Source organism: Lethenteron reissneri, chromosome 39 (genome assembly GCF_015708825.2).
Source record: "Lethenteron reissneri isolate LAM-NWPU_2019-01 chromosome 39, ASM1570882v1, whole genome shotgun sequence".
NCBI lineage: Eukaryota > Metazoa > Chordata > Hyperoartia > Petromyzontiformes > Petromyzontidae > Lethenteron > Lethenteron reissneri.
Window position 1 is genome coordinate 3573669 of NC_083817.1, and position 1153433 is coordinate 4727101.

General features: G+C 47.5%; 16 protein-coding genes and 1 pseudogene across 27 annotated transcripts; 8 read left to right on the forward strand and 9 right to left on the reverse strand.

The window, feature by feature from the left end:
• Nucleotides 1-41879: 41879 nt before the first annotated feature.
• On the forward strand, nt 41880-59944 carry LOC133352051 (KN motif and ankyrin repeat domain-containing protein 1-like). The gene is made up of 12 exons (XM_061567772.1): nt 41880-41944; nt 43064-45442; nt 46257-46550; nt 47568-47759; nt 48709-48838; nt 50012-50272; nt 51132-51219; nt 52287-52506; nt 54687-54829; nt 55581-55781; nt 56038-56136; nt 56958-59944. Exons 1-12 carry the CDS (start codon nt 41908-41910, stop codon nt 57018-57020), a joined length of 4107 nt encoding a protein of 1368 aa, XP_061423756.1. The 5' UTR covers nt 41880-41907; the 3' UTR covers nt 57021-59944.
• NDUFA7 (NADH:ubiquinone oxidoreductase subunit A7) lies at nt 59272-63498 on the reverse strand. The gene is made up of 4 exons (XM_061567774.1): nt 63390-63498; nt 61979-62028; nt 61115-61264; nt 59272-59543 (listed from the first exon to the last, which is right to left on the reverse strand). The coding sequence occupies exons 1-4, from the start codon at nt 63438-63440 to the stop codon at nt 59450-59452; spliced, it is 345 nt and encodes a 114-aa protein (XP_061423758.1). The 5' UTR covers nt 63441-63498; the 3' UTR covers nt 59272-59449.
• Nucleotides 63499-65719: 2221 nt separating this feature from the next.
• LOC133352052 (disabled homolog 1-like) lies at nt 65720-78022 on the forward strand. The gene is given in 10 exon segments (XM_061567773.1): nt 65720-66073; nt 66686-66825; nt 67913-68011; nt 69275-69406; nt 70430-70540; nt 72913-72978; nt 73312-73533; nt 74672-75397; nt 75399-75740; nt 76943-78022. Coding segments are annotated over 10 exon segments (1896 nt in total). The 5' UTR covers nt 65720-66018; the 3' UTR covers nt 76946-78022.
• Nucleotides 78023-80920: 2898 nt separating this feature from the next.
• On the forward strand, nt 80921-99164 carry LOC133351909 (uncharacterized). 4 transcript variants are annotated; one of them, XM_061567503.1, is made up of 16 exons: nt 80921-81142; nt 83905-84532; nt 85078-85165; nt 89341-89416; nt 90899-90972; nt 92533-92570; nt 93176-93236; nt 94030-94067; nt 95039-95096; nt 95786-95832; nt 96683-96725; nt 97174-97279; nt 97383-97545; nt 98044-98095; nt 98307-98341; nt 98568-99163. In XM_061567503.1, exons 1-16 carry the CDS (start codon nt 81137-81139, stop codon nt 98579-98581), a joined length of 1527 nt encoding a protein of 508 aa, XP_061423487.1. In that variant the 5' UTR covers nt 80921-81136; the 3' UTR covers nt 98582-99163. The 4 variants fall into 4 exon arrangements, with proteins under 4 accessions (XP_061423487.1, XP_061423483.1, XP_061423486.1 ...); XM_061567499.1 differs by having other exon boundaries at nt 98307-99164; XM_061567502.1 differs by having other exon boundaries at nt 85078-85150; nt 98307-99164.
• Nucleotides 99165-99215: 51 nt separating this feature from the next.
• RPL37 (ribosomal protein L37) lies at nt 99216-425883 on the reverse strand. 2 transcript variants are annotated; one of them, XM_061567508.1, is made up of 4 exons: nt 425877-425883; nt 101316-101451; nt 100059-100143; nt 99216-99353 (listed from the first exon to the last, which is right to left on the reverse strand). In XM_061567508.1, exons 1-4 carry the CDS (start codon nt 425877-425879, stop codon nt 99284-99286), a joined length of 294 nt encoding a protein of 97 aa, XP_061423492.1. In that variant the 5' UTR covers nt 425880-425883; the 3' UTR covers nt 99216-99283. The 2 variants fall into 2 exon arrangements, with proteins under 2 accessions (XP_061423492.1, XP_061423491.1); XM_061567507.1 differs by lacking the exon at nt 425877-425883 and adding an exon at nt 102845-102949.
• Nucleotides 104687-114992, reverse strand: HYI (hydroxypyruvate isomerase (putative)). 3 transcript variants are annotated; one of them, XM_061567506.1, is made up of 8 exons: nt 114728-114992; nt 113080-113182; nt 112484-112598; nt 111689-111767; nt 110950-110999; nt 109454-109523; nt 107807-107941; nt 104687-107310 (listed from the first exon to the last, which is right to left on the reverse strand). In XM_061567506.1, the coding sequence occupies exons 1-8, from the start codon at nt 114945-114947 to the stop codon at nt 107258-107260; spliced, it is 825 nt and encodes a 274-aa protein (XP_061423490.1). In that variant the 5' UTR covers nt 114948-114992; the 3' UTR covers nt 104687-107257. The 3 variants fall into 3 exon arrangements, with proteins under 3 accessions (XP_061423490.1, XP_061423489.1, XP_061423488.1); XM_061567505.1 differs by having other exon boundaries at nt 111695-111767; nt 113071-113182; XM_061567504.1 differs by having other exon boundaries at nt 113071-113182; nt 114728-114991.
• LOC133351908 (receptor-type tyrosine-protein phosphatase delta-like) lies at nt 290090-730622 on the forward strand. Of its 2 annotated transcripts, XM_061567497.1 has the most exons (38): nt 290090-290172; nt 290477-290584; nt 307000-307111; nt 486175-486364; nt 536804-536949; nt 541704-541857; nt 593725-593913; nt 603850-603867; nt 612190-612300; nt 635187-635456; nt 637745-637854; nt 638529-639003; nt 642215-642345; nt 644382-644526; nt 646422-646856; nt 652094-652287; nt 653573-653599; nt 664386-664503; nt 666172-666750; nt 669065-669159; nt 671629-671885; nt 673770-673860; nt 675170-675535; nt 676574-676734; nt 680910-681031; nt 691824-691921; nt 692672-692795; nt 694446-694621; nt 702628-702747; nt 703730-703884; nt 712268-712358; nt 714001-714195; nt 717702-717880; nt 721108-721234; nt 722929-723054; nt 724030-724184; nt 725597-725732; nt 728260-730622. In XM_061567497.1, the coding sequence occupies exons 1-38, from the start codon at nt 290105-290107 to the stop codon at nt 728326-728328; spliced, it is 6423 nt and encodes a 2140-aa protein (XP_061423481.1). In that variant the 5' UTR covers nt 290090-290104; the 3' UTR covers nt 728329-730622. The 2 variants fall into 2 exon arrangements, with proteins under 2 accessions (XP_061423481.1, XP_061423482.1); XM_061567498.1 differs by lacking the exons at nt 290090-290172; nt 290477-290584; nt 307000-307111 and adding an exon at nt 388752-389474 and having other exon boundaries at nt 536801-536958.
• An 8795-nt stretch (nt 730623-739417) lies between these two features.
• Nucleotides 739418-774670, reverse strand: LOC133352068 (lysine-specific demethylase 4C-like). 3 transcript variants are annotated; one of them, XM_061567806.1, is made up of 23 exons: nt 774437-774670; nt 771286-771465; nt 768940-769115; nt 768286-768400; nt 766902-767095; nt 766203-766252; nt 764772-764875; nt 763866-764003; nt 758770-758990; nt 757038-757171; nt 755604-755884; nt 755004-755159; nt 754289-754397; nt 752716-752891; nt 751414-751627; nt 751047-751123; nt 750388-750443; nt 749621-749729; nt 746711-746899; nt 745884-746054; nt 743997-744116; nt 741750-741842; nt 739418-741227 (listed from the first exon to the last, which is right to left on the reverse strand). In XM_061567806.1, exons 2-23 carry the CDS (start codon nt 771454-771456, stop codon nt 741054-741056), a joined length of 3228 nt encoding a protein of 1075 aa, XP_061423790.1. In that variant the 5' UTR covers nt 771457-771465; nt 774437-774670; the 3' UTR covers nt 739418-741053. The 3 variants fall into 3 exon arrangements, with proteins under 3 accessions (XP_061423790.1, XP_061423791.1, XP_061423788.1); XM_061567807.1 differs by lacking the exon at nt 774437-774670 and adding an exon at nt 774294-774430 and having other exon boundaries at nt 754289-754394; XM_061567804.1 differs by lacking the exon at nt 774437-774670 and adding an exon at nt 774294-774430.
• A 1472-nt stretch (nt 774671-776142) lies between these two features.
• On the reverse strand, nt 776143-785403 carry MTG1 (mitochondrial ribosome associated GTPase 1). The gene is made up of 11 exons (XM_061567446.1): nt 785269-785403; nt 784237-784303; nt 783177-783279; nt 782680-782766; nt 782061-782117; nt 781409-781499; nt 781196-781257; nt 780567-780663; nt 779926-780007; nt 777608-777720; nt 776143-776775 (listed from the first exon to the last, which is right to left on the reverse strand). The coding sequence occupies exons 1-11, from the start codon at nt 785360-785362 to the stop codon at nt 776678-776680; spliced, it is 951 nt and encodes a 316-aa protein (XP_061423430.1). The 5' UTR covers nt 785363-785403; the 3' UTR covers nt 776143-776677.
• Nucleotides 785404-878459: 93056 nt separating this feature from the next.
• On the forward strand, nt 878460-906053 carry LOC133351882 (doublesex- and mab-3-related transcription factor A2-like; annotated as a pseudogene).
• Nucleotides 906054-934925: 28872 nt separating this feature from the next.
• Nucleotides 934926-954561, forward strand: LOC133351948 (uncharacterized). Its single transcript, XM_061567570.1, has 4 exons — nt 934926-935059; nt 941682-943408; nt 950526-950628; nt 952041-954561. The coding sequence occupies exons 2-4, from the start codon at nt 943049-943051 to the stop codon at nt 953183-953185; spliced, it is 1608 nt and encodes a 535-aa protein (XP_061423554.1). The 5' UTR covers nt 934926-935059; nt 941682-943048; the 3' UTR covers nt 953186-954561.
• A 93361-nt stretch (nt 954562-1047922) lies between these two features.
• On the forward strand, nt 1047923-1059531 carry LOC133351839 (alpha-amylase-like). Its single transcript, XM_061567396.1, has 11 exons — nt 1047923-1048030; nt 1049367-1049541; nt 1051139-1051285; nt 1052272-1052469; nt 1054830-1055060; nt 1055651-1055784; nt 1056436-1056558; nt 1057124-1057223; nt 1057353-1057474; nt 1058193-1058318; nt 1059042-1059531. The coding sequence occupies exons 2-11, from the start codon at nt 1049374-1049376 to the stop codon at nt 1059229-1059231; spliced, it is 1539 nt and encodes a 512-aa protein (XP_061423380.1). The 5' UTR covers nt 1047923-1048030; nt 1049367-1049373; the 3' UTR covers nt 1059232-1059531.
• A 3375-nt stretch (nt 1059532-1062906) lies between these two features.
• LOC133351840 (retinol dehydrogenase 7-like) lies at nt 1062907-1071276 on the reverse strand. Its single transcript, XM_061567397.1, is given in 6 exon segments — nt 1062907-1064271; nt 1065705-1065868; nt 1066534-1066792; nt 1067767-1067902; nt 1067904-1068152; nt 1069425-1071276. Coding segments are annotated over 5 exon segments (1017 nt in total). The 5' UTR covers nt 1068132-1068152; nt 1069425-1071276; the 3' UTR covers nt 1062907-1064041.
• Nucleotides 1071277-1072056: 780 nt separating this feature from the next.
• On the reverse strand, nt 1072057-1080046 carry LOC133352011 (retinol dehydrogenase 7-like). Of its 2 annotated transcripts, none has more exons than XM_061567708.1 (5): nt 1079709-1080046; nt 1077861-1078242; nt 1076010-1076268; nt 1075393-1075556; nt 1072057-1072791 (listed from the first exon to the last, which is right to left on the reverse strand). In XM_061567708.1, exons 2-5 carry the CDS (start codon nt 1078219-1078221, stop codon nt 1072559-1072561), a joined length of 1017 nt encoding a protein of 338 aa, XP_061423692.1. In that variant the 5' UTR covers nt 1078222-1078242; nt 1079709-1080046; the 3' UTR covers nt 1072057-1072558. The 2 variants fall into 2 exon arrangements, with proteins under 2 accessions (XP_061423692.1, XP_061423691.1); XM_061567707.1 differs by having other exon boundaries at nt 1077861-1078253.
• Nucleotides 1080047-1082351: 2305 nt separating this feature from the next.
• On the forward strand, nt 1082352-1090024 carry LRRC41 (leucine rich repeat containing 41). 2 transcript variants are annotated; one of them, XM_061567689.1, is made up of 7 exons: nt 1082352-1082379; nt 1082980-1083083; nt 1083703-1083790; nt 1085334-1085420; nt 1086281-1086384; nt 1087140-1088094; nt 1088619-1090024. In XM_061567689.1, exons 3-7 carry the CDS (start codon nt 1083703-1083705, stop codon nt 1089551-1089553), a joined length of 2169 nt encoding a protein of 722 aa, XP_061423673.1. In that variant the 5' UTR covers nt 1082352-1082379; nt 1082980-1083083; the 3' UTR covers nt 1089554-1090024. The 2 variants fall into 2 exon arrangements, with proteins under 2 accessions (XP_061423673.1, XP_061423672.1); XM_061567688.1 differs by lacking the exon at nt 1082352-1082379 and having other exon boundaries at nt 1082435-1083086.
• A 758-nt stretch (nt 1090025-1090782) lies between these two features.
• Nucleotides 1090783-1097499, reverse strand: LOC133352024 (thioredoxin domain-containing protein 12-like). The gene is made up of 7 exons (XM_061567733.1): nt 1097225-1097499; nt 1096206-1096269; nt 1095661-1095713; nt 1094438-1094511; nt 1093525-1093588; nt 1091842-1091928; nt 1090783-1091554 (listed from the first exon to the last, which is right to left on the reverse strand). The coding sequence occupies exons 1-7, from the start codon at nt 1097364-1097366 to the stop codon at nt 1091493-1091495; spliced, it is 546 nt and encodes a 181-aa protein (XP_061423717.1). The 5' UTR covers nt 1097367-1097499; the 3' UTR covers nt 1090783-1091492.
• Nucleotides 1097500-1102561: 5062 nt separating this feature from the next.
• On the reverse strand, nt 1102562-1117099 carry LOC133351954 (Kruppel-like factor 2). The gene is made up of 3 exons (XM_061567577.1): nt 1116595-1117099; nt 1112755-1113829; nt 1102562-1107715 (listed from the first exon to the last, which is right to left on the reverse strand). Exons 1-3 carry the CDS (start codon nt 1116679-1116681, stop codon nt 1107618-1107620), a joined length of 1260 nt encoding a protein of 419 aa, XP_061423561.1. The 5' UTR covers nt 1116682-1117099; the 3' UTR covers nt 1102562-1107617.
• Between the last annotated feature and the right edge of the window lie 36334 nt (nt 1117100-1153433).

Consider the following 1153433-nt stretch of genomic DNA (forward strand, 5'->3'; position numbering starts at 1 on the left):
GCCGCTTTTCACAAATCTCCACCGATGCCAACGAACCTTTGCCTTGAGCAGCAGACCTTGGAGAATTCCGTCCAGACACTTGTTTTTTTTTGTATGTTTTATTTTCATCTGGCCAATAACCTCTCTCTTGCCGCACTGCGTGCATCGCCACAGCGTGAGGCCCCCCACCCCCCGGATTCATGGCAGCCGGGCCCCCCCCCCCCCCGTGTCGTCTTGTGCGGGCCACGGCGGCGGACGGGCGGCACACGTTTTAAAAGGAGGAAGGACGGCTTTATTTATACAGGTGTGAAAGGAACTGACCTTTGGAGCCCAATGGATAATAAACGTGGAATGTGGTGGGTTAAGAGCGGCAAAGTGTGAATTCGCGCAGGTGTTTGCTGCGAGCGAGTTTGCCGGCCTCTTTAACGCGTTGCGCAAACGCGGGTGACTTGCCGCTCGGCCCGTGGACTCGTTGAGTCGCGTTTTAACGGCGTGCCGTATATCGATGAGTCCGCAACGGCGATGGCCTTGTAAATGTTGCACGGTTGCCCAGGTGAAACCAAAGCGAGTGAGGCAGGAAGTGAAAACAACCAGGCGCTCGGGTGTCTTGGTTATAGCCAGTCGTCGTCGTCATCATCATCATCAGTCATTGTTCACCCGCTAGCTGGTTGAAGACCGTCCCACGCAGTTGCCATCATTCGTAGCCCAGTGCTGCTACCATCCATCTCGCTCCCTGCACCTGGACTTATTCTCACTGCTCCACATCTGGATTGGCCGTCCTCTTGGAGACACTCCGCCCTTTCGACTGCCACTCCGTCGCCAGTCTCGTTCCATTGGCTACCATGCGATGTGTCTCCGCCGAAGCCGTTCACTTGACTCGGCTGTCGACACGATGCCTCTCTCTGCGTGTGGTTCCCTTTTTCGCCGTCTCTCTCGGTGCCACCTCTCCACGCGTCTCTGTGCAACTTTCACATCATGTGTTCCATCATCTTGTTCAATGTCATGGGGGGGGGGGGGGTAACGTAATAATAATTCACTCTATTTACCCAGGTAAGCCTCGATGAGTCTGAACTATTTTTTTGTTTCAGTAGAGTCCTGCAGCATTGAGATGTTTGACCAATGTCCACGCGCGAGTGTTTGGCTTGTGGGAGGAAGCAGGGGGTTGGTTCCTTCCTCGTCGATAACGACCAAAGTTCCGCACAGCTAGATTCAAGAATCCATTGCTGCAATGCCGCCATTTCGGACACCTCACAGACGAAGCTTACACATACCTGGAACTCCCAGGCAGTGTCCCATGCGAGTACGAACCAAACCCGTCCCTTCCGAGCTTCGGGTATCCGACGAACTCGGGCACATTCAGGCCGACGCTGTCCTAGAATCTCTGTCGCTGTGCTTGCGGAGATTGCTGTGTGTGTGTGAGATAGACAGACGGGGAGTAGAATCTAAAAAGCCTTGCTGTCCTGGTAATTGCCTGTTGTTTTATAAGAGGCTGTTGTTGTCGCTTGCCGATATAAAGCTGTCAAAGTGGGGGCGGGGGGGGGGCGAACGGCGTACGTGTGTCACTAAAACTCAAAACGGGTCCAAAATCCACCCTCAATGCCGATGCTTATCTTTGTGCATACCGGGCTGCCAGGGCACTCGACACAAACACAACAAAAGCCACATTCAGGGCCAATTATCGAAGTCCCCGGCGACGCAAACAGCCTTCTCGTCCGAGGGCACCTTCACCGCGGGGTCACGAACCACGGGAACTCATCATCACCATCACGGCGATCGCGACGGGAATTCAAACGCGCGTTGCCTCGAGGCGTTGCTGCCGCCGCAGTTGTACAGATGGCGGGCGTGGGGGGGGGGGGCAGGTGAGGTTTTGAGGGGGGGAGTGCGGGAAGAATGAACGAATCGCGAGGGTCACGCCGGAGCACGTTGGCGGGATCGCTCTTGCAGCTCCACCTGTATCAGTGGCGCGAGCCGCCGCCTCCTCCTCCTCCTCCCACCGCCGCCGCCACCGCCGGAGGGCACCGCTGGTGCTGCTCCATTGGGGCTGCCCCGCATTCCCCTCCCCCCCCCGTTCATTAATCACCCACGGGGTAGGAGCAGCAGCAGCAGCAGCGGTGGGGGTGGCGGCAGCGCCCCCGTACCTCTGCCTCCCCCCCCCCCGCTCGACGCCATGGTCGCTCTCAGCCGCTCTAGCCGGGACCCCCCCACCACCAGCGCTGCGTTCATTTATATCGGTAAACACTTTTTTTTTAATTCCTGGCCGAGGAGTATCCCCTTGCCCGGGCAAGTTTCGGGGGCTACTTTTTTTTCTTTAAAACGGCGAAAAGCGAGAGCCGCCAGGGAAGAGAAAACGAGAGCAAAACACAAGAGGCAAAGCTTCGATTGAAAGTTTTCGTGACTGCAGGGATTCATCTTCTTGGTTCTTTCGGTAAAGTCACGTAGAAGGGAAATAATAAAATAATAAAAATACAAATTATAATATAATAAAATATTATTTTATTATGTTTTATTTTTATTATTAAATAATACAATAATAAAAATAACACATCATAATATAATAAAATTTTATTTTATAATGTTTTATTTTTATTATTTTATTATTTCCCTTCTACGTGACTTTACCGAAAGAACCAAGAAAAAGAGGCAAAGCGGTGAAATTCCAGAGCCCCCCCCCCCCACCACTCGCGTGTGACTGCTGGTCTCGCGTGAAGCGATCCTCGTTGTTTATCGTGCGGTCGACGCAGCGATGCCCCCCCCCCTACCTCCCCCCCTACCTCCCCCCCACACCTTTGCCTGCGCCCCGGGACAGCGTGCGTGGCTTCACCGGGAGGGGGGGGGGGGCGCACGAGGTGAGCTCCAGTCCGGCGAGCGTGGCGCTCGGTCGGCAGGCGCTGTGGCCGCCACGGGGATGATGAATTGCCGTGAGCGACGCTGCGTGAGTTTCGTTGAACGAGTCGTGGGATTTTTTTTGATGTCGTCGTTGTTGTTTTTCTGTTCCACTTCCTTCTAGACTCGCGTATTGACCTTCTAGACTCGCGTAACACCGGCAGCATTTGTTTGACTCTGCGCGGGAAAAATAAATTCTGGTCCAGTTTTGAAGAACCTTTTGTGTTTGTGGTTGCTGCAGTGAGGAGGAGCCCCCCCCCCCCCTTACCATGGACAAACAAGGGAGGGCCCTTGATTTTGAGTGGCCAATCGGTTCAAATTTAATAGGGCCGGGTGAGAGTCGTGTATTGTGGCAGGCAGCTGGGTTACGTGGCTTCAACAAGCATCATGGGCTTTACTCGTGAAGGGCTCAGGGTAAGCACTTGTAGAGAGCAAGGGAGGGAAAAATAAGTCAGACCCAGGTGTAGATGAGTCTTTACCCCCCTCCCCTTCCTTCCTCACCCACCTCTGTCGCATGCCATGGATTGTTCATCAGATCCTATTCGCGAGTTTGAGAGAAACTCGACGTTGCTTCCGCCAACGGAGATTCCTCTACGAGCTGCATCGCAAAGGGCGGTCTGGCGTTTTGTCTGTCAAATACATTCTAGATTTGAAGCTTTCGTGACTGCAATGATTCATATTCTTAGGTTTTTTTTCGGTAAAGTCACGTAGGTAAAAAAATTAAATTAAAATCATTAAGTAAGATACAGCTATCGTGCTGTGACGGTTCCACCTGAAGACGGAAGCTTGTGTTGCCTCCGAAACGTCGTGATTTTTATTTTATTTTATTAATTTTAATTTACATTTTTTACCTACGTGACTTTACCGAAAAAACCCTAAGAATATGTCCAATACATTGCCACGATTTTCAAACGTCTTACGTCTCAGCTGGCTTTTGGAGGTTGGGGAGGTGCGGGCGAAATCCGCCACGACAAAATCTTCCTGTTGATCTCCCACAACGCATCGAGGAGCAGGAGGAGGGAGGGGAGGAGCAGGAGGAAGGAGGGGAGGAGAAGGAGGACGGAGGGGAGGAGGAGGAGGGAGGGGAGGAGGAGGAGGGAGGGAGGGGAGGAGGAGGAGGGAGGGGAGGAGGAGGAGGTGGAGGGAGGGGAGGAGGAGGAGGGAGGGGAGGAGGAGGAGGGAGGGGAGGAGGAGGAGGGAGGGGAGGAGGAGGAGGGAGGGGAGGAGGAGGAGGGAGGGGAGGAGGAGGAGGAGGGAGGGGAGGAGGAGGGAGGGGAGGAGGAGGAGGAGGGAGGGGAGGAGGAGGAGGAGGGAGGAGGGGAGGAGGAGGAGGAGGGAGGGGAGGAGGAGGAGGAGGGAGGGGAGGAGGAGGAGGAGGGAGGGGAGGAGGAGGAGGAGGGAGGGGAGGAGGAGGAGGAGGGAGGGGAGGAGGAGGAGGAGGGAGGGGAGGAGGAGGAGGAGGGAGGGGAGGAGGAGGAGGGAGGGGAGGAGGAGGAGGGAGGGGAGGAGGAGGAGGGAGGGGAGGAGGAGGAGGGAGGGGAGGAGGAGGAGGGAGGGGAGGAGGAGGAGGGAGGGGAGGAGGAGGAGGGAGGGGAGGAGGAGGAGGGAGGGGAGGAGGAGGAGGGAGGGGAGGAGGAGGAGGGAGGGGAGGAGGAGGAGGGAGAGAGAGCACGCACGCGCGTAGCCCCCCTCCAAAAAAACATTCCTGATCATTGGATGAAAGACACAGACGAGAGGAATGCAGGCAAACGAGTCCGGAAGGAAGGCCCGTGGCACTTAAACACACGGGAGCAAAAAAAAAAGCGATCAACTCAGAATAGACAAACTCGCTATTGTTTTTAGTCGCATGGGTTTTTTTTGGTGGGCTTTAGTTGGCTTTGTACGAATGTTTCCCCTCACCCCCACCTCCCCCCCGCTGTTAAGAAGTTTATAAAAAAAAACTCGGAAGATGTCTTCTCCGGAGAACATAAAAATGTCATCCGTTTTGTTCAGCGGTTGCTCCTGATGCGTTGAAGCCGTAATTTGTCAGCGGTAATTGAATTAAATGTTTCGAGGGGAACCGCTTTGAATCCATTTGCACCTTTTTTTTCAATGTGTTCGCCCTCTCATACCTCCTACGTGAGAGTTTGGAGCTTAGTACTTCAACGGGAGATATACTCTCTGCAAGCCGGCACTGTGTGCGTGCAAGTGATGTAAAACCCAGGCGTCTTGACATGAGCCTATTAACAGATGGTTACTCTGCATTTGTCAACGTTAACCGCCAGATGGTTTTTGCACGTTGTAGAATTAGCTTTCCGCTGACGCCAGCGGTTTCACTTGTAACGCCGCGTGCTAAAAATGTCCTAAAAAACGGATTCGCTTGCAAGGTAATAACGCTAAACCTTTCGCTTGGCGCCGTCATATTGAATTGATGGCGCCGTAAGGGGTAAGGGTGTTCGTCTGCGTTTGGTTTTTTCACGAACTGAATTCCCCTTTCCCGAAGAAGAAGAAGATCCCCCCAAACAAACAACACGCGCTCCAACACCGAGAGCACATCGGAGATCTGTACAGGGCACAACCGCGATGATGCTTAAAAATAGACGTGCTGGTGTGTGTGCGTGTGCGCTCGTGGAAGCGTTATCTGCAAGCATAACATGTGCAGCCACAATTGTTGACATTGTGTGGGTCTTTGGCAGCTGAAGACAAAAGGTTGGATTGGCAGTAAATATTCTACCTGTGGCCGCACTTGGTCGTAAATAAATCTTGACTGCTCTTGGGGGAGATGAGATTCAATTTGTTTGAGCCGTGAGCAATCCTTAATCAGACGGAGGGGGTGGGGGGGGAGTTGACGGTTTTATTTATCGCAGTGCTTGACTTCTCCCGTTTATAAATCTGCGTTCACCCTGGCCACTTCCAAATTGCTGACCTTGTTTCAGCGCGAGGACTGGAAGCCACTCGAGTCGGCTTGCAGCCTATATTTTGACCTCGCCGTACATTTTGACCTCTCCGTACATGCGGCCGAGACAAATCATATTCTGTTGCTCAGCTCAGATGTTCGAGTTTATTGCTTCACGTGTGTGTTCTGTCCATCAAATCCGTTGCTGTTCCATCGCAACCGTTGTCCATCGGTATGTCACCGTCTACCAGCGACATGTCCCTGCCCAAATTATTATTTAAGAAAAAAAAAACTGTTCATGCTTAGTTTGGCATTCAGACGGCTTGCTTAGTCTTCGTTACATGCGCTCATTTTCACGCCTCTCTGAATGATGCACACTCGCAACTACGCGGACCTAGATGAGCTGCCCCCTTGTTCGTCGTTGTTGTTGTTGTTTCTGTCTGTCAGCTTCTGTGACTATTTCATTGCCAACGATGGCCGCCGCCAGGTGCTCATACTCTCATCCGGACCGTTTTGTTGATTTGTTTTTGGCCGAAAAGATGTAACTCTAAATTATTTACAACTCGTAAATAGAACTCCTTAGCTTGCCGCCAGAATCCCTCATTTGGGGCACTGTGTATGCTGCCGGGGGCACTGCATCAACGTTCACTGGCGAGGCTGGATAATAAAAGTGGGTCAGAAATGTAGCCAAGTGAAGGGGGGAGCCCGTTGGCAGATGCGCGTGGCCCCACTCAGATAGGAACCCATGGGGGAGACTCTCACAACACTGTGATGGAAATGTTGTAGTACAGCTAAATAGGTCGGCGCCAAGATCCACTACTACTGCTCTAGAAACAGAAACTTTTTTTTCTTTGAAAGAAAAATGAAAGCCTGGCAATTTTTTCTTTTTAAACTGATGTGTTCTGCATGTGGGTGACCGTTTGCACTGGATTTATGCACACGTTTGTGTTTTTTTTATTCACCATGGGAAAGGATCATGTCAGTAGGCATTACATTTCACCAAAATGGAAATGTAGGTTTCAAATGGTCAATTGAACAGGGGATGGGAATGATCCTTTTAGTCGTAAATATTCATACGCATTAAAAATGTACGGATATGAAAATGCTCTGGTACTTATAGTTGATCTAGCCAGGTCAGTCGATGAACTAACTGGCCGGAGGGTGGGAGGCAGGGTCCGTGTACCCAGCACGCCCGTCCGTGCCGTGCCCACCACCAGCTAAAAAGTATTCTCTCACTCGCAACCGGACAAGGGGAGGCGCTAGCAAAATGTGTTCGTCCGGAATTTATTCCGGAGTGGCAAGAAAACAGTCAGGTGCATGCGGAATAAGCCAGCACCTTTGAAACGCCAAACTCCGAGAGAGAGTTGACTGCCACTCGCACTTGGTGGAGAAGCCAATGGTTGTCCTGGGGAAAAACCTGCTGCCATAGAAATGTGGAGTTTACGCAACCGGCTTCGGGCTGTAAGCTGGAGATGAGCACCCCCCTCCCATGCTCAATAGAGTGGGAAACCACTTTTGAATCGAATTGCCTGCTGCCGATTGCCACATTGGCAGTCCTCCATTTGTTTGAAGCCACATACGAAATGTATTCACGCAGATGCGTAAAGCCAGTATAGTGAACCAGTGCACACCCTTCGGCCGCGTCTCGTACTCTTGTCATTTGCCACTACACAAAGCACCACTGCCAGCTCACCTCTTGCAAGCTTGAATGCGTCCTAGCATTTGTTTGCAGCTCTAAACAAAATAAGCACACGCAGGCTCGAGAAAACAGATCGCCATTGGCGGTGGCGGTGTCTCTGTGTGTGTGCATTGCGGGGACAGAGGTATTCGTTTATGTTGCGAGGCTCGGATTCACAACAGCACCACCGGGCGAGCGTGGTAGCAGCTGAGTGACTTTCATCTTCTCCCATCCAGCCTCTTCATGAAGACACCCCGGGATTCATGAAAGTCCTCCTTTCTCCACTGCTGGCGATCGCCATCATCATCATCATATCTCATCATCTTTCGCTGTTGTTTTCAAGTCTATTGCTCTTCACTCTAGTGGCTCCTCCTCCACGCCGTCGGTCCATCTTGTTCACGCTCGTCGTCTGCCTCCGTCACCTTCCACGAACCGTCGCGTTTGCTTGGTGGTGTTCTTCCGACGTCACCAAATCATAGCGGGCCTGCGTCGCTGCTGTTGTTCGTGACACTCTTCAAAATCTTTCTAACGTCTCCGTTAGACGGAGCGCGCGCTGCACAGGTCGTCGTCTTTTTTTTGGAGGAGGCCGTTGCAGGCGACACTCTTGACCTGCTGGCCCCTGTCTGTTTGAAGTCCCCCCCCAACCGCCCTGTTTGTGCTGTGGCCGTGGCTGTTTGTGTTCTATCGCAGCAGCAGCAGCAGCAGCGGCAGATAAACCTGGATCCAGGGAAACTGTCCGTTGAGAGAGCGAGAGAGAGCAAAGGTTGTGTTGCGGCAGGCAGATGAGGGCTCGCTAACACGGCTAGAATTCGGATCTGTTTCCCCCGTTGAAATGTGTATTTAAAATGTCTGGTAAAGTCCAGGCTTATGATGGGTTGCTGTTAAGAAATACGCACAGGGGAACTCTGATCGTTTACATGGAGATTTTGTTTGAAAAAGATTAACTTACCGGTTTCTGAAACTATTTGGTTTCTCCCCCGGCGGCCACAACCGATGCCGTGCACTTTGGCGAATGCGTTGCAGTAGCGTCCGAATCTTCGATGGAATTTGGCACGTTTAGCTGATTTTAACGTAAAACCCATTTACTACTGCTGGTCCTAAATGCATGAATGTGACAAATTAAGGGATTTATACATCATTTAGGAGGATGTGTGTTTTTGGAAGTGCGTATACATTTTGGTCTCTACCACTGATTTGTCCAACATTTTTTCTAATTCAATAAACTTCTGCAATACAAAAGAAAAGTGAATGAATTACGGGAACGAGTGTTTGGCTTCACGTGGGAGGAAACCAGAGAAAACCTGTGAATGTGGGGATGGGTGTGGTGTTTGTTGGGACTTGTTGTTGTTGTTGTTGTTTTGCTGCCTTGCCCGAGCTTGCGTTTAGTATTGAAAAATCGGCAGGAATGTTTGTGCTTATGCAGTTTGTACTTATACACTTTGTTTATGTATAGTTATTTTTCGATTTGAAGCTTTCGTGACTGCAGGGATTCATCTTCTTGGTTCTTTCGGTAAAGTCACGTAGAAGGGAAAAAATAAAAAAAATAAAAATAAAACATAATACAATTTTATTATGTTTTATTTTTATTATTTTATAGTTATTTTCTTTTGTGACTTGCTTACCTTATCTATATTTTAAACTCCTATCGTTGTTTTTTTTCCGGATTGTTTGTTGTTGTGACTTGCTGACCTGCCCCGACTGGACAAATTCATTCTTCTTTGCCTTGTCTAAAAGTATGAGTTGCTGTGGCAGGCTGAACCAGTGAATCTCCAAGTGTCCGATCAGTGTCCTCATCGGCTTTCATGTGCATCAGCCACACACTCGGGTCGCGATGCTCGCGGCTCGTCAATGGTGATCACAGCCATTCTCAGTCCACTGCTGGCTGCAAAGTGCCCCCTGATTTCGCGGTTCCACCTCCTGCTTGGTCGTCCCATCGTGGGTGTATTCCCCCTTTTTCCCATCACTCCATGCCTAGCAACGTGGAACGGCGAGCGACGTTTAAACACAACGTGTGCACTTGGCCACAGCAAATTCCCTATTTGCATAATTGACTGTGCAGGGATATGGTGGGAATGATTAATTAACATAATTGGCTTCATTATAATGGAATATAACGTCCATAATAAACTCGGTAATCCATTCTCTGGGCTCATTTATTGCGCAGTGCATTTCACTGTGGTAATGTGAATACATTACAAATGGCCCAGACGAGAAATTCTAAACGTTATAAAACTCCTCCACCGTGTGGACGCAGTGAATTGGGAAAGATGGCATTAACGACGGGGTTTGTTTTCGCCGTCGTGCGGTCTGGCTCGGTGATGCGCTTGCAGTTTGTGCCGCGCGTCACATCGGCACGACGTCCGACACTTCGCCGTGGGAGCGAAACGTCTCGAGTCCGTGCCCAAGCAACTCGCGGTGCCTCCGATTTGGCGTTGGTTGGCTCCGTGCGTTGCGAACCAAGTTCAACGTACGTACGGTACAAACCCCAAAAAAGTGCGAGAGAGAAAGATGGAATTTGTCGAGCATGTGGCCCACCGGTGACGGGGAATCGGTGGTGGTGGGGGGGGTTTCACGGTAAATAATTGACGAACCGCTCAAACGTGCACAGATTGTTCCCAATCGTTGCGCCAGCACTGTGGTAGGGCGGTGAACCCAAGTGCCTCCAGACGGGGCCCCCCATTTGAGGGCGATATTGTTGCGGGTTCGACCACATGCTTGTAATTTGTATCTCCCTCTGTGATGTCCGTGCACTGGGTTTCTTGAATAATAATAATAATACGACGGGTACAGATTGCGACCGGATACATTTCCCTCTTCTGGGAATTATAGAGTAATAGTAAAAATAAATAATAATGTTTGTTTGCGCGAGGGGTGGGTGCGGGGAGGGGATAAAATCAGACTTGCATTCCTGAAACGTGGCGATAGGGTGCATACTTTTGCGCCACGGTTTTGTTCAAATGAGGTTTTCTATTTCACACAAAAAAAAACTACGAGAAATGAGTCCGCCTGTTTTTGTCGAGAATAATGTGAGAAGAAGCTTGTTTAAAAAATACAAATTCTCTCCCCTTCCACTACAACGAGGCGTCGCTGAGTGAAGCGCGGCCTCGCGGCGTGCCCTGGGCCCCCCCCTGCTGTGAAGAGGCGCGCGGTGAGCGTGGCCATGAGGGGAGGCCACCACATTATCATTCGCAGAGTCCTTGAGTCTGTCTTCCCATCCACCCCCCCACCCCCGATGCCTTGCATCTCCGTCCAAATAGCAAACTCCCACTCTCTCAAGGTCACCGTTTTCTCATGCGCAATCTTGTGAATGTGTGTCGCGTCTTTTAGACGAGCGTGCGCGCGCCTCACCCCCAACGGACTGTGTGGCTGTGTGGCTCTCTTTTTTCGTTACGTGTGATTGTGTGCATGTGTATGATTGTGTATGTGTGTGTGTGATTGTGTCCGTGTGGGTAACGGAAACGGTAGCGCAGTGGTTCGCACGCTGCGTGACAAACCCGGTGAGCTGAGTTCGATTCCTGACCCATGGCCAAACAGCAGTCAGCTGGGCCTGGGCCTCCTCTAGGTCGACTCGGCTTCAAATAAGTGCCTGATATGGTGCATAAACATGAGCACGAGGGACAAGGGTAGCAGGGCTTGGGGCAGACCACGCCACGTGGGTCACGTGACTCATGCCGGCCTGAATAAGTATAGGTTAACAGTTCGCGTTCCAATAGCCGTGATTTTTGTAATTTGGTCTGCGTGCGTGATTGTCTTTGTTTGTGCATGGTTCTCTGCCGATGGAACTTGCTAACACCACTTTCCCCTGCCGTCTGTTTAGGCCGGGAAAGGTCGATGTTTGTGTGGTTGTTACTTAAACAATTTCGATCACGTTTTTATTTCCACTCGTATCTCGGGAGTGTGTTTGGTTACTAAAGTGTCCACGAGTAACTCTGTACTCGGTATACAATTGCACATTCATAATGTCGCTGAAATGAGATTGGATTGATGGCCTCGGGAGGCAATAAATGGCATCGTCCTTGATAATTGTTTTTTTACCCTTTTATCTGCCAACAAAACTGACACCTTTTGTTACAAAGAGTCATGTTTGCATAGACCACAATACCTGCAGTCGTAATGCAAACAAAAAACATAACTCTGATAATGTATGCACTGTCCTTGAAGTTGATTAGTCCACACCCGAGACAGCTTTCCTTAGAGCCTAGTCTCACATGGTGTTGGGACCAGATGACGCCAAAAGGCACATACATTATCAGAGTTATGTTTTTTGTTTGCATTACGACTGCAGGTATTGTGGTCTATGCAAACATGACTCCTTGTAAAAAAATGTGTCAGTTTTGTTGCCAGATAAAAGGGTAAAAAAAACAATTATCATATTTTTCTACTGGTAAATGAGGTTCCAATGGTGCATCGTTCTTGTTGATGACAGCCACCTTCATCACGGCCAGTGATGCAACTCACGAAGAGAACCCTCTGGGTGGTGTCCCCTCTGCACTGGCACCGAGATAAGTGCAATACCCTTATCCCAGTGCCAGGGCTGGCATAGGGTTTCAAACCCAAAGAGCCGTGGTGCACGTGTGTGTTCCCATAGAAACCCACCGCTGGTTTTCAAACTGCCGAGTTTCTTTGGTATCTCGAGAAACGTTGAGAGAGAGAGAGATATGTAAACCCAAGGAAATGCCGCTTGAACATAACGTCGCAAAGATTATTTTCGTTGTGAACTCACTGCAATAACACGGTGAAGAATTAGGCCAAAATAAAGAATGATCCAAGCCACGCTGATAACGCTGGGGCCTTTGTTTTGAAGAGAAGATTATGAGATAATACGTGGCAGGACACATTTTTGGGATTCCAGGCTCTGAGTTTACTTTGTGCAGCTTTTGCTTTACTTTAAACATTGTAAATTGTGACACAAACAGATTATAGCCACGTGAGATCGGTATCTTAGTTCGGAGAAAACATATTTGTGATATTCCTACCCCCGCCCCCCCCATCTTCTCTTTTGGATGAAAATTTTATATTCAGACTTTTTTTTTACACACTCCCTGTCAAAAGAGATAAAGCAGCGACGTTATCAGTCCTGGCCCTGTTTAGGTCCAGGTGTTTTCGGCAGCCATGCTTGTTTGGTTTGCTCGACTTTGCAAGCAAGCCCAGCCGACGACATTGCGCCAGCAAAGTAATGTTTGCGGAAATGTTATTTAAACAACGCGCGATTTTGTTCCGCGAGGCATGCAGTTATGCACGTCCACAGTGATTTTTGGTCCTATTTTTTCTTATTCATGACTCGTGAGAGATGCGTTATCTCCGGCGTACGCAGGACAGACCTGTGAAGCCATGCAGGGAAAGAGACCGTTATATATATATTTTTTTTATTTAGGTATGGTGTCGGTGCTTTGAGCCTTGGGCTGTGGTGATGACATGCATGCTGTTTATTGTGCGCTTTGCAGAAAATGGTGCATTGTGGGTAGCTAATGCTTCACTCGCCTTCGCCCAGTATTCTGATGAATCGTCACAATTTATGGTCGCAACTTGATACGATAATTTATTGTTTTTTCTTGTTTTTAGCACAGAATTTGGAAATGTTGCTTGTTTTTCCCCAACTAGTTTACGTATTTTTTTTTACCCTTATCACCAAAATATAACTTCTGTTGTCTAACATACATATAGTTTGTATTTTTATTGAAATAATATTTCTCCACATGCACAAGATTCGATGCATGTATTGTGAGCAGAAGTATAGATCTTTATCACCGAATTGATGCATTCTTACCCCCTTAACTGTGAACAGTGTGGCAGAGCTATCGATTATGCAGGCAGTGTAATTGCACCAAGGCCCCATGGTGCCTGATGTGCCCATGGGGCATCGGGCTATGAAGAGGACAGGAATTGGACAGGGGCAGCCTGTTTCATTCAGTGCACCAAGGGGGCCCATGCCAAATACGCGATGCCACCGGTTGTGATTGTAACTGCGGGCAAGCCAAAACATTTGATCCATTCAACACCGAATGAAACCACTGACACCCACTGTAGTCTGGTACAGATGAACGGTGATTCATTTACTGGTCGTACATTTACAAGCTTAAACAGATTTTGGTAACGTGATAATTCAATGACTCGTAGAAAATCTGACTCTCAGCGCCCGTTCATTCGGATGTTTGGCCAAATTCCATTAATAACCATTTGGCTTCATGTTGAGGACAGCGGAGAACTCGCAGACGACCCATCATGCATTGGGGGGGGGAGGGGAGGGGTGACACTTCACCGACCTCGCTGCACCACGTCTACAACACCTGGGGGGAGACCTGGTGGTCACACATCCAAGTGCTAACCAGGTGCAAACCCCTCTTAGCTTCTGTGAGATTTGGCGTGTTCAGGGTTGCTTGATCAAGATTTCTCCTGTTGCTCGTCAGGTTTTAGGTGACTTGGGTAAATAACTTTCGGTTTTTTGACAACTTGGTGCAATTGTCTTTGCTTGGACGGTTCCCTTTTGCAGCGTTGAATTCGTGCTCAGAGCCGCGAGCCGCAGAACTTGCAGCTTCTCGTGCACTTCCTGCCGAGCAGCGGTGGGGGGGGAGGGGAAGAAGCAAAGTTGGGAGGGAAACATAAAAAAATATCGACGTCAAAAGTTTGCGAGCGGTCAACATTTGCGAGCGAGCACGGTAACCGGAGGTGGTGTGATGCGTCGGCTGTCAAACGGCGACTTAGATTTCACAAAACGTTCGGCCATTGCGCTTAATGAGGCATTTGGAGGCAGTGACTCGCGCATAAACCTGGGCTTAGTCCAACTTTTTTGGCCACGTTGCACGCGCAGCATATTTGACCCCTTTCTACATATCGCTCCACTTGCCCTGTGTTTTTGCCGATGAACCAACGGGGCGAGTTTTTTTTGATAATTCTGCCTGGGCGGGAGTTGCGGTTACTTTTCAGTTCCAGATGCGTACTCGGTTTTTTTTAGGTGAAGGTGTTAATAAATAATGAACGGCCCCTTGGTGTCAATCAACTACTGGATGAAGGTCTTCCCCATGCCCTGTCGGTCACGGGGATTGTTTAACCATACTTCACCACGCTGGTCAGTTGCAGATTGGTGGAGCACCGGGAACCAGATGTTACTCGCTCATCACCGGTGTTATCCGTGGCTGAGCATCGAACTCGGTTCATGTGGTTCAGAGTGCAGTGCGCTAACCGCTGCACCACCGCTCCGACCCCCAGAGGTGGATATGGAAGACTTTCTCGGGAATTGATTTGAAGCTTTCGTGACTGCAGGAATCCATACTCGTTGGTTCTTTCGGTAAAGTCACGTAGTTAGAAATCAAATAAATCATACGTTTCGATCGCAACACAAACGGTCGTCATCAGGCACGACCACTTGTGCTGCGGTCGAAACGTCGTGATTTGATTTATTTTATTTATAACCAACGAGTATACTTTCTCGGTACATTTGCCATTCAGAATTTTTCCATCCCGGTTTCTCTCCCCATCGTACCTGTTTTCCCCACATCTGACCACTGCCTCGTGAGGTGGAGTTCATGATGTTAGGATGGAAAACACTAGATGGCACCATGAACTGGCTACCTTGTAATTAATAATAATAGAAATACATTTTTTAAAATAAAAACAAGCGTATGGTGTGTTTCGGGTTTCGACGCGTGTTGTTTAGCACGGTGTCCGACGTTTCGCTCCATGTGCCGGGAGCTTCTTTCGTAACGTCTGCTGGGAAAATAACGTCGGGCATCGTGCCGGGCGACACAAAAAACATCGGAAAGGCGTACCGCACAGTCGCGAAAACCTACGCAGTGGTGAAAAATATATCTGCAGTCATCCTTGCGCGTACGTCCCTTACGTGTATTGTAATCATAAATTATAAGTTAGGTTGACGACCGCCGAAATATTTGAGTCTAAATCTTTTGACGTGTCTAAACAGCGTGTTTAAAAAGAACAACTACGGCACAAAACATGGGTACTTAGCTCGAGCCTTGAGGTTTTTTTGTTGTTTGCGCGCAGCCTAAACACCGGGCGCGCTGTCCAACACCAACATTCTTTCAAATGCCATAATCCGCTCAAAAACCACACGGGAGGCTTCATTTGGCCTTTCAGAGGTGTCTGCCGCTCATCCCGGCAAAGCCCAAGAAGACCGGGGCTGCATTCCGCTCATTCTCCGTGCGGACGCCCTCCCACGGACCAATCCACGCGCGCGGTCGAGACTCAGTGGGACTCGGTGGAGCCTTAGTGAGGCTGCTCGGTGAGGTTCAGCGAGTCTCTTTGTGGCTCGGGGGAGAATCACCGAAGCTCCGTGAGTCTCATACGACTCTTCCGAGACTTCGGTAAGTCTTGGCGAGCGTTAGGGAGTCTTAGTCGGTCTTATTGAGGCTCCGGTGATGCTCAGTGAGGAGATGAGATAAGTACCCGTGGTTGAGCTATTTTTTCAAATTGTTGTAATTATTCCGTAGAGTCAAGGGTATTTGTTAACCTGCCTGCCCTCTCTTCATGCTCAGAGCAAACATTAGATATTTTTACATATTCTTAGGTTTTTTCGATAAAGTCACGTAGGTAAAAATTTTAAATTTAAATTAATAAAAGTAAAATAAAAATAAAATAAAAATCACGACGTTTCGGAGGCAACACAAGCTTCCGTCTTCAGGTGGAACCGTCACAGCACGATAGCTGTATCAAGTAAGAGAAATTCCAAGAAAACAGTCCTTGTATATATACCCACCCTCAAACAGTATATATACAAGGACTGTTTTCTTGGAATTTTTCTTACTTGATACAGCAATCGTGCTGTGACGGTTCCACCTGAAGACGAAAGCTTGTGTCACCTCCGAAACGTCGTGATTTTTATTTTATTTTAATTTTACTTTTATTAATTTTTATTATTATTATTTTACCTACGTGACTTTACCGAAAAAACCTAAGAATATGATTCCTTGCAGTCACGAAAGCTTCAAATCTAGAATTAAGTCTTAGCTCTCTCTCTCTCTCTGCTCTGCTCTGAAGAAGGGACATGTTTAATTAGTCCTCCAGCTCCGAGAGTGTGTACGAACATATATAACTTAACAAGCTGCCTCGGGGTATTCGTTAGCACACTGGACTTGCAATTCAGAGATCGCCGGATCGATTCTATATCCCGTATGGCAGTTGAAACAATTTAGCAAGTTTCTTAAATACCCCCCCCCCACCCACCTCTTTTCTCCTTCCCAGTGGTGTAAATGGACACACCAAAGTTAGTCGATCGGCAAGTCGCATACGATGGTGTAAAGTGTGGAGTACTCTTACATCTTCCAAAACGTCTGGCCAGTGTGGAGGAGTAGGCCAAATGCCCTCTAGAGTGGCTCTCTAGAGCATCTTCTAGTGGAGACACCCTTCTTCCAGCAGTGACGAACGCGTTAACAAAGTACTTGACATGACATGCCGTCATGTGATGCAGTTACAACGCTTTCATATTGCGCACTTATTGCTTTTGTAATAAACACCGTTATCCGCTGGCGAATGTGAACGCGTAGATCTATTTTTTTGGCAGAGCGTTTATCGTCTCGGCACCACGGCGCCTCCTTTTCAATTTAGAAATGACGTCACTGCAATGCATCGGCCCGTTGCCAATATCCGACCTCACGATGAACTCCGGCGGCAAAGCCCTCGACAAATCACGTTTACGTAATGCTCGCGGTGCCACCGTGACCACAAATCCCGGGGCCGTCGGCTGCCAAAATTCTCCGGCTGCAAATCCGCCGCGCTGACAGGATTGCAGGCCCCAGGGCGTCACCTTCGTGGCCTGCCGGCACCACCAAGGGGACCTGACCCAAAGGAATCAATTTTAATCTAACCTCCTCCTGACCTCCCGCAGATTGGATCAAAAAATGTTGCACTATAGGTGGGCCATAACGATGGGGGGGTTTAGTTGAACCCTGTCACCATGGGGATCATTATTAGCCAAGGCTTAATTTCACCTGGGTTCGGTGATCCCACAAATATTTTTCCCATCCAGCACACCACCTCCGGCACACCACGTGCAGTGCACGTCCTGCTACGGTTGTGGCTGGAAGCGACCTGGAAAATAACGCGAGATGGCTTCAAAAGATTCTGCCGAAGCCACTGATCAATGTTTTCAATCAAACTCTTTTCGTGTCTCCATACTTACCATTTGTGGTGTGTGACGTTGGCAGCTGGTAGTCCTGAGCCAATGGGGGGGAATTCCACATTTCTCTGCCGTCCAAGCCACTACCCCGGCGGAAATTCAAACAAATACAATGGCAGGACCTGGTCTCTGACAATCATTGTTGACACTCACCAGGTGGTGTTCATTTTACGGACTCCCGTTAAACAGCAATGATTGGCTGTTGTGACCCTCTGTCGACCCCAATCACCATCACCAAACTCTTTGCTCTCCCAACTGAGCCGTGAGCTGTCTCTTGTGTTTAGCACTAGGTCTTGTTGCCGCGAACAATTTTACCTTTTTCCAGGTAGAGTCTCAAATCAAGACAGACGTGGGTTTTTTTTTTTTGCAGAAGTAACGCATCCAACAATTCGGTAATCCCTGGTAAATTGAGGCACTTGCACAAGCAGTGCTGCAGGAAGACCACGAGGAAATATAAACTGACTTGGAGGTGGCCAGGTGGTGCAGAGGTCAGAGAGCTGAGATGGTAACTGCCTGAAATCCCGGGTTCGAAATTTGGGTTTTCACCGTCTCCTCGTTACGAGTTCTCCAGAGTAGCGTGTCGACGGCCTACTCAGCCCAGTGACAAATGACCGTGCAAGAATACCATTCCGTAAAATTTAGTTTCCCCCCCCCCCCCACTTGATTTTGGCTAAATTCTAGCTCTTGAGAGCTAACAAAAATATTTGAACAACCTATTTGAACACCCTTAGAAAATAGAATCCGATTTGAAGGGGATCGTGGGGAGCGCTGTTGGGCTGTATAGCTCTTTTTCAAAAGTGACCTGGCCACAAATGATAGCTCAACGAAGCGGCTTTTATCATGTGGGAATTTATAGCAGCCAAATACTAGAAAAGCATGTTTCCAAATGTGAAGGGGAAAGCCGGAGGACCCGAAGAAAAATCGACGCGACTACAGAGAGAACATGCAAACTACAATCATACAGCAGGCATCAGGGTCTGGATCGAAACCACGACCTTCTGTATGCCAGACGAGGTAGTTAACATCTTGCCACCGCGGGGCCATGGAACATCTACTTTGCAAATGTGTTTAAGGTTATTCCAGGCTAAAACGCACATGTTAACAGAACTCAGTTGTGTGTCTCCAGTAAAAACTCTGGACCGGTTTAGACCTTCACGGTAAGCAGAGTCAGACTTGTTAAACAAATGCACTCTGGGTAAAAAAGATCCGTAAAAAGTAGAAACCATTGTCTTGCCAATAACATCTGCTAATCTAGCAGCATATGTTTAACAATCCTGACTCTACTGATGAGACCCAACAAGTTGGACACTGGTTTAGAGTTTTCCTTCTCACACAAGTCCTGCTTGACAATAATATTTGTCTGGAAAGCCAAATAGGCTCACGGACTACAATATGCGTAGAATGTGTAACGTATACGTGGAGACTCGCAACTGAACTGCGTGTCTCCCACATATTGCAGAGTGGAGGTGAGGGGGCGGCTGGGGTGGCGTGGTGGGGGTGAACGGTTGGGATGATGGAGGGGTTGAGAAGGTGGAGGGTTGAGATGGTGGAGGGTTTGAGACGGTGGAGAAGTCAGAGCGAGCGGTAGCGTGGGGGGGCAGGGGAGGGGCCACCTGCCCAGACTTGCACTGTACAAGTTCACCTGTCGTCGTCACGTGCGCGCAGGAATGCGCCGACACATTTCGCTCAGGTGCCGTGTTCTCTCGCCCTGCCGCTCCGCACGCAACCTCCCCTCCACGCGAGGAGGGTGGGGGGCTCGGAGCTGGTAGTGTAAATTGTCGGTCCACTCCTGAGATGCAACCAACACAACCCAGCACCTCCCACCCTATTGCCACCACCGTCCAGGAAAGCATCACGCACTTTTCTTTACCTCCCTTTATTTTGAATACCGCTGAGCAGAGGCCCAAAGGCCCCCCCCTACCCCAGCAAGATAAACAATGCCAAGAGAGTTATCGTGCCCCCACCCCGCTTACGGATGGACAGAGCCGACGCACTAATGCTTTCAACGTGAGCTGGAAAGCGTTGTGAAATGTGCAGGAGGGCGATGCGGGTGAGCTGAGCGTAAAAGCCAAACGATGTTTGATGCGGCGATCGTAGGCTTTTCATCGTAGAGCCAGGCCAAGGCCGACTCGTGCTGGAATAAATATTTAATCGAGTGATTTCACAAAGCAATTTAATGGTGGTAATTTTTGCCGACTGAAAAAGCGTCCGATGAATTGTCAGCTTTAATGAAATGCTTTTATTTTATTTTACTAACTGCCAGCGTCTTCTGATGCATGAGCGATGAATGCGCAATAAGTGAACCCACGAAGAATGAAATGCAAGCTTGTTGCAAAGCTGCTGACAATTTCTGCTTCTATTTTACTCCTTTTTTATTTTACCAGGTAAGGCCCCACTGAGCTACGTAGCTCTTTTTTAGAAGTGACCTGGCCACAAATGATAGCTCAACAAAGTGGCTTATCACGTGGGCATTTATGGCAGCCAAAAACTCTTGAACGCATGTTTCTAAATGTGGAGGGAGAATAATCCACTCGACCACGGGGAGAACATGCAAACTTCAAATATACAGCAGGTGTCCAGGGGGGCGATTCGAACCCACGACTTCGAACCCACGACTTCCTGCATACCAGGCGAGGGAGTTAACATCTCGCCACCACAGCATCGACGGCGGGGCTGTCGACTTTGCTTGTTTGCGTTGGCTCCGCATTATTTGTGCGTTGAAACGTTCTGAGTTGCACTTCTGTTTGCACTGCGGTCTTGGCACAGGGGCATGCGTGTGGTCACACCATTCACATGCCACTGCGGCGAGGGGAATAGGCAGTACATTAAGATGACACTTGGACTAAATTACAGGTTCTTGTTCCAAGCAGACGCCGTACATACAAACAACCCTTTCTGAAAGGGCATTGGCGGGTCTGGCAGTGGCGCGTTGTGTTTTTGCGGTTTGCTCGGGCCGTGCCGATCTTCGGCGCAGCGACGTCGTCCCGGTGTTGTTGCACGAGCCACGGTTTCACCGGCAGATGAATGAGTTTCTGTTTTCCATCGTGAAGGTTTTTGTTGGGTTAGATCGCGTAAATATGAATTTCGTGAATTCCGCCACCAGCCGACGTGTAAACAACACGTGCCAATTAGTGACACGTTCAGCACACGGGGGTGTTGGAGAGTAAACCCACAACATTTACAATTCGCGTGCGATCTTGTCACCGGAATTTACAACCGGCCTCATCGGACGACAACAGTTTCTGTTTTAATGCTGGAGGGGGGGGGGGGGGCGTAGAGGTAAGGAGTTTACAGCGGGGATTTAATTGCTCTGCAAACTTCTTTACCCCCCCCCCCCCCCCCATTCAAACGAAAACTGATTGTAGAAACGGGTCACTTTTAACGTTGCCATGTCGGCTGGAATGATAATTCATCCGATACAATTTATTTTAAGTCTGTTTTGAAAATCTGGAATGCGTTAGTTGTTTTTTTTGTCTACTGTCCTCGAAGTTGTTTTTCTCTCTCGCCCCCCCCACCCCCCACCCCCGATCTGGCAATGCTGCTGATCAGTCACCGAGCATCTAACAAAGGCTGTCTGGGCGACGGGGTTCGCTCCCATGCTCGCCCGTTCGTCCGCATGTTTAATTAGCAGCTGCTTTTCTCACGAACGTGCCCCGGAGACGCCGTGACAGCTCTCTCTCTCTCTCCCTCCCGTCTCTTTACCCCCTTTGCCGCATCCTCGAAGACCATTGATGGCGCTGCGACATTCCGCTGGCGCTAAACGCTTCGGATTTAATAATCTCCGGCAGATGCCGCCAGGATGCACTCGTCCGGGGAATGGCTGAGAGAGGCTCGGGTCGAGGTTGGAGGTGGTGGGGGTGTGGAATTGGTGGGATGTTGAAGACAATGCCTGATTCTTCCCAATGTTTGTGTTGCGCTAAATCAATCGCCTTCCAGTTAATGGTAAGTTTGTCCTCGCTGACAAAAAAAGTCAAACCCACCATTGTTTCCTGCTGTGGCCTAAAATCTCTCCCTTCTTTCTCCAAACAATGACTTTCCCCATGGCTCTTTTTTTTCAATGGGGGGGGGGGGGGGGGAATCTGCACTTTTGAAATTTAGAATAACTGAATTACGGTCAGTCGCCACTGAATAAAAGTACTTTTTTGGGAATGTTGTGCAAAAGAAACCCGTACGGGGGAGTGAGTGAACACGACACCCGAGCCAAAAGAGAGACGTTACATCTGAGATTGTCTTCGTCAATGGCTATCATTCCCTCCCCGCTCATTGGGTCGTCCGCTCGCGTGGTGCAGAAGGGAACGGCGGTGGTGGTGGTGGCTGTTTCATGCCCGGCGCACGGTCGTGTTAAACGCGGCGCTGTTTGCCGAGCTGCTCCTCGCGCTCGGCTGGCTGCAATCATAGCGAGGTGCCAACAAACTCCACGTCAGATCTGTCTCCGGGGGAGGAGTTGGGTTGGGGGGGTGGGGCGAGGCACCATTAACTTAATGAACTCAAGGTGATGACACCTGATGATGATGATGGTCAACTTTGACACATTCAGCGCGAGCCATCCGTGCCGGAATGTGAGTTTTGGGGCGGTGTGTGAAAAGCAAACGGCAGTTACGGAGTGAGCGAGATTTGATGATTCAACACGTGCAAACGTCCATTGTATTACTGACGGTAATCATTATAGCGGGATCGACTTCATGTCGCCTGCTTACGAGGAGCACATCAAGACGCTGTTCACGGGGGACAAGCATATTAACATTAACGGTACATTCGGACAAGTGATTTAATAAAATCAACGACGAATCGTAACATTTGCTGCGAAAGACAAAATAGCCCAAAACGTCTCTAGTTTATGCAACCAGGGTAAGAGCCGAAGAGGTGAGGCTATATGAGTAGAGGCAGAGGGACGATTGGATAGAAAACATTGTTGAGATAATTTCTCCAAAGTAACTCACGAATGGCAGAGAGAATGAAAATGGTTCGTCTTGACTTTTAACGGGGGGGGGGGGGGGGGGGGGGGAGGAAAATCGGCCACTAGATCACTCCGAGGACGCACTTTTTATATTCATGCAATCGTCAGAGGGCAGCGCAGTAAAATCCTTCATTGTAATGTATCTGTACATTTCCGTTGCTTTGCTCCCCGCCTTTACCAAACTTGCACCGACCGGTATGGTGAAGTATGGTCATTTTTGCCACTCACGACCTGCATGGGGGGTGGGGGGGGGGGCCCCCCCTCCTCCAGCAGTCGATGTTAGACCACTGTCGGTAGTGGAGTGATGAGCGCGCCGCGCTACGAACCCGGCCACCTGAGTTCGATTCCCGTTCACGGCCAACACCAGTGGCGATTATCTGAACTTGTCATGGGCCTCCCCAAGATAAACATCGCCACTAGGGGAGATAAAGGCGGCCGGGCGTGGTGCTGGTCACCCACACCCCCTCCTGTGCCATGCTGGCTTTCATAGGTGCTACTCGCTAACAGCACTTGCCCCAAACAGTCTGTTAAGGCTATACGGGGGGGGGGGTATCTTTGTCTTTGTGTGCCTGGTACGTGGCGTGGTGCATTTTGCATAATTTGTATTCACCAGCATTGTTTCACCACTTTCAAATGTAAAACGTGCGTGGTTTTTTTGGTGTGTGTTGCCCCAACCCCCCCCCACCCCACTGTAAGTAACACGCGTCAGTGCTGATGGAGGGTTACACACGAAGGTGATGTAATGCTTTATGTAATTAGCGATGTTCGGCTCGGCACCTCCCCCCCCACAAAGAAAATCCTTCGCAAATGTACCAATGGGTCGGTGTGTCTCTCTCTGTCTGTGTCTGTGGGGGGGGGGGGGGTGAAACATCTCCCGAGCGAGCCTCAGTGTCGGCAGAGTGGTGCCGTCCTGACGGGGATGACGCGCAGAATTGGGCGCGGCAGACTCACGGAAACAGCACCGTGAATGCGTCGCTCGCTCATCTCGCTCGACTTTCTCGCTCGTCCCGTCTCTCTTGCTCCCTCACCTCTCTCGCTCGTCTCCCTCTCGCTGCGGCTGCTGGCCTGGGTGCTGCCTTCATTAAGTGCGGGGTTTTTTGTTGTTATTGAGGGCGTCCTTGTGCGCAGTTTTGCCTTCTTTTGTGTACAAAACAGTGGGATATCCCAAGGATTATTGGGTAGGATGGGCACGAAAGAAGGACCCCCACTCACACCAACCGTCCCCTCACTGCGCTTATGTGTGGCAGTGCTGGTCCACTGTTGGGGCCTGAAGCTAAATTATTCTGGGAGCTCCCCCACCACCACCGCCACCACCACGACCCCCTTTTCGATGTATAAGCCCCGAGAGTGATTTGACATGAGCGATAAGCGAAAAGAGAGATGCAGGCTGTGGACAGGGATGTGAGTGAAATGAGAGGGATGTTTGCACAAGAGACAGAGCTGTGGTCAAACGAGAGTTAGGGAGCTGCAGACAAGTTAGGGACGAGAGAGATTAGTGAGAGTTTTGACGTTATTTGGTGACATTTGCTTCACGCATATTTTGCTCATGTATTCGGTGCCTCTTAAGCCACTTGGGGGCCCTAAGCTTTTACTTAGTTTGATTAGGTTTCGCAGTCACCATTACTCATCCTCAGCCATCCTCCTTCAAAGCGCCACTGCCAAGATACGCGTATGACAGGGCCTCTTTTTAATATGAACACGTATGTTTGTTTTTTTTGCATGGTATGAGTTCATGTTTTGGTAAAAAATTTGACTCGCAGGAAGTTTACGCGGTCAAACCGAGCTCGCACAAAAAGAGGCGTAAAACAAACTATAAACATTCATAAGTTATGTAAAAAAAACTACTTCCCAAAGCGGAACGGAGAAAATTGAGATCGCGTAACGAAAGTAAGAAAAAAATACGTGTTAGGAGGCAACACGCATTTGCGAACATTGGTATGTTTTCCAAATTTTCCATTGATATACAATTGCAGAAAATAACTGATTACACAAGAAATATTCTTAAATAAATATTATTACATATTCTTGTCTTATAAATGTTCTTATATTTATTGTGCATGATGGGCTGAATCGATCGTGGATCGGAATATGCCCTCGATATTTACTTCAGCAGGCGAGAGAGAAACCTCTTTTTGAGACCGCGGGCCTCATTTGCGTGGGTGACCTGGGCCAAAAAAGTGACGACGCAAACCGCGGACATGACATTGTTCGTGCGAACGGCCGCACGTACCGGAGCCGAAAACAAAAAGTAACATAATAAAGAGAGGGGGGGGGGAGAGTAGAGAGACGAGGGTGGAAGATTCCAGCTGAATATGAGCCGTGTGCTAAAACTTTACGGTCACATCTTCATCATCACCATGCTCTGTTCACTGCTTTGATGAAACCCCGTCTCTTTAAAGCGGCCTTCCCTCTTTAGTTTGGTCGGTTGCCCCTGGTTCTGTTTTTGTTTCGCACTTTTCATGCGTTGCGAATTGGGATCCGAGCATGGAATGCGCATTGTACATTTGAATTATTATTATTATTGCTGCTGGATGCATGAAACCTCCGCAGTGGCTCGAACCGTCTCGCTCTTGCACCCGAGTGGATCTAGTCTCGCGGCGCCGATGAGATAAACGCGGTGGACCTGGCGGCTCTGTACACGTCCCCGTAACGTTGCCTCTCGGTTCACCCACTGCGGGCGATATTAATTGACCCGTGGAGACGAGCAAGTCCGCTGCGATGAGAGAAGACTGCACAGATGGGTACTTGTCCACCCCCCCCCCTCGTGGCCCCCCATGCGTCCCCAGCGAGAGGGTGATCGGATTAGGTTTCAGCGCAGGTCTTTCTAGGAAATAGGCTAACGGGTCGCAATATTTTGAAATCGTTTCGCTGCAAGACGCGCACTTTGGCGTGGCTTTTGATGACAGGAGGAATGAGGGTCCGCTTCGCTCGTCAAGCTGCATTCTTTGACGTTTGACCTAACCCCATCACTCGGGATGCTTTCGTAATCGACGGTCATTTTTCTCAGTCGAGGCAAGAGGTGGCTTGGAAAACTCACTTTTTTGGAGATCGTCCTTTGAGTTTGCAGGGCCCCGGGTGATTGCGTGTATTCTATTGCTATCAGAGAAAAAATAAATTTCGTGACCAGGCCTCGGCATCCGTTTAATGCCTGTAGGTCCCTGAAGCACTTGAGATCATTGTGAGATGCTGAGTGGATCGTCTGTTTCTGTTATCTTTGTTTAAATGTGAGTGGTGGTATTTAAACTCACTCGGGTTTTCCCTACAGTCAATACAGTGGGAGCCGTCGCTGTAGCGGCAGCAGCCACTGGTGTCATCAGGCACGTGTGTGATGCCTGAAACCAAGTACAGCTCAGTGACTCGATTGGCTCTGGGTGATTGTAACGCGTGAAATGTTTCCCGAGCGAAATAAAGATTCTGGATTTTAAATTGTCTGCTCTCGTGGGCACAGTCACATGTCAGTGACGGTCGCTCGGGTCTGGCCGGCGTGGAAGAGTAGGCCAAAAAGCCTTCTCGTTGGAAGGCTCTCGTGGAACTGCTGGTGGATAGAGAGACCTATCTGCCGACAGTGGCACGAGAATGAAATTTCAGGGCTGCACCTTTATTCTTTTATTTGTTCTTGTGAGTTGCAATGAAACGCTTCCCATGCAGAAGCGCCCTCTCACACAAACGTGACCAAACACATTTTAACGACCACCACACAAATCTACCGGACATTTGTGAAATAAAGAGCTTCATATCTCATCGGATTCCCCCATATTTACAAATATTCGGATTCTGAACGATCTGCTAATTTCTGCATATGTCGCCGCGGGTCTCGTTGACGAGGGAGAGAGAGAGAGACTCCCCGTCTCGCCGCACACTCGCCTGCTTTTATAAAGGGCTCATTCATTCCGTGGCTTCAGCACACGTCGTGGGCATTTTGCCACCGACTGACAGATTGATTGGCCACACCTGGGGGCTATAAAAGTCTGTATCTGTTGAGCATCCGCCGCGGTGCGCGCGCGGCCTGCGTGCATCTCGTGCCATCTCGGCCCGTTCCTCGCGTCGTTTGCCTCCGTCGTGTGCCCCCCCCATCGAACGCATCCCTCCCGTGGGGTCGCTGACCCCTCCTCCTGAAACCAAGCACGCAGAGTAAACTTACCCCCAATCGCAGGAAGTCATGTACTTAGTTGGTATTTTTTTTTTTAAACACCGGAGCTGTGTGTGCGGGGGGGGGGGGGATTTGTTTTTGGTGGAAGTTCTTCAAACACAGGGTGTAATTAAAAAATACTTTAGGAGGAGACTAAACGGAGAGACTTGGTTTTTTTTTGTGCCCATCACAGAGATGAGCGTGTGTGCGTGCGTGTGTGCGTGTGCATGTGTGCGTGAGACGTTCGCGAGCGGAGAGGATTAAAAGTTTAAAAAACCCAATTCCCAGAAAGAATGGCCGCACGCACCGTTTTCACCATCGTCTTGAGGACCCATTGTCCCAGGCTCGGGTGGACCCGTGGAGGAGACTCGTCCAAACGTCCCCAAGCTCCCCCCCCACCGCACCCCCACCAACCCTTATCACCCACCTTGCTCCCTTGTGGAGGGGGGGGGGCACTGAGCCACCCTCAACCTCCCTCTCCTCTTCCCCACGCGCGCGCGCCTCGCGTCTTGCGCGTCTCACGCGTGCCATTCACCCTCCGCGCTGGCGATCCTGCCCCGGGGACCGCCTACGCTCACAGACGGTCCCTCGATGATGCCTCGCCCGCGCCCCCCTCGAGGCGCGCGTCCTCCTTCTTTGCCGCGCAGGCAGGCGGGCAAGTGGGCAGGCAGGCGGGCAGGTGGGCAGGCAGGCAGGTGGGCAGGCGGGTGGGCAGGCAGGTGGGCAGGCGGGCAGGCAGACAGGCGGGCGGGCAGGCGGGCAGGCAGGCGGGCGGGCAGGCTGGCGGGCGGGCAGGTGGGTGGGCAGGCGGTCGCTCCGTCGCCCTCGCTCTGCAACGCGACGGGGAAGCTCTCCCAGGTTGCGTGCCGGCGAGAATAGAATCCTCGCCACAAGCGATGGACAGGTGAGGAAGCGTTACATTTAGTTGGCGCTTTTTCATTTAATTTTAACGGCTGAATGAAATCTGGCAGAAGTTTAACTTGGACTCACGATTCCGCAGGTTTGATGTCGATCAGGCGAATGCTGAAAGGCTGACACGGATTGCCACTGGTCAGCGGCAATGACGAAAAAAAACAAGCGTAGGAAGAGTGACTGAGAGTTTCGTTTGTTTGTGCCGATGGAATGGATTGAGGCGGTCTTCGCCGTAGGCTATGATAACCCCCCGGCGGCGGTGTCACGTCTTGCTAGTGCTGATTACTCACCGGCGTGGTGCCAGAACTTAATTGTTGAGAGGCTACCGGTCGCCAAAGTTGCGCACTAAAAATATACGAAGAGCGCGGGCGGGCCTGTGCGAGCGCTCTTCTTTAGTGTGGTTCATTTCCAGCGTTGCGGTATTTTGTGAACGCCTCGCAGTTCATTGCTCACGGTGGATGGACACGCAGCACTTGGCTGTGTTCCTTCTCAAGACCCTCTGTGTGTTGGGGCACGCAGATGACGATGATGATTACTCAAGATAATATCTTAAGTCATTCGAACCGCGTGCCCCTTCGTCTGCCTCTAGTGCTAGCTTTTATAATGTTGACTTATTATCATATATTCCTGTAACTCTTAAACAGTTCATAGATCAAACAAACAATCTTGAATAACTCTTGCGTGTTTGCGCGCCAAGGTACATTTGCACTTCTTGGGACCAACAAACACAGTCCCGCCTATAAACCCCTGCGTATCCGTTTTCTGTGCCTCTACGCTGTGCAATAGTGGACTTACCCCGCTTCACAGCATGTAAGTATCTCCAAAGAAGACTTTGGCGACAAACCGGATGCTTTGCTTGCCAAGTTTGAGGGCAGTTTCCTCCGAACGATGTTTCTCCCTCATTGGAAAATGTGACTTGCATATTCTCTTTTTACGAAAGCGTTGTTGTGAGTAATGACATTCGTTGTCTTGATGTGCTTCAACTTGTATGGTTAGCGTTGTTCGTGTAACGGCCCGTGCAGTGTGTAGGCACAGCCCTTATCTATCCACTGCTGGATTGAGGCCTCCCTCCGCGCCGCCGAGGATCGTGGGTTGCTCTTTGACCATACTTCACCGCGCTGGTTAGCGCGGCTTTGGCGGGGAGCATAGACGTGGGAGCGTATATGTACAGCACAACAATGGGTTTTACTACAATGCCCTCTGCTGCCCACAACACATCACAACTCCGCAGCTATAACAGCTGCTTTGCACGGTGGTTGCCCATCCAAGTATTATTCAGCCTCAAGCCTGATTCGCTTCTGAGATGTGGTGATATTGGGCACATTCCATGGGTAATTTAAGTCATCGGCTTTTAGGCCCTGTATACATGCCTCTATATTGGGCGCTACGGTGGCGAGATGTTCACTACCTCGCCTGGTATACAAGAGGTCGTGGGTTCAATCCTGACCCTGATTAATGTATATTTGGAGTTTGGATGTTCTCCCCGCAGTCGTGTGGATTTTTCTCCAGGTCCTCCGGTTTTTCCCTCCACATTTTAGAAACACGCGTTTCAGAGTATTTGGCTGCTATACATTTCCACGTGATAAGCCACTTCATTGAGCTATCATTTGTGGCCAGGTCGCTTCTGAAAAAGAGCTATATAGCATAGTGGGCCTCACCTGGTAAAAGAAAAATAGTTCAGTATAGTGTGCCTATGTGTGTGTCTCTCTCTCTGTGTTATCTCTCTCTATTTATGCGTCTGTCTATGTGTCTCCGTGTCTGTGTTTTGTCTCTCTCTCCAATTTAGCAATCTTTGGAAGAACGTAATCAACCAGGTAGGGTGTTGACTGTAATGTTAGCCGACTCTCTGTGTTGTATTGCATTATATTTCTAAGTTTACGAGGTTTGTTTTCTCTTTCATTTGTACCTGACGATGATTGCTTGTGTTGCAATCGAAACGTCGTATGCTATTATTTAATTTATTTTTCTTTCTACGTGACTTTACCGAAAGAACCAAAGAGTGGTTCAGTATAATTTTAGTATTAGCTGTCACTTGTTGACCCAGGACATTGAACAAGAGAGAGGTGAATTCTCAATGGATCCTCACCTCGTTTAAACAAAGCCCCTCGACCCAGTCACTCACTACGCAGTGTACACATAGTTGTGCTCGTGCCCAGCATGGATATAACTGGAGCATGCTCTTAGGTTTTTTCGGTAAAGTCACGTAGGTAAAAAATTTAAATTAACAAAAGTAAAATAAAACAAATTAAAAAATTCACGACGTTTCGGAAGCAACACAAGCCTCCGTATCAAGTACAGCTGTCATGGCTGTGACGGTTCCACCTGAAGACGGAGGCTTGTGTTGCTTCTGAAACGTCGTGAATTTTTTAATTTGTTTTATTTCACTTTTGTTAATTTAAATTTTTTACCTACGTGACTTTACCGAAAAACCCTAAGAGTATGAATCCTTGCAGTCACGAAAGCTTCAAATCTAGAAATAACTGGAGCAGTGCGTGATTAACAGCATTGGCACACGCGCACACACGCGTGGAAATGTATTTCTGGTCATCGCGCTCACTGCATCGTCCACAAAGGCCTCCCTCGCACCTCCGCGTCTTAAAAAGGCGTGCGGAGGGAACGGCGCCCGGTAATCGAGCATCTTCCGAGCGTTCTCGGGTGTCGCCGGGGCCGACCGACCGCCTACGCGATGGCGCCGTAAACAAGTCTATGTTGGGACCGCTCTCTGCCATCAGTCGAGATGAAATATCTTATCGGGCAAAGCGGCTAAAATAACTTCCAGCCTTGGGGCAACGGCCAGAGCCAAATTTTTTTTTGTTATCCGGCAAGTAGGATCACATCTCTTGCTTATGACAACAACAAAACTTCGCATGTTCGTCATTAACGACCACCCTGAAAGGAAAACATCAAATATTTGATAATTCTGGCAATTGCCATTCTTCACAGCAAAGGAGTCGTATCCGTGCAAGGAGAATGTGCCGTTGCAAACTGATACAAATAAGGCCCATTCCACAATAAAGTCACCCACAATACAACCATTTTTTATTTTTAGGGGGCAGCGTTATTGACCGATGTGTTCCGTTTTCGTCCGCGCTTCTGCACCACCGCCAATGTACGATCACCTTTTTATTTTAGTCTTCATCTTCTAAGTGGACACCCCCACTGCCTTGTGATGCCCCTCCTCCCACTGTCTTCTCAAGAGGCGATTGAACTCTGTGAAAGCGATAGCTCCACGTCGTACAGGGCAGAGTGCTGAACGATTGACGTCGTGTTTGCTGTACAATTTCCGTACATTACATTAGTGGTTGTCTATAAATGGATCATCCTATATATACATAGAGGGGCTGTTTAGGAATGTTTTATTTCCAAGCGTGGTAACTGTACTTAATCTTTCTTATCGCCTATTATTAGATTTCTTGGAGGCCTTTTGGTCGGAATGAAAGAGCGGTGTTTGTCGCCAAGTAAGACCTGCGCGTTTAATAGACCTTGCTGAATCAGCGTTTGACGTCATTTTCTGTTTGCTGATTAAGTTCAAATGCGGCTCCGGTGATTCGGCAGCAGGGTTCCTGGCTCGCAGCCGGGGTCAGTGAAGATGAGTACCACTTCGTGGGAAGGTGTTGTCCTATGGAAGGAGACCCACCCCTGCCATAGGAATGTCGAATTTCCACCACTGGCTTAGTGGCCGTAAGCAGGAGATGGGCACAGCACTGCATTCACTTGAGCAGGAATGCACTTGTGATAAGTGAAAAGTATTTTGGCTGTCGCCTGATGAATCTCGCTGTCGCCTGATGAAGCTGTAATTACTGGCGAAACATCATACTCGGATTATAAATGTTGTGGCTTTGCCCTCCTACACACCGGTGTGCTGTACTGGTAAAGAATTGGCATGTTTTGTTTACGTGGCAAACCTTACCTAGTTGGCTGTGTCAGGTGGTGTCAGGTCTCACGACACATGCGATCTAACCCAAGAAAACCTGTATTATGGAAAAGTATATTTCGATTTAAAGCTTTCGTGACTGCAGGGATTCATTTTCTTGGTTCTTTCGGTAAAGTCACGTAGAAGGGAAGTAATAAAATAATAAAAATAAAACATAATAAAATAATTCTCACGACGTTTCGGCCACAACGCAAGCAGCCGAAACGTCGTGAGAATTATTTTATTATGTTTTATTTTTATTATTTTATTACTTCCCTTCTATGGAAAAGTATTGTGTTTCTGTCTGCACTGTCAATCGCTTGGTGTTGATGTGAAGGCGTTCTCACAAGCAGGGTGACGGTATGCATGAACAACGCTTTGTCAGTCCACGTCAGGATGGAGGCCTTCCTCACGCTGTGCACATCCCGTGGGGTATTTGACCATACTTCACCATGCTGCTACGTAGGTGTCTTCCAGTTGCGCTCAATAGCTCTCCGCTCTCCGCCGTGAGTGTGCGGGTTGTACAACTCAAACGCATCGCCACACTGGTCAGGCGCCGGTTGGTCAAGGTGGGCAGTGTGCGAAATGGTAAACGTTTGTTTTTTGAAAAAAAATTTTGGTACGGTCAATTTTCTGCATCGCGTATCACTGCAAGTCATCATCATCGTCGTCAGATGACTTTTCCGGGCAATTATTGTGTCATAGCCTGCTGCTGATTAGTCCAACTTAAAAAAAAAGGTATCAAGTGGCATTTGAGTGGTTATGGATAAATCATGTTTGGAAAACCCCCCTCCTGCCCCCTCCGCACGGCGCAGCAGTTCTGGTATGTGAGGAATTTAATTAGCTGCCAGCTTTAATTGAAGATTTTCTGGCCGGGCAGGCACAGAGGGCCCTCTGGCCTGGCTTTCTCGGTGACCTCTCAATGCCCCCTGATCCCCCCCCCCCCTCTCTCTCTTCTCCCCACCGGGTCACTTCTCTCCTTGTCCTCTCATTCCCTCCATAGGCCTCCCACCCAGATAAAAAAACACGTAAAATAACAACATGATCATTGCTTTCTTCCAAAATAACAACCATCACTGTGGCTTGCCATCAACATTTCCCATTCTGCAACCTCCACCCCTACAACACCCCAAATATGCCCCCCCCCAACTCCCCCCCCCCCCCCACCTGCTGATTGGCAGGCAGGCCTGATTGACAGGCACCGCCTTATTAGCGTGTTAAGTATGCACGGGGTCGCGACCTGACCTTGTGATTTACCCAGGGGTCGATTCTTCCCGTTCCACGTTGCCGCAGCCTCATTGTTGAGCAGAGCGATCGCTCGAGACGCACGGGGTCACGAACCCGGCCCCCATCGCCTGTAGGGCCACATCGGCACGCCAACAACACACGGCAACCTCCATTACTTACAAATGAATCAACAGAGGCCGCTTCATCGTCAAAACATCATCTAAAATAAATAAAACTCAGGCCCATAGACCCTGCCCGTCGGCATTCTGGACTTGAAAACATTCAACGGGCGACACGATGTTGTCTTCTCCGTACGCGTCCACTGTACGTTGTTTATTACCCACATTCCAGTCTTGGATACGTCATCGTTAATTACGAAATGGAACAAAAACAACTGAGAACGTCGCAGAGACTCGCGTGCGTGGTAAGAGGGTTCGCGTTTGGAAGAATTGTGACCGAGGGACCGAAAGGGGAGCGCTTGGGTTGGAGAACAAAACGTCAGCGAGCAGGCACGAGCCGCGAGAAGGGATGGTGGCGATGGCTGAGTCTACGGATGGAGTTTGCAAGTTTGTGTGTGGGGTTTATTTTTTGTTGTTGCGAGGGTGTGGACTGACCCCCGGAGAGTTGAAATATAAACTTTTATAGGCGACGACCGCGGTGACCACCGCCTACTTGACCACCTGTGAGTCACAAAGCAATTGACTTTTGAGCAAACGCCAGAAAGAAGTGAGCAACGGTGCGTGTTTGAAACAAGGCGAAGATAGCGGGGATTTTAATGCCATTCATCATCATCATCATTGTCGTCATTCCTTTCGGTGAACCGGACAAGAGTCGTGGTAGCAAGACCGTGCTGCCAAGGCTGTAATAGCCAGGGCCCCTCCGGTGTGTGTGTTTTCAGGTTGTTTGGCACGATGTCTCCAATATTTGACTCTGCGCACTTGGGAACAAAATCACGGGACGTCATCCTGAACAGCGTGCGGTACGACCGCCCGCAAACACGTCGATGAGCCGTAGAGCGCAGCGTTAAAAAAATCACCGTGGCGTCAAAAACACAACTGTCGATTAACTGAAGCCGTTATATCTTTAGGACCTTTTTGCCAGTATACAAAATGATGTCTGTTTGCATGTTTTTCCACAAGTAGGTGTGGTTAATTCAGACTTTTGATGCCTTGCAAAAGGTCTCTCTTTGGTGTTTGAACATCTTAACACCTCGTGATTTATTGACAGAAAGGGTAAAACCTGTTATTATTATTTTGTTCATCATGACCGAAGCAGTTGACTCCTCGTGTTCAAACCTTGCATTAGGCTGCACCTGACCCCCTATATTCGATTTAAACTATTAAACAGTTTTTATTTTATTTTACCAGGTAAGGCCCACTGAGCTCTGTAGCTCTTTTTCAGAAATGACCTGGCCACAAATGATAGCCCAACGAAGTGGCTTTTCATCATCACGTGGAAATTCATAGCAGGGGCCAAATATTCTAAATGCACGTTGATTTTAAATGCGGAGGGAAAAAATCGGAGAGCCCGGAGAAAAAAGCCACGCGACCACGGGGAGAGAGAGAGAAACACCCAAACTCCAAATATACAACAGCAGGCGTCACAGTAGTGTGGGGGGGGGCTTGGCATTACCCCCCCCCCCCACGGCAGGTGGGGCTGCACAAGAGCCGGGGTCAAGAGGTCACCCCCCCTTGGGGAGCTGGGGCGATCGGCCTTTGAAGCTCGGCCCTCCCCCGAGGAGTGCATCGTCGTCGTCTTCATCGTCGTCGGTTCTCCCGGCAAAAAGGCTGTGCCGGGGAGAAAAGAAACCCTCTCCCCAGCACCGAATGGGGCACTAACAGTGGCGGATTGGAGTGGGGGTACGATGGGGGTACGATGGGGGTGATCGCATACCACTTGAGACCCCCAAATATTCTAGATTTGAAGTTTTCGTGACTGCAGGGATTTTATACCTACGTGACTTTACCGAAAGAACCAAAGAGTATGGACCCCCAAATATTGGTTTTTTATCGATTTTTTTTTCACCAGCGGAAATACATTGAATGTTTTTGTTTGTTGGTTGAACGTAGGGCCCTGTTTAAAAAAAGTTTGAACGTTCAGAACTGCTGCTCATCCCCAACCCCCGCCACCCTCCCTTCTGGGAAGTTTCTCGATCTGCCTCCGAGCAACTATTTAGCTGGGCAAAGGTGCTGCCACCCCCTGTACCCTGCCGACTGCTCGTTTGTGAACCCCGCAAATACGACCTGGCGCGACGTTTAATTTCGCGACGAGGGCGAGGTTCTGAACGACGGATGAACGTTCGCACGTACGTTCGTTGAGCTTCTTTCACACCGTACGTAGCCAGCGATGCGACAGAGGCGTGGGGGTGGGGGGGAGAGTGACGGGAGCCTGTGGAGAGAGAGGGCAGTGGGGTGCATCTCCGTGGAGTCGTGGTTTTATAATCCAATCAAGCGTGAAGTGGCAATGAACTCTCCTTTTGAGGTTTTATTTTCTCTAGTGCAGAGGGCCTCGGTGGCTTTGGACAAAACCACGCGGCGCTGACGATCGCCCGTGCGCCCACAGCGCGTTTGCTTATACAGTTGCGCAATAAATGCAACGAACGGCTCTCTCCCGCGTGTGTCCGGGTTGCGCCGCGTGTTGTTCGGCACGGTGTCCGACGTTTCGCACGACGGGCCGTGCCGCAATCCGCAAACGCACATCGGAGAAGCCTGCCGCGGCACAACCGCGACGACCTCGGCGGCGATTGTATCTAACGGCGGTCGGCTGGGGCACTTTCCAGTTGAGTGAGTCCTGCGGCGGACCTCCCCTCGTACTTCACGCAACTTGGATTGTCGGCCAGCTGATAGAAGTTGTGGTCTTTTTCACGCACAGCAGCGTCAGATAGATAATAATTTTAATTTAAAAGCATAATATAGAAAAAAAATGTTTTATCTCCATCATGAGTTACGGTTTAATCTTTCTCCCTAAGGTCTACCATCATCATCAACCACCTATTTGCTGCTTTCTTGCTCCAGCATTTTCATTTGTGTTTTTTAAATATAATTTTCATTTCTTTTACAGAGTTTTTCGATCCGTAGTTCAGCGTCTCTTGTTGTACCTCTCTTCCTCCTCAGAATGTCGCATACAATCCGAGGTGTTGCACCACACAACCATATCAACATCATCAGTGCATGGTGAATATAAAAGCTAAATAAAAAAACTGAAAGTCGCGGAAGGCAGATTGAGCAGTGGAGCAGCATCTCAAACCAAGCAAATGCTGAATATTCTGTCGTGCTCAAATTTATATTTGTGTTAACCAAGTGAGCATATGCTCTTTGGTTCTTTCGGTAAAGTCACGGTGACTTTACCGAAAGAACCAAAGAGTATGGATCCCTGCAGTCACGAAAATTTAAAATCTAGATTCAGGTGAGGATACAAGGGACCAGGATCGTGCTCATTTGCAAGAGTGACCGGGGGCATGAGGCTGCCAGTAGCGGCCAATGATTGCCGCTTTGTATAATCCTCGCTGAGTAATGTTGAGTGTGTGTTAAGATATTGAAGCAGCAAGCAGCAGGCAGGGGAGGAGAGGGAAGGGCCTGGTGATTATTTGGATGGAGGTGGAAGGGTGGAGCGGTAGAATAACTGGGGAGAGAGTTCATAGGTCGATCTCACAGAGAATGAGCCCCGGGTGCCCGGCAGGGCAGCCTCAACCAGATTTTGACCCAGTGATGTGGCCTGGCCCCTGTGCCCAGGGTTGAAACGAAGTCACCAGGCAACTGCCCATTTCTCCCCCACCCAGGGTTGCGATTTCCGCATGGAAAATGCGGAAGGAGGGTTCAAATTTTTCCGCATTTTTGCTAAAGTCAACCGCAAACGGTGGAAAGACTACTCCTATGACCGCGCGCTTTTAACAACACGTTAATGCGTTCTATTGGAAAGGATACATGCAAGGCCCAGCATCACGTAGGGCTTTGAGTTACTGATTGGAATGAATATATGATTTCCGCATTTCCGCACAAGAACCACATACTTTATTGAAATGCGGAGCCGTGATTACGAGCACATGTACATGATGTATCATTTCCAATAGAACGCATTAACGTGTTGTTAAAAGCGCGCGGTCATAGGAGTTGTCTTTCCACCGTTTGCGGTTGACTTTAGCAAAAATGCGGGAAAATTTGAACCCTCCTTCCGCATTTTCCATGCGGAAATCGCAACCCTGCCCCCACCCCCTTGCCCCCCTGCGTTGAGCCATTTCACTCGGCTCGGCTTAAATATAAACTCCAATGGGCCAGCAGGTTTTGTATAAACACAGTTCTCTATTTAATCAGAGGTTCCAGGTCTCAATTGGCTCATATTGGACAAAAATAAAGGTCATATATATATATCTCTCGTTGGGTCTCTATACAAGTATATGAGTCTGTAAATCTATTTAAGTCTCTGGGTCTCTATGTAATCCTAAGGGTATCTTTGTTAAGGCAGTGACTGTCTATGCAAATGTCCATAATTGCATCGGTCTCTGTTAGTCTATGGGTCTTTTATGTCTATTTAATGTCAGCCTATGTAAGCCATTTCTGGACTCTTATTGCAATAAGGGGGCAATGCTACTATGTATAATCCCAGTTGAGTTCCTTGCAATTGATTTATCAGCGTTTGGGATGTTTTGGCCAATGGCAGTTACATCTTCTTACGTTTTGCTTCATAGCTGTGGGAGGAAACCGAAGAACCCAGAGGAAATCCGTGCGGAATGGGGGGACGAACATACAAGCTTCACACAGAAAGGTGGCCCGAGTCGGGAATCGAACCCAGGCCTTCTTGCTGTGAAGTGCGAGTGACACCGCCGCGTCCCGCCCCAATTAAGCTCTGGTTCCAGAACGCGTGCGCACGCGGCGGCTTGGAGGCTCGTTAATCACGTTCCACCCCAAGGCAGCGGCGAGGTTTGCGCGCGCGGCTGTGGTGTGTGCACTCCACCGCCATCCGCGTGTAATTACGCACCGCTAATCGCCGTTCGGATGAGAATCTTCGTGGTGGAATGGAGCCATAACCCCGTAAATTTTTATTTAGTCTTCCGGCTGGTGGGGGGTGCGGGGAAATATTCTGTGGGGGAATTTTATTTTTTTGCATGACTACTCCGATTGAGTCCGTACTACACAATCTTTTCTATTATAAAAGCACGGCGTTCAGTTTTTTTCCGTTTGTCCGGCAACTAAATTAAGGCATGAGTGAAAAAGTTGTGGGGGTAAAAAGTTGATCCAACAGGTTTTTAAAAATTGTCAAACCCCTCCCCTCCTCCACAAAAAAAGATGCATTTTGTAGGCATATAAACCTACACGCCCTACATACAATTGAGTCGGTAGTATCTGCACACATTGGGGGGAGGGGGGGGGGCAACGGCCGAAATTCTAGTAGGGACAAAACTGCCACCTTTCTTTCTCTTGTATTGTTTTAGTGGACGGGGTGTATTGATGCATACATGCATTGTCTAACATCAATTGTCGTGCTCGCCATACACGGATCTAATTATGCACGTAATAAGCAATGTTTATTGATTTTAATATTTCGTGTGTAATGGGGTGAGGTAACCCCTCCGGCTACCACAGGCTAATAAAATCACCGCAAATAATGTTTTTTCATTTTAAATTGTGACCAGGAATTGTGATGTCTGCTGTGTAGACATACTTTACTTCTAATTGGGCAAGTGCCCTTGTGATTTAAAAGTCTTCCTCGTGTCAATGTGGATCAGGGGTACTGATCTCTGCTGCCGTACGACGTGGCTTTCACGACGCACGACCCTTAATGTAGCAAACCGAGCTCCGTTTAATTTTGCCTACGGACAGGAAAACCCCCGAGATTGTGCCCAGTCTCAACATATCTTGAAAGCTGAGCGGGGTTGAGCCTGGATAGAGATTGGATGGGTGACCACGACGATGACGTGCCGGCTGTTGCGAGCGTGGGGTTGCGTTGTGGCCAGCGTATGGCACTATCGAGCGTCACCCCCTCCTGCGAGTGGCCTGTTGCCTGCCTTCTCCGGGTTCCTGCCATTTGCCAAAAACCCACGAGTGGAATTGGCCAGACATCTCAATGCCCCCCCCCCCCCCCTCGTGCCCTTCTGAGAAAGTTGCGAGAGTCCACGGTGCTTTAACGGTGAAACGAAATGGCACGATCGTTCTAATTAGTGGAACATAAAATGAAATCTGAAGAGTAACGTGATGCATCGAACACAGATCCCGATTTGAATGCGGCGAGGGAGCCAAAATGTCAGGTTCAATTGAGCCCGCTCGAATGCCGCTTTGGCCTGCCTTGTAGGCTGGGGCCAGGTGGAGCTGAGACCCATTTGTACCACGTTATTGTGGTCTGGCATGCAGCAAATTGGTTTGCTGTCGTGCGTTAAGCTCCCCTGCACAAACCTCCTCTCTCTCTCTCTTTGTGCTCTGAAGCAACTCTTTCTTCTTTCTCCCATTGCTCAGATGTACTGTAACTCGACACATTTGTCAATAACACTGCCCCTAAGACTAGGATCATGAATATAATAACACTGCCCCTAAGACTAGGATCATGAATATATAGTTCGGTGACATTTCGGGCAACAGCCCTTCTGCATAGCAGGGCCGATGAGGAATCGTCCCCTCTTCTTTTCCCAATTTTACTAAAAAAAATCGAGTTTAAGCGGATCTTTTTGACTTTTTAACAATTTGTCTGTTGCTGCTGTCTACGAATGGGTGACTATCCACATATATGTATCTATTCATTTAGAAATGTACAAAAAAAAATTATCAGGGCCCCATGGTGTGCATATTGCAGTCTATTATAATTCACTCAAAGTTCTGGTGGGTCCATCTCCGTGGAATTAAGAAGGGCTTCGGCCCATAACGTGCGACAATGTATGTTCGTATCGTACGTAGCCAACCGTGCTAATCGGAGGTGCTGGGGGAAGGACAACAAACTAAACATGAAAAGCAGTTGTCAAGAAATTAGTTTGTCAATCGGAAGGAAGAGTGATCCAGACGGCCGCCGGAGCGCATCTGCAAGCGTGCTGCGATGCAGTGACCACATTCGTTGTTCGATGGTCAGCCAAAAGCCTCTGCTGCAAGCGTGGACCGTCTTATCGGCGAACGCGTTGCGCTTTGGTGACTTCGGTGCCCTGTTGCTTGCGCTTTGGCGGCTCGACACCCGCGAGCCCCCCCCCCGCCCCCACCCCCAAATTTGCGTGCTGCCCTCGCCAGCGCCGCTGTTTGTGGGCCGGCCTCCCGCTGGCACGGGGGGGGGGGAGCATTCCTGCCGACTTGTCGCTGCACGCCGTCGGCATTTGTGGGCTTGACACAGTTCAGGGTTTGTCTCGGCACTGACAGCGGCGGCGAGAATTTATGATTCGTAAAAATGCAAACAAAATATGAACGCCCGATTGTTTGGCAGTAATGATGGCAATTATTTTCGTGGGAAAGCCTCGCCGAGTCTTAAGACGCTGGGGGGTGGGGTGAGGTTACCTGGAGGGTACCCGGAGGATACCCACTATGCACGTGAGGAGGTGAGATCTCCTGGGTACATCATAGCCCTTTAGCTCCGTCGCCCTATTGGCGTCAAGCTGTGAGATCAAGTGCCCGTCGGAAAACGCTCTCGAAGCGGCGCATCTTCCCGTCCTGTAAGATGAGCTGCGGACGCAGATGTCGCGCAACTGCTTTGGGGCGGCAGGCAGGGTGGTGGCGCAGTGGTTGTGCTCGTGCCTCGCAGCAAGAAGCGTGGAGCGTGTATGTACTCCCCCTGTTTTATGCGTTGGTTATTGGACTCCCTCCCATAGCATACAATGTTGGCCAGACTTCCCAAAGTCTAAAATCTCCACGGCCCATTGCCTCAATTGGGATTACGCGCAGCAATATCGCTCCCCTACTGCCGAAACTTGGGGGGGGATCTTCTTGAAAAAGTCTAGAGTGAGGCTCTCTTGGGTTGTAAAAAAAAAAAAAAGCTACGTAATAATATAAGATTGCTTTAAGTGACCTTTTACAATCCGTACACCAATTGGAGCCGACGCACTTTCGCACGCGCCCTGCTGCGTAGTAATGTCCGCCGCGTTATGCCGCCCTCGCGTTTTCGAGTTCGTCCGCGCGGTGTTTGGCCGTGCGCCGGTGACGACGCGTGGACAACGGAGAAAGTGAAGGGCGTCGTGTCGGGCTGCTCAACGGAGCGTCGCTGTTTGTTACCTGCGCTACAGTTGCGTTTACTCTGAAGCTTCACCACAAAAGGGAAGTGTGTTGTGTTAGGGCTGCGTGCAGGGCTTGCGCCTACCCTCCCCCCCCCCTCTCTCGCTCGCGGATGCGAATAATAATAATCCCTGCCAATCTGTACGGGGCGCGTGATGCATGCCACGCTGGGGGGTCGTGTCGCTCAACCCCCAGGGGCAGTTTTAGTTCGCCGGCCGTCCCGTGGCACCTGCGTGTTTTCCAGGTGTGTCTCCACCACAGGTAAACGCGTGCGTTGCGGGGCGGCGCACCTCGGCAAAATTTGTATTTTTCTTTTTTACTTGCATATGATGCCGACGATGTTTTCAACGAAGGTGGACAGTGGCCCTCGTGTTGTCTACGGCTGCGATCGAAGCTGACTGCCGCTCGTGACATCTCCACGATATTATTCACACGAACGTAACTGAACAAACGTCTGCTGATCTGTTAACGAATGTGGCAAACATTTCCGCTGTTGGTGTGCGTGTGTATGTAGTAGTGTGTATATGTGTGTGTGTGCGCACGAGGCGTATAACCACCCATAGAAGTGGCAGTTGTCTTCTTGGACACCTGTGACTGCCATTCCATCTACAGACTCGTCCGTCGGGCATTATCCGTCCTCGTGATGTGTTGTGTCCCCATGCTCCCCCATGCGCAATATATTGGTCGCGAAAGCCTACGTGTCAAACATATTTAATGCTGTATATATTTTAAGTAGAGGGTGGACAACGTTCCGCTCTGGCTATATGTCTATGTTGAACTTCTTTCGCACCATACGTAGCCAACCGTGCTAATTGGAGCTGTGCGGGGGAAGGACAACAAACTTAAGACCGGCTTCGCATAATTCACCGTGTCTCACGTCCCCACCCCCAGGTCTCCCGTTTGGCTGTGAGCGAGCGACGAGGTGACTGACGCTCCTCCGCCGTGGACGAACGCGAGGCTCCGGCCCAGGGCGACCGCGACTCCCCCTCACCCCCCCATCCCCCCCCTACCCCCCCCTATCCCCCCACCCCCCGTCCCTGCGCCGCCCGCGATGGCTCAGGCGCCGCCGATGAACCACGACCTCCCGGGTGAGCACAGGAGCGGCGTTGCCGCGCGACACAACGCAAGAGGGGGCCCTACCTGGCATTGGGCAGGGAGGTGTGAAACTGCGGGGCTGCACAGCACGTCGCCGCCGTTGCGACGACGGTCAGGATGTTTGTTGATGTCGTATGGAGGAACGGCCACGTTTTACAGTCCGATGTTAAGTCCTGATATTCGTTCGAGAGCTTCGGGGAGATTTTTTTTCTGGGGAAACGAATAAACGTGGATGCTTGCTCAGTAGTTGCTCCGTTGATCGTATTATGAGTAAAAGTACACGTTGTATGTGTGTGTGTATGAGTAAAGGTGTAAAAGCCGCACGATGGTGGGGTTGGAGAAAGCGTACAGCCCTTTCATTAATCCACTGCTGCTGGAATGGTGGGACTCATGCAGTGCTAGGTGGTGGGGATTGTTTGACCTTACTTCACTACTACGCTGGTCCGTGTGGGTTCGTAAAGACGTGGGAGCAAGAGTGCATTACGGCAGATGTCGCTCCAGGCCTTGCTGAGGCTCCGAGATCCGATGAACTTTGGGCGCATTCCGTGCGATTTGGTCACAGGTGATGATAATAATGATCATTATACCGGTCGTGATGCCGGCTGTTATATTCGGACCCTGATTCAAGAGGGTCCTCCACCGTGTGTTGAGAGTTCAATGTTCATGTGCCATTCTATTGAGGGACTGCTCCTGTGTGGTGTTGTCGTGGTGTGGTCTGGGACTGTTGTTGTTGTTGTTGCTGCTGCCTCGCCCAAACTTGATAAATCAGTCTTGTACAATGAGGGCATGCATTAATTATTCATGTTTAGTGACTTTACAACCATTTTCTCTGCTTTTTTGTATTGTTTGCTGCTGTAACTCGCCGGCCCGCTCCTACTTGGACGTCAGTGAAAACAAGAGCTTCGTAGATCATCAGATTCCTCCTCTGGTCGAAACAAAGATTCCGATTCTGATCTGTTATTATGGCAACGATGATGACGACGACGATGAAAGTGATTGAGATGGCAAAGATGATCACGGTTGTGATGATGATGATGACAGTGACGATGTTGACGACGACGACGATGATAATGATGTTGATGATGTTGTTGTTGGTGGTGGTGATGTTTTAGAGGGCGGGGCGACCCTTCCCACCAACGAGAACGAGGAGGAGGAGGCGGAGGAGCAGAGCGGCGGTTACTTCGTGGAGACCCCCTACGGGTTCCAGCTGGACCTCGACTTCCTCAAGTACGTCGACGACATCGAGAAGGGCAACACCATCAGGAAGATCTCCATCCAGAAAAAGGGCGCCAAGGTGCTGAGGAACGCCAGCAGCGCGTCGCTCCGGAGCTGGGGCACGCCGGGCGAGGCGTGGACCTCCTCCGAGTCTCTCTCCTCGTCGACGAGCGAGGAGAGCCGCCTGTCGCTGCGAGCGGGGAGCTTGCCCAAACGGGGCACCGCGGACGCCGAGGTGGGCGACTGCGCTCCCGAGAGCTCCCCGGGATGCCCGCGGCTCGCCTCTCCCGTTCCGGCTCGGGCCGCCGAGACGATGGTGACGACGATGGCGACGACAATGGCGACGACGATGGCGACGACGATGGTGACGACGATGACGACGACGATGGCGACGACCGGGCTGCCGGACCCACCCGCGCTGTCCCCGCGGTCGCTGTCCGGGCGGGACCTGCGCGTGGAGAAGACGCTCATAGAGACGAAGCTGAGGCTGGAGCGCGAACAGAGGATCATTCGCAGCCAGGAGGAGCAGACGGTCACGTTTTGCAGCCACATGATGACGACCGTTGCTCCGCCTGCTCAGCAGCGGCAGGATGAGGACCATCGACAAGCCTCGAAGGTTTCGGGAGAATCGGACTCTCGGCCTGAGCCCTCTGACTTCACCAAACACGAGCAGGAGGAGCCTCAGCCGGAGCAGCTGTACATGGACCGCTCCACGGGCTCGGTGAGCTCCGAGTCGTCGGCGACCGAGGTGAGGTCGCGGAGCCAGGCGTCCTCGCTGGCGAACGGCCTCTCGGCTCACGGCGACGGCAGCGCGTCGCTCAGCCCCTCTGGCACGTCCACGCCATCGCTGAGCGGCCTCAACCAGGCGCACCTGCAGACGATCCGCGAGCAGATGGTGCTGGCGCTGCGCAGGATGCGGGTGCTCGAGGACCAGGTGAAGGTCATCCCGAGCCTGCGCGACGAGATCGAGCGGCTCCGCGCGGAGAGGGGGCTGCTGATCCGCGGAGCCGGCGAGCGGGCGGGCGACCGCGGGGAGCCCGGCGGGGCGTCGCGCGGCCGCTACGAGACGCTCGAGAATCTGGCGGAGAGGAGACAAGATTGCACCGTGAACTTCGTGACCTCGACGCAGTACGACGCGACGCAGTTCGCCGCGGACGCTCAGGGAGTGGCGGAGCCGACGCGGGAACTGCAGGCGGATTTTCCGAGCGAGGGCGAATTCCCCGATCCTCGCTGCGACGGCGGCGAGGTGTGCGGCGAGGCGTCCGCCAGGTCGTCGCGAGTCAACGGGAGTCCGCAGCTGACGTCGCCGCATTCTCCGTGGAGCGCTCGCTCGAAGGTCTTGGTGCGAAGCGTAGGGGTCGGGGTCACCGAGGGGCAGCTGCCCGGAGGGGCCTCCCCGTCCGCTTGGGAGCTCGAGTCCCAACAGGAGGCGGTCCGCGGGCTTCGGGAGAAGGTCCTCGTTCTGGAGAAGCAGCTGCGGGAGACGACGCACGAGCTGGACATGACGCGCATCAAGCTCGAGCTGTCGGGCGGTCCCGGGAAGAGCGCGGCTGAGCGAAACGTCCGAGTCCTCGCGGCCCAGACCGCGGGCACGGCCGCCGGACCGCGGACAGAGCCGGTGAGGGCGGAGGCTGCTGCGTCGCGCCAATCTGTGTCGTGCCAAACGGAAGACATTGAAGGTGGCGGCGATGGAGCCGAGTCCAGCGCGGCAGCAGCAGCGGCTGCAGCGGCGGCTGCAGCGGCGGCGGCAGAGGCCGCGGCGGAGAGCGAGCGAGCGTTGAGGGTGGAGCTGAGGAGCGTTGCCTGCGGGGAGTGCTCAGTGGACGTGCTTGTTGTGCCGCTGGGGGAGCACGCGTCGCGCGGGACGATGACGGACGCCGTCGGCAAGACGGACGCCGTGACGATGGCCTCCCCGAGCACGGAGAGCCGGGGAGCGGGCAACGAGCACCCGGAGAGGAGCGACCGATGCGTGGGCACCACCGCGCCGTGCCTGGCGGAGGCGTCCACCTCCACCGCCGTCTCCTGCCGCGATGCCCAGAGTGGCACGGTGGCCGTGGAGGTCAGGACGGTGTCTGTGGGGAATTGCGAGCGCTACGAGGACACCCGCCGCTCGGTGGGCGTGAACACGACCGGCGTCGGTGCCGCGATCCGGCTGAGCCGCAGGGAGGCCGCCGTCGGCTCCGTCGATTTCTCCGAGAACTTTTTGGTCGGCGCGGAGGTGAGGAGCGTTTCCTGCGACACGGAGGAGCTGGAGAACGAGGCGGAGGGAAACGAAGGTAGGTTCACGCAGACTGCGACTCAAAATGAGATTCGGCGCTCCCGAGAGCTTTCCTTTTTTAAAATCCTTTATATTAAGTTAACGTGCTTGCTTGCTTGCTTAGGACCGTGCAAATCTTTTGGTCGTTTTTTAACCCACTTCCCGTGATCCAATCGAGCTGACATTTTCCACACAGACTCGTTGTGTGTGACAATTAATTTTCGTGAAATTTTTTTTCCAAAATTTTACACTGTTTAGGGAAAACAAATTAAATATTTAATTACCAATTGCTTAATGGTGCAATGCAATCATCTGACCCATAGATTGCAGCCATCTCAAGCCAGAGGACGAGAGAACTCTAGCCGCCACGCACATAAAGGATTTAGAGTGAAAAACTTTGTTTTTACGGGTTTACTTGTTAAATCCTTTATATTAAGTTCGCTTGCTTGCTTAGGACCGTGCAAATCTTTCGGTCGTTTTTTAACTCACTTCCCGTGATCCAATCGAGCTGACATTTTCCACACAGACTCGTTGTGCGTGACAATTAATGTTCGTGAAATTTTTTTTCCAAAATTGTACACTTTTTAGGACAAAAATATTATATTTAATTACCAATTGCTTAATGCTGCCATGCAATCATCTGACCCATAGGTGGCAGTCATCTCAAGCCAGAGGACGAGAGGACTCTAGCCGCCACGCATATAAAGGATTTATAGTGAAAAACTTTGTTTTTACGGGTTATACTTGTCTCAAGCTGGGTCTCGAATCAGGGACGGAGACGATTTCTGTCGCGGCTGAAGGCGCGGCATGTGATTCCGCGGGGGCGCGCGCAGGGTCGGAGGTCGCGAGGGGCGCGGAGCTATCGCGCTACATCGAGCGCGTGCAGCGTCTCCTGCACGAGCAGCAGGCGCTGCTCACCGACAACTACGCCGAGCTGGCGGACGCCTTCGCCGAGCCGGCCACGGAGCTGGGCTCGCTGAGCTCGCGCCTGCTCACGACCGTCACCGCACTCTCCTCGCTGCAGCGGCCCGCCCCGACGCCGCCCGCAACGCAGGCCGCAACGCAGGCCGCAACACCGTCCGCAATGCAGGCCGCAACGCAGGCCGCAATGCGGCCCGTCGCCCCGGGTATGGGCCGCCCACTCGCATCCCCCGCTGACCTCTGCATAGCCCATGTGGGCCCTCTGTGCCCCCTGTGCCCATGTGTGGTTACTTTCTTGGGTTGTCTCTACTACTACTAATGTTGCCACATCACTCTTGTGTATCGTGAACTGCCGTGGAGCAGTGGTGCATTGGTTGGTGGACTAACCTCCCTCTCTGAGCTTGATTCCTTGTGATGGCTAACATCATTGCCGAGTAAACTAAAACTATAAACTATGAACCTTAAAATATTTTTTTATTTTACCACTGAGCTGCATAGCTCTGTTTCAGAAGCGACCTGGCCACAATTGATGGCTCAACGTAGTGGCCTATCGTGTGGAAATGTACAGCAGCCAAATGCTCTAAACCCGTGTTAATTCTAAATGTCAAGGGAAAAACCGGTGGACCCAGAGAAACATCCAACGTGACCACTGGGAGAACATACACACTCCAAATATACAGACATCGTCAGGGTCAGGATCGAACCCACGACCTGTGTACAAGGTGAGTTAGTTTACATCTCGCCACCGTGGCTAGATGATCATCCAGATCTTCCCTGAAGGTGGCACGGTCAGCCTCGATGAGCTCCCTCCTACCGCCTGGTGTATGAATGGAAAAAAAGTAACCGTTAAATGAATTACTATATTTCGATTTAAAGCTTTCGTGACTGTAGGGATTCGTCTTCTTGGTTCTTTCGGTAAAGTCACGTAGAAGGGAAATAATAAAATAATAAAAATGAAACATAATAAAATAATTCTCACGAGGTTTCGGCCACAACGCAAGCAGCCGTCCTCAGACGCTGTCTCCCCGACAGACCTGGTCTTCACCAGAGGACGGCTGCTTGCATTGTGGCCGAAACGTCGTGAGAATTATTTTATTATGTTTTATTTTTATTATTTTATTATTTCCATTCTACGTGACTTTACCGAAAGAACCAAGAAGATGAATTACTATATTTTAAATGTGTGACCCCGCGCGTCCGTCTCATTGTGCACCCGCTTATAGACGCAGCTGAGGGTGAGATAGCGGACCCCACCGACACGATCCGCCGGGGGCCCTCCGAGTCGGCCAGCGATGACGTGTTCGAGACGGAAGGGCAGGCGGCCCCACCGGTAGCGGAGGCGGAAGCGGAGCAGCGGGGCACGGGTCACGTCAACGCACACTTTCTGTCGCCGGTGCAGGTTGCTTCCGTGTCGGGTACGTCACAATGCTCCACCGTTCACACACCCACCCATCGTGTGCCGTGCTGCCCTTAACCGTTTCCCGTTCCAAATGACGTACGTGGACGTCATCAGTTTCTCTTCCGATGATGTATGTGTACGACATCAGAAGGACGTCTGGCACAGTTTTTGGCGCCAGCTGCCGTAGAGTTTGGTCGTGTCGCTACAGTTCTCTGCGGTGATTACAATGTCTTTAAAAACAAAGGCGCTATGGCTCTCTTTATAAAATTAACGCTAATCGCTTGCGCGTTCCGAGATTGAGCGGTGAACGGGACACCCACCCTGCAACTTGCAGACGTCTTGGAACGGGAAAGGGTTAATACGGGCTCGCTTGCTGCACTATGTGTCCCTCCCTCCAGCCATCCATATGCTTTTGACTGCCCGGGCCAATTCCGTTGTAGACTTCTGCCAATGACCGACCCCTTGAATATAAAAATGGGTTCATCTCCATGTTTTATTAGCGGTTTCCTGCAACACCGCATGCCCTACTCTTAGTGCAGCATCTTGAGATGCTCGTGATCATTAATCTTCATCAGCCATGATCTATCCACTGCTGGACGAAGGCCTCCCCAAGCCGACGCCACCTCTCATGGTCCTGCCATGCAACAATCCGTGTCGCTCCTGCACACGAGCTCATCTCGTCGCTCCATCTCCACGGTGGACGTACTTCCCTCCTCTGGCTTCCGCTCCGCCGTTAGCCTCGACTAACGGCCACCCGTCCCTCCTGGCCACGTGCCCTGCGATGGTTTTTCTAACTTGCTGAATAAAATGTCGATATCGATACAAATATTGCAGCACGCCAAAGGGGGTAGGGAGAAGTGCGCCAGAATGCGCTGTGAGCGATCGTGCTTGCGTGCGTGCGTGCGTGCGTTCGTGCGAGTGGTGCCGCGTGCCGTGCGCTCACCATGCGCTCGCGTCCCCTGCAGACGCGGGATCTTCGTCCGTGTCACCCACGCTCAAGTCCATCATGAAGAAGAAGGACGGCGCCGGCTCCGCTGGCGGCGATCCCAGCAGTGGCACCAAGAAGAGCCTCCAGTTCGTGGGTGTCAACGGCGGGTGAGGGGACACTGCCCAGCGTCGTTACTAACGTCTCTCCGTCATTGTCATCTCTCCGTCATTATCATCTCTCCGTCATTGTCATCTCTCCGTCTTCATTATTATCATCAACTTCAGCCATGGATCTATCTATCCATGGCTGAAGGCCTTTCAAAGCCGTCCCCATCTTCTCATGGTCTCGCAAAGAACCATCTAGCGCCCGGCACGCGAGCTGATGTCATACCGGTCAACTCATACGGTATTCTTGTACAGGGAAATTGAGTTTTCAGGTCCATACGGCGCACGGCCGTTACAGAACGGGCTTTGTAGGATGAACGTTGAGATTTATAAGGGCACGGGGTGAACAATAAGGTCTGAATTTGTCTGTAACAAGGTAGGCACTGATAAGGAGTTGACAGGTATGTGATGTCAGCCGCTCCTCGTCTGCGGTGGATTTCTCCGCGGGCGTCTCTGCTCCTTTGGCTGCCACTCCGTCGTCAGCCTCTACCACTGCACATGCCCGGCAGCGACGTGATCCACGTGTTCCTCTTCCCCTCCACGCTCGGTGTAATTCCAAGCGGTGCACCTCTTCAGGGTTGTTTAAAAAAGTTGAGTACAACTTGAAGTGGGCCGGGTGGCGCAGGGGTCAGCGATGACCTCCCGCGTGGAGTTCGGATCTGGGATTCAGCCGCTTGTGGTGAAACTGGAGTTCCAATTGTAGCAAGTTGATGGGAGATATTTTTTGTTGTACGGCAAGCGGCACCACTCGCACGCACGATCGCTCACAGCGCATTCGGACGCACTTCTCCCCACCCCCTTTGGCGTGCGGCATGATTTGTATTGAAATCGACATTTTATTCAGAAAGTTAGAAAAATCATCGCAGGAGGGGGTATTAATAAGCGGGCTCCCCTAGCACGCGGGACGAGGTCTACCGAAGTGGCCTCGGAAATTGGTTCCAGGACGTGATCCTTTGGGACCGTTCTTTGGCACGGGGGGGGGGGGGGGGGGTGATGTGCACTGCGTGCCGCAGAGCGTTCAATGTCGCGTCTTTCATCTCACGGGACGATGTCGGTCGCTCAACCCGAATATATTTGGTAAAAAAAAAAACGATTTGGTAAAACAAAAATGGGCGAACCGCTTTGTCCGCGCTGACACCAAGCGGCTGCCGCCGATGTGACCGCTCGTCGGCTCAGGTACGAGACGACGTCGAGCGAAGAGTCGAGCTCCGAGAGCTCATCCTCTGGATCGGAGGACGAGGACGATGACGATGACGAGGAGGAGGAAGAAGAGGAGGAGGACGACGAGGGGCTCGGGGAAGTCATCCACATGCAGCCCAATGGCGGAGCGGCGGGGAGGAGCGAGGCGGAGCGGCAAGACGGAGACGCGCAGGAGGTCGGAAGGGAAGAGCCGGTGGCTGAAGCCAAGCAGGAGGAGCAAGAGGCTCCGACGGAGAGGTGAGTCGAAAAGTCGGCCAAGCCCTGCGCTGCGCTAGTGACAGAGCCAATGACGAGAGAGAGGGACGGTTCCTGTGGGCTGTCGGGGATTTATTACTGGGACAATAAAAATGTACCTCACTTTAGATTGCCACGGTAGAAACCTGACTATCCTGAACTATTTTTATTTTACCAAGTAAGACTCATTGAGCTATATATCGCAAATGACGGCTCAACCACGTGGCTTGTCGCGTGGGAATTCATAGCAGCCAAGTAGTTATTTCTGAGCAGCACGTAATTGCGACCGCCACTCGAGTTCACATTGCACCCCCTGGTGGCCAGGCTAGGAAAGGCACTGAGAGCGTGGGTCCTGAACCTTGCAGATTTCTGACTTTTTATTTTTGATGCTCCGATGTCCTTTTTCTTTCATTGTAATTCTTTCTAAGAACCAAAGGGGGGTGCAGGCTGCAGTAAAGGTGAACCACTTGAAAGTCTGTTTGGGAATTCTGTCATTTTCCACGCAGAGCAGATGGCCCACGTAGGTCCATCTTGGCTTTTGTGCTCGAGCAACAGCTGGTATCTCCACTGCTCTTTGATAATATCCCTTCTGTTGGTACGGAATTGACTTTCACCTGGTTTTTAATCATCCTATCTCTATCTATATCCACATATCCCGCTCCATGCCTGCAGTAGATTACTGCATGGCAGGACAAACGAGTGATGGCGACGACTTGGGAGGAGGGAGGCTTTCATCCAGCAGTGGATTGATGACGATGTCCGTAGTGTGTCGGAGAGAAGCTTGTGTCTTCCCAGTAAGCCTCGTAGTAGTCGGGGTGGCCCAGCCCCAGGGCTCACCACGAACTCACCTGTGTCATTGCAGGTACGAGATGAGCGAGAGCATGCACACGGCCTGCTCCACGCTCAAGGCTCACCTGGAGGATCACAAGTCCCTCAACACCAAGGAAGTGGTGGGTAGAAGTTTGCCTTCTTTCGTGAAAGTGCAATGTGTGTGATGTTGTATAACGACGTAGTGAGGTTTGCCACGTGAACAAAACATGTTAATTATTTTGAACAAAACATGGTAATTATTTTTGCCATGTTTTGTATACGTGACAAACCTTTTACTAATTGTCTGTGTCGGGTGGTGGCGGTATTTATATTTACGTGATCTAACCCAAAAGCCTCCATTATGATGTGATGTTGTTATTAACCCTTTCCCCTACCCAGACGACTGGAAGTTGCAGGGTGGGTGTCCCGTTCGCCGCTGAATCTCGGAACGCGCGCGAATGGTTCAGCGTTCAATTTATTTGGGAAGGCGTAGGAGCCACCGTTGTTTCTAAAGACATCGTACTCACCGCAGAGAACCGCAGCAACACGAACGCACTCCACGATAGCTTAAGCCAAAATATTTTATTTCACTTTTTCTTCTGGTTCCGTTCCGAACAGAATCTGAACGGGAAAGGGTTCATTTAAGATAATGATTTCTGTTCGTGCATTACTTGGTTTATGTTCACATTGACACTGATGTGTCGGTTTTCACGTGCGCGACGCAGTGCGTGTACCCTGTGCCCTCATAAGTTGGTCATCTGCTCAAGCGATGCTCGCATCAATTTTGACACCGCGACGCTTGCTGTATAGCCGCTATATGCGTAACGGCGAGCTTATGCACCCCGCATTGAACGTGCGCGCGTGTCTGTGCGAGAGGGGAGCGGTCATGTCGTGGTCAGTGCATCGAACCCGAGTTCGATTCCCGCTCACGGCCAACACCGGTGACGATCATCTGAACCGGTTCTGGGCGTCCCCTAGGTCGACTCAGCCTTAAATGAGTACCTGGTGCGCTTTATTAAAAATCGCAACTGGGGGGGGGGGGATAGCTGGTGCCGGCCGGCCTTCGTCGGTGCTACTTCCTAACAACCACTCGTGCTGCAGCTCCAACAAGCCAAAAACCTTTATTATGAATAACAGCACTTGCCACAAAAATGTCCCTCGAGGCTATACGGGGGATCTTTGTCTCCGCGTGCGTGCGTGCGTGCAGCGCGCCAGCATGTCGGAGCTGCAGCACGAGTGGTTCCGCGTGTCGAGCCAGAAGGTGAGCGCGGCGACGCTCGTCGGCGGCCTCCTCGCCGAGCTGCGCCGCCTCTCCCCGCCCGTGCTGCGCCTCGTCGCCAACATGGCCGACGGCAACGGCAACACGGCGCTGCACTACAGCGTGTCGCACTCCAACTTCGCCATCGTGCAGATGCTGCTAGACACAGGTGGGCGGGGGGGGGGGGCGACGGGGTGGCTTGTGGGAGTGGCTGCCAACTGTTGGCCCGGTTGCCGTTATCTTCTGCTTATTTCGAGGCGACCCCTATTTTCCAACGCGAATTGGCTGAAGAGTGGTTGGAGAATTCACGGCGGTGACTCGCTGTAGGTTGCAGGGTCTCGCTTCAGTTGGTTCTTGTTTCAATGCCGATGCAATGAGCCCACCGTTGCTCGCCACCACAATCGCGCGGCGTTTCAAAAGGAATTCGTTTAACGTTTAATAGCAGTCAGCTGTGGTTTTTACATCGGTCCTATTTAATTTGAATGTTAACGTTAAACACGGTTTGCAAAGCCTGAAACGTTCGGGAAACATTGTCCACAGAGTAGGTCACATGACTTACTTGAGTGTGTTTTGTCGTACGCAGTAGAGCCACGGCTCATTCCGACTGGAAGGAACCCGAGAGACCGATGGTATTAGACGATGAGCCAACCTTAACCTGTGACCTTCGAGTTGGGTCAAAACACGTGGCATCAAAATGTTTGCAAGTGCTCATCGCGACGAGCAGTGGCGCCACCTGGCAGACAGAGTGTGCTATTGCACTTCATCTAAACTGTGAATGGGTGGTGGACGTGTGTATGTTGAACTTCTTTCGCGCACCGTACGTAATCAACCGTGCTAATTGGAGGTGCAAGGAAGAAGCCTATCGAGGCTTCAGGTCAAGTCGCAGAGCTGTCAACCCCCTATCAGTGCCCTACCTTATTACAGACAAATTCAAACCTTATCAGTCACCCCGTGCCCTTATAAATCTCAACGTTCAACTATAAAGTACCATCACAAGGAAGAAACACAAATCGACGAAAAAAATGTTGCCCGCATTGAAACGGCTGTACACTGTATGGACCTGAAAACGAAATTTTCCTGGACAAGAATACGGGTAAACCGTGTGGGGTTGACAGCTTTGCAATCGCACGAATGCAGCGTGCTTAAGAAGTTAGCTGTGGCCGGGATTCATCCTCAGCTGTCCGGGTTCGTAGGGCAGTGTGCTAACCACTGCCCCACCGCTCCATGAACGTAGCTACACTGTGGAAATGGAGCCGGCGTGTCATACGGCTCGCCCCTCTCGGTTTGCAGTGTCGGCGAGTTTTATTTCTCTTTCTCACTGTTGCTGGGTACAGGCCCAGTCGGTCACAAAAGCCAATCGGGCCGCCACCAAACGGCACTAGCGAGGGCATAACCGACGAGAGGGCATAACGCTACTTGTACGTATGTCGAATTTCTTTCGCACACAGCAAGGATGACGAACTGAACACAAAAAAGCAGCTCGAAAGGAACGAGTTCTCAATCCAGGTTTAATAACTAAAATTAACCCGTAAAAACTAAGTTTTTCACTATAAATCCTTTATATGCGTGGCGGCTAGAGTCCTCTCGTCCTCTGGCTTGAGATGGCTGCCACCTATGGGTCAGATGATTGCCTGCCACCTTTAAGCAATTGGTAATTAATTAAATATAAAAAAAATCCTAAAAAGTGTAAAGTTATGGAAAAAAATTTTCACGAAAATAAATTGTCACGCACAACGAGTCTGTGTGCAAAATGTCAGCTCGATTGGATCACGGGAAGTGGGTTAAAAAACGACCGAAGGATTTGCACGGTCGTAAGCGCGCAAGCAAGCAAGTGAACTTAATATAAAGGATTTAATAAGTATAACCCGTAAAAACAAAGTTTTTCACTATAAATCCTTTATATGCGTGGCAGCGAACTTAATATAAAGGATGTAAAAATATATTCGCCTGTGGAGGACGCGGGGATCGATCCCGCGACCTTTGGCATGGGAAGCGAGGGCGCTACCAACTGCGCTACTCCGCCACGGCCTGTGGAGGGGTTACGCTTTGGGCTCCTATACTGTGACGTTCAGCCAAAGACATGAATGAGTTCTATTTGAATAAATGTAAAATAATTTTGTTTTGCCTGAAAGTGTAAAATTTTGGGAATTTTTTTTTTTCTGGCACAACGAGTCTGTGTGGAAAATGTCAGCTCGATTGGATCAAGGGAAGTGGGTTAAAAAACGACCGAAAGATTTGCACGGTCGTAAGCAAGCAAGCAAGCACGCAAGCAAGCAAGCGAACTTAATATAAAGGATTTAAAAAGAGCACAGCTTCCTAATACTTTGACTGGCGCCTCCCCTTGCCCAGGCGAGTGCAACGTGGACGCGCAGAACAAGGCCGGCTACACGGCCATCATGCTGGCGTCGCTCGCCGCCATCAACTCGGAGCGCGACATGGCCGTCGTGCAGAAGCTGCTGAGCCTGGGCGATGTCAATGCTCGCGCCAGCCAGGTGAGAGTGCATGCGCCCCCCCCCCCCCCGATCCCGCCAGCGTGTTCGTTCACAGGCCGCGTGGCCGCGTTGTCGTTCGGCAGGTACGTTCGCAACCACGTCGCTCCTTGTGCCCTGGGAGCTAGTTTGCGGGGGTGCCGTGGTGGCGATATGTTAACTACCTCGCCCTGGTATGCAGGAGTACTTGGATTTGAGCCCGACCCAGATGCCTGCTGTATATATGGAGTGTGCGTGTTCTCTCCCCGTGGTCACGTGCATTTTTTTCTGGGTCCTCTGGCTTTTCCCTCCACAGTTAGAAACATGCGTTTAGACCAGGGGTCGGCAACCTACGGCTCCGGAGCCGCATGCGGCTCTTTACGGGCTGCTTCTTGACGATATGTACGTATGTACATAGATGCATTGCGGCTCTTGAAATACTGAATTTTGTACCGAATTGGAAAGAAATGGCTCTTCTTGTTATTTTGGTTGCCGACCCCTGGTTTAGACTATTTGGCTGCTATACATTTCCGCATAAGCCACTTTGTTGAGCTATCATTTGTGGCCAGGTCGCTTCTGAAAAAAATTAGCTATATTGCTCAGTGGGCCTTACCTGGTAAAATAAAGAGTAGCAATCGTAAATAGTAAAATGTGAAGCGTGAAATTGGCTCGTGCGTAAGAACTGCATAGATCGTTGCGTTGTAGGCTCCGCAATTGCATTGATCATGGCTGTTTGATGATGATGACGTTCGTCGTGACGGTGATTGTGCCGCAGGCGGGCCAGACGGCGCTGATGCTGGCCGTGAGTCATGGCCGCAAGGACATGGTGCGCGCTCTGCTCGCGTGCGGTGCCGACGTCAACGTCCAGGACGACGACGGCTCGACGGCGCTCATGTGCGCCAGCGAGCACGGCCATGTGGACATCGTCCGCCTGCTGCTCGGCCAGGCGGGCTGCAACGCGGCCATCGCCGACAATGTGAGGCTCTCGCGAGGCCGCAGCCGTTTGGGGGGCTCTCTCTCTCTCTCCTCCTCCGCTCACTTGGGGGCGAACGTTAACTCATCGTGAAATACGTGTCGTCTGCTTCACAGTGGATGTCAAAGATCCTATGGCATGTTGTTACGAAGAGTGGTGCCGGCGTTACATCCTCATTGTACGGTGTGTTTATGAAGCATGTTTATTACTCAAATTCTTCCCCTGTCTCTGGACTCACCTGGGATGCGTTTGTGCTCAGGATGGAAGCACAGCGCTGTCGATAGCGCTCGAGGCTGGACACAACGACATAGCCGTGCTGCTCTACGCACATGTGAACTACGCGAAGCCACCCTCGCCCGTGAGTACAAGCGGCTGACGCGCCGGTGCCCTCACGGGGCACGCGGGTCGATTCGTAGCTTTTGTGCAGGCTGTCAAGTGTGCAGGCGGTGCCACTGCACTGACCGATCACAGGCTAGGCAGGCGGGGCCAAATTGGACTAGGGGGTTAAATTTCATTACTTGCAACCGGGCCCAGTGCCAATTACGCAATGCCACTGGTAGTGAGAGTGAGATGCTCTCTGACTAAATCATCGTGTTAAACTGGTAGGAACCACCTGGTTCCACCAGCCCACAGGGGATTATTTTGTTCGTCCGTCGTGCATCCAAAAATGGGGGGGGGGGGGGTGGGGCTGGGTGGGGAGGGTGGGGAGGGGCTGGGTGAGGAGGGTGGGGAGGGGCTGGGTGGGGAGGGGCTGGTCACCCCGTGGTGCCCTTATACAACTCAACGTTTAACCTACTCACGCCGGCTTGTGCCCGCCCTCACAGTCGGCCATATTTGCGGAATACACCACGCCGCCGTTGACCCTGGCCATTGACCGAGCAACCCAACGTTCCTAACAGCTCCCTCTGCAGGAATGTGTTACCTAAACAGGTGCACTAATTTTCAGAGGGCGGGGGGGGGAAACTTTCGTTTATAAGACATCAGTGTGAGGGTCACCAGAGGATTGAAACCGGTGGGAGTTTGACAGCATGATGGGGGTGTTATCACTTTTTGTGTATTGTCGCGGGCCACACGTCAGGAGCCGCACGAAAGGCCACCAGGTGTCGCCAGCGGCCCGCGGACCTTGCAATGAAGAACACTGCCCCAAGCTGATGTCAGAATTGTTTTTTTGTTTTACAGGGAACTCCTGTGCTGGGTCGTAAGATGCCCCAAAGCCCGACTCACAGGATAAAAGCGGAGTAGGCCTCTCCCGAGACGTGCCCTTAAGTTTCCTCCATAACAATAGGCAGGGAGGCGTCGAGACCAAGATTACGCAAGTCCGCCTTCTCACGCGTCCACTCGTTCAGCAGTGTCCTCACGGCGACAAAACTTTTTGTAAAAGCTTCACGTGCCGGGAAAATCAAGAGGTGTCTCAAATGTGTATTTGAGGGAAGAGTGCCGATGTCTTTAAGCTATTACCCACCTTTTGCCGAGTAACAGGGCAACTAAATCAACAATCAGGTAGTGTTCACATGGATTTCAAGCGAAATGTTTTAAAAGTGCCTCTTCCCAATTTACTTTTCTTTTTATAGCCTCACTTGGCGAATAATTGAACGACACTGCAGTGCCTTACTCGGCTGCAATGTAAGTAGGTATGAACTTCTTTCGCACCGTACGTAGCCAACCGTGCGAATCAGAGGTGTGGGGCATAGTATTCCATAAAGGATTCAAGTTTCCAAGTACGAATTGAATTCCTCTTGATTAGTTTTAAAAAAATCAATCACCGTAGGTTGGTCAAGGTATGGCCGAAAACAGATAAGTTATATATTTTTGCAAATCTTAGCAGGGCTCGGTGTCTTACATTAAATGAGGCATTCTTCCTGACTCAATGCATTAGCATCACGCAAAGCCACACTGTACAAATGAATGAGCTGTGATTCTTTTTTGGGCTCAGGGATTCACGATTAACGTTTAGGAAAACTGCCAGTCGGGCACTGTACACTTACTAACATTCTATACGCTTTTATTCACAACACTAAAAGTATAAGACATTTTGAAGGCTGGGTAAATAAACGGAGTCTGTCCAATGCCTCTAAATCCCTTAGTTGTCATTTGTTGTTTTGGTAAATGTTCAGGCTTGAAATTGGTAACTGCTAAAGCTGGATATTTCATGCACATCTGGTACTCAACGCATATGTCAAACACGCAAGCAACGCTTCTCCACAAATTACATTTCCATTACGTTATTGAACCAAAATGTAATTTTTTATTTTAGTGTATATTCACGGTAACGGTTATAAATCTTTGTTGTACAGTTAAAAGTGTGGAAGGTCGGCGCATAAAAGCAATGTTGGTACCGTCTTTGAAAATGTATTTCAAGCATTTGAACATGTACAGAAACTTACCCAAGCATGTTTTTTTCAATGTTAATGGGTTATTTTTACTGGCCCTTGACCATGGTTACTTGTATTTTAAACCTTGAAGCAACCTTCTATATATGGTATGTAATCATTTATTTACGAGCATGCGATTGTACTGTCCTGCCAGCTTTTAGTGACCTAATATTTAACAAACCTTCAGCAACATTTCCACATTCGAGATGGTAATTACTAGGTATGATCATTAAACTACGGCTAACGGCCTTGTCTTGAAGTTGTAGATATGCCACTGTGAGGTGTTGCCATGTTAATAACTAAAGTGCCTTAGGCTACCAATTAATCCCGTAGCCATTCCTGTACATAAACGTTATTGCCATGGATAGTGGCGACTGTTTTCTGGAAGTGGCCCTCTGTGTAATTGTTCCCTTTTGAGAAGTATTTTATATACAAGTGTTTAAAATGTGTATGCAGATTAGGTGTTTAAATGCTACACTTGGCCATTATTGCCACCATACGAAAAAACCCCACTGTTGATGTGAAACCCAGCGTCAGTTGAAAACCTCATTCTTGCCAGTTGTATTCAAATAAAGAAATTTTAACTTGTATATTGCCAGTTTTAGTAATGACTGTTACGAGTGAAATATCTAATCCATTGTTTTTCATGTACATTTAACTCTCGATTATCCGTGGGTGGATTATCCGGGTCGTGGATTAACCGGGTCGAGGATTAACCGTGCTTTCAGACAAAATATATATTTTTACGTGCGCGCTGATTATCTACTCCTCACACGTGACTCTGTGCTCAAGTGACTGCAAACAGATTACTTTAACAAACAATAAAAACATATGACAAATTCTATGTCTTCACACCCCCCCCCCCCCTATTCTGTGGGTAAGTAAACAAAAAATGCAATTATCCTAACTTATGTGTTTTATATTATCTGTGTGAAAGTTGACGATTAGTTTCAGAAAAACATGTTTGACTGTTTGAAATATCTTGCCATCCGAGGATATTGCAAATTGGTAAACAGCAACTTTAAGTGTGCCGGAGAATTTATTATTATGAAAAAAAATGAAATTGTTCACACCCACACAATGAAGCCTACAAATAACTATAAATGTATTACAAAGACGAATATGTTCAGGATAGATTTATTACATGTGCATGTTATACAGCAAGCACGTTTTATAACACATTGTCCAATGTAGGCACCAGAAACTTTTACTGCATTCTAGTACGATACTTGGACACTTTTTAAAACGAAAACATTGAAACGAATGATTCTGGGTGGCATTGTACGTCACGTGCATTGTCTACAAGTATGGCTGGTCAGTTGATATTTTCCACACCGGTAGCTCTCCAGGTCTCACGGGTTTCTTCTCGACTTTTTCCACTGCCGACTCACCGCTGTAAACAGAGGACAACTCTGATATATAACACGTATGCAAGAGTTAGACTTCCGTGCACAAATGAAGAGCAGCAGGTGGGTATGGACACACTGCACATTTGAGTGCCTCATTAACAGAATAACACAGTCCAAATCAGCAGTGGTTTTCTACTCAATTGACTAAGGGGATATGCTCACCTCGTTTTCACAGCTCTGAGAGTGGTGGTGGAACTTCAACACTTCTATTTTCCATAAGACAGCAAATGTCGACTTCCTAATGTTTTCATGGCTGCACATAATAGCACGTTGAGCACTGACGGTACCTTTTAATAATCTGCCCTATTTAGGTATTCTGCAAATCTGAATTTGAAGCCGAATAATAATGTTTATATGTATCTTTTAATAAACTAGCAAATATGTCGCCTGCTGTCGTTGTTTTCCTCCATCTTTTGTCAATCTCCCAGTCTCTTAGGCAATGTGTTTCTGTCTCCCTTTGTCTGACTGTCAAGTCTAACTGGTTTGTCTCCCTCTATATTGTCTCTCCCTGGCCATGTGCTTATGAGGGTGGCTGTTGCCATTGCAGTGGGGGGAGCGGTAGTGTAGCGGTTAGCGCGCTGCCCTACGAAACCGGCGACCTGAGTTCGATGCCTGCTCACGGACAACACCAGTGACAATTATCTGGTGGGGTGTGGAGACAAAGGCAGTCGGGTGTGGTGATGGCCACCCACCCCCTTGAGTACCGTTCCGGCCTTCATAGGCCGGAACAGTACACAACCTAACAGCACTTGCCCCGACAGTCTTTTCAAGGCGAAAGAGGATATTTGTATTTGTCTTGGTATTGCAGCTCTTATCTCTTGGGCTCCCTCTCTTTTTGTCACACCCCAACCACACATTGTGCTGATCATGTGACTACGCTGGCCTGCAGAGCTCAAAGATAATATCCAACTTGATTGTTGTTGCTCTATTGATGATGTGTAGGTCAAAGATAAAACGTTCCTGGCTACTTTCAACCTTTATCAATATTGCCACCTTGTGGATAACTCAGCAAAAGTGTGATTCGTCACGGACTATCACAAGCTGCTACCGATCTATACACCAAAAATGAAGTGACGAAGGAGTTACAAGCTGGAAATTCGTAGCTACTCTGAAACCCGTAATGTAGGCATGTATGAATTCAACGCTCCAGCAATGTGAATGATCACAGTTTTACATCCTAATTCAATCCGGCAATAGTTTATTTTTTAATCTTGTTTCTTCCATTTCATGTGTATTCTCAACTGGCCGTCTGTTCACTCCATTTGCCTACATATAGAATGTCCAAATAATTTTCATAAAAAATAAATAATCACTTACTGCACAATTGTGCATATATGTAGCGAGTAAGCAAATATTTAAATGCGTAAATGCATGCATCGTGACATTCGTAAGTCATTCAACTGAAAATTATGCCTACCCTTTTTTCATCCAGTTCCTTCTTGCCTAAGGAATATCAGATCTCAGCGAGTGCTCATCTGAATTATCAATAAGCCAATTGGATATGCCTGATTTGGCAGCCCTATCCTGTCATAGGTCTTCCCAAAGGCTGCTTTACCTCTGTAGAGCGGTGCCAGCTTGCAGGGCTTTCTGCGATGACATGAGGACCGTTGGAGGGACGGTCAGTCTCCGGCCATCCCTAAGGCAGTAACTATTGTTGGCGAATTTGTGGCTGGGCCCCACTGGAAGTTTCGGGGGTGGCTGCGTCCTGAAACACAGAAACTTTTTGTAAAATAAACACAGTACCAGGATTCCGTGTAAAAAAAATTTTCCAGCAAAGTACAACATTGTAATGGGCCACTTCAAGGAAAGTTATGTAAAAGGTGCACAGATGAGATGATTTGTAAATTTGGTACAAGAGTAAAGAATGAGAGAGAACATCTACTTGAGTTTGCAATCAGCAAGGACATGAAGATAATGAAAATATTTTCAAAAAAGGGTCTTGAAAATGGACATGAGTCCAAAAACAAATAAGACATGTCATTCACTTAAATCGTTAAAAAAGCCCTGATTCACACATTTCTGTCTATAGAAAATTAAACATTGCCAAAGGGAGAACAAAGCAAATTAAGACAGTTAACAGAAGCAACAAATAGATAACTAAGATTGTAATAATGCACTGAAAGTGGGGGGCAAAACTAAATTTAAACAATGTTGAATACTGTGCTAGACGGCAATCACTTTGGACCAGTTAACTGATGCTCTGTTGAAATTAACAATCAAACTAAAGGTCTGGATTTTGCACAATTCTGAAAAAAAGACTTTAGCTAGTATGTCCTTGTTGGGATTAAATACGGAATTCACTGACCCATTAATATTTCGACCAAACAGGCAAAATGGTGATGTGCCAACTTGTTGGTTACGACACATTTACATAAACAAATTCAGACAAAAGCATTCGCCAAAACAAGACAAGTCTCACCTTTTGGCTATTTCTGTATAACGCAGTTGTAACTTGCTTTGAAGGTCTTGCTGCAATGACACGAGCATAAAAACTCAGTTATGCATCTACCTGCATCGCCAAACAAGCCAACCGCGATGTGCATTTTGTGTTGCTAAATGCAATTAAAACGTTAACATGCCTACAACAACCAGGACAGTTATATTTAGAAATGTACCAATTTTCAATGAGGAAACGTGTGCATTTGTGTCTTTCGTTCACATAAAGTCCTGGTCACAAAAGAAAAGTTTGTGGGGAAGTCATTTTCTATACTTTTTAGGCATAAGCAATGGAAAAATAACACTTGGTACCCAGGAACAAAAATTATGTTGCATCGTGTATAATTAAATGCACGAGTTCATTTGGCATTTACGACATCCCTGCACAAAGATATAAAAGGTAAGGTTCACAGTATGGGGAAATGTTGCTATGTGTAACCTATAACGAGTACATTATTTGCCAAGGTAAAATAACAAATTTGGAACACGACCCCAAATGTCTACCTTTTGAAAATGACGTCACTGGATCTTTAATATCTCCAGTAAAGCAGATGTGTATTTTGCTGTTAAATAGACAGCATTAACCAGGCGGCGTGCCATATTCGAATCCTTAAGAGGGGAACCACGCTACTCCTGGGCCATGTCATCACTGTGAACATCAAACACCGACCACCTTCCAAAAACGTAAAGATCGCAGGTTTCAAAGAAGGGGAAAAGTTCGGGGATTGAGCACACTCGCAAAGAGAATGGAGCCTTACCCTGACATTGAGCCATACCGTTTTCATATAGTAAACAAATGTTAAACACTAAAAATAAACATGCACAACACCTTAAAATAATGTTGTGCAAGACGTGCCAAAATAAGCTATTTAAAAAAAAAATTCCGGCGTTTTTGAAAGTCCAGTGGCCCCTTCCCCCGAAGCTGCCGAATAATCGACTATCTACTGATGATCGTTTAAGTTTCCAAGCGGTATTAACCGCGGTATAGTGACACAGTGATGATAAACATGATGCGATAATCAGACGTGGCATTGACAAATCCAATAACGCCAATGTTATAGAACTACCTTGTTCTACCCGCTACCGTTATTACCTGCCATGTAAATTGCCCACGCCACGTTCAAACACGCGACAGCAAACGTTAACCAACGCAGCTTTAAACAACAACAAAAAACCTTAAACAGTAAACAAATAAACAGCGCCTACTCGTAGCAACTAGGTTACGCAGGCTTCGGCCTGGCGTCACCTTGACACCGCGATGGGGCATTGCGAGTTTAGAGCGCTGCGACAGCCCCGCACCTGCGACGTTTTATTGCTGATTTCCCCGTGCTGTGTGCCTGGGTGTCTCGGCGAGGGATTGATTAATTGTCGCTAATTGCTTAAATTGTAAATACCCCGCTTAAGAAGTTCCTCAGTCGCTGGATGATTCTGCTGGCGGTCGCCATGACGGTTGTGCGCGTCACGGGAGCGCGTGACGTCACGAGACACTACGATATATCGCGGTGACGTCAGGCGATATCACGATATATCGCGGTGACGTCAGGCGATATCACGATATATCGCGGTGACGTCAGGCGATATCACGATATATCGCGGTGACGTCAGGCGATATCACGATATATCGCGGTGACGTCAGGCGATATCACGATATATCGCGGTGACGTCAGGCGATATCACGATATATCGCGGTGACGTCAGGCGATATCACGATATATCGCGGTGACGTCAGACGATATCACGATATATCGCAGTGACGTCAGACAATATCACGATATATCGCAGTGACGTCAGGCGATATCACGATATATCGCGGTGACGTCAGGCGATATCACGATATATCGCGGTGACGTCAGGCGATATCACGATATATCGCGGTGACGTCAGGCGATATCACGATATATCGTAGAATATGAGATTCACGATAATCGTATCGTCCGTTTTGCACAACGCTGTATTATATAGCGAATGCTGTTTTTCGTTCATACCATTCCTCGCCAAATGTTTATGGGCAACAAACGACGTTACTGTATATACTAATCAGAGTTCACAATGCCACTTGGGGCGGTGGTGGCCCATACGCACGTATGCGCTGTGAGTGTTCGTATTGTTGTTGGAAAGTTCTGACCAGGCACCTCCTGACTGGACGCCTGTGAAAAAAAAGAGAGATTTCATAGCTCGTCGGATTCCTCTCAGTGTGAATACACATTCTGTATAATCCAGCACTGCTCATGTGAAGGCAGCGAGAGATTTGGTGGATCACGGAAATGTTGTGGACATCCCTTCCCCCCTGTTCCCTCGCCCTGGCTTGCCGGCAGAATGCAGCAGAGTTCATGCGGACTCCATCTGTTCCTTCTCTCGTGAATAGAGCAGTTGTAACGTCACTCAGGGGAGTGGGGGGGGGCACTTTCGCCGATAAGTCATCATCAGTGTGAGGTCCGCCACACATTTGAAATCATTGTTAGGTTTGACAGCAGCAGCAGCATGATGATGATGAGGGTTGTTGTCACGTGTTGCCTATTGTCGGGGGGCCGCACGTCACGGGCCGCACTAAAGGCCACCAGGGGGCCTACAGTGGCCCGCGGGCCTTGCAATAAAGAACACTGGGATCGAGTGTTGCCCCCTCGCACACGCGGGAGTTTCTCTGGGATGCTCCGGTTTGACTACTCCCACACGTAAAACAAAAAAACCCCGCTTATTTAAATGTCAGAACTAATGGTCTGGTTTATCTATTTCGTTCCTACATTAATCGGTACGGTACTAGGCTGTTCCGGGGCTGACAGCGCACGCTGCCAAGTGGTCGTGGAAACGAGGTAGCGAATCGTTAACACGGGGACGCGGTGGGGGGGGGGGAGGACGCGGTCCAGGTACGCGCTCACGTGAGGCCAGACTCACGTGCTGAGAGGCGAAGTTCGCTCGCGGCCGCGATAAATCTGTGCGGGGACTCAGGACGTCTGCTCCTCTGTCTCGTGATGCCGGGGTGCGATTTGGGGGTCAAGAGGAAGAAAGGGAGGAGTGAGAGACGGGTTTGATAGGGCGGATAAACCAGGTATGGGGGGCACGCATGTGCTCCAGTGCTTTGGAGGCAAGGATTGGTGGATCACGTAGGAATTTATGACAACTCCCGAAACCGCCAGGCTGTGAGGTGGTGGCAAGGGCATGAGCATCGATATTGATCGATGTAATCGTTACATACGATTGAGCGGTGGCGTATTGGTGATCACACCGGGTTGTAAAAACGTGGTCACCTTGGTTCTATTCCTAGCCATGACTTAACATGAGTGGCGAGTAGAATCTCAACGCGACTTGGCTCTCACGCCCTTCAACAACTCTCACCGACCAGCGTCGCAACAATCTATGGTCAAACAAACCGCCGTGACCTACACGGCGTTGGGGGGGGGGAGTCCGTCATCCAGCAGTGAATTTCCATAGGTCTGTGATTACTACATAGTCGTTACGTGCCTACCACCCGGTCCTCTTGGACCAGATTCACGCCTTGACCAAGGCAGGTGAAACGCATCGCCTTGTTTTTTTTTTATTGAGGACAAAAAAATCAAAGGGTTCGTTAACAAAACACGCATTCGAAATTTCCATCCTTTGACCGAGTGAGGCTTTCTTTGGTAAATAATTACCATCGTAATATATTTTCGCACACACACGCGCATACGTGCCAGTCAGTGTGCCTGTGCGTTTATTGGGCGTCATTCCCCTCCGGTCGCGTGGCATACGTACGCCGGCGAGACATCAAAGTCTCGTTTCCTCCCTCGTTCCGTCTCATTCTTCCCCATCCTTCTTCCAACCCCTCCTCTTCAATCTCCTCCTCCTCCAGCTGCTGCTCCCTCCGTATTTTTTTTTGTTGAGACCCTGTCTCTCGCGCCAGCAAGGAGCGGCTCTCGCTTCGCTCTGCTTCTTCCGTTGAATCTTCCTCGGTTTCGTGGGTCGCCGCAGGAGGTGCTGCTGCTGCCGCTGTTGTTGTTGTTGTTGGAGGCCAGTGACGGGAGAACGGAGGAGGAGGAGGTCACAGCCATGGCCGAGGAGACGCCCGAGATCAAGGACTCCTCTCGAAAGTCTAAAAAGAGAGGTGAAGGTGGGGGGGGGGGGCATCTTGGGGACGCTTGGAGCGCGCAGGACACTGGGATGATTAAATTAGTCGTGGGTTCGATCCCGACCTTGACGCCTGTATTTTTGGAGTTTGCGTGTCTCTCTCTCCCTGTGGTCGAGTGGGATTTTCTCCGGGTCCTCTGTTTTTTCCCCCTCCCCATTTAGAAACAACGTGCGTTTAGGGTATTTGGCTGCTATATATTTCCACATGATAAGCCACTTCGTCGAGCCATCCATTGTGGCCAGGTTGTTTCTGAAAAAGAGCTATACAGCTCAGTGGGCCTTACTTGGCAAAATAAAAACAAGAGTTTAGTTTTTAGTTTATGTTTGCTATGTATCTGAATTTTGCGTGTGTCTGTGTCGATGAACAATCATAATTGCCCTCATTGTAAAGTCTCAGATTCTTGAGCAGACTCATCGTGTGCATGTGCATTCGTGTACACGCGTTTGTTGTATTTCTGTCTTTGCAATGTGCGTGGGTGGGAGCGGTGGCGTCTGCGATTCGCGTTACGAATTTGACCAGTGCAGTTCGATGCCCGGCCGCGGGCAACATCAGTGGCCGATGCCTGAACCGGGTCGTGTCTCTCCGCAGGTAAAGACCGCAGCGAAGATGAGCTCACGCGTCTCTTCTCTGGAGACGGCGTGAGCTACCGAGCCAAGATCATCGGCTCTGACCCAGTGCCTGGTCCCTCCGGACACAAGATCTGCCAGGATGCCATGATGAAGCTCAAGGTACACGACCTCACCTCCCACACGAGCCGGCCAGCTCTCTCTCTCTCCCTCCTCCCTCTGCCCTGTCGACTCTGCCCTCGACCACCATCCATCTCCCCCGTGCATCCCCCACTCCCCCTTGAGTGAGGACCCAGTGCGTGTGCAGTCAACGGCAGTACTGCCGTAACGTGGTTGTTGCCTACCCTACCCGTGGTTGTGGCCTGCACTGCCTTAATAGGTGTTCGCTAACTCGCCTCTACTGTCTATGAGAAAAGGCAGAATGATGAGAACAACGATGATATAAAAGCTGTTGGTACTAACCCGATCATGAAATGTTGAAGATGATGAGAATGATTCGAATGCCTGTAATGTTAACGAGTGACACTACTTCCGTGACTGAGAACATGTATATGTAAGCTGATGATACATCTTAAGATAACGATGGTAATGATTATGATGGTGTAAGCAATAATAATATTATTGAACTTCCCACTGATGCTGACGATGATGTACATTCCGATTCTGATATTTATACATATAATGCATATAACGATAATGATTATGTTACTGATGATTCTGATACGTCTTCGATTTGTCATAAATCTGATAATGGAAATGATGACATTATCAGATTCATGACTTCACAGTACAAAATCATCACGAACGCCGTTGTGGAAAAATAAAAGTAAAACACTCAATAGGCAGACAATAGGCCTCCTGGTAGCGATATCGAACAGTGAGGGGTCCTTGCCTGTACCGTATATATCTGCCAGGTCACCACCACTGGTTCGAGTAAGCCTGACTGCTGATGAGACACTGCATGCAGAAACCTGTCCAGTGTTGTCGTGTATTGAAAACCAATGCCTCTGAAATTATTACTATTATTACTATTACTATGATGCGCTCCAAGGAGTCTGTGCGGCCGATGGGAGGCGGATGGATAGGTATGGGAAGGGGGCTCATTGCCGGCTGATTTACTCTTGGCGGTGGTGATGATTATGATGGCGATACGGCGGTGGTGATGATGATGATGGCGATACGGCGGTGGTGATGATGATGATGGCGACGGTGATGATGATGATGGCGATGCCGACGACGCCCGTTGCAGGCAGTGGCGTCGGCCTCGCGTTCCCGGGGCCAGCACAAGCAGCGCGTGCTTCTCAGCGTCTCCTTCAAGGGCATCCGCATCTCTGATGAGAAGAGTGGAGTGCGTGTCTCACCCCCCCCCCCCCCACACACACACCACACAATTCGCCTGCTGCCTGATGCCCTATCCTGTATTCGTAATGCGTCCTGCACGGTATCCATGCCGCATCCTCAACGACCCACGAGGGCAGCTGACAACCGGCAGTTTAGGGAATGATTAATTTTAAATGTTGTGATGAATGTAGTGGCTTGTATTATCAGCAGGGGTTACATGAACTCATTACATACAGGGTACACATATACATTCCACCGTGCTCTCCTCGCCCCCCCCCAATAGCCGTCACGGCTAACATCAGTGGCGAGTTGTAGCATAACTCTTGTTCTGGAACTCCCCCGAGATCGACTCAGCTTTAACATTGAACACGGACACCAGACAGAGATGGAGATCGCGTGTGTGTGTGTACATGCGTGTCGCATGTAACGTACAGGGACGGTGCAGCGAGTGTTGGGGCACCGTGCTCCACGCTCGGCCGTCGGAGTTTGATTCTTGGTCACAGCTAACATTAGTGGGCATCTCTGAAAGAGAGCTTTATGGCTCATCGGATTTCTCCAGTATACATAAATATTCCGATTCTGATGGTGGCGAGTAATAGCTGAACCGTTTCGGAGCCCCCTCCCCCTCGATCGATTCAGCCTTAAAATATCGCCTGATGGGCGGTGTGTTAAACATCAGCACTGGGGAGACAAAGGCGGACGGTATCGGTGCTGGTCACGCCACATCACCTTGTGGGCTGCGCCGGCTTCAGTGGGCGCTCACCAACAGCGCTCACAACCAGGGCCGGATTCAGCTTGTGCGGGGCCTGTAGCGTATGTTATAAAGGGGCCCTAAATAAATAAAAAACACGTGAATATTAAAACACGTAAATTTTTAACTTACATCGTCAAGTTAATGTATGTTTTCATTTGCTATACAGCCAGATAATACGACAAATCGCTAACCTTCGTTTATAAAAGTTGAAGGCAATATAGAACTATAGTAATAGAGCAAGTGCAGAATCACTGAACTAGAATTGATAGCTTGAAAGCATTTAGCGCGGGGCCCTTGAAAATGCGGGGCCCACAGCATATGTAGCTACTTTAGCTACTCGGATAATCCGGCACCGCTCATAACAAACAAATAGTATGTATGGCTCAACAGGGGACAAATGTCTCCGTGTGCTTGGGTGACCGCCGGCCCCTGGGCTCAGCAAGGAGCTCTCCGTTCCCGACTCCTGGTGGCGGGGTGGGGGGGGGGTGACCACAAATGACTCCTTGACCCCCACAGACCACCGAGTACGAGCACCCAATTGGCTTCATCTCTTACATCGCCCGCGACGTCTCGGATCCGCGCGCCTTCGGCTACGTGTGCGGAGCGTCCGGAGCCCACTGTTTCTACGCCGTCAAAACTGTGCAGCAGGTGAGTGCTGGGGTGTGTGGGGGGGGGGCCTACACCCCCACCCCTAACCCCTACAACGTTTCCATCAGCTAATTAATGTAATGAATCTATCGTCTTGGTGTCTCGATCAATGTTCATTGATCCTCTGCCGTTCACAAGTCAAGGGTCATATATACTCACCCAGTAGCATATCTTGAAAACTAGAGCCACACAACAATTATAAGCAGAATTTTCATTCTCAGTGACCCAGAATTAGTCAAGTTTGGACTACATTTATTTCGGAAGCGTTTTGGCTGTAGACCGGTGTTATCGAGAGAGAGAGATTGTCATTGTTGTGAAATTGAAAATCCCATACGGGCTCGTAGCACAAAAGAGTGTGTGGACCACGTGTCATTATTGTAATTGTTATCGCCGATAATCGCTAAGCATCACCGTCGTCATCATCCATTGTGTACCTTCATCAATCGGTGTAATGGACGATCAGAAGCGATCCTTAATTATCAACATGTTAATTAATAGTTACATATTTTATTTATACATCAACATGGTACAATAGTGACTCATCATCGCTATGACCATCATCATATTCAATCGATATCATAATCAGTCATCAATCGTTAATGATTACCATCATCAATTGTTATTCATTACCATCATAAACCTTATCATTGTTTCTAGATTTGAAGCTTTCGTGACTGCAAGGATTCATACTCTTAGGTTTTTTCGGTAAAGTCACTTAGGTAAAAAATAAAATTAAAAGTGAAATAAAAGTAATAATGGAGATTTATTATTTTCTTATATTATTTGATTTTATTTCCACTATTACTTTTATTAACTTTTAATTTTATTTTTTACCTACGTGACTTTACCGAAAAAAGTTATCATTGTTGATCACTTTAATAAATAGTGATATATTATCATCATCAGCATCAGCCCCTTCGCTTGCAGTATCACATCCCACGCCATTGTTGACTCTTGATGGACGGGGCTGACTTGTTCCTTCCCCCTCGCTGCCCTTTGGCTGCCCCCCCCCTCCCCATGCAGGCCGAGCCCCTGATCATGGACATTCACGACGTCTTCCAGCTGCTGGGCAGCAGGAAAGGGCAGCAGCCCCAGGTAGCTGGGGGAGACGCGACCTCGCAACTCGACGAACAGGTGAAGGCCCGGGGACATTCTGGGGATGGTGATGCCTCGGTGGGTTTGGGGCAGGGGGTCCCAGTCAAGGTGATCCTTGAACCCCACAATTACCCTCTTAACCCCCCCCCCCCCATCTACCCACAACTCGCAATATCCTTCAATGCCACCGCTGTAGGCGTATCCGGGTTTACATTTGTAGGGCGCGTACATGCCTCACTGATTCAAAGCGCCGTTAATATCACGTCACAACTCGGCCAATCTAACCAAGTGGTTAGCTGTCCCTGTGTGGCACAAGATGGTATACGCAGCACTCGCCTACAAATGGGCATAATTATATCTGCCAGTTGGGAGGGAAGGGGGGGGGTATTCCAAGGAGGCGCTGTGATCGGAAGGGTTGCTCTCAATATTCATTGTACGAGTCATAATTCTCATCGGGAGTCAACTTAGCCAGATAAAGTGGTCGCGCCACGGATAGACTCGATCCCGGCTCTAGTAATATGGAATTGTTACGACTGACTCACGGCTTGTATTGACTCTTGATGTAATATCCTCACAGCACAGAGTTGCCTGAAAACATCATACACGTGAAAAGTACGTGTTTATAAATTAGCTTAAGCTTACAGATAACCCCAACCAGCTCCCTTCCCTGCTCATTTGCCACCGCCAAAACAGGAGGAAAACTTAGAACGAACCGCAATCACAATGCAAGAGACCGCGCACCTGTTCTGCGCATCAAAGTCCGGGGCGATGATCAAACGCGGCCGCGCGAGCACGTGGCCTCGGCGTTAATCACTGACGCGTTCACGTGGGACGAGCACTCATATACGGGGGGGAGGGGGGCACACCAACAACGGTGAGCAAAGAAATGAATGTGTTTCTTGCGTTGTGGATACGCACTTCAGCAGTGTTCTTCACGAATTTTCAGAGGATGGGGATGGCACTTTCGCCGATAAGACATCATCAGTGTGAGTGCCGGCACACATTTTAAACCATTGTTGGGTTTGACAGCAGCGCGATGATGATGGGGGGGGGGGGGGGGTGTTGTCACGTGTTGTTTATTGTCGGGGGCCACACGTCACGGGCCGCACTAAAGGCCACCAGGGGCCGCCAGGGGCCCACGGGCCTTGCAATGAAGAACACTCCACTCCAGTAGAGATATGTACAGGCGTGAACTTCTCACTGAGTATTTGGTGCGTGACCAGTACCCACAACCGTAGCAAGAGGCATGCTGCTGGATGTGCTGAGCCGGGCTCGCAAATGCGTTGCGGGTTGCTGACCGGGTACCTACTCAGCTAAGATTAAGCCCTGAGTGCATCTCTCTCTACCTCGTGGCCAATTCACTGGAAACGCGCACGATTTCGTCACGATGCAGAAGCGTAGCAGAGGTGAGCTTGGTTCGTGCTTGGTTGGATGAACAACCACCATGAGAGCTCGTGGGCAACCCATGTGCTATACCACCATCTACAGACATAGCTGGCAGGTGGGGTTATCCATCTCTGCATGATTAACCATGCAAAAAATATTTAACTACACTTATTTGCCAATCTTATTTGACAGACAACCATTACTGTTTTACCATGTTTAGTGGTGGTCTCCGTGTTACAGGTTGAGTCACAAACCGCACCTCTCCATAAGGCTCAGCCTTTGTTATGCAGTCTATGCTTAGTCTCAAGCCTCACCTTACCATATTAATAATAAAGATGCGGCCCATGCCCCACCACCTTCTCCAACCATTATATAAACGCAGTGGTAACTCCTGAAATCTTCTTGGTTCTTTCGGTAAAGTCACGTAGAAGAATTGTTTTATTATGTTTTATTTTTTATTATTTTATTACTTCCCTTCTACGTGACTTCACCGAAAGAACCAAGAAGATGAATCCCTGCAGTCACGAAATCTTTAAATCGAAACTCCTGAAATCTCTCATTCACTTGATACAGCTGTCGTGGCTGTGACGGTACCACCTGAAGACGGAAGCTTGTGTTGCCTCCGAAACGTCGTGATTTTTATTTTATTTTACTTTTTAATGTTTTTTACCTACGTGACTTTACCGAAAAAACCTAAGGATACCACATCGTGTTGTTCGATCACCGGCCACCACTTGAGCTTCTTTTGCACCGTGCGTAGCCAACTGTGCTAATCGGAGGTGCGGGTACGGACAACGAAAAATTACGAGAGGCATTGACATCGGGGCGTCTGGAGAAACCGCCTAGCGTGCAGGGGCAGCCAATTCAAACACAGCTGTACAGATGTGATAGCCATCAGACCCCATGGGCTGGCGTGTTGAGGCTGCGCTGTGTAATCGCCGTGGCATCTACAGCTGGATCAAAGTTTCAGTGCCATGCCTCGCTGGGCGCCTGTGTCAAAGTGCGTGCGTTGTGTTTTCTTGCAGAATAACTTTGAGCAAGTGGCTTTGTTTGGGGAGATCAGCACCTCCGTTGAGCCCCACTCTCCCATGGTACCACATCACCCCCCCTCCCCCCTCCCAGCCACTGGTTACACCAATTACATCGACAGGAGCCAACACCAGGACCAGGCACAACGGTGTAACGATGCATTGATTCGACAATATCGATTGTTAAGGTCACGGTACAGTCATCACATTGTGTGTAAGAACTGACGCTCTTCAATTTGTACATTTTACTTGTAATGGATTCGTATAACAGTAAAAAAAAAACGGGGACCGTAATTGAATAACCGTGGGAATCAATTTAACATTACCTACTTTAATAGACGCTCACTAAGGACGATCTCGATATGTCGTTGTGCGCGCGCCTATGTCGGCACTCAGACCCCCGCTGAAGAAGGGTGGTCGAACCCCACCTGGGGGTCGCCGTGCAACATCCCAGTGCTCATCGGGGACCCCGCGAGACTCCGGAGTGAGTGCCCCCCCGGGGGCCCTGGCTCAGTGGCTCACGCGGGAGGCAGCACGGCCGGGAATGTCACAATGTTTCTGGACGGGACGTGCGGAGGCGAGACCGACACAGACGACCCCGATCCTGCGTCTGTCCAGGTACAGGATCTCCTGGTCCCATGCGCCTTGAGGGTTCCAAGCAGTGGTAAGCCCGCCGTGGCTTGAGGTCGAGGAGTGTGTTTTCCAGCCTCGGCTGTTGCGTGCAGAGAAATTAGTTGGGACAGCTGAAAATGTGATGGCAGTGGCTATTTCATCAATGCATTCTCCACCAAGATGCAGCTCACGTGGCTTCCCAGGAGAACTGGTCTGGTGGGAACCCAACACTGCTGAGCTATCATCGTCATCATTATTATGATTATCGATTGTAATAGAACATCATCAACATCACCACCAACACTATTGCATGCAGTTTCACATTCAATGTCACTTCTGGCTCCCAGAAGAATGGATCTGGTAGGAGGCCAGCACTGGTGTAGCATCATCATCGCAGGCTGCCTCATTCTTCCAATCAATTAATCCATCTGAACAAGTGACTTGAGACTGATGCAACCAGAGGCAGAGTTTGTTGTTTTTTCAAACTTAAACGAGGAGTGAACAATGGGTTCGCGTGAGGGTTCCTATGGTCCCCAGCACCTTGGCCAGATGTCAGGCTTAAATGTGCACATCATGTTTTTTTGCATGCGGTTTCGGGATATAATTATTCTGAATCGTCCACTTGATATTTAATCTCCATGTAAATATATGCTCTGAGAAACATGCCTCTGTTGTGCGTCGTTGATCCGGATTAAATGTGTGCATGGTCAGTGGGCCAGATACACGCCGTGACTAAATGGCCAAAACGCATCACCTTGCACATTTGTAATTGTCGGTGATGTACGGATTGGCGTGTTTTTCTCAAACGAATCGGACATAAAGAACATCAACCATCACCGAATTATTTTAAAATGCTGCACCATGACAATTTGTTGGATCAATTGGTCTTCTTATGCACGCACCACCTCTGCTTTACAAGGCTGAAGATGACAAGGTAGCAGCTGTCTACAGCATGCCACCTTCCTCTTACGTTCTTCTCAAGCAAATCCTTTACATCACCTTCTGCTGGATCTGATCATCAGATGCGTTCAGCTAAGGCGTATTGCACGTGTACTCGCATGTCCGGATGTTGAACTTCTTTCGCACCGTACACAGCTAATCGTGCTAATCGCAGGTAATGTACTGTATGCATGCGTGCTAGCAGGCCCTGGACAACATGGATATATACGCAACCGTCTCCAAGCCCTCCCAACCACAGGTGCAGCAGGGTGGCGATCCCTTCACTCTTCCGCCGCTCTCCTTCGACGATGATTTCGCAGCCTCCGTGGGGCATGCATTGCCGGCGGCTTCGGCGGGGCCACCCGGCGGTCCCGAGTCGGGCAGGGCCCCACTGAGCATCACGATTCCCGCACCTCGGGGAGCCGGGCTTCCTGTGTCGGCCACGGTGAACAGCCCAACTTCTCTGGCTGGAACTCCTCAAGCTGTGCCACCTTCAGGTGTACTAGGATTGCAGCAGCAGCAGCAGCAGCGACAACAGCAGCGGCAGCAGAAGCAGCATACAGCGCCCTGGATGCCGCAGATGACCCAAGCAGCTGCTGTTCTGGCGAGCATGGCCAGTCAAGCGACCGCGCAGCAACACTCGGCGTCGTCGCAGGCCGCACGAGCCGACGTCTACAGGGAGGCGTTTGCAGGCCTCGAGCAGCCGGCGGCGCCTGTCTCTCAAGCGGCGTGGCCGTCGCCAGGTCAAACTGGCCAGCAAGCGTGGCCATCGCCGGGTCAGGCTCCCCAGCCAGCGTGGCCCTCACCGGGTCAAACTGGCCAGCAAGCGTGGCCCTCTCCACACCAAGCATTTCAGCCAGAGTGGCCCTCACCGGGTCAAACTGGCCAGCAAGCGTGGCCGTCGCCGGCTCAGGCTGCCCAGCAAGCGTGGCCCTTCTCCACACCAAGCATTTCAGCCAGAGTGGCCTCAAGACCAAGCCTTTCGGCCCGTGTGGCCATCCCAAGAGCAGGCCTTTCAGCAGCCCAGCTGGCCGGCCCACCACGTGGGGCCCGGCAGTGGCGGCGGCGGCGGCGGCACCCAGCCATTCGGCGTGGGCGCGACGCCAGAGCTGGAGTTGGAGCTGGCCCTGGGCGGGGATCCCGTGGTGAGCGTCTTCCCGGTGGCCGCCCCCCGACCGCAAGCCGCCCCCCAAGCCGGGCCCGCGCGGCCCCCCGCAAGTGCGGGGCCGGACCCGTTCAGCGGCCTCATGGGAGGTGTGCAGGCCACCGCCAAGGTGCTCATCTTGTGAGGCTGTTCTCGTCTGCACGCTGTGACTCGACTGCCTCTTACTCTTAGTTCTTTCGGTAAAGTCACGTAGGTAAAAAATGAAATTAAAATTAATACAAATAATTTCATTTTTTTACCTACGTGACTTTACCGAAAGAACTAAGAGTACGAATCCTAGCAGTCACGAAAGCTTCAAATCTAGAATCGACTGCCTCTCCCTGTCAAGTGTCTATTGCGTCTTGGCTTCGTCTTTCGGCCTCGACACGCTACGTCCTCTAGCTCTGTTTTAAAACCGAATAATTGTTTATATCAGAAACCTCGCCGCTTCATGCTCTGTGGATATGCACGTTGACTTGAATTCGGACAGCACCGTGAGATGTGGTGGCGCGACATGGTGGGCAGTAGAGGATGGTACTAAATCCATTATTGTACTGTACTTCTATGCTCCCACATGTATGCTCCTTGTCTTCATTAACCCACAGTGAGCAGCCCGATGAAGTATGGCCAATTAACCCCCCTCCCACTCCACTCACAACCGCCACGACGTGGGAAGGGCCATCATCCAATCGTCGATTGACAAACGGTGCAATGGGGGTCGCGTGGCACCTCCAGCCACTAGAGGTCGCTACGTTAATCACAATTGTAAAAATACAAATTCGAATCGGATCACAACTGTGAATGGTGACAATTCACTCGCTGGGGGTGTGGGGGGGTGAATTGTCACAGCCATACGTATTGGACGGGGTGGTAATAACATCTCTGTTTATTAGTTGTGTGTCTATATATGCGAATGCAAATGCGGTAGTGTAGCGGTTAGCGCACTGCGCTACAAACCCGGCCACCCGGGTTCGATTCCCGCTCACGGTCAATACCAATGACGATTATCTGAACGGGTCTTGGGCTTACTCCCCTAGGTCGACTCAGCCTCAAACGAGTACCTGCTGCGGTCAGCATCGCCACTAGGGAGACAAAGGCGGCCGGGCGTGGTGCTGGTCACCCTTCCCTTCGTGTGCTGTGCCGGCCTTGATAGGGGCTCGTTATCAGCACTTGCCCCAACAGTCTGATCGAGGCTCTTCAGAGGGATCTTTGGTTTTGTCTTTTGCGTATGCCGTGCCCGCCTGAGTGAGGGTGCTCACGAACGCCACTTGCCCTGCAGTCTCCAAGCCTAACCGGGGGATCTTTGTCTTTGTGCGTGTGTGTGTGTTGCAGTGAGTGGCCACCCTTTGGATATGGAGTGAACAGAGCATCGCGGCGTGACCACGCGCATACAACTTCTCTCCGTTTTCGCGAACACCTTCCCACACACCTGTACTGCTCGGCCCTGGATTGAGACCATCCATCGCTCCCTCGGCGTTTCCAACATGATGTGTTCATCTTCGCCGGCCAAATACACAAACATGCTTGACGATTGCTGAACACGGCACGTGGACTCTCTTAATGTCCACCGGTGCCCTCTCCAAGTCGCGCGGTACAAGATCTTTGGTAGTTGGAATCAGGCTCTGCAGACAAAGCCCCTTCCATACAATATAGCCGCCACAAACTTTCGAGGCAAGTGCTGTTCACACGGGGGGCGGGATGCCAGCAACCGCTCCCGGCCGCCTTTGTCTCCCCCGTGGAAAACCACGACCGCCACCGTCACCAGCAGCATCACTCTCACGTAGCTATGGAAACACACGTTCACACCTACACACACGCAAACCAACATCTCCCCGTTTCAATCAGCTCTCTGTTTCACGTGGGAAGTGTTTGTTTAGCATCTGACGCGCGAAGCGTGGAAAGACTTCCGTTTATGTTTGGATGGAAAATATTGGTCAATGTTGAGAAGGTGGGCCGTTGTGAGCGGCGACTGCTGGAGTCAGAACATCCTGCTTTCGATTTCCACAGATGTTCAGACCCTTGACTTTGTACGCTATGTTACCTGTACCAGTGATACAGTGCCAATCCACGATTACAAATGCACTTACAAAAATCCAGAATTGCACGTGAAAATTGTACTTAGATTAGTCAATAGATTGAAAACTCATTTCTTTCGAACTGCTTTTTGTGTTTAGTTTGTTGTCCTTCCCCCCGCACCTCCGATTCAGCACGGTTGGCTACGTACGGTGCGAAAGAAGTTCAACAACACGCATTCGACACATGCAGCGTACATCAACTTTGTCTCGTTTTGCGCAACTGTCAGTACATTTCAACACGTGTGGGTTCAGAATAAACTTCTTGGTAAATGCTAAGTTTCTGTATTTTACGTAAAAAAAACTTACAACAATAATAAAATACTTTAATAATATGAAATCATCATAGCGTTCGACTGTTGCCATGTCACTGACGTCTATCACCTGCATTGTAAACTTCCGTGGAGCGGTGGTGCATTGGTTGGTGCACTAACCACTGAACCAGCCTTTCTGAGTGCGATTTCTGGCGACGGCCAACGTCACTTGCCGAGATGTGAACCGTGGAACCGCGGATCTGCTGTTCCACTCTTTCCTTGTTGCGGTTTGCGCTTTGTACCGGGCACGTGTTCAATGGAAGGGTGGAAAACGATATGTTTAAAAACAACCGATATGTATTGTAGTGTCAGCGATTCGGAGACGTTTCCAGGAGGCACCTTCTTCTTTATGAACACCACCACACTTCACAGGATCGCCCTCGCACTCTCTCGAGTCGTCTAGCCTCGCCTAAACACAACCCTGACCGTGTAACACCGACGGGGCTGACCGAGACAGCCAACAACTATCCAGCCTGCCAACATCTCGCGAAGACGGCAGCGACGAAGGCGACGACAGCGACGATGAGACGAGTCCACTCCCAAATCCGGCAGCCCCGAGCTCCCGCTCTCAGCTGCTTTTATGCCACCCAGCGCGGCCTGGCTCCGCCCTGGCCACGCCTCCCTTCTCGAACCCACTAGCGGGTTCCAGGGGCTTCCAGACGGGGTCTTCCACGACCCTTGCTCCCGTTCCTCCGCCCTGCTGACACACAGCCGTGTATGTTCGAGATGTGAAGCTTTCGTGACTGCAAGGATTCATACTCGTAGGGTTTTTCGGTAAAGTCACGGAGGTAAAAAATAAAATTAATAAAAGTAAAAAAAAATCACGTCGTTTCGGAGGCAACACAAGCTTCCGTCTTCAGGTGGAACCGTCACAGCACGATTGCTGTATCAATCGTGCTGTGACGGTTGCTGTATCAATCTTGCTGTGACGGTTCCACCTGAAGACGTGACTTTACCGAAAAAACCTAAGAGTATGAAGCCGTGTATGTGCTCAACGGCGTGTGTACGATTTGTCCACCGCAGTTGCCGCTGCTGTACAGCAGCCGGCGCGATTACACTACAATATAAAAAAACGACATGCATTAAAAAAACGATACGTTTCAAAAACGATGTATATAAAAATACACATCATTGGCGAGTAATATCTGAACTGGTCCTGCCCCAGATCCTCTCACCAATTCACACTGACCAATTCGCACTGACCAGAGTAGTGAAGTATGGTCGAACAGCCGTGATGGACTGACAGTGCGTGTGGGGAGGAGATCTGCATCCAGTGGTGTATTGGACAAACGGCTGTCATTAAATGTCGTTGTTGGACTTGTTTCCCGCTGCTCTGTTATGTCAGACTGTGTATTATACTCGTATATTATCGTAATACCATCATTATCATCTCTTTTCATATCTGTGATCAACGGTATACATTGTTGAAACATCGTCAGCTGCAACAGCGTCTGCAACCTCAACCAGCGCTCTGTTTACGCGTGGGAGATTCTTCTTTGCAACGTGTCCCTGTTGCGACGCCAAATGCGCACAGGACGGGTCTGCAAGGGTCGGTGGATCACGTAAAGATCTGTGAAATTCCCGTGGCAGTACAGCAACTGGGTTTGTGAATCGGTCTTGCGTGATATCCCGTCGTATGCGTGGTGGGTTTTCTCGAGGGAATCCCGTTTCCCGGCACATGCAATGCACCCCTTATTACAAGAGTAATTGGCCAAACATTCCCAGGATTTTTCCGACAAGGTATTTGGGGGTCAATGAGATTTTCCTGTTTTAACGACAACAACAACAAACAACACAGCAACAGAACAACAGCAGCAGCAGCAGGCTTAGGAGTCTTGTTGGCAATAGTCGGATCAGCAATAGTCGCATCAGCAATAGTCGCATCAGCAATAGTCGCATCAGCAATTGCAGCATCGACAACAGCGCCATCATCAGCAGCCGCAACCAACGTAGCATCGGTATTGCTTAGGGGTCGTCAATCCGCGGCTCTTTAAGCACGACTTCGTGACGTTATGTACGAAGGACCACCACCGCCTCGTATTCACCAGCACGGTCCATTGTGGCTCTTGGAACGTTGAGAGGTTTTCTTTTTTATATATACCGAATTCGAAAAAATGCACTTTTCTTATTTTGATTGCCGACCCCTGGGCTAGGCAACAGCAGAAGCGAATACTGAAACAGCAGCAACGCTGTAGCCGTAAAAGTATTATAATCATTCAACCTGACCAGTCATCATCAGCATCAGCAGCAATAGCATAGGCCACAGCAGCATCAGCAGCAATAGCATAAGCTACATCAGCAGCAGCAACAGCATAAGCTACATCATCAGCAGCAATAGCATAAGCTACAGCAGCATCAGCAGCAGTAATAGCATAGGCCACAGCAGCAATAGCATAAGCTACAGCAGCATCAGCAGCAGCAGCAATAGCAGAGGCCACAGCATCAGCAGCAGCAATAGCATAAGCTACATCAGCAATAGCATAAGCTACATCAGCAATAGCATAAGCTACATCCACAGCAGCAATAGCATAAGCTACAGCAGCATCAGCAATAGCAGAGGCCACAGCATCAGCAATAGCAAAAGCTACATCAGCAGCAGCAATAGCATAGGCCACAGGAGCAGCAATAGCATAAGCTACATCAGCAGCAGCAATAGCATAAGCTACATCAGCAATAGCATAAGCTACATCAGCAATAGCATAAGCTACATCCACAGCAGCAATAGCATAAGCTACATCAGCATCAGCAATAGCAGAGGCCACAGCATCATCATCAGCAATAGCATAAGCTACATCAGCAGCAGCAGCAATAGCAGAGGCCACAGCATCAGCAGCATCATCATCAGCAGCACAAGGAAGAGACGCTTTGCTGCGCTGGCGTGGGCGGCGCTACGCACCCCCCAATCTCCTGGCCCAGTCCCTTCACATCCTCCACTCGGGCTGTAAGCGACTCGGTGAGAGAGCGAGAGAGAGAGAGCGAGAGAGAGAGATCGCCTACATTTTTGGTTGGACGAGGGAGCGCGCAAGCTCTAAGAGCTACAACTTCAACAGAGAGAGGAGACGAGGGAGCGAGAGAGAACGAGAAGAGAAAGCCTTTGAGCGCTTCGGAAGTGAAGACTCAAGGACACCCCGGGATCGGCCATGGCGGTAAGTAAGGAACGAAGGATGGCGATGTTTGGAGCAGTGGTTCTTCCTTAAACTTTACTGTAGCCCTGCACCCCTTTGGTTCTTGATGAAACAGAGTAGTTGTGCGTACGGGCCCGTGCTTAACTTGTCTTTTCGATTATTTACCTTCTATTAAAAAAAAATCAGGCCATGTCTCGCCCACCGCCTAGAAAGAGCATCTCGCACCCCCAGGTTCAGAAGGACCGCTGGTCTCGAGCCAAAGAGATGTTGCGGAAGTTGATTCAGCGCGTGCGTGTTTTTTTTGATCGGATCTTACGAGTTACATCAGCGGTGGGCGATTTGTAACTCAGATGCCCTCCGAGATTCCGTTAATAATGATACACGAAAGCCTTACCGAGTCTCAATACCCCTTTGAAGGAGGGTCGTGGTACATTGGAATGTTTGGACAAATTTTGTTTTGCCGAACGAGAGTTTTGGAGGAAATCGGAAGACGCGGAAAACAATAAAGTAATAAAAAGTAAAAAATATGTAGCAGACATAAAAGGCCACAGGTTAATTTAAGAATCAATCGCTGGAACTGCTGCTACCTTTTAGCCCAAACCTCTAACGCAGTAGTCGGGAACCTTTTTGACTGGGAGAGCCATAAAAGCCAAATATTTCTAAATATATTTCATTGAGAGCCTTATAGTATTTTTAACGTATAATAAATTTAAAATGTCTTACTTTTAATGCGACTTCTGGTGCTGCGTGGTTTTGCTGATGGCCTTGTAGTCTGGTTCATACGTGGTGAGGTTGAGCTTCATGCAGGCGTGACCCGTGAAATTTATCTTCAAAACTAATTTCTGTTTACTTTAAAATGACACAGTATTATTAAGCAATATCACAAGTATTTTAAAATCAGTTCCAAACTGATTTTTTCATTTTATTTTTTTCAACTGGAAATTGTCTGGGAGCCATATGCCGTCACCGGAAGAGCCATATATGGCTCGCGAGCCATAGGTTCCCGACCGCTGCTCTAACGCCACCTGGTACTACAGCACTCCCAGTCCCGCTCCTGTGGAGGTGCGAGGCAGACTCGTGGCTTGTTGGGCTTCCGAGATCCAACGAGACGAGGCCATTCCGGGCGAACCGGCGTGAGCCGTGCGCGACAAAAGGTTGGGAAACAAGACGGTCGGCGCTTAATTATAAATGGATCAATAAATACGTAAAAATAGTTTTTATGTAATTTTTAGTGGCAGAGTCCGTATTACTATGTTCGTGATGAAATCCGAATTGTTGCTTACAGACGCAGTGGGATTTTAGTTCTCTATTTTTTATAATATTAATTCACATTTTCTGGTTCGGGCGCGTCCATATTTACAGAGGTCGTTCGGAATGTTTGTTTCAACTTTTTTTAAAATCCAAAATAAACACGCGAGGGATGGGGGGGAAAAGATGAGGGGTGAGGGTTGGTAATCCCTAATGAATGAACTTCAAATGTTGTGCCATGGCCCAGATATTAATATACAATACCATACCTCGCAACGTAGAAGCACAGGACAGCACACCAAGCAATGTTGCTATCCTCGGCTGGCCGGCAACCGTAGCCTCCCCCCGCACATATTGGATTGAATCATTGCTGCTTATCAAATAATGATGAATTATTTTTGCTCACAGACAAAGATCCCCATTTAGCCTTAACAGACTGTTGGGGTAAGTGCTGTTAGCGCGCACCTATGAAGGTCCGGCATTGGGGAACACGATGGGGTACGTGGCCAACACCACGCCTTTGTTTACACATCACACCAGGTACTCATTTGACTTACGAGGGACAAACGGTAGTAATAGAGAGATGCATCTGGCACGCATGACACGAGCCACGACACATTGCTAAGACTGTATGCGATTTTACTTCCAACTACAAATTTTAAACACGGTAAATGCCACACCTCTACTCGCAGCTGCCGGGGTATATGGACACAACGAATCATTGACTCTCACACGCACAATGTGACGGATGCCTCTTCAGTGTCACAATCGATCTACGGTGGCGAGATGTTGGGCGCCACGGTGGCGAGATGTTAACTACCTCGCCTGGTATACAGGAGGTCGTGGGCTTGATCCCGACCCAGACGCCTGCTGTATATTTGGATTCTTAGGTTTTTTCGGTAAAGTCACGTAGGTAAAAATTTGTAATTAAAATTAACTAAAGTAAAATAAAAATTAAATAAAAATATATATATACGGAGTGGTATCTCTTGTAATCTCTCATTTACTTGATACAGCTATCGTGCTGTGACGGTTCCACCTGAATACGGAAGCTTGTGTTGCCTCCGAAACGTCGTGATTTTTATTTTTATTTTACTTTTATTAATTTAATTTTTTACCTACGTGTCTTTACCGAAAAAACCTAAGAATATGAATCCTTGGAGTCACGAAAGCTTCAAATCTAGAATGTATATTTGGAGTTTGTGTGTCTCTCTCCGCGTGGTCACGTGGATTTTTTTCCAGGTCCTCCGGTTTTTCCCTCCACATTTGTTAACGTGTTTAGAGTATTTTGCCGCTATAAATGTCCACGTGATGAGCCGCTCAGTTGAGCTATCATTTGTGGCCAGGTCGCTTCTGAAAAACAGCTACACAACTCAGTGGGCCTTGCCTGCCGAAATAAAACTAGTTGGCTAGATAGTTCGTTAGTTCGATCCTCATCACTTGGTTGCTGTAGCACCGAATTCCGACTAATGACGTCCACGGTGTCTGTTGTTTGTGCTTATTTTTGGTGGGCACGCGCGGAACCCGAATTCAAGGACTTCCGCAACATTCGCAACATCTTCAACGCCCCGCCTTCCGTGCCCCCCAAAGCCTCCCCCAAGGTAAACCCAGGCCCGGGGGGGGGCAACTCTGCCGCCCTCCGGAGCCCGCGCCCCGCGAACCACTCCATCCCCTCCCAGGCGAAGGGACTCGGTGAGAACGGCGGCTGCTCCAAGGCGTTGGACCGGACCAAGAAGCCGGAGGAGCTCATCAGCACCTATGACCACGGCGTGATGCACCACGATGTCGGCGCGGGCAAGGTGAGGAAGAACACCTACGTTTTTCAAGGCGCTGTCGCCGACGCCGCATCTCCCAGCTCGGCAATACCCAAGCCCCCTCAGCTGCCAAAACGCCCGTCGGTGCGCCACCACTCCCCGTGCCCGCTTCCGCCGGAGCCGACCTCGCAGCGCGCCTGGCGACCCGGTGCGGGACAGGCGCCGCTCGTCAATCGTCCCTCCCTCAGCTCCCCGTGTCCTCCCGAGGTCGCCAGAACATCGAGCGAGTCTCCGAACCCCGGGAGCAGAGGGGAAGGGACGCCCCAGAGGAGGAAGCTGCCCTCGAAGGCCCAGCTGGGACCGCCGCCCGCCAAGCCCCCGCGACCGCCCGGCGGACTCAACTATACAGGTTCGAGTCCAGCGGATGTTGGTGCGCACGGTATTCGCGACGTTCTTATAGCGCGGGGATACCGTGGAGGTGATGTTGCACCCGTGGGTTTTTTCCCCAATGAGGTTATTTTCAAGTGAGTTTCAAGCACGGCGAATTTGGACCATGATGCCGGCACGCACGGCTTACTCTCTTTCGATTAACTCGCGGGATCTCTCGCGTCCTCTGTGAAGCAGACGGCTTTTATATATTTGCTCAATACAGCGGCAGCAATCGCAATCAGGGTGGTAGCTGGCTCAAACCGTGCACCCCCGCTGCAAGCATCTTACAATCTTCATAATCTGTTAAAAGGCAACCCAACGTCTCACTCTGTGCTTGAATAAGTCTTCGGCAGTTGTTGCGATTCTGTCAAGTGGGCTCCATCTCTATGTGCGTGGCGCTGGCGACCCACCCCCTCGTACGCCATCCTGGCCTTCATAGTTGCTGCTCGCTAACAGCACTTGCCCCAACAGTTTGTTAAGGCTATACGGGGGGGGGGGGGTCTTTGTCTTTGTGTGACCATGCAGTGTCCCCGGTGGTACATGTCCCCGTGTCGGCGCGGCCACCACGTCAGGATGCCGCGGTGGAGCATCCGGAGCTGTACGTAGATGTGGTGTGAGTATGCGTGCAGCCATCAAAGAAGATCCCCCGTGTAGCCTTAACAGACTGTAGGGGCAAGTGCTGTTAGCGAGCACCTATGAAGGCCGGCACGGCACACGAGGGGGTGGGTGGACAACACCACGCCCGGCCGCCTTTGTCTCCCCAGCGGCGATGTTTACACACCGCACCAGGTACACATTTGAGGCCGAGTCGACCTAGGGGATGCCCAGGACCGGTTCAGATAATCGTCACTGGTGTTGGCCGTGAGCGTGAATCGAACTCGTGTCGGCAGATTCGTAGCGCAGCGCGCTAACCGCTACACCACGGCTCCCCACTACCAGCCATTAATGAACACATACACAGACGCAATGTTTATTTGCTATCAAAAGTGAGAAACCCCATGGGCATTTTACCAAATCAACTTTAATGCGCCCGATTCCGTGAGCGCTGAGAAGCTAATGGTGCATTGTGGCAAATAAATGTGCCTGCGATTCTTTCTTTTTAACTCGAGAGCTAAGAGGAGCAGTACAGGAATGATCACCCGTACTAACGATCACCTTTTATAGTTCACGGCCATGATGGCGAAACGACACCAAAGGTGCCCCTCAAAGCTGGTATTGTACTTGGAGTGATCGTCGTGCGTGTACTGTTGTATGTTTTTGAATTCCGAACGGTGCAGTGCGGTGGAGTGGCCTTTTACTGAAGTGACCCTCAATGATGTTGGCGATTAAAGTTGTGAAACCTGTGGCTGCATGGAGGGGTTTTTTTTTTCTCACGGAAATTGGGGAAAAAACTAATGTTGCTTCCTTGTTTTTATTGAAGCACCCCGGACTTTCCGCATTCTTATTTCAAGACACCGCCAAACTCGTTTTATAATCTATATAATCTGTAACACGTAGGCTTTTGCGACCAATATCATCCATTATACAAGTTTTCTTTTTGCGTTAGATCGCGTAAATATGATTACTGGAGAAACGTCGTACTCGGATTGTAAATATTGTGAATTTGCTCTCCAACACACCGGTGTGCTGTACTAGTAACGAATTGCCATGTTCAGTTTATGTGACAAACCTTACCAATTGGCTGTGTCGGGTGGTGGCGGGTTTAACGACACATTTATATTGGCTTATGTGTGATTGAATCGTTCACGCCATCTGCCCGAGTTTCATATTCTCACGTGTACATGAACAAACGTGCCGCGGTTAGACAGATGGAACAGAAGACGGTATTTATATTTATTAAGCGAGAGCTTAAATGCGACAGACCAATGCAGGTGAGTGGAAATCATTATTTGTTTTTAAAAGTCTCTAATTGTCTTCCGATTGTACGCTCGTTGCTATGTAATGATACAAGGAGACAGTGTTATTCTGTAAACCGTGAAACGAAATTGAAGTTAGTAGGGGAGTTTGAGTGGCACGTACGGTGTGAAATAAGTTATACTTGCATACATGGGGTGCGTGGGTGGGGGAGGATTTTCGAGATGAGTTGAGTGGGACCAGCGTATGAGCTGACTCTCTTGAGAGCAACAGTTGCCCCCCACCTGCCAACCCCTATGATAATAAGGAATAATAGTCATACTCGTAATAAATCTTGACTTAAAGCTTTCGTGACTGCAGGAATTCATATTATATTGTATTTTGGTAAAGTCACAGGAGTTAGGTTCTAAAACAAATACAAAAAACTACGACCTTTCGATCGCAACACAAGCGGTCGTCACCTGATGACAATCGATTGTATTTTTTTGAACCTATCTACGTGACTTTACCGAAAGACCCAAGAATACTTATTCCTAATGTCAATTATTCACCAAGGAGTGCCTTCCCTCAAACATCTCAAGACTCGGTTGCTCAGTAGGCTCCTGCATTCAAATGTGGCGACGAGACCAGTTCGGCTCATGAGAGTTTGGCATGGGAGATTTAAACAAGTATAACCCGTAAAAACAAAGTTTTTCACTATAAATCCTTTATATGCGTGGCGGCTAGAGTCCTCTCGTCCTCTGGCTTGAGATGGCTGCCACCTATGGGTCAGATGATTGCATGGCAGCATTAAGCAATTGGTAATTAAATATAATATTTTTGTCCTAAAAAGTGTAAAATTTTGGAACAAAAAATTTCACGAACATTAATTGTCACGCACAACGAGTCTGTGTGGAAAATGTCAGCTCGATTGGATCACGGGAAGTGGGTTAAAAAACGACCGAAATATTTGCACGGTCCTAAGCAAGCAAGCAAGTGAACTTAATATAAAGGATTTAAAAACAACTGCAGCGTCCCGAGAAAACCCACGGGAGCAAACGAGGACAGGAGGCGATGCGCGGAACTGAAATCTCCTGGTCACATTTTGCAGCCTCGGCACCTGGGAAATCTATTGTGGTCGCCCGTTCGAGTATGAACCAGGCTTCACAATTCCCCCCACCCCCCGAAATCTTGACGAGATCGGGCCTGCATTTTGAGCGATTCCGTAAAAAACGTTCTTGAAATCCACGCTCGCAGGCGTGTACATTACAGTATGCGCCAATTGCACTGGAAAAATCCCGCAGCATAAACACCACCCCCGTTGAGGTGTTCTGCGATGTAATACTGGCCATTCCGCGCGTTAAATTATTTCTGTGCGGTCAAGCGGTTCGACTACAGCCTTGCCGCGTTGAAGAGAAGCCGCCGGTGGCATTGGCCAGCCTTCGCAAGGTTGAGCGGAGTTTTTTTTTCTGCTGCAGAATTAACGCTGCGGCTTTTAACACCCCAAAAGGGTGTCGAGTCAATGAGCGTTAAGGTGATTTTCCGCTCAAATGAGCATTGAGGCAGTGCTCATGTCCTTCTTTACAGCCGAGGTGGGTTGGTAGAAACTCCACATTCAAACTGTTGACTTCCCCACAAAATCATACTCGTTTTATTGACCCCTCCGAGGGGCTGAGTCAAAGCACCCCCCTCCACCCCACCAGGATTTGAACTCGCAACTTTCTCATTTGCGAGCGGCTCTGCTCCGCCGCTGAGCCAGTGTCACCATGATTTCTATCGGTTGCTGTTCTATTACTCGACTCATCGGGGTAACATGAAAAGAGTTTGAGAAGGGAAAAAAAGTAGACTCAACTCCGTTTCCCCCGTGCGCCGCTGGACTGGAGGTGATGGGTGGGGGAGGGGCTTGGTGACATCGACATCGCCAGCTACGTCACTATGGGCGTGGCTTGTCGAGGGGTTTCCTGCCTTCAGGAGGCAGGGTGTGGTGGGGGGCAGCTTCCTTTTTTTTTCTAAACGCCCTGACTAATCGTCCACGACTCCACCGTCTGTGTGCTATGACGAAGGGCCATTGCCCGAAACGTTGCCTATTGCGTACTTGTTATTTTTAAGGCAGCGCTAATGACAAATTCGTTGAGGTTTTTCACGAAAGAAATTCGTTAAGAGTTTTTTGTCAATCGGCTTAATGGAGTAATCGTCCCAGCTATCGTTGTGAGTGCCTCGCCCCCCTCCCCCCCAAGCTAAGTGTGTCACTGAAGTCGTGACCGCTGTTTGAGCTGCAGATTTTAATCATTCACAGCCTGGATATTACAATAACAGGGCATAACCGTAACATTTTTTTGGATGAGCGTAGGCGTGTGCAGGTGTGTGGGTAGTGGTAGAGCGATGGTTAGCGCACTGTGCTTGGTATATAACAACCTTGGTTTGATTTCCTGCTCAAGATAACATCGGGGGTGAGTAATACATGAAAACTCTGGATCTCTCCCCAAGGTCGATGACCTTGTGTGGTGTGTAAATATGAGCACTGGAGAGACAAAGGCAGTCGCGCATGGGTGCTGGCCACCACCACTGCCTTGTGAGCTGTGCCAGTCTTAATAGGTGCTCGCTAACAGCACTAGCTCTGACAGTCCATTAAAGACAGCGTGGGGGATCTTGATCTTGTAGATGTGCATGTAATTCGTCAGTTTGTGTATGGAGGTGAGTTTATATTATATGGGTTGAATTTCTCACTCTGGTGGGCTGGTCAATTGGAGTAGGGACGTAACTCGTAGTCACAGCCATAGAGAAATGTATTTCTGGACGTGGCACCTGGCGAGGAAATCTTTTCCGAGTCATAGGACCGGATAGATCTGGCTGAAATTAGCCCCCTGGGTGTAAATGTAGGTGCGCGTCTGTGTATATTCGCATGCACGCACACAAACGTGTCAACATTGATGTCTGCGCCAATTTCCTCCGTAGGCCGCCGAATGACGAGGAGATCTACGACGACGTGGCACCGACAGGGCATGAAGAGGAAAAGGAGGACAACGAGGTGGTGAGCATCTGCACGTTATCATCATCAGCTACGATCAATTCACTGCTGGATGAACGCCTCCCCAAGTCCGTGCTGCCTCCAACAGTTTCGGGAAATGACGTTCCACCCAGCACCCGCGCGCGGGCTGATTTTGATCTCTCCGTCTTCGCTGTTGATGTCCTCTTGGGCACTTTCCCTCCCTTTGGTTTGCCATTCTGTTGTCAGTCTTGTCCACGAGCCATCATAGATTCTCACGACTTGTACTGTCCCAAGTCCACTTGACTGTTGTTGTGGTCGAGACTGACGATCGGCAGTTGCAGGACACTTTGGTGAAGTTTAGTAAAAAAATAAAACGTGAATCACCCGGCATGAGATGGCATCCATCCATCAGTGGGTAACAGAGAGGCCTGTACGGTTTTTTTTTAGTTTATAATTTAGAGACCATTTTCGGGGGACACCTGGGTTTAAATTAAAATGAAACGATAAACCCTGAAACTGTGTGTAATGAAGCATAAGTCTTGTGTGGGCGGAAAGAATGTGGCCGGACTGGAATACCGATATGAAATTGTCGTACACCGTTTTGCATATCGTGTGCTCGTGCGTGGAGATTAGAAGAAAAGTGCAGAATACTGCACAGCTTTTTTCATGGATCTCCACGTGTACATGAAATGCGTTTAAAAGTGTGAGTGCCTCGCTATAGCTCGCGTGAGGGGGTTTTTAAACACAGCTGCCGCTTTGCTCTCTGAAAGAGAAAGAATCGTCTGACTTTCAGTCGAGAACCTGTAAAAAAGAAAAATCAATGTTTTCCACGTGCAAATCAGTAACGCGGTTGGACGGGTTTATCTCTTGGTGGCCTCTCCAGTGCGTCAATGTGAAACGTCTAACCTGAGTTGCACGCAGAATTTGTGGATATATCGGTCGTGTTTCACCGTCGTCACGATCCTATGAATTGCCATGATTAAAGAATAGTTTCGATTTAAAGCTTTCGTGACTGCAGGGATTCATCTTCTTGGTTCTTTCGGTAAAGTCGCCTCGACAGACCTGGTTTTCACCTGAGGACGGCTACTTGCGTTGTGGCCGAAACGTCGTGAGAATAATTTTATTATGTTTTATTTTTATTATTTATAACTTCCCTTCTACGTGACTTTACCGAAAGAACCAAGAAGATAAAGAATAGTTGTTTTTAATGGTGAATGTAATGCCTCTGGTGGCTGCAGATTTCACTTGAACTACTAATGACAATTGGAAGTAACGTGCAGTATTATCACATGCACAGTTAAAAGGCGTGTATCGGGATGAATATCTACATGAGTGTGCGTGCGTGATGTGAGCTGATGCGGTGTGTAAACATCAGCACCATGAGAGACAAAGGCGGCTGGAGGTAGTGTTAGCCACCCCATCCCCGAGTGCACTTATTCCAGCCTTAATAGATGCTCGCGTCCCGCACTTGCACCCGCAGTCGATGTCGGCTACATGGAGGATTCTTGTATTTGCTTGTCGCAGGTGCCAAGTGATAAATATTTCCGGAGGCGTGAGGGGAGCGGGGATTACGATGACATCGTGAGTCCTAGCAGAGGGTAAGGGCAAGGCATGGGGTCCGGACCCCTGTGCATATAATACACGTATGCACTCACCCAATTGACAGCTGTGAAGTGACATAAAATGACATTGAATAACTAGCGGTTACTATTGTTGTGATTATTTTGGGGAAGGCACGACCGTACACACCGTTAAGAGTTAGGAGACCTCTCGACTCGAAACACAGTTGGAAAATTATGGTGGGTCGCTGCACACGTGCGTTTATCGGTAAAACACTAAAACATTACCCTTTGGTTTTTTTGGTAAAGTCACGTAGGTAGGAAAATAATAGATCACGACGTTTCGATCGCAACACAAGCAATCGTCATCAGGTGGGACAACCACAGCAAGAAAAAACTGCTGCCTAATTCAGCAGTTTTTTCTGAGAAAAAAAAAACTGCTGCATAATTCAGCAGTTTTTTCTGCTACTTCAGCAGATTTGTCTTGCTGTGGTTGTCCCACCTGATGACGATTGCTTGTGTTGCGATCGAAACGTCGTGATCCATTATTGTTTTACCCACGTGACTTTACCGAAAGAACCAAGGAGTATGGATTCCTGCAGTCACGAAAGCTTAAAATCAAGAACGAAAACAGTTTTGCGGTGGCAATTCTTGGACCATTAGCAGGTGGCATCAAGGGGGATATCACTTAGATTACTATTAAGACTAAACTATGTTCTATTTTACCAGGTAAGGCCCACTGAGCTATATAGCTCTTTTTTTACAAGCGACCTGGTCATAAATGACCGCTGAACGAAGTGGCTTATCACGTGGACATGTATAGCAATAGCCAAGTACTCTAAACGCGTGATGTTGATTCTAAATATGGAGGGAAAAAACCAGAGGACCTGGAGAAAAATACACGCGACCACGTGGAGAACATGCAAACTCCAGATATACAGCAGCAGGCGTCAGGATCAGGATCAAGCCAACGACCTCCTGTATACCAGGCGAGGTAGTTAACATCTCGCCACCGCGGCGACCAACATCTCTCCACCGTGGATCGATTGTGACACTGAAGGGGCATCCGTCACATTGTGCGTGTGGGAGTCAATTATTCGTTTTTACTCATACCCTTTGAAAATCTGTCTCTGATTGGGGGGGGGGGGGGCACTGATGTTCATTATGGGGGCACTGTCACCCGTAGATTTTCCTATAGAATCCCTAACGGTGTGTAGTTAGGATAGTTAGAAGAACCTCCAATGTGCAAATGAGCAACTTGGCACCTGGGTGTTTAAATAATAATGTCTTTTATTGACCCAGTAAAGCCCAGACTCTTATTTAGGACTGCCGTGTTACATCGGGATGTTTGGGCAATTCCACTTAGGAGTGTTTGGCACGAGGGAAGAAACCAGGGAATGTGGAGACAAACATGAACACACCGGAGGGGAACCACTCGAATGGATTCACGATACCATCACTGCACTGCCATCTCCTGGCCAACTCGCAGCCCACACCTACATTCCAGTGCAGCCTCTCATCCCAATAGTTACTAGGCCCAAACCTCCGGCTTAGCTTTCGATTGCCAAACCGATCAATGATCGTTGTCTCTGCCCACAGGCCTGCAATGTGCGGTGACAGCAAGGACTCTGCGCGAGGTGGGTGATACCAATCGTCTGCTTACAGCACCATCTTTGTCAGATAGCAGCAAATGTGTAATAATGATGATGATGATTATACGTGGTGATCAGTGTTACAAATTAAACAACAACATATTCAAAGCTGGTAATCAAATACAATTTATGCTGAGGTTTGTTTTTTCTCTCCACACACATGATTGTTTACAGTGGTAATTATATAGATGTATTGAAGACCTTATCCAGTTAAATTTACTGGTTTGTGTTTTGTTTATTGTTATTAGTCATCAATGGCAAAGAGTTCCCGTCACTGTTCCAATGAGGTGACCCTGTATCAGTGGTAGAAATTCCGCGTTACTCTGGCGGGAGCTAGGCAATCGGATATTAAAACGACCCAGGTAACTAAATATGGTAGGGACCACCTAAATGGATATCACACCAAGAATATGGAAGCGGGAATTTCACCCATTAAATTCTTGATCTTTGATGAGTCGCTTACAGCGAGTTTAGCATAATTGGGCTTTAGGACAGAGCTGTTGGGATGCACCGATTTTTTTTTTAAAACCGCTTTCTTGCTCTGCTGGTGACCTTAAATATGCACTTGTTTTTCCTAACGAAAATAAAAGGCCACCCTGCTCACCGGGAGAGTGGGGAATACGATGATGTTATGCTGCCGGAAAGCACTGGGTATGATGAATCATCAACATCACTCGCATCCTGTGTGTGCAAACGACTTACTATCGGTTATTTATAAGATTCGAGGGTTGCCGAGGAATCGCAATACGACAACATATCGTACGATATAGGGTCCACAATAACGCTATGAACTGTTTTTGCTAAATATTGTTACGGAGTTTCTCTCTTTTAATCGTCTTATTTTTATAGGTAATTATTTGGGAAATAATCACAATTCAAAAGAAATATGTTATATACACTTACACCTGATGATGATTGCTTGTGCTGCAGTCGAAAAGTCGTGAGAATTTTATTGTTTTATATTTTTATTATTTTATTGTTTCCCTTCTACGTGACTTTACCGAAAGAACCAAGAATATGAATCCATGCAGTCACGAAAGCTTTAAACCGTGGTATCTACTTAAGGACCCGATTCAGGAAGCGCTTCACTCGAGATCTAAGCTTCTGTAAACGACCTGGTGATGCTGAATGCAATTGCCAGCAAAACGTTGTAAGATCACTCTCCAACAACAACAACACCGGCGGTGGTGCTGCTGCTGTTGAAGCAGTAATACATCACGCTCGTTCAATCCACGTGACACTTTTATTAATTGGCTGTGTCCTGTGGAGGAGGGTTTTACAACACATTTTTACTCATTGGTTTTTTCGGAAAAGTCACGTATGTAGAAATAAAATAAAATAAATAAAATTAAAATATAATTTCTGCAGTCACGAAAGCTTCAATCCTAGATAATAACATACAGTATTTTTATTTACGCGACCTAACCCCCCCCCCCCCCCACAGCTCCATGGATAACAATGACGGTTACTTCACCGTGGGAGGTGGGTGGGTATCTTAACATCTCACTCACCTGAACCTATTCTCGTTCTGAGACGTCTGCAAGTTGCAGGTTGGGTGCCGTTCACCACTGAACCTCAGAATGCACAAGCAGTTAGCATTAATACTCTTTGGTTTTTTCGGTAAAGTCACGTAGGTAAAAATTGTAAATAAATTAAATCACGACGTTTCGGGCACAACACAAGCGTCCTTCAGGTGTCCACAACTTAGCGAAAGCACACCGCTTAAGTGTGGACACAATTTAGCGAAAGCACACCGCTTAAGTGTGGACACAATTTAGCGAAAGCACACCGCTTAAGTGTGGACACATACGCTAAGTTGTGGACACACTTAAGCGATTGTGCTTTCGCTAAGTTGTCCCCACCTGAAGATGGACGCTTGTGTTGTGCCCGAAACGTCGTGATTTAATTTATTTTAATTTTTCACCTACGTGACTTTACAGAAAAAAAGCAAAGAGTATGAATCCTTGCAGTCACGAAAACTTCAAATCTAGAATTAGTTAGCATTTACTTTATTCAGAGGCATAGCGCCGCTGTTTTTAAAAGTGATTTTGCTCACCACAGAGAACCGGAGCGGAACACGACCGCACTCTATGATAGCTGGTGCCAAACTGTGCCGCACAGCCTCCCCCATTGCCTTGTGAGTGCTTCGGTACCGATCAAGTTATTTGATTTTAGTTTTCCTTCCGATTCCGTTCCAATCGGAAGAAAAACTCATGACGTATGTGATCGTACACGTATGTCATCGGAATGGGAAAGGGTTAAAACGACATGCAGGGTCCATCAGATATCAGTGAGCCAGTAAGGTTTGTCACGTAAACAAAACGTGGCAATTAGTTACCAAATGCACAATTGCAAAAATAAAGATATGAAAGTACTTTTATATTGTGCACAGTATGCGACACATGCAGACGTGAGCTCGCTTCTTTTCTGTGCACGGTCCTTCCTTGTGTTAGCAGAGTGCAATGAGGAAATCTACGATGACATTGACAACTACTGTTCCACGGAAGAGAGGTGAGGGCCACGCATCGCAAGTTCGCGCACGTACGATTTGTCTGCGTAGGTCTCGATGCCCTGTCGGTGGCAACCAAGTTATGAAAGGTTAGCTCCATGTTTTTCTTCGAGCCGATGTCGCATTCCTCGTTAGGTGGCAGGACTTTGCAGTGAAAAACACTGAACAGGCATCGCGATTGGCATTCCAGTCACTCCATAGAATGTGTGCATGCCATTTTGCCAATCCATTGCCGGATGAGGGCCCTCCCAATGCCATGTGGGTCGTGGAGATGATTTTACGATATTCCACCATGATGCCCAGCGTGGGTTGGTAAAGGTGGGGAGCATAGACAGTACAGTACAATTGATTTGCTGTACTGCCTTGTTGGTGCCCTGCAGTAACCTACGTGTACCGTAATGCAGGTAGGAACAACAGGTTCCAGACTGCACACCAGGGATTATTTGTCTGTCTGTCGTGAATATTTGCCTGTCGTGCACGAATGCGCTGTCCAACCAAGTTCTTACCTGCCGACTCCGAAGGAACGTGTTCGCCCGTCCAAGTCTGAAACCTGCTTAGCTCGATGTTATCGGGCACATTAGGTAACTTGGTCATAGGCCAACACCGATTACTTATTAATATCGCTTTGAATGACTGTTTATTTTGTGTTGTTTCTTCCTCGTGTCTTTTCACTCCACGATTCCCCCAACAGTGACTCTCATCCAGACTGTGGTATGATGTACTGGCCTGATGGAGCAGGTAATCAAATACATTTTAATATTTGAATGCCTCACAAGAGTTCCAATACTATTTTCTTAACGAGTGTAATGTATCAGGATATCCGGCCCAATTAATTTCCAAGGTGTGTGTAGAAGGAAAAAGAGAGAAACCTGTGGACAGCCTGTATACACAGTGGTGAGATGTTCTCACCTGGGATACAGGTCGTGGGTTCGATCCCGACTGTATATTTGGAGTTTGCGTGTTCTCCCTGTGGTCGCGTGGACCTTTTCTCCGGTGTCCTCCGGTATATCCCCGCCACATTTAGTATCGACACGCGGTTGAGAGTATTTGGCTGCTATACATTTCCACGCGATAAGCCACTTCGTAGAGGCATCATTTGTGGCCAGGTCGCTGCTGAAAAAGAAAACTATATAGCTCGGTGGGCCTTAACCGGGTAAAAAAAATAAGTTAAGTTCGTAGTTTTTAGTTCGACCATGAGGGGACAACACTCAAAAATCGGTTCATGGACCCGCTTGCTTTAACAATCATTGTCTAACTCGAGCACGCAGTTGGTTGGGGGGAGGCCTTTACGAAATTGGTATCTTTACGGTTAAGCGCTGGATATGACAGGGTTACTGGCTCCAATCCATCGGGCATGGAGGGAAATGAGAATATTTCTATCGAGAGCACTCCTGCAGCAGTGCGACCGTGCCTATATCAACCAATACACGATTGCACACTGGGTCTTTTCGTTTATTTCCATGCTGTAATTTGAGGTTTCCCTTATACTTTGTTTACACATTTGCGTTTTTTTTTGCTTAACTTGTTCAAACGCTGGTCTACAACCCCAGCACTTTTCAAAAGGTTCACCACTTGTTTGTCTCGACAGGCGCCGATGCTCATGCGCCAACGAACTCGGCTCACTCCCAGGGGTACGTACGTACCCACACTAGAATCACCTGTGTAACGCAGCAAGCACCGAGGCATAAACAATTAATCCCGTGGACATACTGCTTGTTGTAGGCGTTTCAGGTTGTGCTGTATATCTGGTTTTGGGACGTTACCGTCTTTTGGTTTGGCATGATGTCCAACGTCCCACACCACGTGCCAAGAGCTTCTCAAGGAACATGGAGTGAAACGTCAGATATCCTGAATCAGAATCGGTGTCTTTTAGACTGGAGGAATCCGATGAGCTATGCAGCTTTTTGACAGATGTCCAGTACATCACTGGTACAAACTGAAAATACAGCATAGTTGTACAATGCATTTGTACAGCCTTTGGTCAATCCACTGCTTCATTGACGAGGGTCTTCTCCCGCCCTGTGGGACGGACACGTTTTAAATAGCCATTCTGGAACATGGGTGGACGTGACTGCACAGGGCACGTGACAAACCCATGGCTGACTGGAGGAAGGCCAAGGAACGACAACCGGATAAGAGCAAGACTAGGAACAAGGAGTTGCTGCAGCTACAGAAAAAGTTCAACGTAAGCTCACCCATGCTATCAGTGCTTGAATTATTTTTATTCTGGTTCCGTTCCCATGACGTAGGAAAAACTAATGATGTACGCTTTAATTTCTCACGGACAGGTGCATCTGAGCGAGGACAGTCCCGTGATGTGTTGCGCCGAGGTGATCCAGCCCAAGTCACGCGCCCTCAAGAAACTCGAGCTCGCCGTAGCCATAACAGACGCAATAGAGATCCTGCACGTGACAGACGAGTACGCGATCTGCCGGAACCAGCACGGAAAGTGTACGTGTATGCGCTTTCATGGCCAGTGACAATTAGGTACCATCTCGGTGCATTGTTCACCCACCCCTTAATAGGCATTATTGGTTTAGTATGCTTGGTAATATTGCTTATTCTTACACAGGACTCAACATCTCAAAACTAAGGGCATGTGAATATTGATCTATGGAAGCAGCGAGCCAACAGCAGCATGAGATACTGCTGTGGAAATGGCTTCTCCTACAATTAATGCTGCAAACTCCTTGCCAGCATTTTACATTTTTTTCATCCTTTTCCAGTGCCTCTCATATACAAGTTTCTGTAGAGTATTGTGATGCAGCTGCAGGTTAAGATGCCATATAATTCCAAATTGCTTGTTCATTTATCCTTGCCCAACTTGAAAATGGTCACTGTACAATCACAAATGTGGTAAATTAAAATCTTTACTCACCCCGGAATATTTTTTTTGCATTCTGACCACCAGCATTATGGAGAAGCGTTAATGATACCTTTCCTTTTCAGATGGCTATGTGCGCACTTGTCAACTGCACACGAGCAACGTGCAAGAATTTCAGTAAGTATCCTGTACTCGTGACGAATTGGCACGTTCTGTTTACGTGACAACCCTTACTAGTTGGCTGTCAGGTAGTACCGGGTTTTAACGACAATTACACGATCCAACCCAAAAAAATCTCTATGGAGTATCATTGGACAGTATATTCATTGGATAGCAAGTCGTCAATGGGTGTAGCCTAGCAGTGCTTTTAACATACTTTGTTTTACAGGTCCAGTGAATTGTATGCGGATGTTGGCACATCACGTACGTACTATTCCCTTAACATTAAAAACCAATTAGACATGCAGAGCATATACTGGGAGATGTTCACCACAATCAGCGTTTCAAGTAAACATGGCACGATGTAACCGAGTAAAATACACCTTGTGATAAAGAAATATGGGAGACATTTAATTCTCCAGTGATCAAATAGTATGTCATCTTTATCATACACGTCATTCATTCCGATGTCTATGCTATTTGATTTCAGTGTATGATGTATGAACTTGGACTGAAGAACCAACTGGATGGATGAGCACTTTGTTACAATGCCGCTTGCCTCTAAAACGTATTTTCACAGCTTTAAACAGTTTTAATAAGTGTATACGTTTTAAAACACCATCCGAATATTTTTAGATTAAAGTTTTGCAAGTGTTATATTTATGCAATTTATTTTAACTTGCCCCTTAGAACTTAAATGAGGAATGTTTTTAAATAGAATTTCCCAACTCATTAAATTCACTATAAACTGCAATTTGGAACCATGTTCTTGTACTGTGGGGTGTAATAGAAAATTCCGCGCATGTTAAACTTTAAATATGCTTTATGTTCCCAGGAACATTCACAACTCCCACTTGGAATATTGGATTTACTCCAACACTTGTTAAGACTTAAGGTTGTGGTGAGAATTTTTGGGAGAGTTTTGCTACCATCACACATTATGCTTGAAATTGAATGTTTTTGGTGATGGCAAGTTATTTGTAATTATATATTATACCAACTTGGGTAACAATTATTTAAGTATTGTAAACATATGTATATGCATTTACAGATATGAAAATGTAAACCACAGTAATGTAAAATAAAAAAATACAACACAACTTGCAGTTGTATGCAAAGGATCAGACGTGAGTCAGGATTGTTTGTGTACATCACAATGCTTTATTTCCCACTATCACAGCAGCAGGCGTTACCAACAGGCCACGTTTACGAAGATGTGGTCTGAGCAGCAACGGACCTGCGCGGCTTCGGGGTGGTGCCCTCGCGGAATCCATTCCTGAAACAGACAACATTAAGTTAGAAACTGGGCGTGTAATGATGCATCAATTGGCTAAAAGCGATTATTCAGTGGTTCTCAGAACGTATGATTATTTGCGTACCATGTACGCAAATAATATAAATTACATGTATTGCATTCAATCTAATGAGAATGAAAACTTCTAAGCAAATAAGCAGTACAAATTAGAATGCAAAAGAAAAAAAAATCCATGATTTCATCACGACCCCAAATTGTAGATATTTCCGATTCTAAAATATTGCTCAAATTAACGGATTTTTAAACTAACCAGGCAAATTGTTATACTTTTGTACCAAGGATCCTAAAGATGAAACTCCCAAAAGAATCCTCTTTGAATATAAATCCCTATGTATATTAAAAAACAGATACAAATGACAAAAGGAAAAAATTGCCACATCTCCAATTAGTCACTTAAAGTTCAACAAAGATACTAGGTTGTGTTGACAGGATGAGTGTCAATGATTAAGCGCACCGTTGCTACCACATTAGTGAAATCACAGATATTTAGATACCTCACTTCTGTAACACAAGTACAGCACCCCTAACATTCAATACAAATGGTTTTCTTAATTACAAGGTGTCAGGTTCAGGTGAGACAACGCAAGACACGGGCTAGGTACATGTGTACAAGGATTGAGTTTGCTTTGTTTTAAAGTGGTGCATGATATATACTGCGAGCTGTACCTGAACCTGCGGAAGACCACCTTCAGGTGCCTCATGCGGCCAGTTCCAGTGGTGTTACGCCTCTTGGCCTTCACACTCCAGTTGTCTGTGAATTCACACACAGGTCAACCAATGCTGCAAACGGAATAAAAGAACTACACTTGTGAAAGCATGGGTACAGGAAATCGTGGTATTTTAATCAAGCTGCTAAATTACACGCATATGAACATGTCTTTGATCCTCGCATCAATAAGGTCAGTCTCCAGCATATCTCAATCAATTCCTTGACCTACCACAGTACATTTGAGCTTACAATTGATCTGCCACCAAGCACACAAATGAGAGTATGAGTACACACATGAAAGCTTTAACACGTATGCACCTACAAGACATGGCCTGCATGATATATGCATCAGATAATGAATTATAACTACGATCTAATACATCAAAATTTTACCACTCGAGACACGAAATCTCAATATCTCTACCAAGTCACATAAGATGTGTAAACACTTAGGCTCTCGTGACTTATATCCACAATGATGCTAATCACCAGCAAAAAATCGTACTCAATTTGCAAATGTAATTTTACTCTCCAACACACTTGTGTGCGTTAATTTGCAGTGTTTTACGTGACAAACCTGACTAATTGGCTGTGTCGGGTGGTGGCGGGTTAAGGACATTTATATTTATGTATGCATTTAACCCAAATAAACTTTTATGAATCACATGATTGGCTATTAAGAGGCACAGCATTTAATGACTCAATTTGTATTTGAAAATTATAAACTCAAAGTATTGTTCGTACAGCATAATTAAACAGCACAATGGTCAAATTCAGAAAAATAGCATTAAATAACAATATGTTTGAGGGCCTCGATCTCCCTAAGCCTTTTCAAGCACGCCTTGATACAAAAAACTCCAATGATAAACACTTTTATAACGGCCGAATTATTCGCATGCGTTCATAGGGAATGCATTTGAGAAGACAAACAACACTTTAAATTTTACCAGCTATGTAACTCTTTCAGAAGCGACCTGGCCACAAATGATAGCTCAACAAAGTGGCTTGTGTGGAAATGTATAGCAGCCAAACACTCTTAAGAGACTCGTGTTTCTAAATGTGGAGATGAAAAAAAACCGATAGGGTTCGGAGAAAAATCTCACGCGACCACGGTGAGAGGACACGTGCAAACTCGACATATATAGGCGTCCAGGGTCGTGATGCTGCCGATGTTGGGGGCAAACGTGTGGAATGGGGGGGGCCCGTGAACTCACAGCTTCTCTTCCTCTTGTACGGGTATCCGCACTTGGCGCAGAGCGACTTCTGGATGTGGTAGGCCTTGGCACCGCAGCGGCGACACAGCGTGTGTGTCTTGTTGCGGCGCTTGCCGAACGAGGACGTCCCCTTGGTCTACACAGAAAAAGATCGCCACACATGCAAACGCGGTGCACTTAACGTACAGTACACAAAGCAGGGCAGAGGCATCAATCGCAAACGCACGGAACACGCACCGACTGATTGGGGGCACGGTTCAGCATGGACTGAGCGTACACCTTAGGGTGAGAAAATGTAACCAGCCAATGTAACCAATCATTATCAGAGTGGTTTATTTTTGTTCGCATTTTGACTGCTTGTGTTGTGGTTATTGCAAACATGACCCCTTGTATAAAGGTGTCAGTTGTTGTACCAGTTGAAAGGGTAAAAACCTATTACTATATTTTGCCACTGGTAAAGGAGGTCTCATAATGTAACCAGCCCTTTCCTCGATTCACTTGCCCAAGGATTTACCCGTGTCGATTGTTGAACGTTGACTGTACTACTTTCAGCGTTGGGGTGGTCAAATCGGGTTGGCCAGGCCCGGTGTAAATATCACTCGCCACCCATGCTGTGGCTGGGAAGTTTCACCCCCGTCAATGACGAGGGCCGAAACACACACACACACAAGCACGTGGCCATTCACACGCAATCCATGTGCTGCTGCGAGGCTCTACATAAACATCTTAAGACTAGTGGGACAAGGCCGCAACATCAATAACCCATACAGTATCGAGGGCGAGCGTCCTCGTGTTTTATCAGCCCACGCTCCAGAGGTTACGGCTCAAGTCTTCATAACCCATGCTCCCCAAGCCTTTCAACCCCGAGAACCAAACGCGATCATCCCAAACCCGAAGTTACGACTTACCCACCACACGCCTGTCCCATCAGCAGCAATATCGCTTGAGGTGCCAATAAGCCATTGGCGAAGCAAGCACGCCCCGGTGTACACGACAATTATCAAACACCGATCAAGCTACGTTGCCCCGGAGGGACCGACTCGATCGCCAGCGATGACCCGAGGTGCATGGCTCAAGCCGAGACGCAATTCCTCGCTTTCCTCATCCGCCTCGCTTAACACGGAGGGCCCACCCGCGACCATACATCCCAAATGGCGGCCTCATTCAATGGCTTCGCTAATCGTGGTGCACCCAAAACTGATTACCGTCAACGCAATACGGCGTTGACAAAATCGGCGATAAAATTCGCAAACGCGGACGCAAAGTCGGTTAAAATGTTGCTGTTACAGCGAAGTACAGGAGCTATATAATCGCGGCGAACGGGGCCGCCATCGCCTAAAAAGTTGACTTAAGCAGTCGCACAAACATCGGACTTATGCCGCACGTTCCCAAATTCACAGACGCCCGAAATCCTCGGCGGATGAAAGCGACGTCGCTTGGGCACAGTCCTGTAACGGATGCGTTTAGCGGAGGCGAAGATCCGAGGCGGATGACGAGGGATGGTGGCAGGGTGCGGAGGCCACACTTACCATGTTGCCTGGGATCCCGAGCGGAAAAGACGGAGCGCTCGACCTTCGACCCGGAAGAGCTTCCCCCTCCCCCTGTACCGCCTCTGCGCATGCGTGCTACGGAATCTGATACCCCCTCCCCCACACCCGTGACGTCAGGGGCAATACGCTTATGTGAGCTGCGAATTATAGTCTCTACCTTTTAATAAACCAATTATTTTAAAACGTGTAGACTGGAGGTATCCGTTGAGCTATAAAGCTCTTTTTCACAGATGTCCAGTTGGGCAGGTCAGAACGTTACAACAACAAACAATACAAAAGTTTAGGAAAGGTAAACAATTCACTTAAAAATATACACAAATAAAACAACTACAGGGAACTTTAAAAAACATGTTAACACTTTTTGAGACTATCGTTTTTAATGGAAAAAAGAACGGCCAAATACACTGCAACATGATAACAAATGTGATGTTAATAGCTTCAAAGAGTCCCCACTTGTTCGCCATCATTGTCAACGCGTGCCTGGAATCTTCTCCAGGTGGTCTCCAGAGCTCGGAGGCTGCACATTTCTCGTGTTGTTGAAAATTATCAGGAGTGTTCACATTTTTTTGAAGCACCCTGCATTTCTATCTTCCCAGGTAAAACCCACTGAGCAATTGGCTTCATTTCCAGAAGCGACCTGGCCACAAATAATAGCAAAACAAAGTGGATGATTAACTTTATAATTGGTCGTGTCTTATTTTGAACACGGATGGTATGAAGTGCTTGTGGAGCAACCACACGCAACAAAATATACGAATACAATTGGTTAAATAATAACAGAATATTTCTATTGTACTTTTGAGTGACTTTTTTGGTAAATCCACTGGCGTATGAGGCCATTACCACGCCATAAAGGGTCGTGGGGATTATTTGACCATACTTCACCACGCTGGTCAATGCGGGTTATGAGGGAGCATTGAGGTTAGTAGCCTGGCAAAGAGCCTATAACACCTGTTTTGCATGCTGGTCGCCCATCCAAGAACTATCCACACCCAATTAATCTTCTTGGGCTTCAGAGATCCAAAATTGTCAACCCCTTATCAGTGCCCTCTCTTATTACAGACCAATTCACACCTCATTGGTCACCCCGTGCCCTTACAAATATCAACGTTCATCACAAGGGAGAAACACAAATAGACAAAAAAACATGTTGCCCGTATTGAAACGCCTTTTGAACCTGAAACTCAATTTCCCTGTACAAGAATATGGGTATACCGTATGGGTTGACAGATATGGAGATCCGTTGCATGCCGGATGATTTGCTCACGCGATAATTTGTATGCTTTGTATTGTAACCGTCAAGGAATGTGAACGATTTACAAATGCAGGTGCATGCGCAAAAACATAACACTGCAGATAAACTTATCCCACTTTTACGCGTTGGTGTCTGGAGCGCTATTGTGCATGTGTAATGTGAGGATATATCCGGCTCAATGACGTCTCACAACTCGTTATGATGATTGGCTTTGCCAGTCCTGGTTTATAGCCAATGGGGGGAAACCTAGGGGCGTGGCCCTGACGTAATGGAAAGGTGACAGCTGTAAGTAGGGGATTTGTTCTGCTGGCTTTGGCCACAGCCAATGGGGAGATGAGTCAGGGGCGTGGTCCCGGCAGCTTACGAGGGAGCCTGGAATATTCCATGGAGGCTAACCAGGATTGGTGGAAACGTACCACGTGACCCGGGTATTAAATAGGGGTGGAGACGAACGACACGGGGTCAGAACAGGAACGAACAGAGGAAGGGGGCTACGCTGCCTGCCAGCAGTGTGAAGGAAAGCTGTAATACAGGTTGAATAAAAGACGGATTCCAGAAGTCGCCTCAACGACCTTTATTACACATGTATCACACCAGTGTATGCGTAACAACACAAATTCGATTTCAGTCAAAGTAAAGCTGGAGTACAAAAAAAAGTACTGTGGATGAATCACATTAAAGTATTACAGACACTGGAGATGTATTTTAGATGATTATGGTATTCGGGGTCAAACAATTAACCTCCCTCAAGATTCAATGAATTTTGCTTCAGGGTGGTATAATTACGTTCAAGAATATAGGGACTCCTCTACTTACGAACATCTGATTGACGAACTTTCAGATATACGAAAAAACCTGTCCGTATGTTCAGTTGCCTGTTCCGACTGAGAGTCGTAAGTTCAACTGCCGCGCAATAGATGGTGGTGGTTGTTCGGTGTCATTATCCAGCATTTCTGCCTGGGCCGCCGCCATTGTCTGTTGTTGTTTTGTCGCTGTACGGTTCACTACCACGTTCTCGGTGCCTTTCACGAACATTGTCAACCCCCATCAGAACATTATCAACCCATATCTGCAGAACATGAAGAACCAGTGGCATCTTCATCTACAAGGAGATTATACAACTTTTAAAGCCATTCCCAGTGTTTAGTGTACATGCCGTACAACATGTTTGGAATTGACAGGAGTAAAGTTGGACTTATGAATAGATCGTCATACGAACAGACCTCTGCAACCTAACTCGTTCGTAAGTAGAGAAGTCCCAGTATTTGTTTATCTCTCTCAACATTGTGGCGAATGTTATAACGGCCTTTAGGGGATGGAACGATCACATTAACCAATACCTGTACAGACATCCCTCACACAACGTTCCACTTGCGTTCCTGAAAAACTGCACATAAAACGAATCGCACTGTATGAAGCCTATTTTCCCATAGACATGCATGTTATAAGGGGGGGTTGCATCACCGAAGAAAAATAAAGTAGCATTTCATTATTTCAGCCCTGGATCTGAGATGGCTAAGTCCAGCACGTGGCACTGGGAATTGCCAATGATGCCATCAGAAATATATATTTTGTTATTAGAATTTTTACCATTGAAAATCATGTTTTATCTAGAAATGTTTTTCTTGAGCGTGTAACTGTGGAAAACATAGCGTAGGTGTGAAGTATGAAGTATGTCCCGAAAATATGACTACACAATCCGCAAAGCCATCATCCCAACCGTGAGGAAGGAGCCATCTGAAGATCCAATCAAAACCATCACCTTACCTAACATAGCAGGGATAACCAAAAAGATTTACAAAATCTTGAATAATACAAGATCCAGGTTCGATTTAACACAATGCACAAAATTCGTGACCTGATCCCATCTGTACATGTAATATGCCGGCAGCTACAAACTAAGCTGTATCTGTGGCAGCAGTTACATTGGGGAAACCAAACGACATGTCTCGGACCGTGTTCGTGAACATAAGGTAGAACTGAAACACGGCAGGACCAATACTTCTGCCGTGGCTGATCATTACTTTAATGCGGCTGGCTCACATGAAATGTATTTCTCTAAGACGATGGTACTTTGCAAGCCGACTGGCTATCAACAAAGATTCGTTCACGAAGCCATCCATCTATGCAGACACAGACACAATTTCAACCGAGACGACGGTTTTAAACTCAGCAATCATTGGAAAAATGTCATCAACCACTTTGGGTCATGACTTGATTTGTGTTTTCTTGTCAACCTCTACCGTCAGCAGTGTGGATGGGTGTAGCGAGGTGCAATGCCCCCCCCCCCATCTCTGCCCCACCCCCTCTCTCTGCCCCCTCCCCATTGTCTGCTCCTACATTTACGCTGGCTGACTGGCTGCCCCACCCATGCTGTTTGCGCTGCACAAGCTCACCTCTGCCCAACTCCCCCTTTGTTTTGCTCCTGCATTCGCGTGCTTCTTGCACAGCTCTTTCCCCTGCCCACTCACTTTGGAACCCTTAGCAGCAGCTACATTTGGAGGCTTGCCCCCTCTTTTCTCTGTCCCTGATGAAGACCGCTTGTGTTGCGATCGAAAACGTCGTGGATTTTTTTGCTTTTATATTATTTTCAATTTATTTGTATTTTTAACTTGTAATTTTAATTTTATTTTACTAGTTGCATTTTTTATTGTGGGTTTTTTGCTTTTATTATTTTAAATTTATAATTTTATTTTTGTTATTAAATTGTTTAAATTGCATTTTATTTTACGTTTTGTCTTTTAATTAAGTGACTTTATCGAAAGAACCAAGAATATTAATTGAGTAACTACAAATTCACACGATGGTGGGGCGGGGAGGCCAAATAAAAAAAAAAAACATGACATATTATACAAGCAATGAATTGCGTGTATTGTTTAGCTTGGGAAAAGTAATCGATGAATTGATGCATTGTTACCCTCTTAGCAATTATGCAATGCATGAAAATAACATTAGTCAGGTCTATACAGGACAGCGACACGGGATGGCTCTGGCTGCTAATCACAAGCCGAGTCTACCAGTGACCCAGCAAATGTTCAGTGTGAAATTAGGGCCTGTGCAGATTCGAGCACAGGTGGTACAGAAGTTTTGGATTTTCACGTGGTCTTGGATGCCACCCATTGTGAATGGATGACACCTCAGTGGCTTGCTCGCACTTCTTTAAGCCATCCCAGTCCAGACACCGTGCTCTCTGCACAAGTGAGAATTCACAAAGTCAGATATACAATACGACAACATCTGAATAAGGGACGCTGCCATGGTGTCTCCTCAACATTTGATCATTTAAAGTTGGGCAGGGTACTAATAGGGGTTTTCCCCTTTTTTCTGGCAACAAAACTGACACCTTTTGCAAGGAATCATGCTTACATTAACCAGAATACTTGCAGTCAAATGCAAACAAAAAACAATACTCTGATAATTTATGCAGTCTTTGAAACTGATTGGTTCACACCAGAGACAGCTTTCTTTGGAGCCTAGTCTCATATGGTGTTCGACCAGATGGGCAGGGTAATTAAAGTAGCCATCATAGATGGCTATTGTGGAGGGAGGGAACTCTTTATGGCCTGATTCCCCATCAGTAAGTCGGTCGGATCTTTCCTCCTCTGTTTTGTAGTCACGCCGTGTTTATAGCAGTATTATTTTGAAATGCCCTAAGCACGCACAAAGTCTGGGCAGCGAGTACTCACCTCGTGGCGTGTACTCGCAGCCCACGTATCCCTGGTAGCCGAGTCCCTGGAGGAGGTTGAAGATGTAGGAGTAGTTGATCTCCCCTTGGCTGCTTGGCTCATGTCGGTTAGGAACCTGAGCCACCTGAATATGACCTGGATGATGAATGAATGAATGGGGAACTTAAAACACATATTCATGCCTGTAAAGCTCAAGGAGAGACAGCGTGGCAAGCCTCTATCTAGCAGTCGATAGACAATGGCTAATTGCAATGACATTCAAAGTCAAGGACACAAATCCAGAGGGAAAAAAATGTTTGAAAGCAAAATGTTCTTAGAAAATAAGTGGAGTAAAACGGGTGATATATCAGGCAAATGCCGAAAAGCAAGTCACCCGTAACGCACCAAATCTCATCAGATCTCGGAATCAAAGCAGAGTTGAGCCTGGATTGTGCTTGGGTGGGTGACCAACATGCATTCAACAGGTGCTGTAGGCTGCTGTGGCGACTCTTTGTCAACAAAAGGCAGTGCAAAAAAATTCGTAGTTTTTCGGCATTTTCCACGCTGACACATATATGCTTCCTCCCTCCACCAACCTGCACAGTTCAGCATGGTCAAGTATGGTCGACCAGCACATGCATTTGAGACCCTCCTCATCCAGCAGTGGATTGTGCATGTATATCATGCAACTACATTCGTGCTTTCATTAGTCTACAAACCGATGTGCAGAGATTCATCGAACTTCATTGCCTATACAGACATTCCCTGTGCACGTGCACATTCACGGAATACATAGGAGCTAAGTTATATTAAATGTAGCCGTGTCTGAACAAATCAACGAGGATTTGAAAAGTGCAAGGCGTGCGAAAGAGCATGACCTATTGTATAATGTTGCTAGTTAGGTGCCGGGGTCAAAATATGAAAAGCTGATGTCTTCAACCCGAGTGCCATAATGCATTCACATCGCCATTGCGAATAATTCGGGCACACAAGACATGTATAATGAAAAGGTGAGTTAGGATGTCACGAACGTTCCATTTTTGCACACCTTAGATGTACAGGATACTGTTTTTTTTAGTTCGCAGACATTTTCATGGGCGCGCGCATGTCTAATGATTAATCAACATGAAGGAGACCAACGGTTATTGGAATATCTCTTACACAGTTGTAGGAGCAAGTGATAATTGCTTGTGTGCACAGTCACACATTTGAGTATGACTCAAATGAGCTCAGTTACATCTTGGCAATTTTATATTCCTCCCACTAATTACTGCAATTCATACCGATCGTTTTGCACTCATGTTTCATCTAAAAATAGCAGAGGACGTATTTTTTTTTGTTAGGGGTTGAATGTAAGGTCTTTCTTCAAAAGAGGCGGCGTGTTTTTTTTTAATGCAAAGCAGCCAATCTGCACGGGCAAACATTTGACACCATAATAATAGCGAAAGTATAGGCCAATATATACATTAACATAGTGCGCACTCAGGTCAGCCAATTAACACAACGCGCAGTGGGGAAGCGCGCATCATTACCTCATGTGGAATAGGTTACATATTGAAATTATGGCTTTCATTTTCGTATAAACCGCATGCCCACACAGGCCGCGTGATTGCAGCACCGCATTATGAATGTAGGAGTGCAGGGGAGCGGAGAGCAGCTGATTTATACCGATGAGCGGGAAGAGTGCACGGATGTTGCCCGTGAGATTTCCGTCCATGACTTGGCAGTGGAAGATGTCCTGCAGAGAAAGAGGCCAACGGCTCAGACAAGTTAAGCCTTCATGTCTGTCACTGTGGTTGAAAGATGCGCTAGTTACCAGCTTGTGCATTTTGTACAATGTTGCCGGCAGCGACACCTCAACAATGCCCGCCCCCAAGGTCCGTATTATCCAGGGCTTACGAAAAAAAATTATTCTGAGCCTGTTTTTTGTTTGGATGATAAAAAATGTAAGCAAGATATCTTCTGGAATAAACATATTTATATGGCAAGAATAGGCACGGTGTATTTACAATGAGAAAGAGTCATGTCAATGCCAATAGTTTTTTTTTCTCATAAGGTGAGAGAAATTAACACCGGAGATGAAATTTTAGAGATTTTTTTTCATTGCAAAATTAGCAAATAACATCCTCAAATGGTGGCTTTCGTACAATATCATTCACAACACAGAGTATTAGCGCAAGGGGAGACAAGGCAGCGTTCTTGTCCTACGCGTGAAACAAGCAAAGTGACAGCAGCGATAGTAACATGGGCCAGCATCAGTACCCATTGTAGAAAATGATCACTGAAGGCCTATGAAACAGAAGTGCCTAGGGCCTACAAGAACCTTAATCCGGCCCTACCAATCGTAGAAAGTACCAACAAAAGTAGGCATGCACCGAGCGAAGTGACAGCGGTGGTAGTAGTAGTAAGATGAGCAGCAGTACCATCCTGTAGGAAGTTATTATTTTTATTTTTTTTTATTATAATTTTTTTATTTTACTTTTATTAATTTTAATGTTTTACCTACGTGACTTTACCGAAAACACCTAAGAATATGAATCCTTGCAGTCACGAAAGCTTCAAATCTTGAATTATCACTGAAGGCCTACGAAATAGAAGTGCTGAAGGCCTACAAGAATGTTAATCCGGCCCTGCCCGCCCCATCATGTTTTAAGGCATTACAAGTTTCTTTCGGCAGTGAACACATAAGAGGCACAGAAGTATAATGTTATGAAATGTTTCATATGTTTTCTTTTTAGAAAAATCAATGCAAACAGATTCCCAACAAACAAGGGCTTATACCACACACTGAATACAAGAACAGTATTATGTGTATGAGATGGACATGATTATTATGGCTGTGACGATGCATCAATTCATATTTAATATTAATGTTAAAATATTAAGTTATCAAGACATTCGTTAAATTGCATGTGGAGGAATCGATTATTTTGGTTTCATATAGAATACCTCGTAATAGGTTCACATCACCCTTGCTGCTACTCGTGGCCACGACATTCATTCTATCAATAAAAATAATACATTCTTTGTACTCTGTGAATCATGACAATCCATTGCATTGAGAGAGGCATGAATCGTCACAGCCCTATAATGAGGGTATTTTGTTGGCAATGGTGTGCATATGCGGTGTGTCGTAAAGCCACACACACAAACCGTACACGCACCAGCTGAAGCTTGATGTTGGGTTTATCGACTTTTTCCAGGATGCGCGCGGCTAGGAAAATACCACAATGTGGAGAAAGATTTAGAGTGTATGAGCCCCCCGGCCACATGATTTGTATTTGACACTTGAAATGAATACCACCCTATCTTATTATTGTAGTATTGATGATTTAGCGTCGGGTATTGGATACCATATCCCCCACACTTCCCTTTCTTTCATCTCCTCCTTCATCCCCCCCACTTTGGCTCTGCAGACCGAATTGAGGAACAACATTTATTTGATCATGCATTAAGCAACTGTATACCGTATAATATAGCTTCACAGTGTCTTACGATTGCGTTATTTTTGTGTACTACACATTCAATATCTGTGACCAAATTGCAGAGAATTTGTCGGATCTCAGCAAATCTTGGATGCTTAACAGGCTTGAGCCTGGATTGTACTTTGATGCGGGCCCACCATGCATAAGTCAGGTGTTATAGGCTGCTCATAGGCTATGTGCAGTAGAGAGCAGTGTCAGTTCACAAAAACCCATTTTGCTGCTGAACTACGCTCCCCGCATTCACCACTCGCATGGATCAATATGGTCAAATAACCCCCACGACCCACAAGGCCCTCATCCAGCAGTGGATTGATAAAATGGGCTGTTCCACGTACGGCTAAATATGTAATCTCCATACAAGGCATGCATGCCCACTCTACAACACAGCCACTCTGCTGTGAGCACAGTCGGCCCTCACCCTGACCAGGCGTGTCCAGGAAGTAGCGAGGGTCGGTGAGCCTGCTGTTGATTGGCTCAATGAGTCCAGTCATTCCTTCCTGGCCATTCAGTACAGGCGGGAACAACGCACACCAAAACACACACACACACACACCAACCAATGTATCGGGAGAAAAACGTGCAGTAACGTTATTGTGATGGAGATTTATGCAATGCCATGCAAAAAACACATGCAAGATACGAGTGTCGCAAGACGAGCAGCTACAACATTACTGAAAGGTATACAAAGAGCCTCTGACAACATCAGAGGGAATGTGCCCATCAGATATTTCACACATTCAAAAGTCGAATTCCTGAGTAAAGCCTATTGAGCGATATAACTATTTTCCAACTGCGGCTAGGCATATAGTAAGTGAGCCTGGATAGTGCTTGTATGGTTGACCGCCATGCACAAACAGGTTGTCATAGGGCTGCGGGGTCAAGGTGGGGACGGAAGAGGACAGTGCTGCAAAATCTATTGTTGTACTTCATATTCTCCCACATCTATGCTCCCTGCCTTTACAAACCCTCACCGAGCATCTGGGTGAAGGGTAGTCAAAATGCCCCACTACTCGCACGGTATGTGAAGACCCTCATCTAGTAGTGGACTGACAAAACGGCTGTCACAATTGTGCAGACGCACTGCTTCAAATGTGTAGCCCGAGAGGGAATATACACGGGGATGGAGCTGCGAATGGTCGCGCGGATTGCCCACAGTCGCGCAGCGCTTTCGTAAACGTGGTGTGTAAATGATCGTTCGGGAAGGGGCACACACCACTGCGAGCAGGTCAGAGGCTGTGAGAAGGTTGCGCACGAGCGTCGCCTCCATGGCAGGGCCCTGGGCCTCGCGAGTCACTCCGGGCGGCAGACGGCCCGACAACAGGTGGACCCTGCGGAGGATGCACGCCGCACGCAAGGCGCGTGTCGTGTGGGGTTAAAGGCATCGGACGTTTAGTTTCCGCGTGCCGGGAGAGCGCCTTCGCGATCGTCCGTTCCGTGTTCTCGAAGAGGCTCCCGGGCAAAGCAGAGGAACTCGGGTCACCGTGTTCACAGTTTGAGAACCACATACACGCACACGAAAATTGGGCTCATTGATTTGCGTGCAACCCATTGGGATGCTTGTGTCAACTCAAGTGTGCGAATTGTTGCCAGGCTTGACAGGCGGAAACCAATCTACACGGGGCTCAGAACACTTGCAGAACCTGTGACTAGTGAAAGGGCTCCTGGGTGTTTCCTAGCGACGGATACTAAGAAATAATCATTTATTGGGCAGTGACGACGCACAGCATTGTGGCTCTAAGGCTTTGCGGAGTGAATGGAGCGACTATGCGGCAGAGCTTTCGGGGTCATTGGGCCCAGCACCTGTCGCACTTCAGAGCTTTGGCGTGAGCGATCGCGGTCTGGAGGGAGTCCAAGAAGTCTGCCTCACGGCCCGGGAGGGCTCCCAGACCCATCTCGCCCGCCGCCACGTCCCCTGCACACACCCAGGGTGTTAAGTTCAGGTGTCAGAGGTAAGAGTGGCGTTCCACCTGTCGAGGCGTCAAACACCATTCACCTTCTCCAAAATGTTCAATTTAGACCTGGGATTATGAACGAGTGAATCGAGTCAATTAATCGACCGTCAGAGTAGACTTCGTTTTTTTTCTGGCCGTTTTCTCTGGCCCCTTCAAAAATGGCGGCATCCTATCTCCTGAAGGCGGGAAACCCCCTACAAGCCACGCCCAGCATGGCATGCCTGATGATGCCGATGACATTACCGTCACTTTCCATCGAATAGCACACACGTAGGTGGAGACGTGTTCCCCCTAATTTATTACATTCGTGTTATCTGATTCATCAAGTAATCGAACTGATAATCAGCACTGTAATTACTTAACAAATCAGACATCCCTGCAATAGAGTATTGTAATTCACTTTGTATGCCCCCCACCCCCACGAATTGGCCAATCTTAACTCTCAACCCCCAGCAGGGGGCGATGCGTCCAAGCAACTTGGTAACTCCCGTGCTCACCTCTGCGCGTCAAAGCGCCCTGGGGGCATTACCATTAAACACCACGCCTCCTCTAAAAGCGCCCTGGGAGCATTCACCATCACCTACCACGCCTCCTCTAAAAGCGCCCTCGAGGCATTAACCATCACCCACCACGCCTCCTCTAAAAGCGCCCTCGAGGCATTAACCATCACCCACCACGCCTCCTCTAAAAGCGCCCTGGGGGCATTAACCATCACCCACCAAGCCTCCTCTAAAAGCGCCCTGGGGGCATTAACTATCACCAACCACGCCTCCTCTAAAAACGCCCTGGGGGCATTAACCATCACCCACCACGACTTCTCTAAAAGCGCCCTGGGGGCATTAACCATCACCCACCACGACTTCTCTAAAAACGCCCTGGGGGCATTAACCATCACCCACCACGACTTCTCTAAAAACGCCCTGGGGGCATTAACCATCACCCACCACGCCTCCTCTAAAAGCGCCCTGGGGGCATTAACCATCACCCACCACGACTTCTCTAAAAGCGCCCTCGAGGCATTAACCATCACCCACCACGCCTCCTCTAAAAGCGCCCTCGAGGCATTAACCATCACCCACCACGCCTCCTCTAAAAGCGCCCTGGGGGCATTAACCATCACCCACCACGCCTCATCTAAAAGCGCCCTGAGGGCATCAACCATCACTCACCACGCCAACTCTAAAAGCGCCCTGGGGGCATTAACCATCACCCACCATGCCTCCTCTAAAAGCGCCCTGGGGGCATTAACCATCATCCACCACGCCTCCTCTATAAGCGCCCTGGGGTCATTAACCATCACCCACAACGCTTCCTCAAAAAGCTTTACGCAATGTGGCAAACCGTGGCTTGAAACAACAGCCTCGACATCAACTTTCCAACCTTCCACCACCATCCGAACCACGGCTCAGATAAAAAAAAACCACAGGCGCGTGGATGCGGGATTTCGTATTTGCATCGGTCGACCATCATCAACTTCCCGTCGTCCCGAGCCACAAATTCCGCACCTCGCGGGCTGTTGATGAGCGCTACGGGCAGGGCAGGCAGCGGCGGTCGGGGTGTCTCCTCTGGGCCGCCTGCTCGCCCCCAGTAGCCGTAAGGGTCGGGAATCTCCACGGCATCGAAGCCAGCCGCCTTGGCCGCCTCGCACCGAGCCCAGATGTCGGCCTCCCCCTCCGTGAAGAGCCAGCCCACGTTGGCGGCGAAGCGCAGAGGTGGTGGAGGCATGACGGACGGGCGGGCGGGAGAAGGATGGATCGGAGTGGCCGTTAGGGGGCGCAGGGTCGAGTGTGGTGTTTCTGTTGGGAGGAGCAAGATAGAGTGACAGCTGGCAAGCGAGTCGAGAAAGTGAGCCACAAACAATGACGGATTAAGCTAGTTCAGGGCCTGTAGCATCTGTTATAGAGTCCCTAAATATATAAAATATTAAAACACAAATGTTTTACTCGCATAGTAAAGTAATTGTATTTTTCATTTGCTATACAGCCATATAATAAGACAAATCGCTAACCTTAAACACCCAGTCATTCATAAAAGTTGAAGGCAGTATAGTACTATAGTAAAAGAGCAAGTGCAGAATCACCGAACGGGAATTGATAGCTTGAAAGCATTTAGCGGGGGGCATTTGAAAGTGTGGGGCCCGTTGCAAATGTAGCTAATGTACTTTTGCTGCTACTCGGATAATCCGACACTGGCCACAAGCGAAAATAATTAAACGGCGGGCCGGTATACTGGAGTTCATAGTTCATGGCCTCGCATGGGCCATTAACGAATATATTTCACCGTGCCGCACTGGCCACATTGAATCGCACGGGATGCGTTCGATCTCGTGAGATGTTGGAAGCTAAAGCAGGCTTGAGCCTGGATAGTGCTTAGATGAGTCGACCACCATGCATGTTGCGAGGCTACATTGCGAGCAGCAGAGGGCAGTGCGAAAAATAAGGTGTACTCTTCTTCTGTGCTTCTTCCAACGTCTATGTTCCCTTCACAGCCCGCAGTGAGTGATGCGGTGAGGTATGGTCAAAGTAAAATCAGAATCACTGGGTAAATGAAATTAATATTATTGACAGTAACCATTTCACAATAATTCACAGTCATTTGTCCAATCACTGCTGAATGAAGAACTTCCCACGCCATGTCGGCTATGTTGCGTAGCGGTCAACACCAGTGATGAGCTCTAAAGCTCTCTTTCACAGATGTCCAGGAGGGGCGATTAAGAACATTACAACCACAAACAATACAATAATATGATAGTAGTGCCAAGTACAAGAAATGTAAACAAATCACCCAAACGCATCCAAATAAAACTAAACCATCCCCATACTACCAGGTATTAACTTATTTTTCAACTTATTTTTCAGAAGCAACCTGGCCACGCATGATAGCTCAACAAAGTGGCCCATCATTTGGACATTTAGAGCAGCAGCATTATCATCATTTTCAACAAACGTTTCACGAGACGTTTATCCTCTCTGCAGGAATTGTATTTTTTTAAATTGTACATTCTCCTACGCGATTAAACATGTGCCTGAGCAGTGGTATGGCTATCAATTGTGTAAGGCGATGCAATTGTACTTAGGCCCTTACGATCAGAGGGGTTCAGATGCTGGGGGGAGATTGGACCCATGTCATGCACGCTACACTGCTGTCTGTGAGGCAGTGTTTGTTAATAACACAATATATCATGTATATTTATAGCCTGATTTTAAGCTGCATTCCCCAGAATCTTACGTAAAGTGTGGCCCTGGTTTTATGTTGCGTCGCTGAATGAATCGCATCTGAATCGCATCACATTGTGCTCAGGGTCGACTCAAGGTACCCTTGAAACCACAGTTACCGAAGGGGTTCTTGTGAGCAAATGCGTCATCCTTTCCCCTCCCAAAGCCACCCTCCCTCCGCTCCTACAAGCTCCACTCATCATAAACCCTGGGGCCCATTAGGGCCCTCTTTTTTCTTTCACCCCCGGCGGGTGGTGGGGGGAGGGCTGAAATTGCTTCTGCTTACCCTACGTGGGGGTCTTCCAGACAATTTTTGAGAGAAGGAATGGGTTAATAGTGGAATACAAAAAGAACAGAGGTCACTTCGTCGTGGAATCGATTCGATTTCCTTTATTTAACTAAGAGAGGGGGGGGGGGAATTGAAATTCATTTCCCCATTTTTAAAGGGAGACCTCTTCACACGCATCCTTTTGTGTGCTCATTTAATAACGTAAGAATGATTTGTACAAAAAAAAGTTTTTTTGTAAGGACCTACTCACATGCATTGCTCACGATCCTATTTGAAAGAAAATTGAACGAGACCTTATAAGTATAACAAATGACGCATTCTGGAGGAGCGCCTGCGACACTGGTGACAGTTGCCTACACCAAAGGCGACCTCGCATGAGACCAGCTGGCCTAGAAATCTGTGCAACCAGACATTCATCCTACCCAAATTATAGTAATTTGCACCCAAAACTGAATTAATATGCTTTTTAAAATCTGGCATTAAAAGGGTTTTTTTTATTTTCGTATCGTTCACAGTTAATTAGAAAAAAATTATTCACAGTATGTTTATGTGCTTTAACATAAATTCACTCGAAGCTGCGTATATTTCTGATGTTTTCCTTTCCAGGATGAATCATCATTTGCCACCACGACATGTATGATTTGCCACAAACCCAAAGCACATTCTCGAGAGCGTTCTGTAAGACCTGATTTCATACAAATTTCCTTGGTTCAATTAGCCCATTCGGCTACTGACCTCCCATGCATGCGGGAGTGAGTTGAAATGTTAGCTTTTACTCGTGGCTTATTTCCAGCCCGAGGTGTCGGGGGCTCAGTCCCGAATATATATTTCCCTCCCTACCCACCCCGAACACCGGGTAAGCATCGGGTGAGATTCTATTTTCATGGAGAACTGCCTGCAAATTCAAGCAGTAGATCTGATGTTATTGTGTTTTCAGCACGCGTGAGTTAATTGAAGGCAGAGCTAACACCTACAGGCAGGTGCGTGCCAGATAACTCATAGGATGTCCTACAGGGGTTTTGCAATGCGCGCCAAGTGTGAATTTCCAACTCAAAGGAGTGAAACCGGATTGCTGTATTTTACAGATTATAACATGCTCTGGAAAATAAGACGCAAACCTAAAACATTTGCATGGTGTCGCACAAACACACACCTATCAGATTACAAGTCACTCACAACTACGTCTTAGAATACATGAACAAATGGGTGTTTTAATCAGGAGAATACGGTAATACCTGTGAGAATAAATATGTATGTTCAGTGCAGCGTGGGTCACGTATGCGACGCCTTATGAAATCTATTTGCGCGCATATAAAAATCTACGACTGTGTATTTGCGGTTGCATATGCCTTCCTCGCCTGGTCTGCTTTTACGTGTTTACAGGATATAAATGGGAATTGTCTTATTTAGATGTTGGGTTAAAAGCGAGATCTGCATACGCAATGGTAGTTCGTGCATAGAGACAAGATTTGTAAAAAAAAAAAGCAGTAATATAATTTTAACATCATACTTTTTTAGATTATCAAATTAATTCACACGTATTTGCCATATAGACTAATAGGGTGATATGGAGGTTGTGCATAATCTTCATCATTCATTGTCTATCCACTGCTAAATGAAGTCATCATTATTATCAATTGTCTATCCACTCCCGGATAAAGCCCCCCCCCCCCCCACGCGCCATCACCATCCATGCTGAACGCCGCAATCCACCTCGCCCCCGCACAGGAGCTGGTGTCGTGGTTCCATCTCTCTGCTGGTGTTCGTCCATTTCGGCCGCGTTCTTCTCCCCTCGCTGCCACTGCCGTCGCCAGCCTCACCCAGCGCCGGCCACCATCCCCTCTCCCCCTCCTCCCCTTCTCCCCTTCTTAGCAACGAATGCATTCCTGGCCCGGGCGCCCCATTGCTACTTTGGACGGGGCAAGCGACGGCGCAGCCGAGCGTAACTCGGTGGCGAGTCAAAGCAAAGTACAGCTCGCTCGCTCGTTCGCTCGTGGGCCTCCGAACCGCCGGCATCTTGCACGCAGAGAGCCCCAAGCGAGCGGCACGTCCCGCATCGCGATGCGACGCGGGGACATGGAGGCTCTGCGAGCCACGCGACCACTTTCCAGGACGGTAGTGCAGCCCCATGCAGGGCCAAGCGGGTTGGGTCGGTATGTTGTAGTACAGAGTTAGACTGATGGCCTTAATCTAAGTTGTCTTGTGGTTGTTGTTGGTTAGTTGACTTGCATCCCACTGGGATTTTTGCACACAGCGTTGGTGTACGGTGGTTTTTTTCTGCAATATTTTGCTGTCTTTTCTTGGATTTTCTGTTTGCACTCAGTCACATATTTACTTTAAGATGTTTTTTTGTTCATGTTTTTGTTTTTTGTTTGTTGCGGTTTCACCCGATTCAAGAGCCGAATGGCTCACAGGGCTATACCTAATAAATGAACTTGAAACTTGAAACCAACGAGGGTGGCAAATGAAACTCGTATCCAAAGGGGGCGTCCATAAATGACGTCACGCGATTTTGGATGATTTTTGACCCCCCCTCCCCATCGACACACGGCGTCACAAAAAGTCAGACCCCCCCCCTCAAATATGACGTCACAAAGCTGTGCCCCCCCCCCCAAATAAAACATGCTTCAAATCGCTTTAAACTATTGTCATTGTAGTGCGTAATTAATGTACCGCTGCACTCTGATGTTGTAGGCGAAAACATGTATTAAAAAGTCTAGTTCATTAAGTAGAACGTGTTGTCTATATTTATTTAAAGTTGCGCATTTTGATGTGACGTCACATTTCTCAACCCCCCCACCCTCGTCACATATCGTCACAAATGTCTAACCCCCCCCCCCTATGTGCGTGACGTCATTTATGGACGGCCCCAAAGTGTCTACCATGGGCAGGAAGCATAGCGTTTTATAGCCACAATTGCCATCTATGTTCATATGACGTACATGTTTCATATGACATTCGTTTTTTCTTCATCTTCCGAGACCGATGTTTTATATCCAATATATCCACCGTGCCCTCCCATAACGTTATTTTCTTCACGGAAAGCTGCCACTACGGCCTTGCAATGATACATAGTCGAGGTGCAGATGATAACACTCGTCCTGAGATGTATTTGTAGCATTTGCTACAATGGGGTGTACCAATCGGCCCAACGCTTCATATCTTTGGCCGATGGGAGCGAGAGGAGGCACCGTGAATACAAACAAACGAAATCCGACTAATGCATCTCGAGACACGTTCAACCTACGCCAGTCTGCCAGCGACCCGGACGTCTCCAGTGAGAAATTAAGCCCCGAGTGTAATGAGGCATTGATTCATTAAGTCGCATCGATTCTTAGGGGACGTCCATAAATGACGTCACGCGATTTTGGACGATTTTTGACCCCACCCCCTCCTCGTCACACGGCGTCACAAAAAGTCAGACCCCCCCCCTAAAATATGACGTCACAAAGCTCTGCACCCCCCCCCCCCAAATAAAACATGCTTCAAATCGCTAAACTATTGTCATTGTAGTGCGTATTTAATGTGGCGCTGGATTCTGATGTTGTAGGAGAAAGCATTTATTAAAAAGTCTATTTAATTAAGTAGAACGTCTTCTTGGTTCTTTCGGTAAAGTCACGTAGAAGGGAAATAATAAAAAAATTAAACATAATAAAATACAATTCTTACGACGTTTCAGGCCACAACGCAAGCAGCCGTCCTCAGGTGAAGAACAGGTCTGTCAGAAAGACAGCGTCCGACAGACCTGGAAAGACAATGATTGAGTGTTTATAAGTGGTGGGAGGGAGGGGGGAACAGGAGCACCCATTAAAAAAAACCTTGCGCTCAACGGAGCTAACACGAAATCTCCATACGGATGGAAACAGACAGCGATTAGTCCACTTGCTGTATTTCGATCTCCTGGCGAGCCAGGATCGTGGCATCTCGACGCCCACGGGAACGGAGTTTCGCAACATTTGTTCGATCCATCAACGCTCGCCTCCGCACCTCCGATTATCACGGTTGGCTATGAAAGAAGTTAGCTGGGCGGGGCTTGTGATTGAGTGGGCGTGGTGACATTAAAGGAGGCGGGGTTTGTGTAGAGAGGGCCTTGCCATTTCAGCACGTGTCCCAGTTGAGCCTGCCAAAAGAGTGGACTATGAGCCCTAATTTCCGATTTACATTCCAACTGGCCACGAGTACTAACTCTACCCCTATAGCAGGGTAGAGTAGCTCTAGGCCTATCAACATTCAAACAAGCCACTCATGCTAACGCTCTCATCAGGATCCAAGTCCACGCGTCGTCAGGTGCTGTTCGTTGTGTGTGTATAATGTAATTGCAATTAATCACGCGAGTTTGTGGATGAATACATAAATAAGCAAACTATTATTATTAATCAGAGTTCGCCGAAAAGTGAAATTCATCAACCGCAGGCTGACTTTGGAGCCGCACCTGGGGCTCGGAAAGATACAAATTAAAGCGGAACATTACGGATCATAATTACACGAATGAATTCGAATGCTATGAATATGAATGCGTGAATGATAATTACATAACGCCATAGCAACACTTTGGTATTTCATTACTTTGATGAGTTTCAGCCGGAGCAATCGACGCCGCGCGTGCGATAATATAATAGAGGGCACGGTTATTCCATCGCCGTCATTTGTTGCTGCACGACCCACTTCTGGACGAAGGCTGCCCCAGGCCACCCGCCATCTCTCGAGATCTGACGGTGTAATTAATCCGCACATCATCGTTTCTCCGAAACGTTCTAACTACAAATGTGTTCGCGAGATGTTGCGAAAGAAACTTGAATTGGGATGGGTCACGATCCCCCCCTCCCGCACAATCTCGCGATTCACCGAGTTATCCGCGATGCAGTCAGGGTCATGATTAGATCCCAATTATTGATTTATAACACATTATTTGGTGATGCTGCGTTGGCAGCCTTGGACAGATAACACATTTGTTAATATAACACTGCCACACATAAAAAAAATGGCACAATAAGTGACGTTTTGGGAAATAACCCTTTCTCATAGCACACGACAGCATGGTGATGGGGTATTACCCGAAACGTCGCCTATTGTTTTTTTCTCTTTTTGGGTTAGTGTTATTGACGAATTTATTGAGTTTTCCAAAATAAATTATATTTTGTTTGCCATTGTGGTTGAATGTAGCGGCCTCTAGTGGCTGGGGTTGTCACGTGAACCAAAAAGATTGATTCTTACACACGATAATGGTCCCTTCTATGGATTTATCTGTGACGAATCGATATCAGTAGCAGAATTGAATCGAGTATCTTACTGGGTTTGGGCTCTATAACCTTGAAGCAATGAAATCAACCGGCGCGTCCGTAGGCAGTAGATAATAGACGGATTATTGCATCGCATGGTCGTGTGAGATGTCTGCGGATTCGGGAGGCCTTCATCCAGCCGTGGATTGACCATGGCTGATGATGTCGATGCTTGCATCGTGTATTGTATATTGTGTGTTGTTCCGGTCCGATAGGCCAAACTGCTCGTTGTTCCGTGTCCACCCAAGATGAGATTCCCGGGCGCAGCGCTAATGTTGGAAATTCATCTCGCTTTTTGTGCGACTGCTCGCCTCTCCCCGCCACTAACATTCCCCATTACCGCCTCTGCATCACCATCATTGCTATTGTTGTCGTCACACGTGTTCCTATTATCATCATCATCATCACTACTACAGTAAGATTACACTGGTCAACACACTTTTTCTGGCATAAGGTATTCCAACGGTTTTAAGGTAATTTTGGGGTGCTGATTCCAAATCTGGCATCACATCAGGTTTTTGAGATATCAAATATTGCATTTTCAATAAAAACTGCAGAAGAAAAATATTAAATAAATGTGGATATCTACATAAAATGATATTATAAACACACTATCCTAAAAATACAGCACCATATTTTAACACTAAAGCAGTCACTGACTCGCAACAACTTGCAATCACAAGTAACAGAGTTAATTTCAGGTAAAATCAATGAAAATGGGGTATGCCGATAGCATAAAAATGAGATGTGATAGAGCAAATTTGAGATCAGATTTGGAATCAACACCCTGAAATCAGTCTAAAACAGCTGCAAAAGTCCAGGCCAGAAATTTTTTTTTTTGTTGACCAGTGTTATTGGAAAGGGGGGGGGGGGGGAGAGCGGTGGTGCAGTGGCGAGCGCACTGCGCTCCGAATCCGCCCACCCGAGTTCCATTACGGGCCACGAATAACATCAGTGGCAAGTGTTATCAGAACCGGCCCTACCTATCCCCCTTCACCAACTCGCTTAGATCAGCGTGAAGTATAGTAAAAAAAACAACAACCCATGACCGACACGTGCAGAGAAAAGCTTTCATTCATTCATTCGCGTGCTGAGGATGGCTGGAATTAAATTTGTATTGCACTGCTACCCGCCTTCCCGGCAGCAGTGGCATCAGCAAGCAATCGCAAGGCTGCGATTTTAGATGAAATAAAATACGCCTATGGCTACATTCTCACGAGCGCTCGTGGCGCCACGCTCACCTCGTCCTCCTCCTCGCCATTCAAACAACATCGACGCCGGCTCGGTTCATCTGGGTCTGTAGAGGTCGTGCGAGAAGCGCGGGACGAGAAGGGGAGGAGACGTGTGGGACGTCGGAGAAGGGATGGAGAGAGGAGGGGGGGAGGAGGAGGAGTGGTGATGAATATAAGTGTGCGATAAATAGGCCGGGGAGCGAGAGCGGGGGAGAGAGAAAGGGGAGAAGGGAGAGAGAGGGGAGAGAGAGGGGAGGGGCAGGGGGGAGCGCCATGTGTGCACGCTTCAAACACCTCGGGAGAGACAACGCGCGACGCGTCTCCTCCGCTGCACCGATATCGACGGCGTCTCGTCGGGTTCCCTCTCCGCACCTCATCAGACGAGCGCTTCACTCCTTCCTTATAGAGGGTCTCCGGACCACGACCTCAAACTCTCCAAGCCGACTTCTCTGAATTCCTTGTGGAACTTCTGGAGAGGGCGCGGTGGGGCCTCTTCCGAATTTCAAGGTTCTCCTGACCCCCCCCCCAACCAAATCCGCACCCCACCCCAAACCCGGCCCACCATCAAAGTCTCACTGGGACCTCCCCGCCGGGATTCAACTCTTTAGAGCGACGTTCCTGGTTAGGTGTTCTCTGGAGGAGGACGGAGGAGAGAGAGAGAGGGGGGGGGGGGGAGAGCGCTGTTCGTGAGGATCACGCCAAAAGCCTTCTGGGGGACCCCGTTCAGCACCTGCATACATTCTCCAGGTGAGCTGTAGGTGAATGCAAGGGCGGCAGAGGAGGAAGGTGGTTAACACGCAGCCGTTTGATTAATTATTCGCCTATGCAGCTGTATAGCATTTTTTTGAAGTGTGGGGGTGAGGTGGGGAACCACGACACAGACAACGTTGACCAATATTGGGGAGCGGTGGTGCAGCGGTTAGCGCGCTGCACTACCGTCCCGGCGACCCGGGATCGATTCCCGCTCACAGCCAACACTCATTGACGATCATCTCAACCGACCCTGGGCCTCCCCTAGGTCGACTCGGCCTCAGGTAAGTACTAAGTGCGGTGTGTAAATATCGCCACTCGGGAGACAAAGGCGGCCGGGCGAGGTGCTGGCCACCCACCCCCTCGTGTGCCGTACAGGCCTTCAGATTACCGTACTTTGCTCACAGCACTTGCCCCAACAGTTTGGTCAGGCTATATGGGGGATCTTTGTCATTTTTTTGGGGGGGGGGGGGATCACGGCACCGACGATATTGAAGACACTTTAAATGAATGTCAAACGATAAACAGAATGAGCAGTCGTGTGATCGGATTTTGTCTAGCGAGCATTCTGCGCTGGGTCTCAAAGCGCTCCCCATGTGAGCCAACGCCGCTACGGCCGTTGATTGCATTTTGCCCAGACACCCTTCAACAACTGCGGGCAGTTTGTGTGTGTGTGTATATAATCACACGAAGCTTGCAATTTATTAAAAGGATACCACCACAGCAGGACCAGTCTGCGCATGTGTGAGAGCAGGCATCGTTACCACGTGCGGAGTCATCACCCCCTCCACGCCCGTCACGGGAAATGCCACCCCCCCCCCGTGATACGCACAGCACCCACTGTTGCTCTCTTATCCAAGGGCGAGTAATCAATATATTACATTAAAATTAATAAAACGAATTAGCAGCTTCGTGGTGAAGGCACGGGGGGGAGGGAGGGAAACTCACCACGTCCGTTCGTCAACGCGGCGTTGCGTAATCTTCATGTTTTATTCATGACAGGTGAGAAAGAGAGAGAAATAGCCTTTGCAGCGACACAAGAACGTACCATTGGCCAGCGTTTCGGGAAATGATTGATGCTCGTGATATCGTACCACGTATACATACATATATAAGGCGTCTCCAGACTCCACATGTTTGTTCTGGAGGGTGTTGCCACATTGGGATGTTTGGTCAGATCAATCGCCCTGCCAGTCGCCAGAAACGTTGACTCATATCCATCATGAGCCATGATCCATCCACTGCTGGGTCATGAACTCTTCCCCAAATCGTCACCATCTCTTACTGTTGTGAGATATCACAGTCCATCGAGAGCATCTGCACACGAGTTCGCTCCATCTCCCTCGGTGTGCAATACAGTACGTACTTTCTGTACTCGCAGTATATGACTTTTTGTATAGAACGTTTTTAAAAATAAAGCTAATATTTCTAATTTGACGTTACTTTTTTTTAAAGGTAGCATTAACGGCCTATTCGGCTGCATGCTAATTCATGAATGAACACTCCCGGTTGAGGCTGCGGTTGCCATCAGTAGCTTTGAGCGAGGGCCCGGCTATGCTTATACCATGGATCCCTAATTGATGACTGCTTAATTTACCGAAACGTGAAACCTGGCGAGAATCAATTAATTGTACCCCTCCCCCCACCACCCCCCCCTCTAAAGCTTCGCGTGCATGGTAACATGGTAACGATATTTCGCTCCCTCGGCCTGCGACAGCTGTGGTGAAGGCATGGCTGTGTTAATGGATATGAACGCACGTGGCCAGAGTGAATTCTATGAACTCCCACGTTGGATCTGTGATGCAAGGTGGGTGGAGGGCAGGTGGCGAGTGCCTATTATGCACTGCCCCTGGTTCAGTTCAGCCGGAGCTGTCCAGGGTTCAGCTACGGAACATGTTTTTTCACGCACCCCACCCAGCTCCCTGCCACTAGAGGCGCATCCATTAATCGCAATAATGAACGAATGGTAACAAAAGAATAAATACTCCATGAAATAAGTTTATGGGTGAGATGGCATTAATATAAACGTGTCGTAAACACCTCCATCACCCTATTATGGATAACATTGTTGGCGAAAGTCTACGTGTTAAAGTAAATAAATACTCAACATATTTGTCAAAAACACAACAAGCATATAACAGGTGACGTTTCGCAAAATGTATAGTGCCCCCACAGCACATAAGAGAGGTTAAGAATCGATGTTTTCGTATCTACCTATTGGGACAATGGCACCAAGAACGATGCGAATATTTGCACTATTAGTAGGGACTATATGTTATGGATTCGTTATGTAAATCATTGCAATGTAGTGCATAGACTTATCGTATGTGCACGTGGTGATTTCTAGGGCACCGTAAGACAGAGCACCGCGCCGCAGAATTGTGATTTAAACGGTGAGCGGTTCTAGTCGATTGTCTCAGCCTGGTCACAAATGACCGCACCACCACCACCACAACATCATAACATTGGATTTAACATCTCCAGCGCCGAGAATTTAGTCACATTTTAGTTTTGACTGCCGTCAAAAATAGCGCTTTGTAATAGGGCAAGTGGGAAACTGCAGCGTATCTCATCAGCAGCTCTGCGTTATCTCCTTACTGTTCTCTCCAATGTCGGGGTGACGCACAGCTCAGGGAAGAGTTCTGAATGAACATTCCAGCTCGTGACATGACCCGGATAACGCAAATTGGAATAAAAGCGGGGGGGGGGGGGGACAGACTACACGTAGATGAAAGCCCTTAAGCGAGGCAGGGAAGAGTCGGGTGTCGGGGATACCCATATCCGCAGCCTTCGTGTGATGATACTTCACACGTGCATGGGGATACGACTCTCTAAGAGCAAAACCTTGGAGTTCAGGTTGTGTAACTGCTGTGGGATCTGGCTGAATGAAGCGATGGCGAGGTGCGGTCGAATCACTGGCCACGGTGACTTTGGTGACCCCTTGAACTTGAGCATGACCCGGATAATGATACACCGGTTATCGTGAATTCCTGTATCGTGCAAGTGTGTAGAGAGGTTAGCGAGGTGCACTACGAACCCGGCGACCCGAGTTCAATTCCCGCTCGCGGCCAACACCAGTGACGATTATCTGAACCGGTCTTGGGCCTCCTCTAGGTCGACTCAGCCTCAAATGAGTATCTGGTGCGGTGTGTAAATATCACCGCTCGGGAGACAAAGGAGGCTGGGCGTGGTGCAGTCTATACGGCTTTGTCTTTGTGAGATGAGATGTGAAGTTCTCCGAGACGCCCTGGCATATTTCGCGCAGTATCAAACAACAAATGGTTGCAATGATAATCGCGAGCATGTATTCCAGCTACGACGTCACGCCCAATGGCAGGAAAATTACTCGGTTTCAGTGACGATGTGGATTCGTCTATTTTAAGTATTTTAACATGAGACCTGAAACAATGTGGAGCTGTGTGCTGATCCTGTCCTGTGAAGGCAAAACAATAATCCGTCTGGCCAAAAATGCGGGTTTCTTCTGGGGATGTATTCTTTTTGCTAGACGTTGACTCGACCACGTGACGCATCCGAGCTGTCTCGTCCTTCGAAGAATACGAGATTAGAATTGTCATCGGTCGCTCGAGTCGACATTGTCCTTGCGGATTACACTTGCATTATTATCCGTGAGAGCGTGTTGCATTGTGTGCTGCGTTATTGCCCTCGTGGAACTTTTACACAAAAGCACCAAAGATTTGCCTGTCTCGGCGTATAACGCTCTCGAGCTCGGTACTTTGAATACAGAGCAGCCCAGGGGCATGTCCCAGTGTTGACTCGCTAACTTGTATACACATCACGACCTTACTTACCAGCTTTCGCCTAATGTTGTTGCCTGCCGGGAGGCATTAACCTTTAGCTCCGCTGTGATGGAAAAACAACAATAATATGTTTTGCAGTCATTATAAATCAGATATTTGCTTTTCTTACTTGCAGGCACGGGCCCTTTAAAGTTTTAACTCGCTCAGCTGTAAAGTTTTGTCGGTCCTTAAAAGTGTGCTGCAGAAACGCGAAGTGGATAAGGGACCTGCATGTTTTATTCGCACAGCGGCTTGACATTAATTCGTCATCCTTTTTACGAGTGTGAATAAATGGTAAAGGTGCAGCCCTGAAATTTCTCGCTCACCACCTGCTGCTGGAAGAGCCTCCTCGAGACGGTACTTGGCCTCCTCTTCCATGTTGGCCAGACATCCCGGAAAGAGGCAAGAACACCCACATTTTCTGTCTCACAGAATTCCACCGACTGATCGACTGACCGTTGTGCACCCATTTATATATCGCCGGGTGGTAGATCGAGGAGGGGATATTTGAGGCATTTTATAAACCTACCCCTATAGTTGATATTGCCACGCCGAGAGATAAGACCAGCAACAACATCTGGGTTGCAGTAGAGGGGGGGGGGGGAGTCAAAACGGTAAATACTTTTCTTTCCACGAAGCGGTTATATAACAGCATTCAATATATGTTTTTCTCCATTGAAAACCTTAATCGAAGTTGAGAGAAAAGCCCACTTTTAAAACTTGAATTGCTTGAAAATTGACTGAGCGTTTTTTTATCAACCTAACTTCTAAAAGGGTTTAATTGCATAACCCAGATACAACATTAACCATCAAGGTAATATGATGACGGTGGTGATAATCAAGCCTGGCAGACATTGCAGTTTTGAATGCGGTCCATGACTAAGTGAAATAATTACTTTGCTTTAACTGTGAAAAGCTGTTGGCTTTAGTCTTAGTCTCATTCATTTTTAGAGTGTGGGGGGTCAACCCCCCTCCTTTTTTAAACTGCTTTTCGTATAGAAAAAAACCCTTATCTTTTCCGCTGTACGTTTTTTTCTGTTTCTCTCAAAACGTTCGCATTAACCGCAACGAAGATGTAGCGTGTGTGTGTGCTCTGCGAGCTCATTTAGCAACGAGCAGGCATTTTAATTTGGTGTGCCTGGCAGGTATCCAGCGAGAGATAAACTCACAAGGCTGGGCTCATTGCTGGAGAAGGCGGCGTATCTTTGGGCCCTTTCGAAACATTGCCACTTTGACTGGACAGCATTCATGTGTGTTCTATACTCGAGCAGTAAATTAAATGTTTTTAATGTGTGGTGGGGAACCCAGACATTCTTCAGCCGCCTTGGGGGGTCCAGTAAAATGACAGTCAATTTAAGAACGTAGGCTTTCGCGACCAATGTTTTTCACGATGAGTTTTTTTTTTATGTTTGCCAGCGCTGAGTCTCTACATAGATAATTTATTTGAAGGATTTAATTGACCGCGCGGTGAAATTTCACGGTAATTGGACAACATTTTACCGTTTTTGCAGAGCTGATGAGAATTACGCTTCGCCAAAACAGGCGAAGTTTCATCGAATGCAAAACTGTTACCCAATGATTACACCTAAAATGAGTTACCTGCCGATCTTGTCCACAACAATGGTATAACGCTAAATTTTAATTTAAAGCTGTTGTGACTGCAGGGATTTATATTCTTGGTTCTTTCGGAAAAGCCACGTCGAAGGGAAATAATAAAATAATAAAATATAAAACATACAATTCTCACGACGTTTCGACTGCAACACAAGCAATCATCATCAGGTGGTCATCAGGTGATGATGATTGCTTGTGTTGCAGTCGAAACGTCGTGAGAATTTTATTGTTTTATATTTTTATTATTTTATTATTTCCCTTCTACGTGACTTTACCGAAAGAACCAAGGGTATAACGCTAGTTATATTATATATATAAAAATCCACACTTGACATGAACACATTAATGGGTTGAAATCAAATACACTGCAACTGCATTACACGTTCACGGTGTATATATATATATTAAAACAATACAAATTGATGGTTCACTCCGCGTTGCATGGGGAACAGCATTTTGCCACCGTCTATTGATTGGGCGGCGCGTGTTCTGGGCTGTGTCCTGCGGTCGGCTGCAAGGGTCAACGGGAAGCCCCATACGACTTGGTCGCAGAGCCCACAACAAGACACAATTCGCAGGTCTGCGCACTACGTCATTTGTTTCCTTTGCGAACGATCTAACGTGAGTAATGGTCTGCCTAAGTTAAGGGGAGAGTGGGTGGGGGTGTCTAATTTGTATTTCATTGTGCAAGTGTTTTGTACAGCTGATATGCGTGGGTATGAGCGGACCGTGAGCTCATCTCCGCTATCCCTCGCCAGCAAAATAATTTCTTTTTAAATTACCCCCTTCTGACGTCATCCGTGTTTACGTCCCCGTGTGCCATGGGCATATTTCATTTTGCATTGCCTGTGGACGAACAAAAGGCGGACATGAATGCACGTGTTAATTGATGCGTGGACTTGGCAAATGGCTTGGTTGCAACAGTAATAATTACATATTATAGAATGGTCATTTACAGCATCTCGCCAGTCCACTGCTGGATAAAGGTTTACTCTTCGCCACTATACCGAAGAGTAAACCCCACGAATGGTAGCCGTGGCCGGGTATAACGCGCAGATCGTTGGGTTCACACTGCGCCACTGTTCTCCCCCCAAATAATAATAATTATCGGAGCAATACCAATACTCGCAAGAGTTTTAACCTCCACATGACCAACACGATTTAGTGTGGCAATTCAGGCATGCCCAAACAAGTAGCAACTCTTGCTTATCTCCGTACTTCGTACAAAGCACGTTAGGGCTTGCTGTCAGCTGGCCATTGTGTCGTTCATGCCAGGGGAAGGAGGCACATTATAACCGGGCTGCAAACTCAAAATGAGGCTCTTCCATTAAGCTGACCAGAAGTCAATACGTGGTGATGCTGCCCCAGAAACAATCTACGGAAAAATGGTATGGGAAAACTCCGTTCCAATACCAGTCGGGGCCCAACGCTCATGAATTCAGTGCGCCCAGATGCAGGAGCGTGCTTCTATTCAGAAGAGAAATTCACCCCAGGCAAATGAAAAATAAATAAAGGAAATCCATTTGCTGGTTCTCCGCACGTAGAACGTTTTCACAGTGTAAAATAGTGCGTGTAGATGTTTACTGCACGAAAATAAATAAAGAAGAAAAATCCGCCGGTGGCTTTTGATGGATGATTTAATTAACACTTTGTGTATGTTTATTTGTATCATTAATTCAGCCGGGGAGAACGTACGCTCTTCATATGGGACGGCTTTTTTAACACAACAGTCGTATCCGGTCTCTTAAGTCACGAAATACAATGAATTTGACTTCTGTGTCCATTTTTACGTCGCAATCTGCAGTTATGTTAGTTCTACAAATTCCGCAAATGCGTGGCCTGTTGTAAGATGTGTAGCGCATGCCAGGAACGTATGCAAAGTCCTGCATTTAACGCAAACGCCACCATGGTTCTAATCATATTGAATGGTACATTCCATTCCATGACCCTGTTTGTTTTGAATGTGGCCAATATGTCTAATGCCAAATGTTGATTCCAAATTCAGGCCTTTACAATGACATCTGAAACTTTCTATGCCACTCGGTAGGAACCCCCCCCCCTTCTGAAACGTGTAAAAATAATAGCACCGAGCCCTCTGTTAATCCAGTACGGGATGAAGTATTTTTCCGACAGACCTGTTCTTCACCTGATGACGGCTGCTTGCGTTGTGGCCGAAACGTCGTGATAATTATTTTATTATGTTTTATTTTTATTATTTTATTATTTCCCTTCTATGGTGACCTTACCGAAAGAACCAAGAAGAAGTATTATATATATGCATTGTGTTGGTCGTGGATGGTTGCGTGGTCAGCATGGGTTGGTGAAAGGTTTCTGAGTCACAAATTCTTCAAAAGTCAAACAGAATTTGTTTTAGACTTCAGCTTTTTCCACCCCGCTCGGAGGACATGGATGAAATGACGTTACATCTCATATTAGCTATACATTGGGCATTTTCTTCATTTGTAATAGGGGTGTAATGACATATCGATTCATCTGATAATGTTGTTTGTCCAAAGCAAATCATACATACATCGAATTGCATTTTTGTTTTCAATCTACGCAAATTATATGCTCAAGTGGTGCAGTGATGCAGTGATTCGTTCATTGTGCTATTAATCTGCTCACTCGAGTTTAATTCCTGGTCATGGCTAGAGTCAGTGACGAGTGATATCTGAAGTCCTGGGCTCCCCTGCACCAACCTGCTCTGACCAGGGTGGTGAAGTATGGTCTAACGTCCCCCATGACAGACACGCTTTGGGGAGGCATTCATCCAGCAGTGGACTTACACGAGCTGTACAAAACACAAGCTAACATATTTAAGATGCATGGAGCGAACAAAACTGCACAATTGAGACGGGAGTAAGAATTTTTAAAATCCATTCTCGAATCAAACCTGGCCAAGAATCGAGACGATGAATCAAATTGGTGATGGGGAGTGCATCCTTACATCCATAATAATATCACAGTGGCATTGTGTGCATTGAAGGGAAGTGTAAACATTTAAGTAGGCAGATTGTTTGTGGCGGGTATTTACGCATGAATAGCTTGGATCGACAGGTAAATGGGTGGGTATTTTTTTGGGAAGGAACACACACATTTGCATTTGCCACGGTCCATTTAGAGTCCCAGTGAGCGTTAACTCTCTCAGAATTGTTTTGGCTGAGTTCAAATGTTAATTGTGTGTAGGCGGGTGAGACCCTAATTTCACGGAACCTAGCTTCCAACTACGCTGGCACTGCAGCAGATAAGTCCCTTAGAGCAAAGGAGTAGGATCTTTAAATATAGCGTCTGCAAATTATCTTACAAGCTAAACAAGGATTTTTTTTCTGACTGTGCAAATGTTCCAAGACTACTGTGTACACACGAGTGCCACGCCACTTCCGGTTCTTATGCTGAGATTGTCGCGGATTTCCATTTGCCGATTTTAAAATAAATGTTATTTAATTAGGGGTCTAACTCACCTCCCCACCGATTCCCCATTCCAGCGTATTGATGAATAGTCACAGTTGGGGTTTGCGATTCCATTGAAGGATTAACAATGCGGTGAAAGTAGTGACCTCTAGTGGTTGCAAGGGTCACGTTGGCCCCACTCTGTACAAAGCATGCACGCATAGGAAAAAAAACACACGTGGAATGTTACCACTCACATTTCGATTAAGTTAAATGATCAATATTAATTGATGAATCAATTAATCGTTAAACCCTCGTCGAGAACGTGGAAACGCCACCATAGGCAATTACACACGGGGGGGAAGTTTTTGGTAGCCAGTGCAAGCAGTGCACAGAAGTGTAATTGAACTCGCTCGCTGGAACATTGGTCAAATAATCATCCGAGGCAGGGATGTGGAAACAATTTTGAAGTTTGAGGGTGGGGGCGAGAAGGAAGGAAGGGGGGGTATAGACCCATACGGGGTGCATACCGAGTGGCTCAAGGAGGCCCCTGTGAAGGCTGTTGATGGGGGGTGGGCCTCACAGGATTGAACTTGGCACCCAGTGTCTTGGTGGTGGCGCTTATGCGTTAGTGGGGAGCGGTGGTGCAATGGTTCACACGCTGCGCAGCGAACGCGGCGGTCCGAGTTCGAGTACTGTTCACGGTCAGCGACAGCGATGATGATCTGAATCGGTCCTGGGCCTCCCCTAGGTCGACTCGGCCTCAAATGCGTACCTGGTGGCGGTGTGTTAAACATCGCAAAGGCAGCCGGGCGTGGTGCTGGCCACCCACCCCCCTCGTGTGCTGTGCCGGCCTTCGTTGGGTGTTACTCGTTACCGGCACTTGCCTCAACAGTCTATTAAGGCTATGTGGGGGAACTTTGTCTTTGTTTAGGTTGTTGTGTTTAGTTTGTTATCCTTCCTCCGATACCACGGTTGGTTACGTACGGTGCGAAAGAAGTTCAACATACAGTGTTTGTGTTTGTGCTATTGGTGGTGTTTGTGGTGCTGTTGGTCATGCTGTTAAGTGTTAAGGATATTTGTGGTGATGGTGGTGGTGGTAGTTGTGACGATACACTCCTGGCGCGCTCGTCTGGGCTTGAGCACCGAAATGTAAAATTGTAGTTGTTGCTCGTGCATCTGCATAAATCCAGCGACACGAAATGATGAAGATTGCTTTGATTTGTCCTTTGTGTAACCGGCATTCCGCCAATAGGTGGCGCTAGTAGTTTGATGGGTGGAGGAGGGTGTGGCCCCGTTGGCGATGCTACATTTGAATATTCATTGCGTCTTTGGAAAGAACGCTGTGTGATGATGGGGCGCGTAAGATGGAAAAGTAAACAGGAAAACATTTGTGAACATGAAACTTAAGACCAACTCACTAAACTTGCCAACCAAATATCTCGCTCGCTTTATCATTCCACGCATAATCGAACTAGTACGATTTACATTAGATGGGGGGTGGGGGGGTTTAGTTAAACGAAATTCTGCAAAACTACATAACCCTGTCTTTGGCATGTATTATGAACATCCAGGGCTTTCAAATGTTTCTAATCGAGATGTAGGCCGGGTTAATCCCCCCCCCCCCCCTCTACGTCACTTCTCTTCATTCTTATTCCTTTTGATGTGTACGTGTCTACGCCATTCCCTCCGAGGCGGATTAGCGAGGCTCAGGCTCCTGCGGTACCACGTGCTCACGTGCTCGCGTGCACACTCCACACTGGAAACGATTTTGCAAAAATAAAAATGTCACGAGGCCCTGTTGTGTGCTCCGCGCAGTGCCTTTTATTTCGGCGCAATGCTAATAAGGAAGGGGGGGGGGGCAGAGGTGGGACAAAGTCATTGTTATGCAAGTCCAAGTCGAGTCTGAAGTCATCAAATTCATGACTCGAGTCTGACTCGAGTCCAAGTCACATGACTCGAGTCCACACCTCTGGGGGGGGGGGGGGGGGGGTAATGTCAATTCCTGCCAATGCGTGTGTGGTTGCATTTTGTTGGTTGTTGTTGTTGTATCACATCCCGTGATGCATTAATAAACAGCTTTTGTCACCTTCGCTTTGTGTCGCCATATTTTTGCTCGTGTTCTGGCGTACAGTCTACGCGATTGTCATGATTATACTCGCTCTAATTTTTACGAATGAAACATTTTTTTTGGTTAAACGATACAAATGTTACGCAAATTTAATTTAAATGCTCGAGTATTCTCTTCATTATGAATTCAGCCCTCTGGTTAAGATCAACGCCTCCTTTCGCTGGTGAAAGCAAACTCGTGTGACATCGTAAGAGACGAGCTCAAGCACACAGACAAAGCTCCCCCGCACAGCCTCAACAGACTGTTGTGGCAAGTGCTGTTAGCGAGCACCTATGAAGGCCGCACGGCACACGAAGTTGGTGGGTAGCCAGCACCACGCCCGTCCGCCTTTGTCGTTCGAAGTGGCGATGCCAACACACCGGGTTTTCATTCAAGGCCGAGTCGACCGAGGGGAGGACCCAGAACCGGTCGCTGGTGTTGTCCGTGAGCGGGAATCGAACCCGGTCGGCTCGCATCCACGCACACCCAAACAACCGCAGATAAAAGCCTCTGCGTGTAAGTACGCCGTTGAGCCCACAGGTGAAAACGTCTTGATCTGAACGCGCGCGCACCCCGCAATGACACTCGCGGGCTGGGGTTAATGGTAGCTAATGCACCTTGGGGTTCTCCCTTCGACGCATTTGTGAACATATGGGTGGAGGCCTCCTAAAGTGTGCCGTCTCATTCAGGACCATGTTGGTTCCCCCACACACCCCCCCCCCCCCGCCTTTTCAAGTATACGATTTGTCAAAGCTAATTTGTTTAGGGTCACTGAGCACGGTTCGCCCCATGGGGCGCATTTCAGCCCCACCACCCCCCCCCCCCCCATGGTGCTCTTTGTAATAACCCCCAGCAGTAGAAATGCTCAGAAAACCCCGTTTCTTCGATGTGTGTTTTCTTTTCTTCACACTGTTACGTTTCGGCTCTAAGAGGGGGCCCCGCGTTTTGGCGAAAACGAAAAAAATTGGGGCCCGGGTATTCGCGCTCTCTCTCCCATTCTCTCTCCTTTCTTTGCGCGAAACCTGAGCGAAATGCGTCATTTGTCGGAGGCAGAGCGGGTGCCGTGAATTTCCAAAGCGGCTGGTAATAGCCCACACTTAGCCGTACACCCCTGCATTAACATAACGAGAACATCCACAGGCTTGCAGAGGAACCGAGGATTAATTGCTTAAATGGGAAAAATGTACAACTGCAATTACGAGCATTAACCTCTGTGTCCGCCAACGAGTGTTATTACGTGGAGGGATTTAATATTATGGCACAGTTTATTTGCGCCCAAATTGTAAACTCCAAAAAAAAACCCGCCGCGCTCCTTGGTAAGCGAATAAATGTGAAAAGTGCCAGAGCCCCTCTGCTCCTTGGTATGATGCAGTGATTCAGTCCGCACTGATTCTATAGAGCGAGGGGGTGGGGGGGGGTGAAAATACTTTTAACAAATGGCTCAATGAACCTTTGATCCCTGTAATGTGAATTATGATTTATAGTTCAAAGTTGTATCCAGTCTGAGGCCGACAGCCAGCGCTGGTGTTTGTAGCCAAGCTGGGAGTAGGATTAATGTCGTGTGGACCCAAGCCAGTCCATAACGTATAGCTCTATCGAGGTGGGAATGGTGTTATGGCTGCACTACCCTGATAAAGCTCTGTGTCCCTCGCCAGCGCTCGCGATGTGACGAGAGGATTAGGTGCAGATCTCGTGACGTCACGCGGCTGGCCTTGGCGTCTTGGATGTGAGGTCTGGATTTGTTATCAATCCGCTGGCCGCGACATCTCATCGTTGCACGCCTCACTCCTCTCGGGCCTCTGCCATCCCTCAACTCCATTTTTTAAAACTCCTCGGTACCTATCCACGGGGGGGGGGGGGGGGGGATCTCATTTTCCAAACTCCTCAAGAAAATAGAAGTTTGAAAACGTGTGCGTGTTGTGTTTTTCTTTTTTAAAGGGTGAGTGTGAAAACTTCTGTTTGGAGAGATCTCGATAAAATACGGTGTTATAAATGTGTTTCCAAGACATTCTACTTGTGGGGACGTGAAATATGGTGTCTGGTCAAATTCATCATCATCATCAGCAGCAGCAGCAATGATATATGCACCGCAAGATAAAGGACTGTCCAAGCTGTTACCATATTTCATGTTCTCACGATGCAAATATTTGTCGAGCTGTTGCACACCGACTGACATTTCACTGCTTCCGTCTCCACGGCATCTCGTCCTTGGGCTCGTCCCCTTTCTTTGGCGCAAAGCGGGCTGTACAAAACAAATATCAAGGCGTCAGGAGATATCTAATGGGGGTAACATTGATGCCGAAATAAGATTCAAAGCCGAGCCTCAGTCTACATGATTCGTCAACCCTTTTTGGGGTTGAAAGACCGCCACCGCTTCATGATGGGGGGTCAACAGTTGTTCTCGAGGGAGACCGGGCCCTGCCCTTAATTCTAGATTTGAAGCTTTCGTGACTGCAATGATTCATATTCTTAGGTTTTTGATATAGCTACCGTGCTGTGACGGTTCCACCTGAAGACGGAAGCTTGTGTTGCCTCCGAAACGTCGTGATTTTTATATATTTTACTTTTATTAATTAATTTTTTTACCAACGTGACTTTACCGAAACAACCTAAGAACCTGCCCTTAATAACAGGTAAAGTTGAGTGCGCACGGGCATGGGGGTGTGTTGCTCATACCCTGTGTGCACAGCCACCGATTGGAAACTCCACATTCCTATGGTGCTTGTCGTGCAGCATTTCCCTGCACGACCACCGGTGGCCAATGGTGGGCCGAATTGACCTCACTCCGGGCATTTGAAATCGCAAATCTTTCGCTGCTGTTCTGTTTTAATCACAATTGGTGGGTACACCCCCCCCCCCATCTTCCCCGCCAAAAAAATATGCCGGGTGTCCGGCAACGAACAGCACAATTGATGGTATTATTAGACGAGAGTTTAACACCGGTTTGAATTGATAAAATAAACGTGGCAAAAGAGACTCTTTGCAAGAATTCCACAGCTGAGCAGTGCCATTTGAAGAAGCAAAACAAGAGAGAGAGAGATGCTGTTTTCCTTGCAGTGTCGTGTCAGGAGACAGCGTGGATAGAGACGAAACGGTCCATGTCTAGTAGACCCCGAGTCATCCACAAAGGTGGAGGAATGAATGAATGAGTGATCGTAAAACATGCCTCGTCTGGTTTGGCCTTGCAGTAGGAATGGGAAATTTCATCTTCTTTAGTTCTAGGTTGCCAATACAGACCCTTTCCCAAGATATGATATATGCAAAGGACACCGACCTTTGCATATGTGTTCTATACAGTGCAGAATGTTAGCATATTTATAATGCATGCATGTGTGCATCGTGCACGTTTAAGCGCACGCGCCGTTGAGGAGTTGAGTCACATAAGTTCACCGCACGGGTTCGTACGTGCTGTTACAGCGACCTTTGGAGGGTGTACAGATGCCAATGGGGGACAGCTGCTCACTTTGGCTCAACTCTGGCAAGCTGGGGAGGCTAAAGCACTGGGGAGTGAAAGGGCCGCACGGATGAGCACGTTTGGGGTTGTGGCAAGGGGCGTGCAGTGTGGCTGCAAAGCATGTATAACGATCAACGCTGTGTGGCTGCAAAGCATGTATAACGGCTCAGTCCTTTGTTATGTAGACTAGCCGTAGTCTCAAGCCGCACCTTACCATAATAATAAAAAGGGGGCCTGCCCTGGCCCATCCCCCCCCCCTCAACCAGTATATATACGGGGTAGTAGCTCTTGGAATCTCTCATTTACTTGATACAGTAAGCGTGCTGTGACGGTTCCACCTGAAGACGGAAGCTTGTGTTGCCTCCGAAACGTCGTGATTTTTATTTTATTTTTATTTTACTTTTATTAATTTTAAATTTTTACCTACGTGACTTTACCGAAAAAACCTAAGAATATGCATGTATGACGATCAACGCTCTGTGGCCGCTAGGCATGTATAAAGGTTAACCCAGTGTGGCCGATAGGCATGTGTAACGATGAACTCTCCCGACGATTTAACGATTGATCATGATTCGGGGTCATGATGTGTAATGGTTAGCACACATGGATTTGCAATTGTAAAGTTCACCAAATCTATCTCCTGGTGCGGAAGTTCAAAGAATGAGCAAGTTCTCGAGATAACCGAGTCTGCGTCCACCCAGCAAAATGAGTGGGTACACCACAATCAGTTGACCGGCTTTTTGCGTGTGGTGGAGGTCAAGTTTGGGTACTAACCACGTCAGCTGAGAAGAGCCAAACACCCTCGATATGGGCTCCGTAGAGCTCCCTCTAGTGGAGTCAATTCTGCCAGCAGTAGTCATAAGCAGGTAACGACAGGGTGGCACATTTTCCTTTGCCATGATTCGGGGTCATGATTCCATTCAAGAATGTATAACTTTTTTTCCTCTATTTTTTCTTGACATTGTCTGTCTCAATAATACAGTTTGTCTTCCCACATTTAGCCTAATTGTAATATTGGAATATCATTCGCGTGTAAATATCACACATCGTCTATTCTTGCACAAAATTCGATGCATGTATTGTGAGCTTAAAAATGGATGTTAATTCATGGATTGGAGCACCGTTACATGCGGAGTGGCTACGACAACCATGTAGCGCTAACTCATCAAGATTTTAACTTTTAATACTCCTTGCTCTGTGCATGCTGACTGTTGCGTTTATACCGATAGTGAAATTAACGGCTCAAATTTTGAATTTGATTTTGAATATTCATTTAAATATGGAATCCGTTGCAAAGGTGTAATTTTTAAATACCTTCTTTGGATTCGCCTAATTTGGGAAACACGTAAATCAATTAAAGGAATTCTTGATGAGACCCCTGCTGTTTTTTTCAATGACAATCAGAAATTAGACCCATGGCGTGCTGGGCCCTTCCTGGAGCAGCCCAGTCAGGATCGTTTCTTGCACCAATGCTCAGCTCTTTGGATTGGCCCCTTAACCCTTTCCCATTCCTTTTGTGTAGGTCATCAGTTTATCTTCCGATTCTGTACCGATGACGTACATGTGCGTACGTCATCGGTACGTTATAATCAGGAGAAAAACTTAAATAAAATAATATTGATTTGAAGCGTTCGTGACTGCAGGAATCCATACTCTTTGGTTCTTTCGGTAAAGTCACGTAGGTATAACGTGACTTCACACGTAGGGTACCTACGTGACTTTACCGAAATAACCAAAGAGTATAAAATAAAATAACCTAATCGGTACGTCTACAGGTCGAAAGACATACCGAGGCTGCCACAAGGCCATCCGGGAGGGCGTGTGTCACAATTTGGCACTAGCTATCATACAGTGCGGTCGTGTCGCTGCAGTTCTATGCGTTGAGTACAATACAGTGTCTTTAAAAATAACGGTGCCATGCCTCTAAATAAAATTAACGCTAACCGTTTGCACGTTCTGTGCTTCAGCAGTAAACGGGACCCACACTGCAACTTGCAGACATCTCGGACCGGGAAAGGGTTAATCTCTGGGCCCCCTACTCTTTCCCTTCTACTGCCAGAGGGAAGTGATTGCAATAACATAACACATTAAGGTGTTTAAATCATAAATACTGCCCCTGAAGGTGCTATGCGGCACTTTTCCACATCCGGCCTGTGAAGTCGTGAAGGTCGTGAGGGTATTTGTACACTTGGGCTGAAAGGAAGTGAAGAACAGGCCGTGCATCTGTGTGGGCCCGCCCTGTAAGGAAACTGTGGAAACAATACGGGCCAATCCAACTTGCTATGCATACCGGCCAGCTCGCTTTCCTGTGTTTCTGGGAACGTGGGCCATATTTTGACATTCATCAATGTTCGCTGGAAGAAGGGTGTAGATTGCCTTTGTTGGTAAGACTTTAGAACTGCCCATGACTATCTATTTCTATCATCGAGGAAATATAGAGAAGAAGAAGAAGAGAGTTCTTGAAATTTTAGTTATTTATTTATGTGTAATGAGTGACTTCCAAAACACGTTGTGTAGAGGGCTTCTTATTTATTCTCACACTGGTCACAACACAGGCCGATACATATCTACACATCTCCTCTCACTGGGCACAACACTGGGTAATATATATACACGCGTCGACTTTAGCTACGTACAGCCGACCTCTCTAAATAGTCTCATCGCCTACATCCAACCACACCGCTGACTGACTGGTGTGACGATGACGGCGATGGGAGCCGTGCGGAGGATCTTCCACGTGGCCAGACGCGGAGAGAGATGACAGCGAGCGGCGACGCAGCCAGGACCCGGGACCCTGCAACAACCCTGAACCTGCGGTTCCATCCCCCTTATATACCTCTCGGCATGGGCAGGCCCCGTCTCTGGCCACGCCCCTTCTAGAACCTTCGAGCAGGTTCCCAGAGCTTCCCGACTAACCCCACCTTTGACCTTTAACTCAGATACGCCCCCTTCTGATTAGTTGTTACATAACCTTGCCCATACCCGTGATTACCCTTCCAGGCCGATAGGTGGCACCCTGTCATTACATTCTGTATATACAATTCATTAAATTTTTTTAAAGTGGCACTTTTGAAGGCTTTTGGAAGGTGCGTTTTGACATTTACCATTCATCAGAAGCTCGACTCAATTTATTTCCAATGATTTTGTTACGTTAGATAAGTGTTGCGCGTTAAAATTACCGTTTTGGGAATTGTATCAAATTCATTCTCTAAAATGACAGGTCCCACACAATAAAATGGACAGTGCTTGTAAAATAATGTCTCGTATCACGTGCACAGTCCTAACATGTCTGCAAATTAATTATACATTGCCTAAAAATTATTTCGATGAAATTGTCTTTGTACTTCACCTGAGGACGGCTGCTTGCGTTGTGGCCGAAACGTCGTGAGAATTGTTTTATTATGTTTTATTTTTATTATTTTATTACTTCCCTTCTACGTGACTTTACCGAAAGAACCAAGAAGATGTCTTTGTACTATTGAGGGTATAGTTAGTACATTTCAGTATTTTAATTAGAGAGACTACGTTAAGCAAGCCCCTTTTACTTCTGTCTGTACCAGTGTTCGGCAATTTGTATGGTAATGTTACATGCAGTTGGCAAATTGTTTTGGATAATAATAATCTGTGTTCGAGGCTGTTTTCCAGTAATGTGCAATGTTTGGAAAGGAGGAATGTGGATTGAATTACGCAAACGGCACTAAAAAAGTTCAGTTAATATTAAAAATCCTGCAACAATGCGGTGATGAAGATGGTTTTTATTTGTGTGACTGTTTCTATCAAATGCTACAACCAATATTATTGTGACTAATTAAAGCAATTATCCATAACATTGAAACAACTTTGTCATAATTTGAAATTGTAATTTCTGGCGATGAACTTTTACTGAACGTGTGAATGCTGTATTAGATTAACACATGCGCTACTGGCGATGGATCAGCACTGTTCACAAAACTACGGAACGCTTTTGTCCAGATGTCGTGCATCTCAGCCGAACTGGGATATTTTGCATCTCAACAAAATGTGTATTGGGTCAAGGAGAAAGGATCACTTTTGGCAGTTTTCAATTTTGCACAAAGAACATTTCTGATACCACAGTATAATCCAGGCACAGACAATTTTTACTTTATCTGTGACTGCTGTTTTGTGAATAAAAGCAGTAGATTGCTAATGTTTCAACTGTATGTGTGTTTCTGTTTGGTATATATATAAAATGAAATGTATAAAAAGTTGTCTAATATTGCAAACAGTGGCTCATAAAAAAACTACTTTTTCTTCAGCAAGTGCACTATCCTGTTATTTTCCATTTGCCAGTCATGGCCACATTGCAAGCATCAGTATTGCCTACCATGGTCAATCCACTGCTGGATGAAGGTTTCCCTAATCCACCACCACCTCTCATGTTCCCGTGATGCAGCAATGTAGCACCTGTACTCCATGATACAAGTTTTTTTGGGTTAACCTATATTATGGGTAATGGTCACGAAAGCCTACGTGTGCATTTTCCGTGCTCCATCTTTGTAATGGAGACCCTCTTGGGAATGTTGGCTTCTTTGGTTGCCGCTTGGTGGCGAGATGTTAACTACCTAGCCCCGTATACAGGAGGTCGTGGGTTATATCCCGACCCTGACGCCAGAATATTTGGAGTTTGTGTGTTCTCCCCGTGGGCACTTGGGTTTGTATCCAGGTCCTCCGAATTTTCCCTCCACATTTAGAAATATTCATTTCGAGTATATCGCTGCTATCAATTTCTACACAATAAGCCACTTCAGGCAGATATTGTTTGTGGCCAGGTCGCTTCTGAAAAAGAGCTATATAGCTCAATATAAAAAAAAGTTTATAGTTTCGTTTTTATAGTTTATAGTTAGTTTTCAACATCAGCCATGATCCCACCATGACTTGTCTTGCCCAAGACCGCTTGATTTTCTTCACAGTGGAAATAAATCCACGTTGATCCAAAATTAGTCAGTAGAATTAAAGTGCAATCCCTGTAATAACCTGATAAGAGCTTTAAAACAAGTGATGAATTTAGAATCCCTATTTCAATAACTTCAGTGATGACATCGCATGCTATGAAAATAAATCCCAAAGCGTAGTCCAAAATTTTACACCTTGCTTTGTGATATGTTTGTTTTGTTATGAGGGGCGGCCAATGTTAGCTGTATGCTCATGTTATATTAAACTAGACAATAGAAAGAATACTCTTTGGTTCTTTCGGTAAAGTCACGTAGGTATAAAATAAAATGAATCACATTTTGCAAACAGTGGCTCATGAAAACCTACTTTTTCTTCAGCAAGTGCACTATCCTCTTATTTTCCATTTGCCAGTCATGGCCACATTGCATTTATGTGTGATTTATTAGAGTATGGATTCCTGCAGTCACGAAAGCTTCAAATCAAAATACAAAGAATTAAAGTGCTCCGCAGAATGCTCGCCACTGGTTGTGGTAGTGTTATATAATAATTTGGTCACTGCCAAAAAAACAATCAGTCGTTTCCCTTTCACTTGAGCAGAACGTGGGGGCTCATCTTCTGATTACAGCCCTGAAAAAGTGGTAGAAATTCCACATTCCTATGGCAGGGGTAAGTCTATCCAGAGGACAATCATTCTTGACTTTCCCCATAAAGCGGCACTTGACTTTTACCCCCCTTGAGATATGAAGGGCGGCGATGTCAACACCAGACCTGAAATTTAACTCATGCCCTTCAAGTTGCAAGCCTCGTGCCATCCAGATGGATATACTAATCCAGTAACGTCACTTAAATATCCAGTGGGACCCCAAGGCATTTACCTACTTTTATAATGTTCTCATGAAAAGTGATATATAAATAATTTATATACTGTATATAAATGATGAAGCATTTCACAAAGCTCTTTGCCCTGTGGTCTCAGAATGTGAACCTGGCCCGCGTTTGGGGTGCGAGGGCTCAAACCTACGATCTGCCGAGATTACCAAGTATGGGTCATCAGATCATTATGTTTAACCTACTCAGCTTCGGGGTATACAATAGGTGGCTGTATCCTGCCATACCACACTGGACATGCAATCCAGAAGTGGGCAGGTCGATCTCCCAGCGGAAGCCATTTTTCTTAAATCTCCCACACGCCTCTGGCCCCTCCCAGCAAAATCAATAGGCACACGGCAGCCAGTCGAATGGAAAATTACGCGTGGTGGGGTTAAGTGTGGGTGCTCTCACCTCGAGCCAGCATGGAAGAGTGGTGCAGAATACCAGCATATGTAGTACTAATCACATTCCTGCATTTCCCATAAATATGCTAAATTCCTCTTGATATGTAAATTATTTTGTCGAAGCGCCCTTTCCCCCCTTCCAACCCAGCTTATATATATGCTCCAAGCTCGTGTGCTGTCTCCCCGACAGACCTGGTTTTCACCTGAGGACGGCTGCTTGCGTTGTGGCCGAAACGTCGTGAGAATTATTTTATTATGTTTTATTTTTATTATTTTATTACTTCCCTTCTACGTGACTTTACCGAAAGAACCAAGAAGATGAATACCAGCAGTGGCATGAGCAAGAAAATCCAGGGTTGTCCCATTGCCCTCTTTAGTTTTTACTACTGCACATATTTTTAAATCCTTTATATTAAGTTCGCGTGCTTGCGTGCTTGCTTGCTTGCTTGCTTACGACCGTGCAAATCTTTCGGTCGTTTTTTAACCCACTTCCCGTGATCCAATCGAGCTGACATTTTGCACACAGACTCGTTGTGCGTGACAATTAATTTTCGTGAAAAAAATTTCCAACATTTTACACTTTTTAGGAAATAATAAATTATTATTAATTACCAATTGCTTAATGGTGCCAGGCAATCATCTGACCCATAGGTGGCAGCCATCTCAAGCCAGAGGACGAGAGGACTCTAGCCGCCACGCATGTAAAGGATTTATAGTAAAAAACTTAGTTTTTACGGGTTATACTTGCTATTACTACGCAAGCCTTTTCACCAATATGAGCGCGGCACTTAAACACACAAGACTCAATAGCTGGCAATTTAGAAAGAGACATTTTTTTTACGTGCAATAAATCAACACTGATATTTTATTTTACCAGACAAGGCCCATGCGAAATATGCATATCTTTTTCAGGAGCGATCTGGCCACAAATGTTAGCCCAATGAAGTGGCTTGTCATGTGGCAATTTATAGCAGCCAAATACTCGAAGCATATGTTTCTAAATGTGGACCGGGAGACAAATCCACGCGACCACGGGGAGAACAGGCACACTCCAAATATACAGGCGTGAGGGTCGGCATCGAACCCACCTCCTTTATAGCAGGCGAGGTAGTTAACATCTCGGCACCGCGAGATGTTTACCGTTAAGAACAGCATCACTATAACCCCACAACGCCTATGAAGAAATCGCCTAGACTTGGAATGCACACGATGTGGTGGGAAGTCAAAAGCCAAGCAGATCTGAGCTTGGACAGTGCCTGGATGGGTACACACCATGCACGAACAGGTTGTCACATTGTGTTTATATCCACTTGTACTGTACGTCTATGCTTCCCGCCTTTACCAATCCGCACTGACCAGACGGGGTGAAGTATGGTCAAACGGCCTCCACAACCAGCACGGCGTGGGGAAGCTCTCATCCAACAGTGGATTGACAAAATGTCTCTATGCTCCGAAGGACATTTTGCGGCACTCATCTCAAACAGTGGAAATTCCACATTCCCGTGGCAGGGACCATGTTTAACAACCACTGACGACTTCGCACAAAGTGGTACCTATTTTATGACCCTGTAGAGATGACAATGATGGCTTGCCAATGTCAACCCCTGACCCGACAATAAATGAAAAGCATGCGCATTGCTGTACAACAGTCTACGTAATGAAAGGTTGATAGCACTCAGCACGGCTATTACAATTAGAATAACAATCACCCTGATTGCAACATAGTGAAATGACATTTAAAACCACACGATACATTTAACGCGTTTCATTGTATTTGTGAGTATTAAGTACTGTACTGTATGAAAGACGTTAAGACACATAGAGACTGCAATGTTATAACAATGCGCGCATATGCACAAGAGTGCATATTGCAAGATCATATTCAACGTGCACAGATTTAGCACTTTCATTAAGAGCATTTATACCAACAATCAACATTCGAACATTTTGCCAATCAAACTAGGGATAAGATTCCGGAATTTAATTTTAAAACGTGATTGTTCTCGCCTGCTCGCTCAACTGGAGCATAAACGTGTTGCGCTCAGCGCATCGGAGCGTGCGTGACAAGGCAAGCGATAAGACAATTTTTTGACGATTCTAACTATGTAATTATTGCTACTATAATGAGCCAAGAACGTCTGTGTGTAACGCGCGTGACGTCACTTCACATGCCGCACCCACAAGTCATGAATATTCATGAGTGGGTGGATTTTTACACTCACGCAGAAGGTCGAGCGGAAATAATGTTTTTCGCAAATGCGCTTTAAGTTTGAAGTTTATTGAAAGTGAATCTAAGAAATAATTCTAAGCAGCAACGAAGTGGATTTGGTGTCTTTATTTCTTCAGCATTTCTACATTATGGTAAAATAGACATTTCTCGGTGATTTTCCAAATATTGTATCGAATTCCCATTTATTTCAACCCCAGTGGCCGTAAGCAGAAGAGAATAAAGCATCAGAGCGGTGAATTTGAACAAATGGAAGGTCAGTTATATACAGTGCTACAGTGACATGGAGGTGTTTTATGACGTAGTTTTGTACAATAACCACTGCCATTAAATTGACACAAGATACAATTATACTCGGCTCAATTTTTTCGTAAATATTACAACTTCTGTTCAAGGACGGGCAAAGAAGCTAGTTTTAACAATAGTGGCAATAACAATTATTGTTTAACACAATAATGAAGAATGATTGTAATTGTTGGTCTCACGCTAAGGAAGTAGGGGACCACAGCGGGCAGCTCCGGCGCCATAAACGCGGCATCTCATTGGTCAGAGTCTCCACGAGGCAGCCGCTGTGATTGGACGAGACGTTTCCCCGCCCCCCCCACCCCCGCGTACCTGGGCGCGACCATTCTAGATTTGAAATGTGGAGGGAGGGGGAGGCAGATTGTGAGTGTTTAATTATGATTATTATGATTAAGATTTATTAAAATTAAGTCATAAACACGAATAGGGTCAGGATAGGCGGGACCTGGACCGGTTATTTTAAAAAAATTAAATCTTGAATTGTAGAAAATTTCAGCTCGGTTGGCTTCGTAGATCCGAATATGTTAAGCGTTAAATATTTGAAAGGATATAAACAGACACAAAAATGTTCAATAAAAGTGTGTAATATTAATTAAAAAAACGGTGTCACCAAAGTTTAAAATGTTTAATTTTCTCCTAAGCCCCTTTTTAAACAATACCTATTCATCATCGTCATTTATTTGGTTGATTTCTATTACAAAAAATACAATGTTTACAATCCCCAATCAGTGGCTCATGAAAATGTTCTTTGGCTACCATGAACGCTATTGTAAGTGTGACAAGAACATCATCATCATCAGCCGCGGCGAATCCACTGCTAGACGAGGCCTCCCCAAGCGGCCGCGATCTCTTGACCATCCTGGGATGTTAATAATCCATCCAAGCGCAGCGAACGCACGTTTTATAAAACTACGTCACGTGTTCCAATATGTTCTGGGTTGTTGGTAACCGATATCTTGTGTTTGAAGTCCACGTGGACTTGCACCCGTGGCACCCGCTGAAGCCAAATACGTGAGCGGCGCGATTAACCCCAGTCAGGATTGATGATGAGTCGTGTGAAAGCAAGAACGGGTGTGCAGAATTAACGGCGATAAATGCACATCAGTGGCCTGAGCGATAATTCCGCGGCATCACGCAATGTTTTAATCAAACATTTACCAAGTCGTGATTTGATCTTGCACTGGACTCCAAGGAAATTAATATAGCGTATCTTGCAATGCATATACTCGGCCCACATATATGAGGTGATGTGGGACAGTGGTTATCGCAATGCACGATGAGTTTAATATTTGGACGTTCTAATACGCCCCCCCCTGGCACGCACCGACGAGCGTGGTGAAGTATGGTCAAACAACCACGACCACCGACACGGCGAAACCGGCAAAGGGCTGTTCATTAATAATATTCAATTACACTGGTCAACAAAAAAAAACATTTTTTTTCTGGCATAGACTTTTGCAGCTGTTTTAGACTATTTTCAGGGTGCTGATTCTCAGATTTGCTCTATGACATCTCATTTTAATGCTATCGGCATACCCCATTTTCATTCATTTTACCCGAAATTAACTCTGTCACTTATGATTGCAAGTTGTTGCGAGTCAGTGACTGCTTTAGTGTTAAAATATGGTGCTGTATTTTTAGGATAGTGTATTTATAATATCATTTTATGTAGCTATCCACATTTATTTAATATTTTCCTTCTGCAGTTTTTATTGAAAATGCAATATTTGATATCTCAAAAACCTGATGTGATAGACAAAAACCCCAAAATTACCTTACAACCGTTGGAATGAATACCTTATGCCAGAAAAAGTGTGTTGACCAGTGTTATTATCTTTAAAAGGAATTGGTTGTGTTCGATATCTGCAACTGAGCGTCAAACCACACTTTTCTAGCCTACGTCACCTAATGCCGAAATGGGGGGGGGGGGGGTGGGGCTACTTGGACATCTGTGAAAAAGAGTTTCATAGCTAATTTGTATTTTTCCAGGAGTAATAAAGATTCTGATTCTGAGTGAGCACAGAGCCAAACGCATCGGCCGCGTGTGTTTTCTTCTCGTTTCCACCCCTCTCCCCACGTTTTAAATAAAATAGCAGCAGCGCCTTTGACGTGCACACTCGCCCTGTAAGAGGACGGAATGAATCCGCGACAGAATGAATTATACATTATGTTAAATTCACATTCCCATATATGGAGTAATTTGGCGTAGCTTTATCGACAATTTCAGCGGTCATCCCTCCACATTGACGGGCCATTGACTGCCCTGAACATTACGAAACAAAAAACTACAACAATAACTATTGTTTGATTTTACCAGGTAAGACCACGCTGAGTCAAATAGCTCTTTTTTTCAGATGCGACCTGGCCACAAAAATAATGGTCCAACGACAAGTGGCTTATCGTCAAATGGAAATGTTCAGCGGCCAAATACTCTGGACATTCATTGCGTTACATTCCGACCACAATTTTCCGTCGCTTACGTGGCGGATGCATTTCTGCCCCGCTACAGCGCCACACCGCAGCAGCGTGCAGCCCAAGCTGGGCCCTCTGCGACGTTCCAAAACCTGCCGATGTTCCTGGAGCGCAGCCTCGCTGACAACCACTTTAGGCAGATCAAACGCACGCCCGCACATTAGCCGCTTGCAACGAGGCTCCTTTCATCTTGACGCACGCGACTGCGATGTAATTGTCGTGTAAGGTCACGGTGTAAGGTCATTGCGATTTATCCCATGATGATATGTTTGTTTTGCGGCCATCCCCCCCCGCCCACTCTCCCCAGGTATCCAGTAATTATGTTTAAATGTTGAGTGTTTATGATAGCTTTGTTGTAGTGGCCAATAGAATGGTCTTGATCGTGAAAGGTGCTCTATATCTGTAATGTTTTTGCATCATCATACGTTTTCTACCAATCGCTGGGCGAAGGTCATTCTACCCCTTCCAGCGCCGTCCATTACCGTCCATCAATGTCCTGCGATGCCACAACCCATCTCGCTCCTGGCACACGAACCGATATCATTGTTCCATCCACGCGGTCTGCGTGTTCCATCTATATTGAGCATGATCTCTCCACCCCCTTTTGGTTTCCGTTCCATTACCAGTCTCCTTCATCGGCCATAACGAACACATCATTCGGTCGCACACATTACAGGTAAAGTGCTTGCCGCAAATGAACCACGATACCTTTGGTGATCTCGTCAAGGAGCATGAACTATCACGTCAACTCCGGTCATACTCGCGGCGGCTTTTGACTGGCCATCGAACAAAGACGGTCACCGCATCGCGCGCTTTTAGATGCGCTTCTGCGGCCGTCTGGAATGCTCTTCCTTCCGATATTAGGAAGTCGCAGGAGCTATACACTTTTAATTAATCAATATTGACAAACTCGTTTGTTTAGAACAGCTTTTTGTGTTTAGTTGTCCTTCCCCCGCACCTCAGATTCACACAGTTGGCTACTTACGGTGCGAAAGAAGTGCAACATACGGCACATACGTCTGCTTTATATTCGTTCCCTGATCCACGGGTTCCTCTTTGTGTGTGTCTCAGTGTAATTCCAAGCGTGCATCTCTTAATGCTTCTCTGTGAACTTTTCAACCTTCGTTTAAGTTTCTTTACCGGATGGATGTCCGTATTGCTGATCCATATACTGTCGCGGTAATGCGCACCGTTTGAAAAACATTGTAAAGAGCCCAAATGTCCACATACTAGTGGAATGAATTAAAAGTAATTAACACCCACCGCGAATGGTAAGCATCTGGAGTTTATGGTCGTTATGTTTCATTAATTGATTAAAACGTTTCAAATGGATGCACCCCGTTGAGGTGGAACATCCCATTTGCGAGGGGGGTGTCCATGATGTCAATCGACTCGTAAGTAAAGTATATATACAGGGACTCATCTACTTACGAACGAGGTAGAATCGGGCAAATCGATGTGTATAAGCCGGTTGCTCCGCTGCGGTGCGCAGTAACGATAGGACGGCGTCAATGAATCGATGAATGTTCATTCTGAAGCTCGCGAGGCATTCACTTAACTGCATTTCAAAGAAGGAATCGATGTTTTTTGCAATTTACTGTACGGTATTGTAATAGATTCACGTGACCCCTTCAGCCACTGTATTGTCAAAATAATATTTATAATTGATTCTTGTAACACAGTTCTTTTGAAACGTCGGGGAAGTTGAATCATCCGAGATGTGATGCGCGCACGTGTTTCAGTATCTCAGTCACTGTGTGGCAGTGGCGAGGAGGTGACGACGCCACTCCGATGTGAAAGCCCAGTTGTCGCATCTCATCACACGACGTGCTCATATCATTTATAAAATTGCAGGTGAATATGTAATCGAGGCCCCGCCACTCCTCAACCCACAGCGCGCGCTCTCTCGTTCTCTCCGTGCCTATAAATGGATTGCTGCTCTCTGCACGCGAGGCTTTAAACTCGCATGGGGATGACAAATTGGAGCTTGGAGCTCTGAGACGTCGCGGTTGACCACTCCCCTGCTCCCTTGTTACATAAATCAGCAACTTTACGGCGTCTTGAGATGCGTTCACCTTTGGACGCGATTTAAATCCTATCGTGAGCCGTCCACCCCATGCATTAGCAACGTGTGCAAATGCATGGTGGGTTGGGGGCTTGGAATTCTTATCGGTCCCATCCATTGAGTTTCCAGAGAGTTGTAGATCCCAATAAAATATTTGGATGGACTCCTAAAGCCACAGCTGCTAACCCACCCCCTCCGTATGATCACTGTGTTCCTATGATCACTGTTTCATTGCTTTAATGGCTTTATTTTGGTGATTTTTGAAAAGTTTTTCGGTTTGGCCATGTTTGTTGTAGTACAGTTAGACTGATGGCCTTAATCTAAGTTGTCTTGTGGTTGTTGTTGTTTGACTTGCATCCCACTGGGATTTTTGCACACAGCGTTGGTGTACGGTGCTTTTTCTGCAATATTTTGCTGTCTTTTCTTGGATTTTCTGTTTGCACATAGTCACCTTAAGATATTTTCTTGTTCATGTTTTTGTTTTTTTGTTTGTTTGTTGCGGTTGCACCCGATTCAAGAGCCGAATGGCTCACAGGGCCATAGCTAAAAAATAAAACTTGAAAAAAACTTGAAACCTCCGATTGATACGTGCACAACTTGGCCGCCTGTTAGAGACAATGTGCCGCTGTCCACATACAGGTGTGCGCCAGGAAACTTCACCTGGAAAGTGTGTCCATGCCTATGCACCGGGCATATATGCAGCGACGCGTGCGGTTTACCCGCCCGTGATGGCAACGCTTACTGCATTTCGTCTGCACGATGCATCTCCTGCGATGGCTAAAATGAAAAGATGCCGTTGGCAGCAAGTTTTGCAAGCCGAGGAGAGAGAGAGAGAGACGTTTGTCCCCAGTAAATTGTATGTATGTACACGTATGTTGAACTTCTTTCGCACCGTACATAGTCAACCGTGCTCATTGGAGGTGCGGGCGAAGGGCGACAAACGTTGAACACGGGAAGCGCTTAGAAGGTTTGTGCGATGGAAGTCAAATCTTTAAATATTGGCAAAGAGAGAGCAAAAATAATTACCGGCAAAACCAAGGATGTTGACATGAAATAGCTACTTGAGGAGGTGGGCTGCTTGCGAGCAGCAGATTCTAATCCCTTTCGAAGCAAAATGATGAAATGGACGTCAGCACTATATATAATGAAATAACTGGCATTGTAATGGATAGCATTGTAATGGGGAAATCGCTAAATATATTTATTTAACCAGACGCACGAAGCAGGTGTGAAAACATGATTTATACGACATTACAAGCTGCATTTGTGAACTCCATAGCAAGAGAAATAATGATCTCGATAATAATACAGTAATAATGACAAGTCTATAATCCCCTCTATTTGATAACGTAGTGTATACGTAATGTTTTATGAAAACCCTAGTGTATAAAACAAGGACTGTGTCAGGTCACTTAAGGACAAGTGTGACATACGATGCACCGTAAGCTAGCATTAGTCTCAATCATAACCCACAAAGCACCCATTCGTTGACGAGGCATAACGACTGCAAAATGTATTGCTGCTGTGTGCGAGGGGGCTTTCTAGACGTGACTATGGGACGCTAAATGCGAGTGGGCAGACCAAGATTTATTTTCTCACCGCAAAGGAGAGAGCTTCACTTGCACTAGATTACGCTTAGGTATGCTCGATCCTGGGGTTAACTAAATCTCCTGCGCATGAATAACAACAATGATAATGATGCCATTTATTTATCCAGAAAAGCCTCGCTGAGTTTCAGGATCCTTTTTTTCTGGAGGGTTCTGAATTGGGATTTTTGGCCGATGCCACGATATGTGGCTTCATGTGAGAGGAAGTCAGGGGTTCATGCCTTGCGAAGGGATGACACTGAAAGTTCAGCTTGAATAGATTTCAGAATATTTTTCTGTTCTGCAATTTCCTGGTTATGTCACAGCCGAAGCGGGTTAGACCCCGACCCTGACGCCGATATATTTGGAGTTTGCACGTTCTCTCTGTGGTCGCGTGCATTTTTTCTCTGATTGCTCTGGTTTTTTTCCTCCACAATTAGAATCAACGTGCTTTTCGAAGTATTTGGCTGCTCTACATTTCCACGTGATAAGCCACCTGGTTGAACAATTATTTGTGGCCAGGTCACTTCTGAAAGAATAGCAATGTAGCTTCGTGGGTCTTACCTGGTAAAATAAAAATTAATTTTATATTTTATAGTTCTCCCAAGAGGTCTCCCATCGAAACACTAATTAGGCTCAACTCTGCTTTGCTTCTGAGGCGCGACAATAAATAATGCATTCATGGCAATTTGGCCGTAAATCTAGTAAAACTTAACTTTTAGGAACAACCCTCTGCCTTCTTACATTTATTGTTGGTCTACTTCGAGTTGCGTTTTAACGCACGCGGCGCGAGGGGGTCACATCTATTCCCGTTCGTTTGGTGAGACTTGAAGCGTAATGGGGGGGCCCGTAAGAGGGTCCGTTCTGATTGTGGACGGTTGAGAAAGTCGTGTATTGAAAGGTTAATTGCAGAGTCGTCCGCTCCGCGAGCGAGGTGAGACATCGTGGAGGAAACGGTGTCAGAGCGAGACGAAGTCAAAGAAGCTGGTTTAGCACGTGTCCCAGATTTGTCGCGCTAATCCCTGACAGGTTACATCCAGGAATTCATCTTTGGCCGGGTTTGTCTGGGTCGCCAACCCCGTCAAATATTTCTGCAACCCGGCACACGACATCCACTATACTTCTCTCGCTGTGGCTGTTGGTTACGGGTCGCGTTCCCCCTACCCTAGTCGTGAGAAGTGAAGCCTTGGTGAGGAGGTCCGGCCATGGCTCAAGGTCAAAGCGATCAGAGTGCTGAGGCTGGCACCGCTAAGATCCTGGGTTAGAATCCAAGCAGCGAACAGTGGTTAAACCAGGATCTCAAGTGCCTTAAGTTGCTGGTGCCTACGGCACGACAAAATTAAAATCATGTAGAATTTAATCTTAATTTTAGAACTTTCGTGACTGCAGTAAATGATTATTTTGTTCTTTCGGTTAAGTCACGTCTAAAGATAAAATAATAAATTAAATTAAATAATAGCAAGATTAAATAATACCAAGATACATTGGTGATATCTGTCTGCTAATATGTCTGTCTATAGTTTTCTGGTTAGATTTTATGTCGCTATTTCATTATACCTGATGATGATTGCTTGTGTTGCAATCGAAACGTCGTATGCTATTATTTAATTTAATTTATTATTTTATCTTTAGACGTGACTTAACCGAAAGAACCAAATAATCATGTAGAATTTAGTTTTGTACTTAATTTGACCAAATGCCAGCACTGAGAATAAAAAATATCAGTCTGACTGTCATGCGACTAATAATTACTCACATACGCAGAGAACGGTGGGAAAGTGCCGTCCTCTTTTTTACGTGGACCAGAGGTCACTTGAAGAGCTCTCAAGGGGTAGCTCTGTCATATCAATTTCGGTGGGGACGTTCCCCAAATACGATGGGGAAAAAAGAATAAGCCCTGGTTGTCTTTTTGTTGTTGTTGTTGTTGTTGTCTTAAATTAGGCTGGCGCTGATGGGTTGCCCCCCCCCACGACCACCAGCCTGATGGGGCGGGCCCCCCTCTCGCCTTTGGGAAAAGCGGTGCTGCAATCGGGGAGATTGATGGAGCCCCCCACCCCCCCCAGTGGTGATTCGCACAGAATTTCCATTTGTCAGTTTAGCACCATTTCCCAATGGCGCTTAATCACTTTACTTTTCATTATGATCATTAAGCGTCTGAATTGTGTGGAGTCGTGAATCTCTCATGCTCGGAAAAGAATTGTCAGACCCTGTGTGGTTTGTAATGATCACATTTTTTTTTTAAATGGTGGGCTGATTTTCTAGAAAAAATAACCTCTACAGACGCAAATGTACACTATTTTAGGATTTAACAGAGAGCTATGAAATACAACCGCAAAACACATCCGCAGTTATTTTAGGATATCACGTACGTTATTTTTTACTTTCGAGTAAAAAGTCGCATTTTTATTAAAAATGTTGACGGCAAATCTAAGCAAAATTACAGATGCCAGGCATTGGTGCGGTTTAACATCTATTCTCGTGCATGAACTACATGTCATGATGCATTTTGGCCGAGGACGCACATTTTAAAGGGAGTTTGATTAAATACATTCAATGCCATCTGTCACTGCCTGGGCAACAGAATGCTGTGCCAATTTGTATGTCCATAGGCGCGCAGCCACACACACACATTGCGCGGTGGATCTCGGTGGCACTGCAAACCCCTCTAAGCCCACTTTGGGAAATGCCTTCCCGCCAGGATTACGACCTGGAGTGAAACACGAGGGTGCCTTTTTTCCTGCCACGTTCTCCGAAAAGCCAATATATCTGTATAAATATGTTCAGCCGTCCGCTTGCCTGCATGCCCGAGATCGCTGCCAGCCACTCCGTTTGAAACATTACGCGACGCCGTGCCTTCCGACTCGACGAAGTTTAAAACTAAAAGTTATTTCACGTGCCACGACTCGGCTGCGCGACGCCGCGTGCGGTCGGATCGACGCTGCTTCCTTCTGGACCGGTGACATCGCCATCGCGGTGATCGCCCGCATCACGAGAGCAGCGGGTTCCAGGTGCAGATGATGAAGAGATGGTGCATGTCGAAGCCCTATTACATCAGCCCGTGCTGCACCGATGGTGCTGATGAAGGGGCCCGGATTCGGGTGGACTCCAATCAGCGGCTCTGCTGCCCTGAGCAGCAAGTCGAGGTGGCGTTGTCCAAGCTCCGCGCTGTCAGCAAGCACTTCCCCGTACGTAGCGGATGCAAACACTCGTTGAGCGCGTACACGGGCGTACAGAACCTCGCAGGTGGGGCGTACAATGGAGCAGCCAGAAGAACACGAGGTCCAGTGGATTAGTTGACCACGCGCTGTGCTCCAGCTCGCAGGTGGGGGGAAGACACGTGACCGTTTTCAGCGATTGATCACTCCTCGAAAGGCAGCGAGGCGCAGCTCCTGCAATCGCTTTGCTCGCACCGCTGCCGGCAGGAGAGTCTCCACTCGAGGGAGCTCCTAGAAAAGCTCCTCCAGAGAGTCTAGTTGACATACTCCTCCACGCTGGTCAGGCATCTTGGTAGACGTGTGAGTACCCACATTTTATCCTACCACCGCTTGACGTGCTGATTGACTGCGGCGTTCCCATCGATACCGTTGAGGGGTGGATATTTAAGATGCTCCATTCAGACGCTGTCTCCCCGACAGACCTGGTCTTCACCTGAGGACGGCTGCTTGCGTTGTGGCCGAAACGTCGTGAGAATTATTTTATTATGTTTTATTTTTATTCTTTTATTACTTCCCTTCTACGTGACTTTACCGAAAGAACCAAGAAGATGAATCCCTGCAGTCACGAAAGCTTTAAATCGAAATTTATGCTCCAGCGCCTCTCGGATGGGGAGGGGGCACTACAGCTGATGAGTGGGGGGGTGATATGTCACGAGTGATGAGTGAACTTGTGTGGGCCAAAGTTGAACACCCCAGCCCCAGCCCCCTGCTGACGCTGGTTGCGAGCCGTTACACCGCGGTAGCAACTTCCCCGAGCTCTGCTCGCGAGGGGTTAAATTATCCGGAGCCAGTAGGGAGTGCGCTTGACATACATAGCCACGGGGCATAGTCACCGAGGCGGCTGTCATGCACGCACACACAGGCAGACAGGCCGGCTGACTCACCAGGGGGGATTTAAGTCGGTGGCTACATAACATTGCCAAGCAACTGTGTCTCCTTCTTAGCCTGCAGCGCACATGTGCTCTCTCTCTCTCTCTCTGAGTCGCTGTGCACTCCGTCACAAACGATCACGCCTTGCTGTGCTGCTATGGAGAACGTGGCTCAGCTGTGCGAGCAGTGATTTCCCCCCCCCCCGTGTGGCATTGGTGCGCGGTTCGAGCCTGGAGGCCGCCGTGATTAATACTGGCGGGAGTGTTGAACAAAGGCACGCGCCGGCTGCCTTGACGGGAGATGTTAAAGGGCGCCGTGATGGTCGTCCAGAAATCGTCGGCGTCATGGTTCAAATTTGTCACCATTTAAATCACTCGCAAAAGTGATGACGTGCGTTTCTGAGAATCATCGTATTATCGTATTGTGATTATTCAGCTGGTTTACTCAGGAAAGGGCTTGCTGAGTCTCAGGAATGTCGCGTTTTTACAGTCGGCGACAATGATTGCTATATTTATTCCAAGTGAGTCATTTGGTGGAATTTTTTTTAAAGTTGGCAAACTTGGCTCATGATGCCAACACGCAATGGACTAAACTTGTGAATGATGTCACGGGACATTTGAACGTTTAGCGTTGCATTTTATGGTTAATACGCCCGCAGTATTAACCAGGGCGGACACTCGAATCGAACCGTGATACCGTGTCACAAGCGGTGAACGAGCTTCTGCAATGCCTTGATACCACACGAATATCCTTTGATAGCCTTTTGTGCTATAAGAATTGCATGAATACTAAATGTATCAAATGTGTTTATCTATGCAATCTGTATTTTGCCTGGTGGTGGTTGAAAAGTTTAGGTGGTTTTTCTTCTTACGATGGGATTTTTATTGAATTAGGCAGTTGAAAACTGCAATACTTGAAAAGAAAATTGCGAGCGTGGCATCTAGAAGTATTTTTTTTCAATAATAAAAATAATGTAAACAAAAAACTGCTGAACCATGGTTTTGGTCATTGAATTATTATTTTACTTATTTTAAAAGCATATTTATGTCTGGTGTTTCATATTGATTTGCTAGGCTGATCTACACTGGCTGCCGTTCAGATTCTCAATCTCGCTACATTTATCTCCCGCGTGAATGGGTGGCAGATAAGAGTTTCTTTAAAGCACTTACACGGGGCCTGAAAAAAGACAAAAGTGTGTTTGGTACATTTACAGTTCCAGTATTAAAGCAAATACACTTTGTATTCCCTACGGCCCTGAGCAGCAATCGATTCATGAATTACTGTAATATTAGACAATTACCCGCAAATCACAGTACTTGTGTATATAGCGATCACCGTCTCCTACCTGGCAGACGAATGCCTGTTTGCAGGTTAGGCGCTGAGTCACGTTGCGCCCACAGAGATAGCTGCCACTGGGGGTGCCCTTTCAAATGTGTTGAGATCTGAGTTTGATTGAAAAGCAGCGTGAATCACCCCGACGTATAAGGGCACAATATATATTAAAAAAAAATCAGTGATATCATGAGACCTCCCTTGCCAGTGGAGTGAGCGACTTCTGAGACGTGACTTGCAGAGGGCTTCATCTTCTTGGTTCTTTCGGTAAAATCGCGTGACTTTACCGAAAGAACCAAGAAGATGAATCCCTGCAGTCACGAAAGCTTTAAATCGAAATTGTAGAGGACTCCTTGTTTATTTCATCACACTTTACAGGCAGAGTCACAGAGCTACATCTACACTGGGCTACGTATAGCTGATCCACTCATACAGCCACATCGCCGGCGTCTAACTCTATCGCTGGCTGGCTAATACAGCGACGACGACGACGATGGGGACCGTACAGCGGATCGGCCATACGGCCGGACGAAGGATGAAGAGATGACGGGAAAGACAGCGTCGGCAGCCAGGACCTGAACCCCCACGACAGCCCCGAACCTCCGGCTACCTCTCCTCTTTTATCCTCCTCAGCGTGGCCAAGCCCCGCCTCTGGCCATGCCCCCCTTCCAGAACTCTCGTGCAGGTTCCAGAAGCTTCCCGACTGATCCCCGCCTCTGACCCTTGGCCCAGTTATGCCCCCCTTGTGGTTGGCTGTTATATAGCACACCCATACCCATAGTTACTCCATCATTGTCAACAGATGGCACCCTGTCAATACACCAGTATATCAACATATGATAATAGGGTTTACCCTTTCTGGCAACAAAACAGGTGTTAATATGTTAAAGAACCAAACAGAAACCTTTTGCAAGGAATCATGTCTGCAGTAACCACATGTACTTGTGGTGAACATGCAAAGAAAAACATGCTTGTTAATGTCGGTCATTACACGTGTGATGGTTACACGTGTGATGGTTACACGTGTGATGGTTACACGTGTAATGGTTACACGTGTAATGGTTACACGTGTAATGGTTACACGTGTAATGGTTACACGTGTAATGGTTACACGTGGTCCCTTGAGCCAACTAAACTTCTACATTCACCACCAAGGGGGCACCGCAATGGCGAGATGTTAACTACCTCTCCTGGTATACGGGAGGTCGTGGGTTCGATCCCCTGACGCCTGTGTATTTGGAGTTTGCGTGTCTCTCTTCCCCCAGTGGTCGCGTGGAGGCCTCAACGCGCACATAGCTTGGCACAAGCGCCATGGTAACGTCACTCGCCACTTAGTGGCGAATTGCGGTTGTCGTTGTTGGTCGCGTGGATTTCCCTCCGGGTCCTCTGAAATTTCCTTTCCAACTTATAAACACAAAGTATTTGGCTGCTATAAGTTTCCATGTGATAACCCGTTTCTTTGCGCTATCATGTGTGGCCAGGTCGCTTCTGAAAACTAAACAAATGCTATATGGCTCGGTGGGGCTTATCTGGTGGAAATAAAACATAGCTGAGTCATTTCGTAGTCTAGTTTAAAATGCGTATTCTTCAATGGAATCGTGAGGCTAAATTGTGACATATTCTTAGGTTTTTTCGGTAAAGTCACGTAGGCAATTTTTTTTTATATAAAAGTAAAATAATAAAAAACCTAAGAATATGAATCCTTGCAGTCACGAAAGCTTCAAATCTAGAATAAATTGTGACAGTTTCATTGACTCGTGAGAGGGGGAGAATCGTTGCACCCCCGACATCTGGGCTGCGCGTGGTCGCGTGGATTTTTTTTAGAATAAGTTGAGCTGGGCGAGTCGAGTCGAGTACAGGCGTTCAACTTTTTGCCGAATCAGCGGGGGGTGAAGGAGGAAAGTGTTGTGGGCTCTCATCTCGCCAGAGACTGTGCCAACTCACTTGAAGGCATCTCCTCCGTCCTGGGATTTCGTGTTCTTCCACGGGGGGTGATGTGCTCTTCTCGCTGCGGGAGTTCGGGATGAACGTGTCCACATCTCGGTACAAATGGTATCGATGGCACACCGGCAAAGACAATTATGGATAAATGACAACGACAACACAGAAGATCGCGCACCACCTGTCGCAGTTGAAGGTTACTCAATTTACCCTCCGCTTTGAACTGTTTACAATAGCTTAATTAGCATGCGAGCTTTTTTTTCTTTTCCCATCGCACGCACAGCTGTGAATAGCAGCATCGTCGCGAAACCGACAAGAGGCGCCAGTCCCCGAGACCAGCGCAGCCGCGTGGCTCTGCAATTCAGCATCAAGCCGCACTTTACCTTGGCTGACATTAATTAGACGCGGGCATGCAGATTGAAGGTGGCTGTTGGGCGTCACGCCCCTGCATTGGTTGCAAGATTAAACTAATGCTTCCGCGGTGAAAATTTTGGTTTGTCTCCATGGGAACAGGAGGCCTGCGTATCCTCCCGTGTGTGTGTGTCAGCATGAAAGGCGGTGTAATAATAGCCGTGCACGTTTTTTTTTAAAGGTCGCGCGGGGTGCCATTTCCCTACCCCGAACATTGCGTCGTCGATATATTGACTTGATTAAAGACTCCATCTGTGCCTGTCAAATTTCATCGCCGCTGCAAGTTTTTTTTTTTAAACTTGCCTGCTTCTCCGAAAATATATCCTGTCGACAATTGTGTGTGTGTATGTGTGTTTATTTTTTCAAATATATTTTACGCTCGCAAAGCGTTTGGCAATACGAAGAGACAGAGAGAGAGAGAGAGGTTTATCATGACTGAAAAAGTGAAGCAGAATTATATGCAGAACGGCACACGCGTGCCTAACCACGTTTCACTCAATCTTGCATTCTGCTCCCTATGATATCTGAAAGTTACAATGTCTTCATCGGTAACCCGCCGAAGTGGGAGGCGTCTTCTTCCTCCTCCTCTTATGCATCGTCTCTTCTCGTTGTTGTCTCGACAAGCAAATGACGTTTCCGAGATGCTGGAGAAGCCACGCGAAAGCCCCCCCTTTTCCCCCTCCTCCCGGTGTGAACTATCGTTGGCACGATAGCGCTCCGCTGGGAAGTGGCCGCATTCATTGTCGTTGATTTACCAACGAAATAACCGTCCCGTGCCACCATTGTCTCCCTGCATGGGGTGAGTCGGTGCTGACGTCTCTCGGCGGATGAGCACGATTTATCTCAAAGAGCTTCCCCACCAAAACCCAACCCCTCCCTCCCTCCTGGAATGCATGGAAGAGCCGATAACAAAAAAAAATGGGATAAAACTCTCATCGCATTGAAATTGTGTAAGAATATTATTTATTAAGGCAAAACAATGCATTGGGGGGAGAGGGGGCCAGGAAAAAAAAATCTCATTCTGTCATCGGAAATTGAATCGAATGCAAGTGGCGTAGAAAAAGGAAGCACAACCATCCGTCCAGGGTGGCCAGGACGTCCTGTCCACGCCGAGGATCCACTCCGTGACAGATTGCCTGTTTATTATGCAGGTCCGCGTGCGACTGCATTATTCAAAAGCCACTGGGCTTCATTCCTATTAAGGCTGATTCTGTTTTCTATTATTAATCAGCCCCCGTGCATTCCAAAAATGCCACGAAAGGGCAATTTTTTGTCCCCATGTTTAGCGTTGCCCCGTTGACTGATCTGCGCTGCCACTTGAAAGTGACCCTCAAATTTCGATTTAAAGCTTTCGTGACTGCAGGGAAGACAGAATCTGGGTCTGTCGAGAAGACAGACACACTCTGTCTTCTCGACATACCTGTTCTTCACCTGAGGACGGCTGCTTGCGTTGTGGCCGAAACGTCGTGAGAATTATTTGATTATGTTTTATTTTTATTATTTTATTATTTCCATTCTACGTGACTTTACCGAAAGAACCAAGAAGATGACCCTCAAATTGTTTTTTTTCCCCATCGCAGCGATCTGTCCAGCTCGATGCCTTACAACTTGCCCAGGTACGAAAGCACGCAGATGCTGAGAGTGAAGCTCATCTTATGGCCCTGGGTGTTGTCCTTGTTCGCGGGGGGGGGGGGGGGGGGCAACAGGTTTTTAAATCCTTTATATTAAGTTCACTTGCTTGCTTGCTTGCGCGCTTACGACCGTGCAAATCTTTCGGTCGTTTTTTAACCCACTTCCCGTGATCCAATCGAGCTGACATTTTGCACACAGACTCGTCCACTTTTTAGGGAATTTTTTCTTCATATTTAATTTAAAATACCAATGTGATAAAAATGAAACTCTTACTCAGGAAAAAACAGAAATGAATAATAAAATAAAACCGATGCCACGCATATAAAGGATTTATAGTGAAAAACGTTGTTTTTACGGCTTAATTCTTTTTTGAAGTCCAGGACCCCACTGGAAATCCTTTTTTTCAGTTGCGTCTGCGGAAGAGTGTAGGTGTGCTGCGTTCGTTGTCGAATGTGTCACCCTCCCGTGTTGGATTCTAAGAACAATTTTTGGCTACCTGGGCAATTATGGGGCTCCTTTTACATCAATTATTCTTTCATTCTAAGGGATTCTGATTCGGGAAATCAAATGGCGGGTTTAAAATAAAAATACATCCGCTGTGCATACAAAACAACAATGAAACCATTTGTGTTTATTGTATACAGCAACCGCAGTCACACGAAGTGGTACGCTGTGGGATGCGCATAATGGGGATAAAATGAGGTAGATATGCATATACATTTGTGTAAATTATTTTGAGAAGACAGTCATGGGCAGATATGAAGAGACATTTCTTGAGGTTAGACTTTTCATTTTGCAAGACACAATAAGAGCAATTACAGATTCACGTGTAAGTGATTTAGCCAACTGATCGCTGTCAGGGAGCTCGTGAATTGCAAATACACAGCCTTCAAATGTATATCTGGGACAATGAAAAATTGTTGTCCACCGTTTGGAGTTCGTAGCCACAGTGACACAGGAGGGGGCCTTTGATTTCCACTTCCGTGGTTTGTGTGCATCCAGTCTTTCGGAATTGCTGCTCTGTTTCTGAAGTCCCCTTACCCACTCATCGACAGCTTCGTTCCCTCCCGTCGCTCACTCTCTTTATGACCACATTTAACCAAAACACAGCTTCCTCGCACCTGCACACAACTTGTTCAAGCGCCTGTTGCACTCGAATTATGCTACGCTGTTCTTTTCCCGACTTGCGTGTATTGATGTCCCTATTAGACTCGAGTATAGAGCTTGTTTGCAATCTGGACCTCACCTTTTATCCCGGCTCCTCTTTCTATCACGCTATGCTTGCATTCATTTGAGTCGCGTGTGTTTTTGGTCATGACCATTAAATCCCTCGTCAGATGTGCGGTGTTGCTGAAGGACCCCTGCTCCACTCGCTCGCTCTCTGCGATGTCGATGTTTTTTTTAAATCCTTTATATTAAGTTCGCTTGCTTGCTTGCTTACGACCGTGCAAATCTTTCGGTCGTTTTTTAACCCACTTCCCGTGATCCAATCGAGCTGACATTTTGCACACAGACTCGTTGTGCGTGACAATTTATTTTCGTGAATTTTTTTTTCCAAAATTTTCCACTTTTTAGGGGAAAAAAATTTCACTAACACAATCATACATTTTTCCTAAACACAGAAAATTATTCAAGAAAACAACAAAAATGTACAATATAAACAATCATACAAAAACCGAAAACCTTATCATCCTTATATACGACTTTCCTTATATTTAATTTAAAATACCAATGTGATAAAAATGAAACTCTTACTCAAGAAAAACAGAAATGAATAATAAAATAAAACCGATGCCACGCATATAAAGGATTTATAGTGAAAAACTTTGTTTTTACGGGTACATTTTTTGTGTTTTTTTTGTTACTGCTGCTGTGCTCACGTGCAACGGCTCTCCCTCGGAAAGTGGCTGAACGGGATCATTCGTGCTGGAAGCCGGGCGATGTGATTGGGTAGGGTTGCTGATGAGGCGTCTATTCGGAAAATTGCTTGAAGCCCCACCAGTTTCACGTGTAGAGAGGCAACGAATTGCCTGTGTGTGCGTACGTATGTTGAACTCATTTCGCGCGGCGCTAATCGGACGTGGCTGATGACTGGTTGCAATCTCTTGCCATGGGTGGCAGCGAAGTTGGCTTCGTACGGTGCGAAAGAAGTTCAAGGCTCAACGCAGTTCAAGGAAGAGAAGCGAGCTCCCAATGGAACCAAAAAGTTCCACTGGGGAGAAGGAGGGGGGGGGGGGGCTTTAACGGCGGGCCTTGATATCTGGAGAGCAGAGAGCACATGAAGGGCAGTAGAGCGAGACATGCGTGGGGAGAAGACTGGGCAAGGGCGAGTCGATAAAGGATCTTGAAGATGGCGAGAGATGCGGCGGTTGATCTGGGTGTGGATTGGGAGCCAGTGGAGGCATTGTAGCTATCACAAGGATAATGAGGTGGTGATTAACAGTGTCTGTAAATCTCATTTGATGCAGGGATTGACCTCACTTTTACAAAACTTTGCTGGAGTCACATTGCTAATTGAGATAAAGTTACGTTTGTAACGCAATGATCACGGTTGGTCTCTCGATGTTCTCGCTCTTAATCAAGGGTAGTAGAGTTCTGTGGTAACACCGAATTTATACAATCTACAAAGTAGCAGATGGTAAATTCCACAGTAGTGTTGTTGATTATAACTTGAACATTATTTTTGGCTTTCGTACCCATGTATGTTGATGTTCTCACAGTAAGTTGCTGTGCTACGAAGCACATGCCTGCATTTTTGCTGCAATAATTTCATAGCCATGGAATCACCCATGCACATAGCATAAGTAGGAACATTTGTTTCTGCGCACTCCTATGAGTCCAGCCCATCACGAATGCGCATCGATCACACATTGAAGTGGGCTCTCTGAAACAACAACAACAACAAAACACCGTTCTGAGTCTGCTACAGAACTGGCACAAACTCAAGGATGGATGCGGAACGTGAGCTGATAGCGTGTTCCAGGTCTTTGTGCCGGAGACCTCGAAACTGTGCCGGCCGTATTGCACGAAGCATGGCGTCGAGCAGTGGTGCAGTGGTTAGCTCACTGGTGCCATGAAGCCGGTGACGTGAATGATTCTAGATTTGAAGCTTTCGTGACTGCAAGGATTCATATTTTTAGGTTTTTTCGGTAAAGTCACGTAGATAAAAAAATTTAATTAATAAAAGTAAAAATAAATTCACGACGTTTCGGAGGCAACACAAGCTTCCGTCTTCAGGTGGAACCGTCACAGCACGATAGCTGTATCAAGTAAGTGATACAGCTTATTTGATACAGCTATCGTGGAACCGTCACAGCACGATAGCTGTATCAAGTAAGTGATACAGCTTACTTGATACAGCTATCGTGCTGTCACGGTTCCACCTGAAGACGGAAGCTTGTGTTGCCTCCGAAACGTCGTGATTTTTATTTTACTTTTATTAATTTAATGTTTTTATCTACGTGACTTTACCGAAAAAACCTAAGGACGTGAATGATGTTCATCGCCGTGGTTACCGTCGGCGGTGAGTGACACCTCAAGCGCCCTCTCCCTCCCTCGTCAACGTTCTGCACCGAGCCAGCGATGGTGGCGTGCCGATGTGGGAGTAAAACATGTCGGAGCAATCGTGCGAACGGAATGGATTGACGTCCGACGTGCACATGGCCCCTCGCAAGTATTTAACGAGCGGCACGGAAGCCAACGAAACAGAATCAGAACATCTTCTTGGTTATTTCGGTAAAGTCACGTAGAAGGGAAATAATAAAATAATACAAATAAAACATTATAAAATAATTCTCACGACGTTTCGGCCACAACGCAAGCAGCCGTCCTCAGGTGAAAAATGAAACACCACCAAGCTTGGAGCGTATATTTAAGCTGGGTTGGAGGGGGAAAAATATACGCTCCAAGCTTGGTGGTGTTTCATTCTTCACCTGACGACGGCTGCTTGCGTTGTGGCCGAAACGTCGTGAGAATTATTTTATAATGTTTTATTTTTATTATTTTATTATTTCCCTTCTACGTGACTTTACCGAAAGAACCAAGAAGATGAATCCCTGCAGTCACGAAAGCTTTAAATCGAAATAGAATCAGAACATTTATTCACACTGGAGGAATCCGATGAGCTATTAAGCTCTTTTGATTTGGAGTTTTCGTGACTGCAGAAATCCATAATCTTTGGTTCTTTCGGTAAAGTCACGTAGTTAGAAATAGCAATCATCATCAGGCTGATGACGACCGCTTGTGTTGCGATCGAAACGTCGTGATTTGTTTAATTTTATTTCTAACTACGTGACTTTACCGAAAGAACCAAAGAGTATTAAGCGCTTTTTCACAGATCTCCAGTAGGGGCGGGTCAGAGAGGGGTAGCGGTTGAGTACAAACGCGTTTGCATATTTGCAAATGTTCCCTTTTGGCAACGCTTCAATTAATTTGCCCGGCTTTCTCCAGGGCGGTTCCTTGTTGGCAACGCAACTTGATATCGGCATTATATCCACATTCCAATGATCTTCACGAGAGTTATCACGAAGCCCACCTCACAGACAGACATACAGACAGACGGACGGACAGACAGAGCTAAGACGTGAACCTTAGTTGGGAAGCATTACAAAATATTTTTTTGGGGGGTGGGGGGGGGGTGGGAGACAATTTGTATGCGTAAATATGTGATGTATCAGCCAAGACACGACTGTGGCAGGCCAGCCCATCCCAGCATTTGTCATGCCGCCACGGGGCTTCCACACCACCGCATTTGCCTGCAGTTCTTGCAGCGGCGCGGTCACACTTTGTTAACTCGTGTCATTTTGTTCTCATTCCCACTAATTCCCCCCTCTCATTTTTCTCCGTTTGCCAGGTCGTTGACGCTCGCGTGCGACGGCGCACCCTTCGTCACCCTCCATTTGAAATATTTTCCACATTTGTGCGAGCACATTAGCCGGTAAGATGCATCAAAGTCAATCTCTCCCCCACCCCCCAACCCGCCCAGTTATTTTCAATCGCACGGAAATGATTTTGTCCCCTTCCCCGTATATTAATCCTGGCAGATATTAGCTATTTAGATAGCCTATCTGTGAATTGTCCCGATTAGGGTAATACACCAACCATTCATTCTGCCAAGCCGAGATATGCTAGAGGTCATACGAGAAGTATTCCCTGATGCAAAGGGGCACACTGTATTAGAACTGATAACAGATGTATCGCATTGGTGAATTGCTGAAGCGTACAGCATCGCTGCTCGGAAATTCACATAGCTGGCAAAAGCTACTGAAACTAAGAGATTTCAAATCAGTGGAACGCTTTCCAGTGTTTACACAATTTCTATAAACTATTAGCACTTCACAGCATTTAGTAGTGCTGAAAATACAGGCTGATTTTATGCCGTGCGGAGCGGCGGTACAGTGGTTAGCGCACTGCGCTATTAAACCTGGAAAGCTGAGTTCGATTCCTGGCTCACGTCGGTTTTGCGAGTGACAGAACCAGGCGGGCACCGGCACTGCTTGGGGAGGTCTTCAGAAGTGGCTTTACAAATGCCTGTACATTTAAAAAAAAGTGTTTTTTCAATCATTTCTGTGCTAAAGTTCAAATGCTGTATTCTTACAAAAGCCTTAACGCACAACAAATAAAACAAATCAGTGTAATTTTCCAGTGTGTGCAATTTTCATAAGCTATTAACACTTGACAATGTTTAATAGCACATTTAAATACAGACTGATACCGTGCAGTGCGTGCAATAGGGGTATAAAATAGCCAATCTCTTGGTCTCATTTCAGATACAACTCGCTGTGTGCGCGCGCATGCGCGCGCGCGCGCGGGAGAGAGAGAGAGAAAAATAAAATGGAACAAGTAGCGGCACTTACTTGGTGTGACACAAAGCCATTTGGGTTTGCATTTAAACATTACCATCATAATGGCTTGCGTGCCACATTTTCACAAATCTTTACCGGGAACCAGGCACCTCGCTCGGAGCTTGTGTTTTTTTTTCGTTGCACGCATTACCACAAATATAACAGCAGTAAATAGTTGTGTGTAAGTAAAACAGCCATGAAAATCTCCCTTTCCATCATTCGCTGCGTTAAACATCTTTCCCCCCCCACCCACCACCACACACAAGCCTCCCTGCACCGCCGGGTGTTTAAGACGTATCGAATCAGCCCTTAACTCAAGGGGCGTTTGTGTGCCATAGACGCACGCGTTGTTATTTACGTACGGCACTTGATTCCTGTTTATTTACATTTGCCACAAGCGAGCGCCGGGCACGAGTGTAAACTTCACGTCGACGCCGCCGCAATTTGCAGACGCACACGCAGACACATCATCCGCTTCTCAATTTTCTCGCACGAAATCACTTTTTGGGCAAAAAAAAAGACGTCACGGCAAGCGATGGTTTAATTGGCCGCAATCCGTCGGCGCAAAAGCGTGCGCTTTATTTACTATTATTATTAGGTTTTTTCGGTGAAGTCACGGAGGTAAAACATTAAAAAAGTAAAATAAAATAAAAATAAAAAATCACGACGTTTCGGAGGCAACACAAGCTTCCGTCTTCAGGTGGAACCGTCACTGAGTAATTATTGGAAAGATGTGATTAGTCATTGGAAAGATGTGATTAACCATGCAAAAAAGATTTAACTACACTTATTTGCCAATCTTATTTGACAGACAAGCATTACTGTTTTACCATGTTTAGTGGTTGTCTCCCTGTCACAGGTTGATTCACAAACCGTACCTCTCCATAACAAAGGCTCACCCTCTTAATAAAAAGTATGCGGCCCTTGCCTCACCACCTTCTCCAACCATTATATAAACGGAGTGGTAGCTCCTGCAATCTCTCATTTACTTGATGGAGCTGTCGTGGCTGTGACGGTTCCACCTGAAGACGGAAGCTTGTGTTGCCTCCGAAACGTCGTGATTTTTATTTTATTTTACTTTTTTAATGTTTTATCTACGTGACTTTACCTAAAAAACCCAAGAATATGAATCCTTGCAGTCACGAAAGCTTCAAATCTAGAATTGTATTTACTACTTAAGGTCGCAGATTTGACCTCGGGCTGCGGCAGTCTGAACGACGACGTTCAAAGTTATTCAATAGCCACAGTTAGTCGATCGGTCGGGTAACACGTGGTGGCTTAAAGCGTGCCTGCTGTCATCCCTGTTCCAAAACGTCTTGCTTGCGTGGGATATTCGGCCAAACATCGACTGAAGAGCTCCCTCTAGCGGAGGCCCTTCTGCCAACAGCGCCTGGAGCAAAGTAGTTGCAGGGCTGCGCCTCTGTATCTTATTATTTTTTAAATCCTTTATATTAAGTTCACTTGCTTGCTTAGGACCGTGCAAATCTTTCGGTCGTTTTTTAACCCACTTCCCGTGATCCAATCGAGCTGACATTTTCCACACAGACTCGTTGTGCGTGACAATTAATGTTCGTGAATTTTTTTTCCAAAATTTTACACTTTTTAGGACAAAAATATTATATTTAAATACCAATTGCTTAATGCTGCCATGCAATCATCTGACCCATAGGTGGCAGCCATCTCAAGCCAGAGGACGAGAGGACTCTAGCCGCCACGCATATAAAGGTTTTATAGTGAAAAACTTTGTTTTTACGGGTTATACTTGTTTACCATTCGCTTCAAGGTCCAACACTCCTCGAGCCTGGCCTGTTTTACTTTGCGTACGTCTAATTATCAGGGGACCAAGATAGCGGGCCTGAACCGACAGGTAAGCCATAGAGCAGCCTTGATCGGGCGGTCACAGATGACAGGCAAGGAACCCTCTTTTTTGCCTACTGGCATTTTCCACAACCGAACAATAAATGACATTTCGTGATTTTGGTGCTTGACTTGAAAGGGGGGAAAAATCCCACCTACAAATGGTACTGTTGAGAGAATAGCGAGGGATCGGAACGATGCATGTTTTGCATGTACCATATGTTGAACTTTTTTTGCACCGTACGCAGTCAACTTCGCTAATCGGAGGTGCTAATATTTAGACGCCAAGTCGTTTAATCGCCGGGTGGATCCGCACTTTTGTCTGCTGGGTGGCACGCTTTGCCCTATGGCTATTCTTGCCTGAGATGGTGGCACGGGGGGGGGGGGGGTGGCATTTCGGGTGTGTGGCGAGTCTCTCTTGGGACACGCAGTGAAAGGAAAAATACGGGGGAGTGTTCAGAAAGCTGCCTTTTCTCTTTTGCATCGAGTAACTGTATCCCCAGAGTTGGTTTTCCGTGGATTCATCGGTTGGATAATTTGCGAGTAAATGCTTTTGAACATTGTTTTCGATCGCATCTACTCAATATATTGTCTTTGAGCATTTTCCTAGTTTTTGTTGTATAACTGTTAATTGTTTAAATTGATCTCGCGTATAACCAGCTCGTGTTCAAATCGGCTCACGTGCAGATTTTGGGTGGTTCATTACATCGCAAGGATCATGAGAGATGGTGATGGCTTGGGGAAGCCTTCATCCAGCAGTGGATTGATCGTGGATGATGATGATTAGGATATAAGTTAAGAATTTTTTTTTTTTATAAAAGTAAAATAAAAAATCTAAACGTTCGGAGACAACACAAGCTTCCGTCTTCAGGTGTAACCGTCACAGCACGATTGCTGTATCAAGTAACGAAACGTCGTGATTTTTTTTATTTAACTTTAATTAATTTAAATTTATTTTTTTACCTAAGTGACTTTACCGAAAAAACCTAAGAGTATGAATCCGTGCAGTCACGAAAGCTTCAAATCTAGAATATAAGTTAAGGTTTGGTTTATGGCATTTAACATTCTTAATTTGTACTGTTGTTGATTCATGTGCCTGTGAGTCTGCCACTGCGAGCCGATTAGTCACAGCCATCATCAACCCTTTCTCATTCCGATGACACGCGTGTACGTCATCAGTAACTTTATCAGTACGTCTTCAGGTCAGAAGACGTACCGAGGCTCCCACAAGGCCATGTTGGAGGGCGTGTGGTACAGTTTGGCGCCAGCTTAAATAGGGTGCGGTCGTGTCGCTACAGTTGTCTGCGGTGAGTACAGTGTCTTTAAAATCAAGAGCGCAATGCCTCTCTAAATAAACTTAACGGCAACTGTTTGCGCGTTCCGAGATTCATCTGTGAACGAGACCCACCTGCAACTTGCAGATTCTCGAAAGGGTTTAGAACTCGTGCACGACTTCTCACCCTGTCGAGATCTCGTTCTCATTGCAGTGTGCGGACAACTTGGGTTGAAAGTTTGTGTCGCCTGTTCAATGCCTTTCGTGTAACGGCTTTGCCATGTTACTGTGCGATGTAAATTGTCGTTGCCATTGTTATTTGCAAGTCTTGTATTTGTTAACTCGGGTGTTGAAAACAATACAAATGTCTAGTTTCAATGGAATTGTTGTTGTCGCCCTGTAACTTTCCACTGTTGGGCATGGGCTTCCTCAGTTATATTCCATTCCTTCATTTCCTTCGATATTCTTGTCCAGCAGCGGCCTCCAGATGATTACATTCCGTCTCGCTGCCACCGTCTGGCTCCGTTATTTTGCTCTGCCTTTTTTGTCGCTCATCCTTCATCAGTTGTTCTCTGGACGTGGCATGCCTCATCACATGTAAAGGTAGCGATTCGCATTTTGATAGCTTTGCATATTAATAGGGGTTTTCCCCTTTTTTCTGGCAACACAACTGACACCTTTTGCAAGGAATCATGCTTACATTAACCACAATACCTGCAGTCAAATGCAAACAAAAAACAATACTCTCATAATGTATGCATTGTCTTTGAAACTGATTGGTCCACACCAGAGACAGCTTTCTTTGGAGCCTAGTCTCATATGGTGTTCGACCAGATGACGCCAAAAGGCAATGCATAAATTATCAGAGTATTGTTTTTTGTTTGCACTTGACTGCAGGTATTGTGGTTAATGTTAGCATGATTCCTTGCAAAAGGTGTCAGTTTTGTTGCCAGAAAAAAGGGGAAAAACCCTATTAGTATATTTTGGTACTGGCAAAGGAGATCCCATGATGTAGCTTTGCATATTTACAAACATCTGCGGAAAGTAAGAGGTGATGCAGCTCTTAAACGTAACCCGCAGTAACGGTGTAATTTGTAAACATATTTGTGTTCCTCATGAATCCCTCCTGAATTAAATGCCTTGTAATTGTCAAAGTGCAGGCATTCCACCATTGCCAGTTAAATCTTAATAATTAAAGGAAAGAAAATGAAATCGGTGTGGGTGGAATCATTAGCAATGCCACGGAGTTGGATTTGGCGCACACGAACAATAAAGCCATGCGAGAGCACGTATGTGTTTGGAAAATTAATGTGATTGCGGTGTTCCTTTTTGTTTTGCAAGCGAGCGGATTACGAACACATGCAGAGGTCTGGTGAATTTCACGAGCTTTCGGGGATCGGCGAACTCCCTGACCCTGTCGAAAGTAACGCGCAATTAACATAATCTCTTGGCCACGGGGGTGCTGCTGTATGTTTTGCGCGGGGGGTAAGAAAAGGGTACTCACCCACAGCTGCGTCGTTTTAATTATCTGACAACATCCGTATAAGGGGAATTTACTGGGAGTCAAGCCTTTGTTGGATGGGATGTAACGCCACCCACCCCCCCCCCTGTTGTGTTGGTCACGTGGGCTGTTTGCATATGTAGAGAAGTTCCGACGGACGCACTCGGAGACGGAGGTAAGTTAATGGCTTCCGCCAGGGTTTATTAAAGCTGTTACAATAACACACAGCAGGGTACACAACTCCCAGGGGCTAGGGGGGGTCCTACTCTGAGTCCGGGTCCCTGCCGGCTAGCTCCGGTCTCTCTCTCTCGTGTCGGATCGTGGACTCTGCCGACTCCACCGAGCGGAGAGAGAAGCACCTCTACGGCTACCACCGGCTTCTCCCCAGGCTCACCATTCGATCCCTCTCTCTACCCCTGGTTCCCTCTTCACCCTGCTTACTCTACCCGTTCCCACAGTGACCCCGCTTACGTCACGGGGTACCCCTTAAGTACCCTACGAGACGTGACGTCATCGCACTGAACGGCACACCTGACGTCACGTCCCCATTTTACTCCTCTACACATATATGTGGCCACGCCGGTGAGTGCACGTTGGTGAAGGGTGGGGTGGCCAGAACCCCTTCGGAAATATTCAAACGCCACCTGATGTTAGCCTGGGATGTGAATCGAACTCTGTTATCGCCGAGTTTTGCTCGAACCATTGCACCAACGGCTTTGTGGAACAACAACAAAAAATATTTCAAGTCGAAGCAGACCTCGCCCCGGACGCAGTGGGGGGGGGGGGGGGGGGTTACGTTCCTGGGAAATGCCGCGTTGAGCAAAACCGCGTTCGACAAATAATAGACCTCGTGGTAAAAAAAAAAAACTGGTTTGCGTTCCTGGGTCCGAAATGATCACCCCCTTCCCTAATTTGTTGAACTAATTCTTACAACGATTCCCACCCTTGTTATTGTACTGACGGATTTCGAGTCGCTCTCGATCTCTCCTGTGTGTGTGTGCGCGTGTACACTTTAAATTTTTAAATTTTACCTCGCACACAAACGCCCCCACCTCCGTTCCTCCCCACGGCACTCGCTCTCAGTGCTCGCCCCAAACATCGAATTCCCAGCCTGACGCTCGTTCCAAACAACCGTTGCAAGGAACGTGAACGGTTCGACATCTAGGCGTCCGTACGACTTGCGTCCTTGAAGATGTACGCGGCAATTTGTGAAAGTTTGCGTTGTGCCGCTGTCTGCGAGCGTGTTGACGATTCAGTAGGGGGGTGGGGGGCACAGCTGATGCATCTGCCAGTCATCTCGGTCGGTCAACCCCAGCAGCACCTGGGTCTGTCCCGTAACCTCCTCCTGTCAGTGAGCCTTCGACACTTCACGTGGACTCAATGTGCACCTGGCCTGGCACAGGCGCCGTGGTGACATCGCCGTCACTTAGTGGCGAATGTCGGGACTTGGTTGATGATTCGTCACCGAGGCATCTGTCTGACTGACGACCTCAATGAGTGGACGTCTCGATGCATGCAAGCAATGTGTGAACATTTGCATTGCGCGTGTTGACTGAGTGTGTTACATTATCATGTGAAACAAAAAAAAATCATGCACATAAAAATAGCATACACGGTCAATAAATCCTTCTTATAGTCGATTCATTCACACTTTCCAATGATTGCAGCACACTCACGGCGTTACTTGTCGACGCAGAGATGAGAATCGTAGCAACATGAATCTGCGTCGTGGCCGCAACATCACACCCCGTGCTCCCGGAAAACTGGCCTCCTTCGGTACAACCATGCAGGGCTAAAACATCGTTCAAGAAAGCCGCGTTGGGCAAGGGTTTTCCTGTGTTTGTTATCTGTTGCACGTTCGTGTGTAAAAAGTTACATTATTGAAATGTAATGAATGGACTTGCGATCCTAAATTGTGAGAAATAAAATAAAATGGAGTTACAGTGCCCTGCAAGTCAGGACAAGGAATAATACCGCTTGCAATTCTCTATTGTCTATGGAGCTATATAGTTTTTAATTATTTACAATTTGATTAAAATGTTAATACTTTTATATTTCAAACAATTTACCGTTTGATGCCCAATGCATTTCATAAGGCTTTATCTGTCTCGGAGCACGTTACAATCGATTAATGCAATTTTTTTGGTTTTAAAGATCGTACACAATCCATTGCAATGATTTTTGACGATACGATTTTCATTGGAGTCGATTCCAATTGTCGGGATGTTAACTCATTCAACTCGGCCAGCTCGGCTCATGCAGTTTTTGTTCATGGCCCAATCTGATGGTATACCACCCCCTGTCGTTTACGTCCGATTGTTAACGTGTTTAGGGAGGTGTTTTTTTTTCTCATGAAAATTTCTTTCTTTCTTTTGGAGACGTTGTCTAATGTGCCCGACAGCATCGCCAGCAACGCACCCGATCTTGTTGGTTCTCAGTAGGTAAGCAGAGCCAAGCATCTTCTTGGTTCTTTCGGTAAAGTCACGTAGAAGGGAAGTAATAAAATAATAAAAATAAAACATAATAAAATAATTCTCACGACGCTTCGGCCACAACGCAAGCAGCCGTCCTCAGGTGAAGAACATGTCTGTCGATAAGACAGAGTCTGAATGACACGTCCTAGGCTTGGAGCGTCTATTTAAGCTGGGAGGGAGGAGGAAGAGCGCCTTAACAAAATAATCTGCATATGAAGAGGAATTTAGCATATGTATGGGAAATGCAGGAAAGCTAAGCATGTCTAAGCCTGGTTCGTGCCTCGGTGGGGAGTGGCTGGGGGTGACGACCAGGTCATGTAGGCGTGAGGCTTGTGGGTTGCCAAGGTAGCCTGGAGACGCCAGTACATCAATAGATATGGAAGTACAGAATTGGGCTCGGTCCGACTCGAAGATTGCCTTTATTGGTTCTGTCTGTGGATTGAATCGATCCGTGTGAATATTTGAGTGTTACACTGCTCGTCTCGTGTGGCCTTCCTCCAGCTCCTCCGCTTTCCCTACCAAATGTTAAACACACCAATGCAATTGGTCAAATGTCCCATTGCAGGCAGGGCCCTACCGAACAAGGGATTTTCTAGGCGAAGCAATTGCCATTAGTATCATTGGCAATTACAACGGTGACTTTACCAAACGAATAATACAACATTTGTTTGGTAAAGCCACTGCCAAACAGTGCTCTGTTTAAAAAAAAGCAATTGATCGTGAGAATAGTAGACGAGTCAACATTATGATGGACACTTTCTGTGATTGTCTTTATAAGAGTGGCTTGCTTGGCTTCTCCTGTAACAAATATAACCACAGTCATCTGACAGAAGAATGACTGTGATGGAAAAACCGTGCCTGCCTTTTGTGAACACGGCTCCACAGCCATTCAAAGCATACAAATCGTCATGAATTGGCCTCGCTATGTGCGCAGGTGCTATATTTTGAATTGTGGTGGAAGGCCATTTCCACGTAGTTTCATTACTCATGGACACACTGTTCCCCATTTACAATCAGCTCTGTGATGGTAATACAAAAACAACATTTGGGGAAGAAAAGTGGACGATATCACCATCATCAGCTCATGATCTACCCACTGCTGGATGACGCCCTCAAAAAGCCATTCACGATCCTGCGATGTAATAATCCACCCAGCACGAGCTGATTCCATTGCTCCATCTCTTCGGTAGAATTCCTTGGCTTCCGTTCCTTCACTCTTGACCATCGGCCATCATCATCCTTTTTGGCCACGACGTCTCCTGCCCAAGCCCGCTCGCTTTTCGTAACAATTTGAACGATATTCTTGGTTCTTTCGGTAAAGTCACGTAGAAGGGAAACAATTACATAATACAAATATAAAACAATACAATTCTCACGACTTTTCGACTGCAACACAAGCAATCATCATCAGGTGTGAAATCCACAGCAAGAATTTTTTCTTTTTTTTGCTGCGGATTATTGCTGTGGATCTTGCTGTGGATTTCACACCTGATGATGATTGCTCGTGTTGCAGTCGAAACGTCGTGAGAATTGTATTGTTTTATATTTTTATTATTTTATTGTTTCCCTTCTACGTGACTTTACCGAAAGAGCCAAGAATATGAATCCCTGCAGTCACGAAAGCTTTAAATCCAAATTTGAACGATGTGATTAACTTGCGTATGTTCACCAATCTGTGTGTTCTTATTTTTGTCGATCGGTCTCGACCAAGGCACACAACACCTATGTGCGTTTTTTTGCACACTTTGAAGCTTTCGTTTGATTTTTCCTTGTCGTTTTCATGACCGTGTTCCTGAATCATGCCACAGCAGGTCGTACACAACTGATAAATAACGGGTTTCTTTAAGGCACGTTGGTATGGCAATGATGCGAAAAAAATGATGGAGTTTCATATGAGCATACGACATTCCATTCGTGCTGCCATTTTGCACGCGAACACCGGCCACGTTGTCTGAGTCATGTTTACCTCGCTGTCTGTTGTGCATTAACAGATCAGAAAGATGAAAAGAGGCAAAAAAAAGCCACAGCAGGGGTAGGTAGCAGACAAACATTGGCCTCCCTCCCACCAGCTATTGAGCTCTCCCCTAATAGGTGCTTGCACCCACATCGGAAAATGTTTTTTGGAAACGCGTACACAATCTTGTTTGACCCTTACTGTGCACGGAATGGCTTTGCAAGTGAGTGGCCCCGGGATGAGCGCATGCATTTTGTGTTGCCCGTCATTTTTTTCGTGGTCTTACTCCAGGAGCCAGTCGTCAAAGAGAATTATTATTTAAATGAACATAAAAATAGCAAAACATTGCGGGAACAGATGCATGCAACACTCTTCCCCTTCGTGCAACATTTTCCCAAGGAGCCGCATTGGCGTAATGGTCGGCACACTTGAACAGCACTTGCAATCGAGAGGTTACCGGTTAGATTCCTTCCTTCCTCCGGTGCGGCAATTGAACCTCATGGCGGGACCCCGGGGTCCCATAAGCCCCCGGCTCTCGCATAAACATTACATTATAATACTCTTTGGTTCTTTCGGTAAAGTCACGTAGGTAGAAAAATAATAGACCACGACGTTTCGATCGCAACACAAGCAATCGTCATCAGGTGGGACAACCACAGCAAGAAAAAACTGCTGCCTACTTCAGCAGTTTTTTTAGTCACGAAAGCTTCAACATAAACATTATATATTATAATGTAAACAAAAACTTTGCTCTTTTTCACCAATGGGTTTGAAGGATGGTGGCAAGTGTTGTCTTGTTAAACTATGCCTTTAAAACTGAAAACTACTTACCTGCAGTACCTATATTTAAATACACTATCGAAAAAATAATTTACACCCCTCTGTCAATCTTCGTGTTTCTCAGTGTGGATTTGTGAACACACTTTGTAAACAGTACATAAAATAGTACGCGTTTTCAATGCGCTGATCATATTGTAACAAGCGTTTTTACCAATGTTACTCTATACAAAGTAGTATGTGGGGACTATGGCTTAACCGCAAAGCAAAAACTATCTGCACAGATTCATACAGACAAGAGAAGTATTAGCAAATAGGAGGAATTAACGGTGCAATGCATCTCATCTGTTAAATATCTGCAGGTAATAGACATTGGTAGGTCACAAATAATAATGTATATAAGAGAGCAGTTTCACTGTATTATGCATACGGTTATGAAAAATAAAGGACTTAAGTCATGTAGGCAGTTTGAGCAGCTTTGTATAAGACAGGGGTCGGCAACCTACGGCTCCGGAGCCGCATGCGGCTCTTTACGGGCTGCTTCTTGACAATGAGTACGTATGTACTCAGATGCATTGCGGCTCTTGAAATACTGAATTTTGTACCGAATTGGAAAGAAATGGCTCTTTTTGTTATTTTGGTTGCCGACCCCTGGTATAAGACGTATGATCCTGCCCATACCCGAGCATGGAGTGAGCATGGAGTGCAGCATTCGCTTGTTCAGCTCTTCTGCGCATTCGTCCTCGCTGCTGCGCTTGGACACGACACGACACAACAGAATGATCTGCGCCAGGCGGGTCGCGGCGTTTATGTTGCGCGGTGGGACGGAATCGCCATAAAATAATTAATTAAATTACATAATTACGATTTTGACTTCCGTTTATTCGAGACCCCGGGGTCCCGCCTTAAGGTTCAATTGTAACGGCGGCGTAAAAATGGGTGCACCACAGTCAGTTGATCGGCACGTCACGTGTGGAGGGGTAATGTTTGGGGGGTTATCCCACCTCTTCCAAGACGTGAAAGAGTTTGCCAACATCCCTCGAGAGCGGCGTTCTTCATTGCAAGGCCCGTGGGGCCCTGGCGACCCCCGGTGACCTTTAGTGCAGCCTGTGACGTGCGGCCCCCGACAATAGACGACAACACGTGACAACAACCCCATCATCATCATCGCGCCGCTGTCAAACCCAACAACGGTTTCAAATGTGTGCCGGCACTCACACTGATGATGTCTTATCGGCGAAAGTGCCACTCCCTCCCCCCCTTCTGAAAATGAGTGACGAACACTGCTCTAGAGGGACTCGTTCGAGCTCCCTCGAGTGGGAGAGGCCCTCCAGCCAGTGGTGGTGTGAGCAGGAGATTGCAGTGATGCGCCTTTACAATTAGCGTTGCGGTTACGGTTAGGTCTGTAGCCTTTGTATGTAGGGCTTCTAGAAACATCGAAGCTGCGTGTGCAGCATTTTGAGATAAGAGTTGAGGCTGGCCTTATCATTATAGCCAGGGATCGGATGACTCAACTAGAAATGAGAACCTTGTGTTACCTTGTCAGCAGCGAGAATAAGACTTGCAACGGTGGCTGACACTTGAAGAAGCAAGTGGCAGCTGTCACCTGTGTGAACTGCGAACCCGCGACCCCTTTTGTCGCTTGAGATTTCGCGATGTGTAATTGCAATCGTTTGCACGAATGCCAAAAAAACACTGACACCCCCCCCACCCCCCTAATGCATTCCGAGCGCGGTTTTCCGTGTTCAGCTGCGTCCTGAGCGGTTGCTCTCGCGAGCTTCCCACCATGCGCGACTTGAAGGTGTCTTCTACTCCCATGTGCAGGGCTGCAAACCGCGGGTCAACTCTCGAAGGCGCCCGCGGCAGTGCGTCGAGGAAGTTTGAGAAGTCAACACGGAAAAGCCGCGCTCGGGCAAACGGAGCGTCTGCGAGGACCTTGGCGCCGCTTGGAATAGCCAAATGCATTTCTCCCCACCTCTCACCGGTACGTCGGCCGCGTTTCGCAAAGTTTTCAACGCACGTTCGCGCCGTTGAGTCGGTGCTGCTCGAAGGTAATCACGCACAACATAATTGAATATCACCTTCCCTGTTGAAGGGGATTGTCAATTAAAGGGTTAATGCAGGTAATTAGCTGTGGCAAATGCAAAGCATTGCCGCTGTCCACGAGAGGGTACAACACTGATTGCGGTGCACACTTAGCCGTTGACTGACTCTGGATGCAAATTGGCAGATTTGTATTCCGCGCAGAGAGAGAGAGAGGGCTCACCGTTAAATATTTCCTGTCCGACTCGAGAGAATCCGGCGCATGTAATTGATCCACACAAAGCGTCTCAAAAAAAAAAAACGGCAGGTGTGCTGAAAGTGTAGAAGTCTTTTGAATGAAAATCGTGCCCTTCATTTCACACTTGACATCGGCTTCAGAGGAATCTGATAGGCTGCCAGTCACCATTTACAGTGTCTCATTAACCTATTTTGTTATCTTGCTCAAATTTGCATGACGCTGCGTTAAAAGCGGCTTCCGGTGGCAAAAAAAAAGACGTGGGGACCCCATTCCTTAAATTGTCGAGCGGTTGTTTGAGCAAAAAAAAAAAAATCTGTCGTGCAAAAGGTCAGGGTTAAAAGAAAAAATTATCTGCAGATATTTCAGTGGAATTCAAGATCAAGGCAGCCCAGGAGTGTGTGCTCCTTGTGGGTCTCTTGAGGTGTCGTTTGTGTGGCGGGCTATGAGTGCACCATCCAAAGACAGGCATCTGCCTAGAGCTGAACTCATAATTAGCACAAAATCAATTAAGAGGGCTATTATGTGAACCTCTGGCAAGGACCTCGCTGCTTCCCAGAACAGTACACGCTGTCGCGTACCAAGAAGTATATTGCCCATTCAGTGAAGATTGCCCTTAACTGTTTAACCTTCGGAACAGTTTTGTTGAAATGTGGGGTGGAATTTTGTACGAATGAGCTTTTGTGAAGGTCGTCTCACCGTGTTTGGGTTTCTTTTAATGTTCTGGTCGGTGGCTCCTTTAATGTAATTCCTTTTTTGAGTCATGCGGAACCAGAATGTCTCTTTATTAACTCGGAAATCGTTGCGGTTGAAGGTGAACAGCGATGCGGTCGCGTCAACTTCATTTCTTGTTGTTCGCTGCGTACGGGTGACAACGGCATGCAAATAACTCTTTGACCCCCAGCGGAAGAGAAAAAAAAACCGGTGATTCTTGCAAACATTTTTTTTTCTCCTTCCAATTGCTTTTGCTAAATTCGCCCAAAAATATGACGGGTACAGATGGCACAGGTGGTGGATAGGAAAGTAATGACATCGGTAATGCAGAGAAACGTATTGCCACTGTGATATCGCCCCGCCATTTGTATGCTACATGCGTACGTGCCGGGCCACGTTGCAATTATCCGCGTGCAATGGGAACAACAAAAAAGATCATCGTCAAACCCACCGCGCTTGGATGAAGGTTGATTAGAGAGTGCGCCACTCCACGTGGACATTGCTTCAGCAAGCTTTTCGATGCAACCCCCCCCCCCCCAATCCTCTAACATCTGCAACATCTGCAACCGGCAAAGCCCGCACCACCAAGTCACCACCCCCCCTACAACCCTCTACCTTCATTGCCCCCATGAGTTTTGTGCATCGTCTGATGGGTAACATTGCCATGACCTCAGAACAGGAGGATATTCGGAGGCTATTCATTTAACTTCCGAAAAATGGTCTGAATCTACCCCAAACCCGAAGCTCAAATAAGCCAGTATAGCCAATGCTAGGGAGGCAGGGAAGTATTTTATTTTTGTGTTATGATTTCTGCATTTCCATTACCTTTTCTATTCCCTCTGCCCGACTGGTGTCAATCTTTAAAAGTGTGCGCGTGCCTCACTTGGCAATTCATCGCGGCTGTATGAATGCACGATCTAATATGATCCGTGCTGGAAACTTGAGCAATTGATTCCAAAGCTATCTATATTTCTTGCATGTAAATTTATTTTGAGCCGAAGCTGGAATTGGGATTTCAATTGGATTCGTGTTGAAGAGGCTCGAAAGCATCGATTGCAGAGCCCCAATTGTGGGGCCCCCATGTCTTCATCGGAGCAGAGTTTCTGTCGGAGTTCAGAGTCACTAGCATACACATGAACAGACTCATGAACAAAACACATATATACAAAGATCCCCCGTATAGCCTTAACAGACTGTCGAGGCAAGTGCTGTTAGCGAGGGATTGGGCGGCAAGCACCACGCCCTGCTAACAAGTCGACCTAGGGGCAGGCCCAGGAGCGGTTCAGATAATCGTCACCGGTGTTGGCCGTGAGCGGGAATGGAACCCGGGTCAGCGGGTTCACAGCGCGGCGCGCTAACCGCTGCGCTACCGCTCCCCACACACAAACAGCGACACACCGCACGCGCAGAGGGGCGGCCGTGGCAAGTTGCCATGCCCTTTGCCTGTCTCTAAGCTCGTGGCCGCGTAGGCGCCGGACGTACATAATGATCAGGTTCAAAAAGCCGATTCTCCACACGAGTCACGGTAACCTGGCCACCGCCGTTTAGCTCGATAATCTGATGCACGTGACCAACCGCCGCCACGTGGCTTTCGTTCTCTTGCAGCTGCATCGGCTTCAAAGGAATCGATGTCTGGTCTATGTAAAGATAGCGCAATGGTTATTCGTTGTGCGGTATTTACTGGCGATTCCATCAACTGCGATGAACCCATTCACACTGCCGGCTGATACGGAACCGGGGGGGGGGGGGGTGGATTTAAGAAACTCGCTCCATTGTTTCAACTGCCGTGCCAGGAGATCGAATGGAAGCGGCGACCTCTGAATTGCGATTTCAGTGTGCTGACCATTTCAACACAGTGGCAGCATCCCCTGATATAACTATTATTTATATTTGTTATATTTGTTATATTTCCTGCTTTCATTTATAATATTACGATTTCTCAGATGAGTGTCCCGCTTTGTGCTCTGCTGACCATATTTTATTTGGGCGTTTCTGCCTTGCAGCAAATCACGGGTGGGCAAAAAAAAAACGAAATTGATTGGAATTTTCCACGGCGGAGCGGCACGTTCCGTGTGAAAATGCGACTAATTTACGTCGCGCGCGCCGTGGATTTTAAATATTTTACGACCTTGCAAATAGAACGCTCCATCAATGGCAACTCGGGGTTCACTTGTGGGTATCGTCGAGTTGGTTAAAACGCGGGGCTCGCCGTAAATATTGCGCCGGGGCCTCAACCACGGCCTGAAAAATTACCCATGACCCAAGGTGGTGACATCCGTGAGCTTGGGATTATGGCTTCGGGTGACGGTCAGGATTATGGATGGCTTCGGTGACTTACGTGGCCGCGATCGCTTTTCCATTTTTGTTCCTCGTGGAATAATTTGAAATGCTGTTGCTGCGGGAGCCCAAGTTAGGAGAATTCTGGTGTGCTCTATGTAAAGTGGTAATCATGACCTTTACAGCAATTCAGAGTTGAAAAGGAAGCTAATTGTGTGTAATCAGATTTCCACGGAGGGGAATGGCTCTTTCGCTCTGTGATTGCAGATAACGGCGAGTGAGGATAAAAGGTTCTGCTGCGCTGATATGGCCAATCTAAGGGGTATTATGCAGCGGCAGGGGTTGACTCTGCTTAAATTGACAACTCAGCCCAACCCCACCATCACCCTCGCACCACGTGCCCCCTTAATTGTGTCCATGCATGTATAATAGATAAGGGAGTGCTTATCAGTGGAGGCAAGTCGACTTTTAGCATTTACGAAGCTTATGTAATTATTAAAATAAAATGAAACCTTGCTTATCGGTATACCAACCAGCTTCTCTTTTGTGCGTAAGGGATTTGTTCTGTATCTTTTTTTCTTTGATGCTAAATTCTAAATATAGAAGAAGAAAAAAACAGCAATGATATTTTCCATTTCACATGGGCAGTTTGCATTGGAAATCAATGAAGTCCCGTATTGAACTAAAATAACGTATTTTTCGTTAAGTGGAAAAAATTTTGGGGGACTCTGGAGTTGTTCCCGTGCGTTATGCTGACACATGAGGACATCGTGCGAAGTGTCTCACCCAAAGGTTCTCTCTTGTTATTCGAAGCTTGTTAGTTTACACCCGTTAACACGAGCGTGAATTCTTCCTATTACGCCCGTTGTCCATCGACTTCCTAAAGATACCTTGGAGAGCTTTGGAAATCACAATAACCTGCTCCCTCTCTCTCTTCCTCCGTGCCGTTCAGCGCGCCGCTCGGCGCTCTCGATATGCGCTCAGTTCCGGGTGCAGCGAAGAAGCGAAGTCGGGGGTACATTTATGTTTAGTTCCTCCCTCCAGGGAGACACTGTCATAGTTCTTCAAATAGATAAACAAAAATTTTCCAGTAGTAGGTTTTTACCCTTTAAACTGGTACAAAACTGACACCGTTATACAAGGCATCATGTTTGCAATAACCGCAACACAAGCAGTCAAAATGCAAACAAAAAGAAACAACTCTGATAATGGTAATGATATGCACTGTCCTTGAAGTTGATTGGTCCACACCCGAGACAGCTTTCCTTAGAGCCTAGTCTCCATTGGTGTTGGACCAGATGACGCCAAAAGGCGTACAACTCAAAAACAGTGCACTATCAGAGTATTGAGAGCTCGGGGTAAGCATTTACACTATGAGACCTCCTTTACCAGTGGCAAAATATAATAGTAGGTTTTTACCCTTTAAACTGGTACAAAACTGACTGTCTACTTGACAGACCTGTTCTCCACCTGAGGACGGCTGCTTGCGTTGTGGCCGAAACGTCGTGAGAATTATTTGATTATGTTTTATTTTATATTATTTTATTATTTTCCTTCTACGTGACTTTACCGAAAGAACCAAGAAGACAAGGCATCACGTTTGCAATAACCGCAAAAATTGTCCAACTCGCTATGCGGATCCGGAGTGAGCGCTCGCGTTTTGGTGAGCGACAGTGTCCTCCCACATCCTCGGAGCTCGTCTGTACGAAATATAAATTTTTGACACGAGGTCAGCTTTGTCCGGGATGACTGAGACTACTTCCGCCTACCTGGAGATGAACTTAAGAGCGGGTTTAAATCATTAATAAGTAAACAATCGTCGTGTTTTTTTTTCCCAATTTCATTCCGATTGTACGTCGTGAGCCGTAGACTCGACTCGGATCTCTCGCACAGCATTGCGACCCCTTTGTGCTAGAGAACCGGCCCACGGAAGTGGATGTCACAGAGCTACACCTGAGATCCCTTCAAGTAACCTCTGTCCACGCAGAACCTCTCCACTCACTCTGCGTATCATCTACCGTACTATATTACACAATTTTCATTTTCTTTGCTGCAATTTAGCCAAAGCAAGTTCAAATTTGAATGTGGTGATTTCCTCGTGCTGTCATTGGTGACTAGGCTGAGACGATCAACTAATTACGCTGAAGAAGCCAGATTTTAATCACAGGCTGGGCTGGATTGCAACCCAGGAATCCAGCGATGCCAGGCTCGCTGCTCTGACCCCGGAATAACCCGGCCTCCTTAAACGTTTTTTTTCTTTTCCCACGACGATCTCAGAGGCAAACGCTTCACGAAAAGAGACACCACACGGCGATGGCGTGAGCGATAGCGAAAGGAATTGCGGTTTGCATCCAAGGAAAATAGAGCTAACCGCGCATGGACATGGCAATCAGCAGTGGACGAGAGCGACGAATCTGCTGAGCGTTACTCCCAGCCAAGTATTAGCGGTTTCCCTTTTGGCAGTGTTCTCTTTTTAGTGTTTTTACCAACGGCATAAGTGCACGCTTTGGAAGAGCAAATGTCTCATTGGGGGGAATGTTGCAAAGTGACGTGCGTTATTTATCCCCCCCTCCCACCCGCTCACCACACCTGGCCTCACTACTCTCGCCCTGCACTGAATGCCCATGGTATAGAGCCCTAGAGGCGAAGCGTCACTCAAAATCTGCTTCGGACACCGAAGAGCTCGAACTGGTTCTCTGCTGTCGCCTCCCATCGGTGTGGAACTCTTTCCCGTTGCACATCCGCGACATCAAGTGCACTTTGACTTTCAAGAAGCATCCAAAGGCCTCCTCTCTCTTTGGTCAGGCTTTCGAGCAGCGCTGAGCTTGGCTTCGCAACCTCCGAGTTGTTGACTTGTCTGCAAAGTCTGGCACGTCATCAATGTTATTATTGTAATACATTCAGAGTCGATTTTTTTTGGTGAGGTCATGATCCGGCCGACACAGCCAAACAAATAAAATTGTCGCACGTGGAGCAACAAGCGATTCACGCGACAACGATCGCCGTTTCAGCATTTCAACGGAAAAGTGCAAGGGGCACATTTCTCACGGCCAATTTCAACGATCGGAGACTTCGTCAAGCATCGTCGGGCCAAGATCGAAGCGGTGTCAGAATAAAAATCCGACGTTTTGAGTTAACAACGATACAAATGTTTACCGAGATGTACTTTCGCACAAGCAAAGGGCGCTCTCCCGAGTCGCGAGTGAATATCCTTCTCACGAGCTCAAGCTCCGCCTCGGCCGCGTACGCACAGCAATGCAGGTTAGCAACCCTTTAGTGACAGATCACCTTGAGGGAGACCCGCAGCTTATTTATGTATGAGCGGAGAGCTCCACTGTCAAAAGATAAGCACATCCCTGGGGCTGTCGCCTAACTTTGTAAGCGTCCGTGATGAAGTCGGTTTGTGCGGTTATGTTTCTCTCAGCGTGGCTGGACGCCAGGCAACTTGGATAGCGCGACCCGTGTGCATTGTGCCGTGTGCGCTTCATACTCACCGAGGGGTTTGAAACAAAATATCGTGGTTTCATGCGAAACCTTAAAAAGTGCTTCCCGTGGACATCAGCGCAAAGTCCTTTTCGCAAGCGCATTCATGTTATTATTGTGATTATTTGGCTGTAATTTTGTCACGATTGCCGAATCGGTTAATTTTTCTTGTTGAACTGCAGTCACTTTTTTTAGTTCGATTTTTTTATTTATCGGAAAGTGTGGATTTTCACGGGTGAGCACCTGCATTAAGCAGGTGATGCAGCAAACATGGGACAGTTTTATATTTTTTACACTTGAAAACAAGGGCTCGTAAAAGCAAAAAAACTCAACGAATTGTTAACCAGCATCATCTCGTGTGACTGTGGGTAGACGGTGACATTGCAGCAGCGTGAGAGATGGCGTGTGACCTGGGGGTGCCCTTCATCTAGCAGTGGATTGACCACGGCTGATGATAGCCAGATTTTGTGAAGGCTAAAATAGCTTTCTCTTGTTGTGCTGGGATTGATGTTAAACTAGTCGCATTTACTAATAGGGGTTTTCCCCTTTTTTCTGGCAACAAAACTGACACCTTTTGCAAGGAATCATGTTAACATTAACCACAATACTTGCAGTGAAATGTAAACAAAAAACAATACTGTGATAATTGATGCATTGTCCTTGAAACTGATTGGTCCACACCAGAGACAGCTTTTCTTAGAGCCTAGTCTCACATGGTGTTCGACCAGATGACGGCAAAAGGCGCACAGTTCAAACACTGTTAACATGATTCCTTGCAAAAGGTGTCAGATTTGTTGCCAGAAAAAAGGGAAAAACCCCTGTTAGTATATTTTGGTACTGGCAAAGGAGGCCTCATGATGTAGTCGCATTTAATAAATACTTTACAATGAGCCACGAGGGGTGATGGTATATTTAGTCTGATCTGCCCAGTGAACGTGCTTTGTACGTTGTCGAAGCCTGTTTTTGCCTTTAATTGGGAGATATCAATTTGTGGAGTGGATATAACGAACAGGGATGGGGAACCTTTTTCATGCCAAGGCCCATTTGCATATTTATAACATAATTCGCGGGCCATACAAAATTATCAACTAAAAAAATTAGCCTGGTATATTTGGTCAAACATTTAATTAACTCACCCCTAATGTTGCTATTCGCAACTGCTTTTCCAGGTTTGCTCCTAGATTTATTGAATTTCGAGTTCTGCCTGCGTTTGCCTTGGCAGGGCCAGACCAAATGATTTCGCGGGCCTTATATGGCCCGCGGGCCGGACGTTCCCCGCCCCTGCTTTAGAGGGTTCAAGTTCATTTATTAGGCATAGCCCTGTGAGCCATTCGGCTCTTGAATCGGGTGCAACCGCAACAAACAAAAAACAAAAACACGAACAAAAACCATCTTAAAGTGAATATGTGACTAAGTGCAAACAAAAAATCCAAGAAAAGACAGCAAAATATTGCAGAAAAAAAACACCGTACACCAACGCTGTGTGCAAAAATCCCAGTGAGATGCAAGTCAAACAACAACAACCACAAGACAACTTAGATTAAGGCCATCAGTCTAACTCTGTAATACAATAAACAAACATGGCTAAACCAATACACTTTTCGAAATCACCAAAATAAAGCCATGAAAGCAATGAAAAAGCAATCATTGGAACTGTGACGGAATTTTCACAATAAATGGCATAAACAACATGTACTACCAAAACCCTGCAGCCATAGCTGGCTGCATGAGTCACTCCACAACAGCAGGAGCATCAATCGGAGTATTATAATTTTTCAATGCACCTTTAATAGGGACAGCATTGTTGAAAGCGAGCAATTGCAGCCCTACCCCTTCACCTTTTTTGCAGTCGCAATGTATAAAGTTGTTTACCGCAAGACACGTAGCATGATGTATATTTTGTACTATCTGCCACGTGCATTAGGGGAGCTTTCAAAACCTTTCACTTTAATGAGAGATTTCATTTTGCTGGAGTGAACATAACAACTATGTTTGCATCGTTCATAACAGGATATTGAGAATGCATAATATTGATTGTGCGGTTCTAAATCCCCCACCACCACCACAGAAATATATACAGATGTCTACAGCCTCAACATAATTGCAATGCACATTTTGGTCAAAGAACGTTATTTTTTTGGGAGAATATATTGGTCCAAATTAATCGAGTTAAACCATTTGAAACCTGTGTCTGGGTAAATAAGAGCCTTTATATTGTGCTTGATGGAATAAATGATTCTGAAATGCGTAGCGAGTCATAGTCACATGAGTGGTTCACAAAAGCAGCATATATCGGCGGCGTTCTTGGTGTGTAATTAAACCAAAGTTGAAGTCAAATATTTGTATAAATCGGAACCCAAGGCTTTCAATCTACATCCACTTTCAATTAACTTTCGTTTCAACGTTGCATTTTGTCAGCAGATACTCCACAAAGCCACCTGAAATGTCAGCTTCTGTTCCTGTTCATAAACAAGAAACTGAGCACGTGAGGCGAAAGGTCAGACATTGTGCCAAACAACACGTTGTACAACTCAAAAACATGTCGGAGAGCTGTAAAGCTCAACTTCAAAAAACTACAAAGTAGTAAAACGTGTTCCCAGTTGCTTTTGTGTGGCCTAAGGGTCCGGAAGAATTTTGGTGAGAACACACACACTCACTCAGCTTCCTTAGCGAGATTACCACTCAAAAGTTTTTAAAAAGTAATTGCACTTGTGCACAGGAAGCTTAGACCATCACCCAGGAGATAAATTGATTAAGATTTCTTATTCTACTCCCAATTCTTTTATCCGTGGGCTCAAGTCATGGCAGAGAGAATTATGACATTTCACGAGAAATTAAATCAAAGTAAGGCAGCCCAGGGGCAATTTGGGATAATTCATAACCTATTCCCAATAATATCAACCATGCCATCATTTAGTCCAACATACTATATTTCAAGTTAAAAAAATGCAGAAAGTTTTATAATTGGCTTTATGTGGTGTGTAGAAGACGTCTTTTGTACAAAAGGAAGTTCATACAGTTTTTAATGAGAAACCAGTATATAAGTGTCGACAGATCACGTTGCATTAATTTTTAAGCTTCATCTTCTTGTTTTAACGATATCACGTAGAATGTTCATATGTGAGCAATATTTCTATGTCGTTTTTACTTTCCCATTGTTTCAGCTTATCAAGGCAGGAGATGGGATTGAACCGACAACCTCTGGATGTGGAGCTCCCCCTCCACGTATCTGTGTTTTTATTTCATCACTTTGAGTAAATATAAAAAGACACACACACCTTCTTGGTTCTTTCGGTAAAGTCACGTAGAAAGGAAATATTATTTTATTATTTTCATTCTACGTGACTTTACCGAAAGAACCAAGAAGATGAATCCCTGCAGTCACGAAAGCTTTAAATCGAAAACACACACACACATTCACACACTGTAATATAGATTGTGTAAAGTGCATACACCGTGTTGATTTTTGCTGAATGTCGGTTTGCAATGGAGTGATAAGAAAAATCAACAATTCATAATAATTACTCGAGTAATAATGTTACTTAAGGCGTTATTTTTCAAACTGGATTTGATACCTCGCCACCGCTAACAGCAGACGTGACTTATAACTGACCTAGTACTGGACACATCCTTCATCAGCCAGCGTGGTGAAGTATGGTCAAACAACTCCTGTTGCCCACACAGCGTTGAGAAGGGCTTCATTCAGCCGTGGGATGACAATGGGCTATACATTTCTAATATTTCAAGCAACTTCATAATGTGCTCCAACTCGATACTGGACCATATGTATTTAATATTATGAGTGCATATCGGAGATTTATGTTTGATAAAAAAAAAATTCAGTCCTGATCCTTTACCAGTCCCTCCAGAAAAACGCGATTATGCGATCGCAAGATTCCATGCAAAATCAGCCAAAGTCCGCATATTTATGCGGGGGGCGCGTTTTTTCAAATACGCCGCACTTTCGCCGCATAAATTGCAGATTTCCGCGCGCAAAATATGCGGGCTTGCATGATTTCATAATCCCCGCATTTTCGTTGCAAAAAGTCACATATATCTTAGCAGAAAGTTGAAAAATGTTGCGTTTACTTCACACAAGCGCAGCCATTTCCCCTGTTGCCATGGGAACGTTATGAAGTGTTAGAGGCTACGTAGTTAGTTTATTCAGGAGTTTATGCAACTTACAGTTGTAAGATTGCACTTTTTTGTTAGTAGTATGTAAATTTACATTACTGTAAGACTGTACTGTTACTGTATTGCTTACGTTACTGTGCACTGAAAACACTTATTTTAACAGAAGATGTCTGTTTTGTATAGCTACCTCTGTAAAACAGGAAGCACACATTTTATTTTTTAATATTTTATTTATTCATTTTTACAGAAGTTGTAGCATATTCATTTTGTAAAGCTACAGAACTTGTTCGACTCAATGTTTTGTAAGTTTGAGCCATCTGTTTGTTAAGGTCTGAAATAAAACAAGATGAGAACTTAAATATTCCCAGCACTTTCTGTGATGTAGTATGCTTGCTTATCATAGGAAGTAATAAGAAATTACTCTTTACATTAAAGTAGTAGCCTAGTGAATAGGGTGTTGGGGGAATCACTTTTTTTTCTCTTTTTCATCAAACCGCAGTTTTTGCAAGTTTTCGCAATTTAATCGCATAAAATTGCATAAATATCCCGCATATTCCATCGCATTTTTTAAGAAAACGTGCCGCATAATCAACGATTTTTGCCCGCAACAATCACCAAAAAACTCCGCGTTTTTCTGGAGGGACTGCTTTACCGTTCAACCATGTCATAACCCATTTAGACTCGGGGTAATTTTTGTTTTAATTGCAACTGGGTTTCCAAAGGAAATTTCTTGCACTTTATGTCCTCACAAAGAGAAGAGTATCGGAGAAATAGTTGACAAGGCTGTGTTGATGTCCTGCTTGATGGCCTGAATTATAGTCGATGAGTATTGCATTTGAGGGGTTTGCGTAAATCTCATTTACCAATCCACTAATGAATGAAGGCCTCCGCTGAAAAGAACACTGGTCAACACACTTTTTCTGGCATAAGGTATTCCAACGGGTTTAAGGTCATTTTGGGGTGCTGATTACAAATCTGGCATCAGTTTTTTGTCTATCACATCAGGTTTTTGAGATATCAAATATTGCATTTTCAATAAAAACTGCAGAAGAAAAATATTAAATAAATGTGGATATCTACATAAAATGATATTATAAACACACTATCCTAAAAATACAGCACCATATTTTAACACTAAAGCAGTCACTGACTCGCAACAACTTGCAATCATAAGTGACAGAGTTAATTTCGGGTAAAATCAATGAAAATGGGGAATGCCGATAGCATAAAAATGAGATATGATAGAGCAAATCTGAGATCAGATGTGGAATCAGCACCCTGAAATTAGTCTAAAACAGCTGCAAAAGTCCAGGCCGGAAATAAATGTTTTTTGTTTGTTGACCAGTGGAATGTTTCTCCATGCCGAGCGGGAAGTGAGGGTAATTTCTCCCATAGTTCGCCACACTGGTCAGTGCTGGTTGGTGAAGGTGGTGGTGGTGGGGGAGAAGTACAGAGCAAGAATGGATTTAACGGCACTGCCCTCTACTGCCCACAATGCCTACTGCACCTGTTGTTCGAGAGGGTGGGTCACCCACCCAAGCGCTCCCAGGGTCTGATGGGATTGGGCGCATCCTGGTTGACTTAGTCACAAGGGGAATGACGACAAAGGGGATGGCCATCACAGGCTTCCCACGTGGTGGGCTAACCACGTGTTAAACCCCCCTGCGTGAATAATGATTTACACATCATTAGTTTTTTTCCCCTGACTCTTGCAGTACAGATTTATGAGGCAGAGGTTACTTTTGCACCTGGTCTTCATGACAAATAGACCCAACTGTAAATGAACGCACAGCTTTGTTTTGGCACTGCCAATGAAATGTTTGAGTTATGCTTCTTTCTTATCACTGGGGTGTTTATATTGCTTTTTTCCCTTTGTAGAGTATTTACAGTGGTTCTTGGATCTACCAAATTTAAAACTTTGTTTGTATTGAACCGTTATAAGGGGGGTAAGCCATAATTGCTCCAGATTTCATTTTTTTTATATGCGGGCTGTATAGTTTTTCTTGCGTGAAGGACACCGCTTGCTGTGGTTATGCACGTCTACCATAAACAGCAACGATAATTATGGTAAATAACAAAATGGCAAATCATTCACAAAGGTCACATTGTCGACAGGTTAACCACTGGCAAATTTACAAGCAGCTTTGCTTTTTTGCAACAGGGTCAGCGCCGTTCTGAGCGATGACAATGTTGCGGATAATGGAAACGGGGAGTGGATCTGATCATAAAAAATAACTGTGCCTGCTTGTGCGGATGGACGGCACTTTAAGGGGTTGTGCTAATTAATTTAACATTCATTCTCAGCTGTGCCAGAATTATTCAATTTTTCTTTAGCTCCCTGAAACATAAAAAAAAACGCTTACAGTCTTTTGGAATGATGCAAACATATGTCATAATTAAATGTAATCCCTGTAATTCGGGGAACTGCAGGTGAGAAGGTTAATAGGAGTGTGCGGCTTTGGGGCTAATTTTTGCCAGAACGTCATTTCAAAGGTAGCCCATTGGCTGCAGGGCTCGGGGTGTGTAATGAGCACAGGGCCCAGACATTAAATAGCAAGTGACAAGGACGATGCTGGGTGTTTTTGCATTCATTTACATATGGTGGGAGAGATTCTTACATTGCGTGTATTTTAGATATATCTCACATGTATGCATTTTCATTAAGTAACCATCTGTGTGTGTGAGAGGGTTTGTGCGTGTTGCACCGTCGATTGTTGGTATGATAGCGGCTGTGCTATTTATTTTCTTAACCCAACGCAATGCAGTGTGGCCCTGAATTTTCTCTGAAACCCTCCTTCAGCCTTGTGTGGTCTTCAAAATCCTTTTCACTGCAGGACAACGGCAATGACATTGCATTTACACAGATTTTTACGGGAATAAATAAAAAAATCCGCCTTGGGTTGAATGCTACAATAACTTTTGTTCGGCAGGTTTTTTTTTCCTTTCCTTTCCCTTCCATAAACTCCCACGGCGATGGGAGAGTCGCGACGTCCGTCCACTCGTGGCTCTTCCGTGCACACCCTGGGAAAAGTAGATTATATATTTTTGGAACATTGGACCGATTCGATAGAAACGAGTCATCACTTTTTGGCACTCCACTACTACCCACCCACCTACCCACTGCCCCTCCTGCGAAGGGTTCCTTCCTGACTTGGTTGGCAAGTTTTGGAGTGTGGTCTGGGATGTTGTGGTAGACCTCGTGGACTCAATTCGTTGTTGCGATTATGTTTTTGTGCTTTTGGTTTTGGTGCCATTTCTGATTTTGTTTATTCATCTTTTATTTTATTGCTTGGTGTGTACGCGCGTGTGTGTTGGGATATACGCCAATATATTTATGGGATTTGGTCCATATATAATGTACAGCGTTACGGGATGCAATATTAAATGAAAGTATATGTTGCTTCAAAAAAATGTTAACACTTCGGAGAATTTGCAACAACACAGGCTTTCACGACCAATATCATCCATAATAGACGTTTTTTGAGTTAGATCGCGTAAATATATAAATGTGTCGTTAAAACCCACCACCACCCGACACAGCCAACTAGTCAGGGTTGTTTCACGTAAACAGAACGTGGCCAATTCGTTATTAATACAGCACTAGTGTATAGTGTAGTGTATAGTGTAGTGTATAGTGTAGTGTATATTAGTGTAGTGTATAGTGTAGTGTATAGTGTAGTGTATAGTGTAGTGTATAGTAGTGTAGGGGTATAGTAGTATATAGTGTAGTGTATAGTAGTGTAGGGGTATAGTAGTGTATAGTGTAGTGTATAGTAGTGTAGGGGTATAGTAGTGTATAGTGTAGTGTATAGTAGTGTAGGGGTATAGTAGTGTATAGTGTAGTGTATAGTAGTGTAGGGGTATAGTAGTGTATAGTGTAGTGTATAGTAGTGTAGGGGTATAGTAGTGTATAGTGTAGGGGTATAGTAGTGTATAGTGTAGTGTACTAGTACAGCACACCGGTGTGCTGGAGAGCCAAGCCACAACATTTACAATCTGAGTACTCACATTGTAAATGTTGTGGCTCACGTGCTTAATTCATATTAATAATACAAACACAATTTATTTACCATGGGAAGCTTCGCTGGGTGTTACGACTCTTTTTCAGAAGGTGTCTTCTGCATTGTGACGTTTATTCTAGATTTGAAGCTTTCGTGACTGCAAGGATTCATATTCTTAGGTTTTTTCGGTAAAGTCACGTAGGTAAAACATTTAAATTAGTTTTTACTTGGTTTCTTTTTTCAAACTTTTGTTATGTATGCTAGGTGTTAGTTACAAACCGAACCTCTCCATAACAAAGGCTCAGTCCTTTGTTATGCAGTCTATTCTTAGTCTTAAGCCTCACCTTACCATATTAAATAAAAAGTGTGCCGTTCCTGGCCCTTCCCCCCTCAACCATTATATATACGGGGTGGTATTTCTTGTGATCTCTCATTTACTTGATACAGCTGTCGGGCTGTGACGGTTTCACCTGAAGACGGAGGCTTGTGTTGCTTCCGAAACGTCGTGATTTTTTATTTTTTATTTTTTATTTTGTTTTATTTTACTTTTATTAATTACATTTTTTTTACATATGTGACTTTACCAAAAAACCTAAGAATATTGTGACGTTTGGTCCATTTTCAGTATTGCTTGTGGACGGGAACCGGAGCGTCTCGAAAAAGCAACAAAAAAAACAGACACGCAAACTAAAGCAAAACAATAATGGTTCGCACAGAGTGAACCGATTGGTGGCGTGCTACTTCATGTCTACCTTGCGTCGAGGCCACGAGATTTGTGCAAATTTTTTTCCATACAAAATTTGTTATTAGATGTTTTCTGTACACAAGAACAAACGCACACTGCAGAACGTTGGGCTACAAAAAAAACACACACACACACAACCGTGCGCCAATATCCACTAGGCCCATGCATCCTGGTTGATGGGGAGGGCTCGGATAGACATCCCAGGGGAGTGAGTAAGGGGAGGTAAAAAGCTGTTGTCCCATTCTCTTTGGTTCTTTCGGTAAAGTCACGTAGATGAAAAAAATGAAAATAACTAAATTAAATCACGACGTTTCGGGCGCAACACAAGCGTCCGTCATCATGTTGTCCCATTTACGTGGGAGAGTCGCGCCGGTAGAAGATTCATACATTTTCCCGATTATTTTTGCTGCCTTCCCATCCAGGTATTTTCCAGGCTCAACGCCTCCCTCACTTTGCTTGCAATATCGAATTTGAATGGGCTGCTGTGTCAGGGCGATTTTGGTCATGAACGCGCAAGAGTGCAGAAGCGTTGTCACCCCATCTACGCCTCTAGATAAGGAACGAAACGGTTAGACACAAATCTGGCTGTCGCCTAATGAAGCCAGTTGTAATTACTGGCGAAACGTCGTACTCAGATTGTAAATGTTGTGGCTTGGCTCTCCAACACACCGGTGTGCTGTATTGGTGGCGAATTGTCCACGTTCTTTTTACGTGACAACTCTTACTAGTTGGCTGTGTCGGGTGGTGGCGGGTTTAACGACATATTTATATATTTACGCAATCTAACCCCAAAAAAAACCTCTTATGGAGCAAAATTATAATTAAACGAAAATTGCTTTTGAAGACGGAGGCTTATGCCAGTGGACTATTTGGTCTGGCTTTCCAATGAATGCATTTCTTTTAAGTGTTAATTGCAAATACAAGGTTCAGGCTGCATTCATTTTAGTTCCTTGGTTGTATTTGAAACCTTGAAATTAAACAATTTACACAACAGAGGAGGTTAATTTAAGCCACTTAGTCAACCATAAAGAGTGATCCCTTTGTAATAAGAAAACACAACGGCAATTCACGTACTAATATAGCTTCTAGAAACATTCCACATTAGTATTGTTGTTGCTTTTGTTTAGCAAACGTCAGTTTCGCCAAATGGCTGTTGGCTTTGTAATGCGAAAAGCGCTGCAATAATTTTATATTACCTCTGTTTTTTTTAATAACACATCTCCTTTGCGCTGACGTTACGCGGCACAGTTACGTGTTAATTAGCTTAGCGGTGTTTAAGTGGTTTCTGCAAAAAAAATAAATGCAGGTGAATGTGTTTGCATGTCGCAGGGACATTAATTAGCCTTTTTGCAAAGCTCCTGGAATACACGAGCAACATGGCCACGTGTGTTCTTGCCAATATAACCAGAAACCAGAGCCTTATTTCAGCCGTGTCTGCCACCTTCGCCGGGGAAAAAAAAATTACCGCACTCGGCACACCACGTCGGGCATACCTCTCACCATGGCTTTGGCGACAGGCGAACTACCACCTACTCAAGCACTGCATAATCGATCGGAGACCTCCGAATGTTTTTTTTTAACGCTCATTATAATATTACTCTTGGTAACCCGTTGGCGTGTTGTTGGGTGACGCATCAATGTTTGTTTGGCACGTTAGCGCCTCATGCATCTGCGGGCACGCGGTGCGAATGGTGAAAATCCGCGCAGCCGTCCTAGTGTTTGTTGCTCTCGGTAGGCAATGTGGCCCTATTGCAAATGTTTTGCTGATTGAAAAATGTGCCCCCAACTAAGCGTTCAACCTTTGAAAAGAGAAGGCAAACGCATCAACACACAAACACATAATTTATTTGTATTATGCCTCCCGCGTCGCCGGTGGCATCCGAAGATGACAAAAATGTATTTCATTTCGCTCGTCCACCGGCTATTTAATTCCCGCAAAAAGTGTGACACTGTGGTTAATGTGGTGTGTTTGTGCAGAGATTAGAGTGGACTGCGTCTGGGCCTCTGGTGAATGTTGATGGATCGGTTGAGGTGTGGCAACGCTGACCTCCTATACGGATGCTCCCTGCACTTGGCACCGTAATTCCATCTCCGATTTATCAGCTAGACCATTGGCCCATCCCATAATGGCTTTATTTGGACTTCGACGATAATGTCGTCCGTATCGATTCACAATGGATGAGACAAATAAGCGCAAGAACGCAGATAAAGAATAACGCAAACGGAAAGAAAACATGCACAGTCATATGGCTGTTCATGCTGCCACGAGGCGCGACCATGTGCTAATGGACCTAATGGACTTTAAAATATTGAGTGATGTCAGCGAGCAGTGCGTCTCCTTCGCGAGGCGTGTGCATTGAGGAAACCTCGTCCCGACAAGCAACGCAGGGTCCCACACACCACTCGCCGTGCAGACACATCGCTCTGCCTCGATAGAGTCCGACCTGAACGCGTTTGGGGGAGACCAAGCTGTCAGTATTTGCACCATAAACTGTGCAGCGGTTGAGGCGGCGAGCCGGAGGATTGTCCGTCCGAGGTTTGTTGGGCAAATGGATTCCAATTATTCGCTCGTGCTGTGGTATTTTATTGGATAACCTCGACTCGTTCTTGTTCACGCACAAGCGCTTGCTGAGGATTTATTCCGAGCGTGTCTCGCTGCCACGGCTAACGTCAGTGGTCAGTGCTAGCCGAACCGGTCACCGGGGGCCCTTCCCCAACCCCACAAACTCGCAACACTGTAACCAACAGTGTGGTGGTGAAGTTGGGGAAGGCGACAGTCAACTGCGTGGGAAGGACTCCATCCAATCGTGGATTTGAACCGAGACTGAACGCACCTTTCATCACCGACGACTATCAGCATGGCGAAGCACGGTCAAACAGCCCACGTGACGACACCGCATGGATAGGTCTTCATCCAGCCGCAGTGGATTGGCAAAGAGTTGCAATTTATGATTATTACCAATGATAATTATATGGGTGTACCGGGCATCAGGTGGAACAATACTGATGATCTGCCACCATGTACGTGTGTGTATGTAGAACTTATTTCGCACCGTGCTGATTGGCCCTGCGACTCTGCTGTGGCCTAGTTGCAAGGACAATAACCTGTGACCAACTCCCCCTCTTTTTTATGTTCTTTGTTGCCAGAAGTACGAGGGCCCATTTTCATTCCGCTAACCCAACCCGTGCTGCCTGGCTGCCTGTATCACGCGTGCGCGCCGGCTGGCGAGAAAACGGAGGCGGTGTGGGGGGCCCACACGTGTACACAATTGCGCATTTCGCGTGAGACACCCGTGTGACATTTAGAGCGATTTTTAATGTGCGTCACTGTTAGGACAACTGATCAAGGCGCGGTTTTAATCAAAATCCCATTAGTGCGTAATTTTTGCCGATCCACTTGCGGCTCCTTGATTGGCCCCAGCGCCTGCGACGTTTTGCGTGCGCGTCTCGGCCAAGTTGCGCACTGAACCCCCCATCTGCTCGTTAACCGTTTGCCGACAATGTCTACCAATAATTTAGATTTGTAACGGATGAGCTCTGATCTGAAATTTTAGTCGGGTGGGGAGGGGGGGGGGGGAGCTGAGAGCAGTAATAAAGCATCGCCTAGGTAGGGGAGAATGGGTGACTTTAATGTGTCAAAAGGCAGGGGACCGAATGAATTCTACAGCTTGCGCTGTATATTGTATAACCTTCAAGGCTGATTATCCCAGCATCATATTGTTTGCTGAGAGCCGTCAGTAGCCTCCACCAGATGAGATTCTAAATATTATCCACGCAGCCTCCACGGTAATGCCTGTCAAATTATCGCTGACATTTCCTGGTTTGTCGATCCATTTCCTCTCTCTCTCTCTCTCGCATTTGCCAAATAAGTGGAAGAAGAGAAGAGCGGTAAAAAAGAAACGGAGAGAAAAAAACGGCGTGGATCTCCCCCCCCCCCCCCCCCCAAAAAAAAAAGAATAAGTGGGAGTCATGCTCGCAGCACGTAATAGAATTAAACATTCGTAACGATTTATTCGTAATAATGTGGCAGCAGTTCGCTAAGTCTGTGAAAAAATCGTCGTGAAGCAGAGCAGGCTGCTTCGACAATCTGGTGGTGTGCTCAAATTGTCTGCTTCTGTGCGTGACGGATTTTAGCGCATTGGTGGGGGGGGGGGGGGGTGTGTTACTATGTGAATGCCAGCTCGTATTAGTGCGATAAAAAAACGCGGCGTTATTAATCACTAGCCCCCAACTACACAACAGTCATTGTTTGCAGCCACTCATTGACCTTAGCAGCATTGTCCTCTTAAAGGTGTCCCCGAATGATATTTTGAATGCATCCTTCATCGTTTGGCCTGTGGCCTCACGAGCCACCGAGCGCGAGCACAATGTTCTTGTTCATGACGACCTTTGTGTCAATGTTCTTTCTGTTTCTTAGCTGCCTATTTGTTTCGGTTGTATTAAAAAAAACTTCAATAAACTCGCACGTATTAAAATTAAAGAAGAGAACAAAAACGTAGATACGGAGTGTGTACGCTTTCTGCTCCGGACAGGCGGACCGCAGAGATAACGTTGATGGCGTCTGTTCGTCTGAACGATGTGAGCAACTACTCTTCGGGTCTTTCGATAAAGTCACGTAGATAGAAAAATGAGAAAAAATAAAAAAAATCACGACGTTTCGATCGCCACACAAGCAATCGTCGAACTGCTGCGGCAGTTCTTCTGCTGTATTTTTAAATCCTTTATATTAAGTTCGCTTTCTTGCTTACGACCGTGCAAATCTTTCAGTCGTTCTTTAACCCACTTCCCGTGATCCATTCGAGCTGACATTTTCCACACAGACTCGTTGTGCGTGACAATTAATGTTCGTGAAAATTTTTTTCAAAAATTTTACACTTTTTAGGACAAAAATATTATATTTAATTACCAATTGCTTAATGGTGCAATGCAATCATCTGACCCATAGGTGGCAGCCTACTCAAGCCAGAGGACGAGAGGACTCGAGCCGCCACGCATATAAAGGATTTATAGTGAAAAACTTTGTTTTTACGGGTTATACTTGTTTCACCTGAAGACGATGGCTTGGGTTGCGATCACAACGTCGTGATTTTTTTTTTTCTTCGATCTACGTGACTATACCGAAGAGTATGAATTCCTGCAGTCACGACAGCTTTAAGTCAAGATTTGATGTTGAGCAACTTCCAAACCCCTGACGCGGCCCACACTCGGGCTGCGTCTGGGTCTCCTTTCCATTATTTCCGTGTCCCGTTCTGGAAATCGCTTCCCATGAGGCGCTCGCACAGATGGAGCTTCACATTCAATTCTTCCTCCTCTTGTTTTCATTGGTGGGGAGAGTGGGGTGGGGGGGGAGAAGCCAAATGACGCGCAAAGCCAAACGATTGCATTTGCATGCGTTTCTGCGCACGCACGCTCGTGTATCAGGGCGCACATTTGCAAACACGTACATGCTCTACCTCCCTCTTCTCAATCGGTAATTTATGCGTTTACATATGTACAATATTCCTCTCTGTATATAAATCGAGTTATTTATAGTGCATGATTAATGTCTTCATTACATGCCTTATGCACTTAGCCATCTGTATATCTCATCAACAACCGAGTCTGAGACAAATGTACAGTTTCCATAATCTTTGTATGTTTTAATTGCAATGCATCTAATTGGTTACTTACTCCTATCTGTCCCAAAGTTTGCTCAATTATGTATCTCCCGCATTCCGCCTGACCTTCCTCTGCACTCGAGATCAAATCAATTTAATTTTTGTTAGCGGCAGTTGCATATCTCCCGACATTGTAGCGACGAGCAGTCTACGAATTCTCACGAGCAAATAAACGGCGCTTTCATTCATCCTGTGCCACTTATGCAGTGTCGCCGCATCGCCGCCGTCGCGTGCGGCTAACCTGCCATGGCAACAGATATTTGATGCACCGCGTCTCTTGGGGGCGCACACTAAAGGACCGAGGGATCAGAACGACAAAGCCTCAAGAGTTGCAGCCGGTTCTGTATGCCGCGCAAGCTGCCACGTTTGCATACAGAATCGCCAATTAGCCCGCGTTCGCCGCTGTTGTGCCAATGCCGGCGCGCGTCGCAACGCCTTGGATTCACAAATTAAATTCTGATGGGCCAACAAAATATATTTATTGGCGCCGTCCTCATGATGGTTCCCCCGCACCCTCCCCCCCCCCCCCCACCAGAATTGTATTGTAGTTTATTCTGGCTGGCTTGTTTCGTTTTGTCCACGAAGCTGGTGGTGAGAGACATTAAAAAGGAAAGGGGAAATTTCCTGCTCGTGCCACTGCTGGCGAAAGGGCCTCCACTAGTGGGAGCTGCAGACAGCCCCCTCCAGAGGGCAATTGGCCTACACTACCCACACTTTACCCCACCACACGCGGTTTTGTCGATTGCCGAACTGTTACGCATTTGTGTATACTCTTGAGTGGACAGAGGTCATACTCGAAGATGAAATTGAAGCGGAAACCTTTGGATTATAAGTCCGGTGTGCTATCCATTCCACGATGGCAGTATCCCACTGTGAAGGCTGTTAGGCGAGGCCTTACGTTTTGATGGCAGGCCAGAAGCATCGAGCTGAACCATTTCCCTGCTGTGCGCCTATTGTGATGTGAAGCGAAACACTCTGCCAGCAGATTTCTATCCCAGCGATCGGAATGTATCTATCTTGCGTATGAAACAATTGGTAAAAAAAAATGATGAAATCACACAGCGTGGAGGAAGGGAGGTAATGCGTAATGCTCGGGATTGATTCTGATTTTTCAGACGAACCCAGGTGTAGCTTCTGCATGTAGCAGTAACTCGCCGATTCCATTCGAGGTTTGGGCTGAAGAGTGGCAATTTGACGCTGATGGTTTGAATCTAGTTTGGCATTCAGGCTCATTTGTTCTGCGTTAATGAAACCAAATGTGAAAAATGATACGGAGCCAACGGTTAAGCATTCTGTATTTTATTATCTCACGCAAGGACGCCCCCGCGGTTGCTGAAGGCGCACGTTCACTCCTCCTCAACACATTCATCAATAACACCGCCCTCAAGAGGAAAACTTATATAATAGGCAACATTTGCAGCGATTGCCTTTCTTCATACCTGAGAGAACAAGAGCCATTGCCTACAACGCAGGGAGAATTTTCTCGCCACAAAGAAGAAGGACCATTGCCGAAATGCCTCCAATGATGTCCCCCTCTTCAGGGCAGCGTTATTGACAATTGCATTGAGCTGTTTGTTATTTGTGCTCGTGCACCACTGCCAAACGCATTCCCTGGCTTATTTGCTACTCAACATTTCCGTGCGTGCACGCGCGTGCGAGCTCCCACGCGCACCGACGCGCCCTCACCCAACGTGCGCGCAGGCGCCACGCGCGCCACCTCGCACGCGTGCCCGTGCGCGCGCCCGTGCGCGCGTGCCCGCCCGTGCGCGCGTGCCCGTGCGCGTGCCCGTGCGCGCGTGCGTTCGCGACGCGCTTGCTGCGTTTTTGCGCTCGCGGGCCACCAAGCGCGTTGGGCGAGAATGGCGGTAATCTGTGGTTAAGCCCGCGGCGCGATGATGGATGGCTCCCTCTCCTTTCGTGGCGGATAATAAAACCCGTCGTTACCGCAGAGTCTCAGGAACTGCTGCCTGATAGAGATGGATAGGGGGGGGAGGAGGAGGCGAACATCCCTTCGTTTCCACGGTTACCGGCGCGCCGCGGCTTGCCGTGAGCGCCGCAGCAGTGATCGGGCGCTTCGCCGATAATTTTTTTTTTCAAGCGTCTTTCCTGCGAATGTTCTTATTTTTACGCCCCCCTTCCTGGAAAATGACTCTCTGCTCCTCGCCATGCATGCCATTAGAAAAAGAAAGGTTCTCATGCGGAGCCTAGGGACGAGTATTGCTTTTTTATGGGGGGGGGGGGGGGGACATGCAATGCAATTCTATCATTTTCAGCTGTCAATGCATTGTTTTATCCAGTAAATAAATACATACAAAGAGTTGGATAGGTTTTTGTTTGTATGCCCGGCTAATGGAAATGATCGAACTCGAAGAGGCGCTCTTGGCATGTTTACTACAAGTATACAATTCTTCACTAAAACTCTGCCCTCCAGTGTGACTTAAACTCTCTTTAGAGTGGAAAGTTTGTTCGCCACACACTTTTTTTCTGTTGCGGGAACCCCAACGCCATCGGCGTTCAGAATCTGACCCCATGTCCACTTTTATCCTGGCCTCACAGCATGCCCCGCTGTGCTGATGCCACCTCCCCATGAACACTTAGAACTGGGACCCGCCCGGTTTTTTAGGAACCGTCTGGTTTGCGACGATCCACAAAGGCATGGGTCTGGTTTGCAACGATCCCGCACGGCCCGGGTCTGGTTCGCAATGACCATGGAAACACAGCAGCAGCAGCAGGAGACCACAAAGGAGGGGGTGGTTGGGCATGCGGCCACATTGTAGTGACGGTGCACATATCCTCGACACTGCGATCAGCGCCATGAACGTTGCATTAAAGAACTGGCGATACAGATAGTGTTTTAAAAATTCTCCGAGTGTATGTTGCCATTACTGAAACACTCGCTTACGCATCGCTCCACGCGCGCCGACCCCCCCCCCCCCACTGTGGAGAAAGGCTTCGGTTATAACAGGACTCGTCACTTAAAGCATAAAGTCTGGGTGTGATTGAATGGGGGAGGATATCGCCACCTTTTTTTGTGCGCGAAGATGAACGTGGAGGCGGCGGCGGTGGTGGGCAGAGTGGAGTCTGCTGTGTTTGCGCCCCAGATTTGTTCGTGGATCATTGTTCGCACGTGCAAGCCCCGAGGAAGCAGAAGTGCCGGATAATCCTCGTTGCAAAAGTGTAGTAGCTACATATGTAGTAGCTACTACAAATGTAGCTACTACATATTTACTAGCTACATATGTAGTAGCTACATATGTAGTAGCTACGGGCCCCGCACTTTCAAGAGACCCGCGCTAAATGCTTTCAAGTTATCAATTCCGGTTCAGTGATTCTGCACTTGCTCTATTACTATAGTACTATACTGCCTTCAACTTTTATGAACGACTGGGTGTTTAAGGTTAGCGATTTGTCGTATGATCTGTCTGTATAACATATTAAAAAATACAATTACTTTACTATGCAAGTTAAAAATGTGTGTTTTAATATTTATGTTTTTATTAATTTAAGGCCCCTTGATAACATATGCTACAGGCCGGCACTGCGCCGAACCAGTATTGCCAGTTTCACGAGATTCTGGGAAAACGTTTCCCTGAAAGAGTGTGGACCTGCACCGAGGCTTGAAGTTGCTCCCTAGCAGCGGTGCCAAGATTCCGCAGCACATGCATCTGCATGCTTCCTCTTCTTTTAAGACCCTGCAAAAGTTCTAGATTCGAAGCTTTCGTGACTGCAAGGATTCATACTTTTAGGTTTTTTCGGTAAAGTCACTTAGGTAAAAAATAAAATAAAAATAAAATAAATTTCGATTTAAAGCTTTCGTGACTGCAGGAATTCATCTTCTTGGTTCTTTCGGTAAAGTCACGTAGAAGGGAAGTAATAAAATAATAAAAATAAAACATAATAAAATAATTCTCACGACGTTTCGGCCACAACGCTGCTTGCGTTATTATTTTTATTATTTTGTTACTTCCCTTCTACGTGACTTTACCGAAAGAACCAAGAAGAAAAATAAAATAATAATACATGAAAATAAATCAATTAAATCACGACGTTTCGGAGGCAACACAAGCTTCCGTCATCAGGTGTAAAAAGGCACATCAAAATAACTGTCGTGAGAGTTATTTGTGATGGGACATTATTATATAGGGTAAGAGGAGGGGGCTCCTCCCCCCTCCTCTTACCCTATGCTAAAGTGTCCGGCCTTAATTCTAGATTTGAAGCTTTCGTGACTGCAAGGATTCATATTCTTAGGTTTTTTCGGTAAAGTCACGTAGGTAAAACATTAAAATTAATAAAAGTAAAATAAAATAAAAATCACGACGTTTCGGAGGCAACACAAGTCTCCGTCAACAGGTGGGACCGTCACAGCCAGATTTGCTGCAGCAAATCTGATGGTCCCACCTGTTGACGGAGACTTGTGTTGCCTCCGAAACGTCGTGATTTTTATTTTATTTTACTTTTATTAATTTTAATGTTTTACCTACGTGACTTTACCGAAAAAACCTAAGAATAGTGTCTGGCCTGCTTGTCCTGCTACTGGCACCTGCACTAGCTTGTCGGCAAGCGTGGGCTCTGCTTATTGTGTGTAGCGCCCGTTCTGTCACCACCCCCCGACCAGTGAGACAAGCAGCCTGTATGTTGGCGCACGAGCGACAGAAATGTATATAACGTTTTATTGGGGCCTTTAAAAGAGATTTTTACAGTCCCGCAACACTTGATTTCATCAGTCACCCACGTTGTAACATTACCGGTGTAACCATTGCCGCTGCTTTATGGGCGCGAGCGGAATATTTACTGTCACTGAATTAGTTCCAGGGGATTTAGTAAATGGTGTGAATCATGGGCACACTCCTGCTTAATGTTGTCGGAACAAACATTCCTTATCGGAACTTCTCTCGAGTGGGCCCCGTCGTACGATTTCACAAATCTCCCCCATCGCTGGTGCCTGCAATGCACGCCTCAATTTGCTTGTGACTCATTTAATTCAGGCAGTTTTGGTCTGGTCGACAATAACCTGGGGAAACGTCGTCACGGCTTGCACGCGTGTTAAACACACACACACACCTGCAGGGCTGTGAGAAAGCCAATTTGATGGCAGTATAGTAAATAGGTTGCGTTCTACCTGCTTGTACAGTTTGGTGGGTGATATTGCCTTGCATGTGTTTTATTTCCTCCCTAATAGATGCATGCGCATTGAACAATTGGTGCCATTAGACGAAACATCGACGCAGGATCTCTTGCATGAGCAGTGCCAACACTTTTGCGTCAGAGAACAGCCCACTGAAGTAGACAAAACAGATCCACCTTTGAGATCCCTTATAGTGACTTCCGGTACCACAAACTAGGGGGCGGTACTATCCCACCTTCTTTTCCCAGAGAGGGCTTTTGTTTGTTATCATCACACGATAGTCAAAAATATTTATGTTTTTATCCTTAAAGCTTTAAGTTATCCAAATGAAGTGCAGAAGAAATGTGATGCAATGTTTTTTTGTGTGCGTGCGGTCATTGTTAACTGTACTTAGACCTCTTCTTGGTTTTTTCGGTAAAGTCACGTCGAAGGGAAATAATAAAATAATAAAAATAAAACATAATAAAATAATTCTCACGACGTTTCGGCCACAACGCAAGCAGCTGTCCTCAGGTGAAGAACAGGTCTGTCGAAAAGACAGCGTCTTAGACCATCAACGCCATATACTTGAGAACCTGTTATTTTTTTAAATTACAGGCAGGTGTCTGGACTCTGACCCAGAATGTTCGTGGTGCAGGCTCAGCACTCTGACCTCTTTGCCACCATGGGCACCTTTAGTCCCACTTCGGATTGGGCTTAATCTGTGTTCCTGTGGATTTAGTGTGGTTTGCTTCTGTTTGTAAAAAAAATATAATACTCATTAGGCATTCTAGATTTGAAGCTGTCGTGACTGCAAGGATTCGTATTCTTAGGTTGTTTCGGTAAAGTCACGTAGGTAAAAAATTAAAACTAAAATTAATAAAAGTAAAATAAAAATAAAATAAAAATCACGACGTTTCGAAGACGGAAGCGTGTGTTGCCTCCGAAACGTCGTGATTTTTATTTTACTTTTATTAATTTTAGTTAAAAAATTTTAACTACGTGACTTTACCGAAAAAACCTAAGAATATAAATACTCATTAGGCAATTGCTCAAACGTGCAAAGGGCAGTGTGTCGATGCTATGGTGAGGGTTTCCCGAGTAAGCAAGGAATTAAATTACCAGACTGGGTTTATAACACTTCCAAAAAAATCAATGAATGTAAAATTGTATTTATACGCTTGATATGTCAGAATATTATTATAATTTTAAATTGTAAGTAGGGCCTCGGGGTGGCATGCAAGCACCCGTCAGCGTGTGAATTATGCGTATTTTGGAAACGAGGAGAGAAAATCAATTCTACTTTCGTGAATTAACTCAAAATGGAAAATGATGTAATGCCACTTAAATACCTGTAGACTGGGGGGAGGGGTAGGGGGACTGTATGCCGTGTGTGTTCAATACATTTTAATCTATTGATTGGCATGCTTTTCTACCAGGGCACAGGACACAGTTGGACAGCTAGAGGTTCGGTCCCAGAATACAGATGCGCGCATGAGACATGGGATGCTTCGTCATGGGTTTTCCTCACGATGGTTTTCTTGGATTTGAGGTCAAAGTAGCAGTTGCTCGTCTAAATTCACTGCAATGATCCTAGAACGAACTTGCACTGAAGAATGCGCGTGGTCTCTTCAGATCTTGAAAGAAAAGTGGAGTTGAGTTTGCTGAACACTTGGATGGGGGAATTCCAGGTAATACCAGACATTGCTTACTTGGGCTGCCGATGCCTAGAAGATGGACGTGTTAGAGTACTGCATTCTTGAATATATATGTGCAGAGCTTTAAAGTGTTACACATTGAATAAAAAAAACCCTATCAAATTGGCCAAACATCCCAACGAAAGACTTATTTTAAAGGGTTTTCGGACTTTCTCTTGGCTAATAATGAGTTTGTTTATTCAATACGTGACGATGGGGAAATGTTTCAGTTTGCAATGCCATTTGTGTTCGCAATCAAATGTTTCCATGGCTACTGATGTCAGACGCTGCCGTGGTGTGTAATGGCCAGAGCATACCGGACTTGCATTCCAGAGGTAGCCGGATTCGATCTCCCGCCTCTGTCCACCAAGCAGGTATAAATGGGCACACCACATTGTCTCTTGGCATGTGGCATGTGGTGGGGTGAAGTGGGTGTACACCCACGTCTTCCAAAGGCATCCGGCCTGCGTGGATAAGTATAGCGGAAGCCTTTCCGCTAGCAGTGGGTTGAGCAAAATAATTGCAGGGCTGCGCCCTTGACTTCACCACTTACTGATGCCAGAATGCCGAAGTACGAACGTGAAGTTGTGCAATTGTCTCGGCAATTTTATTCTGAAAATCACCCCGTTGTTTATTAGCAGTCACACGGTTTACAATCGCAGTAATTGGCTGTCTGTCACGTGCTGCTGTTGCTGCTGTGGCTACAGTGTCAAGAAATCCCTGAGTTCCATTTGACCTTCAGGTGGGCAAGTCAATTCAAGACAATGCTGCAGGTGAAAAGGCCATTGTATATTTCTGAATAACTGAAGCGACACTGGCCGCTGCGTCCAGCGTGACGGAAGAGGCACAGCCAGAGATTATTCAACATAAGGGCACGTTCTGCTATTCCACATCATTATGTAAACACCAGTGGTGCACCCATGGTTTATTAAACATGGACAAGCAACAGTTCCTTTTTGTGGTTTTGCAGTGACACATAATGGCATTATTTTGAATGTGATGTTAATATTTGCACACTTCTCTCTCGTGAAACAGATATGTATATTTATTATTTCCCCAGGGAGGCCTGCCTACGTATAATCAAGGATATCAGCCAATCACATCGGTAGGAAGGTCTTTCTCTGAAATTCTAATCATTTTTAAAAATGACTTGGCATTGTATATTTTAGTCTCAGTTTTGGCACAATGGGTTATTAAAAAAAAAGTAACCGCAAAGAGACTGACTCTTCTTCATACTTCGTTCAAGAATAAAGTGAGCCTCGAGAATATAGTTTAATTAATGCGCAGTTAAATTGCTCGGCCACCAAAACTCTCTTGAGACGGGGCTGTCGCTGTGCTTTTGAGCCACGGGCTTACAAAGAAAGTGGGGTTGATTTCCCAGCTAAAACATGATGTGTTTAGCACAGCTTGCCGTTAAGCGACCATAAACGTGCCCCAGTGAGTTCAACGGTTCCTTAATTGGCCTGCTTGCTGCGTGATAATTATCAACGCCGAAAATCCAATACTCTCGGTTATTGAGCGTACAACAGGAGGCATGCCGCTTGTAAACCGTAGAAGGTGTGGCTCGCTGCATGGATGTTGAACGAGCCTGTTCCTAAGTGGCGTGTATTGAATACGCGGTTTGCTTGTTTGAGGCCCCCTTGTTTGTGAGTCTGCGCACGGACCGAGATGGCACGACTTGGCCCGGACTCAGATGGCACGGCCTTGGCGCTCGTGCCAGTCTCTCTGCATTGGCCTCCGTAAACTTTGCGCGAGCACCAAAAGGGGGCGAAGGCAATTTAATGTCTGCCCGCTGTGGTTGGGCAACTCGTTTGGCTGTATTTTGTGTTTAATACGCCTTGGCACCTCTAAAAGTGCAGCAAATTCTTGTTTGAATGGGATTTTCCACCTCCCACTCACCCACCCACCCATATTTTTTTTATCTTTTTAAGTAATGAAAGCAAGTCTCGAGAATGTAGTTTTACTGATATACTGTTCAATTGCATGGATACTAAACCCTCTTGAGATGGGTTTTTGAGATACAAGGCACTTACACAATCCACGTGGCACATACAAAAGCGTTTAGCTGACGCAGGGCCTAGCTGTTGCGTTTTTTACATGTGCCATCAGCCGTCTTGCTCTTTTATCGCTTCATTCTCCCAGCGCAAGAATTGAGATATTTTTGCCGTGTTAATTTGTCCAATGCCGTGTTAATGAAGGCGTAACGTGGACGTTGGATGGCTCGATTCGTGAAAGCGGACGGGATGCACCCGACCTCAATTCCCGCAACGAGTTCGTGTCGGCTGGCAACATCGTGGTTCGTGTAGCTCCACTCTCACACTGGGAGCTGCCCAATTTTAGTTTTGCCGTGACACCCTTGGAAAGGGTCATCATGTAACAGGCTCAACATGCTACAGGCGAGTGGTCAATGGACGGCTTCTTATAAGCTTATACATTGAACAATGAAGAAAAAAGGAATATTTTACCAGGTAATTGCCCACTGAGCTATATAGCGCTTTTAAAAAATAAAAAGGTCGACTCACTTAGGTCAACTTCAGGACTTGGTTATTAATTCTTTGTTCTTTCGGTAAAACTATGAATGCCTGCAGTCACGAAAGCTTTAAATCAAGACTTGGTTATTGTTTAAAAAGCAATGTCGCAACATTGCCTACGTAATATATTTTGCCTTGGGATTACGTAACCTCGTTGAAAATGTAAATTTGTGTTTGATTACTTCCCTCTGGCTGCAAAGGTAAGCGATGGGGAAGGGTGTGTGGGTGGGTCACGGGGCCAGGAGCTGAGTCTACAGAGCCGCATGGCTTCTAGGAGTGCTGGGGAAATTAATTGAGCCGTTTCGTGGCGAACCAAGAACGGCACAACACAGCTTGATCCCGATTTTTAATGACCGTGGAAAGGTAGCATTGGGTGGTCGCATCACGAGATATTATATACTATAGCACTACAGTCTTTTCAAATCTTTTATTAGACTGTTACCTATCCGGCCAGGCTCATACAAACTATGGGGCGAGGAAGGCGCTTCGCAAATATTTAGGTGGCAGGCTTCAGGATCATTTTGAGCGATGTTATCCAGCGCCATCAGCATTGCTGGAGGGAGCTGAGCGGCATGTTCAGGTGACCTGCTTGACCCAGCCAGACAGTAATGTAAACTGTGGATGTGATGATCTAACAAATGTGCTCTGTGGCTCTGCGGCATAGTTCAAAAGGTGGCAGGTTTTGAAGTAAAAAAAAACCACACACTCACTCACTACCTCCACAAAGATGAAATTGGCAATACGGTATTTGTATTTGTTGCGGATTCCTAGCCTTAAGTGTCAGAAACAAGTTTAGAAAGAAAACTGTGAAGGTTTATCTGACTTCAGTAGTGAGGCCCGGGTGGTTTCCGATTCTCCCATTGATCCACTGAATTATTCATTTTCCGTTAACTGGCAGCTCTAGAATTTTTGTTATTGTTATAATTTATCAACACGCATTGATTGCCGTTGGCGTACATAGTTTTTGGTCATAAGGCAGACCAAAACATTGTGCTTGTAAAACTAATTAATATTTTTTTAAACACGCTTGTCATTTTATTTTGTGGCCACCTTTTATTCATCTGCACATATTTTAGGATGGAATAATGCTAGCTGAGAGCACGACACACACGCACACGTACATACGTAGTTACGTACACATATTCTGACATATGCATTGTGAAACACGGAGATCATATTTCAAGATCTCGGTAACATGGCCCATGGGTAGCGCATGTTGTATGTTCTTGAACTTCTTTTGCACCGCACGCAGCCAACCGTGCTAATTCGGAGACATTTGTCACCTATTGCAGGGGCTTGCGGTTTTAATGGAGTGGCCACCCTGGTTAACTCTGCGGGCGCATTAACCGTGCGTACGTGCCATCTGCTTCACAGTGTGACATTAAGAGATCCCATGATGTATATAAATATATATGAGAGAAAAAAAAAAATGCAAAGCAGGATGTGTGTGCTGGGTGGGATCGTGGTCCAAATTTGATGAGTCACTTACACGACGAATTAATAAATTGGAAAAATCCACAAACTAACGCCCGCTGGCAGGTTACTGTTGCATTCATCTTGTGCCGCACAGGGACAGCTGCCACCAGTGGGGGGGCGGGGGGAGGGGGGCTTGGGACGGGAGGGAGGGGGGGAGATCCCCATTGGATAGACTGCCGGAGGGCGTCTCGACAATTACTGCATGAGAGGCGCGATGTGAATGTTAAGTGATGGCGACGATGACAACCTCGGGCCCGGGTTTAGAAAGCGCCTTCGTTCAACTCGGGTTGTTTCACGACCGCGCAAGCGCTCGGGCGTTTCCCATTCGGCAAAGTGATTTGTCAGTGCTCAAGTGGCACGGCGATCACTAACTCCTGTTGGGACCGCGCTCTGCTGCTTTGTGGTGATAAATTCCGAGGCCCGGATGCGATCGATAAGTATTGCTGAATTATTCGTTGCATGCGTAGTGCGCACGACCGGTCGGAGTGTTTTAGACATGTTCTCCATCAGTTTCAGGGCTCGGTTATGTTTTTGCCTCGGATCAATGTTGGGGTGGACCCACGATAAAAAAATCACGCGGAGCTTGTTGGTGTACTTGTGCTCTTGTAGCCGAAGCAACAACAGTTGAATCACCATCATCACAATCAACACAATTGTCGAAAATAATCCCAATTATCTTCATCCGCTTAATTTGTCAACCTAATCATCAATCGCTGTCGTCTTGTCTGCGTGTGTGAGAGCCTCTATTCTAACGCTCCGTTGCACAGGCACGGGGAAAGAGGGCATGTCGCGGACCGGGACGCCAAACGTGCACTTGAGTCTGTGTGGAATGGTCCACCGTTGACCCTCTCAGTGCTCCCTGCACATGCCACCCCTTCGTAGCACGGTTGCACGATTGGCTCCTCACCACCCTCACCCCCTTGGACACTTTTGGGCCATGCCACAAATTGTGGTCTGAGGTTTGTGGTGCAATGGGTGCATATTTTGCAAGGAATCGGCCGCACATTTAAATTCCCAAATTGTGCAATTTGGGCCTTCACTTTACAACCACGGCTGTCATTCAACCAAACGGTCGGCCAAAAAAACATCCTCAAGAATTGGGCGGAGTGGGTGGAGGGGGGGGCATCCCGTGTCTAGCAATTAAGGGAGAGAGCATGGTGCCTGGGAAGATGATATCACGGGAGGCGTGTGTAGTATTCCAAGAGAAAGAAGAGGAGAAAGATGAGGTGGATGCACGGCAGTCCGGTTGGCCACGTGATCATTCCAGTGCCGTCCCCCGGGGCGGCCTAGTTTCCGAAATGGTCGAAAATCTCCGCGCATGTTTGTGAGAAACACGACACGGGGTGGCAACGGTGCGGGTCTTGGCAGTTGACCCAAATGTCTATGTCCCCATCATGTCTCCTCGGATCAAGGCAGCACACGAAGGGAGGGAGGGATGGAGGGAGGGAGCTGCATCGGTGCTGGTCAGTCGAGATGCGTGTGCGTGCGCGAGCGGCTCCGAGGAAACACTCATTATCAAAAGCCGGGTCCATGAAAGTCACAAAACATCAACGTTGGCGAGAACATTAATCGAGCAAAAGGCGCGACAGGGTTAAACGAAACCCAGAGGCTAATTACATCGCCAGGAGCGACGCTGGGACGTGCGTGGGAATTGCCGCCTGCCGGTACACGTGTAAACAGGGGGCCCTTCCGATGATTATGTCGGGGCCGAGTTTGGTCTAAAGGTTTTTTTTAGAGGCATTCGGGGAGAAATTGTGGTAGGTGGGAGGTGGGGGCTGAGTATTTTTTCGAGCATGATCTGGATTGTTCTCCTGTGCAATACGGGGAAGGGCGGCACCGAGGCTGAGGGTAAACATGGAGGAGCTTCGTTGTTTCCGTGTCCAATGCGGCGGCACACTCTCTGTGTGCGAGTCTTGGCGGCAGATAACGGGGGGTGATTCATGCTTCGCATCGTTCACTGAAGGCGAAGAGAATGAGCAATGTTAGTACAATTACTCGCGCTGCACTGCCTGGTCTTGACTTTTCAGCACGCGGACGCATGCCGCGAATCGCGTGTGCGTGAATCGGTGTGTATGTGACATTTTTACATCGCCCTCGCAACCACTAGAGGTGCTGCAATGCACCGCAATGTATAATAAATAAATATTAATAATGCATTAAAAAAATTAAATACAACCTGAATCGTGACAATTCATAAAATAATAATTCTACCCTTAAAAGAAGTGACAACTACAAGTACGCTTAATGATGGCCAGAAGCAAATGTTCCAAATAGTTATTCACTTGAATTGGTTTGTGACGAGGAAAAGCAAAGTGGTAAAGCCAAGCATGGGATTTTTAGTTTATTTAAACATTTTTAACCCTGGAAAGAGCTCATTGAGCTAAAAAACTCAGGGGACCATAGTTTTTGGGACCTTCTAGGGCTTCACGGTGGTGAGATGTTAAATACCTCACCAGGTATACAGGAGGTCGTGGGTTCGATCCCGACTTTGATGCCTGCTGTATATTTGGAGTTGAGATGTTCTGCCCGTAGACATGTGGAGTTTTTTTCTGCGTTCTCCGGGTTTTCCCTCCACATTTAGAAACATGCGACACATTTCCACATGATAAGCCACTTGGTTGAGCTATCATTTGTGGTCAGGTCGCTTCTGAAAAAGAGCTACATAGCTCAGTGGGCCCTGCCTGGTAAAATAAAAATTGTTTAATTATGAATCGTTTTTAGGTGAGCGGAATCCATTAGAAAAACGGTGGAATGTGTCAAAGAGAACATTCAACGCCTCGAGAAAGCAACGGAATCAGCTGATGTGAAGGAACTCTATGGATTGTTGCATCGCAAGCCTGTGAGGGATGGTGACGACTTTGGGAGGCCTTCGTCCAGCCGTGGAGAGATCATGGCCGATGATGATCGTGGTGATCGTGATGATGGGTAAAATTCACGACTGGAACACGATGAAGTTATCGCAACTCCGGAATGCATCGCTTTAACAAATATTCTGTTTAATAGTTAAACATGGCTTGTTTCATTTTTGTTGTCCGTTAAGACCAGTACAGACAAAAAAATATATTGTTGTACTGTACTATGCTCCAACATATACACTCCCCAACGTTCAACCCCACACTTAGCAGTTTGGTGAAGTATGGTTAAATATCGATTTAAAGCTTTCGTGACTGCAGGGATTCATCTTCTTGGTTCTTTCGGTAAAGTCACTTAGAAGGGAAGTAATAAAATAATAAAAATAAAACATAATAAAATAATTCTCACGACGTTTCGGCCACAACGCAAGCAGCCGTCCTCAGGTGAAGACCAGGTCTGTCGGGGAGACAGCGTCTGAATGAAACACCACCATGCTTGGAGCGTATATTTAAGCTGCGCTCCAAGCATGGTGGTGTTTCATTCAGACGCTGTCTTCCCGACAGACCTGGTCTGTCTACCCGACAGACCTGGTCTTCACCTGAGGACGACTGCTTGCGTTGTGGCCGAAACGTCGTGAGAATTATTTTAATATGTTTTATTTTTATTATTTTATTACTTCCCTTCTAAATGGTTAAATAATCCTCATGACCTGTACAGCATGGAGAAGCCCTCATCTGGCAGGAGACTGAAAGAAACCCTATAAATTATTCTATTTCTAGCAACTTCGTGACGCTGTTCCTAGAATACAGAGCATTATAAATATTTATATTTACTAGTGAACATCACACATTAATGTATGATTCAATCAAATTATTCCATCGGATCTTTCACTATTCAACCAGGTGAAAACTCCATTGAGACGCCGAAGTCTGTTTTTCAAAGTGGACCTGGCTTGCAAGCCAATTTATTGCAATTTATTTCACATTGTTGCTGAACATTGCTTACACTTAAATTGCCTTTCTGTTTCTCGCCTCCATTCTCTTGCATTCCCAACCGGGCTGGGCACATGGGGCCTCCCCATGGCACGAGTTGAGCCAGTAGGTCAGGTTGCCCTCGTCACCATGGTTAATGTGCACTGGAAGATATCAGCTAATGTGTCCTGGGATTCTAGATTTGAAGCTTTCGTGACTGCAAGGATTCATACTCTTAGGTTTTTTTTTCCGGTAAAGTCACGTAGGAAAAAAATAAATAATAAAAATAATAGAAGAAATAATAGAAATAAAGTAATAAAAAAATATTAGAATGATTTTATTTCTATTATTTCTTCTATTATCATTTATTAGTTATTTTTTACCTACGTGACTTTACCGAAAAAAAACCAAACCTAAGAGTATGTGTCCTGGGATCACAAAATGCAGCAACAGTGACTTTAGTGCTTAGACTAAATTAACAATTGCATTTCATCAGTGAGGCTGGCGAGGCATGTTATGGCATTAAAATGAAGAGACAAAAATACGTGAATGAAAATACGAACAAAAAACATCCCCCTGTACGTATAGCCATTAACAGACTGCGCTGTTAGCGAGGTACCTATGAAGATCGGCACGGCGCATGAGCGAGAGACGTGGCCCGGACCACGCCCGACTATATTTGTCTAACCCAGTGCTGATGTTCCACCGCTACTCTGGCCAGCTAATGGGGATGCTCAGGACTGGTTCAAATATTTGTTACTGATGTTGGCTGAGCAGTAATTTGATTCTGGTTTGCCAGGTTTGCAGTGCAGTGCGTTGACCCATACGCTACCGCTCCCCGTGTAAAAAAAAAGAAAACGATGCGGTGCGTGCAAAATGTTCTTAGGTCTTGCATTCTTGCATTGCCTCATTGCTTGGGCTATTTAACGCACACGGCGCGTCAATTACGGGGATGCGAATGTCGATGCGAGCATTTTGCACGAGACTTAAGTTCACTCGCGTGATCATCACACTGCCCATCCACTCCGGATGCCAAGTAGCCATGCTGCCGGTGAGTGGGGTGGGGCCACGGACATCTGATCTTGCGGTCATCTCTAGGGCGAAATGTTAACTCCCTCGCCTGCTATGCAGGAGGGCGTGGGTTCGACCCCGACCCCGACGCCTGCTGCTGTATATTTGGAGTTTGCATGTTCTCCCCGTGGTCGCGTGGATTTTTCTTCAGGTCTTCCGGTTTTTCCCCTCCGCATTTAGAAACATGCGATTAGAGTATTTGACTGCTATACATTTCTACATGATGAGCCACTTCGTTCAGATACCATTTGTGGGCAGTCGCTTCTTAAAAAAGAGCTAAACAGCCCTGTGGGCCTAACCTGGTAAAATAAAAAATAGTTATAAAATTATTTTCTTGGGTTTTTTCGGTAAAGTCACGTAGGTAAAAAATTAAAATTAATAAAAGTAAAATAAAAATAAAATAAAAATCACGACGTTTCGGATGCAACACAAGCTTCCATCTTCAGGTGGAACCGTCACAGCACGCTTGCTGTATCAAGTAAATGAGTGATTTTTATTTTATTTTTAATTTACTTTTATTAATTTAAAATTTTTTACCCTACGTGACTTTACCGAAAAAACCCAAGAATATGAATCCTTGCAGTCACGAAAGCTTCAAATGTAGAAGTTTTAAAATTAGTTTGTATCTTATCAAACTGGGCCCCAATGAAGGCAAACAATCTTACATAACCAGTGTTCTGCATTCACACTTGAGCTTCTCCCTTTATTTTGTGTGTTCTGGCTAAAATGCAATTAATGCGTATTGTCAAAAAGATACATTTACACAATGAGAGGTGTCGCTGGTTGATTTGAAAGTGTTTATTTGAATCGTCCTCAATTTGTGACAATGCCACCGAGGAAATCTCAGCAACCCGAAACGTGGTTAATTTTAAATTCCCACTTTATAAATGATCCGAATGGCTGCGTATAATAACACGTGATTCATTGCTGTCACATCATTGCCTCAGAGTAATCGGGTTTGCATCTACCACACACCACATCTATCGTGAGTAATCATCTCGCCATTGAGCCTGGGAGATCATGGTAATCCTTTGCCTCAATGACATGTTTCCCTAACATCTTTTTAATGGTTAATATTTTATGTCCTGTCAGTTTGGCCTTTCTCCTGCATGCATTTTTTATATATATAAAGAAACAAAAATCTTTATTTGACGTCTATAACCTAGTTCTGACGACTAATTCGCCAGGAATGTGCCTGATCTTATCAGTTCGCAGAACCTAAGCAGTTTTGAGCCTGGATAACCTATGAATGGGAGACGTGCCGTGCATACAACAGGTGTTATAGGCTCTCCGTGGGGATTCCCGGAAAGCAGAGGGCAGTGCAGCGTAATACATTGTTGTACTGTACTTCATCAAACTGCACTGACCTTTTGTCTATCTACTGTTGGACAGGGGCCCTCCCAACACTGTGTAGGGCGTGGTGGTGGTGTGGGGGGGGGGGTTATTTGATCATACTTCACCACGCTGGTGAGTGCGGAGAAACAACTCAATGTTGACGTGTACCCAATGTCTCGCCAGTCAGGGCACGCGGTGACAAGGTTGTATTTCACCAGTCGTCCCGGAAATGTCGTTTTAGCGGACAGCCGACGGGATGAATGTGTAGGCACTGCTACAGACGAATGGCTGGGTTGGGCTTCACGAATGGATGGATTGGCAGAGGCGTAGCTGGTCGAATGAAACGTGTGGACAGATGGGTGGATGGGTGGATGTGGACGAGTGTGGATTACGGATAAATGTACGGCAAGACGGATTGTACAACACGTAGGACAGATGCGCGGACGAGTGACTCGGCAGGTTTTGGTGGATGGACAAATGGGTAAATGAATGGATTGGGGTCTTCGGGGGGAAAAAAAATTGAGAGGCGCTGCATTCAGTACCGAGGCTATGCTCAACAAAAATAATATCTCTCTCTCTCTCCACACACACAGCTGTGCTGATTGACGAATAGAGCAATAAACAGTTGGTCGTAGATGGCTAATGCCACGTTAATAAACTGATATTGAGCAGTTGGATATGAGAAACACGCGTTTAGATAATTTTGCCGCTTATAAATGTCCACGTGATAAGCCACTACTTCGTTGAGCCATCATTTGTGGAAGCTAATAGCTCAGTGGGCTTTACCTGTTGTGTTTGTGTATATATATATTTTAAAGTGATGTGTTTATCTTCTTGGTTCTTTCGGTAAAGTCACGTAGAAGGGAAGTAATAAAATAATAAAAATAAAACTAAAACATAATAAAATAATTCTCACGACGATTTTATTATGTTTTAGTTTAAATTTTATTATTTTATTACTTCCCGTCTACGTGACTTTACCGAAAGAACCAAGAAGATGAATCCGTGCAGTCACGAAAGCTTTAAATCGAAATTTGATGTGTTTATCTTTCCTATATTCGGACCGCCTATCTTGTTTTTTTACTGTTTGTTGTTGTAACGTTCTGACCCGCCCCTATTGGACATCCCAGACAAAGAGCTTTCCAGCTCATCGGATTTCTCCATGTGCAGCCCTGCAATTGCTTGCCCACGTCACCGTAGGCGACATGGTAGAACGAGAGAGGCCCTCAAGACAATACTTTGGCCTACTCTTTTCTCACCGGCTACAGGCGTCTTGGAACAGCTGCCCACACTTTGCCACTCTATGACACGTGCGACTTCTGTTTTATTTCTGTACAGGAATCTATTAAGAGGAGGCAGCATCATTATTTGTTTCACTCAGGAATGAAACACGTGTCGTGGTATATGCGGTACGTCAAAAGGTGCCTTCAGGAACAAAAGACATCAGGAATTGCAGCATGCTTTGCACGTTCAGATGACGTCACCACTGTTTTGCGTACTCCGCACAGAGACTTGTGATGGGCACCAGCTGACGTGGTCAGCAGCAGAACGCGTGTTTAAATTGCATCTTTGGCGAGAGAAAGTGCGTTATTTGCTCATTTATTTGAAAGCGCTGTTTATTGTCTCTTACGTTTTTTTCTGTCTTTAACCAAAATTACGGATTTCGTTCGTGATAGTCCTCTTTGAAAATGCGTTCACAGTCAACATCTGAACAAACCGACATTTTTCGGGCATGTTTTTTTTCTTCCACAATTGATTTTGACATTGCACATTGACATTGTAATTAAAAACGTCCAACGTTTGTTCATATTACCGGCACAGTCTGGCTACGCAAGGATTACATTTTATAACCATTGCGATAGATTGGTAAATCAAGGCAACTGATTGTTTAATTCTAGGATCTAATTTTATATTGATCAAATGTCTTTATGAGAGACCATTAAAACAACGGAAATTTTAATGAAAATATGCAGAGAATAAATTAATCAACTGGTGAATATGTAATGTGTTGACTTTAATTTATTGCCATCGAAACATAATTATTAGCCTAAGTTGTCGCTGTATCTCCACGGTCTTATGAAACAACAATCCATCTGGCTCCTGTGCATCCCGCTGTTCTCATTACTCCATCTCGACGATGGTCCCACCCTCTTAGGCACCACTTCCTTTTGCTACCACTTGGCCTTTTCTCCAGCATGCTTCTTTCTAGACCTTTTTTCATCCGCACTCGCAATATCATTATAATCATTTACATTTTTGAGGTGCATTTCATCCCTAGAACCCAATGGGCCAATTTGCCCACTCCAGATGTGTTTCTCTCTTTAAATTGTTCCAATCCAGACATATTTTCCTCTCAACCAACTATAGCACTTTATCGTTATGCTTTCTTTCCATCCAGCTGATGTTGCCCATTTTGACGCCGTACCCTAACGTGAACCCTCACTGGTCTCCCGTCATCTTCCCTTTCTCAAACACACGATGCTATCAATGCATGACTCTAAATTTCACATTCGTTTTGTTGAGTATATGCATCTCCGGTCTCAAACCACACGTCAAAATTCTAGATTTGAAGCTTTCGTGACTGCAAGGATTCATATTCTTAGGTTTTTTCGGTAAAGTCACGTAGGCAAAAAATTTAAATTAATAAAAGTCAAATAAAAATAAAATTAAAATCACGACGTTTCGGAGACAACACAAGCTTCCGTCTTCAGGTGGAACCGTCACAGCACGATAGCTGTATCAAGTGATACAGCTATCGTATCTGTATCAAGTGACACAGCTATCGTGCTGTGACGGTTCCACCTGAAGACGGAAGCTTGTGTTGCCTCCGAAACGTCGTGATCTTTATTTAATTTTTATTTTACTTTTATTAATTTTAATTTTTTTACACACGTCAATACTTGAGTTGCATTTTCCTTGACTCTGCTGGTGACCCGCACATAGGCAGTTGTTCTGTCTTTCTCAAGGCCGGGCCTTGGAATTACATGCCTCACTGGACCATCAGCTCCTGAGCGATGCCAGCGAGCTGGCATAAATGGCACAATCTCATTCCACACCCACCCATCAAGCTCAACGTCATCCAACAAAAATACCACATCATGGAAGGGTTAGACCCGGTCCACTGGGTCTCCAGGCACTTTCCCTATTGGTTAGTCTCGAAGTTGGGTCACTGCAAACTAATTCTTAATCATCGTTATTATGTTTTTTATCAGCCACAATCAATCCACTGCTGGATGAAGGCCTCCGAGCATCATCACCTATCCCTCACAGCCGTGTGATGCGGCATTCCATTCAGCAGCACCGACACACGAGCTGATTTCATCACTCCATCGCTGTGGGAATAGACTCAACTGAAGTCATTTTCTGGGATTGAAGTTGGGCTGGGTGTGTCATGGCTCAATTTTGAAGACTTTTCCAGATAAAAACCTGCTTGTCCAGTGGTCCACCGCAACCCTGTATTGTAGATAGCAGGCAATGCCATTGGCTGACATACGCATTGCCCATCGACTTGTTTTTATCTTCCTGATTTGGCTTTCACGGTCAAGCTGTGCTTGCTTTCAGGTGAGTAAATGACGCTCCATGAAATCACGAATTAAAATTCATTCTTACCGTCAAGATAAATACATGCATGCATTGAATTGTGTACAAACGGCACGGTCACAGTTGAAGCTGGATATGAGCACATTTATTGGCAGCAAGGGTTGCTGGACTTATATCCAAAGTAGTGTGCTTGTATCAGACCTTGCCCTTTACCCGTCCGCCACCAGTGTAATGCAAGAGTCTGTTGCTTATATCAGAATTTTGCGTAACATCAATTATTTGGTGATAGTGCGTTGAGATTGATGCAAAGGCACGAATAACAAAACATAGCACGTTGTTTATGTGGGATCAAGAAGGGCTATTGCCTGGAATGTCACCTACGATATACGTTTCGTTGAGGCCACAGTATTATTGGCAAACGTGTTTCATTTTTTGTTCTTAGATAAGGTGTGCCTATATGCAGCTCCTGCTGTAATGATGGTTGTTGTGCACGTAACACGTAATACGCGAATGACACATTTAGGCACATGGGGCGAACACAATCGTACATTAACACATTTCTGCGGAGGGAGCTGGTAGGAACGTTGGGTTGCTCGGTCAATGGCCAGGGTCAACGGCGGCGTGGTGTATTCCGCAAATATGCCCGACTGTGAGGGTGGGCACAAGCCGGCGGGAGTAGGTTAAACGTTGAGTTTTATAAGGGCACCACGGGGTGACAAGCCCCTCCCCACCCAGCCCCACCCCTCCCACCCCCCACCCAGCCCCACCCTCCCCACCCAGCCCCACCCTCCCCACCCAGCCCCTCCCCACCTTCCTCACCCAGACCCTCTCCACCCTCCCCTCCCCACCCAGCCCCTCCCTCCCCACCCAGCCCCTCCCTGTACGACGGACACAATAATCCCCTGTCGGCTGGTGTAACCAGGAGGTTCCTACCAGTAAAAGGCAGAATACATGAGACAATACAAAGAAGAGCAAAAACGAGGCAAAAAAATATATAATTATGGAATCAATTTCTGGGAGACGGGCGGTGGTGTTGGTGGTGGTGGTGTGAATTGCTTTATGCCTCCTAATTTAGACAGAAGATAAAGAGTAGATGAAACAGAATCCATTATTGAACCTTTGACCTCTTGGTGGGTGTTGGGTGGGTTTTGTCTCCAAGTCTGATTTTCCTGCGGTTTGATTTGCCCCCGAAGTCAGATTTATACCACTGAGAGCAGACACACTTTGATGTGACAACCGCTCAATGATGAATTTAAAGTGACTTGAAAGGAAACACTTTGCCCTATATATTCAGATTTTACAATATGTTGGAAATCCATTTTACGATAACACAAATGTTACTTGTATGTTTCGCTAAGCTTCAAAATAAATGGCTCGCAGATAAAAGTAGGTGACCGGTAAGCACCGTAACATGTTATCTTCCACCACCAGCAGTTCATCGAATCGTCGTCACGATTCAATGGAATCAAAGGCAGCTTTTTTGTCTCGTTTCTACGAGCTCGTTTGCATTGTTTCAAATTTTTTGTTCCGTTTTCACCGTTTCGTTCACACCATTCATCTAAAAGTACAATGAGCAAATAATTGTAGATATCATCCGCTTAATTCGTGACGATGTAAAAATTCGAGAGCACGAACCGAATTTGAATCTTAGATTTGAAGCTTTCGTGACTGCAAGGATTCATACTCTTAGTTCTTTCGGTAAAGTCACGTAGGTAAAAAATGAAATAAAAATTAATGAAAATAAAATATTTTTGTTAATTTTTAATAAAAATATATTTTTTTGTTTTTAATAAAATATTTTTATTAATTTTTATTTCACTTTTTACCTACGTGACTTTACCGAAATAACTAAGAGTACGAATTTGAATCGCTAAACGTCTCATCACCGTTGCATTGCCAAGCAGTCAGCGACTCTGACGAGGGCAATGATTATTGCATCAAGAGATCAATGTGCCGTTCGTTTGGGAGATTACTCACACCCGCTCCACTGCACGGCGTTTGGCGGTGCACACGCACGCCACACACATTGTTGGCCCGTCACAGTAACGAGAGGGGACACCATTTCGCCTGCTGTCCCGATAACCGAAAATACGTTCCATAAATGGAGGAATTTTTTTTCGTTGGGTTCGATCACGTAGATTGGTAAGGTTAGTCACGTAAACGAAAAGTGCTTATTAAATTTCGATTTAAAGCTTTCGTGACTGCAGGGATTCATCTTCTTGGTTCTTTCGGTAAAGTCACGTAGAAGTAATAAAATAATAAAAAATAAAACATAATAAAATAATTCTCACGACGTTTCGGCCACAACGCAAGCAGCCGTCCTCAGGTGAAGAAACGGACGGCTGCTTGCGTTGAGGCCGAAACGTCGTGAGAATTTTTTATCATGTTTTATTTTTATTATTTTATTACTTCTACGTTACTTTACCGAAAGAACCAAGAAGATGAAGTGCGTATTAGTTACGAGTTCAGCACACCGGTGTGTTGGAGAGTAAACCCACAATATTTAACGACGCATTTATATTTACGCGATCTAACCCAACAAAAAAACCTCTGTTATGGGTTATATAGCTTGCAAAAGCCTCCGCGTTAAACTGAAAATACCGTTCATTTTCACACCATCAAAAGCTTCGTATTTTATTTCCTCTCCGGGAAAGCAGATTGGAATATAAATCTGAACGTAACAATTTTTTTTTTTACCGTGGATGATTATTGAGTGTGAGTGGTGTTCGGTGTTTTTTTGGGGAAAGAGCAATTTGTCCACTGCAATTTTTTTTAAATATCACGTATGAATATATTTTTTGTGTATATATATATAAAATAATCTCTCGCCTGCGGTTGCCTTCTGCAGACAAAACACAAGACCGATCGCTCCGATGCTTTGTTATTATTCCTTTCATTTTGGCGCTGCAAAGAGGTTCACCATATAATGTTTTGATCATGACAACGCTGGCACTCGTACGTCAAAAGAAACACAACAATAACACATGTCTCGTAATCAAATTTGAAGATTGCATTAACCGATGTGGAATGATTGAGTGGGGCTAGGAATGTGGTGGTGGTGGGGGGAGGGGTATTTCCCCCATTTCCTTAATGGGAGATTGCAAGCGACTAAGTGAACCTAACCACCCTAGTTTCAAATCTCGCGCAGGGTCAACATCGACCACGAATATCTGAACCGATCCCAGAGCCGACTCATCCTGAAATGAGTACCTTGCGTGGTGTGTGAGCATCATCACTGGGGAGACAAAGGCGGCCGGGGGTGGTGCTGGCCACAGCACCACATCGTGTGCCGTACCGGCTTTAATTTGTGCTCGCGAACAAAATTTGCCCCAACAGTCTGAAAAATATATATATGGTGGTGGGGGGGGGGTGCCTTCATCCTGAGTGTGCTGGCTGAACTGCTGCTGCTGCCGCCATTTCCATTTCCGTGGGATCCACGTGTCCTTGTGAATGCTCACCCGCTTCTATCAGCACTGGTGAGATTCCCAAAGTGTTTTCTATTTGAGAACGATCCTCCTGCCCTTGACGGAGCCTCTCCCCCCCCCCCCGGCTGCCCTAATCCAGCAGCGGCGTTATGAGGATGATGTGGCAGTGGCGCATCTTGCAAGCTTAGCTCAGATAATCGATGCAACTTTTTGCAAACTTTAAGAAGTTACGGCTGGGAAAACTTCGTGCTTTAATGTCGGCAGTAAAAATGACAAATGTGACACTTTGCATCGAGACAGTGAAATATGCTCGTAATTGCAAACAGCAAATCACACGCTTTTTGTTTTGGCTAGAGCATCCACGTTTGCCGTCACTCCTGCTAATGTGCTTCATATATATTTTTGGAGGGATGTGTGGTGGGAGGATGGGGAGGTGGAGAAGTAAGGGGGGGGGGGCTTGTTGTTGCTTGGCGTAGCTGTGGCAGGAGTTATGGGTTGGGTGCGATGCAGACGCTCGGCGTTACTGCACTGGAGGAGAACGTGAGAAGCCTTTGTCACCTAAACACGGCACATCTCTCCGAGATAACCTGCTCCAGTACGGCGTCATCACGCCGGCGTCGCTCGTCAAGTGAATGAGCCCCTCGGCGTGACACCGCTGTGCTGATTGCGCGAACCTGGCACCCACTCCCGAATACATTGATAAGATGACACGGGGGGTGGGGGACGGGGAGTGACAGGTACGGTCCGATTTGCCGATGGCGCGACGTTCAAACGTTCAAACGCCTCGCCGCGTTCAGCTCTTCGCGCCGTGGCCGGCAGAAGGAGAATGCGGCTATCGGTGTTCTCCATGCACGGCGTGACCCCGTGAGTTCATCCTGCAGATGAGGAGCTGGCGGAGAGCTCAGCTAAACGAAACTATATTTATTTATCTTCTTGGTTCTTTCGGTAAAGTCACGTAGAATGGAAATAATAAAATAATAAAAATAAAACATAATAAAATAATTCTCACGACGTTTCGGCCACAACGCAAGCAGCAGTCCTCAGGTGGAGAACAGGTCTGTCGAGAAGACAGTCTTATTTTATTATGTTTAATTTTTCTTATTTTATTATTTCCATTCTACGTGACTTTACCGAAAGAACCAAGAAGATGAATCCCTGCAGTCACGAAAGCTTTAAATCGAAATATATTTATTTATATGCATTCATGAATTCCCCCACCCCTCCACTTCGCGCAAGAAGAGCGCACGAGCATTGTCACCACATCTACGCCTCTATTTAAGGAACGAAACGGGAGGACTTCACGAATCTGGCTGTCGCCTGATGAAGCTGGTTGTAATTACTGGCAAAACGTCGTACTCGGATTGTAAATGTTGAGGCTTGGCTCTCCAACACACCGTTGTGCTGTACTAGTGACGAATTGGCACGTTCTGTTTACGTGACAAACCTTAATCATTGGCTTTGTCGGGTGGTAGCGGGTTTAACGACACATTTAAATAACTACGCAATCTAGCCTCCCAAAAACACCTGTATTATGGATGATATTGGTCGCGAAAGCCTACGTGTTAAAATAAACAATTATTTTTTGTACTGGGTAATGCCCACTGAGCTGTATAGCTCGTTTTCAGAAGGAACCTGGCCACAATTGATAGCTCAATTAAGTGGCTTATCGCGTGGAAATGAACAGTAAAGAAAATACTCTAAACGTACATTTCTAAATGTGGAGGGGACAAACCTGGAGGACCCGGAGAAAAATCCACGCGACCACGGGGAGAACATGCAAACTCCAAATTTCCACAGGCGTTAGGATCGGGATCCAACCCACGACCTCTTGTATACCAGGCGAGGTAGTTAACATCTCGCCACCTTGGCGGGGAATTGGCTGCTGTGACGTTGAATCAAGCACCTTGGACAAGACAAGCAGGCCAGACACTTTTGCAACTTAAAGCCTCGGAGCAGGTCCACACTCTTTCAAGGAAACGTTTTCCCTGAATCTCGTGAAACTGGCAATACTGGTTCGGCGCAGTGCCGGATTAAGCTAGTGCGGGGCCTGTAGCATATGTTATAAAGGGGTCCTAAAGAAATAAATATATTAAAACACACATTATTTTGCATAGTAAAGTAATAGTATTTTTTCATTTGTTATACAACCAGATAATACGACAAACGCTAACCTTAAACACCTAGTCGTTCGTAAAAGTTCAAGGCAGTATAGTACTATAGTAATAGAGCAAGTGCAGAATCACTGAACTCGAATTGATAGCGTCAAACCATTTAGCGCGGGGCCCTTGAAAGTGCGGATCCCGTAGCTACTACACATGTAGTAGCTACATATGTAGCTATTATGTAGTAGCTACTTGTGATACGAGGATAAACCGGCACGCTCTGGTTCGGCGGGGTCGTCCAATGCTCATCGCCGCTGCTGTCACGCGACTCGACGGCTTGTTCCTTCCAACCATAACAACAGCGCCGCGTCACTCGTGCATACTTTGCACGTGGCCTCCCTGGCAGATGTCACGCTCTTGTGTGAGCCGCGTGAGAGGGAGCGAGAGAGGGGCGCTGTGGTGATGGCTCACTCTGCCCAATTCCTGCTGCACCACAATCGTTGTCGCTCAATTGCTTTCTTTTTGTGTCTCTCGCTGACGGAGCCGCCGACGATGTTGTGAACGAATGTTTGCTCTCTTGTTTTATTCCGACTGCTCTGGCCACCGTTGTCTCGCGAGTTCAAATAAAATGTCCAATCGGAACTCTCGCAGATGCATGTAAATGACCCCCCCCCCACTCCCCGCTCCCATGTTCGACAATAATCTGCCAAAGGAGATTTCACAGAACTGCTTCTGAGATCACTTCAAATGACTTATTTTAATCCACTAAACATCGGAGTTGCTCTCTCCCACATGCTCTGCTGCAGAGCGATGTCCATTGCATGGCTTTTGAACCGATATATTATTTCAATCCTTTGGGCTGAGATTTTTGCCAAACGAAGTGCAGAACCAAATGTAATGCGACTGTTTTTGTGCGCAGTCACTGGTGAACAGCCAAACCATCAACTCACCACACACACGAGAACCCAGTTTAATCACGCGTTGATTTGAATCCAATAATGTCAGCCGTGCTAACTCATTGACCCCATTGTAGTTTTGCAGCCTGCTCATATTTGATTTTGATAAAATCATCCTTCAACAGTGTTTTACAGATCTAAAAAAAAATAATATAAGCTATCAAAACGACTCACTGAATATCGCCGCGTTAACATTTCCGACAGCTTGTTCACACGTGAAGCGTGTTATAATTACACATTTTTTCGCTAATGACAAGTGAATATGTAATATGCTAGTCTTTTGTCATCATGGCATTGCACTTTTGCTGACTTGTACTAAGTTAATGCTGAGTTCTTGCAGTTTGCAGCTCGGGTATGCTGCGCTTCTTGGAAACCGGTCGGCATGAATGAAATATGATTCAGCCTCTGCTGCCCACCACCAGCGCCTGATGACACTTATCCTTTTTGCTGGCGCTTCCAGATGCACTTCTGTGGCCGTCTGGAACGCTCTTTCTTCCGATATTAGGAAGCCACTGGAGCTATGCACTTAAAAATCTACATTGACAAACTCATTTCTTTAGAACTGCTTTTCGTGTTTAGATCGTTGTCCTTCCGCCCGCACCTCCGATTATCGCGGTTGGCTATGTACGGTGCGAGAGAAGTTCAACATACATACACCTACCCAAGCACCACCCCAAGACACACAAGGGGAAGGCCTGGGTGCCAAGTTCATATTCTCAGGGGTTAAATTGTAAAGGAAAACGCCGTTACTGTTAAATTCCCTCGTGTTCTCTCCCTCCCCTCCTGCCACCCCGGAATATCTCAGCATTAATGCAGGACACTAGGTTTAGCTATCATGCAAAGGGGCCAGGTGAAAAAAGAATCCAATTGCATATACGTTTCAAATTATTCTTGATGTATGGGAAATCAAGTTACAGCGCTGCAATTGCCTTGATTACTCCACTGCTGGCTAAAGGGCTCTCCAGGTTTTCTCTGCCACGCTGTTCAGGTGGTAGTACCCACACTTTACCCTCAACACACCTGTGACCTGCCGGTCAGGTAATTGTGGTGTTGCCAATTTACGCTGCAGGTTGTACAGAGGCAGGCTCGGGGGGAAGGGGGGGACGGGTGGGGATTTAATAAATATGCCCCATTGGTTCCACTGTTGTACCGGGAGATTGAACCGGTGACCTCTGGATCGCAAGTCCAGTGTGCTGACCATTACTCCATGGCAGCGTCCCTGCCGGGGTCAGGTGTGCATCTAACCCCGGTGACCTTGAACGTGACAAGGTTATATGCATGTACTTCCAATGCACCCTGTTCATCGATTAAAGTTGATTGTTACTTTCGCAAGAACATGTGTCAAATTGTGTCCGTGTGCGCGTGTGTGCACGCGAGAACTGAATCGTTTAGGATCTGTGCAAATTATATACTGTAGAAGCGAAATGCTAATGTTACATAGAGGCTAATGACGCGAATAAAACTGTCTAAAATGAGACAAAAAACAAGAGAAACCATACAAATAGAATGCGAAAAAATGGTCGTAAATTAATTAGATATTGAATCAAATCGTGGCCCTGAATCATTATAAATGAAGATAATTGGGGTGGAGGTGTGTTTGGATTTATAGAGTAAATTGAACACATACCATCAGCCACCGGGCCTTCTGGGAGTGCATCATTTCAGCAATACGAGCAATCCTTTGGCCTGGTTTCCCCTGAAAACCCCCCCACATTTAAGTGCTTGTAAATGTTGACAAGTCTGTTAACTATTTATCCAACTTCATTAGCCTATTTGTTAATTTGCATATATATGTAGGTAGCAGAGGCCTTGCCAGGTGTTCAGTCGCACCCCCCACCACCATGTGACTGTGATGAAAATGACTATTGATCATGGAGACGGGAAGATTATCAAAGAGATAATGTACAGTTGTCTCATGACACAATTGCCTGCGACTGCTCATCTCTCCGCATGGGCAAAACAAATTAGCAGGGTAGGAAGAGAGGTGGGGGGAGGAGGAGGAGGGGTAGGGGACATTGACTGCGACTGGAGCTCTCTAATCCGGCCTCACAGTTAAGTGATCACAGCAAGCACTGTGGAAATCTAAGTCCTGTTAAGAGGCTAAATGCCCGACTTGAAGTAGGCTACTTTGTTGTGAATTTCAGGACAACATTGCATTCCTGCGAAAGGAATCTTGTGCACGCAGAATAAAGTGGGTTTTCCGTGGTGGCTGTATATTTGATTTTTGCACGTTCTATCTTCCCGTGGTCTTGTGGATTTTTAAATCCTTTATATTAAGTTCGCTTGCTTGCTTAGGACCGTGCAAATCTTTCGGTCGTTTTTTAACCCACTTCCCGTGATCCAATCGAGCTGACATTTTCCACACAGACTCGTTGTGCGTGACAATTAATGCTCGTGAATTTTTTTTTTAAATCCTTTATATTAAGTTCGCTTGCTTGCTTAGGACCGTGCAAATCTTTCGGTCGTTTTTTTAACCCACTTCCCGTGATCCAATAGAGCTGACATTTTCCACACAGACTCGTTGTGCGTGACAATTAATGTTCGTGAACATTTTTTTCCAAAATTTTACACTTTTTAGGACAAAAATATTATATTTAATTACCAATTGCTTAATGGTGCAATGCAATCATCTGACTCATAGGTGGCAGCCATCTCAAGCCAGAGAACGAGAGGACTCTAGCCGCCACGCATATAAAGGATTTATAGTGAAAAACTTTGTTTTTACGGGTTATACTTATTATCTGGGTCCTCTGGTGTTTCCGTCCACTTTTAAAAACGCGTGTTTAGAGTATTTGGCTGATAAGCCACTTCGTTGAGCTATCATTTGTGGCCAGGTCGCTTCTGAGCAGCAGCGACTGCATATAGCTCCGTGGGCCTTACCTGGTGAAATAAAAATAGTTTAGTCGTTTAGCTTAAAGTGAACAAGTCCCCATATCTAATTTGAGCTCAAGCCACCTCTGAATTGACCCATAGCTAATCAAAGGCGCAGCCCTGAAATTGCTCGCTCGCACCACTGCCGGCAGAAGCACCTCCACAATAAAGAGTTCTAGAGAATCCCCCCCGAAGAGAGAGTGTATTTGGCCTATTCTTCCACGCTGTTCAGGCGTCTCGGAAGAGGTGGGAGTCGCCGCGCTTCAACCCACCACACGCAAACCTGCCGATCGACTAACCGTGGCACACACGTTTATGCTGCTCGGGAGGTGGTACCACCGACGTCGAACGTGCTAACCAGTGTACCCTTTAAAAGTCGGTCGCAATGAAATGTTTCACGAGAGCAATATGTTCAGATCACGAAAAACACATCAACCTAGGGTTTTACACGTAGCTGCATTGCAGCGTAATGTAAATTTAGAAGAAGAAAAAAAAATGCGATTGTTGACACTAATTGCACACTCTCTTCGACTGTAACACGAGGCGAAATCAAATTTCTTGTTATCGCATGACCTTAAAGGAGATCCTGCGCAGAGAAACACACACGGAGGCTGATTACAGCCATTCTCTTGAGTCTCAGGTGGTTGATGGAGTTCAGGAGCCCGACGATACGGCTGCTGAAAAGACCTGCCCCGAGTATGTAGTGGTCGGCGCCTGATTTGCTTTCACATAGATTCTGAACGTGCAGATAAGCGGGTGTCAGGTGAGAATGGTACAGAAAAAAAGAAAAGATCCAGCGAGCATTGAGGCTGAGCTCACCTGAATCATAATGGAGTTAGATTGACGGGCCAATTGTTAGTGCCGAACATCTGGATGAATATCTATACCACGTGGATAAGAAAGGAATGGGGTGTTCGGGAAAAAGGCATCCTTGGGAAAAAAATGTTTGCGCTGGTAAGAGAAGAAATATGAAATTGCTCGCAAAAATAGCCTCGGTTTTGCTAAGCGAAGGGCGGTTCTGGGGTGGATTTTAAATGGTCGCTATTTAGGGCACATCAGCGGGTTTATTTGTCTGGTGGAAATGCCCATAACAACCCAGGTAATGATGTTGTTTCGTTGTTAAATTGCACTCATTTTGGGGAACATTTCACAGAACGTAATGGGGCAGCAAAATTGGACTATGGGGAGAGCAGTACAGGACATGGTGTGACCTTCGCTGGGTCCTTATTACACAACTCGGTTTGAAATGCAATGCAAGTTGTGTTTTGTTGCCAAAAAACTTCACGATGGCTAAGGTCAAACACTAAAACTAACTAGAAATGTGGTTCATTTACGCGTGGGAAGTTTCACTGATTTCCAAAACTTTTTTTTTCAATAGCGCCCTGTATCGCGGATGTTTTCGCAGTTGCTTCTTTTTTCAAACGAATGTTTGGAAATATTGGACCAAAGACGAGTGTAAGGAGGAAACCTTATGGCCTCAATAAGCTCTCACCGCGTTTAATATTTAAATATTTTGCACTGATTAACATCGCGCCGCCACGCCAGGCCTGGTGTCTCCTCTTCTCTCCCACTGCCGCGTGACCTCCAGGGTTCAATCAAATTGCCAGCGACGGCACAATTCGTGATATCTGCAACTCCGATATCAGGGTCGGGGGGGGGGGTCATCGCAATCGAGGGATTGGTCATCTGTGTGTTGTCCGTGCAGGGAACGGAGTTTACAAATTGCCCATGGCATTTGAACATGGTGATTTGGAATCTATTAAAAGTACTGGGCTCCGTGTCGAAATGCTCCTGGGCCTTAAGACAGAGACCAGAAATTACTGGGTTGTGTATTTCGTGTAATGAGAAGCGGTAGTTTCAGTGGTTTGCACACTGTTATGAGCAAACCCAGTGGGCCGGAGTTCGACTCCCTGCCGTGGCTAACATCAGAGCCAGGGAAATCGTTCTTACCACACCACCCCGTCACGCGCTATGCCGGCCACTGGGGTGCCACAGTGGCTAGGAGATGTTAACTACCTCGCCTGGTATACAGGAGGTCATGTGTTCGATCCCGACCCTGACGACGCCTGTTGTATATTTGCAATTTGCGTGTTCTCCCCGTCGTCGGTGTGTGGAGTTTTCTCCGGGTCCTCCGGTTTTTCACCCTCCACATTTAGAAACATACGTTTAGAGTATTTGGCTGCTGTACATTCCCACATGATGAGCCACTTCGTTAAGCTATCATCTGTGATAACCAGGTCCTTCTGAAAGAGAGCTACATAGCTCAGTGGGCCTTACCTGATTAAAATAAAATACGTTTTAGTTTTCAGTTTTAGTTCGCTGATAGCACTTGCCCCAAAAGTCTATGTAGGTCTCTTTGTTTTTGACTTTTTCTGGTATGTAATGTATGTATGAACATAACCATAGAATGAATGATGTGCTTTTTCCCAACAAAATGAGAATTATATTTGAATTGCAATTAAATTGTATTTAACTGCTCTTTTTTTTCATTAAAGACAGGCGATTGGTTTCTTGGTGGAAACATTACTCACGGTGCCATACATTTCGCAGGCTGGTTACTGAACAGCTTATTAGGGGCTCGAGAAGAAGCAATTAAATTTGAATTAAACAAAAGGCACGGGCGACATTATTTATGAGCAGATGTTATTGTTAAAAATGCACCGTGCTTGATACCGATGTCACATCTCCTGACGAATGCACCAGTTATGCTTGTGAGTCACGAGCAGAATGGAATTAGTTGTACGATTAGCACGTGTTTACACACTGTGCTTTGTTAATCCCCTTTAAATGGGTCATCTCGATACAGGGAGTATTGTCGATCCACAGACACACTCCAGAAAAAATATTGCGAACAATATTCCTTGGATACATCGCACTTATTGCACAGACCGCTATGAGAAGATTTACACATCCACATATAATCACACACACAGCACTGTATTAGCTAAAGGTGCAGCCCTGCAATTACTTTTTTACGCCACTGCTGGCGGGATGGCCTCCACTCAAGGGAGCTCTAGAACTCCCACCATCGAGTGTACTTGGCCTACTCTTCCATGCTGACCAGACGCCTTGGAAGAGCTGAAAGTATCCCACCCGTCTTTGCCCCTCTACACGCCACCTGCCAACACAACTCATTGTGCCATTGGGTGTGGGTAGCGGCAGAGAGGGCATTTTAGAAATCTGGCCATTGTTTAAACTGCCGCGCCGAGAAGTCGAACCGCGCCCTCGGGATTGCAAGTCCTTTTTGCTTCGCATTATTACCAAAGGAGCACAATGTTCAGTATTGTACTTTTTTGTTAAATGGTGTAACCAAAGAAAACTGATCAATAAATAGTCACAGTACAAGAATGGACCACATCTGTTGCGTTGTGCAATTTATGAAAGAAAATATATTGACCATGACAACCTGTTGACTACAAGGTTGAGTTTTTTTTTTTTACAATTCTCACACATAACGCCGAATATTTATTTTATTTTGCTCCTATCCCTTACGCATGGGGCAAATCCACGCCAACAGAATTACGAGAGCAACACGGGCATATTTCGACGGGGCGATGAAACGGGCCATTTCGTTATCTCACCAGCGCGGGAACATTTGGAAACTACAAAAGCCTGAAATGATGCCCGTGTTACATTTTGTGATTACCGCATTCTACGTCCCACTTTGTAATTTCCTAAAAATAGAATTAGTCACAGAGTGTCTCCCAATGAGTCACCCCCCCCACCCCACCGGTGATTCAATTAATATTCGCGATGCACAGATCGATTCGACAATCTATATACTGTATATTTATTTTGTACAAACTCAATAAATTCGACAATAACACTGTGGCCTTAAAAATAAAAGTATACAATAGATTACGTTTTGGGCATGGATCTACACGTACAAAAAGAAGGCCCCTTGCCTAAACGTTGCCTATTATATATTTTTTAAGGCCACAGCGGAATTGATGAATGTGTGGAGTTTGTTGTAATTTTGTGCACCTCTGCCAATGCAGTATCACCAAATATATGTACGTTTTGTATGTCTGTTTAAAATTCCAGTGAACGGCATCGCCTCCCTTCTCGACTGTTTTGTTGAGTCCTACGATGGTTGTCCAAAGTTTGTGGTTGATGAGATCGTAGCGCCTCGAGTGGCTGCAGGAATAATGTAAAACCATTAACATCTACGGATGGAAAAAAACTTTTCACACTGGCGATGCAACGCAGGCCGAGGTGCGTCTTGGAAGGGCTGTTTTATTTGCCGGAACGTGCAGAGGCAGGAGCACACACAGAATCTTCCAGGGAAACTATTCCAATCAAGGCACTGCGATCTCTTCTCTGGAGACCCTTCATCCTTATTCCCTCGACCTTTTGACTTTTCGACCTTTCGACCTTTCGCCTCACCTCGCTCGTCCAACGTTAATCGCCTTTAACAATAAAACATTTTTTGGGGGTTAGATCGCGTAAATATGAATGCGTCACCATTGGTACCTCATTTGCCAGTAAAAAATATGATAATTGTTTCTTTACACTTTTATCTGGCAACAAAACTGACACCTGTTTTACGAGGAGTCATGTTTGCATAGACCACAATACCTGCAGTCATAATGCAAACAAAAAACATAACTTTGATAATGTATGCACTGTCCTTGAAGTTGATTGGTCCACACCCGAGACAGCTTTCCTTAGAGCCTAGTCTCACATGCATTGTCTTTGAGTTTTACGCCTTTTGGCGTCATCTGGTCCAACACGTGTGAGAGTAGACTTTAAGGAAAGCTGTCTCGGGTGTGGACCAATCAACTTCAAGGACAGTGCATACATTTTTTAGAGTTATGTTTTTTGTTTGCATTATGACTGCAGGTATTGTAGTCTATGCAAACATGACTCCTCGTAAAAAAGGTGTCAGTTTTGTTGCCAGATAAAAGGGTAAAAAAACAATTATCATATGAATGCTTCGTTAAACCCACCACCACCCGACACAGCCAATTAGTAAGGTTTGTCACGTAAAACAAAACGTGCCAATTAGCTGCTGCTTGAGCACACCGGTTGTGTGTTGGAGAGTAAAACCCCTCAACGTTGCTCGGTCCTTGCAGAATTCTGCGGTGCGTCGTGAAAAATCGCAAATAACACAACCGCTGCGATGCAAGGAACGTACGGTATTTGTACTCCGTGGTGCTATTGATCAAGCACGGGTTTTGTTGTTGTTGTTGTTGTTGTTTGTTGTCGTTTTCCCTGCCCGGCTCGCGCTCACGATGCAAGTGCGGCGTCCTCGCTTCTTTACTCCGTCTAACGAAGGCGGATTAATTAAGACGCTTCAAATCGCCTGCCCGAGGTCAAGGGTGGTGGTGTGGGAGGTCTGATGGAGGGGCGCGCGCAAAGTAATTTGTACACGATTGCATATACACGTTAACGGCGCAACAAGGCAGCTTGCAGACACGCTACATTTGGCTCTTAATGGATTTGACATTTATAAAGATGTTCGATAGAGCAAATGGGACGAAATTTCGAGTAAACTATTCGAAAGGTAAAGAGCAAAAAAGCATAGCGAATTTACAATTCCGCTTAATTAATTGAGTACACGTAAAGGACACGACAGTGGGAAATTGGAAATCGCAAAAACGTGGAAATTACAATCGTTATAAAAAAACATTTTCGGCACAATAATTGCAGTTTAAATATATCTCGCACTCCGTTAATTAACGAGGAAGGAGTATTTACTTAAAGACGAGGTGAAACGTCATTTTTGTCACAGGTTCTCGCTTTCGGGGGAAATTTGGATAGGAAAAGCAGACGCAGCGAAAGCCTTACAATAATAACATAAATGCATGACCAAATTACCAAAATAAACGCTTAAACTTTAGCAAGAGAACACTTAGATAACCAGGTCATGCTTCATACACAGACTTTGGAGTTCCAATGTATTCTCACCAGCTAAAATAAATTCAAACAATGCATTTTACAACGACAACGTTTGACACACATCTACAATCAAAGCAAACATCTGCATTCAGATTGTCAAAGAGATGAATTCAGTTGATCGGTGAAAACCGACTGAGAATAATAAACTAAATAAACCACATTCTTATATTTCGATTTAAAGCTTTCGTGACTGCAGGGATTCATCTTCTTGGTTCTTTCGGTAAAGTCACGTAGAAGGGAAGTAATAAAACAATAAAAATAAAACATAATAAAATAATTCTCACGACGTTTCGGCTGCTTGCGTTGTGGCCGAAACGTCGTGAGAATTATTTTATCATGTTTTATTTTTATTATTGTATTACTTCCTTTCTACGTGACTTTACCGAAAGAACCAAGAAGACACATTCTTATACTTATGAGAGGTGGGGGGGGGGAAGACCCCACGAACATTATCCTCAAGGACGTGTGGCCGCTTGCATGCTGCGTCCCTTGTTGAATCTTTCCCCGTCAGATGCTTTCACTGTAAATGACAAACCAAGTGGAGAAATTCCACTCGAGCCATTTCATTCAAAGCAGCCACAGCGAGGAGCACGAAGAAGCGGTAAACTTTTATTTCACCCGGAGATGGAACGCAACTGGTTACGACCACGTGACACATGGCCCTATTTGCCAGGGTGGTCCTGGGTTAAATCACAAGCCTGATTGTCCATATATCGTACGGGGAAAACAAATAAACAATGACACTAGTCTGAAACGACGGCAGCTATACGTAAACTAAGGTGGAATTGCACGTTAATTTCACAATAAATTATTAAAAGTATAACGCGTCGTTGGAGGCTTTGGCGACCAATATTATCTATCCGAGGTTTTGTTTGGGTTAGATCGTGTAAATATTAATGTGTCGTTAAACCCGCCACCACCCAACACAACCAGTTGGGTAAGGGGTTGTCACGTAAACAAAGCATGCCAATTAGTTACTCATCTTCTTGGTTCTTTCGGTAAAGTCACGTAGAAGGGAAGTAATAAAATAATAAAAATAAACATAATAAAATAATTCTCACGACAGGTCTGTCAGGGAGAGAGCGCTGTCTCCCCGACAGACCTGGTCTTCACCTGAGGACGGCTGCTTGCGTTGTGGCCGAAACGTCGTGAGAATTATTTTATTATGTTTCATTTTTATTATCTTATTACTTCCCTTCTACGTGACTTTACCGAAAGAACCAAGAAGATGAATCCCTGCAGTCACGAAAGCTTTAAATCGAAAATTAGTTTCTCGTTCAGCACACCGGTGATGTTGGCTGCGTCGGGTGGTGGCGGGTTTAACGACACACACATTTAAGTGATTTATCCCAAACAAAAAAAAAACTCTCATGGAAAATTATAATAAGAATGATTTATCAGACCAAGTGTTGAATTAGTTGGGGGTGCCGCCCAGGGGGTTAATGGTAATCGCACTGGCGATCCAATCCAACGGTCGTCCGTTCGACCTCTCAGGCTTGGGCAAGTAGAAACGATGGGCGGCTTTCTAACGTCCGTCCAGCGATCGGTATAAGTGGGTGCCCCGCTGTTTGCCCTGCGGTCGTGGCTGCGTGTGGTGGGGTAAAGTGCGGGAACTCTCAACTACTCCAAGACGTGTGGAGGTTGATTGTAAAATAACCTCTGGGGGGCGGGGGGGGGGGTGTCTCGAGTGATCCCTCGAGTCGATGCCCTTCCCGACCAGCAGTGGAACGAGAATGGTAATTTTGAGGCAGCCCCCCGTCGCTTCTTGTCGAAATTACCCATACATACAACCGGTGTACGTGTAAATAACACTGGTCAACACACTTTTTCTGGAATAAGGTATTCCAACGGTTATACGGTAATTTTGGGGTGCTGATTCCAAATCTGGCATCAGTTTATATCTCATCAGGTTTTTGAGATATCAAATATTGCATTTTCAATAAAAACTGCAGAAGAAAAATATTAAGTAAATGTGGATATCTACATAAAATGATATTATAACACACACTATCCTAAAAATACAGCACCATATTTTAACACTAAAGCAGTCACTGACTCGCAACAACTTGCAATCATAAGTGACAGAGTTAATTTCGGGTAAAATCAATGAAAATGGGGTATGCCGATAGCATAAAATGAGATGTGATAGAGCAAGTCTGAGATCAGATTTGGAATCAGCACCCTGAAATTAGTCTAAAACAGCTGCAAAAGTCCAGGCCAGAAATAAATGGTTTTTTTTTGTTGACCAGTGTAATACAACAATAAATCTATGTTTCTGGAAAGCATGGGCCATCGGACACGTGGCAAGGACCAGCGTTGAGCTCGTTCGTCAGACAACAATGCAACACTCAAAGAATGCAGTTCAATTATTATTTGGTTCTTTCGGTTAAGTCACGTCTAAAGATAAAATAATAAATTAAATAATTGCATATTACGACGTTTCGATTGCAACACAAGCAATCATCATCAGGTATAATGAAATAGCGACATAAAATCTAACCAGAAAACTATAGACAGACATATTAGTAGACAGATATCACCAAGATACATAGAGAGAGCAACACAGGTAACAGAGAGGGGTGATCGTCTCTGTGGGGTGGCCTTAAATAGACAGAGGGGGGCGGAGGCAGTTCAAGTCCAGTTGTGACGTTGACAATGCCCTCGATGGCAAAACGAGACCTGTCTCCCTGACTTTGGACGTGCCGACTGCGATGACTGCCATTGGCCGAATCACTTCAAATGATCGTGCGATATGATGTGCGGGTGTTCCCTTCGATCGTGACGCCAGAGGAAGGACGTCGGCTCTATTTCGATTTAAAGCTTTCGTGACTGCAGGGATTCATTTTCTTGGTTCTTTCGGTAAAGTCACGTAGAAGGGAAATAATACAATAATAAAAATAAAACATTATAAAATACAATTCTCACGACGTTTCGGCCACAACGCAAGCAGCCGTCCTCAGGTGAAGAACAGGTCTGTCGGAAAGACAGCGTCTGAATGAACACCACCAAGCTTGGCAGCGTATATTTTATATATATCAATAAACACCACCAAGCTTGGCTGCGTATATATAAAATATATGCTGCCAAGCTTGGTGGTGTTCATTCAGACGCTGTCTTTCCGACAGACCTGTTCTTCACCTGAGGACGGCTGCTTGCGTTGTGGCCGAAACGTCGTGAGAATTGTATTTTATTATGTTTAATTTTTATTATTTTAGTATTTCCCTTCTACGTGCCTTTACCGGAAAGAACCAAGAAGACGTCTGTTCGAGACAGGGTTGGACAATGAGCTTGGCCTCGATTGGCCAAACCCGTTGAACGAAACACAGAGAAGACAGCCGAGTCGTCGCAAATAGTTCCTTCAGTTTGCATCGCGATCGCAAAACTCAACGGAAATGCACGAGTTGCGTTCTGTGACGTATCCGTCGTAATCGTCGTCATCTTCATCAACCGTGACCTCACGGCCACACGCCGCTCCAAATCTGTCTGGCTCCTCTGCGCGGACCCACCCAAATTGCTACGTCTCCTCCCTCGGTGGCCGATATCTTGAGAGATGTAATCTTCATGCTCGCGGTGGAATTTTAACAGATCTCTTTGTAGATAAAAAAAAACAACCTAAAATCGTAAATGCCAGCAATGAAACCGTTTTTCAGATAAAGAGTAGTTGTCTGTAAGGTCTAGATTTGAAGCTTTCGTGACTGCAGGAATCCATACTTTTTTGTTCTTTCGGTAAAGTCACGTAGGCATGAAATAAAATAAATCACGACGTTTCGGGCGCAACACAAGCGTCCGTCATCAGGTGGGTCAGGTGGATGACGGACGCTTGTGTTGCGCCCGAAACGTCGTGATTTATTTTATTTTATACCCACGTGACTTTACCGAAAAAACCAAAGAGTATGTCTGTATGGTGTTTGTATTTTAGTTGCAGCAGTTTTTATTTTATACTCTTTGGTTCTTTCGGTAAAGTCACGTAGATGAAAATAAAATAATAATAAAATAATTATAAAATGAAAATAACTAAATTAAATCACGACGTTTCGGAGGCAACACAAGCTTCCGTCCATCAGGTGGAACAGCCACAGCAAAATTACTGTAGTGAATAGTGAATAATTTTGCTGTGGCTGTTCGACCTGATGACGGAAGCTTGTGTTGCCTCCGAAACGTCGTGATTTAATTTAGTTATTTTCATTTTTTTATTTTTTATTTTCTACCTACGTGACTTTACCGAAAAAACCAAAGTGTATGGATCCTTGCAGTCACGAAAACTTCAAATCTAGTTTTTATTCTATTCATTTTGACACAGACACACACCCGGCGGGTGAGAGAAGCCAACTTGGCAGCACGTCGAACTTGGCGCGGCCACCTTCAAATTCCGCGATCGAACCTCCGTGTGCTCATATCGAAGAGTTTTGAAGTGTGTGTGTGGGCTTCTGAAATTCTAATCATCAGATTAATGTGACCGTCGCTCCACGTTGCGTTGGCGGTAAGCAGCGAAGACACACACACACACAACACACACCACACTTAGACCTGGATGCATTTAAAAGCCACATCTGGGATGGTTGCCCATGCGTCAGGATTTGGCAGGCGTTCATTAAACACTAAACCACGCGAGTCCACCGCTAGAGGTGTTGACTCCTCGGAAAAAAAGAGCAACGATTCTCTGTCAAGGAGGGAGTCTTGCGTTTGATTATAAGTGCGGTGGGATAAGGTGAAATGCACTTACAGACGTGTTAATGGTGCTTTTTGTGCCGATCTCCCATTATGATCTTTTATTATTTGTTCGCTCTTGCCGTGGCAGCGATGGGGAATCTCAGTTCACCGAGTTGCAATGCGGCCTGAGAAGAGAAGCCGACCATCATCACATTGTGCTTTATTTATGAATGCCACACACGAGCGTTATTAAATCACAAACACACGATGTGCATTTTTTAAAAGCTTTAGTTATGCTGCGAAATGAGACATCAAATTGATTGAAAAGCTTTTGGAGATCGCAGGCGTTCATACACAAAAGGAACGCATCGATACGTTGATGGTTGTGGCCGTGATACACTGGACATGTTTTTCTCTCGAGCATCTGAGTGCGAAACTTGTGGGCAGGGAGGAAGCTTTACCACCCAACGTGGTAACCCCTTCACGCTCTCTCCTCCAGTTGGCGTTGAGTGCTAAGAGCATTCACGAGGGTATTTAGGATCTCTCCCCCAGCCCCCCTTCCCCCCCCCCTCCGTTTTCCCCTTCTCCTACCGGGGTATTAGAGCTTACGAAGACACCCACGGGGTTGTCTAGTTTATTGAAACTGTTTGTTGAAACGTGCGGTTTAGAGAAGGTTTCCACTGCACGGCAATCCGTAATGTGTGGTTATAGTGCTGGTGTCAACCCCGTTTAACATCTCACGTGTTGTGTCGCTGAATCATTTTGTTAATACTAATCATGATGAAATCGTTTTTGGAGAAAAAATAAATACAAGTTGAACTCGTCAGAATGTGTCAACTTCTCAAACCGTTCTGCTTAAGAGCCAACAGACACCTGCAATAGGTGACCAGGTGGACATGAATACGGTACTTATAACTGTATTGTTTCGCGAGCTGAACATGAAAACATTGGAACTTTACTATCTTTTGGGCCTCATTGCTCAAATAATTTCGGTAGTAATGTCAACTTTTAACCTGCCGCGGCAACACAGTATTCGCTGCTCACTCTCGAAGAGAGAGAGAGAGAGAACGATTCGGCAGGCATGCAGAATCACAGACACGCGGGAAAGTCAACCAGGTTGGAGAGCTGGCACCAAATTCCCTTGCCAAGCTCTGCGATCCTCTATATACAGGGTGTTTCAAAAAGATAGACCCGATTTGAAATCGCTATATCTCTGCAACCACGAACCGCCCATGAATAAAACTCTTACCACTTGAAAGGGGGAGGGGGGGGGGCATATAGTTTCAAATGATTACACGTAGATGCTCTCCTAAGCTGGATTACCTCAAAAACTGCATCACGGCAACGGTGACTTCAGTGGAAGAAGACACTTTGAAAGGCGTTTGGGACGAATTCAACTATCGTCTCGATGTTGTCCGTACAGCAGGTGGAGGGCACATAGAGCATTCGTAAAACGGTTATTAAAACTTGATAACTCATTAAACCGTTTGTATCTTTTTGTGTAATTGTAACATATTGCCATCGTGAAATATACTGCTTTGAAATTGGGTCCATCTTTTTCAAACACCCATATATATAAGGTGTTATCGGCTAAGTAATGAGTGTTTACACGCCGGAGGAAAACCGGAGTGCCCGGAGAAAACCCACGGGTGCGGGGGGGGGGGGGGCACTCGATCACCGCACAGACGGAACAGGCAGCGTCCACATTCTTAGGTTTTTTCGGTAAAGTCACGTCGGTAAAAAACTGAAATTTAATAAAAGTAAAATAAAAATAAAATAAAAATCACGACGTTTTGGAGGCAACACAAGTTTCCGTCTTGTGTTGCCTCCGAAACGTCGTGATTTTTATTTTATTTTTATTTTACTTTTATTAATTTTAATTTTTTACCTACGTGACTTTATCGAAAAAAACCTAACAATATGAATCCTTGCAGTCACGAAAGCTTCAAATCTAGCGTCCACATTTGCTGTGCCGGCTTCACCTGGACGCCCTTGGGAAGTGAGTTTCAAAGCATTTGTGCGGTCCACCAACCCTCGTCTCCACATTGCTGGATTGCAGGCGTGCATGGCCACCACCGCCCGCCTTTCCCCCCCCCCCCCGTCACCATAAGGTACACTGCGATGGCATCTTCTTGGTTCTTTCGGTAAAGTCACGTGACTTTACCGAAAGAACCAAGAAGATGAATCCCTGCAGTCACGAAAGCTTTAAATGCGATGGCATCGTCTATCAGAACTCTACGAATGGGCCAAACGATCGCCGCGTTCTATACCCGAAAGAAAAAAAGGGAGACTATAAAGACACGCTTGCCTGTGGAACGGTGGTTTGCATGTCTGAAATCACACGCTCAACTGTTGCAATTTTTTTGTTGCGGAGATAAAAGTAGCGGTGATTTCAGATGTCCGAGGTCTGACGAGACTCATGTGGAAGCGACGCACGGCACTGCATCAGCTGCAGTTGGGGAAATCAAGCAGGTTCAAATTTAATGTGAGCTTTTATGGTATTACACTTGCAAAGCCATATGGCTATATGGATGTGCGGTCTGACACCTTTAACTTAGCACATTTTCTCGAGAGAGCAAAAACCTAAATGAGCATGGGGAAATGTGGATTCCATGCCTCTACCCCAGTTTTACATAATTTTTCAATATTTATTTTCACATACTTCTCAGTATACACTCGTAGTTTCGCACAAACATACGATGACTAACCCTGCTTGTTTACCCAGGAAAGCCTCATCGAGTCTCGTGACTTCTTTTCAGGAGGGTCCTGCCAACTTTTCACCGTAGGATCGCGACGATTGCTACATAGATTATAAATGAGTTTTTTTTGTAACGTGAGGGTAATAACATCCATAGATATGCCCAAATCACCCTGAATGTGTCCAGTGCCATCAGATTCGCGGACGCTATGGAGGAGATTGTGACTGGTTAGTTGGTGGATTCATTCTAGATTTGAAGTTTTCGTCACGTAGGTGAAAATAAAAAATAAAATAAAAATAATAAAAAATAAAAACAAAATAAAAATAACTAAATTAAATCACGACGTTTCGGAAGCAACACAAGCCTCCGTCATCAGGTAGGACAGCCACAGCAAGAAAAAAAAAGTTGGTGGATGCGTTGAGCTGTGTCGTGCGTATCATCTCGTATGCGAGGGTTTATCTCCACGCGCTCCGATCTCCTCCCACATGTAAAACACTTCCACGTGGAATTGTATTGAACACGCTTTCTCATGCGTAAATTACCAGTGGCATTAATCGCAGAATTAATGGGACTTTGAAATAAGCAAGACACTTTGTCGTGCCAACATTTTCCCACAACGCCATAAACCTGACACACGCATCCGAAAATGATCATTGCTGTATTTGTACAATGAATCTGTGTTTTTTTTTCTTTCCGTGGGTGGTTTCAGTTTCGCTTTGTAGTTGCATTGCGGGACATGGAAATTGCTCCAAAATTGATCATCAGTTTGCCTCTCCCCCACTGTTGCCTGTGAGTCACGTGGCCTGGGTGAGCTGTTAGCGTGCTGCGCTACGAACCCGGCGACCCCAGTTCAATTCCCATTCACGGCCAACGCCAGTGACGACTATCTGAGCTCGTCCTGAGCCCCCGCTATGTCGACTAAGCCTAAAATGAGTACCTGTTGTGATGCAACGCTTTTAAGGGTTTCATTTTTGCTTTTTACATTTTTTTTCTTTTTAATCACATCACCGCTTGCATTTTATGATTTTAAGCAATGTTGTTTTTAATTTGGTTGTATGTTTCGCCTCCGTGCGTAGTCAACCATGCTAATCGGGAGGTGCAGCAACTGCTCAACGTTCTCAGCCGGGTAGAAGGAAGAGCGCGCACGATTGCCCACGATAGGACTTCTGCTTCGGAGGCGGTGGTCAGATTGCATTTACATTTCGTCCCAAAAAACAAGCGGCAGATGCCGAGTCTTCTTCTCTGCCTCGGCAATGAGAGGGTCTGTTCGATTTCGATTTAAAGCTTTCGTGACTGCAGGGATTAATCTTCTTGGTTCTTTCGGTAAAGTCATGTAGAATGAAAATAATTAAATAATAAAAAATAAAACATAATAAAATAATTCTCACGACGTTTACGGCTGCTTGCGTTGTGGCCGAAACGTCGTGAAAATTATTTTATTATGTTTTATTTTCATTATTTTATTATTTCCATTCTACGTGACTTTACCGAAAGATACTCTTAGTTCTTATTATTTTAATTACATTTTTTACCTACGTGACTTTACCGAAAGAACTAAGAGTATGAATCCTTGCAGTCACGAAAGCTTCAAATCTAGAATTTACCGAAAGAACCAAGAATATGTAAGGAGTGTTTACACGTCCGAGGAAAACCGGAGTGCCCGGAGAAAATCCACGGGTGCGAGGGGGCAACACTCGATCACCGCACAGACGGAACAGGCAGCGTCCACAATGCTGTGCCGGCTTCTCCCTTAGACGCCCTTGGGAAGTGAGTTTTTTTAAGCATTTGTGCGGTCCACCAACCCTCCATTCTACGTGACTTTACCGAAAGAACCAAGAAGAAGGGTCTGTTCGGCCAAGTTCAGCCAGCGGTGGATAAAAACAAAATTGGGGGGGCTGGGGGCGGTGTGGCGAGGCGAGTGCGCGTGGTGGGCAGGAGGGGGCGCTGCGCGGCACGCGAACAAAGCCAGCGGGATGAGGGCCCCAGCCTCATGCTGATCCCGAGGGGGTGGGGGGGAGCCCTTGTTGGTGAATAATGCATCATCTTGGGCGAACGCTCTTCACAATGGGCTCTTTGGACGCTTTAATGTTTCATAAATCAGCTCGGGGCATCCAGGCCAGTGCTTAAAATAGGCATATCGGGCGCCCAAGGTCATATGCATATAACGAAGAGGTGGGGGGTGGGGGAGGGAAAGTTAACAAAGTACGTGAGAAAGAATGTCTGGCACGTGGGTTGCTCGCGACAACGAGCGCTGTGCATGGGTCACACAGCGAAGACTCCCCCAAGCAGTTGCCGCTTGGGGGAGGACTTCATCCAGCAGTGGATTGATATGGGGTATTGCTTGTGGTGATGCTTAATTTGACAAGTTGTGAGTTCAAACGTTTACATCTTTCAGGGCATTACAGTACTCTTTTGTTTAATTGACTCGATTGCAACGTTCACTGATACGTAAATTGAATGTGGCATGTTCATGGAGTCATCCGCAATTCGTGCACATGCAAGCGTCGATGTTGGGTACAAATATGCGAGAACAACACACGAAGAGCTGTTAGTCTAACTCGGGGCTAAATTATAAGCATCATCTTTCTACAGTAAATCTAGCTGTGACGGTCCCACCTGATGACGGAGACTTGTGTTGTCTCCGAAACGTCGTGATTTTTTATTTTATTTCTATTATAATTTCTATTTATTTCTATTTATTTATTTATATTTTTACCTACGTGACTTTACCGAAAAACCCGAAGAGTATCATCTTTCTACATTAAAATTCTAGGTTATCTGATCGGCTGTTGATAAACTGATTCATTTGTATGCTCACATTTCGATTGTCTTCTTTGGAACTTCCTGTATCATCTATCAAGGCCAAACAAAACCACACCATACAACAAGACCGAGTAGGTCTTGCACCGGATAGGGCACTGACAGATAACATAACTCGCAATAAGATACATTTTGACTTAAAACTTTCGTGACTGCAGGAATTCATATTCTTGGTTCTTTCGGTAAAGTCACGTAAATATAAAACAAAAAATAAACAAAAATTTCAATAGGATAGTCACGAATTGTAATTGCAAGGGCCCATTTCTACCATCATCTTTTAGTGGCAGATACAATTATTCACCACATCCAAGTTCGGTCGTCCAGGTTGGGCTGCATGTTGAGCATTTATTCACTCAAACTTTTCACTTCGCACGACTGCGGGCATCTTCACGATCGTGGGGGGGGGGTGGGGGGGAGATCTTCAGTCACCCATTCAACTCCGGACCACACCCGCAGTAGTGCGTGGCCAAAGCCTCAACAGAGAAGGAAAAATCCTCAACACACGGCTCAATCCGGCAACTCGACGCTTGCATTATTCAGGCCCGCCGCGAAAAACTGATCGCGCTCCAATCTTTACCACGTTTAAGGTAACCAAACAGCGCCGGGGTGTGGAGGAGGATGGACCGAGTGGCTGATTTGAGGCAGGCATTTGAATACTCTCCACGAGCGCAGCGGACCAAGAAGGAGGCCTCCCTCCCCGCACCACTCCCGACTCCTGATGGTGGGAAACTGTCATGTGCAGATCGTGGAGGTCGCGTGCCCGCTGTGCAGCAGCAGCAGCGGCGGGATCTGGCGGAGGGTGAAAACGCGTTGGCATCCAACGCCTTTCGGCCGCGGCCATCCTGTCTGGACAATCCTCGGCGGGGCGTTCCGCTGCGGGAAAATGCGGAACTGTTCAGCGTCGACTCAGAAAAGCGCTGACTTGGGTGGTTGCGACTCGACGTGTTCCGCTGAAGACGCGTTGTTTGTTTTGTCCACTGAGCAAGCAGCCACGCGGGGCGCACTGGGTGGGATTAGCAGGGGGGTCCTGCGCTGGAGACGCCTGGCTGCCCACCTGAGTGGCAGGGGACCCTCGTGTGTCTGAACGCTCGTCCACACGAGAGGGGAGAGAGTGCCTGCTGCTCTCTATTTGTTTGTTACAACTTAACTTAGTCCCAGCCGGTCTTTGTACTCTGCAGTAGATCATAAGTGGCATTTTTTACGCTGCATTCCGTTTATGTACATATACCGATTGTGTTTTTTTTTTAATGTTATTTTACCATTGACATTTTATAAAAGTAGTTTCATTTTTAAATGTATTCTAATTGTTCACATTTTACACCTGAATGCCCGCAAGCCGACGTGGCGAATTTGACGTGTCCAAATGATAAATCCGAAATATAATTGGGAAATGCTGAGCAAGTCCGCACAGCAGGTCGGGTTGCCACCTGTCCTGGTTTTCACAAGATAGTCTCCTTTTTTAGGTAGTTCTCATGGGAAATCTGTACGTCTTTAATGAACATAAATAGTCCTTTTTTGTCAGTTGCCTGATAAGGCACACTGCTTAAGACAATGCATTTACATGCCATTCTCTCCTCTTTTGGTATTGTGGGATATCCTTACTGACATCCATCCCAGTTCTTGTATCTCAGAGGTGGCAACCCAAGGGTGGCATGTTGAAGGCCGATTCCTCGGCTCGAGTTTTTAAATCCTTTATATTAAGTTTACTTGCTTGCTTGCGCGCTTACGACCGTGCAAATCTTTCGGTCGTTTTTTAACCCACTTCCCGTGATCCAATCGAGCTGACATTTTGCACACAGACTCGTTGTGCGTGACAATTTATTTTCGTGTACATTTTTTTCCAAAATTTTCCACTTTTTAGGATTTTTTTTTTCATTTTTAATTTAAAATACCAATGTGATAAAAATGAAACTCTTACTCAAGAAAAACAGAAATGAATAATAAAATAAAACCGATGCCACGCATATAAAGGATTTATAGTGAAAAACTTTGTTTTTACGGGTTAATTTTTACCATTCGACTCCCTCCCGTACCCACGATGCCCCCAATACCAAGCAGCATCCTGCTGCTGTTGCCTCCGCCCATACCGAGTTCCACGCCGAGTTTGAGACGGAGAGATACATGCGCATCAATAGCACAACGTGGGTGTGTTGCGTGTTTATCCAATCACTCGAAACACTCCCGAGACGGAGTGCTCGGCGGAGTGGTCAAGTCCTCGTTCAGCACGGCCGAGCGGTCAACTGGTGCAGCGAGATTAAAAGAAAAAAGCTATTTTTGGAAAATAATATCGCCATGACGTAAGAACACAATGGCCTCCGCTTGCAAAAGTACGTGGAGGAATTTGTGGATATTATATAGTGGCGCGCTTTTGTGTTGGCGCCAGGGTGCTGGGATTATGACTTAAAGTCCAACAATGTTTGTACCTTCAGCTCGAATGCGCTCGCCGTTGGACCTGGCTTTGCTACGCACTCATTTGACCCCACGCCTTCAAAGGCTCTTTGGCTCGGCGCACTCACTTTCATGCAAAACACACATCGCCTTGCCCGTGTATGTGCTCAAAACTAAAATAAAAATGTTAACTCTAGGCAAGCGGCTAAAGTAATACCTCTCACACTGCACTTTAAATCTTTGGGTTCTGACAAAATACTGTTTTGGTACCCACACACGATTGCTTTGATGTGTGTAATGGGAGCTGTGGTGCATCGGTTAGCGCCCCGTGCTACACAACCAGCGTCCCTGCGTTCGATCCACAGCCACAACTAACATCAACGGCGCGTGGTTTCAGAATCAGTTCTGGGCCTCCCTCGGTCGATTCGGCCCTACATTTGTATCCGGCGCGTGGCGTGTAAACATCAGCACTTGGGAGACAAAAGTAGCTGGGTTGTGCAGCTCGCCACTCCACCCTCTTATGCGGAGCATGCCTGCCATAATAGGTGTTCACTCACGGCACTTGCCCTCTACATAGGCTGTGTGTTTGTGTGCTATTATTGCGTGCGAGTGTGTGCCACTGCAGCCACGCATTGACGTTTTCATGGGAGGGGAAAGCTACATTTTAGTTTTTTTTTTCCAATGGGCGCTGTAAGCTTTGGGCCCTGGTCCACTTTGTTATCTGGATTTGACGCTCCGGCCCGCTTTACAATACAGAAACTAGACGGGCCCCTTCCTAAACACGTCCCGCCCTGGCGGCATTACCCCCCTCACTGCATGGGGGCTTTCTAATTGCTGACAGTAAAACAAATTAACCTCAACGCCTTCGCGACGACGATGCCCTCTCTTCACCATGACGGGGGTTGCATTACGCTTATCCGGCGTGAATAAACGGCATCGCTTTCAGGAACGCCGCTCGACGCGACAGCAAAAGTCCGAGACACCCCCCGGCAGCTGTGCGACTGTTGCTGCTGCTAGTGACAAAAAAAATCAGGTGCAATCTGTCAATGTCATAATTAAGTTTTATTTGTGTGTTCAGGAAGCCAAATGGCGAGAGGGTTAAGTGCCTCCTACTGCGGCTCTATAGTGGGCTGCATAATTGCGCAATGTTTCACCCTTCGGTGAGCATGTGCCGTAGCCACGCTGGATGCAATCACTTGACCGCATGCAGTCGCAACCCGCGCGTGCGCTTACACAGTGAACCCCCGGCCATGATAAGCGACTTAATATCGTTTCCAATAACGCCACGCATCAAGAGGGCGATTGGCATGGCTTCGTTTTTGTTGTTTTGTGTTATCCGGGGTCTGTCGGTGTCCGTGATGTGGAAGATGATGACGGTATTGCACCCGGAGCACCACATCAAGTCGAGCTCTCTCGCGAGGGGCTTGTGGCTGTTCGTGGCACGCCACTTAGTCCAGTCTCTACGAGCCTTCCGAAAAAAAAGATTCATATTCTTTGGGTCTTTCGGTAAAGTCACGTGGTAGTTTTTATTGTTATTTTCTTTGAACCTATCTACGTGACTTTACCGAAAGACCCGAAGAATATGAATTTCTTGCAGTCACGAAAGCTTTAAGTCAAAACATATTCGGTGAGAAATTAAACTCCGGCTATCGTGAAATATGTAATATCATTACCCCAAAAAAAGCCACCTACGATTAGCACCGTTGACTCCATATGGTGGGAAAGAATATCAACAGACATACCTACCAATAAAACACCAGCAATATTAAAAGTAAAACAAGGAATCTGCAAGCTATATATTGTGTCAAAGTACTCAACACGAGCCGTGTTCTCAAATGAAGGGCCGTTTGCAGCACATGGAGATTCCATGGAAAAAAAAGTTACATTGAGAACGTGAAATTTGTACGGTGCATAAAAAACAAGGTAAGAAAGTGAAATCAAAACATGCGTGCCAGCACGAGGGCAAGCCTCGACACGAAAAGCGTTGGTTCATGGCGCACTTGTGCGTGGTGAACAGCACGACGGAGTGAGGGGGGCATGAGTGAGCAGCATCACAGGGGGCATCTTGGCATCGCTTTGAGAGCGGTTTCCGCGCACTGCACGTGTAAGTAACGGAGAAGCTCTTCCCTATAATGCGCTCGGGCTATGCAATATCATTAAAGCTCTAGCCCACTCGAGGCCCCGGGCACAGGAGAAATGCATTTGCCAGGGCCTCGCTCCTCCTGTTGCAAGTACAAACTCGCGACGCAGCCGGGAGCCGATAGTTCTTGGCTTGTAATTAATGGTGCTTTTCCAGTACTCCCCGAAGACAACAAAAAAGGTTCCCATTTGCGTACTCCGTTTTAATGCCTGCGTATGTTGCCGTGCCACACGGAGAACGGTGGGGGGGTGGGGGGGGATGCCCTCCTGTTCTTGTTCACTGGCAGCCACGCAATAGTGATTGGGCACGCAACTGCTGATGCATCTGCTCGTGATTCCGTGACCCTAACTCAACCGCCGTCATTAAGAGGACCCTTTGGTAGCCCCAATGAGAGCAATTACATCACATTCTGGACCCCCCCCCTCCACATCTCTCAACCTATTTTAATTATCTCCAAAGATTCAAGACCAGCATGGCTGTACACTACTTCTATAGCAGCCGTCCATGTACACGAAACAAAGATGAGGATAACCCTTCCCCCCCTCAAATGCCGTATCGACTTCCAGACTCATCTTCTTGGTTCTTTCGGTAAAGTCACGTAGAAGGAAAATAATAAAATAATAAAAATAAAACATAATAAAATAATTCTCACGACTTTTTGGCCACAACGCAAGCAGCCGTATTCAGGTGAAGAACAGGTCTGTCATTCAGACTCTGCCTTCTCCACATGAAGACGGCTGCTTGCATTGTGGCCGAAACGTCGTGAGAATTATTTTATTATGTTTTATTTTTATAATTTTATAATTTTCCTTCTACGTGACTTTACTGAAAGAACCAAGAAGATGAATCCCTGCAGTCACGAAAGCTTTAAATCGCAATTTAGACTTCCAGAATGTTAAGGCAGATACTGTTCGTAAGAAGATATTGAGGTGAACAAAGATCGCAAGATGATTGTGTGGCCAGCTCCACGGCTGGCTGAATTTTTGCCTCCCCCAGAGCTGATGTTTTCAGGTCAAGTTGACCAAGGGTAACTCCAGGGCCGGGACAGACACACATATGCACGCACAACTCGCATATATAACACTGGTCAACAAGAAACAATTTTTTTTCTGGCCTGGACTTTTGCAGCTGTTCTAGACTAATTTCAGGGTGCTGATTCCAAATTTGATCTCAGATTTGCTCTATCGCATCTCATTTTTATGCTATCGGCATACCCCATTTTCATTGATTTTACCCGAAATTAACTCTGTCACTTATGATTGCAAGTTGTTGCGAGTCAGTGACTGCTTTAGTGTTAAAATATGGTGCTGTAGTTTTAGGATAGTGTGTTTATAATATTATTTTATATAGATATCCACATTTATTTACTATTTTTATTCTGCAGTTTTTATTAAAAATGCAATATTTGATATCTGATGTGATAGACAAAAACTGATGCCAGATTTGGAATCAGCACCCCAAAATTACATTAACAGCCGTTGGAATACCTTATGCCAGAAAAAAATGTGTTGACCAGTGTAATAGATGCTGCCCCGCTTAAGCCTTTTAGACTTGGCACTTGGCCTCGGACAGGTATGAAACCCAGGTCTCAGGAATAGTCGCTCAATGTGAGACCCACTACACCATTGCAGTATCGACGGACTGTGAGAGCGGCACACAAGACGGTGGTGCAATGTCAACTTTTTATTTATTATTATTTTTGTTTTACCAGGTAAGGCCCACTTGAGCCACGTAGCTCTTTTTCAGCCACAAATGATAGTCCAACGAAGTGGCTCATCACGTGGAAATGTAAACGCGCGTTTCGAAGTCCACATGACCACGAGGAGAACATGCAAACTCCAAATACACAGGCGTCAGGGTCGGGATTCTACCCACGACCTCCTGCATACCAGGTGAGGGAGATAACATCTCGCCACCATAGCCCCCGATTACATGTGTAGTCTCCCCAGTAATGATGGTTACAAACTGCGCCAGGGACTCGTGGAGCAACGAAGTTGACCTAGGGAAGGCCCACGGTCAGTTTAGATATTCGCTCATGATGTTGGCCGTGGCCGAGAATTGAACTCAGGTCGCTGGGTTCGTAGCAGAGTACGAACCACTAAGCTGTTGCGCAAGAACATTCAAAAGAAGAGATAAAGATCCCCTCTATAGCCTTAACAGACTTTTTTTTGCAAGTGCTGCAAGCTAGCACCTTCGCGAACATTCACACACGCGCGCACACACAACACGTAGGCACAGGAGCAACTCTTTTACTTTCACGGACACACAAACCCTTGTGCTTGTGTACGTGTCTATGCACATGGCTGGATTATGGAAACCGCTGGGCTCTGGCTGGCAGATTACAGCCAATCCAATTACTGGGAGCACAATCCCCCAAGCCGCTCGCCACTCTGTCAAATCCTATTTTAACTCTCAGTTTGTAAATAAGGCCGCTGGGAAGAAGCCACCTCGACGTGGTTGATGCTCACTCGAACACACACACACACACTCGTGTTGTCAGACACCCCCACGTGCTCAACCACCATCATCGGCCATGGTAAATCCACCGCTGGATGAAGGCTGCCTCCCGAGGCATCGCCATCTCTCACAGTCCTGCGATGTGGCAATCGACCAAGTTCCTGCATAACGAGTTGGTTCCTATTCATATTCTTGGTTCCTGTTTAACGCGTAGGCTTTCGCGGAACAATATCATCCATGATACAGGTTTTCTGGGTTAGATCGCGTAAATATATGAATGTGTCGTTAAACCACACATTTATATGTGTCGGGTGGTGGCAGGTTTAACGACACATTTATATATTTAAGCGATCTAACCCAAAAAGCTCCATTATAGAGATGGTTCCTGGGAGGATTCACGTCCTCTCAGACGCGTTCCATTCCTTGGCGATGTGGCCTGCCTAACACCACGTACTCCTTGAATCAGTGTGCATGTTGTCTAACCCACGTCTTCCTCTCTTTGTCTCTCAGTGGGAATTCCCAGCGTGTATCTGTCCATGCTTTCTTGTGCACTTTTCAGTTTTTAATGCCAGATTCTTTTTGTCAACGAGCTCGTCTCTGCACCACTTGTCATAGTAGGTAATATGCACTGATGATTGTAATGCATTTAGTTATTACAAGTCAGCCTTATTGATTGATATATTTGCCACAGATCCACACACGTTCTCTCCTGGCTGCTCGGAGCCTATTGGGATTCTCAAAGTGTAGCAGTTGGCAGGCTCGAAATGCCAAACATCATGAAAATTGCCGAGGAAAGAAAAACGAGAGAGATAATATGCCAAATTATGAGAACACCTCGACAAAACAATGCTGACAGGAATAACCGAGGCGGGTTTGTTTTTGGGCACATCAATGAATGGTGAAGTTGACACCGGGGCAGGAATGGTTCTGAAAGTATCTTAAATTCTTAAAATATCTCACTATCACATTCAAAGGGTTTGCCCAGAAACTAAAAAAAAACCGCACACATTTGTTTGAAATACTGGCACTGTGCCTACATGAATATTTCTTCTTTCGGGGGTGGGGGGGGGGGAGGGGGGGGGGGAAATTATGTGGGAACAAAACCCACGGGTCCTTGATGTTGCCTGGAGGCTGGGAATCGGAGCGATTTCTCTTTATGAGAATTCCCCCGGAGCATAGTAGGGGAAGGAAGGAGGACGAGGGAGAGAAGGGTGGGGTGGGGGTTGTCGGGGATGAAGAGGAGGAAGGGGTGGAGGGAGGGGGAGCAGAGGCTGTACACAGCAGCTGTGGGTGGCACCCGCTACTACCCTCCCCGTTCGTTGTTGAGCAGCCCGGCGGAATGCACGCGCGCAGCCACACACACTCACGCGCTCACGCACTCGTGCACACTCAGAAAGCAATAATGTGTGAAGAGTGCATCATTATTATGCGCAGGGAAAACGAGAGAGCGCTCTGTCCGGATGACCGCTGCTCCGGCAGATTGCTGCTGGCTTTGCTTTTAAACACGGACGCCCAGAGATGGAATTGGTTGTTTTTTTTTAGAACAGACGCCAGTGGTTACTAGTGCACATTCACGTGAGTTTAATAGCGCGACCATGTCTTCGACTAATTTTCGCCAATTAAGTGGCATTATGTCCCTTTGAGATATGGAACTGTGGGGGAAAGAGCAGTGGTGAAGTGGTCACGTGAGCTCGATTTCTATGCCATGGCTACCGCGAATGGCTAGCGGTATCTGAACATGTGAACCGGTCCTGAGCATCCCACTTCACCAAACCCACAACGATGAGTGTGGATAATTAGGATCAGAACCCCCTTGACCAAGCACAGCATGGGGAGACCTTTGGTCGAGCAACGGATCGACAAAGGGCTGTACATTTATTTACGAAGTGATTTTTTTTTGGGGGGTTCTGCAAGCTGCAATTGTTATTTGGTCATTGTACGATATTTCTTCCGACTTAAGATTGTGCTTTTGTGACAGTGCCCGTTGTAGAATGTACTCTAATCTCCGCTCTTTTATGTACCGCTCTTAAAATACACGATTCCCTGCTCATGGCTTTATTCTGCCTCGAATAATATCTGCACAGGACTAGTGATTATAAGGAATGATTTATAAATTAACATATAACCACGCTAAATGAATACAAATGTTCATTTATTTAGTCTACTTAGGAAACAATGTAATTGGTACGGAGGCCATTATATATTCACAATGATTTCAAAGAATATTGCGAGCAAATAATGTTGAACAAACAGACATCGTGTTAAAGCGGCAATTTGGTGAGCTCACATTATGATGGCATTTTCTCGCAAACAGTTGAAATGTTAACTTCTGCATCTTTTCTGAAGTCACGGACTGAAAGCGATATCCGCTGTAGGCACCAAACAATGCGTCATGAATTAAAAATCTATTCTCAGGCGCATGGTACACGCATCAAATCACGTGAGTGTGTATTCATGGCTTGTCGTTTGTGCAAATGATACCATAATGCTACATTTAGGCTCACGGAGCAAACAGCACTATAGAGAGGGGACTGAAAAATATCAATCAGATAGTACAAGGTAAGATAAAGATAACATAATCCATTGCCAGTGTCCAAGGTCAAGGGGTCATTGTAGCCAATGCCATTGATACTCCCTCACCAAACCATCCCTTCTTTCTGCTAACAGCTGCCAAAGTCAACACATGACCTCAAAAGGTCTGATTTGTCTTATCTCACCATCTGGCTGTTTGTGTTTCCCTGCGTCACCAACCCATGGGTACCACCTGCAATGTCTCTCTTGGTCACCTGCATATGTGCCCAATACCTCCTTTTGCTTGCTGTGTCTCTTTGGCCTCGCTCTATTCTGAACAGGCAAGATGCTTACCCGATCGATCCTGCCCTGCCCTGGGCACATGGCCCAAAGATATACAAGCTCATCTTCCTGCTTGCACCTACGATGCTATCCTGTCAAGTTCAATTCCAAGCCTTGAAGTTGCTTACCCTATAACCTGCTTTAAAATTTCTTTGCACCCTCCCCACGGACCTTGTACTCGAAGGCCAGAAACCTCACTAATGGTTACTGTTTGTAAAGTCAATATGGAGTGAAGTTAAGGCACTTATAATTGCAAACCCGAAAGCTGCGTGGTATTGAATCGCACGCAATTCGGCAGCTCGGCTGTGCGAGTGAGTGAAGCTGTGGCCGGTAGACTCTGGTGATTTGAGTATTGATAGCTTGCTTGTTATGGCACAGTGCACACTCAGGCAAGGTAATGAAATAGTAATAACTGCTCCCTGGACACAATGTGCTTCTTAATTGTATATATATAAAGACGGGCTTTCTAGCATCGATCCCTGAGACGGCATCTAGATAGGGACTTTTAATTGTGTAAGCGGTGCCTTAATGCCAAGCTTACCATGTCATCATCATCATCAGCAGCAGCCTTGATCCATCTACTACTGGATGTGGGCCATGCCAAGATGTAAACCATCTGCCGTGGTCTCCCGATGTAACGCCCTGGTCCAGCTCGGGCACACAAGCTGATGTCATGTCAATGTTTTTTGTATGTCGAGTTTTATTTTTATGATTAAGTTCAGTTTTCCAAAAGCTGTCCGCCTTCCCCTTGTTCACCTCTTTACTGCGATGATGTTGAGCCCCGTGGTAATAATTTAAATGGCATTTTTATATTTAGTTATTTCCAACCCTCTTTCTCATTTCTTCTATTTTCCGCCTTTCCATGCATAGCGTCCGGAGAACGATTGTTTCAGGGCGCTTTATACGTTAAAATTATTATTAATAATGTCCCAATGTGCACGTACTTCGACGCGATTGTGATGCCAAGTTGTGTCCCTCCATTTGTCGAGCAAACAACGTTTCACGTGACTTTTATTTTGCTCGTATTTGTTTGGATCCCAACTTTGCAGCCTTCTTTATTAAGTTATTTCATAACTTCCTGGAGTTGATTTCCATTGGCTCTTGTAATGATTGTTATTAGTACACCCGATGCAATTTAATATTTTGTCCATTTATGTGCACGTTTATTATTCCTCCAATTCTTGGAAAACAAAACCAATTTTTTTGCGGTGGATAGTTTTTTACGAAAGCGCGTCTCCTTGTCAGACTCCACTTCAAATATGTATTCGGTTACCATCTTCATGCACTCCCAGGAAGGGATGACAGGCCGGTGTGCTGTGATGAAAGATTGCACGAAGTCATACGCTGACATCTCGCGCGACTTAATTTTTATTTTACTTGGGTCCCATGCCCGACTTATAATCTCTACTAGAGTCGCCACCTCTGAGGTTCAAAACATGTAAACATATCGTGGGAGGAAAACAATATCTCACAATACCAGAAGAAGGGAGAGCTGCATGTAAATAAAATATCTTTAGTGATGGACTATTACAAAACTGACAAAAAAAAACTTGATAAAAAGAAATGTGTCTTAAATAATTATAGATTACCCAGCACAGCTGCCTCAACAAGACAATGATCCTGGTGACACCTGGACAAGTGGAAAGCCCAACATGCACAGCGACGCAAAGCGAGTCAAATGGGTGACATCATACATCTGATTAGATGCTAACAAGGTTATCCCTTCGCCTAACCCATAACGGGCTTAACCCTCACAGCCCACAACGCTCGCAGCGATGTGCACCGCGAGGTGCCGGGCGAGGTCGTAGCTTGTTAAAAGTGCGATTGGATTCTTCACAACTCGGCCCGGTGACACGCAGTGCAATCGGATTGTGCACGTGCAATCGTACCTCTGCTGGGCAGGTCTTGTTAAAATGTCGAAGTATTCGGCGCGGTTATCTTTTGGCCGCGGTGTCATTTCCACCCCCCCACCCTCCCCCCAACCACTCTTCCCCTTATGTGCGGTGTGTGTGTGTGTTCTTCTGCATAGCCGCTGCAGCAATGGCTAAATCCCGGAGATGTCTGTTTGCCTGGCGTGATACGATTCTGGGGCGCGCGTGATAAACGCATTGGTTTCGCGAGGCGATCTCTCTCTCTGGCTCGCAGCCTTATCGGATATGGATCTGACTGCGCACACGGCGTCGCACAGTTTCCGCGTGGGCTTTTTGAACGGAGGGGGCGATCTTCTGAAAGGAAATATGGCTCTAGCAAATACACAAAAGCGAGGACACCAGTGTGGGTGACGGTGGATTACGGGTGAGCTGTGGAGTGGGCTGTTTGCGTTGTCTTGCCTTTGCAGGTCTTTGCTTAGCATAATGATCCTGAACGGGCTGGTCCTCTCTTGTCACGTCTTGGGGGGGGGGGGGGGGGGAGCAAGACAAATACAATATTGAGCTGTGTAAATATACAGTCGATGTGAACGTGGAATGTGCATTCATTTCGTGTAGTGGAAGGCACTTTCAAGCAAGGTTTATGTGTGCAAGAATATATATTTCAATCACAGGTGCTGCCCCTAAGAGCTCAGACGCCAAACAGTCGGCAATAAACAGCGCCACTAAAGGTTTAATAAGTGTAATGGAACGAGGTCACGATATGATTCCAAAATATGCCGTCTTCCTTACGTTTAGATTGATCGACTCGAACTTAAAAATGCAGTGTGCCTCTCGTATTAAAACTTAAAATAGTACTACAATGTTCCCGCGTGGAACGCGACGGTCCACTGAAACTGGTTTGCAGCGATGTCTTTATGTGCTCTACTTAGTAAATAAAAAGAGCGCAGCTGTGTCTCCCAAACGTTGCAGAAACAGGATTACAAATTATATAGGACATTTGTAGCCTGGATGGATTTCCCGTCGCTTGGGAGCCGAGAAAGCTAAATTAAAAATAACCAACATCAGACTAACTTCTCCTGTGCATTTTTAATTCCCACTAGTCTCGTCTCTGTTTACAATCAATTGGCACTCGGGCTCATACCCAGTTTGCAATTAGGTAATCATTTTTTTTCAAGGCTGGAATCAATAACTTTCCATTAATCACGTATGGCTTTCGCCGATGGATATTGTTGCAGTGTTAAAGATTCATTGTTATAATTAACTTTCAACCTCTGAACGGTTCAGTTTCCTGTAATTTGGATAAATTTAGAAGCCAACTCTGGAAGGGCACTCAGAGGCGCGTGCGGTTGTGCAGTTACTTTGGATCATAAACGAAAAATGATTCTAAGCAGGGGACACGGGCACGGAGCCGGCATTGATTACCGCTAATTATATTAAGGAGAAGCTGAATTATACTGTCTGGTCTGTTTGATAAAGAAATGTAAGGCACGTGTGGAACGCTGTACAAATGTGCCCTTTTCCGATGCAACACTCGACCCCCAAATGGAAATAATTAATCTCCCCAGGCACAAGGCTAGAATGAGCAAAAGCGAATGTAGCATTTGTTCGGTGCCTTGCCCCCCCAGTGCGGTGTGTACACAGCCCATCTCGCTCCGGGAGAACGGCTGGCAGCCCCCATGCTGTTCATTCACGGCCGCATTATGAGTGAAGGATCTGGACCTTATACAAACAAGCTCATCTCAGGAAAAACCTGAGGCCAGAAACCGCAGCATCGCCTGCTTCAGTCACGTCCTACCAATGGGGCAAATTGAATTTGTAATTTGTTACTGTTTAGCCATTACACTGGACCGTGTAACCCCCAGAGTAGAGCAAAGCAGAAGGCAGCAGTTACTTGTATAACTACAAAACCCGCATCAGCCAAACACAGATAATTGGTTGAGCTGTGGCCATTTGGTAATACGAAATCACTTTTAATCCTTTGGCTCATGCTGTGATTTCACAATCTCAACCGCCATCTGGGCTAAAACAATTCTTGGACAATTCTTAGCACACAAAACCCCTCCAAGAAATAATAACAGGCCAGTGTTTACTTGAGCTGTCAAATAGAGAGGTCAGCCCATTGTGTAATAATATCAGCAGCAGCATACAGGAGCGTCAAATGTAATGAAAACAAGTCAAAAGTTTTCCCCATCAGTCCTTCACAACATTTTGATTTCAGGAGAGTACAGAAATTAGTGTTTATATTTGTTTCAAAAATGACCCTGCTATGAAGGATAGCCTAACACATTTTTCCTTCGTTTTTTTTTTCTGCTCAATGTACCTCCGTTTATACTTTTCTAATCTACAGTACATCTTGCTATGCGTGGCAAACGGCCCGGAAACATTGTACAATGAGCGGTGGACTTCAGTGGAGTTTGAAATTGTAAACTGCACTTCACTGAGCCCGCAGCCTGAAAGTCGCTTGACCAGTGGCTGCCCTTTAACGCAAATGTAAACATGCTTGGAATTAAATAAGAGCTTCCAAATGATTTGCCTCCTGTTAAAGCCCAAGATAAACAAACTGTTCTGACTGTTTTAAATTCAAGCCCTTTAGCAAATCCGTAAATTGCTGCCCTTGAGTAAATTGAAATAGCAATGATAAATGTAACTGTCCTGGATATCTTTTTTGTTTAACAGTGGCATCATGGTTAATCCGCGGTGTATTAAATATGGATACATGAGCCAAATGGACATTTCATTAACATACTACAGGTGTAAGGAAAAATGATATCAGAAAGTGTTCATCGCAGCGGATGTTATCTCGAGAATTACACAAGTAAATATAATTTGCTCCACAATCTGCACGACAAATATTGTTTCGGTAAATATGGCTAATGTTGTAGCGCTGTGTCTGGTGTACTTTTATTGATGAGTTTCATTACACCGAGTCTATTGGAAGGTGGGAAAAAAAATTGAGCGAGTGCGTGTGGAAAGGCAGCCTCGTTATCAATATTGAACAATAAATGGTGGTTTGCTTAGGGGTGACCTCGAAAGGACACTTTTATTGATGACTGATATATCTATTCTGGTAGAGGAGACTATTTGAGCTGCTGAATATTCATTTTAAATCGCCACCTCTGCCTTAGTGGCTCTCTGTGGTTTAGTTAACCACGCGATGGGTAATAGTAGCCCTCTCTTGAAAAGAATCGCTGTCACCATTAGCCTTGCGGAAAAGACTCGATGTTTTACTTCATGCACACGCATCTACACACGCACAAAGACGCATCTTGTTCAGCCATACACGTTGTGGAGGCAAATGCTGTGAGCAACCATTAAGACTGACACAGTACACGAGCCAGTGGTTGCCCAAAGACAAATATCCCCCGTAAAGCCTTACCAGACTTTGGGGCAAGTGCTGGAAGCCAGTACCTATGAAGGTTTGCATGGCACACGAGGGGTAGGTGGCTTGCACTACAGCCAGCCGCTCTTATCTCCCTCAGGTGAGGCTGAGTCGACTTAGGGGAGGCGTAGAACCGGTTCAGATGATTGTCACTGGTTATGGCCATGAATGTGAATTCAACTCGGGTCGACGTAGTGCAGTGCGCTAACCACTGTGCCACTGCTCCCCGCACACACACACACACAAAGGTCCCTGTATAGCCATACCAAGTGTTGGAGTTGTGAGCGCCTATAAAGGCTGGCAAAGCACGTACATTGGTGGGTGGTCCATCCAGCAACATCTCCCTGCTACCTTTGTCTTTCCGGTGTTGATTTTTACACATCACACCAGGTTCTCATTTAAGGCTCAGTCAACCTGAAGCAATACCATGTCTGGTTCAGATAGCACTCTCCGCTGGCGTTATCTAGCTCCGCTGATGTGTTTTCAGATTGTACCGCGTGCCATTCAGAGCGATGTCCAACATTTTGCGCCACGCTCTGGGTGCTGCTTCGGGAAACTGAATGGAGTAGTTCACGTTTCGATTTAAAGCTTCTTTCGTGACTGCAGGGATTCATCTTATTGGTTCTTTCGGTAAAGTCACGTAGAAGGGAAATAATAAAGTAATAAAAATAAAACATAATAAAATAATTCTCACGACGTTTCGGCCACAACGCAAGCAGCCGTCCTCAGGTGAAGAACAAGTCTGTCGGAAAGACACTGTCTTTCGTCGTGAGAATGATTTTATGATGTTTTATTTTTATTATTTTATTATTTCCCTTCTACGTGACTTTACTGAAAGAACCAAGAAGAAGAGTAGTTCACGTTCTACGTCTTGGAATTAAACCCGGTTCTTACTGGGTTCCTGTCACATTGCACTAGATAAGCCCAGTTATCCATATGCATTCACGTACACACACACACAGTACAATGCAGTACCCTCACGTTCTGAACAGGAGTTCTCAGAAAGGAGCTCAGTTAGGCAATCCTAGGATTTGGACGGATGTTCCTTCACGAGACGCGTGCGGAATGTGCTCTACAACTCTCTCTCTCTCGACAACACCGCCCGCCTGCCAAGCCCTTGGATCGGAGATGGCCAAGCAGGTGGTGCGCAAATTGCCAGCATCAGAGAATTCATACGCGAGTGGTATTAATCTCAGTTTGTGGCGTACCACAACATGAGCCTGCCAGCACAATAAAATCTTCTTCCGAAATCAAATTAAATCCGTCTTTTCGAGGCATTAAAATCTAACAATTGATGGCTTAGAATATTATCTTGCTCAACTTGACTGGTTTTGTTTTGCTCCATCAGCTGTGTCCGTATGCATTGAACGTTTGTTGAAATTCACGGTCCGCTATGGCGAGATGCTGTTTGAAAAGAGGAGCTTTACTTTGCTGGACAATGTGATGCGAGGGAGTTTTCATCAAATCCTTGCTCTAGAGGCAATGGTGCTGTCACTTCAATGGTGGCCCACAAGCAGACATTTTTTCGCGTGTGCTACGTAATTATGAGTTTGTTTTCCTCCGATTAGCACGGTTGGCTACGTACGGTGCGAAAGAAGTTCAACAAACATAATGATCCCGAGTGCACAGGTTTGTCCAGGAAAGCCTCAAGTTTTTTTCTTTTCAGGAGGGTCCTAACATGATTTTGCAGTAGGGGGCGATGCTGCTCTGTGGAATCCCAAGTGAGTTGAGAAATGTTCAGTTCATCTTCTGCCAGCCGAGTCGCCTTTGAAAGAGAGCTGTATAGCTCGATGGGCTTTTCTCGGTATATAAACTTCTGAAGTGAACTTCTGAAGTTTTGGGATGTCTGGCCTATACCCATTACAATGCTTTTTTTACATGATGGCAAACACTACATGCAGGACATGCTATTTTACTTAATTACATGTCAGCTATGTGAACTAATTAAGTTTAGAGACTAATTAAATTTAGCATAATTTAAGATACTGTAACGTTATTAGAAGGATGCGATTTTTTCTATTCGGATCTGAGTTTGAGCTGATACAGAATTCGATTCACCCCAATTTTTTGTCATGAATCTTGGGCCCTTTGAGTTTGCCTTTGCCAAGTGCCACCAGGGCCTAGGAGTAAAATAAATAGGCGTTATTCTGCCATTATTTTACAAACAAAAATATCCAAACCATACATAAGATTTGCTGTAGAGTGTTCGGTTTGTCTGCAGGGAGGGGAGTTGTCGTCACGGCGATTAAGTAATCTTATTTGAGGATACATTTTAAACCAAGCAAATTCCTACTCAACAAAGAAAAATCCCTCGTTGGGCACAAGATAAATATGAGAGAGGGGAGGGGGGAAACAAGTAATGTACAACAATGTCGCTAAACAAACGGATATAAATGTTTCTAGATTTGAAGTCTTCATGACTGCAAGAATCCATAATCTTTGGTTTTATTCGGTAAAGTCACGTAGGTAAAAAAAATGAAAAAACAACTAAATTAAATTAATTTTGTTGTTTTTTCATTTTTATTTTATTTTTCTTACCTACGGATATAAATTTTGGAGGGACACAATTGGAAAACGGCCGAATAGGTGGACCTCAGGCACATTGCTGAAGCGAGAAGATGCCGGGTCACTGTGTGGCCCTCAGCCCCTAAGCCCTGCGCAGGCCTTAGGGGCCTCCTGGTTTCAACTAGGTTAGAATGAGAAAAAAATCTAAGCTAATAAATTAATGGACAATAATACATTCGTTGTATATAGCGTCATTCATGCGAGCAGCATCTCACAAGGCTGTACATTAATTGCATATATGATTACCAAATCCCAATCCCATATACGCGGTTGGCTACGTACGGCGCGAAAGAAGCCCAACACGCGCAGACGTGCACACCAAGAAAACAAAAACCCTACTATAAAAAAAATGAATAACCAATTTAATAAATGGCACCAAAAAAAAGCACGGACAAAAACCTATACCACAACAAAGAAATTAGTCATTCAAGAATATTTGTATTACTGAACAAAAAACGTATTAACCATTATTAACGCTATAACATGTTAGAAAACAGCCCCCTAGTGCTATAGATCGATAGGCCAAGAATGCTAAGTGTACAGTGCAGTAGCTGTACATGAAATCTTTAAGGAAATTTACACAAAGCTATTTTTTTAAATAAATATTTACCATTATGTTTTCTGATCTTGTCCTTCCTTCATCTGCTTAAGCGACGTGACCTTTACGACGACAACAACAAAAAACACCTCCACTTTCTACTAGGTTGTACCGGTCACAAAAAACACACATCGCTGTTAAAATGTGTCCAGACCCGTGTTGAAAGATGGGTCATAAATGAAGTTTCTGTACCGTAAATGTGTTAAATATTGGCATTATATAGACGGTCGTAAGCGTGCTTCGCAAATCTTACCGTCGTAAACCAGATGCGATGTTTCCCCACACTTTAAAATCAACATTTTTTGCTGACATTTAAAAACATGTAAAATATATTATCTATTTGAACGTTGATGTTTTACAAATGTTACGCGCAAAAAGGGGCTTTTAAAAAAAGAAAAGGGTAGCAGACAAACTCGCACGAACTCAATTATCGTCCAGAGGATGGATGGATTGTGACGATTGGGATCAAATGGTGACGTGATGATGTGAACGAGAGCGGAAAGCTCAGCTCTGAGAAAACTGAATTTAAAAAGTGGTTGTAATCGTTGCTCGTAGTCGTGAGTTGCATTCTTGCTGCGGGCAACTGTAATAGCAGATTTGCTGCGGAGTTTTGGTTGTAGTGGCAATTGATATTGCCGTCGTTGTAAGACTAATAATTGTGCCTCGTCTCGATTGACACAATCTCCGACGTTTTTCTCCCAAAATAAGGGCCATCTTCAGGAGCTGAATAACTCAATAACCGAGCAACTCAGTTGCAGTTTCTGCAGAAACTCCCAGCATGCACGTGGAACAAAACGTGAGATCATAATGCCAAACAACACACATTGTACAGCCAATTACAGCGTTGCTGTGCTTGTCAATCGACAGTAATTATTATTCCAGCGAGAAAGGAAATATATTGGCAGAACATTGTACAGATCTCTTGTTCTTGACAAAGCCACGCTGATCCCCAGCACTCGTGAGAGTCGTGATGGGTTTGTGAGTGGCGGGAGATACGGAGGGAGAGTGCAACTCTTCCAGGTGAAGATCCGTAAGTGATGCCTATTGATTAGGTGGCATATAGCCTGCAGAGTCGGTAATGGATGGGGGGCAGTGGGGGGGGGGGGGGGTGCCGGAATAACAACAGGTAGGTTCTTGTGTGTTGTGATGCACACGTGGGTCAGTGCACGCCAGTGTATGAATGTGTGTGTACGCGCGTTTGAAGGTTAGTGCAGCGGTTAGCGCGCTGCACTCCGAACCCGGCTGCGACCTGAGTTCGATTCCCGCTCACGGCCAACACCAGTGACGATTTTCTGAACCGATCCTGGGCCTCCACTAGGTCGAATCGGCATCACACGAGTACCTGGTGCGTTGTGTAAACATTGTCGCTCGGGAGACAAAGGCGGTCGGGCGTGGTGCTGGCCACCCCACCTCGTCGTGTGCCATGCCGACCTCCATAGATGCTCGCTAACAGCACTTGTCCCAAGAGTCTGATACAGTTTACACGCGGGAACTTTGTCTTTTTTTCAAACCGACAGACAAAACCATTATTTTCGACTTGCTGAGAATCTCTTGATGCTGACAGTGTCTCATTTCCAAATACTTATAACCCGTAAAAACAAAGTTTTTCACTATAAATCCTTTATATGCATGGCGGCTAGAGTCCTCTCGTCCTCTGGCTTGAGATGGCTGCCACCTATGGGTCAGATGATTGTCTGCCAGTATTAAGCAATTGGTAATTAAATATTTAATTTGTTTTCCATAAACAGTGTAAATTTTTTTTTAAAAAATTCACGAACATTAATTGTCTCGCAGAACGAGTCTGTGTGCAAAATGTCAGCTAGATTGGATCACGGGAAGTGGGTTAAAAAACGACCGAAAGATTTGCACGGTCGTAAGCAAGCAAGCAAGCACGCAAGCACGCAAGCAAGCGAACTTAATATAAAGGATTTTAAAAGACCCTGCGTTATAGAGCAAAGCAAGCATACACGCAGTTTCCCAACAAGGTTATTATCCGAATGTATAACTGAAAGTTAATACAAGACAACATAGCAAAATGTTACCATGAAAAATTCAATACAACATTTGGTATTAAGTGAGGTAGAAACGCCCACCAGAAGCAATTCTGCTAAAAAAATGGCAAGCAATGCATCCAGTTTATCATGGAAGACCACATTTAAAGGAAGCAGACATTAATTGTTAGAGGCGCGTCATGTTTCATGCTGGTACGTGAATTGTCAAAGCCTGAATGAAGATTTTCAGAATCCTTCCATTAACTCGTGAATGTTATGGCTCGTCATGAGTTGTGAACAAGTCAAATCTGCGAAAAGCCGACCAAAGCTTAAATGCAGAGCTCGAGCAATTGCTTTGGAAACAATCTCCGACGAGTGTTGGTCTCTTTGACAGGATAGGGGAAGGTAATTAGATTTAGTGGAGAGGTCACAATGATAAACAGAGCTGACCCTCGTTTATAATAAAGTACAAGGCCGAATATGAAAACGGGGTCAAAGACGTTTGCTATCCCAGCAGTCTGAATTTGGTTCTCGTTTATGAATAACACCGGAGGCAGAATGAAATCTGAAAATAGTTTTGGACCTCCCCTGGGTGAACTCGAGCTTAAATGAGGACCTGGTGCCCTGTTTGAATGTCACGTCTGAATAGATAGAGGCGGCCTGATGGAATGCCAGTACCCAATTGTGTGTGTTTGCCAAATAGAAATATCTTAACTCTACTTAAAACAAAACACACGCTCTTTCTTATAAGGAGACAAATTCTTTAAATGGCTGAGTATTTATTGGCTGTCAGTGTGTGTTCGTGGTCATGGGCAATTACAAATGAAGTGGCCACCGTTGCTCAATGGCACAGGTCAATAATGCGGTTGCGATGTCGACGTTTAACAAGAAATCAGAAGGCAATGCCTTTATGCTCGCAGCGTTCTCGGCCGTGTTACATGGGGTTGCCACCTCTGACGTACAAGTAAACAAGGGCATTCTTGGGAAATAGAATATCTCGCAGTGCCGGAAGAGGAGAGAGCTTCACGTAAATGCATCGTCTTGCGTGGTGCGTCATTGCGTCGCTGACAAAATCGATGATTTTTTAATGTGTTTGGAGGGCTTTCAGAATTTCCAGGACAACCACCTCATCAAAAGGACATCCGGGGGAAACAGGACAGCTGGCAACCCCCCCGTGTGATACGTTCTTGATGTAAGATTTTATTTTAACTCTGTCTCTTTTTCGAGGCCTTAAACCACGGGTTTGCCACAGAAATAAGGCTATGGTGCTCCGCACGGGTTGCCACCTTGTCCCAGTTTTACCAGGAACGTTTTGATTTCGAAGTAGCTGTACAGGGAATAAAAACCCATAATCTGTAAGTCTTTCAAGGAAAGTAAAAGTCAGAGTTTTTGTTGTTGCGTGTGTCAGTTACGGCAGCAAATACACCTCGTACTGCGATACATCTACAGTGAGTCCCCCTCCTGCCTCTCCCTCTTCTGATATCGTTAGATATTCTTCTTCCCATGAGACCACCACATTTGTTTGCACCTGAGAGGTGGCAACTCTCTGCTGGGCGCTCCTAAGAGGTGCCCGAGGACCGCCCGCTCGGGTTGAGAAACGGGCGAGCGAGCATGTGTGCCAGGCAACACGGCTGTGGGTGGCGGAGGAGATTGACTTATCTTGGCTCGGCTGTCCGTCTTCCCACACCCAGGTGTTGTGTGTAATGGCACAGCAAGGCGCATGCTGTGGACGTGGGCGTTATCTACACTCCCCGCTCATTCCTTTGCTGTCAATCTAAAAAATAAAACCAGGGAGGGCAGCTCTAACAAGGTGTTTTGCTGTTCAGTTTCTTCTTCGTACGCGTGCGGTGGGTTTGCACGTGGGAGCGAGCGCACGCGCGCGCGTGTGTGTGTGGTGGACCGGGTGCGAGGATTGGGGTGGCACTCTCGTGTTCGTGCACTACCGTTGTGCTGAGAACCCAACGGCCTCGGGTTTGATTGCTGGCGACGGGCGACGTCATCGTAAAAAGGCTTCCCCTAGGTCGACACGGCCTTAAATCAATGCCTGGTGCAGTGTGTTCGTACACGCATTGGGGATACATCGGTGGCCGGGCACGGTGCGAATTAAACCACCTCCTCATGCACCATGACAGTCTTTATTAGGCGCTCGCTAACAGCTCTTGCCCCAGCAGTCTGTTTAAATGCGGTGGGGGTTGTGTGGGTTTAGGGGGATATTTGTCTTCGCGAGGCGTGAAGGCGCAGTGGTTATCACATTGTGCTGTAATCCCACTGACCTGGCTTTGATTCGTCGCCATGCACACCGGTGCCAAATGGTATCGAAGCTTGTCCTGGGTTAACCCAAGGTCAAATCGAGGAACCGATGTGGTGTATGAATATCAATACCGGGAAGACAAAGGTGGCCTGGCATGTGTTCTAAAGTGCTCGCTAAGACCGCTTGCACATTCGGTGTTGTCAGGCTAATTGTGGGCTCCGTGAGCGTGTATGGTGGTGAGCACAGTTTCGATGACACAGATTAGCTCACTACAGCCCCTGAAGGCATAGAGATTAAATTCCTGGTATTGCACACAGTAGCACGGCTGGGGCGATTAGTCGCACGCTGAATTAATGAAGCAATCGGTAGCAGAACCTATCCTGGACCTCACCTGGGTAATGCAAGTTAACAGCTGCAGCCCTGCAATAGTTTTCCCTCCGTGACCATGAATTGACACTTGTATTGAGCATGCACAGCTCCAAGCATGCACACTTCTACGTTCTCCCACCCCCCCCCCCCTCTGCACATTGCTGTTGCTTTTACTTACATTTATTTTTTGGGGGTCAAAATCCGCGTTCCTATTGTCGTTGAGTAAGCTAAGTTGACTTGGGGAAGGACACGTCATGAGAAGGGACGAGGAGGCTGCAGCGCGAGACTAACGACGGAGTGGCAGCCCAAAGGAGACATCTTGCGTGAGAGCACCACCGCCGACACGGAGATGGAATGGTGATGCCAGCATGGGTGCAGTGGCTGGATAGATAGTCGCATCACAACGGCCACGAGAGATGAGAGATGAGCGATTCGGGGGAATCGTTCATCCGGCAGCGGATAGACCGTTGCCGGATGACGATTTGTGAATATTGCGATAATGATGCACGGCAGCACGGGCCCGCGAATCCGGGATTTAATTCCGATTTATTTGAACACTTTCAGCATTTGTGCCGCATCAAGGAGGTAGATAACCGCCGCTCGTGTGCGAAGGAGGGACGTTTGCAGACTCGCTGCCAAAAAATACAATAAATGGGCTGGGATTTCACTTGAAGATAGAAGTTGCAGCCTGTTATCTATGTCAGCAACCCTGCCACGCGGTGTGCTGTGAATGAGCGGGTCTCAGTGTGGTGGGTATGGCTGCAGACCAATGGTTTCTGGGTCCATGAAGATTTGGAGAAAGGCCGAGAGAGCAATGGGCAGGTTTAGGGAGTGGAAGAGGAGGCTCGGGGGTTGGGGTTAGGGGGGGAGAGATTTACCGTCGCGTTCTTCCATTGAAACGAAGTGAGCTTGAATTGAATTTTGTTGCTTCCCCACTTTGGCAGCGGAAATGCAAAGTTAATTTGCTGTGCTGGCTTCAGCATTCTTGAAACAAACGCATTAAATGTGTTCTTTATGAACGGATAATTTCAATTCCGTTCTTTTTACCCCTCGATGTTGGTTTATAATAGTCATTAATTTAGGTTATTTTATGTCAAGCAGAGAATAACACACTTCAGTTAAAGCACTGATGCAGTCTACTTGACAATCGAGCCTACATTCTCTCTGATGGAAGAAATCCATACCTCTCGTAATGACTTGTAATTTTCATTTGTTTGCGTTAAAATGATTGCTGTTTTGAACCCACGGGTCAAACTTAAACAACGGTTCCGAGTTTTGGGATTCGCGTGCTTATTTTCCTTGTAAATTAAATGCAGATCAATCAGAATACCGTCCTCCCTTTGCTCGGCGCTCTGCCCCGTCGTAATAAGTCTCACCTTTGCAATCACTATCATCAGTCGATGGTGCGTCACCAGAAATTCACGCATTCCCAGTGGCGTTGGGAAGCACCCACAATGCACAGCGGCTCAGGCGTTGGAACGCCCAACTGGAGCTGTGTTGCCCTGTAGCGTGACCGTCTTTAAATGGGGGGGGGGGGCATACAATAACTAGAGTTGGGGAACGACGGGGGGCAGTGGGGGGGGGGGGGTGGGGGCGGTGGGGGGGCGAGGGCTATGACACGATGTTAATCAAACTCTAAAACAAATGTTTCAAACTCTAAAGTTTAGAGTTTGAAACATTCGTTTAGAGCCTAAACGAATGTTAAGTGCTGAATAGAATGAGTAACGATGCAGTTTGCTTTTGTCCATCATGTAATTCTGCACTGGCTCTTTCACCTCCTGTGATCATGAGCAAAGGCTGCGATGTACGTGTGTTGAACTTCTTTCGCACCGTACGTAACCAACCGTGCTAATCGGAGGTGCGGGGGGGGGGACGACAACAAACTAGACACTTAATGATGCCCATCTCTTAATTGTACTTATTTATTGCATTCCGTCCAGCCCCTTACAACTTTTGCAGTCAGTTTGTATATTGCAGATGGTTTTTATTGCAAATAACTTAGCAGAGAGGGGGCTTAGTCCCCCCTCCCCTCAAGTCCCCCCACCAACTCCCCCCCCCTCCTTCCCAACATTACGAGGACGCCTCCTCCCTGATATTCACGGCTGGCGTTTCTTGTGAAGCCGTGGCCGGCCGTTCGTGGCGCAGGAGTTGGGCACACAGAGGACCTCAACGCGGATGGCTTCGTGACGGCAATGGAGGCAGAGTGGTGGGGTTGACCTCTGGTGTGAGCGGATGGGGTCAAAGCATCCGCGTCGATTCCCACGTTGAATTCAATTCGGATCCACGGCTTTTCCTTTTGCCCACAGCTCATGTTGTTGTTGTTGTTGGTTGTTGTCACTCGCCGTTGTTGTGCCACGTAGCTCGCTTGATGTAGAGCACATGGACCGTATGAAGAAACTTCTTCTTAGAGAAGCCCCCCGCCCCCCCCCACCCACTCAGCACGTGTCGAATTTCACGCGGTGCGACCAGAACGCACATCTTCTTGGTTCTTTCGGTAAAGTTACGTAGAATGGAAATAATAAATAATAAATAAACATAATAAATAATTCTCACGACGTTTCGGCCACAACGCAAGCAGCCTGTCCTCAGGTGAAGACCACAACACGAGTAGCCGTCCTCAGGTGAAAACCTGGTCTTCACCTGAGGACGGCTGCTTGCGTTGTGGCCGAAACGTCGTGAGAATTATTTTATTATGTTTTATTTTATTATTTGATTATTTCATTCTACGTGACTTTACCGAAAGAACCAAGAAGATGAATCCCTGCAGTCACGAAAGCTTTACATCGAAACAGAACGCACAGTGTCCTCCACACAATTGGAGGATGCAGACCCACGGCACAATCTGCTTCAGTCCCATTTGACACACGCTTCACTTGCCTCATTGCACAACGCGGGCGTACGTGCTTACCACACGGACACTTTAGCTTTCCACGTTTCCCATAGATTTATTCCAGCTGCTATCAAACCATTTCATATATTGACTAACAAAGCGGCGAGCATCTTCGATATAAAGCCCGTCTTCTTTTCAGTTTCTGGACACAGAGGGGGGCCTGCTACAGACCTTCTGTCATTTTGTGTTTCCACTGCTGTAGCGGAGAAGGTTTTAATCCCAGAGCTCTGCGCGGCGCGCAAGAGAGAGAGAGATACCCGCCTCCGGCACACACACACACACACATGGCAACACTCGTGCTGATTGCGAGTCTCTGGCCAGCTTGAATACAAAAGAGCCAATCTATTACGAACAGAAAGGCGACCCCTCCGTTAAACTGCATTGGCTCATAATGCCACGATTCACATGCAAGGCACATTTTCTATTCATGTAAGATTAGCAAACATCACTTGATGCGATATAGGCTGAGAGCTCTCTACCGCGGTTTGATGCGGTCACATTTTTTGTGTGTCCTATGCGCTTACCTTTTGTGTCAGCCGCCGCTACCACAGCCATCGTGCGAAGTGATTGCGCACGATGATGCGGAGCTGGTTGGCAGGTTCGATTCCAGCCGCTGTCCAATAAATTGGACTTGGAAGAACCCCCCGAGGGAGATTGCTGCCACTGTGTGATTCGGGACCTGACGGTTCAAGTTGCAAATGTGAAAATAATTATCCGCAAACATTGTTTCAAATCGGAGCTGTCAATGTGTAACCACGATTGGGGTAGGTCTTTCATGCAATAGAGGGACGCAGAGCGGAAATCTCGGATGGTTAAATAAATGGCTCTGCATTGACCGACATAACCTGCACTTCGCTACGATGCCATGAAACGGTCATGTGAGATGAGACTATATTAAACTGGCATGCCCCGCTGAACCTCAAGGATACTAATAACAGCCATGGGGCTGTGTGCGCGCTTGCGTCATTGCACAACATGTCAGATATTCAAGGCATTGCAATTTATACGGGAACGGCAGGAGTATTTGAATACCACCTGGTGACTGTGGCTGTAATAATGGTTTCACTGATGTACTATGCTGCTGAGCTGTGTTCGCAAAGGAAAAAAAAAAGACAGCTCTGTCCACCGCACGCACCCGCAATCTGGGTTATTTTATCGGAGCAAAAAAAAAAATGCAATTTAGCGCAGACAGCATTAACGCTTTCATCCGCGGACCTCCGGCCAAGTATTCCCCTGATGAAATGTTGCGGTGGCAAGTAGAGCTTGTGCCAAAAGATAAATACCGTAGTCAAATATTCCATTGATTCCTGAAACAATGATTTAAATATTTCGATCGATCCCGCAATCGAAGTGCTGACCTGCACAAGGGTGCTAATGCGGCTTTATGGATCGAGCCAATGGACGTTTCTGGGGCCCAATGCATTTATAGAATGAACGCTGTCCAGCGTGGCTCCTTGTAGTTGGTGTGAGAGCTTCTGTAAGGCCGCAATGTGGCGTATCGTATATAGATTATCTGTCCACTTTGAAGAAGAGCCATTGCCTAAAACGTCACTTATTTTGAGGCGGCGCTTATTGCCAAATATGTAGCGTGTCATTTGTGATTATGCACAATTGCCAATGTAGTTTGGCAAAAAAAAAGTTTTAATTGTAAACAAATATATATTGGTCAGTGGGATGGGTTTAAAAAAAAACACTTGCGCATTGCACTTGTGCTGGTTTTTTTTACTTTCGCTCCGGACATTCCAAAAATAATTATATAGCGCTCGGCAGTTCGCATTTTTATCCCAGTTGACTGGGGACCAATATAACATTATGATATTTTCCGTTTTACGTAGTGCTGTCATTGATTTCTCTGATGTATGTGCGTGTAAAAAATATATATACACACCCAGTGAGAATTATTACATGATCAAATCAAACCAAGAAGTGTGTTTGCTTGAAACTACTTGTGATTGGCTTCTGAATGTAACGATCTTTTTGGGCCCTGTTTGTCTTTTGCATTTGGTGTGCATTGTCACACACATGAACGTGTACAAAGTCAGACGTCCCCACGTCGCCCTGTAGACTATTGGGGTAATGGCTGTTCGCGAGTACCTGTTAAGGCACACGAGATGTTTGTGTTTTTACAACCGTGCCCAGCTCTATTTCTCTTCCCAGTGATAATTTGAACACACCACATCACGTGTTTATTTAAGCCCAACTCAGCCTAGGGCATGTTCTGATATCACTTGTTACTCATGTAAGCCACGACCGGAAATCTGTCTTGGGTCGTCGGGTTTAAGTGCAGTGCAGCCACCACCACTTTGCACCAAGACAAATATCCCCAATGTAGTCGTTCATACGCTGTTGGGGAAAGTGTGTAAACGTTGTCACTGTTGGCTTGTTAGCACACACCTATGAAGGTTAATCTAGTACATACGGGGTTGGTGTGGCCAGAACCAGGTCCGGCAGCCTTTGTCTCTCCAGTGGCTATGTTTACACACTACACAAGGTACACTTTTGAGGCTGAGTCGACCTAGAGGGAGGTCCAAGACTGGTTCAAATATTCGCCACTGTTATTGGTCGTGAGCGAGAATTGAACTCGGGATGTTTGGTTCGTAGTGCAGCGTGCTAACCTCTACACTGCTGCGGCCACTTCTAATATACACAAATACACAATGCACATGCATGCCCACACACACACAGTGTGTTCTCTTAGCAGTTGGAGGGAGCTCAATCCCTTGTTTGTCTGTTCACGTCAGTCCTTGAAAATGGCCTGTAACCTGTGTGAAATGGTTTCTGAGATGCAGCGGCACAAATGTTACCACTTTCCTCTGCATACTAAGTGTGAAAGTTCATGTCCAGCCTCGCACAAGCTCCCGTGCAGCTGAACACTACAAATGTTCCTTTGTTGGGACTTGGAATCTTTCCACACGTGAAGCTGTGCATTATAGAGATTTGGAATTTTTATCCCAAAAGTGCTGTTTTTTCACTAGAGATGTGTAAAGTTCACACAAATGATTTCGATGCTACTTGTTTGCTAAATGGTCCCTTTAGTGTGATTAATTTAATTCATACAAATAGATAGCTTATTTAAAGTGGCGTCTGATGTTTCATACGGCGCGCGTTGTAAACGTGACGGATGCGTTGTGTGAGTGGTGATTCCATATTTACATCTCCTCCAGAGTTGTCCCGTTTTTTGGATAATGTTGTACCATGTGGCATTTAGTGTTCGCGCACGGCTATGTTACTGGCACAACAAAAAAAAACTAGTGCAATAACGCGTCCAATTTCACAGTTCAAAGGTGCAGTGTTTCTAGTCGCCTTAAAATGTTGTGAGTTGGTACAACTAAAACTATTTGAAGATACTGTGAGACGCAGAGGCAGGAAAAAAACAACCCCATAACCATCAGCAGTGGCACGAAATGGCGGTGTGGTGAGATGGTGCGGATTCCTTCTCCACAGGCTTGCAGGAAAGCCTTGGGGACTCGACCCGCTCAGTGAATTCATCTTCGTTTGCCACATATACTGGCAGGTGTCTGTGTTTGGGCACTGCTAATTGAATGGGCGTGCAGAGGTGTTGAGGATCGGGGGTGGGTGGGCGAGATACATGCCTGCAGCGAGACAAAACAGACCGAGAAATGTACGAGAAAATGGGACCTGTATATATACATATATATACTAAAAGCCCCACCGATACCATCTGGATCCATTCAATGCTCTTGCAGGCTCCCACAAGACAGTCTTTCGGGCCCCCAAAACATCATAAATCCCAGGACACCTGTAAAAAAAATTGTCCTGACCCCTATCCCAGCAGCTCTGGTTAGGGGAGATGAGGGATACGGGAAGTGTTAGTTTGGCAGCAGGGGAAGCGACTGGGGAGCGAAAGGTGTGTGGAAGGTTTGGGGTGAGTGTGGAGAGAGAGTAAAATAACACCTCCGATGCTGTGGGAATCGCGAGGAATCGATAACCTTTCAAGCCACTCGCCTTATCGAGGCTGACACGCTCCACCCTCTAATTGTGTGCATGTAATTACAGAGAGCATATGGCAGCCTTCATAATCAAATTTGCGGCGCTACAATAATTCACTTTATTAAAAGGCTGCCTTTCCAATTCCCCACTCTTCCACTAAAGAATTGTTTAATTGACTTTTTTGCTTTCGAATCGCCCTACACCCCTCCCCTACTCTGAACAATGGCCGATTCTTGAAGTAGTCGTTTTTACCCCCACCCCCATCTCCTCCCTCTGTCTTGTACATAAAAGCTCCAATCTCACAACTATAATGGAATAAAATGATCATAGCAAGTTTGTGGAATGGCTGCCGCTGCTGTGATGATTTCACTGACGTTTAAGGAAGAAAAAAATCAATTATGTGTAACAAATCACGTGCTTTGCTAGGAAGGCACAGGTAATGCGTAGACTGTTTGAAGTGTTTTCTTCCAAGATAACGCAGCACACCTGTAATGCAGGTCACCCACCTCTGAGCCACAGAAAACCTGAGATATATCTTGAGCAGGTGGATTACTGGATCCAAAAAAAGAATCCTGGGACTTATAAAGTTAATTAAATACTCACGCATTTCCCAAGAGAGCTACCTCAAAGAAAGGGTGGCCCAAAAGGAAACATCTAAACAGTTGGCAATGCTAGCCGCATGACTGGCCACCAACTGTCACCTCTCTTCCCCACTCCCCAATTTAGTTGATGTTATGTGTCCACGAACTATGAGAAAACAGAGCCGGGTCATGCCGGGCCTTTACAGGAACGACCTGTAAACAGCTCCTTTCTTGTCTCAGCACATCAGGATCCACACAGCTCTACAGCCAGGGGGGAAGCGATTGTAATTTCTATACAAGGTTGACTTCACACTCGTAGGTGCCACTGTCACGCGTTATATGTTTTTTTCTTCTTGGTTCTTTCGGTAAAGTCACGTAGAAGGGAAGTAATAAAATAATAAAAATAAAACATAATAAAACAATTCTCACGACGTTTCGGCCACAACGCAAGCAGCCGTCCTCAGGTGAAAACCAGGTCCGTCGAGGCGACAGAGTCTGAATGCCAAGCTTGGTGGTGTTCATCACGACGCTGTCTTCTCGACAGACCTGTTCTTCACCTGAGGACGGCTGCTTGCGTTGTGGCCGAAACGTCGTGAGAATTGTTTTATTATGTTTTATTTTTATTATTTTATTACTTCCCTTCTACGTGACTTTACCGAAAGAACCAAGAAGATGAATCCCTGCAGTCACGAAAGATTTACATCGAAATTTAACGTTATATGTTTACGCGTGTTTGGTGTGTTATTACCCAGTGGACAAAAAAACCGAGGCTTGTAACATCCCGGGAAGATTTGTGGATTACCCAGCACCTAGCTACTTCCGAATGAGGACGATCCTGGGGAAAAAGCCAGGACGGTTGGGGGCCATCTGACAACTGAAGAATTTGAAGTTTCACTACTTTATAGAGCTCGAATTAATTGATTATTTTAAGAGTTTACGTACGATGTCAAAAGGGACGCTTGCTTGGCTCTCGTTTGCAAAGGCGCATAACTTTCTTCATGGCGGAGTTGTTTTCAAGGTGGATTTTCTCAGTGCCACGAATGCTTCACTACTCCAGTTTGCTTTGTTAGGAGCAACGAAAAGCTATCTGATGGACGTGGCCCGGGTGGCTGAGAACTCAGTTGATCGTGTCAGCCTGGGCACCAATGACCGAATGATATAAACACAGGTTATATTCGGTTTTTCAATAAACCCTTTACCCTTTCCGATGACGTACGTGTCCTTTATCAGCTTTCCTTCCGATTCCGTTCCGATGACTTTACTGGTACCATGGCTGCTGCAAGGCCATACAGGAGGGCGTGTGGCACAGTTTGGCGGCAGCTATCATAGAGCGCGGTCGTGTCACTAAAGTTGTCTGCTGTGGGTACAATTGTATTTTAAAAACGACGGCGCTATGCCTCTGTAATTTTTTTTACGCTGAACCGCTGGCGTGTTCCGAGGTTCAGCAGTGAATGGGGCACCCACCCTGCAACTTGCAGACGTCTCGGAACGGGAAAGGGTTAAGTTGGTTTCGTTGCAGCTCTGAGACTAAACAGTTTAGTTTGATTAGTATGTGATAATAAATAGTTGTGTGCAGGGCTGTGCTCTAACACAATGGGGCTGCACTGCCACTGCGAGGGTTTCAATGATTTTTTTCCCATCTCATCGCTGTGCCGATGGCACAATGGGATTAGAATTGAGGAAGATAGAAAATTCACACCAATGTTGGAAAACCAAAAATAAAGCCCACTAATGAGTGGTGGTCACAGTAATGTCCGAGTGTCGTTTGCGCGAAGATTGGATGTGGCATCACCCACCTTGTTATTGGTTTATATTGAGTAAAATTACAAATTAATCAATATCAATTTACAACTCGAGAAATTATGAAAGGGGCAATGTTCCGTATTGAAACGAATGCAATAAAGTACTTTAACATGGCTTTCCAGAAACGTCATTAGACAGCTTGAGAAAATATAATGCATGTTGTCGACCTAATGCGTATAACTTAATAAATAAGCCTCCAATTTTGCAGCACTAGCTAATTATAACAAAAACCCGTGATCAATATTCATCGCAAAATCAGTGTCTCTGAAATGTGGCATTTCATTTAACCGTTGTCATTAATTTAATCACTGGGAGAGCACCTGTCTGATCAGAGACGCACACTCACTTGGGTGTAGGTGCATCTCGTGCAAGTTACACTGAGGAGGGACATCTCGTGCCGTCCATGTAACCCCTATGGTCAATCGGATAATTCATTCTCCCTGCAGCATTAGTTTTTTTTATTGGCAGGGGGAATCATTGTTATTTTTGTCGCTAAAATTGTTATAATGGATGGATTTGGATGGGCCCACATGGTGAATTTAGGAATGAGGTTGACCTGATTCTAATGGACAAACTCTCCATTGTCAGAAGCATCTCTGTCCTGGACAAATTCAACATAGGAAGTGATCACCGGCTGCTGCGATGCAAGATGCAGTGCAAAAAAGGTAACACTAATTTAGATAAAACCCAGATTATTATTCTTTGTGTCTTTGGGTAAACTCACGTAGTCAGGTTCAAAGAAAATTACAAAAAAACTACGACGTTTCGATCGCAACACAAGCGGTCGTCATCTGGCAAAGGAGTTAGCCTCTGAAGGCAAAATGTTTATAAAGGTTTGGGGATGCGCGTGGCCCAAGTGTATCGGTGGCAACCAGAGTCATGGGCAGTGCACCACTGCCAATGCAGCAACAATGACAATGTAAGATCGCAGAGACCCTGCCACATCAGCGCACGAGGTGGCTGTGTTAGTGTGATAAATTGTTTAACCTGTTGATGTAAAATCATGGAGCCGAAAATAACAACTAACATCGGAAGGTAGGATGGAAACATCACAGCCAGGTATTACTTAAACTGGTTAATAACGTCCTTCCAATGATTGCTCAGCTTGTACCCATCTTCTCGGTTGAAATTGTGTCTGTGTCTATATATATGGATGGCGTCATGAAAATGTTTTTGTTGATAGCCAGTGGGTTTGCAAAGTACCTTCGTCTTGGAGAAATACATTTCGTGTGTGCCCACCGCATTAAAACAAGGATCAGCCACGGCTGAAGTATTGGTCCTCCCGTGTTTCAGATCTGGCTTATGTTCACGAACACGGTCCGAGACATGTCGCTTAGTTTCCCCAATGTAACTACTGCCGCAGACACAGCTTAGTTTGTAGGCGCCGGGGTATTGCATGTCAGGGATCACATCCTTCACAGATGGGATCAGATCACGAATTTTACATGCTGTGTTAAATCGAACCTGGATCTTGTGTTTGATCGTGATTTTGGAAATATTTTTGGTGGCTCCTGCTATGTATGGCAAGGTGATGGTTTTGATTGGGTCCTCAGATGGTTCTTTTCCAACCGTTGGGGTGATAGCTTTCTTGATTATGTAGTCTAAATATCCATTCATCTTGGGAGCTTGGTGTACGTGTTCCAGTTCACTGGCTAGGTGATGATGGTCGGAGATACATCGAGCTCTATGGTGTAGAGTTTTGATGAGGGAATTCTCCTGGGATGGATGGTTGTGGGAGTCAGGTTTTAGTTAGGCATCCGTGTGGGTGGCTTTCCTGTATATACCGGCGTCATGGTCGGCATCCAACCCACCACCCACCTGTACACCAGGCAAGGTAGTTAACATCTCTCCACCGAGTGGCATAATCACAGTTGGGTGTTTTGAGTTGAAGCCTTGGTATGGGGGTGCTAACTGAACAGTCGAACTCTATGAGATCGGTAAAAGGAACTAACACACCGTGGGAATTAACACGTGTGCTATAAATAAACATTAAAAAGTAAACATTAGTGTACATTGAGAAGGTCATGAAAACAAACTTAAACATCGTCAAATGCGAAGGTTATATGCATGGTGGACGATGCAGCGAAATCCAACATTCTATTGTACTTCTATAGCCCCACATTTACGCTCCCGACTTTCACCGTCCCGTATTGACCAGCGTGTTGAAGTTACATCAAACAACTCAACACGATGAGAATAGGGTTTCCCCTTTTTTCTGGCAACAAAACAGGCGTTAAGATGTTCAAACACCAAACTGAAACCTTTTACAAGGAATCATGTCTGCATTAACCACAATACTTATGGTCAGAATGCAAACAAAAAACGTACTCCGATAATATATGCATTGTCTTTGAAACTGATTGGTCCACACCAGAGACATCTTTCTTTCGAGCCTAGTCTCAAACGGTGATGTGGACAACTCAACACGACCCGCACCCAACAGTAGATTGGCACAAGGGTCTGTGCATGATACGTGAATGCAAAAAATTGAGTCACGGGGGAAAATGTTTTTAAATCCTTTATATTAAGTTCACTTGCTTGCTTGCGTGCTTATGACCGTGCAAATCTTTCGGTCGTTTTTTAACCCACTTCCCTGTGATCCAATGGAGCTGACATTTTGCACACAGACTCGTTGTGCGTGACAATTTATTTTCGTGAAATTGTTTTCTTCAAAATTGTACACTTTTTAGGATTTTTTTTAATATTTAATTACCAATTGCTTACTGGTGGCAGGCAATCATCTGGCCCATAGGTGGCAGCCATCTCAAGCCAGAGGACGAGAGGACTCTAGCCGCCACGCATATAAAGGATTTATAGTGAAAAACTTAGTTTTTACGGGTTAATTTATTTGTTTAAGTTCACCGAAAGCTGCCTTCAAATCAGTGTGCGGTGGTATTTTGTTGTTGTTGTTGCTAGCAGCGCCGTGCCACGAGAAACCGCCATCCGCACCCAGGACGAGCACAGCCTGCTTGATGGGTCACCTGGGGACGTTAGGCGTTTCGCGGGAATAGCCGCGCGCACGAGTGAACCTGACCCCGGCCCTCTCGTCCATCGCCGGTGGTTGTGGTGGAGGGACGGCGCAAATGACGTCAGACCGACATCTGCTGGCTCAGCGTGCGATCCGCGGATGCCAAATAGGGCTTGTTACTCTACCTGGTTTCTTTAATCCACCAACACCATCCCCCCCCCTCCCGTCGCCTTTGTCCACCCACCAGTGTAATTGGGCATGCCACAGCTAACACCGGGCCAGGTGGCTCAGTGTGTGGTTTGAACAGCTCGCAATCAGGTTGGGTTGCAAATTCAAATCGTGGTTGGGAGGGGGGTTGCGTTGATTCAGCCCATCGTTCTTCCGTGGTAAATACAAAGAGTAACACTTTGCGGGGAAAATCAACAGCGGTTGTCCAATGGATAGACTCACCGCCTGCCATTAGAATGTGGAATTTCCGCCAGTGGCTCGGGACTATGAAAAGGAGATGGGCACCAACTTCATTGCTCATTTGAGCAGAGAGATTACTTCGTGATGTGGGCACTCCAACATCTTCTAAGATGTCTGGCGAGTGTGGATGAATAGACAGAAATACCCTCCAGAGGTTGCTCTCGATAGAGCTTTCTGTATTTGAGGTCCTTCCATCCAGCAGTGGCGTGAACAAAAGCAAATGCAGGGCTGCACCTTTGCCTTTTTCACATTTCGCCGTAGGGGGTGGGATTGGTGGGGATGCGCTGAGTTGACACTTGAACGACAGCTTGCCTTGGTGCGTAGGTTTTTTTTTTGTTAAGGAGTGAGTGGTTGCTTTAATCTCAGACATTCGCTCTGAGGCACCACGACTGAGCGAAATTAACACAATCTTGATTTGAAGCTTTCGTGACTGCAGGAATCCATACCCTTTGGTTCTTTCGGTAAAATCACGTGGGTAAAAAAATAAATAAAAAATAAAAATAAATAAATAAAATATCACGACGTTTCGATCGCAGCACAAGCGGTCACCCTCAACAGTTCCACTGCTAGATGATTTTTTTCCGCCTGAGGACGACTGCCTATGTTGCGATCGAAACGTCATGATATATTTTCATTTTTATATATGTGTTTTCTAACCACGTGACTTTACCGAAATGAACACAGCAGTGGTACAAATCAAGCGACCCCTCTCGACACGTCTGCGCGGGAATTTGAAATGACGAGCACAATGCTGCGTGTGTGTGTGTGTGTTATTGACAGCTTGAGACGAGTACTGCACGCTGCTGACATCAATAATGCAGAACGGCAATAGTACCGGCGATGCTGTGGTCGCGCAGTGGTTAGCGCTGCACACCGGGGCGGCGTGAGATCCATTCCCGCCTCAGTGGTGAGCAATATCTGAGCCGTTCCTGGGCTCTGTGACTTCGCCACCCCAGATTGACCAGTGTGGTGACGTATGGTGAAACAACGACAACATTGGGAGGCCATCATCCGGTGGTGGATTTGACAAAGGGATGTATGTTATTTTTGATCGCAACAATAGCACTCGGCTATTTAAGTTATATTTCGATTTAAAGCTTTCGTGACTGCAGGGATTCATCTTCTTGGTTCTTTCGGTAAAGTCACGTAGAAGGGAAATAATAAAATCATTAAAAAAACATAAAATAATTCTCACAGTGAGAATTATTTTTATGAATGACAACAAGCTAAACACAAAAACTGTTCTAAAGAATTGAGTTGTCAATCTATGTACTAGCATGGGTTCAAGCAAGCTTGACTTTCTGATGAAGCACTGAATGTCGAAACCTGGTCCACAGTTTGCTTGTATTCAACCAATGCTACTGAAATTGTGTACCAGAAGGCCGCGGGGCTGATAGAATGTGTAATAAATACTGATTTTATTTTTGTATACGGAGGGACAGATATGTGAAGGGGGCATATTGATTGGTTGCTTATTTATTTTGTTATATTATGCAGTGGACAGGTTTGCTCCGGGCACAACATACAGCCACCTTGGAAGTCGTGGAGGGGTGAGGATTCACATCCTTCGGTAATTGAAAGAATTGTCATGATTCACGGTTGCCATTTGATTTCATTTTTATGAACATTACGGTGAATGCAATAGCCACTCGGAGCCTAGTGGCGGCAGGGGTGATATGACCCCATTAAGTACATCATACACAAATTGAAAAACATTGATTCTTGCACACACTATTTAATGCACGTATTACGAGCATAAGAATGAATATTAATCAATGAATCACAGCATCGTCATTCTTCTAGTAGACACAGTTTAGTGAAAAAACAATGTTTTACGGTGGTGTATATATCACTGCCACCGCTACTGCTCCAATGGATTGTGACACTTACAGGAAGAGCCTGCGAAAGATGCGGTGACATTTCAAACAGGCACACAAGCACTACTTGTTGTGTCCTAATGTGATGACCTCTTACAATTTTAATAGTGTCTCGTAAATAACGGACGATGCTTAAACGAAGGGACCCTTTGTCTCGAATCGCAGGCGCCGGCGAAGGGCCAATCATCGGCCTGCGTGGCTGTGCGTCACCCTGCGTTTTTGCCGAACCGCGCCTTGTCTTGCGCGTAATGAGCATCGCCTTATCCGACGCGCTCGCTCCGCGCCAGATGGATCGAACGCGTCCGCTCGCGCGCGTGCACGCGCGTGCACGGGCGCGCATCTGCGCATCTGCGCACGCGTCTGTGTCCACGCCTGCTCGCTTGACTTGTACCGGCAGCGAGCATTGCCACGTGTCTTGGTTTTTTTTTTTTTTGGCACAGGATCGTCTTCCTTTTAGAGCGCTCCGTCCAGGGAAATCTGAAAATCTGTCCTGAGCATTAAACATTTTAAAAGTTACGTAATTTTTTGTGTCAATTTCGCGCGCGGTTGTCTGCTTTTTCTCCAGAATCGTGAGAAATTCTTTTTGCAATTCACATCCATTGTGTCTCGGTTATTTGTATTTCAAAGGTGGCAGCCCTACCAGCAGCGTCACAAGGTTTGGGGGGGGGACAAAAATGGAATCGGTTTTAACGACGCGCAGCAAACACCCAGCGCACTTCCTGGTGGGGTCGGTCCCACCAGGCTGTGGGTGCCCCCCTAACATGCCCAGCCCGCTCCCCCACCCCCGCCTCACCCCCTTCTCCACGGCTCAGCATGCTGGCTCTGCATCCTCCTCTCTTCCATCCCCTTCCGTGCAGCATGTTTTTGTCACTGCAGTGGGGGGGCGTGAGGGGCACTGTGTGTGACCCCAATCTCACAGTGTCGCTCTGTTTGGCACGTTCCCTTGCTTTCGTGTCTCCGCCTGTCAGCCCATATGCCACCCTCTCGCCTCAAGTCCGCTGGGGTGACCCCAGTAGCCTCAAAACAGTGCGCGCGCACGCGGGCATTAAAGGAGAGCCCACGGCTGTGTGTTTTTTGCGACGGACGTCCCGAGAACTACGGTTAGGATCAATGAATTGACGTGAATATTTTAAGGTTGCTTGTTTGAAAGGTCTTAAGCAGTTTGCACTGTTTGTTGCTATTGGTGTATGAGCAATAAAAAAAACAGCAACAGGTCCGGAATGTTTTTTCAATCTATTCGAACAAGATTGATGCCTTACTTTTTAAATCGAATTGGTACTTTGCTGCTTGTTGGGGCTTGATATATATCTGCGCTGAAACAAGTCACCATCTTGTCTCTTAAAAAAAAACTCCGCAAGTATTGTACACATCGAGGTCACTCGTGCAAATGCAGCTATGCTGGTGTGTCTTGAGTTTCTTCTCTGGTTGAACACAACAACTGCTGTCCCCACGTGGTCCCCCAATGTGTTTTTGTGTGTGTGTGCGCGCGCGGTCGTCTCGAGGCGAAGTTGCATTTGCACAACGCTTTGTGAATTCAACATATAGATATATTGTTCGTAGTGTGACAGTTTTTTTTGTCTCCGGGTGGGAGGGAGAGGAACACTTTTTGGAAGAAGAAAAAAAACACTATTGGCAAAGGCAACATCGGTCACATTGGCGGCAGTCATAACGGCGCCGGTCACGTGACGCCCGTACGCCTTTTTTTCAACGTCCATTGTGGTCTTATACATTAAAGGAACGTGTTATTTAATTATTTTACGTTCGCCATACCCCGTTTTTTTATTTTTAGACGGCACGACTCCCATTAACGTGAATGAGTTTTGCCAGTAAGTGGGTAGGTGGCACTCAAATGCATAATGCGTTGCATAGATTACCAAGCGTTGTGCAATTGTCCCATGGGCTCTGGTGTATAACTCTGGCCTCAAAACCCCGAGTGATTACGGCTACATAAATGAGCTGTTTCAGTCCTTTTTCTACACCCCACCCTTCCCCACACCTCGCTGAATGAATGACAGGCACACTCAGGAAATTACTATCATCAGCAGCCATCTGTGTGTTCCTATGATCATGCGTGTGATTGGGTTGGGGAGGGGGGGTGATACCGACCAGTAAACGCACCCCCTTCTCCGATGCTGACATCATCCCTACCCACCTATGTCACAAACACCGGACTGTCGAGGTGGAAAATAGGCTGCCCTCAACAAGGGGAGCTTAGGGCGGCGCGTGTTACGCCAAGACATGTAGGTCTTCACCCGTGTAAAAAATGCACTACGTCTCGTATAAATAATGTACTCGTGTGTCCTACCGGCAGACTGCTAATTTGAATTTCGCTGATTTTAACCAATGTATGAGTCTGCGTGCCGACGAAAACGACGGCTCGACTGGCAGGGTGTGACACCTGCTGAAGTCTACCGCGTGCATGTTTCATGTACCCCGTTCAAATATTGATGTATTGAATTCGCGGCTGTCCAAATTGTAAAGCCGGCATAAGCGACCGCTACAAATTTGTTTTGAGCGCGCGGGCGCGTCGCCGCTAATGCGCCCGCACGCGCGCGCGCGCACACAACACGCGCGCGCGCACAACACGCGCGCGCGCACAACACGCGCGCGCGCACAACACGCGCGCGCACACAACATGCGCGCACACAACACGCGCGCACACAACACGCGCGCGCACACAACACGCGCGCACACAACACGCGCGCGCACACAACACGCGCGCACACAACACGCGCGTGCGTTGTGCTCGCGCGCGCGCGCAACCATTTGAAGATTTACGCGTTCCCGCACTTGTAGTGGGGAAGAGTGCGAGGGGGGGTAGAGTGAGAGAAAATGGAAGGCTCGGCAAACTGCGGAATTAAATTTGTGGCCGGTAAGTGCCGTTTGTCACTGTTGGTGCTCTGAGCGCGCGCGATTTGTTGGAAACATTTCCGGCAAAAGGACGAGTTGTCCGGGTGGTATTTAATCTACTCGCCGTCCTCGCCGCTCACTGCTAGTTTATGCCGCACAAGCGCCGGCAAACCGAAAACTCATATTAAACTCCATCATTCTTTGTCGCGATCCTAGCGAAATTGTACGACGGGCGCTCACTTGCACGGGACTGACAATACGAAAAGAAAACAATCGCATGTCGGACAAAGGAGAGTTGGTCCAGCATTCGCGAGAGAGGTCACGTGGAAGGCACTCTGCGAGGGGTATATCTTCCCCTACGACTCTGTTGCCCCTTTTGGGCTGTCGGAGCCATGACCGTTTCCTTCACCGATAGCTGCCTCGTGGTGGTCTCCCCGCAGTCGGTTCCCTCCGCTTCTCGTCTGTCCATCGCCGCGTCTCTCAGCTGAGATAGCTTCCCTCCAGTCCGATTGTTTGACGTCCGGTTAAATTGTGCTATTCCTCTTTATCTTGTCACCTTCGAAAGAAGAACCATTTCCTCCCCCCCCCCCCCCCCCCCCCAGCTACCGGAACATGTTCCCTGTACAGAAAGCTCCCTTCACTCTGCTGTCCGGATATGGAACTTGCTTCCCTGAATACTGTCAGCGAAAGCACAGACTCTGGTCTTCAGGCTTTCAAATGCCGAGCTCGCACATGGGCATCTCCTAACTTCACCACGCGCCTCGTAGGACTGAGTCTTCGAGCTGCAGTGAAGCAATGGTTATGCCTATTAGATGTACCAACGTCTGATATGGCTGTTCTCAATTGCACCTAATAATCGTAATAAAACGTGTTCCCTGCATCGCCGTCCCTTGCCATCTGTCACCATTTCAGCTGGTCACATGTTTGAACAACTGCACATCATTGAGATGTGCAGTTTGAACGAATTCAGTGCCGCGTGCGACAGCTGATCGACGTCTGTTGAGATGTGGCCCAACCAAGTGATGGAGGAATTTGCCGTGCTCCCATGTTACGAGGAATAGAATGAAGTGTTCCACTCAAGTCAACGATGAGAGTTTTCACGCGCCCGTGGCATGGTGGAGGGTGCTAGAGAGAGCTGAAAGTAGAGTGGAGTGGTCCGCGGAGTACAAACGATGCTGGTGATTGCCAGGTGTCCCTTAAGACTTCCACGGGCAAAATCTATAGAGTGAATCGTGACCTGGGCACTCTGCTTCATCTGGGCGCGGTTGCCTTCAGAGTGCATATTTTAAAACTGATGGCTTGGTCCGTAAAATATATTATTAATATCGTTATTATTTAGTCACGAAGGCTTCATTAAATCTTTACACTCATTTCTGCCTGCAAGCAATTGCAGTTCTCTGCTGGGAACTGCAAAGTGACAACATCCTACCCAACGTGTGATAGCCTCATTCTGAACAATACAAGCTGCTGACTGTGCAAAAAAAAAATCATGTTTAATTAAATTTTCCTCCTACACTTGGCTAAATGCCAGCACAGATACTTTTACCTAAATTACGTCGGGTTAACCCTCCATGTGTCAGTATCATATCAGAGTATGCGGAAGTGAGCGCCCCCTATCATGACACGGGTAGATATACATTTTGAAGGAATTGTCTGGATAAGTCCTGTAAAACATCACTTCAGGTCACCCCGACAGAGGCAACGTTTCACGTGTCTTAATGGATGTATCGCATAGCTCCCAGTTAAATAAAGAACACTGACTGACTGCACCATGACGTTTAGGCTGATCGCCTAATCGTAATAAACCGTGGACATTTTTTTTGGCAACAAAACAAACAAAAAACAAAAGTGTCGCTTTGACTTCGCCGACTTGCATCGAGTGGCACAGAGAAGTGTCGCGGCAGTGAGACGCCGGCTTTGTGTCTCCGTGTGCTCGTTCAACTGCAGCCACCTCCGAGGCATTAATTTTCGCAGCAATTTATTTCCAAATGGCAACGGCCGCTTCACCTCTCGTTGATGTAGTCCGCGGTGAGTATTTGGTGGTACATTTTCAATACGCTGCAAATAATTCCAAAGCCTTGACCTTGTGCCATATTATTTCAGCCATTTACCTGTACAGTGCGTGATGAAACATTTGCTCACAATTTACAACCCCGTAGTCATTACTGACGCGGCTTATATTGGCTTTGCCTCAGATTTAAATTCACTTAATGTCAGCGGGATGTAGTGGAGATGCTTCATTTTTTCTCTCCCTCCCACCAGGTAAAACCCACAGAAATTACGCGCGTCCATGAAGATTTCAGTGCGAGTGGCATTTCTGGAAATAAAATGCCGCAGCAAGTTTCGGGGCAGCGTGAGGTGACACCCATTGTAGCTCAAACAGCAAATCGAGCTCGGCGAATGATGTAGTCTCGCCCGGGCGCTTATTGACAACCCTTAAGTGTCTACCGATGTGCAGAATTGTAAGTTTTGGAAAACTTGGGGAGTCTTGCAAACCGGCGCACGTTAGCTGCTTCACGTTGGCAGATTTATATATCGGGGCGAGCTGAATGATTGCTCGAGCATTAGTCGTCTGTCGCGCATGCAGAGCATTTAGCAGTGCCGTGACGTGCCCTGCCCTTGCTCCCGACATCATCTCATCCGTCTGCCCTCCCGCCTGCAGTTCCCAGAGGGCCCCCGGCATTCGACGCCCACACCACCCAGCCGCCCTTGGTGCGTCTGACAAAAGCATCAATCACTTCGCCGGAGATAGGGGGCGATGCAGAACGCTGTGCGTAAGCTTCCGCGAATGCGCTCGGTCGTAGCGGCACATGTAAACCACGTGGCGGCCGCAAATTGTGTCCTCGTGTACGGCAGCGTTGAAACGTCGGACTTGGCAGTCGAACAAGACGTGGTGCGACCTGAACAACGCATCGGAGAGCTGTGCAGAGTCCATTCTCTTCAGTCGAGGGTGGTTTCGCAGCTTGCTGACATTTTTGCACTGAGGACTTGGCTGACCTGTGGCTGTCTGATGGCTTGTGATGATGTTCATTGATGTCAAGTTTATTCATCCTTGTTTGAGCCTCCCTCAACCCCATTCATTGTCTGAAATCCAAGCGCTGGATTTCCCGTACAAGAGAAGTATCAATCATACCGGACGTATGAATCATAAATAAATATAAATAAATGCATGCTACGTGACTCGCGATGCACGGAATCGAGCATCCAGCTCAGGTGACCGTGCTGACGTGTTCTTTTTGGCCGTGCACACACACGGCGCGCCAGTCACGTGTGCTGGCTGGTTACGTTTTAATCACCGATGGGATGGCCTGGTTCTTGCACTGGGCAATTTGGCTTGACTCGGATTTTCACGAGCAGGTTGTAACCAGGCCGACGTCGTCCTAGCTATAGAGTATGTGGCTGCTGTAAATGTCCACGTGATAGACCACTTTGTTTGGTTATCATTTATGGCCAGGTCGCTTCTGAGCTCTCGCTCAGTGGGCCTGGTAAAATAACAAAATATCTAGTTTATAGCTTCATATTTTAACTGGACCCTGTGGCTTCCTTTCGTAAGAGATCATCTGTGTACTTTCGCTGACATCTGCCCCTCGACCTGTGACAACACCAAAGTTGAGATATTCGACTCATCACAGCTTGCACTTAGGAACAACTTCACGCCCATGTAACTTTTCGGAATAAAAAAAAAACCCACACTTAGATTACGACAGTAGAAGCTAAAAAAAAGTGTAAGATAAACCTTGCATGAAAATAACAAAAGGGGGGAGCTGCTGAGCCGACAGAGTCACGTGGACGCTGAGGTGTTGGTACTGGAATCGAGCTCTGTACGGGCCCTTCCCGCAACAGCCCGGCACGGCCCAGATCTGCTTTCTAATAGTCGTGGAAAAGTGACATCAGGAAAAAAAAACCTGGGCGGGGTGGGGGGGGCGTGAGACAGGTGGCTGCTTGAGGCCTGCCGTGCAGCTGCGTGTAGCTTTGCCAACTGTCAAGGTTTTCCCTCTGGGCCCTTGAGGTACCTCTCCTGGGAAATCTGGAAAATCACCCATTAACATTAAAAGTCCCAGTTTTTTTTGCCAGTTGGTGTAATCATACACCACCCAAGACAATCTGTTTAAATGTAGCTCTCCCCCCTCTTTTCTGGCACCGTGAGATATTGTTCCTTCCATGATTTAACAAAACATTTTTTTTTGTAGACTCAGAGGTGGTAGCCCTCCGTGCGCCGTCGATGCCCACAAGGCACGAGTTGCCAGCAACAAGGCACGAGTTGCCAGCAACACAACTCGCTCCGTGGGGGCGGGGGGCGGCGTTGCCTTCTCGGGGCTTCCCTGCCCCCCCCCGGTAGCGATGGTCGGTGCACGACCGGCGAATTTCGCAAACGGATTTAAACAACAACACCAACAACAAAAACATCTAAAAGTCTCTACGCATTGCGTGAAGTTGCGATGGCTTTAGTCAGCGCCTGTCATTTAGTTGGGAGACTGTTTGTACCCGTAGAAAGTTAGGGGAGTGTGAGCTTGTGTCGGTGTTTCGTTGGTTGTGCTGCATTGAATCCTCCGCGATGGGGTCGTTTTGGGGTCGTACCGCCGGTGTCGCTCGGCCCCGATGTCCGGACCTTTCTGCCCCGTGTCCTTGGAGCCTCTTCAGAGAGCAACGCGAAGCAACCTGAACAAACAAACAAGACAGCAGAGGGTTAAAATAAGAAGGGCGTTATCTCGTGGCAGTGTTAACCACAATGGATGTGTATGCCACGCAGGTGACTCTTTGTCCTTATCAGCCTCAGGCAAACCACTGCTGGATGTAGGCATACACAAAAATAACCCACTGCCAAACTTCACGATTGCGTTGCTATAATCCACCTCACTCCTCCTCGTGAGCTGCTTCAATTGCTCCATCTCTCCCCGATGGACGATTTTCTGGGACACGTTCCATCAACCGCATTGAAATGAGGCGTTGCATTTTATTTTCGCAATTAGAGGGGGGCTAACCAGGACCGACGAATCAGACTTGCATAGAAGCTGATTGCCTAGAAATGACACGGCTAATTTCCAGGAACCTTCTGTCTGAGACCTTCACGTCGTTTAATTTCTTAATTTATAAACAACAAAAATGTTGTGTCTGTGTCCATAGCAACGGATGAAAGATGGACGTGTACTGCGATTACGTTTCCACTTGGGTGGAAACGCTGGTCTCTCGTCGGCAACCGGCGATGATTTATTTATCACGAGTGAGGAGCTTGCTTATCGGGAATGGTTTTCACGTCTTGTTTCACAAAAAACGCACTTCTGTACCATCTTACAGCTCTCTGGGCCAATCAGAAAAGGTGTCTTGCCGAGGGAAGGGATGGCAGTACTCGGGCTAGCTTGCGTCTCGTTCCAGTTAAAATGCTTGTTTTTTTTTAGTACACTCTATAATTGGTTTTGTATGGGATAAACCTCCATCTATGTTGTACGTGCGCGTGTTTGGGGTGGATGCACAGCGATTAGCACTGCACCGCGCTGCAAATCCGCCGAATTTGAATTCGACTCCTGGCCGCAGCCAATGTCAGAGGCGAGTGATATCAGATCGGGTGCTTGAGTCTCGTTGAGGTTGACTCATCCTTAAACGAATACCTGATGCGATGTGTAAACATCAGAGACTAGGGAGACAAAGGCAGCAGCGGCAGGTTCTGGCCACACCACCCACTCGTGCGCTGTGCCTGCCTTAATAGGTGCCCAATAGCAGCACGTGCCCCCGACGGTCTGTATGTGTATATATTTATCTTTGTTTATGTGTGTATAGCATATGGATGTGTTTAACCGACGTATGTGCCTTCTATGAACTGTAGGGTTATGAATATGGCTTTACAACAGCGTAGGCAGAGGGTGGGGGGGAGAAAGCGGTGGTGAGCCACACTGCACTGCAAACTCGGTTACCTGAGATTGAGTCCCCTGTGAATGGTGACATCAGTGGTGAGTGTGGTTCTGGGCGTCACTGTTGAACACATACACACTGACGAGTGTGGGTGTATCAAAGCTAACCTCGCGCGGTTAATGTTCTTATTCATTAAAAACAATGTTTTGCTTTCACTTGAACAATATTATTCTCCTCTAGTGAGCTATATGAACGAGCTGTGTTTAGCCGATTTTGTGAATTTTGCTTGGAAAGAAAGTGTGTCTGTCACCTTGCCAGGGACACCCATTGCAAATGAGATGTGAATCTGTTGGGGTTTTTCCTTGTTAAATAAAGCATTACTATTTTTATTCATGACCTTACTCTGAGACAAAAGCCACAACGTTTTTCAGGCGTAGCTGTAGCTTTGTAACGTCAGCGACATTAAGCTTTGTATTTCAGTCCAATGCATGACACATCCTCTTCTTTTTTTTCATTTATTTCATCGTTATTCATGTATTCATCTTTCAGTTTTTGATTTGCTAACTAGTGGGGCTCTGTTTTTGCATCATATGTGTAAGGGGCTAATTGATGTTGTGCGATGCAATTGCAGGAACGATGCGATATAAAATGAAATTCTTGTTCTTATTATTGATATGAACCGAAGGATGCCGCGTTTGTCTCCCGGTCAAAATGAGAGTGGCGCATTGCACCACCACGCACATTACGGGAAAAGTTGAGCAACAGAAATGAAAGCGATCTCCTGGATGGGGGACGGGGGGGACGGACTTCAACAATGAACGTTTAGAAAAAAGAAACAATATCGAGACATATTCGAGACAATACATGTGAGAGTGAATACAGGCCGTACGCCCAAACGGTTGCATTCATCGCACGCTTCATGTAACACCAGAAGTGTGGGGGGGGGGGGGGGGGTGAAAGAGAAGAGAAATGCCGGAGACGAACAGCTTTGAAACAAAAATAAAACGAACAGTGCGCGTGTTCTTTGCGATCCCGCCTTAATATTTGAGAAGAAACAAACAACGTTATTCGTATATTAATTCCGGCACGGTTCGCCCTGGTAGTTGAATTGCACGTGCCAAAATCATTGCCCGCGGCCACTTGGAAAATTAAATAAGCATATTCATGTCAGAGCATTTGGTTTGTTATGTTAATGATGCACCAGCTGTGGACCGTGTTTTTTTTTTTCATGTGTCTATAATGGATAGTTGTTGCCCTCATTCATTTGATGAAAGTGTGACTTTGTACTTATAAACTGTATCGAATCCCATTGCATATAACGAGGGCTTACAGGTGAAGCAGCCACGTGACCCCGTTCACAAAGCGAGTGCCACCATAGAATATCACGGTTTACCTGCGACCAGTTGTTAACAAGGTGAAACCTGCAAAAGCTAAAGGTGCAAAACTGCAATAAGTAGCTTGAGTGACTGATCACAGAAGGACCTCCGATTAGCGCGGTTGGCGATGAACGGTGCGAAATAAGTCCAACATACATACAAGAGGATATTAGGCCTACTCATCCACACTGGCGAGACATCTCGGAAGAGTTGGATATGCCCATACTTTACTCCACTACACAGCATCCTGAAGATCGACTGCAACGCTCCCTGTTATGCTACTGGGGAGACGAGAGGCAGGGTGAAGGGGTTAAGAAACCGGCCCATTATTCAGCCACCACACCAGGAGATTGAATCAAAATGGGTAACCTCCGGATTTCCAGTGCAGCGTGCTAACCATTGTACCACGGCAGCATCCCCGAATAATCTTCAGTGCAAGCGCAATCTTCAAACGCATATTGGGAAGCATTTACGCATTTGGCAAACAGCAGTGTTAATGCAGTCCACGTCGTAAAAAAAAACACAAAGTAAATCACAGCATTGCATTTTTAATGCACGCGATGGTTTTATTTGTCTCGGCGTATACGAATGGAAATGATCGCGTATTCTCCGTGAATGCAGCTTCCCCGGTTTAAATTCGCAAGAATGCAAAGGCGGTTGCTGGCGACTCTCCGAGTTGCCGAGTGGCAGATGTGGCAGCAGCAGCAGCCTCCTTCTTTGTGCACTCTCTCGTGCATTGAACGTCCACTCGCCTACTGGCACGCTCGCGGTTGCCACCTCCTCGTATTTGGCGACGTGGAAGTCCAGCCAGTGTGCCCTCCTTCCCATTCTTTGTTTTCTCCACATCCCTGCCAGAATTATAATCTTGTCCCCGAGGAGCGCGCCCCTCGCGCGTGCGCGACGAACAACTGGCCCCGGCCCCATCACTATAATGGCAACACGCTACGATCCCCCGTGCACCTTTGCAAGTGACGCAAGGTGAGACTGCCAAGCCCTCCTTTGTGCCGTATGGCAAAGGTGTAATTAATGCGCGAAGAATGGTGCCTGTGTGATCCTTAAGATATGTTGAAAGGACCTGTAATTATGCTTAGCGGTACGCATTGAGAACAATGATGCCTTTGTTTGTGCAATAGAAAGAAGTGCAATTAAAGAGACCCATTATGTAGTATGCGTAGAGTAGTGGCAGACCTACAGGGAGAGGCTCAGTGTGGGGGATGCTAGTGGCCGAGACAGGGCGGGGGGGGGGGGGAGTAATGTTGAGATGATAGAGATACAGGGCATCATGTGGGAAAGGGAACAAGATGCCAGGATCGTGAGCCGGAGCAAATGCTGCCACCGCATCGCGCGCTTTCACGCGCGCTGCTGCGGCCGTCTGGAACGCTCTTCGTTCCGATATTAGGCAGTCGCTGGAGCTATGCACTTTTAAAATGTAAGATTGAAAACTAATTTCTTTAGAACTGCTTTTTTGTGTGTGTTTAGTCTGTTGTCCTTTCCCCGCGAGGTGCGAAATAAGTTCCACGTACATACATGCTGCCAGAATTTGCGGGGCTCACTCACATGTCCATGCCACATACCTGTGCTCGAGAGAGACATTTTCACTTGAAGGACATTAGGCATTCCGGCAAGCATTAAAGACCGCCATTATATTTTTTATACGTAATGAAAATTGATGGTTCCATTTGCAACGCGGACTGCGGCGAGTGCATTCATGCCGGAGTGAGCGCATTTGCCCAAAAAAGACGAACCCGTTTATTCACACCATGCCACGTCTTCCTGTTTCCAATTTACACCCTGCATGTGTGAACTTACGAATGTTGTAAACAATAATATTTTGTTCTCAATCATCACCTTCTTTATACAGATTTCATTTAAAAATAAGGGTAATGACCACGGTTTCGCCCCTTGTCAGTTCACTTGCAGGAAGAAGGCCTCCCCATGTCTCTTGGGAAAAGGGGGTTTGTTGACCACACTGTCATCACGCTGCTCAGTGCAGGTTGATGAAGGGATGCCAGGGCATGGGTCCAAGCGGCTCAGAGCCGGTTCGGATATCCCTCGCTGCCGCACGGTGCACTTGTTGGGTGTGTAATGCCAAGGTTCACTTTTTTATCAGCTCGGTGTGATCCACTTTGCCAGATTAGCGACGTTGTACCATCGCAGCCGAGTCGACGGAGCCAGTTTGATTTCGTCGCGACGCCGTCCGGGTTACTTTGGGGGACACGACCGACGCACGTGGTCGCGCGTGCCGCGAAAGCCCCACGGTGGGGAACGTACCGGCTGCATGGGAGGTAAACATGAAGTGGGTCAGTTCTGCCAGAGACCATTTCTGCGCAGAACAATCATGCCCGTACCTTCTCATTCTATGATCGGTATATATGTTTTACCGGCGAGAGAGAGAGAGATGGCCTTTAATAAAAAAAAAATACGTTTCCCAGAAGAAATTATCTCAATTATAATCATGAGAATAAACAACTAAATTGTTACATGCACAGATGCCACGGAATGGACTGTCGAAAAAACGTGCTCAAACGCGACTGTGCAGCACAAACCGAAAGACGCCAGTGGAATCCGTTGCGCGTGCGAATCTTCAGCAATGGGGTGCTGACAGCGTGGGGTGGACCTTTTTGATTGGATTTCAGGGGCCATTGTTTCATTAAGCGTCCCTGCGAGGAATTTAGCAAAAAAAAAAACGCTTGATATTTTAATCACAAAAAATAATAATTTTCTAATGCGGCTGTCAGATTTGTTTTTTTTTTAAAGCTGCGGATGGACAAAGAGCTTTTTTGGATTTCGTTCGAATCTGCACCGTGCCCGGCATGTACCCTCGTGACACAAATTCGTAAGCTTTATTGAGACTGCAGGAGGAATCCGATGAGCTTTCCAGTATGGGCATGTCAGCAAGTTACAGCAACAAACAATAAAACAAAAACACGATAGGAGTGCAAAATGGAGAGAAAAACAAGTATAACCCGTAAAAACAAAGTTTTTCACTCTAAATCCTTTATATGTGTGGCGGCTAGAGTCCTCTCGTCCTCTGGCTTGAGATAGCTGCCACCTATGGGTCAGATGGTTGTCTGCCAGTATTAAGCAATTGGTAATTAAATATTAAATTTGTTTTCTCTAAACAGTGTAAAATTAAAAAAAAAAAATTCACGAACATAAATTGTCTCGCACAACGAGTCTGTGTGCAAAAGGTCAGCTCGATTGGATCACGGAAAGTGGGTTAAAAAACGACCGAAAGATTTGCACGGTCGCAAGCAAGCAAGCAAGCACTCAAGCACGCAAGCAAGCAAGCAAGCGAACTTAATATAAAGGATTTAAAAACAAACCAACCAAGATTTCGAGACACAATCCAGAAATCGTGGGTGTTAACCCCCCGAAACTCATCTACAGTTGCTTCACAATAACAAAAACAAATAGTCTCGGCTAAATAGCAAACCGTGCCGGACATTACACGTATTTTGTCAAGCGTGTGTTGAGGTTTTCACCTTGAATATATTGTTTTAATCTCATCCTAGGCCCTAATGCATTGCATTTGTTTTATGGCTCGAAAATGAGAACCCTTTATCTCTTCGGGCAGTGCCAGTCGTGCTTTCACGACGTTTTTTTTCCTAAACAAAAACAAACAGTGGATTGTTTTGCTAATTCTTTTAAATGGGGGTCTAAAGCGCCACCCAATGCTGACCTATTGCTGGAAGTGATGGAGCAGCTGTTGGTAGAAAATGAAATCCACCCAAAGCCAAGTCTAAATTTGAATATCAGCCATTCGCTGGAGGAATTGCCTGCGTGAGGGTTAAGAGTGCACCGCATACTGCACAGGTAAAACATTCAGAAGAGGTCGGCATGAGTGCGGTAGTGTTGTGTCTGCCTGTAGAGCGAGGTAGGATGGGTGCCCTGTGATTGTGCCCATCTCGAAGTCATTTCCACTATGAGCATCTGCGGAGGCCCGCTGCCTTGACACATCTCCGTGTGGTCAAGCGACCCACGTGGTTCAGTGTAACAAATGACACTCGCTCGCGCGTGGTCGAACTCAAGGGTCGCCTTCGCAGCGGTTCTTCTGTCGCCGCTGTGATATGGAACTTTTTCTTATTAACATTTTTTTTTCTCAACTCAGAGATTAACACGAAGTAGGGGGGTGTGCGGGGTCGGTGGTGGGGGTAACTCTAGAGAGTGGAGCTGGTGTTAAAAGAATACAAATACTGGAATGGAATTTCTTTGGCGATGATAGGTTGTGTAAATATATGCGAAATGTGCTATCTAAAGTCTGCAGATTTTCAAGGGGATTACTAACAGGTGGCAGCCGCTCTTTGATGTCCCTTCTCAAGCTTTATTCATAACATATATATAATATTGAGCTGTTTGTATATTGAAAACATATATTTTATTTAATTCATCAAGATTGTTGTCTGAAATAAACGCACTCATGGCATTTTGGTAGCAACGGGCCTAAATAGGAAAGTTTTTAATCATGTGTACAGCCTGCTATGACAGATGTTTCAGAGACATGGTCGATGACAATTAATGAAGCAAAAGCTTTAACATTTCACGAAACATTAAAAGTGCACAGACAAGCACGGAGCGATGCATGCTTGAAATTAAATCTAGAGACAGAAATAGGAACACAAATTAAAGAGTTCACAACAGGTTAAGACGTAATTGAATCCGATAAGACGTGCAATTGGGCTTTTTTGGGACATGTTGCTTGAACAAATGACATCCGATCGCGAAGAATACTAACGGAGTGGCAGCGAAGGAACATAATTGCATTCAACAGCCCGTCCTCCGAGGAGATGGAACGATAAAATCAACTTGTGTGCAGGTGCAAAGTGAATGACCATGCACGAACGTTGGAGAGATGGTGTAAACTTAGGGGAGGCTTTCATCCAGCGGTGGACTGACCATGGCTGACGATGATTGTGATAATCGTTGGCTGTTATGGCTGTAAGGCCCCGTTAAATATCAGTAATTTTTCTCAAAATAAATCGGCAAATTTAACCATCTCTTAAATCTTGATTTAAAGCTTTCGTGACTGCAGGCATTCATACCATTTGGGTCTTTCGGTAAAGTCACGAAAGACCCAAAGAGTATGAACCATCTCTTGTTTAAAACATTTATTATTCTGCATTAATTCGGCCCTGGACACAGTAGCACAGGACTCATCAGTAGCTTAGCATCGCTCATTGGAAAGTGCAACATTTTCATGACGGATAGAGAAACCAGATTATTACATTTTAGTGATTGATTAACTTTGGCGGAATTTTGTCAAGTGTGAAAAATGCCAATGGGAGACCGTGCGGTTTGGACAGAGAATGCTCCGTGTGCGTTCTCGTGAAAGGGTTAAGGTCGCTCTCTGACGACGAGACATCAAACCAACCTCAGCCTGTCTCGGTTTCACGGAGCCGTTACACGGATCACAGTCGTCGGCACATTAGGCCATACAAATTGAGGTGTTGTCATTTTAATTTCTTTTAGTTATGACCAAAAAAAATCAACAAAGGCAGACGAAGCAATGATTAAATAACAAAAGTGTACAAAGCCGAAGGATATAATAATCATCGCATAAAAGACCGCAGCCTCATCTAACGCCCTTTACAAATGAGTAGCGCCGCTAAACATGACTAATGAATATAAAATGGGGCATTTGCTTTCTTTACATGGATATATTGTGTTTACGGGCGTAATTATAGGATAAATAGTATTGCCACACCTAAGGTTAAAAACACAGCAGCTCCTTACGCTTGTATTTTATGCGGCGGTAGACATGTTAATCATTTTTCTGATTACGCTGCTGCTAATTTAAACCATCAGCCTTCAACGCAGCGACACTGCATATCCAATAACTCGATTCAAACGGGCAGAGCCGAACACAATTACTCCGTTCATTGTGCAGTTAAGCACCTGGTTAGGCATGCATAGGTGCCTCTCAATTTGCCCGCGATTGTTCAACGCTGTCGGTTTAGCATTAGCCGAACCATTTACCGATAACGAGCAAGAAGCAGGAAGAAACCCCCCTTTTGATTCTTGTTTTGTTTTCCCCTAAACGTCGTCTGGCGATGTGGAACTCTCACAGAGAGGGAGGATTTAAACAAGAGATGGTGCACAGAGCACAAAGTAAAATAGCAAGCAAGCGCATACTATTGACTAATCAATTCCATTTACATGAATGAATAGCGCTTGCTATTAATTTGCATAGAATACTCCGCACCTATGTTCAGTGTGAGGTGAACATTTTGTAAAAAAAAATCAATACACTCATCGCAACTTAAAAGTCACAGTTGTCAAGGTAAAATATGTTTTTAAAATCTTCGCGCTGTGACGCTTTGCACACGAAATAAAAATGGCCCCTCAATTTTGCACGTGGCAAAAATTGAAGTAGTTGCGTCATTCTCTGATGGAAGAAAGAGAACTGGCAACACTTGAGCCCACGCATAAATCACCTGACGTAAAATAAAAATCGCGTGCTCTGCATGGCAAGAGCATTTGTTGGATACTGGAGCCATGTGCACCTGTGCATGCAAAGCATCGACTGGAAAGCCTCCCTCTAGCCATCTTACAAAGGCCCGTATCACCCTTGATGAGCTTCCATTAACGAAAACATAAAAGCATTGCTTGTTGACCTCCTTTGCCCTCTGACTTTAGAAAAAAAAAACATCCTGGTTTTCACCACATCCTTTAGTCCGTAAGCCCATTTACCTACTTCTGAAAACACAGCTGAAAAAATAGAAGAGGTAAAAAAAAGAGGTAAAAAAACAACCAACCCCCCATCACGATTGCCAAAAAAAGAGAGTTAAATTCAGCAACTGAAGGTGCTAAGCAGACAGCTGATTAGAAGCCCAGCACCGCAGTGTCACATCTCTTCACGGCACTGGCAAGTCACGCGGCGAACTGCACGACGCTCATTTTGCTTTTGTTTCCGAAATGAAATTGGTTTAAAAAAAAATTCCGTAGGTCAACATTTGCATTTTGTTGTGGAACCAACAAAAGGGAGGAGACCGCGAGCGGGCTTAGGTCCGGCCGCAGACGATTGCCAACAACAACAACAAAAGGGCCTAACGAGGGGGCCTATGAGAAGCAGCGCCGTCCTCCTGCACGCACGGCACTCGCATCATTGTTTCCGCGGGGCTGGCGGTGGTGGTGGTGGCGGTGGTGGGGGGAAACTCAGGCAGCACGCACCGGCTGGATTGATTTGCAGAGCCCTTTCTCAGTACATGGTCGATTCTAATGAAAGCCAATTTCCACACCCCCCCCCCCATCCTTGTATTACAGAGAATGGCACCTTCCAGAGATTCAATCATGTTAGCGGGTCGCTCCCGTGACTGAATGGGGTAATGCAAGGCTCTCTCTCTCTCTCTCTCGAGGGGAAGGGTGCATGGATACGACAAAAGGCGGGACCCCCAAGGGGAAACCTTATTCCGGTTTAATATGCACGGCGCAGGCGGTAAGTTAATGCATTACGAATGTTTCCCCCCGATGCACTTAGCTCTGTCCGCGGTAAATCTCGCGTTGGCAAAGGGTTGTGGGGGAGGGAGGCGTAGCTCGATCCGAAACCCCGTTGCAGTAAGTTCTGTAATTTACAATAATTTTGCTTGCTCATACTCTGGGCTGAGCCTCTTACCCCACCACCACCACCATCAGCCACCACCCCCACCCCTTCCCACCCGATCCACACAACACTGGAAGATTTATGTATTGTGCTGCTCAGGCACCCTGTGCAGGATTATTGGCTTGCTCTAGTAAATAACACCTCTGCTGCAGTGATAACTTTCCAAGGTTAGAAATCTAACCGTGGATATTTTTCTCGTTGAAGCAAGGTGCAGCAAGAACTGGGATATATATATATATATATCACATAGTGCCATGCAACCTCACATTTTAGTGGCCATTATTGCTGTTTTGTGCAATGCAGTGAGGTTTTTTTTTCTTGTTGTCACATTCGTCATTATAAGTATGTCCCTCCTGGTCCACCTCGTTTGTACACGTTAAACTATATCTTCCCGGTCGTTTGCACTACGACGAGGCCAGCTAATGAGCACAGAGCTGCCAATGACAGCCATGATTAGTGGAAGTGAATGTCTGACGCTCTGTGGCAATCGGATCGGCTGCAAGAAGTCAACCGCCGCCGGCCACAGCCGCTGGAACTCGGCAGCGAGCGGGGAACAGGGCGACCCACGCTGCCGTTGACACGCGCCCTGCACCCGAGCTCACTCGAGGCTTTGACGGTGGTTTACGATGGAACTCGAGGCTTGTACAGGGCCCGAGTTTGCGACGATGAGTGTTTGCGATGCATCAAAGGGCACCACGAAGAATTGTCCATGGGTGCAAGAGCCTCGTCTTTTCACCCGGCAGGATAAATGAGTGCAGCAGTGTAGATGGTTTGGTACGCCGACGTCTGCCAAGATGTCTGGATGAATAGGCCAAACACCCTCTCGAAACCCTCTCTCTTGAGTTCCGTGTAGTGAAGACCTTAAGGCCAGCAGCTGTGTGACCAAGCAGTTGGAGGGCTGTACCTTCATCTTTAACACATTATTTCCATTAGTTTTTCTGAGGTGAGTTTAGGATTGTTTGTATATCTTGAAATTCGATTGAAAGGTAGTCCAAGCTGAACGAATAGCTTTGTGGGATTCTACAGTGCCACAGTCAGCCTGATGAACAACATTCCTCCACGTGTGAGAAAACCTAGTACAACAATAGTGTACGATTTTTCACTTAAACACACGTTTAAAGAACAATGTATTATGACGATGAGTGCATATTTTTTTGAATTGTGTCTTTCGGTAAAGGGTACTTATGATTTGTGTTTATTTAGTACACCTGCCATGGTGCAGTAGTTTTAAAAAAACATGTTCTTGAAGAGAAAAAAAAACCAGATGAAATACATTTTAATAAGAGGGTGTCAAATATATTCATCTCGCACAATGTGCGTGCCGCGGTGCGGTGGCTCGCACGAGAACCAAGACAGAAGACGCAGCATTGGAGGATGCAGCAACCCTACAACAAAAAATTGGCGAACGTTAGAGAGATTAATACAAGATTGGAGCGTTCAAGACTTGTCTTATTACTGGTGGAGGATGCCGAGAGGTGATATTGAAACAGGACTGAATCAAGATCCTCTGCAGGGGACCCACAACTGAAAGGAACCCTCAGGGATGCCACAGGTGAGGGATGACCAATAGGAAAACCACATTTATTATTTATTACCATGGGCCTGTATTTTATGAATTTAAACTAGCAGGCGAGGTGACAACGCACTGATTAATCGATCAATATTGATTCTCTAGCTCACGATTCATGCATCGAATCACGTGCGTAGGAATCGATGCACTTCAATTCATATACTGTATGTTGTAAGTAATAGGTTCACGTGACCCCTTCATGCCACTGGAAGCCACTACATTTATCACAATACTAAAAAGAGAATGGATTCTTAGAGAGTTCCAGTTGGCTCAGAGGTCAGAGCATAGAGCTGCCACGACTGATATCCTGGGTTTGACTACAAGCAGCCACCTGTGACTGAAATAGGTTGTCAAGTCTAGCGATTTCACGGCCTCAGTCATCATCACTGAAACCGTAAAATTATATTTTCCCTGAATTTGGCCAAATTCTAGATGAAAGATTGAACGTTATCAGTTGGAATGCCGTGTGATGAACGTTTTTATCTGGAGCAGGGCAGGTGGGAAAGTCCTCGCATTGGCGTGGACAAGTCACTTAACTAGATATTCATAAGTAGTTCTATGACATTTACTTCTGCGGGCCGTTCCATAGCACTGCCCAGTGAAATTTCGGAATGGATTTCATCTCATTCCATCACATGATGTGGATAGAACAATCTGCGACAAACTGGGTGAAAGACGAACCAATAATTGATCCTTGATTCATGACCCTGAATCGCGATCAACCATTGCATCGCAAGGGCAGATAATTGAGTCGGCCCCTGATGAATCGACGTATCCACGATATTATATTGGCACGACGTACATCCCCCCCCCCTTCCCCCCCATGTTTGATTGACAATTGACTACACACAGATATGAACACATCAATGAGCCCTAACACACATTGTTCTCGTTAGGCACTAACCCTGTAGTATTAGTGTGTGTGTGGGGGGGATACTCAAGGTTCAGCCCCCCTTCTAAACATTTTTAGTGAGTCAATGACTATGTTCAATACAGTGACTGATCTGCTGCGGTCTCCCTATTTCAACATGTTCCAGCTTCGTGTGATGATGTATAAACGGCCGGCAGAAGTTGGAGGAGTCCGTGACAAAATGTATAGCGTACATGAATACAAGAATAAAGTGATCGGCATTCACAGCCTTTACTCATATAAAAAAAAAACACACGCGAGGTGAGAGTCAGAGCAGAATTCACGTTTAGAGAAAAGCAGATCGCATCGCGACTCGTTCTGTTCAGCGTTTAACATTTGTCAAATTTCGTTTCACACTGAGTTTTTATATATCGCTCCCCACCGCACTCGGACCAAGGTCACGCTTACAGGGTCACGGTAGACATCAACATTTCTAAAGCTGGCTCGACGCATACGTTCACACCACCTCGAGGTCGTCACCGTGGCAGGTGACAAACCGTTTGCAATTGTGCTACGTCGCATACGGAATAGTCAGATCCAGAGGGGACGCAAACGGTGCTCGTTTTCGAGGGAGGGAGGGAGAGAGAGAGAAACAACGTTTCAGGGCGGCTGGAAGGGCAAGATGTGCCGCCGTGGTAGAGAGGTTCTTCCGTTGGCTCGTTTCAACAACGACGATGGGACACGTTCTGGAACAGTCGGGCGTTTGCGGAATTCCACTCAGGCGGTCGTGGTGGGGAATAGCGCAAAGTTTGCATCTCGTGAATTTTTAAGAGAATCGAGGAGAGGGGGGGGCATTGGGTTCGTTGGTGAGAGTAAAACGCTTGAAATTATAAGGCAGCGGGAGGGAAGGGGGGCAGGCTGAGCCTTTGGGTCTAACTGGCCTTTCTCTTAAAAAAAAAAAACTGGTTACGCTTTTAAATGTCACACACCTGTACGGTCGCCCAGAGGAGGCCGTGGGTTATTTCGAACGTTCGCAATTGCCGTGGAAGTCTCTTGAAACGAGAGATTGCCAGAGAGACTGCTCCTTACGCACGGCACCGACTCTCGCAGGCTCAACGCAAGAGCAGGGCTTGAACTCTTTCTGACAACATTGGTGCTAACAGCGCGGCAAGGCCCACTGACAGCTGCCGCCATTCCACGACAATTAGAAACATAACCTGAGCCGTGCCGAGCTGTTCCTGGCATGGCCCACACCACAGCTTGGGTCCTGTGCCCTATTGTACGGCTCCACGGGCATGGACCTCCCTCCCCTCCCTCCCCTCCCTCCCCTCCTCTCCCTCCCTGGAGGGGAGGTGATTGTGAATTTTAAGATAAAGAAATGTAATATTACGTGTTGCTTTGGATTTACACTATCCAAAGTTCTAATATATTTTTTAGTCTCTTCTTCTTCTAATTCATAAAAAACAGATTTTTGATCGAAGCAATAGACGCCAGCAATGGCTCCCCTCTCTTCTGCGTTGATCCCGTGATATCAAAACCCCTCTCTTCTGCGTTGATCCTGTGATATCAAAACTGTTTGAGGGCAGCCCGACTGGCTGGGGGCAGGGAGCCCCCACTAATTAAAACGAGCTTCATAATTGGGCTGCATAGTTCCCTACCCCCAGCCAGTTGGGCTGCCCTCAAACAGTTTTGATATCACGGGATCAACGCAGAAGAGAGGGGTTTTGATATCACGGGATCAACGAAGAAGAGAGGGGAGCCATTCCCCTCTCTTCTGTGAAACGAGCTTCATAATTGGGCTGAATAGTTCCGTTACAGCTTGCTTGGCCGTCCAGGGAATCTGTATTCATTTTTTAAACGACCTTTATTTATAAGCAGGTTCATGATTGTCCGTACATTTCTGGTGCAAAAACCAACTGGATTCTTGTTTTCTTACACCAAGGCTGGCTGACGCGAGCTGCACGGATGAAAACAACAAGACAACTGGGACTCTAGTGGGTTCATACAGATCGCTACCATCCTCGTGCGAGCCGCCAACCCCTTCTTATGAGCAAGTGAGTGCCATCAACTCGGATTAGAATGAGATAAACGGGTGGTGTAGGCGCAGGCCTGCAATTGCTTGCTCACAGCACTGCTGTTGGATGAGCCTCCGCTCGAGTGAGTTTTTGAGAGCCCCTCTAGAGCAATGGTTCTTAAATTGTACTGCAGCCTTGCATCCCACTGGTTCTCAGGAAGGGCATCTCACACCCACATGGGGTGCGTGCGCCCCAGGTTAAGAAGAACCACTGCTCTAGAGGGTATGAATGTGCCCACTCTTGGTCTCAGTGCCCAAGAAAGCTGCCCATCGATTTGACTGCCGTGCTCGGAGATCGAAGCGTCATTTTTCTGATCAAATCATTAAACCGCGGCACATGTTGGATAATTATTAACGTTCTTAAATAGATAAAAAAAATTGTTTGCATTACGATCGAGGGGAAAAGTTGCCCGACAAATAGCATCGGATGAGACGTATTTTGTTGGATGCAATGTTACGTATGTTTGATTATTGTCAAATACAGGGAAATGCGATCAATTTTGCGGAGGTCTGGAAATGTTACCGTGCCTTCTTGAGCTGAACGGATTACTCCGCGAGAAAAACTGTCCCTACTACATACCACATAATACCTACCACGTAATACCTACTACGTAATACCTACCACGTAATACCTACCACGTAATATCTACTACGTAATAAATATCACGTGATACCTACTACGTAATACCTACCACGTAATATCTACTACGTAATAAATATCACGTGATACCTATCACGTGATATCTACTACGTGATACGTACCACGTCCGTGTTTGAAATCAGCGTACCCCCAGACCTCTTCCCTCTTTAACTTGGAGAGAAAACGCAAGAGGCATCCTCTCGAGAGAAACGGCGTCTGTAAACAAACAACACTCACCTTTATTGTGCCTCCGCGGATTTATAAGTAATAAGACACAGTCAGGAGAGAAAAAAAACACATCTACGAACCAATAATGTCATTAGAATACACAACAAACCGAAAGAAAGCCCGAACAAGTTTTATGGCATTATTTTTTTTTGATGTGCTTCTGCCAACATCAACAAAACTTGAAGCTTGAAAAGGAGGTGGTGATGGGTCGGTGAGAGATGGGCGGAGCAGTGAGCAGAGAAGCATCCTCTGCTTTGCCCTTTGTGTGACTCCTCTCACATACAAACACAAAGATCCCCCGTGTAGCCTTAACAGACTGTTGGGGCAAGTGCTGTTAATAAAGGCAGGCGCGGTATACGAAGGGGGTGAGTGGCCAGCACCACGCCCGAGCGCCTTTGTCTTCCCAGTGGCGATGTTAACACACCGCAGCAGGTACTTATTAAAGGCTGAGTGGACCTACACACACACGATGCTATTTGTAAACGTATGGGTGACTATATCTCCGGCTTCTCTATGTACTGTAGAGAAGGGTCACTGCCTAAAACGTCACATATAAACTAATTTTTAGTAAGGCCATTAACAGTGTAAATGACCAATGTGTTGAGTGTTTTGTTTTCAGTTGTTACGATTATAAATTGAAAGGCACAACGCGGTGACGGCCGGCTTTGCTGCGAATTGTGAATTTATGATAAAGGGGGATGCTACGGCGGGAGGCAGTTAGTGGTGTGGCTTTGAGGGCCCATAATCGTCGGCAATTACGAGTGCGGTCCGCCACTTTAGTGCCTCGCCGTGCCTCTCCGCGCCCCTTTGCCGCAGGTCGAAGTGGTCTGCCCTTTTGATGCCCCCTCACGGGGCACCGAACGATCGCCGTGAGCAAAAAACATTGGCTCCTTTGGGCATCCATCGTGATGTTGTGCCAATGAAACGATTCCCTGAAAGGAATACGCCATTGTGTGTATATATATCTACAGCGAAACAGGTGGACTTCTCCACACATCTGGCTGTCGTCTGATGAAGCTAGTTGTAATTACTGGCAAAAACCTCGTGCTCAGATCGTAAATGTTGCGGCTTGGCTCTCCAACACGCGGGTGTGCTGTACTAGTATACTACACTATACACTAAACTACTATACACAATACAACCACACTACTATACACTACACTACACACTAGTGTTCTTAGGTTTTTTCGGTAAAGTCACGTAGGTAAAAAAAATAATAAAAGTAAAATAAAAAAATAAAAAAATCACGACGTTTCGGAGGCAACACAAGCTTCCGTCTTCAGGTGGAACCGTCACAGCCACGACAGCTGTATCAAGTAAATGAGAGATTACAAGAGCTACCACTCCGTATGCTGTACTAGTGACGAATTGGCCACGTTCTGTTGACGTGACAACCCTTACTAGTTGGCTGTGTCGGGTGGTGGCTGGTTTTGCGACACATTTATATATTTACGCGATCTCACCCGAAACGTCGTGATTTTTATTTTATTTTTTATTTTACTTTTATTAATTTTACTTTTTTACTTACGTGACTTTACCGAAGAATATACTCACCCAACCCCCCCCCCCCCCGTATTATGGATATATAAATATCGTCTGCGCAGTTGCTCTCCAGGGATGCTGCGTGTGAGCAATGGTTGGCATGCTACACTTGAGTTCTAGAGGTTGCCTCTTCCATTTCATCCCAACCTGGTTCGATCTGGTTCGATCCCGACCCTGACGTCTGGTGTATATCTGGAGTTTGCGTGACCTCTCCCTCTCCTCGTGGTCACGTGGACTTTCCTCGGTCTTTTCCCTCCACACTTAGAAAGGTGCCTTCGGAGTATTTGGCTGCGATAGATTTTCACGTCTTCTTGGTTCTTTCGGTAAAGTCACGTAGAAGGGAAGTAATAAAATAATAATAATAAAACATAATAAAATAATTCTCACGACGTTTCGGCCACAACGCAAGCAGCCGTCCTCAGGTGAAGACCAGGTCTGTCGGGGAGACAGCGTCTGAATGAAACACCACCACGCTTGGAGCGTATATTTAAGCTGGGTTGGAAGGGGGGAAGGGCGCCTTGACAAAATAATTTGCATATCAAGAGGAATTTAGTATATTTATGGGAAATGCAGGTATGTGATTAGTACTACTTGTGAAATGCGTAGGAGGTGGGGGGGGGGTTTATTATGTTTTATTTTTATTATTTTATTACTTCTCTTCTACGTGACTTTACCGAAAGAACCAAGAAGATGAATCCCTGCAGTCACGAAAGCTTTAAATCGAGATTTTCACATGATAAGCCTCTTCGCTGGGCGATCATTTGTGGCCAGGTCGCTTCTGAAAAAAGAGTTATATAGATCAGCGTGGCCTTACCTGGTAAAATAAAAATAGTTTCAAGTTTGTGTTTAGCAGTTGAAACAATTGGCGACATTTTTTAAATCCCCGCTCCTCTGTCCACCCAGCTGCAGTATAAATGGGCACACCACACTTAGTGGATCGGCAGGTCGCCTGTGGTGCAATCACGCGTGGCTTCTCCCACCTCTTCCACGATATCTGGCCAGCAATGGAAGAGTAGGCCAAAAGCACTCTTTAGCGTTGCTCTCTCTCGAGCTCCTTTTAGCAAGATGCCCTTCCGCCAGCGGTGACCTGTGCAAGTAATTGCCGGTTGTGCACCCTTTACCGTTTGACCGCATTTACAATTTACTCTCAACACTGCCGTGACGATGACGACCTGGTGGTGATGAGTAAGCGTTTGCCCCCCCCCCCCCTCCCTCCGCTTGTCAGCCGCTCCACACCTTCGCAAGACTCCACGACGTCCGTTTCGCGTCGGGGAGTTGCGGCGCGCGTTACCTCCAGCGCCGTGCTTGTGCGCGCGCGCGTGCGAGCGGCTTGCCACGTGCGAGCGGCTTGCCACGTGCGAGCGGCTTGCCACGTGCGAGCGGCTTGCCACGTGCGAGCGGCTTGCCACGTGCGAGCGGCTTGCCACGTGCGAGCGGCTTGCCACGTGCGAGCGGCTTGCCACGTGCGTGACGACGGAGGTGCGCGTCCCCTGCTCGAGCGCGCCGGAAACGTGCTCACCTCTTCTCAAAATGTGCATCTTTTTAGACAAATGAGCTTTTTTTCTTTTCTTTCGAGAAGTCAATCCCCCACCACGTGTTTGCACGGCCCGACGCGCGCCTCTGGTCAAGCGTTATGCGAGGATCGTGTGCCGGATGGGTGGGAAAAAACCCCACTGTGAAGGTTTTTCTCGGAGAGCGCATCAAGTATTAATGAGGTTTAACCGTCGTTTTGGTGCTGCAGACACCATCGAGCTGAGGGAACCATACAAAGGAAAATGCTTTCAGCAGCAGTCACGATCAAGATCAGTAATAACAATCTCAAGGGTATCTACAAGCATGGCTTGTTATTAAACTATTAGCCAGTGCCTATCAACCCCTGTTTGTTATTTTGGAGACAATAATAGCCTGCCTGATAGACTGCAGGCATTTCGCAGCCTCGGCGGCATTTTGCATGTTAATATGGAAGGGCTTATTTATTTATTTCGAGCAATGTCAAGGAGAATTCCAGCATTTGCATCCGCCGAGGTGATTGGTGATAATTGTGCGCTCAACCGACTGTGGGGGAGCTTAATTGGAGTAGATGAAGAGTCATGGACTGCAGTGTTGATGACCCCAGGGGTAATACACACTGCCCTCCCCACCAGTTGATTCTGAAATGTCAGAGCCAATAACCGCGGCTTAAAGGACGCCGAGGCTCTGTTCGGAGCTGTGGTGCTTCATCAGCGCTGGAAGCAAGCGGCTTCTGGTTTCATCTTCTTGGTTCTTTCGGTAAAGTCACGTAGAAGGGAAATAATTAAAATAAAACATAATAAAATAATAAAATATAATAAAATAATATGCAGTCACGAAAGCTTTAAATCGAAATTTAGGCTTCTGGTTTGTTCAAGTTCAGGCAGAAAAATGTTTCCTCCTCCTCTCTCCTGCACCTTCAATTTTTCTCCCACGTGATGCCGTCCCCCGCACTCTATTCTTTCATATCCTGCTCAAACACGATTTAGAAATGCGTTTGAAACAAATGAACTTGTTTCAGTGATACAGGTTTTCACCCCATTTATTTGTACAGCATATTGAAAGCCATTGGTATTTTCACGTTCCATTAATTCAAATTGTATTGTAAATACGTACCCATTTACTTTAATCAATAGTCATTGCCTTTTTAAATATTAAGTAATAATATGCAGCCCTGGTGGACTAAGGCCTTCCCCATGTTGTGCAAGGCCATGGGAGTTGTTTTTGACCATGCTTCACTCTGGTCAGTAAAACTTGATGAAGGCAGTGACCCAGAACTGGGTCAAATATCAGTCCACTGTCAGCCACTGCCATAAATATAACTCGGGTCACTCGATTGATAGTGCAGTGTGCTAATAAATGCCCAACACTCCTGTTAAGCATTAATATTAATATATATATGTGTGTGTATACGTGCTATTTTTTGGGGTGAAGCGATTGTATAGCGGTTCGCGTGCTACGTTACGAGCCCGCCACCCCGGGTTCGATTTCCGCTCACGGCGAACACCAACGACGATGATCTAAACCGGTCCTGGGCCTCCCCTAGCTCGACTCAGCCTCAAATGAGTAGTTAGTGTGTAAACATCGCCACTGGGGAGACAAAGGCGGCCGAGCGTGGTGCTGGCCGCCTACCCCCTTGTGTGCGTGCTGGCCTTCATAAGTGCTCGCTAACAGCACTTGCCCAAACAGTATGTTACAGGCTATACGGGGGATCTTTGTCTTAGTTATTTATTTACCTGGGAAAGCGACGCAGAGTTCGAAGATTCGATATCAGGAGGGTCCTCCACCCGGGATGTTGAGGATCTTTAACGCCAGTGAGGTTCTGTGTTACGTTATTAGCTCTGGGAGGAAAGCAGATAATCAGGAGGAAACCCATGCAGAGCAGGGGGAGAGAACGTAGAAACAGCACACAGAAAGGAACCTCAGTCGAGAAGCGAACCTAATTTCTTGTTGCTGTGAGGCACGCTGATTACGACTCTGCCTGCCCACGTTTTATTCTTGTTTTTTTACCCAAAAAAGTTTCACTAAAATCTCAAGACTTTTTTCAGGAGAGTCTTGCGGTTGTGATGTTTTCGGCCCAACGCGTTGATGGGCAATTTGTAATTTTACTAAAGTAAGAAAGGATGCTGTGCATGTTTCACTGAGCCACACGCTGCACTGGAGCGAGTGTTGCTGGGGCTTGCTTGATAAGTGTGCGCACATGGCTGACAGGAGCTTCCATCATTTTGACGAATTGCAGAGTGCACGATTTGAGAGAGCGCACATTTTTAAATGCCATTGCAATTGACAATTTTCACGTACAATTTAATAATCAATTTGTTTAAGTGTTAAATGCAATTCGCCGTGCGTACATGTCAGGCCGTGTGTCCTTCGTGCACCGTAGACACGTTGTTTTATGCGTAATTAATTTCATTGTAACGACGTAAAGTAATGCTTACAAATGACCAGGGTGACCAGTGGTGAAGTGGTTAGCACACTGCACTGTTATCCTGCCTGGCCACCTTAGTTTGATTCCAGACCATGGCTAACATCAATGACGAGTGGTATCTAAACCCGTCCAGGCCCCACCCTGCACCAACCTGCACTGACCAGCATTGCGAAGTATGGTTCAACTCATCAGCTATGACATGTCCACTGCTGGATGAAGGCTTTCCACGGCGTTGGGATCCCGCACATTTCGACAATGGCATCAAAATGGCTCGCTACCACGTGTCCGCTGGCCTCCACTCTGATCTTCCTCTCATGAATGTTTTCCCCCCATCGACTGCCTTTCCATGACCAGTCTCGTCCATCAGTCCCCATCCCTTCTAGCACACGATGTGTCCTTTCCAAGCTCACTCAGTTCTCCGAACAGTCAATATCATGTCTCTCATTAGTACTTTTTTACGTGAGTCAAGTGTAGCTCCTTCAGTCGCTCAGCATCATACAAAACGTGCACTTATGCTTTTTGCGAGCTTTTATAATTAGTCTTACATTTTCGTTGTGAGTGTCCCTGTTTTCGGTCCGCATGTTATAGCAAGTGCAATGCACTGCGTTGAAAATGTCCTCTTAGGCAACGTTGGTATTTTTATTTTCACTCTCAAGTTCATATTTCCAAAGACACTCGATCTCGATCTCGATCTTGTTCAACTCTTTTTTCCCCTTTAATTTTGATGACGGATTCACCTCCAATGATGATTGGCCGAGGTACTCACACGCACATGTGCGTTACGGCTGTGCCCTTCCAACGAATATATACGTGGCTTTCATGGCTTATACGATCAAATTATTAACACTCGTCTCCATTCATCCACAATCTCATTGCGGCGCTGAATACCGGGACATGCCCGTTTCAACCAAAACGATTACAAAAATCCAAGGCAAAAACTGTACGTTTTCCCCTAAATAAGCTGTTGGCGATTTATTTTGCTGTGAAGTTTCTCGGGCGACCCTGGTGACCACCGGGGATGAGGATAAAAGCTTCGCCCGAGCCGGATGTTCGGCGTTCAGTTTGGAGAACGCTCAAAAACGACGGAGCTCTGACAATAATAGGGAGACCGTCCCTGTGAGCCGAGCCATTGGCACGAGGGCCCTGAACAGGCGACGGAACCACGTGGTTTCATGGGTTCCCATGACAATTTTTGCGAAATTGTTCATGAATGGAAAATTGACCAATTAACCATTACAGCAATTGAGGAGAGCGTGTGGGGGGGGGGGGGGGTGGAGGGGGGTGCATGCTGGTGGGAAGACTTTATGAGGAGCATCAACCCACAAATCGGGCTGCTTGGATAAGGAAACTCGAGAGAGTGTGCCTGCTGCCTCTGGCAGATTGTGGCTTGCCTTCCCATTTTATCGAGATTGTACGAGATACAAAAAATTGACTTACAAGCTGTAATCTGACGGAGAAAAAAAATAAAAAAATAAAACCATTTTCTTTTCAGTCGGTTGGGCCATTCTGCATGCATGGGCTTACAGCTCAGAGGAATATTTAGTGTGAAATTGCAGTTTTCAAGCTCCGAATAAATGGCCGCTGTGCTCACAAACTGCTCTAGATCGTATTCTTAGGTTTTTTCGGTAAAGTCACGTAGGTAAAAAATTAAAATTAATAAAAGTAAAATAAAAAATAAAATAAAAATCACGTCGTTTCGGAGGCAACACAAGCTGCCGTCTTCCACCTGAAGACGGAAGCTTGTGTTGCCTCCGAAACGTCTTCCACCTGAAGACGAAAGCTTGTGTTGCCTCCGAAGCGTCGTGATTTTTATTTTATTTTATATTTTACTTTTATTAATTTATTTATTTTACCTACGTGACTTTACCGAAAAAACCTAAAAATATGAATCCTTGCAGTCACGAAAGCTTCAAATCTAGAATGCTCTAGATCGGCCGGCACCTTGGCCACGTGGCATGCGCTGGCGTGCGGGCATGAAGGCGCACAATAGGCGCGAGGATCAACACGTAAACAACCGCCGCCGGGCACGGATGCATGGGGAGCACGCGGGCAGGTGCTGCGACGAGTAATTAAACTCACTGCCAGCTCTCTTCCTCCGACATTGCGCGAGCGATTGTTCACAGGTGTTCACACTGACATGAACGATCTCAAACGTGGATGTTGGTTGTGGGCGAGGGCACACGCACAGGTGGGCCCCGCACCTGTAGACGATCAAAGATACTGAAAATGTGAGGACGAGCGAGAGAGCATCGTGGTTTCTTTATTATATTTTGTGCAGTGTTGCGCTCAAGCGCGCACACACACACACACACGCGCGCGCCACTGAATGTGAAGCGAGGGATTGGTGACAGCCCAATGGGGCTTGTGTTCAGGCCTTTGTATTGTATATTAATTGAAGATACGTTTTAATGAGAATATTTGTCATCAGGTCACCGTTGACTGGACACACAACAAATATGATTACATTGAGATTGTCACTTTATTTTCACTTAATTTGGCCAATGCCGTCACTGAAAACTAAAAATATTAATTTGTCGACAATGAGATAATCACATCACGAGAAGATGTTGTGTGGGAAGCTGCAGCCCCTAGTGTGTGGTTTAAAAAGGTGACTGAAGGGATGATCAGAAGTAGTTCTGTGATATCTTCTTCTGGGGGCTGTTTTCTGACGTACAGATTCATGCACTGCTCTGGAAGAGTCCTGAAAGAAAACTTAGTCTCATGACATGACGCCAGATTCATAATTGGACTAATATTGATTGGATAACGGACACAAATCAATACAGTATTTTAGCAGTTAACGTAATTCGAGACAGACAGAGGGATGAGTATTTTTTTTTTTGCTGAGCAACCAATCATTTGCATGTGTATGGTTTACCGCTTACACGTGCAAACTAATCGGTGTTCGAAGCGATGGAAGAACATAGCGGTTGTTATACATTTATTGATGAATTTAGTGCTTTAATTATGCTGCATTATATATATACATTTGGGAGACAATTTCATCAATTTGTGCCTTTGAGCGTCCAAACCCTGGGTCGCAAATCGCCGTCTCAGGTCCTCTGCGCTCGTGCGCTCGGCTCTTTCCAAGGACTGAAGAGCCCGAGTTGCTATGACAACTGACAGAATCTAGTTGAAAACTCGGTTGCCGTGGCAGCGAGCTGATTGAACAAAAGGCTGGCACGGGGCATTAACCCCAGCGCAACGAAAAATGGGGGGGGGGGGGGGGGGGAGAAGGTGCATTCCCTTTGTGATGCCGAGTGCGATTGGCGCCCGTGCTCTTGGTAATTACGGCAAATGGTCTCTCTTCTGCGACGAAGGGCCACTTCCTGAAACGTCAGCCCACATTGGGGAGCGCTGTCGCACGCAAAATATTGCCATTGACAATCGTCCCGAGGTGCTTTCTAAGCGCCGCAAATTTACTGCTTAGATTAAATATTGAATTGTTTTTTTCTTTGCTGAGAACGGTAATTGCATGATTTCAAAATGCATGGGTTTTCATAGTTGATATGCGTCACATTGTGAAACAATACCGGGACTAAATTGCATTCCAACGAATTCGCTGTGGTGCATTGTGGTTAAAAAAGCATACATGAGCAAAACTCGCTTTTGTGTCTCCTCGTATAAATTAAATTATGTTTTAGTCCATCGACCCATTGGCTTGCCAGACCAACATGATTCGGTAGCTTCGACTCTCTCATCAGCAGTCCAGCCTGCTAAACAAATGCTGCAGAGTTACCAGATGTTGTTGGCAAGATGCCGATGCAAGGGAATTTAATCGTTTGTTTACTTAGCAGTCAGATAATTTCCCTGCACCGGCTCTCGCTGGCAAAAAAAATCAATCACAAACTACGAATAAACATTATTCAAATGTGCATGATTAAAATTTCAACACTGTTCAAGGGGATCATGTTAATTCAACTGTGAAAAAGAACTCCATAGCTCATCGGATTCCTCCAGTTCAAATAAATATTATGATTCTGAAGAATGGTTTTGAATGTGGGAGGCAAGTGAAGTGGAGCAGAGTGCCCAGAGACAACCTGGGAATATTTGGGAATTCGCTTCACAGATATTGATTGTCCTGCCATCTCCTGGCCACCTCGTGGCGACCTCGCAGCTAAGTGGGGTTTCACAGTTTCGCGCAGATCTCTCTGTGATTCACCAACTCTTGCCTCCACTGTGCTTTATTCCAGGTAAGAGTCACCACATATGGCAAATAAGACGGTCAATGAAGTAATGGCAGCTGTTCAACATATGCTAAAGCTGTGTGTCAGCGTCTTTCCGATTTTGGATATCGGTAGGGGAGCGGCAGTGCAGCAGTGAGCGCGCTACTGGGCTACAAAACTAAGTTTGATTCCCGCTCAAGGCCAACACCAGTAACGATCATCTTGAACCGATCCTGGGCCTCTCCTAGGTCGACTCAGTCTCAAATGAGTACTCGGTGCGGTGTGTAAACATTGCCGCGAGTGAGACAAAGGCGGTCGGGCGTGGTGCTGGCTACCTACCCCCTCGTGTGCCGCGTCGACCTTCATAGGTGCTCGCTAACAGCACTTGCCCCAACAGTCTGATGCAGCTAATCTGGCTGTGACGGTCCCACCTGATGACGGAGACTTGTGTTGCCTCCGAAACGTCGTGATCTTTATTTTATTTTTTATTAATTTTGATGTTTTACCTACGTGACTTTACCGAAAAAACCTAAGAATATGAATCATTGCAGTCACGAAAGCTTCAAATCTAGAATAGTCTGTTACAGCTTTTTGGTTCTTTCGGTAAAGTCACGTAGAAGGGAAATAATGAAGTAATAAAAATGAAACATAATAAAATACAATTCTCACGACGTTTCAGCCACAACGCCGAAAAATACAATTCGTGAAAATTGTATTTTATTATGTTTTATTTTTATTATTTTATTATTTTTCTTCTACGTGACTTTACCAGAAAGAACCAAGAAGATGAATCCCTGCAGTCACGAAAGCTTTAAATCGAAATTTAAGTCTGTTACAGGCTGCACGGGGGATATTTGTCTTCTCGGCGGGCTAAGTCCCCCCCCCCCCCTCTTTGCTAAAGGCTCAGCTTCACTGATAGATTTCCGTAGCCGCATCAACACACGTTGGCACAATACTCTCGTGATGGGTTGTTTTTATTTCGTCGATGCTCTCTACGTTGTCGCGCGCACCTTTATTAAATAATAAAACACGCGACGAGCTTGTCGCCCGTGCTTCAGGAATCTTAAAACCCGGTTGACGCTCGACGCTGCACAACCAGAGCTATTCTAGATTTGAAGCTTTCGTGACTGCAAGGATTCATATTCTTAGGTTTTTTCGGTAAAGTCACGTAGGTGAAAAAAATAAAATGAATATGAATTTCTAGATTTGAAGCTGTCGTGACTGCAATGATTCATATTCTTAGGTTTTTTCGGTAAAGTCACGTAGGTAAAAAAAAAAAATGAATATTAATTTCTAGATTTGAAGCTTTCGTGACTGCAATGATTCATATTCTTAGGTTTTTTCGGTAAAGTCACGTAGGTAAAAAAAATAAAATGAATATTAATTTCTAGATTTGAAGCTTTCGTGACTGCAATGATTCATATTCTTAGGTTTTTTCGGTAAAGTCACGTAGGTAAAACATTTAAATTAATATTCATTTCTAGATTTGAAGCTTTCGTGACTGCAAGGATTCATATTCTTAGGTTTTTTTCGGTAAAGTCACGTAGGTAAAATAAATAAATTAATATTAATGTCTAGATTTGAAGCTTTCGTGACTGCAAGGATTCATATTCGTAGGTTTTTTCGGTAAAGTCACGTAGGTAAAACATTTAAATTAATATTCATTTCTAGATTTGAAGCTTTCGTGACTGCAAGGATTCATATTCTTAGGTTTTTTTCGGTAAAGTCACGTAGGTAAAACATTTAAATTAATATTCATTTCTAGATTTGAAGCTTTCGTGACTGCAAGGATTCATATTCTTAGGTTTTTTTCGGTAAAGTCACGTAGGTAAAATAAATAAATTAATATTAATGTCTAGATTTGAAGCTTTCGTGACTGCAAGGATTCATATTCGTAGGTTTTTTCGGTAAAGTCACGTAGGTAAAAAATTTAAATTAATATGAATATTAAATTCTAGATTTGAAGCTTTCGTGACTGCAAGGATTCATATTCGTAGGTTTTTTCGGTAAAGTCACGTAGGTAAAACATTTAAATTAATATTCATTTCTAGATTCGAAGCTTTCGTGACTGCAATGATTCATATTCTTAGGTTTTTTTTCGGTAAAGTCACGTAGGTAAAAAATTTAAATTAATATTCATTTCTAGATTTGAAACTTTCGTGACTGCAAGGATTCATATTCTTAGGTTTTTTTCGGTAAAGTCACGTAGGTATAACATTTAAATACATTTTCATTTCTAGATTTGAAGCTTTCGTGACTGCAAGGATTCATATTCTTAGGTTTTTTCGGTAAAGTCACGTAGGTAAAATATTTTAATTAAAATGAATATTAATTTCTAGATTTGAAGCTTTCGTGACTGCAAGGATTCATATTCTTAGGTTTTTTCGGTAAAGTCACGTAGGTAAAAAATTTAAATTAATATTAATTTCGAGATTTGAAGCTTTCGTGACTGCAAGGATTCATATTCTTAGGTTTTTTCGGTAAAGTCACGTAGGTAAAAAATTAAAATTAATATTAATGTCTAGATTTGAAGCTTTTGTGGCTGCAATGATTCATATTCTTAGGTTTTTTCGGTAAAGTCACGTAGGAAAAAAAAAAAATTGAAATCAATATTAATTATTAATTTTAATTTAGGGAATTTTGTAAAAATCTATATTAATTATTAATTTTAATTTTTACCTACGTGACTTTACCGAAAAAACCTACGAAAACCAGAGCAATGGCAGCTTGGTGCCGTTGGCATGCCAGAGTGGCGTTATCAACAACGTGCATCCTGCTAACGTTCACAAGGGGCTTTAATGGCCGAAAGCAGCGAAGGCTTGCCTCTTTTCTTTTGCACCTGCGTGATAATTATTTGTTACGACAAAATTGCAACGACCGCTCGCTCACTCGCACGCGCGCACACACACATGCACGCACGGACGGACGCACGCACGCTTGCGCACTCACCTATCTACTGCGGTGTTCTTTAAATTTGTGATGATATACGAACAAGTGTGCAGTCGTTGTAGGGGGAGGGGGGGGGCGCGCGGGGCCCAGACAAAATGTGCAAGTGATTAATAATGAAGCGATGGCCGTTGCGGCCTTCGCTCACATACACAGACACGACCTTCATTTGACTTCGTTTATAGCCGGGGTAAGAGTCACATTCACACGGATCCAAGGCTGTGTCATCATGTCTGGACATTTAAAAGCATTCGTACAAACACAATAGTTATATTAAAATGTAGTTAATTTGTGAAATTAATACACCAATTATGTGCAGTCAATTCATGTAACCATTTGTTAAATAGTAAAATAATGAGTACATTAATTCGTAAATTTGCCCGTTTCATTGTGCAATTTATTCATCAATGCTATGGTTTCGCCCTCAGAATCCTAATCTTTAGGGGTGATGTCAAATTTGCAATTGTTGAGTTCACACGGGAAAATGAAGTCTTGACACAGCGATGTTAAGCGATCCCGATTGTGCCGTGCCTCTGGATCTCAAAATATTCAGAACAATAAGCTGGCATCAAACAGGAGCTAAACTATACGGGTTCCATTTCCAATACCAATGTTTTGTTCTCTCTCTCTCTACATACATCTCTTCCTTGGCTGTGCATCCCTTTGATTGCATTATGCTTTTGTGTGTGTGTGTGTGCGCGCGCGCGCGCAAAACTGTTCAAAAGCGCCAGCCGACTTCGCCTCCGAAAATGCTGCCCGTGTAATGAGAAATCCCACCATGACCACACAGTGGGCATGAAGCAATGAATGTAAAAGCAAATAAATAAATAACGGTGTAATGGACATTGAGATTGTTGGCTTGGGGGGGGGGGATGGGGGCGGATCTGGTTTAAATAATTCATACGGTTCTGTTTGAGCCCGCAGCATCTGACGAGCTGTCATACGCACAAGTGACCCACCGGCCAAGAGAAAACACAACGGGCCGGGCAGCCGATGTGCTGTTTGGCTTCACCGTCATTTGACCTAAACACCGATGTTGGGCTTCTGTTCGGGGGGGGGGGGGGGGGGGGGACATGCGTTGACTAACAAGCCGCAGCAAATTACAGGTGCTTCCACTCGTGTCTCTGTTATTTCGCTGCCTCACACAGCTGGGTCCTGTGCGAAATGAGCAGATTTTCGCATCGGGTCACTCGAAGAAAGTGACTTTTCACGGTTAATTTCACCCGTGAAACTATTGGGGGGCGGGGGATGTGGAAGGGAGGCGGAGATGAGGAGTGGGGGGGGGGCGCCTAGAAATAAATATGGAGCAAAAACCAGTTTGTGTTGACCAGCCACAGCACTGATTGCACGAATGCATTTACCTCGGACATTGCTGCCGTCGTCATTGTGGCTGTTGTTTATCTTACTGCCACCGTTGGCCAGATGCATTTTGTAGCTCAGGCGTGCGTCGCCGCAAGGCTCCTCTCGTTTGACGAGCGGCGCAAGATCCAAACAGACGGAGGGGAGCCACGTGGCCCTGCAAGACAGACGCGTCGCAGAATGACCTCCCGCGAATCCACTGCCGATGGCAGCGCAGGCTCCTGCGCCATTGCCCGCTTGGCCTCCCGTAGAAGGCAATGCCAGATCAGGTGTCGGCGACGCAAATTCGCAATGATTTTGTGCCGCCGGTCAATGACATTGGGGAACTGCGCACTCGATGTGGAATGGTGAGCCTTCAGTGTCTGCCAAGGAGAGAGAATGCTTTCTCAGCCCGATGAGAGTGGTGTTCGTGTTGTTTTGAATTCGTGGGCCGAGTGAAGTCCCAGTGGTTCAATGCTTTTAAGGCTATTTAGGAAACTAAGAGGCTAATAATAATGATGGTGAATTACTCTTAGCAGAAATTATAAAATAAAATACTGCAGTGTAGACATCAAAGCTGTGACTATTCACTTTGATGTGGGATGGGATGGGCTTGGATGTGATGCCATTTGTCATATGGATTTTTACAATTGTGACTAAGAATCTTTCACAAATGGGCAATGCGTTTCACTTTTGCGATATAAATAAATGCACGTGCACATTTCGATTTAAAGCTTTCGTGACTGCAGGGATTCATCTTCTTGGTTCTTTCGGTAAAGTCACGTAGAAGGGAAATAATAAAATAATAAAAATAAAACATAATAAAATAATTCTCACGACGTTTCGGAGGCAACACAAGCTTCCGTCTTCAGGTGGAACCGTCACAGCACGATAGCTGTATCAAGCACAGCACGATATCTGTATCAAGTACAGCTATCGTGCTGTGACGGTTCCACCTGAAGACGGATGCTTGTGTTGCCTCCGAAACGTCGTGATAATTATTTTATTATGTTTTATTTTTTTTTATTATTTCCCTTCTACGTGACTTTACCGAAAGAACCAAGAAGCATGTGTACGTGGTGTGCCCTGCAGTTGAATACGGTCGTAATCATGACTCCAAAACACCCGCGACTGTGGAAACACTGCACAGCGCTTTTTTTTTTTGGCGTGCGCCTTTTTCCGACGCCTGGCTCAAGAGCTCTGTTATCACAATAACGCCGCGAATCAAATCGGGACACAAATCTCAGCCATCGCAGCAGCTCATTGTAAGGACAGTAAGAGGCGAACCAAACAAATGGCCACTTTTCACGCGTACCGCAAACGTGACTCACTGCGTGCTTTTCCTCCAACTCATCGCTCAGCCCTTATGGTTATTTCAACATGTGACCATTCCTTAAGCTGACTTTTACGATGTATCACTTGGATCAAACAAAATACCACGCATCAACCTCCGGGTCATAACACATGCAATGCGGTCTGAACCAGACAATCATTAGGAGCTTTCACATAGCCAGTAGCACGAGAGGTTATTGGAAGCATGTTTGCACGTAATAGGTTGTCCAAGAAAAAGGCAAAAATACAATCTTCGTTTCAAAGTATAAAAGTGCGAATTTTATTTTTTGTCCAAAATTAGTCTGCTTCAGTATGTGCAGTATGCAACCCGCTAGCCATGCCCACAGGCACAAGGAGTGAAACAAATTAACTCTTGCACCCGCGGCATTAAAAACAAAATGTTTTTAATCCGACGGCTTGTGCTCAGAGAAATTTTGACAACTGCAGGGGAATTTATTTAAGAATCGGCGTTTGCATGATTATTTTCGCACGGGTCCAAAGCATGGAAATCCATCACTCTGCGGTGTGGCTGTAAAATCACCGCGGGATAAGTTACTGGGAGAATAATTGTGCCGTTGCTTTTCATCTTGTGCGCTTTGGCAGCTGCCGGTGAAATGGTTAAGATACGGGAGTGTTTAGAGAACACAAGCTGTTGTTTTGCCGTCGGCTAAGAGGAGCTGGAATACACATTTAATTAGGGCTGTGAAGGCCCCAAGTCATGGTGGCACGAATGCTTTCATGGACAAAAACAAAACGAGAGATAAACTTTGCCACCGTCATCGTTAACAAACACGAACGTGTACATTTTAATACCGTATACATATATTCGCGTATAAAATTTAAGCTAATGTGTCAAGCAGTCACCCTTCGAACTGCAATGTTTGGGCAATACCGTGAATTAGCGTTTGGCTTTGCGTGTGGAAGGAAATCAGATAACTTGGAGAGAAAAGCAAAGTTGCAACAGACGGGGTGACACTCAGCACTGCCATCTCCTGGCCACCTCACAATCCCACGCCTGGCACATTCTGGTGGTCGCCCACCAAAGTACTAACCAAGCCCAAACTCCCAAAGCCTGCTTGTGAGAGTTGATGAGATACCACTCTCCGGGTAGAGTGGTAGCAGTGGCGAGTGACATATGACCTGGTCCCAACCCCCCAGGACGGGTTGGTGGAGTCACTCACCAATTTTCACTGACCAGTGTGATGAGGTATGGCCAAACAATTCCTAAAACTGTGCTGCCGTGGCGGCGAGATGTTAACTACCTCGCCTGGTATACATGAGGCCGTAGGTTCGATACCGATCAAGACGCCTGTATATTTAGAGTTTGCATGCCTCTCTCTCTCTCTCCGTGGTCGCGTGAATTTTTCTCCGGGTCCTCCAGTTTTTCCTTCCACATTTAGAAAAAAAAAACACAATTTAGAGTTTTGAGTATTTGGCTGCTATAGATTTCCACGCGACAAGCCGCTTCATCGGGCTATCATTTGTAGCGAAGTCGCTTCTGAAAAAGAGTTATATAGCTCAGTGGCCCTGACCTGGTAAAGTAAAAATAGTAGTAATAGCAACTGAAACGTGGAGTAGCTTTCATCCAACAGTGGATTGACAAAGGGCTGCCAATTCATGCCCAGCATGTGCTATTGCACCACTGACACCGCGATCTATTAAATGTTATTTAAAATAAAAAATGCAATGCATCCTCATTAATCGGTGCGTCTGTTTGCCCTGCCCCCTTATATTCCTTGAATTTTGGCACGTTTTAATTCTTCTGCACACCGCCAACAACAAGGTGACACAACAAGCATGGAAAGCACTTATTCTTTTTAAAGGATTAGCGCGCACGGAGAGAGGGCCTTTGAATAGATTGTTTTTAAAGGGAATGGTGCAAATTTTGACAAAAATCCCCACGTTCAAATCTTCTGAGTGCTGCCCTTTGGTGGCAGCCACCGGTCTAGATTGTTGTTTGTCACGGTTCATAGAGCACGAGCGACGTTTTCCACGTGTTGGGATGCGCTATCCGGCTATCGATTCTCTCCAGTTTTATGAACACTGCAGTCTATTTTTTGTATACGTCCAACCCACGTCCATTAACTAACCTCAATTACTAAACCCGTAGCTTGTGTATTCTTTTTTTAAACAAAAAAAGAGCATCCTCTGTTTGAAGCGTTGCCGTAAAAAAAAAGCACCTGCTAAAAATAGAGGTGTGTGTGTGTGTGTGTTTTTTTTTCCCGAGGAAAATGGGGATGCCTTCCAGTTTAAAGATGGCAAATGACCTGTGCATTAATACGAGATCTCTCCAGGCTGTGTGCGAAGGAACTTGATTTTGGGAGGTAGCCAGGGCTGGAGAAGTAATTTGGTTGGGCCAGAAGTTTTATTCCGTCCCCCGAAGGGGGATTTCAGCCTCTGTGCGCTGGAAATAGAACTCGTATTTATACACACGCGGAGGTAAAGGTCAACTCTTCGCGCGGTGCTTACCACAATGTGTGTACGTGTTTGTTTACCCTGTGTATAAATAACTTCACACACAATATAAATGCGTGGCATACGTTGTATGAGAGAAATGCTCTCGATGGCATTTGGCCTACTCTTTCGCACATTGGGCCCGGGCGTTTTTGAAGGGCGCAAAGACTCCGCGATGGCTCAAAATCCATGGAGAATATTCACGATTCGGCTATAATCGGTTCTTTCGCATTGTGGTGCGCAAGTACGGCGTGGTTCTGGTGGCTCCGTGGAGCAATGTGAATCAGCTGTGCAATGTTAACGTCAAAAAATAAATCGAAAATCATACATTTTTCGTGCAAATAATTCGACGCTTGTGCATCGTAAGAATATAGTGCAGGAATTGATCAAACATATTCTTAGGTTTTTTCGGCAAAGTCACGTAGGTAAAAAATTAAAATTAATAAAAGTAAAATAAAAAAAATAAAAAAAATAACGACGTTTCGGAGGCAACACAAGCTTCCGTCTTCAGGTGGAACCGTCACAGCCCGACAGCTGTATCAAGTAAATGAGAGATTACAAGAGATACCACTCCGTATATATAATGGTTGAGGGGGGAAGGGCCAGGAACGGCACACTTTTTATTTATTAATATGAATCCTTGCAGTCACGAAAGCTTCAAATCTAGAATTAATTGATAAAACAGTTGTTTGTGATTCGACAAATAATACCCCCGAATATAACGTCTGTTTAAACGAGTTGAATAATTGAACTGCTATATTAGCCGGGTAGTTTGGTCGTATAGAGATTGTATTGGTACGAGTATTATCCCCGTCTGAACTTCGCAGGGTCCGACTCGGTGTTCGCTACTCACATCGTAGCGAGATTTTAGAGTCCTGGAAGGTCGCCAACATGTCGGCTCTGATTGTTTCGGATGCTTCTGTTATTTGCTGTTGAAGATGACTCGAGCTTTTTGAAGAATAAAAAAAACCTGTACTTACATAGATATCAGAACTACACTGCAAACAATTTCAACCACACAGTTCAAACTCCCCGTCTAATCATAATTCTCTGATAATACAATGGATGATACCGTAATGGATATCCTGTGTGTACGTAAGATAGAACACATTTTAACATGCAAGGTTATAATTACCACTAACTTTCCACCACCAACGATTGACGTCTTCAATCGTAGCTGCTTGTTGCTGTTGTTGTATTTTTTCAAGCAACACATGTGCAGGCCTTTTGCCGTTCCACTGCTGGATGAATGCCTTATCCAACGCGCGGGGGTTTATAGGCCCCTAGATCACCACGCTGGTCAGGATGAGTCAGGACGGGGGCGAGGGGTGAAGTGGAATCGTAACGGCTCACATTTTACCTGCCACTGCCACCTCTTCACGGGGTTATGGCGGGGAGGATAGATGTACGGTATAACAATCAATGTATGGGTGGGGGGGTCAGTACCAAAGTACGTAAACACTAAAGCGAGTGCGCAAGCAGAGCGCGATGCTGCTCCGCTTGACATTGGCTGCGTCAGCCCGGTCCCTATCTCGGAGATGAATCGGAATTCATTTCTGTGACTTGGCAATGTCAGCACCCAGAGATGTTATTGTGAAATAGTGTTTCCTGTGCTAATCTCCCCTGCGCCTCTGGGGCTGGCTTTATCTGTTTGCAAATGCTACGTTTGGGGCACGGACAAGGGCAGTGACTGGGCTTTACACTGCTGCACCACCGGATTCATAGGCGCAAGCTGGTTTCGGTAAATACAAGATTAATAACGCCAATTATGATTACCCGTGAAATCCTCACCGAGGCTCAAGACCGCTCTGTTTCTGCCGACTTGGGATGATTTCGCCATTGTCGATTAACGCGAGCTCGCCTTCACGCAGGACGACGCCGAAGCAACCCGAGGCAACCCACACACGTGCCCAGGGAACGGCGCTCCGCACTGGCATATACCCGGACTGTCGACAGCAGTCTGACGCCCGCTGGATCCTGATGGTCATCCATGCTGAGAAGCAACGAGGTCTCGCGTCTGCTGAGCTCTGAGATTGAACGAGGTTGGGCACATCTTCTTGGTTTTTTCGGTAAAGTCACGTAGAAGGGAAATAATAAAACAAAATAAAATTTAACATAATAAATAATTCTCACGACGTTTCGGCCACAACGCAAGCAGCCGTCCTCAGGTGAAGAACAGGTCTGTCGGAAAGACAGCGTCTGAATTTCAGAGAATTATTTTATTATGTTTTATTATGTTTTATTTTTATTATTTTATTATTTCCCTTCTACGTGACTTTACCGAAAGAACCAAGAAGATGAATCCCTGGAGTCACGAAAGCTTTAAATCGAGCTTGGGCATGTTTGGGGTGAATTGGTGACGGGCAAAACAGCACGCTTACAATTAAAAAAAAAGACTGCTGGAATAGTTCGAAAGCTCAATTGCGAACTGAGCCAACTCAGTTATACTCCTGGCCACAGCCAACAGTAGCGTCGAGTGATACCCGAATGAATCCTGGGGGAGGCGGGGGGCGGAGAGGGGGGGGGGGATGCACACTTCACCAAGATCGCAGCACTACACTGGAAGTGATGACCGCCGTCGAGGAAACGGAACGAGCGCCATTGCACCCACGTGCATTGCGACGTACGCCGCAGTGGGCGACCCGCGTCTATGGATCTGAGTGCACGAACACACGCACAACGTTTTGCATGCACACGCACGACGATGAACTTCATCTGTTTAGTCTTATGTCCTGTTGAGGCAAGCGTACACGTACACACACAGACACTCATGCGTGCATCAAGCTGTTGATTGACACTGGCCGATATACGGCGCATTCACACAGTTTGCTTTAGCAACCTTACCGTGCCACGGTAACGCAGAGTTCAAGCCTTCGCGCCTTCCAATGAGCGGCTCTGGGTCCCATGAGCATGTTCTGCTCGATTGTGTGTGTGTGTAAGCGTGTTAGTGGGGAGCGGTAGTGTAGCGGTTAGCGCTGCTCTACGAACCCGGCGACCCGGGCAACACCCCGTGACGATTAACTGAACCAGTCCTGGGCCTCCCCTAGGTCCACTCAGCCTCAAAATAAGTACCTGGTGCAGTGTGGAAGCGTTGCCACTGGGGAGAGAAAGGCAACCGGGCGTGGTGCTGGCCACTCACCCCTCGTGCGCCGTGCCGACCTTCATAGGTGCTAGCTAACAGCACTTGCCCCAACAGTCTGCTAAAGGCTATACGGGGGGTCTTTGTTTGCAAGCGTGTTACAGGGACGGAACAGCGTGCAAAACTAGGATTCCCAACCAAAGTAATGATTGTGCAGATTCTGGGGAAATTGCTAATAAACAGGTGAGATGGAAGCTCCGTTGGTGTGGAAGTGTATTCGCTGGTAATCCAGACGGGTCGTTGCGCCGCACACAGTGACACGCAGGCCACCAATCTATCTCTCTAATCGAGATTAATGTCGTGTTTTGCCCCCCCCCCCCACCCCCTAATGCGGTATTGTGTTTCAAATTAATGCCGTGGCTCAGTCTAATTCGGTACAGGATTGAGTTGAAAATGTGCGGCTACAATTTGGCCTCTTAATTTTGTGTCGGCTGCAATCGGCTGAGTTGATTTATTCATGTAAAAATCAAAGCTCAGCAGTAAAGATCTCGAAAATCAATGTTTTTTCTTGCTGTCCCGTTTGAGCAATAAGTTAGAGGCCATCGCATGCACAGAATGTGCGTTGCTTCCATGAACCAAATTGTCTCAGGATTCTGTGCCAGTCACGATGACGAAAATTAATCCGCAAAGCGCGGTGTATCTGTAACAACCTGGAACAAGACGAACATCTTGCAACATCGTTCTTTCTCTACTCTTTGGTTTTTTCGCTAAAGTCACTTAGGTGAAAACAAAAAAAACATCGTTCTTGTACATGAAGATTCAGCTTTGTTTTTTGTGTACGTCGTGTTTCCAGTGCACAACGTGGAGGGAAGTCCCTGTTCATCACCGCATTTCAAAAGTATAAATTTCAGTTGAACACGTAGGTTTTCGCCTGATGCTGCTCGTTGTAATGACTTGCGAAACGTCAGACTCTAAAGGTAAATGTTGGAGGTTTTAGATTTGAAGCTTTCGTGACTACAAGGATTCATATTCTTAGGGTTTTTTTCGGTAAAGAATATGTTGGAGGTTTACTCTCCAACACACCGGTGAGCTGAACAAGCAACGAATTGGCACGTTTTGTTCACGTGACAAAGCATACCAATTGCCTGTATAGGGTGGTGGAGGGTTTAACGACATTTATATTTACGTGGTCTAACCCCCCAAAAAAAATCTCTATTAAAAAAATTATACATTCCTATATGGTGGAGGTCAGTCTTTTTGTAGGGTAACCACTGTTGACTTCCTACAAAGTGGGGCTTGTTTCTTCTTTGACTATCTGGCTACTGGGCCAGATAAAGATGGAAATGATGAATGGACGACTTCTGTGGATAAACAATGAATACAATTCCATATGTACGGTAAATAAAAGTATATAGGAAGACAGCGATACCTCGTTTTATTCCTTTCAGAGGCATATGTCCACGATGTTATCTCTGGAGTCATCGTCTCTACTTTCGGGAGAAAGCGTTGAAAGCCTGCACCAATATTCGGGCCCAGCCTGGGTAATAATTTTCATGTATTTTTCGATTTATTTTATTATGTTTTATTTTTATTATTTCATTACTTCCCTTCTACGTGACTTTACCGAAAGAACCAAGAAGATGAATTTTCATGTATTTACACAGTGCACGAGACAGGGACTTTTTCGAAATATTTCTGAGAAGTCAAGGGCATAGCCAGAGCTGAGAAATGTGTTTGCTAATGAGGATGGAGGTTGGTGTGTCGACGCAGGCCGCCTCGAAGGAGGAGGATCACGAACCCAAATGTACGACACAACACTCGGAGGAAAGTGCAAAGACACTTGCTTGCTTGCTTAGGACCGTGCAAATCTTTCGGTCGTTTTTTAACCCACTTCCCGTGACATTTTGCACACAGACTCGTTGTGTGAGACAATTAATTTTCGTGAAATTTTACCCCCAAAATTTTACACTTTTTAGGAATTTTTTTTTCATATTTAATTTAAAATACCCATGTGATAAAAATGAAACTCTTACTCAAGAAAAACCAGAAATGAATAATAAAATAAAACCGATGCCACGCATATAAAGGATTTATAGTGAAAAACTTTGTTTTTTACGGGTTAATTTTTTCTTTTCTAAATGGTCCAAGCCATAACTTAGTCAAACGAGAGGTGGCTTATCACGTGGTGTGCTTGTGGAAATGTGTAGTAAAATATAAACAAATGAAATGAATACGAGCAAAAATGTTTTAATCTTCGAATCTATTACCGCGTCCTTGAGTTTGCTTGACTATGGTCATAAACAATACGGCGTGTGAATTGAAAAAATGGTCGTGTTAAATATTGGTGGTGCTGATTTTCTAAGTTTGAATTGCGTGCCTTAAGTATTTTGATTTACCAAGTTGCAGTGCAATTTGCTTATAAATTAAAGCCTTATTGAAGCCTTTTCCGACTCGTATATTAACGTAAATGCTTGCAAACATACACAGAAAATACTTGTTGTGTGTAAATAAATGAATACTTAAAACAGGATAACAGGCTTTGCTAAGAATTTATTGACTTAAGCAGTGATTTTTTCATTTCTTTCATGTTAAGTTTAATCCAAGTGTTGTGTTATATTTATAAGCTCGTTTTTTTTTTTTACAAACTACGGAACCCACAGTATGCTTAACTGCTTAAGCAGTAGCTATTTATTTTTCGTTCCATTCAGCTAGCGCGTACACAACCTCACATAACTGTGCCCTGCATTGCAATGCATCCATAAAACAAATTTGTGTTGTGTTTTTTTTGGGGCGGCGGCGAGGAGGAGGAGAAGGGGGGAGGGGGGAGAGATTAGAAAGGCCACGTGCAACATTCCGGTGGTTGTGTGCGCTCAAAAAAATTGCGGGGTACTGTTACGGCTGTAATTTTCAGTGACCTGCATCCGCGTGCGTTTTCTCGGAAAGCCACGGGCTTGATGAATCGACGCCTCGGTCCGCGGAATTCCATCCATTTCTTTGCGTGTGCACAGAAGGCCACCGCTGACGTGCCGCGTGATTGCCCAGCACCTCGTGCGTATCATTCAAATGCCATCAAACGGAGGGAGATTGAATCCCGCGGTTTAGTGGGATAAATGGGTTTGTTGGTGGTTATGGGGCGATATTATTTGCTAATACAGATGTTCGTGATTGAGTGGCAGGCTCGTTGCCTCGCGAGCTTTGTCGGGTGATCAATAACGTTGCTAATTGTGAACATTGGTTCCCTGACTGCACAGAATGGAGCTGTACTTGTTATTATTTTTTTTTGGGGGGGGGGGGGCATGTAATGTTCTGTTTTGCATTGAATTGCCCGGTGGTATCTCTGGCTGGTTCCAGTAAATGTGTCTTAAAAGTTTGTTTTTATGCGGCAGTGTTGTCTTTACACGAAGAAATATACCATATCAGCACACCCCCCCCCCCCCCCGAAACCAGAGGTTGCAAGTAAATTTATTGTCCACACTTTTGAAACAATGTCTGACATAAGACTTCTGCTGCAAAGGGCTTTGTGGCAGCGCACAAGAAAAGTAGGAATGCTACTTTTTTTTAGCATGCTTTCGATCTAACAAAATATAGCACAAAGGCGAGGTATGTGCCGAGAAAGTATTATATATTATCATTTTTGCTTACAGTCGAATATGTAAATACCTGTTCATCAAATATGGAACTTGGTACCAACATACTCGGGATTATTGTAGTATGGGCCACGTTGGTACGTGCCAGCACGTTTTTGAGACAAGGGTTGGTTGGAGCACATAGATTTGTGAGACTCGCAAAACTCTGAAAAGGCCAGGATATGGCAGTACAGCAAGTAGGTCCTGACCCATCTCTGGGGCCTTTGAGTGCTATTCCCTCGTATGCTTGGGGTTTCTCTGGTGACTTCAGTTTTTTCCTACATGGAAAACATGCCTACTGACCCAAAGTCCCATTACATGGCACTCCTGGATAGGTTGTAAGATACAGCGAGACTTTTCGTTTAAAATCACGTGACACATATGAAATATAAATATACATATAATTATATATATAGGACAAATGTTGGCTAAATTTCTAGATTTGAAGCTTTCGTGACTGCAAGGATTCATATTCTTAGGTTTTTTTTTTCGGTAAAGTCACGTAGGTAAAAAAAATAAAATTAATAAAAGTAAAATAACTTGATACAGCTATCGTGCTGTGACTGTTCCACCTGAAGACGGAAGCTTGTGTTGCCTCCAAAACGTCGTGATTTTTATTTTATTTTTATTTTACTTTTATTAATTAAATTTTTTACCTACGTGACTTTACCGAAAAAAAAACCTAAGAATATGTTGGCTAAATTTGTTTGTGACCAGCTTGACAAAGAGGAGGCGAAACCCGTTTAGTGCTCCCTCTATTTGAGACCTTTCCACTGGCAGTGGTGTGAGCAAGACATTTCAGGGCTGCACCTTTACCATTACCTAATTATGTAGTTAATTGTCCCGTTCTTTTGGTCCACTTCTTTTTTTGAATGAGGAATTGATCACCGCCCTGAGCTGTAGGTGTCTCACAGGCTCGCAAGCGGTCCTTGTAATACAGCTCCACTTCGGGGAATTCAAGTGAAACCGAGAGACTTTCGAAGAGACACACGCGCGCACACGCGCGCGTCTGGACAGTTGCCACAGGCAACACAATCTCAATCATGGCAATCAAACCGTGAAAGCACGCCTCTCCGCCGTGCGCCGTTATCCCCATCCACATCCAAAACCACCCCCCCCCCCCTCTCTCCCAGATGTGGCAAGCGTAACCATGATTTTGGATGCGATTGCACTCGTGCAGGTGAGAAATGATGATGGGTCTCGAGGTACCCCCCTGGGTATGAAGGCCCTCTTTTTTTTTGTGGTGGTGGTGGAAGCACCAAGCCGCTTCCCGTTTACTAAGCGAGCGCGCTGGTGTGGCACGGTTGAGGGGTCAGCAGCCGTTCGTCTCGGTCTGCGCGGCAGGCTGCTCTCCCTCGCTCACCCGGCTGGCCTGCCCTCTGCCCAGCGGCCACAACAAACAGCTCATTACTCTCCGTCAACACCAGAGTCACGCGACACACAAAGGCGGATTAATGCTCCGCCTTGCAGCACAGCACGTGTGTCGCGGTGATGTTAAGACTTCAAAAGGGGCCTCGCACGGTGTGCGCACCGACGTTGTCGCGTTGCGCGATTCGCTTTGTGCTCGTGGGTTTGTTGTTGTTGTTGATGTTGTTGTCAAAGTTTCAATTTCATTGACATGTTTGACAGTGGGAATTGGCTGTCAAAATATAATGTGATCTTTTTTTTTTAAACCGCTATTCGGCTCATTAGGTAATGGATGTGTGTAATCTTGCATAAATAGGAAAATTATAATTGCATAAACGAATAACTGACTGGATAATTACGTCATTAGCATCGACCTCTTGGGTGCCAGGGTGGCGCAGTGGTACCAATCGGGCCTCTCAGTAAGATGAGGTTGGGTTCGATTCCCGACTTGCGTGCCTTTCTGTGTGGAGTTTGTATGTTCCCTACCTGTTCTGCATGGGTTTGCTCCGGGTTCTCCGGTGTCCTCCCATAGCACACATTACAAAATACAATATAACTGGCATCGGCCAAATGACTGACATCACATCCATATTACTTAGAATATGTGTTTATACTCGATGAATCCGATGAGCTATGAAGCTCTTTTCACAAATGTCCTAGTAATTGGGCAAGCCAGAACGTTACAACAAACAAAACAAAAACACGATAGGAGTACAAAGGATATGAAGGGTAAACAAATAATCTAACAAAAAAAAATCTACGAATAAAATTAATAAAAAAATATTTTCAGATAAAGCCCACTGAGCTATTAGCGTATTTTTCAGGAGCGACCCGGCCACAAATGATAGCTCAACAAAGTGGCTTATCATGTCGAAATGTATAGCAGCAAAACTATCTAGATAATCTAAGGGCATGTTTCAATTGTGATTACACAAAGCAACATCGTCCTTGGCCAGGACCCTCTTGAAGAAGAAATGTGAGACTCGGTGAGTCTCGTTCTCGGGAAGACAACCGTTCTAATAAGAATATGGTGATAACAACAATAATACTAAACACATTCCTGCGGAGGGAGCCGGTAGGAACGTTGGGTTGCTCGGTCAATGACCAGGGTCAACGGCGGCGTGGTGTATTCCGCAAATATGGCCGACTGTGAGGGCGGGCACAAGCCGGCGTGAGTAGGTTAAACGTTGAGTTTTATAAGGGCAACACGGGGTGACCAGCCCCTCCCCACCCAGCCCCACCCCTCCCACCCCTCACCCAGCCCCTCCCCACCCTCCCCACCCAGCCCCCCCCCACCCTCCTCACCCAGCATCCCCCACCCTTCCCTCCCCACCCAGCCCCCCCCCACCCTCCTCACCCAGCCCCTCCCCACCCTCCCCTCTCCACCCAGCCCCACCCCTCCCATTTTTGGATGCACGATGGACGGACGGACACAATAATCCCCTGTGGGCTGGTGGAACCAGGTGGTTCCTACCAGTATAACCAACATATTACCGTTTATTTTTCTTCACGCAGGCACACACTGGCAAAAACAACCATCGCGCCTAACCGCTTTGCGCCGTGACGTGCGTTTGTGCACACGAGAGGTGACAAGGCTGCCATTATTGGTCACAAAGCGTGGCAGCGCTCACACGGCTCCGCTCCCCTTTTACTTGAGCGTCACACGCGCTCGCCAGGCAGCTGTTACATTAAAGATGGGCCAATTATTGTTGACAATGATTCGGGCACGTGGAAATTTACAGAACAGAACCGTTTCAGTCTCTAATTTAATAACGTCGCAATTAGAACGCTTGCTCACAGTGATTTTCGTGATTTGTGTTTTTGTGAGCAATTTGTCACCACAAAATGCTGTCGTGAGCGAGGAGGCGTGCGGCGGGGTGGTTGGCTTTGTACTCTGATGCGAATGTGCAACGATTTCGGCTGTCGCTACGGCAGTCACGGCCCTCCTGTGACGCACGCGCAACGCACGTCACGTGGTCTGGCGTTTTTCATGGACCAGGCAAAGTGGAAACAGGTCAGAGGTGAAAGGGGCAGAGAGAGAGAGAGAAAGAGGGGCAGTGGATGGGGTGGAACTGAAGAGTCAACAATGAAACCCGAGGTAATCAAAATGTGGAATTTCCATGAATGGTCCAGTGCTGCCCAAATTTCAATGTATGGAGGCCTCCTCGTGAATGTGCACTCTCTCGTATTATCTTGAAAGTTAAAGGAGGTTCAATGTTATCGGCGCTTTGTTGGGAGACTGGCTGAGGCTCTCGTTTGTGTTGGCCAGGTCGCTTCTGAAAAGAGAGCTATATAGCTCAGTGGGCCTTACCTGGTAAAATAAAAGTTAAAGAGTTAAGTAGAAATATCAGCTGTTGTAGGCTTGGGTTGTAAGGCGGCCAGGAGATGGCAGTGCAGTAATGAATGCTTGACTCTATGCGAGGGTAGCTTGTGTTTGTTATTTGCACGCTATCATTTTGTGGTGGGGGGTGGGGCCCTCCGGGTACTCTGGTTTCCTCCCTCGAGTCAAACACTCCTACATCCAAACGCAAGGCCCTCTTGAGAACAATCACGACGCTCAGTGTGGCTTGCCAGGGTAAAAGGGGGGATCGTTTTGAGATGAATTCTGATCTGGACTTTGCACAGGTTGCCCAAGATGATTGCTGATTGTTTGTATTTGGCACTTACAACAATACACCACGGCACTTCAGAGAATGGGTATGAAACCAATGACCTAAAAAGTACGCATGATCACAATGGGATTTTCAGCTAATAAAATGCAATCTAATAGAAAGCATGTTTCATGACAAAAGTTAATCACCACTGCACATACGGCACTAACCTTTTGCATCAAAATGGAATGGCTTTATGTGCGGATGCACTATATGTGTTTATTATTATTCTGGGAGAGCATTAGTTACGTGTAGATTTGACATTGATATGGAAACAATTTCCAAAAATTATAAATCATTGATTTATATACGTTTGGTAACCGATGGACGGCTCAATGCTTAGTATTGCTGTGTCGTTCATAGAGATTGTTTGACCATACTTGACCACGCTGATGAATGAGGATTGGTGAAGAAGGTAGGGCCCAGGACGGATTCAGGTATCTCTCACCACTGATATTCCCCATGGCCAGGAATCAAGCTCGGGATGCTGGGTTCATCGTGCAAAACACAAACAACCGCAGTGCCACCACTCCCCCCCCCAAAACCTATGTAAATGGAGGTCATTTGTTTTATTTTCATCAAAAATATCAATACAATTATTTGATCAATGTGCGTACGTAAAATAGGGCTTATGTGGAGGCAAATATCTATTGTTATTTTGATTTTTTTTAACAAACAAAGATCCCCCGAATAACCGTTTGAGGCTGTGGGGGCAAGTGCTGTTGGTGAGCGCCTAATATCGAACAGACCCACACACACCCAGACAGGTCCAACCAAGTACTGCTCACAAAGCAATGTATGCCAAGGCGCGTTTAGACAATGGGCCAGTCAATGTTGTCAGGTTGCACACGTGTGTGTACACGTTTTCGCACGCACGTACGCACGCACACTCACACTCGTATAACAAAAACTGATAGCAACGCTGCCGCTGTGTAATTGCTCACACTCTAGGGTACAACGCGGTTGCAAGCAACGCAACGTCTGGGACACGCTGTTGTTGTGTTTTATCACCAGGACCGTTCTCTGTCCGCGCTGCGTTTCATTGCATCGTTGCGAGTCACCGCGCCGTCATTAAAAGAGTAGCACGCGCTCACCCTGGGCATGATGTTGATTTGCTGCTGTTCACTGAAAGTCCCCGCGTGTGTGATGCCAGGGAGACGGAGGGCATCGTCGTCGTTACACTCGGTGGCATCGTCGTTACACTTGGTGGCATCATCGTTACACTCGGTGGCATCATCGTTACACTTGGTGGCATCATCATTACACTTGGTGGCATCGTCGCCCCCATTCCTTTACGCACACGCAAAGCGATGCCATCTTCACTGCTGTACTTTGGCGGAGCGTTTTTTGTTTGTTTGTTATCGGTCGCAGTGCCACAGGTGCTTGTATTTGCCCATTGCTGTTTCATGAACACTAAATTCTTCCTAAGGGGTACATAAAAAAATATTACACAAAATGATTGTGGTGCTGGGGGAAGATCACATAGTCAATAATTTTAACGGCTGGATTTTTTTTTTGGTGGTCGTAGCACTAAAAAACATTTGGATTAATTCTACTTCCACGTGCTTGCCCTAAACACGACTTATCGTGTTCACAATTTCCCGTGGGGCCTTCTTTACGCATTAATAGCAATTGAATTGAAAACAAAAACAAGTTAAAAGTCGTCTCAAAGTTGAGGATTATAATATTATCGTCTCGGAATAAAATTTCTTGGCATCATTTGAAATCTCTCGGGTTATTTTATGTTTTATTCCTATAGCAGCAGCGTAGAGATTAATTAAACTCAGACATTTTTTTCCAGTAAGCTAAAGTTCCATGACAGATTTTAATACTCGTGAGATTGTTTTCTTCTCCAATTAGTCAAACCAAATGACGTGTTTCATTTTGTCGAGGAGATCTTCCTGCGATGTAGCCTCTATTTGCTTGTCCAGTAAAAATTACGATTCTTAACAAACCTGGACTATGACAAATCACCCAGAATGCACCCTATCATCCCAGATCTATAAAGTCTAAGCAGGGCTTAACATTTCCAGTGCTTAGATGGGTGAACAACAGGGCGGTGCTGCAAAGTGCTTCATTGTTCTGTACCCCCCCCCCCCACCTTCACCCACACTGGCCAGCGTGGTGAAGTATGGTCAAAAAATGCTCAGGGCCTATATGACTGGGAAACCCATCATCGAGCAGTGAATTGATGAACGGGCTGTATGTGAATATTTACAACAAACCGGATGCCTTTCGAGAGCGTTGCCAGCAACAACTTTTGCCTTGGCTCTGTGACCGAGGAGGAGACGAATATATTGCCTGCCGTGCTCCCGAGGAAGGCAACACTGGGTGCTCATTTCAAACCGAGTTGACCCAAGGGAGGTCATCATCAAGTGCAGAAGCGGATTTTTAAATTGTTGCAATATCAACATCAGAGGCTGGAATCGAACCCGGGTCATTGGGGTGGGAGCACGTGCATTGAGTGTGCTCCGGGTCAACCTGCTCGGCTGGCCTCGTGTGGGTTTCCAATTTCATCCAAAGAGGTATGACCAGTGCAGGCAATTGAGAAAGCCACAACGCTTTCTTACCTATGAACAGAAACAGAAAGCATGCGATGCCATTCTTTGGCTGGGGGTAATGCCAACACTTCAGCCTCCATCACAAAGAATATATGTTTATCTTTGCATATAATTGCAATGCTTTTTCCTTCGTCTGAGCATATATATTAGAGGCCTTTTTCAATCCACTTCTGATTCTAAGGCCTCCCCTCTCCATGTCAGTCATTGGTGGTTGATTGAGCATACTTCACCATGCTGGTCAGTGCACGTTCCTGATCAATTGGGGGGGGGGGGGGGTTGGAGGGCTCGTGACCGGTTCAGATGTCATTTGCCACTAATGTTTAACAGGACATGGCGATTCATAGCACAGCCTGAATGATTCTTGGATGTCGACCACCATGTGGATCGTGACAGGTGCAAAGAGGCATTGTGGATTGTAGAGGACAGTGGGGAAAAGAAAATTACTGTTCTATACATCCGCTTTCACCAAGCCGCATTGACCAGCATGGTGAAGTATGATCAATGCATCCCTCACTCACAGCCTGCAACGTGCAGAGTGAGGCGCTCACACAGCTTTCAATTTATCAACAAACAAAAAAAAACGAGCCGTGCATGCAAGAATTTGTTTTGCTGGCTTGTTTATTTAAAATCGCAATGTTTGATATTATTACTGTCTTCCTAAAGCACGTGGTCTTGTAAAAGCCCCTTTAGTGTTCTCCTTTTCATTGAGTGGGAACAATGGGGATTGTTACGCAGACACGGGGATAAGGGAGCAGTGCTTTTGAATCCATCTCTGCAGCTACTCAGGAAGGCCACTAAACAGAACATAAAATAGCTAATCCTGCATTGTATCTCTAATTGTGTTTCTGTAAACAACCCGTGGCCTGAAGATAGCTCTGTTGATAAGCACCTATAAAGCCGAGACAGAGGAAGTGGGTGATTTACCCAAGCCTGCCTGACTCCTGCGTACCGTGGAGAGAAATGCAGAGACTTTGCTTTTTATCTCGATTGAAAACTAATTTCTATATAATTGCTTCTTGTGTTTAGGTTGTTGTCCTTACCCCCACACCTCCGATTAGCGTGGTTGGCTACGTACGGTGCGATAGAAGTTCAACGTACATTAACACAATGTGCGCATTTTGAGGGATGGTGAAATAGAGTACTTTGGCTCATGGGGATACTGATCCTACCATCGGCTTGTGAAATTTCCACCGCTGGCTCAGGGCTGCTAAGAGGAGATGGGTGGCACATAACCCGATCAATTAAGCGGAAAGCCACTTCTGATTTTATTTGAACCTCAAGTGCTGTTGATGAAGTGGCTGTTAGTGAGCACCTATTAACTAAATTAATACAAACCACACGCACAAGACCCCGAGATATTATTGTTTTTTGTTTGTATTGAATGTCGGAAATTGCAGTGTCATCTTTTATTACAGAGAATGTACAAGGCACCTCCAGCCATTCGCGAGGGGGCATTATTAATTAACAGCGGAAGTGTGAGCTGATAAGCATGCAAAAATGCGTCATCACAGACTACTCGAATGGCGATTTCTTTCATATGAAATAAAATAAACACGCACGATATTTTGTACGGCATTGAAATGTGGGTTTTGCTGTCGTTATATTTGTGGAGCAGTGTTATAACACGGTTGGCATGTGACCTTTTGGAAGTAATGAAACGGGGCTCCCTGTCCAATTTCCCTTCGCCTCTTCGTAGGCCCGGCGTGCCGGCACCCATGCGCCCCGGCTCCTCCGGCCTGTCGGCATTCGGTGCAGTAGCACCGCCTGCACACTCGATAGCTACACCGCTGCTGTGAGTTCAGCTCAACTGGAGTCTGCCTCTCTCACAAGGGGCTGTAAACACAACAGCAGTCGGCTATAATGTTTAACAAATACAACTTTTTAATTAAAAGGGAGCTTTCAGCAATTATCTGTTCTTCCACATCGAAGTGTTTATCTTGCTGGTGTTTTCTTTCAAACTTTTTTGTACGCAGGGACAAGCAATGTTCCGGGCAATATTCGTAAATGATTGGCTCCATGACTTCAACTCCGCAGTAAAAGGGGTCGAAATTCACGCTGTGTAACCTATTCTCACGAGATGCTGATTCGAGCGCTGGCCCACACACGCGTTTCCGCGACCAGTCACAGACACGGAATTTGCAAACTGTGGCATCGTATATAACGTCCTAAAATGATGTAGATCCGTTAAGCACAAACACATCTCTTCTTTGTTTATTACCTTGCGATGTCTCTCCATGTTCTCTGTGCGAGGTCAGGGATCAACCCAATGCAAACTCGCTCGCAAGAACAAGATGTCTTGTCCGACATGCAGTTATTTGTTTCTTGCGGCACTCTTTTACAGCGGCTGACCAACTGTTCGTATTTTTCAAACGGTTTTTCAAAGTTGCACGACTCGGCACATTTCGCAAAAAGTTACGACCCTTGCGCTTCCCGAGCGTGGAGAGCAGGGTCGAGAAATAACATGGACCACTTTGAGAACCCTCGTCTCCCTGCCGGATCTCTCGTGCATCTTTTCTACACCCCATTGGGAACCGGACTGTTGGCCCAGGAATTGCCCAGTTCTGGCCCAGGAATGACCCAGTTCTGGCCCAGGAATTGTCCAGTTTTGGCCCAGGATTGACCCAGTTCTGGCCCAGGAATTTCCCAGTTCTGGCCCAGGAATGGCCCAGTTCTGGCCCAGGAATGGCCCAGTTCTGGCCCAGGAATGGCCAAGTTCTGGCCCAGGAATTTCCCAGTTCTGGCCCAGGAATGGCCCAGTTCTGGTCCAGGAATGACCCAGTTCTGGCCCAAGAATGACCCAGTTCTGCCCAGGAATTGCCCAGTTCTGGCCCAGGAATGACCCAGTTCTGGCCCAGGAATTGTCCAGTTTTGGCCTAGGAATGACCCAGTTCTGGCCCAGGAATGACCCAGTTCTGCCCAGGAATTGCCCAGTTCTGGCCCAGGAATGGCCCAGTTCTGGCCCAGGAATGACCCAGTTCTGGCCCAATAATGACCCAGTTCTGCCCAGGAATTGCCCAGTTCTGCCCAGGAATTGCCCAGTTCTGCCCAGGAATTGCCCAGTTCTGGCCCAGGATTGACCCAGTTCTGGCCCAGGAATTGCCCAGTTTTGGCCCAGGATTGACCCAGTTCTGGCCCAGGAATGACCCAGTTCTGGCCCAATAATGACCCAGTTCTGCCCAGGATTGACCCAGTTCTGGCCCAGGAATTTCCCAGTTCTGGCCCAGGAATGGCCCAGTTCCGGCCCAATAATAGAACTGTGTACCCCTCGAACATATGTTGAACTTCTTTCGCGCCGTACGTAGCCAACCGTGCTAAACGGAAGTGCGGGGGAAGGACAACAAACTCCGCACAAAAAGCAGTTTTAAAGAGATTAGTTCTCAATCTATGTCTGAAGAAATTAGTTTTCAATCTACGTGTGTGTCCCCACGCATCATGGTGAGCCATTAGGACTCCATGGACTTGAGCTCTCTGCCCCATCCCCATCATCCACGGTCAGTCAAGACCCTCTGTGGCTGGAGGTCTGGACAGGAAGGTCTCTTGAATCAAGTTTCGTAACAGCGTTTAAAATTAAGTTTGATTAACTTTGGGTAGGACTCTTGGCGCCGGAGTCGATTAGCTGATCGCATGGGGTGGGGTAAAGTGTGGGGAAACTCCCACCTCTTCCAAATTCCCTCGACAGGAAGCGCTCTCGTGCACCCCCTAGTGGAGGCTCTTCCACCAGCAGTGGCGTGGCGAGCAATTTCAGGGTTGCACCTTTAGCTTCACTTAACTTTAGCGTAGAATGAGTACGAATACGATCTACCAGAAACTTCTCTCACATGCCCGTTGCGCTCCCTAACCCTGCCCGCGAGCCCACGTCCTCGATGTCCACTCTCCCCTTGCTCCCGAAATACACGGAGGGGGCAAAGGGAGGCAGCGCCTGCTGCTGTGTGCTCCCCCGATTTTGTACGTAAAATTCCAAGTGAAAATTATTTTTTTAAAGTGGAGCAAGTCGTCTTTCGCGTGGCCCATGCAGATGCAGAGCAGTAACGATGACTGTCACGTTCCGGTGGTGGAGCCAGATAAACGCGTCAGGTGCAGCGGGAGTGTATCGCTGTGACATTTCCTTCGTATGTGTGGGTGGGGAATTGAGTCGTTATATGTTGTACGGTCTGTTCTGGGTGACCACAGTCACACACTGTACAGTTTTCCATTTGTGCATCCGGTATCCGCATCTGCCATGGTTTGTGCAGATGAGATTAAAGGTGGACCCTAAGTGGAGCAAGTGCTCGTGGTATACAGGATATTCATCTCTGTGAAGTTTGGAATGCAGTGTCCCAACGAATATAGATCAGGGCGGAGCAGTTACTTTGTGAAAAACAGGACTTTGCCGAGTGCAACATCGGCCCTTGCTGAGTGCAACATCAGGCCACCAAGTGCTTTGAGGCATCCATGGTCATTTGTTGGCCTAAGTTCGTGAGAATGCAGTGGCATGGCAGGGGCGACAGTATGAAGAGAGACTGCGAGGCACAGGGAGATGGTGAGGGACACGGACACGGGAAGAGATACTGGGAGAGACAGGGAGATGGGAAGGCACTTGAGAGACAGGGAGATACTTGGGGACACGTCAGGGGTTGTGCCGGGCGGACTGGTTGCTCTGCACGTGCTGGAGGAAGAGGCGAACAAAGTAGCTCTGTGGCTATGTAGGCTAACGTCCACGCAAAAATATATATTGTAAATGTATCTGGTGTTTTGACTGTGGGAAGTCGCGCGAGATAACATTCACTAAATCAATAAACAGGGGGACACTGAGAGACACAGGAAGAGGGAGACACATCTTATCCATTTGTTGTTCCTTGAGAGGCCAGGACAGGTTTAGGGTGAGACTGGAACAGGGTCAGCGCCGGGACAGGGTGTGATCTGATCTGGAAAGGTAGTCGAAGGTAGACGAAGGAGGAACACATTTCACTGGCTCCTTGTTTGTCATTTCAATGTCGCCTTTGCTGGGTTTTTTTGTCCCCTACTCGATATTAACACCTGCACCAGGAAATGTTATTTTCATTTTTACCACTGGACTGTGAAAGTGCTAAGCTTGCCTGGACGTGGTGCATGTTAAACCCTACACTTTGAGTGTTTTCGTTAGAATGCGATGTTTGATTGTGGTTGGTCGTCTCGCGTGGGAGTCTGGCTGTCTGGAGGGCATCCTCCCGCGTTGCTGGTGGGTTGCCGGTTCTGGTTCACGGTATCTATGGGGTGGGAATGACCTAGCCACACAATACTCTTCGTTTCCATCATCCATTGGGACAAGCAGATACATGTTGAAGGATTAGGATTTCGTGCCAATTCTCATTGGGAATTGGGAAAGAAAAATCATGTCTAAAAGCCTGGAGGGTTAGAGGGCAAAGGGCAGCATGAAATTACACAGAGAGCACTTGATTCATTAGCCGGTGATGAATGTTCTGAAAAACTGTGTTCCATGCCAATACTAATTCTTGTAAAGTGACGCTAATGGCCAAATGTAATGCAATCAGCGAAAACAAACACACAATTAGAATGTACAGTTTTCATACTTTTGCTCCACGACTGGCAATTTTCTTACAAATAGCGGTGTGGAAAGTGGAGTCTGCACAAATTCTCCTGACAGTGATTTGGACGTCTCATTCACACCGCGAGAATCTTGGCAGGCATAAGGCGAGCAATACGACCCAGACATCACGAGCCCATACACGCATATCCTTTATTTATGCCATGTTAAAGACAATTCAGATTGTGAAGAAAAGTAAGTGGCCTTTGGCAGGACTTGCCGCTAGGAATTGATGTTTGTGATTCTAGTCGATCGGCAAAATGTGTGTGGTGAGCTGTGCTGTGAACCCGGCGTTCCGAGTTTATATTTAGGCGATCTAACTCCAACAAAAAACCTCTTGTGGATAATACTGGTCGTGGAAAGCCTACGTGTTAAACCATCCCTAGTTAGATTCCTGATCATGGCTAACACCATTGTCCGAACCGTTCCTAGGCTTCCCCTAGGTCGACTCAGCCTCAAATCAATACCTCGTGCGATATGTAACTATCGCCACTTGAAAGACAAACGTGGCTGGGCATGGTGCTGGCCACCCTTGTGTGCCGTGTCGGCTTTCATGGGTGGTCACTAACAACACTTGCCCCAACAGTCTGTTCAGGCAATAAGGGGGATCTTTGTCATTATACTCCCACCTCTACCAAATAACATCTACAGGGGCTCTATAGAGCTGCCTCGAGTGGGGGCCACTCCGCCCGCAGTGGCATGATAAAGAAATTGCACGGATGCACCTCTACCGTTTTACTATATTAACCGAAAAAGGACAAACTAAGTCCTTAAAATAATATAGAGAACGTGAACATAATTCGTTTTATCTGCAAAGAAAAGTCCTGTGTGTTCACCACAGAAGACCTTGATGCATGCAATTCATTGTAAAAAAAATAATTAAATTAAATCTACTTAACAATCTCAAAGTAATGGTGGTGTTGCTGTTTGGAAAAAAAAGTGGACAACCAATGGTCTGGCTGTTTAGTCTGGAACCATAAACCTCCCACTAAAAGGTTTCTTTATTTCACCCATGATGACCCATTATCCCAAATCAAATTGATTTTGAATTTCCATGAACAAAGCTATCAGGGAAATGGAAAGTATTTTGACTAAATGCATTCGAAATACCGAAACCTCCATTACCTGATTCGCGTCCATTTATTTTCTAACCAAAATAATCTTGACAACACATTAAGGGATGGCACGAACAATTATGGAATTTCCGCACGTGACAATGGAACTAACTAAACCTTGTCGTGAACACTAATGCAGTAAAATAATGCCGAAACAGAGAGCTCCACGTAAATAAATGCCGAGTTCCCTCGGTGTTGGCTTTGAAAATGCACACATTAAAATCACATTCCGTTCAGGATGCAGATGTGTGAGCCAATTTGGCTTTATTGAATTTGTGTTTTCAAAAGCAGGGAAATATTTCCGTATAGCATCTGACGTATTTTATCTATTTAATTAACAAACATAGATTAGGCTGGGACAATAGTTGTACAAATCCCAGAAGTCCTGCAGATGAATTCAACTTTTTGTTTCATAACAGACTTTGATTTTGTTTTAATTACTCTTCATTAAACATATACACGAACTATTAATTTCAGACGCTCCTGTTCTAAATGTTTCGCCAGACGTGCACTGGTTAGAGTATTTTTTTTATTGATCGAACTTTCTATTCATACATCTAAGTGAACGCGTTTTGTTTGTATTTGCCCTGGGGAGATGTGTCATTATTGGGCTGCATCTATGCCACTTTCAGAACCCACACACAATGAGAGTGGCTGCATAGCCAAAGGGAAACATGTGACCGAGGAATATTTATAAAATCGTGCCGTGAGAAATATCCAGAGCAACATTAACATACCCAGTATCCCAGCGCTATTAATTTCAAACAAATAGCAATAAGACGAGCAATACAGCGCAATTACAAAGGAATAAAACAAACACAAATATATTCAGTCGACAACATTAATTATGCACAAAGCTCTGTGAAATCACACTTGGCTATTCCGCACGCTACAGCTATTGTCTCGTAATTTCCAGATAACTGTAGCCCGTGTATTAGCACAACTCCTGCACAATTATATATTTATATATATTTTCAAATCGAATTCTTCCCTGGGGTGATTCTTCTTCCCTTCCTTCCACCACCCCAACATGAGACCACTGCGGTCGTTGGGAGCCCCCGCATTGTGTTGGGGTGGGAGGTGTGGCAGATTAAAAAAAAACTTTGTGTGCCGATCTTACTGGCGTAAGAGCGCCGGGTCTTTTTGTTGTTGTTACGTCTGTCAACTCACCGATGGCTTGGCAGGGGAACGGCATGGGTGGTGGTGGTGGTGGTGAGCGACAGATTGGGAGGAGGAGCGAGACTGACCAAGCTCTCGACATGACCGGAATACTAACGCTTCCTCGCCAAAAACAAGAGGCTCTGCCACGGGGGAAAAAAGCCAGTCGGCTTGTCCGCTGGAGCGGCACGCTGTTGCCGCTGCTGTTGTTGTTGTCGTCGTCGTTTATGGCGTTGTGGACTTACTTTTTTGGACAAATCGGCTCTTGACGTTTAGGCGCGCGTGTTGAGCGGGTAAAAAAAAAACACGCGCGATTGTAAAAAAAAAAACATTCGTTAACGGCTGGTTTGGTACGCCCGTCGTACAAAGGGATTTTTGTACATCATCAGCGAGGGCTCAAAACATCTTCCGTTTCAATCAGGAGCCTCGGCGATGCCCGCAGTAGACTGGTGAAGTGTGCAGCTTCATGTCATCTCATGCTCATTTACACGCGTAAAGCAACGTTGTTTAGTAACGACTCATGTACGAAGCCAAGGTGCTTTCGCTCCCTCCGAGCAGAAAAATAGCTTCTTATTTTTTTGTTCTGCCCGACTTCTAACATGGGCAGCGGTAGTTAAGAAGGGGTTAACGTCCCAATTCTCCCGCTCCAAAACTGTGGCCACCCCACCGATTGGCGACCGCCTTCCCGATCACGTGGCCCGACTCATTTGTGCAGTGAACTCAATTAAATGTACCCAGGCACACTCTCTGCAAATGGATTTTTGTATAATAACTTTCGACACAGTACAAAGCTGAGGATATATTAGAACAGCAGTCTGGGTTAAATCACACCGTGGCGTTAGCGCTGCTAAAATATTAAATGCCAAATGTGTCTTTCTCTTTTCTTTAGCCAGCAGCCCATCATATGTGACTGAGCTACAAAAGGCACGCTTTGGACAGGAGAGTGATTTTTTTGTTTTAAACCGACACCGCGGAAAAACACGAAAATTGGATTACGGAGCCACGTAACCAGAAAGGACACACAGCAGGGCCTCTTTAAAGGGCCCAGATAGCTGCCTGATAGCATTTGATGTTTCCATGGCAATCTAATTTGCGGCCGGTAGAAACTCGCGTGGCTTCCGCTGATGAAAATAGCCAATAAATAGAGAATATTTCAAATGAAATGTTTTGGGTCGTACATTTTTCATGGGTGCATTTATCCTGAAAAATGCCCATGACAATCGGGGTGTTAATGTGACACAGGTTATTCATTTGTTCAGTCGTTGTAAGCGCGATGCGTGCCGCCAAGGCCAAGGGGCCAGGTTGGATGTAAGAAACCTGCGCCGCTGTTTCAACGGCCGTCCCGCCGGGAGAACGAACGGAACCCATCGACCTCTGAATTGCAAGTCCCTTTGTGCGAACCAATAACGTCGCCACGGTAGCACCGTAAGTGCGGGCGAATACGTAAATTAATCTCAAATAGATGATTGAGTTTGCTCTCTTAACGTCACCGTTTACGTGTGGAGGATGTTTTATTCCGTGCCGTGTGGAGTACCCCGCGCGACAAGTTTCAAATCGTGAAACCGTTTTGCATGTGGAATGCTTCCTCCACTCATGTGAAAAGGTCAAAGGGAATAATTTTCCCTGCACGTGGAAGAAAAAAAAGAAATTAGGAATAAATTCCGATGAAAACACACATCCCGATAAGTTAGCCCTGCATTGTAATGTGACACTGCTACTTCCACAGCCATGAGCATTAGTGAACACGAACACAGACAAATACGCGCTGACACTTCCACCCCATGCAGCGCGATGTGTCCATGCTTAATAAACGAAACAAGACATTTCTGATCTTGTGGATCGTTCCAGTGTAGTTCTGCAATTAGTGGAATTCTTACATGCTAATTGAAGCCTATTGAATTCCAACATGAACAAAGCAACTCAGAGTTGCTCCATTCAACACCGATGCCTATCACTGCAGCCCAACTGTGCTCTCAAGTGAAGGAATGAGCTCATCATCAAACAGAATGCCTACTAACCCGCTAACCTCTACCAGAGGACACCGCTGAATATAACCCTCAACAATCATACCATATAAACAATATTGCTGCATGTATCGACATAATATCCACGAGGCATGTAACCATGCATCTATTCAAGGGTGGCTAAAACCCAGATTCAAGCTCATTGCTTCGACTCCTGGCATCACCCATCCACCTCAAACACGTAGACACTCTCTTTAAAAAAAAAAATGTCCAAGGCCTCTTCAAAACGTATCTACATCGATGAGCAAATAACCCTAACTCTGGCTTCTGTACACGTAACTCTTTGTGTTTGTATGCACGTTGAACTTCTTTCGCGCCGTACGTAGCCAACCATTCTAATCGGAGGTGCGGGGAAGGACAACGAACTAAACACGAAAAGCAGTTCCAAATAAATGAGTTTGTCAATCTAAATGATGATTTAAAAGCGTATAGCTCCAGTGGATTTCTAATATTGGAAGGAAGAGCGTTCCAGACGGCCGCAGAAGCGCACGTGAACGCGCAGCGCGATGCAGCAGTCTTTGTTCGATGGTTAGCCAGAGTTGTGGACACGTGATTTCTCTGTGTGTTGTGTGGACAGGGCGGAGGCAGAGTGGGGGGGTTCTTGAGGACCAGTGGTCTGCATTGCGAGGATACAGCACCGAAATTGTTGAGAAGCACTAATTTAGAATAACGTAGCATATACGTGTTTAAATGTGAAATGAAAAACTGTGCAATTGTGAAAATGCTAATGAGACGGTAACACTTTAGCTGGTCTGCCAACAAGTCTTTTTTTTTACTCCCGAGTAACTAATCTCAAACATCCCTTTTGCTCTGACACCTCTCGAGAGATGCACTGCCTGTGCGGCTTGGTACAAATAAAAAAAACGATGATGGTGAAAAAAAACACACACACAAAGAGAATAGATTCTTGAACAAAAATCATAACCACGAATCATGGCCACTTATTGATTTACTGGGGAGGGCGATGAATCATGCATTCCCTAATATCCACAATGCAATGCATGTTTGTGCTGAATAGCCACAACAACGCGTGTTCTCATTGGCCATGGGCCTTGCAGCGCTGGTGACGAGTAAAACGTAGAGATATTGTGGACGCCCATCTTAAACTCAGTGGGTGTGATTCCCATGTTTGTGAAGGTCCCGTTAAGCTTGGTGGATTGATCCACCCTGGCAGAATCAATTGAAAAATGCGCGCGGAGTGATCCGCCAGACGTTAAATAGTGCTCCGACAACACGCGAATTGTACCCCAGTGGTCTGAAGATGAACCGTGTAGGTGGTGGGGTGGCTCGGGGTTCAGAGCACTGAGCCAAAGCCACAGAGGTGGGCTTACATTGAGTGGGTTTCAGCCGCACAACGATCCCATCAGGTGGCTCGGGTATAGCGAGCCGATGATCTCAGCCCTGTCGTCAGTGATTGCACGCAGCATTCAATTGGGTGGTTTTCACTCGCTTGACTTGAATACATTATCGCACTCACGATTCATATCAATAATGGCTTTACTATCGTGCGATGAACACATTTCTGGAGTAGTGCTGGCTGGAAAATGTGCCGTCCCCCGCCCCCCTCCGCCTAGTGTATGGACAGATAGGGCCCACTCGATAGGGTCCTCGGACGTAGTTCCGTGACCTTTGCTTCCGCCGTTCTCTAACAGTCGGGCGGTGCGCTGTGCTGCTCCGCGAGCATTCCGAATGGACACTCGCTGATGGCGCAATTAAATTTCGGAGAAAAAAAAAAAACACGATACGAAAAAAAAGGTAACGGGCCATCGAGACCACCGTTGGCATTGTACCGTCGCACCTGCATGCCGTGAGCCATGGCCAGATTCAACTATTTATTATCCGGTGGAAGAGTCTGCAGGAGGGGTAGTTTCAGCGCAGTTCCGACTCACATCACGTCTCGCCGTGCCGCCGAGCGTCTCAAAACCCTCTCGCTCTGATCCCCGCCACGGGCTCCCCACTAGCAACAAACGCCTCCTTTTAACCCCCCCCCACCCATCTCTGTCGGCCTCTGCTCAATGGGAGATCGCTGCATTTTTGTTTAAACTCCCTGCCACCCTTCTAGATTTGAAGCTTTCGTGATTGCAAGGATTCATATTCTTAGGTTTTTTCGGTAAAGTCACGTAGGTACAAAATTAATTATTATTTTTAAAAATTTAAATTAATAAAAGTTAAATAAAAATAAAATAAAATAAATTTATTTTTATTTTTTCTCTTCCACCCCCCTAAACATCCGTGCTGCCCCTCCCTGCCCTCCTGTTCCGAGCCCCATGGCTCAAGAACTTCTCTTCAGACTGCGGGAGCGTCTTAAATAAACATCACGACGTTTGCGGTGGCTACTTTGCAATACTCAACCCCTTCCGTGCACCGCCTTGCCTTGCGCGGCGACGATTCGTCGTCGATCAGCCTCGGCAATGAAACGTCGCGAGGAGTACGGTAATCGATGGAAATCCTTCAAACATCGGATTGCTCGATCATCGCGCTGAAGATGCAGCTACATTTTAGACACGATATACGAAACCACATTACAGTGCCTGTAAGCGCCCCCCTCCCCCCCTCCCCCCCACTTTTTCCGCATTATCATCGCCTTCTCCATCTCACCAATCCAAAAACCACTCACAAGCAAAAAGCGTCTTAGGAGTAAACGGACGTACAGTGTCCTGTGTATTGATCGTTGTCCTCGGGAGACCCCTAGGCGCGTCACGGAGAGGCGTGAGAAGGGTGCCCGGGGTGTGTGTTGAGTTTCCGTGTAAAGTGAGAGTTTTGCCTTGTACATCCCTGCGGTGATTGTGGCCTGCAGAAAGCGATCTCGAGAAAGCGATCTCGATCATTGGCACGCGGGTTTCCGCGGAAGTGGGTGGCTCGGGTTCGCGTGCCGCGTGTTCGTCTTGCGTGCGGAGCAGGAGTCGTGCGAACTGCGGCTATGCGATGGTAGTTTGCGATGTAGAGGATAGTGCGACGTGTCGTACGATGTAAGATCTACGATACGGGGCCGTCCATAAATGACGTCACACGATTTTGGACGATTTTTGACCCCCCCCCCCCCGTCACAAAAAGTCAGACCTCCCTCAAATGTGACGTCACAAAGCTCTGCCCCCTCCCCCCAAAACCATATTTTCATTTTGAAAATAAAACATGCTTCAAATCGCTTTAAACTATTTTGTAGTCCGTATTTAATGTGGCGCTGCACTCTGATGTTGTAAGAGTGTTGTTATAACAATTAGTGTTATCACAATTCTATATTTATTTAAAGTTGCGCATTTTGATGTGACGTCACATTTCCCTCCCTCGTCACACATCGCCACAAATGTCTGACCCCCCCCCCCCTAGGTGCGTGACGTCATTTATGGACGGCTCCTACATGACGATATCGATTCGATAAATATTGCTATATCATGGTGATCATTTCTAATTTCATATTTCTTTAAAAAAAATTACTGGCGGATTATTTTACGAAATGACAAACTCAGTGGCGAAAGTTGTAAAATAAGAGCTCACAGCATTATACAGTATGATACAATGACATTGGTTCTTTAAAAAAATGTCAAGATTTTCACGACATGTTTCAGTAATTCTAGATTGTAAAAATGATAGCACGTGCACTGTAAATGTTCAACAAAATTAAAGCGTTAACAAGACTCATGGCAGGCTTAAGTTGCGTGAACTGCAGCTTAAGAGCGTCTGTGACCATTATTCGTGATGGATGTACTTCAAAGCAGAGAACAGAATAGTGAGAAAAAAAGTGTGAAATATAATTACAAAGTTACGGGAAATTGACATCGCAATAATCGCGCTATCCTGACATTTTTATATTGCATTGTATCGTGCTAAAAGAATATCGCGGCAATCCTAGTGGGTAGGTTAGGTGCTGCAGATGCGTTTGCTGTGTGTATGTGCGCGCGCGTGTGTGTGCATGCGTGCTTGCCTGCTTGCCTGTAAATATCCAGGGGATGTAACCAGATGCCAGGCAATTAAGCTCATGGATCCCAGCCCAGGTTAGATATATAAGCACTGGAGAGTCGTTAGCATCCCACACCCTGAGTGCCGGCAAGGACATTAGCAACGGCTAAGTGCAAATGCGGTGCTGGATTGGAACAAGCACGCGTTGATGCGCCGATGAGATGCGAAACGTCACGCTCGATGTCACTCACTTGGAATGACGTGGGGGGGGGGGGGGGCTTGGTATTTGAGGCTCCCAATTAGAGCTCCAACTTGGTGAAGCGTTGCTGACCCTCGAGCAAAAGCAGCAGCAACAACAACAACAACAGCAATATTCGACGCTTCCTCCAGCCATCCCACAATAGATTTCGCCTTATTCTCTCAAACCTGCTGCTCAGCCTGGCCGCGGAAACCAAGCCAATTGCACATGTCATCCCGTTTTAGCCTTCCAACAACGCCACCTCGCCGTTGTGAATGAAGGTTGCTCTGTGCAACATCATCAGAAGGTGCTTGAACAAAAAAAAACACGGCAAATATCGTCTCTCTTTCCCCGTGCGCCAAAGAAAAAAAAAAGAGTCGTACGCCACCTTCCCACTTGCTCTTGATTTTGAGTGTTGGATACATGTGAAAAATAACAGAGGAAAATGTTTTCTCAAAGAAAACAATCTGGCAAGCTCATCCGTTTCAGGGGAATTGTCGCTCTTTGAATAATAATCAATTCACGTGTGGATTGCTTTAATTATTTTTTTGGGATTATTTCTTGGCTATATCATCATCATCATTTATTAGCCATGAATAATTCCACTGCTGGATGAAGGCCGCCTCAAGGCGACGGCATTCCTCGCGGCCCGTCACGCAACAGTCCGATCTCATCACTCCATCTCCTTCGTCGGACGTGGCTGTTGGGTGCATCGCCTCTGCAAGGCCCCCCAAGGCTGCCACTCAATCCATGGCTGTAAAAAAAAATACGACACTTTCGTTGACTTCAAGTAATTCCTCACAATTGCACGATAAACCAATTTATAACACGGAGAGATAGTTGTTTTTCTTTCAGATAAGACATCTGAGAAGGCACGGCTATTTGCATCATAAACTATATTGTTATGACTGAACACTGACATGTTATTTCTGGAAACGCTGTAAAATACCAAATCATATACAAACTAGAAGTCTAATGATTTACCACCTCTCGCTACCCTCAGCGATGTGATGAATTGCACTGAGTCAGGGCCACGATTTGATATGAGATTTAAAAAAAATATATATTTATTTTGGTGCACGTAGCGGCCACTCGTGGCTACGTGGGATCATAGGAACCGATTACATAAACCTATACCAATAAAAAGAACACGTTGATTCTTACCCATGGAATTCGATGCGAGTGTGATGAGCTTAATTGACGAACCGATACATTGCTACGCCATTCCACTGTCGACATTGTCCACATGTTTTCATAATGTTCGTAATTATCTCATTGTCAAAGTCATAATTCTCAGATCCTTGTTTTAATGATCGTGATTTAATGACTATAATTATAAGCTATCAAATCTTGACTTAAAGCGTTCGTGACTGCAGGAATTCATATTCTTTGGGTATTTCAGTAAAGTCACGTAGATTGGTTCGATCGCAACAAAAGCGGTGACGACCGCTTGTGTTGCGATCGAAACGTCGTAGTTTTTTGTTATTTAGTTATATTCTTTGAACCTATCTACGTGACTTTACTGAAAGACCCAAATAATATAATCGCTATTCAATTTCGATTCAAAGCTTTCGTGACTGCAGGGATTCATCTTCTTGGTTCTTTCGGTAAAGTCACGTAGAAGGGAAGTAATAAAATAATAAAAATAAAACATAATAAAATAATATAATATAATTATTATATAATAAAATAATAAAAATAAAACATAATAAAATAATATAATATAATTATTATATTTATTTTATTTTATTATGTTTTATTTTTATTATTTTATTACTTCCCTTCTACGTGACTTTACCGAAAGAACCAAGAAGATGAATCGCTATTCAGTTAATAATACAAACATAGGGGGGTGGGGGGGGGGGGGTGAAGGGTGGCAGTGTGGTTAGCGCATTGGACTTCGAACCTGGCTTCCCTGAAGTTGATTACAAACCATGGCCTCCCGTCTGTGGTGAGCGATATCGGCACTGGTTCGAGTAACCAACTTCGCCAACCCACACTGACCAGAACGGTGAAGTCTCGTAAAAAAAAAACCCGACGACCAACACGGTGTAGAGAGCCCTTCTTCCGGGAGTGTCAACACGCACCGTGTGTTGGAACCTCTTTTCGCACCGTACGTAGTCAACCCTGCTAGTCGGAGGTGCGGGGGAAGGACAATAAACTAAGCACAGAAAGCAATTCTAAAGGAATGAGTTTTAAATCTATATTTAAAAGTGCGTAGCTCTAGGGGCTTCCTAATATCGGACGGGTGAGCGTCTCAGACGACCACAATAGAGCATCTGCAAGCGAGGTTTTAATTATTTCTCATTACATTAACACCATTTTTTTAAAATCTAGTAAAAGGTCATGAGCTTCAAATGTTTTTTTATTGGCTTCATAATCACACTCATTTCCAGAGTGTACCTGAAGAAGAAAAAAGTTGTTGAAAATCTGATATTATTTTCGGATTCTGCACCCTTAAGAAGGCAAAACGTTCAAACATTTCACTTCGCAGTCTGGGCTAACCCAAACATGAAACATTATCAAATGAATACACAAACAAGAGCGCTATGGAGTGCACATGGAAAATCTAATTTGGTAATGATAAGCAATATTCCGATGTGCATTAAGAAGAATGCTATCGATCATTGCCTATTACTCGCTAACAGCAGAGAGATCAGAAACACGGACATTGACAAAATGGGACAAAAGCTGAAACAGGTTGCAGAGAGGCAATCTTTTAATTCCACTGGAAGGTGGAAAATTGAGCATTTATTGACTGTTAAGGATATGGCGAGAAGGGATGACCACCGAGGACTGAGACTGATCATGGGATTGCAGTCAAATGCACCATTTAATGTTGCGATTAATTATACGTTATCCTCGCTTTGTAGCTCTTACACATGTTTATATAACACATGTTAATATAAACACATGTTTATATAAACACATGTGCACATGTGTCGACATTCAGGGATGCTGCCATGATGTTCATACATCGGTTTCGACTCGAGCAATGGGCACATTTCTCACCCCCGATAACCACCACTTCCATCCACAGTCAGACAACGTGGTGGGGTAGAGTGTGGTTACCGTCTAGGCAAGCAAGGACGAGTAGACGAACACACCTCTGGAGGTCATCTCATGAACCCTCTGTAGTAGAAGTCATTTCCCCTCCCCCACTCCCCCAAGTGGTCACGTGAGCAAGCAATTGCAGGGCTGCACCTTTATCATTTGCATTATCATCATCATCAGCAGCATCATCCCCTTCACACACAAAAAAAAACATTGAACGTGACTGCATTTCCTTGAGCCTCGATGTCCCTCTGAGTTGGCGAGAACGAGAAGACCACTTGGCATTTCAACCCTTAAGACAGTCGCCCCGTCATCGCCAGGCACAGATTCGCGAGGACCGCCAGAGGCATGTCACACGTGCTGCGCTCGTGCCTTACTTACCTCATGCAGATAAGCCAACTCGGGCAGCAAAGACAATATTTTACCTTTGGGGCGACGGAAGAAAGCAATTACCTAGCATTGTACGGATGACGGCGTCCATTATCACTGAAATCTCTTGGTCCTCGGCTCTAATTGTGCCAAGGACGAGAGAAGAAGAAGAACAAGAAGAAGGGATCGCCCCCCCCCCCACCTCCGGATTCAAATCAAATCGTCGTCGTTGTCACAGTCCGTTCGCAGCAGAGCGAACGCGTCCCCACAGAGGGACACCTCGACGCAGCGATGTGCTGAATCCGAGCAACGAAATCAGATTAATTTTTATTCACGCTTAATTCTAAATTCTGCCGCTAATTTAAATTAAGTTAAAAGATTTGCATAATTTCACTTTTTTTTTGTTGCTGAATACTAAGGAGACGGTCGTATGCGGTAACCTTAGAAGGGATTACGATTCAGCGCGTGGGGTAAAAAAAAAAGGGAAAGAAATTGCACATTTTAATTTGACAGGACGGAGTGTGATAAGGTCGCAATAGCAGCGCCAATGTGCGCGCTCTTCAAGCTGCCTTCACCCCGTTTCTCTCTGCATCGTAAAACGGAGACAAAAAAAAAACATCGTCAGATTCACGCAGGCGAAACCCTCACCGAGTCTCAGTTCTTCGTTGAAAAGGGGAGAGGGGGGAGGAAGGGGAGAGTGGGGTTCCGGCATCGAGACGTTTGGCCACTTGAAATTAGAAAACAAGTATTTGTCTTGTTCATGTTGGAGAAAACCGGGTGGACAATTTGAAATATCCGTGGACACGATGGCGCCGACACTCGAAGTATCCCGAAATAGATTCAATAAACCATTGCTATATTTCCATCATCAGGCCACCTTATATTATTACCAGAGTTGTGTGTGTTTGTTTCAAAGCTGTGCAAAATCAATTATGCAAAAATAATGAAAACCCCAAGCCGGTGTTTACAACAAAAAAATGCCCATATATTCTGACTGTGTGTCCAATCGCTTGTTTTCTTTTACTCCTTCTAAGAAGTGAATATTTTCATAAACTGTCTCACGAACCAGTGGTTTCAGGTCTCTTGGTAGACACAGCTCGGCAAAACAACACGGCGTGTCTCTCAGGCTCGCCCGTCAAGAGCAACACACGAGTCAAAACATTACAAAGTGAAATACAGTGCTCTCTGCCCCACGGCCGGATGGCCAGCCCATGTAGGCTCTATTGAGCCATGGACCAGCTGTCGATTAAATTGGAAATGTAAACAGTGGCAGACCCAGGACATTCAAAAACATGGGATGGCGAGGATGGTCCGGGAGGGGGATGCAGATGGAAGGGGTGGCACATGTTGAGGACATAATGCATAAGTTAATTTATTTGCATGCATGTTGTGATTATAGGGGGTGGACAGTCGATTATAAGTGGAGTCAAAACAAAAGCCTGGTATTATTCATTGAATCATCGCGCAGAGATCCACGGGGTTGTGAGGGGTGGGTGGGTGGGTGGGCAGAGACTTAATATATTATTTTGGTATCGTTTTGATGCGAAGTGAAAATCAATGGGTGTATTGCCTCTCTGGCGTCTTACATAGTCAGCCGAGTTTCATTGGACACTGGAAATTGTTGTTACAGTGGTGGCCGGTTGATCAGCAGCCTGGCTTGACGGCTGGCTGGCAGGCCGGCTTGCACGGACGACTGGATGGATTGATGAATGGCTGCCTAGATGGCATGCTCGCCTGAGGGAGTGTAGCTTGGTGAAAGTGCCACCTTGAATTCTAAATACCATACTGATCCAATATTTCAAACCCAAAAGTCAGCTTAAGAAGTCCCCCCTTCGTACCGCAGCGATATGTTGGTGCGGTTCCAGATGCCATGTGTCTTGTCACCTCTAAATGATTGTGCCATCTGTTGCGGAGCTGATGTCAACGCTGTGCTACTCAGGTAGGGGGTGGGATATAGGCATGAAGCGGCAGTGTGAACGGCAACCTGGATCGCTGCAGGGCGCAGACACAGCAAGCATTATAGCCACAGAGTGATCGGCACAGGGTGCTGCTGCTGGAGGCTTGGAAGAGGATTTTAAGCTTGTTTGGATGATCTAACGCAGGCTTAGTGAGCTTGGGCTAACTAGGCACATTACATTTCTATTAAGCATTCATGAGCAAAAATTATCTTCTTCTTCTTCTTTCCTCTGTAATAGAACATTTTTTGTTTGAGTTGCTTTCAGAATATATACCAGAAAACACTTTGTCAGACGTTCACGCGATAATCCCGTGAGGCGATGGCAATGAAAGGTTTATTTCGTCGTGCGCGGGTGTTACGCACGCGGCCGTTTCATTCTCTTTCCACGAGCTCCCACTTTACCCTTCCTGCGCGAGTACGCGTACGAGTGCGGTGCCTTCATCTACCCACTGCTGGATGGAGGCCTCCTCACACTGCGTAGTTCGTGGACGGGGGTTGGCGGGGGGGGGAGTATTTTAACATACTTTTGGTCCCTGCAGTTGGCTAAAGGTGGAATCATAGAAGTACAGATCAACAGTGACTTTGGCTGCATTGCGCAGCGAATAGGATCGTGGTTCCCTAACAACCGTTGTGTGCGTGGTGGTCACTCATCCGAGTACGATCCACGCTCAACCCTTGCTTAGCTTACAAGATCGGCTACATGCCAGGCGATTGAATCGTATGCTAAATTGCTGCACTTTCACCCGAGCCTTTCCGTTGTACGCATTTAATTGTCGCGAGAAGTTGCTGCATCAAGTTAGCTTGAAGAGTGACTCGCAGGTCAACAATACTGTACCAGGAAGTTTGACATCAAAGATCGGAAAGAAATCTCACGGTGTTCTGGCTCGAATGTCCATATTGGGGGAATAAGGCAATATTTTATTTCGTCACTTTATCATATTATCAGGTGGTAAACTGGTTGATTGAATTTCCTAAGTGTTTCTGTTAGCAAGCAGGGTTCACAATGAACATGTCTGAGAATTCTAGATTTGAAGCTTTCGTGACTGCAAGGATTCATACTCTTAGTTTTTTCGGTAAAGTCACGTAGGTAAAAAATGAAATTAAAAATAATAATAATAAAAAATATATATATTTTTTTGTTTGTTATTTTTTTATATTTTATTTTTATTAATTTTTATATCATTTTTTACCTACGTGACTTTACCGAAAAAACTAAGAGTATGTCTGAGAATGCGTGCGCGCAAAAGGGTCGGCGCTATTCTATTCCCGCGCGCGATGGCAACACGTTCAGGAGCAAAATGCCAATGTTGGGGTCTTCTCCCCACGAGAGGGCTACGGGAGAGAACTCGTGTACTCTTGCTATTCCTCCCCGATTGAGGGAGCACGAACTGCTGTTATTTACTATCTAGCAGAGGTCGCAAACGGGTTTTGATTCCTTACCCGTACCCGTACCCGGCCGCACCAGGGTCGCAAATGGGTACCCGTCCCCGTACCCGGCCGGGTACGGGTACCCGTACTCTACCCGTACTCGTACCCTACCCGAAATGAGTGACAAACGGCTACTCACCAGTGACTCACGGCCTAGCCGTACTCGGCCGCACCAGGGTCGCAAACGGGTACCCGTACCCGTACCTGGCCGGGTACGGGTAGCCGGGTATCGGGTAGGGTACGAGTATCGGGTACCCGGTTGCGACCTCTGCTATCTAGTCCATCGTTTGGGTTGCATGGCCACGGACGTACCGTGGTGACCTGTTGATGTTCTAATGCGGTTGATTGGTACACCCAGTGTCTTCGAAGACAAGGATGTACCATCAGCCGCATCAGAAAACATCAACAGGCTGCAGCGCAGGTCTCTTAGCCGGGTAAAGGTAGCCAGCTCCGAGGCCGCAGGCGTTTTTGTGTTACCTTAGACACAACTGATACCGTTGTCGAGGTGAAACGGACGCCGTTTATTGGAATCCAGATATGATCGGTGGAGGGGACGGCACTCATGGTGATTGTGCCAAAACAAGGCAATATTTCCGAGGAGAAGGACATACAGCAGAAACAAGATCTCGTGTTTTTTTTTTTCCTGCCGATGACAGTAACACAGCTCTTAATAACTATCTGTAAAACTAAAAACTCCACCCAGTGTCGAAGGCCTGGCCATTAACAAGGCTCAAGTTGTATATTACGACGGGGTCAGTTTACCATTTGTGAGATTTTTACAATCGAAAAGAAACCGTGGTGACAGAGTAGGGGGTTGGGGGCGGAGAAAAAAAACCCATTTTCACGTTTGTCAAACACATCCTTTAAACCTCTTTACGGAATTCCATTGTGTCAAAATATTTCACACGTACGATATGTGCAGCGAACACTATAAAACGCCACGACGTCGCCTGTGTGTGTGTTTAAGCCCGTGTAGGATTTTCTGTTGACCTTGGCAGAGGAAGGCAACCAGGCTATGCTGAATTATAATGGTGATCTCGGAGATAATTTGTATGCTACATAGGGGCCCGGTGCTAATGTGCTGCGTGTACCGCTGTCATTTTTACCTGTCAACGTTCAGGCTTTTTCTTATTGTTGTTGTTGCTCATATCTAAGCCAAAGCGAGGTTTTTGTTGTTGTTGTAAAAAAAAAAGCACTCGTTAGGATTGGGAGATGCGACTGATTTACAGGAAAAAAAAGAAGAGATTGCCATCGTGTCTGTGGTCTCCATTGCCGCCCTCGCCTTCCAAAACCATGAATATGATATCTGGCGGCAGAACAAACACCCGTGAAGAATTCCTAACATTAGCGCAGGATGCCATTATTGAAGCATTATTTTAATCATCAAAGATTATCAACTTGCGGTGTAATTAATCCGTGCTCTAATTAACATTTCAATTGCATGGTAATTAATAGAAGCACTAATTCCTATGCCCTGTTACTTTGCAGCTGTCATATAATGGAGCGGAATTTATAATTCCATTTGACTGTGAAATAAAATAAACATGAAGCACTCTATATGATGCTACATTCCGTATGCTATCCAGCCCACCCCCCTCCCCAAAAAAGGTCATTTTATCATCAGCATGTGGCACATCAGCCGTCCGAGATTACAAATGCTGTTATCTCGCATGCTAACTCAATTTTACGCGAGTGTTTTATTCCATTAAACGCCCATCCAGTGTTCTACACCTGGCTGGGGAAACAACATGACTACAGTACAACTTATTTGTTCTTTCGGTAAAGTCACGTAGAAGGGAAGTAATAAAATAATAAAAATAAAACATAATAAAATAATATAATTCTCACGACGTTTCGGCTACAACGCAAGCAGCCGTCTTCAGGTGAAGAATGAGACAATGCCAAGCTAGGAGCTTATATATAAGCTGCGTTGGAGGTGGAAGGCGCTCTTCTTCCACCTCCAACGCAGCTTATATATAAGCTCCTAGCTTGGCATTGTCTCATTCTTCACCTGAAGACGGCTGCTTGCGTTGCAGCCGAAACGTCGTGAGAATTATTTTATTTTATTATGTTTTATTTTTATTATTTTATTACTTCCCTTCTACGTGACTTTACCGAAAGAACCAAGAAGATGAATCCCTGCAGTCACGAAAGCTTTATACAGTACAACTATTACCAAGACTGCCCCCCCCACCCATCACCACCCCAAAGACAAAAATCCCCCGTGTAGCCTGTAACAGGCTGTTGGGGCAAGTGCTGTTAGCGAGTAGCACCTATGAAGGCCGGTACGGCACACGAGGGGGTGGTTGTGTGGCCAACACCACGCCCGGCCGCCTTTGTCTCCCCAGTGGCGATGTTTGCAACACCACACCAAGTAACTCATTTTAGGTTGAGTCAGCCTTGGGGAGATCCAAAGACCGGTTCAGATAATCGTCACTGGGTGTCGAGACTGTAGGCGTAAATCGAACCAGGGTCGCCGGGTTCATCGCGCAGGGCATTAACTGCCCCCCCTCCCCACTCCAAAGACAAAGATCCCCCGTGTAGCCTTAACAGCCTGTTGGGGCAAGTACTGTAAGCGTGGAGCACCTATGAAGGCCGGAACCGTACACGAGGGGGTGGGTGTCCAGCACCACGCCCGACCACATTTGTATCCCCATTGGCGATATTTACACACCGCACCAGGTACTTATTTGAGGCTGAGTCGACCCAGGGGAGGCCCATGACCGGTTCAAATAATCGTCACTGGGTGTTGGCCGTGAGCGGGAATCAGTCTCGGGTCGCCGGGTTCGTAGCGTAGCGCGCTAACCACTACACCACCGCTCCCCCACCCCAATACTCAACACCCGCCATTCTCCACGAAGTGACGGTGGCGTCACCACGGCTCCTGTGCCAGGCCAGGTGCACTTTGATGCCACGTGAAGTGTCGAATGCTCGCCGCTGACAGGGGGTCTCGGGACAGACTCCAGGTGTCAGGGGTTGGGCTGACTGAGATGACCGGTAGATGGGTGCACACCAGCTGTACCCCCTGCTGTGCGAACTTGCTTGCATTTTATCCGCCCGGCGCTCCGCTCGTTGTTGTGAGCGTCGCTCCTCTGCCGTCAAGTTGTTGTTGGAGGGTGCGACTGCCTCCAACTGCCCCGGTAGCAGCGTCCTTCACGAGCCTCCTCCTCCCCCACAGCAGCAGCAGCAGCCCCTCGCTTTCTTTGACGACAAAACGAAAAACGGTCATCGTCTTTTTACATTTTCCACCGACACCTGGGTGCTGCCAACCCCTCAAACGACTTCCGTACCCCCTCCCCCATCTACCGCACCCCCACCCCCCCCCCCCCCAAAATAAAACAAATATATAACCGCGCGCGTCGGAAATGGGGTGTGCCTATGATGAAGTTCATTCCGCATGCAGCAGGGGGCGGTATGCCGCACGCTCGCCACATGCCCATCGGCTGAGCCAGTGGGGGGTGGCACGTGCCCCCCCAATGATCCAATCGAAATCCCGAATTTCGATCGGATCATTGGGGGTTATTCGTAATAAATCGGCATTTTGCGACTCCCAATGCCACTGTGTAGCATATTATTTCGTGACAGGGACTCTATGAGATGATATGACAATATTGTGAGTCCATAATTGGAAAAAAGTAACGGCAAAGCAGTTATAAATGATTCAGAATTGTGCGCAGTTGCGTATACAGTACACGACTTCCCTGAAGGCATTCAGCGAGCGCGATGCCGATCATACGACGCGGTTCGAATTCGACCCTCGATCGATGGCTGCGTCATCGCCGCACACGCGTCGAATAAAAATCAAGGGACAAATCCTTACTTACTAACAACTCCTCTATCATATTCTTGGTTCTTTCGGTAAAGTCACGTAGAAGGGAAATAATAAAATAATATAAATATAAAACAATAAAAAATATCACGACGTTTCGACTGCAACACAAGCAATCATCATCAGGTGTGAAATCCACAGAAAAAAATTAGAAAAATAAAATTTGTAAAATGTTGTTTCTGTGGATTTCACACCTGATGACGATTGCTTGTGTTGCAGTCGAAACGTCGTGAGAATTTGTATTGTTTTATATTAATATTATTTTATTATTTCCCTTCTACGTGACTTTACCGAAAGAACCAAACATATGAATCCCTGCAGTCACGAAAGCTTTAAATCAAAATTTTACTCTTGTATAAGTTGTCATTGCTGGAGCGCGTGGCACATGCCACGCCTGGCGAAGTTGCGGGGTGACTGGCGAGCGATTGGGTTCCCCCGGTGGCTGAGCGGATAGATGACAGATCGGGAGCTGGGAATGTCGCCCTATGGTCACGGATAAGAGGAACTCCACTGCATTATAGGGTCGATCATCGATAAGAGGAACTCCACTGCATTATAGGGTCGATCATCGATAAGAGGAACTCCACTGCATTATACAGTCGATCATCGATAAGAGGAACTCCACTGCATTATGCAGTCGATCATCGATAAGAATAACTCCACTCCATTATGCAGTCGATCATCGATGAGAGGAACTCCACTGCATTATGCAGTCGATCATCGATAAGAAGAACTCCACTGCATTATGCAGTCGATCATCGATAAGAGGAACTCCACTCCATTATACAGTCGATCATCGATAAGATGAACTCCACTGCATTATAGAGTCGATCATCGATAAGAGGAACTCCACTGCATTATAGAGTCGATTATCGATAAGAGGAACTCCACTGCATTATGCAGTCGATCATCGATAAGAATAACTCCACTCCATTATGCAGTCGATCATCGATGAGAGGAACTCCACTGCATTATGCAGTCGATCATCGATAAGAAGAACTCCACTGCATTATGCAGTCGATCATCGATAAGAGGAACTCCACTCCATTATACAGTCGATCATCGATAAGATGAACTCCACTGCATTATAGAGTCGATCATCGATAAGAGGAACTCCACTGCATTATAGAGTCGATTATCGATAAGAGGAACTCCACTGCATTATGCAGTCGATCATCGATAAGAGGAACTCCACTCCATTATACAGTCGATCATCATAAGATGAACTCCACTGCATTATACAGTCAATCATCGAATTATCCGACGGCTTCCGGGGGGTGGAGGGCGCGCCGGATTTTCCAAAACTGCGGATAATCAACATCATTATAATTTATAATATCACATTGTCGCACATTATTTCATGACATAATATTTTTAGGTGTAGTGTACATGCTTTTTAATGTTTTCAATTTGTTTACCAATATGAAATTGGCATGAACATACAAATAGAGGTAAATACTGTAACAAAAATTACTCTGCTGTACCGTACTTACCACTCAAATCTAAGGCTCTGCATGGGGTGATGTACGTAGCACTACTACTCTCTTGTTCCCACAACTTGTGTTTGATGATCGCCGGACTGATGCAGCCCTTAGACCGGCGCTTGGGCGAATGCCGAATTACATAACGCACATTTCGCCGGATAGCACTGTGCACATTTTAAGTTTTTATTCCTGTAGTTATTAGCCATGGAAAAATGTCTTTAAGCAACCGGATAATATTGTAAGCAGCCGGATAATTATTCAGCGCGGGATTTATTGATTATAATCAATTATAAACTGTAGTTAGATACATATCTTGCCGTAAAAAAATAGCGGGGCAGAGTTCCTTTGGCCCGTGACAAAGCGGTGAACGATATCCACATCTCCCATCTGTAATCTACCCTAGTCGCCACCGGGAAAACCATTTGCTTTGTCGGACGACAGAAATTTCCCGTCGTGGCTGTCTGTGAACCTGGACGCAATGTGCCTCGGCGTGCCCCTGGCTCGCTGTCAGATGTCAGTGGAAGGCGGCGGCGGCGGCGGTGGCTAATTGGAGCTCGCGCTGTGCGCCAATTTCTCTGCGACTTCGTGGTTCGCCGTGAATGAGAGCGATGCGGTTTGAGAGAGCGACGCCGAGTCGATGGCCCGCGCCTCTGGGTGGGCCCTCTGTAAATTCACGATGTGGCCCGCGTGACCACACGGGCGTGCAGGAAAGCGGTCGAGTTGCGGCCGGGGGATGGGGGAGGGTAGAGGCGAAGTCGGCAGTTTATCGTTAACATTGTAAGTGGTGATTTCAGTGTTAAGAGGTCATGAATGGCAGTAAGAGCCATGGAGTTTTGACAATGTGACGAACCACTGCGTCGGTTTTGCCGGTTGTGCTGTAGAGGTTGGTCCAGATGTCTTGTGACGCCCAATTATTTGACCCATAACATTTTTACCCGTTGCATATTAACGTCTACTTTAAATAAACCTTACTTAATTTATTTTAGAGAATTAAATGTGGTCCACAAGGTATCCGGACCACCATGTATGGCTCTCAGATGTGTGTGTTTTTTTCTTCTTGGTTCTTTCGGTAAAGTCATCACGTAGAAGGGAAGTAATACAATAATAAAAATAAAACATAATAAAATAATTCTCACGAAGTTTCGGCCACAACGCAAGCAGCCGTCTTCAGGTGAAGACCAGGTCTGTCGGGGAGACAGGGTCTGAATGAAACACCACCACGCTTGGAGCGTATATTTAAGCTGTGTGTGTTGTTACTCTTGTTGTTCAGCATGGTGGCCAACATTTTGCTCCGCTGAATTCAAAACCACGAAAACACGTTGGGGGAGCCAATGTGACAACGCATCTTCTTCAGTGCGCATTTTCAGCAAACGAGTCGAGCAATCATTTCCTATCGTATGGTTTATTGTCCTGAACAAGGTCACAATTTTAAGGTCGGGATGACACCAAGCAGATGTATGACCGATGCCTACAGCGCAACACAAACGGCCACGTGCGTACGAGTTAGAGTTAGGGTTATAGGCTCAGTGATGTAGATCAATGTTGAACAGATCTTATAAATGTTTTTCAACCGAGTTTCTACGTGATTGAGGTGGATGGGTAATTCAGGAGTCTAAGCGATAAGCCAGCACCACTATGATGATGAGTTTGAATCCGGGTTTTAGCCACCCTTGATGAATCCACATTTTCAGGTGTAGTGATCTTGATGGTTTTCAGACAATAAGTGCACAAAAACAAAGACCATTTGCATTACATTTGGATTTCACCTCATTTGGATAAATCGCATCTCTCCGCGTTTGAAAAAAAACAACATTATTTGACTGCCATGTGACAAATATGACTGTCATAGTGCCCCTTCAAGTGTGTTGATTAGAAAAAAAATACTTGGAGGCATTTTGGAAGTATCCTTATGAAATCTCATTATGCAGGCTGTTTTCTAACACACAGGGCGCTGCATTGCTCTGTGCGAGTTCTGAATAGATGATTCGTCTAATGGCATGAAGATGATAAGCACAGTTGCAATTTAAAACGGGGAAAGGACAAAACGTTGAATGAGATGTGTGCCTTAAAACGTACACTTACTTGTAAAAACATTTTTTATACGTATCTTTATTCGATTTTGTTTTTACACTATGTGACTTTATGGCTGGGAATGGCTGCGTCTGAATTGCAATGTGTCACAAAGTTTTACAGCTCGAATTTGGCTGTCACAGTGCAACGGGTAAACACAGACCACTCCGTTTTTTTCAGTTGAGAGAGAACATGTCCACGGTTAAGTATAACCTCAACCAGACAAGGGAGAGAAAGAAAAACCTGCCACAACTACGCTTGGGGGGGGGGGGGGGTGGATTTTAAAATATTGTACCGGGCTGTGACGGCTTTGCGTGATGTCGCAGCTTGCATGCTGTGTGGAAATTTGACAGTTGTGCGCGCACATACCTTCGGGTGTGCGGGGTACGCGTGTGCGGGTATGCGTGTGCGGGATACGCGTGTGCGGGGTACACGTGTGCGGGTACAAGTGTGTGGGGTACGCGTGTGTGGGTACACGTGTGTGGGTACACGTGTGTGGGTACGCGTGTGCGGGTACACGTGTGTGGGTACGCGTGTGGGTACGCGTGTGTGGGATACGCGTGTGTGGGTACACGTGTGTGGGTACACGTGTGTGGGTACGCGTGTGTGGGTACGCGTGTGTGGGTACACATGTGTGGGTACACGTGTGTGGGGTACACGTGTGTGGGTACACGTGTGCGGGTACAAGTGTGTGGGGTACGCGTGTGTGGGTACACATGTGTGGGTACACGTGTGTGGGGTACGCGTGTGTGGGTACACATGTGTGGGTACACGTGTGTGGGTACGCGTGTGCGGGTACACGTGTGTGGGTACGCGTGTGTGGGTACGCGTGTGCGGGTACAAGTGTGTGGGGTACGCGTGTGTGGGTACACGTGTGGGTACACGTGTGTGGGTACGCATGTGCGGGGTACGTGTGTGCGGGGTACGCGTGTGCGGGTACGCGTGTGCGGGTACCCGTGTGCGGGTACGCGTGTGTGGGGTACGCGTGTGTGGGTACGCGTGTGTGGGTACGCGTGTGCGGGGTACGCGTGTGCGGGGTACACGTGTGCGCGCTGCATTGTCGCCAAACGCGTGAATGTTCATTAGGCACCGGGTTTATTTAACAGCCTCGCACGGTCTGCCCCCTCGGCGTTGTTGGAGTGCCGACAAAGTAGTTGTTGCACGTAATTGAAACGAGGGATAATATAGGTTCACTCTGCCAATGCGCTACCCTATATGGAAACAGAATGGCCCGTGAGGCATTGCCAAATGCTGTGGTGTGTTATTGCGATTCTCGCTCTTGAATGCCGCCCGGTGGTGTTGTTGGTTCGCGCAAATCCAGAAGTCGCCAGTTAGATCTTCAAGCCCCCTGTCCGCTCAGCAGTGTAAAATAGGTTCGCCGCAGTGATTAGCGGGGTCTCTTTAGGTGCGGCAAAGCGCTGGTATGAGTATGAGATGTGTGGCCGACGTGGAAGTGTGTGGTCAGAAATAATCCCCAGAGGGAGTGTCTCGGCTTTGCAGCCATTGCAGGCCTGCACCTTGACACGTTGAACTCTTCGGGTGAATGAGGATTCATCCCTTGCCATCAAATAATCATTGCAACGTTACACCTCAACAACCTACACTGGGAGAGGGGAGGGGGGAGCGTCAATTTAATTTCATATGTTGAAATCGCCACGCACAACAAGAATCGATCGAATCAATTCTTAATTGTATCACATAATTCGCATACGTCTCTGCTCGGCGAGCAGCATTGAACCTGATTTTAATGGAGGGGGGAAGGGCGATGGGAAGCAAGGTGAGGTGTCACGTTGAGATTGCACCTCCGATGAGCTTGGCTGGCTACGTACGGTGCGAAAGAAGTTCAACGCGCATGCACAAACACTGACTGGCACACCACATCTGCCCCGCTGGTAGGTGTCAGGGCAGGGAGAAGAGGCAGCCTCCATCGTTTTGAAACAACCTCGTTTCCTCCCTCGACATCGTGAACCTTCCTCCAAATAAAAACACGAACAAAAATATCCTGAAGCAGAAGATTAGTGCTGGATAAATACAGTCGCATTTGCAAATGTGGCTCGTAACATTGATCCTTCTTACCTGTGTATCTGTAGTTCAATGTTTAATGTGATATTACAGGGTGCTTCAAAAAGATGTTAACACTTCCGATAATTTGCAACAATACCGCAAGAAATGTGCCTCGGGCTCTGGAGACCACCTGGAGAAGATTCCAGGTGTAGGTTGACAACGATGGCGAAGAAAGTGGAGACTATTTTACTTTTTGAAGCTGCATTAACATAGATTTGTTTCCGTGTTACAGTGTTCACTTAAAGCTTTCGTGACTGCAGGAATTCATATTATTGGGTCTTTCGGTAAAGTCACGTAGATAGGTTCAAAGAAAATAACAAAAAAACGACGACGTTTCCATCGCAACACAAGCAATCGTCATCAGGAGAAAAAAAAGAAGAGTGGAAAAGCTGCTGAGGCAGGCTGTTATTTTGATATTTTTTTAACCTATCTACGTGAATTTACCGAAATACCCAAAAATATGTTACGGTATATTATCCGTTCTTTTTTTTTATATTAAAAACGATAGTACGTGTTAAAAACGAATTGTAAGCACCCTGTATATTGGGGGACTCCTGTATTTTATCTCGGTGTGATTTGGGAGCGTTTTGTTGTTGTTGTTGTTGTTTTTGTTGTTGTTTTGTTGTTGTTTTTGTTGCCTAGCCCAAACTTGATACATAGGACTTAGATAAGTAATGTCATGACAGTGTACCGTATTTATATTTAGTGACTTGCTTATCTATTCTCTATTTACACGCTTTAATTTAACTCTGTCTGTTGTTGTTGTCGTATCCTCAAATCTTGTAACTCAATTTTAACCCACTTCCCAATGCGGTATCGACTGCAAACTTGGTATACCTATGTCATACTGATGACAATACTATATTCGATCATACAAAATTAAATAAAAATATATTTTTAAACATATTATTTTTTTATATTCGGCTTGGGTCTAATTGTTCACGGTAAACTGACATTGGCTGTAATTGGCCACGGTCCTTTACGTTATGGCAAGTTTCGGGGCCACTTCCTGGAGTCGTGGAGTTCTTCCATTACTAGTACATTACATAAAAGCGTGTTTTTTAAAAAGTTAAAAATATATATTACTTATTTGTACTCCTATCGTTTTCTTTGTGTATTGTTTGCTGTTGTAACTTGCTGACCCCCGCCCCTACTGGGCATCTGTTAAAAAAGAGCTTCATAGCTCATCGGATTCCCCCTCCTCCAGTCTAAATATACATTTTTTAAAAATGATTCTGAAGAGGCATCTGCCCGAGAGATGGGAAACGATGATTGCAGAATGGGGTTGGGAAGCGTGATTGGGTGGAGGAGTGGCAGTTTTAAGAGCCCACGAGTGGAAGATGCATGCCGCTGATACTGGCGTTGAATTATCAGTCTGCTCCACCTGCGGATTTCACTCGACCTTAATGAAAATTATGGCAGCTGGTCCTTTAATAAAATATCACTTCGTCTGCCGTGCAATATAGAGGCGCTATATGTAACCACGTGGTTTTTTTTCCGTGTTATTCGTTCGTTTCTCAGTTCCGCTTGTCCTGGTGAGATTCGCGGGCGGCAGCGTGTAAAGTAGTGGCGGTCCACAACTCCCTTTCCCTGGAGACAGACTCCAGCACTACTACACGATACACTACGACACGATACACTGCTACACTATACACTACACCACTTTACACTACAGTACAATACACTATACACTACACCACTATACACTACACTACAATACACTATACACTACACTACTATACACTACACTACAATACACTACACCACTATACACTACACCACTATACACTACACCACTATTCACTACACACAACTATACACTATACACTACACTATACACTACATTACAATACGCTATACACCAGAGGTGGGACAAAGTCATTGTTATGCAAGTCCAAGTCGAGTCTCAAGTCATCAAATTCATGACTCGAGTCTGACTCGAGTCCAAGTCACATGACTCGAGTCCACACCTCAGAGGTGGGACAAAGTCATTGTTATGCAAGTCCAAGTCGAGTCTCAAGTCATCAAATTCATGACTCGAGTCTGACTCGAGTCCAAGTCACATGACTCGAGTCCACACCTCTGCTATACACTACACCACACTATACACTGCACCACTATACACTACACTACAATACACTATACACTACACCACTATACACTACACACAACTATACACTATACAGTACACCACTATACACTACACTACAATACACTAAACACTACACCACTATACACCACTATACACTACTATACACCACTATACACTACTATACACTACTATACACCACTATACACTACTATACACTACACTACTATACACAGTCTCTAGCTCTTCCTCGGGAAGTCCCAGGCGTTCTCAGGCCAGCCGAGTGACATCGTCCCGCCAGCGTTACCTGGGGTCTTCGCCCAGTGGCACGTGCTCCTGCTGCTCCTGCTGCTGCTGCTGCCCGGTAGATTACCAGGGGGAGTCTATCGGGGGATGTGGGGGGGGGCATCCTTGCCAGGTGCCCGGACCACCTCACTGGCTCCTCTCGACTCCGAGGCTCTCCCTAATTAGCGCGTGTTCTCTTCTACGAAAACAAAACCATCAAACGAGAAGGAGAAATAATATAGCTCGTAGACACGCACAATAGCATTGGCAATTATTACATTAATAGTTTAATAAACTCTGGGGCGCGGTGATTTTATGGCCGAATGTCATATGTAAGTAAACAAACAAAAAAATGTTGATGATATGAAGTTGTCTTTAATTCCAGCCAGGTTCTTGCGCAGCGATTCCACTCTCCCATGGCGACTCGATGAGCCGTCGTGATTCAGGGTTGCGATGCAGTTCAACGATCCATTCCGTTTTTAATATTGTGCTGACTCTAGCCTCCAACAGTGAAGGGTCGGGTCAGGTCAACCTATTGCATTCAACGTATACAATGTACAATGCGGCAAAAAGAGCATCGATTATTATACGTGCGGTATTTGCGATCTCAAGAATGACTATGAATCGATGAAGCAATGCATCGCTACATCTCTACCGCCTACAAGACACCGCATCTCGCCGGGTTACTCATCATCATCATCAACATTAGCCATGATCAATCCACTGCTGGATGAAGACTTCCACAATTCGTTGCCACCTCTCAATTCTGCGACGAGATCATGCGACGTCACATCTAGCACGAGCTGATTTCATCGGGCGCACTCGAAGACAACCAGACGGCTCTAAGCGAGTGAGTTCTAAGATAAAAGAAAGGGGATTTGTTTTCATATGCGGGTTGTGTTTTTAAATCCTTTATATTAAGTTCACTTGCGCGCTTGCTTGCTTACGACCGTGCAAATCTTTCGGTCGTTTTTTAACCCACTTCCCGTGATCCAATCGAGCTGACATTTTCCACACAGACTCGTTGTGCGTGACAATTAATGTTCGTGAAAAATAAATTCCAAAATGTTTCACTTTTTAGGACAAAAATATTATATTTAATTACCAATTGCTTAATGGGGCCATGCAATCATCTGACCCATAGGTGGCAGCCATCTCAAGCCAGAGGACGAGAGGACTCTAGCCGCCACGCATATAAAGGATTTATAGTGAAAAACTTTGTTTTTACGGGTTAAATTTTTTAATCCTTTATATTAAGTTCGCTTGCTTGCTTAGGACCGTGCAAATCTTTCGGTCGTTTTTTAACTTACTTCCCGTGATCCAATCGAGCTGACATTTTCCACACAGACTCGTTGTGTGTGACAATTAAGTTCGTGAAAAAAAATTCCAAAATTTTACACTGTTTAGGGAATTTTTTAAAAATATTTAATTACCAATTGCTTAATGCTGGCAGACAATCATCTGACCCATAGGTAGCAGCCATCTCAAGCCAGAGGACGAGAGGACTCTAGCCGCCACGCATATAAAGGATTTATAGTGAAAAACTTTTTTTACGGGTTATACTTGTTTCTTCTTCACCACGTTGATTTGGGTTGGGCTAATGAATCGCAGATATGCTCCAGGCGTTCAGTTTCGGGGGGGGGGGGGGCATTGCCCCCTCGTGCCCCCTCCCCCGCAAATTCCACCCCCCATACAATTGGCCCAAATAAAATTATTCAAAAGGTGCATATAACGATGTGATTTCTTCAAAAGGATAATTTGCAAAGGATCTTTTCTTGTGTTTCTAGAAAGAGCGTTGTGCTAAGGTGTCTAATTCCTCACAGACCAATAACACGGTTTTGCATATATCCTGAGACGTGTTTTTGCAAAACAAATCCATCGCATGGGATTTCTTCACAATGCTCCGTGGGATTTCAAAGCTTTACGCGGGTCGGCCTCTGCCATGAGCGTCTCGCAAAGCCTGCGGAACGTGATCCTAATGAAATGAAATAAGCAAATAAACCGTGGTTCGTGTCTCGTTCAGAAATACCACCCCTCCTCCCCCCCACAGCTAATTAATTACTCATTATATGCCTCCTCGCTGCACTGATGCACCGGCACCTGCTCTGGAGAAGGCATTAATGTCGCCAGTGGCTGCAGGAGTTATCTTTGCAGTCCCGCGTCTCTCTTGGGAAATAAAGGCTGTGAGCCAGGGCTGCAGGTAAAGCAGGGCAGTAGTGAGAGATTCCTGCTTGCTCTCACCCCTCGCTTGCTATTCCTGAGCCTGCCTCAATCCGAGTCGAGCTCTCTCTCTCTCTTGGCTGTCACTCACTGCGTCTCTGTTGTTTTTACTCGCTCTCTGCACCGCTGTCATGAGGTCATTATCCGAGCTCGGTCCATTCTCCCCGTCCGCTCTCCTGACTCGCTCTGTAAATTCTTCCTCGAAATGTTCTCCTTTCGAGTGAAACTACCTTCACAAACACCCAACTGAGCGTCGCTTCACCACATCCCGCTAATTCACCTCTCCCGTCCGCGTCATATGCAATACGCCGTTTTCATTTTTGTAAAATAAAAATGTTCGAGTCATATCTTTCGCAAGATTCACATACGTTCTCTTTATTTATTGATCTCGCGTCTCCTGCCAAGACAGCCCTTCTTGGACAGTGGACGTCCGCTTTCCTACACTTTAATTGTCTGCGTCTGGAGCGCTTTCTTTTCATACACACTGTGCATAACATCCAGAATATTTTCACTCATAGTCGTCTCGAAGCCCTGCAGCGACTGAAATGAAACTGTGTCACTGGGAATCACACAGCCCCAGCGCCACCCCCATTCCCTTTCATCCCCTTTTCGATGCAGCCCTCTGAGATCACAGGCCTCCGTCCCACATCCCCCAACGCGTTGTCTATAAAATTCACGTTGAACATAGCGCGTGGGGAAATGCGATACATTTCGCGGCTTACGTCGCTCGCGAGATCCCATCCCCCTCACCCAACGGCCCCAAACAGGGACGTTAATCGTCCACGTACGTATGTTAAACTTCTTTCGCGCCGTACGTCAGTCTACGCGAGGCTACAGGAGTGTCCCCGTTGCTCCTTCGCGTCCGGCGCTGTGGCTCTCTGCCCTGTGGCGTGGCTGTCCAGCGCGTAGGCGGTGCAACTGCACCGGGAAGCCCACGGGCAGGAGGTGGAGTGGGTGGCGGGGGGGAGAACTCCGTGCCAAATACGCGAGGCCACTGCTCCTGCACCACCCCGTGCGTGCGCTGGGTTTGCATCGCAAGTAGAATAGGCAATCGTGCCTGACTCTCTCTCCCTGCCAAGCTGGTGCTCAGTGCTGGCGGGTTGGGGCGGCGGGGGTGGTTATGATGCCGAGCGGCCAACAATAAGAGCCATTTCCTTCGAATTCGGTCCAAAACAATAAAAATGCTCAACAATCTCAATACACCAAGAGCCACAATGCACGCGAATAGCAACACGAAGTCGTCTCGGGAGAGCCGCACGTGGAGCCGCGGCTTGCTGACCCCTGGGCCAGGAGAAGGGGCCCAGCATTACCCCCGCGTGCTGCCACTTTTTAACTTTTAGTTACTGTCCTGCGCTACTTGCGTACACACTGTGTGTACCCGTGACGTGCCGTGAGGTCAATGGCTGGGGAGGCACTGGCTCGTGTCAGAGCCAGATTCACACACTGAGGGGGGCGTGTCCTCACTGAGGGGGGCGTGGCCTCACTGAGGGGGGCGTGTTAGACACACCCCCCTCAGTGAGGCAGATCTGATAGCTGCCTCGCCTGGTGCTTTTTCAATGCAGTTTCATGGCGAAACCAGCGAGCCTAAATATTTTTATACACATACGTGAAATAAGTTACCTGGAGTATGGAAGGCGAGGTCATGAAATGAAGGGGTCTACAAACATTACATTGGTGACATACTGAGATGGTAGCAGGCACGCGCTTATTGCCCGCGCTCCATCCAGTTACTGAGGGGTTGCGCAATCAGAGGGGAGGCTGAGCTCGTCGCTGCCTCACCTCTCGTCTCTTCCTGTATTTGCAGCGGATCTCCGCAAATTAACCCGTAAAAACAAAGTTTTTCACTATAAATCCTTTATATGCGTGGCATCGGTTTTATTTTATTATTCATTTCTGTTTTTCTTGAGTAAGAGTTTCATTTTTATCACATTGGTATTTTAAATAAAATATGAAAAAAAAATTCCCTAAACAGTGTAAAATTTTGGGAAAAAAAATTCACGAAAATGTATTGTCACGCACAACGAGTCTGTCTGCAAAATGTCAGTTCGATTGGATCACGGGAAGTGGGTTAAAAAACGACCGAAAGATTTGCACGGTCGTAAGCAAGCACGCAAGCAAGCAAGCAAGTGAACTTAATATAAAGGATTTAAAAATTATTGGAATCGTACAGAAATGACATTTATAACACAAATCAGTGGAAAAATCTTAATATTCATTTAATTTTTTTTACTTTTCGTAACAGCTATTTTCATTTGAGTATGACAGGTGAGGGTCTGCCTCCCCTGCCTCCCCTGACCGCACGTCCCTGGTGTGTACATTGCGACTATCCTGCCGTCAGCGACGCGAAAGCTATACTCCATACAGGACTCAGCGTTATACGAGCAATTATATTTATTTGTAGTGAAAGGGGTATTATAAACTAGATTTGTTTTGGTACCTATTAAAAGTGGAAAGGGGGGGGGGGCAGTGAAACAGTGGAGAACATCATTATCTCGGTGACCCGGTTCGATATCCATCTACGGCTAATATCATGGGAGAGTGATTTATTAACTACCCCCAAGGCCCCCCCCCCTCCCTTTACCCCTCCCCCTTCACCAATCCGCAATGATCAGCATGGCGAATGAAGTTCACACAACGCCCCACGATTAACACGACACGGTGAGCCCTTCATCCAGCAGTGGATTAAATACACATGTGCAACGGATACCAGTACAATTAAGAGTGTAATTAACTCACGGTTTGGGCAATAATTGGATGGGGGGGGGACGAAGACAGAAGTTGGGTTCTTGACAGGAAATGCATTGGTTGCCTTGTACACTGTTGTACTTAAGCGTCTTCTCGGCCATGTCCGCTAGACCTCTTTAGAGAAAAAAAACCTGTGATGTCAAATAGGTTCGAGTTAACTGGCTGTTAGCAAACCAATATGCGCTATTTATCTTCGACGAAAGAAGCCACATGCAATTGCACATGGGGTATGTCGGCTCGGGAAGAGTTTGTAATGCTGCATGCAATCTTTGTTAAATACACGCTCCCACAATCGCGTGCCCATTACAAGGTCACGGCTTCTATTCCACCGATCAGTGTACGGGCGCGTGTTATGTGGAACGCACGAAGCACAAGCCAGGCCACGCATGTTAAACGCACACGCGTACATGGGGGCTGAGACCTGAAAAGAATTCCCCTATAGATTGTTACAGACTGATGGAGCAAGTGCCGTTTGCGAGCACCTATAAAGACCGTCTTTGTCTCCCCAGTGGCGATGTTTACAACACACCGCACCAGGACCGGTTCAGATAATCGTCACCATGGTTTTGGCCGTGAGCGGGAATCGAACCCGGGTCGCTCGTTTCGTAGCGCAGCGCGCTAACCACTACGCCACCGCTCCCCACTCGAGGCTGGTCACACACGATAGCTCTTCACGTTTGTTGATTTGCGATATGCAATGCATCGTCGCTACCTCGTGACCCCCTGTACGAGCACCGGAGCGAACATTTAAATAATCAAATAAATCACCTTGCCCAATTAATATTGCGCTTGACAAGTGACACCCTTCCCTGGACACCGTCTCGTTGTCAAAGAGGACCCAGTCGTGTAATTGAAAGATTCCTTCATTATAATTATTTTACAACCTTCGTTTCTTTTTTTAAATCCTTTATATTAAGTTCGCTTGCTTGCTTGCTTGCGTGCTTGCTTGCTTGCTTACGACCGTGCAAATCTTTCGGTCGTTTTTTAACCCACTTCCCGTGATCCAATCGAGCTGACATTTTCCACACAGACTCGTTGTGCGAGACAATTAATGTTCGTGAAAATTTTTTTCAAAAATTGTACACTTTTTAGGCAAAATATTTTATTTTACATGTATTCAAATAGAACTCATTCATGGCTTTGGCTGAACGTCACAGTGTAGGAGCCCAGAACGTAACCCCTCCACAGGCCGTGGCAGAGTAGCACAGTTGGTAGTGCCCTCGCTTCCCATGCCAAAGGTCGCGGGATCGATCCCCGCGTCCTCCACAGGCGAATATATTTTTAAATCCTTTATATTAAGTTCGCTTGCTTGCTTAGGACCGTGCACATCTTTTGCTCGTTTTTTAACCCACTTCCCGTGATCCAATCGAGCTGACATTTTCCACACAGACTCGTTGTGCGTGACAATTAATGTTTGTGAAAAAAAAATCCTCAATTTTACACTGCTTAGGGAAAACAAATGAAATATTTAATTACCAATTGCTTAATACTGGCAGACAATCATCTGACCCATAGGTGGCAGCCATCTCAAGCCAGAGGACGAGAAGACTCTAGCCGCCACGCATATAAAGGATTTATAGTGAAAAACTTTGTTTTTACGGGTTTACTTGTTTTACCCAACACATTCAAGCAACCAAGCGTTGCAAAGCAGCTTTCCCTTAATGTACGTGCACAAAGACAAAGATCCCCCGTATAAGCCTTAACAGACTGTCGGGGCAAGTGCTGTTAGCGAGCACCTATGAAGGACTGCACGGCACACGAGGGGGTTGGTGGCCAACTCCCAGGTGGCGATGTTTACACATCGCACCAGGTACTCATTTGAGGCTGAGTCGACCTAGGAGAGACCCAGGATCGATTCAGATAATCGTCACTGGTGATGGCCCGTGAGCGGGAATCGAACCCGGTTCGCCAGGTTCGTAGCGCAGCGCGCTAACCACTACATCACCGCTACCCACACTACACTGGGCCAGTGTACGTGTGCCGAGTGATCACGTGGTGGATGGACTACACGTGTGCCGAGTGATCACGTGGTGAATGGAGCACGTGCAGAAATGATGTTGGCCTCTGCCAATGAGAATTGTGATTAAGCTTCGTGTTTTCTTCTCTTTTTTGCCACCGAAAGAAGCCGCTGATGCATCTTACGGACAATTTGTGGGACCCTGTTGGGGAGTTATTGAATTGAAGATGATTATTGAGGCCACCACTTGGAGTATTTCATTAGGGCAAGGGACCACGGAAAGAGGCAACAGTTGTGAAACGATTTGCTCTGCGGCAGAAAAGTCATTTGGAAAGACCATTAGGCCACTGGAGGGACCCGTGATGTTACGAGGTGATTTCATTTGGGATCCATCCATAAGCACGCTGTTGATAGCATAGGCGGCGGCACTGCTTGTAAGCTGACAGCATTAGAAATACGGGATGATCATATGCAATATTGCTGAAGGTATCGTTTGTAATGTCTCTGCAGAGATAAACCTCCAGCCTTTGTCTGAGCCAGAGTTGCTCAATTTGGATGTTCGCACCGTATCTTAAACCTGTTAAAAGCTCAAGAGAGAATGAGCGTCAATGTAACTTTTAGTACGCACCTCTAATCTCACGGTATTAGAAACCACCTCGCACAAACTCCCTTGCTGAAAGAAAAACACACACATGGGCTAATAGACAAAAAAACCCAATATACTCTATGTGGAGTTGAAATACTCGATTATTTCAACCGGCAGCACAATGCACGGGTTAACAAACCGGTGCGAGTTTTTGTGGAGCGCGTCCAGGAAAGTGGACCAGTGGTTGTAACCTATACGTGTATATATATGACCATTTTTTAATCAATCCACTACTGGATGGAGGCCTCTACCCCCCACACACCACGCTGGTCAAGGGGCATCAATTCACCACCGCCGATCAACAGTCCGGGCTGGCGACGGCAGGAAGCACAGACGTGGGAGCATAGAAGTATGGTGCAACAATGCATCTTGCTGCACTGCCGTCTGCTGCCAGAATCGTAGCCACAGCCCCCCCCCCCCCCCCCCCCCGGAAGATGGACTTGCGCTTATTCTGACAGACGTGGTGGTCAACCGTGCTGTCACGTATCAAACTCAACGCTGCTTAAGCTTCAGAGATCTGACGCAACCCGGGCGACCTCTACGCGTGGACTAAACTCACAAGCACCATGGGTCACTTATAAACAGGGAGGAGAAGGGAAATAATCATTGGAGACCATCGTAGGCATTTTTTTTTTTTTACAAAATATCAAAAGCACGAACAAAATCGTACATCTATCGGCCTCTGCCGACCTCCATATTTTTGCTATAACTTTTTTTTTAACCAGGTAAGGCCCACTGAGCTATGTAGCTCTTTTTTCAGAAGCGATCTGCCTGACACAAATGATAGCTAAACGAAGTGGCTTATCACGTGGGAATGTATAGCAGCCAAATACTCTCAGCGTTTGCTTCTAAATGTGGAGGGAAAAACCGGAGGACCCGGATAAAAATCCACGCATCTACGGGGAGTACATGCAAACTCCAAATATACAGGTGTCAGGGTCGAGATCGAACCTCCAACCTCCTGCACACCAGGCGAGGGAGTTAACATCCTGCCACTATGACGCATAACGTGGGGACTCTGCTCAACTCCAACGCTGATTTTTTTTTCTTTTCCAAGATATAATAAAAAAAATAGCTCAGCTATAAAATGCATTATGTGTTTTTATTGATTGCCGTAAAAATGAATTCAGATAATTACACACATATTAATACGCTATCTGTACATGTGTGCGTTTATGTATGCTGGCAGTGCCAGCGCTGGTTGTTAATCGCGGTCGTGGCCGCTGTGCATCCTGTGGGAGATGCATTATATTGCCCCAATAATCTGCCTTTTTCGCTCGTCTGGGCAGAATATGGCTCCAATTAATCTGAATAAGCGCATTCTAAAATCTAGCGAGACCGTGAAAGATGGTGATGACTTTAGGGGCGGGGGGGGGGGGGAGGTGGGAGTTTATTCAGCAGTGGCTGAAAGAAGTTCATGGCTGATTGACGCATCCAAGAGTATATCTACCGAGGGAGATGGAGTGATTAAATGAGCTTGTGTGTAGTTGATATAGGATTGTGAGGGAGGTGGCCATGGCGTTGGGAAAGCCGTCACCCAAGCAAGTGCATGATTACGAAGCATTATGGAAAAACAATCTATTCTAGCAGTACTAATTCAGGCACGGAGAGAGTGCAAACTCCCTCTGCTGATCTGCAGGATGCTCCTAAATTGGACACGTGGGCACAAGCGCCGTGTACCAAATCAAGCCACGTGCAGCGAGTCCCAGCTACTCGTGTGCGCTGCGCGTTGTGTGCGTGCAGTGTGTGTGCGTGCGATGGGAACAACCGCCACCAGCCCTCATCAGGGGCAAGTTAAGGCCTCGTTCAGGTCCATTTGCAGATGCCAGAAGAGATAGCGCTAGCACTTAAGTCGCAGCCGCAGCAGCAGCAGTAGGCCTCGTGTGCGTCACATAAACGGCAACAACACAGAGAAAGCACAGAGGGTGGGAGCGAGAATCCTAAAAAAAACATTTTCGAAGCCCTCATTGTTGTCCGGTGCCCTCCTGTGATGCGTGGACGTGCAGGAAATGAATTTCTAAATACATCAGACAGCAGCTGATCCCCCAATTACCTGTGCGGCAGAGAACCGTATCAAAACCCCTCTGTACAGCTGCCCCATTTACATATAGATAGATGGTAGTCTGATATATGGGGAGGGGGGGGGGCATTTAATGTATTTACGAGTAATGTTTGTGGTCAAATAAAATAACTGGTTGAAAAGCTGTGCTTTTGTTTTAGATGTTCCACTTGAAAAAATTATATTTCAGTCACAACTGAAAATGTTAAACATCAGACACATCCCTTTTTATGCTGAACTGTTTTTTTTTCTCTTCACCAACTTTTACATTAACCTCTTGAAAATTCGCGAAGCTTCAGGGCCTTAACGCATTTCGGCACGGGAAGTTTTTTTTCTTAAATCGGCTTCTGTAGTTACCATTTTTTTTTTACAATAACTTGCTTGCAAATTGTACGTAATAAGTAAGTAAAAAAAAAAATACGACTGCATGTGATATATAAAAAAAAACTAGAGTCATCTACGGAATAAGTGCGGCTCCGTGCGAGCTTTGAGGTCTCCCCCCCCCGCACCTCGCCTGCCCCCCCCCAAACCGTTAATTAACCTGATGCAATTAAACGCGCATTCTCGCACTTGAGATTCACAACATTTTCACCAGCAGCTCAGCCACTGCCAACACACACACGCTAGCACGCGTGCGCACTCGCGTCAAAAAAACTAGGTGCTCTCTCTCCCACTGCAATTACGCGTGGGGGAAGTTCTTTTGCCTGCCAGCAACAACAACAAAAACCCCTGGTCTTTAAGTGCCATACGGTGATTAATGAGGCGCTTTGCTCCAAAAGCAATGCTTCAAGAACGACGACGTCATGTTGGAACACTCGGTATATTTTGGCCGTCGACTGGGATAGCTCTCTGGTTGTTGTTGTTGTTGTGGTTGTAACAGCGTGATGTTAAGAACCGAAGCTCACAGAAACCCGGCAAACTTCATAACGTATGTCTCTTTTTTAAATCCTTTATATTAAGTTCGCTGGCTTGCTTGCGTGCTTGCTTGCTTACGACCGTGCAAATCTTTCGGTCGTTTATTAACCCACTTCCCGTGATCCAATCGAGCTGACATTTTCCACACAGACTCGTTGTGCGTGACAATTAATTTTTGTGAAAATTTTTTCCAAAATTTTACACTGTTTAGGGAATTTTTTTAAAATATTTAATTACCAATTGATTAATGCTGGCAGACAATCATCTGACCCATAGGTGGCAGCCATCTCAAGCCAGAGGACGAGAGGACTCTAGCCGCCCCGATGCCACGCATATAAAGGATTTATGGTGAAAAACTTTGTTTTTACGGGTTAAATTTTTTAACAACAACAGAAGGATGCCTCTTCATCTCTCGCGCGTCAGCAACCGCGCCTCGTGGCGTGGCCACAGCTGTGGACCCTCTCTCCACCAGTGGATGTCCTCTACTCGAAGTGACGTCAAGATCGGGTGTCGCCACCAATGCACTTCTAATGCAAGCACTACGAATACAAATTTACGAACAACAACGAAAAGACACGTTTAAACGATACGTATAACTATATTCTTGGTTCTTTCGGTAAAGAAAGAACATTTTCTTTCTGTGGATTTCACACCTGATGATGATTGATTGTGTTGCAGTCGAAACGTCGTGAGAATTTTTATTGTTTTATATCTATATTATTTTATTATTTCCCTTCTACGTGACTTTACCGAAAGAACCAAGAATATGAATCCCTGCAGTCATGAAAGCTTGAAATCAAAAGATACGTATAACAATGAATTACGGGACTGTCAAATATTACTGTCGATAAACGGTGCATTTCAACACCATATAAAATGCACCATATCAACTTTTAAAGTAAATTTCTCCTCTCAAACCCATTACACTCCAGAACAATGCTACATCATTATGGAAGACTTCACAGCTTAAAAGAGTAATGAGCATAGAGAGAGAGAGGAGGGAGAGTCGTAATTCTGTACTGAAACAGATGCGTGGAGTCGGCAGCACGGATGGCGGAGGGAGAGCTATTAGACTGTGGGAGCTACAGAGGAAGGGGGAGACCCTCCCTCGATGCTACATTTTTCCGTGCGCGAGGCATGTAAACGCCATCAATAGCTCCCTCGCCTACCGCATCACCTGTTGTAGAAGTTCACCAATAATGTAAATGGGAATTACGTTCAATCAGGATTCGTTCTTCTCCGCCAGCGGTAAGATCGCGTTCCCCGCGACAAGGGAGCCGTCCCGTCTCTGCACATTAGTCTAAAGTACTTTTATTGTGAGAATTATTTTATCATGTTTTATTTTATTATTTCCCTTCTACGTGACTTTACCGAAAGAACCAAGAAGATACTTTTTTTTTTTACATTCCATCAGCCTGTGGGTTTTCCAGACTAATATCACTCAAGCATTTTGTTTCAACAGACTAACTCTTGACCGGTTCAGACCTTTTTGCTGTTGTTGTGGGATATCATCAGACGTATCAGGTTACGCAGAATCACTCTCGTTCGCCCTGGGCTAATGCGCTGCTGGATGAAGGCCTCAGCAAGCCACCGCCACCCTTCACGATTGGATTGTGCGAAGGAATTCTAATCCAAGCTAGCACCCAAGCCGGTGTTGTCGGCTTTGCTGTAAAATGTTGCGTGTCCAAGTTATTGGCAGGGGCGCTCCGTTCGCACGACGGGGGTCCCATGGTGAGTCCAAAGAGCAACAACCACCGTAGCAAAACAAAACCAAACACCATCCCGAACAAATTAATGTACGTCCTGATAATCATCACCATCATAATACAGCTTGGTGTCATATTGGCAAGAGGGCTCTGTCTACAAAGAGAAGGCCCTTCCCGACACAACGATGAGAATCAGAATATTTATTTATACCGGAGGAATCCGATGAGCTATGAAGCTCTTTGTCTCACAGATGTCCAGAGTAGGGTCACAGATGTCCCAGCAGGGATAGCAAACGACGCGGTAATGGAGTAACAAAATCTCAAGCATTGAATTGACGTCCCCGTCGTCGTGGCTGCTCTGGATAGGCCATAAGGTGAACTAGGAAAAAGTGGCTAGAAAATGATTTTCGTTCCCACACCTGGGCACTACTTTTTAAATGATTTTTTTTTCAGACAAAACCATTATCGATTTTATGTTAAAAGTTCTCCGCAAAATACCCTGCAGTTTTTTGTCACAATCCATAAATGTATATAATTGTGAATTGGAAAAAACTAAAATCTTATGCTGCTGGTTTTGTTTGTAACTTTATTTATATACATTTTAGCAACACAAAATATCTCTCAAACTGACATTTATACATGTACCTAAACACTTGAGACAGGTTTTGGTGCATTATATACTCAAGTGTGAATGTAGACCATGAAATATGGCACATTTGTAGAAAATATGCTTCAACTTCACGGATTGGCACTAAGCAAAATTAAACATAAACATAAATTTAGCAAAACTGTGATGTTTTATACATCAAAATTTTCAGTAGTTACTGTGTAATCAAAGAAAGTTACAAATATAAGCACATTTTGGCCCAAGTTGGCTGAAATGACTCGAAATGCTACACTGTCCCCTTATTTTTGAATGCTGCCAAAATAATTACAATTCTACAACAGATTCTGTACAGCTCAAAGGAGGGGTGTTGATGATAGAGCCGCTCGCAACGCCTGCCGGGTTCCATCGACAAGAGGGCGAGAGAGAGAGAAAGAGGAGGAGGACGAGACGAGAGACACGGGCAGACGACTTGCTGACGTCGCTCTCTTCTCTTTGTATCGTCGCCACGCATAGAGACCTACGTGCGCTGAAATAAGCGCTGAATAAACGGAGCCTGTCCGAGCCACGGCGCAACACGGGTGCATCAATTATGCAGCACGTTTATGGAGTCCGGCGCGTCGATATTCGCACTTGCCATATACAACCACGACTGCTTGCTTGCACGGTTACCCGTGTCTGCTTGTGTGTGTGTGTGTGGCTGTGTCATGTAGCACGCATGCCCGGCCACCGCGTGCCTAAACAGCTTTTGTTCGGCCAGATAGAGGGGGCCTAAACGGGCGCGGCACGGGCTAGAGAAGAGATGGAGTGATGTGGTAGAAGAGGATGTGGAGCTGAGTGGACTTGCCGATGACTGGTACCAGCGGTGTCAAGATCGGCCTCTGTGCAGGAGGCTCTTGAAGGACACTGCTGGGCAGTTGGAGCGACGCTCACAACAACGAGTAGAGCGCCGGGTGGCTAAAGCACAGCAAGTTGGAACACTAGGGGGCATAGGTGGTGCATTGGCCAGTCGTCTCAGTCAGTTCACCCGTGGCACCTGGGTCTGCCCCGTGAACTCTTGCCGGCGGGCGTTCGACACAGCACGTGGCCTCAACGTGCACATAGCCTGGCACAAGCGCCGTGGTGACGTCACCGCCACTTCGTGGCGAATGGCGCTTGTTGTTGATATTGTTGTGTGTCTCTCTGTTTGCGTGGGGATCGGTAGTGTAGCGGTGAGCGCGCTGATGCTACGAACCCGGAGACCCGATTTCGATTCCCGTTCACGGCCAACACCCAGTGACGATTATCAGAACCGGTCCTGGGCATCCCCTAGGTCGACTCAGCCTCAACCGATTACCTGGTGCGGTGTGTAATAAACATCACCACTGGAGACAAAGGCGGCCGGGCGTGGTGTTGGCCACCCACCCCCATCGTGTGTGCCGTTCAGGCCTTCCTAGGTGTTCGCTAACGGCACTTGCCCGCAACATCTCTGTCTGTATACCGCACGCGTGCGCGTGTGTACTGCTCAGAGGCACACGTGGCCGTGCGTGGTGTTGGCCGAGCCGCGCTCCCTCGTGTGCCGCGCCGGTCCTGAATTGACGTTCCTTAACAGCGCTTGTTCCAACACGTCTACATAATACAATACAGGTCTTTATAATACAACACGTTTTTTCATAATACGACAAGTCTTTATAATACAACACGTCTTTATAATACAGCACGTCTACATAATATAAATCTACATAATACAACACGTTTATATAATACAGAAAGTCTTTATGATACAACACGTCTATGTAATACAATAGGTCTTTATAATACAACACTATATGTCCATATAATACGACAAGTCTAAAACACATTCCTGCGGAGGGAGCTGGTAGGAACGTTGGGTTGCTCGGTCAATGGCCAGGGTCAACGGCGGCGTGGTGTATTCCGCAAATATGCCCGACTGTGAGGGCGGGCACAAGCCGGCGTGAGTAGGTTAAACGTTGAGTTTTATAAGGGCACCACGGGGTGACCAGCCCCTCCCCTACCCACCCAGCCCCACCCCCCACCCAGCCCCACCCTTCAGACCCAGCCCCTTCCCACCCTCCCCACCCAGCCCCTCCCCACCCTTCCCTCCCCACCCAGCCCCACCCTCCCCACCCAGCCCCTCCCTGCACGACGGACGGACACAATAATCCCCTGTGGGCTGGTGGAACTAGTGGGTTCCTACCAGTATAATACAACACGTCTATATGGTTATCGCCACCAAGGCGGCGAGGCTGGGTTCGACTCCCCGCCAAGGGGGCCCACGTGAGCGGCGAGTGGCATCCGAGCCGAGACGTCAGCGCTGGGGATACAAAGAGGGCCGGGAGAGGTTCCATCCCTTACCAACCACCCTGGTGTGGCGTGCCGTCCTTCATCCGTGTTCACAAACGGCGCTTGCCCCAAGGATATTACGGGACCCCTCTATCTTTGTAGACTCTTCGTATTCGACATTTCACAGCTGCTGAACGCAAACATCCCCCATGTTGTTTCATTGGAGAGTTGTTTGACCATACTTCACCGCGATGGTTAATACGGATTCGCAAAGAAGGTGGGGGGCAGGGGGGGGGGGGGTTTGACCGCATCGGACAGCACGAGGCACTGTTGCTGTTGTTGCAGCGCCGTGGCTGGGAATTGAACTCAGGTGGCCGGGATCGCTCGCGCAATGCGCTAAGCACCACTCAGCCACACAGCCCCCCCCTCTGTGTGTATCGTGCAGAGTCTCAGATGTGACTACGGTCAAATCGGCCAACCTCGCCGAGTCTCAGAAGCTCAGCAAGGCTGAGCCTGGATAGCGCTCTGGGCTTGTCGGACAAAATGCGTAACAGGTGCTATAGGCTTTGGGGGGCTGAGCGGTGTCAGCTTAGGGGATGGTAACACAAAAAAACCACAGATGTAGCGTACTTCTATGCTTCCAAGTCTTTGTTCATTGCCGTCACCCACCCGTCAGCGTGATGAAGTTCGGATATAAAAAAACCCGCACGGCGTGGGGAGGCCCCCATCCAGCAGTGGATCGACACAGTGGACTGCGCGCGCGCAGTGCTAACAGAAGCTGTCGATGACATTCGCCGTGAACGTGCGGCAACATCGAAGTGGTCACTGGCGGGCAAGCGGGGCGAGCGAGACGACGCGTGATTGATACGCCAGAGCATCGGTGATGTGATCAGCCGACAGCTGATAGCGTCACGTAGATGATGAGCTGGCAACTGCTGATGCGCTCCGTGCAGAGGCGATGAGATTGGGGGGGGGGGATCGATGCAACGTGAACCATCGATCAGAGACGATGGTCCAAGAGAACAAACGATTCCCTACGCTAGAGATGATGCATCAGGGAATGACCGATACAACTTGCGAACAGGCGAGGAGCCGGGGAGAGAAGATGATATCGGAACGATGAGCCAAGCAAACAGATGATGTGCCAACAGAGTGCTGATGAGTCAGAAGAGCGCGAGCGATAAACCAACGAGCAGATGATGATTCTGGCGGCTGGCCAGGGAACGGATGAGTCGTCAGATAATGAGCCGGCATGTAGCTGATTAGTCTGACGAGCCAGCAAGATAATTGACCCATGGCTCGCTTGATCTGTACGCGTCACCGGTAGACCGCGAGGTGGAGGCACGTGACGAGTAGCCACAGCCGTAGCTAGCGGTATACTGGATGTGGTGTGCCGGGCGCGGAGATATTTTCCGCGTCTTTAACCCGGACAGATCCGGCTCACGATGAGCCGTGGAGGAACTAAGGCAAAAAAAAATTCCGAGCCAATTCACAGCTGATGATGAGTCACGGTAGACATGAGTTAGCGCACAGCTGCTGAGTGAGATACTCACCGAGCGCAATACTGATTAACCGGAGCATGAGTCACGTTAACAGCTGATGAGCCACGGCGCATATGAGCCAGCACACAGATAATTAGCACGATGGTGAGCCAGGGCACAGCTGGTGAGCCCCGTTCGTGCACGAGGCATCGCACAGCCGACGAGCGTGCGCGCAATTAAACGCCTCCCAACCTCCTCCTCCTCCTCGCCGCCGTCTTTGTCTCTACGCACGCGTGCGTGGGGACGTCACGACTCGCCTCGGATCCCCGTTCCATTGGTCCGAAGGCGTCGCTCCACGAGACGGCCCTCGGAACGCCCCCGCCGCGCCTTGTACGGCGCTGGAGGGCGGCTGCTGCTGCTGCTCCCGTGAAGAGCGAAGGGAGAGAGTGTGGGGGCAGACGGAGACGCGGGGATCGCGTAGGGAGGAACGCGGAGCGCCGAAGCAGCGCGGTGTGGTGTGGCCCCGTCCGGCACGCGTTCCTCATCCATAGTGGAGGCTTGCCAGCAGCAGCGCGCATCAGCAGAGACGGGGATCAAAGAGGAGGAGGTGGGATCCTGTAGAGACTAACGAGGGGTGGGTTGGGGGGCACTGGAGGAAGCAGCAGCAGCACCGAGCGGTGCTGGAGTTCAGCTGTAACCACAACACCCCTGCACGTGCAGAAGAACAGTGCTGCTGCCGCGACTACTGACTACTCTTAACTGTTCGATATCGACATATAGACACGCGCACGTCTCACATCATCACAAAGCTAACGCGCGGGGGGGGGGGGGGAGGGATGGAACGAGCACATCTTTACCTGTGATGACGACGACGACGATGCTGATGAATACGAAGATGGTCGCGGGGATGAGCGAGCGGAGGAGGAGGAGGAAGAGCCAGTGAATCGAGAGAAAGTTTGGCGACGCAAGACGGCGCCGGACGTGATCGCGAGGCGAGGGAGGTATCTGTAGGCGAGGGATCAGCAGTTCGGCGAGGATCAGACCGGATTACTCGCCAGTCTCGCTACGGGAGCCGAGTACAAGCTCGCTGAGCAACCCCGGAGCCTCGAGTAGGAGCCCACGACGGAATACAAAAGAAAAGCAGCAGCAGCAAGACATCCCGACGCGGACGATGCCGGCGAGGCGCGCGGGATCAGGTGAGCGCCCGTGGCATTCGCAAGTCGGCTCTGGCGTGCGCGCGTGCGATGTTCTCGCCGCGTGTCTCCAACGCTACTCATTGTGCTCCCTCTCCAACGCTGCCTTTGCGCTGTGTTGCACTCGGGGCTCAGTGTGCCACTCGATGTTTTCTGGAGCACCGCGAGACGGTCTTGTGGTCGGGATTGTCGGCGTAAGGCACTGCCACTAAGGGAACAAGGTTACGCGTAATCGTAATAAAGCGATATTATTGCACTTTGCATTTCTATGATCGCACGAACGACGCCGCAGTAGTCTACGGAGGACAGCAATGAGGCGAGATGCATGTGGCGTGAGCAAAATCATTCCTCCGGAACCGCGTTCCGGACTGTCCCGGCTTAAAAAACGAAGCACTGCGCGCACTACAACACACACGCGCGCGTTGTGTTGTCGTCTATCGGTGATGGTAGTGCACTGGCTGTATGCGAATTTAGAATGCGAGATATCGCAAGCAGTAGGAGCAATAACCATCGCGCGCGACCATTTCGAAACGCGAACTTGGCCACCGCTTTATTTAATAATGCGTATTTACGCATGAAGAACCGGGCGCAGAGCGGAAAAGCGGGTCTGACGAGCTGGCTCGGTTGGGGCTTTTAAACGTCGCCTCCTGTAGCCGCAAGGAGGGGTGGGTGGGGCTGTTTGTGGCGGCGGCGGTGGTGGTGGTGCAGCCCCTGGGATAGAGCGCACCCAGCGAGCAAGGCTCGTGGTTAGTGCCCGTCCCGAGGATGACTTACGACCCCAGCGCGGAGCCATAACGCAGCGCGGTGGTGGTGGAGTCGCTGCCGAGAGACGTGAGCGGAGCGCACTGACTGAAGGCCGCTAATGAAAGCGGTAAATTTAAGGCGAAGGCTGCACGGAGTGACGGGGCCACGCGGAACAAAGCTGCACGGGGAGCAATAGCGTGGCCGGTGCCTGCACTTTCGCTGGCGGAGTTGTTACACCCCCCCCCCCCCCCCCCCCCCGAAAAGGCACATTTTTTTTCTCGTGACATTTTATTTCCCAGAGCTCAGCCCCGCACAAGCTCCGGCTCTGAGTGAATGAAGCGTGCCTCCTCCACGTGTGATGTGAAGGTTCCAGGCGAGGTTGGTTGGTCCCACAACTCTTGGCATTCGCTCCGAGCTGGACATCCCAGCTGCTGGTAGTACCCGACCGCCCGGGGTCTTGCTCGTTCCCAGTTGCGTTTCGCAAACGCTGTTCAACAAAACGTAAATTCGCTGCGGCGGCTGCTGCCTTCTCTGCTTTTGTGGTGATGAGATCTGAGCTGCCGCGGTTCAGGCGGTTTGCTGGTTGGAATTGACGCGGGTCGTTCCTTCCCGAGAAGTGACCTCTATCGCTGCCTTGCCCTCTCCTCGCCTCCCCCCCCCCCCCCCTTAGTCTCAACCTGCTCCTGCAGGGGCCCAATGTGATTGCGCTGGGGGTTTGCGCGATGTCTCGGTACGCGCTGTCTCCCGTCATCGTCCTCCTCAACGGCAATCGTGTCGCCGTGGCCACCGTGTTCAACGCAGGCGTGTTCACACACTTTGGAGAGGGTTGTTGTTTTGTGTGTGTGCGTGTGCGTTGAACTTCTTTCGCACCGCGCGCTGATCGGAGGCTCGGGCGAAGGTTCCAGGCGTGATTGGGTTGTGTTACGCACTACTGACAAAGTGTGCGTACACACCATGTACACGGCGTATACATGGCCGATCGAAATGTGTACATCGTCTCTGTAACGTATGTATACCTAGCCTGTACAACGTAAATATAGCCTAAACATAGATACCATTTAACATAGTAGATATACACAGGCACACTTAATACCTAATACGAAGCGTATGCACGGAGTATACGCATAAATAGATTGCTTATACAAACTATAAAACATACATTGTACTGGAGCCGTGTGTTTACTGGATGGATGGCGGTGTGTGGTGATCGAACACACCATAGACGCGCGTATCACAATCTGTGTGTGTGTGGTCTCCGTGTTGGTATGCGTGGCTGTGCGTGTCCGCTTTCTCTGTGTGGGTGGACGAAGAGTATTCGTGCAATTTATTTTACATTGCACGGAAATTTCTTCAGAACACAACCGGCGTGCTCAGGGTAAGCAACACTGCATTCCGTGCGTGCATTTTTTTTACTTAATTGCTCTCCAGCTTTCACACGTAACGACACGTTGCCGCACGTGAGATATATATATATAGATAGACAGACGTATATATCTGCAATCTTGGGATATAAATGCAATCGTAAATGTACTGCGTCGGCCAATATACCCAGGCATGTTGTCCAAATCCGAAATAATAAAAGTGTATGTTTCCCAATGAACCCGACGAGAGATGGTGAAAATAGCTGGACCGTGTCTCAGTTTGTCAATATGCCGATACTATATTTACAATAGATGCCACGATTTAACTCACCGCTGTCGATTCTTAATCTCAGGATAGATGCAACGCATCGTTTGTTACCTCCCGCACATCCGATGAGCACGGGTGGCTACGTACGGTGCGATAGAAGGTCAACATACACACATTTCATTGAAGACGTTTTTTTTGGGTATTCTTTATATTTTGGTGGTGCAGTGGCGAGCGCGCACTACTGTGAACCCGGCTACCAGAGTTCAATTCCATGCCACGGCGAATATCAAGTGGCGAGTAATATCCGAACCGATTTTGTCCACCCCCCTTCACCACCCCGAAGCAATCATCGTGGTGGATGGTCCAACAATCCCCAATATCGACACGGGCGAGGTAGAGAGCAGTGGATGAACAACAGCGTGCAAAATATTTTTTGTAGACGGTATGAAATAATTGGTTCATGTGATCCATCCGGCCACTAGAGGCCGCTACGTTAACGGGCATTTAAATATAGAAACATTAAATCTAATCGCTACTTACTAACAGCGGTTCATTGAACCGCGACGGGCCCCGCTCGTTATGACAGCAGTGAATACACTGCTGGATGAAAGCCCTCCCCACGTTCATAGACGTCATTGGCATTGACCGTATTTCACCGTGCTCCGTGTCCGCAGTGCACGTAAGTGGACCGCACTGGCGATCTCTCATGCACTGGTTAATGAAAATAGGCAGTAAATAATGAAGCAACTATGTCGGAAGCACGTCACCGAGGGTTGCGAACATGTCAACACACACACACCGTCCGGGTGTAGGCCGTGCGTGTGCTTCACGAAGGCCTGACACCCGAAACGTCAACAGTTGATTTATTGTCCAAACAGCCGAAAATGGGTGTTTTTGTGTGTGTTTTGGTTCGCCGCTGCAATACATTTTAATACGTGCAGCATGCGGTGTTACCATCGTCCGAAGCATGAGCTTTGATGCACCATACCGGCTCATCGCATTGCACTGTGCAGTGGGAAAGCAGCGACGAGTCTCTGGGTGGGACTCACGCCACGCAAAGAATCGTGCGCGAGTCAAAATCGACTTCAGTTATTCACTCGACGACGTAACGCGTTCACGAGAGGGACGCTTGAAGCTACGCGAGAGAAAAAAACCAACGACCGATCGCCGAGTCCGATCGCAGTGTGGCTACGACCATCGGAATTTAACCTTGAGCTACCCGCGAGCATTCTACATTCCCATGACGGAGGCCAGTACATCCATACGGCTCCCGCTGTCGGCGTCTAAGGGATGATGAGCTGATTTGAAATGTCATCGTTGGGGTTAAGTCTTCACCACAGCGCCGTGGTGTTCATCATTTAAATCAGCGTTGGTCAATCCACTGCCTCAAGCCACCGCTATATCTCAGGATGCTGAGATGTAACCAATTCCATAAAATGTCGAAAACTCGATGTCTTAAAAGATTGGAACGAAATCGTAAATCGATTTTTTTTCCATATCCAACGCATTCCATGTTTTTCTGTGTTTTTAAACAGTAGGTTTGAATTAGAATACAATAGTTTGTCATGAATAATACAATATCAGAAATTGTAACAATAAAAAGGCTCGCAGGGTTAACACAGAATTGTGTTACTTCGCAGGATATACCGTAAAAGAGAATGATTAATGTAACGGAATAAATATGATGACACACGAGCTATTGTTGAAGGGGCAACACTCACCCGCAAATTTTAAGTCTCCTTTCCAAATGTCAAATAAATATAAACGATCGTAATATAATACACACAATTTTTTTTTTACAAACGCTGTTGTTGCAGCGTCTCGTTTGTATTTGGCCTTCTTCTCCACCTCCTATTGTTTATCGTCTATCCGCTGTATCGTTCAGTAATGTCGTTTTCCATTTCGCATACACGTCCGTACGTGTCCCTTGTCATTAGAATATTATCATAATTTTTTACTGTGACATTGTGTGCAACGTGGAGCATATGGACAGTCTATTTGTTTTTGGTGATATTCAATCAGGTGTTAATCTATTCATAATTGTCTGTTTTGATTATTTCCTCTCAATCTGTTACGCGTGCTCATTGTGCATAAAATTCAATTACGCGCCTGCGTTCTGCATTTATCATTGATCGTGATCTTATCGTTTAAACATCTTTTTTCGCATATTGCATTCATTTAGCTCAATGCAGCGCTCTCCTTCATTACAACAAAGAATTAAACGGTACAATGTAAAAAAAAAAATCTACATAGAGTAGACAAAGACCGGCCGACCGTGATGTCGGAGACACAGGCGCAGCCATGCAAGTGCTCCCTCACGCCACTGCACTTCACTGCTGGCAGACGATGAGTCTCCACTCGAGGCAGCTGCAGAGAAGCTCCTCTCGAGCATATTGGCCTCTCCTTGCACCCAACACTGGCCCAGGCAGCTTTCGTCGAGGTGGGAGGTTTCTCCCTCATGTTTACCCCACCACACGCGCCCAACCCCATCGACCGATGCCCTATTTGCCGTACACCGCTTGCTGGTTGACCAGGCAGCTTGTGCGGTGGTGGGGGTCCGAGTTGGTGCGGGATTCAGAAGCTTGCCCATTATTTAAACTGCCGCACCGGTGAGACGAATTGGCGACCGCCCCCCACCACCCCAACTCGCCTTACCTCCGGATTGCAAGCCCGGTGTTGCGAGCCATCATTAACTCCTCGACGGGGGCAGTGTCTCGCGAACCACCGTGCTGTGGCCCTATTAGGTGCTTGCTTAACAGCGCCTGTCGCAACAGGTCCGTTGTGGCTAAGCGAGAGGTGGGGGGGTGGTGGGTATTTGTCTTTGTCTGTGACCACTCCTGGTGGCCTCTCATCCCCCCCCCCCCCGGCACACTCGGCTTTCATCGCGAAATTGTGAATTTTAAGTCCCTTCCCTTGAGGGGGCTCCTCTCCACGGCATCTGTTCGCTCGCTCGCTCGCTCTTCAATCACATGGCCTCCACACATTAGCGGATTCATCTTCCTCTCGTTAACTCGTTACCGTTATCGGTCACATCTTGCCCCGGGAGTGTTCATCATCGCGATTGGCAGCCATCCCCCCCACCTCTCCTTCTCCTTGTAACACGTTAATTAATTATCCAGGACGAGAGTTGTAAACAATGGCTTTAAATTATCATCTGTATATTAGTAGAAAATCAATGGACGCAATTGATTCCCTTGTAGTGTTGAAGCGGGAACGGGTCTTGTCTCCATTTATTTTATTGGGGAATCGTCGCCTGCTCGTCACCGACAATGGGACTGCGCCACGGTTTGTCTCGAATCCATCAACACATTCCGTCAAGTTACTCAATCGCGTGTCAGGCGTTTCTGGCGTGTCGGGCCTGCAGTCCTGTTCGGGTTCTTCATTTGGGCACGTGCTTTTGCTTCCCTTGGTGGTATGGTGTTTAATAATAAGGAGGCAAAAATCCATTGTCTCCAAGAGAACATACAATGTATATTTTGTTTATCAACAGGGTGGCTTTTTGAGACATTTACTAACCAACAGAACGTGGATAAGCAAAGTCTGGGCTGGTTTCAACCTTCTGGGGGTCTTATCAGTCAGACACGCTGAACGAACACTGCTGCCTCACTTATTCTAAATGGCAGTGCTGTCGGCATAGAAACAAAATATTGATGTGCTGTAATGTAGCATTTTTGGTAAATATTCCAGAATTGAGAACTTCAGTGACCTCTTATCCACACTAGGGGGCAGCACCCTTCAACTGGTTTACAAACAAAAAAAATTGTCAAGCCGATTATTTTAATTCTCACAGATGAAATTTAGCCAAATTTAAGTGCAAAACCAAATTTCGTGTTTGGCGAGATCATCGGCAAGCGAGCGGTCTAAACTCGACACTTGGGGGACCTGGGTTTAATCAATGGCGGCTCACCAGATTTGAACCCACGATCTCTGCCGCGTCTGTTCGGCGCTCCGACCTCGAGCTTGCCTGGTCACCTTGAACATCAGCTTTTATATTGGGAGAGAATATATCAACTGTTTGTCTTCCCTGCCGATCATGACTCATTGCACATCAGCCGTCTGAAATATTCCCTCTTCTGTAGCTGATGCTCCCTCCCCCCTGCTGCTGCTGAACTGACTGCCGGTGTCTCTTCCTTGACGGTCATCGTGAAGAAGAACACTGCTTTGTGGGGCGAAATATCCAACATGCCCCTTTTAGCACGACGTGTTTAATGACCCAGGTCTGTGCTCCAGAGTTGGACTTGGCCCAATTTTTGAGTGCTTGTGTGTAGCCGGCTCGTCCCGTCTCTCCCGCAGTGGTCGTGACAAGGGAACGGGGACGGCTAAAATTCGCTCGAGACTATTGATGTTCAGTTTGCACTGTGTTCTTGTCTCCCCTTGCGCATCACACGATTGGTTTTTGAGAACTGAACAAAGAGGGGGGGGGTGGAGCATTATCACTGGGGAGCCAAAGGAGTGTGGTGCAAGGCACTCAGGATGTGGAAATTCGCCCCATATTTTCCACCACTGATTGATTAATTTCCACGATTTGGGGCTCAACGATTTGATGGCAAGAATGGATGATTTAGATTAAAACAAAAAACATTTTTACTTTTATTTGCTCCATGCGCATGCGTTTAACGTTGGTGTTTTCGATTCACTTATCGTCGCCGTAAGAGTTAATCGTTTTTTCTTCATTGACGAATCTATGCTATGTTACACGCCAACTGGGCCATACAACCACCCCAGTGCTCTATATAGCTAAAGAAGGAGGAGCGGGGGGGGGGGGGGTCTTCACGCACATGTGTGTATATTGTATTATACATGAAATGAAATGCTGTGACTTGCAGGAGCCCCTAAAGGTGGCTTTCGCTGGGGCTTGCACGGGGACCCTGAGATTTCCGCTATCCCCAGCGCGTGCTCTGCGTAGCCGAGAGAAGCCGTTTTCCGTGGCTTGTTTGGGCCATCGCCAGGAAACGACGCCACTGGGAAAACGCTGCGCTTTGCCGACAGGTGATGCGGTATTCCCACGACCACCGAGAAGTTGGCCAGCCTGATTCGCAAACTGTGCAAGTGGGCTTGGGTTGAGTTCCCACAGGAACCTTGCCAGGTTAAGCTAGCACCAGCCGGGCTGCGTAAACCTGCTTGTTATTCTCAGGTTTTTTCGGTAAAGTCACCATGTAGGTAAAAATTTAAAATTAATAAAAGTAAAATAAAAATAAAATAAAAATTACGACGTTTCGGAGGCAACACAAGTTTCCGTCTTCAGGTGGAACCGTCACAGCACGATAGCTGTATCAAGTAAGAGACATTCCAAGAAAACAGTCCTTGTATATATACTGGTTGAGGGTGGGAGGAGCCAAGGTAGGCCCTGGATATTATTATTGTGCTTGTTGTGAGCTGTCAGGCTCACTCTGCAAAGTAGAGCTTCACGATTTCTATGAAACTAAAGACTTCATTTTTTTTTACTAGGTACGGCTCACTGAGCTATATAGCTCTTTTTCGGAAGCGACCTGGCCACAAATGATATCTCAATGAAGAGGCGTACCATGTGGAAATGTATAGCAGTTAAATACTCTCAACGTATGTTTCTAAATGTGGAGGGAACAAACGGAAGACCGAGAGAAAAAAAATATAAATGTGTCGTAACCCTCCACCACCCGACACAGCCAGTAAGGTTTGTCACGAATTCAAATTGTAAATGTGGATTTACTCCCCAACACACCGGCGGGCTGAAGTAGTAACTAATTGGTGCGTTGTTTACGTGACAAACCTTACTGGCCGTGTCGGGTGGTGGAGGGGTAAGACACATTTATACTTACGTGATCTATACCCAAAAACCTTTATTATGAATAATATTGGTCGCGAAAGCCTGCTACGTGTTAAGCTGACTTACCGTATTGCCCAAGAAGCAGGTAGACACAATGAATGTGCCGATCTCTCATAATTCTGGAAGCTAAGCAGGGTTCAACGTAGATTGTACTTGAATATAAGACTGCCTGGGCTGCAGGTTGGTTAGGATATGTCAGAAAATCAATGCATTCTTTAATCCATCCCCGTGAATATCTGAGTGCAATCGCCTTCTGTTGCATCGGGTTTCACTGGGTGTACCGGTTTTTGTCCACACAAAACCCAATGCTCATTATTTGAATTGTAAAAAAAAAACAATGCAACAGGCCCTGCTGAGAAAGAGATTCTTCGAGAAGGGTTGCCAACTGTCCTTGTTTTCCCAGGAGACATTTTTTTTTAGGAAGCCGTCCTGGGAAATCTGAAAGCCTTAACTGGAGATTAAAAGCCCCGGTTTTTTTTTTGTTTAGCTGCATGGTAATACACCACTCGTGACAATGCAACATCCGTGTAGTTCATCTTCTTGGTTCTTTCGGTAAAGTCACGTAGAAGAAAAGTCCTTCTACGTGACTTTACCGAAAGAACCAAGAAGATGAATCCCTGCAGTCACGAAAGCTTTAAATCGAAATCCGTGTAGTTCTCACCTGCTGCTACCGCGAGATATTATTCCCACTTTACGGGCCTGGAATTTTTGTACCTCCTCGAGGTGGCAACGACGAGTCTCGAGGAAGCGCGTTGTGTTCTAGCGGCGGCCGGGCAAACCTCTTCCCCCGTGATAGTGGCGTGTTTAAGGTCAGTTGGGAGAGGTGCCACCTGTAATCCCACGTGCATGGACGTGGGGAGGTTACCAGGGCCAACCGGTCACTCGGGAGTAGGCTGGAGGAAGTGCACAACAAGGCGCTCCCAGTTTGCAAACAGTGGTCTCCCGTACGTTTCCTCAATTTGTTTCTTAATTTTTTTTGTGTGTACGGCGGACTGGTGTCCCCTCGGCGCTCTTCTGTCGTGCGGCATCACCGGAGCTGGGCGAGAGAGAATCGAGGTTCTCGGCTCTCCGTAGCGGTGGCCATCTATGGTGGCTCAGGTTTTTCACGGAGGTTTTTGACTACGCTATCTGTGACGAGATGAGTCCATGCTCTCGAGGGACACGTTTTCTCGATTTTCGTGATTCGTCTGAAAAAAAATCTGATGATCGCACCTCGATGAGACATTTTGGATGAACGAAAACATTTTTGTTTAGATCCAAAAAAGGTCAGGAAATTACATCACTTCCATGTCCTTACAATCTGTCTCCCCCATCCCCCAGAGAGTACTTTAATGTGGCAATAGGCCACGTAACTTTCTTGAGCAAAATACCTGGTAAATGTTTCAAGAATGCACTATATAAAAAAACCCCATCATTAATTGTCCTTAAAAATACAAAAATTTGAATTACTTTTCTTGGAAAAATCTGCAACTCATTCCTATCGGGCTCGAGCAAGATCTTTCCACCATAGCCGTGACAATAAACAGTCAAACCAGGTAGCAGCATTCGGGCCCGCGGGGATTAGGAGACTGGAGTGTAAGGTCAGTGATGGTGGTGGTAGTACGGATTTTGGGTGGAGACCTGCAGTCCAGGTCAGGCGAGCCCGAAATATTGTCACGCCTGAGAGGCGCCAGTGTTCCTTTAATTCCTGGATTGGGTTTGCAGCCCATGGAGCGAAAGTGATAAGAGAAAAAAACATAGCCCGTGAATTCACGGTATAAACCCAAGGCTGCCACAAATAGGTTGATAGAGCTTATAATCTGATAAGGACGTTTTTCCAGCCACCACTATGCTGTCTCAACTTCAATATTGACCTATGGAGCTTACGTTTTTTTAGTTTTGTGTGTGTGGTTGTTTTTTTTCCACTTGGCTACACGAGCGCTCACACAGGCCATACAATTTATAAAAAGTTTTTGTTGAATTAGAGTTAAAACAACAAACCCATGACTTTCGGTGTGTGCAGTTTTCACTATCAACAAGCATGGTGGGAGACTGCTCGGTAACTCGGTTATAAAATTCAGTTATGCCGGAAATATTTTACAGGACTTTTGTTTGTTTTGTCGAGCTCAATTTAAAACTACAGTCTGTTATAAAGAAAGTGGAGGGCGGCATTATGCTTTCCTACGTGACTTGTCTAACACATAGCCACGTTCTTGTAAGGGCACTGCATCTCACGCGTAGTGCATGTGATGTATGCGCATGCCTTTACATTGGGAGGAGTGGCACAAACCTGAGTTCAATTCTCGCCGGTGGTTAACATCATTGACCAGCAGAGGTGTGGACTCGAGTCATGTGACTTGGACTCGAGTCAGACTCGAGTCATGAATTTGATGACTTCAGACTCGACTTGGACTTGCATAACAATGACTTTGTCCCACCTCTGAGGTGTGGACTCGAGTCATGTGACTTGGACTCGAGTCAGACTCGAGTCATGAATTTGATGACTTCAGACTCGACTTGGACTTGCATAACAATGACTTTGTCCCACCTCTGTTGACCAGTATCTGAATTGGTCCTGGACCTCCCCCTAGGTAGACTTGGCCTCATATGAGTTTTGTACCACGATGCGTTGTGCAAATAACTGCACTGGGGAGACAATTGCGGCCGGGTGTGGTGTTAGACAAATTGCCGCCTTGTCATGGTGGCATTAATAGATGGTCACAAAGCAGTCTGTTAAGATAATATGGGGAGTGCTTGGTTTGCTCTTCTACGTTGAATTCATGTCTACTGCTCGCAATGCTGTGGCAGTCGCTGGTTAGCTTTCAAGGTATCGAACCGCAGATTGATTCCAAGTATTGTCATGTGTGTCAGGTTTTTAAGATGCTGCCTAGTCATTGAAAAAAATCCAAAATAATCTCGATCCTTGGTGATTGGAAGTGCCATTGGAGATGCCTGTGCAGGGCAGAAGGGAGTCGAGTGGAGACTCAGGGTGATATGGAAGGAAGGTGTGAGGATAGCAGATGTGAGCAGAAAAGAGGCGCAGAGGTTGAGGAAGCACATGGAGGCAGGGAATCCGAGCCTCCCACTCCATGCAATGACGGGTCTTCTGGCTTGGGAGACTTAGAAAATAACCTCGATCTTTGAATTAGCATCCACACTTAATTCAGACCTCCGTTGCTTTAACCTCCCGAGGATATCACGATTGGACATGGACTGTGTACAGCATAGTCTATATGTAAATAGTAGCAAGTGCTATCTGTCATCGGGTAGTCGCGACGTGAGTGCAGTTCTACGACCGCGGCCGCAAGCGCACCGGGTGGAGTCGCGCCAAGACGGATGCTGCCGCTGGTGGGCTTTGTCGTGCTCCTCGTTTCGTTGTCCCGTGCAGTGCCTGGATTCCCTTGTGAGACGGCGAGACCTGGGGAGATGAGCCAACGGCGCGCTCTCGCCCAATCCACCTGCTGCGCCTCGGCTGCCCGCTCCATCCCTCCGCTCCCTTTGCTGCCTTCCCACTTTGCTGGGGCTGAGCCCCCCGGTGCTTCTTGACGAACACCGCGTGCCGTTGATGGCCAGCGCGCCGATGCGGCCGCGCTTGACCGGCGTTGCTGGTGATGCGCAAACGCCAGCGACGCCATTCCTCCCCGGAGGGGGTGGGCTGCGGGGCCAAAAGAGCCGCGTGAAAGTAGACTCTTTGTTGCTTTGTATGTCAGCGCCTGGCAGATTATGGCTTCTGTGCGGCGAGGCTGCTGGAAGAATTATCGCAGCCGCTCGCGAGTATAAGCAATGCGATGAGACTGGGAAATAAAAAAAAAGCATTCGTTCGTGTGAAACAAGGGGGGAAAGGATCGGGCCTCTTCACACAGCGGTGCCGCTGCACGGCGGCAAATCACAAATAATAGGACAAGCGGAATTAATGCTCGGGAAAACAGTTGTGTGTGTTTGAGTTCGGTGCTGCCATTCGCGATGGATAATTACATGCGATTATTCCACGTTCGCGGCCCAACAATTTGGTGTAATGTCAAGTAAGTGCCGATTGCGGGGCTGAGGATGGGTGATAGCTCATAATTAGGTCATTAGTTCATGGATCAACAAATAAGTATGAATCCGATTCGTAATTTGGTGGGTTATGATCAAATACGGGGCAGTGCTTTTGTAAATGGTGACTATACTCCGGCCATTAGCACAGTCGAATAGCAGCGTGATGGGCAGGTCTGATCCTGCTTTATGTGATGCTGGAGGCCAATTTAGAGGGCATTACATGAAAGTGAGCTACAGAGAGACATAGAGAGCGTATGGCATGTGACTGCATGTGTCCTTGCGCGTGCGTGAACTTGGTGCCTTCTGCATGAGAGCGTAAGCTATTGCGGGGAAATATTTGCATGAACTTTTATATTTCACGCAGCTGTATTTATTCGATGGCGTGTATGCTTTTAATACGGGGGGGGGGGGGGAGGGAATGGCTGTGTTGCTGTTCACGCACGGCGCTACAAAGCCAGCGACCTGAGTTTATGGCCAATGCCAGCGACGATTATTTGAAGCTGTCCTGGGCCTCCCTCCCCTAGGTCCACTCAGACTTGCAACTCGGGAGACCAATGGTATGGTAGCTGGCCCTCCCACCCCCTTGTGTGCCATTCTGGCCTTTCATCTGTGTTCGCCAAGAGCGCTTGTCCCAACAATCTTTTAAGGCTATATGGGGAGATCTTGCAACTTTTGTGCTTCTATGTGTGTGTAGTAAGGAGCGGTGGCACGGTGGTCAGCATATTGTGCTACTACTGGTCCTGGGCCTGACCTATCTCAGGTCAACCTGAAAGTGAGTACCTGTTGAGGTGTCGGCTTCAGCACTGGGAAGACCAAGGTGGCCAATTGTGATGCTGGCCACACCACCCCAGCTTGTGCCGGTCTTAATGCGTTGCTTATTGGCAGCATTTGCTTCAACAGTCTGTTGAAAGCTGAATGCACGGGGTCTTTTCTTCTAGAAGTGGGAAGTGGTAGCGATCTAAACCGTTTGCACACTGCACTGTGTAAGCAGCTACCCGACTTAAATAAAAAAAATATAGTTTTGGGCGCCACGGTGGCGAGATGTTAACTAACCTCGCCTGGTCTACAGGAGGTCGTGGGTTCTATCCCGACCCTGACGCCTGCTGTATATTTGGAGTTTGCGTGTCCCTCTCCCCGTGGTCACGTGGATTTTTCTTCGGGTCCTCCGGTTTTTCCCTCCACACTTACAATCAGCAACATGCGTTTACACTCTTTGGCTGCTATGCATTTATATTTGATCAGCCGCTTCGTTGAGCTATCATTTGTGGCCAGGTCGCTTCTGAAAAAAGAGCTGTATAGCTCAGTGGGGCCTTATCTGGTAAAATAAAATTGAGTTTCGTTTTTGGCATCCTATAGGTTGACTCAGTCCAGTGTGTTCTCCTATAACGCGGTTAGTTGCATTCTTGAAGAACACCGCGCTATCGAAAAATCACGTTATAATATATAATATAGGAGTAAAGCACAGTCCGCGTTAACACGTGAGATGCGTACATGAGCTGAAACAGAGACTGAGGCAATTGGTTAGCATCTACAAGCATCCAGCAGTATCCCGACCCGTGCGATGCTACGGTGAGGCAGCCGTACATCCGCTTGCCCCCACACGCACGACGTAGTTCCGTTCATTCAATCGCGTAACATCCAATTCGCATCCGCGTTATAACCAAACACGAAAACGCGTGCTCCGCAATTCATCCACCGCGTTATATCCAACCCGCGTCTTGAAAACAACACGCGGCGTTACAGGAGAACGAGGACTGCACCCGATTTATGGCGTGGAACACCGACCGTCACGCGTTTGGCGCTGTGGCCTAAGACCCACGTGTGTGTGTGTGTGGCGGCGGTGACGGTGCCAGCGCATGGCCCCTGTTCGCTTCAAAGGTCTGTGTAGGGGGTGGGGGGGGAGGTCTGCAACTTCGTTTTTCGCTTGTGGCTCCCGCACACGTTGGTTGTGTCCGCAAGCACAGCCCTCAGCGGGCGCGTGGGAGTGGAGCGGGGAGTGGTGTGGCATTTGATCGGTGGGCCATCGGTGGGTCAAGCCAGCGGCCAGCTTCACGCCTGCCTGCTTGCTCGCTCGGCCTTGAGATTAAACGCAGCGGAGGTTGAGCGCGTGTTCAGTGCTTTGTCTGCTTCCACCTGTTTGTGTTGGCGGTGGCCGTGTCCCGTGCCCGCGCCTACAAAGCTCAGTGCGCCATGAGCAACAACTGCTTTAGCAAGGACCCCCCCCCCACTTCAATCTCTGCTGTGATGAAGGCCCATTGGCTGGAACGTTGCATTTTGTACAATTTTTCTCTCTCATTCCGGCAGTGCTGTTGGTGAATGCGTCTGAGTTTTCGTTATTTGTGCTCTGTGCTCTGTGCACCACTGCCAATGCAGTGCCATAGATTAATAAGTCTTTGCAAAGAGGCCAGTATGGTTACACAAACACACAACAACTGGCAGATGATTTGTTTCTTGTTTGTAGTGATATTTGCCTATTAATTACTGATTAGTAAATTGTGCATCATACATGTCATAATGAATTGCTAATTATCTAAACAGCAGAGAATTAAGAGCACCTGCACTGACCTTATGTTAGCATTAACTAGGCATGCACTAACCTTGGCTAACCTTTTTGAAGTGATTGCCAATTAGTTTAATGCCGTGTATTGTACCTTAATGCACATACTATAAATATAGACTCACGGGTAACTCGATGGCAGTGGTCATAATATCTTATTGGACACAAAATTGGCACGTGATATTCCTCTGATGTTTAAATTTTCATTTTAACTGTTGCCCTCGAACCTGTTTGTTGTGTCGATGCATTTATTTTTACCCAGGTTTCCCCTTGGGAAAGAGGGAGAGAGACATCTGGTCTCAACGGGCTCTTAAAAATAATGGCATTAAATCAAGCAGTACTATTGGATAAGCTCAGAGCATCAAGTTCGGAACGTGTTTTAGCGGCCTCTCGTATTACAATGCACGTATAACGCACATGCGATAACGTTCATATTTTGAATTGTAGGTAGACATGCTCGTCACTTAAAGGGGAAACGCTGTCTGAACCAAAGTAATGTGACCATTAGGCAAGGACAAATACTAATTAAGCCCTAATTCCAAAATTAAAATAACATTGTTTGATGAATGCGTTAAGTGCTCTACAGTAATTGCATTGTTCCATTAGCATGCATGCATTTGAATCCTTTCTACTGGCACATATTTTAGTGAAAAGTGAGTCTGGCTTAATGCAATTGTCTCCTGGGCCACATGATACATTAACCCTTTCTCACTCATCGTGGCTTCAAGAAACTACCGCCATTCTTGTTCTGTACCAGCATCCTGAGTAAACCTACCAAGCTGATACAGGCTTTTTAAATGTAGGAAGTTGTGTGTGGCATTAGAGGTAATCAAGACGTTTTTGGTTTTAGACAATAAAGAACGCTTCTACTGTGTGTTTGAATATTCCATCTTGATATAAAAATACATACTGGACCGAAGTGTGCATTATTGTTCAGGCATAACATAATTGAGAATAACAATAACAACAACAATAATGATAATGCAAGAACCGTGAGATTTTGTCCATTCAAATCGGACATTTATTTCACGTAATTTGGGTGCCAGGGTGACCCAATGGGAACACTTTGTGCCTTGCAACAAGAAGGACTTGGGTTCAATACGAAACTCGGGTGCCTTTTCTGTCTGGAGTGTGTATATTCTCGCCCTGTTGTGTGTGGGTTTCTTCCAGGTGTTATCCCTTGGCTAAAGCAAAACATACAGTGCAACTGGTATTGGTCGAACATCCCAATGGAATTCCTCAATTTGGGATTGAACAGCAACATCAATGGAATGTTTTGAAATGTATTGGCGCATAATGCATGCGGTTCTGCAAACTTAATTTCCGGATGCATACTGAAACATGTGCAGGACGTATAAAATCAACGCTGAACACGGGGAAATACAACTAAAACATATTTTTCAAATCACATGAACAGTAAATTAAAACTATAACTATGGAGAGAGAGAGGTCGGGTTCCTTTGGAGCTTGAGCCTTTGACTTCTTACAGATGGAATCACTCAAGCTGGCAAGGAAAGGGTTTAAAGAAATGCTGATGTGGCTCTGCTGTCATTTAAATGGAGCTTCCAGCTGCGTATCACCTTCCTGTGTGGCGCTATAAAAAGGCAGTAAATCTAATTGCATGAAAACCCCATGGTTTTATTTTCCATTTTAAGTCTAAACTATTTTTATGGCTAAATTTTACCTTCAACATTTCATGCGTCTCGGAATGGGAAAATTGAAAGCCCTCGCGACCGCTTAAAACAGAGTGGGCAGGTGGTGCTGCCCAGAGCCAAAAGGTAGGCCTCTTGTGGGCCCTATCCCCCGCAGCGCCGGTGCAGCGGTGTTTATGGTCTTAGTACTTTACTGACATCTTCTCGCCATCGTGCACATGCAGGTGGAGGGGTAGTGTGGCGGTTAGCGAACTGCACTACGAACCCGGCGACCCGAGTTCGATTCCCGCTCACGGCCAACACCAGTGGGCCTCCCCTAGGTTGACTCGGCCTCTAATGAGTACTTGGTGCAATGTCTATACATCGCTACTGGGGAGACAAAGGCGGCCGGGCGTGGTGTTGGCCACCCACCCCCTATTGTGCCGTGCCAGCCTTCATAGTTGTTCGGTAACAGCGCTGGCCCCAATAGTCTGTTAAGACTATAAGGGGGATCTTTGTCTTGTGAGAATACATGGTGCTGTGTGTGTGTGTGTGCTGGGAGAGGTGATGAAATCGTTAGTCTGCTCCGCGACAAACCGGTTGACCCGAGTTCAATTGCCGCTCACGACCAATATTGTTGACAGAATATCTGAACCTATCTTGGGCCTTCCCTAGGTCGACTCGGCCTTAAATGAGTACCAAGTGCAGCGTGTAAACATTGGGCGTGCTATTGACCACCCACCCCATAGTGTATCGTGCAGGCCTTCATAGGTTAACAGCACTTGCCCCAATATCCTGTAGAGCCTATGTGGGGGATCTTTGTCTTTGTGTGTTCCATTGTTGGTGCAGGGTTATTCTTATGTGGGCATCTCACGTCTATCACCACACTATTATGAACTTGAAAATGCATGAGTCTGTGTAGGAGTGGTGGTGCAGTGGTTGGCCCATTGTGTTACAATCCCAACTAACCCAAGTTAGATTCCTCCCACTGCCTCGTATCAGTGGTGAGTTTGATCAGAATCAGTCCTGTGCCTCCTCTTGGCCAGTTCACCCTTACAATGAGTAAACTTATGCATTGTGTCGACATGGACACACCAACCGCCTTTCATAGGCGCTGGATAACCGCGCTAACAGCCGATGTGGGCTCTACCGGGGAGACGTTCATCTGTGCGTGTGACCTGGAGAGGCGGCATGAGCAGAAACTATCCGTACTCGCGCGTTCGCACGACCGTGACCCACGTCGTTGGTTTGGGGGTTGGCGGACGTAGAGGAGGCCAGGAGGAGGAACAAAAGCAAACGAGACGAGAGAGAGCGAGGCACGTTCGTAGGTTGACCTTTGTGGGACAACTGTGGGCCTCTGTTAAAAAAAAAAAACAGCGTGCGGATTTGGCAACTGAGTGATTCCATGTGCCGATGCGTGCTCCCACATTCGCTCAGGATCCTTAAGACGGCGGTTATCTCCCTCCCCCCCCCCCCCCCCCATGCTCGAGCGAGCTGCTGGGACACGGAAAAGCGAGACAGTGTTTCGGGTGCTGTTTTACATGCGCGTGGGGCACGGCAAACGGAGATTGGGTGGCCTGCAGGAGTGAGCAAGGGGTCACCCCCTCCACTGATTGAGCTGTGATCCCTGATTGCTAGCGAGCCTCGCAGCGCATGCATATGCGCTCTTACCTCGTGCGCAGCTCTGTGCGCGCGCTTGCGTGTGGATGCGTCCGCTCTTTGTGCGTGCGTGTTCTCCTGTTAAGAAATGCGCTTAGCAGGGGCTCTCCTGATTCCTGTGCTGGTCACGTTTCTTGTTAATTACTGCTGCAGCCGGCAGTGACTCCATCTCCATCATGACCACTTGGAGATGCATCAATAACGTGCTCAATCAAGACGGATGCACCCCTGACCTGCGGACAGTCGTTGCATTGAACAGTCCATCCCAGAGAAAACCTGAAGGTGCTGATTGAGATCATTAAGGCTAATATAAATCACTACACGCAGAACCAATGTTTTGGTTTATTTAAATGTTAACCTTTCCTATGGGAAGTAATTGCAGGTACTGGATTTTCAGAAAAAAAATCTGCATATTTGATGAAATTAAAAGCAATGCAATGTTATTTCGCTCCAAGATGTGGGCAGCAATTTTTCCGTGTTTAGAAGTTTCACTGATTTTCTATTAACTCGATGGAGATTGCAAAACGCGATTTTTTTTCTTCCATTATGCACTGCTTTTGAAATGAAAGGGATGAAATTTGAGAGGTGTTCTCTTATCTGAAGTGTTGCTTATTAATGTGGAACAAAAATAAATCAATGTGTTTTTAATGAAGAGGTACAGCGAAGTGTGGTTCTTGAAACGACAGAGAAAACCTATTCAAGTTCAACAAAACCAAATTAGACGGTGTCTATTAGAGGCGTCCCACTGACCCCCTGGATACCGGATAAAAGCCCTCAAATTCGAGAAGCGTTTATGTTTTAACTAATGCTACTATGTGTTGTGAAACTTGTTATTTTTTTGTAAAATGTTATTTCTTGCGTACATGTTTGGCTTCGGACACATTGACCAGCACAATCTCTTTGTCCGTCTGTTTATTTCTCCGTCCTTGTGTCCGCCTGCCCGCCCGCCTTGTCTGTCTGTCTGTCCGCGTGTGGTGCCCTGGTTTAATCTGAACGCGGCTCAACTATAACGTAGGGTGGGGCAGGGGGGGGTATCACTGCAAGCTTCGTTGAATATTTCCCTCTGGGTTGGTGCCACTAGGCCTGGACAAAGCTCGTTTGTAATGACACTCCGCTTATTATGTCGCGTGCGTGCGCACGGCGCGGCGTCATTAGGCTCCGCGGATCTTTGTTTTTATTGTGAGGCTCCAGTGCAGTCTGTGACGGTAGCGTTGATTTTCACCGTGGCGTCCGATTTCATTTTGGCCGCGATGTAAGCACACGCTATGCCGCTCTCATTCACGAGGCACCTGTGGGATTGTAAGCATCCGCGCGCAAGCAAACAGGGGTTGTGCTTTTCCAACGAGCGCTCGCAGTGAATAGCTTATTAGGCGAGCTGAGATGTCGGACCCAGCCCCTGCGAGAGCCGTGCCTCTGACGGTCTGGGTCACGTGACCCCCACCCCGTCCCAAAACCGTACACACGCGGTCCATATCTGCAGTGCCGAATCCCCTTTTGAATGCCTTGGGAAAATGAACGCGCGTTCAATGTGGGTTCCAAAACCCCGGTTCTCACTTCCACAATTCTCCTCGTATGTGGAACAATCAACCCGGACGCCACTTTTGTCCGCTCTCTTATGACCCGCGACTCTGAATTGTTCCCAGGGACCTTTCGCATTATTCTCCAAATTGTCCACAAATAATTGAGTCTCACGGCAGCACGATGAATGAGATCAGCAATAGAGAGAATTAAAAAACCAGTCAAGAATCGATGCCTGGGCCAGTGGAGCGATGGGTAGGCAAGTGGGAGAACTGTCCAATTATGGATGTGTAGATACATCCAAATGGAAAGCGGTGCAAAAGCAACTGCAGTTACACAAGAAGTTTATTCTTATTATCCTTCTTCTCCTTCCTCCTCCTCCCTCCTCCTCCTCCCTCTCATTCTTCTTCTAGCATATAGCATTCGTAAATCGTACGTCCAAGTTTAATTCTGTGAGTCACGTGATGGCAACGGGAACAGCGTGACTAATGCTGCTCCCGTTGGGGGCGTAGGGACGCAGCGCACCATATGGTCCGATAGTCTGGTACGGGTGGCCGCAGTCACACTCTGGGTTGTCTTTAATTCTCCACTTGTGGAGGAGGTGTGGGTGCAGCGAGACCAGTACGCTGTCCTTTTAAGCGGTTGATGGAGCCATCGCAGTTTCCTTGGCAGATCAAAGCCATTCGGAGCAGTGGCTGGGATCATCGACGAGGCGTTGAAAACACCGCGCAAATATCATCATGATAAATATAAACTGCAATTTCCTGTAAAAAAAAGTTGGCTCGTGCCACACCGTTAAGTTAAAGAAACATTAAAACATAATTAAGGTGATGATTGCACTTTTAAATTGGCCCATAGTTATATACACAAAAAAAACAAATGTACCACTCCTTCCCGTTACTGCTAATGATACAGTCAAAGTTAAATGAGGCTATATAGGGCTTACCAGAACAATTACTTTGGGTGAGCAAAAACGTACGAGCCGCTTTTATAAATTGGTATACTCCCTTTAAATCCCGTAGCATATGTAATTATAATCAAGTGGACAAATTACGCATTACAGCATTCGGTCCAGGAAACTTCATTATTTCCAACAACGATTGAGACATTTTCTATATACACATTTTAAATAACACATTCATCATACACTCTACCAACTAATTATTGCTATGCAAGTCACTGCGGTGGAGTGGTGATTTGCACACCGCACCGTGCATCTGGCCTCCCAAGTTTGACTCCCGGGCAAAGTCAACGTCATTGGCGAGAGATATCTCAATTAACTCTGGAGCCCCCAGTTTGCCAACCAACTGGTAAAGTATGGTCCAACAATCCCCAAGACTGACACAGCTTGAGGATGATTTCATCCAGCAGTGGATTGGTATAGGATGGAAAATTGTTATTAGTATTGTTATATAAGTAATAGAGTATGGGGCAGATTTACATCTGGATGCAATTCCCGAAACAAATCGTTGTTTCAAGCATCAATTGAGTGAAAATGAACATTGGCCAATGCACGGGATCGGGCCTTGTGTTTCCATCCATCGCTCGCTCGCTCCTGCACCAGCCTGGACTTCCGGTTATGGTCGAGGCGGCCTCACTTTGCGTATTGCGGGGCACACGGGGGTCAATTTAGCCGAGTTGTGGTGAGACGCGGCTGAGCTTGTACCTGATTCTGCCTTGGATGTATTGGGAAAGCGATATAGTGTGTCTGCGAAAGTTGCCAGTGCGATCGTTTTTGTGAGCAATGCCAAAGCAGCATATTTTTTTTTTACGTGCGCATCTCAATGCCTTTTTCGGGTCTCAGCATTAACCATGCCCACATTCGCGAATCTTACGAAATTGACAGCTGTTTAAAAGTTGCGGTGGCTCTGTATTTTTCTGGCCAAATTTGCAGTATTTGTTCTTTTTATTTAACAGGAAACAAATTTGGTTGGCATGATATTCCATTAAGTTGTGATTTTATTTTAATTTCCTCCATTATTTACGCATGAATTGGCACCTTAGACGGTTTTTGAAAATAATTTTTATAAAGGTGTCGTAAATTTTGATGAGACTGAAGAACCCCATAACAATGTTTGTATTAAAAAGCAACACAGTGGCATCCTTGTGCGTAGTGCAGACGCGAAACTAATTTTACCAGGATGGCCCCAGAGGGCACCTGAACACAGATGTGAAATAATATTCCCAAGGTAATTTTGGAATGGCCATCACAGGGAAAAATAACCCACAGATTTCTGCTGGGAGGGGGAAAAAAACTGGTTTAATGTTCCCATTCAAACATGAACACATTTCCTTTTGAATTTATGCTCAAGATACTTTAGGGTGGATCAGTGGCGCAGGGGTTAGCACACCGCACTGTGAACCCTGCGAGACGTGAGTTTGATTCCGGCGGTGAGTGACATCTGAACTCATTGCAGTCCCCTGTTAAATTTACACCGACCATCGTGGCACGGTATGGCCCAGCAACCCCCCTAGCAGTGGATAGACGAGGAGCTGCAAAAAAGAAACAAGTGTTTTGCTTCTCTCGATTTAAAGCTTTCGTGACTGCAGGGATTCATCTTCTTGGTTCTTTCGGTAAAGTCACGTAAAAGGGAAAAAAAGAACAAAAAAATGTATTTATTAAATTATAATGTAATATTTTTATTATTTTATTATTTCCCTTCGACGTTACTTTACCGAAAGAACCAAGAAGATGTTTTGCTTCTTCCTTAACATTTAGCCTAACGTCCCATTTGAGTTACCATTCACTCCTCGCAGCCTTTCCTTGCAGCGTGATGATTTAGCAAGGGGGGTAGTGTTTCACAACCCTCAACCACAATGGTCTCGGATGTTCTTTGAGCCATTGGACCAAAATTGGTTTATCGGTACCTGCCAGGGTGGCTAATGCTACCAATGTTTTTCTGGAGCAATTTTATCTCCGGATCACAAATATGCACGATAGCAAGTTTGCCATGGTAGCTAATGCAAAAGGTAATAAAAAAAAGTGTACCGTTGTAATGTTTCACTGGCAAGATAGTTTTGGGAATAATTTAAAAAAAAACATTGAAAATTGTCTGCCTCAGCAGCAAACTATGCTTTCCCACCTGATGACGGACGCTTGTGTTGCGCCCAAAACGTCGTGATTTATTTTATATTTTATTTCATACCTACGTGACTTTACCGAAAGAACCAAAGAGTATGCCAATGGTCTATTCACGAAGTTTTCCACTCACGGTGGCAGCATCTAACCACCCCCCAGGTGGTACCGGCCAATCCCCTCGGCGATGATGCATGGGGGCTACCCCAAGTGCCTAGCCTGCTGCTTTCGTTAATGTGGCAGTGGCCGTGGTGCTCGGTGCGCCAACCCAGGGCCTTTCCAGCACGCAAAATGCTCCGGAGGTTTCTTCCACAACTCCATTAGCGGCTGCGAGATTGAAGTGAAAATTCCACGTCGGCCAGGTTATTGCGCCCCGGTTTAATTTTTTACTACGACGGCGTTGTTTTCATTAATGAAACGCGTAATTTAAACGGCGGCGCACTTCGATGTGAGATGTTAACAGTACGGTAATAGTGGCTACCTCCCTAAGTCCTGTATACTCTGTGCGACCGTACAGAACTGACAACTTGTTAATTATTTGATTGATTGGTACATTTATAAATCTGGTAAGTCGTTGAAACCATTTAAAATCGTCAACAGCTTCACTGACAATGATTCGCCATCTAACGTAACATTGTGCCATTGCTTTTGATCGCATAGTTGTGTACAAACCTTACTTTGACGCAAACATGCAAAACGCCTTTAGATTTCTTCCGAGCACGTATTCGCTATAAACTCTCAAACAGAGCAATTGAGTGGCTTAATCACTCGCATCTACATCGCTAATGTTTTCCATCGGTCATACGAATAAAGAAGAACGCTGGAGTGACGAGACGTTTGGTAACACAAAAACATAATAATTCTCATCGTTGCTGCGGAAAGGCCGTCTCGTTTGACGGGATGTCTACCGAAAATGCTTTTGAAATCATCCCACGTGGAGAGACCAACACGGACGGGAGGCGTGTCGTCACCTGTCGAGGATGTTGGTGAAGATGTATTCCTTCAAGAGATTCGGTAACCCGCTTCATAGATGTGCTCTTGGATGTCGCTTTCGAGTGAGCTGATGAAAGCAGGCTGAGGTTGGTCCTCCTTATCGATGTCCTCAAGTTAACCCTGCCCCCCCTCCATTCACATCTTTTTCCTTTTTGTTAGTTTATACCTCTGTTAGGATACATTTCGTAATACTACATCTCGCTCGGCCGTAATGCGGAATATTATTTCCGTTTAATTAAGGAAGAAAAAAAAGGGCGACGTCTTGTTTCGGTTGTTAAAGCATTTATATTATTCCAGTATTTGAGAGGGAGAAAAAAACTACCCAATATAATTACAACTGTCTTCATTTAAACTCCATTACAAACGGGCTCAGTCCTTATGTGCAATTAATTTCGATTGATTGATTTCTGGGTGTGCAGATTTGAGTGTTATCCCCTCGTCTTTATGGGTTTTCTCCGCGTAATCCGGTTGCTTCCCAAGTGAAGCCAAACACCCATTTATGGAATTGTTCAAATAACTCCAGACTCGGTGTAAATAATTGGCACTGGCAACTATTTTTTACATAAATAAACTTTGCGAAGGAAATACTCGTGCATTATTATGAGGGTATTTAGCCTACTATTTAGTTTGCTTTTTCCAAACTACTCGAGTTAGTAGACGGAATCGTGGCTATATACAAAAACAACTAAGTGTGTAAATTACGAGTTAAAGCTTTCGTGACTGCAGGGATTCATCTTCTTGGTTCTTTCGGTAAAGTCACGTAGAATGGAAATAATAAAATAATAAAAATAAAACATAATAAAATAATTCTCACGACGTTTCGGCCACAACGCAAGCAGCCGTCCTCAGGTGAAGAACAGGTCTGTCGAGAAGACAGAGTTTGAGGGATCCTAATGGTAACGTTATTGTCATATATCTACAGTAATACCAAGCTTTACATCTCCACCTTTTAAGTCATTTCGCAAATATGTCGTCACTTTATTATTAATACCGCTACCCGGTTTGCGTCGCCTCAACCCCACAGCATCGTCCGTCCATTCTCGTTACACGTCACCTCTTAGCCTTCGCCTCGACCACCACCACCACCACCACCCACCACCCACTACCACCCACTACCACCCACTACCACCACCACCCACCAATGACCACCCTGTAAGTCCCTTGGATTGACGTCGTTTCGATATTCGTCGACGCACCTTTCAGGAAAGCATCCGTGACGTGAACAAGGGTATTTACTGTATTTATTTTTAGCTGGTAGGGAACTCAAACAGCCCTTGCTTGGCCTTTGAAGCTCTGGAAAAGGTTTTGTTCTTCTTCTTTTCCCAACAGGGAAGAGAGGTGTGGTGCCCAATTGAGTGTGCGTTGTGTGTCGTGGTTAGCGCTACGGCGACCCGAGTTCGATTCCCGCGCACGGCCATCACCAGTGACGATTATCTGAACCGGTCATGGGCCTTCCCCTAGGTCGACTCGGCCTCAAATGAGTACCCGATGTGGTGTGTGAACGTCGCCACGAGGGAGACAAAGGTGGCCGGGCGTGGTTGTTGGCCACCCACCCCCTTGGTGTGCCGTGCCGGCCTTCATTGGTGCAACTCGTTAACAGCACTTGCACCCACAGTCTATTCACGCTATACGCGGGGGGGGGGGGGATCTTTGTCTTTGTTTCCCTTGAGCGCGCTGGAGGACATTGCTGTGAGGTTCCGGTGGCTACTGTGCGACCCTTGGTGGGCTTTTAGCGTCCGCATCGTTTTCGCACTTTGCAGATTGACACGACTTGTGGAGAGGCTACGGCTCCCTTCTGGGCAGGACTTAACACCCGGCCCTGTGGGTCACAGTGCACACGGGGGCGCAGCTTAAGCTGAGAGTGGCACCTTGTGCTTTTAAATCACCTCCCCTTATTCCACTACTTCAGAAACCAAATGTGGACCGTGCAAGTCGAGCAAATTATAGACCAGCAATATCTAACCGACCTTTTTCGTCGAAAATGATTGAGCCGTGTGGGCGGCTCGGCAGATCAAAGATATTATTTAAGGATTTAAGTTGTTGGAGCCATTTCAGTCGGGCCTTAGAGTGATGTATAGTACGGTAACAGCATCTATTCATGATTGCCGATTCTGGTGCACTCGCCATCTTAGCACTTCTGGATCTTAGTGCCACTTTCGATTCTGTCAACAATTTTATTTCGCTAAATCGTCTTGACAATTCTTGAAGTGTCTCGGGCACTGCTCTCTGTTGGCTAATGTCATACTTGTCCAACAGATTTTGGTGACCGCTCATCTGTTAATGGTTTAGTAGCCTCAGGGGCTCCTCAGGGCTCAATTCCGGAGGGCCTCTGTTGTTCAGCCTGTGTATATGCTGCTACCACTTGGTCAAATGTTTCGTCGTCGTGGCGGCTTGAATTGCCACATTGATGCTGACGGCTCGCAGATTTATCTTAAGACTATACGACTGATACCATACTTTCAGTTTCCGTACTGTCACGTTGTTTTGCCGAGGATGCACCTAACATTTCTTAAATTAAATTGTGATAAGACAGCGATGATGTTGTTGGGCCGTCCACATCAAGTGCGTAAAATTGGATGGTTCTGGTATGGCAATAGAGGGGATTGTTATTCAGTCTTCCTCTGAGGTCGGTCGGTAACGTGGGTGTCATCCTAGACCCCAGTTTGACATTTTGAGGCCCACGTGCGTAATATCACCAACATCTCGTGTTTTCATTTACGCAACATAGCTCTCGACTAAGACCCAAGCTGTCCCTTCCTGATGCTGATAGGCTGGTGGGGCATGCTTTTATATATATATATTTTTTTTTTATCAAGGTTGGATTACTGTAATTCCTTACTTGCTGGCATTTCTAACAGTGTTTACATGGATTACAAGTCTCGGGGTTTAACCAGATCAAAATATTGTGACTATATCACTCCGATTCTTTGCTGCACTGATTCTTCTTCTCGCAATTAAAGCCCTGGATGGGCTGGCACTTAAATATCTCACCAATCTACTTAAGTTTTATATTCCACTGTGAAAGCATAGTTTTGCTGATTCTGGTCTATTCATTATCCCAAAGACCAGACTTTGTTCTGTAGTAGATGGAGCTTTATGCAGCCAGGCTCCGCGATTGTGGATTTCCCTTCCTCGGTCCATTAGGGAATCTGTCTCTGGTTACACTTTTTAAGTCACAAGTTTATTTTTAAATGATTATTAAAGTTAAGGTTTCAGCCCTGTCAGTGCTCACTCGCACTACTGCTGGCAGATGGGCCTCCGCTAGCAGGAGCTCTAGAGAGCTACCTCGAGAGGGTATTTGGCCTACTCTTCCATGGTGGGGGTGCCTACACTTTACCGCACCACACACGACATGCTGCTCATCTGTCGTCTTACCCATTTCATACACGTGGGTGGACAGAGGCAACAGACTATTTCAGAAACGTCCCCACTTTTTTCCAACTGTGCCACAGTGGCGAGATGTTAACAGCCTCGCCTGGTATTACAGGAGGTCGTGGGTTCGATCCTGACCCTGAAGCCTGCTGCTGTATATTTGGAGTTTGCATGTCTCTCTCACCGTTGTCGAGTGGATTTTTTCCCGGGTCCTCTGGTTGCGTTTCAAATATGCGTTTCAAGTCTTTGGCTGCTATACATTTCCACAGGATAAGCCACTTCGTTGAGCTATCGTTTGTGGCCAGGTCGCTTCTGAAAGGGAGCTATAGAACTCAGTGGGCCTTACCTGGTAAAATAAAATTTGGTTTAACGTCGGTGATCTCCTGTGCGAATTGTTCGCAGCCGCATGGCTGTCTGAGATGTCAACGTTGTGAGGCATTGCGAACGCCGTCGCTTGCTGGTTTTTAGCCGCTCGGAAAGTCAAACGGCTCAGACAAGCTTCGTCCTCGACCTTCCGGCAAAGTCTACAAAAAATAATCGTGATGTGATTGGGTTCATGTTTCTTTTTTTTTTACGTGTGTGTACATTTTTTTTTAAGAGCCCAGATTGTGCAACAATAATAATTCAATTGCAATTTTCGTAATTGATCCCGGATGGTTTGTTGTTGATTAATCGACGGTATTTTTTTTTCCCGTGTCCATTTACAAAGACTGCCGTCATGGTTATGCAGCGGCATAGCATTGGTACAGCCGCTCTGGCCCAGCAGAGCTGTGTCCTTTGGCTGCATGCAGGTGCACCTTCTCTTTATAGCCGCTGCTGACAGGTCATTAATATATATATCAAACCCAGTGGAGGGCCTAAGATGGGTCCCGGTGGCACCAACTGTAAAATGATGAGATATGGAGTCAGCATTTCTGACTTGCCACCTGCTACAGTCGGTTAGATAAGCGCGATTCAAGCCGTGTTAATGCATTCATGGACACACAGACCCGGCGCTGACAACCTATTGCAAACGCCATATTATGGCTGACTTGTGTCGGAAAGCCTCTTTTTCTTGCTTTCTCATTGTTCCAAGAACGCAGCGCCAACGAGTTCTTTGGAGCAAAAGGCGCGAGCAGTTTGATCCCGTGAAATTCCGCGAGGGCAAACGCCGGCCAGGAGACGCTTCCTCCCGCAGCCCTGAGCCCACGTGGCTGGCTGTGAGCCGACGGGTCGTGCCTTTTATCAGGCGCCAACCGGGGGCGACAGGGATACGGGGGGGGGGGAGAAGTAAGCGTCTAAGCCCATTGACGTCACCTGTATACCCCAGCCACGTGAACTTTTAGTGGCTTGACTCCTGCACCCGGTACCATTGGCTGAGGAGAGGCAGACTCGGTCTCTTTTCACCTTCAAACAAATACGTGCAATTTAAAGGCGCAGCCCCGCAAGTGCATGCCCACGCACCACTGCCGGCGGCAGAGCCTCCGCTAGGGGGAGCTCTGTAGAACCCCCCCCTGGCCAAACGTCTTGGAAGAGGTGGAGACTCGCCTGCACCTGACCCCAACACACAAGGCTCTGCCGATCGACAAACTGTGGCTTACCCATTAGTACGCTTTTGTGTCTCCATAAAGCCCCCAATTACATGTGATTTGATACAATCTTGGGGAAAACGGTCAAATGCCCCCTTAATCATCTTCGTGTTTGCGGTGACGCATGATAAATATTGCGATGGTCATCCAGACCACTTGCGCGGGAACGATGACGAACCACAATGGGAGGATGCACAATTAAAGCCGCACTGTGTGTGTGCGTTGGCTTTGAGTCGGATTCACCTGACTCATAGTTTAACTGTCGTACGCTCTGGAGGCCGTTCAGCCGCGTGTTCGCCCAGTGCAGGAACGTGTTCGTCGTGCCATCGGCGCCTGTGATTTCGCTTTGATGCATACGGAATACGGCAGACATCCATTATATAACAGCGGCTGTGTGTGTGTTTGTGTGTGCGTTGGCTCCTTGCATCACCTCTTTGACAATCTCTGTTTTTTTATTTGAAAGGGGCCTTGTGTGCGTGTGGGTTGAGCGGTGGTGCAGCGGTCGGCGCATTGAGCTCTGAACCCGGCGACCCGTTTTTGATTCCGGGGTCACGTGCCCAAGTGCCAAAAGCACCGGTCCTGGGCCTCCCCTAGGTCGACTTGGCCTTACATGAGTACTTGGCATGTTGTGTAAACATTTGCAGTGGGGAGACAAAACGACTTGGATGTGCTGCTGACTGAACCACTCTCTCGTGTTTCTCGCAGGCCTTAATAATTGCCCCCCCTTCCCCCTTAGCAGCACTCCCCCTAATAAGTCTATAAGGCTACGTGCGGTGAATCTTTGTCTTTTGTGTGTGTGCCAATGTGTGATGTGCCATACGCTGTGATATTAGATATATGATCAAGCTGGTCGAGATTGACGGACTATGTACACACAAATGTGACACGAAAGGTCAACGGAAACCAATTGTGTTGTTGTTGTTGTTGTGAACGACGGTTGTGAAATAACCTCTGGTGGTGGCCCAGATCTACCACACGTGTCTGATCCAACACCTGGCGAGGAGGCGATGACAGGGTGTGATGCTCGGGTTACAAAGCACGTTGCGCCTCTTCAAACAGATTCATAGCGAAGGCATAGTGGCATTTTTATGAGCGAATGTGCAGTAAATAGCAAGGGAGCCGGCAAGTCTCATCAGGATTCCGCAGATGTTGCGTCGCTGCGTGTGCGGGCCGCCCTAGCATGTCCTTGTCTCGCGTTGTTCGGCTTGTTTAATTTATAATGCGTCTCTTTACCATCCTCACCTATACCGCTGTAGTATGTGCCCCCGATGCTTGTGTTCGCCAAGATGCTCTGGGACAATTGCAAAACCAATTGAGGCAACGGCGTGCCCGTCGCGGACGTGTCCTCTCGTCTGAGTTGAAATTTAAATTGTTTTGCCGCGTCTTAAGCGGCAAGTTAAGGAACCGCTTGTCGGGATTCAGAAGAGGTCGTAGGTTCGATCCCGAGCAATTGACGCCTGCTGTATATTTGGAGTTTTGCGTCTTTCTCTCCGTGGTCGTGTGGATTTTTTTCCGGGTCCTACCCATTTTTCACTCGACATTGAGGAACGTGCGTTTGGAGTAGAGTATTCGGCGGCTGTAAATGTCCACGTGATAAGCCACGTTGTTGAGCGATCATTTGTGTGGCGACGTCGCTTCAGAAAAAAAAAAACATCTATGGAGCTCATTGGGCCTTACCTGGTAAAGATATGAAAAAAAATAGTTCAGAAGAGATTTTTAAAAAAGGTGTCATGCTATTTGGTCATCATTTTCTTTCATCCCACCTCCTGTGGGAGGCAAAGTCGTGAATGGTGGATTGGCTTATTCGCAGGTTCTCGACGCTCTCCGACACACAGCCGTGATTAAGCGGGAGCCTTGCACAGTGAAAATTACACCGCCCGGCAAGACTGCGCGTCTCCTTCGTCTAAATGCTGTACGAGCCTGTAACCACGGTTTAATTGGATGCTTCACATCGGTGTAAGGCCACGGAGAGGTATGGGGTGAATGCGATGATTGGCACGTGTGAGACTCCAGGGACCCAGAGAAACAATGCAGTCACCTTTCATTAACATTTGCAGTATCGTGATGCTATTGGTCAGACGGTTATTTGAATTGCAAATGCTTTAATCTTGGGACTATGATATTGTGCATTTGTCAATTGTTGCAGTGGGGTGGTGTCATAATAGGTCACCAAAAATATATGGTTGAGACGGTGTTGATTTAAATTTTGCGTAAATGTGTCGGCCTAAATTTATAATGCAGTGTTCATGAACAGTTTGTTAATAACCGTCTAACCTTGAATACTGCTGAGACGGTCACAATAAGTACATTCTGACTATCGTAGACTAAAGGAAAAAACGCTGGTAAATTGCCGTACAAAAAAGCCCCACTGTTAATCTGAGTGTTACAAAACACTTAAAGTAGCTTTACATTACCACTCGTAGCCTTTGGCGCCGTTTAATTTTCACATCTGGTAAAAAAAAAATTGACGTCAGGGCACTTTCAGTTTGTCCTCGCGGGCGGTGGGGGGGCGGAGGCTGGGGTTGTCTGGCCTCATTTATCATGTTATTGTCACATCAGTGAAGAGCGCCTCTGCTCATTTACACGAGGGCCTTGACGCGATAGAGCCAGCGGGCGGGCCGGCGGGCGGGCGGGCCACGAGCGGGGCGCGAGCGATGACACTCCCAAGCAGCGGCACTCTCTGTGCTCCGGCCCGCCGCTCCGCGCAGATGGTGCCGTAGCTCCACGGCGCCCCGACTCGCCGGGTCTCTCGGCCAGTGCCACCGCCGGAGCAGGTGGCTCATTAAGGAGGTGGGCCCAGGTGAGCTCTCTGAAAAGGCGGGTTGCGGCGCGCTTACCATTTTTTTCTGCCCGCGCGGCACCATCTCTCTCCCGAAAATCCGGACTGCTATTTGACTCGCTCGTGGAAGCCGGCCAAACGCAGGGTACTGTCTGCAGTGAAGGACATTCTGTCTTAGATTGGAGTCATGGAGCCTTTTCCCCCCCCCCCTCCCCCCCGGGGTATGCTGTGTCCCCGTTGTGTGCCCCAAAAAGTTTGCCGTGGGTTGTGTAGTGGTCAGCTTGCTCGTGCTCGCATGAGTTTCGTACGCGCGGTGTCCGCCGTGTACTGCTCGCGTACACGTCCATTTGTTCCTGCGAGGCCCTCGTTGACATCCAGCAGGGCAAAGATGACAAAAGGTGGAGGCCAAATAATCTGCTGGTGGAATGGCCTCCTGCTGGAAGGAGCTCCAGGGGATCCCTTTCTAGAGGGCATTTTTGGCGCACTCTCCCATGCTGGCCAGACGTCTTGGGAGAGATGGACATATACAACAACTGCCATTCGCCACTAAGTGGCGGTGACGTCACCACGACGCTTGTGCCAGGCCAAGTGCACCTTGAGGCCACGTGAAGTGTCGAACGCCCGCTGGCAGGAGGTCACGGGGCAGACCCAGGTGCCCTATACCCACACTTTATCTCACACAACGTGACCTCCTGATCGATTAACTGTGGTGTACCCGTTTTTACTGCTGGGTGGATGGCGAGATGGGGGGGGGGATTTAACAAATTTTTTCCCTTGCTTTAACCACCGCGCTGGTCTACTTTGCATACATCCATATATATTATTTTGGGCTTCTCAAAACGTCTGAACGACCCGGCGGTATTTTCTTCATGACCGAGCCTGATTCTGCTGATGAGAGCCAGAAAGTGAAAACCGATTCGGAGTTTGCTGCTTGAATAAATGCTGCCAGCTAACGTCGGTTTTCAAGGGGCATCAGATTGTTGGAAACAACATAATTTCAATTCATTGGAGACACGGGTACAAGTTCAATGAATTGTCTTCCGAACTCTGAAACAATACGTATGTGCACGTTCATATTGAAGGAAAGTTTAAATTGCTCGGAGGAACGTTCCCTTTGAAGACAGTGTGATTATTCCCTTGCAAGTGCAGTTTTCGGTGTATTTGAGTGCCAATGTTCTCGCGGGTAATGCTGAAAATGATTCACAAAGCAAATGGAACAAAATTTCCGCCCTCCTTTGAAAAGAGAAACGCTGTGAAATATCTCAAGAAGGAGACACATATCCTCGTCTGGGTACACCTTACTTTATAATGCCCCAGCTGCATGCCATGAACACATGAGTAATGGAACTCCATGTGATTTCAAACTCCAGAACTCTGGCATGAAACTCAAAGTGCATTCACCACTCCTCCTTGTGTCGTCTTCACCTTCACAGATGCTCGCTAACAGCACTTGCCCCAAGAGTTTGTTAAGGCTATGGGGGGGGGGGGGGGGGCTATGCCTTTTGTGAAGCATGGCACGGTGATTTAAATTGAGAAACTTGAACCCAGGGAGGCTTGAGTTCAATTCCCGGCGGTAGGTGCCAGCCAGTGGAAAGTGCTATCAGGACTTAGCCTGGGCCTCCCTCTAGATTGACTCATTCTCAAATTGTACGAGTCGACCTATAGGTGAGTGGGGGGGGGGGAGAAACAAAGGTGGCGATGTGTGGTGCGAGCCAGACTCCCGTCAAGTGCACCGTGCCAGTCTTAATAGGTGCTCGCCAGTAGCACTCCCCTCGCGAATCTCGAATGAACATATGCGGGATCGTATTTGCGCGCATGTGTGTGTGTGTGTACGTGCCATTTCGTGTGTGTGTACGTGTCATTTCGTGTGTGTGTGTTTACGTGCCATTCCGTGTGTGTGTGTGCGTGTACGTGCCATTCCGTGTGTGTGTGTGCGTGTACGTGCCATTCCGTGTGTGTGTGTGCGTGTACGTGCCATTCCGTGTGTGTGTGTGTGTGCGTGAACGTGCCATTCCGTGTGTATGTGTGCGTGTACGTGCCATTCCGTGTGTGTGCGTGTACGTGCCATTCCGTGTGTGTGCGTGTACGTGCCATTCCGTGTGTGTGTGTGTACGTGCCATTCCGTGTGTGTGTGTGTACGTGCCATTCCGTGTGTGTGTCTGTGTGTACGTGCCATTCCGTGTGTGTGTCTGTGTGTACGTGCCATTCCGTGTGTGTGTCTGCGTGTACGTGCCATTCCGTGTGTGTGTCTGCGTGTACGTGCCATTCCGTGTGTGTGTGTCTGCGTGTACGTGCCATTCCGTGTGTGTCTGCGTGTACGTGCCATTCCGTGTGTGTGTGTGCGTGTACGTGCCATTGCGTGTGTGTGTGTGCGTGTACGTGCCATTGCGTGTGTGTGTGTGCGTGTACGTGCCATTGCGTGTGTGTGTGTGCGTGTACGTGCCATTGCGTGTGTGTGTGTGCGTGTACGTGCCATTGCGTGTGTGTGTGTGCGTGTACGTGCCATTGCGTGTGTGTGTGTGCGTGTACGTGCCATTCCGTGTGTGTGTGTGCGTGTACGTGCCATTCCGTGTGTGTGTGTGCGTGTACGTGCCATTCCGTGTGTGTGTGTGTGCGTGTACGTGCCATTCCGTGTGTGTGTGTGTGCGTGTACGTGCCATTCCGTGTACTGGGTACGATTCCAGGCTCTATATAATATTAAGTGGCATCTGAACCTGTCCTGGGCCTCATTGATTGGCTCAACCGTAAAATGAGTACCTGGTGCGGATCCATGATTAGTCATCAGCAATGGGAGACAAAGGCGACTGGGCGTGGTACTCGTGTGGCATGCCTAACATATCAGGTACCTTAAGAGTCGTTACGGAAATCGGGAGATCATTGTCTTCGCGTGTGCGTCTGTGTGTCTCGGGTATAACTATTGCAATGATTCGAGCAGCGCTCGTCAACACGTTTGAATTATTCGTGATTTTGCAGTTTGTACCGGCCTAAAAGAATGATTGGAGCAAAGTGTGCATACATTCTCATGGCTTTCCTGCGAAGGCTTTCTCCACGCTGCTGCCTCTTCAGCCATTTGACCAATGTTGATGGAAAATTTCTGGGACGGCCCAGGATCACGATACCTCGCGCGATGTCGATTTTCACATCACGGAGGGGGTCACAGGTCAAGGTCAGAATGCTCCCAAAACCTCTCATTCCGATGCATCTCTCCTCCCGGCACTGTACATCTTAAATCATCTCGACCGATGCGAACCATTTCACAGTGAGATATTACGTAACCTTAATATACGCGCGTGATTTAATTAAATAAACATGGGACACCAAAATAAACGTGTTTTTCTTTATTATAAATAAGCCGTCTCAAAGCGAATAAATGAAATAACACGTTTGTCGTGCAACATGTGAACAGCAAAGGCACAGGTGTTTAAGATTACCACGCATTGCTATGAATGGCTTATTTTATAGCATTAATAAAGAGTAGTTATTTCCAATTGACATATCGGGAGTAACCACAGGATGTGCTAATGCAATCCGTAAGCAAAGGTAAGAGCAATCATTTAGGAGAACACTTTTCTTGCAAAGGACTTGTGTTTTTTTTTTCGATTACAGCAGAAGCGTTTGTGAAAGTGCTGCGCGGGGCAGATTCGGTTATCTCTTTTTCAAAGGCGGAGAGATGTGGTCTCGGCAATGGGTTTATGGGACATTACACATCTAAGAGAGATGCATACGTGAGTGTCTTTGTACATGCGTAGGACGTATATTTGTGCAAGCGTATACAAGTATGGGGGATGCTGCCACGGTTGGTATGGTTTCCATATTGGACGTGCAATTGAGAGGAATTCCCCCAGTTTGATCTCCCGGCATGGCAAGCATGAAACAACGTGTACGTTTAGCTAAAAAGAATCAGTTTAAAACGCTAGGCCAGAATTCTGTCGAGAGGATTGATGAAGCAACAGAGCTAAATGCGTGTCGTGAACTTTGATATCATACCGTCACATCTTTGACAGACCCCCCCCCACCCCCTAGTGAGGGGAAATTTAAGGTCATCAAGGGAGTTGCACGCTCATGACTTGCATATTTAAATTGTGTGTTTTTAATTGATGAGGCTTTTAAACTTGTATTACTGGAGAAGAAGAGGGCGGGGGAAGTCATTCGTACATTTTTCTCATGAAGCGAGAGATCCAGGCAAGATGCAAGAAATCAACTCAAGGAAGCTCTCGATTTAAAGCTTGCGTGACTGCAGGGATTCATCTTCTTGGTTCTTTCGGTAAAGTCACTCTCTACCCACGAGCGTATGTAAATATGAACACTGCACTCGGTTTGATCCGGCAGCTCGCGTGTGCCGGGGTGATGTATGGGTACTCCAAGACGTCTGGCCGGCGTGAAAGGAGGTAGGTCAAAGTACTATCGATATAGAGGGGCTCTTTAGATCTCCTCTGAGTGGAGGTCCTTCTGCCCGCAGTGACGTGGCAGGCAATCGCAGGGATGCACCTTTACCCGAATCTGTCTGGATACCAGTACAGACAGCACTCGATTATATAGCCCAGGACACGTGATTATGTATTTTGTATATACAGTGCATTTGTTTGCAATTGCTCTCGGTCATGTGTTCACTTATTTCAGTGCACAGTGCTGCTTTTAATGAAGACTTCTCTGTTGTGGCCGTGGTGTGTTTGCATCTTATTAACGGGGCTTTTACTCTGTTCTCAGCCCCAGGCAATTTCACTGCGTCTTAGCAATCCTAAACACTGCGTGACACGTGCTGCTATGTGTGCCCTTTCTTATTGTGTATCTGTTTGTCATTCTGGTTTCTCCAGCATTTAACGGTAAACATTTAAGCTGTAAGTAAAAAGAAAAAACAACAACTCGTCCTGTATCCCGCTGGAAAAGTGAGACGAGTTTCCTTGATCTTATTGGTTCTTTCGGTAATAATTTATGATGTTTTATTTTTATTATTTTATTATTTCCATTCTACGTGACATTACCGAAAGAACCAAGAAGATGAATTCCTGCAGTCACGAAAGCTTTAAATCGAGAGTTTCCTTGAGTTGATCTCTCGCATCTTGCCTGGATCTCTCGCTTCATGCGAAAAATGTACGAATGACTTCCCCCGCCCTCTTCTTCTCCAGTAATACAAGTTTAAAAGCCTCATCAATTAAAAACATACAACTTAAAGATGCAAGTCATGAGCGTGCAACTCCCTTGATGACCTTAAATTTCCCCTCACTCGGGGGCGGGGGGAAGGGCTGTCAAAGATGTGACGGTATGATATCAAAGTTCACGACACGCATTTAGCGCTGTTGCTTCAATCCTCTCGACAGAATTCTGGCCTAGCGTTTTAAACGGATTCTTTAAACGTTCGCGTCATTGGGTAATGCCGAACGCTGACTATTCCAAGCGCTGCGTCTTGAAAATGCGGTTGCCCAAAGACGAGCTGGGGCGCCCGCAAACCCCATGCTTCGTGGAGGCGAGGGGATGGTGGCTCACACAATTCTGGGAAACTCCCCAAGAACGTCTGCGCTTACGAGGTGGCCAGCAGATGGCAATTCCAGCAAGTGGGTTGAGCCTTCAATGCTATCCCCCTCATGCGTGTAGGTTTTCTCCAGGGTACGAATGTTTCCATCTACCATGGCGAAACACTCTCGCTGCGGTGGCTAGGAGATGTTAACTGCCTCGCCTGGTATGCAGGAGGTCGTGGGTTCGATCTCGACCCTTGACGCCTGCTGTATATTTGGAGTTTGCGTGTTTCTCACCCCGTGGTCATTTGGATTTGTCTCCGGGTCTTCCGTTTTTTTTTTACCTCCACATTTAAAAACATGCGTTTAGAGTATTTGGCTGCTATAAACTCCCACAAGGTGATGATAAACCACTTCGTTGAGCTATCATTTGTGGCCAGGTCGCTGATGTTAAGGAGCTTATATAGCTCGGCGAACCTTACCTGGTAAAATAAAATAAAACGTACGAATGCAATTGACCAAACCTTGCGACGCAGGATCATCTGAAAACAAAAAAAGCCCCGGTGAGGTTTGGTTTTTTTTCTGGACAGAAGATGAAGCTAATTGAAGGGCCCACTTTCGATGGAGCTCTGTAGAGCCACTTTGAGGGTTTTTGGCCTACTCTCCCACGCTGGCAAGACACACTGGAAGAGGTTAGAGTACCCGCACACAGTTTGCTTGGTTGAAGAAAAGGTCATTTATATTATTATTATTTACTTGGATGCTGTATAAATCCATATTGCATAATTGTATTGTACCCAGGCATTACTCCTTCAGGAAAGTTGTCGGCATATTTTGATCTGGGGGGGGGGTCACTGAAAGTGCACTACATTTCCGTGTCGCTATGGCAACAATGCATTTTTCCCACTAGGGAGCGAGGAGGCTGTGCGTGCACTGATGAGGGTCCGGGTTACCATGTGGACTTGGGAATAACATCTGTGCGAGCACCAGGGGCCCTATTAGTGCACAAAGGGTATGGGGAGATAGGTGGGCATTTGTCCTATTTCTCTGGGTGTGCATACAAAATAAATAAATAAAGTTATTTCTCTCCCCCCCCCCCCCCGATCTGGGTCTGAATAGCTTCTTGTTTTGATTATCACAATCATCATGCTTATCAGCCGTGGTCAATCCGCTGCTAGATGGAGACAACCTACAAGCTGACACACTCTCTCTCTCTCGGGATCCTGTGATGGAATACTTAATATACAAACAATTGTACATGATTGCCGTGAGAGTTATTGTGTCATTGTATATTGAGTATTCAGGGGTGGGGGGAGGGGGGGCAGTGGCACAGTGGTTCTCACACAGCACTAACTAACCCGGTCACTGTTAACATCAGTGGCGTGTGATACATTTCTCTTCTTGGTTCTTTCGGTAAAGTCACTGTAGAATGGAAATAATAAAATAATACAAATAAAACATAATAAAATAATTCCCACGACGTTTCGGCCACAACGCAAGCAGCCGTCCTTAGGTGAAGAACAGGTCTGTCAGAAAGACAGCATCTGAATGAACACCACCAGGATTGGCAGCGTATATTTAAGCTGGGTTGGAGGGGGGGAAGAGCGCCTTGACAAAGGAAATTGCATATCAAGAGGAATTTAGCATATTTATGGGAAATGCAGGTATGTGATTAGTACTACTTATGCCCGTGCATTATGCAGGATTAGCAGCATCAAAGGCAGGGGATATGTGAGTGATACATTTGTTTGAAATATGTATGTTGAACTGCTTTCGCACCCCATGTAGCCAACCGTGCCAATCGAAGTTGCATCACAGCTAATACCACTTTCATTACAGCAATGACAATAATTAATGTAAAACAGTAATTACTGCGCGATTGCACATTGATCTCGATGCTATTACTCAAAATACCAATAAGTGCACTGATTGGCCCGAGCAGTCGAGATTGATACACCGCGGTAAGTCAATTGGAGGGTCTCTGTTGGTGAGATAAAGTGCAGGTACACTCCCCCATGCCTTCCAAGAGATGGCCAAACACACGGCTCTGCCTGACTGTGTGTACGAGTGCCTCCATGGAGTGGTACCATGGAGTAGGCACCACCGTTATTTTGTCGGATTTCTGCTCCGGCTGCTGCTGCTGCTGCTGCTGCTGCTCGTGGCGACCTCCGCGTCGGTGAATATGAACCCCCGGCCGAGAGAAACTAGGACGACCGCCCTTTTCACAAGGCTTCGCCCCCTTGTCGCGCGGAATTCTCAAATAACAAAAACCTTAAATTCCACAACCACTTCGATAGAGACCTAAAATTCATTTAATGAACACGGAGTGATGAGACAAACGGCGATGCGCATCAGAACCGCTATTAGCATGATTTTCTGCATTCCTTAAATGACTGTTTACGTTACGTTACAAAATACCCTAGAGAAGCTCTCCCCGGTAAGAGCCCCTTCCACCAGCAGTGGCATGGACAAGCAATTCCAGATGTACATCTTTACCTTGGCAGATGTCGTGAATGGCCCCGCAATGTATATGTGCCTGCGCGGTGTGTGTGCACGAAGTTCACCGTGAACCACTGTCGATGAAATTCTTGCGAGCGCGCTGACCACGCGCAGGCTGACCACACGCCAGAACGGATTGCAAAGAAGCGCATTTCACTCTATGGCTCTGCGCATTGCTTGTTGCAAGTCTGCCAGCTTGTGTTCTCACCAAGCCAGATTATTATTATTTTTATTATTTTTTTATCCACGGGAAGAACACACACTGGGGCTTGTGTCTTGCTTGAGGAGGCCTCCCAGGACCAATTTTGGTTCAAAAGACCAACAAAAAAACCCACTCAAAGGGATGTCGTACCGCAGGGTGTTTGGATGCAAAGCGCCGTGGTTAATTTGGATAGCACCTTGTAATTAACGTCATCGCGAGTTAAACCGCCCCGCTCTAGCGCGCTTGCCCGTACATGCACACGTGAAATAGACGCGGTGCAAATAAATATAAAAAAAACATACACAAAACACACACAGTGCAACACGGCAAATGTAAAATACTCACAAATAACCAAAACAATTCTCAAATGGCCATTTGGCATCGCACTGTTTTCACATGGCGCTGGGAACCGCAAAATGTGAAAACTAGTGGCATTCAACACTCGCTTTGACGCTCCGAAAGGGCAATTGTGCAGATGGGGAGCATTCCAGAGGGGGCCTCTGTGTGTGTGTAAAAAAAAAAACATCTCCCTCGACTCCGTGCAGTAAGGCGGGTGGGATGGTAACTGGAGCGGAAACTGGGTTTGTGAGCGCACCGAACGATTCCGTGCCATGGCCAGGGATGCAGCTCGATTCGACTACGACGCTCAGGGCGCCAGCTTTCACATCATGACTGGCTCGGTCAGTCTCTGAGAGAGAGAGAGAAAGTCAGTCTGCCTGCCTGTCTGCCATAACCTCTCACACGCAGATTCCCCGTGAAGCATACGCAGACCGTTGGGGCGAATGCCGTATGTGAGCACATATCAAGGCCAGCACACAATGCCCAGCGATTTTTCGCCCCCAGTTGTTGAGGTTTTTTTTGGCCCAACGCACCAGGTACTCGTTTGAGGCCGAGTTCACCCAGGGGAGGCTCGGTACCAGTTCAAATAATCACCGTGTGAGCTGTGGCCAGGAATTGAACCTGGGTAATCAGGTTTGATTACAGTGCACTCACCACTACGCTACCGCTCCCCACGCATGTTCACACACACACATGGACTAACAACTGCACGCATGCATGCTCAATGGCTCGTGTGCTCGCTTGTGCGATTGTACAAAAACACACACTTGCACACGCAAGTGCGTGTTTTTATATCCTCGGGCCAAATACATTTCAAGAGCGACATTGCGGGGAGTATGCATGCCTAATCAGATCAAGAGAATCCGTGGTCCAATGAGCAGCAGTGAAATTCTTGAGAAACGTGTTTATGTTCATTATATATATATAGATATTTTTGGTGATGTTGCTTGTCAGGCCATACCGGTTGAGCTTCAGGCATTGCTGGATATTGCAGCACTGGCACGCAAAGGCAACCCGTATAGCCTTAAAAAACTTTTGGGGCAAGTGCTGTTTAGGAGCCCATATGAAGGCCTCCTTTGTCTTCCTAGTGAAGGTGTTTACAGATCGCACCAGGTGCTTATTTGAGGCTGAGTTGATCTAGGGGAGGCGCACGATTGGTACAAAAATCTATGTTTCTGTAAAGAGGAATCGCTGATCTTGGCTGTGTCAGTACAAATACCAAGATCCCCCGTATCCCCTGGACATTCTGCGGGGCAAGTGTTGTTAACGAGCACCTATAAAGGCCGGCACAGTACACGAGGTGGCCAGCACCACGCCCGACCGCCTTTGTCTCCTCGGTGGTGATGTTTATACACCGCACCAGATACACTTTTGAGGCTGAGTCGACCTAGGATGGAGGCCCATGACCGGTTCAGATAATCATCACTGGTAGTTGGCCGTGAGCGGGAATCGAACCCGGGTAGCCAGGTTCATAGCGCGGCGCGCTCACAGCTACACTACCGCTCCCCCCCCCCCACACACGCAAAACACACACACGCGTACATTGTTCCGTGGATGCACAAACCAAGCCCCACGTCCCCACACACATGCCCTTTGGCGTCGTGACGCTCACACACGCGAGCTCCAGTTTATGACTGACCCTGAGAGGTCGCGCGTGGGGACGTGAAGGATTATCGGCAGGCTGCTGTGTGCCCCCACTCAAACGCTTGGCTGCGCGCGAACGCACGCGCGCACTCGCCAACGCACTTCGAATATACGACCATAGGCACAACAGAAAAAGACAGAGGCGCGCCCCCTAACATAGACTTCGACTGGGAGAAAGTGCTATGAACGACCTTCTATGAAGGCCGGCACCGCACACGAAGAGTGGGTGGCCAGCACCAGGCTAGGCTGCCTTTGTCTCCCCATTGCTGATGTTTACAGATTGCACCAGGTACTTATTTTAAGGCTGCCCCGACAAGGGGCTTTGAGCGGGGATGGAACGCGGGTGAGCCAGCTTTTTCGTACAACGCGCTCCGCCGCTGCACTACAACCTCACACACACGTGCACGCGCGTGCACTCGACATTGAAAACTAATTTTCTTGAGAACTGATTTTTGTGGGCCTTTAGTTTGTTGGCTTTTTCCCCAGCACCTCTAATTGGCACGGTCGGGACTACGTGCGGTGCGAAAGGAGTTCAACACACACGCGTGCGCACGTGCACGCTTGCGCTGACGCATCACATGCATGCAGATACCGCCGAGAAAGTCGACGATCCTGTTTTAAATCGCACTTTAAACTGTACGAATCTGCGAGCGAGCGAGGCAACATACCATGCAAAGCCGGAATTCCTTCTGTGCATGCTCTGCGGTAGGTTTATTATTTATGTGAGCGAGAGCACTGTGCCCGAAACAAAGTGTTGGAGATTGCTTTATTGGAATAAAGGGTGGATGGGTCTGCCATTGAGGTCAGGTGTAATCCTTTTACCGTCGCCTCATTGCATGGTGTCAGTCATTTCCCCCCAAGCCTTTTTGTAATCCACTCACCTGCAGAGACAGGTGTAAGTAGAATGGGGCCCAACTGGTGGGATTTAAACAAGAAGAACAACCTATGCATCCTCATTTTTCGATTTAAAGCTTTCGTGACTGCAGGGATTCATCTTTTTGGTTCTTTCGGTAAAGTCACGTAGAATGGAAATAATAAAATAATAAAAATAAAACATAATAAAATAATTCTCACGACGTTTCGGCCACAACGCAAGCAGCCATCCTCAGGTGGAGAACAGGTCTGTCGAGAAGACAGTCTGAATGAGGACGGCTGCTTGCGTTGTGGCCGAAACGTCGTGAGAATTATTTTATTATGTTTTCTTTTTATTATTTTATTATTTCCATTCTATGCATTCTCTTCTAACTTTTGCGCCCCGACTCTCATCGCAGCTCGGGGTTTTTTTTGAAGTCTGTGCGCACACAAAAAAAGTGTAAGTCCATGGGGCCAGAGCTGGTACTGCCTATAGTAGCAAAGCTCTAGCCATGTCGATTTTTTTTACGTGGCAAATAAAGGGGTGAGGGCGGGGGAGGTTATTTCACAACACCACTCATTACAAATGGTTATCACACTATTCACTGTTTGTGGCCACATTAAGCAATTACAACCACTGCGGCGATGACACCTAAGGTGGTACTGGCAATTGCAATATCTGGCCGAGGATCGTGAACTAAATGGGAGAGGGATTGCTTGCCGTAACAGCAACTAACATGGGGGTAAACGTATCTATTTTAATTGAAGAGTTAATGCGAAACGAGTATTCCATAATGCTTCACCATAGACAAGCCCTTTCTCTATTGGCGATCATTCGTAAACCTCCCAGAAAGGGTTGACAATTGATCATTCAAGAGATGGCTCTGACTCTTATGGTGCCACCAGCATATTTGTCTTTACGGCTTCTCTACTCAGCCCTGACAGGTATGCATATACAGGTCGTACGTGTCAAGACTACTGCAAAGTGTATACAGGCAAAGCTAATGCTGGGTGTGTGCATGGGGGTAGGAGGTGCGGTGCTGGCCACCCACCCTCTCGTGTTACCGTACCGGCTATCGTCGGTTCTGCTCGCAAACAGCGCTCGCTCCAACAGTCGGCGAAAGGCTATAAGGTGGGGCTGGGTGTCTTTTAGGGGAAGCTGCTTTTAAATGTTTTATGGATATGCTTTTGTCGCTTGCTTCGCTGCATTTATTCATTTGCTGCATTTATTTTTGGTGAAGGAATAATTTCCAGAATAATTTCCAGAATGATTGCTTGCCTCTGAGTTTTTTTTTTGCTAAACAATAACGAGATACACACAATTGAATGCCTTGGTACATACACGCATAGCCCTTGCCCTTGGTGGAGCATTGCATTGAGAGCAAGAATGAGTGAGGCCTTATCGTTTGATAGGTCCTGAGAAAGCAATAACTTGCCAGCTCTATGTGGCGGAACAATGACGGGGTGATTGACAAGACATTGAAGTCTATATTCACATTGTGTTGTACTCCGTTCGCTGAAAGTGGCTGTAGGAAAAAATCCCAGACCGACATTACATGAATCTGTGCAATTTTGCAGAAAGTGCACCAGAATTGGGCTTTTTGTCAAAAAAGCTATTTTATTTTTTTTGCGTCGAGAAATGAAAAAGCCACTGGAAAAATTGGCGAAAATCACTTGGGTTTGGTTTCCGGTGACGTGATGCTTCTACGACTCAATCTTCAAGTTACAAAAACACTCCACCGTGAATATCTTTGGTTTCTACAACCTTGGATTGAAGAATAAAGTAAATCCACCACGTTGAAATTTTGAATTTCTCTCAACACAACTGTGGAGTAACGTTTTTGTCGTTGTTGGACTGATGTATATAATTGTAGAGGCTGTCACCGGGGGAATCTTGTGCAAGTGAGATGCTGTAATGTGCTGAAGGTTGTCCTCGTTAATACATTTTGCAAACCAATACACATGAGTGACGGGAAGCTGCCCTGGCCCATAGCACTGAGGCAGACTGGCATTAAGGGACAATGTTTAGGACTTCGATTCAAAGGATCGATAGTTGAATACCAAGTTGAGATTGATCCCCGGATCGAACACGGTACGGTCACACAGATTCCCACAATGTATGGCTGGGATGTCATGATTGGTGGTTTGAAATGAGGGGCACAGAGTATAATTCGTCCCAAGGCGCTACTCTTGAGCGCTAGAAAAGGACAGACAAGATGGACAGAGAGCCAAACTCGTTAAGCTCTCGATACAATATGGATCAACCGTGTGTTGTCACCCATCACTCATATGGCCCGCAAAACACAAAGATATAAAAAAAATCAACGCAAACCACAGTTAATGAAGTCCCCTGTTTCGGGAATTTAAACGGTTAACAGGAAGACAGAAATGAGGAGAGAACGAGGGATCGGATCAAGCGAAGTCGTAATTGAAAACCAGTTAAATGAGTTCTCTCTTTGCCGGCGGGGCTGAGCGAAGGTGGTCTCTGGTTTGATTGTTGAGTTCACGCACACTTTTTAATGCAAACGGTAAGATGTACAAACACATTTTTTCGGGTTGAATTTAGCGGTCACACTTGGGTTTCATAACACTTGCGGCTGAATAATGCTCACGCTTCATGCGTTTATTTAATCAAGAACATGTTTCCTGCCCTAATGATCAGGAAATCAATTTCTGCCACACTCAGCATGAAGACGAGGTGCAATATTTATTGCAAAATTTTTTTACAATCAAAAATTAATATACAGCTTTCAGACGTTGTATTTATTTCCCTTCTCCCTCTCACTCGGCTAATGATACATGATCACAAGTTGTGAAATTCAATACGCTGATAACAGGGTATCGAAAGCAGTCTGTCACTTTGTCTTACTGCCTTCCCACTCTGCCCATTGTGCCTCCTGCACTTTCCATCGTCCCCTGCATCGCTGCCAGGGGGGAGTGCTGGTGCGGTGGATAGCGCGGGGCAATGAATCAATTTCCACCTTCGTTGAATTCTAGGCCTTGGCTATAATCAAAGGCAACTGACATCGCAAACCTCTCCTTCGCCAACCCGCACTGACGAGCATGGCGACGTATAGTCAAAACAACCCACGTGACCAACACGTAGGGTGGTCACCTGTCCCGATTGCCACATTATTGGCCTGTTTCGGTGGCAGCTGTTTTGAGAAATCTTAAGTCTTTCCAGAACGTTAAACAAACGTCCCGGTTTTTTTCTTCGTCAGTTACATTCAGTTTCCCCTTATTTTTCCCATGAAATGTGCCAATATTTTTCACGTCCAGAAGTCAGAATCAGAACATTTATTTATGCAGGAGGAATTCAATGAGCTATCAAGCTCTTTTCGAGGCGTGTAAGAACGTTGCAATAACACAAAAAAACATGATAGGAGTGCAAAGTACAAGTAAGGTAAACAAATCGCCCAAACACAGAACAATACAACTTAACCACCCCCACCCTTCCAGACAATGCCACTGAGGAATGACCTTATTTTTCAAAAGCAATCTGGCCACATGGCCACACGCTCGACAAAGTAGCTCAGCATTTAGACATTTATCGCAGCAAAATTATCAAAATTGTGGTAACCCCCTTACCGACACGGGCACTGGAAGGCCTTGGTCCACCAGTGGGACTTGACAAAAATGTGGGGGGGGGGGCTGTACATTTGTTTTTGTTACACGGTTTGCCTTCAACACACCGGATCGACACCAGCCGGTCGAACCACGGGGGATATTTTTTTTACCGCGGGCGCCACGCTGCGAAACGCTCCCGTGTCGTCTCGAAAGGTGGGCTGCTGTTGCCTGGCGCTGGCCATCGCGTGATGTGGCGACTCGCTTCCAAATCCGGTTTCAAGTGCCACTGTAACCGGGCCTTCGGGGGTCCTTTTTTTACATCCTGGCATGCGGTGCGCTGCTTGAGCCTTCCCCGATTCGCACTCAAGCTGCGTTGTGTCTGGTTTTCAAGCGTGTGCCATTCCTCGGTTCACTCGGTTTCACTTATTATCATCTCCGTTTTTCCCTCTCGCCGTTGAGATTCCATCTCACTCTGCATTATGTGCTCGTTCACCAGTGTAAACACATACAGACGCATCACAAATGTGTTTGGCTTAGAACAAAGCAAACACACCAATGCTGTGTGTTCCATGCCCATTAGAAAGCGGATCAGAGCCGTGGCTCAGAGGCTTTCTCAGTACGGACCAGCACAGCCAGCTTCTTACACCGATGCTTCACGGCAGTATGTTTCCTGTGGTTTTCTCTGTTCCCCTCTAACCCCTCTGTAACGCAACTGCCCTTCCCTTCTGTGGCTGTATCATAGTGGTCATATATTGTGTTTGTTTATATCAAGGTTTAATGTACGCTTGAGTTAGCTTATGCTATCCAAAAAAGTAAAAAAAAAAAATTCCACCAAAAAAATATGACCCCAAGGTTGACCTTGGCGAGAAACACCTCTGATCGTGCATCTTTTCCGAGTTGACCTCACGATGTCACACGATTCTTTCCAAAAGTAGCTCTCCTCGACAAAGTGAGCTCTGTAAGCCAAGGTATAAGTGGGCTGCACAAGCCCACACTTGCCGGGTCACAAAGCTGGCTGGCCCATTTCTCATTGAATGTGAGAAACGCTGGATTATGCACAAACCGCAAGGGGTCTTAAGCAGTGCTCTGCCAGATGTGGACAGCTTCTTGTTGAAACGTCTAACCACCTTGATTGCAAAACGTTTAACGTTTCAAGTGCCACTTGGTGTGGAATGTATATTACCATTTAAACAAATTATACTTTATTGTGTCACGGACATTGTTCTATTTACTGTTGTGTGTTTTTTCTCACGAGGTTTTGCGAAAATGAGCAGCCATGCTAAACCGCCCATGGGCCAAATGGTGAATCGTTTACCTCTTTCATGCAGAATTTCATTTTGTGGTAAATATTTGGCTGGCATCATGCAGTCGGGCCTTCAAGGGCAACGCATTCAAGTTGCATCACGTTTGAAAAACAACAAAAAAACATAGCTTTTGTCAGTACTACGGCGTGTTTTTTGTTCTTGAAAGTAGACACTGCGCGCTGTGATTTGTAACTGAATTGCATCGGATCGCAGACACGACGGTGGCCGTCGTTGTTTCCTTGGCTTAGAAAAAAACGAGAGGGAGCCACATCCAAGGATGTTACTCCAGGCCTGTAATATCGAGCCTCGAGAGTGAACCAATTGCATTGCTTGTGGCGCGGAGCTGTTGCGCAATGGTGGGCACGCCGTGCTACGAAACTCAGCAACCCAAGTTCGACTCCCGGCCGTGGCTAACGTCGGTGCCGAGTGATATCTGACACGAGTCTTGGGCGGGGGGGGCCCTTTTCCACTGATCCACACTGACCAGTGTTGTGAAGTCCCGGTCAAACAACCGCCATGATCGACAGTTTGGGGAAGCTTTCATCAGTCAGTGGTTTGGCAAAGTTTTCTGTGTTGCTCATTTGCTCATGTCGGTGATTAAAGCAAGGTGGAACACAGGCACACTGCTTTACTTGCACCCATGCTGTGCGCGTTACGTAACTTCACACGCAAATTATTTTTTCTATTCATCACGGTGGTGGCTGGCACCACCCTTCCACGCAATCCCATTGTGCTGTGGCGCCCTTGCGGCCTGTCGAGTCACTCATTATGAATGCCCGAATCGCAGTGTCACAATCGCGATGCCTGTGTACAATTCGTCGTCCAGTGCTGTTCGCGAAGTTAAGATTTTTTTATTGGCGAGAAAAATCGCTGGCACACCCACAGTGGAGCAGGCGAGCGGCATAGAAGGTGGATCACAAGTAGCTTTTGTGAAACTCCCAAACCCACCCTGGGGGGGGGTGGGGGTGCTGTTTGTGGGACAGGAGATGGAACCGCAGAAAGTTGGAGCGTGATTTACTGTCTGTGAGTGTTATCCTCTTATATGTATATTAAAACATATCTTGATTTTGTAGTTGTAAGAATTACTAATCCCATTTCCGGGCAAGTCCTTAATGTGTGCATTACAATATAAATAGCAAAATTATGATGATGATGAGATTTTTAGATGTATGGTAATATATTTAGGAGCTAAGTTGCAATGTCGAGGTCTGCTAGCCACGAGAGACGAGAGTGCTTCTGGAGAGAGTTTGCGAAGTTTGCGCTATTCCTCCGTCGAAGGAGTGTAGACTGCAAGTTGGCCAACTGCGTGGTTCATAGATGGGATTGCATGGCCACGATAGCCTAGTTGTCCATTTGGGAAGGGGATGCTCGCATCGGCCTGTCGATCTGGGAGATGGTAACCTTTTCTCGCAGTGGGATACCCTGTCACGTTTTTATGTCACCTTAACCACAATACCGTCATCTAGGCGAAATGGAGGGCCTTAATTTGATTCAGAAAACAACCGCTTAACAATGCATTTGCCCAACACCCCGAATGCAGTACCCTCCTGAAAAAAAGTCTCAGCGAGGTAAGGATTTTCTTAATAAATGAATGACTTTATTATAAATGACCTCAATAAAAAATGATAAATGCTCAGGCAAACAGTGAGGCAGCTCAACAATATGTCAGCGGTGAAGCTACTTTGGCTCCATGCAAATTCTTGCCATTTGTTTTTCTTTTCCTTCCCTCTTGGTGATTAAGAGATGGGGGGGGGGGGGGGGTAATTAACGGGTCATTATCACTTCTGGTGACCCTCTGTCGCCCGCCCGCCCGCCCGCCCGTGTCTTGCAGCTTGATGTATTGTTTTAACCCTGAGCACCTCTTCCCTTCGTGATGGCGATAGAGCCACGGATCCTTGGTCACAGCGTGCTTTGCTTTAGTGTCCTCATCCCAGCCGTCTGTTCTCCTTACTCTGCAACGGCTTTTAGTTCGGTCCCCGACCCTGACGCCTGTATATTTGGAGTTTGCGTGTTCTCCCTGTGGTCGCGTAGATTTTTATTTTATCCGGGTCATCCTGTTTTTCCCTCCACATTTAGAAACATGCGTTTAGAATGTTTCGATGATTTTGCTGCAATAAATGTCCAAACGATAAGTCACTTTGTTGAGCTACCGTTTGTGGACAGGTCACTCTTGAACAATACGTTACTACCTCGGTGGGTTTTGTCTGGTAGGATGGGGATGGTTTAGTTTCATTTGTATGTTTGGGTGAATTATTTACCTTCTTATACTTTTCACTACTATCATGTTTTTGTATTTTTTGTTGTTGTAACCGCAAAAAATCCTCCGCAATGGTACTCTACTTATGGAATTAAATAGTGGGTCGGTATTTGTTTGTTTTTTTGCGCTGTTCGGGTGCTCTGAGGCTTAGGCATGTCCACGGCATTCTGATAATCCTGTGAGGTTCATTCCTAGCATAGCATGCTCATGAGAAAAAAAAAATCCACTCAATAAAATACCGACATCCGATAGTTAAAGAGATGGCAGTGGTGGCGCAGTGATCATGACACTGCTGGGAACTCGGTAGCCTGAGTTTGATTCTCAGCTCTGGCTATCAGTGTTGATGTCCTGCACAAGAGTGGTGGGGGGGGGGGGGGTTGGACTTCTTTGGGAGATCTAAAAGGACACTTTATGAAGTAGAGTAGATGTGCACAATCGGAATAAAATTTGGGGGCAATTGAACAGAAATTCGATTCTTATACTGATGATGTACGTGTCAAATGGAAATGCATCCATGGTGATTTACGGTTGATTCAAATTGTATGTTAATGTTACATTTACAATTGCAGTAATATTCTTGTTGGAAATGGATGAGTATAGCAAACCCATAAATTCACATCTGGGTCTGATAGCCAAAGCACAGCCTCTTGGGAAGCTGAATGGATGATGTCTTCAATGCCTCCGCTGATTTTAACCGGGGTGCAGAATGCGGTCCACGGTCTGGTCCAGATTTCTACACCCACACACCGGATCTTCTCATTATTCATTTCATGCTCCTTCATATAGCAACATGAACATATGAATAATAATAATAATAATGCCAAATACCTACCCTGGAAAGCCTCAGAGTCTTTTCCGGAGGGTCCTAAATTGTGATATTTGGCCAATTCCACCACTCGTGAGTGTTTGGCATGTTCGGGAGAAAAATCATATTGCCCAGAGAAAACCCACGCATGCGAGGAGGTAACGCACAACACTGCCATCTCCTGGCCACCTCCTGGCCACCTTGACGCAGAAGCCCTCCATACTGAAACCGACAGGCCCTGGTGGTCGCTTATTGAAGTGCCTAGCCAGGCCTAAAACGTGCTTCGCTTCCCAAGGGGTGACATCATCGGGGCGCGTTCAGGGCGATGTTTGCTCTGGGAAAGTGGTACAATAAATATGGGGGGAGGGGGTGGAGAAACAAGGACGGAGCAAACAAGCATGCCATGAACAAAACAAGCTGAATCCAATATTGGCAAATATAATCAAACCACACGGGGATTTGAGTAAGGGAAGTAGAATATTCTGAGCCGAAATTAGAAGTGTGAAGTGGTGGTTTTATTCTCTCTCACTCGCATTGTCACTTTCCACTCTGGCTTTGTGGGCCGTTGCATGCAATGCCATTGTCGTGTGTCCCTGGACAATGTTTTATTTTTTTCTCATGGTCTAAAATCTTTTGGCGAAATTGATTATTCGGGCATTCCTTCGTGTTGTTAATGCGTGCAGTGTATCGGTGGCAGGGTTAGATTCTTCGAGTTTCGTAGGAATTACGAGCAATGCCCCTCGGGCGGGCTTGGTGTCGGGGAAAAAAAAGACGAGCTTGAGAGAGATAGACGCCAAGACTTTAGAGGAATAGCGCAGGGAGCACAAGAAAGAGGATGATGCCCCACAAGCGTAACTTTCCTACGTAATTGATGTATCAAGTTTATTGCCACTAATGAATCGCTTAATGAATGGAATAACAACAAAATTACATTCTCTGCAGCGATCTGGGAAGATTGCAGTCCATTGCTTCGCTTTCTGTAATTAAACGCTCTTGTCTCTGGCTATGTTATTTTCCGGCATCTGCTCGTGACGTTATATTAACGTTTCCCAATTCCCACACCACTTTCTATTTGCACTTCTGTAATGATGGAGCGTTGCCTTGGGGTATGTGCGCATATGTATATTCATGCCGGGGAGCGGTAGTGCAACGGTTACACTATGAACCCAGCGACCCACATCCGGTGACAATTTTCTGAATCGGTCCTGGGCCTCCCCTAAGTCTACTCGGCCTCAAATTAGTACCCGGTGCTATGTGTAAACATCGCCACTGGTGAGACAAAGGCTGGCAGGCGTGGTGCTGGCCACCCACCCCCTCGTGTGCCATGCCGGCATTAATAGATGCTCGCTAACAGCACTTGCCCCTAGAGTCTGTGAAGGCTACACGGGGGATCTTTGCCTTTTTTGTGTGCACGTGCACGTGTGAGCGCGTGCACTCTGCGCCAATCCCCATCGTTCTTGCCAATAGTCTCCAGACCGATCCCTCATTTGCATTTTTGTGTTTCTTGGACCTCTTTTAAATGACCCTGATGACCAATCTGATTTGAATGACCCACCACGGTCCAATCGGATTGTGCGCCCTACGTCGGCTCTGCCTGTGGGTAGCTCCTCACCAATGAGAGTCGAGCGCACGATTTGAACTCGCCAGCCGTGAATATAATATTGCAGTTATTTTTTCTTAATCGGGTTCGCCTCTTGGCCGTCCCTTGCTCCATCTGTATTCAAGGTGAACAGGGGGGGGGGGGGGGGAATGGGCTAAGTTGTTTGCCACCCAGGTCTGTGTGTTACTAAAGAGTTTCTCAAAGTCAGTGGGCAAAGAATGAACAAAGTGAAATCCTTCCCACGACCTGCCACCTCGTCTTGGCAAACCGTCAAAAGACCTCGACGCACGTCAACTTTGTTTGTGAGACGACGGTAAGCCCAGATGTTAAAATTTTAAATTAAGTGGGTTTTAAATATTCATCAGTGTGCATAAAAAATGAAATGCAAATTAGCATTTTCATTACACATCTCAAGAATGGTTAAATATTAATACTTCCAAAATTCAATACGACTCCACATACTCCCCAATTAAAGTATCATTTCCATAAAAGCAATGATTGGAAATGCATGGTGCGATGTATAACCGTTTTTTTTTTTTGCTTTGTATACTGAGCTTGCGTGTGTGGATGTACAGTTTGGCGTACCATCATAATATTAAAGTCAAACCACTGCTGGACGAAGGCTATGTCAGTCATGGGCGTTGTTTAACCATACTTCACCACACCGGTCATCGTGGGTTAGTGACGAGTGTCCAGAACAGGTTCGCAGACCGTTTCAGTTGCCTTTGATGTTAGCCTTGGCCGGGAATGAAACCCACGTGAAACAGGTGCATAGTGTGTGGTGCGTTAATCACTGTGCCACCACTACTCCCGCCATCAAACCCCCACCATCTCTCATGATCCTGCGATGGAACAATCCAGCTGGAATCTGCACATGAACTGATCTAATCGCTCCATCTGCTTGGTGGACGTGCTTTCTCAGATGATGCATTTTATTCGTTGACTGCCATTTCAGAATTTTTTCCTACATCAAATATTACCAAAATATTCACTTGGTTCGGCTTCCATATTGTTCAGGTGTGGTTGAAACTTCCCTTTTAATATTTGTGGGTGTTCTTCCAGACAGCCCGAGTGCATTGGCTGTCTGTTCAGTCGGACGACATGCATTCTTATATTAGTAGTCAAATGGAGCTTTGTTTCCGTCTGGAACCGTTTCTCAAACTGCAGGCTTAATCCAGAACATAAGGGCCGAGGCAGGAAAAAGGGAATGTAAGGAGCAAAAGGAAAAACAAATCTGGTGATTATTTTTTGTTGTTGTTGAAACCAGCGTAAATAATACTGGTCAACACACTTTTTCTGGCATAAGGTATTCCAACGGTTTTAATGGTAATTTTGGGGTGCTGATTCCAAATCTGGCATCAGTTTTCGTCTATCACATGAGGTTTTTGAGATATCAAATATTGCATTTTCAATACAAACTGCAGAAAAAAAAGAATAAATAAATGTGGGTATCTACATAAAATGATATTATAAACACACTATCCTAAAAATACAGCACCATATTTTAACACTAAAGCAGTCACTGACTCGTAACAACTTGCAATCATAAGTGACAGAGTTAATTTCGGGTAAAATCAATGAAAATGGGGTATGCCGATAGCATAAAAATGAGATGTGATAGAGCAAATCTGAAATCAGATTTGGAATCAGCACCCTGAAATTAGTCTAAAACAGCTGCAAAAGTCCAGGCCAGAAAAAAATGTTTTTTTGTTGTTGAGCAGCGTCAATAATCTGACTTGCAGAGCTTCCTGCCCATTCATCCCGCACAGAAGCGTCGGCTTCCCTTGCTTTGGGAGACAGATCGTGGGCCACGCTCAATACAACAGCAGTGCAGTTGTGCAGAGTTCAAACCATGCCTCGCCACTGCTCATTGCGAGCAGCTCTCGGTGCTGCTCAGTCCACTGCAGGAGGAGATAATGTTAGAGTCCAGCCAGCACCGTGGCTAACTGCTGAGAAACTTAATACGAGACGAACAACACATCCCCTGGACCTTTCAATGCCATCCGAAAGGACATACAGACTGTGGAATATTAGTGCATGTGGGCGCATAGACCATTGGATGTCCCTGTTGGATTCACCAGGAAAAAAGTGCGTTCATTCAAGAAGTTTCCACGTTCAGCTCCATAACGCACGCTCAGCATAATGGCAACGGTTTGTGATTTCGCTGCTGCTGCTGCTTTCATTGTTGTTGCTAAAGATAAGGATTTGCATTTATTCAGCACTTGAATAACGAACTAACGCCATGTTTATCTCGAGCAGTGGCGGATGTCTAAAATTTCGCGCAGAGTGTGGGATAGCGCGCAATCGCATCCAGTCGGTAGAATGAATACGTATCGCATGCACAAAAGGAAACAATGCATCGGACGTGCGGTTTTCAATGGTGGAGGGGATAGTTTCTGCTGGGCACGGGGAGAGATTTCTGGGAGCACAATGCAAATTATTGGCTCGTTCGGAGAAGCCTCGTTGATGCGTCGCCACGTGCGCTTGAACGTGTGTACATTTTTTCGTGTCGGCTGTCTTTAAGCGCCTACGCCGGGATGCATTAGCGGCCCAGGGGTCCATTGGGTGGGCGGGCATCTATCGATGGATACCACAGCGGACAGCTTCCAGCAATGACGTGAATCGTTGGCCGACACAAAAGGAACCCCTTTCCCGAATGCACGCACGCATGCAACGCAACATCAGTTTAAACCCACGCGGGGCACGTGACTGCACAAGCGGGCACGTGACTGCACAAGCGGGCACGTGACTGCACAAGCGGGCACGTGACTGCACAAGCACGCGCGCACGCACGAGGGCCGATTCCGGGGAGTCCTGCGTCATCCTCGCTTTAACTCCCAAGCGTGATTTGCTCTTCCTTTTACGTCCGCATCTGAGCAATATCCAAGCAGAACCAAAATAATTATTTTGGTAATAATTGATGGAGAAAAAATGTGAAATGGCAGCCAACGTCACTAAACCAGTTCCCGTTTCTCCCTGAAGATTCCTCGTCCTTAAAACCTGAACCATCCTTCCCCTTCCTAACCTCGCCCCGCCCTTTTCCTATCATCATCCTTCCTTGACACGCCCTCCCCACCAACACTCCAAAAATCCCATCCACCAAGGAGATGGAGCGATTAGATCAGCTCTTGTGTGCAGGTGCTAGCCGGGGAGTTGCATCACAGGTTCATGAGAGAATGGCGGCAGATTGAGGAGGCCTTCATCCAGCAGTGGATTGACCTTGCCTTTACAACGACTATTGCGCCATACCCAGCTGTCACGGCTCTCCCCCCTCCCCCGTTTCCAACGTCTCCATGCTGCCTCGGTGTGATTGCGTTTTGCTCTTCTCTTTATCTACCCAGAGGGCTGTGCATTGATACTAAGTTGCTCATGAGGTTTTTAGTGCTCGAAGAAGAAAAAAATAACATTTATATTTTTACGTCTGAACATTACATTGGAGGATCGAGGGTGGTGCTTCCTTGAATGGGTAAAAGTAAAAGGCGAGTTTGTCCCATTTACGCATTTTAGTACAGAGCAATAGAGCTTTAAAAGTGGAAACATATATACACGTTTAGCCCCTTAATTAAATCCGCTACTGGATGAAGGCCTTCCGCACGAATGTCGGTCATGGGGGTTGTTTGACCATACTTCACCAGTGTGAGGGGGGTGAAGTGGGGAAGCCAGCACCGATTAGGTTACCAATTGGCACTTAGCCATGGCCTGGAATCCAACTCAGAACCGCTGCGCATCGAGCACAGAGCCACCGCCCAACCCAGTCACGTTGATTTTTAATCACTCATTTCAATTCAACACGGTGATTATTCTTCCAGCAAAAAAAAAATAGTTTCCAGCGTAGATTTGTATGCATTTAGTGACGTGGTTTATCTCAACGCATGACCCTAACTGAGCACTCGATAAATCTGTTTTCATGCGGAAATGGCGGTGAGCAAAAGCAAAAGCAAAAAAATGTAAAGTCATCTTGTCATTATATAAAGCCCTCGTATATCGCTCGTCGCTCCGGCTTGCCAAGATGCCAACGGCATTTTCGCGAACGCCAACGCATCTTGACGCGGCGAACAGCTTCGACGTTCGCTGAGCGGTGCGCCGCGCATCCACGCGACGCTGATGCTCCGGCACCAAAGTTGTGGCTGTGTGTGTGTATGTGCGCTCTCCGAAGAAAGCGCTCTTCTCGGAGTGACCGGTCACCTGGTGGTTTTCATCGATTCAACATCAAGATTTCATCATGGTCTATAAAAGCCGTTGATGCCACCACCACCACCACCACACCTTGCCCATGCTTTCTAGTCGCTACCAGATTCCGTAGCTGCTGCACAGCAGACATGCAGCCTCCCAGATCGGCCCAAACAGTAGCCCACCATCTGGTCGTGGGTCTTTTCCTTGGTCGACGAACTTGTGAAGTCCAACACCTTTTTTGGCAACCGGCCCTCTTCCTCCCTGCACACATTCAAGCCAGGGCAATCTCCCCCCCCCCCCCCATCTTATCTACAACACTTTTTCCTGCCGTGTTCACTGCCAGACTTCCGTATTACTTAACCTCACTTTCCATAAAATTCACAGCATCGATTGGGCACCAGGAAGGCCACTGAAAAGCCGTGGGAAATTCCTGCTTCTGTGAAGCTGCACATAAATTCGCAGCTTAATACCGAATCGCCCAGGAATGTATGTCCTTAACGCTCGTGACGTCACTCCACGTCGACCAGCTCCCTCATTAATATTCATGAGCTGGTGACATCCTCCAAATGGACACCCCCCCACCCCTCCTCATTAATAATCATGAGCGGGTGACGTCACTCAATATGGAGTTACTCCCCCAACCTCACTAATAATCATACGCAAGTGACATCACTCCACATCGAACAGCCCCCCCCCCCTCATTAATAATCATGAGCAGGTGACGTCCTCCAAATGGATACCCCCCCTCATTAATAATAATTAGCTGCTGACGTCACTCCACATGGGGGGCCGAGGCGCCTCCTCCCCCCTCCTCGGCGTCAACTTACAACCCTCACTACAAAGGCAGAACCCTCACGTCACGTGATCTCCGTAACGCTGTTGAGACATCAAAGTAAAAAGGACGTCACGATGAACAAGGGATTATAACCTTTAAATGAAATAGGTCTGTGTCACCGCGCCCTTACAAACTGCACACGCATTAATGCAATGACTATTAATTCGCGGTCTGCTTTTCCCTTGCAAGTTTTTAAATGTAATGCAATACCACCCGTCCTTGGACGGGCAAAACGGCGAGTTGCAAATAATAACGTCGAAGGCTGCCAGACCATCTTGGGGAACGACTGAGATCCTGACCTCGCCACTTAACCCCGTCGATGAAAGTTGTCGTGTATCATCGGCACACAGCCTGTGAGTCTAATCGCGCAGATTCCTTTTGTCATGGCAGAAACATATCATCTGTGTACGTTTGTACGTTGAACTTTTTTCGCACCGCGCTTGACCAACCGACAGAAGCACGTGTTCTGTCCTCAAGGCTCGGAACGAAACGAGCCATCCTGACCTCCGCTACATTGTTGTTGTAAACTCGATGCCTTGGGGGCCGTCCATAAATGACGTCACGCGATTTTGGATGCATTTTTACCCCCCCTCCTTCGTCACACGACGTCACAAAAAGTCAGACCCCCCCCCCTCAAATATGACGTCACAAAGCTCTGCCCCCGCCTCAAAATAAAACATGCTTCAAATCGCTTTAAACTATTGTCATTGTAGTGCGTATTCAATGTGGCGCTGCACTCTGATGTTGTAGGAGAGAAAACATTTATCAAAAAGTCTATTTGATTAAGTAGAACGTGTTGTCTATATTTATTTAAAGTTGCGCATTTTGATGTGACGTCACATTTCTCAAACCCCCCCCCTCTCGTCACACATCGTCACAAATGTCTGATCCCCCCCCCCCCCCCTAGGTGCGTGACGTCATTCATGGATGTCTGTCACAGAAATGCCGAGGCATGCTCAGTGTTATGACTCGTGTGTTTACACATCTAGAATAATACGTTTTTTAAACAGTGGGGGGGGGGGGGGCATTCCACTTCACTCCGTGCCCCCCCCCCCTCAACCTATTCACACATGTATGCATGAATGCGCGCATTTATTTTTGCAAGGCCCTATTTGTATTCATGGTCCTGTGCATTAAAACAGGTTTAATTAAACAGTCACATTCGGATAACTGTTCATCTCCCTAAATGGATTTTTTTTTGTTCACACGGTGAGGAAATGCGTCACACTTGAGAAGGACAAGCCACACACTATAGCCGGCTATTGCATTCAACAAACACGGATGCGAATAACTCATTGCGCTCCAGCGAGACCATTATCTGTGCACACATCCCCGGACCCCCCACCAAATGAAGACTGTCACACGCTCTGTCGACCCGGATATATCCTGAAGAAGGCCGTCACAGCCAAAACGTCGATCTTCCTTTCCTCCTCTCGGTGACAATTGGACATTTTACATTTGTGTTGTTCATCGTCATCATCAGCCAAGATCAATCCACTGCTGGATGAAGGTCCCCCCCCCTCCCGCCAAGCTGCCCACCATCTCTCACGGTGCTTGCGATGCACCTGCGCACACGAGCTGATTTCATCACTCCATCTCCTCGGTGTACGTCTTCTCAAACTCTTTGATCGCCGCAATGAATGCTATAGGATGATTTTTAAATCCTTTATATTAAGTTCGCTTGCTTGCTTAGGACCGTGCAAATCTTTCGGTCGTTTTTTAACCAACTTCCCGTGATCCAATCGAGCTGACATTTTCCACACAGACTCGTTGTGCGTGACAATTAATGTTCGTGAAATTTTGTTTCCAAAATTTTACACTTTTTAGGACAAAAATATTATATTTAATTACCAATTGCTTAATGGTGCAATGCAATCATCTGACCCATAAGTGGCAGCCATCTCAAGCCAGAGGACGAGAGGACTCTAGCCGCCACGCATATAAAGGATTTATAGTGAAAAACTTTGTGTTTACGGGTTATACTTGTTATTGTTCCTGAAGCGATGCCCCCCCCCACCCCATGTATATAGCAGCCTGCTTATTGTGTATTTATATTTGCTTCGTTGATGCCACGTCATGGGCGATGAGCATGGGCGATGAGCATCGGCGGTTGGCGATGTACGGTGCGAAATACGTTCAAAGTGCATAGATACATTTCCACGTCAAATGGCGAAGCCTAACAACAGTCGATTTTAGAAGAATCATCCAGGGCTTGGATGTGTTGGCATTATAATTGTAACAGGAGAAAGGATTTGCGAGGAGGATTGTCAGGAGGGGATGTTTCCACTGGTTTAGTGTGGAAATAATCGCATTGAGAGCAGTTAAAATGAAGAGATGTGCTGAGGTTATCATTCATTATCGGGCAATTAAAGTGGCAGTCACACCTGCTTCTGTTTCTTTTCACGCTGACAATTTGCACCTTCGGAAAACCAAACTGCACTCGGCAATGCAGCACACAGTCGCACGATTGGTAAATGCCAAAAGCGTGCGATCGTATTAATGAGCGAAGCATTCTGCAGGGGTGTCCATCAAGGCGACATCCACGATTAAGGATTCAGAGGAAGACTGGCTCGCAAGCAACAGTCATGTCGAGCAAGTTCACTCAAAGATCAAGGGTGTCTCTTGGAGGGACACAACTGGACAGCACACCCAGACTGTTGTGTACCCAGGGCACTTGTTGAAGTCAGATTGTGGATCAAGGCAATGAAAATAAAGTAGCGGATAAGAACACACCAGGGGCAACTTTTGGCAACCTGAAATTAATAATAAATAACAAAACACGGATGTGTATGCAATGGACGGTGTTCAATACTTGATATAATCCGAGTGTATTACTTGATGTGGAATTTGCAACAGAAACTAAGAAAATAAGAAAAAGATGAACATGTAATGCCATGTAAATGAGTAATGTAAGAAACTACATTCTTACAAAATTAATTTTTACGTGAAAAGTGCTCAAAGTAGTGTGCAGAGATGTTTGGAATTGCACTCAGAGTCCAGAAGAGGAACACAGATTAGAGAACATGCACAAGTTAGAAACATTATATTGACTTTTAAGAAACGCATTTGGGTTTGGGCAGTATTCACTTCTAGGAGAGATGACGGCCAGGGGACAAGACTCGAGGTGGCGTGGTGGCCAAAGAAGCGAACGTGCCCGAGAGGACATCCATTGTGGAGATGGAGTGACAAAATCAGCTGGTATGCATGTGTGGATCGTTAGATGGCAGGACTGTGAGAGATGGTCATGGCTTGGGGCCACTTTCATCCACCAGGTGGAATAATCGTGACTGCTGTGGATGAATTTAGACAATCGTTGCACTGCGCGGTTGAAATGATAGGATATGTATTCCTTTCTGCTTACGTTGAAGTTGTTGACCAAAAAAGCTTCGGTGATCTTCAACGGCATACAACGTGAACATTCCAGGCAATCGCACCCAAAATATTGGCGGACACCTGGGACCCTTTCCAATCCCTATATATGACGATCGTCACCAGCACCATGGCAGACATGGGGAGATTTAGATGACAGAGACTCGTCCGATAAAATCGTCGTACTGCGATGCATACATGTCTCTGGCTATATCGACCGAGTACACGCCGTTGTCTAATTAAAAGTATTCAATAATGAGTGAATGATACCTCTGTGAACACCCTGTTATACGCACGAATTCGCCTTGCGCGATTCCGAGAACGACTCGAATGCAATATAAATGTTTGGCCATTATTATTTCCTAATCCCACCGAGCACAAATTGACACGACAATCCATTCATTACGTATAGTGCATTTCGTGTCGTGATGCTGCAATCGCTCTCCGTGTACAACTAGCGTTGTGGTTATTCAACACATTACTTGATGCTTTACTAAGCTAAAAAGCCCCTCTTATTACTATGCTGAGAAGTACTTTGCCACTTCAGTTGTAATTAACTTAACTTTTTATGACCCTGCATGGCAATACAAACACCCACAGCAGCTTAATCTTGTACTAGTTTGAGAGCTCCCATTGAAGTTAAGAGGGATTTAATATTTACTACAAGAAGGGCCTTTTTACGGGTGCATGGGGTATGACGCAACATTTAATGTCTGTGGGCGGATGGGATTGTGGTTGGCTTGATCTCTCAGCTGTGCTGTGCTTGTCCATCACAAGCCATGGGCCAGGGATTATCTTGTAACACGGGGCAAAGGTAAAGGTGCAGCCCTGCAAGTGCTCGCCCACCCCACCAATGGTGGAAGGTCCTCGACTAGAGATAACTTTAGAGAGCCCCACGCTGAGGGTATGTGGCCTGCTCTTCTAGTCATCTCGGAAGAGATGGGGTACCCACAGCACTTTACCCCGCCACGCACGGCCTGACGATTGACTGTGGTGTTTCAGATTACATTGCTTACAGGGTATAGACGGGGTGGGTGGGGCGATGCATTTCATGAACTTTCACCAATGCCGTTCTAGGAGGTCGAACCGGTGACCTGTAGTTTGCGGTACGGTGGCGAGATGTTAACTATCTCGCTTGGTATACAGGCAGTCGTGAGTTCGATCCCGACCCTGCCACCTGTAAATTTGGAGTTTGCATGTCCTCCCCGTGGTTGCATGCATTTTTCTCCGGGTCCTCCATTGGTTCCCTCCACATTCAGAAACATGCGTTCAGAGTATTTGCCTGCTATACATTTCCACACGATAAGCCACGTCGCTGAGCTATCATACATGGGTCAGGTCTCTACTGAAAAAGTGGCACATAGCTCAGTGGGCCTTTCCTGGTTAAAATAAAAAAAAATTGGCTCAATAGTTTTAACACTTTAAAAACAATCGCACCACGACAGCACCCCCTGCAATTGTTGGCTCACACCACCGCTGGTAGAAGAGCCTCGACTCTATGATATCCCTGCTGGACATCTGTGAAATAGTGCTTCATAGCTCATCGGATTCCTTCAAGTCTAAATAAAGATTCTGACATTCGTGTCAACTACGGGCCCATGTTTGAGCCCAGAAGCATGGAGCCTTGTCTCTGGAGACCTTTGCAAGTTTTGAGGATTTGCACTTCGAGTAATAGTGTGGCAGCGTTGTCTTTTTTATTTGGCTTCTGGCAGCTTTTTTATGCAAAATAAATGTTGACATTGACGTGTGTAGTGCAGAAAGCTGGTAAGACTTTGGCCTCATAATTGGTTTGCTTGAGGACCCTTCTGCCGGAGCTGTTTTTACGTAAAAAAACAGGGTGATAATGGTGTGCAGCCAGACTTCTCACTTCTCAGTGTTGTGAATAGAAATTAATGCGAGGTGAGAAATTGATAATTGTCATGGCATTCATGTTGCGCTTGTACTAATATTTGCAAAGATGCTGACTTTCACTCCACGAGAAGTAATGCTATTGTCAACGTGTTGTCCTCTCTCCACAAATAAACTAGCACATAAGTGGTTAGTTTCACAAGCAGTGTTTGCTTATAAGGCAAGGGTTTACTTTTACTTTAAGCAATCACTGCCAGGTTAAACTCCAACATTTAGAATATAATACAAGTAATGTCTCTTTCCTCTTGTCACTGAGGTCTTCTTTGCACAGAAAATATTGTTTCTCAATGGGTATAATTTTAATAATGACATTGTAATGCCTCGAAATAGATTTTACAATTGTAAGGTCCATGGTGCTTAGTAATAGGCACAGAATTTCAAGCAGAGGATTCGTTTACACGTGGTTACGCTGGTGCTCCTTTAAAGTTATTTTTATGCTAAACCAAAAGCTCATCGACAGTAGCAGAAGATCCAACGTCACCTTTATCAACGGACGCGTAACCTGGGACTTATTTAGTACGCATGCAAAAAAACTCGAGCACAGAATGTGGCTGTTCTGTAAACGGATACAGTGCTGCATTCTAACGATAAAAAAATGAATTTGTGATTAGATGTCAAATCCACTTGCCACATCGAAGACCCAGTGTGGACCTCAGTGCTGGCGTTGGCTCTGGAGATGTCACTAAAGCGTTTAAACCAAATAAATTATATGGTTAGCTGCCACTCATACTAAAATCTATTTGGACAATTCGGCAAAGATTATTTTTAGCCAACGGTGGCAAGATTATTTTCTGGCAGGGGGTGGTCCCAGAGGTGCAGCGTGCCGTGTCATAACTACAGGTTACCGAAGGTCTGCGGCAGAATCAAGAACAAACCCACCTTGGCATTTAATTTAATTTCATTCCCAAATTCCAAGGTTTGCGGGTCACAGGTTAGTGTGCTGTGAGTAATGGAGAGCGAGGTACAGCCACGATCCGTGATTGTCCGTAATAAATAATAACAATGTTAGAATAATGAAAAATACAAAATAGAAGTCAAGGAAAATGAAGTGCGATGAGAAGAAAACCAATTGGTGGGATATACAATTTCTATATTGGTGGAGCCTTTTGAGGGTACGGCTTTTTATTTGGGTGACATGTTTTGATTGCCCCCTTCCCAGCACAATACACAGCATTGACCGGGCGTGTTCGGGTGAGATTCCCTCGTACGTGCATGTGTCAGTGCGTGCGTCAGCAGGAGGGGAGCTGCAGTGTATCTGTTGGCGCGCCGTGCTACGAATCTGGCGACCCGAGTTTGATTCCTGTTCACGGCCAACATCAGCGGCGAATATCTTAACAAGGTTCTAGGTTGACTCGGCCTTACGGTGTGTAAATATCAGTGGCTCTGGCCACACCACAACGCCTCCTCCTTCATGGGTGCTCGTTAACAGTACTTAGCCCAACAGCCTTACAAACCTTTGCAGAACCTTTGCATAGAAGGAGCCTTTGCAGAACGATCCGATGACACAGATGCAAATGAAGTGTGGGACACGGCCACCACGTGGCACATTAGGCTCGGTAAATACCAGTCCCCACTGAGAGAAGCAGCATCGCTTGGTGTTGGCTTTCCTCGATGATGCCAACTATTCACCTTTAAGGTGATACATCAGAAGGAGTAATTGACTCACCGATCACGTTTAGCTTTGTTTGCTTTACCCCCAGTTCCATTCTGGATTGACCGTAAATGATCACCCATTATGCATTACTATTGTTCTCTTACGCTGTGGTTCTTTCGGTAAAGTCACGTGGGTAGAACAATAATAGATCACGACGTTTCGATCGCAACACAAGCAATCGTCATCAGGTGGGACAACCACAGCAAGAACAAACTGCTGCCTAATTCAAGAAAAAACTGCTGCCTAATTCAGCAGTTTTTTCTGCTACTTGAGCAGTTTTTTTCTTGCTTTGGTTGTCCCACCTGATGACGATTGCTTGTGTTGCGATCGAAACGTCGTGATCTATTTTTTTTCTACCTACGTGACTTTACCGAAAGAACCAACGAGTATGGATTCCTGCAGTCGCCAAGGCTTCAAATCAAGATTGAATTGTTATCTTGGTGTCATGTAATGAGATGCCAACACAATCCGTGTGGATAGCTCGCGGTCAGAAGTGCATCATCTGTAATGATGATGGGCAGGCCCAGGTAAAGCTGCTGCCTGGCAGTTGGATCCATATCCTGCTCAACTTGGGGTGCAGCAGGAATGCTCTCTGGCATCTATACTATTTAACGGAACTTTCGAAAACTTAGTTTGAGAAGCTTTCTGTCGCGGTAGCAGAGAAATCTCCCTCCCTTAGGTACAATGGGAGGTTGATCGAGTGCAGTCAAGGGACATCTATTCACTGGCCAGCTATATTACGTATGCTGATGCCCTGAGTTTAAGGCTCTGCTGCTGAACATAGATCTTGCCGTAAAGAGGTGTAGGGTATTGTCATCAGCCCCAACTATAAAAAGTTCCTGCCTGTTTACTTAATTTCATCAAACACTCCATCCAATCAACTCTTTATGAGTAAGATGGTTGTTCTGGGCATGGTGGGATGTGTTTCAATACCTGGGCAGTGTATTTGAGACCAGTTCTGGCTTGCCAATGGATGTTTCAATTTGAACCAGTCAAGCGGAGTTATCTTCTCATTGACTACGTAACACTCTGTGGAAGCTGGCTGGCCTGTCGCTCCACATAAAGCCCCGGGTCTTCTCATCCACAAGCATGCCCTTTCTTGTGAGACATGGTCCCATTCTGAAATGCCTTCTAAATGCTTGTAGGACATGGACCCATTGATAGAATCACCTGTACAAGCTTTAAACATTTAGGCCTGGCCTGCCAACGATTTATCCTCGGTTCAACCAGCCTGGATTGTGCGAGTTGTACACATATGTGCTCACACAGACACACACAGGCGTACGCACTTTCTCTCCGATTGTCACCGAATCTTTCCCATAACTTTCCTCTTGACCTCTAAAGCCCTGCCCTCCGTGGGAGACAAATAATCCCTCATTCAGCACACTCATCAGCACTCCGCTGGATTTATGATTGATGATTTCATATTTTATTTATTTCATGCAGAAAAACGGAGCTTTGTTTTTTTCCCCTCCGAAGCTTGCAAAATAACTTGCTTCATTCCCAATTACTTCCTGTGTCGGAATATAATTTCTCATTTCAATGCTTGAACAGTTGCGGCGCATTACATTATTGGATCCAGTGCCCCTCTGCCGTTTTATTTTGTATTTTTAATACTGGACACATATGTAGGATGGACAACAGCAGGAAAAAAAAAAGATGTGTCGTTGGAAGAAACTGGAAAGAGAGGAAGACCTATCAGAGATTGTCTTGACGACATACGAGATTGGTGCCAGAAAGAGTTGAGAATATTGGCACACGACCAAGAGGAAAGTGGGAACAAATGATGAAATGCGCAGTGGACACCTTTGGGGCAATCTGCCCATGGACCGCGATGATGACGATGATGATGATGATCTGTAATATGCACGTCTGAGGCGAAGGAATTTTGTGCACAGCTTGCACCTAACCGCCTGCTGCCACTGACGCCTCGCTGCAATGATGCATTCCTCCATACAGCCAACCCGCAACCCTCCGCCAACCCGGCTAAGGCGCGTCGACATCGAGACAACATACTCTTAGTTTTGTCGGTAAAGTCACGTAGGTAAAAAATGAAATTTTTAAAAATAAAATAATAAAAATTGCGACGTTTCGGAGGCAACACAAGTCTCTGTCATCAGGTGGGACCGTCACAGCCAGATTTGCTGCATCAAGTGATGATGGAGACTTGTGTTGCCTCCGAAACGTAGCAATTTTTATTTTTTATTATTATTTAATTTGTATTACTTTTAATTTCATTTTGTACCTACGTGAGTTTACCGAAAAAACTAAGAGCATGAATCCTTGCAGTCACGAAAGCTTCAAATCTAGAATCGAGACAACAGCCATGAATTCCACTTGCAGCCAATTACCATCAGACCACTGAAGCCTAAGGTTCCGTTGTCCAATCAAGGCCCGACGCTGAGTTGCAATCAACTCTGTTCGCTTTCTTCTCGTTTGATGATTTTGCACAAAGGGCTCGCCAAGTTCACGACTGGCGAGCGCCAACTTCGGCGAACTCTTTTTGCTGATGCTCTAATTTCGTGTGGTTTTTTTGCATTCATTTTAAGTTAATCTAGGCTGTCTAAAAAATAAAGTATTCTTTCGTAGGGTTGTAAGAATTGCGGTATGCCGACAGAACATTTATTCATTGTGGCGTCTTTGACGTTATTATTTATTTTTCACGAATCTGTCAGATGTTGCAAAGACTCCTATGCTCAATCGGGTCCATTACACGCTTATGAGGGATGGTCCAATTATTTTAAAAAAGGTATGAAACTGGCAAAAGCCGTACAAAGTAAATATTTAATGGGGCCCAAATAAACACACTTCAGTACTGTTGCGATATCTTGCACCCATTTCCATATTTCACCAACTCGCTCTGATATGGACAAACAATTCCTACGACCAGTATTTTTAAAATATGTTTTTAATCAAATAATGGTCACTGAACTATTCGCTCTTTTTCAGAGGCAACCTGGCCACACATGATAGCTGCTTCTATCACATGTGGGAATTTTCACTCGCCAAATAATCTAAATGCGTAAATTTCGATTTAAAGCATTCGTGAATGCAGGGATTCATCTTCTTGGTTCTTTCGGTAAAGTCACGTAGAAGGGAAATAATAAAATAATAAAAATAAAACATAACAAAATAATTCTCACGACGCTGTCTTCCCGACAGACCTGTTCTTCACCTGAGGACGGCTGCTTGCATTGTGGCCGAAACGTCGTGAGAATTATTTTATTATATTTTATTTTTATTATTTTATTATTTCCCTTCTACGTGACTTTACCGAAAGAACCAAGACGATGAATCTAAACGCGTGTTTCTAAATGTGGAGGACAACACCGGGAGGACCCGGAGGAAAAATCCACGCCACCACGGGCATCAGGGCCGGGATCGAACCCAAAACCTCCTGCATACCAGGGGGAGGGAGATAGCGTCTCACCACCACAGGCACAGGGAAGCCTTCATCCAGCAGTGCACTGACGATGTCCTGATGTAATTTGTTATTGTTGTAAGAACTGGCGTGCTGACGCAATAACAAATCGGCGTGGTTCTTCACATGGCAACTTTATTCATCTGCCTGTGTTGGGTGGATGAGGGTGCACGACAAAGATTCGCAAGCGATCTCAATCTGCTGTGCAATTTTGAGAGCGAGAAAGCCAGCTTACTCACTTCAGTTTCCAAATAAGTTTCTCGTCGCGTTTGTATGTGTGCGCGTGGTGAGCCCGCACCTGAGAGAACTTCTCGCCACGGAATGTGTTCGCACGATGTGACTCGTGTTTGATTACCCTCGCTGGCCACCGCGTGCAAAGTAATTAAAATTGAATGCCGTTGGAAAAGGTCATAAAAATGCAAATGAGGCTCCGTTAACGGCAGGTTACGGGAGAGTGAAATGCACACTTGGGTTGCAGTAAATGGGAGCACTCAATTTGGTGTCTAGAGCGGCTTGGATTTATTGCGTCGAACTGGGGAGTTGTTCTTACGTAGACTTAACAAGATGTGCCCACCATTAACTGTCTTTAGCTGCAAACCTCATTTTACAGAAGAACTCCTCTTAACCGCGATCCTGTCACTCACGTGACTCATATAACCACGGGAGCTGTGGGTTTCTGGAAAGAAAAAAACACCTCCTGTTATACAAACCCCTAATCTTTTCCTATTTTGTACGATTATCTGCGGGGTCTTGTCAATCCCGCATTGTAGAGGGTGGTCTAGATGTATTGTGACTCCCCCCCCCCCCCATTTAATGATCTTAAACTATAATGTTTGTTTACCAATTGGGGTATGAAAACGGAAATGAATAAGCAAAGGAGAAAAAATTGGGGTCAAGTTCGTTACAGGTCACAATACATCTGGACCACAGTGTAAAATAGCCTATTTTAATTATTTTACCATTTGCGAATGACATTTCAAATAACGGGATCCGCGATGTTTTTTTTGTCCCCCATGTCACCGCGGTGAAGAGGTCTTCGACTGTAGTTCTGATGCTGTGCCTCCACTGTGGTTTGCTTTGTTTAAAATATTTTCTTATCGATTCACACTTTTATTTACAACGTGACAACACATTGAGCCAGTGTAATTTTTGTTAGGGAGACTGGGAATTTGCAGTCCTGACCACGGAAATTGTTTTCACTTTATTGATTACGTTTGTTTGTGAAAAAGAAGAGAAGAAAAGAAAATAAGACTTTATTTGAGTGGATATTTTAATGTTCTTTCAGGGGCGCATTCAATATGCAATGTGCCAGTGATTAAACAAATATGAAGGGCTCACGCTCAATTATTTACCCAGGTGAGAGAGAACTCGGAGAGACCAAGATTTGGAATTATATCCTGGAATGGATATTTGTTACCAGACTAGTTTAGCGAGTTTTTTTCCAGCCCAAGGGAAGCATGCCTTGCCACATGCACCTCGTTCTACAACTTGATCAGTTTTTTTTACATCAGAAGCATCTAAGCGCAGCAGAGAGGAGTAGTTTGCCATATGAGTAGTGTGACATATATATCGTGTTTTTAGACTAACATACAAAGGTAGGCTGTTATTACATATTCAAAGGATTGTTTCTCAAATTGTCTGCTAGAGTTTTTTTTTACAACATTAAAATGCATGGCATAGCCACAATTCAGCAGAGCATCACTTTGTTTTAATCTGACATTTTCATGAAATCTAGCTTCGGATATACTAAGTGTAATCGATATTTAAACAACATATCTAAGCTGTGCTTTTTGTGGTTTTATTGATTGGCAGATGTGTGCATTTATAACTCGTGCTGTGTCCTCTCGCGTGTGAGCCCGTTCGAGAGGTGATTTTGGCGGAGGTTTGAGATATTTGCGTGGTAGAGAAGCGTGGCTTTCCTGCAGCAAAACGACGGATGAACCCTTTGTGCGCACGGTGGCCGCGCGCCTCGGAGCGGCAATTTGAATGAGGGCACCGGAAATGGCACCGTCCACTTTGGGTCGTCTACGATACACGCACAGGCACATTCACACGTGCCTAAAAGTTGTAATAACATTGCTCAATTCAAGAACGGTATCAACTGTGATTAATTACACCCACAATAGTGCTGTTTGTTGCTAGCCGCTTGGCGATTTGGCCTTTTTCTTGGATTGTGCTCTGCATCCGTGATAATAAAAAAAAGAATATATAGGAAGTGCAACATTTTTGTTAACACAAATCCTGTTGTTTCTGAATTTGTGTTTTTTTTTTCTTTTCAACAAAGGAACGTTAAGTGCTGATTGTGCCGAGGACAGAACCTTCAAATGCACAGCAGCCAACAAATTGTCGGCTCAGCGCTGAGTCTGTTAGCCAGTGGTCACGTATATATTTCATGCAACCAGTGAATTAGAAGTCTTCGTCTAGCGCGTAACAAAATTGCATCGCGAACGATCCTATCTTGTAATCAAACCACTAACCGGACGAGCGAACCTCATCCTTGGACATCCTGCGACCTCCAAAATGTGGCTGCGGGTCCCGCATGGCACGGGGATGACTGCTACGTTCCAGCTTCAGCTCGCAAACGAATGTAATTCTTAATCGCTCCACACACGTATACACACGCGCAGGTGAACTGCATCAATAATTTCTCGTACCAATAGCGAGTGACGCCCGTGCCATCACTGGGGCGGGGGGAGGGAGTGCACTTTGTTAAATAATACTTCTCATCAGAATAGTTTTCCTTCTGGAAATAAATACTTAAACATGTGAATAAGAGCAAGACCAAACAAGCATTGGAATCCCTAGCCTCCCACCTGCAATTAATAGGTCATGTCTAAGGATAACTTTAATTTTGCTTTTTTAATGAATACATTCATTGCGCTCTTTCTAATACAATATCGTGTGGCGCTTTCCTAAGCAAATCTTGGCAAGCCTTCCGCGGACGCGCCAGGCGCGAGCAGGTTAACTCGGTGGGATCATTTAAATTGGAGGGAAGGTGCGGCGGGCGTGATGGGTGTGTGTGTGTAGGGGAGCGGTGGTGCAGCTGGTCAGAGCGCTTGCACTACGAACCTGGTGACCCGTGTTCGATTCCCGCTCACGGCAAACACCAGTGACGATTATCTGAACCGGTCCTGGGCCTCCCCTAGGTCGACTCAGCCTCAAATGAGTACCTGGTGCGGTGTGTAAACATCGCCGCTAGGGATACAAAGGCGGTCGGGCGTGGTGCTGGCCACCCACCCCCTCGTGTACCGTTCCGGCCTTCATAGGTGCTCGCTAACAGCTCTTGCCCCTACAGTCTGTTAAGGCTATACGGGGGATCTTTGTGTGCAGGAGTGGGGAGGAAGTGGGGGGCCAGGGTAGCCGGTTGGTGAGATGGGCTCCCTGGGCCCTCCGGCTCGTCCGCCCACTCGCCAGTCTACTGTCCCCGTGCAGCGCGAGTGATTTATGTCGTGTGTGTGGCGCTCTGTGCGCATGATGTATAGCGCCGCTTGTGTGTAAAGCATTTCTGTGATTTAGCTTCTTTGTGTGCGGCACAGCATATTATAAAAAAAACGAGCTGGAAGGTGGAAAAAAAAACTACCGTGCAAGTCCGCTGTTGGCAAGCGCTCCTAATGCAGAATGCAAACGTGCTGGGCACATTTGCCATTTGGCACCAGTGAAATATTTGTCATTTTATATGGGACTTCTCTTTGCACACGGTGACTCCTCTGCAGTATTTATGCTATAAATTTTAAGGTATTTTTAATTTATCAGGATACAAATTTACTGGAGTAAGAAAAAAGCCAGAGACTGTGAATATCTCGGTCATTGATGTATCGTCGTTCACTGCCTCTCTGGCCTCTCTGTGCTGTAAAGAAAAGCTGTTGCTTGGAACATCACCCATTTTATGAAATATTTGCTTCTTTTAAGGCAGTAATATTGACAAATGTGTTTTTTGTTGTTGAAATTGTGCACCACTTCCAATGCAGGTATCACCAAATAATTAGTTTCATTTATATCAAGTGGTGAAATTGCATTTGGTGATTAATCATTATCGTTGCCACCATCCACCGCTTTCCTTGTTACGTGCATTTATCAAACTCCCGCGGGACCACAGAACGTGTGCAGAGAAGGCTCTTTGGGGACGGACGTTCACCACTGTCACCTGACTATACCGACTCTCTACCCAGAAGCCCTTGCATTTGTCTCTCCACTGCGTAAGTTAGTTGCAGCTTAAAGCAAGTGCCATGGTGGTGATATGTTATCTCCCTCGCCTAGTATACAGGAGTTCGTGAGTTTCAATCCCGATCCTGACTCCTGTATATTTGGAGTTTGCGTGTTCTCTCTCCGTTTGTCTCCTCATTGTCACGTGGTCCTCCGGTTCTTTTCTCCTCCACATTTAGAATCAACACACGTTTAGAGTATTTGGCTGCTATACATGTTCACGTGATGGGCCACTACGCTGAGCTATCATTTGTGGCCAGGTTGCTTCTGAAAAAGAGCTATACAGCTCAGTGGGACTTATCTGGTCAAGTAAAAATAGTTACATTTAACAAGAAAGTTAAAGTTTGACGGAGTAGAAGTTTCAGAATTTCTCTTTTCCACTTATATTTATTTAAGCTCCGTATCACAAAATGGCGCCTGAACGTGTCCTCAGATACTGCCTGTGCGGCCTGGAGCTGATATCAGCGACAGGGAGATTCACAGCGAAACCCTGTCTCAACAACCTTCATCCAAGAGCTCGTTCGGTGACCATGCTTCAAGCGGATGCAGCCAGAGTAATCTCACTGTTGGAGACACACGGCTGAATCATCAACCATGCAGAGAGGGCTTTCTGTTGCTGACCCCCAGTGGCTGTACAATCTGTGCACCAATATCTGGCTGGTGATGCAGTTTTCCGGATCGGAAAGCGCTCCTAATAACCGGGCTCGCCTGATCTCTCGCCGCCAAACGTAGCGCCCCAGGCAAGGGAGTGGGAAATCCGCTGGGACATATGGCATCAACCACAGAGGTCGTTCCCTGGGCAAGGTGGCATATGAGACCTATACAATGGACTCTACTATGCTGCTGGGACACATGGCAAGGCAACCTCTGACAGGTGGTGCGGCTGACGCCCCAGGCCATTCAGAACTTGGCCTGGTGGAGCAATCATCAGAGCCTCCAGTTGGGACAGCCACTGGAAGACGCCCCCTCTCCCCCCCCACCTTCAGACTTTTTCTTAGAGACAGATGCCAGGACTTGGAGCCGGGACGCGCATCTCTAGACGAGACCAGAGCAGGGGAGATGGCCGACCCTTGTTTAGGGCAGCACCAACCTTCTGTCACCGTGGCAACTTTTAGTCGGCAGTTGCGTAGCAGGCCGGGCCCAGCCCAATACGAGAACACCACAGCGGTCTTCTTCTACCACAGCAGCGGTGGCAAGCTGGCAAGTTGTTTCCCCCCCCCCAACCCAAATTTCATTCTCCTAATGGAAGAGGCTTCAAGCCTGCCGAGTTGGGCAAAGGCCGCGGCACTTGGCTCCGACGATGACCTACCTGGCGAGGGATCGATGTGAGAGTACTCATACTCTTAGTTCTTTCGGTAAAGTCATGTAGGTAAAAAATGAAATTAAAATGAATAAGAATAAAAAACAACATATTCACGACGTTTCGGAGGCAACACAAGCTTCCGTCTTCAGGTGAAACTGTCACAGCAAAAAATCGTTTCGGTGCGTCTGGCTCGATTGGAGAGTGCGGTTCGGCTCCCTCCGGCCCATTCAACGCCGACATCTTCACCTCCGCTGCCAGGTCCTTGAGGTTTCTGCGTGCACGTTTGCACCGGGGCGGGGGGCGGTGCTGGCGATGGATCCGTTTACCACGCAATGAAACCAACGGCCTCCTCTTTGCTTTTCTCCCTTGGCCCAGGGCCAATGCCAAGATCCTGAGAGACTGAGAGAGGCGGCAGTGCTGCTCATCGCTCCCCGGTGGCTACAGAGGCATCGGTCCTCTTGCTGGATCTGCTGGCACAGGCCAGCATGGAGGTTGCAAATCCGAGTAGAGATCCTGTGTGGCGGCAGGGCGCCCTAACTGTGTCCCAGACTTGCAGGCATTTTCAACTGACTGCCTGGATTTTTCGATTTAAAGCTTTCGTGACTGCAGGGATTCATCTTCTTGGTTCTTTCGGTAAAGTCACGTAGATGGAAAATAATAAAATAATAAAAATGAAACATAATAAAATAATTCTCACGACGTTTCGGCTACAACGCAAGCAGCCGTCCTCAGGTGAAGAATGAAACGCCACCAAGCTTGGAGTGTATATTGTAGCCGAAACGTCGTGAGAATTATTTTATTGTTTTATTTTTATTATTTTATTATTTTACTTCTACGTCACTTTACCGAAAGAACCAAGAAGATGACTGCCTGGATGTTGAGAGGAGGGTGAGGCTCTCTCGTCTGGGGTCCTCCAATCAAATACAGACGTTGCTGTTAAAATCCGGGAGGGCATCCACGGTTAAGGTGAACGGGATTTTGTTAAAATGTATTAAATAATAAAATTTATTAAATAATAAACAACCAGTGGATGGTGGGATTGACTGGAAAAAACTAGTTTTCACTGACTTACAAAACCTAATTTATAGAATGATTAACCATCGTCACTGCTTTTAGCATTATACACAACCATCATAATCGTATACGCCGGCAACAGTGTGCATAGAAAATGAGAATACGGCCTGCTAACATGTGGATCAGAAATATTGACATTGCCAAATGAAAATCAAACAAAAGCTGAAGAAGTGTGCAAAGAAGCGTAGAAAGACGAGTGCTTGGAGTTACACTGGCAGGCAGAGTGGATCACGCCCATCGGAATAAGTTGGAGATTACATTAAATGTTAAGAATAGTTCCTGGGCTTGGGCAGGACCAATCGCTAGCCGAGACGGGCGGCCAGTGTTTGACACACTAACAACTAGAGTGAATTAGAATGAGAATATTTTTACTGGAGGAATCTGAGCTATATAGCTATGTTTCACAGATGTCCAGTCAGGGCAGGTAAGAACGTTACAACAACACAATACAAAAACATGAAAGGAGTGTAAAGTACTACAAAGGTAAACAAGTCAGACAAACACATACAAATAAAACGAAACCATCCTCATCCTAACAGGCAAAGCCCACTGAGATATTAACTTATTTTTCAGAAGCGACCTGGCCACAAATGCTAGCTCAACAGAGTTGCCCATCATTTGGACATTTATAGCACCAAAATAATCTAAATGTGGAGGGTAAAACCGGAGGACCCGGAGAAAAAAATCCATGCGACCACGGGGAGAGAGACATGCAAACTCCAAATATACAACAGGCGTCAGCATCATGATCGAACCCCCGACCTCCTGCCTATCACGCCTTCATTGCTAGCCATAATGAGGGAACACGCCAGCGAGGACATCCGCTGTAGAAGTGTCGTGGTGAGACCAGCCCTTGTGCAGGAGTTGCACGCATTTTGAGACGGTGAGTTTCTGAAAATGGCTTGGAGGGGGAAAGGGGGTCCCTTCATCCAGCAAGTGGATAGGTTGTGTATTTTAATGACGGTCACTTCCCACTGACCTTAGCCACAGTGGAGGAAGCGAACTTAGGTCGCGGAGTTCATCACAAAGTGCACTGCCCTTCCTACACCACTCCCTCACCATCTGCTGCCATGGCTTTGCGCATTAACTGTACGAGGGTTGATCGTAGAGCGGAAGAGAGACACGCTTGTTGGTGCAGTGTGCACGCAACGCTTTTTTTAGTGTGTGTGGGTCTCTGCCCTCCCAAGGGACTTGTGTATATCGGAGTGGAGAGGTCCAGCCGAAGGGGGGAAAAAAAGTGCTGGAATTGATGACCTGCCGAAATCACATCCATTATGGTGTCGACAGAGCACGCAGGACACACGAGCCAGAGAAGAGGATGCGTGTGTGTGTGTGTGTGTGTACCCACGTGTGAGGTCGACTCAGTCTCAAATTAGTACCTGGTGCGGTGTGTAAACATCGCCACTAGGGAGACAAAGGCGGTCGGGCGTGGTGCAGGCCACCCACCCCCTCGTGTACCGTTCCGGCCTTCATAGGTGCTCGCTAACAGCACTTGCCCCTACAGTCTGTTAAGGCTATACGGGGGATCTTTGTCTTTGTACCCACGTGTGTGTACTCCTGTTATGGGAGCAGTGGCGCATTGATTAGCGCACCGCACTCGGAATCGAATAACCAGAATTCAATTCTCGCTCATGACCAAAATCGGTGGTGTAAAATTTAACTCATCCTGGGCCTCCCCAAGGTCAACTCAGCCTTAAATTAGTACCTGGTGCATTGTGTAAGCATCAGCACTGGGGAGATAAAGGTGGCTGGGTGTGGAGCTGGCCAGTCATCCCCTTGTGTGCCATGTTAACCTCCACAGGTGCCTGCGAATAGCACTTGCCCCAATGGTCTCCTTTATATTCGAGATATCTTTGTTTTGGAATGGGGAATGGTGGGCCCATTGGTTTGTGCACTCTGCCACAAACAGGCGATTTTTGTATACATGCCTGGCCATGCAGAATATCAGGCGATATCAGACCGGTGTGGAAACTCAGCACTGGGAAAAGGTGGTTTGGTGTGATATTAGGTCATACCACCGTCTGGACTCTGTGTCTATGTTGTGTCTCTCTCTCTGTGTTGTCTCTCTCTGCTTGTGTGTCTGTCTGTGTGTTTCCGTGTCTGTGTTTTGTCTCTCTCTCAAATTTAGTTCTACCTGATGACGGTTGCTTGTGTTGCAATCGAAACGTTGTATTCTATTATTTAATCTATTTTCTTTCTACGTGACTTTACTGAAAGAACCAACGAGTAATTCCTGCAGTCACGAAAGCTTCAAATCAAGTTTGTGCCCAGCTTTGTAGGTGTTGAATCAAAGCACATTCCCCCAACAGTTTGTAAAAGGCTTTACGGGAGATCTTTGACTTTTTACAGTGTACAGACAGGAGGAATGAATGATGCAGACTGGCTGAAGCCACTAAAGCATGGAAGGGTTAGGGAATTGAGACGGAATACGTACATTTCGGGGTCATGGGAAACCGTGTATGGACCAGCCCGCAAGCATTAAAACTGCAGTACGATGCAAATTAAATGCAGCGCTGGCTGTCTATCTGGTCGACTGTATCCGTTTGATTAACGAAGATCTTTAAATAGGATCGCTCATTTTAGCTCGTCCATAAAAGTTTCCGCAATAAATACGCCGACATGCTGACTTGCATATCAAACGCGGAGCCCTCGCGTATTCGGGATCAATAGCCCTCTGTGGTCGCCCGAGCGCCGCTTTGGCCATCAACTTCAGCTCAAGTGCGGTTTGAACCGCCAGCCGGGCCATAAAAATAAAGAGTGCCCACCTGCAACTTTCGCTTTGGCTCTAAGATCGTGTGGAGGCAAGCCTGGGGGGCAGAGTCCTTCACGAACGCTCGCGCACGCTCGCGCACGTTCTGCGCCGACAGTGGGTGCATTGACGTGTGGGAAATGGAGGACGGTGTGGGAGCTGAAAGCTCACGGTGTTGGGTTAGTTGCGCTGGGTTTTGTTGAGTTGTAAAATGAGGAATATTTGCAATGGATGATTTTGGAATGGAAACGGTACTTCGGGGCTTTCTCGCGTGAAGTCGTTGTCATCATCGGTAACAAGAATTTCTCAGTAAACCATCACTGGGTTTATTTTGAGAAGTGGATCAATAAATTATATAATTCAAATCATATTTGCCTAATTTTTCGATGGGTTCCAGATTTAACATTATCTATCATTTTGTTTTAACAAAAGTCTGGAACGTAATTACGTTCCAGGTGGAACAGATGCGTTCCTGAAAAGTTAACCGTAAAACGAGATTCCGTACATTGAACGGTATTTTCTCATTTATTTCCATTCTATGATTGGAGATTCTTTCCGATGGAAAATATAACATCGGCTCCAAGATGTAATAAAATCACACTTTAATGCAGCGAACCTTTTTTAAATCACGTATTTAATGGAAAATCGATACTTTTATTATGAAATAAATAATGCTCAAAATAAGTCGCCAAATAAAAAATACTGTTCAGTACTTACCATAAACTCTGGTTATCGCTGTGCGGGGTGGTGGTGCAGTGAGGTGTGGTAATTGCGTTATGGTCTCTTTTTGCACTTCTGCTATCGCCTGCCACTTAATGGCCTCAAGACATCTTGACTTATTATTTTACTGAAGTAAGAACCTTGGAAAAATGGTGAAATCACGTGCATAGTATGACGCCGGGAACGATTAATGCACGATGAACAATGCGAATAACCGAACCGAACCGAAAATTGCCGAGCTTGGGCGGATGGCATAGAGAGCGTGGGAAACCAGTACAGGCCATCCCTCGATTTACGCAGGGGATGCGTTATTTAAACAAAAAATGCGGAAAACAAGATTTCCTTAAACTGGAATGGATTTTCCCATCAATTTAATACAACAAAATTTGTATCGGACAACTATTCCAACTCTACGTCGAACCTAAACAATATACACGCCCACATCACTTTTGACAATACAAAAATAAGAATAATAAAAGCATAATTGTAAAAACGATTGCATAGTAATAAATTCAAAACATTTTTATTTTATTTTATTTTTAAGGAACTCGCCAAAATATCTGCTGCTGCATGTTGCGGTGAGCGGAGGGGTGATGCGTAGGGAATTACTGGGTGCGTTGCAGGGACACCGTGACGCTGTCGCGGATGGACGACGACGCAGCCTACCCCGTGCGGATTCTTCGTTTGACGATCGTCACACGGGCGCGTGCCGCGTAGTGGAGTTTCGTAAACGCGGAAACTTCGATTCCGTCAATTGTGTTCACGTGAAATGTCATGCGCCAAAGGATCGTATATCGAAGAATACCTGTATTGGTGTTCAATGGAAGATGATTATTATTATTTTAAGAGGGAGTTACAGGATGAGCTATGTGGATGGTGCAAATACGAACATAAAGAAAATCCACTGGTGAATTAATCCGAAACTAATTATCTCGACTTTTTAGTTATTCGTGCACAGGCCCGAATGCTGGCTCACCGAGAGCCATATTCGCCTGAATTATAATTACTATGACAGCGAAATTACTCATCATCATAATAATAATAATAAGAGTACTGTGTCCTGCATGGGCTCTGGTTAGGTCTAAATACAAACTTTGGTGGAAAAGGCGATCTGATAAAGATTTTTCCATTCCTTCCTCGCGTGGCGAGCGCTATCAGGCTACACCGACGGCACGCGGATGCATTACCCCTGTCTCTATTAGCCTTCCCTGCAAGAACAAGGCTTGCAAAATCCAGTCGCGGATCGTGGCCACATTGAGAGCGGAGTACGCATCTGGGATCTGGTATGCGTCGATAGGGGCAAGCTATTGACAGCTCTGGAAATAGGCTGCTGCTCCTCCTCCTCCTCGTCCTCAAAGCGGCCGATGGCACCAAGCCCAGCCCCAATCTTTGAGAGGGCTTCAGGGGTGCCGTGCCACCGCGCCACCCTGCCCGCTGTGGCGTGAGTCTTTATTCACAGATCGCTTCCCTTAACATCCCTCATTGATTGGGACCAAGCGGCTCTGCTTGCATTGGCTCCACTGTGTTCCATCCACGCAATTGTCAAGAGTTATAAATCGATAATTCTCGGTGCTTTGACTTATATTAACATCCCTAGATGACAATGGCCTTCAAAAAAGGCACTTTGCTATGGATTCAGCAGTCGTAAACCAGCTCGGTGAAATTGAGTGCGTGCGAGGCGAAATCGGCTTGGCACTTCTCGTCCCACTCACAACCGGCGCGCTGCTTTAATGGCAGCGCTGGCACCAGACTTAGGACTGCTCGGCCACGTGTATCCATATGCTATGGTACCAAGCTGGGCCGGTAAACAATTCTTGCCCGGTGACACCTGCTCCTGAACGGTTTTTCCGCCTGTGGTGCGTTCAACTCGGCTTTTCTTGGCATAGGGTTGGTCGAGACTGGATGCTTTTAAGCCAGGCAATGAGTGTCCAACTTTCGAAAAGAACGTTATAGTCTTCTGTTTGGCAGTGTAGCAGTGGATTGTGGTATCTATCTAGTGTGCAGGTTTGAGGGTTATTCCCTTGCGTGCATAGATTTTCTCCAGGAACCCCAGTTTCCTCCTTACATACCAAATCGAATTAGCTAAACATGCCAGGGTCCACGAAAAAAATGCATTCATATTTAAAGGCCAAGATTATTATTATTACAACCATGTACATAGCCACGTCTGAAATCCGAAATATCACATTCTGTACGACTCTCTACAGATTAACATGGAGATGAACATTTTATGAAAGACTGGTTGTTGGTTGAGATGGGTATTGGAGCAGGGTAGAGGAAAGGATCAGGATCGGGGTCCCAGATTGTCATCTGTGTTAAATATCTTGTGAATGTCTGTACGTGAGTGTATGTATCTACGTGCGGTAGGGTTAGCGCGCTGTGCTATGAACCCAGCGACCCGAGTTTAATTCCCGCTCACGATCAATAACAGTGGCGAATATTCAAACCGGTCTTGGGGCTTCCCTAGGTCGACTCAGCTTCAAATGAGTACCTGGTGCGGTGTGTAAGCATCGCTACTTGGGAGACGAAGGCGGCCGGGCGTGGTGCTGGCCATCCAATCCTCGTGTGCCGTGCCGGCCTTCATAGGTGCTTGCTCACAGCACTTGCCCCAACAGTCTGTTAAGAGCTATACGGGGGATCTTTGTCCGTGTCTTTGTAAATGACTCATTCTGCACTGCGTGTTATTGTATCCTGAGGGTGCAACAATTCATCCTCCCGCAACACAGCACCACCCCCAACCCAGCGATGCGATGAATCGTCACGATTCAGGGTCACGATTTGACTCAAGAATCACTGATTTTGTTCACATTGTGATGAATGTGGCCACTTGTGACGGCACCAGTTGCACAAAACCGTTACATGCAACATATATGTATAGAAAATAATTGATTCTCACATGCCCGATTTGACGTGTGAGTATCATGTGCGTTTTAATCAATTTTAATCACCGAGTCAAAGTATAAATAGTAATAGAAGCAGCGAACCTGACTACGTTTCCTTTGGTAGTCCTCCACGAAAGCTGTTTTTGTTTGTTTTGCAAGACGTGACACGTTTGCGCGCGAGAAAATTAAGTTGCATTTCCATTGTTTAGCAGACGACAATGTCAGCCGCTGAGCTGGAATGCGGCACCTTAACAAATGTGCATTCACCTGCATAGCATACTCACATTTTGCCCTTCATCTGAACTGAATTTTGAGCAGTGTAACCGCCACTGCGGGGAACTACGGACAAGGCCGAGACTGAGCAGAGGAAGGGGGGCACACACAGTATGGTGTCCTTCAGAAGATAATACGAAAAAAAAAAACGCGAGTGCGGATTGGCAGTAGCGTAGCAGCAACGGCAGGAGAGGAGAGTGCGTTTCTGGCGATTATTCGCAGGTTTGCATCCGCCCTCTGCTCCATTTGAGAGGTGCGCGTTTTTTTTCCATCCACAGGGTTGCTATGATACTGTGGGTTATTGAAGGGCTTCGTGAGCACGTGTGTACGTGGCGATGTGGGCCGCATTCAAGACCGATCCATCCGGCAGCACAACAATAAATGATTCATGTGGTTCATCCTTAGCCGTTGTTTTTTTTCACCGCAACAGACGTATTAATATTTGGATATCCCGGTTGAATTGTTGCGTGTTCGTTTGAAGCCGCTCGCTTAATCTTTCTGATTTCCGAAACTAAAGTTGCTTTCGGGTACGCGTCTCCACAACAACAACAAAAACGACAACAAGAGAGGTGTTGCCCACATGTATTTAATCGGTAGATCGCACCTTCTTTTCTACACTGGCTGATAGGGGAGTTCGTCACACAACGGCCGATACATTTGAATTGGCCGTCCGATAGAGTTCAGCTTTTGGTGGCCGTCAAGGAAGCGCATTTATGTTCGGAGGTCAGCGGTGTTTTGTTTTGGCTGTCGTGTCCCAGTCGACGGACACTTGGCCGAGGACTGTAACACCAGGATTGGAGCAGCGCATTCCTCACCCGTAACGTTTATTTAAAAATAAATGACATCGGGGACATTTGAAATGGAGCAAAGCATCGGCGTCAAATTTAAATCGAGCACAATAACATTTTCACACTCGGAAGTCGTTTTGCTCTTCTGCTACGGTCTTATTGACATCTGTAACTTGGATACAAGACCCACGTGAAAGGGGTTTGTGACCATTCTTGCACCTTTTTATGGGTTTTCCTCCATCCCACACTTACCACTGTGGCACCTCCACCCCCACCACTCCCCCCCCCCCTCCAACCCCCTCCCTGGACCCCGTTTCCCCAGCCGTATCAAAGCTCATCCACATCATTTATGCGGAGGTGACATTTTTCTTGCTGCCGCCCGCGTCATCCCGCTGGAAGGGCAATCGATGGCGAGCACATTAGTAGTAAATCTGGCGGCACGGCCAGCATGTGTGGGAAGCTGAGTGGAGGCGAGCGAGGGCGGGAAGGAATCGCGTGTGGGGTGGCTGGGTGGTGCGGGGGAGGGAGGGAGTGGTAAGGCATGGGATAGAATGGAAGGAGGAGGAGGCCGATGCTGCCAGAGACGATAGATTCCTCTCGCTTTCACCACAAACCGCCCGGTTTAGTAACTGAGCCCTCGTGATCCCAGAGGTACACTTAAAGGTGAAGGCGCAGCCTTGCAATTGCTTGCTCGCCCCACTGCTAGCCGGAAGGCCTTCCACTGGAGGGAGCTCTAAATATGATATTCCGTTACACGCAGCCTGCTGATCAATGAACTGTGGCGTGTCTCTCTATCCTGCTGGGTGGACGGATGTGGAGGTTGGAGGGGGGATTTAAATAATTTAAATAACACGTGGGCTCTTGCAACCAATGTTATCCATCATAGAGGTTTTTGGGTTAGATCGCGTAATGATACATGTGTCGGGTTTACTCTCCAACACACCGGTGTGCTGTACTAGTAAAGAATTGGCACGTAATATTTGCGTAACAAATCTTTCTAATTGGCTGTGTTGGGTGGTGGCGGGTTTAACGACACAACATTTATATTTACGCGATCTAACCCCCCCAAAAAAACCTATAATGGATTTAAATAACTTGACCCATCGTGTGACTGACCGTGTGAATCATCGTGTGAATCATTGCACCGCGGCGGCATTTCCTGCAACCCACGAACGTGACGCAAAATAATCGTTCTGTAATCGTGAGATTTTCTCGACAACAGCCGTAAGAGGAGATTGGTGCCAGAAAGATTCGGGTACCGCTTGAGCATTTCGTTCGTGGCCAGGTCGCTTTTGATAAAAGGACCTCGCGCTGTGCTTTGTCTGGTCTGGTGGAGATGGTTTTTAGTGTTGTGTTTGTGTGCGTTTTGGTTGATTTATTTACCTTCCATGTACTTTGCACTCCTCTCGTGTTGTCGTCCTGTTTGTTGTTGCAACGTTCTTAACCGCCCCGACTGGACATCTGTGAAAAATAATAATTATAATGCAATTTGTAACGCGTGCAAATTTGCGACGTAACGGCCGCAACTCAGAGGCGCAGAGCCAAGCTCAGAGTCGCTCGAAAGCGTGGTTGTAGAGGTGAGTTTTTAAGTCTCTCTTGAAGGAGGCGATTGAGGTGATGCTGCGAATGTGCAGAGGGACAGCGTTCCAGACTGTTGGGGCTGCCACCGAGAAGCGGAGCATAGACATGACCATCCTGGATCTTGGTATCAAGAGGAGGTCGTGAGTCGCGCTGCGCAGGCATCTGCCGTGTGCTGAGCTGCAAGTTGTTAATAATGAAGAAAGGTACGGCGGGCAGGCAGATGTGAAAGGCATGGTCGCAGAGAGCTTCATGTCTCATCGGATTCCTTCTCCAGTAGAAACAAATGTTCCGATATTTACACAAGACACAGGAAAGCGAAACCAAATGACGAAATGTGCAGTGGACACCCATGGGCTATCTGCCCATGGATCGTGATGATGACGACGATGATGCGATATATATAAGCGGTGCACGTGTATATATATAAATCAGCTGTGGTATTGCTGCACGCTGTTTCTCTCCGTAGCTCCGGCGCGCTTACAGTGCGACGGGGACTGCTCACGCGACCGCTTTGCTCGAGCCACCGAGCCGCACATGAGTGGCCGAGGGTGATTGCGTCTATTCAGCGATCATCCCCCACATCTCTGTGCGGAGGTGTTCTCTCTTAACGCTTGTGGGCTGGGCTGGGCGGGGGCTTTGTTTGAATAAAATGGCTCGATGGGGTTTCTGCGTCCAAAGCTATCTCCGGGCCAGGTTTGAAGTGAAGTTTTAGATTTAGTGGTGGGGATCTCTCATGCATCGGTCGAATTAAATCATCGGGGGGAGGTTCGGGGTGCGCGCTGTCAAATTACTTGAGCGCAAAAGCCGGGCTAACGCTCGCGCCGGCGAGCTGCGATCGTGCTGATGAGCGCCGTATTTGACGCGGTCCCATCACACGCCACCGCACCGCGAGTTATAAGAGCTGTTAATTTGCTCTTTTAATCATTCATCTGACCTGGTTACTGCTCTTGCTTGCACTTTGGAGAGAGTACTTAATACCCGTGCGGCGTTGCAGTCAAAGGAAAAGCACGCGTTATTCTTCACGTGACTCTGTGAATACGTGAAGTTACATTGCGACAATGTTTATTCGTTTATTGTCAAATTTATATATTTTTTCCCACCATTTGCTCTTCCAACTTGTACAGGGATCATGCTCGTATTAATATTGCTGTGGGCCAAGAACGTCTTATGCAAAGACGATGGCAGTAAGGGGAATGCTGCACGGTATTTATTATTGAATACGGATGTCACGATGCCGAGTATCACATCGCCCAGAATGCCCTGATCTTATCGGATCTCGGAAACTAAGCAGGGTTGAGTCTGGATGAGTGCTCATGCAGGACTGGTGCTCACATTCAGGCGAGGTCTCAATCTGTGGGGGCTATGTACCTGGCGGCAGAGGGCAGCACAGTTAAACCAATTGTTGTGCAGTACTTCCCCTCTCATCTATGCTCCCCCGACTTCACAAACCCGCACTGACCGGGGTCGTGAAGTCTGCTCAAAACAAACTCACAACACCATCACAGAGTGGGGAGGCCCTCGACCGGTAATGCATTGACCAACAAAAAAAGGTGGCTGGTACGTATAACAATGCACGAGTTCACTAAATAATATCGAACCTTGAGCTCGCAACACACACATTGAATCGCATGAGCAAGAACCGATGTTTAAAAAAAATATTTTGTGCATGTTGCACGTGTGATGCTTTCACGTCGCCTCTGCAGCCGCAAGCGGCGCTTCTCATTCACCGCAATAAAAAACAAAAATCACGTCCCCGAATCGTGGCAATCCATTTCCACTGCTAGGGGATGGTAGAAGGAGAAAATGGGGAATGCTGGAAGATGGCATTGGGGGGTATATTGATACATCTTCCCAACTCCTAGCATGTGGCTTGGCTGACACCTTGGCACGCATTGACTGCACGTGTGAGCAACTTCCGTGGGTTGTTTGACTCCGGCAAGCGGTCCAGGTTGTAATCCGGGGTTCAGACCCGAGGGATAGCGCAGTCCGGCGTGTGGTGTGCCAGCCCCCCCCCCACCCCCCAACCCCCACGTTTGGACGAACGCCGCTCTCGGCCTTGGCGCACTGCGCCTCCCACTGAGAGAGAACTCCCCTTGTCGGGCGCGAGATGCAATCGGCCAAAAAAAGTGCTCACGCCCACCGATATTGGAATTGTCAGACGTGGGATAAAGGCGAAATCCAATTTCATCGCAGAGCGACGAGCGGGCCCACACTAGCTACCCTTGAAGGGGTCGCGATTGAACTCGCCGATTCGACGGTGATGGCACCCACGTGTACCGCGGGGAACAATGCCGCGTGCTGATGGGGGGGTGGAGGGGGGCAGTTCGAGGCTCTGATGCAGTGTCAGAAAAGTCCCCAAGGCCCTGGCTTTAACAGAAGAACTCCTCTTGGTTAGTTCTTGGGTTTTGTTCCTTGCGCGAAGGCCACGTCGTTGAGGGTGTTTGGTGTCTGTTGCAGGAGATGGTAGTGGAGTGTTTGAGCTTCACAGACGCTGTCAAATGCAAAGCGCATTTCAATGATCGCCGTACAAACCGGTGGGATGTGTACATCATTGCGACGCGGGGAGGTGGTGGGTCGGTTGTATGCGTAATTGTTTGTTTTGGAGAAGAAGCATGAATATTTTGCGTTGGGGTTAAAGGTGTCATGCATGAATGCACGTTATATATGTAAACATTGTTAACAGCAGCAGATAATGTTGCGCGTTAATTCACAGTTTTTTTGGTAGGTTTATTTTGAAACATTTAGATGTCTGTGTGTCAGACGCTCAGGAAATTCACGGTGAACTTGTAAATTAATAATTTTACCTCGGTGGGGGGGGGGGGGGTTCTTTTTACGGCGCTGTAAAACTTAATTTTCTTCGACCTAAATGACTGCACGCCGCCTCCATCAACGTGTTCTGCGGGGCGTGAATACAGACGGGGGCCGAATGCAGCCTCTCTCCCGGGGAAGTGGGGTGTCGTGTGGAAGCGACTTGCGTTCAGCATGGGGGAGCCTACTGATAGATTTGTTTCCATGGCAATCCACGTGTTGATTAAAACAGAAAATGTCAACGCCAGGGCGCCCATACAGCTCTGGGATCAGGGATATACCGTGCCTTGGCACCACTGCTGAGGTCGTGGGTCTCTGCGATTTGAACAGAATTCGCAAGTGTAGCGAGTTTATGTATGTATGTTTAACTTATTTCCCACCGTACGCAGCCAACCCGTGCTAATGGTAGGGTGTGGGCAAGGACAATAAACTAAAAACAAAAAGCATTTGCAAAGAAATGTGTTTTATATCCAGATTTAAAAGTGCATAACGCCAGTGGCTTCCTAATATCGGAAGAACGTTCCAGACGGCCGCAGAAGCACATCTGAAAGCGCGCGATGCGGTGACCACACACCGTCTTTGTTCGATGGTGTCCACTGGGCCGCCTCAATAACTGGAAGGAAAAAAATCTTACAATTGCATTTTAATTTGATTGGAATAAATTCCAGCTCTGAGAATGAAAACAAATGACGGTTTGACTTTCACGGGGCAAAATTGTACCCACAGCAGGGCACTCGCTGCTCTGTGAAAGCTTTAAATGGACACTTCACCTCCATGACGCAATGCCAGTGGCATGGTGAGAGCAAAATTCTGGGGGAAAAGCCCGGAAACAGATTTCGAGAAACACGTCAGCTTCATCCGTGATTTCAAGACCATGAGACCAACGGATGCGGGCCTGTCGCGGTCGTGCGAATGAGCAAATGACGGCCGTTGGAAGTGCCACGATTCCTCACATGCCCTCCCTCCCTCCCTCCCTCCCTCCCTCCCTCCCTCCCTCCCTCCCTCCCTCCCTCCCTCCCTCCCTCCCTCCCTCCCTCCCTCCCTCCCTCCCTCCCTCCCCCTCCCTCCCTCCCTCCCTCCCTCCCTCCCTCCCTCCCTCCCTCCCTCCCTCCCTCCCTCCCTCCCTCCCTCCCTCCCTCCCTCCCCATGGGACGCGACGCCGTGCGATCCCCGTCGCTCACGGAGTTTACATCGCGAGCGGCCTTGCCGAGTGCGCATTTGGGAAATGATGATGCACACCGCTTTGCCGTTGTCAAGTTCACGGGCACGGCGGAGGGGAAGTGCAGTGGCCCTCAGGGGGTGTACGGGTGGCCGTCATTGTTTAGGGAATGATGGATTATCCAAGTCCGTGCATTGCTCTCGCCAATTAAGAGATTATTGCCTTTTGCTTTAATGCTCAGCGTTAATCGTTTGCTGGCCACCGGCAGCGACTTCTCGGGCCGGTGCTCATCGCCTAGGTGGCCAAGCGGCGTGGACGGCGCGGGGAAGGTGGCGTCGGAGCTCTCGGGGTGATATCACTCAGAGCTCCGTCGATTTCTAATCCCAGAGGGACAATCCGAGACCACTGCAACAACCGTGTCGACTTACAAAGGAGCCTGAGCTCGGTCCCTCCTCTCGGCCACCGCTGCTTCCTCCTCCCTCGCTAACGCCGCCGCTGCCGCCACAGCCGCCCACCCCCGGGGGAATCCAACCACCCATCATGCGGCACAAGCTCTGCTCGGTCGAACGCGGAGTCTCGCCTCCCGCAGCTTGGCCTCGCCGTGCCCCAGGGACGATGCAGCTCTCCGCAAACACCCCGCGTCTGCGCGCCGCAATCTGCGCATCCCATCTGCGTACCCCGCCTCTTGTTACTCCGCACGCAGCGTCTAGGGCCCCCGTCTGCATGTCTGTTCTCCTGCAAACTCGCGTGCGTCGTCGTCTCGCCGTGCCCGTGGATTCGGACGAGCAAGGTTCCAGTCGCCGGCATGCAGAGGACGGGCGTACGCGACGCACACATGAGCGCGCGCGCACACACACACAGGGGGACCGAGTCTTTGCCTCGCTGTGACAAAGGCGCACCATTGTGCATTGCCAGGGTCAATAGTCTAATGCGTGGGTCTTACATTCACTGTTCTCAACAGCAAAACTATTTTGGAACAGGAATCGGATTGTGGATTTTCGTCCATACGAAACGTGCGTGCATTTCGTGGCCCGATTCCAGACTTGCAATCTAAAAGGGAGCAAGTATTTTCATACGTCACTGAGGAACGGAAATACACACACACGGGCACGGCGGTGGTGCCATGTGTAACGTGACTGCTTTGAGGATTTTATGGGAAACTCTTAATTGTGCAGAACACATCACCGCTCGGTGTGCGTATGCACGCCTCGTTATTATGCACAGTGTATGTACACTGTAGTGGTAACTGGCTCTGTCTGGTTTCTATCGGCTTAATCGTCACGCTCCAACACCGGAGATACATTATTTTATTTTCTGATGATGGGGATCAATGTTTTCGTGAATAGTGTTGAACACAAGACTGCAGCCAATAGAGAACTTCTATAGACTGACCTTGTCACGTGAGTGGAACGAATCAACGTCTGAAAGTTTTAGGTACCTCAATTGATTAAAACAAATTAACCGTCATTTGGTGATGCTGCGTTGACTGTGTTGCATAAAAACAATAAATACAAAAAACTCGACACATTAATCAATAACACTGCCTTAAAAGGATATATATAATAGGTGACGTTTTAAGCAAGAGTGTGATTCAAATAATTGGTTTTCAACTTGTTTTCTAGTTTATAAGCTTGCATCGGTGCCGGATGTTTTCAAACGAATGTTAATGTACATCAGTCACTCGCCAACGGTCATCTGCGTGCACGAGATAGCATGTGCCGCATTAAATCCACAGTGGGCCGCTGTGTATGAAAGTACACTGCAGGCACTGACTTTGCTCCTGCTCGCTCGTGTAGTGTGCATGCACACGCGAATTTATGGGTGTCCCCCAGCAAGTGGGCTTGTCACACCGTGCTTTCCTCTCGGCTCAAACGAAAGCCGCTGCGTGCTTGCTGTAGCTGGGAAAAAAATGGGGCGCGTTTATCCGACCACTGCATTCCCACTTCTTTAATAATAACAATAATTATTATTGTTATACAATTCCCTGGTCTTTCAAGCGTGTCTGAGAGAGTGCCTTATAAGGCAAATAAGGCACTCTCTCAGATCTGGACAAAGTCCCATCGGTGAGCTCCTCCGGGAGGCAAGGCTGCGTTGGCTGGGTCATGTAGCCCGCATGCCCGGCCACCGCATGCCTAAACAGCTTTTGTTCGGCCGGATCGAGGGGGCTAAATGGGCGCGGCACGGGCTAGATAAGAGATGGAGTGATGTGATAAAGGAGGATGTGGAGCTGAGTGAACTTGCCGATGAATGGTACCAGCTGTGTCAAGATCGGCCTCTGTGCAGGAGGCTCGTGAAGGACGCTGCTGGGCAGTTGGAGGCAGTCGCCCTTCAACAACAACGGAGGGCAGAGGAAGCGATGCTCACAACAACGATCGGCGCACCGGGTGGCTAAAACACACCAAGTTGGCACAGTAGGGGGCACAGGTGGTGCATCGGTCAGTCATCTCAGTCAGACGACCCGTGACACCTGGGTCTGCCCCGTGACCTCTTGTCGGGCGTTCGATACTTCACCTGGCCTCAACGTGCACACAGCCTGGCATAAGCGCCATGGTGAGGTCACCGCCATTCAGTTGAGATTGGCGGTTGTTGTTGTTATGCAAATAAGCCCGCCTGGATCAACTCGTGATGTCGGACTTGGAGAGGCAGGCAGTAGCCGCGGGGCAAGGCGCGTTTCAAACCACCCATGGTAGCCGTGTTCTTGTCTCGCAAGCACACCAAAGGGAGGGCCCAACATCCAAGCCGACAAGATGTTTGCTAGTGCTTCGTGAAAAGTGACATGTCCCTGGCAGTTTCCCCCAGAACCCACCCATCCGTCCGCCCCAACGAGCGGGGGCCCGCACGAGGAGGAGAGACTGGGGGTGGGCCCTATACCATCCAAATGTCGTCCCTTTGCCTCTCCCTAGATTGCTCTCCCCACCTGTGAATCGCTGCTGTGGTGGAACGCCACACTCCCCGCTCGTCTGTCCATTCGTACGTTGCTGGGCCTGGTTCACCACAGCCAGTGAAATACGCGCACATACGCACGGAAACATTCTCGCGTATGGCTGAATAAATAGGCATTCAATTAAATAATTGCACGCACATATGATTTTGTTGTTGTTGCTGCTGTAATTCATGGTACCCTCGTTAACTCATACTTGTGGGGTTTTCCTGTATACACAAAATCTGCATCTAAGCCCCCCCACCATTCCCCCAGGGGGGCTGCGAATGGAGCCGTGACAAAAACACAAAGTGAACTGCACGCGAAGCCCCGTTTCTCAAAGAAAACACCCGAGCTGCTGGACACAGCGGCGAGCTCTTAGGACACGAATGCAACCATCAACAGCATAGCATCGAGTAACATCGTCGTGAGGTTTATGATAGCGATGATGGCTCCTGCGGAGGATGTGCAATGCTGTGCTCAATTTTTATTTTAAAATTCTCTACGATGCAAGTAGTTCCAGCGAAAGAAACATTTTTTTAGTGGTGTGCATGGGGGTTATGCGATAAATGATTGTGTTGTGCACTGTGCTGAGAACCCGATCTGCTTAATTATATATAAAACAAATGTGGATCGGTGGCACAGTGGTTAGCACACCGGGTTATTTGAGTCCATCCCTGGCCACGGCTAACATCAGTGATGAGTAATATTTCAATCCTCATTCACCAAGTTTGCACTGACCCAGCGTGGTGAAGTTTGATGAAGCGAATTCCCATGACCGACACTGCTTGCGGATGTCTTCATCCAGCAGTGGATTGGCAGAGGGCTCTAAAGAAATGTGTAGGTAAAGCAGAACGCTAACAAGTGAACGTTCCATGACGTGAATGTGTTAATGGAACATGCTGCCATTTAGACCTTGAACAGCTCCCAGCACGCAGCCTTTTGTCAGCTGGGTTCAAACATAAATGTGTCGGAAGGTTTGACTTGGATAATAAACAGCATCTTCCATTCGGCGTCTTCTCTGATGCGCTAATAACAATTCCTTGTGAGAACGTGCATGGGGATCGACGAATATCTGCACCGGTCCTGGGGCCTTCCCTACGTTGACTCGGCCTTAAGCGAATACCCCTGTCCGGTGCGTAAACATCTCAGCACTGGAGAGACAAAGTGGCCGGGCGTGGTGCTGACCAGCTGCTGTGCTCTGTTGGCCCTAATAGGTGCACGCTCACAGCACTGACCCCAACAGTCTGTTAAGGGCAGTATGGGGGTCGTGGTGGAGGGTAGGCGATCTTTGTGTGAATGAGTGTGTCAGAGTGCTTGTGAATGGCTGCTGCTGCTGCTGCTGTTATTTTGATGCGCACACGTGTCTCTCCCACTCCACCCCCCGTTCTCTCTCTTGATCTTAGAACGACGAATCAAGGGCACGCGGTAATGGATAGAACCCCGGCCTGAGCAAGCCCAGCGCTTGATACAGCCAGAAGCGGTAGAAGCGGCGGCCATTACATTACACCGCTGTGGAAATTTACCGATCAAACGCTGAAAAACATTGATTTGGAAAGTAATTGTGAGAAAAATAAATCTGTGGGAAAGACAAGTCGGACGCGCTTGGCTCTTCTTTAACAAGTAATGAGCCTCGCGATTTAAAGAATGCGGACTTAGCAGAGTCCTGGAGCCACATTCGCACGTGACTGCTCTCCAGGAGAACAACATAACTGGGTTATGCACGGTCAGTTGAGCACTGGGCAAGAACCGTGACGGAGTGGCAGCCAAGGGGTAGAATGCGCACCCGCGAGTACACCTTACCACGGGGATGGAGCGATGACGTTAATGCACGCACAGGTTGAACGCATGTGCGGGGTGCGTTGTTGTTACTTCATGGAAGCGTGTAAGAGCTGTGATTGATGTGCTATGAAGAAGGGCCATTACCTAACGCGTAACCTATTATACAGCACTGTACTGCAGTGCTGTTGACGAATGTGAGTTTCCTTGAGAGATGGCATCAACTTGGGGAGGCCTTCATCCAGCAGTTGATTTATCATGGCTGATGATGAGTTGAGTATTAAGGGTAATGGTATCAATACATTCTTCCATTCTGTAGCGCCAGACTACAATAGTCAAAATATAAATATTCCATCAGCCTTCCGGCCTTCCAAATTTACAATCATGAGCACCAGTTGTTTACAGACACAATGTCTAGACCCGTTTCAACATTATGACTCTCATCAGTGAAGTCAACCATACCGCCGGATTGTATATTACCGGATGTTAAAGGTGAACGCACTGCCTCTGAATGAAGGGGTGTTCTGTTGGTGCAGAAATGTTCATAACACTGCTGCGGAGAATTCTTGGTCATGCGTTGATTCTTGGTGACGACAAAACATGGCTTGCATTCTGGGAGATAGAGGTACAGCCCTGCAATTGCCTGCTCATGCCACTGCTGGATTCTAGAAGGTCCCTCTAGACCAGTGGTTCTTAACCTTGACTGCAGCCTTGCTGCACCCCGTTGGTTCTCAATAGTAAAATAAAAAATGCATAATGTTAATAAACAATTACAGAGGGTTTCATGAAGCAAAGTAGTAGTACTTACGTGCCCGTGCTTAGTTTGTGTGTTCGATTATTTACCTTTCTAAAACAAATGTGACAATTCTGGCCATGTCTCAGCACCCCCAGGAAGGGCATCTGGCACGCGCAGCGAGTGTGTGCACCCCAGCTTAAGAAGAACCACTGCTCTAGAGGATGTTGAAACTACTCTTCCATTATGCACAGACGTCTTGAAAAAAAGTTGGAACATATGCACACTTTACCCACCCCCATGCCATCTGCTGTTCGACTGAACGTGGTCGACCTATTTATTCTGGAGATTGAACTGGACCATTAAACTCGCCATTGTACTTCGGCAGCATTCGCTACCATTCTGTTTTTTGACGTAAAAACTAAGTATTATTTTGCTCTCGGTCCCTTGGCCTTCAAGACTTATAATTTAGATGACAGTTTAATACAGCTCTCAGGTTAACGTTGTGTATGCAGCAGCTCACGCAATGAGGGTAATAATTTCGTAAATGCGATTCAAATCCCCAACTTGGCTCCGTTAGCACCTCCAACCTTCCCCACCTCCCACCCCCTCCTCCTTTCACTGATGATTTGCAATGAGAGGTTTATGCCTAAACAGCGGCACCTTCAGTAATTAGGGAGCTCGTTTGGCACCGTTTGTGCCGCTCAGTGCAAGGTGCTATTCTTAGGCAGATACCTGGCTGGGTTTAGTGCTAACTGTTCGAAATTGGTGTTTACCAGCCTGTTTCACGGAGCCACGAGGAATAATGGATGAAGAAATGAATGCAGTGAACAAGGAGTGTCTGCTATTTCTGAAAAATTTACTACTGCTGTGTTAAGCACGGGTTCAGTTGTTAATGAAATTTGGTCATAAGCCCCCCCACCCCCAGTTCCTGCCTGACTGTTGTTTGGTAGAATTCAATGTTTGCTTGATCTAAGCTCCCACATTCAACGCATTCACCCTCTCACCGTCGTCCCGTCGTTTGCTTGTCACTCTTTTATTGCTATTACCACAGCCATTGTTCCTGTGAACGTTGTGCCACAATGCTTCTGCCAATGTGATTGGCTCGTGCTACCAAACGGAGAGCTCTACTTTCGTGCATACTGTGTTTAGCTCCCGTTTGGCAACGTTTCATGTTATCCTTTCCTTCTCGCGCCGAGCAACTTTGGAACTTCCTCCCGTCGTCCGTTTTCTCAAGTTTGTTACCTTGCACAAGAACAAAAAACAGGTTCTCATCCGCTCTGCTGTCATCGGGGCCTCGCTGTTGTAGGCTGACTCTGCATTTAAGGTCTTCGGGCCTGAGCTAAGCAACTTTTAACACGTAAAAATGCATAATATAAACCCCTCTTTTTTACACAAACTAATCAATTAATCCGTATCATTGCAGTGGGACAGTAAATAGTGGGACGCAAGATCAAATTAAACAGAACACGTTTTGTAAATTACTCAAAATGTGGATGAAAGTGGTTGGTAATGCCCAAAAATTTCACTAAAAAAATCATAATTTCAACTTGTAATGTGTACAATATTAACTCTCTTGAAGAGAGAGGCGTAACCACAGATAAGCAGCAGCCATATGGTGAGCTGCCTCCAAATTCTCCACCAAGCTCTGCGGTCCTCTATATATGCTAAGGTGTTTATTGGCCAATCATTGACTGTTTTACATGTGGGAGAAAATACACGCGTGAGAGGGGACAACACTCGATCCCATACAGAAGGAACAGGTGGAATCGACATTATCTATACCGCATTCTCCTGGTAAGCCAGGATCACGGCACCTTGATGGCTAGAACCCCTGCCTGAGAAAAACGATTAAGGAAAATAAATCGTAACACGACACCGGTTTCAGATGTCATCGTAGGCAATGGGGAATGTGAAATCGGCAAATCGCAAATGGAAGCCCTACAGATTGCTCTGAGCACCACAGGGTGACCCCCTGCTGGGACGACATGATGGCATGATGGGAGATCAGCTCGTGTGCAGGGCAACTTGGGAAGGCGTTCATCCAGCAGTGGATATATCTTGACTGATGACGATGATTAATCTGTGGCAAAGAAATGAAGAACCGTTAGAAACACCGGCAATGTGGAAAAGCGCAACTCTTTTAATCAACAGAGGCACTGCGCTCCATTTATGCCCATTCGCTTTAAGGAAAGTGTGCTGGCTGGTTCTGCAGCTTCTAATGGAACAAAAACAAAGAGTTGAATTTAACGAACTATGTTCAAGGCCCTGTTGTGAAAATGTGCCACAGTCGAGGTAGTTTTAGCAGCAGCAGCAGCAGCAGATGGTGCAAGGAAAGTCGAGGAGAAGACAGTGGCTCTGAGCGGAGGATGTGAAAATTAACCCGTAAAAACAAAGTTTTTCACTATAAATCCTTTATATGCGTGGCGGCTAGAGTCCTCTCGTCCTCTGGCTTGAGATGGCTGCCACCTATGGGTCAGATGATTGTCTGCCAGCATTAAGCAATTGGTAATGAAATATTAAAAAAAAAATTTCCCTAAACAGTGTAAAATTTTGGAAATCTTTTGTTCGCGAAAATTAATTGTCACGCACAACGAGTCTGTGTGGAAAATGTCAGCTCGATTGGATCACGGGAAGTGGGTTAAAAAACGACCGAAAGATTTGCACGCTCGTAAGCAAGCAAGCACGCAAGTGAACTTAATATAAAGGATTTAAAAAGGGCTCCGGACGCCCGAGCTAATGAGCCGGCTCACGAGGACGTGCGTCACACTCACGGCAGTGCGGTTCAGACTGCAGCGTAGATTGGACGTCTTGGCGCTAATGTGTACCTTCACTTACAGGGATCCCGCCGAAAGCCGCAGGACGGCCGAGCTGCGATTTCCTTTTTTTTTTTGCCGTTTAGGCTGCGATGCGATCTGCTTTGCCCTAAATGCAGTGGTCGTCTCGTGTAATTGCGGCAATTGCGCGTTTATAGGTTGTGTATGCAGGCGCCATGCTGCCACTAGTGAGGGCCATTGTCGGGTGAGAGGGAGCTGTCGGCAGCTACTGCGCGTCACCGGGGGGGGAGGGGGGGCACTTCTTCACACGCACGCTTCTCCCCGGAGAGCCCAGCAGCACGCGCGGCTGTTCTAAAATACAAGTGCAGCAGCACAGTGGAGGGGCCAAGGCAGCGACATGAATCAATGTCCGGGTGGATAATAAGTCCTCAAAATAATAACACGTGAAGATTCACATTAGTGGGAGCGAAAATGCAGAAAATGGGTTGCTTGCAGCTCTCCGATGTGTTTTGAAGTTGGACCCACGTGTTGTCCGCTCCGTGTGCTGGCAGCAAAACATGTGGAGAGAGAGAGAGAGTGAGGAGTGTAAGTGTAGCTGCCTGGTGTGTTTACCTGTTGTACCGCACGTAGTTTGGCACGTGGTAACAATATCGATGTGTTGATCAGTTCCTGAAATAATCTCCGCGTACATGGGGACGAAACGTCGCACGCCGTGCCCCACAACGCCGTGGCACATCCCGACCGCCACGTCCGGCAGCCCACATGGCGCAACCGCGATAACCCACGCAGTGGGGATGCGCCGCCGTTATTTACGAGAAGCCAACGGTTGCGCGAGTGTACATTGTGCTCCGCTTCAGCCAAAATCGATTTGGAGAGCTAAAGAGACTGATAATGACCCAAGGGCCCATGGAAAGTAGCTGCCTCACCTTTGACCCTCGGATGCGAAGCGGCACTCTGACCTTCATACCACATAATTGTCCGCCGCACCTCCAGGACAATCGCGTTGTCAATTTGAAGCAACTCCTCTTTAGTCCCGCCGCAAATCTTTTTTGCATTTTCTAGCACATCTGTCAGGCTCGAAATGTATGTATCAAAATTAGCATTTAAATTGAGGTTATTTTCCTAAATGCGTGGTGCAGACTTTGACAAATGGTGCTAAAATAACAGCAGTTAATGAAGTTAAATCATGTTTACATGGCCACGGCACCCTCGGCTGATGGAGACAAATACAGGCCTTAGCATCTAGGAGTGTTATTCTGTATTCATACAGAGGCTTAATTTCCCACTGCAGTTGTCTGGGGCTGAGCTCCAGAAAATGTCTCCGCCCCACCCCTTTCCCTCGCGATGACACGTTCGGAGTGGGTTGGGCCTTGGAAGACCCCAACATTTATTCCACGAAAAATTCGACTCTGATTGAAACTGTTTTGCCACTCGCTACCGCCCCCCCCCCGACCCCCCTTTAAAAATCCAGACCCTTATTGTGGATATGAGCATTGAGTTGTTTATAATAATATTTTCATTTTATACAACATCTTTCTTGTAACATGTTGCCAGATGGAAGTGTTACAGAACCCATGCAATGTGCACGGTAACTGTAAAAAAATTTGTCGTTGTTGCCTTAAAAAAAAACGCACGTGACGTGCATACCGCTAACGCCTGCTCAGTGTTTTGTGCGCACGTCTTATTTATTTATTATTCTCCCCTCCCTCCGCACCCTTTTCAGGATCTACGTGAGGGCCCCACAATTCGGGTCGAGAGACCAGCGAGCGGGACGACGAAGACGGGGGGCCGCTGGTCCACACATTCGCTCGACACCCGCGCGATGACGCGAGCCCGCGCCGGCGGCCTGCGGGCTTCGCTCGCCACGCTGGTGGTGCTCTCCTACCACTGCAACATCCTGACGGTCGCCAACTGTGAGTTACGACGACGAGGCGCATGGGGGGTTGGTATGGAGTGAGGCTGGTGTCGTGGCGACTCGTAATCCGAGCTCGGCCGTTAGGGATGGACCTCTTGTGGATGATTTCTCCGCCTCACCACTGCGGGCAACCCCTCACTTCAATTCCTGAAGATGCCTGTTGTGTTAGGAAGCCACTGGAGCCATGGCACTTTTAAATCTGGATTGAAAACTCATTTTTCTGGAACTGCTTTTTGTGTTTGGTTTGTCGTCCTTATCAAGCATCTCCGATTAGCGCGGTTGATTACGTACGGTTCAAAATAAGTTGAACATGCGTACTTATAGTGCAGGGGCAGTACATCACAATCGATCTTGATGCTCGAGGTGTTCTTATTCTCACGTTTTGTGTCCCAAGAGCATGTACGTGATTCCATCGCGCCATTCCTCAACTTGCCAAACCACCCTTCACAGTATTGGAATCTTGAGCCATAACTTTGAAAAAAGGCTACGGCATTAATGCACGTGGTTTACTATCATATCGAGGACATGGTACAAACATCGTGTACCACAATTGATTATATCCACTTTATTTAGATTGTACGAAAATGTTGTGTCGAGGCTAATGGGTGAACATTTTAGAACGTGCAAGACAGGAAACGCAAACGGGACAAAAATATTGATTTTCGAATCAAATCGTGACCCAGAATTTAGAGAATTGATTGACCCGCTCCGGGCGAGGGAAAGGGGGGGGGGGGGCTAGGATTTGATGAATTATTACTTGCCTCGCGGACACTCGTGGCCTCCTGGACTGCAGGAAGCTCATCATCCTTTGATGGCATCAGCATTATTTGCCACCATGACCTCTAGATTGTGGCACGTTTTGAATTTTGCATTTCTGTCCGGGTGTTGTGGACCTGCCTCAACACGTCCACAGTGCCCGGTTATTTTGCCAGTATATTTTTTTTCTCCCATGATTTTTTTTTCCCCCAAGTTGCGTTTAAGCAACGCCCTTTGCAATCCCACGAACAAAACGCGTTGCACGCGCCAGCACGCGCGCGTGGATTGAACATCCGAGCACGGGTTGGCGGCGTCAAACTGGGGGTGCGATCGCTTGCACTTGCAACACGCATCCCCGCGTAAGTTAGCGCGTCCGCGTTGCGCTCGCCGCTCAAGTACGAGCTCGCCGCTGGCTGCTGGAGCTCTCCTTAGCGGGACAATCCAGGGGAACGCACTTGTAAACCCGTGCAATAGCAAACACCAAGCCACCCCCCCACCAAACCCTTTCATCTCATCTTCCCCCACCTGCCTCGCTGTATCATTCCTCCAGCTGAGCCCGCAGTCTCTGCATATCAACAGCAGGCTTCTGTTATGATGTTTTTTCGCTTCAAATGTTCACGGCTTTTTTTAAAGTGCTCGGTAACAAGGCGGGGGGGGGGGGGGTCGTGGCGCACAGCTGAAATCCTTGGTTCGAATGCGAGTTTCAATGACTGCATGAAAATAAAAAATAAATGGTCCCGCAACTTCCGTTGGTTAAAACCCAGCGAGGAATTTAAATATAATTTTGGGAAGGTGCTGCCCTCTAATGTGTGGACCAGAGGTCACTTGAATGAATCTCAGAGGTAGTTCTGTTGTGTACACTTCCAAGGGCCAGTGTCTGCCATTGTCTACTTCATATCATGCCCTGCAACTGGTCAATCAGGGTAACGCTGTGGAAATTAAGAAACATAAAGTGTAACGAAAGTGGCAAAATAAACAAAAAACACCTTTCCGCTTTGCCGAATCGGCAATGACTTTTTAAAGTGAGTTGTTTTGGACGTGAGCAGCATGGCCAGGCCACGTGGGGACGAGGGCACGCGGGTTCACACGCGGTGATTGAATGCCCGTGCCTGGGCAAGCCGGCAGTGGCGTTGGTCGCAGTCGGTTCTCACCTGACTAAACCCAGGGGAGATTTTTCTGCGGAACACTTTGGGATGTGGTGGGGTACACAGAGGCAATCCGTCCATTGCAGCAGCAGCAGTAGCAGCAGCAGGGGTTAGTGCTAGACGGGCGGGAGGGAATGGGGTGCGAACGGATGGGCTTTAGATGATGCTCATTACTCAGACGGTGGCTTTTATGTATTGCGTGTAGAGCACACGAAACATGCGTAACTGGCGCTTCGCAGCGATTACACAACACGCGTTCACGGTTGGGATTGTAGATGCTGCAAGGGAGGAGGAAAAGAGGTAATTATGGCACGGGGGAGGGGGGCGGGTGGCAGGGGAGGGTGGGGTGTTTAATTTCTTCCTTCATTGCCCTAAATAATGCCACAGTCGCAGACACTGGCGGATGTGCTGTAAATAAGAACGGCGTTAAGTTACGCAGAACATTAAGCTCCGAACAGGCATGCTAAAGATGTTCACCTGAAGGAATGAAATAACGAATGTAAACCACAGACATAACCGGCAGGGGTTTTGTTTCACTTATGTTGTTGTTGTTCTCTGTTTACCCAAAATTACACTACGTGACTTTACCGAGAGAACCAAAGAGTATGGATTCCTGTAGTCACGAAAGCTTCAAATCAAGATTGATGTCACCTATTGCTGTTTCAAACAACAATTTTAAACAGCAATAGGTTTAAAACAGCTAACCGCCTGTTCATTAAGCAGAGTTCATGCCCACAGTGCATGTGGCCATTTAAAACATTTACAGGAATCTCAATATTTTTATGCTATGTTTGGCATTATTGAAGCTGGCCTTAAAAACGTTTGTGCAGGCATGATCACAGCAGAAGTGCATTCTCGTTCTGGGTGTCCCTCGAAGTTTCTCGGCATTTAAGCCAGAGTGGGTCAGTGTGATTAGCCAAGTGGCTCCGTGGAGATCATCATCATCACCATCATTGAAAAATAAGAATAGGTTTTACCCTTTTCTGACAATAAAACAGGAGGTGTTAAGATGTTCAAACTGCAAGTAGATCCCCTTGGCAAGGAATCAAGTCTGTATTAACCACGCGGACTTGTGGTGAACATGCAAACAAACATGCTCTGCTAATATAGGCATTGTCTTTGAAACCGATTGGCCTACACCAGAGACAGAAGCCTTCTTTAGGGCCTAGGCTCAACAGTGTCTGACCAAAGAATGCCGAATGGCGAAAGGCACAAAGGCAATGCACCTATCAGAGCATTTGTAGCTCCGGGTGAGCAGACAAAAAGGTTCCATGATATCATCATCACCACCATCACCATTATCAGCCACGGTCAGTCTACTGCTGAATCAACGCCTCCACCAACCTCCCTTGTTATCTCGCACGACCCAGCGATACACTCATCAACCCAACACCTGCCCAACGTGCCCATTTCTTTGTTCGCTCCATCTTCTTGGTGGATGTTTTTCCCAGATGCGGTGGCTTTTAATTTTATTTATATATATCTTTTTTTTGTGGAGAGCTGATTTAGCCATATAAATGGCCGAATAACGGGCCACTTTGTTGAGTTATCATTTTTTGTGGCCAGATCGCGTTTGAAAAATAAACCTATACCCCAGTGGCATTGCCTGGTAGGATGGGGGGGGGGGGTTTAGTGTTGTATTTGCATGTGTTTGGGTGATTTGTTTACCATTCTTGTACTCCTATCACGTTTTTGTATTGTTTGTTGTTGAAACGTTCTTACCCGCTCCGATTGGACATCTGTTAAAAAATAAATATTCAAAGCTCATCGGATTCCTCCAGTATAAATAAATACTCTTCATTCAGTTGGACATTTTTTTGCCGCTTTGTTAAGGGTTGTGGTAAAATGTTGATGACACCGGAACAAGCTGACACGCAGGGTGGACAAGTGCACGGGGGGGCGGGGGATTCGGGTGAGAAGAGGGGGCCTCAAAGATGAGAACCCCTCCAAAAATGACAAAAAAATTGTTGTAAGTATGGGAAGGCCGGGGGGTGGGGGGTGGTCCTGCCAACATGACGTGCAGGAGGGGGCCTCACGCTTTCTCTCGATGGGCCTGCCGCGTGTCGACAAGCTCCTGTGCGGTGATATCGCAGTGTCTTCAAAGTCCACAGCGGGCAGGGTTGTTTGGTGTCGCTACAAAAACCCTCCCTGCAGGCTCTCTCGCCGCGCGCTAATTGAAACTTTCATCTTCATCACAAATGGGGCTCGGCAGCGAAGACGCCAGCGGTGAGACGACAGCGGTCGCAACCCACCCCCCCACCGCCCCCCCCCCACCCCCCCGGCTGTTCCCATTCGTGAACTCCCCCATCTCATGTTCAAGTCCGAACACAGCAAAACCTTTCCTTTCTTGCCCTGCTTCTGACTGGCTGTCTCACGGTTGTGAAAGATCTTAAATTGCTGCGTATTACGCCACCATCTCTGCCTTTCTCTGCCACTGAGCCACCTATGTGGCAGACACATCCCTCTGATTTGCCTGCAGTGTCCCCCCCCCCCCCCCTCCTCTATTTTGTACAAAGTTTACTGAGATGTTGCTGCCCTTTCGGGCGGTACTCTGTACGGTATAACCGAATTGTAATCAAAACGTTCCAGTTTCGTGTTTTTGTTGTTGTTGTTTCAGACATCACACGGAACACCTACGGGAAAGTCAACGCTTGATTTGCATTTTGCATTGCGCGTAACACTGTACTCAATGTCGCAAGAAGCTGCGTCTGAACTGCTTTCAGTACATTAGTTACCTGTGGTGAACAATTCTCACAGCTAATGCAATGTGTATATTGTATTTAGTCATGCGAAGAAGTTTCATCATCGTCATCATCATCATCACGTTCCATGGGCGGCAGATAGCCCGTTGGTGTCCTCTGCACATTTCGTCATTTATTTTCACTTCCCTTTCTGTCTTGTGGCGATATGCTCAAGTCAAAAACTACTAAAACTATGCTTTATCTTTCCAGGTAAGGCCCCCACTGAGCTATGTAGCTCGTTTTCAGAAGCGACTGGCTTATCATTTGGTAATGTATAGCAGCCACATGCTCCAAGCGTACATTATTTCCTAAACGTGGAGGGCCGGAGAAAAATACATGCAACCGACTCCACATCCGAAGTTTGTAATACCGTCATGTGACATTAACCTTCCTCTGGCTTGAATCCCTTGAATGTTCATATGAAATACAATGTTATATATATATATATGAAAAAAAATCATCAGCCACTGCCTATCCACTGCTGTGTGAAGGCATTCCCACGCTCTCACTGTTTCTAATGGCCCTGTGGAGCCACGATTCATCGCCCGCCTGCACACACTGTATGCCCTTCTAATTGCTCCGTCTCTGCAGTGGGTGTTCGTCGGGCGTGTTCTCGCCGTTTCGACTGCCATCCTATCCCCCAGTCAGTCTCCATCTATTGCCCATCGTCCCCTCCAGCCATGGAGTGTGCTGGCCAAACCCACGTGATCGCACTGATTTGTGTTTGTTTTCTGGCCCGTGCGGGTGCTCCTCTCGCACGCGTTTCTTCGGTGCACCTTTCAGCTCGTGCCGCGATGTTCGTTGTCCATTGCTCATACATTATATCACTTCCACTAATCGTGCATTGATGTACGCACTTAACCAGACAATCGCCCGTCCAAGATGCATACCTGCATCTCGCTTTCGATAGGGGCTTGGGAGAATATATGAAAACACAACGTATGACGAGTCATTAAAGGTAAAGGTGCAGCCCTGCAATCTCTTGCTCGTGCCACTGCTTTGGAAAGGGGCTGATTTCGATGGAGCCCCTCTCGAGGCAATTGTCTTACTCTTGCACACTGGCCTGACAATTTGGAAGGTGTGGTAGGTACCCATGCATGACCCCCCCCCGCGTGTGACCCGCTGATAGACTGACTGTGGTGTAGACTTTCATTCTGTTGGGTGGACAGATGCCGGGGGAGGGTAGGGAAGGTATGAAATAAACTTGCACCATCCGTTCAATTGTCGTGCCAGGAGATCGGATCGAACCAAATCGGTGACCTCTGGATATTTACAATTCCTACATCAACCAATAGCCAATTGATTTACAGCCCTCCAGCGCAGACTGCGGGACCCATGATTAATCATGGGAGCAGCTTTTCCGGTCACGCTACGGTGCCGTGACAGCCACAGAATGACGATGAGCGGCGAGGTGTCTCGACGTGCCTCGGCTTGCCCTCGGCGTGCCCGAGCCGCCCTGGCAGAGCGCGCTCGCCCTCGGGCTGATTGGTATCCACGTCGGCACTCTTCTACCACGTGTCCATCTTACGACGGGGGCAACCGAGGCCCTCGGTCGTGGCTTGCTCGCTCTCGCATGCTCACTTGGCCGCCTCGATCAACCTTTATGTTTTTTTCTTGTATTGTCTTCCCATAGATGGTCGCACGGTGAAAGCTGATGATTCCCTTGAATTTTAATTCCACTCAAGTCCGCCACCAACTTTGAGCAAAAACTTACTTGCTGGACAATGATATTTTGTGGGTTATCAAGTTGTTCAACTTTGTTGTTTTCCGGGGAGCCCATCATATGTAATATTACGAGCGATCGGCAATAAAAAAAAACACGTTGTTAGTTCGTATAAAAGGGGGGGGGATGTTGTTGTCCCTTTTTAATCGCATGACTCGGTAATTGTTGACAAGCTTTACTTTGTGGCATTTAAACAGCTCATCCGTGGCATTATTCGCGGCTGTCACGATTGCATCCGCCTATTGTCCTCCCCGTAATGAATGCCATCAGTTGCTAATCGCCGTCCATTATAATCCGCGCTGTTTTTGTCGTCGCTTTTCCGCGTCTTGAAAGCGCTTATTTCAAGATTTAATTCTCTGTACAAATAGAGCACCCGGCCACAAAATGGCTTTGCTGGAAATTGCGCCCGGATTACGGATCATAAAAAAACACACAAATTGCTTGTGTTTATGAACAAAAAAAACCAACACGTGCTCTAATGATGTTGACTTGTTGATGATGATAACAAAAACATCTGCATGAACAGAGAAGCCCGGCAAACACATTCCATTATTAATTTCTAAGAGCTCCCTGTGATTGATATCACTGAATATTGCAAGAGCTACAACGTAATTATCGTTAATTGAAGATGGATGGTGCCACCTTCTGATGTGTGGTGGAGTGGATATGCAAACTGAACGTGACGTATCAGCCCAACGGCTGCACGCCTTTTCAAATGAGACGGGAGCCGGCAAAGCGTTGTGCTTGGCCACACAGCCCGTAACTCTACCCCACTGTCACTGTCAGCTATGGTCAATCCACTGCTGGATGAAGCCCCCCCCCCCAAGCCTTTGCCATCTCTCACGATTCCGCGATGTATCAATCTTATCTCACGGGGTACAGTGCCTTGGTTAAATCCAACTATGGTACAAGATGGTTGGCGAGATGAAACGAGATGAGTGGATGAGATGAGTGTGATATGAGGTGGTCGGTGGTGGTGACGCTGCGCGTGGAATTAACGAAGATGGAAGTGTGATGAGCGGCTTGATGTTGGGTGACCCATGGGGAGTTGGGGACAGGGGGGAGGCGTTAGTACGAGTGGGGAGGACAACAAGAGGAGTAGGAAGGGTGGGCTATAGATAATAAGTGGGTTTTAAGAGAACAGCGGAAGGTCGTGAGAGAGGGTGATCAATCCACCTAGATCCTTAACACGAGCTGATGCTTGCTGTTGCTCACGGTTCGATGTCCTCCTATATGAATTCTCTATTCCTTACCTGCCACTACATCACTGCGGGTGACCATCAATTGACGTATCCTGCTGAAGCCCACTCACTCTCATGCACAGTGGAATGATGCCATTAGCCTACGTGTGTTCTCGGTGTTTGTATGTAAATATGTTGAACATCTTTCGCACCGTGCATAGCCAACTCATCGGAGTGTTTGTAGATTGTGCAATTTCCACCACCGTGTCAGGATTGTAAATACAAAATGAACATCCATAACAGGTTTTTTTTGGGGTTAGATCGCGTAAATATAATACTGTGTCGTTAAAACCGTCACCACCCAACAGCCAATTGTGTAAGGTATGTCACGTAAACAGAACGTGGCCAATTCGTCACTAGTACAGCATTAACCGGTGTGTTGGAGAGCCAGGCCACAACATTTAAAATCTGAGTACGACGTTTCGCCAGTAATTACAACTAGCTTCAATTGCAACTAACAAAACGAGTGCTGCTCTCACTCAGTAGTGTGGGTAACCGCTTTGACTTGTAACATATGGGCACTGGACAACTGCTGGATGCCATGTAACAATACCACGAGCAGGAACAAGTGGTAAATACATCAAAGCCTAGAGGCTGCAGGTGGCGACTGAGAATATGGGAGAAGCGGCAGGGTCGTGACAAGGAGGAGGATGTGCAGGCAGGGATATGCATGGAGCCACTCAATATGGGCACCATAAGTGGACCCTTGAGGGATGATGATGGTGGGGGGGGTGCAGCAGAAGGATGGGAGGTAGGGGTGGGGTGGTTCTGGCCTGTGTCACTGGAGATCTGTACCTAATCAATCCATCCAGGCTATGACACACGAGCCTCCCGCGGGGAAGGGAGGTTGTTGGGGGCGTTTGGGGGGTGCGGTTGAGGCAGAATCCCGCGTGGCCGGCGCACCCTCGCACTGCCAACCTCTCCCCCCCCCCCCCCCCCATCTGCCCAACGTTCATCGCTGCTCTTAACACTTTGCCTCGGCACCCGTCTGCTCCGAATTGAGGTTCAACGCTGCGCCAGGCAGAGCTGTGAGCCGGCTCGCCTGCGTCGCCTTGCGGTCACTTGAACGCGTTGATAGACTGATGGCCCGCAGGAGAAACGGGCCCTTTCTGTTTGCGGTTGTCCAAGTCGTGGCGCAATCGCGAAGGAAAAACCCCTTGAAGGTGCAAATTAAAGGGGGGGGGGGGAGAAAATAAAATGCGGCTAGCGGTGCCGCGAGGGTTAACGCCCATGGACTGCGTATCACAGTCCGCGCACTAAAGAGCACGCGCAGGTTCAACAGAGTGAAACAATCCAATTTCAAAATGCAAACCAATAAAAACCTATTACTTTCATGGCTGGAAGCCATAAAAAGGAAGCCAGCACCGCTGATGGAAAGGTGCCCGCTTGCGCCAAGCAAGTAGCAAAGCGTTGTTTAACTCAAACCGTCGCCTGCACACAAAAACTCCTGTTTCGACGGAGGAGTTGGGCATGGAAATTGGTTCTGTTCCGACTGCCAGAATTAACAGAGGGGGTGGGCGGGGGGTGGGTGGGTAAAGCAAGGCTAAGAGTAGCGGAGAGAGAGCATGAGAGCGTGCGCGCTAACGGGACGAACCCTTACCGCGGCACCAGCGCTGGATTTGCAGGGCACGACGCAGGCACCCGCGGGGAAACGGAGGACTCTCTCTCCCATGGGAGTGGACGGCACAGGCGAGCCGTAATTTCATCGGAGCGCTGATTAACCACCATTATGCTAACGAGGTAATTAAACAGGTTAACGGGTTGTTGGGAGAATGGGAACTGACAGCCAGGTAATCATAACTGGCGGGCCGGGGGGGGGGGGGGTGGCACTCACAGTGGCGGCCGCAATAACGAGGCACGGCACAGCCTCGTGACAACGCGGGCGCCATTTGCGCGCGGATGAAAAGTGCACGGCCGTCGAAAATGAGACATGACGGCGAACATTGACAGCCTTTGCGAGGAAACCATTTTTAAAGGCATCCATTTATTTATTTATCGAATAAATCTTAACGCTGGGGGGGGGGGGGGGGCGGGCAGCTCATTTAAGACGTAGACCTTGCACGGGAGCGCGCGCACGACAACTTTCGGAGGCCCCGGTGTTAACTCCTTCGCTCCTCCTCCACCTTCGCTCGCGATGCGCGGCCGATGTCTGCCGGTGGCTTTTCGACCGCCGCGTCGAATGCGCCGCGTGTTTCCGATTCGTCAAGCTTGCACGGACCGCCGTGCTCGGCGTTCCACGCGCGTTTCCGTCGACGGCGCGTTGCACACGGCAACGCCGCCGCGCATTTCACCCGGCAAAGCGCGGCGATGTCACAATACATCTGAGAGAGAGAGAGCGAAAATATCAAAATGCTGCCCGCTTCATCTTTCTTATAAATAGTAGGGCCCTAATGGATGGCTGTTGACAGGGCCACTGAAACTGAGGGATGGCGGTGATGGTTGTCCAAGGGGGGGCCCCTATTATTCAGAAGCTCGCCGGGGCTGAATGAACGCTTGAGTTCTCACATGGAAATACAATAAAACGCTCCTTATCCCTCGACCTGCTCTTCTTATCCTGCACCAGAATTGATCTGGATATAATCCATTTATCTGTGTGGCTATCCTTCCTATTATCCCAGCCTTTGCATGCATATGGGCAATAACCTTTTTAAGCGGTGGCAAAAATTATTCCGATTATCTGTGTTGAGCCGTGTTTTAGACTCGGCTGGAGAGATAATGCTTCTCTAAACCTACTGGGACGCGAAGTGACCAGGGGGGGATGGCAAGGTGGCAGCAGATGTGCGACTGAACGCAACTGTTCTAAGAGAACGTTAGAATAGTCTTGCGTTTAGCAGTGTAGCAGTGGGTTGTGGATTATGTCCGCGTGTGCACCCTGGGTGCATGTATTCCCTCATAGGCGAGCGTTTTCTCCCAGGTACTCCACTTTCCTCCCACAATGCAACAAAAAGAAAAAAAAAACACACTCCTTGATGAGGAATGATCCAATCGCGCCAATGCGACTCGGTGAGGCTTTCTTGTGTGAATGTCACGATTACTCTTATTTGCACTATCTGCGGGCTCAGCTGTTTCATCAGCCTCCGTTGCCTTCCTCCAGAACTGGTGCGTGCATCGGAGCCTGGTGGGATGGATTGTGTGCATTAACTCGCACTTCTCACAATTATTAGCAATTTCACGCGCGTCCAATTAGTGCTCCGCGTTCACAAATCACGTGTGAAATGCAACGGTGGCTGCAATTGCACCTTGCGCACGTGGGCACGACAGGCCATGGTTCGGGTGGGTGAGTGGCGGGGGGGGGGGCAGTGTCGTGATGATGGGGGGGGTCAGAGGGCAGGGCGTGAAGTCCGTCCGGCCTGCATGGCTCACCGCAGTAATGACAGCGCGTGCCTGTAAGCGTGGGCCGCTGACATGCCACGAGAAGAAGAAGCGCATCGGATTCTTGTGCCGGTTTAATTCTTCCCCCCCCCCCACCCCCGTCAGAACGCTAGGTAATAGGGGATAAGCTGCAGAGGTATAAATAGATCTATTATATGCAGTTTGGAGGCGCCGCGCAGCGAAACACGACAGGCGCGCGCGCTTATAAAGTGTGAGGTTATAAGATATGCGGCGGTGGTCGCAAACGCCCTCAAACGCGAGCGGCGTCGATTGCTCGCTGCCTGTCAACCGGCGACAAAGGGGGGGGGGGGGGACAGGCCATGGAATGCCGCACGCGCGCGTCCATTGTTGGAGGCTGCTGGGGGGCCCCCGCGTGCACTGTGCGTCTGTCTCGTGTAATATTGCGTTTGGGGGATTATCTAACGCAAGCCCCCCCCCTCCCCCCGTCAAAAAAGATATGCCTTTTCCACGCAATCAATCACACGGGGGCGGCCGGTACCTGTGTCTGGCTGTTAACATTCACCGAGATATTGGCATGTCCAATGCGTTGTGCCTGCCTCGCTAAACAGGATATTATTAGCGTGTCCTCGTGGGGAATGCTCCGTGTCTGCCCGAAGTGATTTGAGAAATATCGGCATCTCGGGTTCAATGCTGGAGAATTGCCAAGCCCCGTGCCCTTAGTTGTACTTCTTTTTCTTTCGGACAATGACCTTAGCAAACTCTGCCTTTCCTTTAAGCATCACTCTCAACGTGCCTCCCTTTGCGTCCTTTCTTTTCACAGCCCCTTTGGTCACGCTAATGCTAGACAGAATGCTGTGTCGGTCGTGGGAGTTGTTCAGCCACGCCTCACCAAGGCTCGTGTGGGGTGTGAAAGTTGGAGGTGGTGGGCAGGTTCGGTTTAGATGTTGCTCGCCCGATGCTAGCCGCGACTGTGAAATCAAACTCAGGTTGTCGAGTTGACAGTGCAGTGCGCTCATCACCGCAGCATCACCCTTCCTCCCTTGCTTCAGAATCACACGTCGAATATTTATTTTTCGATTTAAAGCTTTCGTGACTGCAGGGATTCATCTTCTTGGTTCTTTCGGTAAAGTCACGTAGAATGGAAATAATAAAATTATAAAAATAAAACATAATAAAAACGTCGTGAGAATTATTTTATTATGTTTTATTTATTTTATTTTATTATTTCCATTTTACGTGACTTTACCGAAAGAACCAAGAAGACGAATATTTATTCATACGAGAGGTATCCAATGCGCTGTGAAGCTCTTTTCTCACAAATGTCGTCCGGTAGGGACGGGTAAAGAACTTTACGACAACAATGAAATACGAAAACACGACAGTAGCGCAAAGTACAGGCGATGCGAACAAATCACTCAAAAATCAAACACAAATGAAACTAAACCGTCCACGATCCTAGCAGGCAAAGCCTCCAACTGAGGTATCGACTTATTTTTCAGGAGCGACCTGGCCATCACGAATGATAGCCCAACACTTTGCTTTTATTTATTTTTTTGCTGCAAAATTTCGTTGGTACGGCTCGTCGCGTCCCGATGACTCAACCCTTCTGCGAAGACAAAAAAAATTATCGGGGGTGGTGATGGTGGTGTTGGGGGGGGTTGGTCCTCGTTTCTTGCAGCTGCTCGCTTCTGAAGGTCAACAGGGCCCCCGGTGAGATGCGCGCCACCACCACCACCACCAGACGTAACAAATTTGATTTTGGGCTTTCATTAATGGGCTGCCCATCACCTTGGCGACGACCTTTTTTTTTACTAAATGAAAGAGGAAAGCATGCAAATAGCCTGCGGGTGGGTGGGTGGGCTGCGAGCGGGCTGGCGAGGGGGGGGGGGGGTTCGGGAGGGGGGGGAGGTGTCGGGAATAATTAATCTGCTGGCGTGCACAGGAAGGCTGGTTATTTTTCATGGCGCGGTAGAGAATTGGCTTCCTCTGTCCCCCTCCTGATTTAGTGCCCTTGTTTTCCCCTTACTCGCTGAGGCACACGTGGATACTGACGGTGCCGAGGACAAGCCATAGCGCCTGTACATATATATATATAACCTGTACTTCACCTGAAGACGGCTGCTTGCGTTGTGGCCGAAACGTCGTGAGAATTTTTTATTATGTTGTATTTTTATTATTTTATTATTTCCCTTCTACGTGACTTTACCGAAAGAACCAAGAAGAATGACTCCCTGCAGTCACGAAAGCTTTAAATCGAAATTTAGTGTATATGTAATGCATAGACACGCGTAATCTTTATTTTTGGGCGGTTGGTAAAGGTGGTGCAAGCTTCTTCTTGGTTCTTTCGGTAAAGTCACGTAGAATGGAAATAATAAAATTATAAAAATAAAACATAATAAAATAATTCTCACGACGTTTCGGCCACAACGCAAGCAGCCGTCCTCAGGTGGAGAACAGGTCTGGCGAAAAGACAGAGTCTGAATGACAACCCCAGGCTTGGAACGTCTATTTAAGCTGGGATGGAGGGGGCAAGTGCAAGCTGTTGGCGCGCCGAGATATGGACCTGCCCGGAAATGAATGATGCCGGCAATCGCCGATGTCGGTGGCGAACGATGGCACTACCAGTCCCGTGCAAATCTCACCGCCCCCCACTGCCCCCCCCCCCACCTCTTTACCAACTGGCAGTAGTGACCAGCGCGGCGAACTGTGGTCAGACGAATTTCCATGCCCGACTGGGCGCGAGGAGGGCCCCTTCATTCGTGTTGAACTTCATTCGCTGCATACTCTCAGTTTTTTCGGTAAAGTCACGTAGGTAAAAAAATGTAATTAAAATTAGGAAAGATAAAATAATAAAAATCACGACGTTTCGGAGGCAACACAAGTCTCCGTCATCAGGTGGGACCGTCACAGCCAGATTTGCTGTATCACTTGATACACTTGATACAGCAAATCTGGCTGTGACGGTCCCACCTGATGACAGAGACTTGTGTTGCCTCCGAAACGTCGTAATTTTTATTATTTTATTTTTTATTAATTTCATTTTTTTACCTACGTGACTTTACCGAAAAAACTAAGAGTCTGAGTCCTTGCAGTCACGAAAGCTTCAAATCTAGAATTAATTCGCTGCACCGTACGTAGCCAACCGTGCTAAGCGTACTCATTCGGTAGATTAGCAAATGGCTGTAGAATAACTTAATCAATCTTCTTTCTAAAGTATACAGGAATTGAGGATGGTGATCATATGAATGATTAATTTGAATGCAACAGTCCGGCCTCCATGCCCGACTGTGTGCACGTGAGAATAACAGAGCTGAGCATTGGCCTCCTTGCTTTCCACACTGCATTTGGAAAACCCAACAGCTTTTGTACAATCAGGAAAACAACTCTAGACTGGTTTCGAGATTCTAGGTCTTATCAGCAGGACCAGGCTTTCTAAATTGATATATATATATATACGTCACTGGCAAGAGCACGGTTAGGATAAAATCAAAGTCGGTTCTTTTGAATATTTAAATGCCACAGCATCTCCAGATAAATGTAGCCCACAGATGGCATGATGATGATCATTATGCTAGTGACTACATTATAGATGCTCTTCGTGAACTGTATATATTTAAATTTGATGGCGCCCCGTTTGATCAAATAACATTTGAAATGCTGATACGGGAAGATTTAAATTCACACGGGCAGACCCAAAGTGCTTCGCGAAAATGTGAAGACACAGACAGGTGGCGACAGTGGGTAACATCCCATGCAAAAGTGACAGACGCTGCCACAGCCATTTAAATGAACGACAATACGTCATACGCATCACATCACAGCATACTATACAGTGTTAGAACATCGTTTTCTGGCTGGATTGCGAGATGGGTTCCTGTCTGCCTGCCTGCTCGACGCATACGCGGTGGTGACGTCACGCCTTCCCCCCCTCCACCCACCCAACCTGCACCCACACCCACCACCTGGTTTTGTATATCTTGATTATGCGATAGATGAGGGAGGGATGGAGGAAGACAGAGGAGGGAGGAAGAGGGAGAGAGGAGATGGGCAGGCAGACGGTGAAAGGGCATTCAATTGAGAGGAAAGAGAGAGAGAGCAACACAAAGAGGAGAGAGAGGGCAAGTGACAAGCAGTGGGAGGCAGGGGAGGGTTATGGAGATGCAGGAGAGATTGAAACAGGAAATGGAGAGGTGGGAATAAGGAGAGAAACAACGGGAGAGAGACACGCAGGGGGCAGGGAAGTGGGGTGAAGTAGAGTGAATGGGGGGGGGGGGGATGTAGAGGGAGGGGGAGAGGTGGAAGAGGGGACAGAGTAATTGAGAAATGGATTTGAACGAAAACAAAACGAGAAACTGAGATAAATATGGAGTACAGAGAAGCCAAGTGAAAGATGGAGAGGGGGCTTTATGTGAAAGTAAAAGTTTTGCTGGCTGGGGGAGACCTACAGACGGTCACGTCATACGGATGTGCGGGTTGCCAGTATATTAAAAAAGATTAACGTTCGTAATTTAATTCCAGCCCTTCGTGCAGGCATCGCTGGAGTAACAAATGTATGAATTATGTAATAATTTAAAACATATATTTTTCTTGAAGAGAGGCAATTGTTTGAGCAAACGAGCCTTCATCTGCAGTTTAAGCGATCTTCTTATATTTAATTGGTTGTGCAAGCCGCCGCCTTATGACAATTTACAGATTTTTTCCCATTAGATATGCTGAATGATCACGGATTCCTGCCTGCCTCCATCCTCGTCTGCTGCATTTGTTTGATTCAGAACGGATCTTGGGCCTATTTAAAGTGTGTTTGATCATCAGCGACATTATCTTTCTGGGATTATTAATCTGCAATCAAAGTCGCAGCCAAAGCAAGAAGGCAGTTTGTGTTGCACGCTTGGCAAGCCTTGTCAGCTTGACGACTGCCATTAGCAACTTTTACTGCAAGCATTCTCACGACTCGAACGTAATTCCCCCCTGATGGTAATTGGATAGAGCTGCCTAACCATGAAAACCTGTACTTACCGTTTCCTTTCCTGGATACAACAATTCCGCTGTAAAATTGTAAATGCTTCGCGCGTTTTAGCGTCAATTAAGCATTTTTTTTATTTTGCTGAAATTAAACGAATGCATGTACAAACAAAAAAAATACTTTGGTGCAGACGTTTTTGAAGATGCTTACCTACACCTTGTCTGCTCGGCTGCATGAGGCAAGTACGGGGCTTTGTTTCTAAGAAGAACATGCCTTTGGGTTATTTATTTTTCAATGTAGAATATTTTTTTGCATTTTACCAGCTAAGGTCTACTGAGCTAGATAGCTCTTTTTCAGAAGCGACCTGGTCACATCGGAAAGCTCAACGAAGTGGCTTATCATGTAAGCAGCCAAATACTCTAAAACCATGTTTCAAAATGTGGAGGTAAAACCTGAAGGACCCAGAGAGAAATCATCACGACCACGGGGAGAACACGCAAAATCAAAATATACAGGCGTCAAGGTCATGATCAAACCCTCGACCACCTGTATACCAGGTGAGAGAATTAATATCTCGCCACCGTGGCACCCTTATGGTCAGTGTATCGGGGCGTTGCTGCACTTAGGGCACTGCACATGAACCCGGCGACACGTGTTTGATTCTTGCCTGTGGATAACGTCACTGGCGAGTCGTATTTGAGTCGGCCTTGGCCCCATTCACCAGCGCGCACTGACTGGCGTGTTGGATTATGGTCGCGGTGGTTGGGTTGACAATGGGGGCTGTAAGTTAGACGCGAGAATTGCGTATCGGAGTGACACCGCAGTAATATCACTGGATTGTCGTGATGACACATTTGACCATTACTCAGACTCGTGCTAGACGAGCCCCGGGAAAAAAAAACACAGCCTCGGTGTTCGAGCACGTACTCCTGTCGGACACGTGCACGCGCACAAATTAACACCGCAATGTCACTAAGCCGCCATGCGCAAACGACAAAGTCGCGACGATGTCGTGCCAAGCCAGATGCGCTTCGATGCAAAACAAAGACACGCATGCTTGCACACACGCTCACAAACAAGCCTCTTCCCCTCTCGAGGTCGGAGCTTATGTATGCGTCGGGATGCATCGTCAGAGTTTTTCGCAGGTTGCTTTCGTCGTCTCGGGCTGTCGAGCTGCGAGGGAAAGATCCGCGAGGGGAAAACGACGGCTGGACTTTTTTTTGTTACTTGGGCGTCAGTCTGTGACCTCTTGAACCTTTCCCGTGGTGAAATGTGACACTCGAGGGTGCCGACGCGTGCACACCTCGGGTTCAAGTCGCCAACATGACCAGGCCTTCCCAAGTGAGCAATGTTCTGCACACACCTCAGGGACATTCTCTTGTGAAGTGTGGCTGACATTGGGGGGGGGGGGAAATCTATTACTCTCCGCTTCCGCGCGCCAGTCAACAGGTCACCGTTTTAAATGTGCATCCACGGTGAGCTTGGAGTTTCTTGCTTATCTCTCTGTGGCTGTGAAAATGCTATTGAGGTGTTGGGGTGCTTTAGTACAAAAACGGCTGACGGAGGCGTCTGCCCTCGGCAAGTAGTCTTATCTGAAAGAAAACATTTTTTTCGTGTAGAGCCCTTTGTCGATCCACTGCTGGATCAGGGCCTCCCCAAACTTCCCCACCCTGGTGAAAGCTTGGAGAGCTGAATGGAGTTCAAAATAAAGTCACAAACACTGCTTGCGAAAGACCCAACGCAGAAGATCCCCTGGGTTTGATCTTCCACGAAGCTCGTGGTCCACCCTAAACCGCATCTACTGCACGAAGACATGGCAGATGCGGATACCCGATGCACAAAATGGAACATTTTAAACTTTCCAGTGCGCGAGTGTGGTCATCCAGAACAAGACGGTACAACGTATAACGGCGCAAAGCGGTGACCCACAGACACGCAGGAGGCGTCGCAGCGATGGCACTGCGCTCCTCCTGATGCGGTTATCTGCTGGTTTGACCACCTACATGTGACATTGAAGTCGATGCTCTGCATCTCTACATCAGCAGCAGCAGCAGCAGCAGCAGCCGTACGAAAGTTGGTGAAGACCACACCCCGGTTTTGAGTGGCGTATTTGTGAAGGCAGGGATTATGGGCGTGGGTGGATGAGAAGCACAGCGCGCAAAGGGATACGTGTTGCAATCCATCTCGGTGCAAGGCGGAGACGGGGTAGTCGATATGAAGCCGACGCGTCCAGGCGCCGCCGAGTCTCGCACTCGGCTTCACTTCCAAAAACACTCGAGACTTGGGTGCACAGGGGGTGAATTGGCCATAGGCAAAACAAATTGTTTATTCATGTAAAAAAAAAAACACTTTCACTTACGAAAGCTTATACAGATTGAGATGTTTCTTAACAGATATGAGCAATAGGCATTGTTTTTTAGTTTTTACTTTTTTATATCATTAAGCTGCACACAAATTGTCTCTGAGCAAGCAACAGCAACTTTAATCCAACGCACCACGCATATTGGCAGGTTCGACTAAAACTTGCCAATACACGAGATTGCTTAGGAGGCAGTTACACAACATACACTCGTGACCGAACGGAACATGCCAATGCGTCCCCTTAAGTGCCCTGTGATTAAACGGATCACGCTAATGCGTCCCGTTAATTGAATGCCAAGTTGTTGGCAAGGGGTCAGGGTCAGAGCGAGGGTTAATCGTGGCCAGGACAAAGGAGACCTGCGCAGATCCGCGCGCCAGATGAGCAACTGCTGCCAGTGATGGGTCGTGCGAGTGAAGGTGGCCATGCGCAAGAGGCAGAAGAAGCAGTGGGCAGGGGGAAAGAGAGGGCAACTTGGTATTGGGAAATCATCACCGTGACCCTGACCACTTGCGGAATTGAAGGATAACACATTCGTAATTGTGTGCATTAAGAAGGGAGGAAAAGAGGAAACTTAAAAGGAAATTGAGATTCTGCGGACATGGAAAAGTTTTCACGTGTCAGAATTGCTTGCCGTTTCACGACGAGGCGATTCGTTGTAATTCTGCTAGTTTTGCGAGTTAACAAAAGAACGTGCACATTTTGTGGCGAAGGATTTGTGCTTCTTTGGTAGAATAATAAACGTTGGCTCTTTACCATTTTGTGTAATTAAATAAATTTACACTAGTTCTAGATATCTTTTATATATATATATATATCTGCAATTGCTCGACAAATGGCGAATATGAAACTTGGTGTGACGTGCAATAACGATGCTCTTATTTCTGCCTCGCTTTATCGGAGCCGTTTTGAGAAGTTGGAAGTAATTCTGGAAAGAGGGAATAATCGTAATGAAAAAATGCACAATGTTCGCCCCACGTCTGCAGTTAATTTCAAAACAAAGTGGCGAGAGTGAAAAAATATAGAAAAATATATTCTACAAAAAAAACAATTTGTATAAAATCAAAATGGAGCCTATTGAAGGCGAAGCTAAAGAGTTAGTGAGAAAATTCCATTCCAATTCAGCCCTCGGAAAATTGAATTCAGTCATAAATGACAGTCTGACATTTAGATCTGTCTGCCTGCTAAAGAGTATTTTTTTTCCCTCTGTCCTCTCCTCCTCCTCGCTCGTATTTTTGTATGCATGAATAAACAGCGGTAGTTTTCCCAGTTCGTTTTTTTGTGTGAGGGGGGGGGTGGAAATAATCTGCTAATGGCAGCAAATTCAGGTAGTAAAAACCACTCATTATTACGCCTTTCATTACACTGTGCCCGGGTCGGATGGCTGTGGCCGGTGATCGTTTGCTTCGTGAGGGCGGCCAAATCCAAACGGTGGCGCCGACGTCGCCGATTTATCGAGAAGAGCTCCACCCTCCAGGTCCAAAAGCTCTCTTTCAGAGGGTCCTGCTGCTGTGGGATGATTGTCTGGCACCAATGACACCAATGCGTGGCTTTCTCTTCACGGGAGGAACAAGTGGAGAACCCGGTGGACACCTTTGCAGAAGAGGGGGTGAACATCCAACCTCCACCCAACAAAGGCATTCGAGTCGGGAGTCAAATCCAGGCACTCTTTTGTTGTTGCTGCTGCTGCTAGTCACGAGTGTTGCCACGGCTCCAACCTGGCACCCGATGGTGGCATCGATGTGTAGCGCTGCCCTCTTCCCCCCCCCTCCCCCCCCCGTGCCATCATGGCCTCGTATATCGCGCGCACGTCCGCGCAAGTTGTTGTCTGGTAGGCAAATGTAATGTTTTTACGATACGTTACCGCGTGTAATAATGTACAGCAGAGTAGCATTCCATTTGCATGTAATTACGCGTTCTAGCGTGTTGCTGTGGTGTCGTGGTTAGCACACTCGATTCGGACAGTTCAATTTCCTGGCGAGGTTGTTGAAAAAAAATGAGAATTTCTTAAATGCCCCCCCCCCCCCCCCACCACCACCGCCACCTGGGCAGCATGGAAGAAGAGTGGGCCGACATCCTTTTGAAGAGGCGCCCCTCTCGAGCTCCGTCAAGTGCAGGCACCTTCCGCCAGCAGTGGCGTGAGCAAAGCAATTGCGGGGCTGCTCCTTTACCTGTCGCCATTGCGAACACAACCTTGTCACGGAGACGTTTAGCAATGAAATGTGGTAGAAAAAAACCAGAAGCAATTGTACTCAAACTTTTCAAATTACAAGGTACAGTATCCAGTTTATAATGTAGTCCACGTTATTCCAGGTACGCGACTACTACTACTATTTTTATTTTACCAGGTAAAGCCCACTGAGCTACATAGCTCTTTTTCAGAAGCGACCTGACCATAAATGATGGCTCAACGAAGTGGCTTTATGTGCACATTTATTGCAGTCAAATACTCTAAATGCATGCTTATAAATGTGGAGGCAAAGACTAGAGGACCCGGAGAAAAATTCCCGTGGCCATGGGAAGAACATACAAACTTCAAATATACAGGCGTCAGGGTCAGGATCGAACCCACGACCTCCTGCCTACCAGGCGAGGTAGTTAACATCTCGCCACCGAAGCATCATCGATTAATGAACATTATCAATCTGGTACAAATTCTCGGCACCTTACGATTTTAATTGTGTGTGGCGTGTTAGGTTGTGAGAAATACTGTATATAATAGTACCCTGGAGACATTTCATAAGTGGCTAAGGAATGCAATTGTTAAAAAAAGACAACGTCGCGTTTAAGAGTTTGACGACGGGGGACCATAAGACGTAATGTTATGCAATGTTTCAACATTATAAGAGGGTGATTCGTTTATAGAAATAGTACCTAATTAATTATAGTAACCCTCCTACTTCTCAAAAGCCTGACTGAGCATTGTAAAAGCGTTGGTTCGGTATCTCACATAGGAGAGAGTGTTTAAAACACATTCCTGCGGAGGGAGCTGGTAGGAACGTTGGGTTGCTCGGTCAATGGCCAGGGTCAACGGCGGCGTGGTGTATTCCGCAAATATGCCCGACTGTGAGGGCGGACACAAGCCGGCGTGAGTAGGTTAAACGTTGAGTTTTATAACGGCACCACGGGTTGACCAGCCCCTCCCCACCCAACACCACCCCTCCCAACCCCCACCCAGCCCCACCCTCCCTACCCAGCCCCTCCCCACCCTCCCCACCCAGCCCCTCCCCACCCTCCCCACCCAGCCCCTCCCCACCCTCCCCACCCAGCCCCTCCCCACCCAGCCCCACCCAGCCCCTCCCTCCCCACCCAGCCCCTCCCTGCACGACGGACGGACGGACACAATAATCCCCTGTGGGCTGGTGGAACCAGGAGGTTCCTACCAGTACAATCTAATGTACCTGTCTTGAGATCGTGACTAGACACTCAGAGGCTCCGAGGTAAATTGTTGTGTTCTCGATTCAGGGTGGTCCTGATGTCTTGTGACCCACCCCATTTAATTCTCTAAAACGGATTTTTTTTTAAAACGTAAATGAACATGCTAAAGGGAATAACACATTTTCGAGATCAATTGATTGGGGTTCACAAGACACCTGGTCCTCCCTGTATATACTGCCAATTATTTTAACCGGGTATCTCTAAATGGATCGGCAAGTATTTTCTCAGCAGTGTCTCATTGCAAAATGATGCCTGATCGTGTGTACAGTATATATCACGAATGCTTATATTTACTCTGTGTCTAGACTCAAGGGCCCTTCTTTGGAACAATCGACCATTTCGCCGTTTAGCACAGCGTTACTGCACATTCAGGTCTCCATGGGGCCCTTGTGGTTATAAAGATCTGAACCGGTCTGAATAATAAATCCAACCGAAACAAAAAAACCACACCGGTCGCTCGCATTTGCATCAAGATAATGTAACACCATTTGCGTTCAGTGCTTTATTACAGCGGTGTGCAGTAACGTCGCTTGAGCCACGCTCCTCTGCTCTGCCCGGATCGTGCCGCGCGCGCGTGTGTGTTCCACCAATCACGGGTACACATTTACAACAACAGCGCTGTCCGGTACCTGTTACTCGCTAATTTCACTCGGTGGGAAACAAATAGCAATAGTCGCCCTGCGCTGCCCCATCACATGGCCCCCTCCTATCGAAAAACTCAGCAGGACCTGCCTGACCAAAGAGGCTTGGAGACTCGTTGAGGCTTTTGCCCCCTGCTGAACAAATATAATTACAAATCCAAAATAAAGGGGGGGGGGGTGGGTTGTATTGGTTTAGTTTGCCTAAAAATACAAACGTGTCGTTAAACCCGCCACCACCCGACACGGCCAACGGGGTAAAGGGTTTGCCACGTAGAACAAGACGCGCCAATGAGTTACTACTATGAGACATCTCCTTTACCAGTGGCAAGCATTTTGACTGCTTGTGTTGTGGTTATTGCAAACATGATCCCTTGTATAAAGGTGTCAGTTTTTGTACCAGTTGGAAGGGTAATAACCTACTCCCAATGAGTTACTACTTCAGCACACCCGGTGTGTTGGAGAGTGGAAACCCCACAACATTTACAATTGTAATTATACATATCGAAGCAGGCAGGAGAAAAAGCCATAGAGTTAAAAATAAATTTTGGGGGGGAGGGGGGGATTTGTTGTATGCAGCTGCCGCGTAAAAGAAGCCACGCGCTGCTGAAGGATTTAGGTTGGGGGGGGGGTCGATCCAGCTGCGTGCGAGCGAGCGAAGCACTCGTTGTAATTTGTGATGTATTACCGTGATCGCATGCGCCCGACTGTATTCTGATGATGTGCGATGGTAAATGGCACCGCATCATGAGCGGCACACCGGCTAATGTAGCGTAATGACTGTCGGAGGTCCGACATTACCTAAATGTGTGCGGATCTTGCGCCCTGCAAAACTCCTACATTTGTTATTCTAATGAGCCACTAACGGCGTACAGCATTTGCCATCAAAATAAATGAGCATCTGGATAATAAAATGCTTACCCACCCACCCACCCCCCCCATCTATTCGGCTCTCCATTTTACATCTCTCTTTGTCTGGAATAAACCGCGTGTACGTACTATTCTTGAAAAGAGTTCAGATTTGTTTTAAATACAAATACAATACAATGTTGTCATTTGTTGAGGTATTGTGATCAGATGAGGCAACGACTACGAATCTCCTTGTAATATCGTAGTAATTCCTAGATTACGATAAGTAGTGTTATTGTCACTCTGGCCCTCGCCCTCTGTTAATTATTAATTTAGCCTAACGATTTGTTGAAACTTAACGCGCTGTTTTGACGTTTTACGGCGTGTTCGCGCGAGCGCGTTATCGCTCTTCTCTGCTCGGATTGAAATAATTTCACGCGACGGGCGTCGCAATTAGCCGCCTCTCACCATCGCTGCCGCTGCCTGCGACTTTGCAATTGCGATGGGAGCCCGTGCAGGGGAACGGGGCGGGGGAGAGAGACGTGTAAATCCGGTTGCGTGAAAACCCCAGTGCCGGATTAAGCTAGTGCGGGCCTGTAGCATATGTTATAAAGGGGCCCTATATATTTTTTAAACACATAAATGTTTAACTTGCATATTAAAATAATTATATATTTTTTCATTTGCTATACAGCCAGACAATACGACAAATCGCTAACCTTAAACACCCAGTCGTTCATAAAAGTTGAAGGCAGTATAGTACTATAGCAATAGAGCAAGTGCAGAATCACTGAAGCGGCAATAATAGCTTGAAAGCATTTAGCGCGGGGCCCTTCAAAGTGCGGGGCCCTTCAAAGTGCGGGGCCCGTAGCTACATATGTAGCTACTTTTGCTACGAGGATAATCCGGCACTGGAAAACCCGCAAACGTTCTGGTTTACGAGTCCACCTCGACGCCTCTGTACGTCTTACACGACACTATGTGTACACGTTGCCCGTGAAGCCCTCCAGCAATTAGTGGTGGGGGTGGGAACAACGCCTAATTTGGCTGCGAAAGGCAAAGAGGGCTCCTAACACCTGCTCGCTGCTTCACGGGCCGTTAGTTTCGGCACTGATCACAGCTGAGAGAGAGAGAGAGAGCAACGGGGATGGCCCAGTGCTCCCTCGGGTAATACCCCCCCATCTCCCCACCTCGAACTCTCACATTTCTCACCAATCGGGGGAGGGGGGGAGGTTGCCGGCTGTGGTCTTTGGTTCGCTCCTCGCCCTTTGGGAGCTCTTCTCGTTTTGTAGGACGCTCGCAATGACAGTTGACTTGCGGCGCTGATTTTCGCAGTCGTTATTTCTTGTCGTTTATCGAATGATTGACCGATAGACTTTCTTCTTGTCAGGTGAAAACCCACTGAGACTTCAAGGGTAACCTGGCTCGACAAGTGATCAATGCAATCAACGCAAGCCTGAACCGCACAAACGCTCAAAAACAATCCAACAAACTGAAGCAAATGTTTGCCCAATGCAAGTTTAACATATCAACGCGTGTCAAAACAACGCATACGACGGTAAGAAATACGAGTGCCATATTTGTCTAAAACTGTACCGCACCTAGCCGTGGTTAAGAGTGTAGTTATTTATTTAGCGCGTGCGTTTGAAACCGAAATAGCAAGGAAGAGTTTGGGAACTCGCAGAATTCGCTCCGTTGTCTGGATCATTAGCTTCCCCGGTGGGGGGCCTGGATTCTGACAGGAGGGACGGATGCAGGAAAGATGGTGAAACGGAAAGGCTGAATCCATTAACCCCCCCCCCACCCGTTCAGAGTGTAAAGCCCTAATGCCGTATTATCCGGAGGCACACATAACTCCAAAGTTGTGAACTCGAGCTGCCGTCCTGGCAAGAGTGTTCCCGTGGATTTTGGGGGCGACTCGAGTCGGCTGGCAATTCGGGCCACGGCACCCAAGATCTGTGTGGGCCGAGTTGGCTTTCACTTCTTGGCTCGCCGGAATTCGAGGACTCGGGTTGAGCAGGAATAGACGTTGCCCAACCCCTAGGCGAGGAGAAAGGTGTTGTGAAGTGGGAACGTTTCATTTTACACCCGGAGTTAGAGCACGCCGCGAGAAAAAAAATAGAAAGGGATTAAAAATAGCAGAAAATAACATGACCGATTGAAAAGCCTCGATTCGAAGCATTTCGAGCACAAATTATGAATATTCTGGGTTTTTTTCCCCACTGACTCGAGTTTCTCTTGACCTCCAGTTATGGAGGATATTAGGCCAACTGTCCCATAAATATATAGTACGTAAGTGTTCTAGCTTCATGAAAATGGCATTGCAGAGCAGAGGTTATAATATCAATGGCAATGTTGGCACTGTTTTTATTACAATGCGAGTAATGCTTTTTATATGTTAATGGTTTCATTTTTCAATAACGCCTGACTCGTTATTCCATTTGAGAGATAATGCACTGCCTTCGATGTCTTGTAAATGAGCTTGCTTTATTTAATGATTACAGTCTGCTCTGTGTCGTACGATTGAAAACGGCCGATTTCTAATTGGCGAGGTTTGGAGTTGGAATCTCGGGGAGTGTTATAGTGGAGGTGGGCTCTCTCTTGCTCGACCTATTTCGAATTACGAGGCATGTTGCCATGTAATTGTACATCTGGCGCACCTGGATTTTTTCCCCTTTAATTTAATAGCGACAAATCCACGCACCTCCTTGCCGCCGTGGATACGCAGACAACGTGGTCTCCTTTTCCTTTGAACAAAAAAAAAAATCCACTTGTTATCTTGTCTCTGACTCAAGTGGTACGGTCCAATGGATTCCGCCGGCTGCTGTGTATACCCCCCCGAGTCATCGCCCTCCTCCCCGCGTGCATCAATGGTATAGTCCGGCATGCCCTGCTAATTCGACCCCCTTGACTGCCATCATCCTCGGCTGGCTGCGGGGGTCACGAGGACTGCCATCCATTTGCCCGGCTCTTTGACAAATGGCTCGTTGCGGGTTTTGCGCGCACGCGAGGAAGGGCGTACTCTGGTTAATCAGATGCGTGCGCAAAAGGCCGGGTCGCCCGCCCAGCGAGGCTGTGTTCCGCGAGCCGGAACGACAGTCCGGGAGACTGATTTCACCTATCCCCCCCCCCCCCCCCCCCCAAAAAAAAATATATTAAAACCTGCCCCAGCTCAGAGCAAGGGAGCTTCCTCCACTTGAGAAGCGTGGGGCCCGGGCAAGTTAGCCTCCTGAGCTTTGCCGTGTCTGTAAGACAAGGCTTGTGCTTCGTAAAATCCGAAACTCGATAACAGTCTATGCGCATCCACGCCGATTGAAGATTCATGCCTCATGGAAATGTCATTTTTCATCTGATAGGGTAATGCACTCGCTTATTCGCTCATTAGCTTGCACACTCGCTTACTCGTGCACTCGCTCGCTTACTCACCGATTCACTTTGACTCGCTCCCACACTTTCAGGCTCATTCACTAATTCGTTCCCTTGTTCACTCATTCCTTTGCTCACTCATTCACTCACTCTGTCTTACAGTTCACTCCCAACCTCGATGATTCCGCTAAATTAAGTTGTCTTCTTCCTCTGCATCTTGGTATTGAAGAAATAATTTTCCTTATTATTGCACTTGTGTCACGTGCACACTCTCACTGAAGAAGCAGAAATTCCATGTTTTCCCTTACACGTGCATAAACCCAGGTCGCCGGGTTCACGGCACGGAGTGCTAACCACTACATGTCCTCTGTGCTACAGCATTCAAATGCCTTTACAAAATTGGAAATGCCGCAAAAAGCTCATGCGTTTTACTCCTGAAAGTTATTGATGAATGGGCATGTCCACTCGCATTTCGTCGACCTGGATGTCACAGTGTAAACATTGCTGATGCTGGGTCGTGCATTGGCCATGTTCTGAGCCAAGATCACCTTCACATTACGCTCAAGAGCCTCAGACGGAGTGTGGTGTTTGTTGTAAAGTGAACAAATTTGGACTCTGAAAAAGGAAGACCGGGTGAATGGATTGTCCTCAGGTGTGAGTTGCGGCATCGAATGGCGATAGGGAGTTGAGAGAAACAGAAATTAGGAATTTCTAGATTTGAAGTTTTCGTGACTGCAAGGATCCATACTTGTTTTTTTTCGGTAAAGTCACGTAGGTAAAAAAATAAAATGAAAACAACTAAATTAAATCACGACGTTTCTTTCGCTGTGTCTGTCCTCACCTGAAGATGGACGCTTGTGTTGCGCCCGAAACGTCGTGATTTAATTTAGTTCTTTTCATTTAAAAAAAAATAACCTACGTGACTTTACCGAAAAAAACTCAAAGTATAGAAATTAGGAAGTTCGAGATCAGGCTAATAAAGAGAGAAGGCTAATTAACACAATCCAGAAAAGGCAGAGGAGACAGTTGGTGTTTGGGTACGTTATTCGAGATGGCATTTCGATGAAGAAACTTCTGGTAGTGGGAATGCTATTGAGAAAGAGGCCAAGAGAGACACGAACAAACAAAACAACCCGTTGCATTCTTGACTTGAAGAAAGTAAGGGGCGGCCGGCCGTACAGAGATTAAAGAATTAAGCTTCAAGATCGTACAGGGTGGAGACAATTTGAACCCAACACCTGCCATTAGTCAGAGGCCTAACTCGATCTAAATCCACTTTCCCATGTGTGTACGTATTTTCAACTCTTTTGCACCTTACACAGCCAGCTGTGCTAATCGGAGGTCCATTTGCACCACATGCCGAGCATTTGCGCTGGCAGGGTGCTTGCGCACGCTTCGCCTTAATTGGGAGTCGCGATCCTTGGTTTGCAGGCCACCCGAATGGCCAATTCCCCTTTCAGCCGCATTGTTTCCCCCTTTTGCACGCGGCTTCATAGACACGCAGGGCGTTGTCTGGCGTGTCCTTCACAGCACACCGACACAACGCCGCAGCCAAACTAATCAACACCAGAGAAGAAAATCAGCTCACTGCCTGCCTAGAATAGAACTCCTATAATTAATAAAAGGTATTTTTATCGCTGTTGTGAGCGGGATCATTAGGAGGTGATTGTTCACTAACGACCAGCGGGCTAATGTGTGCAATTAAGCTTGGAGAGAGCCTTGTCCCATTAAGGGCACCCCTTTGCTTGCTGTACACGTGGCACGGCGTTGTGCGCCATTGAGTAAAGTTCCTGGGTTCACGGCTCACAAATTGTATTTGAGAAGGGCAGGCTGACAAAAAAAAACACTGTGGCAGGCGGAGGGAGAGAAGGGAGCGATAGAGCGAGTCTCGCTCTCCTCCTCACGCGGTTTTCGGGCTGTTACCTCGTGCGCGCGGACGCCGAACTCTCACGTCGACGCGTTTTCAGTTCCTGCAATAAGTTACCAGCGTAACGCGGGGCGAGGCGTTGGACATTTGCGCCGACAGCGATCTAAACTATTACAACTAAGACTATTTTTTGATTTCACCAGGTAAGGCCCACTGAGCTATATCACTCTTTTTCAGCGACGATCTGGCCACAAATGATCATTCAACAATGTGGCTCATCATCGTCATCATCACGTGGAAATGTGCAGCAGCCAAATACTCTGAACGCACGTTGTCGATTATAAATGTGGAGGGAAAAACTGGAGGACCCAGAGAACAAAACATCCACACGACCACGGGAAGAGAGACACGCAAACTTCAAGTATACAGCAGGCGTCAGGGTCGGGATCGAACCCACGATCTCCTGCATACCCGGCGATGTAGTTAACATCTCCTAGCCACCCTGATGATGATGATGATGAGAGAGAGAATTCAAACTCCAAATATACAGCAGCAGGCGTCAGGGTCGGGATCGAACTCACGATCTCCTGCATACCAGACGATGTAGTTAACATCTCCTAGCCACCCTGATGATGATGATGAGAGAGAGAATTCAAACTCCAAATATACAGCAGCAGGCGTCAGGGTCGGGATCGAACTAACGATCTCCTGCATACCAGACGATGTAGTTAACATCTCCTAGCCACCCTGATGATGATGATGAGAGAAAGAGACACGCAAACTCCAAATATACAGCAGGAGTCAGGGTCGGGATCGAAACCACGACCTTCTGTATACCAGACGATGTAGTTAACATCTCCTAGCCACCCTGATGATGATGATGATGAGAGAAAGAGACACGCAAACTCCAAATATACAGCAGGCGTCAGGGTCGGGATCGAACCCACGACCTCCTGCATACCCGGCGATGTAGTTAACATCTCCTAGCCACCCTGATGATGATGATGAGAGAGAGAATTCAAACTCCAAATACACAGCAGCAGGCGTCAGGGTCGGGATCGAACCCACGACCTCCTGCATACCCGGCGATGTAGTTAACATCTCCTAGCCACCCTGATGATGATGATGAGAGAGAGAATTCAAACTCCAAATATACAGCAGCAGGCGTCAGGGTCGGGATCGAACTCACGATCTCCTGCATACCAGACGATGTAGTTAACATCTCCTAGCCACCCTGATGATGATGATGAGAGAAAGAGACACGCAAACTCCAAATATACAGCAGGAGTCAGGGTCGGGATCGAAACCACGACCTTCTGTATACCAGACGATGTAGTTAACATCTCCTAGCCACCCTGATGATGATGATGATGATGATGAGAGAAAGAGACACGCAAACTCCAAATATACAGCAGGCGTCAAGGTCGGGATCGAACCCACGACCTCCTGCATACCAGGCGATGTAGTTAACATCTCCTAGCCACCGCGGCGCCCCTTAAGAACCACGTTGATTGAAGAACCACGTCGGAGAGCTACGCATCTAAACCGCGAACACCCGCGCAGCGTCTGTGTGCGCTCGAGGAGAGAGAGAGAGAGGGGAGGGGTAGAGGGTTCGGGGGGAGAAATTCCCCCAGGATATTGGCGCAGGCTCCCTGCGTGTAGCAAGATGATCGAGAACCTACCCCCACAGTACAAAAGCAGAGGTTAATGGAAACTAACCACCGGGAAAAAGAAAATATGGAAATGCTGACACGTGTTAGCCTGTGCCGTACACGCTGGCATGTTTTTGGAGCACTTGGTGTGTGTTTTTAGAACTCATTTCCATGAATTAGGCCCTGCTTTAAGATATGTATTCCTGCACCAATAATGACAGCTTTTTCCGGTGGCTGAGTCAAGACTATTCAGTGGCTCTTTGTCGGCAATTTCTACTGTGCTACTCATGCCAACTTGTGAATCCGTAATAAAATTATTGGAATACCTACCTGAATGATATCCAGCAGCATGTGTTGCTGAAGCAAGGGAACTCTGGGCCAGCTTTGGGCCCCTTCACGTCTCATGAGTAATTGTCAGGTGTGATGAGAACTTCCTGCTGGATCACCAGACCACTTTATGGGAGATGGAACAGTTTTGTCGATTCGGTAAAAAACATTTTTTATCAATAAAATCGACAACCAGTTATAATCGATAGGACAGCAAATGCGGGTTTATATCATCTGCCCCTTCTGTATGGGATGGAGTGTTTCCCCCACTCGAGCGCGTCGGGTTTTTTTCCGGCTGATCTGGGTTCCTTCCGCATGCATAGACACTCGTTAATTGTCTGAAAACATGTTCATAAGTCGAGGATCATAGAGCTTGGGAAAATCTTGGTAGCGCTGGCTCGTGTCTGTGGTTCCTCAGTGATTGTGAGATGCAATCTGCGCGAACGACGCGAATTTTTGTAAAAAAACACGTGATTAATCTCAACATGAATATTACAAGCGGCGCCCAGTGTGACGTGAAAAAACATCACCAGGCCCCGTCGATGACCCCCCTGTAATTCTGTTCCTGTTGTCCGATGAATCGAGTAATTTAACCTATAATTGGTAGAGTAATTGACTACTCAAATAATCGGATTACCCGGCTCTACAGTTCACCTTCACCATGGAGGCCTGTTTAGCTCAAGAAGCAATGCTGTAGAACAATTCATGGTAAACACATTTTAAACATCATGGATACAAGAGATTTATACCATGAAATGCTTTAAACCTGTCCAGAGTTTTTGTTTAATGCTGCTGGATGATTTAAGTCCTGAGAGACAACGGAAAAAAATACGTAAAATACGAATTACCCATAATACTCCAGGGATGCTGGCCATATTGTAATAGTTAGCCCACTGGACTTGCAATCCAGAGGTCATCAGTTTGATTTCCCATTGTGGTAGTTGAATCACTGGTGCAAGCATCCTCCATCTCCACCCGCCGCCTCTGCCCACAAAAGCAAAAAAAAAAATGCTACACCAAGGTTAATCTGTCGGCAGGTCGCGTGTTTGGTCAGCGTGGAAGAGTAGGCCAAAAACATGTCTAGACGGGCGCTAAAGAGCTCCCTCTAGTGCAGTGGTTCTCAGAGTGTGGTACCTGCACCACCAGTGGTTAGCGACGATCCGCTAGGTGGCCCACAGTGGGTGTTGATCCGGAAACAAGGAACACCGTCCATACCTTTTGTTTCGGACATGAACTCCTCTTTTGCTTATGTTTAACTGAAAAATAAATGAAGGTAAACTACTCTGATTAAACTACCCCAACCCTGAGATCTACCCCCTCCCCCCCCATAAAAAACCTTAACGCTGTTTAAAAAATAAAAGTTCCGGTAATATGAATAATTTGGTATTGCCAGTATTTAGAATGAGAAGTTAATTATTTTATCACGAGAAGTGGGTGACGGGCTGGGTGGTCCGCGGAAATGTTCGCATCGTGGGCCAAAACAGTTTGAGAACCACCAGTCTTACGGAAGCCTTGTCTACCAGCAGTTGCGTGAGGAAGCAATTTGCAAGCGCTACACCTTCATCTTTTTAATGGTCCATAACAGAGAGCTATTGACTTTTTTTTGTATTTAAGCCATTTGATCATTGCGGTATTGATAACGTGAGCAATCGTCCTGTCGGCCAGCGGTCCTTTCAAACGGACGGCAAGCAACCACCCACTCTGCGAACGCTTTACATCCCCTGCAGCTTGAATCTTTTGTAGCGAAATCGCGTTTAGCATTGTGGAAGAGCTTAAATAGCGCGCGTCATTGTGAATTCCAAATTGTAAAAAAAAAGTTGCATTTACATTTATCTCCCCCATCTTTATTGAATAATAAGAGAGGTGCCTTGGCTTTCACTGTATTTTTTTTGTGTAGCTTCAGGCAACAGCAACAACACTTTGCCGTATTGTCTTCCCATCCCTCCGTACGGAAAGCCCCCGTCGAAACAACGGGAATCCTGAAAATTGTACAAGTTTTGTGTCCAACAAAAATGCTTTTGCCAAGGTACACCTTGGGGGATTCCATCATAAAACCGTTTGCGGTAAAACTTGGCCCCCCGGGGAGAGGAAATGTAGCAACTTGATGAAGGCATATTACGCTTACAAATATCGTTCAGCATTTATACATTTTCAGTCGTGTAATTTCCTAGGTTTTTAGCTTGGGTCACGGAGCTTATTTATTTCTTCATCGAAATGTCTTCCATCACCCAGAAACTTTTATGTCACGCGAAGTTTTTTTTTGTGTGTAAAGGGCACGCGCCGTGGCGAGAGTTTAACACTTTCTTTTTTTCCAGCTGGCCGAGCAGGATCGGTGACATTTGCATGCCATGTTGCCGGGCCGCGTGATGCAGCACGGCTGCCCATGTCACACGCCACCGAGAGCTGTATTTGTTCCGATTTCAATTGTAAATTCCCATAGCAGCGTTTGGCATTTTTTTGCTTTTCACATGTCTATCTCTTTCCACACTCTTCCTTCCAAAAATGGTCCCAAGCGGAGCACAAAAAAAACTTACAAGAATAAAACAACATTCAGCGGGGTAATTGCTGGGATACAAACCCCCAACGCCATGCCAGAAGCCACAACTTTTTTTTTTACTTTAGAGAAAATCAGCTCCTGGATTTTCAAATGATACATTACGATTGCAGGCTCGGATAAATGAGGCGCAGGGTCGTGTTTAGAGAAATGTGACATTTATTGGCTAGACGGTGTCAAATCCAAACTGTTTCAATTCTGAATTGTTACTGCAAAACAGATAATTGTATTATGTGTGTGTTTTTTGTGGTACTGTGCAGTGAGAGGATAATGGGATTTCCACGCGAAAAATTCTGATCTTTAACCATGAATTCACAGTGTGGGAAGTTAATAATGAGGTGGTGACCTAGCCTAGTGGTCGCTCATACGTTGCAAAGTTTAAAGTCCAGCATCTCCCCTGGTTAATACTGCGGGGGTGTATAATTACATAAAAATGCTTGCCGTTTGCGTCAGATTTAAGGATTCCGTGACATAATTCGCAAGTGTAGGCCATTGTGTACCGGCATTATTGGTGCACGCCAAATTATGAAAAAAATCACCCGCAAATTACTCAATTGGAATATACAAAGTAACCGTCGTTCCCTGCTGCAAAAACTTGGCAGTGAGGCGTTCGTGCTTAAACAAGCACAAAAATAATAGCGCTGTATTTTAGCTAGTGTTTACATTTTTCTACAGCTCGTGCAGAATATTTATAAATGCTTTGCTTTGGTAAAAAAAAACTGTGCTAAATAGAACTCTTTTAATTAATTCACCCAATTAATTCCCTTTGCCAGCATCGAGAGAATTTACTGCTTAAGAACACAGCGGTTGTTGTTTTAAAATGATTTATTGCGCATGTGGTTCAGTATCCACAAAATACATAACCATGTTTGTGATACATTTGTAGCATACGTGTGTGTATATATGTATGAGAAGGCTAAACAAATAACGATCTATACTGAACATTAAGAAAAATATTTTTTGTCCTCAAGTTTTACAGTCAATGCTTGACTGAACAAATTTCATTGGCAGCGAGTTTCATAATTTTTAATTTTCCGGTTACATTGTTTGCGTGAAGGAAAGCTGGCAGCGATATTTCCGAACGTAATTGGCATAAACCAACGCGCGCGTCGGGAACACGCTGAAGATCATCGACTTTGAAACACAAGCTTCATTAGCAATTTCATCTTGCAGAGCTGCACAACATTTATTTTCCCACTTATTAATTTATTACTTTATTTACAACTGCAAATTAATTTTGTTGCAAGACGCCGACGTTTGTAAGGCGAACTTGGCACCGCTAATCTTGGCCCACCCCCTTCTGTGTCGCTGTTCCATCAGACCTGCTTTGCAGGGGAGACACAAAGGAACACCCTGCACCACTTTTAATTCAATTGCCATTTTTTTTCTTTTAGAAAATCTATTTCCGATGATGTTAAAGATGGCAGGGTCAGCCTTGGAAAAACATTTGCACAAAGTTCACCGGTGTAACCATGAGCCGCATCAGAACATCACCACGCCGGCGCACGTCACCTTCTTAAATGTAAAACTAAATACAAGCGCCATCGTGGCCATGCATCCCAAACTTGTGAACCTCATAGTAAACCACTGCAGTCAGCGGAGTAACAGCAAAACTACACGAACCATCTCCTGAAGCCCTCTCGTGGCTGGCAGGAATAGAATGACTGGGCTGCTTAATTGACAAACTCTGCACACAGCCACAGTCACACACAGCCACACACAGCTACAGCTAAACACAGCTACACACTGATACACACAGCTACACACAGTTACACACCCTCACACGAGCAGAGAGAGCAAAAAGGCGTTCTGTTAGACCACTGGGTCTGTGGAATTCTAAGTCAGGTGTACGATGAGGTCAGTGGGGGTTGTCTCCCCAGTACCCGTGTTCATTATATGTACTGGGGAGAAATGTTAGGCTGAATTTACCTCGGAGAGGCACTCTCCTCCACCGTTAGTGGTAACGAATTGCACTGATGTGGGCAGGTAGGTATGTACAACCCCATCTAGCTCCAGCATGTGAACGGTCACACCACTCATTGATCTGTTCACACACAGGCACTCAGACACAACACACAATCAGTCAATCAAACTTTATTTTTATACCACTATTCGTGCAAAAAAAATGCCATACGTAGTGCTTTACAGGCATGAACAATACAAGTGAAATTGTTGGCAACATAAAATCACGTTGTGACAAATTTCTAGCAAAGACAAAATGCTAATAACACGTTAAGAAAATCCTAATTAAAAGCAAGTAAAAAAAAGTAATGTTGTAGATATATTTTTTTAATTAAGTGCGCTGACACGCTCAGACATAAGACACTTCTAGCCTTTAACAGACTGTTGGGGCCAGTGCTGCTAGCGAGCACCTGTGAGGGCCGACACCACACACAAGGGGTGGGTGGCCAGCACCACGACTGGTCGCCTTTGCCTCTCCAATGATAATGTTTACAGACCGCATCTGGTACTCAATTTTGGCTGAGTTGACCCAGGGGAGACCCAGGCCCAGGTTTGGATATTCATCACTGATGTTGGCCGTGAGCGAGAATCGAACTCGTGTCGCTGGGTTCGAAGTGCGGCACGCTGACCCTTGCACCACCGCTTCCCACTCACACACAAACAAAAGACAAAGATCCCCCGTATAGCCTAAACAGGCTGTTGGGGCAAGTGCTGTTAGTGAGCACCTATGAAGGCCGGCACGGTACACGAGGGGGTGGGTGACCAGCATCACGCCAAGGCGCCTTTGTCTCCCCAGTGGCGATGTTTACACACCGCACCAGGTACTCATTTGAGGCTGAGTCGACCTAGGGGAGGCCCTGGACCGGTTCAGATAATCGTCAATGGTTGTTGGCCGTGAGCGGGAATCGAACTCGGGTGGCCAGATTTGTAGCGCAGCGCGCTAACCGCTACACCACCGCTCCCCACACTGACACCCATAGGGCTGACATGGGCATGCGCACACGCGCACAGCAGCCCATTCTTATCACCATCGTACCGTTCCGGTCGTAGCACAAACGCCGCGTGTTTTAGTGACACTGCTTGTTCATTTCCCACCCCCTCCCCCTCGCTCATTCCTTGTATGCCATTTCTTCGCCAGCTCCCCCCAAACCCCCCTACCCTTTCCCCATAAAAAACGAATCCTGATAAATGTAAAAAGTGTGATCTGCAGGTTCAAATAATGAAAGCGTCTCTCTCTTTTGTTGCGTACAATGGGTGCGAGGTTTGCCAACATTCCCCTCTCGCGCCCCCAACGATTTATTTCGCCGCGCTCCTCCGTACGTGTGCCGTCTCCCGTAGCGAGCCGCGTGACAGATCGGCGATGCTCACCACAGACGTCGCGATACTTACACAACGATGATAGCGGCGGTGACTCCGATACCGCAAGGGTGAGAGCAGCGATGATAACGATAACCAGAGTCGCAAGTGGACAATAATAGGCGAGATGACAACGCAGATGACAGTGATATTACGAGTGGTGGAATAACTGTGGGATGAAGATGAGCACTGAGATCCTCGTACTTGGATTCTCATATCCGTATCCTCCTGGCTTACTAGAACCTGTATTTGCTTTGCTCACAAGCACCTGTGCTGCTTGATAACTTTGGCATATGACATCACATTGATTTTTTAATTTATTATAACGAATTATAATACTACACGTGCATCACGAAATATTTGCACGAGAAATGGTTACGATGCCAATAATATACTTCAATAGATTTTTTGTGTGGTTATCTGGTTCTGTGTCTCTCTGTGTGCAGTGTTGGCAATGTTGCACAAGCAAGCGCAATTCACGAGTGTGTCTTTTACGCTTTTTTCGCCAAGCGAAAGCTTCGCCGAGCCTCACGACTCTTCCCAGGCAGCATACCCGTCAAGCTTTCAAATAACTGGACAACAATCTACCGGATGTTACATTCCTCAGCAATAACATGCCGGCAAAAAACTTTCTTGCATTTGGCAAAAAATTGGAGCATGACGCGGGCACACACGGAGAGTGGGCGACGCTCGCAAATAACGTCGAAGGATCTCGGGCGTCTTGTGTGTGGGCTGATGGCGGGTACTTTTGTGTGGTCAATACACCCACAGGTATAAATCAGGGCAACCGCTGGATTTGAACCGGGGACCTCTGCAGCACGCGGCGAACGCGCCGGAGCGAGGCAATGCCACCGCTCTTACATTCGCCACGCGCACACTTGTATGGGCAGTGGCGTCATGGCCGGATTAAGCTCGTGCGGGGGCCTGTAGCATACATTATGAAGGGGCCCTAAATATAAAAAACACGTAAATATTAAAATACGCATTTTTTACTTGCATAGTAAAGTATTTGTATTTTTTTTATTTGCTATGCAACCAGATAATGCGACAAATCGCTAACCTTTAACACCCAGTCGTTCGTAAAAGTTGAAGGCGCTATAGTACTGTAGTAATAGAGCAAGTGCAGAATCACTGAACCGGAATTGATAGCTTGAAAGCATTGAGCGCGGGGCCCTTGAAAGTGCGGGGCCCGTAGCGTATGTTGCTAATTTTGCTGCTCGGATAATCCGACACTGGGTGGCGTTCTGCACTTCGCTATGAACCCGGCAAACTGAGTTTGAATCCTGGTTACAGTGAAAGCCAGTGGCGACTTGGTATATGTTGAACGAGCCCTGGAGCCTGCCTTCACCAACCTACACTGAGCGGAATGATGAAGTATAGCAATATAACAGACAACAGCAAAGGGAGGTCTTCATACACCATTGGATTGACTGAGGCCTGTAAATTCACGTGTTATAAAAAAATTTTATTAAGCAGTTTTTTTTGTGTGCTAATGCTCATGCTACGAACATGATGGTGCAAATAAGAAGGAAAATAGTCTATTCCTGAATCATCCCGTGGCCATGAATTATGGCAACTCATTGAATTACTTGGGGTGCTCCAAATGTATAATTGGCGGAGGTCATTTGGCACCTTACATAAGACACATTCGACCCTCTGGAAATGAAATGTGTGCTCTGACCCTTGGCCACTGCCTAATTTAGCATGTGCACATTTCATCATTTCACCATAATGGAAGTGCTTTATGACAACCTGAAGTCCTTATGCCCTTCCATTTTTGTCGTTGTAACAATGTCCGAACCTCATAATGTAACGATGAAGATAATGATTATAATAATGGCAATGGCTCTGCATGTGCAATGAGCTTTGAATACGGTTAAATGTGCAAAATTGCTCGACATCAGACATGCCGGCACATTTGCGCTGGGTGTGAACATCACCGTGACGATGAAAGGCTTTGTGGCATCGTAACCGCACATGCGATGGTGTGATGAATGCATCCCAGACTTATAGTTAATTATGAAACACCCCGGTGTCATGGTGACGGAGTGGATATCATTTGTATAAAAGAGCCACTCTAACGGCTGACTGTATTAAAAATCTTATTATGTTAAACTTTTGTCCAGCGGCCATAAATTTGAGCCCGAGCGGTGCGATTATAATACGAGGCTCACAAAGGGGAGAAAAACCGGTGCTTCGCGATGTAAGATCCTGTGCTCGGCATCGGACGGTGGAAAGAGGCTGGCGTTAATATCGTGTTCCTGCCACCGTGTGTCTTAGGCAGTACAAAGAGCCAGCGTGCCCTGTAAACAGCCGGGGCGATGCATGCGAGGGTGGCTGTACATCTCATTAAGTTAGTATTACTGTCAGAGCCTGCACGCATCACTGGCACTGCTGCTTATTGCAGCCTACTTGCAAAGTGCCCGCGCCGCCTCTGGTGCGCGGGTCTGTTTGCACGTCTCAAAAAAAACCGGGGGTAGATCAACAGACAAAAAAAAAAACATTGATATCACCAAAGCAATTCTAATGATGTCTCCCATCAGTTCATGCATCTCCTGTGAAATGCGCTCATTCCGTCGATTAATATTCGACGGCGATCCTTGATTTTTAAAATATTTTTTGTTGCTGCTAATATTTTTACTTCGTCCGTTATCTTCTACCTCCGTGTTTTGCGGTTATACAGCGGTGTGTCTTGTCAGTGAGCCGAAGCAGCAGCAGCAGCAGCACAACCAATCCCCAGCAGCCCATCCTTTGCACAAGCCGTTGCAGCAACTGGGCAAAAAATATAAAAAATAAAAGTGAAAGAATATATTTCGATTTAAATCTTTCGTGACTGCAGGGATTCATCTTCTTGGTTATTTCGGTAAAGTCACGTAGAAGGGAAGTAATAAAATAATAAAAATAAAACATAATAAAATTATTCTCACGACGTTTCGTCTGCTTGCGTTGTGGCCGAAACGTCGTGAGAATAATTTTATTATGTTTTAATTTTATTATTTTATTACTTCCCTTCTACGTGACTTTACCGAAAGAAACAAGAAGATGAAAGAATATATACAATTTGTACGCCGCACTGTATTAACTGGCATTTTATTCACCGACTTAATTATCCAGTGTTCACGAGGCGACGCTTGAGCGACTGTCCTTCGCTATCGAAATCATTCGTGGCGTATATGCGTTTGAAAGCCCCACTCTGTGAAAACAATTCAAAGGGGGGGGGGGTGTTTATGACTAATATCTGCCCAAAAGTCGAGATCAAAATAACGAGGCCAAACTGCGGGGTTTTTCCTCCCAAGATGAAAATGTTTATTTTTGTCGCTTCCTTCTGCTTTCTGTGGAAGAGATCATTAAGATGCCATAGCATTATTCCGCCCTCATAAATTCACGAAGGAGAGGGATACACGCATAAGTAGAGAGTGAAATTAGCAAATTACTCTGGCTGTAACCTTTCAGTGGAACATTTATATTGCTTACAGTTGACACAGAGGGGAGGGACTTTTCGAAACTACGGAGACTTTGCAGGATTTACGACTTCGATGTGTTCTCGGGTTGTACCGCGTGTTGTTCGGTGCGATGTCCGACGTTTCGTTCCACGTGCTGCATGAGTTTTAGTTGCCGGTACCACGGTCAAACTGCGGTACCTCAACAACATCGCATTATTTCCCCCAAAAATCTTAACAATGAGCAATAGCCGTACTTGCAAACGAGCGCTTACGAATCAATGGCTGATCATTTGTCCAGCCAATTGCTTCGGTGCATCTTGAAACGAAAGAATGTCTTCAGCAGCTTGATTTATTCCTTGCGCCACGGATCAAACGTATCCGTGTACGACCTAATTAAAGCATCAATGAGCATATGAAATTTACGTAAGACTCTGCTGCGATGAATGATTTGCCTGGGCCCTGGCAGCAGCAGCAGCAGAGGCAGCGGCAGCTCTGTGACGTATCCTCCACGCGCGCCATACGGCGGAGAAATGCCCCGACCGGTATGCTGCGTACCCGGCTCAACCACGTGCTCGTGCTAGGCCACGAACCGCCGGGCCTGGCCCTGCCGGCTCACCAAGCCAGCGCAACCCGCTGGATAAGTTCGGTCTTGGGTGCTAAGCGTGCGACGCTTCTGGCCGGCTCGACTCGGGGGGGGGGGGGGGGGGGGGGGGGAGCTGCGGTATAGGTGGATATGCGGAAAGGCCGGATACGTGAACGGCGATGCAAAACGACGGCTACGCCATGCGCCATGCGCAAATAGGTTCAGGCACGAGCGTGAAGTTGCCGACTGCTTTAAACGTGGAAACGTGCAGATGTGCTTCACCGTGCTTTGGAAGTGAGCGAGCGTACGCACGTGATATTCAGAGTACATTGCCGCATGTGAAAATGTCAGGCTTGCGAGCATCCGGAGCAAATGACACGCACGTATACTGCACTGGGTGACTGGCGATTAATTAAAGAATCCTGGGCAGATATATATGCAACTGTGTCCTCCGTTACAAGGAGGCTCGTTGGCTCCATCAGACCCCTCCCTCGTGCAGGGGATGCGTGGCACTGCTGAGTTTGAATTTGCCTCCTGCGCATCTCAATTATCTTAACGAGCCGCATAAGTGCTTCGTCGCTTGTGGCTGCAAAATCCGACGTGGAATTTTCCTCCGGGGCAATGGGAGTCATTAGCCGAGCTGCCCCGTGTGTGTGTGTGGCACGCTGAAGACCCTCACGTCACTTCCAACACTTTCAATCACGAGCAGTTTTTTATTAATCCTTTATATTAAGTTCACTTGCTTGCTTGCTTGCGCGCTTACGACCGTGCAAATCTTTCGGTCGTTTTTTAACCCACTTCCCGTGATCCAATCGAGCTGACATTTTGCACACAGATTCGTTGTGCGTGACAATGTATTTTCGTGAATTTTTTTTCTCCAAAATTTTACACTTTTTAGGGAAAAATAAATTATATTTAATTACCAATTGCTTAATGGTGGCAGCCATTCATCTGACCCATAGGTGGCAGCCATCTCAAGCCAGAGGACGAGAGGACTCTAGCCGCCACGCATATAATGGATTTATAGTGAAAAACTTTGTTTTTACGGGTTAATTTTTTTTCTTCGTGGTTCACTATTCACCTTCAGCATTTCCCCATCTACGTTTTCTTCTTTGCTTCGGCTCTCTTTCTCTCTCTGCCTCGCTTTCTCCCCCCCCCCCCCCCCTCCGCCTCTCCCTCCTTTCTGCCATCTCCACCTCGGCCTCCCTGGGCTCCGAGATTCATTTGTCTCCATCCGTAGAAGCCACTGCCGAACCCGCCGCGGCAGGGTTATCTCATTACTGACATTACGTCTTGATACGTGCGCGGCCCCGGCTGGGTCTGCCCGCGTTCCGCCGTTCACACACACGCGCACACGCGCAATCGCCTCGGTTGCAGTGTACTCTGCACATCGCTGCAGGAGCCTCCACAGCCATCAGTCGCAAGGCTTCCCGCCGTGGCTGATAACACATGGCAAACTCCATTACTTTGTTCAGCATCCTCGTGATTTATGGCTTCTTTCGGAGAGTATTGACCCAGGAATTTAATAGAATATGAGTATCATAAGGGAGTATATTGACATAGGCACCTAATGGAACACAAACATCATCGGGGATAATGAAGATATATGCTGGCTTGTGCTGGAAATTACAGCGCTTTACTCTTGACGCTTGTAATTAAATATTGTGTGCTGCTTTATGGACCCTGCTGCCTGCTGTTATTGGACGCTTTCGTGATTATTGAGAATTTGCATTGATTCTTGATATCGCCTGCTTGCAGACCCACAGCCTCCCCTGCTGAAGGTCATTTTTTACAGATGCTCTCCCAGACATTTCTCCATTTGCTAAGGGTGCTTTGGAACAACAGCCACCCCCTGCCCCCCCCCTGTCCCCCCCTACCCCCCCTGTCCTCCCCTGCCCCCCCTGCCCCCCCCTATCCCCCTAGTCCCCCCTGCCCTCCCGGTCCCCCCTGCCCCCCCCGTCCCCCCTGCTCCCCCCCCCTGTCCCCCCCGTCCCCCCTGCCCCCCCCGTCCCCCCCTGCCCCCCCGTCCCCCCCTGCTTCCCCCCTCCTGTCCCCCTTGTCCCCCCCTGCACCCCCCCGTCCCCCCCTGCCCCCCCTGTCCCCCTCTGTCCCCCCCTGCCCCCCCTGCCCCCCCTGTCCCCCCCTGCCCCCCCTCTGCTTCCCCCCTCCCCCCCTCCCCCCTACCCCTCCCTTTCCCCACTGCTGCATTCCGGCGATCCGTTGGAAACCATTTAACCTTTAGGCCTCATTAATGCGTTCGTTCATTTATCTATCTATCACAAAGTGGCAAAAGCTCCCCCCAATCGGGCGAGACGCGTTTAACCCGTTTATTTAGAACATGGCATTAGCGCAAATACAACACGTCCAGAGAATTCCCACTGAGAGTAACACGCGACTCATTACACGGTCGCATCAATTGCACCGCGCGGGCGCACCGCTTGCCATAGCCGATCTGAGCTCGGCGTCGGCACACGGTCTGTTACCGTCGCTGTTGTTCGTCTCGTGAGTCACCATAATTCCCGCTCGTCCACCCACCCCCCCGGACTTTCCAAAAAAAGGCCAAACAAGCCCCCCTCCCGGCCCCCCTTGCCTCCTGCGCTGCACGTCACTCCTGGCATCTGGTTGGCGTTGGAGGAAGGGGAAGAGTCGAAGGTGGCGGAGTCGCGTCATGCGCGGCGCGTTCGGGCCGGATCCAAGCGAATGACCCCGATCGTAATCCCAGAGGCGTCGCCACGACGATGCGAGGCAGAAGACGACAATTACCTCCCCGTCCGCCCGACCCCACGGTCTCATCGACGGGGTCACTACAATAACTCAAGCTTGCGCATGTTTTCTATTGCCAAGACTCCGAATGTAAATTGCACATGCCAAAGAGCCGTACGGTGCTCTACGCCTTCCGGTGCTCTACGCCTTCCGGCAATGAATGTCTCGGCATCATTGGGGGTTGTCGAGGGCTGCCCTCTCCCCGACCTCCTTAGTTCTGAAACGCGCCGTCGTAGCAGCAGGGAGAGGCGCGTTGGCGTAAAAACAAAGCAAGCTAAGACGGCTTTTGTTGTCCGGGCCTTGCGCCTTCGTGCTGCGTTCAGAGGTTCCCGGTGGTTCGATGCTAAAAAAAACATAAATCAAAATGCGTTTGCGCGAATTTGAAAAAATAAAATCTGCGTTCGTGCCACAGAAGTGAAATTTTATTTGCTGCTGCATATTTGTTGCGGGAGGGGAGTGAAAAAGGAAAAAAATAAAAAATTTGCTGTATCAAGTAAGCAATCGTGCTGTGACGGTTCCACCTGAAGACGGAAACGTCGTGATTTTGTATTTTACTTTTATAAAAAAAAATGTTTTACCTACGTGACTTTTACCGGAAAAAACCTAAGAGTATGAATCCTTGCAGTCACGAAAGCTTCAAATAAAAAAAACAATCACCCAACCAACCAATTGTGACGCAACACACTGCGACCGGACGTCGGCGTGGTGTCACGTGCGCTTGATCAGTGCGCGTACGTACGGTGCGACGTGGCGTGTGTGCTCACGCTTTCGCTGGGCTCGTTGCGGTTTACTGCCGCGCTCGGCTGCACACACACACGTGCCACACGCTGGGTTGACCTGGTCCGGCCGTGGCGGCCTGCGGTGTCGAACGCCACCGATGTGAATGCATTGATGAATGAGCTGCGGGGAGATAAAAAAAAAAACTAAAACTAATCTCCTTAAAATATGAAACGATAAAGAAAACGACAACCTTTTCTTTTATCTTAACCAGGTAAGGCCCACTGAGGTACAGTGCTCTTTTTCAGAAGCAACCTGGCGGCAAATGATATTTCAACGAAGTGGCTTATCAAGTGGAAATGTATAGCAGCAAACTACTCTAAGCGCATGTTGATTCAAAATTTGTGCGGGGGGGGGGGGGGAAACCAGAGAACCCGGGGACAAATCCACGTAACCATTGGAAGAGAGACACGCAAACTCCAAATAGACAGGCGTCAGGGTCGAGATCGAACCCACGACCTCCTGTATACCAGGCGCACTAGTTAACATCTCCTAGCCACCGCGGCGCCCAATTAATTATTAATCACGCGAACGAACGCGGAGCCGAACCGAGAGAATTGATGGCTGTAAATAGTAAGACCAGAGCTGGCTGGTCTCCCATACTTTTTCACAGTGGTGCCCCCTCCCTTGTACACGGTGGGAGATCCTCACCCTAACACATGATTGCTCCTGATTGATCGGCCCATCCTCGCATCAATACAGCAGCCTCTAAATCAGACTGCCAATGGGGTGCAACGGAGCAGGTAGGGCCAGACAGCGGGGGGTGGAGGGTTTCGGAGACACTGGAATCAAGGTTACCCCATCTGTCATACAGCAGGAGCCAGCCAGCTCCAGAATTTGACACGCAACCAAAGCGCTTGTGGCCAAACCGCATCAGCCGACACACACTTTACTCGTCCACGTGAGTCCATCAGCTCATCGACCTGATGGACTAAAATATTACTTCTATGTATGCGGTGAGACAGAACCCTTGTCTCTTTAGTAATGTATTATCCGCAGTCTACCGCGACAGAACATAATGAGCGTTTGTGCAATTTTTATAACGTGCGCTGAACGGGTCCCCATATTGTCCGCGTAGTGGTCTCGCCTGCAAGAGGGAACCCAGTATTTATTTAACAGGCCTGACTCCGATTAAATTGGTCCGGAGTTTGTTTGCTTTAAACATATGCTGCTGGGTAAAAAAAAACTAAATCTGGTCTCGAAAGCCCCCAGGCTACTGGAGTAAAATGTTACTGCATTTTATTTTCACGTGGCGAGACAGACAATTGCACGTTCATTACTGCATGAAGCCAACGTGGCCAATTCGCGCACGAATGGTGTCACGTTTTGTGCGAGCCGCCCTTGTTGTCTTTACTTGCGCACGGCAAATACATGTGCAATCGATCCCTCCACTTCTACAGCGGGTTGCCCATGAACTATATCGAACAGGTGTCGAAAGGTCAACTTCCAGGACCCGAGTCGCGTAAGGTTGTCACCCATCCCCAAGATCGTCCTCTCTTCTTCTTTTTTTACGTAGCCGTCCTGGGAAGTCTGCGAGTCTTCCCCGGGTGCATTGGGTAACAAAGCGGCCTGGCTCACATTCCGCGTGACCCCCGCAGGCTGAGCCGGAGGCTCCAGCATCCGCGGGATGCCATCACAGCAGATCCAGGCCGCTCCTGTGTTGCTGCGGCCTGACCGCTTTCGCCAATTAAGGCTCTTCAATCAGAGGCGTCGGCGGTTCGATCCCGACCCCTAACGCTTGTGTATGTTGGGATTTGCTCATCTCTCTCCCCGTGGTCGCGTGGATTTAACCCCAGGTCCTCCGGTTTTTCCCTCCACATTTAGAATCAACGTGCGCTTCGAGTATTTGACTGCTATAAATTTCCAGACAATGGCCACTTTGTAGAGCTATCATTTGTGGCCAGGTCGCTTCTGAAGAAGAGCTATGTGTCTCAATTGGCCTTACCTGGTAACAAAAAAAAAGTTGAGTTTAGTATCAAATCAAGATTTGGTAAATAGTTGAAGCGCTGGTGTCACGACCCGCGACAGAAGAACAATGATCCCTAACGCGGGAGGTTGTGTGGACTCCTTTGACAAAGGGTGAGGCGGATCCTCAATCAGCAATCAGCGTCTTGCACGCAGTTTGTCGTTCTGAAGCAGTGATTTGCATATCATGCAAATACGGAGTGATTGCACGTTTCAGCATCAGATGCGTGCGCGTATAAATTGCTATGTATCTCGAGCACTGATTGCATTCTTCTGCGAGTGCAAAAATCTCCGTTGCATAATTTGTTTGCCTCTGTTTTAGTAACCACCCCTCCCCCCTCCCACACATCCATCTCGCTCTTTTTACTTTTACTCTCTCTTCCTCACCCCCACCCCCCCACCGCTACTTTGATCTCGATCGAGCTTTTCTCAAATGACGCTGGAAATCAGGGACGCGGAGGGCGGGCGGATTGCAGTCGGAGCCGCAGCTGAATGGGCGGCTCTTATTTTTTTTTCTCGCTGCGAGGCATCGGCTAGTGCCGTACCTTTATTTTCACGAGGTCCTTCAAAATGAAATGGTTTCTGGAGAGCTGTTACGCCGCGGAGGCAAGGCACAATAAAGAGATGATGGCAGTAATTGCTAATGTGGCTTTGCATTTTATTTCTTATTTATTGGTCTGGCTTTCCTACCTTATCTACATCCGTACTGCATAATCTGCGAGCGTTGTGGGTTTTTTTTTTCATGAATCTAGCTTAAAGGTCAATTCTTCCTAATCTGTGACACTGCCCTTAGCTGGGCTCGCCGGGCACTGTGAACGTATGTCGGCCCTTTTGCATGACATACCGCAGCTCATACATTTCATAAAAAACTTTCCGGCAGTGCCGAGGTAACGACACACCAGCGGACCACTCTCCATGTGCCTGGCTCCGTGTGTGTGTGTCTCTGTTTGTGTGGGGAGCAGTGGTGTAGCATCTAGGTGCGCTTCGCTACGAACCCGGCGAACCCGAGTTCGATTTCCGCTCGCGGCCAATACCAGTGATGATTATCTGAACCGGTCCTGGGCCTCCCCTAGGTCGACTCAGCCTCGAATGAGTACCTAGTGTGGTGCGTAGACAATGCCACTTGGGAGATAAAGGTGTCCGTGCATGGTGCTGGCCACCCATCTCCTCGTGTGCTGTGCCGGCTTTTATAGGTGCTCGTTAACAGCACTTGCTCCTCCAGTCTGTTAAGGCTATATGGGGGGATCTTTGTCTTTGTGTGCACGTGTGTCATTTCCATTTTAATTGCTTCTCTGGCCTCTCCGTGCGAATCACGCCGTGGACACAAATGGGCAACGTTCTTGTATCACCCCGTACAGTGCCGGTGCTAATGAGTCAAAAGTGGAGAGAGATAATGAAGCAGTTTGGGTAAGCCTCGTTAACCTGCAAGTCCAGCAGTTCACAAATTAATTCTGCCAGTGGTGGGGCTAGAGGCCTAGAAACAGTGGTGTACAGAAATGAGAATTTGAACTCTAAGCAATGCTTTTTTCTTTTTTGGGCAGCTCTCGCAATCATATAAAGCGACGGGAATTGAGCGGAATGACTTCCAGCTGGAGTGGAAATGCTGGGGAGAATCGCCAATAAAGTGGTGAATAACTGGCATGAGTGCCACATTATGACCAAATCACTATGAATGCATCGTATCCCATCACATCGTAGAAGCCAAAGAGGGTTGTTGAGCCTCATTCAATCTTAGATGGGAAACTGGCTGGTCATACCAGGTGTTGTAGATTTGAGGTATTAGGAAGCCAAGTAATGAGGGGATATATAGCAAGGATTTTTGAATCTTAGTATGCTTGAGTTTCTCAAGGTGTCCAGTTTTCTACCACATGCCACAAGTGTATAAGTTGAATTTACCAAATATCACAATTCAGGACCCTCCTGTAAAAGAGGGCCTTGAGACTCATTCCCTTTCCCACGAACCACAGAACTCGAATAGGTACTCGAGTTGCATCCCCCACACCTGTTTCAATGTTTTTAGATTACTAAAGTTGTTTGCCAATATTCAGGCACGAGCCTGAATCTTTCCCAGAAAATGTCGCGTCTTGAGCTTGTGGCCTGAATTCCACATCAGTAATCAGGCTGAGCGTGAATATACCTTTCTGAGAAAGACGGACCTCACTCGTCTATGAATCAACCCAAGTTGCCCATCGACTCGAATTTTGGGAGAGATCGGACCAACTGACTTGTACTCGAGAAGACTCGTATTGGCTGCCCATAGAAACATGGTACAGGGTGACTTTAGTGGGTAAAGGGGGTAATATCATTCCAATTATTTTAATTTTTTCAAGCGTGGCCGAGATGTGTGGCCAACCTGGCACATAATTGGAAGGAAAAGCTCAAGTAAAATATGTTTATCGGTAAGTCTTCCCACCTGAAGACGTACCGAGGCTCCCGCGGGAGGGCGTATGGCATAGTTCGGTGCTAGCTATCGTAGAGTGCGGTCGTGTCGCTACACTTCTCTCCAGTGAGTACAATGTCTTTAAAAACAGCGGCGCTATGCCTCTCTAAATAAAATTTATGTTGAACCGCTCGCACGTTCAGAGATTCGGCAGTGAACGGGTGGACCCATGCCCCACAACTTGCCAGTCGTCTTGCAACGGGGAAAGGGTTAAAAGGAGAAGAGCCCTGGTGAGATGCTCTCGTGAGGGCCCGGTGCCTCCTGCACCCACGATCATTTTTCATCCAGTCCCAGAGTAAATTGTTCCCACGATGAAAATGTTAATTCAGGGCTGTGTGCACTTATTTTCTAAGAGGCGGCCTTGCCCCTTGCGCTAGACGGATGGACCGAGCGTTTCGTGCTCTCTTTTGATCCGTTTGTTGCTCAAGCTCGTGCCTTCAGTCGCGTAAGCGCCGGGTGAAATATTTGAAAACCCGACGTCTTAAACATACAAATGGCCTCGCGTCGAGTCAGAAATGAAGTAAATAAATAACCGGGCGCAAGTTTTGCCTCGTGCCGTCACAGACCGGCGTGCGCATTAAGCGGTGCTTCGCGCCGCCAGAACCTCGCGCGCTGATTTACAAATCGCCGTTGCGGCCGGGTGTTTGCGCTAAGCCAATCGCCAGTGGTTAACGGGTGGAAGTGGGGGGGGAGCGCTTCACGTGTAGTTAATGTACCAGAACAAGACGAATGTTCTTGCACAAAAGCGCGTTACTGTACACGAGCCCAGAGTCCGTTACACGCCGCACCGCCGGCGCACGCTTCAATCATGCTGTCAGCCGGTGCACCAGCACGCCTGCGTGGCGGTCGCTTACAGTGCGGTGCGTATGCCCTTGATTTTGGCTGTGAGCAATACGCGTGTGTGCGCGTGCATGTGCGAGCGCGCTCGCTCGCTTCGAGCCCGACAAAAGGTACCGCACAATGCGACTGCATTGGGGCTGCTGTGACAGCCGCGGTACACACAATGCAGTGTCGCCGTGGAGTGCCCATTTGAAACCGTCGCGAGACCGATGTCCTCGCGGATTGTATAACTAGTGTGTGCCGTGCTGGCGCGCGCGTGCGCGTTTCTGTCCGTGTGCTTGATTGTTTGTTTGCTCCAAGTGTGTGGTCTGTGTGTGTGCGCGGGTGCGTCAAATAGTCGTTAGCAGATTTCACTCCGAACCCGGCGACCTGAGATCGATTCCTTGCTCTCAGCCACGTCAGTGATGGATATGTGAATTGGTCATGGGCCATCTCTCCTAGGTCAACTTGGCATTAGATGAGCAGGCTACCTGGTGCGATTTGTAAATGGCACCGGGGAGGAAAGTAAGCCAGGCTTGGTGCTGGCTACACAACACACTCCTACGCCATTCTGGCCTTCGTAGTTGCATGCAAAGAACACTATCATTTGTGGATCTCTGCTTCTTCCCGTGCACTGCTCAAGTTTAGAATTTCTCCCATTGTCTCTTTGCTCAAGTACTTGTATAACCTTGCTCAATTCCAGAATCCTATGCACCTATTGCCACTCTTAAGAGTGCTATTTCTTTATTGCCACTTGGCGTGTTTGGGCCTTTTTTAGGCCTGTGCTCAGCAACCTTGATAAGATATATTTTTACAGATTCTACAACCAATGATATTTAACTGCTTGATCAGTTGACAGACTTTATTTTGCCAGCCGAAGACCCAATGAGTCTGTTGCAAAGTCACGCGGTTCTGGGTTAACACATACTATTCATATCAGAGCAACACAGGCGTCACGTGCAAAGTGTGATTGAGCCATACCGTGATCATTGGAGGTGCAGGGGGGAAGGACAACAAACGAAACACAAAAAGCAATTGCAAAGAAATTCGTTTTTTTATTTAGATGTAACATTTTTTTTAATATTGGAAGAGCATTCCAGATAGCAGCAAAAATCGCATCTGAAAGCTCGCGCGATGCGGTGACCGTCTTCGTTCGATGACCAGAATGACTGGAGTTCGCGTGATGGTTTCTGCTGCTTTCGATGAGCTCAGCAAGGTATTGTGGCTCACTTGTGGCAAGCACTTTGTGTACGTAATGAGCGCGCCCTTACAACGTATTCGTTCAGCAACCCGAAGCCAATGCAGCTCAGCGAGCACCGGATGGACATGATGGAGGACCCTTTCTCTCTGCCCCCCCTCCCTCGCATGACCAAGCAGCCCCCCCATGGTTCACGCGGACCCCTGCGGACCAGACGGGTGTGTCCGGCGGCGTGGCCTCCTTCGTGTGCAAGGCCCAGGGCAACCCACGGCCGCAGATCTCGTGGTTGAAGAAGGGCAAGAGAGTCAGCGCCCAGCGCTTCGAGGTACAGGGAGTAGGTTTCACTCTCGATTACGCACTCTCACACACCCTAGGTCGCTCCGCATGGGTGTATTCTGGGTTAGAAAATGAAAACAAAAACGAAATATCGTACGAGTTTTTTCGATTTAAAGCTTTCGTGACTGCAGGGATTCATCTTCTTGGTTCTTTCGGTAAAGTCACGTAGAAGGGAAGTAATAAAATAATAAAAATAAATCATAATAAAATAATTCTCACGACGTTTCGGCCACAACGCAAGCAGCCGTCCTCAGGTGAAGAACAGGTCTGTCGAGAAGACAGACTCACCTGAGGACGTGACTTTACCGAAAGAACCAAGAAGATCGTACGAGATGAACAATTCTTAACGAGGAGTGTAAAAAGAAGAGGGGGAGTTTTGCTCCCTGGGAGGGACGTTGGTGGGTTGGCGTCGTAAATTACGCCGGAGAAAGAGAGAGGGGGGGGAGGAAATGGTGCTTCCTCTCGTATGCTCCACACACGAGGTGGTCGCCTCTCTCCCTCACCGCCCACCCACTACGGCCCTCACCTCGGATACACCTGTGGATGATTAAAATAGCTTGAGATTTACCCACTGACTCTTTTGTGTAATGAGAAAAACGGTGCAGCGCTCTCCCCTCTGCCCTCCTCAACATTCAGAGTCGTCACTAAACATTTTGGTACCTTGGGCCAAAACGCCATCCTTGCAACGCCCCAGCACAATGTTGAGGCACCAGCTGCCATTAATTGCTTCGTTCCCAAGATTGGCCGATGCCCCCCCCCCCCCCCACGGGAGGGCTGCCCGAGGCAGTCGTCTGCCGGTCCTACCCTTGTTAAGGCACTGCTAATATTGGCTGCAACCGATTTATCTTGGGTGGCAAAGCCAACGTTTTGGTGTTCAAGCCTCCCGGGCAGAGGAGAGAGGGTGTTGGCGTGCATGCTTCCATGCGTGCCTGCATGCCTGCGTGCGTGCGTGCGTGCGTGCGTGCCTGCGTGCATGCGTGCGTGCATGCGTGCGTGCATGCGTGCGTGCATGCGTGCGTGCATGCGTGCGTGCGTGCGTGCGTGCATGCGTGCATGCGTGCATGCGTGCATGCGTGCATGCGTGCCTGCGTGCACGCTTCGCAGGGGCTGTGTGCATGAGCGAGCCGTGTGGCCTCTTGTTGTTGCTGCTTTTTTACACGTCGGGCGTTATTCTAAAGTTCCGTCACGAAATACGTTAACTTTTTTTCCCCCTCTCACAAGCGCAAACGTTGCGGAGAGCCTCCACGCTCCCAACGCGGTTGTTTGGATTCGACACCGAAATCGTGACGTCGTCACGGAAATAGTCAAATGGGGCCCAAAGTGAGATGAAGCTCAAGCAATGAGCCGGAATCAAGTGCCCACTGAAGGAGGGTTTCGAGGGTGCAGCCTACTCTGGGCTCGTCAGCGTGTGCCGCGCCAATGGCGTCAACCTGGCAAATGCCTGCCGGTGGGTGAAAACATTTCCTATCGGGCACCACGAGCGGAGCAGAAACCACGGGGAGGATGGGACGACGTTTGGTTGATGTCGTTGGCAGGTGGCGAAAGCCTTGCAGCGGCGGGGGCAAAAAACGTCCACGGGACTTGCGAACGTGCCGCTCGTAACCTACCCTGTGGGTTTCCTTCGGCTGACGAGAAACACCATTGAGTGACGTTGCTTTGGAAAAACCTCTCCGTGTGTTGTGTCGTCTGGTTTCACTTTCACGTTGTGTCTTTGCGGAGCAAGCTGCTCGAGTTTGTTGTGGCGTACGCCTATCCAGAGTTTGCCTGGCAGGTGCGTTCTTGGCAAGTCACCGTGCTGCTGCTGCTGCTGCCGCCTGCCTGCGATGGTAGCGGGATCACGCAAACAGGCCCTTTCTCATTCGTCTCACTCGGTTTTCCACTCGGCGCACGGTGGAGTTGTATGCGCGTTCAACGGTGGAGTTGCATGCGTGCATGTTTGTTGAAACTTCTTTCGCGCCGTACGTAGCCAACCGTGCTCATCGGGAGGCGCCGGTTAAATTTGCGCGAGATGCTCTACCTGGCGTGATCTTCACTTCGTGATCAAAGTCACCCCTCTGTGCATCGACGATCATAACCAAACTATGACAGATAATGGCAGTTTGGTGAGACTAATTGAAAGGGACCGGTAAATACTTTTGTAAAAACGGTGGAATGTTTCGTGCCTCCTTTGAAGTAATGAGCAAGTGCTAGAAAAGAACCCATATTTTTTCTCATCTTCGTGTCAGAAGAGCCGAAGATAAAATGTTCAGGCAAAGCCCAATTTTCTTGGCATTCAGCGCGCTCGCCGGTTACAACGTGGGATGATGGACCGCAAGGAAGAATGAAATCAAAACTGGGTTTTAATTAGGTAGCATTCGGCTCTGTTAGTGTAAGGATTCATGACTGCAGTTGCCCTGCAAGGGAAGTATTCCTTTCATTGTCAGCAACTGTTACTGGATTGTCAGAATCAGAATCAATGTCTTTAGACGAGAGGAATCCGAGGAGCTATGAAGCTTTTTTTATCACAGATGTCCAGTAGGGGCAGGTAAGAACGTTACAACAACAAACGGTACAAAAACACGATCGTAGTGCAAGTACAATAAAGGTAAACAAATCACCCGAACGCATACAAATACAATTAAACCATCCCCATCCATCTAGGCAAAGCCCACTAAGGTATTAACCTATTTTTCAAAAGTGACCTAGCCACAAATGATAGTGCCACAAAGTGGCCCATTATTTGGACATTTATAGCACCAAAATAATCTCAATAATCCCAATGCATGTTTCTAAATGTGGAGGCAAAAAACCGGAGGACCTGGAGAAAAAAAGCAAACTACGACCACGGATATAGCTGAAAATGGGACATCCGGTTAGAGATTTAAACTTCGCAGCTGTTGTTTGGCTAATAAATCCCCATAAAAGCGACAGGCGACATTCTTTTTTACCTTTTGCTGCGAGATGTTTTTTTATGTCATACCGTGGCATTGACTGTTCACAGTGCCTGTGTGGCTTGTTCATCTGTGTGGCCTGCTGTGTGGCTTGTTGAATCAGCACGCTTGTGTGTGTGTATATATCTGTGTGCTTGTGCAAGTGTGTATGTGTTTATTTGCGTATATTCGTACGATTGTGCATGCGTGGTGTGTCCGTGTGTGTTGTGTGCGTGTGGGACTGCTGAACGAATGCTAAAGTGTTGTGCACGTGTGTTACTTGTTATGTGTGCCTATCCAAGTCTGTAATTCAATGTGTCCGCCCATGCGAGCCTTTAAACTGTACGTCTGCTCGCGTGTTAGCGCGTATGTGTACACATGTACGCTCTTGCAAGCCATCCTTCCGAAGATTTTTGTTGTTGTTGTTGGTGTATCTACGTCTCTTTATCCCTACGCGGTTATTATCTGTGTGTGTCCATCATTGTTTCTCAGTGCAGATGATGGGCGTTGACGAGGTAATGTTTGGGATGCCTGTTCATCTCTCTACCCTTTGCACATGTGTACGGCAAAGCATGCAAATGTGGCTGTGCCTTCAGTGGTTTGCTGTGTGTCTAGGCTAGTTTATAATAAGCTCCCATGTGAATTTACTAATGAACCTGTGCGCATTATTAATATCCGCCTGCGTGTTTGTTTATGTGTCCGTATACATATCGTCTGTGATTGTACATGTTTATGCTGCTCGTTCGTGTGTGCGCGTTGCTGTGCATTTGTGCGCGCATGCATGAATGTGATTTCCACGTGGGTTTGTATTTGCGTGTGAATGTGCGCTGGGGGAGCGGTGGCGCCACGCTCAGAGCGCTGTGCTACAATCTCGGCGAACTGGGTTCCATTCCCGGTGCCACGGCTACCACCAGTGGCGACTACCAATATGTGGTCTTGGGTCTCTCGGAAGGCTGACTAAGCCTCAATTAAGTGCCCAGGGCAGCGTGTAAACGTCGGCACTTGGGAGACAGAGGCGTGCGGTGTGCGTTGCGTTGGCTGCAACGCCACTCCCTCGCGCATTGCACTGATTTGAATTGATGCCCATTAACAGAACTTGCCCCAACAGTTTATTAGGGCTACAGGGGGATATCTGTCAGGTGTGTTGTGTGCGCGTATGCCGGTGGTACAGCTCCTCGGTAAACGAGTGCGTGCATGCATGTAAAGCCTCCCCTCCCGATCCAGCAGTTCTAAAGAAGCAGTTCTCGAGAAAACTCATTTCTTTAGAACTGCTTTTTGTGTTTAATTTGTTGTCCTTCCCCTGTACCTCCGATTAGCACGGTTGGCTACGTACGGTGCAAAAGAAGTTCTACATTTATGCATATGTATCACGTCGGTGGTGACGTCTGCCTGTGTGCGTGCACGCGCATGCAGGTGATAGTGGTAGTGTAGCGTTCCTGCCTTCATAGGTGCTCGCTAACAGCACTTGCCCCTACAGTCCGTTAAGGCTATATGGGGGATCTTTATCTTTGTTTTTTTGTAGCGGTTAGCGCGCTGCGCTACGAACCCAGCGCCCCGAGTTCGATTCTCGCTCACGGCCAACACCAGTGACGATTATCTGAACTTGTCCCGGGCCTCCCCTAGGTCGACTGAGCCTCAAATGAGTACCTGGTGCGGTGTGTAAACATCGCGACCGGGGAGACAAAGGCGGTCGGGGCGTGGCGCCGGCCACCAACCCTCTCGTGTGCCGTGCCGTGCTTCATAGGTGCTACTCGCTGACAGCACTTGTCCCAAACAGTCTGTTAAGGCTATACGGGGGGGGTGGGGTGGCGGGGTCTTTGTCTTTGTTGTGCAGGTGATCGAGTTTGACGGCGGCCTGGGTTCCGTGCTGCGCATCCAGCCGCTGCGGCCGCAGCGCGACGAGGGCACCTTCGAGTGCATGGCCTCCAACGGCGTCGGTGTGGTCACCGCCAGCGCCCAGCTCAGCGTGCTGCAAGTCGGACCGACCGGTGAGGACGCCCGCCCACCTCGTTACTCCCCGTACCTCTTCTACCCGACTCCCCCCCCCCATCCCCCCAGCATAACCGCCATGTGGCCCTGCAGAGCCGCAACCCACCTCGGCGTTTGACCGCTCGTCGTCGCAGAGCTTCGTGGTTGGATTCAAGATTTGAAGCTTTCGTGACTGCAAGGATTCATATTCTTAGGTTTTCGGTAAAGTCACGTTGGTAAAAAAAATTTAAATTAATAAAAGTTAAATAAAAATAAAATAAAAATCACGACGTTTCGGAGGCAACACAAGCTTCCGTCTTCAGGTGGAACCGTCACAGCAAGCTTGCTGTATCAAGTAAGTGGTTGGAGCCCAGCAACCGGCTTGGTTAATGCTGTTGGTGTGTGTAGTTGTTAGTTTGTTGTCCGCCCCCACCCACCCATCCCTGCCGCAGCTCCGATTAGCACGGTCGGCCACGTGCGGTGCGAAAGAAGTTCAACATACGTGCAACCGTAAATACCGTACACGCGCCGTCCGCTGCAAGGCATCGGACGTTAAAGATCCAACGATGTTTCCGCACATCGAAGGGGCAGATGCCGAGACGTTGTCACGGCGGGTGTTTGAGGCCGCGTGCCTACTGCGCAGCAGTGGCGGGAGCTGGAGGAGGGAGGCTAGAAATTGGTTGGCAAAGAGGGGTGGAGGTGAAATCGACGGCGTTTGCCACGAGGACGTCTTGATCACGTGGTAATGGTCACGGGCTCCGGCGCTTTGGGTGTCCAGCATGCTAACGTGCGTGTCAAGCTGTAAGGTGGCAAATGTCGTGACTCGCCCTCCTCCCGATTCAGTTAACTCATTACGTTTGGGGGTTTATCTTCTTGGTTCTTTCGGTAAAGTCACGTAGAAGGGAAATAATAAAATAATAAAAATAAAACATAATAAAATAATTCTCACGACGTTTCGACCACAACGCAAGCAGCCGTCCTCAGGTGAAGAACAGGGCTGTCGGGAAGACAGCGTCTGAATGACGACTGAATGACGCTGTCTTCTCGACAGACCTGTTCTTCACCTGAGGACGGCTGCTTGCGTTGTGGCCGAAACGTCGTGAGAATTATTTTATTATGTTTTATTTTTATTATTTTTATTATTTCCATTCTACGTGACTTTACCAAAAGAACCAAGAAGATGAATCCCTGCAGTCACGAAAGCTTTAAATCGAGGTTTGGGGGTTGTCATTTGATTTTTTCTATTTTTCTGTTCACGTTGCAAGTGTGTGAGTGCAGTGCAGTGCGTGCCCATCGCATGTGACATGTAAGAAGCATAAAATATAATCAAATTGCACTCGCACTGTGCAGTGCAATGCATTGTCAGGCCAGGAACGAACCCGAATTGATTAACTGATGTGCATCGTTCCGTGTCTTGTTTCGCGATGAAAATAAATACACCTCGAGAACTCCATTTGTCCACCATATGTTACTCTGATTTCACTTAAAATTATATTTAAAAAACTATTCCTCCCTCTCAGAAAAGCCCCAAAGGAATGAGAAGAGAGTTTACACATTTCTAAAAACCTCTAATATTATATGTTACCGAACAAAGATCATACCTTGTCCGAAACTCAACATCGATACCTTAAGCCGCTGGTTCCTTCCAGTCAAGATGAGCCCACACTTGACGCTATACGATAAACATGACTCAAGTTAAGTCGTGTAACTCACCGACTTGGACACACAAATTACATTCTAGATTTGAAGCTTTCGTGACTGCAAGCATTCATACTCTTTGGTTTTTTCGGTAAAGTTACGTAGGTAAAAAATAAAATAAAGTAAATAAATAACTGAAGGCGGAAGCTTGTGTTACCTCCGAAACGTCGTGAATGAATTTACTTAATTTTCTACGTACGTGACTTTACTGAAAAAAAAACAAAGAGTACACAAATGACATTCCCTCAACAGACATGCAGTTTAACCGTCGAGTTTTGTGTCTAGTTGGGAGGCATCAAGGCCATGTACCTGCTTGGGGGGACACCAGCCTGTGAGTGGATTCACATTAATCACGCAAATTCCACCTTAAATGCTCCCAGAGCATGCACGCAAACGAGCCACATCAGCACACACCTGCACAACATGGCAACGACAAAGATCCCCCATATAGCCTTGAGCGGACTTTTTGGGGCAAGTGCTGTGAGCGAGTTCCTACGAAGGCCGACACGGCACGTGAATGGAGCGAGTGGCCACTGCCACGCTTGGTCGCCTTTGTCTCCCCAGTGCTGATTGTTACACACTGATCTAAGAACTGATTTAAGAATAGGTCAACCTAAGGGAGGCCCAGGACTGGTTCAAATATTCGCCACTGTTATTGGTCGTGAGTGAAAATCTAAATCGGGTCACACTAGGGTCGATTTTCACAGCACAACAACCACTACACTACCGCTTCCCACAACCTAACACACATGCACGCACAAACACTGCCCTTTGCAACTCAAGCATACAGCTGTATCCGTGCCCGCAGCCGATAAGATGAAGTGAGTAACTTGTGGCTGGGTAATGTAGGAATCGTAACTGAGGAAGTATGTCGTCTCGTGACTCCATTAGCCAGGGGGTGCTGCGGATGTTAACTACCTCGCTTGGTATGCAGGAGGTCGTGGGGATTCGAATCCGACCTTGATGCCTATATATTAAAAGTTTGTATGTTCTCCCCGTGGTCACGTGGATTTTTCTCCGGGTCCTTCGGTTTGTCCCTCTACATTTAGAATGAACAAGTGCTTAGCGTACTTGACTAAACATTATTTTTTTTTTCACCAGGTAAGGCCCACTGAGCAATTTAGCTCTTTTTCAGAAATGACTTTGCCACAGATGATTGCTCGGCGAAGTGGCTTATCATGTGGACATTTTTAGCAACTAGATGCTCTGTTTCTAAATGTGGAGGGAAAACCCAGAGGATCCGGAGAAAAATCCACGTGATCATACAAACTCTAAATATCCAGGTTTCAGGCTTGATATCGAGCCCACGACCTCCTGTATATCGGGCGAGGGAATTAACATCTCGCCAAACGATAAGCAACGTCATTGGTCTATCATTTGTGGCCAGGTCGCTTGTGGAAAAAAGAGCTATATAGCTCAGTGGGCCTTACCTGGTAAAATAAAAAATAGTTTATAGTTTTACGTCTCGATTACAGCCCCTTGCACCATGCGGCGTACAATTGCCTTGACATTTCCCCCATGACGCGTACCCTGTGGTATATATACGCGCAAGCAGTGTAATAAATAAGCAGGCAGAGAAAAAATATACAACCGCGCGTCCAGAACGGTCTCAACGCTAAGTGGGAAACTGTTCAGGGGTGAAGAGGTATACGGAGATACGTAGAGAGAGAGGGAGAGCACGAAAGAAAGATGGGAAGAGAGATAAACGGTGAGAGACAGAGCCAGAAAGAGATAGCTATGGAGAACGCAGAGAATACAGAGAGAGAGACATTCAAGTTATGAAGATAGAGAGATGTGAAGAGAGAAAATGGGCGAGCAATGCTGAAATGTAGAGAAGACAGACATAGAGAGGCATACGAGATATGAAGATAGACATGAAGAGAGTGTTGGAGAGACAAACACAGAGCAATGCTTAGAGAGATGAACAAAGAGTTATGCACACAGACTGAACAACAAATACATCGATACAGATCTAAATATGATGTATAAACAGAGGGACATAGCGAGACCGACAATAAAATGGCGAGAGGATACATGGAGAGAGACAGAGTGAAGATGCATGGAGAAACGCAGACACAGACACGAGCACAGTGTTAAAGAGATGGAGGTACAGTTGTGTGCACAGAGAAGACGTTTTTGGGAGCTCCCAATCCCTGTGGCACCAAAAGATTTAAATCTATCTCGAGCACGTCTTAAGTTTTAAATTCGAACACAACAACTAGAACTGTAACGTTGAATGTCAGACCCCACCCCCTCCAAACCCAACCCTGAATTTGAATGTCTAATCCTGACCTTTAACTTCAACCCGAGCTGCCAATAACGGAGATCTGCGCGACGTTTCACTTCATGACGGAGCGCAGCGCAAACGCGAGTTAATTCATCCATTCAAGCTGCTCACTTGTATCTTCGTCCCACAAATCCTGCACCTAATCGCTCGCTCCCCATCTAACTTAATCACGTCCCATTAACAAAAACAAATGTCCTTTCTAATCTTTTTCCTTCCAATTCCATGGACTTTATTCCCATCGCTAATATTGCAATTGCTCATCGTTCGGCAGCATGCCGGGTCGACGGCACCTCGCCGTTACGTTGCAACTGCAGCGGCATAAAAAAAAATAAGCACCAAAAACTTTTCCTTATCTTAATTAAATGTCACCCACACATATATATACAGGGAATTGTGGGAGAAAACTGGCTTAAAGCTTATCGGCCAAAACATCGACTTTTGTATTTGCTTGGTATTTGCCGAACTCTGCAGCCATCACCATTGTGCTTCTATCGCGTACATTTTAAACCCAGAAAGCCTTTGCTTGCAGGGGGTGGTGGGGGTCTACAAACAAGAGCACTCGTCGTTCAACGCCAAACCCCTCGACCCCTAAGCCTCCTGCTACCCCCCCCCCCTCCCCCGCCGGCTTCCTTAAGTCGCCCGACAAACCTCTGCCATTACCCTGCCCCCCCCCCCCCGCCACGACCTGCATGTCCCCGTGCATTACAGAAAGATTAATCGCCATCTCACGCCGTCCTCGTCCCGTTATCTACGTGGACAGCTTGCGGCCGTTCGCTGAGAAGTGCATGCCACTGAGGCATCCTCTCCCCCCCACCCCCTTTGCTTTACTGCCTCGAGGGTACCTGTGTGTGTGTGTGGTGGGGTGGTGGTGGGGGGGGGGGGTACTTCTCGCATCCACAGGGCTCTGTCAGACTTTCTTGATCACCCCCTTTTAGAACTGCTACCTTTGATGTTGCACAACTCTTCCATCTCACTATCTCTGTCCACCTCTCTCTCTCTCTCCGGTCCCTTTTCATTTCTCTTTCCTTACGCCTCACCACTCACTTGCGGGTCTCTGTGGGGCAGCAGCTTCGGTCCACGTATGCATTGCGCAGGCCATTTTTGTCAATCCGCCGCTGGATGAAGGCCTCCCTCACGCCGCGCAAATCATCGGGGGTCGGCGGGGGAGGTTGTTTAACTGCACTTTGGGCCATCGATGTAGCACTGCAGCAGTGACCTGTGGCTCTTTGTTTTATGCACGGCGGTCACCCAATCCAAGCACTATCCACAGTTGGCTCTGCTTTAAGTCTCCGCGATCTGACAAGATCGGACGCATTGCATTGAGGGCGATTGGGTCAAAAGGCGCGAGCAGCCTCAATGTTCATCTTGATATGCCGCGGGATTTTCCCCAAACTCTCTGGCACCCAGGCATTGAGTGTGAACGTAATGTGAATGCCCTCGCGGTGTAAGTTGCTTGGTCCTTGGCTGCTTTTGTTGATGTGATTTGGGACTCTTCATTGGATTCCACTTACGTAGCAATGACAGCGAAGCCTGCACAGGAGCATTTACAAACTCGCTTCTAACAACGGGGGGAGCCTCGACCTGAGATTATAGGAAAGGTAATTTTCTCCTGCGTAGGTTTTTATGGATGGTCTATATCGCTCCATCCGATGTCTTCTTCTTCTGATTCTGCCTCTGCCTCTGCTTCTTCAGAAAGCACCGTATTTTCTTCAGCACGATGTCCGATGTTCTGTGCCATTTGCATTTGCAGTGCAACCGGACAAAACAAATCATCAGAGATATGTCACGGCGACCAGACGCGGCTTCAACAGCCTGACATGGACAAATCTATCGTGGGCTATGACAGGTGCATGATGCATTAAAATTATCAGCTGTGCTTGCTCAGCAGTCCTTCCTGGGCTCTTTGAATACAAGATGGATTTGTGGTGCACTTGGTGGCAGGTGTGTGGTTGATGCTGCTGCACCCAAGCCCACAACCTGCATTAAAGGAATTGCACCTAATTGAAATCTGCATGCAATTCAATGCTGATGTTTTTAACAATCATGCCATGTATGGCCATCCTAAAAAAAATTTTTTACCAGGCTTTTGTTCGGCACGATGTCTAACGTTTCGCTCCATGTGCTGGAAGCTCATTCAGGAACACGATTCAAGACTCAATTTGGAATCTCATTTCAGTCCCTGAAGAAGCCCCAGCAGCACGTTGAGCGAGATGTCAGACTGCATGCCGAGCAACACGCGGCACAATCTGAACACACAGCAGAGAACTGGAATGTATTTTTGAACGTGGGGGGACGCTCAAAGCTGATTAATGTCGGTAACGCACCTACGTCTTGCACGACAGGGCAACGAGTTTTGGAGTTGAGTGAACCCGCGTCCAAGTTGACCTCCGATTGCCCTTGATAAGTCCACCAGGCACCAGACACTAGATCCCTCGTAGCTTGAAATCCTAACGGTGGCTTTTTAATGCTACTATGGGAAGGAAAAAAAAGAAGCCTTCTTTTATCATGTCGTCTTTGTCCAGCTCCGCGTCAAGACATTGAGTGGATAAACATTTCCATTGTCCTGATCTCTTGAGTTTATCCTTCACTCTGCTGGCCCCACCGTGTCTTCTGCACAACACTCAGCTCATGCGCCTGTGTCTCCATTCCCCTTCTAGTGATAATGTAATCCAAGGGCCGTGAGTGTGATCCTCATTCCAAGCTTCAAAGTGTGCCTCATTTAGCTCATCTCACGGCAGGTGCTCGGAACCTCTCTACGGTCGGAGGTGCAGTTGAGTTCGCAGTAATAGGTTTGCCACAGCGGTGCGATGTTATATTCTCGGTGTCCTAACGCATTTTTTTAATTGCCCCTTGAATTATTAAATGGTCATCACTGTAGTGACCCCGAAAGCAATTGTTGGTCTAGATTATGTTAACGTAATCACATTATGAAGCATTTAAAGTGCATCGAGAGTTTTCGGGCTCCAATGTGCAAAGCGTTAAAATAAAGTAATATTTTATTTTATTTTACCAGGTAAAGCCCACTGAGCTATTGTTCGGAAGCAACCTGGCCATCACAGATCGTACCTCATTGAAGTTGATTATCACGTGGAAATGTACAATTGCTGAGCCACGCGCCGCACAAATCTCCAACGTGGTGAAACGCACTCGGAATGGCACGCTCGGGTCGTTTTCACCGTAACTTTGTTCATTTTTGAACCATACAAAAAAAACTACGAAATTGCTGAATAAGACACCGACAGCAGGTTTCTTCCTGTAAAAAACAGGATTGCTTCACATTCACCGCTCACTCCTCTTGCGAGGGCGTATAACACGCGTGTTCGGAGGGGGATGTTACACGTGTTTTCCGATGGGATATAACACGCGTTTTCTGACGGGATATAAAATGCGTGCGTGTTCAGGATGGATATAACACGTGTGTTCTGGGCCCTTGCACTGCTCGAATGATCTCTACTCATTTCGCCACCGGCTGTGTCTCCAATCAGCGAGACCTGCAGTTACTTGGGGTGGGAGGTAAATGACGTTCTCGGCTAATCGAACTTTCTTGGGCTGTAAGGTGGCCATGCGAAGGCAGTTTCGCAATGGATTGTTGAATCTAGCCGCGGGAGAGATTTGACACCACTCTGGCACGTGTGGGTATTCTCCGGCATCTCCAGTTACTGCTACATGCCAAAACTATTTTTTTTTCATTTGGATTGGCCAAACATCCCAATCTCGCAGGACAATTATGATAAAATACTGAGACTCAGTGAAGCTTTCCTAGGCAAATAAAGTGCATTTTGATGATGATGTTAATTATTCTATAACATGTTTAAAAGATAACACGTCAAATATTGCCAGGGAGGACCTATTAGGGGTGCTACAGAGCTCAACAACCTGTGTAGTGTGTAATGAAACCTGGGACAATGCTAAGTACGTGCGCTCTGTGGTATGATTTTATTTCAGGTTCGTGTGTAACAGTGTAAGACTGGCCTCGGCCAGTGATGGCAAAATGTTAACTACCTTTCTTGGCATACAGGAGGTTGTGACTTCGATTCCGACCCTGACGCCTGTATATTTGGAGTTTGCATATTCTTCTGTTTGCTGCGTGGATTTTTCTCTGGGTCCTCCGATTTTTTCCTCCACATTCATGGCCAGGTCGCTTCTGAATGAAAGCTACATAACTCAGTGGGCCTTACCTGGTAAAAAAAAAAATATATAGTAATTCTGGAGCACCGGTTCTGGCATCCTCTTGCGATATTGCACCATTCAGTTCCATCCACGGCTGTCTCATAGAGCGCAGCACTTACTGCAAGGGCTCGGGCTTTTCAAAAATGGGCTTTTCCTTTGGACACATCAACAAAAACGCGTGTCGTGCGAAACGGGTTATTAGGAAAGGGACCGGAGTTTAGTTGATCACTAGCGCAAATAATAGGTCGTATCGATTGCTCTAAACAGATCCAGTGTGGAGTAATACAAACTAATAATGAAAATTGTTGCCTTTCATTGTTTTTTTCTTTCGTTCTCTTCCCTAAAAAAAATCCTACAATCGATGAAGTGTATAACGGATCAGGGCGTCTGCCTCACTTAGCGTAATTTGCTTTTGGGAGAGCGATTGCGCTCGTCGGACGGTGGACGAGAGAGGCAGGCAGTGGCGCTGAGAGCAGACTGCGGAGGCGATGACAAGAAGGGCGGAGTGGCACCAGGCCCCCCGAGGCTTATTGAGATGGCTTTGATAAAATTAGATTTTGCTGTTGCTTGACCTTGAAAAGGAAATTCCACAGCAACCACCGGGAGAATAAGATCGCTCTGTGCAAACCTTCGCTGACCCCAGGAAGCCACGGCCGCACAACCTACAGCACCTAGCAAGCCCTTGTGGTCACACATCCAAGCACTAATCCGTCTTAACCCTGCTTAGTTTCAGAGACTCAATGAGGTCCGCTGCACCAAGGGTGCTTTGGCGCTAATAATTGTTACGGGTGACAGCTGCTTGTTTCATAGCAATAGTGTGATTTTCATCATCGTTATCCTGCGCCCATGATAGTTCCGCTACAGGATGAAGTTATCGCCATCTCTCAGCAGTCTACACGTGTACACTAGCCGATTTCAGTACTCTGTCTCCTCGGTCTCGGATGCGTTCCATTCCTTGGCTACCACTCTTGTCACTATTCGTAATCATCATTCCTTCTCGTGACGTGTCCTGCGTAAGCCCACACACTGACAGTTTGAATTGTGTCCTTTGCTTGAATTATACCCTGAACACCCTTCCAAATGAGATATATTCCTTTTTAAGGGATTATCCAGGAGAAATATACTTTCTATAATCTAACAATAATCTTTCCGTCTCTCCAATGCATGCCTTCCAGGCATACAATTGTCATGATGATGATGATGATGACAACAATGATAAAAACAAATGATTTAGTGTCAATGCAGTCTTGTTGGTTGATTTCGCATCACAACGAAAACAAACCTCCGGGTTCTGTGACGGCACCTCCTTGGATTTATGCTATCCTCTGGACATCGGGAACCAATATTTTCCCTAGCGCCGCTGGGCTGGCTGCATATTAAGATTAGGGTTGTTCTCCTCATTCTGTTCTCTATTCATCATTGAGGGGGGGGGGGGGCTGTCGGGTGAGACCTGTGGGTATTGTGTTCAGCCGCCAGAGCAGCAGAGACGAGGTAGGGTTGCCACCTGTCCCGGTTTCGCCAGGATCATCCTCATTATGAGCTCACAGTCGAAGGAAATCTCATAGGTGTCCGCTCGCGACACGAAAAGTGTTGGCCTTAGTCAGTTGTGTAATAATTCGCCACTCGAGACTATAATTAAATTTAAGTGCAATTCTCCCCTCACGTATTGGTCGATGTTCTTCTTCCCCATGATATGTGCCGGTTCTTTTTAAATCCTTTATATTAAGTTCACTTGCTTGCTTGCTTGCGTGCTTGCTTACGACCGTGCAAATCTTTCGGTCGTTTTTTAACCCGCTTCCCGTTATCCAATCGAGCTGACATTTTGCACACAGACTCGTTGTGCGTGACAATTAATGTTCGTGAATTTTTTTTCTCCAAAATTTTACACTGTTTAGGGAAAACAAATTAAATATTTAATTACCAATTGCTTAATACTGGCAGACAATCATCTGACCCATAGGTGGCAGCCATCTCAAGCCAGAGGACGAGAGGACTCTAGCCGCCATGCATATAAAGGATTTATAGTGAAAAACTTTGTTTTTACGGGTTATACTTATTGTACCCTGGCAGCGGCATGCCCCTGCACGTGATTTGGGAGATGTCCCCGTGTCTGCTCGGGGCACAAAAACAATCCCACGCATTGTAAGGGGTCGTTAGGCAATACGCCGTAATTTATCTGTTTTAGTGACGTCAAAGATCCCATAACGGCCTTCTTAAGAGGATTCCACTGGGTCCATGTTAGTGTCCCAGCCAGATTAGGCACGTCCATTAAGTAATGTAATACATCAGCCACCACTTAAAAATGAGATTTTTTTTTTTTAAAATTATTACTCCACCGAGCCACTGATCATTGTCATCGTACAGAGCACGAAGTGAATGAATGATTGCTCGGGGTGAGGGCAGAGGAAGCGAGGGGTGGGGGATTGACGAATTCCTGAGAGAGTGAAGCTGCCGTGTACAGGACGAGCATTCGAACGCACGCAGCGAATTCGGACGCAGTAAACGGCGTCACAACCGCAAAACAAAAACGCCGGGCTGGACAAGAAGCGAGAATAACCATGACACCCCCCCCCCAGACGATGGTGGGTAACGGTTAAGGCCAAACTGCATCTCGAATTAACAACGTGAGTGGGAGAGAGGGGGGAGCGACAATTAGGATGAATGAAGCTGAAAAGGGGGCCAAGGGAGTGGGGGGGGGGAGCATGTTATTCACACACAGTTACAGCAATAAAAACAACGTTTGTATCACGCCACCCTTGGCATACTCGTCTCTTAGCCAAAGAGGGCTCGGATCATTGTGCACCGCGTGTGGTGCGGACACGCGCGCTCGTTAACGATAACACATGGAACAGGAATGGAAATGTGTGTGTAAGGAATTGTGGAGAGATGCACACTTGGAATTGCATTGAGAGACAAGAAGGAATACGTGGAGATTTGAGAGCATGTCCAGGTCAACGAATGACACAATGTAAGCTGTCAAGAAATGCACGTTGGGCTTCGGCCAAGACATGTTTCTTTGAAGAGATGATGGCCGATGGTCAAGAATAATGATGGCGTGACCGCCAAGGAACGGAGTGCATCTGAGAGGACGTGAACCAGGAGATCGAGTGAAGAGATTAGCTCGCTTGCTTAGAATACCTCGGGATCACGAGAGTTTGTGGCGGATTGTGGAGGCCGTCATCCAGCGGTTGGGCAGTGTTCTTGTTCTGTCGTGTGGAAATAGCAACATTTGCGAGGGTAGATTTTATTTCTCCATACTGTGTTCACCTTTTAGTCTTCCTCTGATCTAACACTGGTTTGACAAGGCCATGAAGAAGGATGTCTCTGGTGGAGGCCAATCAGTTTCAAGGACAATGCATTTATTATCAGAGCACGTTTGTTTGCATGTTTTGCCCCAAGTATGTTGCATGTTTTGCCCCAAGTATGTTGCATGTTTTTCCACAAGTATGTTGCGTGAACATCTTAACACCTCCTGTTTTATTGGCGCAGAGCAGGGTAAAACCTATTCTCATACTTTTTCATGAACTTAGGAAGCTAGTCCAGAACATAGCAGTGGACTTATCATTGCTGATGATGTTTAAGATGATGATGTCAGGGCCACAAGGCATCTGCCTCGCTCGACCGCATTGTTTTCTATTGTGCCGCAGCAGACGCGAAATGAAAACACGGCCCATTCTCTCACTTCTCGTTACTGTCGTTTTCCCCTCCAGAGCACAATTCTCCACCAGTGTTTCACCGCACCTCCTCGAGTACACGAAGCCTTCCCCTTCTGTTGCATATCCACTCCGTACTGGACTCACTTTTTGTTTTCCCATTTCTCCACTTCGCTGTTGCCCTCACCCTGAGTCTCCTTCTTCACTGCAGAGCCCTTTTGTCAATCCACTGCTGGATGAGGGTCTCCCCACGTCTCGTGTATTGTGGGGACTGCTTAACCATACTTCACCACGTTCTCCAGCGTGGTTTGGTGAAGGTGGGGAGCAAACACCTTCGAGCATGGTACAATACAACCGTGGATTTAGCTGCGCTGGTATTCTACCGACGAAATAATTTGGCCCCACATTTAGCTGGAATAATTTTTCTGCGTGATGGTCCAAGGTTACTCTTGCAAATGAGACTAATCTGGTCTCTTGAGTTCTCTTCTGGTAAAACCATTGAACTTCACTTAAATCTGCTCGGCTTCCTCCCATATTACTGAGTCTCATTCCATTGCCACTTAACGCTCGCGCATAGAAATCGCTCGGTGATACTGCTCTGGCAGTGATTGTGCACAAATAACCAAAGACTCCCATGTAGTTCTAATATTCGTCCGTGGCTTTTCTTTAATTGCATTTTTTTTCGTTCACGATTGTATCGTTTAAAATTGTACCAGTATTATTTGGAAACAAATTAGTCTGTCTTATGTCATTGGTCAAATCTGGCTGGCGTCGCAGAATGTTTCCGAGCCATGCTGTGACATGGTTAGGAGGCCATTGTGGTCAAATGTGACCGAGTCTCAAGCCACTTGAGCTAAAAAAAATATTGCTTTTTTATTCCATAGCCTCCAGACCCTCACGCCAATTACACACAAGCATTATTCATCACCGGGAAACCGAGCAAAAGAGCATTGTGGGCACGTATGCATTTGAGGAAAATCCGGTGAACAAAAAAGTTATTGATATAGGTTCACAAATACTAATTACCAAAATATTGTAGCTAAAACACCAGAAAATTTGAAAATCAGCGATTTATAAAAACACGAGCAGTGACGAAAACAACAGCGCATGCTCGCAGCGCGTGCAGACTAAACCACGTGACTCGACGTGTCACTGTATGTAGTTGGGTAACAATGACAGCTCTAACCGGAGCACATTCGAAGGTTCAAAAAGTAAATTAGCATAGCGTTTTAGCCTTGTAGATATATTGATACAGTACAAGTAAGCTGGGCTTACGCAAAAAAATGATGTTATAACTAACTACAGGTATATATTTTTATTTAAAATTCTGCTGAAACACTGCACAAAAATGTGTATAGACAGTCATTTGGGTGTCAACCCCTCTGATTGTGTCACCCGTTGCGGCCTGCACCCCCCGCACCCCCTTAGTAACGCCACTGCCTCTGTCTGCCAGAAACCAGCGCTACGCGCCGTAGTGACCCATTCTATGTCACTCCACATGCATGTGTGTATGAATGTGGATGTGATGCCACATTCGCCAGCCATTTAGGTGCACAGAACAGGATGGCATGCTGTGTTAGGTCGGAAGTGTCTTCGCCTCGTGCTGCTTTCTAAAATCTCCTTGAGTCTAACTTCTGTACGGAACTGTTCACGAAATTAATGCATCACCATCAGCCATGATCACTGCTGGATACCTCCCTCAATCTGTCACAATCTGTCACGATCCTGGAATGTAATAATCCACTTCAGACCTGCACATGGGATAATTTAATCACTCCCATTTCCTATGGTTGACATCCTCTCGGATTCCATTCCATTCCTTGGCCAGCCCATCGTGGTCCAAGAACATTGTCCATAGTCCCGTCCAGCCGTGACGTGTCCTGCCCAAACCCACTCACTTTCCTTAATTAACAGTTTGAGTGCCTTATGAATCTCAATATAATCCCAAGCGTAGATTTATTATTAATTAGTATTTTTGTACGTACATACACGCTTCCACTATATCGTACACATCACCTTGAGTGTGACTTTCACCCTGACGTGTTAACGTATATATTTATGAAAATGGCTAGCGGCTCACCGTGTCTTTTTGCAGCTCAATAATTTAATTAATCGGCTGCCCCGGGGGAGGCGGGGGGCGGGGTGTATAATTCACCGTGTCGAGGTACTGAGCCAGCAACTCTCAGAATTACTGAGCCGAAGTAGGGCCCGTAGGTGGATATGTTTGTTCGTTTCTCAGTGCGCTTGTCCTGGTGAGAGTCGCCGTGGCAGCGTGTCAAGTCAAGTTCAAGTTCACGTATTAGGTATAGCCCTGTGAGCCATTTGGCTCTTGAATCGGGTGCAACCGCAACAAACAAAAAACTAAAACATCAACAAAAAAACATCTTAAAGTGAATATGTAACTAAGTGCAAATAGAAAATCCAAGAAAAGACAGCAAAATATTGCAGAAAAAAAACCGTACACCAACGCTGTCCCAGTGGATGCAAGTCAAACAACAACAACGAGTCGTGGCGGTCCAGACCTCCCTTTCCTTGGCGATGGACTCCAGAGGCGTAGCTAGGATATTTTGCGCCCGGGGACGAACTATAAAATTGGCGCCCCCCCCCGTTTAATCACATTTTCCTATTACATCGAATAAGGAATACCAATTTCAAGTTTAATGAAATATTGTATTTAAAGAAGCAAATTTATATAAATTATATTACATGGCTCACTCAGTCACTGTCGTAGACTGGTTGACATAGTCTACAAAAGATGAATTTTTCTTGATTTCACTGTCGCAAACTGGTCAATCACGTAATCAAAATCTGTTTTTTCCAATGTTTCTCTTTCAACGCTCAGAAGAGCAAGATCGCTGAGACGATCTTGTCCCATTGAAGCACGCAAATACGACCAGATACGCTTCAATTTGCTGAACGACCACTCACAGCTTGCAATTGAAACTGCTGTTGTTAATAAAATTTGCAGTGAAATTCGCAAATTCGGAAATATGTCGTCTCCATTAAACACAATAAAACCAAGAAGATCCAAAGAAGTTTCTGGTAGAACTTCATTCCGGTTACTGAGCAGCAGTTTGCAATCTGGTGGTCTAGCTAACACAGTAACACTCTCACTTAGTGTCCACCAGCGAGCATGGCTCGGCTCTTCGGTCAGTTCAAATATAAGGTACGAGCAACGTACACGTATAAGTGAGCCTTGTAGTTAATGCTGCTAGATGAAGACCACGCTATGTTGACGTGCGTGGGCTGCTCCGGCTGCTGCAGCCACCTGGAGCGTGGTGGTGTCACTAATAAGAACTACAAATAGGCCGTCGTAGTTTCCGCCACCAAAAAACAGGCCAGTGACTAAGGCTGAAAGACTGCCGCCTGTCTGTTGTTTGGGACGTTCTTCCATGTAAGTTCTTAATAGGCGCGCGAACCAAAATGTAATTACATGACATGTAGGCTGTGTGGCGGGATATATAACTTTTAGGTTGAGGTGTAGATTTGTGCAGTAGTTTCAGGCTGCCGCGCCCGCCGCAATAAGTTATAATGTAACGTTGTAAGCCTCATTTTGGCGCCCCTTTACCTTGGCGCCCGGGTCCATATGTACCCCCCTGCCCCCCCCCCCCCCCCCCCCCCCCCAGCTACGCCTCTGATGGACTCTAGCTCTTCCTGGGGAATTCTCAGGCGTTCACAGGCCAGCCGAGCGACATCGTCCCACCAGCGTGTCCTGGACCGGCCCCGCGCGGGTGGATATGCGAGAAACAAAAAATCCGTCTCCTGCCTCTGGATGGATTCCCACATGAGGGAAAAAAAAACAAGAGAGATGGTCTCAGCCCCTAGGCCCTGATGACTCTGCATTAAATGTGCACATAAACGCGCGCACGCACGCGCGCCCAGGTTCTGAGAAAAAAATTGTATATTCTGTCTCCGTGGGACTTTCACGTGTCTATAAAAAAGATGGGGAGGGGGGGGCGAGAATTGATTGATTCGCGCACGAGCCATTTCACTTCATTCAATTGAGCACAGGGAACTAATTGCACGTGAAAAGAAGATGGGATAATTGTGGCATTTCTTTGCCAGTTAATAACTGGGCAGCCTTTCGTTGCCAGAGTGAGGCCGCTGGCAGGGTAGTGAGAGGAACCTTTAAAATTGCCCCATCGTTGGGATTGTTTCTGGCTGCGATCTCCACGATAAAGCAATCAGCAGCCACTCTCTGTTTGCCACTCGGCAAGTGGGCAAGATGGCAAGGTTTGAAGGTGGGCGGGTGAGACAAGTGGGAGAGGGGGCGATGGCAATTGCGAGTGCAACAGCTGGATTGAGCAGTGCGTTCAATAACAAAACGAGCAACAGGGTGTTCCTAAGTGTAATCGTCAGGTGTGACCTATCGTGACCTGCTCCATGAGTTGCATGAAAAAGCAGTTGGGCATTTAATGAACAAGTAAAAGGTGTTAATGCAGGTGAGGTTTTGTTTGTATTAATCCCTGTAAATATTGAAGTGTAATTGCGTTCACCATTTTTCAGAGGCTTCTCGTCATTTTATTTTAATTTCGATATGTCCTGTCTCAACTTGGTACGATGGGTTTTGTTTCAAGGTGGTAAAATGGGATTCTTAGTGTGGTACTTTACTTACGATAGTCACCGTAATCTTAGTACCATCAGAGAAAGGCATTTGGGGTTATTCGGGGTTGGATAGCACACTCACAGAGACCATGTGCTTTCTCCACCAATCAGGGTAATGCGATAAAAGGCGCAGTGGGTAGTACACTTACCAACACTCGCAGAGTGCCTTGTAAAATGTGCTCTGTCCAACCACTTGATATTTCCACCACTATCGAGTTGACAAGCTGATTAATAACAACCAAGATCTTATCCTTGCTTCTGGATGACCCGAAGATAAAAATCGTTTGCGTGCTGGGGGTGAGGGAAAGCAACATGGGGTTATTTCAACAACGGTTCTTCCCCCAATTCCCCTGCTCCCCCCCCCCCAACCGTTCGGTAAAAGTGAATTCCTCGCCATGCTTTTGATCGGAGCGAGCCATGGGCGAGAGAGTGTGTGCGCGTGTGATTCGAGACAGCGATTACAGCACCCGTGAATTGTGGAAGAGGCCGTTCGTAATGGGCTGCTGTGGTTGCCAGTGTGATTTATGTGTACGGGGTCTGAAGGACAAACAGTCAGAAAGCTTTACGTGTGCGCCATTCAAACGCCCCCCCAACCATCCACCCACCTCCCTCCCATGCCCCCCCCCCCCCCCCCACTGTAATGTCCAGTCTCGTTCGCCTGTCTGCATTTCTACAATTTGTATCGACGGTGGGCAGCTGCGTGTACACCCGCACACGCTACCACCAAGAATTCTCAGAATGGGTGAACAACTTGGAAGAGAAAAAAACAGGCTTAGCTGACAGCAGCTTTGCCAATCCAATGCTAGACGAAGGCCACCTCGAGATTACATATTTTTTTAAAAATATTGATACTTGAATTGAATTGTGACCCAGGAAACACAACATGTCATCGAGTTGCTTAAGGTGGGATTAATCATTAAACACCTTGCCTGAATGCCACTGGCCATAGCATGAAGATACAGTTCGCGGGTTGGGACACAATCAATCTTTGTTTTTCAACTGGCGAGCAGAGGAAACATCCACTTTGCTTTGTTCACCAAGATGCATTCTTCTATGCACCCATAGCAATTTGCCCCAAATGTCATTTATTTGGCACGGCTCTTAAGGGAAGATATGGGTTTTTTTATATTCCGCTGACAGGGAACACCTGCTGATCCCAAAATGCGAACCATTTGAGGGCACTTTCCTAAATTGGCTGAAATGTAGATTTTGCCGCCTCTCTCCCATCCACGACGTAGCACGGGGCTCCGAGACATCGGTGCTGTTTTCATTGTGACAATTAAGGGTTGTTAAGAGGGCCGTTCATTTGCACTTGACCTTAAGGTAGGTGGTTTGCCGGTCGGAGGGGGGATTGAGCCCCGCACTTACGGGATAACAAAGTGCGTGATGTAGTGCACGTGTGCGCGATGCCCAAGTGCTTATTATTAGGCTGCAATAATACGAGAGAGCGAAATAGCTGCTTTCGGTATGCACTGTCGTTTTAATGAAAATGTAAGAATTCTGTAGGCTAATATCAAGAGGTGAGAAAGAATTAACCCAGCCGGCGATTTGATTAATTTTTGTGGGTCAAGGTTGCACTTTTTTTCAATTACAAGAAGAAAAAACGAATCGGAAAACCTGGAGAAATCCTCACCTATATGGTGAGGGAAGTGCACCCACCATTGCTGTGTCATGACACAGCTTCATACCTTACAACATCTCTGACAAGCTCCGATGGTCACCCATCAAGGTATGAACTAAGCTCAACCCTCCTTGGCTTTCGAAATGTGCCAATTTAGTATTAACGTGACCCGGACCTCTCGTGTTATTCGGCACAGTGTTAGAAATTTTACTCAACATGCTCCCAGCACGTGGAGTGCAATATCGGATGCGTGATACAACCGGAATGTGCATTTGAGAGCCACGCAGGCTAGCTCTGAAAAAAAACTTCGCAGTAGCACCTCTTTGGCACGTTCTACGCTGGCTTTAACACATTCCTGCGGAGGGAGCTAGTAGGAACGTTGAGTTGCTAGGTCAATTGCCAAGGTCAACGGCGGCGTGGTGTATTCCGCAAATATGCCCGACTGTGAGGGCGGGCACAAGCCGGCGTGAGTAGGTTAAACGTTGAGTTTTATATGGGCACCACGGGGTGACCAGCCCCTCCTCACCCAGCCCCACCCTTCCCACCCCCCACCCAGCCCCTCCCCACCCGCCCCTCCCCACCCAGCACCTCCCTACACGACGGACGAACGAACACAATAATCCCCTGCGGGCTGGTGGAACCAGTGGGTTTCTACCAGTAAAAGTCTCCACTGACAACTTTTGGCCTGGCAGCAAGTGTATAAGGCTAAGTTGTTTTATTTGTGTATGCGAGTGTCTGCTTGTGGCTTACCACCTGAGGGATTGTTTGAACGCAGCCCAATTACACCCGCTAACAAGATCAGAGGCAGCGAGCGCTATGTGAATGGGATTTGCCTTCATTGGCCTCTCTATCCTTATCACTTGAGTCATTCTATCTTCCCGTCTCCCCCTCATATGTGAGCAACAATAGGTGTTTGTTTTAGAAAGTTGTATGGTGGAAGCTAGGCCTGTGGGGGTCCTAAACAGAAATTATTTTTGGCGTTTCTCCTTACTAATGTGTACCTCCGAGCAGTGCCGGATTAAGCTAGTGCGGGGCCTGTAGCATATGTTATGAAGGGGTCCTAAATAAATAAAAAACGTGAATATTAAAACCACTTTTTACTTGCATAGTAAAGTTATTGTATTTATTCATTTTCTATACAGCCAGATAATACAACAAATCGCCAACCTTAAACACCCAGTCGTTTATAAAAGTTGAAGGCAGTATAGTACTATAGTAATAGAGCAAGTGCAGCATCACTGAACCGGAATTGATAGTTTGAAATCATTTAGCGCGGGGCCCTTAAAAGTGCGGGGCCCGTAGCACGTGCTACTTTTGCTACTGGGATAATCCGGCACTGCCTCCGAGTGAGATGATGGAAGTGATCTTTAATAAACGTATGAGATGGATTGCGGCCCAAAGACGCCAGTGACACAAGATGAGAGAAATATAAATTCGGGTGAGACGGAAACTTAGCGGAATGTAAGATGCAGAGACAGGAGACGGTGCTGTGGTGAGATGACTGAAGAGGTCTGCAGGCAAGATCGATACGTTTATGTAAAATTTTCGTGTTGATTGCGATCTCAATTGGAGCTGATGTTTGGTTCATTCCTATTTTAATGAATCCGGGACCTCTTGAGCAGTTTAGGGCACCAAGCTTTTGCTTGGTTTTATCCCTAGCACCACCCACTGCCTATAGACATACGTGGTATCATAAATATGTGCGCCAACGGTGTAGGCTGTCCTATTCTAGGCCGTACTGCTAGTTAAATTGATTTTAATGAATATTAATGCGCCTGACACTAAATCATCATTTGCAATGCATCAGCGCTGTTTAATGGAACAATGAAAGTCAAAAGAGATTCGTTTTCATAAGATGCCTCGTCACAGCCGTGTCCTAGTATACCCTCGCAACTCCACTCGCCCGGCTGTAGGGTCGTAGCAATCGGGTGTGCAGGCAGTGCAATTGTTCCAGGGCTCATGGGATCAGAGGGACCCATGCGCCGATCTACAAAGGGGAAGGAATGTAAACATGGGCCCTTGTAGAGGTTTTTTGGGTTAGATCGCGTAAATATATAAATGTGTCGTTGAAACCCGCCGCCACCAAGCCACAACCAAGCCACAACATTTACAATCTGAGTTCGACGTGTCGCCAGTAATTGCAACCAGCTTCATCAGGCGACAGCCAGATTCGTGGAGAAGTCCACCTGTTTCGTTCCGGTGTGCTGTACTAGTGACGAATTGGCACGTTCTGTTTACATGACAACCCATACTTGTTGGCTGTGTCGGGTGGTGACGGGTGTTAACTACATATTTATATATTTACGTGATCTAACCCAAAAAACCTCTTATGGATGATATTGGTCGTGAAAGCCTACGCCCTTGCACGAGGGCCCATGCCAACCGTGCTATGCCTCAGCTGGTCAGGCAGTACACTGAAACACCACGTTGCTGGTGGCTTAAGTCTTTGGAATCAGTTGGCTTCGTTGTGGGTTAAGGGCAGTATCGACTAAGGTATATTCCTCCTTTATTGTTGTGCTGTTAATTTATGTGTTTAGTGATTTACCTGTTTTCTCGTAAAATACATAAATCTAGAGCCACGAATAACCTCACCCAGAATTTTTTAATTTCTTGAACATGTCAACTTATTTATCTCTCGGTGCAGTTGCACTGCCTGCAAGCCCCAATAGCCATGCCACAGCTGGATAGACTGTGTGTGAGGTTATGGCGCGGCTTTGCAGAGATGATCCAATGCCTCATAACATTAAGCTCTCTTGACTTTCATTGTTCCAGGCTTGACTGCACAAAGGTAGGCTCGTTGTTATTTAGCATGTCCAATATTTTGAGATTGACACGAATCCAATGTAAGTCGACGCTTTTGCTGCAAGTCTCTTGTGTGGCAATTACAGCATCATAGACCATCACTGCAGCTACACGAATCTGAGCTTTAAGGACCCTTTGATTTACGCTTGGACCTTGAATCACATGGGCGTGTTCAGTCGGACAATGGAACACTAAATGGGTAGGACACTCTTGCAAGGGCATGCGGGATCCAATATACTGGCCGATGCGTATCAGCATGGGAACACTTTTGTTTGGCGAGCCAGCGTCAAGAGTCTTAAGACTAACCACTGGTGAACTGTGCAACCGTGCCACAGGTGCAGCGTGCTCAAGTTGGGTTCATGTTGGTTTTCCCAAGGCTTGTGGACCTGGCCCACCTGAGTTTGATTCCTGGTCATTGGCTAGCTTCATTTGCGAGTCATATCTGATTGGATTCTGGGTCCCCCCCCCCCACCCACCCCTCAAATAAACAGAAATTCACCATACTCCTTGGTTCTTTCGGTAAAGTCACGTAGGTAGAAATAAAATAAACTAAAACAAAATACCATACATACTCACCAGTGTAGTGAGGTATGGTCAAGCAACCCCCATGACAGACATGGCCTTGGGAGGAGACCCCTTGTTCATTCGGTCAATTGGTAATGGTTTATAAATTGATTATATCACCACAATTGACAAATATCGCATTCCTTTTATAGGAGCGGACATTATAAGCGCTGCGCTGTCGGTCAAAATTTCCACCTGTTTTGTATTCTTAGAAACGTACAACAGAAAATGAAAAAAGAATAGAGCGTTAAGTATTTTTACGGGCAACATTTCTTTTTCCATTTGCAAAATGTTTGACACCCCTAAGTAGTCGTTTATAATACGTGTTAGAAAGGATGCAGGAGCAAATGAAGGCTTCTCTTGCTAACACAATTTGTATATACAGATGCTAAAACAAAAATGTTGATCTTCACCGTTCAAGACGGCCCATAAATCCATATACGTTATCTCAAATTGCCAGGGAGGGGGGGGGGGGATATGAAAAATGATTAGAGGGGCTCTCGCAGCATATAATGGTTCCAGGAGCACGTCGGTTGTCATAAGCGTTTGCCCGCCGCTATTGTCTGAACATTCGCCTATCACGCCGTGTCAGTAGGGGTGGCCTTTCGATTTAAAGCTTTCGTGACTGCAGGGATTCATCTTCTTGGTTCTTTCGGTAAAGTCACGTAGAAGGGAAATAATAAAATAATAAAAATAAAACATAATAAAATAATTCTCACGACGTGAGCAGGTCTGTCTACTTGACAGATCTGCTCTCCACCTGAGGACGGCTGCTTGCGTTGTGGCCAAAACGTCGTGAGAATTATTTTATTATGTTTTATGTTTAATTATTTTATCATTTCCATTCTACGTGACTTTACCGAAAGAACCAAGAAGAGGGGTGGCCTTGTTATACATTTTAACATGGTAGGCACGTTAGCCAAACCCCATTATTTTTTTAAAGCAATAAAATTCATCTCCCCCCCCCCCCCCTTTTGGTCTTAGGTAGCGATTCATGGTAATTGGGCTCTGCCAAAACTTGGCATCCTTCTGACTGGCTCGATCGCAACCTTGTTGTTCACGCCTTTGCCCAACGGGGGATAATTGAATCCGCTGCCAAAATGGCCAGCGTGTTGAACGCCGCGCAAAACTGCTGTCAGTTTTACTACTCGGGTAAATGTTTAGCATTTCGTCCGCGGAGACGCATGTGTGTTGCTTATTTTATGGTTGGTGGACCTTGGCGCAATCGGTGGCTTTCTCATTCCAACATGCGCCTTGCTCTGGCGGAACGTGTCAGCCTCTGTGATGTGTCTGTGTGTATGTGTGCGTGTTCGAGTCGTGCAGGGATTTGGCTAAAATGGAGCACTTCATAGATATTGGATTAAATTGAATATGCATTTATTGTTCTGGCTTTTTTTTATTCATGACTCCAGTTTTCCTCGTGTGTACTTCTGCACTCGGGCATGTTTGGCAGGTTTTGGGTGCGCTATAAATGTGGGTTGTTGTTATTGTTGTAATTGTATTGGTTGTGGATGCAAAATAATCAGTATCAAACCTTTCACCCAGCATTTATATGTATGTATATTATTACTGTATTCATGCATATACTCTGGGGAATTGTTAAATAATTGTATGGCGTGGCGGTGCAGTAGTTAGCACACTGCGCTTTTAACCCACTGACCAAAGTTTAGTCCCCGGCCTTGTTTCTTCGAGTACTTTTAAGCTCTCGATCCATAGTTTTTGACAAGAGTCCACCACGTGTTTGATCGAGACGTCATTGCTGTTAATACGTGTAAATTGTATTTAATTGCGTAACATTATTTTTAGGGGCATTTGTAAAGTATTTCATTTCCAAATATACTCCAATGATTCTGGTCCTCGTCCAATAAGTGCCCTGAATGTACGGGAGTGATGCTGTGTGCTTTGACCATACTTCAGCACACAGGATATCAACACACGTTGACTGGGGTAGTTGGCCCAGGACCGTTTCAGATGTAAAAATGTTTTTCTGTGAATCGAATTATTAGTTATTATGAACGTATATATAATTCGTGAATAAAACATTTTTTAAGACCGTCTTTAAATTCTATGAACATTTGCCACGTTGGGGGTCACAGCACCATTACCACCATGTAGCCTCTCACAGTTGTGCTGCATCGCTAAAGGTGCGGTTTGAGGTTGTCCCCTGCGCTGTTCGGCCGACAATTTCGCTGCACGGTGCAGTTCCAGAGGAAGCTCCCAGCAGGTGGAGCGTATCGCTGTACACTCCGAGAACAACACGCGGCACGACCAGAAAACGCATCCCAGAAGCCTATGCAGACCATTACCATCTGCATCACATGAAGTGTTCCCATGTGCTCCCTCTCCATGAGGTGAAGTTGCCGTTGTTTTGTTTATTATTGGAACTCCACGCCCATCCCTCTGCCGAGGACGCAGCAAGTCAGATGTTAAGCCAAGGGGACGGGGCAGTTCGGGAGCGATACTGCGCTGCTTATGCTGTCTCCGTGTGAGAAACTGTAATGGGCTCATCAGCAGAGGCTACTCGAGGTCATTTTCCTTAAATGCAATAAGGGATGTGTGCGGACGTAGCTTTGCGTGGTACGGTTCTTCAAGAGGCACGATCGCCTGCTGAACGCATCCGATTGTATTTTAAATTGGATGGGGAGCGAAGAGAGAGCGCGCAAAAGAGATGGAGGAGGAATGTGTAGATATTAAATGAATTTATTTACCGTGGCATTTTGGGCTTGCAATTTATACAAATCTGCAAAATTAGCACCGCATAATGTATATTAATGAATTCAATGCACATATATATTTTTTATTTACTTGTAATATTCTTTTTTGTATTCGTGGATAGAAGAATAAAACCTTGGGACGGCAACGCGATAGCCTCGCAAAGATCTAATCAAATTCCTGTCCCTTACACACCCTTGCGGTGGGTGCGGTGGTGGGGTGAGTGGGGAAGGGAGGGGGGGGTGCGAAATAAATGACATCGTGAATATTTGATGCGATGACAAAGAGACCGGTGAAGGCATTTAAGGCGCGCCAATGTCCCCGGCGTTTTGCGCGGGGCCCGATAGCGGAGCGCTCGGGGTCAGCCCGTGGGGCGGCGGCGTCGTCACGAGACGCCGCCGCCCCACGGCGCTGCTTGAGCGCAGTGGCGCCAGCGAGTCACCCACCAATCCCTCCCCACCCCACCGACCCCCCACCCCACCGACCACCCCACCCCACCGATCCCCACCCCACCGACCCCCCCACCAACCCCCCCACCCAACCGGTCCCTCCCCACCCCACCGACCCCTCCCCCACCCCACCGATCCCCCACCCCACCGATCCCACCCCACCGACCCCCCACCCCACCGATCCCTCCCCACCCCACCGACCCCCCACCCCACCCCACCGATCCCACCCGACCGATACCACCTCCACCCACCGACCCCCCACCCCACCGACCCCCCCCCCACCCCACCGATCCCTCCCACCCCACCGACCCCCCCCACCCTACCGGTCCCTCCCCACCCCACCGATCCCTCCCCACCAACCCCCCACCCAACCGGTCCCTCCCCACCCCACCGATTCTTCCCACCCCACCGACCCCCCCCCCCACCCCACCGTTCCCTCCCCACCCCACCGACCCCCCACCCCACCGATACCACCCCCACCCACCGACCCCCCCACCGACCCCCCCCCCACCGATCCCTCCCACCCCACCGACCCCCCCCCACCGATCCCTCCCCCACCCACCAACTCCGCTGTTGGACTGCAAGCGGCCCGTGCAGTTGTTCTGCCCGGGGGTCGTTCATCGTTGTGACATTTCCCCCCCCCACCCCCCCCCCCCCTCATGTCAAGTAAATGCTGTGCACCTTGAAAACGCCTTGAAATTGCGAAAGAGCATGAGATGCAGTTATTTCTTCTTTTAAATGTTAAAGGATGATTTTTTTTAAGTAGATGGAGTGAGAGATAAGGGACGTCTTGTATAATTAGTGGGTGAAATTTAACAACTGCCACAGTGCTGCATTCAATTACCTCAATTCAGACATTCTTGCTAGAATGCTGTCGACAATGAAGTAATTTGATAAGAGAAATCACTTAATTCCGTTTTTTTTATCTTGGTTGTCGCGATGGTTATTTATGAAACGCTATATATGAATTTTTATAACCGGCTGTATAAAAAAGGGAAAGGCTTTGACAGATTTGGCAGAAAATCGTCATTCGTGAATAAAGTATCAAAGCGCTTTAATAATAATAAAAATACATGACAAAAACATTACTGAAATATTTATTTAGTGTTCTTCCTTAAATATGAATACCAGCACAGTTGATCCAGAAATATTCCTTGTTTCAGTATGTTGGTATAAGTGTTCAATGTATGGCCATGCGAGAGCCACTGAACCCTTATGTTAACGGCAGACCTTTGTGCGAAAAAAAAACAATATAAACAAGCAAAGAAAAAAACTATTCACAGATAACATCCAACTAACAAAATACGTTAATAAACTCAACACGTAGATTATAAGCGATATCAGAAATAATAAATTTTAAAGTAAAAAAAAAGTGAACAAATCAATGTACACAAAGATAAAGAGGGCGATTATCACAATGATTTTCAGGAACATTGTACAAGTAATGAATCCATTTTATCATAGGGAACCAATAGAGAGCGAAGCAGGCTTAAATGAAAAAAAGTGTAATATTCTCCTAGGGTTGGAGCCGTCATAGACCAAGGATCATTCTCAAAATGCAGTCTTTGGAACCCTCTAGAGACACGTGCAAGTAGTCTATTGTTCCTGGTCAAAGAAATAATCTCTGCACAGTGTTGCACATATCCACGCAGGCTACCGGTCCACAAGACGATATGTACCGCACACGTAGAACATCCTTGATCAATTGCACGATCATTGGTCATCCGTCACATTTTTTATTAAAGCGTTCTCTTGCCACGCGCGTCTCAAAAGTGCACCTCGGGTAAATGAAGTGAGGTTAGCAAGACGGCAATATTGACGCGCATAAACCTGCGCGCTGGACGAGGGGGATTTATTTGATAATTAGCCACGTAGGGGAAATTTAGCCAGACAGACCCGAGATGCTTTATCGATTTGTGCGGGGTGACTTGAGCAGAGACGCCACGGTTTAACTCCTTTGCTCCAAATCAAGGAAGACGAGCAAGCCGGTTATCGTCCACACGGCCCCAAAAACACATTCCTGCGGAGGGAGCTGGTAGGAACGTCGGGTTGCTCGGTCAATGGCCAGGGTCAACGGCGGCGTGGTGTATTCTGCAAATATGCCCGACTGTGAGGGCGGGCACAAGCCGGCGTGAGTAGATTAAACGTTGAGTTTTATAAGGGCACCACGGGGTGACCAGCCCCTCCCCACCCAGTCCACCCATCCCACCCCCTCCCCACCCAGCCCCACCCAGCCCCACCCTCCCCACACCCCACCCAGCCCCACCATCCCCACCCAGCCCCTCCCTGCACGATGGACGGACGGACACAATAATCCCCTGTGGGCTGGTGTAACCAGGAGGTTGCTACCAGTAAAAAAAACCCCTCCACTTGTTTTATAGACATCCGTTGTCTCGACATACAAATCAAATGCATATTTCATCCATCGGCCTGTTGCCTTTCACACCAGAGCAGTCACATTCTGATGGCCTCAACAATTTTTGATTTGTATGTGGAGACAGAGCAAAGAGATATATGCTTGTGCACGAGGTGCGTTCACCCACAACTTAACACGTTTGTGTACAGTTTACAAGATGTCATCAAACGACGCTTCGTATGACCACCCAAGTGAATCTATTCTTGTTGCCTTGGCTGTTACCTGTGGTTTCAGGATTATTTAAAGGCGATATCCAGGCTTGATTGAGCCAAGAACCAGTCAGATTATAAGACGGGGGCATTATCCTAATAATCGTGTCAATGAGTACAATAATAACTTGCGCCTTTTGGCGTCATCTGGTCCAATACCAATGGAGACTAGGCTCTAAGAAAAGCTGTCTCGGGTGTGGACCAATCAACTTCAAGGACAGTGCACATTATCATTATCAGAGTTGTTTCTTTTTGTTTGCATTCTGACTGCTTGTGTTGTGGTTATTACAAACATGATGTCTTGTATAAAGGTGTCAGTTTTTGTACCAGTTGAAAGGGTAAAAATCTATTACTATATTTTGTCACTGGTAAAGGAGGTCTCATAGTGTCAATGAGTATCATTATATATGTTTGCCTTTGCCACGATTCAAGAGTCGTGAATAGATATATAAAAAAAAGTTTATTATATACTGCATACAGTGATACCTCGATATACGCAGTGGATGCATTCCTGGAGCTTAGTTCGTATATTAAAACCTCGTATATTGAACATAACACCTCGTCGGTTAGAATGAGTTAAATCTAAGCTACTCTTGTTTCTCAGCAAGGCGTCGACAACGACGTCAACGATGTTATATTTTAATTCAAAACAACATCGTCAATGCTACAGCATGTTATAAAACAGTCCCCTTCGTGCTGCAAATCGATAGGGCAAGAGTGTTGAGTGTAATGAAGGTAAACAAAATTAACCGACATTGACACAGACATTTTTTTAAAGTTTAAAACACATTTCCTTTTAACCCTTTCCTCTTCTGCCTTCCTCTGCTTTAAGTTACTTGTCCCTTTTGCAAATAAAGTTCCACTTTGTAGCACAGTAGGTAACGTTGCCGTTCCAATGCGTGCCGGTAGATGGGTCGTAAATGAATTTTTTTGTGTTGTAAATCGACGGTGGCCTTATATGGACGGTCGTAAAAAAAAACTCCGCGCGTCGCAAATCTTGACCGTCGTAAACCGGGGGTAATGTTCCCCTAACTTTAAATCAACATTATTTTTTTTGTAAGCGACGTTAACAAAAAAATACTTAAAAGCGATATTTAATTGAATGTTACACGCTCAAAATAAAAATGGGTTTAAAAAAAACGAATCTGGACACACAGTGACAAATTCACACTTGCTCCATTGTAGTATTGTGATGTGAATTGTGAATGAATGATGATGAAATGCCTCCCCAGCCTTCGTAACTTATTACCGCGGTATTTTATTCTATAAACACTTCATACCTTTCATTCATATTGTGAACAAACACGATTAAATTTGAAAATAATATTACATTTTATACTATACGGTATATAAATAAAAATAAAACACTGACATGAATGAAAGAAACAGATGGAATGTAATGTTATTCTTATTTATATAGTACCGGAACACGATATAGATTGTTTATTTCGTGATTTCAGTGTTGATACATTACTTTACTTTAATTCCCATTAAAATAATGGTAATCAATTCAAAGTTCGTGAAACTGAAACTTCATGTATCGAATATTCGCATTTGGAGGTATTATTGCCGTTAATAGGTATCGCCTCTTGTGGCTATGGGGAGAGGCATGAACCCATTCATACATGTTGATTTGTTACACTCGAAATGCGGTGAGTGTAACTTGAGCTTGATCATCAATAATTAAGTGCAGACTCGACGCATTATTTAAACCCCGAGTGTAAGCCAGGCCCGGACACAGCCAAGAAACTGGCAGCGGATAAGATGTCGGCTTCTTAAAAACAATTCCCCTTCCAGGAGACGGTCACAAATACGATCCAGAGACACCACAGGCGAACACGGTGACGTACACATCTCCATGGTTATTGACAGGTTTGGACAAGAACAGCAAGAACAACAACGACAACAAAAAACGCGGTGCAAAATAAATACACGTGACACATGGATGCACGTGAGCAAAGATATTCCAAGAGTAACAGAGACGCTCACTCCCAATTAACCGAGCTGTGTATGGCAATACCCTGGTTCCCATGTATGCACAGTTAATTTAAATGTATATATTTTTTTTTCTCCCCCCTTCTTTGAGGTTAATGCTTAAGAGAGGATGAACACCTTCCCCAGCACCAAATATCTCCTGCTACTCATCACCTCCTACCCCCCCCCCCCTCCTCAAGCATAACTCCCCTTGTCTCACTTCTTCAGCCCAACCCTCTCCTCCATCTCTCACAATCCAACCCACACTCCTCCCGTTGAGAGCACTGGAAGGGTCTCTCTGTGTGTGTGTGTGTGGGATGGGGACGGGGTAGGGTGTGATTTAAGGTGGGCTGGTGCTTCAATCAGCAGCGTGCAGTGTGTGTGTGTGTTTGTGAGCCTGTGTTTACGTGCCCCTTTGAGTGTGGGTGCGTGTAAGAGTGGTTGGGAGCGGTAGCTGTGTACACGTAGGGCAGAACGATTTGGGGGAAATATCTAATTGCGATTTTTCTGACAGATATTGCGATTTGATTTGCAATTCGAAATTTTAAAGTCAAGCTTCAGTTCAATATTCACCGTGTAATAGATTTAAAACATGTGATGGAGCATTACCACGTGATACCATCAAACTATTCACTGTTCTATATATTCTAATGCAAATATGAGAACTTAAAATATATGAATTGCTTCCAACATGTATTTATAAAAATGTTTTAATTGAAATAGAACAATCAAACATAGAACAATTGTTAAGTTAAGTAAATAAAGGTATAATAAGAGAAATAAAACAATTCCAATAAGAAAGTAATAGGACTTTTCAAATCGCAAAAAATTTCAGCCTTTGCGATTTGCTAATCGCATTGTTTCAAATTGCGATTTCGATTTGAAATCGATTAATCGTTCATCCCTACTGGCCACCCACCCCCTCGTGTGCCGTGCCGACCTTCATAGCTGCTCGCTCACAGCACCAATAGTCAGTCTGTCAAGGCTACACGGGGGGATCTTTGTAAGAGTGTGAGTGCTTACTGGCGTAAGTGTGCATGTGTGTATACAAGCGTGTGTGCACGTGTGCCTGAATGTATGTTTACGTGAATGCGAGCGCTGTATACGTGTGTCTGTGTTGAGAGCTTGGTGTTTTGTGTGTGCAGTTGTGTGTGATAGAGGTGGTGCAGTGCTCAGCGCATCGCGCCACGGACCAGGCAATCTGAGTTTGATTCCCGCTCACTATTATCAACACCAGTGGTGAATATCTGAACCGGTCCTGGACCTCCTTAAGTGTACTGAGTACATCAGTACTGAGTACATCAGTATTGGCCAGCCACCTTGTCGCGTGCGTTGGTCGTCAATATTGTGTCGTGGCCAGCCTTTAAAGGTGCTCGCGAACAGCACTTGCCAACAGTCTGGTTAAGCCCATACAGGAAGATATTTGTCTTTGTGTGTGTGTGTATACGCAGGCGCGTGAGTGATATGTGTGTGTATGTATGTTCACAATGTACATGGACGTCAGTGTGTGTGTGTGTGTGAACAATCTGGCATGTCTGTGGAGTCCAGCCGTGCAAGATGGATTGCTGTAATAGCAGTACACCATCGATTTAGGGACAGGTCTGATTTGTCGCAGAAGCTCAGCAGTTTCAGGGAATTTTCAGCTGGCTTGTAATAACTGAAAAAATCCCTCAACTCACAAGGCAGAAGTTCTGACACTGTCTTCCCACAACTCGACTATCATCTATTTATTCCATTTATAACCCCCTGGACATCGGCGCCATCTCCACCATTATCAAACACAGCTGCATTCAATTAATACCGTGCTTATTGCAATTGCCAATGAAGTGTGTGCCTATATGAAGATATATAAATTCCATTTATCAGTGACGTTGAAAGCGAATTTTGTCCCTTAAAAAATGGCTATGTTTGGTGGCCATCAATTTCAGATCTCCAGAGAGAAGAGTAATGGTGATGTTTCATCCGGTGTGACATTTCGTTATGTAACATGACAATTCCTTGAAACGTCACGATATTCCTCCCCCCCCCTCCACCCCCTGATATGGCCTTGTTACACTTACACTGCCAATGTCTTATCTTCGCACACACCTCTGTAGCGGACATGGCAAAATGGTGTTTACGTATTTTAACCCTTTGCTTGTCAACTGTAGGCATCACTCGAAATATAACATTATCGGTCAAACAGAGGCAATGTAAATGTATGGGCCATCCACGTAGATTGTGGCATGAGGAAATGCATTTCTTGATGAGTGGAACTACAGTTTTTACGAAATCCTATCGTGACTCGAGCATGTAAGTGCTATTTAAATATTCAGCTGAATGCAGTTCGCTATGACCTAAATAAATCTATAGGCCTTTGCTGGGAATAAGCTTGCAAACATAACAGTGTAATTTTGCATTTTTTTTTATTACAAATTAGCAATGTAGGCTGGGGGAGAAAATGTCAAAAGCCAAGATGTATTAGGCATTACTACGTCCACATTAACATTAAATGAAAAAACCAACAGGCAACTGGAGCAATGGAGGCTGACGCAAAATCTTAACGTCGCTGTCAAGATGACAAAATGCTTTAGCAAACACACTACCGCTTTCTTTTTCTTTAAAAGCTCAGGCTGTCAAAAATATTGACGTTAAATGTATTCATCTGCAAGCCTTGTGGCGTGCGATGCTGTAAATGGCACTAAGGCAGTTGTTTTGCACATGACCGCACGACGATTGCTGCACCACCCCCACTCGCTGTGGAACATATCTCCATGGTCGCACCAACGGCCTTTATTGCCAGGCCGACGGTGGCTAGGAGATGTTAACTTCCTCGCCTGGCATACAGGAGGTCGTGGGTTCGATCCCAACTCTGACGCCTGTATATTTGGAATTTTGCGTGTCTCTCTCTCCCCATGGTTGCGTGCATTTTTTTTCCGGGCCCTCCGGGTTTTCCATCTACATTTTAGAAACATGCGTTTAGAGTATTTGGCTGCTGTACATTTCCACGTGATAAGCCACTTAATTGGGCATTCAATTGTGGCCAGGTCACTTCTGAAAAAGAGCTGTATAGCTCAGTGGGCCTTGCCTGGTAAAATAAAAAAAATAAGTTTAGTAACCGCTGTGCTTTAGCGATGTAGCCGACCAAATGTGTCCACCTATTCTAATCTTGTGCGTGATGGCAATAAGTTAATGAGATAAATGCCAATGTTGAGGTCTGCTAGCTACGACGAGAGGGCTCCAGTGGTTTACTATATAGTCCGTAGATTTAGTTGCATGGCCACAATCACACTACTTGTTTTTAGATATCCATTTATGTAGGTGATGTGCACATCGGTCTGTTCATTTATGGTTACACCAGTGTCTTCGAGGAATGTCAAAGTCAAGGTGGCCAATATTTGGGTCTCAAATGCGAAATTCCAACATCCACCTAAAAGTTTTTTAGTCTTGGTGTGAAAAAAAACCCATCAGGACTCCCTGAGTCGCCATCATCTCTCATGATCTGCTATCTAATAATCCACCTCGCATGCACGTACACACAAATTGATTTCATGGCGCTGCATCTGAAAAACAGATATATAGCGCAGTGGGTCTTACCTGGTAAAATAAAAAAAAAATAGGTTGCTTAAAAAAAATTCATTCCCATACCCACTTTTCTTCACAGTTTGGATGATGTCGTTCACCTGTGCATGTTCTCTCATGGATGTGTTTTTCTTTCTGTCTCTCAACGCAATGCTAAGCATGCATCTCTATACAGTGAGGAAAAAAAGTATTTGATCCCCTGCTGATTTTGTACGTTTGCCCACTGACAAAGAAATGATCAGTCTATAATTTTAATGGTAGGTTTATTTGAACAGTGAGAGACAGAATAACAACAACAAAATCCAGAAAAACGCGTGTCAAAAATGTTATAAATTGATTTGCATTTTAATGAGGGAAATAAGTATTCGACCCCCTCTCAATCAGAAAGATTTCTGGCTCCCAGATGTCTTTTATACAGGTAACGAGCTGAGATTAGGAGCACATTCTTAAAGGGAGTGCTCCTAATCTCAGCTTGTTTATACAGGTAACGAGCTGAGATTAGGAGCACACTCTTAAAGGGAGTGCTCCTAATCTCAGCTTGTTACCTGTATAATAGACACCTGTTCACAGAAGCAATCAATCAATCAGATTCCAAACTCTCCACCATGGCCAAGACCAATGAGCTCTCCAAGGATGTCAGGGACAAGATTGTAGACCTACACAAGGCTGGAATGGGCCACAAGACCATCGCAAAGCAGCTCGGTGAGAAGGTGACAACAGTTGGTGCGATTATTCACAAATGGAAGAAACACAAAAGAACTGTCAATCTCCCTCGGCCTGGGGCTCCATGCAAGATCTCACCTCGTGGAGTTGCAATGATCATGAGAATGGTGAGGAATCAGCCCAGAACTACACGGGAGGATCTTGTCAATGATCTCAAGGCAGCTGGGACCATAGTCACAAAGAAAACAGTTGGTAACACACTACGCCGTGAAGGATTGAAATCCTGCAGCGCCCACAAGGTCCCCCTGATCAAGAAAGCACATGTACATGCCCGTCTGAAGTTGGCCAATGAACATTTGAATGATTCAGAGGACAACTTGGTGAAAGTGTTGTGGTCAGATGAGACCAAAATGGAGCTCTTTGGCATCAACTCAACTCACCGTGTTTGGTGGAGGAGGAATGCTGCCTATGACCCCAAGAACACCATCCCCACCGTCAAACATGGAGGTGGAAACATTATGCCTTGTGAGTGTTTTTCTGCTAAGCGGACAGGACAACTTCACCGCATCAAAAGGACGATGGACAGGGCCATGTACCGTCAAATCTTGGGTGAGAACCTCCTTCCCTCAGCCAGGGCATTGAAAATGGGTCGTGGATGGGTATTCCAGCATGACAATGACCCAAAACACACGGCCAAGGCAACAAAGGAGTGGCTCAAGAAGAAGCACATTAAGGTCCTGGAGTGGCCTAGCCAGTCTCCAGACCTTAATCCCATAGAAAATCTGTGGAGGGAGCTGAAGGTTCGAGTTGCCAAACGTCAGCCTCGAAACCTTAATGACTTGGAGAAGATCTGCAAAGAGGAGTGGGACAAAATCCCTCCTGAGATGTGTGCAAACCTGGTGGCCAACTACAAGAAACGTCTGACCTCTGTGATTGCCAACAAGGGTGTTGCCACCAAGTAATAAGTCATGTTTTGCAGAGGGGTTAAATACTTATTTCCCTCATTAAAATGCAAATCAATTTATAACATTTTTGACATGCGTTTTTCTGGATTTTGTTGTTGGTATTCTGTTTCTCACTGTTCAAATACACCTACCATTAAAATTATAGACTGATAATTTCTTTATCAGTGGGCAAACGTACAAAATCAGCAGGGGATCAAATACTTTTTTCCCCTCACTGTATGCTTCTTTACGCAGCTTTTCAGTTTCTGTTCCATCTTTATCGTTAATGAGCATATTTCTGAACCCATATATCGTAGCCCGTAGTGCTTAATGATCCCAAGTCTTTCGGCAAAGACCAAAAGTATACAAGGTTGGCGTAATACGAGGATTGTTTTTATTGCTATAATTGTGCACTAAAAAACACGTGCTCTGCTTTTCCTCCCACTCTTTTGCCCTTTCCGACTTCATCCTAATAATCGCTCCCCCCCCCCCCCCCGTTTGGTAATTAGAGATACTGTTGCCTTAATGATGCTGTCACTTTAATTGTTACACATCATCGCCTGTGTTGGGTCGCGGTGCTTCTGGTCGCTGCTAACAACCCACTCACCCGCCCAACACTCCCCCCGCCCTCTGCATTTATGTTGTGCTGGTTTTTTTTTACCATTTATTTTGTCTGAATTCACTTTGTGTGTGTTCGTACACTTGCCCTGTACGTCATCTTGAAACGCACAGGTTGTTATAATGTAACATAAATTCTAATTATTATCGTAATTAATTATGGTCAGGACCCTCCATCAATCCAGACTGAGCTCGCGTACCGATGTATGATCGAATAACGACCCATGACCCACACTGTGTGACGAGACCCTCATCCAGCAGTGACTTTACTAAAGAGCCATACGTGTACATTCTCGGGGCAACAAAGTTTTGCGGCACGCAAATTTTCTTTTTTTTCTAACTGCAATGCTAGTGTAATGTAGCTCTCAGAGACACCGTCTGGTTCAGTTCTATGTATATTTATTGTGAGTAAAGTCCACCGACTCACTGATAACTTAACGAGTAACCGCCAGTGACTATATACACCTAGGTAACTTCTGTGACTCAACGCTACGCTCCCTGTGTAGTTGGCTGGCTACACAGGAGCGGACGCGTCGTAGTCACGGAGACAATATAACTCTAGCCTTTCAAGACTACAAGCTGCTCAATCCAAGATGATGAAGACGACCCGCTCCAAGATGACGACGACAGCCCAGAGCCCTGTTCCAAGCCGGCTTTTATCCCCCTCACGACCAGGCCACGTCCATTTTCCCGAACCCTCTCTCACCGCACCTGGCCCTGTCTGTCTCTGTCCCAATGACTATTTACGACCCTTTAGGTCCCGTGCTTATACTGACGCTACCCTGTCAGTGCCCGTCGCATCAATCATTATTTAGGTCTCACATTACCCTGACGTGACCCCTGACTGTTCTCGTTACGTTAATTAGTAACCACGGCCATGGGGAGCCGTACTGTCCTCACATCCCCCCGTACTGTCCTTACACGAGCATTGCAGATGTGAGCATTTTGCACAATCTAAAGGTTAGCTCGTGGCGTATCAATAGACAGATGGGCAGGCGGGATATTTATTTATGACCAGGTTTCAGCTCATCCTGATTTATTCTCATTTCAATTACGTATGATATCAGTTTCAAACACTTTATTTGTGATCAATTTCATCACAAGTCAAAAAAATACAAACAAGATATGAAGAAATTTACATTTACATTGTCCGAACGATGAATCCAGATTATCATAGCAAATCGATGGAGAGGAAATGGTGATGCATTTTTGAGATAAAAAAATTCTGATTTGTGATGCATCAAGGATGGAACAGCTTTCTCCCACTACCGTGTACATTTTTAGGACCTACCATGCAAATCGTATTACACGTCTTTAATGGGTTTAATTTGGCTGTGAGGGCAACAGATAAAAGCATTTTGAAATTTAATAGTAAACGCTTTAAAGATTATCATAAACTGCTTTCATATCAGACCGGTCTGTCTGGGTCAAAGACCCTGACAATATATTTGCATCCGGCACACGATACCCAATATACTTCTCGCTGTGGTTAATAGTCTATTAACGATCCTGAAAATATTTGGTGAGAAAGTAAGCTCCTACTTAAATCACTGCGAGTCCAAGTGTATTAATAGTGGAAGCTAGCCATATTCGGTGTGGAGGTTCCACTAATTAATAGATTCACAAAGTAGATTTTTGCATGTAGTGGTCAAATTTGTGTCAAAAGATACTTCACCACCGGATGTGGCAAAAGGTATTAAATTGTCCCACGTACAAGCATTCAACAACACGCCAAATGTAAAAAAGTTTCAGCTCACCGGTAAGTTGAAGGACAAGTCTCACAACAGCCAAATGTAGCAATTCAATACTACATGTTAAATCGCGAACAGAGCGGCTCTCTTTCCATTTAAAACTTTTGTGAATGCAGGGATTAATCTTCTTGGTTCTTTCGGTAAAGTCACGTAGATGGGAAATAATAAAATAATAAAACATCATAAAATAAAATTCTCACGCGTTTCGGCCACAACACAAGCAGTTATCCTCAGGTGAAGAAACAGAGCTGTTGGAAAGACAGCGCTCCAATGATTTTATTATGTTTTATTTGTATTATTTTATTATTTCCCTTCTACGTGACTTTACCGAAAAAATCAAGAAGAGCGGCTCTCATTCAAACTAAAGCTCAGCACTGCTGGGTAAGTAGACAGACCAATGCCACAGGTCGGGTTCTTCGGTGCCCACAGTCATTCCACGAACGAATGAAGCCATGAGTGAATGAAATGTGTCCTGCCTCTGTGTTTAAATCGGCATTCGTGTTGACATTCTCGGCCTGCTGTGTGGAGTTGTGCATGTCTCATGGATTGCCCTTTAGTTTTCATAGGTGCTCTTTCCCCCGCCCTGCCACCCCACCCCCGCCTCCTCGGTCCTGACGCCATCAGTTATCAGAGTAATTTATCGCACGTTATTTACGATCCTGCGGCATTGTTGCGTGATGGTCATTCATCATGCCAACCTCTACCTGCAGTACTCTTCCCAATGAGACCGTTGCATCTCAATTGCATATCGTGTGCGGGGAAAGGCGGGGAGTGGGAAGAGGAATGTAAAAGTAAAGCAATACCGAAGAAGAAGAACAGCTAAAAAAAGGATCAATCGATAAGTCAATCAATCGATGAAGAGTCACGGAATGTTATTAACCTTCCCCCTGATTGCTTCTTCACATTACGTTTGTATCGCTCGCCTGATGAGACTTCGCCGGCGCTGCTGGAAGGTGGCCCACAAGACATCGGCGTGCGTCCACAAATTAGCCACTGATGCCGCAGCACGACGCAAATAGAACACCAGTCGATGTTCGTTTTTTTTTTGCTTTTATATACCCAGTTAGTGGGATGTTGCACTTTGGAGGCGAGCAGCGTGTACTTGTTGGTGCAATTGTGGAAAATGAAGCTGATGGATTAGCTCCTTGATGAATGGCTGCCTTGGGGATAGATTATTTATCTGTGAGAATGAACGTGCACGTTGCAATGAAGCGTACTCCCACTAAAGAATAACAGAAACCCTCTAGCCTTATAGACTATTAGCGCAACGAGCGGAGCACGAACGGCTAGCACTATGCCCGGCCACCTTGGTCTCCCCAGTGCTGAGGTTGGCACACAGTATCAGGTACTCATTTAAGGCTTAATCGACCTAGGGGAGGACTAGGACCGGTTCAGATATTCAACACTTTCATCCATCGTGAGCGGGAATCGAACTCTGGTCGCCAGGTTTGTTGTGACGTGCGCAAACCACTGCGCCACCGCTCCCCGCATACTCACGAAAGACAAAGATCCTCACGTATAGCCTCAAGTGACTTTTCAGGCAAGTGCTGTTTGCGTGCATCTATGAAGGCCTGCACGGCACACGAGGCGGTGGGTGGACAGCACCAACCTGGCCGCCTTTGTCTCCCCAGGGGCGATGTTTACACACCATGCCCAGGTATTTTTTTAGGCTGAATCGAACTAAGGGAAGCTCAGGACCGGCTCAGATAATTTTCACTGATGTTGGCCAGCTTCGTAGTGGAGTCTGCTAACCGTTGTGCCACCGCTCCCCACACACACGTACACACGTGGACACGTGCGTTAGGGGCCCATAAGTGCCTCCCCTGGCACTCATCATCCACCTCAACCTTTGCCCCTCTCCCAATTTTTCTCTTTCACTCCCACCCCCCACCATTCGAACGCCCCTGACCACAAGGCAGTCGTTGTGTAATGCTGACGACGGGGCGTTGGGGAGGGGAGTTCGTGATTTAGGGCGAATTGCACTTCACGCAGGGAGAGTGCAGCGTGCATTGAGCGAATGTGCACGTGCGTGCGTATACGCGTGCGTGCTCATGCACGTGAGTGTGAGGTGGCGTAGTGGTTAGTACAGATGTCCTGGAGATCTGTGGGAAAGAGCATCGCCAACCACTGCCATGGCTAACATCAGTGGCGAGTGATGCGGTGGGCCAGTCCTGTGTCTCCCCCTGCGTGCATGAGTGGAAAATAAGTGGTGATGTGGCCAACTCCATCTGATTTCTGAAATCTCTGGTAATATCATCACAGGCAACACACCGCCTGTGCCTCTTCGTGGTTACCATGTGCGTATGCATGCGTACACGAGTTCGCATGAATGACGGCGTATTGTTGAGCGCATTGACCCGAGTTCATGGCTAATATCATCGGTGAGTGATGTCCGAACAAATTTTGGACCTCCCCTAGTGAGTACTTGATGCATGTTGTTAACATGAGCGCTGGGGAGACAAAGGCTGCAGGATGTGGTACTGAGGAGCGGTGGTGTAGCGGTTAGCGTGCTGCACTACGAACCTGGCCACCCGGGTTCGATTCCCGCTCACGGCAAACACCAGTGACGATTATCTGAACCGGTTCCGGGTCTCCCCTAGGTCGACTCGGCCTCAAATGAGTACCTGGTGCGATGTTTACACGGGGGATCTTTGTCTTTGTCTTTAATAGGTGCTCACTTACAGCACGTTCCACCACAGGCCTGTCCCGTTTTCATGATTTATAAATACATCTTTACTCGTATACGAATTCAGCCGCTGCACACGACGGTTAAGCACAGAAAGCTGTATCACACCGGGGGAGGAGGAGGAGGGGCTCGCGACGAGGATTTGAAAATCGCTCGTCTAAATGCTGCCTTCGTTTTTTTTTCTTTCTCGAAGACTCCGCTCACTCAGGTGAAGCTGATTATTTTCCCGTATTGCCGCACGTTGTGTGTGATGGTATTACCGGGGATTTTAGGCATGCGAATGAAAGCGATACCTCTGTGTAGGGGACCACGGGCGATGCTAATGGAATACCGTAACAAATAGAAACACCCTAACCCGTCCACCTCCCCATCTGCACGGTTAAGCTCCCTTGCTTTGTGCGCCATCTATCTTATCTGTAATAACTCTATTTCACCAGCAGGTGCAAGCTGTACATACAAATGTAACTGCTGCAAAGTTAGATCTTGTGTTGTTGTGCGGTTGAGGGGTTGTTATTATCTTTTTTTACACCCCAGCATGCTGGAGGGAAAGTGCAGTGGCCATCGGTGTCTGCATGACGAATGCACGGGCGAGATAGCGCAGGATGGGTCTACTCGCTCCTTGTGGCGAGGTCGAGACGAGGAGGGTTATGTGGCTTCATTGTACCATTTAGTAGAAACGACCGATTGAGCTAAATAGCAGACATTACAAGGCGTTCTTTTATATCACATGTCTCAAAGTCAAGTCAAAGTCATCTCGACCGCAGCAATTGTGTTAACGATGATGAGAACGGAAAAAAACTTTCTTTTCCCCGTGGTTAACTGGATAGCATTTATATTGTTCGTAAGCTGTCGTGATAGGGAGGGGGGGGTCCTTTTAGCAGCACGATTTGAGTGTGAGTGTCCAAAGTATGTTCTTCTTAAGTGATGTCTGCTGAGAAACGAGCAGAATAAATGACATCGCAGTCACAGGTCACCCTGCATGCACCGATCTTGTCAGACCTCATCAGATCTAGGGAGATAAGCAGGTTTGAGCTCGGTTTGTTTTGGGATGGGAGACTGCCTGGGAAAACCAAATGTTTTGAAGACTTGGGGATAGCAAGGTGGTGAGGTTGTGGCATTTCACCAATGGATTCTTGAACCTGTCTGTGTAGAGCCTGGAGTGTTATGCCATCAGATGTGTCGGTGTTTGCCGGGTACTCCTGATTCATCCCAAATAGCCGACACTCATTAATGTCATAAATGAAAATTGGTCCAGCATAATAACGAAAATAATGATATTTCGAGTAACAAGAAAGGTATGTATTAGCATTATTGTTTGCAAAATAATGGAAAATCAGAATCCATTCAAATTATTTATAAAACCGTGGTGACATTTTATTTTTCTGGTAGTTATAAGTTTTTTTTCATATATATTGATATATTTCAGAAAAAGTTGGTTTATCTTTAGAAATGCCACTGGGTTTTTGTTTATTTTTCACAGGGAAGGCATTTATGAAAGTTGAGAACAGGAGTGAGACAAACGGAGCCCCCAAAGTTGATGATTTGCGCGCTATTTAAGATGATTGCCTCAATGTGCTAAATGGACATTGGTGATTGTACTGTCCCTGGCACCGCCACTTTCATCCTCTGTGAAATAATACTCCCGAGTCTCCGTAAGACACACAAGTGAAACATTTAGAAAAATACTTTCCCTTTACTTATCATTTTCATCGGCCATTGTCGATGCACTGCTGGATAAAGGCCTCCCTCCCCATGGTACTATCTGTCTAACTCCTGCACATTAACTGATTTAATCACTCCATGTCTGTCGTGGTCACATTCTTGGATGCGATCTCTCCTTTGGCTACCATTTCGTAACCAGTCCCATCCATCGGTCATCGTCAAATACTTATTTTTGTGGCCGGACCCATTTAAAAATGGCAGCAGCCCCAACATCCTACCTCCGGAAGGCAGGAAACCCCCTTACAAGCCACTCCTGGCGTGACGCAACCAATGGCACTGATGGCATCATCAAGTCCAGTCCATTACCTCCCAAATAGTGACACGCGGGGAGAACGAAAGTGAATTATTTTGTTCCCCCAAACTCTTTTTGTCTTATCCGATTCATCATTGATCGTCATTGAAATCATCGGATATTCCAACTCGCCGCTCAGAGACGCCGCCGGTGTCATCGCTGGCCCAGCTTTTTGTACGTGGGCAGCATGGGATTAACACGCGCGTGCATTTCTTTAGTACGCCAGCGTAGGGTGGTGTGGTATCCTGTTGGCACACTTTTAATCCTCCACGCGAGCAGGTGTTGCCGCTTGGACGCATGGCCCCGCGTGACGATGTCGCGCGGCATCTATCTCTTAAGGGAGCCGCCCGCCCGCTCCGAACGGCGTCTCATCCCAGCGGCCACCTGATTCATCTTATTCAATCTCGTGACTCACTTTTTTTACATTTTCACCGAAAGATTATTGTTTTTTCACTGATGAATATGTACGAATGTGGAACTTAGTTCGTACCGTACGTAACCAACCGTGCTAATCCTTTGTCTGCCGCTCTGTAACCAGTTTGGGGGGTGGGGGAAGGTATCTTAAGTTTTCTGCTCGCAAAGCTTCAGCAAGGAGGCATCCGAGCACCTTTAGTTTCTATGTTGTCATCACCGCCGTCGTTTATTGTCTTGGCGGAGAGTGGCAGCGGTGGCCAATTGAAACTTGTTTTAGCTGAATTGCTGTGCCTGGCCCCACTCGCCTGACCACTAAGATTGGAGTCCTCTCGTGAACTGGGCTGACTCCATATTTTTTTAAGCAGCATTGGAAGTGAAGCTCATCATGTGCATTGATGCTCGCTGATACCAAATAACAACGTTCGATGTGTAACAGACTCTACCCTTTCAACCTGGTGATTTTATACTCTTTTTAACAATTCAATTAGAAGAATATGATGTTTTGCCCATCTCATTTGTATTGGTTGTAATATTTTCTCGTATTATTTTGTACAGTTGTGTTCACTCCATTAGCCCATATGGAAGATTCGAGTATAATTTGCATATCTTTTACATCATTTGTAAAAAAAATATTGGTTACCGCACGCATTTGACGTTTGGTATCGTGAGCGTGAGAATCTTTGACATGCTTCATGGAACATGCATTACATAGTGTATATTTTCTTAAAAAAGTATACTTCATAGGTGTATGTCACACCTCTTCTGAGCACGGTTGGCTACGTACAGTGCGAAAGAAGGTCAACATACTACGAGCTAAACAAACTTTAAATTGCCCAAAAAATACCCATGCTCAAATATAAACCTGTTAATTACTCAACTGTGATTACACACAGCAACAGCGCCCCATACTCACATGAGCGGCGAGTGATATTTGAACTGGTCCTTGGCCTCAGATTTCACCAACTGGCACTGACCAGGATGGTGAAATATGGTCAAATATCCCCAACTGAATGATTCATTCAGCAGTGGATTAAAAAATAATTGTAAACCTGCACAAACGCTGTAATGCGTCTAAATAGCTGATTCTAAAATAGGATTAGTCGTAAATCCAAAGTTGGGGTAGAGTCACAAAAGTGTGGACATCATTGGCACCTGCCATGCTTCACTGCTGCCCACCCCTGTTAACACTCGGCAACAGATGCACATTGGTGTTCAAGAAGCTGGGAAATGATGGACTGCTATTAATTAAACTGTTAATTGAACATGAGATATCGTTGGAAACTGCCGAAAACAGATGGATGTTCTAACATGGCCTGAGACAGATGTTTGGGCTTGTCTGTGCCAGTCTCCAATAAAGGAGAGAGCGAGAGAGAGAACGGTGGAGGGGAGATCTCACGCCCAGGGTCTCCTGATATGTGCGGAGACGTTAAAATAGCAATTTATTTTTTGACGGCATCGATCATCTCAAGGTTGTTTATTTGGTTTCTAATTAAAATATCCCATCGAGGTCTTGCCTCGGGGTGTGTGTCCGTATGTGGAGCTTCTTTTGCACCGTACGTAACCAGCCGACCGTGCTAATTGGAGGTGCGGGGGAAGGATAACAAACTAAGCACACACACACAACAACAAAGTGTTCTAAAGGAATGAGTTTCTCAATGTTTATTTAAAAGTGTCGTAAACAAGCGTGGGATGGGCAGGATACGGTCCAGCCAGATGCCCACAGCGTGGGTTCTCACAGCAAATGTCGAGCATCAGGAAAGCTGCAGGCTTCACAGTGAGGCTCCCCCCCCCCCCAGCCCCTCTCGTCCTGCACGACTGAGCTGAGCTGAACTGACGCCGTTCTCGTCACTCAAATTGGCACCGTTATCTTTGGCGACGAGGATCTTCTTCACATGAGGTGGCTCCTTATCCCGCCCCCTCCCAAACCTCCACCAAACCACCCACCAAAACCACACTGCCGAAAACTTGCACACGGTGGGAGCGACCGATGGCCAGAGGCAAGTGTGTGATTACGCCAAATGTGTGATTACGCCAAGTGTGTGATCTGTGTGCCTCTCTCGGTCCGTTTGCACATCGGAGCAATTGCCTGTCCCTCCCCGCCGACCCGCCCCCCCCCCCCCACCGTTCATAAACGTGAATACGGGTCAGCGGAAGCTTGTCACAATAACTCTCACGCAAAATTAAATTTCTTTCTTATTTTTGTCGTTGTTATTCCAAGCACCTTTGGACCTCTGAACATATTTGAATAATTGCAGGACGAATTGGCGATATCTAGCGGTGAAATGCGTCGCTGTTTAATTGGAAATTGCGTGTCAATATAATGGCCTTCCTGTAACCTGACTTTTTTTTGTTTAATTCAGCAATCCATGCTGCATGACCAAGATATATATATATATTATTAACGCTATAATGTAATAACCAATGCTCTGAAGATGGATTTTGGTAAGCCAATAGTTAATTAATCCAATATCTAACCAAGAATAGCCGCAAGTCACTAATGAATAAATAGGTACCTATTGTGCGTTCATAATTTTGTCAGTGTAAAAATGAGTTAATTTATTCAAATGGCAGAAGCCTTTTGAAAAAAAGACCAATCTTTTTTTTAACAATTGTTATTTGATGTATGCAGAACACTCGCAGTGTATTTCACAAAGTGTGCAGACACACCGAGCCCTAGGTATATATGAACAGTCTGGTAGTTCACCGTGTGGGCAAAGGGGCTGGCTTTCAGCGTAGCGCAATCTTGCCAAGAAGCTTTCTTCGCTGGCTTCTGTGACTCATCCGCCTCGTCGCATCTGCCAAACAAAAGCCCTTCAGGGAGGCATTCATCAGAACATTGCTCTCGGAAGAGCGGAGCGCGCGCACACGTGTATACCCGGGCAGAAAAAAACACGAGGCGATCCCAGTGGCTTTACAATCATCGATTAATCAGGAAAATTTCACAGTTCACTTTGTTACCGGCTGCCCTGATTGTACGATTGTTTGGTACGCACATTGTACCCAAAGGACGAATTAAATTTGTGCAAGTGTGCGGCGATGCCAAACTCTCCAACACTTTTGCGTTTGAGGGGCACAACGTGTGGCTGTTATCTGGCAGTCGAATGTTACCAGAATACATTTTAGCGCTAGATTTCTAGTGGATCAAGTATCCTACAAGAAGTGGCGTCAAATTAATATGCAGGCCAGTTATGTCCACTAAAAGTTAAGCATAAGGTGACTGGTTGGGCACAGGGGTCAGAACATTGAGCTGGCACTTCCTGGGTTTTTAATCCAGGTTTATAGCCGCTTGCAATTAATCTGGATAGTCAGGTGCGGTGATTTCATGGTCTCAGTCCAGTCAACCGAATGACTGCACTAAAAACCCATTAAATAATGCAAAAATGTTTATTTGATTCGGCAAAATTACTCCCATTTCGAGAATTCAAACTTGAGGTTTTCCATGTGACGGTCAACAATGTAGCAGGTTACGTGAGAACGTTAATTGCATTGCCCCTAATATTCTGTGATTTGATCTTCCATTGGATATTCTCTAACACAGGGCGATGCACTGCTGTGCCCGAGTTCCAAATGTGGACAATCCTTTATTTCTTTACTTGACGCCGATAGTACAATTGGAATACGATTTTAACAGACAAAAAAATAAGTAATGCAAAAGTATTAGTTATTTGGATGAAGGCACGTGTGCTTTATTTTTACGTTTTTGGTGGTTCCATCGGTAGGTGAATTTGGGGAAAGCAATTGCTCATGCTGATGGGGCCCGGTTATCAGCATTGTCCCCGGCTGGAGCTTGGTACCCTTCACCTGGTACGAATTATTCACGTTGGCCGCAGACGTGAGATTTAGTGTGATCTGCAGTGAAGGATAGTGATTGCTCAATAACTTAGCTGGCCCAATGACAAAGCCACTCACCACCACCCGAACCGGGGGGGGAGTGTGGTCACTGCAGGTGCCGTGGGTGTCCAGACACCCCCAACATTTTATAGATATGGCTAAGCGACAGCCCCTCAACATTCTGGAGAAAACTCATGGAGTTTTTTTTTTGTTCATCGTTTCAACAAGATAACAGTAATGCTGATGATGCCCATAACATGACATTTAGATACACAGTAGCATGCAAACAGTGGGCTCAGTACCGAGTCAGTAGCCAGGAGTTGCCAATGATTATTATAATTATAGTGCCGCACAACTCCTCATGCCCGTGACTCAGTGGGGGTCAAAAGTTCGTGGATCTTGTTTATCATGTAGGGCGCTGTGGTGGCGAGATGTTAATGCTCTCGCTTAATATACAGGAGGTCGTGGGTTCGATCCCAACCCTAACACCTGTATATTTGGAGTTTGCACTCTCTCCCTGTGATCACGTGGCTTTTTCTCCAGGTCTTCCGGTTTTTCCCTCCACATTTAGAAACAACACCCATTTAGAGTACAATATTTGTCGGCTATACATTTCCAATTGCTAAGCTACTTTGTTGATCTATCATTTGTGGCCAGGTTGCTTCTGAAAAAGAGCTCTATATATATATATATATAGCTCAATGGGCCTTACCTTGTCAAATTAAAATAAAAAGTTTAGTTTAGATATTACCAGATCACTGACTACGGGGAGTTCATTGACTAGAGGGACACCTCGAACTTCAACCCTCACGTCACCAGTACCTCGCCCCACCACTCTGGCATCCTCGCTCACCCCTCACGAATCGCGAGCGCCTCTGCGACAGGCCGCACTTCAGCCAGGACACGCAGCTGCAGACACGGCGCCGAGTCGGAGGCGTAACTCGACGTGTGGTTTTTTTTTTAATGGGAAATTAATGTTTTCATCTTGGAGGAGTCAGGCTGACAGATGACACAGTTTAATAAGATTGATTAACTGGCCACGTTGAGAAGACAAACAGATGAAGGCAGACAGATTGTTAATTTAGGTAATCTGGACAAGATGTGCATATGTGTTATTATAACTAATTACATTCAAAAGATAAATGATGTCTGTGGGCGGGGAGAGGGGGGTATATTTCCATGTTTGCTTGACTACATTGATCATTTTGCCCTTTGGCATCAATCTCCGAGCCGGTCATGTGTACTGGAAACCTTGTGAGTTTTGTGCATTTCTTTGTACGCGTCAAGTTCATTTGTATTGTGAGACTTTTGAGGCCTGTTATTGAGCTTCCCAGGATGCATTCGGGGTGACCCCCAGCTCCATTTCTCTTCAATTAAAAGAATAAAGTTTTTTTTAAAAGTATATGCCGCATAATTGGCTACCGCAACAAACGAGCTCACAATTGGTTTTGTTTTTGTTGTATATGACAGCTTGGCACATAGCATTAGACACAGAGCTAAGGTTCACTTTCATGTGTCACACAAAAGCTCAAAGTACCCGTTCATTAACAGCGGCCGATCACTTGGGTTGTCTTGCCTGTGCTTGCACCCGTGGTATTTCAGGCTCTGCAGCTTCTGCTACTGAATCAGCGTGGCTGCACTTACTGTGACATGGCAGAGCCGCCGGTATGTTTGCTCTGCTTGCTGCACGGGTTTGAGGTCCGCACCATGCGGCCACCCTGGTTAACCCTGCCAGTGTGTGAACCAGAAATGCACGCTGTCCGCCGCACGGTTGACTTAAAAAATTTGAAGAAGAGAAAAGAGTAAGCCGTGTGCGCCGGTGTCACCGAACTAATTTGTCCAATTTTTATTATTTCTTCGCAATTTACGTAATTGTGTAAAACCACGTGGCAACATTGCCCCCTGCTGAGAGGCTACACTCATCTATGAAACGGTGACTGAATACCGTGTACGCTTTAAGAATGGTGCCAAGTGCACTCATTGATTAATTGAAAACCACGGAAGACATCAAACGAGCAATCGGTTGTGTGCGGTCCACGTGCAATTGCGTCACGTTTTCGTCACCTTTTCAACCATTGCGGCGAACAGCTGCTGGCCAACATTAGTGTTACAGGTGTGCAGAGCCCCCCCCCCCCCCCCCCCCATCAGCTTTTAGATGTTTTTAACAAACGCAACGTCAAAGCTTCGCGCAAAAAAAGGCATTTGTTGTACCCGCAATGTCGTCAGTTTAACAAGGTGACATGATCACTGATGAAGGAATCTTTACACGTACCATAGTCGCGTAGAACCAGTGGGGGCTCAAGTACAGCAGAACTCCTGTAATACGTAACAAAGTGGTTGGTGACATTTTTGCACTATCCTGTTAACCAATGACCACCGCGAACCATTCGCAAGTAGGGCAAATCCCCAAACCTCCACAGTTTGTCTGAGCACCCCCATCCTGGACTGTAGCAGAAATTAGATCTCGCCTTACCGTGCGCACGGGGGGAAGGCTTCGCGGTAAACACTCAGACGTAAATTCTAAATTTGAAGCTTTCATGACTGCAAGGATTCATGCTCCTAGGTGTTTTCGGTAAAGTCACGTAGGTAAAAAATTAAATTTAAATTTATAAAAGTAATAATAGAAATAAAATATTATTAATAAAAGTAATGATATAAATAAAATTAAATAATAAATAGTGATTTATTGTTTTATTTTAAAATAATAAATAGTGATTTATTATTTTATTTTATTTCTATTATTACTTTTATTAATTTTAATTTTATTTTTTACCTACGTGACCTTACCGAAAAAAACCTAAGAGTACTCAGACGTAAAGTCCGTGTTGTTCAGGCTATAATGACCGCAGCTGCGCTCATTGTCTTCACAGATGTTTACAGCCCTATCCATCCCTCATACGCCAGGTGCAGTTTGTCTTGACTCCAATAGCCCAGGGCTTTCTCGTGCCTCGGACCGTGCCCTCCTGATTTCCCGTGTCCGCCTGCCGCCGTTTAGGTTGCCAGCGTTTGTCTCCCGTGGCTTAGGGGTCGATTGTGCTGCCCTGAGCACCCCTGCTTTGGCACGCACACCGCAGATGTTTGTTGGGCCGTCTGGGTGCCGCGGAGTGCCGCGTGCCAGCCTTGCGCGGCGATCTGCGGAGCAGCACGTTATGCAAGTGCTGCTTCGGGTGCGCCGTGCTTGTCAGTGGCCCACTTTCATTTTCGTAGTCTGATGTAATGGCGCGTCTTGCTCGGTAGTGAAACAAAAGCGGTGGCGGTGGCGGCGGCGTCGGCGGCTATATTGGGCAGAACTCATTTTTTTTATTGCACGGGGCTAAGCTCCAGTTGCCGTGGCGAGCTTAGCGCTGACACATTTTGGGCGCCGCTTTGATAAATGGCAGCGTCGCGGAAATAGCAGAGTTTTCACATTCACATTGTCTTTCATGAAAATACTTTAATTTTTTCCCCCATTTCGTATGTCTGGCAAATTGCTCAGGTTCACTGTGGTTAAGTGGAATTCCTGCACCGTTTGGTAAGTTCCACTACAACATTGTCAGCTTCCATGCCACGCAGAATGGCGAGGTCAATGAATTCCCTTTTGTGCAAACCGTGACGTGAAGGCTTGTTCATACTACGCACCACGTTGCCACGTAGTCACCTAACATTGCTGTTCGGATTCCATTCCGGTTGCTTTCAACATGCAGACTTCAGTTGTTGACTCAAGGCTGCATGTTCTAGATCCTGCAATATAAGAATATTGAGAGTATAGGAGATTACGGGCTTTGTCACCGTTGACATCGGCATAGTCGTTTTCTGTTTCCCACGTTTACCAAGATACCTACATGTGTAGGCTTTCACGACCAATATTATCCTTAATAGAGGGGTTTTTTTCGTTGGGTTACATCGCAGAAATGTTAATGTGTCGTTAAACCCGCCACCACCCGACATAGCCAACTAGTAAGGTTTATCACGTAAGCAAAACGTGCCAATTAGTAAAAAACAATTAAATGTTTCTTTCTACGTGACTTTACCGAAAGAACCAAATAGTAATTCCTGCAGTCTCGAAAGCTCCAAATCAATTAGTTACTAATTCAGCACACCGGTGTCTTGGAGAGTAAACCCACAACATTTACAATTGTAGTACGACTTTTCGCTGATCATTATAATCGGATTCATCAGGTGACAGCCAGAGTTGTGGAGACATCCTCCTGTTTGAGTCTCAAAGGGATAATTGTGACGTCATCACGTGTGATCCAATCAGCTGCGAAGACCGATTTGAGTTCTTGCATGCTGCGCGTTCCCGATGATTGCTTCATACGTCCCACGCGGCTTAGAAAGCAAATGATTAATTTTCGATCAGTTCTATGTCACATGGGACACGTAAAGACAGGCACACACAACAGGGGCAGCTTTATTTAGCAAATGCTTTTACACAGAGCACCAGATACACAATAAAAAATGTTTTTAAATCAAAGCGTTTGTATGTCGATGTTATATCGTGAGTGGACGTCAGCCCACGTGGCCACAGAGCCACGTGACAGCCTCCTCCTCCAGCACGTGCAGGGCAACAACCAGTACCGCCCGGTAGGGCTGAACGATGAATCGATTTCAAATCGAAATCGCAGTTTGAAACAATGCGATTAGCAAATCGCAAAGGCTGCGATTTTTTTTGAAAAGTCCTGTTACTTTATTATTGGAATTGTTTTATTTTTGTATTACAACTTTATTTATTTATTTAACTTAACAATTATTTGTTTGATTGTTCTATTTCAATGAACACATTTTAATAAATACATATTTGAAGCAATTCATATCTTTTAAGTTCTCATCCTTACATTAGAATATATAGAGCAGTTTACATTTTCATGGCATCATGTGGTAATGCTCCATCACATGTTTTAAATCTATTACAAAGTGAATATTGAACTGAAGCTTGACTTAAAAAAAGATGTAATCGCAAATCAAAGCGCAATATCTGTCAGAAAAATCTCAATTATATATTTTCCCCAAATCGTTCAGCCCTACCGCCCGGCACACCCCTGACGTACTTGTGCGCCACGGTCTCCTGGCTCCCCACATCCACACAAGCGGAAGCAGCACAAAAACCCCCTGACCACGTCCATGCCACCAACAGGGGCAGTGACGTGGTCCTGGCGTTGGTGCGTTCGCCTCGTGTTGCAGGGGTTCACGGTTCGAATCCAGGGGCCACCCTGATTAATACGGCGGGTGTATAACCGCATGAATAATACGCGAACGTTCGCTTCACAATGGACGTAATAGGTACGGTGACTTCATTCACAAGAGTAGGCCATTGTGTGCTGGCATCTTGGTCCAAATTTTCCAAGTAAAAATATATGCAAATTGACATTTAAACACATCAAGCATGACTCGTTCAGTGAAGCTTTCCTGGATAAGCAATTAAAATAATAATACTATTAGCAAATCCCTATATTAATTTGACTCTTCACTCAACAGCATGTTGTCAGCACACCTACATACAAAATCTCTGTATTAATTAGATTCATCGCTCACTGTCGCAAGGGACACACACACACGTGCGTGCATACATACAAGATCTCCATCTTGATTTGAATCATTGCTGTCTCTACATGGTGTGCAATACACACACACACGTGGAATACACGCTCACACGTAGAATATACGAACACACACGTGGAACACACACTCACACGTGGAACACACACTTCTGCGCAAGATTTATATCTTTTTTTTGAATTAGCATTTCTCTCTGCATGTCATGCACGATGCACATACAAGGACACGTACGATCTTTATCTTAATTAGATTTGGTGCTTTCCACCCACATGTGGGTACGCCTTTAGCAATCATCAGACACGTACAGCGTGTCACAACTTAATTTAAATTGCATCAGAGGTAAGTCGATAAACTTGACGTGAGTACTCTTACTGTAGTTTGCCGGGAGTACTTTTTATTCAATGACATCTGACAACCCAGAAGCATTTGTTCACTTAAACACATGCTGCTTGATAATATTGGTGTGCTAAGCTAGTAGGTCGCACGCTCTCTGAACACGCGGTCGCAATGCCAAGAATTTTCCCACTTAGCCTTAGCGAGGATTTTTACGCGTTGTTTGCTGTGCGTTTTTCAGTCCGATCAACACGCCAAACTTGAACCCGGCCATGAGCACCGTCGCATCGAAAACAGTGTTGCGAATATACGAGCTCGGTAAACACACGGTCCTTCTCCCCGCTCCCGCTCCATCCCCCCTCTCACCTTTCCCACAGATGACAAGCTCCCGCAGGGCTTTCCGGTGATAGAGATGGGTCCCCAGCTGAAGGTGGTGGAGCGCTCGCGCACCGCCACGATGCTGTGCGCCGTCAGCGGCCAGCCCGAGCCCGAGATCTCCTGGTACAAGGACTTCCTGCCCGTCGACACGAGCAAGAACGCGGGCCGCATCAAGCTGCTGGTCGCCGGTAAGACGCCGCACGCTCAGCCGCCGCCGTACGCGCGCGCGACCACGGAGTCCCATCGGCAGAGTCCAGCCGGCCGAACGGGCGCCGCTCGGTTGCCTCGTGGTGTGGACGCGAGCCGGCCCTTAGCATGGGGCGGGGCTCCATTCGGCCGCGAAACTGTTTCTGTGCCTCGTGGTGAGCAGATTGGACATCAAGTGTTGATGTTCCTGTATTTCAATTATCTGCGTAAAATAATTACTTACCGTATTCTTTGGCTCTTTCGGGCAAATCGCGTATCTACGCGACTTGGATTCCTGCAGTCACGAAAGCTTCAAATGAAGATTGACATTACTTACCGGGTTCATTATTTGGGGAAGTTGGGGTAAGGTGTTTAATAGTCTTTTTGTGTGCCCACGGAGTGTGCTGATTAAAAGGTACGGCGTGTCTCTTAATGTTCGGTCGTGTGGGGGTCAATGCCGCAAACGTAAAATAAGTGGAGCGATTTTTCTTTTCCGGATAAATACTTCTGGCGGTCATTAACCGGGGGTTAATTACAGGGGGACGCATCCTGCTTGGGCAGCATCGCAACGGAAGCAACGCAAACCCCGCGCATGCCCAACGAGGTTTGAGAGAGAAACCACGTTCCAGGTGCAAGTACAGTCATGGATTTTTAAAGGGCACAGACGAGCTGCCGGAGTGGGAGAGGTTGGAGTGTGCGCGCGTTTGAATGGTGCCCCCAAGATGCACTCGTGGAGGGAAGGAGGAGGGTTCGCCTGGCATTGCCGGATTTCTGTTATCCTGACGAGCTCTACGCCAACCGCGGTGTGTTGCGTCGCGGCGGACGATCGGGCGCTCCTGAAGATGCAGGGAGATACCGCAAATTGAAACACACGAACACCACGGGCCCTTTGACTCTCCGAGCCGCCATTAAACACTCGCGGATATGAACGGCGCGCGCCTCCTCGGTTGCAGGCACGCAACGGTTTTCAAACGGCGGCCTTCATTAGTTCCCGCGAATCTCCCGTGAATCTCCCGTCTCGCTGTGGCGTTCCACCTAACCGCCTTTTAATTACACGTCCGGAGTAAAACTGGGCGCGTTGATGATTTGACGGGTGGTAACTCGATCGTCAACAGCTGTTGCTGGGTGAGATTTTTGGATTTTGGAAAAGGTTAAAAATATCGGTGCGCAATCCCTGTGGGAAAGGCGAGCGAATGCCGGCGAAAGGTAGAATTGATGAGGGTGTTGAGCCGGGGGGGTGAGGGGAGGGGGGGGGCAGAGCTGCAATTTCTCATTTTGAAATGTATTTGTGTGCGCACTCACATCGGGCTTGGGTCGGGGATGAACTGCGTTAAGTTGTTGTTGGAGAAGAGGAGACTCCGGTATAAGCAGCGTGAAAAATCCCCCCGAACCCGCACCCCCTGAAGCACCCAAGCTGCGAGCATCTAAAAGTGGCAGCACTCGCAGCGACGGGGGCCGGTGGCAGCCGCTCTAAAAGCTCACGGGGTGCGCCGCGCGTTGCCGGAGCGAAATTGGACAAAATCGGCGATAAAGCGGAGGAATATTTAAATGTGAAACGCGAGCGACGCGGTGTGCGCGTGGGACCCACCTCGCCACCTCGTGACGACGCGCGACGATTCTCGACGGTGCCAGCGGCGGTGACGGGCGGGGCCGGAGGTGGCCGCCGGGATATTGCATCGTGTGACCCCTTGCGCGGCACGCACAGCCAGCCAGTCATGTAACCAGCCTATCTATATGCAACAAAAGGCAATTTTCGTGGCTTACGCCGAGCTCGGAGCACAATTCATGCACAAGCCCGCGCCGCCGCAGCGCGGCTCTCTCGCTCTCTCGCTCGTCGGCTCGCCCGTGGGCGCTCGCGCTCGTGATCTCACAGGTGAAGGGCTCGATGGGCTCCGGGCGCTCACTCGAAGGGGTGGTCGGAAATCCGCGCGAGTGACCGTCCCGTTGCGTTTGGGCGCCGCGGTGGCGAGATGTTAACTAACCTCGCCGGGTATGCAGGAGGTCGGGGGTTCGATCCTGACGCTGACTCCTGCGTATCTGGAGTTTTTGCATGTCTCTCTCACCGTAGGGACGCGGATTTTTCCTTTGGTTTTTCTCTACACATTTCGAAACGTGCGTTTCGAGGATTTGGCTTGTGTACATTTCCACGCGATAAGCCACTTCGTTGGCCTATGATTTGTGGTTAGGTCACTTCTGAAAAAGAGCTACATAGCTCAGTGGGCCTTAGCTGGTGAAAGAAATTTGTTTTGTTTATAGTTTAGAAAGCTGCACACGTTCATCAGTAACACTTGCCTTCAAGAAGGGAGAGAACAATTTTTATATAATTGGTGACTTAATCAGTAATGGTAGAAGAGAGATCTTTAGGGCTTCGATATGGACGAATGCGTTGCGTTTTTAATTATTTGTGAGTGCACACCACTGCCAAATGCTTTTATCACGAATATTATTTCCACTTTGTTTCGTGATGTTTTGAAAAAAAAATGGAGGCTCGTGCATTTGGTATTTATTCTTTGTGCCACAGGATCTAGTTTTCGCGGGGCTCTCGTACATAACCGAGCGCACTTAAAAAATAAACCAACGTTACTTATGTAGAAATTTGCATTGTGACGCGTGCATTAAACCTGGACGGGTGAACGCATGTCCTATGGCAAGCGACTTGGCAGCTCTTAAATAGGACTGCTTCGTTTACTTACACATGGCATGGTGAGCAGAAACGCGATGGTTGGCTTTCACGCTCCTGGGATGTAGCATCGTCCTAATTATCTCCGTTCGTTTCACTACGTTTGTGTTGCCAAAACGGTTGTTATGACAGCGTCACGTCTCCACCTTCGCATCTATCGAGTACAGTGCATGCATATACGCGTGTGTACGTGTGTGTGTTTGAGTGTGGAGTGGTAGTGTAGAGGTTAGCGCGCTGCGCTACGAACCCGGCGACCCGAGTCCGATTCCCGCTCATGACCATTAACAGTGAGGAATATCTGAGCTGGTCCCGGGCCTCTCCTAGGTCGACTCAGCCTCGAAAAAAGTACCTGGTGCGATGTGTAAACATCGCCACTGGGGAGACAAAGGCGGCGGGGCTTGCTGCTGGCAACCCACCCCCCTCGTGTGCCAGTCAGGCCTTCAAATGTCCTCGCCAACAGCGCTTTCCCCCCAGAGTCTGTCAGAGGTTATACAGGGGATCGTTGAATTTGTATGCATCTGTGAACTCACTTGTTCCTGCATGCGGTGCATAACCGTGTTGGACTATGTGTACATGCGTGGGCATGCGCGGGACGCGTGTGCACGATTGTTGTATAAATGTCGCACGCTCTTTGAGCATGCGGTCGCAACGCCAATATTTTTCCCACTGGCCTTGCGAGGGTGTTAATGCATTGTTTACTGTGGGTGTTCAGCCTGAATAACATGTCAAACTTGAATCCGACCATTTGCACCGTTGCATAAGCAGTGGCAAGGCTGCATGATTAACTCCTAACTTTTTTTGGAGGATCCAGAGATTCTTCCCTAATGATTGTGAGGCAAACGCGTAGTATTTTTCCACTCTGATAAGTGAATAATGTAACCAACGAATGAGGGCAAGGGTTGGTATATGTGCAAGCGTTGGTTTCTTTTTTTTTATAGAGCCCTCACAGTCATTAAGTCAATTTTCATCTCGTACATTTTTTTACGAGGCAACTGACAACCTAATTATACCTTCCATACAAATTCTTGTCAAAATATGTCTCCTCGTTCAAGTAAAATTAAATTTTAAAATTTATTTAAAAAAAACATTGATACTAATTTAGAAATTGATTGCTATAAATCATAATTAATCTGGTTTGTGAGGTGAATATGACTGGGAGAGATCATTTAGACATCAGCTGTGCGTGTGTTGCCATGAGTACGGTGGGCTACGTACGGTGAAAAAGAAATGTCAACACGCATACACACATTTTACTGGCACTACCTCCACGGATTAGGTGTTTGACGTGGCCCGACTGTAGTGTGCTTGTCGATTGCTGCGGAAGTTTTTTAGGTTTAATGCCCCATTAATACGGTGGTTGTGTTACCCATAAAACATTCTGCTTCACTGTGGGCTGCAGACATCCCATGACGCTATTCCTAAAGAGTAGGCAATTTTTTTGTGCTGGCGTCACGGTATACATCTATATACATAAATTTACCAAATTGCGATTTCTTTTTTTCCATTCGAGATTGCACTCAGAAAGATCGCCCCCCCCCCCCATCCACTCCGAAACTACAGCGCACTGTCTGTGACACGCACCGCTCTTGATTTGAGCCACGCGTCCTTGCTACCCGTCACAGAACAAGCACTCTGTGCAAGGCGCGCAAATCATCCATCGGTTTATCAATTGCAATGAATCCTTGTGCTCACGATAACACGCATCGAAATTTCGCACACGCGATTAATTCTTACCAATATAATAAAGGTCGTAGAAGCGACTTCTGGAATCCGGTCTTTATTTGTCTTTCGTTCACAACACTCCTATCTTACTCATTCACGCTGCTGACAGACAGCGTGAGAGGGATAGAGAGAGACACGCGCGGCCACGTGGCAGCCTGGACCACGTGGCAGCCTGGACCACGTGGCAGCTTGGACCACGTGGCAGCCTGGACCACGTGGCAGCCTGGACCACGTGGCAGCCTGGCCAACGTGGCAGCCTGGACCCCGCTCCAGCGTGGCCTCACTCTCCGTTCGTTCCAGATCTCAATGAATCATTGTGCTCACGATAACACGCATCGAAATTTCGCACACGCGATTCATTATTATTTGCAATTCCTCACAGGTGTATGCAAACGACTTTCGTGTTACAAGATTAAAGTGTGAAAATCAAATGGCAAACAAAATAACGTCGTGTTGCATTGATCTGCAACCCCCCGAATCGTAGTACTGTAATAGTTAATTGAACACTTGAATCAAGGCTCCGGCGGGGAGAGGTAGGACCAGACGGTAAATTGTCACATGCCTGCTCTGTTGTACACATTTGTTTATGTGCCCAGACGGGCATGCCCGTTTTTACTGAACCTTTCAGATAGTGTGTGCTCCTGCTCAAATGAGCGGCCCATCTCCCATTCACAGCCACGAATTGGCGGTGGAAATTCCATATTCCCACAGCGGGGTAATGTCTATCCGTCGGACAGCCACCGTTGACTCTCCCCACGAGATGGTACCTATTTTATCGACCCTCGAGTGACGATCAGCTGAGTGGTGAAGCTCCAACCAGGCTTTGAACGTGCAACCTCCCAGTGGCACGATGCACGCTCTAACCGCTGAGCCAATGTAGACAAGCATGATCTGAGCCCTGACTCAATCTGCATCCGTGTAATCACGATGCAACTGTCACATCTTAACACTTTTTGGCAGCGCAAAATGAAGCGCTTCCTAGGAACGCCACTGGACGAGTTACGTTTCATTATCACAGTCTCATAGGGTTTTATATATATCTGGATGCATGATGAAATTAAATTAGAAATTTTATTGAGTTTTTCGGGAAAAAAATAGCACCGAAGTGCTATGTTTCACCAACATTATTGCAATAAAGTTGAATTATCAGTAACACTCGTGTTGGAAACTTTGAACGTAATTAAAGTGGAAGGCTTTGTTATTAATTTGCTTATTTACTGGGGCAACTAATCCTATAATTTACATCGTCGTCATAATATGTTTGGCAAAATTTACACAGCTCGCATGCAGGAAGGCCCTTATTGCTTCATGTAATGAAATATTTGTAAATTGTGGGTTCATCATTCTGGAAAATGTGTCCACAGTCCTGGCAGTCTCATGCCGACCATCACCGGGTAATTCAGTTTGCCGAGCAGCGGGTAGATATGCGGCCTTAGTTGTCCTCTCGTATGTACAGGACATTGACGATTGTAACTATTCAATGTTTTTAAATTACATTTTTCCAAATTTTACTTCGATGGTGCTATGGGGTGTCATCACATGAATCCAACATAGTAGGGGGGGAGGGGGCAGCACTTTCCCAGCCAATCTGGCCCACTGTGGGCAATGTTCGCTTTGTGCCAGTCGAGCTAATATTTTAATCCCCGTATCTAGAATGTAAGCCAATTAAGTGCAGAGCGAAGTCGTCGCTGTCTTGATTGACACCGGTAAATAAGACACACGTAATATAAAGCATACAAAACAGAAAGTATACACATTAATGACGTACTGGAACATTCACGTCATGCTGTTTGTGTGTGTGTGAGCGAGCCTAACTATAACATACTGTTATTATGCAATATATGCAATAAATACATCAGCGCAAAATTGTATACGCGATAAAAATCCATTACTATAGGCACGCGATTTGCATATAAAATATTCTGTACTGTCGATCGTGTGTACTGGATATGAAAAAGCGTGCGTGAGAAAATTAATGGTGTGGAAGGGGGACTTGATTTATTTCTTTAATAGAGGCGGCATATCATTCCCCAACTAATATCTATATATTGCATAATTATTTAAGTACATACATCAGATTGACTAATGTGAATGAATACTTCCCCGGCTTGCTTTCGACGAGTAATTTTTAATGTTTGCAATGCCTTAATGTTTCACTCTCACCCGTCCTCTCCTCCCCCCTCCTCCACTTCCCCCCCTCCAGGTCATATATCTGTCGTGGAGGCTTGCGGTTTGACGCGTTTCTTAATTGCGAGTAATTTCTGCAGGCCTGTAATACATTTTGTGCTGTTTCTTTCTCCCTCTCGTTGCGGGTCTTGTGTTAAAAACAACAAAAAAACCAAACCCCTTCCCCCAGAACCCCTCAGTGGTAAGTGCACGAGCGTCGGAGAGCGTCCGTGCGGTGTTCCGCTTGCATGGCATGCGCAACAGCACCGTGGCCGTTTGCCCTGTCCAGAGCCCTCCCCGCCCGCTGTCTTCTCCCCAACGAAGCATTGCCCAGCGGTCACAGCGGAGGGACGCTGACATAGACCCCCACCCCACCCCCTCCCTCTCTCCAGCTACGGTGACTGCAGAGAGGAAGTCCAAGCGATGGGTATTTTTTATGGTAGATTCGTGGATAAACAAAACTAAAAAAAACAGACGCTTTCCCAAACGCCGCAGCCCCGCATCTAAGATGCAAATAACCGGACCGTGTCATGGGCGTGGGCAGAAGAATGAGAGGGGATGGCTCACGGTAGCCAAAGGGTGGACAAGTTCGTGTCAGTGCGTTCGTCTTGAGCCGACACAAAACTGGGATGTTTAATGTCCTCGGGGAAGACCGACTGAATCCTCAGGGCAGCTACATCGGCGGGGGGAGGTGGGGGCGGGGGGGAAGAGGATGATTGCCAGGAGGAAAAATTCCAAAGATAGTTGGCAACTCTAGGTGGTGGGAGGGTGCAGGTGTCCGAGCGATGCACAGAGCTAATTTAATTAAACATAAATCCCTCTCCGCCCCCCCCCCCCCCCTGGGCGCCCCCCCCTCTCCCGCACTTGTCATTTTAAACCGGTGTGTGAAAGCTCGTTAAAACCACAACACGTTTGAGTCATTCGTGGGGAGTTATCGTTTGCGGAGAGCGGTCCGGTGCTCGTGCCTGCTCGTGGTGGCGTCACCGCGGTGAGTTCCCGTCCCACTGCTCTCTGGCGCTGCGTATCTGCGAGCCGCCGCGTTGTCGCGTTCGGCGGGACGTCCGACGTTTCTCTCTCGACGTGCTCGGAGCTTCCGCGGGCACAAAATTTCCGGTCGTTTTGCCAGGAAGCTCCCGAAGCGTCGGACGTCGTGCTGAATAAGACGCGTCACGGACCCGATGACGTGCCCGCACGACACGGCCGCAGCAGCGCAAGCTCGCTTTCTAATTGGCCATGGGTGTGCATAGAATTGAGGCTGGTGAATCAGTTAGCGGTTGGGGAAGAGCTTCAATGTGATCAAGGTCGTGGAACTGCACCCTGAAACCCCCCCTGCCCTTCTCCCGTGAGCGGCATCTGGAATCCCCTCCACCACTGCTGAGGCTCGCGACAAGCCCCATGATTACTCGTGGAAAGAGCTGCTTTCGTAACGTTGCATCGTATGGTCTATACACGTGTTTTTGTACATGCTATATACACACACACAACTGCGGGGCTGCTAAAGCCATGTGAATGCTCTTTGTTTGCGACGTACATTATCGGTGTAAAAGAAATAAGTGAAGTGTCCTCCCTGTGTACGTGTGGGTGTTGGAATGCTGCTGCTGCTGCACAAGGAAACCCAATGTGTGCAAATGTGCATCGACGAACGCACGTTGCGTGTACGAGCACTCGAGCATGTAATCGTTTCACCCCCCTTGAGACTGCGAGCGCACGAGCAGTCGGGCGCACGTGCATGCCGTGCTGCAATGCAAGCGGGCACTTGTGCATGTGCACCACCACCACCACAGGGCGTGTTCCCCTGGACACGTGAGCATGCTGCCGGCAGATAGGGCGACGGTGCGCCGCGGACGTCGTGGGCGCGCGTGACTCCCGCTCGCACCGCGGCGTGCACGCACGCACGCACACACGCACACACACACGCACGCACACACACACACGCGCACACACACGGACGCACACACACACGCACACACACGCGCACACACACGCACACACACGCACACACACACACACGCACACACACGCGCACACACGCACACACACACGCACACACACGCGCACAAACACGCACGCGCGTGCGCACTCAGGATACGCAGGCACACGAACGGACACTGTGCTCTGGCGGGCACCACAGCCCCCAGGTTTATACTGTCGGCGCTCTTGCTGACCGACTGGCAGTGGTGATGTGAAGACATGGAAAATGGGGACGATGATGGTGATGATGATGATGGGCACAGAGAAGTCGCAATTGGTGCACCGCATGATACGGCGGACGGCCATCGATGTCTGCAATCGCAATGTAAAACTCCATCGGTGGGATAATTACAAAGCTAATTTTTGTTTGAGGTCAGGTGTCAAAGTCTGGTGAAAAGACGTGAATGAGGGTGAGGTCTGGTGGCACCAATGGCATTCCCCGCCTCAGATTAGCACGGTTGTCCACGCACGGTGCGAAAGAAGTTCAACGTACATACATACGTACATTGGCGGTGACGATTACTTATGTAAACTTAAATGCCCGTCTGCCCAGCCACCCTGAGAGGCTGCCTCTAAATGGGGGACAACATTTAAGGTATCTTATGGGGGCCACATGAGGTTACACTTCCCTCCAGCTAGCCCTATATAATCGCCACTGCTCATTAGGCTAAGAAGAATATGCTGTAAGGCTGATGTTCGCTCCACCGCGATGTATATATAAACAACAACAACCGCCATTCGCCACTAAGTGGCAGGTGACGTCACCACGACGCCTGTGCCAGGCCATGTGCACCTTGAGGCCACGCGAAGTGTCGAACGCAGCACGCAACACGTTGGCCAGCGGCGCTCAATCTGTCACACAGCACACCGAGCAGTGAGTGCGTAGGGCTCGCCAACCCCTGAGCAATGTCCTGCCTCTCCCTCTGATTTGCTCAGAAGGTCAACTCGCCGAAAAGCATCAATCCCTCCCCACCTTGTCATCCCTGCGTCCCAAGTGCAGTGCCTCCTACTGCTAGCGCCGCTCCTTCCTCCGACTCGAGCTGGCCTCCCTCCCTGCTCGTGCGATCCCAGCGCCAAAGAAACCCCACGCCGCACTCCCCCCCCCCCCCCCCGGCTCCTAACCAGCGTCCCTTTGCTGTGCGCTCCCCCAGTGCTCGTGCGTTCCAGGCCGAAGCATTTTCCCCTGCGTTATCCTAATGGATCTTCACGATTGCACCTGACCGTGTTGCTTTTTTTAATATATATATATTTTTATTTCCCATCGTTTTTGCATGAGGGATGATTGGGTCGCTGTTGCCTGCTGCCTGTGTGCATGGGAGTGATGTCCGGCCGGTGTCTCCGTGGCTCTAACCCTGCACTCTGTTTTTTTCCTTTTCTCGCACGCTGGCCCCCGTTGCAGGCTCCACGCCAATACGAGGTGAGAACTGCAAACACATGCGCGCACACGCACAGTGACACGCATTGTCACATGCACTGTCACATGCACTGTCACATGCACAAAGACACATATTCGCCTGTGTAGTCTTTAACAGACTGTTGGGGTAAGTGCTGTGAGTGAGTACATATGAAGGCTGACACGGCACAAGACTGGCCACCCACGCCCTGGCCGCCTTTGTTTCCCCAGTGCTGATGTTTACACACCGCACCAGGCACTCATTTAAGGCTGAGTCGACCAAGGGCAGGCTTCAGGACTGCTTCAAATATCTGGCAAAATTATTGGCGGTGAGCAGGAATCGAACTCGGGTCGCCGGGTTCGTATCGCAGTGCGCTAACCGCGGGACTGCCGCACGCACACGCTCACACGCACACACTCACACGCACACGCTCACACGCGCGCACTCACTCACATGCACACACTCACACGCACGCACTCACACGCTCACACGCACACACACTCACATGCACACACTCACACGCACGTGCACACACACACTCACGCGCGCACACATTCACACGCGTGCACACATTCACACGCGTGCACACTCGCACGCGGGCACACACACTCACGCGCGCACTCACACGCACGTGCGCACACACTCGCACGCGCGCACACACTCGCACGCACGCACACACTCGCACGCGCGCACACACTCACACGCGCGCACACACTTGTATCCGCGCCTGGCGACAGCCTAGAAGGAATTATTGTAAACTTTAAATACGTGTGTCCTCCGCTTACTTTACTACAAACCCAACAAATCCCACGCCCCGCTAAATGTATCGATGTTAATCATTCATAATAATAAATCCACGTTGTGGTTGTTATTTATTTTTTTGGTGCTATCTCACGGTAGATGTTTTTTTGTTCTCCCTCGTCCTGTGCGCGTTGGGCGGAGGAGGAAGGAGAGAGGAGAGAGATGATTTGGATGCAGAAGTGAAAGTCATTTGCATGACGGCGTGTGGGAACTTGCAATTGCACCGCAGCCTTGGAGGGGTAGGGGGGTCGGGGGTGGGTGGGGGTCATCCGAGGCAAAGATGCAATATCTTCGGCACTCTCCGAAACAACTGGAGTTATCTTTTACTTTTTTCCTCGACACACGCACACGCAGATGTTGTTAAATGGAAAATCTCCGGGGCTTTGTTTTTTCCGGCGGTCTCAAAAAAAAAAACTTGACAACAAAATAAAATCATCTTCTTGGTTCTTTCGGTAAAGTCACGTAGAAGGGAAGTAATAAAATAATAAAAATAAAACATAATAAATTATTTTATTATGTTTTATTATTATTATTTTTATTATTTTATTACTTCCCTTCTACGTGACTTTACCGAAAGAACCAAGAATATGAATCCCTGCAGTCACGAAAGCTTTAAATCGAAACAACATAAAACCCCTCGAGGAGCACAGGCGACCAACGGCACGTCCGAGATTGCCAACCAGAGGCCCTGCTGAACGCGGTGCGGTTTCTCCTCTGAAAAACGACGCGAGAGAATGGCGGAGCGGCGTCAGAGTAATCGCGCGCACCTTCCCTCGCAAGCGTCCCCGCGTTCCGCCGTGTGCACGTGTGAGCCTTGCCCTGGGTCGGGTGCGTGTACAACGACGCGCGCTCACCCAAGCGTGCTCCCTCTTCGGAGTCCATCCCTACCCGGTTGTGTGCACGTGTGCGCGTGCGTCGTGGGGAGCGGCGGCGCAGTGGTTAGCGCGCTGCGCCACGAACCCGACGGCCCAAGTCCGATTCCCTCCCACGGCCAACACCGGTGATGATTCTCAGAACCGGTTTTGGGCCTCCCCTAGGTCGATTCAGCCTCAAATTAGTACCTGGTGCGGCAAAACATTGCCACTGGGCGAGACAAAGGTGGCCGAGCGTGATGCTGGCCACCCACCGCCTTTTGTGCCGTGCCGGCCTTCATAGGTACACGCTAACAGCACTTGCCCCAACAGTCTGCTGAAGCTGTGCTGGGAATCTTTATGTGCGTGTGGGCGTGCGTGAGTGTGCGCGTGCGTGAGTGTGCGCGTGCGTGAGTGTGCGTGTGAATTGTGTGCTTCCAAGTCTGTGTTGTAATACCTCCTCCGGCTGTGTGCGTGCGTCCCCATGACTTATTGCTCGGCGCTCTCCACCGACACAGGGGGGTGCATAAAAAGCCTCGTTCAGGCGAGCCCGGCGGCGCGTAGGGCTGCTACGTGCTCGAGTGCGTACGCACATCTGCCTAAGTGCATGTGAGCGTGCGTGAGTGGCCGCAATTTCCTATGCGTGTGTTAATATGCATCCTCAAGCCGGGTCTCGCAGGCACTCGGCCACTCTGAGTTTGTAGCCACCGGAGTTTCCCTCCCCGTGGACTCGAATAAACCACGATAAGAGCAAGGACCAAAAGCGAAAGGAGAGGAGGAGGAGGAGGGGGGAATAGAATGCATAATTTTTTTTTGGGTTGTTGCAAAGCGTTTTTTTTTTTTGCGCAATTAACGCTCCCACGTGCACGCGCATGTAAGCCAGAAGTCTCGCTCGCGAGAGTAAATGAGGGAGAACAGAAACGCCGCTGTCTCATCCGCCACCTTTCACCTTTATCCGCGCTCTCTCTATCCAACTCCCCGCTTCCATGCACTGCTCCAGCGGCTACTCCCACCCTGCACCCCCCCCCCGCCGCCACGGCATTATCAATCCTCCCCCATGACGCTCAAGTGAATTTTCTCCGTCTTGAGTGAGGAATTTTTAAAGTGGGTCAGCGCGCCCCCATGAATAGTAATGGCCCGCCGGTTAATTTCCTACACGCAAGCCGAGATGGTTTGATAAAACGCATCAAATTAACCCTCGAACAGCGGCCTGATATGTTTTTGTTTTCCCCATTCCAGCGGAGTGCCAGAGAGAGTGAGAGAGTCGTTAAGTCGTTTGCATCGGACGGCGGCGTTGGGAACGGGGCTAGGGGCGGCGTCTCTAAAGATTCCTGTGTACAAATAAATGGTCGAGATCTGCCGATTGAGAGCTGCCTCTGCGTGGGACCCGGCTCCTGATTATTCTATTGTCCCACGAGTGAATCATAATTCCCTTTCATATTCCGAGCGTGCCGCTGATGTACAGATAACCGTTTATTATTTAAAACCTCCTTCCCACCCCCACCGCACCCGCCACCAAGCAGCTTTGTTTTGACGGATATTGTGCCCCCTAAGTTATCCGCGTGCATTGAGAGACCTGTTCGAAAATTTGTAAGTCAAATACACGCTATCCTACCATGAATCTCCGACGTCTAATAAATTTGGGGGATGCAACTGATATGCAAATGTGGTGTCTTTAATGGCGAAAAACAATCTGAGCTCACGGTGCCGTTGGCAGGAGCGACCATGGGACTTGGGGAGAGCGTGGGGGAGAGCAGGGGGAGAGCGTGGGGGAGATTTTGGGGAGAGTATGGGCAGAGCAGGGGGAGATTTTAGGGAGAGCATGGGCAGAGCAGGGGGAGATTTTGGGGAGAGCATGGGCAGAGCTGGGGGAGATTTTGGGGAGAGCATGGGCAGAGCAGGGGGAGATTTTAGGGAGAGCATGGGCAGAGCAGGAAAGCTGGCGGTGTACAGCAGCGACAGCGGGGTTGATTCACCTCCGACACAAAGCGATGGGTGGGGGGGGGGTGCATGCATCCTTTTGGTAACGGCTTGGTCATTTGTAAGATGTCTTGCCCCCTATTTCACGGATTTGTTTGTGGGGGGGGGGGGGGTGAGCTTAGGAGCACGAGGGGCGAGTGCTTCTCCTCCCCTCTGCCGGTCAAGGATCGATGAGGTAGGCAGTGAGGGTCGCGGCTCGAAAGCCACCATCTCTCCTCTCGCTGGCCGCTCGCCTTCCCACGTTCTCACTCCCTGCGTAATTGTCACCGTCGTATGAAACGAAGCGTGGTGCAGCCAGCCAACGGCGCTGCCCTGACGTCGTCAACACTTTGTCGGTCGCTGCTCGTCCACCTCATGGCTCCAGATCTCTCCCCACCCCACCCACTCAGGCTCTGTGTGCTGCAGCTTCCAGCCATACACAGCCAGGCATATGAATGTTGGCAATTAAAAAAATATTAATTCTTAATGTCGGCACGCTCCTTCCATCTCCTTCACCCTCGCCGCCTTTTTTCTGCTTCCCCCGACTTTGTATTTTATTTTGCTCTCCTTCATTCTCCTCTCTCTGTCTTAAATACTCTTCCCCACTCCACCACCACCACGACTCTCACCTCTCTTCATTGCTGCCTCCTTCTGCCAGTCACCCCCAGGGGTCTCCACGTGCGTTTCTTTCGCTGCCCTCGCTTGACATTTTACAGCGATGCGGGCAGCTCCGCGATTCTCTCCCCGTCTGTGTTCTTAGTGCTTTAAAAGTCGTTCTTTTTATTTATTTTTATTTCGCGACGCTCTGGGGACTCGGGTGGTGCAGAGTTCAGGAAAAGCTGCTACCCCGTGCTGATATTTTGGCAGCAGCAGCAGCAAAAAAAAAAGATACACGATGCACTAGGAGTAGAATTTCAGCCTTAATTCCACATCTGTTTACTCGCAGCAAACACAAAAATAAAGTGTTATGTTCATTGCTAAAAATATATATATATGTCTCGAGCAGATTTAGTTGACTGTTACATTTGTACAAACACTTACCAGCTTGTACATCGGTTAATGGATGCACCTATCGGGATGTACATACATCTATGTAACTAAAACATCTATGTTATTCAAATCTTGGGAATGTGCTTCTGAGTAACCATCCATGAGTCGTTGCTCGTACTCAGGGAGAAGTGCAAATGGGTAGTGACCTATGAACCTATCAGCCTGAATTCAGTTCGAAACCAACCCTCTCACCATCCCATACTGACCAGCATTTGAAGGATGATCAAACAGCCTCCACCTTGGGGCGCCCCGGTGGCTATGAGATGTTAACTACCTCGCCTGGTATACAGGAGATCATGGGTTCGATCCCGACCCTGACGCCTGCTGTATATTTGGAGTTTGCATGTCCTGTGCTCGTGTGTATTTTTTTACAGGTCCTCCAATGTTTCCCCTCCACATTCAGAATATTGCATTCAGAGTGTTTGGCTGCTATACACTTCCACACGACGATAAGCCGCTTCATTGAAGCTATCATTTGTGGCCAAGTCGCTTCTAAAAAAATTAACCCGTAAAAACTAAGTTTTTCACTATAAATCCTTTTTATGCGTGGCATCGGTTTTATATTATTATTCATTTCTGTTTTTCTTGAGTAAGAGTTTCATTTTTATCACATTGGTATTTTAAATTAAATATGACTTTTTTTTTTCCTAAAAAGTGGAAAATTTTGGGAAAAATGTTTTCACGAAAATAAATTGTCACGCACAACGAGTCTGTGTGCAAAATGTCAGCTCGATTGGATCACGGGAAGTGGGTTAAAAAACGACCGAAAGATTTGCACGGTCGTAAGCGCGCAAACAAGCAAGCAAGTGAACTTAATATAAAGGATTTAAAAGAGCTCTACAGCTCAGTGAGCGTTACCTGGTAACATCAAAATCGTAGTAATAGTCATGACCGTCGTGGCGTGGGGAGTCCTTCATCTGGCAGTGGATTAACAACAGTCTGTAAAGTACAATTCAGTAATTTATATAATCTGTTATTCACTGATATCCCAAGCCTGAATGCCATATGTACCGTATTGCAAGGTTTCAATTGTTTTTTTCCTTCGTTATTGAGTGACATTTTTGATTCACGTTTTACTTTTCACTCGCACACAAGCCGTGATTTCTCCACTATTGGACAAAGGCCTCTCCAAGGCTTCGCCGTCTCTCACGCTTCCACGATGCTGTCGTTACACTTCCTCCTTGCATTGTCAGCCGATCTCATTGTTCAATCTGTTCAGTGCGTGTCTTGTTGCACGCAATCCCTCCTTTTACTTCCATTCCGTGAGCAGCTCTGGACCGTTTTACGAGGTCGCGCTCATTGCACACAAAAGCGCTCGCCACAAGTGAACCACAATTAGCTTGCTCATCTCGTCAAGGAGCATCAACCATCACGCAAAACTGCATTCATCCTTTAATTCTAGATTTGAAGCTTTCGTGACTGCAAGGATTCATATTCTTAGGTTTTTTCGGTAAAGTCACGTAGGTAAAATTTTAATTAATAAAAGTAAAATAAAACAAAATAAAAATCACGACGTTTCGGAAGCAACACAGACGGAGGCTTGTGTTGCTTCCGAAACGTCGTGATTTTTATTTTGTTTTATTTTACTTTTATTAATTTATTATTTTTTTACCTACGTGACTTTACCGAAAAAACCTAAGAATATGCATTCATCCTTGCAGCGGTTTCTTGTCTAGCCATCGAACAAAGACGGTCACTGCATGGAGCGCTTTCAGATGCGCTTCTGTGGCCGTCTGGAACGCTCTTCCTTCCACCGTTAGGAAGCCACTGTCGCTATGCACTTTTAAATCTAGATTGAAAACTCATTACTTTAGAACTCCGTTTTGTGTTTGTTTGTTGTCCTTCCCCCACACCTCCGATTGGCACGGTTGGCTACGTATGGCGTGAAAGAAATTAAACATACATCCATACATCAGTAATTTTTTCTAGTGACGTGCTCTGCCAAAGCCTGCTTGCATTTCCCAACCGTCAATACGATATATATTCTTGGACCTTCCGGTAAAGTCACGTAGAAGGGAAATAATAAAGTACTAAAATATTAAACAATTATTATTGTATTATTTCCCTTCTACGTGACTTTACCGAAAGAACCAAGAATATGAATCCCTGCAGTCACGAAAGCTTTAAACCGTCAATACGACGTCTCCGACTGATGTGTTTCTGTAATCCAGGTGTGGCTGCTTCCGTCTCTCAGTGCAATTCACAGCATGCACCTCTCCACGCATCTTTATTTATTCGTCAGCTTTTTTTTCTCTTGCCATTTTTCTCTTTCATCATTGACATTTTTTCTAATCCGTATATCAAGAGCGGGTCATGTGTGTATGCTCCGAAAAAAAGATTACTGCAGTAAGTTTTTTTTTTTCCATTCGTATCCAGTTGAGAGCCCATCGAAGCTGCAAGTCTTTCTTTCGAGGGAGACACGGGGTCACGGAATGGTAAACAGCTTAACAATAACGGCAAGATAAAAAAAAATCACAATTTCAAAACGGAATGAAAGTCTGAGACACCCAAAAAATACAATTATATCAGTCATAAATATTGAACTCATCAGCGTGTACAAGCAAGATGGAGCCTATTGATGAAGGGAGACATCACAAGCATTTACATTCAGATCATGCAAGCTATGGACTCAGTTTATTACAGACAAACTATGGAGAGGGAACTCTTTCAATGTAAGAGATGCTAAGTATGTGTAAATGTTTTTTTCAATGTGGCTTGTGTCTGTACGTGTGTGTTTGTATGCATGCATGTATGTGTGTGTGTCACTGTGGGGAGCGGTAGTACAGCGGTCAGCACACCGCGCTACGAACCCGGTCTGCCGAGTTCATTGCCCGCTCATGACCAACACCGGTGACCGGTCCTGGGCCTCCCCTAGGTCTACTCAGCCTCAAAAGAGTACCTGGTGCGGTGTGTAAACATCGTCGCTGGGGAGAAAAAGGCGGCCGGGCGTGGTGCTGGCCACCCACCCCCTCGTGTGCCGTGTTTGCCTTCGTAGGTGCTCGCTAACAGCACTTGCCCAAACAGCATGTGTAGGCTACACGGTGATTATTTGTCATTTGTGTGTTGTTGTTGTGGGTGCAATGGTGATACAGAGGTCAGGGTACCACGTTATCAAACCAAAGACCTCGCTTCGAGTCCTGGCCATGTCTTCGCATCAGTGGCGCGGGTGATTTTAAGACATCTGATCAAGTTCTGGGCTTCCCCTCGGTTGAATCAGCCTTTGATTAATCGCTGTCGCGGTGTGCGAACGTGAACAGTGCCACACTGCTGGCCACAACCACCCTACTCTTTGGTTCTTTCGGTAAAGTCACGTGGGTAGAAAAATAAAATAAAAAAAAAATAATATATCACGACGTTTCGATCGCAACACAAGCAGTAGAACTGCTGAACCAGTGAAGACGACCGTTTGTGTTGCGATCGAAACGTCGTGATATTTTATTTTTGGTTTTATTTTAATTTTCTACCCACGTGACATTACCGAAAGAACCAAAGAGTATGGATTCCTGCAGTCACGAAAGCTTCAAATCGGTCACAACCACCCTCTCGTGCTCCACGCTCTGCCTCGCTGTGTGCTCACTGACAGCCCCCCCCCCTGGCCCTCCCAACAGTCGATGAAACCACTTGACGCGGGGAACGTCTTTCCCTTCTGTCCGTGCGTGCGCGTGCACCCTCCATATACTACAGGAGCCCTACAGATCGACAACAGCCAGGAGATGGACCAGGGCAAGTACGAATGCGTGGCGAGTAACAGCGTGGGAACTCGCTACTCGGCACCCGCCAACCTCTTCGTGAAAGGTACGGTGTCAGATGGGGGGGAGGGGGGGGGGCAGCCACACCACTTGCACAGCCACACGACCCCCTGCCACTCATCGCCCCATCCCCACCACCCCCGCCCCAGAAGTCTCCCCGCTCACAACCGCTACTTCATGACCTCTTGGCTATTCCCCTGTGCTCTACACTTCACCCCCTCACCTCATCTCCCCCCCCTCCTCATTCCCCCACCACTCTTTCCCACTCCGTGCCTCCCCCTGCATCCCGCCCACTCATCCTCTCCGGGACCTTGTTGTTCTTGGAGCGCGCACCCCGTTGCTTAGCGTCCGATGGTGGCTCGAGGTTTGCCGCGCCCAAAGATTCACGCCGGGGTGCTCGTAAAGCGGCAGTGCCATGGAGTTTCCCCCCCCCCCCCCCCCCCGCGCGCCCACTCGCGGGCCACTTCGTACGCTGCAATCCTCACCTCTGCGCACGCATATTTAGCCGTTGCGCTCCACAGTGTCATCTATTGGAAATCTGCGAGGCCTACGAGACAGCTGTGAGCAAGAGCTCGCTAGCTCGTCGAGTTTCCACCGGTATAGATCAATTACCTGATGTTGATTTCGATACACGAGTGTGCCCGCCGCGTTCCAGCTAACGGGGCTGTGCGGCACCGCGCTCTTGTCGTGCCGCGTGTTCGCTCGGCGCGGTGTTCCGGCGTCCCACTCCGCGTGCTTTGGAGCTCCTTCAAATCCTTTTCCTGCGCTGAAGAAGCCCCCGACAAGGGGAGCGAAACGTCGCCTCCGCAGCGCCACGCGACACGCGACGCTACCCGGAAACGCATCGGAGTACTCTGCAGCACAGCAGTTGAGACCGACGTGGTTTTGTTGTTCAGTCGTTATGAAACTGATGACTTTTAACGGCCAAGTAGATTCTTCCATGCGTAACCGCCTACCCATTTTCAATTGTGCGTACAAGGTTTTAGAAGCCACGTGTCGTCACTTTTTTGTTTGTTATCCATGCGGAGTTGTAAACCCAGTGCTCTGTGTGTACTTGAATAAACCCTGGCGCTCATAGCTCTCCGGTTGCGTTTTTGGGTTTGGACCGTGTGTTGTTCGGTGAGAAACCACACGCCGTTCAGCCCAAAAACACCGATTGGAGAGCTGTACGGCACAGCCAAGTAGTGCGTACACTCCAGCGCTCAGGTGAAGTGCGCATAAGAAATGCTTTCAGTAGTCGCAGGTATCACTCGGAGGACGCCACTGACCACTGACATCAATCGGTAGGTTTTTTTTTGTCATGATATATGGGACCAAATTCACATCGTGATGAAATGCCTTTGTGACTTGTCCCTCTGTGGGCAATGGGAGACATGGGCACGTGTTTTTCTTTTAATCAGATGAAATATTTCCTAATGAGTACTTGCTTGAAAGACTACCTGGGAATGCCAGGTAGTTTTAGGTATGAGCTATAAAGTGACCAGACATTAACCGCGCAAAGAAAGATTCTTGAATCCATCTGTAAAATCCTCGAGTGTTACTTTACTCGCATGGCAAATGCGATGTCTCCGGGTAAATTGATCGCTTCTCCTACATGCCAAACACTCGTTAGTGCAATTGCCCAAAAAAGTCATGATTCTCAACCGCGCTGAAATTAAAAGTCTCGATGCCCAGGCGAGTGTTTTGCTTGTGAGGTTCATGAAAGCCATTGCAATTGTTCAGAGCTGCCGATGGCACTTTTACGATATTGGAACAAACTAAGTTCTGTGTGGTGGGGGGAAGTGATTTGAGTTCTGCATCGCGCGGCGTGTCCAGCTCACGGCCCTTGCTGAGAGGCCCGGACCCTTGGAGCCACCGGCTTAACAGAGCCGGGACCTTATCAGGCAGGAGGGGAGTGGGGGCGGCGCGGGGAAGGCCCCTACGGATGACGGGGAAATTCCTGAAGTTCTCCAGGGCAGGTTATCAGCCAGTGAGCAGAGACAGCCGTCCCAGCTTCATTTATCTGATGGAAAGTATTTTTCATGAGTTAGATCAGTTTTTTTGTCAGGGTGGGGGGGTGGTGGGCAGGCGGGGGTGGGGGGGGGCTTTCTGGCGGGGGGGCTTTTTTGTCTAAATCCTTCGGTGCAATCATAAAATGAAGCTGCCGGCAGCAAAGGAAGTGTGCAGCAGCGCTTGGCCATCAAGGTTGGGAGAAGGCGTTTTTTTCCCCCTTCTGTTTTTCCTCCCTTCGCCTTATCTGCCGAGACTGAAGGACTGAAGCCCGAACCCCCGCCCCCACCACCACCACCGCAGCAGCAGCAACAGCAGAGTTAGCCATTCTCAGTGTGAAGCACCTTCTTTGCCGTCTTAGTTCTGCGAAGATACACCGAGGACCACTTTGCCGAGGCGCAGGAAGAAGCCGATTGAGTGTCGCTATCCTTTAGACAAATCGTACGGCTTACTTTTTTTTTTCCACGCTGGCTTTTCCAGAGGAATTGGTGTTTTTATTTTGATGAGAGTTTCTTCGCTTGGTTTGATTATGTTACTTATGCACTGTTTTTACGCGTGCATCGTTACAACTCATTGGCAGATAACACCCTCCAACTTGAGAACTCCAGAGCTTGGACAATTGTTGGTGCCGCGTCATCGCGTGGCTGCCTTCCTGCTTTCTCCTAGTCATTCTCTCTGTCTGTCTGTTTTGACGAGAGACAGTGAATACTGTGCGGTGTTGCTACAAGTTGAAATTAGTACAATTTAATTATTATTATTATTAGCATAATCATAGCAGGACCACAATGCATGGTGATTTTTTATGTGCTGGAGATGATGGAATCTGAACCCCCGTAGCCCCATGTGCAGAGTCATAGGCAACACTAAAATGGCTTGAATGGACTCCAGTCACGCCAGGTTTTCATGAGATACAGGTGTTGAACGGGTCATTTTTTTGTTCACTCATCTCTGCACATGCCCCTTCTAAGTAGTAGAGGTAAGACTTGAGTGCCGTGTGACACGGCACGGTCGAGAAATTGTGTTCTGATGATGAGGTCGGTTGGATTCCTGGCGTTCCCGTTCACGGATGTGCCCTGTGCGAGTGACCTCAGGTGACACGGCGCATGCGCCCCACGTGTAAATAACGTGATACTAAACCAGCGGTTCTCCAGCCCGTCGAGTGCAATTAGCACCGCCACGTTTCCTTAACGTATGGGGAAACACGTTGAAGTGTCGTAGCAATTACGATTAACTTTGCCATCATTTTTCCAATTTTCATCATAGCAATTCTGGTTCTGGCACGGCCTCTTGAGAATTGTACGGACAGCAAAAATAACCGATGTCTTGCATCTTTCAGGAGCTTCACGTGAAGAGTGGCTTGAGGGAAGATGGGTTTCGGGGGACTTGTGGCGTGTGAAAGTTTTGCCGGTGGCTTGGAGCCGGTTTTTGATTGCAGGTGTGGCCGAGGGTAAATGAGGCCGAGGACGTTCGATTATGTGAAAGAGTGGACGATTTGGTGGGACGTATGTCCGGCTGAAACAATGGGCACAGTTTCGATTTAAAGCTTTCAGACGCTGTCTTTTCGACAGACTTGTTCTTCACCTGAGGACGGCTGCTTGCGTTGTGGCCGAAACGTCGTTAGAATTTTATTTTATTACGTGAAATTTTTATTATTTTATTATTTTCGTTCTACGTGAATTTACCGAAAGAACCAAGAAGATGAATGGGCACAGTGTAGAGGTGACCCGAGAAAGTGAGACTCAGGAAACGCACGCTACCACAGCCTCCAATCCTCCAGATAATGGATGGAGGTATGGAATTAATAAGTGAATAAAAAAGACATTTTTTTTTTCTGTACTTTCTAAATCCACTTCTAGATGCTAATTTGACAGCCCACTGCATTAATTAAGACCTATTCACGCTATATGTGCTATAGTGGAGGGGGAGGGGGGGGGTGGGATAACCATACTTCGCCAGGCTTGTCATTGCAGGTTGGTAAAGGGGAGGGGAGCCGGGTTCAATTCAAATGCCACTCTCAAGTGATATTGACCATGGCCGGGAATCGAACGGCGCTCGCCGCATTCGTAGCACCGTGCGCTCTGGCTGCTTGCACCTTCTCTCCACCCCATTGACTCCGCTGATTGTAATCAATGTGGTCATAATTACAGCAGCAAAGTTAATAACGTAAATAATAGTCGTAAAGTTGATGATGATAATAATAACAGAGTTGTGGGTGTGTAAAAGTGAATTGCAAACGTAATTAGAAACACAAATCAATCGGCCTGCAAGGTTTGGCTGCCTTCCTGCGTTCACGAGGCTGACTCCGGACTGCATCGGCTAAGCTTTGAGATGGCAGCTCAATTTCACCCATGGCCATTTCATGGATTCGCCTATTGAATATCGAATAATTTATTGCGGATCGTTATTTATTTTTTGTTCGGAAGCTTTTCGTGACATAAAACAGGCGACTTTATTCGCTGCTGAGCCGTATGCTCACTTCCTCCCGCGCGGCTCCATACAAGGTCAAACATCGCACGTCGCTACGATCAAATTCTCATTTCACAAGCGAAGCAGCGTTAAACCTCGTTAGCAGTTGGATGGATGGTAATCAACAAGGCTCTGGTCGTGAGGTGTGGTGTGTATCACCGCATCATAGGTATGGGATTTCTCCAGCCTCTCTGTTTCTTCCCGTCGGGCAAAACACTCATGAAAGAAAACATCAAAAAAACATCTCAATTGTTTGAACCAGCCTAAAAGCACTATCGAGACTCGGCGAGGCTCTCCCATGTAAATTAAGGGCATTATGATTATTATTGCAGATGGGGAGCTTGCCGAACTGCAATCGACAGGCAAAGCAGAAGAATACAAGGTCATGAGGTTAAATTGCAAAATGAATACTGCAACTGGGTTCTTATGGATTTTTCTATTCAACCTGTGCGAATATAGAGGGCCTTGTATTCCTTTGACGGACAGTTTTCCTGCTGTCAAGCCTTGACCACTTTTACTTTCTGTTTATGTGTGGCTGTATTTTTGTTGTTGTTGTTGTTGTTTTTGCGATTTTATCCCTGCCGCACTATCAACGTAAAGACAGAGTGAGGGGTTTTCTTTTCCGTCGCATTCAAACCATGACAGCAAAGTTGTGAATCGCAAACCCACGGAAGTAGGCAGAAAATTATTCACCTCACTGGCGATTTGATGAATTGGCATGATTCAGGCCAGTAATGTTAGTGAATAATCGATTATAATTTTGATGAATTTCAAATGTCTCGTTTGTATTGCTTCTTTTTGTTCTGCTTCGATGGTCCGGTGTTTGCTCCCTGATATTCATCATCATTATCATCATCAGCCATGGTTAATACACTGCTGGATGAAGGCCTCCCCAAGCCTTCACAATGTCCCATAATCCTGAGATAATAATCCACCTAGTAATAATAATAATAGTTCAATTTGTAACGCGCGCAAATTTGCAGACGTAGTGGCCGCAACTCAGAGGCGCGGAGCCAAGCTCAGAGTCGCTCGAAAGCATGATTGTAGAGGTGAGTTTTTAAGTCTCTCTTGAAGGAGGCGATTGAGGTGATGCTGCGAATGTGCAGAAGGATATTGTTCCAGACTGTTGGGGCTGCCACCGAGAAGCGGCGCATAGACGTGACCATCCTGGATCTTGGTATCAAGAGGAGGTCGTGAGTCGCGCTGCGCAGGCATCTGCCGTGTGCTGAGCTGCAAGTTGTCAATAATGAAGAAAGGTACTGGCGGGCAGGCGGATATGAAGGCATTGTGGCAGAGGCAGGCGGTCTTGTATGTGACCCTACTGGCGATGGGTAGTATCTGTGCACATGATCTATTTAAATAAATTGTACGTGCTTAACTCTCCAACGCATCATTCGTCACATGTATAGCAATACTCGTCGATTTTAATAGATTCGTCAGTTGAATTCCGATGTGGAAGATGACTCTCCACAGCACGAATTATCACATCTACCAGAATTAACACTCATGGGCTGTTCGTACGAGTGACAAGTTTTTCCTTGGTGTTTTCATATATATATAATACCAAGTCACTGTGCTGAGATGATGAAAGTCACTGCACAAGTAAATATGGTTTGACCACAGGGTGGGCTTATCTGGGATTAAACCCATGATCTCAGCAGTGCTGGCTCTGTGCTTTGATGTGGGCATAGTCCACCAACCCTGGAACAAAGTTGTTGGAACTTTGTTACGTAGTGTGAGATGTAAGAGCACGGTTGGCTACGTACGGTGTTAAAGATGTTGAACATACATACAACAAGGGAGCTTGGGCAGAACACACAGTGACTCGACGGGATGATTGCTGGTGATCGAGACCACCAATGGAGTGTCAGCCAAATGAAGGAATGCGCCCGAGAGGACGCCAACTGCCGAGATGCAGTAATGAAATGAGCTTGTTCGCAAGAGGCAAAACTGTTTTACACACCAGTATGCCCATCTAGCAGTCATATAGGTATGTCTGTCTACGAGTTTGGTATAGTAATGTTATTGGTATAGTTTAACACGTAGGCTTTCGCGACCAATATTATTCATAATCAAAGTTTTTGGGTTTAGATCGCGTTATTTATAAATGTGTCGTAACCCTCCACCACCCGACACGGCCAATCTGCGAATAAAGCAGTACAATGTCACACATATGACTTTCTGAAGACTGTGGTATTGGCGGACATATGAAATGGTCAGATATGTGAACACATATCGATAATGACAGATACAACATCCATAAACACGACTAAGTGTGGGCGGTTAATTGGTCGGAGCGGCTATGGCGACCTTCTACTGGACCTACGAATGTGCCCGATGCATTACTGTGTGCTGTGGAAGTGACGCTCAGTGCTGAAATAAGGGTTGAATTGTCGAGAAGTTGTCCATTGTACCCACTGCGGCACGGCGCTTTCCATTCAGCACCAATTCGGCTTTGGGCCAGGACTCCTCGCTTCTTATCTCCCCCTCCCCGCAACAAACTTTGTTCCTTCAATATATTTCAGATTTTCTACTTCTCTGGATTTTCGTTTTTTTTTAGGTCACCGCTCTTTCATGCATCCATCGGCGATGTGGGCTTCTTTGTTACTTAAAAAAAAAACTATTTACCCTGGTGGCTGTGCGCATACATTGACACAGGGCCAGTTTTATAAATAAAGTACAACCTCCATTACCTGCACATAGATTAATCATAAAGTGTATTAGGCATGCTGCTTTTGGATTCCCTACACTAAATGTTGGGAATACAAATGTGGGCGAGATTTTAACTACCTCACATGGGCTCAATCCAAACCCTGACGCCTATATATTTTGAGTTTGCATGTTTTCTCCGTGTTCGTGTGGATTTCTCTCTGGGTTTTCCCTCCAAATTTCGAAACATGCGTTTGGAGTCTTTGGCTGCTATAAATTCTCACGTGATGATAAACCACTTCGTTGAGCTATCATTTGTAGCCATGTGGCTTCTGGAAAAGAGATACATAGCTCAGTGGGTCTTACCTGGTAATATAAAAAATTGATTAGTTTTTAGTTGAGTACAAAAAATATGCGTTAAGTTATACATGTATTACATGTATGTTGCTATAATTCAGACACGGTTAAAGTTCAGCGATAAAACATAATATCCCTAAATACTTTTTAGACAAAGGAATGCTGAGATGAACCAGAACAAGACACTTTCCTTGGGGCTGTAACTTTGCGTGCACTGCGCTGCTGCAAAGCCATTGTTGAGTAGTAGCAACGTTGTGTTTCAACGAACCCTCGAGCAGCCCAGCGCGAAGCGAGTGCTCGCGTGCGCGCTCCCTTAATGGGGCAAGTTTTTCCCAAGTGACATCTCCACTTCAAACCTCACTCTGAAGTGCCGTGCAGGGAAAATACAATCACTGCTTTTAAAGCACTCATCAGGGTTCAGAAGGGAGTACATCGTCACAGTTTCTTGGGTAACTGCAATCCACGAGCTGCCATTCCTGCGTGTCATGGGGAACCACAGCGATTTCTGTGCACGTGGAGGCGGCCAGGTGGCCAGAGGGTTGATCTGGCACCAGTCAGCGCCTGAGTTTGAATCCAGGTCCGTGAGTCATACTAAGTTCATGGTCTCAACCTGATCACCAATGGCTGCACCTGTACACACAAAAATTGCATGAGGTGTGGTGCTGCGCTTAATTTGGCTTAACCTTTTGCTCTGAGAAGAAAACATCAGTTTAGCTGCCATGCAAAGGACTTTACTCGATGTAGCAGAGCAGGTGTGACATTTCTTCCCTCTGCTGTGTCGACTAGAGGTCACTTGAAGGGATATCTTGGGAGATAGCTCTGTGGCATATGCTTCCGTGGGATACTATCTATGGTGGATAGGGTGGCACACATCTGAATGGATAATGCATCTCATGATGTGCTGTCCCAGAACACATCGGGGATAATAAAAAAAAAACTATCGGCAAAAATATTAAGCAAGAAATAATAATATCAAAAACACACCCCCTGACTCTAATGTCTGTGCTTTCGAGAGAATGGATCTTTAATGATTTACATGATCACCAAATTTTTATTTTGATCGGTTCCCGATATGGTAGTCATTATATAGTGTCGTGTATACCCAGTTACTTAATGTTATTGGAGAGTGTATTGAGTACCTTGATTATATTGATGTAGTTTATACCTAGTGTTTTCACATCGGTTTATTGTATGGTAGTAGGATAGAAGCAGTGATTTAGCGTTAATATGCTAAATTCCTCTGTTGATATGTAAACTCCTTTGTCAAGGCGCTTTTCTCCTCCCACCCAGCTTAAAATACGCTGCCAAGCTTAGCAGTGTTTCATTAGGACGCTGTCTTTCCGACAGCTCTGTTCTTCACCTGAGGATGGCTGCTTGTGTTGTGGCCGAAACGTCGTGAGAATTTTATTATGCTTTTATTTTATTATTTCCCTTCTACGTGACTTTACCGAAAGATCCAAGAATATGAATCCCTGCAGCCACGAAAACTTTATATCGAAATGATCACCACAGCCGTGGAAACTCACTCGCCATTCACACGGAGTGGAGAAGCCACAACTTTTGGAAGTAAATCAGCAAACACGCCTTATTACTCTGATCTAGCGATCATGCCACACTCGTATGAATGATGTGGCCGTAAAAAAAATTGAAAGTCGCATTGAAGCGAATTAAATTAAATAGATATTGCCGAGCCAGCTTCTCTGCTTCCCGTTTCGCAGCAGGGTGAATGATGGCATAGCCATGATGTTGCTGTGATACTTGGCGATACTGGTGCAATATATTGCAACCCTCGTTACACGTCGCTCAATCTAAATCTGGCGCTTGCATTGCCGTTTCTGTTCAAATACCCAGTTGGTGAAAATGTAATTTAGATATAAATAAAATTACTAACAAAAACATGCACACGCCAGGCATGTGTGTGTGTGTGCTTTTTGTGAAGCGGTGTGCAAGAAAGATAAAGGTGCATCCCTGCAATTGCTTGCTCACGCCACTGCTGGTGGAAGGACCTCTGTTAGCGGGAGCTCGAGAGAGTCTCTGTAGAGAAAGCTCTGGGGAAGCCCTCCAGGGGATATTTTTGGCCCACTAGTTAGACGTTTCGAATGAGGTGGCAGTACCCACACCACATCGCACGTAGAACTGCCGGTAAAAATAACGTTGCCATACCTATTTATACCGTTGGGGTTGGACATAGGTGGGGGACGATTTAAGAAAGTTGCACCATTCTTTCAACTGCCGCCCATGCTGGGAGATGGAATTTAACCGGTTACCTTTGGATTAAAGTTTCAGTGCCCTAACCATGACACCACAGCACCTCCAGGAACAATCTGTATATACATATATATACACACAAGTTTAATTCTAATGAGCCTTCCAGATCCATAGCCTCGGGATTAATAATCAGGAGCAGCGATGCCACAGCGGCTGCAGAGGCGTTCGATCGACCGCACGCAATATTCCGATGCAATCTATGGAGCCGGCGCTTTGTCCCGCCGAGAGTATTTACTGGAATCTCATTGGGGAATACGGAGGGTGGTGGATGATGATGAGGGCAGGGAGGGAGGCGAGGCGAGGGAGGCTGCAGTGCTGGATGGAGAAGCTGCGTCGTGTCCGGTATCATAAGAAATAATTGATTCCCAAACATTAGCGTGGGGTGGTTTACATTTTTTTCATTTTTTGAAACTTCGACTGCAAAATCTGTTCCTAACTAAAACTCGTTCTTTTAATGAAATGCAATTTACGCGATAAAAACACGCTCGGCAAGGAGTCGATACGCGCCATGCCGTGCATGTCGCGGCTGTCGTCTTGATGTGACTTCGAGTGGTTGTCACCTGCCATTAAAATAAAAACACCAGAATGAAAAAAACGTTTCCCGAACAAAGTTGTATCTTCGTTGTACCGTAGCTGCGCACTGCCAAATATGCCAGAATGCACACGTGCGAAGAGAAGCATGGGAAGGGAATTGTCAAAGCAGAGTTAAAAACCGTGCCTGGCGTGATTAGGAAAGACAGGGTCTCGTGCTTGGCAGATCGAGCAGAACAACACACAGGCTGCAAGGGTGGCGTCGGTGTTGGCAGCCACGGACTGTGTGGGTCGTGTTGGCCACGTGAGGGCAGGAAGCGTAGGGCAGACGCTGGCATGTTTGACTCTCCGTGTGTCTCTCTTCCCCTCTTTACGTCACCCCATTGTGTTCTGCATCAAACCTCCCCCCCCCCCCTCCCCCAGAGAAGCGATAAGGTTGTTGTCTTTCGTTCCTTCCCACTCTCTGGTTCGCGCCTAGCTCGATCTCCCTCCCCTACTGCCCACGTTAAAGTAGCCGTCGCATTGAACAACCTCGCTCGCCCAATGGCCCCTTTTTCCGCCATCAAGTGCACGTACGCGCGTGTGCATTAGTGCACGCGCACAGCCGTACGCAAACGCACTACACCACGGGGCTCACTCGAGCACGTGCACACGTTTTAAGCTTGCCTCTTGGGCGTTCACTTAAAATCTGAGCGCTTGCATGCGTATCTACGCCCCATTCCCACACCCCTCCCTCTGCCCCCCTTTCACCTCCTCCCCCACCCTTCTCCACACCCCCTCCGCACTTGGCCTTGCACGTGCATGCGTTCACACCAGGCGCCTCGCACGCTGTGCTCCACCTCCCCGTCGTCAACGTGACACCCAGGTGCCAACCTGCACGCGAATAACGCCGTTGTCGCGGTGCGTGCGCCTGGGCTCGGCGCCGCCAATTCATGTCATGCACCCGAGCCTCTGCGCACGTGAGCGTTCGCGTACGTTGCACGACGGTGGTGCCGTGGTTGGCGCGCCGTGCGACGATCCTGGTGACTGAAATTCGATTCCCACACATGGCCGGCCAGACATCGGTGACGAATAGCTGAACTGGTCCTAGAGTCTTCCCGAGGTCTACTCTGCGGTGTGTAAACACCAGCGCCTGGGAAGACAAAGGTGGTTGGATGTGGTATTCGCTAATCTCTTGCACCGTACTGGCCTTTAATAAGTGCTCACTAACATCCCAGCAGTCTGTAAATCTGTATCTTCGTGTGAGTGTGTGTGTGTGTGCACGTGGCCTGTGCACTTTGGGTCTTGAGTCTCCTTACTCTTGCTTCTCCAGCCCCTGGCTGCCGGTACGCAGCCGTGACTAACGTCGCTTGAAAGTGCTCCGCACGCCGCAGGCCGCTGAAAGCCTCGGCATGCTACCTTTTTTTCATCTAAAATTACTCTGGCCGTCCCTTCGGGGACGAGAAAGCTTGTTGTTCATTTTAGACGATGGTACTTGGTGGAAGACGCTCTCTGTCTTACGCCGGGGCCCACGAGTGGGTTTGGTGAGCAAGAAACAACCGTGCCCAGGAACTGACGCCACAGCGCCGGGTACCAATTCGCGTTTGATTTCAAGAGGCAGGGGAGAGAGCATCTCCATGGGAGGCTGGCGGGCAATTGAAATTGTAAAAAAGAAAAATCGTGAGTTTCAAAGCATGTGCTCGAACCTGGACGGTGAGGGTTGGACGTGCCTTCCGCTTTGCCCTCTGCACAATTATACCTTTTCTTCTGCCGGCTCTTGCTTCATTCAGCCGTGGGCGAGGAATTATCAGAGCCGCCCAAGGAGAGCCCCGTCCCCAGTGTGGCGAAAACCGTTTTGCCTTCGGCAGAAATGACGGCGACAGATTTTATTGAGAAACTGACGCGAGCCTGTGCAAGTGAATTAGCAGTTCGAGCCGCAACTTATTTCTAGGTCATATTGGTCACGTATCAAAAACGTCACGGGTGGCGTCAACAAGGATATTGCTGGGATAATTAAGTTGGCCATAATTTATAATTGCACAGCTGTTTTTGCCGCAACCGAAGCCCGGATTTACTGTTGACCCCGTGCCACTGACGTGCATTAGTCTGCATAAGCACATGACACTCAATTAATGTGCGTGCGTAACACGCGCACTTGTAGAGGTCACCGTGAACTCTAATTCCGTCAGGTGCACTTCTGCGGCCGTCTGGACCCCTCTTTCTTCCAACATGACCAAGCCACCGGAGCTATGTACTTTTTAATCTAGATTGAAAACTCATTTCTAGAGAACTGATTTTTTGTGTTTAGTTCGTTGTCCTTCCCCCGCACCTCCGATTGGCGCGGTTGGCCACGTAGGGTGCGAAATACGTTCAACGTACGTACGTCACGACGGCCACCACGGCCACCACGGCCCTGCGTGTCTTCGTTCATCTTCGTCCATACTCGTCAGAATGAGAGAAAGCATTTGGCTCCCGGCGTTACATCGGGCTTCATTTTACTTAGCTGCCGCGTGTAAGGAAGGGTTTCAATGTTCGTCTCCCAAAAGAGAGTGCCGATTCGGTAACGCTTCCACTGAGACTTTACCGTGGTCGTGTAGTAAAGTAAGTGAGCGCTCGACACACGTGCCAAAAGCCACGCATACCGAGCCAAGAGCCCGCAAAGTTGACCCACGATATTTATTGACTTATCTGTAATTAGAATCCGCGAAGCACCGGTGCGTGCCAGATCGAGGACAGGACAATCGAACGTTCAACTGGTGGGGTTGAAATCGGCCCATCGCTCGGCACAGGATCCTTATTGCCGTGCAACATTCTACACAGACGACGGTTGGCAGGTCAATAATAAAATGATAGCGAATGCCTGGGGCTTGTCAGAACAATGCCTCGATGCAGGTTTTTTTGTACTTTGCTTTCGCCACTCTCGTCAGTGTCGATAGGTGAAACGAGGTTGGGCGGGGAGGTGTTCAGATATCACATCCGCTACTGATGTCAGCGGTGGCTGGGAATCAATCTTAGGTCGCGAGGTTCATTGCGGAGTGCACAGACTACCAGTGTCATCTTCTTGGTTCTTTCGGTAAAGTCACGTAGAAGGGAAATAATATTATTATTTTATTATTTCCCTTCTACGTGACTTTACCGAAAGAACCAAGAAGATGAATCCCTGCAGTCACGAAAGCTTTAAAGCGAAATTTACCGGTGCCATCTCGCAGGGCGCGTAGTTTTTAGATGCCGATGACTGAATGCTCTTCCCGCACGCGAGCACACAAAACCAGCACGCCTTTCGTACGCGGGGCATACACCAAAGCACACGTACAGTATGCATATAGAGTGACGCGTTTGCACACGCACGGGGCGTGCGTGCGCGCATGCACCAGCAGACGGGGATTATGGTCTCCCGTAGCAGAATAGCCGATTTAACACGGCGTTTCAGAAGGCAATCTTTGCCACTAATGGGATGTGCGGTTGACATTTGGCGAGTCGATGCATGTAGCGGCATGCTCCCGGCCTCATATAACAGATGACGTCTCTCAGTGGATGCTGCCCGCACGCAATGCGAGAGACCTACGCCGTTTGCCGCGTGCGATTCACATTTCAGTTTTTAATCTCGGCACCGAATCAACGCTTTAGCACAACCCCTTTGGCTCGTCCGGCTCCTTTTCGTACGGTCGGTTGCGACGGGAAACAAAAGAAACCCAATTTTTTTTTTGGGGGGGAGAGGTCCGTGAATGCGGATGCAAGCGGAGGGGTGCCGGGAAATTCGGAGGGGCAGCTCACGGTAGGCGAGAAATGTGAAGGTTTCGGAAGCGAGCGTGCCCGGAGAGTGCCGTCGGTTGTGATGGGGAAGATATCGGGTTGTGGGGGGTGGACACGTTCAGGATTTAGAAGGGCAGGTTACAGAGACCGGCGTTCGAATGACACTCCAGTGGTCAGTTACCAAGGGGACGGGCCTGAAAGCCAGATGGATGGTATGTTGTAAGAGCAGACAGGTACTTTGGAAAACAAGTAAATAGTGTGCAAGAGTTGAGTGTGTCTGATGGAAGGAGTGTAGCGATGGTGAGGTGTGGTGGTATTAATTGCATTGGTCGCAGTGACCTCTTGGTCTTCGCGAGAGATCAACTCGCAGGCCGGCAATCTCTTCAGCGCCGTGGCAAATGAGCAATACAAAATGTCACGATCAATAGAGTGGGCGTTGTAATTCAGTTTCCACTCTAAGGCGTTGTGAAATTGACTCGTATTAATAGTTTGATTTTATTTTATATCGGCATTGCAAAGAGAAAAGTTTCTCCAAAGACACCACTGTGAGTGAGTGACACTCCAAAGTAACATTACTTTTCTCAGTTCATTCATCATCATCATAAAAGTCGTGTTTTTTCTTACTGGGCATTAAAGCGTGGCACGTAATCTCTGGATATGCCATTGTCCATCGTTCCCGACATTTGTGCGATGAAGCCCAAATAATCAACGAAGCACTTTCCGCACTCAGCGAAACACCCAAGACCTTTGCCCCACTCTTGTTTCGCTCACCCAGCAACCACATGCCACCTGTCAACCCCTTCTTTTCGGATCTGAACTAACGGTGGTCTCTAAGTGGTGTGCGGCAGGATCGGTTGGGTTTGTGGCGTCGCGCGTGTCAGTGAACGTTAAGGCGGTGTTCCACATTGCAGCGTCCACGTTCATAACTGCTCGAGACAGAATCGGTGTTCGCGCCGTTGTTTTGACAACAAACTACCACGATGACACGCAGTGCATCGCGGGAGCGTGCAGTCCGCCATTCCTGTTTGTGGTCTTTCATCGAATAAAGTTTTTTTTCAGCGAATGTTTTTACACGTGACTTTTACACAGTTACAGCACCAGGTACGCAATCAATATACAATATGTAATTACACACACACACATGTATGTCGATGCTTTGCGAGTGGATGTCAGCCCACGTAGCCACAGAGCCACGTGGCATCCGCCTCCTCCTCCCCCAGCACGTGCAGGGCAACGACTCCAACGAGTACCACGCCCGACACGTACTCATGCACTTAGTCATCTTCGGTGATTTTTACAAATTTCGCTAATTCGGGTCGCCGTGCCGGCGCAGGATCTCCCACGTTCACTGTGACGCAGACGGCGTGCGGCTTTTACGGTTTATACATTAATACAAATGTATGTACAGTACAACATACGTATGTTGTATGTTTGTTGTATCCACATATGTATGTACAACATATGTTGTATGTATGTTGTATGTGTTTATGTTGATGCTATGTTGATGCTGGCGCAGTATCTCGAACGTTCACTGTGAAGTCGACGGCGTGTGGCTCTTGCGATGTATACACCCGCAAGCATTAACCAGGCTGGCTGCCAGGTTCGAACCGCCAACCTTGGCAGCACGCGACGAACGCGATCGTGCTTGCCCCCCCCCCGCGCGCCCCTTTCGACGAGCACGGTTGGTTACGTACGGTGTGAAAGAAGCTCACCATGCATGCATACATACACGCATGGCCATGTCACCGCCCCGAAAACATGGGAGAGTACGATTTAACACGTGCGCTTTCGCGACCAACTCAGCTCTCGCTGTGTCTGCCTGCTTGATGCTCGTTGTAATTACATGGCGAAACGTCGTACTCGGATTGGAAATGTTGTGGGTTTTACTCTCCAACAAAACCGGCGTGCTGAACGAGTAACGAATGGGCATGCTTTGTTTAAGTGGAAAACCTTACTAATTGGCTGTGTCGGGTGGTGGCGGGTTTAACGACACATTTATATTTTTGCGATCTCACCATTGGACGAGAGTGCAATTGCATTCATTCGTCAATGACGATTGATTCTCATGATCGCGGCACATGCTTCAAATTGTGCTCGTGAAGAGTGGACTTGTGGTTGCCTGAATGTACCCACGAATGAATGAATGAACGATAATGTGCGTCAACGAGACATCAAAAGAAAGTTACCGAATGACACGGAAATACAATGTATTGTTCAGTAGAAACGCTGCCTTGAATCACGACAATTCATCGTTGCTTGTTAGGTTGGCGGGCTAGGAAGAGATCAGAATCGTTACATCGCAAATGTAACTCATTCTCAGACCAGGCGCATTGCACTTTGATTACATGACCCAAAAAAACAGTCATTGGCGTTGCAGCGGAGCATCTGAGTGACAAAGCCACGCAGGAGACAGACACGGTGACAGGCTGCCCCCCCATCCCCCCCCCCCCGCGTTTGTAACGGTGCGACGACCACTGACGCCATCGTTTTAAAATCGGTTCCGTTTTTTTTTACCCCGGACACACCGCCACGCTCTCTCGCTCGATGGCCACGGTGGGAGACGCTGAAATTCAAGCGAGCGCCAGGGGTGGAAACAGGAGTGCTCCCTCAAAGTGCCCTGCTGTTCGACCCCTTGCGCCCTGACTCTCTTCTCCGTTTGTAATAACATTTGAGGGAATCGGTTTTAGACTCCGCAGCGATTTTCTTTTTTCATTTTTTGCCAGTCCATTCTCCGCGCAACGTTTAGACGTAGCTGGCGGCCCCGACTGGCTCGTCGTGGAAGGTCGTGAGTTAAGGTTGGAATAAAAGGGGGTGAGCAGGAGGTGGTGGTGGTGTGGAAAAGCATTATCGTAGCGATTAATTGTAATGCAAATGGGTGATGGATGTTGTTTTTGCCCACTATGAATGTGTCTGAGTGTGTGCTTGCTATTCTTGGGCTGCATTATGGGGGGTGTATTTTTTTCCAGTTGAATGCATCTGTGTGGGGTTTTTTTTCGCCTTCTGAATACTCATTCAAAATACTGATTTTTTTCTTTTTCTGGAGCAGACACTTATGTAAGTAAGTGAAATAATATATACAGCCCTTTTCTGGACTGCATTATGTTGTTTTTTTTCCAGTTGAATGCATCTGTCTGCGATTTTTTTTCCTCCTGAATACTCATTCAAAATACTGAAGATTTTTTTGGAGCACACACTTTCTTAAGTAATTCAAAATAAAATAATAAAAAAATCCCTTTTTATAAAGCGTCCTAAGTGGGCCGGTCACAATTGTTTCTTGGAGCCAGCCTGCATAGTAAACAGCGGTGATGTTTGCCTCCAGGTTTTACTGCTAAAACTCGCTGGGAGTTTCTGACGGAGCCTCTGGCAAAGCGAGTGCTCTCTCTCATTGTGCAGTGTCTTTGTGATGAATGCGTTCAGAGTTGTGTGGATTGAAGCGTTAAGAGATAGCAGAACACTCGCCAGTGTGGGGTTTTTGTGCGCGCGTGTGCATATAGATGATTTGAACCGGTGCCGGGCCCCCCTCCTAGGTCGACTCAGCCTCAATTTATGTGGTGCGTAAACATCGGCACTGGGGAGACAAAGGTGGGCGGGCGTGGTGCTGGCCACCCAACCCCTCGTGTGTGACGTTCCGGCCTTCATAGGTGCTCGCTAACAGCACTTGCCCCAAGAGAATGTTTAAGGCTATACGGGGGATTTTTGTCTTTGTATTTATCAGAATCTGAATATTTATTTATACTGCCGGAATCCGATGAGCTATGAAGCTCTTTGTTCACAGATGTCCAGTAGCTTTTTCACAGATGTCCAGTCGTGCTAACATGGTCGGCTTACATTCCGGATAATGTCGGTCGGATTTCAGACCCAGGTGATGATGTAACGTTTTATTTGGGGGGCGGTGGGGGGGCGGCGGGGGGGGGGGTGAGGCGGGCGAGGGTTGGGGGGGGGCAAGCTCTCCCATCTGTCACTCCTCTTGGTCACCCCAGCCAGCGGGTTTGCGGCTCGGTTTTCTTGTAGTGGGGTGAACGGTGGGTAACTCCTTACAATCTGGTCTGGTCCGCGTGGGAGAGCGGGGGTGGAGAGGTTTACGCCTTACGCAAGGGGAGGGAAGGTCTCAACTGATGGAGGTATGAGCCCTTGGTGCACAGGGTGACCTTCGGCACAACGATCTCTGCTCTTCCGTGAGAGCGGGGTGCGTTTGATATTCATTGCTGCGGTCATCAGTTTTGTTATGAGGGGCGTAATGCGTTGATTAGCGTCGGTGCTTGCACTCGCTCGCTCACTGTGAACCCATCGAATATTTGGTGGGTGTGAAAACCAAAAAGACATTTTGTGTCTTCATTTATTTGTTCGTCAGGCAGCCACGAGAGGCGCTAAAAAAATTAAACATACATAGATTAGTATCACGATGTGAAAATAAATATTGCGATCGAATTGTGATGGGAGGATTCATTGTAATTGTTACAAGACCAGTTATTGTGGAGTGAATTGTCCTGTTGGTTGGTAATTGGTTCTGTAGAGCTAACTCGGGCACGCCTTCTTTCTGGAAGTGCGTTCCACATTGGCATCTGTCTATTTGTCTCCTCTACTTGCTTGTCCACCTGCCTGCCTCGGTTTATCTGTCTGGTGTCCACCTGTCTGTCTGATCTGTCTGTGTGTCTGAAGTCTGTTCTGTCGACTTGTCTGTTTGTTTCTGTCTGTCTGCCTCTCCCTCTGTCCGTTTACCGGCCTCTCCGTCTGTCTGTCTGCCGGCCTCTCCGTCTGTCTGTCTGCCTGTCTGGCTGTCTCTCTGCCACGTTCTCCATTCCCACCATGCTTCTCTCTGCTCACCGCTCCGTGCTGGCGCCAAAGACAAAGATCCCCCGTGTAGCCTTGACAAACTGTTGGGGCAAGTGCTGTTAGCGAGCACCTATGAAGGCTGGCACAGCACACGAGGGGGTGGGTTTGGCCAGCACCACGCCCGGCCGCCTTTGTCTCCCTAGTGACGATGTTTTACACACAGCACCAGGTACACATTTGAGGCTGAGTCGACCTAGTGGAGGCCCAGGACCGATTCAGATAATAATCACTGGTATTGGTCGTGAGCGGGAATTGAATTCGGGTAGCCGGGTTCGTAGTGTAGCTTGCTAATCGCTACACCACCGCTCCCACACACACACACGTACACACACACGTACACACTACACACACACGTCCATGCACATCAGCAATTCATGTGCAGCTTGATTTGGAATTCTGCCAACTCGCTCGGCGCTTTTTGCATGGATAGCACGCACCTGCTCGCTCTTTCAATGAAACTCACACGAATAGTGAAGAAGAAAAACCACGTAACTCTACCGTAAAATTATTATTTCTATGATCTAAACAACAACAAAAAGACCCGCACTGAATCCCGGGCGTATCTTAAAGCGGTCACCTGGGCGCAGACGTCGCCTGAGACGGTTGTGCAAGCTCCCAGCGGCTTGCCCATGCAAAGCTGCGTGGCGTGGATAAAATGCAGACGCCGCTCTGAAGATGCGTGTCGGCTGCCTCTTATCTGCCTCTCAGTCTTTCTACTCTCCACTCTGCATGTCTGCTCGCTCGCGCTGTAAAAAAATAAATTAGGAGCAGTCAAAATATTTAAAGATCACTTCATTTTTTTGTTGCACCACAACAGCGGTTGGATTTATTTTAAATCTGTAATTTTTTCCCATCTTCTCCCCGCCCCCCTCTCCCCGCACCCAGTACAATATATTCTAGGATATGTACCCTAACAATGTGGCCGACCGTATTGAAACATTGGGTAAACAACGCGTCATGTTGTGCCTGCGTCTTAAAATGTGGCCGCGTAACCTTTGAAGCAGTCCCCGTACACGCTCGCACATTCGCTCTCAGCCCTGCGATTCGTGCATCACCGATTGCTCGTGCCATTCCCTCATTTCGCTGCCTTCCTATCAGTCCACCTGCCTCCCCCGTCTGCATGCCCACTGCCCCCCCCCCCCCCCCCCCGGGTGCCTGCCTGCTAATACGCCAATGTTTACTGTGCGTCCATCATTTGTTCAGGATATCCACGTGCCTCTCTCTCTTTTTGTTGTTGTTGCTAAAACAAATACGATGCTTCCCCCCCTCCTCCCCACGTCTCTTCCGCCTGCCCGTCTGCTCGCTGTGGCCTTGGCGAAGCGTGCCTGTGGGCCGGTTGTCCTCCACCGTGTCCTGTGTGCATGTATCCCACGTGTGCGTGCATGCGTGCGTGCGCGTGTGTGTGTGCATGCGTGCGCGTACGTACGCCTCGTCTGTGACGCAGCGGCCGGGGGCCTCCGTACGTGTGCGTGTGTGGGTTTCGCTCTCGCTGCCGTGACCTTGCAAACGCCTCCGCGCCTGGCGGTGGCAACGTCTGCTCCGCCACGCTTACCAGCCCTGCTGGCGGTTGCTTTCCATGGCAGGGTCTTGCGGTAGACATCGCTCAGACCTAATTGGTGCGATTCGTTTTTACGTATATAAATGCTTCCCACACAGCGTTTAACTTCGGTCGAGTGTGCTCAGGGCAGCGATTTAGAAAATATTTCCGCCACTGCACACCACGCCCAGAATAACTTACAGCTGTGGGTACTGGTCACGTACAACCTATTCCATTCTCGCAGTGACCTGAAAATGTTTAATTGCAGTCAGACCTGTCCACGTCGGCATACACCTTCCACCTTTCCTCGCCCAGGCATGTGCCACTCACTCACTCACTCACCCACTCACTCACTCACTCCAGGACATAAATGCCTGGCTCTTACCTAGTTGGCCATTGTGAGCGAGCAGCTGTGTTATTTTTTCATTCCTAATTTGTTGTATAATGAACGTGCGATATGTTTGTTTTATTTATTTCACCCACTTATACGCGATTAAAGACATGCCCTCTAGCAAGTTATATTTCAAACAGCATATTTTAATCCATAAAATAATGATAATCAGATTACAGAATTTCCCCCCAGCTCTTTTTCTACAGGTGAAATATCAGAGCATGAAAGTATAGATTTTTAAGGCATTCATGTTGACACCTGAATCCACAGCATTGATGATGGCCATTATAATTATTAGTCGTAAATAATACATTTTACATCTATGGGTTTAAAGATTTGCCTCTTCCCCCCCCCCCCCCAATAACGACCCCCCCCCCCTGCGCCCCATCCTCCTTAAACTCCGCACCACCCCCTGGCGAGTAGAATAATTTTCACAAATCAGATTTTGTGATGTGATCTAAGAACTTTTTTGACTTTTACAAATAGCAGGTTGTGAACCTAGTGACTGCAGGTGTTTAAGAGAAGCCCTCTTCTTGTCGTACGGCCGCTGATGTGGATGCAGAGCGACGGCCAGAATGTCACATTTGGGTGGTCACGGCCTCACGAGGCACGCCAGGAGCAGCGGAGTGGCGCATCGCTTTAAGAGGATCCTAGATTTGAAGCTTTCGTGACTGCAAGGATTCATACTCTTTGGTTTTTTGTCACGTAGGTAAAAAATTAAAAATAAAATAAAATTAATTTAGTTGTTTTCATTTTTTTTTACTTTTACCTACGTGACTTTACCAAAAAATACCAAAGATTATTTAAGAGGACCCATGGCATACGACATCTAGAATTCTCGTACTTAAAAATATATATTAAATCAACATATACAATGCATCAATACATCCCTCGTTAAACATAAATATAATGTATTGTGGGGGGAAAAAGGTATGAAAATGTCACGTGTTAGCAGTCAACTTGCTTTTTATTTGGAAATGTTTTTTTTTTAATGCGCGGTGCATTCTGTGGCCGTACACACAGAGCTCAGGCAGCGTGTGTGTCTCGAGCCAGTGGTGCGGTTGACACGGAGCAATGCAACAATTTGCCCCTCGAGTTGATTCCTGAATTATCACGAGATCAGGGTCACGATACGGGGGTCATGATTCGAGGTCACGATATGACTTGATAAGAGATGTTTTTATCACATTGCGGCGAATGTAACATCTCTATCAGCTGCCACGGTCTCTGTTTGCTTGCAACAAATCATCGCGATCCTCCTCATCATCATCAGCCACGATCAATCCACTGCTGGATGAGGGCCTCCCCAAACCGGCACCATCTCTCACGATCCACCGATGCAACGCGCCACCTGCAGCATTAACAATCCACTTACAACAAACGCGACTCGTAAATCACTGCTTCTCGAAGATTCAACGCGCGCGTCTGTCGGCGAGAGTAAGAATCGATTTCAATCTGACGAACTGCCGCATCGTAACCTCGCGTGCCTCTAAACACTGAATGTGAACAAAGTCTCGGCGAGAACGAGAGATGCACCCTGGCAACTCTTTGACCTCTCCAGCGTGGAGGCCGCACGATTTACTTACTCCGCGAATCCCTCGATGCTGCCTGTGTGTGGAACCGGCTCAATGCAGCTCTGTGCCGACGTAACGCTTGTGCCCTTGCGCACAAGGCCCAGGCCATCGCGCGTTCGCCCATCGCGCGTTCCCCCGTTGCGTCGTCCGTCGCGCGTTCACCCGTCCTACGTTCGCCCATCGTACGCGCGAGGGCACACTCGTTCCCCATTACTCTGCTTCACGTGGAACGCGCGCGACCCAAGCAGATCTCCAGAAGCTAAGCAGGTTTGAGCCTGGACAGCGCTCGCTTGGCTGGCCACCATACACGCAGCAGGTTGCTTTGGGCTGCTGCGGGGTCACGTGGTGGGTAGCTGAGGGGCGTGCAGCGAGATTGAATGGCCACCTCTGGGCACTCCTCCCTCAGTCGCCCACATTGAGCAACGTGGGCGAAGTATGGTCGTACAACCCCCACGACGCCCCACGGCATTGGGCGAGGCCATCGTCCCAGTAATGCATTGACAAAAGGCTGTGCGTGTGCATGAACGCTGTGCGTGTGCATGAACATTGTGCATGCGCATGTCTCTGTGGCTCCTCTCTCTCTGTCTCTCTCTCGCTTCCTGCAGTTCGCACCATCCCGCCGCGCTTCTCCGTCCTTCCCGCGAGCCACGAGATCATGCCGGGAGGCAGCGTGAACCTGACGTGCGTGGCCATCGGCTCGCCAATGCCGTACGTCAAGTGGAAGCTCGGCCACAAGGACCTGACGCCGGAGGCTGATATGCCCATCGGGCGCAACGTGCTGGAGCTCACTGGCATCCAGGAGTCGGGCAACTACACCTGCGTGGCCATATCCAGCCTGGGCGTCATCGAAGTGGAGGCACAGATCACCGTCAAGGGTACGCCGGCGCGACGTGACGCGGCGCGTATGTGTGGTTGAACTTCTTTCGCACCGTACGTCGGCCAAACCGCGCTAAACGGAGGTGCGGGGGAAGGACAACAAAGCAAACACAAGAAGTAGTTCTAAAGAAGTGAGTTTTCACTCTCGATTTGAAAGCTCCATAGCTCCAGCAGCTTCCTAATGTCGGAAGGAGGAGCGTTCCAGACGGCCGCAGAAGGGCATGCGAAAGTGCCAGGTCGTGTCGTGATGTGTGGTGCCCAGCTGTTGGTTAGCCAGCAGTGCAGGCGCCCAAAAAGAATTGGGGTTGACGTCGCAAAAAAGACGCCCACAACAATTTGGACAAAATTCGTGGATGTTTTTCTTTACCCCCACTACCCCCTTCCCCCTATTGAAATAGGTGACGCAAGTACCGATTGTGCTGACTGATGACGGAACTTTGAAATAGGCGGTAGCGCACAGACAGTAGACTCAGCACTGAGTCAGTAGCCAGTGGTCACGTGGTTTTGATATAATTATGATTATAGCGTGGCCGAATGGATTAAACTTGGGTGGATGAAGTTCGCTCAGCCTGTCTGTAATGCAACCAATAATCACCAGGAGCCATTCACTAGGGAGACACTCCCAACGTGCAATGTGTGGCTGTGACCTCTGGCGGTTTGAACTTTCGTCTCCCGATCGTAATGGATGTAAGTTCAACTGCCGGCTGAGGATCAATTCGGCCTGTCATCTCTCAAACAGGGCTGGGTAGATTGAGTACGGGTTTTGAGCACACGCTTGAAATTACACTCGGACACGGTCTCGGGGTACACGCGGACGAGAGAGGAAAACGCAAGTCAGGAGCACCATCGGGACCGTTAAAGAGAAGGTAAAGTGGGCTTGGCAGGACATGTTGCTCAAAAGAATCACGTTTCGACACCTAGGCTTTCGCGACCAATATTATCCATGATTAAAGTTGTTTTTGACTTAGATCGCGTAAATATAAATGTGTCGTTAATCCACCACCACCCGACGCAGCCAATTTGTAAGGTTTGTTGATTCTGGCCTGATGAAGCCGGTTGTCATCACCAGCAAAACGTCGTACTCAATAGTTGTCAAATGTTTACTCTCCAACACATAGGTGTGCTGAAGTAGTCACGAATTGGCACGTTTTGTTTACGTGACAAACCTTACTCATTTGCCGTGGTGGGTGGTGAAGGGTTAACGACACATGTATACGTATGTGATCTAACCCAAAAAGAAAAGCCTCTTTTCTAGAAAGAATGAAGGCCAGTGGGTCAAGATGAACAACAGAGTGACAGCCAAACGAAGGAAAACTGCCTGGAGGATGTGCATCGATGAAACCGGCTCATACGCAGGTGCAAGATAGATTGTGACAGTGAGAAATGATGACAGCTTGGGGGAGGCCTTCATCCAGCAGCGCGTCGAACAAGGCTGCTGATGACAATGATGTTGTCCAAAAGGAGAGATTGGTCTCCGTCACGAGAACGTGACAGTTTTACCGCACACCCTCAAGGCACCAGGGCCAGCGTGCGTTGGAGTGGGGAGAAAATTCGAAATTATTTTTTTCCTCCCCAAGATCTAGTCAATGGAGCGTATTGAAGCATGGCTGGCTGCGACACGGCCTGGTGCTGAATATCTCTGCGCAGTGCGACTGCTGTGTGTTACACGAGCCGTACAAAAAGTGCAGGAGAGCCCACGGCCTTAACCATGACACAAGCCAACCCTTTTGAGCAGCACGGCACAGGCGTGTCGAGGTGCGACAGCCTGAGCAGAGCGCGAATGCAGGGGCCACGGGATCGTAATTTATCACGAGCACTGTGCACGTGGAGCGGAGCGAGCGGTGGACAGATTGATAAAAATTTACAGCAACGCAGGGGGTCAGGGAGAGGGTCACATGGGGGAGAATGTTTTTAGGCTTCAGCAGATTCGGTGCGCTCCGCTCGCAATTATGGATCTGGCCCTGTTTAAGCATGCACACTCGGTTCATTGTACGTCATGGGACGCGTTTCCATCACTAATCTGTCCAGTTGTATGATTAATGATAACAAAAAAAAATGCACACAACGGAAATTAATTACAGGCTGCCCTCCTCGGGCCCCGCTGCTCCCATTTCCTCTCCGGCTTCTCCCACCTCTTCCCTCCTCATCTGTGCCCCAACCCCGCATTCTGACCCTAACCCTAACCGGCCAATTCTACCCAACTGCCTCCCCCTTATCCTATTCACCACTGCTCCATCATTCCCCCTACTCCAACCCCTCCCCCCTGCACCCTCCCCACCTCCTCCAGCCCTGCCGAAGGCCCTGGGCACGTTGACGATGACGGAAACGACGGCGACCAGCGTGACGCTGACGTGGGACTCGCTCAGTCCAGACCCTGTCCTCTTCTACATCATCCAGGTGAGGAGGGCATGGAGCATGCCGAACCATTGGGCACCCTGGTGGTGAAGTGTGGTTTCCATCCCGACCCTGGCGCCTGGATGTTTGGAGTATAGCCCACTGAGCTATGTAGCTCTTTTTCAGAAGCGACCTGGCCACAAATTATAGTTCAGCAAAGTGGCTTATTATGTTGAAATGTATCGCAGCCGAGTACTCTTAAACGCACGTCGATTCTGAATGTGGAGGGAAAAACCGGAGGACCCGGAGAAAAATCCATGCGACCACGGCGAGAGAGACGTGTAAATTCAAAATATACAGCAGCAGGTGTCAGGGTCGGGATCGAGCCCACGTCCTCCTGCATACCAGGCGAGGTCGTTAACATCCGCAGGAGACTACATGCTTTCTCAGTGATGATTCCGACATTACCCAGCCACAACTTTACTCACTTCATCTTCTCGGCTGCGGGCGCAGATACAGCTGCATGCTTGAGTTGCAAATGCAGTGTGTGCGTGCGTGCATGTGCGTTAGGTATGCGGTTGTGGGAAGCGGTAGAGTAGTGGTTATCGTACTGTGAAAATCAACCCCAGCGTGGGCGCCTCCACATCTTATGCGGATATCAATGCGTGCGTCGAACGAGCGATCTCCACCACTGCCCGCCTGTCCCCCCCCCCCTACCGGCTGCGCCGTCGCCGCAGTACAAGCTGCAGTCATCGGAGGGCCCCTTCCAGGAGACGGACGCCGTGCCCACCACGCGCTACACGGTCGGGGGCCTCAACCCCAACTCGAAGTACGAGATCCAGGTGCTGGCGGTGAACAACATCGGGCGCGGGCCGCCCAGCGCGCCGGCGTTCGCGCGCACGGGCGAGCAGGCGCCGTCGAGCCCTCCGCGCAACGTGCGCGCGCGCATGCTGGGCGCCCCCACCGTCCTGGTGGTGACGTGGGAGGAGCCCGAGGAGCCCAACGGGGTGATCTGCGGCTACCGCGTTTACTACACCGCCGACTCCGTGCAGCCGGCGAGCACGTGGCTCAAGCACAACGTCGACGACAACCTCCTCGCCACCATCGGCGGGCTGCTGCCGGACGCGCTCTACGCCCTGCGCGTGCTCGCGTTCACGTCCGTCGGCGACGGGCCCTTCTCCGGCGAGATCTACATCAAGACCACCATGGGAGGCAAGTAGGAGCACCCGCGCACACGCACGTGCCCGCGCACGTGCCCACGCACGCACTAGGGTTGCCACAGCGTGGCGATGCTATGGCAGGAAAGCGTTTAAAGGCAAAGGTGCAGCACTGCAATTTCTCGTTCTGGTCGAAAGGCCTCCGCTTAAAGGAGGAGATGCCCTGTAGAGGGGAAATGGTGGCCTAGTAGTTTGTTATGCTGGCCAGACGTCTTAGAAGAGGTCGGGGAACTTGCACTTCATCCCACCGCACACACGATCTGGTGATTAACTAACTGTGGTGTACACCTTAATACTGCTGCGTATATGTAAACAAGAATATTGTATATCTTGTGATATCAGGAGATCCACGATAATGAAAACATTCGTTTTGCAAAATATCATCGTATTGCGCTATGAGGCCCAGAACAGGTTCAAATATTCGTCACCAATGTACGTTGAACTTCTTTCGCACCGTACGTGGCCATCCGCGCGAATTGGAGGTGCTCACGGCCAACCGATGTTGGCCGTGGAGCGTAAATCGAACCCGGATTGCCGGGTTCATGGCCCAGCACGCTAACCACTGCGCCACCGTTGCCTCCAGCGGGAGATGCACACACCAACGCACGTATGCAGCAACACGCACGCACCAACGCTCGCACCAACATGCACACACCAACACGCACGCTCGGGCAAGGATGCGCGCGCAGCAGAGGAGGAGGCACGCAGGCGGTCCATTTGCGGCGCAAAGGGTCATTTCTTTTGGTATCTCAAAAGGCATCGGATTAACGTCTCGAGCTGGAGGGAGGAGAGCGCCTCATTCCCCGTCGTCGCCGGGAGGCGCGGGCGACAAACGCGTCGCGCGGTTGGCGCGCGACCGATGCCGAGTCCAAACGGGTGGACAAAAGTGCCGAGCTCCCGCTCGGTGTTAACCTTTGTAAATGTCAGCCACCCCGCTCCCATCGCGGCAGCGGCACCACGATGGCGCGGCGCGGCGAGCATGGACCACTTCTCCCTCGCCCACGTCGCCGCTGTGACAAGCGAGCGCGCGCGAGCGCAAATTGCTCCCTTGGCGTGCGCTTTTGGGTTTCGCGATTGCCACACGAAGGCGTGGGGTTTTTTTTGTTTGTTTCGTTTGATACACGTGCGCGTAAGTGCCGTGGTGTGTAGGGCTAAACGGGGGGGTGAGTGGGGGTAGTGGGGGTCGGGGTCTTTGTTATCCTCGGTGGGGCACGGTCGCGGAATGATAGGCGCGCTGCGCTACGAACCCAGCGACACGGGTTCGATTCCTGCTCACGGCCAACACCGTGACTGATTATCTGAACCTCTTCTGGGCCTCCCCTAGGTTTACTAGGCCTCAAATGAGTACGTGGTGAGATGTGTAAACATCGCCACTCGGGAGACAAAGGCGGCCGGGTGTGTGGTGCTGGCTACCCATCCCCTCGTGTGCCGTGCAGGCCTTTATAGGTGCTTGCACTATCCCCAACAGTCTATTAAGGCTATGGCAGTGGGGGGGGGGGAGAGGTCTTTGTTGTGACACGATTTAAGGGCGTATGAGAGCGTGACATGCATCATTTGTCATGTGGGCTATGTCATTGTGTATTGACTTTGTAAAATGTGTCACGTCTCTGATGCGGCTTCGTGTGTGGTGTTTTTTGTTGTTGTGCCTCTACGTGTGTGGGTGTGTGCATGCACGCAAGTGTGCGCTTGGTGATCGTTAACCGCACTTGCCCCAAAAAACCTGTGAAGGCTATACCGGGGGATGGGGTGGGGGGGCTCTGTATTTGTGTGCTTGCTGGAGTCGTTGTCACCAGCGGTCACCAGCACTGCAACTGCTCACGGCTAACATCAGTGGCGAATATCTGAAGCCGCCCTGGGCTTCCCCTAGGTTAACTCGGCCGTAAATTAGTATCTGGTGCGGTGTGCAAACACCGGCACTGTGGGAGATAAAGACAGCCGAACATCGCTGCAGGCAACACCCTCGCACTCGTTGCGCTGTGCCGGCCTTAATAAGTGCTCGCTAATGGCACTTGCCCTAACATCCTATACAGCGGCAGCTATATGCTGGGTGGTGGTGGTGGTGGTTCTACTTTTGTTCTCTTCTATTTTAAATGATATTTTTTCTGGCCACTGTTTGCAGAAGGGTCTTAACACAAGTAGGTCACTACATGTTCAAATGCGAGTAACCATCGCTTTGGTTTTGTTCACAAGGGTACAAAGAGAGCCCAGCTAAGCACTGGGAACGCCAACCCCTGCGTGGGGTGGCCCAAATGTGGATACAAACCCGCACCATCTGACCCTGTGGCTTCAAATGAACTACGGGGTGTCTCTGATATGTTTTTCCATATGGGTTTTATGGCGTTGGTGTCTTCTGTGTGTTTCACAGTCCTGAACCGATCTGTATAGCATACATATCATGCTCATCGTTAACGCTGCATTGTATGCAGACACGTGTAATGAGACCAGACTTCTCTGGCAATGGCTGTGCTAGATTTGAAGCTTTCGTGACTGCAAGGATTCATACTCTTAGGTTTTTTCGGTAAAGTTACGTAGGTAAAATTTTTTTTAAAATAAAATCACGACGTTTCGGAGGCAACACAAGCTTCCGTCTTCAGGTGGAACCGTCACAGCACGCTTACTTGATACACCAATCGAACTACTCCGATTGCAAACTACTCCGATTGCTAAGGCAGTGCGAGCGATGGGTGTCGTTGAGTTCTTTGTGTTTTCATGTTTATGCCCTGTGCACCACTGCCAAAGCAGGCGTTGACTTTTTTTGCATAATAAATATAAATAAACAGTTCGGAGCAACGGTCCTGCAGTCGCTGTCTCCCCTGCTGGTGGAGAGGCCTCTATTGGCCCCGATGTCTTCGAAGGGATTGGAGTTACCCACACTTTGTCCCACCGCACACAACATAGCCATCGACGAATTATATGGCTGGGTGGACTGCTGTGGGGGGGGGATTTAATAAACTTGCCCATAGCTACAGCTGCCGACCCCGAGACATCGAACCGGCGACCTCTGGATTTCGAGTCGAGTATGCATATACATGAAAATGTAGTCACCGACAGAGGAAAGTGGAAACAGATGACGAAACGTGCAGTGGACACCTACATGGATCGTGCTGATGATGATGATGATAATACTGAACAACTTGCCACAGCAGAATCCCTTCTATGTACGTTGTTCTATAAAATACATTTTTACGTGCTTTTTTTTCTCACAGTTCCTGGCCAGCCGGTGAACCTGAAGGCAGAAGCAGAGTCCGACTCGAGTATTCTGCTGTGCTGGACTCCCCCGCATTATGGCGACATTGCCAGCTACGAGCTGAGCATCCGCCACGGAGACAACAAGGAGGTGTGTGGGTCGTTCCATCGGCCACACTTACAGGGGTCTAATCATCGAGACGCAGACCCTTTCATCAGGTGCACCCTTCGGGGTGCTGTCGTTGTAGAGATGCATGGACCATTCCATCATACACATTCACAGGGGTCCTATCATCACAGAGATACGTGGACTGTTCCATGAGTCACACTTACAAGGGCTCCTATCATCATAGAGATTTGTGGACCATTCCATGAGGCAGAATGAATTATCATTGTGGGTTACACTCATATAGAACTAAAAACTATAAAACAAATGTTATTACCAGGTAAGGCTCAATGAGCTATGTAGCTCTTTTTCAGAAGCCATCTGGCCACAAATGATAGCTCAACGAAGTGGCCTGTCATCATCGCGTGGAAATTGACAGCAGCCAAATACTCTAAACGCGTGATGTTGATTCTAAATGTGGAGGGGAAAACCGGAGGACCCGGAGAAAAATCCATGTGGCCACGGGGAGAACATGCAAACTCCAAATATACAGCAGGCGTCAGGGTCGGGGTCGAACCCACGACCTCCTGTATAGCGGGCGAGGTAGTTAACATCTCGCCATCGTAGCACCGATATGCTGTGCTTATCGGGGTAAACTCGCCCTCACTCTGAGACATTGGCACCACGCTCGCCACGATCTTAAAAACAAGGAATTGATTATTAAACTAAATCACGATCCCGAATCGCAATATTTCATCAAAGCGTGCGGGGAATTATCAAAGTGTACTGATTTAATAAAAGTTAATGTTCAAATTATTGAACCGTCATTTGCCAAACTTATTGTATTCCTGGTGAAAGCTCAAATTACAAATTTGAAAAGTACGTATGAATAAAATGAAAATGTCACATGCCATAACAATGTTTTGTTACCCTGGCCCTCCCGTGCAATAGTAGGCATCTGGTTGAATAATAGATTGATCAATCACGCTATTCTCTATAATTCCCACCGGAATTAGGATAGTGGATCAGTCAGCGCATATGTTTGTGTATAATTCATGGGAAATGTAGTAATATGCATGAAAATGAAATGAGATTTTTTTTTTCTGAGTGTTGAACAAATAGTGACGATTTCAACTCACGTGACTTTACCAAAAGAACCAAAGAGTACGATTTCAACTTGCTCCGTTCGACCCTTGAGGATTGATCAAATGAACGCCACATTGTGAAAAGCCTCCAGTGTTCGTCCTTTGGGTGGAGCCATCCCCCTCCACAGTAATGTGGAATTTCAATTAAACCAATGACTCGCACTATAGAAAGTAATTTATCACCAATCGTTACTCGTTTGAGAGTAAAATCAAGTTTGGGTTTCATTGATGAATAAAGTCCCCAAAGGAGTTCATAGACAGCCTCGACAAGATGATGTTGGGGGTGTGGGGGGAGGGTGACGATGGTGTTGACGACGAGGATCGTCAAAGAAATTGTTTTTAATATGTTTGTTCGTAAAAGTTAACGTCAAAAATCCCTTCTGTCGAACCAACACCAACGTCCACCCGACGTCTAGAAACAACTCGTGTCCTACAGGTGGACGGCAACCGGCGACTGTGAGCTGCAATATAAAATTCGCCGCGCCCACCTAAAAAGCAATTGACAAGTGTGCCCTCGGGGTGTGAGCAATCATCTCAATACCCCCCCACCCGCCCTCTTGTTAACGAGTCTTGCGATTCGGTGAAACTCTGATGGGAAAATTAAGGGCTCTATTATGAATTAATTTAACACGGGAGACCACATATTCAAAACCGAAATGCAATAAAGTGAAGACTGGTGATGACAACAATGATGGTGACGATGACGCCAATGACAATGATGATAACGACGACGATTATGATCATGACAGTGGTGATGATAAGAGGATGTGTGTATGTTGAACCCCGTTCGCACCGTACATGGACCAACCGTGCTAATCGGACAACCGATCATGATGGTGGCAATGACGCCAATGACTACGATGCTGCTGACGATTGACGACGGTGACCGTTGCAGCCTCCGGCTTGGCGTTAATTGCGCGCTGGCCTGCTCGCTAGGAGGTGGTGATGCTGGAGCCCACCATGACGTACCTGCGTGAGGGCCTGCAGCCTGACACCGTCTACCACTTCCAGCTGGCGGCGCGCTCCCAGACCGGGCTGGGGCCCGCCACCTTCACCGTCACGGAGCGCACCATGCAGTCAAGTACGCGCCACGTGCCCCCCTCCCCCCCCGCCCCCCCCGATCGCTCGCCTCCCCCGGGGACGTAGGCCAAGCAGGGATCGCGAGCGGCCCAGCGGCTCGACGGGTCGCGGCGTGCGCTTAAACAGCCGCTATAGCACCCCCCCCACCACCACGTGCTCACGGTGCCAAAGTCAAAGGTTGTACTGGCACACGGATTACTCAGAGTGCACACAAAGTTACCCTGCGATTTAAAATAATATTCAGCCTCAGTCATAGACCGCAACGTGGCAATGTTGCAAATTTGAGCGATTGTTTTCAAAAACAACATTGCACCTCTTTGCAGGTGCAACTGCCGTGCCGCTGTTCTCCGTATATATATCGAAAAACGATTGCAGCACGCGGAACAGTTCCCCCCCCCCCCCTTCATATCACCAAACCAGTTCATCATGTGTGCATACACAACGTGCGTCTGCCGGTGATTTTCGGTGCAACCTTGTTTTGGGAGCCCCACTCCCCTGGTCCAAACGTGCACCTCGTCCCTCTGGGCGCATTCGGGCGTCTCGGCCGCGACCGGGGATGTTGCAAAGTCGCCGTGCCTCCGATGTCCCCCCCCCCCCCCCCACGGGTCTGGATCACGTGCTGCCCCCCCCCACCTCCCCCAATCCTGTGTGGCGCGACTTGGGAGAGTAGGACAGGTTTCGATTGTTTCCTAAATGCCGTGCAAACGGAAGGGGGTTGCCAAAGGTCGGCGTTGATGCTTGAGGGGGGGGGGTGTTGGCTGGAAGGGGAGAGGTGTGAAGAGCGCGAGGAGTCGGGCAGCCGCTAAAAGTTCCCCGGGACCTCCACGCGGCCCCCAGCGTCAACTCTGTCCCCCACGAGCGTTTGCCGAAAATGCCACCCGCGGCGGAGACACGAGGACGGGAGAATCACGCGCAATGCCGTGCGTTTGGTCATACGCGACGTCACCAGGCGTTTTAATTGGCCCAGGGGAGGTATTGTATTGCAGTCCATCATTGTTTGTTTTTTGGGGTGGAAGAGGCATGGTGAGCATGCATGCGGTGTGCCCGCGGGATGGAGATCTTTACTTTTATCGTTATTTAAGTTGTCGGTTTATTTAGCTGTTAAAGGGATATGGATGTTACGGTGGAAGACTTTTTGGATGACTCCACTGAGATACGTTTGGGCGTTTATTGTTGCGAGTGGTGCACTCTGCCACCCTGCCGCTGAATTTGTTATTGTTATTCAAATAATTATTTCACAGCTAACTGGAAGGTTTTAACGGTGATGGCACTTTGCTTGTAATTTCGTTCATCTCTCAAGAAGGTTTTTTCACCGCTAATTTATTTTCGTCCTTAACCGGAGTTTTTTTTTTCTACCACGCCTGCGATGGTTTTAATGTTTTTGTTTTCACGTCACTGGAATTGTAAGGCTTTTGCTTTTCTTTAGGACACAGCGCGGTCGTAGGAGTCTAATCGCGGTGCTAATCGAATGTTCGCAGTCACTAATTCAAGGCGTCTCTGATGTACGTGTGAGAGTGCAACGCTTTCCCGTGCTGCTGCGCTGCGTTGTGTGCGCTCCGTGACCCCCCCCCACTGCAATGTCCTTCGCGCTGAATTTACGCGTTTGGATTACAGGTGTGGGTGTACGAGAGGCTCAGCTTTAACAAAAAAGTTGAGCCCCCCCAGACCTGCAGGATGAGTCATCCAAACATTGACTAACTTGTACTTTTCACCCCCTAGGTCATTAACATCGTGTTCATATTTTACTAACCAAAGAAAGCTGCTCGCGTTTGTTTGCAGTGGTTTCAGATGTTGCCCCCCATTACCATGACTCACGGTGACCCCTCCCTCTCCATAAACCCTCCCCCCTCACACCTCCCCCCGTCACCTCCACCACAATCCCAACCCGACCCACAGCCCCCTCCGCACCCCCACAAAACACGGCGTGCGTGGCCCTGAGCTCCAGCAGCCTGCTGGTCAGCTGGGAGCCGCCACCCGCACACAGCCGGCACGGCACCATCACGGGGTACACGGTTGCCTACAGGGCACTGCCCAGCCAAGGCGCGGCGCACGCACCCGACAGAGACGCACCGCACACAGACGCAGACGCCGATGAGTCGGGGAGGAGGGACGACGACGAAGGGGAGGAAGGGGACGAAGCGCACGGCACGGGAGGGCGGCCGAGCGGTGGGGGTGGCTGGCGCCAGACGCCGTGGCAGCCCGAGGACCGGAGGAGCGTGAAGCTGCACGGGCTGACCAAGTGGGCCCCGTACGAGGTGACGGTGCGGGCCCACACAGTGGTTGGCCCGGGGCCCCCATCAATGCCCATCCAGGCACGCACACTCGAGGATGGTACGTCAAGGTGGGGGGGGGGCCCTTCTGTTCTGAGCCGGCCCCTGCCGCAGCCACTCCGCCTCACACCGTAGCCGTGGCGGCCGGACCGACACTCTAACGTGGCTCTTGAGTGTTTTCCCTCCTAATCTTGGTGTCTTTGCAGCTAACGGTTGTGCCTGGCCCGAGTCCTTCTCTGCCGACTTTCTGCACTGCTCTCTCGTGTTCTCTCCGGTGCTCCACGCCGCTGCGCTGAGCGGTTTTCCGATTCCCGTTCCGTTTTCTGACCTCGACCGCTCAAAAAGAGCATCCGCTGAGCCAGACTGAACCCTTCACAGCTCCCTGCGGCGGTGGTCACTGACGCTCCGTGCCCTGTCGCCTCACTCCACAGGCTTCCTGCTCACCTTCTCTGATCGATTCCCTGTTGAATCTCAAGTGTACGTTCTGCTGCTGCTGCTGCTGTTTTTGTGCATGTGCGTGTCTGTGTGTGTCTGTGAGTCTCTTTGAGTCTCTTTGTCGGTGGCGCGTGTGTGTAGCGGGGAGCGGCGGTGTAGCGGTTAGCACACTGCGCTGTGAACCTGGTGACCCGAGTTTGATTCCCGCTCACGACCAATCCCGGTGACGATTATCTGAACCACACCTGGGGCCTTCCCTAGGTTTAATCAGCATCAAATGAGTACCTGGCGCAATGTGGAAACGTTGCCACCAGGGAGACAAAGGTTGCCCGGCGTGCCGCTGGTCACGCACCTTCTCGTGTGCCATGCCGGCCTTCATAGGTGCTCGCTAACACACACTTGCCCCAACGGTCTGTTAAAGGCTACACGGGGAATCTTTGCCCTTTGTGCGTCTCTCTGTGTGCGTGTTGTGCGGTGCTCTTGACAACAACTTTGTGAATGGCGGTGTTTGCGGCTGTGGCTGCGGTTGCGGGTGTGTGAGCTCGTCGTTGTGTGTGCGCGTGTTAATGGACTCGTGTGCTCCGATTCTCACCCGGCCCCTATTCACCGGGGAGTTGTCGTCCTCCGCCTATTTTTCCGCTGCGACGGCACTTTCTATTTTTTGCTTCCCTCGACGGTGGTGGGGTTTGGTGGTGGTGGTGGTTGTGGTGGCGACTCCGAGGGGAAGATCTGTTTTATTCGATAGCTCCTCCCTCTCCGAGCACTCGTGCTCCAAAGTGGACATTTGAGCAGGATGGAAGTCCGCGTGCCGTTATCGCACCGCAGCCCTAGCGTTGGGCCGTTCCGTTATTGATTAGCCTTCCGAGTGATGGGATTTCCTCACCATCTTCAGCCAAACGCCCACCACCCCCACTGCTGTCATCTCAGACGGCGCAGCGCTCTCTCCCCGCTCGTATCTGATCCGTCCCATTTCCCCCTTCTCGCTCTCCTCCACAATAGCATACTTCTTCTTCTTTCAGACGTCGAGGGGGAGTTGATCGCCGGCGTTTATACGTCGGTGTCGAAGGTTGAGCGAACGAGCCCGTTGTGCGGACGGCTTCCGGATCGGAGCTGATGGAACATCGAAAGAGTTGCTGCCAGTAGAGTTAGCACGTGTGTTTGATTCATGACGCAGGGAAGACTCGCCCGAGTCTCGCGACTTTCCTTTCAGGAGGGGTACCCCACCGCCAAGTGGGGGTGGGGCGGGGGCAATGACTTCTGTGTTCAAGTTCAACTGAAGCAATATGCGGGTAATATTTAACATTTGGCAAATTTGGACGACGACGACGCCGGCACGCAACGGGCTCTTCCACTTGTGTGAACGATGCCGGGGGATCTCTAACGTCCCCTGTGAAGCAGGCGCCACGTATATATTCTGGTGAATGCACCCCCGCAGTAATGACCAGGGCGGTGGTAAACACCCTACCGCAAGGCCGCATGATCACTCCCTGAAGCGGCCGGTGCCGATACTATGCGGTCAGTTTACTAAACTATTTATCATTTTTACCGGGTAAGCCCCACTGAGCTAATATCGCTCTTGTTCAGAAACGACCTGGTCACAAATGATAGCTCAAACGAAGTGGCTCGTCATGTCGAAATTTATAGCAGCCAAATACTCTAAATGCATATTTAAAAATAGTAGAGGGGAAAACCGGAGGAACCATAGAAAAATCCAGGTGACTATAGGGAGTGAAAACATGCAAACTCAAAATATACAGCAGGCATCGGGGTCAGGATTAAACCCACGACCTCCTGTATACCAGGCGAGGTAGTTAACATCTCGCTACCGTGGCGTCAGTGGTCTGAGATGTAGACCGATACAGAGTGTCATAGACTGACAAGTAGACCTCTAGCCTCGCACGCAGCCTCGTAGACTTGCGTAGCCTCAGACACTCTTTCGCGCGGTGGCGAGTTGACTGTCAATGTTTACGCGTTGACATCGAGGGTGGTGAGTGAGCCGGTGGACGGCTTACGGACAAGGCCGGCGAGAATCTAAAATGTTGCTGGCGATGACAATGATACCTCAAAACAGAAGATTAATTTGTTTGCTTTGCCCGTGATGCAGCAGGCACTCGGCACAGCACTTGCCACAACTCACTCGTGTCTTCATTCTTTCTTCTACCTTCTCTCTTCTCTCTCCTCTTCGCTCTGAAATTCTCGGCCGGCCGGAGCACCGTCTATTATTACTTGAATTTGCTGCTGCTGCACTGTGCGTCCTGCCCCGAAACAAAAATTTTCATTGCAGATGCAAGACCTATTCCATTCACATTTCATATGAACACGTACTTTTGCAGTTTAACAATCGGCGAATGCAAGCCTTAGCGCTGGGCAATCTCTGGCAATTAGATCACCATCAGAACTGAAGCTCCCACCCCACCGGCCTTTCTTGGGGGTGCTTTGCCGCATTAAAGAAAAACCTGCCTTTTGCCGGCCATTAACAACACCATCGAAACTATCGGATTTTCATCTGTAAGTATTTTTGCAATGACGATGAAAAAAACAAATTGGAAACTAAACCACTTTGTTGAACTAACCGAATTTTTTGCTCAAGTTTTCAACATTTTATGTTTTTCATGTTTTATCCTCCTCCGTATATGAGCAAGGTTAATTTACATTTTTATTAATAATGCTGTATAAATAGCTTATATATATTAAAAAAAATAACACTCTTGTGCCAAATGATAATTGACGTGGCTCTGGCATGACCGCCCACGCCGACTTTAGCTGTGAAATCATTTTCGTCCTCATCGGGTTCATTTTCCTCGTCTGCATTTCTAACGGTCGCCCTTTGCTTGAGTGCCCCGTGTGCCACCCGAGTTTCCACCGCGGAGCTCCGCAAGGGGTCGTGGGCCGCAACGCGCATCGACCATTTTAGTGTCCGACCCTGAGGTGCGGAAGACCCGCGCAAAAAACATGTGCCCGCTCAGCGCTACCGCGGGGACAGATGCCCACCGAGACGGCCGCTGGGAGTTCAGTCGGCACGTGGGGCACTGTGCACACGCATCTGGGCGGCGCGGGCCTCGAAGATGAAATCCTCCGCGCAAGAAACGTCGCCTCCCCCGCCACTCGTTCGCCAATTCTATTGACGCCGTTTGTTGCCGCCCGATTCGCGTGTTGAGCCTTTTGAGGCCTCTGGTCAGGAAACGTGATTTTTTAAAAAACGTCGATTTGGAGGTTAGCGCGAAGGGAGGAGGTGGGGGGGTGGTGGATGGAGGCAGCCTTTCGCTGAGCTCACTCGTACCTCGCCGCGGCCTTCCCAATGACCGGCCTCTCGACCCATTTGCACTTTTTCAAACTCCCACGTGCATGGCCTTTCACACTTTTTACCTTTCAGCGCCGATGAGAGGCAGCAAGGGGGGGAGGGCGGTGGTTGATCGATGCACACATCCGTATGGCTGTAGTCGCGCCCTAGGCTCGCACATCTCCTCCTCATGCATGCATGCGTGTCTCTCTGTGTTTATTTAACGGCTCTTGCTGGCCAATTTGGTCGGCTGTAAAACTGCTCCGGCTCACTGTGAGAAACTTCATCCTCTGCCATGGCTTCGCTCACCTTGGACGCTATCGCCAAAGTTCTGGGTCATTGTACGGAGGGAGAGGAAGACTGAAAGAAGCAATGAGACCCAGCGGTGCACATGTAGTATTATTTGTACCAAAGAACATGGCGTTAATGTATAATTATTATTATAAAACGGAATGTGTGTATGATTAAGTGTAACACTTGCTGTCAGGAAACCTCACATTTCCTCTGATCGACCCAATTTCAACACGGCTCGCATGGTTTGTCCACTGGCCACTGACATTGTGCCGAGCTTATTTCGGCCAACAAGTAAGATTGTTCCGATTCAGCAAGAGGGCTTCGGGGCTTGGAGGCTCAAAGTAGAGGCCATTAAAGAGACGCAAACAGTGCATGCGTTTCATTAGCCGGCAGATAAAACCATCACGCGCTTTGTGGGGAACCGCACTTTTCTTTTCTTTGTAGGAGTGGTGGTGGGGGGAAGGGCAAAAGTTTGGAATTTTCTTCCAAATTACATTTCCCCGTCAAGTATAAATGACCTGGCCGTTTGGCCCGTACACAACCCGTTTCCTGATGGGGGGGGGGGGGGGCAGCTCGTTAAACTGGAAAGTCACCCAGTGAACCGCAGAACGTCGATAGCTCTCGATCGACGGACCCTTTGAAAGTCGCTGTCACGTCGCGAGACCGTTCTCAAACGATGAGAAGAAGAAGAAGAAGAAGAAAAACAAACCTGTCGTAGCAGAATAAAAGTACTGGATGGAAAACTATGCGTTTCAAACACCGCTCAGGATGTGTTAAACTGCAACGTTTACCAAGTATTGTACGTGTGTACGTTGAACTTTTTTCGCACCGTACATTCACAACCGTGCTTAATCGTAGGCGCGGGGGAAGGATAACAAACTGAACACAAAAGCAGTTCCAATTGAATTGTTCATATATCCTTAATAATTACCGGGAAATGCTACTAAAACTGTGTAACTTCCTTTTCCCAGTTTAACACATAAGCTTTCACGACCAATTTAATTCACAATCCTTGTCCCAGTTTCCTACTCTGGATGTACTTGCATTAGGCTGTTGGCCACCGCCACGTGGGTTTGTTCCTCTAAAAGTTGGTGCATGCTGCGCTAGATTTGCCGCACGGTCGCTTCAACCAAATTTCCTCACGAGGAAAAAAAAAAACGACAAGTCACGAAAATCTCACGACAACAAAAGTGGTCAAATTGGGCAACACCACCACCTCCCAACTCTTTAACCGAGCCTACCCGCCCGCCCGTCCGCCCGTCCGCGCCACCCCTGCCCCCGCCCCCCAGTGCCGAGCGGACCGCCACGGCGCGTGGAGCTGGAGACGGTGAACTCGACGACGGTGCGCGTCACGTGGCGAACGCCCACGGCGGGCCGCCAGCACGGGCAGGTGCGCGGCTACCAGGTGCACTACTCCCGCGTGGAGGCCGGGCAGCCACAGGGGGCACCCGCCGTGCGCGACCTCATGCTCTCCGACAAGCAGGTGAGGGCGGCTCCCGGCCGGGCCAAGGGGCTTTGCTGCGTCGTCGGTTATCGTCGTCGTTGTCGTCATCCTCGTCAGCGGTTGCGACGTGTCGTGTTGGACTTCCTTCGCAACCGTGCGGAGCCAACCGCGCTAATTGGAGGCGCGGGGGAAGGAGTGTTCAATCGAGATGATTTAAAAATGCATGGCTACAGTGGTGTCCTAACATCGTAAAGGAAGGGCGTTTGACAACGGCAGCAGCGTCGTCGGCAGTAATAACAACAGTAGGAGCATCAGCATTATTATCATCTGCAGCAGCATCAACAGCAGCATCGTCAGTATCAGCCATGATCTATTGACAGCTGGATGAAGGCCTCACCAAGTCGCCGCCATCTCTCACCGCCTCACGAATGCCGTGGTCCATTTTGCATCTGCACGTGAGCTGATTTAATCCTGGTGTATTTTGGTCGAGAATAACAAAAGCGTATTTACAGGGTCATGGCCTCCTCCGCACCCCCCCCCCCCCCCCCGCTTTCAAGGGGTTTGGTTTGATTGTACAGAACCCACCCTGGTTAGTGCAGGTCAGTGAAGGGGAGAGGCATGGAGGTGCTTCAGAGATATCCATTTTGTCAGTGGGTTCTAACATGGTTATGAATAAATTTCATGTAAATCAGTATGAGATGGAAAACGGAATTTTGTTTATTTTACCAGGTAAACCCCACTGAGCTATATAGCTCCTTTTCAGCAGAGACCTGGCTATCACAAATTATAGCTCAACAAAGTCCCTTATCACGTGGAAATGTAACGCGGCCGCCAAACACTCCAAACGCACACGTTGATTTTAAATGCGCAAGGAAAAACCGGAGGACCCGGAGAAAAAAATCCACGCGACCTCTGGGAGAAAGGCACGCAAACTCCAAATATACAGCAGGCATTCGGGTCGGGATCAAACCCACGGCCTCCTGTATACCAGGCGAGGTAGTTAACATCTCGCCACTCTGCGACTGCGTGATGCTGCCACCGTGGGTAGCACGGTGGGTCGACAATCCAGAGGTCACCGGTTCAATTCGATTTCCCCACACAGCAGTAGAAACAATGGGGTGGTGAGTTCCTTGTGTCACCCTCCACCTCTCTTCACCCGGCAGTGTCAATGGGTTACACTGCAGTGAATCGTGTGGCAGTTGTGTAAGCGAGTAATTTCAGTGCTGCACCATTACCTTTCACCGTATGTTTATGTATGCATATGCACGCATGCATCTCTTCGTGTATTAACCGTGGCATTTTATCTCTCGTTGCTTGTGTGCAGCTGGAAATGGATGACTCGGCTGACTACGTAAGTAGCTCACGTGAAGAGGGGTACATTGTGTGTGTGCTTTCTCAGTGGCTTGCGGCAGGGAGCATGCCAGTCGAGTTTCGTTAGCATGAGTAAATATATTTGGCTCACAGTTTATTCTGTCGCGTATATATATACGGTATGTTCTGTACAATACCATAGTAGTGCCAGGAAGCAATATTTGGCGTGAATCCAACTAACAGAATGGGTACAAAACTTTAGACTTCCCTTGCGAAGGGGATTGTAATAGCACAGGCAAGGTCTGCTGTCTGTGTAGGCACAGATAAATGGAATCTGAGAACCTGTAAACAGAATGAGCCTCAGATTAACTGTGCTGTACACGTTTGCAGAGAATGCTGTGGCTGGGAACGTGGTACCAGGTTTGTGTCAACGGTTGATAGATATTCTCTCATATTCTTGGTTCTTTTCAAATTTTCAAATTTTCTTTCTGCGGATTTCACACCTGATGATGATTGCTTGTGTTGCAGTCGAAACGTCGTGAGAATTTTTATTGTTTTATATTTTTATTATTTTATTATTTCCCTTCTACGTGACTTTACCGTAAGAATATGAATCCCTGCAGTCACGAAAGCTTTAAATCAGATATTCTCTCTGTCTCACCTGAACACGGTTGCTTGTGTTGCGATCGAAACGTCGTGATCTATTATTTTTTCTACCTACGTGACTTTACCGAAAGAACCAAAGAGTACAGTAATGGATACCCATTGTAATTTATACCGCCACCTTCCCGGTCTTCGCACCCGATTGGCTCACGAGTGACGCCATCACACTTATTCCCTCTATTTGAGACCGAAACAGAAGGATTTCTCCACAACTCTGGCTGTCGCCTGATGAGGCTGGTTGCAATGACTGGCGACACGTAGTACTCTAGGTGTAAATGTTGTGGGTTCACTCTCCCAACACACCGGTGTGCTGAACTAGTAACGAATTGCCATGTTGTGGTTTACGTGACAAACCTCATTAATTGGCTGTGACTGGTGGCGGCGGGTTTAACGACACATTTATATTTACGCGATCTAACCCAAAAAAAATAACTTATGGATGATATTGGTCGCGAAAGCCCTACTACTGCTACTACGTGTTAACTCACCCCTTCAAACGTTCGGCGTGGGAGTCACCAGTTCCTCAATCCTGGCGGCACGCAGTGCGATATGGACGACGATGCGAAGCCAAGCATCGCCGGCGTTTATAAAATTCCGTTACACGTGTCTTTGTGACCCGGGCAATCAGCATGCAGACGAAGTCGGCGATATTTTATTCATGGGTTTTAGTTATGGCAGACACGTGAGCGATTGATACGGACGAGGAACGAAAGCTTGGAGGTCTTTTGGAGGTCTAGGATTTGTGGTTTTCCTAATGACCCTGGCAGCCCCTCGTACAAACTAATGAGTCCTATGATCTGTAATGGCAACCGCCACTTAGTCTTAGAGTTTTGGAGAGAACAAGCTCACAGGGCTTGGCCGTGCCTCGGTAATTTCGAGCCGGAGGAGCGCTTGATTTCTCATGGGGCCAAAAACTAGAGGGAAGGACAAAAGAGGGTGGATGATGATTGTGCTTATGGAAGCAAGCTCGTAGGGGTGGTTTTAGAAAGCTGCGCCTGCTGTGGAGTGAACTTACTGGGCAATCGTTGAGTTAATGTATAAATACTCACTCACCGTAGTGGAACATCGCGAGTAATACATTACAAACAACTGCGTTGGTGTTCGCGGTTGTGCTGTGTAGCAGCCACACGATGTGGTTTCGGGACGTGCCATGTGTTGATCGGCACGCGGGTTACAACTATAAACTAGAAAAAATAACTTTTATTTTACCAGGTAAGGCCCACTGAGCTATATAACGAACAAATAACTGTGTGTTTTTTACTTTATTTAGGTATTCATTTGTTTTATATGCTAAGTAGTGGGATTTTGTTTTTGTCTTATCTGTGTATGGAACGAGGTAATTGATTCAGTGAGATACAATTGCATGAATGATGCTGCTATAAAATGACGTTATTACATAGCTGGTTTTCAGAAGCGACATGGCTATCACAAATGATAGTTCAACGAAGTGGATTATCGTCGTGGGGAAATTTAGAGCAGCCAAACACTCTGAACGCGTGATGTTGATTCTAAATTGTGGAGGGAAAAGAACGGAGGACCCGGAGAAAAATCCACGCGACCACAGGGAGAGAGAGACACGCAAACTCCAAGTATGCAACAGGCATCAGAGTCGGGAGTGGGCACAGTGTAGAGTGTCCCACTGAGTGCCACGTGACTTCAATCACCTCCCCGTTTGCGTATTCGAAGTAATCGGCTGTCTGGGGCTGATCAGGACTCACTTCCCCTGGGTTTTGGTGGCACGCGAGCGGTAATGACGGCGAATCACGGTCGCCCTCGTCGCGCCCGCTCGCTGACAGATGACAGGCCCCATCAAATAAACAAACCTGCTGGTTTGCCACGGCCAGAAGACAGAGACCAAGCAACAACAAAACACGTCACGACACAAGACAAGGATATGAGGACAACTCGAGGGGTAGAGACGCGTCGCACCGAAAATAACCGCGTTGTCTTTTCGCTGAACAAAAGCTGAACAGTTGCGCAAAGCAGTGCGGAGAGCTGCCCGCTTGCAATTACATTGAGAGAGATGAGGGAACGCATCGATTACACTGGTCAACACACTTTTTCTGGCATAAGGTATTCTAACGGGTTTAAGGTAATTTTGGGGTGCTGATTCCAAATCTGGCATCAGTTTTTGTCTATCACATCAGGTTTTTGAGATATCAAATATTGCATTTTCAATCAAAACTGCACAAGAAAAATATTAAATAAATGTGGATATCTACATAAAATGATATTATAAACACACTATCCTAAAATACAGCACCATATTTTAACATTAAAGCAGTCACTGACTCGCAACAACTTGCAATAATAAGTGAGTTAATTTCGGGTAAAATCAATGAAAATGGGGTATGCCGATAGCATAAAAATGAGATTTGATAAGGCAAATCTGAGATCAGATTTGGAATCAGCACCCTGAAATTAGCCTAGAACAGCTGCAAAAGTCCAGGCCAGAATTTTTTTTTTTGACCAGTGTTATAGAATGCACGCGGGCCAATGATCCCATTCAAATTGCTAAGAAAAGTCAGTGCACTTGTTTCGGGATGCGTCGTTAGAAGGGATTTTAGACGGTGGTCGAGAACAATAACGGAATGGCAGCCAAGGGATGGAACACGTTCGAGAAGACATCCACCGATGAGATGAGGCGATGTCAGTTTGTATAAAAAAAAATTCAGTAAGTTTGTGCGCAGGTGCTTGGCAGATTATTACATCGCAGTATCATGAGACATACTGTCAACTTGGGGAGGGCTTCATCCAGCAGTGGATTGAACATGGTTGATGATGTTGATTAAAGAAAAGCTTGGCAGCGACAGAAGTTAAGCTGCGTTTCAAATTTCACATTTGACTGCAGTGGCTGCGATTATGGGTGTGTTTTTGTGTTGCTCATTATGGGTGTGTTAATTAAATCGGTGCATGTCGTGTGAAGGATGGATTAAACATTTGCAGAGCTGATTGCTAAAAAAAGGTTACATTGTTAGGCCTCATTTGAAGCGTGATGTGCATAGCACCAATCGTAGCATCTTAAATATAGACGGCTGTGAGCGAGTGAATGAGTGACTGATATTTTTTCTATAAGGGGTAGAAATGTTATATTTAGCACGAATATAGTTGGGTCCACAATTATAACTGGAGACGTTTGGAAATTCCGATTTTGGATTTTTGGGCCCTGGAAGAAAAATTGCGGGGCACATTTTTTTTCCAACATTTTTTTTTATTTGGCCACCCAAGTTAAAATTACGATGGCGTGGCGGCCGAGAAATGGAATGCCTCCAAAGAGTGTTCCCCGTGGAGACGGAGCAGTGGAATCGTGAGAGATGTTGGCAGCTTGTGTGGAAGCCTTCATCCAGCAGTTGATAGATCATGGCTGATGACGATGACTAACTGTTGCGCCGCTAACACTTTATACCGCCGATGCGTTTAACCTGAATCTCGGGGCACATTTGGTATTTTGTTCTACAGCTATTTTTTTCTTTCGTCTACCTCTATTGCAAAATCAATATATATATTTGGTGAGGAAATGTCACACACTACCGTTGTAATGGTGGCATTATTATTGTACACGAGGACAGGTCCAAAGGTGCTCATTGCACTTGCCATTAATGGCCCCTTAAAGTGGACCGTTGCACGCCGTTGCTTTACGACGCCCGGGCGAGGTCACGTGCCCCGGCAGGTTGTATCCCGGGAAAGAGAAGCGTCATATCTCGTCAATATTTTGCCGGAGCGCTGTGCAAACATGCGGTGCGTGAGGAAGCCCTGCCGCTCAGCTTCGATCTTGTGCTCCGGGCTTTTATGGTTGTCATTAAATGCGCTCTCTTCGCCAGTTCAACACAGGTTATTGAGCTGTTGAGGGGGGTGGCTTGCCAGCTAAGCGTTGTGGCGCTTTGTGAATGCGGCGCGGCGTGGCGCAGCCCGGGGCTGGACGGGGCGCCGCGTCGGATGAGTCCAGAGCAGCACGCAGCCCTTGGAGGGGAGGGACACGGGGATGGCTCGGCTCAAAGTGCCAAACTTAGGCACCCTAATGAGACAACTTGGCACGGCGGTAGTGTGCCGTGTGACATAGCAACACGACAAGCGAGGCTGATTAAAACATTTTCCCGTTCTTTTTACCTGTTCCTCTTTTTCTCTATTTTTATTTTAATTGAGACGCTCTTTTTTGCGTGTGTTTCACGCGCGTGGCGAATGCTTTAAGTTTGCGAAATAGACGGGTACATTTTTGAACTTTTATTACACTGCAGACCTGAACAGAATTGTATTTTATATATAGACAGATAGATTTGTGTTTGTGTGTGTGTGTATGTGTGTGGCAGGCACTGCAAAAACCTGGCTGGCCGTTGGGTTCCGAAATGTTTAGGGTAATTTATTCAGCCGGTTTGTGCCATGTCCCCAAGGGGGGTGGGTTGGGGGGGGGGGGTTCTTTCTTCCTCGCTCCCCGTTGATTTATGCAGGGTCCTTATTAGTGACTCAGCCTCAGCCAACAGAGCCAAGGCTGTCTCAGGGGAGCTCCGGGCTCGGGGAGTTTCATACCTGACAACACGTTCACACCCCCCCCCCCTCTCGCCTTCACCCACTAGGGATTGGTACGATCCGGTCAGTGTCTCAGCAGGCGGCCTTCATTCGGGGTCACACCTCAATATATTGACGCAGGCTGCCGCTGTGGCCTCCTGACCCAGCGTAAGCGGCGGCTCCCATTGGCCGAGAGGGCCTTTGAGACTTTGTTGTGAATGGCTGTATGCAAATATGATTATTAAAATTTGGCAATGTAAATGACCCTCACTTATAGGGGGTTATACAAACGTTTTAAGTGGGTTGGTTTTGCCAGGAGCATTGGTTTTTAACAAGGTGATCCCTGGACCAGTTTTTGACCCAGCCATGTCTCATCGGCAGAATTTGGCCTGTGATACCATTAATGCCCTTTTGGGATCCATGAAAATCCCACTGAATGGCAAGAACATTTTTCAAGAGGGCCGGGTACATTGGGATGTTTTTCCAATTCCATCTATGGGACCTTTTTTCCAGTGGCAAGACAATGAAACAGGTGTTAAGATGTTCGAAAACCAAAGAGATATGTTTCCATTGTCAAATTCCATTAACGAGAGATTGGCTTATATATTCAGCCGGATATATATATATCGTTTCATGGTGTGTATTTTATACGCAATCATGAAATGTATATGGCACAATGTACTTTTGGTAGGAGCAGTTGTGCAGTGGTTAGCACACTGCGTTGTGAACCCAAATGGCCCACTTCGATTCCCAGCCATGGCTTAATATCTCTGGCGAGTGATCGTTGAGCCAGCGGTGGACCTCCCTTCACCAGACCACACTGACCAGCATGGTGAAGTATGGACAAACCACCATATGATAGCTATAACATAAGGGAGCACTCGTCCAGAAATGGATTAACATGGCATTAAAAACGTAATTTATTTACCTGGCCAAATCCTCACTGAGTCTCAATACCCTTTTATGGAAGGCCTGATGGATAAGTTTGCACAATGCAATTTGAATGAGTGCTTTGCTTGTAATATATAATACCTTTTTAATACCTGTATAAACACCAGTCCTTCTTTCATGGCAGTTTGGAGAGATTATCAAGCTTGTAAATACCCTATTCTTCCCCTGTTTTGTAAGAACAACTTGAATTCTGGGTTTACCTCTCTGATGCATTTGCGGAGTTGCACTCCACTCGATGTGCTGCCCGGCAGCTCAGTTCACGGCACGCGGCGCAAAACGTCGGACATCACCCCCAACAGCACCCGGCGCAACCCCCCCCCCCCCCCCCTCAAACACATCGGGGAGCTTTTACGGAACGATCGCGAAAAACCAGTCCCTGGAATTCGTCTTTTTTTTGTTCTTTTTCTTTTTTCTTCATCCTCCCCAATTCCACCCGAGCGACGTTAGTGCAGCGGGCAAGATGGAGTGCGGCGCATTTCATTTTCAGCTACGAGGACGGGCCCGGATCTCTTGAGCTGGGGCTCGGGCACGGTGCAATTAGGAACGATGGGGTGGGGGGGGTGGGTACGCAGCCAGGGGAGCGGGGCAATCGATTAGATGACCAAGGGGGGGGAAGTTAATTGCACTAATTTGCCACGTTCCCCGTGTACCCCCACGGGTAGGGTTCCTTGCTGATGTGGCCAGATTAGGCCCCGTTAATTTGACCACCGTGTTTGTGCACAGGCACGCGTGTTCCACCAGGAACGCCGCCAAAGCGAGCCGCCGAGCCGGCCGGCCGGCCGGCCGGCCGGCCGGCAGGCAGGAGTGATGACGGTACTGTCCGCTTCTCTGTGCCTCCTCCGGCCTTGCTTTGGCGGAGAATATCGCTCGGAGCGTGGTGTGCATCCCAGTGTACTTTCCTTTCACTTTTTAGTGCAGAGGAATCCAGAGGTCACTGGTTCACTCTCATATTTATCTGTGAAGAGCAATGTGTCCACAAAATCCCAACAGACGAACGTGTACCTATTTTACTTTTAGGGCCCACAGTGTTAGCGACAACTGCGTTGAGTATTTTGTTGTCGTTTTCTTTGCCCGCCACCGCCAATGCAGCTGAGTCATCACAACGACAAAAGCCTCATTCATTGACATTGGGTGGAGTGGGTCCAGGACGAGCTTTTGTGGACGAGTATACGTAACGCGCGCACGTAATATGCACTCGTACGGATTAGCTGCTCGTTGCACAGAGGCACGATAAGCGTGCAGGAACAGCGGCGCCCAGTAGCAACGCTCGTCCTTGCCACGCCGCCGAAATTGTCCTTGAGCCCCCGTAGTTATACGCACCTTCTCATTATGCGTTTGTTCTTTTTGCACTCGTTCCCCCCCCCCCACCACCACCACCACCACCCCCATTTTATTTGTTCATTTCTTTATTTATCCAACGCCCGTGAACTCCGCCGTTTCGCTGTGGCCTACGGCGGAGCGGCGCCCGCGTCTCGACAGAAGAACCGGCGAAACAATGGAAGCGAGCGGAATTCTTTGACCAGCCGATGAATTGCTGCTGCACTTCGCTCACTTTGTTGCGGTGTTTTATATACGCCAGTGTCTCTCTCTTAGATCCTGCCCCTGACCCCTCCCCCCCCACCTTGCCTTGCCAAGCGCGCATCCCTAAGTGCCCGTCAAGGTTTACGCATTCACTTGTTAAAATAAAGAGAAAAATTTGCGCAGGCCCACGGGCAGAGCGGGGGCGGGTGGGGACAGCCATGTAGATGAGCCATGCAGAGGTGAGAGAGCCACGTAGGTGAGAGAGAGATGGGGAAGGCTGCCTGCGACAGTCTGCGACGCGGCTGAAAGTGCCGAATCTTCCATCATTTCACGGCTCCTCCCCGAGGCAGTTGGCAGAAGGGGAAATGGGGGCGAGAGGAAAGGCGGCGGCCGTCTTCTCGCAAGCGGCCTCCGTAGAGACGGAGCGATGAGATCGCCTCGCATGCGGAAGCGACGCCTGATTGTGGCGGTCGCCACAAGACCGTCAAAGAATCAGAATATAATTATTAGCACTTGAGGAGTCCGATGAGCTGTAAAGCCCTTGTTGCACAGATGCCCAGTGGGGGGCAAGTCAGAACGTCACGACAACAAACACAAACAAACACACGATAGGACAATACGAATACTTCCCTTCTTGTCCTTCGTGCAGCAGTGGATAGATCAACGATCGGTTATGATGTCAATGATGATTATAAATAGTACAAATGAAGGGGTAGTATTTTAAATGAGTGTCCTGTGCACAACTGCAAGCAAGTGCTTTGAGAGACGTTACGCAAATCCACGGTATAATTTGGATTCATACGGCGCCGAAATGCAACCGCATGTCAAGATGCCGGGACAAAAGCAATGGGATGTGTGTCATGGGGGGGATTCGTTTATTCAGTTCATACACAGAGAGCGAGGCACAGCAGAAGGTCTAGAAATTGGTATTAAACATCGGGGGATTTTTTTGGAGGGTGTTGGGGGGTGGAGTTCTAGACCTTGGGAGCAGCACAGGAGAAAGAGCGACCTGTCCTCGTTGAATGCATATTGGCTGGGGACTTTGATAGAAGCAGGGAGCACGTACAAGGCAGCAGGGCCTTCGTCGATAATATACACAAACATAAAACTCTAAAGAACCAAAGAGTATAAAACTCTAAACCTGCCCGGAATTGCCTTGCTTGAACAAATGCCGCTTGATAAGACTGGTCTTAATATTAGTCTGGAAATCCGATACGCTGATGACCCACATTTTTTTTAAATGTACATTATAAACAGAACGGCGTTTTATTTGTACCTGCATTGAGACCTCATGCCTGTCAGCTGAAGGTCAAATGCATATCCAGCAAATATTATTTTAAAAAATTGTATTGTTTACTTTTTGTGTTTTAACAAAAAGCTAAGAAAGCTAGACTAAGGCTCTTTCAGGATTGTCAGGATGACATGTTATGCATGAGGATTACAGAAGCGGCCCAATGTACCTGTGGAATTCTCAATGTTAAACGTTAACGGTCGCAAAGCCGAAAGCCGGTGTGAAGATCAGCGCAGCTAGGCTAAACCTCACATTACAGTAAAGGTGCAGCCCTGCAATTACCTTGTGCATGCCACTTCCGGCAGAAGGTCCTCCACAAAACTGAGCTCGAGAGAGATTTTTGTTTTGCAAATTGGCCTACTCTTCCACGTTGGCCAGGCGTCGTGGAGGAGAAAACCTCATAGTGCGGCAGTCAGCAGCAGCAGCAGCGGTGGTAATAACAACAACAGGCAGCGCGAACGCGTTTGCCTTCTGCGCCATGTCTGCGCGAAGCGGGCAATGAATGCCCCCGCCGTGTTTACCACGGGGGGTGGCTGCGGGGATTGAACTGTTGGCCTCGTCACTCACCGGCTCGGTGAGTGGCAGGCGCCGCTAACCGCTGCGCTGCCGCCACCACCACCACCGGCCTTGCGATACCGCCCCCGCTAACCTTGGCTTTGCTTTTAATTTGTTTTGGTCACTCCTGGTGGGGGGGGGGGGAATGGTAATTTAACAAAGCCGTGGCAGGCCTCCCTGCTGGGTGTGAACGCGACGTTACGCTTCGTAGTCGTGGCCAGAGAATGGAAGCCCCCCTCGAGGCTCGGCTCCAGTTAAATGTCGCGTTGAGCTTGGGATTGCAACGTGGCGACGGAAACGGAACAAATTGGGCCGCGCCAGCATGGGGCAATGCTTTTACACAGGGTGGTCCAGATGTGATGTCTTGTGACCCCCCCCCCCCCAATTAATTGACCTCTGGAATGTTTTTCCTTTGCATAATCGTTTCTGTTATTTCAGATTTGCTGCCGGAGCTGCTTTAGTTGACTCTTTCACTAAAATCCTTTCGATAAACACCTTTCACTGGTTGTTTCTGGTTTGTGAATTTTCATGAAGCCCATTTACGCTCGCTGCAAAGCTCTTCTTCAACAGTAAATGAACTCGTATCAGCCATCTGGAATGAATAAGTGAGGTTTATTTCAAACAGAAATGAATGGGCGTAGGAAAAAATAAAATATTAGGGGTCAATTAATTTGGGGGGGGGGTCGCAAGACATCTGGACCAGTCTGTACACGTATGTGTGCGGTCTTGAGTTTACCTGGGTATATGGCACCCTTCCACTGCGTAGGTTTTTTTTTTTACAGGGGTTGTGCTGTGCTGTCAGAGTTGCCCCACGTGGTGGTGGTGTTGTCATGGAACTCCGTCACTATTCTTATCAGGCACAGTCAATGTTTTTAAATCGCGTAAAAAAAATTGTGAAATTATAGTAATAATACTCATCGGTGTTTTTATATCCCAGGGTCATTCATGCAAAAGTGCATCTCACAATCGCTGCACAGTCCGCATAACTTGCAGATAGAGATGAGTGCGTGCCTGCTATACCGCCTTCTCTTGGCGATCCAGGGTATGACATCTGGATACCCACGGGAATGGAGTTTCGCAACATTTGTATGTCGATCCACCGACCCTTGCTACTGCTGCCTCCACAGTGCTGGATGACGGGCAGCCACGTGCGTAGCCAACGCCACCACCACGGCCTGGGCACGCACGAGATGCTGGAGCTGGATTTATTCGTCAGAGGGTTTTTATTGTCGTCAGTGGTTTTTTTTATGTAAAGCGCTGCATGAAGAGCGCAATTTTGCCTTGACCTCTTGAACCGTTGACCGGCACGCAATTTCCCCTGACCCCGTGACGCGGCGCACAGGAGCTGGTGGTGTCGGGGTTGAGGCCCGAGAGCACGTACTCCTTCACCGTGACGGCCTACACCGCCAAGGGGGACGGCGCGCGCAGCAAGGCCAAGTTCATCGGCACCGGGGCCGCAGGTGCGACTGTGCGTCTGTACGTGTGTGTGTGTCTGTGCGTCTGTACGTGTGTGTGTGTCTGTGCGTCTGTACGTGTGTGTGTGTCTGTGTGTGGTGTCGCGGTTAGCACGCTGCGCCGCAAGCCCGGGGCACCAAGTCCGATTGCCGCTCACGGCCGACATCGGTGACGAGTATCTGAACCGGTCCTGGGCCTCACGTAGGTCGACTCGGCCTCAAATAAGTACGGGGCGTGGTGTATAAACATCGTCGCTAGGGAGACGGACGTGGTGCTGTCCACCCACCTCTCTCGTGTGCCGAGTCGGCCTTCACAGATTCTCGGTGTCAGCGATGGTCCCAATAGTTTATGAGGCTTAGCGGAGTATCTTTGTGTATCTTTACGTGCATGGGGTGAGTATGTGGTGAGGCAATTTACCGTGGAGGAATCGTACACAGAGGCGGCAAGATGTGGCTATTCTCCCTGTGAAATAACAGCAAAATCTATGAGCGCATTAGCTCCCAGGGGTTTTTGGGCAGCAGAGAGGCATAGCGTGTCTACCACAGTCGCTGCTGCCTCTTGGCACTGTCATTGTGTCGCGACTCCACCATCAGTAAACAATCATTTACCATTTGTAGCAGATCGGGCTGTGTGGCACAGCGGTAAAGTGCCCAATGCCTCGTCTGCAATAGAAATCACAGTCGGGGAATTGACTCGGTCTTTCATCACTCCGCTGTCGGTCAAATGACTCCCACTTTGTGGTGACGTCCTCGAAATGTGTCTTATGGAAGGACACACCTATGTCACGGGAATGTGGAACTTCCACCACTGGCTTCGGGCTCTAATCAGGAAATGACCACTGATCGTGAGTGGGGTAATTATTTTTTACCCTAACAATGTTGTTGTTGTTCGATGAAAAACGACTGACACATATTCTTGGGTTTTTTCGGTAAAGTCACGTAGATAAAAAATTCAAATAAAAATGAATAAAAGTAAAATAAAAAATAAAATAAAAATCACGACGTTTCGGAGGCAACACAAGCCTCAAAGCACGCTCCCTGTATCAAGTAAGTATTTTACTTTTATTAATTTAAATTTTTTACCTACGTGACTTTACCGAAAAAACCCAAGAATATGAATTATTGCAGTCACGAAAGCTTCAAATCTAGAACGATTGACACATTCAATCCAATGCACGACTGGTTTTAGTTTTTCCCGTAACATGTTGTACCAGCAGTGGACCTTTATTTTAAACCTCAAGATGTCATGGCCAAAGCCGTCGACTTTGCCGCAAGTCGCTCCCCGATAACCAGACGCTGCAACTGCTGCTCCAGTGAACTCAACGACCTCCAGGATCTGCCCTTGAGACTGTCCTAACATCCGGCCTGAGCTCTTTCCCCGACCGCTCCAGCGCCTCGCGTGCGTTTTAGCAGCACGCGTAAAGAAATATAAACAAACACAAAAACCTGGGTTCACAGCCGAATGCTTGGCTATCCACAGCAGACGCGGCGACGATGTGTGTATGTTGAACTTATTTCGCACCGTGCATAGCCAACCGTGCGAATCGGAGGCGCAGTGGCGTTCGTGTTTGACAAGCGCCGTATGTCGACTGGACGTCTGTGAAAAACAGCTTTGTAGCTCGTCGGATTCCTCCGGTGTAAACAAACATTCTGATTCTGATGTCCTTCCCCCAGTGCCAGACAGACCGAGCGTACAGGTGTCCTTGCCGGAGTCCACAGTGGCGCTGGTCACGTGGCAGGCGCCGGACGAGACGCACGGCGCCCTGCAGGGCTACCGCTTCTCCTACGGCCGCGAGGACGTGCGGCCGCTCTCCTCGCTGGAGTTCGACGAGCGCCAGGACCGCCACACGGTCACCGGCCTGCACCAGGGCGCCACCTACGTGTTCCGGCTGGCGGCGAAAAACCGGGCGGGCCTCGGCGAGGAAGGGGAGGCTCGGGTCACCACGCCCGAGGGCGTGCCGAGCGGCATCCCGCAGAGCCTCGTGGTGGCGTGGCTGAGCGCGAGCGCGGCGCAGCTGCGCTGGGAGCCGCCGGTGCTGGCCCGGCAGAACGGGCGCATCGTGCGCTACACGCTGGCGTACCGCGAGATGAGCAAGCGCGAGGAGGCGTCGGTGTCGTCGGCGAGCGCCGGCGCCACGCTCGCGAACCTCAAGCCGGACACGGTGTACGTGGTGAAGGTGCAGGCTCACACCGCCAAGGGGGCCGGACCCTTTGGGCCCACCAACACCTTCCGCACGGCCATCGTCGACCAGGGTGAGAGCGGGCGGAGGGGTTCCCGGAGGCGCGCGCACGCGGCCGTGGCAGGAAGGGAGGGGGGGACGCTCATCTTGCTACCTCTCGAATAATAATTAATAATAAGAAGAAAAAGAATGCTGCTTTAATTGTATGTAGCGTCATTCATGCGAATTGCATCTTGTAATCATCTACATTAATTTAATATAAATGAAGACCAAATCTCCATATACAGCCACTACCAAGCAAATTAGTACCTCCGATTAGCAGGGTTGGCTACGTACAGTGCGAAAGAAGTTCAACATACATACTGCCAAGCGAAATCGAAAATGAAGAAACAAATTTAGAAATGGCACCGAAACAAAAAATCACGAACAACGAAAAAGGTTTCACAACAAAGAAATTAGTCCATGAGGTTTACACATCCCAGACCACAATCCCACACCCTGGTCCCATCCATGTGTTTTCATACCTTCACCTGTCAGCTCACTCTACTGCCATCAACGCACTTCCCCACATTACCCTTTCATCTTACTCGACCAGCCTGCCACACACCTCTCCCCTCTCATCTCGCTTTTCTGCCATCCACGCGCGCTCTCCTACCTCTCCCCTATCGTCGCACTCTATCCCTGCCCACGCAACTCTACCTAACACTCCCCGACCTCTCCCTTCTAATCCCATCTGCTATCCTTCATGCGCTCTTACACCTCGGCAACCAAGGATTTCTCACGAAGGTCTCGGCCAATGGCAGGGTCACTCTTTCGTGTCTGCTGCCCTTGGAGTCTCGAACGCCCTTCCCCATATACCCAGACATTGGTCAATGCTGATTATTCGGGCCATGTGCCAGGAATCCAACTCAGGTCGCAAATCACTGCCACCGCCCCCACCCTTCCCCCCGCCCCCCCTCCCCCCACTCACTGAATGTATTACACGTTAATTTGAACGATTATTTTTCCAAATATGTTATTTCTTTGTCTCCCCCACTGGCTAAGCTGCGTAGAGTTTTCAAGTGTACTTGGCTGACGAAACGTGTATTAGGGCGCGCAAACAGTGTTGCAGCAATGTGTAGTTGTGTTTCAATTACAGGCAACTCCCCTCCTCTTGAATAATACATGCAACCCCCCCTCCCCCCCCGAGAGCGTTGCACAGAAGTGGTGTAGAGAGAGAGAGAAGAGATGTGGAGCCTTTTCTGTTAACCTTGGCGGGAGTGGCCTTGAGCCTCTAATTGACAACACGGATTTATTGTTCGCCTGTAATAGCAGCATTCAATAGCCGCCTCTGACTTTACATAGAGACGGGCAGACGGGCAGACGGGCAGACAGCCGGACTGCTGACTTAATTGTGTTCTCAGCCAGCCTCGCGGGAAGCAGAGGTACACATCCTGTGCAGGGTCGCTGTGATACGTCGTATGGTACACGATAAATCGTACCGTCCGTTTTCCAAAATATCGTCATGTTGTGATTTCCGTTGGTCTGATTATTTCATGAATCGTGCTCTATGCCTTACGGATTGTGTGTAATAAGCGTTATAGATGCAATAATTGGAATAATTATGTTAGGCTTGTGTTGAGTAAACCACATTGAAAGAAAATTACAGTTTTTGTAAGTGGATGTACAGCAAAGCACAAAGACGGTGCAATAAAAATGTCAAATAGTGACTAAGTTATAGGAAACTTCTATCGCAGTAATTATCATGTCACGAAAATTCATATCGTACAGTGTCGCGGAGGAATTATGTCGCGGCTTTGCTACATCGAGGCATCAGCAGAGCTCCGTTTCGTCTCCCATCTCCACACATCAATGAAATGTGCTTTAAGTCCACCGGCCTATTGCCCTTCCCGACCAATATATATTCGTGCAGCATTTGTCCGTGCAAGCCAACTCTGGAAATGCAGGCAAGTGGGAGTGAAGCCACGTGGCAGGAAGATGAGGGGGGCAATCTCCAGCCATAACGACAGGGACGGTGAGACGGACAAAAGAATGCGTTGGTGTTTCTAGATTTGAAGCTTTCGTGTCTGCAAGGATTCGTATTCTTAGGTTTCTCGGTAAAGTCACGTAGGTAAAAAATTAAAATTAAAATTAATAAAAGTAAAATAATTAATTTTAATTAAATTTTTTACCTACGTGACTTTACCGAAAAAACCTAAGAATATGAATATGTTGGCTCTCTGGCCGGCGTTTCGGTAAAAAAAAATGCCAGCGTGTGCCCATCTTAGTTGGACGCGCGTCCGTGGCGCTGAAAGCGATCGTTGGGCTTGAGAGAGAGAGATCGAGCGTGCGAACGTCGGGCAGTGTCGTGAGCGATTTGGCCTCCGCGTTTGTTTGTTTTACATTAGCAGGTTTTGCCAAAAATTTCCGAGTCAAGGCCGTGATGAAGACGGCCGTTCTCTTCTCCTGGGAGACGCCGGATTCCTACGGCACGCCGTTCCGGGTGAGCCTCCTGACGCTTGATTCCAAGTCCCACACTAATCCCCTTTGTCCTTTAATGCACCGCTCTCCACTTGGAGTGGTGTTTGTGCTGTGATGATTGCATCGCATTGGCCAACTAAGCCTAAGCTTGCAAGTGTAGCAGAGCAAACTCCCTACCAACACCATCCGTACTGTCGACTCCTTGCCCCTGTTCAAGTTTATCTCAAGGCTGCTGTTTTTCCCTTCGACCTATGGCTGACTGACATACCTGGCTCTGTAAAATAAACGTGCCCTCTGTTTCCGCGCAGAAGCTTGAGATGCGTTCACATTTCTATAAACCTCACGAATCAAAAAGAACGCCGTGCCGTGCCGTAACGGTCAGGGCGACGGACTTGCAAATCCAGGGGTCGCGTCGGCCCAGCCTCCCGGCGCGGCAGTTGAGACAATGGGAGGAGTTTCATCGATCCTCTGTCCACCCAGCAGTGGACATGGGTGTTCTCAATGCTGATGGTCGATTGGCAGGACACGTGCCGGTGGGGTTATTCCCACCTCTTCCATCCGGCCCAGTGCAAAACCCCTGTAAAGCACTTGCCCAATCACTATTGGCGAAGCAAGCACAGCGTCGTTCGTTCGTTTGTTCTCCTCTCCCTGTTTCAGGCGTAGTCGAGGAGACTGTGAAGAGCAGGTCAAGAGAATATTGCTTAATCAGAGCAGTTCTAGATTTGAAGCTTTCGTGACTGCAAGGATTCATATTCTTAGGTTTTTTTCGGTAAAGTCACGTAGGTAAAAATGTTGAAAATTAATAAAAGTAAAATAAAAATATTTTTTATATTTTATTTTTATTATTATTTTACCTACGTGACTTTACCGAAAAAACCTAAGAATAATCAGCAGCTTTCTGGGTGGTCTCTGAAAGCCACTTTGGAAGGGACGAGGGATTAGTCTGAGTCTACAGGAAAGGGTAATTGGGCCAGGTGTGCTCTGTGCATTCAAAAGGATCCGAGAGCTGTGGGGAAGGTAGCCTAAAACACTTTAAGTAAACAAAACATAAATCCCCCTTAATTGACACCGATTTAAATGGGAAGTAAGGGAACTCATCATGCATCCGACCGCCGAGTTCTAACTCGGCAGTTCGAAAAGAAGTGCCTTAGCATTTTGGGCACAGGTATCAGGGACGGGTTCTAGGAATTTTGTGACAAAAAACAAAAATGGTCAAACAGCACAGCGGTACAGAAGAGAATACTGCTGGGTGAGTGTTGTGGATAAGATGAGGGGCAAACAACCCGTTCCACCGAGTGGAACGCGTTTGCAGGACAGAGGAGGGGCCGGTTTTACCTTGACAGGAATTGGAGTGGTCTCCACGAGTCTGATGGCCACCACATGGCGCGACACTGTTTGGGCAGATCTTGAAGGCCGTGTTTCCACTGCGCAGCAGCTGCAGGATCTGGTGCAGAGTAGAGAGGGGGACGGCGCTCAGGTGCGGCGGTGGCGAGATGTTAACTTCCTTGCCTGGTATACAGGAGGTCGTGAGTTCAAACCCAACCGTGACACCTGCTGTATATTTGGAGTTTGTATGTTCTCCCCGGGGTTTGCGTGGATTTTTCTCTGGGTCCTCCAGTTTTTCCCGCGACGCTTAGAATCAACGTCACGCGTTCAGAGTATTTGGCCGCGATACATTTCCACGTGATGAGCCAATTCATTGAGGCGTCATTTGTGACCAGTGGCCAGGTCGCTTCCGCAAAAGAAGCTATATGGCTCGGATGGGCATTACCTGGTCAAATAAAAAAACAGTTGACATTCCAGACATATACTCTTAGTTCTTTCGGTAAAGTCACGTAGGTAAAAAATGAAATTAAAATTAATAAAAATAAAACAATAAAATCACGACGTTTCGGAGGCAACACAAGTCTCCGTCATCAGGTGGGACCGTCACAGCCAGATTTGCTGCATCAAGTGAGGGAGGGATTCAAGATGCAAGCTCTTAAATACCAGTTAAGGGGGGAGGAGACATTCCAGACAGTTTACCTTGATTAAGGGCCAGAGCCAGCGTTCGGCAATCAGAGCTGTATCGGAGGCGGCAGAAGGCAGCAGTCAGTGGCTCTGGATGAAGAGGAAAGACCCCAGCTGGGCCCCAAAGTGAGAGGGCCAGGAGGTATGCAGTCAACAATGCTTGACTCAGGGAGGAGGACACCCCTGCCATGCATAGTCCCATGGGATGTTGGCTATCAACAACAAGGCAACTCCTATGACTAATTGAGAATGGGACGCAAGCGTAGGATTGATCACCCTGTCGCTGGCCGCCTTTGGGGAGGGTGTATAGTATGAAAGGCCGAAACACCCTAGGAACCAAAGGTTCACTACTGACGATGCGCTCCCCAAATTTCACCAGGCTCACTGTTCATGAACTCTTGGAAGTGCTTGCACAAAGGATAGTAACATCTCATCCTGTGTTCTTTGGAATCTGATGTCGCTCCCGGCGTGCCATGACCAGATCCTGGTGAACAACAACCGCAGCGTGGAGATGGAGGAGCGTGCCACGCACCGGCTCATCAGCGACCTCTCGCCCGACACGGAGTACTCGTTTGGGCTCACCCACCGGGGCAGCGCGGCGGGCGGGCTGCAGCAGGTGGTGACGGTGCGCACGGCGCCCGACACGCTGCGCGCTCGTCCCGCGTTCCTCGGGAAGGTGTCGGCGGACGGCAGCGTGACGGTGTCGCTGCCGGAAGTGTCCAACCAGCTGCACATCCGGTGGGTCGCGCGCCGTTCCTCGCCGGAGTGCGCTTGCACGAGAGCGACGTTGCAGAGGTTAATGCTCTTGCCCACGCGTGTCTGTGTGTGTGCACGTGCGTGTATACAGCACTTGCCCCAACATTCTGTTAAGGCCGTCCGGGGGATCTTTGTCTATGTTGTTTACATGTGTGTTTGTTTTAGGGTGTGCGACCAGGAGCAGTCGTGCAGTGGTTAGCACACTGCACTAAGAATTCGGCGAACCGAGTTTCGATTCCCGCTCACCTCACGACCCATAACAGTGGCGAACATTTGAACTGGTCCTGGTCCTCCCCTAGGTCGACTCAGCCCTTAACGCTTACCTGGTGCAGTTCGTAAATATCGGCACTTGGAACGAAACAATGGTAGCCTGGCATGGCGTTGGCCATCCCGCTTAAGAGCACTTGCCCCAACAGTTTGTTAACGGCTATACGAGGGATCTTTTTTCTTTGTGCGCTGCAGCCCGTATACCACACGGCACTGTGCACTCGTCATAGACGCACACACACACGCAAGCCGCTGACGAACGCGCGCGGCGTGTTCCCACAGTGACGCACAGGTAAAAGTGCCAGACCCATGTGGCCACGGTTGAATCCAGCCGGCGTGGCTCATCGGAGGTGTTTATTGACATCCCTAAAAGGAGAGGCAGAGAGCTCATGACTTTGACCTTCGCCTGTGAGCTGGGATGAATCAAAAGGGAAAAGCCAAACAAACAAAGGGTACTCCCTGGCCAAATAGTCGAACGCCCCACAAAATATCAAACGCATCTCGGAGGGCATCTCTGTGCGCTGTGTGTGGCGTAAAGTTGTTGTGCCGCGTTGGACAGTTATCTACAAGTGCATGTTTTTTTTTGCAAGCGGTCGTTTGCTATGAAGTTGGGTTTCTCTTTCCCTTTGTTTATGCCACGAAGTGGAGTAGTATTCTAATTTTTTTTTATTGCCATACCGATAGTATTGCTAAAAGTGTTCACGACTGTCCAAAAAAAACCTTTCATCCTACCAATCAGTACACACATACACAGGATATAACTTTCATGTTTTCTCAAATACATGCATTGAGGATGCGGTGAATGACTTTAGAGTTAAAATAAGCTACACGTGACAGATTCCATCTGATAGCAGACAATTTTAATCAGCACACCATTGTAAAAGTCTATGGGTCTTATGCTTGTCTTATGAATTCAACGTTAGGCTATGAGTGTTATGGTGGTCGATGGGTTCTCCTTTGTAAGTCTATGGGCTCTCCTCTGTGATTCCTAACCGAGTCTGTGGGACTTATTAATCTAAAAATGAGTTTGTGGTTCACTGTGTTATTGACGTTTCATATCACTGGCACACATCACCTGATCTCGCACATGCACGTGTGTGTGTGTGTGTGTTTGTGTGGGGAGACAAAGGCATTTAGGCGTGGTGCTGGCCGTCCACCCCCTCGTATGCCGTGCCGGTCCTCATAGGCGATGCTCGCTAACAGCACTGGCCACAACAATCTGTTGAAGGCTATGCGGGGGATGTTTGTGTCTGTTTTCTTTGTGTGCAGGTGGGGGAGCGGTAGCAAAGCGGTTAGCACGCTGCTCTACGAACCCGGTGACACGAGTTCAATTCCCGCCCACGGCCACCAACACCAGTCACAATTATCTGAACCGATCCTGGGCCTCCCCTAAGTCGACTCGGCCTCTAAAATGAGTACCTGGTGCGATGTGTAAACATCGCCACTGGGGAGACAAAGGCGGCCGGGTGTGGAGCTGGCCACCCACTACCTCGTGTGCCGTGGTGGCCTTCACAGTTGCTCGTGAACAGCACTTTGCCCCGACAGTCTGCTAAAGGTTATACGGGGGAGATCTTTGTGTGCGTGCGTGCGCACGCGCAGGGCTTACTACCTGGTGGTGGTGCCCCTGAAGAGGATGGGGAATCGCGCAGAGATCCCCTGGGACACGCCTGACCAGATGGAGCTGGACAAGGTGAGAGCGGGGGTTATTAAATTGAACGTTTCGTGCGGAGTGAAGAGGGCTATTAAGCCTCTCAAGGCAGCCATGCCGGCTCCCTTGGCCCGGCCGTGCCTCTCGCGTTTTCCATACCTCATCTTCAACGACCCGTGTCCCTTAGAGGATACTACATTTTTCTATATATATGTCACAAAACAGAAACAAAGAGAGTTTTGAGCATCTTGCACGAGATTTATTGTTGTGCTGATTAGAATCAAAATATTTATACTGGAGGAATGCGATGGGCGACAAAGCTCTTTTTCACTGATGTCCAGTCGGTTTGCGCGGCGGTCAAAAAGTTACAATGACAAACGATACAAAAACTCGACAGGCAGTGTAAAAGTGTACAGGAAAGGTGAACAAACGGGTTTGAAAACAAAAGCAATCCGGTTAGCAGCAACCATGAAGTTGTCCACGGTGATATTTGGCTGTGAACTATCTGGGCGGATCTTCAGCGGAATCTGTGGATCGTGTTCCAACTCTCCCTGGGTGATTGCCGCATGGCGTCCCTGCTGGTATACAGGCGGTTGTGGGTTCGATCCAGACCCTTGACACCTGCTGTGAATTTGGAGTTTTGAATGTTCTTCCAGCGGTCGCTTGGATTTTTCTCCGGGTCCTCCGGTTTTCTCACCCACATTTAGAAACGGGCGTTTAGAGTATTTGGCTGCTATAAATCTCCACGTCATGGGCCACTTCGTTGAGCTATCATTTGTGGGCAGGTCGCTTCTGAAACAGAGCTATGTAGCTCAGTGGGCCTTACCTGGTAAAATATAAATGTATTTTTGTAGTTTGTAGCACATTGCGCACTGATGATTGTACGCCCCATTCGCTCTCCCTTTGCATGTGTATGTATGTCGAACTTCTTTCGCACCATACGTAGCCAACCACTGTGATCGGAGGTGCAGATGTCACGTGCAAGCTGCTCGCGCTCGCAGCGGGGACGCGAACACTAAGTCCATGCTCTGAGCACACGGACAGAATCTCCGTTAATAAGGCGTTCGGGGGATTTGAAGTTGACGTTCCCAGTCGCGTGCGTCTTGGGGCTACTTAAATTATTAGAGGCGGACGTACGCATGCTTTTTAAAGAACCGTGTGTTCCATTACTCGCGTCCTTCCGCGATGTTTGGCCGAATAAGTTCCCTGCGGCCGTGCTGCATCCTATCCGCCCGTCCGCCCACCACCACCTCTGCCTGCCGCCTCCCCCACCACCCCACGCCTATTTCTCCCTCCGCCCACCCGCTCGTCCGCTCACCCGCCCGCCCGTCCGCCGTGCATCCCCCGGCAGCTGCTCGACACGCTGCGCGACCGCCGCAGCGTTAGCGCCATCCGCCGCCGGCCTCGCTCGGCCCTCGACCTCCCACGCCCGGTCCCGGCCACCGACGGCGACGACCGCGACCGGTGGCGTCAACGGCGGGAGCGGCGGCGGCGGCAACGGTGGCAAAGGCAGCGGCGGTGGCAGCGCCGGCGGCGCCGATCGGCCGGCGGCGGAGACGGAGCGTGGGCGCCGTACGTGGCGGCGCGGCTCGCGTCGCTCCCGCCCGAGTTCACGCTGGGCGACGAGCGGAGCTACGACGGCTTCTACAACCGGCGGCTCGAGCCCGGCCGCGACTACACCTTCTTCCTCATCGCGGCCGTCAACGCCAGCGAGCCGGTGCGGTGGGCCGCTGTCGCTCGCTGAATGCGTCTCTGGCCCTCGTCGCGTGAGAGTTGACGGAAGGTGCCGTTGGGAGGGATGTTGCGTCGCAGGATCCTGCGAGTGGTGGCGGCGGTGGCTGCTTGGGGAGGCCTCCGTCCAGCGGTTGATTGATCATGGCTGATGGTGATGATGATGATGATTATACAGAGGACAGTTATTAAAGTTGGACAAGGACCTTTGTAAAAAAATGTATTTCGTACTTTAAGTCTCTCATTCTCGGTGACAGGCTGTTACCCAAGGTTTGGTGTTGTCCGCTGACTGTGTCACCAATATAAAACCTGTTGAGGGAGGTGAGGAGAACCACTCCAGCTGCCCTTCCCGAGCCAAAGCTCAAGGACCCTAGCATGGAGTGCAATGCCATCAGCTGAAGGGGGGTTGGATTGGTGGGATCGAGTGGCATGGAGGGAGCTGCGTCTGTACTTGAGCAGAGACCTGAAGAAGAAACGTGTCTTCTTTAAGGTCGCTCTACTTTGCCTCTTTCCCCAAGCCTCCGTGCTGATGTTTTGAATGTTGTGCACCTTACGATTCCCATGAACCAGCTGAGCATTGGATAAGAGAGACGTTTCACATCAGTCGAGTCTCTCGCCGGCTTTTTAGTGAAGGGACTCGCACAGTCGTGACGTGAAACCTCCAAGCGAGCGTGACTTACGGTCTCGAGGTCGTGCGTTGGACACATGGAGCGCGACGCTTGACCCAATCTTCTGCTCTTTGCACTTTCTCCTCCTCCCTCCACCCCCCTCCTCCTCCCCCTCTTCCTCATCTTCCACCTCCATTTCCTCCTTCCCCTCTTCCTCACCCCCCCATCTCCTCATTCCCCCCCCACCTCCTCGTCCTCATATTCCTCCTCCTCACCTTCCTCCCCCCCCTCCTCCTCATCTTCCACCTCCCTTCCCTCCTTCCCCTCCTCCTTTCCCTCCTCCTCATCCCCCCCCCAACCTCCTCGTCCTCATATTCCTCCTCCTCACCTTCCTCCCCTCCCACGCGGGCGTGCAGGCCGTCTACGTGACGAGCCCCTACTCGGAGCCCGCCCTGCTGGACGTGCACACACTGGGGCTGGTGCGCGAGGAGGAGGAGGGGCTCCTGTGGGTGGTGGGGCCGGTCATCGCCGTGCTCATCATCATCCTGGTCGTCATCGGCATTCTACTCTACAAGAGGTGCGCGGCGCGGTCGTGTCACCGGCGTGTGCACCGGTTGCCATCGATGGCGCAGATTCGGGTCGAACGAAGAGGCCGTACGACGGGCGGCCGAGGACGCCGTACGGGCTCGGGGGGGGGAAGCGTTTCCCATCTCGATAGACTGAAGGAGTTTTACTCGTCTGTTCGGGTAACTCACCTTTTTGACGAGAGCAAATAACCATGGGCGTGACTCCGCTGCCCAGAGGGGGAATTGAGATGACGTGTTAGTAGAAGCGCGGACGGAGAGACTTCACTGGGGAGAGAGACGGTCGGTAAAAGACGGAAGAGAAGAGGGAATCCTAGAGCCTGGACTTGAACGGGGAAGGTCCCGCGATTGACAACTGCCAACGGACGGGAATTCCAGACATTGTTAGCAATAGAGAGAGAGCAACCTACCCATTGAGCAAAAAAGTTTTGATGGACCGCCTTGAGCGGGGAAGGCCCTGGTTTGCCGGAGCACACCTACGCGCGCACCCGTGGTTCGCTGCCCGTCACTGTCACGTACCTACTCACTCGGCACGCATGTCAGCGCAGCAGCGTGCGTACGCAACACGCCGTGAGCGCGTCATGCGCCCGGTGCTGCACACGGCATCGCGGTGGGGAGGGTAAACGGCGCAGGCTGGGCGGGTGGCAGATCTCCGTGGAACTTGAGAAAGGGGATCGTTTAGGCAGAGTTAGGGAGTCGGGGCAGCCCTTGAGATAAAGCGAATGTGGGGATGGTGTCTCGTTCATCAGGCGCATGTCGCAGAGACCCAGGTGGGTGTTTTATTGTTCGGGAACGGTTGCAACCGTGGCAGGCTACAAATTGACCCATTTTGCGGTGCTGCCCGTGTCGCTTTAGAGTCTAATTTCCAAGCTCAGATTTAATTGGATTAGGGCCACGCATCGGCCACAATGGGAAATGCAATTGTCCTTGCTGCATAGTGTGCCGCGTATCGGACGCCTTGCGAACGTTTCTTTTCGAAGTGGAAATGAAGGCCCCGACAGCGAGCCAGTGCGGTGACTGCCCCGCACCATCTCGCTTAAACTTAAGCACCCGGGGTGTTGCTCAATTAAATTTAGTGGCCTTGACTGTGATGTGTCATTTGTACGTTATATTAAAGTCCTTTCTGGCGGTCTGCTCGCCCGAAGAAATTCAACAGTTTTCGACTTAATGCCTTACTGTCAAATTTGTATTCAACATTTTTATATTAAAGGAACGTTTTGTGCTCATTGAACACGTGAGCACTGCATGTCACTTGACATGACGAATGGGTTACGAAATTAATTAGGAAGTCCTCCGATGAGGCACTTGAACCCACGAGCACATTGAAACGTAGCCACATTGTCCCTCGTGGTCCGTGCGACTGTCCTATCGTGCCATTGCTGCTCCTTCCCTGTCCATTCGTCTAACAATTCTTGTTGTGTGCACAACCGTGCTTGGACCGATGCCCTAGAGAGAGAGTGCTTTATTTTAACATCTGGCAGTTCACCAACATTGATTCCAGCAAGCCTGACTCTGCTGATGAGATGCTTCGTGCTAAAACCGGTCTCGAGTTTCCGTGTGCTTAATCATTGCTGCTGAAATTAGCTACCTCCAGAAGGCCATTGGGGCCTATGGGTTGTGCATGCAATACTTTTATTGTACGTCGAGAGACAGATTTGCTAAGGAGACAGTCTACTTTGCTATCATGTTGCTTATATTTTCCACGACGACGCAAATGATTATGTTGAGGTTTTGTTCAGTGTTCAAGTCGAGCGAGTGTGTTCCCGGTCTTCTCTCCATATGTGCCCTCCTGAACATACACCGCATGGCTTACGTTAATGTTAATCATTTATTTTAAAAAGAAGGGTTCACAGAGCATAGCGCTGCATGTGTTTAATGCATCATTTAATACATTTCAAGTAAACAGAGTATTGTTTTGTTATTCTAATGGGCTTTGCCTATTCACTTGTGTGCTGTTTTTTTTTTCATTATCGCTGGGCAGTGAGCCAGGAAGGTAAGAATTCACAATCATAAAAAAATAATTTGTACATTTTGATATTTGCGCCATTCTTATTTGCACGAGGCTATCCCGGGGGCACTGTGCGTCACAGGCAGACAGTCGCCAAGTAGGGGGCGATGCCGCTATGGGTTTTTACTCAATCATCATCATCGTCATATTCATCCTGTCACTGATTTTACATATGAGTGATAGTAGTGTTTGTATTATATCATTTACTGTGTGACTACATTTTGCTCGTTTGTTTGTGGCGAGAATTCGCCTCGGTGGCGAGATGTTAACTACCTCACCTGGCATGCATGAGTACGTGGTTTGATCCCGACCCTGATGCCTGCTGTAGATTTGGAGTTTGTATGGTCTCGCCGTCGTAGCGTGGATTTTCCCCCAGGTCCTCCAGTCTTTCCCACCACATTTAGAAATACACATGTCGAGTATTTGGCTGCGATAGATTTCCACGTGATAAGCCACTTCGTTGAGCTATCATTTGTGGCCGGGCCGCTTCTGGAAAAGAGCTACAGAGCTCAGAGGGCCTTGCCTGGTAAAATAAAAATAAATTAGTTTTGTTTAGATTAGTGTGTGCCTGTCTTTGTGTGCATCTGTGTGTGTTTCAGTGCACCTGTGTGTGTGTCAGTGGACCTGCGTGTGTGTGTGCCTCTGTGCACCTGTGTGCGTGAAGAGAGGAGAGAACATTCCATTCCATCGGTTTGCCATTATTAGAGAACACAACATGCTGGGCGCACTTGAAAAATGCAATCCACTTCAGTTGGGAGGATTCATAAACTAACGGAGCTCAGCCATGTAAGCGATGCACAGTGAATGAGTTCCTCCCTCGACGAAAATTTCGCCCATAAAAGCATTCCCTGCTGACAGATGTTCACCGAAACTCAATGGCAACAAACGGCCACGCACACGTGCAAACAACGCCCACCTTTCAATGTGTTTTGCTGGACACACGTGCCATGGCGGCAATGAAAGAATACAATTAATTCGCGTAACGGTTTGAACGCGGCTAGTTCTAAAGCTTCAGCGTTCGGTGCCGGGCTGACGATACCGCTCCCTTCGGCTGCTTCTTCATTTTACCGCGGCGTTCCGCAAACGGCGACGGGAGCGGTGGCGCGGACGCTTGGCGCTCTGCGGACGTTGCCCGCTGCTGCGCTTTACGCGCGCGGCGTACCACGAGCGATTCCGTTAATTGCGGGGAACGAGCGCATGCCTGGAAAACCTTGCAGAAGCCGTTCGTGTGCATGATTTTTCGTGCTCGTTTCAGAGGTTGTGTGCGTGTGTGCGGCTCTTCGTGTGTCCATGTGTTTGCCTACGCGCGTTATGCTCGTGCCAGTCTAAAAACTCCACAACCTCCATGATCCTTAGAACGCCTCGCCCGGCGTACGCAATGTGGTGATGATGCCACCACACCCGTTGGCTATACAGGAGTCGCTATGCTGTACATCGTTGCATGTGCATGCTGTGCATGAGCAGAACGCCGGGCGGTTAAAACACAGCAAGTGGGCACAGTAGTAGGGGGGGCACAGGTGGTGCATCTGCCGGTCATCTCAGGCAGTCAACCCATGGCACCTGCAGGCTGTCCCGTGACCTCCTGCCAGCGAGCCTTCGACACTTCACGTGGCACAAGCGCCGTGGTGATGTCGTCACCACTTAGTGGTGAATGGTGGCTGTTGTTGTTGCGTGTGCAGGTATCTTTACACTGCTGGATTATGGCCTCCCCCACAGTGCACTGATCTTGGGGGGGGGGGGGTATATGTAACCATACTTCACCACTTTGGTCGGAGGTGCTCGGGGAAATGGGGAAGTTAAGGGAAACTCGGGACTGGTTCAGATATCTCATAGATGTGGGAGAATAGAAGTACAGCACAACGGTGGATTCTTACTGCACTGACCTCTGCGGCACCACAATGTAGCCTCTGGGTGTTCGTCTGCGTATTAAATACTCCCTCTTGTGCGTGCCTGTGTGCATGTGTGTCTGTCCGTGCGTGTGTGTCTGTCCGTGCGTGTCTGTCCATACATGTCTGTCCGTGCACACGTGCCTTCCCGTGCGTGCGTGTCCGTGCATGTCCATGCGTGCGTGCGTGTCCATGCATGTCCGTGCGCGCGTGTCTGTGCGTGCATGCGTGTCTGTTTGTGCGTGCGTGCGTTTTACGATGAACCCACATCTAGAAAGCGCCGGGAAGGCCAAGCAGGAAAGGGAGGAGCCACGGGCTTTCCCAGCAACAAGGACATCCCGACACCCAACCACTCGGATCCAGTGCAACTGAGACGTCTCAATCACCAAACGCCAGGTCGCTGTGCATCTCCATTCTCATCCGGAATGATTTCCTCTCGAATGCTCGTTACAGGTGAAAGGGGCAACCCTGCGATTACGTGCTCATGCCACTGCTGGCTGAAAGGGTTTCCACGAGAGGGTGACTACGGAGATCCCCATCGAAACAAAAGACGGATCTAAGCCTGAGCTTTATTACTCATCATTTGATCAATGAGTTTGGCTTTTACAAATGATACGTTTGTAAATGTGTCAGTCCTGTGGTAGAGGGATAATGTCAGTAATTTTTGGTGTAAAATGTCCACCACCGTCACCGTGTGGCGAGCGCAAAAACAAATGCGGATGATCGCACTGGCTACAGAGACATTACGTCTTAAGTTAACAAACGCTAGGTCAGTGGGCACACTCTCACCGCTCACCGTGGCCAGGTCCATCACAGAGCTACTCAATAATACATCGTGGACTAGATCACGAGACTCTCGCTGGCTATTCATAATCGCCACTGGCCCAGAACCCATTCCCGATTCCTGATGCGCGATGTGCATTGCCGCTCGTTCACCCACATTGCTGCATCTTCTAGAAAATGGTTGGGAAATGAAATGATATGTCAAGGGATGAATAAGTAATGCTGCACTTGTTTTCCCTGCTTCTAAAGAGCGGTATGACCTCAAACTTCCTGCGTACGGGCTACATTTCCTTGAGGAGGAGATGATCAGGACACGGAGTCTGCACATCGGGTTGTAGTTTGCAGTGTTCTGGGGTAAAGCACGAGTGCTTTCCACCTCTCCCAGTATGTGGAAGAGTAGGCCAAATAGGGGTTTCTAGAACTCCAGTTAGTGTAGACACATCCACCAGCAGTGGCTTGTACGAGTAAATTCAGGGCTGCACCTTTACCATTTTTTTACTTGAATGATGTCACTGTGCCCTCGCCGTCATCATTCAATGAAGCATCGCGATTCAAACAAAGCCCGGATCACTCATTGACATTACGGTGCATGGTAACAGCCTCTAGTTGCCAGGCGATTCGCTTGAACCCATTGCCTTTAGGGTACACTTCGTGAAAAAAATGACGTGATTCGTTGCATTGATTGTGGCAAATGAATCGGACACGGGGACACTGACAAAGAAAATGTAACAAAAGATGAAAAGTGTGCAATGAAGCATGGAGACATTAGTGCCGGAGTTGACACGAAGAGACGGGAACACATGGATCCTGGATAAAAGTGGGCTTGGGCAGGACTCTTCACCGTGAGTGGACGATGGCTGATGGACGAGGCTGTTTTATGGAATGGCAGCCCGAGGCGGGAACTCGCAAAAGGGGAGACGGAGCGATACGATTCGCTTCGTGTGCGGGAGCCATGTGGATGGTGGCATCGTAGGACCACGAGAGATGTTGACGCCTTTGGGTAGGCATTCATCCAGCGTTGATAGAGCATTGACTTATGATGGTCGTGATCACGAGCTTAAGAATCAATGTTCATTGATAATTATTTGAACTGATGCTATTGTGGAAATTATAATTGCAGGCGTTTGATAATTTGCGCTGGTCTTCCACCAAGAATATGCAAGTTTGTGCACTTGCGCTGTGTTTTAGACGTGAAACCAGCTGATTGTTTATCTTGTAAAACAATTACTTTAAAAAGAACATGAAAGCGGCGGCCAACAAACAGCCTCTAATGGCTTTCTCTAGACCTCACTCGATTGGAGGCCGGTTTGCCAGCAATGGCACGGTCAAGCAGCGTCAGTCCTGCACCTTTGCATTTTACTCAATAAATATCTGTCCCTTTTGCACACAAGATGAGGTTAATCATAGTTAGTCATTTTATTCTTCAAGGGAAAATGATCCTCAATGTCAAGACGAACAGGTCATTGTGACCAATGCTGTCGATGCCAGCGAAACCTCACCATTGCTTTCCTCCTTCCATTAATTTCTCCAGCTGCTGTGTGCGTGATATATAGAGTCCTGATTTATTGCACGATATATTTTACTCGGTGGCAGCACAGTGGCTGTGAACCCCGGTGACCAGTGTTTGATTCCCGGCCATAGCTCTGTGAATGGTCTCACGCTCGCTGTGTGTTTGTCCTCCAGTAGCTGTGTGAATTGTCTCACAGTAGCTGTGTGAATGGCCTCACAGTAGCTGTGTGAATTGTCTCACAGTAGCCGTGTGAATAGTCTCACAGTAGCTGTGTGAATGTTCTCACAGTAGCTGTGTGAATGTTCTCACAGTAGCTGTGTGAATAGTCTCACAGTAGCCGTGTGAATGGTCTAACAGTAGCCATGTGAATGGTCTCACAGTAGCTGTGTGAATGTTCTCACAGTAGCGGTGTGAATGTTCTCACAGTAGCTGTGTGAATGTTCTCACAGTAGCTGTGTGAATGTTCTCACAGTAGCCGTGTGAATGTTCTCACAGTAGCCGTGTGAATGTTCTCACAGTAGCCGTGTAAATGTTCTCACAGTAGCCGTGTGAATGTTCTCACAGTAGCTGTGTGAATGTTCTCACAGTAGCTGTGTGAATGTTCTCACAGTAGCTGTGTGAATGTTCTCACAGTAGCTGTGTGAATGGTCTCACAGTAGCTGTGTGAATGGTCTCACAGTAGCTGTGTGAATGTTCTCACAGTAGCTGTGTGAATGTTCTCACAGTAGCTGTGTGAATGTTCTCACAGTAGCTGTGTGAATGGTCTCACAGTAGCTGTGTGAATGTTCTCACAGTAGCTGTGTGAATGATCTCACAGTAGCTGTGTGAATGTTCTCACAGTAGCTGTGTGAATGATCTCACAGTAGCTGTGTGAATGTTCTCACAGTAGCCGTGTGAATGATCTCACAGTAGCTGTGTGAATGTTCTCACAGTAGCTGTGTGAATGATCTCACAGTAGCTGTGTGAATGTTCTCACAGTAGCTGTGTGAATGGCCTCACAGTAGCTGTGTGAATGATCTCACAGTAGCTGTGTGAATGATCTCACAGTAGCTGTGTGAATGATCTCACAGTAGCTGTGTGAATGGCCTCACAGTAGCTGTGTGAATGGTCTCACAGTAGCTGTGTGAATGATCTCACAGTAGCTGTGTGAATGTTCTCACAGTAGCTGTGTGAATGGCCTCACAGTAGCTGTGTGAATGATCTCACAGTAGCTGTGTGAATGATCTCACAGTAGCTGTGTGAATGATCTCACAGTAGCTGTGTGAATGGCCTCACAGTAGCTGTGTGAATGATCTCACAGTAGCTGTGTGAATGATCTCACAGTAGCTGTGTGAATGGCCTCACAGTAGCTGTGTGAATGGTCTCACAGTAGCCGTGTGAATGTTCTCACAGTAGCTGTGTGAATGTTCTCACAGTAGCCGTGTGAATGTTCTCACAGTAGCTGTGTGAATGTTCTCACAGTAGCCGTGTGAATGTTCTCACAGTAGCTGTGTGAATGATCTCACAGTAGCCGTGTGAATGTTCTCACAGTAGCCGTGTGAATGTTCTCACAGTAGCTGTGTGAATGTTCTCACAGTAGCCGTGTGAATGGTCTCACAGTAGCTGTGTCAATGTTCTCACAGTAGCTGTGTGAATGTTCTCACAGTAGCTGTGTGAATGGTCTCACAGTAGCTGTGTGAATGTTCTCACAGTAGCTGTGTGAATGTTCTCACAGTAGCTGTGTGAATGATCTCACAGTAGCTGTGTGAATGATCTCACAGTAGCTGTGTGAATGTTCTCACAGTAGCTGTGTGAATGTTCTCACAGTAGCGGTGTGAATGATCTCACAGTAGCTGTGTGAATGATCTCACAGTAGCTGTGTGAATGTTCTCACAGTAGCTGTGTGAATGTTCTCACAGTAGCTGTGTGAATGGTTCACAGTAGCTGTGTGAATGTTCTCACAGTAGCCGTGTGAATGTTCTCACAGTAGCCGTGTGAATGTTCTCACAGTAGCCGTGTGAATTGTCTCACGTTAGCTGTGTGAATGGTCTCACAGTGGCTGTGTGAATGGTCTCACAGTAGCTGTGTGAATGTTCTCACAGTAGCTGTGTGAATGTTCTCACAGTAGCTGTGTGAATGTTCTCACAGTAGCTGTGTGAATGTTCCCACAGTAGCTGTGTGAATGTTCTCACAGTAGCTGTGTGAATGTTCACAGTAGCTGTGTGAATGTTCTCACAGTAGCCGTGTGAATGTTCTCACAGTAGCTGTGTGAATTGTCTCACGTTAGCTGTGTGAATGTTCCCACAGTAGCTGTGTGAATGTGCTCACAGTAGCTGTGTGAATGGTTCACAGTATCTGTGTGAATGTTCTCACAGTAGCCGTGTGAATGTTCTCACAGTAGCCGTGTGAATGTTCTCACAGTAGCTGTGTGAATGGTTCACAGTAGCTGTGTGAATGTTCTCACAGTAGCTGTGTGAATGGTCTCACAGTAGCCGTGTGAATGTTCTCACAGTAGCCGTGTGAATGTTCTCACAGTAGCCGTGTGAATGTTCTCACAGTAGCCGTGTGAATGGTCTCACAGTAGCCGTGTGAATGTTCTCACAGTAGCCGTGTGAATGGTCTCACAGTAGCCGTGTGAATGTTCTCACAGTAGCCGTGTGAATGGTCTCACAGTAGCCGTGTGAATGTTCTCACAGTGGCTGTGTGAATGTTCTCACAGTAGCCGTGTGAATGTTCTCACAGTAGCTGTGTGAATGTTCTCACAGTAGCTGTGTGAATGGTCTCACAGTAGCTGTGTGAATGTTCTCACAGTAGCCGTGTGAATGTTCTCACAGTAGCCGTGTGAATGTTCTCACAGTAGCTGTGTGAATGTTCTCACAGTAGCTGTGTGAATGGTCTCACAGTAGCCGTGTGAATGTTCTCACAGTAGCTGTGTGAATGTTCTCACAGTAGCTGTGTGAATGGTCTCACAGTAGCTGTGTGAATGGTCTCACAGTAGCTGTGTGAATGTTCTCACAGTAGCTGTGTGAATGTTCTCACAGTAGCCGTGTGAATGTTCTCACAGTAGCTGTGTGAATGGTCTCACAGTAGCTGTGTGAATGTTCTCACAGTAGCGGTGTGAATGGTCTCACAATAGCTGTGTGAATGTTCTCACAGTAGCCGTGTGAATGTTCTCACAGTAGCTGTGTGAATAGTCTCACAGTAGCCGTCGGAATGTTCTCACAGTAGCTGTGTGAATGTTCTCACAGTAGCTGTGTGAATGGTCTCACAGTAGCTGTGTGAATGGTCTCACAGTAGCTGTGTGAATGGTCTCACAGTAGCTGTGTGAATGGTCTCACAGTAGCTGTGTGAATGGTCTTACAGTAGCTGTGTGAATGTTCTCATGCTAGTTATATAAATGGCAGGTGATATCCGAGCTGGCCGTGCTTCCGCCAGATATGCTCAAACAACCTCCATGAATGACAGATCGTGGGGAAGATCTTCGTCTAAGCAAAAGATTGACAACACAGCACATGAAGGTGTAAATCAATAGGAACAATGTGTAATTGCTGTACGACCACCGTGACCGAGCGATGGGGTTGTAATGAATACGCAAGAGTGAGATGGACGATAGCACCATCACTTGGGACTGTGTGGCAAGGCAGCACCACGGGGGGGGGGGGGGGGGTGGTGGGTAGGTGGGGCTACATCCAGCAGTGCATAGACAACGTCTGATATCGATGATGATGGTGATGTCTTTATGGATTTCGTATGCAGGAATAACAGGGCCGACAGCAGAAACGGGTTTCTTTTCCCCCGGGCTTAATCGCAGAAAAGTTTGCCGTGTGAAGTTTAAAAAAGAAAAAAAAAAGATTTCCTCTAGACTCCTCCCAAGAAAATGTCTTTTTGGCGATCATTTTTTTATTGCCATATACGGCGTCTTTAAATATTTGCAATGTTGCGCGCGCACGCTCACGCTCGTGCTCGCACATCCCGATGCGACGCGCGCTCAGCAGGCCACGTAGCGCCCGATGCATTATAGATGGCCCCGGCACAACGACGCGGCACAACGCGCCCGCTCGCCCGCTCGCCCTATCATTGCCCCCGAACCGCTCGCGCGCTTTCTCTACAAATCAAAGCTGTCTGGCATCAATAAACCATGCCATTCTTGCGTGACATCGCATAATCCCTCGTTTCACCCTACACGTGCGCACGCAAAGTGTGGAATTATACAATGGGGTTTTGGATAAAATAGCCGACGGGTAAATTAAATTTTAAACTCTCCTCACCTGATTGAGAGAGTAGGGCGAAAAAAATTGCTTTCTGCACGGGTGAGCAATTCTTCTGCAGCGGTTAATACCGAGCCGATTTATAAAAAAAAAAAAAATTGGTCCTCACGGTAAAAAGTTAGTGAAACGGCGTCTGGAAACGGTGTCTGGAAGTTGATGTCGCAGAACTACTTGGAAGATTGCCTCCCTTCCGCACCGAGCGGTTAACCTTTCAATCCAAGCCGAGCGATGGATAGGTCTCAAAACTGCAGTGTTGATTATAATTGAAGAGAAGAAAAAAAACAAGCGCAAGTTATATAACAAGGAGCTTTTGTTCAGTTTTGGGGGAGTAGACAGAGGCCATCAACTGGAGAACCCAGTCTAATCGTGGGCCGTTGTCCAGGCCTGAGCCCAAGGCTTTTGGTGGTGTCTGCTCAGTGTCTCTTCAATGATGAAACAGCGGTACGTCTTACGGAGTGTTATATAAGTGGGTCAAAGGGTTACGAGAAAGAGAGTCTTAAAAGTCACACCGACAATGCTGCGCTAATCTTGAAGCACTGCCGTGGTTTATTAATGATGCAGCATCACGGTGCATCTGTGTTATTGATGGCATTATAAATAATAAGTGTGAACCCGCACCATTCCCACCGCTATCCCTCAGTGTGCGTGCGTGCGTTCGTGCGCGCGCGCGTGTGTGCACTGATATGAGCGAGCGAATGAACGTGTACGTGGTGAGAAACGATGCGCATACTGCACTGGTGAGTCCTCGCAAGGGTGAAACCAGCTCGTGCAGTTGTCTTGTCGTTTGTTGCTGCCTCATCTCAGCTCGTCTTGTAGCTGATGTCCACTCACGATGCTCGCTTGCGTGCAAACATTTGCGCGAGAATGACGACTTCGTCCGCTTATTGCAAAGCCTGCTGGGAATTCCTGTAACGTTTGAGTTGCCGATGCCTCCTCGCGTTGGCGTTGTGACGGGAACTGTGCCCATGCCGTGTAAACAAACACCCAAAAAAATTCAATATTCTGTGAGCACCATTAGGATCTCACTGTGAGCCAGAAAAAAAAATCCAGTGACCACCACAAATAACAAAGGCATAAAAGATGCACCCTCCTACACCCAGCTACTTAAGACCCAATCTCGCTCACGGAAAATTCAATAAAACAAATTTATACCACTGCGTCGGTTTTCGGTGGTTGTAGCCAATAGCTCTCCGATGTTTTCTTTTTGCATTCTACCCCGTCTTGTTGGCCACGTTTTCGGAAACGGAAGAAGCTCCCGGTGTGCGAGGAGAAACGTCAAGACACAATGCACCACATTATTTTCTCCCTCGCTGGGAAGAGAGAGAGAGAGAGCGACTCAAAGGCGCGTGGAACCACAGGCAGGCGGGAAGGCAGCGGCCACACAGTGAGCTGGTGCCAACAATTTCACCAAGCTCTGCCGCCCTTTATGTATTGAGATGTTATCGGTCAATTAATGAGTGGTGGAGGAATCAACGTGCACCCCCCCCCCCCCCCCCCCCCGAGCAAAACGCGGGACAAATGAAGAAAACATCGAGGAGAGCTAAAACAACGTTACAAATCAAGATGAGCACATGAGCCACTGGGTTGGAATGAGGTTCGTGAACTTATTTGCACGGATCTGTGTCATCACGCCTGTGTCACCCCCCCCCCCCCCCCCCGTGTGTTGTGGTCGCTTCTCTCCTGCCACACGCAGAAAACTCTCATCGATGGGATTGACCAATCACCCCCCCCACCACCCCTACTGGTTGGGTCTTGAGACTCGGGGAGGCGTTTTTCTGCATTAATAGAAGGGCATTCTCTATTATTATTACTGCTGCTGCTGTGGAGTATTTTGCATTTGCACGTGATCTCCCCAGGGTCTGGAAATTAGTAGCTGGTGCTTTTACACAGTGGAGAGCGTTTATATACACAGAGAGAGAGACGGTTACTGAAGGGCATCGTCTATGTTGCTGCCCAGGTTTTTTTTTTTAATGAGGCTTACATTTTTTAAGAAAGCCTCGTTTAATTACGTATCGTTATGGGCCCATGCTGATTGTGACCACACCTTAAACTTCTTAATTAGCGAGAGAAGAAGTAACGAAATAGGTAACGCTGCAATTAACAAATTCTAAACATTTTGATGTAAAGCTTTCGTGACTGCAGGGATTCATATTCTTACTTATAAAATACTATTATTTTATTATTTCCCTTTTACGTGACTTTACCGAAAGAACCAAGAATAGATTTCGATTTAAAGCTTTCGTGACTGCAGGGATTCATATTCTTGGTTCTTTCGGTAAAGTCACGTAGAAGGGAAATAATAAAATAATAAAAATATTAAACAATAAAATTATCACGACGTTTCGACTAAACCCTTTGAGGAGTGGGGGAGGGGAGGGGCGAAGATGGGTGATGAAAGTCGATGCTCTCGTGCCCACTCTGCTAATCAGTGCGAGGTGCAACTCGTTGGAATTGGTTCAATAGGGAAGAAGAGGGTGGGGGGGGGACAAACTTGACCATCCTTGTGGGAGGATGACGGCAAACGGAGTTTGTATCTCTGCGACGACGACAACGACGTTCCGGCCTGCTTAGGTGCTCGCTAACAGCACTTGCCCCAACAGTCTGTTCAGGCTATACGGGGGAACTTTGTTATTGTTGGGACTTTGGCAGGCATGCTCCCACGCAGTGGGTCGTGTGGAAGCCACACAAACTCGGAGATCGTGGCACGTTTCCTCTGGGTTTTTCTTCACATATATTGGATACAATTCTCATTTCAGGTGTGGTGGGATGGCTTTGCCGGTCAATCACGCATTCATTCATTAGTTTGCTTAAAGCCTGCACTGGCAGGCTTTCAAAGTTAAAACCACTTTCGTTCCGCCGATGCCTGGAATCCACACGGACGCGTTGGGTTATTGTTACAGGTGGGTGGGAGCGCAAGTATCCAGACCCCCAAATGTTTTGGATGGATGGAACAAATTGGGAGTTGCGTTAAGGTGCAGCCCTGCAATTGCTTCCGCGCGCCACTGCCGCCAGAAGGCCTCCACTAGAAGGATCTCCAGAGAGCCCGACTGCAGGGTAGTTAGGCTACGCTTCCATGCTAGACAAGCATCCTGGAACACGTACGCTATAAATGGCGGTGGATATTGATGCCCCAAGTAAGGGTCCATTGAGGCTCATTTTCAAGAGCGGTTCGTTGAAAGAACGGGCGAGTTTCTTAAATCCCCTCCAACACCTTTCCAGGGAATTTAACACGTAGGCTTTCGCGACCAATATTATTCATAATATAGGTTTTTGGGTCAGATCTCTAGGGGATGCATGTCCACCGTGGAAGAGGAGGATGAAATATATCCTCTGAAGAGGCTCTAAAGAGCTCCCTCTCGTGGAGGCTGCTCTTGTACTAGAAGTTGCGTGAGCAAAGTCATTTCGGGCTTGCACTTTTACCATTAACCGTGCCGCTAGAAAGCGAATCATTTCTCGCTTTTGCAAGCTGCTGGGATTTCTCTGCGTAATTACGACGTTTCACTTGAATGTGCACTCGCTGTTCATTCGAAATTGGGAACGCGACGTGGTAAGCAACCGGGGTGGTGCCAGACATTTCACGCGGCACGATGCCAGTTCGACCACGTGGCTTTGTTGCTCGGGCATTAGGGGGGCGGGGGGGCAGGGTGCGAAGAATGAAGAGTTTTATTGCTTTCTTTTACAATCGACCGTCGGGGGTAAATTTAATAACTATAGACTAATGTCTGAAGGATCACTGCCAAAATGACTTTATTAAGGAGTGAAGCTGGCGTTTCAAAGGGCTCTGTTAGCTCGATGTCCCACGCTGTATGTAGTCGGAGGACGAGGCACGATGAGCAACAGTCAGCCTTGTTTATTTATTCATCAAGGTCACGTCGACCCCGTGCAAGGCTGATTCCAAGCCCTCCAAATTAACTCAACATAATAAAGCAAGATTATTGTGGCGGTTAAGTTTATTTAAATTTCTCTTAATGGGTCCCAACGAGGACGGGGAGGGAGGGTGGGCGCTCACCACCGTTCGCGCCCTGAGCTAGTTGAGTGTAAATTCCATGATCCTGTGCCAGCTGGGCCAGGATACACTTTTAATCAAACTTAATTTGGAGCTTTCGTGACTGCAGGAATTATTCTTTGGTTCTTTCGGTAAAGTCACGTATCAAGATAAAATAATAAATTAAATTAAAGTAAAGTCACGTATCAAGATAAAAGAATAAATAAAATTTAATTATTTATTATTTTATCTTGATACGTGACTTTACCGAAAGAACCAAAGAATACGCTTTTAATGTTTTGCTTTTTGAAAAATAATTTTTTTTACGGAGGATCTAACGCAACGTGAACACTCTATGCGTGTCGCGGTGCCCTTCCTTTGCTGGCAAGTTGCCTTCAGAGCTGCAGGCGGTTTCTTGTGAGCGCTGCCTGCGGGTTGCACGTTGCTCTGCGTCTCCCTGACCAGGGTTCCGCTAGCTAGGCTTTGTATGTACGTTGAACTTCTTTCGCACCGTACGTAGCCGCCCGTGCTAATCGGGTTCCATCGCCCAGTGTCCCGCCGTCCTGTGTTGTGCCGCGTGCCGTATCTCCGACCCGGTGCTCCTCTGACCTGCGTCCGTCCCGCCTGCCTCTCTCCCTCCCCCTCCGCGCGACGATGTTCCAGGCATGATGAACCACCCGCCCATCGCCGTGGCCGACCTCGAGGAGCACGTGGAGAGGCTCCGAGCCAACGACGGGCTCAAGTTCTCGCAGGAGTACGAGGTGAGCGAGCGCAGGCGGCGCTGTGACCCTCCACAGCCACGTCGACAAATCGCCCTCTACGTAACCGCGAGCTTGCCGGATCCTCAGATTTCGAGTTTCAATCTTGGCTCTGCGGGGTGGGGGTGGGGTTACTCAGCCCATCATCTCTTTGAGGTCGAAAACCCGAGTTCTACTTTGGAGGGAAGCGAATGGTGAATGTCCCATGGATTGACTCATCCTAGCTGTAAACGGGAGATGTCTGTATGTTTGTTGAACTTCTTTCGCACCGTACGTAGCCAACCGTGCTCATTGGAGGCGAGGGGAAGGACAACAAGCTAAATATCACCAACGCCAGTTACCATTATCTGAATCGGTCCAGGTACTCATTTGAGGCTGAGTCGACCTAGGGGAGGCCTCTGCCGGGTTCACAGCGCAACGCGCCAACCGCTTTCGCCACTGCCCTCCAAAAAGACAAACTCACACTCACACCCCTCCCACACTCTCTCCCACTCTCTCCCATCTCTCACACACTCTCTCCCACACACTTTCACACTCTCACACTCTCTCCCACACACTCTCTCCCACACTCTCTCCCACACTCTCTCCCACACTCTCTCACACTCTCTCACTCTCTCACACTGTGTCCCACACTCTCACACTCTCTGCCACACTCTCTCACACTCTCTCCCACTCTCTCCCACACTCTCTCCCACATTGCTGATGCACTTTGACGTTGTTGTTTTTTTTCCGCGCGCCTCCCACCAAACGCAGTCAATCGACCCCGGGCAACAGTTCACGTGGGAGCACTCGAACCTGGAGGTGAACAAGGCGAAGAACCGCTACGCCAACGTCATCGCGTACGACCACTCGCGCGTCATCCTGCAGAGCCTGAGCGGTACGCGGGGGTCTAGAGCGACAGCCACCGCTCGCGAGGAGCCCACGCATCGAGATGATTCCATGAGCAGTGCAATAAAACGCCGCACCTGTTACTCTGTCTCTCGGTATAGATAAGGGACTTCAAATAATCCCAACTTTATTGCTTTATAGATTGCATTGATGGAGGGGGGGGGGGTTCTCTCATAATATTTTGGCTACCCTTTGTGTAGAGTCTGTGCGTGCGTGTGATGCCCGTCTGTCAGTCAATCTGCCTGACTGCTTCTTTGCCTAAAACCGTTCGTGAGAGTTACAGCAATGCATTGATTCGTACATTGACATCGATTCTTAACCTCTCAATGCGAGCATCGAATCGCTCGAATAGGAATCGGTGTTTTTCACTATGTTTATTTGATTTCCAATGAATTTGTGTGACCACTGATGGCCTCCTAAATGCATAACTTTAAAAACAATTATAATAGAACAACGGCCCTCAATTGTGACAATTCATCAGATCGCCTGGGAGAGGGGGGTGAATTATCAACACATCTACCGTCTTAAAAAAAACATTTCAATTTTACACGCCAAAGCGGGACCGATTTTATGATATATTTGATCTGACTTTGTCTTTTTTTTTTATTTGAACAACAGCGAGGGGAGAAGGAGGGTCCGCTCTGTGGCAAGGAGTCCTTTTGACATTCACGTGGAGCTGGTTGAAAGTTGAACCAATATTTGTTTATTGCCTGTGTTGGACAGGAAATTGAGGGTGTCAATTGCCAGGAATTGGCACGGACGTGCAGGCACAACACCGTATTCATCATTTACACGGCCTTGTCATGGGGCAATGTATACAGTAGGCTGACGTACCGGGCAACGGACCTCCTTGGAGCAGAATGTGCAGACGGGCTTTGGCTTGTTCTGAATGCCAAGAACATTACGAGTGGGTATAGAAGTAGGTTTTTACCCTTTTAAACTGGTACAAAACTGACACCTTTATACAAGGCATCATATTTGCAATAACCACAACACAAGTAGTCAAACTCTGATAATGATAATAATATGCACTGTCAGTGCATATTATTATCATTATCAGAGTTGCTTCTTTTTGTTTGCATTTTTGACTACTTGTGTTGTGGTTATTGCAAACATGATGCCTTGTATAAAGGTGTCAGTTTTGTACCAGTTTAAAAGGGTAAAAACCTACTACTATATTTTGCCACTGGTAGAGTTGGCATTGGTTCATGGGTGCAGGAGCGAGGTGGATTTTTGTTTTTTTGCACAGCGGTGACCATGATTTCTGCCCCCCCTGCTTTGCTGTGGACTTCACCCAGCCAGCAACTAGACCGTGGCTGGGTCGACCTGCTGTTCATGTTACATACAGAATGTTTTCTAAATTGAAAACGAATTTCTTTAGAACTCCTTTTTGCGTTTAGTTCGTTGTCCTTGCCCCGCACACTCCGATTAGCACGATTGGTCACGTACGGTGCAAAAGAAGTTCAACATACACATACGTACAAATGCACGCACCACAGTCCACCCAGCCATGTAACGTTCCAATTGAGGCCTTGCCACAAGCAGGGGAGATGTGCGACTGCATTGGCTACGTTCGCTGCGAAAGAAGTTCAACACGCATGCATAGCCGTAATCGCTTACGATGTCATTTGTATGACAGGCGTGCAAAACAGCGACTACATCAACGCCAACTACATTGACGGCTACCGCAAGCAGAATGCCTACATCGCCACACAGGGTCCGCTGCCCGAGACGACCTGCGATTTCTGGAGGATGGTGTGGGAGCAGGGGAGTGTCACGATCGTCATGATGACGCGGCTGGAGGAGAGGGCACGGGTAAGTGCGCGTGTCTGTTGCGCGTGTGCGTGCATTTGTGTCTGTGTGTGCATGTGCTTGCACGTGCGCCTGTGCGTTCGTGCGCTTGTGCGTTCGTGTGTGTACGGTATGCCCTCGCTATTGTCGAACTTGCTGTCCGCAATTTTGTGGCTATCCGCAAAAATTGCACCTGGAACTCTACACGACTGCGTCGAGAGAGAAAGAGAAATAGATGAGATAAAGTGATGATGCCGCACATAAGCAAGTTCATTTATAAACTATTATTTAATATTTATTTTATGTTTATTATAACCAATTAACTTTTTTGTGTTATTATGATAATTTTCATGTATTTAATAGCTTATTTATGTTTTTATTTAATAGAGGTAATTGATTAAAAAGATTGGGTTTCGTCAGACAATATCATGGTCTGCGAAATGTGCTAATCACGAGCATGCTCAACGTATCCCGCGCGAATAACGAGGGAATGCCGTGTTTGATTGCGGGCGTTCGTGTGTTCGTGTGTACATCAACGTATCTTTCCATGAATCCCTAGAACACTCCCTACTTCTGCAGGGGATGTCTTTCTTTCGTCAAGGAAATGGCTTCCCTTCAATAGTGGTCTCAATGGGCTGTGGTCTGATTGAGAAAAACGGTCATCTGTCTGTGGATATTACAGGCAAAATGAGCAGTGCACTTCCTGATTTCACAAGTCGATTTTTGATGATTGATGATTGATGATAAAAAAAAAATGTGCCAGTCGATATGCTTTTCCTCTCAAAATTAGTGCCTGGGCAGTACTCATCTCCTGTGTAGGGCCTTGAACCAGCCGTGACAATTGCACATTACTACGCCAGGTAAATCAACAGCCGTAGTTGACTTTTAACAAAGTAGTGCCTTATTTGTTAACCGGGAGAGGGATAACAAGTTAAGTAGATCCCCGACTGGCAATTTAATGGGAACCCCTTCGATAAGTAGACATATGTATGTATCTTAAACTTCTTTCGCACCATACGTAGCCAACCGTGCTAATCAGAGGTGCGGGGAAGGACAACAAACTAAACAAATGATTTCGATTTAAAGCTTTCGTGACTGCAGGGATTCATATTCTTGGTTATTTCGGTAAAGTCACGTAGAAGGGTGTGAACCACCTGATGATGATTGCGTGTGCTGCAATCGAAACGTCGTGAGACTTTTATTGTTTAATTTTTATTATTATATTATTTCCCTTCTACGTGACTTTACAGAAAGAACCAAGAATAACACATTACTGCGGAGGGAGCTGGTAGGAACGTTGGGTTGCTCGGTCAATGGCCAGGGTCAACGGTGGCGTGGTGTATTTTGCAAATATGGCCGACTGTGAGGGTGGGCACAAGCCGGCGTGAGTAGGTTAAACGTTGAGTTTTATAAGGGCACCACGGGGTGACCACCCCCCACCCAGCCCCACCCCTCCCCCCACCCAGCCCCACCCCTCCCACCCCCCACCCAGCCCCCCCTTTTCACCCACCCACCCTCCCCACCCAGCCCCTCCCCACCCTCCCCTTTCCACCCAGCCCGACCCCTCCCATTTTTGGATGCATGATGGATGGACGGACACAATAATCCCCTGTGGGCTGGTGGAACCAGATGGTTCCTACCAGTATGAAACAAATGATGATCATGCTCCAGCCACGATGCCGCTCAGTTAATTTGATGGAGATATTCACATCATGAGAAGCACATTAACTGCTCAACATGTTGTGACAATTTACCACCAGTTTGGCACACGTGTTCCCAGTACTAGAGGTACTGGATATAGGGTCACAGTGACTGCAGGCCTTAGATTTGTCAGAAAATTGGCATGCCTCTCATGGGTGACAAGAGGAAGGGACATTCCTGCCCACGAAATTACACAATAAGTGATGACCGAACTCGTTGAATGTCCACGGAATTAACGAATGTTCTGTGCTCGTCCGAATACGATTCTTAAAATAATTATGGTGGTTGGGGGCGGAGAATGGGGGGTGGTGGTGGTGGAGTGGGAGGACTAAGGGACTCCTAGAGGAGCAGACGTGTGCGGTAAGATGTCACTTAACGGAGCCTGATATCCTGGCAGCTTGAACGCCAGCCAGGATCGTATAAAGTCGCTCTCGTTGTGTTCAGTTGGTTGTCCTTCCCCGGCACCTCCGATTAGCACAGTTAGCGATGTACGGTGCGAACGAAGTTGAACATACATTGCACACAAAGTGCTATCCACAAATGAACCGCAATACCTTGCTGATCTCGTCATGAAGCATAAACCATCACGCAAACAGCCTCGCAATGGCTTTTGGCTAACCATCAATCATGGCCTTGGATGACGATGAGAAGCTGGTCCTGCACTTGCTACTCTGCTTTTGTGGAAATCTCTTAGAATGGTGGGTATGGTGGAGGGACACCACGGTGGCGAGATGTTAACTCCCTCGCCTGGTATACCGGTGGTCGTGGGTTCGATCCCGACTCTTGACGCCTGTACATTTGGAGTGTGCATGTCTCCTCTCAGCTTGGTCGCGTGCTCTTTTCTCTGGCTCCTCCGGTTTTCCCCTCCACGTGATAAGTCACTTTGTAAGCTATCATTTGTGGCCAGGTCACTCCTGAAAAAGAGCTACATAGCTCAGTTGGCCTTAGCTGATAAAATAAAAAAAATTTATAGTTCCCAGCCTTCAGTGCTGAAGCCTTGTTTAATTTGGAGTAACGAATTACTGTGCCGTGATTGATGGTAATTATGCTGCTTCCCACGCTCAAACCGCAACACATTTTTTTTATCTTGTACCAAACTACGTATTTTTTACATGTACTTCGCTGATAGATTAGGTGATGAGGTATTTCATAAAGTCTCCGACCAGCTGGCACCACTGGTGTCTCAAAATCAGAAAATTGTGACTTCCAATCTCCGTCAGGGGTCAACTCGGGCCATCAACCCTCTGGGGGTGAACAAGATAAAGTAGCACTTCGTGCGCAAGTGAGCAGCGGTTTTCCTATGCATTCATCCACCCCCGCCGTAGGAATGTGGAATTTCCACGAGTGGCTCCAGGAAATGCTCCAGACTCATTCGGGCCAGAAACCACTTCGCTTGTTGTTGTTGTTGTAAAACTCCGACGGTTTTTCCCGACGCGCTGAAACGCGGGCCTTCTTAGCGTATTGCTGCAGTGACCTAAATTGACCTAAGTGCACTCGAATTATGGCAAATTGTGGGTGCCATCTGTCATTTAGTATTTTTCCGAGCATATGGCACGTTCCTCATTATTTAATTAGAATTTTCTTCATCCGCATAATCATAACCGTGCGTTTATCCCACCCTCTGCGAACACAATGCGCCGTGAAGCCGTGATCATTCTTTAACCGTCAGATTTCCGCGCATGATCCGCGTAACGCGAGCCTCCAAAACCCGCAAATGAATCCATAAAACCGGTCGTGTGAAGATGGGAAAAGCCATAAGCAAGATGTTGCATCGCAGATGCCTCGCCTGCCACAAATTAACGGATCCGTTCAATTTCAACCTCCTCCTGTGCCGTCGTCAGCCCTGCGTCGAGGAACGCCAAGCTCGTCAACTGTTTTTTCGGGTCGGGGTGCTGCGCCGTGCGGCGTGATGTCCCGACGTGGCACCCCACGCCTTAACCGGTCCGTGTCAATAAGAAAATCCTACAACGACCAGGCGGGAGGAGAGCTGCAAGTAAAAACATTGCCTTGATTTGGTGTATTCAGCATTTAATTTCATCCTGAACAGTCCAAAATGCTGTTTCCGGGAATTATCTATCTCAGATCATTTTGTCCTCGTGATACTTACTGTGTCCTCGTGGTATTATAGGAATATAAGGTACACTAATGTTTAATTATTAGGGATAGGCATAGCTTGTACTCTCGTGGTAGTGCCTTATGCTGATAATCCCCATTGAAAGTCACCCTTGGAGTGAGAAATTAAGCCCCTGGGGTGTATTGATACTCTACTAATAAAAAAAAACATGGCCTTTAAACGTCACGGGAAGACTTGCAGATTTCACGGGCCAGCAGCTCCCTCCAAAAGGAGGTGAAATTTGGCAAGAGCAGGACAGTTGACAACGCTGGTCCTGGGGGATTTTCTTCAGTCCCTGAAGAAGCCCCCAGTGCACGCGGGAGAGTGAAGCGCCGGACACACCGTGTGCCAAGCAGCAGCACGCAGCGCGACCCCGAAAACACAGCGGGGGGGGGGGGGGAGAGCGGCGTAGCGCGACCCTCCGCGGTGTTATCAACCCGAGGTGGCTGTCGAGCGACAGACACGCCCATGCATTACGGGGCGTCGCGCAGAGCAATAAATAAGGGATTTTCTAACGTGTTGACAGTCGAGAAGATCAGCGGAGCGAGACTTTTCTGGCCACACCGTCCCCAGGTCGGACACTGATCCAGAGATTTGGGTGCCGGCCTGTCGTTATTATTCTGCCTTTGATATCGGCTTAGTGCCACTCGGGTGAAAATTGCACGAGCAAAAGGGGACCACCCTGGGCCAACAGCACTCCCTCTGATTTTCAGTCGAAATTCACAAACCGGTAAGACTCAAAGTGGGGGGGGGGGGAGGGATTTGTTGACTGGGGATCCATAGCTCGTTCTCGCTTGTTAATTCACCACGTGCGAAGGCCCTAATTGCTTAAATAAGGTCTATTGTTCTCACGTTGCCCCCCTGTGCTGCAGCTTAATTACGTGACGCATTAACGAAAGCTCTGTTGGGAAGTCGCCCCGGGAATTTAATGTGGATATAGATTCAAGCGGAGCCAGGGATTGATTGAGTTAGAATATTACAAAAAAAAAATCATAGCCCGTTGTCAATCCACTGCTAAATGAAAGCTTCCGCATGGCACGCGGGTTACCAGGGATTGTTTGGCCCTATTTCACCACGCTGGTCATGTGGGGTCTCCAGGATCGGTTTTAAATATCGCTGTCCACCGATGTTCGGCCTTTGACGAAATCGCCCTAAATGTGCATGATACTGTCATGCCTCAAGGGGGTTCAAGAGAGTTGACCCTGCACAGCGCTTGGATGGACGACCTTTATGCACACAAATGCAGGTGCAGCAGGTGCTGCGGGCAGGAGAGGGCATTGCAACTAAACCCAACTGTTGTGCTGTGTTTCCCCCCCCCCCGCCCAACCACCAGCGCGCACTGACCAGTGTGGTGAAGTATGGTCAAATGACTCTCACGGTCTGCACGGAGTAGGGAGGCCCCATTCCATCCAGCAGCAGATCTATAAATTAGCTGGGTCGCGTAATGGCGTTGGGCGTGGTTCATAGCACGCGGTGCGCTAACCGGTGTGCCTCCACTTCACCCCCACCCCCCGCGGTTTTACTCCTCGACTCCCACGGAGAATTCCTACCTCCCCCCCCCCCCCCCGCGTAAATCACACGGCCCCGCCCCCCCCCTCCTCCTCTGCCCCCCCCCCCATCCCCCATCTGTCTTTTTGGCTCAAAATAGCCAAAGCTCTAAATCTGCAGTTGCCACCGCCGTCGGGCGACGTGTGACGAGACGAGCTCGAGAAGTGATGGCACCACGGCAACTTACCTCGGGAAAAGGACAACCTCCTGAAGGCAGGCAGATGGCGCAGATTCTCGTCGTGCTGAGACAGCGAGGGGGCGCGCGCTCTCGCGACACAGAGTAATTGGTGGAACGAAGCGAATGAGTTACATGTGTGCGCGAGAAGAATGTCGTGGCTTTATTTTCGCTGTTTAATTAAGATAAAATGCATTCGTGGGATGATTGCCACTTAATTAATGCAATTCTGCCAAGGCAAAATGTTTAAAGCTGTGGGAAAAAAGGACATTATTTTAATCAGCTCATTGTGCCTCGCGCAGCCTAAGTAAGATATAGCTAAATGAAACAACTGCGACGCCGTGGTTCTTTGTGCTGATGGGCCATGGTGTCGAGAGAGGGCACTTGCCAATGACATCTGGTAAAACAGCAGTGTTTGTTTAGCGATCCTGCCTCTAATCATGAGCCACATGAGGACAAAACTGGCTGAGTGTTTAAACAAATTCCACCAGTTCACGTGAGTGTGGAGGGGGCGGATAGGAACCAATAGACTAGAAAATATATACGCTCTCCTCTTTCACAGCTGCTGCCACTGTGGTTGTAACTGTCAGCACACTGGACTTGCAACTCAGAGTTCGCCGGTTCGATCTCCCTGGCAGTATTAATGGCGACAGTAGGTGCTGTGTGGTGGGGTCAAGTACGGGTACTTCCGCCTCCTCCGTGATGTCTGGCCAAAATGGAAAAGGTTAGGCCAACAAAAAAAAAACCTGCAGTGGTCCTCTCGAGCTCACTCCCTTGGGTGGGGGGAGGTGGGGAGGTCTTTTCACCAGGAGTGGTGCAGCAAAAGCAGTTGCAAATCTGCACCTTTACCTTTGCCACGGAGAGAGCTGCGGTGATGCTGCCCATGCCAATCAGGATACAATGGCCGAGGCTTTGCCCCTGTCTCCAGGAGCGCCCCTAATCTCATGTGCAGCTCGAGAACACTGCGAACATTAGATTACATCACATTACATCAAATCAATTACGGAACAACTTTGCACCTTTCCTTCCTTACACCAGACAGTGGCTGACTGCCATCATCAGACACAGTTCACAGGTGCTTGGGTCGCTGGTAGCGGCAGGCCTTCTTCTCATATATTCGGCGTTATGCTCTCGCCTTCACCGAAATCTCATAAAGCAAATGCAATATCTGAAAGAAAAGAACGGCGCGCACACCAGGCATCGCCTGACAGTGGTTTCTTTGCCGTGATTTGTTTTGTCCCTCTGGCAAGAATGTGGAACAGTTCCAAAATGCAGAGACCATCGAGTGTGTCACACGCAGTTTTTTTCAGCGAGCATTGAAAATCGTTTCGACGTGAAGACGTTCAACTTTGCTTTCCTTCCGGTGAGATCTCGGGCACAATATAAAAAACAAAAAACTAAAACACCGCAACCGACCCCTTGAAAATATTTTTTGAGGAATGATTCACGAGCAGGTGACGCTTAACAAAGTGAACTAATGACGCAAGTGGAAATTAGCCGAAGCCACGAGTGAATGCACAACACGGGGACCTTTTCCTAGGAACAAAATTGAGCAATTAGAGATAAAGAGGACTAAAGCAGAGGGCTCGCAATTACACTCGAATGGGGTGAGCGTAGGGGGCAGAGCAACCTTTTTAACGGGGGTAATTTTTGCGCACGCTGAAAAAATGTTGAATTAGCTTTTCACCGAAAGGCTTTCACTATAATAGGTTATTGCTGGCTCAGATAAATGTATGCCATATGATGTGTGGGTGGCAATTATAGGACAACCAAGCTATTGAAAATTACATTCCGTAAAATCATGTATCTTAATCCATTAGAGCTGGAATTATGGGAATTAGGCAAATTATGGGTGGGTGGGGGGGGGGGTCCAAAAGTTAATTAATTAGCAGTTTGAAATTCCCAACTAATTTCTATTATTCGGCGAGAATTAGACATAGCAATAGCAATTTAATATAGCTCCAAAGGCTACATTTCCGTGGGATTAAGTCAACTCGAGCGAGAGAGAAGAGCTCTGACCGTGGCTCTTCTTCCCCAGAACACGTGCAATCATTATCACAGCAACCCGTCACGTGGGTTGAGAGAGCGAGCCCTTCGCCCCTGCACGCGCCCTCGTGGTCACGCTACTGCCCGCTCGCAAGCACGTGCCACGTGACACATCGTGCCACGTTAGTACAGCTGCCACTGGGAGGGGGGTGGGTGGCCCGGGGGGGAGGGGGGTGGCGGCTGGGGGGGGGGGCAGCCGGGGGAGGGGGGGGGGTCCCCTTGGCGAGACTGCAACCAGGGGCATTGGAACGGGGTGACACGAGACGTGTGACCCAAGACGCTTTTTGTATTTGCTGGCACGTCAGCGGCACGCGCGCTTGCAAACCTCTTTCTCCTTAGGCGCCTGGGCCTCGTGCCGGTGTAGTGACGTTGTTTCACGTTTTTTTGCGCGGCGAACACCGACGGCTCCGTCAATGTTACCACTCGGCGTGCCGTGTCCGGCTGCAGGTGAAGTGTGAGCAGTACTGGCCGAGCCGCGGGGCGGAGACGTACGCGACGATACACGTGTCGCTGCTTGACTCGCTGGAGCTCGCCACGTATCACGTCCGCACCTTCAGCCTCGGCAAGGTGAGGGCACTTTGTGGCAGTGGTGTGCGCAAAACGGCAACGGGAACGAAACAAACGGCGTGAGCCACAAAGCGGTGGTGACGTCGCCGCGGCGATTGTGCCAGGCTAGGTGCACGTTCACAACAACAAAAAAATTGCCCCGTGTAGCATTTACAGGCCGTTCGGGCAAGTGCTGTTAGCGAGCACCTATGAAGGCCGGCAAGATAAATGACCGGGTGGGTGGCCAACACCACGCACAACCGCTTTTGTCTCCGCAGTTGCGATGTTTGCACCACACCACGTACTCATTTGAGGCTAGGTCGACTTAAAGGAGGCCCAGGACCAGTTCAGATAATCGTCACTTGGTGTTGGCCGTGAGCTTGAATCGAACTCGGGGCGCCAGGTTCATAGCGCAGTGCGCTAACCACTCCGCCACCTCTCCCCACACACGTGCACACGTGCATACGTACATACACGCGTGCATACGTTACATACATTTTGCACATTTAGTATGCATGCCGTTCTTATAGCGCGCACGCTATCACGAAGGCGGCATCCTCAAGTCTCCGTTTGCTTTACAGAACAGATGGGTACCAGCCTGGCAGTTGGGGCAACGTTGCCATGTGGTTTTCAAATTAGTCACGAGTTGGACCGTGACACAGGGCACACATGGCCTTATCCTGTTTGGAATAACATTACGGGATTTTTAACCTCCGCTGTGACGGGGATAGCGAACATTTTAGTGGGGTTTTTTTTTTTTGCGCGCTCCTCAGGACCCTCGTGAAAAGGACTTAAGGCTTGGTGAAGATGAAAGAAATGTCATTGTCCGTAGCATCACCATTGATGTATTCAACAGTGCGATCGCATCCCCGATGCCTCATTTCCCCAGACCTTAAACCACCTGCACAGGTGAACCACCTCCTTGCAACTCCCCCCACCCCACCTAATTAAACCCCTGCACACCCCCTCCTACCCCCACTCCTCCCCCACCTCGGTTCACCAGACGGGCTCCAGCGAGAAGCGCGAAGTGCGGCAGTTCCAGTTCACGGCGTGGCCGGACCACGGCGTCCCCGAGTATCCGACGCCCTTCCTGGCGTTCCTGCGGCGCGTCAAGGCCTGCAACCCGCCCGACGTGGGGCCCATGGTGGTGCACTGCAGGTCAGTGAGCCGGCTGGACCGCCTGCCCGGCCGGCCAATCGGCCAGCCAATTAGGCAGCGAATTGGTCGGCCAGTTAGTCAGTCAGCCAGCCTGCCAGCAAGTGCTGAGCGACATGAACCACCGTGTGAAGTGTGTACCAGTGTCCAGGTCGTACGCATAGAGCAACAATGACGGATGTTGGTTTTGCGTCGTATGGGCACTTACGTGGCCCAGCGATAGCATGTGTGCGTGCGTTGAGCAGTAGTGTGGCGGTTAACGCTACGCTGCGCTGTGAACCTGGCAACCCGAGTTCGATTCCCGCTCACTGCCAACACCAGTGACGATTAAATGATCCGTATCGGTCCGGTCCTTCCCTAGGTCGACTTGGCCGCAATTGAGTACCTGGTGCGGTGTGTAAACATCGCCATTAGGGAGACAAAGGCGGTCAGACGTGGTGCTAGCCACCCACCCCCTATGCACCGTGCCGGCCTTAATAGGTGCTCACCAACAGCACTTGCCCCCAGCAGTCTGTTAAGGCTGCACAGGGATCTTTGTCTTTGTGTCTATACGCATGTGTGCTCCACGTACCTTCAGCACGGTCAGGTGCAGTCGACCCAGTCGGCGTACTAGGGGAGGCGTAGGGGTCTGCTTTGATGATAGTCCTCGCCTTGCCGATAACCCAAGACAAGGCTAACCACCGCTTCTTAAAGAAGAAGCGTCCTGGCGTTGGAGGATTTGGGGTGGTCAAGGTCAGCGTCGTTTGAATGTCAAGGTCACGCACAACGACATCGCCAACGTTGAAGCCGACTTTGGTCGATGTCCCCATCCCCCCCCCCCCAAACTCGGTAACAATACGCGATGAACGCGTCACGTGGTGCAGAGGCTGCGGTAAGTACAAAGATCCTACAGCCAAATCGCCCCCAGCTCAATGGATCTCAGAAGCTGAAGAGAGACGGGGGGGGGGGGGAGGAAATCAGTTAGTCCTGGGATGCGAGGTGACCAGGAGTTTGCCACGAGTGTTGCAGGTGTGGGGCTGTGGTGTGGCCATTTGTGTTGGGGGGGAAAAGAAAACAACAGCATCCCAATGCAGCGTCTCTCGCGTCAACTTCATTGGCATGCGGCAAAGAAAATGTCAGTGGACTTCCGATGTGTACTTGGTCTCGTCAATTGATGGAGGCTTTACGCGTGTTTGAATTTATTCACGCAAAGAGGTTGTGAATGCGACGGTGTAATTGTCGTCATCAATACTCGTCCGCAAGAGTCAACACAGAAATGCGGCTTTGTGGGGGCTGACATCGCCATCGGTAGCAGCAGCAATGATTTATCCACCGTTGGATGATGCCTCCCCACGCCATCGCCTAGCTCTCTCATCGTCTTGTGATACAAAAAAATCCATCCGTGCGCGAGCTGAATTCGTCACTTTACCTTCGTGGGAATAACCTATGTGTGTATTGCGTGTGCATGCATGTGGAACTTCTTTCGCACCGTACGTAGCCAACCGTGCTGCATAGGTAAGCACCCCCCCTCCCCCCCTTCGGGCGTAAGTCCTGGCATCTGCGTGCCCCAATTCGATGAAGCCCTTCGACTCTGTTCTGTGAAGTGGCATTTCTTCAAAGAAAGTTTTTTTTTTATTCTTTTATTTAGATAACAGCAACGGCGTCCGGGTCTTGCAAGATAGACGCGAACCACTTTGCGGGCGCCGCGCTTTATCCATCCGCTTGGCTGCGTTGCCCGTTGCCATAAAAGGGGCCGCTCGCGAAGAAGTAATGAGGGGTCGTCCGTCGTAGCGTGGAATGGGTAATCGGCGGTACGGGGCCGCCCCGTGCGGTCCGGACCGTGGCGGCACTCCCAGCTTCCCCCCCCCCTCTCCCAATAAATTGCACCCATTAGCGTTGCCTTAATTACGGCAATCATTCATGCATTAATGAGCCGGCCTAATTGCACTATCAAACGAAGTAATTTCCAAGAATAAAAAAAAAATCATTTTTACAAGTTGTTTCTTGTCGTTTTTTTTTACAGACATGCAACAACATTTTTTAAGTGTGCACTTAAGCGGGAGTCAAGTACATTTCTGCGGAAAGGAATTGCGGCGCTTATTTACGTGTTCTGGGCGCGGGGTGGTGGAGTGGTTTCCACCCACCGCTTTTCACGAATATAAACAGCGCCAACCCCCGACAGCGTGCGCCGTTACCTGTAAACCGCTATTAATTGCCTCGGCTCTTTCGCCCAACGGTGTTTTATAGATGTCGCGGTTAGAACTCGGATAGCTGTAACCTTGCCCAAGACACGGGCCGTTTCGTCCCATCGAGCCACGTCTGACAATCAGTTGTGGTTTATCGTTCGTTTGTTTTCACCGACTCGTGAGATGGACCGTGAAAATATTTATGGACGGCGGTGATGGTGGGAACGATAATTAATTATTTAAAATAAATAGAAACGTCATTTCGTTAAAATTTCAGTTTCCCGTCATGCTCGCATACGATTTTTTCTGAATGTTATTCTAATCGTCTCGCCTTCATTTGTTTGTAGAGACAGCGATGATTGTTTTGGAGGCTCTGCCGCCTCTGAAGAGTGTTGCCTGCAATTTTGTTAAAGTCAGTGCACATCGTAAAGGGTTGCTTTTTTACTTTCATTATAATAATGATTTATTGTTAAGCCTCTCGTGGTTGTTTAGAAAGATGATAAATTAATCGAATTGCACTTGAGGTATAATGCATTATGCTTCATCCAAACTCGACACTGATTTAGTTAACGTTAGCTCCATGCCGTTCTGTCAACGTTTCATGCAGAGCCTAACGGTACGTTAATTAACCGATAAAATATTGATCTTTACGCTTCGCGATGGATTAATTTAAACGTGCACGCGACAATCTGTTGTTTTCTATTTGTGGCCTCTAATTAGTTCCACGTCATCCGGGCAGCCATGAGGGGTGCTACATCTTAAGATCTTGCTCTCTATCAAAATCAGTTCAAGTCTCCCGTGAATCACGTGACTTCTGTGTGGCCACTCCCACTGGGAATTCTTCCCGCCCACTGTGAAAACAGATGCCGCTCCGTGCAGCGTCGAGGCCCTTATGCAGCCTCTTCCTGCCCATCCTCTCCCTCTCCTGACCTGTGGCTCCAGTTTCTCTATTTATTTGACATATTTTCCCCTTATCTCCCACATTCCTTTTACCCATTTTGTTACATCCTTACCTCCACTCCCTTTCCCATATTGTGTGTGCCATGGGTTCAAAGGTGCGAGTTCCCCACAATGGAACCAAATGAATGTGGAGCTTCGGCCCTTGAATTGTGAAAATTCATCGAGTCGCGAGGAAGGAGAGAAACAAACACAGATCATGTCTGTGTGCTCCAGGTGTAATGTCAATTATTAATGCTGACGATGCTTGCGTGGAAATTTGCGTGCATAACAATTCGCCAGTTACAATGAATGCTAAGCGTGTTTAATTAGTGGCTAAATGTTACACGTCGGAAAATGGTGTGAGCAAAATGCAAAAATAAGTAAACATTTTCATTACCATTCTCGAATAATTTCACGGGCTGGGAATAATGACATTTCGTCAACATTTATTTGGGGGTGGTAGGGGGGGGCTTCTGTTCCTCCCTTAAAACAACTCCCATCTCTTCTCCCTTGCCCAGCCTGCTGCTACTCCCTGCCCACTTCCCCCAGCTACGACATGGGCTACCGCAACCCCTATCACCACCCATACCCCTATCACTACCCCTATCATTACCCCAACCCCTATCACCACCCAGACCCCTATCACTACCCCAACCCCTATCACCACCCAGACCCCTATCACTACCCCAACCCCTATCACCACCCAGACCCCTATCACTACCCCAACCCCTATCACTACCCCAACCCCTATCACTACCCCAACCCCCGTCAGGACGTTTTAAAAGACCCCCCCTCCCCCCAAAAAAACACCACAAACACACGGAACGCTTCGAAGGCAAATTGAGGGCATTCATCAAGGAGAACGAGCAAGAGGTCCTTAAGGGTAACGGGACCGAGTGGAACCCCCGCAGCGTTACACGGAGACCCCCGGCAGTGCGAGTTAAATGGAGCGGAGGTGCAAAATACCTAAACAATTAATTGATTTAAATCTCCCCGACGTATTAATCAGATAATCGCAATAAGTAACGGTTCAATTACGATTTACACGTTTAATTACGGCTCGCCGCTTGCACCGCCGCGTCGTGCGTTCGCAGCTGCTGCTGCGAGGAAACAATTTGGGCTGTTACGCTGGCGAACGGCGTGCGGAGTCGGCAGATGAGCGCGTAGCCCCCCCCCCCCCCCGCTCCACTCTCCCACTCTCCCCTCCCTTTGAAAAAAATAATTCTTTGTTGCAAAAATATGACCGCTCAGAGGCACGGGCCATTGTAGTTTTGTACGAAAGCATGTTATTTAATCACTCTTTGCGATGAAAGGAACACGTGTTCTTGTGCCCCCGGTTTTTTTTGTGTATACATTTTTCCATTAGCGCGCGACGCATTAATGAGCGTTCTATTCTGTGCACTGTGGAAAAAAATAATCTGCTTAATAATGTTAAAAGCCCAGCCCTGAAACTGAAAGATATCAATTTCTACAAACGTTTACTTGCTTTGGCCAGGCGGATGGGAAAGTGATGCCCCCCCCCCCTCTCTCCTTACAATCTCAGAGGTAGCTTCTCCAGTATCCGCTTCCGTGTGATGTTCTCTCACAGGAAGGGTTGCACTGCTCTCTGCGAGAGTTCCGAATTTTTTCCTAATCTCGTGACACGACGCCGATAGCACGATCGGGATGAAAAATTGAGAAATTGGGAAGAGGCTCAGACCCTTATCTGGAACCGCACTCCCAACCACCTGCCTCTGCTCGTGGCTCCCCTTCATATTTCCTGAACCCACGCCTGACTCGTCCCACCCCGACCGCGTTTGGCGACCCCGACGCTCGAGTAGAGAGGGGCAGCTTTGAGGTGAACCGTGCTCCCTGCCGAAACCCGCTGCTCAGGGCCGCCTCGTTCCTGGGAAACGTGCAGGCGAGAACGCTCCATTAAGCGCCGAGGACGGTGCGGGAGGGCACCTGCTAACGACGCTCCGTGCGAATTGGACGCGGGATCGCGACCAAACGCCGAGTGAGCTGCCGTCACTCAAGCTGTGCGACCTCCGTGACCTCCACGACCTCTGCGACCTCCGCTCCTCCTCATCCTTCTGTCCTTTCACCCCCCCCCCCCCCACGCTGCCCCCAACTGCCACTGTTCCCCCCGCCACCCCCCCCCCCTACCAACGTGCGCATCAGGCTGCGGCCCATTGCCTCGGGTTTTGACGTCAGCGTCACGAAAAATGTAATTGAAACTTAACTTTTTTTTTTATCCTCGCAGGTAAGGCCCACTGAGCTATGTAGCTCGTTTTTCAGAAGCGACCTGGCCATCACAAATAATAACGCAATGGAGTGGCTTATCGCGCTGAAAACTTATAGCAGCCAAATACTCTAAACGCATGTTTCTAAATGTGGAGGGAAATACCGGAGGACGCGACCATGGGGATAGGAGAGAGAGAGAGACGGGCAAACTCCAAATATACAGCAGCAGGCGTCAGGGTCAGGATCGAACTCACGACCTCCTGTATACCAGGCGAGGTAGTTAACATTTTTCCATCTCCAATTTAGAAAAGGCTTGAGTGGATCGTGCAAGAGGTTCGTTAAACTTCCAAACCAAGGAAAGCTGAAAGTACCGAGCTTTGAGCGTTATTCCCTCGTGTGCGTGGGATTTTCCTGAGTTCTCCGGGTTCCTCCCAAGTGCCAAGACACTCTCATTGATTCACGGCATTTGCCAAAACAGCACCGCGCCCTTTTAAATAAACAGTTTTCAGACTCAGGGAGGCTTTCCTGGGTTATTGAAGAACTTTCTCATCGCTATTGTATCAGTAAAGCCACTATTGTGTTGAGCAGATCCAGACACCAACGATTTGTTATTTCATTATCGTGTTAGTATTTGTCCATTTCTGCTCTGGAGCAGGTGCCGTGCCAGGTATTTTGTTTTCTGTAATTCGTGAGATGCCAGCGGGCCCTGGCTCATTGCCAGCCCTCAGCTGAGGCCGAGGTTGCATTGCCAAGCTCACGAGTCAGCGTGGTGATGCCCTTCAGGTATTGTCCTCGATCGGTGTGCCGTTACGGACAGCGTGCGTTTTCGCGGTGGTGCTGTACGTGTCTCTGACGTGTTTTTATGTGTTTTGCCTCACTGGTGGAGAAGGACCGTTGCCTGAAACATCACATTTTCTATACTTATTAAGGCCACGGTATTATCGGATGAATGTGTTGAGTTTTTCGGGGGGGAGTTTGTTGCTTGGCACCACCACCAACACTAGGATCACAACGTCATAATATTTTTTGGTTTAGGTCATAACGTGCGTTGTTCGGCACGATGTCCGAAGTTTTACTCCAATCGCCAGTGGCTTCTCGGGGAACTCTTCAGGAACTGGTGAGTTTCCTGGACAAGCTCCCGGCACGTAGGGCGAAACGTCGGACACTGTGCTGACCAACACGCGCGGTACATTCCGAAAACACCCGTCGGAGTGTGATTCTCTCCCCGTAATAAGCAGGCACGCCAGACTGCAGGTCATGTGATGTTGCGGCTGTCGTTTAGGTTGTGTCACTTTCTGTCACTTTGTGTTAGGCCCCACGGCAGATATTTTCATTGGTTGGGTCACTTTTAAATCAATGACATTTTCATTAGTGTCTCTTCCCATGCCGAAATAGATTAATAAATGTGCACGGATCTTGGTTGATTGCTCTGAACGTGTGGTAAGGTCATCCCGCACCTCCGATTAGCACGGTTGGCTACGTACGGTGCGAAAGAAGTTCAACTTATATACATACGTCCCTTCTCGAGATGCGTTTCCAGATTGAAAACTCATTTCGTTAGAACTGATTTTTTGTATTTAGTTTGTTGTCCTTCCCCGGCACCTCCCATTAGCACGGTTGGCCACGTATGGTGTGAAAGAAGTTGACACTTTTATACAAGTCCACTTAGTTTATTTTTTTTAACAGTCACTATGATGCCTCCAACCCAAGTACATTACCTAATCCACGTGTCCCTCATCCTGTCTCTCCGTGTCACCTCCTCCCCATGCGTCTCTGCACTCTCTTCAACTCTTGTTTCGTCGTCTGTGTCGGTGCCCCGCGTTTCGTCATCCACGTGTCAAAGATGAATCGTAATCTGGAAGCTCCTGTGATGGGCTCGCCTACACCTTTCCACCACCAACCCCGTGAGAATGATCTGCTCGCTCGTCAGTACCTGAGCCAGTGTGCGTAGGTCTCGTATTGGCACTGCTTGCAATTTGAATGGGAGATGGTCAATACCTCTTAGCTCCATAACCTTTACACCCTTTAAATTAAATAGTGATTTTGTTAGCAATGAATGTCATTATTTTAATGTTTTGTCCGGTACGCGTGAGTGTGTTTGGGGAGCGGTAGTGTAGCGGTTAGCGCGCTACGCTATGAACCTGGCGACCCGGGTTCGATTCCCGCTCACGGCCAACACCAGTGACGATTATCTTAACCGGTCATGGACCTCCCCTAGGTCGACTCAGCCTCAAATGAGTAACTGGTGTGGTGTTTAAACATCGCCACTGGGGAGACAAAGGCGGTCGGGAGTGGTGTTGGCCACCCACTTCCTCGTGTACCCTTCCGGCCTTCATAGGTGCTCGCTAACAGCACTTTCCCCTGCAGTCTGTTAAGGCTATAGGGGGGAACTTTGTCTCCTGATGTACCCCCAATACAAACACATTTGTACTTTTGTGTGTATGTGTGCGTGCATGTGTGTGCGTATGGGGAGCAGTGGTACAGTGGTTAGCACGCTTCACTACCAACACAGCGACCTGTGTTCGGTTCCCACTCACGGCCAACATCAGTGACTAAAATCTGAACTGCTCCTAGGTCGACTCAGCCTTCAATGAGTACCTGGTACGGTGCGTAAACATCTTTCACAATTGCGGTCAGGCATGGTGATGGTCACCGACCCTCCCGTGTGCCACGCCGGCTCTTGTAGGTGCTCACTAACAGCACTTGCCCCAACAGTCAGTGCAAGGCCATACAGGGGTGGAAGGGATCTTTGTCTTTGTGTGCATGCGTACTGCACTGCTGTGTGTGTTGATCGCACCCGCGAAATGTTGATATTCGCGTGTGGAATGCGGGTGAGTGCGCAACGCAGTCGCAGACCGTGCCGTGTGCCTGGTGAGCGATACCAAAAACTAGTACCGGGGCTTCGCCTCATAATGAGGAGCCGGTGCGGTGCGTGAACATCAACACGGCCGAACTGGGTGCCGGCCACTCCCCACCCCCCCCCCTACCATGCGCCGCGACGGCTTTAACCGGTGCTCGCTTGACGTGGGGGTCGTTGTCTGCGTTGCTGTGGAGTGCAGTGCTGGAGTGGGCCGGACCTGCTGCTTCATGGTGATGGACGCGATGCTGGAGCGAATGCGCACCGAGAGCTCCGTCGACGTCTACGGCCAGGTGATGGGAACCGAACGCTGCCGGCTCGGCCCGGGGCGGCCCCCCCCCTCCCCCCCCGGTGGTCTCAGAAGGGGCAGTCCCCAGTGTCGCCCTGACTTTGTCCGCTGTTTAACAGTTGTGTGACTTCGCGAACAAACTCCCGGATGGAATTTGCGTTTATTCTTCTTGTGATTTAGTCTATTGACAATGTTTTTTTTCAATATATATATCTGTACGGCACTTTGAATGGCATTCATTTCAAGAAATAGTGCTATAGAAATGAAGACTTGATTAATTTATTAATGTCAGAAAGAGCCAAGGGAGGCCACTACCCCTGTGTTGGCGGGGACTATGTTTGAGTGTCAAAGTGGGAGGGGTTTTAAAGAGGGGGGAGGGGGCTGTCAGCTCACCGGGTGTTCCTGGTGGAGCTTCCCCAGAGGTCTGGTAGCTTTTGCTGCCGTTCGAAATCTGAGTGGTGTATGTTCGACTCAAAGCGAAAGTGATTGTTGTGAAATGCGCATTTGAGGCGGTAGTCATCTCCTGCTTACAGCCTTGAACGAGCGGTAGAAATTCCGCTGTCCTATCGAACGGGGTCACTTTATCCATCGGACAACCACGGTTAACTTCGCCACATGGTGAACCTCATTGCGTTGACCCCAGCAGGTTCGGTGACCTCAGTCAAATCCGCACCGGCGTTTGAACTCTCGTGACTCGGATTACGAGCCCCTCGCTCGGCCGCTGAGCCGCCACCTGAGTGGGACGACAAAAGCGGCGTTTCTCAAACACCAGTCCGTGGGGGCCTCCTGCAGAGCAGCTTTCCATGTTAACATATCGTTGCGATTCATGGGCAAATTAAGCCGCTGTGTAGTGGTAATGATGGAAAGCTGCACTGCTGGGGATCGCAATGACTCCACCGTGGGGGTCATTCTTTTTTCACATCACGATCCCACAGAAGTGTCCTTGACGGAGCTTAGAGGAAGGCCCCTTTAACTCAAGCCCTGCTTTGATAACGCACGGCACCGTCGAGCAGACACGGGCACAAAAAAGCGTGGAGAATTAATGAACTAAATCAATATTCTTCTTGGTTCTTTCGCTAAAGTCACGTAGAAGGGAAGTAATAAAATAATAAAAATTAAACATAATAAAATAATTATCACGACGTTTCGGCAACAACGCAAGCAGCCGTCCTCAGGTGAAGACCAGGTCTGTTGGGGAGACAGCGTCTGAATCCCTGCAGTCACGAAAGATTTAAATCGAAATTAAATCAATATTTTTTTTGTACGAGCTAAGACCCACAGGTGCACAGACACACACGGAGATGCACACAAAGACAGGCACACACTAAACTAAACTAAACTTTTTATTTGTTTTATTTTACCAGGTAAGTCCTGCTGAACTATGAAGCTCTTTTGCAGAAGCGGCCTGGCCATCACAAAGGATAGCTCAACGAAGTGGCTCGTCATGATGTGGAAATACACAGCAGCCAAATACTCTAAACGCACATTCATTCTAAATGTGGAGCGAAAAACCGGAGAAACCGAAGAGAAATCCACAGGACCACGGGGAGAACATCCAATCTCGAAATATACAGCAGGCGTCAGAGTCGATCGAACCCACGGCTGCATCGGTGATTAACGCGGCGGTGGCGGCATTGTGGGTGCAGGTGACGTGCATGCGGGCGCAACGGAACTACATGGTGCAGACGGAGGAGCAGTACGTGTTTGTGCACGAGGCGCTGCTCGAGGCCTCCACCGTGGGCTGCACCGAGGTGCCGGCGCGCTCGCTCTACGCGCACCTGCAGCGGCTCGGCACCGTGGAGCCGGGCGACACGGCCACCGGCATGGAGCTCGAGTTCAAGGTGCGTCTCGTGCCGGGGGGGGGGGGGGGCGGGGGGAGATGCGGAGGGCAACACGAGTGTGCGTGCGTGGGCGCGCGTCACTGCGCTCGCGTCGGTGCGGGGAGCGGGAGTGGCGGAGGTTGGCGCTCTGCGCTACGAACCCGGCGACGCGATTTCGGATTCCCGCTCACGGGCAACAACAGTGACACTTATTTGAACCGATCGTCCCCGAGGTCGGCTCAGCCTCGCATGAGTACTTGGTGTGGTGTGTAAACATCGCCACTGGGGAGGCAAAGGCGGTTAGACGTGGTGCTGGCCACCGACCCCCTCGTGTGCTGTGCCGGCCTTTATAGGCACTGCTGCTACTCGCTAACAGCACGTGCTCCGAAAGTCTGCTAGAGGCTACACAGGGATGTCTTCGTGCTTTTGTGAGCATATGCATGCTCAGCGTCGCGATCATGTGAACGCGTTACGTGTGACCTACAGAAATGCAGATTTTTTTCTCCCATTTATTGAGCTCCAGAGTCAACATTAAGCGATGAGCAGATGCACCATTCTTCCATTGGTTGCTTGAAATTGTAGGCATTGTCATTATTGTGATTCCACCCCGAGCGGTAACTCTTGACACCGGCGTGATAAAGGTGGGGCAGACGTATGACTAGCCCCGTGTTCCATGCTGACTGCAATGAGTAGCCACGAAACGGCATGACTCATCGCAGCAGACAGACGAGGTGGCCTCGGAAGTAATTAGTTTCAAGTTTATTTTATGTAACCAGTTTGAGAACTCCAGACACCAGGATGAGTCTCGTTTGCAAGAGTGCCTTGGGGCATATTCGTCTGCCGAATAGGGATGCGAGGTTTGCTGCCTACGAATAAATTAAAATCACGGTGTAATTTTCCTGAAAATGGCACACAGTGGCCTGTTCTTGCACGTCGCGCCGCGGGTGAAGGGGACGGCGCATTGCAGCGGTCTCATTGCGGGTTGTCGCGCGCGGAACCGCGTTCATAACCAGGGCGGGTCCGCTGGATTGGGAGCCGCGAAACCTCTGCAGCAAAACGAGCGGCACGAACGCGCCAACGGCCGGGCAGCGTCGCCAACCCCTCGCCCGTGTTTACGCGAGCGAGCGAGCGAGCGCGCGCGCCTGCGAACTTTTTTTGTGTTACGCCGTTCGCCTCGAGAGCGTGAGTGGAGCTGCGACGCAATCGCGGGGTGTGAGCGGCGTGGGCCGCTGAGTGCGCCCCGCGTGTGAGGGCGGCAGGATAATCCGTCTCGTGCCTCCCACAGTCACCGTGTTGGGTTCATGCAATCGAGCCGCATGAGAAGAAGAAGAAGATATTTAAATTGCGTTAGATTTGGATTAAAATCGCAATCCGCAGCTGCCGTGGGTAATTTGCAAATCCCGTGGCGGATGAATCGGATCCACGCCTTGATATGCGACAAGCTCAGGCGCAAGTGTGTGCGAGTGCGTGTGAGAATGCGTGAGTGTGTGTGAGAGTGTGTGAGTGTGTGGGTGTGTGTGTTTGTGCGTGTGAGATTATTTAACATCTATTTTTCGACCACGTAGTTCGTGAAGCCTTCAATCGCTGTGCCGGAGGAATTTCCATCTGGTACAGATACAATGGGAGGCTGATCGATGCCCGGGTGCGGTCAAGGGATGGCTCCCTATTGCTCAACCATGTTATGTATGCCGATGATCTGGTAATTGCTGCTCACTCAGAGGAGGAGTTGGAGGCGCTGCTGCTGAACCTGGAGCTTGCCACTAAGAGATGGGGACTTACCATCAGCCCCACAATAACTAAGCACCTGCTTGGGTATTTTTTACCATCGGACACTCCACCGCCACAACTCCCCATTGGTGACAGGGCAATTGTGGAGAGAGTGGAGAGTTACCCATACCTGGGCAGTGTGCTCATGACCGGCTCTAGTTTGACAGCGTTCGACACTTCACGTGGCCTCAACGTGCACATAGCCTGGCACAAGCGTCGTGGTGACGTCACCGCCACTTAGTGGCGAATGGCGGTTGTTGTTGTTGTGCGATTCCGTGTTTGTGTATAAACGTGCATGTGTGTTTGTCTTTGAGCGTGAGAGAGTGTGCGCATTTGAGTTGGAAGAGGTAGTGTAGTGGTTAGCGTACTATGCTACGAACCCGCCGAGCCCAGTTCAATCCCTGCTCACGACCAATAACATTGGCGGATATTCGAACCTGTCCTGGGTCTCCGCGAGTTCAACTTAGCCTCAAAGGAGTACCTGGAGCAGTGTGTAAACATCAGCACTGGGGAGATAAAGGCGGCCGGCCTTAATCGGTGCTCACTAACCGCACTTGCTCCAGCAATCTGGTAAAGGCTATATGGGGGATATTTTTTATTTTACTCTGTATAAAATAACAACTTCTGGGGCATTCCCTTGAATAGTGCACCCGAAAACGTCCTGGCAACAATTGCTAATCATCTTGCTCGGCAAGCTGATGGGATGCTAGCAGAGCCTCATTCAGGCAGGGGTAGTCTTACGCAAATATCATAATGTGCGCCCGTGAGTTATAGACCGTGCTCACGTCTCGGTAACCTGAGTTTGATTGCAAGCCGTGATGATCGATTAGTGGCAAGTGGTATCGGAGCCCCCTCTAAGGGCGTCACATGGGCCGACTAAGCCTTTAAATGAGTAACCGGTGCAGTGTGTAGACATCGGCACTGGGGAGGCGACAGCAGCCAGGCACGGTGGGTGGTCACGCCATCTTCTCGTTGTTCCAATCCGACAGGATAGCGGCGCTCGCTCCATGCCCCGAGCGTGCGCGTGAGATGTGCAACGCTCTCTCGCTCAGTTTCTCAACCGAGCGATGGACCACAAGTTGGCACGACAGGTGTACAGTGTGCTTCAAAAGATTGTTAACACTTACATGGGGGCTATCAGTTTTAATGGACAAAGGACGGATAATACACTGTAACATGATTACAAATGTAATGTTAATAGCTTGAGAAAGTCAAAGAGTCTCCACTTGTTCGCCATCATTGTCAACACGTGGTCTCCAGAGCCCGAAGGCACATTTCTCGTGGTATTGTTGCAAATTTTTGAAGCACCTGTATTAACGTCTGTATCACGGTGGACGTCGAAGATCCCATTGTGGTAAAGGATAAGCCACGTGCGCCCGCCCTTCATCGTCCCAATGGGGCCACATTTGATCAATTACTCACAAACTGCTCTATTGGGAGAGTAAACAACCCAGGTGGCAACATCGGCCCACTTCTGGCAAACTAATTTCAACTTTTCAGGCCGGTGCTGCTGCAGATGATTTCGTGTCGCACAGGGACAGCTGTCACCGGAGGTGTCACCTTGTATGTATGTTGAACTTCTTCCTCCAACCGTGCAAATCAGAGGTGCGGGGGAAGGACAACAAACTAAACACACAAAAAAGCAGCAGGGAATTTCATTGTTTGAGATGAGGTCGAGGGCGCTTTGAGTTGTCGAGGCATTTTGTCAGCGCGGGGCACGCGAATCCTCCTCACCCGTTCCTCCCCCCGCCGTCGCGCAGCGTTTGTCCAACACCAAGATGCAGACGTCGCGGTTCATCACGGCCAACCTGCCATGCAACAAGTTCAAGAACCGGCTGGTGAACGTGATGCCGTACGAGAGCACGCGCGTCGCACTGCAGCCCATCCGTGGCCTCGAGGGCTCCGACTACATCAACGCCAGCTACATCGACGGATACCGGTGGGTGTGCCCCTCTCGATCTCACACCTGGGGATTAGAACTTGCTGTAACGTATGTACGTGTGCTGAACTTCTCCGCTCACCGTAACGTAGCCAACTGTGGCAATCGGAGACGATTCAAATCTCAAGTGGAATTGCCACCGGCGTCGTTATGTCGAGAATGTGTTCGGAAGAATGGATGAGCAGGGCGATTACGTCCTCCTTCCATCTGTCCCTCCGCCTAAAGAAGAAGAGATAACAGAAAAGGGAGAGACGTGATGTCCACTTATCTGTTTTAATCTATTTTGTTTCGTATGTCAAGTAACGATTATTACTGTGTAGTTTTTGCGTGCAAACTAGGACCCGTATTTTCAGGCGAGGATCCTTGCCTGTAACATCTAGCGGTTCACCAGGCACCGATTGAAGCAAGCTTGGCTCTGCTGATGAGACGCAGTGTGTCAAGACCAGCCCAGAGTATGCATGCACAGCATCAATGCCGCTGCAATTATGCACTCCCAAAAGACCATTAGGCCAATGGGTTGTGTAGGAAATACTTTTATAAAAAATTTGTATGAAGGCGACATAGTCTGCTTATCTATGAAATCATAAGTACATTGAGTACATTAAGTATTCTCACTGTTCTTATATGCAGCCAATGAAATATCATATGCTCATGTACCTAAGGTCAGATCTAATGAGCAAAGGCAGCAGAGGACACAGAGCCCTTGACCTCCTGACTCTGATTGGTCTCTCATCACCCAGAGCCGTGAAGAAGCAAGCGCAGATAAGAGTGCCCCCCCCACCCCCCCACTAAGAATCAGAGCCCCCTCCCCGACCAATTCTGCTCAAGCATCTTGTCTCTCCGGCATTTCGGCCAACTCCCTTCCGTGCACTCTCACTTCCTCCAGGAAGCCAGCCCCCCTTCACCCCAATGTCTCCCAACCCTCCACCGCTTCCAGATCCAGTAGCAGATCAACTTCAAGATCACATTCACCAATCTTTAAGATCCTCCATGGACTTTCCCCTGCCTACCTCTCGCACCCCATTTCACTCTATTCCCCTCCGCACACTCTCCGCTCCAGCAATCAATCCTTTCTTGTTGTCCTTCCCCCGCACCTTCGATTAGCACGGTTGGCTACGTACGGTTTGAAGTAAGTTCAACATGCGTACATTTATATCAAGGCCCCCGAGTTAGCCGTTGCTCTGTGGGGGAGGTTGCTCATTCTCCTCTGTGCACCCACAGTCTGGAACCTTCCATTCCCCCAGCCATCTGTGCGGCAGACTTCCTGTCCCCTGTTCAAGTCTAGGCTCAAGAAATACAATTTCGTTCCCCCCCCCCCCACTGCCTATGACTTACTTCCTTTGCCTCTCTATAAAAGAAATACGCTGTCTGTTTCTTCGGCAGGGCATTTCGAGATGCGGTCACATTTTTACAACGGTGTATAAATTTAAATTGTACCGCAGCGTACTGTGAGCAACGTAAATGCATCTTTCCATGAATGCCCCCCCCTCCCACCTATACGAGCGTATATAAAAACAAGCCTGGGCTTGTTGGTGATATGTGGTGTACAACAACAACAACAACAAAACCGGTCCATTATATTACACAATGGCTCTTTACAGGTCGCGAGGTGCTGTGTTTTTTTTCCATTGCTCAAAGTGGAGTTGTTTATGGACTTTTTGAAGGTCAAGGGCAGCCTGGGTGCTAGTTTATGCTCATCCAGCCTCAATAGAAGGGTTAAAGTGTGCAAACACACCTTTGTTCACGCAAAGTTTATTGTGTTTTCTCCGTAAAAAGGCATCCGGCAATGCCGGCTATTTATAATAGCCAGTTTCTTTGCCTAGGAAAGATCTGTAATTGAAACTTGGCTCCTGCTGCTGATGATATTGTGATTACTGCTTTGTAAAAGTGGCTTTTTGTGAAAGCTCCACCACAGGGGCACTTTGTGGGGAGGTGATGTTGGTCGGTCTTTAAGAAATTACATCGCACGGGTTGGCAACTAATGTTTGTGAAATTTCTAGCGGGTTTTTTTTTTTGCGGTGGGTGGTATGGTTGTTTTTTTTAGCTCTTGTGGTGGTGATACGCGAGTCATGAAAGATTCGACTGTTACGCATGCTCTCAGCCTGGCGAGATAAAACGTCGTGACTTACAAGCACCTTGGTAATCGCACGATGCTGAACACTTGTCTGCACACTTATCTTTGTGGAGATGTTAGTTCTGTAATTTTTACGGACCCTGTGCTCATGTGTGTGTGCGTGCACGTACGCACGTGTTTGCTTGTGGGGAGCGGTAGTGCCGCGGTTCGCTTGCCGCGCTTCGAACCTGGCATCCCGAGTTCGATTCCCGCTCACGGTCAACACCAGTGACGATTGTTTGAACTGCTCCTGGGCCTCCCCTAGGTCGACTCAGCCTCAAATGAGTACCTGATGCAGTGTGTAAACATCGCCACTGGGGAGACAAAGGCGGCCGGGCGTGAACTGGCCACCCACCCCCTCGTGTGCCGTGCCAGGCTTGATATGTGCTCGCTAACAGCACTTACCCCAGCAGTCTGTTAAAGGCTATACTGGGGGATCTTGTCTTTAAATGAGTAACTAGTGTGGTGTGTGAACATCGCCACGGGCTGACAGAGGTGGACAGGTGTGGTTCTGGCCACACCACCCCTTCGTGCCCCTTGCTGGCCTTCATAGGTGCTCGTGGGTGCTTCACAATCTTGTAGAAGGCTATACGGGGGATCTTTGTCTATGTGTTTGTGTGCGCGTGTGGGGAGCAGTTGCATAGCGTGTAATGCACCGTACTGAAATGCCAGCAACTTTGCCTCTCTTGGGCAGGTCTCTACGGTTGCCACCTGTCCTGGCTATCCTGATAATGTCCTCTTTTCTCGATGGCTGTCCTGGGAAATCTACACGTCTTCCCAGAACAATTCAAGCACAATTTTTTTTGTCAGTTAATAATACAGCACATAAGACTAGACAATGTTTAACCTGCAGTTTTCCCATCTTCCCATGTTGTGAGATATTTCCCTTGCCATAATATGTCCCGGATTTTGGCACCTCAGATGTGGCAACTCTACAAGCCCCCCCCCCCATAGCTGCAAAGGCCGAAATAAATAAATACAAAGTATGTATAACACAAAATAATTACATTTATTTGCCTATGGGCTTTCCAGACTGACGTTGATGAATGTTACAGAGTGATGAGACGGACGTTCATCTGTCTATGTGTTTGTCTCCGGGTGTTGAATCCCACAGGCAACAGGGCGCATACATCGCCACACAAGGTCCTCTCCCTGAAACGACGGAGGACTTCTGGAGGATGCTTTGGGAGCAGAACTCCACCATCGTGGTCATGCTGACTAAGCTTAGAGAGATGGGACGGGTACGGACACACACACGCACGCACAACAACAACCGCCATTCTCCACTACGTGGCGGTGACGTCACCACGGCGCTTGTGCCAGGCTCTGTGCGCTTTAAGGCCACGCGAATTGTCGAACGCCTGCTGGCAGGCGGTCACGGGACAGACCCCAGGTGCCACGGGTTGACTGACTGAGATGACACGTCCAAAAGACAGCCGCATGCACACCCTCACGCACACAGACACACGCAGACCCGTGTAAACTGGCGGACAATGTTTTGTCATCTACATCAACTGTTGACGTGCAACCGTGTTTTGCAACCACGATTAAACAACTGTGAATTCAAAACGTCTAATTTAACCTTTCCTTTTGGTAATGTTGATTTCTCTATTCTGTTGTTTCCTTCAAGTTTCCGTACAGTTCAGCTTGGTCAGCCGTCATTTTTTGTAACCTCTGCCGACTCCAGCTCGGGGGGCTGTAAACCTGCAGGAAAGGGAGCCCCATGACTCGCCGAATGTTTCCAGCTGCAAGTCAAACGTCTGCGTCTGTGTCGCTGGCCACTCGGTGGTTTGGCCTTTTTTAGGTCCTTCGCTTAGCGAACTGTGATTAAAGGATGCAGCGTCTCACCTCAGCCAACCGCGGTCCACGTACCTGGAGACCCGCGCAGCTGCACAAGTTTAGTTTCGGTTTATTTTGAAGTACCCTGTGAGTTCAGAAGCTCTTTCGTCGGGTTTCATCAATAAAAAAACACACACCGTTTCCGTGAAAGACGTAAGAGAGAAAAACGTATGAAGAATTCAAATGAATAAATAAAAAAAAGGTAAGAAATTATATGATTTTAAAAATGTATCTTTTAAAAGTTTTGAGCGAAGTAAGGAATAAAAAAGGTGCAAGATTAGGTGTAAAAAGTGCCAGTGGTAAAACACACCATCCACAAGTATTCACCGCACACGGACACACGGACACGCATGCCACCCAACTGAACCACAAATTCTGTATGAATGTCTGTTGAACCTTGTAAATACTCTACGTAGCCAGCCGTGATAAAATGAAGCCACAGTGGCGAGATGTTATTTGCCTTGCCTGGAATGCAAGAGGTCGTGGGTTCAATCCTGACCTCCGGGTCCTCCTGTTTTTCCCTACACATTTAGAAACATGCGCTTCAAGTATTTGGCTACTATAAATGTCCACGTGGTGAGCCCCTTTGTTGAGCAATCATTTGTGGCCAGGTCGCTTCTGAACACGAGCTATAGAGCTCAGTGGGCCTTACCTGGTAAAGTAAATCTAGTTTAGTTCATAATTTAAGATCGCAAAGATCCCTTCCCTGCTGTCTGTGCGCCATCAATGAGTTTATCCGGCGGGTTCGTATTACCTGGTGAAATAAAAAATAAAATGTTTAAGTTTAAATGGGTGCAAATTAAGGTGTGAGTGCATACTCTTAGTTCTTTCGGTAAAGTCACGTAGGTAAAAAATGAAATAAAAATTAATAAAAATAAAACAATGATTTTCATTCTTTTATTTAATTAATAAAAATAAAACAATGATTTTCATTGTTTTATTTTTTTTAATTTTTATTTCATTTTTTACCCACGTGACTTTACCGAAAGAACTAAGAGTATCAATCCTTGCAGTCACGAAAGCTTCAAATCTACAAGGTGTGAGTGCAGCATGTCACCCTGCCGTGCCCCCACCACCCCCCACCTCCTGCCCGTAGGAGAAGTGCCACCAGTACTGGCCGGCGGAGCGCTCGGCGCGCTACCAGTACTTCGTGGTGGACCCCATGGCCGAGTACAACATGCCGCAGTACGTCCTGCGCGAGTTCAAGGTCACCGACGCCAGGGTGAGTTCGTCGTTCCTTCTCGACCGCTTCGCCGTTTTGGGCCGTTGGAGCCACGACCGTTGCCTTCAAGCGGGGTGGTCTTTTCCGCTTCTCTCTGTCCGTCGTTGGGTCTTGCAACCGAGGCGGCTTCCGTTCCCGTCCTGTCATTGATGTTTGATGTCCATTCGGATTCTGGCACCTTCCAATGCTCCCTCCAGCCACCGTCCTTTGCAATATTTCAGACATGCGACCAGGAAGAACGGTCACTCTCTGCAGTTTCCTCTACTTGACCTGACTCAGTAAGCCTGGATTATTTGAACGTGTCTATTCCTTCCAGGACTACCCGAATGATTGCATTGCTCCTTCCAAGACATTTTTATGAATTCCCCAGAAGGCTTTCCTTTCAAAGGCAGTGGTTATCATTTCGCAGTTTGCTTTGCCAAGGGAGGAGGTACCCACTTTCTCGATGTCAGTTGCTATTGTTTTATTGAGCCATGAGGACACATCCCACTGGTGGTGACAGAGTCAACGGCGTATTCTTGCAAAGCGTGTAATTAGTTACTCGCGCCCTCACTCCTTCTCCACAGCGATGTGATGATATTGTCACTACTTATGGTCGTAATTAGAATTTTAAAACGTATTATTATTTTTGTGGACGGTTTTGGAATTTCATGTCATTTTTTTGTTTCATGATTGAAAGCTAAAATTTCGCATCACACATAGCCAACCGTGCTAAGCGGATGTGCGTGGGAAGGACAATGAATTAAACGCAAAATAAAAATTACTCTTAATGTAAGCATGAATGATTGGCTTTAATGTAATACACTAACTGGTTACAAGTTAGTCAACTCACGCAAACACATTTTTGCGAGTGTAGGAAAAAAAACAATTTTTATTCACGTAAAAGCCACGGTCACACCCCTTGCTTCGCCGCAGAAACCTGGGATCCATCTCTTCATTCCCCCATCCCACCCTTACCCCCCCCCCCGCTACCAGGACGGACAGTCACGTACCGTGCGTCAGTTCCAGTTCACGGACTGGCCCGAGCAGGGCGTGCCCAAGTCGGGCGAGGGCTTCATCGACTTTATCGGCCAGGTGCACAAGACCAAGGAGCAGTTTGGCCAGGATGGGCCCATCACCGTGCACTGCAGGTGACCGCTCGCGACCGGTCTCTCCCCCCCCTCCCCCCCCGGGCCCACTGTTCATCATCACCACCGTCATTTATTATTCATACCGCACCTGGTTGTAATGGGTTAGGCGCAGTGGACTTGCAATCCAGAGGGTCTCGCCGGTTCAAATCGATCTCTCAGCGCAGCGGTTGAAAGGAGGGTGCAAGTTTTTGTTTTAACTCGCCCACCCCCACCCACCCCTCACAACCAACACCACCACTGTCCACCCAGCAATGTCATTGGGTCCGAAGCAGTTAAGTCCATCGGCATGTTGCGTGTGAATCGGTAATGGGTGGCTTCTCTGACCTCTTACAAGATATCTGGCCAACGTGGAAAAGGGGGCCAAAATACCCTGGGAATAGATGGGCCCTCAAGTTGAGGCCCTGCCTTTGTAAATAAAGCTTGGTGCTGGCAACACCGCTGCTACTGCTGAGGCTGCTGCTGCTACTGATGATCTTCATGATCACATTCCACCCCTCATCATAAATATGATTTATTATTTATACCCCACCTCCAAAGGGATGTTGCTGTAGGGTGTATTGGTTTTTAACACTGGACATGCACATCCATTGATCATATCGATCATGATGATGATGATGTCACTGCTGCTGCTTTTGCCGATAATGATTTTGGTAACGCTGCTGCAGTTGCTGGTGACGATGATGTGCAGTAGACTACGATGATGCTGTATCTAGAACTTCTTTCGCACCGTGCAAAGCCAAACATGATAATCGGAGTTGTGGGGAAAGGACAACAAATTAAACACAATAATCAGTTGTAAAGAAAGTAGTTAATCAGTCCTGATGCAAAAGTGCCTAGCTCCAGTACCTTCCTAATATCAGATGGAAGAACGTTCCAGGAAGCATCTGAACGCACGCGATGCCGTGACCGTCTTTGTTCCATGGCTGGATAACGACGGCGATGATGGCGATGACGACGGCGATGATGGCGATGATGACTATCATGATGATGGTGACACACGATGATAATGATGACGACGATGATGATTGCGACGATGATGATTGATGATAAAGATTATGATTGATGACGACGATGGTTACACACGATGATGATGATTTATGACGATGATGATAACGACAATGACGATGGTGACGATGACGATTTTGATGACGATGGTGGCGATGATGACTATCATGATGATGGTGACACACGATGATGATGACGACAACGATGATTGCGAAGATGATGATTGATGACAAAGATGATGATCGCTGACAACGACGATGATGACGACGATGGTTACACACGATGATGATTTTTGACGATGATGATAACGACAATGACGACAACGACAATGACGATGGCGACGACGTCGACGTCGATGGTGGCGCGGTTGAGGGACGGGTCTGTCGTGTGCGCGTGCCCCCTGACAGCGCTGGCGTGGGACGGACGGGCGTGTTCGTGACGCTGAGCATCGTGCTCGAACGCATGCGCTACGAGGGGACCGTCGACGTGTTCCAGACGGTGAAGATGCTGCGCACGCAGCGCGCCGCCATGATACAGACCGAGGTGAGGCCTTCCCCAGCGGCACCGCTCACGGCCCGCGGCGTCGCAACGGTCACACCTGGAAGGTTCTGTGGTCAAGGTTTTCAAATCTACGTTACGTAAGAAAAAGTAATTTGTCCCACCCCGGGTCGTTCCGTCAGTCTGCCGTTCACAAGGGCTCGCTGGGAGAGCAGCTTTCTCGCGCTCACCGAGGTTGACGGATTATTGCGAATTGGAATTAAGCCAGAGACCCGAGGTGTTGATGACGAGCAATGTGTAACTTTTGTGGCCTTTAGGCCTTTTGTCAAAATGAGTTGTCGCCCTAAATATATTTCACCGTGCTCAATCTCATCAAGGCAAGAGCTAAGCAGGGTTGAACCGCGGCTGTGTCTGGATGGGCGATCGCCATGCACAAGGTTTGTCCGTACGGCTGGCAGGACTGCATGGAGAGCAGCAGAGGGCAATGTAGGCAAAAAAAAATGGTGGTAGAGTACCACTTTTGGAACCTGCTTTGCCAGTAGCAAAATATGATTATTGATTTTTTATCCTTTGGTCTGGCAACAAAACTGACACCTTTTTTTACAAGGAGTCATGTTTGCATTGACCACAATACCTGCGGTCGGAATGCAAACAAAAAAACACAACTTTGATAATGTATGCACTGCTCTAAGAAAAGCTGTCTCGGGTGTGGACCAATCAATTTCAAGGACAGTGCATATATTATCAGAGTTGTGTTTTTTTGTTTGCATTCCGACCGCAGGTACTGGGTCAATGCAAACATGACTCCTTGTAAAAAAAAGGTGTCAGTATTGTTGCCAGATAAACTACTAGACTTCTACTATTTGGTTCTTTCGGTAAAGTCATGTAGAAAGAAATAAAATCAAATAATAATAGAATACGACGTTTCGATTGCAACACAAGTAGTCGTCATTGATTGCTTGTGTTGCAATCGAAACAGTCGAGGTTCGTGACTGCAGGAAACACATTCCTGAAGAGGGAGCTGGTAGGAACGTTGGGTTGCTCGGTCAATGGCCAGGGTCAACGGCGGCGTGGTGTATTCCGCAAATATGCCCGACTGTGAGGGTGGGCACAAGCCGGCGTGAGTAGGTTAAACGTTGAGTTTTATAAGGGCACCACGGGGTGACCAGCCCCTCCCCACCCAGCCCCACACCTCCCACCCCCACCCAGCCCCCACCCTCCCCACCCAGCCCTCCCCACCCTCCCCACCCTCTCCTCCCCACCCAGCCCCACCCTCCCCACCCAGCCCATCCTCCCCACCCAGCCCCTCCCTGCACGACGGACACAATAATCCCCTGTGGGCTGGTGTAACCAGGAGGTTCCTACCAGTATTAAGCTTTGAATCTACTATACTTCTATGCGCCCACATCTATATTCTCTTCCCTTCTCCAACACCGCACCAATCAGTAAGTTGGTATGGTCAAGTAGCTCCACCCGCCCCCCACCACCACCACGACCTGCACAGTGTGGAGAGCCCCTCTTCCAGCAGTGAAGTGACACAAAGGGGTAGGGGGTGATGTACAAGGGGGTGATGTGCAACGGGGTGATGTACGAGGGGGTGATGTACAGGCATAGGTAGTGATGGGCCAGGCAAAGGACAGCATGTGCTGGATCAGGAGCCCTGGGTGGAGGACGCCAGGTGGAGGTTTGTGCAATCACCGGTACAATAAAGAGGCAGGGGTCACAGGGGCAAAGTTTACTCGGCCCCAATACGCGATGACGTATTCTGGGTCGAGGGAGGTGAGGCGCAGGCTGCTCCTGGGTTGCCGTACACGTGGAGGAAGATGTTGAGTGAGTAGGTTCTGGGTGATGGCTGCGAGGCACATGATGCTGCGGTGACAAAAGATGCGTAGTTGTCAAAATCTAAGGAATGAAGGAGGCTGCTCTGGCAGATCCATGATGGGGCTGTGGGGGGCGATGGGGGGTGACTACCCTCCGCTCCCCCTCCCCCCCCACCGCTCCTTCCGTTGAGACCCCGAAACTTGGTATTTTATTGATATTTATCAGACAGATAATATTGAATGTATTTCTGTATGATTATTCACGTAGGCCCAATATCAAAAGTATTACATGTTGGGCAGTGTTTGAATAATGAAGCTGGTACAATAGGTTTGACGGCGGGGGGAGGGGGGTATGTTGAACTTCTTTCGCACCGCGCATAGCCCCAACCATGCTGATCGGAGGTGCGGGGGAAGGACAACAATTTAAGCACAAAAAGCGGTTCTAGACAAATGAGCTCCCACTCTAGAAGTAAAAGTTCAAAGCTCCGGTGGCTTCCTAATGTCGGAAAAAAGAGCGTTCCAGACGGCTGCAGAAGAGCATCTGGAAGTGCGCGATGTGGTGACCACCGTCTTTGTTCGGTGACTGCCAAAAATCCGCTGCGAGGATGACCGGAGTTCGCGGGATGGGTTTTATGCTCCTTACTGATGGCGCTCGGCACTTTGCACTGTGAGTAATCGCCTGCCTGTTGTTGTTGGCCATCTCTGCCGCCCCGCTCTCTCTCTTTCTCACCTCTCTGTGCGACATCGAACAGGACCAGTATCAGTTCTGCTACCAGGCGGCCCTGGAATACCTGGGCAGCTTCGACCACTACGCCATGTGAGAGCGTCAGCGGCGCGATGGACTCGGAGGTGCCTCGCGCGCCCGTCCCGGATTCGCCGTCTCAAACGAGCCGACGCTCGCGACGATGGAGTCGGAGTTGTACTGTTGGTCGGGGGTGGGGGGGGTGACTGGGCCGGGCCGGGTCGGGCCGGCGGCTTTGGGCGTGCAGGAGGAGGAGGTGGCGGCGGCGGGGGCAGCTGTGGAAATTCACCGCGGGGAGCTGCCCTGCAATTTACTCCGAGCGCCTCTCGCAGCACCATCCCTGGCCCCTCGCCACCCTTCAACAACAGACAGGAGTGATGCAGCAACAGCAGCAACAGCAGCAGTAGCAAGAGGTTTTGTTTTCATATTCGTCCCGTCTGTACGTTTCGTCCGTTCGTCTGTTTCGTTTTAAAAAAAAAGGTTTTTTTTTTGGGGGGGGGGGGGGCAGGGGATGGTGGGAGGAGGTTGTGGGGGGGGGCGTTATCGTGAAGATTTCGTAACAAACAAAAACCTCTTGAACCAAAAAAACTGCGGAGAACCTTTGGCGGCCGAGATTTTGTGGTGATTACCTCAGAACGGTCACACAAGCGGCTGCGATGGGGGGGGGCGGGGTGGTGATGGTGATGGTGACCGAAGCGGCGGCAGGAGGCGGTGGCGGTGAAGGTCGAGCGGGAACTGCGCGCCTCCCCAACTCCCGCCGCTCCGAGGTTCTAGTGGGGATCCCGGCGAGGAAGAGCCGGTCGCTGAGCTGCCCCACCGCTTTCAAGACGCCCGTTAAGCCGAGGAGGGGATGAGGAGGACACGTGGTGGGGCATGCGGACGTTGTGGTGGCGCCGGTGGTGGTGGCGGTGGTGACGGTGGTGGTGGTGGAGGGGTCAAAGGCGGTGGGGGGGGTGAGGATAAGCACCTCGCTGTTCATTAAAACCACGACACATGGGGACACACACACCGGTTCGCACACACACACATAAACTAATGTATAGAGAGACTTAATTTTTCAGCCATTAATGTATGTAACTGTAATGTATAAATAATACAGTAATGTATGTCCCCCCTGATTTAAAAAAAAAACAAAACACAATGCTGTCCGATAGACCGCTGGTGGTGGTGGTGACAGGCGGATGGGCTCTTGGTGTGCGTGCGTGCGTGTGTACGTTTATTTCACGTCGAGCTTCGTATTATTTTTTTTTAAACGTGTGCTATGGTTCACGGTCGCTCCACGGGGAAAAACAAATATGCGTTAGTCGACGGCGAACCTGACAATCCTCCGGAGCAGGAGTACGGTACAGCGTCCCTGTCTCTCGCTCGCCAGCCCTGCCCTGCGCTCTCCGCACAGCGCTCACCACCGTAGTGGCTCTGCAGGGAGATCGATGAGGGTAAGGGCAGTGGGTACCCCCCCCCCTCCTCTCTTGCCATGTCCGTGTGAGCACATTTCATCTGACCCTGTGGTGATGCCCGAGTCCAGAAGGGCGAACCTTCCAAACAAACCCTGCAGTTAATTCGTTGGCCGCGTAAGAATCGTGGCTCTGCACTTGTTTTATTTGCGATATATTCGTTGTTGGTGTACAACAGTTTTGTAGACAATCCCCAATAATCGCTGTTTGGCTGGTCCCCTCAAAAGCACCAAAAAAAATCTCCCCTCCGATGCTCATCTTTGATCGTACGTGACAATGTCGCTGCACGGTTAACTTAACAACAATTTTATTTGTTGGAATTTTGACCACTTAACGATATCTCCGTTCCTTCTGCTGGACCCAGAAGTCATTGAGCTGTGATCAGGCTGTGTCTATCCACTCGGTCCCAAAAGCATTCGCATATCCATGCAAAAGCGTGCGTGTGTGCCACAGAGGCTATGTATGGCCGCAAATACAAAAAAAAAGTCCGGTTGGGATGACCCCTCAACTTTTGGTGCGAAAGCCAAACACACAATTCTCTTCTAGTTGAACGTTTCCTGAGCAGCTCATTGAACTTTATTCTTTTCCTGACGAGCAGAGTGTGGCCCTCTGCGCTAGGCGCTACACCGCACCGCGCGTGTGGGCAAGGGCGATGCTCCTGTCCCGCATGCCGCCAATGAGACCACAAGTCCAGTGTCCACTCTTACCACTCAATGCATTTGGTGCGCGCGCGCGTGTGAGTTATCGCGTGGACCTGTTTAAACAAGAGCTAATTTTTTTTTATGACAAAGGTTATATATGTATGCTGTTCGGTTATACAAGTCAGCCTTACACCGCAGTGTTGTAGCCCACACACCCTGTAATGTGTATGAGCCAAGCTGGGTTTTTTTTGTATTGTAATAAAGTTCTGGATTCAAAAGCGTTTGCTGTAATGTCATTAAAGCGTCGTACGGCAACGAATGGCCTTGGCAGGATAAATGCATTTTAATATTTTGTTTTACATTTACCATCAGCTGGATTCTTGAATAGAAATTAAGCCAAGAATTAAACATTGCCCGCAAAGTGTTTGATTTGAAGCTTTCGTGACTGCAAGGATTCATACTCATAGTTCTTTCGGTAAAGTCACGTAGGTAAAAAATGAAATAAAAATTAATAAAAAATTAAATAATAAAATCACAGCCAGATTTGCAGCAAATCTGGCTGTGACGGTCCCACCTGATGACGGAGACTTGTGTTGCCTCCGAAACGTCGTGATTTTATTATTTTATTTTTTTATTCATTTTAATTTTATTTTTTACCTACGTGACTTTACCGAAAGAACTAAGAGTAAGAGCACAAAGTGTTTCCTGGATTAGCCGTAAAAACTGCCGGAGCAGCTGTTGTTAGCGAGAAGCCCGTCGTTCCTCCAGGGCAGCGGTGTGGTCAGTGCGGCACTTGCACAGCCGCCTTTGTCTCCCCAAGCCGCCATTCACATTCCGCGACCTGGTGTTCATTATTTAAGGCCGAATTGACCCGCGAGAGGTCCAGCCCAAGTTCAGGTACCACTTTGTCACGGTTGTTGTGAATGAACAGGAGTTGAACCTAGCTTTCTAGGACATAGAAGGCTGTGTAAACCGCAGTTGTGACTCTCCTAGTGTGTCTGTGTATGGTTTGTTTTTATGTGTGTATCCATGTGTCTGTGTGTGCTCGATGCGGGGAGCGGTAGTGTAGTGGTTAGCGAGTTGCACCACGAACCCAGCGACCCGAGTTCGATTCCCGTTCACGGTCAGCATCAGTAACGATTATCTGAAACGGTCCTGGGCCTCTCACTCGGTCGACTCAGCCTCAACATCGCCGTGGGAGACGAAAGCGGTCGGGGATGGTGCTGGCCAGTGGCCACCCACCCCCTCTTGTGCCGTGCCTGCCTTCGTAGGTGCTCGCTAACAGCACTTGCTGGTTGCAACTACCAGCGAAACGCCCGTACCCAATTATTGCATGTGCGTGGATTTGGTCTCGGACACACCGGTGTGCTGCAAAAGCTGTCGTAAACTGGCCACGTGTATCCACGTGGCAACTTTATTAGGTGGCTGTGTCGGGGGGTGGAGGGAAGGTTTACGACACATTTTAGTCGCGCTTCTTGAAGCAAAAACAAAATCAATCGACTATGAGCGTCTGTGAAAGGCTCTGTTGGAAATATTTGACTTCTGTCTTTGTGTTGTGTCTATGTATGAAAACGTTAGCCCCCTCCGCCCTCCGCCTCCCCCACACACACACCCACTTGAACGCAGAAAGTAATTTATCCATTCGTGTGATGAATGGCATGTGGGGTTTTTTGAGATCAGAAAAAAAGGCAAATTGGCAAGGAACGTGCGTGCGCGATTTTTGTGTCTAAATGTAAATGCCGGTGTGGGGGTCTCTCGCAAAGGGGGGGAGCATATGGAGCTGAGTGGACTTGCCGATGACTGGTACGAGTGGTGTCAAGATCGGCCTCTGTGCAGGTGGCTCTTGAAGGACGCTGCTGGGCAGTTGGAGGCAGTTGCCTTCCAACAACAACGGAGGGCAGAGGAGCGTCGCTCACAACAACAAGCGGAGCGCCGGGTGGCTAAAACAGCGAGTTGGCACAGTAGGGGGCACAGGTGGCGCATCGGCCAGTCGTCTCAGTCAGTCGACGCGTGGCACCTGGGTCTGTCTCGTGAACTCCTGCCAGCGGGCGTTCGACACTTCACGTGGCATTAACGTGCACATAGCCTGGCACAAGCGCCGTGGTGATGCCTCCCACCACTTAGTGGTGGATGGCGCTTGTTGTTGTTGTGAATCCGTGGACCCGTGCCTGGGCACGCTCCCAGAGCCATGCCCCCAATAGCTGTCATATTCTTGTACAGCGAAATGAGTTTTTAGGCTCATACGGCGCACAGCCGTTTCAATACGGGCAAACAATGTTTGTGTTTCTCCCTTGTGATGGGACTTTGTAGGACGAACTTTGAGACTTATACGGGCACGCCGTGACCAATAAGGTGTGAATTGGTCTGTAATAGGCGAGGACACTGGAAAAGGGGTTGACGGCTATGTGTGCCCCCCCCCCCCCGTACCGTCTTCTAAGGCAGCGGTCCCCAACCTTTATGGCACCAGGGACCGGTTTCGTTGTAGACAATTTTTTCACGGACGGGGGGGGGGTCATCATTGGGTCTTTCCCCCTTTTCAAAGAAGCTCTCCAGCGACGTTTGTTTTTTACTTATTTAGGCTACTAGGGGTTAGCAGCTTGTGGGCTTACCATTTTGTGTTTCATAATAATTTCAACTTGAAATGCTCTGAAGAGCGACAGGCAAGCAAGAAGGAAGCCCACGCGGTGAGCTGGTGCCAACAAATGTCCCAGCTGTGGACTGCTCGAAATCAGCGGTCCCCAACCTTTTTGGCACCAGGGACCGATTTCGTTGTAGACAATTTTTTCACGGACCGGGGAGAGGGGGGGGGGGGTCATCATTGGGTATTTCCCCCTTTTCAAAGAAGCTCTCCATCGACGTTTGTTTTTTTTTACTCATGTTGGCTACTAGGGGTTAGCAGCTTGTGGGCTTACCAAGACTGACTGAGACAAGTGCGTAGTGCGGGAAAGAGGCGCGGATGAAAGTGGTAAATAATAAAATAACGAGGGCGAGCCACGCGCGGACTCACCGCTCTCCCCTCCTGCTGCTGTGCGGTCCGGTTCCTAACAGGCCACGGATCGGTACCGGTCCGCGGCCCGGGGGTTGTGGACCCCTGCAGTTGAATGGACACGCGCCAATGGCGCGCACGTGCCGCACGTTCTCGTGTTAGAGCCCATTTGCGTTAGCACACATTACGAATAAAAGCCCACGACGTTTTCTTTACACTCTTTTCTTTTCACGGTTGTATTTGCCAGCATGTTGGAGGGCCTGTTGCTTTGAGATGAGCGTTGTGTTTTGTGCGAGTGAGCGTCACAGCGAGGGCTGCCTTGCTGTGAAAATGACAACCGGTTTGCTGCTTCCTCGTTCTTTACGCAGTCGTCCACAACAACAACCACCAAAAAAAATGTGTAATCACATCACAGCGGCGTGTGAAGTTTCACACAAACAACCCTTGTCACGATGGCGATGTTTTTTTGTTGTTAAGTGCTCTAAACAGACGCGGGCGCGCGCGCTACTCGGCAAATAAATATTACATCACGTAAAATGTAACCGGTGCTAGGGGGTAGGGGGGGGGGGGGTAAAGGTCACTTGAAAAATGATGAAATCACCGGGCGTGCGCCCCCACACTCTTTTGTCACGTCTCAGAAGCCAAGCAGGCTTGAGCCTGAATTCAGTTACCGAAGAAGCGTCTCGTGCAGGCGGAGCAACGCACGCCAGACACCGTGGCCGAACGACACGCGGCACAATCCCAACGTACAACAAAAAAAACACAACCGGAGAGAGAATATTCTTTTGTCAAGGCTCCCTCTTTCTTCCCCCCTTCCAACCCAGCTTATATACATGCTCCAAGCACGTGTGCTGTTTCATTCAGACGCTGTCGCCTCGACAGACCTGGTTTTTACCTGAGGACGGCTACTTGCGTTGTGGCCGAAACGTCGTGAGAATTGTTTTATTATGTTGTATTTTTATTATTTTATTACTTTCCTTCTACGTGACTTTACCGAAAGAACCAAGAAGAGAATGAACTGTTTTCTGTTACTTCCTCCTTGATGAAGACACAACCAGTGAACCACTTGGTTCAAAACAACGACCCCCCCCCGAACTTCCACACCCTCCCCCCCCCCCACCGCCACCTTGGCATGACACATCCAGAAGCTCATTTTGCATGCAGACTGTCAGCTCAAGGGGCTGCAGTGGGCAACCTGGGTTAATTGCAAAACCCATTCCCTTGCCTCGTGGACACAGCATGGCCATTTTAAGCTTTAATGGGCCTCCTATTCCTTGCAGACATCACCATCCTTAATCAGTCAGCAATGCGAGAGAGAAAGAGAGAGCTGTATTTATTTGACAGGTTTCAAGTAAATATGGGATGCTGGGAAAATCTCCGAGGGAAAAGGGAGGGGAAATTAATAAATTCGAGCCTTGGTATGTGTTAGTACTAATATCCCAGAGAAGGGAACCCGACACTTTAGTGTTTTTATTCCGCATGTGTTGAGAGGAGACACAAGATGCAATTTTAAGGGCTGTGGATATGCCACTGGTGCAGGCCAGAAACAATCAAGGGAGCATCGAGGTTTATTTTATTTATTATTCATAAAAATATTTTATGGGTTAGATCGCATAAATGTAGACGTGTCGTAAACCTGCCTCCACCCGACACAGCCAATCGGTAAGGTTCGTCACGTGAACAAAACTTGATCATTACAGTAGTTATTACTTCAGCACACCGGTGTTTCGGAGAGTAAATCCACATTTACTATTTGAGTTAACGACGTCTCGCTGCTGATTAAAACCAGCGTCATCAGGCGATTGCCAATTCTCGCAATTTGCCAAGTCTATGACGAAAATACAAGAGTACAGGTTTATATGCAAGCCTATGTAAGTTTGGCTAAGTAAGTCTTGGCATCAATGTGTGTTAGTCCTTGGGTCTCTTATAAAAATAACTGTTTAAAACAATATTTATTTCACCAGGTATGGCCCACTGAGCTTTATAGCTCTTTTTCAGAAGCGACCTGGTCACAAATGATAGCCGAATGAAGTGGCTTATGTGGAAATTTATATCAGCCAAATCCTCTAAACGCATGCTCTTCAATGTGGACGGAATAACCAGAGGACCCGGAGAGAGAGAGAACACGCAAACTTAAAATATACATCTTCTTGGTTTTTTCGGTAAAGTCACGTAGAAGGGAAGTAATAAAATAATAAAAATAAAACATTGTGTTTTATTTTTATTAGAAGGGAAGTAATAAAATAATAAAAATAAAACATTGTGTTTTATTTTTATTATTTTATTACTTCCCTTCTACGTGACTTTACCGAAAGAACCAAGAAGATGAATCCCTGCAGTCACGAAAGCTTTAAATCGAAAATTAAAATATACAGCAGGCGTCAGGGTCGGGATCGAACCCAAGACCACCTGCATACCCAGCCGAAGCATTTTAACATCTCCGAGCCACCGTGACGCCCCTGGCTGCGGATGTTGAAGTAAGGACAGCTGGATGTGACTCGGGGAGATGCACACAACAAAAGTACCACAAGCGAAATGCTGACCACGCGAAATAATGGGACTTGGAAGAAGACGACGCAAGCCAACGGTGCGCTGGTGCCGTCACGGCGAACTCAGCGGCGTGGTGCCGGGCACACATGCGAGGCTGGATGATCGCGGTTAAGCGGCGATGACCGGCGGCTACGATTGGGAGGCCCCACAGCCCAGCGTGTGACGGGGGATGGTGGCGGGGGTATCAGTGCAAGGGAGGCGCGCGAGCACAATTACAGGCGAGCTGGCGCTGGCTTTGGTAATTAGCCTACCGCTGGCAGGGAGCTCCCGGAGGTATCACGCTTTGCCCTGAAAATAACTCGAATCGCACAGCTCTAGAATGCACCCCACGTGTATGTATGCACGTGTGTGTGCGCATTACGGATGGGGAGTGGTGGCGCAGTGGTTAGCGCGCTGTGCTGAGAACCCGGCTGACCCGAGAGTTTAATTCCCGCTCACAACCAACATCGACGATGGATAATTGAACCTGGTGTGGTGTTTCAGCGTCAGAATTGGGGAGGCAAAGGTGGCCGGGAGTGTTGCTGCGTCACATAACTGCCCCAACAATCGATTAATGGCTGCATAGGGGGATCTTCGTCTCGTCTTAGTGTTTGGGATGAGTTTCAGATTTAATTAAAAAAAATGTATTCCCAATTTTGGAATTTCGTATTTTTGGGATTAGAATGTGTTGATTGAATAATTGTCATTTGTTCATGCACTAAATTCCAATTGTTAAAGAATTCGATATCAAGTGTGCATTTTGTGTTTCGTAATAATTTCAACTTGAAATGCTCTGAAGAGCGACAGGCAAGCAAGAAGGAAGCCCACGCGGTGAGCTGGTGCCAACAAATGTCCCAGCTGTGGAGTGCTCGAAATCAGCGGTCCCCAACCTTTTTGGCACCAGGGACCGGTTTCGTGGAAGACAATTTTTTCACGGACGGGGGGGGGGGGGGGTCATCATCATTGGGTCTTTCCCCTTTTTCAAATAATCTCTCCAGCGACGTTTGTTTTTTTTACTTATTTTGGCTCGGGGTTAGCAGCTTGTGGGCTCACCAAAACTGTGACTGAGACAAATGCGCAGTGAGGGAAGGAGGCGCGGACGGAAGTGGTAAATAATAAAATAACGGGCGGGCCACATGCGGACTCACCGCTCTCACCTCCTGCTGCTCTGCGGCCCGGTTCCTAACAGGCCACGGACCAGTACCGGTCCACGGCCCGGGAGTTGGGGACCCCTGCTCCAAATGACGAATCTTTTAGCCCATCAAGGACGAGTGTTTGTCCATGTGCGAGGGATGCGGAGCACCCGGAGAAAGCCCCCGCGTGGAAGGTGGCAACACTCGTATCCCGTACATGTGTAAAAGATGCATACCTATCAACCCATAGGGTTTACCCGTATTATTGTGCAGGTAAATTGAGTTTCCGGGTCCATACGGCGGACAGACGTTTCAATGCGGGCAAAGAAAGTGTATTTTTCTCCCTTGTGATGGGACTTTGTAGGATGAACGTTGATATGTATGAGGGTACCGGGTGACCAATACGGTCTGAATTGGTCTGTAATAAGGTAGGCAGCACTGATAAGGTATTCACAGGTATGCAGATGGGTGTTCATATTGACCGTACCACCTCTTGGCAGGCCAGAGTTAGGGCACTTCGATGCCGTCGGGAAGGGAGTTTGACAACATTCGCGCGACCAACGCAACAACCCTCGTAGCCCCTCCCCTCCAGTGCTTGGATTACAGTCCACGTGCAGCGAACACCACCGAACCGTTCAGTTGAAAAGGTTTCATCAGCACAAAAGTTAATGCAAACATTTTACATGTTTACATAATTTAATCAAAGTGAGGTAAATGTAACGACACGAAAAAGCAGATTAATACCAAACGTTGTAAATCATCCAAAATGTCATGTATTGCCCCTAATTTTTCGGGACTTTCGGATTCGTCAGAATGCATATAGGGTGTTGTATACGGTTGCGAAGCTGTGTATGTGCAAATCGTGTGCTGTGACATACCCTATAGTTGAAATAAAATGCGAGCCTTTTTGCAAATTCGAAGATATCACTATGATGTAATTTTGTTGAAAATGCTACACGAATTATGAATGTAGTAAATCGGCTTGGTGAGCACTAAAGCGCATTATTACATTTTGGTCAATAGCTATTTTTGTTCATTTATTTTACGAAAAATATTTCCAACGTATTTGTGCTAATTAAACGTATTTAATAACCAACAGTGGGATGTTTTGAAACCAAGACATAGCGACCTGTTATTTTTCAAGATATTTTTTACAAAATCAAATGTCCTCAGTCTATTTCAGAACCCCATTCCCCCCCAATTCCTTTATATAAAAAAAAACAGGGCATTATTTTTCCAGAACAAGCTAACATTTTAAGAATAACTGTATATACAGACTGAATGTGGGGGACCGGTGATGCAGTCGCCAACTTATGCTCACCAGTGGTGAAGTATGGTCTAGCAATCCCCAAGGATAACAAAAAGCACGAGAGGGCTTCATCGAGCAGTGGATTGACAGTCTGCAATTTCTTTTTAAATTATACCATATCAGGGTTCATTAATCCGCTCTTTTGGTGATCCTATTTTGTGAAAGGCTCCAATCTCATCGTCTACAAGATTCTTACAAGGCAGACGGCAATCCAAACACAGCCTCTGATGACAAATAAAACCCTGCAATTTTCTTGGCATAGTGGGCTCTTAAGCGCTCACAAAGCAATGCCGGCCAGCAGACTGCGCTCGGCACAATGGGTCTCGCACACAATGGCACGGGGCTTTTTTCTCTTTTCTACCACTCGGAATGGCAGGCGAAGCATGGGAGTCTTCGGTGACCTGGAGTCCCGTGGGGTTGAGCCCTCACGAGCTCGACAGAACTCGGCACACTACAATTTGGACAGATACGTCACTGTAACGTTTCAGGGACATCTTAACAAGCACCTACTTTTTTCGAGGTTGAGGGGAAAAAAAAGAGCATGGAAGTGTAACAGCGTGCACATTTGTGACAGCACTGCCAGTTTGATAACGTTGAGAACATGTTTTCACACAAGTGTTTCGTATCAAGTTCACTGTAGCGCAAGGTTTTCACTATTTTTTTTATCCGTTGCCAAGCACAGGGACAGATTCGAAATCCCAAAACGGCGGCCAGCAATACAACAGGAGTAAGAGAGTTAGTTTCTTTCATTGAGCAAGGTTATGAAGAACTTGGGGAAAAAGGACAATGGTATGGAACATTCCAAAGTCGAGCAGTACGAGGAAATAAGCAATTGTGACCTGGCAGTTTGTATAACTTATTTTGCATCATACGTAGCCAACTGTGCCAATCGGAGGTGTGGGGCGAAGGACAACACATTTCATACAAAAATAAGTTCTAAAGAAATGAGTTCTCAATTCAGGCAGTGTGGCAATTGAACAACGAATGGATGGCATGACAGTCAGACCTACTCAACGTGGGTAGAGGCGTTAATGAGTGTGGTGCCACTAATTTAGAAATTTGCATCGAAGGTACGATGGCAAGTAGCTCCTACTTACAAAGACCAATACAAAACTGTTAAATGTGAAGCCAACATATCATCTTTATTAACACAGACATGTATTAAATAGGAAAGAAATTGCCATGTGGAATTTAAACAATATTACCAATCACATAGTAGTTATTTTTACACGTGGATGGGAAGAATGTCGCAATTTTTACAAGCCGAATAAGACAATGGTAATCGTACGTCCAAGGTTGCACATACCCTTTTTAACGTCTTTCCCACCAGTATTCACACGAGACCCCTGGATAAAATGCTCAACGTTATAAAAGACACTACACAATTTCAATATGCACGTTTATCAATGAACCTTGGATTTCAGAATAGCCTTCAAAGATTTCATTAACAAGAAAAAAATGTACAAAAAGCATGCTCTACTGGGTCAAAGTAAAAAAGACTAGCTCAGCCAATTCATAAGTGCTTTTTCACGTGGGTTAAAACACTTTGGAACCAGACTTTGTTTTAATCTTTTTTAAATATTCCTTATGGGCAACGCTCTTTCCTGTTTGGAAAAGTTACGTTGAAAAAGCCTCCATTTCTACAATTGCTCTTTGCCAAATCAAGCTCTTAAAATTGAAGGGATGGAAAATTACACGTGCAATTACTATAATTAACAAATCTACATAAGTCGTTCTAAATAAAATACCAATATTCTGGTTAACGAAAAAATATGCAAACAAATTTAAATAAGCTTGGCCATGTACACAAAGTTCCCAAAAATGTGTAGTCAATTTTGACACGAGTTGTTTTCCTATATTACAATCCACACGTTCCAAATGTACCAATAAACTCATTCACACATGGACAGTTCAGTATTAAAGCTCAAACTGTGCGTAGGTACAATGCGAAGAGTTTTCAAATATTGAGAAATATGCCAGTGTAAAAACCCAGTCGTGAGTTTCTGACCATCTCAAAATCAGGGATTTCTTTTAAGGATAAAACCAAAACAATGCAGGTTGAAAAACATGGTATTTTCAGCCTACATTCTGTAATGTTACATTCTGCAAATACTATGTTACATGAAAAAACCTTAATACATGAGAAAAATAAAACACGTGAGAGTTAACTTTCTTTTGAAAAAAATAAGATGTACTGTAAATAAGGTTTAACACATTATACAGGGTGGAACTATACACGCAATCTGACATTGTTTCAATTGCAGAGCATACTGAAGTAAAGATGACAATTGCATTTCTAAACATGTTCCAAAAAAATGTGCACTGTAATAAACAGAAGCTAATGTATCAATACATTCACACAAAATGCACCTATGTGCAAGAACATTTGTACAATATAAATTTACATCCCAAAACAACGTATTAAGTATAAAGGGGCTACAGAGAGGAGACATCTTTTACAGCTTTCCGTCTGACATTGTCTTGGCAACCAAGAGGGAACAAGTGGATGGTAGACGTATAGAGGTCAGGGGCTTTTATACAAGGCTCTTTCGATGCCTGAGAATTGGGGCAAACATGACGTAACGGCAATGTGCATGTCCTCCAAATCAAAGAAAAGGTCTAAAGCCTCTGCAGTTTAAAAAATAATTTGGATGTTGCATGATGACCTCCTCCAGAAAGATGTGTGAATATTTGTTGAATTTTTTTTTTTAGATTTTGATTACTGGCCTGGGGTAAAATTTAATTGCCCAGGCTAGGGTCCCGGGCGTGGCTGGCCAGGGAAGGCCTGCTCGAGGAATGAGCGATAGGCCGTGTGTTCCACGTAGTCCTCGGAGTACTTGGGGTTGAGCACACGTTGTCGCTTCGAGTCCTGCGCCACCATCTTGCCGTAAAAGACGTCGTCATATCGCATGTCCGAAGCCTGCGACTGTATGCACGCCAACAGAGAGATATAATACCACATGTTTAGCATCATACACTGTCGGTACAAGTGTTGTTAATGAGCACTTTACGGATTACAAACTACACAAAGGAGTGTTGTGGCCAAAACCATACCTGGCTGCTATTTGTCTCTTTCGTGCCGATTTGCAAATTGCGACGTGTACTCATTTGAAGGCGAGATGACCGAGATGTGCCCCATGATTAATTGGCGCTAAAGTTGTCTATGGTAAAGAATCAAACTGCATTTGCTGGGTTTGAAAGGTGGTGTGCAAACCACTGCACAATCAATCACCCAGGCACGTGAGTTTTCTAAAAAAAACGTGTTTTTCTGCACAAACACCTTTAAAAGGTAATCCAGAAAAGGACATTGCTGGACAACTGCAAATTATACAACTTATCACAGGCTTTCATGGAAAATGTCATTAAATAAAAACACTTATATTGTGACTGCTGAGTGTCTGCAAATGCATGGTTGTTTGTCAAGGTTGTTCCAAAATTAACATCTTACCAGCCTTGTCTTGACCCTCTTTGGGAGGTCCTCATTCAATGTATAAATGTCTTCTCGCTTGGCAGTGTTCTGGGAGCCATCTTCAAACTCAACCTGTGACACATGACATTTCTAAGTCAAGAGGATAGAATCCAAAGCCTTCTAATGACATGCCTATCAATCATTGTTAGCAAATGGCAAAAACAAGAATGCAGAAAAAACCCAAATGCCTGATTGTAAACATTTACTCACAGCGCTTTCCAAGGAGCTCCAATGTAAAGGACATCCTTCACACAAACTACAGCTTTCATTATCAAGTGGTCAGCATGAGACATAAGTGGAACAATCAATACAACAATTGGCAATTCTTGACAGCTAATATAACTTGGGCACAATTCAATATTTGGGCCTTGAAAATTTTCCACAATTTGTCACCTGTGCACACAATGTGAAAACGTGCCACAGTTCTAACACTCAATCAAGTGCCATTTGTAACCTTCTAGCCTCTTGTTGGCAGAATGTCTTTGAAATTAAATTTTCTGTTGGGGTTTCAACAGAGACGGCTCTGATATAAAGAATACCTTCACTTAAAACGAAAATAAGATCAAGGGAGGCACAAATATTATTTCTAATGTTTATAAAAGAAAAGTTATTAAAATTACAATGAAAGAACTGTATTGCAGAGCATAAAAATATACCATAACATAACAAATATTATACAAAACTTATTTTGAATATATTATTAACTGGACAGGTGGCTCAGCAGGACAAGAAGGGGCTCGTGGCCAGAAGGTTGTGGGTTCAAATCCTGGGGGAGGCGGGGGGGGCGGGTTAACTCGGCCCATCAGACCTTCAGGGTTGTCATATGGACGACTCGCCCCTTCCATCCAAATGCAGAACTTAAACCACTGGCTCAGTGCTGTAAACAAATGAGTACTGCCCTCCATGCTCAATATAAGCAGATAACTACTTAATTTGTTGACGATATTAATACATTTTCCTTCCCTTTAACAATGTACCACCATTTTGATTTAACCTTACAAGATGCTTCTAGATTTGAAGTTTTCGTGACTGCAAGGATCCATACTCTTTGGTTCTTTCGGTAAAGTCACGTAGATGAAAAATATAAATAATGAAATGAAAATAACTAAATAATAAAATGAAAATAAATTACAAGATGCGTTCCGATTGATTGTAACAAATGATCAGATTTCTTAGTTCATATATTAATATATGCTTTAACACTCATGTCGTACACAGAATAATACAACTTATTTATCACGAGAATACAGGGGGGCAGGGCAGTATCATTCATTACCAGCCTTTGTACATCTAATATTAGATGAAAGCCATCACATCACTCTTGCACAAGAACTGATGTCATAGGTTCGTCTCCACAATTTCCATCTTCTCAGTTGTGTTCTCTCCTTCGGCTGCTATTCCATCACCACGATTGTCCACCAATAACAATCTGGTCTGTGTCATACCAAAGTCCATTTACTTTTCTCTAGAGTCAGCATGTCTGACTCTAGAGTCCATTTACTTGCTCCCAGATCCATGTACTCCTATTCCTGTCTATCAGAGCAAGTCCAGATATGCATTCTGATACATTTGTCAATACAGGAAACAGGACAGGCTACTATGTTTATTCTTCTGGAATATTGATAAGCTGCCTTGATCGATTTCAACTTTTCTAAATTGTGCCAGTGAGCACCCATTAAGGGCAGCATAACATGCAAAGGAGTGACGGGGCAGCACAACAACTTAGTCGCCAAAGCTCCTCAGTACTGATGTCCATATGCTACACCAGATACTAATGTCTCTACCCAGAATTTATTCCAACTGTGCCATCAGTGTTAAGCCATGAGATGAAGAATTGCAGTGTGCTCCATGGGTCAGAACAGGATACACTATCCCCCAAACACTCATGAGATTGTCTAATTATTAAAAAACTAATTAATCATTCTTTTGTTCACTTATTGGTAGCCTGGCTACACGTGGGAACATGGCTTCATTACAAGCAGCTGCCGAGATTAAAACCCAGAAATATCTCAGCAGTGCCGGCTCAGACACCAAGTTCTCATTTATGCCGATTTGAGACCTAGGTGGGGGGAGGACAGGGAAAGTTCAGATATTGCCTGCCACAGAGGACCATGGTCAGGAATTAAAAGGTCAGGTAAACAAGCATTGCGGCATAGTGGATTAACCAGGCCCGTCACTACTCCCCACACGCAAAAAAAGACACCCGAGAGAAACGTTTCTTCTCACCTGGAACATTTGCATGGAGTGAGCCGCAACGAATTTGGCTCCGTACAGTTGACCGTCGGTCCAACGCACGGTAACTGCTTCGCCAGGCGCAGGCGGACCGAGCACCAGGCAATTGTGACTCTGTACAACAAAAACCAGCAACAAATAAACTTTACTACAGAAACCACGCTCAACACCTCCCCCCACCCCACCCCACCCCACATGATAACATTCAGCAACTAGCTTGCCAACCTCATGGCAACAAAGACACACAACTCATTAATTATATTTGTTGTTACACTGCAAGATAACACTCGTTTAGAGCAGCAATACAATCACATTGTCGCCTCTGTTTTTCCTGAAGTATAACCCCCCCCCCCCTTTTTAATTTACATTTTATGTTTTCTGAGTGGCAATAAAATGCTAATAAATCTGAGTAATCTGTTTCTTAGATTAAATCGTAAAAACAAGCGCAATCTGCTCTGGGCATTCATCACCATGTATTTAGTATGATTGAAAATTTATAGCACTCGTCAAAACGCAAAAAGGAATCAAGTAGTAGATTTAAACAAGCTGGTCAAAAAGTTTTGACAACAGACTAGTACAATTCATAAAGGTCCTTTTTAGCAAGTTAGCAAGAGAGATCTGTGGTGCATCACCACAGCACAAGAACTACTGGACATCTGTGAAAGAAAAGTATAAGCTCGTCAGAGTATTCCAGTATGAACAAATAAAAGTTGTGCAGACAGGGACAAAAATCATTACAAGGTGCAGGCAAAAACTGCTGAAAGAACGATTTACAATATTGACGAAATAAACTATACCGCACCAAAATAGAAACATTGCAACAAAAACAAGGATGTAGTAAATATGCGCTCAAGACTAAGCAAACACAATCGAGCGAATAAAACAACGTAACCATCACGGGAATGCCGAAAGTAACAGCTAATGGGTTGGGTACCGGTGCATCAACAAAACTGTGCATTCGGAGTTTATTTGAATTTGTGGATGAGCCGAACCCGAGCTCAGACACAAGGGCATTTCCAATAACGTGCGGCAGTGTGGAAGGATGCATCACCAAACCTAGTATTATAAAAACTGGTTTTTTTTTTTTACTAGGAAGAGGCTGCCCCCACTGGGAATTTATCAGATTAGGAGGTGCTTTAGATATTTGCCACATTTGTTTAAGGACTTTTAGAATAAAGACAGCCCAGTGGTGGTCTCTTCGGTTGTCAAGGGGAGATAAATTGAAAGGGATCTAGAGGTTGAAATCATGCATTCTATCGGGGGCGTCAAGGGCAAAGCAGAAGACCCAGTGGTATAATGGAACAAGACGTTTTAAAGTGATTTCGAAGAATAGACAGTAGATGATGTCACAATAGTCAAAGATGGGGAGAGGATGGTGGCCTTTGACGAAATGACAGTTTATTTCCGTGGAGGAATCAAATTTGATTTTTTTTTTATCATATTGGGCACATTATCAATGTGGGCCCTCAAGGACAGTTTTGAGTGCAAGATAACTCCTATATAATTAATGTTATTGACCTGTTCAATGGGATGCGAGTCCAGGGACATAATGTGCAGGAGAGAAAAATAGGTTGAGTAGCTGGAGAACAACATGACGTTAAGTCTTTTAAGCACTAAGGAATAATGTTAAGGAATTAAGCTGGAGTTGTGGATTATCAAATGGCTGTTCAAGCTGTCATTGTAAATCGCCCATTGACTTCCCAGAGTCCATCAGGGCTGTGTCATAAAAGTACAGAAACGCACCAACTTGGCAACGTTATTAAAATGGTATGAACGTTTTCTAGCTAAAAAGAGAGCAGGCCAAAAGAAACAGCATTCTCCCATGAGTGAATTGTATGTGCCAAGAGACGCACATTATCACTCCTCTCGCAGCGTTCTCACCGTTATATCCTCGGGGAAAAGGTTGTCGCTGTACGATCCATCATCAAAATTGACCTCGTAGAAGGTCTGCGTGGTCAAGCCAATCACGTTACTATGATAATAGCGGCTGTTTTTGTGCTTGGAAATGACGGTCTGTCCGACGGTTACGTCCTGCAGGGCATTTCTGCTCTTCTGTTGGCAAAACACGTGGCTGTTCAATAACAGATATGTTGCAGCAAACATCCCACAGGAAAGCATATCATCAGGACTATATTTTAGGAAGGCCATTCATTGCATTAGGGTGTTTGGTCGATTGCATTGAAGTATTTTCCATATGGAGGAAAGAGCAGGTCCCAGAGAAAATACAATCACATGATTCTAATAACACTTAAAAGTCTGCATAGATGGACTTATTAACCCACCTTCAGTACTGCCAATAATTGACCTCACAACCGAAAAGATTTCAGAGTTTAACAAATCAAGAAACACTTGCCTCTTAAATGCTTGATCACAGGAGTGATCGCTCAGTAAAATCGTCACTTACGCTCACAATGCCCACCATGAATCAAGCGTGTGAGAATTGCTGACCAATTATGCAAATGCTATGGCAATGTCTACATTCATATTACTTGGGTAAACAAAACTCTATGAAAAAAAGAAAAATAGAAACAGTACAAAAGGAATTTGTAAAAGCTAGACAAAAAACTAAATTACAACAATTAACCAAATTGCCAGAGCCAAGGGTAAATAGCTTTTACGTGCATGCTATATTCCTACAGTCCAGAAACACGGTGTTCACACGTGGAGATAAGCAGGACCCTTTAGCCGCCCCGCCCACCCACTCATACCGTGCCCTGCGTGCCGGTCTTGTGCCGGCTGCAGGTGATGTAGACGGCGTACGGCCAGTCGTCAGGCTCCATGAGGACACCGGCAGCGTGGGCGCACGTCACGTGGAACGGCGTCGGGCAGCGGCCGTACGAGCACTGCACGCACGCCCCCTGCACCTTCCGATGCTGCTTCCGGCAGAAGATGCATTTCTGCAAACGACAACGTTGTTTTTTATTTCTTTACAACTTGCTTTTTCTGTTTAGTTCAGAATCAGAACATTTATTTATCCTGGAGGAATCTGACGAGCTATAATGCTTTTTGACACTCGTCTGGTATCTTATCTTCTTGGTTCTTTCGGTAAAGTCACGTAGAAGGGAAATAATAAAAATAAATACTATATTATTTTATTATGTTTTATTTTTATTATTTTATTACTTCCCTTCTACGTGACTTTACCGAAAGAACCAAGAAGATGAATCCCTGTAGTCACGAAAGCTTTAAATCGAAACTTGTCTGGTAGTTTCACAAATCAATAAATACTTGCGTCCTATAAATGCTTGCTCACAGGCATGAGCTATCATGCCTAAGTCACTTGGTGAAATCAATACTTATGCTCACAATGCTAGTCATCAATCAGGCATGTATGAATCGATTAAAAGTTATGAAAATGATAAGCACATGTTAATATTTGTTTGTTGCCTTTCCCCCACACTTCCGGTTGGCTACGTATATGTCAACGTACATTTTATTTAAGTCAACGATGACCAAGAATATTGTCAAGCGTGACGATGACTCTACAACTACCGAAAGACCCAAGCATTGTCGTAACGGGAGAAAGTTAACTTGTCTGAATGAGGACGCAGACTAAGAATATTGAGTGAAATGTATTAGAAGTGCGCCAAGTTAACTAATTAACGACCCGGTAATATTCGGCGGGGAACCTGCGTGCCCCTCACACCAACATTTTATAAGTGGACTGTTTTTTAATGCTTTAGTCAACTAAGACCAAGAAAATGATGTAATTAAAAATCCACAGACTAAGACTATCACTAAAACAAAGATGGTGCCTACATGACCACTGGAAACTATGCAAAAGAGTACCCGCTCAAGTTCATTTATTAGGTATAGCCCTGTGAGCCATTCAGCTCTTGAAATCGGGTGCAACCGCAACAAACAAAAACATGAACAAGAAAACATCTTAAAGTTACTATGTGCAAACAGAAAATCCAAGAAAAGACAGCAAAAACACACCCAGAGCGGAGTTACTGACAGCTAAATGTCAAACGAGCATGAGCCACAGCAGACAGCGGCGGTATTAACTACATTTTTAAGTCACTCAAGGAGTTGGTGGAAAAGTACACACAGTTCAAAAAAGGCACCATTTAATAACGAATTAATCTATGGATAATTTATGTTAGTCCTCAAAATTGTGAAAGCCAAATGAACGTGCAGCGAAAAGGATTAGATGTCATGCAAAACAAGCCTGACAGGCAGCCAACGGCACTCAATTGGGCAAAGTCTCCGTAGACAGCTATTAAAAATGCTAAAATAGATTATTTACGACAATCATATATAAATTACCAAACATTAAGTGCATTGAAGTCGTCAGTGCAAAAATAGCCTTCTTACTAACAATCCTATAAATTTACTTTCTAAAAACAAACCATTTGTATAAAAAAAAACATTCTTAGTTTCCAACAACCCACAAATACCCACACACACGGGGAAGCAAAGAGGACTAGCAATCAGAAAGATTTCCTTGAGGATGGCTAAAAGGGCATATTTATTGGCCTCAATTGTATAGCCCTGAAACATAAAATATACACCAAGGCAATGATATAGGTGGTGTCTATTTTGATTAACCCGACCAAATTTACGCAAGTAAAACAAAGATGAACAACTCTGGCCATTTATTTTTCATCACCTGCAGCAAGATTCAGCGTGCACCACAAACAGTTTAATTCCATTTGGCTAACGGCAGCCAATAAAACACAAAGTATTTCGGTTAAAAGGTGACTACATAAAAAAGCGATGCAATTTTTTACAGTGACAGTGAGCTAAAACGATCGTTAGTTTTGCAAGCAAAGCATCCCGAGTGCTAGGCAAGCGCGCAGAGCAGCAGCTGCTCAACAGAAAGTCTCCAAAGCGGGACTGCAAAACAGCTCATAGTGTGGCGGACAGACGGCGTCGGATGCTAATGACTTTGCTCTGATTAAAGAGGATCTGTAACTGGGTGCGTTCCAGGTTAAAAGCACATTTAATGTCCGGCGAGCTCTCCCTGCCTGCGTGAACTGGATTGCCAACGTCTGTGCACTAATCAGGCCCTGTCCCTTAATGGTTGGCAGAATTCCTCTGCAGCATTAACATTTGCCAGCTGTTTACAAACGCACATGTACAGACAAATATGTTGTAGATGCAATAATTTTTTTAACATTTTCAGCCTCATGAACGCTCAGATTTGTCTTCCGCAACTGCAAATAATTCTGCTCTACATGCAAACCAAGATGTCATTGTAAACCTGAGCTATGAAATGCTCAAGCACCATGAGCTAAAAATGTACCAAGGTTCAGCATGTTGGGTTGTATTTGAGTTCAAACAAAATGCTTTTCGAATCGAGTATGATGATCTAATTTAGCCTTACTGCATTAACAATCCTTTGTCAATCTACTGCTGGATGAAGACTTGCCCATGTGAAATATGATAGGGGCTGTTTGACTCTACTTCACCACAATGGTCAGTGTAGAGGTTGATGAAGCTGGGGGTGTGTCCTGGACCAGTCCAGATGTCACTCGCCACTGACGATAGTAGACTGGAATCGAACTCTGGTCATCGAGCTCATGGTAAGGGTGCGCTTAACCACTATCCTGCACTGCTCTGCTCCACCTTACGATAGCATATCAATAAGAAACCAAGTAAAATCAAACAAGTACCAGTTTCCACCGGGGAGGAGGGATGCGGCTGATGTCCACTGGTCTCCTCTCCATTACATTCACAAAGCGCGCCTCAGTCACTGCCACCGCGCACATCACGTGCACCCATCTGTAAATGGTCGCACGACATACGACACCCGCTTGTCAAGAACGCCCGCCCACACCACAACGGAGCATATCAAACGTGGTAACCGGGCGCAAAAAACTGCACGTGCAAAAAAACAACATCTGCCAGACAACATCACATCCGAGTGTTGCGGCCACACAAGCGCAACTCAAATCGACGTGCGTCTTGTGGTGCACGCAAATTCCACATGGACTGCACTTCTAACCAATCGCAAGCATCGAAGTGCAAAATAATTAACATCTTAAGATCAGGAATAAATTACTGCCCTACGAGAATACCTGCCAATCAAAATGTAAAACCTGCAAAATTATTATTTACCCAGAGGAAGGCATGTATGAAAATGAATCAAACTGTTTTATTTACAATCCGTAAAACCCATTAAGCATATGTTTGTTTTGAATCACAAAAGGTAATTGAAGAAGCGGCACTAAAACACTTCGGAGACGAAAAGTATTTGCACCTAAATGGATTTGGACCGTGTATATGACTAAATATGCTATGTTTATAGCCTGCGGAACGGTGCGACTAGGTGCACTATGCATCAAACTAAAGACTTCTGCTACCATAACATATTAAGGTATACGAGCTGTTTGGTACTGCGTGCTGTGGCCCTATGGAGACCACGGCTGCTGCTCCGTACCTGTTGTCTGTGGTCTGTTGGAGGGCGCCTCCTCTCAAATTGCACAGGCAGCAATCCTAAGATAAAGCAAACAAGCACAAATTACACAATAATTGCAAAACGAATGGATTTAGTAGCAACAACCAGTTGCACATTAAAAGGGACATCCATAATAGGCATCGCGACACAAAAAAAACCTGGCAAAGCAAAAAGAATTGATTTAAGAAATATATACAATTAGATATTGAAACATTTTTACATAAAAATTGTACACAAATGAAGCATACATATGTTGCATTTCGCACTCATAAGCACTGCTGTAGCTAGTTAAGCATTAAGTGACACCACGATTGAGCACTAAATAATTATTGCTGGAGACAGGTAAATTGTATAAAAGCAGAATGTAATAAAATGCAAATTTGGCTTCAAAACATATCCCTCTCCTTTGCAGGTCCTAACCCTAACATATACGAAACAAATATTAAAATAGATACTACCTCCAATACTGACATCAAGTCTGGTTAACTTTGACATTATGAAAACATTAAAGAATAATACATTGAAATTACAGTATATTTGATTGAGGTTTATGCTTAAGTGGAGGTACTATTTCAGTGATGGAATATTGCAATGTAGCTTCAGACTAAAACATTTTAGCAAAAGAAGTAAAATGGACTCACCACAGTCCAGGCCTCCGCAGCACATCGAGAGCATTTCCAGCCATCTGACAAGGATTGTGCCCCGACCCCATAACAACCTGTCACGGCAAACCACACAGCCATCACGACACACCATTACAGCACGCAAAAACCAATTACCAAGGGAGGCCAGCCACCGCCATTATGGCAGCACAACAAAGCTCGCCACTAATCGAGCCGAGCACTCTCTCACACGCGCGTGCACGCGTACACAGACAAGAAACGTGCCGCGCCGAACAAAAACTCAAGCACCAGTGCCACTCGCAAAAAGCTGGGTTTTTTTTAGGTTGAGAGATGTACACAGTCGACAAGACAGAGGTGAGCAAAGGGTGGGGGAGAGAACTCTTACTTGCGTGCACCTGCAGGCAACACTTTGCACAGGAGATGAGGGTGCTGGTGCCGTCCTCATTAAGCAGAGAGCCGCCGGGCAGCGGGTCTGTGTTCTCCCCGCACGACGCGTAGCACATTTCGGGGATGAGCGGCTTTGTCTGTGTGCCCACGGTGGGCACGTTCGTCCCAGAAGTGGTGCTTGAACTCTCGGGGGGCTCTTCTTCGGCTTCCGACTGAAGCCATACGAATGTGGATTTTGTTGGGGCGAAAATGTAATATAGGTACGCATGAAAAACACATGTAGACACGTAAAATGCTTGTGTGCTTCTGGGTGCTACAGAAGTAGAACGATTCTAGCCTCAAGGTTGCTCAGAGCAACTAGATGTTTCATCAACAGGAAGGTAACACTTTGCTAACTTTATTGACCAAAACTATTCCTAGTATAAAGGTATCTGACAAACATTCATGCTGGTCAATTAAAATACCATCCCCCGCATAAAAATTCTCAAACAAATTTAAATAACATCTTCCAAGAGAAACAGTACATTTTAAATAATTACACGTTGGATTTAGGCAGATTGTAAATGCAACTGCACCTCAAAGCAACCGTTAAAATAACATCCATGTGTAATGTGGCTATACGATTATCGATTGGAAAAGCCAATCTAACCAATTATTCACCAATGTACATGCTGCTAACAAGGCTTGCTATCTCTAGCATTGCTTCATGTTCCAATTTGTGTTGTTAAATGCTATTGTTACTGCAGCAGGCAATGTGGTCAGAATGTCAATAGGGGTTAAATGGAATGCCTGGGTTACTAAGCACTTTTATACCCCCTGAGACCAGCACTCTGGATGACTCTTAAAAAGGCAAATGTCTATATCCTATGTATCTTTTGAATCGAATATGTTACTCTGTATTGGGCCATGAAGTGTATTGAGTTTACAATATACCTGCATAGTCAAGGTCTTCAATTTTTTTTATTTCTCAGAATGCAGAGGAAAACGGAGCACAAACTAATTTTTTAATTGAAAGTCCATAGATAAATTTAGGACACCTGAGGATAACTTTGAGTGAGACTACAGGGGATGAAAACATTATTTCCAATTATTTAATCAATGTGACAAGGAATAAAAGTTTGTTTTTCAAAAAATACACTCATTCTACAGGAGTCTCTTCACATTTAATAGAGAAAACTGTCAAAAGCAGTGCATGTTCAACAAAAACCTTAACGCAAAGCCTCATAGCAGCTATGAAAAGAGGCGTAGAGTACCAAGTGAATAATGTGGTGTGTGGGTAGGCAAAATAAGCGCGCCTTACCCTGTAGTAGGGGTGGAAGAGGGTGCAGATGGCACAGTAGGGCTCATTGCGAGCTGCTGCCGCGTTGTATTCGCGCTCCGCCAGGAAGCTGTGCGGCCGGGTCTGCCAAAGGTGCGCCAGTGGCCGTGCCCACGACTCGGCCTCAGATTCCTCCTCAGATACCACTTCCGGCAATTCTGCGAGGAGTGTTGTGTTTGTAGACACGTTAGCACAAGGTAGGCACAATGGGATGGGCACTTGATACTGGGGGGGAAGAATTCACGGCTTATACAAATTAGGCATGATGTCAAAGATGTGTTTATGTTACTTTACAACTTAAACAGGCAGCACAGAAGAATGACAGAACATACGGTTTTAATTCGCCCAAATAACTAATTTTACAAAGACACTCATTATTCCTGTAGACAAGTCCACAAGAGAGCCCTAATTTCTGGTCATGTGGGTCAACCCTTAATTTCAAAGATTGGGTCACATTAAGCAAGTGCAGACAAAAAGACAGGAAAACCTTTCCAAGTGTGCGCCCTGAGAGACACGTGCACACGAACGATAATTCAAACACACCAGGGAAAGCACACCTAATTTGCACCAAGCACATGTAAACTTCAGATATAAGACGATAATAAAATGTGCAGCCCACATCTCAGAATAAAATAAACACCATATTTTACAAGTTATGCTGCCAAGGATTTTGCATACAATTACCTGCAGTTCAAAATTAAAATGACGTATGATGATAGCTTAAAAAATCAGCTTTTCTCTGCACAAGTTATTTCTTGGTTATATTTTATCTCTACAGACCTGTTTCAAATGCATTTTAATACAAGCAAGTAAGACTGAAAACAGAAAAAGATTGCTAAATTAACTACCAATTGGTTGCAAATTCACATAAAAGGAGATTCAAGTTACTGCCAATGCTCAGTAAACCGACCGAGTTTCATCAATCACCACTGCCTCCAGCCACCAAGCAGAAAAGTCAAAATTCTGCTAGAGCAAAATGTTGATGGTTGCGCAATATCAGGCAGACATCCACACCATTTGCAATCAATGATACCCACTGTGGAAAGAGCAGTCTTCCTCCTCAATGTCAAGGCCCCCCCCCCTCACATGAAAACAAACAGCAGGTGGAATTTTTACAACAGTTTCCCTCACACAGGCCCAAAGGCATGTAATGCCAGGCAACCAGTAACAAACAGCACCATTGATGGTATAAGAGATTACATATTTCTTGAAATAACCAAGGTCATGAAAAATTCGAGTAAAGGAGATGGGGAGTAATTCCAAAGTAGAGCAGTGTGAGGAAAGAAAAAGTCGAAAGGAAAAACATGTTTGGACCTGCAATAAATAGTTGCACACAGTATGGATGAGTCAAAACAGTCAGTCTAGTAGACAGTCCTAACATGGGTGGAAGAACAGTAATCCATGGCAGCAGCAATAAAAAATATATTTTTAAAAGTAATGAGACGACCGACCGCCAGCGAGCGAGCGAGTGACTGGAGTGACTCTGTGAGTGTTGAATTAATTATCAATCAATCTCACAGCTTTAGAAAATGAATTACTGCGGAGTGCCTCACACCTTCATCGCTGGGTGACTCCTGCTTCACCACGGAGATGGGGAATCGAATGGGCAGCTTGCTCAGGGGCTGCCGCCGGCTCTTGCTCCGCTTTTTGGCTGCCATCACCTTCTGGATGAAACGTCACCCGACAACCGGCAACGTCAGCACACAACCAGCAACCGCGGTCCTACACGGGTACTGTCCACCTTGTAGGACATTGTTTTTACCCGTTCGTTCCCAACAACAGGCGTGTCCACTATTAGAAATTTCACAATCATTACTCAAGTTTATTTTCAGAGATATGTAAATCTTTGCCCCCTTGTAAAAATCGACGAAACAGGGATTTAGCAGTTATGTTAAGTCCTATTTGCATAGACAATATGAAGTCTCTAAAATTCGGGATCTAGTCAATGCAATATATATTTTTTATGTTAAGGTAAATGTAGCAACCTCTAGTAACTGCAGGAGTCATGTAATCAAATATTGATTTCTTACAGGCAACATTCAATACACACATCATGGGCATAAAAATTAAAATGACAAAATAATGGATTATTGCATGCCTATTGAGAAGACAATTACAATAGGATTTCAGATATGAAACAGATGAATAAAAGGTGCATTCTGGCATGATGCACAAGTGTATTAAACACAGCCACAAGAGAAAATAAAATATAATTTCCAGACATGTGCAGGAGTGTGCAAGTGCAGAGTATATGGGAGGCATCAGGTGACCTTGAGTACATCCTCTGGGTTGATGCAGGCTTCGATGACCATGGCCTCCCCCTCACTCAGCTCGCCGGGGGACAGCAGCTCAAGCGCATCTGTGGCCGACTCGCCCTCTCTACGCGGCTCCTTTACCTTTCCGCTCGTGAACTGCATGAATTCCTCCTGAAAATACAAAAAGTCAGCAAGTGATGAAAAGGCAATTCAATCCTGTAAACAACAGTGTTGACGAGCGATTGTGCGTACTGTATGCGAGAATGTAAACTAGAACAATGTTAAGAATGCAAAACATTTTAAAAAGGTGAAACTTTAATGAAAAACACATTTTACATGAAAAGCACCTTTTATATACCAGGCATATTTAAATGTTAAGCACCATAGAGGTAACAACGTAACTACTTCGGGCAAAAAAGTCATTTCCACATTATGTCCATAGTAACAAAATAGTAACAAAACGCATTCCAACACAAATGATAAAATCTTACAAACGAAGTTCTACACTCGTTCACAATCCCATAACCAAAAATAACCGCACAAATCGGGGGGGGGGGGGGGGGGGGGGGTAACGTTCTTGCCCCAGCACGCACATGGGGCTTCCACTCCACGTACCTGGTAAGCAAAAGCATCCTTGTTGAACACCACCCGTTTGGTGACCTTGGGTTGCAGTGTGAGAAGCAGTTTGCGCTTGGCCCTCGGTTTTTCCACCGTTGCTGTGCTCTGAGGGCCATCACTAGTTTGTGGAACTTCCTCCACTTGCACGGGCTCTGGAAGCGTATCCACGGGGAACTCCTTTTGCTTCTTCTTGGCTTTGCCTCCTGGGGGGGCAGCATCTTTCCCACGGAGCTTCTCTCGCGGTTTCTTTTTTGTTTTCTCAATATGCTTTGCCAAATCTGCCAAGACGGTAACATAACAGCAAGGAAACATTGCATTACATTCATTTTACTTTGGTTAGATTTATTGTGGGCAAGGCCCACTGAGCTAAGAAGCTTAAAGAGCACATCAAATAACTGTTGTGTGTATGTGCATATGCTGCAGCTGGAAAGTAAAAAGTTAAGTTTCTTGTGTACTGTGGCTACATAGGGTCTGTTGTTGACAGGTATGCTTGCCAACTTAATGTACGTTAGATTTATTTGTAGGACTCATTTGCAAAGAAAAAGCCTGACATTCATCATCATCACCAGACACCTGTTTACCGTCAACTACAGCACGTACAACAGCAGACGCATCCTGGCTCAATCCCTGAGCATAAGGAACTCCATCTGTGTTGATACAAGGCTGGACCATCAATCGGCTACGGCCCAACACGCTCAATGCATGTCCGAGATATGGCTATGTGTATTCATGGTGATGCGAGCCAGGAAATGATCAAATTGTTTAATTAGCTAACAAATGGAGGGGCGTTGTTTTGCTAGATCCCTTGAGAGAACTCCAACGCAACTAATTTTACCAGTCATGCCAATGTACTGCTCTGTATGGACCATAAGGCAATTTGATTCAAAGCTATATATATATTACATAAACGAGTTATGAATGAATCGGGAATATAAAGAGCTAGTGGAGTTTAATTTACAATACAAGACCAGATACATCAGTGATTACCTGCAAGTGATCCATTAAACACAACGGCTGAGGGATTACACTAATTTACTTAATGACATTTACATGTCCAGAATCAGTCAGTGCCAATACATTTACACGTGGGGAGAGCAATGCAACATTATATCAGTGCTCTGCAAACATAATCTTTATTAGAATATTTAATTAGACTGGAAGAATCTGATGAGCTATGAAGCTCTTTTTCACATGTCCAGTAAACAAGGACAACATGTGCAGTAAGCCAAAACAACTTTTCACCATTTTATCCCCTGAAACCATTTTACCAACTACGGACATCAGCTATTAACCGACGAACTCTAAAAGCTTTGCAACACTTTTTCGCAAATGTTAACCTCCAATTGATATGACACAATGTCACTCAACATGCTATGCCATCTGAGACAAGAACGACTTGCGTTATGCACACGAATGAGCGGCAGCCCTCACCCCAGGTTGGGTCCCACTTGTCTTCGTCTTCAGATTTCACATCGACAGGCTCCAGTTTCACCTCTGTGTCATCAATATCTTCGTCCTCATCCTCCTCCTCTTCCTTCGCACGCACAGTCTTGAAGCGCAGCGGGCTGCGATTGCACGGAACGGCAAAAAACACGAGGGATTAAGTGAAGCAGTCACGTGATTTTCAAGACTGTGCTTGGCAACTGAATAAAGTTAATTACCATTCTGAGTCATTAGATTTATGCTCAAATAATGGGCAGCTTATTTAAAAACAGCACGTTTTCATATGAAGATTGTTTTTGCTCTTCTTCTTTACTCATGACAGTAAACAAAGCCTGCCTCCAGAGTTTAACCAATATATATTGACTTATAGGTTGCATTTAATATATTTGCTCGAATATTGTTTAGGCTATAAAGAAAATAGCTCCCATCAACACAATTAGTGCTGCAAACAATTTGATGCAAATAATTAGGCACCACCATACTCCTGATGTAAGAAACTACTTGAACATGATATGAAATACAATTAAACATGGCCAAGTTTTGACAAATATATTTCTAAAATCATTACTTTGACTGCACATCAATTATCTGTGCTTTACCCAGGGACCACACACTTTCTGTATTCATTACCTAGAGCTATGCATGTGTAAGGGATCTGCGAGCCACCCTCACAGACACGTACCACACAAACACGACATCTCCGCTCTCACTATAACACGCACCAATAACACGCGCGGGAATGCGCTGGACGGGGGTCAGGGGTTAAAGAGCAGCGACGTCACCGGCGTGCCCGACGCGGATGTGTATTGGGAGCGAGGGCGGAGATGGAGGAGTTAAAAGGGGCTGTGGGACGTGTGTTCGGGGTTGGTTTTGGAAAGAGTGTTGCTGTACGTTGGAGTAATAAATAAGTGCTTGAACAATTCTCAGACTCCTCTTCACATGCAAATTTTAATCTAGGTTTCTTTCTGGGGACAAAAATATTGACTTTTGATCAAACAACAATGCGGTTAACATAATTAAGCCATTCCACCATAATATTTTGATTAGATTGTAATGACTTGTATAACACTACAAACATGTAACACCATCAAACACATCCTTCACGACACCAAGATACTTTTTATATCCTGAGAATTATAATCACATTCTACTGAGGTGTTGACACAGTGAAGGATAAAATAAGAAATAATGGAGGTGGGGGGGATAAGGGTGCAAAATAAACAGAAACTTACCAATGCTTTAAACAATAAATTGCACAAAGCAATGAAAAAAATGCCAAATTGATTTTCTCTGCAACTCCAAACTATGCAAGTTGTGCTGCCTGCAGCTGAGTAATTGTGGAAGCTTGAGGCTGGGAAAAATATTGGTGTTCGAGTTTCCTTCATCAAATACTGCAGAATATGCCAATACGTTACCCACTTAGTCAGAAATTACTCAAGATTTTATTTTGTTTGGTGAATAGAACCTGGACATAAGGCACCGGTGCAGACTTCTGTACTGAAAGGATAAATTATTAAAAGTGACTGGCTCTACGGCCCAAAATATTGACTCAAAACTGAATATTTTTCATGTTAGAAATGCATATTTCTTTAAATTTACCATGATCTCATTATCCGATTACATTATTTTTCCATTTCACTCGCTATGATTGAAAATGCAACTACTCCTGCTGCCAGGTAGCACTTTTTGCTCCGAGTGTGTAAAATGCAAGCAAACTCACTTTTCCCTCTTCTTCTTCCTCTTGACTGGCGTGAAGGTGGCGAGGTATTCCTCCAGCTTGAATACCTTCCCAGTGAGGAATTCACTGGCTTCGGGGGTAGGCAGCGAGTGGTCCAGTATGTACTGATCCTTGCCCTGCTTCCACATTTCGTACCTCTCCGGCTGGAACTTGCGCACAAAGATGTCCATGGATATCTTGACCATGTCCTTCATGCAGGTGCACTGCAGGCACAGACAGGAGTGTGGCGACGACCACGTGAAGCACATTAACAAATTGGGCAGAGAACAACACAACACTCTATTCTGTTGTGAGAACAATGATGTGATAAGAAAGTCCATTAGGAGCTGCACACAGTAAATAAAATCACATTAAACAATGAGTTGGATTATAAAGGCCAGCAAAGGTGGCAAGAAATGGTAGATTTATGAATGCACATGTATTAGATGTATTTCCATAAATTTGTCTTTGAAAAAATATATTCTCTACTCCACATTGATTTAGTACTTGCTATTACAATTATGTAAGCAAGCTCTTTTTATTACACGAGTCCCTTTGGATGGAGACATTAATTTTCAGCCGTATTATTTTATTCAAATTTTTATTTAGTACGAAATCATTTGGTATTTACAAGCTGGTGTACACGATGGTATGCTGCACACTGGCATACATTTAGTAATTAACAGCAATAATTGAAAAAATTCCAGTCATAGTGCAGGCCACAAAACAGTTGTTTTTATGGAGAAACTTGCCTGCAAAGCTGCCAGCCCTTGAAGAAGGGCACAAAGGACATTTATTTTCCCACTGACTGAGTAATAGGGTCAGCTGTGAGCAAGCTCCCTCCATTAGGAGTAAATTATGTTAAATTATTATCGTATCCTCAAAATACAGTGCACAAAATCAAACATTAGACAATGTGCCGTGAAACCCAAATGTGTGCCATGCAACACTGCGCTATCTGTAGAAACGCAACATAAAGAAGACAAGGCAGTTCAGTTCCCTATCCTGTAAAAGGTATTAGAAAACTAAATGACAAAACATTTCCCATCCTCAGACCCACATCACATTCCAGGACCGACTAATTAACTTTTTTGCTTTATGGACTTTTCATTTATTTCCAGGGCAGCCCACCACTGTATGGCAGTGTCATCAAAAAATTCACAACCTTGAAAGAAAATTAATTGGAACGACCGAGCTGTGGACTGACTGAAGTTAATCAAATTTTTGTTTCGTATTATAACTCAGACATAATACTTGTGCAAAACCTATGCAGACAACCAAGCTGTGGGACATTGCGTAGATTTAATATTCCAATATAAGCCTTGGACGTCATCCAAGCATAATCTCAAAAAAAGGCCAAAAGTATGTGCCTCTATGTATAAATTCCAGTCTGGAAAAAAATCGTTGCTTTTTAGATTTAGAATCAGTCAAACTTTCAAGGAATGATGTTGAAAATAAGAAAAATAAAAGGTCAACAAATACTTATCCACAATCCTAGCCCTGGACAGCTACAAAACCTAAACTGATGTTTTAGAATGGTAATGGTCCTATTGTACAAAGTGGCCAGGTCATAAAAGCCCGTACTGCCACTTGCCCACCATTTGCTAACAATAACTACCCAAATAGCGTGCCTTTCACTCTCCGAGTACCATTCTCACACATCTCCTAGGAGGCTTGAAGAGTGGATATTCCCATCGCCATGCAAACCTGACAGTTCGTGAAAGTGCACAGCATCGGAGAAATTGCCGAGATATATTATCCTTCATTACTTGTCAGCACAAGGCAGAAAGTATGCTGCATGCGTGGGCAGTCGACCTCACCCCAACACAAGGCCACCCTCCGTACAAAACCCATCATGCCGGGGACAAAAAGGACAACGTTGCAGAATATAGGCCATCATGTCCAAACCTTAAAGTAAAGTAGCAGGCCACAGTAACACAATAACAGCTTCAATGAAGCAAGTATAGTTATAAGGTATTATTGAAGTTGAGTGAAAGACTGGATTATGATTTTTCAAAACCTTCAAATTAGGGACATTCACCAGGGTGGCGGTGGTTTAGGGGAACATTATTTTAAAGAAAACTTTGTTATAGAAAAGTTAAGGTAATGTGATAGCCATGTGGGAATGGGTTCGCTGCATCGATTTTTGCCTTCGACCAATTTCTTTGGTTTCTTGTCGATACCTGGCACGCCGGGGTTCACATTATCATGCCATACTCGAGTTGCAGGGAACGTTAATAACACTGTTATTTGACAGTAAAAGATAAGAATTCCCTAAGGGCATTAGGAATAACTGAGTCATCTAGCCTTGCATTATCAATGGATAATTCAGGCTGTCACTCTTGGCTGTGTTTGTTTCTGTAGGGATTTCGAGATAATCGATGTTTAGGGTTTGTTTTTCCAATAATTCCCAGCCTCATTTACCTTTCCCGTTCACCTTCCAGTCTAATTGTGGGCGACCTTGCGGTTTGGGTTTGCGTTACACATGCTATCCCACAGAAGGCACCGCACAAAAAAGGTCATGATGAGATGAAACCACGGGGACCCTTGGTGGTTGCGCATTACACTTGGGAGCTTAAGAGTGGCCTTTCCAAGGAGTGTTCATTACAGCAAACACGCATTTGTACCAATAATGTTTTAGTCAAGATGCAAATTGTAAAAAATAATTGCATCCTCTGAGCAATTACATTGCTATGAAAAATATGTCGTAAGATATAGTAACAATACTGCAGTTTTAATTCTAACATATGAAAACGCCACTGTTGGATTCGTATCCTCTCCTTGTGCAAATTACCCCAAGTTTTATGAGCAACTAAAATAAGCAATATTCCACATTAATGAAATTCCCAGATCTTGTGGTATTTAATTACCATAGTACTCATTTTTAGAGACTTCACTTCAACAGTGATCCACATTAAGTGCTTTACAACTATGTCACCTGTTCCAAACTCTGAACATTATTGATTGTGCAACACTTTGCTTGACAGGCTGGCTCGGGACCTTTATTAATTTGAGAAGACTTACCCAAAATGGGATTTCAAATTTTCATTTAGTTCATAATACCATTTATGATGTTTTTTATTTCCCATCCCCCTCCAAAAAATCATCAAAAGCAAATCACGAACGACTTATCAAACCATACTGGATTAAAATGTGAAAACATTTTGGTCATTCTCATTTGCATTTAACATAGTTGCATGAATCAAAGTTTGTATCACATTTGAATGAGCAAATTCTCAATTCCATTTCATTGCTTGTGCTTTTAAGTACAACGATCTATCATTTTAAGGAGCCTTAGGAACCAATGAGCTTTGAAAATCAAGTTCAAAATTCAACGGATTTGCAAGTAATGAAGCTTATGAGCATATTAAATCGTTAAACTTTGCCAAGTTATTGTTATTCTGATGATTGATATGACTATTTATTGTATTCATGTTGTGCAATGGTGGTTGATACATTCTGAATGAATTTTAATTTATTTAAATCAGTACAATTTCCATATTTGTGTTGAATGGCGCACGTGGTGCACATGCTACGAATTAATATAATCGTCAGAGTGTGCTGGGCAGGACTGCACATTTTTACGCATCATCTCAAAAGGACAAAAATGGTCACTGGAAGTATTATAATGTATTAAATAATGCAGGAGGCACTTGTTCTCTTTGAGGAAATAAAGGGCAAAAGATATGCGAGTAAATGAAGTAACGGAGGTCTCTAAAAGCACAAACCAGGGTTCAGGTTGCAGCAGTGGTCTGCAACCAGGCAAGACGAAACCTCCCCAGGGAGGATCCCTTTAAACTACTAACGGCAACGCACAGATCAGCATTGCGTACATCAACACACTCAATGGAAAGGGCAACATACGGCCACAAACAACACTCGCAATACACAATGCAACAAAGCATCAACCAATTAAAATTCACTTGGAAAAGTGGCACATCAACCAAATATATATACAAGTTTGAAAATAACCCACATAAAACAAGGCTCAATGTGTTCATATATAATAGTATAATTAGTTAATATTTTTACAGCAACTAAGTAGTAATGAGCAACAAACAATAATTTAAGAGAATAAATAGCAGCAAGAACTTGTGAGAAATATTCACAAGATGCCCAGGACTCCAAACCTGATTGATTTGAGCTCACAAACCCCAAATATGATATTCGGCATTATCGCCAACAAGCAGCAAAACAAATGCATGCCAATATTGCCTCAAGACAGAATGGTGTACACATTTGCCATTATTTTAAAGTGCACGTGTCCATTCGGTGGTGTTTGCTGCCACACAGTGGGAAAATGCCCTCACTGCATCTCAAATACAAATCAAAATGTTAAATATTAGCATCAATGTTTCCCAAAGCTCCCCCAGCAAGGAGCAAAACAGCACAACCGTGAAAACCATCCACAGTAGTATATTACAATCATAGTTTTCACTTTTAACTCCCATACAATGCTGCACACATATAGCCAAAGGTATCCATAATATTCTTGGTTCTTTCGGTAAAGTCACGTAGAAGGGAAATAATAAAATAATAAAAATATAAAACAATAAAATTCTCACGTTTCGACTGCAACACAAGCAATCATCATCAGGTGTGAATTTGATTGTTTAATATTTTTATTATTTTATTATTTCCCTTCTACGTGACTTTACCGAAAGAACCAAGAATATGAAACCCTGCAAGTCACGAAAGCTTTAAATCAAAATGTATCCATAATAGTTTATTTTGGGTTAGATCGCGTAAATGTTGTAAAAAAACTGTATTATGGATATTGGTCGCGAAAGCCTACATGTTAAACCAACCTAACGTATATTTCCCTGATATTCAATAGTAGTTACTTCCGTGAAAAAAATTTATTGCATTAGGGAACAAGTGCTGCAATGGCAACCACTGTAACACGAACAGCACAAAAATGAAAGCAAACTGCTTGCGATATTGACCGTATAATTTCACGTTAGCTCACAGCAATTACCACATCTGCATGCTTGGTCAGATTTCATGCACCAGCAGCTCTGCACAATGATTTGGCAAAGGAAATGTGAAACCACCAAAAAAAATAGCTAACAGTGCCAACACCTACGGCCCACACTCACCAACGTCGACTGCTTGCCGTAGTCAATCCAGCGCAATGTGGCAAAGTTGGTGGACTCGGCACAGTTGAAGCCATGGTTGAAGCCAGCATGGTACCCGTATGGAAATGTTATCATGAACTCGCCCGCCTCCTGGGTCACCTGTCACACAAAAATAGATCACATTGGTTCCAGGAATAAATCGCAAGCACTCCTATATGCAGGGATATGTTCTGCAATTAAATTTACAAGAACTGGCTGTCCAATGCTAAACGAATTACTTATATTATGAAACTAAGAGGCAATGCATTTGAAAATGGTCTCCCCCATGGGGGATTGTCCTAATAATAACTGCTCAAATTACATAACTGCTGACGAATTACCGTGGTGACAATTCTAATTGGCAATGTAAAGGGGAAAAAAATGAATGGTGAATGTGGTATAATATCCTCAGCAGAGCATGACGATATTCATTATTCATGTATATATAAATCTAGACTACATTCAAAAGTTAAACAAGCAGACAATAAAACATAATATATATGTTCAGTTTAAAAGTTCACTTGTGAAAAATAAGACTGAAATAATTGTGCTCCATACATTATTTGAATGGTCAAGTTACAAAAACATAATGGAATCACTTAAACTGACCATTTAAAAACTCAACTCATCTTAACTGCAAGATGTTATGCAAAGAAAATTACTATGGACAGTTTATTTCACACCGAATACCTTTTACAGTAAACCAACGCCTGCATATTTTAACATTTTCAACCACAAGGAGTTTAGCACACAGCTGTGAAGCAAATTAACTAATGCATACAGTTTTCAAGTACTCTGCCTTAAGACAGCACTCCACCAAGTGTAACAAAGCAGCTGTGCACGCTGTATAAAAACAGACAGAATGAGTAAGTGGAAGGAAATGCTCACCCTGTCGAAGGGGATCCCATATTGTCGCAGGATGGAAGGGGAAATGAGCGTCATCTTGTGGCGGAGAAAGGCATCGCAGCCTTGTGAGCTGCCAGGGAAAAACCCTGCACTGCACGGCAAACAGTAATTGACGCGGACGATTAGCAATCAATGAATATGAACTAATGGTTACTCCAAACGATAATGCTGAAATCGGTTAATGTGCTACAAAATATGTTTAAGCGCACATTACATTCCCTCTGATGAAGAGCATACTTTTTAGGTTATTATTGCTTATCATTATTAATATGATAATCCCATTGTAAAGGAGACGACACGTATATTTGTACACCTGCAATAAGGTAGCCGTTGAATAAGAATCGTAAACCGCTGCAACAAGCGATAAACATGCTACCGCTATCTTCTTGGTTCTTTCGGTAAAGTCACGTAGAAGGGAGATACTAAAATAATAAAAATTAAACATAATAAAATACAATTCTCACGACGTTTCGGCCACAACGCAAGCAGCCGTCCTCAGGTGAAGAACAGGTCTGTCGGAAAGACAGCGTCTGAATGAACACCGCCAGGCTTGGCAGCGTATATTTAAGCTGGGTTAGCTTAAATATACGCTACCGCTAGGTCACATCTTGTCTACCGACAGGACACTGGTTGCGATTTTCCTCCACCTTGTCCGGTGCTCATTCATATAGATCAGGTGGTTGTGATTTGTATGTACCTAGAACTTCTGTCGCACACCATGCTAATTGTAGGTGCGGGAGAAGGACAACAAAACTAAACATAAAAGCACGCCCAGTCGTATACTATTAATCTAAGTTCCCCTTGGGCATCCTCTTTTTCTAGATGGGTTTCTGTAACGTCTGATGCACCCAATGCAATGAAGTCTTATTCAGTGCTGGCTGGCTTAAGTCCTAATTTCTGTCCTGATTTGTGTGGTGATTGAGCACTATACATATTAATTGGTTAGATGTGCTGCCCATGGGATTCACAGTAACTTAGAACACCACTGAATTCCAAAAAACGTATATCATCTTCAACCAACTACGAGGTCATTGCTTGCAGGAATTAAGTCTTGCAATTGAGCTCACAAAAGTATGAAAGGACACAAGACGATAGATGAGGATTTAGTTTATCCAAGAAAAATTTTGATCGACTACTTTTGTGATAAATTACTCGAGCCCCCTTAAAAATGGCAGCTGCCACAACATCCTTTCTCCTGAATGCAGGAAACCCCCTTGTAAGTCACACTCTGCGATGCGTCCGACATTGCCAATGACAGATCCATGTCCTGCTCCATCACCTCCCATCCAGCGGACCACTAATGTAGTAATAAACTACTGAAATAATTGGATATCCCAGGTCTACATTACACCCATAATAGTCAATGAGTACACCACCACTGCAGGGGAGGAATGTCGATAACTTTTGATTTACCTTTAGCAAGACGCTCCAGTCGTTTCCCGTGCTCTGGGGGAATGGCGTACCTGCAGGGGGAGGGAGAGGAGGTTAAGTGAGCCTTGGGTTGCAGAAATTCCAAGCAGCTTCCCACAAAACGTAACTTTACACACTTGCTGTTGTCGGCATCAGAACAGCATAATAAAAAAGGGATGCTCTTATTTTGCAGATGCACAACTAAGCTGTGTGTTCCAGGTGGTCTAATTGTGATATCAACATCATGTTGTCAGAAACAATTTCCACTAATTTGCAGAAAGCTGTGCATCACATCATATTATAAATAGTTGCAATACTTGTATGTCACCGGGAGAGGCCATTAACTCACTACAATGAAAACAGATTGGTTGCAGACTCTAACCCAGGACCTCAACAGTACTAGATCAGTGTTCAGATACAGTATAAACCCTCCAAACAAACCGGATATCTTATCAAGAGATGACGTTTTTTGATGAGATAAACACTCTGCAGCAGAGTGTACGTGAATAGACAATCTAGATAAAGATGAGACTTGAATGGATTTAGCAGTTCTACAATCTATTTCCACGGGCCATTCTCTAATAGTGACACACTGCTCTGAGTTTTGAATAGATACTCTCCATCTCAAGAAATGCCTTTGATCACACAACTGGAATAAATGTAGGAAAGGCAACCAAAAAGTAGCAATTAGTTTTAATGTACCAGGACTTGGGTTCCCCAAAATGCAGGTAGTTGATGCTGTACAGATCCATGTCTTCTGTGTGCCAGGCAAATGTGGTCTTCCACATGCCGAAGTAAAGGTACGGTGTGTTAACACCATCAATGGTGATTCCACTGTCCTGCTCCACAACATCCAAGACTGTGTTCAGGTGACCAATGTTCCAATCCTCCACATCCTGTGAAGACAAAATATTGATTCCATTATTAAATTATTCTTACCCACGATGCAGGAAATTGGGCATTCGCAAGTATGTTTACTGATGATGCATGTTGTAAATATGGATATGCAAATGAAGCGAACTGTACAAATGAGATGGAACAAACTTAAATAAATAAGACGGTACATATTAGATAATATAGAATTGATTATTTAACATAATGGTGTCCATGCATCATGATAGTTGTATTACTGGAGGGATGAATCATTGCATGGTTAATACACAACTCAATATGGTACCGTTTCTGTTTTTAAGGGAGATGCAACCCAAATAAGTAATATTTAAAAATAATTTTTTAAACACGCTTTAATGAAATGTACCCTTACTCGTAATGGCAGAACTCCACGACTCCAGGAAGTGGCCACAAAGCTTGCCATAACGCAAGGGACCGTGGTGATTTACAGCCAAGGTTTGATGAGCGTGGACAATTAGACCCAAGCCGAAACATAAAAATAAATGTTTCAAAATAAATATTTTTTATAGAATATAGTATTGTCATCAGTATGACATAAGTATACCAAGTTTTCAGTGGAAACCACATTGGGAAGTGGGTTAAAATTGAGTTACAAGATTTGAGGATACGACACTGACGACAACGACAACAGACGGAGTAAGTTAAATATAAGCGTGTAAAAAAACTAATTGCTCTTTCTGGTAAATATATGACTAGGTTGTGCATTCTCATGCTGTCTGACATGCGTGGATTAGTTAATTAAATGAAAGGTTAGTTTTAGGACGTTAAAATCTACAGCTAAGGACAACTGACACAGCTCGCAACAGTGATGTCACTGTAGTTACCATAAGAAAATCTCACAGCAAGACAGCTCATGCCGAAAAAATATGCATGGCTTTAATTTTTAAGTCTTCTTTTCATTAACAAAGCCTTAAAGTTGTGACGAAGAGCCCAGGATGCAAAATATGACGATTGCATTTGCCTTGAATTGCACTTTACTTTAATGGCGTTATTGTTAACCATTACCCTGTAAAGTTGCAATTGAATTTGTTCTAGAGGGTCAGAAGTTAGTGGGTACATTGATGCTCAATTACCCGTATCCTTGATGAAAGATAACATCCTAGATGATACAACATGAACTTAATTTCAAAAGGTACATGTTTAGGAAAATTTTGCGATGCATTTGCACAGGTACCTCATCATAAAGCGACCCACAGATATCGGCACCATAAATTGGTGCCACGAAGGTAAGATTTTTCCAATACTTCCGCTCCAGGTCATCGTAGTCTTGGTGCCTTGGTGTGCAGTGCCTGAAACAGCAAGGAGAGCATCGTTAAGCAATGACATTTGAAATGATTAAGTGCCACACATCTAGATCCATACTTTACTTTCCAGAGCATCTTAGCACGATACAAAACATTATTATTAATAACCTTCATCATACTGCTTTGATGCACACATTCTTAACAGACTAGAGTTACGTTTTTTTACGTGACAATTTTCCACTGTGCCTTTTTACAATCCTCCGAAATTAAATTCTGAGACTGACTAATATATACACACAAATCATTGTGACTTATCACACCAAGTTCTGCCTGCTCGTGTAATATGTGCTAGGATTCAATCTCACTTTTGGATTAAAAACCTTCTGTACATGTAAAAAAAAGCCCTAGGAAATAAATTCCAACTATTGTTATATGCAGCACAATTCATCAACTGCATTGCAAACACAACATTGAATTATGACAGACTTTCAGCAGCAAAAAACAAATTACGTGTCTCATTCCCAAGGCAGCTATGATAAAAAGAACACTCAATGAGTTATGGACAACATTGAAGATTTTCTCACTTGTCGCTGTTGGCGAGACGGCGGTAATCTGCAACAGTCATGGGCTTCTTTTGAATGTTGTACTGTGTGAACAGGCCAGACTGGCCTGTTACAACCTGCTGGATCGGTGCCGGGATGACCAGGTCGTCAATGTTGTCATAATTATTTCGAGGTTTCCACTCTTTGGGAGGAATCACCTGTGAAACGGGATCAGATAAATACAATTATAATCCATATAGCTATGAAACAAATGGGCAAGCAGCTTTCCTAAACATTTTCTCACAAGTAACGGAACACTGCATACCAACCTCTACGTGGCACTGACAAAATTCACCACTATATTACTACCAAATCTTTAAAACACAATTCTCTGGTGCTCGATGACAATTACTTTTTATTTCTTTAGCACACCCAATTATGCGAATAATCATTACCGTTTTTAAAATCCTTGACAAAAAGTGCACGTGACAAAATTAGCATCGGAAAGAAACATCCAAATATATATTGCATACATGCATGAGGTCTGGCACAATGTGGTGGAAAGTTTAAAAGCCAGTGCTTGAGTGATTGTCACAACCACTATACCACAGTGATCTGCTATCAGTTGACCACAATTCAGATAAAAAATAGTTTTTCACAATATTGGTGGTTTATGTGTTGGTGCAGTGAAATATATCGTTCTTTGTAAGTTACCACTCCATCTGTGTTTTATATTGGACAGTCTGCACTTCAGATATTCTACCAATAAAACGCACCATAATTTGAATTGTGGGCTCCTGGTCTACAGTATTATTTCTAAAATATTGAGTAAAAAACACAATTTCTAGCAAAGTAAAACCATGATAAATTCAATGTCATTTCGAAAATTGCGGATAAAAATCACAGAAAATTGATGTTTAGTGGAATTGAGGGTGACCAAAAATACAAGAAACTCTTTTTGATTAAGTTGGCAGATATCGTATGTATGTGAAGGGATGCATTTCCATGCAATTAACTAAAATCTACTGGGCACAACAGGCTGGGCAGAATGGAAAAAGCACGCAAGCTCATTTTATTATCCCAAGTGATGCTCATTTAATCCCAGGACATTAGAGCTATATTAAGTGTGTTCAACTGTACAGTCACGCCATAGAGCACAACATAACATCTTCATTCATTGCCTTGTATTATGCCTTAATTTTATAGGTAAATGAAAGAAAATGTTAGAAATCACCACTCTGAAAAGTAACATTACCTTGACTTTGACCAAAATAAACATGTGCCTAATCTCATCAGATATTGCAAGATAAGCAGGTCTGGTTAGTACTTAACATGGAAGACTGCCTGGGAATATCACATGCTTAAGGCTTGCGCTGTATGGTGCCCAGATGGCATTATAGTAATGGATACATGAATAAACACAGAGCTTTGAGTGTTATTTCCTAACATGTGGGTTTTATGGATTTAGCAATTACAGTAAAAGCTTGGATTGCGAGTACCTTGGTCTGCGAGTGTTTTGCATGACGAGCAACATTTTAAAATAAATATTAATTTGATAAACGAGCGAGGTCTTGCAATGAGTAGTACGTGTATATGCTTTGTCTGCCGAGCGTCACGTGATCACAACTGATATACGAGTGCTTTGGATTACAAACACGTTTCCGGAACGAATTATGTTTGCAATCTAAGGTTTTACTGTACTACCATTTGCCACTAATTAATGAAATTGGGAACAATGTAAAGTCTTAATACTTAGAGAGGCTTTCCTGTGTATATTGCTATTATAAGACAGAGCAGACAGTTAATAGATATGACATTGTGCAGTATTTGCACTGTCACCATCATCAAAGGTAAATCTGAACATATTGCTGAACTAGCACTCTTAAGAAAATATTCAAGCTTTGGTAGTTGGAAGTTGGGTAGTCAGTGATGTCAGGTGATGTATTTAATTGGGCACAAGGAGAGTTTGCATTTTTATGCATAGGGGATAATATGCAAATCGACTTGAGGGTAATGAGGTTCTTATTGTGCCCAAACTCAATTCATGGATCTAAACCCTAGCTAAATGTAACTCTGATTAAACTTTAAAAGACCAGCATAGTGATTCCTGATTGACAATAATTGTTGTGTTAGATTGCGTCTGCAGCCTTCTGGAACTCTTTCTTTCAATATTAGGAAGCTACTGGAGCTATGCACGTTTAAATCTAGACTGAAAATTAATTTCTTTAGAACTGCTCATTGTGTTTAAGTTTTTCGTCCTTTCCCGCACCTCCGATTAGCACAGATGGTTACATAGGGTGCGAAAAAAGTTCAACGTACGCATGGAGGACATAGCAATCCATGCTCAACTCAGGCTGGGGGGGGGGGGGGAACTTCCTGGGTGGGTACCTTGGCGAGCCCGGCGCGGTGCGCGCCCTGCGATTCAATGTAGGCAACGTAGCGTGAGAAGTTGCGGAACTCCTCAAGCGTCGGCCGAAACGTCATGATCTTGCAGTTGGGATTGGGTGGGCCAGTGCTCTCCGGCACCATTGTGCTCGGTGGTGCACTTGTCGACGCCATAGCTCCCTCCTGTAAAAACACGGCGAGGATGAGAAGCATTAAAACAAATGCACGGCATGTATAAAAAAAGACACATTACCCATCACCACCCTAAATTACTTATCTAGTAAGCAACGTTTGGTTGAACTATTTTGTCATGTTATTTTACTTATCCTGCCTTATTCTCTTGGGAATATGGTGAGTATATAAACATTATCATCAACTATGACCAGTACACTGCTGGATAAAGGGCCCCCCCAAGCCATCAAAGTAATAATTATCAATCAATTATCTGTTTTTTGTGTGTTTAGTTTCTCTTCCGTCCCCCGCACCTCTAATTAGCAGTTGGCTACATACGGTGCACGCAAGACGTTCTAATACACAAGTAAATATGCTAACACCGCACACCAAGTGGCGCCACTGGTCCTTTGTCAAACAACGTTTCCAGAGCTACTCTTCTTGCCAACCGGCAACGCACAACTTTGCATCACAATTCCGCCCCTCAATGCGATTTGAATGGACTAGATAAGGACATTGGGTACGTAACTTAGAGAGGGGCTGAAAACGTGTGCCGTTCAATAGGCCTGTTGTATCAAACACAATGCGTCCAAAATGGGACCTGGGACCTTGTTGGCAGTATCAAAATGGGACCTGTACGGGGATCCCTTACATGTGCACCTTATTTTTTACTCAACTGCGTCCTAAAAAGGCATTTATTCTACAAAATGTGTACATTTGTAGCCTCTTTTTGGAATACGAAACGTTTTTGGCAATACGTATACATTTGATGTCCTTTCATCTTCCGAAGGGCTGTTCAATAAATACATGGACAATTTTTCACGCGTTTAAAACCCAACAGGGGAGGGGGGGAGGTCACTGGATAATGCAAGTTCTGAGCACAACTTTAAAGAACTGTTTTAAGCTACTCTGTTCAAATTCGCACACAATGGTGTGCAAAAGTGACAACAGCATAAATAACCATTGTGGGTTTAGTATTCCCTACGTTTGTAACACAACTGAAATATTTACACGCCGTGTTGCAAAAGAGCCGAGTTGGGGGGCGGGGCATTGCATCACAAGCACTGCGCATTGCGTTAAACAAAATCATTCGTAAATCAAGCGTAAAGAGTATTAGCCGAATAAATTAACTATTAAAACAACTCGTATATACGGCAGGTGCTCTGTGGCGTGGCCTAAATCCAGCAGTAGATTGACAATGGCCGATGGCGATGTTAGCTTTAGCTTAATAAGGCGAAAGCCATCCGATTTATACACTGTACTCTATAGTATAGTATTCAAACCACGCTAACAACAAAATTACTATTCAGCCTAGCGAAATGTATGTAGATTATACATACTGTACTTAGATACACGTGACCCTCCACCTGCCAAGAGACAGTTGTATTCACGAGGATACATATTTGAATCGAATTTCCTCAGGGAAACAAATTAATCATATAGTTGGGAATTAAATTGGTACATATTTGTCGACGAAATTAACAACTGCAACTGTCGGCGCCGTATTATTAATAAATGATGGCAATCTTGCTTGCAACCTTCATCAGCTAGCCGAGACCAGGTTTGAATGCGCTCCTAGGTGAACGCCCACCACCGCAGTGGACAAGTCTTAGAAATAATAAGCCGGTGGTCAGTGGGCAGATCAGCTCCACAGTAGATCCTGGTGGTCAAGGACATGGGCCCACATTTACTGTTCCGTTACTACTGTATATACTATAGTCTACGGGCTGCACTGAAATCTAGCAACCTCATTGGTCAACAAATCGAAGTCTTCAAAAGTTACATCCATTGTTAATTGTTAAATAAGTAACTCAAATACACTAAACTGTAACGCTTAACGTGGACACACAAAACTACACACACTGTAAACCAATGAAGGGATAAGCATATCTAATAAAAATAACGCACACGCTAAAATGTACATACACTGCATGGGCATCTTAAAGGAAAATCCTTTAATAAGCATGGACGTTAACACGTATGTATAAGGTCACATACCACCCTTACAAACGCGTGTAAACAAGTCACTTTCCTTCGTCAAAGGCAAGAGAACACGTGTACTTCAACCCGCAAAGAACGACACGAGGTACGGCCAACAAAACAACCCACACGATGCGCAAAAACACGAGGTAGTTGGGGCATCAAGCAGTGGATCCGCAGTGCGTGGGCTCAGAACTCGCCGTGTTTACGTTCAGCTCGCAATGGCGGCCGCGCCGCGAACCCCAAATCGTTTAAAGGGACTCGAAACTAAATTTTGATTTAAAGCTTTCGTGACTGCAGGAATTCATATGTTTGGTTCTTTCGGTAAAGACACGTAGAAGGGAAACAATATTGTTTTATATTTATATTATTTTATTATTTCCCTTATACGCGACTTTACCGAAAGAACCAAGAAGATGGACTCGAGACGCTCTAGATAACAAAACAAATGGCATTTTCTTCAACAAACGCGAAACGTTACCGCGTATAAAGTCGCCGAACCAAAATCGTGCACTCTTAAGCGATGCCGCCGGTTTTCGTTTTTTAAAACATCTCCCGTTAAGGGCCCGTGGGCTTGGCACTCGCAAGCCTCTTTCTGGAGGCCTCAGTCCAACCCTCGTTCCAAAAAGCGTTAAACAAAAAGGCAACTCTCTCTCAAGTGACAAAGTAACGGCGGCGAGACGACAACGACGCAAATAAGCCGCGTCGCCCCGCGATTATTACAAAACGTTTAAACTTGTGTTGATTTATCAAACGCGAGGAGTCAACGCGGAGGAGGCCGTAGAGGCCTAGTCCGCTAACCCCCCTCAGCCTCGACTTGGGAAGACTGCAATCGCTTGGGCGTCTCTCGATGTTGTTACCTGGCCGCAAGTCGCCTTCGACTCGCGTCCTCAAGCTCCGATTCAAACGACGGTGCTCAAATGAAAACGTGTCAGACGATGAACGTTTCAGAAGACGACAGGGGAAGCTTACGCCGCCTACGTTGATAGATGCGCCCACTTACCGTCACTCGACGCTACCGAGTCCGTCCGCACGAGAGAATGAATCCCCCCCTCCCGAAGGGGCACCGCAGCTTCTTCGGGGAATTATCGGCCTCGACGACGGCGACTCCTGGGTGGGGGGATCGTCTATATACGAGGAACACAATACTTTAACGTTAATTTTGGGGGGGACGATGGTGGTCTCGGACCCTTCAGGACCTACCCGAACCAAGCCGCGGCGACGGATAATGGAGGATAAATAGGAGCGGAGGCGCTTTACGCAGAACTATATCCCTCCGCCGACCGACACGGAGCCGCACTGCGCATGCGCGCGCTGAGGCCAATGCCCGTTTCGGTTTTTTTGGTGGGTCACGTGGCTTGCGGATGGGGGTCACGTGACTAAACATGCTTTGCGTGTGAACATGCCTGTACACTCAGTGGTACGCTTGGATTCAATTGTGTTATATATATTTTTTCTGGATTCCAGTATTCAAAACGCTGCGTGAGATTAGCACCTTTAAACCTGAACGTGTGCCCGATGTAATTCAATTCATGGGTATTGCGAAAGCCGAGGCAGATGGTTATTTTTTCAAAGGTTTTACTGAACTTGAAAGCTGTGTCGTGGTCAAGTTCATTGATTAGGTATAGCCCTGTGAGCCATTCGGCTCTTGAATCGGGTGCAACCGCAACAACAAAAAACATGAACAAGAAAACATTAAAGTGACTATGTGACTAAGTGCAAAGAGAACATCCAAGAAAAGACAGCAAAATATTGCAGAAAAAGCACCGTACACCAACACTGCAAAAATCCCAGTGGGATGCAAGTCAAACAACAACAACCACAAGACAACTTAGATTAAGGACATCAGTCTTACACTCCGTACTACAACAAACAACATGGCCAAACCAAAAACTTTTCGAACTCAAATCTTGTAATCTAAAGTTAGTCTACTTCCTGTTGCCCAATCAATTAAACATTTTGCACGTACTCAGATTCGGTGACAATACATGCCTGTATTAAAATCGGCATCAATTCGTCAATTAATTGCCTCCTTTCAAGCAATAAAAAACAATTCATGGACGGCATATTAATTATATATATAGCTTCAAATCTAGAATTATTGTGTGGAGGTGAAAAACGCTGCGGTCCCGAATCTGGAATAGCCTCGCCCAAGCAGCAGGCGTGGGCCACGTGTCTCGTGTAATGAAGATGCCGTCCGCTTCCCGTTGTCCAATCGAGTTACTGTACTTACTTTTTAGTGCACTTTAAAATAAAACCGTTTTTTTACTTTCTTAAAGGATGTTTTTAATGGAGACAACTTAGTTCTGCTTACAGTAGACTACAGGTGTGATAAGGTCACGTAGGTGACTAAGAGCATGAATCCTTGAAGTCACGAAAGCTTCAAATCTACACGTGTGATGTACTGTTCTAATCTTGATGCTCTACGACAACGCATGAGTTCGGTGTTATAAAATGTGTCGCCCACCGACCGGAATTAACACTCCCAAATGAATAAAATGAATAAAAACACAGGGAAAGGTGTTATACGAATGCGGTATTACGTTCCTATGCACTGAACGTTAGTGGACTGTTCTTTTTACAGTGATTAAAAGTTTGATTTGCACTTAAATGTGATTTAACTTATTTGGATTCAATATCTTTTACAAAATATGCACCCATTTGTTCACATGCATTCACCGTGCCAAAACATGTACGCATTCAACTGTGAATGTAAAAAAAATTCGCTTTAATATATTGTAATAAATATAGCCTTACAATTATTATCTTACCAAAACCATCTATGATCGTACCAATCAGTTGTCACAGAGCCTTTCTCCACGTGTTGCTTCTTGACTTTATATTTCAGCACTGGGTTTCTATTACCGGAGAAACATTTTAAAATTCAGATTTCTACCAAAGGCAGTCAGGTCAGCAGAAGCAGAAAGGTACAAACCATTATCACCATCAGCTAGGATCATACCAAAGCTGAATGGTCTCCCTTTATTAACAAACACCATCATTTGTCCTGCAACAATTCACGCGGAAACTGCACACAGCCGATTTCATCACTCCATCTCCGCGGTGGTTATCCTCTGGAATGCTTTCCATCCTTTGCCTGCCACTCCGTAGTTTATATCTTCATCCATTCCAGGGACGTGTAGCAAACATTTAAAATGGCTCCATTGGTAATCATACAAAAGTCCATGCAGCCCTTCCAGGAGGCGGTCATTTGCATTTAGTATGAACCACATACATTCCAATGTCAGTCCAATGTGATACGTCCCAGCAGCCCATTACGAAATGCCCGGATGAAATTGAACGCAGCCAAGCTGTAGTTGGGAACTGTGATGGTGATGTTTCCTGCAACGGTAAAAGGGGAAGTGCTCAATGTTGTTATTATGTCACTTTAACATGAAAAGCAAACAGCGACAGTGTACACAGTTACCTTATATCAGGTTCACTCTTTTATTTGAATACTTGCCGTTTATTTGATTCATAATTTGGAAAAAGTCCTTCGAAAAAATGTGTCCTTGGGATAAAACATTTTTACAGGATTTTAGATTTGCTCATGTAAATGCATTTATGGTGCATTTGTGAATGAGAAAGCTTAATCTTCATTTGATAAATTCCATAGAATCGTAAAAAGCTTGAATTAATAGATTATGGTGGAAACAAGGCATATATCACAAAGTACACAAACACCAATGAGCTGTTAAGGAATACAATTCAATTATTGAAATTACATTACTCAATTTCTATGGATATGCTGTGATATACAATTTAACTTGGCTAGTGTTTGGAAAATCATTTCGTTTTACAGAAAATCGTAAACCATGTCAGGAGGCAAACTAAACGTTGTTAATAATACAAGCCTGTTTGTTATTATAGAAGTTTTTTTCGTGATTTGCTTATCCTTCCTACATTTAGCAGTCCTATAGTTGTTTTGTATTCTTTGTTGTTGCAACTCTGACCTGCCCCGACTGGATATCTGTGAAAAAGAGCTTCATAGCTCATCGGATTTCTCCAGGAAAATATTCTGAATATCCCGTGGTCTTTAAATAGGTTAGCGTCATTAAGCCTATATTGTAACACCCAAGAGTTACAATTCACACTGCAGGTGGCTGTGCCTCTGAGGGACGGGAAGGCATGCAGCGCCGGGTGATGTGGCAGTTCGGTGCGTGCCACCACTCACCCACGCCTGTTAAGGCCTTCATTCTGCGTGTTTTGTGCAGCTTCACAGCGATGTGCTTCAACACGGTTTGTAAGTCATCCTGCGGCTCCCCAAGCCCGTAATGTTCCACGTACCTGTCCAACACACACATGGCCAAAACACCATTCAACATAACGCTACCATGTAGGAACATTACAATACAAATGTCGGTGTTTTGTTTGCCATTAATGCCAGTTTGAGCTACCACCAAATGGTATGTAAAGATACCGGTTGGCTGGTACAACATTTCCAGAACAAAGCAAAGGCCTGTGTAATTTTAGCTTAGTTTTATTAAAAAAAAAAAGTATTATTTTTGCTGATGATTTATTTTATGCTGCTGCATTGGCATTGCTGCTGCATTGGCATTGTTGCTGCATTGGCATTATTGCTGCATTGGCATTATTGCTGCATTGGCATTGTTGCTGCATTGGCATTCTTGCTGCATTGGCATTGTTGCTGCATTGGCATTGCTGCTGCATTGGCATTGCTGCACCGCCCATGCTCTATCTACGTGACTTTACCGAAAGAACCAAAGAATATGAATTCCTGCAGTCACGAAAGTTAAGTCAAAATTTATACGTTTGGAATCAAACTTAACCAGACAACTTTATGAATAAGAATATCTTTTATGTTGTATTTATACAGGGAGGAACAATGTTCCACACTGCCCACCAGGGATTATTTAGCTGTCTGTCTGACTGTCTGTCTGTCGTACATAATATATAATACACACAGCTCTTTGATTGGTGGAGACCTTACAAACAGCTCTTTGATTGGTGGAGACCTACTGCCAGGTACGGAGAGGGGAGGTGCCTAAGGGAGGAGGGTCAGGGGAGGGGCCTAAAGAAGGGGGGAGTCAGGAGAGGGGCCTGAGGGGGGGGGGTCAGGGGAGCGGCCTGAGAGGGGGGTCAGCGGAGGGGCCTGAGGGAGGGGGGGTCAGAGGAGGGGCTTAAGGATATGGGGGGAGTGCTCAGGGGAGGGGCCTAACAGAAAGGGGGTTAGGGGAGGGGCCTAAGGGAAGGGGGGTCAGGGGAGGGGCCTGAGGATATGGGGGGGGGGGTCAGGGGAGGGGCCTAAGGGAAAGGGGGTCAGGGGAGGGGCCTAAGGGGGGAGGGGCCTAAGGGAGGGGGGGGGCGATAGTTCAGGGGGCTGTCTGCCTGGCTACCTAAAGTCAAGTTATCTTGTATACATAAAGGTAGGAACAACAGGTTCCACACTGCCCACCAGGGATTATTTGTCTGTCTGTCGTGCACGAATGCGCTGTCCAACCAAGTTCCTACCTGCCCACTCTGAAGGAACGTGTTTTTTTCACATATCCTGGAATGAGCTCAAGTTGCCAACTGATGACATGAACTAGGCTTGAAATGTATTGAATCGTGCATGTAAGAATCAATTATGAACAATGCATTACTACTATAATGAGGCAAGAATGTCTGTTTGTGTGTAACGTGCGTGACGTCACTCCACATGCTGCCCCCCCCCCTCATTAATATTCATGAGCGCGTGGATTTTTACACTCGCAGAAGGTCGAGCGGAAATAATTTCGCAAATGCGCTTTAAGTTTGACGTTTCTTTATTGAAAGTGAATCCAGTAAATAATTCTACTCAGCAACTAAGTGGATTTGGTGTCTTTATTTATTTATTCAGCACTTGAGACAAAAGGTAAGTCTAATTTATTCTTCTACATTATGGTAAAATAGACATTTCTCGGTGATTATCCAGATATTTGATCGAAATCTAATTTATTTCAACCCCAGTGACCGAAAGCAGAAGAGAATAAAGTATCAGAGCAGTGAATTTGAACAAATTGAAGGTCAGTTATATACAGTGCTACAGTGATATGCAGTTAAGTGTTTGATGACATACTTTTGTGCAAGATTCACTGCCATTACATTTATGCAAGATACAATTATACTCTGCTCAATTTTTTCGTAAATATTACAGCGTCCGTCCTAGGACGGGCAAACAAGCTAGTTATAGATGTTAATCCAACATCTTGAAGAATGGAGAAAACAAAGTGCATGTGGGATATAACACAAACAATATAAGAGGCAGTAAAGTGGAAAAAAAAAATCGATTCTTGAAGTGAATCGTCACCCCAGTGACAAATGATATGCTGTAACATGTATGCTAATATGTTGAAATGTGTAGACGTATAAAAAATATGAATGCTGGGAAAAAACAAGACAAAGAAAAAAATGTTTATCAAATAGTCATTTCATTCAATCATCACATGCCTTGTCTTGACGATTAATCTAGACCTAGGTGCCAGCCCAAAGAACAATGCTGAATGACCTCACCCAAACAGCTGATGCTTGTTGAGCGAGAAGAGCAGGTAGTCTGCAATGGCATCTTCCCCCACCAGGTGATCCAGAATGGTGCCTACTCCAACAGCAAAGGGGGTACGAAATGCATGCGGATTCACTTCACACATCGACCAAGTCACCATTTTGCAAATAATAATAACCATCTTTCCCTTCCCTTGCCTATGGCCCAATCACTGCCTGAGCTCATGAGGAATCCAAAGCTAGTCAGGGTTGAGAGCGTGCTTGTTTTGGTGCACATCAGGTTGTTGTCGGCTGCTCTGGGGATGAGGTATCCAGAAGTGAACAGTGCAGAAAACTCCATTGTTGTGCTGTTCGAAGTTCCCAAGTCTATGCTCCACACTTTTACCAATCCTCACTGACCAGCGTGAAGTGTAGTCAAAAATACCCCATGAACCACAGTGTGGGGAGGCCCTCATCCAGCACTCGACTCAAAAAAAGGGTGGTTCATGTACAAAAACGTCCTTCATATGCAGACCTACTTCAGAGATGGTGGCTCAAGGAGATACATTTATTTAGGTAGGTATTTAACAGGACCTAAAGCCACGCCACACATGCTAGATTCACCATCTTCAAGAACAGAATAAAGTATACTTTGGTTCTGAAAGCTTTATTACCGCAAAGTGCGAGCTTCATGCCGACCTCAACATTTTTGATACGTGGTGACATCACTCCTGGTGTGTCCAAAAGGTAAATCTGTGGTTGTTGGCACACCTGCACAAACACACACATCAAAGCCAGCCCACATTTACACGTGTGCATGAAAGCACTCTATGTAACTTCTTTTGCACCACACGTAGCCAACCATGATAATTGGAGGTGTGGGGAAAGGACAACAATCTAATCACAAAAAGCAATGCTAAAGAAATTAGTTGTCAATCGATATGTAGGGGTGTAACAACGGGATGATGCATTCATATATTATTAACCTCAACTCATGAAGTGTGCTAAAATATATTTCTTGCAATTTTCACATTGTATTGAATTGACATTTTTGGTGTTTAGTTTGGTGTCCTTCTCCCGCACCTCTGATTAGCATGGTTGGCTAAGTACAGTGAGAAAAAAGTTAATATACATACGTGCACATCAACTCCTGCAGCCAACTATAGGCGCTACCGTTCACATGTAAAGAAAAACAATGGATTCTTCAATCGTGATTGTTGAGCAGGCAAGTCATTCCACTGGCTGTGCATAAGCATTTGCAAGTCTGGTTCTAACTGGAGAAGATATGAATAACAAAAACAACCTGAATGCGGGTGAGAACGGCTTTTGTAATTCCAGGTTCCCCACCAACTTTAGATGCTTTTCCTAAAAGACAAGGAATTCAAGAAAGCATTAAAGTAAAAAAAGCTCGTTTTTCTAAAAGTTGTAACTTTTTAATCGACTCATTAAGCAGTCTAAAAATCACGTATTATTACGTAAGTTAACACAACAAAATCATTGCAAGTATGAATGTTACCTCTTTTTAAATGACGCCTTCGCAGTGCATTAATGAATGAAGACTTCCCAACGTTGGGTATTCCTATCACCATCAGACTATAGTCTTGCTCCTGACAGATACAAAAGACAACATCACTTTTAGCCAGGACAACATATTGGGCAATTGCTGTTTAGTAGGCACTTCATCAGCCTTCACGTGACACAAGGAGATAATGAGTAATAATGGTGCTCAGCCACATAAAACACTTATTTTGGCTGGCTCAACCTAGAAAAGATCCAGACTCGGTTCAAATACCTATTACCACCGAATGGCCATGCATCTTGGGGAGCTGGCACTATTACACGTTGTATGAACAACGTATTTTCATTTGCAAATAGAACACAAGCATTATAAACATCCTAACTAGCGAAATCTTCACTTGCATAAACACAAAAACATGAAAATGGTCCTCATTAATTTCTTACCAATTAATCATGCATACATTTGAGATAATTTGAATTCACTTTCACGTTCATTTATTTTAAACAATTACACAGGAGAAACGTATTTTCCATGTTTTTATCTCCATTGCAACAACTTGACCACAGGGGAGCATGCGCATTAAAATTAGATATATTTTGTTCCACCCGCTAGAGTCCCTTGTGAGAATGTGGCACGACAGGTTCCGCACCTCCACTCGGTTGAAGCGTGGACTCAGCTCTATCAGGTTGCTCACCGCCGGCACCACCTGGGACACAACGAAAATTTGCAACTGGCAACGGGGCTTGCTGGAGCGCAGTACAGTAATAGTAACTGAGTGGCAATCGTTGATGCATGACAAAATGTACGCAAAATTGACGAATGAACAAATAATGTTCATCTTACTTAAATTGCATATTAAGCACCTGTTAAAACAATGAAGAAAATGCATGCAGATGCATGGATTATGAAATACTTTTTTATATTCATTTGTCCTTGAAATGAATTAAGTATAGAAGACATAAAGCAAAATACATTTGAATATTTGCAAACAGTACTTTTGGCTCTGGTGTTTCCAAAGTTTGGAAAACCTTTTGATGTAATTTGAATGGTTTAAAAAGGGTATGTCCCTGAGAGCAGAAGGGTAATTCGCATTGGAGCGTTATCTAGACCCCATGTTCCAGAGCGAATGCATTAAAGCTTTCAACTTTTGTTAAAAATAACCCTCACAACAAATCCAGCTCATACTGCTCTTACACAGTTGTAAAGCATAACAAAATATAAGAGTATATGTGTCCTGCCCTTCTGAATGTCTCTGTACATCACCATACCTTACGCAGGCTGAAGCTTGTCTCATCAGCACAATTTGTAAATAAGACGTTGGATACACCTCGTTTCTCCAGTTCCTGCAAAACCCTCTGCACGCACAAGGTATGCAATAATGCTCTTACAAGAGTTAATGTTACGCATTGTAACCATAGCACATTCTTATACAGAAATGGAAATCATTTCTTTGAGCACACTCTATAAAAAACATAATTGGATACGAGTGAAAATACATATGCAATCATAAAAGCAAAAGATTAATGAAATAACATGTACCCACTTCTATTTATATTCTTGCCTATGGCAATATGTTCAGGAGCTAATGCCAATGTCAAGGATATCTAGCCACGAGAAGTCTTCAGGAAAGAGTTCCTGTAGTTTTGCCGTTCCAACAATGAAGGGGCACAGACCACAATGGTTTACGATATGGTCCATAGTTTCATTTGCACAGCCAGTTGCACTGTTGCTTGGAAAAGAATAAGTTTGTAGAATGACGACTCACCTGTTTTTGAGTCATGTCTGCTAGGTCCATTTTGTTCAGAACAAGCAGGTGTGGACGCACAGAAAGGTCCTCCTGAAGAGGCAAGTTCCGGCCAGAAAGCGGAATGTGAATTTCTGTCAAGGAAATATTTTTACTAAAAGATTCCACATTTACTCACTAAACTGTAATTTTCATCTGGCAGGAACTCACCAGTTCATCTTCGGAAATATATGCATCCATCTGCGTTGCCAGGCCAAGTAGCACACATCTATAATCCAGCACATTGGGGGCAAGCATTGGTATACCACAGATTTGTAGAATTCCCATATCCATTGCGCTGAAAAAGTGGCGAAGATACGGCAGTAAATAAACTGATTATTAAATTGACCTGGAGTGGTTATTTCTGCATATGCATCAGTGTCCTTTGTTGTCTACATCCAACATGTAAAATACTTAACACGTGAATTGTCTGAATATCCAAATTAAACTATTTTTCTTTTATTTTATCAGGTAAGGCCCACTGAGCTAATATAGTTTTTTCACAAGCGACTTGGTCAAAAATGATAGCCCAAAGAAGTGTCTTATAATGTGGAAATGTATAGCAGCCAAATACTCTAAACACATGTTTCTAAATGTGGAGAGAAAACCCAGAGAAAAATCCACGCTACCACGGGGAGAACAAGCCAACTTCAAATATACAGACGTCGGACACAATAAAGTGCCCTCTTAGGTGTCTTGAGATACGTTTTCATGGACTTGCATTTTGATGCTTATGTACCAGGTTGTGTTGAATGAAACTAAACAGTGTAATGCTACGTCACACACAGAGTTTTCCAGATTAGAATTAGTAGAATGCACCTGCCTGTTTATTAAAATATAAACATTTCTTATTCCCATTCACCGTGTTAAACTGCTCTTTAACAGTCCATTATAATTACATTCAAAATCCTTTGGTTGAAATCACTGGAAACCCAGTGATGTTGAACTAACTCCACGCTACTTCTGCTATGCTACATTTGACGTGTCTGAGCTATGTTGTGTGGGTAATGATAACAAGCGTCGTTCTTTAATAAGAAAGGATATCCTCGCATCGTGCACCTCCACCACACAATCCACCTTGTGTAGAATGGACTTCATCTGGCGCACACCTGTATCGCACAAAAAAGAACACAACATACTTTGCATACACAAATGGGTAGGAGCAACGCATTACAATACTTCGACCAATTTCACACGCAATTCGCCTGATCTGGAAAGCGAAGCTGAGATCAATGTGGACAATACTTGTGCAGCATTGGGAAAGGCCGGTGCAGCAAAAATCACAGCATATCTGCGGAAATGTTACCATCCTTCAACGCGCGTTTACCACTGTGGTGTAGTATGGTCAAATTACACGTTCAGCCTGCAAAGCGGGGAGGCCTTTAAGCCCCTTATCCAGCAGTGGACTGACAAAAAGTCTTGTACATGTTAAAAGTAGGTGATGTTGGCTGGCAATGGTTTAGACTGATGGCCTTAATCTAAGTTGTCTTGTGGTTTTTGTTGTTTGACTTGCATCCCACTGGGATTTTTGCACACAGCATTGGTGTACGGTGTTTTTTCTGCAATATTTTGCTGTCTTTTCTTGGATTTTCTGTTTGCACTTAGTCACATAGTCACTTTAAGATGTTTTCTTGTTCATGTTTTTGTTTTTTGTTTGTTGCGGTTGCACCCGATTCAAGAGCCGAATGGCTCACAGGGCTATACCAAATAAATGCACTTGAACTATCTTTGCGAGCATGCTTACTCCAGAGGGCAAATGAACAGCATCACACAAATTCATATTTAATACTTCAGTTCTCGAATTCTGAAAGTCTCACAGCATCTCAGCTTTCCAGAGAAGCACACGTTACTTGTCACAAAGTTTAAAAGTATTTGACATTTTATTCGTTTAAATCATCCGGAGCAGGCCCAACTGGCGCCTACGGCCTTTCCTAGCTACGCATGCCGACGATAGGCGCGCCTCGCCCGGCTGCAGGCGGCGTCCACCCCCCCCCACCCCCCCCCACCCCCCCACAGACGCGTCCTCGCCGCTATGGACAATCACGGCCCCGACACGGGAATGTGGAATTTGTACCCCTCGCCATGTGCCGCGGGAACCACGACGCCACGTCCCGTCCGCCGAAGTCGAAGGTCTCCCTGAAGGAGCGAAGAGTCGCGATCAGCCTCATCCTCCCGGTGCGGGCTTCGGAGCGGGAGGAGGAGGAGGCACGTGGAGAAGGGGGAGGAGTCATCGTGAGCCATGGTCTATCCACTGCTAGACAATCTGTTTGGTACTCTTTTTTTTTAGGTAAAGTCACGTAAGTAAGAAAATCAATAATAAAAATAATAATAAAAAAATAATAGAAAAATAATAGAAATAAAATAATTGTTTATTTCTAGATTTGAAGCTTTCGTGACTGCAAGGATTCATATTCTTAGGTTGTTTCGGTAAAGTCACGTAGGTAAAAAAAATCAATAATAAAAATAAAAAATAATAGAAAAATAATAGAAATAAAATAATTGTTTATTTCTAGATTTGAAGCTTTCGTGACTGCAAGGATTCATATTCTTAGGTTTTTTCGGTAAAGTCACGTAGGTAAAAAAAAATCAATACTAAAAATAAATAAGAAAAAATAATAGAAATAAAATAATTGATTATTTCTAGATTTGAAGCTTTCGTGACTGCAAGGATTCATATTCTTAGGTTTTTTTCGGTAAAGTGACGTAGGTAAAAAATTCAATACTAAAAATAAATAAGAAAAAATAATAGAAATAAAATAATTGATTATTTCTAGATTTGAAGCTTTCGTGACTGCAAGGATTCATATTCTTAGGTTTTTTCGGTAAAGTCACGTAGGTAAAAATTAAATTAATAAAAGTACAATAAAAATAACCGAAAAAAACCTAAGAATAAAATTGTTTATTATTTATTTTTATTATTTACTTTTTACCTACGTGACTTTACCGAAAAAACCTAAGAGTATGAATTATTTCAGTCACGAAAGCTTCAAATCTAGAATCTGTTTGGTGGTATTGGGGTGGCAGTGGGGCACAAGCAATACCAACAACAACAACAAACTCAACTCGTTACGTCCAGTGGCGTCGTCACGCAATTATCAGACTAGGGGGTGTGCGGCAATCAGTCAATCTAATTCTAGATTTGAAGCTTTCGTGACTGCAAGGATTCATAATAATAATATAAATAAAATAATTATAATTTTATGAATGTAATTTTATTTCTATTATTTTTCTTATTTTTATTTTATTTTTTATTTTTACCTACGTGACTTTACCGAAAAAACCTAAGAGTAGTCAATCTAATAGCTGTCAACCCGTACGGGTTTTCCCCGTGTTCTTGTACAGGGAAATTGAGTTTTCAGGTCCACACGGTGTACAGCCGTTTCAATTACGGGCACACACTTTTGTTTGTCTATTTGTTTGCGTTTCTCCCTTGTGATGGGACATTGTATGATGAACGTTGAGATTTATAAGGGCACGGGGTGACCTATAAGGTGTGAATTGGTCTGTCATAAGGTGATATATGGGGGTTGGCAGCAAAACTAACAACAACAAACTCAACACATTACGTGTGAGATGGGGCCCCATTGTTGTGGTTTGTCTCGCACGGACACACCGAGAGGCAATTATATATCGCGACTCCACTTGCCACAATCCACGTCGTCGTTGCGCCCACGGTGTCGAACATTTAACGCTGTAGGGGGCGCTCCGTCTTCGCAAAAATGTAGCCACTTCAGCTCCGTTAGTTACCTCTTTTTGCAATATAACTGACCGGTATCAAATACAATACATATCCCAGAAAGGGAGTTCGCATTTTCATTTAAAAAAAAGTTGTTTAAACGGGGTTTTAAATGAGTTTTCGTTTTTTTTCTTCCACTGTTATTGAAAACATATCTGATGGTGGTTGTCAAGGGGGCCCCAACTCGTAGGGGGAGCTATCGCACCCCCTGGCCCCCCACGATACGCGCCTGCACACGTCAAACACATACCTGCTGAGGGAGCTGGTAGGAACGTTGGGATGCTCGGTCAATGGCCAGGGTCAACGGCGGCGTGGTGTATTCCGCAAATATGCCCGACTGTGAGCGCGGGTTAAACGTTGAGTTTTATAAGGGCACCACGGGGTGACCAGCCCCTCCCCACCCAGCCCTAGCCCTCCCACACCCCACCCAGCCCCACCCTCCCCACCCAGCCCCTCCCCACCCTCCCCACCCAGCCCCTCCCCACCCTCCCCACGCAGCCCCACCCTCCCCACCCTCCCCTCCCTCCCCACCCAGCCCCTCTCTGCACGACGGACACAATACTCCCCTGTGGGCTGGTGTAACCAGGAGGTTCCTACCAGTATAACACTGCGCCTCCGATAAGTATGGTTGGCTACGTAGAGTGCGAAAGAAGTTCGACATACATTAAAAAGGGAAAACATAATACGCAACATTTCGGGCAATGACCCTTCCTCATAGCAAATGGAGGTCAGAGAGATAGAGTGGATAAGAGATGGAGACTGCATTCATCAAGCCCCACAGTGTAAAGTGCAGTCGCCAACTACTGCATAGGGCAGAACGATTTGGGGAAAATATCTCATTTCGATTTTTCTGACAGATATTGCGATTTGATTTGCGATTCAAAATTTTAAAGTCAAGCTTCAGTTCAATATTCACTGTGCAATATATTTAAAACATGTGATGGAGCATTACCACATAATACCATCAAAATATTAACTACTCTGTATATTCTAATGTAAGGATGAGAACTTAAAAGATATGAATTGCTTCCAACATGTATTTATTAAAACATTTAAATTGAAATAGAACAATCAAACATAGAACAATTGTTAAGTTAAATAAAAATGTTATAATAATTTAATAATTCCAATCAGAACGTAATAGGTCTTTTAAAATCGCAAAAAATCGCAGCCTTTGCGATTTGCTAATCGCATTTTTTCAAATTGCGATTTCGATTTGAATCGATTAATCGTTGAGCCTTACTACTGCACAAGATGGTCCAGATGTCTTGTGACCCAAAATCAATTGACCCCTAACATGTTTTTTTGCATATTAATTTCTGTGATAAATAACTCTTACTTGAAACACATTACGTTTTAGAGAAATCAAAGGTGGCCACAATAGATCTGCCCCCCCCCCCCCCCCTGTACTATATTTTCCATTTGAAGGCGGTATTATTCATGCATTTGTTGAGTTCCTTGTTTTGTTATCACTACTGGACACATTCATTGAGATTTCCCCACCAAGCCATCGCCATCTCTCTCACTCTCCTGCGATGTAATTGTAGTGTCGGGTCTAAGAAGACGGAGCAGCTGATGAAGAGGAGGGAATGTAGTGGTTGTGAAGGCAGAGGACGAGAAGTAGGAAGAAGATGAGTAGGAGGGGCAGCTGTAGACAATAGAGAAGGACTGACCCAGAGACGTAAACTCGAGTCCCCTTGCCCCAATCTCTCCTGGACCCCTTGACCCAGTCTCCCGGGATCCCCTTGACCCAGCCTCCCCGTGGTCCCCTTGCCATTTGTATTGCCTGTAGAGGCCGCCAGAGCGCCACTCTGAGCTGCAGAAACATTTTCTCACGAGTGACCCATTCATACGGGCAAACAGCCCATTAACCATTAGCCATAGCAAACTACGGTACTCTACATTTACTCATTCATATGAGTTTTAATGATCTACGAACGCATGTGTCAGAGCACTGAATTGTTCATGTATTGATACACTTAATCAAGAGCGTGTTTACAACACAGTGATTCTCAACGAGCTCACACCTGGTGGTTATGGAGGACCTTATTGTGTTTTGCATGGTGGCGTGTTGGATATACTGGTTCTCGCCATAATAACATGGACCCTTAACTATCATACTGTTCATCACCTTGAAGTACATGAGTTCAACGAACGTATGTCTTCACGTATTCATTAATCCATGCATGTATGTATGCATTCATTCATTTATACTATTTGAAATCTTAGAGGTAGGCCTGTGCACAAACTGGTTCTTTCCATAGGAATGTGGAATTGAACACCAAAAAAACCAGCAACGCAGTTCCAATTTTATTTTACATGTCCATGTTTCAGTTCAGTTACCAGTAGCCTGACTCATTCATTGATCCGTTTGTCAATCCACTGCTGGATGAGCACTGTGCAGGACGTGGATTTTATTTGACTATTCTGTACTTCACACTGGCCAGTATGGGTTGGTAAATGCGGGGATATTAGGTGCGGTGTTATAGAAGTGCAGTACAACTGAATTTTGCCGGACTGCCCATTTACACGACTTTATATTTGTACCCTTTAAAGAGATTGGTCCCTGCCACAAGAATGTGAAATTTACATCACCAGCTCAGAGTTGCTTAAAAATGTTTACACTGTCCCATGCTCACTTCCAAGTGGATACCCGTTTACTGGACTTTCTGACGACCTAATTTAAACAAACAATCCATTCACCCATACAAGCATTTCTGTGTGCACGGAGTCAGTTTAACTGTACTGAATTCACATCGGAAAAAGTGTCATCTGCCGTGTGACACATTGCCATCATTGTATGTTTTGTGTTTATTCAAATCACTACCCGCACCAGAATGAACTCTGGCACACTAGGAATAACCAGGTATACCCATCCGATACCAGTTCAGGTGGTCATGTTGCTGTTATTAAAGCGCTTTCGGTACATATCTTCGGAATGCTTGCTTAAAGAAGTACAAAAGATACGATGAATGAAAAGCATAAATTGCTTTGCAGTGCAATCGATCCATTGTAATGTCGGTAGTGACCCATTGCAGGCTTTGAAATGGATGGAAATTCAGCAGGGAGTATAGACACACACACAGAGAGTGGTGTTTGTGTGCGTGCCTGCCTGGGGTCTGCTCGTCCGCGCAGTTTGTTGGCACGTTAACAGACAAGCGATGGCTGCTCGGTCCTTGCACCGGACACAATAAGCGTGTCCTTTCAACTTTCAGAAGTTTGTTTAAGCGTCTGCGTTTAAAACGCATTGTGCAACCGCGAAAAGAATATCCCTTCCTTTTGAAACGGCAGACCCAGAAGTAAATTGCTCAAACGTCACAGGATGAACCAACTTCATACACTTAATAATAAACGGGACAGAATAAATGCGGTATGAGGAACAGAGAGAAACATAGATGATAGTTTCCAGATAAAAAAAACGAATTCTGAATGTTTGTTTTCACATTGTCCTAACCTGGCTGAACTCAAGGGCAATGGGGGACATGCAGTCCTTGTGTCTGCTTCACTGTTATTATGAATGCAAAATAAATGTCTTCATACCCAGCCATGCACTACTGTTCTATATTTACATTGGCGGTGTAATGATGCATGGATTCACTGATTAATATCAATCCTTAAAACTCACAATACGTGCCTTGATTCTCGTGTGTAAAAAAAAAATCGGTGTTTTACGATCCGAATGTTGTAATTTAAGATTGTCATGCGATCCCTGCAGCCGCAGCAGTCCGCCACATGTCACTACATTGTTAAAAAATAGAATCGATTTTTGAATCAATCGCGACCCTGAACTACGACAATTCATCATATTTCTGGGGCCAATGCTCTGAGTGTTTTTGTCTGGAGACAGCTTGGAAAAAAAAGCCATACAGAACAGCTGCTTTACTGTTTTACACTACTGTAGTAATACTAATATTCGTTTACTGCTGTTTTTTAGTCGCGTGCAGGATGCAGATCTCCCCACACCATATCGGCCATGGGGGTTGTTTAACCATACTTCACCACGCAAGCCAGGATTGGTTCAGTATCACTAACAGGCCAATGATATTAGCCATGGCGTTAAATAAAACTGAGGTCGCCGAATCCATAGCTAGGTGCGCTAACTACTCCACTACTGCTGTCCCCACAGTACAGAATACATATTAAACAAAATGAAACGAACTAATTATGAGGCCTTTAAAAGTTTTGAGAATGCAATCAAAGATCATACGGAAATACGCTTTCATTTAGAGCACATCACATTCAAGAATAGAATGTTAATCGTGAAAATAATCGTAAAATATATTTGCAACCAAATCACCCCGAATGCACCTGATCTAGTTACATTTCAGAATCTGATCAGGGTCTGGTTAGTACTGAGTCTGGTTCGTACTCGAACGGAGCTGGATAGGTGTTGTAGGCATGGAGTCGCGCGAGGTGAGGCCAGGATATGGCAATGCTGAGTGTCGCCACCTCCTATGCGTGGTGGGTTTTCTCCGGATATCCTCACATGCTAAAGACTCACTCGTGATATTGGCCAAACATCCAAATGCAGGGCACTTCTGAAAATGTCTTGAGAGTCAGTGAGGCGACTTGTCTGGGTAAATAGTTGGCATTATTATTATAACATTAACCATCAAAATACTATTTCTAAAATGGAGTACCTCTAAACAGAGTTTCCATGACCAAGAATGTGCAAAGAAGCAGAGCTTTATCCAAAATCACTTTGACAGCCGCCTACCGGGTTTTTATGCTTAACAAAATGCACAAAGTATACAGCAGAAGCACTTTTATTTGACACTTGCTAAGCTGTTTGCGCTCTGCACCAACTTGCCACTAAGGATGCGTCACAAAAGGGGCATTCGCTAAAGGTTTAGTGTGAAGAGATTCCATCAGGTTTTTTTTGTGTGTGAATTGATGTGACGGGTGAAGGTGGGTTCACAAACAAGCTGGCCTCATGTGAAAAGGTGTGCAGTGTTTACCGAACGTGTTCGGGCCACCTGTCACAAGGGTCGTTTTAGAGCGTGCCGTAACGCCCATCGAATGTGAGCGTTAAAGCTGGACAACTTTGCCTTAGCTGAGAAAAAAAGATATCTATATACCCATGTGATAGGCAAAGAACCCGCGCTCTCTGGCTGAATAAGGGTCTCGGCCTAGATACACGAGTCGATACGAGGTGCGTGCGTGCGTGTGTGTGCGCTTGTGTTTGGGTTTCCGTTTAGACAGGGTAGGGAATCTGTGGCCCGTGGACCAAAGGCGGCCTGCGGCCACATGAAACCTTCCACTTCGAAAGGGCCCACAATTAATAATGTATCCATCAGTGCCATGGCCGTAGCCACACTAGTGGTGTACTAAAGGGGAATATATTTCCACCTAACAACGCTGTGTTTCAAATCAATTGCGCTCAGTAACTTCTGTCACTGCAAGGACCTCGTTATCATTTTGTTTACATAATATGAAAAAAGCAATTCTTAGACGCACGATTCAATGCATAGATTGCAAGCATAAGTATCGATGTTATTCAATTAATCAATTAATTCTTACAGACCTAACCATTCAAATGCATCAAGTATAACCTTAACCATGTTAATGATTGTGTCATTTGGGTGGGTTTGTGAGTGATGAGACTGCGCACAATTGCAACAACAAGTCAGTTGCATTGCGTATATGCTGTTTATACACGGACACACACACATACAAATTCACAAGCATACGTGCTTTCCATTTTTATTCAAATATACCTGATGGCACAATGCCATATTTCGTTTCTATTGTTGCAAATACATTCTCAAGAAAAGCCTACGCTTGTTTAGCAGTTCCTCCACGCAAGACATTCCTTCCCCATTTCGTCTCAACTCGACCTGACCAAGACCCGCATATACAAAGTGAGAGCTACGTTCGACTGTCTGTTAAATCAGACAACGAATAGAATCGTGTGGTAGATTGTCGTTGCAGTCACAACCAAAATCCTATGCTGGCTGGTCTAGCTCCGTCAATTACCGTGTCAGGTTTTGTGCCAAAGTCATCATCATCATTGTTTATGTTTCAGTTATTTATAACGAATCTCCCATTCAGGACATATCGAGGCATCAGAACAAAGCGGTATCTATTTTTTGACAATTACTCAGCAAATGAAGTGATTGCAGACTATCTTCTTGTTTCTTTCGGTAAAGTCATAATAAAATAATTCTCACAATTATTTTATTATGTTTTCTTTTATTATTTTATTATTTCCCTTCTACGCGACTTTACCGAAAGAAACAAGAAGATGAATCCTTGCAGTTACGAAAGCTTTAAATCGAGATTGCAGACTAAATACAACGTTCAAAAAGAATAGTATTTACGATGTGCACCACAACCAAGAATAAATAAGGTCGAAAAGATCGATTGTGCTTAAGACTAAAGTCTGACATTAGTTAATCGTGGGTGCTCTAATTTTATTCCTGGGTAAGCTATTCCCCATTTTAAATGCCGAAAGACCAAATGCCCGTTCTGTAATTCTTAACGTCATCTGCTGCTCTTGTGAGAGAAGAAAAAAACCCACATCTCTATCACTGGAATCCCGCTAAAGGGTATAAGTTACCTTCACACTTTAAACATACGAGACTGCAGATATGGAGTCGGTTAGATTGGCATGCAAGACAACCGTGTCTTTGTGCAAAGTTGATTCAATACAATGGTTGTAAGCAATTTATTTAGTAACCTATCATTTGCAGATCCCCATTCTTCCACAGTGGCGATCTTTCCACCCGCTTGGTTATGATTATTCGTGACTAGTGATGGTTTAACTTGCGCAATATCTTTGTTTTCTCAGTAAATGCCTCGTACTATTTTGCCCAACGCGGTCATAGTACTGGTGTAGCAGTGCTGATAGCATCTGCACCCGTGGGAGCGATGTTTTACAGGGCTAATCGTGGCTCCAAATAAAAAAAAATCAACAATCCCATGACCCAAATATGCATTCCCATCAACTGGCTTAACGTTCCAGGGCAGGCTCGTATCAAAACCTTCCAATATTTCTATCCCTATAACTGACTTATCTCGTCTATAAGACAGGGTGATCCAAATTATAGACACGCGCCTGATTGATAATGGCCATCTTTACTTTCTTATCAAAAGATGATTTAATATTTTGAAAGCGATAGCTTCATAGCGGATGAGTCTTTATATATAAGATAGCTTATATTGAGATCAGTGGGAGCTGTGCACATTTTTGTTTAATATTTGTAATTGTTTTCTCCATAACTTACCTCTTGTTATTATCGTGGGGGTATCAGTAAATTGTTAAAACGAAAAACGAAACAATTTTGTATTTTACCAGGTAAAGCACATTAAGCGATAGAGCTCTTTCTCAGAAGCGACCTGGCCACAAATTATATCTCAACGAAGTGGCTTGTCACGTGGAAATGTATAGTAGCCAAATACTTTCAACGCATGTTTATTAATGAGGAGGGAAAGACTGGAGGACCCGGAGTAAAATTCACGTGAGAACATGCAAACTCCAAATATACAGGCGTCAGAGTCGGGGTCAAACCCACGGACCTTCTGTATGTCAGGCGAGGTAGTTAACATCTCTCCACCGTGGTTCACTGATACCCCACTAGATTTGAAGCTTTCGTGACTGCAAGGATTCATATTCATAGGTTTTTTTCGGTAAAGTCACGTAGGTAAAACATTAAAATTAATAAAAGTAAAATAAAATAAAAATCACGACGTTTCGGAGGCAACACAAGCTTCCGTCTTCAGGTGACTATGAATATGATACCCCACTATATTTATGCACACGATACATGGGAGAGAGGTGGCGCAGTGGTTTGGCGCACTTGCACCAAAAACTCAGAAAACCTGAGTTTGATTCCTGGACATGGCTGACATCTGTGTCGAGTGATATGTGAGGTAGTCATGGTCGCCCCTTCAGCAACCCGCACTGACCAGCGTACGGTCAGCGTACGCTCGATGCGGGTTGGTCAAACAATTCAAATGACTGACACGGCATCGGCAGGCCTTCATCCAGCAGTGGATTGACAAAGGGCAGTAAGTTAGTATTATTATTGTTTACAAAACATAGTTTAACTAGATTCCTAATCGTTCACCACTGTTTTACACAATGTCTTCTGAGAAGTGGTTGAAAATAGGTACTCTATATTAAAACGCACTAATTACATTGTCTTCTTGGTTCTTTCGGTAAAGTCACGTAGAAGGGAAGTAATAAAAAAAAAACATAATGAAATAATTCTCACGACGTTTCGGCAAAGTCACGTAGAAGGGAAGTAATAAAATAAAAAAAATTAAACATAATAGAATAATTCTCACGACGTTTCGGCCACAACGCAAGCAGCCGAAACGTCGTGAGAATTATTTTATTGTTTTATTTTTTTATTTTATTACTTCCCTTCTACGTGACTTTACCGAAAGAACCAAGAAGATGAATCCCTGCAGTCACGAAAGCTTTAAATCGAAATTTAATTACATTGTGTTTATAAATATGAGGGGGGGGGGGAGGTTAATGTACATTCAATAAATATATATTTTATTATCAGCATTCTGTGGTCAAATTAATCATCACAATTTAATTATCTGAATGTATAAATTTGCTGCTTCACTGAAACTAATACATTCCAAGAGAAAAAAAATATTAGTTTTTATAGATAGGCAAACAATGTATCTTATTATTATCATTAAGAATTATGTTTATTCTATAATGCCAGGATGAAGCTATTAATCAGATAACATTATTATTAGTGCATTACAGATCTGCCTCGTTAAATGTATTGTTCCTTTCACTTCGCAAGCAAACTTCTGTTTAAAAATGTGCGGTGTTTAAAGTGCAGCCTTGTCTGAAACCGCACCCAAAGCAATTTGTTAAAGGTGCATATCAGCGGTTCTGTAGCAACAAATAAACCATAAGAAAATAAAGACCCGGCAATAAAGAAACGAATTACCCTAACCGTATCATCTCTTAGCGGTCACACCTCCAACAGTGCTGTTTGTTGCTGAACACAAGGCGTTCTGAGCCTTCGGCGCCTGTGTTCATCAACAAAAAAAAACCCCCGGCAATTTCAAATAACCTCAACAAATAAATAAAAATACAGCAAATCAGAACGATGGCAACTCGCTATTTACCAAATAGGGCATCATCTCCGCAAACAAAAAACAAGAATGCGCCACGAACTCCGCGTTCGAATTTACTCTTCTTGCAATGCGAAAGAAAACAAAGTGTCCGCGGGGCGTGTTTGGGTTACACGGCTCCGTGTTTGTCCTGTCTGCCCCCCTTACCAGGCAACCTGACGACCCCACCCACCCACCCACAACCACCGCCAGCCGCTCCGCGTGTCGTTGGCCCCAGCAGACACCTACGCTCGCAGTCGCCACAGCAAGCGTGCGTGTGCGTGTGTGTGGCTCGCAATAGCGCAGCCGATTATTATCGGCGAGAGATAATTATCGCCTCCTTCCTGCGAGAGCGCGCGTGGGGCTTATCGAGGGGGCGGTGCGCGACGAGGGGGTAAGGGCCTGTCAAACAAGCCAGTTTCTCACCGAGGCGTCCAGTAAGAAAACAGGTATCTTTTGTAAACTTACGGTGAGAAAGCAAACAAACGCGTTATGCGCGCAGATACAGCAGACGGAATCTCGCCGATATCGCAGTTTATTAAAAGTTGCCGTGAATGACTTTTCTTTTACCCTTTGTCAATTTTCTACTTTTCTTTTTTTTGTCTCCCCACGTGTTTATATGCGGTGCGTGTGTGTGGCAATTCTCACTGCCACTTCGGGTGTTTATTGGGTGTGATGGTTTTAGGTGGGGTGGTTTTTTCAACAAATTTACCACGGTCGTTTTCTTTTTTGTTTATCCTCACAATTAGACTTCTGCTGCGTGAATCACGTCCCCGGGATGATGACTTTTCCACACAAAACTCCCCAAATGAGCAACACACACTACCTTGTGTCAGAGCACGGTTCCAGAGGATGACATCACGTGAGCTACTTCTCAAGCCACATCAATGGGCCCCATTTACTCACTCGAGAGATACACACCTTCTATACATACCCTAGAAGAAGTGTCTTTTCCCACAATATTATACCAAAGGGTGTTGTCAGCGTCGCGTCACGAGTCAAACAATGCAATTGTGTCTCTCGCACAGCAGTGTGACTCTGTGTTAGAAAATGGCCGCACAGAAGCAGACTTCACAGAACTACTTCGCAGATGCCATCCAGGGACCTCTGGTCCACACAATAGGGGGTAACGCTTCCCCCTCCCACCTCACCCTGCTACACAGAGTAATGTTCATTGCATGACGGACAACCTGATATTTCTAATTCTCTGAGCTGGAATTGAACCATATTAGCGCAGAGCCTAATTTAATTTAATGGCCTTTTAAAAGTAAAGTGTGACCGGGCTGAGACCATAAATTCAATACACTTGAGAACCAGTTTTAATCAGATATAATTTCCTGGTTTTTAACCCCCAGATCCCAGTCGTTCCAGCTCAGTGCTTTGACCTCTGAGCCACCAAAAGGGAAACTCTTCATTCTCAGATCTCAAATAAATTGAACAAAGTGTCGAACCAAAATTTGGACTCATGACGTTTTTTTTTTTTGTGTGCGGTCACTACCCACTGGGCTGAGACCAGCCCAGGAGACCTGAGAACCGGCATTGATCAGAGGGAAGCTGCCCAGATTGAAAGCAAGGTTCCCAGTATTCCCGACTCAGCGCTTTGGTATGTTATAAGGACCCTCGACCACCCGGACCACATCAGTCCAGCTCCCGTTTGTGTTACATCTGCCAGGCCTTGTGAAGTGATCATTCCCAAAAGCCCTGCATACATGTTGAATTTGTTTTTCTCTGCTAGAGTCAACAAGAGCGAGGGTTGCCACCTTTAAGTTATAAAAAGCCAGGATATATTATAGGCAGAAGAGTATCTCAGAAATCCTGGAACATGGGAGGATTGCATGAAAATGTGTGGTCTTGAGCGGTGAATTATTCTGGAAATGACAATAAAAAATCATTTTATATGTCCCGGTAAAACTTGCGGATTTCCGAGAAACCCTACCTAAAAAAAGAAGAGCCTGGGAAATCCAGGACAGGTGGTAACCCTATCAGAAGCTCGTTACCATTATGCCACTAACGAGACCCGACTGCAATGGCTGCGGAGCAAATCCCTAAGCCCTGGCAGGTGCTACAATAATGGAATGGTGACTCCTGCAGCTCCTGACAATTCTAATGCTAAATAAATTAACAAATCAAATAGTGACGTCTGCAACTGTTCTACATCCGACAAGACCTGTTGACACTGAGTAGAATCCGATCCGCAAAAATCAGGACATCGCACGCTGTTGGTCAGCCGACTTCCCGACGATTCGCCGAACTTTTTTCGTGAATTTTGCTTCGAAGATCGGGTCGATCCAATTGTGAAGGCACACCGATGATTTAACAACAACACCAACACGCGCATTCATTGGGCCGTTACTCGAGGGTAACGTCAGAACGCCGTCGCTGAAACACAAAGGAAGATCACCCGGACAAGTGATATAGTAGTCTAGTTGGCATGGGCTCTGGTGGAAGTAATTAAATGCCCTCCCCGTACAATGCTTCCTCTCGCTGTAGCTCGGCGACAGGGCCACTCCGTTGCAACTTCACAATCTGCACACTCAACAGTCACGCCGCCAACTCAGACGAGTAACTCGGCTACCCTCATCCTCAGGCAACCCCCCCACCCACCTCCATCCCCAACCCCCCCCCCCCAACCTCACCCACACCCCCTGCGGAGGAGAGCAAAAAAGGGGGCTTTCGTGGTCCCGGGGGTAGGGAACGCAAGGGCAAGTGCGGCAGAGGCCTCGCCGCGGGCCACGGGGGCAGGAGAAAGGGGCCGCACCTGTGTGTGTGGTGGAACCTCCTGAGAACAAAGCCTGGGAACCCCCCAAAGGAGGAGAGAATGAACGGGGGGGGGGGGGGGGGCTGTGTGCGCCATCTCACCGCGGGGCACTCGGGAACTACGGGGGTCTGGGAGTTGCGGAGTAAAGCCGGTGAAGTCTCGGGAAATAAGCAAGGACAACAACAACAACAACTTTTGTGAACAACTGTCAGCTTTTTTTTTCATTTTACCAGGTAAGACCCACTGTCCCAAAGAGGAAAGATTATAGAATAAGTGACGTTTCGGGCAATGGCCCTTCATCATAGCAGAGAGCTATAATGTCCTCGTCTTTGGTGCAGTGCTATTGATGAACGTGTCGAGTTTCTGTGATGGGCGCTCTTGTACCACTGCCAATGCGGTCTTCACAATGTTTTTTTTTGTAAAAACGCCGTCCGGCTGCATGAGTTCATGTTTCCCCCCCTCTCACCGCAAGCCCTGTGTTAACATTTGTTTTTCTTAATTGTTGCTGGGGGTGGGGGGGGGGGTTCAGATAAAATAACATATATATGAAACAAGTAGCGAATTAAGTCGTAATTCCTTAGGTAGACAGTTTTTTCTGGTCGCTTTTATCCTCCATCAAGGCCGTATCGTAGCATGGTTGGCATGGGCCCTGGTGCAAGAAATGAAATGGAACCCACCCCACCGCCACCTCCTGTCCTGTGTTTCCCCTCTATGCAGCCCGGAGCGAGGGCCCCTCTGGTCTAAGTTCACCAACAGCTACGCACGCACGTACGTTGAACTTCTTTCGCACCCTACGTGGCCAATCGTGCTACGCCACCGACTCGGGGCACGCCGATTCTTTTGTAAGTAGAGTCGAGCTTGAGGTGACCTGAGGCAAGCGTGTACGAGAGCACCAATGTGGCTTTAAATGTGGGCATCGGAAACAACAAACAAACAACAACAAAAATCCCCGAGCCCATCGCTTCTGGAGTTGTAGAAGCGCTCGTCACCTGTGGCAGTCGAAGCCACAACTCGGGTTTATAAAAAAACAAATATCTTCACGAGTGCTATGCTTCAGATGTCTGCCAGTTTGTTCGGAAAGTTGCTTGAGTAACGATTGCGTCGCTGAAGACACCAGTTACGTTAAATGTTATGATTACGCTTACAAAAATATTTAGAATACTAGCTTTAAAAAAATCGTTAATGTCGACTTTTTTATTTACAGAGATATAGTTCTAATTTCTTACATCTAGAGTAATGCTACATCTTTTTTTAAAAAAGTCTAGAGAAATTAATGCATTTGGGAAGAAAACCCCCAGTTCGACGAAAATGACAAAATAATAATCATGTTCGTAACCCGCAGACAAGCAGCTCAAGGCACAATGAGCGAGTATCAACGCAAGTTCCGTCATGCCAACATTTTCAAACGGAGCCAAAAAATCCCGAGAACATTCAACCGCGGGCTCGCACAGCCCGACCATGTGAATCTCTAAAGAAACATTATTTTGAAAACCTTCCAGTGCCCCCCCCCCCCCCTTGCGAAAACGTTTAGCCAAAGATTGACGAAAATCCTTCCGATTTAAGACATCTTTTCCCACGCGTTTTCACCGCACCGACCTGGTGTTTTGGCATTCCCGCTCCTACCCGCTGAATCAATCCCGCCCGGCGCGTGTGATTTACAATTATCCGTTCAGCCTACTCGGCGCTCAGTCACCTTTGCGGTTGTTCTTTACGTGTTATGACAATTAAAAGAAACTGTTACTCAACCAACATTTTTTTTCTTCTCGTCACCCAAAGGCCCGCTCAGCCGGGCTGCCTTTGCCCGGCGCGGCTCATTGCAGGTGGGAAAGGTGAGAGGGTACCTTCTACATGGGGGCATGAGCCATCCCCTATCACATGCCTTCCGAGGCGACAACCAAGCCAACGATAGGGAGATAAGAAACCGCCAAATTCCTGGGAGCCTATATCTGCGGCGAATTTAGTTAAAAATCGTGCCGGTGTCGGGCTGGGCCTTGCGAGCGAAGGACCTCACACACCGTGCAGAGAAGATCGCGGTGGCGAGAAGTTAACTACTTTGTCTGGTATACAGGTGGTCGTGTGTTCGATCCTGAACCTGACGCCTTCATATTTGGGGTTTGCATGTTCTCCCCGTGGTCGCGTGGCTTTTTATCCGTGCCCTCTGGTTTAGCCCTCCACATTTAGAAACATGCGTTCAGAGTATTTTTTCTGGCTGCTGTACATTTCCACGTGATATACCACTTCATTGGGCTATCATTTGTGGCCAGGTCACTTCTGAAAAAGAGCTGTATAGCTCACAAGGGTCTTACCTGGTAGAATATTTTAACAAAAAAAAATCGTTCGTAGTTTAAGATCGCAAAGATCCCTTCCCTGCTGTCTGTGCACCGTCGATGAGTTTATTCGGCGAGCTCGCATTGCATGGCCGCTGTGTCAAGTGTGCTCCACGCTGAGAGGGACCCCCCCCGCCCTCCATAAATAATCAGCGAAATAAATACGATAGCAAGTGCAAGGCGGTGGCTGTCTGTCACGCTCAAGAAAAAAACAACACGCGTGACCGTGAGAATGCATTACAGAACACCGTGTTTCTGCCGCAACAACATAAATGTCAAATAGATAATTACGGTACGTTATTAAAGAATCGTATGAATCAAGTACATTCAGAGAAAACGGGACTACTCAGTGTGCGTGTGTGTGTGCGCACGCACGCGTGTTTATGATGACAATGCAAGAACATGCATCGCTAAATAATACCGCTGGTCAACGCGACAATGGTGGCGTGACTCACATGGACTTGGCAATGTTTCATTGATTTATTATCATTTATTATTATTTTATTTTACTATTATTTTTTATTATTTTTTACCTACGTGACTTTACCGAAAAAACCTAAGAGCAATGTTTTCTCTTCCCGATTCGAGGTGATGCACGCGCGAGTGTGAACATTTTCTTCGCAATCCCGACCACTGTTTGTGTCGCGATAGAACCGCAATCACAATGCACTTGTTTTCAACCCTCGGTGCTTTGTAGCTCGGAGTAACGGTCCTTTCGGCGTCGAGTGGTAATTGGAAGTCAATTGCTTGTTTTACAACTCGGACATAAATACAATTCTCCTATTAGCATAGCCGAGGCAACAGTGGGCACGCTTTCATACGAGATTTGTTTTATTATTATTCCTTTCCCCCCCCCCCCCCCACTGCTTAAAGTAGGCATGGCAGCCACAAAAAAACCCGAATAATCACCCTCTGCCAAAGAATTAAGCCGTTAGCGCGCCCTTGAAAGGAGGTGCATTATAAATGGGAGTGGGTGGAGAGAAATAAATAAATAAAATAGACACCGTCGGCAACACACGCTGAAGCGAGCACCAAAGTTGCGCTGGAATTTGAGGCTTTAGGAGAGACGTAAGGAGGGGTCACCCCCCCCCCCCCACACCCACTAGCCCCCCCCCCCCGCCGGCCGCATGCGATCACGCACCGCCTGTGTGTTTTGTGAAGCTGACTGCTGCACCCAGCTGTGATATTAAGTGTTTTGGCCTCATGTGCGAACCCTTATGTGGTCGGCCCCCACTAACCCCCCCCACACACACCCCACCCACCCCCCGCCCCGCCCCCTCTACCACTCTACCCCCTCCCCCCCAAAACCCTCGAACCCCCCTGCTGCAAGGTCAAAAGAGGGTCAAATAAGTGGCGGTGTTGGCGCACAATAGACCGGGCAGATGGGCGCGCAAATTTGCGTCCCGTGGCCCAGGCGTTAGGAAGACAATGGTAAAGGCGCCGAGCGTTAAATTGGTCGGTTGGATTAATAATGTTGATAGTTTTTTTTAAAGCGAGTTGTGCCTCGCCGCGCAAGGAAATGCCGTGAGTGTGCAGTATAACGATTTGACACAACGTGCATTTAGCCGTGACCTATCCACTGCTGGATGAAGGTTTCACCAGGTTGCTGACGAATCTCGTGGTCTTGCGAAAATCCCCGCTTGCTCCTGCACGCAACCTCTTCCTATGGCTGCCAATCCATCGTTCGTCTCGACCACCGGCCATCGTTTATTCGAGTGACGTGTCCTGCCCGAGACCACGTGCTGTTTTGTCCACAACCAAATCACCTTTCGATTTAAAGCGTTCGTGACTACAGGGATTCATCTTCTTGGTTCTTTCGGTAAAGTCACGTAGAAGGGAAGTAATAAAATAAAATAATTATTTTATTATGTTTTATTTGTATTATTTTATTACTTCCCTTCTACGTGACTTTACCGAAAGAACCAAGAAGATGAACCAAATCACCCTCAAAGCGCCCGATCTTGTGAGGTTGTAAGCTAAGAAGAATTTACCCTGCTCGGTGATTAGATGGGAGACTGATTGGAATCACCAGCCGTTGGAGGCTTGAGCTGCGAGGTGTCAATGAGATGGCGGAACAGCCATGGATTTCTTAAATAATGCGTGGAGCATCGAGCGTTGCCCCCTCGCACGTGCGATGGGTTAGCTCCAGGTATTCCCGTTCCCTCCCACATGAAAACGAACACACACCAGTGGTATCGGCCCGTCATCCCAATGCAGCGGCCTCCTCAAAATGAGCGAGTCTTGAGACTCGGTGGCGGTATTATCGATATTTAGAATTTTCTGTATAAATTCCATCTGCACAATTGCAATCGCACCTCGTGTCGTCGTCCAAGAGTAGTTCGTCTTCCAATACTGCGGCAGACCAAGTGTCGCGTAACCCACACCCAATGTCTGCATTGAGCCTGAGTCGTGCGCGATTTATCCGGAAACCATTCATTCATCAGACGGCCCGTATCGAGCGACGGGGTAAGACGAACCTCGGCCGCTAGAGACGTGCGCGTGCGCTCGGCTCGGAGTGTGGTGACCGGAGCCGCCAATCCGTGTCACGTGCTCGGCGGGCATTGACAATGCCATGCGTGCAGATGGCCCCCGCGATAATTTTGAGATAAGTGAGTTATCATATGGGGGTTGCAAATTTTTTTTTTTCTTGTAAGGTGCACATTCCATTATCTGGTAGTGAATGAGACCATGCTAGATTAGTTGAACGTATATGCCGGTGCATTCGATGTAGATGTGTCACTTTAGTACCGTGGTGATGATGAAGTTCAGCATATGGGATTTTTTTGTCAAGCATCATTTCACAACCACAATGCCATTTATGTTCGCAATGAATACAAAGGTGCCCTAACAACTCCACCACCGCTCCATCTGTATATGTATTTATTATTGGTAGTATTGTTTATGTAGATGTTTACAAAATATATACCAATGTAGGGTTAAAAAAAAGCACATTTCAAAATATGAACTTGTGAATGTTTAATGTGAGAATGGGGTTGGTGGTGCAGTGGTTAAGCATGTCGCGCTCTAAATCTGCCAACCTGATCCGATTCGCAGCGACGGCTAAACATCAGCGGCAAGTGATATCTACGCCGGTCTTGGTTCCTTCTCACCTTCATCACTCCGCACTCTCCGGCGTGGTGAAGTATGGTCAAACAACACCCACGACCGACGCGACTTGGGGAGCAGGTCTTCATCTAGCAGTGGATTGACCATAGCCTGTAAACTTTCAATGCGAGAAGAGGTGAGGTGTTCCCTCGTGTGTGTGTGTACAGCTTGCGTGGCTTCACACTCGGGCCGTGCACCTGATTGGTTACCGGTTCAGTCCTGGTAAAGTTTTCCACCTCGGCCTGACAACTTTCATTGGTATTTGTCGTCCAATTCCATTAACAAAGGCGGGGATTTAAAGGCACTTTCGAAGGTATTTTATGCCACCTTCTGCCTAAACTTCAGCTCAGAAGAGTCTATATTTCACATTCCACAAAACAACAGCAATGCGCAGGGGCAGTAAATATATTCGGACTGTGAATTGCACAGTGTAAATATGCAACGCACGAAGGTTGGAGGCTGGTGGGGTAGTGGGGGGAGAGAGGGGGGCCGGGGGGGGGGGTGCTGCTGGGGGCCGGGGGGGGGGCTGCTGGGAAGGGGATGTGGGGGGAGGGGCGGTTCAGGAGGTGACCGCACGGTTCTAAAGAGGAGACGCCTCTTCTTCTGACCGTTCCGTTGGGATGTGTGAAATCTGAATGGTTCGCCGACTTGTCTCCGGGGTTCCACTGTGAAGGAGGATGGATACATGTTCATCATCATCAGCAGCAGCAATGACCAATCCGCTGCTGTACCATGAGCTTAAGAATCGATGTATGTTGAACTTCTTTTGCGCCGTACGTAGCCAACCGTGCTAATCGGAGGTGCGATGTTTAGCATTGAATCGATGCATCGTCATGCTTCTAGTTGCTGTTGATATTTTATTGACACGTTCACCGCGTTGCTATTTTTCTTTGTCTCAGGTCTCTTACATGGAGCTGATGATTGAATTAATGAATACGTCTAAATATTTGATTCGGGAAGTCCCGAAAGCAATCACATCGCCATCACTCTTCGTGTGGCTGGGCAGCTTTCGTAGTGAATGCAACATTCCATTAAATGCTAGTATTACATCGCTTTATATTTCAACTGAAGACTGGTATTTACCCTCCAGCTTAGTGTAAACAGTGAGCAGATTCTGTAATGCGGGGTTGTCTGGACAGCTCACAATCCCTGAGCAAATGAATCTTGACGTGCCAACATGCGTCCATGGGGCTGGTGGGAGGGGGGGTGGCAGTGCAACCTGAGTTCGATTCCCAGCCACGGATAACATCAGTGGCGTTCCTGGGTGCCCACACCCCCACCCATTCACTAACTAGCACAAACCAGCGTGGTGAAGTATGGTCAAACAACCTCCACGACCGAGACGGCGTGGGGGAGACCTTCATCCAGCGGTGGATTGACAAAAGGAGCGAAAATCATTATTATATCATGTGTCCATATATGTGTCCTGTGTCTCAACAGGGCATCTCCATCAGATACACGAGACTTTTCAGACAAAACACAGGGGACTTATCACGACAGATAGACGCTCACCCAGAAAAAGGGGGTATTATTATTACCCCCCCCCCGTCACCCCCACCACAATAAGCACACACGCGCACGCACGGCCCTTCTGAAAACTCGAAGTTACGCAAGACTTTTGTGAAGACAGGCAACACGGCTTGAATGCGCAGCAACATGGAGTATCTTTGGTGAATGCAGGTCGGGCGTCTATGGACACAATTCAAAGGGGGGGGGGGCGGTGGTGTGGAGGGGGCCGCTCGGGCAGCCCTCAAACGCAAGCGAATAAAAGCACTCCTCGTGTTGGTTTTCACGTCGTCAAAGCGCCGCTCGTCCCGTCGCCGCTTTTGTTTTCGGGGCCCCTTTTGTCTCAGCCCCCCCCCACACTCCCCCGGCTACCCCACCCCCTCCTTGCTGCAAGCCGCCACCTCCGCCCCCTCTCCAAACTACCGCAATCCGCTCGCTTAATCCCACTTAACAAAATCGGCCCGCGATGAGCGGAGCGCATAATGAGATGGTGCTTTGCTTTTTGTGTGTGTGTGGTGCGTGTGTGTGTGTTGTGTGTGTTCTCCGGGTGCCTCCAAAGCTCCTTAGCGCATTCCGCAGCCCAAACGCGCAGGGGCTGTGTAATCCTCAAAGTAGCAGCGCAAGTCACACACTTGCCCTTTGTCGCCGCCGACAGCGGAGAACAAACCGCCAGGAAGAGCGCGTTTCCTGTAGGCTGTCCCTCCGCATGCGTCTCGCTCTCAACGCGCGCCCTTGCCCTCCATTATCTCCTAGCATCCCGCGCGCGCACCTCCTGAAGCTACCATCTCAATCTCCAACGACCCGCCATGCTGTTTGGTGCTGGTTGTTTTGCTGCGAGCTTGACCTGTGTGGACACGCGGACCAAACGAGCCGCACACACAAGAGGCATTGGATGCATACCCCTTAAATGGGGGGGGGGGGGGGTTGCTTTTTGTTGTTTTGTTTAATTTAAAGAGCGGTAATTGAATCCGAGGTGTCCTCACCGTTCTGGGAAAATCTCCAAGTCTATCAATTCGAGTGGAGATGTCTCGAAGCTTCCATCCGTCGACGTCATCGTCGGTCATGACCAATCCACCACTGGATGAAGACACCTCCACGCTGCCGCCGTCATCTCTCACGACGCTGCGATGTTCATCTTCTTAAAAAATTACATTTCACGCGGCTTTACGCAACGTCCACGGAGGAGATTAAGCGGCGGTCTACAGCTCCCACGCAGGAGATGGAGCGATGAAATCAGCCCCGCGAGCAGGTGCTTGGTTGATCATCGCGTAGCAGGGTCGTGAGAGGTGACGGACATCTTGCGGAGGCTTTCATCCAGCAGCGGATCGATCATGGCTGGCGATGATACGCGTTGTACTGCGTAGCGTTTCTTGGCGGCTGTGCTGCAGGAAGCTCCCATCACGTAGAGCAAAAGCGTGGCGCACACCGACACGTGGTCCAGACCGAAGAAGCCACCGAGTGCCACGATGCAGCGAAGCTGAAAAATCGCAGTTTTTTGTTTTGTTTTTGCGAAACAATTTGTGCAACTCTCACATCTGGTCGTGTAACCAGCGCCACTGTGCCTACCGTCACTTACCTTTTTTTCTTTCATCTGCATGGATTTCGGTCACGTTATCCAGTTTTCTGTCATCGCGAAAAAAATAACCATGCGATGTCATTGATGTTGGACAAACATAGGCGGACAATGGTGGCTACATGACACGGCCTCTACAATCCAGCACTGTGGAGGCAGCAGCGAGGGTTGGGAACCTCCCTTTCCCGCGGGTGTCGGGGAGGTGCCGTACCCTGGCTCGCCAGGAGACTGCAGTACAGCAAGTGGACTAATCGCCATCTGTTTCAATCTGTACGGGGATTGAGTGTTGCCCCTCGCACACGTCGGGTTTTTTTTTCGGGGTTCCCCCCCCCTCCCCCCACTTGTATAATAAACGCAACTCGTCGTTATTAATTGGCTAAAAACATCTGAAAGTAAAAAAAATGAAATGGGTGTCCCTGCTGGAAAAAAAAAGACTCCTACGATCCAGCGTGGCTCTCCGGCACAAATGAGAAGGCAGGTAAATAAATAAATAAGTGACTCACAATGCAGGACCCTGAGTCAATGGGTAAATAAATAATGATTTTATATAATTATTATTATAACGCCGAGCCCGCCCTCCTATGGTGCGTTGTTCACCCAGGTGCTGCTCACTGTGTGACCCTACCACCCTCATGCCCAATCGGCTCCTCCCATTAAATTGCCCCCACAGACTGCTTGCAAGGGGTACCTGGAGAAGCCCCCTCCCCCTCCCACCACCTAACTCCCCCCCACCCACCCCCCCCATCTCTCCTGCCTTCATCCTCCAATCCCACCAACCCACCAAAAGCAAAGCACCACCCGTCCTTCCTCAATAATAAGTACATGCCACATTGCAGCTGGCACCATTAATCGGGAACATAATACCTCGGGGGTCTAAATTTAAACAGCTTGCAAATCCAATTGTCAGTGCTCATTCGGATAAAGTGCGCGCTCGCCGGCCAGCGTAATTGAAACTTTTGTTTGACATTTTTTTTTGTCCGTGCCTGGTGCTTAAAAAAAATGTACGTTATCGCACGTAACACTCGGGCGGTATGGAATGTCTACAAATGTCCACGGTCCTTACTTTGCCCCCCCCCCTCCCAAGATAAAAACTCATAGCGGTGTGGTGCGGCGCGCACAGACACCCGGTGACCCGTGCAGAATCGAGTGATTTGATCGCGATTTTAACCACCTTCAGAGTCCCACCCACCCACCCACCTTTTTTTTTGACAGACCCGTGGAATTAGACTGAGCCGCGAGTTCATCCGCCCGTGAAAAAATTGGAAATAGACTCATTTAGAAAATTGTGGGGTTATGTTTATTGCATGCCAGAACATTTTGGTGTGTGTTGTTTGTTGGTTCTGGGAGAGGGGGTGGTATCAGAGCTTTGGTTTGTATTGTGTTGCAGGACATTTGCAGACTATGGAATGTATTTGCAGTGGGAACAATTATGTGACTTTATGTTTAATTTAGGGAAGTTTTACGGGTGAGAAATTCTCAGGTTCAGAGTGATTAACGCTCCGAACCTGGGTCGTGGGTCGACTCACGAATCACGATTTTTTTTGTTTCATCTCATTTTTACTTTTTCGGTGGTATTGTTTCTCGACTGTCCATCTCATTCGTACAGCTGTATTCAATTCATTATCTTAAATGTAGCATGATGATATGATTCCCCTATCATTTGTACAATTCACGAATGACCACTTTTCACGAGATTAATCAAGTAATGAAATCGTGCTATCGGTACAGCAATCAAATCTAAAGTAATATAAACATCCCAGCTCTTGACTTTGTTTCCCCCCTCACAATAATTTTGACGTTATCCGATGAGCCGAGTGCACCAAACTCTTCATCCCAGCGCTCTACTACTCTCATGCTCGGTGACTTCAAAGGCGACAAGACTCCTCTGACCAGGAGTTGACCCAACCGCCGTGTACTCAAGCGGACAGCCGCGGTGACTCCAAATTCATGGGGAATCTCTCGGCGCGATACACCTTAGCCACGAAAGCACTCGGCGCTCGATTGTTACAGCTCGCAGCTAAGACGACTCCCGCAGTCAAAACCGGAGCCGTACAGTAAACACAGCAGTGCCCTGGCAGCAGCTCTGCCAGGTTGAAGGCCGGCAGTGGAGGAGGAAGGAGGAGGAATTTCATCGGCGAGTTGTCGACAAACAGGTACTTTCTCAAGCAGAGGGCACGTCCCAGTCACTCAACCCTCATTGTGTGAAAGCTTCAAGCCACGGAAATCGCTGTGGAGTAATTACACTTGTTTCCAAATATTTTTTTGAGTACAAAATCACACTCGCCGCGCCAGCTCGTGTTACCCAACCCGCCCAGCAGCAGCGTTTCACTTCGCGTTATGATGGTGATAATAATAATGGTGGTGATGGTGGTGGTGGTGCCGGCGGCGTCAATCGCCACGTGGTGTCTAGCGTGCTCCGTGGGCAATAACAGCGAATTCGCAATCCGCACGCACTACAATCGCTGGATTTTGAGTTCTTGTGATCATCATCAGTCGCCATGATGATGGATGAAGGCCACCCCAAGCTGTCTTCATCTCGATCTCACGGTGTTTTGATGAGAGCTGAACTATGTTCTATTTATTTAACCACGTAAGGCACACTGAGCTTTCTAGCTCTTTTTCAGAAGCAACCTGGCCACAGATGATAGCTCGGCGAAGTGGCTTATCACGTGGAAATGTACAGCAGCCAAACACCCTAAACGCACGTTGATTATAAATGTGGAGGGGGAAACCGGAGGGCCGAGAGAAAAATCCATGCGACCACGGGGAGAGAGAGAGAGACGCAAACTCCAAATATACAGCAGGCGTCAGGGTCGGGAACGTACCCACGACCTCCTGTATACCAGGCGAGGTAGTTAACATCTCGCAACCGCGGCGTCCACGTTGGCGAGATGGTGGATCGTTACATCTTTCGATTAGAACGATCTACGTCGCGCCTGCTCATCCTCGCATGGTGGTGGTGGTGGTGGTGGTAGTGGCGCGCGCACCCAGGACGCATGTTCGCCGTGGCACGGGAATAAAACTCGAGTGGTCAGGTTCATTAGCCATCACTCGCTCCAAATTAATGTTGTGTTTGTTGAAGTCTATGCCTACTCCATATTGCTGTATATATATATATACATATGAATAAATAAAGCTTCGACTAGAAATTATTTTGTATTTTCGGTCTACGTAAAAAAAAAACATCTGAGAACAATGCATCATACCTTGGCGCAGTTCAATAAACGTATTTACTCTCACGACTACTTAATTAAACCTTCGATCGTAGCGTCTGTTGCTGGCCACTTGACGTTCCGGCCGCTTTTGCGACCCATGGCTGAGCAACCGTCCTTTACAACACAACAAAAAATACACCGCATGAATTGATTATGGATCTGGCTAAACCAATTTGGCTACTCGACGCAACAAAACCGTGTACCTTGAGCAATGGATTGGAGGCTTTAGACAACAATGGGCGCTCACTTCCTAAGTTATGACAACGGGAAACTCAAACAAACACTCACTGTAGCCAAACCGGCGACCGGGGAGAGACAGAGAAGGTTCCCTTTTCAAGGGTCCGACGGGGGCCCTAGGGGGAGCGCCCAACAAAGACAAAGATCCCCCGTGTAGACTTAGCAGACTGTTGGGGCAAGTGCTGTTCGCGAGTAGCACCTATGAAGACCGGCACGGTGACACACGAGGGAGTGGGTGGCCAACACCATGCCCGGCCATCTTTGTCTCCCAGTGGCGATGATCACACATCGCACCAGGTACTCATTTGAGGCTGAGTCGACCTAGGGGAGGCCCAGGACCGGTTCAGATAATCGTCACTGGTGTTGGCCGTGAGCGGGAATCGAACCCGAGTCGCCGGGTTCGTAGCGCCAACCGCGACAATACCGCTCCTCCCCAACACAGACACACACAGACACAGACACACACAGACACACACACAGACACACAGACACAGACACACACACACAGACACACGCGCGCGCACTCTCCTCCGATGTCGGGAGGACTTCTCTGGCGTCGTGGGTATTTCAGCACAGGGGGGGGGGGGGCAGCTCCTCTTCAGTCCGTGGCTCCTTCTCGTGGCCGACAATCAACGGGGTTTTTTTTTTTGGTTTAAAGCCCATGTAACAAAGCGGAGAGGTGATGCTTTGAAAGCGGTTGATGCACTCAAACCTCCTCCGAACAGCTTTAGTTTATATAAAGGATAAAGCCATCGACAAAGGCGGGCACAGTCATTTTTTTGGGGGGTGGGGTGAGGGGTTGGTGAAATCTTTGTGACAAAAAATAAAACAACACGCACATATAGAGCTCTTTTAAGTTCCAGACACCGACAAAGTTTGGAATGGTTTCGTCTGTTTCGTTTAGCGGCGAAGCTTTGTGCCCCTTGTAGTTGGGCAAGCGGGGCTTTTAAGTCTTTGTAACGGCGAGCAGTGACGGACGGGCAACGTTGAACTTAAAAGGAAATGTGAACGTGTGAAATTTTCGTCGGGGGTTACATTTTTATATCGAAATGTTGTTCTAAAGTAGGCGGAGATTTCGCGTGTAGCCTCGAGAGACCGTTGGGGCAAGTGCTGTCAGCGAGCGCATCTGAAAGCCGGCACGGCGCACGAGGGGGTGGGTAGGCCAGCACCACGACACCCGTCCGCCTTTGTCTCTCTCCTAGTGGCGATGTTTCGTCAAGGAGCATAACACAAATCACGCGGACTCCGACCATCGTCGCAGCGGCATTAGGCTCGCTTCTACGTCCGTCTCAATGAGCCCTTCCCTTCTGATATGAGGAAGCCACCCGAGATATGGACTTTTAATCGTTATTAACAACTCATTCCTTTAAAACTTATTTGTGTGTTTAGTTTGTTATCCTTTGTCGCACCTCAGATTAGAACGGTTGGCTATGTACGGTGCGAAAGAAGTTCAACACACATACACACACATCGCACCAGGCACGCATTTGAGGCTGAGTCGACCCCGCCAGAGGCTCAGGACCGGTTCATATAATCGTCACTGGCGTTGGCCGAACACGGGAATCGAACACGGGTCGTCGGGTTTGAAGTGCAGCGCACTAACCATTGCACTACCGTTCCCCACGAAGTATGAACACACTTCATGCCACACGCATCAAATCATCGCCCCCCCATAAAGAGAACCCTTAACAATTGTAGAGAAGTTCCGACGGACGCACTCGGAGACGGAGGTAAGTTAAGGGCTTCCGCCAGGGTTTATTAACAGTTATCAATACTACACAGCAGGGTACACAACTCCCAGGGGCTAGGGGTCCGATTCCTGAGTCCGGATCCCTGCCGGCTAGCTCCGGTCTCTCTCTCTCGTGTCGGATCGGGGACTCTGCCGACTCCACTGACCGGAGAGAGAAGCACCTCTACGGCTACCACCGGCTTCTCCCCAGGACTCACCACTCGATCCCTCTCTCTACCACTGGTTCCCTCTTCACCCTGCTTACTCTACCCGTTCCCACAGTCACCCCGCCTACGTCACGGGGTATCCCTTAAGTACCCTAGGAGACGTGACGTCATCGCACTGAACGGCACACGTGACGTCACAGTCCCTATTTTACTCCTCTACACAATGAACATGGCGGTGCGCGCCTCTCCATCTGGCGCCTTGGGGGCAAGGGATGGTGGATCACGGAATTAGACAGAATGTGGCAGTTACATAAATAGATCTATTAATTTATCTCTATAGAGCTTTGCGGTAGCGAAATGTTAACTACCTCGGCTGGTATAGAGGAGGTCGTGGGTTCGATCTCGACCCTGACTCCTGTATATGTGAAATTTCCATGTTCTCCCCGTGGTCGCGTGGATTCTTTTCTGGGTCCTCCGGTTTTTTTCCTCCATATTTAGAAACATGCGTTTACAGTAATTTTCTGCTATAAATTCCCATATGATGAGCCACTTCGTTGGGCTATCATTTGTGGCCAGGTTGCTTCTGAAAAATGAAGCTATATAGCTCGGTGGGCCTTAACTGCTAAAATAAGAATCGTTTAGTCCTAACTCCTCGTTATCAGTTCCCACTGTTAAGGATGTGCCCGCTTTAAACCACACTGACCCAGTGTGGTGAGGGATGGTCACGTAACCTCCTTGACCCCCGTGGCATGGGGTGCCCCGCCAACAGCAATAGATGAACAGAGAAGGCTTCACGTGTGTGCCTACTCTGCAAACACAATCACGGCTACATTTCAGCAGGGCATTATCCGGGTCGGTACCACCGCTGCAATTTTATGTGCCACCTCCCCCAGCTGACCAGCTAACCCAAAAAATATTCCGTGAGAAATTTCAGCCATCATCCTTAATCCTAGCACACACACACACATATCGGCGATGCCTATAGGTGAGGTGCCCGGTGGCGTTGCGGCTCAGCCCGGGCCGATATAATATATATGCGCGATGTCTGTGTCGGTAAATAACGATGACCTGGGCAGCGACGCGGATCCGAGTGAGGTCAACACGGAGCACGCGGGCGGCACGATTTGTCAGCCGCGGCCACAGATGGAGTCGACCCCCCATCGCTCTCATTTAATGCCCCCCCCCCCTCCACGCTTCCCTTCAGCCATCCCGGATAACCCTGGCAGCGGACCAGGGCTTAATTTTCAGGGGTCGCCCATGGAGGTAGTGGGTTCGATCACGACCCTGACGCCTGCTGTATATTTGGAGTTTTTCTCTCCCCGTGGTCGCGTGGATTTTTGTCCGGGTTCTCCGGGCGTTTCCCTCCACATTTAGAGGCGTGCGTTTTGAGTATTTGGACTGAAAGAAATTTCCACGTGATAAGCCACTTCGTTGAGCCATCATTCGTGGCCAGGTCGCTTCTGACAGCGCTATATAGCTCGGTGGGCCTTACCTGGTACAAAATAAAATTTTGTTTAGTTTTGCGAACCTGGCGACCCGCGTCGAAATCCACTCACGGTTAGCTCGAGTTGAGAGATTATCCTAACTCGTCCAGGCACCCATCCCCCCTCGCCAAGGTCGACTCAGCCTTTAATAGGTATCTGACTCAGTGGTGTAAACATCAGCAATGGGGAGAACACAGACGGCCTGGCGTGCTGCTGGCATCACCAGCGCTCTGAGTGCCGTGCTGGCCCACAAAGGTGCTCGCTAAACAGCACTTGTCCCGAAAGCCTATGTTGGGGGGAGATCTTTGTCATTAAGTGTGTGTTTGGGACGGTTGGAGAGTTTCTCTTTGCTTGTGTGCGGTGACTGTTCAGCAAAAGAGTTCTCTCCACAGAGACACATCTCCCGCGCCACCTCCACCACAAAACACACGCACGTACACGCACATTTCACACCGAAGGCGAATTGCACGCGCAAACGCAGGCCGCCAATCACGATGAGGGCATTAACACCTGACGTGTCACAAATCCCACGCTCGCCGTGTGTTGTGAAGTCGCGCGTCGTTAGAAATTGTCGCTTTATCAAATCTTCGAGGGGTAGGGCCGCCCCAGTTCGCAGGTGTTGGCGACTGGCACCCGGACAAAAGCCGTCGTGCGACCCACGTGGGAGAGACACCGATGCCAACGAAACGCAATCGGACAAGAATCCGCAGTGGCAGCAGCCGCGAAATTTCAGCCAGAGGCTCGAGGGGGTGGGGGGACGACTTGGTGGTGGGGGGGGGGGTTTGGGTGGGATGGGGCAATAGGGGCAATTGCTCCCTTCCTAAAAATGTTTAGATCTCTGTTGTATGCCGTAGACTTTTTTTTTTACCTATAAATAATTGCGAATGATTAATTAGTTCTTGTACATTTAATTTTAGATCGATTTCATCTTGACATTTCTTTTTTAAACGTAATTCCTATGCAATGTATTCCGGCTGCGGACATGATTTGCCCTCTCTTAAAAACTACTTTTCAGCGATGGAATTTGCGGCAAAAAATTATATTTGCCATGCGTTTCATTGCGCCACCATTTGGCTGTAAAAAAACAAAACTTGCTCTCGTGTAAGTGCGCTATTTATCTGCGATCATTGCCGCACGGAGTTTTTCAGCAGCGTAATCTATGACGTTCGCGTTATTGCAATGCTAACACTGATTAAAGTGACTTCCTCCGCACGGTGTTTTATGCCCCGATTGTTTTTACTCATTTGTTGTCATCGTTTCCCGTTCGGTATTTTTTTTTCTTCTTCTGCCGCTGCCGTAATGTCCGACGTTAAATTAGATCAAACCATCTACCACTTAAATATCATGACAACAATCTGGATAAATATTAATGGAATTGTTTGCATCAATGCCCCCCCCCCCCGCGATAAATCACAAGGCTGTAATGTTTCTGTCGTGGTCTCCGAATTAAAACAATGCAGGGGGCAATGAAGCAGATAACACGGGGCAATTACTACAATGAGTTCAGCTGACACCATCCTATAGATGGCTCCGAACACAAGTGTACACACGCTGATCGTAAATACGGCACAGGGCGCTCCGTGAATACGATGCAGCGTTTATCACCACATCATTTAAATAAGAACGCATGCATCATCATCGATTCGTCCTCCTTTACAGAACCTACCTACGTACGTATCAAGGACCCCGCACCACCGATTAGCACGGTTGGTTACGTACGGTGCGAAAGAAGTTCAACATGCATACATTCGTATCTACGTACCTACGCAAGTAAATTCACGCTACAACCAAAGCAACCTGAGTGTGCCTGAACTCGACGGATATCAGAAGATAAGCAGGTATGAGCCTGGTGAGTACTTTTTTGGGAGACTACCTGGGAATGCCGACTATTTGTAGCCTTGGGCGGAGAGAATAGCCAGGAGATGGTGCTGAGCTCTGATTTCATCTCTTCTGATTTGCCGCGTGTTTTCTCCAGGTCCTACAGTTTTTTACCCGCACGTCAAAGACCCATGCGTTGCGTTGGCCAAAAATACCCACCTTGATATTAAGATTCGGAGGTTTTTCCCGTGTGCAGTAAATCCCACGCACGCTTTTAATTCGGATGGAACGCGTGGAATTCGAGGACAACGCGCGCGGGTGATCGAAGTCAATGGCTAGGTTAAGGTAAAGCGCGGCGGGCTCGGGCAGGACGCGTCGCTTGAAGGCGAATGACGGCCGATGGTCACGAGTGGCAGCCAAAAGGATTCTCGCCGGGCAGACGGAGCGGTGACATCGGCCCGCGCGTCGCTGGCTCGGTGCATCGTCGCATCGCAGGCGATCGCGAGAGACGGGCGACGGCTTCGTCCCAGCAGTGGATAGATCATGGCTGACGTCGATGATGACGACGACGACTATGAACAACGACAACATGCAGATGTATTGTAGTTTCTCTCACGTAACGCTAATTTTCTGGGTTATCCTGAAGAATTGTAATCAAACATTACACAACCATTCATTGTGGGATTTCTCTATATATAAATAAACAAACCGCTAAAACATTCTACTCTTTCATGGAAGCGGGAACTCGAGTGCACCTTTGCTCATCATAAAACACTTTTCCATCCTACGAACTGCCACTTTGGGATTGACACGGGTTATAAAAGCATTACTCACTCCTCGCATCACGTATGGTTATATCACAAAAGGTTATTACTTGGATGCTTAAGTTAAATCTTTCAAACCGCCGGGTAAAATAACGCCATAAACTCCCCGTGCGGTGATGGAAATGAGCGGAGAGGCATAAATAAACAAACAAAAAAAACTATTTCATTGCTTTTCACGAGCACCGGCGCCGTAAATTCCTGAGCGGTGATGAATCGCCGCACGAATGCAATGTTGGTGGACGGTGCTGGCCTAGACGAAACGGCAATGGCTGGGGAGAGCAGGGGGAGAAGATGTGGGGACGGGGGTGGAGGGGAGAGGCTAGGTGGAGAGTGGTGGGGGGGGGGCAGTTTTGTGAGTGGAAGAGGTAAAACTAAAATAAAATAAAAAAGCAATGAGGAAGTGTCGGGGGGGTGGTGGGGAAAGAGAGGGGGAGGTCAGGGTTGAATTTACGCCGGCAGCGCCGTAAAAAAATATAAAATCTTCAAATAAATATTGCATTGGGAGAGAGCCATAATAGAAACACACACGTGGCAGCACTGCACAAATCGATGCTCGTGAGCCTGAATCACTTGGAGACGGGCGAATCAAAGGGGGATATAAAGACTTTTAGTTTTGTTTTATGTCCATCCGTTGGCAGGTAGCATTGCATTTTTCGCGACATTGAGCTACGATCCGCTGAAATCTATTGGACACTAACAGCACGGCACCAAAACTAATGACCTCACTCAAGGGAGCAGCGACTTGACCCTTGCATCGGGGCAGCTGATGGGGGCCATCGGCTGATGAATTCATCAACTTTCGTGACGGGAAGATGGGGGGGGGTGTTAGGAGTGAACCCCCGGCTGCAGATTCGTCATACTTTTCAAAACGTTCCCCTGCTCTCCGTCGAAGCGCTGTTTGTAAAAAAGATTTTTTTATTTTATTAATATTAATCTCAAATCATGGAATTCGTAAAAATTAAGTAGCGTAGTCGGAATGACGCTGCATCGATTCGTCAATTGACATGGAAACTTGAGCTCACCCACCGTACATGCATGGCAGCGCGCGCGCTGGAATCGACTGGTAAATGTTGTGTGCGATAGGCTCTTCACCCTGCCATTGGGACACCTGATTGGGCGACGGCTTGGGGATTAGTTGGTTCACATGACCCATGCATGTATACGTTGAACTTCTGGGATCATAGGTGCGAGGATGTATCAAAATTTTAGAGATACTGATTTGATTTTGGTGTAGTGTCCTACATCATATCTCATCTAAAATATTTGAAATTATAAAACTAAACTTATTTTTATTTTATATTAGCAGGTATGGCTCACTGAGCTATATAGCTCTTTCTTCAGAAGCGACCTGGCCACAAATGATAGCTCAACGAAGTGGCTTTATGTGGAAATGTATAGCAGCCAAATACTCTTAAACGCATGTTTCTAGCTGTGGAGGGGATAAACCGGAAGACCTGGAGACAAATCCATGCGATCACGGGGAGAGAGACATGCAATCTCCAGATATACAGGCGTCAAGGTCGAGATTGAAAGCACGACCTCCTGCATACAAGGCGAGGTAGTTAACATTTCGCCACCGTGGAGCCCCTATTTGAAAGGGCACCCTACTGATGCTCCTGCTGTTGTGGAGTGACTCATGCAGCCAGCTATGGCTACACGGTTTGGTGGTACATATTGTTTATGTCGTGTATTGTGAAATTTAGGTCAAAGTTCCTATGATCATTGTTACATAGCTTAAGGCTTTATTTTGGTGATTTCGAAAAGTTTTTTTGGTTTGGCCATGTTTGTTGTAATACGGAGTTAGAATGATGGCTTTATTATAAGTTGTCGTGTGGTTGTTGTTGTTGTTGTTTGACTTGCCTCCCACTGGAATTTTTGCACATCGTTGGTGTACGGTGCTTTTTTTCTGGAAGACTTTGCAGATATTTCCTGGATTTTTCTGTTTGCGCATAGTCACTTTAAGATGTTTTCTTGTTCATGTTTTTTTTTTGTTTGTTGCGGTTGCACCAGGTTCAAGAGCCGAATGGCTCACAGGACTATACCAAATAAATTAAACTGAAACCCCCAGGTGCAGCTCTCCCTGTCAGCTGAAGGTGACTCGGCACCTGACCTGCCAATCAGCCTGCCTGCAGGGGACAATGATCGCAATGCCTAATCCCAATCAAGTAGTTTGTGGGTAACCTTTGAGTTTGGCAGTACTATAGAAATATTTAGTTCACAAATCGAATCCCAATAATTCATCAAATCGCTAACAGTGTGAATATCTTCGCATCTATTAGCCAGATGACGCACATTGTGATGAAGAAACTAAACTTCGAGAAAATTCGAGACTTTACACATAAATACGGGCACTTAAATTGAAATTATTATCTTGCAATTTGCCCATAACGTTATGAGTTTGCATCTTCGGCTTTGAACCAGCACCGACGATTTTCACTAGATATCAAATATATTCGCTCTGCATCAGCTGGCAGGCTTTGTTAAAAGCGTAATCTGTGTACCGCGTTGTGTAACTGTCACTTTAAATCGACGTTCACAAATTCGTTCCTTTCACACATCCTAAGCAAGTTGGATATGCAATCTGCAAATATGTTAACACTTCCGAGAATTTACAACAATGCAACAAAGAAATTCTGCCTGTGGGCTCTGGGGACCAGCTGGAAAAGATTCCAGGCATGTGTTGACAATGATGACGAACAAGTGGAGACTCTTTGAAATGTTTAAACTATTAACATACATTTGTTATCATGTTACAGTGTATTAATCCGTTCTTTTCCCATTCAAAACAATAGTCCCATTTAAGTGTTAACATTCTTTTGAAGCACTCTGTATATACGTACGGGATCGACAGTCGTGTGCCTTTTTTGTTACGTCAGCCACTTCATCAACCACCATCGAATAACGCAAAAGGCCATCAACGTCTCGTTGCATTCATCATCATCATCACCATCCATGAGCAGATAGTTCGTTATTTGTTTCCACACTTTCCTCGGGTCTTGTACCAAATATTATCGAGTCGTGCCACATCTCTCTGGCACCAATCTTTTCTTATGTCGTCGTCGTCAAGCCGTTCTCTTATGAGCTCTTCCCCTCTTTCCGGTTCCTTCCATTTTTCCCCCCCAAAAAAAACACACTTTTGATTTTCAACGCTGTTGTCCATCCTACACATGTGCCCAAATAGTGCCAGCTTACTTCTCGTTGCAGACATCACCCACTTGAAAGGCAATTGCTGGAGTTTCTCCGGGCGCTCTTACTACATTCCACTTGCATAAACACTCATCATTAAATGGTTGAAAACATTTTTTAATAAAAACCCAATGCGGCTAAACTAAACGAAACAATTTCATTAAATTTTACCAAGTAAAACTCACTGAGATGTTAGATTATACATTTTAAGAAGCGACCTGGCCACAAATGATAGCTCAACCAAGTGGCTTATTGTGTGAAAATGTATACCAGCCACGTCGATTCTAAATGTAGAGGGAAAAACCGGAGGACCTGGAGAAAAATCCACGCGACCATGGAGAGAACATGCAAACTCCAAATATACAGGCGATAGAGTCGGGATCAAACCAACAGACCTCTTATATACCGGGCGAGCTAGCTAACATCTTGCCACCCCAGCAGCAATGATCCTCCTGAAAAGGAGGCCAGTGACTCAGTGTGGTTTTCCTAAATAATTATTTCAATTGTAACAGAATAATAATTACACATATAAGCTGGCAGTGGTGCCATATGACTGGGAAATCATGCAGTCCGGGCAGGTGAAGCCAAAAATCTTAATCAGGAGCATGAATTAAAACATTATCCTCTTGACATTTTGCTCACACGGCGCTTTGTAGTGATGGATCTCCCCGGTCAGATTTAGCACAAACACCCCAGGTATTATAACACGAATTCTCGCTGACATGGCAAAAGCCTCAGTTGCAGCCTGACGTGACGCACGTAGTTAATTATCAATTATAAAAATATATTATTTGCAAAATAAAGAAACTGATTGCCGCTCAACTGACGACCATTACTGAATTAAACTCAAGGCATTATGCCGGACACGGCCGATGCGTCGTTCTAAACGCAGTGTATTAAATAGTCATGCCACAATTCATCATTTGTCAGAACTGCACATAATTTCACTCTGAAGACAAGACCAAAACATGAAGATGGGGACATTGAATGGTGATAACAGTTCAATGAAGCTACATTTATTTATAAATATGTTTTATATCTCGTGTGCTGTCCTTCCCCCGCACCTACGATTAGCACGGTTGGCTACGTACGGTGCGAAAGAAGTTCAGCGTGCGTACAAACGCGGTGAATTTAAATATCAGAACGATATCTCTTGGAGCCACTTAACAAACGCATGTGAATCTCACAACGCTCGCAAGGTTGCCTGGACACCGTGGATAATTTTCAGGAGTGGCTACACTGAGATGTTTGGCCGATCCCCTACACGAGAGAATCTCGTTTCGTGTGGGAGGAAACCGGAGGAGCCAGACAAAACCCACCACGCATACGAGGGGACAACACCCACAGCTCCGCACAGATTGATGCAATAATCTATTGCTGTGTTGCCATCGCTTGGCCACCTCACAGCCCAATGTTTGTGTTCAGTTCGTTGTCCTTCCCCCGCACCTCCGATTAGCACGGTTGGCTACGTACGGTGCGAAAGAGGTTCAACGTACGGTACGTACATAACACCTGGCATTCCCTGGCAGGCTCTCACCCAAGTACTAACCAGGCACAACCCTGCTCACCTTCCGAGGTCCGATGCGGTTCCGGAACATTCGGAGTGGTTTGGTGGTCGTGTAGGTCGTCGTCATGCGTCCGGCCACCACACAAAAAAATTCCCCTGTGACCAATTAACCGCCCAATGGTGCACCAATACGGACGTTCACTTGCCCGAGATTTTCACATGACCGCATATTCCTCACTCGACAACGAGCAAAGCAGGATTGCGACGTTGTACTGTGACCACTTTACCAACAAATCGCCATAGAAATGTGGAATGTCCAGTGCAAACGGAGATGAGCCGAGTTTGATTACAGGGGAAACACTCGGCTCGTATACGTAATTGTATTGAAGAAGAAGAAGGATGGACACATAACAGCAGTAAATATTGAGCTCAAACGATGACAAGCGGAGCTACGCATCGCCCCGGGGCGACTGATGGAGCCGGGGAGTGGGTGGAGTGGGGTGGGTGGTGGCGGTGGGCAGGGTAGGGTGAGACCGAGGCAGTTTAAAGGGCCATGAAAAGGCCCCTGGTAATTGTGAACATGTGTAGCCCTGAGGCTCTGAGCCAAAAGAATCAATCAGCAATGGTTGCCCTTCCCTAAGCTGCCCCTTATCTCAAACTGAGCCTCTTCACAAAGCCAATTAGAGAAATTGCAAAGCACTTTGCCTTTGTGCGGCTGTGTTTGCGTGCAATGTTTTCTTTTTTGCGTGCGAGTCAGTTATGGAGCTGATTTTTTTTTATGGAACTAAATAGCCTCAAACATTTGTTTATGAACATTAACACCGGTAATATTCATCTTCTTGGTTCGTTCGGTAAAGTCACGTAGAATGGAAATAATAAAATAATAAAAATAAAACATAATAAAATAATTCTCACGACGTTTCGGCCACAACTAAAGCAGCCGTCCTGAGGCGGAGAACAGGTCTGTCGAGAAAACTGAATGGTAATATTCTTCTCGAAATGAAATTCTGTTTTTAGGTTGTTGTTTGAACCAATTCCATCCTTGTTCTTTAGTCCATAGTGTTGTGTCCGGGCCACCTCCAACAATTGTCACTCGGGTTCACAACTCACTTTAGGGGTTCACAGCACACTCCAGGGGTGGTGTGTGCTGTGAATCCCGGCCACCCGAGTTCGATTCCCGGCCACGGCTAACATCATTGGCAAACGATATCGGTGCCAGGCCTGCCCTCGCCTTTTTATCAGAATATTTATTTTAACTGGAGGAATCCGATGAGCTATTAAGCTCTTTTTCAAAGATGACCAGTGGGGAGCGAGTCACTAAAACTTAACTATTTTTATTTTACCAAGTAAAAGCCCACTGAGCCATTAGCTTCTTTTTCAGAAGCGACCTGGCCACATATGAAAGCTCAACGAAGTGGATTATCACGTGAAATTTATAGCAGCCAAATAATCTCAATAACCCTGAATGTATGTTTTTAAATGTGGAGGAAAAAAACCGGAGACCAAAATCCATGCGACCACGGGGATAAAATGCAAACTCCAAATATACAGACGCCCGGATCGGGATCGAACCCAATATCTCCTGCATACCATGCACAAAACAGGTGCTATAGGCTGCTGCGAGGCCTACGTTGTGGACAGCAGAGGGCACTGCAGCAACATCCATTGTTGTACTGTACTATGCTCCCAAGTCTATGCTCCCAGTGTTTACCAACCGACCCGCAGTTACCAAAGTGGTCTAGAAAGCCCTCCGGATCTTCGAGGCACGGGGGAGTCTACATCCATTTGTGGACTCAGAATAGCTGGAATAAATGTATTTATTGAATACATTATTCTATTGTGGCTTCCCCTTCCCCACCCACCGAGGTTGCGTCGCTCGAAGCGGAATACGAATCGAAAACGTTCCGTTCTCTGTTGCTCGCGTGTGCGGGGCCCAACACGTGCCTCGCCACCTTCGTTAGAATCGATCGGAATTGGTGACATTGGCTCGTCGTCGTAAACACCGCGGGGCTTCGAATTCATTTGTTAAGTGGCCCCTAAAGAAATAAAATCCTGATGTTTAATTCATTACGCAGCACCCTTCCAACGGGCATCTCACCTTTCACAAGAGCGAGCGCAAAAACATGACCCCTCCTCCTGCCTAGCATTGCCCACAACATGTCTTTCTCCGGTGTTGCTGTTTGGGGTGCCGTTATAATTAATTGTGGGGGGGGGGGAGGTCAGCTGCCCATGCTCACAAGCTGTTAAACGCCAACTTTGGGTACAAGGCCCTTTAAAAAAAATTACCTTTCCGTAATTGACGCGGATGAACGTTTAAACGTTCACGTGACATTTGAGGTTGTTTACGAATGTCGAGGGTAATACATAACGCTCTGTTTGGGAGGTTGGTTCGGGTTAAGGCAAAGAGTGTGTTCCTCCCGCGGGGCTGATAGCGGTGGGAGAGTGGTTGGCGCTCAGCGATGTGAAGCTGAATAATTAGCAGGCAGGGCTAACAACACAAAAATATTGGTGACGAGTCCCAGCGCTGACCAGTGCGGTGAAGTATGAGGTGACGCAACTCTCACGACCAACACGGGGTCGAGAGGCCCTCGTTCAGCAGTGGATTGACAAAGGCCAGTCAATAATCATAATGTATTCATAAAAATGCGTGATGTATTATAATAATTTATTTTAATTGTATTCTTCCATCTGGGTGGGTCCCTCCAACAGACATCTCACGTTTGTGTAACGATCGTGTTCTACGTGACCATATGTATATTGACTTCAACTTTGCAGCCTTTTTTTGTATGAAGTTATTCATGCATTCCTTGCAGTTCGTTTTCACTTGTTATTTTATGATGCATGTTATTACAACCATAAATATAAATGGAAACACACATCAGAGCATGCGTACCGGAAGAGTTATTTACTGGACCGGAATCGCCAGTGCTTTTGTAAAACTGAACTTAATAATGACAAACGACAAACGCCAATGTGCAAAGAGAGGACAGTTTTAAACCATTGTCTATTACCCGTTGTGGCATATGGATAAGAAACACAAACACTGATAAATAGAAGAGAAAAAGCTGGATGATGATGGCGATTTGTACACAGAAATGTAATTGTACCTCATTCAAAGGTGCGGCTTTTCGTGAGCGACAGATAGCGAATAGGTTTTAAAAGCCCTCTGGGACGAACGGTGATGCGCTTCTGTCGTAGAAAGGCACCGCGGCAGAGACGCTCGCTAAGATAACAAGACAGCAGCGTGGCCAGGGTCAGGTTCACGCTGGGGCCTTAGGGGCTACAGCCCAGGGCCTCGGATTCTGAGCAGAAGCCCGTCCAACAAAGATTCAAACTCCCCGCTTCATAATGGTTGAAATCTTCTTGGTTCTTTCGGTAAAGTCACGTAGAAGTAGACATACCTGTTCTCCACCTGAGGACGGCTGCTTGCGTTGTGGCCGAAACGTCGTGAGAATTATTTAATTCTGTTTTATTTTTATTATTTTATTATTTTCCTTCTACGTGACTTTACCGAAGGAACCAAGAAGATGAACCCCTGCAGTCACGAAAGCTTTAAATCGAAATGTAATGGTTGAAATGTTACGTTGAACTTCTTTCGCACCGTACGTCGCCAACCGTGCTAATCGGAGGTGCGGGGGCAGGACGGAAATGGGTAATTTGGCATTTAAAGCTGTGCCATTCACTGCATCGAGACCGAGCTACGCGCTGAATACAATTCGTCAGCGTTGTTCGTTCTTAGCTCTGATTTTACGTTACAATTCGTGCATTCCCTTTTTTTTTTTAACTAGCAATTATATAACCCAGGTGATTAACAGTGCAGTGTTTGGCATCATTGGACACGGGTGATAGTAAAACTGTCAAGGGATGACATCTAAAATGCAAAGAGGAGCCCCCCAAAGCTATATAACACCCAGCCTCCCCCCCCCAACCTTACTTTATCCCGGAGTATGGCACAGCAACGACAATCGCATGTAATAAATGCGACATTAATGGAGACTTGCGTAACCGCAGGTTAGCAGCCTCCTTAGATGACAGCGATAGCTCCAGTCTGTTTCCTGTGAACTGCACACAGCCACCAAAGGCTGCGTACGTACGCACACGTGCTTACATGTAAGCTTGTAAACATGTACATGCGCGTAAACATTGACACGCCTTATCCGGAGGACGTTGAGTAAACATTTAAATTACTAGATTTTTGCCCGTCCAAGGACAGCAAATCTGAAAATTGCAAACGAAAAGCAGACCGTGACGTGATATTAATTGCATGAATGCGTGTGCAATTTGTAAGGGCGCGGTGACACAGACCTATTTCATTTAAAGGTTATAATCCCTTGTTCATCATGACGTCCTTTTTACTTTGATGTCTCAACAGCGTTACGGAGATCGGCGTGACGTGAGAGTTCTGCCTTTGTAGTGAGGGTTGTAAGTTGACGCCGAGGAGGGGGGAGGAGGCGCCTCGCCCCCCCCCCCCCATGTGGAGTGACGTCAGCCGGTAATTATTATTAATGGCGGGGGGGGGGGGTGTCCTTGTGGAGGACGTCACCTGTTCATGATTATTAATGAGGGGGGCTGTTCGATGTTGAGTGACGTCATCCGCTCATGATTATTCATTATGGGGGGGGGGGTTCTCCATGCGGAGTAACGTCACCCGCTCATGATTATTAATGAGGGGGGGGGGTCCATGTGGAGGACGTAACCTGTCCATGATTATTAATGAGGGGGGCTGTTCGATGTGGAGTGACGTCACGCGCGGGACACACAGACATTCTTGGCTCATTATAGTATTAAATTATCAATGGTATATTTTTGCCAGCATAAAAGTGATGTAAGAATAGGCGTTAACCTTTCTGGCAACAAAACAGGAGGTATGAAGATGTTCAAACACCACATCGATACCTAGCAAGGCATCAAGTCTGCATTTACCACACATTCTTGTGGCAAAAACATGCAAACACGGGTATCCATTTGGTGTTTGACAATCTTTATTGCCAGAAAGAGTAAAAAAAAGCCCGTTTTTATTTTGTCCATCATTTATATTATTCCACCGCTTTGCATCATCTCGCCTTTACTTTCGTGCTGCAGCATGTTTGTAATGGTGTGCGTTCACTCGAAATAAAAGATAAGATGAAAAACATCGGAAAAAATAAATGTTGCACTGGAGGGAGAATACAAAAATAAATATATATTGTGCGCTGTCGAGCGGTTAATGGCAACGGTGGTTCATGAGGCACCTATTGGGGCCGCGGTCACCCGACAGTGGAAAAATACGCAGCTGGAGCAGCACTCCAACATGTGTCACGTCACAGAGACGCGCCAACACGTGCCGCGTCGGAGAGACACGTCAACATTTGCAGCGTCGGAGAGACGCGTCAACATTTGCAGCGTCGGAGAGACGCGTCAACATTTGCAGCGTCGGAGAGACGCGTCAACATTTGCAGCGTCGGAGAGACACGTCAACATTTGCAGCGTCGGAGAGACACGTCAACATTTGCAGCGTCGGAGAGACGCGTCAACATTTGCAGCGTCGGAGAGACGCGTCAACATTTGCAGCGTCGGAGAGACACGTCAACATTTGCAGCGTCGGAGAGACACGTCAACATTTGCAGCGTCGGAGAGACACGTCAACATTTGCAGCGTCGGAGAGAGGCGTCAACACTTGCCGTGTCGCAGAGATGCTCCAACACGTGCCGCGTCAGAGAGATGCGCCAACACGTGCCGTGTCGGAGAGACGTGCCCTAACATGTGCCGCGTCAGAGAGAAGCACCCTAACACGTGCCGCGTCGGGGAGAAGCACCCTAACACGTGCCGCGTCGGGGAGAAGCACCCTAACACGTGCCGCGTCGGAGAGACGCGCCCCAACACGTGCTGCGTCGGAGAAAAGTGCCCTAACACGTGCTGCGTCGGAGAAAAGTACCCTAACACGTGCTGCGTCGCAGAGATGCTCCAACACGTGCCGTGTTGGCGTCTCCGCCATGCCGTCGCTTGGCAGCGATGTGGATGTTGCCACCAAAAAATATACGATATGAATATCGTTAAATTATTTTCAAAATAACACCGATTAATAATGGGTTTTTTTACACAGCGATTGCATTTGGACAATACCTACACGACGAGGTGAAAAGTATTAATATAAATATTCTTTGGGTCTTTCGGTAAAGTCACATAGATAGGTTAAAAAAAAAACTATGACGTTTCGATCGCAACACAAGCGGTCGTCATCAGGAAAAGGGGGTTAGCCTCAAAAGGCAAACTGTTTATAAAGGTTTAAAATGGGCATAGCCCAAGTGTCAGCAGCATGGGCGGGGCAGCTGATGTTAATGTAAGTGATGGTACTCATAGAGTGCAACGACGGCATTGGTGGTGGGTTTCCGTCAAAGGGCTGCCAAGTAATCATTGCACCTCGCTTTACACACTCACACTGTTGAAGGTCGGAGGTTGTTGCTAGAGGTGATGGTACTTGTAGAGGGCCACGACGCCACTGGTGGTGGGTGGGCTTCCACGAATAAAGGGCTACTGCTCGTGGTGATGGTAGTAGTGGGCAGTGATGGTCCCAGTGGTGGGCTTCCACCAATTAAAAGGATGTCAGGTCTAAAATAGAAACATTACAGACAGTTATGACTTAAACTGGTTTATAACGTCCTTCCAGTGATTGCTGAATTTGTACCCATCTTCTCGGTTGAAATTGTGTCTGTGTCTGTATATATGGATGGCTTCATGAACGAATCTTTGTTGATAGCCAGTGGGTTTGCAAAGTTCCTTCGTCTTAGAGAAATACATTTCGTGTGAGCCCACCGCATTAAAACAATGATCAGCCACGGCCGAGGATGTTAATATCCAGTCAAATTGTCTTCAGCAATCTAATTGTCTATGAATCAGGAGTGTTCAGCTTAAGACGACCTCATCCAGCAGTGGATAAAACAGCCAACCAGCATGTACACAGCATCCTCCTCCATATCACCGATACCCACAGACTCACACAGAGATCCACAGACTCATGCAGAGACCCACAGTCTCACACAGAGACTCATAGGTTCAGAGAGACCCGAAATAAAAATTGTATAAAGTAAAAAAAAACTGAAATTAGCACAATTATAACCGGTGTTTAAAGGCATCAGTCACATTAACTGATTACAGAAATGCTGTTTCCTTATTTCAGTGCTGTGGCCTGGACATCAGAAGCAATTACGATTAAACGGCAAGCTAATAAGCCAGCCAATTAGGGAAGCCTCGCTTTGTTCGGGGATTAAACTGTACAAATGTGTACATGGAAACACACAGACGCTCACACACATACTAACTAACGCGCGTGTCAAGGTTACGTGAACTCTAAACTCTAACACGCGAGTGCTAATCACATTTGTACGCGTTAAATTATTTTTTTAACGTAAGAACACACTGTATTGAAACCATTTACATCGCCGTTCTGACCCCCCAAAAAACCATACAGATCTGTCGTTTTCGTGAAGACGCGAATTGTCCCCGGATATAGACATGGACATCGTTTTTCGGGCCTCCTTCGGACACAGACGCAGTTAATAACCATACGGGCGAGAATCATCAATTCCCTCGGATGCCAATGGGACAACTTTGCGAATAATAATGATAATAACGATAATGCAATGACCAATTTTGGGTCATATTTGTAGGCCGTGTAAGCATATTGTAAAATGTGTTTTTGTGTAAGTTGGCATACAAACACGTCAATACCTCAATGGATGTAAAGCTCAGCGTATTTATACTGATAACAAAATTATCATCGTCCAATCAGCAAAAGGACGTGGACACGTGATGGGAACGGTTTATTACAGCTACCTATAGGAGAAAACAATTCAGTTGTTCTTTTGAATTAATATCATTCCCCGACTTCATAGTAATAATAATAATGCTAAAGAAATAAAACCTAAAATCGTAATTACGATTCTATTTTATAATGCCTATGACACCGAAATATGTAGAAGATAAACCCACACTTATTATTGGTTCTTTTGGTAAAGTCACGTTGCATGGAAATAATAAAATCATACAAATATTAAACAATAAAAATTCTATCGACGTTTCGACCTCAACACAAGCAATCATCATCAAACCCAAACTTAACACTGCAAGCTCCACGAAGATAGATTCAATCCATCACTGAACTGCCACCGCCTGGCGTTCTGATAATCCCAGGGCAGCCTCCCATCCAAGTAATGACCAGGCTCGGGCCTGCTTAGCTTGCGAGACGGTTGGCTACGTACGGTGCGAAAGAAGTTTAACCTGCAGGGATTCATATGACGCGATTGGGCTCATTCAGGGCGATTATGTCTCACGCTGAACGAGTTGTTGGACTTCTTTCGCACCGTGCGTAGCCAAGTTCACCAGGTGCACGGCAAACAAACAAAAAACCCGACGCAACCGTCAACTTTGCCGGCGCACGCGCTCACAGGCACCAACACCGAGAGAGAAATAACCGCGACCACGACGCAGAGCGCATCGCCCGCCACTGGAGCCGCGGTCTCTGTTGTTGTTGTCTCCCACCCACCGTCCCCCACCCCCTTTTGAGTGAAAATGCTACGAGCGTGGCATAGGGGCAAGAGGCGGCGATGCGAGCGAGAGATAGAGGGGGCACGGGAGCGGCAGCCGGTGGCGTGCACCCTTGCTTACATTCCGAGGGCGAGCACGCGGCTCGGGCTAGCGGGCACATAAACAGCCGCTCTCGCTGCGGTCGCTGCGTCTCTCCGTCTCTCTCTTTCTCTACGGCGGAGGAGGCTGGCACCCGAGATAAGAAAAAATTTTCGCGGCGTTCGTGGGGCAAAGGCATTAAAAAAGTACGAAAATATATTTGTGTGTGTGTGGGATGCTGCCATGGTGCGATGGGTTTTTGCACATTGAATTATTGCAAAGTCGAAAAAGTCAACGTTATCTGCTGCTCAAAAACGCCTTTTAAGGGATTATTTATCTCCCGTTTACAGCCCTGAGCCAGTCGTGGAAATTCCACACTCCTATGGCGGGGGGTAGTACAAATTTGATCGACTCCGAAAGAAATGATGGGCTGAGTCAACCACCCACCACCGCACCCCTTTAAAAAACCATAACGTGAACTCGTGACCTTGCGATTGCCAGCTCGACCGCTGAGCCACGTGGTCGGCCGGCTGCCCTTACACACGTTGCCCAACAGAGTCAACTGGGTGAGCCCGCACACGAAGGCCAGGATATCTGGGCCATTCTGTCGGGTTCAAACGGTGTTCTGGATTTCGAGCCGTCGCGGTTGACACACCGGACTGGCAATCTCGAGGCCACCGGGTTCGATTCCACCTCCGGTGCTGTTGCGGTTGAAACAATGCGGAAAATGTATTAACCTCTCCCACCCCCCCCCCCCCCCCCCCACTTTCAACAACCTGAACTGAAGTATGATCAAGAAAACTCAGGTGACTCATGGGGAGGCCTTCATCCAACTTTTTCTCAAGTCACTGCGGGCAGAAGGTCTCTCCCGCGCCATGTCGGTTTTTGGGGTTGTTTGACCATACTTCGCCACACTCATATCCATGCGGTTTTGTGAATAAAGAACAATGCCTCTAGTTATAATAGGCGAAAAGGAATGCGCCCACCTCCCCTCCACACCGCCTTTATCCCCCCCCCCCCCAGCAGTGTGACTGACGACAGGATGCGTGTGGTGGGGTAAAGTGTGGGTGCTCACGAGACGAGCCTGGCACAGTAGACCATGCTGGAGTAGCAGCTCAGAACTCCCACTCGTGGGGGCCCTTCCACCAGCAGTGACGTGAGCAAGACATTTCAGCGCTGCGCCTTCATCATTTTTCTTGTAAAATTGCGAAACGTGGGGCGGCTCGGAGTGGACGGTTGACACGTTTCAAGTTTAATTTGGCCACTATATTTCCGTTTCTCCAGGTTGGGTACTCTGTGTACTCTGTGCGGTTGACAGCAATTATTGTGCATATTTCTCCAGTTGTATTATACTTAACGATGGAATTGTAAATCTTGTGATAAATGCAGGTTGAGGTTTTAACCATCATTTGAAATAAAATCTTAAACGAACCACATTTCCCTTTTAACGGACGTAGTCAGCGAAGCCAAAACGGCTGGCTGGACATCGCGAGATGTTAACTACCTCGCCTGGCATGCAGGGGGTCGTGGTTTCAATCCCAACCTTGACGGCTGTATATTTTGAGTTTGCATGTCTCTCTCCCCGTGGTGGCGTGAGACTTTTCTCGAATCGAATATATATTCGATTCGAGTATTTGGCTACTATATATTTACGTGTGATGATAAGCCACTTCGTTGGGCTATCATTTGTGACCAGGACGCTTCTGGGCCTTACTTGGTAAAAACTAAAAAAAGTTCTTAGTTTAGTTTGACAACTCTTCCCGTAAAAGTCGCTGGTCATTTTCAACGAAGTTTCTCCAAAGTTTTCCGTGTAGGACGCCCGCTGGCCCGGGGTGTCGCGCCAGACGAGACGAGACGATACCAACACGACCACCGCATCCTCTACCACCTCCACCACCTCCACCGCCACCTCCACCGCCTCCACCACCTCCACCACCTCCACCACCGCCACCTCCACCGCCTCCACCACCGCCACCTCCACCACCTCCACCACCTCCACCACCGCCACCTCCACCGCCTCCACCACCTCCACCTCCACCGCCTCCACCACCTCCACCACCTCCACCACCGCCACCTCCACCGACTCCACCGCCACCTCCACCACCTCCACCGCCACCTCCACCGACTCCACCGCCTCCACCACCTCCACCACCTCCACCACCTCCACCACCGCCACCTCCACCGCCTCCACCACCTCCACCTCCACCGCCTCCACCACCTCCACCACCTCCACCACCGCCACCTCCACCACCTCCACCACCTCCAACGCCGCCTCCGCCGCTGCCGCTGCCTTTTCGCCGGGCGCGTTTCTTCAAAAAGCAACACCTTCGCCTGCCGTGGGGAGAATTCGTGAGAGCCATCCGAGACGGAATTAGGGTAACGCCTCTGGACGGTGGGCACGTCGTCTCACACCTGCGAGGGAAACCTGCGAATGGCCCGATGGACGGGGAGGTGTGCAGCAACCAGCGACGCATTCATTAAAGAGCAACACCCCCACCCACCACAGCTCCTCCTCAAACGGCAGCGATGCTAATTAAGGTCTCGGAAGGTTTTAGGGTTTTTTTTTTCTTCCGCGGGCATTGAAGCGTCCGGCCGTGCTGCGCAGCGCAACGCTGAACCTCATCGTCCCTCCCTCTCCTGCGCCGACCGCCCCCCTGTAATTATTGTAAAATGGTACGGAGGACACATTAAGGGGCCCAGCGGCCACAAAACGCGCAAAGCTGGTGTCAAGTCTTTGCGGCCGCACGGGCATCAAATGGGCGTCGGCGCAAATGTAACGTCCCGTGGTGGTGGTGGCGGTGGCGGCGACTACGATGGCGCTGGAATAAATGCGGCGAGTCAACTCGCTCGGGCACCCTTAACCTTGTGGCTACATCGGCAGACGTCTGCTCTCTTTGCTGGATAATTAGTCCCGGGGGGGGAGACGGGGGAGGGGGGAGGGGGGTGGGCACATAACTCACTTGAGTCATAATCTGGACTTTCATGTCGGTGAGCGGTTTGGAGGCATCATCCAGGCGACTGTTGATCTTGGGCAACTGGGGATCTTTTACAGAAGCATCGCAGCTTCGTGCTGTGATAACAGTGCGCGCTTCATGCTGTGATGGTGCGACGCGACTTATTAAATCCTTTATATTAAATTCGCTTGCGTGGTTGCGTGCTTGCTTGCTTGCTTACGACCGTGCAAATCTTTGGTCGTGTTTTAACCCACTTCCCGTGGTCCAATCGAGCTGACATTTTGCACACAGACTCGTTGTGCGTGACAATTAATTTGCGTGAAATTTTTTTTCCAAAATTTTACACTGTTTAGGGAAAAATAAAGAACTATTTAATTACCAATTGCTTAATGCTGGCAGACAATCATCTGACCGATAGATGGCAGCCATCTCAAGCCAGCGGACGAGAAGACTCTAGCTGCCACGCATATAAAGGATTTAGAGTGAAAAACTTTGTTTTTACGGGTTATACTTATATTAAGTTCGCTTGCTTGCTTGCTTGCGTGCTTGCGTGCTTGCTTGCTTGCTTACGACCGTGCAAATCTTTCGGTCGTTTTTTAACCCACTTCCCGTGATCCAATCGAGCTGACATTTTGCACACAGACTCGTTGTGCGAGACAATTAATGTTCGTGAAATTTTTTTCCAAAATTTTACACTGTTTAGGGAAAACAAATTAAATATTTAATTACCAATTGCTTAATACTGGCAGACAATCATCTGACCCATAGGTGGCAGCCATCTCAAGCCAGAGGACGAGAGGACTCTAGCCGCCACGCATATAAAGGATTTAGAGTGAAAAACTTTGTTTTTACGGGTTATACTTATTTTTCGATTCCATTGTGAGTTTTATCACTCGCGCAGTTTGCTATGTTCACAAGTCGAGTTTCGACTTCTCCAGTGAAAATGTACAAGAAAACGCACGGTAATTGTTGTTTTATCAAGAAAATAGTGGGGCCCTCAGACACCAACTATCACACGGAGTGATCTTAAGTGTTCTGCCAATAACGTATAGCTTACAGTTCCACAATCAGAACGTGTCATCTCTGCCTTACAGTGGTAAGTTATGTTTGGGAAACATTCATCCCAACAGTATTTTTTACAGGGGGCTTTCTTCGCTGCAAATCAAATAAACGCCACCAATTAATTTTCTTGCGAAAATAAAATGTCAAACATTTTAAACATGATCTTTTTTGTGCCATTGTGACCGCGAAGTTATTGCATGTAGACCACGCATAGGGAGCAGTTTTTGTGTTAAATTAAAATAATTGCATTTTCGTGGCATCCGAACCCAAAACGATGACGAATTTGTCTCAAATCTTCCGTTTATGCCACTCAGCCCTATCGCATGACCTTGTTTAGAGCGGGGCGTACAAAAACTGAGGGTGGGCACACGCATGGCACACAATCAACGTTTTAACAAACTTTAAACAAATGTTAAACGCCCAACAGAATGAGAAACGATACGATCTGATTTCGTCTATCGTGCATTCTGCTCTCGCTCGCACCCCCTATGCAGATATTGCACCGACGTTTTTTGATCCAACTATAAGAATTCAGATTTAGATGCGAGGGCTGAGTCTTCAGCAGTAGGGGGCAGTCGGGGGGCGAGGGGGGGCGGCCTGGGGGGGGGCTCATCACCTCCAGCCCCCCCAAACTCGACGGGGCTATTGCTACTTCTCGTAGCAATAGCCCCGTCGAGTTTATGTCTGCCAACATACATTGTCGTGGGGGCGCTACAATAAAAACAAACCACGGAAAAAAATCGTAATTTGCTTATACATCACCCTGCTCTGCGAAAACTATCTAATTCCAGGTGTTAGCGGGTGCAACATTAAAATTGTGGATGGGTTTGCCTCGGGAGTCGTTCCTGGGGCGTTTGTTGCGGGAAGTGCCACGTAATTCTAGGCCACCGAATAGGACGTCTGTCTCCCGCGTGAGAGACGGTACGCGTGAGTGATGGCTGTTTAATGTTTCCAGCATAAGGGAGCGCTCAAGCATTTGATCGCATTCATGCAAACTACGGCCGCTTATCATCTCATGCGCGTTCTACCGTTCGGAGCGCGGTCACACACACGTGCGCGTGTGTGTGTGTGTGTGAAGTTGCGTGTCTTTGTGTGCGAGAGCGGCGTGGCGAAGTTGCTGAGCGCTCTGGGCTACGACCCTCGCGAACCCAAGTTGGATCCCGGCTCGTGGCTCACATCAGTGACAAATCATTATCTGAAATTGTCCTCCTGGGTCTACCTGAAGTCCACTCAACTTCAATTCAGTGCCTGGTGTAGCGTGTACACATCGACACTGGGAAGGCAAAGGTGGCTGGGCATGGTGCTAGTCATACCACCCCCTCGAATGCTGTACCGTCTAGCAGTGGATTGGACAAGGGGCCGTCTGCCTATAAAAACAAACACAGAAGCGCGCTGTGACGTGTAGAGTTGAACACACGTTAACGTGTCCTGTATTTTAAATCAGGTGACATATCGTTTGTGTGTGTGTGTTCATGTGAGTGCCTGGTGCGATGTGTAAGCATGGCAACTGGGGAGACAAAGGCGGCCGGGCGTGGTGCTGACCGTCCCACCCCCTCGTGTGCCGTGTGGGACTTCATATGTGCTCGCTGACAGCACGTGCCCCACAAGTCTGTAAAATCTGGTGACCCCAGTTCGATTCGCACTCATGGCCATCACAAATGGCGAATCATCTGAACAGATTGCGGACTTCCTCTTGGTTGACTCTGTCGTCAAAGAGCACCCGGTGGGAATTGTAAACATCGCACTGGGAAGATAAAGATGGCTGGGTGTAGTGTTGGCCACGCCACCGTGTGCCGTGATGACGGCCACACCACCATGTGCCATTATGGCCTTCATAGGTGCTCGCTAACAGCACTTGCCCTAACAGTCTGTTAAGACTATATGGGAGATCTTTGTCTTTATTGTGTGCACAATGATGAGACGCTTGATGGGGCTTCACGAATGTGTCCGCCGAGATTGTTACAGAGGGAACCAGGACCAGGGCAATGGGCTCATTGACTGCTCCTGAGCTAGGAGTAATATGAAATTGTGGAAGAAGATGTGGGGGGGGGGAGGCAGGGATCCGAACCCGAGCCGAGAGACAAAGTGGCATTCTAAGTCACGCGGGGAAGTAGCCGTGGAAGGACGTGTCACCAAAACTAGTAGTAATCGCCGGTATTGTTGTCTAAGAACAGGGAGGGCAATTCTGAGGTTGTTGCCTGGGCATGGGCCAAGTTCGGAGCTCCCTGAGATTTTTTGCGGATCTGTTTAAAATGACTTTGAGGATGAAGGCTGCCCAGTGGTGGTCACCTGGGACGTCATAACCAGATGCACGGCTCGATTCTAACCCAGAATGTCAGAGGGTCAGAACTCTTGACGTCTGCCGTCGTTTCACTTCGCACCGTTTTCCCGTGTGTCTGCTAAGGGGCCATCCATGTAAGAGGTACGCAAAAATACGTCAAAACTTGACCCCCCCCCCTCCCTGTACGCACGCAGACTTTTAACACCCCCCCCCCACCTGCACACGTACGCCTGACGCACCCCCCGAATCCTATAGAACGGCCAATATTTAATCCAAGCAGAAACGATCAAGGAGTAATAATATTAACGTGTTTTAAGCAAACAGATCGTCCACCACCGGACTATCTAACTCATTTGATAGCCAATGTAGACAAATTATTATCGAGGCTTCACCCCCTCCTCGTTTCCTATGTGTACATTGTCAGTAGACCCCCCCCCCCCCCCGCCGCCATACGCAAGCGTACGCATTTGGGTTAACCCCCCCCCCTCCCTCTCCCCTCCATGCGCACGTACTCAATGGATGGGCCCCTAAGCGATGGGCTCAAACAAAACGTCTCCCCTCCACCCACCGCAAGCGGCGCGGGTTTCTAACGGCGCGCCGCCCGGTTCGTGTTTATGAACTTTGTATTTGTTGCCGTGCCGCGAGATTTTTCACACTTTAAATTCTTGCCGTAACGGCCGTTTCGAGGCCGAGTGGCGGCGACACGGCGAGTGCTCTAGAGAGGCAGAAATGTTCTTTTTTTCAGCCGTCCAGGAGCCTTTGATTTGGGTTCTTACCCCAAAAAAAAAACCCAAGCAAGTTTATTTATTTATTTTAAAATTGACGGAGATGTTTGACATTTCGCGTGAGAACAAGTGCGGTCGTTGAGGCGGAGGGTGGGCGGGTGGGGTGGACATCATTGGGGCCAAATCAAACGCGAAAAGAAATCCAGCCCGAACAATAACATCGTGGCAGTGTTTGCTTTATATTTTGAATTACAAAAAATAAATGTCTCCATTTTTTCCTGTATTTCACAAGCTTTGGGAAAACACCGTCCTTGCTCATTTTTTTTTACTAAAGTCTCACCTTGATATCATGAACCAGAATTGACCATGAACTTCAAATTCATAAGTAAAGGTGCAGCCTTGCAATTACTCGCCCATGTCACTGCTGGCGAGAAGTCATCTGCTAGAAAGAGCTCTAAAAGCCCCTCCAGACCTTTTTTAACCTACTTTTCCACGCTTGCCAGGCGTATAATTTATTTTGTATTTATTTTAACCAGGTGTAGTGACGCCGATACACGATCTTGCTTGACCAAGAGCCTTTATTGTGGACACCAACACTCTCCCTAGGCCCGGACTTCGGTTCTTGATGCTTGAACCTCCGTCTTCTCTCCAAGCGTCCCTTGCCCTTGCGTTATCCCCTTTCAGATCCCTCGAGCCCTCTTTCTAGAAACTTCGCTCACCCCATTCACCTCAGCCAACCCTCGTCCTCCTTCTCTAACGGGTTGTCAACCGTTACCCCGACAATCCACCTTCGTTTCCTCGTCTTTTACGTTTGAATCTCTCTACCAATCAATTATCTGTCCATAATGAGTCCTCTTTGAGGCCTCCCTGTACCAAGCGGAGGCCTTTACTACGCTTCTTGACTGTCCGTTTGCCCGCGTACCGTGTAAGGCCCACTGCGCTACGTAGCTCTTCATCAGAAGTGACCTGGCCACAAATAATAGTTCAAAGAAGTCGCTTATCATCGCGTGGACTTTTGTAGCAGCCAAATACTCGAACGCATGATGTTGATTCTAAATGTGGAGGGAAAAACCGAAGGACCCGGAGAAAAATCCACGCGACCACGGGGTGAACATGCACATTCCAAATATACAGCAGGTGTCAGGGTCGGCATCGAACCCACGACCTTCTGCATACCAGGCGAGGTAGTTAACATCTCCTAGCCACCGTGATAATGGGAGAGAGAGAGTAAGAGACATCGCAAACTCCAAATATGCAGCAGGTGTCATGGTCGGGATCGAACCCACGACCTTCTGCATACCAGGCGAGGTAGTTAACATCTCCTAGCCACCGTGATGATGATGGGAGAGAGAGAATAAGAGACACCGCAAACTCCAAATATGCAGCAGGTTTCAGGGTCGGGATCGAACCCACGACCTTCTTCATACCAGGCGAGGTAGTTAACATCTCGTCAGCACGACACCACCGTGTCTTGGAAGAGGTGGGTTTACCCACATTTTCACCCACCACACGTGACCTTCCCATCAACTAAACTGTGGTAATCGCCACTCGTACGGCTGGGTGTACAAGAGGTGAGGGTCATGGGGGTGGGGGGGCGATTAAATAAACATGCCTCGTGTGTCTACTGCCACGTCGGAAGACCGAACCAGCGACCTCAATAGCTTTCAAGTCCAGAGTGCCAACCCGTTTCACCGCTAGCAGCATCCCGCAGAGGTCAATAGGGACCTTCTTTTCAAAGACCTCTCACATGGCGTAGTGGCTTTTTGGGCCACTTGACCATTTTATTTCGTCAAGACGATTGTCCAAAAGATTGATAGTCCCGGATTTTCGCAACTACATCGTTGATATTTTATCTGAAACTGCGTTGCGTATTCGTTTGTGTCTGTTATGTACGACAACGGCATGGCGTTCCCTGGTGAGCTGAAAACAATTGTGAGTCACTGAAACTGGACACCCTATAAGGATTGGATTTTGCTTACATTAACGAAATGACGTGTGTGGTTCGGAGAAATATTTAACGTAGTAAATGATTGCAAAATGTAATCAATGTAAAATAATTGGTTTTAAAATGTATTTTTTTTTATGTTTCCCATGTGGTTTTTGTGTGTGTACGGTTTGGGTGGTTTTTGCATATGTGGTTTTGATGCGTGTGGGTGTGTGGATTGTGTGTGTAGTTTGTGTGTGTTCGTGGTTTGTGGGGTTTGTGTATGCGTAGACTTTTGGTGTAGATTTTGTTTGTGTTGTTTTTGTGTGTGAGTGGTTCTTGCATTTGTGTGAATTATGTGTGTGGTTTGTCTATTGGGAACGGTGGGGCAATGGTTAGCGTACTGCACTCAAACCCGGTTGCCTGAGTTCAACTCCCACCCACGACCAATAACAGTCGACTCAGCCTCAACTTAATAACTGGCATGGTGTGTGAACATCGTCACCAGGGAGACAAAGACGGCCGGACATGGTTCTGGCCAAAAACCCCCTCGTGTGCCGTGCCTGCTTTTACAATAGGTGCTCGCTAACAGCACTTGCCTCAACATTGAAGGCTACAGCAGGGGCTCTTTGCCTGTGTATCGTTGTGCTTTGCCGATGAGCGTGAGCGTTAGTAATTTATAAAAGTGGAAAATTTGCACAAGCCACCGATGGAAATCTTGTCTTTTTCATTAGAACAAAGTGACTCGCACACAGTTGCTATGGCTCTCCCGAATTGTACCCATTAATCACCGTGATGGACGCACACAGTGACCCGGCCGGCAAAAGCAGATCAAATTCTACTTGTGATTGTGTTAAGCGAGGTGCGTACGCACTCTCGCTCATTCTCTATCCACCGCCAAATGACGGGATCTCTTTCGGCCCAATGAGTTCTGCGCGACAAGAAAAATTGCATCGCTTTTGTCGCGAACTACCCTCGTGTGTTCATGCCAGGAAAGGGGTGGCCCACTCCTGCAATCCATGATTCTGGCAGTGAGATTTGTGGTTTGTAAGGCGGTCATCGTCATCATTGCCGTCGTCATATGAGGGCGGCGTCCATCTGCGGAGCCACGAGGTGGCCCGTAAAAGTCAGGAGAGCGAGTAGGTTTGTTTTAGAGGTTTATGCGAAGCTTCCTTGTAAGCGCCAGTTTTCTCCCGAGTGTCCTTGTTATCTTCTCGATGCTGCCACTGCTGTGCAACGGTCAGCGCGCTGGCACTTGCAATCCAGAGGTCGTCGGTTCGATTCGATCTATTGGCGCCGCAGTTGACATAAAATGCGGAAAGTTTCTCAAATCTCGCCGCAGCCTCTGTGCTCTCGGCAATACAAATGGGTACGCCGCAGTTAGTCTCCCCGCAGGTTACACGTGGTGGGGTAAAGTGGGGGTAACCTCCCCACCTCTTCCAAGATGTCTGGCTGGCATTAAAAAATATGGCGGAAAGGCCTCCAGTAGAAGGAGTTTCTAGTGGGTATTTTTGCCCACTATTTTGCACCTTTGCCTTACCTGATTCATGCGTGTACTAATCCCATCGAATGCATGTCTGTCGTATGTTGATTTGGTCATAACCATCAATTTCCTCATCGTCGTCGTACCTTTGCCATGACACGTCCTGCTTGGACCTGTTGTTTGCGCCGTGCTGTCACGTTGTTTCCTTGCTGGATGGCATTCGAATACGAAGCTCAAAAGAAAAATGGAAAAATGAAGAACATCGCACAACGGCGAGACGCTGAGGCCGTGGAGTTTCGATCGGCGAAAAGGAACGCCGTGGAGTCCCAGCCGGGGATTCGACACCAGTGACAATCACCCTGCGTCGCGAGTGGCGGTGCATAAGCAGCAGGAGAAGAAGGAAGACGCACAAGGCCCCAAGTAGGATATGGTCGCACTCATTACACGCAAAGTGCCTGCCACAAGTGAACCACAATACCTTGCTGAGCTCATCAAACAGCATGAACCATCCATCCCGGGGAACTCCGGTCCTCCTCGCTGCAGCGGCGTTTGGCTGGCCATCGAAGAAGGACGGTCACCGCACCGCACGCTCGCTTTCAGATGCGCTTCTGCGGCCGTCTGGAACGTTCTTCCTTCCAACATTAGGAATCCACGAGAGGTATGCACTTTCAAATCATCTAGATTGAAAACTAATTTCTTCCCCCAGCACCTCCGATTAGCACGGTTGGCTACGTACAGTGCGAAAGAAGCTAAAAATACACACGCAAGGGGATCTAGATTGATGAGAAAAATATATATGGCTACTCCAAATATCAACTGAAATTAAGATTGCTAATAGGAATAAACCAAAAATCGTGCAAATAGCACTAATTTGTAAAGAAAAAAATGCGTATGTATTATTTGAAATACAATGTGTGTCCATTAACCTAATTATTTCACACAACGATATTAAATACTTAATCTGTATACCTAGCCCCAGCGTATAATGTTTCTGATGACCTGACACAGCTGGGTGGGAGTTGGTGGGGTGCTTAAACCTTGAAACAGAAAATAATATGGTAACGAAGCCTCGTGGTCTCTCTACACATCTCTCGTGTCGTCTGAAAGTATCTCTCTCCCTCTCCCGTCTTCTAATTACTCTACTGTAATCTCTCTCTCTCTCTCTCTGAATATAACCACACACCTAATCAGCATACTTTCATCCCAATGCAGCAACATCGCTCTTCTGTCTTCTGAAGAATCTGACTTTAGCTGTCTGTTGAATGTCACTTAAAACATTTTCTGCCGTCGTACTCCTTTCTAACCTGATGAACGCATCACATGTTGGCCATCTATATGTCTGAAGAAGACATCTCCAACTATTTATTGTTCTGATCACATCCGAATGCATCTACCGGAGAATAACTGTTTTTATCCATGACCCCTATTACACACGGCTCCCATTATCTGCGGGAGCTGTGGAAGGGTCTGCAAAAAAAAAAAAAACTCTTTTATAAGTCCAATTACTCTCGGTTATCCGTGAGGATTTGGAGAAACAGAGACACAAGATGAAAGCATTGAGCGCGGGCAGCCAATGGAATGGAACGTATCCGTGAGGACGTTCGCCGAAGAGATGGAGCAATGAAATCGATTGGTGTGCAAGGTGCATTTGGATGACGGGTGACGGTGGATAGCAGCAGTCGTGATAATTCGAAGGGGTTATTGGGCCTTCCTCTAAGTCGACTCAGTTTTAAAGGAGGCAAAGGCAGTCTGGCGTGATACACACAGCATTACTCATGCCCTCGTGACTGAATGTGTGCGAGTGTGCATCTTGGTTTGATTTCATCTCAAAACATGTTTCAATTACATTTTCAACTAATTCGATTCACTCCTCCCAGCTGTGTTGCTGCCACTTCGTTGAGCTATCGTTTGTGTGACCAGGTCGCTTCTCAAAAAGAGCTAAACAGGCCCAGTGGGCCTCACCTGATAACTTTATAATTGTTGACATCTTGTAGTTTATCGTTAATGTACCTCTTTTGCTACATTTTAATAAATTAATATTTCTTTGCTTATTCCGAATGCTTATTTGATATTCAATGTTTACCAATGGAAACCCGCTCGTATGTCAATTCAAAACTGTCCATTTGTTCAACTTAAACCGTCACCACACTTCAAGCCAGTTCATGGCGTTGTCCTCTCCCTCTCTGCCCTGAAGAAGGAACACGGCCAAAACATCAGCCTTCCAGAGTTCTGTGCCGTCTTTTCGGGTGTTATTCGGCGTGATGTCCGACGTTTCACACCACGTGCTGGGAGCTTATTCAGGAACTCAACATTCAGTTGCTGGGGAAGCTTTCCAGCATGAATGAGAAAACCTACCGAGTAGCCTCCTCGATATGTTTTTTCTCTTATAAGGCGAGTCACTTTTCTAGCGCTGTCTTGAACATCATTAGAATGATGGTACATCAGTCACTCATCGTCCACTCTATGTATATTAACGATTTGACTTTGGTGTATTGTTTTTATAAAGTTCCATGACATTTTCGTTCACTGTTGTGGTCGGTGTTAATGATACAGGTAATTATTTTTTAGTAGTAGGTTTTTACCCTTTTAAATTGGTACAAAACTGACACCTTTATACAAGGCATCATGTTTGCAATAACCACAACACAAGTAGTCAAAAATGCAAACAAAAAGAAGCAACTCTGATAATGATAATAATATGCACTGTCCTTGAAGTTGATTGGTCCACACCCGAGACGGCTTTCTTTAGAGCCTAGTCCCCATTGGTGTTGGACCAGATGACACCAGAAGGCGTACAACTCAAACACCGTGCAATATCAGAGTATTGGTAAAAGATGTCTCATAGTGCAATTATTTTTTGTTTGTTTTTAATCCATGCAATGTAGCGTTACAAAAGTTGGGGGGGGGGGGTGGTGGGGGGTTGGCAGAAATCTGGACACGACACAGCGATCGCCTCCAAACAAAGGCAAAACTGTTGCTGGTGAACAAAGAAAGTTTATTTGCGTTGCTTGCCGTCAAGTGGGCAATCAGCAGCGAGAAGCACTTTCTCTCTATCCAGAGTCGCGCCACCCTTCGCTGGCGTTTGCTTGCCCTGGACGCACACAGCCAGCGGCTTCGGTGAAATGTCAAGAGCCTCTCTCTTCACGGCTCTCCACGTTGTCGCCGGGCGCCGCATTAAGAGCGCCCCCTGAACGACGAAGAGGCAGCTCCCCCCCCCCCCCCCCCCCCCGCCTGCTTGATGCCTTCCAGAGGAGTTGGAGAAACAAATGTGGGGCCCAGCATCGTGGTCATCAGCCTTGCTCAATCCACTGCTAGATGAAGGCTTCTTCGCCCTTCTTGTTGTTGTTGTTGTTTTTCTTGTGAACGTGCGCCTAGCGGATGTTTGTGCACGTAGATTTTTAAATGGTGATGAATGCAAATAAAATATCAGCTTTTTATAAAATGAAACAATCGACGGATTTGTCAATAACGCTGTCGCCTTAAGAAGGGGGGGGGGGTGGGAATCAGCGACGTTTCGGGCTATGGCCCTTCAGCGTACCGCATTCATTTTGGGCCATTGTCTGAAACATCGCCTAGGTATTGTTATTGATACACGTATCGAGTTCATATGTTTTTTGTCACGTGTGCTTTTGCACTCCTGCCAAAGCAGTATCGCCAATCAATTTGTTTAGATGACAAGCCAGTTAAAAGCCACAGGTTACCATCATCAACCACGGTCAATTAATCCACTGCTGGATGGATGCCTCCCCAAGCCGCTGCCATTTGTCACGATACTGCCACGCAAAGGTCCACCTGACACCTGTACACGAGATGATTTTATCGCTCCGTGTATTTTTCGATGGGCGTCCTTGTTTCTTGGCTCCCACTCCCGTTAATTATTCTTGACCTTCAACCATCGTTCCCTCTCGCCATGTGTCCCGTTCAAAGCCCACTCACTATTATCGGTTTCAATGATGTCTTCAACCTTGCATTAAATATTCGCAAATCCATGCCCCCTCCCCAGTTCTGCCTCTTTTTCAGTTCGAACGTCGATTCTTGCCGCATTAGTTTTCTCTCTCCGAATGTTTGCTAGTTTACAAAAGATAACGAAACGCTTCATTTTTGTTGGGGGGAGGGGGGGGGGGGTTCTCTGCAGTTATTAGGCATTTGTTTGAATTCACAGCTGAGCTCTCGATAAGCCGAGGATTTTGACTCGCGTGCCCCGGCGAGCTGATATTTGGCACGCGGTGTATATTTTGGTCAGCCTTTCACGGAGTAGCAAAAAGCCCCTTTAAGTACATTTCTACTGTGACGTCGATTGCACTTTAGAAGTGGACTGCCCGGCAGCGCGGTCTAAGCCACGCAGTCAATCACGCACAAACCAAACACGCTTCCCTAAATGGATCAAAGGGATTTGTCTATTCAAAGCGAGACAGTGTGTAAAGAGGTAAAGTTGGTTAAAGGTGCAGCCCATGCAAAATACTTGTTTCAGCCATCTGCTGGAGGGGTATTTGGCCTACTCTTCCAAAAAATATTGGCCTACTCAGCCACCGCTGACCAGATCACCTCTTAGTGTGTTTTCAAGTTCAAAGTGTGTGTGTGTGTGTTATAAAACAAATACATGATACATTTTATTGGAAACGGTAAACTACGTGGTGTAACCAGACACAAGCTGACATGAACCAAGCGTACACAGCAAGTGCTGCTTCGTTCACCAAGTCACGTGTAATTGCATGTCAAAGGCATGTGGAGTTGGACCCAAGAACCGGGTTTTGAATCCGTGGCCTTCCAATGACAACCCCACTGAATAATTCGTTTCTCAATCCACTGCTGGATAAATGCCTCTCCACAAAGTGGCGTCATTCACGGGGGTTGTTATTTTAATTCAACATGCTGGTCAGTGGACGGTTGGTCAAGTAAGGGGTGGGGGGTTGAGGGAACTCAAAACCACTTCACTCGCCACTGATGTTAGCCGTGGCCGGGACTCAGCACAGTGCCCCACTGCTCCCACGTAATAATGATAGTACTGCTGCAGTAATAATAATAATAGTGTATTGCTAATAATACTGGGGTAATATCAATAAAGCTGTTCTCCTCTTCCATCACCTCCGCGGTCAAGCATCTCCATCACCCGCCGCGAAGGCGTGCGTTGGGTTATGGTGCACAGGAGGTCATATATCTTCCTTCCAAATAAACACTTTGAGTGAAAGTAATAAAGTGGGGGAAAACACACACGCGCGCGCGCGCACAGAAAAAAAAGTTTATTTCCCTATAGTTTATTTCACAGGTCATTAAAAATTGGGCGGCTGATCGATGGCCCGTGCAGGGTTAATAATCCAGCGAGGTGACATGTGGCTGGGCAGGGAAGTTTATCCGTCACAATTGCCCAAGGCTGCCAAGGGCAGGTCTGCTCGAACAGACTCAACGTTACCACTCGATTGGGGTTGGATTTCTCCACCGCGAATTCACTGTCTGTCGGAAGATTCGTGATTGATCTACGCTCGCGGCGCGTGCTGCCGTGCTGCAGATGACCGGCACACTGGCCCTGCAATGCAAGAAGGTGGCCGGTTCGATTCTTGAAACCATCCGCCCCCCCACCACCCCAGCACACGGGCAGATCCCGTGTCGTGGGGTACATTGTCGGTACCGCAACCTCGTCCAAATTGTTCTGGCCAGCATGGTAGAGAATGCCAACATACCCTCCCGTGATGCTGCCCAGAGCTCTGCCTTCCTCTGCAGTGGATGCCCTTCTGTAGGCAGGCGTGAGCAAGTCATTGCGAGGGCCGCGCCTCTTACCTTTCCTTTGTTAAACATTGGGGTGAATATAGCGGTGCAATCGTGGCTGCAGCAACAGAGGCAAATTTAAAAACATTGAATCTTCCCACACGTGATTCGGTGCGCGTGTCATGGTCTGAAGAGCTGATGTTGCACCATGCACTGTGACACCTTTAATGTTTTTTTTAAAAAAATTTTTATCACCATCTGGACATGGCTTAATGATATTGTGTTATCCAAAGTAGTCACCTCCGATGACCCCATTTTCGATGTTGTCACCAGGCATGATCAATCCGCTGCTGGATGACGGCCTCCCCTAGCCGACGCCATCTCTCACCGTCTTGCAATGCAACGATTTGTTTAGCCACGGGCACACGAGTCTGTTTCATCGCTCCACCTTAGCGGCAGAGCATCCATCCCGATGGATTTTCCCTCCTTTCGGTTGCCGCCGTCGGTGCAACTATTGGTACACGACTTTGCATCGGCATTACCAGCGGTGATCGATTCACTGCTGAATGAAAGCCTCCCCATGAGCCATCGTCATTACTGACAATTGCCGCGATGCAGCGATCTAAAGTCGTAGCTGGGGGCGAAATAAAACGTAAAAAATAAGACGTAAAAATAAAACGTTTGAAATAAAACGTCAAAAATGAAACGTTAAAAACGAAACGTCAAAAAGAAAACGCTAAAAATAAAACGTCAAAAATAAAACTTACAAAAAATAAAACGTAAAAAATAAAACGTAAAAAATAAAACGTTAAAAATAAAACGTAAAAAATAAAACGTAAAAAACCCTGGCGGTGGGCGGGTAGGGGAAGGGAGGGAAGAGAAAAAAACACAAAACACGGCTGACTCTTTTTTTTTCAAACTTCACAGACGACGGCCCAGAATTACCTTGTGGACATACCCAAGGTGCTTAGGTGCCCGAGCGCCGTTAAGAGGCGAGCAAGCCGGGGGCGATCGGCCCTGCCGTGAATACCTGCCGCTCCACTCTCAAGCCACTCCAGCCTCTCTCTCCTCGGTGAGCAGTAGCGAGAGAAAACGATTGCATTTTTTTCCCCCGGCTACCTGGCTGTTTGCTCACTTTCGTGGGTGGTTCTGTGTAGTCAGGCGAGCCGGGGGGTGGAAAAAACCCCTTCGAATGCATCTTTGTGTCTGAAACGGGTCCATTGTGGCCGAGCCCGGTAATCTACTCGCTAAAAGCCACTACTGGTGGAGTCTTTTTTATTTGTTGGCTCCGTCGCGCTTTGCGCGGGCGGCCCTTCTACCCGATGGGTTCACACGGTTCGTCCGTGACGACGCGCGTCTCAACATTCACGTTCTCAAAGTGCCGCTGGGGCTTCTTCGGCCAACAACAAAAAACGCGAACCATTCGGAGCTTCTTCGGGAACTGTATGAAGCTCTCTCCGGCACGTTGGAGTGACACGTCGGGTGTGGTGGCGGCTCCCCCCTGACAAACCGACGTGATTTTTCGATGTAAAGCTTTCGTGACTGCAGGGATTCATCTTCTTGGTTCTTTCGGTAAAGTCACGTAGAAGGGAAGTAATAAAATAATAAAAATAAAACATAATAAAATAATTCTCACGACGTTTCGGCCACAACGCAAGCAGCCGTCCTCAGGTGAAGACCAGGTCTGTCGGGGAGACAGCGTCTGAAAGAAAAAAAATGTTCAGACGCTGTCTCCCCGACAGACCTGGTCTTCACCTGAGGACGGCTGCTTGCGTTGTGGTCGAAACGTCGTGAGAATTATTTTATCATGTTTTATTTTCATTATTTTATTACTTCCCTTCTACGTGATTTTACCGAAAGAACCAAGAAGATGAAACCTACGTGACTTTACCGAAAAAACCTAAGAATACGAACGGCACGACCCGAAAAACCACAGCGGAGAGCCCGAAATCAGCGAACGCACCGGCTGCTCAACAATCATTTATCTTTATCATTCATCCTCATCATCCTCATCATCCTCATCATCGTCATCATCGTCATCCTCGTCATCCTCATCATCGTCATTTGCGATCACATAAAACCCGCAGTGGTTATGGCGCATCAACAGAGAGCATCCTTGGCTGTCAGCTCGATCCACTTTTGCAAGTGCTTCGTAATCCTTGGTGCTGTGCTAGCTTATCAGTCCACGCTATTCCATTCGTCATCCAATTGATTCCGTGGTTGTACCCCCCCTCTCTCCTCCTGTTTCCTTCATCCCTGCTGGCCTGTAAGATGACCCTTGATGGGATCACCTTTCCTTTCGCAAGTTCCTTTTGCCATTATGATCTGCACGAAATGAAATTATCATTTATTACCATTGCTGCGGTAATCAGTTGGGAACAATGTTCTTTTTTTTGTCTGCGTACACATTGCAATATTGTAATTGATCATAATTATCAGCCATGATCGTTCCACTGCTGGACGAAGGTCCACCTCCCCCCCCTACCCCCGAAACCTTCGCCATCTCTCGTGGTCCTGTTATGTAATTATTTTGTACATACAAACAAACACAACAAACACATGTAGTATAACAAGATGTTCCAAATCGTGCCTGTCTGATTGAATGACTGAGTGACTGGTGCTCGCTGTCAAGCTAGAATATGGCACAGTTGTGTATAACAAGTGAAACCAGGTTTTGTTAAGTTGACAATTTTGTTCACTTTTTGTTTTGAAGAGTGTGATGCCAAAATCAATAAACGGCGGGTACAACGCGACGTCGTCAACAACAGCAGCCATGGTCAATCTGCTGCTTGATGAACGTGTATCTTAGCCACCGCCACCACCTCCCACAATACGATCTTATAATTCCACCCTGGCATCCTAAACACCAGGTGATTTCATCGCTCCATCTCCGAGGGGGACGTTTCCTCTCGGACGCGTTACATTCCTCGGCTGTGACTCCGTCACTTTTCTTGACCATCAGTCATCATCTTTTGCGGCGACAGGCTCTGCCCAAGCCCACTCATCTTATCTCTTTCCCATACCGATGACGTAGTTGTACGTCATCGGTTCTTCTCCCGATTCCATTCCGATGCCGTACTAAAATTTTAATAAAACTTTATCCCGGCTATGCGGGAGGACGTGCGGCACAGTTCGGCGCCGGCTATTGTGGAAGTGCGGTCGTGTCGCTACAGTTCTCTGCGGTGAGCGCAATGTCTTTAACAACAACGGCAATATTCCTCTCTAAATAAAATTAGCGCTGTTGTCTCAGAACTGGGCAGAACAGTGTAATTATTAACCCGTGCATGTTATATAATTCGTGCTAATTGTTGCTCTCCTCTTTCTATCTCCCAAGGCAAATACAAGCATGCATCTTCTCTTTGGTTCTCTGCGGACTTCTCTATTTAGTGTTTATTTTTTTGTGAATGACCGTGTTTCTAAACCTTGTTTCATAGCAAGTGCTGGCGGGTGGAGTGGGGGGGGGAAGGTCAACCATTCTGACCATCGTCGTTCACTCTTCGTCCCAGTCGAATGCCAATCGAGGTGGATGTCCTATCTCGTCAACGCTGGCAGATGTTGAACTGCAGGGCTTTTATCTCCGTGTGAATGGAGGTGAACATTACATTAATCAACAGGGGCGGCGAAGCCTCGCTCACCAATGCAGCCAGAGAGAACCTGAGCTGACAGTCATTTATCTTGATCGTCACGAGCACCAGCAGCAGACATGCTCAATCAACTGCTGGATGAAGAAGTTTCCAAGCTGCAGGCCACCCCACGTAATCGCCGCGATGCAATAACACTGGTCAACACACTTTTTCTGGCATAAGGTATTCCAACGGTTTTAAGGTAAATTTGGAGTGCTGATAACCAAATCTGGCATCAGTTTTGTCTATCACATCAGGTTTTTGAGATATCAAATATTGCATTTTCAATCAAAACTGCGGAAGAAAAATATTTAATAAATGTGGATATCTACATAAAATTATATTATAAACACACTATCCTAAAAATACAGCACCATATTTTAACACTAAAGCAGTCACTGACTCGCAACAACTTGCAATCATAAGTGACAGAGTTAATTTCGGGTAAAATCAATGAAAATGGGGTATGCCGATAGCATAAAAATTAGATGTGATAGAGCAAATCTGAGATTAGATTTCGAATCAGCACCCTGAAATTAGTCTAAAACAGCTGCAAAAGTCCAGGCCAGAAAAAAATGTTTTTTTTTGTTGACCAGTGTAATCCACCAGGCACCTCCCGCACGAGATGCGATTTTTTCACTCCGCATCCAAACTTTGTAAATAAACAAACACACTGCAGTCAGCACAGTCTCAAACGTTAACGAACACTTGATTTTAAAAAATTTGAATGAGACGGTATATTGACAAATAATTTATTAAATAAACAACGTAACGGGTACATTAATGGGGAGTACAGAACGTGTCAATATAAATACGTGTCAATATAAAATATCAAGCACAAAAAACGTTGCTTCTGTACGTTGAATGTATTTTTCTCACCATACGGAGCCACGGGCAACGCTATAGCGGAGCGGTGAAGCTGTGGTCCCGGGATGTGACAATCGATGTGTCACCTGCTCACGAGCACTCCATCTCCTCGGTGGATGTCCGCTCCCACCTGCCCCCTCCCCATCCCGCATCCTCCCTACCCCCCCTCCCCCCCTATCCTGGTGCGTTCGTCATGGCTTTATCATATCGCACAAACTGAAATGCGGTGTACCGTTGTAGAAAATGTACTTATACATTGGAACTCGAGAAGTGTTGGGCCGTGTTTATTACCAAGATAGTGCTCCACATTTCCAAGGTGAAATTCGATGTTTTTGTGAGAATATCAGATTTTTTTTTTTTTTCGAGCGGGATTCATGTCACATCAACCTTCGTGGCGACGCGGCTCACGCGGGGTCCAGCCACGTGGGGGAGATCTGGGCCGAGCCGCTGGGGTTGCCCCCCCCCCGCCCCCCGCGATCTACGCCGGCCTTCTCCATAGCAAGGCCCGTAGGCCGCTGACGGCCCCTGGTGGCCTTTAGTGCGGCCTCTGACGTGCGGCCCCCCCGACAATAGACAACACGTGACAACACCGCCCCCCCCCCTCCCCGATCATCATCATCGTGATGTCAAATGGGTGGCGGCCCTCACACTTGCTGATGTGTGATCTGAAGATGTGTCAAGAACGCTACAAACGTTTGGTGGGAGTTGCATTTTTTTCAGTCAGTCCACAGTCAAACGTTCCGTGACTTCCTCTCGTATCCGTCTCAAAAGCCCTAGAATAATATTAATAATAGGAATTATTTTCTAGAGCCCTTAGCCATGTTCCTGCTGGGTGGAGGTTGTTTGCCCCGCATGTCACCACGCTGGTCAGTGCGGGTTGGTGAATGTCGTGGGCCCAACAGCACTGGGTCAGATATCGCTCACCCAGCGATATCACCCGTGGTCCGGAATCGAACTCATGTTGCCGGTTCATAGTGCAGCATACTACCCAATGCCAACATCCTAATCTATGCCAGACATTGCACCTGCACCCAGACTCGATACCACATCACCCCAATACTCAAATCCCTCCGCCTGCTCCCAGTCCAAAGCCAGACACATTTCAAAATCACACTCGCCGTCTAGAAGATCCTCCATGGAGCCTCAACTGCCTACCTCTATCCCATCTCGTCGAACTCTACCACCCTCGATGATGTCTCCTACCTCTCACCTCCACTCTCCGCTCCAGCGACGTAGACTTTTTTCTGTCGAGGCCAACCCGGTCAACCACCTCTCTCCGTGAGAGGTCACTCGTTGTCCTCTGCTGCACCAAAGTTCTGCAACTCGGCTTCCCTCTGCCATCTGTGCTTGTCGAGTCATCTCCGCCAATTACTTGACCTTCGTCCATCTACGAATTAATCACTTAATCACACGCCTGCCCACTGTTTGCGCCATGTCCAACCGGCGCTTTGAGACGCGGTCACACTTAGACGCTATACAAATCCAGGATGTTTAGTTACAAATGTAAAACAGTGGACGCTGTGCTCTGTGTGCGTCTGTGCACTATATCTAATTGTACGTAAGCTAGTGTCACATTGTTGTGTGAATCACCTGGATTCCCCCCCCCCCCACCACCACCACCGCCGTTGGACAGCCCCATCCACCCACCCACCACTGCCTGCAACGCGACAGCCAATTTTTTCCTTCGCTTGCAACGATTAGCGATGGAAGAAACAAAAATACACTAAGTATAATAAAGTAAATATAATAACAGTAATGATAGCAACAACGACGACAACATCCGCCAATTAAAATCGCGGTGAATCTCGGTGACTTTTGAATGTAAGTTATTTTTCAGGATGGTCCCACGCTGCTGCGGACGTTTCGCCAATTCCAATAATGAGCGCTCGGGTTTGGTGTGGGGGGAGAAACCGGAGAACCCGGAGAAAGGATAGCGTTGCCTTCTGGCCCGCTGCTACTCCCCCCCCCCCTCTGCTCCCCCCGCTCCCCCCGCTCCCCCCCACGGCACTATTCCGCAGGGCTAGAGCGGCACAGCAGTTAGAACGTGGGGCTCGCGAGTAGAAGGTTGCAAGTTCGAATCCGGGCCGGCTGTCGGGCTCTGTCCATCGAGCCTTGCGTGGTGCCCCATTGCGGCGGTGGCGGCTGATGTGCCGGAGCGAACCACAGCGTCGTGGGGAATGTGGAATTTCCACGATTTTGGTCAGCAATAATAATAGTTGAAGATGAGCAACTACACACGGTCTTCTTGCGTGAGAATTGTGAATGCGTGCTTTTGAATTAGTAGTGTTATTCCACGAGCGACTTAGAAGACGGCAAGAATGAAGAGGAAAGGTAATCCTGGATCATCGATCTACTTCATTCAATGGTACAATTCACCATAGCAGGTACTGCACTTTGGCAGCCGTATTGCCAGCTATGGCTCGCTGATGAGTGCCGTTTGTGCTTGTTGTTTTGGTGGCATTTGTTTGTTTATTTCTTTTTTCATTTTCATCTAGTAGTAGGGTCTTCGTCTGCTTGCTAGTGGCTAGATATGGGATTTTGTCCTTGATTATAATTAATGTACAGCATTATGGGATGTTGTTAGCATGAACGGCGCTGTATAAAAGGGCAGTATTATCATTGTGAACATGAAACCTGTTTTTGCTGTTATTTTATACGTTGAAGTTAACCTAAGGTGTAATGATTGGTGATTGCATTTTCACTCGTGCACGTACGCGTTACATTGAAGCGATTGGGAATCGGCCCTCCGTGGAGTCGCGTGTGCTTGGAAGCGGTTCGTCCGGTAAAAACCGAGGAGGTCAGTATCGCGTGTGTCTTGCTAAAGCTTACGCTTTCCGATAGTTTGCGTTAATCAATAAGTGTTTATTAAAAGCGCGGAGCGTGCGAGGCGATGGGACGCATATCGATCGGGCTCCGTGATGCCGCGTTAAAGGATAGGGGGGGGGGTCACTCGCCAACATCATTTCTCCATCGCTCTATTCTCTCGTTCTCTTACCGTGCTTTTGTAATTTTCCGCAGACAATAATTGTGCGCCTGCCCGCAACGCGGCGGCCGACTGAACGTGCGGCGTCCGAAGGCGGAAGGAACCCAGCGGAGAGCAGCCGATGTCGCGGCCGCTAGCTCGGCTCGATACCAATTTGACAGCGGCGGTCGTGGTGGTCAATCGGCTGCTGGATGGGTACTAGTCGACAATCCGTCACGATCCCCGCCGATTCTGCGATATGACACCGGTTATACGAAATGTGTTTCTACCGCGACAAAAATGTTTTTTTTTTGCCTCGATTGATTGTGGACATTGAAATGTAACGTAACGGGCATGTTACCTTCTTCATGTGTTATTGTAGTGATATTTTTATGAATTTTTTTACATGATATTTTTTTCGTCTTTCGTTTAGTTTTTGTTTTTAAACGTTTAATTTGCACTCTGAATTTATTTTCTAAAATGTGATCTTTGTTTTCAACTTATTTCCAGATGTCATTTATACATTCAATCCGTATTGTGAGTGTATTATGATTGTTACATTTCTCGAGTTGCAAATTGTTTAAGTTTCAGTGGTATGTAAATGTTGTAAGTTTGATTTTTGTTGAGCGTGTTCTTGTACTGCTCAGATTTTTCTTGAACGATTGTTAGCTTTCAATAAAGGACATTATCTCGATCAAATCCAAATGGCTTAAACGCTAAGTTTTTTTTTTCTCGAGATGAAAAATATGATTTTATGTTCAAATTACTGAACCATGTATTATCATAATCATCAACCATTATCTACCCACTGCTGTATGAAAGCCTCAACAAGCCTATCACCTTCTCTCAGGGTCTTGCGACACAACGATCCATCAGGGGACCTACACAATTGCGGATTTCCATTGCTCCATCTCCATAACGGACGCCCACTCGTGAATTTCTCCTCTTTCAACTGCTACTGTCATTTCGCCATTTTTAAATGACTTTGTTTGGTATGATTATCATCACCAGAAGCTGCCATGATCTACCCACTGCTGGATGAAGAAACCCACCGAGCCATCTCCATCTCTCATCTTCTTGGGATGCGACAATCCATCTAGCACCACTCTAACTCCGTGGTGGACACACAATTCAGAGTTTTTCCCTCCATTTGTTGACCACTCCAACGTTAGTAGAAACGACAGGGCCACGTGTATCATCCCACCGAGCCACGTGTGCTGACTGCCCAGGCGTACGAACTTTTCTCATCGGTCAATGAGATGTTGTCTCTGACTCGCATGTGTTCTCTGATCCATGTGTTCCTCTCTACGGGTTGACAGTGATGTTCCAAGCATGTGCCCTCCCCACGCTTCTTTACACACTTCGCAGATTATATTCCACTCAGTTGGTCAATGTTCAAGTTTTCAATGCATGTGTTATTATAGCAGGTGATAAAAACAGTAGACATGCACAATGCCACCTGGGTGTTCATACCCGGGTCATGTCAGAGTGTCTCCCTGCACACCCACACGCAAAAAAACAACAGTGATGATAATTCCACATTTCTGTTGATGCGTGTAAAAAAATAAGATGATTCTCAGTTCAGTCTCATGCAGCTCCGAAACGTCATCATTAGCCATGGCCAATCCACTGCTGGATGAACGCTTTCCCAAGCTCCCTGCCGTGTGAAAAATCCACCCAAGCGCGTGCACACGAGTGACTCTCAGCGCTCCATCTCATGGCGAGTGACTCCCAACGCTCCATCTCACGGCGGCTGCCGTTCCTTCACTCTTCACGATCACCGCAGATGTCGTCTCTTCCAAGCGACGCGTCCTGCCCGAGTCCGCGAACCTATTTTTATTTATTTATTTCACAGCGTTAATGATGTACTTAACCTGCGAACGCTCTGAAATCCACGTGCTCACCATTCTGTGCATTACAACCAGCGTGCAATAAATGGTGTACGAGTCATTGGCACTGGGCTTTGTTAATTTTTTTATTTTTATCGGTCTGGGCATCGCAACTCCACGGAAGGCGAATGACTTGGTTCGCTGGCGACGCAGAGAAATCGAAGAGCGAGCTGCAGGATGACCCTTCTGCCTGCCGAACTCCTGACGATACATTTTTTTGAGGCCCGAGATCCGAAAAAGTCGATGCTCCGATGGCTCTCGTGCTACGCGCACGCACTCTGCAAGACCGCGCTCGTGTCCTGCGATGCGGTGTTCGAAGCGCCCTAGGAGATCGTTAAAAAAGAACGCGACGCCACTCATTGTGTCAGATACAGAGTCACGATTACGCTTGACACACGTTTCTTTTCGAACAGCAGCTGCGTACAAGAACCTGCATCATCGTAATAATCATTATTATCACATGCTACAATCTACAGACCTTTGCTAATCTACTACTAGACGAAGGCCTGCCCTGTTCCGTATCGGGTTCTCAGCCGTTGTTTGACCATACTTCACCATGCTGGTCAGTGCACGCCGGCGCAGAGTGAGGTGCCAAGTACCGGTTTACCATCGCAATCATGAGTTTACTCCTGATACTGCACGACCCATTGCAAAGGGGGTTACACAGTTTAAGCACGTGGGCGGGAATGGAACTCAGGTTCTGACGGAATCTAAACGCAGTGCGCTAACCGCTGCGCCTCCACTCCACCCCTTGAACGCCCACCCCACCCCACCCATCGCATCATATCCGTGAGGGCTGTGTGTTCATTATCCCAATTAAGATCTCATTGGTTTATTATTGACATAGCAGAGAGCGGGAGGGGGGGGCCTCTCTGTCTCGGAGGCATTGCGTGCACTGGAGGGGGGGGGAGGGGGGATTGCACGAAATGGAAAAGGCGAAGTTAGTGGGGGGTAATGGGGGGGGGGGGTGAAAGGCAGCGAGAGAATTGGTGGGTGGTAACTTGTCAAAATAACAAACACATAGCCGCTACAAATCAATACTTTCGCCATTACCGCTGGCGGAATTTACCTGCGCCAATTTCATAGACGGCTGCGCTTTAAACGGATAGAGCGGCCGCCGAGTGATGAATGAAGGCGCCACTGCCAGGCGCTATCGATTGACCCTTGATATATCCACGTGATTTTAACACTCCCAATCCTGTTTTCAATTAAAGATACAATCCATCAGATACTCCGATTTTCCGGACGATTGATTTAAACCCCCCCCCGCCCCCTTTTTTTATGCAGCCTCTTATGAGCGCGACTCGCTCTGTGAGCATTACACACCGTTGTTTTGTTGTGTGAGCGTGTGAGCGTGTGTTGTTGGGTGGGGACGTGGAGGGGGGGGGGGGGCTAGGAGCGGTGGCGCAGTAGTTAGCACACCGCGCGCGATGCTGAACACGGCAAACCTGAGTTCAGTTGCCGGCCGCGACTGCTGGGCTTCCCTAGCGAGCGATGCACACTGCATATTGGACTGCATATGAGAACCGGTCCCGGGCCCTCTCCCCTTAGGTAGACTCAGCCGTAAATAAATACCTGCTGCTGTGTGTAAACATCAGCACTGGGGAGACAGAGGCGGCCAGGGGTGGTTATAGCCACGGCCACCCACGCCATTCCGGCCTTAATAGGTGCTCGCAAACAGCATTTGCCACAACAGTCTAATATGTTTATGTGGCTGTGTGCTTAGCTTAGCAAATTAAATACGGTTATCCGTGCCGTTAATAGCCAGCTTAATTAAAGCCAACGACACAGCGTACGGCGTATATGAATGTGATATAGTCTCAGCCACAATAAGTCCGTTTGTCAACAGATTGTGAATGCAGTGCTTTAGATCAGTCGTCCGAAACGTCGACGAATTGTTTGCAAATGCTTAATCATCATCATCATCAGCAGCAGCAGCAGCCGCCGCCGTAGAAAGCATGGTCAATCCGCTGCTGGATGAAAGCCTCCGACAAATCTTCGCCATCTATTGGGTTGTTCCGCGATGGAACAACCCAATGAGCAAGCAGCTGTACAATGGGCTGATTGTATCGCTCCATCTCCCTGCTTGGACTGCCCCCCCCGCCGCCGCCTTTGGCTACCCACTCGCTAACTTGTTGTATTGTTGACCGTAGACCTATCAATCCCTTCCGTGCCGCGACGTGTCCCATTAATGTTTAATACGCAACCGAAATCAATCACGATACGCATGTTATGATGTCGACATTGAGCCAGACGTATTCTCAGGCTACATCTGTGGCCATGTATTGCGAACAATTTAGATACGAAGTGGCCAATACGTAACAATGATTACGATATAAATAAGCATTTTTATATACGCACACGGTGTGCATTTATATACACATTCATATACACAGAGTGTTTCTATATAAAATGTATATTATACTGAGGCAGGCTATGAAAATCAAAGACATATTTAGAAATCCCCCGAATAGCCTTTTTTAACAGATTGTTGGGGCAAGTGCTGTTAGCGAGTAGCACCTATGAAGGCCTGCAGGGCACACGAGGGGGTGGGTGGCCATGACCACGCCCGGCCGCCTTTGTCTCCCCCAGTGGCGATGTTTACACACCGCACCAGGTACACATTTTGAGGCTGAGTCGACACGCACACGAACACACACACACGCACGAACGCTATATCACCTGATTTTAAATACAGGACACGTTAACTTTTGTTCAGCACCACACGTTACAGCGCGCGCGTGTGTTTGTATACATGGGCAGACGGTCCTTTCGCCAATCCACTTCAAGGCGATGGCATCCCACAGTATGTGTCTGTGTGTACTGTATTGTAAAGCAATTTGTAATCACGATGATAGGCGGCTTGCACTCCGTGGGGATGCGGGGGGTGAGGAAATTACTCTTTGTTGCGCGATTCGATCATAGTTATCGCTTCCTTGTCTGTAAAATTGCAAGTGGCTGTGGCGGGGGGTTTCGAACGGCTCCTACGTTTGATGAACTGAATCATACGGGGACATAATGCGCAAAAACATCGATCGTGAGTGAATTAAGCAGCCGATGAATCGTGTTAACCCTTCGTGTGTACTACGTGGAAACTAAACAAAAAAAGGTTCCTCTTGTTGATTTATTTGACCCAAAAAAATGACAATACAGTTTAAGTTTCCTGTGGAATAACAAAAGCACAGCGATGGGCTTTTGACCCAAAAGTCTCCGCTCCCGAGTGCTGCTTATAACGAATGACCAATACTCATGACATTTGTTTAGCTGCGAGAATCCCAACGAGTGTTAAGAGCTGCGTTTTAACGAGGCTCCTGCTACATCTTCAGTCCACGTTGGGCATCATCTGGGCGAACCGCACACGCAGACTGCTTGCTGCTGCTGCTGTCTGTCCCATGTCGTTTTTCATATGTACATAAAATCGTGTACTCCCGTATATTGAAACAATATAGTTAAACAATTACAGACGAAGGGCTGGAGGTGAGTGGAGGCCCAGCCTAACCCTTTTTTGCGCTATGAACACAGCCACCTAAGTTCGATTCCCGACCACGGCTAATACCGGCGGAGGCGTGGGAGATATTTGAACCGGTTTCTGCATGGACAATCCCTTCATTCACCAAAACGAACCGACCAGGGTGGTGAAGTATGGTCAATCACTCCCCCATGACGAACGCCGCGCGGGGAATCGATAATCCAGACGTAGATTGACAAGGGCGACTGTGCATTATTATGATTATTAGTATTATATAAATAGGTTAGTACAATTAAAAGATATGCTAGGTGCATGATTATCATCGCAGGACCCGTGAGAGTCGGCGGATGCTTCGGGGGGCATTCATTCAGCAGTGGACTGACCGTGACTGAGACAGCATTGGGTTTTTTTGTGTGTGCGCGTGTATTATGAAGCTCGCTGTAACGCGAAGCATATTCTTCAATTGTGGTGTGTAAACACATCAATAAATACGCCTCAATATGCCTCTCCGTCCAACCCGTGACCACAAAAAAAAATGTTTTTTCGCCCATAAGCAGTCGTTTGTTTAAGCAAAACAAAAAGACTGTCCACCGGTTTGCTTTAACAAACAAGACTTTGAAGATTGAAACCAGTAAATCATGTAAACGACTGAACACAATATTGCTGCATAACGATTGTGCAGAGAACTAATTGGTTGATGGACGAGAGACAAAAGGTGATTTTAGTTCTACGCGAAAGGGACGTGCGGATATCAACTTTCCCTGATTTGCCGATGTTATCTTACGTGCAGCCCTTTGTCAATCCGCTGCTGGATGAATGCCTTGCTCAAGCCGTGTCGATCCACGGGGGTTGTTTTGACCATACTTCACCACGCTGGTCGGCGCGTCTTGGCGAAGGTGGGGGAGGGGGGGGGTGAGGAGTGCCGTAATCCGTGGCCGGGAATCGAACTCAATTCAACCGCCAGGTTCACGGCTCAGTGCGCCAACCGATGCGCCACCGCTCGGCTCGTTATTATTTATTTATTTGCGAGCGAGTGAATTGTGCGGGCGCATTGTATTGGGCTCAAATGCGTTGTTTGCGCGAACTACGAACAATCATTGCGCTCCAGTGAGCGCAAGAGCTAATTCCCCGCTATAGCTCACCGAACCGGTACCAGGGTGCCTGCCATTCATTACCGTCGTCTCCGGATTATAAGACGCACGTTTGTATATGAAACTAAAAGTTGAGGGGTGCGTCTTATAATCCGGTGGGTGTGTGTTTGTTAGAGAGAGATAGAGAGAGAGACCAGATTGGTACTACTATTGACGCCAGGCACAAGTTGTTGTTATTTTTTTGTTGGGTACGGGCGGGGAGCGTGCGTTTGTGTGTGCGTGCGTCTTACTCTCGGAGGCGTCTTATAATCGAGAGAATACGGTATCACGACGACAAGCACGTGTGCCCAACAGAATCGGTGTGCCCACTGCTGACGGCCACCGACAGCAGTGCAAGTGCCACGGGCGACAGCGACATTTAACACGCACAGGTAAGAGACGATTATCTCGGAACGGTGGCGCGGTGGTGCGCGCACTGCCCTACGAAGACCCGAGTTCGATTCCTGGACGAGGCATACAGCAGCATTTTATTTAGCTTTGTGTCAGTGTGTTTAATGAATACGTAATTAGCTTAATGTTTGCTCTACCCGATGCGTTGTATCACCTAGCGGGGAGTGGTGGCGCAGCGCACTGCGCTACGAACCCGGTCCCGTTGAGTTCGGCTCCCGACCACGGCTGACATTAGTGGCGAATGATTTATCTGCCGTTTCTGCATGGGCAAGCCCTCATTCACCAATCCCAACTCACCAGCATGGTGAAGTATGGTCAACTACCCCGTCACTGCCGACGCAGCTTGGAAGGAGGTCTTCATCCAGCAGCGGTTTTAACATACGACTGTCATTTATCGTATCGTTTGTGATGGGGCCGATAGGAAAGTATGTGGACCGATATTGTTAAGCAGAGAGTCTTCACCAGCAGTGCGCAGGGAGACAAATGGGGCCACGTCAGTTCCTGGTGCACAGATGGACGTACAATGCTGGCGAGTCTTAAAAACGACGGACCCGGGGAATACAGCTCCATTGTTTTCCTCCTGCCGACTAAATACAAAATTGATTCCACTCACTCGGCCCTTTTGATATTTTGACCCGAGCAGGAATGGTGATGTCACATTAACATGCACAAATCATGCTGATATTTCTCTTAATACTTTAATGTTGTGGACAGATTATTATTTTAACAATTTTTATTATTATTATTTGTTTATAGCCTGCACCAGTTTGCGTGGCAGTTGGGTTGCCTTTCTAGTCCGTAAAACCAGCGTCTCCTTTCTGTTGTTCGTGTTACTGGCTCTGCGATTTCGCTACGCGGTGCGCGTCAAGACGCGGTCCATCCTTCCTCGTGTCCTGGAAGCTTGCTTCTTCCTCCGCTTTGATGAATTGTTCGTCTTGTTTCTACAAACCACTCGGAGGCCGCCGCTTACGTTACATTACGGCCGTTTCGCCCTGCGGAGGGGCCCTTCCATCAAAGGTCTTCGTGCGGAAGGCACATCGAGACCATTTTAGCAAGTGTGGACTTTCTCCGCAATAGTTCGCTGGGTTGTCCATCAATTGCATCCGTATTCATGTAGCATCTATAGTGCCATCCGTATTTTTATAGAAATCTTTCCGTGTAATTTCATCAATATTCACACCGTATAGTTGCATCCATATTTGTTGAGATGATTTCAAATACGTGTGTCTGTACATGTATTTTCCAATAGATGTGTCATCTCGGATTTTTATCATTCTTTGAGGTCGTACGCATATTGAACATGATTACAATATCAGTTAAAACTTATGACGACGTCAATCTGTCTATTTTATTTTTGTTAACAATGTTGCTTTATTATTACCGCTAATTAAAGACACACGAACGCTTCAATGTGACTCCGCTCATTCGTATTTCTGGGCGACGGCAATTTGCAAGCGGCACTCGCGCGAGCTCTATTCTGTTAAACAGACTTCACATTTTTTAGTTGTCTTGTGTCTAAGACATCATTAACAAGGCAAGGTCAAACCACCGCCGGATGAAGGCACCCACGATCCCGTGTGATTGCGTATAGGCCAGTGGCAATGAATACGACGTGAATACAGGCATGAGGCGGTGGGGCAGTAGTTAGCGCACTGCACTTACGAAACCCCACGGATTCAAGTTTGACTCCCGGCCACGGTCTAACATCACGGTGCAGTATGGTCATGCATCCCTCTTAACATAGGCGGCGTTGGAAGGCCTCAATCCAGCAGTGCATTAACAAATGGCTAGAGATTGATCTTTATTATTGATACTATTGATACAATTAGTCACAACAGAGTTATCGTTTCGAGCAATGAACGATGTGAACAAAGACCATTGCTCCGTCAAAACGAATTGTTCACGGGGAATTCGCCCGCGTGCAATCACAATAATACGCCGGGAATATCGATTCGCACGCTTGGCTACGTACGGTGCGAACGAAGTTCAACGTACGTTTAGATTCTTCAACTACTTGCCGATAGATGTTTACCCCCCCCCCCCCCCACAGCTCTTTGATGATGATGATGATGAGTATCACCATCAACATTAAATTGATTTAAAAACAACATTGACCGTGTTTTGTTAACGTAGAAATTGCCGGCCAACACGCACGAGTGTCTGAGCGAGCAATGCAACTTCGCAATCGTGCACGCCGGTGGTGTCAATCCACTGCTGAATGAAGTCCACTTCAGTGCACGCGTCGGCCGTTAAGCGTTTGTTTTGACCATACTTCACCGCGCCGGTCATGCTCTTGGCGTACGGGGGCCGTGCATATTCATACATCGCGATGGCCGTTGTCTGGAGCTGCCGTGAGGCTAAGTGTTTGCAATACGGTGTAACGCAGGCACATTAAGATGGACCTGTTAACTGGTCAATACAAAAGAGGTATTATCTTGTACCAACACACCTGGACTGTCTATTGTGGGTTGACCCAAACCACCCAATTCAAAGCTTAATCCATGGTAATCATCGGCGCTTGGTCAATCCACTGCTGGATGAAGGCCACTTGCCCATCCAAGCCGACCAGCAGCTGTTAGGCGGGGATTGTCGGATCCGGAACAACTGGACGTCTGTTATATATAAAGCGCTTAATAGCTCATCGGATTCTGATCGAACCAATGGAACTGACCACATTTGTACACGGGCTGATTTCATCGCTCCGTCTCCTCGTTATATATATGTAATAATGCTCGGCCTCTCGAATTTGAACAGGTAGATGTTTGTAAAAAAAACACGACGGTGAATGCGCCCCTAAACGTCTCCGCATTTGTCTTCACTCCCACCGTGCACTTTCTTCACGCCACTGGAGCGCCATAATCACACTTTCTCCAGTCACTTCCGAGTCTCTTGGGGGAAGGCGGGTGGGGGGATTTGGCATGAAGCAAAATCATCAAACCTTGCCTGTGCCAGCGCCACATGCCCTCCCGTCGCGCCGCTGAGACTCCCCTATTCATGGTACTCCCGTGAAGGTGTTCTCTGATATTCTGCACAGCTCCCCCGATGTCTGATTCCGTCGTTACCGCGTTGGTTGTTTGTTGTTGTTGTTGTCCGGCATGCTGTCCGACGTTTCGCTCCACATTCTTGTAATTGAATTTAGTCCCCACCAAAAAAGCTGAGAGATGGGCTTTTTTTAAATCTCGTGTTTCGTGGTGTCTTGCCGTCGCCATCACGTTTGCTCTCTGGATGTCTCCAGTCGTCAATTCATTATTCACCTGCACGAGACATCTCTCTCTACCCTGCGTCGACTCACCGACCCGCTGAGAAACCCGCTCACAACACAAGCGATGTCACAACCCCCTCGCGAGTTGTGATTCCCCCCCCCCCGCCCGCCCGCCCACATGTTTGGGAGGCACAAGGGTTGGTGGGTCACGTCGGGAGTTGTGAGACTCCCATGCCTCGCCGGCCCGTTGAGCGAGGTGGCCAGGAGATGACGAGGATGGACAGTGGGTTCGTCAACTCCACACGAGCCAGTCCCTTTGTCCACAATAACGGGATGGGTGGAATTAGTCAAATATGTCAAGGATGTACCAGCACCCTCCTGAAAACGACTCGTGCGGCCGAGGGATGTTTTTTTTTAATAGGACGAAGTGCGTTACTACTTAACAATCACGTTGCTTATCGCATCATCAGCCAGGATCTATCCACTGCTGGATGCGTACCACCCTAAGCCGTCGCCACCTCTCACGGTCTCGGCCATGCCAACGGATCAATGTGGCAATTGCACGTGAGCTGATGTAATCGCTCCATCACCTCCGCCTTTGATTGCTACTCTGTCCTTAGTCTCGACCACGAGTTCATCACTCCTCACAACAGACGGTATTTCCTGTCCAACCCCATCGATTTCCCTTTAGATTGAAGTTCTCAAACATACCTCGTAACACGGCGGGTCGGCAGGAAAGCAGTATCATGAGATATCCGTGGGGACATAGAAATACAATACAACACCGTCTAAATTGGATGCAAAATTGGCTTTTGGGGAGGGAGAGAGAGAGAAAGCAATCAATCTGGATCATATTTCCTGGGCGCAGGCAACGCAGAGGATTCTGGATGTTGTCAACGGCGCTGCTTCCCCCATTCCCATCGGGAATGTTTCTTTCATTATTTATTCTACATTCCCTGCCACGCGGTTCATTCCCTTGCGAGTCGGATGGTTCCAGCAGAGGGCGCTGGAAATGTTGATTCCCCACCTCGTTCATTCTCTTCCCAATCGGGAATTTCGATTCGCTTGGTCCCTTTAAAGCCTCGCCATCGGCTCTCCAGAACGGCGAATCGGGGCCCCGCGCACGTAGTTATCAATCGTCATCTCCGAGTTGAATAAAATGGGCATTCATTCACGCGGTGCGAGGAGGGGTTGCGCGTTATGGTTACGGACCCATGCCACTTGATGTTGACATTTGTTTTTGATGGCTCTATAATGGTGCGCCCTTATTGTAGACCACTCACGGTAGCCTACGGATGATGATTATTATTATGATAATAGTTCGTGCAGGTTACAGATTCAGATACCATTTTTTGCTCAAATGTATTTTGTCTGTCTTAATGATGCCCCTTTGTGATGTATTGAGAAGTGTTTACGGCAGACCCAATATCTCTGCTACTGATTATGATTATTATGATAATATTGGTACGTATAATGCGATAGACGTATTACATGAACGGGTTTTTTTCTGAATTTAGCTTTGTCATATCATGATGCGCTTTGCGATTTTTTTCATTGTTAGAAAAATGCTTCCAATATTCTTGTTGCTGCTGATGATGATGTTGATGATATTAGTACTTAGGCTACACAGTTGTCACAAACAGGCATTCTTTTCTGAAATAGATTTTTTATTGGGCGTATCATGCGCTTAATTATTTTCATACGAGAGTGCATATATTTATGCTGATGATGATGATGGTGGTGGTCGTGGTGATTATTATCAATACGATTCGCTTTGTTTGGCATTGGGATAAAGGCACGATTGGATTAATGAAATAATGTTTAAGGGCAATTACAATACTGCTACTGCTGAAGATGGTTCGTACTGAAGAGGCAAATGCAGCGTTGTTTGGATCGCTAGCCGATGCATTCACTTGGCAACGCTTCGCTCGCTGTGCACATTGTCCATCGACAGGAATAATCGAGTGTATTATTCACAGAGGCGAGGCTACTCACATACTGTTGTCGTGTTATTTTGCTGTACAACGCTGCTGCTGCTACTGATTCACGTGACTGATTATGGGAACGATGATTTTTTCTCTTGCTTGTGTTATTGTTTTGTGGTAACACAAACGACGTTTAGAGACCCACACTTATTCATGTGATGTTTTGCTTATCGCATAATCCTCGTGAGTTAATTTTGTTGACTTTTGTAAAGGCTTCTGATGACAACGTTGATATCAATTATTGATGATGATGATTATTACAATTTGAGTAAATATATCACGGCATGCCTTGTGATGCATTTAAGTAAATATTTCATTATATAAAAAATTTGAGAGCTGGCGACGCGACTGCAACTGGCGATGGTGATTACGATTACGCTGATGATGATGATGATGATGAATAGTGATGATTATTATTGATACGCACGAGATTCGACTGGAATAATTTGATTGTCAAATAGTGCGCCTTGTGATTATTGTTAATTTTTTGTTGTTATGCCACGAGTGATTACAATGCTGCTACTGGTGACGATGTTGACGATGATGAAGACGACGATTATGATGATGATGACGACGATTATGATTATGATCAGGTTTAGCCCTCTGAGCACTCAAGTCGAAGCGACAGACGACTGCCACCGACACGCATTTATTTATTGATATTTTGTTTTGTAGATAACACATGCAGCCCAATGCGATTTTATTTAATTATTTTCTAAACACACTGCTTACAGAGCTGCTGCTGTTGATGACGATTACTGACGATGATTGTTTGATGATTATTGCGGTTACGATTTGCAGTACAGACGATGACACGGGCTATTGTTATGCACGTGTGCGTTTTGACGTAAATTAGTTTTTCTAGGTCACGTAATGGATGCGCTTCGTGATATATTTTTGTCAATGCTGCTGCTAATGACGACGGTATCGATGATGATTGTTGATGATGTGGATCGTGATGATAATTATTCATCCGGTTTAAACTCTAGACTATATCTTTTAACGGAGAGCCATCATTGTATTTATTTTGTTAGCCCATATAATGCGCCGAATCTATTTATTTATTTTGTCAAAACTGGTAGCGAACAATGCTAATACTGCCATGAATGCTGATAGTGATGACGATTTACACTAAACACGCGCTTAGAGTATTTGGCTACCGTACATTTCCACATAAAGCCACTTCGTTGAGCTATCATTTGTGGCCAGGTCGCTTCTGAAAAAGAACTATACAGCTCAGTGGACCTTACTTGGTAAAATTAAAAAAATAAATTATAATTTACTTTAGTTTATGTTGGAGGATCGAGAAATTTAGTTGACAATTTTTGATGGCAACTTAAAGGAAGCCACAACAACAACAACATTATACAACAATAAAGCCTTGCCTCTTGCAAATAAGCACCGAGGTCCTGTGTCCCTTCAGAATATCCGACACGAGTTTTGAATATTCCTTACATCGCTGCAGCCACGTTCCTCTCTCTCTCTATCCAAGCAAATAATGATTTCATTAGATTTACGTTAATTGAAACGTCACAATGTATTTATGTGACGCATCCTGATGCCGTCCATGCAGCGCCATAAGAGATAATCAGGCCGTAGCTTTGGGATTAATTTATTTGAGCCGGGTCTTCATTAATTGTATTCTTTTTCATTATCATAATCAATTAGCTTTTATTTTTTTTCACATTAGCTTCAATTGATGACAATTTGTCTCGATTCTTGATTGATTCTGTCTCGTTCGCTCCAATAAAAAGAAAATACGCTTCACCACTGACTCGCGTCGAATGGCCAAGTTGGCTCAAGTGTCGTGGGTCGTGCCTGGCTTTCTCCGTGGCTCACGATGAAAGGAAATGAAACACTCGCTGCTATTAATGTAATTAACGCGCTATTAATGTTGAGCTTCTCCGAAGCAGAGATGCTTGACTAATCACGTTCTGGAAGGGGGAGGAATATCATTTTTAGACGCAAATTAAGTGGAAACGGTGCTGATGATTATTCATATTGAACACAATATACAATTTTACAATTTGGGTCTCGAAGCCACGACTGAACGCGGCTGTTGGGATCTTTCATTGGCGCGGCGGGGTGAGCGGCCGTACACAGTTCCATCCATTGCCCCGAGTCTCGCGGCGACAAACAATGCACCTCCGATAAGCACGGTAGGCTACGTACGGTGCGAAAGAAGTTCAACATACATACCTTAATAATAAAAACACACGCACACACACGATCCTCATTGTCAGTGAACTCTAATAATTCGCCCCCTATGGATGGAGACGCTTAACGTCACGTACTCGACAGCTCTCTACGTGCACGCGTGTAGCCCGTTTGGAAATCTACTGCTGGATGAGGCTACGAACTAATCATCAATATAAACGACCAATGTGTACGATTCACGTATGCGTTCACATCGCAGATATTTTTTATCACAAGCACAGCCGCGCATATTGTGTGTATATAATGTGTAGTACATTGGTCAGGAATTAATTTTTAATTTGCGATTGTACCTAGAATCATTATTACATTCCCGTTATTGAAACGAGCATTTTAATTAAGGGGACGGAGCGGTGGCGCAGTGATTAACGCCACCAGGAGACCCGAGTTCGATTATCGGCCAAGGTTATAATCGGTGGCGAGTGATATCCGATCCGATCCTATTAGGTCGCCCCACTTTCACACACCCGCATTGACCAGCGTGGTGAAGTATGGCCAAACAACTCCCCCATCACTGATACGGAATGGGGCGGCTTTCATTCAGCAGTGGATTGATAAACAGCTGTATATCGTGATCATTATTTTCAATTAAGAGTTGGGAGACGATATCATTTAATGTAGACGCTCGTGACCGAGTGAGCGATTGGTGTCAAATCTGATTATGGTCTAGAAGGGCTAGAAAGCCTACCTTTGGCACAACTATTGCCGATTCTATAAGCATAACCGAGAATCAGGCGTTGGCCAATTCTTCAGAATTTCGACAGCTAAAAATAAGGGTTCCTATGGGCTGATTGATTTCAAAGTTCCACGTCGCTTCTGCTCTAAGTCTGCCATTTAAGACTCCGCGCATCATTGACGATCCACATTATTGGTGAACCGAGTAAATTGCCGTTCGTGGAGTGTGACGCTAGAACCGATAGAAAGCACGCAGGCGAATCTCGCTACCGGCGACTAGTTGGTTATACTTACAGTTGAATTATCCCAATAAAAAGACGGTCATTGTTATTGTTTGTTTTAATTCGTGGGTTTGATGTGATGTGTGTGTGTGTACATCAGTGACCTACATACACAAGGGTAGACATTGAAGGACTGAGTCGGCGGCGGCGATGCAGAGAAACCGCACAAAACCAAAATTCACCACCGCGATTGTCACAATCGACACTCAAGAATGACAGCTTCGTACAATAAGGGCCATCGCCCGAAACGTTGTCAACCATCAATATGGTACGAGGGCAATGTTAGTAACGACGGTGGCGATTTAATTTTGGTAGGGGGGCTGATGCGTAAAAATACACATTCTTCATTATCAACAGAGGCGAGGCTGCACACAGCATTTTGCCGTGTTAGTTTGCTGGAGAACGCTGCTGCTGATGATGATGATGATTCATACGACTGACGGTGGCAACGATGATTTGGTTGTTGTTCCTGTCGCTATTTGTAATACTACGGACGATTCCTACGGGCGCAGGTTCTGTTGTTGTTGTTGTTGTTGTTAATTTTCGTGATTGATTCTTGTCGACATTTGTAAATGCTTCTGCACAATTCTGCTGCTGATGACGTTGATGATGACTATTATTGATGACGATGAGAATAATAATCACTATTAATCAAAGTTGTGTAAATATATCACGGCGTGCTTTGTGATACATTTAAATAAATATTTGATTATTATTTTGCTTAGCGAGCTGACGGCTGCTACTGGCGGTGATAATTACGATTATGCTGACGATGATGAGTATTGATGATTATTATTGATACCCACGAGGATAGACTCAATTTGTGTGATGAATACATAATGCACCTTGTAATTGTGTTCACTTTGTCGTTGTTACGTCACGAGTGATTATAAAATGCTGGTGATGATGATGATGACGACGATTATGATGATGATCAAGTTTATTTCTCTGAGCACTCGAGTCAAAGCGACAGACGACTACGACCGATGCGCATTTTTTTCTTGCTGTTTTGTTTCGTACACAACGCATACAGTCCCATCGCGATTATATTGTATTACTTTCCGAACACACTTCTTACAAAGAGCTACTGCTGCTGTTGACGACGATTACTGATGACGACGAGGTTTTGTTTGATAATGATTGCGATGCCGATTTGCAGTACAGACGGTGATGCGAGCCGTTGGGGTAATTTCGTTTTGCTCGTCACGTAATGAACGCGCTTTAATAATTTTGCATAGACTGTTTTTCAACGCTGCTGATGATGACGATGGTTTCGATGATGACGATGATTGTTGATGATGATGTGGATGATGATGATAATTAGTCATTGAAATTAGACTATAGACTAAATTGTTTTAAATAGACAGGCATCACTGCAGTTGATTTGATTACCCGTATAATGCGCCGAATCTTTTAAATTCATTATGTTGTGCAAACTGCTAGCAAACAATGCTAATACTGCCATGACTGCTGATGGTGATTACGATGTTGGAGGAATGAGTAATTTAGTTGACAGAACGCCAAATTTGCTCGCAACTTTAAGGAAGCCACAACAACAACAACAAACAACAACAATCAACAACAATTAACCAGTGGCTCTTTAAAATGATTGTCTTGGCCCTATATCCATTCGGAATGTCCGACACGAGGTTGAATTTTCCCTACATCGCTACAGCCACATCTCTCTATCCAAGCGAACAATGACTTCATTAGATTGACGTTAATTCAAACGTCACAATGTATGTGTGTGACGTCAACCGATGACGTCACTTCAGCGCCATAATGCATAATCAGGCCGAAGCTTCAGAATCCATTTTTTTGGGTAGCATCTTCGTTAATTTCTCATTTTTTTGTTGTCTTAGTTAAATTTTATTAAAATTGTTTTCACATTTTTTTTTTGTAATTGGAGGAGAGGCGGAGCAGTGGTTCACGTACTGAGGCTATGAAACCCGACCACCTGAGTTCGGTTCCCCAGTCAAGGCTTACGCCAGCGGCGAGTGATACCTGAGCCGGTTCCAAGATTCTCCCCCTTCACCAACCCGCAGTGCCCAGCGTGGAGAGGTATGGTCAAACAACCCCCGACGAACGAAACGACATTGTGAGGACCTCCATCCAGCAGAGGATTGACAACGATCTAAATATTCGTGATTTTTTTTACATTATCGTTCTTAATATAGTTGTGTGCGCAACGCCATGCTTTGCAGATGTGAACAGGTGAATGTATTATAATTTCTCACGATTCTTGATTGAGTCTGTTTCGGTCGTTCCAATAAAACAAATATTTATTCTTACCTCATATATGTCGTCAGCATCGTGGATCGATATTACGGCCTCGTCTATTTATATTAACACCGTCACTCCACTCATGCAGGTAATAAGTTCACGTGTCATTCATGGTATGAACATGGCTATGCACATTTACTCTCAGTGAGACAGAATATTCCTACTCACTATTTGTTTACATTCATATATTATGCCTGTTATCTGTTTTCTTCCAAAACCATTGATCGTGTATATAAAAAATACCTTATGATGCTGATTATTTTATTATTGTTCATGTCTATTGTACGTATAACTCCATTTGTATGGCATATCAGTGTATTCAGGTCACGGCACATTTACAAGAAAAGATAGCAATGGACAATACATGTGATTTTTTTTACCATGCTTCACCACGCCCGTCGGTATAGCAGGGCTGTGTCTAAATATCCGTCCCTTCTTCACTGACGTTAGCCGTGTCCGAGTAATCTAACTCAGTCCAGCCACGTTAATAGCCAGCGTGATAACCGCTGCGCCACCGCTCCACGGAACGGACCCAATAACCCGGTGGGTTCTCAACCTGGGGTGCACGCGAGCCCAGAGGGGTGCGTGTTACCCTTTCTGGGGGTGCGAGACGTGGCCAGACTTTGTTGTTTGAAGACAAATAATCGAAAACACAAATTAAGCAGGGGCACGTAAGTACAGCGACTTTGTTTCATCAAACCCCGTTGTGTTTGTTAACATTGTAGATTTTTGTTGCGATTGAGCAGAAGAGGGGTGCAAGGCTGCGGCAAAAGTTAAGGACCACTGCATTTACACATCGCGCTAATATCGCAAACACGCAAGTGGCCGCGTTGTGATTGTTATTTAAAATTGCCCCATTTTAACGTGACTGTAGTCACCGGGGAGTCCAACATTCATCTTTGGTCATCTTCGACCGTGCCTTGCTTCGACATAACGCGCTAATTCAAACACTGGTACACGACTTGACAGCATTTCCATATTTTCCATGCGCTATGTCGGTTTTACTGTGCAAGCCGGTGAATACTCTGTTTAATTTTGTACACGATTAATGTCGTATATATGAATGCACCTTTGGGGTCGTACGATGTTGCATCTGTTAACACGCTGTGCTATGAAGCCGGCGACCGCAGTTCGATTCCAGGCCACGGCTGTTAACATCAGTGGCGAGTGATACCCGAACCGATCCTGTCCCATACGACCCCCATTTTGTTTTCACCAACCAGCATTGACCAGCGTGGTGAAGTATGATTCAACAATCCCTAAGGACTGGCATGGCGTAGGGGAGGCATTCATCCAGCAGTGGATTGATGAAGGCAACCATATTATTAGCGAGTATTACATACTTTATTATGACATTTGAAATATATTACGAGCTATATTATGATGAGGACCTACGTCATCAAGGCACGCTACATAACCTGTCACGGGGACACGTGGCGCATAGATTCGTATTGAAAATTTACAATGTTAATTAAATATAAATAGTGGCAAATGCGATTTTATTTTTTTTCTCTTCTTCAACAACGAGGTCACATAGGAGTAATCGTAGATGATATCGACCATCATGACTGACCCATGGCAACCGCGATGACGACCAGGTTGACTCAAGCGTCCAGGATCTTCTCTTGCTTTCTCTGTGGCTCATGATTTCATAAAAACAATCACTCGCTGCTATTAATGTAATTAACACTGTGTTGATGTATAGGTTCGCACAAGCAGGGCGACTTTACGAATCGCGTTCTGGAAGGGATACGAAGATGACTTTTGTCGCAAATAAAGTGGAACTTGTGCTGATGACTATTAACGTTTAACAAAATATATTTTCTTACAATTCGGGCCTCGAAACCACGAATGGACGCGGCTGCTGGGATCTTTCATTGGCACGGCGGAGTGAGCGGCCGTACACATTGCCCCGAGTCTCGCGGCGACAAACAATGCACCTCCGATTAGCAGAATTGGCTACGTACGGTGCGAAAGAAGTTCAACATGCATACCTTAATAATAAAAACACACGCACACACACGATCCTCATTGTCATTGAACCACAATAATTCGCCCCCTATGGATGGAGACGCTAAACGCCACGTACTCGACAGCTCTCTACGTGCACGCGTGTAGCCCGTTTGGAAATCTACTGCTGGATGAGGCTACGAACTAATCACCAATATAAACGACCAATGTGTACGATTCACGTATGCGTTCACATCACAGATATTTTTTTATCACAAGCACAGCCGCGCATATTGTGTGTATATAATGTGTAGTACATTGATCAGGAATTAATTTGAAATTTGCGATTGTACCTAGAATTACCTAGAATCATTATTACATTCCCGTTATTGAAACGAGCATTTTGATTAAGGGGACGGAGCGGTGGCGCAGTGATTAACGCCACCAGGAGACCTGAGTTTGATTATCGGCCAAGGTTATAATCGGTGGCGAGTGGTATCCGAGCCGATCCAATTAGGTCGCCCCACTTTCACACACCCGCATTGACCAGCGTGGTGAAGTATGGCCAAACAACTCCCCCATCACTGATACGGAATGGGGCGGCTTTCATTCAGCAGCAGATTGATAAACAGCTGTACATCGCGATCATTATTTTCAATTAAGAGTTGGTAGACGATATAATTTAATTTAGACGATTGTGACCGAGTGAGTGACTTGTTGTGAATTCCGATTACGTTCTAGAAGGGCTGTAAAGTCTACCTTAGGCACAACTATAGCCGAGTCTATAGCCGTACCGAGAATCGTTGTTCAGAATTTGGGATTTAAAAAATAAGGGTTGCTGTGGGCTGATTGATTTTAAAGTTCCACGTCGCTTCAACTCTAAGTCTGCCGCTTAAGACTCCGCGCATCATTGACGATCCACATTATTGGTGAACCGAGTAAATTGCCGTTCGTGGAGTGTGACGCTAGAACCGATAGAAAGCACGCAGGCGAATCTCGCTACCGGCGACTAGTTGGTTATACTTACAGTTGAATTATCCCAATAATCAGGCGGTCATTGTTATTACTTGTTTTAATTCGTGGGTTTGATGTGATATGTGTGTGTGTACATCAGTGACCTACATACACAAGGGTAGACATTAAAATGACCGATTCGGTGGCGGCGATGCAAAAAAAAACTTCACCACCGTCATCATCATCATGGTCGACACTGAATAAGGACAGCTTCGGATTATAAGGGCCATTGCCCGAAACGTTGTCTCACATGAGTATGGTACGAGGGCCATGTTAGTAACGAAGGTGGCGATTTTGTTTTGGTTGGGACTGATACACATACACAAAGACATTCTTACAACAGATTTGTTTTTTCCAATTCAGTTAGCGAGCACCTATTAAGGCCGGGACGACACACAAGGGAATGGGTGACCAGCACCACTCCCGGCCATCTTTAATGTTTTAGCACAAACACCCGCGCGGCTATAAAGGGTTTTTATTGTTTATAAATTTAATTTGATTCTCAGCGCTGAAGGAAAACGCACAGCCCCCTTTCGGTTCCCATATGTTGGGTATTCGAGCAGCCACAGCGCGCTCGCGATGGTGCATTACCCCGAGCCATCGTTACCGTTAACATCATCATCATCATTGTCATCATCAGCAACATCATTGTCTTCGTCGTCTTTTTTATTCTTCCTTCTCGTCGGCGTCGTCGTCATGAACGTCGTCACGTTCGCGACTGGCTTTTAGAGGGAGTTGTATTTGACGCCTGTTTCGTGTGTGTATCCCACTCAAACGCAAACGCGCGGACGCACCGAGCGAGCTTCTCACTTTGCCCAACGTCGATGAAGAAATGTCCACTGTGGTCCGAATGTTTATTGTTTGTCTTCGGAATTTTGGTGAAGTGTCCCCAATGTCACCATTATCACCAGCGACAACGACAACAACAACAACAACGGAGTAGTTACCGGAGACAACGCGCGCGCCGTAACGACGCAAATCTTGCGCACACAGCAGGGTAACGTCTCTGTTTGGTAGCGTGTTTATTGGGGAGCGGTGGTGCGGCGGTTAGCGCACTGCGTTCGCTATCGGACCCGGCCGCCTGAGTTTGATTCCAGGACCGCGGCTTATATCAGTGGTCGAGGGATTTGTGGACCGGGTCCTTGTCTGGTCAAAAACCCCACGGCTGATATCGCGTGTGGATGGAGGCCTTCATCCAGCAGTGGATTTACGCATTTTTTTACGACATTATTTTTTTTTAAACGTGTTCATTTTTCAACGATTTCATGTACGTTTTTTTTATGAGCAACATACTTTCTTGCCTTTCAATAGAGGATCAACAATGGCACACTACGCGTGACTTGGACGATATAATCGTCCACGCGTGGAGCTTCATAATTGCCGTGGATGGAACATATGACTTTGATTATCAACCAATGTTAATCATTGTGTTGTAACGCGCACTGGATAGATTTAGGAGGGGGGAGTTATGGACGGCCGGTGATTTTAATTGCATAAGCGGGTCGAACCATATTGCTGCGTTTCGCGCCAGAGACATTATTTTACACTTTTCTTAGCGGTATGAAATACGTCTTCTTTTTTGAGCCCTTACGCATACAATCACGTTCGTTATCGTTGTTTTACTTTTACGAAGAGCCTGCATGGGCGCAGCGGTTTGTAATCAAGCCCCCGCGAGAACGGCACCGAGTTTCGACTCCCTCGCTTCGACATCGGCGGCGAGGGATATCTTGAAACCGTTCCTCGGCACTCCGTTTCTTCGCGTGAAGCCGCCGCTTGCCCAGCTTTGGTGAAGTATGGTCAAATAGCCGCTACGGCGGAGAACTTTCGTCCAGCAGTGGATCGACACTGTGCGTTTCTGACAAGCGCTTGCGTTGTACAGCGCTGCGCACGTTGTGTTTTGCACGATACGTGGATTGCATTCGATGTCGTAGTTTCAGTGCGTGCAACAGTCTGCAAGGCGCGCACTGACTTTAATCACGGTTGTGCGAACCATTTCCCGTGATGTTAATTCATCACGCTTTCATTCTTTTCTGGAATTTAGTTTGGCTACGATTTTACGTATTTACGACGGTGCTTACCGAGTCTGTGATAACGATGTTTGGTTCACGTACACACTTGCGCTATATCACGAGCACTCTTGTATAATTATAATATACTCATTTATCCATTGTTATTCTTCATATGTTACGTAGTATATACAGTGATTATTTATTACATTTTATGCATATGTACCACAGCGTGTGTTAATATATTTTTTACGAATGGATTTTTCAATGACCGGGAATCACACACAGATTGATCGGGTATATTTAAATTGATAGGGTTGTGCGTTATTAAGTATAAACTGCTCAATTGTCCTGCGTTTGCTGTAGCTTGCTCCGAGACCAACATTACCACTCCTAATACCCTTTACACAAATATATAGATGCAGGTGCGACGCGCTGTCGTACAAACATCACGTAGCGTTCATTAAATTGTGCCAATTCGAAGTCACTCGTCAAAAGGTGTAACCAAATGTTGTTTTCACAAAATACAAACGCAAACATCCCCCGTACAGCATTAGCAGACTATTGGGGCAAGTGGTGTTAGCGAGCACCTATGAAGGCCGCCACGCGCACACGAGGGGGTGTGGGGTGACCAACACCACGCCCGGCCGCCTTTGTCACACATGCAAATGCACACTTCGTATTTTCAGCCTTGACGGAGCGTTCCAGCCAACAGACACTACTCACTTGACAGGCGGCCTTGTGTTTAACACACACTTCCCGTGGGTATAGATAGCATACAGTACGCGCTGTTTTCGTGCGCTTGAGAGATTTCTCGCGCACACGTGTACCTGTGTTTACACGGTTATATGCGAGGCTACAGATAGCACGACAACAACAACAAACTCACCGCTTCACGCTCACCCTCACCTTACGCTCGCTCGCTCACACTCAGGTATTTATGATGAAACACCTGCGCCCGACCGTTTGCTATAATTGCTACCTACAATTCCATAGCAACACGCGGATCCAGTAACGTGGTGTTTGGGGCAGCAGCGCTTCAATGAGCGCAGCAACAACCTCCTTTGTCTATATGCGCGTCTCTCTCTCTCGTTCTCAATAAATAAGCCTCACTAGCTCTCTCGCGACACTGTTATAATTAACACGCCGAGCGCGTTTGTGTGTGTGAGGCGGGAGGGGAGATGCGAACCGCAGCGTTGTCTTCGTGAATATTTTGAACAAACGAACGAACGAGCAAGAGTTTAAAACCCCAGAACCCCAAAGACAGTGTCCATGCGAATTAAATCTAACGATGAGTGAATTCGGCGCACAAATATCACGCGCTCCTAGTAGAGCGCTTCACACTCGCGCACTCACGCAGCCACACTCACACTCACGCAGCCACACTCACACGCAGGCATTCACACGCGCCCGCGTGAAAGAACGCCGTTATATCGTTTACACGTCTTAGATTCGTTCGCTTCTGTGTTTTGAGCCGCGAGGACAATTTCCTCGGTTAACCACGGAGCGAAAAGTGCGAATGTTCAGGTCACTTGGACTTTACAACAACAACAAAACCGACCGTGGCAAAACAAAGAAAAGTGGGTGGGAGCGAGGGGAGGGGTGAGGGGGGGCAAGACGTCTCTTGCTTTAGCAATAACATTGGCCATCATCGAGGGGAGTGAGCGAGCGAGCGTGCGTGCCTGTGAGCGCATGCGCTTGCGTGGCACCACCGGAGTGTGCGTGAAACCCGCAGTGATTGTGCCACCTCACGACGGCGCAACCACCCACCCACCCACTCAGCAACCCACCCACCCAGCAACCAATCCCCACCCAGTAACCCTCCCTCCCCTCCCACCCACCCACCATCCCACCCCCACCGTCTCGTTTCCCCCATCTCAAACCCCACCTGCCAAGTGAGACCCATCGCACTCCGACATGACAACGGGGCGAAGCGAGGCGCGGTTGTGAGCGGCGCTCCTCGGGTCTGCGAGAGCTGAAACCGAAGTCCGAGAGGCGAGGCCGGGGCGAAGGAAACTATTCAAACAACGCGAACAAAACACAACGCGTCTGCTGGGGTTGGCGGGCCAGGACGAGTAGGGAAGAAAGGGGGAAGGGGGGGGACGCGTTCCGCCGCACGGACGGAGGGCGACACACGCGTTCTCTGCATCGCGTCTGCTGCTGCGGCTACGGGGGCACAGATCGAGGCGATCGCCCCGTCGCCGAACGACCCCGCGTGAGCCATGATGAACGCGTACGGCGCTCCCTATGTGTACGTGCCCGCGGCGGCCAGCGGCTCGCACCATCACCACCACGGCCACCACCACGGCCACCATCACCACCAGCAGCAGCAGCAACAGCAGCACGGCCACCCGACGCACGGCGGAGGGCAGCATCCGCAGCAGCAGCAGCCTCCGTCGGGCTCGGCACCGCGCCCGCCCCTGCAGCGCACACCCAAGTGCGCTCGGTGCCGCAACCACGGCGTCCTGTCGTGGCTGAAGGGCCACAAGCGCTACTGCCGCTTCAAGGACTGCGCGTGCGACAAATGCATCCTCATCGTGGAGCGTCAGCGAGTGATGGCGGCGCAGGTGGCGCTCAGACGGCAGCAGGCGAGCGAGAGTCCTAGCCGTCTCTTGCCCGAGGGCGGCTACCGTCCCATTGCGGGCGAACTCTACGCCGCAATTGGCGTCGGAGCTTCTCAAACTCCTCAGCACCAGCAGCAGCAGCAGCAGACCCCTGGTGCTGGTGGTGTTGGCGGCACGGGAGGAGCGGCCGGAGGTGATCATAACTCCGAAGGGAGCGCGGAGGAGAGAGACTCGAAGAGCGACGTGGAGTGCGGAGGGGAGAGGGCAGGTGAGTCGAGTGAGCGAGCGAGCGAGCAGTTGTTTCAACCAACGTTTCGATACCTGCACCATCGTAGCCGATGCTCAAGCAGCAGCAATTGTTTGACGGGTATGACTCTGCCGACGTGACTCGAAAGGGGGTGACATTCGCCCAGATTTTTACCTACTTAGAACAAACGCATCTGTATAACATTGCACAGTTCGTCTGGAAGTTTAATGGGCTAATGGATTAAAATCACACTTTACAGTTGTATTTATTTTCGCAAATTTTAATTTTTGCCGTTTCAGGTTTATGAGAGGGGAGGGAGGGAGGGGGAATGATGCATATGGAGATGCGGCCTCTTACGGAGATGCGCTGGATGTGTTCACCAATCATCATGCGCGTGCAGTGTGTAACGACCTAAATTATTTTATATTCGATGCGAAGATTGCTAAAAACAGAGGGGCGAACCGCGAACTGCATTTTGAGAATATCCATGAACGAGCGTTTATACAACGACTACATTCCACGCTCCTGCCCTCGTTTATCAATCACTTCTCTGAGCGTTTATAAGCAAAACTCCGTTTTGTCTCCACACGTAAATAAAGAGTTTCTATTTGTTTTATCGTTTAACTTATTTTTTTTGAGTTCATCAATAGGCTTTCCAGGCCAATATTATTACCAAGCCGCATTTGTTTAAACAAGCGGGCGAACTCTGGACTCGTTTCGACCTTCGGGGTCTGCTCGTCATTGTATATGACACACAAACGCTGCTGCTACATTGGCACGAACTTACTGGCAAGAAATTGTTAGTTTTTTTAGGGCCCCATCAAATAATCGTTGAGTCGTTACGCGGTGCACAACGCCCAGTGTTTGGTAAACGTGACAGACTGGCACGTGGGTAGCGGCGTGTCGACTAGGAGTGTCGTTGGGGGGGGTATAGAGGTCAGAATCAGCTCTTCATATGTGTGTGGAGTGGGATTCATGACCAACATCATCATCATCAGCAGCAGCAGAATTATGCGCGTGTTTTACACAACATTGTACAGACTCTCCAGCATGCCAATGATGATTGTGAATGGTGTTGTGAGTAATCATTGCTGAGTCAGCGCTTTGGATATGTGGTATGGACAGTATATAATGTATACTGTAGCTGTGTGGATGTAGCAATCAATCGTGGTGGCGCTGCGCTTAGATCATCAACGAATGTCTATGTGTGTCTGATAGACGGTGTGAGTACCCTCTATATATATGCATGCATATATCTATTTGTGATCTGTACATATCTGAGATGGGTTTACTGAAACGGTGTAATGGATTGTTATATGTATTTTGAGGTGTATATTTGAAGTAACGTATCTTAGATGCGTGTGTATTGTTGTGTGTATCTAAAATGTGTGTTTATATTGAATCGAGCAGCGTTGTACGCATTTGAGATGGGATGTAGATTTGTGTGATGTGTACTTGCATTTCGAACTTACGTGTGTTTAGTGTAAATATATTAGTAACTGGCATTAATGTACGTATCTATGAAGCTATGGGAAGTATTCAACATTATATATATAATATATGTCGAAGTATCGGAGATACATACATATATGACTATTTGTATTATCAGTTGTGCATATGTGTATTAAGGGAGTATATAATGCATGCGAGATGTATTTATGAATGTGTCTTGGTATTAATGTGTGTATGAATGAAAGACATACGCGTACACATGCATATGAGGGTACGGTATATTATATTTGATTATTACACCCAAGTGACATCCATACATACAGAGACTTTGCGTATAGCCGTTAACAGACTGTTGGGGCGAGTGCGGTTAGAGACTCAGCACACGAAGTGGCCAGCACCACGCCCGGCCGCCTTTGTCTCCCCAGTGCCGATGATTTACACACCGCACCATGTACTCATTTAAGGCTGAGTCGACCTAAAGGAGGCCCACGACCCGGTGTTAGTCAGCTTCGTAGCGCAGCGCGCTAATCACGACTCCGCCGCTCCCCGCCCATATCGCACATACACCAAAATAAATATTATTAAATAAATATGAAAAAAATAACAATTTACATGTATAAAGCGCAATTAAACAATCGTTATTATTATGAAACACAAGTATTGTGTTGATGAATTCCAATACATACGTTGTGTTCATACTATACGCACTGGTAAGTAGATGAAATCACTGATGACGTGTGGATACATCATAGACGTATACACGTACGGTGACATTACCATCATCATCACCATCATCGTGTCATGTTCTAACCACTGCTGAATGAACGCCTTCCCCAAGATGTCGTCACCTCTCGCAACACTACTTTGCTAAACGCACTATAATCCCGAGACTAGTTTAACGGAAACTAATAGTTTATTCAAAATTCCAGTTTATTAATCATCCCAAACATGTGTGTGTATATAGATATATGTTCCAAACCAGCACTCCTATTAACACAACACCACATACATTAATAGTGTGTCAGCATACACCACGGCTAATGAAGCCAACCGTGTCATAAAACGTGCATTTATCAACGTTGACACTATACAATATTACACACTCTGTTGCAGTGCTCATGCCCATTGCGTAAGTACACACGTGTACGCTGTGTAGCGTCGGTGGACGGGCATGAGTGGAGAAGCATTGTGTCAGGCTTCTATCATCACTTCTGCAGGAGATGTATCTTTTACACTCTGCCGTAGGACATGTATCTGTGTTTTTCGTGCAGGATTTATATATGTTTGTATAGGCCATGTTTGTGCTCTTCGTGTAGGTTGCGAATGCATCCGCTGTACTTATCTCTGTGTACACACTTTGCATTTGGTATATCTTGGTTTTCATACTTGTGTGCACAATTAGATATCATGAGTATGTTGACTTTACGTAGATTGCATGTACACTTCATATAGACTGTGTATCCACAGTTTATATATAATCTGTATGCACAATTAATAGACTGTATGTACACACACATATATATTGTGCAAGTAGAATATTTACAGCGTATATATATTATTTATACGGTGTATGCAGGCTTTTCGGAGTAAATTAACACTTTATGTAGACTGTATGTGCAATACATTCAGACTTTGTACACTGCATGACGAGCTGTGATCGATACAATCCAATTGCGCTGGGAACTATCCCCAGAGCGCGGGCTGAACACCATTTCTCGGCCACGTGCACCTTCTTGTTGTTGTTGTTGTGGTTTAGTTTTTATCAACTGAACCCGGTGAACATCGCATGAGCCAACAAAAAAAACACCAAAAAACATCGCCGGACTTGGTGACATAATTGCGACACGGGAGTCACACACACACACACCACTGTACATTGTGCGTCGCAGAGAATAATTTCTCAATGTGAGCCCGAGGACACGTGGGGATAAACTCGGGTTAAACGCGCAACGATAAAAGCTCCATCGATCATCCCCATGGGTCACACAAATGCATGCGCGTCAGCAGCATACGGCAGCCGCAGCAGCAGTCGCCAACGCGTTAATTCCCCGATAAACACTCCTGGCCCGCTCAGGTGCGAAATTTCAGCTGCGGCCAAATAATGATGAGACGAAACTGACTTGCAATTCATAAGTTGCCGGTTCGAATCTACCTACAGTTTAACAATCCCCCCCCTCCCCCCCCCCATCAGGCTACCCCCACTCCCCCCACTCCACCAAACCACTCTCCATCCAGCAGTTCAAATGTGTCTAGGTTCATGGGCAGGTCGCTAGCGGCGCGGTAAATTGTGGGCACACCCACTGTTTGTTTTCAAAGATGTATTTGTGGAGGAGGGTGGGGCGGTGTATCTATCTCTTCTCCCAGCAGTGGCGTGTCAAGCAATTGCAGGACCGCACCTTTGCATCCACATGTCACAGAACTTGTGTGTGTTTTTTCATACAAATCCTTTAACGCGTCTTTATTTTTTGTTGTTGGACATGCAAAACAATATAGATCGTGGCAATTCTGTATACTTCTTGGAATTGCGCGTGTGTGTGTTTACATTGATGGTAATGATGTTCTTTATTTACACGCAGGAAAGCCTCGCTGAGTCTCTATTGGGATGTTTGGGATTGTTTGGCCAATACCGTTAACGAGTGTTTGGCACTTTGACATTTTGGAGTCGGGACAAAATCCCATTTAAAGACGCAGCCTGTGTATTCATCTCCTGATCCCTTTCCTTTAATCCAGATTTTGTTTGTGGTGATGCCGCTTTAAATAAAATATACATTTAGTTACGATCCTGATGGGACTTCATAAAATTCCAATCTAATTTGAGTATGTGTATTCTCCTTTGGGAGTTGTTGCATGGCAGATATCTTATAATATTTTTTTTGGCAAAATCATCTGCCGATAACATTTCATGCGACACTTTACAAAAAAATTGTTTTAGGAATTCGTTTCAAAGTAATGGTAACTTGAAACTTTCCTTTGCGATTAAAACGAATTTTTTTTCCAGAATTAATGGAATTTCCAATTACCATCATCATCAGCCATGACAAATCTACTGCTGGATGAAGGCCCATCCACAGGCCGTCCCCATCTCTCACGAGCTTTGACTGCTACTCTTCATTTTTCTTCACCATTGATCATTATCTGTGGTCAGCGATGTGTCCTACTCAGTGGCCACTTTAGTTTCCTTCACCCTCAGAGTGATGTCTTTAACCTGCACTTGTTCTCAAATCCGCATGCCTCCTCCTCTCTTTCTCTCTCTACGTAATTCCAAGCACGCATCTTTCCCACGCTTTCTTTGCGCACCGTTCATCACGTGCGTCCGTACATTCACAATCTAAACCCACTCTTTGAGACGTCACATTGCAAAAAGTTGTCTCTTTCTCTCGAAATTCATAAGCTCCTGATAATTTCATTTCTCCTTGTCTCTGCTCTGAAGTAGGATCACGGTCTGAAACGTCTGCCTATTGTGCATACATTCGTTTACGAGTGAGTGTATTAATGACCACAGTGGCCAATTACATTTTGAGCACTCTGTAAAGATAACGTAGTTTCCTGTTGCATTAAAATGGAATGGTGTACCGTAGCAATGTAAAATGAGTGTGTGTGTTATGTATACATTACTATCTTAACACAGACTCCATATATGAACACTGCCAGACACGATATCATTACTTGTGAATATTAAAATATCGGATAAGCAGAGGTAGACCATGACTGGTAACCCAATACAATGAGAAAAAAAACATCATTTATTATCCAAGGATATGATCATTTTCTTAAATATATGGAAGGTTCGTTAGTTTAATTAGACAGCATCATGGTCCACATTAGACCGTCACCCAGAGCAATGGTAATGCACGTGACTCTCTCAGCATTAGTGGCCAATATCAACAAAACATGTTTAGAGTAATTATAATTAAAAAAATATATCATAAACAAATTAGATAGTGTGGCAGTCTATGAATATCTATCATCAAGCCACACCGCACACGGATATCGAGTCGCGTGTGTGAGAATTATTTTGTTTTCGATTCGTAAATGTTGTATGTAATTGGGTTTCATGTGACCCCCCCCCCCCCCCGCGGGGCCGCTGGCATTCAACGATGTTACGTTTAAAAGAATCGAATCTTGAGTCGAATCGCAAGCCTGCGTCGGGACAGAGGGTGAATAGTGACAGCCGTCGTGTAACCCGTGTGTCTCTCTGCGTGCGTGTCTGTACGCGCATCGTCAAGATAAATGCATAGCCCGCGGATATATTCGGCAATTTGCGTACGGTGGGTGGGGTAAAGTGTGGGTGCTCCCACCTTTTTCCAAGACGTATATCCGGCGTGGAAGAGTAGGCCAAATACCATTTAGAGTTGGCTCTCTGGAGCTCCCTCGAGCGGAGGCCCTGGCAGCAGCAGCAGAGGCGCGTTAGCGAGCCAGTTGAACGGCTACGCCTTATCATTTAAAAGTCACAATTTTGATGATAATTTAACAAACTCTTTATACGTCAATCGTCGCGCTGGATGAAGGGCTGCTTGCCCACGACGTGTCGTTCAATCGGGCGCTTTGATCATACTTCACCACGCCGATCGCTGAAGGAGGGAAGGGGAGGAGGTGGGGGGGAGGAGGAGGGAATTGGGTAGTGGAGCGCAGGACTGGTCCAGGTATCGCTTGCCGATGACGCAAGCCACGATGCTCGGGAATCGGATTCGGGTCGCGGCGGGGTCATAGAGCAGTGAGAATAACCCACTTTGCCCCTTCCCCCCCCCCCCCCACTACTGGGGGAAGACAAAGGCGGCCGGGCAGGTGTGCGGACTCCCGTCCACACCACCCCTCACCGCATTTGCCCCACAATGAATGGGGTTTTGAATTTTTTTTATTTCAATTCAGGTCGCAGGTTCCATTCCATCTCCCGGCACGACGGCTATGAACTATGGGGCAAGCCTCTGTCCACCGAGCAGTGTAATTGATGGGGGTAACCCACCAGTTGGTCGATCGGCAGGTCGCGTGCGATGTGGTCAGGTGTGGGTACAAAATGCCCTCTAGATGGGACTCTCTGGAGCTCCCTCTAGTGGAGGGCCTTCTGCCAGCATTGGCCCGAGCAAGACATTTTTTCCAGCCAAATTTAAAACCACTGCTCAGGAGTTCATATCCTTTTTCATTGTATGGATACAGTGACACAGAATGCACGTGTCGATACGGCCAAAGTATCTATAGAGAGCCATTGTGGAAATAGCCACACAATCCCCGTACCAATTTAATGCGCTATCCAGGCAAAAAAAAATCCTGCTTAGCTTCTGAGCTCTGAAAATGTGGTGACAGTTGTACTGTACTGTTATGCTCCTGCGTCGCGTCTATTGCTCGCCGCTGTCACCAACCCGCACTTACCTGCATGGTGGTGAAGTGTGGTCGAAAAACCTCTAACCCCCTCCCCCCCCCGCGTGGGGGACGGCCGTCATCCAGCAGTGGATCGCCCAAAAGGGTTGTGCACGTGCGTGGAGTGCTCAGTTAGACCGGCAGCTGCAATTGTACGGGGACTTCGAACGCTGCCCACCCTTTGCGCAGAACGCAGCCAACCTCTCGAGACCACGGCGAGGACACCATTGCGAGTGCAGACAAATGCGATTGTTCGTCCGATTTTCGTTCATTTCGTCCGATTTTGTGGGGGGAAGGGGGACGAAAACGTGCCCGATGATCGATGTCTCTCTCTCTCGATCACTGACAAAAAAATTGGGGGCGAGGCGGGGAAGGGGGAAGCGGGGCTGGGGGGGGGGGATCTGCAAAAGCGGTTTTGCCGTTTGAGTCTGTCATCAAAAGGCGTAAATCTTAGCCGTAAAACTTGACGCGTCTTATAATTTGTTTAAATGTTACAAGGTCAGGACCACTGAGATATCTAGCTCCTTTACAGAAGCGACCTGGCCACAATTGATGGCTCAATGAAGTGGCTTATCATGTGGAAATGTATAGCAGTAGCCAAATACTCTAAAGCCACGTTGATTCTGAATGTGGAGAGGGGGGGAACTCGGAAAAAAATCCACGTGACCACGGGAAGGACACACAAACTCCAAATATACAGCAGGCGTCAGGGTCGGGGTCGAACCCAGCACCTCCTGTATACCAGGCGAGGTAGTTAACATCTCCTAGCCACCGTGATGATGATGAGAGAGAGAGATAGACACGCAAACTCGAAATATACAGCAGGTTTCAAGGTCGGGATCGAACCCACGACCTCATGTATACCAGGCGAGGAAGTTAACATCTCATAGCCACTGTGATGGTGATGACAGAGAGAGAGACACGCAAACTCGAAATATACAGCAGGTTTCAGGGTCGGGATCGAACCCACGACCTCCTGTACACCAGGCGAGGGAGTTAACATCTCCTAGCCACCGCGATGATGATGAGAGAGAGAGAGAGACACGCAAACTCGAAATATACAGCAGGCTTCAGGGTCGGGATCGAACCCACGACATCCTGTATACCAGGCGAGGGAGTTAACATCTCATAGCCACCGTGCCTCTCCAACTAAGTCCGGCCATTACGCTTAACAAGGACCAATTTCTCCAACAACAGTCGCTCACCCTCCTAACAAATTTGATCCCAAATATTTTTGTTGCGTTTCCTTTCGCTCGCTCGATATGTTTGTTTTATTATTCAAGGAGTTGCACCGCGTGTGTTGCTGGGCATGATATCCGACGTTTCGCTCCACGTGCCGGAAACCTCTTTCTTAAAGAAGCTCCCAGCACGTGGCATGATGTCCGACGTTTCGCTCCGCGTGCCCATGGGGGAGCTTATGACGCGAGCTCCTGAAGAAAACTCCCGGCACGTGACATGATGTCCGACGTTTCGCCCCGCGTGCCAGGGAGCTTCAGAGTTCAGTTCTTTGAGAAAGCTCCCGGCACGGCACGTCGGACATCGTGCCGGGCAACACGCGGTATAACCGGCGGGGTGTGGGGAATTGGAGAGCCGTGGACGCAGCCACAAACCGTGAACGCCATGGGTAGCTGCGTGCCGTTAACTGGACTCGGTGAGACCCGCGTTGTAAGACGGAGGCCAATTAGGCGCTGCGGTGCTGAGGTTTTTTTTAAAATCTGCCGCGTCGGCGTTTATTAATAGTTTGCGTAGAGTAAGGGGGAAAAAAGGAACAACCCCCTCACCGTGAATTGTATAAGGATTTAAGAATAGGTTTTTCCCTTATTTCCGGTGTTAGGATGTTATAACACCAAACTGAAACCTTTCGCAAGGAATCACGTCTGTATCAACCACAGATACTTGTGGTGAAAATGCAAACAAAAAACATGCTCTGACAGTATATGCATTGTCTTTGAATTTGATTGGTCCACACCAGAGACAGCTTTCTTTTGAGCCTCGTCTCAAACGGTGTTAGACCAGAGGACTCCAAAAGGCGAACAGCACAAAGACAATGCACTAGCAGGACATTGAGAGCTTGGGGTGAGCAGCAAAGGAGGTCCCATGATGAATAAGGGTTATCACGAATTGGTTAGATCTCGAATGTTGTGACCAACCACCAAGCAGGCTTGCCAGGTGTTGTAGGCGCGGGGCTTCGAATGGTGTGGCCGGGTAGATGGCAGTGCTGAGTGTCCAACCCACCCCCCTCCTCCTCCCACCATAATCGTGTCCAGCAGCGCCGTGCTGATCATCTCTCCGGAGTTCCGCGGTTTTTCCTCCTCCCACACGAAGCCGAACTCTCGCCGATAATGGAAGTGGTCAAACATCGAAAAATGTTGCGTCTCGAGACTCAGCGAGGCCCTTTCCCGTGTAAATAATTTGGCGTTGCTCAATTGCAATTGCGTATACTGCAACGCAATTAAACTATACAACTAAATTATTTTTATTGTATGCTACCAGGTGAGGCCCCCTAAGCTATACAGCTCTTTTTCAGAAGCGACCTAGCCATCACAAATGATATTCCAATACATTGGCTAATCACATGGACATTTAAAGCAGAAAAATACTCGAAACGCGCGTTGATTCTAAATGGAGGAAGAAACCGGAAAACAAAAATCAACGCCACCACGGAGAGAGAGCCATGCAAACTCCAGATATACAGGCGTCAGGGTGAGGATTGAACCCGCGACCTCCTGTATACCAGGCGAGAGAGTTAACATCTCGCCACCTCGGTGCCAATTGCATCGATAGTCGAGATGCTGCTGGATACGGGCCTCACCACGCCGTGCGGATCGTGGGGAATTATTTGACCAAACCTCACCGCGCCTGGCGAGTGGTGGGTTGGTTTAGACGGGGGGCCATAGACACCGGTACATACAGTACTGCACAACAATACAGTGCGCTTCACTGCCCTCTCTGTATAGCGTAGCTCGTACAGTACAATCCCTTAGGCACTTTGTGCATGAGGGCGTTCGGGTGTTGGAGGAGGTTATTTGACCATACTTCACCACGCTGGTTAGTGCCGGTTGGTGAAGTGTGGTTGGTGGTGGTGGAGTGCCAGGGCCCCGTTCACCATTCATACCACTCGCCACTGACGTTAGCCGTGAACGGGGACTCAAGCTCATACGTAGCTCTGAGCACGAACCGCTCAGCTCCATATGCAATGATTGACGTTGGCAAATTGTCTCCGGATGCTAAACCAAAAACACACGCAAGTGCGAGTTACCATCCGTGTGTGTCCGTGTGTATCGGTGTGTATCCGTGTGTGTCCGAGTGTATCCGTGTGCGTGCGTGTGTATCCGTATGCGTGCGTGTGTGTGTGCGATGCGATGTGGGGAGCGGTGGTGTTGCGGTTAGCGCGCTGAGCTGCGAACTCGGTGACCCGGGTTCGATTCCCACTCACGGCCAACACCAGTGACGATTATCTGAACCGGTCCTGGGCCTCCCCTAGGTCGACTCAGCCTGAAATGAGTACCTGGTGTGGTGTGTAAACATCGCCACTGGGGAGACAAAGGCGGTCGGGCGTGGTGCTGGCCACCCACCCCCTCGTGTACCGTTCCGGCCTTCATAGGTGCTCGCTAACAGCACTTGCCCCAAGCCTATACTGGGGATCTTTGTCTTTGCTGTGATGTCCACAGCGGGTAGGGCCGGTGTTGTGGGTAAGATTTCGTCAACAGTAAAATGAGAGTGTTTGATTTAGTAAACAATAGCGGTCATTTACAGCCCTTCGTCAATCCGCTGCTGGATGAAGGAGCTTCTAGCGGAGGTTTTTGGACGATACTTCACCACGCTGGTTCGGTCGTGCGGCTTGGTGAAGGGTTGTGCCACTTGCTGTAAGCCGTGGTCAGGAACGCAACTGGCTTTCCGTAACGCAGCGCACTCACCACTGCGCCACCGCTCCCCCAATTTGACTTCATATTAATCTACGTTCATTGTCAACTCGTCCGGGGAAGTGACATTTCCCCCGTTTTTTAATTAACAATTTAATTCACAATTAAAACAACAACAACAACAACAACAACAGCGGCAATGTAAACGCAATGCTATTGTTTTTTTTTTGCATGGCGAATCAACAGCCATGCCCCACCCCCCACCCCCTGAGTCGACCTAGGAAGAATGCCCAGGATCGGTTCAGATAATCATCACTGTGCCGTTGCCCGTGAGTGGGAATCGGCCTCGGCTCGCCGTGGCTCGTAGCCGCAGCGCGCTAACCCGCAATCCGATGACACAACAACAACAGCAGCAACAGCAGCAGCAGCAGACGTCCATTCGCCACTAAGTGGCGGCAACGTAACCGAGTTGGCTGTGCCGGGTCGGAAGCACTTTTGAGGCCACGTGAAGTATCGACGGCTCGCCTGCTGACAAAGGCGGGTCACACGGGATAGAGCCCGCCGGCAGGTGCCACGGCTTTGACTGACCGAGATGACCGGGTGCCCGACGTTACAGCGCAACGATTCGGCGTCTTGTAACGCGCACCAAGTGCGACGCCTCGCGCGACGCGTCGGATGGAAATGATTCGTCGCGTTATAACCCCCCACCACCACCACCACCCCCCTCCGCAACTCACCAGCACTCAAATTAGTGTTCACATGGCCCCCGGGGGAACAATCACCACCGGCTTGCTTCGGAGTAACTTAGCGAGAACCCCATCCACCCACCCACCCCCACGACTCTGATTGAAATCCTTCCGTCGCTCAAGTGTGGGCGAGGTTTATAAGAACTCAATAAAGGGAGAAGAGAGACGAGGGAGGGGGGGGTAAGTGGAGGGGGGGAAGGTTTCCACCCTTGAGTTGTAAAAAAAAAATCAACACAACGGCCAAGTGAGGGCGATTTCACGGATAAGCGAGCTCCAATTGCCTTCAAACGAGACCCAAATGCCGTTTGCATTGAGCCTCGCAGCTTTTGTTTGGAGGGGAACGCGAAGGGACTTTGCGAGTAAGAAACCCCCGGGGCAAGTTTCTCCAGAGAGGTATGGGGAGGAGGAGGAAGGGGGGTTGCTCAATCCCCCCACAGACCCCCCCCCCCCCCCACTCCTCGACACGTTAAACCCAAGATACACCGTCTACAAAATATGGTCGCAAGAGCGACCCGTTAATCAACCACGATTAGCAGCACTAACAGCACCAGCGCCATCACTAGCATCATCATCAGCAGCAGCACACATAGTAACAACACTATCACCATCATCATCTTCAGCAGCAGCACAAATAGTAACAACACTATCACCATCATCAGCAGCACTGACAGCAGCAACATCAGCGCATTCTGCAGCAATACAAAAACAACAGAGAGCAGTTGCCACTGGCATCAGCACGGGTGCGTTACCACATCACCAGCAGCAGTAGCACCACTGCCATCATCACCAAGCAGCTGGGATAACCCTGCTGAAAGACCCCCTACCCCACCTTCTAATTTATTCCGGTCAACATCAAAAAATGTTAGGTACAATCGTTGTTTTAAGGTCATGTTAGCAGGGTTACGTGGGCAGCAATGGAAGTGGGAGGGTAGGGAGGGGAGGAAGGGAGACAGGGAGGGAGGGATGGAGGGATTGACACTTCACATAAGTCTCATCGCCACGGTTAAAGTTCTGTCGCCAGGTCACCAGGTGGGCCACCCGAGACTGTCATTATTACTCCGGCGACTACAACTACATTTTTGGGTTTTCTCACCCAGCGGCTCGGCTCGGCGGGAGACACTCGGACACCCGATACCGCGTGGTCTGACCGCAAGCCCCGCATTCGCCGACGTCGCCTCTCGCCACAGCGCCCTGGAGCCGAGTGCCCGCGTCGAGATTAGGGGTCGCGCCAGCAGACACGGCGACAAGAAAGGGGAAATTAATTGAGACGTGAACTCGGCCCCAAGGGTTTTTGCCGCGCGACGGCAGACGGAGAGGGAGGGAGGGTGGGTGGGTGGTGGGGAAGACGCAATCTCCAAGCTGCCCAGGAATGGAATTCGTGAAGCCGTGGGGTTGTTCGGAATGTGCGTTGGTCTCAGGCGCGCGACGGGGGACGCAGTGACTGCTGAGTGTCGTGGGGGTCCGGACCCCCCCCCCACGTCCCGCTCCTCCACCCCCCTATCGCCCCCCCCCCCTCCATCACCACAACAGTTGTATGAATGTTGGACTTCTTTCGCAACGTGCGCACGGTAGCCGTGTGAGTGTGTGTGTGTTTGAGTCTGCGTTCTTCTTCCGTCAACAAGGTGAGGTTGATACAGAGTATGGTCAAAACGGAAACGTTCAATCCGTGGTAGAACACAGAAGCTGGCTCAGTACGGAGTCCCGGATCCCATCGTTGATGTAATCGATACCACCGGGATCCACTCACGAGTCGGGCACCCCAACTCATAAAGTGTGGCTGTGACCCTGGTGTGCGCGCACACACACACAATGACCGCACACAATGGCCGCACACACACAATTGCCAAGGGGTGTACGCCAAAAACCTTGTCGGAAATACCAGCACCACCAACACTAGCACCAACAGCAACAGCAGCTGATATTCGCCACTAAGTGGCGGTGACGTCCCCACCGCATTTGTGCCAGGTCAGTTGCACTCCGAGGCCACGTGAAGTGTCGAAGGCTCGCTATAAAGGAGGTCACCGAACAGATCCCGGTGCCATGGGTTGACTAACCGAAATAACTGGCAGATGCACCACCTGCACCCCCCCCCTCCCCTACTGTGCTAACTTGCTCTATTTTATCCACCCGGCGGTCCGCTCGTTGTTGTGAACGTCGCTCCCCTGCCCTCCCCTGTAGTTGGAGAGCGAATGCCTCCAACTGTCCAGTAGCGTCCTTCACGAGCTTTCGCCAGAGGCAATTCTTGCCACCGCTGATACCAGTCTTCGACAAGTCCACTCCGCTTCACATCCTTCTGCACCGCATTAGTCCATTTCTTCTCCAGTCAGTGCCGCTCCCGTCTAACCCCGTCTATCCGGCCAAACAGAAGCTGCTTGGGCATGCGGTGGCTGGGCATGCGGGCCAGATAAGTCAACGCAACCTCGCCTGCTGTAGGAGCTCACCAATGGTACTGCTCAGATTTTTCAAGGGTTTTTGAGCTCACCACACAATGCATCCTGGTTAAATCCAGAATTAATCGTAGTAGGCAAGCCAGCCTAAGTGTTTAAAACCGGCGCAGATATTCCTTCAGAGGGGGTCCACTATCGCAAGCATAGAGAAGGAAGGGCATAACTGTAGCAAATAACACCAGGAGGTTTTATACGGAGCGACCGGCCTGGTAGCTTCCACACACAGCATCACGCAGCTAGCTGACGAAAATAATACCGCTCGGCTAATTCTGAATGAGATCTCTGCTGCCAAGCGGAACTAGTCATAAGCACACTGCCCAGTTATGGGAACTTCATTCTCTCCGCAACTGCCCCCATCATTCATTGGGAGTGGAGGGGGTGGAGTGTTTGATGATATAAAATACCCAGGCAGGTGCTTTGTTTTTGTGGAGCTAATCGTAAGGCCCCACCTCTTAGCAACACGTTCCAGGTACAGCAGCAGTCTCTCCAAATCCTTCTCAGAATGAGCTGCAATTACGAGATCATCTGCATGTTTAACGTGGTTGCCCAAAAAGGATCACACCTGGGCATCGATCAGTTTCTCATTGTATCTATACCAGATGGTAATTCCACTGACACAGCTATTGAAAGTCTCTCGAATTTCGTGGTCAAAAATGTGTTAAATAACGCAGCACCCAAAGGCCATCCCTGTCGCACCCCAAGGTGCACTGGGAATAGTCCCGACTCTACCCGGACCTGCCCACCATCATGAAGTTTTTAGATTATTGTGAGCATGGGGTCAGGGGCCCCGAAAGTGCGAAGGATAACCCACAGCCCAGGCTTGTTGGTGGTATCATAGGCCTCGACTCACTCACCTCCTCACCACGCTACAGGTCACAACCGTTTTTCTTCCAGCTTCTTTCCTCGCATTGCTCCACTTGGGAATTCCAATCGCGTTGTCTCTCTTCTCAAATCCTTGCAATTGCGACCTTGCTCAAGTCGCGAAACGTCTTAACTTTTCTTTATATGTTACAACTTTGATCGTGCCGTGCTGTTGCTGGCCGTTTGAGGTTTTTTTTGTGTGTTGGTCCTTTGGGTCTTGTAGCACAGCAGCTGTTATTAATATACGACAGACATGGCAAGGGCCGGATTAAATTTGAGGGGGGCCTAAGGCTGATAGAGTGGTTTGGAGCAGGCTATTTGTATATTTAATTCAATCCCTTGACTGTTATACTACCGCCGCCGGTACCACCACACATGGCAGATTCAAGTCAAACACCCCATGGATAAATCTTGACTTAAAGCTTTCGTTACTGCAGGAATTCATATTCTTTGGTAAAGTCACATAGATAGGTAAAAAAAACCTACTACGACGTTTCGATCGCAACACAAGCGATAGTCATCAGGTGACGATCGCTTGTGTTGTGATCGAAACGTGACTTTACCGAAAGACCCAAACAATACCCCATGGATAGTTTAACACGTAGGCTTCATCAGGCGACAAATATTTTCCACAAATGGGACTGTCGCCTGATGAAGCTAATTGTAGTTACTGGCGAAACGTCGTACTCGAATTGTAAATGTCGTGGGTTTACTCTCCAACACACCGGTGTTGCTGTACTAGTGACGAATTGGCCACGTTCTGTTTACGTGACAACCCTTACTAGTTGGCTGTGTCGGGTGGTGGCGGATTTAACGACACATTTATATATTTACGCGATCTAACCCCAACAAAAACCTGCGTTATCGACCCCATAGATACTCTACTTGGTTCCTTCAGTTCTGGTCTCTCTACGTGATGCCGCGTAGACTACCCTGGGGCACGCAGTACACCGCTGCAGTCTACGCTCCTTCAACAGAAGAGGAACAAAAAAACCACGCCAACGAACCTCTCTCTCTCCTAAAGCCCTCTCGTCGCAGCCAGCAGCAGACCACGACGTCGGAATTTTAGCTGCCGAACGCACAGGCTTGCCATCGCACGCAAGACTACAAGAGTGAAACGCTAACCGTCAAGCTCAAAACGAACACAGCAACTGATTTAACATTTCGGCTGGTAACTGGAAGTGATAACACAGGCAAAGGTCGCCCGTGTAGCCTTTAACAGGCTATTGGGGGCAAGTGCTGACAGCGAGTAGCAGCAGCATCTATGAAGGCCGGCACTGTGGCACACGAGGGGGTGTGGGCCAGCACACAACGATATACAACGGTGGCTTTAATGAGCAAAATCCGCTGCAGGAATAATCATTGGTGCTGCGGCATTGCGCATCAACCCTGACGAAGCATACTCTTAGGTATTTTCGGTAAAGTCACGTAGGTTAAAAAAATAAACAGAAATATAATAGAAATAAAATAATTAATCACGACGTTTCGGAGGCAACACAAGTCTCCGTCATCAGGTGGGACCGTCACAGCTAAATTTACTGCATCAAGTGAGGAAAAATCCAAGAGACAAGCCCTTAAATGACGGAGACTTGTGTTGCCTCCGAAACGTCGTGATTTATTATTTTATTTCTATTATTATTTCTGTTATATTTTTTATTTTTTACCTACGTGACTTTACCGAAAAAACCCAAGAGTATGAATCCTTGCAGTCACGAAAGCTTCAAATCTAGAATTATTTCGAAGCAGTCTATAATTTTATTTCATTTCGTTTGAGTGGTGTGTGTGGGGGGGGGGGGCGAGGGAAGTGGTGGGTGGGGGTGGTCCCCGCACCTCCGATAGGCACGGCCATCTCTGAAAGTTCAACGCACGTGGCTTGGCGCACGTGAATCTCACCCCGTGCACGTTGGCGTGGCACGCGTGGGTCTGCTCGTAGGGGGGGGGTGTCCCCCCGTTCACCTTTCCACCCCCTTTTTTTGTTGTTGTACCGTAAATGTAAATAATTGACCTCTCTTTTCACCGCTCCACGGATCCCAGGAGGTGAAAGATGTCGCCCGATGTTTACCGCCACCGCCACCGCGACCGCGACCTCCTGCAACGTTAACCAAAGTCAATCTCGTCTCAGCAGTAGTGCCGCCTTTCGTTCACGTAGATTCCCAGTGTGCCTCCGTCTATCTTGCTCAGCCTCGTCGGATCTCTCAAGCTGTGCAGGTCAGAGTCAGTTTAACACGTGGCAGGCTTTCGCGACCAATATTATTCATAATAAAGATTTTTGGGAGGGGGGGGTTTAGATCACGTAAGTATAAATGTGTCGTAACCCTCCACCACCCGAGACGGTCACTAAGGTTTGTCAGTTACTACTTCAGCCCACCGGTGTGTTGGAGAGCAAATCCACAACATTTACAATTTGAGTAGTACGACGTTTCGCTCGTAACAACATCCGGCATCATTGGGCGATTTGCCAAAATAGTGAAGCAATCCACTTGCTGCCGGTCTTAAACAGAGCGAGATAGAGCAAGATGATGAATCCATTGAGAGATTTGAGAGAAATACTAATTATTTTAACAGCTACAGGGCTTAGTGCGGCCTGGAAGCGTATTATTAAGTAATACATCTTACAACTTCATTCCTTCTAGAGGAAATGCATGCTAATTAACTGATTACTAATCTACTATATAATTACAATACCCCCCCCCCCCCTCCTACGCCTCTGATCTCTGCACCTGATAGGTTATAACCAGGGAAAATTGTAGGGCTACGTTGTGGGTAACATCTGTTGTTGTACTGCACTATACTTCCAATGCTCCAACAGCTACGCCTCCCTGTCGTCCCCAATCCGTAAATGACCAGAAAGGTGAAGTATAGTCAAGTAACTCGTTTAAGGCTGGTTAAGGACTGGTTCAGATAAACCCCCAATCATGTTGCCCGCGGCTGGGAATCGAACTCGCAAACACAAAGACACAGGCACACACACAAAGACAACACACACACACACGAATGGAATTTCCTGTTTTATATTTATAGGCCGTAGGAACAAGCGCTGTTAGCGAGCATCTATTAAGGCCAGTACCATCACACCCGGCCACCTTAGTCTCTCAGTGCTCATTTAAGGCTGAGTCGAACTAGGGGAGTTACAGCACCAAGTCAGATCGATATTCGCCGTGGTCGGAATCAAACTCAGGTCATAGGGAACGTTGCTACCGCTTCCGTCCACCCCCCCATCATCCAAGCACACACAAAGACAACAGACAAAGATGGCCCGTATAGCCGTAAGAAGCTGTTGGGGCAAGTGCTGTTAGCGAACACCTATGAAGGTCCACAGCAATCGAGGCGGTGAGTAGCCAGCACCACACCCAGCCACCTTTGTCTCCCCAATGCTGATGTTTTACACGCCACGCCAGCTACAATTCCCATTTAAGGCCGAGTCGACTAATGGGGGGGGGGGGGGGGGGAGATGGAGGCCCAGGACCGATTCAAATGTCCATCACTGATGTTGGCAGTGATGTGTGTGTGTGTGTGCTAACCGCTGCGCCAGCGCTACCAAACACACAAGACAAAGGTCCCCGTATAGCCTTCACAGACACATAAATAGACAAAAATCCCCCGTATAGCCTAAACAGACTGTTGGAGCAAGTGCTGTGCACCTATGAAGGCCGGCACGGCACACGAGGGGGTGGGTGACCAACACCATGCCCAACCGCCTTTGTCTCCCTAAAAATAAATCACACTAGGTACTCATTTAGGGGGCTGAATCGACCTAGGGGGAGCCCAGGACCGGTTCAGATAATCGTCACGGGTTTTGGCCCTGAGCGGGAATCAAATTCGGGTCGCCAGGTTCGTAGCGCAGCGCGCTAACCGCTACCCCACCGCTCCCCACACACGCACACACACACAGACGGCCAAACAAATTGTGTCCAAACCGTACACCGTGAAAACGACGCGTGTTTACACACTTTGGCAGGACAAGTGCCAGGAACAAAATAAAGAATGAGGCTGAAGTTGGGTGGAGGAGTGGGGGGCATGGGTGGCGGGGTGTGAGATGGGGGAGGGAGGGAGGGGAAGTGAGTGAATAGAGAATGGAGGAGAGCGAGAGTTTGAATGAGTGAGCGAGCGACGCGTTGCGGTTAGCGCGCTCCGCTACGAACCCGGCCACCCGAGTTCAATTCCCGCTCACTACCCAACCGGTAGTGGTGAATATCTGAACCGGTGCCGGGCCTGCCCTAGGTTGACTCAGCCTTAAATGGGTACCTGGTGCAGTGTGCAAACATCAGCACTGTTGGTGATGACCACACCATCCATCAATGCGCATTTTTCGGCCTTCGTACAGAAAGGAGGTGCTCGCTAACAGCACTTGCCCCAGCAGTTCTGTGCAGGCCAAACGGAGTGTGGGAAGGGGACCTTTGTCTTTGCTGTTGAAGGAGGGTGCTTCTGGGAAGGAACCACACACACACACGCACACACCCGGGGGAGCGGGAGGTGGGGGAGGGTGGGAGTGCGCGTTTCGCAAGCGTCCATTCATGTCACAGTTTCCGTGTCAATATCAACCGCGAACTGGAACACGCGAAATCCATCACCATAGTCATCGTCCTCCGCGTCAAGAGTACACAGTGGGAGTCGCTTGTAATCCATTGTGTGTCACGACTCGCCACTTCGCATCCGGACAAAGTGCTGCTTGCTCGACCTCACTGCTCGTTACAACGTGACCCCCGTTACTACAAACACGCGTGTGCTTAGAACACGCGTGTGCTTATAACACGTGTGTGCTTATAACACGCATGTGTGTGTGTGTGCGTAATGTACTCCGAACCCGGCAAACCGAGTTCGATTACCGCCCACGGCCAACATCAGTGACGGTTGTCTGAACCGGTGCTGGGCCTCCCCTAGGTCGACTCAGCCTCAATGAGTACCTGGTGCGGTGTGCAAAATGCATCGCCACTGGGGAGACAAAGGCGGCCGTGCGTGGTGCTGGCCACCCCACCCCCTCGTGTGCAGTGCCGGCCTTCATAGGTGCTCGCGAAGAGCACTTGCCGCGAAAGTTTGTTAAGCCTATACCGGTGACCTTTATCTTTGTTGTGCGTGTGGCGTTGATATTTTTTCTTCCTCCCTCACCCCCCACGTGAGTGACACAATTGCACCATGACCCGCGGTGCGCAGTGTGAGCGCAACAAGGGAGTAGGGGGGGGTCTCACTTGTTTGAGCCACCGGGCTGCTTTGCCAAGAGTTGTCTCCCCGCATTGCGATGTTCGTAACCCAATTACAATTACTCGTGGATGCGTTTGCATTCGGCGGGAGGTGATGGACAGGAGGGGGAGGGATGTGCCCGGATATACCTGCCAAACTCCCACGACGAGGCGTTGTCACTCACAACTGCGCAATTGTATCATTCCGCTTGTGCAACCAAGGAAAGCCGCGCCGAGTCTCACGGCTCGCATTCTGGAGGGTGATGTCAGTGCGCCACGGTGGCTAGGAGATGTTAACTCCCTCGCTTGGTGTACAGGAGGTCGTAGGTTTGATCTCGACCATGACACCTGCTGTATATTTGGAGATTGCGTGTGTGTGTCTCTCTCTCTGTCATTATCATCATCATCACGGTGGCTAGGAGATGTTAACCTCTTCGCCTGGTTCGATCTCGACCCTGACACCTGCTGTATATTTGGAGTTTGTGTGTCTCTCTCTCTATCATCATCATCAACACGGTGGCTAGGAGATGTTAACTTCCTCGCCTGGTGTACAGGAGGTCGTGGGTTCGATCTCGACCCTGACGCCTACTGTATATTTGGAGTTTGCGTGTCTCTCTCTCTCTGTCATCATCATCACGTTGGCTAGGAGATGTTAACATCCTCGCCTGGTATGCAGGAGGTCGTGGGTTCGATCTCGATCCTGACACCTGCTGTATATTTGGAGTTTGCGTGTCTCTCTCTCTCTCTGTCATCATCATCACGTTGGCTAGGAGATGTTAACATCCTCGCCTGGTATGCAGGATGTCGTGGGTTCGATCTCGATCCTGACACCTGCTGTATATTTGGAGTTTGCGTGTCTCTCTCTCTCTCTGTCATCATCATCACGTTGGCTAGGAGATGTTAACTTCCTCGCCTGGTATGCAGGAGGTCGTGGGTTCGATCTCGATCCTGACACCTGCTGTATATTTAGAGTTTGCGTGTCTCTCTCTCTCTGTCATCATCATCACGTTGGCTAGGAGATGTTAACATCCTCGCCTGGTATGCAGGAGGTCGTGAGTTCGATCTCGACCCTGACACCTGCTGTATATTTGGAGATTACGTGTCTCTCTCTCTGTCATCATCAACACGGTGGCTAGCAGATGTTAACTTCCTCGCCTGTTGTACAGGAGGTAGTGGGTTCGATCTCGATCCTAACACCTGCTGTATATTTGGAGTTTGCGTGTCTCTCACTCTGTCATCATCATCACGGTGGCTAGGAGATGTTAACTTCCTCGCCTGGTATGCAGGAGGTCGTGTGTTCGATCTCGATCCTGACACATGCTGTATATTTGGAGTTTGCGTGTCTCTCTTCCTGTGGGTCGAGTGGATTTTTCTCCTAGTCCTCTGGTTTTTGCCCCCACATTTAGAATCGGCATGCGTTTCAAGTATTTGGCTGCTATACATTTCCGCGCGATAAGCCACTTCGTTGAGCTATCATCTGTGGCAAGCTCGCTTCTGAAAAGAACTATATAGCTCAGTGGACCTTACCTGGTCAAATATAAGTGTACTATATATGTTAAATGATTGCTTGTGGTAGTGGGGGGATGATTGCTATATGTTATATTCCAATTGAGTAATGCAGTGCCCAGATGTTTTTATCTTTTCATTTGGAAAATGTGGAGTATGACAATTTAACACGTAGAATTTCTCGACAAACATTTTCCTAAAGGTTATTTTTGGATTAGATAAATGTGTCGTTAAACTCGCCACGGTCAATTGGTAAGGTTTGTTACGTGAACAAAACATGGCAATTCGTTACTAGTACAGCACACCGTTGCGTTGGAGAATGAACCCACAAAATGTACAATCTGAGTACGACGTTTCCCCAATAATTACAACTAGCTTAATCAGGCGACAGCCAGATTTGTGGAGAAATCCTCCTGTTGCGGTCTTAAAGAGGGATCTTCTCTTGCGAATTATGTCAGGGGATCTTTGACGCACAACTGTGAGTGAAGCAGATGGCGCCGAGCATTTTTACCAGTTAGTACACTCGAAAGTACTGATCAGGGCGGGCAGCTGGATTCGAACCGTGAACCTCTGCCGCTAGGATGCGTCGCCGCCCATTGATTGGTTAGCGGCTTAATTGCTGTACTGCAATATACTGGCCAACTAATATAACTTTATGTTGGGATTCGCAGCCACTGTGATTGTGTCAATGGTGGTTGTCCTATTGATAAGTTCGCCCCCGCCATAAGAATGTGTAATTTAGACAAATTTCTAAGGGCTAGACACAGGAGACAAACACATCCCCAATGCCCATTTGAGCAGAAGATCAAATATTTTTTGACTATGATCTCCGAGTGATCCGTCAACCCTAAATTTGAGAGCACTGCTACTCGAGTATGCATTGTCACCACACCAGGGACTGGGCAGATATCGAACTTTAATTTCAGACAGCGCACAAACTGTGGGTAGTCATCGGTACGATAATGATGTGGCTTGTTACTTGGGAAAAGTGCGTCGACCAATTAGTACTGCCATTCAAATAGAAATAACGTGTCCACCTTCCTCGATTACGAATTAATGCTCGTAGAATACTACGGTGATATCGGGCATACTCAAGACGAACTGGCTCTTCCTTCCACGCTGGGATGGTGATGATTCGTTCTTTTTTATTACACACTTTTATTTAACTCACCCCGTCTGTTGTCGTATCCTCAACAAATCTTGTAACTCAATTTTTACCCACTTCCCAATGTGCTATCGACTGCAAACTTGGTATACATTCTAGATTTAAAGCTTTCGTGACTGCAAGGATTCATATTCTTAGGTTTTTTCGGTAAAGTCACATAGGTAAAAAATTATAATTAAAATTAATAAAAGTTAAATAAACAATTAAATAAAAATGACGACGTTTCGGAGGCAACGCATGCTTCCATCTTCAGGTGGAACCGTCACAGCAATACAGCTATCGTGCTGTGACGGTTCCACCTGAAGACGGAAGCTTGTGTTGCCTCCGAAACGTCGTGATTTTTATTTTATTTTACTTTTATAAATTTTAATTTTTTACCTACGTGACTTTACCGAAAAAACCTAAGAATATGAAAACTTGGTATAATTATGTCATACTGATGACAAGACTATATTCTATCCTAAAACAATATATATCTATTTTTCAACATTTAACACGCTTTTATTTAACTCACTCTGTGTTATCGTATCCTCAAATCTTGTAACTCTATTTCAACCGTCTTCCCAATGTCGTATCGACTGCAATCTTGGTATCGGTATGTCATACTGAGGACAATACTATATTCTATCATAAAAATTTTAAATATATATTTTTAAACAATCTTTTTTACGGGTTTAATTGTCCACGCTCAACTCACTGTTGCCTGTAAATCACCACGGCCCCTTACGTTATGGCAAGCTGCGGGCCCATGAACCTTAAATTGTACGATGGAGTTCTGCCATTATGAGTACGGTACATTTCATTAAAGCGTGTTAAAAAAAGTATTTTTAAATATTTTATTCGATTGTGTTTCAAACCATCCACTGACTCCATAAACAATCCATGTTTTCTACAAGCTATAGATAATCATCACCTTGAAATGACACCTCGTATGCGTTATAAGGACGACGTTGCCATGTTGACCGTGGCTGTGAGGTTACCCCAATTGGTTAAACTTGCCAATCGTACAATTTAAGGTTCATGGAAGATCATAAAGGGCCAGGGAAAGTGGGCTTGAACAGAGCCCAGATAAATTTAGGCTCTGGCCTCCGAGTACAGATGAATATGGAGGGACGCTTTTAATTTCATGGCAGTGATAGGGTAAGCAACTTGGAAAGTTTGGACCATATACAGTGGCTTCTACAAAGTGCCGTAGATGTAAATATGAAGAGGGGATTGCGAAGACTCGTTTGTGTGTGTGCAGGGTGGAGGAGGAGGAGGGCAGGTTACAGTGACAGGTCAGCTTAAGCACGTCGGTCTTCGCGACCAATATTATGGATAATAACTTTTGTTGAGTTAGGTATTGCAGTGGCACGAAAAGGTCAGCGATCAATGCAAAGACCTAAGAGATAACAATGATAAAGTTATCATGATTAGTATCATCACGGGCTTATTTCTTACGCCGCGGTGACAAGGTGTTAACTCCCTCGCCTCGTATACAGGAGGTCGTGGGTTCGATCCCGACCCTGATGTCTGTTGTACATTTGGAGTTTGCATGTTCTCTCTCCCCGTGGTCGTGTGCATTTTTCACAAGGTCCTCCGGGTTTTCCCTCCCCATTTACAATTAACATCCGTTTAGATTATTTGGCTGCTATAATTTTCACGAGATAAGCCACTTCGTTTGAGCTTTATTTGTGGCCAGGTCGCTTCTGAAAAAGAGCTTTTTCGCTCAGTGGGCCTTACCTGGTCAAATATAGTTTTTTTATTGTTTTATATTTATATTATTTTATCATTTCCCTTCTACGTGACTTTACCGAAAGAACCAAGAATATGAATCCCTGCAGTCACGAAAGCTTTAAATCAAAAAATATAAAAATTCTAGTTTTGTTTCTGATGTGCCTGTGACACCAGATATTCTGAGATACTAAGTCAGTCCTCCCCCTCACGAAGTAAATAAAAATAGTCAGTTACTGATAGACTGGCACATGACCTGTTGCCACAGCCTTTGCATACTGGATGTCGTGCGCTGGGTGCAGAATTACTTTCCAGATGGCCGAGCTGAACAGACGCGGCCGAAATTCCTCCCTGGTTATAATTCACACAGTGAGAGAAAGAGAAAGAGAGAGAATAAAGAGACAATTTTAGACGAAGGCAATGATAAAGGCTCCTGAATCTGAACCGGAACGTTGCCAGGCAAGCAAAATGCTCGCCACAAATGAATCATAAAACCGCGCCGATCTCGTCGAGGAGCACAAACCATCACGTGGATTCAGGTCATCCTCACGGCAGCGGCTTTTGGTTGACCATCGGACAAAGACGGTGGTCACTGCATCGCGCGCACTTTAAGATGCGCTTCTGCGGCCGTCTGGAACGCTCTTCCGTCCCATATTCGGAAGCCGCTTGAGTTACGCATTTTTAAATCATCTCGATTGAAAACTCATTTATTTAGAATTGCCGTTTGTGTTTAGTTTGTTGTCCTTTGCACGCATCTCTGATTAGTGCGGTTGGCTACATACGGTGCGAAACAAGTTCAGATGGCCAATGTGAGGATATTCTAGACAGTGTGGGGGCAAGCAGGGGCGGCTAGGGATCCCATCGATCTCGTTCATCATCCAACGGCTTCGCCATGACCTTGACCCCCATGACCTTTACCCCGCCATGACCCTAACCCAGCCACGACCCTGATGCTGCCACGTCCTTGACCCCCGCCACGACCTTGACCCACCACGACCTTGACCCCACCACGGCCTTGACCCCACCACGGCCTTGACCCCACCACTGGCCTTGACCCCGTGCCATGACCTTGACCTCGCCACGATATTGACCCAACCCAGACCTTAACCCACCACGACCTTGACCCCACCATGGCCTTGACCCCGTGCCGTGACCTTGACCCTGCCACGACCTTGACCCCGCCACGATCTTGACCCCACCACGACCTTGACCCCACCACGGCCTTGACCCCGCCACGACCTTGGCCCCCACCACGACCTTGACCCCACCACGGCCTTGACCCCGTGCCGTGACCTTGACCCCTCCACGACCTTGACCCCGCCACGACCTTGACCCCACCACGGCCTTGACCCCCAACACGACCTTAACCCCACCACGGCCTTGACCCCGTGCCGTGACCTTGACCCCACCACGACCTTGACCCCGCCACGACCTTGACCCCACCACGGCCTTGACCCCCACCACGACCTTGACCCCACCACGGCCTTGACCCCCACTCGTGTTGCCTCTGTGCTCTGAACCGCAGATGACTTCGACCGAAAGAGCGACGACAGCAACTCCAGCGATGGCGGGGACGAGCTGATCTCGCGGAAGAGCTCCAGGCACTCCCCCGTCCCGCTGGCTCTGCACGGGGCCGCTCGCGCCCTCTCCCTGCCGTGCGCGGGCGACGGCTTCGCGTCCTGCCGACGAGTCGAGCGACGTCTCGGAATCCAAGGGCCCCGGGACGCCGTCGGGGCTCAAGGAGCGGTCGGCGAGCGTCGAGACGCCCTGCGTCGGGGAAGGTCGAACGGCCTCGGCGTCGATCAGCGAAACGCTCCTGCAGCATCATCATCATCAGCAGCAGCAGTTCGCGCTCGGAAGCCTGCTGGGCACGTCCGCCCCTTCCAAGACCAACCGACCCCCCATGGAGCTGCTGACCAAGATCTTCCCGGGGCACAAGCCCGCGGTGCTGGAGCTCATCCTCAAGGGCTGCGGCGGCTGACCTCGTGAGCGCCATCGAGGTGCTGCTCTCCAGCCAGAGCGCGGGGACGCACGCCGCGCACGCCGCTGCTGCGGCCGCGGCGGCGGCGGCCACGGCCGCTGCCTGCCGCTTCCCAAGCCTCACCACCACCACCACCTGCACCACCAGGTGCTCTACGACATGCGGCGCGCCAGGGACGACGCGGCGGTGGCGGCCGCGGCCGCGGCGGACGGCAAGGCCGCTTTCACGCTGCCCGGCGATCGAGGGGCACTGGCCGGGTACCCGGCGCTCTTCTCGGGCTGGTCCATGGGCTCGGCCTTCAGAGCCCCCAGCTCCTTCCGGCTACAGCCGGCGGCGGTGGCGCGCGGCGGCGGCGGGGTCAGCGGAGGCGGCGGCCTCCTGGGAAGCGTCGGGGTCGGGGCTTCGCCCGCGCACCTTGCCGTGTCGCTTCCAGCCGCCCCCCCTGCAGCAATCGCAGCAGCAGCAGCAGCAGCTGCGCTATCCGCTGCCCCCGGCCGTGTTCCGCCCAGCGCTGTCGGCCGCGTCGCTGGCTCCGTTCGGCGCGTCCGGCGCGGACGTGGCGCTGTGGGGGAGCGTCAGTCTCGCCGCAGCCCAGAGCCACCACCTGCGGGGGCCCTACGCGACCGTGGGGGGGGCCCTGGGTCCGGGGGGGCCCGGCGCGCTCATGCGAGGCTACCCCTTCCTGGGGGGGGGGCAGGGCGGGGCGGCCGAGTGCCTCAGGCTGACCCTGAGGGAGCAGGACTCGCCCGACGACGCGTCGGCCGACGGGAGGCCGTCTCCGCCCAACAACGACTCCGCCGTCTTCCTGAGGTCCATGTCGCCCTCCGAGTAGGCGGCTGCTGACGACGAGGAGGTGTGGGTGGGGGGGGGCCCGAGAAGCGACGTCTCCTCCGCGTCGGCCACCAGTTAAATAGTCGGAGCGGACGATCCCCCCCTGCCCCCCCCCCCCCCCGTACGCGGATGAGCGACGGGGGCGCGATTCCAGCAGCCTCTGTCCACACCCGGCATGCCACATCGAAGCATACATCTCGCAATGAGCCGTGGCTCACCGCGAGACACGTGTGCTACCGCCTACTGAAGTCTACCAGCGACAAGGGAGTTGGTCTGCGAGAGGAATTAAGCCGACGCAATATTTGGGGGGGGGGGAGTTTGGGGGGGAGGGGGGGGTGACGCTCATCTTCGCTGGAAGTGTCGTGGGCGAGAGGTGGAAATTGGACATTGCTCTGGTGCATGGCGGAACGGTCCCATCCGTAGATCAACGGCAATGCGCATGCGTGAATCGTAGCCGTCGACGAGGACGAAAAAAAAACTAATCTCCGTAAGTAACGGGAATCGTGCCGTTTAACACAAATGTCGCTTTACGTTCTGCGCTGCGAAAAGGGTGAACGAGCAGAAGGGGGGGTTTGTTTTTGATTCTGGACACTCGCTCGGCTGCGGGCAGCGATTGCTGCGTGCCGGACAGATGGAATGGACATGGTCACTCTGGTTGGCTCAAGGCGCCGGACGGAGTTGTTACGACGCAACGGCTGTGTTGAGAGGGAACTGATTCACAAAACTGCCAGGAGTCAAGAAGTGTGGGACACACACACAGAGACCGACTCGGTGAGACGGGAAATGGCTCGTTAACGATTGTAAATAGAATGTGAAACGATTAAGTTCACAGTGAGGTGGGTTAAGTAACGATCACGATGATGATGATGATGGTAGTATGCCGGTAAATTGTGATGTGAAAATTACGATGATGATGATGATGATACGAAATAATTATTTGGCGTACGAAATACTGATGATGAGGATGGCGATGCAAAATAATTGTCCTACAAACATGTTGATGATGATGATGGTACTTAATTCCGCTCTACAATATGATGATGACGACGACGACGATAACGATCATGACGACGATGACGACAACGATCACGACGCGAACGCGTGAGACGTCATAGACCACAAACGATCATGACGATTGCGTCACAAGTGACGGGAGCCTCACGTGACCCGCAAGGCACAACGCGGCCACGTGGTGTGCGTTACTGCACTCGGCCAATGGGATACGAGGAGGCTATTTCGGGGTGTCAATTGCAGCCGACGCCGTTCAAAAACGCGTGAATTAAACGCCGTTTTTAACCGACTCCCCCATTTTTCAGGAGCCCTCAAAATTGGCGGCCACTGCTTTGTTAACCCTCCCGACTCCGTGTCTTGACACACAACATTTGGCGGCCGTCTGAATCAGCAAAAAAGACAAAGATCGCCCGTGTAGCCTGAACAGTCTGTTTGGAGAAAGTGTTGTCAGCGAGCACCTATGAAGGCCGGCAAGGCACACGAGGGGGTGGGTGGCTCGCATCACGCCCGACCGCCTTTGTATCCCCAGTGGCGATGTTTGTTTTATACGCCGCATCGATTCAGATGTCCATCACTGATGTTGGCAGTGGGGGAAGTGTGCTAATCGCTGCGCCAGCGCTCCCCAACACACAAGACAAAGGTCCCCGTATAGCCTTCACAGACACACAAATAGACAAAGACAAAGATCCCCCGTATAGCCTTCACAGATTGTTGGGGGCAAGTGCTGTGAGCGAGCACCTATGAAGGCCGGCACGGCACACGAGAGGGTGGGTGGCCAACACCACGCCCGGCCGCCTTTGTCTCCCTAGTAGTGATCACAAATCACACGAGGTACTCATTTGAGTCTGAGTCGACCTCGGGGAGTCCCGGGACCGGCTCAGATAATCGTCACTGGGCGTTGGGCCGTGTGCGGGAATCGAAGTCGGGACGCCAATGGCATCACTGGGACCAGAAGTTTCCAGCAAAGTGACACGTTCCGAGGCAGGGGGTAGTTGGGGGGGTATTTCTGGGGGGGGGGGGGGGGCGGTAGTGTCGTCACGGTCGAGGGGTAGCACGTTCGTTGCTCGTCGGAGAGGTCCGCTGTCAAGATGTTCAAATACCAAATGGATACCTTCTTTTTTCTTGCGACCAATCAAGTCTGCATCAACCACACGCACTCATGGTGGTCACGCACACAAACGCATCGCCTTTGAAACTGATTGGCCTGCACCAGAGACTTGCCTTCTATAATGGCCTCGTCTCTCTGTGGCTACTGCAGATTTGATTGCCTTCCAAAGTTACGTATGTCTTTGGTGTCTGAACATTTTCACATCCGTTCGATTACCGGAAAGCGTCAAACCTATTCTTAGTTTTCAGACACCTGTCACTTTGAGTCCAGGACTCTAAACCTGACTCGACTCGATAGGTGAGAACTCCCGACCCTGAGTTAAACAAAGACACAGATCTCCCACCCCCCGTGTAGCCTCAAGCTGTTGTTGGGGGTCAAGTGCTGTGTTAGTGAGCTCCACCGATTGAGGCCGGCATGGCACACGAGGGGGCTGGCAACACCACGCTCAGACACCTTTTTCTCCACAGCTCTGATGTTTTACACACCACAACACCGAGTACTTTACTCGTTTGAGGCCGAGTCGACCTAGGGGAGGCCCAGCACCACACACAACAAAGATCCCCCGTATAGCCTTAACAGACTGCTGGGGGAGGCACGTGCTATTAGCGAGTAGCACTTATGAAGGCCACACACACTCACACTGACGTGTTTAATATATTTATATATATAAAGAAAGGAAATGTGTTTAAACAATAATTATTACGACTTCTCGTTACTCGCTTGGGTCGCGCGCGTGCGTGCGCGCGTGCGCGTGCGTTGTTTTTGTTGGTAAATACTGCCCCGGTTGCTGTGTGTATCAATTTGCTGTTTTGTTTGCGTTCGTTCGAGTTACATCCGTCCCGACCTCCCCTCTTGCGGAAAGGCTTTAGCGGAGAGCAAGCCCCATGCCCGCGATGTTGTTGTTGTGCTGTGCTTCGTTGGAACGTGGAGATTGCTCCCGACTGCGCGGCGAGAGAGACCTCGAGGCGGAGATCCGAGACGAATTTCCCCAGCCGTAGCCTCTTATAAATACTGTACAGCATATGTTTTTGTTTTCTTTAAGGCCAGATTGTTATTTGATTGACGACGTTGCGGACAACGGCCCTTCGTCAAGTATGTTTTGCTTGGAAGGGCTGTTTGCCGAAACGTCGCCCATTACATTTCAATAGGCGGTTGGCTACGTACGGTGCGAAAGAAGTTCAACATTCACACGTGACACATTTCTGATTGTTTTTCTCTCTCTCTCTCCCTCTCTCGTGTCTGGCCGGCCACAGCAGCGGATTTGATAGAGGTCGCAAACGGGTTTTGATTCCATACCCGTACCCGTACCCGGCCGGGTACAGGTAGCCGTATCCTACCCGTACCCTACCCGAAATGAGTGACAAACGGTTACTCACCAGTGACTCACGGTCTACCCGTACCCGTACTCGGCCGCACCAGGGTCGCAAACTGGTACCCGTAGCCGGGTATCGGGTAGGGTACAGGTATCGGGTACCCGGTTACGACCTCTGCTGTGTGGGTTGTCGGTTTTTTTTATCTGACCAGCGACATTCTGCGAGATCCGTTCGGCTCGCGTGCCCCCTGCTGCCCGAGCTCATGTTCGCCACGCGCACCGCAACTTGCGGTCACTCCGAGACCTGTGGTTCTTCACCTGGGGTGCGCGCAATCCCTGGGGGTTGCGAGATGCCCCTTTTACTGGAGGGGGTGCGAGACATGGAGAGATTTTCTTTTTTTTTAGAAAGCAAATCATCGAAAACACAAATCGAGCACGGGCCCCGTAAGTTCAACTTATTCTGTTTCATCAAACCTATGTTTTTTTATTAGCATTATAAATGTGTTGTTTTGCTATTGAGGTCCATTGGACCACCACTTTTGATAGCCACTGATGCCGAGGGTTGCCGTAGTTCTCAAAGTGATGATTCGGGGGATCGAAGTGTGGTCTCCACTCCACCGCTGGTCTGGGATGCTCTCCCACGTGCTCGGGGGGGGGGGGGGGGGGCTGTGATACAAATGCAGTTTCAGAAACAGGAACGGAATATTTATTTTCCACTGGAGGAATCCGATGAGCTATGAAGCTCTTTTTCACAGCTTTCCAGTAGGTCGCAGATGTCCGATAGGTTGATCCGTAAACAATGACAACGTTTATACCTTTTGTTTAGGACGTGAATTCATATTTTACTCATGAGATTTAATTCAAAAATGAAGTTAGGTAAACTACCCTGAAAACACTACCCCTTACCCGAAGATCTAAATGCCCCCCTTGAAAGGCTTATAACTGCGCAATTTTTTTTTGATGTGCCGGTAATGAATAATTTCGTATTTCCGGCATGTTTAGAAAGATACGTGAATTCGTTTTGTCACCAGGGGTTAGGGTGAAGGGGCTGTGTGGTGAGCGGGAACACTATTAACTCCTACACTATTCACTCCCACAACAACACTTAACTCCTACAACACTATTAACTCCTACAACAACACTATTCACTTCTACAACAACACTATTAACTCCTACAACAACACTGTTAACTCCCACAACAACACTATTAACTCCTACAACAACACTACTCACTCCCACAACAACACTATTAACTCCTACAACAACACTATTAACTCCTACAACAACACTACTCACTCCCACAACAACACTATTAACTCCTACAACGACACTATTCACTCCTACAACAACACTATTAACTCCTACAACGACACTATTCACTCCTACAACAACACTACTAACTCCTACAACACTACTAACTGCTACAACAACACTATTAACTCCTACAATAACACTATTCACTCCTACAACGACACTATTAACTCCTACAACAACACTATTCACTCCCACAACAACAATATTAACTCCCACAACAACACTATTCACTCCTACAACAACAATATTCACTCCTACAACAACACTATTAACTCCTACAACAACACTGTTAACTCCTACAACAACACTATTAACTCCCACAACAACACTATTCACTCCTACAACAACACTATTAACTCCCACAACAACACTATTCACTCCTACAACAACACTATTAACTCCTACAACAACACTGTTAACTCCCACAACAACAATATTCACTCCCACAACAACACTATTCACTCCTACAACAACACTATTAACTCCTACAACAACACTGTTAACTCCTACAACAACACTATTCACTCCCACAACAACACTATTCACTCCTACAACAACACTATTCACTCCTACAACAACACTATTCACTCCTACAACAACACTATTCACTCCTACAACAACACTATTAACTCCCACAACAACACTATTCACTCCTACAACAACACTATTAACTCCTACAACACTATTCACTCCTACAACAACACTACTAACTCCTACAACAACACTATTAACTCCCACAACAACACTATTAACTCCCACAACAACACTATTAACTCCTACAACAACACTACTCACTCCCACAACAACACTATTAACTCCTACAACAACACTATTCACTCCCACAACAACACTATTAACTCCTACAACAACACTACTCACTCCCACAACAACACTATTAACTCCTACAACGACACTATTCACTCCTACAACAACACTATTCACTCCCACAACAACACTATTAACTCCTACAACAACACTATTAACTCCTACAACAACACTATTCACTCCCACAACAACACTATTAACTCCTACAACAACACTAGTCACTCCCACAACAACACTATTAACTCCTACAACAACACTATTCACTCCTACAACAACACTATTCACTCCCACAACAACACTATTCACTCCTACAACAACACTCTTCACTCCTACAACAACACTACTAACTCCTACAACACTACTAACTCCTACAACAACACTATTAACTCCTACAACGACACTATTAACTCCTACAACAACACTACTCACTCCCACAACAACACTATTAACTCCTACAACAACACTATTAACTCCTACAACAACACTATTAACTCCTACAACAACACTACTCACTCCCACAACAACACTATTAACTCCTACAACAACACTATTAACTCCTACAACAACACTATTAACTCCTACAACGACACTATTAACTCCTACAACAACACTACTCACTCCCACAACAACACTATTAACTCCTACAACAACACTATTAACTCCTACAACGACACTATTAACTCCTACAACAACACTACTCACTCCCACAACAACACTATTAACTCCTACAACAACACTATTAACTCCTACAACAACACTATTAACTCCTACAACAACACTACTCACTCCCACAACAACACTATTAACTCCTACAACGACACTATTCACTCCTACAACAACACTATTCACTCCTACAACAACACTATTAACTCCCACAACAACACTATTCACTCCTACAACAACACTATTAACTCCTACAACAACACTATTCACTTCTACAACAACACTACTAACTCCTACAACAACACTATTAACTCCCACAACAACACTTAACTCCTACAACAACACTATTCACTCCCACAACAACACTATTAACTCCGCAGGGTTTCCCAAACTCCACCTCTCGCAGCCGACCACCACCACCACGCTCCGTCTTTCCCGCATTTACCAATCGACTCCTCCCAAACCAAGTACAAATTAACGCGTTCCACGCTGCACGCGCCCGATGCTTGTTAAACAACGCCCCACGCAACGAAGCGCTGTCCGCGTTCTCTGAGCCGATTCAGATGAATATCGATCTTTGTGTGTGTGCGCGCGCCCACGTGCTCCTGATCCGCGTGCGTTTGTTTCCCACTTGACGCGCACAGCGTCAATTGCTCGGCGCGTCACGTTGAACGTGTTTAACAATCATCGGGTGCGTGCAGCGTGACACCGGGTCATTGTTTTTTTTGTATCTGAATGGGGAGTCAAGTTGGTGTCGGAGCTTGGGAAACCGCGCATTAACATTCGAGTCCCGTCGGCGATGCCTGCATCGAATTGCGTCCGTAAAAGACCAACGGTTGTTTTGTTTTCTCCCCACTCTTTGTGTAGATTGTCTTTAATTGATTCACGCGAGAACCCCCGGCAGGCACTAGAGGCCGCTACATTTACCCCGACGCTGAAAAAAAAATGTTTTGTCAAAACGAATCGATTACCCATAATCGAATCGTGATAATAGAATTTGCCAGCGGGAATAATCGATACAACTCATTGGGGTACCGTATTCTCACGGTTATCAAATGCTCCGGAAAATAAGACGCACCCCAAACTGGTTCCCGCTATCAATAGGGCCATACTTGTCAACCCCTTATCAGTGCCCATACCTTATTACAGACCAATCCAGACCTTATTGGTCACCCCGTGCCCTTATACATCTCAAAGTTCATCCTATAAAGTCCCATCACAAGGGAGAAACACAATTTTTATTTTTACAAAATATGCACGTATTGAAACGGCTGTATGCCGAATGGACCTGAAAACACAATTTTTCTGTACAAGAATATGTGGTAAACCGTATATGGGTTGACAGCTATGATATACAAACTGGTCATATGCATGCATATCGGATTATAAGATGCACCCCCGGCTTTTGCTTTAAAATACCCCGGGAAAAATATGCTTAATTTAATCCGGTTGAATCCGGCAATGCTGTATTTTAAATATAATTACGTAATTAGTTTATTCGGGAAAGCTTCATTGAGTCTCAAGACATTTTCAAGAGGGTCCTGCTTACATTGGGATGGTTGGACATGTTGTTTTCATCGTTTAACACGTAGGCTGTCACGACCAATATTATCCGTAAGAGGTGTTTATTTTAGACCGCGTAAATATATAAATGTGTCGTTAAACCCTTCACTCACCACCGACACAGCCAATGGGTCAGGTTTATCGCGTGAACAGAAACGTGCCAATTCGTTACAAGTCCAGCAACACCGGTGTGTTGGAGAGTAAACCCACAACATTTACAATTCGAGTACGACGTTTCGCCAGTAATTACAACCAGCATCATCAGGCGACAGTCAGAATTGTGTAGAAATCCTCCTCCTGTTTCGGTCTTAATTGACTCTGCGAAACGTCGTTCTCGAATTGTAAACGCGCGTGGGTTTACTCTCCAACACACCGATGGGCTGTGCCAGTAACGAATCTCTGTGTTTTGTTTACGCGGCAAACCTTTCTAATTGGCTGTGTCGGGTGGCGGCGGGGTTTAACGACACGTTTATATTTACGCGATTTAACCCAAGCAAAGACCTCTATTCTCGCGTGTTGCTTCGTACGAGAGATGCAAGCAGAGCTCCAGCAGAAAGTCCGCCGCGCTTGCGACGGAACAAACGCTGGCGACAGCGACACACAACAACAATGACATGACTCTTCGGTTCTTTCGGTTAAAGTCACGTGGGTAGAAAAATAAAAAATAAAATCACGACGTTTCGATCGCAACACAAGGGGACTTCATCAGGCGAAAAAAAATTATCCAGCAGTGGAACTGTGGAACTGCTTGATTATTTTTTAGGACGATCGCTTGTGTTGCGATCGAAACGTCGTGACATTATTTTTGTTTTATTTTTCTACCCACGTGACTTTAACCGAAAAAACCAAAGAGCATGGATTCCTGCAGTCACGAAAGCTTCGCATCAACAATGTCATTACCGCGTTGTGTATGTTCCGAGTCATAAATGTACCTTGTTTTAGTTGTTGATGTTAACAAATCTGTTGCGTCTACTAATTCACGGATTTACTCATTTCCGAACCACGAGTTGGGAAGGGGTGGCGGGGTTAGGGGAGGGGAGGACAAATCAAATCGAAATGAAAAGTGAATGCAAATGATTCCCACGGTGTAAATATTCCACGTAAGCGCGCACACACACGCGGACGCGTCCTGCCTGTTGCTTGTACAATACACAAAATAAACAAGTAGTTCACTTAAATGGCTGGAATTTAGATCGACGCTCGTTAGTGTTAACTCGTCGCTTCTGTAGCAGACGGAAAGTACACAATAAAGGTGTTTGCAACCTTCGCTTTGTGTTTGTCGGTGTTGCTAAAAGAGAAAACTGACATTTGATTTTCGATTTAAAGCTTTCGTGACTGCAGGGATTCATCTTCTTGGTTGTTTCGGTAAAGTCACGTAGAAGGGAAATAATAAAATAATAAAACATAATAAAATAATTCTCACGACGTTTCGGCCACAACGCAAGCAGGAGGACGGCTGCTTGCGTTGTGGCCGAAACGTCGTGAGAATTATTTTATTATGTTTAATTTGTATTATTTCCCTTCTACGTGACTTTACCGAAAGAACCAAGAAGATGAACTGACATTTGGTTCAAGAACACGGTCGTTCGTCAACAACAACAAGAAACTGAACAAAATCTGCAAAGCAACACGGAGAGATGGACGCTTGTCATTACAGTGATGAGTGTAGATTGTTGACCACGTCGCTGTTAATTGCATGAATTAAACTGTTCATAAGTGTGGGCATGGGAAGTGAAAGCCGCTATACGGAATGGCCATGGACGGTGGTCAGGAATAGTAACGGATTGGCAGCCAATAAACGGAAGGCGTCCCAAAGGACGTTCAGCGGGGAGATGGAGGCGTTGTGCAGACGTTCGGTCGATCATTAATATCGCAGGATCGTGGAAGATGGCAACGGCTTGGGAAGGTCTTCGTCCAACAGTGGGTTGACCATGGCTAGCTAAGATGGATGATTATAATTACCACTATTATTCGCGATGAGTGATGTATTTCCATATTTTTTTTTATATTGGATCATCCGACTTTTCGGATGATCCAAAAAAATAGATTCGGATTGTTTCGAAAATATGACGCCGTATGAAATGTCGTCACTCGAATTACGTCAATTCCTTGCTTTGAATGCCAAAGGTGGTGTCACAATATAAAGCTGCGTGGCGTCAACATCATCAGCACCAAAACAGGTTTATGTTATTCACGTAATGTAATTGATCCCAAAATCCGGAATAAAAGATGCTCCAAAATGGTCCCTAAATGTCCGATTCATATTTTCTTGAACGCAACTACAGAAGATTACAGTGAATGGTAGATGATGATGATGGTAATGATTTACCCGCCGAGAACTCCATTTAGGTCACGCGCATAAACCACAGCAGGAGAGTGAGTGGCATTGTAAAAAATAGCTGCATAGGAGATACAATCAGGTTCATGTGAAGCATGCATAGAGGGGGGGTGGGTGTACATGCACCTCCCTGGTACAAAACAGTTGACAACGCAGCATTGAATAACGTCGGGCTGTGTATAAAAACAAATCCGGAATTACCAGTCCCTCTCTGAAATTCCACACGCGCAGACCTTAGCGCCCACGTCGCGCTAATTGCGGTGAGCAAAACGCGCACGGCTCCCTTCGCCACAGTTCAACTCTGGCTCGAGAGCTCGGTGGGAGGAGGGGAGGGGGGTTGACCTGGTGTAGTCATTACGACGACGTAACAGGAGCTCGAGTGGCGGCCGAGGACTTGTGGTCCTCTGCGTACGCCTAGGGGGTAGCCGTGACATCTATTAGAGTGGTACCCGTGACATCTTTAGGGGGGGGGGCGTGACATATATTAGAGGGGTACCCGTGACATCTTTAGGGGGGGACCCGTGACATGTTTAGGGGGTACCCGTGACATCTATTAGGGGGTACCCGTGACATCAATTAGGGGGGACCCGTGACATCTATAGGTGGCACGCGAGACTAATCACGCGATAATGATAACAAAATTAATCGCAAGACATTCGTTGAAAAACAATGTCTCAAAAAAAATTGTGTAATCAGTGACGTTTCGGGTAACGACCCTTCCTCAGTGTGCGTAGAGAGGCCAGAGAGGTAGAGAGATTTGTGATTGTAGTCGTATTATTCTTGTGCACCACCGCCAACGCAGCGGCATGACCGATATATCGTGTATTCATTTACGCAGTGAAGGTGGTCACGCAGAGTTGCTCGGCACTGCGTAATGGCACTTGCAGTTCTCAAGCTCATTGCGTAACTGTTGTGTGGAATCGGGCGAATCCGTGAGCATGGACAGGATCGCAATCAGAATATTTATACAAGAGGAATCCGATAAGCTACACAACTATTTTTCACAGATGTCCAGTGCTCTGAGCTTTGCTCGAGATTTATCTTATTTATGAAAAAATTTTTAATTACAAATTAACAAAATATGTTCTGCAACATATGCAGTGAGCAAGCCCAACAGAGAATATCTCAGGTAACCACATCCATTGAACCCCCGCTCGCCCCTCCCCTCGCCCCTCCCCTCGCCCCCCCCTCGCCCCCCCCCCCCTCGTCCCCCCCGCCCCCTCTGCAGAATGATGATGGTCAGCGAGCCGGCGAAAACGGTGCAGCCGTGATTTTGTCAAATTATCATTATAGTGTAAACATGGCATTGTACATATAAAATTATTACATTTTTCCGTTTCGGATTTATTAAGCTCGTGTTTACTTTATTTATTTCTTTACAGACTTGCTGAGCACTAGGCCTCGCGAAATCCAACACGTCCAGCGACCAGCAACAAACAGCACGATCGACGTGATAAACAGGCTCGAGTTCACCGCGTTACTTGCATGGACGAGCGAGGGTTATTATCACAAGGGCTTTGGCTCCGGCGACGGACCGATCGGTGAACGCCGTGAATGCAAATGCGCCCTTCGGTACGTTCTGACCGATTACATCAGAGCGACGCGTGCTCCCTGCATGCTCGGCAGGGGCATGCACGGCAAGAGAGGCTTACGTGCGGAAGAAGCTCCGCTACATAAACCAGAGAGAACGCGAGGCGCTCGAATCCGTTCCCGAAGAATTTCCCAGCGCGCAGCGGCGAAACGTCGGACACCGTGCCGACAAGAACGCGCGGCACAACCCCGAAGTCGCATCGGTGAGTTCATCGAATGTTGTTTTAAAAAAATGACGATCTCTGACTCCAAGTTAGCTTACGAGAAAAATGTTATAGATATATTATGTTCATTGTTATTACATAGGCAATGTGTTACCCTTTGAAGTATCGCCGAGTCTTTAAGACGCATGTTTTTTTTTTTGTTTAAAAGAGGGGTCCCTGCTGAAACCACTCTGTTTATTTTCGCTGACCGGATTGGAGTGGCCGGAGAGAGCCAATCCGCGCGTGAGAAAGCATCACTTGGTAGCGACTTTTTTTAGATATATACACACACGCGATATATACACACACACACGCAATATATATACATACAATATATAGACACACACACGAACAACAAGAGAGTAGCCAATGCGTTACTCTTAATTTGCGGAGGAACACGTGGTTTGTTTTTTGTAAAATGAGAGCGCATTACATCGGTTGGCGTTCATTAACGCCGCAGAAACACGCGTTCTCGAGACATCAGACCAACTCACCACAACGTTGTAAGCAGCATTCTGGTCTGCGGATCGCGATGATGATGATGGTGGTTCCACGTGGAGAGAGAGGGAGAGGTGGGGGAGAGGGGGGCTATGTTATTACATCGATCGCTACGCCGTAAGTTTTCGCGAACGTGCAGTATAGATCTGTCGCCGATGCGTTTTCGTGTTTTTCGTTTGTTTTGGGTGTTGTAACGGTGTGGCCACGACGTTTCGCTTCACGTGCCTCAGAGCTTCCTTAAAGTAAACTAAAATTACGTAATCGAAAGAGAGAGAGATAAATTAAATCAGTGTCTAAACAATGTTCCGACACGTGGAACGAAACGACGGACAAAGTGCCGAACAACAACAAACACGGTACAACCGCTGAAAACTATTTGGAGAGATGATGGGCTAGTCCATTTTAAATCTCGCACCACAACCGAACCACCACCACCACCATCCTCATCCCTCCTCGTTCCGAACTATCGGAAAACCCCTGCAAGTGGACCGCCTGTCCACGGTGATCCATTTACAGACACACCACTATCTCCCCCCCACCCCTCCTCATCCCTCCCTGAATGTTTGTTCAACCGGTGACTGAATAAATGTAGTTAACAGCGGCGCCTCCATATCTCATACAAAGTTACAGAGGGAGAGCATTGAAATATGTAACGACGCCAATAATACCAACAACAACAATAAGTTGTGCAGTATTGAGGTAGGTTGTGGGAGAGGCGGTGGAAGCTTTGAAATAAAATGTCCTTCAACCCTTTAATTATATAATTACTCTCTTTTATTGTGTCAGCGGGGTAGCTACAAGTGGATCACTCTGTGTGTGTATCTCGCGGTCGTCGGATTAGACGCGGTCGGGTTACACGAACGAGCGGACGGAATGGAATATTCTGGGCCATGTGCTGCTGCTGCTGCTCTATGGCCTTGCCTTTACACCCCACCCCCTCCACACACACAACAACAACAACAACTCCATCAGTTTCTGGTTACCCGACAGAACGCGTGATTATTTTATTTGCAATTCGTTTGTAAGTGGCATAAGTATAAATAATCTGACGCATTAAATAAATCGTACTGTACGATGTTCACATTTTTTCGCCGCACCGCACGTAGCCAAACGTGGCAATCGTCGGTGCGTGGGAAGGACAACAAACTAAACACGCAAAAAAAAAATCGGTTCTTAAATGATTTTTCAATCCGTAGATTCGACGGAAATCTTCAACTCGAACATCACCCGCACGTGACGAGCTGGGCGGAGCGGTGGCGCAGCGGTTAGCGCGCTGCGCGAAAAAAAAAACAAAAATGAACCGAACCCAAGTTGGGTCTCTCAACGACGGCGAACATCGATGGTCAACGCGATACCCACAGCGCCCCTCCTCCCCTCCCCGCGCCTCCAACAACCCTCACGAACGAGCACAAATACGGTACAAAAAAACGAAACGACCCACAACTAGCGTGGGGGAGCCCTTCTCTCATCCAGCAGTGGATTGGCAACGGACTGTGCGTACTTACGTGACAGCTCAGGGTTGAAGGGAGAGAGAGAGAGTGTGAGACTAAAACTCGGCACCACGGACCAATCGGAGATAGAAGCCGAGTCCGGCAAGTCTCGTGTCTGCAACGCGTGGCCACGTAACCTCGGCGGACAACAAACACATCCAAACCCATTACAGTTATTAGGGGTGGGGGAGGGATTCGATATAAATCAAGGGCAGTGGTCGGTGTTAAATGGATTCTACTTCCAGTGGGGTAACCCGACCCACGGCCACTACCGTGATTGCTGCTGAGCAATGCTGTCCCATTTGACGTGTGCCCGCGTGCGGTGTCTCCTTGCAGCTCTTTGGACGATTCAAAATCTCGCTTCCCCCGCGAGCGACAACCGAGGGAGGTTTGCAGTGGGCAGCTGTTGCAGTACCCAAATCATCATCATCAGCCCCCGCCGCCGCCGCCGCAGCAGCAGAGGCAGAGGCAGCCGTGGTCAATCCACTGCTGGATGAAGGCGCTACTCCTCGTGCTCACCCCCCACCCGAGCCGACACTATAATCTTGCGATCGTGCGATGTAATTTATAATCCGCCTAACACATTTGCTGCCTGTATATTGAGTTTGCATGTTTTCGCCGTGGTTGCGTGGATTTTTTTTCTCCGGGTCAACTGGGGTTTTCCTCCACATTCGAAAAATGTATTGAAATTTAGATAATATTGCTGCTCTAAATTTCCACCTGATAAGCCACTTTATTGAGCTATCATTTGTGGCCAGATCGTTTCTAAAAAAAAACAAGTTCATACCTCAGTGGGCTTTAACTCGTATGATAGGGATGGTTTAGTTGGATTTGAATGTTTTTGGGCAATTCGTTTCCTGTACTTTGCACTCCTATTGTGTTTTTTTTTTGCGTTGTTTGTTGTTGTAACGTTCTTATCTGCCCCGACTGGACACCTCCGGTATAAATAAATATTCTGAGTCTCATTTTCCCTTCTTGGTGTCGTGTCCTGCCCAAGTCCACTTACCCATCCCAAAAGTTAGATTCATGCCTTCTCACCCACGTGTTCCTCCGCTTTCTGTCCCTCCAACGTAAGTCCTTGCATGCATCTCTCGATTCTTGTTTGAGCACTTTTTAGCTTCACTTGTGCACTCTTCGAGAATGTTCCGTGCTTCCGAACCGCACGTCACAGTAGGCAAGTGTACACCGATAAAAAAAAAGCCTTCTCCTTTGGCCACGTTGCTATGGGTAACTCGCTTTGGAGCATCAGATTCAGATTTGCAAAAGAACTCCAGCCGGCTCTCGTCTATCTCTTTATGTCATCAAAAAGAAGCGTGCCGAGGCCGTCAGCGAGGATGGGAGCTTTATCGGTCTTAATTTGATCACGCCATCGGTAGCCAGCACCACGCCCGGCCGCCTTTGTCTCCCGAGTGGCGATGTTTACTACACACCGCACCAGGTACTCATTCGAGGCTGAGTCGACCTAGGGAAAGCCCAGGATCGGTTCAGATTATCGTCACTGGCGTTGGCCGTGAGCGGGAATCGAACCCGGGTTCGTAGCGCGGGCGCGCACACCGCTACACCATCACTCGCCACGACAACCAAGCAATGACGTCACAGTACACGTCACAGGACACGTCACAGTACACGTCACAGAACGCGTCACAGCACACGTCACAGAATACGTCACAGCAAACGTCACAGTACACGTCGGGCTAATGCCGTACGACGTTGTCAATTTACCCAACAATGCGCCGTGTGGTGTAGCGGGCAGTAGAGGGCAGTGCAGCAAACATCGACTGTTCTGCACCACCTCCAGCTTAACAAATGACACTGGCCAACAAAGAAACGACGTTTTTTTTTCTGGCCTGGACTTTTGCAGCTGTTTTAGACTAATATCAGGGTGCTGATTCCAAATCTGATCTCAGATTTGCTCTATCACATCTCATTTTAGTCTATCGGCATACCCCATTTTCATTGATTTTACCCGAAATTAACTCTGTCACTTATGATTGCTAGTTGTTGCGAGTCAGTGAATGCTTTAGTGTTAAAATATGGTGCTGTATTTTTAGGATAGTGTGTTTATAATATCATTTTATGTATATATCCACATTTATTTAATATTTTTCCTCTGCAGTTTTTATTTAAAATGCAATATTTGATATCTCAAAACCCTGATGTGATAGACAAAAACTGATGCCAGATTTGGAATCAGCACCCCAGAATTTCCTTAAAACCGTTGGAATACCTTGTGCCAGAAAAAGTGTGTTGACCAGTGTTATCAATGGCCAGCGTGGTGACAAAATGGTGAAATATTCAACCACGGCCCAGCATGGCTCGCGGAGGGCCCTCATCCAGCAGTGGATTTAAAAAACGGGCTGTGCGTGTAAATGATCGGTCTCCTACGTGGAAAGCTTAAGCAGCATGGCCTCATCAATAACATCTCGCAACACAGCCAATAAACATCGCGAGTTGGGACGATAGCGGATGGGTCAAGGACAATGACGGAGTGACAGCCAAGGAATGGAACGTAACCGAGAGGTGATTGAGAGGGTGATTGAGTGAGCGAACGCGTGGGTGGGTGAGAAGGTGGGCGAGTGGGTAAATACATGAGTGAGATGGTGAGTGGGTGAACACGAGGATGAGTGAGATGGTGGGCGAATGTGTAAATGAATGAGTGAGATGGTGAGTGGGTGAACACGTGGATGAGTGAGATAGTGGGCGAGTGGGTAAATAAATGAGTGAGATGGTGAGCGCGTGAACACGTGGATGAGTGAGATGGTGGGCGAGCGTGTAAATGAATGAGTGAGATGATGAATGAGTGAGTGGGTGCGCGAGTGATCGAGTGGGCAAAGACGTGGGTGCGTGTGTGATAGTGGGCGAGTAGATAAATGAATGAGTGAGATGATTGAGTGAGTTCAAGTTCACGCTAGATAGCCCGTTGTTGTCCACTGCCTTGTGCCAATACGCTCGAATGAGCGCCACATCTTTCTGGCACCAATCGCTCAAGTCGTCAAGCCCAATTCCTCGTTGGACCTTCGTCTCTATTCCGATTCCAATGAGCTCTCACCTGCCGAGGTGACGGGTCTCCCGAACTCTGCATTGCACCGCGTCACTCGCCAGAGGGCGGCACAGACCGCCGTGTTCTCCCTCCACTCGGGCCGCGCGACAGTGTGCATCCAAAGGACGCGACTCCGACACAACAATTGCCGCCGTGGTGTTTTACCCATCGCGCACCGGGTACTCGTCCGAGGCCGAGTCGACCTATGGGGAGTCCCAGCACAAATGCACAAGGTATCGCCACTGATTCTCAGCCGTTGCCGTGACACGATGTGCTAACCACTGCGCCACTGCAAGGCAAAGATCCCCCGTATAGCATTCAGACTTTTGGGGGAAAGTGCTGTTAGCGAGCACCTATGAAGGCCGATACGGCACACGAGGGGGTGGGTGGCCAGCACCACTCTGGACCGCCTTTGTCTCCCCAGTGGCGATGTTTACACACCGCAACCAGGTGCTCATTTGACGCTGAGTCGACCTAGGGGGAGGCCCAGGACCGGTTCGGATAATCGTCACTGGTGTTGGCCGTGAGCGGGAATCGAACTCGGGGCGCCGGGTTCGTAGCTAACCACTCCACCACCGCTCCCCACTGCTCTCCCATAGTCGCCCACATACACAGTTTTCCCCGTATAGCCTTGACAGGCTGTAGGGGCAAGTGCTGTTAGCGAGCACCTATGAAGGCCGGAATGGCCAGCACCACTCTGGACCGCCTTTGTCGCCCCAATGCTTATGCTTACGCACCGCACCAGCTACTCGTTTAAGGCAGAGTCGACCTAAGAGAGGCCCAGCACGACACACACACACACAGATGTCTTCAGATAATCGCCACTGACATAGCCACTCACCACTGATGTTGGCCGTGGATGAGAATCGACACAGGAGGAGGGAGGAGGAGTGGGGGGGGGGAAATCTCCGGATTCGTAGCGCAGTGCGCTCACCACTGAGCCACCGCTCTCTCCTCCCTGCCGAAGCAGCCGCCTCCCTGTCCACAGACCGCGCCTCCCCCCTCCCCGACCTCCCCCCCCCCCCCCCCGGGAAAGAAGACATGCTTCAGCCACTTCCGTTAGAGACAGAACCCTCTGATGGGACCCCATACAGAGATAGTCCTTCATAGGGTCATCATTAGGGACGTGGCTAGTTATCTCGCTCGAGATTTTCTAAAATGCTGCTAAGGCTGGCTTGGAAGTAGCGATTGTTTGACCGTAAGGCACTGCCACTACGGTATAAGGCACGGCTATCCTTAATAATCATCTATGTTGTGTACGTTCTATATTTATAATTACATGAAGGCATATTCTTGGTTCTTTCGGTAAAGTCACGTAGAAGGGAAATAATCAAATAATATAATTATAAACAATACAAATTCTCACGACGTTTCGACTGCAACACAAGCAATCATCATCAGGGGTGAAATCCACAGCAAGAAAAAAATTTATATTCATATTATTTTATTATTTCCCTTCTACGTGACTTTACCGAAAGAAGCAAGAATATGAATCCCTGCAGCCACGAAAGCTTTAAATCAAAATTTACATGAAGGCAGTTTATAACTAAACTAATTCAAAAATGACAAAATTATCGTAACGGTGATGCGGTCTGTTCCAGTTAAAACTAATCACCGTCTACCTGACGTACTTAGAATGAAACGGTGTGTGCGATCGGTCAACGTGATCCCGGCAGCCGCTAGAGGCCGCTACATTCACCACAATGAGGGAACAACATTTTATTTATTTTCAACGCGAAGTAGGGATCTGTCGCAGAGCAATGCACATCTGTGGGTCATAGAACGTACCGTGGAAGGAGACATCACAGAACTACTAATGAGATTGTATCCACACTAGGGGTGGACAGCACTCGCCCAAATGCAGACATAGATGTTCGTTGGCATGACCCGGGGTTTAAACGGCCTAGGCTAGATTATACCCGGGTATATTATGGCCTAGGCCAATTTATACTCTGGTTTATATTATGTCCTAGGCCAAATCATACCCCCATGCTAGTAATAGTGTTGAGCGATATGCACATGAATTACTAAATTTTTCCAACATTTTATTTAAAACTGTAAACACGTAGACTTTAATTGCTTCAACCAGAACAACTTTAATAATAACCCTAACCCTAAAAATGCTTAAATTGATCAAATTAAGATTCTTACTTCCATTTATACGCTTTTTAAATATCGATTGAAGTTCGTTGTCGGCTGTTCTCTGTGTGGATAATTGCCTTTGAACTTTCACATGGGGCATATTTTGGCCTGGAGGGGCATGGTCTGGCCCAGTCTAATTCTAGATTTGAAGCTTTCGTGACTGCAAGCATTCATATTCTTAGGTTTTTTCGGTAAAGTCACGTAGGTAAAACATAAAAAATAAAATTAATAAAAGTAAAATAAAAATACCATAATAATAAAAAGTGGGCCGTTCCTGGCCCACCCCCCCTCAACCATTATATATACGGAGTGGTATCTCTTGTAATATCTCATTTACTTGACACAGCTATCGTGCTGTGACGGTTCCACCTGAAGACGGAAGCTTGTGTTGCCTCCGAAACGTCGTGATTTTTCCTTATTTTTTTATTTTACTTTAATTAATTTAAATTACATTTTTTAGTTACGTGACTTTACCGAAAAAAACCTAAGAATATGGCCCAGTCTAGTTTAAACCCCCGGGGGGTCTAGTTTAGCCGAGGACACTTTATCCCCCCGGGTATACTCTGGCCTGGGCCAAACTATACCCCCCGGGTTTAATCGGGGCAGGTGGTTATTTTATCCTGTTACACCGGGTTGGGACCGTAAACTCCAGACACTTTGAAGAAAAGACGACGGGAGCTGACAGATCTCGAGAACACCTCTCTAACAGGGAACTTTGGCCTAATCTTCCACGCCGGTCAGTTGTCTTCGAAGAGATGTGAGTACCCCACGCTCCAACCCCATCACAACGCGACCTGCAAGAACTTGACATCACAGAACTACCACTGAAGTCACTGGTGACCGAACTGAGATCCATCACCTTCTTGGTTCTTTCGGTAAAGTCACGTAGAAGGGAAATAATAAAATAATAAAAATAAAACATAATAAAATAATTCTGGTGAGAATTAATAATTCTGGTGAGAATTGTATTTTATTATGTTTCATTTTTATTATTTTATTATTTCCCTTTCTACGTGACTTTACCGAAAGAACCAAGAAGATGAATCCCTGCAGTCACGAAAACTTTAAATCGAAATGAGATCCATCAATTCGTGACCGAAACCTGCGTTCGAACCCAAGGTTCTCAGCGATGCTGCCGGCACAACTCCCCGAACTCCGAGCCACACGGACACTTTAAACCTACCGTTCAACACAGCAAACCTAGCGCCGCTTCATCCTTGCACGTAACACGATGTTGACATTAAGAACGCTACAAAACGTTGGATGGGGTATGAGGGGGGCCCTGAGCCATGAACCTGCCACGGGGCAGAGCCGCTGAAGAGAGAGAGAGACAAACTGGCTCACACGTTGTGCTAGGACGGCACGGTCCAACTTTCAAGTGCCGCCGCCGCCCCAGCAGCCGCAACCTTCCCCTCTGGCCGAGCTAGGAGGCGCATTCCTGGGATGGCTCCGCGTTAGACACGGCCCTCCGGGCACCGCCCGCCCGGCCACTACGCATGTAACACATTAGGCGGCTAACATTACGGCAATAAATCTTGACATCGGGGAAAGCGCAGGTGTCGCCCTCCCCCCTCTTCCTCCTCCTCCTCAATCCTCCGCAACCCCAATTTCTCTTCTTTCTTCACAGCCCACGCTCCACATCATCATCATCATCACCCACTCCTCGTTTTCGTCTGCAACTCCGATCCTCCTCCAGGGCTCCCGCTCCACATCTACATCACCAAGATCATCGTGATTACGCACTCCTCCTCGATCCCGCATCTTTCTACCTGCTCTCCCTCCATATACATAATTTATTGTTAGCTTTATTTGTCGACATCATCGTCATCATTTTGGCCACATCATCATAAATCAATCATCATCAATCAATCATATAGTCGTCGTCGCCGTGAATGTCGACTCGTCATCGCCATTCATTCATCTATGCACTGTTCATCATCCTGCCTTCATCAATGGTGATAATCAATCATCCATCCATCAGCACGTCATCACCATTCATTAGCCATCAGCCGTGATATGTCCACTGCCACAAAGAAGGCCTCCCTGTGCCGCCCGCATGTGCCACGGCTCTTGCGATGCAACGATCCATCGCACTCCTGTCCACGAGTTGACTTCGTCGCTCCATCTCCACGGTCGTCGCCCTCTCTAAGGGCGTGCGATCTCCTTCAGCCCCGCCCCACCCCCCCCCCCCGGGCTACCGTTCCGTCACGAATTAACGAGCCGAACCCTGCACGTATGAACCTAATCATCCCTTAGCGTGAGATGACATTGAATCGACACCAGGGTTTTATCGCCAGACTTTCCACAAATTGCTAGGCAATCTATTGTATCGACCATTCAAGGATGATGGGCTGTGGGCAACATGAATTATATAACTCAATTAATTCAATGCATACGTATTATTATCAGGGAGATAATGTAGTGGTGAGCGTCAGATTGAGTAGGCATGGATCAAATTGCTCCGCACGTAATGTTTGTTTAGCCTCACTATAAATAAACACTGCCTTGCAAATTGAAAAAAATAAATTAGCTGATGTTGCGTGCCATGGTTTTTATTCAGAGAATCCGCGCAGAGGAACACAGAGAGAGAGAGAATCGACAGAGAAGGCTCGCGACTTTATAAAGACGTAACAAGTCACGGTGGAATTAACCGGTGTCACAAATAATTCTCGAGGCACTGCCCAGGTCTGACAGGGTCATTGAACATTATGAGAACAGGGTAAGGAATTAGCAGACGCGTGCGCGTGTGTGTGTGTGGGGAGCGGTAGTGTAGCGGTCAGCACGCTGCGCTACGAACCCGGCGATTCCCGTTCACGGCCAACACCAGTGACGATTAATTGAAATCAGCATAAACACACACACGCACTATAAACACGTGCACACATACACTTTACATATACAGAGCCATGCTAACAATCACACATATGCACGCACACCCACGCAAAGACAAAGCTACACACAAACACACTTTTGATAGTACATACAGAAAGACAAAGATCCCCCGTGTAGCCTACATAGAGTGTTGGGGCAAGTGCTGCTTGGGAGACGACGCCCGAGTGAGTGGTGTGACCAGACAAAGACAAAGATCCCCCGTGTAGCCTACATAGAGTGTTGGGGCAAGTGCTGCTAGGGAGACGTCGCTCGAGTGAGTGGTGTGACCAGACAAAGACAAAGATCCCCCGTGTAGTGCACTGCGCTACGAACCCGGCTATCCGAGTTCGAATATTTGAACCGGTCCTGGGCCTCCCCTAGATCGACTCAGCCTCAAATACGCACCTTAGCGCGGTGTGTAAAAATCAACACCAGGGAGAGAAAGGCGGCAGGGCGTGATGTTAGCCACATAAGCACTCACTCAGGTGCTTGCTAACAGCACTCACCCCAGCAGTCTATTGAAGCCTACACGACCGAAACGTCGCCTTGAGTCTGTCTGTGTGTGTCTGTCTGTGTGTGTGTCCGAAGTAAAAAGAGCACGAGATCGAGCGACGTTTCAGAAACGTCGCGGAGACGTCAGCGTCGTTTACCCGTTACGCGTAGTGACCGCTCTTCCATCGACTGCAGGATGTGGGACTTTGCCGTGTGCCGGGGTCACTCACTGGGGAGAGGGGGGGTTACTCACTCAAGGGGGGGGGGGGGGGTCATTCACGCGCTTTTCGCGACAGCCGTCCGCACGTGAACACGGCGTGACCCGCTCCCCCACGCGTGCACGCTTTGCATTCTCCGTGCGCACGCGTCCGCGTTTTCTGTGCGTGCGTGTACGTGCACAGCCTCTGTTGTTGTGTTGTTCTCTGGTTTCCTCGCCTTCGCCGATCGGCAATGACCAGCGTAGTGAAGTATGCTAACAACAACGAAAACTGCCCCATGATAGATACGGCGTAGGGATGCCGTCATCCAGCAGTGGATTGGCAACGGGCTCTTTACATTATGAATAATTGGACGATACGCGGTTTAAATAAAATAAAATATCCGTTCATTCCTTCCCATTTCCTCGTATGTTTTCCCCCCAAGCTTTAACAACCGTTCGTACATTCAAGAAACGCGAACACCGTTTGTCTTTTCCACGGTGCTCTTTGTTGCTGGCCGCGTGGCGTTTTGGGGGCTTGGGTCATGACCCGAAACGTCGTCTATTAATTTGCTCAATAATACACAGCAATATACAGTTGCAACTCGCGTTTTTTTTCTATAATACTTGCGCATATAAAATATACAGTATATGTGAATTCATATGTATTTTATACCCAACACAATGTTCAATATAGATACACCATACGATATCATAATGTACGTACAGTATATGAAACTAATTATTTGGTGATGATGCTGTTAATGCATTAGCAGTGGTGCACAAGCAAAATGAACAACAGCAAAACTCAAATTCGTTAAACACACTGTGGCCTTATAAGTAAATATATCATGCGACGTTTCGGACAATAGCCCCTTTTCACAGCACACGTTTACGTGTATTGAAGAACGTGTTTCGTTGCGTCTATAAATACACTCGTTAAAACAAGTACCCTTCATAACATTGATACGGAGCCAGCACTCTCAGGCATAATCAATACTGCGCAAACTATTATTTAGCAAATAAATAAATAAAATGTTCACGAAACAATGAAATGCAATGCGTGCGTTGAACAGGGCTCCCCGGTCCCTGTAGACCCGATTTCTCTCGCCAACAACATCCAGTTGTTTAAAAACAAAGGCAGACTCTGCTGATGATGAGACCCAAGGGGTCAGAGCCAGCAGAGGTTTGTTTGTTTATTTATTTCTGCGGCTTGGATAGTGTTGGTGTGGGGGAGCCAATAAAGTCGATGGACTGAACATATCTGACGTTTGCATGTGAATAGACGCTCTAAAAAAAAAGGCCACATATGTCCATGTCTTAAACGATGTGTTCACTCGTCGATTTGTACCACGATCGATTCCTGGCCAGCGAGGAACATCGGTGGACAATCTGTGTAAAAAGAGATTCATAGCTCATCGGATTCCGCCAGTTTAAATAGATATTCATATTGTGAGTGACCAATTAATTACTCCAAGACACCGCCCCCCCTTCCACACACCGTCCAATTACCAACGCCCATTGACTCAGCGTGGTGAAGTATGGTCAAACACCCCCCACGTGTGAAAAATAAAAATAGGTTTCCCTTAAAACAGGTGTTGAGATGTTCAAACACCAGATAGATGCCTTTTTGAAAGGCATCAAAGTCCGCATTAACGACACGTACTGGTGGTGAACATGCAAACGGAAACATGGCTCTCATTATAGTAATTGCATTGTCTTTGAAACCGATTGTCCCACACCAGAGACAGCCTTCTTTACGGCCTAGTCCCATCAGTGTCAGACGAAACAACAACGCCAAAAGGCGAACAGTGCACAGACAATGCACGTGGCAGAGCATTTATAGCTCGGGGTGAGCAGCTATATTATGGGACCTTAACCTATTCCTACTTATCATACTTTGATACTGACAAAAAGATCGCGTGACCGACACGGCATGGGAAGGCCTTCATCTCACGCTAAATGAATGTTTCCGTATTCTGCAGATGAGATAAAACATCACATTGCATACCCCACCCCCCCGCTCGTCCTTATTATTTAAATGTAAAGCATGCGTCTTATAATGCCAGTAGGTACGAGTGCGTGAGACCAGATTTGTATAACTTGGATCGGCACCAGGCACGCATCTTGCTTTTCCCGAGGGCAAATATGCTCGTCGGAAGTGCACGGTATTACCTTTAATTATTTACACACACACACACACACATAATTAAACAGACTCCCTTTTTTAAGAAAAAAAATATGCATTACGCATTGCAAGCAACTGTAATTCACACCTCCTTGTAATCTAAGCGCAGTGCTGGGTACATTGCGTGGTGTGCTTATGAGAAGCGGGCAAAAATGAGGGCTGGATAGTCTTACTCGGCAAACGGATCGAACACGGCTTCATGCGCTCTCTAATTATCACGGATGTTTGCGCTAAAGATTGCGAACATCACTCTCGCTCGCAACGTTTGTTTCAAATTACATCTCTCGGCGTATCCGTTCAGCAGCAGCAGCAATATTACTTTTTGATTTATAAATATATTATATATATATAATGTCTAACTCTGAGCTCCACGTACGTCTCTCCGTACGTCTGCTAGCATTGCCTGACTTCCACTTAGCACTGGCAATGATATTTACTCGCGAACTTTGTATTCGATAAGCCTCGGTTGCTCGGAATTGTTCAAATTCATTACGTCGCTTAATTATCCGTCTTCCCCGGATTCTCACGCCTTGAATGTTCAAAACATTGAACTGTAATTCCCTGAACGTATATAGACTACATCGTAGCCATCGAACACGGCTAATCCCATATCTGCATTTCCCATAAATATGCTAAATTCCTCTTGATATGCAAATTCCTTTGTCAAGGCGCCCCTTCCCCCCTCCAACCCAGCTTAAATATACGCTGCCAAGCCTGGTGGTGCCCATTCAGACACTGTCTTCCCGACAGACATGTTCTTCACCTGAGGACGGCTGCTTGCCTTGTGGCCGAAACGTCGTGAGAATTATTGTATTATGGTGCAGAAGAAGTTCAACGTACAAGGAAACTATGGATCGTAGAAGATAAATCACTGCCGTCTGCGCCCCTTCAACGCAGGAGGAACAGCACAACGACACGAACTCTCTCTCTCATGAAGCCCTCGTGCAGCCGTTGTCTATCCACTGCTGGATAAATTAGTTTCCGACTCCACGCCTTCGATCGCAATCTCTCTCAATTTGACGCGACGCGAAACTAAGTAGGCTCTATATTCTTGGTTCTTTCGGTAAAGTCACGTAGAAGGGAAATAATAAAATAATAATAACAAGTAAACCCGTGAAAACAAAGTTTTTCACTATAAATCTTTAATATGCGTGGCGGCTAGAGTCTTCTCGTCCTCTGGCTTGAGATGGCTGCCACCTATGGGTCAGATGATTGTCTGCCAGTATTAAGCAATTGGTAATTAAATATTTAATTTGTTTTCCCTAAACAGTTTAAAAATTTTGGGAATTTTTTTTCACGAACATTAATTGTCTCGCACAACGAGTCTGTGTGCAAAATGTCAGCTCGATTGGATCACGGGAAGTGGGTTAAAAAACGACCGAAAGGTTTGCACGGTCGTAAGCAAGCAAGCAAGCACGCAAGCAAGCAAGCACGCAAGCAAGCAAGCGAACTTAATATAAAGGATTTAAAAATACGAGAACATTTCCTTGCTGTGGATTTCACACCTGATGATGATTGCTTGTGTTGCAGTCGAAACGTCGTGAGAATTTTTATTGTTTTAAATTGTTATTATTTTATTATTTCCCTTCTACGTGACTTTACCGAAAGAGCCAATAATATGAATCCCTGCAGTCACGAAAGCTTTAAATCAAAATTTAAGTAGGCTCTAGTTACACAAAACGTATCCCTTAATATGTACGTGCATGTAGCACGTTACACAGTTGCTTCGTGCTGATTTCTATTCGCTTCGTTGCTTTGCAGTGCTTTATTTATTTTTGCTTTTGCCATGTTGGTGACCCAGGCCACTCTGGCATTGAGGCTCATTCTGCTGCCTTGAGTTCTCACGAGCTGGTTAATCAATTATTTTGAAAACACGTTAAGCCATACACGACAATACACATTGTGTACATTCAGATAGCAATGTTATTCAACATTGCAGTGCCTGTGGTACAGGTTTTGTCAAGTCTTGAGTTAGCCTCACACTTTAACGTCTATGTTTGACATCAAACTACAACAACTATCACAAGAAAAACAATAACAACAATAACATCCATAACAGTTGTTTTTGTAAGGTTAAATCGTGCAAATATAAATGTGTCGTTAAACCCGCCACCACCCGACACAGCCAATTAGTAAGGGTTGTCACGTAAACAGAACGTGCCAATTCGTCACTAGTACAGCACACCGGTGTGTTGGAGAGCAAATCAACAACATTAACAATCTGAGTACGACGTTTCGACAGTAATTACAACCGGCATCATCAGGCGTCAGCCAGATTCGTGGAGAAATCCTCCCGTTTCAATAACAACAGTAGCAAAAATGACAACAATAAAAAGCACAGCGAACAATAAAACACTTGCAACATTCGTCGACAGGACCGCGTGGCCTTCAAATTACAGTTATATAATCGGTGACGTTTCGGGCAATGGCCCTTCTTCATGGCACATGTGTCGAGAGGCCGGAGAGACAGAGTTGGACAGCAAAAGAGGTAGACAGCACCTGTCTTGAAACATTCACAGCTACTAATAAAGTTAAATGCGGTGAAAATTACAAAGGGGTGTGAATTCTTATCCGTCAATGAAGGCATTGTAAAAAGGCAAAGAAACGAAGCGACGAGGATAAATCACAGTCAAATAGACGCACGTACAGACACACAAAGACAAATATCCCCCGTATAGCCTCCACATGCCATTGGGGGCAAGTGCTGTGAGCGAGCACGCGCTCGGATGTGTCTCCTTAGTGGCGATATTTACACATCGCACCAAGCACTCAAATGAGTCGCAGGTGACAGCCGATACAAAGACAAAGATCCCCGGTATAGCCTTAGCAGACTGTAGGGGCAAGTGCTGTTAGCGAGCACATATGAAGGCCGGCACGGCACACGAGGGGGTGGGTGGCCAACACCACGCCCGGCCGCCTTTGTCTCCCTAGCGACGATGTTTACACATCGCACCAGGTACTCATTTGAGACTGAGTCGACCTAGGGGAGGCCCGGGACCGGTTCAGAAAATCGTCAGGTTCGCAGCGTAGCGCTAACCGCTACACCACCGCTCCCCGCAGATACAAAAAAAAAGACTCACACACACATGGGACCAAGAGATGCGCAGAGCAGGAAGAGACTGGGAGATACAGAGATAGACACACGCACCGAGAGCAAATGTACACAGACAGACACACGGATAAAGCAGCGACACGCGGCACGATGTCTACACATAGAACAAAGACAGACAGAGAGACACGCACGCAGAGACCAGAGACAGACGGCGAAAAGATGGGCAAGAGACACACACAGACCCGTCGACGAGTAACACATGCAGAGCGAGGAGATGTACAGACAAGCACAGAGAGGGATAGAAGAGAGAGACACGTAGAGACGCAGACAGACAAACGGAGAGCAAAGAGAGACCGCAAAGGGATAGACAGAACAGAAGCACTGACACACGGTGACACACACACAGAGAGAGAATGCAGAGAGACAACAGACAACACAGACCCCCCACACACAGCGGGTAACACAGAGACCGAGAGTCGGTGGCAGATGACGGGGAGCTCTGCATGCAGTTATGAGCTACCCGTCGGAGGTCGTCGGACTGCGAGAAGGGCTGCGTACAGAACGAGAGAGTGAGCGAGAGAGTGAGCGAGAGGTGGGGGTTTACATAAAGCAAAGTTATTATAAAAAAAAATTACGAAATGATGAACGAAGCAAAGTGCCGACTACACCGAGCATCTTCTTGTTTCCACTGATCGTAAAAAAAAAGAGAGAGACAGACAGTCACGGTCAGAGGTGCCCCTCTCAAAAACCCTCCCATTGTCAATGACCGCACATCTCTCTCTCTCGCGCGCAGCCTCCTCCTCGCCGCGCCACGTGAAGCTATTGCGCCGCGTAACTCCGCCCGCCCGACTCGGTGGAGCCTCCCTCCCTCCCTGCCTGCCTTCCTCCCTGCCTGCATGCCTGCCTGCCTCCTCCGCCGCCGCCGCCACCCGCCTCTTCTCCCTCATTGGCCACGGAGACGGACAGGAGGGGACGTGGGGCAGGCCGGGTTTATTAGGCGAGAGGCGTTACCCTGCCAGAGCACATGGTGGTGGTGGTGGTGGTCCCAAGACTCGGCGCTTTTCCCAAATGCGCAAGGCAGAGCAGGGACTCGTGCCCCAGGCGTGCCCAGGTAAGTGGCGGTTGCGTGCGGCGGACTGAACATTCGTTGCGCGCGCAAGTCAACGTGGCCTCTGAGCCGTGGGTGGGTATGGTTATCATCAGCAGCAGCAGCATCTGAATCATTGTTCATATCAACCGCTGTGGCCGAAGTCGTTGTACTCGTCGTCGGCAGAAAACAAATTGATATGCACTTCTGAATGAAGGCGACTTCTGCATCTCCGTCAGCAGCCTTCCGCCGACTGATCATCAGCCTTTGCCTAACCGCTTCTGGTTTGCAGATTTTCTTCCGACTGCTATTGATCAGCTATGCATTGCTGGATGACAGATTCCTGCTAATTGTCATCATTATCAGCCATTGTTTAATCCACGGCCTATTCCTGCTGCTAATTATAATCGACAACAGCGAATGTCTATCCACCGGTGTATGAAGTCTTCCTCGAACTCGTCATCAATCATCACCCATTGTCTATCTACTGCTGGATGAGGGACTCCGCGCGCCAAAGCCAGCATCCCTGCACGATCCTGCGATTCCACAGCTCACTCCTCGTGCCATCACACGCGTGTGTCTACTAGTGTGCGTGTATGTCGATGTAGATGGACGTTTGTGTGTGTGTGTGGTGTATGAAAATGTAGTGTGCGCGTCTGTGCATGTATGTATGGGGAGCGGTGGCGTAGTGGTTAGCGGCGCTAACGCTACGAACCCAGCGACCCGAGTTCGATTTCCGCTCTCATGGCCAACACCACTGACGATTATCTGAACCGGTTCTGGACCTCCCCTAGGTCGACTCAGCCTCACAATGAGTACCTAGGTGCGGTGTGTAAACATCGGGACTGGGGAGACAAAGGCGGTCGGGCGTGGTGCTCACCACCTGGTGTGCCGTAGCACTTGCCCCAACAGTCTGTCAAGCCTGTCCGGGCAATCTTTGTATTCGGTTTTTTTTTGTGTATGTACATTGCACTTCTTTCGCACCGTACGTAGCCAACCGTAGCGAATCGGAGCCTAATTGCTACACCGTGTGGTACCGTTTCCTCGGCGCCGCGAGTTTTGAATGGTCTCTATCGTTCTGCGGAATACGCTTTGAATGAGAGAGAGAGTGGTAGCGAGGGTGGGGAGGCGTGCGCAGTGATATTAGCTGGGCAATTAATGCACTCGCTCGACCTCGTGATTTTGCTATTCCATACCCAAAGCTGCGACGGTAGTTCGATATTCACCGGGCCTTTTCTGTGACACCAAATCGTACGTGATGCTATGTAATCGACGGCATGGGGCGAGTGCTTAATCGTCCAGCAGTGGATAGAAAATATCTCATGATGATGGCGAGTGGGTTATTGAAAATGTTAGTCGGTAATTCTCCACGTGTTACTTGGGAAACGAAAGTAGAACGCGACGAGTTGTAAAGATGGACATTGAAAAAACTGCGTTCATATTCACGGTAGGTACACCTTTCGAGAAGGACCCGTGACATCTGAAACGTGGCAAGCCGACAAACTCTGAAACCGCCGCCTCACTGCCATCTGCGAGTGGCAAAAAGTAACAGATGTTGAGAGAATTAAATAGAGAGCGCGAGTTTGGAAAAGGCGAAGTGAGGGAGGAGTGGAGATTGAAGGCGCATTGCAGAGCAACTGACACTCGCTTCGCCACGCACACGGCATAGGGCCTATAGACAAACGTCGCCCAATGTAGCTTCTTATTTCCTTAAGCGCATTTGGAAGAACGTGTGAACGATGAATAACAGATTTGTAAACTTTCAGCTAGAGAAAAAAAAACTTTTTTTTACACTTTTTGCTTGGACATCTGTGAAGAAGAGCTTTAAACGTCATCGGATTCCTCCAGAATGAAGTAAATATTCTCATTCTGATATGTAAATGTATAGCATTACACCGTGCATGTGTGAATGACTTCGAATAATGCATCTTTGCAGACGCATCCATATGCATCTATTTAAAAAATATGCTTACACCGCTTTCAAAACAGTGTTTCTCAAAATATTAGCCGATTGTGTGCGCATTAAAAGGACAACTTACGGCTGTCAATCCACTGCTGGATGAAAGGCTTTCCCAGGTCGTGTCGGTCATGGGGGCCGTCTAGCCATACTTCACCACACTCGTCAGCGCGTGTTGTTGAATGGGTTGCCCCAGGACAGGTTCAGAAAGTCGCGCGCATATAGTTGCGTGCTTACCACTGCACCACCGCTCCCCTACAGCGCATAGACATATATATAGTATAATGTCAGTGTTTAATAACAGTAATAATTACACGGGCGCAGCGTTGTTTTATCCAATGATGTGTGCACATTGCATTAAAAAAATTCAATTCGATGGTAACGGAATTAGACGCGGGGGCGGATACATATGCAAGTGAAGCTATAATATTTTTAAATTAAGCAATTGACATGTGCTTCTTTTATCGTATACAGTTATTATCATCATCATCATTGTTTACACATCGTTAACACAGCAGGCCGGTGGATTGTATGGACAACAACAACAACAACAATCGCCGCGTGATGGAACGCGACTCTCACGCCTTGCCATCGATAGACCCAGCAGTTCCGTTACCGTGCTCGCATCATCAGCACCGCGCGAGTATTGATTGTGTTTTTATTTATTCAAATCAAGATGATTTATCGTGAGTTTTCTGCCGCTCTATCATTTTGGGTCGAACTAAATAGGACCCCCCCCCCCCCGACCCCATATCGTACAGACCACGCAGTGTCGTTGATCAATGAGATCCCCATGCGCATTGATTCGGAGCAAGCCTTTGCCATGCTGGTGAGACGCTATATGTCGAAACGGGGTCCAGAGTTTTCTTGTCCTGCAGTCATTGCTGCTGAAGTTATTACACTCGAGTTGCTGCTGGGGTTTGCGTGATGCGTGAGCAACTTTTATAGTTGGTTACATGAAGATACGGATATGCACGTACGTATGCTGAACTTCCGTCGCGCCGTACGTAGCCAACCGTGCTAATCGGAGGCAATGCCTCTCATGCGAGATGCGTGAGCAACTTTTATAGTTGGTTACATGAAGATACGGATATGCACGTACGTATGTTGAACTTCCTTCGCGCCTTACGTAGCCAACCGTGCTAATCGGAGGCAATGCCTCTCATGCGAAGGAGATATTGCCTGCCTAGTTATGTTGTTATCATCAGCCATGGTCAATCCACTGCTGGACCATTCAAGACCTGGCCCCAAGTCGCCACTCGCACGGCTCACGGTCGCGCGATGCAACAATCCCAAAGACAAAGATGGCCCCGTATAGCCTCGACAGGCACTTGGGCCAAGTGCTGTTCGCGAGCGGCACCGATGAAGGCCGGCAGAGCAGACGAGGGGTGAAGGTCACCACCACGCCCCACCCGCCTTTGTCTCTCCAGTGGCGATGTTTTTTTTTTACACAACCGCACCAGGTACTCATTTGAGGCTGAGTCGACCTAGGGGAGGCCCAGAACCGGTTCAGATCACCGTCACCGGCGTTGTGCGTCAACGAGAATCGAACTCGGGTCGCCGGGTTCGTAGCTCAGCGCGCGGACCGCTGCACTACCGCTCCCCACACAACAACAACAGACGAACCCGCTCTACTTTAGCATACACTGTGTTATTATCGCATTAAGTCGGTAATCATTCCGAGCCGGCGACAAAGACAAACACACACAACCACCGTGAGATTGAGAGCGGCCGAATGGAGCACGGCGCGAGTACAACCGTGCCGAGTTACGTGATCGTCTATTTGCACGTGGGATTAAGTTTTTTGTTTAGCCTCCCCCGCAAAAGTCGACACCGGTACATGTTTGGTGAAGTTATCGTTCGATGGTCGCGGTAACCGGAGCCTTAATCGCCGATTAAAGTCATCACTCGGAAGGCGGAGAGAAGAAGGACGTGACACTGGGGTCGATGCTGGATATTCTTAGGGTTTGTTTTATTTAACTTTTTTTTTACCTACGTGACTTTACCGAAAAAACCTAAGAATATGAATCCTTGCAGTCACGAAAGCTTCAAATCTAGAATCGATGCTGGATTGCTGGCTATCGTGGTGTCTGTGGTGTCTGTGGAGCGGTGGTTATTGGTGGCTTAGCGCACTGCCCTACGAAACCCGGAGTTCGATTCTCGCTCTCACGACCACCGCCGGTGACGATTATCTGAAACCGTTCCTGGGCCTCCCCTAGGTCGACTCAGCCACAAATAAGCACCTGGGTGCGGTGTGTAAACATCGCCACTGGGGAGACAAATTGGGTGCTCGCGAACAGCACTCGCCCCACCAGTCTGTTACAGCCTACAGGAGGGGGGAGGGAGGGGGGGAGATCATTGTCTTTGGTGTCTGCGGTGTTTGTGGCTGGCAGAATTCATTGCCCGACAGATGCAACCCGACCCGGCTTAATGATGGGCCTCCCGTGAAGTCACGGAGCGGTCGGTGTGACGTGATTCATAATCATCGCCGGGTTGCATTGCAGTCCGCAATTGCGCTACCTCGCAAGCGGCGTGGCTTGGCGAGCTCGGCGCAATTGTGTCAATTGGATCATGAAGTTCATAGCATCAATACGCAGCAGCAGCTGAATATTATTTGGGGCGCCCTGCCACGCAAGAAAGTTCGTGACGTACGGGATCGTGGCGACGGTGTTATATACACGCGCATACTTATATATGTGTGTGTGTGTGCGTGTACAATAGAGTATATATCTAAGTTAAATTATGTTGTGCTGTTGCGGTGACACTTGTGCATTCAACAACAACAACAACAATCCCTCACCACGTGCGTTAATAACACTGCGTGACCTTAAAAGGAAAAATATATATAATAGGCGACGTTTCATGCAATGGACCTTCTTCGTATCACATCAAACACGTACCACTAGCCCATCTTCACGGCACAAACTTATTTGTGATTGATGTGCTATGAAGGGCCATTGCCGGACATGCGAAGTAATTTACATATATATATTATTTTAAGGCAGTATTATTGACGAATGTGAGTCTATTAGTATATATATGGATCGGTATGTACTACCTACTATGACACGGTACGTTCATAATAAAAAATAGAACAAAAGTTCGCAAAGAAGCATGGAGAGTTGCGTGCTTGGAATTACACCGACAGAGTGAAAGATAAACACGTGGATTAGAGAATTATGCACAGGCTAAAGACATCTTTCATAACGTTCAGAAAAGTATGTGGGCTTGCGCAGGACATGTCGTGCCTATGGGGGGTGGTGTTGGTGATGATGGTGGTGTTGGCGATGATGATGCTGATGATGATGGTGCTGTTGATGTTGGTGGTGGTGATGATGGTAGTGGTGGTAATGATGATGATGGTAGTGGTGATGATTGATGATGGCGGTGGTGGTGATTATGGTGATAATGATAGTGGTTGTGGCGATGATGGTGATGATGGTGGTGATGGTGGTGGTGGTGATGATGGTGGTGGTGGTGATGGTGGTGATGGTGGTGGTGATGGTGGAGATGGTGGTGATGATGATGGCCCATGGTGAAGAATAGTGATGGAGTGGCAGCCAAAGAATGAAACGCGTCCGGGAGGACATATACCAAAGAGGCTGATCGATGAAATCGGTCCGTGTGCGAGGCACATTGTTACATCGCAAAACGGCGACAAACAGCGACGGTTTCTTGGGCAACCCTTCATCCAGCAGCGTATTGACCGTGGTTGATAGTTTACGATATATTTTATAATTAAAAAAGGGATAGTCATAGGTATAGAAGGTATGAGGAAGGGCTTGAGCCTGGCAGGGAGTCAACAGCACGGATGCCCGTGAAGGGAGGACGTTCGTATTCCGTGGTGAGCAGAGGAGACATGATTGTCGAGAAGGGATAGAAGGTGAGATGCATGCGCACGTGCACGATAGAGTACACGTGCGTAAACCCAGTTCTAACAATACGTAAATTAAAATATTAAATGTTTAACTCCACGGAAATTACAGCCGGGTGCGGTTGAGTGGTTTATTGCCGCGGATGGCGATTCCTGGTTCTAATCGCTGGAAACTTGTCTCGTTACAAACACTTCAAACGATGCTATCGCCATCATCAGTGAACAGAGGAATTAGCCTCGCGACGGTGTGGGGTCCATGCCATCACGGGATGTGCTGCGCCGGCCTTCACTCGGGGTTCGCTAACAGGACTTGAAAGCGCAGAGCGGTAGAGCAATGAATAGCAGCGCACTGCCCTACCAACCCGGTTTACCTGAGTTCAATTCCACCCCCCCCCCCTCTCCAAAAAAAACTGGCGACGAGTTATATCTGAACCGCTGCACTCCTTCAGCACCCCCCGCGTTATCAACGAGCGAGATGGAGCATGGTCAAACAAATCTCCATGCCAGCCACAGCACTGGGAAGCCTTCACGTCACGGTGGGATTGACAAACAACTGCGCGTTATTATCATTATGTTTTATTATGATTATCGTTAGCCATTGAATGGAGTGCGCCTCTGAGAGAGAACTCCACCGGGGGAGACGGAGCGATGAAATCCGTAGGTGTGCAGGCGCTCGCTCGGTGGTTTATCAAACCCGCACACGCAGTGGGGTGCAAGCTCAGGTGGGTGGCACTGAACCGGTGGTTAACGGCTGTCACGTTCGGACAGCGATGAGTCGTGCACGGCAATAATCCTCACGTTCGCGTTTCTTGCAGTGAACTCCTCCACGCGGCGAGAGAAAATGAAGAGAGCGGAATATTCGACGGAACTGCAGCGGCGAAGTGGAAGTCGCTTTTAGTGATACTCGCAACTGTTTTTTTTTTTTTGCCGTGGCAAACAGCACCAGCACCGTCAAACGAATTCTCCGAAGCAATATTTCGTGTCTTACGCCATCAAGGACACGTGCTGATCCATCGACAACTATCACCACCCGCTTGCAATAGGCGACAGAGATAGACTGCAAGAAACACGTGGACACACCCGCCGACGTGTCTGGATAGGTAGGCTGGAAGACAAACCTTGATACGTCACCTGCAGGAAAGGACAGATTTTTTTGCATTGATGTTAACTCTGCTATTAAGGACCATCGACCGAAACGTCGGTCGCCCTGTGATGTTTCCTTCTTTAGGGCGGTGTTAATGCCGAATGCGTTTGCGTTTTTGATCAGATACGTCACACTGATAATACAATTATATCGACATAGTATATTCACTAATTTGCTGATGGACCAAATATATATACAACTAAACAAATAAATATACTTTATATAAAAAGCAGATTGATGGATTGTCGACAGAGTTCCGCGTAGAAACATACACAAACAGAGAGATATGTACATGGCATCGTTGTGTGAAGGATAGAACACCGCAATCCCTTTGACTTCGGAATAGATTGATAGCCCAGATATAGGCATACAAACTGACGGATGATAAACGAACAACACAGATAGATTGTTAGACGCGTTGTAGACAAAGTAATAGATTTATAGAGACAATTATATATTCCTTATATAGAGATCCATTAGCTGAAATTTTTACTGAGATTGTACGAATGTATGTTGAACTGCTTTCGCACCGTACGTAGCCAACCGTGCTAATCGGAGGTGCGAGATTGATAAATTGTATACAGTGTAGACGTACGGATACAGTACATGGTTTGAGAGGCACATATACACTTATAGATGTATATACTTAAAGATAATAGAGACGAATAGACCATACATAGACTCTACTGTTAAACTTATATTTAAACATATACATGCATTCATAGATTTCAGTAAATACACTGACAAACCATAGAGACCAAAGGCCAACACACGTGTAGCCGTATTGATACAAACATTGATAGATCCAACACACACATATATATCCATACAAACAGACTGACAGATCACAGACGCGCTGATAGGTGAGCACGCAAAGACAAAGCTCCCCCCTTTAGCCGACACAGGCTGTAGGACAACGTACTGTTAGATACACACACACACACGTAAAGACAGATCCGTCGTATAGCATACACAAGCTATTGTGGCAAGTGTTTGCTTTTTTGCCAGCACTCATAAATACACACACACACACAGACCATGGATAAAACCACCACCACCACGGGCGAAGACGACGTGGATGTGGAGAGCGTGGATGACGAAGCCACGATTTCAAATCGGCATCTCCTCTCCGAACGAACTGGGTCTCTTACGCAACCACAGCAGCAGCAGCAGCATCAGCCACCGCCGGGTGTTCTTGCGGTCAGCCCCGAGCAGAGGCGCATGGCGCGCACCCCCAAGTGCGCGCGCTGCCGGAACCACGGGGTGGTTTCGTGTCTCAAGGGCCACAAGCGCTTCTGCCGCTGGCGGGACTGCCAGTGCGCCAACTGCCTGCTGGTGGTGGAGCGTCAGCGTGTGATGGCGGCACAGGTGGCGCTAAGGAGACAGCAGGCGACCGAGGTGAGGATGGTGAATCCTTGCAGTCACGAAAGCTTCAAATCTAGAATTAATACACCTCTACGGGGGAGGAATTTCACCTATCTGTTAGAATTTTTAACAGACGACGAGACAAGAAGTCACAGCTTCTCAAATCTGGCTGTGACGGTCCCACCTGACGACGGAGACTTGTGTTGCCTCCGAAACGTCGTGATTTTTATTTTTATTAATTTTTATTTCATTTTTTTACCTACGTGACTTTACCGAAAGAACTAAGAGTAAGCAGCCGCGGCCACCACCGCCACCAAATATTAACCCGACGACGCAGGCACGTCCATAGGGGATGGAGGTGCGGGGCCCCGGGGCAAAACAAATCACACCCACGACACCTCCAAATTGAATCGTTGATATTACATCTTACACCGTGACGTCGAAGCGTCTCCTCCCCCCCTCCCCCCCCCCAAAGCGCGGGGCCCGGGACAGTCGCCCCGATTCGCCGAATCCTCCGGATGGCTCTGCCTGCCCCCGCAACCTCCCAGACCCTTGTCGACTTGGCAGCACTGTTTGGGAGCCTGTTAGCGAGTAGCAACGCCTACGAAGGCCTGGCACGCCACGCGAGTGGACGGGGTGGCCGACACCACGTCCAGCCGCCTTTGAAGACTCTCCCGAGTGGCGATGTTTACACGTGGCCCCGGGTACTCGTTTTACGGCGGAATCCATTTACGGGATGCCTCGGGCCCGATTCATATAATTGAATAGAACCCGGGTTGCCGAGTGCGTAACGCGGCCCTCTGACCACCGGCCAACACCGGTGACGATTATCTGAACCTGTCTTGGGCCTCCCCTAGGTTGACTCAGCCTAAAATGAGTGCCTGGTGCGGTGTGTAAAACATCGCCACTGGGGAGAGAAAGTAGCCGGACGTGGTTCTGGCCACCCGCCCCCTCGAGTGCCGTTCCCGGCCTTCATAGGTGCTACTCGCTAACAGCACTTGCCCCAACAGTCTGTTCAGGCTATGCGGGAGATCTTTGTCTTTGTGCGTTTTAATGCAAGCGAGCGTGGGTGTATTCATAGATCGGGTTTAGCGCCGACGTTGTGTGCCGCGCGTCGTTATTAGGCAGGATGTCCGACGTTTCGCTCCACGTGCCTGTAGCTTCTTGGGCGGGGGGGGGGACTGCATTTAGGGTTCGTGCACGTGAAGCGGAACGTCCGGTCACATCACTTCTGACTAAACACGCGGTACGAGTAAAACACATTACACACGAGACCTGAACAGCCCATCCCTGAACAGCTATAGGCGGTAGAGCGATCGTGGATGATGACGTGGGCAGATAATAGACCTTGGTGCAATGTATTCGATCTCTGGAGCAGAGCTGAATGCAACCCGGACAGCACTCTACTTGGGTACTTGCACATCTGTAAACAAGAGTTTAAAAGAAATTAACTCACAAGCCTCCGTCATCAGCAATTTTACTGGAGCGGTTACACCTGATGACGGAGGCTTGTGTTGCTTCCGAAACGTCGTGAGTTAATTTATTTTTAAAAAAATTACCTACGTGACTTTACTGAAAAATGAATCCTTGCCGTTACGAAAACTTCAAATCTAGAAGAAGAAAAAAAAACAAGAGCTTTATAGCTCATCGGATTCCTCCCGTAAATAAATATTCTCTGTACGTGTGACCGTCACGAATAGCAGGTGTTATGGGCGACTGTGCCGCTTCGTTGGGCTCCGAAACAAGAGGCCCGCGCTGCAGTAGCCATTGTTCTACTGTACGTCTATGCTCCCACCACGGTTCCGATGTTTAGCCGTCACCAAACCGCACTGGCCAGCGTGGTGAAGTATGGTCGGATAACCACGACTAGCGATGGCGTCGGGAGGCCCTCATTCGCGAGCCACAGATTAAGAGCTACACATCTACGCGTGGATTAACGCGAATTAAAGGGGCCATCCATTTAGTACGTGCGCATGGAGGGGGGAGGGGGGGTTAACCCCAGTGCTTAGCTTGCGTATGGGGGGTCTACTGACTGACAATGTACGCATTGGAAACGGGGGGGGGGGGGAGGTAAAGCCTCGATAATAATTTGTCGACATTGGCCTTCAAATGAGTTAGATCGTCCGGCCATGGACGATCTGTTTGCTTAGATACGTTAATATTATTAATCCTTGATCGTTTCTGCGTGGATTAAATATCGGCCGTTCTATAGGATTCGGGGGGGGGGGGGGTGCGTTAGGCGTACATACGCAGGTGGGCGGGGGGGGGGGTGTAAAAAGTCCGCGTGCATACAAGGAGGGGGGGAGGGGTCAAGTTTTGACAGATTTTTGCGTACCTACTCAATGGATGGCCCGTAACCTGGGCGTGGAGTGGTGGCGCAGTGGTTGGCATACTTCGCTCCGAGTCCAGCCCGCGTGAGTTAGATTCCTGGCAACGTGTAACATGAGTTGCGAATGACATCCGAAACGGTGATGGTCCTCCCTTAGGTAAACTCCGCCCTTAAAACGCAGGCGCCTGACGCGTTATATCAAATATAACTCAAGGAGAGAAAGAGGTTGACTGTCGTGGAGCGGGAAGTCCACCCTTAATAGGTGCTCGCAAACACCGCGTGGGGAGCGGTGACGCAGTGGTCAGCACACTGTGCAGCGAACAATGCCACACATGGCTTCGTTACCTATTCACGTTTAGCAACAGTGGTGAGCGATATCCAAATCGGTCCTGTCCTCTCACCTCTCTCTCTCCCTTCAGCAAAGTAGTAATGATCAGCGAGATGGGGTACGGTCAAGCAATTACCCTGACCGACACGGCGCATTAGACCTTCATCCAGCAGTGAATTGACAAAGGGAATTGTGCAATTATATATGTTCTATTTCGATTTAAAGCTTTCGTGACTGCAGGGATTCATCTTCTTAGGTTCTTTCGGTAAAGTCACGTGACTTTACCGAAAGAACCAAGAAGATATATACATGTTCTATGTCCAGTATATTGTACACATGTATATGGGAGAAAGATTCGTAAAAAGTTGAGCAGTGTGAGTAATAGGATGATGAGGAAGAAGCGCCGTATGCATGTGTGCTGTAAGTGTGGTGGTGGTGGTGGTGGTGGTTGGGTTAGTGGTGGCTGTACGCAGCATGGATGAGAGGAAACAGTCAATCTGGTCGAGCGGGTCCTTGACATGGGCGCAGTCGCTGTCAGGGCGTGAAGTTCACGCGGACGATAACCGTGCTCGGGGTAGCGACACAAGAGCGATAAGGAAGACCAACTCTGAAGGGCGGAAGGGTGGAGAGACGGAGAGAATGACAAGCGACGGACGAAGCCGAGGGCAGGGAGGGAGAGCGTCGAACGAGCAAATCGAGCGAGCGAAACTGCTCTGCGCGATGGCGTTCAATCGAGTGGACGAATAAGTATAACCCGTAAAAACAAAGTTTTTCACTATAAATCCTTTATATGCGTGGCGGCTAGAGTCCTCTCGTCCTCTGGCTTGAGATGGCTGCCACCTATGGGTCAGATGATTGCATTGCACCATTAAGCAATTGGTAATAAAATATAATATTTTTGTCATAAAAAGTGTAAAATTAAAAAAGTCTGTGTGGAAAATGTCAGCTCGATTGGATCACGGGAGGTGGGTTAAAAAACGACCGAAATATTTACACGGTCCTAAGCAAGCAAGCGAACTTAATATAAAGGATTTAAAAATGCGGGTGGCCAAAAAAACACACGAACAACAACAACAAAATCTGCGGCAACTGCAACCCCGAATTGTTGGCCAGAGTACTCCAACGAGGAAGAGGGAAATAAGTGTGGAGGTGGAGAGGTCACGGGCATGCGGGGGGGGGGGGGGGGAGAACTGCGCGTGAAGTCTGTGGCGTTCAACTCGGCCGTTGATTGACGCGCGCGCTTCCAAACAATTCAAGCGAACAAATCTGAAACGACTTCGGCCTGCCGGGAGCAACTCAAATCCACGTGGCGACCGAGCCTCAATGATCAGGCAACACGCCATTCAAGATTGTCGGGGAAAATTGAGGCGACATCCTCGCTTGCATGTTTGTGGTGGATGTTTTCAATGATGATTATCATTTAATTGTGTACAGCGTCATCCATGCAATTGCATCCCACAACGCTGCACATCAATTATACTGTTCCGTACACAGATAATACAAAAACAAAACAGTACTAACTTTGCAGAAGAAAAAAAAACGTAAATAACGAGAAGAAAAAAGCATGTAACAATAAAAAATAATAATTAAAATAAATAAATCCGTTGGATCTCCATACCCACGACCATAATCGCAACATTTCGCCGGATTTTGGAGAACCTTCACTGGAGGGGTGGTGGAGTGGCCAAAATGTTACGAGCCAGTTGGACGATAATGTAAATGCCTCTTTTCCAGCCGTGTAGTTTTCGAGAGCGTTTTGTCTGTGGTTCAACCACCACACTGTCGGTCACAACACAAACAAAAAGACGACGATGCCCCGTATAGCCTTAACAGACTGTAGGGGCAAGTGCTGTTAGCGAGCACCTATGAAGACCGGCACGGCACACGAGGGGGTGGGTAGCCAACACCACGCCCGGCCGTCTTTGTCTCTCTTGCGGCGATGTTTACACATTGCACCAGGTACTCATTTGAAACTGAGTCGACCTAGGGGAGGCCCAGGACCGGTTCAGATAATCGTCACTGGTGTTGGCCGTGAGCGTGAATCGAACCCGAGTCGCCAGATTCGTAGCGCAGTGTAGGGCTAACCGCTCCACCCCCGCTCCCTTCAACACAAACACTCACTCACCCACGCACACCCAAACTCACTCCCCACACTGTAGGTCACACCCACACACACCGACTACTCACTCATTCTTCCCCTCGCACCGCTCCACTTTTGGATTTCTTTTGCCCTCATCCCTTTTCTCGAATTCTTATAGCAACATTGGCCAATTGAAGAAACGCATTCATCATTGTCATTACTGCCGTAAGAGTGCCGTTCGTGTATATCTCCTTGGCGTGTCGGTTCTTCGGGCCTCTGCTCATGTAGACGCGCGTCTGATTACAAACCTGAAAATAAGACGCGATATTCAAATGTGCTCTCAGCAGGGGTCAAATATTTATGATGAATACGATGATGATGTTAACTCGGGGCGCTTTGGCAATCCACTGCTGGATGAAGCCTCCCCCCCTCCCCCCCCGTGTCTCCGTATCTGGGAGTTGTTTAACCTGGTCAGAGTGTTTGTGTGAAATGGAGAATAAAGGGATGAACAGCTACAGCTTTGAGTTATAGCTCCTCGCTGGCGTTAGCCGTGGTCGGGAATCGAACTCACGCGGCACGAGTTCATCATGCAGCGTGCTAACCACGGCACCGCCGTTCCGCCCCCACAGAAAAACAGCATTTGCAAATGTAGATGTTTGTATATACAAATACGGATACAATGTGAATGTATTATTAAAAGAAGGGCACTCGGTGTGCAAATCAACGCAACACGATTGGTTGTCATTGCCAGCACACGGCTTCCTCGCGACACTTAAGTATTTTTGTAAAGGTATGTATGGTTATTATATATAAGTGCAAAACTAGCGAAAGTGTGGAATCATTAACGCATCATTCCCGTGCACCGATTCGCGTGCAGTAATCGATATATTAAGTTGATAGCCAATTATATTGCAACTTGCATGGTAAATTATTCTGTTAACCTTGGTATTTCCCGAAGTCACGCACATTTTTTTTATCCCGAGTAGCACGTCGAAAAGTTATTGAGATTTAGATTGAGTTGTTATTTCATTACATTCTAAATGTAACAATTTTGCGGAGTGGCGGCCAAGGAATGTAATGCATCGGGGAAATTCATTTACAACGTGGAGATGGAGCGATAAAAATTAGTTAACGTGCGGGTGATGGTTGGATTGTTACATGGGAGGACCGTGAGAGATGTCGGCGGTTTGGAAAGGCTGTCATCCAGCAGTGGAATGACCTCGCATGATGATGATGAATGTGTTACATGAAGGCTTAACTGAGCGAGTGACACCGCAAAGCAGCCTGCAAAAAAGATCCATAAACGATACAATCTAGAAAACGACTAAACCGAGACTAAAAAATAATTGACCAATACATCGATTCGCTATTTTTCCATCGCAATAATTAATAGAATCGTTACATCCTGCACGTGTGAGTGTGAGCCTGGGGTTTATGAGAAGCGCTAGCGTAGTAGTGAGTGCGCCGCGCTGCAAACCCAGCCACCAGAGTTCGATTCCCGCTCACGGCCAACATCAGTGACGTTTATCTGAATCGGGTCTGAGTCTCCAGTAGTTCAACTCAGGTCAAATGAGTAACTGGTGCGGTGTGTTAACATCGCCACTAGGGAGACAAAGGCGACCGGGCGTGGTGCTGGCCACCCACCCCTTCGTGTACCGTGCCGGCCTTCATTGGGTGCTCGCTAACAGCACTTGACTCAACAGTCTGTGAATGCTATACAGGGAGTCTTTGTCTTTGCTTGTCTGTTTTATGAGAGGAGCCGGTCACGTGGCGGTTGGCGACCTCAATATAGCACTCGTGAGCAGCACTTGCCCCAACAGCTTATGTCGGCTACAGGGGGGATCTGTGTCTTTGTTATGTCGCAGATTCGTGAGGCACGTGGCGACAGCTTTGGGAAGCCTTCATCCAACAGTGTATTGAGCATGGCAGCTGCCGATGATGGTAGTGATGATGATAAATAGAAGCAGCAGTTAACATTTGCACCAGCATCCTGGTAGGGCGACAGGGGTTCTTCGTGTGTGTGTGTGTGTGTATGGGACTAGCTGCGTGTGTGTGTGTATGGGACTAGCTGGGTGTGTGTGCGCCCGCTTCTATAGGTATCGAGTTGCGAGTCAGGATAAAACCAGCGCCGACGGAATTGGTCCGGCTTATATGCAACACCGAAATCATCATTGGCGTCGTCGTGGTCTGCGCTATAGACTAGCTGTTCATTTGGAGATATGGACTCGTACAACGGGTGCTGCTGGGTGGTAGGAACGGGTGCTGAGCGTTGACGATGCGACGACACCGCGTGCACGGAACGGGAGTCACTGCGATGAGTGGTTGCGTCATCAGATCTTGAAAGCCACGTCCCTGATCCGCTCAGCACCTCCACTCACCACCCCTTCCTCCTGCTTCTCCCCGACTCCCTCAGGCCAACAGCGGGCCCCAGGGCAAGGAGGCCGCGGCGAACCGGAGGCCAGTCTACGTCTCTCAGGCGAGGACGCCAAGTCTCCTGGCCAAGAGCATCCTGGACGGTATAACCACGACTGTTCTCTTTCGCCGATCTCGTCAGCAAGGAGCATAAACCATCGCACGAAAAAAAGTTCGACTTACACATTATGAGATTACTACTACTCATCAGTCATTGGCCGTGGTCACTCCACTGGTGGATGGAGGCCTCTCCAACGCCCACCACATCTCACGATCCTTCTGTGTAATGATCCTTCTAGCCCCTGCACATGGACGGATTCATTGGTCCATCTGCTGAGTGGACGCGTTCCATTTTACTTGCTATCGATAATAATAACTTACAGCAGTTTAAATTTCGATTTAAAGCTTTCATGACTGCAGGGATTCATCTTCTTGGTTCTTTCGGTAAAGTCACGTAGAAGGGAAATAATAAAATAATAAAAATATAACATAATAAAATAATTCTCACGACGTTTCGGCCACAACGCAAGCAGCCGTCCTCAGGTGAAGAACACATAATAAAATAATTCTCACGACGTTTCGGCCACAATGCAAGCAGCTGTCCTCAGGTGAAGAACAGGTCTGTCGGAAAGACAGCGTCGTGAGAATTATTTTATTGTTTTATTTTTATTATTTTATTATTTCCCTTCTACGTGACTTTACCGAAAGAACCAAGAAGATGAATTACAGCAGTTTGTCAATCCCCACCGTCATTTGAAGGCGTCTCAGTGCTGTGTCGGGCATTGGGATTGTTTGACCATACTTCAACGCGCTTGTCGATCCTGGTTGGTAACGCGGTTGGAGGGGGGGGGGCGGTTCAGATATCACTCATTGCCAGTTTGGGGAATTGAACTCGGGAAAACCGGGAGTCCTGTGAGCGAGCGTGGAGCAGGGCAACGTCACCCAGACGGCCATGTGGAGAGGGCACCCAGAGGTCGGCCACCACAGGGGAACAATGAGGCCAGACGACGGTGGTGAGGATGGGAGACTGTGCGATCGGGCCTTGGGTCGGGCTGCACGCTGACTTTACTAGCCGCTGGTGGCCTCCAGCAGAATGAAGCGAAGGTGAGGTGTTTGAGGCCTTGGCACGGCGATGACCGATTTGTAGGGGGTGTATGGGCTATGTCAAGGCGTCGGCAACCAAAAATAACAAGAAGGAGCATTTTTATTTCAAATTCGGTGTATATTTTTAAAAACTCGATATTTCAAGCGCCGCAATGTCCGTTGATAGGAGACGGTGGGTCCTTAATAAAACAACGTCACGAAGCAGCCGCGTGCGGCTCCGAAGCCACAGGTTGCCGACCCCAGGGCTATTCGCAGGTCACATCTTTACAAAGAATTGTGGGGGGGGGGGGGGGGGTTAGCACGGTCACGTTTGAGTGGAGCTGGTCCCCACCGAACCCCCCCTCCCCCGTCTCTCCCCCCGACCGACGACCCCCGCCACCGCCTTGACCCTCACCGCTCGCTCTCCCTGCAGGCTACCGCCCCACCAGCGCCAGCGGCGGCGGCGGCGACGACCACTTCGGCAGCGGCGCCCCGCCTCCGCTGCTGCCCCCTCTGAGCGAGCGGATGCGCAAGCGCCGAGCCTTCGCCGACAAGGAGCTCGACTCGGTGATGCTGGAGCGAGAGGCGCAGGCGATGCTGTGCGCGACCAGGGCCGCCGCGCTGCCCCAGCTGGGCGCGCTGCTCCCGCGCTCCCCTTATGCCGCCGGGGGTGGCGGCCTGTACCCGTGCGGCGCTGGCACCGCCGGCGCGCAGCATTTCAACGCCGTGGGCACGCACTTCATCTTCGGTCCCGCCGCCGCGCTTACGACGGAACCTGGCGGAGCGCTTATCCACAGGGGGTCTGCGGCGGCGGTGGCGGCAGCAGGAAGCGGGCAGCACCAGCAGCACCAGCAGCACCAGCAGCACCACGGAGCGTTCCACTGCTTCGGAAGCGCGCTCGCTGTGGAGCGGTGCGCGTTTTGGTCCAAGCTGTCCGCGGGACACGAGCGGTTTTATCAGCAGCAGCAGCAGCAGCACTTGCATCACCAGCACCACCAGCAGCAGCAGGCCTTCTTGAACTCCAATAATGAAACGGACAAAGTCGTCGTATCCAGGACTGGCCACGAGGTTGCGCCGGATGGGCCCTCCGGCAAGGCCGGCCCGCACTGCAAGGTGATCTTGGGCAGCCCGGCCGAGCTGCGGCTGTCGCTGCGAGCGGACGGCGTGGCCTTCCTGCCCTTCAGGAAGGCCGCGCCGTGGATCCCGCAGGCCGACTCGATGCACCGAGCGGCAGCGGACTCGGTCAAACGGAGCGACGCTCAGCAACCGCAACAGCAGCTGCAGCAGCAGCATCAAATGCCGCCGCAGCAGCAGCAGCACGAGCCGACTGGGCCTCGCGAGCCAGCCGAGTGCAAAGGCGAACATCAATCGGGGACCAAAGCCTCCGTGAGCAGGGGCCGCACACAGTGCAGGCAGCCGGCGGAGGTCACGCGCTGCGAGAACGACGCGGCAGCGGCGGCGGCGGCGTCGTCGGGGAACTGCGTGAAGCTGGCGCACGAGAGGTGCCAGCCGATCAGCAAGGGCGCGGGAGCGGCTCTCCTGCCCTTCTCCGTCGAGTCGCTTTTGAGAATCAAGTGAAGGCCGCGCAGCGCGTGGGGAACGGGTGCCGGAATACTGAGGCGTGAGAAGGTGTCACCGATGAGGTGGTTCGGGACCATGTTGGGACGGTTGTGCCTTGATGGTGCTGATGGTGGTGGTGGTGGTAGCGGTGTTACTCATTACGATGATGGCGATGGTAGGGGTGATGCACGTGCTGATGATGGTGGTGGTGGTTGTGATGATGGTACAAGTGGTGGAAGTGATGGAGATGGTGGCGTCGTTGAGAGGTGCAAATGATAATGATGACGATGATTGCGATAGTGAGATGGTGATGGTTGTGATGATGATGATATCGTAGTTATGACAGTTGCTGTGAACTATAATAATATAATTGCGAGAATACTAAAATGATAACAACATTAATGAGTTGATGATGGTGATGATGATGGTGGTGGTATTAGTGGCAGCGAAATGTCAAACTTACGGCGTTGTTGAACGTTCCGATTTGTTCTCGGTGCCCCTGGTCTCTCATGAGAATAATAATAATAAATAATAATCGCATTTTATTATTATTTATTAACTATTGCTATAAAAATCATTTTTCCTCTTCTCGATAAAGCCAGCTCAGCCACCGCTTGGCTGCACTCATCCAACCATGCAATAGTGTGGAAATTGTATGTAGTAATATATTACACGTCTGTTTGTCATGCTTGTTTATAATGTAACCATCTGCCGTAAGCCTGTAACCAAATATTGACGTACAAAACCACTTCGTGTGGTCACGAACCCGGATTAGTCTGTTTCGGTTTTATTTGTTGTTTTGCGATATAGTGGAGTTGCTCACGAGGTCACACATCAGCAAGAGGCCGGAGCTGCCCCGTAGGGCTGAACTCCGGAAAATAAAAAAAAACATTCCATTAGAAATTAAGCTCTGTGGAAGTAAAAAGATTTAGATAATCGTCACTGGTGTTGGCCGTGAGCTGGAATCGAACTCGGGTCGACGGTTTCGTAGCGCAGCGCGCTAACCGCCACACTACCGCTCCCCACCCACCGATGTATATACACACACACACTCACACGCTGTGCAGATAACGTGCACACACAACCTCAATGCATTCGTGAGTAACACCGTGGCCTTAAAAAGGCAAAATATATCATCAGTAACTTTGTGAGCAATGGCCAACCTTGATAGCGCGTGTAATGAAGAAAGGCCATTGCCCGAAACGTCGCCTAATATATATTAATCCTTTTGAGGCCACACGGTGTTTATTGGATGAAGGTGGTGAGTGTTTGTTATTCGTGCTTGTGTATGGGTCAATGAATCCATGCGATCTTATGCTTGCTAAGCACAATGCTCTTTGCCTCCGCCTGCTTCGCCTATCGCGGTGTTTATATCGGAATCGTTATTAAACTATGCATTTCCTAAGTATGCATTACGTGTTGTTGTTGTTGTAGTAAATACATCAGCGCGCACACGTGGCTTTGAGAGGTAGGTGTGTGGCAATAGCCTCCTCTCCCCTCCCCTCGAAGGTGAGGATGCAACTAGCGCAGCGCTATCATCGAATGCCGTTGTTGAAATCGCAAAGCCCCTGCTCAAGAGGTTGCAATCGTCCACTCTATGCCGCGCGCGCACAAGGGCGCGACCACGTGTAAACATCGCTTTTTTTAAGGACACAATTGCTCGGCGATCCGCTCTTTACACGGTGTACACAACGTCGATAAGCACCTCGGGCTAGAGTTGATGGCAAACACATTACGCTGTGCAAACAAGAGGCTGCAAGTCTCGGGTAAAAGACGAAAATTGTTTTTTTTGAGGCGGAGCCCTTTGCAACGTCAACAAAGAAAGGGGGACAGGCAGCCACAGGTCCTGAACTCACCGCTGGATCAAACTGCCCGTCAGCCCGGGGCCCTCTCTCGTTCGCTCGCTCTCTCTCTCTCTGAGACCAGCAGAACGCCAAGCTAGCGACACGGGAAATGTAAGGACAGGTCTAAGAATGGATTACATTTTTCACCGAATATATTTGTTCTTAGGCCGTTTTTTAATCGAGTGGAGTACTCTTCTTGGTTCTTTCGGTAAAGTCACGTAGAATGGAAATAATAAAATAAAAAAAACATAATTAAATAATTCTCTCGACAGACATGTTCTCCACCTGAGAACGGCTGCTTGCGTTGTGGCCGAAACGTCGTGAGAATTATTTTATTATGTTTTATTTTTATTATTTTATTATTTCCATTCTACGTGACTTTACCGAAAGAACCAAGAAGATGAATCCCTGCAGTCACGAAAGCTTTGAATCGAGTGGAGTACTGTATGCACGTTCCCAATCAGAATCTTAATATTTGGACTTGAGGAGGAATCCGATGAGCCATGAATCTCTTGTTCACAGATGTGCAGTAGGGGCGGGTCACAAAGTTACAACATCAGACAATACAACAACCGATAGGAGTGCAAACTAGAGAAAAGGTAAGCAAGTCACGGTACGTACCGATAAAATATACGAGTGCAAATTGCATAAGTACGTTTCTTGGAAGCCACAGCAAGAATCGGGAGAGGTTTACTGGTTGTAGAGTGCAGGGTGTGGAAATATGTTCTAGGTCGCCAACCCTAGCAAAGCCCTCGTTACACGGACTTACTGCGCTGAATGTGTTTAACTTTGTTAAGGGTTTGTTTATATGCTAAAACATCAATAACAACGCGTCCATAGGACGGCCAGTTCTCAGCCTATAAAATGTTAACAACTTAGCAGCTAAAGTCTAGCTCAATCACCAGAAACCTTGGGCTACTTTGACACGGCAACTGCGACCATATGATGGGGTTACTCCCAGCGTGCCTTGAATGCCACGTGGCATCTAAAACAAAGGCGGTGTGCATCATACACACGGGATCGTCTCTGGCGAATCACGGTTTGCAGAGTTCGACCCACATTTGCAAAGGGGCCGACAAAGAAGCCGCCAGCCCTCCCGAAGACGTCACCACGTGTCTTTAGGTGAACAATTTCGATTTAAAGCTTTCGTGACTGCAGGGATTCATTCTAGATTTGAAGCTTTCGTGACTGCAAGGATTCATACTCTTAGTTCTTTCGGTAAAGTCACGTAGGTAAAAAATGAAATTAAAATGAATAAAAATAAAATAAAAATCACGACGTTTCGGAGGCAACACAAGTCTCCGTCATCAGGTGGGACCGTCACACCCCCCCCAAAGATGACCTTACAAAAATAGATTACGTTTTAGATAATTAAACGCGGGGGTAGGGGGGGGGGGCACAAGACATCTGGATCGCCCTGTAGATGTCAGTCGGGTCGAGCGAGTCCTCAACATACATTGGTGTGGAGGCATCAATGCGTCAAGTTCACGAGAACTTTCACCTAGGAAGTAGCAACAGAATAGCGCATTGTACTCGGAACCGTGGCAGTAGCGATAGAAGAGTGATGAGGAAGTGATTGACCGCCGGTGAACGAGTGACTATTGAATCAGTACGTATGGTGCTGTTAACCCTCCTCCAACCACCACTACGCTCTACACAAAGACAAATATTCGCCGCCCCCCCCCCTCCCCCGTAGAGCCTTTAACAGACTGTTGGGCCAAGTGTTGTTCGCATGACACACTAAGGAGTGAGTAGCCAACACTACGCCCGGTAGGCATTTGCATCCCCAATGCTGATGTTTGCACAAAGCATCAAGCATTGATTTTAAGGCTGAGTCGACCTAGGGGCAAGCCCTAGGACCGGTTCAAATGTTCGCCGCTGATAGTGGTCGTGCGCGGGATTCGAACTAGACTCGCCGGTGTCCAAGCGCGTTGCGCTAACCGCTGCGCCACCGCTCCCTCTTTCACGGGCACCGCTTCAGACGGAGTCGAGTGGACTGGCTGTAAATAATCCGCCCTGTGGTTGTTTCAACACAAAAGCTCCTTTTGCCCCGGAGGGCAAGGCGTTGAAAAAAAAAAGAAGAAATAAAAAAACGATGTAAGGGTTAAGGGAAAACAAACAAAAAAACTATCTTAAACAAAAAAAAACGTACGGCTCAATTATTGTCCTTCTCGACGCTATCTCGGCCGGCGTAAGCACGGAGAAGTCTTCTTATCTCTGCGCCTCGAGTTCCCTTGCCCGTCTCCGGGTCCGCGCGTTGTTGACGGTTCCGCCGAAAATATCGGCGACGGAAAATTCTCTCGGCAACTATCGGGGACTCTTGTCACGAATGCGGAGACACAGGCGGCTAGAGAGAGAGAGAGATGGGGATTTAGAGGCAGATTTCAGAAGACACGAAAGCAGAGACACGCAGTGTGGGTGTCGCGGATGACTCGGTCACCGCATCGCGTGGCGCTTCCAGACGCGCTTTTGCGGCCGTCTGGAACGCTCTTCCTTCCGATATTAGCAAGATACTGTAAGCCATATACTTTCAAATCTAGATTGTAAACGCATTATTTCTTAACTATTTTTTTGTGTTTGGTTTGTTGTCCTTCCCCGAACCTCCGATGAGGTTGGTCTACGTAGAGTGCCGAAAGAAATTCAACATGCATACAACTCCTCCCCAACCAAGCCACCCACTCACCACACCTTTCGGCTGTCGGGGTTTATTGACCATACTTCACCAAGCTGGTTATTCCGCGCGGGTTAGTTAAGTGAGTGCTACCACCAGCAGGACGGTGTCAAATAGGACATGCGTGCTCGGGAAATGAACCATTATCGCAGCTGCTCGAAGCACTGCACCACCCGCTCCACCGCCATATAATTGCGTATTGTATACTGTCATGGCTGGTGGTCGAGACTAACGATGGCGTGGGAGACGGAACGCAGCTAACATCGACTCGTTTGCAAAGTGGCCAATTGGATCGTTAGATTGTAGGATTTGCGTAACAGTTTCGGCCTGAGGAATAAACTAAACACATTTATTAATTTTGTTTTACCAAATGAGGACCACTGAGTTACGTAGCTGACCTGGCCACAAATGATCGCCCATGTGGAAATGTATAGCGGTCAGTTACTATAAATGCATGTTTCTGAATGTGGTGGGAAAAACCGGAGGACCCGTAGAACAATCCACGCGACCACGGGGAGAAAATACAACTCCAAATATACAGGCGTCAAGGTTGGAATCGAACCCATGTCCTCCTGTATACCAGGCGAGGTAGTTAACATCAATACAACAGTGGATTCATACTGGCCACTGCTGCTGCTGCTGATACATTCTGAATGGCAGTATTGTTTTACTGTCATAACACTCATTAATTTTGTTAATGGCCCATTGTGCTAGCCGTGTTGTGTGTGCGTGTGTGCCGTGCCACTAATAATAACAACAACAAAAAGGGGCCGGTATTGTGCGGTTACCCTCTCGAATGCGCACAGTAGCCAGAGCGTAGAACGGGTGCGGAGAGACGGAGCGCATTGATTACGCAGGCTGCCCGAGTGAGGTTCGTGTGGTTGTAGGTGTCATCGCGTTGTGCATTGCCGATTGCACACATTCATCGTGCATCACCATCGCAGTCCAATATCGTCATGAGCATCACGATCGATCACCACAATTTTTCATTCGCATTTTCATCGCGGTCATAATCATTATAGGGTCGCGCTCATTGCACACAAAGTGCTTGCCACAGATGCACCACAATACCTTTCTGATCTCGTCAAGGAACATAAAGCATCACGTGAACTCCGGTCTTCCTCGTAGCAGCGGCTTGTTGGCAAGTCACTGCATCGCGCGCGTTCAGATGCGCTTCTGCGGCCGTCTGGAACGCTCTTCCTTCCGATATTATGAAGCCGCTGGAGCTACGCACTTTTCCATCTCGATTGAAAACTCATTTCTTCGAAGCAGCTTTTTGTGTTGAGTTCGTTGTCCTTCCCCCGCACCTACGATTAGGACGGTTGGCTACGTGCGGTGCGAAAGAAGTCCAATACACATGCATAGCCTATTATTAGTATCATCATCCTTATCACTGATACCGTCATCACAATCACTGTCGTCATTATAGTTCTCATTGTCATCGTCGTCATCATCACTCGCACCACCATTGTCATCGTCCTCTGTTTTTTTCGGTAAAGTCACGTAGGTAAATTTTTTTTTTAATTGTCTTCATTTATTTTATTTTTTACCTACGTGACTTTACCGAAAAAAACAAAGAGTATGAATCCTTGCAGTCACGAAAGCTTTAAATCTAGAATTGTCATCGTAGCCACCATTGTCATCATTGTCAACATTGTTCACTATTCAACGTCGTCATCATTGTCATAATATGCATTAACCATTATCGTGCCGTTATCGTCGTAGTCATCATGCATCACTATCATCGTCACTTCCATCAACCATATGAAGTATTATTTATCATTACAATTATCATTGTCATAACTACCATGAACACAATCACCACACCACCGCTATTGCCTATCACTATCTTCTTCCATCATCATCATGGTGACAGGTGAACTACGCATTAGCACTTGCGTTGAAGTTCAAGACGTAAGAAACGCTAATGTAAAGAAAACAATCTTCAATCAAGGACTCGTGTCGGTTTGGCAGGGCTCATTATTATCTTTAATCACGTGTCAGGCGGTTATTCATCATCCTCGCTCTGCAATCGAACTCACAGCGACACCTGGTAGGTGAGCGAGGTCAATTTCGCTCTCCGCGTGTTCTCAGCTGGTAGGTAAGAGACGTGACCTCAACACTCATCAAGCTCCACGACACCCGAGTCACCCTAGCCACCTATCCACCCAATCAACCAATCTAATTTCCCAAACACTAAAAAGAATCCCCAAAAAGGCCAAACGTTACCGAGTCTGCAACACGAGACGCACGCTTAAAGGAGCCCACGTGGAAGCTAAACTGGATCTCGAAAAATCCACGCGCGGTAGGGATGTATGGTTTCCATTGTCTCCATTTATTTCCGTGCAGATGAAACGGCTTAATTTAGGGGCGAATATTATGGAATGGCGACGGATGAAGCCGTCTGTGCATCTGCCGCTCCGAATTACGAACATGTGCAATTCTCCCTCGGCCCTACCCCGTTGCAGTCGTGGGGCGGCGGGGGGCATTGATTTCCACCACGCGGAGCATCGCGCTTGTGAGCCACCGACACCACCACCCCCCCCCCCCTTGCGCCACTCAGTGACGGTGACGCCACCACGCCGCCTGTGCCAGACCAGGTGCACATTGATGCCACTGCGATGTATCGAAGGCTCCGCTGACGAGAGGTCGCGGGACAGACCCAGCAGGTGCCAAGGGGTTGACCGACTGAGATGAATGCCAGATTAACCAGCTGTGCCTCCCCCCCCCGCACTTTTCATTTTAACCAACCGGCGCTCCGCTCGTTGTTGTGAGCGTCGCCTCTCTGCCCTCCGTTGTTGTTGTTGTTGGAGGGCGACTGCTTCTGACTGCCCAGTAGCTTCCTTCACGAGACTCTTCCATACTATCACCCAGTGCCGGATTAGCCAAATAGCAAAAGTAGCTACATGTGTAGTAGCTACATGTGTAGTAGCTACATGTGTAGTAGCTACATGTGTAGTAGCTACATGTGTAGTAGCTACATGTGTAGTAGCTACATATGTAGTAGCTACACGTGTCGTAACTACTTATGTAGTAGCTTCGAGCCCCGCACTTTCAAGGGCCCCGCGCTAAATGCTTTCAAGCCATCAATTCCGGTTCAGTGATTCTGCACTTGCTCTATTACTATAGTACTATACTGCCTTCAAGTTTTATGAAGGACTGAGTGTTTAAGGTTAGCGATTTGTCGTATTATCTGGCTGTATAGCAATTGAAAAAAATACAATTATTTTACTATGCAAGTTAAAAATGTATATTTTTTATATTTACGTGTTTTATTTATGTATTTAGGGCCCCTGTATAACATATGCTACAGGTCCCGCACTCACTTAATCCGGCACTGCTACCACCTGTCCCCCCGTGTTGTGCATCTTGTAATCGGTCTCGGTGTTACAGGTCCCGGTTTAAAATCGTGTTTGGCCGGAAGATGCGACAGATTTTTTTTCTCAGGCAGTTGTTGTGGACGGTTGATAGGGAGTTCGTGTCTATCTTGGTCATCATCCTAACTGTTAAGAAAAGTTGAGAGAGAGAGCTTTGGCAGACACGTCACAGGTGGAAGATGATCTACGTCGGTTAATAAGATTAACGACGGAGTGGCAGTCACGGGAGCGGCACGTGCAACGCGGAGATGGAGCGATAGAATCAGTTCGCCTGCTCGGTGGATTATCACACCGCAGGATCGTGAGAGGTGGCAGCGGCTGCTAGTGGTGTGCCTTCATCCAGCAGTGGATTGACAAGCAAGGGTATTAAGTAATGAATGGTAGTCGTGTGCGCGCGCACACACACACAGATTGTAACACATTGCTCAGGTCTGATTACTTTGCTTCGGCGTAGAGATCGTGACATGCGCATTAAAACGATTAGTGACAGCTCCTAGTTTCATTCTAGCGACGTTGTTTTTCATGGTTTGATTGACACTTCGTAACCTTGATCAGCACGCACTGTCGCCGATTACAGTGTCACGGCTGTTTCATTTTTTGGTGTATATTGTTTTAAAACGTGTTTTTAAAAAAATAAAATCTCATACCTTTCTAATAATCCACTCCTATCAAATGACGCCCTACCCGCACGCGATGTAAGTTATCGAGGCTATTGGAGCATACTTCACCACACCGGTCACCGCGGGGTCGGTGAAGGAGATGCCAGAGGGTGCAAGTGCGGATATCCCTCGCCACTGAGGTCAGCACCCGCTGCGGGATTTGAACTTGGGGGTTGTGCTCGGTTCAGGGCGCCGTCTCGCCAACCCCAACCTCCCGTCATCGCTCCAGCCGATAAACCGAACACCAGAAAAACGCCGCGCACGTACAACTCCAGACGTGTGACAGCGAACGTTGGCTCGAAAGGTCACAGAAAACACGCTCAAAGTAAACCTCTTGTTGGCCCGAACAACGCTCACCGAGTGGCCATTCGCGCGCGTGAACAACCGTGTGTTCAGTGGATTTCAAATCAGGGGACTGATTCTCTCTCTGTCTGTCTCTCTCTCTCTCTCCGCACGGCGCTACCGCGACCCTCCCTCCTCCTCCTCGCCTCTTTCACAGTCCACAAGCCACACTCTCTCTCTCTCTCTTTCATGCGGTGGGTATTCCGGGAGGGGGGGGGGGTTAAGGAATTAATACAAATGCATCGTTTACAAAGTGAAGGAGCACGCGAAAGCGCTTCAAGGTGGAGAGTGAACCGTTCATTCTTCGCACGGCTTGAACTCGTCACCCGCGGCAAGAAAGAGGTGAGTCGGGAGCGGGAAGGGAGGGAGGGAGAGAAAGAAAAGGACAAGCGATGATGTCTAAATGAGCCTACAGAAGCCAAAACAATGCTTTGTTTGTATCGCGTCAGAAATTATCAACAACTGCGCGGTTTCCAAAACAAGGCGACTCTCACAAACACCGCTGCGGTTTCCAAAACAAAGCAGAGGCAGCGATCATCCTCGCCGAGGCCGTGTGGGGTTTCTTTTTTTCTTTCTCGTGTGTGAGATAAAGCGAAGTGAGGGCCCCGCAACCACCAACCCCTGACAAGTTGATATTAAACAATTCCCAACGAGCGGGAGAGCGAGACACGGCCAGCGACAGAAACATTTTTTTCTTTCTTGCGAGCTCAGATTTAACAACTCAAACAATGATTTTCTTTCCCGTGCGTCCTCTGCCCTCTCTCGCTATGCCACCCCCACCCACCACCACCACCCCCATCCCGGCTCTCCTGTGGCCCCAAATGAAACTCCCCCCTGCCTCCCCGAGCAGTTTTTCCGCCTCAATGGCAAAAGACAAGTGTCATTGTTTTGAGTTATCTGGTCGTGGCGGTCGCGTCTGTTTGGAGGAATTCCAGCTCTTATCCGAGACGTACATCTGTGTTGGCATCTTGTCCAAACACACACACACGCGCGCACGCGGAGTTAGTGCGACTCCGTCGGTCACATCCAGGTGAAGTGTGCTGCTGCTGCTGATGATGATGCTGCTGCTGTGCTGCTCTTGGTTTGCGATCCGCGCTTTACGATTTTATTACAGCAAAACAAGGTCGGGGCGATGGTAGTGGCGGTAAAGGAGCAGCCCTGCAATTGCACGTTCGCGACACTGCTGGCGGATGGGCCTCCACTGAAGCCACCCCTCCGTGAGAACCTATCTCGAGGATAACCTTTGGCCTACTCTTCCACGCTTGCCCAGACCGTCTTGAAAGTGGGAATGCCCACACTTCACTCCACCCACACCAAAATGCGACCTTACCGATTGACTTGCTGCAGATGAACAGATGCGAGAGAAGGTTGGGGGTTGCGAGGCGGAGTGACTCAATAAACTTGCACCATTATTTGACCTCAGCGTTGCAAGTCCAATGTGCTCACCGTTACACCGAGACGGCGTCGCTTTTCTCCTACAGAGTTTCATCACCCGGGTGGGTTGCTGTGTTGTGGGTTCCAAATGCCCACTCGCTTGCCGAACCTGGCCACCCTCCACCAAGAAGGATCTCTTGCTTTATTTGCCAAAACCGTGACACGAGGGCGAAAAAATAAGCATTTATGGTGTTGTGTACTCAGAGATACTGTAACACAGGGGCGGTTGTGGCAATTGAGGTGGTGGTGGGTGGGTGGGTGGAAGGAGGGAGGGAGGGGTAGGGGCCTGGGGGGACGTGACCGATGTCAATTGAAGACGGGTCGATCGGTGCCGTGCGTGCGGACTTTCGCGATGCCACGCGGATTGTCGTCAGGGAACGGAGAGGCGCTGCCTTGTCAACGGCACCAAAGACGTCTATCTGATCGCCTCTCAAGCTCTCCGGAGAACACGAATTGAATATCGGTGGCAAAATAAGTTGCCGTTGCAGCAGCAGCAACAACATTTTGGGACAACCTCGTTTCCTCACGTCTTCCTTCAAAAATGTATCCGGAAGCCGAACTCTAGTGCTGGATACAACCACATTTGCAAATGTTATTCGAACCTTTGAGCCTTACCCGTGTATCGAACGTTCAACAATGTTTAGGTTTAATTGTATTGAGGGACTGTGTGTCGCGTCTTGGTGTGGTCTGGGGCTGTTGTTGTTGTTTTTTGCTGCCTTACCCAAGCTCGCATTTAGTGTTGAAAAATTTAGTCACATGGCCACACGAGAGATATGTTGTAGAAGGGCAACGGTCAGGTGCCCTTTATTTACGTCCAATGGGCAGGTGAGTCGATCAGTGACTCCCCTCGCGGTCGCGATCAGTTTCGTCGCTCACAGTCGATCAAGAACAACGGAGTCCATCCGCGGAACGGCAGGTCACGTGTGTGGTGGTGGGGTAAAGCATGTGTCCGCGTTTCCCATCTCTCTTCTTTCAACACGTCTGAGCGAGCGTGGTTCAAAAAGGACCAAATTCCACCATCCCGCTCCTTCGAGTATGTGTGGGGGGGGGGGGTGGGGGGTAGGCGGGAGCCTTCCCAAGAAATTTCAGGGTTGCACCTTTATGCTAACGGTGTAGGGTTTAGAGCAGTGGTTCTTCAATTTTACTACAGCCTTGCACCCCTTCGCTTCTCAATCGTAAAAAAAAAATGTATGATGTTGAAAATACATAGAGGGTTTGATGAAACAAAGTAGTTGTACTTACGTCGCGGTGCTTAATTTGTGTTTCGATGATTAACCTTCTAAACAGAAAATCTGACCACATCTCGCGGCCCCAGAAAGGGCATCACGCACCCCCAGGGGATGCACCGCAGGCTAAGAACCACGGGGTTTAGTGGGATGCAAGCGGTAGCGGGAACTACACAATGGGCTTCTCGATTCAGTCTCACCTGCCCGGACCTGCGCCGCTAACGAGTCCAGGAATTCCAGCGCAAAGCCGAACTCCCACCCCCACCTCCCGGCTCGCTTGCGTTGGCGTGGCGCTGCGTACCGGGGTGGTGGTGATGGGGGGGTGGTGGTGATGGGGGGGGGTCCTGCCACGGGCTGGTTGTTTAACGTCGCACCTGTACGGCGCGCTGCGGTGGCTAGGAGACGTTAACTCCCTCGCCTGGTAAACAGGAGGTCGTGGGTTCGTACCCCACCCTCAAGCCTGTTGTATATGTGGAGGTTGCGTGCGTGTCTCTCTTCCTTTCTCTCTTTCCCGTGGTCGTGTGGAGTTTTCTCCGGGCCCTCCGGTTTGCCACCTCCGTGTTTAGAAACAACACCGCCACGCGTTTTGAGTATGGAGCTGCTGTTATAAGTGTCCACGTGATAAGCCGCTTCGTTGAGCTATCATTTGTGGCCAGGTCGCTTCTGAAACAGATCTACATAGCAGCTCAGTGAGCCTTACCTGGTAAATGTTTTTTTGAATGTCCACAGAGGAGATGATGCGCGCCCGCGAGATATCGATTCAGACAATCGTTGCCACTGCCGCTGTGTTCACACTCTCCAGGGCGGTCCAGATGTCCTGTGACCCCCTCACCCACCCAATTAATTGACGCCGAACATTTGTTTTGTCCTTTGCACATTCATTTCTGTCTTTAAAAAATCTTACTTTAAAAATATTAACCGTTAGATTTTTTTAAAATATTTCATTATGATTAAATGGTGCTGGGGTCACAAGACATGCGGACCACCCTGTAACATTGTCCGTCGTGATGTTAACATAAACTCTCCATCGACACGTGACTCAGGACGTTATTGCATTAATGCCCCGATTTACGTCGGATAAGCGCTCCTGAAAGGTGCGACGACGAATATCGAAACGGCGTAAAACCAAAGCGATTTGCAGGGTACGAGGCGGAGGCGAAAACCGAGAGGCGACGGATCACGAGAAAGAACGGACGATGCTGCCAGCGACGTAAGTGTGGGCTTGAAGCGGCGCATATCACGTCGTGGTATTCACAAAGTGACGACGTATTTGCGAAACGACGTACAAAGGGAGAGACTCATTCTTGGTATCGCTCTAGGTTTATTCACGTTTTTAAATGTGCCTTTATACCCCCCCCCCACCACCACACACACTCACATGGGCCTCAGTATGCCTTATATGGGCATTTTGCAGTGATGACCTGACAGCAGCCACGCTCAACCCATTGCTGGATGAATGCCGCCTCCCCCCCCCCCCTCTACACCATCCTCGCGGTCAGACGATGCAGCAGATCCATCTGTGGTTCTTGCGCTTGAGCCGATATCGTCGGTCCAACCCTCCGGTGGAAGCATCTCCAGGCACGTTGGCCCCTTTCTCAGCTACTCGGTCGTTTGTGGATCACGTGGGCCCTCAGCACCTGTGGTGACGTGTCCTGCCCAAGACCCGCTTGTCTTATATCAGTCAGTATGATGTATCACCTGCACACACGCACATACACACACACACACGCACGTGCTCCGACCCATTTGTTCGTCTTTTCGTCTCTCGGTGTAAATTCCAAGCACGCATCTCGCCATGCTTATTCGAGCACTTTTTCAACATTCTGTTTCATTTTTCCCCCATCGGGTGTCCGCATTTGTGATCTTTTCGTCAACCCGTGTGCATTAACCCCGCTGCGACAGATGGACCCATAAACATGGACATTCGACAAAAGGTAACCTGTACAGATCTTAACCATAACATGAATTCTCACCTTAACACGAGACCTACCCAACAGCCCCCTGACTCTAACCCTACCCATAGCACTCGGCATAAACATAATGTTAACCTTAGCCCCAATCATAATATAGACTATGGCTCCTAACACAGTGCCTTCTGTAGTTCTCGCCCCTAATATTAGCCCTAGCCCTCGGCGAAACCTAAATATTTCCAAATGTTCACCCACCTACGGTTGTGCAAATAAGCAAACACTGGGATTTAACCTGCCATCGGACAGACCTCGCGGACAGACGCGCGCGCACGGACCGGGGGAAGCTAACAACACCGCAAATACCACTGCCCGCAGGCGAGACAACGCACCTCAAAAACATATTCAGGTAACGACTGAGCGAGCCAAATTGCTCATCAACACTTTCATCAAACAACGCTTGCCTAAAACGGGGCGAACAATATGCGTGTGTAGATGGCTGTTTCGGGTAACAGTCGTCCTTGGTGGCAGAGGGATCATTGTGAAAGTGCCAATGCCCAACACGTCGCCTGTTTATATAGAGGTTTGTTTTTTTCCTCTTGGGAGGGCGTTGTTAAAGTGCATGATTATTGTGTTTAAACCAGGGGACCCCCTCTCCAGGGAGCAGAATGAGCCACGTTTTCAAGAGTGGCCCCTGAGTCAGCTGAATGACAAAAGTAACAAACAAACTAAAATTCCAGCAATGACGCAAATAGAACTCCTGTGTTTTTGTCGATGAGCGTGTTTGCTTTTTACTGGTTGCACTTGTGCACCACTAAAAGTGATGTTTGTGCCCGGATAACCATTGAGGTTGATGTTCATTTACAGCACACTATTATTGGTGGTGGGAAAATGACGCGTTCCTATGGAGGGAGCGAGCCTTAATCCATGGAACAGATGACTTCACCACAAAGTGGTCCAAATTTTATCGACCCCCCCCCCTCCGAGAGAGCATGATGGGCCAGAGTCCCCCCCCCCCCAAACCAGAGTTTGAACTCGCAAAAACCTCCCAACGCCACAGATTTCACTTCGTCATTGTTTCCCGGCTTCCGTGTCCGCACGGGCGGGTGGGATGGCTGATTGACACTGATTGACGCCGATTGCCACTGATTGAGGCCGATTGACACTGATTGACACTGATTGACACTGATTGACGCCGATTGACGCGCCGATTGACGCGCCGATTGACGCGCTCCGTGACTCAAATTAATACTCGGATGTTACAAACCGGGTACGTGTCGATCCTCATCTAAGGTTACTGGAATGTGTTTGCCCGTCAGTTCGTGGTGACTCGAAGTCACAAATCCTGGCGGCGGCGGCGGAGGGCTTGGCCGAGACGAGCGCGCGCATCTGAACGGCCCTCGAGGGGATGGAGGAGGGAGGGGTCCATGTGTGGATTACTTCGCAATGTAAATATTTGAACAATTTTTGGACAATGCCGCCCACACTGTACGCGCCCTTAAGTCCTTACCTTCTCCGGTCGTGTCTGTTTGTCCCCTTAGAAACGCTCTTGCGCCGCCCCCGACAGGACATCAGTGGGGGGGGGGAAAGAGCTTAATAGCTCATCGGATTCCTCCAGTGTAAATAATGATTATGAAAAAAAATAGTCTGAAACGCCAATGTGAAAGTTCAAACGCCTTCTCGGCACATGCAAAACCTTATGCCAACCAGTGGACTGGGGGGGGGGGGGGTCACAATTTATAACAAATGCTTAATTAAATTTTGATTTAAATGCTTAATTATATACTTCTGATAACAAACGCACGATGGGAAACGTTACATGATTTACGAGTACGCATTATTGTTTTTTTCTATCGTGTTCTCAGATGACATCATGCGATTAAGAGGAAGTCGAGTCCAAGAGTCTCCCTGTTCAATGGAGCGCTGCAGGGTCGCATTGACTAGTTGGCCACCTCGGGCCGATGGGTGCAAAAATTTCAACATTCACTTGATATGCTCAATTACGAGTTAGTGTCCTGCAAATTGACAAGGCGTGCCAGATAACGAATGTATATTTGGTGATACACTGTTGGCAGTGGTGCACAAGAGCAAATTCATTAAGCAAAACAACTCACATTCATCAATAACGCTGCCTTAACAAAGTGTATCCGAGGCTATGTTTTGGGCAACGGCCCATTTTCCTTACAGTGATGAGGCCCCACCTATCTGGCCTCTCTGCGATTAGGCCCTACCTCTCTGGCCTATCTAGATGCAATGAAGAGCCCATTGCAACAACGATAAAACGTCACATCTTATATAAACATATATTTGTCATATTAAAAGGTGTTTGGGTTAGATCGCGTTATTTATAAATGTGTCGCAACCCTCCACCACCCGACACGGCCAATCAGTAAAAGATGTGTCACGTTGACAAAAGACAAATAGTTCACTGCTTTAGCCCACCGGTGTGTTGAAGAGTGAATCCACAACATTTACCATTTTTGAGTAGTACGACGTTTCGCTGGTAATTACATCCGGCATCATCGGGCAATTCGCCAGAATAACGAAGCCCTCCACCTGCTCCCGGTCTAAAATCGAGCAGCAGGGTGACGTCAACGTTTAACCCAATCAGGTGCAGAGATCAGAGGCGGAGAGGGGGGGGGGGGATATAGTAATTCTATAATAGATTAGTAATCAGTTAATTGTTTTGATTAGTAATCAGTTGTAGATTAGTAATTAGTTATAATGTGTATTATTTAATAATTGAACCCAATCACTATACCCAATCAGGTGCAGAAATCAGGGTGGCGGAGGAGGGGAGGGGTTATTGTAATTATATACTACGTTAGTAATCAGTTAATTAGTATGTCCTTCCCCTATAAGAAATTGTAATTGTAATATATATTATTTAATAATTCGCTTCCAGGCCGCACTAAGCCTGTAGCCGTCAGATCGAGTAAAGTTATTTGTATTTCTCTAAATTTCAATGGATTCTCTAATTAGTCTTGGCCAGTAATAATTAGTTTTACACAACACTTCAACGTTATCAAAATCAATTGAGTGACCTTGTTGGCAAGCGTGTTCTGCCACTGCCGACATTTGTGTTTGAGATAATTTAATATTTATTTGGTGTTCTTTTAGTCTTCGGCTGATGTTACGTCCAATATAGCATCAGCCACATTAGCAATTCATCCATCCGATATACACCTTCTGTTGATAATTTAGGTAATTCGTCTTTAGTACAAGATACTAGTTTTCATTTTATTTTGGGTACTGATATACACATTTGTTTCTGCTCTTGAACGAACGTGGAAGTTGTATTCATACGGCAGTTGGAGTGTACACTGACGCCTCCGAATAACAACCGCGGTGCCGTCCGTCGGTGCCGTGGCTTTGTGCGAGTGAAGCATCCCAGAAATCCACTCTTCCCCCCCCTCCGCTCCATCCTTCGGACAAAACAATCGAAACTCACCCGGCCCACACCGAGGGAGTCGCTTTTACGGCGGGCGCTGAACGCTCCGCTCGGTTGCTTTATCGTCTCAATTTGCTAAGTTGCAATAACAAGCCATGTGGAAATAATGAACGAGGTAGGAAATGGTGGGGGGCGGGGGGGAGGTGGATGATGCGATGGGGGGAAGGGGGGTGCGCCTACCCCTTGGAGCCACACACTGAGCCTCTCTTGCCGCCTCATTGAGCAACAATCGCTGAGCCATAAGCAAGGCTTTGTGGCCTGTAAAACAGCGCGCGTCGATTCAATCGCCACTACAGCCCACACACACCCACCCCCAACGTCATGCGTTTGAGTTACGTTCTTCACATTTTCGTTTTTTTTCTTCTTGGTTCTTTCGGTAAAGTCACGTAGAAGGGAAATAATAAAATAATAAAAATTAAACATAATAATAATAAAAAAATTATTACTTCCCTTCAACGTCACTTTACCGAAAGAACCAAGAAAATGAATCCCTGCAGTCACGAAAGCTTTAAATCGAAATTTTCGTTTTTCTTTTTGAACAAAAATGCGACGGTAAAGGTGCAGCCCTGCAGTTGCTTGCGAACGCCACTGCCTGGAGGAAGAAACGACAGAAAGTGAGAAGCTTGAGATTGGCCCCGTCTCTAAGGAGGGCATTTTGGCCTAATCTTCCACGCTGGTCAGATGTCTTCGAAGGAAGTGGGAGTACTCGCAGTTTACCCAACCACGCGGTAGCTGCTGGAATCTGACATCACATAACTACTTCTGAAGTCATTGGTGACCACACTGAGGCCCATCGATTTGCGCCACTTTAAAAAAATCCGGTTTAAATAAGCGATCAACTATTTTTGTTTGACCAGGTAAGGCCCACGAAGCAACATCGCTCTTTTTCAAAAGCGACTTGGCCACAAATGATAGCTCAACGAAATGGCTTATCATGTGGAAATTTAAAGCATGTTTCTATATCATGGGACCTCCTTTGCCAGTTTCAAAATATGAGAATAGGTTTTCCCATTTTTTCTGGCAACAAAACAGTGAAAGCTGTCTCTGGTGTGGACCAATCAGGTTCAAAGACAATGCATATATTATCAGAGTATGTTTTTTGTTTGCACAAGTATTGTGGTTAATGCAGACATGATTCCTTGTAAAATATTTCAGTTTGGTGTTTTAACATCTTAACACCTGTTTTGTTGCCAGAAAAAAGGGGAAAACCTAATTTCATGTTTCTATATGTATCGGCGAAAAACCGGAGAACCCTGAGAAAAAGTATATTACCACATGGAGAGAGAACACGCAAACTCCATATATACAGCATCTGCCACGATCGGGATCTAACCTATGGCCTCCTGCATACCAGGCGAGGGAGTTAACATCTCGACACGAAAATCACGGGCGGTGACCGATACCAGGATTCGAAGCCCAGGATCTCAGCAGTTGCCGGCTCAGCGATCTGACCTCTGGACCACACAGGGCCACTTCGTTCTATCTATCGTGCAATACGGGGCACCCCCTTAACGGCTTTGGGAGAAGCAATTACTGCTTAGAGTTTAACGTCCCGTGACCTCACGGCGGAGTGGAGGAGAAAAACTCTCAGTCGATGACTGCCGATTGATTGAGTTGGGCCGCTCGGGACGAGCTCTGCCAGTCACCGCTATTGCGGTGGAGGAGAGTGGCTCCTGCCGTGAAAAATGTGGCGTTTCACCATCACGAGCTCGGGGTCATTATACACCAAGATCGAGCCCAGGTTGTGGTTTATGGTGGAGTGTGCAAACCACCCTTCATCGCACTACACGTTGTCACCTGCCAATATACTCCAAGTGCCTTACCCAGCTTTCGCGACCAATATCATCCACAATATTGTCTTTTTTGTGTTAGATCGAGTAAATATATAAATGTGTCGTGAAAGCTGCCACTACCCGACACGGACAATTAGTAAGGTTTGTCACGTAAACATAACATGCCAGTTGGCTAAATTGTAAATGTTTATATTTACGCGATCGAACCCAAAAAACCTGTATTATGTGCCTTACCCAGAGGAGCATGGGGGTGGGGGTGGGTTTTAAAAACTATAAACAATTTTCATGTTACCAAGTAAGTCTCACTGAGCAACGTAGCTCTTTTTCAGAAGCGGCTATCACAAATGATAGCTCAACGAAGTGGATTATCATCACCTGGAAATGTATCGCAGCAAAAGACTCTAAACGCGTGATGTTGATTCTAAAATGGGGAGGGAAAAACCGGAGGACCCGGGAGAAAAATCCACGTTCTTTCGGTAAAGTCACGGAGATAGCTGAAGTTGATTGGTCCACACCCGAGACAGCTGTTTCGGGTGTGGACCAATCAACTTCAAGGACAGTGCAATCACTATCAGAGTTATGTTTTATGTTTGCATTATGACTGCAGGTATTGTGGTATATGCAAACATGACTCCTCGTAAAAAGGTGTCAGTTTTGTTGCCAGATAAAAGGGTAAAAAAACAATTATCAAGGTTTGACAAGTTAACAAACTGTTCCAATCAGTTACTACTTGTGCACACCGGTTGTGTGTTGGAGAGTAAACCCACAACTATTGGTCAATTTTCACCGGTTTTCAATAGGGCAAGTCCCCGAATAGGAACGCAACGTTATAGCTGCAAAGTTGAATTCGTATTGGGTGAACTTTAGGAGAATGATTGTGCCCCACTCTACATCCAACCCCGTTATGAATGGACGGACAGAAATGAGCTTGTGCACGAACATAATTACAATAATAATAATAAACAACTCGCTTTTTATAAAGGCGAGGTGGTTAACATCCATTGTTTCAACGTCTGCGATGCGTGCTGACTACTGACCGCTCTTCCTCCACGGTGGCAGCAACCCCCCCTCCCCCCGCCCCCCTCCCCCCTCCCCCCGCCCCCCGCCCCCCTCCCCCCGCCCCCCGCCCCCCTCCCCCCGCCCCCCGCCCCCCTCCCCCTCCCCCACGCCCCCCCTCCCCACGCCCCCTTCCCCCACGCCCCCCCTCCCCCACGCCCCCCCTCCCCCCGCCCCCTCCCCACGCCTCCCCGCCCCCCGCGCTCTGCCCCCCCTCTTTGCAGAGTTAAAAAAAACGTGGATGCGAATTGGAGGTATTCCTGGCAATCCTATTATATTATCGTCACCTGAACACGATACGTTGTTTTGCCTTAACACAAAGCACAGATTGTTTCATTTCAATTACACACAGATTGGCCAAGGGGAACCCTATAGCTGTTATGTTTAATTGGAAACAACCGCGCGAGCCTCTGGGTTCTCCCCCCCCCCCTGCCTTTGATGTCACTCAGGACCTGTTATGTCTGCCGGCTTATACGGAGTTTTAGGCAAATATTTGCGCAGTAAGGTGAGCGGCGGGCTTGCGTGTTTTCTTTGAAAACAGGCGAATTAATCGCTCCGAATTGGTGTGTGTGGTGGGGGGGGGGCTAATTTACCATCCTCGGCGCAATTTGTAATATTTTTTTTCCCCCGAAGGAAAAAAAAGTGAGGGCCGCACAGAACAAATCAATTGAATGCAGAGCGGTGGGGTGAGCAGTTTTCACAGCTGTGTTATGATTTCTCGCCTCGCTCGGAGGAGGAGGAGGATGGGGGGGGCGGTTGTTGGCAGGAGAGGATGGACCCACGTGCCCGGGAAAGGAAACCGGCACGAGAACTCTCAGCCGAGACGATAATTTTGGTAGCAGGGAAGGAGGGCAACCACAACACCCACCCAGCACCCCCCCCCCTCTCACCCCCCCCCCTTCCCACTCCCCTCAGCTCCAGGCCGCTGTAACAGACACCATGTGCCCTCATTCATTCATCGGTCATTTGTCAACTCATTGATTCATTCAATCTGATGGAGTCATTTGTTCGTTCATTCATTTGTCCATTTATTATTTTGTTCCTTCATATGTCTATTCACCCATCCTGACATTCATTCACTCATTCTTTCAATCTGTTGTGGAATAATGTTTTTTTTACCCTTTTGTTACTTCATTCTTTCATTAGTTCCTTCATTTCTCAATATTTGTATGCATTTGCTCATCCGTTTAATAAATATGCCGTTGTCTTTTTTTACTCATTTGCTATTTCATTTTACATAGGTGCATTCATTTCTTCATTCGCTCAATTGATCGATACGCTATTATGTTGGTCGCGTTTGGGGCATTCAGTCATTCCTTGCAAATGTATTTCAGTTGTTTATTCCAATTGTTGTTCAATTATTAAATTCACGACTTCATACCGCGCTTAGATCCAGACGAGAACCCGGCAGCATTTGTAATATTCTCCCATTTACCAAGTCATGCCATCGTTACTACGGGAAAGAAAAAAAAAAAAAATTGAGCAAACGTTTTCAGAGAAATGAGCAGTAGTTGTCCTTTAGATAAACAAAAATCAGCTACCGGCATAGGAATGTGGAATTTCCACCACTGGCTCAGGACTGTCCAGGGGAAGGGGGGGGCAGGTGCTAAATATAACGAGTTTGAGCAAGGGGGGGCATCGAATTTGCCTTTTTCATGAGTCACGAATAAATAAGTTTACGGGTCAATAATTTTACGCCTCCCCCGTGGGATTTACGGAGCTCTTCAGAAACGGCACGAGCTTGGCAACTCAACCACGAATTGAGTTCAACGTCCGTCGTTTAAACCACGTGAGCGCTGCGTTGACAAAAGCATCACGCCCGGCCGTCTTTTGTCTCGCGGGTGGCAACGCTTTGCCCACCGTCTCACCAGGTACTCGTTTGAGGCCGAGTCGACCGAGGGGAGGCCCGCCCAGGACCGGGTTTCAAATATTTCGCCGCTCTTCATTTAAGTCCTGAGCGGGAATCGAACTCGGGTCGGCGGGGTGTGAAGCACGGTTCGCCCCGCACATTCAGACGTATAAAGAAAAAAAAGACAAATATCCCCCACCTCCTCGTATGGCTTTAACAGACTATATTCTTAGGTTTTTTCGGTAAACTCACGTAGGTAAAAAATTAAAATTAATAAAAGTAAAATAAAAATAAAATAAAAAATAACAGACTGTTGAGACGGGTGCTGGTAGTGAGCACCTATGAAGGTCGGCACGGCACATGAGGGGGTCTGGTGGTCAGCACCACGCCGGGCCACCTTTGTCTCCCCCGTGGCGATGTTTACACACCGCAGCAGGTACCCCTTTGAGGCCGAGTCTACCTAGGGGAGGGCCCAGGACCGGTTCAGATAATCGTCGCTGGTGTTGACCGTGAGCGCGAGTCGAACTCGGATCGCCAGGCGGGATGCACACGTGTGCACGCACAGACACATGCGCACAACGCATTATTGAATGAAGGGGGAGAAACTCCCTGGCAATGCTTAACGGGTTCATCTGGACCTATTTCACGGCTCAGTTTTTTGGGGGTCATGGGAGGTCAAAGGTGGGCGGCCGCTCGTCCACAGATTTAACCAGCAACAAAAAAAAAAACCTCCAGCGCAATCAGTCACGGCACCACCCCCATCCGGCCCTGCCAGCACCTGCAGCTACTTACGACGGTCACAAGCCACGCGGAGCCACTCACCTGGGGGCCCAAGCGCGCAAACGAGCGAACAAATTAAAAAAATGTGAGGTTATTTTTCCCCCTCTCTATTATTGTACGTTTGTGTAACTTCTTTCGCACCGTACGTAGCCAACCGCGCTAATCGGAGGTGCCGGGGGAAGGACAACGAACTAAACACACAAAAAGCAGATCTGAAGAAATTAGTTTTCAATCGATTACACATGACCATGCAGGCAGGCGAGCCGATCAATACCGACCGTCAAACAAAATAATTCTTCAATTGTATACTGGTTAGGGACTGATCGTGCTGCTGGATACAATTCAGATCGTCAGGTTTCAAGTTAATTTTTTGCTTCACCAGGTGAGAGAACTCAAGAGACCAGGATGAGAGTCTCATTGGCAATATTGACCTGGGATATTCGTCTGCAGGTTTGTGGGCGATGATTCCTGCTGTGTATTTACCCAATCGAGTTAATTTGCGGTTGCAATTTTCGAATATGCCAAATTTGGACCGCGATGCCGGCACACAATGGCTTACTACTCCTGCGAATAACGTCACGGTACCTTGAGTGATGCTGACGGCGCGTAATGTTAATGTGGTTATTACTTCCTCAGTAGTAATTACCTGAGTAGAAATAACTGTAATAACCAGGGCGACCGCCGAATTCGAACCGTGAACCTCTGCAAATAGCGGCCAACGGCGCTACGGCTGGGCCACGTCACTATAGCCGCGGGGCATTATGGGGGGGAAATCAATTAAAGGCCGGACTTTGCTTCAAACAAATGCTGCTGAATAATAATTAGAAGCTCAGCTCAGTTGTACCAGTCACAGCAGAGTGCGGCACAACCCAGCCAAAGAGGGCCATTGCCCGAAACGTCGCCTATTATTAACTTTTAAGGCCACGGTGTAATTGACGAATGTGTCTAATCTGTTTTTTATTGCTATTTGTGCACCACTGCTTGTATCGCCAAGTCACCAGTTCAGTTCACTCCGATCGTAGCGTAGTTGCACCCCCCACGACACTACCACCCGATAGTCACGGCCAGAAATCGTGGCCTCATGAAAACTCGACGCATGTGCCACCCGACTTGGCTGTGCGCAAAATCCCACCAGCGAATAAGAGAAGAAAGAAGCGGCTTAAGCTGTAAACGATGAAAACGAGTGATTAGATCGAAGGAGAAAGAGCGAGAGAGAGAGAGAGAAAGGAAAAATGTAAAGCAGTGCACGGGCGACGTCGATAAGTGTGCACTCGGTAGACAAAGATATAGTGTGTGTGAGATGGAGCTGCCAGATAAATTGTTTAGCTTATGTTGAACACACACACACACACGTGCACACGTGCACACGCACGGATCACACCCATTGCGAGCAATGTGCAAACCAGCAAGTTCACATGCCACTCTGAAGCAACAAAAAAAAATTAGAGGCTGTAAGAAGAATAATATTTTTATTTAACTTTGAGGAATTATGAACCCCGCAACAACATTTGGTTTTGGGTTGCCATTCGCCGTCCTAAATGCACTATAGTATTTCACACGCCCAGTTATGCAAACACGTCTAAGTACAGTATTGTATAAACCGTGGGCGCGCGCACGGGCACGCGGACGCTTTGCCGCCCCCCCCCCCCCCTTGGCGAATCGGTTAGGGGAGGAGGAGGAGGGGGGGGTGCCGCAAGCACCGTGTCGGTTTGGGTTGAGTTTCCATAGCCCACGACCACGATCCGTGCCACCTCGCTCCCCTCCACCAACCCCAAACCTCCCTGGCCCAACCCGTCCCCCCCCCCCCCCGTTCACTCGCCGCCAAAATCAAAATCCCAACACGAATCAACAACCGAAGTGGCTCGGAGTGGTCCCCCCCCACACCACACCACTCACAATCGGCAGTTCAAAATAATCCACGAGTTGACTCAACTGGCACCGGGTCGAGAGGTCTGGTCAAAATCTCCGCGACGTTGTTGTATTTGAATGGTCAAACATATTTTTCTTGTAAGTCCACAGCAGCCCTCTTGGCAATCCACTGCTGGGTGAGAAGCCTTCACACTCAACTACCATTTGGGGTTTTAATGACATGCATGATACTTTTCGATTTAAAGCTTTCGCGACTGTAGGGATTCATCTTCTTGGTTCTTTCGGTAAAGTCACGTATAAAGAACAGGTCTTTCGGAAAGACAGACCTGTTCCTCACCTGAGGACGGCTGCTTGCGTTGTGGCCGAAACGTCGTGAGAATTATTTTATTATGTTTTATTTTTATTATTTTATTATTTCCCTTCTACGTGACTTTACAGAAAGAACCAAGAAGATGCATGATACTTTATTTGTTTTAACTTTGCGTTGTAGTTATATTTTTCTCCTGGAATTCTAAAATATATTTTATTCCGAATGCATGAATTTCACTGAGAATGTGTATGATTCGCAACACTTTGCAATCTGTTTGTCAATGTGAAGTTTAACTACGCATTTAAATGTATTGCGCTGTGCAATCTTTTGCCGATATATATTGCCGCTTCGAACATCTTACAAACAGTATGCACCTTCATTTGTTGCACTCGACGGACTTTTATTTGACGATTTTTTTTATCATTGTAACCTCAAAAAGAGCTCATTTATGAAGCTGTAGGGAATTGAAACTAAAATAAACTCAGCGAATTAATTTCGAATACATGTTGTTGTATGTAGAACTTCTTTCGCACCGTACGTAGCCAACCGTGCTAATCGGGGGTGCGGGACAGAGGAGCACAAACCGAAACACAAAAAACAGTTCCCAAAAAAAAGAGTTTTCAATCGAATTTCCCGAAGAAGCACGTGGGGGCGAAACGTCGGCCATCATGCCGAACGGCTCGCGGTAGTACGACGCGTGAGTGAATTCCGCACAAACCGCGAAAACCCCCGACCACAAAGAGACGTCTTACTCCTCCGTGGTGCCCTCCACCCGCTCTTAAATAAACTCGCAGAAGAAACGGGCGCAGTTGTGTGGTCCCAAATCCACAATGGAGGGGGGGGGACGAGGGGGGAGGGGGCGGCGATGTTTGGGATAGCCATTGCAGGACACAACAATGTGACCGCCACCAGACGCGCCAAGCCATCCGAGCGTGGAACTTTAAATGTTATGGGTTACTCGACACAACTGTTTTGACCCTGGAATGTTATCATTACGAGCGGAAAGAATGGCAACAGCCAGCAACTGATGGGAAGGGAGGGGGTTGGGGTTGGGGGGAGTTCCATGCTTCCAAGGTATACGGGAAAAATGTGGCGATTTATGGAGAAAGCTGCTATAAAGTATAGGTGCAGGCGTAAAACTGTTAAAATTTAAGAAATTCGATTTTTTTTATTACGGAACAATGTGTCGCTTGCTTTTAAAAAAAAAATCTATTTTTTTATTTTACCAAACAAGGAGAGGCACACCGAGTTATAGAGCTCTTTTACAGAAGCGACCTGAGCCACAAAGCACAACTCAACGAAGTGGCTGGCTCGTTATATAGAAATTTATAGCAGCCAAATATACACTGGGAGTCCATCCGGGCCCTGGTGACCCAGATCGTACCCCCCCCCCCCCCCAAGCTACACAACTCGCTTGATTTGATCAAATCCGCGATGATGACGACGATGAGGATGCCTACAGCATGACGATGGCGCTGGCGGCGGTATCGTGGGCGCAAGTAACAAACGCGTGGATTCAAACGAATCCCTCGACCTCACTCGCGACACCACGGATCAAGTCGTACTGATAAAAAAACACACGTGCATTACGTACGGCTGTAACGCACGTTATGTGAATTATTACACGAGATTAGGGACGGTATTGTAGTTGCCAACGTTGTGTTCGGTCACAGCTCTCCGACGCAGACGACAAAATGGAGACAACGCCAACAAGATGGTTTTTAAAATAATGTAAGATTCGAAGCATTGATTACGCAATCGATGCTATCACCCCCAAATCGTGTTTCAATCACAGAATCACTTGGGGAGGTTAACTTTAATATCATCACTTAATAGTAACATTAACGGTTTTAAAAAATATATAATAATAACAACAGCAATAATAAGGACGGGTAAAAGGTAACCCAATATTTATTTATTTATTTAAAAAAAAGCGTGACGGGCCCGTGGTCTTGTGCGTCCATTTGGAGTCCGTTAGTCTCTTTTATCTCCCGTCTCTCCTCCCAGCGGAATAGCTCTTCTGAGCGGCTCGCTAGCGCGGAACTAATCAGCGAGGGGTGTTTCGCGTTAGGGAGTGTGAAGCGAGGCTCTCTGGCGGTACGTGCGCTGTCCTGGGGCCCGCGCGCGAGAGAGAGAGAGGGCGAGAGAGTGAGCGAGCTAGCAGGGAGAGAAACTCGATATTTCATATTTCATTCGGGACGCACAGATGTCCGCGGTTCGCACGCCGCTCGCAGCCGAGCGATCCGTTTGATCCGCGCTGCCCCGCAGCGAATCGTGGGCACAAGAACAAATGCACGAAATATTTACGATTTTCATGGGAATTCTCGCGGGGGAGTGGAGAGTGAGGCCGCGGCCGCTTTGCCGCCGCACTGCAAGCTGCAGCCTCAGCTCCGTGCCCGGACCGACCTCACCAGCCCCCACCGCCAGCAACCACCACCAGCACCACCACCGCACCACCACCCGCGGTGGCTGAAATTATTAAATTTGTCTGCTCTCCTTACGTGCAGTAGTAACAATAACAATGAGAAGATAATGATCGCGATGATGTTAGTGGTGCTGGTGCTGCTGCTGCTGGTAGCAGTGGTGATGATTGTGATGGTGTTGATGATGATGGTGGTGGTGATGATATGATAAACAATGACGATGATGATGATTCTAGATTTGAAGCTTTCGTGACTGCAAGGATTCATAATTTTAGTTCTTTCGGTAAAGTCACGTAGGTAAAAAATGAAATTAAAATTAATAAAAATCAAACAATAAAATCACGACGTATCGGAGGCAACACAAGTCTCCGTCATCAGATGGGACCGTCACAGCCAGATTTGCTGCATCAAGTGATGATGGAGACTTGTGTTGTCTCCGAAACGTCGTGATTTTATTGTTTTATTTTTATTAATTTTAATTTCATTTTTTTACCTACGTGACTTTACCGAAAGAACTAAGATTATGATGATGATGTTGTTGTTGTTGTTGAGGATGCTGATGATCTCCTGTCTCTTCTGCTCCTCCTATTCAGCGAGGTGCACTTGGAGGCCACATTGAGTGGCAAAGACCCCCCTCCTCCCCATTGTTTCTCATATGAAGAACTGTAATTACCCAAAGTGTCACTTATGTGATATATTTATTCCTCTTTAAAGCCATGTCAGGGAGCTGTCTTGGTATATGAATGTGTATTGTATGTTGAACTTCTTTGGCACCGTACGTAACCAACCGTGCTTATTGGCGGTGAGGGGGGGCGCAAGACAAACTAGAGACCAAAAGCAGTTCTAAAGAAATAAGTTTTCAATCTGGATGTACAAGTGTACACTGAACTTGTTATCTAGAGGTCACGCATTTTATCTCCATGCGCGGCAGTTGAAAAAACGCGTTTCTTAATCCCCCCCCCCCCCCGCCAAAGACAAAGATCCCCCGTATAGCCTTTAACAGAGGGTTGGGGCAAGTGCTGTTAGCGAGCACCCACACACACACGCCTGATCATGCAGAATAATGATTGGTCACACCGGAGTAAGTCGGTCAGCATGCCACGTGTGGTGGGGCAAAGCGCGGGTTAGCTCCACATCTCCCAACAGGTCCGTGCCACCGTGGAAGGGTAGGGCAAACATCGCCTTGAGAAGGGGTCTCTTTCGACCTCCCCCTCTTGCGCCCGCTGTGTTTGAACACAACGGACACAGAAGCTGGAATGGAAGAAGTGAAGTAACCAGTCAGCAAATATTCGATTAGCACACACACACACCGACGGGCACCGTGCACGAGCGCGCGTTATGAACCTGGTAACCCGAGTTCGATTATCGCTCACGGCCAACACCAGTGCCGTTTATCTGAACCGGTCCTGGGCCTCCCCTGGGTCGACTCGGCCTCAAATGAGTACATGGTGTGTAGGCACCGCCACATGGGAGACAAAAGGTGTGGTGCTGGACCCCCCCCCCCCCCCGCCGCCTTGTGTGTCTTGCCTGCCTTCATAGGTGCTCGCTAACAGCACTTGCCCTAACAGTCTGTTGAGGCTATAGGGGGGGGGGGGCGGGTCTTTGTCTTTGTTTCGTGCGTTTCATGCGGGAGCGTCCCAACAGACATCTCTTCGCGCACAGCATGTGAAGCCACTTGACTCACGCCGAGCAGAGGAAGGTAATTGCATTACAAAAAGGATAAAGGTGGAGGGAGGGGGGGGGTAATGTGTAAAAAGGAGAGTTCAGGGGAGAGAAAGAAAGAGGTGGAAAAAAATGTGAAATAAATTTCTCAACTCGAAAAGCCGACTGCGTTTTGCAGCTTTTCCGAATTAGGCTCAGCCAAGCAGGGGAAACGGGAATCGGCTGCCTAAGAGGATTTCTCTGCCGCTTGCCAGAAGGGCGCGTGATTGATGCCCCTCCGACTCGCACAGCCACCTTGCCCAATAACCTGCTAACTTCAAACGGTTACAGTGGAATTATTCACATGCAGAACAAAGCTTCCCCAACTCCCCCCTCCCCCCATTTTTTTAAGCAACAAAAATAAATAAATCTCCCACTCGGCACCGGATTTGATATATATGGATGAAAAGCCCGCGCCGTCCATGCAGAAAATTAATAGGCAGCTACGTGCACGCGGAAATACGCGGCGTGTCCGCCTCCTCCATCGCGGAGGCAACACAGCCTTCCGTACTCGAACGATCTCGATGACAACCTGCAACAGCACCGGTAAAAGCAGCAACAGTAGCAGCAGCAGCAGCACCAGCAGCAACAGCACCGGCACTACCACACCTCCAGCAGTGGCAGCAGAAACAGAAGCGGAGCGAGGGTGGTGGAATTTCATCCCGTGGGTGAAAAATTCTACTGGACCGCCGGCCACCTGTCCCCGATTGTGGCAGGCGAGCTGAGGTGCCAAGGAGGTGGTTTTGCCAACGCGAGTGGGAGCCCATTGCAATGTTGGGTACGTTTATCATCGCCAAAGGGAGCCTACACTTTTTAAGGGGGTGGTGGTAGTGGTGTTGCTGCGACTTTATCCGGGGTTTATTTGCCTCTTTTGCGTCACTCAAACGATGAGCGATCGAGTTGGAGCCGCCCTCCCACGTGTTTTAGCGGGTCGTGCCGCCTGTCGTGTTTGGCAAAGTGTCCACCAACCTGCCCCCCCCGCCTCTCGGTGTTTGATTCCACGTGCTGGGCAGCTTCGTCAGAAATCCGACAGATCGGCGGCAGCAAGCAGAAAAAACCACGCCCCACAGCCGCACGTAACTGTTGAGAAAACCGAAGCGCCGATGAATAGTTGATACAACTTAAAACAATTGTGACGTCATATTAGGCTTCACAACTCTTAAAAACCTCCAGATACAAATTGTCAGAGGGATAGACTCAAAAACTAAATTATATATAAAGTTTCCTCCAAATTTTGAGTGAGCAAAATTCCGATTTTTCTTGTTTCATAGTCAAGTCAATTTCATTTTTGCTTACACACGTGGCGCCTTTGGCACAAGTCTGCCACTCAAAATTACAAGAATACACTCGACGATTATTTAAACCAAATTTCAGCTCTTTAGCCCATCCAGACCATGGAAATGTGCATCGCTCATGACCGGCTGAATGTACGATATTGAACATGTACAGCTCTGTCAGTCCACTGCTGGATGAAGGCCTCCTCAAGCCTTGTGAGTCGTCGGAGTTGTTCAACGATCCTGAGTCCTTCTTTGCTGGTCAGTCAGGCAGCCAGTGCGAGTTGGTGAATGCGGGGGGAGCACTGGCGCAGCCACTGTAGACACATTCTAGCGGCACTGCCCTCCGCTACCCACCTGTAATGAACAGCCACTGAACACCCACGCACTGACCAGGCTCAGCACTCGCTTAGGTTCCCCAAGTTCTAAATTTACAAAAAACTAAACTATTTTTATTTTACCAGATAACAGAGGTGGGACAAAGTCATTGTTATGCAAGTCCAAGTCGAGTCTGAAGTCATCAAATTCATGACTCGAGTCTGACTCGAGTCCAAGTCACATGACTCGAGTCCACACCTCAGAGGTGGGACAAAGTCATTGTTATGCAAGTCCAAGTCGAGTCTGAAGTCATCAAATTCATGACTCGAGTCTGACTCGAGTCCAAGTCACATGACTCGAGTCCACACCTCAGAGGTGGGACAAAGTCATTGTTATGCAAGTCCAAGTCGAGTCTGAAGTCATCAAATTCATGACTCGAGTCTGACTCGAGTCCAAGTCACATGACTCGAGTCCACACCTCAGAGGTGGGACAAAGTCATTGTTATGCAAGTCCAAGTCGAGTCTGAAGTCATCAAATTCATGACTCGAGTCTGACTCGAGTCCAAGTCACATGACTCGAGTCCACACCTCAGAGGTGGGACAAAGTCATTGTTATGCAAGTCCAAGTCGAGTCTGAAGTCATCAAATTCATGACTCGAGTCTGACTCGAGTCCAAGTCACATGACTCGAGTCCACACCTCAGAGGTGGGACAAAGTCATTGTTATGCAAGTCCAAGTCGAGTCTGAAGTCATAAAATTCATGACTCGAGTCTGACTCGAGTCCAAGTCACATGACTCGAGTCCACACCTCAGAGGTGGGACAAAGTCATTGTTATGCAAGTCCAAGTCGAGTCTGAAGTCATCAAATTCATGACTCGAGTCTGACTCGAGTCCAAGTCACATGACTCGAGTCCACACCTCAGAGGTGGGACAAAGTCATTGTTATGCAAGTCCAAGTCGAGTCTGAAGTCATCAAATTCATGACTCGAGTCTGACTCGAGTCCAAGTCACATGACTCGAGTCCACACCTCAGAGGTGGGACAAAGTCATTGTTATGCAAGTCCAAGTCGAGTCTGAAGTCATCAAATTCATGACTCGAGTCTGACTCGAGTCCAAGTCACATGACTCGAGTCCACACCTCAGAGGTGGGACAAAGTCATTGTTATGCAAGTCCAAGTCGAGTCTGAAGTCATCAAATTCATGACTCGAGTCTGACTCGAGTCCAAGTCACATGACTCGAGTCCACACCTCAGAGGTGGGACAAAGTCATTGTTATGCAAGTCCAAGTCGAGTCTGAAGTCATCAAATTCATGACTCGAGTCTGACTCGAGTCCAAGTCACATGACTCGAGTCCACACCTCAGAGGTGGGACAAAGTCATTGTTATGCAAGTCCAAGTCGAGTCTGAAGTCATCAAATTCATGACTCGAGTCTGACTCGAGTCCAAGTCACATGACTCGAGTCCACACCTCAGAGGTGGGACAAAGTCATTGTTATGCAAGTCCAAGTCGAGTCTGAAGTCATCAAATTCATGACTCGAGTCTGACTCGAGTCCAAGTCACATGACTCGAGTCCACACCTCAGAGGTGGGACAAAGTCATTGTTATGCAAGTCCAAGTCGAGTCTGAAGTCATCAAATTCATGACTCGAGTCTGACTCGAGTCCAAGTCACGTCACATGACTCGAGTCCACACCTCAGAGGTGGGACAAAGTCATTGTTATGCAAGTCCAAGTCGAGTCTGAAGTCATCAAATTCATGACTCGAGTCTGACTCGAGTCCAAGTCACATGACTCGAGTCCACACCTCAGAGGTGGGACAAAGTCATTGTTATGCAAGTCCAAGTCGAGTCTGAAGTCATCAAATTCATGACTCGAGTCTGACTCGAGTCCAAGTCACATGACTCGAGTCCACACCTCAGAGGTGGGACAAAGTCATTGTTATGCAAGTCCAAGTCGAGTCTGAAGTCATCAAATTCATGACTCGAGTCTGACTCGAGTCCAAGTCACATGACTCGAGTCCACACCTCAGAGGTGGGACAAAGTCATTGTTATGCAAGTCCAAGTCGAGTCTGAAGTCATCAAATTCATGACTCGAGTCTGACTCGAGTCCAAGTCACATGACTCGAGTCCACACCTCAGGTGGGACAAAGTCATTGTTATGCAAGTCCAAGTCGAGTCTGAAGTCATCAAATTCATGACTCGAGTCTGACTCGAGTCCAAGTCACATGACTCGAGTCCACACCTCAGAGGTGGGACAAAGTCATTGTTATGCAAGTCCAAGTCGAGTCTGAAGTCATCAAATTCATGACTCGAGTCTGACTCGAGTCCAAGTCACATGACTCGAGTCCACACCTCAGAGGTGGGACAAAGTCATTGTTATGCAAGTCCAAGTCGAGTCTGAAGTCATCAAATTCATGACTCGAGTCTGACTCGAGTCCAAGTCACATGACTCGAGTCCACACCTCAGAGGTGGGACAAAGTCATTGTTATGCAAGTCCAAGTCGAGTCTGAAGTCATCAAATTCATGACTCGAGTCTGACTCGAGTCCAAGTCACATGACTCGAGTCGAGTCCACACCTCAGAGGTGGGACAAAGTCATTGTTATGCAAGTCCAAGTCGAGTCTGAAGTCATCAAATTCATGACTCGAGTCTGACTCGAGTCCAAGTCACATGACTCGAGTCCACACCTCAGAGGTGGGACAAAGTCATTGTTATGCAAGTCCAAGTCGAGTCTGAAGTCATCAAATTCATGACTCGAGTCTGACTCGAGTCCAAGTCACATGACTCGAGTCCACACCTCAGAGGTGGGACAAAGTCATTGTTATGCAAGTCCAAGTCGAGTCTGAAGTCATCAAATTCATGACTCGAGTCTGACTCGAGTCCAAGTCACATGACTCGAGTCCACACCTCTGCCAGATAAGACCTATCAAGGTTGGAGTATCCACACTTTACCCAACCACTCGGTAGCTGCCGGTATCTGACATCACAGACCTACTTCTGAAGTCATTGGTGACCACATTGAGGTCATCAATTTCCGCCACTTAAAAAATCCGGTTTAAATAAACTATAAACTATTTTTATTTGGCCAGGTAAGACCCACTGAGTATCATAGCTCTTTTTGAGAAGCGACCTGGCCACAAATGATAGCCCAACGAAATTGGCGGCTTATCGTGTAGACATTTATAGAAGCCAAATACTGTTGAAGCGTGTTTCTCTGAATGGGAGGGGAGAAAACCAGAGAAAACTCCACACGACCACGGGGAGAGAGCTCATTGCAACTGCAAATATACAGGAGGCGTCGGGGTCGGGATCGAACCCACAACCTCATACTCTTAGGTTTTTTCGGTAAAGTCACGTAGGTAAAAAATAAAATTAAAAGTTAATAAAAGTAATAATGGAAGACAAGTCTCCGGGACCGTCACAGCTAAAGTTACTGCATGCATGCAGTAATTTTAGCTGTGACGGTCCCACCTAATGACGGAGACTTGTGTTGCCTCCGAAACGTCGTGATTTATTATTTTATTTTATTTCCATTATTACTTTTATTAACTTTTAATTTTATTTTTTACCTACGTGACTTTACCGAAAAAACCTAAGAGTATGAATCCTTGCAGTCACGAAAGCTTCAAATCTAGAACCCACAACCTCCTGTTATACCAGGCGAGGTAGATAACCATCCCGGCCACCGTGCCACCCCTGACGTGCGGACAAAGCAGACCCACATAGCGAAGGGAAGCCACGAGCGGGGTGCGTGGCCTCTCACAGCCGCGTTCCCCGTTTAGCGCAGCACCCCTTGGGGGCTGGCTGGTACCCACGGACGGACACTGGATAGCACCTCCGGGAAACGTCGCGCGCACAATCCGCGCGGCCTGATGCCCCGATTTTAATGACTTCTTAACGAGCGGTCAGCGCCGAGGGCCGCGGAAAAGCCGAGCGGACAGGAAGAGCCCTAGTTGGTTTTACAAAACGCCGCGGGGTTTTTGTTAAGTTTTGGTTAACGCTTTCCAGCAAAGGTTGTTTTGATTTTCTCCTTTTTTTTGTACTCTTACCCTCTGATGTACAGCGCTTTGCGGTCACTAATACTTTGACTTAAAACTTTCGTGACTGCAGGAATTCATATTCTGTGGTTCTTTCGGTAAAGTCACGTAGATAGAAAAATAATAATAAAAATAAAGCTAATAAAATATAAAATAAAATGAAACACTAATGTAGACTGTAGCCTGGTTTTTAATCTGAGTGAGTGTACTGGCAGTCTATAATGTAGACTGTAGCCTGTTTATTAAGTTTGGTGAGTGTACTGGCAGTCTATAATGTAGACTGTAGCAATGATTTGTAAGCTGGGTGAGTGTACTGTCAGTCTATAATGTAGACTGTAGCCTGGTTTCTTAACCTCGGTGAGCGTACTGGCAGTCTATAATGTAGACTGTAGCATTGTTCTTAATATTGAAAGGCGCTTTATAAAACCGAGTTTTGTATTCCTATTATGTTCGTGCACAAGCTAATTTCTGTCCGTCCATTCATAACGGGGTTAGATGTAAAAGGGGCACGATCATTCTCCTAAAGTCCACCCAATACGAATGCAACTTTGCTACTAAAACATTGCGTTGCTATTAGGGGACCTGCCCTATTGAAAACCGGACAAAATTTTCCAATAGGGGGTTGTCCAATACTTGGGAGACCCAAACCAGCGCAAAAGAAAGGGAGATTTGTCCTAAGGGGCCGTCCATAAATGACGTCACGCACCTAGTGCTAGTGGGGGGGGGGGGGGTCAGACATTTGTGACGATGTGTGACGAGGAGGGGGGGTTTGAGAAATGTGACGTCACATCAAAATGCGCTACTTTAAATAAATATAGACAACACGTTCTACTTAATTAAATAGACGTTTCAATCAATGTTTTCTCCTACAACATCAGAGTGCAGCGCCACGTTAAATACGCACTACAATGACAATAGTTTAAAGCGATTTGAAGCATGTTTTATTTTTGGGGGGGGGGGGGCAGAGCTTTGTGACGTCATATTTGAGGGGGGGTCTGACTTTTTGTGATGACGGGGGGGGGGGGTCAAAAATCGTCAAAAATCGTTTGACGTCATTTATGGACAGCCCCTAATACGCACGTGCATGGTACCATGACAGTTGCTCCTCGGGCTCTGTACTTGCCAATTGAATACTTACCGCGGACAAACGCGTGTTGAGAAGCGTCACAACAACATCCATGCGTGAGCGTGGTTTATTTTTTCCCCACCCAAACTCGGTTGAGAGAAGGGGTGGCGACTTTTCAACTAAGGCCTGAGGCCTATTTCTTTTAATTCGGCCTTCTGATTTAATTTTTTTATTCCGGCATCGTACGATTGTTTTACCGTGTTGCGAATGTTTCCGTTTCTCTTTGTGTACGTTAATTTTAATAGTTGTTATTGGTGTTGTTACAATCATGTCGTCGTAAATGTGTGAAGCAGGCCTTGAACCTTGGTGGCATGAAATGAGCTCTAGAAATAAAAATTATATTTTTTAATATTGGGGGTGGGTGGAGGGGGTGCTCCCAATATTATCCCAATTCTGATGTCAGTATCATGTCACGAGGAGCGGACGTTAAGGACTGTCGCAGATCAGTGCAACCATTCGAGTTAAATCATGGCCCACAGCAGCGAATATCACAGATACATAAGATCGTTTTTTTTGGGTTATATCGTGTAAATATAAATGCTTCGTTAAACCCGCCACTACCCAACACAGCCAATTAGTAAGGTTTGTCACGTAAACAAAAACATGCCAATTCGTTACTAGTTCAGCAAACACGCATTTACAATTCGAGTACGACGTTTCGCCGGTTATTACAACCAGCATCACCAGGCAATAGCCAGAGTTGCGGACAAATCCTCCTTTTCCGGTCTTAACGTGTTGAAACGAATATCACAGAGATCCCATCACGTGACCACGTCCACAGAGTAGGGGGGGGGAGCAGCACATTCCCACCTGCTCTGCCAGCGAGAGTAATGTTCATCACACGAAATTGACACCGATACCTTTTAATTCTTACAAGCTGGAATTTTGCCAGAGTTAACACAGAAGCAAATTGAATACGACCGATGACGATGGGTTTTTTCTGTGCAGTCAACTTGGTGACTGCTTAACACGTAGGCTTTCGCGACCAATATTATTAATAATGTTTTTATTTAGTGAGATCGTGTAAATATAAACGTGTGGTTAATCCGCCACCACCCGACGGCCAACTCGTATGGTTCTTCACATAAACAAAACGTGTAAATTAATTACTCCTTCAGCACATCAGTGTGTTGTAGAATAAAACCACAACATCTACAATTTGATGAAGCTGGTTGTAATTAACAGCGAAACGTCGTACTCCAATTGTAAATGTTGTGGGTTTGCTCTCCAACACACCCGTGCGCTGAAATACTAATTGTCACGTTTTGTTTACTTGACAAATCTGACTAATCGGCTGTGTCGGGTGGTGGTGAGTTCACGACACATTTAAATTTACGCCATCTAACCCAAATAAAACCGTCATCACTGCAGTTGTTTGCCTACGATAGGACGCCAGGGTGGCACGATGTTAATAACTCGCCTGGTCTACAGGAGGTCGTGGGTTCGATCCCGACACTGACGCCTGCTGCTGTATATTTGGAGTTTGCGTATCTCTCTCTCATCATCATCACGGTGGCTAGGAGATGTTAACTACCTCGCCTGGTATACAGGAGGTCGTGGGTTCGATCTCGACCCTGACGCCTGCTGCTGTATATTTGGAGTTCGCGTGTCTCTATCTCTCTCTCATCATCATCATCACGGTGGCTAGGAGATGTTAACTATCTCGCCTGGTATACAGGAGGTCGTGGGTTCGATCCCGACGCTGACGCCTGCTGCTGTATATTTGGAGTTTGCGTGTCTCTCTCATCATCATCACGGTGGCTAGGAGATGTTAACTACCTCGCCTGGTATACATGAGGTCGTGAGTTCGATTCCGACCCTGACGCCTGCTGCTGTATATTTGGAGTTCGCGTGTCTCTCTCTCTCTCATCATCATCACGGTGGCTAGGAGATGTTAACTACCTCGCCTGGTATACAGGAGGTCGTGGGTTCGATCCCGACACTGACGCCGGCTGCTGTATATTTGGAGTTTGCATGTCTCTCTCTCTCTATGGTCGCGTGGATTTTTCTCCGGGTTCTCCGATTTGTCCCTCCACATTTAGAAATAACGTCACGCGTTCAGAGTATTTGGCTGCTATACATTTCCACACGATGATAATCCACTATCATTTGTGGCGAGGTCGCTTCTGAAAAAGAGCTGTATAGCTCAGTGGGCCTTACCTGGTAAATTTTTTTAAAAAAATCTATAGTTTCGTTTTTAGATTGGAACCCAGAGGATCTCTACGGAAACCATCTCGGCACTTTGACCCGAGCCAACGAGCCACGCCTCCCAAAACAAGACTCTCGATCCACAGGTGACCCACGCTTGAGCTTTTTGCCACCGGCCCGGTTTCGAGAGCCGCCGGAGGACGGTGCATGCCGAGAGAAAAAGGGAACACTGTGTTTCGACATCTGGCCGGCTTTATCCATGCTAACAGCGATATCCCGCCACGTAAAAGGGCCCTAATTTAATCCAGACGTTCGCAGTAACATCCGTTGAAAATACGTTACGTTATCGCCACATCAAAAGCTGAAAAAGCATGCACATGAATGCCAAGATGAAAAATGCGCGCCTATATCACGATGATTGCTTTTCAAGATGCGGCGGGGATAAGTGTCGTAATTTCCAAGGCGTGTTTTTTACCACCCCCCCAGCACCCACCCACCCACCACCACCCTCTTCGCCCTGCCACCCCACCCCCAACGCCGCACGTGCTGCGAACGCCGTTGGCACCCAACCCTTGACGCGCGCTTTAAAATAAAGCGCCTCGCTGCCCACACACGGCAGGGCGTTAAAGTGGCCATATTTCACTCGGAGATTCTCAGGTTCAGTGCCTTGTTTGGGTTTGATTTATACCGCCACGAATAAGGGACGTTGCCCAAAACGTTGCCTCGTCACATTTTCCCTTTCAACACCAAGGATAGCCTTGACAAACTGTTCGGGCAAGTGCTGTTAGCGAGTGGCACCTATGACGGCCGGTAATGCACACAAGGTGCGTGGCCAGCACCACGCCCGGCCGCCTTTGTCTCCCTTAGTGGCGATGTTTACGCATCGCACCAGGTACTCATTTCAGATCGAGTTGACCTAGGGGGGAGGCCCAGGACCAGTTCAGATAATCGTCACTGGTGGTGACCATGAGCTGGAATCGAACTCAGGTCGCTGGGTTTGTAGCGCAGCGCGCTAACTTTCTGTACTAACCCGTTATTGACCAACGCGTTTAGGGTTTTTGTTATTCATTGTGCCTGTGCGCCACTGCCAACGCAGCAGCAAATAACTTTGTTATTTTGGGTTTAAGTTAAGTTAAAACATTTGTTTTGCTACACAATCCCCCAGAGAACCGGGACATCACGTTTGAGCAATGGTCTCTAAAGTGTCGGGCGCAACACGTCTACCGGGAAGACGCGTAACAACGCGCGGACAAAATATGTAGAAATCTGCAAACGTACCGGTGGACGTTGATAGAGGGCCAAACACATTCATCACACAGAGTGAACAACAGGAACCAGACATGCGAATGGCATGCTTACAAAAAACAAGGTCAGATAAACGAAGACATTGCGACAATGGAATAAACTTTAAGATGGAGCGATACCGAGAGAGGATTGGGGAACGCACCACCGCTGCTATGGGTCTGGTCACGTCGGAAGAATGGGACCCCCCCACACACAAGCATCCAGCAGAAGCAACGGCAAAGCCAATTGCAGGGTGATGAAAGGCCGCGATGAGCATGAACAAATGGGCGTGGAGGAGGCGCTAGCATTTAAGGAGGGATTACAGGGAAACATTAACAATGTAAAAAAAAAATAACGCGTTGTTTTTGCTCTGGCAAGTTTGCACAGTTTCCACCCCACACCGTCCTGTAACTGCCGCCACTGCCGACGGTCTTGGACTTTGGTCGCCCTAGTGAAGAGCTGCTTCGCTCATCGGGACCTCGCTGCCTGAAATAAAGTCTGAGCAACAGCTGGGCAATGATGATGATGATGATGGCGATGATGATGAGATCCAATAACGGGCTGCTGTAAGTTATTGGACCCAGGGGCCTCCAGAGAAGGACTGGACAGGAAGAATACGGTCCCTCTGTTTCGGTGTTCTTCGTTGCAAGGCCCACGGTCGACTGGCGGCCCCCGATGGCCTTTCGTGCGGCCGCTGACATGCGGCCCTCGACAATAAACAACACGTGAAAACACACCCCGTCGTTCTGTCAAACCCCCAATTGTTTCAAATGTGTGGCGGCCCCTCACAACTGATGAACGTCTTATCGGCGAAAGTGTCCCCCGCCTCTGAAAATTAGTGAACAACGCTGCTGTATATGGAGAGAGAAGAAAAAATAACTGGCCACCGAGAAGGCTCATTGATAATTCGTTTTTTTACCCTTCTATCTGGCAACAAAACTGACACCTTTTTACAAGTAGTCATGTTTGCATATACCACAATACCTGCAGTCATAATGTAAACAAAAAACATAACTCTGATAATGTGCACTGTCCTTGAAGTTGATTGGTCCACACCCGAGACAGCTTTCCTTAGAGCCTAAAAAGGTGTCAGTTTTGTTGCCAGATAGAAGGGTAAAAAACCAATTATCATATTTTTACTGGCAAATGAGGTTCCAATGGTGTAAAGGTGCATTGAGTTTGGAGCTATGAGAACGCATGAGCCACGGTGGATGTTCGCCAGAAACTGTCGCTTCCTCACGTCCGGTCGTCACCCCGAGTCATCCCCGTCAGCCTTTGCCCTGAACGTACCACGTGTGAGCAATAACGAATTCACGACAAGCTCCACCACCTCTTGCCGACGCGCGTGCGCGAGCTCACAGACGGATACAAAGACAATTGTCCCCCCTCGTAGCCATTCAAAGAGTTGAGGCAAGAGCACACACGTTCACAAACAACAGCAGGCACGCCGCGCTTGTGTCGGCCGAGGTGCACTTTGAGGCCATGAGGCACATACACGGCACAACGACACACACACAAAACACAGGCATTGATCACTTGCATAAAAAATGAGGATCTTCTGTGATGTCTTATCTCAGCTGTTGGGGCAGGTGGTGCTAGCAAGCAAAGTACACATGGGCGTTGAAAGCGCCTTTGTCTTCATAGTGCTGATGTTGGACGGCACCACAGTAAAGTAACATTTAGGGCCGAGTCAACCTAAGAGGGGGACCCCCCCCCCCAAGGCTCAGAGAACAGTTGCCATTGTCATTGCGCGTGCATGCGCTTGGAATGAAACCCAGGTCACCACGTTCGCAGTACGCGAACCGCTGTGCCTACCGCCTCAAAATATTTTAACCTCATCACGGACAAGCGCCCTCGCACGCCGCCAAACCAGAAACGAAACCCCTTGTGGCACCACGACATTGCCGATAGATGCACGGATACAAGAACAACAACAAAACCAAAAAGAGCCAGATAGATCAACATGCGTGCCAGAACTCGCGCTGGTAGTGGCAGGGCAGTTACGGGAAATCGGTGGGCGCAGAGGAAATGTCACGTGCCAAACACGGTTATCTCCTTCAAGCACGTCGGGTTTGCTTTTCCACTGCACAAGCCGAGCGCGTGCCGCCGACGTCACACGCAACGTGATACGTCATATAACTTGATGACGTCACTAGTCACGTCCCTGGCCCAGCTTGGCCCGTCCCCCCGAGCAAGACTCCTTTTTCGATTTAAAGCTTTCGTGACTGCAGGGATTCATCTTCTTGGTTCTTTCGGTAAAGTCACGTGACTTTACCGAAAGAACCAAGAAGAAGACTCCTTTGTTTTGTGAAGCCAGCGTAGCACGGCTCGGTTCGGGCTCAGCTCGGTCAAATTCGAGTTGGGAAAACCACCCACAGAGTACCCAATCCACGCTTCAACCAGACTCAAAATAACCAAACGCTTTGGCTCGCACAAGTTTAGAATGATGCGTTTGCATCTGGGCTTAGAATCTTGGGTTAGATGCTCAGGTTATAAGCGAGGCGTTGGAAGTCAGATCCCAGTCGCACAATCTTGACATCAGACCCATACGTGACGGCAGTCTTCGTATTAGAAGCTTGTCTTCGAACAGTGTTAGAACCTGGTGTTAGAACCCTGCGTGAATGAGTGTCTATGTCGTGGTGACGTCACCGCCACTTAGTGGAGAATGACGGTTGTAGTTGTATGGGGCCGTCCATAAATGACGTCACGCGATTTTAGACGATTTCTGACCCCCCACCCCACCTTCGTCACACGGCGTCACAAAAAGTCAGACCCCCTCATATATGACGTCACAACGCTCTGCCCCCCCCCCCCCCCCAAAAAAACATGCTTCAAATCGCTTTAAACTATTGTCATTGTAGTGCGTATTTAATGTGGCGCTGCACTCTGATGTTGTAGGAGAAACCCTTTATTTAAAAGTATATTTAATTAAGTAGAACGTGTTGTCTATATTTATTTAAAGTTGCGCATTTTGATGTGACGTCACATTTCTCAACCCCCCCCCCTCCTCCCTCGTCACGCATCGTCACAAATGTCTGACCCCCCCCGCCCCCCCCCCCAGGTGCGTGACGTCATTTATGGACGGCCCCTATAGGAAGAGGTTCATGAAGGACGTTACTGAGCAGTTGGACGCAGCAGAGGATCGACCCTCGCAACAAAGAGTGGAGCACCGAGCGGCTCAGACTCGGCAAGTTAGCGCAGTGGGGAGCAAAGGTGGTGCATCCATCAGTCACCTCGGTCAATCAAACCATGGCACACCTGTGTCTCTCCCTGTGACCTCATGCCAGTGAGGGAGCCTTCCACATTTCACAGAAATAGCCTCGAAGTGCACCTAGCCTGGCGCAAGTGCGGTGGTGACGTCACCGCCACCTGAGTGGTGAATGTCGGCTGTTGTGGTTGTACACGTGTGTGTATGTGTGGCGTAGCAGTTAGCACACTACGCTACGAACCCGGTGACCCGAGTTCGATTCCCGCTCACGGCCAACACCAGTCAGGATTGTCTGAACCGGTCCTGAGCCTCCCCTAGGTCGACTCAGCCTCAAATGAGTACCTGGTGCGGTGTGTAAAAACATCGCCACTGGGGAGACAAAGGCGGTCAGGCGTGGTGCTGGCCACCCACCCCCTAGTGTGCCGTTCTGGCCTTCAGTAGATGCTCGCTAACAGCACTTACCCCAACAGTCCGTTTAGGCTATACGGGGTATCTTTATCTTTGTGCCCAATATGCCACGTGGCCAATCACGAGGAAGAATACAGGAGCGGCATAAGCAAAGCATCGAGGCGGGGCCAGCTATACGCAAGTGTAAACAGGGCCTGCTCCGTCCGTCTGGGGAAGAAGGCCTCGGGGAGGGGAAGGCGAGGCAATGGATGGATGTTTGTTTTAGATACAAGCCGGGTACGGTTTCATTTGCTGTTGAGCGGGGAGTTCTTTGGCGCATGCGGAATGAGTGCCAGCTCCCCTGTTCCTGGGATCACACCGGGGCGATTGAACCACGGTGGGGGGTGGGGGGCGCCATGATGTCAGTGGCGTAGCTAGGATATTTTGCGCCCGGGGACGAACTATAAAATTTGCGCCCCCCCCCCCCCGTTTAATCACATACCAAAATGTAATTACATGACCATGACATGTAGGCTGTGTGTGGCGGGATATATAAACTCTTAGGTTGAGGTGTAGATTTGTGCAGTAGTTTCAGGCTGCCGCGCCCGCCGCAATAAGTTATAATGTAAAGTTGTAAGCCTCATGTTGGCGCCCCTTTACCTTGGTGCCCGGGGACAAATGTACCCCCCTGCCCCCCCCCCCCTAGCTACGCCTCTGCATGATGCTAATAGTGATACCCCGTTTTACGTCGTTCCGCAAATACGTCGTTCGTCACTTGATCAACACCACGAGCTGATTATAACGTCGCCTCGACCCACACTTACGTCGTCGACAGCTCCCGATCGCCAGTAGGGTCACATACAAGATCGCCTGCCTCTGCCACAACGCCTTCATATCCGCCTGCCCGCCGTACCTTTCTTCATTATTGACAACTTGCAGCTCAGCACACGGCAGATGCCTGCGCAGCGCGACTCACGACCTCCTCTTGGTACCAAGATCCAGGATGGTCACCGTGTCTATGCGCCGCTTCTCGGTGGCAGCCCCAACATTCTGGAACGATATCCCTCTGCACATTCGCAGCATCACCTCAATCGCCTCCTTCAAGAGATCCTTAAAAACTCACCTCTACAATCATGCTTTTGAGCGACTCTGAGCTTGGCTCCGCGCCTCTGAGTTGCGGCCACTACGTCTGCAAATTTGCGCGCGTTACAAATTGAACTATTATTATTATCTAACCCTCCTCGTATCCGTCGCAACTTTGCGTCGCGTGCATAAAATACATGTATCGTACGTGTACGAGTACAATATATTATCCGTGAACAGTATTTTAGTGATTTGGGGGGGGAATGCTTTGATTTCTGTCGTTTCCATGTTCGTCTCGCACCCCTCAGGAACGCATCTCGGACTTAAAGCGAGGTTTTGCCGTAATTTGATATTTAGATATGTTGTGCTGGTGGTTATTGTTGCCACGAGCCAGCCATCAGGAATGGGGGCGATTTTTTTTATATCTACCCAGGCTCCTATTGAACATATGTGAGAGAAAAAAAGATGTGTTCGCCTCCCCGCTGGTAAAAAAAAAGAAATCCGCATTTAACGAGTACAAAATAAAATATTAAAACCAACGTGAAAAAAAACGTGACGTTGCTCTGCTTTATTCACAACACAATCTGGATCGACCACATGCGCTCCGTGGAATCGTGACCTCGTCTCACGAAGATGTCCTCCACAGGTGGCTCACACAAGTCCAGGGAAGACGTTTGAACTGTGCGTGCCAACCTGAGACGGTCCTTGTCTCTCTGTGTAGCCAGTAACAGTGAATTACGTGAGAATCGTGTGAAATCCGTGGGAATTATCGAGTACTCACGCACACGTGTTAGCCATGGGAATACACACGTGTAGAGGAGTAATATGGGACACGTGACGTCATACGCGCTGTGAGGTGCGATGACGTCATGTAACCTGGGGGGTAATTAAGGGGGGCCCCGTGACGAAAGCCCGGGTTGGAGAGCGGTTGAAGGGAGCTGAAGCGACAGCCAGGGGTAGGAGCTCAAGACGTCTGGAGAAGCCGGCTGTAGTTACGGGATGTGCTGCTCTCCTCGGCCGGGCGGTGTTGGCTGAACCTCCGTCCCGACTCGAGTGAGAGAGCCCGAACAGACAGCCAGTAGGCTAGCAGTAGAGAGAGCTGAGGGTCCAAGGGAAGGACCGAGCATAGGACACCTACCTCTGATGGTTAACTACTTTCTTTGTTAATAAACCGAGGCAAGCCCTTACTTGAAGACCTGCCTGAGCGTCGTCATTTACCACACAACACATGGGTACTGCTAACGTTTTGCTACTTTAGAGATGGTACCAGTTTCTGCTCTGGTCCATGGACTGCAAAGTGGGAGAGAGCCACTCGCCTGGCATGAGAGGTGATGCTTTTGTAATTCATCACCTATCTGTGTGCCACGTCATTTCTCAAAGACGTCAGTGCGCATGGCCTCCCGTCCATTCAGCTCTGTCCATAGTATTCATTCAAGACCTTTGCATGAGATCACTCCTCCCAGTTGCATGCAATTGTTCGCATTGCTTCTGTAACTTAATTCACCTCTCTTACCTGGCTTCTTGTGCCATCTGTAACTTTCCCCATCAAAACAACATTCATGTCATACTCGAGTCTCTTGTTTTCTCACCACATATCTGAACCAATCTAACTGTGCCTTTCTAAAATTATTCTTACCAATTTTCTCACTGGCATCTGCTATCCACAATACATGCATGTCACGCATAGATACCAAATCCAGGTGTATCTATATAAATATATTTGTTTTAGCGACAATAACCGCGCCATAAAAAAAACACGTGCCGCTACATTCTTCACAGTCTTGTTTATGAAGGTTGTGAGATGTCACCCAACATCAAAAAATGCACACATCCACAAGTCACAAGGTCAGAGGTCACGGCCGGCCTTCACGACGTTCGACCAAACTCTGGATTCCTGGGCCAGTGGCTGTCACAACAAACTTGAGTCCCGACGGCCCCTACCTGGATGTCAAACGGCACAGGAATTGAGAGGAATTCCCAATGAGCGAACAACCACGCAAACGTTTCACCCACCCACGTGCAGCCAAAACGTCCGAGCCCCAAAGAAAAAAGTGCAACTCTCTCAGAGTGTGGGGGGGGGGGGGGGGGGAGAGAGAAAGATAAAGGTGCAGCCCTGCAACTGCTTGCTCACGCCGTTGCTGGCAGGAGACGGAGCTCTCTTTAACGATGGCCAGACACCTACTTTGGGAAGAAGTGGGAGAAAACAATCCACAGTCAGACTTTAACCCCCCCCCCCCTACCAAGTGAACAACTGTTTTTTTGTCATAATTAATAACGACTGCCCTGTCGCATAATTGTTGCAACAAGGCTGCTGCTATTATAACCCAAGCTGGTATGGTGATGTTCAACATTACTTGTCAATGTTTGTGCCAGCATTCTTTAAAACTCTGTGCTGCAGGGAAAAAAAGTTATTTCTAAAAATCTACTTGCCGCACCTTCAGAAACGATAGGCTCACCCCATCACTGCCTGGTCCATTAACCCCGTATCACAGGCGCGGTGCATTGTCGATCACAGCACCTTAGGTGTCGTCATTGTACCCGTACAGTGCTTGTGTAAATCCACTGCAGGATGAGAGCCTCCCCCGCCTCTCTGCGTGGGTCGTGGCAGTTAACCTGTCCACACTTCACCAAAAAGTGCAGCAGAGCAGAGGTGTCATCCTACACGTTCGGAGGTTGCGTTTGACCTTCACCAGGAGACCGGGGTGTGCTGGAGTTGACAAGTACAAGCAGGAGAGCGAGCCGAGAGACGAGAGAGTCACGCTGGATTTTTCTCCGTGTTGCTCTGCCAGGGCAATGTGACCAGTGTAGCGGGGGGGGGGGGTAGGGGGGTCATGGATATCGCTGTGGGGGTCAGGGCGCCGGCCGCGATCCCACAAACACAGCACCCGTTGTGGGCGCGCTAAGCCCAGGCGTGAACTCTTCCCAAGTGCACTCTTCCAGAAAGGAATTCTTCCCCGCCACCGCCTCCGCTGCGCCCCCCCGCCTCCCCCATTTCAGCGCCGGCAGCTTCCTACGTTCGAAAAGGAGCCCCCCCCCTCCACAGGAGAGACAGAGAAATCGCTGCATTTAAAGAGTGGACAAATATTTTTTGACTGACACAGCATGGAAAGGTCTTCGTCCAGCAGTGAATTGACAAAGGGCTGCAAGTTATTATGATGATGATGACAAGTCTGCTGATGTGGCGTCGTGGGGCTGCAGTTAGTGCATTGCGCTATGAACCAAGAGACCAAAGTTGAATTCCCAGCTACGGCTAACACCATTGGCATGTCACCTCTTACAATAATGTTATCGGCCAATTAATGAGTGCTTATATCGGAGAGGAAACTGGAACGCCCGGATAAACCTCATGCATGCGAGGAGGCAACACTCGATCCCGTACAGATGGAACCGATGGATCCCACTTTCGCTGTACCGCCTTCTCCTGGCGAGCCAGGGTATGGCACCTCCTCGAAGCCCACGGGAAGGAAATTTCACAACATCTGTGCGCTGATGCACGAACCCTCGCTGCTGCCTCCACATTTCTGGATCACAGGCCACGTGCGTAGTATATATATATTTGGAACTTTATGTAAACATGTACATGCACGTCTTCAGTTCAAAGGGAAATCGTCAGTGGAGGATGTTTGTATCCGACGAGCCAACGCGCTACATTTGTAGAGTTTGAGTATTTCCACTGTGTGTCCAGTTACTTCTGGCTTTCACATTTCCTCTCACCAGACACAAAACAACGATCGGTGGTGGTGGCGTGGCCAGCTTCCATGCCCGGCTTCCCTTTGTCTTCCCCGTGCTGACGTTAGCACAGCAAGCCCGTGCCATCTCTGGCGGAGTCAACTTTAGCGGAGAATCCAGGACATAAATCCGCACCTCAAATTAGCACGGCTGGCTACAATACGGTGCAAAATAAAGTTCAACATACTTACATTCGATCAGTCATCACTTCCCACCGATGCTAACAGCCATGGCCACGAGCGAAACCCAGGTTTGCTGGATTCGTAGCACGGTGCGATAAACGTGGTGCCACCACTCCCCCACTATGATTCGTTGGAGTATCTAATCCCACGCGTGCGTAAAACTTACCGTGGGGGTTTTTTTTCGCTTCTAGCGACATTATTTGATTTCGGCGCAGACAGCCAGTGTTGGATTTCTGTCCGTCTACTTGACCTTAAAAGGCCATCGCTCCAAAGTTATGACAACATTTAGCACGCTTCTTATTTCATTATTATTATTTGGCAGTGGGAGGAGCGGGGGTGGAACGCAGTTACCCTTCCCCCCGACATCAGCCCATGCTACATTAGCATACAATGAACAACCGGCAGTCTCTGGGGCCCAAAGCGCCGCCGCTGAAGCCACCTTTCTGTGTAAACTCGTTCCTAAGGTTCGGCCCGAACCCAAAATACCTCCATGCGCAACTCTGACAGCAGCGATGAAAAAATGTACATTTTTCAAACAGTCCCCCCTCCCAGCCCTTCGTCCTCCCAGCCCCCACCACCCCAAATAAATGCCAAAACATTTTAGAAAAATATTTTTTACATTAAAGGCATTTGTTCAGATCTGCGTTGCGAGGTCCACTCTGGGGCAGTTCCTCGTTTCGGATCGAATTCTGAAATGTTTAGCGGCGCGCGGTGATGAAAATTGCTGATCGAACGAGATAACAACAACAAAAAGTTAGCTTCATCTTTGTTTTGTTGTTACCGGTCCGGTATTTTGTTTTGTTTAGTCAAGAGGTAAAGGTACGACCCTGAAATATGTTTTCCCGCGCTATTGCTGCTGGTAGATGGTGGCAGGCCCGCCACTAACCACACTAACCAGAGGACCTCTGGTGGTGGCAGGCCCGCCACTAAACACACTAACCAGAGGACCTCTGGTGGTGGTAGGCCCGCCACTAAACACACTAACCAGAGGACCTCTGGTGGTGGTAGGCCCTCCACTAACCACACTAACCAGAGGACCTCTGGTGGTGGTAGGCCCGCCACTAAACACACTAACCAGAGGACCTCTGGTGGTGGTAGGCCCGCCACTAAACACACTAACCAGAGGACCTCTGGTGGTGGTAGGCCCGCCACTAAACACACTAACCAGAGGACCTCTGGTGGTGGTAGGCCCTCCACTAACCACACTAACCAGAAGACCTCTGGTGGTGGCAAGCCCTCCACTAACCACTCTAACCAGAGGACCTCTGGTGGTGGTAGGCCCTCCAATAACCACACTAACCAGAGGACCTCTGGTGGTGGCAAGCCCTCCACTAACCACTCTAACCAGAGGACCTCTGGTGGTGGCAAGCCCTCCACTAACCACTCTAACCAGAGGACCTCTGGTGGTGGTAGGCCCTCCAATAACCACACTAACCAGAGGACCTCTGGTGGTGGCAAGCCCTCCACTAACCACTCTAACCAGAGGACCTCTGGTGGTGGCAAGCCCTCCACTAACCACTCTAACCAGAGGACCTCTGGTGGTGGCAAGCCCTCCACTAACCACTCTAACCAGAGGACCTCTGGTGGTGGCAAGCCCTCCAATAACCACACTAACCAGAGGACCTCTGGTGGTGGCAAGCCCTCCACTAACCACTCTAACCAGAGGACCTCTGGTGGTGGTAGGCCCTCCAATAACCACACTAACCAGAGGACCTCTGGTGGTGGCAAGCCCTCCACTAACCACTCTAACCAGAGGACCTCTGGTGGTGGTAGGCCCTCCACTAACCACACTAACCAGAGGACCTCTGGTGGTGGTAGGCCCTCCACTAACCACACTAACCAGAGGACCTCTGGTGGTGGTAGGCCCTCCACTAACCACACTAACTAGAGGACCTCTGGTCGTGATAGGCCCTCCACTAACCACACTAACCAGAGGACCTCTGGTGGTGGTAGGCCCTCCACTAACCACACTAACTAGAGGACCTCTGGTCGTGGTAGGCCCTCCACTAACCACACTAACCAGAGGACCTCTGGTGGTGGTAGGCCCTCCACTAACCACACTAACTAGAGGACCTCTGGTCGTGATAGGCCCTCCACTAACCACACTAACCAGAGGACCTCTGGTCGTGGTAGGCCCTCCACTAACCACACTAACCAGAGGACCTCTGGTCGTGGTAGGCCCTCCACTAACCACACTAACCAGAGGACCTCTGGTGGTGGTAGGCCCTCCACTAACCACACTAACTAGAGGACCTCTGGTGGTGGTAGGCCCTCCACTAACCACACTAACCAGAGGACCTCTGGTCGTGGTAGGCCCTCCACTAACCACACTAACCAGAGGACCTCTGGTCGTGGTAGGCCCTCCACTAACCACACTAACCAGAGGCCCTCTGTTTGTCGTGGTAGGCCCTCCACTAACCACACTAACCAGAGGACATCTGGTGGTGGCAGGCCCGCCACTAAACACACTAACTAGAGGGCCCTCTGGTGGACTGCGACCCTCAAAGGAATGGCGCCGCCCCCGTGGTCGCCCCCCCCCCGCCCCCCCGTGATCCGTGGATTAATCAAATCACTCGAGACGCCGGTGCATGGCAGCAAGAGAGGACATATCATGCGACTGGTGTCGCAAGATGTCACACGTTTGGCGCAACGGTCCCGACTACGCACGACGAAAGAATTTATCTGGGAGGGTAATTGGCCAACTAATCTACGCCGACTTTATGGCAAGAATAATTCGTGATAATTATTAACGTACCCAGACGTGATTGAGCCAGGTTAATATTTTAATGGCTTGGCTGCACCCCACCCGGGTTTTTACCAGGTGTTGTAGATGCGGGCTGGACAAGTTCGACCAGGGAGACGGGAGCGATGAGAGTCAGCAGTCGCTCGCTACACCCCCCGCACGTGAGATGCGTGGTGCGGCTTTTATTATTTGTATTCATTATTACACGGGGATATTTTTTACCCACTGGGATATTTGCACAGGGTTGGTATACGGTGATTTTTCTGCAATATTTTGCTGTCTTTTCTTGGATTTTCTGTTTGCACTTAGTCACTTTAAGATGTTTTCTTGTTCATGTTTTTTTTTGTTTGTTGCGGTTGCACCCGATTCAAGAGCCGAATGGCTCACAGGGCTATACCTAATAAATTAACTTTGAACACGGAACCGTCCAAACATTGCACACTCAAAAAAAGGAGCGGCGATGTTTCTGCTGGGTAAGTACAATATAAAAGGCACCATTATTATCACGAGTACCATTAAACGCGCACTCGGTGTCACACCAAGGCACGGCAAGAGCAAAGTAATCGTACTCTTTACGAGATAGTCGCAAAGTGGTTACAACCCAAAAAAAAAATCCCCGTCCACCCAACAACAAAAAATATTTGAGTGACCATTTTTTTCCGCCTTTAACTCATCGCCTCGGCAATGATGTGACGACGACGACTCGCGCTGTCGATGTTTATCTCGGCGCGAGTTATGTGCGCCGTGTGGATATGGATGAGCAATGCATAAACACGGCTGTTATGGGGGGGTGGGGGAGGTTGTACCGCCGTGTAAGACAATACCGAGATAGGCTAACACAAGTTTTGTGAGAGTCGGTAAGGTACCTTTATTTTTTTTTACACAGGTAATGCGCCGCGCATGCCGTGTTCAGCGGGCTCGCTTCCAAACGCGACGGTGTTTGGTGTCGCGTAAAAACCACCTCGCTGTATAACGCTTCGCAAAACTTCCATTTACTCTGCGTGTTCATGTGGGGAGGTGGGCGATGGGAGGGAGGGGGAGGGCTTTGGAGGGTGGGAGGGCTGGTGCGGCGGTGGGTTAACCAGGTCATGTGAAATGTATATTTACGGTGTGGCCGTCGTGCGTGCAGCGTGCCGTAACGCGCCCGTGCGTCGATTCAAAATCCGGTTGCCGTGTTCGCGATGCGCGCCTCTGATTGCAAAGGCGTGAGAATTGCTCGCCCGGCGATGTACGCGTCGCGTTTGCGAATGGATTTACGCCGAGCATAGTGGGGAGCGAACTGAGCCAGTTTCGATTGACGACGACGCTAATGAGAGACAAATACAAACGAGGCTGTAGCAATGAAACAGGAATGAGCCATTGTTCAATCAGACAGTGACCGAATCACTGAAAAAAATTGTGAGAATTAATGGAATCAAAATCACTGGAGGATCGATAATGACAGCCGCCATGCGCCGCCGAGTGGCGGTGATGTCACCACGGTGCCAGGCTAGGTGCACTTTGAGGCCACGTGAAATGTCTGTCGAACCCTGGCGGGCAGGAGGTCACGGGACAGACCCGGGTGACATGGGTTGACCGACGGAGAGGAGTTTAAAATTGGAAAAACACTCTTAGTGTGGTCATGTTCGCCCGTGTGGAAGCGAATGCTTAATTCGAATTCAGACTCTGCCTTCTCGACAGACCTGTTCTCCACCTGAAGACGGCTGCTTGCGTTGTGGCCGAAACGTCGTGAGAATTATTTTATTATGTTTGAATTTTATTATTTTTATTATTTTATCATTTTCCTTCTACGTGACTTTACCGAAAGAACCAAGAAGATCAAATCAAACACTTTACTCAATGCAGGTCGCAACTTAATAAGGCGAGAGTGGAGCTTTATTTGTGGAGAAGCAGCACTCCTGCGTGTAAAAAAAATCCCGAGTTAGAATCCCCAGCAAAGGGTCAACAGCCATACGACTATCATCAGCCCAGTTATCCTTCCCATCAACACCGCTGGCACCATCATTTACCCCTTCATCACCAATTCTAGCCTCATTATCACCATCACTGCCACCACTGCAACATAAACCATCTTTAAACTTAAAATAACCCCCGCCATAGGAATGTGGAATTGACACCACCATCTCAGAAACAGAGAATCGTAACTCAAGCCCTCATTTGTTGAGAGCCAAACGAGACAACATCTGTCCCTTAAGCGCCCTTCATGCCATTCGTAGGTAAAACGCTATAAATACACTCTGGGCCACGAGATCGCATCTCATGATCTATACATTACAGGCTGCGCGTCGCACACATATACTGTATAGATTATTTACACGCGCGTAGGCATGCGAGGCATGTGCGTGGAGCCATCGGCATGAAACTCCACGCATTAGCGATGGCAACTCGGAAGCGATGTAGGAGAGAGCTGGGGATGAAGTCGCTCTTCCTACAGTTCGAACCGCGTGCACGCGCACGCGTACAGGTAGGCCGGTGGAGCAGACATGCGGCAGTTTCTTGCTCTACTGGGAGGCGCGATCGTAGGATGAGTTCGAGATCGTGTTCATTCGGAAGAGACGGCGACAGATAATGGGAGTGCTCGCGTGTAGTCGAGAGGGAGGAAGGTTTGCAAACTGCTCGGAGAATCTCTAGAAGTAAGGGAATTCTGGAAAATATATCCCCCCCTCCTCCCCGCCTCCCCCAATTGACTTTTGGGGTCGGGACCGCGTGAGTTGTTTGTGTGTCGTACACCCTCCCTCCACCCGACATCGCCGATCGTTCAATTGTATTGATTGCTCTCGAACAGGCCGGCATGCTGAAGCGCATTTGTTCACCCTGACAACTTTATTGACTGGTTGTGCCGGGTGGAGGAGGCCGAACGACACACATTAAACTTGCACGTTATGAGCATAATCTATCTTTTGTCACTAAGAATCATAGTATTCGGTCGCGAGAGCTCTACAAGTGCTCAATGTTGCTGTGAAAAAGACGAAGATTTACGACAAAAAAACCAAGGCACTGCTCGATGATTTGAAGAAAGGGAGGGCGGCCCATACGTAGCCAGAAACGGAGAGGAAAACGCGAGAGATGGGAGGACTGAAAGGAACTTGAAACCAGGGCCCTACCGTAGTAATTGGTCTACAATCGGCTTCCTCGCCGAGAGAACAAAACAAGAAAGCTCAGACATGTTGACGAGTAACGCCGAATGAATATCACACGTCTTTACGATTTTTTGTCGTCTTTGTCAATTCTTATCCGGACTTTCACTGATGTCGGCCACGTGGGTCGTTTTACGGTCGCCCCACGTGGTTCGTGCTGCGTCTTTGCGACGGTGCCTCGCTCCAGTTACGACGTCAATGCGACTCGCGATGTTCAGCGCTTTGCGACGCAATTTTTGCAATGTACGATGCAATCACCTACGATACAATTATTATTATTGTTAAATTATCCTAGTACGTGGAGGGAGAGAGAGAGATCCTGCATGGGAGGCGCGGTTTAATTTTTTTAAAAAAATCTACGATCGTGATGACGCTGAAGAGATGTAGGTAGGGTCCTGTGATGCGACGCATTATCCCCCAAAGACAAAGATCCCCCGGATAGCCTTAACGGACTTTTGGACTAAGTGCTGTTATCGAACACCCATGAAGGCGGAAGCGGCACACGAGGGGGTGGGGTGGCTAGCGTGTCTTCACGCTCGACCGTCTTTGTGTCCCCGGTGACGCTTCTTCATACTCACCGCACCAGCTACTCATTTGTGGCCGAGTTGACCTTAGGGGAGGCCCAGGACTGGTTCAGATAATCGTCACTGGGTGTTGACCGTGATCGGGAAACGAACTCGGATTCGTCGGGTTCATAGGCATCGCGCTAACCGCCACACTACCGCTCCCCACACAAAGACAAAGATCCCCCGTGTAGTCTGTAACAGACTGTAGAGGTAAGTGCTGTTAGCGAGCACCTATGAAGGCCGGCAAGGCACACGAGGGTGTAGGTGGTCAGCACCAGGCCGGGCCGCCTTTGTCTCCCTAGTGGTGATGTTTACACACCGCATCAGCTACTCACTTGCGGCTGAGTCGACCTAGATGAGGCCCAGGACAGGTTCAGATAATCGTCACCGGTGTTGGCCGTGAGCGGGAATTGAACACGCACACCAAACACACACGCGCGCAAATCAACACACTGAAAAAACGTTTCTGCTAAGAGCTCCAAAGTTCACTTTCCACCGCGCCTCGCCGGCCATCTCTGAAGACGATGACACTAAGATGATTAATGAGCCGGTGCTCGAGCTCAGGTGAAACCCTCGGACAACATCGCGCGCACACGGGGGGGAAGGGGGGGGGAGCTCTTTGTGGCCTCCCCAGGTTTGGCGAGAGCGGCTGGTCCCGTGGATGTTATCCGGCCGTAATTGACCGCAAACTGCTTTGACCACGAGAAAGCCGGATCGGTTTCTCTCCCTCTGCCCTTCCCCCGAACGGACGAACGGGGCAACCGGAGCCAAGGTGTCCCCCGCGCCCCAGATTACGGCTGCCCTCCCCCCCCAGCCGCCCCATCCTGCACCTCCCCACCCCCCCCCCGTGCTAACGACCCATGAACGCGGCCGCACTGATGGATGTGCACTTGAGAGCGGCACCAGCAGACGGGCAAAAGACGATCTCCAAAAATCCCAGCGTCTCCCGTCTCTCGCGTCTCCACTCGCCAACAACAACACAAAAAAACTTGGCAACCCCCCCCTCCCCTACCCAAGGAAGCGCAGGTGATGATGTGATCCGAGCTTTGAGTGACAGGGTGGGTTCATCCATTCGCTCGCTAGCTCGTATATCGAAACATTCATGCATTTGATGAATTAAGAAGGGAAATGTATGGATCGGGAACTTAAATGCCCAACCAATTTAAATCGCCAAATCACAATCAATTAAGGCATTGCCCCTGCTGCAATGTAGCTCTAGGGGGGCCACCCCCGTGACAACCACCCCCCATACCAACGTTGACTCCTTTGATCAAAAGATTCCTTTGCATCGGGAAGCACACGGGCCCAGAGAGTGTGATTTGTGTGGATGTGGTGAAAATCGAGCCTTTTCAGTTGTTTTGTTTTTCAGCTAACTGATCACTGCGATTAAAATAACCCCATCTCATTTACTGTGTGGTGTGTGACCAAGTGCTCCTCCCAACATCATCATCATCGTCGTCGTCGTCAGCATCAGCATCGTCCAGTGTATTCCTCATGTGCAACTCACAAACCGAATCTCAATTTTCTCAGGCAGTGGAGCATGGTTAGCAAGCAATTCAATTGGGCCCCCTGTCCAATCTCCCCCCCCACACCCCACCCCACCCATCTGTTATCCAGAACCTGGCTCCCAGTTACACCGCCTGCACACTCGACAGCTACTCCGCTAACCTCAGGCATGTTCTGTTCAATAACAGCACCGTGCGCCTTTTGGCGTCATCTGGTCCAACCCATGTGAGACTAGGCTCTAAGGAAAGCTGTCTCGGGTGTGGACCAATAAACTTCAAGGACAGTGCACATTATCAAAATTATGTTTTTTGTTTGCATTACGACTGCAGGTATTGTGGTCTATGCAAACATGACTCCTTGTAAAAAAGATGTCAGTTTTGTTGCCAGATAGAAGGGTAAAAAAACAATTATCAACGGCACCAGTGCCGAGAATTATATTTTTCCCAGCGGAACAGGCCTCCTCCCTCTGGTCAAGTCCAGGCTCGAGACGCCCTTCTCATCAAGAGGTCCCTCTTCTCGCCACGTTGCCGACGACTGCAACTCTCCTCTCAGGGAGGCGACTTAAATTGCACTTCCACCATAACATCGGCTCAACTCTCCAGCCTGTATAATTCACTCCCCCCCACCCTCATCTTTCCCCTTCGAACAATACAGACTCACTGTAAATTGACCTCTTCTTTAAATAAAACTAAACAACAACTCTTAGAGTATTGGGATGCCGTCGCATTTACAAGCTACGTCAATCCACTTGTATGTATGTTGAACTTCTTTCGCACCCTACGTAGCCAATCGTGATTGTACTAGATTGTAAATGTAGATTGCTTGTTTTCACAATCGGTCTGGACAAACTACCCAGTGGCCATCTAGAGCAGTGGTTCTTAAACTGGGGGTGCACGTACCCCCTGGGGGTGCGTGATGCCCTTTCGTGGGGTGCGAGACGTGGCCAGATTTTCGTTAGAAGGTAAATCATCGAAAACACAAATTAAGCACGGCCACGTAAGTTACTTTGTTTCATCAAACCCTATGTATTTATTAACATTATACATTGTTTTACGATTGAGAACCAAAGGGGTGCAAGGCTGCAGTAAAGGTGAAGAACCACTGCTCTAAACCCTACCTCTTTAGCATTCAGGTGCAGCCCTGAAATTCCTTGGGAAGGCCCTCGTCTAAAGGAAGTTGGATGGTGGCATTTGGCCCTTTATTTAACCACGCTGGCACAGACGTCTTGAAAGAAGAGAGATTGGAAACGTGGACCCACGCCGCACTGAAGGTCAAGAACCACCGCTTTAAACGAACCAAAACAGCACGGAGAGGTGAGCGGAGCGGTGGTGCAGTGGCGGCTATCGAACTGAACTACGAACCCGGCTTGTGCAGAGTGCGATTCACGGCCACGGCCAACATCAGTGGTGGTGCTACGTGAAGCTCTCCTTCAACCAACCAACACCAGACTGGCGTGGTGAAGTATATTCAATCATCTCCCTTAAACCAGCAGTGGCACAGCTGGCGTCTCCAGAGGCGCATGCGGCTCTTACATTCCACACACGTGGGGTTATATCCAAGGGGGGGGGGGGCATAACGTACAAGAACGAGCGAAATCACCTGCAGCAATAAATAACGATTGTCTCCTGTGCTGTGCCGAAAACTGTCAATGTGTATACACACTGGAACATATACGCATGGCCCTTTGCAGAACTCGTGAGTAAGTGTTGGCTCTTGGTCTGTCACAGCTGGGCCACCCCTGCCCTAGTCCAACACCGCATGGGAAGCACCATTCATCAAAATTAATTATGATAGTAATAATTATCTACGACTCTAATAACAATTATACAATGTGTGCATGGCATTGCGTATTTGCAAGGGTATGTGACAATTGATACTCTGGACGCCTTGTGAATGAGATGTTCTATCTTATAGAAGATTTGTCATTCGAAATATTTAAATAAGTACAAATTAAAAATCACGTGTAATTATTATTGTTGTCGATTGACTGTTGAAACGTCGAATGATTTTACGAAGTAAATTCTATCGGCAAAACACCACACATTTCATTCGGGCAGCTCGTACGTACGCACGCACGCAGACACGCGCACAAAAACGATTACACACAGCCGGCTCGACGGCCGTTGCTGAGATTACAGGTTGCCACATTATCTACTTTAAAAACTCAAACATAAAGCGCTGCTGCTGCTGCTGTCCCATGTCTCACTTTAGCCAAACGCTCAACCGAAGCGACCCTCCCCTCACAGCCCCCCCTTCCCATGACCCCCCTCTCCATGCCCCCCCCCCCACCCAGTCCTTGGCGTCATCCCGCAAATATGAGCACATCCGTGGCGTTGCATACACACGCCTTGCAGTGACGAGGGAAGAGAATAGGTAGAGAGAAAGAGAGGGAGGGAGAAATGCCAGGAGCTTATCTAAACCTTTTAGGGGAGTCGTGACGCCCACTTGTTTTGATGTTTTCAGACAGTAATGCGCGTCTGTTGTTTTTAAAAGCCAGGGGCCCCCTCTCTTTTCATATCACACAGCGACCAGAAGAAGAGAGAGAGAGAGAGAAAAAACTCCCTTTCTGTCAGCTATGTACACAACGGTGAACCATGAAGTTTATCCACCCAGGGTTCAGGTTTGGACCTATCTGTTACAGCTTTGTAGTCTTCACGTCTGCACCAGAACACAAAAAGAGGTTTCTCGACTCGACCAGAGTCAACACACTTTTTCGGATTTGGCATCGAACACGCCGCCTGGTTTCGTTTGTTTAGATTTTAAAGAATCACATTAATGTCCACTTGGATGTATAGATTTCCATCGTGGCCGCAGTTGACTCTTAGGGTTATGCGTGTCGACATGAAGGGGCCTGTGTTGCCGATCCGCACCCATTATTCGTAATGTTTGTTAAACCACTAAGCCCGCCACTGTAACACATCGTGTCACCAGCCGCGGGTCGCGGCGCCGGCGGGGTGGGGGGGGGGCTCGCTATCGGAAAGGTTGCGAATTCAAATCCTGGTTGCAGACGTGGAGGTCACTCGGGCCCATCATCCGTTCGTCTTGGGTCGATAAAGTTAGCACCACTTTGAGGAGAGAAGTCGTTCGGATGATAGTGAAGATACTCGGAATTTGAACCTACAGCCTCCGCCTGGACTGTAGGCAGACGAAATGAGCAGAGGTGTGGACTCGAGTCATGTGACTTGGACTCGAGTCAGACTCGAGTCATGAATTTGATGACTTCAGACTCGACTTGGACTTGCATAACAATGACTTTGTCCCACCTCTGAGGTGTGGACTCGAGTCATGTGACTTGGACTCGAGTCAGACTCGAGTCATGAATTTGATGACTTCAGACTCGACTTGGACTTGCATAACAATGACTTTGTCCCACCTCTGAGGTGTGGACTCGAGTCATGTGACTTGGACTCGAGTCAGACTCGAGTCATGAATTTGATGACTTCAGACTCGACTTGGACTTGCATAACAATGACTTTGTCCCACCTCTGGAGATGAGCAATGCCACAATGCTCATTGTTAGAAGATATTAACCCTTGACTATGAACGCATTGCAGGAAAAGGAGAAAGCCACGCGCCAGCACATTTGTCCGAGAACATAGCCATCACCATCGGTCTCAACGCGTTGCCATTGCCGCTGCCACGGGATCACCACGGCTGGCGAAAGATCGCGCTGCCTGGGTTGTCGCGGTTGCACTACAACGCCGCGTCGTTCATTCGTCGGAGAAAGAGAATTGGCCGGCCCGGCTTTGAAAACACTACGGAACACGATTTTTTTTTCCTGCGTAGTAAGTGTTATTTTCGAATTGCTTACGACTCAAAAGAATAGAAACGGCTATTATTATTCCGCACAAACTTTGCTTTTGTGACCAGGAATTAATGTGAAGGAATGGCACAAATGCACACCACGTTTTCTCATTGACAATATCTACATTTCAAAATATCACTGTCCTAGTAACAAAATCAAAGTTTGTGGGGAATAATAGCCAATTTCTGTACTTTTGAGGCGTAAGCAATTAGAAAATAACACTTACTACCTAGGAACAAAAAATATGTTTTTTGTTACACAGTCAAATCATTGTGTCAGCACTGTGACGTGTTATCATCTGGTACCGCGTGTTGCTCCTAACAATCATAGTCCTAGCTATGATTGTTAGGATCAGACTCAACCATCGATTAACGAGTCTTTCTTTCTCTGTCGTTTCACTCACCATTGAGTGAGTATTCGTGACCACTGTTATGAAGCCACACTCCGCTGTCCGTGATTATGGGCTTTGCTATGTAACTCCCTTATTGATGTTTGCATTGAACGGGGTCCCATCGTATATGGAGTGCTCTTGTGAAGACCATCTGTCAACCCAGCAGAATTTACTAAAACAAGTCTACATCTCCATTCTATGCAAGGGTCACGTTCTAAAACGTCACCTTTTGTATATTTTTCCCCTTTGTAAAGCCAGTGTTGACAAATGAGGTTTTAAAATATATAAATTAATATTATTTCTACTCGTTCACCACTGCCCAAGCAGAGGCAGCATCACCAAAAAAATGGATTTAAATAACGAGACCCAGGATTTCAAAAGAGTTGGAGGAGTTCACTTGCTACCATTGGTCTGGATGATCAATAAAACCGGTGTACTACAACCCACGTGTCATGTACATGTGCAGAGACAGGACAGAGTTCTACTCAAGGTGTGTTGCTGCGGCATCGGCAAAAGTAACGATTTTTGTGTCGTGGTATGCAGGTGTGGCAGGGGGGCGGGAGGCGGGGGTGTTGAGGGGGGTGGAGAGGGGGTGTAGGGGATTTTATTTTCTTTAAACTGCGGCAGATCACTCCGCCGGCTCTAAATGGGAGTCTGCGACCAGCACCGGTTACATTAGCGCCCATTAGTGTCACATTACGAGCTGGGCGAACAGAATCTGCCAGGTCGCTCGCTCGCTCGCCCCCCACCTCCCTCGCACACCTCACACACACACAGGGCTGCTGCATCTCGGTGGGACCCCACCACTGGAATTCACAACACGGGACCGACTGACGACGACGACTACGACTCAAGGACGGGGTAGATTCCCTAACCCCCCCCCCCCCCCCCCCCCCCCGAGTCGCTCACTCGCGTCTGGCCTGCGGGACCAGCGCTCTGAGCACGGTGCGATGCGGCCTGCCACCGGAGACCCCAACGCCCAGACGCTACCCGACCGCTCGCTTCATTTCACACATCATCGATATGCGGTGCTTTTTCTGGAAGACTTTGCTGTTTTTTACCTGTATTTTTCTGTTGCGCCTAGTCACTTTAAGATGTTTCTTGTTCATGTTTTGTTCGTTGCGGTTGCAGCCGATTCAAGAGCCGAATGGCTCACAGGGCTATAACTAATAAATTAACTGAAATGAACTGAACTGGATTTCTGAGTCGTTTGAAATGGGGAGTTGCCAAGGCCCTTGCGCTATTCGTGTTGTTGTGGCGTGGGCTTTGTGTGCACAACACGGGAAATCACTGTTGATCCCTGCTATTGATGATCGTCGTCGTCATCATTTACATCGTCATCATCGTGACACTTAAATGTTTACCGAAATTAATCGGGAGCTCGTTGACATTAAACATCGATTATTTTCAAGGCGAACCTCCGAGCCGCCGCGCCGGCAGCGTGGTGAACACGCAAACTAATCGACGATTAACAACAACAACAACAACCACACCATTCAACGCAACACAAATTGACAATTGACGAGAAACCAGCGTAAAGGATGAACATGGAAACTCCCCTTTCAGTAAAAAAAAAACTTGAGTCCCAAGCTACAATGAATACTGGACATGTCCGTGAAGAAATACCGTGAAGCGCTGGCGAAATCGTCTCGAACGCACGCCACAAACGTGTGAGCAATTGGGGGGGGGGGGTCATCGCGTTCAAGTGTAGCGGTAGGGGAGTGCACGTGCCAACATATTAGGCCCAGGAGCAGGCAACTAAACAAGGAGACACTTTTTTTTGTTCGAGATCGGTTTAAAACCCACCCTCCCCCCTCTGTATTTCAATTGCCGCCAACGCATGCGAATTCGAGAGGGTGACGCTTGATAAATAACGCGTCACGATGCAGTCCTTACAGAGCCGGCCACCATCTCGACTACGACTCACAATGGCTTCCATGTTTTGAACTAACTCGTGAAGGTATAATAAAAAACACGTTCCTTCGGAATGGGCAGGTAGGAACTTGGTTGGACAGCACATTCGTGCACGACAGAAAGACAAATAATCCCTGGTGCGCAGTGTGGAACCTGTTGTTCCTACCTGTATAATATATAATTCAGAGCTACGGCACCCACCACCATCAGACAAGAGACAATTAAATCACGTTGTCGCGTGTGCAAGCGAGCCCAACTTGATTATGGGAAGAAAAAAAATTCAGCAAACCGGTTTAGTTAAAAAAACAAGTAAACCCGTAAAAACTAAGTTTTTCACTATAAATCATTTATATGCGTGGCAGCTAGTCTTCTCGTCCTCTGGCTTGAGATGGCTGCCACCTATGGGTCAGATGATTGTCTGCCAGTATTAAGCAATTGGTAATTAAATATTTAATTTGTTTTCCCTAAACAGTGTAAAATTTTGCACGGTCCTAAGCAAGCAAGCGAACTTAATATAAAGGATTTAAAAATATATTCGCCTGTGGAGGACGCGGGGATCGATCCCGCGACCTTTGGCATGGGAAGCGAGGGCGCTACCAACTGCGCTACTCGGCCACGGCCTGTGGAGGTGTCACGCTCTGGGCTCCTACACTGTGACGTTCAGCCAAAGCCATGAATGAGTTCTATTTGAATAAATGTAAAATACATTTTTTTGCCTAAAAGTGTCAAAAATGTAAAAAAAAAATCACGACATTAATTGTCTCGCACAACGAGTCTGTGTGGAAAATGTCAGCTCGATTGGATCACGGGAAGTGGGTTAAAAAACGACCGAAAGATTTGCACGGTCGTAAGCAAGCAAGCAAGCACGCAAGCAAACACGCAAGCAAGCGAACTTAATATAAAGGATTTAATAAACGAAAAGTTTTTTGACAATTTTGGACATTCGATCCAGCATCGAGATGTGCAGCGCAAATCGAGCCCAACTCTCGCGTGAACGGATCTTCCTTGGTCCGGGTCCGAACCTGGGTGATTGTGACGTCGGCAGAAGAGCATGTGCACGTGGGATCGCTTTGATAATAATTGGAGTTGATTGGCTATTGGTCGATTGGTTAAAAGAGCGCAACGAGGTGAAGTTGTTTCATTGATGGTGAAAATATGGCAATCGTTCATTACGTTAAGGTTGTATTGTATTAGCTATGATTGTTATTAGGAAGTCACCGGAGCTCAGCACTTTTAAATGTCGATTGAAAACTAATTTCTTTAGAACTGCTTTTTGTGTTTAGTTTATTATCCCCCACCCCCGCACCTCCGATTAGCACGGTTGGCTACGTACGGTGTGGAAAAGTAAAGCATACGTACATAATTGATGCTATCTTGAATACGCGAAGCATTGCAGGTAATTCATGTGACACTGTCCACTAAAATTATGCAAGAAGTGAATTCATCTTCTTGGTTCTTTCGGTAAAGTCACGGACGGATCTCATTCAGACGCTGCTTGCGTCATTCAGACGCTGCTTGCGTCTGAATGAGATCATTCAGACGCTGTCTTTCCGACAGACCTGTTCTTCACCTGAGGACGGCTGCTTGCGTTGTGGCCGAAACGTCGTGAGAATTTGTATTTTATTATGTTTTATTTTTATTATTTTATTATTTCCCTTCAACGTGCCTTTATCGAATGAACCAAGAAGATGAATCCCTGCAGTCACGAAAGCTTTAAATCGAAAAAAGAAGTGAATTGTAACGTCAGCCGATAAATGAACTTCGTTAAGCATCGCGAGTTTAAATTTTCTCACACATTGCGCAAAGTTCAACACTGCAGAGTGAATACATTTTCTGTTCAAAGTAGCAGAAGAAAATGCTAACAGTGGGAGAGTATTTACAGACATTGTAGACGCTGTGACATCTGGATCCACAACATAGACATCGACAAAGGACCCTGAACAAAAGCTCAGGAGCATGGAGGGGTGAATGTTTTGGAATTACGCAGAGAGACCGAAAAGGAACCCATGCACCTCCTCAACCCCGAGCAGGTCACACGAGGGATGCGATTGTGGCCACAGCACCACGCCAGACGGCCTTTGTCTCCCTCGGCGGAGCCTTCGGAAGGACTCGGAACCGGCTCAGATGTTCGACGGTTCAGAGCGGGACTCTAACTCGGGTGGTCGGTTTTCATAGCGCAGCGCGCTAACCGTTGCACCACCGCTCCACCCACTACGCCACAGCCCCCTCCCCCCGCCCTCCCCCACACGTACCCTTCACACGCACTCTCACCATTGTCTTCGATGTTTATATTTAAACATAATTATTTCTTTTTAGACACACAGCCTCGTGTTGTGGCAGGCGACAATGAGCGTCGTGTTATGGTTCCGCCGTTGCATCGCTCTTTTTGTCACATTTGAGGCGTGAACTTTACGGAGTTTCCTTGCAGTAGGAACACAAATAAATAAAAAGAGAAATCTCGTGGACGGGCAGGCGGAGAGGCAACATTTCGTGTTCATGACCGCAGGGGGTGCGAGCCCCCCCCCCCCCCCCCTACGCCCCATTGGGATTACGAGCCTCTTATGCCATACATTATGCACCGGAGCGGATATACAGCGAGCGATGCGATGTCACACGAGCGAAATGCCAACAGAAGTAAAACAAATCCTTCAATAAACCCCAACATTCTCAAGCACGCGCCGCAACACGTCAACTTGATGGCTCAAAGACAAAGACCCCCCCCCCCCGAAAATCCATAACAGAATTGTTGGGGCCAAGTGCTCTTCGCGAACACCTTTTAAGGCGTGCAATGGGGCACAGGTGGGTGGAGTCTGGTTAAACATCACGCCCGGCCGCCTTTGTCTCCCTCGTGCTCATGTTTTACACGCAAAGACCCCCGTATAGCCTGTAACAGACTGCTGGGGCAAGTGCTGTTAGCGAGCGCCTCTGAAAGCCCGGCACGGCGCACGAGGGGGTGGGTGGCCGGCACTACCGAACCACATATGCACACACGCACACATAACACGCACGCACACACGCGCGCACACACGCGCGCACGCACGCACACACACGCACACACGCACGTACACACACACACGCACGCACACACACACACACGCACACACGCACGCACACACGCACACAAACGCACGCACACCCACACGCACGCACACACACCCACACGCAGACACACGCACACACGCACACGCGCACACACGCACGCACGCACGCACACACGCACACACACGCACACACACGCACGCACACACGCACACGCGCACACACGCACACACACCCACACGCAGACACACGCACACACGCACACGCGCACACACGCACGCACGCACACACGCACACACGCACACACACGCACGCACACACGCATACACGCGCACGCACACACGCATACACGCACACGCACGCACACGCACACACGCACACACACGCACGCACACACACGCACGCACACACGCAACTGCCCCCCCGCACTCATTTAAGTGAAACCGGCAAGGGTCATTATCGTGCTGGCGCGAGGGTGAATCCTGCAAGATTAACGAGCGCGCCCATCCGCCTCCGCAGCGTGGCATGACCGCAGCATTATAATAACTTGTCAAACAGACCCTTTAACCCGCGCCGGAGAGAGGGCCGGCTCCCCGCGCTGTCTACACGGCTCCCGGCTGGGAGAGCGTGGGGAATGAATGCCCCCAAATTGCCCATTGAGTCAGCGAGCGAGTCATTCGCTCTCTCTCTCGCTCTCTCTCCACGCTACATTTAGTACCGTGAGCGCCGAGGGGTGGGGGACGGGGGGACCGGGGGGTTAAGGGGGGGGTGGAAAAGTACCATTGAGGGGGTGGTGATGCCATAACCCCCACTAAGGCTATGGCATGCCCCCCCCCCCCCCGCTTCCGTGCACCAGATACGGATTCTAGAATCCTCACAAGTTAGGGGAGGCTGGCCCAGATATTTCAAGCTTTTTAAACATGGCCCTATATCTTACATATAATAAAAACCCATCAATGTATGTTCTCTGGAAATGTCAATGAATCATACTTTTCGGAGTCTCAAGGGGGAGGGGAGGGGGGGAGGCGATCTCCCAATCGTCACCCCCCCTTCCGCTGCCCCCCCTAAGGCCACGATATGCGCATCGATCACGTGTCCACGCTTCTCACCAGAAAGGCATTATTTCGTGTTGTGTTATTGGTGTGTGTTGTGTCACTCGTGTGTTGTGTCGCCCACACGTGGCGCTGACGTTCCCAGTGCGAATATTTGTCATGCACGGTAATGACATTCATGCCCGAGACCCCCCCACCGCTCAAAGCCCCCGAACACTCCTATGCGTTTTCTGAGTTGTGCCAGGCATTGTTGTTCGGCACGATGTCCGACTCTTTCGGAACACGTGCTGTGAGCTTCTTCGGCTACTGCATATGTCCTCGGTGGTCTCTCGCCCTTTCTTGCTCTGCGATGGGAGAGCAGAGAGAAGGGATGCAGAGAGACGCACACATTGAGCGGAGGTTGAACGCTTAATGTGTGCCAAATTATTGCTGCTCTACGATACTTTATCACCATTTGTTTAAAATCTGGAGTGGGGAAATACAAGGTTCAAACAAAAACAAATAAATTGAGACGACAATTCTTAAGAGAGACATAATGGGGGAGCTTCCTGTGGAGAAGAAGAGCGGAGGGGAGAGATGAAAGTTAGAGCGCAGAGGAGGACGGAGAAGATTGGGGGGCAGGAGGAGGAGATGGAGCGAGATGGACACAGGCAGCGAGGTGGTCCGAATATTTAAATATTTTCAAATAGGGTCGGACGTTATTTGTTCAATCGATTACATTTATTTTCTTTCGTAAATATGGGGGGAGTGGGGGCGGGCTATCACCCCCATTCACCCCACACCCTACCTTGGATCCCCCACGGTTGGAGAGGGGGGGGGCCTGGAGGGGGGCTCTGAGCGCCACGTCGCCGCCACTGACAGTCCGCGGCATCACCCGTGGATCGGCTTCCCGCCTGAGAGCGGATCCCCTTTCCCGGGCCCGGCATACTCAACGGCTCGCTGACCGGCTCGCTGACCGGCGCGCAAACTGACTGACGAAGCCGACCTATCAGCCGACTCAATTACCAATAACCCGACCAACTGTCCGACCGTACGGCAGACCCATCAATCAAGCAACCGACTGACAGACTCGACACCCAAACCGACGATTGATCAATATCGCAATTGATTGACTGGTCGACCAATCGTCTAACCGACTGACTCACTGACTCAATGACTGATCTTCCGGCTGAATTACTGAATAACTCCCTAACTCACTGACAGGCGGGCCAATTGACTGACCAGTTGAACAAATCAACAAACTATTTAGTGGCCGACCAGCCAACTCACCAAATGGCTCAATGACCAACGAATCGATTGACCGACTAAGTGACGAAATTATCGACCAAACCATCCGCCCATCTGGCCCCATCTGACTGGCTTGACCGCAGCACTCACCAACAAAGCAACCGACTGACCAAATTATTGAGTGACCAATTGACTTATCAGCTGGCTGACTGACTCGTCGACCATAGCATGTTAATTAAAAACAAAGTACCATACGTAAAAAATATTCAACCGATCGATATCAGTGCCGCTGCAGACACATAACCCATGCGTTGCACGTAACGCTCCTGCGACCCCAGTTGAATACACATGATTACACAATTTCAGCGAAATATATATATATTGCAGAACTAAACAAAAGTTACGCAAAAAAACTAAAGAGTTGCTGCCGAGCCAACTTTTAACCGATTTAAAGTTCAATTTATCATAGGACGTTGAACATTTGAATGATTTTTTTACAAACACCGTTTTGGTATTCGGCCGATGATGACACAATAGCTTCGTCGTAAATTTAACGATATTCCGCACGCGCTCGATACCCTGTCGCCGAATGAGCGAGGGCCTGGCATCATTTAGCAATTAGTAGAGGGACTCGCCAAGTGGTGTTCACCCGAAAAGAAACAAACTCAAAGAAGGGGCGAGATCGATAAGCCATTAGTGCGCGCACGTTTACAAAATCATAAATTCATTTGCTCGCTCTCGCCTTTCGCAGCCGCTCGAATCCCAGATTTGCTCTCTCCTCCGCGTTGGGGCCGCGTGCTGAGCTTTGCCTCGCGTCGAGCTGTCGCCACGCTCTACCGTGCGGGCATCGGTTGTGCAGTTCAACTCCTAAAGATGTACGTGTGTTGAACTTCTTTCGCACCGTACGTGGCCAGCCGTGCTAATCGGAGGTTGCGGGGGAAGGACAACGAACTGAACACCAAAAAGCGGTCACGAAAAAATCGTTCTCAATCTAAGATGCCGGCAGGAGATGTTCGCGGCGAAGGTTTGAGAGAGCAGCAGTGTTCACTTCTGGCTTTCGCATTTCCTCTCTCCACACACAAAACAACGATCGGTGGTGGTGGCGTTGCCAGCACCATGCCCGGCTGCCTTTGTCTCCCCGGTGCTGACGTTTACACACCACAACAGGTAAACGCGTGCCATCTCGGGCGGAGTCAACTTTAGTGGAGGATCCAGGACATAATCCGCACCTACGATTGGCTACGTACGGTGACGAAAGAAGTTAAACATACATACCTGATAAATAAAATAAATTGTTTAGTTTCATTTGTATATATTTTAAAATTGTTTTGCCTTTCCTATACTTTGCACTCATATCGTGTTGTTGTGTTTGGTTGCTGTTGTTGTTGTTACGCTCTCACCTGCCCCTACTGGACATCTGTGAAAAAGAGCTTTATAGCTCATCGGATTCCTCCAGCATCAATACATGTTTCGATTCTTATTCTGACATTAAAACGAAAATGTTCAGCGTGCACCCAGACCCGATGCGTGCATCCCTTGTACCCGTTCAAAACGTGGCCGACGCCACCGCTGCCAAATACGATTGCATTTCCTGACCATCGGCCATTGCGGCACTGGTGCCAGCCAAACGTTGGAAGAAGACACAATTAGATGTTGTAACTACAAAAATCCATTCTCAGCATCCGGTCTGGACGACAAGAATGTAGACTGCTTGCGGGTTGGCACCTCTGACCAGTAATTCGTCTCTCGGTGACAAACGAGCAAATATGCCACCACCCCCCTTTAAATGCCACGCAGTATGAATGATGCACGTGTGCACTGCATGTATGTTGAACTTATTTCGCACTGCACGTAGCCAACCGTGCGGTATCGGAGGTGCGGGGGAAGGGCAACCAACTAAACACAAAAAAGCGGTTCGAAATAAATTAATTTTCCATCGTTATTTAAAGGTGCATAGCGCCAGTGGCTTACAAATATCGGCAGGAAGAGCGTTCCAGATGGCCGCAGAAGCGCATCTGAAAGCGCGCGATGCGGTGACCGTCTCTGACGACGATTGCGTTGAGTTTGTTTCATTCGGTAAAGAGGTAATCGCGGCCAATGCACACTGATGCGATCGCACGTCGCCATCGCTTCCTTCCTTCTGCTCGTTTCCCGCAGCTGTCGCAGAGTTCGACGCCTGACCTCCGACGCCCGAGTTGAAAGAATCTCAAACCATCTGGCTTTAGTCTCGCTCGCCAACCTCTGGGGTGCCACTCCAAAGCCCGTCTCGGTGACCTGCCCTTCCCCACCCTGCACACCACGTGTCCCACCCATCACAACCCTCCGCTTTCCTGAATGCATCCACAAACGTGTTCTCGCCGCGTGACGTCCTGAATTCACATAGTGTACTATTTACTGATTTTATTTTATATTACTAGATAAGGCCACTCAGCTTTTTCACTCTTTTTCAGAAACGACCAGGCCGCATGTGATAGCTCAACGAAGTGGCGTATCGCGTGTGACCAGCCGATCGACTAACTTGTGGTTGTACCCAATATACTGCTCGGTGGACAGAGGCGGGGGTGCGGCATTGAATTAACGCGTCCAGAATGACCCGGTGACCTCTGGATTAAAAATGAAACGAAACCTCTGTAGGACTGCTTTTTGTGTTCAGTTTGATGTCCTTCCCCGACACCTCCCATCATCGCGGTTGGCTACATACTGTGCAACAAAAACAAGTTTAACATACATACATTTCCAGCAGCAGTGACTCAACACAGGTGCTACACGACATCACCTGTACGGAGCAGCACCCATTGTTACAGCAGCATAATAGTTAAATCTCACCCCCTAAATACCTCCCTTCCTTCCCCGCCAGACTTCCTCACCCTTCCCTCTCCCGGCTCCACATCTGCCCGAGACTGACAGCGGCTGCTCAACTGGCTTCAGCAGGGGCTCCTTTTAAACAATTGGCCGAGCAGATTTTTGTTTTTTGTTACTTCTGTTCATCGCAGTGTCCGCCACCACGGACGAAAGTTCGCGCCTAGCGCATTGTGTCCGGCGAGCCTTGGCGGCCCCCTCTCCATTGTGCCGAGATCTCAGGCGATTTGAATTGGCGCAGCGGTCACCCACGCTCTCCCGCGCTCTCTGTCCGGGCACGAACCGTGTCGCACATCATGACCAAGGCAGCAACAGCGGAGACCCGGCTAACGAAGTTTCGCCCTGCGCCGCCAACGCGGGATGAGCCCACATGCGAGATGAAGCCAAAGGCGCTAATTCTAGATTTGAAGCTGTCGTGACTGCAATGATTCATACTCTTAGGTTCTTTTCGGTAAAGTCACGTAGGTAAAAAAATAATAACATAAAATAATAATAAATGAAAAATAATTAAATAAAATCACGACGACAATCGACCTGCTGCGATTAAATTTACTGTATCAAAATTTAGCTGTGACGGTCCCACCTGAAGAAGGAGACTTATGTTGCCTCCGAAACGTCGTGATTAAATTTAGTTATTTTCATTTATTATTATTTTATGTTATTATTATTTTACCGACGTGACTTTACCGAAAAAACCCAAGAGTACCAAAGGCTTTACTTTTTGAAAATATTTTTTTTGACGCCGACAATGTTTTATTTTATTACTATTATTGTTGCTTTCCTTCTCACGTGACATTCGCACATTTGAAGTGGTGGCACGAGACGCGCTTGTCCCGTCTGGAACTCTCCCGCCCGCTGTTGAGAGAATGTCGTCCCACGAAAAGTGGATGTCACACACGAGGGCTTTCTGAGATCCGTGTTTCCCCACACACCATGTTGCGGAGAAATACTCATCGCATTGCAGTCGGCCTCAATTTTTCTTGTTGTTATCTACCTTTGAGCAAGACTTTACCAAAAAGGAAAGTGATGGATTTGTGTTTGAATTGTCAATTTGTGACGCCAATGAAGACAATCGACCTGCTGCGCTTGAACGATTCCGTCTAAAATGATGGGTGTCTCACACCCAGTTTTGAACCTAAATTCTCGGCTCTAGAGCTCGCCGGTTCGATTCCATCTTCAAACAACGGTGGCAAGGTTTCATCTTCTTGGTTCTTTCGGTAAAGTCACGTAGAAGGGAAGTAATAAAATAATAAAACATAATAAAATAATTATCACGACGCTTCGGCCACAACGCAAGCAGCCGTCCTCAGGTGAAGAACGGCTGCTTGCGTTGTGGCCGAAACGTCGTGAGAATTATTTTGATATGTTTTATTATTTTATAAATTTATTATTTTGATATATTTTATTATTTTATTATTTCCCTTCTTCGTCACTTTACCGAAAGAACCAAGAAGATGAATCCCTGCAGTCACGAAAGCTTTAAAAACGTGGCAAGGTTCTGAACTATCCCCCCCCCCCCGCCCACCCTTCACAGCCTCTGCCCACCCAGGAGTGTTAATGGGTTCACCACGGTTAGTCGATCGGCAGGTCGCGTATGGTGGGGTAAAGTATGGGTACCCCCAGGTCTTCCAAAGCGTTTGACCAGCGTGGAAGAGAGTCGGCCAAACGACCCTCTAGAGGGGGGGGCTCTAAGAAAGGGGGGGCTCTGTGCTAGAGGCCATGGGGTCAGAGACACCTGAGCCACCCACAGAGGAGTTGCTTAAAATGCATTCACGTTTTGGTGTAAGTGACACAAAGACGCGTGCGTACAGCTACACAGGCGCTTTCACCGCAATGGCTTTTGTCGTGCACAGCGTGGCCCAGATGTCTTGCGACCACCAATTAATTGACCCCGAAATGTTTTTTTTCTCCCCCTGTGTATATTCATTTCTGTTTTAAATTAAACCTTACTTTGAAAAAAATATTAAGTTTTAGAGAATCAAATGGGGAGGGGGGGGGGTCACAAGACATCTGGGCCCACCCTGTACACGCGTGTGCATTACGCGCGCGCACGCGTGTTTATTCCTCGCGATGCGTAATCCTCCGTAAATCCGCAGCCGGTGCACACAGCAGCCCCGCGCGACGACGAAAGGCGAAGCGTCGCCGTCGGATTAGACGCGGAACGGCGTCTGGCACTCTGGCTCTTACACGCTGAGCCGGGCACTTTTACACAAATATTGAATCGTGTGCGCGTTTACACGTTTGCATTCAACGTGTTTGCACCGACTCGGATATAGGGTAATGTTTTAAAATACATATACGAATGCAAACCGAGAGGAGGATTACGCACGCGTGTGGATTTTTTGCTCCCCCCCCCTTGCTCTCCCTCGCCCCCCCTTCGCCCCCCCTCCTTTGTTTAAGCACCGTGGCATGAAATTAAAGAGCTCCACCAGTCGAACTGGCTCGAGCGGTTCCTGTGTGAAGCGAAGCCCCAAATTGACTCAACCATATCCAAAAAAAAGCTAATCCATATTAATCCCCCCTCTCTCCCTCTCGCGCATCGCTGCTAATTTCACGTAAAGCGAGAGCAGTATCTAAATAAAGACAATAAATTATTACTTCATACAGGGTCGTCCGGATGTATTATGACCCCTCCATTTATTTATCTAAAACGCAATGTATAGGTTTTTTTAAAAGCAAGATTTATGTACAACAGAAATGAATGTGCAAAGGAGAACATTGTTTGGGGTCAATTACTTGGAGGGGTCAAAAGACATCGGCAACATCCCGTAAAAAAATACCTTGTTGGTTTTTCCGAATAAACGTCTGCAAAGGTTATATTTACCATTGCCATGTAGATGACACACACACTTGCAACATCTCTTAACAAACTGTGGGCCACGTTGCGTTTCAATAACATGTTTACAGCATACAGCGGAGACCATCGTTTATCAAACGTCAGTCCTTGCACACTCAAAACGTTCACCCTCCGTTTCTATTTGCTCGTCACAAAAAAATGGGCAAGCGGTCACCGTGGGTGTAATGGCCAGCAACACGGACTTGCAAACAAATTTTGGTCACCACATCTACGCCTCTATATAAGGAACGAAACAGGGGTGGACTTCTCAAATCTGGCTGGCGCCTGATGAAGCTAGTTGTAGTTACTGGCGAAACGTCGTACTCAGATCGTAGATGTTGTGGCTTGGCTCTCCAACACACCGGCGTGCTGTACAAGTGACGAATTGGCCACGTTCTGTTTACGTGACAACCCTTACGTGACAACCCTTACTATTTGGCTGTTGCGGGTGGTGGCGGGTTTAACGACACATTTATATTTTTACGCGATCTAACCCAAAAAATCCTCTATTTACGAGCGGTGGCAAGTTTCTTAACTATCCCACAACCCGCCCCATCAGCCTCCACAGCATCTGTCCAGCCAGCATTGTTGATGTGTTCACACTGCTGTGGATGTGTTCACCACGGACAGCCAGTCGATTGGCACAGGTGACGTGTGATGGGGTGAAGCGTGGGCAGTAGCGTGGAAGAGTAGGCCAAATACAACCTCGAGAGGGGGAGCTCTATAGTAGAGGCCATTCCGCCAGCAGTGGCATCGGTGAGAAATTGCAGGGCCGCAACTTTGACGCTCAGGGAACGAAACGTCAGACATCAAGCCGAACATCACGCTGATCCACAACAGGAACAGAGCACGGGTAGGCCAGGGCCGTATAATCCAATAGGCAAAGTAGGCACTGTTTGTCTGATACAAAATGTAACCAAGATATCTTCTTGAATAAATATATTTATATAGTCAGGATAGCCACAGTGTTTATAACAAAGAGGCAGTCATGTCAATGTCAATTCTTTTTTCTTTCCACAAGGTGAGATTAATTAACACCGGAATTGAACTTTTCGAGATTTTTTTATCGTCGCAAAATTATCAATAATCATCTTCGAACGGTGTTTTTCGCACGATCTCGTTCTCAATAAAGAGTAGAAGTGCAAGGGAAATCTGCGTTGCTGTGCTACGCGTGAAACAAACGTAGTGACTCAAGTCTTGAGAAACACAAGTACCTAGGGTTCTACAAGAACCTGAATCCGGTCCTGGGAATAGAGAGAAATCCCGCAGCAAAGTCGCTCTTCAACATGCGGTGATGGTGGTGGTGATACCACACTGCTTTGCACGAGAATCCTGAATGGAAGTTTTTTTTCCCGCTTCGCGAGACGTACGTGTGTGTACCTATGTTCAACTTCTTTCGCACCGTACGTAGCAAGGCCGTGCCTGAACGAAGGTGCGGACGCTGGCGACAGCACACTTGTAAAACAATTGGGAGGAAAGCCAACGCGACAAAGGGCTCTTTTTTCTTGAAATTACAGCGCTCAGATAAACGTCGTCATGTAACGTGACCTTGTTCACGGTGGGGATGGGATATGGGATGGGGGGGGGGCATACAAATCATAGGGGAAGTGGGGAGGGGGGGGTACAACACAGTTGATGTTAAACAAACTTAAACATGTTGAACGCTAAACACAGTGAGTAATGGCACGGCCATAGTTTTGTCCATCATCATGCGACCTGCTCTCGCTCTTCGTGTATAGACGCCACGTCCATACCGGCATGTTTGTTTCTACTTGACCTTCACCAGTTGGGGTGGGGGGGGGGGGGCTCTAGGCCTCATTCGACGCCTTCGACTCTACGGGGCTGGACACAAGTCCCACCGCTTTACTGCATTTGCGAGCAAATAAATGCGTCGTTTTGCTGGTGTATCTACTATTTTGACAACAAGTAAGCGATGCCCTCCCACAACACAGCCCGGAGTGACTGCATCCAGACGGTGCCAAAAATTGGTTAAACTGCGGAGGCAACCCTCCTCCTGGCTGGAGTCTACAAAGCCTCGTTCGTAACAAACCGCCACACGAACACCACGAAGCGCCGGCGCTGCTGTTAAGTACATCGCATTGGCAAGGTTGGGTCAACACGCCACTCCGCCGTGTCGAGTTTCGTTAACAAAGACGACAACGACAACAACAAAAAAACTCCCACACGGCTCCTTGACCAACGTCTCCGGGGCTGGGCGTTTTGGAAAGGGGCCGAAACGTGGCCCACGACTTCAGCTTTCACACGGCCCAGCGGACCACACGCCGAGTGCCTTCCAGTTCGGGGAACAAACCGCGACATTTACAAGAATCTTCAGCCGGACTAATCGGGTAGTAGTAGGGGGGTGAGGGCGTACTTTCTACCCGGGACCACTGGTGTTGTTGTCTTTTCTTCTTCTTAAAAATTGTAGGACGCTCTTCATGTTTCGCGACATGATCGGGCAACGACGAGGTCACAGGTTTGGTCACTGAAGACCTTTGGAAGGTTCTAATCGCCACTGTGTCAGGGAGTTTTCGCCAGCTCTCGCTTCGGCGAAACTCGTGCCGAATGTTGTGTGGGTAGGGCCCTAACGCCACAACGAAGTGAAACTAGTCCACAGAACACCATTGCCCATTTATCTGGTTGTAACTGCGATGTATTTCATACCTTCTTCGTTCATCACTAACTTAATAAATGCACACATGGATCGCCGCTGATATTGACCGTGAGAAGGAATTGAACTCGGGTAGACGGGTTCATAACACCTCAGATTGGCACGGCTGGCTACGTATGGTGCAAAAGAAGTTCAACATACGTACATACATAGCACAACACAGCGCTCTGAGCACTACCCTCACACAAACACAAAGATCACCGGATAGCCATAGGCTTGTGGGAGCAATTGCTGTTCGCGAGCACCTATCCACACATACACATGAACACACTCACTACCCCCCTCTCTACAAACCCCAACGACCTTCTCCCTACCTCCAAAAAAACAGCAGCAGCAGCAAGAAGAAGAAGAGAAAAAATCTCGAAAAGGAGAAAGGATGAGTGAGGTGTAATGGAAGCCGGCTTGTGAATGCCGTGAGAATGTTAAAACAAAAGGGCCTTTGGGGCAGTGACCCGGCACTGTCTGGCCCTCAAAGCCGCCTCGACACGGCGGGCAGAAATCGGGGGGGGCAGGCGGGCTGGGTAGTGGGAGGGGGCAACTCGCGGCTCCGTCTGCTCAACGGCTCATCGCGAAAGCGTCGCCTCCAGCCGGCCGCCACTGGCCCCTGACCCCTCAACTCGACACTCGCCGACCCCCAACGCAGCCGCGACCCAAACGTCGCCGACGCCACCGCCTCCGCCGCTGCTCACCTTCCCACCAACCCCACGAGGCTAGACACGCGTGCCCACAGCTTCCCTGCACCACCACCACCCCCCCCTCCAGTCTCGTAATCCCTCGCTCGCAGTGGCAGCGCTAGGTCGGCAGCGCAGGTAATAAAACTAAACTCGTTATTTTACCAGGTAAGGCCCACTGAGGCTATAGAGCTCGGGGTTGTTTTTTTTTTCAGAAGTGACCTGGCTATCACAAATGACAGCTGGGGGAAGCAAGTGGCTTATTGCGTGGAAATGGATAGCAGTCGAATACTCTTAAACGCGTGACGTTGATTCTAAGTGTGGAGGGGAGGGAAAAAAACCGGAAGACCCGGAGAAAAATCCACGCGACCACGGGGATGCAACACGCAAACTCGAAATATACAGCAGCAGGCGTTCAGGTCGGGATCAAACCAACAACCTCCTGTATACCAGGCGAGGTAGTTAACATCTCGCCAGCCGTGGAACCCTTTTAGTTAAAGGGGCACTAAGATTAATACAAATGTATATATATATATATATGAGGTGCATCAAATATCAACTGGAATTATTTTGCGATTGAACACATCTCAACGTTAACAAGTCAATCGATTTCTCTCATCTCTATCCTGGCTGCAGCTTTAATCTCTGGTCTAACAACATCTACTGTATGCGTTTAGTCCACATTAGTCTCGTCTCGATGCATCCAGCTTGAACAGTCCAGAAAGCGGGAAACATGTTGACACGGCGCATTTAAATTGCGCTTGTGTATTTATAGGGAACAATAATATAGGGCGACTACGGCGAGGCATTCCATGTACTCTAGAGCTAGTGCCTTACGCCGGCCAATCCTTACTTCAAGCCAGCCGAGCAGCATTCGAGAACATTTCGAGAGCTTGCGCCCTGGCTATATATATATATCTTGTCGACATCTAGCCCCTCATCTCATTACGATTTTATAATCAGAATATGTATTTGCACCGGAGGAATCCAATGAGCTATAAAGCTCTTTTCTCAGATGTTTCGCGTCCCCCCCTCCCCCCAATGGATGAGCGCCTCCCTTACACCCTCACCTCCTCACCGCCGTCCCTACTCCTCACCCTCGCCCCCCTTCACCGCTGCCCCCTCCTCTACCCAGCCCTTTTTTTGCCAAACAACCGCCGATGATACCGGCTTCTGGCGAGGGGGTAACCTCATCTGTTGTGTCTCGGTCACTTTGCCGTGCGTCTCTCGCGAGTGGCGGCCAGTGGCTCCATCACTCGATGGTGGCTCGCGTGAGTCCCGAGGTTTCGCTCGCTTTGCCTTGCACGAAACCCAGTCCCAACACTTCGAGCCTTCCGATGTCTCAATCCGCCGTCTTTCGTTACGCGCTGTCGTGCTCCGTCATCGGCGCGAGCGAAGTTTCAACATACAGACCATCGTATGAAATGTAAATACATTCATTAAATACGTTGCATTGCGGTGGTGTGGCGGGTGGGGGATTCTAACTGGAGGCATGAAAGCAGGGCATGCTGGTGGTAGATGTTATTCTCGTTGTAATGGTCAGGTAAAATAGCGCCCCGCTGCCCCCCCCCCCCCTTTCTGCCTCCCCCTCTCCTTCACCACCCCGTCTTTTATGTCCACCCCGGAGTATAAATGAAGACCCCGCAGTCAAACAGTTATCAGGTCACGTTCGGCGGGGTAAAGTGTGGGTACTCCCTCCTCTTACAAGATATCGGGCCAGGGTGAAATAATAATAATAATAGGCGTAAATACCCCATCTGCCAGCATGGCGTCAGCAGGCAATTCCAGGGCTGCACCTTCACCCGTCCGGGAAGTGGGATGACGGTTGTACGTGTCATTTCCATAGCAGCTGCAGAGGTTGGTCAACCCTCTGCTGTATTACGAAGGGGGTTGTTTGACCATACTTCACCACACTGGTAAGTGCAGGTTGCTCAGCACAAAGCCCTCTGCTCAGAATAACTCCCTCAAGGCTGAGTTTACCTACGGGAGGTAGGTCACGGGGTGCCAACATTCAGATACAGATTGTCACCAAATGTCAAGGCCATGAATCAAACCTGGGCTTGCACTATCAACGACAGCGCCCTTTCCTCGCTTGGATGCGCACATACCACAACGACTTGTTATTATAATAATACTTTACAGTTCTTTGTCAACTCACTGCTGAAGGAGGGGCCTTGCCCAAGCCGTGTCGGTCATGGGGGTTGTTTGACCATACTTCGAGGCGCTCGTCGATGCGGGGGGGGGGGAGGGGAGGCATGAGGCAGCGCCGGTTCGGATATCACTCGACACTGGTGCGAGCCGTTGCCGGGATTTGAACTCGGGTCGCCCGGGTTCACGTGTGTTTGTATTTACGTTAAACTTTTGTCGCACCGTGCGTAGCTCGTCGGAGGTGCGGGGAAGGACAACAAACGCAACGAACGCATCTCGCGGTGCGATGAACCACCGCGTCACCAATCCACGCACGTTTGCCGTTGGCTAGGTAAAGGGGTTACACTGGAGTCGTCGTTGCCGACATCCAGCAAATTAACATGATGCAATGGTTTAAAGGAGATGTCAAATGTGAGACTATTAGCTTTCCATGAAGGTCGACACAAAAGCCAGGAAAGAATTATGTACATGTGAAAAAAAAGAATAGGTTTCACAATTTCTGGCAATAAAATAGGCGTTAAGATGTACAAACACCAAATAGATACGTGTTTGCAAGTAATCGAGTCCGCATTAACCACACGTACTGGTGGTGAACTTTTCAACAAACATACTCTGATCATACATGCATTGTCTTTGAAACTGGTTGACCGACACCAGATACAGCCCTCTTATTCTTAGTTTTCATACGTTGATACCGGCAAAAAAGGTCGCGTCATTATTACGTAAATATGTGCTCGAATGCAGATCATAACTTTATAGGGGTGTTTATTTACACCCCCTCGCCTCACCCCGCCACCCCCCCCCCCTTCCTCTCGATGCAACGAATTGTCACAATGCAGATTCTGCAATCGAATCGATTTTTTTTGTTATACCTTTGTGGTAAATGTAGCGGCCTCTAGTGGCTGCTTCTGCTTTCACCTGGGACGAGGATCAGGATGGGTGACCACCAGGGCACATCAGATGTTTTAGGCCTGGGGCCTGCCAGATGGCCAGGAGGTATCAGTGCATCCTTGATGGATTCGGGCAATAACTCATTTGAGGTATTGTATCTACTCTACGTTAAACTTCTTCTGCACCGCACGTAGCCAACCGTGCTAATCGGAGGTGCGGGGAAAAGGACAACACACCCAATACAAAAAGCAGTTCTAAAGAAATTAGTTTGCAATTTAGATGACAAAGTGCGTAGCTCCCAGTGGATTACTAATATCGGAAGGAAGAGCGTTCCAGACGGCCGCAGGAGCGTATCTGAAAGCGCGCGATGCAGTGATGTGCATCCAGTATTTCTGGGCAAAGCTTGGAGAGTTACTCTCTCGCAGGCGTGGGTTTTCTCCAGGTTGTCCAGTTTCCTCCCACATGAAGCCAATGTCTCGTTAATAGAAAGTATTTAAAAACATCCCAAAGTAGCAGGAACCTCCTGAAAAAGAGTCTTCATAATACGTGAGGCTTTCTTGGGTAACTAAAAATCCATAATCATTTTTATTATTGTAGAGCTTTTGTGCCGGTTACGGTCGGAATGGTTTAACATGAAGTGCGTTCGCCGATTGTTGTTTCAAGAGGTGCGCGGTTCGATTTCAGCGGCGGACCTGGTTAATACTGCGGGTGTAATCACCGTAACAATTTTGCGCCCGTCCGTTTCACCGTGCACGTTTAAAAAGATCCCGTGGCGTCATTCGCGTAGTGCCATAGGGCGCCGGCATTCGAGGGTCCACTTTTTCCAACGTTCGAAAATGACACCGCAAAGTACCCAAACGGCAGCAACCAATCATCGCCCCCCCCCCCCCGCACACCCCCCTCGCCACCCCCCGACTGGCAGACCGATGCCCCCAGGTATTGCAAATGAGACTCGATCCCGGTCTCTTGAGTTCTCATCTGCTGAACAAAATAAACTTGAAACTTGAACTTAATAATGCCAAACTGTGCCTAGAAACCAAACGACAACAAAACGACCCAACGGATGATAGATAAATAAATAAACGGCCACATAAACGCAGGTGAAATTGTGAAGTTCAGCCCAAACGCTTGGGGCCGTGATTGTCTCAATGAAAGGTTTGTCCAGAAACTCCGATTTCGACACTCCTGCAATCCCGGCCAAAGTGCAACGGCACATTTTACCTTTCCTATAATTATTCGAGAATGTTTTATATATTTTTTTATTTAACTTTACATTAGTTGCATTGCCGCGGCTCAAATTCCTTCTCCGCTGCGAGCACACTGCCCCCGGTGTGACAAAGCTCCGACCGAAACCACATCCCCGTAACCTTATAAACTGACAACAATACGGCCTATTGAGGCAGCGCGGCAGATTATCAGCATTTATTTACATTGAATCCACTTTACGAGAACGATAGCGATCGTGCGTTCCGGTGCGAGCATGCAAAGCGCTACAAGATCAGCTAGGCACAAGTTCCCCGTGTAGCCTTTAAAGGCTTGTGGGACAAGTGCCGCTAACGAGTAGCGCCTTTGAAGGCCGGCACGGCACACGAGGGGGATGGGTGTCCAGCACCACGTCCGGCCGCCTTCGTCTCCCCAGTGGCGATGGTTACACACCGCACCAGGTACTCATTTGAGGCTGAGTCGATCTAGGGGAGGAGGGGGGGGAATGGGCAGGACCGGTTCGGATAATCGTCACTGGTGTTGGCCGTGAGCAGGAATCGCCGGTTTCGAAGCGCAGACCACGACACCACCGCTCCCCATCACACACGCACAGGCTGCGAAAGCCTTACAAACGACAAAAGAAGAAAAGAAAATAATCTTACAATTTCCTGGACTTTGTCCAAGCCTCGACATGCCCTGGGATGAAACGCGAGCTAATGACATTCGGCCCACAATTGTCCAAGCGAAACGAGCGAGCGAGCGAGGAGTTTTTGCGGCGTAGCGATTTGCGAGTCGAGTCGTCGCGGCGTCGCAAATAATGACTCTCGCCTGTCATCGCGGGCGGTTTTTCTTTTTTGCAACAAACCGATCTTGCTGGCGTCTGCGGCTGTCACGCACCCCAAAGGTGTATTAAGAACGCAACGCACGCGTGCGCGCGCGCAAAGCACTGCGCGCACGCGCACACACGCACGCGCGCGCGGGCTCGCGCACGCACGCGCGCAAAGCACGCGCGCAAAGCACGGCGAGCACGCGGGCTCGTGCACGCACGCGAGCACGCGCACGCACGCACGCGCGCGCACGCAGGCTCGCGCACGCACGCGCGCGCACGCAGGAGGAGGAGGAGGTGTGGGTAGAGACTCCGCGTCATCCGGCAACACCCCCCCAAGGGTTCCCAGCGGTGACTGCCTCTGAACTTTGACCTGTGAGCCACCTGGCCAACTTGTCAGCAGCTTCTTAATACAAAACAGCAAGACGCGGGTCTATTTTGGATAAATAATAATCATAATAACAATAATGCGCTCAAGTGTATCAGTCGAAGGGACATCTGAAACCAGCGTTTACCGGCCACGTAAAAGGAAAAAAAACCCACGACCATTTTTTTACTTTCTGAGTCTCGTGAGCAGGATGCGGTCTGATTAAACAGCCAAGTGTATGTCTAAATCAGTGCAGACCTTTTTGTCAATCCACTGCTGGATGAAGGCCTCCCCACGCCACTCGTGAAGGTTATTTGAACATAAATCTAGATTCGAAGCTTTCGTGACTGCAAGGATTCATATTCTTAGGTTTTTTCGGTAAAGTCACGTGGGTAAAAAATTTAAATTAATAAAGTAAAATAAAATAAAATCACGACGTTTCGGAGGCATCACAAGCCTCCGTCTTCAGGAGGAACAGTCACAGCACGATAGCTGTATCAAGTGAGAGAAATTCCAATAAAACCGTATTTGTATATATACTGGTTGAGGGTGGGAGGAGCCGAGGTTAGGCCCTGAATATTAGGCTGGTGTTGCCTCCGAAACGTCGTGATTTTTATTTTATTTTTATTTTACTTTTATTAATTTAAATTTTTTACCTACGTGACTTTACCGAAAAAACCTAAGAATATTTGACAATACTTCACCACACGAGTCAGTGCTGGTTAGAGTGGGGCGCGTATACGTTGGCGTACAATATAGGACAACGATTCATTTGTTACTGCATTGCCTTCTACCTATAACGTAGACCCCCCCCCCCCCCACCCCACGGAAGCCTACAACACCTGTCGTGTTTTTGTGTGTTTTTGGCGCGCACCCATTCAAGCACCAGCCAGGCTCAAACGCCTGCTTAGCTTGCTGCTCACTGTCCTCCCCACCCTTGGAACGCGTCCACCGCGGAGACGGAGCGATGAAATCGGCTCACGTGCAGGTGTCGCTGGCGGTTGGAATGGCAAGACCTTCAGAGGTGGCGGCTGCCATGTGGGAAGCATTAATCGAGCAGTGGATTGAGCATGACTTGATGATGATCTACATCCCTTTAATCATCAATTATCACCCTTAGCAGTGCCACATTCCACCTAACGCCCACACTCGCATCGGGCGCGTGTTTTTTTTTATCGCGATTGTTCCGTCTCCAGCTTTTAGAAGTTCACTGCGTAATGAATATCATACTTTGGCAATGGTGCCCCCCCACCCCATTCCCCTCAGTCCCCCACCCAACGCTGACTTCTCTAGAGATTCCTGCCAATTCTCAATTGAATTCCCATCTGCTGCCGCGGCATAAGAAATAGGAATTAAGGCGAGGCCCGGTGCAGTGGGGGAGCGATACTTCTCTCTATGCCTCTATTGTCCCTGGAGCAAGTAATTTATGTTTCCACCTGCAGTACACCGACTATGATTTCCAGCTGTCAAATGATCAAATATAGAAATTTATTTTGTTTAAAGTACCATGTATAAGCTGCCTGCTAAACCGAAAAAACACGTGTGCGCGCCTCTGTGTGCCCGCGATTTTTATGAACATAATATTATGTGCAGACGTGAAACTCGCGACTTGCGTGAAGGGGCAAGCCGATACTAGGAGGCGTAACGATGGATCGTTTCAGCGATTATTTACTGTGCCTGCACACTTACGTTGATCACGGTCGACCGGCAGGTCTCGTGCGGGTGGGGTAAAGCTGTGGGTGCTGCCGATTGTGTCACGAGACGAAGCGTCCGTTCAAAACTCTCAACGGAGCAGAGTTGCATCACGACGCGTCAGAAAAACGATGCGCGGATGCGGATATCAACAGAGCTACTTGTGGAATAATCTGAAGTGGGCACTCGTCCACACAGTAGGGGGCAGCACACCCCTGCCTGCTCCAGAGAGTAATGTTCATTGCAGGTCAGTGACAACACGAGATTTTATTGTCATAGCTTAAATGTTGCCAAATCATGTGCAGAACCAAATGCAATGTGATACGCTCTGTTTACTCTTTGGTTACCGGGCAAAGACCATCAACTCGCTTCAAGCGAGTTTAAACAAAAAACAAACAAGTACTGATACCCGCGTTGGCATCGGTGCACAAATAACAAAAGAGACATTCGTCAATAACACCGTGGCCCTGAAATGAAAGGCACACAATAAGCAACATTATTAGGCAATGACCCGTTTCCACAGTCATCTCGGTGCCGTGACGAAGAAGGGACACTGCCCATAACGCCACGTGTTATACACGTCACGTGAGCACTCCGGATAATCACAGTGCGGCCGTCTCGAGTCGGTCCCATGCCGTCGACGAGATGTTAACTACCTCGCCTGCTATGCAGGAGGTCGTGGGTTCGATCCCGACCCTGACGCCTGTTCATTTGCAATTTACATGTTCTCCCCGTGATCGCATGGATTTTTCTCCGGGCCGTCCGGTTTTTCCCTCTAAATTTAGAATCAACATCACGCGTTTAGAGTATTTGGCTGCTAGCAATTCCACGCGATAAGCCACTTCGTTGAGCTATCATCATTTGTGGCCAGGTCGCTTCTGAAAAAGAGCTCTATAGCCTCAATGAACCTTACTTGGCAAAATAAAAATATATATGTTCAGTTTAACCGTAAAAAAAATAAATTGGGGAGCTGCCAGATGAGCGCACGCGCGTTGACCACGGAGTCGCCACTGGGTCCCGTGGCCACATCCCCACGGGAGGAGGAAGAGGAGGAGTCCCCGCGGCTTGCCCGGGGTGTGTGTGTGGCGCCTGCCCCCTGGTGCACCGCCGCTTGGGCTGGAAACCGGCAATGCCCAACGCACGTTACATCACAAACCGCCCAGCCTCCACTCATCCAGCACAACTACGGGCAGCCGACGAACTAAGCAGTCCGTAAGCTGACGCGCGCACCCACCCAGCCAGTCACGAGGCACGTGCCGAGCCAGCCTAAACGCACGACTCGTACCAAGTGACCAAGATAGCCGCTCAAACTACCCACGTGCCCAGTTCACCAGCTAAACAACCAACAGCCAGTTAAATATTCATTCATGCAGGCGTACACCGAGTTTACCATCCAACAGCCACTCGTATTACACACACAGTTTGTTTTTGTACCCCAACAACCGCCGGTCACCATTAAGTGGCGGGGACCTTCACCGCGGCGCTTGTGCCATGCCAGGTGCACTTTGAGGCTTCGTGAAGTGTCGAAGGCCCGCTGGCAGGAGGTCACGCAACAGACCCAGGTGCCACGGCTTGACTAACTGAGACGGCTGGCAGATGCATCAGCTGTTGATAGTTAAGTTTCTCATTTTTGGGACTCATCCTCGCGGCTCGGCCAGATCGAGTTACGTTGGTGAAGCAACATCTAGCGCTGCGTGCCCCCCCCCCCTTCCCTGCAGATCAAAGTTCCCGTTGTATGGTGGCAATCGGCGAGCGTCCAACACTTGCGTGACCACTGTAGAAGTCTGGGGGGGGGGGGTGGCTTACGAAGCGAACGGTTCGCGGTAAAATTACGCAAAGGGGTTACGCAAAATTATACTACCCCCCCACCCAACCACCACACTTTCGAGATGTACTGTCCTATAATTATATAAAATCGACGCATCCTGGTCCGAGTAAGACCTTGAGACCGGATGGTGGGAGGACTGCCGGCGCAGACCTGGGGTTGTCACGTGTCCACTGCGCGAGCAGCTGCCGGAGATCTGGCGTCGGCAGCGAGGGATAGAGGTGGCAGCAACGACAACTTGGCCACGGTGACCTCTCGACCCTGACCGGCTGCTGACTCGGGGCTGAGCCTCCTCGACTGTTGACCAGCTGCTCTGTATTCAAAGACCAAGGGGCTCTGTCGTCAGCACGATATCGGTATTCGTGCCACCTTGTCGAAGGTAACCGTGATCGATTTTAAAATGTTGTAAACAATTTAGGGTGGGGGTGGTGTTGTCTTTTAATCATAATATCTACACAAATTGGGGTGTTCGCCCCCTCCACTCGCCGCCTGCCCCCTACGGCACTGACGCTGGCTGCACCCCTCTGCTGCACAAATCGTACGCTGGGCGACTGCTGCACGTGACCGACCCAACTCGAATTGGAACTCCCGACAGCCGTGGCTCGCACCTGTGTGGATCGTTGCCGTCAATCGATCCACGGACGCCCGACAGAGGTCTCAGCAGTGGCGGCCGGCGGGTAAATATCGTGGAGGGGCACGGTGGTGGTGGTGGTGGTGGGGGGGAAGAGACGGGGTTCAATCGTATACTGCATCGTGGTCGAGATCTAAAATACACCGAAGTGACTGACAAGCTTGTGTGCAGCAAGACACAGCGGGGCAAGGGGTGAAGACCCTTGTGTTTTGCCCCTAATGACCGGCAACCAACTCTTGAGCGTGGCCTGGTTTGAAGTGTGTTTGGGCATTCGAGCTCGCGAGGGCGTGAGGGGGGGTCGTGTCGGGGGGGTCATGTGGGGGGGGGGGGTCACGACAGACAACGATAAATGCCACACGAAGTGACCAGTGGCCCGATCCGCCCGCGTCCCACCGTGCTTTCTGCCCTGGCTCTCACCCACTTTGCAGACGAGAGAAAATCTGCGACGCTCACCGCTTAATTTTTTTTAAATCATTTTGTGCTGCCAAATTTTGTACTTAATTATCAGAATTTTGGAGGGTGGTCCTCGAATGCCTATTCCACCACTACCACCACCCAACCTCATCCCCTGACTTTACGGAAATTCCATCCGCCACTGGGACCTCAGGTACGTGGTGACGACTCACAGCTCTCGTTCAGTGAATTGCACGCAAGGTTGTTGGATCGCGTATGGATTGCACCATCGAGTACGTGAGTGAGACACCCACTCGCTTACAATAGTTCGGGTTGGGTGCCAGTAGGATTCTCACTGCCAGTTGGAGGCGTTTTAGCGTTATCCCCTCGCATGCGTTGAGTTTTCTGTGAGCATTCCAGCTTCCACGCACATGCAAAGTAGTAAACCTCACAAGTCGGTATCAGTCCATGCTGTTAAATATATAAAAGGTGACGTTTCGGGCTATGGCCCTTCTCCATAACACACGCAGATGGTGCTATATGAATGGTTGTTCATAGCACACTTCCCTGTTAGAATCTTCTTTCAATCCGCAATTCTTGTGAGTACTGGGTCGTACGAATGACCTTTGAACTTCATTCGGCGTCGTCCGCCACTACCCGGTCACTTTTGACCCCATCAACTGAACCAAATTCTCATGTCAGAGATGTACACGCATCACATTAGATCAATAATGCAATGTGCACTATAGGTACACGTACGGCCCTTTTGTCAAAACACTATTGGATGAGAGCCTGGCCACACCCGTGCAGGTTGTGAGGTTTGTTTGGCCATACTTCACCACACTGGTCAGCGCGAGGTCGCCGGTTCAATGCAATCTCCAGGGCGTGGCAGTTGAAACAATGGCCAAATGTCTCAAGTCGTCCCTGTCCTGTGACCGCAAGTGATATCTGAGATGGCCCTGTGGTCAACCTACTTCACAAACCTGCAATGAGCAATGCCGCGGGTAGTGAAGTTTGGTTAAAAAATAATAAGTATAACCCGTAAAAACAAAGTTTTTCACTATAAATCCTTTATATGCGTGGCGGCTAGAGTCCTCTCGTTCTCTGGCTTGAGATGGCTGCCACCTATGGGTCAGATGATTGCATTTCACCATTAAGCAATTGGTAATTAAATATAATATTTTTGTCCTAAGAAGTGTAAAATTTTGGAGAAAAAAATTTCACGAACATTAATTGTCACGCACAACGAGTCTGTGTGGAAAATGTCAGCTCGATTGGATCACGGGAAGTGTGTTAAAAAACGACCAAAAGATTTGCACGGTCCTAAGCAAGCAAGCGAACTTAATATAAAGGATTTAAAAATACATTTTATTTATCAGGTAAGGCCCACTGAGCTGTATAGCTGTTTTTGAGAAGTGACCTTGCCACAATTGATAGCTCAATAAAGTGGCTTTACCACGTGGACATTTATAGCAGCCAAATACTCCAAGCGCATGGGTTTTAAATGTGGAGGGAAAACCCGGAGTACCCGAAGAAAAACTCACGCGACCACGGGGAGAGAGAGACACGCAAACTCCAAATATACAGCAGGCGTCATGGTTCACGACCTCCTGTATACCAGGACGATGTAGTAAGCATCTCGCCACCGTGGCACCCCAAAACACAACCACCGCAAACCAGCACAACACGGGGAGGTCTCCATCCAGCAGTGGACTGACAAAGGTCTGCAAGCAACAACAACCACAACAACAAAAATTACACCATTAGAACCTCATTTGCCAGAAGAAGAAATATGATCATTGTTTTTTTACCCTTTTATCTGGCAACAAAACTGACATCTTTTTTACAAGGTGTCATGTTTGCATAGACCACAATACCTGCAGTCGTAATGCAAACAAAAAACATAACTCTGATAATGTATGCACTGTCCTTGAAGTTGATTGGTCCACACCCGAGACAGCTTTCCTTAGAGCCTTGTCTCACATGGTGTTGGACCAGATGACGCCAAAATGCGTAAAAAAGGTGTCAGTTTTGTTGCCAAATAAAAGAGTAAAAAAAGCACTTATCAATAAAAAAAAATATGTCGATAAACCTCAACCGGCGATGAGCTCTTGAACCTGCCCTCGCTTTGCACGCGCGTGCTCGACAGAGGAGGGAGCGTAAATGAGCGCGTGGGACACGTCGGCAACTGCGGAAGGTGACGCTGCCGTTCGCAAGGAGGCGACCTTTACCTGAGTTGACCCGCACTCAAGAGGGGCAGTGCCAGCTCTTGGCCAATCCAGCTCCTGCCGCTTATCGCACTTGCATTAGCTGTGACCAAGAAGAAGAAAAAAAAACATTCAACTTTGTTTTATGTGTGTATGACTTTACTTCAAGGATACAGAAACATTTTTTTGTCAAGCACAGGCTCCAAATAACCAACATGCAAAGTATCCAGCAACACGATTCACGACTAAAGTTGTAATGGGTCACAGTTGATGGCGCTTGTCTCGGACTGAGCAAAGTTATGTTTGTAAGAGCTCGCGTAATGCGACGCTTCTGGAAGGTTAGGCCAGAGCGAGCGGATCAGTGGAAGAGATGACGCAGCGGGAGACGTGTTTGGAGCTGTAGTGTAGTGAGTCAGGAGGCGCGTGGAAGAATAGGTAGGTGAGTGGGTGAATGAGTGAGTGAGTTGTTGTGACCTGCAGCGTGGTGATGGTGGTGGTTGAACACAGTGTGGTGTGTGGGTGAGTGAATAATCAAATAACCAAACCGGCAATGGAAACCATTGTCATTTATGTGCATTCATTAATCCCCCCACCACATCGCTCAAGAAGTGCTCACAAGTGATGCCATCACATCTACCCCTCTATTTAAGGAACGAAAAGAGAAGAATGTCTCCACAAATATGGCTGTCGCCTGATGGAGCTAGTTGTAATTACTGGCGAAACGTCGTACTCAGGGTATTTGCTCTCCAACACACCGGTGTGCTGTACGGGTGACGAATTGGCATGTTCTGTTTTGACTTAAAACTTTCGTGACTGCAGAAATTCATATTCTTTGGTTCTTTCGGTAAAGTCACATAGCTAAAAAAAACTAAAGTGAATAAAAAAACTAATAATAAACAACAACAAAACCGTTCATGGAGACTGCAGCCTGGTCTCTACCTGAGTGAGCGTACTGGCAGTCTATAATGTAGACTTATTATTGGTTCTTTCAGTCATTTAAATTTAATAGAAATATAATAAAATAAAACATATATAAATTAAACAATTATTTGTATCTATTTGTATTATCATATGTAAATTACTGAAAGAACCAAGAATGCGTCTACATTATAGACTGCTAGTACGCTCATTCAGTTTAATAACCAATGCTACAGTCTACATTATAGACTGCCAATACGCCCATCAGCTTAAAAACCAGGCTACATTTTACATTATAGACTGCCAGTCCACTCACCGAGGTTAACAGGCTACAGTATACATTATAGACTGCCAGTAGGCTCACCGAGGTGAAGAACCAGGCTACAGTCTACATTATAGACTGCCAGTACACTCACCCAGCTTAATAACCATTGCTACAGTCTACATTATAGACTGCCAGTACACTCACCAAACTTAATAACCATTGCTACGGTCTACATTCTAGACTGCCAGTACACTCACCAAACTTAAGAACCAGGCTACAATGTACATTCGTATTTTTTGGTTGTTTATTTTTTTTCACTTTATTTTCATTATAATGTTTCTATCTACGTGACTTTACCGAAAGAACCAAAGAATATGGCATGTTCTATTTACGTGACAACCTTTACTTATTGGCTGTGTCAAGTGGTGGCGAGTTTAACGACACATGTATTATGGACGAGTGTGCTGTTGTGACCTGCAGTGGTTGAACACACAGTGTGGTGAGTGGGTGAGTGAGTGACTGAGATGAAACACATTAAAGGTTCGCAATAGTCCGGAGAATAACATGAGATAGGCATTCAATCAACCCAAGAAAGCCTTGCGGTATCTCAAGACTCAGTAAGGGGGAAGGGGTCTTGGCCAATGGCGTGAATAAGTGTTAGGCTTGTGCGAGGAAACCGGAGAACCCGGATAAAACCCCACCACGCATACGGAAGGATGACACGACCACCGCCAGGCCAGCTGGCAGCTACAGTCCGACAGCAAGCAGTACGTTCAAGTTCATTTATTAGGTATAGCCCTGTGAGCCATTCGGCTCTTGAATCGGGTGCAAACGCAACAAACAAAAAACAAAAACATGAACAAAAACATCTTAAAGTGAATATGTGACTAAGTGCAAACAGAAAATCCAAGAAAAGATAGCAGAATATTGCAGAAAAAAAACCGTACACCAACGCTGTGTGCAAAAATCCCAAGTGGGATGCAAGTCAAACAACAACAACAACAACCATAAGACAACTTAGATTAAGGCCATCAGTCTAACTCTGTACTACAACAACACAAACATGGCTAAACCAATACACTTTTCGAAATCACCAAAATAAAGCTATGAAAGCAATGAAAAAGCAATCACGTCCTGGCAATCAAACTATAAAAAAATGTTGTCGTTACAAAATGTTAAACTATTTTTATTTTTTCATCAGGTAAGGCCCAATGAGCTATGAGCCATTTTTCACGAACGCGATCTGGCCACAAACTACATGCTCAACGTTAAGTGGCTTTCCGCCGTGGAAATTTACAGCAGCCAAATACTCTCCCATCCTTGTGCCGTCGGGGCTCAAACGAGCTTGGCTTCCCAGCTAAGGCAACGTTGGGTGCGTTCACGGTCATCTGGAAGTATGAAAGAAAGAGACAAAGTCACTGTCACAGGCATTCAGCCACACGTGACTCTTGTAAGTTGATAACTGTGCACACAGAAACAAATCTATCAAAAGGTTAAACTTGGGTCCCCCCCCCCCAATTTGGCTCAATAAATGTTCGTCGTTTCTGGCGTGCAACGAATGAATGGGAAAGTGCTGCCCCCTACTGTGCAGGTCGTACTTGTGCAATTTGTATTGATAAACTGTAGTTGTGTTTTGAGACTTGCGTAGCTTTCCTATAGTTTGCATTCTTTGCAATCCACTCGTTTTTTTGTATCGGTTGTTGCTGTTGTAACTTTCCGACCCGCATCCTTACTGGACATCTGTGAAAAAGATCTTCATAGCTCATAGGCTTCTTCCAGTCGAAATCGAGATTCCGACGCTGCTTCTCTGCGGGCCGTTTTACAGCACGAAAGATATGCACTGCTCCGGCCAGAGATCCAGGCGGGTGCCTCGTCCATCGATATGGAATACGACAGTGCAAGCGGTATAATACATATGTAGATAAGTTCCCACGGACGTACTCGGAGACGGAGGTATGTTAAGGGCTTTCACCGAGTGTTTATTAAAGCTTAACAATAACACACAGCAGGGTACACAACTCCCAGGGGCTAGGGGTCCTACTCTGAGTCCGGGTCCCTGCCGGCTCGCTCCGGTCTCTCTCTCTCGTGTCGGATCGTGGACTCTGCCGACTCCACCGAGCGGAGAGAGAAGCACCTCTACGGCTACCACCGGCTTCTCCCCAGGCTCACCATTCGATCCCTCTCTCTACCCCTGGTTCCCTCTTCACCCTGCTTACTCTACCCGTTCCCACAGTGACCCCGCTTACGTCACGGGGTCTCCCTTAAGTACCCTAGGAGACGTGACGTCATCGCACTGAACGGCACACCTGACGTCACGTCCCCATTTTACTCCTCTACACATACAACAATACATATCTAGTGAGACCCTTCTTGCCGAGATCAATATGATGAAAGAAGAAAAGGCTTTGTGTATGTATGTTGAACCGCACGTTGCCAGCCGTGCTAATCAGCAATGTTACACGTATGAAGATGTGCAAATTCTAGATTTGAAGCTTTCGTGGCTGCAAGGATTCATATTCTTAGGTTTTTTTTTTGTAAAGTCACGTAGGTAAAAAAATTCAAATAATAAAAGTAAAATAAAATAAAATAAGATGTGCAAACACCAAAAGGCACCTACATTAACACCTCCTGTATTATTGCCGGGAATAGGAAGCTCCATTATTTTTTTCATCATAAACAATCCAGTCTATTTGTTTTAGCATTAATCTATATATTTAAAAAAATGATGTAACCGTACGAGATGCGAGTGAGATTCATCATCGCTTCTTGCAGGTGAGAGCTAGTGATATTAGCGATGTTTTTTTCTCATAATTTTTCAACTTAAACGGAGGGATTTGAGTAATGGCTTTGCCACATAATGGAATACCCATTAACATTACGTCAGGAGGCATTTAACAGCCCACGCAAAGAACACTCTGTAATCACATATTTCACGGGGTGGAGTGGTGGCACCGTGATTATTGCCCTAATCTATTTAACCCAGAAGACCAGAGTTAGATGCCTGACCATGACTCGCATCAGGGGGCGAGCGATGCATGCACCGCTTCTGACTCCTGCCATCGCTACCAACCCGCAATGACCAGCGTGGGGAATTATAGTGCAGCAACACTCACAGCTTACAAGGCACGGGCACACCATGTATGTGTGCACGTACGTTGAACTTATTTCGTACCGTACGTAGCCAACCGCGCTAATTGGAGGTGCCTTCACCACCCGCGAATGAACAAACAGCTGTAAATTACATCTTCTTTCACATTTTCACACGATTCATGGCATGTTGTCCCGATGTAATGTTTCGCGCACAGGACACGCACACGTGGGGTCACCTTTTTCCATTCGATCTCCCAGCGCAGCAGTTGAAACAACGGTCCAATATTCTTCAATCCCCCCCGTCACCCACCCACCCACCCACCACCTCTGTCCGCCCGGCAGTGTCAATGGGTGTGCCACACACAGTGAGTCGATCGGCAGGTCGTCGCGTCATGTGTGGTGGGGTAAAGTGTGGGTATGGCCACCTCTTCTGGGACGTCTGACCCAGTGTGGAAGAGTGGGCCGAATAGCCTGTACAGGTGCTCTCTCGAGATGCCCTCTAGTGCGGGGACGCTTTTGCCAGCAGTGGCACGAACAAATAATTGCAGGGTTGCACCTTTTACCTGTTTACAGTTCATGGGGTGGTGTAGAGGTTAGCTCGATACATTATGACGCCGCTGACTCGGGTCCAGTTGCCGGCCAAGGTTAAAATCAATACCAGATGATATCACAACGTATCCATGGTCCAAATTTCACCAATCCGCGCTGACTAGCATGGCGAGGTAGCATCCATCAGCGTACCGACACACGGCTGTAAATGTATTCATTCACTATTATTCAAATTTGAACAAATGCTGTCGCGTAACATATGAGTGCGTATTTACCCCTCATTTCCTGCTATTGCATGTATTTCTTCACTCAAATGCTTCTGTGACTATGACCGTGTTAAGCTTTTTCTTGCAATATCTGTTGTAAAGATGAGCCTAAAGTGTGACATCATTTAATGATGGCGCGTTGGCTGTGGTGCACAAATTACAATTAATACGTCAGGTCGGTTGCGTGGATGGTTGCTAATCCGACTCAAGAGATTAGCCCGGGGCAAGGTGGCCCGATCCATGCCTTTTAGACATGCTTCCATTCAGCCGCTTCTCCTGCGATCGCACGGCACAGTCACAATTCGGGCGACGCAATCCAAGAACCGAAAGACGAGAATCCGAGATCACCTACAGCAGTGGGGTTTCTTAACCTTTGCTGCAGCCTTGCACTCCTTTGGTTGTCAATCGTAAAACAATGTATACTTGGTCATGCATACGTAGGGGGGTGATGAAACAAAGTAGATGTAAATTTCGATTTAAAGCTTTCATGACTGCAGGGATTCATCTTCTTGGTTCTTTCGGTAAAGTCACGTAAAAGGGAAATAATCAAATCATGAAAATAAAACATAATAAAATAATTCTCGCGACGTTTCAGCCACAACGCAAGCAGCCGTCCTCAGGTGAAAAACAGGTCTGTCGGAAAGACAGTGTCTTTCCAACTGGACCCGAGTGTCTTTCCAACAGACCTGTTTTTCACCTGAGGACGGCTGCTTGCGTTGTGGCCGAAACGTCGTGAGAATTATTATATTATGTTTTGTTTTCATTATTTTATTATTTCCCTTCTACGTGACTTTACCGAAAGAACCAAGAAGAAAACAAAGTAGATGTACTTACGTGCCCGTACTTAATTAGTGTTTTCGATAATTTTCCTTCTAAAAAATATTCTGGCCGTGTCTCGCACACCCCCCGCCCCCTCCAAGGGGCATCTCGCACCCCCAGGAGATGCGTGCACCCCAGGTTAAGTACCACTGGTCTCGAGCATTTCAAAATTACTGTTTTGTCAAACAATGCGTTTGTGTTGCTGAACAGGCCCTGTTGTGACGGTGGATAATTACCCTTGCCAGGGGTAAACCTGGCATACACTAAACGATCCTCATTTCGCTGATGAGACCCAGCAAGTTGAAACCCGGCTGCTTAAAACGCATGCTACCGAATTACATTGGTCCAGAACGTGCACACGCCGATTCTAAAATATATATGTACACTTTATTGGATTCTCGGAGTCGATGTGTGGAGGCAGCTGCTAGTCTGCTTAATTATTATCAATGTAACTTATTGCATTATCGACCGAGATAACTCGAACAGCCAGAGGGGTGGGGTTTTGTCAACATCCTCCCCGCTGAAGGTGACCTCCGGCGTCACTCGTCACATGAATGGTCCGTCCCGTGCAACCTCCCTCCGCTCTGTCCTAAACGCGAAAAAGGGTGAAAAGTTTAAGCGGCTTCCCAACATTACCGTGCACCCACCTCGAAGGCCGCTCCGTCCACACACAATCACGTGGGCGCCACTGGTAATGAACACAGAGGCACCTTGCCTGGCGAGTTCATGGCCCTTTATCAGCAAGGCCACATGTGAGGGTTTACCCATAGAGCGAATGCGCCACCAACTGCGCATTTTCCCACTCGCACCTCTCTCGCGCCCGACTCGAGACTATTTAAGCGCGGGGCTGCAGACGGCAGGGACCAGCTTCAGATTTGCTGCACACGAGGTGAGCGACTGAGTGCGGAGGGCGACTACCAGGCGATTGTTGGCTCGGAGCGATGGTTTTAGATTTGAAGCTTTCGTGACTGCAAGGATTCATATTCTTATGTTTTTTCGGTAAAGTCACGTAAGTAAAAAATTATAAAAGTAAAATTAAAATAAAAAAATAAAAGCGAGCAATGACCCCCAGGCTGGTCAGGAAGGGTGCAAACGCGCCTTGACGATCTCGCTCTCTCCTCAAGTTCTTTCTCGAGTTCTCCGGTTTCTACTGGCAGGTTTTATTTAGCGTGCTGGAAGCTTCTGGATGCCCGACGTTTCACTCCGTATGCTGGGTGCTCTCTTCAGCAACCCGCTTTCGTCTTATTCTTCAAAGTATGAAGCTCCCAGCACGCGGCGCAAAACGTCGGGCACCGTGCCGAACGGTTCTGGCACGAAAACGCATCTGAGAACTCTTCGGCACAACCGCGATAACCCGCGCAGTGGTTATTAACCGATCTCCATTCACCTCGGAGGAGGTTTGGCTCAGCGATAAGCCTAAAAGATGGGAGGCGGTGGGGTCTATGGTGTCACAAGCATCGTAAAGGTCTAAAAGAACTGGGCCTGAGAGAGGGATACACATTCTGAGCGAGGGTGTTCATTGGCCACGCGTAGGAGAACAGACTCGGTAGAATGGCATTTGTGTAAACGAGACTGTCCTTGGTCATGGAGACCATGTAAAGGGAAGTGTTCGGAGAGATGGGAGATGATCCATTCTCGAACTTTTCCAAAGGAGTGGAGGTTTGAGATGGGATAACACATTTGCAGGGATGTCGGGGTCCAATGTCGATGTATTTGTCGGGATGGGAGTGACATCAGCAGCAGTCTTGAGAATTAAGACAATAGTACTGGATGTAAACAGAGGCTAGACACAATGGTAACTTTAATTAATAACTTTTTTCCATAATGTGATTAACAGTAGTGCACTGGTAAGTGGTCAACGGTAGAGGAACCTTTCCTAAGAGGCACAAAACTCCGTGGTATTTCAAGTCGGTCGCAGCACCGTTCGTGAATAGAAGCGATTGCTACGTCATTCCGTGATTTGCGGGATTCCATTTCTGCGCAAACATCGAGTGAACAATTCCGCTTCTTTTGCCCCAACGACTGGTCCCGCTTCTTTGACAATGACGATCGTGTCGGTCATTCCGCTGTCTCGTCACTCATTCTGCTGACGACTCGACCGAATGCACCACAGTCGCCCGCCACCACTCTACTCTCCGGAACGTACGTTAAGAACGATCGATCGATGGATCAATGGATCGATCGATCGATAGATCGCTCACCTCGTCCCCTCCCTTCGACGCCAGGTGGAGCATGAAGGCCCTGCTGCTGCTGACGTTCGTGGGTCTGGCCTGGGGCCAGTGGCACCCCAACGCCCATGACGGCCGTCACACCATGGTGCACCTGTTCGAGTGGAGGTGGGTGGACATCGCCGCCGAGTGCGAGCGCTGGCTCGGGCCCAACGGCTTCGCCGGCGTCCAGGTGAGTGCGGTACAGGTGTGGGGGGGCGAGCGAGGGCGGAGGGGCGAGGGTACTAGAGGTGTGTGGCGGTGGGGTGGGAGGGGTGGGTGTGACCAGGTGAGAGTGGTGGAGATGTGAGTGGGGTGTGCAGGTGAGTGTACTAGAGGTGTGTGGCGGTGGGGTGGGAGGGGTGGGGTGTGACCAGGTGAGAGTGGTGGAGATGTGAGTGGGGTGTGCAGGTGAGGGTGCTGGAGGTGTGGAGGCGGGCGAAGTGTACAGGGTAAGGCTGGCATTACGCAACGGTTATGCTTGTTTAAGCCATAATAAAGGGATAAATATTAAAATTGGAAGCAGATAAGGGTGGAAAGTCAGAGGGGAAAAAAAGAGATCAGCTCACTCCAATAAATTCAATAGGGCAATAATTATTGTACTTAGGCACAGCAATTCCCCTCATTGATTTTTTTTCCCAGGTTGTTCGGAGAGCTCGACTCTAGCAAAGCAACTCGAAGCTTTTGACCTTTAAATACAGACAGACGCCAATGAGACTTATAATGTAATGCAAGGGATCGGGCGGAACAACATGGAATGGCGGAACAGAACATGGCACGAACGCGTTGTAGAAGATGCAAGCAGAAAGAGGATGAGGTGGTGACGGGTGGGACACGTGTGCATGATGGAGGAGGAGGTGATGATGGGTGGGACACATGAGCAGGATGGAGGAGGAGGAGGTGACGGGTGGGACACGTGTGCAGGAGGTGATGATGGGTGGGACACGTGTGCAGGATGGAGGAGAGCAAGTTACCGAGATGGGCTGTTGAGTGTCACCCAGAGGTTGGCGATTCAGGGAGAAGACCTAAAGCCAGCTGATGTGGCCATTAGATCGTAGGAGCGGGCCCTAAAGAACGCGTTGACTCTGTAACAAAAATGAAAACAAACAAGTGAAATGGTGGTGGTGGGTGAGACCGTAAGAGTGTTTTCATAACGCATCTAATGCAACCACGTCTCAAGGCACTCTACAGCAAACAGTGGACTTAGTCTTTGCATAGAAACACTGGGCATAGTCATTCTATATAAACAATGGGCATAATCATTCTATATAAACAGTGGGTATCGTCATTCTATATAAACAGTGGGTATCGTCATTCTATATAAACAGTGGGTATCGTCATTCTATATAAACAGTGGGTATCGTCATTCTATATAAACAGTGGGCAGTCAGTCGTTCATCGGGAGCTTTACAAAAGGACAGTCTTGAGCCCTGACTTGAACAGGGGGCTCGGATGGCGGGGGGGGGGGAGTTCCAGACATTGGGGGCAGCAGAGGAGAAGGAGTGACCCTGGAGGCCTGGCGTTAACTTTTCATTTGTGGCGTGATCGAGCAAGGGGGCGGAGGTGACGGCCAAGGTGAGGCGCCATTGAGCATTTGCCATGGTGACCTCCACATTCAAAGACAAAAGATCCGCCCTCCGTACAGCCTTAACAGACTGTTGGGGCGAGTGCTGTTAGCGAGTAGCACCTATGAAGGCCGCCTCGGCACACGAGGGGGATGGTTGACGAGCAACCTCGCCCACACGTCCACCACCTCTCTCTGCACTTGTCCAACTCCACAACAACCGCAGGTGTCTCCCCCCAACGAGAACATCGTGATCAACAGCCCCTGGCGTCCATGGTGGGAGCGTTACCAGCCCGTCAGCTACAACCTGTGCTCGCGCTCGGGCAGTGATTCCGAGTTCCGCGACATGGTGCACCGCTGCAACAACGCCGGGGTGAGGCACGGGACGCGGTGGGAGCGATTCCGGATACACTAAAAACTAATTTTTGTTTTATATATATAAACAAACAAAAAGTCATATCAACTAAACCATTTTTTTATGCCAAAAAAATTATATAAACCAAAAAAAATCATGTCAACTAAATAATTGCTTTCATATAAACTAAACTATTTTCATTGTACCACGTAAGGCCCCACTTATCTTCATAGCTGTTTGTTCCAGAAGCGATCTGGCTATCACAAGTGATAGCTCAACGAAGTGACTTATCATCATCCTTTGGGAATGTCTAGCGGCCAAATACTCTGAACGCGTCGTGATGTTGATTCTAAATGTGAAGGGGAAAAACCGAGGGCCCGGAGAAAAATCCACACGACAACGGAGAGAACATGCAAACTCCAAATAGACAGGCGTCAGGGTCGGGATCGAACCCACGACCTCCTTTATACCAGGCGAGGCAATTAACATCTTCTCACCATGGCAGCAGCAACTCTCTAACCCAGTCTTCTTCACCAATTGTCAGAGGGAGGGCACACTTTCATTGATAAGACATCATCAGTGTGAGGGCCGCCACATATTTGAAACCATTGGGGGTTTGACAGCAGCACGCTGATGATGGTGTTTTCACACTTGTATATTGTCGGGGACATGTTCAGAGTGTTTATAGTTTAGAGTATTCACCACCAAGCATCCGTGTACAAGGTTACAAGTTCAAGAAATAATTACGCAGGGCTACGATGAGGGGTTGAGGAGGGAGGGTAAATTAGATAGAAGGCCCCATCGCATTTACAGAGCGGGTTGGCAAAATAAGTGCTGCCCTCTACTGCATTGACCAGAGGTTACTTGAATGGATGTCAGATGCACCTCTGGGATATCCGCTTCCGTGAGCCGTTCTCTTGCTCTGCTCGAGATCCGCATAGACGGGTGCCTTTCATGACGTTAGCCCAAATCAAACTAATCACATGCCCGCCCCTCCCCCGCAGGTTCGCATCTACGTTGACGCCATCATCAATCACATGTGCGGCGATGGCGGCGGCTCTGGCACGCACGCCACGTGCGGCAGTTACTTCGACGCCGGGCGCCGTGAGTTCTCGGCCGTGCCCTACTCCTCCATGGACTTCAACGATGGCAAGTGCGGCACCGCCAGCGGCCAGATTGAGAACTACGGCGACAAGTACCAGGTGCGCAGTGGTGACGGAATCGACATTAAACTATTCAACTATTTTTATTTTAAAAGGTAACGTCCATTGACCTATATAAAAAAAATTCAGAAGCGACCTGGCCATAAATGATATCTCAACGAAGTGGCTTATTATCACGTGGAAATGTGTAGAAGCCTATAGCTCTAAACCAGCAGTCCCCAACCTTTTTGGTACCAGGGACCGATTTCGTGGAAGACAATTTTTTCACGGACCGGGGGGGGGGTCATCATTGGGTCTTTCCCTCTTTTCAAAGAAGCTCTCCAGCGACGTTTGTTTTTTACTCATTTTGGCTAGGGGTTAGCTTGTAGGCGCTTACCAAAACTGTGACTGAGACAAGTGCGCAGTGAGGGAAGGAGGCGCGGCCAGAAGTGGTAAATAAAATAACTGGTGGGCCACGCGCGGACTCACCGCTCTCACCTCCTGCTGTGCGGCCCGGTTCCTAACAGGCAACGGACCAGTACCGGTCCGCGGCCCGGGCGTTGGGGACCCCTGCTCTAAACGCATGTTAATTATGGAGGGAAAACTCAGAGGACCCGGGGAAAAATCCACGCAAACATGGGGAGAGAGACATGCAAACTCCAAATATACAGGCGTCACGGTCGGAATCGAACCACGACCTCCTGCATACCAATCGAGGGAGATAACATCTTGCCACCGTGGCACCATAAGGCAGGGGTGTCCAAACTTTTTGCAAAGAGGGCCACATTTGATAAAGTGAAGATGCCCGGGGGCCAATAGTTCCTTTTGACATTTTTTTAACCACAAAAGTTGCGTGGAAATACACACTGTTATAAAACAATTTTCATTGTCACAATTACCTTTATTTTTCAAATGACAATGTAACCAAATATAAGCCACTCAGACAGACGTGAACAACTCTAAAAACGCAATTCTGCCTTTCATTCAGTCAGATAACATTGAACAAACTGTATAGAATACCTTAAATTTCCATGAGTTTTATGATGTATTTATTCTGACAGCGCTAGCGAGCCATAACTAACACATTATAAGACTGAAGCTGCGGGCCGTATGAAATCTGCCCGCGGGCCGTGATTGGCCCGCGGGCCGGACTTTGGACATGTCTGCCATAAGGGGACACATTGGGACAGGGCCCCACGGTCCCAGTGGAGCAGGGTCCCCCACTAATGAATAAATGAAAAGAAAAACCGGAATACCCAACATGAGCTTATATACAATACAGTATTGCTTCTTGCGTTTAGAAAGGCAACAAAGTTTATATGGGAGTGCTCTTGCCAAGAACACCTGGTAACCCAGCAGCATTTGTTTAACTAATCCCGATTCTGAGGAGACCCAGAAGGTCGAAACCAGTCTGGAGTTTGCTTTCTTAAAACAAATACTGATGAATAATATTAGTATGGAAAGCTTATGTGTGTCTTTGCTCATTATAAAGATAACAACAGAAATTTATTTTTGCAATATTGCCCTTTATGCCGGGGCAAAGTTTTCAAAGGGGTGCCCTTTGAAAACTATGATAGCAGCTGTCTCTGTGCGGCAAAAGGTGGCTCGGCACCAGGCCTGCAAGAGGGCATTAGTCTGCCAGCAGGGGGAGATGATTGCGATGTGTAATCGCAACTGAGTAATTTGTGGGTAAATTTACATTTTTGGACCATGATGCCGGCACGCAATGGCCTGACCCGTTTCAATCGACGTCAGGGGAAAGTTTACGTCCACTGCGAGCGAAGCGCACGGCAACATTTTTCATGGCCAATACAGCAGGATTTGCCAGAGCGGCCTGTCGGATGCAAACCTCAAACCTCCACACCTCGATTAGCGCTGTTGGCTATGTACGGTGCTGTACTGACCCACGTGTTGAGTCGCTGTACCGACCCACGTGTTGAGTCGCTGTGCTGACCCACATGTTGAGTTGCTGTACTCACCCATGTCTTGAGGCGCTGTACTCACCCACGTGTTGAGCAGAGGTCTTAAACGGGTTTTGATTCCTTACCCGTACCCGCACCCGGCCGCACCAGGGTCGCAAACGGGTACCCGTACCCGTACCCGGCGGTACCCGTACCATATCCGTACCCGGCCGGGTACGGGTAGGGTACGGGTATCGGGTACCTGATTGCGACCTCTGGGATGAAGCCATGTTGTAGGCGCGGGTGGGTTGATTCTAGGAACTTGAATTTCGAGAAGAGACAAGACGTTGGGAAATGAGTGACAAACGGTGACTCACCGGTGACTCACGGTCTACCCGTACCCGTGCCCGGCCGGGTACGGGTAGCCGGGTATTGGGTAAGGTACGGGTATCGGGTACCCGGTTGCGACCTCTGGTGTTGAGTCGTTGTACTGATCCACGGGCCGTCGCGCCACCACAGGTGCGCGACTGCAAGCTCGTGGGGCTGCTCGACCTGGCCCTGGAGAAGGACTACGTGCGCGGCAAGGTCGCCGGCTTCCTCAACAACCTCATCGACATCGGCGTGGCTGGCTTCAGGTTCGACGCGTCCAAGCACATGTGGCCTGGAGACCTCCAGGACATCGTGGGGCGTCTCAAGAATCTCAACTCGCAGTACTTCCCGTCCAACAGCAAGGCCTTCATCTTCCAGGAGGTGCGGGCCGCGGCGCCGACGCTGTGCTGCGCACGCGCGTGTGTGTCTTGTGGGGAGCGGTGGTGCAACGGTTAGCGCGCCGTGCCACGAACCCGGCGACCAACACCAGTGACGATTATCTGAATCGGTCCTGGGCCTCCCCAAGGTCAACTCAGCGTCAAATGAGTACCTGGTGCGATGTGCAAACATCGGCACTAAAGAGATAAAGACGGCCGCGTGTGGTGCTGGCCACACACCCCCTCGTGTGCCGTTCCAGCCTTCATAGGTGCTTGCTGACAGGACTTGCCCCAACAGCCTGTTAAGGCAATACGGGGGATCTTTGTGTGGGGGGGGGGTCGTGGGGGGAGCCTGCGATGCTTCACATGGCCTCAATATGCACCTAGATTGGCACAAACGCCGTGGTGACATCACCGCCACTTGGTGGTGGATGGCGGCTGTAATTGTGGGAGTGGGCTCATCAGCTTTGCCGTGACACCGGCCTAACCCTACAGGAGGCCTTCTACATCACGGTGGAATACAGGTACTTCTGATTGGCGCACAGGGCCTTGATCGCATACATGTTCCCGACGATGATGAAGACATCTTTGCAGGTCATTGACCTTGGAGGAGAGGCCATCTCTGCATCCGAGTACTTTGGCATCGGCCGCGTGACCGAGTTCAAGTTCGGCGCCAAGCTGGGCGAGGTGGTGCGCAAGTGGAACGGACAAAAGATGTCCTTCCTCCGGTGAGTATCCTGCCAGGCCTCAGGGCCAGTCATACGACCTGGGTCTGCATTAGCACCACAGGGTGGTGATGCAGACCCAGGGGCACAACACCATTGATGCCAAACCAACCTGACGTAAACACATAGGTTTCTCGCAGCCGATATCATGAATTGTAACTGATTTTGGGTTTGGCCTAAACCTAAAAATAAACTCTGAAACGCCATCAAAATGTTAATCGCTAAACAGAATGACTAACAATAGGATCTGCGTTTTATCGTGCATTCTGCTCTGGCTCTCACCCCGTGTATACGTGGAATGGCTGCGATGACCATCGCTTAATTGTACTCAATTCGTGCAATGAATTGTACTTGTCTGGCCCAGCGACTGCAGTTCGTATATCAAAGGGGTCAGCAACCTGCGGCTCCTGACGGACTGCTTCGTGACGTCATTCACATGCATTGCGTCTCTCGAAATATCGAGTTTCTTACTGAATTCGAAAAAAAATTGCCCTCGTTATTTTGGTTGCTGACCCAGGGTATATCATCGCGCGAAGCTCGCACATTACAGGAAGGGGTAGAGAAGAATATTGATCGTTACCGTGGTCATTCTGATCGAAATAAATATTATGTGCGTGCAAACTTAACGGCTCGCCCCTCCGCCACCCCCTTCAGCAACTGGGGCGAAGGCTGGGGCTTCATGCCGACGGGCAACGCCCTGGTGTTCGTCGACAACCACGACAACCAGCGTGGCCACGGCGCTGGCGGGGCCTCCATCCTCACCTTCTGGGACTCGCGGTGAGCAGGCGATTGGGCGTGGCGTGTGCGGGTGAGCGGCATGACCAGTGACGGGCACCAGGCCTGGGCCGAGGTGGCAGGGATCGTCGCGACCGGTTCCTCCGGCGCGCGCAGCTTCTTCCGGGAGGGTTGAGTAAAGTGGGGCCCCGGAAAGAGGGCGCAATCTCGGACGTGTGTGAGAGAAGGGTTGCTCACTGCCACAATAATGACGACAACCTGAAGTTCGACCTATTTGAATCAAAATCTGTCGTGCGTCCATTTGAATAGGGAAGAGTTCACTTTTACCTATTTCCACAAGATAATCACATCTCCTCAGATGCCGCTGCTGGCGCCGTGCTATGAAATGTACGCATCACGTTTACTCCGGTGGCGCTCAAATGTTCAAATGCGATTGGATAGAATCTGTCACATGTGGCTTATGTGAGTCACTTCATGATTATGACCTGCTCGTGTCAGGATGGAATCTGTCATGCGTAGCTTCTGTCGGCTCGCGACTCATTCACCACCTCCTGAATTACATGTTTTAAAAATATATTGCATTCTTGTAATGTTGTCACAACCGCAGCGTCTACAAGATCGGCACTGCCTTCACGCTGGCTCACCCCTACGGCTTCACTCGCATCATGTCGAGCTACAGCTGGGACCGCAACTTCGTCAACGGCAAGGTGAGACGCGTTCGACGTGCGGCATCCGCGCTCGCGTCCAAACTTTTACGAACGCGCGCGCCCGCTCGATTGACGGCTGCCCCCGACGCACGACCAATGTTCTCCGCGGCATGACCCGTGATGTTTCAGGATGAGAACGACTGGATTGGACCTCCTGCCAACGGCGATGGCTCCACCAAACCCGTGACCATCAACTCCGACGACACATGCGGCAACGGCTGGATGTGCGAGCACAGATGGCGCCAGATCAAGTGCGTTCCCAGAGGTCCAAGCGGTGGCCGGCGCGGTTCAGCGGTTCAGAGCGATTGATGCAGAAGGGGAGAGATCAAGGCAGGGGTGGTGGCGGGGGGCAGGGGGGGTGCCAGGTGCAGTCCCCTCGATAAAAGGTCACTGGATCAGAGGTCACTTGAAAGGGATCTCAGAGGTAACTCTGTGATATCTACATCTGTGGGATGTTCCCTTAGCACAAAAGGGTGGTCGTGTTCCTCTCTGGGAGAAATTTCAATGTAAATTATCGGTGATACAAAATGTAACACTAATCCATCTTAGTTTCTGGGCTAGGTCAGTTGGCCATTCTTGGCATGACACTACCAATGTGGGTTCACTCAAAAACAAATATAGACCACTGTATTGGCTACGAAACCCTACATTTAAAAAAGTATCCGATGTGTAACTATACATCCATTCATCGACCACAACCTCTTGCTACCCGCAAGATCCAGGCATCGAATTGTGCCTAACGATCACCTATTGTCAACTGTTCTACGTCGTTTGAACTTATTTCCACGGAGGTTATAAACGCACCACGGGAGCAGTTAAAAAACAAACACTTTCTTGAATCCTATTTGCGGCCTCGAATCGTGACAGTTTGTGGAACCACGAGGGGGAAGGTGCAGGGGGAGGTGGATAGGTGCTCGCCAATCACACAGCTGTCGATTATTTTGTCGTCGTGCGATTCTTGCTTTTCAGGAACATGGTCATCTTCCGCAACGCTGTCACCGGACACGACCTGACTAACTGGTGGGACAACGGCAGCAACCAGATCGCATTCAGCCGCGGCAACCGTGGGTTCATCGTCATCAACAATGATGACTGGTGAGCACGACTGGCTTAATTTCCGCACAATGGCACGACGCATCCAGTATACACCGCTAGTTGCCACAGTTGCAGCTGCCGGCGCTGGGCGCACATAAGCGAGCCCGATGACATCGATGCTGGCGTCCATACCGTACGTAGAAAAACGACCGCAAAGGACCATGTAGGTCGTGAAAAAAAATATCATCTACAGAAATACAATTCAGAAAATGTCCAAAGTTGGTGGCCCATGAGCCTTCAGTTAGGACGAGGGCAGTCGAGCTTGCTCGACAAACTAGGCGAGGCGTAGAATCTTCCTTGCGAGCATTCCTCTAACGCACTGGGGGTCATGACCCACTGGTCAATGTGAGAGTGCAACGTGGACCTCCCTCGTCATCTCGTTACACTATGCCGAAAGCACAATCGACGACAAATACAATTGTGCCAGTGGCCAAAAGCAAGCAACGTCTGCCACTACACTCCGCCGAGAGAACGCGTGGATAATTTTTGTTTGGTCTACCGAGTCGACTGCCCTCCGATAATAAAAAACCACTGGAGCTATGCACTTTGAAATCTATATTCACAATTCATTTTTTCGAACTACCTTTTGCGTTTCGTTTGTTGTCCTTCCCCTACACCTCCGATTATCACGGTTGGCTATGTATAGTGCGATAGAAGTGTCAACATATATACATGCATAGAAATATACATACGTACAAGCATATGTACGTCACCGTTCCACAGGGCCCTTGACGCGACACTCCAGACCGGCCTGCCGGCTGGAACCTACTGCGACGTCATCTCCGGCAACTTGTCGGGCGGGCGCTGCACGGGCGCGCAGATCTCCGTGGGGGGCGACGGTCGCGCCTACTTCCAGATCAGCAACGCGTCCGAGGATCCCGTGGTGGCGATCCACGTCAACGCCAAGCTGTAGCGCGGCGTCGCACGGCTCCCGCTGGGACGACAGCGACGATGATGAACCCAGCCTCCCAGCCCCCCGGCGACGCGTCGCGCAGAGCGGAACATGATCGATAAAAAAAAATCGTAACAATAATGATGATGATCGAAACGAAGACGTTCAAAGTCAGGACGCAGCCGCCGCTTGCTTCATACCGCCTCAAATCAGCCGGCCGTTTGCGACATCTCGCACACGTGCGGCCAGCGAGTATCAGCTTGCTGTACTGTAATATGTATTCATCTGCTGTGATCAATAAAACGTGCACACGTTAATCCACATGTGACTGGTCTATATCTGTAATTAAAAGGTGAAGACGCAGCCCTGCAATTACTTGCTCACACCACAGCTGGCAGATGGGCCTCCACTAGGAGGGAAGCTCTTGAGAGGCCCCTGTGGAGGGTGCTTTTGGCCTCCTCTTCCCCACTGGCCATATGTCATGGAAGGAGTGGGAGTGCACACACTTTGCCACACGACAAACAACCTCAACATTTCTGCTGCTGGGTGGACAGAGGCAGTTGTGGATTTAAGGAAATTGTGACATCGTTTCAACTGCTGTTTACACCCCCACAAGTGTCAGCATGCCTAAGTCAAACGTGTGAATCGAAATGAACGCACACAACATTCTGCCATGGGTTCGCGAGTGCAGGGAGTCTTAGCGCAGCGTGCTACAAAAACATATCCCGCCTAAAAAACGATACTGTGTTTCATACTCTTTGTTTTTCTACGTGACTTTACCGAAAAAACCAAAGAGTATGGATCCTTGCAGTCACGAAAACTTGTAATCTAGAATATACTGTGTTTCAGTTTACCAGGTGTAGCGTCTTGTAAAATCACTCAGTCGGACACGTTGTTACAAGTCACCTGCTTACACTTTATAACCCTATTCTTGCACCAGTTGTAGGCACTCCTGTCTATACGGTCACTTTTGTTAACCAACTTCCCCTTTCGACTTTACACCTCGCTGACCTGCCTGCGGCAGCTCTTCCTCTTAGCAGCTCCGCACTCACAGCTCCGCACACAGACAGCAGCTCACACAGAGCTTGCACGCAGTTGCGCTCACACAGAGGCTTGCACACAGCAGCGCTCAAACAGAGGCTTGCACACAGCAGCGCTCACACAGAGGCTTGCACACAGCAGCGCTCACACAGAGCTCGCACACAGCAGCGCTCACACAGAGGCTTGCAGACAGCAGCGCTCACACAGAGGCTTGCAGACAGCAGCGCTCACACAGAGGCTTGCACACAGCAGCGCTCACACAGAGCTCGCACACAGCAGCGCTCACACAGAGGCTTGCACACAGCAGCGCTCACACAGAGGCTTGCACACAGCAGCGCTCACACAGAGCTCGCACACAGCAGCGCTCACACAGAGCTCGCACACAGCAGCGCTCACACAGAGGCTTGCACACAGCAGCGCTCAAACAGAGGCTTGCACACGGCAGCGCTCACACAGAAGCTTCGCTCACGACAGAGCTTGCACCCAGCTGCTCTCCCTCTGCGCCGCTGCCCTCGCCTACGTTCCATCAAACCCACTCACTCGTCCAATCCGGGCGGGGGAATCAACCATCACCCGCCCGGATTGGACGAGTGAGGGTTGAGGTCCGTCCCTGGCTTGAGCGGCAGCGGCGAGATGTCTTCACCTTGGTCCCAGCAAACCGAACTCTCACTCCATTCTCACGCACCCCCTTATATCCTCCTCCCAAACACATTCCTGCGGAGGGAGCTGGTAGGAACGTTGGGTTGCACGGTCAATGGCCAGGGTCAACGGCGGCGTGGTGTATTTCGCAAATATGCCCGACTGTGAGTGCGGGCACAAGCCGGCGTGAGTAGGTTAAACGTTGAGTTTTTTTAAGGGCACCACGGAGTGACCAGCCCCTCCCCAACCAGCCCCACCCTCCTCACCCAGCCCCTCCCCACCCTCCCCTCCCCACCCAGCCCCTCCCTCCCCACCAAGCCCCTCCCCACCCTCCCCTCTCCACCCAGCCCCACCCCTCCCATTTTCTGATGCACGACGGACGGACACAATAATCCCCTGTGGGCTGGTGGAACCAGGTGGTTCCTACCGGTATTATCCAGCTCCTCCATGACGCTCTCGTAGGGTGCGACACCTCTTCGGTGCCAGCGTACAACCCCGGGCCCACCCCGTCTGCAACAGATTCTCCCGTTAATGAGGTGGAGGTTTGCTCGTGCAACGTCACGTTGCCTGCTCTCGGTTGCCCTCGGCCATCAGTTGCACACCGCGTGTTCTACCACACTACACAGGTTAAGGCCCACTGAGCTACATAGCTCTTTTGTCAGAAGCGACTTGGCCACAAATACTAGCTCAACGAAGTGGCTCGCCATGTAGACATTTATAGCAGCCAAATGATCGAAACGAATGTGAAGCCGGTGTGAGTGCACCTATGATTAATCACACGTGTACAATTGTGCACTGTAGCATATGTAAACTTAATCAACTACGTTGCATAGCTACGGGTAGGCAGGTGCGTTTTTATTATTATTATTTGCTATCTAAGTTACCCGGCTTCGCACAGGTCTCAGTAATCAAATGTTAAGGGTAATTTTCGATTTAAAGCTTTCGTGACTGCAGGGATTCATCTTCTTGGTTCTTTCGGTAAAGTCACGTAGAAGGGAAATAATAACATTAAAACATAATAAAAGAATTCTTACGACGTTTCGGCCACAACGCAAGCAGCCGTCCTCAGGTGGAGAGCAGGTCTGTCGAGTAGACAGAGTCTGAATTATGTTTTTTTATTATTATTTTATTATTTCCATTCTACGTGACTTTACCGAAAGAACCAAGAAGGTTAAAAGTCATGTCTTGCCATGCTGTCTTAGTATAATTGAATGCTGCAAAAAAGCCACGCGTTTGCCACTCAATTGTGTAGATGTAGCATCGGTTTGTACCAAAAAAAATCTTCGCCTTATTGATGGCATTCATCAAAATAAAACAGGTCCCTGTGGGGTGGGCTGGTAGGAACGAATAACCAAAGAATATAAACGTAATGTATTATTAGACTTGTTTGGCCAGGAAAGCCTCACTGAGTCTAAAGGTTTTAGTAGGGTCCTGCCAAGTGTTTGCAGTAGGGGGCGATGTTGCTACACCTAATCGGACATCGGACGGACGGACGGACGATATAATCTATTGTAGGCTGGTTCACTTCATTCCTACCAGTAAAATGTTTTGTCACAATACTCTGGCCAACAAATCATGGCGATTGTGTCGTTTTTGCCCTTCCATTAGTTCACGAGCCACTTTCTCCCAAACAAGGGTTGCAGGTGAACGTGATGAAGTTTTGCACGTGTGCCATGGCATCTTGAGTGCGCCCATGCGTGTAGCAGGGAGCGCTGGTGAAACTGTGCGGCAAGATGACCAACTGTCCGACATTGGCAGCAGGGCCGTCGTTGCTGATTGCTTTGAGATAGCGACGTCACACAGGTGGCCGGGGATCAGTTCCCAACACCGTTCGGCATCGTTGCAATCCCAAACGCTAGTCGCAGCAACAAATCTTGTTACAAAACGATACTCATATTTGCTATATGCCCATTACTAGCTATATCAGTTTCCTCTAGCTGTGCTTTTGGTTTTCAATTTTGTGTGTGTGTGTGTGTGCTTTGCTATACTTCAACAATGATTTATTGATAGGTTCTTTATTGCAGTTTAATCATCATAAGGATTTCCATTAAGTCATCCTAATCGTTTCATGTAAAAAGAGTATACCTAAAGACACACATAATTTTTTTTAAATGCACGACAAACATGTTGACATATAACCACCACGCGGTCATTTACTTCGGAAATATATTGACCCAATAACGAATGTGTAATGACCGAAATTAAGAGGCACTCACCCCAAGCCAATGTGCAGCCACTGTAATTGAAAAAGTAGGCCAAGGCTTCCTATTGGCGGGAAGATGCTTCCACAATGACTGGCCGGGAGGCAGGGTTTGAAGAGATTGAAGGAAATATTTAAATGGGAAAAAGTGGGAAACAGAGTGGAACTTGGAGGCGACGGTTGGGAACCGTTGGAGGAGGAGGATTGGGATTGGCTGCCGGGAAAACAGTGAGGGAAAGTTCGAGAGAGGGGGCTCGAGAAGGATAAAAGGGGAGAGCACGTGGAGAGGGACGTTTGAGGGAAGGGACAAGCTTCAAAAGCAAGAACGAAGCTGGGACCTCGAGTTGTAGTTGTGTCTAAAATAAAGAGGCTCTTAGTATACAGTCATTAGCGTCATTTCAAATGTAACGGTTCATAGATATTTATTTAAAACATTAAATATTGTGCTTTCATTATTTCACGATTATTTAGTGAGAAATAAAATCTGAAAACGTTATATTTGCGAGCCATGATAATCACGATATCTTTACCAATGGACTACGCTGTTTATCAACCCGATATTGAAAGTTGGTGTCGTCGTCCACAAGAAGATATTCTTAAAATCATTCTTAACATTAGCAAATCCATACATGTTACAGAACTTTGTTCGGAGATCATTTTGCCACCTGACTAACCTAGATCATCACAACCCCGACTGCCAGAATTCACTTACTAAACTATTAACTAAACTATTTTTGTTTTACCAGGTAAGGCCCACTGAGCTATACTGCTCTTTTTCAGGAGGGGAAAACCGGAGGACCCCAAGAAAAATCCAAGCGACCATGGGGAGAACATGCAACTCCAAATATACAGCAGCAGGCGTCAGGATCAGGAAGAAACCCACGACCTCCTGTATACCAGGCGAGGTAGTTAACATATCACCACCGTGGGAAGAGCCCCCACTGCTCCGGTTCAGGGCGTTACTTTTGTGGCCACGGCAAGACGGGGCATAGTCATTGCCAGCAGGAAGTCGCTTATGAAAGCTGGGAGGTACGAGAGCGGGATAAAAATGAGTTTGGCATCCCAACCAGCGCTATAGCGTGTGCGTGGGTGAGTGGCCACCAGGGCGTGCTCCATACACCAGGTGACCTTTGAGAGGTCGTCGCACGGCTGATTCATGTTGGATTTCTGTAGCGTCATGTCTGCAAAGTTCAGGGGGGGGGGTGGGCGGGGGGGGGGGGGGAAATGGTCAGTCTCAGTGCAGTGGGAGTCAAGATATTCATTACACTGGTGAAGAAAAAAAAAATTCTGGCCTGGACTTTTGCAGCTGTTTTAGACTAAATTCAGGGTGCTGATTCCAAATCTGATCTCAGATTTGCTCTATCGCATCTCATTTTATGCTATCGGCATACCCCATTTTCATTGATTTTACCCGAAATTAACTCTGTCGCTTCTCGAACCCACTAGCGGCTTCCAGGGGCCTCCCGATGAGGTCTTCCGTGACCCTTGCCCCAGTTCCTCCGCCCTGCCGGCACACCAGAGGTCGCAACTGGGTACCCAATACCCATACCCTACCCGATACCCAGCTACCCGTACCCGGCCAGGTACGGGTACCCGTTTGCGACCCTGGTGCGGCCGGGTACGGGTAGGCCGTGAGTCACTGGTGAGTAACCGTTTGTCACTCATTTCGGGTAGGGTACGGGTAGGGAACAGGTACCCGTACCCGGCCGGGTACGGGTACGGGTACCCATTTGCGACCCTGGTGCGGCCGGATACGGGTAAGGAATCAAAACCCGTTTGCGACCTCTGCGGCACACCCATATATATAATTGCTAAACCCGAGCTCGAAATGGTCTGATACATGCATTGTCTTTGTATTGTACATCTTCTGGCATTTTCTGATCTGATACTGGTGAGACTCGGCCATAAAGAAGGCTGTGTCTGGTGTAGGCCAATCAATGCATATATTATCTGACCATGCTTGTTTGACTGTTTTGACACAAGTATGTGTGGTTAGTGCAGACTTGATTACTTGCAAAATGTATCTATTTGGTGATTAAACATCTTAACACCTGTTTAATTTCCAGGACCGGTAAAGCATATTCTTATTTTTCATGACTATATATAGTGTCTAACTGACTGTATAGTCTATAATACAGGTTGTTTTGGGTTAGATCGCGTAAATATATAAATGTGTCGTTAAACCCACCACCAGATTTATATATTTACGCGATCCAACCCAAAAAACCTGTATTATGGATGATATTGGTCACGAAAGCTTACGTGTGAAACTGATAATATAGTGTCTGACTGCGACCATATCTCAGGACGCTGAACAAAAACACAATAGACATGTTTCTTTTACAGAAAATGAAAGAGGCAGTTAGTCATCCTAATAGGAAATGGGAAGGTTTTGAGACTTGTACAGGAGCAGGGAGCCGACAGCACAGACGGCTGGGGAAAGGGGGTTCCAGACCATGAAGGCAGCAAAGAAGAATAAGCAACCTCCCACTGGGAGCTTCAACAGAACGCCATGGCTGCTCGAGTAGAAAGTGTGTGGAGGGGAGTAGAGTGAGATGAGAGGGGAGAGGAAGGAGAGTGCATGGAGGGTAGAGATGTTAGAATTGGATCTTACATTTGTCGAGGTAGTCGCTGCCGTAATCTTCCTTCATCACAGATGGCAGCTGTGCCCAGCGCTTCCTCAGATCCTCCTCGATGGCGGTAATGTCAGCCATACCCGTACGGAAACCGCCCGGCTCCACGATGGACACCTTGACCCCAAATGCACGCATGTTGCGCCTAGAGCAGGCGCAGAAGACACGGCGGCATTCCACGCACAGAACCCAAATGATGGATGATGGATGGCTTGCATCCCCCACTCTCACTCATCGCTTTGTCCAAAAAAAAGCCAAAGCACACTCTGCTATTCACTCAATGCCTATGGCACGCGGTACGCTCCAACAATATAACATGTGCGCGTCATTATTATCGGAGCTCATTGTTGAGATTGTATTGGGTTGGCTCAGGGGTCAGCAACCAAAATAACAAGAGCCCCTTTTTTTGTAATTCTGTAATCAACTCAATATTTCAATAGCGGCAATGCCTGTGAATACGAGACGGTGGCCCTTAATAAATAACGTGTCACGAAGCAGTCCTAAAAGAGCCGCATGCGGCTACGAAACCGCAGGTTGCCGACCTCTGGGTTGGCTGGACCCGAATACATATATGGGATGTATGACTCACAGATTGCATTGAGGCGGTAGTCTCCACCATCCCATGATGCCATTCCTTGGAGGGTATCAGTCCACTTTGAACGTCAACCGCCAACTGAAGTGTGCAATTTTCTATGAGATCCGGTCGCAGTATGCTAACCATGGCACCGATATTACTGAACAAGTCACGTCTATCTTTTAGTGCGTCCAGAACTGCCACCGTCCTCAACGTGACCACGAATCTTGCCGCACCTGAGGCTGTCAGAGAAGGCCTCCACTCCGAACTTGGAGATGCAGTACCCGCCACCCACGACGGACAACCGCCCCGCGATACTGGCCACGTTGACGATTCGACCCCGAGCCTGCTTCACCAGGGGCAGCATCTGCAGCGTGACGTCCACCATGCCCAGGAGGTTGACGTCCAGCACTGTGCGGAAGTCGTCCGTCGTCAACCAGTCGTTAGGGCCGACGGGGATGACGCGGCCAGCGTTGTTGACCAAGCCCCACAAGCCTGGGACGAAGAAGAAGCCGTGGTGGAGAGCAGACGCGGCACAAGTGACGGGGAATGCGATCGCATTATTTTTATTAATTTTTATTTCATTTTTTTACCTACGTGACTTTACCGAAAAAACTAAGAGTATGAATGCGATCGCAACGATAGTAAGCAAAGTAGTGAGAGGATAAGCAATGCACCAAAGAGCTTGTGCTTTTTTTAAAGAGATCACGTAATGGACAGCACTCACAACTCGTTCTTACAATTCTAGATTTGAAGCTTTCGTGACTGCAAGGATTCATATTCTTAGGTTCTTACAACTCTGTGAGTTGAAAAGCGATAGATATTGAGAGGATACTAGAGTGTGGGTGGACAGTGCACGTATGGACAAGGCAAAGAGAAAGATAGAGTTGGGATTGCACCAAAGACAACGAAAAGTATCACCCGTATAGCCTTAACAGACTGTTGGAGCAAGTGCTGTTCACGAATAGAACTTATGAAGGTCAGCACAGCACATCAGGGGGTGGGTGGCCAGCACCACGCACGGTCGCCTTTGACTCCCTAGTGAGGATGTTTACACACTGCACCAGGTACTCAATTGAGGCTGAGTCGACCTAAAAGAGGCCTATGACCGTTTCAATTAAACGTCACCGCTGCTGAGCGGGAAATTGAACTCGTGTCGATGTATTCATAGCACAGCACGCTCACCGCTACACTACCGCTCCCCACATGGATTACACCAATAGCAATATCCACCAATCGCCATCTACGGTGACATCACAACGGCGCCTGTGCCAGGCCAGGTGCACTTCGAGGCCAAGTGACAGGAGGTCATGGGGCAGACCCAGGTGTGCCCCCGACTGGGGATTGCACCACACAGTGATGAACACACATTTTCGATAAATACAGCGATCACAATAGCGACGATGATGATGGTGACGATGATGACGACGACGACGGTTATATTCTGAGCTTCGTGCGATCACACCAACCCTGCTCGCCAACCTCCTCCCGAACCCGCCGGACAGCGGCACGCACGCTCTCGGGGTCCGTGACGTCGAGACGCAGCGTGACGAGGCGCGATGAGCACGACCTCCTCAACTCCTCCTCGCCGGCAGGTCCCAAGCACTGCCGCCACGACGCGCAGGCCGGCCGCGTCGAGCCGCTTGGCCAACGCCTGCCCGAACCCCGAGTCGCAGCCCGTGATGAACACCCAGCGGCCCGTCACGCCGGCCACCCGGTGCTTGTCACGCCAGCGCCACGCCGCCCATACCCCCACGATGACCAGCAGCAGCAGCCCGCACGTGGGGCTGCAGAGGCAGCACGGAGGCCCCGCAGCGTTGTTGTCGGAAGACATGGTCTCCTCCGCTTGATGTCTCTGGCGGCAGGTGGGTAGTGGGGAGGATCAGAAGACATTCGATGAGGACGGTTGGCTACGTACGGTGCAAAAGAAGTTCTACAAACGTACATGTGTTTCTCACTTGTGGTGGCTGTATAGTCCATGAGTTTCCGTTTTAGTCTCTCAATGTATTTACATCATCTATTGGTCTCTCTCTCTGCGTGGTTCTTTGCACACTTCTCGTCTCTTGTTCAATCGTCTTTGTCAATTTTTCTAAACCATAAGTCATAGCAGGCAATATGTACAGAATGAAAATATTTCTTCTTGCGGTATGTTACTTCCTAAAGATAGAATGTAATGGCACTTACAATTAAATCTGTGCGAAGCTATGAGTACTATTCCCTTGTGTGTCCGCGGTGGATTCTCAAAGGGTACTTCAGTTTCCTCCCTCATCAAGCCACCCATGAATAAAACTGGACAAATATCCCAATGCAGAACCCTCATGAAAAATATTTTTTAAATCACTGAGGCTTTCCATGGTGAAGAAATTAAAATCGTCATTTGCATAATTGAACCAAAATCATGACGAGTGACAGTAACCAACTATTATATTTTGAACCGAACAGTTTCAGGTTCTACCAGGTCGTTATCTTACTCGTTCAATGTATCCGACGAGTTTGTATGTACGAATAGCGAGAAAAGGAGGTGCAGGGCAATGACAATAAACTAAGTACAAAAAGCAGTTCGAAAGAGATGAGTTTTCAATCGAGATTTAAAAGTGCAACACTGGGATTGCTTCCTAATACAGTATTGGAAGGAAGAGCGTTCCAAACGGCCGCAGAAGCGCATCTGAAAGCGTGCGATGCAGTGACCGTCTTTGTTCGATGGCCAGCCAACACTCCGCTACGAGAATGACCGCAGTGTAACATTTTAGTTTTTTACAGCACAATTTAAGTTCTTCTCGACCGCCATTTCATCGTCCACCCCCTTCATCATCGTCGTCGTCCCTGCTTAGATACGTGAAGTGGCCAGGCCCATGCACGGGTTTTTATTCCCATCTCCAAAAGAACGCCACAGCAAATCGCCCGTGCAGAACACGGAGGGGCAGCTTGTGGCGAGTGCACTGCACTATGAACCCAGCCAAGAGGACCATGTAAGTGGCGAGTGTAATCTTATCACGCCAGTTGTAACTTGGTAAAACAACCCACTTGACCTACAAAGGTATTGTAAGGCCTTCCGTTCAGCAGTGGCCTGACAAAAATATAGTTTTTTCTTACTAAGGCGCCACGGTGTCATTTGCGCATTACTTACCTGATTTAAATGGACTGATTTTTTTAGACGTTATATCCACAATCTTTCGTTTTCACACTTTCACAGCTGTCCGCTGCAGTCGCGCCATACATGTAGGTGTAAAAATAAGAACAACTTCCACTTGAAAGACTCTTAAACCAGCATATGTATCCCAGCAGCCACGTACAGCCCTGTTGTGCACGAGACGTCACGAAACCACAAAAAGCTCAGGTTTGTTTCAGCGGTTCCAGCTACCCACCGATTTTTCCGCCCACTGACCAAAGTACAAACTTGCAGGAACGCCTAATCACAAGGTCACAACAAGCGGCCTTGCAAATCTGCAAACTACAGGCTTAACCTACACGGAGAAAACCACATCATGCCACAGCTGCCACCCCACCCATGCGCTTGGATGCATATGAGGCACATATGACTTGTTAGATGCATTTTTAGTGTGGTGTTTATTCACGTAACTTTATTTGCAGCATCCCACACGGATGCGTCTCATGTTCAACACCCACGTACTACCTGTCGCAAACTCTTCCTCTCTTCCTCTGCTCGCCTGCTACTTCGAGCTTACTCTCTCTCGCTCCACTAGCCTGTTACTCCCCGCTCTCCTAGCCTGTCACGGACTCTCTCTCTATATATACTCTGCTAGCTTCTCACCCCGCTAGCCTCACTCAGACTAAAGATTCCGCTAGCCTCTCCACTGCTAGCCTGTCGACTCCATGCCCCCAGCGGGTGAATCAGCCAACACCGCTGGGGAGGACGAGGTGTAGGGGGCGAGGTCCAGGGCTTATCATGAATACTGTTCACCGCTTCATCTCCAACCAACTCAACCCCATTGCTTCACATGTTCCCCTTATATCCCCCTCCTCATTAAGTGCCCTCAGATGGCCCTCTCTAAGCCGGCGTCCTTCCAGAGTCTCTTGCACGTGTTCTCCCCATTATCGCCTCTATCTCTCGCCTCCGTGGCGCCTACCCCGCGTTTGCATTTGCAGTCAGCCGAAACACTGCCTCTTTCCCTAATTAGCTGGCGTCTCTCTGTCCCTATCACCCAGGCCACCTGCCTGCACCTGCTTATCCGGAGCTAACCTCACTGGTTGCAACCCCGTACATGAATGCAACTGCTGTTTGCAAACCCTGCGCGCGTTACGCCACTACACATTTATCACGATTTTGCGGCTACTGTATTCCCAATAACATGGCACTATGCTCACAGTTAGTCGACCCGTACGTCAGTTGCGTAGTAGCGTGGTTGGCATAGGGAATGTTGCCCAGAATTTAAATGCCCTCCACCCTCCCAATCAAATCTCCAAACCTATTTTTAGCTCGGTGGCATGAGCCCCTTGGGGATGTGGGGCAGTTGCACCACCTGCACCACGCTCTATAGCTATTGCCACTGGTGTACCAACCCATTTTCTGGAGCGTACATGGCGACGGACCTCCCTTGAACTCAGCTTTTTGTGTTTCACTCGTTGTCCTTCCCCCGCACCTCCGATTATATCACAGTCGGATATGTACGGTTCTAAAGAAGAGATTCAACATACATACAAACATACGTCACCGTTCCGCAGGGGACCTCGACGCGACCCTCCAGTCCAGCCTGCCAGCCGGGGAACCCACTGTGACGTCATCTCCGGCAACTTGTCGGGCGTGCGCTGCACGGGCGAGGAGGGTTACTTGTGTAGTGCCTTCTTCCAGATCAGCAACGCGTCCGACTGTCCGATGATCACGTGGTGGAGATCCACATCGACGCCGGGCTGTAGCGCGGCGTCGCACAGCTGCCGCTAGGACGACAGCGACGAACCCCCCACTCTCCGCGCCCCCCCCCCCTCCCGGTGACGCGTCATGCAGAGCGTAAAGTAATCGATTTTAAAAAATAATCATCGTAACAATGGGCCTCCACTAGCAGGGATGCACTTGAGAGGCCCCTGTGGAGAGTGCTTTTGGACTCCTCTTCTCCACTGGCCATATGTCATGGAAGGAGTGGGAGGAGTGCCCACACTTTACCCCACTCCACCTAACCTACACATGTCTGTTGCTGGGTGGACAAAGGCAGTAGGGGCTTTAAGGAACTTGCGCCATTGTTTCAACAGCCGTCGCCGGGAGATTGATCAGGCGACCCATGGATTGCAAGTCCAGTGTGCTGACCGTTACACCACCTCAGTGGTAGCATGCCTAAGTAAAACGTGTGAATCGAACAGAGCGCACGCAACATTTGGTCAGAGATTCGCGAGAGCAGGGAGTCTTAGCGCAGCGTGCTACAAAAACCCATCCCACCTGAAAAACTAAACTTTTTGTATTTTACTAGTTAAGGCCCACTGAGCTACGTAGCTCTGTTTCAGAAGCGACCTGGCCACAAATGACAGTTCAACAAAGTGGGTTATCGTGTGGAAATGTATAGCAGCCAAATAATATAATCTTAACGCATGTTTCTAAATGTAGAAGGGGAAAAAAAAGAGGACCCGAGGAAAAATCAACACGACCACAGGAAGAACATGCAAACTCCAAATATTCAGGGGTCAGGGTCGGGATCGGGATCGAACCCACGACCTCCTGTATAACAGGCAAGGCAGTTAAGATGTTGCCACCATTTGGCAATGCGGGTTGGCGAAGGCTGGGGTGCATAGAAGTAGAGTACAACAATGGATAACGTTTATTCATTTTAATATCAGATCATTTTAAAATATTGAGCGACGTTTCCACTTTAAGGGGTCGGTTACACGATGGGATTGATTTACAGCACAGTAATTTACACGCGCACGTTTTAAGATCGGTTTTACTCAGTAGCGGTGACTTGTGGATCTTCTGGCGAGGCACCCAAACATCACGCAAGCGCGAAAAATAACCTGAAATCTGCGACAAACCAATCCATCTTTCCATGCGAGGGTACCACTGGACACGCAAGGTAGCGGCGCAACACGCGCGACACAAAGAAAAGCTCAATGAAGCGGCTTATGTGGAAATGTATAGCACCCATATAATGTGGCAGGGAAAAACTGGAGGAACTGTAAAAAGATGCACGCCACCACCGAAAGAGAGAACATGCAAACTCCAAATATACAACAGGCGTCAGGGTCGGGATCAAACCCACGACCTCTTGTATACCAGGCGAGGTAGTTAACATCTCGTGGAGCTCGCACTATTCCGGTTCAGGGCCTTACTTTTGTGGCCACGGCGAGACGTGGCAGAATCATTGCCAGCAGGAAGTCGGTCATGAAAGTTGGGAGATAGGAGATCGGCAACCAAGCGATTTTGGCATCCCAGCCCGCGCCGTAGCGTGTGCGCGGGTGAGTGGCGACCAAGGCGTGCTCCATGCACCAGGTGACCTTTGAGAGGTCACCGTCGCACAGCCGAGCCAGAATGTATTTCTGCAGCCACATGTCTGCAAAGTTCAGGGAAAGAAAAAAAAACTATTCAGTCTCATTGTAGTGGGATTCAAGATTTTGTTTTATTATTATGATTTTGTGTACCTGAGATGCCGGCTTTCGCCACCATTATTATTCTTAATATAAGTATACATGTTTCATTAACCCGCCACCACCAACCAGTAAGATTTGTCACGTAAACAAAACATGGCAATTCGTTATTACTTCAGCCTATCGGTGTTGGAGAGTAAATCCACAACATTTACAATTCGAGTCCGACGTTCTGCTGGTAATTACATCCTACATCATTGGGCGATTTTGCCATAATTGTGAACAGATCTACCTGCTTCCGGTCTTAAATAGAGCAAGACAACGCCATCACTGTGGGCGAAACAGGTGCGGAGAGCAGAGGGGGGTTACTTGTGTAGTGACATAGGATGAGTCACTGGAGCACGGGGCGCAGGGGACTGGTAGAGAATGGGAGTGGGGGTAGGAGCCCGTTCTATCAGTTGGACACGTGGGCGAAGCCCAGAGCTTTTTGGGGGATCCAGAAGGGTGCGTAGCCGAGGGTGGAGCCTGTTCACGCTGGGGAGGATAAAAGGTGAGCTCCGACTCACAGCTGCTGCCAATTTGGAGTGGAACTCGTCATGCTGCTGTTGTTGTGGTCTTCGCCTATTCGAAGCTGTGGATCTGGAAGCATGTTGTCTGTCCTGACCCGGTATGTAGTTATCCCCTATGGCTGTAAATGCCGGAATAAAAGAGAGTGCCTCCGACTAGAGTCTCTAAATTAGTACACTACACTTGTAATGAAATAACAATGGATTGCTAATCACAGTTAATTAGTATGCGATGCCTTTACAAGGGATGCAATTGTACGGTATATTACTTAATACGCTTCCAGGCCACACTAAGTCTATAGCTGTCAGAGCAGTTACAGTTATTTGTACCTCTCTCAATTTCAATAGAGTCTCGAATTAGTCTTGGCCAGTTATAATTCGTTTCAGAAAACACTTCAACATTATTAAAATCAATTGAATGTCTTTGTTGGCAAGAATGTTCTGCAACTGCCGAAAGATGTGTTTCTGAGTATGTCATATTTATTTGGTGTTCTTTTAGTTGTACGCTAATGTTTTGTCCCCTCTCTCCAACATAGCATTATCCGCAAGAGCAATTAATCTGGTACGCAACTTCTGTTGATAACTTCGGCAATTCATCTCTAGTTAAAGATACTGGTTTTTGTATTTTGTATACCATGCTGAATCTCACTCTGATTTATTTTTCTAAACTAGTTTGTCAGTTACTCCCACAATGTATGGTATTTTAATTGTTTAATAACATTATCACTTTCGCCATTATTGCTGTTCGATTTGGGTTTGTCATTCAATGCTATGTTAATTTGAGCATTATTGAAACCATTTAATTGTAGAGCTTCTTTGACATGTTGAATCTCGCTCCTCAGACTTTCACCATCTGACACTGTTTTAGCCCGATGTATGAGCATCTTGATGAGAGAGGATTTCTGTGTGGGGTGATGACGTGAATCTGCAATCATACAGGCGTCTGATAACGTTTGGCTGTTTGGCTCACAGTGATGACTATCTTGCTCTATTTAAGACCAAAAGCAGGTAGATATGTTCACAATTCTGGCCAAATCGCCCGATGATGCATGATGCAATTACGAGTGGAACATCGTACTCGTATTGTAAATGTTGTGTATTTACTCTCCAACACACTGGTGGGCTGATGTATTAACTAATTGTCACGTTTTGTTTACGTGACAAACCTTACAGGTTGGCTGTGTCGGGTGGTGGCGGATTAACGACACATTTATACTTACGCGATCTAACCCAAAAATCTTTATTATGAATTGTGTACTGTTAGCATGGAATCTCAGACCATATACCCTCTTTAGGGGTGCTCTCCGCAAGGGCATTGGCAAACGCGAGCGTTGACGAGTACAATTACAATATTTGTGCCTGTTTCAGCAGCGCGTTCATTTAATAATTAAGCAGTGTAATGATTGATCAGAGACGTTTTCCAATTATGTGTGTGTGTTTTCCTCCCACGTAGCATTTTGGGAGATCCACAGCACGATGGATAGAAACTTGTGAATTGCATATATCGATATATAGAGAAAGATAGTTATATTGATACTACCTGCCGCTACTGCACTTGGTTTATACCAGCATTCCACTCCTGACTATATAGCGACTAACTGCGGCCATATCTTACGACGCTGAACAAAATACAGTCGACATATTACTTTTTTAGAGAATTAAAGAGGCAGTTGGTCATTGTAAAAGCAAAAAGGAACATCTTGAGTCTGAACTTGAACAGGGGCAGCGAGTGGACAGCACAGATGGATGGGGGGTGGGGGGTTCCAGACCATGAAGGCAGCAGACGAGAGAATGAGCAACCTCCCACTGAGTAAAGGTTGACTGGGAGCTTCAACAGAACGCCTTGGCTGCTGGAGCAGAAAGTGGGTAGAAGCGAGTGAAAGTGAGATGAGATTGGGAGATGTAGCATAGTGTATGGAGGTGAGTAGCAGTGAGATGACAGGGGAGACGAAGAAGAGTGCACGGAGGGTAGTGGAGCGAGATGTTAGAATTGGATCTTACAGTTGTCGAGGTAGTCGCTGCCGTAATCTTCCTTCGTCACAGATGGCAGCTGTGCCCAGCGCTTCCTCAGATCCACCTCGAGGAGGGAATTGTCAGTGACAGCCGTACGGAAAAACCCCGGCTCCACGATGGACACCTTCACCCCAAACGCACGCATCTCGCGCCTACAGCAGGCGCAGAAGACACGCACGGAACCCAAATAATGGATGGCTTGCATCCCCCACACTCTCCTCATAGCTTTGTCCTAAACAAGCGCCATAGCGCAATTTGGTATATCACTCAATGTCTATGGCACGTGGTACACTCCTACAATAAAACATGTGCATTTCATTATTAACGGAGGTAATTTTTGGATTTTATTGTGTTGGCAGGACCCGAATGTCTATGGGCTTCATGACTTATAGATGGCAGTGAGGCGGTAGTCTCCACCATCCCGTGGCTGCCACAGGCCCAATGGTGAATCAAGTACGGTCAAACAATGATGATTGGGAGATCGAACTGGCGGCTTCTGGATTACGCTTCCAGTATGCGAACCATTATGCCGATATTATTGAACAAGTCACATAATTTTAATACGGGCGACACCGCCATCACCGTGACCATGAATCTTAACGCACCTGAGCGTGTCGGAGAAGGCCTCCACTCCGAACTTGGAGATGCAATACCCACCGCCCACGATGGACACCCGCCCTAGAATACTGGCCACGTTGACGACCCGACCACGAGCCTGCTTCACCAGGGGCAGCATCTGCAGCGTGACGTCCACCATGCCCAGGAGGTTGACGTCCAGCACTCTGCGGTAGTCGTCCGTCGTCATCCAGTCGTTAGGGCCGATGGGGATGCTGCGGCCAGCGTTGTTGACCAAGCCCCACAAGCCTGAGGTGAAGAAAAAGCCATGGCAGAGAGAATGCACAGCACAAGCGACGGGGAATGCGATCACAGCGATAGAAAGCATTTCGATTGCGTTTGAGAACAAAAGTAGTGAGAGGATAAGCAATGCACATGTGTAGTGGGTATAAATCAGCCCCCGATGCCACTACGCATGGAATGGAGAGTGCTCACAACTCGCACTGACAACTCTGAAAGTTAGCGAATCGATAGATATTGAGTGGATACTAGGGTGTGGGTGGACATTGGACAACTGGACAAGGCGAAGAGAGAGTGGAGATTGCACCAAAGACAAGGATCCCCTTTTGGAGTCCTCTGGTCTAACACTGTTTGAGACGAGGCTCAAAAGAAAGCTGTCTCTGGTGGGGACCAATCAGTTTCAAGAACAATGCACATATTATCAGAGGTTTTTTTTTGCATTCTGACCACAACCATTGTGGTTAATGAAGACATTATTCCTTGTAAAAGGTTTCAGTTTGGTGTTTTAACATTTTAACACCTGTTCTGTTGCCAGAAAAAAGGGAAAAAACCTATTATCACAAAGATCCCCTATATAACCTAAACAGACTGTTGAGGCAAGTACTTTTAGCGAGCACCTATGAAGGCTGGCATGGCACACAAGGGGGTGAGTGGCCAGCACAATGTACGGTCGCCTTTGTCTCCCAAGTAGGGACATTTACACACCGCACCATGCACTCAATGGAGGCTCAGTCGACCTAGAGCAAGCCCAGGACCAGTTCAAATAAACGTCACTGGTGTTGGCCATCGCGCAGCACGCTAACCGCTACACTACTGCTCTCCATGGGGAGTGCTCCAATACCAATACCCGCTATTTACCACTAAGTGATGGCAACGTCACCACTCGGTGATAGGAGGCCATGGGACAGATCCAGGTGCCATGGGTTGACTGGCAGATGCATCAGCTGTGCCCCCTACTGGTGATTGCACCAACAACAACAACAACCACCATTCGCCACTGAGTGGCGGTGATGTCACCACTGCACTTTGTACCAAGCTATGTACCACATCATTCCATGTCTTCTCTAGCCCGTGCTGCGCCTGTTTAGCCCCCTCTATCCGGCCGAACAAAATCTGTTTGGGCATGCGGTGGCCGGGCATGCAGTCTACATGACCAAGCCAATGCAGCCTTGGCTGCCGGAGGAGCTCACTGATGGGACTTTGTCCAAATCCAGCCTGGTTAAACCCAGGATGGACTGTAGGCAAGCCAGCCTTAATGTTTGTAACCAATGAAGCTGTTCCATTAGGGGGGTCCACGATTCGCAAGCATAGAGTAAGGGAGGGCATTACTTTGGCCGAAGCTTTGTGCTCGAGTGGTTGGAAGGCATTGGCCAGATCAGCTCAATAATAACGGTAGGAGGTTGCTAAACTTCTGTGGAACCCATGAGCTTTTAATTACCAACACGCTGTTCCAGCATCAGCACATCCACACATCATGGGATTGCACCATACACTTATGAACAAACATTTTTCGATAAATCCACAGCAACGTGGCAATAACAAAAATGATGACGATGGTGTAGACGACGGATATTTTCTGAGCTTCGCGCGATCGCACCCACCCTCCTCGCCAACCTCCTCCTGCACCCGCCGGACAGCGGCACGCACGCTTTCGGGGTCCGTGACGTCGAGACGCAGCGTGACGAGGCGCGATGAGCACGACCTCCTCAACTCCTCCTCGCCGGCAGGTCCCAAGCACGCCGCCACGACGCGCAGGCCGGCCGCGTCGAGCCGCCCGGCCAGCGCCCGTCCAAACCCTGAGTCGCAGCCCGTGATGAGCACCCAGCGGCCCGTCACGCCGGCCACCCGGCACTTGTCACGCCAGCGCCACGCCGCCCACAACCCCACGATGACCAGCAGCAGTAGCCCGCACGTGGGGCTGCAGAGGCAGCACGGAGGCTCCGCAGCGGTGCCGGACGACATGGTCTCGTCCGCTTGATGTTGCTGGACCAATGCTTAGCAGGCACAATGCACAGATTGACATTTCTTCTTTAGACATACTGACATGTTACTTCATGGAGGTAAAAAGTAATGGCACTTACAATTAAATCTGTGCAAAGCTGTGAGTGTGGCCTTGGTCGGTTCTCATAGGGTACTTCATTTTCCTCCCTCATAAAATTTCTTATGAGAAACTAAAATCTGAATGCAGGACCCTCATGAAAAATATTTTTTAAATCACTGAGGCTTTCCTGTGTGTACAAATTAGCATCATTATAATTTGTATGATTGAACAAAAGCTTGACGAGTGACATTAGCCAACTATTATATTTTTAACTGAACAGTCTCGGGTTCAACCTGGTAGTATATTACGCGTTCACTGTATCTAACGAGTATGGATGTTGAACTTCTTTCACACCGTACATAGGCCACCCGCGCTAATCTGAGGTGCAGGGGAAATAAACTAAGCACAAAAAGCAGTTCTAAAGAAATTCGTTTTCAATCTAGATTTAAAAGTGCATAGCTGCAGTGGCTATCTAATATTGGAAGGAAGAACGTTCCAGACGGCCGCAGAAGCGCATCTGAAAGCGCGCGATGCAGTGACCGTCTTTGTTCGATGGCCAGCCAACAGCCGCTACGAGGATGACCGGAGTGTACAAATTTAGTTTTTAAATCCTTTATATTAAGTTCCATTGCTTGCTTGCTTACGCGCTTACGACCGTGCAAATATTTCGGTCGTTTTTTAACTCACTTCCCGTGATCCAATCGAGCTGACATTTTGCACACAAACTCGTTGTGCGTGACAATTTATTTTCGTGAAAACATTTTTTTCTAAATTTTCCACTTTTTAGGATAAAAAATTTTCATATTTAATTACCAATTGCTTAATCATCTGACCCATAGGTGGCAGCCATCTCAAGCCAGAGGACGAGAGGACTCTAGCCGCCACGCATATAAAGGATTTATAGTGAAAAACTTTGTTTTTACGGGTTAATTTCTTTACGGCACAATTTAAGTTCTTCTCGACCACTTCCATAGTCCACCATCATTATTCATCACCATCATCGTCTCTGCTAGAGATTACGCATGAGTTGGCATTCCCATGTCCAAAAGAACGCCACCGCAAATCGCCCGTGCAAAACACGGAGGGGCAGCTGTGGCGAGTGCACTGCACTATGAACCCGGCGATCTGAGATAGATAGCCCACCAAGAGGACCATGAAAGTGTAATCTTAAGAGGCCAGTTGTTGTTTGGTTAAATAAAAAACCATCACCTACAAAGGTATTGTAAGGCCTTCCATTCAGCATATTTCTTTTACTAAATTATTATACGTAATTATATTCAAAAGCTCATGCAACATTGGATGTTTTTATTTAAAACGAATTCAACTTACTTTTCCAAGAAAATATAATATAGTACTGTCACAGGGCACATTACATAAGACGCTGCGGTGTTTATTCCGCATTACTTACCCGATTTTAGTGGACTGTCTTTTGAGATGTTTTATCCACAACCTCTCGTGTTCACAATTTCACAACTATTCTTGTTGGTTCTTTCGGTAAAGTCACGTAGGTATAAAATAAAATAAATCACAACGTTTCGGGCGCAATTCAAACTAACCACTGCAGTCGCCCCATACACTTATGTGGAAAAATAATTTTTAAAATACCGCTTGAAAGATTCTAAACCAGCAAATGTATCCCAGCAGCCACGTACAGCCCTGTTCTGCACGTGGCGTCACGAAAGCACAAAAGCTGAGGTTTGGTTCAGCGGTTCCAGCCACCGACCAATTTTTCCGCCTACTGATCAAAGTACAAACTTGCAGGAACGCCCCCAGTCACAATGTCACAAACACTCTCCCACACAAATACGCACACTACACAGACTTAACTTGCACAGAGATAATAACCAAAGCATGGCAAGGTGCCATCCCACCCATGTGCTTGGATGCCCACGAGGCTCATGTGACTTGGGAATGCCACCGCCTGTTGGCACTGTGCTCACAGCGAGCTGACCCGCTACGAACATCAGTTGAGTAATAGCGTGGTTTGCATCGGGAATGGTGCCATGCCCTTTTTTGTCCCCCCCCCCCCCCCCCCTAGTCAAATCTCCAAACCTCTTTTTAAATCCTTTATATTAAGTTCACTTGCGTGCTTGCTTGCGCGCTTACGACCGTGCAAATCTTTCGGTCGTTTTTTAACCCACTTCCCGTGATCCAATCGAGCTGACATTTTGCACACAGACTCGTTGTGCGTGACAATTTATTTTCGTGAAACATTTTTTCCAAAATTTTCCACTTTTTAGGAAAAAAAAAATTTCACTAACACAATCATATATTTTTGCTAAACACAGAAAATTATTCTGGATGTGTGTCAACACACTATAAAAATGAAACTCTTACTCAAGAAAAACAGAAATGAATAAAAAAATAAAACCGATGCCACGCATATAAAGGATTTATAGTGAAAAACTTTGTTTTTACGGGTTAATTTTTTAGCTCGGCGGCATGGGCCCCTCGGGCATGTGGGCAGTTGCACCCCTCCACCACGCTCGATAGCTATACGCCACTGGTGTTCCAACCCACGTGCTGTAGCGTACATGACTTCGGACCTCGCCTGAACTCAGCTGATCAGCCGACACCGTGTGCGTATGTACAGTTGATCATCGATTAATTATCGGGCTGCTTCCAACAATATCCTGTGGCCCCGGGCCGATCCGGCGAAACCACCACGTGCGTGCCAAAAAAAGTTGCTGTGCTTGATTTCATTGTCAAAAATTAAGTACGGTACATCGTACATAGCATAACGACAACTGAAACAATGAAAATACTGCTCGTAAATACATTTTCCATGGCTAATAACTACAGGAATAAAAATAGAAAATGTGCACAGTGCGACCTGGCGAAAAGTGCGTTGTGTAATTTGGCATTCGCACGAGCACCGGTCTAAGGGCTGCATCAGTCCGGCGATCATCAAACACAAGTTGTGGAAACAAGAGCGTAGAGTGGTAAGTACGGTACAGTAAACGAGGGTGAATTTGTGTACGTTTATTTATTCAAATTTCTCATCAAAAATGTAAAACACAAAAATAAACCATGTACATGTCTTGCATGAATGTGCAAAAATTAGCCGGGTGAAGGACAACAAACTGAAGCACACAGACCAATTCCATCAGGATACCGTGCTTGGCTCTGCTGTGTGTAAAGTAAACGTGTGGGAGACGTCTTTGTGCGTTCACGATGCTCTCCACGACGATGGGAATGGCAACAGGCCACTGCGTTGCCGGTATTGTTCCAAATTTGCCAAATTTGAAATATTACGCCACGAATTACTCCATTGGGATTAAACATCGCGACAAACCATTGCTACCCCGACTGCAAAAACGTGGCAGGACCCTCCTGAAAACGAATTTCTTTAGAACTCTGATTCGCACGGTTGGCAACGTACGGTCAGAAACAAGCTCAACACGCAGTACATAAAGTCACGAGACTCGGTGAGACATCCGCGAGTTAACAAACATATCTCTGAACTATTAACAACAAAAACACGAAGTTACACAACTCTCTATTGGCGGCTGCGTGATTAAAACTGACAACCCCATTCAATAAAAGTGTACGACAGAATTAACCCGTTTGTACATCACAAATTACAATCTTCTTGGTTCTTTCGGTAAAGTCACGTAGAAGGGAAATACAGTAATAAAATAATAAAAATAAAACAATCAAATAAATTATTATTTTATTATTTCCCTTCTACGTGACTTTACCGAAAGGACCAAGAAGATGAATCCCTACAGTCGAAACATTACAATTTCGATTTAAAGCTTTCGTGACTGCAGGGATTAATCTTCTTGGTTCTTTCGGTAAAGTCACGTAAAATGGAAATAAGAAGTAAGAAGGGGGCGGGGCGTAAGGAGGCGTGGTGTAAGGAAGGGGGAGGGGCGTAAGAAAGGGGGCGGGGCGTAAGGAAGGGGGAGGGGCGTAAGAAAGGGGGCGGGGCGTAAGGAAGGCTTGGGGAGCATGGAGGGGTTGCTAGCCCCGCCCATCTCCCGGATGTCCCGCCCCGTTAGGTGGAAGTGACGTCACGGAGCGGGAGGCTGGACAGTGAATTTACAAATGGAGCTCAAGTCGGACGTTTTGCGATGGTGCAGTTCGCGAATTGAGTTTGAGACTTTAATTTTCGACAGCCGTAACGAGTTTACTTTGTAACTACGTGGTGGGGAGGGAGGGAGGGGGGTGGAGTCTTAGCGGAGCGACCGGATTCAGTGGTTAAAGCGAGGCGCGAGTGGTTGCGGTGTAATGCATCAGATGGTCCCAAGTTGCATCTTCCTATTTTCCGCGCTTCGTGATGACTGCATTGTACCAACGTGTGCGTGAATATGAAGCGTTGACTGGCGCCAATTTAATGAAATGAAACAGCTTTGCCTCACAGTGCACTCAGCTCGTTGCATAATCGCAATTGCGGTTAATGCAAATCATCTGTTCGTACACTACAGTTTACAGTATTGCGTTCGCTAAACGCAGATCATTGTACAATAATTTAGACTTGGCAACCCGTTTTAAAAGTCGGCATGTAATGAAAGTTACTTGTGCAAAACACGCATCCAGTCGTACGCGTAATAGTCGAATAAACTATACTGAATATCGCAGTACGTAGGGAAAAAATCATGCATATACTCTTTGGTTCTTTCGGTAAAGTCACGTAGTGACGAAAGCTTCAAATCAAGATATTATGCATATGTTAGACGACTGATGGAAGAGACAAGATCAACATGAGACGAGACGAGCGAGAGACATTTACCAGGCGAACCGTGGCCCTGGATCGTGACAACTCATCAAATCTCAGGAGGTGGTGAGAATAGGAGACAAATCTCTGCCCCCTAACAGCCTCTTTTGTCATTTCACTGCTGGATGAGGGCCTCCCACACGCTGTGTGGGTCCTGATGGACATTTGATCATACTTCACCGTGGTCAGTGCGTGTTAGGCGAAGGCTTTGGAACATAGATATTCAGTACAACAACTTGATATTGCTACCACGATTCTCTCGCTGCCCAACACGTGGCCTCTAAGTCACATTCACTTTAAGATGTTTTTTGTTCATGTTTTTGTTTGTTGCGGTTGCAACCGATTCAAGAGCCCAATGGCTCACAGGGCTACACCTAATAAATGAACTTGAACTCTACATGGCAAAGTGTAATGATTACCTGATTGTAGCATTTCATCGCGGGTTTGCTCAAATGTATTGCAGTTACATGAGCCATCGAATTAATATAGCGCAACACAATTGGACGAGTCATCTATTCACCACGGTGTATAATTCGATAAAGTGCTATGAAGGACCATTTCCAAAAACGTCACCAGTTTTACATGTATCCTTATATTTTGTTTTTATGTGGACATGCGCACCGCTGCCAACGCAGTATCGCCATGAAAGTGCTTATTTATTTGCATTTGTCTCCGTCCTCAGATGGAATTGCTTCCGTTGAAGTTGAGCGAGCTGGCGGGAGCTGCCGCGGCCCGACTTGACGTGCGTGCCCTGGAGGATGAACTTCCAGGTATCAGCACGAGATCACGTTACTTGGGCTTTTTTACATGAAGCTACGACGTGTGTGCGAGAGTCAAACGTCGGCGTATAATGGCCCTCCACAGCTGAGCGATCAGATGAGCAACTTGAATCAAAGTATTTAGTCATGTTGCTGTTGTTTTGGCAGTGGCACAAAAGCACAAATAAACACTCGCATTCGTCAATAAAACATCCACTGCACATAGGCAACCTCTATGAGCCCTCTACATGCTTTGAAGGAAGGGCCATTGCCAGAAACGTCGTAAGGTAGTCTTATTGACGGATGTGTTAAGTATTTTTAGTGTGCAACTGGTTACTTACTGTGGAAGACTCCTTTCAAGCAATCTGCTCAGCACTCAGGTGTGAACCCGGGCATTATTAGGTAGCGGTGGGGAGTCTGGGTCTTGTTGGCTGTTTTCACCGGTGATTAGATTCAGGATGGCAACTGTAGGCCACATGAAGTCTACCAGTTTGAAACGGCGCTCTGTCGTAATTTTAGTCGCTGCAAGCATCTTAGCCGCACTAATCGAGTACCCGAGACGAATATTTTCCATTCAGTATGTTGAGGCAAGGCTGTCAATGCAAGGGCCTCTTGAATTAGTAATTCACATGGTCCCTGCAGCTACTGAAATGTATGCAATGCTCTGAATTGTAAAAAAAATTGAATACAGTATTCCTGAATGCAATTGTGATCCCAAATTGTGAAAATGCATCACATTAGATGGGGGGGTGATTCCACCCGAACCTATTTCACCTGCCACGTTTCCGATTTAAAACATTGACCAACGCAGTTACATTTTTCTCATTGTGTTCAATCATGCCAACAATCGCCTCATCATTATAATGGAGGTGATAGATCAGGGTACTTGACAGGTACTTGTCGAGAAGTTAGAAAGCTGAAATTTGGTCGATGGGTCGCTTTTAGGACAAACAACAGGAGCAATCTGAAAATCCGAGATTTTTCATTTTAAGGCCACCAAATCTCAATTTTAAGTGCCCCATAAAAATGTGTGTGCGTGTCATTCAGAAACCGTTAAAAATATAAGATTGTAGTTTGATAGAGCATTAAACGACAAACAAAATGAAAGCGAGAACTATTGTCCTATATTTTATTGTTTGAAATGTTTCGGATTAAAGTGTTTTTCAACGAAAAAATACACATTTTATGATGTTGAAATCTGAATAATTTGTAAACGATAGCCTCCCCTCAGAGTAGTTTATAATTTTTTGTGCTTACTCATAAAAAAGGGAATCTTTAAATTGAGCAGTTTCTGATGGATATGTCTTTAAATATAATAAAGTTGAATAAAGTTGTCAACAATTTCAGTTTTTTTTGGTTGAAAAAACACATTTTTGGAAGAGTTTTGTTAGTGTCTGAGCGTAGATGAGGGTCAAAATCATATCAGCTTAATTATTATACTTATTGAAAACGTTTGCCTGCCGAAGACAGGCTTTATGAACTAGTCTATATTTAAAACTACTGTACATAATTCCTTCCACACTGTTCTAAAAAGAAACTGCATTTTTTGCCACAGCGCTGCCGGTCACAGCACTGCATGACCTTTTGCCGCACCTCAACCTCTTTTACCTGGACCGCCTCCAGGGAGCGTTGCAGAAACAAGGTGAATTCCTCCTTCCTCAAAACGCTGGCGAACAAACCCATGGCGCATTGGAAATCTCAAAGTTAAATTGTTGGGATCAAAGAACCACAACATCCGTGGAGTAACTCGGAAGATAGATGTTTGATTGGGAAACGTTTGTTGTGTATGGGATTGTATTGATACATCAATTGATTTAAATTAATTTCAGGCTACATGCTTCAAATAATGCTTAAGAACCAATTCCTTTCGATTATTGTATACTGGGCATAATTGAAATCATTTCTGTATTCCCGAATCGAAACGCAACGATACATTGTGTGAGCCACCTGCATAAACAGTATATTAACATGCATTAACCACATTCCTTGCCAACAGCACATGGTGACATCTTGCTAAGACCAGGGCTAAATTTATAGCATTTTGCATAGGCATAAAATAACTTGCTTTAGGTGTGGCTTTAGGCGTCATCTGTTGTGATGAATCGTTTGGCAAAGTTCCATTATCAGAGAATATAAATGGTGCAGAGGTATTGTTTCATAATTTTAAACAAATTCCTGACTGCTTTACCACATGTGCTGCTGCTTACAGACATCCTGTGCAAGTGTAAGCTTAATATTTGAATTTGCCTGTGACTAAACCACATGATGTGATGAGGTTTGAAATAGCATTGAAAACTCAACGTAACATCTTTCAAGGAACCTGCCAAACCGAGAGGTAGCTGTCAGTAAAAATGTCAAATCGGGCAAATAAACCAAGTGTCAACAGCATTTCTTTTGAACTTAATATGTTTTTTAAAGATCAGTGCAATTATAAAATGTCTGGGGTTTTTATTTGGGACACCAAGCAAAGTTTGTGAACGTGAAGTTACTGCTGCGCCCCAGGAGTGTCCTTGGAGCCCAAGTGGAAGCAGTTGTGTCAGGAGTTGGTTGGGAAGCAGGTTGGATGCAGGGGCTCAGTGGCGACACAACACAATCACCCACACGACGTAAGTGCTCACACAGCGCATGACACACGCACGACACACGCACACATACGTGACATTTGCTGTTTTTTTTAAGATTGGGTAAGATGTAGTTCTAGAGATTTTGAAGCGTCAATTCGTTTTCGCGAAATTGCATTTTCACTATGTGCAGCCCTTTTGTCAGTCCACTGCTGGACGAGGGTCTCCCCACACACCGTGCTGCAGGTCACGGGGGTTATTTGACCATACTTCACCATGCTGGTCAGTGCGGGATGATTATGAAGCAGACAGGAGACCATAGCAGTACAAAATTGCATTTTGCTATACTACCATCTGCTGCCCACCACATAGCCCAGCAGGTCCTACGACAACCTTTTTTTGCATTGTGGTCACCCATCCGAGCAATATCCAGGTTCAACCCCCTGCTTCACTTACAAGATCTGACAAGTTTGGGCACATTCCAGGTGGATTGGTCACAGGCGCCAATGCAAGTTTAAATCGTTTAACATCTAAATGCAGCTGCATGTCAAGGCCATATACACAGCAGGGACGTGAGCATCACAATGAAACCACCAAAAAGGCATTCTTATTTCCCCCACGGTTCCCTCCCCCCAACACCCCATATAGTTTTGTAACCTTTTGTTAAAGCATCTTGAGATGTTGCATACATTTAAATGGCAGTGATCGACTCAGAAATTGGATTGGGAGCCCATTAGGGGGAATTGAGTATTGTTTTATTCACACGTGGACGCATTCGGCCACTGTCACACAACTTGCAGGAGGGGGAGACCACGTGGCATGAGCGGTTCATGGGCCTGCTCTTCCGCGTCGCGTTGGGCGGCCTGGAGAGTGCCGTGTCCAGGAAGCACCTGGTGCTGCCCTTCACCTCCGACCCTCGCTTCTGCGCGCTGGAGATGTGCGCACCGCACGTGCGCCGCCTCGCCGTAGCCCACCCGCTCGACGCATTCTGCTCGCTGCTGCAGCCGTCGCGAGGGCCCGTCCTTTCCACGCTGGCGCGTACCCTCACTTCGCTCACCTTCAAGCACTTGGGCTTCGATTGTTGCCCGACGCGCGAGCGGCTGGGCGCCGTCGTGCAGTCGCTCTCCAGTCTGCGCGAGGTCTCTTTCGAGCGGTGCCTCACACTGCGGGCAGAGCTGCTCGACTGCGTGCTCGGCGCGTGCGTGGCTTCGGAGCGTGCGGGCAAGCGTGACGAGGCCGAGGCGGTGGAGGAGGCGGGCACTGCCAAGAGGGTACGCTGTGACGCAAGCGCCCCCACGCTCGCGCACTCCGATGCCACAGCAGGTGACGTTGACGATGAAACGGAGCTCCTCTATTCAGATTTATCGCCCGAGGAGCATTGCTGGGACGATAACGACAGCTCGGAGGATCTTTTTGATTTGTCGCTCACCGAGGGGCCAAGGCTGTGTTGTTGCCGTAAAACTCTCATGCCGGTGTCCGTAGCCACCGTGCTCGAATGCCTGGGCATAGAGGCCGTCGACCCTGAGGGCAGTTGCGACTTCTATGCTGGTGGAAGAGGGCCCGGCTGGGATTCGCCCTTCTACTCGCCTGCCAGGACAACGGTCCCCACCGGCCCGTATCGCGCTCCATGCCCCCCGCTGACGGTGACGGTGCTGCGACTCGTTGGCATGCCGCTGTCGGTGCAATGCGTGGCCTACCTGGAGGATGCGCTCTCGCACTGGATCTGTCTCGAGAAGCTCGTGCTCATCGACACCGGTAAGAATGCCGTCATGTGCTCGGGGCAAAGAAGGGCACTCGCCAGACTATCTCCCCCGCTCGCCAACAAAAACCTGGCGCACCGCTAACTTGCGCTCTCATTCACTTCTTCCACTGCGTTTTGGAATAGGAGTGATTCATCTCCTCCAGGTGTCGATATTGAAGTAATTCTTGGTTTTGTTTTTAAATCTCATTTGTTTTTTTTACATCTCATTTGCAGTTTTGTTCGTTCCATCAAGTGCACATGTATTATATCATCTGCAAATTATTTGCATGCATTGTAACACATTCTCATGCGCAGAATAAAATGCATGTACCTCAAGCATAAGAATCGATTTAAATATTTAGGAATAATTGCACGAAAAAGGTTTGCAATGTGTGTTCAATATGGATTTCGCTAACTCCCGTTATGACGCATGTGAACACAACTTACAGATACCGATCCTTTGGCGTAAGCATTGTACATGTACTCACTTTCCCAGCTCATTGTTTTGCCAATTGCACCGTCCCGTGCTCATGTGCAGAGCTGGAGAACCGCTTGCTGTGCGTGCTGCACGCGCTGCGCCGCCTATCGCGTCTGCCGGCGACGCGGTTCTCTCACCTAGACCTGCGCGACGACGCCCTCGCCGTTCCCATGCTCACCGTGGCGGGCTGCGTGCTCAGCTACTTCCCGCGGCTGCGCTCTCTGCTGCTGGCGACGGTGCTGCCCGTCGTCAGCCCCGGCGTGCCCCTGCAGGGCTGCCGCCTGCGTGGGGCCCTGCCGCCCTGCCAGCTGAGGGAGCTCTCGCTATGCAGCTGCAGCAGAGAGGTGAACCTAGGGCGGCTGCTGGAGCTACTGGAGGCCACACGTGGCTTGCTGCGATGCGTGAGCCTGCGCGGCAGGACGCTGGCGCACCGCGACGACCTCGCCACGGTGCTGCGCTCGCTGGCGGCGCCCGGGAACCGCCTCGACTCCCTGCGGCTGGAGGACATGGGCACGAGGCTGGACCTGGACACGCTGGCGGAGGCCGTGAGGGCCACTCGCATTAGCGAGCTGGCGCTGAGACACTGCCCGCCATCTTTCGAGGCTAACGCACCGCGGTGGGACGGCTTGGCGCTCGCCCTCCGGCAGAACGCCAACCTGCGCCGGCTGGTGCTGGCGAGGAACCGGCTGGGACGGGAGGGGCTGCGTGTCCTCGCCTCCCTCTTCAGCGAGGGGGCGGCTTGCCGCGTCGCACACCTCGACGTCAGCTTCAACTGCCTGCCACCCGACGCGCTCCTGGAGTTTGCGCTGGCGCTGGGGGGCGAGGGGTCTGCGTCGCGCCGCCTGGAGGTGCTGGACATCACCGGAAACCGGCTGCTGCGCGAGCCGGCGGTGGCGCAGCGTGCATTAGTGATGCTGCGCAGTCGCGTGGATCACGTGTTGCACGATGACTGGGACGCGACTCACGCCTTTGCCGACCACGTGAGCGTTATGTGAGCGATCGCGTGTCCCAGAGAGAGAGTTGGGAGGAGGTGATCAGCAAGTCAACCCGGTTAGGGGCCATCCATTTAGTAGGTACGCATGGAGAGGGGGGGTTAACCCAAATGCGTACGCTTGCGTATGGGGGGTCTACTGACAATGTACGTACGCATAGGAAACGGGGGGGGGGTTGGGGGGGGGAAGCATTGATAATAATGTCTACATTGGCCTTCAAATGAGCCACAGTTCAGTTTCTTCAGCTGTCAGACAAGTACTACCGGGAGAAGTGGGACTGTGGGAAAGGTGTCACTTGTATGCCACCGTACCCCTGACTGCAAGCCATCACGCAGCTCAGCAAAATAAGTGGCCAAGGTACGCAACTTAATTCTTTAATGCAGCCGGTGGTGGACTATCTGTTTACTTAGACACGTTAATATTTTTAATCCTTGATCGTTTCTGCGTGGATTAAATATCGGCCGTTCTATAGGATTCGGGGGGGGGGAAATGCGTCAAGCATACATACGCAGGTGGGGGGGGTGGGTGTAAAAAGTACACGTGCGTACAGGGAGGGGGGGGGGGGGTCAAGTTTTGACAGATTTTTGCGTACGTACTAAATGAATAGCCCCTTAGCCGCTCAGAGAATGCTTTGTAAACAGTCCATTAGGATCCAGGGGTAGTTGATAGTAGCAGATCGAGCAGTCGACAAACTCTGCTTCTGTTTTCCAGTCTCGCGGTGGCGCTCGCAGGTAGATTCATTGAGTAACTGGGAGTTGAGACGGCGTTGGCTTCACCAGCGTTGTGCCCACCCAACGGGCACTCCTCTAGTCCACGCAGCTTCTCAGGAGAACTGGTCTCGTGGGAGGGAGCCCAGCGCCTGTGCATTGTCACATATTGCTTGCGCATTGCAGTTTGGATTTTTCTATCCACACTTATCGTAAGAGACTGGAAGACCCCCTCCTCCAACTGAAGCAATTACCCAACCTTGCTTGGGCCTAGATTCGATTACTTTCAGTATCACCTCTGGTGGCACAACTGGTGTCACAATATTTAAAACACAAATCTGAAATTTTACAATCAGTAGGTTGCCACGTAAGTATGTTATTTTTCCATTTCGAGAAAGCAAGACCAAATTTTTGCGAGCTTAGGTGGTACTGATATTTGCTCTGACCCATGGACTAAAATTAGTATTGCACTCAAAACGATGTACAAAACACACACACATTTCATAAAGATTACGTGTATACAACTATAGTTTTGTTGAATTTATTTTGTCAAAACATTTTTTTACAATGTTTACAGTAATTGAGTGTCTACTGATTTTTCCTTTTATAAGCTAGTCTTTGACTTTTATTTTTAAACGCACAATTTACGTCCTCGAAATAACGGGAGTTGGATCATACCCGTGTTCCCCTTCATAACAGGGTTTTTTGGAAGCCCATACAAAATTTCACAAATGTTGGGAATCAAATCGAAGCTCATGCTTGCAAATTCCCAGAGATTGAATGTCGTGCATACCGACGCCGACTTGGTTGTTATCCTTGCCTCGACGCTGCACGGGAACGCCACGTACCAGGGGGTGCACCGCAGCTCCGAACATAGCTTTAATGTCTATTTAATTACTTGATACCCTGATTAGTACGTGTTGTTAGTGTTTTAATGTGAACGCCAATTGTTGAGCACTAAAACGCAAAATTACAAGCTATAATTTGTCCTATCTTTACAATCTGTCATTCATTTCTCCTGGACAAAAACGGGGTTTTGATGAGAAAGTGCATATACGGGGCTGTGGGAAAACAATCGCCAACCCACCCACAAATTGGCCCATTATTTCAAGGACGCGATTTACTCAATTCCTATTTACCTGTTACTTCTACGTGTGACACTACGCACTGGGCAGGGCTCCCCAATTGCCAAGGCGTCGGCGGGTGGGTAGCGGACCGCAACCGCTCCAGCGATTTCACAGATCCGGGCTGGCGTGGCGCGACAGGTCACGGATGGCTCGCTTCATGTTGGGAGCGACTGCGGAGAGACGGAATATTATCATCGCACATTCACACTGCAACCCCGTGGCTCAAACAGTTCATAACCTCCCAAGAACAATGCCTTGTTTTTTCTGAAGGTGCCATTGCCCACAAAACCATATTGATTCTTCTTCTTGGTTCTTTCGGTAAAGTCACGTAGAAAGAACAAAGAAGATGAATCCCTGAAGTCACGAAAGCTTTAAATCGAAACATTGATTCTATTTCAAGACCACGGTGCTGTTGACGAACATGTCGAGTCTCTGGTGTGCAATGGGGGTCACTCACTCTCCTCGTCTGGGAAGAGGTAGTAATACTTGTACTTGGCAGTGCCGTGGACGTTGTAAATCTCGGGGTGCACGATGCCCATGTAGTCTTGGGCAGGGGGGGTGGAGACGAGAGGACAAAACGAGGCATCAAAAATTAACCCGTAAAAACAAAGTTTTTCACTATAAATCCTTTATATGCGTGGCGGCTAGAGTCCTCTCGTCCTCTGGCTTGAGATGGATGCCACCTATGGGTCAGATGATTGTCTGCAGTATTAAACAATTGGTAATTAAATATTTAATTTGTTTTCCCTAAACAGTGTAAAATGTAGGAATTTTTTTTTCACGAACATTAATTGTCTCGCACAACGAGTCTGTGTGCAAAATGTCAGCTCGATTGGATCACGGGAAGTGGGTTAAAAAACGACCGAAAGATTTGCACGGTCGTAAGCAAGCAAGCAAGCACGCAAGCACGCAAGCAAGCGAACTTAATATAAAGGATTTAAAAAGGGAGCGGAATTCTGCCCAACGGGGGTACTGCAGGTGCCAGGGCAGTCCACCTGGGGGCGCGCGTGGCCAAGCAAAGGCTTTTGAAAAGACGGTTGCGGGACAATGCACAATGCGTCGGCAAGAAAGGGTACGTTTCCCGACCGTGTTTACGGGCCTGTACCGCGTGTCGTTTGGCACGATGTCCGACCTTTCGGCCCCACTTGCTGGGAGCTTCTTGAGCAAACATTGGCCATCGTGCGGAACAATTTGCAGTGCAACTCAAACATCCAAGAGCTGAATCGGCGAAACCGTAAAAACCTACATCGCAATGAAGGGTCTGTCTCACCATATGCATATAAAGTAACGTACTGTTCAATCAGCCTTTGACCCGACTGCATCAGCATTTTCCAGCGGCAGCAGTTTAAAGCTGCGAACGTCTGAACCCGGGTCTAACTTCGGAAGGCAAAACTGGGTCTAGAACAGTGGTTCTTAACCTGGGGTGCGAGATGCCCTTTCTGGAGGGTGCGAGGCATGGACAGATTTTTTGAGAAGGTAAATCATCAAAGACACAAATTAAGCATGGGCACTAAGTACAACTACTTTGTGTCATCAAACCATATGTATTTATTAACATACATTATTTTTACGATTGAGAACCAATAAGAGGTGCAAGGCTGCAGTCAAGGTTAAGAACCACTGCTCTAGACTATGCAAGGCTTACATTTGATTGGGGTTATGGAGCACGTTGCCATCGTGAATAAGAGGAACGGAGGTGGAAGAGCACTTGTATTATTTTAAGCCAAAAAGTCCCCATTGCTACATGAGGTTGGCTGCTCCGATTGTATTCGTTTACTTTCACCGTCTATTTTACTGTCACATCCACCATCCATAGACTTTTATACAGACCCTTAGAATTGCATAGAGAGACCCATCGACTCACATGCCGTTTACATGATCTACAGACTTGCACAAAGAGCCATGAGGTGCACAGACTCGCATGATCCACATTGCGTTTTAGTCTGTGCCTCTTTTCTCGGGCACATCTTCATTCGTCATATCTCATTCCCCCCCACATCCTTCTCACCCCTCGGTCACCCTGTACTCCTCCTGCCGGCTAACAGGCTGGAGTAGACATCTCCATAGCCCTTGTCATTACATGCCCATTGTAAGAGAGCAGTTGTGTGTGCCGAGTAAATCACATCTCCGGCCGTCTCACCGAGAAAGAGGATGCGGGGAACGTATCTTCCATCCGGAGCAAATGTATCGTCCAGGGGTTCATCCTTGGTTGGGAGAGGGAGGTGGAGGTGGAATTGGGCGACATGGAGGTTAGCGAGTCTTGAGACTCTGCGAGGCTTTACTGGCTAAATACATTATATTTCCCATGCCGTCTTGTATTTTGGACCAAGATTAAACAAAGATTAAACAAAACCGGGTCTACTTGGCCATTCCTCTTCACGCCTTCTCGCTGCCTCCCTCCTCCAGCTCAGCCGCTCGCCACTTACATACGGACTCGCCCTTGTCTCTCGAGTTCCCATCTGGAAACTAAAAAAACTATAACCTACTAAACTAAACTAAAAAATTATTTGACCAGGCAAGGCTCACTGAGCTTTATAGCTCTTTTCTAGAAGCGTCCTGGCCACAAATGATAGCTCAACAAGCGGCTTATCATGTGGAAATGTATATCAGCCAAATAATCTAAACGCGTGTTTCTAAATGTGGAGTAAATACCCGGAGAACCCAGCGAAAAATCCACGCGATCACGAGGAGAACACGCAAACTCCACATATACAGGTGTCAGGGTGGGCGATCGAACCCACGACCTCCTGTATACCAGGCGAGGCAGTTAACATCTCGCCATCTTGGCACCATGTATGCAAAGTGGACGAGACCACACCATCAATCTGGACAGAGTGGCACCCTGGGGTAAGTGACCAAGGGGAAGACCTCAAAAGTCAGATGATGCTGATGGGGGTGGTGATTGAGACTGTAATAACGGCCCTGAAATGGCTGTGTAACAAGGGGAATATCTAAAGTCAGATTGTTGGTGGTGATTAAATATTTTTTGTAACAACTGGGATCTGGTGGGAAGAAGAAAGCGTGGGCCGTTTGGCAGAGTGGAGGACACTCACGAAGAGGTTGACGAAAACCATGTGGTGGCTGAGCCTCAAGATCTCCCTGGAGTGAGCGAAGCGGGGTCTGAGGACTGCACGCACAGACACGACGGGAACATCGTGTGCACACTGGACATCTGTGGAGAAAGCTTCATAGCTCATCGGATTCCTCCGGTATAAAATAAATATTCTGATTCTGACACACGAGCACCGATGGTTACCAACCATTTATAGGACTTTGCGGGTAAGTCAACAGTGGTTGTCCTATGGATAGACTCGCCCCTGCCAAACGGAATGTGTAATTTCTATCACTGGCTCGGGGCTGACTTAGAAATAATCTCTTGCGAGTGTGTGAGCAGTGTGTGTGACCCCATCATAACGTTGCAGACGTTAAATTTCGATTTAAAGCTTTCGTGACTGCCCGGATTCATCTTCTTGGTTCTTTCGGTAAAGTCACGTAGAATGGAAATAATAAAATAATAAAAATAAAACATAATAAAATTCTTCTCACGACGTTTCGGCCACAACGCAAGCAGCCGTCCTCAGGTGACCGAAACGTCGTGAGAATTATTTTATTATGTTTTATTTTTATTATTTTATTATTTCCATTCTACGTGACTTTACCGAAAGAACCAAGAAGTTGCAGACATTATTTCAGTCTCTCAGCCTTCCAGAGCGACTTATTTCATTAACTCGTCCCCACAATACGTGTTAACGTTACACGATGCTCAAGAGATTTGACACTTGAACATTTTAACAAAACAATTACTTGGCGACGCTGCTGCTGCTGCATTGGCCAGTGGCGCACGGGGACAAATAACAAACTCGCCACATTGGTCAATAACACTGTGGCCTTAAAAAGAAAAAGTCTACAATAGGTGACGTCTCGGGTCATGGTACTTCCCTACTGCAACATCGAGAGGCCGTGGGAAAGGGCCACTGTTCGAAAACATTGCCCATTATATATTTGTTTCCCTCTCTCTCTTTTTAAGGCCAAAGTGTCGTTGACGAGTTTTCTTAAACATTTCGGTTTTATAACATGGCAATTGACAGGCGTGCCCCCCCTTGGGTGTGGATGAAGGTGGCGTAATGCGGATACTTCAGAAAGTAGCCGCGACATCCAGGGCCTTTTCCCAACGCACGGTGGCACGCCGCGGGCAATGCGACGGCCACGAATGCAAATGTCTCATCTCGTGGCAATATTTCCGTTGAAGACGTGCGCCCGATGACCACGAGCTCACCTTTGCACATGGGGCACCAGTGCTTGTGAATGAGCATGAGGATGGGTTTACCACTGCAAGGGGGGAGGGGGGGCGGGAGCAGAGGACGCACACACCACGTCTCATCAGACAATTTGGAAGCCCACCCCACGAAGATAAGCTCGTCGGTTCTACCCAGGGTGGAAAACGGATGCTCGATAAACACATGTCTCGAACTGTGGTTGCCATAGTATAATTGACGTATACTAAATGTTTTGGGTGGGCGTCAGTCGGGATGAATGTGACGTGAAACAATTACGGAATATGAAAATAAATAGCAAGTGGCTATCGACGCAGTATATATACCCCGGGCTTCCTTCCCGTGCTGGAAACTACACATGGTCGATACTGCCACCATCTGCCACCCCAGGTGGTTAAAAACAAACCCTTCGTTCATAGGCTAAGGAGGACAGAGTTGAAGCAGTCGAGTTGAGATGGCGATGCGATATTATCAGCAGTGGATAGAGCAAGGAGTGATAACAACTACACCACCACTCCATCCACCCACGTGCTCCCTCCATGCTCACAATTCTTCCGCCTCCTCCAAGGCGTCGCCCAGAGTGTGGCTCCAGTTGTAGTGACTCCCGAAACCTGCAGGTGGATAAGGAGGTGGAGGGTGGCGAAGATTCATCGTGAAGGCGTGGAAACGACGCGCGGGACACTTCGTGGCTCAGAGCGCGGTGCCGTGCCGGCATCGCCGAGATTTTTGGGATCGAATCCTGGGTTTCAGATTAAGCCGGGTCCGAAAGTGTAAGTAGTTGATGGTTCGCAGCACGGACACTCTGTCTGCACACACAAAATAAAAAATGTATTCGGGGTTGTACGTAATTTGCCCAAATCCCAGCTCTGAGAAGAGAACGAAACTAATCGATTTGCATGCCGTGGAGCGAATATAATGTACTCTCCGCACGAGGGCTGGTGCTGCCCCCTAACGTGGATTAGAGGACAACTTGAAGAGTTCTCTGACGCAGTTTGATAAGATCTCGTTCCGCGCTGACGTCTCGGACTCCGGTTGACTGCGTCGCCTGCAAGAATTCGTAATGGGACCGCTCCACTCATGGCGACGTTTGGGATGAAGATACAAAGACCTTGACAAATGTATTATTTTTCCCCCCATTCAGCGCACGACACATTAATCGAATCACGTGTGCAAAGAATCGATTTGTTTTAATATTTGTATACGCAGTGGGTTCGCATAACAGCAGCAGCCACTAGAGGCCGTTAGATTCACCACAGGGTCAAAAATTGATTATTGAACCAAATCAAAAATTGAAAGTCGTGGATGGGGAATTATTACTACCCTGATGATGGATGATTATTATTAAAACTATCTATGGAAGTGTTACGTTTATAGTATTTGGCTGTTATAAATTTTCACGTGCTACGCCACTTCGTTGGGCTATCATTTGTGGCCAGGTCGCTTCTGAACGTAAGTTCTGTAGCTCAATGGGCCTTAAACTGGCCAAATAAATAAAAACACAGGTAGTTAGTTCGTTTTTCGTGAAACGCGCACTCCGTCCAGATTCATTTAAAATCAGACGCTCACCGTGATCCAAGCCGCCGGGACAAGACTCCTCCAGCGGGGCAGCTCGTAATCCGCAGGGAAACATCACCACCACCGTCACCGCCGTCATCACCGCCGCCGTCATCATCACAGTCGCCATCGTCAGCACGCCGAGCGACGGCATTCTACGAGAGATGCGCTCAGTCGTACTGTGGTGTTGGAACTCTCTCGCTCCGATCAAACCCAGCGTGTCCGGGGTCAGGAGGGAGCCTTCAAGTGGATGTCACTACGCCAGCTGTTGGTCCCTTCTCTCTCTCACCCTCCCACTTCGCAATTCCAATTCCTCCTATTTTTAAATCAATATCCCACAATCCCCCACCCCCATCTCCCTCTTCTCAGTCTCGTGCACGCACTCACTCTCTCCACGTCTACCCATATCCCCTGCATCTCACTCCAAGTCCATCTCTCGCCCTCACTCTCCCTCTTCTCCACGTTTCACCAATCGACCCTGCATCTCACTCCAAGTCCATCTCTCATTCCCTCTCACCCCCTCCGAGCTGCTTGAGAGGACACGTGGAGGCCACTCACGCGGTCGATTTGTGGATTTTTTTTTTGGGGTCTGGACAGATCGAAGTGGAGAGAATTTCGCAACAGCGATGCCATCACACAGCTCACGAGCTTGTATCTCCGAGTACGGTAAAATATATAGCCCATGAGCCCAGAGAAGATGTCTTACTTGTCTGTACCACCCGAGGTTGCATAACGTTAGTGGTTCCCATTGATTTACGTGGCCAATTCCAGTGAATTATATAACCATTTGAAATGAGGTCAAATACTCCACCGGTATTAGCAGCGTCAAAACATTGGCACTACTATTGTTATTACCTTTGGTGGTACCAATTTCTGTTAAAGCCCATAGACTAATACAGTATAGTATACATAATTGTAATAAAATGTATGCGGTTGATGACGATGCACACGAAGATAGAGATCCCCCGTATAGCTTTAACAGACTCTTGGGGTAAGTGCTGTTAGCGAGTACCTATTAAGACCGGAAGGGCAGACGAGGGGGTGGGTGGCCACCACCGTGGCCGACCGCTTTTGTCACCCTAAGTGGCGATGTTTACACATCGCACCAGGTCCCCATTTGAGGCCGAGCCGACCCCAGGAGAGGCCCAGCACCGGTTTATACAATCATCGCTCGTATTGGCCGTGAGCGGGAATCGAACCGGGGTCCGCCGGCTTCGTAGCGCGGCGCGCTCACCGCTGCGCCACCGCTCCCCATGATGATGATGATGCTCAACTCAACACACGCGCGCGTCTCCTGCCCAAACCAGACATCCCCACCCCCCGTACCGTCACCCACGCCGCCGCTCCTGGCAGCCTCGAACCGGCGCGCCATCCAGTCCCCCCCCCGCCCCCCCCCCCGCGTCCCCCCCCCCCCCGCCCCCCCCCCCCGCGCCCCCCCGCCCCCCCCCCCGCGTCCCCCCCCCCCCCCCCCCGCGTCCCCCCCCCGCCCCCCCGCGCCCTGACACAATGCACCTGTCTGATGATTGGTTACCGCCTCCCACGCGGCATCGAGAAGGCTGATTAAAATTGGGATGGTGATCACGGTTCGTGGGCCAACATCAGTGACGATCATCGGAACCAGTCATGGGCCTCCCCCTACCTCGACTCAGCCTTAAATGAGTACCTGGTACGTTGGGTAAACATCGTCACTCGGGAGACAAAGGCGGCCGGGCGTGCTTGTTGGCCACCCAGCCCCTCGTGCGCCGTGCCGGCCTTCATCGGTGTCCTCGCGAACAGCACTTGCCCCAACAGTCTGTCGAAGGCTATACGGGGGGGGGATCTTTCTCTTTTGTGTGTCCCACTTGACCTACAGATGATTCAAACGCACCTCCGATGCGCACGATTGGCTACGTACAGTGGCCGAGAAGTTCAACGTGCAGGGCAAGTCACCACAGTGTGGGCCCCGTTGCTATTACATCTGACGCCGTGGCGTCGATGCGCGGGGCTCCCCCCCCCCCAAAGCGCGGGGCCCAGGGCTATCGCCCCGATTCGCCGTATCCTAGGAACGGCCTTTGCACACACACACACACACAGGAGGATCTATCGTAATTTCAATCAGGGTTGCTGTTCATCAATGATTACGCACGTGCATCGTGCGACGACTTGAGCGGTGTTGGCACGAACATTGGTAAACGTGAAAGCACGGAGCCGGGTGGGAGTCAGAGGAACGACACTTGGGGGGGGGGGGGGGAGGGGAATGTAACATGTTCATAATGAGACATCGGCACTTCCCAGTAAAGGGTCAAACAATTGATAATTATTGTGCCAATGACGATTCGTCGTGGCCGGAAATCGAATGCAAGTGGCTGTATGCGTGACACAACACGCGCACTGGTCATCATCATCAGCAGCAGTTGCAGCCAGAGGCAATCAACTGCTGGATGAAGCCCCCCACCTCCCCCCAATCGCCACTCATTACGTGTGTTTTCTAAATATTAAACTAATTATCTGGTGATCTTGCGTTGGCAAGTAGTGCACAAGCACATGGAATAAATACATTTCAAGACGTTTCGGGTAATAGTCCTTTATTTAAAAAAAAAAAAAGTGGCCCATTTTGCACCATTGCCAGAAAAGTCGCATATAATGTTTTTGTACTTTAAGGCCTTTGTGTGATTGACGAACGCGCCGATTTGTTTTTTTGTGTAAATGCCAGGCTCTGCGCTCGGTTGGCCACGTAGGGTGCTAAAGAAGTTCAAGGCACGCACAATGAACTGCAGCAAATGACGGGATCGATGCCCGTGCGTGTCTACAGATTTACGCCACTCTCACAAAGAATTGAACCACTCGCGAGCGATATTTTTCCGTCCTGAGTGTCCAAGCCACCTTTTATCGGTGACATTTCTCGCTGTGTTTTCTGACGTGTGATTTGTGTTGCGTGTGTGTGGAGAAACGTGAATGTTGCGTGAGTAGTCACACGCCCATGTCACCCATCCCCACTGCTAAAAAAATTAACCCGTAAAAACAAAGTTTTTCACTATAAATCCTTTATATGCGTGGCATCGGTTTTATTTTATTATCCATTTATGTTTTTCTTGAGTAAGAGATTCATTTTTATCACATTGGTATTTTAAATTAAATATGAAATTTTTTTTCCTAAAAAGTTTAACATTTTGGAAAAATAATTTCACGAAAATAAATTGTCACGCACAACGAGTCTATGTGCAAAATGTCAGCTCGATTGGATCACGGGAAGTGGGTTAAAAAACGACCGAAAGATTTGCACGGTCGTAAGCGCGCAAGCAAGCGCGCAAGCGAACTTAATATAAAGGATTTAAAAAAGAGGAGCGGGGGGGGACAGAGATGAACTACGCCGAGAAAATAAGTGAGGTCAATTTGCTTGGGGTAATGAACAAAGCACTGTTTTGTTAAACACGTAGGAGGCTTTCGCGCTCTTCCTCAACGGCCACCCACGGGAGGGGAGTTTCGTAACATCTGTGCGGTGATCTACCAACACTCGCTGATTCCACAGTGCCGGGCTACAGGCGAGCGTGATGTCATGGGTTCGCGCACTGGCCTTGAAATTCACGAGTTCACCGGCTGGTCGTATTTCTTCTACCCCCCCCGACAGCCACCCCCACCCAGCCTCGCCCCCACCGTGTGTTTGTCGAACCGGCAATATACATGGGTTTCATCCTGGTCATGTGTGATAGGGTAAAGTGTGGGTGCTTACACTTCTTCCTTGACGGCTGGAAGAGTAGGCCAAATACTCATCGAGAGGGGTTGAACTCCATACAATGGAGGCCCTTCTGCCATCATGGGGAGGATGGAGGCATTGCAGGCCTGAACCTTTTGCGTTCCATCACTTTTGAAGATTCATTGCAACGTTTTGAAGTCCCAATTGTAATCCATCCACTCGATAATCCATCCATGTATTAGCACACATTAATCGGATGACAACATTTTTATAAATTTAGAGGATTGCAGAGCGTAGGATCGGGTTTTTTTTCGGCACCTGACTGCCTTCCAGCGTCTGTGCTTTTTTCGGCGATTGTGAAATACAATTTACATGAAGGATTAAAACATTATTAAATATTTATATTTATAAATAATCATCCTGCTGGGCCATGCAACGTGAAGCAATGTTTTTGCACACAATTGATCCGCACCGCCACGTTACGTCCTCATGACAACCGCCACCTATATTTGGAATTTCAAATTAAATGTCAGGTGGCCCAGGGGTGAAACGCTGCGTGCATAGATGCGTGTGAGCGCGAGGACTTCTATTCAAATTGTAATGGCAATAACCTGCAAGCTATTGCTCGCCAGAGTTGCAACAACAACAAAAAATAGCCCATGCCCTCCCCGCACGTTCACCGCGTAAATTGATGGCATCGGTCGACCGCATGTTAACCGGAAACTGAAAATTGTCACCAGCAACAAACAACATGCGAAAGACGCGTGCGACTTGCGTAGGCGTCAGCGGTTGCGATGCGTTGCTCACCGCTGTATTTTCGTGTTGTCCTCGTTCCTTCGGCGGCGACGTCCGACGTTTCCGCTCCCTCCCCGCGCGAAACCGAATGCTCCAAACGTCTATGCTACCCGCCAACGTAAGCCCGCACTGACCAGCGTGGTGAAGTATGGTCGAAGAACCGAATTCGCTTCATCAATAATCTCCCAGCACGTGCACAAATACATCGGAGGGCAATGCACACGTACAGTCAACAACAATATTCATGAGAACTGGATGGTAGCCGTGTGGTCTCCAAAAAATGGCCACAGTGGAGTTCTTTCAAAATGGTGGTTTCCCGTAGACGGCGGAGACCGTTTTTGTTTTTCTTTCGTCCTGCGTTAATTTGTTCTCTTGGGATGGTATTTGTCGCGATTTACAGATTTGAAATTCACACACCTGTAACTTACCTTGCTTTAGAATGAATCTATAGCAACAAGTGCATCACCATTCCTCTGACCAATGCCCTACTGGACGAGGTTTGGGCCTCACCACACCGTGCGGGTCGAGGGGTCTCTTCATCAGCAGGGGGTTGAGTCGGACTCAGATGGGTGACCCCACCACCAGAGGCTTGCCAGGTGCCGTCGGTGTGCGGTTGAGAAGTGTGGCCAGCAGATGGCAGCATTGCGTGTCACCCCGGGTTCGGTTCTCTCAAATGTTACTCCCGATTCGGCCGAACATTCCAAATGATCGAGCACGAGCCTCCTGAAAGAGCGTTTTCGGGACTCGGTAAGACCTCCTCCCCCCCCTCTGGCTAAAATGAACACCGTTTCATAACACCGGACAAATGAAGTCGTCGCAAGGTTAATGTGTTTTTTTTTCTTTCGTTTTTATTTCATTTTTAAAACCAGAAACAAATAGTAAAACAAACAAACAAAAAATGCTCTTCTGTACAGCGTATACCGTTTGTATTAAAGCTACCGCGATAATTCAATAGAACTATAATTTGCACACACGCATATACTATATATAAATAACAGCGACCATCTCTACTGTATACAATAGATGTTGATCATAAAGGCCCCGTGAGACAGAAATAACATTATCTATTATAATTATTATTGCACGAGAGTCCGAGAGCTCATTCGATAGATACCTTTTGGCTCGAGACGTGAACGTGGAGCCACATGGAAGATGTCTGTGGTGATGCGGGCGGGGGAGGGGGGGGGGCAATATTGTGCAGGAGGGGAGAGGTTCAAGGGGGCCCCCCCAGTGACACGACAGAAAGCCCAGCTCATGGGCTCAAGCACCCCACTCCCTGTCAAACCAAAGCACTGCGCGCCCTGCACCCAGCACACTGCAATGATAAGTGACGACTCAAGCAAATTGACGACAACAGCAAGGCTTTGTGAGCATTCGGGCACCGTGTGTCAGAACCTATGTAAACGAACGCACTATCTACTTCCTATACCGTGTATCAAAAAGTAACAATTGTAATAATTTACAGCCCTCTATTAAAAAGCACTGCTGGATGAAGGCCTCTTTCTCCCCACCCTACCAACACCCCAAGTTGTGCGTGGCGCACGGCGAGTTAGTTTGGTTTGACCATACTTCACCACGCTGGTTTAAGGCAATGTGAATTTTAAAGTTGTACGTAAGTTTGTTTCAATTATTTGTGCTTGTACAACAATGAGCGTTTTTATTAGATTTTTTTAGAGATAGCAACCCCCCCCCCCTGTCCGCTTCCCCCCCAAAAAAAGGCACACGGTGCTCAACACAGTAGCGAATCGACTGGATATACATTCTCCATAGCTTACACCTCCTCCCTCCCCGAGAAGAATTTTTTTTTTTAAACACGCGAAGTCATACTCTTAGTTTTTTGGGTAAAGTCACGTAGGTAAAAAATGAAATTAAAATTTATAAAAAATAAAATAATAATAGTGATTTTTATTACTATTTTATTTTTATTAATTTTAATTTCATTTTTTACCTACGTGACTTTACCGAAAAAACTAAGAGTATGAATCCTTGCAGTCACGAAAGCTTCAAACGCGAAGTCATATTCCTCTCTGCGTAAAGATCGGCGAACTCAACGATGTAACGCGTAGCAACAGCAAAACATCTCCTGCGCGTTTCGCACGTTCAACGTCCGTCACGAAACGTTCACTCAACGTTAGACGCCAGAGCAACTCCTCTACCCGGTCACGCGCATTGCATTGCCACAACACAGAAATATACATTTGATCGACAGGAACTGGTAAAAAATAAAAAAAACGTATTATTACAAAACGTACCCAGTCTTTTTTTTGTTTTTACTTGACAAGAGAGACGTGAAACCACGTTAACAACAACGGCAGAAATACACCAACACGTTGTTCTTGAGCGGTGATGAATACGTGCCAAGAATCGTAGAGGAAAGGCCGACACCCAACGAAACCGGGCCTCGATAGACTGGCGAGTGTAGAAGACTGATGTACAGAATCCCGTTGTCTCCACCGATAAATCAAGATTAAAATCAAGATTAAATCTATATTGTTGTTATACGTGCGTTTTATTTAAAGCACCCCAACGTGGGCCGGCAACGTTGTGTTAAACGCAAGCAAACTCTGAACCGCGTTCGACCTTTGCGCGTCTCATCAGCAGAGTCAGGACTTGTTCAAACCAATGCTGCCGGTTTCCCAGATGTTATTGGTAAGAGCACTCCGTCTGAAACGACGGAGACGGGCGATCTGTTCGGCTGTTAAATGGAGACGGGATTCTTGTGTCAGCCGGAATCCAATTAAACCGGCCAGACCCAGTCGATCCTGGCACCATCACCTTTCAGCCTGCGGCTGTAATAAACCCGCCTCTCGCAACACAGGTGTGTGCGCGCGAGTTGTGAGCGCGCAGGTATCGGTTAAGGCGCAGTGACTGCAATTGCTCACTCACGCCACTGCTGGCGGATGGAGAGTTCCTCTCTAGACGGTATGTGGTCTACTCTTCCACGATCGTTGGAAAGGAGGTGGGAAGTAGCCACCATTGTACCTTGCGCAGGTTTAAAAAAAAAAGTTTGTAAATGATTAGCAGTGTGTCCGCTCCGCGTCGCGGGATGTTTATTGTGGGATGTTTATTTATATTTAATTTATTTTATTATTCCTTTTGTAAAAGAAAAAAAACAAAGGGGCGGTTGGTAAAAAAAAACCTCTACAGCGCACGCCGGCGCGAAGTCGCGTTCGCCCCTTCTGTAAGCGACGATTGTGTTTGTGCAACACAATTGTCCCGTCGTGTGTTGCTTGTGCGTGGCGATGGGAACACGCGTGGCAGCGGGCAGGACTCTGCAGAGCAGCAATGCCGCCGCTGCGTCTACGTAGATGCGCATTTGTTAGTATTGTTATAATCATCATTATCGTTGTTGGTATTATTATCGTTACCATCATTGAGGTTGTTAAAGGCCCCAAGGGGATGCAGTGTGGTATTTCAATTGATACCGAACGGCCTTTGATCGAGGGTTCAGGTGAACGAAATTAAAAGTAATGCAGCAATGGCCAGAAGGTAGTTATTGAGTGCGCAGGCGGTGTAACTGCGCTTATGGCCTCCCCGCGAGCCGGTAGGTAGCGAATTAATTGATACCATTGTCATGTTCGTAGGGTCCTCCAGTGACAGAGCCACGGTGCTTCACAAAAGACGGAGATTTAAATTCCGTAAGGCGCCGCGCACTCCCTGACCCCCACCCTCTGGGCAGGAGTGGGGGGAGGTGGGGAGGGGGTAATTCTTAGGAGGTGCAGCCACTTACTGGCACAAGGATCGAAAATGGATTTTTTTGGGGGACTAACCTTCCACGCTGGTCACGTCTTGGAAGAGGTGGGGGGTGGGGAGGATGCCCACATTTTACCCCACCCACTCACACGCGACCTACCGGTTGACCGATTGCAGAATTTTCTAACGGTGGGACATTACTTTGACAGTAAAAAGGGAAAAAATATATATATAAACGATTGTGTTTTTGTTATTGATTGTACAGTGTCGTCCGTTAACACCAGTGAACCCGTCTTGGTTACCGTTTTGGGCACTACATCTTTAAACAATATAGAAGACACGCGTTCATAAACCTTACCGCAGTGCTTCATTTCAGTTTTTTTTTAGGGGGGGGGGGGTGAATATGAATATTTCCCGGGGACTGAATCCCCCGGTGGGACAGTTCCGGCTGAAATGAAGCGCCCCCTTCGTTGCGAAAGCGGCGCGCAAAGTGGCAACAACATCAACACCTCTCCGTAGCCATACCCTGTGCACGCGACACTTCAAGTAATTGTCTTTCCAAATACTTTCTTTTTCTTTTCCAGTATCCCAGCGCCTTCATTATAAAATATATATATATAAATCACAGACACTCGTGAAAACAAAACGTACAATGATGCTGCATTAAAGCAGCATCATTGTACGTACTAAGAAGAAACCGAATAAGCTGCCTGTGCAACAGACCACGTGGTGTGCTGCGTACAAATGGAGCAGCGCTCCGCCTCGCTGGTGCTCTACATATATTTATACTCGCAGATTCCTCACTCCCCCCACCCCCACTCCACATTGCTATGGCTGTGAACCGCTGGGACACTATTGGAGAAGGCACGGTTTTTTATGTTAAGTCTCGTCTACAATTACTCAAAACACTGCTCGCTCGTACTGTGCCACACTGGGACACCGAGACAAACACACACACTCACACACGCGTACACACACGGGGGCATTCAAAAGGCGTATGAGATTTGTCATCGTTTTGTTTTAAAACACCGCAGAGACTCGTCAACTGTGATAAGAATTTGACCCGCTGCCTTCAGCGCCACACATACGTTCTCACTCGAGGTGTAACTTTCGATTCGCCGGCGATTCGATGAATCCTACGGATTCGGTTCAGCGGTTCGATATGCGTAACATCGATTAGATATTTTTGTTCTTGTTGTTTTTACATCGCGGTGAATTATAGCGGCCTCCAGCGGCTGCAGTGCTCGCGTGAATGGAACCCATCAGGATTAAAATGACATTTATATTCACACGTATCGCTGTGTGATATGGTGGAGTTAAAAATTATACGTTTGGCTGCTCGATACACAATTGCATCCCGAGTAACCGTCATGAGCCATATTCATACGTGGATTTGACGGCTCCCCGTGTGTATATATGTGTGTGCAAGTGCATCTAGCATGGCACAAGCATCACCACCACTTAGTGGTGAAAGGCGGTTGTTGTTGTTGTTGTTTGTGTATGTATGGAACTCTGCTGTGTTTGGATATGTACCCATGCGTGTGTCGTTCGGCGTCCTCTAAGAGAATTCACTTCTTGATGAAGCGAAACGTCGGACATCGTGCCCGAACAACACGCGGTGCACAACCCGGAGTCGCGCATCGGAGAGGTGACCACAGCACGGCCGTGAACACCCGACCGGTATGAATAATAAAGACGTTGCGTTGTGTCTCAATGGGTATTGCAGAAGCACCGGACACAAACATCAGACAAGCGAATCAGAACCCCCAAAGCGTGTTGTGAATTTAACCAATTCAACAAAAGAACCTCAACAGGGGATGGCAGAGTCGTCTTTTTCATATTTACAAGTTTTGTTTTTTTAAACATTATATACAAAAAACATTACGATAAGGCAATGGAGTCCTTACTGGAAGAGACTTCCCATCGAGATGCAAAAATCTCTTTTGCAATGCAGACATGTGTCAAAAAAAATTCTCTTACACTAAATTATTTATAATAGATATCGAATCTTACTGAGAACGTAAGTCTTAAGGCGTCTCACTGGTCCAGTGGTGACAACTTAAATCAGGCAGCGTCCATGGAAGACGGGATGGGGGAGGATATAGACGGGGATGGAGTAGGGGTGAGTTTAAAGGGCGGGCAGGCGTGGCGCGGGACCTTCATCCTCACGTGTGGCGCTTCATGTGAAGGGCCAGGTGGTCCGACCTAGAGAAGGCCCTCTCGCACAGGTGGCACTGGAAGGGCCTAAATCCCTGTGTGCTTGCGGAAGTGGCGGGTCAGTTCGTCGGAGCGCGCGAATTTCCAACCGCAGCCTTCCCACGTGCAGTGGTACGGCTTCTCGCCTGCAGAGACAGAGAGGAAAGGCGACAACAAAGGTTGTTAATGTTATTGTTATTATTATCATATCATACGCGTGTACAGACGCGGCCATCTGTTACACACAGCAACGGACGGATGTGCAAGTCGCCAAAAATCAACCGAGGGCAATTCCCGCGTCGATCGATTCACCGGCAGAAATTAAAATAAGTCGCCACGTGACTACTGCTACAGCAGCAGTCCACTGGCTCACCCACCAACCCACCCAATATACAGCCACCCACACAATCAACCACCCCCAACTAGCCTCGACTCGGATAAACGTTGCCGAGTAACTGCTCACCCCGCGCTCATCGGTGACAGCGTCTCGACTCGGCACCTCGCGACCCACCAACACCCACGGGTAGAGATTCGCGCCCTCTACCAACCATCGGGTGCGTGTAGCGTGTAGTGTGTGTGTGTGTCGTGGCTCGATTTGAACGTGAAGATTTAGAGAAAAAAATTTAAAGATAGGCAAATTGCGAAGAGGCGGAGAGTGATGGCTGGCAAGCAATGGGAGTTATAAAAGCCACTAGCGGCCGCTGAAAAGAAACAAACACAGTGTGGGTAAAGGGTAAAACAAAAGTAACCGAAACTGCACGATAACAAAATTTAGTACCAACTTTGATTAGAATTCTTGGGCCATTTCTCCGACGTGTTCCTGCAAACCTGGCGATAGACCGCTGCGGCGAGTGCTGTTGGTGAGCACATGTGAAGGCCGGTACGGCACATGTGAAGGTCGGCACGGCACATGTGAAGGCCGGCACGGCACGGCCTTCTCATGTGGGGGTCGGTGGCACAACGAGACGCATTTAAGGATATTCAGATATTCGTCATCGATGTGAGCTATGTGAGCAGCAATCGAACCCAGGTTGTCGGGTTCAAAGAGCAGCGGCACGAATCGCTACACTACCGCTCCACAAACACACACTTTTTTTTACCGTGCGACGGCAAAACTAAATACAGACACACATGCCGAACTTCCGATCTGGGCTAACACCCAACCAGATCTCAGTCGATGGACAAAGCAAAGACGACCTCCAAACTGAAGTGATGACACTTTAGTTTAGAGGGAATCCTGATTTTAGTACAACCAGCAGCGGCAGACGAGACACAGAATATATCCACTACAGACCTGGATGAAAACCCGAAGGAAAAGCCATAAGCTGTGCCCTCCAAATACAAAGACCCCCCTGATAGCCTTAACAGACTGTTGGGGCAAGTGCAGTTAACGAGCACTTATGAAGGCCGGAACGGCGCACGAGGCTGTGGGTGTCCAGCACCACGCCCGGCCACCTTTGTCTCCCTCGCGGCGATGTTTACGCATCGCACCAGGTACTCATTTGAGGCCGAGTCGACCTAGGGGAGGCCCCAGGACCGACTCAGATAATCGTCACTGCTGGTGGCCTTGAGCGGGAGTCGAACACGGTACGCCGGGTTTGTAGCGCCGTGAGCTAACCGCTGCACCACCGTTCTCACCTTAATCACTCCCACCCCCTCCGGCTTGTCTACATAACAACACCCCCCCTCCCCCCCCCCCATTACAATGTAAACTCGTCTCTACGCGCCTGCACACCACCTTGGTCCAGCAAAGTGCGTTTCCCGAAGCCACCTTGATTCCTAAAATGGCACACAGCCCGCGCGCACTCGTGTTCAGTACCAATCACGTACCGAGATATATGTATTAGAAACTTTAAAAAAACTAATTCTGCAATAACACTGTAGCCTTGTATGTATTATGTGTGTACTATGTTGAACTTATTTCGCACCGTACGTAGTCAACCGTGCTTGACATAGAAACATATCTATAGAGTCTTCTTGGTGCTTTCGGTAAAGTCACGTAGAAGGGAAATAATAAAATAATAAAAATAAAACAGAATAAAAACGTCGTGAGAATTTAATTTTATTGTGTTTTATTTTTATTATTTTATTATTTCCCTTCTACGTGACTTTACCGAAAGAACCAAGAAGATGAATCCCTGCAGTCACGAAAGCTTTAAATCGAAATATATCTATAGAGATTTTTATAAATGTAAATAGATGACGTGTCGGGCAAATTGCCCCTTTTTTCGTAGCACGTGAATATAAGTGTCCGTTCAAGGCCACGGTGTTATTGAGGAATGTGTGCAGCTGTTGTTCGTCAATCGCGCAACAAGTCCGACGCAGCAGCAGCAGCACCGCAGACCCATTGTGGTTGTCGTTTTGAACATAGCGCATCACGTGACCGTGAATTCGACGCGAGTCTCAGGAGGGAATGAATACCCGGCCAAGGCACGAGTTTGCGTCGAATGGATTATGCTAATTGTACCCAAGCGGCGAACGTAATCATTCGTACGTACCATTCGTAATTACCGTATAGCATCTATCATTAATAACAATTTGTATATACGATTCGTAATTTCTGCTGCTACTGTTGTTATTATTATAGCAAGTGACGGTACTGTCGGTAAGTGTAGCCTCGATGTAATTATTGAATACGTGCATCATAACAAACGAGGTATACCACAGCGTGCATATTACAGAGTGTTCTAAAAAATGGACCCGATTTGAAATCGCTTTGCTTTGAACATTGGGTCCATCAATTTAAAACACCCTGAATTACAGTCGTCAAATATTTTACGGAGCTTGTCTTCACTTGCAGAATAGTTTACGTTAAATTTGCCGTTACGCTTAATGTAGGAGCAGTGAAAATAAGACGGAAAATTTTTTTTTCGTTTTCCGATTTGTTTTGGGGGGTTTCTTCTCCCGGAATAAGTAGGCCTTGTAGTTTCGTTGCAGTTTAATAGTAGAATCGTATGGCAAGCGAATATCCCACGATACAACACAGACAACATATATATATACACCCGAACCATAAATCCTTCCCCGAGAGAAGAGCCAATTGTTGACAAATCGTTACTTTTAAAAAAGCATGTTTATAACAAAGTGACTAGTTAATGGAAAGTTACTTTATTCCTCTAAGGAAACGTAAATGCGTTTGCTTTTTATTAGCAACGCAGCGACGAACGAATATCATTTAAAACATAAATTAATTTTAAAGGGAAAAAACCCGTAAATAGATGTGTAACTTTCAAACAACTAAAAAAAAGAAATTATATTATTTTGAGGACGTTCGATTCCTGGGCGGAAGTTTTGATTATATTTATTCTTTGGTGATGCTGTTGCTTCTGTACTGGCAGTTGGCGTATATGCACGAGTAACAGTAACATAAAATAAATATCACACCCGTCAAGAACAACAACAGCACTGGGTGTGGCCTTCAAATGAAAACAATTATATATAATCGGTGAATTGACGGGCAATGTGCTTTATTCACAGCACATAAACGACCCTTCATGATGTGCTATGAACAATGGGGCCTTTCCCGAAACGTTACTTGCTACATATATGTTAAGACCACAGGTGGTTTTGACAAATGGTGTTGAATGGTTATTCGTGGTTTAATTAACACAAGTAGAATCCATTCCGGGTCTTCAAAATGCGAATTGAATATATTTTAGTTCTCCAGCCTTTTTCAGCTTTCGAGGCCTATACCACCCAGAAGCATGTTTTTTTTTTAATCAGGCAAACTCTGGACTGGTGTTGTGCATTGTGGTTCCCATTAGTTTGGCGCTTTTGAAAATAAATGCTACCGGATTTTCCAGACGTTATTGGTAATAACGTGGCATTATTTAGCCGCTAGATTACAAAACACGTTTTGAAAAGAGTCACTTAACAATAACGTCTGTACGAATGGATTGTTGTGCTTTGGCGGAAGGCCCTCTACGAATGCAATGCGGTTGTTATTGTGTCCCTGCCTTGGGAGTGTTTGACTAATTCCACCGAGCCTCACATTGGCGCAGAAGCACAAATTAATAAGCACACGCACGCACACAAACACACAAAGATCCCCGTATAGCCTTAAAAGACTCGAGGGGAAAGTGCTGTTAGCGAGCACCTATGAAGGCCGGAACGGTATACGAGGGGGTGAGTGGCCAGCACCACGCCCGAACGCCTTTGTCTCCCCAGTAGCGATGTTTACACACCGCACCAGGTACTCATTTGAGGCCGAGTCGACCTAGGGGAGGCCCAAGACCGGTTCAGATAATAATCACTGGTGCTGGCCGTGAGCGGGAATCGAACCCGGGTCGCCGGGTTCGTAGCGCAGCGCTGCGCTAACCACAATACTACCGCTCCCCACACACGCACACACAACTCGCTACTCTGGACGTAATGAATACCTCCGGGTTCGCGGCGCAGTGAGTACATCGCCACTGCACCGCGAACCCAGCTACGCGAGTTTGAACCCCGACCCAGGCTAACATCAATAACAAGCGGTAACGTAAACCGGTCGTGCGCGTTTCCCAGATTCACAAAACCGCACTGACCGGTGTGGTGAAGTATGGTCAAACACCACATATTTGGATTGCTACATCAATCGCACAATGGTCTGTGGCAACGGCTTGGAGGGGACAGATCGTGGATAACGATGATAAACATCGATAGAAACGAGTTTAATTCATAAGTCACTTAAATTCCTTGCCAATTCAAAGTCCCTAACAGCGCATTTGATTTGAACAATTACGAATGCACTGCTGCAGTCTAGCCAAGGGGGCCGTCCAGTGGCAGCCATCCCTGTGCGGCACCAAGGCGCATTCACGCAACATTCGAACAGAGACGGCCACTGCATCGCGCGCTCTCGGACGCGCTTCTGCGGCCGTCTGGAACGCCCTTCCTTCCGATATTCGGAAGCCACTGGGGGAGCTATTCACTTAAACATCTCCCAGACTGAAAATGTATTTTCTTTAGAAATGTTTTGTGTGCGCGTTTAGTTTGTTGCCATTCGCCCGCACGCACCTCCGATTAATTATCACTGTTGGTTACGTCCGGTGCAAACATTACGTCTGCCGGTAGTGGGCGGATGGGAGGGCGGGAGGTGGAAAGAGGTGCCGATGTTGCGATGCGATTTTTTTTTCTCAACCCCCCCCCCCCCCAATTATTCAATCATCACGATCATCATCATCATCGTCGTCATCTCCACGCTCACCTGTGTGTGTCCTCAGGTGAGCTTTGAGGTGCGAGCTCTTGGTGTAAGTCTTGCCGCACCCCGGGAACTCGCACGTGTGGCACGCCAACCTCCTGCGACCACCTTGCGCCCTCCGCCCTCGGCGGGGCCTCGCTTCGGCCTCGCCGGTCCCCGCGGCGACCGCCGACGCCGCAGAGCCCGCGGGTCGAGCCCCCAGCGAGGGGGACGTGGGCGGCGTGCAGGGGTTCGCGGTGGACGCGGAGGACGTCACCTGCTGCAGGAGTCCGGCCACGCTTTGCATGTGCGTGTGGTAGGGCGGAGGGTAGCGCCCGCTGTAGCTGCAGCTCTGAAGCGTGTACTGCTGATACTGCTGCTGCTGTTGTTGATGATGATGCTGAAGGTGCAGCTGATGTTGCTGCTGCTGTTGACCTGCGACCAGGTATTGTGGTAGCGCACTGCGCTGATCGGGAAGGTGGGACGGCAGCGATTGTGTCGAAGCGAGGTGAAAGGAGGTTGACGATGAAGACGATGCACTCGGCTTCTGCTGGTAACATGCCGTCTCCCTGCGTTCCACTTTTACGCGAAAGGACGGCGCTTGCTGTTGCTGCTGCTGCTGCTGATGATGATGCTGCTGCTGGTGGTGATGGTGGTGGTGGACTTGCTGGTGCTGGGCGCTCGCTGTCGAGGTTGATTCCCAAGAGCTCACGTCGAGGGTTCCCGGCTCCATCTTGATGGCGAAATTGGCGTGGAAATCGGCGAAGCCTGGGAACTGAGACGAGCAGGGCAGGTCCGGCGTGAAGAGTTCAGCCACCAGACTCGAACCGCCGCCGCCGCCGCCGCACGCGGTGCCGGCGATGCCGCTCATGCCGTTCAGAGATGACTGATGCTGGGAGCTCGAGTATACGCCGCCGCCGCTACCACCGCCACCACCTCCTCCTCCTCCTCCACAGCTCTCAGGGGTATCGGGTAAGGGGTAGGATACCCCCGGCGCTGGGGGGAGCGGTGGGATGGGAGTGAGCGAGTTGGCGAGGATGAAGTCCACGATGTCGTCGTCCTCTTTGCGCTCGACCGGAGCTGGGCTGTCCACCTTCCAGCGCTGCGGAGGGGAGGGCGGAGCGCACACGGCACAACGCGGTCAGCCACGAGAGTCGACAATACTTGGTGTGTGTGTGTTTGTAGAACTTCTTTCGCGCTGTACGTAGCTAACCGTGTTAATCGGAGGTGATAAGGGCGGTGGTGGTGGTGTTGATGGTTGTGGTGGGGAGCGGTAGTGTAGTGGTTAGCGCGCTACGCTACGAACCCGGCGACCAGATTTTGAAACCTGGCTCACGACCGACACCCAGTGACGATTATCTGAACCGATCCTGGGCCTCTCCTAAGTTCACTCGGCCTCAAATGAGTACCTGGTGCGGTTCAGATAAAAAAATATAACTCGGGGAGACAAAGGCGGCCAAGCGTGGTGCTGGCCACCCACTCACTCCCTCGTGTGCCTTCATAGGTACTCACTAGCATCACTTGCCCCAACAGCCTATTGATGCTTTACGGGAAATCGGTGTCTTTGTGATGACGACGATTATGGCTGTAGCGACGTTAACGCCCCCGGTAGTTGTGGTGGTGGCGAATGTATTGGTGATCCTGGTAGTGATGGAGACGATGGTTGTGGTGGCGGTGGTGGTGGTAATAACGTACAATATAATAAGGGGGTTTATAATATGGACACTAATAGCCATTCATTTATCCGGTAAATTATCACCGAGTATCGCGGACTTAGGTTTCAGGAGGTCTACGCATTGCGAGGTTTGGCTCCCGGAGAAAATGCAGACCGCACATACGAGAGGAGAGACGCTCAAAGCTCCGCACAGTCTCGCTCAAGAATCGTGTTTCTTCTGTGTCGCAATCATCTGAACCAGCTCACGGCCACACCCCAACCAACCGCTGGCACGGGCCATCACCCAAAGCACAGCACGAACCAGGTTCAACACCCGCTTAGAGCATCCGAGATAGGGGGGGGGGGCATGGGGGTCGATTGGACTCTGGTTTTGTAGCTCGTCTCAAGCGAAGAGAAACTTCACAAGAGCGAGGCGACCCAGCGCTTGAATAATTCATCACGGGAGCAAGGTGGTCCCGACTGCGCAGTGGATATTTGAGACACGGCGACAGACAAGGCACTCCCCGCGTATAAACCATAAACTATTTATTTTATTTTACCAGGTAAGACCCCGCTGAGCTATATCGCTCATTATCAAAAGCGACCTCGATATCACAAAATAATAGCGCATCGAAGTGGGCTTATCGCGTGGAGATTCATAGCAGCCGCTAAACTCTTAACGAGTAAACGCGTGCATTCATTTCATGCATGCGCATTACACCCGCACGTATTCATAGCGGGCACAACCAACAACAATTTCAACAAGTTAGTCAATAAAACTGTGTGGCGGCCTTAAACGAAGACACGTATATAATGGGCGACGTTTCGGGCAATGCCCCTTTTCGTGTCCATCACTGGCCAACGCATCCATCACCGAAAACTTCGCTTCATAACGAACAGTTTCGTATGGTATCACGTAAAAAAATTACAAACACGTTGCACCAGTTAACGAATAGCCTACGCGCGTATTAACGTTGCAAATACGACGTTGAATTACAATTAGCACGGTATTGTTAGTCGCATTAGTTACAATCGACCTTTGTCTCCACGCGCAGCAATGTATGTACATATGCTCACGCTCCATTAGCATTACTGTGTACTCAGTTTTTCTCGCGTGTGCCCTACGTGTAGGTGTAAGTATGTACATATGAATGACCGTGTTACACGTGTGTGTTTGTGTATATATGTGCGTACCTATGCGTTCCGGCCACAAGACTATTAAACCATTTTTTTTTACGTTTTAAATTTTACCAAGTAAGGCCCATTGAGCTGAAGAACTCTCTTTTTCAAAAGCGACCTCGCCACAAATGTTAGCGCAACGAATTGGCCTATCATTACGTAAACGTGGATAGCAGCCAAATACTCTAAAAGCGTGTTTATTCTAAATGTGGAAGGAAAAACCGGAGGACCCGTAGAGAGAGAGCAGACACAAACTCCAAATATACAGCAGGCGTCAGGGTCGTGTTTTAAATGTTATATATATACACACACATACACAACAACACGTATTTACAAACACACCTACACCAGGATCTGCATTGCAAAATAAAATGTGCTAAATTTAAGTGCGTTAAAAAGTATACTTCCAACCAGAGAGCAGTTAATTTGATCTCCCATGGTACAATCCTCACGTAAATATATGCGTTCCTTTAAAATGCGTTTGCTATGAATTACGTGTATATATGCATAATGTTAAGTAAAGTTTGTGCGGTGCTTAACGCACGCTGCGCTATGAGTCCCGTTGCAGACCGATTCTGGACCCGTTCCTTCCCTACTCGGTCATCAGCCAGCAACGACCGGCGTGGTGAAGTATGACTAAACATCCCCCGATGACCCACACGGCCTGGGGGCGGGGGGAGGGGTGGACGTTCATGCACGAGGGGATTGGAGAACAAGAAGGATAAATTAAAAGCTGTAAAATGTTCAAGTATTACGTTCTATTTATAAGAGATTGTACATCTCAGTTCAAGGCTATTTCATCGTCCGTGTCGCCGCTAATCCTTACGCTATCCATGTAACCGCAAATATGCACACGCCAATTTACGATGAATTAATGCAATTAAACACACGTGTAATTTCGCAACGGCAATAACCACCACCAACAACAACAACAACAAACAACCCGGGACATTTACACCATCCCGGCATCGCAAGCGCACACCCAAGAAAACCACGCGACCTGTAGAGACGTAACGCAGCCGTGGGGCACTCACCGTGAGCATGTTGCTAAGGTATCGATCGCCGATATCCCGACTCGAGAAGTTGTTGAACGACGGCAGAGACGAGTCCGCGACTGCCATGAGTCCCAGTTTCTTCCTCGAGTTGCTGCAACACAGCAGTAGCAGGCTGCTGATGCTGCTGCTGCCGCTGCTGCTGCTGCTACAGAGCTGCGCTCGCAGCCGCTGCAGCAGGGTGCGTTCCGCAAGCAGCCGAACGTCCGTTCCGTCCCCGGCGATCCGAACGCAGCGTGGATTCGCCTGTAATCTCCTGCGCTTTGCTGCTGTTGCTGTTGTTTTTTGTTCCCGCCGTCGCCGTCGATTTTCCTTTTAATTTGAACGGCGACAACTCGGTGAATAATACATCTGTACGAAGGTGTTACGGGTTTTGCGCGCGACACGCTGATTGTGAATCGTAATAATGTTTTCTCTCTGCTGTGTTTCAGTTGCTTGGTGGTAGTGGTAGGTGTTACCTGCGGCTGTGAATGTGCGAATGCGCGTTGCTGGACCCTTTTATGAGTCCCCGTGTGATGCTCCAAATGCGCAAGCGCGACGCACGAGGGACAGACCCCTCCTCCTCCACGCCCCCCCTTCCCCCTCCTCCTCCACGTCCCCCCTTCCCCCTCCTCCTCCTACTCCAGCACGGTCATCATCCAATAACCCCCCCCCCCACCACCTCCAACTACGAAAACGACCCATTGGCTGCACCAGGCTTCCCCCATTATATTGTTCGCTCTTCATCACCATCATCTCCCTGGGTTACCGAAAACAAATAATGTCGCTTGCACTACCCTCCCCCTCCCACCAACCCACCCCGACCATCATCCATCACCCATCACTCCCTCCCTCCACCTTTCTCCAGCCCCACCCCCTCCTCCCCCCCCTCTACTCCTTTGACGTCACGGGATAGCGTCACAGCTGAGAAATAAAGAGGTGCGGCGCGCCACGTGACGTGAGGAATGCTACGGGGCAAGATTTAGGATGCGAAGTTTATTATGGCGATGGTGGTGGTGGTGATGATAGTAATGATGATTATGATGCTGGTGCTGATGCTGCTGATGGTGATGGTGCTGATGGTGATGATGGTGATGCTGCTGGAGATGATGATGACGCTGCTGATTGTGATGATGGTGATTATGGTGATGGTGATGATGGTGATGCTGCTGATGGTGATGTTGCTGATGGTGCTGCTGATGACGCTGCTGCTGGTGATGCTGCTGGTGATGCTGCTGATGGTGATGAGCGCCGTCGCTACGGCAGGGCGCCTCGCAAGCGAGACTGCGTGTGGAGTCGTCGGAGGAGAGATTCCACCACTGCCCCCCCCCTCGCTCCCACACCAGCTGCATAACTTATACAGATGTAAAACAAACGACGAAAAGAAAAGTGTTGAAATGTGCAACACAGACAAATTAACGCAGCATCGAAGCTTGTGCAAGGTGTAACTTGTGAACTAGCCTCGTTGCTGCAACGCGCACACCCACGTCCAACTCTTTGCTGCATATTAATGATTCTGCAAATATATTATCCCAGGAGCAAAAGTAGCTACATATGCTACGGGCCCCGCACTTTCAAGGGCCCCGCGCGAAATGTCTTCAAGCTATCTATTCCGGTACAGTGATTCTGCACTTGCTCTATTACTATAGTACTATACCGCCTTCAACTTTTTTGAACGACTGGGTTTTTAAGGTTAGCGATTTGTGGTATTATCTGGCTGTATAGTAAACAAAAAACAAAAAAATGCAATTACTTAATGTGCAATTAAAAAGTTGTGTTTTCATATTTACGTGTTTGTTTTTAATTTAGGGCACATTTATACCAGATTTCTACAGGACCACGCACTAGCTTAATCCGGCACTGGCGATCTAAGTGTTCAATCACTCAGTAAAGCCTGCATACGCAGTCTAAATAAAATGCACATACACTGGCTATGAATAGTCTACTTACACATGTGTGTACGCACAGTGTACTAAATGGGCATGCAGAGTCTATATAAACAGTGGATACACAGTCTGTAAGAAGCGTACATGGACAGTCTATATTAAATAGCACCGTTTAAAATCAAATTATAAACGAACACCCTCGTGATGTCTTCGAGTGGCGTTTTGTTTAAGTCTCAAACAATTAACCCGTAAAAACAAAGTGTTTCACTATAAATTCTTTATATGCGTGGCATCGGTTTTATTTTATTATTCATTTCTGTTTTTCTTGAGTAAGAGTTTCATTTTTATCACATTGGTATTTTAAATTAAATATGAAAAAACAAATTTTCCTAAAAAGTGGAAAATTTTGGAAAAACATTTTCACGAAAATAAATTGTCACGCACAACGAGTCTGTGTGCAAAATGTCAGCTCGATTGAAACGACCGAAAGATTTGCACGGTCGTAAGCGCGCAAGCAAGCAAGTGAACTTAATATAAAGGATTTTTAAAAAAAGGAGTTAATGCATCGGGGCTCCACTTATCTTGAGCCTCGTCAGCATGATCGCAGCCCGTTGACCAAAGTGCCGGCGGGCTGGCTTGCCTGCTGTGAGCGAGAGAGTGCTCCCTAGGCAACGGGCATTTAAATAAAAAACGAGCGAGAATTCTATGTTTTTTTTAAATAAACATATAAACATACGAAGGCCATACCTTCAAGAAGGCAACGCCCCCCCCCCCGTACCCCCCTCCCCCCACCCCGTACCCCCTCCCTCCACGGTTCTTGGGCACACCTGAACAGGTGCGAGCGGCGGGTTTGACGAAACGCGATCTTGGCTTCCGTGCAATGACGCGCGCGCGCGTGCACGCACCGCGACAACCCCAGGCTCCCCAAACACCAGCCACGAATTAATCCAAACACGGCTCCTAAGTAGAACCTTGGGTTCCCAGGAGCGATGGGGGCGGAGTGAGGGGGGGGGGAGCGGGGCGGGAGGGAGGGGAGGGGGGTGGAGGGAGTGGGGAAGAAAGAAGGAGGGGCTGCCAGATTCGAAAATTAAAACTAAACTTTTTTAAAGCGAAAAAAAATAGGCTTTATTTTTTCTGGCAATAAAACAGGTGGGTCAAGATGTTCAAACACCAAATACGTACCTATTGCAAGGCATCAAGTGTGTGCATTAACCGCACATACTTGTGGCAAACGCGAAAAAAACAAACAAGCTCTGATAATATCATTTTCATCATTTTGATACTGACAAAAAGGTCCCAAAGATAGAATGTTTTCTTTTTTTGTCAGCCGCAAATTATAGCTCAGCGAAGTGGCTTGTCACGTGAAAATGCAGAGCCGCCCAAATATTCTCTAAGCGCACGTTGTTTCTGAATGTGGAGGGGAAAAAAACGAAGGACACGGATAAAAAAATTCCACGCGACCACGACGGGGGAGAGAGACACGCAAACTCCAAATATACAGCAGCAGGCGTCTGGGGCAGGATCGAACCCACGACCTCCTGTATACCAGGCGAGGTAGTTACCATCTCGCCACCCTGCAAGAAGTTCGAACAGCTCGGGTTGAAGTATGGTAACAACAACAACCACCACGACGACGACCCTGCACGACGAGCGCGTAACCCTCGACATCGAGCATTGCGTGACCACGAGGGCCGCACAGTTGACATCGCTGCTCATCTCGGTGGCGATTGAGGACAGAACGGACGCAAGGGAAGTCCCTCTGCACCGGTGGCTTCATGCAGATGGCCCAGAATTCATTGCAGGCGCGGTGACCGCGTGACTCTGTTGTTGCTCACACTCTGTTAGGGCTAGACGGAGGATGTTTTTTTTTTATATCCTTTCTGGTTTCAGTCGCCGCGTTGCGATACATTGTCTGGTTGTGTCGCGAAGCGCTGGCCGCAAATGCTTAGAGCAGCTGTACACGTTTCACGTAGCCCTGCTGATTTGTGAATTCACGCGTTCGATCGGTCCCGGTGTTGAAACGGACAAATGAAACATTGTAAGGCGGCAGCAGCAACGCAACAACAACAATAATAACTTACATTTATTTGTAAGGCGCCTTCTACTAATGTCTCAAGGCGCCTTGTAAGAATAAGGAAAGGCCAAGAGATAAGGAGAAGCTAAAAATAATAAACTCACTGAAGAAGATGTGTTTTAAATAACAATAAGCCCACCGCATGCGTTCTCCAAGTTCTGGGAGCTTCTTCGGGGAAACTGAAACGCCCCCTCCCCCTTTCCCCCCTTTTCCACGACGTAACAGCGAAACGTCGGACATCATGCCGAACAACACGCGATACCAGCCGAAAACCCCACAGCACAACCGCGAAAGGCCGCGCAGTAGAATCACCTATTCGTGACCTTGGGAAAAATGCATTACCCTCCGTGGTGAAGTATGGTCAAACAACCGCCTGAACGGATATACATGCAAAAAAACACAGTATATTTGTATAAAAACACATCTTGAGAAAACAAAACTCTTAAGGACTCAGTGGCTTGTTTGCAGACGTGAAACGTGTAAACATTTGGTTTTGCATGGAGCACACATAACACATTTACAATCTGAGTACTCGCGAGGAGAACTCGGATTGTAAATGTTGTCGATTAACTCTTCAACACACCGGTGTGCTGTACTAGTGATGCATTTTGATTTGAAGCTTTCGTGACTGCAGGAATCCATATTCTTTGGTTCTTTCGGTAAAGTCACGTAGGTATTAAAGAAAGAACCAAAGATTATAGTAATGAATTGCCATGTTTTTGTTTACGCGACAAACCTTACTAAATGGCTGTGTCGAGTGGTGGCGGGTTTAACGAGACATTTCTATTTACGCGATCTAACCCAAAAACAAATCTCTGTTATAGATGGAGCATATCTCTCCCTGTATATACGGTATGTTTTAATACTGAATTAGAGACCCTGGGACTAAATTCATTGCGTGCGCGTGAATATTCGGCTATTTCAATCTAAATCAACGATGTGCAATGTCGGAGGGTGATGGTGGTGGTGGTGGTGTGGGTAACTGGCACGCCCCGGAAAATCCAGAGAGAGAGAGAGACAGGGAGAGAGAGCCTGGCGGTCCGAACTAAAAAACATACCACGCGGACAGGTGAGAATCCCCACGTGTTGAACTGCCCATCTCATTCAGGTGGAGGGAGGGAGGGAGGGTGGGTGGAGGGGGGGTCCCTGCGTCACGAACAGATACTTATCACCACCTTGTTTCTTTACGCATCGCAGAGCGCAGAAAGCTGTGATCCAATACCTTTGTGGGGCGGAGGTAGGAGAGGTTCGGTGGATCGCCGTTAAATGTTTACACGTATGAGCTTTCGCGACCAAAATTATAAAAAAAAAACACATATAAGCGTGTCGTTAAACCCGTCACCACTTGGCACAGCCTGAAATTGCGAGATGATCATAGAATGGCAGTACAGCAAGTAGGCTCGTCATTTTAGGACCTCTGGACGGGGGGGTTGCCTGGTACTCATTCTGCTTTCCTCCAACACGAAGCAAAGCTCTGCTCATTTGGACCTGCGCACTCTTACATCTAGATTGAAAACTCATTTCTTCAGAACGGCTTTTTAGTCTTTAGTTTGTTGTCCTTCTCCCGCACCTTCGATTAGCACGGTTGGCTACGTGCGGTGGCGAGCGAAGTTCAACATATATACATACGAATAATGCACGTGTGCATGTTGCACTTATTTCGCAAAAGTGCGGGGGGAGGACAGCAAACTAAAGGCAAAAATCAGTTCGGAAGAAATAAGTGTTCAACATACGAAGAAAGAGCATAACACTGCATGTATGTACGTTGAACTTATTTCGCACCCGACGTAGCCAAAAGTGCTAATGGAAGGTGCAAGAGATGGACAATAAACTGAAATCCATGAGCCTCCTGATTTAAAAAAAAATTATTGAAACTTCGCAAAACTTCCTAAATTAATAAATAAATGGAATTTGAGTGGAGCAGATGCATTACAGAACCGAATTCGATTGCCGGCCAAAGCTAACTCTAACACCCCCCCCTCCTCCCAATTCGCACTGACCAGCATGGCGAAGTATGGCTGAACAACCCCCACGACCGACACTACTTGAGGGGGAGGATATTCACTCGCAGTGTATTTGCTCTACTGCAAGGGCAGTCGTGCAAACTATAACTCATAAGTGCAGAAATCGTTACACGCACACACACGCGTACTGAAACATATCATGTGTGACTCGTTTCCTTAGTGATTAGGACCCATACCCCCCCCCCCTCCAATCCCATCTACTTGCTGCCCATCTTTCCTGTTTATGACCGAGGGTGTAAGGAGCCCCCTCTTATCACCTCTCTCCACTCGCGTCGCGTCTCCACAAGTGAAAGGCGTGGGCCCCGGTTCCGCGAGCCGGTCCCGTCCATGCCGTGACTCGCGAAGATGAAGGGAGGGGAGGGGGGGCGTTCCAGCATGGTTCGTGTGGTCCCGTGAGATAGGGGATCGGTTGGTACCAGCTCGGGTGACAATCGCTGTCGATATGCCTCCATGGGAAATGTGTTTACCTTCGGGGCAGAAACGTTAGGGTATATACCGTGTGTTTATATACACTTTGGTATGGTTTTTTGTTGTTCATATTCCCGTAGATGTTTCATATCACTGTCAGAAGATGTATTTGTACTGGAGGAATCCGATGAGCTATGAAGTTCCTTTTCACAGTTGTTCAGTAGGCCTGTGACACTTTCGTGTTAACGCTGACGGGTTTCCACCATGGGCCATATCCACCACGGTCAGAAATCTTACAACATACGGTGTGTTTTTATATATATATACTGTATATATACATTCTTGCTTTGAAAAAACATTATTCCATAAATATTTCAGATCACATTCGTTGTTTTTTTTATTTTCCAAAAACAATATTCTCTATCAAACGTGCTGCATGTGCAGCCCTGCGCGGTACCGATAAGCCGGCAAATTGTTCAATTATTCATAACGAGTTCCCCGAGTCTCACTAGAGCCCGTAACCAAGTCTGAACCCAGAAGCTAAGCAAGGTTGAGCCTGGATAGTGTCTGGAGAGTAACACCGGAATGCGTGATCATATAGGTGGTCGGTGCAGTCAAATCCATTGTTGTACTCTACTCAATACCCCGCGTCTATGCTCCGCGTCTCCACAAAGCAGCACTGACCAGCCATGGTGATTTATGGCCAAATTAATCCCCCACAACCCACCAGGCGCCCTGGCAGGCCCTCATCCAGCAGTGGATTGACAAAATGGCTGAGTTAAGATAGCCATTGAAATGATGGCATTTGCTCATTACATGAAAGCCTAATTGAGTGTTAAGGATCGCTGTATAAGCGGGTCCCTACCCTGGGATGTTTGGTTAAACAAACAAAACAACACTAATCAGAATACTGAGCTAAGAGCGTTGTTTTTCATGTTCACCACAAGCACCACGTGTGGTTAATGCAGACTTGATGCCTTGCAAAAGGTTTCTATTTAGTGTTTGAGCATCTTAACACACACTGTTTTATTGCCAGAAAGGGTAAAACGTCTGCTTGTTTTTCATACGTTGACACTGGTAAAAAAAAAGTCACGTGATATTGAGCGCAATGATTGTTTTTTTAATCTGTTCAGCGTTTACAGATAATATACTTTTTAATCAACGCAAGAGGTCGAGTAATACGGTCAATGGCCCGTGTCTTTAACATCGAATTGTAAATGTTAATGATACATGTGCTCAACGCATCTGTAAACAGCAATGTGGCCATAACATTTTTTTAAAAACACGTACGCGCGACGTTTCGAGGCGGTGAACCTTGTCCAGAGCACACCGTGAATGGTCATTGATGTGCCATGAAGAAGGACCATTACCCGAAACGTTGTATTTGTTCACCGCACTTGTGCACTACCGCCAACGCAGCATCTAACACGTTTTACCTTTTCAAAAAGGCTCGCGAATGCCTATTTAATGCCTCGGTACGCAACGTAAATAGGGGCTATAATCGCAAGCATCGCCCCAGGTCCATGGTTTAAACAAGAGTACACGAACCCTGTGACCACCCCTCCCCTTCATGAACATATGTTAATCAACACGTGCAGAGTAACCTTTCGTGTTGTGCCAGGAGATTTTCCCATGAATATTCATGAGTTGTACATTGGTTCCCATTGATGTTTTTTTGTTTAGTTGATATGCCAACTACGCAATCGGTGTTTAGAACAGCAAGGAAGTAATTCGACAATCAATAGTAGATTTACATTTACCCACTGAGACAACCCAAGAAAGTGGCACCCTTGGGACACCTTGACACAATTAATTGGACAAATCACCACCATCAGCCATCGACAATACATGACAATGATATTGTCATCATAGTAGCGTGCGCGAACATGGGACGTAAACAACAACTAAAAACATATTCTTACGTTCTTTCGGTTAAGTCACGTAGGTAAAAAATGTAAACTAATAAAAGTAAAATTAACATAAAATTAAAACAACCAAGTGGCCGTTTGCACCCCTTCGGCGCCGCTGGTGCCAGGGGAGGTGCACTTTTGATCGCACGTGCGCGATGTGTCGAAGGGCTCCCTGGCAGGAGGTCCCGCGACAAGCTCCAGGTGTTATGGCTTAAATTGCCAAGATGGCTTGCAGATACGCACAGACACAAAGCAAATGAAACAAAGACGCGCATAAGACATGAGCGTGGACAAAAGACAAGCCCACGCGGGGCTAGTTTTCTGCGCTTATAAGCTTCCAGCGGTGTCGGCAGCTATCGCTTTGTAAACCGCCGCTTTATCGTAGCGCATATCTAATTATCGAGACATTGCATACCTTGCGGGGGGGTACTTTAGGCTGATGGTGGAGGGTGCCTGGCGACCAGCACGCGGTGGCGTCGCAAGGTCTCCCCTAGCCAGCGGGCACGTGCTTGCAGCCGTCTCCGTCGGCTCCAGCGTGGCCAAATGAAGTTAGAGGCGCAGCACCTGCAAGTTGCTCGCTCGCGATAGTCGCGGGCGAAAGGACCTCGACTAAGGCGAGGTCTGGAGAGGACCCTTGGAGCTTCACAGTTTGGTCGATCTGCCGATCGATGGGCCAACGGTGGTGTACCGTTGATCGATGAATCGACCTGTCGTGTATTTGTATTCCTATCGCGTGTGTTGTATTGTTTGTTGTTGTTGTAACGTTCTGACCCGCCCCCACTGGACACCTACTGGACATGTGTGAAACAAAGCTTCAAAGCTCATCGGATTCCTACAGTATAAATAAATATCCTGATTTCGTATCGATTCGTATGCCGGCGGGTGGACAGAGGCGAGGGGAGTTCAGAGACGTACCCAAGTGGCACAAACGGGAAACGGATTGGAGCCGGCGACCTGATAGATTTTAAGTCGACGTGAAGGATGACGGGTGAATGAACGACTGCATATAATGGGATGCGTCCACACCCCTCATGTGGTCATCCGTCAATCGATGCATCACTCGAACACGAGGCGGAACGATAACGCACGCAAGGAAAACGGAAATGTGCTCAGAGAGGAATTCCGAGATGAAATTAGTAGGTTGGCCGCGGACGATTATGACGACGATGATGGTGACGGCCGTGACCTGAGAGCCCATTGAGAGAAGCGGCTCGCTTTGCTTTCGCAATGGAAAGCTGATGTTGGCTGCCACGCGGCGACCACGTGGCTCTTTACACCAAAATACGCGTGGCTATTTAATATATTTACATAACCTGATTTGAAGCTTTCGTGACTGCAGGAATCCATACTCTTTGGTTCTTTCGGTGAAGTCACGTGGGTAGAAAAATAATCGATAACGACGTTTTTAATCGCAACACAAGCAATCGTCATCAGGTGGGACAACCACAGCAAGGAAAAACTGCTGTGATCGAAACGTCGTGATCTATTATTTTTCTACCTACGTGACTTTACCGAAAGAACCAAAGACGATATATTTACATATTTACATATATACACACACGCGGCATACGTGATACACATATGTGTACAGCCTTTTTGTAAATAGAAGGGGCGAGCCGTTATCTTTCCAGCCTTGTATGCAAGGAGGTCGTGGTTTCCATCCCGATCCCGACCCTGACGCCTGCTGTATATTTGGAGTTTGCATGTTCTGTCTCACTGTGGTCTCGTGGATTTTTTTCCGGGTCCTCCGGTTTTTCCCTCCACATTTAGAATCAACATGCTTCTAAAGTATTTGGCTGCTATACTTTTCCACGTGCTAAGCCACTTTCGTTGAGCTATCATTTGTGACCAGATCGCTTCTGCAAAAGATCGAATAGCTCAGTCGGCTTTTAACTGGTTAACTAAGTTTAGTTTCCAGTTTTAAACTTGATTTGAAGCTTTCGTGACTGCAAGAATTACTCGTTGGTTCTTTCGGTAAAGTCACGGAGAAAGAAAATAAATTAAACAATAGAATACGACGTTTCGATTGCAACACAAGCAGTCATCATCAGGCAGAACTAAATTTGAGAGAGAGAGATAAAACACAGACAAGGAGACAGACAGACACACAAGCAGAGAGAGACAACACAGAGACACAACATAGACACACAGAGACCAGTTTTAGTTTAGACGTAATACGCGCACCCTAATAAAGGCACACATCGCTACACGTAACTATATCTATTCATACACATTAACATACATATCGAAAGGTACTGCAACGCAACATTCGATCACTCCACCGCATGTCCCAACACTTCCCCCTTTGCTTCGTCTCTCCCTGTCATCATCTATTTTACAAAGCTCTCGGGAAAAAAATAACAACCGTGCTCAATTCAAGCAAGCGCGTTAACTCTTATCTATTGCAACGAATGGCGGTGTTGTTGGCCGCTTGCCACGCGGATATTTTAACTTAACAAAGGGTGCATCTCGCGCGTTGCATTGTGGGCTTTCCTATGATGCAGTTCTCCGGCTAATACAGTATTTAACAATGCAATTATATTTTAAGCCAGTTTGTTCCTTTATTTGCTTTACTTTAAGTGGCTGTTTTTTCATCGATGATCAGGAATGGATTTTTTGTTTAATGTTAATAAATAAAAAACCCTCATCGGTTAATTTCTTGAACCTTCCGAGTTTGTTTTTCACAGGACCCCACAGAGTAAAGTCCGCTATCCAACTAGAAAGTCACGCTTTCCGTCGACTTTCGCACAAGACGTAGCCAACCGCCCTAATCGTAGGGAAGCACAACAAACTGAGCATAGTTTAAAAGCAAATGCGTTTTCAATCTTGATAACTTGAAGGTGCTCAGCTCCGGTGGCTTCCTAACATCTGAACGAAGAGCGTTCCAGACGGCCGCAGAAGCGCCGCAGTTTCGCGTGATGAAATTTCGATTTAAAGCTTTCGTGACTGCAGGGATTCATCTTCTTGGTTCTTTCGGTAAAGTCACGTAGAAGGGAAGTAATAAAATAATAAAAATAAAACATAATAAAATAATAATAATATAATAAAATAATATAATAATATAATATTAAATAATATAATAATATAATAAAAAACAATAATATGGTATAATAAAATAATATGTTTTATTATTTTATTACTTCCCTTCTACGTGACTTTACCGAAAGAACCAAGAAGATTTCGCGTGATGGTTCACAGAAAACCTCACGACCCTGACCGTCAACGTGTCTCCTCCTCTCGCCGCGCGTTCTCTCTGATCTGTGGCTTCCTCTTTCTGTTTTGATTTTTGTTTTTCTTCATTCATTCATTCCAAGCATGTCGTTGCTACTCTTTGGTTCTTTCGGGAAAGCCACGTAGAAAGAAAATAAATTAGAGAGAGACAAAACACAGACACGGAGACACACACGCTGCTTGTGTGTCTGTGTCTCCGTGTCTGTGTTTTGTCTCTCGGAGACACGGAGACACACAGAGACACAGCAGTGTGTCTGTCTGTGTGTCTCCGTGTCTGTGTTTTGTCTCTCTCTAAGTTATTTTCTTTTTACTTGGCTTTACCGAAAGAACCAAAGAGTAATTCCTGCAGTCACGAAAGCTTCAAATCACGTCGTTGCTATAAACGCTTCTCTTGCCAGAACCCTGTCGGCGTTTCATTCCATCCGGTGTCTACGTCCACGACGTTTCGTGTGATCCGTATGTGACGACAGGTCACGGGCACCGATTTTTTTTATTTTAAAAACGCTCTTCTCTTGACGCGCCGATCTATTGTTGCCTTTTCATTACACGATTCAGTTTTCCGAAAAGCGCGTGCATGCACGCGCACGTGTGTATGCCGAACTTCATTCGCACCGTACGCAGCCAACCGTGCTATATCGGAGGTGCGGGAAATATACAGTACAGTGTGCGTGTATATATACACACTGTACTACATAGTGGGGAGCGGTGGGGTAGTGGTTAGCGCTACGCTGCGCTATGAACTTGGCCACCCGGGTTCGATTCCCGCTCACGGCTAACACCCAGTGACGATTATCTGAACCGGTCCCGGGCCTCCCCTAGGTCGACTCATCCTCAAATGAGTACCTGGTGCGATGTGTAAACATAGTCACTAGGGAGACAAAGGCGGCCGGGCGTGGTGTTGGCCACCGACCACCTCGTGTGCCGTGCCGGCCTTCATAGGTGCTCGCTAACAGCACTTGCCCCTACAGCCTGTTAAGGCTAAATGGGGGATCTTTATCCTGTACTACATAGTAGGGTTGTTATTCTGAATTGCTAATTAATTAAGGGAGCCACCGCGGTGGAATGGTCAGCACACAGGGAAAAGCGCTGTTAGCGAGCACCTATTAAGGTCGACAATGCGCACGAGGGAGTGGTGTGCCCGGCCGCCTTTGTCTCCCTCGTGGCGATGGCTTACACACCGCACCAGCTACTCGTTCGAGGCCGAGTCGACCTAGGGGATGCCCAGGACCAGTTAAGGTCATCGTCACTGGTGTTGGCCGGGTCGCCGGGTTCGCAGTGCAGCCCTCTGACCGCCCCCACGGCAGGCAGGCACGGCGGAAGCGTTCGTCATCCAGCAGTGGATTGACAAGGGGCTTACGGGAAAGAGACAGTTACACAAGTACGCACGTAATCGCTGACATGCGCACACGTAGGTGCGTGCTCAGGAGCAAGCATGGGCACCTAGTAACATCCAGCATTAATAGATCAACGTCTGCGCTAAATAACCCGGGGCGTAAAAAACGTTAAGGAGCCATTTGAAATAACGAGGCACGCGATTGAAATGAAATGCTTTGAACGACAAGATGAACGCGTGACCTTTCGCAGACAAACCACATTTATCACGAGAGAGCCAGGTGACAGGGGACACGACAGACACCCCTGCTTTGTTGCCATCGCTACCGAGGGTTTCCCCCAAGTCTGGCTCTCGATAACGAGGTTTAATTTTTGTTTGGGGGTCGTGTCACGTGTTGCTGCGGCGTGGTAATCTGACGTTTCGCTGCACGTGCCCGGGGGGGGGGCGGTGGGGGGAGCTTCTTTTCGGAGCGAAACGTCGGCCATTGTGCCGAATAACCAGGAAATAACCACATCGGAGAGGAGGAAGGGAGACGCGTTTACCGAATTTCGAACGATTTTGTTTGTTGTTATTGTTGTTGTTTTTTCGGATTCATCCTGAAGCGTGACGTCAAGCAAAATCCCGTCGTCACGCGAGGCCATGCATTGCCTATCAAAGCTGTCACGTGGCACCGCATGACGTCACTTATGTTCGCACGAAGACAGGTGGAACTGATCAGAACATTACTTGAAAGATATAAAACAAGAATCAGGCCACAGCTTACCAAAGTGGGATCCCCATCGGAGTATCGAGCAGCAGAACCGTGGACACCTCCCACCGGCAATGCTCCCAAAACGTGCCCAGCGCCTCGCGTCGTGGTCAGCACGACGCCGCGGCCGCCTTTAGGGCCGTCCATAAATGACGTCACGCACCTAGGAGGTGGGTGGGTGGGGGTCAGACATTTGTGACGATGTGTGACGAGGGGGTTTGAGAAATGTGACGTCACATCAAAACGCGCAACTTTAAATGATTAGACTTTTTGATAAATGTTTTCTCCTATAACATCAGAGTGCAGCGCCACATTAAATACGCACTACAATGACAATAGTTTAAAGCGATTTGAAGCATTTTTTTTGGGGGGGGGGGGGTGGGGGCATAGCTTTGTAACGTCATATTTGAGGGGGGGTTTGACTTTTGTGACGCCGTGTGACGAGAGGGGGGGGGGGGGTCAAAAATCGTCCAAAATCGCGTGACGTCATTTATGGACGGCCCCTTTGTCTCCCCAGCGTTGACGATTTACGCACTGCACCAGGCACTCGTTCGATATAGGTTCGATCCCAGAACCGGTCCACACGTCGCTCGCCACTGATGCCAGCCGTGGCCGGGTCATGAACATGGGTCCGCGTGGTTCATTGGGCTGCCGTACTCAAAAGAATGGGTGATTTATCTTCTTGGTTCTTTCGGTAAAGTCACGTAGAAGGGACTTTACCGAAAGAACCAAGAAGATGAATCCCTGCAGTCACGAAAGCTTTAAATCGAAATGGGTGATTTATAGGAATCACGTTTTATACAAATGCGCATACAGGAGTAAGGATATTAATGGAAGTTCAAAATAAGAACTCTGAGTCCTGGGTATAATTAGACGTGCACGTTAGCATAAATGTACGAATTGTGAAATGCAGTTCGTGTTGTTATTGCATGTGTTACGCGGCATATAGACGACAACGCAAAACAGGGACTTGAATCCACGTTGTAACGTGGGGGTTTGGGTCACTGCACCACCACTCATTAATTAACCTCCACATACAAAAATACAACAATTACTCCCCCGTATCAAAGGCCTTTTAACACACTTTGGTTTGTGCAAGCGCTGTTAACGAGCACCTATTAAGACCGGCCTTGCCCATTGTGTACACACTCACACCACACACGTATACGATATATATAGAGAGAGAGAAAAACACACACACACACGAACCTAACGAAAGAGCCGCGGCTTGCACTGTCAACACACGCACGGCAGTGAGCAAGTCACCCTTTGCTCTCCGACAGCGAGTACAAAGGCACCACTCAAGTCACACACAAAGGCACCTTATCAGACGCTAAACCGGCCAGAGTGTAAAGCGCCCGACACACACACACACACAGAGAGAGAGCGCGTACGTCGATTGAAAATTCGACAAAACGCGAATGGGTCTTTCTTCACCGTGCCTGCGACAATAGTTTGCGTAATCAGCGTTCGAGGCCGATGACAGTCGCTCAAATACGCGAGAAGCCGCTCTTGGGGTCCGGCCACTCACGCGATTCTTACTCCCACGACTTGCGGGGGCGAGAGGAAGGAGGGGGGGTGGGGGAGGCAAGAGATTCAACAAATATATTTCGAGATAATTAATTGAGTCAGTAGAGTTTCCTTTATTTCGGACAAGTGACACGTAGACCCCCCCCCCTCCCCCATTGTTCAATCAGCCGAGAGTGCACTGGAGTCCTGCAATTGCTCACTCATGCCACTGCTGACAGAAAGAGGCCTCCGCTTGAGAGAACCCTTCTAGAATTGATGGCAAAACGAAGAGCCGCACAATGATCAAATTAAATCTAAACGATCGTACAGACTTCTTTAAATTGGACACAAATTTAAACAAATTAGCAATATATACGCGAGTAATTAACAGAAAGAAGCGAATAACGGGGAGTAAACACGACTTACCGGAAAGAGATCAGCACTCGAGTTTACCAAACTAAATTCATTTCGCCAGCAATAAATTCACCTTCTGATTGTCGCCGCGTGTGGCTCAATGTAAAAAAAAAAAAATTCCAGAGGAAATGTCGATACTTAGGCCCGGTTTATTGAACCATCTGCTGTAATGGCATTTGTGTGGCGGCTGAGCGGAGCTCCTCCGCTCCTCCGTTAAGCCAACTTGTATAGGGGCACAGTCGTCGAGGTTTGAGTAGCCATCACCACGCTCGGCCGCCTTTGTCTCCCGAGGGGCAATGTCCACACACTGCACCGGGTACTTATTCGAGTCCGAAATCGACCTATGGGAGGCTCGGGACCGGCTCAGATAATCGTCACCGGTGTTAGCCGTGAGCTGAAATCATCGAACTCGGGTCACCGGGTTCGCGTAGCGCATCATCAACCCTCGTCATCTTCATCGTAATTATCGCCGTCATCATCACCCGTGTGAGTCTCTCCCCGTGGCTCGTGTACAACACTCGTGTACAACACTCGTGTACAACACTCGGCGAAAGAGTGGGGGGGGGAGGGTGCAATGTTTTGACATCGCATTTCAGTCCTTTCGCAAAGTCTGTGCTCGCAAGTTTTGACCTTTTTCGCGACACGGTTTTTTCCTCCTCTCTCCTGCACGACGACTGCTCTCCCACTCTGATCTTTGCCACTCTGCTCTCTTGTTGCGGAGCTGTGTTTACTCGCGCATTTTGCCACATCTCCTCTCCCTCGCCAAAAACACGCTTTTACGTGGCAGCGGCCTCTCGCCGTGGAACACAAAAGGTTATAACACTGACTCACCGGCCGCAGTACTGAATGACCGTCTGATTGACCGTCTGACGGGTTGGCCGATGCAATTATTCACTGGTTTAACCGACCATCACACTGAGTAATTACTCAATTGGCAAAATACACTCGCTCCCGTACTGTGAAAATACTGCAGGCCGTATCTGTGAATTAGCGCCTTCGCGACAGCCTTGCGCTAATAGGAACGGCGCTAATACCAAATGCACTAATTTATTATCATTATTTTATCGGCCAAATTACTGAGAGACTGGCCAATTAATTGATTGCCTGGTGAACATATTGACTGGCGATATTGCTGAGTGACCCAACGATTGAGTGGGTGACTGACTGAGCCACTGGCAGACCGACCCACTGGTTGACTGGCCTAGTGACTGACTCGCCCATTGAATTGCTGACTGAACAATAATTCAATGGCCGACTGAACTTATTATTGACAAACCAATTGACTGACTGGCAATCTGACTGGCAAAACCAGCTGACCGATTGGCAGACTGACATTCCGATTGACAATCCAATACATTGAATCGGCTGACTCGGCGCTCCTGTAATGTCGCGTATCCCCCCCCCCCACCCATCCTTCTGGATCTGAGACACCGGCCGCTGATACAGCCACCCCTACCACTGCGTCTGGCTCACGGACCCATTGACCAGCTGCGCCGTTCCGCATTGACAGCGTTAGGAGGCGGACGGGTGGCTGGAAACGTGCTCATCTTTTATTTAGGCTCCGAAAGATGACCGCGTATCCCGAAGTCTGGTTTTTTTTGCCACGAAAAAGGAGCACTGCCCGATACGTCGTCGATTTTAGACGCGCCTCGTTTAAAGGCCCACGCGGTGTTGTTCTTGACGGACGCCTTGAGTTTGTCTGCTGTGTTGTCGTTAATTGTGCTTTTGTGCACCAACCGCCAACGCAGCAGTTGCGGCATCGCCAAATAATCGGTGAAACTTCACAAAGGTGGGCAGTGCCGTTGACGAGTGAGCTCTGTGCTTCACTTTCATAGCGATTGGGTGGGGTGGGGGTGGGGAGGGGGGGTCGTCGTTTCCTTTAATGCAGAAATAGTGTCCACGGACGGAGACGGGGACCGGCACAGTATTTAGTGGTCGTAAAGACAAGCTATCTTCCTCGGCTCCCTCGTGTTTGTGCGAATATAACTGGAATATGTGCTTGTGTATGTTGAACTTATTTCGTAGTGAACCATGCTGCGGAAGGACAACAAACTAAACGCAAAAAATGAGTTTGTCAATTTAGAATCATTTAAAAGTTCCATAGCTCCAGTGGTTTTGTCATATCGCAAGGGAGAAGCGTTCCAGACGGCCGCGGAAAGCACGCGATGCAGTGGCCGTCTTCGTTCAACGGCCAGCCAAGAGCAGCCACGAGATGAATCGAACAGTTCAGAAACGTGAGTGGACGTGGACAGGACACGTGGCTTGGAGAAGGGATGATGGCAGGTGGTGGTGGTGGGAGATTGATGACGGAATGGCAGTCAGGGAACGGAGTCGCATCCAAGAAAACGACCGTCGAAGAGATTGAGCGATGAACTCGGCGGCTAACCACTTCACAGGATCACGAGAGATGGGCTGGAGGATTGGGGAAGCATTCGTCCAGCAATGATTCAACCGTGGTTTTACGAAATTGATTATGATAAATAATGATGATCCATTTACTTTTAAAAAACGCAACACATTCAGCAATAACGCTGGCTTAAAAAGAAAACGTGTATTATTATGACGTTTCAGGGAATTGCCTTTCTTCATAGCAAACAGAGTCCAGATATGTGGAGTGAGTTAAATGCAGTTGTTAAAATAAAATAAAATGTAAGACCACGTGCAGCATTATTATTGACGAATCTGTTGATTCATTTTGTGAGTTGTGCACCACCAGTAACGCAGCAGCAGCAGCAGCGGCAATTTACACAGGAAAGCTTCGCCCAAGTTTGAACACCCGATGTGAAGGAGGGTCCTGCCTTGCCTTGCCTGGCTCTGGCAGGCGCCCGCCGGTTGAGTGCGCAAAGGAAGGCGTGGGTGGGCAGCAGAAGCAGCAGCAGCAGCATCGCGATAGCTGCAACCTCCCGTGAACGCGACGCGGCCACGCAACACAGGAAAGAGTTCAACGAAAACGGCAAACACCAAAAAAAAAACACACACAACCCTGACTCGGGTACAAAGCTGCTTCCGAGCTTTTATTTTCGAATGAGTCAGTGTTTAAAGTCAACTCGATGTGCGCCGATGATAACGATGTGCCCGCTGAGTCGGTGCTCTGTGTGTGGGGGGGTGCGGAGAGCTGCAACTGCTCTCGAGCTCCAGATTGCGACACCATGACGCTCGTGTGTAAAGAAATGGCAGCACAGCAAACTCACCTTGAATGAGTGAATGAATAGTGCTGCGGGGGTGTGTGTGTGTGCTTGCATGCATGTATGTATATGTGTGTAAATGTGTGCGTGTGTGCGGTTGTGGGAAGCGGAGGTGGTAGAGTTTAGAGCGCTGCGCTACGAACCCGCCGACACGAGTTTAATTCCCGCTCACGGCCAAGACCAGTGACGATTATCTGAACCGGTCCTGGTCCTCCCCTAGATCGACACAACCTCAAATGAGTAACCCGGTGCCGTGTGTAAAGACATCGTCACTGGAGAGACAAAGGCGGCCGGGCGTATTGCTGGCCACTCACCCCCTCGTGTGCCGTACCGGCCTTCATAGGTGCTCGCGAACAGCACTTGCCACAAAAGTCTGTTAAACATATTTTGGGGGGATTTGTGTGTGTGGGGAGCGGTGGCGCAGCGGTTAGCGCGCTGCGCTGTGAACCCGCCGAGCCGAGTTCAATTCCCGCTCGTGACCAACAACAGTTACGAATATTTTAACTGGTCCTGTGCCTCCCATCGGTCGACTCAGCAGCAAACATCGCCACTAGGAAGACAAAGGAGGCCGGGCGTGATGCTGGCCACTCACCCCCTCGTTGTGCCGTGCCGGTGTGAATGCTATACGGGAGATTTTTAACGTTTTTTTGCATGAGAATGTGCACGCACGTGTGTATGGGTGTGCGTGCGTGCGTGCACACGCGTGTGTGTGTGTGTGCGCACACGCGTGTGTGTGTGTGTGCGCACACGCGCGCGTGTATGTGTGCGCGCGCGCGGTGTGCAAACATCGCCACGAAGGAGACAAAGACGACCGGGCGTGGTGCTGGCCACTCACCCCCCTCGTGTGCCGTGTATGTATGTGTGCATGCATGCGTATGTGCACACGTGTGTGCGTGTGTGCGTGTGTCAAATGTACGCGGACGCTTTGGCGTCGTGTGCTCGCGCGCGCGCGTGCGTAATGCTTCTGCAGCGCAACGTGCATTGTATGGCGTTGCTCGGGGTAACGGAGGAATAAACATCCACGGCGAAACCACCAAGTGGAGGGAGGACACGAGAGGGACGTCATCCAAAGGGTTCCCCGCCACACCTCCCCCCGCCTCGCTTCGGCCGCTCCCCCACGCACCCCCCCCCCCCCACCAAACACACCCCCTTCATCCCTAACCCCAACCCGCGCCAACCCCCCCCCCCACACATTCACCCGCTTGCCCCCCACGAACACGGCCCGCCTCCCACGTTCACACCTTCTGCACACGTGCACATACACAGAGCAAAGACAAAGATCCCCCGTGTAGCCTTGACACGCTTTTGGGGCAAGTACATGAGCGAGCACCTATGAAGTCCATCGCGGCACACGAGGGGGTTGGCGGACAGCACCGCGCAACGCCGCCTTCATCTCCCGAGTGCCGATGGTTTCCACACCGGAACCCGCTACTCATTTGAGGCTGAATCGACCTAGGGGAGGCTCAGGACTGGTTCAGATAATCGCCACTGGCATCGGTGTCTGCGAGCCGAAAATCTGACTCGGGGTTTCGTAGCGCAGCGCGCTAACCGCTGCACCACCGCTCCGCGCGCACGCCCACGCGCGCACACACACGCGCGCGTGCGTTCGTGCGTGTGCGCGCGCCGCATTCATATCCGCCGCACGCACGCGCCTACATTGCCCCTACATGGGCAGAGTGGCACCTACCCCGTTTCCGGCGCTGCTTGTGTGACCGCGTGCAATTAACGCGTAGCACGCACAGAGGCAGCCCTCGTGTCAATTCCACTGTTGGATGATGATGCCCATCACCCCCACCCGTCCTGGAGGGGAGGGAGAGAAGGATGGGGGGGGGTATTAGTCACCTGTATTTCAGGACGGCTGTTTCTGTGCGGGTTGTGAATGCGTCAGTGCATGCTCGACTCTGACGTGGAAGACAATGTCGAAGTCTGCTTGCTGCGACGAGAGAGGCCTTTTGCGTGCCACAAATGAAGCACATTTACTTTGCTGCCGAACTCGTCACGGAGCATAAAACAATCATTCGAACTCCGCTCGTCCTGGCAGCAGCGGCTCTTGGCTGGCCATCGCAACAAAGACGGTCTCGTTCACCGCGCGCACCTCAGATGCGCTTCCGCGGCCGTCTGGAACGCGCTTCCTTCTGGTATCAGGAGGCCACTGGGGCGTTCCACGTTTGAATCTGAACTGTAATCTCGTTCGCTTAGAATTGCTATAATGTTCAAGAGGCAAATGGCAATGTCCGAGGTCTGCTGGCTAAGACGAGATGGGTCCGGGAGAGAACTCGTGTGGTCGCGTTGCAGTGGTTGACGACACCGATACATTGTCTGGGTTGCATCGCCACAGTCGCACCACTTCGGCTTGTCTTTAATTCCCCATTCGTGAAGGGGATGCGCGCATGGGGAGGGAGAGGCGAGGGGGGGGTAGCAGAGACGTTGGCACGGTAGTGCAGCGCAACAATGCCTTTTGCAGCACAAGGCAGTGCGGCACTGCCTTGTGCTGCACAGGGCTTCGCCAGGCAGCAAAAGGCCGTGCAGCGAAAGGCTGCGAGGTGCAGCACAAGACGGCAATGTGCAGCACAATACGGCGATGTGCAGCACAAGGCTGCGAGGTGCAGCACAAGGCTGTGAGGTGCAGCACAGGGCTGCATTGCGCAACACAAGGCCGTAATGTGCAGCACCGGGCTGCGATGTACAACACAAGGCTGCGAGGTGCAGCACAAGGCCGTAATGTGCAGCACAACGTGGCCCGGCAGTAGAACGCAGCGCGTGTCTAATTGCGTGCTCGCCCATCCCAGAACAATGCGACCCACCCCCCCACCCTCGCCAGCTTCCTAGATCGGACGCTGTTCTCACCCGGTGATTTTCGTGGTGATGGTGGTGTGTGTGTGTGATGAATTAAAGGGACAATAAAGAGCTGTGAATCATCTGGCGGGTTCACTGCCTCCCGGCAAATCGATGGCCCGAGCATCCGATTTCACTCCCCACCTCTCACCACCAAATTATAAACTCGAATTCACCGATTTGTGTTGCCACACCTTCACCTGTAGATCTCGTTATGTTCCATATATATAATGCTCATTTTCACCCATGCCAATCCACTACTGGATGACGACCCCCCCCCCCCCTCTCCACCCACTACGCAGCACGGGTCGTGCAGGATTGTTTTATCCATACTTCATCTACGGTGGACAGCGCGGCTTGGTGAAGGATGAAGGGCAGAGCACCGCAGGAAGGGTGCAGATATCAAACCAGAGGATCGAACTCGGCCCTCCCGCCGTCTTACTGAGCGCGGTGCGGTGCGCACTCATGTGCACATCGCATGGAAGAAGCCCTCATCTAGCAGTGGATCGTACTACGCCTCCTCTCCCCCCCACACCCCCCTTACGCAAGAAACGAAACGACAATTCCGCAACGCGGTTAAGTGACTCACGCATACGACAACCGCCAAGAAGCATGTGCGATCAGATCGGCCGGAATGTGCCCATCTCATTGGATCTCGGCAGCCAGAGCGAGATTGAGCCCGGATGATATAATTGGTTGGATGGGTCACCACACGAAAAAAGTAATTCACGTGCGGGACTGACGTTGCTATGATGACGGTGGTGCGGCAGAGTGCAATCGTTGTACTGTACTCGTGTACTTGCTATGCTCCCACGTCCGTGCTCACAAACCATCACCAGCCCGCACTGACCAGCGCGGGGATGTGTGGTGAAATAACCCAACCACACCTATTCACACGCCGGGAGGCCATCATCCAGCAGTGAATGGTCAACTATTATTACGACAACAGCATAACTATGATGTGTAATCGTTTTATTAATCTGTTAACTTATTTGTGTTAAGGCTGTGCATATGCATGCGGTGACCAAACGAAGAGACGTACTTTCAAATATCCCCCGTATATCCTTTAAGATGCTCATCTTTCGTGGGGGCATGGGGCAACAACCACCACGACCAGCACCATCCGCGGATGGTGCTGGTCGTGGTGGTTGTTGCCCCATGCCCCCACGAAAGATGAGCATCTTAAAGGATATACGGGGGATATTTGAAAGTACGTCTCTTCGTTTGGTCACCGCATGCATATGCACAGCCTTAACACAAATAAGTTAACAGATTAATAAAACGATTACACATCATAGTTATGCTGTTGTCGTAATAATAGTTGACCATTCACTGCTGGATGATGGCCTCCCGGCGTGTGAATAGGTGTGGTTGGGTTATTTCACCACACATCCCCGCGCTGGTCAGTGCGGGCTGGTGATGGTTTGTGAGCACGGACGTGGGAGCATAGCAAGTACACGAGTACAGTACAACGATTGCCACGTGCAATGAGAACACAGAGACGCAAGGATATGTGTACTCATGTGCGAACGGGTAGGGTCAGCTGTCTTCTCTTAGCACGCGACGTGACAGTCCATCGGAGACAATGTCCCCTTGTGAAAGGTGATGTCCGTTCCATTGAGAACTGAAGCATAACACGCGCGCGTGTGCGCAGAAGAGTGTCGCGCGCCTTCCTAGCACGAGCTTCCGACAATAATACAAGCGGGGGGTCTTTAAAGGGACTCACGGCGTCAATGATGATGATGTTGGTGGTGATGATGATGATGATATAGAATGACTATAGCATCGTAGAGATGATGAAGATGATGATGTTTGTCATACTGATGATGATCTTTACGTAATTTATTCGAACGACGTTGCTGTAACAGTGATCGCGATGACCGTGCAGCGATCGAATGAGTATCCTGTTAAAACAGCGTGTAGATGATCATGATAATCAGGAAATGCGGTATGACATTGTATCACGTTGGTGATGATCTCTCTTTCATAAACGATGGCTGCGTTCCTTCACCTCCCTCCGCTCCCTCCACCGGCTTCCCCATTGCGAGCAGCAGGGTCAGCAACCAGGTCGCCTGCTGCGTGTGCCGACACTGCGCCTCTTTCTGCTGCACTACCGCCCCTGTCTCCCTGCTGCACTGCCGCATCAGCAGCAGCAGCAGCGCGACTCGCAACCTCCTCCTCTCCCCCCTCGACATCCAGAGCATCGCCCATCCGCCTGCGACGCGGCCACCGCTATGGCCGTCCGACGCTGCGGCCGCTGCTTCTGCTGCAGATTGAACAGAGGCAGCGTTCAATCCACAGCGAACTTTAAGAGACACTTTGGAATACCTTATGCCAGAAAAAGTGTGACTGCGGCCGTGATGCTCCGCGCATCACGGCCGCAGTCATGTACGTCCCGTGATACATTGCGCGGCGTTACAATCTGCATCATTGTTATTATTCTGATGTCGATATTTCAATTACGCGATGCTTTTAGCGCGGCATAAAGGTGATTATTACATTTATAATAACACGATGATGTGCTTTACGTAAGTAATGATGATTGATGATGAGATGCTCTTTCTACACAATGATGATGGATACAGGCGCCCGATAGCATCCGTATACATTACAGCGGGAGCCATCTGAAACGAAACGCACTCATTCATTCATTCATCACGCTCGAGCATTTCCCCTTGGGACGCTCCCCATTGTGAGGACCGCGACTGAGCAACTGAATATTTCTATTCAAGGCACAGCAGTAAAGCGGAGGCGTTATATTCCAGCGGTGTCGCCACACACTGCGTCGAGTATCGAAATACAATCATGCAATCGCACGCGTACGGTTTACGTGATGTGGCATTAAATCGGAGAAAGTGCGGCTCACGAAACAGGCGGCTGAGAGACAGATTTGCGCCACGATGGCTAGGTTCGATCCCGACCCCGACGTCTGTATATTTGGGGTTTGCATTTCCTCTCTCCCCCCCCCCCCCCCACCCGTGGCAACGCGGATTTTCTCCCAGACAAAATGGTTAAAAGCGGGTTAGAAGTAAAGAGTGATGGTAATTTTCATAATGCAGCACTAGAAATGTACTCAGCCCCACCATAGAAATGTGGAATGGGGCGCTTGCGATGGCGAGATGTTAACTACCTCACCTAGTATGCAACAGGTCGTGGGTTCGATTCCAACCCTGACGGCTGCATGTTTGGAGTTTGCGTGTCTCTCTCTCTCCCCGTGGTCACGTGGATTCTTATCCGGGTCCTCCGGTGGTTGCATCCACATTTAGAATCAACGTCACGCCTTTAGAGTCTGTGTCTGCTGTACATTTCCACGTGATGCGCCGCTTCGTTGAGCGATCATTTGCGATAGTCAGGTCGCTTTTGAGAAAAAAAGATTAGCTGCATAGCTCAGTGGGCATCACCTGGCTAAATAAAAAAAATAAAACTTTGGTTCATCCGACTGCTGCGTGGACAGAGTTGGTGGAAGAGGGGGGGGGGGTGGTGGTGTGATGCCTACGGTTGGATTCAATAATACAGCTGCACAAGTGATTCAATGGGCCCGCCTGGAGACGGAGTCGAATCGTCGTCCTCTAGATTGCAATTCCAGTGTGCTCGCCATTGTTACCTACTGTGTGTTGAACTTCTCTCGCACCGTACGTAGCCAATCGTGCTAATCGGATGCGTGTGGGGGAAGCACAACACACTAAACACAGAACGCAGTTCTAAAGAAAATGAGTTTTCAATCTCGATTGTTTAAAAGTTGCATAGCTCCAGTGGCTTCCGATATCCTGATAATATCGGAAGGAAAGAGCGTTCCAGACGGCCGCAGAAGCGAGCCTGAAAGCAAGCGCGCGACATCGAGTCGGGAAACCCGGTGAACTTTGCTTTCGCTGTGAGCACTGCACCTCGCTCGTGCCTGTCTGCGTGTGTTTCCGCTGAGCCCGTGACATACACCGCGGTGACACTGACGTTGCCCTCTTCCCCCTTGTGTGTGTTTACAAAGTGCCATTGTCGGCACAACATCGGCGCCGCACTGGAATTTACAAAGTGTGTGTTGTTGTGTGTCTGTCGGGGGGGGCGATGGGGGGTCCACTGACGTCACGAGCGCAGCACGACGCGCGTGACGGGGGATGCCCTCTCACACTCTCGCGCGTGATTCATTGTGCAGGTATATCCCAGTGACGTCAGCTTCACCTGGGTGACGTCACGCGCGTGTCTCCCCCTGAATTCCCCCCCCCCACCGACACCGCCCGACCCTCACCCACCTCTTCTACCACCGTCATCCCCCCACCCCCATCCCCCATCTTCCTTCTGTTGGTCTGTTGTACGGCATGGGCTGTGATGATGGGTATGTGTGATTGTGCTTCATGGCGTAACGCGTTCCACAGATGCCTCGAGATTTGGCACGAACGTGTCGACTTAACAGTGCTAGAACAGCATTGATAAAGTCCACCTTCCCCGCGCCCCCCCCCCCCGTCTTCTACCTTCCCCCTCCACCCCCCCATTGATTAGTTCGAAACGAATTCAAACTTGTTCACAAGGCCACGGCCGTTCGTTTCCACGTGTGTGAACGACTCAGCGTTCGTCTTTTTATAAAGAATCACAGCCTCTCTTGCGTTCCTTGAACAAGTGTTTGGTGGCGTTTCTTCAGCATCGCGTTCGGCCAGGGTCAGGGATGTGAATGGGGTTATGGATATGGTGAAGTTAGTGGATCGGGTAGGGGTAATGGATGGGGTTAGGGTGATGGACGATGTCGTCTCGAGAGGCGATATTGGGCCGGTCAGGATTCAAACTTTCAACCTTTAAATTGTGAGTTACGCACCTTAACCACGTAGCAGGCCGGTCTATAGCTCACTAAAAGAGACTTGTGGTCCATTCGTGAAAATTAATTAATAGTCGCGTGATTATTTATTAAATGTAATCCACTGCTGGATGAAATCTTCCCCACGCCGTGTCGGTCACGGGGTTGGTTGACCGGCGTGGCGAACCGCTCCTGGGTCTGTGCGGGTTGGCAACTCGCCACCGATGATGTAAGCCGTGGCCCGGACTCAAACTCAGGTCGCCCAGGAATCATAGGGCAACGACGCTAACCGCTTCGTGTTTCAATATCCACAAGTTGAAATAAACCCGACCGACATAAAAAAAGACGATTTCTAAAACTTTCAGGGAATGCACGGCTATATTACTGCGGGGATACACCGATTCCTGGAACAATGTGGCTTACGATAAATATTATTTTCGTCTTTATTTGGCGTGTAAATAACATGCAACCGATGTGTAAATGTTATCTTTAGGCTGATGGAACAATTACCATTGTGTACCGATTGAGATTAAAGGCAATTGATTCTCGATTCGAATCGCGCGTCACAGCAAAATGCCACAATTCATGGAATCGCTGGCCCAGCGAATGGTTCGCAACCACCACGCTGCATATCACACATCGGGGGTGGAGTAGTGGCGCTCTAGTTGGCGCACGGCGCTAATTGATGTGTCCTTTGTTAAACCGGGACATGAAATAATTGCCATCGAGACAGAATGAAGAGTAGTGCCTCTGTTGTCGTACGGGCGACCTCGCAACTGCTAACATCAGTGGCGAATCATAATCGAGAACCGATCCTGAGTATTCCCCTCTCGGCATCGCCAAACCCGCACTGACCAGCGTGGGGAAGTATGGTCAAACAACTGACATGGCCGACACGCATGGGTGGAGTTTTGCGGGGGTGGGGGGCACCGGGGGACAATACCCCCCCCCCCTCTCCCCAAACTGGACACGTTCATTTATGAATTTCCAGTAGTTTACAAATAAAACATTTTTTTATTATTAATTATTTTGTTTTATACACCTGCCATTCCTAATGTGAGGGACAAAGCGAACCCCTGCCCAACCTACCCCCCCCCCCAATGCAGAAGCCAACCCCCGCCTTTGTGTGGGGGGACCAGCGGTGAATCGATTTCAATCTGCAATATAATTATTACCGTCATCATTATTATTATTAAACTTTGGCGGTTTGCAGCAGGCGCAGAATATAACCCCGCTGAACCAGTTCCACAATACAGTATATAAATAACGTCTAGGCTTACACAGAAGTGTAATTACGCGGGGGCTACTCCGGTTCGCGGGCCTGTCGGATTAACTCTACGATTGACAATGGGGCATAAAGGTCTGCGAGATTGACAGCTCGCACCGTCCATCCTCGAGGCTTTCTCGCTCGTCACGTGCCCACCGCAGCTCCTGTGACAACAGTGGCTGCTCGATTTGACACGAGGCCACGGGCAGGTCGCTTGAAATGGGGCGCGATTATTGCTCGTTCTGCGCGATGGCGTTCCCCCATCGAGCCGTGGTTTCTCTGATAAGCTCATCTGTTACGTTGTGTCACGGTCGCGCTTTCAACATCTCACATGTCGTCGTCGTCGTCTTCTTTCCTCGCTTGTGAAACGACTCCGTAGCGTGATCTCGTTTAAATGGTGGGACGGTAGGGGAGGGGCATAACAAATTGAATTTGGAAACAGTTGAAACGAACATGAAATGCAGTTGAATGAGTAACGATGCCATAACTTTTTTGTCTATCGTGCAATCTGGCTCCCCTTGTCAGCCAGCTTGTACTTGAATATAATACGTGGAAATAATAATAACCTCTTTTTTATTAAGCGCATTTCATATTGGAGAAGTATCTGAAAGCGCTGTACGTTACAAAATAAAATTACACTCACAAGTATAGATACAATTTCGATTTAAAGCTTTCGTGACTTGCAGGGATTCATCTTCTTGGTTCTTTCGGTAAAGTCACGTAGAATGGAAATAATAAAATAATACAAATTAAATATTTTCTATTATTTTATTATGTTTTATTTTTATTATTTTATTATTTCCATTCTACGTGACTTTACCGAAAGAACCAAGAAGATATAGATACAATGTAAGATTTTTTTAATAAAAAAAAAAATCTGATTATTTACAGTATAAATTACTACTCTCGAAATTCCATTAAAATTAAGAACGACGTTAAGAGCGTAGAATAATGATTACGATTTCACAAAAAAAAACCAGGGTTGTGCCTTAAGCAAGCGGTGTGCGTTCAGCTTAGCCACCTTCAGTCCCCCTCGATGCGACTGGGCTGGAGGCATGACCTCCCACCCCACCATGTCCCTATGGCGGTGAGCCCCAGAGACACCGCCAATTGACGCTTGGGCTAACTTCGTGGTATTTGTGAGTTCGCGTTTGTCCTCCCTCCTTCAAGCGAGTGACATAAATGCCGACTGCGCTGATGACGGGTCGTCAAATGCACGCAGCCGGCGCGGTGCCGAATCAGTACACCGGCAGCGGCATTGATCAAGTACAGAAATACCTAGGTATGCGAATAATTCTACGTGCAAAGTTTCAGTAAAGCGACCTTTGGATTTATTATATTAATGGTAATAAAAACATAAAGTTTTCAATAAATGCTCTGCAATTAATACATAAATCATAGCATTTGCCTGCGACGGTACTGTACCATATAAATAACAATAAAATGTATAATAAGATACGGTTTATTTTAGCATTGGACATCGCTATGGGTAACAACAAAGTCTGTTTCAATTCATCTCGACCAATCAGCGCGCAGCAGCGTACTTCCTTTGGTGGTCAATATTTATTTTTTTATTTTAATACTCTACAATATAAAATAATATGTGTCAATTTCTATATTACATCGTCTTTGTTTACAATATGAATGTTTAAAAAATGAAGTGGTTTACAGTATGAAAGGGTAAGTTACAATGGCTGGGAAACGCATCCTCCCCGGAACAATGTTATAAGTTATTCCAGATACGAAGTTTCGATATACGGACAACGCTCCAGGAACGCATCTACTTCGTATATCGAGGTATTACTGGATAGCCAGAGTACATTGGAGACAAGGCCGTCCACAGGAGGGGTTGGGGGGAGGGGCGGGGCTCTTGGCAACTCACACTGTGGGCCCCCCGACGCCTTCAAACTAAACCCGAACTATTACATCTGACACCGTGATGTGGAAGCACGGTGCCCCCCGTCCCCCCACCTGCCCACCCCCCCCCCCCCCAAAGCGCGGGGCCCGGGGCGTTCGTCCCGATTAGTCGTACCCTGGTGACGGCTCTGATTGGAGATGTAGGGATGTAAAGGTGAGCACGCTGGACTTTCAAGCCACGGCGGGGTCGCCGGTTTCGATTCGATCTTCCAGCGTGGCAGTGAGAAACGAACAATGGGGAAAATGTCTCAGATCTCCCAGCCTGTGTCTACGCAGCAGTCGATCGGCTGGTGGGTAAAGTGTCGGTACTCTATCATCTCTTCCGAGATGTCTGGCCAGTGGAAGAGTAGGCCAAATACCCGAGAGAGCGGGTCGTCTTCCGCTAGCAATTTTAGGGGCTGCGCCTTTAACTACCTCGCCACGGTGGCGAGATGTTAACTAGCCTCGCCTGGTACGCAGGAGGTCGTGGGTTTGATCCCGACCCTGAAGCGTTTATATTTGGAGATTGCACGCCTTTTCCCACTTGTCACGTGGTTTTTTGTAGGGGTCCTCTATCATTTGTGATCGCCAGGTCGCTTCTGAAAGAGAGCTCTATAGCTCAGCGGGCATTACCTTGGTAAAATAAAATGATTTAATAGTTTAGAGCAGTGGTTCTTAACCTTTACTGCAGCCTTACACTCCTTTGGGTCTCAATCGTAAAAAAATATAATGTTAATAAATACATAGAGGGTTTGACGAAACAAAGTAAGTTGTACTCTTAGGTTTTTTTTCGGTAAAGTCACGTAGGTAAAAATTAAATTAAAAGTTGATAAAAGTAATAATGAAAATAAAATAAAATAATAAATCACTTGATGCAGTAATTTTAGCTGTGACGGTCCCACCTGATGACGGAGACTTGTGTTGCCTCCGAAACGTCGTGATTTATAATTTTATTTTATTTCCATTATCACTTTTATTAACTTTTAATTTTATTTTTTACCTACGTGACTTTACCGAAAAAAAAACCTAGGAGTATGAATCCTTGCAGTCACGACAGCTTCAAATCTAGAAAAAAGTAAGTTGTACTCTGCTTAATTTGCGTTTCGATGATTTACCTTCTCAAAAAACTCTGGCCCCGTCTCGCACCCCCAGGAAGACACCGAGGGGGGTCGTGGTGCGTGCACCTCAAGTTAAAGAGCCACTGGCTTCGAGGTTGACTTCACCACCTGGCATATGCCAATTGAAACTTTTCTTATCTGTGATGAAGTCGGCGGAGGGTGGTGGTGGGGGGTAAGCGGGTGGTTGACTGCACGAATCCAGTCTGTAATCTAACCACCAGTCACCACCGGTAAACGGTTCGCATCCAAGGACATTCCCAACTTCCATAGTGTGTCGATCCCCGCACGCCCCGGTACGTGAACCCACAGTCTGTGTGCGTGTGGGGAGTGGTGGTGCAGCGGTGAGCGCGCTGCACTATGAACCCGCCGACCAGAGTTCAATTCCCGCTCACGGCCAAGACCAGTGACGATTATCTGAACCGATCCTGGACCTCCCCTAGGTCGACTCAGCCTCAAATGAGTGTTTGGTGCGATGTGTAAACATCACCACTAGGGAGACAAAGGCGGCCGGGCGTGGTGCTGGCCACCCCCTCGTGTGCCGTGCCGGCCTTTATAGGTGCTCGCTAACAGCACTTGCCCCTACAGTCTGTTCAGGCTATACGGGGGATCTGTGTCTTTGTTTGCGTTCCCTGTTAACCGCACGCACGGTGGTGTAGCGATGTTGACCGGCGAGCTATGGAACGCTGATCAAGAACAACAGGGACACCAGACACAGACAACAACGCCTTGCAACACACAACCTCATTATCGTTGGGCGTGTGTGTATGGGCGTGTGTGTGTGTGCGGGCGTGCTTACTAAACACGGGGGAGCGATAGTGCAGCGGTTAGCGCTACGCTGCGCTACGAGCCCGGTTTCCCAAGTTCGATTCCCGCTCAGGGCCAACGATTATCCGAATCGGTCCTGGACCTCCCCTAGGTCGACTCAGCATTAAATAAGTACCTGGTGCGGTCTGTTAACATCGCCACTCGGGAGACAAAGGCGGCCGGGAGTGGTGCTGGCCCACCCACTCCCTCGTGTGCCGTGCCGACCTTCATAGGTCCAACTCGCTAGCAGCACTTGCCCAACAGTCTGCTCAGGCTGTACGGCGGATCTTTGTCTTTATTTGGGGAAAACAAGTCACAGGCTGATTATTCACTACGCCCGCCTCTACGACGACACGTACAACGTGTTGTGTATGAGCGAACAAAAACAAAACAGGTGTGTGTGGCTTTTGGTGTTATATAAAGCTGTGGTTTTCTTTCCGTAATTGTTTTTTTTTTAAAGAAACAAGATGTGAACCAGATAGCGTGGCTATGTCTGGAGTGGGGGGGGGGGCATCTATTTCGAGGGACATTCTTTCACCGACGGACATCTCGTAAAATCAGCACTCTTCACTTGGCAAACCTCACTGCTGATGAGACCTCGCGAGCGCAAAACCGGAGGAGATACGGGACGTCCTCTTCGTTATTTCACTCACCCGGGCGTTCTCCACAACGGCGTCCATCGGCCTTTTTGACAGTCTCCAAACGATGAAACAACAAGAATAGGTCTCACCCTACCTGGCAAGTGAACAGGAGGTGTTAAGATGTCCAAACACCAAATAGAAACCTTTTGCGAGGCATCGAGTCGGCATGAACCACACGTACTTGTGGCAAAAATACAAACACACATGCTGTGATAAAATATGCATTGCCTTTGAAACTGATTGGTCTCACCATAGTATAGCGAGGTTCTGCAATATTGATTATTTTGCGCTGACAGGGTCCCATCACTTACAGGGCGCGATCTTGGCAATAACATCCGCTAAAACCGCAGTGTTTGTTTGGCGAGCCTGCTGATGAGAGCCACAAGGGTGAAACCGATGCAGAATTTGCCTGAGTTAAATTCTGCCGGTTCGGGTTCTTTTTTAAATCCTTTATATTAAGTTCACTTGCTTGCTTGCTTGCGCGCTTACGACCGTGCAAATCTTTCGGTCGTTTTTTTAACCCACTTCCCGTGATCCAATCGAGCTTTGCACACAGACTCGTTGTGCGTGACAATTTATTTTCGTGAAAAAAATGTTCCAAAATTTTCCACTTTTTAGGAATTTTTTTTTCATATTTAATTTAAAATACCAATGTGATAAAAATGAAACTCTTACTCAAGAAAAACAGAAATGAATAATAAAATAAAACCGATGCCACGCATATAAAAGATTTATAGTGAAAAACTTTGTTTTTACGGGTTAATTTTTTGTCGCGTGGCAATGCTGCTGCTTAATGAGCAGTGGGCAGATAGACCCAAACGTCGCTTTAATATAAGTGGCATGACACGGACAGACAGAAAACGGAACACGTGGAGCAGCGAACAGACACAAATCGGACGTAGAGTTTTGACAATGAAGAGCAGTAACTTGGCCTGGGCTTGACTTGTCTCTCGACGGGACGATGAACAAAATAGACGAGACTGATTACGGAAGCGCAGCCAAAGGAGGGGTGGGAAAAGGCGTCAGAGAGGACGACCACGGTGGAGACGGAGCGATTGGGTCCGCTGGCGTGCAGGAATGAGATGGGTGACAGTAGCAGCAGCTCTGGATCGTGAGGGATGGCGACGTCGCGATGAGGCCTCCGTTCAGGAGTGGATCGACGACGCCGGCTGCTGATGATGACGATGATGCTTCTTATTCTTGGTTCTTTCGGTAAAGTCACGTAGAAGGGAGGTAATAAAATAATAAAAAATAAAACATAATAAAATATTTTTAAATATTTATGTTTTATATTTTTTTATTATATTCTTATATTATGTTTTAATAGTATTATTTTATTACCTCCCTTCTACGTGACTTTACCGAAAGAACCAAGAAGATGAATCCCTGCAGTCACGAAAGCTTTAAATCGAAATTTGATGATGCTTCTTCTTTCGTACGGCCGATGTCGATGCCCCATTGTGCGTTGAACTTCCTTCGCACCGTACGTGCTAATCGGAGGTCATTCGCTCCGCCAGCCTAAGTCAAGATCAAGAAGTCACCGCGGCCAAAGCCGTTGGTGCCACCACAACTCGCCACTTGATTACAACCCTCCGCCAGGGCTTCCAAAACCTGTTACACAGTCGCCACGCGGCACAATGAGAGTCAGATCAGAATATTCATTCATATTGGAGAAATCCGATGAGCTATAAAGCTTTTTTTTACAAAGATGTCCAGTAGGGGCGACCTCCAGCATCTGCCCCAACACTATCCCGCGAGCATTTTACCTTTGCTTTCTCCTCTTGTTCGTAGACCTCTCGGCTGACAATTCCGATGTCTGTCTCAGCAGACGGCCCTCGCCCATCCTGCACGCGAAGTCCCACCCAGCGTGACCGGTTCGCCAAATGATACCCACAGCCCTCGGCTGGTCGTGAAGTCCTCTTCCGGACTTCCGTGCTGCTCATTCTGCACTGCCACGGAATATTCCAGGGTCCGCCTCGATTACACCCGTGCTCAAATGCCATCGACATCTTTTAGGGGCTTGCTTCCTTATGGGGGTGGAGGTCCAGCTCTCTGATTCATAGTCACAGAGATGGTACTCCTGTCTCAAATACCCCTTTTCCACAGACCATTAAAATAAAACCTGTCCTGATAAAGCAATGCACATATTGACCTCTTTCTCACAGCCTCCTGCATTATGGACATCGCTGCAGAAACACACCCACAATCCTCTATCAGCTCAGCGTTCTCTCCTGCCAGCGAGACTTGCGAAACTTCTACAGGAGCGCCTTTCTAACTCACCACCATCAGTTTTGTCTGAGCAAAGCTAAACACTCCAGTGTCCAGCCTCAGTGCCCAAGACTGTATGTATGCATGTTCAACTTCTTTCGCACCGTACGTAGCCAACCGTGCTAACCGGAGGTGCGGGGGATGGACAACAAACTAAACACAAAAAGCAGTTCTAAAGAAATTCGTTTTCAATCTAGATTATTTAAAAGTGCATAGCTCGAATGGCTTGCTACTATTGGAAGGAAGAACGTTCCAGACGGCCGAAGAAGCACATCTGAAAGTGTGCGATGCAGGTGACCGCCTTTGTTCGATGGCTCAGTCAAAAGGCTGCTGCAAGAATAACAACAACTGAACAGCTTCGTCCAAAGTCATTATCAACAAACCAACACTGTGGCATATTCGTCTCGCCTGTATTGATACCTGGATGTTTCGCTGTGCTACTCCCTACGCGTGGTGTTCGTGAAATTCGCCGTCAAGCAGAAACATGAAACAACGTGGGAAACCACAGTGCAAAACACAAACCGCACGAACGCCGATCCCAACGTCGGCCCATCGTGGTGTCGCACCTCCGATTCGTACACAGGCCTAAGGCCCCTTCAGACGCGGTTTTAAAGCAGCCTATTTATGCGACCACACACAGGATCGCAGGAAATCTAAAGGTTCTCCGCCACACTCTCAAGTGTTCTCCACCAGATGTTCCACCGTCAATTATAATCTGATAACCACAGCCCCTCCCTTGTCGAAATCCACACGAGTGGAGTTTCGTGCTTTCCTATCTGATTGTTATTTTTTTCGAAAGGTTCCGGTAAATACATTTGCTGAAATGCTCAACAGTAATTGGGCCCCGGCGTTACTACCCTGCTCTCGAAACATCACCTCCTTACGCAACAATTGTACGATGATTGCCTTCAGCCAGTTCTGTGGAAGCACTTTGATTGCCTTGTGCAAATCAAGTTACACATTTATATTTATTACGAACTAGGTGAGAACTCAAGCGGACCAGGGTGAGCCTCATCCGCGCCTCCGATTAGAACAGTTGGCTACGTACGGTTCGAAAGAAGTTCAAACATATACATACAGTGAGGGAAAAAAGTATTTGATCCCCTACTGATTTTGTACGTTTGCCCACTGACAAAGAAATGATCAGTCTATAATTTTAATGGTAGGTTTATTTGAACAGTGAGAGACAGAATGACAACAACAAAATCCAGAAAAACGCATGTCAAAAATGTTATAAATTGATTTGCATTTTAATGAGGGAAATAAGTATTTGATCCCCTCGCAATCAGAAAGATGTCTGGCTCCCAGGTGTCTTTTATACAGGTAACGAGCTGAGATTAGGAGCACACTCTTAAAGGGAGTGCTTCTAATCTCAGCTTGTTACCTGTATAAAAGACACCTGTTCACAGAAGCAATCAATCAATCAGATTCTAAACTCTCCACCATGGCCAAGACCAAAGAGCTCTCCAAGGATGTCAGGGACAAGATTGTAGACCTACACAAGGCTGGAATGGGCTACAAGACCATCGCCAAGCAGCTTTGTGAAAAGGTGACAACAGTTGGTGCGATTATTCGCATCCCCCGTTCGTGTCTTTGTACGTTTTAGCACGTACGACGACGATGCATGTGTTGCGAGTGCAAGAATCGATATCAATCAAGACGCTTTTAATTGATGCGCGCAGAGGTGCACTCTTGGAATCACGCGGAGAGACATGGAGAAGGGAACGGATGGATTCGAGAAGATGTGCAGTTTTAATGGGATCACTCAAACTGCCGAGACGGTAATTGGGCTTGCGCAGAGCACGCCATGACGATGGAATGGGTTGGTGGCCGATGGTCAAAAAATATGTAATCACGAAGCAGGGGATGGGACGCGTGGAAGATTCCGTCCACCAGAGAAGACGGAGCGATAACATCAGTTCGTGTGGAGGTGCTGGGTCGATTGATGGCAAGGCCTTCATCCAGCAGTGGATTGACCATGGCTAATAATGATACATCATCATGCTTGTGACAGATGACATTCGCCACCAAGGCCATCTGTCCCAAATTGTTTCCCCGTTTCAAATCGGTGCCTGTGAGCCATTTCTTCTTTCGTATGGCGCGGGAAGCAGGGGTGGCAACAGATTGTATAGATTATTTTTTTATTTTTTTTATTTGGTATAGCCCTGTGAGCCATTCGGCTCTTGAATCGGGTGCAACCACAACAAACAAAAACATGGACAAGAAACATCTTAAAGTGACTAGGCGCAGACAGAAAAATCCAGGAAAGACAGCAAAGTCTTCCAGAAAAATCAATGCTGTGTGCAAAAATCTCAGTGGGGTGCAAGTCAAACAATAACAACCACAAGACAATTTAGATTAAAGTTATCAGTCTAACTCTGTACTACAACAAACAAATATGACTAAACCAAAACGTTTTCGAAATCACCAAAATAAAGCTATAAAAGCAATGTAACAGTGATCATAGGAACTGTGATTTAAATTTTACAATAAACGATATACATAACATGT

Excerpts from the sequence above, each read along its gene's own strand:
- LOC133351908 (XM_061567497.1), top strand. The coding sequence starts at position 290,105 with ATGAAGATTTCAGTGCGAGTGGCATTTCTGGAAATAAAATGCCGCAGC. Across the intron at positions 691,922-692,671 it reads AGTTCTCGCAGGAGTACGAG|TCAATCGACCCCGGGCAACA; the intron begins GTGAGCGAGCGC and ends CACCAAACGCAG. Across the intron at positions 692,796-694,445 it reads CATCCTGCAGAGCCTGAGCG|GCGTGCAAAACAGCGACTAC; the intron begins GTACGCGGGGGT and ends TTTGTATGACAG.
- LOC133352024 (XM_061567733.1), bottom strand. The coding sequence starts at position 1,097,366 with ATGCCGTCGCTCGGCGTGCTGACGATGGCGACTGTGATGATGACGGCG. Across the intron at positions 1,093,589-1,094,437 it reads TGGTTTTCGTCAACCTCTTC|GATGAACCCCTGGACGATAC; the intron begins GTGAGTGTCCTC and ends CTCCCAACCAAG. Across the intron at positions 1,091,555-1,091,841 it reads CCTCTTCCCAGACGAGGAGA|TCGCTCCCAACATGAAGCGA; the intron begins GTGAGTGACCCC and ends GTCTCTCCGCAG.
- HYI (XM_061567504.1), bottom strand. The coding sequence starts at position 114,947 with ATGCCTCCACCACCTCTGCGCTTCGCCGCCAACGTGGGCTGGCTCTTC. Across the intron at positions 113,183-114,727 it reads GCTCATCAACAGCCCGCGAG|GGGACGTGGCGGCGGGCGAG; the intron begins GTGCGGAATTTG and ends GGGTGTGTGCAG. Across the intron at positions 109,524-110,949 it reads CCAACATCAAGCTTCAGCTG|GACATCTTCCACTGCCAAGT; the intron begins GTGCGTGTACGG and ends CTTTCTCTGCAG.
- LOC133351839 (XM_061567396.1), top strand. The coding sequence starts at position 1,049,374 with ATGAAGGCCCTGCTGCTGCTGACGTTCGTGGGTCTGGCCTGGGGCCAG. Across the intron at positions 1,055,785-1,056,435 it reads CAAAAGATGTCCTTCCTCCG|CAACTGGGGCGAAGGCTGGG; the intron begins GTGAGTATCCTG and ends CACCCCCTTCAG. Across the intron at positions 1,057,475-1,058,192 it reads CACAGATGGCGCCAGATCAA|GAACATGGTCATCTTCCGCA; the intron begins GTGCGTTCCCAG and ends CTTGCTTTTCAG.
- LOC133351909 (XM_061567499.1), top strand. Across the intron at positions 94,068-95,038 it reads CGGTTACTTCACCGTGGGAG|CAGAGTGCAATGAGGAAATC; the intron begins GTGGGTGGGTAT and ends TCCTTGTGTTAG. Across the intron at positions 97,546-98,043 it reads CCGGAACCAGCACGGAAAGT|ATGGCTATGTGCGCACTTGT; the intron begins GTACGTGTATGC and ends TTTCCTTTTCAG.
- MTG1 (XM_061567446.1), bottom strand. The coding sequence starts at position 785,362 with ATGAGGCTGATCGCGACTCTTCGCTCCTTCAGGGAGACCTTCGACTTC. Across the intron at positions 781,500-782,060 it reads CACGCTTCAACCGAGTGGAG|GAGCAAGACTATAGTCTGAT; the intron begins GTGCGGAACCTG and ends TGTATCTGTCAG. Across the intron at positions 780,008-780,566 it reads CATGAAGCTCGCACTTTGCG|GCACCATTCTGGATCACCTG; the intron begins GTAATAAAGCTT and ends CTGTTGGAGTAG.
- RPL37 (XM_061567508.1), bottom strand. Across the intron at positions 100,144-101,315 it reads GTACAAGAGGAAGAGAAGCT|ACAACTGGAGTGTGAAGGCC; the intron begins GTGAGTTCACGG and ends GTGAATTCACAG. Across the intron at positions 99,354-100,058 it reads GTGGTCTTCCGCAGGTTCAG|GAATGGATTCCGCGAGGGCA; the intron begins GTACAGCTCGCA and ends TGTCTGTTTCAG.
- LOC133352051 (XM_061567772.1), top strand. The coding sequence starts at position 41,908 with ATGGCTCAGGCGCCGCCGATGAACCACGACCTCCCGG. Across the intron at positions 46,551-47,567 it reads AATGCGGCCCGTCGCCCCGG|ACGCAGCTGAGGGTGAGATA; the intron begins GTATGGGCCGCC and ends ACCCGCTTATAG. Across the intron at positions 56,137-56,957 it reads ACGCGAAGCCACCCTCGCCC|GGAACTCCTGTGCTGGGTCG; the intron begins GTGAGTACAAGC and ends TTTGTTTTACAG.
- LOC133351954 (XM_061567577.1), bottom strand. The coding sequence starts at position 1,116,681 with ATGGCAGTCGCGGACTCGTCTCTGCCGTCGTTCAACAACTTCTCGAGT. Across the intron at positions 1,113,830-1,116,594 it reads ACCTTAGCAACATGCTCACG|CGCTGGAAGGTGGACAGCCC; the intron begins GTGAGTGCCCCA and ends TCCCCTCCGCAG. Across the intron at positions 1,107,716-1,112,754 it reads TCACCTGAGGACACACACAG|GCGAGAAGCCGTACCACTGC; the intron begins GTGAGCGTGGAG and ends CTGTCTCTGCAG.
- LOC133352011 (XM_061567708.1), bottom strand. The coding sequence starts at position 1,078,221 with ATGTCGTCCGGCACCGCTGCGGAGCCTCCGTGCTGCCTCTGCAGCCCC. Across the intron at positions 1,076,269-1,077,860 it reads GGAGGAGGTTGGCGAGGAGG|GCTTGTGGGGCTTGGTCAAC; the intron begins GTGGGTGCGATC and ends TCTTCACCTCAG. Across the intron at positions 1,072,792-1,075,392 it reads CAGCGACTACCTCGACAACT|ACATGTGGCTGCAGAAATAC; the intron begins GTAAGATCCAAT and ends TGAACTTTGCAG.
- NDUFA7 (XM_061567774.1), bottom strand. The coding sequence starts at position 63,440 with ATGGCGACCGCCAGCAGAATCATCCAGCGACTGAGGAACTTCTTAAGC. Across the intron at positions 62,029-63,389 it reads TGAGGAACTTCTTAAGCGGG|CAAGACCTTCAAAGCAAGTT; the intron begins GTATTTACAATT and ends GTGTCATTGCAG. Across the intron at positions 59,544-61,114 it reads GCTGGCACCGCTCTACAGAG|CGGTGAGTCGGCAGTGGAAA; the intron begins GTAAAGCAGCCT and ends CTCTGTTTACAG.
- LRRC41 (XM_061567689.1), top strand. The coding sequence starts at position 1,083,703 with ATGGAATTGCTTCCGTTGAAGTTGAGCGAGCTGGCGGGAGCTGCCGCG. Across the intron at positions 1,083,791-1,085,333 it reads CCTGGAGGATGAACTTCCAG|CGCTGCCGGTCACAGCACTG; the intron begins GTATCAGCACGA and ends TTTTTGCCACAG. Across the intron at positions 1,085,421-1,086,280 it reads GGGAGCGTTGCAGAAACAAG|GAGTGTCCTTGGAGCCCAAG; the intron begins GTGAATTCCTCC and ends GCTGCGCCCCAG.
- LOC133351948 (XM_061567570.1), top strand. The coding sequence starts at position 943,049 with ATGGATAAAACCACCACCACCACGGGCGAAGACGACGTGGATGTGGAG. Across the intron at positions 943,409-950,525 it reads GGAGACAGCAGGCGACCGAG|GCCAACAGCGGGCCCCAGGG; the intron begins GTGAGGATGGTG and ends CGACTCCCTCAG. Across the intron at positions 950,629-952,040 it reads GGCCAAGAGCATCCTGGACG|GCTACCGCCCCACCAGCGCC; the intron begins GTATAACCACGA and ends CTCTCCCTGCAG.
- LOC133352068 (XM_061567806.1), bottom strand. The coding sequence starts at position 771,456 with ATGGCGTCGACAAGTGCACCACCGAGCACAATGGTGCCGGAGAGCACT. Across the intron at positions 766,253-766,901 it reads TTTGGGGAACCCAAGTCCTG|GTACGCCATTCCCCCAGAGC; the intron begins GTACATTAAAAC and ends CTCCCCCTGCAG. Across the intron at positions 741,228-741,749 it reads AGAGGGTCAAGACAAGGCTG|TCGCAGGCTTCGGACATGCG; the intron begins GTAAGATGTTAA and ends GCGTGCATACAG.